A 957,308-nucleotide genomic window follows, 5' to 3' on the forward strand; every position below is an offset into this window, starting at 1 on the left:
TGTATATGCTTTTTGAAAACTCTAATATGAATTTTACAAATTAGACAAATAGGCAATGAAATGGCATATTTATTTTTTCCCCACACGATTACATAATTTTTTACAAAAAAATCAAATTTCACTATGAATAATTATTAAAAGTTTGGTAAAGTGAACCATAGATTTAAAAAATTAACTGTTATTACAAAAATGAATTTTTTTAACAAATATTTAATTTATGTTACCACCCAATCAACTGATTTATTCAAACTAGAAAAAAATCAGGCCCGGATTTAAAAAATTAGTTCGTTTGGGTCTTAGAAAAAATTTCACCCTGTATACGCTTTTTGAAAACTCTAATATGAATTTTACAAATTATACAAATAGGCAATTAAAATGGCATATTTATTTTTTTCCCACACGATTACTTAATTTTTTATTAAAAAATCAAATTTGTGAAAATCGGAATTTTAACCTAAAATTGAAAAAAAAATGAAATCGCAGTTTAACTCGCTACAACTCTGTTCCATTTTAATATTTTTTTCATAGTCTTCACAATGGTAAGAGATATGTGCTGTAAAAATTTCAGAAAAAAAATATTAAAATGGAACAGAGTTGTAGCGAGTTAAACCGCGAGTTCATTTTTTTTTTCAATTTTAGGTTAAAATTCCGATTTTGACAAATTTGATTTTTTAATAAAAAATTAAGTAATCGTGTAGGGAAAAAAATAAATTTGCCATTTTAATTGCCTATTTGTCTAATTTGTAAAATTCATATTAGAGTTTTCAAAAAGCGTATATAGGGTGAAATTTTTTTAAGACCCAAACAAACTAATTTTTTAATGACGGACCTGATTTTTTTCTAGTTTGAATAAATCAGTTGATTAGGTGGTAATAGTGTAACGACTGACCAAAATAAGAGACACATCGATCTGACCGTTCAAAAATTATAACGAATACAAATTTCTGTCAAAATGCGAGACTCGTCCTGTATATTATTAAACAGTGGGGGCAGACACTTTTTAATGGTCATTTGTTATTCCCCATAGGAGTCTCTATACGAGGTAGGAGTATGTACAGTTCCTCATGACTCACCCTGTATATACAAAAACAGTACAAATCACTGCATATGCAGACGATGTAGCTATCATTAGATCAAACAACGGTTAATGGAAGCGTTCAAGGAATTTGATCCTGAATTACGAAAAAGAGGGCTTATTATAAACGAAACAAAAACGAAGTACGTTAGCGTTAAACGATTATTGACTCGAAATTTCGAGATATCGAAATTATTAGACAAAAGAACCAAAATAACTATCTACACAACATTAATTAGACCCGTAGTAACTTATGGTTGTGAAGTCTGAGTAATGACAAAAAAAGATGAAGCCCTAACTCAGGACATTCGAGAGAAAAATACTGAGAAAAGTATATGACCCGGTGCAAGAGGAAGACGACACATGGAGAATCAGGAGAAACGACGAGGTTAATGAATTGAATGGAAGCTATGATATTGTAAGATTTTTGAAAAGTCAAGGCTGTCATGGCTGGGACATGTCCAGAGTCCAGTTACAAGAATATGCAAAAACGGCAAAAAATATTACAGTGGAATCCTACTGGAAGACGAAAAAACACAAGGATCTACAGACAGAGCGAGTCTCGTAAATTGCACGGCTTCGAGCCACGCTTCACGCAACCGTATTTGCGTACTTGTGTTTTGAGTTGTGTGGTCGTGCTCTGGTCGAGTGGAGTTATAATTTACCAAATTTAAATATAATCGTTTCTACTGATTCATAATATGTATACCATAATATAATATATTAAAGTTTTTAAATATTGCTAATATTATTAAAGTTTTTAACATTGTATTTTAATATACTTTGTTTTATTAATAATAATATTACCTAAGTATTGCACCTTGTTCATAAAAAGTTCAAGATAAATACCGTGGTTTTTTCATATGAAAATGCAAAGCAAAATATACAATTTGCAGAGTATGTAAATGCTTGTTTTTTGATAAAATAATACAAATTGTATGTAGATAGGTGGAGTAGCAAAGCGTTGAGTAGTTATAGCAAAAGTAGCTACGCCATCTGAGACACGATAAGGATGAAATTAGTTTTATATTTTCTTTTCTCATGGAGCATGCATGATGGAAAGTTTTTTAAAATACGTAACAAAGCATGTTGTTTTGTTATCTATGTTGCAAATATGTTGTTTTTGTTTTCAAATTACAAAATATGTTGTTTCCAATACAAGTACCTAATTGTTGTTATTATTTACTGAGCATTTAGAATTTTGACTAACCCTCGATTTTATAATAAAGTTAAAGTGTGTGTTACCTTAAAAAATGCAATTGTTACAGTTAAAGAAAACTTTAAATTTAAAGTCCACTTTAACTTTATTAATATAAAATCGAGCGTAAGAAATTTTATAAACTTTGGAAAATAGCATTTCAAAAAAAGTACTGTAAGTATGCTGTATTTTTTATTTTTTCTCAAAAAATAAAACAAAACTTATTTTAAAACATATATTATATACTGACACATAAAAATAAATTATTTTTGAATTAAAACTTTTGTAGCTAGCATATTGGCTTCTTCTGAGGACGGCTTTTCCAATTTTGAACTTTTCTTTCCCTTTTTAATTTTTTTTGTTGGAAAAAATTTCCTTTGGGTTATAATTTTTTTATTGGAGGGTATTCTGGATGTGGATGGAAAACCCAAATTGATATCCTTTTGATTTCTTATAGCATCTATGGTGGGTTTTATCGGGACTACAATTTTTTGTACAGCCTTTAATTCTTCGAAAGAAACTAAATCATTTATTTGCCCTGTTAGCTGTAAAATTAATTTTTCCTTAGCTTCTTTCAGAGAACTTTCCTCATCTCTTATTTTGATAACCGCACCTATTAAAGCCCTTTTCTCGTCATCGCATTCAATCACCAGGTTGTCAGCATCACCTAAATAAAAGTAATATAGGTATATCAGGTAAATAATTTATTTCGTTTATAAATAAGTTCTACACAGCCTGAAATAGAGGAAAAATTAAATCATTATTAAAACACCATCAAAATGATATCTTATATATATCGAACTGTCTAATATTACTGCCACCCATTATATTTATATTTATCAATATAATATATAGATCTAACATAACTACCAAAGGAAAAGATTTAAAAGTTTTTCATATAGACCAAGCCGCCCAAGCTAGGAAAGTTACCTGCATTAAAGGTTACATACTTTTTGTATCGGAAACTTCAGATAACTGCTGTAGGCACCTATACCTGATTAAAAAAAAAAATAAACAGAAACTGTATTTCGGTTATTATCAACTTTAGTACTAAGGTAAGTTAGCTTAAATCGACCTATTTTAAGCTCAGAAATCTACGGTTAAGCTATGGCCCATTCTTTACCAAACACCCTGTATAAAATATTATATTACCTGGATGTTTTCTTTTTACATGTGCCGTCAAGTTAGAAGATTTCGAAAAGTTTATGTTACACTTAGTACAACGATTCATTTTCTGCTTACAACAAAAAGAACACTTTGAAAATAAAACAAAAGTTTAAATTATAAACACAACACTAAATAAATAATTTCTCACAACGGTCAAAAACAACACTTAAAAGTTTTAGAATTTCACACCACAGAATCAAGTTACTCAAATTTTCTAACACCCTACCTGACACAGTGTCTCAAGTACGATTGCGCGAAGCCGTGCAATTTACGAGACGCGCTCGGTCTGTAGATCCAAGTCGAAAAAACGGAAGGCCCAGAACCAGATTGTTGGATGACGTGGAAGACAATCTGAAAACTGTGATTGTAAGCTAATGAAGGATAAGGGCATAAGAGATATCTGAACGGAGGGACATAGCCAGACAGACAGAGATTCATTCAGGGTTATGATGTCAAAAGAAAAAGAAGAAGTATTATTGATTTAAATTTTGTCAGCTTATTCGAAAAAAAATCTTTATCGCTAGTTTTTATTATTATAAATATGCTTAAGAGTAATAACTAGGGAGCGGATTTTATGCTAAATGCATATTGCATGCATATTTCGCATATTTGAGAACTTTACTAAATTTTGCATATTTTTAAAGAAACATGCATATTTTGTGCATATTTAAAAACATTTAAGTCCAAAAAAAATTAAATTTTTTAATTCGACACAAAATATTTCCCCGCACAAGCTGTTGTATTGAAGCGTTTTACATGTCTGCTCATTATGGGGACAAGGAAAGAACTAACTATAAAAATACTGGGGGGTCAGAATGGGGCTAATGAAGAAGAAGCAGACACATAAAGCCTCGTTGCAGGACGGCAGCTCATTTGTTGTGCGGGAGCTAGGTCGTAGATTCGTTAGGGAAGGGGAGGGGTGTTAAGATGACTAAACTACCATAACCAAATACTACAGGGTACTTACTCTGACTAGAGGATCTTTCTACTATTTAAAAAAAGGACGCCGTTCGAAATAAATCCTCTGGTTCATTTTTGGGTACTTACAGGACATTTTCTCTCACTTACGGGGTACCAAATGGGGGGACATTCATCATTGATTCCTCTTTGGGGTTAGACTGGGCAACATCTTTTCTTTTACTTGCTTCTATGCCATATTCTTTCTTCTGTACTAAAACTTACACACAGTTGCATTAGAATTTAGTTAAAATTTTTCCAAAAAAAAGGTTACAAAAATAAAATGGTAGATACACTTACAAAACGTTTATTCAAAACTTTAAACTCTTACCAGGTTTATTCAAAATTTTACTACAAAAACAATGATTACAAACAAAACAATTACAATTAAACTTGTTGGGCAGTATATGTCAAATAAAATTTGACCTATTTATTTCAACACAAGATTTGACGTAGCTGTCAAATGTCATAAGTCACTGCCTTTTTTTACCATTATGAAAGCAAATTTCTTTATACAATTATTTACCAGCAATTTATCCACTTGAAATTTAGTAAAATTAAAAAAACGTATCATACCTTAAAAACAAAAAAAACTCTTCATCACAGTCACAAACTACAGGGGAGGGGTTCATCAACAAACAGGGTCATCGAACTGAGGCAGGGGGCAGGGGGAGGACATGGCTTCTTTCTTCAATTTCAGGGCAATCACTGGAGGGTGGGGTGTGGGGTAGACATTCCATACACAAATCACAAAGGGGGCTCTTCTGGGAAATTGGAACTTTTCAGGGCAAATCAACTGGAACTTGCATAGGGACAGGAACAAACAAAGACTTCTACACAATGCCGGCTTATAGAACTGCGTCACAACTCAACCAGAGTATGAGAGCACAAAATTCTACCATTCAAATCCCTTATGGGGTAGAAAAATCGTCGTGCACTCACACCTAGATCTTCTTAACTTCTAAAACGACCATTCTATGCTTATTACCGGCGAGGAACAAAAGGGGCTACGCCCTTTTTCAAGTGAGTACCAGCCGAGGAGAAGACGCTATCACCTCGGGACGTAAAGCTGGACTAATTTGCGCTTCGCTCTGAAGCTACTACCGGGGAAAAATACGACGGAAGTACCGAGCGATTTTGATCCTTAGGGATGCTTAGTTGACAAGAACTCAACTTTCAGTTCAGGATTTCTTCTAGAAAGTTCATCTACGCATCTCACTTCTTACAAATTGTAACAAATTGAAATGTTATGCAATACTTCATGGCTGTGTACAGGGACGGCTTGGGATCTTATAATGATATTGAACTTCACAAAATAAATTTAAAAAAATGGACATTCTTTTTGGGAATTGGGATATTAAATTAATGTTGGAGTTTTTTCAAACGTTACAGTATCAATTCGAAAACTACCTGAAGAGAGATGGCTCATTCACTGCCTTTTCATTTTTTCTTAGAAAATACCCAATTTTTACACAAAGTACTTATAGTGCTTATAGTACGCCGTTATAAAATTATTGTAGGATGTTAAAATGATGAAGGATGGTTTACCGGGAAAACCGAATTTTATTAATTTTTATTACATTTAGTAGAATTTGTATCCGAATTTAGTAGGTACCTATAATTCTGGCGATTCTTTTAAATCCCCTATTAAGAGAATTTACACCTTTAACCATAGTTTTACGATTTTCTAACAGAAATTGCAATATTCATGCTTTAGATTAGATCCCATCTTTAAACGGCTTTAAAACTTTGGAGGACATATGCGAAATTTTTAATGGAAATTTTGAAATTGATTTTGGTGCAGAATTTTCGGCTTTAACAAGTTATTTTAAATACGCTCAAATTACTTCTGTTGATGTTGAAAGGAGTTTTTCAAGTTATAAAAATATTTTATCTGATCAAAGAAAATGTTTCCTTATAAAAAATTTGGAAAAACACATTGTAGTGAATTAAAATCGAAGATCTAACCAACAAAATTAACGCACCACCTTAAAAATTGGACATTTTTGATGTCTCGTATTTCCTAAACCTGTTGTCGTAAATTGTAGTGATTTTTTCAGTATATTATAGCTTTATTCTTCAAGAATATTGATTTAATAATATTATTGCTAAACAAGTAAGTGTCATTGTATACCGGGTGTAATTTTGAGGTTTTCTCCTCAAAGTTTGGAATACCCTGTGGAATATTCTAACGTATATAAAATATTGAAATTAAAACTCAACTGTAGTAGCCTTAGGTCTTCTTCGCATTTTGCTTTTTGATTCATTCGCGTATGTGGGATAATAAAAAAAATTTATGTACTTTAACAACTAGCCATGTTATTCATCAATACAGGGTGTTTCTAAATAAGTGCGACAAACTTTAAGGGATAATTCTGCATAAAAATTAATGACCGTTTGCTTTATAAACATATGTTCACAAATGCTTCGTTTCCGAGATACGGGATGTTGAATTTTTTCTTACAAAATGACTATTTATTTATTGGTGTAAAACCAGTTGAGATATGCAAATGAAATTTAGTAGGTTTTAAGAGGTAGTTATTGCGCATTTTTTGACGTACAATTAAGAATTTTATATTCACCATTGGCGTGCATACGGGATGTATCTAAAATTGTTATACCCGTATGCATGCCAATGGTGAAAATAAAATTTTTAGTTGTATACCAAAAAATGCGCTATAGATACCTCTTAAAACCTACCAAATTTTATTGGCATAACTCGACCAGTTTTAGAGAAATAAATCAATCGTCAGTTTGTCAGAAAAGATTCAACATCCCGTATCTCGGAAACAAAGCATTTGCGGACATATGTTTATAAAGCAAACTGTCATTATTTTCTTATGTAAAATTACCCCTTAAAGTTTGTCGCACCTATTTAGAAACACCCTGTACTGTTGACGAACATGGCCAGTTGTTAACGTACCTAACTTTTTTATTATTCAACATTAGCGAATGAATCAAAAAGCAAAATGTTAAGAAATCCTATAAAGGCTACAGTTAAGTTTTAATTTCAATATTTTATATACGCTAGAATATTCCACAGGGTGTTCCAAACTTTGAGAAAAAAACACACTATAATTATTACACCCGGTATACAATGACACTTACCTGTTTAGCAATAATATTATTACATCGATATTCTTAAAGAATAAAGCTATAATATACTAATAAAATCTCTCAAATCGGACAACAGGTTTAGGAATTACGAGACATCAAAATGTCCCATTTTAAAGGTGGTGCGTTAATTTTGATGCTTAGTGTATATATAGTAATATTGTTATTTTATTTTAAATAGGTAACTATTGGTATCAGTTTTTGCAAAAAATGTGAATAAATTGCATATATAAAAAACAATGATTTTATTTGAAAGATAATAAATAAGATAGCCCCCCCCTATAAAAGAACGCCCTAGAATATAATAGAACAGAAAATTTGTGGTTTCTCGAAATGCGCATTTTTTGAATTTTTGTGCATATCTTACGCATATTTCGTAATTTTTTACTGCATATATATGCGCATATTTCATCAAAATTGATCGCATATAAATCCGCTCCCTAGTAATAACCCTATACATATTATTTAAGATAAACAACGTACGCGTTTTGTCGCGATTACCCTGTATACAGGGTGCGCCAAACCTCTGGTCTTCTTTGATTACGGCTAAACTATGAGATATACAAAAACATGTTTATAACAAAACTAATGTGTATCAAAGAGGTCTATAATTTAAAATTATTTTCAATTATACAGGGTGAGTCAGAACGACGGTATGAACCAAAGTTGTATTTTTTTAAATGGAACACCCTGTATATTAAATCATTTTTGAATATATTATTTAAAAATATGAAAAATTTGTATCAAGTCTTATAGGCCTAAAGTTAATAATTTTCAAAATATTTACATCTTTATTGAGAAAAATGGTAATATTTATAGGGTTGTGGATTATGTTTCCAAGGAAATAAAAATTTAGGTGATAGGTCAAAGTTTTTAAAATACAGTGTTATTTTTAAATAATTTAATATTTTTTACTTTTAGCCATAAAATATACAGTGTGATCACTATTTGCAAATACAAAATTTTCTCATTTTTTTTAAATGGGATACCCTGTATATTAGTTTTGCGTTTGGTAGTAAATATTACAACCTTTCTTTTGGTATAAGGTTGTATGTACCTAGCATGTTTCGTTTTGTAGATATTTGAAAAAAACTATAGATTTTACGTTTTTGCGGATTTTTTATTTAAAAATTTTTTTGCAAAAAAAATAATTATAATCTGGTTTTAGAAACATACACTAAAATATAAAATATGAAAATAAAAACGTAATTCAAGATTAAAATAAATCGTATGCTAGTACAATTCAATTGAATTTAATAACTTTAATTATTTTACAAAAAATATTGTACCTTATTAATGAATACATAAATTAGTTACTAAATTAAATAAACAACCAAATTTTAAATCAATCGTAGTAATTCTTCTACCGCAGCAACTTTCCTGAACCAAATTAATTGTTCGTTATATTGTATTTACGAGTAAGATCAGTTAATAACTTTTTAATTTACCTACATCTTGAGAACGTATAAAGTATGCTTTGAAACAAATGAACGTTATGGAAGTATATTAAGAAGTAAATAGTATCTATGTACCTACTCGTGTCACAAAAGCTGGTAATAATTTCTAATGGTTTCGCCCAAAACAAAAGTCATATCCAAACATTTTTCGGTTAAAAAATTAAAATTTAAAATATAAAAAATTGTTACAAAAATTTCAACTACAAAAGTATTACCAGTTTTTGTGACACCAGTAAATACTATTTATATTAATAAATAATTTGGATGATACATTTAACATTCATTTGTTTCAAAGCATACTTTATAATAATTTTTATATTCTCAAGATGTATGTAAGTAAATTTAAAAGGTAAATTAAAAGTTTAACTAAATACAATTTAACTAACAATTAATTTGGTACAGGAAAGTTGCTGTAGTAGAAAAATTACTACGGTTGATTTAAAATTTGGTTATTTATTTAATTTAGTAACTAATTTATGCATTCATTAATATGGTAAAATATTTTTTGTAAAATAATTTAAAGTTATTAAATTCAATTGAGTTGTACTAGCATACGATTTATTTTAATCTTTAATTACGTTTTTATTTTCATGTTTTATATTTTAGTGTATGTCTCTAAAACCAGATTATAATTATTTTTTTTATAAAAAAAATTTTAAATAAAAAATCCGCAAACACGTAAAATCTATAGTTTTTTTAAAATATCTACAAAACGAAACATGCTAGGTACATACAACCTTATAGCAAAAGAAAGGTTGTAATATTTACTACAAAACGCAAAACTAATATACAGGGTGTCCCATTAAAAAAAAATGAGAAAATTTTGTATTTGCAAATAGTGATCACACTGTATATTTTATGGCTAAAAGTAAAAAATATTAAATTATTTAAAAATAACACTATATTTTAAAAACTTTGACCTATCACGTAAATTTTTATTTCCTTGGAAACATAATCCACAACCCTATAAATATTACCATTTTTCTCAATAAAAATGTAAATATTTCGAAAATTATTAACTTTATGCCTATAAGACCTTATACAAATTTTTCATATTTTTAAATAATATATTCAAAAATGATTTAATATACAGGGTGTTCCATTTAAAAAAATAAAACTTTGGTTCATACCGTCGTTCTGACTCACCCTGTATAATTGAAAATAATTTTAAATTATAGACCTCTTTGATACACATTAGTTTTGTTATAAACATTTTTTTGTATATCTCATAGTTTAGCCGTAATCAAAGAAGACCAGAGGTTTGGCGCACCCTGTATATGTACAATCGTTTACCACGAACTGTGCTTGTTCACCTGTTGAAGGTTTGTCACTCATGTTTCCGCATTCCATCACATAAGATGAAAAACAATTTATGATTAATTAAATATTCAACGATTCAAAGTAGACGTTCGAATACAGCGTAAAATAATAAAGCAGTTTTCTTAGAAAGCTTAGTCTCCCTGCAAGCAATTTATTGTACATTTGAATACATACAGTGAATACAGTAAGTGAAGTTATTTTAAAGTGTTCGTGTGTTATTGTTTGTTTTTGTTAATATAAACAAAGTAAAAGTTTTAGTGCTAAATGTAAGTATTTGGAAGGGTTCTCAAAAGATTATCGAAAGTCTGCTTTTGATACTTCTGTCTTCGAGTTTTTGATTGATTTTGTTAAAATTTATAAGTATATCCATTGTATCGTCCCGAGCGTCTTCTATCAGGTTGAAACAACCATGAATATCCACGAAAAAGGTGAAAAATTTTTCATTGTTCATTACAAATCCATTTTTTCGTTAGTTCATTTGCTAATTCAATAAATGACATATAAAGGAAACTGTTTCCTGATCTTTACTGTAATCTTTGTTGGCTTGTGGCTTCTCTGTTGTTGTTGGCTGTTAGCGACGCACGGTAAAACTTTAAACTGATTTTTGTCTCATTTTAGATGGTTGATGTTAGTTTATATAGGTATCTCTTTGAATATTGGCCTCTTTATTCAGATGATCAAGTCAATATTACTTTTCACCGATATTCTGTATTCCATTATTCCATATACAACTTTTTCATATCTTCAGTCGTCGCGGCTTTCCGAAAATGTTCTTCTTATTCTTCATGTACCATGTCCTTTCAGAACGTTGGTTACCATCATAGCTACCTTAATTTTATTCACTGCAAGTTCTTCAACCATGAGGTTCTTCTTCGTCCTGGACTGCGTTTGCCTGCTATTCTGCCTTGCATGATATTTTGTAGCAACCTATATTTGAGACCTCTCATTACATGTCCGAAATACTCCAGCTTTCTCTGCTGCTTGATGCTTTTTATGATCTCAGTAGTCTTGCTGAGACGTTCTAGTATTGTGGAGTTTCGAATCTTCTCCACCCAGGAAACTTTTAAAATTCTTCTATAGCACCACATTTCGAAAGCCTCAAGGCGATTTAGATCGATTTTATTCACAGTCCAGGACTCGACACCATAAAGTAAGACCGAGAACACGTAGCAGCGAAGTAGGCGGATCCTCAATGCCAATTTTAGGTCTCTGTTACATAACACCTTGGAGATCTTTCTAAAAGCGGCTCTAGCCTGCTCTATCATAGATCTAATTTCGCCGTGACTTTCTGCGTTACAATTTAATTGCTGTCAAATGTAAACGATTTTATCAACTTGCTCAAGTTTGGTATTATTTACATATATGGACGGTTTTATATGCTGTTGTTTACTTATTACGAGTATTTTAATTTTCCGTATGTTCAGATCCAGACCTGCCTCTCTACAACTCTTAGCGACACTATAAGTAGTGTTTGCAGATCTTCTTGACTAGAAGCTAGGAGTACTGTATCGTCCGCATATCGCAAATTATTGATGACTTCACCGTTCACAAGTATTCCTTCTTGTTTATCAGAAAGTGCTTTTCTGAAAATTCTTTCGGAGTAAACGTTGAAAAGCAGAGGTGACAAGAGGCATCCCTGCCGTACTCTTTTTTTAATATTAAGAGCCTGTGATTCCATACCATCTACTAAAACTGATGTTGTTTGATTCCAATATAAATTTGCAATTATTCGAACATCTCTGCCGTCCAAGCCAATGTCTTTTAGAGCTTCGATCAATATGGAGTGCTTAACACGATCAAATGCCTTTTGGAAGTCAATAAAACAACAGTATATGTCTACAGACATATCTCGACATCTTTGAGCAAGTACGTTCATTCCAAACAGTGCCTCTCTCGTTCCAAACCCGTTACGGAAACCAAACGGTGTGTCATCTAGGTATTCCTCGCATTTATTGTATATACGACACGACCATGTATTACCTTCAGAAAAATTTTCAATAAGTGGTTTAACAAACTGATAGTTCTATAATCAGCACAGGTTTTTGCTGTTGTCTTCTTAGGTAGAGCTATAAACAGTGAATTAGACCAACCATTAGGTAGTTGTCCGCTGGTATAAATGGTATTTAAAAACGAAGTTATAGCCTCTAAAACATTGCTATCATTTATAAACTTGTATATTTCAGTTGGAATTTCATCAGGACCAGTCGCTCTGCCATCTTTTGTTGAATGTATGGCTTTTATAACCTCAGAGCGTGTTATTAGGGGTCCGTCGCAGTTAGTAAGATCGGGAGGTGAACTACCCCTATCGTCTTCGAATAGGTTCGTGACGTAATTTTCCCATTCTTTAAGTTTGTCCTCTACTTCAAATATTACTTTACCATGTTCATGCTATAGCAATACCATTTACCATGTTCATCCTATTGTTTCTTATTGAAGATACCAGCCGCTTCTTTCATTTTTTTATACATGTTAAACGTGTCGTATCTGTTTTCAAGTTATTCAATGTCATGACACTGTTTGGCTAGATTTTGACTCTTTGCTTCTCGTATTTTACGTCGAATTTCTTTTTGTATGCTGTTATAAAGTGTTTCGTTGTTTTTCGCTAGTCGCCGTTGTTCCATCAAATCAAATATGTCATCTGTCATCCAAGCCTGCTTTTTTAGCTTTGATCTGCCTTGTAAATTTCTCACACAGATTTTTTTTACTGTTGTTTCGATTTTATTTAAAGATGTTCTATTGTTCGTATTCTAAAACATACAACTTACTTGATATTTCTGAATCGCCGCTACTTTATTTTGTGATATATTTACCATTTTTTAGTCTTCAGATCTCCTGAGGAGAGTGTAGTGGTCGCTGTGATATTGTCTATGGTTCGTCTCCATAGACTTCTCTCAAGACTGTCATCTTGTTGGGGATCTTCTTCGTGGTCTTAGACCTTCTACCTTCCCTTGAATGATGAGTATTTACCTACATGTTGTCTAGGTCTGATTTTGTTACATGTCCAGAATACCTATTTTAATTCTTGCATCTAAATTTTGCCGGATATTCTCTTACTGATCTTTAGTTCTTCTCGAATAGAGTTAATTGTTATATGGTCGGTCCATGAAATTCGCAACATTCTTCTCCAACAAAACACTTCAATGGCGTTTACCGTTCTTCTTTCTGATTTTGATATGGTCATATTTTTTGCGTTTTTGACTAGGTCACATCTACGTTTTATCTCCTCCAGGAGTGTCTTTGTGTTTGTGATCAATGATCACAGATACAAGAATACGTTTACCACAGGTTCCCATTGTTTTCAATCTAGTGGGATGTAGAGTAATATTTTTAATGTTGTTTTATGTGCTATTAGATTGAAAACTTAGTCTTTTGTTAGCAGTGGCCGCTAGGGCATCCCTGCCATTTCGTTCGTTGCAATCCGTAACTGTACGCCGGGGTTTGTCCTGGTTGGGTCAGAGAGAGAGAGAGAGAGAGAGAGAGAGAGAGAGAGAGAGAGAGCAGCATATGTGCCTCCTGATGAGGGACTAATAAGTTTCGAACTCTTGCCGCACTCTCTGATTGAACTAAAATATGATACGGCTGTAGTTTCGTGTTGTAACGAAATTGAAAATCGTTATTAATTTTGGATTAAGACATTATTTATATAGTTTTCTTAATCCTAAGATTATTTGTTTTAATTTTCGTTATATTGATTTAATTTATTCACAAAATCCTTTATATGTGATTGATCACCGACGTAAATAAATCTTATAAGAGTATTAGTTTTGACAACTACTTTCACTTTAGACATAATTAAATAAATTATATTAATCCATAAAAAATTAAATAGCCTCTTGCATTATTCGTATAATTTTTGTTGGCCTTGTCACAGTAGCAAAGTGTTTCAAGGAATTACAAGATCTCATAAATATCACCCAATACATCAAAATTAATCCTAACCTGCTACTAGGCCTGGATCCCGAGTACCAAAAAATAGTTGATTAATAGCAAGCTGAAAAGGACATCGCACACATCTTATGGAAAATATAATGTCACTCAAATTCAATAAAATTTATACAAATAGATTCGTTTTAAATTAACGGTCAAATCTTATCATTGCGCCAACTCCATATTTTCAATAATAAGAGCAGAAATTGATATAAATAAATCTGAAATCAAATGGATACGTAATAAGTTAGAGAGAGAAAAAATATTTTATAATACCCAAATTGTCGGTACTCCATAAATCAGCGGATTAGTTTCACTAATCCGCTTAGGCCCAGCGGGGTTTAAGCTCTTTTGAATAGCACCCAGAGCAATAGTGATTGTAACTGACAGTTTCACTGACTCCAAAAATGTGATTTCGATAAACTTTAATTGCAATTTGCGCCGTAATTAATCAAAATTAAGAGTTGGCGCAATGATAAGATTTGACCGTTAATTTAAAACGAATCTATTCGTATAAATTTTATTGAATTTGAGTGACATTATATTTTCCATAAGATGTGTGCGATGTCCTTTGTTAATACCTTAACGGTGCTTAGTCGGACAAACTTTGATCTATGGGAACACTGGAACAGGGGAAGCTTTAATTTTGGAACGTGATTTTAATTGTGGAACGTGTCATCCTGACAAGTTTATGATTGTGAAAACTAGCAGGTTGTTTTTAAGTTTATTCAATAGCAAACTTTATATAATATATGAAAAAATGTTTGTCCGACAAATATTTTGGGCATTTTAATAAGTCCGCCACGAAGAACATGTCAAATGGCAAGAATTATATTGTCTGACAGGAATAGCAGTCTGATTTTTGAATGAGAGTTTAAAGGGTAACAAATCAAATGTAAGTTCTGTCCGACAAAATACATGGGACGTTTTCGTAGTCTGACGTTTGAAACCTGTATCCTGTTCAACAATTAAAACTTCCTGTAATCTGCCCTCTCTTTCTGTCGCTCGCTCGCTCTGTCATCTGCGCGTCAATAAAATTTTCCACAAGCCTTGGACTTTTTACGGTATTTTTTAAAAAAAGGAACAAAAAGAAGAACCGGCCGTTATAAAAAAATTAAATATGGAAGACAATGGTACTAAGACATACAATTATGATTTTACTATGTTTCATTACAATAAAATGTATCGATATAAGTAATACGGATGTTAACAATGGATTTTATCAAAATAAATAATTATTTGTAACAATACCTGAGTCTTAGAATGTGCATCGCTTCTTCAAAGCCATGTGATAATTCTTTTTGTGTGATTTAATATTTAACTGCTGTTCTTTTATGTTTCTCTTGATTTGAATCTTCTTGTATTACGGTATTCGATGTTCTTTTGATGTTTCTAGTCCATTTAATGTATTTTCTGTTAAATTTAACTCAGGTCCCAGTGTTCCCGTACATCAAAGCTTGTGCGACTAGACACCGTTAAGGTATTAACAAATTTTCGGCTTGCTATTCATAAACTTTTTTTGGTACGCGGGATCCAGGCCTATACAGCTATTGGTAGATATTTGCATAATAAACGATTTTTAAGAATTTTGAACAATTAATTTTTTAGGTTTATTAGAAACTAGAACTAGAACTTAGTCAGTTAAAAAATTAAAGGTTTGAAATATAAAATTCTTGAATCGAAGCACTTTTAGAAGCCTACACATGGGTTTAAAGATAAGCTACCAAAATAACCTTTTTCTGAAGTTATAAGATCATTTATCAACGGTAATTTCTACACCTTAAACTATATAAATACACAGGAGTTAGTATAAAGATGCAAAGATGTTAGAAAAGCAAAAAAGGACAAATAGACAGAACTTGAGGAAAAGATGAAAACAAACATTAAAGAGAATGGAAACATGGAATGGAAGAGAATGAAATGGAAAAGTGAAGAAAGAGAAGGAAACATAAAGAATAAAAATGGCGAAATCCTGACAAAACAAAATGTAATAATGAATAGATGGAGAGAATATTGCTATCACGAAGAAAACAACGTGTTGAACCAAAGCATAGAAAATGTTAATGTAGATCCTATAACCATTATAAACAGTTTATGACAGAATAACCAGTGAAATGATGAAAAAACGGGACAAAATGCAACAGAGTTATTACTAAATATATTTAATGACATATGGAGAGAAGAACAGATACCGATGGACTGACAGAAGGCTCAAATAGTACCGATTTATATTTATAAAGAGGGAGATAGAACGAATTGCAAAAATTAGAGAGGAATAACACTTTTATAAGCACTGCCATGAAAATATACGAAAAATACTGAATAAAAGAATAACCAGGAAAATTGACAGCACACTCGAGGAATCACAAAGCGGATTCAGAAAAGGTAGAGGCACCCGTGATCATATTATTTACAATCAAACAAATAATAGAAAAATATCAGCAACAGGAAAAAAATATGTATATGGCGTACATAGACCTTAAAAAGGCTTTTGACATGGTGCTAAGACAAAAATTATGGAAAATATTAGAGAAGAGAGGTATTAGTTACAAAATTATAAGGGCACGTTATTAAAAAAATACACATATAATTTGAAATGGCCAACTTGAGACAACTAGCTCTCCACTTCTCAACCTATTCAATTAGAAACTACTATGTGCAGACACACATAGTAAAACACTCTGCCGAAAGTGAAAGATTTGAAAACAAAAGTTTTCAGTATTTTATTGTTAGATTTTTCAATTATTTGCATTTAGTCTGGGCAGATTATTGGAGAATAGGCCATTGTTGGAAAAAGACATTTACCAGCACTTTTATTGCTGGAATCGAATCTTATGACCCTATATATTAATAATATAGGTATGCAAAGTCCGCAGATAGTGTGCTACTTTTTTTATAAACAAAATGGCGCCCGAAAATCGTGTTTTTTTCAATTTTTGCTCTATAACTCCAAAGATTTTAACTTTACACCAAAAACACTCAAATAAAAATTCACCGTTATTAAATTCTGCATAGAGACGTGTTTTTCCCGATTTACTTTGACGAGAATTTCCCCCAGAAAATGCGGGGTTTTCCAACAAAATCGTTAATTTTCAACTAAAATTTTAGATAAGTAATTTTTTATCAATAGTTAAATAACTTGGTAATATAAAATCTCTTTTTGTATAGATTATAATTCCAGAAGCCGATGGAACTTGAATAAACAGTTTAGCAACGATTGAATTGTTAATTAAAAATCTACGGTCGCTATAATAACCACAATAATTATGATGCATAAGAATAACTATGATTTTTGTATAAAAAGATACTGTACCTATCTAATGTACTTTACAGAATTGAAATTGGACTATTTAAGCGGCGTCGAGAATATTTTAAAAGTATAAACAATTGTTTGGCTTATCATCATCATCATGGCTTACTCACTCCTGGCGGAGTGTTTGCCGCCCTTTTGGGCTCTCTGATTCATTTGTTGCGGAGAATCAGTCCGCTGTTGCCTTTTATTATTATAGCAGCGTGTGTGACTTGGCTTTGTCTACAACTTTCCTCCATTCTTTCCGGTCCTTACAACGCTCCTTCCAATTGTAGATTCTCAGCTTCTTTATGTCTCCTAAGACTTGATCTCTCCATCTTGTTTTGGGTCTTCCCTTTGGTCTCTTTGTTGTTGGTCTCCAGCCAGTTATTCGCTTTAGCGTAGAGTCTGGGTTAGCTCTTTCTGTGTGTCCCAGCCACCTGAGCCTCTGCGCCTTCACGAACTTGATTATGTCTTCACCCTGGATGACTTCTTTAATTTCTTCATTTGTTAATCTTCTAAATTCGCCTACACTTATCCTCACCGGTCCCATTATTCGTCGAATTATCTTTCTCTCTAAGATTTCTAATCTCATTTCATCTTTTTGTGTTAGGCGCATCGTCTCTGCACCATAGGTGATCACTGGCCTGATTGCAGTCTTGTAAATTTTTAATTTGGTTGTCTTACTAATGGGTTTTTCTTTCAAGAATTTTTGGTAGTTCCAATATGTTTTATTACCCAGCAGGATGCGTTCATTAATTTCATCCGTTCTATCATTTCTGCCATTCACCGTCACTCCCAAATATTTGAAACGGTGTACTCTTTCAACTGTATATGCTCCAAGCTTAATTTCTTTCTCGATGTTCGTATTCTCTCTTGCCTTATAAACAAATATAATATCTCGAGAAATATTAAATTAAATTAAATCATGAAAACGGTATTGGAAAAAAAGCGGCAGGACGATTCTTTTAAAAGAAAAAACGTTTAATTGCGTTGAGTGTTTCCTGAGATATAACCGGTCAAAGTTGACCGGCATTTACGACAAAGATATAAACAATAGGATCATAATTTTCAAACCATCACCCTTTTATTTTTGCCCTCTTTCTCCACACCAATTTTTCATATCTTTAATATACTCATAACATATATTATAATAATAAAAACTATCGATATTACGAGTGAAAATTGCCAAAAATAGCAAAATTCCAATCAAAAATTAGGTTGGAGAAAATGTAATCTCAAAGTTCAAAATCGGTATACGTTAAAAAAATGCATTTTCTCGGCGTCCTATGGAGCCATTTTCTTCATTCTTTTTTGGTTCCAAAGTAACTCGAATAGAGCCATCTAACTAACGCATTGTTAAATGTCAAAATTGCTTTTGTTTTGTTATAATAAATTAATTTATTTATTATAACAAAAAATTTTAATTTGTTTAAATAATGATTGTTTAAATAATTATAAAGCTTCTAAATGAGAATATTTGTGTTTTTAACGTTAAAAGGTACACTTGTAGTAAGTTTATCTAAAAAAAGTCTACAACTGTAAAAATATGTAGTTTCCTTTTATTATAAATAAATTAATCTATTATAACAAAACAAAAGCAAGTTTGACATTTAATAATGCGTTAGTTAGATGGCTCTACTTGAGTTACTTGGGAACAAAAAATAATGAAGAAAATTGCTCCATGGGAAGCCGAGAAAATGCATTTTTTTAACGTATACCGATTTTGAACTTTAAGATTACATTTTCTCCAACCTAATGTTTGATTGGAATTTTGCTGTTTTTGGCAGTTTTCACTCGTAATATCGAAAGATTTTATTATAGTTATATATGTTATGAGTACTTTAAAGATATGAAAATTGGTGTGGAGAAAGAGGACAAAAATAAAAGGGTGATGGTTTGAACATTATGATCCTATTGTTTATATCTTTGTCGTAAATGCAGGTCAACTATGACCGGAATTTCCTCTGGAATTATAATCTATACGAAAAAAACTTTTATATTACCAAGTTATTTAATTATTGATAAACAATTACTTATCTAAAATTTTAGTTGAAAATTAAAGATTTTGTTGGAAAAACCTGCATTTTCCGGGGCAAATTCTCGTCAAAGTAAATCGGGAAAAACACGTCTTTATGCAGAATTTAATTACGGTGACTTTTTATTCGGGTGTTTTTGGTGAGCAAAAATTGAAAAAAACACGATTTTCGGGCGCCATTTTTTTTATAAAAAAAGTAGTACACTATTTGCGGACTTTGCATAGTTATATTATTAATATATAGGGTCATAAGATTCGATTCCAGCAATTACATTGCTGGTAAATAACTTTTTCTTGTTATTTGCTAATTAGCCAAAGTAATTGAAATATCGTTTTATTTATTTTTTTCAAACGATTAACAAAAGACTTTGTTTCTCAGACATACTTTAAACTAATGTCTTGTGCCACTTTCATTTTCACCAGCTCAACTATAAAACGTAATTTTTATTTCAATCCATAATTGTGGCTTAATCCCATATAAACATAATTTAAGGACATGCCACACGAAAACAGCTTCAGAAACATTTTAAATAATTATAAGTATAATGCAATATTAATGTGCTACTTAATAACAAATAATAAGAAAATCAAAACTAGCAGATTTCACTAAAGTTAATTGAATTTAAAAAATTAGCCTCTCGAAGAAAACAAAAAGCAATACTGAGTAATTGTTTCGTCATGATGACTGACAACCAAAGAGAATGTTTGTAGAAAATGATTAATAATAATTAGTAAATTATTTTTGAAGACCAGTGTACACACAGACATTGACAGTGAAACTACATGAGATGTAATTAATACCAGCGTAACCGTGACCTTCTAAGATGTTCTTGCACATTTCTCTTCCAAGTGCAGAATAAAAGCTAATTGCAGGTCGCCTCCACACCTTAGGTATACTAAATAACTAAACACGTAGTGAATTTTGAATCCAGTGGCGAGCAATAAGAAGAAAACCGTGCTTATCCGAATGTGTACTTCCAATTTAGATTAATTACAAAATTTGTGCAATTTTCATGGTATATGGTTCCCTTAATATCAAAAATATTATGTAATTATGTTTTGATGTATTTTTATAGCATACAAAATCTTTTATAGACCCACTTTTATACCAGGTGGTGAATCGTCAAATACCATACGAAATACCATATTAAACGCAATGGGAAATTCTAAACTCTGCTTCCCTAATTTATTAATTATGGGAATTACTTCTTCCCTAATTTATTAATTATCTTAGATCAAAAGTCCTGAGAAACTATTTGTACGAAAAACTAAAATGTAAAAATTGTTCTGGCCGAAAGGATTTGCTCGACAAGAAAGCCTGAGGATATTATTGAAAACAATACCCAATTTCGTCAAAAAACAAAAAATGTCTGGTTAGAAATATTTAGACACAATATTATCGGACCATTTTTCTATTAGGAAAAATTAAATTCAGAAAAGTTTTTGAACTTGTTGAACGAGAAAATATTTTTTCTTCAAACTTCAAATAATGATGACATTACTTATCTAACTTGATCCTGTCAAAGTTTGATGTCTCCGCCGGCAGCAGTTTTTTTCCCATTTCTTTACGGCGGAGGGAAAAATGTTGTCATGGCAACAATATGAAACATGTCACAAAGCAACAATACAAATGTCATTAACAACAATTAAACATCATTTTTATTTATAGTAATATTAAAAGTACAATTAGTTAATGACGACTTAATTATTTTAATTTCTAACATCTAGACGACTTTGATAGTTGTCACAGTTAATTTCGAGTAAAAATAGCGTATGAATTGTACTATTTATGGTTGAAAATTGCTACATTTGAAAAAAAAATAGTATACTTTATTCGGCAAAGAAGCGACTTTTCTTGACTTGCCCTCACTTCGTTCGGCGCGTAATATCGGGCGCGTCAAGAAAAGTCATGCTTCTCCGCCTCATAAAGTAATATACTATTACCGAGCCTTGCACAAGTAACTCCAGATGAAGAAGAAATTTGTTTTCCAAGTGATGGATATCTTCACACAATAACCGGGAGGTTGAAGAATTCCTTAAAAACAGTTTTAATAATAACCTCCGAGGTGTCGAACCGGGTTGAAGCCTTAATGCTGTGTAAAAAAAACTTACATATTTATTAGTATTTAATATTAGTATTTAATATGATCTAGTTATACAATGATATTAGTATTTAGCATTTAGTTTTTTGTTGGTTAGGGCCATGAATGAAGAGTATACCTGCCGGTCAATTTAATTTTTCCACCTCCTTTTTTGTATTTTTTTGATTTTTATTGATTTCAGTATCTACCTATATGTATGTATGTGCGTGCATAAGTATTATATGTGCGCACATGTACGTAATCTTATTATATTTGGAATATTGTAGCAAACAGTAATTTATTATCTATCGTGGCTGAATGGATCAAGTAATCCAAAGCCAATAAGGAAAAAAAAGTTTTAATAATTATTTGATTGGACCGAATTGTAACATTAAGTGGCCTCTAAGATCGGGAGATCTAACTTCAAATTATATAGGCCTGGATTCCGCGTACCAAGAAACAGTTGATTAATAGCAAGCTGAAAATTTATTAATGGCTTAACGGTGTCTAGTCGGACAAACTTTGATATGCGGGAACACTGGAACAGGGGAAGTTTTAATTGTGGTTAATTATTTATATGGGAAATAATTGTGGAACAAGTTAAAAATTTGGAACGTCAGACTACGAAAACGTCCCATGTATTTTGTCGGACAGAATTTCCAATTGACTTGTTACCCTTTTATTAAGCTCTCATGCAAAAATCAGACTGCTATTAATCACCTGTCATAATGCCTGTCATTTGATATGTTCTACGTGTCGGACTAATTAAAATTCCCAGTTGATGATAAATACCAGTCTGATTTTTGAATGAGAGTTTAATGAAAGGGTAACAAATCATTTTGGACGTTCTATCCAACAAAATACATGGAACGTTTTCGTAGTCTGACGTTCCAAATTTTCAACCTGTTCCACAATTAAAACTTCCCCTGTTCCAGTGTTCCCATACATCAAAGTTTGTCCGACGAGACACCATTAAGCTGTTAACAAATTTTCAGCTTGCTATTAATCAACTTTTTTTGGTACGCGGGATCCAGGCCTAATAATTTTATCTGGGGCATCTAAAATCCGAAATTTATTCTATGCAAAAATTTACAGATAGTGAAGTATTAAAATGCGAAATAATGAAGAGAATGCAAAAATAAAGTGTTTTTTAATGTAAATTAAGAATGAATTTTATTTTAAACCCCAAGATGGAAAAATGTTTGCCACTCCTACTTTTAGGCTTCCCCTTAAAACTCCCTTTGTGGGGGAGGAAAACCGAAAATATTGATTTACCAAGAGTTCGTACGCCGTAGAAAAAATCTGTCATACAAGAAATGAGATAAACTTTAAACAAAAATGGTCATTAGCCCATTTTGTGTGGAATGACACGTTTTATCACAACTTTTGAAGAGACCGGCGATTTTGAATGTCAGTTACGCGCGCGAAATATTTTTTTTCATCAATTCGACGGCAAAAATTCCATATCTTTCGATCAAAGTGTCTTGTAAATGTCCCCTCTGTTTTATGGGTAATCATATTGACAAATTACTATTAAAATCTGTTTCTAACAAAAATAGGTCAGGAAATATTCAAAAATAAATAAATTAAAAGTTTAGTTTTGACACCCTGTATTTCGGTTATTATCAACTTTTGTACGAGGGTAAGTTAGCCTTAATCGACATATTTTAACCTCAGGAATCTATTGTTAAGCTATGGCCCATTCTTTACCAAACACCCTGTATATCTAGGTATTTAATATTCTTAAAATTTATATACTTTATTTATTTAAAATTATAATTAAGGTGAAACAGTAGCGATCAACAGGTAGCGAAAACGCGTTCCAAGATTGCGGCTGTAATTTTGAATATTTTTTCGAGATATTTGGCACACGTATTCTTAATATAATAAAGAATGGCGGTACAGAGCCCAATTTGAAAAATATATTAATATGTGGAAATTACTCTGTAATTAAATACAATATTTAAAAAAAAACGAGCCTGTACAGCCGTTAAGAAGAACAAAAAATACACTTTCTTCAAATTAACTTTTTTATCCGATGCCTAGATTTTGTGTCATTTTGGAACTACGAATGAAATAAAAAATTTTAGTAGTTCCAAAATGACACAAAATCTAGGCATCGGATAAAAAAGTTTATTTGAAGAAAGTGTATTTTTTTGTTCTTATTAATGGCGGTACAGGCTCGTTTTTTTAATATTGGATTTAATTACAGAGTAATTTCCACATATTAATATATTTTTCAAATTGGGCTCTGTACCGCCATTCTTTATTATATTACGAATACGTGTGCCAAATATGTCGAAAAAATATTCAAAATTACAGATGCAATCTTGGAACGCGTTTTTGCTACCTGTTGATCGCTACTGTTTCCTCTTAACAGTTATATTTGAATAAATTTGAAAGGGAATTCCTGGTAAGTTTTGCTTCAACACATTTTGTTCGACAAAAATAATAATAATGTTTGTATTGTGCATGTTACCATGGAAACGGCCATCAAAATATGTATGGAGTACCTGTGAGAAAAAATATTTCTCACTGCCATGGCCGACTTTCACTACTTACATACATTCAAAACGAAACATTTCTCACGCAGTGAGAAAAGTCGGCCATTGCAGTGAGAAATATTTTTTCTCACGGGTTCCCCTACGGTTTTCCATAATATGATCGCCGTTTCCATGGTAACATGCACAATACAAACACAATTAATCTTGTCAAACAAAATGTGTTGAATCAAAACTTACCAGGAATTACCTTTCAAAACTGTTCAAAAATATATGTTAAGTCTTTGAGCGACGTTGCCGTAAAGTTTTCTTGCGGTATAACGTACCTATCGCATGTCAGTGTTTACGTTTCTATACCTAGTTAAAAGGAGTTCAGCTAGGCCAGGGTAATAAGACAAAAATATAACCTGTTCGTGAAAATTCAACAGCCAGGGTACTGAAGCGTTTTTTCGACAGGTAATACCTATAAGAACAAATTATAACTATTTCCTGCGTAGGATCTGGCGGACATTTTTATTTACAAACAATTTAGTGTCAAAAACGGCCTTTTTCTCTTTTTTTCAAACTAATGGAAAACAGTAAGAATTATGGTTTTCTTAGTACAGGCATCTTCGAGAGAATGGAAAAAGCTTTAAAATGGCATATTACAAAGTTTAATACACTCATATATTCAACGAAAACTTTTCGTTTATAAATTTGCAAAAGTCTGTGTGTTATTGAGTTGCCGCTCCTGCAATACTTAGAGCAGATGTATCGATGGATCCGTATGTAGTTTTGTCTTCTGAATCCAAATCTGAAAACGGCATTTCGATATCTCTAACCGTCTTCGAGATAATCGATCTCAAAATCTAAAATGTGACGTCACAATCCGGTTATTTCCTACCACGCACTAAACGTCAGCTGAAATCTTTGATTAGGAAGTAGGCTACTTTTTAATCTGAATTTGTTAAGCAAAGCAAATGTTATTATTTACATTTGCGTTTGACACTTCGTGAATGTCAAACTAAATTTTAAATTATTTAGCTATTAATAAAATATAAATGACATTTTATAGTGAATTTAATTATTATATAAAATAATATGTGTAATAATAGTATATTATTCAACGAGCATGTAATGATGGCTATTACTCACGATGATGAAGTTTGCGACACGAGCCGTAGGCGAGTGTCGTAATTCATCAGAGTGAGTAATAGCCATTACATGCGAGTAGAATACTATACTTTTTCTACGACCTTTTTTATTTTAATTAGTAAAAAATTTAATTATCGATTACTCGAGATTTAAATTATAATAATTTACAAAAATACCTAAATGCTATTTACCCCTAGTACGTGGCTGAATAATTGGTTGCCTACTATTACTAAATTCTTATTTATTGTAAAAATACAACTATAAATAGTAAATATAAGTTCTATTCGTTTCCGAAAAATTATAAGCTTAAATTTGTACCTACTACTGTCAGTGAATCTAATAAATAGGAAATGGCTGTGGTCGGTGGACGTATTTCATATAATGTATATTTACATTTAACTATATAAGTATAATATAATAATATAACTATACATACACTAGGAAAAATGAAAGAATACCCATGAACGAACATATAAAACACGCTGTATTTTCCTGTCACCGTGTCACACAAAAAATTGCCCAGCGTAAGTACATGTAATAATTATTATTGCATGTACTTGCGCTGGGCAATTTTCTTTGTGACACGGTGACAAGAAAATACAGCGTGTTTTATATGTTCGTTTATGGGTATTCTTTCATTTTTTCGACTGTAATATGTTATAACATATTTAACACAATATAACTTGAAAAACAAACACAATATTAGTTATAAATTCCAATTAACATAAACAAAATGCGCTAATGTCACTGTCACTAAATTAAATGATAAACGTCAAAATTTTTAGTAAACAAGATATAAACGTAAAAAATATACTGACATTGTTACAGTTAAAATTCCTTTAAAAATTTTTCGAAGTTAATATTGGTATAAATTACAATAATTATTATTGTATTATATAAACAAGTTTAAGTAATTTTATTTGCAGTTTATATACGATTAATATTAAAAGTGGCATGCGTCACTTGAATCTAACTTCAGCCCGTGAGTAATGACCCGTGAGTAACTTCAGCCTGTGAGTAATGAATTATTACTCACGGGTACAGTAATGGGTGCTATTATCTATGAAAAAATAGCGAATAATGAGCATGTTATTAAACGGTCGTAGAAAAATGTATAAAAATACAATTTGAGTAGGTATGTTTTGAAAGCAATAATACATATTATACTATACAGGGTGTCCCGGAAAATAGTGCGTTCCTTTAAGGTATGGAGAGAATACACAATTTGGAACAAAAAAGTCCTATACCATTTTTTTCTAAAGTTAACCGTTTCCAAAAAAAAGTTAACATTGTTTTCCATATACCTGTATTTTAATGTTTGGAAATTTTAATAAACTGGCAACATCGTACGCACTACGGCATAATAACATAATAAGAACTCGTTTGTGATTGTGATTAACATTATTTAAAATAATCCAACCTAATAATAGGTAATACTTATGTATTTACTATTTGTTTACTAAAATTATTTTCTTTTGAAATGTATTGAAATACCTATTGCATAATTTTAAACGAATTACACATCTTTTAACATAAAAACACATCTTTTAACTAAACTACTATTATGTATTTAGTAAGGTTTAAATGGGTTGAATGCTGAGTATTGCTGAGGGCTTTAACTGAATTACATAGTTTTAATAGTTTACAGTGGAACTTAAATACACCAGATAATGTCTCAGTAATTTGTTTACTTGTGAACTGAAATAACTAAGTTGTACTTACTTGAAAATAATTAATATACCGAATAGATGTTTCAAGTAACCTTTCACAAACACCATTCATAGGTAATAACATAATAGGTAATACACTCACTATTCGAAAACATTTTCGGCATTGACACTAAACAGGATTCTTTAAAACTATCTGTTTACTATCATCTTCTATCTATTTACATGGGACTGTCTGTGCTTAAATTTGCGTACCGCACATAGTTGTCAGATTTAAATTTGGATACCAAAATACATTTTAATTTTTTGGTCAAACGGTTGCATTTAGAAAAAAATGTTATGAGAGTTTTTTGTTCTACATGGTGCCTTCTACCTATACCTTTAAGGAACGCACTATTTTCCGGGACACCCTGTATTAATAATGAATCAGTAGAAACGATTATATTTGAATTTACACACAACTTAAAACACAAGTACGCAAATACGGTTGCTTGAAGCGTGGCGCAAAGCCGTGGAATTTACGAGACTCGCTCGGTCTGTAGATCCAAGTAAAGTTCATCAGTAAAAAGTATCTTTATCATGTATGTATTATTTATTTTACACTATTGGAAAATTGTTATTTAAAATGTGGTTTGGAATAAAAAAAGTCTGTTCTGATATATGAAATTACATCCTTCTAATGGAAAAAAATATTTGACGAATTTTCTCAAATTATGGATACCAACATCATTTTCATTTATAACTCGTATTTTTAATTTGACGAAGAAAAGTTATTCTTCATAAAAATCTCTTATTGGTCTAAGATTTATGATCCAACCATTATGAATCAAATTTTATTAATTTTATACGAGGTATGTAAAAAAATATGATTTTCGAGTAAAGTATCTTTATAGTTCACAACATTTAAATTAGAATGATATATTTGCACATTAAAACATAATTTTCGTAATAGCAATTTTCTATAGTATGAATTTAAATACGTATATAAACAAAGTTTTCGTTATGATAATGCTCGCATTTTCAGCTTGTTTTAATATAATTGCGAGAAAAGGTCGAAATTGCAAAAAAAAATAATTTCGCAATAACTATTGTAAAAATAAGTATAGAGCTTTGAAATTTTTGTCAAATGAGGGTTCTTTGATGCTTAATATGTGATTAAAATTTCAAAGCGATTCATTCAATTGTTTAAATTTTATTTAAATTGTTTATCCCAGAGAGCTTTTTTTGCAATAACATAAGTCAGAAAAAGTAATGCTAGAACCATTCTACAGGTGTCAAATGAAAGAGCATGAACTAAACTTTCAAACTGGTTTAAAAAAAGTGAATAGAAAATGCATTTATTAGTAATAAATAATTACGGAAAAATATCGTCAATTTTTCTTTTTTTGAATTCATTAAACTTTCGGAATAACTTTTTTCAAAAAAATCCATTTTTTGCCGTTTTTTAGGTGCATAACTACCAAGTAATGTTATTTATATGATAATTGATGAAAAATTGTAATAAATATATATAATTTATTATATAAAAAAAAGTTTATAAGGAAAAATTGAACATAATTTTGCATAACTATTTATTACTAATAAATGCATTTTTATTCACTTTTTTTAAACCATTTTGAAAATTTAGCTCATAGTCTTTCATTTGAGACCTGTAGAATGGTTCTAACATTTTTTTTCTGACTTATGTTATTGCAAAAAAAAGCTCTCTGGGATAAACAATTTGAATAAAATTTAAACAATTGAATGAATCGCTTTGAAATTTTTGTCACATATTAAGCACCAAAGACCCCTCATTTCTCAAAAATTCCAAAGCTCTATACTTATTTTTACAATAGTTATTGCGAAATTAATTTCTTTGAAATTTCGACCTTTTTTCGCAATTATATTAACATTAAATGAGTGTATTAAACTTTTTAGTACGTCATTTTAAAGCTTTTTCCATTATCTAGAATGTGTTTGTATCAAGTAAACCATATAAGTCTTACTGTTTTCCATTAATTTGCAAAAAAGGGAAAAAATACCGTTTTTTGACATTAAATTGTTTATAAATATAAATAAAAATGGCCGACAGATCGTACGCAGGAAATAGTTACAATTTGTTCTTACAGGTATTACCTGTCGAAAAAACGCTGCAGTACCCTGGCTGTTAAAGTGTCATGGAAAAAATCTTATTACCCTGGACTAAGTGTATTCTTTCGCTATTAGTACATGTGACAGCAAGTTTTTACAGTCGTTGTACCTTTAAGTGAAAACAATATTTTACTATTTTTGAGTTACCAATAATCAAGTTTTTTGTAATTCATAATTCACTTCATAAAGGATTTTGTAAGATCCTCCACAATGTTTTAATTTGTGCATCCAAATACTATAATATAATAATATCATGTATAAAGTTATTAAAGTAGTATAAAGTTTTCGTTATTTTTCCCTTATGTATAGAATTAGTAAAGAACGTTCCAAATATCTTTTATGCACTTGTGGACTGCAATAGCGGGCACCTCTGTATAACGATCTACAGTATTTTTATTTTTAGTGGCCGCTATTGACAGGTTTTACCTATACAACAAACAAAAATTTATCAAATTAATTTAAATGACAAAGTCCATCCTACTCATCCACTTCGCCACTGTCGATAAACACTCTTAATTGAAAACTCTTTCTCTTTGCAGGCCAATCCATCCGTAAGCTAGTAGGCAAGATCCGCTCGGCGAGCGCGGAGCGCAAGGCCCGACAACGAGCCAAACGGTCGCCGTCGCCTCCATCATACCAACAAGGGCACGTCATCGACAGCAACATAGGCCATAGCATGGATCGGTTGGATAGACAAGCACCGGTCCAACGGTACTACCTTGGAGAAGACCCTTTTGGAGGGAGCATCTACGGACGGGAGAACAAGTACGAGGGTGCGCGGCCCGCGCGAAATTCGAGACGGCCGCGTGAGGTGGTGCCAGAAGAAAGGAGGTAGGAGTTTGTAATCTCGAGAGGATTTCTAGGGGTTAGGGGTGTAGATGGTGAAAACTAAAATTTTGATCAAGGCGCATGCAACAGAAACTGGTATTTCATTATTATTTATTTATAAAGTTCCACAGGTCTTGAAGGCCTAGGGCTGAAAATTTTCATTTTTCATTGCAATTACTATTTACATTTATATAAAATACATTATACTATTTCTTATAGTCTTTCCATACATTATTTAACAGCTTCCTTCCATTGATTTATGTCCAATGCTTTTTCTTTCCAATTTTCAATATTAGTATCATTCCGGTATATCATGTCAATATCGCGATAGTACCATTTTCGGCATTCTTTCTTTTCCGATTCATTCAGTGTGTCCTATCGTATTTTCTGTATTTTGGTTTTCATTGTGTTTGGTTTTTATATAGTTGTTTAAGTTCTTTATTATTCTTTCTGCTCCATTGACAATCGATTTTCACAAATCCTTATATTGCTCTTTGTATTTTCCTCTCTCATCTTTCTAAAAGGTCTATTTCTGATTTTTTTTAAGCACCCATGTTTCGCATGCAATTATATAACTCTAGGCCTGATAACTGTTTTGCAGATTCTAACTTTTTTTGTTTTTCTTGAGACCTATTTAGATTTTATTAATGATCGCAATGCTCTATACTTTTTGATTGATTTTGCTATTCTTGTCTTTATCTCCTCTTCCTCATGTTCCTTTTCATCTAATTTTAAACCCAAGTAAATAAATTCTTAAATTAAAATCTTTTGAACATGCATGTCCTGTTATCTCCAATATGAATCTGTTTCTCCGATTATGATTTTTTTGCCATTTATCTTGTATAAAAAGAAGAAAAAAAGGTTTTATAATCTGTTTTTTATTATACTCTTTCTTCGAATTTGTATTTGTCAAATAGTTTTCAGAGGTTTTTATAATTTAGAAAAGAATCACCGACAAATAAATTAATATAACTTATTTTATCTCTTTATGTGGTTCATAAATCAGAAATATGAATATGAATATAAAGGTCAATATCAATTTGTGAGTCTTTCTCTGTGAGTCAGGATCATAACCCTGATCTTTATCAATTTTATATATTTTGTTTTGCTTATTTCGATCTAAAATTGTTTTCCAAAATTATCTGAGTTTAATGTATTTTAGGTCATACCTACTGTGGCTTTTGGCAGATTTTTGTCCAGAATTTTCTTCTTTCCTTTATCTGCAACTCTGTCGAAATAGAAATCGAAACATCAAAATGAACTTATTTTAAAGCAAAATTGTGGCTTATTCCCTCTAAAAATACCAAAATATTTTCAAATTTTCCTTGAACTTTTTTAAAAGCTGTAGTTCTCCCAGTGCTTGGTAGATGGGTTCAGAGTAGATATTAAATAACACCGGGTACAGAATGCATTATTGTCTAATTCCTCTGTCTATGGATATTGCTTCTTTCATTGGAGATTGTTATGAGCTTATCATGTTTGACTCTTTCAAATTTCTTTTTGTAGTCGATAAAACAAATACATGCGTCACAGTTGACATCTCAGCACCTCTATTTAGGATATAGAATCTAAATTGTGTTCAACACTTTTTTTCTTCGCATTGTTTTTCTGCCATGTATCTCTTTTAAAAAACATTTTAAGTAAGTGGTTCATTAGGCCAATAATTATTATTCTGTATTCTTGTGTTTGCATGAAATGTTGCCTTTCCTGGTCTATCATACTTCATATTGACTAATAGATAATGGTTTTAGTCTCTACACGAAATTGGTATACAGCCACATTGTCTGCGCAGATGTATAAACAAAGCCATAAAGTAAGCAAAACAGTATACAAAACACATAAAGCACTCAATTACCTGGCAAAAAAACAGTAACTTAATTAATACTATAATATAATCCAATGTATGTAGGTGGCTCGGTTGTTATTAAATTCCATTATGTCTTTATAGCGAAGAGATTAGGCGGAAACAAAAATGTTTATTAAAGCTGAAATTGCTGTCCTCTGTCCTTGTATTTTATGGTAGACATATAGTTGTGTTTTTCAATCTGATGGCCACTGTCGTGAGAGTTAGAGAAATATTTTACAAATTGGTCTTTGTTAAGAGGTAAATAGGTAAAAATAATTGTCTAATTTATCCAAAATATTAGAGGTTATTCTAATTTGTTTTACCAGAGAACGGCAGTTATCGCCAGTGGCGCACACCCACACCCCTCTACACACGACACTATATACAGGGTGTAACAAAAATACAGGTCATAAATTTAACCACATATTCTGGGACCAAAAACAGTTCGATTTAACCTAACTTACCTTAGTACAAATGTGCACATAAAAAAAGTTACAGCCCTTTGAAGTTACAAAATGAAAATCGATTTTTTCCAATATATCGAAAACTATTAGAGATTTTTTATTGAAAATGGACACGTAGCATTCTTATGGCAGTAGTATCTTAAGAAAAAATTATAGTGAAATTTGGACACTCCATAAAATTTTATGGGGGTTTTGTTCTTTAAATCCCCCCAAACTTTTATGTACGTTCCAATTTAATTATTATTGTAGTACCATTAGTTAAACACAATGTTTTAAAAACTTTTTTACCTCTTAGTACTTTTTCGAAAAGTCAGTTTTTATCGAGATATTTTGAATATTTGTCAAATCCACCACATATTTGTACATGGTTAAGTACGGTTATGGAGACTTGGTAATAACATGAAAATTTATTTATGATTTACATGTTTAGGTATATTTTGAACCATATTAAAAAAGAAGCCACATCTCGATAAAAGGTGCCTTATCGAAACAATACAAAGAGGCAAAAAAGTTTTAAAAACACTGTGTTTAATTAATGGTACCGCAGTAATAGTTTAATTGGAACGTACACAAAAATTTAGGGGGTTTAAAGGTTCAATACCCCCATAAAATTTTTATGTAAACATATTAAAAACGAACTCGCAACTCGATAAAAACTGCCTTATCGAAAAAATACTAAGAGGCAAAAAAGTTTTAAAAATATTGAATTTAATTAATGGTACCACAACAATAATTTAATTGGAACGTACACAAGCGTTTGGGAGGGTTTAAGGGAAGAAAACCCCCCATAAAATTTTTATAGGGTGCACAAATTTGCCTATAATTTTTCTTTAAGATGCTCCTTGTATAAGAATGCCACATGTCCATTTTCAATAAAAAATCTCTAACAGTTTTCGATATACTCGAAAAAATCTATTTTCATTTTGTAACTTCAAAGGGCTGTAACTTTTTTTATGTGCATATTTGTACTAAGGTAAGTTAGGTTCATTCGAACTATTTTTGGTCCCAGAATATGTGATTTAATTTATGACCTGTATTTTTGTTACACCCTGTATACACGAAATTTTCGATTTTCTAAATCTGACGGAATTGAAAATTGTGCCAACTCCCATCTTAAAGTTCAGGAAAAGACTCATCTATTCATATGTCAACCAACCATTTTGGTCCAAGGTTGTGTATTTTACGGCCCTTCCTATTTAGGGCCTGTTTTTCGTTCTCGTCCCAAAACTCCCAAAAACTTCGAAAATTTAAGTCCGACCTTTGCGGCTTCTAATAGTACTGATCATTACCTTTCCAACGCATGTCTAATTTTAAAAATCGGTTATACCATTCAAAAGTTACCGAGCTCAGAAATATGACTTAATTTCTATTTAAAAAAGGGAAAATGTTTGTGGATATGTATGTATGTGGCTGGAAAAGTTAAGCCGATCTGAATTTTTTTTCTGTTTGAAGAGGGTGTCAGGGCCGATTAAGAACCTGTGTAGTTTCTGACTTTTGACCACCCATAAGTCAGCTATAGGACTTGGTAGGTACAAAATGGCATATTTTTTGGGGGTATATATCTTCGGTTCAAGAAGAGACAGGAGAACTGCAAACACACCAAATCAATAGTGTTAAACAGAATTTTAAAGTTGACTCCACGGGCAATAAATAAAAAATATAGAATAAATAACTAACAAATAAAAATCATATTTTTTTCCTTAAAACAGTAGTGTAATCTTTTGTTTCTGTACGCATGCGCCTTGACTACGCCGTGATAATATACAGGGTGTTAGTAAATAAGTGCGACAAAGTTCTGGCAATTCCAGGGGCAATTCTGCATGAAAAAATAATAACAATTTGCTATATAAACGTATCTCCGCAAATGCTTAGTTTCCGAGATACGAGGTATTAAAATTTTTCTTACAAACTTTATATATTCATTATATTATAGAAACTTATTTGGAATACTTTTTATATGTTTTATTTTTTGCATAAAAACGACGCCTCATATCAAAAAAAGGGAAGATAGATTTTTAACGAGGAATTCAAAAATTATTTTTAATTTGAAATATTTCAGTTTCGTACTATTTTTAATCTTAAAGTCATTCAGACCGTTACCAGTATGCGCATCAATGATAAATATAAAAATCTTAATTGTATGTCAAAAGATGCGCATAAATTCCACTAAAATTGATTTGCATAATTTCAAAGAGTTTTAGAACAACAAATAAATCGTCAGGTTGTAAGAAAAATGCCAACACCTTGAATCTTGAAAATGAAGCGGACATTCGTTTATGGAGCCAACTGTCATTATTTTTCAAGTATAATTGCCCAATAAAGTTTGTCGCACTTATTTACTAACACCCTGTATAAACATAGAAGTAGTAAATTGTTTGGAACGTTCGCATGATCTTAATAGATTCGTTGTGTAGTCGATATAAATATTAATCATATTATATTATAATTATATCGAGATAAATTGATCGTAAAAAAGAAACTAGTACATGGGAATGGCCAGAGTCTTGATTCGTGTTTATTATTTTTTCAGTTCAATATCAAGTTAATTATGAGATATCATCATAAGTTTTCTTTTTAACTGGTTAGAAAGTTTTGATTTCCTTTCGGTAATTATAAATTTATACCTAATTTGGGTGGTAATGGTTGAATAATATGGACATTAACGTTATTTATCAAAAGTTTAGTTAGCTTCAGTTAAAATATGTTAATATCATTTACCTTTTCAATACCACTTTGAACATTTGTACAGACTTTTTACATTTTCCAGTGAAAGTATAAAAATATCACAAACTATTGTTAGGTATCTACTGTTTAAAACAATTGATGAAATACAAACTTCAAAATATAAAGTTATCTAAACAAAGCCATACAAGAGATGAAATAGTTTTTGAAAAAAATATTTTTCTTTTTTTTCTTCTTCATCCTCTTTATAAGCAATTCTGTTTTTTCATTGGCGGATTGATACCTCTATGGAAGGTTGTCACTCCATCTTTTGCGTGGTCGGCAGATACTTCGTACGTCCGATACCAATCTACCGATTGGTGATTTATCTCTTACTATTTTGACCACAACATGAATTTTGACTCAATCAAGATATATATGCGTGTTTTATTGACTATAATAAAGCATTCGACAAAGTACGACATGAACAATTAATGCATGTCCTGGAATCAAAGAAGTTGGACTACAATGACCTCAGGATTATATCGAACTTATACTATAAACAAAGAGCAAAAGTACGTGTTAACGACTAGCAGTCAGAGGAACTTGAAATCAGACGTGAAGTGAGACAGGGATGCGTGTTGTTGCCAATTCTTTTTAATGCCTACTCGGAAGAGATCTTGAAAAAAGCTCTTGAGGGTGAAACAGCTGGAATAAAGGTAAATGGAGTTCCCTTTAACAACATTAGATATGCGGATGACACTGTCATCTTAGCTGAAAATATTGGGGATCTTCAAAGGCTGGTGACCAGAATAGCAGAGTTTGGACAAGAATACGGGCTAACAATGAATGCCAAGAAGACAAAGTTTATGAGAATATCGAAAACTCAAAGAAATAACGAAAATCTCTTCATAAGCGGATCCAATATCGAACGAGTCGACCAGTATGCATAGCTTGGAACAATGATCAACTCCACAGGAGGTTACTTACAGGAAATCAAAATCAGAATAGAAAAGGCTAGAGCAAATTTTAACAAAACGAGAAAAGTGCTCTGCACAAGAAATTTGAAGTTGGAGCTAAGAGTTAGGTTGGCTAGGTGCTACGTTTTCTCGACTTTGTATTATGGAATGGAAGCTTGGACATTGAATGCTGCATCAATGAAAAAACTAGAATCATTCGAACTGTGGGTGTACAGAAGAATTCTGAAAATATCGTGGACAGAACACGTCACAAACAAACAGGTTCTGAGAAAGATGAATAAAGAAATGGAAATCCTAAATACCATTAAAACAAGAAAATTGGAATATCTCGGACATATTACACGTGGAGAGAGGTACAGCTTGCTCCAATTGATTATGCAGGGAAAGATTCAAGGAAAGAGAAGCATAGGGAGACGCAGAGTATCGTGGCTGCGCAACCTGAGAGAGTGGTACGGATGTACATCAAATGAACTTTTTAGAGCAGCCGTCTCTAAAATAGCTATGATGATTGCCGACCTCCGCCGCGGAGATGGCGCTTAAAGAAGAAGAAGAAGATTTTGACCACACGAGTTTCTTCATTCTGCTTATGTGGTTATTCTATTCTTTTTTGGTCTGTTTAGTGTCCATTCGTTTATACACTGTCCGTTACATTTTTTCTGTCTTCACTACTCTTTCGATATCACATATCGCAGTGTATTTCCTGTAATTATTCGCACTGACCTCATCTCTGTCGTTTTCAGTAATCTTTGTGTTGTAGCTGGTAATATATCATTATTTGTCGTTCACTGGCTTTATAAATTCTTGACTTCATCTCAGCGTTCGTATGTCCGTTTCGCCATACTTATAGTGATATTAGGGCATCCTGCCAGTCTATTTGCTTTTTGTTCTTGATCTCTCACTTTTTTGTCCAGGCCATCATAGCTGGACAGTGTGATTATAAGAAATTTTATTTCCATTGCTTGTCCAATACTGATTCCATCAATTTCTATTTTACATCTGATTGGTTCTTTGCCAATTACCATTGTCTTAGTTTTCTAAGTCTTTAAGAGATGAAATTATCACATTAAATTCGTTTGCTCTTTTGTTAAATCTGTGGACTAGAATTTGCAGACTAACTTCATCTTGGGCTATCAATATTGCGTTGTCTGCGTAACAGAGTATTTTTACTTCTTTATTTCCCATTCTTGTTGACATTTGTGAGATTGTCATCTATGATTAAATTGAAGCGTATAATGGCTCAATAAGTTCTGTCTGATTGTGCTGCCTATGTCTATAGATTCTGTACGCTGTCTATCTATTCTGACTTCCATCTGGTTGTTTTGGTAGATGTTTTAAATAGTTTTTATGATATTGAGGGAAACTTCTCTATTATATAGAAGACGGATTAAATCTTTGAGTCTAACTCTGCTAAATGCATTCTTTAAGTCAATGAAATACAGAAATGCTGGTCTATTATACTCTAGTGTTTCTCAGTAATTTGCATTATGACGAATATTGTAACTGTACACCATCTTCCAGTACGAAAATCCCTGATATCCATCTGCTAAACTTATCCTCTGATACATAAGTTCTTTTTAAATTTTAGTTGTAACTTCTGGGGTAATATTTAACAAGTTTTAGCTCTGTATTTGGTATTCCGTATTTACCTGCTTTTCTGTTTTTCGACTTTTCAAGTATTTTTAGAACTTCCTGTGTATTATATTAACCTCTTCATTTATGATATTTTCTGGTGTTTCCGATTCTAGCGTCATTTGTTTTTCCTCTGCATAGACCCTTTTTAAATCAATACATGCATCTTTTTCTATGTGTTTTGGTTTTACTAATTCCTTTTCCTCCGTTCTTTAACCTCTTAGGTATAAGGTACCATATTTCCTCTTGCAGACCATAAAAATCATAATTTGCACAGCCATAATCAAAATGTCTAACCTTTGTCTCTCCTTTAAACACACAACCATTTAGGAAAATTAATTCACTGACGATAGTTTATATCAAGTAATCATCAGCTATTTTACAATGTTTCATAAAGTTATTAGATAAATGTAGCTAAAATTCTACACCGTTAAATTTTTTTGTGAAAAGACCCCCGAAAAGAATTCTTCAATTAAATATCAGGGATGTCTTATGTAAAAAAAATCGATGAAAGATGTATGCGTTTATAACTATAATATATCTGTGCAACAAAAAAAGTACAATTTTAACTATTTAGAATGGGAAATAAGCCACAATATTATTAAAAAATGATTTTTATTAACGTTTCGACGCCCAAATCGGGTGCCGTTGTCAAAATACAAAATACTGTATTTTGTATTTTGACAACGGCACCCGATTTGGGCGTCGAAACGTTAATAAAAATCATTTTTTAATAATATTGTGGCTTATTTCCCATTCTAAATAGTTAAAATTGTAAAAATGCCACAAGAAAATAGCTTCAGAACAACATTAAAAAAAGTACAATTTGAAAATAAATGTCTATTTGTGTTTGTGTTTTTTACAAACTTTATCAGGAACAAAATTAAGAATAAAATTTCGTTTGTTATTTGCACACTCTGTATAATCAAACATGTCGCTTCAAAAGTGTTGCAGATTTTAATTTCTTGTATCTTTTCTGGACTCAAAATAGGTGTTTTCCTTTGTACTAGTTCTGAAAATAGTTACCAACGCTAGCATTTTTATTAAATTTTTTAGATTAGATTAAACGAACTAACATTTTGTACTAACGCAAAACTGCCATAAATATGGGTCAAATGTACGCGTAGTGACGGCACTAAAGATTAAAACAGTATTTTTTAATGTAGATATTGTTGCACAAATTGACATTATACTGAAACACTTCTATTTTTTATTTATTTTAATCCAGGCCAGGCACGAAAATTGAAAAAAGACCTAATTTTTGCAAAAATTGGTGGTTACAATGTTTTTTAAATACCATGAGATCATTGTAGATATTATATTCAGGGTGGAGTTTTGATCATGTCAAAAATATGGAAGATATAGTCATATATGTGTCGAAAAACCAATCAATGCCTTTTTATCATTATTCACGACATAGCTGCATGTGTTTCTAAGCTTTAGGTATTTTCTTCTTCTTCTTCTTATGCAATCCACTAATGGATGTTCGCGATCACGTTTGACCATTTTTCACTATCTCTTGCAGTATGTATTAGGTCTCTTATGTTTCTTAGTCCTGTCCATTGTTTGACATTACGGAGCCGTGACATTTTCTTCCTGCCCATTCCTCTTCTTCCTTCGATCTTCTTTTTTAGGTATTTTACATAGTGCAAATTCTCCATTGTTTTTCTCTATCCATGTGTAACATGAAAAAACTGTAGTTTTGGTATATAAAAATATCTATCTGTTTGTATAATAGGTACTACCTTTTTCGTTCAACTCAATTTTCACAACAAAGACAAGAAACAATAATTAAATATTACTCAAAAAACCACTTCTGAGGTTAGTACAATTAAAGGTAAGACTAAGATTCCATTTTTTTCTGTTTTTCTCAACACTGATCTTTCGACATACTCTTTGATGTCTTCTTCCGAGTTTCCGGGGTCTCAGTCCATTCCTATTCCAATAGAATTCCGTATAAATATTGTAGTTACCAATTTCTATATCAAAATATTTATGTGCTTGGCCTAATAGATACTATTTAAATATTAAACATTGGGAAAGGCAAGATTTTTCACATATTTTCTTGTTGTTAAATCAACTACTAAAAACTTTAAACAATTAGATATTTTATAACAAATGGGAAAGCAAGCCCACCAAATGCAGCAACTTTAGACTTACGTAACAGTTTGATAAGCCACATACTTAAAATACTTTTACGAATTTCACAAAACCGGGTATTCCTTCTATGCGAAAGTAGAATCAGTAATAAGCAATTTAGACTTAGAAATGGTCTAGGAACTAGAGAGGTACTATTATTTTATGTACGTGCTCTTACAAAAATATTTTGAGTTCCGAAAGGACGTTTATCGTTGTTTTGTCAACTTCGAACAAGCATTCGACGGAGTATAACACCATACACTTTTTGACTGCCTGCGGACAGCGGGACTCGACCACTGCAGTATAAGACTGTTAAAATACTTATAATAATATTATAATCAAGTAGCATCTATCCAAATTGGAGATAGTAGTACTGGAAAAGTACCATCAAACGTGGAGTACGATAGGGTCGTGTTTTGTCGTTTTAATCTATACTTTAAAGAAATCTTTAGGGAGGCTTTGGATGACAGACAAGGAGGAGCAAGACTAAGGGCCGCGGCCGGTACTTTATGCCTCGATTAACAGCCCGTTAGTTAACGGAGGTTTAATCGGGACCTCTTTCGGTTCTCTTGCGTTGTAATAAATGCAATTACAGTATTACAAGTATTATAATAATTAAAATAAGTATAATAATAATTATAATTGCATTTATTACAAGGCACGAGACCCTAAAGAGGTCCCGATTAAACCTCCGTTAACTAACGGGCTGTTAATCGAGGCATAAAGTACCGGCCCTAAATAGAGAAGTAATCAACAGTATCAGGTACGCTGACGTTGTTGCAGAAAATTTGCTCCAGAAATAATTAATGAAACAAATTTTCAGAGAATCCTTAAAATTAACATTTTAAAGACAAAGTGGATGGAAATTGGAAATATTAATATAGATCAAGGTCTGCTTTCCCTTGATGGAGGGGAGATAGAATATGTAAAGCATTTTAAATACTTCTGGTTTAATATAAATTGTGATCTGATGAAGAGATAATAACCAGGATCGAAATACCGCCTTATGACCTGGAAACCAATTTTATGTATCAAAAACCTGTTGATGCATATTTGCAAAACGGTTCTAAAATGTGGTATATCCTATTATATGGTTGAAATTGACTTTAAAAACCACAACACCTAATTAGAAGCACTCGAATATGAGCTATCAACGGATCATGGGTTTCGAACGCTTCCAATGAAGATGTTCTTAAAATAATGAATTTAGAATGAAAATAATGAATTTAAAGACAAGAAAAACAAAATACTTCTGCCATGCAATTAGAGGACCTAAGTAGCATCTACTTCGCCTATAATACAAGGAAAATTAGAGGGAAGAAAATGGATAGGCCGGAAGAAACTTTCATGGCTACGTGCTTACCATAGTCCAGAAAGCCACTGCGCATCCGCTAGGAAAAATTTTCTAATTCGGATTTTTTGCACAATCTTACTCAAAAAGGATTTCTTTTAACAAATTTGCATGTTGCCAAGACCAAAAGGTGGTCAAAAATTTTTTAAACGTTTTTTTTTGTTTTTTTCCTAACATTATTTTTTTTGCATGGAAAAAGTTTTTTTTAGATTTTTTGGATCATTCTAAACAGAAAAGGTCTTTAGTGACTTTTCTCTAAAAATGATAGTTTTTGACATATCAGCGATTAAAAATTGAAAAATTGCGAAATTGGACATTTTTAACCTTTAAAAACTATGTGAAAACTGAAAATTTTAATGTTGCCAAGGTAGGTAGATATTCTTTAAACTTCGATTGATGAAATCCCGAAGAGTTTTTTGCAATACAATATTCAGAACTCCTTTGTTTTTTAATTGTTAATCAAGCGTGCGCGACACTATTTTCCACCGACAGTATGGTGCAAATGAAAGGAATAAATTCGTTATTACGTAAACAGGCGTCTTTAAGGAAAAATCACGAAACAGGTCGATTTTTATTTTTAAATTATGATATTGTGGCACATATGGTATACTAGTGACGTCATCCATCTGGACGTGATGACGTAATCGATGATTTTTTTAAATGAGAATAGGGGTCGTGTGCTAGCTCATTTGAAAGGTTCTTCAATTCTCTATTCAGTAATATAAACATTTACATAATTATTTATACAGAGTGTCCAAAAAATGTTTATTAAATTAAATTATTTGACAAATAAAGAAGTAGAAGGACACCCTGTATAAATAATTATGTAAATGTTTAAATTACTGAATAGAGAATTGAAGAACCTTTCAATTGAGCTACCACACGACCCCTATTCTTATTTTAAAAAATCATCGATTACGTCATCACGCCCAGACGGATGACGTCACTAGTATACCATATATGCCTCAATATCATAACTTAAAAATAAAAATCGACCTGTTTCGGAATTTTTCCTTAAAGTCGCCCGTTTACGAAATAACGAATTTATTCCTTTCATTTGCACCATACTGTAGGTGGAAAATAGTGTCGCGCACGCTTGATTAGCAATTAAAAAACAAAGGAGTTTTGAATATTGTATTGCAAAAAACTCTTCGGGATTTCATCAATTGCAGTTTAAAGAATATCTACCTACCTTGGCAACATTCAAATTTTCAGTTTTTCACATAGTTTTTGAGGGTTAAAAATGGCCGATTTCGCAATTTTTCAATTTTTAATCGCTTATATGTCAAAAACTATCATTTTTAGAGAAAAGTTACTAAAAACCTTTTCTGTTTGGAATGATCCAAAAAACCTAAAAAAAACTTTTTTCCATGCAAAAAAAATTATTTTAGGAAAAAAACAAAAAAAAACGTTTAAAAAATTTTTGACCACGTTTTGGTCCTGGCAACATGCAAATTTGTTAAAAGGAGTCCTTTTTGAATAAGACTGTGCAAAAAATCCGAATTAGAATATTTTTCCTAGCGGATGCGCAGTGGCTTTCTGGACTACCAGGCAATCGTGCTTTCCACAGTAAAAGATTTATTTCGTGCAGCAACCGATATAAATGAGGTTTCAAAAAAATTGAAAACATGATTATGGCCAACATCTGAATACAATGGAACTTCAACTTCAAGGTTTAAGAACTTCAAAATCGTCATTGCATGGCATCAAAAAAAATGTTTTTAAAAAATTGCTATTTTTAAGCTTGCTCTTACTACAATATACATACTGCTTGTAGTTTTGTCGGCATTTCCTAGAATATTTGAAAGTAAAAGTAGTATTTTAAAAAAAGTAGTAGTGCTAATAATACTGAATGAGTTAATGCCACACCTTATTTTTATGAATGAACACCTTTCCCAATATTTAAAAAGTAATAAAATTGTGAATATATATGCTTAAATTATATAATTGTGTATAAAATGAATTTTGTTATTACAGATTTAGTAACAATAAAAGTTTGTTATGAATGTTGTATTTTATTACTGACACTTATATTCGCAATTTCTACTATTGAATAATACGAACAAAAAAATACGAAACTTACCTTTTAGACAAAACTGTGTCTTACTTATTATGCACCATCGGATTTCAATACAAACTTCAACCACGGTTTTATCTTTTTTTTAAGTGCTTTGTCTTCCCAGAACATTGGCAATTAGTCGCATATCTTTACTTTGTCCACAGCTGGCCTAAATAGTGTCGTGATGCTCACTCCATACCACTGGCAGAGGTCCCTAAGCCAGGATTTTTTTCTGCCTCCGGCGCCGCACTTTCCTTCTATCCTTCATTGTATAATTATAGGTATTATGTAACATTTGATATTTCGTATTTCTCATCACGTGGGCAAAGTAGTCTAATTTTTTTCATTCTATGATATTTAGTACTTCTCTTTCTTTGTTCAGCCGCTGCATTACCGCTTGTGCCTTTTTGTGTACTGAAAATGTCATCTGAGATGAGCAGAAAGAAAAAGAAATGTAGAATTAACCAGGTTGGTTTTCCGCAACTTTTCCAAGGTATAATTTTTCGTCTTCACGACCTGCTGCTATGCCTTTTTTGCATGCTCCTTGTCGTGAAAACTAATAAACTTTCAAGTGGCATTAAGATGAACATCACGGACACTGACCTACTACATTACATGTTTAAATGTAATTTGCCAAATGCCTCATGCCAAAATTTTTTGAAAATATAATAAATACTTCTCAATCGATTCGTACATTGACATTAGGGAGATTATTGTCACAGCACATGCAATTTTTTTACAAAAGAAATTTGAATTTTCACACAGATTTTCCGAAGAAACCCCACAGTTTTCACATAATATATATTTGACTCTCCTTGATTTTATCTTTCAGTAGGTACTTTGAAAGGCTTAAGGGATAAGATCGTGGCTAACTTCTATTGAAATCCGGCGATCTATTATGCAGATAGATGCATAGTTATTCATATTGCAGTTTTCCTTTGAACATTGACGTGAGGCAAAAGAGTACTTTACAGTAACAGCAAGGTTACACTTTATTCTTTGGTATGAGTACGTCGAGCATCGATAACTTGTGCTGGATTATTCTGCGCATATTCATTGTCAACTCACTTACATATTGAAGAGCTACAACAAATTTGTAGACAAATTAATGAAATAGTCTTATTTTGCTTTTCTATCTTTTTCTTTCCGGACATCTTTTGTTACATGGCAGCCTTCGGTGCTTATTCTACCACCTATGTATGTATTAATCTTATTGCAAGTCTTTTCCCAACTTTTGTTCTTTTTCTTAGATATTTTTAGTTTCATTCTCGCTTGGGATGATTTGTATGTGACCATATCATTGATATTCTTTGTATTAAGATACACATATATTTCGGGTATTTTTGACTATTATCTTCGATTTCAGTTTCGATTTGCTAATCCCACCAATAATCCTTTGTGTTTGCCTGCTTCGGATAGTCCGATTGCTTCATAGCTACTGCATATGGGTATATAATTCTTTACACATTATGTTCTTCAACTTTGGTACATAACAAAACAATTCTTCTATTAATTTACCTGGAATGTATTTAGGAAGAATCCAAATATTTACATATAGTAAGTAATGTTCACTAGCGCAGCTTGGTCCTTAACATGTTCTGTGCTCTAACATCGCATATTATGAGCCGGGATTTTTGTCTTATCTTAGCTCTATTCTCTTATAGATTTTAAGCATTTAGTATTCTGTGTTCATGTATAAATTTGCATCTCATTTTGTTAGTAAAAATCATTTACAGTCGGAAAAATGAAAGAATACCCATGAACGAGCATATAAAACACGCTGTATTTTCCTGTCACCGTGTCACAAAGAAAATTACCCAGCGCAAGTACTAGACCAGAAGGATCTGTTTTTAGGTGGATGTGAGAGGTGGCATTCAGATTTTTGCGGATAAAGTTAGGTGATAACTTCGTTAATAATAATTGATTTATGCTCCTTCCCAAATATGCCCGGAACATTAACAAAAAAAAATAAAATATTTAAAAATTTCAAAAAATTTCGTTTTTTTTTTCTACTTTTATTGCTTATAACTTAAAAACTATTCATTTTAGAAAAAAGTCCTATAGTAACAAAACAAAGATAATTAAATTTTCTATTAGATGCGATTGGTTAAAAATGTCTTAATTTATCACTCTTGCTTCAAAATAGCAATAAATATAAAATAAGGGGCAAAACAAACCTGTCTTTATTCAATGATTTTCCATCACTTAGGGTGCACTTGGAACCTTTCTAATTCGCTTAGAAAATTTTTGTAATGTGCTAAAACCGTACACCAATTTTCATTAAAATTGACTTACTAGATTTTGCATAATAATTTTGCAATCTAAACTTTTTTTAAAAAATTAAAATTTTTTAAAATCTTGCACAACAAAAATCAGAACATTCAAAGATTTGTCAATTTTTTTACATATAAAGAAGTACTCCACCTATCTAATGCACTTTACAGAATTGAAATCGGATTATTTAAGCAGCCTCAGCAATGTTTTAAAGTTATAAACAATTTTCTGGCTTATAAACAAATTAGTGCTGTGGCCAGGAGGGGGTGCTACGGGCTCCTTTATTTAGATGGACTTACCCAAGTTTTTTTTATGTATTTTGACCCGTAGAACACGAATTTTTTGGGTAACAGTTGATCCGGATGTCGATAAGATTGTTATAAACAAAGAACTTGAAGAATTGCAAAAAATGTTCTTACAAGTTTTTTCGTAGGATGCATAGTTTTCGAGATAAACGCGGTGGAACTTTCCAAAAATCGAGAAATTGCAGTTTTTGAACGCGAATAACGTTTGATTAAAAAATAAAATAGCAATTCTGCTGACAGTATTTGAAAGTTTAAGTCAAATTATACCGGTTTTAATTGTTTGCATTGCTAAAAATTAATTTTTTTATTATTAAACAAAGCTATTTGTTTATAAGCCAAAAATTGTTTATAAATTTAAAACATTGCTGGGGCCCCTTAAATAATCCGATTTTAATTATGTAAAGTGTATTAGATAGGTAGAGCACCTCTTTATATGTAAAAAAATTAGCCAACCTCTAAATGGTCTACTTTTTGTTCAGAAAGATTTTAAAAAATTTGAACTTTTTTAAAAACATTTCGATTGCAAATTTATTATGCAAAATTTATTAGGTCGATTTTAATGAAATTTGGTACACGATTTAAGTATATTACAAATAACTTCCTAAGCGAATTACTAAGGTTCTAAGTGCCACAAAAGTGGTTAAAAAATATTGAATAACAACAGACTTATTTTGCCCCCTTATTTTGTATTTATTGCTATATTGCAGAAAAGGTAATACCATAAGACATTTTTTACCAGTCGTATATCATACAAAATTCAATTATCTTTATTTTATTTTTCTACGACTTTGTTTCAAAACGAATCGTTTTAAAGTTATAAGCAAAGAAACAGAAAAAAATCGATGTTTTTCGAAAATATTTTAATTTTTTTATTAATGTTCCGGGCATATTTGAGAAGGAGCATAAGTCAATTATTATTACTGAAGGTGTCGCCTAACTTTATCTGCAAAAATCCGAATGCCACCTCTCACATCCAAAAATAGACGTTTTTTCGCAGATCCTTACTGGTCTAGTACATGTAATAATAATTATTACATGTACTTGCGCTGGCCAATTTTTTGTGTGACACGGTGACAGGAAAATATAGCGTGTTTTAGATGTTCGTTCATGGGTATTCTTTCATTTTTCCGACTGTATATGAGTTATTTTGTTCTCATATGTTTATAAGTCGTAGGACGTTGTCGTGTGTAGTATTGTCTCCGTACAGCCCAATAGTCTTATTTTGTGTTTTCTTACAATTCATCCGTTTAAAACCCCAAGTATAGTACATACACATATTCATCAATTAATTTTTGCTATAATTTATCTTTTATAGCGATAGTAGCATCATCGTTCACTCCGTAAACTACTGGTATCGTTATTTTTTCACTGTACATGTTAACTTTTATCAGTGTGGAACTGATTGCCTCCCCATGATGTGATGATCATCCTCAAATTCTGACGGATTATTATTGATAGTTCTCCTTGTCGGGCTCTCGTGTCTTTTGTCACACCACTATAGAAATGATCATAATGCACAAGATTTTTTAATCTTTCTTCCTTGTTTTTTGTTTGTGTCAGGATGACTACAATAACTCCTAATTTTCTCAATTTCAAAATTACTCTTTTACAAATTTTCACAATATTTTTATTTCTCTTTACTCTCGATCATTTTTATGTCAAAGCATATGTCTTAAATTGGGCATTTCAAAATGTCCATCAGATTATGTGAGTGGTCAATAAGTTTTAAGATTAGAAAATTGTTTATTTCTAGTTGCTTATTGAGAATTAAATGTGTGTTTACCAATTATATACCTTTGAGTTTTTAATCTTTCTAAACGTCACATACAAAAAATGTGAAAGTCGTTTCTATTCAAGTAATCAAATTATCTCTTTAATTACGTGTTTTACAAGATTACAACCATATACGACTAAATAATAAACGTCATTGTTTATCTAAAAAATTGATCTCCTTTCAACGTAACTCTGCGCATTAATTTATGAATAAATTTTCTAAAACAAAACAATAAATGTTAATACGGTCTCAGCAACAATTAACATAAAAAAATTCAATCGATAATCTAGATACCTTACCATATAAGTTAAATACCTCCCACACCGTTTAACCAACTGAGTAAGACTGACAGGTTCATTTTCTAATGTTAATAACAACAAAAACACGTGGGAATTGTTTTAACAAAATAGTCGATATTGTACATTTTTGTGTAGGTTAAAGCAAATAATATATGTTACAGGTCCCAGAGCACCTTGGGTAGATTTAGTAAATCCACATCCCGCTTAGTGAACGGTCAGCATCACACCGACGAAAGAAATTCTCAAACACTCCCGCGCCATCTGCCGAAACAAGAGGCCCCTCCGAGACCGCTAACGAACAGATCGAACAGTACTATTAACGTTTCGATCATCAACACGGTGTCATCTCCCAGGAAGCTGGATGGTCCTGTCAAACCCCAGCGCACGTTCAAATCGAATCTGTCCAGAAGCAAGAGCTTAAACGTTCACGGAGGCATGTACGCGTCAAATCCGGTACTCAACCAACCAGTGGGGCTCAAAAGTCCTGGATTAATTTCAAGTCTTAACCGAAGCCACAAAGATATCAGTGAAGAATCTTACACTAGCCGTTTTGCCCGAAACGGTATAAGTGACCATAGTGAAAATAAAAAAGTGTTTCTATCCTCCCTTAAAGACAGGGCTCCAGAGCTATTTAAAACCCTAGAAGAAAACGAGAGCTATAAGAACGGCAGAAGCTACAATGGGGATATTTACGAGCCTCCAACTAGACTACGAGATACTAAGATAGTAAGTTCTACTCCAAATCACTCCGTATATCGTAGAGGTAGTGCATCTAGTACAGATTTTTCGGAAACTTATCACACTACTACAAGAAGTGACGACCCTCATAATCCAACGGTAACAAATACTACAAAGAGTTTCAGTAGAAGAACTGTACCATCTCACAATGGACGAGGTATGGAAACTATACAGTCCAGTGAGACTAAAATTACTAAAAGCAGCCATCACAGAGGAGGATATGAGCCGGCCAAGAAATACCATGAAGATAGATGGTATAATAGTTCTGGGTCAAAACCGGTCGTAATTGAGGTTAGAAATTATAATTAGTGTCTTTTGTGCCTATAATTATTTTAACTTTATTTTTAAAGTGTAACTTATAATTTTGTTTATTTTATTTCATTTAACGATATCTAGATTTTAACAATAATAAACTTTGTTAATACAATTTTGATGTAGTTTTTTATTTTCCCTTCTTTGTTTATCAGGATATTGTACTAAAGTATTATTTTTTGTAAGATATAAAGTTTTTCTTTTAGAACTTCTTATATAATATATTTGAGACATATATTTAACAAAAATAATAGTCACCAGTTAAACACATCTATGCTTCTTCTTTTTTTATGTGCGATATCCCAAACGGAGGTTGCATATCATCATCAGTATTGAACTGCATACATTTTTCAACCGTTATATTCTCCTTTATACTATACATTTTCCTCCTCCTAGCTTTCCCTGTGTTATTAATCTTGACATTTTACTATCTTATTTTTATTGTGTTTATTATTTCGTATTCTTTACCCATTTCTCGCAATACATCTACTTCCGTGTTCGTTTTCTTCTGTGTCTATGCTATTCTATGCATCCTTCTGTAACACCACATTTCAAATTACAGTATCTCATTTATGTGATCTTGCTTCAATGTCCAGCATTCAAGTCCATATTGTAGTATCGAAAACACGTAACATCTCAGAACTCTTACTCTCATTTCTAATCTAAGGTCTTCATTGATAATATTTTTTTTATTTTTACAAACGCATTTCTTGATATTTCTACAGGGTGTCCCGAAAAGATTGGTCATAAATTATACCACAGATTCTGGGGTCAAAAATAGGTTGATTGAACCTCACTTACCTATATACAATAGTGCACACAAAAAAAGTTACAACACTTTGAAGTTACAAAATGTAAATCGATTTTTTTTTCATATATCGAAAACTCTTAGAGATTTTTTATTGAAAATGGACGTGTGGCACTGTTATGGCAGCAGCAACATCTTAAAAAAAATAAAGTGAAATGTGTGCACCCCATAAAGATTTTATGGGGGTTTTGTTCCTTTTAACCCCCAAACTTTTGTGTACGTTCCAATTAAATTATTATTGTGGCACCATTAGTTAAACACAATATTTTTAAAACTTTTTTGCCTCTTAGTACTTTTTCGATAAGCCAGTATTTATCGACATATTTTGAATATTTGTCGAATCCACCACATATTTGTATATGGTTATTAAGTACGATTATAGAGACCTGTTAGTAATCTGAAAAATTTATAATTTACATTTTTAGGTATATTTTGAAAAAGAAGCCACATCTCGATAAAAGGTGATTTGTCAAAAAAAGACTAAGAGGCAAAAAAGTTTTAAAAACACTGTGTTTAACTAACGGTACCACAATAATAGTTTAATTGGAACGTACACAAACATTTGGGGGGTTTAAAGGAACAAAGCCCCCATAAAATTTTTATGTAAATATATTAAAAAAGAAGTCGCATCTCGATAAAAACTGGCTTATCGAAAAAATATTAAGAGGCAAAAAGTTTTACAAACGTTGTGTTTAACTAATGGTACCACAATAATGAATTAACTGGAACGTACACAAAAGTTTGGAGGGGTTTAAGGGAACAAAACCCCCATAAATTTTTTATGGGGTGGACAAACTTCATTGTAATTTTGTTTTAAAATGTTCCTGCCATAAAAATGATACATGTCCATTTTCAATAAAAAATCTCTAATAGTTTTCTATATATTGAAAAAAATCGATTTTAATTTTGTAACTTCAAAGGGCTGTAACCTTTTTTATGAGCACATTTCTAGACCTCGGAGGTAAACTACACTATGTCATTTCGAGCAACTGTGTTTAGCGTGTGTTTGCAACAAAGTTTAGAGCACTTAGAAGGTTAATAAAAATCTGAATATGTCATAATTTGAATCAACCGATTTGAATCGGTTGAATGAATGGTGCAGCAACAATGACATGGTTCTCAACTCCTGCAAATGTTTTCACATTTCATTCACGCGTTCGAAAAGTCCTATCTCTTTCACTTACAAAATAGGTGATATAAATATCACAACAGTCACATCCATAAAAGATCTTGGAGTTACACTTGACTCTGGACTATCTTTCAATATTCATATAAGCAATATCATCTCAAAATCGCTTCAACTGTTAGGTTTTATTAAAAGATGCTCCCAAGACTTTAGGCAGTTGAGATCGTTTAAACTGTTGTACTGTGCAATGGTGAGGCCAATCGTGGAATATGCATCTTGCGTCTGGTCACCCGCCTATGAGACATACAACTGTAAGATTGAAAGGATCCAGCACCTATTCCTTAGGTTCGTCGCATTCAAAACAAACCGTAGAAACTGGAATTATATGGATCTTGAACTAGAACTTAACATTGACACCTTATCAAGCAGACGGAAAAAGAAGGACATGTACATGTTGTATAATATTATAAATTCAATTCACGACTGCCCTGAGCTCCTTGAGGAAGTAGGTTTACATATTCCCTCCAGAATCACACGTTCAAGATCTACGTTTCATACTCCCATCAGCAGAACTAACTTCACTGCAAATTCTTTCATCTCGAGGGTTTCTAGACAGGCAAATGCTTGCTCCAATTGTGTGGATTTCTTTGCGGATAGTTCGCGATTTTTAAAAACGCTAAAGGATTGCACCCTCTAGTTTTATGTTCTTGAATATTTTAAACTTGTGATTATATATCTTTACCTGTTGTTTTTACTTTTTGACTTGCTTTATTGTCGTAGTGTTTATTGTATCTTATTGTATTTTACGTATATTTGTAATATTTTGTTAGTTCTTCATATCTTCTGTAATGTTTTATTGTAATGAGCTTTGCTCGTAAATATATATAAATAAATAAATAAATAAATAATGGGTTGATAGACAATACATCTATATTTTAATGATAATATATAATCAATTTCTATAATCCAACTAATAAAACAAGTGGATTAAAAAAACTTGTTAAAAAAACCATGTCGACATAGTGTAGTTTACCTCTGAGGTCCAGATTTGTACTAAGGTAAGTTATGTTCAGTCGAACTATTTTTAACCCCAAAATGTGTGGTATAATTTATTACCAATCTTTTCGGGACACCCAGTATATTTACCCTTATTTTTGTTGTTTGATCATTACTTATTGAAATCCTGGTTCCCAGGTATTTATATTTTTCAACCCTTTCTGTAAGTACCTACGTCGCCCAAATGTATTTTTGTTCGTATATTTGTTTTCTTTCTTATTATTATCGTTTTTTATATTCATTTTTAGTCCATATTTTTTACAGAAAGTACTTGTTTTGTTTAGCAGTAGTTAGTTGTTCAACATTACTTGTCATTATCATGGTGTAATCTGCATATCTTATGTTTTAATAGCTCTTTTCATCTGGCTAATTGGCTATTCCAAGGCCATAGAGAAAGAAAAAAAAATAGCTCTTCCGTTCATTATTATTCCTTCACTCTCAGGTAGTAAAGCTTCTTCAAAAATCTTTGCTATATACGTTGAATAGTAAATGAGACATAATACATTCCTGTCTAACTCCTACCCTGATTTAAATTATGAACTGGGTTCGTTATCTATTAGAATTTGTCTTCCTTAATTCCAATAAAGCTTTATACTTCTTTTAAAGTCCCTATTGTGTATTTTTTGTCTTTAAAATTTGTACTATTTTCATGTTTTTTTCATTGCGCTCTGTCAAGGTAACAGAGCCCCTTGGATAGATTTAGTAAATCCACATCCCGTTTAGTAAACGGTCAGCATCACACCGACGAAAGAAGCCCCTCCGAGACCGCTAACGAACAGATCGAACAGTATTATTAACGTTTCGATCTTCAACACAGTGTCATCTCCCAGGAATCTGGATGGTCCTGTCAAACCAGAACGAACTTTCAAATCGAATCTGTCCAGAAGCAAGAGCTTAAACGTACACGGAGGCATGTACGCGTCAAATCCGGTACTCAACCAACCAGTGGGGCTCAAAAGTCCTGGATTAATTTCAAGTCTTAACCGAAGCCACAAAGATATCAGTGAAGAATCTTACACTAGCCGTTTTGCCCGAAACGGTATAAGTGACCATAGTGAAAATAAAAAAGTGTTTCTATCCTCCCTTAAAGACGGGGCTCCAGAGCTATTTAAAACCCTAGAAGAAAACGAGAGCTATAAGAACGGCAGAAGCTACAATGGGGATATTTACGAGCCTCCAACTAGACTACGAGATACTAAGATAGTAAGTTCTACTCCAAATCACTCCGTATATCGTAGAGGTAGTGCATCCAGTACAGATTTTTCGGAAACTTATCACACTACTACCAGAAGTGACGACCCGCACAATCCAACGGTAACAAACACTACAAAGAGTTTCAGTGGAAGAACTGTACCATCTCACAATGGACGAGGTATGGAAACTATACAGTCCAGTGAGACTAAGATCACTAAAAGCAGCCATCACAGAGGAGGATATGAGCCTCCCAAGAAATACCATGAAGATAGATGGTATAATAGTTCTGGGTCAAAACCGGTCGTAATTGAGCTTAGAAATTATAATTAGTGTCTTTTGTGCCTATAATTATTTTAACTTTATTTTTAAAGTGTAACTTATAATTCTGTTTATTTTATTTCATTTAACGATATCTAGATTTTAACAATAATAAACTTTGTTAATACAATTGATGTAGTTCTTTATTTTCCTTTTTTTTTTTTTGTTTGTCATGATATTGTTCTAAAGTATTATTATTGGTATGAGATAATGTTTTTCTTTTAGAACTTATTATATGTTTGACTTCTGTTTAAATGTAATAACATTAGCCAGTCAACGCATCTATTTTTCTGGTCTTTATTTTTGTTGTTTGATCATTACTTTCTGAAGTATTTCTGTTTTTCCACACTTTCTATCCGTACATCCCCACATACCCAGATGTATGTTTGTTTATACATTTATTTTCTTTGTTATTATCACATATTTAGTCTTCCTTATGTTCATTTTTAGTCCATATTTTTCACTGAAACTGCTTGTCTGGTTTAGTAGACGGTACTTGGAGTTGTGTCATCTGCATATCTTATATTGCTAATAGTTCTTCCGTTAATAATTATTATTCCTTCACTTTCAGATAGTAACGCTTCTTCAAAAATGGATTCAATATACAGAGTGGGCCAAACAAAAGAGTTCACCTCGATATTTGGCAGTATTTATTAGATTTTAAGGAAATATAAAACAGGTCAATTTTTTATCTAAGGGGGACACATTTTTACGATACATACATCTGTCATTTGTCAACCCCTTCCACTTCCCCCATCCCTTATTTTTAAATAGGGGATAGGGGTCGTGTGCTAGCTCATTTGAAAGGTTATTCGATTCTCTATTCAGTAGTATCAACATTAACATAATTATTTATTTAGGGTGTCCAAGAAAAAATATTTTAATTAAATTAATTGACACAAAAAGAAGAATGTATGTAATTTATTTAATTTAAAATACATTCTACTGCTGTCACAAAAGAGAAAAAATATTTTTTGATAAATAGACTTTGCTTTTCGCTTAATTTCAATGTTCAAGCTGCCAACCATCTGCCTCTTGGTAGGTTGAATATTGAATTTAAGCAACAAACAATGTTTATTTATCAAATAAACATTTTTTTCTGTTTTCTGTCAGCAGTAGAATGTATTCTGAGTTAAATAAATTACATACAATAATTTTTCTTGGACACCCTGTGTAAATTATTATGTCAATGTTAATATTACTGAATAGAGAATTGAATAGCCTTTCAAATGAGCTATCATACGACCCCTATTCCCTATTTAAAAATAAGGGGTGGGGAAGTGGAAGGGAGGGGGTTGACAAATGACAAATATATCTACTATAAAAATGTGTCCCCTTTAGATCAAAAATTGACCTGTTTTTTATTTCCTTAAAATCTGATAAATACTGCCAAATATCGAGGTGGACTCTTTATACGTTATACACTCTGTATTGTATAGTAATGGTGATATAACATATCCCTTCCTAACTCCTCTCCTGATTTCAATTCCTGAGTTCGTTATCTATTAAATATTTGTACTCATTGATTCCAATAAAGGTTTGTTCTAAAGGTATTACTCTTAAGTCCCCATTTGTCTATGCTTTTTGTCTTTAGAATTTGGACTATTTTTTTGGTTTTACTTTATCAAATGCTTTTTCAAAATTATCGTAACAAACATTCACATCCACATGCATATTCATGCATTTTTGAGCTATCACAATAAAAGCAAATAACGCCTCTCTGGTTCCTAGGTCATTTATAAACCCAAACTGACTAGCATCTATCCCTTCTTGCTATTGCTATTCTAACTTTTTACACTACAGCCCGAAAGAGTTCAGTTGAGCTGCATCCATTCTCTGACTCAGCCAGGACATTTTTCTCCTACCTATGCTGCGCCTTCCTTGAATCTTTCCCTGCATAATTAATTTTATGAGTTCATATCTAGCACCACGTGTTATATGACCCAAGTATGGAAGTTTTCTTATTTTAATGGAATCCAGTATCTCCCTGCTGTTCTGTATTCTTCTTAGTATTCTTAGTTTTTATTTCTAGCATTCTTCTATTTCTGCGCATTGTTCTTTCAACCAATCATCTTTCGCCTGCTTTTTATTTTAGTTGTACTTGTTGTACATTTAATTAAGTATCTTTGTTTCTATGTTGGCGTCATTATTATATTGTTAGATGTTTTAGAAGAGAACCGATTTTTCTGAATTTTGTTGGGCTTTTCTTTAAACGGATTTCATAGATTATTATTATTAGACTCTGATCTGATGCTCCGTCTATCTCCGGATATATTTTTACTGATTTGGTTACATTACAGCATCTCTTAATCCCTACGGAAAAAAGTATTATGAATACGTATTTCATTCGGGTTGCAGTAGTTCGTCAGATCGCCATTTTTTATCCCCATATTCATTTTGTGTAGCGTCTTGTTTATTGTACTTTTTAGGTGTGCATAGAAACTTTCTTTTGTATTGACATCGTGATTCTTCCAATATTCCTAACAATTTTTTTCCATTGGTCTTTATCCTCAGCTGCTCTAAGAGCTTCGCAGAATGAGTCCAGCTGAATTCTTAATTTGGTCGAACCATCTAGTTGGTGATCGTCCTCCTGATCTTCTCCCCGGAACGTTTCCAGTTGTTGATATTGTCTCTAAAAGCATAATGTACTATTGTTACCTAAACTTTAATTTTTAGATTGTTCCAGTAAAGATAACCCGATGCTGAATGATTTTTCTAAATTTTCTATACCTGCCTTAAACAAACGATGAATCTTTGGAGCTCCCTGCAGCCCACCAAAAACACCTTGAACTATATTTTCATGTCCAATTTTAATTAAGCCTAAATCTTCCGCGCATTTTGTAGTTATACCGGGTGGTGAATTGGAAAACGGGCCATAGGAAACTCAATGTAAAATTCTAAATTGTTGAATTCCTGCTTCCCTGATTATTTTACATCAAAAATCATGTGAAACTATTTGTAGAGGATTAAAATCTGTATTAAAAACAAAAGTTAAAATTGTTCTACGATTTAAGCACATTCTAAAATTTTGAAAAATATAATACATTATTTGCCATAGTGAGTAAACTATTGCCTGAATAAAACGTCATTATTATTACTACTTTCTCCTCAACTGAGGACATCTTTTCAACTTTATTGTTTTTTAAACAATAAATGATACAATAAAAATACTGACAGTTCAAAATATTGTTAATATAATAATTTCATTGTGACCGAACGCAACCTTATACACATTCTTGCACTGTGTGTGGCCTAAATTTGGCAAATACTTTGATAAAATTTATTGTATTTTACAAAATTTTGGAATGTGTTTAAGTCGTAGAACAATTTTAACAATTGTTTTTTTTTTCTCTGATTCTGGCCTTGGTTAACTAGAACCTTTAGCCACGTAATTGTAGAACTTATCACTAAATCAGGTGTAATGTGTAGTGTGCGTGATTAGTAAGTGTCTTGTTACTTTGCAAAGTCGACGTCATTGTCTTTGCAAAGAGACGCTAATTGTATCCGAACGTCTGCGGTCCCTCCGGTGAGTACCGATCCCACAAGGACAGAAACTATTTTCATTCATTAATTTATATAACCTGGTGAGATTCGAACTCGCTACCATTCGGAACTTTCGATCCAAAGGTTAGGCGCTCTTACCACTGAGCCACAGAGGGGGTTACAATTGTTTTCAATAAAGATTTCAATCCTCTACAAATAGTTTCAAATAGTACAAATAGTAATCTCATGTCTTTTGATGTAGAATAATTAGGGAAGCAGGAATTCAACAGTTTAGAATTTTACATTGAGTTTTCTATGGCCCGTTTTCCAATTCACCACCCGGTATAGGAGCGTTGCGAACCCGAATCTAGCAGCGCCCTTACTGACATTGACTTTTTATTATCAGAAATAACCATAACATTGATCGTTTGAAGTAGAGTTTCAGAAGCGACAGTTGTTAATGTATTTTCTAAAGATTCTGATTTTTGCAAATCTTTATTTTTGTTTTCTTTTTCATGTAAATCAGGACACATTAGTGTAAAATGCTTGCGAGCGCATTTTATACATTTGGCAGTTGTTTTGCATGCCCAAAAATTGTGAAACTGTTTTAAACATGAAAAACAACCCCGTTTTTTGCTTATAATGGCTTTTTTCTGCTCTAAAGTCATTTTCTGAGTTTTAATGCAGTCCTGAATGGCATGTGTATTGCTTTCGCAAAAAATACAAGAAAACTTTTGCTTGCCCTTGGTTTTTAAACATGGTATGTATACTGTAGAAACAAGGTTTCTACAGTATACTTATCGTCAATACTTTTTGGAACTGAGAAACTAGACTGAGCAAGTTTTACACGCTCTTCGGCCTTCACTTAGGTTTTCAGGAACTCTAGTAGACCCTGAAACTCATTATTAAATTTTAAATTAGTAGAATCCCTATTTCTTTCCCAAATTTTAAGCAACTCATAAGGTAGCGCGGATTCAATAAGTGGCAAAAGCATCGCTGCATACTTGTCGCTAGTAACACCTAGCGTTCCCAAAGCTCTAAGCTGAGTCTCCAACCTATCATACAAAATAGATAAAGTCATACCTGGGTCCTCCTTTGAGGTTTGTTGATTTAGAATTAAGTTTAGTAACTCCCTAACGTATACCTCAATTAAAATTTCGTCCCTTGCAAATCTATTTTTCAGTTGGTCAATGGTTTTTTTATAATTTTCAGCGAAAGGTGGGAAGCTTTCGACAAGGCTTCTGCGATCATATATTCAGACAATGGGACAAATTTTCATGGGAGTGACAATATTTTTGACTGTTAGATTGGGTAGAAATAGAGCAATTTTCAGGAACACGACAAAAGATGACATCCAAAGGGTCGCAAAAGTAAAGACAATAAATGGTGTATTGGTTCGTCCATGTAAAAGACTATAATCCCGTTGACCTGTCAATGGTATTCAAGAAAATTTAAGAGAAGACACAGAAGAACCAACAGAACAAGTTGTAAAATAAATTATAAGAAAAGTCACAATTCACGTTTCCCTTTCTGCATGAAATATTATAATAAAACACAAAAAATTACATAAACAAACTGAAAAATGTCTACGAAAACTGTTGGAAACACTTGGGACCAAATCATACATAAAAAAGGAGAAAATGAATAACATTGCTGTGCTTGGGAGAGTAAGTAGATATCTATAACAAAACTTAAAAAAGAAATAGAAATAGTCTCAAATTACGGAGAGTTGATAATTATTGTTGAATTCTTGCACAAATTTATACATGACATTTTAGGCCTAGAGCCCACGCCGCAACTGTTTTAAAACTACGGTTTGAGGCAGATTGCACTCACAACTATTGTGTTATCTCGGCAGCGTAAAAGCACGTAGATTCATCCACGAGTCGATCCGTCTGGAACTGGTGTCCAACTAGTTTTCAACCGATATTTCAACACAGTTGCGACGTGGGCGCTGGACCTTAGTCACAAATAGATGAGTCGCACCAAAAGAAGCGAAAGCATCGATTATTTCACGATCCAAATTTCTTTGCGCATGTATGATCCGCCATGTTTCATGTATTATTTCTTATTTCTCAACCTAACCCCTAACAACTGTTTGTTGAACCTAACAAATAATGTGAATGTCTTTGTAAAATTATTGTGTTGTTTAGTCTTTTCTAATTGTAGAAAAAAGGATAATACTATTAAACATATCTATTGTTAAAATAAACTTTCATTGTGATGGCTCCACGCAAAAGATCGTGAACAAATAATTCTCTTTTCAGTACCGAGAAATCATAGCAGGTAAATGATCGTAGGGCAATGAGAGAAGTTCCTTTTAAACATTTTTATGTGATTAATTTTCATGCATTTTCAAACATTTAACTAGATGATTCCATATACGTACCTATCTATTAAAATTATTCATTCCCAGATTTTTAATAAAGAATAAAAACAATTTAAACATAGCTATTTAGTGTTTTATTTAATTTGCAACAGTATTATTTTATTTCCAGTAAACAAATATTTGCTTAATTTTGTTCAGATCATTAAGTATTTGTCTTAGCACCCTATTCAAAATATGTTTTCGTTATCGTACATTTGAATCTAACAAAATTTAGTGTACGGTTCTAGAAATAAAAGTCATTTTGAATTTATGCAAGGCAGGTCCACGACATCAATTTTTATTTTATGACAGCTGAGGAAAAAACTTATGAGAGGAAGGGAAAGACTTGCACATAGTGTTTATTAAACTTGATAAGATATATAGCAAAGTTACCAGAAACCTATTGGTACTAAGTAGGAAAGGAGTGTCGGCTGAATATGTGAGAGTGGTAGGTACAAGAGATGTATGAGATGGTAACACTTAGAGAGAGCGAATGCAGCTGAAACTGGAAAATTTTGTGTGAAAGCAGAGCTTCATTAGGGTTAGGTTAAGTTCCGTATTAAAGCTGTAGTTATCAATAACTAGAACTAGCGAATAACTAGAAAAGATAATGTTAGGAATGAGTATATACGGAAAAATTGGGTGTGGATCCTATTGGAAACAAAATAAGAAACAGGTTAAGGTGGTTAGAGGCTAGATCTGATGTCTTCTTTCTTTTATATAGGCAGTACTGCCCGTTTTTATTCAACGGTGCATTTCATTCTGTCTCTAAATTGTCATTCCATCTTTTCCTTGGGTGTCCTATACTTATTCTGCCTAACGGTGACTTGTCTCTGGCTATCCTTACTATCCTTGATTCAAACATCCTGCTTATATGTTGATTCCACTCTTCTTTTCTGTTATTTACCCAGGTATTTATATTGTCTACCCCACATATGCGTCAGATTTTCTCACTTTTTGCCCTGTCCTGTAGTCTTTTTCCAGCAATCCATCTTAAGATCGTCATTTCGTTGGTCTCCAGATGTTTTTGTGTTTTGCCTGTATCTGGGCTTGTTTCGGCCGTATAAGTCATAACTGGCCTAATAACTGACTTATATATTCGGGCCTTTGTTTGCACTCTTATGTGTTTGTTTTTCCAAATTGTGTCGTTTAGGCATCCGGCCGTTTTACTGGCTTTAATTATTTATTCCTTTACCTCTTCTTCGATATTGTTGTCAGCTGATAGATTAATTCCCAGGTATATAGATGCTAGATGTGATGGGATAATTCTTGTATATCCAGGCGAATTGAATTTGGTGCAGTACAACCAGAGTTTCAAGAAACCTCAGATGCACAGAAAGAAATCGAAGGTGAATAAAGTCATTCTAGCCTCAGCCGCAAAGTTTCCTCATGCAGCGAGAAAATGGTGGTGTTGGAGGTCAATAGACATTCAAAGAAATTTCTCAAAAGGAAACAAAAAAAGTAAACAACCTAAGACAAAGTTAACAGAAAATTTGAAAGTATAATTCTGTACTAAGCAAAAAGGTCTTGGGTCAAAAATATCTATTTTGACAAGTTTTTTAGTACGAAAAAAAAAGTAATATAAATTGATAGAAATGTTTATCTCTGTTTTGAAATTAACTATTAAATTCAACTACAGTCGGAAAAATGAAAGATTACCCATGAACGATCATATCAATCACTTATTTTGTATTTGCTGTCTTTTTCTGTAAATAACAAACGTTTTTTATAGAAAAAGACAGTAAATACAAAATAAGTGATTGATATGATCGGTCATGGGTAATCTTTAATTTTTCCGACTGTAAGCATTGAAAATCCATCACATCTACATAGTTTAAAAAACTTAGTCAAAATCGATATTTTTAACTTAAAACCTTTTTACTTATCAGTACAAAATTGATATATGGGATATATTAAATTTTACAGAAAAAATACAATTCGTATTAAATAGATCAACTTAAAAACACTATAGTTTTAATTATTATTTTGTTTCTCAGTGTAACTCAAATGTACTACTGTTTTGAACGAATTCCTCATTACTTTTCTTAGTGTAGTGTGAAGTATTACCCCTACCATTATCCGACCGATATTTCTGTCCCCTGAACATCAAAGGAGCCGACAAGTGCTTTCGTTTCTTGTTGGATGGAGTATTCTTTGGTCGCACAGAGAAATATTTATATTAGGATAGGTCTTTATAAAAATCGACTCCTACGAATGACGGTTAAGAGGAAACAGTAGCGATCAACAGGTAGCGAAAACGCGTTCCAAGATTGCGGCTGTAATTTTGAATATTTTTTCGAGATATTTGGCACACATATTTGTAATATAATAAAGAATTGCGGTACAAAGCCCAATTTGAAAAATATATTAATATGTGGAAATTACTCTGTAATTAAATACAATATTAAAAACACGAGCCTGTACCGCCATTAAGAAGAACAGAAAAATACACTTTCTTCAAATAAACTTTTTTATCCGATGCCTAGATTTTGTGTCATTTTGGAACTACTAAAATTTTTTATTCCATTAGTAGTTCCAAAATGACACAAAATCTAGGCATTGGATAAAAAAGTTTATTTGAAGAAAGTGTATTTTTTTGTTCTTCTTAATGGCGGTACAGGCTCGTTTTTTTAATATTGTACATACAGGCAAGAGAACAATAGGAAGGTCCTTTAAAAGGTGGCGAGATAGCTGGCAGTCAACATCACAGCTACGAATACAAGATCGAAATCGGTAAGGAACAGGCCAAGAGGCCTATTGTAAGAAGAAGAAGAAGATTTTTTCGCTTTGGGTCCTACGAGGCCCCCTTTGGGGTCGAGGCCCCTAGACAACTGCCTACTTTGCCTAATGGTTAATCCGGCACTGGGACTAAGTAAGTAAATAAGTAAGAAGGTAAGCAAAAAATTCGGAGAATTTCCCATTCTGTTTCCAATGATGCACTAGTCAATTTATCACCCTGTATAAATTATTTTTACATCAATCAATCATTTATGAGAAATCTTTTCTTAAAATCAGAAATCCCTTTTCTAAAACTTTCGTAATATAAGTTTATATTTATTATTAGAATGCTATAAATAAAAAGTTATTTACAAAGTAAGTTTAAGTAATATTTGTTTTGTGTTTTATTGGTAAACACACTTAGGTACGCTAGAAAAACTTAAGATGATGCGAGAAGTTTCTCGATTGACGTTCCTGGTTCCAATGTGCGAAAACTAGGTCCTAAATATAAATTGGTGGATATAAATTTGACTTTAAGCCAAGATTGTTCTCAGTGATTAGAAAATTGTAGACAGGTGTTGTTCAGTATTTTTACTACACTATTATCTTTCAGTGACTGAATAATTCTAGAATGGTACAGGAGGTAAGTGACTTTTTACTCAAGCCTACGTATTTAATTTCTTCTTCTTCTTCTTAAATCAGGCATGACTCTTTAGTACGTATTTAATTTATTTCTGAATGACAGGGAGAGAAGCGTAAGTATTTTAAAGTGTTTCTTCTTGCAGTACCGTCTTCTATCGGAGGTTGGCTACCATCACAGCAATTTTAACTTTGTTGGCTGCAGCTCTGAACAACTGTATTGAACTGCACCCATACCACTCCCTTAAATTTCGCAACCAGGTAATCCTCCTACGTCCCACATTTCTCTTTCCCGAGATTTTTCCTTGAATTATGAGTCTTAGCAGAGATTACTTTTCTCCTCTCATTACGTGGCCTATATATTCCAGTTTTCTCGTTTGCATGGTTTTTATGACTTCGCATTCCTTCCCCATCTTCAGCAAAACATCTTGATTTGTTTTGATTTGTGTTGTGATTTTTTATTTTGAAGTGTGTAAAATATTTTATTTCCAGCTGAGCGGTTTCGGCTTATACAGCCATCATCAGAGCTATGGTCAATAATTTCAAAATACTACTATGAAGAGAGAGGGATCTCATGTGAGATAGAAAAAAACTTTTTCTTATTCAGTTTTTTATTAATCGAAAAAACTTTGTTCGACGTTTGGAAAAAAATACTGTTGTCTGTTGTGGAATTGTTGTTACATTGAAAACATCTAATACAGGCACAAAAGACTCTCACAAAAAACACAAAAAATGTTACCATCTGAAACGAACGTTGGCATGCTGCTCTCTTCATAGTGGTATTTTGAAATTATTGACCACAGCTCTGAAGATGACTTTATAAGCCGAAAGCGCTCATCTAGAAATTAAATATTTTACACACTTCAAAGTACGCTTCTCTATCCTCTCCCTTTCATTCAGTAGTCATAAGTGTGTACAAAAACCATTTCAGTCTTTACAATTTTAATTTATTTATTATTCATTTTGCTATATTTCGTATTAAATTTAAATCTACAGTGTGTTCAAAAATTTGATACAGAAATACAAATATTGTAAATATAGTCGGTTCGCTAAACTCAGACACAACTTGCCAGTGATTTTAGTAAGTAATTTTGCCAATTTGGTAAAATAGGCAAAAAAATTACTAAATAGTTAATAATTACTAAATAGTTAGTAATTTTGCCAATATTGGCAAAATTAGCCAAAAACAAAAAAATTACCTACTAAAATCACTAGCCAGTTGTGTCTGAGTTTAGCGAACCGACATCATTTCTTTTTCGTCCATCCATTTTTCATTCATCTACTTATAGCCTATTCTGATAGTGTTCTCATATTAAACTGTTATAGAAGCTTTACTTTATGTTTCGTATTTGCATCTCCTTATCTTTCAGGAGGAGAGTGTATTGTATTTTTGTCGTCTTTCAGTGTATATGAATTTCCCTGGTAGTAATCGGTGGTCACTTGCATATTTCCCTTGTCTGTATACTCTTCATTATTCAATCTTCGCTTGTCCACTGCTGGACATAGATTTCTCTCATAATTTTCCATCTATTTCGATCTTGGGCCTCTCGCATCCAATTCCTATGACAACGTTTTAGATCACCAGTCCAATGTGTTGGTGAACAACCTCTGCTTCGGTAGGCATCATCTCTTGGTCTCCATTCCAGTATCCACTTTGTACATCTGTTATCTGTCATTCGAGCCACGTGACCTGATCTCGCATCAGCCACTCCTGATCTATACTCTTTCATCTTGTATACTCTTTAACTCTTACTTCTTGTATTATTATTTTGCTGGCTTTTCTTACTATTATTATGATGTTTTGTTTCTATTAGGTTGCTCCCATGTGTATCTAAGTATTTTTTATACTGAATTCTTTGTGTTGGTTATGGCCAAATCGTATTGTAGACATATTTCAATTAGCTGACTTCCATTATTGTTTCTAATTTCTTCTTCTCCGAATCGTTCCACTATATCTTCATCTTCCTATTCTATGTGGCTGCTATCTTCTTTTTGCTTTGCCTTATCTAGTGTAAAATCTTTATTTTTCCTTATGGTCGCATTGTCATTCATTGCGTATACTCGAAGATTTATTGTTTGTTGTCCAAATACACTCACCGGCACAAAATTCCGCCAGCCAAAATTGTCAATTAAGTTTGTCAATTTATAACTTTATTATTTGTGCTCCGATTTTCAAGATTCTTGCACCAGCTTGTAGGTACATGTATTGATATCATTTGGTATTATTTCGATAACTAAAAAATTTTGCATGCATAGCATTATACAGGGATGAATGGAAGCGTTGTATATTCTTAAAAAATTCTGTGGAAAAATGGAATAGCTGATTTTGTTTCATAGTCCTGTCATATTATCCCGGAGGCATCACAAAATTTTTGTTTTTGAATTATACGAATATCTCTTTTCTTGAAAGAGCTGTACCATTTTTTGTAAATAAAAACACTGATTGACTCATAAAATAGTGGTTGGATTGAAAAGATTAGAATGACCCGCATTCATGCCACATCTGAATCCTATCAAAAATTTATGGGATGAATTAAAAAAAAGCTATTCGCCGTCATCCTAGACCTCTAGAAAATTTGGTACAGTTATGGCCCTGGTAGAGGAATATCGGGCTATTCCCCAGCCAAGGATAACACATCTTTATTCGATGTTAAACAGATTAAGAGCAGTCGTTGCTGCAAGGGCTGGACATACGCACTATTGAATTGTTTTGTTTTGTTGTTAATTTTGTTTTATTTTATTAATTTTAGTGCGTTTGATATTTTTAATTAAATAAACCTTCAAAGCAGTGTTTTTATTTACAGTTCTTACAAGAAAAGAGATATTCGGATAATTCAAAAAACAGAACCTTAGTGATACATCCAGGATAATATGAAAGAAGTAATGAAACAAAATCAGCCCTCCAATTTTTCCACAGAATTTTTTAAAGTTAAAATAAAAAACAACGCTTCCATTCAACCTCGTATAATCTCATCTAAGCAAAAAAATTTTGTTACCGGAATAATAACAAACGACATCAATACATGTACATAGGTACAAACTGATGCAAGAATCTTGAAAATCTGAGTACAAATAATAAAGTTATAGACTGTCAAACATAATCAAAAATTTTGGATGGCGGAATTTTGTGCCGGTGAGTGAATGTTCATCTTATTTTCAATTACTCGTTCATGTATTTGCTGGTAATCTCATATGTGTTTTCTCCATTATTGATACTCCTTTTGCTTTTGCTGCTGAAAAGAATTCATTTAACATTGATATTGTTTCCTTCCTTTGATATTTTTCTGTCCAATATTGCTTCTTCGAGTGTTTTGTTATTTTCATCTCTCGGGTATTTGTACTCAGAGCCGTGTTTAATTTTCTGACCCCTTGCAAGTTGTAAATCCTTCTAAGTCCCAAATTCTTATATTCCTCTACCATTTTGCGTGTCATATATCCTATATCGTCTATATTATGTGCTACAATAATTTGATATGATAGTGTATATAAAGTGTCTTTAATATAATATGATTTGATATGATAGTGTCTTCAAATGATATGATAGTGTATATAAAGTTGTATCGTCATTCAAAGTTATGCCCATGTTTTGGCATTTCTTATTCAAAATAGTGAGTGCTCTTTTCAAAATATATTTTGAACAATGTTGGTGGCAGAAAAACCTCCTCTTTTACTCCTTTAATTATGTCAAGTTCTGGTATGATGTCTTGCGGAGTTGAATAATTTTTGTTTTGACGACGTTTCGCCAAGGTCAAACTCGCCATTGTCAAGCAGATTATTTCTGCTTCTTCCTGATGTTCGAATAGAACCAGTTTGTAGGATTTTTAGGAGGACTCACGTCACTCCTAATTCCTTCAGACTCAGGATGAATATCTGTTTCCCTTTTCCTTTATTTTGGTTGTTTCCCATTTTCAGGTGGAGATTTCCATTTTTTCTTTTCCATTTTCTACTGCCGCTCTTTATTACTAAGGAGCGTTAAACTGGCACTGGATCTGATCATATGGCGTTGTTCATAAAGACTGACAAGGATCATCATCATCATCATCATCATCATCATCATCATCATCATCATCATCATCATCATCATCATCATCTTGGTGCTACAACCCTTAGAGGGCCTCGACCTTCTCAAGCTTTCTACGCCATTCTGTTCTGTCCCTTGCTTGCATTTTCCAGTTGCCGACTCCGATCTTCTCGGCATCTTGTGTTACCCCGTCCATCCACCTCAGCTTTGGTCTACCCCGTCTTCTCATTCCCACGGGTTGAGCTGCTAGAATCTATTTCATCATGTTCGATTCAGGGGCCCGGGCTACATGTCCTGCCCACTGCAGGACCTGCCCTGGTTTCGCTTAATAACGGTGATAATATCTTTTCCACCAAACGTATGCTTGTAGATATTCTGTAGTTCAAAGTTATATCTACGCCTCCATATTCCGTTCTCACAGACCGCTCCGAATATCTTTCTTTCAAAAACCGATAGAGCGGATTCATCTGTTTTAGTTAGCGTCCATGCCTCTGATCCATATGTAGAACGGGGACTATCAATGTTCTATACAGCCTTGTACGAGTTTTTTAAAACAGACGTTTGTTAGGTAAGTATAATACTTCGATAGACCATGATAACACCTGTTTGCAATTATTATTCGCCTTTTTATTTCCTCAGATGTGTTATTATTGGGGTTAACCGATGTCCCTAGATATATGAACTCTTTGACAGTTTCGTAGTTTTGGACATTGATGATAAGATCTGCGTCAACATTTCCATCTCTTGTGTTTGTGATAGTCGCCATGAGTTTGGGTTTATTTTGATTTCTATGTGACCCCATTCGTTTTGCTGCTGCTGCTACTAGATCGGTTAGGATTTTTGCAGTTCTCGCACTGGTTCTTGATATAATGTCCACGTCGTCTGCATATATGCTGACTGACAAGGATCGCCATGTGGCATTATTTGGCTTCCAGCGCTCTGGTCCAACTGAAGTTGAGATTAACATTTTCACCAAAAAAAAGACAAGTCAGTATTACTTTTCACTTTGAATACGAACTTCTAACGTGTTTACAATTGGGGTAGGTCGCGGCTTGCCACTTCACATAACGAAGGTCAGCAATTTGTTCTAAATTAGTGGTCAGCTGAAAATAGAACGGTTTTAAGTACACTTTCTCCAAGATCTATTTACACAAACAATAATATAAAATTAGACATAGTATTTTAATTATTTTAATACTAATATGACGTTTTTGGTATTGATCTCATTTAAATCCAAAACGCAAGTAAATACTTAAATTTACAATTCTATCGCGAATTACTAAATTACTTTTAAGGCTTGTGTTACAAGTTTAACAATTCCTTATTTACAGGATTTATTTGAAATTAAGAAAAATGAAAAACTTGGAAGGTATGCAGTGGCCAAAAAGAATTTAAAGGTAGGAGATGTCATTTTCTCGGAAAAACCTTTTACGTACGGTCCTAAATCAGGTAAATTTATAAATACACAAATGTCCAAAAGTTTGGAATATTGGAGTATTTCATATTTTTATTGATTTTTATATATAAACTCTTCTGAATAGTTAAACATCATTTTGTTTCAATTATCATCAATACTAAATAAATCTTAAAACCAGATGAACAATATACAAAAAAATGATTTAATCTCTTGGTGTAAAAAACTTACAATGTACAGCTTACATTTAAAAATAAATTGGTATAGAAAAAAAATAATTTTTAATAAAACTAATAATCAGTATTTCCTCCATTGGCCTGCATGCATCCCTGTAGGCGATTTGGCATGCTGTCGATTAACTGGTCGAGCTGAGCTTGCGTAATTCTCTCCCATTCTTCACGAGCAGCATCTATTAGTCCTCGAAGTGTAATAGGGGGATTGTTTCTTTTCTTGATGCGTGTTTTGAGAATGTCCCAAGCATGTTCAATGACGTCCATGTCGGGAAAATTCGAGGGCCACTGTAATGTAGATATTTCTTCTTCTTCTAGAAAATGTTGTACTGCTGCTGTTTGATGAGGAGGCGTGTTGTCATGCATAAACACAAATCTATCACCTACTGCCCCTTGGAATAGACGCACGACAGGATTTAAAACTTTCTCGATGTACACAGCACCAGTGACTCTTCTCTCCAGAACCAGCAGTGGCGCCCGTGTACCAGTCATAATACCACCCCCAATCATAATTAATACTGCCACCTTCAAATGGGACACGCGGTTGGGCTGTTTATAGTCGGACTTATCGTCCTGGGGACCTCCAAACCAGTGTTCTTCGCGAATCAGAAACCAAACCAATTTTTGATTCGTCAAAGAACATCACGTTATTCCAGTTAGGACCATGATGCACCATTTCTCTAACCCATTGTAACTTTACTATTTTGTGTTGGTAGGTTAGTTTAGGAATATGTAAGGGTCTTCTATATACAAATTTACCGCATTTGGTCTGTGTGTTACTGTTTGCTGTGAAACATTCAGTCCTTGAAGTCTACAAATTTCTTTTGATATATACCAGTTGTAGATTCCAGACGATTTCTTCGAGCTATTAATGTTATCTGCCGGTCTCGTGCTGCTGTTGTACATCGACTTCTACCGCTTCTGCGTCGATCCTTCACGTCATTTGTACCTTGGATTTTTTTTAAATTTTCGATACAGCACTATGAGTAACATCAACAATACTTGCGATATCTCTTTGAATAAAGCCCTGTTGTCACAAAGCAATTACTCTAGATCTGTCAAAATGAAATATCACGTTTCTAGGCATTTTTAAATGGTTCAATTCAAATTTAAACAAAGACTGAAATAATGTGTAAATACGCTAATCAGTTGAATATGACTAAAATGATACAAAAACGTTTCAATTTTTTTATCATTTTCATTTGAAGACGCTCTAGAATGAATATCAACAACAGTTTTGAAACCACCATAGGCGTAGATATATTATTTGCACATATTACAAACTTTTGGACATGTGTGTAAAGACATAATATAACAATCGTCTAGGGGCCGACGGGGGAAGGGTTGAGTATGCAATTTTATGCCCCCTCGGTTAAGTTTTTTGGTGAGTAGAGATTTTTTCGAGAATACTATGCTGAAAACTAACAGATAATTTGTTATTAGCAATTGTTTAAATAATTACATCTCTTGAACTGTTAGAGATATTTTTTAATTTCATCAAAACGAAAGTTGTTCCTTTCAAAAAATGAAAAAATGAGGTTTGGTAAACTTTAATCCGATTGTTACAATGAAGTTATACCAAATTTCTTATAAATATATTCCAAAATAGGCATTCGATGGGGCTTTTCCAAGTATAACTCAGTGTCTAATCTTCGTGGCTCAGTGGAGGATGCTCTTCAGATTATTGAAACACCAATAGCACTTTAGAGAATTTATTTGTAACGACAGCCACTAGGGTAGTTACCCCGGGAGAACGATTGAGTACTGATATGACTTGTACGCGATTTTGTTGAAGACTCTATTTGATTCTACATATTGAATGTATGAAGGAATGAAGGTAAAGGCACATCTTGCCTGGTTGAATTGATTCTTGAGAATGATTCTAAAATGTATTATCTCTTGTTGGCAACATGAACTAGGTCCTAGCCCACACGCCAAAAATAACAAAGGTTTTTAATTAGTCAGCTAAAATTACGTCCATTGCCAAAATATTGTTTATAAATTGCAACAATTAAACAAATGAAATATTCCGCACATGTTTAAATATGAAAACAAATTGGCTCGTGTGATGTACGGGGTGATAAAAATATACTGTTTAATATCGGATATTAATTCTGAATATTTGGTAATGGACACTCAGCTTTTATACGTTCGTCTTGCTATCGGCTTCCTTTGTAATATTTTGTTAACTATTACGTTATCCTATACATTAACTTAATAATATAGTAAGTTGTGAACAATATTATAAATACAGACTTTTATCACTATTTGTGATAATTTGAATTTGTTCGCATTCACTTATAATCTCATATAGTTTAGTCGCAACATAGGAGGTCCCGTGGGAAATTCTAGCTCGCCGTGATTTGATGGTGGTATTATAGGTTTTTTGGGTCGCTGGATCCAATGGAAGTGGCCTGGAAGCCCAATTATGGTGCGTTTAATTGTTATTAACAAATTATGGTAAAATTAGGTATTTTTCAGGAATTATTAGAAGCCCTGTAAATAAATTGATAGCGTTAATGTCTTCTCTGGTGAATTTTTGGACGCTGAATCGAATGTGACTAGTCGCCATTACTTAAAATATGTTCTTATTTTGTTAATAACAAAATAATTGTTTATTTTCCGAAAAGCTCGAAATAATGCGCTATCTACATACAACAAGTTTGTAGGCTTTTCCATAGTATTTTTATACGCTAAATCGACTGCCACTAGTCGTGATAGTTTAAACCACGTTCCGACTTTGTTAATAATAAATTATTGCAAAAATAACGGTCTATAGTACGTTTACTCGCGGTTTTTGATCTAAATTATAAAAAACCACTTGGATTGACATGAAATTTGGCATACACGTAGCTAACATGTCAAACCAAACAAGTGATATTCTGCCGATGTGTGCTTTTACCCTGGGGGTGATTTTCACCCCTTTTAGAGGGCGAAAAAAGAAACCTTTAAAATAAGTCCGAAAGTGGATAAACTGGTTAATTCTAAGCAACTTTTGTTCTATCCAGTTTTTTCACTAAGTCAATAATTTTTGAGTTATTTGCGAGTGAATATGTTCATTTTTCAACAAAAAACCTACGTTTTTAGACGGTTTTTCCCAAATAACTCAAAAAGTAGGTATGTATTTAAAAAAAAATTCTTAGCAAAAATTTAGACTACATATAAAAAAGTGAAAAAAATGGTGTATGTGTGAGGTCTGTAGACCCAGTAGAAGCGGAGTTGTAGCTAATGAACAGCAGGTTCATATTCGTCAAATTCCAAATCGAATATTTAAACATAAAATAACCCAAAAATGAAGCACTTTTTGAGGAAAACTCACTTACAACTTTTTTAAAGCTTTTAAAAAAACTTTATTCTTGTTTTTTAAAAAAGTATCTAGTATCAAAAATAAGCAAGTTACGCTCAAAATAAAGTTGGTCCCTTTTTTTGATAAAAAACGGGAAAATCACCCTCTAATTAGTATCTCAAATGAAATTAATCGTTGCCGTTTCACAAGTTGCTTTACTTATGTTGTATTTATATAATCTGTAAGTCTCATCAGTTCGAAAGTGATTATAAAATCACCAAAAACGTGTTTTTTTTTTTGTTGAAAAATGAACATATCCACTCGCAAATATGTAATTCGAAAAGTATTGACTTAGTGAATAGAACAAACGATGCTTAGAATTAATCAATCAGTTTATCCACTTCCGGACTTCTTTTAAAGGTTTCTTTTCTCAACCCCGAAAAGGGGATGAAATTCACCCCCAGGATAAAAGCACACATCGACACAATATCACTTGCTTTTTTGACATGTTAGCTACGTGTATGCCAAATGTCATGTCAATCCAAGTGGTTTTTTAAAATTTAGAGCAAAATCGTGAGTAAACGTACTATAAACCGTTATTTTTGCAATAATTTATTAATAACAAAGTCGGAACGTGGTTTAAGCTATCACGACTAGTAGTCCAGGGCGCATCTGTTTTGAGATGGACGTTTAGAGGTGACTCAAATTTTTTTGCAGAAATTGCTTGAAAATAACTCAAATAATAATATTTGAGTTATCCTCCCACCCAAAATGGTTCGGAACATTGTTTAAATAATCAAAATGTCAAAATATGAAGGAAAAATTCGATTTTTTTATTGGTTTTTTGATTATAACTTTAAAACTATTCATTTTTGAGAAAAGTTGTACTGACATAAACGTTGCGTAATTAAATTTTCTACCATATAGAATTGGTTAACAATTTAAAAAATAGTCACCCTTGTTGCAAAATAGCAAAAATTGCGAAAAAATCTATACAAAAACAAGTATTCGCATTTTACGTTTTTCAACCATTTATGCTACACTTAGGACCTTCATATTTTACCCAGAAAAACTTTATGATATAGTAACACAACACTGTAAATTTCATTAAGATTGTTTAATAGATTTTGCAAAATCAATTTTGCAATCCAGCTTTCGCAAAAAAAAATCATTTTTTTAATGTTTCAGGACTGAAAATAAAGCTGATAGCAAGTTGAACTGTCTTTTGCTTATAGAAGTATACTGTACTTTTCATTTTCAATTTGCAAAATTAAAATCGATTAATAACCACGGCGTCAGGAAATTTTTTTAAATAAACATTAATTTTTGGTGCTACGCGCAGGACAGCGGTGTTCGATTCACACAAGTTGATTTCCACCAAAATTTCTTCCAATCTTTATCTAATATATTATTTTCTTACTCTATATTTTGTTGTATTTTAAAATTTTAATTCCACAAAAATCAAACTAATTTTATTATTGTTTGTGAAATATTGTTTAAACAATTGAATATGTTTAAAAATAATAAACTTTTATTTTCTAAGTTAAAATATATGAAGAAAGAAAGTTTTTGCTAAAAAAAGTGCTATTTCAAAGGATAGAGTATGTCTTTTTATTTTGCAATAAACAAATTTATTTATTTATATCGAAATGTAATAAAAATTAATATCTATCAATCATAATCAAAGGTCATTGGAATGCCCAATCAGAGCAAACTATCCGCTGTCCTGCGCGTAGCACCAATAATTAATGTTTATTTTAAAAAAATTCCTGACGCCGTGGTAGTTAATTGATTTTAGTTTTGCAAATTGCAAATGAAAGGTACAGTACACTTCTATAAGCAAAAAAAAATTCAACTTGATATCTTCTTTATTTTCAGTCCTGTAACATTTTGAAAAAATGATTTTTTTTTGCGAAAGCTGGATTGCAAAATTTATTTTGCAAAATCTATTAAGCCGAGCTTAATGAAATTTACAGTATTGTTTTACTGTATCATAAAGTTTTTTTGGGTGAAATATGAAGGTCCTAAGTGTAGCATAAATGGTTGAAAAACGTAAAATGCCAATACTTGTTTTTGTATGGTTTTTTCGCAATTATTGCTATTTTGCAACAAGGGTGACTATTTTTTAAATTTTTAACCAATTCTATATTGTAGGAAATTTAATTATACAACTTTTATGTCAGTACAACTTTTCTCGGAAATGAATACTTTTAAAGTTATAATCAAAAAACGAAGAAAAAAATCGAATTTTTCCTTCATTTTTTGACATTTTGATTATTTAAACAATGTTCCGGACCTTTTTGAGAGGGAGGATAACTCAAATATTATTATTTGAGTTATTTTCAAGCAATTTATGCAAAAAAATTTGAGTCACCTCTCAACGTCCAAATGTACTAATATTTTTACAGATGCGCCCTGGTCTATAGTGGAAATCGATTTAGCTTATAAAAATACTATGAAAAAGACTACAAACTTGCTGTAGATAGCGCAATATTTTGAGCTTTTCGGTGAATAAACAATTATTTTGTTATTAACAAAATAAGAATATATTTTAAGTAATCGCGACTAGTCGCGTTCGATTCAGCGAACAAAAATACACCAGAGAAGACCTTAACACTATCAATTTCTTTACAGGGCTTCTAATAATACCTGAAAAATACCTAATTTTACCATAATTTGTTAATAATAATTAAACGCACCATATTTGGGCTTCCAAACCACTTCCATTGGATTTAGCGACCCAAAAAACCTATAATACAACCATTACATCACGACAAGCCAGAATTTCCCACGGGACCCCCTATGTTGCGACTAGACTAATAGAACGCTAATAGTATTATGAAAATTGTAGTAATTTTATCTTCATTACTTAAAGGGTTACCAACATTATAATCTAATTTATTTTATAGACAGCCCATGCATTTGTTTGGGGTGCTACACCTATTTAGAAAGCCAAAATTTATGTTCTAAATGTTCCTGGCCAGTATGCTCACCTGAATGTGAAAATAAACCAGTCCATAAAGATTTCGAATGTGAAGTATTTTCCAAAGCTAAAGTGAAATTTCAACTGGTAGATGACCCGTCTGAAATCTGCCTTCAGTATGAATGTATTACACCATTAAGGTAAGTTATTTCTCTTCTCTTTATTGCTTCCTTTTATTCTTTATACTTCTACACGTTTACTAGAACTACTATAAGAAAATAATAATACAACGTAGGCTTGGTGAAAAAACTCATAAGTCAGAATAGAGTTCGTTTCTAAAAATGGCAAATAGAGAACAGTAGAGTATTTTATATTATCTGTCATCAACAATGTTGCATTTTCTTTTCTTCTCATATAATACTTCTTCTTCTTCTTACACTACTGTCTCCTATCAAGGTTGGCTACCATCACAACAATCTTAGCTTTGTTGGCTGCAGCTCTGAACAATTGTATCGAACTGCAACCGTACCATTCTCTTAAATTTCGCATCCAGGAAATCCTCTTACGTCCCACATTTCTCTTTCCCGAGCTTTTTCCTTGGATTATGAGCCTTAGCAGGGAGTACTTTTTCCCTCTCATTATGTGGCCTAGACATCCCAGTTTTCTCGTTTGTATGGCTTTTATGACTTCCGCATTCCTTCCCCATCTTCTTATAATACTAATAAACAAAAAATACAAAAAAATATCAGAATAAACAAAAAGTTCGACTTACTGAGTTTTACTTGCTTAACTCTATCATTGATATCGTACCAAGTTTGGTATAAATAGTAAATTCACCTAATTTATTATATATTTTTAGTAATTTTTTCTAGGTACCGTTATATTACGTCTGTTGACTATTCTTTGGCTTTCCATAACAGCTTGACGGTCACTCATTGTTTTAAATTTAAATCCCATTTTCTTTTTTCAATTTTGAAGAGTTGTATCACAGCAGTTCAGATTTCGACCTGTTGTTTCCAATTTCTTTGTTTCTTTTTATTTCATTGCTTCTGTAGCAATCGTATATTCTGGTTTTATAAGTGAGTCATCTATAGGTCTTGAAAATTTGTAATCATTTTGCTTCCTGTGATGATAGCATTCACACCGATACACTGACATTCAGTGTTGTTATCGTACGCAATATTTTCAATCGCATTATCGCACTGATCACCACATCACTATTCAAAATAGATAAGTTTCAGGAAACAACATTCTATACACTCACTAACGAACTGCTTCCCAACTAAAACTCTTCGCACATACTTCCGGTCGGTTGTAAAAAAGATAAGATAAGATGGAATCAAATGTAGCTGCATTTAAAGCGTTCTACAATATACAGGGTGTAACAAAAATACAGGTCATAAATTTAATCACATATTCTGGGACCAAAAATAGTTTGATTGAACCTAACTTACCTTAGTATAAAAATATGCACATAAAAAAAGTTATAGCCCTTTGAAGTTACAAAATAAAAATCGATTTTTTACAATATATCGAAAACTATTAGAAATTTTTTATTGAAAATGAACATGTGGCATTCTTATGGCAGTAGTATCTTAAGAAAAAATTATAGTGAATTTGGACACCCCTTAAAAATTTTATGGGGGTTTTGTTCCTTTAAACCCCAAAAACCTTTGTGTACGTTCCAGTTTAATCATTATTGTAGTACCATTAGTTAAACACAATATTTTAAGAACTTTTTTTACCTCTTAGTACTTTTTCGAAAAGTCAGTTTTTATCGAGATATTTTGAATATTTGTCCAATCCACCACATATTTGTGGACACTTTGTAACCACTTTGTGGTTAAGTACGATTGTGGACACTTTGTAATAATATGAAAATTTATTTATGATTTACATGTTTAGGTATATTTTGAACCATATTAAAAAAGAAACCACATCTCGATAAAAAGTGCCTTATCGAAAAAATACAAACAGGCAAAAAGTTTTAAAAACACTGCGTTTAACTAATGGTACCGCAGTAATAGTTTAATTGGAACGTACACAAACATTTGGGGGGTTTAAAGGCACAAATCTCCCATAAATTTTGTATGTAAACATATTAAAAAAAAGCCGCATCTCGATAAAAACTGCCTTATTGAAAAAATACTAAGAAACAAAAAAGTTTTGAAAATATTGAATTTAACTGGCACGTACACAAAAGTTTGAGGGGGTTTAAGGGAACAAAACCCCATACAATTTTTAGGGAGTGCACAAATTTTTCTATAATTTTTCTTTAAGATGTTCCTGCTATAAGAATGCCACATGTCTATTTTCAATAAAAAATCTGTAATAGTTTTCGATATATTCGAGAAAATCGATTTTCATTTTGTAACTTCAAAGGGCTGTAACTTATTTTATGTGCATATTTGTATTAAGGTAAGTTAGGTTCATTCGAACTATTTTTGGTCCCAGAATATGTACTTTAATTTATGACCTGTATTTTTGTTACACCCTGTATATTACCTTGACTATACTTGATAGTATATTATCAAAAATAAAGTATTTAAGTATAAAATATTTTAGAGTTGGCTAAAAGACTTCGGTCGATGGCCTTTTGGTACATTGTATCAATAAAGTATGTCTCTCTCTCTCTATTTTAGAGTTCTGTTGTCCAAAGAGAAAGATCCAAAACGATGGGAAGAGGAGATCCAACATATGGAACCTCATAATGATATCAGAAAACAGAAACCAATTTGGGAATTCAATCAACACAATGTAGTTGAATATCTACGATCAGTTTGTAAACAGGATAGGTTTTCTGAAGAATTGATACATACAGTATGTGGAATATTAGATATAAATGCATTTGAGGCTAGAACACCGGAAGGCAGTGCTGTAAGGTGTCTGTTTCCTAAGCTGGCAATAATGTCGCACAATTGTATATCAAATATTCATCATGCTGTTGATGGTAAAGGATCTGGAGCTTTTGATGATTTCAGGTAAGATAAATAAGTACTTCTTCTTCTCTTCTTCTTATATTAGGTCTCTTGCTCTTAACCGATTTTGAGCTTGTATTCGTAACTGTGATGTTGACTGCCAGCTATCTCGCCACCTTGTAAAGGACCTTCCTATTGGTCTCTTGCCTGTTGGCTTTGAATCTCTGACTATACGGGCTATTCTCTCGCTGTCCATTCTTGTCACAAGCTGATTCCACTCTCGTTTTCTCTGTCTTCCCCACCGTACTATGTCTTTTATATTACAGAGATCTCTTATTCTGCATTCGGTATTCTGTCTCTCAGTTTTTTCCCAGTTATTGACCTCAACGTTCTCATTTCTGATGTTCTTAATATTTTCTTGCTTTCTGCTGTGTCACATCTTGTTTCTATTGCGTACGTCATGATCGGTGTTACACATGATTTGTATATGCGTACTTTCCCTTCCAGTCTCATATCTTTATTTCTCCAAATGACATCCCTCAGACATCCTGACACGTAATTGGCTTTATTTGCTTGCTTTCGGACGCTCTCTTTAATATCCCCATAACTACATATTTCGACTTCCAGATATTCGAATCTCGAGACTTATTCAATTAGTTCGTTGTTAATTACTATTTTGAATCTTACGGGTTCCCTTGACACTAACAGGGATTTGGTCTTAGCTGTTGATATTTTCATGCTGTAGTTCTTCGCCACTGTATGGAAAGTCTGTGCCATTCGCTATAAGTTATCCTCGTTATCGGAGATTTAGATTACGTCGTCAGCATAACAGAGGATTTTTATTTGTTTCTCTGCCATCTTATATCCCTTTTCCTGTACTTTTAATATCTTCTATGATTTTGTCCATTACTAAATTAAAAAGCAATGGGCTCAAGCTCTCCCCTTGTTGGATTCCAGAGTTGATTTCTACTTCCGATGTTAGTTCATTCTCGACTTTTATTCTGGTTTTGTTCTTTGTGTCAATGTCTTTAATTATCCTTATCGTAAGATGTATAAGGATATGTATATAAGGATTAAGGATGAATAAGTATGGTGCTATTCATTTTCTCTAAACCTTTTTCTTTGTTTTATTTTCAACAAAATTTTGCTGATTTTAGTGTCACGGTGAGAGCAGCAGTGGATGTGCCTTCAGGAAAAGAGTTACATAGCAGTTACACGTATTCCTTATGGCCCACGTTGGTTCGAAGAGAGTTTTTAAGAGAAAGCAAATTCTTTGATTGTACTTGTGAGAGGTGTTCCGATAAATCAGAATTAGGTACTCACAGTAGCACACTTAAATGTCAGAAATGCGATAATGGAATAATCATGTCAACTGATCCATTAGGTGAGTCAAAGAGATTTTATTTTTGTTTTTCCATGAAGGGTTCACAGTAATTGGTTATTCACACCAGCTAGGAAATATTGTAACAACGCATTAGATATTATTCATTGATGTAATCATTCTATCCAAAAAAATTAGCAATCTTCATTGTGAAAAATTTTTAATAAATCATTTTAAGAGCTTTTTATGGATATCTGAGCTTCATTATGATTTAGGTCAAACCGGCAACAGGTGTATGTTTTGAAAAAATTTCAAAAAAGATTTTTAATATGTTGCATTTCCACAATGTACTCTTCCTTGAGGCATTTATAACCTGTAAGACGTAAGTTCTTGCATAAAAGTAAGTTCGTGTATAAGAAATTCGCTTAACTTGCTGTTCTTTCTAGGAAGTTCCGATGATGGCATGTGTTATTGCCGAAAGTACTTAGCTGGTTTTAATCAAAAAATTTTACACACTATCAATTTTTTGAAAACATACAGTTATTACCGGTTTGACTTACATTTAGAAGTGAGTACAAATCATACAGTCTTTATCCATTAATTATGATTGAGACCCTTACTAAATTTAAAACATTACGTTAATGACGGTTGATCTTCTTCTTCCTCAGCTTTTCTCTTGTCGGGGTTCTCTATTCCTTGTTCTTCCTCGTCACGCCATATACAGGGTGACTCAAATAAAGGGTCCATTAAAAATATCTCGAGAACTAAAGGCAACAGAATCATAAAAATTTGAATTAAGGGATTTTGAAGAGTCATCTGTTTAAGGTGAAACAGTAGCGATCAACAGGTAGCGAAAACGCGTTCCAAGATTGCGGCTGTAATTTTGAATATTTTTTCGAGATATTTGGCACACGTATTCGTAGATATATTCGTAGATGTATTCGTAATATAATAAAGAATGGCGGTACAGAGCCCAATTTGAAAAATATATTAATATGTGAAAATTACTCTGTAATTAAATACAATATTAAAAAAACGAGCCTGTACCGCCATTAAGAAGAACAAAAAAATACACTTTCTTCAAATAAACTTTTTTATCCGATGCTTAGATTTTGTGTCATTTTGGAACTACTAATGAAATAAAAAATTTTAGTAGTTCCAAAGTGACACAAAATCTAGGCATCGGATAAAAAAGTTTATTTGAAGAAAGTGTATTTTTTTGTTGTTCTTAATGTCGGTACAGGCTCGTTTTTTTAATATTATTTATATATATCGTTGTATATCGTTATATTTAATTACAGAGTAATTTCCACATATTAATACATTTTTCAAATTGGGCTCTGTACCGCCATTCTTTATTATATTACGAATACGTGTGCCAAATATCTCGAAAAAATATTCAAAATTACAGCTGCAATCTTGGAACGCGTTTTTGCTACCTGTTGATCGCTACTGATTCCTCTTAATGAAAATATTTTCATCTGCTTATAACTTTGTTTTTTTTTAATGGGACTTCGTTTTTTTTAAATGATTTTTAATATGTCTACTATTGTTAAGAATCATTAGTATAGCTAAATTTTTACTTTTAGTATACAGGGTTGGTCAAAACTCGGAATGAGTATTTTTAATTAGGTTAAATTAAAGCAGTTGGGTATAGGGAATACTTAAAATAAAATAAAAAAGTACCACGAAATATCATTTCATTACAATACTAAAATACAGGGTGTCCCATTTAATAAAACTCAAAAAATATTCATTCCAAGTTTCGACCAACCCTGTATACTAAAATTTCAAAATTAGCTATACTAATGATACTGTATAAATAGTATAGATATTAAAAATCACTTAAACGTAAGCAGAGTTTTTAATGTCAAACTATTACAGTTCTACAGGGTGTGAATGTTGCTACGAAATTATTAAAAAAACGTAAATATCTCTTAAAATATCCTGTATAATATTACAAAACCTCATATTTTAAGAAAGAAGATATTGAGGAGAATCCAAAAATGTAAGAATATACAGGGTATCCCATTTAAAAAAATGAAGTTATAAGCAACTTCCGGTATAACCGGAAGTTGTAAAGAGATGAAATTATTTTCATTTAATAGATCATCTTTCAAAACCTCTTTATTCCAATTTTCATGATTCTGTTGCCTTTAGTTCTCTAGATATTTCTAATAGGCCAGTTATCTATCTCACCCTATATAATTTTTATTCATTGTGTCTTCTTCACCCAAACCTTTTCCTTTCAAGTCCTCTGCCACACAGTCCTCCTATCTTATCCTCGGTTTTCCTCTACCTCTCCTTTCATCAACTTCTAACAGCTCTATCCTTTGTCGTATATAGTTTTTATTTTTACTTCTAACGTGACCACAGCAGTGCAGTCTTTGTTTTTGAATATTTTTAAGACTGTAGTCACCCCGGCTTTTTTTCTAATCAAGTCGTTCCTGATCCTGATCTTTCTAGTGTTACCCAACATCCACCATAACATTTTTATTTTAGCTACCTCCATCCTCTTTTCCTGAATATTCTTTACAGGCCACACTCCACCGCCATACATCAAAGCAAGTCTCACCACACTATTCAAATGAATTCCTTTCAGCCCTTATCCTATTTTCCGATAACAGAGTACACAGAATACATATGTTTGTTATATTAGGAAGAAGAGGGATAATAGATACCGAAAAACAGTGAAAGACAGTCAAGTCTTATTTGGACTCAAAATAAATTCAAAAATAAATAATCAAATTAAAAAGTATTAGTATAAAAAAAACACAAAATCGCTAGGTTCCATAAAAAAACGGCAGATAAAAATGAATACAATTTCTTTTAGATGACAAATGTGAATGGAAATGCACTCTTTGTGAATTTAAAACAAGTGCAATAGCTGTAAGAAAGGTTTTTGCAGCCATCCAAGCAGATTTAGATACTGTAGAATATATATTTGGACCAGAAGGTAAGTAGACTATGATCTTTTAGTTTATAAACATCTATATTTGTTGCTTTGTTATTTGTTGGCTTATTTTGCTAACTTTTTAATTGATATGCTAACTTTTAATTGGTTCTGATATATTGGTAGACCGACGGATGAGCAGTTTACAAGAAACATAGTGGAATGGCGTCCGAAACAAGAAGGGTACAGAGGCAGGCCACCCAGCAGATCCACCGATGATATAAAGAGAATTACTGGAAATTGGATAAAAAGGTCACAAGATAAAGAGTATTAAAAAAGGGATGTCTAGGTGTAGCAGTGGACAATTTAGGCTCTTTAGACAGATAGACGATGCCTATCCTTTGCGGATGTTGGCAATCACTTTGGCCGACATGACTATGTTGACACTCGCTCAAAATAAATGCCTGGATACGAATATTATTCAACCGCTAGGCCATAAGATGTTTCTAAGTGTTTTTGCCTTCTAAAAGTCTGAATTAGCTAAACTCTTATGAAAATTGATTACGATTTTGATGTTTGTGGTTTCAGGAATCCAACAAAGGGAAACCTTATACAAAAAGTACAAATGTGTATTGCATCCTAAAAATTCATATATGACAATACTAAGAAGTGGATTAGTCCAATTATATGGAAAAGCCGAAGGATACACTTTGGATGATTTGCCAGATATTATTTTAGAACGTAAAATGGAGCATTGCCAGCAACTCTTAGAAGTTCTCGATGTAATAGAACCAGGGAATTCGAGAATAAGAGGTAAGCTAAACTTTTAATATAGTTACATCAACTTCTTTTCCTTCTTCTTCTTTTTGTGTAGACATCACTCTGTATTTTTCAATGTGCCTCCAGTAGTTGTCGTTCCATCGTTTTCGTGCTTTTTCCAGTGATCGTCTTCCTATTGGGGATCATCCCTCTCGCTGTCTTTACTACTCTATTTTTTGTTGTCATTCGGCTTGTGTGGTCGTTCCATTGTACTCTTCTGTATCTTGCTCAGTTCGTAATGCTCTCCACCCTGCATCTCCGTCGTATATTTGCACTTCTAGCTCTGTCCCATGGTGTCTTACCATCGATTTTTTAAGGGTTTTTATTTCTGCTATTTCTAGCATTATTTTGGCTTCTCTATGTCATGTCCCATTTCTCCCGTATGTCATTATTCGTCCGATGGCTGCTTTGTAAATTTTGTTTTTCATTTCTTTCCCGGTATTTTTATTTCTCCATATGGTTTCATGCAGCAACCTGCGGCTCTTTTTGCTCTATGCACTTGATCTTCCACTTCTGTTTTAAGCTTTCCGTTACTGGATAGTAAGATGCCTAGATATTTAAACTCCATCACTTGTTCTTTTATCTGACCCTCTAGCTATGACCTGTAGATTTTTTTCTTCCATTTGGTATCCGTTTTTAGTTCTTACTTTTTTTATTATTTCATTCATGATCGGGTTGAACATTAGAGGACTCAGGGAATTCCCCTGCATTATCCCATTACTAAAATAGAAGCCACAGTTAGAATGCAGTGCAGGTAGCATAGGGCAATGTATTTCTTACCGGAGAACGACCGACCACGTTGCCGGATTTGACCGAGCGGTGCATTAGGACCGGATTTAAGAATCATAGCACTGGAATATACGCGCACACAACAATTGCCTACGGTTGTATACACGCACATATCACTGTGCCGACGATATGAGCGGCATCCATGCGCGCCGTAAGACTAACACTGCATTCTAAATCTGGTGTTTATTATAGCTTACTGGGTCAGTTAGTTCTTCTTCTAAGATATTTTCGATCGTTTTGTTTATTCTTAAAGGTAACTCTCACGCGTACAATAAGTGGATAACGTCCTTTGTCCTTAAGGTCCACGAAACATAAATATGTCGATTTGTTGTATTCTAATGATTTCTCTTGCACTTGTCCCATAGCGTCGATATAGATCTTTCCAACCTAAAATCTTGTTATACTTCTGCTAGTTTTATAATTTCATTCAATTTGTTTGTTATCACGCTGCTTGTTAATTTTGGTGTTGTGTTTAATATATTAATTCCTCTGTAATTTTCCGGGTATAATTTGTCTCCTTTTCGAAGAAAGGTATTGATGCTTGATCTCCATTCTTGTGATATTCTATTTTGTTCTATTATTTTTTTTAATTAGTTTTAATAGTTGTTTGATCAGATCTGGTCTTCCGTACTTTAGGAGTTTATTCGGTATTCGGCCCTCTAATAGTGATATTCTATTATTTAATTTCCTTAGTGCTTCCTTTACCTCTCCCTCCTTAATGTCTATTTCTTCGTTTGTCTTCACTTGAGAACTTTGAGAAGCTCTGCCAGTATTCCATTTTTATTTTTCTGACTGAAGTATTCGTTTCATCTCTGATTCGTTTATAGTGGCTCTATGCCTGTTGTGTTTGTTATGATCTGTATTATAAAGACTTTTTCTTTTCTTCACATTTTATCTTCACTTGCTCTCTAAACCATGGGGTTTTCTTTTTTGATATGTTAGCATTCGTTACTTTTCTTTTTCGAAGTGAATTTGTCGCAGTGTTAATTATGTTACTTTTAGGTTTTCCCAGTTTTTGTCGATGTTATCGGTTTTTATATATTGTGTATCAACTTATCATCTGTATATAACTTTTGTAGAACTTTCGAACAAATAAAAAACTAAAGATTGACCGTGAAAACATTTACTGATCTAAATTTTTTTGTAGGTGTCATTCTCTACGAGTTACACGGTCCACAAATGATTCTTGCAAGACACCAGTATCAAAACAATGTCATCACAAAAGATGTATTCAAACAGGAGTTGAGAAAATGCGTTGAGACTTTGGGGCAAGCGGCTCAAATCCTGAAACAAGAACCATCTAGTCTTCCTGAAGGTCAACTTTACTTAATAGCAAATCAAGCGTATGAGCAACTTAATGAAAACTTTGATATGCTAGTTGAAACTGCTTAAAATTGTTAATCTTTCTTTTGTAATGTAATTAATAAGTTAATATAAAAATATCAAGTAGAAAATTATTTGTTGTTTTTCTTAAGCCTTTTTAATGTTACTATAGAGGTGAGTTTCTTCCATCCATCTTTTTCCTTAGTCTTCTTGTAGTTCATTGCTTGAGTTTTTTACCAAATATTTTAGGTTAGAAAGCAGAGTAAACTACGGGCTAAGTGCTAAGTTGAGCCGGTTAAAAAAATTGAGGAATAGCATTGCAGAGAACTTAACACACATTAGTATTAAGATTTTTAATAGAAAAAATGACTTAAGACAGAGAAAAATTTGACAATTACCGATGTTCGATAGTATTATGAACCAGAAGAAAAAGATGCAGATGGCGCTCAATACATTTTGTGTAAGGGTATCCAAATTGGGAGTCCTGTTCGAATTGTGAGCATCTAGAAGTGAGCATTTACGAGTCTTTTCTTTGAGAATTTCTCGAAGACCTTCTTCTTCTTCTTTTAATAGAACTATATCCTGTTTCTTCTGTTACAGTCTCTGATGCGATCCGGAGCTCCAGCTATCGTACCATCGTTTTTTTTTGTCTTCCTATGCGTCGCTTGGTGTTGGGCTTCTGTGTCTTTGCCCATTTCGCTATACGTTCAGGGTCCATCCGATCTACGTGGTCTCTCCACATGCGTCGTCGTGCTGTTGTCCATCTCACTAAGTCTTGAATGCCTAGCTCTCTCAATGTGTCTTCGTTTCGTATTCTATCTCTGAGTGTGGTACCTCTTATGGATCTTAGTATTTTTATCTCTGTTGTTCTCATTATTTGTTTGGTCTTTGTTGTCTCGGCCCTTGTCTCAGCTGCGTATATCAGTACAGGTCTAACGCGTATATCAGTACAGGTCTAACACATATGTCTTATAAATGCGGACTTAGCTTTCGGTGCTCATATATTTATTCCGCCAGATTATATCCCTCAGGAAACCAGATATTCTGCTTTCGTTGTCTGCTGTTTTGTTTCTTGCCACAGATGCCTGTCTAGATATTTCCACACCCAAGTATCTACAATCCATTACCTGTTCGATTATATGGTCGTCCAATACTACTTTGCATCTAATTGGGTTCTTGGATATTACCATCGATTGGGTTTTCTCTGTTGATAGTGTCAGGTTACACTTTTTGGCGGTTATTTTAAATTTTTGTAGTAGGCGTTTTAAGTCATCTTCGTTTTCGGCTATTAAGATTACATCATCCGCGTAGCAAAGTATTCTCATGGTTCGGTTACCCATTTTTTATCCCTGATTCATTTTGTTAACATTAGCTATAACTTCACCATTATTAAATTAAATAGGTATGGACTGAGGCTGTCCCCTTGTCTAATGCCTACATTAATTTTGATTTCTTCCGTGAGCCCGTGTGTGGTTCTTATTCTTGTTTTGTTAGACCTATTGAGCTCTTTGATTATGTTTCTATATTTTTGACTTATGTTTTTCTTTTCAAGAATAGTGAGCACGTTCTTCAATCGTAAGCTGTCGAATGCCTGTTTCAGATCTACAAAGCATGTGAACATGGGCTGGTCGAATTCAATTGATTTTTCAACTAATCGTCGCATGATGAATATAGCGTTTATTGTAGATCTGTTTGGGCGGAAACCTTGATTTTGTTTTCCGATACACCGACTTTCTTTTATATTTTTTGGTATAGAATTTTTGTCAATAGTTTTGATAGGGCAGTCAATGAGGGTAATTGGCTCCGAATTCCATCCTACTACATCGATTTACTTGATATTTTCACAGTAAGTAGGTAATAGCTCAAGAAACAAAGTCTACCCTATGCCGATGTGCGCTTTTATCTTGGGGGTGGTTTCCACCCCTTCTCGGGGGTGAAAAATGTTTTGGTTAAAATAGCCACGGATGAGACTAGAGAACCTAATTTTAAGCAAAACCTGTTCTATAATTATTTTTTGAAAACTCAATAATTTTTGAGTTATTCGTGGTTGAAAATTGGCCATTTTCATTAAAAAATGACACCTTTTCGGACAGATTTTTGCGAATACCTTGAAAACTATGCATCTAACTAAAAAACTATAAAAAAATTTCTGTAGGTTATAAAAAAACAGAGATTAGTTCCTTCATTAAGCTTCTAGTTAAAATACAAATAGGGATATGGTAGGTAAGAAGAGTTTGTTTTTTTGCTGCATGCTCAAATCGGTGTATTCAACTTGAAATAATAGAGAAACTGTCAATTTTAGGTGTATAATGATACTATTAACTTTTATAGTGCTTGAGAAGACCTTTAAAATGGGCAATACTAAATGTCGATTACATTTAAACTAAGCGAGATATTCTGCAAAAAATTTGAGAACTAATGTATTTTAAGAAGAAATGAGAAGTATATTTAACCCCCCATCCATCAGAATTTAAATACATCGTTTTCCTTCTACAACACTTTTTACTATACTGTTATTTCTATGTTCAAAAAGTTGGGCTGGATTACAATGAATGGTTTTTGAAAAAAATAAGATCAAATTATAGAGCGCATTTTTAAATATTCTTGAAAATCTTCCTTTTCCTCCATGTAACTCGAAAAAGGTACGAGATACGAAAAAAGATACCACACAAAAATGTAGGGCTTTTTTAGGTAAAATTTTCATTTTTCATTCCTGTATCTCTTATCGTTTTCAAGTTACATGGAGAAAAAGGAAGATTTTTAAGAAAATTTAAAAATGCTCTCTATATTTTGATCTTTTTTTTCAAAATCCATTCATTTTAAAGCCGTCCAACTTTTTGAACATGGAAATAACACTATAATAAAAGGTATTGTGGAAGGAAAATGATGTATTTACATTTTGGTGGATGGAGGTTAAAATTACTTCTCATTTTTTCTTAAAATACATTAGTTGTCAATTTTGTTTGCAGCATATCTCGCTTAGTTTTAATGTAATGGACCTTTAATATATCCCATTTTAAAGGTCTTTTTAAGGTATTGGTAGCATTACACACCTAAAATTGACCGTTTCTCTGTTATTTTAAGCTAAATACACCAATTTGAGAATGTACCAAAAAACAAACTATTTTCAAAAAATTTTACCAAAAAAATCATTTTTTTGGTAAAATTGTGGCTTATTTCCCATTAAAAGTAATTGATTATAATAAATTATTTTCACCTACCATATCTCTTTTTGTATTATAACTATAGTGTAGGAAACAGAGGTTGAACCTTGCAAAATGGACACAAGTCCGGCTTTATTTTTTTTTCTGGTAGATCAAGGGGTGCTTATTATAAGACTAACTTTTTCTGAAAAAATTTCGCCCCGGAACCCCCTTTTTCACCCCTTTAAAGGGGATAATTTGTGGTTTTTGCGGAACGTAGCCCTTCCTGTACCTTTTACAAAAAATTTTTTTTATAGAAATATGAAGAAGACTATATTTTCTATGATTTATTTCCCGACAGCATATGTCTATCATCCACCGTTTAGCGGAAGTGGCGCCCCAAAGTTGACAAGTTTTTAAAAAAGATGTTTTTAAAAAAAATATATTTTTCCCTAACTGTAACGGAAATTAGGAATAAATCCTGCGACAATTATTCATAACTAAGTGACTGATTTTTTGGTATAGGTTTCACTTAAGGGTAATTGGCCTATTTTTAATTACAGGGTGTTACATTTTAAAAAACCCCTTTTTATACCATCTGAACCGTTTATGCTAGAGTAAAAAGACTTTCAGTAATTACCCACGTACTGGTGCTATTTACAAATTTGTATAATTTACCCTAATTTTTTCCTCGGAACCACCCAAAAAAAAGAAGAATCAATAAATAAAGTGATTTTCTTGAAATTCTTCACACACAATGCCCTTTATTAATATGCTTCATATATCATTTTGTACACGTTATTATTACCCATGCATGGACACCAAAAGCGATTTCCTAGTGCAACCCCTGTAGCCAAAAATAAATAAATAAAATGGGGGTTGAAACTTATTTTTTGTTTTTTGCTTTTTGATCCATACGGGCATATGCTTCATCAATAGTGCTTTTCAAAAATATATATGGTTATTGCAACATTCCTGCGGAAACCACCCCTATCCTTGAAAATATACTGCAGAAACTACCCCTATCCCTTGGCGAGCATGTTTTTACGATTTCCTCATTACTTATGCATGATTTTTAAACAAAACTTATACAAGATTAAAGACCACTATTTACTCTAAAAATTAGGTTCTATTCATTTTTTTCGTATAAGCAACCGTTACGGCACAGTGGCGCCGTAAACTTCGTGATATGCTTGGCGGGCTCCAGTTTTTGTTTTTTATTTCGTCACTTGTTTGTTTTATTGATAAAGTACTTATGTAAAATAAAACAACACAGTGTAAGCTACAAATTATGACCTATACACATTTTACATTCTTTGCCCCCCAAAGCCACAGTGTTGGCCCAAAATCAATTTTTGCATATTTTCGCCACATACACGCATTTTATTTCATTAATGCTACCTTAATAGCACAATATTCACCCTTAAGTGGTCGCTAAGCAGTGGCGAATCCAGGGAGGGGTGATGGGGGCGATCACCCCCCCCCCCTCAAACCAAAAGTGATATTATATTTAAAGATTATAAAAATATTCATTTATTTTTATAGAAATACTTATATTATTATTTTTATAATGATGGCGTCCTTTTTATGTTTTAGCGACAGTGGCGGATCTAGCATCGTTAAGGGGCGTGCCAATTGGCTAAATTTCTATAAAAATAAATGAATATTTTTATAATCTTTAAATATAATATCACTTTTGGTGTGAGAGGGGGGTGATCGCCCCCATCACCCCTCCCTGGATCCGCCACTGCTTAGCGACCACTTAAGGGTGAGTATTGTGCTATTAAGGTAGCATTAATGAAATAAAATGCGTGTAGGTGGCGAAAATATGCAAAAATTGATTTTGGGCCACCACTGTGGCTTTGAGGGGCAAAGAATATAAAATGTGTATGGGTCATAATTTGTAGCTTACACTGTGTTGTTTTATTTTACATAAGTACTTTATCAATAAAACAAACAAGTGACGAAATAAAAAACAAAAACTGGAGCCCGCCAAAGCATATCACGAAGTTTACGGCGCCACTGTGCCGTAACGGTTGCTTATACGAAAAAAATGAATAGGACCTAATTTTTAGAGTTAATAGTGGTCTTTAACCTTGTATAAGTTTTGTTTAAAAATAATGCATAGGTAATGAGAAAATCGTAAAGACATGCTCGCCAAGGGATAGGGGTAGTTTCTGCAGTATATTTTCAAGGATAGGGGTGGTTTCCGCAGGAATGTTGCAATAACCATATATATTTTTGAATAGCAGAATTGATGAAGCATATGCTCAGATGGATCAAAAAGCAAAAAACAAAAAAAAATTCAACCCCCATTTTATTTATTTATTTTTGGCTACAGGGGTTGCACTAGGAAATCGCTTTTGGTGTCCATGCATGGGTAATAATAACGTGCACAAAATGATATATGAAGCATATTAATAAAGGGCATTGTGTGTGAAGGATTCCAAGATAATCACTTTATTTATTAATTCTTCTTTTTTTTGGGTGGTTCCGGGGAAAAAAATGGGGGTGTATTATATAAATACCACCAGTACATGGGTAATCGCTGAAAGTCTTTTTATTCTAGCTTAAACGGTTAAGATGGTATAAAAAGGGGTTTTTTTAAATGTAACACCCTGTAATTAAAAATAGGGCAATTACCCTTAAGTGAAACCTATACCAAAAAATCAGTCACTTATTTGAAAAATATATTTTTTTTAAAAACATCTTTTTTAAAAACTTGTCAACTTTGGGGCGCCACCCCCGCTAAACGGTGGATGATAGACATATGCTGTCGGGATATAAATCATAGAAAATATAGTCATCGTCATATTTCTATAAAAAAATTTTTTTGTAAAAGGTACAGGAAGGGCTACGTTTCGCAAAAACCACAAATTACCCCCTTTAAAGGGGTGAAAAAGGGGGTTCCGGGGCGAAATTTTTTCAGAAAAAGTTAGTTTTATAATAAGCACCTCTTGATCTACCAGAAAAAAAATAAAACCCGACTTGTGTCCATTTTGCAAGGTTCAACCTCTGTTTCCTACACTACTAGAAGATTTATGAAGGCAAGTGTCTCTTTGTTTTTTATAACCTACAAAAATGTTTAATATAGTTTTTTTAGTTAGATGCATAGTTTTTAAGGTATTCGCAAAAAACCATTCGAAAAGCCAATTTCAAGTCAAGCCAAAAACCAAGTTTCAATGAAAATGGCCAATTTTCAACCACGAATATCCCAAAACGTATTGTTTTCAAAAAACATTATAAAACAGTTTTTGCTTTGAATTAGGTTCTCTAGCGAATTCCGTCGTAATTTTACCCAAAAAAATTTCCACCCATAAGAAGGGGTGAGAACCACCCCCAAGATAAAAGCACATATCAGCATAGGGTAGACTTTGAATTAGGAGATAAGTAGAGGCTAGGCTTAAAATTTCATTAAAATCCATGCAGTAGGATAGAATTCGGAGGTAATATCTTATTCTTGCTCCCATTGACTGGCGTATGATGTTTGTCGAAGACCTTATTTGGAGTATTTCCGACGGAATGAGTCTGTGGGATTCAGGGTCCCTTAGGGATGTAAGTTTTTTAAATACTATATGTTTGCTATCTTCCAAGGAGCAGGAAAGTAACAAAGTTTGGAAGCTACGTTCTGTATTATATGCAGTGCCGGTTTATCCACTGGGCGCTTGGGGCTGGCGCCCAGGGGCCCGGGCCCCGGAGGGGCCCGTTCCTTTTAGTTATAAAAAAATATAGTTGCTAAATACTCTACATATTTTCCGAAAATAATCTCATACGCAGACACGCTAATGCCCCCACAGGGCATGTTTATGGCGCCATGTTTATGGCGGGGCCCTCTTCCAAAAACTACAGAAAGTTATCAGATTCAGCCATGTCTCTAATTGTATCCAAAATAATCGCATAAACGGATTTTTTTTTTGTTTCTGAGACAATTGTTTCCCTAACTGCTGTATCTTCCAAGTAAACTAATAATTTCATTTTGAATTGTATAATTAATGATTTATGTCACTTTTTTGCTTTAAAATAAGTTCTTTTAAAATAGGATTATAATTTATTATTTGACGAACGACAAAAATAGACATCTAATTTATAGATAAAGAATAGATTATACTCGAAAATGCCAATACCCAAACAATAGGTATATCTGTTTCGAATATTCAAAAGTAAAGCGATTACAAAAATTGCAATTTCGCATTATACAGTGGCCACACACAGCTAACGATAAATGGACAATGAAAATTAACTTAACAAAGAAACTCTTATAACAAGCAGATAGATATTATACCTACATAATATAAATATCATTTATAATATAGGTTTAGATAAAGAATACATTACACGAAAATGCCAACACCGTAACAATACATACTACTGTTTCAAAACGACATAATAGTGAAATTGTAGAATAAGTATTTTGTTCAATTTTTTTAAATGGATTTTTGTCAGACACGGAAGAACACACACTAATACACAAATATTCGTACAGATAGGACGAGTCAGGTGATTTTCTCGGTCAATATTTTATAAGTTATTGTATATGTATATTGTGTGTTATAGTTTACAAGAATAATTATTATTAGGATCGATATAATAGGGCGTTAAGTCTTAATGCGAAAGTACCTATATTAATTGATGAACAAATTGAGAGGTAAGAAATAATATTTTATTTTATTTTATTTTATTTTATTTTATTTTATTTTATTTTATTTTATTTTTTACACGTTGATACCCTTACCGATTTCTTTCTTTCTACCCATTCTTTTCTTTCTTTCTTCATTTATTACATTGTCTTCCTTTACTACTTCGGTACCAGATTTTTCCTCATAATTTGTTGTATAAATATATTTGAATTTGCATTGATGTATCTCTTACTGCATTTATTTCCTTTCGCTCTTCCCCCTTCATTTGTCGTATTGTCGTCCAAGAATTTCTGTTACTTGTTACATATTCTTCTTGTAGTTCTTCTCCAAATTCTTTCCATGATTTTGCTGTTGCTTGTGTGAATGTCTTTTTTACCAATCGTCTCTGCTTGTAATATTCATCTTTATCTTCTTTTAATCCCGTTTCGATGTATTTTTTCCATACCATTTTCTTCTTTTTTATTTCCGTTTTTACTTCTTTTTTCCACCACATTATCCTTTTCAATTATTGATTATTACATTTTTTAATTGAACATACTTCAGCAGCTGCTTTCTTTCTTACTTCCCTGTGATGTATCTTTTTTCCATAGTTCATGTTTTTTTGGCACTCTATCTGTCTGAATATTTTATTAGTTTTCTTCTTGTAAAGTTCTCGCACACGTTCTAGCTTGAGTTTGTATACCTTTACTTTCTTGTACTCTTTTCGTTCCACCTCCTCTATTTTTTCTTCCTTCAGTTTTGCAGTGACAAGCCTGTGTTGTGTGGACTGCTCCGGTTCCTTTTCCGTTAAGATATTTTGTATGTTTTGTTCTAAATTTCTCGTAGACACTATATAGTCGATTAAGCTGTTTGCATTTCTGTCTTTAGCCACACATGTTATATTTGTCTTCAATGGTTTGTTCACTGAATGTGTTTCCTTTTATGAGGTATCCTATTTTGATCATTTTTCCATTTTTCCTTATCTCTCTTACTTTAGTTCTTAAAGTTTTCATTTTCGTTTGTGAGATCCTATGTGATCCCTATTTTATTCTTAAGTTTGCATATAAATAAAAACAATAATTTTAAAAGAAAAGTGTCTTTTAAAAATAAGATTTTTTTTCTGTTGCAGGTGCAAAAATGAGTTACCGACATCAATCAGGCGCGGAAAAAAGAAAAAGGAAGAAGGTGCAGGAACAATCCAAGGAAAAATTAATAAAAATAACAACTTTTTTGCTACAAATACCGAAAATGAAGCCCAAGAAGCAGAAGCTGGTTGTTCTTTTCTGATGGAAGTCAGCGGGAACACTGTCACTGGATCTCAAACAAATGGACATAAAAATATAGACAGACAAGATGATCTTATCTCATTAGAAAATTCTAGCAGATCTGATGTAGTACCGGTGGACACAGTTATTCAAAAATACGATGAAATACCTGCGATATCTATATGGCCTGATTTTAAGACTGATGATTTTATAAGAACTGTGATAACTTCTAAACCAAAGAGCGATCCCTTAGAAAATTGTAAAAAAATGTATCAAGATGGAGACAAAATTTATTATAGACGATTAAATGAAAGCAACTTTTATAGAGTTAAACCGAATGGAGGCAAAGAAAAGAGAGATTGGCTAATATACGACGCAAGTGTTAAAGCTGTTTATTTTACCCATGCAAATTATTTTCAATTGAAAAAAATAGTTTAAGTGATTTTGGATGTACCGACTGGAAACATTTGAATAGTGTGCTCAAATCCCACGAAGAGAGTAAATTTCATCTGAACTCTATGGTCACGTTAATAACAAGATCATCATTAATTGGAGTTATAGACGCTGGCTTGAAAGAGCAAGTGGAACGCGAAGCTGACTATTGCGTAAAAGTCCTAAGAAGAGTTGTTGCTACCAGTAAATTTCTTGCTTCTCAAGGACTTGCTTTCCGTGGATCCAATGAGGATTTAACAAGTCGTCATAGAGGCAATTACTTAAGTTGTCTTGTATACTTGGCTAAATTTGACAACTTCTTAGCTGAACATTTACAGCGGAATGCGAATACAGGAAAAGGTTCAATTAGCTATCTGTCTCACCAAATTTGCAATGAATTCCTGGAAGTGATGAAAGCAAAACTTGTAGAAACTTTTATACAGGAAATTAAAGAAGCCAAATACTTCTCTATAATTGTAGACTCTACTCCAGACATCAGCCATCAAGACCAGCTTACTTTTATCCTCAGGTATGTAAAGGACAATACGGTAGTTGAGAGATTCTTTGGTTTTATTCAGTTGGAAAGACACACCGCACAGTATTTAACAGATGTGGTTATAAACAAATTAGAAAAGTTAGGCTTAGATATTGAAAATTGTCGAGGACAGACCTATGATAATGCCGCAAATATGTCGGGTCGTTACACAGGGCTTCAAGCAAGAATACGAGCGTTATCACAAACTGCTATTTATGTCCCATGTGCGAATCATTCTCTAAATCTAGCAGTGAATTTTGCATGTGAATCCAGCTTGGAAGCAAGTGGTTATTTCAGCACTGTTCAAAGTATCTACACGTTTTTTTCGGCTTCTCCTCAAAGGTGGAATTTGCTGAAAGAAAGCGGTAAATGTTGTGTAAAAAGATTAATTGAACCCAGATGGTCCGCCCGATTTGACGCTGTAAATGCATTACTTAAAAACTACGTAGCCATCAAACATATTTTTTTCAGTTAAGCAATAATAGAGATGAAAAATCAGCAGTTAGAAATGAAGCCAAGGTACTGCACAATAAAATGGATACCTTTGAGACAGCTCTATTGACACTGATTTGGGCAAGAATTTTGGAACGAGTAAATGCAACAAGCAAAACGTTAGAAACTGTGGACTTAAACGTGTCAATTGGAGTAGAATTAATGACATCTCTTTTGAGCTTTGTTGGAGACGTAAGAAAGAAGTTTAGCGAAATTGAACAAGAAGCTAAAATTTTCTTTTGCGAAGGCGAGGATATTTCAAACATCTACTATACAGCTGACCTTCAAAGAACAAAGAAAAGAAAAACATTTTTCGATGAAGCAGGTGAAAGTAAAACGATTTTAAATGGGCAAGAGAGATTCAGAATTAATGTATTTAATGTTATATGCGACAATATTACTCAAGATCTTTTAAAGAGAATTGAATGCTACAAGGGTGTTACATCAGCTTTTAGATGTTTTTTTACGCTAGATAAAGAAGAAATCAAGACTTCAATTATTACTTTATGTGAGAAATATAAAAAAGATGTTGATGAAACCGAAGAGAACTTGCATAATGAAATTACCCATTTTGTAACGTTATGCCAAAATTTGAATAAACATACAATTTATAAAAAATTTGATGTCATCCAGGGTGTAAAGGCAACTTTTCCCAATATTTTAACTTTACTGCAAATTTATTTAACCATACCAATTTCTAATGCGTCAGGCGAGCGGTCTTTTTCGGCTTTAAAAAGAATAAAAACATATTTAAGGTCAAATTTGGGTCAAGAAAACCTAGACGCATTATCACTAATATATATAGAGAATGAAGAACTGGAGAAACTGAATTGTGATAATATTATATTCGAGTTTGCGAACGCCAAGTCAAGAAAAAAAGTGATCTAAATTTTGTCTTTATGTATTTTTTAGAATATGTTTTTTTGTTTGTCATGTTTGTTTTGGGGAACTTTGTGTGTTTTATTTATGTTTTTAAATGTATTTTTTGGATTATTTTTTACGTTTGTTATTCTCCTTGCTTGTTAAAAAAAATATTTTATAAAATAAACCTTAATAGTTCGTGCATGTGTTTTCTTGTTAAAAAACTGACAACGAATAGCAATGAAGGGGTCCCTAAACCTCCAGCGCCCAGGGCCCGAAGTTAGGTTAAACCGGCACTGATTATATGGGCATATTTTGAAAATGTTTTGTAAAGTTACGGTTGTTGGTTTATCGGTAAATTCAGCCTCTTCTGGGTCCTCCTCCTCCTCTACTCTGTATCCTTTGTAAGAATGGACCTATAGTTGCTAGCCTTCTAGATTCTAGATTGAGGTATTATGGCAACTTTTAAATTCCTCACGTCAGTTTATTGATTATGTTTTTGCTTTGCAAATTAGAGAAAGCATAGATTTAGGCTGTTACCTGAATCGATTTCAAACGTAAGAAATTTTCGGATCCTCGGATTTCGTTTGCTTCAAATAATTCTTAGAAATTAAGTAAATATATAAAACACCATTTAATAGAAAATTCCTACTTTACTTAAAAAAAGTGTACAATGTAAAAAACAATGTAAAATCAGTCAATAAAAATCAGTCATCCAGCTGACATAAAGAAGCAACTCCACGATTGATCCAATGTTTCTCTGGTACATTGGAATTCAAGGTAATATACATCACAAAGTTAGTGGAATGCCCGGTAGTTGATAAAATACCTCTTCTGGCACTAGTCTTATAAACTGGGCAATAGTAACATTGAGGAGGAGAAAATTTTGATATTTCTGCTGGTTTCATCCACATTATTGGAATTAAGTCGAATAATATTTTTGGAAATGATTCGTTCAGTCTTCGTAACTTTCTATCCCATCTCGCACCTTCCAGAAAGAGTCCCTAAAATATATAAAATATATATAAGATTAAGAATGCAATATTTATAGAAAAAATTAATGATATACATGCATGCAATTAATTTTATAAAGTGCTAATAAAAACACACAAGTCTAATAAATCTTATTAATTGTTGAAAATATTATTTTAATAAGTACAATGTATTTGGGGGTATTTTCCTGGAATGCTTTAATGGTTAAATATGTAGATACCTTGCTTATTTATCACTTGAGATTCAAATTCAGAGTCAAATTTTCGATTATTATGTACTTACATCTATAAAAACACTGTCTTCTGCCTCGTCCTTTTTTTGCTGCGTGAAAAGTCGAGTACTTAGTATAAATAATAGATAATATTTTAAATGCATAATATATGTAATAGTTATTACTACTCTTTTGTTTTTTGAATCGCATCCAGAAACAATTCGATGCATAACTAATTCCACAACAAGCAGCCTTTAAGGCCAATCTTGCACAAGCCAAGTAGTGAACTTAACAAGGAGGGATTTGAGCCGAGAAAAATATTGGGGCAACTTTGGTAAACCTAACGGAGGCAAACAATATAGTACACCACACAACCCCAGAAGATAATTGAAAGAAAAAGATAATTCCTCATATCAACGTCCATACAATTCAAATTTTTGTGAATGCAACAATTTTTACGTGGGTGAAACTGCAAGACCACCACCACCAAGTATCGAGATAAACGATCATGAAACATACGTCAAGAACAGAGACTTCGAGAAATCTTCTTTTTCTTCTTCATTGGCTTTACAACTCGGGGTGAGTCCAACATCCGTAACAGATAGGCACCATAAAAAACAATTTAAAGTATAGTTACTAAGACATAAGTAATAATAAATATGAAATGATAAAAGTCCCAAGCGATAGACACAAATAAAAACACAATATATATTTATTACCTTGCAATAAACTCCAAATGGACATGTTACGTCCGTGTTGTCAGGTTCATATTCAGTTACATAATATTCGAAGTGAATCCAGTCTATTGGCAATTTCTTCTTTCTGGCAACATTTTGCAGAACACCTGTTAAGAATGATTGAGTAAAGTAAAATCCCGATATCCAATAGACGTTGGGTTCGCCGTTGTCTATCCAATTTTGTAAAAATTTTAGCCTAAAAAGTATGAGAGATAATATGATATAGAGCCATCGAAAAAGAAACCTAATTAGAGTAGGTTGTGGAATGAAAGTAACATGGGTTCAGATTTTATTCATTTGCACAAACTGTTTGCTGTTTTTAATAAAAAATTGAATACAACCTTGTTTATAACCAACCCCAACGTTTATATTTGGAACAATATTGACAAAAATGTATCAATATATAATGCAGGGATAGCGTAGGAAACTACGGCGAAGAAATTAGGCACTATTAGGCGAAGAAAAAAGTGCTCTTCCATCATGAAAACGCGCCGGCTCATACTTATAGTCTAAGAGCTAGTGAACCCTCCGACTAACAGTCGTCCTGTAAGGCTAGAAATTTGTATAGTGATAATTATTTCATAGCACACCAAGGCTAAAAACCATGATCTGGCAGGCATCAGCGGTGCACGTGTATCTACCAGGTGAATCGAAAGTGCAAATTTAGGGGGTAAAATAAACTTTCTCCTGTAAAGTTTAAATTTAAGTATGTGTTTGAGTAAGTCATTTAGAAGAAATGTGTACAATGACAGGCGATTCTGAAGAGCACAAGACCTTACCAGGAGAGGGAAAAGATTAGGGGTCAGGAGAATAGAAAAGGTCTCTAGTGATTTTTCTCTTAGGTTAATAGTTTTTGTTATATAAGCAATTAAAAATTTTGAAAATTGCGAAATCGGCCATTTTTAACCCTAACTGGGACATTTAACTAAAAATTTCAATGTTGCCAAGGTAGGTAGATATTCTTTAAACATTGATTGATGAAATCCCGAAGAATTTTTTGCAATACAATATCGAAAACCCCTTTGTTATTTAATTGCTAATCAAGCGGGCGATCACACTGTAGTATAAGTGAGGACGCTTGAGTTTGCATAAATTCGTTATCTCGAGAATGGGCAAATTTAAAGAGAAATCCTCAGACAGGTCGATTTTTATTTTTTAATTAGGCCTTTTTGGCCTAATATAATAATAGTGATGTCATCCATCTGGGCGTGATGACGTAATCGATGATTTTTTTAAACGAGAGTAGGGGTTGTGTGATAGCTCGTTTGAAAGGTTATTTAATTATCTATTCAATAATATAAACATTAACATAATTATTTATACGGGTTGTACAAAAAAAATTTTCTTCTTTTTGTCTAAATTAATTAAATAAAAAAAATTTTTTGTACACCCTGTATAAATAATTATGTTAATGTTTACATTACTGAATAGAGAATTAAATAACCTTTCAAATGAGCTATCACACAACCCCTACTCTTAATTAAAAAAATCATCAATTACGTCATCACGCCCAGATGGATGACGTCACTAGTATTATATATATGCCAAAAAGTCCTAATTTAAGAATAAAAATCGACCTGTCTGAGGATTTCTCTTGAAATTTGCCCATTCTCGAGATAATGGATTTATGCACACTCAAATGTCGTCACTTATACTACAGTGTGTTCGCCCGCTTGATTAGCAATTAAAAAACAAAGCGGTTTTCCATATCGTATTGCAAAAAACTCTTCGGGATTTCATCAATAAATGTTTAAAGAATATCTACCTACCTTGGCAACATTGAAATTTTTAGTTAAATGTCCGATTTAGGATTAAAAATGGCCGATTTCGCAATTTTCAAAATTTTTAATCGCTTATAACAAAAACTATTAACCTAAGAGAAAAATCACTAGAGACCTTTTCTGTTTGGAATGATTCAAAAAACCTAAAAAAACTTTTTTCGATGCAAAAAAAATAATTTTAGGAAAAACCCCTAATCTTTCCCCTCGCCTGGCAAGGTCTTGTGCTCTTCAGAATCGTCTGTCATTGTACACATTTCTTCTAAATGACTTACTCAAACACATACTTAAATTTAAACTTTACAGGAGAAAGTTTCCATAAGAGGTATCACACTCAGGGATAGAATACGAAACGAAGACACATTGAGAGAGCTAGGCGTTCAAGACGTAGTGAGATGGACAAGAGCGCGACGACGCATGTGGAGAGACCACGTAGATCGGATGGACCCTGAACGTATGGCGCATTGGGCGAAAACACAGAAGCCCAACACCAAGCGACCCATAGGAAGACCCAAAAAACGATGGTACGAGAGTTGGAGCTCCGGATCGCAGCAAAGACTGTAACAGAAGAAACAGGACATAGTCATATTACAAGAAGAAGAAGAAGAAGAAGAAGAAGAAGAAGAAGAAGAAGAAGAAGAAGAAGAAGAAGAAGAAGAAGAAGGAGAAGTTTATTTTACTCCCTAAATTTTCACTTTTCGATTCACCTGGTAGATACACGTGCACGGCTGATGCCTGCCAGGTCATGGTTTTTAGCCTTGGTGTGCTATGAATTATCACTAGACAAATTTCTAGCCTTACAGGACGAACGTTAGTCGGAGGGTTCACTAGCTCTTAGACTATTACATTGTCGCCATGACCAAACTGGTCAGATTGGGCTACGAACTGTTACCCCATCCACCTTATTCTCAAGACTAGGCCCCGTGCGACATTCTTTTGTTTTCAAACTTGAAGAAGACACTCGCTGGGCAGAAATTTAAGTCGAATGAGAAGGTCATCGCCAACACGGAAGACTACTTTGCAGACATCCAGAAAACATATTTTTAGACGGGTTTAAGAAGTTGAAGCATCCCTGGATCAAGTGTATCAAGCTAAATGAAACTGTATTGAGAAATAAATCGTCACTTTTTCGAAATTTTCGTTGTTCTTTTGTAGGCTAAGTATTTATCGGGCCGCCCTATTAAACGTCAATTTTAGGCTCCAAGTAATTTTTTAACCAAACATTTTAATTTTGATATTACCTGGCAATCAGATCGTTCACGTAAGAACCTAATGGTTTTAAACTTGGATAACTCTTGCTTGCCCAAACTTCAGGAACTTTTCCTACAACAAGAGCTTCACAGGTTTGTTCTAGTTCCGGTGACATTACTACCAATCCTTGTACAGCTTTAATCATATCCCTCAGTGACTTTTTAACCACTACAATTAGCCGATTGAATCGTATCAGCTCCTATTAAAAAGAAAATGTTTTGATAGTTTATTTATTGACATAAATTGTGTGTTTTTATTGTTTTCATTATTCTGCTATACTACGATCAAACTCAAGACAAGCTCAAACGCCAGTTTCAGATGCTGTAACACTCAGGTATGTAATATTTTTAGGTACAAATAAAAACCACAAACACACTACTAATAGGCACATTTTCTTTTTTTCAATTGTTCTCCAATTCGAAATATTCAGCTCAGTTATTAATTTGTTGTTGCAAGCTTCATAAACAAAAAAAAATAAAATCTTAAAATATCTTGTTTTTAACAAAACTCCATAAATTATAAACACTATTTAATCAGTATACTAGAACTATATCGTGAAGAAAAACTAGTCAACCGACTGCTTTACTCCCCAAACTACACTACTGCCAAAGAAACTTACATCGGCTAAGGTGAAATTAAACAATCAAACTCTACTTGTGCCGGCATGGTACATTCGTCTCCGCCAAACCCAACAGCGGACCCATAATCGCACCTTTTCATTGGTTACAAACTGCGTCTGAAACTAGCGCCTGAGTTTGTAACGAATCAAAACTATCTTGGGTTTGAACATAATATAGTCGAACATTCGATTTTGATTTGGCTTATTTAGCTACAAATCAATTATATTTCTACTTACTTGTTTTAAGACGGTATTCATTGAATTTGTATACATGACCGGATATTTTTCATCAGCATATTCAATGTCAAAAATACTTGGTATCCTGTCCAATATATCATTCGCTAGGTCGATAACTTGAGCTTGAGTGTCTTCTGCAGCTCCTCCCGCAGTAATCATTGTTTGTGTTAGAAGTATACCATGCAGAAGCTAAAATTATATTCTCATTCTGTAGGTTTTGATTATATTACGTCTAATTTAACTAATTAATAAAATACCCAATGCCCACTCCGGGTAACGGATGCTAGTAAAACCACAGATTAACCTAACCTGTTGGGTTAATCTGTGGTAAAGCAGTGTTGTTCTGAAGCTATTTCCTTGTGGCATTTTTATAATAAACTATTTTTAATGGGAAATAAGCCACAATTTTACCAAAAAAATGATTTTAATAATAAATCTCTAACGCGAGAATTTTACTGTCATCGTTGCATTTGGTTGTCTTTTTAAAGACAGATCACATGCTATGATTTTTTTGTGACGGATATTCTTGAGTTGGGATTGATTTCATGTAATCGAATGAACTATCTTTTAGTAAAGTCGTCCCAGGAACGCAACTCATAAATATTGGCGATATCAAAGTTTTCTACTTTGAAATGTATAATATACATCTGAATTGCCAATATAAATGAGTCAGATTAAATAAATTATTAGAAGAATTTTTTTTACTTAGCAACAACATTTTTGTTTATTTTAGTAGTATCATTGTATACAGGGTGTCCCGAAAAATAGTGCGTTCCTTAAAGGTGTAGGTAGAAGGCACCATGTAGAACAAAAAACTCTTATAACATTTTTTTCTAAATGCAACCGTTTGACCAAAAAATTAAAATGTATTTTGGTCTGTAAATTTAAATCTGACAACTATGTGCGGTACGCAAATTTAAGCATAGACAGTCCCATGTAAATAGATAGAAGATACATAGCTAGTACAGATAGTTTTAAAGAATCCTGTTTAGTGTCAATGCCGAAAATGTTTTCGAATAGTGAGTGTATTACCTATTATGTTATTACCTATGAATGGTGTTTGTGAAAGGTTACTTGAAACATCTATTCGGTATAATAATTATTTTCAAGTAAGTACAACTTAGTTATTTCAGTTCACAAGTAAACAAATTACTGAGACATTATCTAGTGTATTTAAGTTCCACTGTAAACTATTAAAACTATGTAATTCAGTTAAAGCCCTCAGCAATACTCAGCATTCAACCCATTTAAACCTTACTAAATAGGTACATAATACTAGTTCAGTTAAAAGATGTGTAATTCGTTTAAAATTATGCAACAGGTATTTCACTACATTTCAAAAGAAAATAATTTTAGTAAACAAATCGTAAATACATAAGTATTACCTACTATTAGGTTGGATTATTTTAAATACTGTTAATCACAATCACAAACGAGTTCTTATTATGTTATTATGCCGTAGTGCGTACGATGTTGCCAGTTTATTAAAATTTCCAAACATTAAAATACAGGTATATGGAAAACAATGTTAACTTTTTTTTGGAAAAGGTTAACTTTAGAAAAAAATGGTATAGGACTTTTTTGTTCCAAATTGTGTATTCTCTCCATACCTTAAAGGAACGCACTATTTTCCGGGACACCCTGTATATAGGGATAGTTGGTCAACCCAATAGGAAAATTTGTTTGATTCAAATTGACACAGTCACCAGATGTCCCCACAATTTCTGTCAGGGTCGCAACGTCAAAATGCATAGACACCAAGTTGGATACGATCCTATTCATAACAGCCCAACTCGCATACATATTAAGAAAAATAATAATATGGGAGAATATATTTAGAAATTGAATTAATGATGTCATGCTATTACATATTATAATATTATAGTAGAAAAACATCATTACTTCAATTTCGAAATATACTCTTCTAATATATATTTATATTTCTTAATATGTATGCGAGTTGGGGTGTTATGAATAGGATCGTATTCAACTTGGTGTCTATGCATTTTGACGTTGCAACCCTGACAGAAATTGTGGGGACATCTGGTGACTGTCTCAATTTGAATCAAACATATTTACCTATTGGGCTGACCAACTATCTCCCTATATAAACAATGGTAGTATTTTGTATTTTGACAACGAAACTCGATTTGGGCTTCGAAACGATAATAAAATCATTTTTTTGGTAAAATTGTGGCTTATTTCCCATTAAAAATAGTTTATTAGTAAAACAGTGGTCAAGAAGTAGCTAAAGAAGTAAATATCCAACGTCCAGATGAGGTTTTGATGTTACTTAAAATTCAGGTATTCAACAATCAAAATTGTGAACATATAATCAATGTATCAAGATGTAAGGACGTTCGACGTGTGTTCCTATACCCTTTTCAAGGTAAGACTAATTGGGTATATTCCAGTACCTTCCATGAGGAATACAGGTTCCCCATAATTCAAAGGCTATTTTCATCCCGTTGGGAGTTCAAGGTTGCTCCGTTGGGAGTCCAGGTTTATCTTATATTAATTTAAGTTTCTCCTCATTTCGAAGCGACCTTTATGCTGATATGGAGGCCACCCGTAATCATAGTAATGAGCCACTTTTTGTGTTCCAGTTAGGACAGATGACCTTTTTTATTCGGCTGGTGCCAAGGTCACCATCTAGTTGCCTAATAACACAAAACATTCCAGGAATGTTCCTAGAAGGTACACACAGGACATTGAAAACATTACTGGAATGTCCCCAAAAGCACACGAACGTCCCTGGAAAGTCCCAGGAAAGTGCTGTGTCGGCATTTTAAACATTCCTTGAATGTCTTGTTGGAACATTCCATGAATGTCTACGAATGTTCTTTGAACATTCACAGTATATTGTTTAGACTGAATGTTTTGTTAAAACATTCCATGAATGTTCTTAGGACATTCAAAGTATATTTTTTAGACATTCTCTGAAATATATCGTCAATGATGTGACAATACCTCCTATATGTTTTTTCATGAGTTTTGCAGGAGACGAAAAACATTTTTTACGGTCACCTCCTGTTTTCATACGTAAGTTTTGACTTGTTTTGTAGTAAATAGATAGTTGAATTTACTACAAAACAAATCAAAAAATATATGAAAACACGAGGTCGCCCAAACATGTTTTTCATCTCCTACAAAATTCATGAAAAAGCAGATAGGAGGTATTGTCACATCATCGACGATATACCAGAAGTACAGTAGGAAAAATGAAAGAATACCCATGAACGAACATATAAAACACGCTATATTTTCCTGTCACTGTGTCACACAAAAAACTGGTCAGCACAAGTACATGTAATAATTATTGTTACTTGCACTGGACAATTTTCTTTGTGACACGGTGACAGGAAAATACAGCATGTTTTATATGTTCATTCATGGATATTCTTTCATTTTTCCGACTGTATATGTAGCCATACCAAATAATACATCCTTGATAAATATAAACATTTTTATTGCACAAAATCTTGTCATATATTTTTTTCCATAATCATCACTACGATGACGATTCATTGTATTGAATTGTTCATTAGAATTACAATCTGGTCATAACTGTGACCAATGAGCAATTTTAATTTAACCTAAATTACTACTGTTCCTTAAAATGAAGAGCTTACCCATAGCGTCTCTTATCTAATCTAACAGGCACACAAGCACTATGCTCTGCTTTTCTAACCGCACTATTCTAACATACACATGCACACAAGCATTATGCTCTGCTTTTCACTATCACTCAAACTAGTTCAAAAGGCTTTGTCCTCTTCAATCTTCTAGTTTGCCCAGTAGTATCCAGGAGCTGGATTTCCTCAATATTCTTGTAGGTACTTACGAAGTTGTTGCTTGTGACTTCCAACTTTACTCCAACTTTAAAAACAAATCCAGCTGTAAAATATTTATGTATCTGAAGGCTTTTGTATGCTTTCATCTATAATATCTATAATAGTAATTTGGTGGAATGCACTTTATGGTAAAATCCAATTCTGACTGAATTGTATATGGATCTAAATCCCCAATTATTTTCAGCTTCAATAAATATCTAAAACAATAAAAGAAATAATGTTATTGCTTGCAAAATTCATCAATATTGATAAATATCAGAGAAAAATGAACATTGATAAAAATTGTTTGCCCTACCTTTCTCCAAACATCTGGTGTCTCCAATAATAATTTCCTTAAATAATCACTTTGCAGTGTGGTAAAGTTTATAAAGTTCACAAAATACAGCAAACGAAATCCAAATGAATCCAAAATATGACGATAAACAGTGAAATGATGAAATGAAATGATATTACAAACATAACCTCTGTAACCTGTATGCCATGCCAACCAGAAGTCACGTGGTTTGGATTGCCTAAATACATATACACGCGCAGCAAATTTGAAAATGAATGCAAATTGAATAGTAAATGGCTCTCTTAAAATATAGGACATTGGTAGTATGTTCATAGAATGTCTTGTGGTAACATTCCACGAATAACTTAATCAGATATTCATCGAATGTTCCTTGAATGTCCAGTACATTCAAACATTAATAGAACTTTGATAGTACATTCCTGGAATGTTTTGTGTTGTTAGGGTTAATCTGATTATCACATTATGTGAAAGATTATGAGCACATTCTCCTTATATTCTAAGACAATTCGGGTGATGCTTACTATCCAAAAAACTGTATTGTATATAATATCTAATGTGATCCTTTTTTGTACTACGTTTTTTCTACCAACAAATTTTTTATCTGAATTTATTACAGCTGATTTCATTTCGCTCCAGGCACTGTTGATATATTTTTCTAGCTTCTAGAAATGGCGATGTAATCTCCTTCTTCTTCTTCTTCTTCTTCTGCTTTTTCCCTTCATGAGTTCGGTGTCAGTTACCTTCTCTGATGTCTCTATCGATCATAGCATTTCCTATGTAAGTTTTCCATCTCATAGCAGGTTTTCCTCTCCGTCTTATTCCCGGCGGGTTCCCGTGCAATATTCATCTCGGTCATTCTTTCAGTCTCTGGCATTCTTTGTACATGACCGTACCGTACCTGTATCATTGCAGGACTAGTGTGGTGATATAATTGCTTCATTTATTTGTTCTCGATAGATCTCACTCATTAAGTTTTGATAAATTTAGTCTTTGTACCTTTTTCTATTGTTGTCTCAATTTTATTTTAGCGTTGACAAAAGGTAGAATGTAGTGAGAGTCTGCATCAGCACTAGGATATACAGCGAGGGGCAAAATTATGTAATAAATTCATTTTCTCTAAAACGGACGATTTTGGAGAAAAATCCCGATATAGGTCGATTTTTGTTTGTAAATTGAAATTTTTTGTTATATATTTCATACTAGTGACGTCATCCATCTGGGCGTGATGACGTAATCGATTATTTTTTTTAATGGGAAGAGTGGTCGTGTGGTAGCTCATTTGAAAGGGTGGTCTCCAATTCTCTATTCAGTAATATAAACATTAACATCATTATTTATACAGGGTGGCCAAAAAAATAATATTTGAATTAAATTAATTGACGTTAAAAGAAGAATGTATGTAATTTATTTAACTCAACATACATTCTATTGCTGTCATAAAAAAGAAAAAATTATTTTTTTGGCAAATAAACATTGCTTTTTGCTTAAATTAAATGTTCAAACTGCCAAGTGGCAGGTGGGAGGCTGTTTGAGATTTAATTAAAGCGAAAATATGCGAAGCGAAAATAAAGCGAATGTTTATTTGTGAAATAAACATTTTTTTCTATGTTCTGACAGCAGTAGAATGTATTTTGAGTTAAATAAATTATATACATTATTCTTTTTGCGTCAATTAATTTAATTAAAAAATTATTTTTTTGGTCACTCTGTGTAAATACCGATGTTAATGTTTATATTACTAAATAGAGAATTGAACAATCTTTCAAATGAGCTACCACACGCCCCTATTCCCATTTAAAAAATCATCCATGACGTCATCACTCTCAGATGGATGACGTCACTAGTAAGAGATATATGCCAAAAAATTGTACTTTAAAAATAAAAATCGAGCTGTTTCGGGATTTTTCTCCAAAATCGTCCTTTTTAGAGAAAATGAATTTATTCCATAATTTTATCCCTCTCTGTATGTGTAAACTGTGAATTCCATTTCCAAATTGTTTATTTCTAATGGCATTAATCAATTTGATGTATCAAGTTACTTTTCGTTTGGATATGATTATAATAAACAAAGCATTAGAAACGACACACATAAGAATGTAAAAGAATAATCTTCTATTCGCAGGTTCTAGTTATCTAATTTATGATACTTACAGCTTGAGTTTCTTGATTATCCTTAGTGATATCGGCATTTTCATGCAATCCAAAAACTTCTGGTAGCGCGTTGATAGGCAGACTTCTAATATATTCTAAACAACCTTCCCAAGTATTATTTGTTGGGACATAATACATTCCACTAGGGGAAAATGCGTACCTAAAACAATATAAATTGTATGTCATTGATTTTCATCCACTATATAGTCGGCTAATTTAATACTTTTAAGTATTAAATTAGCCGGCAAGTTAAACTAAAGCATTGTTTGCGCTTATTAGAGCAAGTGCTCCAAAGTTCACTGAAGATGGACTGATAAGTCCGGAAACGTTCGTTTTTAACAACTATTGTAATCCATTTGGATTTTTAATTGCATTTTTTAGATAAATACTAATACCAATTACAACAGAAGTTGATTTCTTTGATGTTTTCGAAGTTTTCTAAGTTGTATACAGCCAACTCCCAACTATCGCGATTTATCTCATTTGATATGTGGCTATATCGGAGCTATATTGACCACCATCAAATCTAGAAAGCACAGTACTTCTGATACATTATGCGAAATAAATCCAGATATGTCCTCTTACATCCTGCAAGGAAAAATATTTGGAAAGTGAGGTTCAAGAAGAAAAAGAACCTCACAAACTGGTTCAACACAACCTATGTGCATCTTTTCGCATCACTTTTGCACCTTTGTGCATCATCTTCGCCAACATTCGTCAAAAATAGGCACACCAAGAAGAAAAATATCGCTACAAGCTTTAAAAGCTCTTTGGAGCTGACTTAGAGCTCTTTTACGACAAACTTCAACTTTTTCTATCCAATATCACACTTACCCTGGATGTTTAACAGTTTCTGGGATATAAAATATGGAAAGCAATGAATTCAGTAATCTTCTATCCTTATCGTCGGTAACTCTGCCGCCATAATTGCATTCTCCTGTTAAATATGTCAAAGCATCATAAGGGACGTCAGTGTAATCAATAAGAAACATCTAGAAATAAAGAAAACTAGTTTATTATTTTATTTTTAATATAGAAACACATTGATTGGCAGAATCCTAAACAGTTTAAAGGAAGAATTTGCGAAGTTGTGCAAGGAAGCTGTGTGTGTTGAATTTTGAAATTAGTTTTTAAATAAAAAAATACTCTAATGTGATTTGATATGTGAAATTAAACATAAAATTAGAAACAAAGATGTAACATTTATTTGGGCAAAAAGTCACAGCGGGATAAAAGGTAATGAAATAGTAGGCGGGCTTGCTAAGAATTTGGCATAATTTGGCAATAAATCAAAATAAAACAAAATACCTCATGTGCTCAAGACACAATACAGTTAATGTGACAGGGTTAAATATTAGCGAATATGATTTTTAAAAGGCAAAACACTTTAAATATATTGGGGTCTCAGTTAATGGAACTATGATAGAAGCATAGTAACCAATGATAGAATCCTGACAGGAAACAGAACCTACTGAAAATACAACTTCCTTAGAGATAAGAAGCTTTACTAGAATACTAAACTGAAAATTTACAGAGCAGCAATCCAGTAATCACATATGGTGCTGAAATAATGTGCTTGATATAGAAGGATGAAGAAAGATTGAGGATCCTAGAGAGAAAAATTATTTGGAGAATAGAAGGCCCACCAAACTCAGGTAATAATGAATTTAGAAAATTGAGGAACTACGAAGTAAGAGAACTTTGGAGAGGATAAGACATCAAGGCACAGAGACGTAGATGGATGGGACATATAAGAAGGAGAAATACAGAAGCACTTATCAACAAAATTACCAAATGGAGACCAGTATCAGGCAGACTACGAGGAAGATCAAAAACGAGATAGGAGAACCAGATAATTGCGGATCTTAAGAAGATGGGATTTAGAGAATGGATAAGCATAAGCAAAAACAGGGAAATGATGGAGAAATATTGTAGATTGTAGAAGACTCCAAACCACACAAACAATTATAAAACCAAAATGCTGACTGATTCACCAAGACAAATGAATAGGAAGAGCCCAAAAAGGGCGGCAATCACTCCGCTAAGAGTGTAGATGCCATGATGATGATTATAATGACATAGTCATAGTTGGTTAGAGCTCAACGCCAGTTAGAATTTCTATAAACGTTCCAGAATAAAATCCTTTACATCACAGAACATTTGAGGCTTTTAGAGCAACAGTGGCCTAACTCCAAAAACGAAGGTTTGAGATAAATGCAATCTTTGCATTCGTATTTCCATTGTGCTATTGTGCCATTTAGCCAAAATATAGCGGTAGGTTGTGAGTAGACCCTTGTTAATAGGAAGATTTAATGTTGCTGCTTTTATTGATATATTAATCTAAAATTGCTCAATTTGTGGCTTAGGCCACTGTTGCTCTGCTGAGCGCCCCATTTCATCATTGAGTGTTTCAGCCTTTTGGCATTGCATACAATGTAGCGGCAAAAAACTACTTAATCTTACCTGCAACTGTATAACGGAGATACGCAGATCAGATTCGTTAAATTCGTAAGGTATATTCCAGCCAAGTGGGCCAAATTTCCTTCTTTCTTGAACAATGCCGTGAAAGAAACATAAGGCAAATAACAGAGGCCTAAAGGCTTTTTGATTTGTACAGGCACCGAAAAATTCTGGGTTTGATATAGGATCAGAATAATATGATCTTAAGAGATTTTGCCGTAGTCCTTTAGGAGCTTCATTTGTCATTTTAACTCCTGTAAAATATTATTAGTATATTTTAAATTTTTAAAAGATGAAGTTAGTTTTCAATCCTAATAGCAAAATTAATAATATTGAAAATATTAAAAATATTACTAAAAGATTTTTAAATTGAAAACTTATTGGTACATTTCCCTGGTGACACCTCCAAGGCTTCTACAATTTGCAAGCCAAATGGATGCTGCAGTGAAGACAAAGGGAAGGAATTCTACACTATGCAATTCACATCCCCCGTCTGCAGCTCGGTAAAGTTCCAACGAAAAATGCACCTGGTTACTCTACGGAGTAATACGACTATAAAATAAAAATGTATACCATTTTTATTCAGTTGCAATGCGAAGGCAAAACAATCTTACTTTTCAATTAGAATACGGAGCGCAGTCCAGTCCTCTGAATCGCGATTTTCGGCTCTTATTGGAGCCTCATCGGAAAGAACGTAGGCACTGTTCTCCATACCCTAATTGACTAGCGTCGAACGGTGTTCTAATTGAAAAGTAAGATTGTTATGCCTTCGCATTGCAACTGAATAAAAATGGTATACATTTTTATTTTATAGTCGTATTACTCCGTAGAGTAACCAGGTGCATTTTCCGTTGGAACTTTACCGAGCTGCAGACGGGAGATGTGAATTGCATAGTGTAGAATTCCTTCCCATTGTCTTCACTGCAGCATCCATTTGGCTTGCAAATTGTAGAAGCCTTGGAGGTGTCACCAGGGAAATGTACCAATAAGTTTTCAATTTAAAAATCTTTTAGTAATATTTTTAATATTTTCAATATTATTAATTTTGCTATTAGGATTTAAAACTAACTTCATCTTTCAATTGCCAGATGACGCTAGTCACCTAATACCTTCACTTCTAGTCAGAATACGCTAGTCAATTAGGGTATGGAGAACAGTGCCTACGTTCTTTCCGATGAGGCTCCAATAAAAGCCGAAAATCGCGATTCAGAGGACTGGACTGCGCTCCGTATTCTAATTGAAAAGTAAGATTGTTTTGCTTTCGCATTGCAACTGAATAAAAATGGTATACATTTTTATTTTAAATTTTTAATTTCAAGTCGGTAAAGTACAAAAGATAAAATAAAAGCCTAAAAACAGTTTTAATTTTGATTATAATCAGGAACCAAAAAGCTTTTACCGGTTTATTAGGTTGTAACCCCTATTCATAAAAAAATGAAAATAAAAAAAATTAAAAAAAAGTGTTTAGCACACATTAAAATATATATTAAAAAAACACACAGTAAAAAAAAATTAAAAAACAAATAAAAAAAAGCAACACAATGTAGCTATGTATCTAAAAATAATATTGTAGTATGGACTTATGTTATGAAATAAGAAATTTATGGCTATGAATCTGCAATCAATCACAAACAAGTCTGGCTAATTGGCTCTGCCAAAGCCATTTTTCAAAAAAACCCATATTCATAAATTTTTGAGAAACAATAGTTAATTTAATTTAATAATCTTTTACTTTGTTTATTCAAGGACTGCAATCTAATGAGTAATAGGATTTTTAATGTAGTATGTGTCTATATTTTTTGTACATTATTTTTATATAACATAGAACATAATTTCCCACATAACAATGATGTTCGCATCATGTTCTAAGCATATACTACCAACATTCGTCGGAGTATATTCTTTTTAGTATATGTGTAGTACAAGCATAGCATCTACCTTAAAAAACATTCTAAATTTCATGTTCTTTGCATATACTTCAAGGTATATTCTCGTACCGAATATACTAAGTATATTCGTGTACGTAGGATCTCGGAATATTCGTAAAAGTTTATTCTTAGAATATACCTTTATCGAATATTCTTAACACATACTTATAAGTACATTCTTAACACATACTTATAAGTAGATACTTTTAAAATATCTTAAAAATAATTTGTATGTATAGTATAGGAAGTATAATATTAGCCTTATAGATTATCAACTTCGTTATTTTTTAGAATACATAATTAATAAAATTTATGTATGTAGGTAGTATTGGACGAATTTCATTTCAAAATTGTTGTAGGGTAAAAAAGTTTAAACATTAATTGTATTAACGTTTACATAGATACTATTAAAAATTCGTTTTCATAATTGAAATGACTTTACCATTTCGAGTTTATCATGAATCATTAGTATTTTTACATCCTTGGAATTTGAATTTAGGTACATTCAATTCAATAGGCCATTTCGCAGAACCAAAACGTGCCAAACTGCACGTCCAAAGCAACCAAAGTCTTTGGCGTTGCCAACCGTCGAGTAAGCTTTTTCCGTCAACTTACCTTAAAAATTCCCACTTTTATAAAAAAATCTTTCCTCCTGTTTACAAAATCTGAGAAGATATGTTGAATTATTTTCAAATATTTTGAATTTTTTTTAATATTTTACAATTTGGACTGGAACAATAATTCCCTTTTGAGTTAACTTTTTCCCTTTATCACCTTTTATGTTGAAAATTCCCGCAAAAAGGGAAATTTCTCTCCGTTTGGCAACACTGACCACCGATTTTGTTATTCCACAATACATTCATAACCCCCCCCCCCCCCATCATATTCTGACCATTTCTATTCTTACCTGAATGGATCAGGGATAGGAAAAAACCGTAAAATATGAAAAAGGAAACAGGCATTATTTCATTATTTGTATCATCTATGGATCTATGCAGTGTTAAGGATGAAGGCGAATGATGTAGTACTAGGACTAAAGAACATACATAATCTGTTTATTTTGTTTGCGGTGCTTCAAAATACATATAATCTATTTTGATAACTCAATATTACTTAAATAGGTAAGTACATATAAGTATTATATAAATTTTAGTTACTCATTATGCATAGTTTAGTTTAGCTAAATATTATATAATGATTTATATAAATAACTAAAATTTATAAATATGTACTTACTTTTTAAGTAATATTGTAGAATGTAGGTACTAACTACATTCTCATTTGCAATTAAAATATGTAAATAGATATTTGGTAGAACCAGTAGAACCTAAGATGAGATTAGGTGATGCTGAAAACATACTTCTAAGCAATATAGCACTTGATAGCACTTTCTTAGAATATTCTTAAAAATATAATATTCTTCCCATACAAAGATGTGCGGTAGTACGTTCTTAGTATATAAATAGAAGGTTTATAGCACTTCGTTGGAATATTCTAAAAAGTACCTTCTTGGTATAAACTAAAAAGATGTGCGGTAGTACATTCTAAGTATATACATAGAACGTTTAAGTACTGTAATGTAGTATATACTCAGTATCTTCTCTGCACATTCGCAATGGTAATTACGCACATTCTCAGTATATACTTTTTCTGAAAAGTATGTTCTATGAATCTACTAAGAACATGAAATTGTTATGTGGGTTATATTAGCACCTATATGGTGACTGGCTATGTCTATGGATAACTATAGTGCAAAACATACCATTTTGTAAAATCGATACGGGGAAAGCTTTACTAGGATAACTCGTTAACCATAACCTAAAATTCTGGTGGGTGACCTCGGGAATAATAACCTCATCACAAATTCTGTCCAACTCCCTCATCCAACTCTCAGCTAAATGACAGTTCTGGAGTACAACCCATTGTCCAGTTTCAAGACCGGTGGAAATCATGTTAGATGCTATGGGTCCCTAAAACAAACAGTCGGTTACATGAAAGTAGTCTAAAGCTGGAATCCCATGGAACGTGGCGTTGCACGCCAAGATAAATAGAAAATATGTAATACAACGTGAACGTGAACTTCAAATAGCGTTGTTTCTTTAAAAATTTGTGAGTTATATTCCTTGGACTAGGACCAAACCCTCTATTCATGTCTGGCGCGGATCTTCGCGAGGACTCCCATCGTTTGTCGGCAAATGAGCACGGTTCAAAGGAAGTCAGAAGCTGATACAGATTAGGTACGTACCCCTCCAACTTTTCCGACTCGACTAGGGCTGGCACAGTCAGTGCCGTGGCAATTTTACTATGGAGTGGTATAACGACGTTGTGTTGGAATTTTTATCATTGTATGAGTTAACCAACTTACTAAAATTTCTACCGCCAATAGTAATAGTGTACCACGAAACATTGAAAACTTAGTCTTTTAAATATTTACTAGTCTCAAACTAACGTGGGGCGCCGACTGTGCTCTCTTTTCTTTTCACTATTATCTATTTTCTATTTCTCTTTGGCGACGTGAACTGGCGAAGGTGCCGCGCCTCGTTCCATGGGATATTGTCTTTAGAACGTACAAAAATTTTTAGTCGTGTATTTTTTAAATTGTTCATAAAAATAAAACTTTATTTCTTTCTTATTGAGTGTGCAAGATCTATGGTAAATATTGTATTCATTCTTACTTGTCCTTGTCCTAAAGATACTGTCATTAATGATGTTTTACTAATTCCTCTGTCTGCTGCAAAACGAACCAATCCAGCCATAGGGTCCGCTCCGGGAGATAGAATAAAAATCAGCGGTGAACAGGGGTTGCTGTCGTGGTAAGATTCTTCAAGGTTAAATTGTGGTGGTTCTAGATAAGATGGCCCCATCTCCTCCACGACGTAATTCTAAAAATTGTAATTATAACATAATAAATAAAAATAAGTCTAAAAATGAACCTGAGTAAGACCAAATTTATGACAAATTTAGTTCCCAGCGAACACCTAATCATCAAAAATCAAGTGGTTGAATTGACAGAAAAGTACGTATATCTCGGTCATGAGATCAGAATAAGCAATCAGACCTGCGAATTTCAACGACGAATAACACTTGTTTGGGAGGCGTATTGTTCACTAAGAGACATCTTTAAGAGCAATATCCCGATAACTATTGTATGTAACGGAAGACATTTGACCAATGCGTTCTTCGTAATATGACACACCGAGCAGAAACTCTAACGCTCACAAAAACAACAGCACTAAAAATGCAAGTGGCACAAAGGAAAGATCGATTATCGGAGTGACAAAAAAAGACAAAATAGGGAACCAAAACATGAAGAAATGAACAGCTATCACTGATGTCGTTGGAACAAATGGAATTGAATTGTCAAGTAGCGAGACTAAGAGACTTAAGATGAACCAGAAAACTAATTCTGGAGCCCAAGAGTAGACAAACCCAGCATAGGACGACCACCAACACGCTGGATGGAGGACATTAAACGAATGTTCAAGAAATGGCAATAAGACGCACAGAACCGTGGAAAGTGGCTTAAAATGGGAGAGACCTATGTCCAGCAGTGGACGGAAGATGATGAAATAAATACCAGCATGATGATGATAAAATAAAAATATTCTAAAACATACTTGGTAGGATATTCAAATGATAATCAAACATGTACACATGAAGTATAGACAGTTCTTAGAAACAGAATCTGAAAAGAATCATAACAAATGTCAACTCAGAAGTAATGCCCGAAATCAGTAAAGGAGAGATAGAACACGCTAGAATATATAGAACAGAAATGTAAAACTACGGAAAGGTAAGTACATACGTATTTACTAGATCGGTACTCTAGGAAGGATCTAGAGAAGGTGTCATATATGTGGGATAGTACTACACTACATTATTACTAATCGAACATATTTACCTGAACTGCTGGTACTACTTTATCCGGTCGAACACAACGTATTAGAACCAATCTGAGTAATCCTTTTACATGGTTAAACGGCGCTGGACACGGCAGTTCATTGGGATTAGACGAATCGTAAAACTTTTTCCAAGCTGTATTGTCTTTCTTTACTGATGCCATAAAATTATTTAACCTGAAAAATTATAGTATATAAAAGACATTTTTATGAGCGTAATTTATTAAGAAGAAGACAGGAAGCGAAGGAAGGCAACTGATGGAAAAATACAGGAATAAAGAAACCAACGCTCATAGGGTATTCATTGATCTTGAGAAAGCATATGATAGAGTTCCTCGAGAGATTCTGTAGTGGGCACTCAATAAGAAAGGAATCCCTGGTGAATATGTAAAGATTGTGAGAGATATATATGAGGGAGTAACGACTAATATTAGGACAGGTGTGGGAGCGACTGATAGATTTCATGTGAAAGTAGAATTGCACCAAGGCTCGGTGCTTAGTCCTTATTTATTCTCATTAGTTTTGGATCAGATAACAGCAAAACTAGAGGGTAACATTCCATGGTGCTTAGTGTATGCTGATGATGTAGTGTTAATAGGAAATAGTGAAAGAGACTTAGAACAAAAACTGGAACAGTGGAGACAAGCTTTGAAGGAAAAACGTTTAAAACTTAGTAGGACAAAAACAGAATATTTGGAATGTTCATTTAAAGATGGACTTAGGGCTGGATGTATGAAGTGGACGGAAAGGAGTGGTGTGTTGTTTGACAGAAAAATTTCAATGAAGCTGAAGGGAAAATTCTATAAAACAGCCATAAGACCGGCTATGATGAACCGAACTCAATGTTGAGAAGTGAAAAAGAAAGAGGAACAACGATTGCATGTGGTGAAAATAAGAATGCTTAGATGGATGAGTGGAGTGACAAAAAAGGATAAAATTAGGGGAAGTCTAGGTGTGACACCAATTGATGCCAAAATGAGAGAGCATAGGTTAAGATGGTTTGGTCATGTTCAACGTCGAGACATTAATCACCCAATACGAAGAATAGCTGAAGTGCAGCAGATTCCTGGAAAAAGTAGGAGAGGAAGACCAAAGAAGATCTGGGAGGAGACCATAAGGCAGGACATGTTGATAAAAGGGATTAACATTGACATAACCCAAGATAGAACTGTGTGGAGAAATGCAATTAGGGAAGCCGACCCCGCATAGGGACAAGGCAAAGAGAATGATGATGACAGGAAGCGAAGAAAGTTGATGCAATAATTAACGATTTTATCATTTTGTTATGCTAGTTCGCTTATATGTATTACCCTTTTAAGTTGCTGGCTCGTACAATCTCAGACCATGACTTATCTGATAACCAGTCTGGAGACGGATTAGCATGCGGGTTATCTAAAGCAACTCCACCAGTTAGGAAAAAATTCCAAATATCTTCATTTATATCACCCTGTAACATTAATTGAAAATAATAAGTAATAGTATAGAGTACATATACTGGGTTGGGATAAAGTATGGAACCATATTTGAAACGAAAAGAACAATATTTTTGAAACTTTGCATGCAAGTACATGACGCAAAAGGCATCTCAACTACTAGACTTCCGGTTTCATCGGAAATATCCTTAACTTATATAATTTAAATGGGACACCCTGTATATTTTTGCAGATTTTAAAAGAACCTGTTATTTTTAATTTAAACATACTAAATTTGGATGAAAAAATTTGTTAAAAAGTGTCTGTAGATAATTTTTTGTATTAATACAACGTAGTAGGAAATAAACGAGTAACATCTATAGTAATTCTTTACTGTAAACTAAAATCGTTGATTACATGCACTGCATGACTTATTTGAATTTAGTATAGTAGGTAAAATCTTTACTGAACTAATTGACAGAAATGAGTTGTATTAAAAATGGTTCATTTAAGTGAAAAATATCGTTTTGAAATATTAATGATAAATCGGTTATGGTTGAATTTTCATTTTTTGGAGGTGGATTTTCCAAATCGATGGATTGGACGTAGAGGATTCATAGAGTGGCCCGCTCGTTCTCCAGACCTCAACCCGTTAGATTTTTTATTTGGGGTTATCTAAAATCATGTATTTACGTTAGGCGACCAACATGCTTGCAGGATTTGAGACAAAGAATAATAATTGATGAATGTGATCTACTAATATGTGGAGAAATCTTGCAAATAGTGACTCACGAATTTATTTGTAGGCTTGCACGTTGTCAGGAGGTGAAACGGAAGCATCTTCAACATTTGAAATTATTTTTTTTTATTTTTAATATCATTGGTCTAACGTAAATAAATAAACCTATTTTTTACCTGTAAAGAGATTTACTTCTTGTTTTAATAGTGTTTTCTTCCAAACTTGGTATGTATGATATAAAAATAACAAGTTCTTTTAAAATCTGCAAAAATATACAGGGTGTCTCATTTAAATTAAATAAGTTAAGGGTATTTCCGGTGAATCCGGAAGTGGGGCAGTAACAAAAAATATGGCATCAAATGCCCTTTGCGTCACTGTATTTGCATGTAAAATTTCATAAATATTGTACTGTTCGTTTCAAAGATATTTGCTTGGTTGCATACTTTATCCCAACTCTGTATTTATGTATTTATTGATACGTACGTGAGATCTGAGTATTCCTACCGACAACACCATCGAAAAGACCAGCTTATCTTTCTCAAACAATGATCTACATACATTTCTATAAATGCTATTGGTGAAATAATCATTCAAAGCCGCTAATCGCTCGTCCAGAATGAAGGATTTCGGACTTACGTCAATTGCGTGAATGTACAGATTAATGAACCAAACTAAAGAATATTGGTACATTGGGTCTATGTTTGCCAGGTCAGATATGCAGAAAAATAGAACTGACGAATGTTTAGATACAGGCAAATAGCCGTTTCGAGCCGTGTCTATTTCCTTTTCTGTTATTGCAGCTTGTTTTTGTTTCTCCTGGATCTCTTCGGAGAGAATTTTACTGCTGGATAGGATCTTTATTGCTGTTTCATCCTCCAGTATGTTTCCTTCTGATGTAGACAGAACCTGTAATTTAAAGAAGGTTAAACATAAGGAAAATAGGCATATCCTTCTATGCAGAATAAAAATTAATAAAGAAAAGGGCGACACATCCTTATCCTAATCCCTGGTTTATATAAATCTAAGGTAATCATGTACATATGTTAAAAAAGTGCTAACTGATTTTCCTCGATCAGCTCTGATTTGTCCATTGTTGAACATATACTTCCTTTAGATAATATGTCCATCTCTTTCTGTTCTGCGTCTCTGTTATTCTCCTCCTCTATCTTTTCTCCTTCGAAAGGATGTAGTCGGGTAATGTAATTTGTTTGACTAATTCTGTTCAATTATCTCTCTTTGCTATCCAACTGATCACAATTCTTTTGATATAGACAGTCCACCGCGTTGAAGGTCTTTTCTGGCATCGCTGCTCTGTAACTAGGTTCAAATGACACGGGTTTCTCGACACTGAACCAACCATTTTCCAAGAAGAATTTCATGCATCATGTCAGACAGTCAAGCCACTTTAAAAAAGCACTGGCAAGTAATAGCTTGAGATCAAAAATACTTTGCGAATGATATCAATCCCTTAATATGCTGCTGGACAAGAATAAGCTTAAATTTATCTGGGTGCCAGGGCATTAAGGAATATCAGGTAACCAGCAACTAGAGCAGCAAGCGAAACTCGGAGTAATAAAACCTTTCTGTAGGACCAACTCCTATGTTCGGATTCGGCCAAAGATATTATGAAGAGGGATTACTAAATGGATAAATGAAGAATTCAACAGAACCTGGAAAAAATTACCACGACTAAACCACTCTAAAAGTTCCTTAGTCCTAACAAAAAGAGGAGAAAGGAACTGCTAAAAGTAATATGGGACTGGTGGATGACGAAACTCACAGGTACTGTGTTGAAGATCTGGAGCATATGGAACACATTATGACGAGGTGTCCTGCTCTAAGTATAAAAAGAATTAAACATTTTTCTTTATCCAAGAAAATAAATTACTGAAACTTCCGACCAGAAGCTTGATCGGGTCCCGGTGAATTCGTAACTATTTTAATCCCTCATCCTAATTACAGGCCAGTTGGTAACTCTGGCCTTCAGGTAATTTTTCGGTAACCAATCAACTATACCGGTGAATTCGTAACTAAATAAAGGTATAATCTTTTAGACTGGAAATAAACATATGGAAAATCTCTTTGCTTTTAAATTATCAGATGGATTTAAATAATTTATCATTGCTAAACATCTAAATATTGGATTTACAATTACTTGATAAAAACCAAGCTCGTGTAGAGCTATACTTGATGGAAATAATATTTATAACATAGGTTAATGAAACACTATAATATTGTTTCAATTATTTTTTAAGATATTTCAATTATATTTTTTATAGGTACATATAATACAAATATAATGTTTTTAAGCAAACGTAGAAATATTCGGTTTAGATTTAAGGTATTCTTTTTCTCATGATCATCTTTCAGTGCGTCACAGTTTTTCGATTTCTTTCTAACGCATTAAATTGTATGTGACAGAAAAAAAGGCACGTCTGTGATTACATTTCGTCGGTAACATTTATAACATTTATTCTAGTTATTCTAGTTGTCGATAGATGGCGCCATAATAAAAAAAATAATTTTTTTTTAATTAGATAATAATATTACAAATATAATCTGTATAATTTATAAGACTATACAAATCAAAGAAACTACCATTTTATAAATGCAAGAAACACATTTGATTTGTTTTTATTTCAAATTGAAAATAAAATGTGACAACTGTCAAATTTAACTAAAATGTCATGTTAGAATAAATATCATAAATGTGTATTATCACGGACTTACCCTTTTTCCTATCATTTGTTACGCACTGAAAAATGCTCATGAAAAGGACAATATTAGATTTAATCAATGGTTTCGAATTCACCTGAAGAAAGTTTCGAGTTGACAGGTCAGGTAATAGAAAAGTTACGAATTGGCCAGTGTACATTTTGATTTAAAAATTTTTGTCATTAAAAGTTACGAGTTGGCGCGTGTCCGCTTGATCTACTTCGTTACGGACATAGATATCTCCTGATTTAAACAAGAGGGGGATAATCTGTATAATTTATAAGACTATACAAATCAAAGAAAATACCATTTTATAAATGCAAGAAACACATTTGATTTGTTTTTATTCAAAATTGAAAATAAAATGTGACAACTGTCAGATTTAACTAAAATGTCATGTTAGAATAAATGTCATAAATGTGTATTATCACGGACTTACCCTTTTTCCTATCATTTGTTACGCACTGAAAAATGCTCATGAAAAGGACAATATTAGATTTAATCAATGGTTTCCAATTCACCTGAAGAAAGTTTCGAGTTGACAGGTCAGGTAATAGAAAAGTTACGAATTGGCCAGTGTACATTTTGATTTAAAAATTTTTGTCATTAAAAGTTACGAGTTGGCGCGTGTCCGCTTGATCTACTTCGTTACGGACATAGATATCTCCTGATTTAAACAATAGGGGGACACAACACAAACGATCTCGTTTGATCTCAATCCAGGGGAAACTCTCGCCCCAGTCTTAATGAAAACAATAACAATCTATATTAAATGGTAAATGATAGATCAAATAAGGATTTTCTCGTTGAAAGACCTTCGAGGGTGGTAAAACTCAGTAGACCATTTTTCATCGTCTTCCAATAAGACGTAAATAACTACGAAGATAATCAACCTTCGATAAAGGAAGAAATCGCAAGAAGAAGAGACCTACATAGTAAAATAAAACCAAAGATTTTAACACAATACTTTAGCATTCTTACTTCTAAAATTTTGTCTTCAATCTCTTTCAACATTTTTTTGTTATTGGCACTTTCCACAATCATCATATTTTTCTTTTCTTCTAGCTCCGGTTTTTCTTTAGCAACCACAATACCCAACAACTGATCCTGTAATCCTTGTGGAGTTATCATGAAATTCACCAACGTCACTTTCACCGCTATCTCTGGTAAATAATGGGGATTTCTCAATCTGGTGGTGATATACAATCTAAAGTCAAAGGAATATTCCAGAACGTTATCACCAAGTTTCAAGTACCAAACGCCTTGACTCTTAAAAATCGTCTTTACTAAAACAGGGTCCAATATGGCGTCGATTTCTTGGCTTATATTTTCTAGCAGAACCGGGGTGCCAAAAGTTACGGAATTTTCTACAACTCTGACATAATTTGCGTCAGTGAGTTTGATTACTTGGAGTCTATTGGTCTTTTCCATGTTCTTGATCCATTTGTTTGATTGGCCTGAAAAAGAGAAAATAATAAAGATATTCGGATTTTTGAAGATAGCTCAGACTTTTGAACAAAATTTTAGATGGAGATATTTTTAACAAAATAATTTTTAAACAATTTGTAAATATAAATATGATCATAAGGTATCTGACATTGACTTCCACTTATTATTTTACCTTATAATACAGTAGGATTATTTTCTCTTTTAATAAGTTTTCTTGCAAATATTTATGTTTTTGTTATTATTATAAACTGTTTTTATTTCATTTTTAGAGCGTATGGTTTGCACTCGTTTTTTAATAAAGCATTTATAGATAATATGTGTTAATGACAGTGTTGAATTATAGATGTAATGGAACTTGCCCATTTATTGTAATACCTTCTTTTTAGTGATATAGAACCCCTAAAAATTGAATCCCCATATTCGGGATCAAAATTAGAATTTAATACCGAAGATAACGAGAGATGAGGTTATTAACGCTTTAAATAGTATAAAGAATGGTACGGCAGTAAGATCTGATGGAATATCTGCGGAGGTTTGGAAGCCTCTAGGAGAGTGTTCCCAGGAGAGTTCCTAGACAACAGGTACGGAGAGGTATGAGAGAGAAATAGATCATATTCTGTTAGTGGGGGAGAGTAAAGAAATGGAGGAGAAGTTGGTAGATTGTAAAAGGGTTGTTAAAGAAGAAGGACTTTTTGAAGTGTCCGTCAAGTGAAATTATCATTGCTAATAATATTTCTAAGCGATTAAAGCAAGAAAAACTAGGATCATATACGATTTACCCAACATAAAACAGATACTGCCTGGTGTAACACTCCTACTATGAAAATGTAACTCCTACTATCTAAAATATTTGTGAATAAATATATAACTGAAAAAATAGTGTTACTTTACCCTGCGGATCAATCATTAACGGCCACCTTCTGGCTGTGGTTGAGATAATTCCATTTTCAATACTATAGTTGTCCACTGGCAATCCAGCTATATTCCAAGCTCTTATAACTACTGGTTCGCCCATTGTAACAACTAATGAAAAGTTACTAGAACAGGGAATTCCAGATTTTAAGGCGTATTCATTCCATTCTTTTAATAAGGACTGCCTGAAAATATAAATACTAATTATCTAAACGTCTATATAAATGTATTAAAATGTCAATCACAAAAGAAGACGTTAGTAATTTCAATGGACATACCTGTAGTTGACTGTAAATGGACCCAAATAAGCAATGGCTCCTGAAGATAGAATAACGTCTCCTATGACATTTCCAAGTAAAGCTTCGCATTCTTTGGCGGTAGCTGACCACCGAGCTTTTTCTCCACCGAGACCCCCAATCAACTTCTCAGCTCTGTCTAATTTTTGAGCACAAATATATATGTCGTCCTCAAGATCTTTCTTTTTCTTTGTTTCAGCAGCGAATTCGTCGTTAAGTGCTTGTAACTTATCAGCAACCTATACAACAGTAACAAAAAAAACTTGGTGATAGCCTAATTATAAAATTTCATAATAATAAATGTGCATGTAATAGTCTACTGAGGATATTTTTAACCCTTAATTCTTCTTCTTTAAATACTGTCTCCTTTAAAAAGATTGGCTCTAATTACGGCTATCTTCACATTTGATATTGCTGCTCTAAACAGCTCAACAGAGTTACAGTTGTACCATTGTCTCAAACTGTTTAGCCAGGATATACGTGGTCGCCTTGTGCTTCTTCTGCGCAGTATCTTATCCTGTATAATGATCTGCATCAACGCCCATCTCTCATGACTCTCATCTGTCAAGACATGACACAGATAGTTCAATTTTCTTATTTTAATTGTATTTAATATCTCTTTTTCCTTGTTCATTCTTTTTAAACCTTTAATTAGCCAAACTTTTTCTTTTTAGCATAATCTTAAATTACAAAAGTGTAAAATTATAATGGCTCTAATCATTCTAACCTCAAAAAGTGTGTTTCGAAAATTACAGTGATTGGTAAACAGAGACATGTAAAGAAAATAGACTTGGCTAGGGATATGCCACTCAATGCATCGGGGTGTAACGTCGATATCAAGTACGGTGGTTTAGCTATCTTTGTCTGTCGTGCGAGTGTGAGCGTATCTACCAAGAGGTGGGAGTAACGGAACGACAGTGACACACAGGCGGCGGCCATCATATGCTAGAGAGAGAAAGCTAAGCGCCGGTAGAGGGAGATCGATAGACCACTGACCCGAACTGCTCCGCGTTACGCTATTTTTCCGAGTTGGCCAAATCTATGTGTATAAGATCTTTGTTGGTAAATCACGTACTAAGGCGGTCCGATAATAACTTAGTCTACAAAAGAAAAACTAAAATTTGAGTGGAAAGAAATGGAATGGAATGGAATGGAAAGGAATAGACATTGAAAAGCGGCAATTTATTTCTAAACATAGACTTCTTTTAGCTCCATACAATTGACCCAGAGATGCTTCAATTTCTTTAACCTGTCTAAAAAATACGTTTTCTCGAGATCTGCGATGTAGACTTCCGTATCGGCTATGACCTTTTCGTTAGATTTAAATATTTACCCGGTGAGTGACTTTTTTAAGTGGAAAAACAAAAAGAAGTTGCACATGTTCAAATCTGGAGAATACGGTGGATGGGAAAGGGTTCGTAGCAAAATTTAACCAATTTGACCATGCCAACGACGAAGGTGAATTATAATGGTGGAAGACCACTTTTATCTTCACCAAATGGGGCCATTTTCTTGCAATTAGGCATGGAATTGGCCCAATAAGTCGGCATAGCAGATCCCTGTGACCGTTTTCTCATTCTTATGACCACTTATGGTTGGTTGTTTAAAAAAACTAGTCAAAACATTATTAGTAATGATATGATATAGTTATGACAAAAAAAGTTGTTACCTCTTTTAGCTGTGCTCGTTTTGCGTTTAACGTATCCATCTGCGCAGCAAGTTCAGCTTCTGCTACTGCCAGACGAGCTTTTTTCGGAGCGACGATTTTGATAACTCTGTCATACACTTCCATAGCTCTTACCCATTTACAAAGTCCTTCACATGCGGTAGAGATGTGCCTGATTCGCTCAGGATTAAATTCTCGGTCTGGCATATATCTAAAATGGATAGATTTAAAAACCTACTATATTAAACAAATTTTAAACATTAATAAACCATTTTCAATATAAAAACTCAGGTGTAGTAACAGAAGAAATAGCCGTAGAAAGTAGAGTCACAGAAGGTTTTGTACTATCCCCTAACCTATTCTTTATTATGATAGATTGGGTAATGAAAAAAGTAACTGATGATCGAACAGGCATCAGATGGAATCAATTCAGATAGTTAATAGATGTTAATAGTACATTCTTTAACGGTAAAATATTGCAAAACCTCTAAATTTTAAAGAACCGCTTGGATTGACTTGAAATTTGGCATTCACATAGCTAACAAGTCAAAGAAAAAAATGATATTGTGCCGATATGTGCTTTTGCCCTGGGTGTGGTTTTTACCCCCTCGTAGGGGTGAAAAAATATTCGTCCAAAGTAAGTCCGGAAATGTATAAACTGACTAATTTTAAGTAACTTTTATTCTATACTTTTCGAGTTATTTGCCAGTGAATATGTTCATTTTTTCAACGAAATAACCACGCTTTTAGACGTTTTTTCGCAAATAACTCAAATAGTAAGTATTTTGTCGAAAAAACATTCTTAGCAAAAATATAGCCTGTCAAAAATTAAAAAAAATGGTGTATATATCACGTCTCTATACTTAGTAGAAGCAGAGTTATAGCTAATGAAAAATAGGTTCATATTCGTCAAATTCCAAATGGAATATTTTAACGTGAAATAACCAAAAATGAAGCATATTTCGGGAAAAACTCATTGCAACTTATTTAAAGTGTTTAAAAAAAGCTTCATTTTTATTTATAAAAAAAATTTCTAGCATCAAAAGTAAACAAGTTACGTTCAAAATAAAGTTAGTCCCTTTTTTTTGGTAAAAAAATCGGGAAAATCACCCCCTAATTAGTATCTCAAATGAACTTAATCGTTACGACTTCACAAGTTTCTTGACTCGTGTATGTATTGTTTATATGATCTGTAAGTTTCATCGGTTCAAACTCCTTATTTTTGAAAGGGGTGTAGTTAAAAGGGGTTGAACGAGTCACTGATCACGAATGTAAGCAAATTTAGAAACACCAAATCTTAATCAATTTTTGTCTAACAGAAAACCAAAAAAACACATGATATTCAGTAAAGTAATGCTGACTTTTTTGTTTTTCGAGATTTTTGTTATCTCTAACAATTTTTAAGTTGTTTTGAAAAAAAAGCATATTTTTCAAAATTAAAATTTTTAAAAATTTTACTTTGAAACCAAATTTTTTCAAAAATAAGCATTTTGAATCGATGAAATTTACAGATCATATAAACACAACATCAGTAATTTGTGGAGCGGTAACGATTAATTTTATTTAAGTTGCTAATTAGGGGGTGGTTTTCCCGATTTTTTTTTGCCAAAACAAAAGGGATCAACTTTATTTTGAGTGTAACTTTCTTAAATGTAATGCTACAAACTTTTTATAAAAACAGAAATAAAGATTTTTTTAAACACTTTAAAAAAGTTATAATGGGTTTTCCCCAAGAAGTGCTTAATTTTTTGGATATTTCACGTTGAAATATTCTATTTGAAATTTGGTAAATGTGAATCTATTTTTCATTGGTTATAACTCTGGTTCTACGAGGTCCAGAGACCTAACGCGTACACCATTTTTTAAATTTTTTACAGGCTATATTTTTGTTAAGAACGTTTTTTTCGACAAAATACTTACTTTTTGAGTTATTTACGGTCTAAAAATGTGGTTATTTTGTTGAAAAATGAACATATTCACTCGCAAATAACTCGAAAAGAGTTGACTTGGCGAAAAAGCTCTATAGAACAAAAGTTACTTAAAATTAGTCAGTTTACCCATCTCCGGACTTATTTTGGACATATATTTTTCACCCCCAATAGGGGGTGAAAGTCACCCCCAGGGCAAAAGCACACATCGGCACAATATCACTTTTTTTCTTTGACATGTAAGCTATGCGTATGCCAAATTTCATGTCAATCCAAACGGTTCTTTAAAATTTAGAGCAAAAACCGTTAAAGAATGTACTATAAATTTGCGGAAGACATCTGCCTGCAACTGAACGCCGAAATCATATACATTACACTTTTGGGAAAGAAACGCATAAGCGCTCACTACTCCACAAGGAGGGATGGAACTAGAAAGAAATTATGATCTCTCTAACTAGTTGAAGAGAGAAGAGAACTGACAGTCGAATAACAGAAATAACCAAATGAAAAATATTTTTTTATTCCCTAAAACTTGAAATCACTGCTTTACTACCTGTCTCTTATTCTTTTCATTACAGCTGGGGGTATATTATCCTTATCGTAAGATTTCAAGTTTTCCAGAAATTTCATATCTCCCAAAAGTTTGACAGATGGACCCCAATAGTCTTCTATCATTTTTCCCGTCGCAACATCTGGTTTTCTTTCTGGTTTTATCTGTTTCATTACACAAATCTAAAATCGCAAATTAAGTACACATTAATTCTTTACTCTTTTTTAGTAGATTAAGACATGTATTTTTAAAGTGTATAGACCTGGATCCCACGTACCAAAAAAAGTTTTAATAGCAAGCTGAAAATTTGTTAATAGCTTAACGGTGTCTAGTCGGACAAACTTTGATGTATGGAAACACTGGAACAGGGGAAGTTTTAATTGTGGAACAGGTTAAAAATTTGGAACGTCAGACTACGAAAGCGTTCCATGTATTTTGTCGGACAGAACTTGCAATTGATTTGTTACCATTTCATTAAACTCTCATGCAAAAATCAGACTGGTGTTTATCACCAACTGGGCATTTTAATGAGTGGAACACGAAGAATATGTCAAATGACAGGAATCATGTTGGTTAGTAATAGCAGTCAGATTTCTCAATGAGAGGTTAATGAAAGGGTAACAGATCAATTGGATATTCTGTCCGACAAAATACATGGGACGTTTTCGTAACCTGACGTTCCAAATTTTTAAACTGTTCCACAATTAAATCTTGCCCTGTTCCAGTGTTCCCGTACATCAAAGTTTGTCCGATTAGACACCGTTAAGCTATTAACACATTTTCAGCTTGGTATTAATCAACTTTTTTTTGGTACGCGCGATCCAAGCTTAGTATTGTAATAGCGCAAAATGTGAGATTTGTTCAGAAAACTTCAGTACATATTATTATATTGAAAATTACTGACACAAAATTCCAATATAAAAAACGGAGATAATCTCGTTAGCATCTTAAAGGCACGTATCCATTACGTTGTGCTCCGTGCTCCGTGTAACTGCTCCAATGGATACGGCATGCGTTCCTCTTCATATAAACCGCCACCGATTGGATCGCCGAGGGTGAGCGCCGCTCCGGGAGCACCAACGTATCCACTACGTGGGGTAGTTACACGGAGCACCAACTTAATGGATACGTGCTTTTAGCGGTTATACCTACCTACACTCTTTTTAAAAAAATTTTTTTAATAATGGATAATCTTTTTTGAACACGATTTCCGGAGTTTAAATTGAAACATCAAATTCTTTAGTTTAGGTAAAAATTTAATTGTTATTACAATGAACTGTGGCTAGTCTCATATACAAATAAACACATTATATAAATTGATGTGAGATTTTTTTTTTTGAAAACTAGAAGGCTTTTTTGATATTAACCCTAAACCGGAAAGGCCACATTTTTGAACACAAATGGTCTGCAGCAATAACTGACTTATCTCATATTCATGTTTCCTCGTTTATTACATAAATTGTATATTATACTTACAGCTTCCATAACCAGTTTTACACCAGAAGGTGGACTTTTCATGGACTTAACAACTGTAATATCCGCAGGTTTCAGTGTATCCAAAGCTTCTATAGCAGCTTCTAAGGCTGGAATGGCCTCGGATAAATCTGATTCGCAGTCATCTTTGATAGCTTGCGCTGCTGCAGCTGCTTCATTTGCAACAGCTTCGTCGGCTGCTACAATCTAAAAATTAAATTATTGATCAAAATTCACTGTTATAATCAATTGCAATTTAATCAATATTATTTGTTGAAACAACTGAACAACTGAAATAACTAACCAATGGCAAGCCGCTAGAGGTGACAACCTATGGATAGATTTAATAAAGGCCGACGCAAACGAATCAGTAGAAACGTTACACAAACTCTTTAACAATATATTAACCGACGAGGAGCTACCAAAGGAATGGAACGAGGGTGAAATCATTAAGATACCAAAATAAAGGGTGATTTAAGTAGATGCAAGAATTGACAAGCAATAACACTTCTAAAGAGCTAGACAAGAAACTAAGAGCTAGACGAGAAAATAAGAAGAAACCAAGCAAGCTTTTGCTCTAAATGCTCCACTATCGACCACATTGTAATCTTAGAATTATCTTGGAACAAGCTAGCGGATTGCAAAGAAACATAAATATAATGTGCATTGACTTCAAAGATAGCAAATGTGGAAGATTCTAAAACTATATGGATCACTGATGAAATACATCAACCTGATCATATTATTCTATAGGGATGCAGAGCCAGATTGAAACATGCAGGAAAAATGGTAGTATAGCCGTATGTCCGATTGGATCATGGGAAAAGTAAGCGATAAAACCCAGGTATTAGGTGGAACTTGCACAATCAAACATTTGTCATGAAGATCGACAAGATAAAGATCGATAAGTAAAGAAAAAATGAAAATTTTAAAAAACAACAACCAAGAAACTAAAATTAAAATAAATGGAAGACAAATAGAGGAATTAGATAACTTTACATATCTGGGATTAATCATGGAAAAAGGCCATAGTAGATCAGATGCAGAAAAAAGAATAGTAAAGGTACAATAATATAACTCTTTAAAGAAAATTTGGATAATACGCGATATATCAGAATTAAAATCAAAATATTTAACAGCTGTATTAAGAGTATATTATTATATGGCACAGAATGTTGAAGACAGGAAGAAATAACTATCAAAAAATTACAAACCTTTACAAATAAATCGGAAAATATTATTAAACATTATACTGGCCTGATAAAATATCAAACGCACAAATGTGGAAAACAAAACCAAAGAGAATAACAAAATGGAAATAAATTGGACGTACACTAAGGAAAGATAATGTAAGCAGACAGACATTCGAATACCAACCAAACGTAAGAAGAAGAAGAAGAAGAAGAAGAAGAGAAAGACCGAATAATAGCTAGAGAAGAACTGTAATTAAAAATCATGAAATAATTGTCTTAAGATGGATAGTGATCAAACAGAGAGCGGGAAATAAAGATGAATCGAAAAGACTTGTAGAGGATATTTCGGAGGAATAAAATAGAAGAGGATACCCTGATCCAGCCAATCAGACATATTTCACTTCTGGCTAAGAAACGCAGTAGTGCCCAATAATCCATAAAGAGGGAAGGCAATAGAAAAAGAGAGATATCTGCATCTGCAGATAACGGTTTTAACCCGCCAGTGGTCGCTATATGAGATTTTCTCTCACGGTTTCAGAAAATTGCGCACAACTTTTTTTCTGTGAAAATATACGCGCTGTAGTTCCTTCTAGTCTCCTAACTATCTTCCCTCGACAATCTAATAGACTCATCCGCTCAGATAGTGACTTAGTTTACTTAGTATCACCATATTGTTGAGTCAGTGCGCTTCATGTGAGAAATTCTCTCATCAAGCGACCACCGGCGTCACCAACTGTGTATAAAAATTAATTTTATTTTTCCCCTTAAAACCTAAAATAATATCCTAAAAAGGGGTAGTTCCCTGGATTGGCTGTATACCTTATAGTTAAACAAACTGGAACATGAAGTAAAAACCACTTCTATGTAAAAGGTATATTTACTAAAAATTTTTAGAATCCCAATGGATTCAATAAAATGAGTTCATCAGAACGTTTTCAAACCTATCGGTCCATCATCAGTGATTTGAATACTTGCAAAATAGCCCCAGAACCAAACAATGGTTGTGATTATAAATAAATCTACATTATGTTGAAATAAATTTAAAATGGCTAAACGCCGATGTTAAAGGATTAAACCTCTGGGAACATGGTGAAACTCTACCCGAGGACCCAATCAACCATCTTCGGTCAACGATAGGTCATCGTTGACCGAAGATGGTTGATTGGGTCCTCGGGTAGAGTTTCACCATGTTCCCAGAGGTTTAATCCTTTAACATCGGCGTTTAGCCATTTTAAATTTATTTCAACATAATGTAGATTTATTTATAATCACAACCATTGTTTGGTTCTGGGGCTATTTTGCAAGTATTCAAATCACTGATGATGGACCGATAGGTTTGAAAACGTTCTGATGAACTCATTTTATTGAATCCATTGGGATTCTAAAAATTTTTAGTAAATATACCTTTTACATAGAAGTGGTTTTTACTTCATGTTCCAGTTTGTTTAAAATAATATCCTTTTATGACGTAATAAAAGGCGCCGTGGATGTGGTCGATGATATGAAAATCCTATATTATGTTTCACGGGTTAGTTGTAGATGGTCACTTACCATATATTTTTCAATGTTAAATATTGGCGGCATCAATAGTCATATTTTATATAAAGATAATAATAGTAAAACAGAAAAACGTCGTATCTTTTTAAAGCAAATGGTTTTATCCTTGACGAAACCTCATTTTTTTGTAAAATTTTGTAAAGAACGGCAAAAGTTGGATATGTGAGAGAAAATCTCACGCGCGACCACTCGCGTAACAACCTACCTAGCGACCAATGCCGGGTTAATAAAAACTTACTTCTTTTTGTTTTTCGACAACAACGGTATCCTGTTCAATTTTGACCATTAGTTTTTCAGTTTTTTCTGAGGCAATAATAAGTTTTGGCTGTAGTGCAGTTAATTCGTCTTGCATTAAACCAACTTGTCCAGCTGCGAAATCCAGTTTTTCTAATCCAGTTTCATATCTACAAATAATTTAAATAAACTACAAAAAGACGTATTTGCATATTATAACCTGATAAGAAACGAAATAACTGTGTACAGAAATTATAGACAATGAACTTTTTTAAAACCAAGGAGAAGATTTTGGACTAGAAGCAAGATTCACAATTAAGGGCATAGGCACAAAATTTTGCGCCAATGTGTTTTACATGCATTCATTTTTTTCGAATCCTGAGATCCAAAAGATTCTGAGATTCAAAAATACTTAGTTTTCTCAGGATTCTAAAAAAAATGAATGTATTTAAAACACGTTGGCGCCTACACCCTTAATACTAAATTGAGACAAAAATTACTTTACTTTAGTTGCTTTAGTCCGTTTTTGCACATGTGATATAGGATAGGACATAAATTGAGATGAAACGTACTCTACTTTAATCCTATACCACACAAAGAAAATGTTTTCACTCTAATAGGGAACTTGCACAGAAGATTTCCAAAATATCACCCTTCAAAAACTCATAATAACTTTCAAGTACAAATATAAAATCTTTTGTGTATATAAATCATTTCAAGAGAGCCCGAACCGTTGTGACGTCATATCATAATGTTTTGTAATGACATTTGTCATGTCTCATATAAAAGTCTATACCATTTTGTTTATATTGGAGTTTGATACAGTTTTAAAAGATAGTATTAAATTATAATTTGGAAAATACAAGTAAATACTATAAGTATTGTTTAGTACCATTGTGTTAAAGTACAACCATTAAAACCCCCAATAAAATATTTATTTGATTACCAGTTGATAAGAAACGGCGTTTCATAAAGTGATTACATGCATGTTGAAAGGGCATTAAAGACATTTCAGTCTTTTTGATATCTGGTAGCAAGAAAGAGTAATACAATGGAAACAAAATATACTGAATAATAGAAAAATTCAAGAAGGAAAATATCAGGAAATTACTATAACGGACAAAGGGAGTATAAAAATATTGAACTGATTTAGAATTTAGAACTAATACTATATTGTTAAGATCTGCTTTTTATTACTTTTATTTTAATTAGTATATATTTAATTAATTATTGAATTGACGCAAATCATACAAAAAAATTTAAGAAAAATTTCAGGGTGTCAAAAAAAAAATAACTAAATTATCTTAGGTTATACTTATCCTTTCTCGTGGCTTCAGTATCTCTTAGTAAAGTTGATCCTTATCGGGATAAAATAGGAAAAGGAAATAAATAGAAAAATCATAAATAAACACATACAAATACCTTTATTATCAAAAGCAATGCTCTGAAAATCTATCAAATAAATCCTGTGGGTATAATTGTCCAAATGAAACTTTTACCATATAATTAATCTAATTCAAACAAATATTTATCGCTTTGTTCCTGATACCATTTATAAAATAAGCTAAACAAACAAATTTAGGTATTTGCAAAACTACTTATACTTCCTATTTAATTATTGAAATGTTGGAACCTTAATTCATATGCTTTTACGCAAATATCTTAACTTCTGATTATAAAGAACATCTATCACATAAGTTATTGACTGACCTTTTTGATTCACACACAATGATGTCTCCTCTTGACCCAAACAGCTCTTTCTTGTTGATTATGTTAGGCTACCAATCAAAGCCCTCTCCGTTCTCAGCATCAATCCAGCAGCATACCAGCAAACTATTTCTCCAAAACACAAGCCAGGCCGCTTTTGACCAGTACTCGTTCAATAAACTCCAAAACTCTCTCCTCTCTTTCTCTCAATAATAATCTCCTGAGACCCAAGTATCTTTTTTACTTGGTGTCACAAATAATTTTAATAACTATAGTTCTTGTAACTTACTCTCTTGGACTTTACAGAATCAAAGAGGTTTTTCTTCTCAATTTGATTTGTCTCTCGTTCCACTTTTCAGCTACTCTCCACTATCAAGCAACCACTAGTACTTGCTTCTGAACTATACGCGAAAACTTTCGACTGCCAATCTCGGATGCCCGCCACACAATGAATCTTTCTTTTCCAAACTGTCTCAACATTCAAACTTCGCTTTCCCCATTCCAAATTGCCAAGCCAATCAGAAACATTTCTCTTTCCACATTCCTCTTTTTCATTCGAAAAAAACCAAGCATTCTTTCAAACAATACTTCTACTCATCCTAATCACTTTCCGGAAATTATGCAAATACTCTTGTGCTTAAAACAAACAGACTTAAAATTACAAATCTCTCTACCTTTATTTTTCTAAAAACTAATAATTACAACTACCTGTGGATCTTACCTTTCCCGTAACAAACAATCTTTTTAAATTATAATCCGAAATAAATTGTATTTTCACTACAAATGTCTTTAAGTCTTCAGGGAAAAACTCATTAGGATAGACTCACTGCGTAAAAGCTACCTTCTACTAAATAGTTACAAATCAATATAGAGGTTGTATCAAATTTATGTGCCCGCGTTATATAAAAATTTTAAATTTTTACTCTATCTTTGATTGATAAACTGATAGATAATAATATATTTACCTTCTCTGTTGTAGAGTTATTTGACCTACTTTTAAAGCATAGAGAGATATAAATGTTTGAATTAGCTCAAGATAAGCTGTTGCAGTAATATATGTCTTTCTTCTTTGCTCAGTGTAAAATATGTCAGAATAATCCTGAACGGTCACATGGAAATGTTTGCAAATTGATACGCACACGTCAATCATTTCTGCACCGATATCTGTCTGACTTAAAAACATATGGGCTACCTAGAAAAGATCATAAATCCTAATTGCCTCAATTTTAACTATTGAAATTAATAGTTTACCCTTTCCAATGCATCATCAGGCCACTTCTGGAACCAGTCGATGGTACAACAATTAATAAGAGATGGAAACATTCTACATCTAATTCTAAATGAATCTCCAATCGGTGATAAACATAGTGCTATATGCAGATTCCTTCTTACTCGTTCAATAAAGAAGTTATATAAAGCTAATGGCGTTGCTTCCATTTTTTTGGCCTGAAAATATTAGAAGCTATCTATGTATTATTAAAGCATAACTAGAAGATGACAGTAGTCTGTGGAAATTGTTAATGTGCATACATCTATTCATATATCATCATCAATTAGCTTAGAAATGATTTATTCATTGTTCGACATAAACCTTAGTATAATTACCCTTATGATATAATTAATATAATTATTATAGTTAATATAAAATGTTTTACACCTAAATTCTGAATAACCTTATCAGTGTTTTAACTTGTACCTATATTAACTTTATACAAAGCCACGAAATGGTGGTGGTTAAATGAAGTACAAGGAAAAATAAAAGAGAAGGGCAAATTATATAAAAAGTGGCATGAAACCAGATCGGACATAGATCTTCAAAACTATAAATATGGTCGCCAAAGAGGAAGCGAAAGTAGCAGTAGCAAAAGCTAAAGCAGAAGCGTATTCAAACCTATACGATCAACTTGATACCAGGGAAGGCGAAGCAAAGATATGTATATAAAATAGCCAAACAGAGAGCAAAGAAAGCAAGAGATTTTAATCAGATTAGATGTATCCGAGATGAAAATAACAAAATACTAATTCACGAAAAGGATGTCAAAAAGAGATGGAGAAAATATTTTGACAGTTTATTAAATGAAGAATTTGACAGACAGCCTGTGGAGTTAACGGAGACAGTAACAGCAATGGTTACCAGAATAACAAACGAGGAAGTGGCTCAAGCGCTTCAAAAAATAAAGAAAGGAAAAGCAGTCGGACCAGATGATATTCCTGGGGAAGTATGGAGAGCTTTGGGAGAGACAGGAATAAGTTGGCTAGCAGGTCTATTTAATAGAATTATGGAAGTTGGACAAATGCCAGACGAATGGAAAAGCAGTATATTAGTACCTATCTACAAAAACAAGGGAGACATACAACAATGTACAAACTACAGGGCTATAAAACTACTTAGCCACACCATGAAAATATGGGAGAGAGTAATTGATAGACGGATACGTGAAGAAACCGAAATATCCGATAATCAATTTGGCTTTATGCAGGGCAGATCAACAACAGATGCAATTTTCATTGTAAGGCAACTGATGGAAAAATACAGGAATAAAGAGACCAACGCTCATATGGTATTCATTGATCTTGAGAAAGCATATGATAGAGTTCCTCGAGAGATTCTGTAGTGGGCACTTAATAAGAAATGAGTCCCTGGCGAATATGTAAAGATTGTGAGAGATATGTATGAGAGAGTAACGACTAGTGTTAGGACAGGTGTGGGAGAGACTGATAAATTTCAGGTGAAAGTAGGATTGCACCAAGGCTCGGTGCTTAGTCCTTATTTATTCTGATTAGTTTTGGACCAGATAACAGCGAAACTACAGGGTAGCATTCCATGGTGCCTAATGTATGCTGATGATGTAGTGTTAGTAGGAAATAGTGAAAGAGACTTAGAACAAAAACTGGAACAGTGGAGACAAGCTCTGGAGGAAAATAGTCTAAAATTTAGTAGGACAAAAACAGAGTATTTGGAGTGTTCATTTAAAGATGGAGTTACTACAAATAAAATGGTATCTTTGGCCGCTGAAATGATTGTAAAAAGCAATAGTTTTAAGTACCTAGGATCGGTATTACAGAGTAATGGAGAAATAGATGGAGATGCATGCAGTAGAATTAGGGCTGGATGGGTGAAGTGGAAAGAAGCGAGTGGTGTATTGTGTGACAGAAAAATTCCAATGAAGCTGAAGGAAAAATTCTATAAAACAGCCATAAGACCGGCTATGATGTACGGAACTGAATGTTGGGCAGTGAAAAAGAAAGAGGAACAACGAATGCATGTGGCGGAAATGAGAATGCTTAGATGGATGAGTGGAGTGACAAAGAAGGATAAAATTAGAAATGAGTATATTAGGGGAAGTCTAGGTGTGGCACCAATTGATGCCAAAATGAGAGAGCATAGGTTAAGATGGTTTGGTCATGGTCAACGTCGAGACGTTAATCACCCAATACGAAGAATAGCTGAAGTGCAGATTCCTGCAAGGAGTAGGAGAGGAAGACCAAAGAAGACCTGGGGGGAGACGATAAGGCAAGACATGTTGGTAAATGGGATTAACATTGATATGACCCAAGATAGAATTGTGTGGATAAATGCAATTAGGGAAGCCGACCCCGCATAGAAATAAGGCAAAGAGAATGATGATGACAAAGCCACGAATTATAAAGAAACAAGGCATTAAACTGTGCGTGTTGTTGTAATAGTTTCTTGTGTATAAATGCAGACTTTGGTGAAAGACATCATTATTCGTATCTGTTATTAGATAAATATTGTTGGTATAGGTCGTAGATACCATTGTTGGCAGTTACGATTAGTCGCCATTGTGATATATAATTGATATTGTCATTATAATTGAAATACAGTTTTATTTCGTACGAACCAAAGAAGCAGACTAAATACAAACACATCTGCTTCATCAATACAATAGTGCATAATTCACTAGTATGAATTGGTATACTAGCTTTCAGAATCTGGCTACAAACTGGTAGAGAATGAATATGTTAGTACTTGTATTAAGAAAATCTATTAAAAAAGTATTTTTAAACATGAGACAGAAAACATAACAAACTCACGCTTTCTTTAAGTACTGCTTGCATTTTTTCTAAAATCTCAGCTTTTTCGTCCGGCGCATACAAATTTGGCACATCACCGGTGTTGAGAATTGTATTAATGTCTTCAATAAAGCCTTCGTCCGCAATTTGGGTATCGGCGAAAAGAAACAGAATAGGTTTTCCTTCTGTACCTGCTTTCGTTAATAATTTCTTCAAATCTTCTCTCCATTCCGAAGTGCTGTAGGTCCTGGTTATTTCAATCTAGAATGTGATAAAGTTTAGATAAATAATAATCTCTCTGTACTTATAAACGTATCAAGCGTGAAAACACTTAAGATAATACAGGAAAGTTAAAGGTAAATGCTTTAAGAAAGCACATTTAATGCATTTTTAGCACTCACAATGCTGTGCAGTTAAAAAGAAAGAAAAACAACGAATTCATGTTGAAAAATAGTATAATATTTACAAAAAATACCCAATTTTGCACTGTTTAATAAATGTTAAATTTTTCAATAATTGTCCAAACATTTACCATAAAGTACCATAACATTCATCCATAGGTCGCCAGCTCAGATCCGGCTCGAAGGACCAAAAAATGTATGTTATTTGCATTGGTTCAACAATGCAAAATTGAAACAATTGCGTAGACCGTATAAACTTGTAATTGAACTGAATTAGAATAAATGAAATGAATGTCGACACGAACCAAGTTTTCTGTTAACCCAGATATTACAATATCAAGAGGCGCCGCTAGAAAAATATTTCAACATGCAATCTCAGAGAACCCATATGAAACGAGTCTTTTGCACTCTAATACAGAGTATGGTATAAAAGAAAATAGACAGTTTAATTTTGATTTAAATCTGTCTCTTGCCATCCTTCGATCGCTATTTCTAGGTCTACCCGTTGTCGATGTCAAGAAGGTTTTGCAAGAAGACAAATCCAAATCAAAACTTTTGATCTTTTCGGTATAAAATAAACTATTTATACCGTAGTAAGGTTAGAACGACCTCTAACGGGGAATAAGTAAAATGAATGTCGACACCAATCAAGTTTTCTGTTAACTCAGATATTAGAATATCAAAAGGCGCCGCTAGGAAAATATTCCAACATACAATCTCAGAGAACCCATATGAAACGAGTCTTTTGTACTCGTAATACAGAGTATGGTATAAATGAAAATAGACGGTTGCGCGGCGCCTTTTGATATTTTAATATCTGGGTTAACAGAAAACTTGATTCGTGTCGACATTCATTTCACTTATTCCCCGTTAGAGGTCGTTCTAACCTTACTACGGTATAAATAGTTTATTTTATATCGAAAAGATCGGAAGTTTTGATTTGGATTTGTCTTCTTGCAAAGCCTTCTTGACAACGGGTAGGCCTAGAAATAGCTATCGAAGGATGGCAAGAGACAGATTTAAATCAAAACGAAACCGTCTATTTTCATTGAATTAGAATAGATACATGACTAGTTTCATGCATATACATACCAAGTATCTTTTTTAAACTGCGTTTCGTTCAATGTAATTTTATTGGTTAATTTTAACTCACAGTATATAGATAGAATACAGAAAACTTTCTAGATCACCACTCTACCAGGTGAACAAAAGTATAATTTTTGCGTTTCACTTTCAGTTTGGAACTTCTTTAGTAAAAAATGTGCTGACACTTTGTGAGTCACGCTACTCTACCGTCAATAAATTTTAATTTAAATTATTAACAGGACCAACTTCTTTTATGGAGTTTAAATATTTAGGCATTATACTATATAGCTACGGAAAGCTCGACACAGAAGTGGAAGATCAAGTGGATAGACCAACAGAGCCGCAGGTTGCCTGAATGAAAAATATCGAGAAATGAAAATATTGGAAAAGAAATGAAAGGCAGAATTAAAAAAAACAGTCATCAGACCAATAATGACATACGCGGCAGAATCACGACCTGACACCGAGATGAAAAAGCTAGAAGTACATATATAGGTCGGAGATGCAAAGTGGAGAGCATTAAGGACTGGGTCTTAAACAGAAGAAAAAAGTGGAACAATCATATAGGTAAGCGGAATGACAACAAATAGAATAGTAAAGACAACGAAAGACGGATCCCCAATATAGGGAGACGATCAGTGGGACGACGAAGAAAACAATGGAACGGTAACTTACTGGAGGCACATTGAAAAAAAAAACACAAATCCATGTCTACACAAAAAGAAAAAGAAGAAAAAGAAAAAGACGATATTCCTTTAAAAGTTTTATATGAAAGTCATTATCTAGTTGTTAACAAAGTCTTACTTCAAATATGGCACATTCAGCCATAAAAGCTGCCAACTTCGCTGAACTATGTCTTCCAGATCCTCCTACACCGACCAACAATGCATTTCCATTGGGTTGAGTAATAACACGTGAGACTCTCGACACATGTTCTATGGCAAATTGGAACATAACCAAATTCATTGGAGTTTTGGACATCGTATTGTGTTCCTCGAGATAATATTCCATCTTAGCTATTAAATCCTCCATATCTAAAATCTTTAGAACACAACAAAAGGGTTAATTTTAATTGATATATTATTTATTTGTTGCTATTTATAATATACTCAATAAATATGCTGTTTAACTACTAAATTATGATGTAAGATGAATACTTGACTCTAATACCATTCATTGATACTTTACTAGTGTAAAGCTCTTTAGTTTCCTGGCGTAGTTTCTTTCTTTCTACCTAGTTAGTTGAAATGAGTTTTTATTAGATAATTTCTGATATTCTGTTCTCTTATTCTTAAGATGCAACGAGAATCCAGAAATCTAACACCTGAGGAATATGCTCAAGCCATTTTATTACACAATGAAGGTTGTAGCTAATCGCCGAGTATGAAGCGAGCATGACTTATGTGCTCATTATTTTTCTATCCCGCACCGACTACATTTTTAGAGCAATATCAGACCAGAGAATGATTCAAAGGCTGTATGACAGGTGTGTCACAACCTTAGGACCAAAATATGGTCGGTGCGGGATCGGAAAGGAATGAGCACACATATCATGCTCGCTTTATACTCCTTTCCGATTTGACATTAGTCTATCTTGCCAGTCGATCGTCGAAGGTAGTTTGCGAGTAATGTTGAAACAAATCCACAAGGAAAAAGGTTTTCCTGTAGTCGTTGATAAAGAGCAGTGAACGTAAATGTTGGGTACATGATGCTTAAAAAAATAACAAAGAAACAGAGTTTTCTACGCTTTTACCTCATCTGTTCAATGACCAGACAATTTTTTTTAAATATTTCAGAATATCGATCGACACGTTCAATGAGTTGGAACTTAAATTGAAAGAAAAATTGTCTAAAGAACCGACGCCTGAGATTCTGCTTTTATGTAGGCTTAGGAACAAAACGGAGGTTTTTTATTTTGTTATTTACTTTCTCCATGTAAAATAAGTAAAATTGTGTTTTATAAATTGAAAAAAAAATTTAATGAGTTGCGTTAAAAAGAAAAAACGAGTTTATTATTATGATACCGGAATCTTAGTTTTAAGAAACACATGCTAAACTTAAACATCACCCGACAAGCGTTCCGCAGCATGAATACGAATAGTCAGCAGTGTCGGTGTATGATCGGTGATGACAAGGTGTGACCTGCGGCAGCCACAAGACACAGTTTACTCCGCTGTCATACAGTCGTCCTGCTGTATAATCGTAATAAAATCGAAAGGCAGTATGATAGGTGTAGTCAAGCCTTTACACGTTTACTTTTTAAATTGTATTCGATTTATACTTTAAAACACAACGTACCTCATCGTAAATTTTAGGATCTGCGTCTGGATTAATGTAATTCCCATAAAACAAGTTTCTGAGATGGCGAGGTGCTATTATTTCATCTTCGGGAACAAATACCGCGCATACTTTGTCAAATTTCTGTCTAAATCCTTGATAGCACGCCTCTTTGACAATATTAAAAAGTTTTTTCCTAAAAGTAATATTTAATAGAGATGAATACCTACCGACATTAAAATTATTATTAAATCACACCTGTCATCATCGTCAATGAGTCGATCATGATATACTCTGTACGTTTCATGAATCCAGAGTCTTATAAACTTGTCAGGATCGTCCATCCGTTGGGGAGGTGTGAGAAGAAGCCCAAGAATAACTCTGGAGAAGTCTCGCAGCGAAAAAGTGTAGTGTGATTTTGCAGGTGTTGGCAAAAATTGCTGTATCGCTTCTTTATATACTTCTGAAGTAGCCGCACAACAAAACTAAAACAATAAATTGGTATGTAGGTAGGTACAATAAATAAATTAATTTGATGAGCATGTAAGAAACTTTTTGTTTATATTGTACGCAATGAAAGCCTGGACGTTAAAGGCTAAAATCTATTAACAAAGGTTTTGAAACGTTGTGTCTACTCCGTACGCTTAAATTATGATGAAAGGGCAGAAACAGAAATCATTACGTAGACCTTTCCGGTAAGATAGACAACTTTTTCAAAATATACAAACAAAGAAAACTTATTTATTCATAATTTACTTAAGAATATTATCGAAAAGAAATAGTCCAAGATCTATGTGAAGTAAACAGATGAACCAGAAGTTCAAAAAACTTTATTAAACTATTATCCGACCAATAGTATGGTATAGTATATATAGTATATATAGTACTTTATTAAACTATTATAGACCAAATGATAAAAATGGTTGTTGACAGAAAACAAAAAAATGAAGCTGATAGTTTTTAAAAGGAGAGTCTTTATTTATGAAGATGTTTTGACCTATTAACGAAACCGAAGTATGTCTGAGATCCAGGTACAACCATAAAATTGGCCAACTCTACCAACTGTTTAAAGAGGCACTGATATCAAAATTCTTTAAACTTCAGAGGCTGCGATGAGCTGGTTATGTAGTGAGAATGGATGCCACAATAATATTGCCGAAAAGTTCCCTAGATTAGGGGTTCCCAACCTTCTAGCAACTGCGTACCACCTGAAAAATTTTGAAGATTTTGGCGTACCACCAAACACCGGGGGGCATGGAATGGAAGGAATCCCACCTTCGATCCAAATTTTTTTATAAACATATTTACTATCAAAAACATGTCCATTGGCTTTTAATTAAATAACTAATATAACTTTAAATTTAATTATCCATTCCCTTTTCCAAGCTTTTTATCAAGACAACAATAAATATAATTTTATTTGTCAATTATGCTTTCTAATTTTTATTTAAAAATATATACTTCTTCTTTCTCATATTCCTTAGTGCCCTTCAAGGCGTCGGATGAAAATATATACAGGTAAACGTTTATTACAGATAAATGTTATACAATTGGTACAAACTATCAACCAAGAAAAAAGATACAAATCAACAGATATCAACATTAGTCATTGTGTATCGAGATTGATGCGAAGCTTGTTGCAGTTTGCCTGTGATTAAAGTGTCAATTGCAGGAGTAATTGAACTCAATTTTATTCCTAAGTCCTCTTCAACACTTGTTAGTGTGTTTTTTTATACACAATATTTATTTTTTATATACAATAGCTCACCCTTCTCACACAAGTAACTAGTGACAAATGGCCTCAAAAACAGCATAGCTTGCCAGAAGAGCACTGAATACTCCGATTTACACCCGATCCAGAAGTCAATTAGGGATTTATCTTTAAAACTGTCTTTAGATGTTCTCTTTAAAACTGTTAGGTCGATGAAAGTTTCCTGTAATTGCAACCCATTTGGTAAGGTTCCTGCAAAAGGATTTCTGGTTAAGTTTGGAATAATCGTCAGAGAAATATTTATTAAAACTTCCTTGAAGAGATACCAAGTGAAGAATTATATCAGCAACCACATCTGTTATTGGAGATGTTTCGTTTTCTTCAAAAAATGATGACAGCGTAGAGACAAATGCAGAGACAATCTTCCCCTGTATTTGAGTACAAAAAAAAACTTTTTCTTGAAGAAGTTTATTTTCTCATTGACGTCATTTACTGTGATGGGTGTTTTCTCCCTGAAGAACCATTTTCAGCGTGTTGAGTGTGTCAAAAATGTCAGCTAGATACTTCAACCTTGACAACCATTCTTCATCATAGAACAAGTCTTTCACGTCTTCATTATTATTTTTTTTTTCAGTTAAAAGCATTAAAACTGCTGACCTCAGTTCAAAGAGACAGAAAATTTTCCCCTTGAGATAACCATCTCACCTCTGTATGCAACAGAAGGGTTTTGAACCTGTCTCCCATATCTTCACACATCAAGGAGAATAATCTTAATTTCGCGTGTTTCACCCACGGGACGCTTACCACCTGAAATCTTCCAGCGTACCACCAGTGGTACGCGTACCACCGGTTGGTAACCCCGGAGATAGTAAAATACAGGACACAAGACCAAAAGTAGGGCCACCCCGTAACGGTAGGAGAGGCAGGGGACGCTGAAAATATGCTAAACATGAAAACCTGGAGGAGATCGGTGCGGGACTGGTAAGGTTGGACTCCGGTTGGAGACATAGTCTTGAGGAGGCTAATGCTCGATTTGGGTTGTAGTGACATTGGAGAGGGAGAGAGAGATGGAGAGAGATAGAGACCTACAATATTAAAAGCTTTACAGTAAATGGAATGTCCACAGCACAACATTGAGATAATTGGAAAATTACTGCGGAAGACAAGAAATACTGAGTTATGTGATATTTTGGCCAATTGAAATCAACTTTAAAAACATAAAAAGAAACAAACCTAAAAACAAAATATTTTTTGTAATTTAATTATAACTCCATTAATTCATTTAAATGCTGCTTTCTTGAATTAGGAAATATTATCTAATAACTACCTTAGAAAGCCTTGCTACTGGTTCCACGTAGCCTTTAGCAAAGTGCCAATCTAATATGGTCGTGTATATTTTGCTTAAAGTATTGTCGTCAAAAGAGTCAATGGTGATAATTTGCATGTGTCTTAAAAATCTATCAGTGACCTCATTTCTACCACCTCCTGGAACTCCCATTGCACCAACGAAGAGCTGAAAATAGTATATAAATAATTAACAAAAAAATAAATGATCTGTAGCTGCAATAGAGTCGAAAATTCGTAAAATTCTGCTTGATTATACAGGGTGTTACAGTATACAGGGTAAAGAATGAGCCATAGCTTAACCTTAGATTCCTGAGGTTAAAATAGGTCGATTAAGGCTAACTTACTCTAGTACAAAAGTTGATAATAACCGAAATACTTCAACCGTCAAAGTTAAACTTTTATTTTATTTATTTTTGCATATTTCCTGACATGCACGGGACAACAATACGAAATTTGTTAAGTGGTGCTGGTACTGTACACCCTATTAAATTATGTTAAACAAATATTTCTGGCAACTACCAGAGGCGTACGACGAGGGAACGTGAATGATTAACCTTTCAAAATTCTACGCCACTGGTAGAATTGCTATTTTAGTGCAATCTTTTTATTCTCCCATACTTTCTATGTAAATAACATACTCTTCATTCGTAACGATAAAGTCATTAGTTTTCGAGATATTTGAAGCTAACAACGAAGAAGCATAATACATTAATCAAAATAAGTGTGCCTTTTCATTTATACTTCAAATATGTCGAAAACTAATGACCTTATCTTTACGAATGAAGAGTTAATTATTTGCATAGAAAGTATTGGAGAACCTAAAAATTATGCTAAAATAGCAGTTTCATCAGTGGCGTAGAATTTGAGAAGGGTCAACCATTCACTTTCCCCTGTCGCACGCCTCTGGTAGTAGCCAGAAAAGATTATTTAACATAATTTAGTAGGGTGTACAGTGCCTACACTTTCTGCAAAGTATGACACGGATATGTCAAATTATTTTGAAGTATTTTTTTTAATAATTTATTCTTTATTTAAAACTTTAAGAAATATGTGTGCCTAGTACTATAAAACTATTTGACATATCCTTATGATACTTGGCAGAAAGTGTAGGTACTGTACACCCTACTAAATCATGTTAAATAATCGTTTCTGGTTAATACCAGAGGTGTACGACAGGGGAAAGTGAATGGTTGACCCTTCCCAAATTCTACGCCACTGAGGAAACTGCTATTTAGCATAATTTTTAGATTATCCAATACTTTCTATGCAAATACTATACTCTTCATTCGTAATGATAAAGGGATTAGTTTTCGAGATATTTGAAGTTAAAAATGAAAAGGCACACTTATTTTGATTAATATTTTATGCTCCTTCGTGTTTAGCTTCAAATATCTCGAAAACTAATGGCTTTATCGTTACGAATGAAGAGTATGTTATTTACGTAGAAAGTATTGGAGAATCAAAAATGTTTCCATTTTTATTCTTTATGTTACATTTTTTGTAGGTCGGTTTGTAAAAGTTTATTGAAAATTGTATATTATACTTACTATGTCCACAAGATAGAGCATTGATGTGTCTTTTTCGTACCAATGTCCATGATCTATATACTGACGAAGCAGTTCAACTGCAGGTTGAGCACCCCAGGTTTCTTTCTGCGGCATACCTACGTCGTCGACGAATAATATACACTGCTTGCCCATTGAAGGACCAAAGACACCACGTCTTCTTTTGTCCAGTTTTGACATTACCATTTCCTGGGTCTAAATGTAAAATGTAAATACAAGACTTTATTCAAAAAGAAAAATCTTAGTTTTCCTGTTTTTATTTTTCTAATATCGGATAATTTTGACAAATATTTCTAAATGTATAAAATACTTACCAAAGTCGATGATGTTCTGGCGCTGAAATTAACAATATTGGGCAAAAATTTCTCCTTCGGTAAATTCAACATATAGTCCATTACCACTGCCGATTTGCCAGTTCCAGTTGGTCCAATGAACAGAATCGGTATTTTGTTATCCAGGCACATCTTCAAAAAGAATCTCTGACAACATGATTCATTTGTTTGAATAATCAGTTCATTTGCCTATGAAAACAAAAATATTTTCAAACATTAAAAACCTGTATATGGTTTTAATAAACATCTTTCAAATATTCGAAAGAGATTTATACTCGAATTGGGTCTAAGAAACTTCGAACGAGAAAAAATAAAAGTTAAATGTTTATTTTCAATTTTTCTTTTATTCTAATATCTAATAACTGATAATTGGTGGGTAGCCGTAATAAGTGTACCGAGTATACGTAATAATAATACATATTATGTTAATATGTATATGTATTATGGTTTTAGGTCTTTTTATGACAATAATACAATAGCGTAACGTATTTATTAAAAAACCAAATTACATTATATTATGTGGATGCATACAATAATTAATATGAAATGTATGCAATATATAGATTATGTAAATATTTTCGTATTAAAATACATAATATAGATACTTAATAAGAAAATTACTTATTTAGTCTTGAATAATAATAATCGGTAATTGTAGCTTGTCTTTTTGTTACATAAAATACTAGTCACTCTTGTTGCTCTGAATTAAAAATTAGAAAAATTTAAAATGGTTTGGACATCCCGAAAACGTTTTATAACTTTACAAGCGACTAGGATGGGCGAACTGTTTCTTAAAAATTTTATAACAGGCAAGTGAGTGGCAATATGTATGGTTTGTAGACAAAAGAAATTATTTTACTACTGAATTTGTCGGTAAACGATTGAATTGGTACACATAACAACGCAATAAAATATTTATTATCTATCTGACAAACCCAAATAATATAAAAATAAAACAGCACTACAGAGAAACCATAATACAAGACATAAAATTTAAATTTTTAGGAAATTCGAAATTGTAGGTAAAAATTTATTCGTTGACCTGAAAAATATTCTAATAAGCGGTATTGTTTTAATAAACGTATTCCAATAAACGGATAAATTTATTAAGGAGTAATTGGAAACGTTTCGGGACCTCGAATTTATATTCCATAAACCGGGATATTCCTATAACCGGTACTCTAATAAGCGGGTTCGACTGTAACCATAAAAAACTTATATTCCCATTTTTGCCAGATGCCTCCTGTCATATTTCTCGTAAGAGTAGCCAATCGCTCGCTTGGTCAGGAGAGAGGTCGCTAGGCATCAGGAGATCGCGAGCTGATGCTGCTGAGATCTATGGTTATATGAATTAGATCGCACAGACGAATTTTTGAGCCGGAAATTGATTTCCTGCTGAGACATCGAAGAGTTCGAGGGCCTGGCATTACGCTGGATGCTGGGATTTTCCAGTGTCCAGTACTGGATTATCCAGTCCAGTATAAAATCCAGTACAAATTCTAGAATGTAGGATCCATGAGTTTTCTTTGTCGCTCGAAAAAAAAAACAAAGTAGCTCAATTTTTGGCAAATTGTCTATATTTTTTCTTTGTTTTGCTTATTCAATATTTTCGCTTTGGCTCTAGTAATTAATTCTTCTTCTCTATTTTCTCCTTTTCTTCTAATTTTTTATTTATTTGCTATAAAGAATGTCGTATGTGCTGTAGTAAGAATGTCGTAAAAACCACTCACACATATCTTGGCGTGGCCTCGTTCGTTTTGTGTACCTCAAACATTGGGGAACAGCCATAAACTACGTCGTTAAAAAGGGGGAGGGGGGACTTTGCTTATTACGACGGTATACGACAAGGGGAGGAGGCCATGAGTGCACATCCGACGTCGTCTGAAGTTCACGAATATAAAAAATATATCCTATTTTAGAATTAAAAAAAATTAGTTTTTTATCGCATACTTTTCATTTTGTTTTTATCACTCACAGCCTTAATAATATTGCTAGCAGTTTTATACAGACTAACAAACAATAAAACATTGTTCTATGTCTTTAAACAAACGCTTCTTTTCAGGCGACGTCTGGAAGCAATAAATATTAAACTGTTCACTTATTTACTGAATACTCTATGTCTATGTGAAACAATTCTACAAGAATGAATAGAAATAAAATATTCTATTCTATTTAGTTTGTATAATGTATATATTTATACTTAATAAAAGAAATGGCATTGGAATCAAAACACAATAAATATTAAGATTTATATGATGAAGTTAAGAAAGCATAGGAACTCCGATAAAAGTGTTGTATTTTGTCCCAATAAAGATAATTATTAGTTGTACAGTGAATTGAGAGCAAAAATACGCAGATAATGAGCTACATAGTAATACTGATTTGGATACATTCGTAAATAAACTTGGAGAGCTAACTTTAAAAAATCCAGAATTAACATTGAATTTAAAAAAAAAAACCTCTAAAAAGGGGTGGTCATGAGTTGCAATTGCGACGTCGGTATGAGGGGGGTGGTCAACTGTAAACGACGCTTTACGACGGAAGGGGGAGGGTATTAAAAACTCCAAAGTTTTTACGACGTAGTTTATGGACGTTCACTTGTCCAGCGGTTGTTGTGTTACATATACATGATAAACATTATGTAATATAAATACAAGAAAGATGTAGGTACCAATTACCTTAGCAGTTGGAGGGATCTTGTCAATTTTCTCTACTGTATCAGTCCAACTAATCCAAGTACCGTTATTTTTCTTATCGTAGACCCATTCAAAGACGTTAGCTCGATCGGGAAATATTTGGCTTTTCGTTAGTTTGAACGATTTTGGTTTAGGATATTTTCTGTTTTCGCCGTATAATAACTTCCTATAAAATGTATCGAAGGTCTGCCTTCCTTCCAATGTTAATGTCGATCCAAAACCCCATAAGAGACAAAATATTAATGTGCATTGAAGCCATACGGTACTCACTTGGTTTTCGTCTCGTATCAAGCAGGTAAATAGCCTGGTAAATGACTAAAAATAAAATCAAAATGTTTATTCGATAAAAAAATTTCCATATTCAACATTTTGTGATGTGCTAATGATATTGTTGAAATATGGAGGAGAAAAGGTCCTACATACGTCTGCGTTGGTGTACGGCGGTGAAGTGTGACTGGTAAAAAAGATTCAGGAAAAGAAGATGGGGGTAGCTGAAATGAAAAGATTACGGTGGAAGTTGTGTAGGACTAGGAGGAATAGGATCAGGAACGAATTGAAGAGGGAAAGAGTTGGGGTGACTACTTCTTCTTCTTTGAGTGCATCGAGTGCAAATTATAAATTATATAGTGCAAATTATAAATATAAATTCATAAATTTAGACAAATCGTATGACAGTGTACCCAGGAAACAACTGTGGAAAGTAATCAGAAGAATTAACGGGGCGAAAATAGATAATTGTAACACAAAGACTGTATAAACTAACAAAAGTACAAATAAAGATAGGTACTAAATTAACAAAACCAATCGCTGTAAAGAAAGGTCTCAAACAAGGATGTAGAGTAGACCAAGCTTTAAAAATATGAATATGATAAGTATAGAAAATGTAGAAAGATGGGCATACCAATAAAAGGAAATATATTTTATAAAGCATTTACTATTTTTCGCAAATGATCAGGTCATGTTTGCACAAGGAAAAGAGGACTGAAATGTTTGATAAGAAAATTTAAAGAATATAAATCTATATACTAGAGATAAATGTGAGTAAGACAGAATACCTTGGTATAAAAGGAGAGGTTGCAGAAAAAACCTAAGACTAGAAGACGAGACTATCAAAAGTTTCCAAAGTTTTTAGACTCGGTAGTATCTATATAGAGATGGTACATGGATTTTAATATTTAGGATCGGTAGTACATATAGATGGTAAATGTCTACGGGATATAGAATTGAAAATAACACGGGTACAAAAGCAAGCTAGAAAATCATGTAATAGATTAATATTAAACATTCTCACAGAGCGGAAGTATGGCCAGCGACAACAACGATATAGAATAAAATAAAAACAGTCGAATTAGACTTTATGAAAAGATGGCTTAAAATTTACCAAAAAGGGACAAAATAAGGACTGAGAAAATCTCCAAGAACAAAAACAAAAAATGGAAAAACGGTAACGATCATATTATAAAATAGGCCGCAGGTGGCCAAAAAAAGTACTCGAATGAAAACCTCCAGAAAGAAGACGGGGAAGAAGACCAACGGTGAGAGGAAAACGTATTTAGAGAATACGATGGGGGAAAGAGATCTCAGAGAAAGTAACTGGGAGGATAAAAATCTGTGGAGAGTTAAAACGGAGAACTCATAATGGGAAAATGCCGAAGAAACAGAAGAAAAGAAGAAAGAGGAGAGAAGGAGAGGAAGAAGAAGAAGGAGAAGAAGAAGAAAAATATGGAGAAGAATGAGAAAAAGAAGAAGAAGGAGAAAGAAGTAGAAGGAGAAGAGGGAAAAGAAGATGGAAGAGTAGAAGGAGAAGAAGAAGAAATATTTTGCTTTGTCAATCTGTTATTACTTTAGTTGAAAAATATTTACAAAATAAAGATGAATGTCCGACGTTTCGACAAATCTTTTAGACTTATGGACTTGTTTAAACACGGCAGGAACCAGCCACTCCATGCACTCGACCAACAGTTCTTGCTGTTCTACCAAGAGGAACTTTGCTAATTTGTTCATGTATGAATCCATGAAAGGCTTCCAACCCAAAAGAGCTGGTTCCATGTAAATCATACCGCACCTGGATACTGTTGCTGGAGAAGCATGCTCTAAATCGGCAGGCTCGAATATTAAATTCATTTGTGGTGACATCTGAAAATATATATATATATATATATATATTTGTTAATTGATAGTACATATCATAGTAGGTATATATCATAATAGCAATGTAAATGGTATACGCAAAATAGGGAGAGTATTCTGCATATAGGCCAATAGGGGACGCACCTATGCGCTACTAGGCTCACCATAATAGCACTGTTATACCACCTCTACCGATTCGGCAGTTTATCTACAGAAAAACCTAAGTTTCTACCGATTTTCATTCTTCGGTATATTTTACCCCAAATATACCTAATTTAATATATTTTTCCTCTTTAGTTACAAATGTGTATTTTAAAAGAAATATTTCTCTATTCAAACCGTCAAAACGGTGGGTTATTTTTTAAATTATCATTAGCCTTAGCTTTACAGATTTAGGAAAAAGAACAGAACTACAGCAAAAGATATATTGGAGATGATTCACATAAATAAAGATCGAAATTGTATCGATAACAAGACTGATATCAATGATCTTTCCAATATGTATCACAATTTAATAAATTAATTTGTTTTATAAATGCACCATTGGCAGATACTTTAAATACGACCCTGAACCGGCTATATTTTTGAAGTGCCCTGCCAGAGAGCTTTAAGGTTAAATATCACGTATTCCAACTCAAACCAGCAAGCAGTGCAAACATAAATATAATGTAGTAATGTGTATTGTATCGGGTCTACCCTAAAATCCCGACAGCCAAAATACCGACAGCCAAAATCCCGACGGCCAAAATCCCGACACGCCAGAATCCCAACAGGCCAAAATCCCCACAGGCCAGAATCCCGACAGGTTTGATAAGTTCCTTTTTAACATATAATTACATTTATTTCTTAATTTTTGTTTATGGCCATCTGTTTTTTATTTTTTGTTACTAAACAAAAGTTGTTCTGAAGCTATTTTCTTGTGGCATTTTTATAATCAACTATTTTCAATGGGAAATAAGCCACAATTTTACCAAAAAAATGATTTTATTAACGTTTCGACGCCCAAGTCGGGTGTCGTTGTCAAAATACAAAATAATACTAGATTAAACAAAAATGTTGTTGCTTATCAAAAAATTATTCTAATAATTTATTTAATCTGACTCATTTATATCGGCAATTCAGACATGTATTATACATTCTAAAGTAGAAGACTTTAGAATGATATTGCCAATATTGATGAGTTGCGTTATTAACAAAATAAATATATATATTAATAAACAAAAGTATTTACCATTTAATATGAACCAATTTTCTAAATAGAATTTTTAACTTGGGTATATGAATTAAATTATTGTCTTGCCAATATATAGTCCAATAATATATTATGTATAATCAAATCCTGAATTCAAGTTTACTTTCATATAATAGATATTACCATGTCACTTACCTTCCATTTCATATAGCATCAAGTATAGCTTTTATATTATAAAATGAAGTGTTTAATAATTTTTTCTTTTAAAATACATACTAATTAGTAGGTACCCGTACTTATTAGTAAGAAATTAATTGTTCAATTTCAATACTGTATAATATATGATTTGGTATTCCATTTGAAAAGGAAACAATAAATATTCAAAATGTAGTGGTCGGGATTTTTGCTTATGCGAAGATTGTTGCATGTCGGGATTTTGGCCGGTCGGGATTTTGGCCTGTCGGGATTTTGGCCTGTCGGATTTTGGCCTGTCGGGATTCAGGCGTGTCGGGATTCTGGCGTGTCGGTGTTTTGGCCGTCGGGATTTTGGCTGTCGGGATTTTGGCTGTCGGGATTTTGGCTGTCGGGATTTTGGCTGTCGGGATTGTGGCTGTAGGGATTTTGGCTGTCGGGATTTTAGGCGTCACCGATTGTGTCATATGTATATCATGATATAATGTGTATATCATGTGATATTATAATGTCTATATCATGTTAATTAATGTTAATTAATGCTAATTGAAAACGACAAATAGCCGAAACGTTAGTAGTAACAATAGAAAGCAATAACAAACTGTTTATTTATAACACATCGGCAAACCTAAAGATATAATATATATATATATATATATTGTTATATTTCTATGTGATATGAAAATTAAAATTTGATAATTATAAACAGAATTCAATTTAATATAAAATATTTTCAATTTTCTCAACCACGGGCATATAAATTTAGAACAACCTGTATACAACAAATTGTTATATTTAATTTTAAGAAGTGATTAAATAAGACTCAAGTGAAATCGTTAATAGGTCATTATCGTTGTTCGCGGAAGGAGCGGTCATTAGCCGATGCTAAATAAGACTAAGTGGAAATAGAGAATAGGTCATTAAAATTTGTATATAGTAGAAAGTAATTTTAGAATGGGAATTAACTATTTTCTTTGAAATCCATTAAGCATATTTAGAAAGTTTAAAAATTGGTTTTGAGGAATACTGCGAATGAGAGTTGGTGGTGGAAGTTTGATTTGTGAATCTGGAAGGGATATTTAGAAAGTAAGGGAATGAATGACAAATAGAGATCAGAATGTTTTGAGCTGTCGAGAAGTGAAGTCGAGTAGTAGACGGTAGTGTACGGAGAGTGAGAAAGCCGGTAGTTCCGTGAGTGTGGAGTATCTATCGTAGAACGAGAGGTAGGCCAGGTTGAGAGTAAAAGAACCTCCTTGAGCCAAGAGTTCCCGGTAGCTGATTGCAGTTTCGAAAAAGGTATAACACAGCATCACGACAGAAGCAGGAAACGAGAGCTATACGAGCTAGTTTCAGAGGAGAACATTACTGGAAGCCAGGACGAGGTATTGATTGCAGCCAAGGATAGCAGGAAACGGGTCTTGTGTGAAGACATTCTCAGTGCACCAGAAAAAGGTCAGTCTCATTTGTTTGGACATGAATGTATGGGTTTTTCGTAGTAAATACCACATTTAAAATTGAAAAAACATAATCAATAATATCAGAAAAGTTTCATCAAACTTAAATAGAATTGTTGCTGATAAATCATAATAGTTAAATGTTAATAAAAACTTTCAATTGGAAATCAAAAGGAAATAAGATTCCCATGTATAAATGTTATTTTTAAGAATAATAAGATATAGCAAATATTAAGCAGTGATTGCCATTTAAATAAAATAAACAATATTTTGATTACAATTGTAACCCATATGTGTTATTATTTTACTCTTTTCTTTCCTATCCCGATTAGGAACCATTAAGAAATACTTAGAAGCCACGTATGTAAGTAATTAATTTTATAAAAAGCCCTGAGATTGAAAACATATCGATATGTGATCTGGTAAATTAATTAGATTATTATTAATGCATTGATTAAATTAAATGACATATAAAAATATTATCTCATATCAATAATCAAGATCACATCAACTGTCGTCCAACGTGGAGGGCATTGTAAAGTATTTCTAGTGGCAAATTTGAAGGATAGAAAGAGTAAAGCCGGTATTTGAAAATTTATATGCCTGTGGTAAAAAGTGAGATACTTACATTTGACAACATAAAATTTTAGATCTCTTTAGGTACAAATTTTACATAACTGATTTAATATTTTATTTTTACGATATTTACATTTGATATATTTATTGACAATTTATAATATTTGGGTGAGAAAAAGTCGTCTTGGGAACATACTAGTAAAATTTCATATTTGGCGGGGATAGTACTTTTTGAAAACAAATGTCTGTGACAAGAAGCCAAAGCAAAGACAACAAAAAACAAAAAGAACATTCAGACCAAGAAGAGATTTTAGACACGACAATCATGGCATCAGAACAGCAAGAATTATCAGGAATAGATAAACTATTACAAATGATGCAACTCCAGTCACAAAGAATGGAACAGAAAATGGATGAAATACAACAAAAACTGGATGACAATCAAAGAAAAACAAAACAAGCAATGGATGAAGCAAAAAGGACAATGGATAAAGTGGATCAAAAAATGGAAGAAACACAACAAAAAATGGATGAAACACAACAAAAATTGGATCAAAAAATGGATGAAACACAACAAAAAATGAAACAAGCAATAGAAGAGAACAACAAGAAAATGGAGGAACGCATAGGAAAGTATGAAAAGGAAGTAAAAGGATGTTTGACAATGATCAAGAACGATATGGGACAACAAGAGACAGAGATTAAAGAAATCAAAAGCAAAATAAAGGAAATAACGAATTGCCAGAAAAAGGAAATAGAAAATTTGGAAAATAAGTTGGAAAATGCTATTCAAGTAGACAGAGAAGAAGTGGAAAAAAGAATCACAGAAATAGAAAAACAAGTCACCGAAAACCGGACGCAACAAAATGTAGGAGAAAGAAGAGAAATGGTTATACATAGCACAGATGACGTGAAGATAAGGTTTGGCGGGGATGTAAGAAGATTACACCCAGTGCCGTTCATAAATAGCCTGAAAAAGAAAATACAACACATCGGAAATTTCGAAACAGCAAAAGAAACTATCAGAAACCATCTCAAAAATGAAGCAAGCCTATGGTTCGATTGCAAAGAAGAAGAATTTGACAGTTGGCAAGAATTTGAACAAAAATTTTTGAATTATTTCTGGGGAAAAGTCCAACAATTGGAAATTAACAAGGAATTGCAAAATGGGAAATACAATGATAGGATGGGTATATCAGAAAGGACATATGCATTACAAATTTACTATAACACAAAACATTTACAATATAATTACTCATCGGAACAATTAGTCGAACTGATTGCAAGACATTTCGAGGAAACGCTGGAAGACCATATCACATTGCAAAATTACAAAGACATAGATAGTTTATGCCAATTCCTACAAATAAGAGAATTACGTGTAAGAGAAACAAAATCAAGAAGGTCGCGAGAAGATTACAGGCCCCGAGAAACACAGGATTACAGAGATAGAAATCAAAATAGGAGGGACTATACAAGACGAGATTTTAATCCCAGAAGGGAAAACGAAAATAGAGACAACGGAAGAGGAAATTATGAACAAAGAAATAGGCAATGGAATGAGGACAGAAATCGAGAATACCAGAATAGAAACACCACACGCTCAAATCAAGAAAACAGAAATAATGGTAGACAAAATGAACAGGGATATCAAGAAAACCGAAACAGATCCGACAGACCAAGAGAAAATAGAAGAGAAGTAAATAATACCCAGACAGATGGATATGACGGAGAGAGACATTATGACGAAAATATAAACAACGATGAGCAACCGGCGTTTTTTCACGACGGCGCTCACTAAAAACCAAAAATCAAACAGGAATCTGTTGTAACCCCAAGGAGTTTATTAAATTGGCAAGAAACAACGAAAAGAAAAATGGAGTTAATTTAAAATTTGTGGATGGATTTATCAACGAGAAACCAATTAAAATTATGATAGACACTGGATCTGAAATAACATTGGTCAACAGAAAACTAATAGAAGAAGTTAACTTAACAAATTTAATTTACAAAATACCTAGGGTAAATTTAGTGGGCGCAAACAAACGGACATTGGCAACTATAAATGAAGGCATACGAGTAATGGTACGACTGGGTAAGAAGATGTATGCACTACAATGTGTAATAATGCCAAACATGTCACATGACATGATAGTAGGAGTTGACGAATTGGCAGAAAAACATGTAGTGATAGATTTTAAAAATAATACGATGAATCTAACAGAAGAAAAAGAAGAAGAACAAGACAAGGAGCAGGAGAAACAAAATACGGACGAATCAGGTAAAGAACAAACAGTGGAAATGAATTTGGCAACGAAGCAAGGACAAAGAAGAAAAGGGAGAAAAAGTCAGAAAAAGACAAAAGAAAATGAAACCTGTGGCTCCTCAAAAGAAGAGTTGAGCCCAGAAGAAGAAAATTTGAGAGTATCAGAAACAAAGGAAACCTGGGATTCCTCAAAAGAAGAGACGAGCTCAGGAGAAGAAGAAATAAAGCAAAAAAATGAAAGCGAAAAAGATATGATCGAAACAGTGGCATTTGAAGAGGAGGCATGTGAAAACGAGGATGCAGAATACACGATAAAAGTATGTGAAAAATCTGAGGAAAAAGACAGAAGATTAATATGGGAAAAAGGGAAAGACAACATAATAGCCGACACTCTAACACAGGATGAGGACACTGAAAATAAGGAAACAATTACTCTACAGGTGGGACTAATTAGAGTAATACAAGAAGAAGGGGTATAAGACGTAGATTAAAGTAAGGAAATATACAGGGAGTTGGTTTTGCCTCGAGAAAATTTATTTAAAAATGCAGATAAATTTTATCGAATACAAGGCGGGGATTTGTTATATTTCTATGTGATATGAAAATTAAAATTTGATAATTATAAACAGAATTCAATTTAATATAAAATATTTTCAATTTTCTCAACCACGGGCATATAAATTTAGAACAACCTGTATACAACAAATTGTTATATTTAATTTTAAGAAGTGATTAAATAAGACTCAAGTGAAATCGTTAATAGGTCATTATCGTTGTTCGCGGAAGGAGCGGTCATTAGCCGATGCTAAATAAGACTAAGTGGAAATAGAGAATAGGTCATTAAAATTTGTATATAGTAGAAAGTAATTTTAGAATGGGAATTAACTATTTTCTTTGAAATCCATTAAGCATATTTAGAAAGTTTAAAAATTGGTTTTGAGGAATACTGCGAATGAGAGTTGGTGGTGGAAGTTTGATTTGTGAATCTGGAAGGGATATTTAGAAAGTAAGGGAATGAATGACAAATAGAGATCAGAATGTTTTGAGCTGTCGAGAAGTGAAGTCGAGTAGTAGACGGTAGTGTACGGAGAGTGAGAAAGCCGGTAGTTCCGTGAGTGTGGAGTATCTATCGTAGAACGAGAGGTAGGCCAGGTTGAGAGTAAAAGAACCTCCTTGAGCCAAGAGTTCCCGGTAGCTGATTGCAGTTTCGAAAAAGGTATAACACAGCATCACGACAGAAGCAGGAAACGAGAGCTATACGAGCTAGTTTCAGAGGAGAACATTACTGGAAGCCAGGACGAGGTATTGATTGCAGCCAAGGATAGCAGGAAACGGGTCTTGTGTGAAGACATTCTCAGTGCACCAGAAAAAGGTCAGTCTCATTTGTTTGGACATGAATGTATGGGTTTTTCGTAGTAAATACCACATTTAAAATTGAAAAAACATAATCAATAATATCAGAAAAGTTTCATCAAACTTAAATAGAATTGTTGCTGATAAATCATAATAGTTAAATGTTAATAAAAACTTTCAATTGGAAATCAAAAGGAAATAAGATTCCCATGTATAAATGTTATTTTTAAGAATAATAAGATATAGCAAATATTAAGCAGTGATTGCCATTTAAATAAAATAAACAATATTTTGATTACAATTGTAACCCATATGTGTTATTATTTTACTCTTTTCTTTCCTATCCCGATTAGGAACCATTAAGAAATACTTAGAAGCCACGTATGTAAGTAATTAATTTTATAAAAAGCCCTGAGATTGAAAACATATCGATATGTGATCTGGTAAATTAATTAGATTATTATTAATGCATTGATTAAATTAAATGACATATAAAAATATTATCTCATATCAATAATCAAGATCACATCAACATATATATATATATATATATATATATATATATATATATATATATATAACAACATATTTTATTGAATTTTCAACTTACTTGAATTATTTCACCTGACATCAAGCAAAGTTTTTTGTTATCGTCCAAAACCGTATTCATGTTTTCAATCCATACTGCATCCACTGGACCATCAAACAGAATCCATTTGCGATCTCTGGTTGTACTGTTTGCATACTCTCTACAACAAACATAGAAACAAAATGGTACACATTAATTTATTAAACTTTTTGATGTAAATCATTTTGGCTCGCTTTGAAGTTAGGCGTTTACTAACTACATACTACATTTTAATCAGGTCATACACATGTTCTTCTTCGTCTTGATGTGCTCATTCGTGACGCGTGTTGGCGATGAACATGGCAATCTTTATTTTATCTGCGCCAGCGCGGAAAGCTGCACAGATGCTGTGTTGAACCAGGGTCTCATATTTTTTTATCCAGGATGTTCTTCTTCCTGGACCTCGTTTTCAAAATATTTTTTCCTTGCAGGATGGCTTGTAGGAGGGTATATCTGGATTCATTTCGCAATAATGTGTCCAAAGTGTTCTAACTTTCGAGATTTGATGGTGGTCAGTACCAATTGGTTCTTCATCATTCTTCTGACGACCTCCTCATTTGTAACCCGGTCAGTCCACGGGATTTTAAAAATTCTCCGATATAGCCACATTTCAAATGCTGCCAATTTTCTGCACATATCTTTGTTCAATGTCCACGATTCAACACCATAAAAACGGACAGAGAAGACGTAGCATCTCAGTATTCTTACTTTTATACCAAGAGATAAATTCTGGCTCTTGAATAAAGGCCCCTATACGGTTGAAGGTGGATCTAGCTTTTCCGATGCGCGCTCTTATCTCTTGGTTGTTGGTCCGTTTTTCATTTATTATGGTGCCGAAGTAGTTGTAGTGCGGCGCTATTTCTACAGGAGTTTGGTTGATGTAGAGTTGACCTTCTTTTATTGCCATTAATTCATTAAAACACCATTCGTATCAGTACAGCATGAATAAAATGTCTGTAGTTGTAATCGCGTGTTATCAAAATGCGCGTCAAGCGCGTGTCATGGGCAGTTTTACTCGATTGTCTTGCCGACAAACATGATTTCTCTTAGAGCCCGTTCACATGACAGGCGCAAAATCCCATTCCACAATAAATTTTAAAATGTCTACAGATAACCATTTAGAGGCTGTAATATTGGCCGCTTGTAAATGTCTTCTGGACCTTGGTATTTCTAGCAGCAGACCTGCTTCTAATACTTTTTCATGGTAAAAATCACAAAATGTTGAAACAGCTAATTTCAACTGTTCACTGTTCGTGAAAAGCAAACTGTGTGTCTGCTGTCTGCACAACCTCGAACAGTGAAGCCACATCTTGAAGGGACTTTGATTTGGTTTCGAGTTCAACGTTGGATATGTCAAACTATTCCAACACATCCTTTTGAAGTTCGGTTTGAAGTGTGAGTCCTGTATCGGTAGCCAACTCACCATTCATTCGTTTTTGACGTCGAAGTCGTTTTTCGGTGGGAATGTCTTCGTCGTCATATCCTTTCATAGCAAAATCTAATGCTTCATATATAATGTGACCATGTTTTTCTTCAATATAAAGACTAAGTTCTCCTACTTTGGTTGCTGCTTGATTAACGGTTATGCCTTTACTTTGCAGTTCAATCTGACAAAAATTGATTTCTCTTAGTACATCATTCCAAAAGAAAAGATAACAAAGAAATGTGAAATTACACACAGCGGATATAAGGTTATGGGGCACACCTCGTCTAAATTTTCTTGTTGATGACATAATTCTTCAATTGCAGCAACAACATTATCAAAATGTTCTGCCAATACTTTAACTGCGCCATAGTGAGCACTCCAACGCGTTGTGGATTGTCGCTTAACAGATGCTTTGCTGTGTTTAATACTTTAACTGCGGCATAGTGAGCACTCCAACGCGTTGTGGATAGTCGCTTAACAGATGCTTTGCTGTGTTTAATAAGCACTTCCCAGCACCTAGTGGAAACAAAAGAAAAATTAAAAATTGCCTCTAGTGTTCTGAAACATGTTACACTAGATGTATTTTGTACAAAAAAGTGCTAGCCACATAAATTAATTAAATGATTAATACATCCAATGAAAATAGCCTTTTTGTTTTTTGCTTTAATAATAGCTTGTGTTCCTCCATGAACGCTGCTCATAACCCCTGCATTATCGTATCTCTGTGAACGGTACTTCATGACATCTAAATCATCAATTTCAAGCTTCTTGGCAATTTCGTTACTTAGATCAACTACATTTTTGTTTTTAATGTAAAAAATCCAAAACTGCCTCTTTGACCTCGACTTTTCTCGGTTTCGTGCGTTCACAAAATAATATCGAATTGTATTTTGATTGTAAAGTGAGTAAAGTTACAAATTAATGATTCATGATTTTGTGATCGTGTCTCTCGGGTGTCACTCGAACGGGTGACACCCGGGGCGGACCGCCCCCTCCGCTACGCCACTGGCTATATGCCTCGCTATTTAACTACAGTTAACTATATACCTACTTAATGTATATAGTTAATGTATTATATTTATATATTTGACCAAATAGGATTTTGTAAACAGAAAAGCTCCATGATTTACCTGAACGTTGTTGCCAAAACTCCGTCCGACCATTCGTGTGATGCAGGATCAAATTGTCCATAGAGCTGACCCATAGTCAGAGCTTTTGGATTTATTATTTTGTAAATTACATCATATTCTTTCAACGAAGCATTCTGCCGATTTGCAAGGGTACCTAAACCAGCTGCTAAGCTCTAAAAAACATTAGACATTACAACAACTGCTTATGGTATATTGAAAGAGATCATTGCAAAGACTATAGCAGTGTTCTTCCGAATGAAAAAAGTATTATATGGACGGAGTATTAACAATAATCTGAAAATATGGCTCATCAAATGTTACTTCGTCTTTTCTACTTTATTGTATGGGGTCGAAAGCTGGACGCTCACTAAATCGGTATTAAATAAACTTCAAGCTTTCGAAATGTGGGTGTATCGAAGGCTTCTGCGCATAAGGTAGATTGACAGAGTGACAAGGTATTACAACTTTTGAAAAAACAACCTGAAATAATGCAAATCGTAAAAATACGACAATTTGAGTACTTTGCCCATCTCATATACCCAGAATAATATGTCCTCAATTTTACTATTCAGGATAAAATATGTGAAAAAAATGCTCCCAGAAAAAGAAGGACTAATAGCCTACGTGAGTGGTTTAATCAGTCTTTGGCGTCCCTCCACAGATCTGCGGTGAATAAAGTTATGATAGCCAAAAAACTTCATGGCCTAAACTCATAGCTGAAGGACCTGATGAAATGGTATGACCGCTCATCTGCAGAAATCTGGGATGCAACAGTTTCTGAAGCTACAGTTGCCATTTTAGCTCTGATTTCAACGCCGAATTCAGATCGTGGCTGATTATAACTATTGCTTTTATAATCATCTGAATATACTTACCTGATAGGCAGAAGTTTTTCCACCCATAGGCCTGCCAACGATCATTAGACCGTGTCTGACTAAAATCATCTCATATATCTGCATACATTTATCTACAAACCATGGTGTGGGTTGCAAATTTCTTTTATAAATTTCGCTCTCTAAACACTCGATGAGCTCGGCGCGCTCAAATTTGGGAATTTCGACTCCAGGAAACAGATCAGAATAAATTCCTTCAAATAAGGGAACATCCTGAAAAAGTGTAAAAAAGCGTAGTAAGTAAAAAATGGAAATTTAACCTGCTTCACCTTCGTTGTTAGAGCGTGAATGTGTGTATTTGTATTTTATTGGCAACTGATTTCAAAGAGTTGCCACTTGAAGTTCGTTATGTGATGTTGTATCCTCTGACATTGCAACTCCCGTGGGGAGAGTCAGAGGCGTAACAGAGGCCCCCGCAGCATGAAGCTTGCGGGAGGGCCCCAATATATCAGGGGCCCCATCTTGCCGTCTAATATAATATGTAAAAATGGGTTATTGTTATATTATTTTACACATACATACGCAACGTTTTTGTAAGCAGTGTAGTATTGAAAATTAAATTGCCCATCAGACAGATATTAATACCTATTATGTATTGATAAAATTGTAGATATATTAGTAGTATAGTAGTATAGTATTATAGTAGTATAGTAGTGCACGAAGAAAGTTGTTCATATCAGAATAATACTATGTAATAATAATGTAAATATTTATTAATTTTTGTTATATTTTATTCTATACCAATAAAGATGAAAAATGAACGTTGTCATAAACAGTGCATGGATACACTAATATCCCAGTAAATGACCGTTATGGAGTGTAATTAACAGCGTCACGATGGATTTGCTTGACAATTCGGATTTAGGTTCTACTTACCCTCCACTTCAAAGTTGGACTTGTGCCGTTGGTTGCATTTACTTGGGGGGTGAAAGTCATTCCTTTTCGGGGGGTGAAAAACATAGGTACGTTTAAAAAAGTCCGGAAATAAATAAATTGACTAATTATAAGCAACTTTTGATCTATAGAGTTTCTTTATCTTACTCAATACATTTCGAGTTATTTGCTAGTGAAATTGTTTATTTTTCAACAAAAAAAAACACGTTTTCAGGCGGTTTTTCGCAAATAACTCAAAAAATAAGTATTTTATCGAATTAAATATTATCGAAAAATTATCAGTAGTACTTACACGAGAGCTCTAAAATTATCGATTTGTATCTCAAGTGACAATTTGACAGTTTTAATTTAGAGATTATGTCAGTGCCACGACGGCAAAACAAATCGATAATTTTTAAGAGCTTGAATGTAATTGGGTAAGATTATTTCATGAATTAAACTGTTTTTTTAAATAATTTTATTTAATGTTTTATTGATATCTTCGCCTGAATATTTGCTTAACCTATTCATGGTGTTCTATTTGACAGGTTATAAAACATTAATTGTCGTTAATGTCATGTTTATTTTTGTGTACCAACAAAGGGCATCTCACGTAATACTTGACGGCGGGAAATTATCGAAAAAAATTACTGCTGTAATTTTTATTCTTGTAGCTTTCTATTGGTCAGAATCTCTATGAATAAAATAATCGAAAAAATATTTTTAGCAAAAATGTAGCTTATAAAACAAAACAAAAATGGTGTATTCACGAAGTCAAGCGAAACAGTAAAAACAAATTTTTAGCTCATGAAAAATTGTTCTTATTCGTCAAATTTGAAATCGAATATTTCAACGAGAAATAACCAAAAAATTTGGTTGTGAAAACTTTTCGGGGAAACTCATTAAAACTTTATTAAATCTTAAAAAAAAGCTTTATTTTTATTTTTTATAAAAGTTTCTATCATCAAAACTAAGCGAGTTACGCTCAAAGTAAAGTTGACCCCTTATTTTACTAAAAAAAAACGTGAAAATCTTCCCCTATATAAAAATATGTATGTATTCTTTATATGATCTGTAAGTTTGACCGGTGCAAAGTTCTTATTTATGAAAAAAATTTGGTTTTATAGTAAAAAAAATCTTTTTTATTTTAGACAGATGGCCTTTTTTCAAAATAACTTAAACAGTAATAGTGATACGAAAAATCCCAAAGAGTAAAGAAATGGATGTTTTGCTTTTATAAATATTTTTGTTTTATGTAAGACAAAAATTGGTTAAGATATATATATATATATATATATATATATATATATATATATATATATATATATATATATATATATATAAAAACATGAGATGTAGATCCTTGAAACACACTCAGTGATCAAAAGATCCAAGGTTAATGGTTTGACGACCACTCGTACGAAATCAAACAGATGAAATAGAGAATGTGGAAATGTGTGAATTGTTCGTAAGGGGATTTTTCCACATTCTCTATTTCATCTGTTTGATTATATATATATATATATATATATATATATATATATATATATATATATAGTCTTTTGAGTCCCTTTTACTTTTCAGTGTCGGGACTTTGGTTAAGATATGACTGTTAAAAATTTGCATACACTCGTGATTAGTGACTCGTTCAAGCTCTTTCAACTAGAATCCTTTCAAAAATAAGCACTTTGAACCGGTGAAACTTACAGGTCATATAAAAAAAAGTTAAGTAATTTGGAAAGCAATAATGATTAGTTTCATTTGGGGTGCTAAATAAAGGGAGATTTTCACGATTTTTTTTACCAAAAAAAAGGGGTCAACTTTATTTTGAACGTAACTAGCTTAGTTTTGATGTTAAAAGCTTTTATAAAAAATAAAAATAAAGCTTTTTTTAAACACTTTAAAACAGTTTTAATGAGTTTTCTCCGAAAAGTGCTTAATTTTTTGGTTATTTCACGTTGAAATATTCGATTTGGAATTTAACGAAAAAGAACAATTTTTCATGATTTACAACTTTGCTTTTACTGGGTCGATTAAACTTCATTTTGCTCATTTTTTATAAGCTACATTTTTGCTAGGAATATTTTTTTCGATCAAATACTTTTTGAGATATTTGCTAAAAACCACCTGAAAACGTGTTTTTTTTTTTTTTGTTGAACAATAAACATTTTCACTCGCACAAAACTCGTCAAAGTATTGACTCGACCACTTTGGTGTCGATACTGAAAATTACACGGTATCGCCGTATTTCACGTTCATTTACTGGGCTATAAGACATAAGTTTTTATTACACAAGTCGCATTTAGTAATTTTTTTATAGGGGGCCCCATTGCTGCGGTGGAGCCCCGACGGAGTTTGTTACGCCACTGGGGAGAGTCCTGTGAATATTTCAAACATCACATCTATTTTAATAACACATAATCTAAACAATTTAAAACTGCATAACATTTAAAGGGTTTTTATCCAAATATCTTAGTGGCTTAAGCATATACTTTGACCTGTAATAAGCACTGATGATGGAAATACAACGTTCTGTGATGTAGCCCTTTTTAGGGATTTTTATTTACTTTATTTTAGGGAATTTATCTTACTCGTGGATTTTTCTTGAATTTTTTATTTAAAGAAAAACAATAAAAACAATGTATAGCCTTCTTACCTGTGCTAAAAACTTGGGTAAATTGACATCAATGATGGCTCTTAAAACAATTTGTGGCTCAGACACATCGGGGTACATTCTTTTTAAGGCACCAGCAGCAAGAAGTACAGACTTGACAGCACGCATGCCGTAGTCGTAATGATTTTGAGATGAAAGTTGCTCTGAACATAATTTATATGTGTGAACGATTTTTTCTGATAAGCTAAAATATTCATTTTTTTTTTTGTTTATGACAGTTAAATAATGTCTAATAATTTAAATAATTGAAAATTGTTTTTTTAAATTGCGCACCAAAGTGATAAGAAACACATTCAGAAAGAAACGTGGACAGACAACTTTAGATCTCTATGTGCACAATACATACCCCCTCTATGAGCTAAAGGTGACGATAATAAACCACCAACACCTAAATTGATGACAAACGAAGACATAAGCATTGAGAAAAGAGAGGTAACGGAAGCATTAAGGAAATTAAAATATAGAAAATCACCAGGAGAATATCGAGTGAACTCCTTAAGTACAAAGTACAAGCACTGCCCAAACAACTATTAAAATTAATCCAAAAAATAATAAAACAACACAGAATACCTACCAAAAGAATGAAGATCAGAGACCTTATTATTAACTATGCACCAATAAAATTAAATAACTTACCTATTTGCTTGGACAAATCCATACGAATAAAGAGATATCGCTCCGATCATTGCGTAGTCTGGTACCATCATAGCTACTGTTCTGAAAAGTACCTTCAAATTATCAGGTAGCTCTTGTCGACCCGCATATCTAAAAATAAAGTATAAAATTATTTCAAAAGCTAAAATCATGGAGTTTTTTTTGCATCATTTTAATCATAGCATCCTATTTCTTTTCCTTTCTCTCCATGTCACTTTTAAGTGTTCGCTTTAGAATTTTACTTCTTCCAAAATATTCTTCTTGGTCTCTTCTCTTGCGTTTCCTTTCTTTATCTCTATATATTTTACTTCCTGTTACTTTGTCACTTCTATTCATTTTTCCCGTTTTGATTAAACTTTTAAATTCAATTATTAGTTATTTATTATTTTAATTGAATTCTAATATAACTTTAATCCAATTTATTCTGCGGCCAGATCTGAATTTTTGTGATAAAAGTATGTGGCCTTTATTTTAACACTTAATTTCTTTTCGGCACTAATTAAGTTCTTATCTATAAAAAATGCGTAGGAATGGCTAAGAGATTCAACCCCTCGGACTTAAAGTATTCGGCAAATTAATTTTACCAGCTTCCACGGAATTATTAATTCATTAAAACCTGTTAAAATTGTTAAAATAGTTCAATCTTACTTGTCTGATATTATTTCTTTAATACACTAGTATCGCCTGTATGCACTAACTAATTCTGTTGAATTTTATAACTTGTAATTCCCCATTTATTTGAAGTTATTACTAAGAGAAAATCAACTGTAACTACTGCTGCCACAGTAGAGTGGTCGTATTCTTTGGTAGAGTGAAAGAAAGAGGGAGAAGAGAAGAGAAAGAACAATAAAATCAAGTTAACTCATCAACTTACCCTGGGTTCATAGTAATAAAAACTGTACATGTTGGATCCAACGTAATTTCAGTTCCTTCAAAGACAAATTTTGTAAGTTTAGCAGCTACAGCCATTTGTATACTTAGAATCTGTTGTGCCACTACAGACAGTACTTCTAATTCGATTCGATTAAACTCATCGAAACAGGCCCAAGCGCCTGCTTGAGCTAAACCCTAAAAGGAATTATTTGGCTAAGATTAATTATAAAGGGGTGTTTCTAAGTACTAAAAGAATAAAAGTGTAAACTACTCAATGTATTGCATGAAAAAGAAGACATAGTAATTACTTATAGCTTCTTCTTTGAGTACCATGCCCAAATTATAGGCATGGGTAGCTTCCATGACAATTTGCCGATATTTTTCTCAATCTTGCGCGGCATGTAACAAATTATATGCTGATAAACTAGTTCATTGACGAAGGTTTCGGAGTCGGAGCAATGAATATTTCTTCCCACTAATTCGTCTTTTTTTCTTCAATATATGCGTTGAATATTAACTGCAGTATCAAGTATCTGCTAACTATCATTATATGCCCCAGATATTCAAGTTTTCTTTTTTTTTTAACATCTTCGTCAAATCACCTTTGCCTTGACATATTCTGTTTAAGATTTATATGTTTGAAATGCGTTGAGCTCATGATATTTTGAGCGTTCTACGATATGACTACATCTTGAAGGCTTCCAATTTGTTCATCATATTAAATTTCATGATGCAGGTTTCGCATCCATATACCTACCTAGTAGTACAGGATAAACATAAAATTTTAGGAACTTGATTCTAAGTTGTAAGTTGAGCTGATAATTGCACAGTATAGATCTAAGTTTCATAAATACTCTTCTTGCAAGTTTCTACTTCTTCTTGCAAGTACTCTATACTAGTTTTGATTTTTTTATCAGTATTTAGTTTCTCGTTTACCAACATCCTAGGTATTTAAAATGGTTAACTGTTATAATCGGCCCCTTGTTGACAATTAGTTGCATAGGGCTAACGTCTTGTTTATTCACCACAAGTACCTTTGTCTTTGATATATTTATGCCAAGTCCATTATTTGAGCATTCTCTCGATCTATAAGGAATTAAAAATCTTCGATACCGTCAGCCATGATCGCTGTGTCATCTGCATATCTGTTGTTGTTAATAGTTTCTCCCCCAATTCGAACTCCACACTGCCCTTTGAAGGCTTCATTAAATTTCCGAATACACGTTAAACAAAGTGTGGGATAAAACACAACCTTAACCTTGTCTGACACTTCTTTGAATGAAAATTGTGTCCGTTTCTGTGGCGTCTACCAGAATATAATCTTCGTGATTCCAATATAGATGTTGTAAAAGACTCAGATCTTTATCATCTGTTACAGATATAAGAGAAGAACTAATAGAAGAAGACTAATTACAGATATAAGAGAACAAAAACTAAAACCTTAAAGAAGCTTTCCGTTCATGCGTAATAAATAAAATTAAGACGCAAATGGGATCAAAAGACCTGAAATAAGAAACAATAAAGCTTTGTATGTATCATATTCTTCTAATAGCACTATTTTAATATTAATAATAGTACCGCCTTATGTGTTGTACCTTGAAAAATTTGCCTAAAGCTTTGTAATCGAGTCCATCCGAACAGTTGAAAACGACACACTTCTTGGCAACAGCTTTGGCTAAGTCTTTGCATGTTTCTGTTTTTCCAGTACCTGCAGGACCTTCAGGGGCCCCACCAAGATTCAGTTTTAGAGCACCCATCAAAGTTCTAGAAATAAAAGATTAAACTTATGAACTTATAGGTTATCGTATTACCAGATACAACAGCATATTACATTTAATATTATTCTTAAAATATATTTTCAAATTTGCTTCAAATAAAAAATATATACAGGGATGAGCGCGCTTTTTCTTCTTCAGGTGCCATCTCCGTTACGGAGGTTGGCAATCATCATAGCTATTTTAATTTTTGAGGCAGTAGCCCTAAATAGTTGTTTTAAGCTGCATCCAAACCATTCTCTCAGGTTCTTCAGCCATGAAATTTGTCTTTTTCCGATGCTTCTTGTGCCATCTATCTTTCCTTGCATTATGAGTCACAGGATGCCATACTTCTCGCCCCGCATCACATGTCCGAGATACTGTAGTTTTCTTTCTTTAATTGTAAGTTCAACTTCCTTCTCTTTACCTATTCTTCTCAGTACTTCGTTGTTCGTAACTCTATCTACCCAGGAAACCCTCATAATTCTTCTATAGGTCCACATTTCAAAGGCGTTAAGTCGTCTCATTGTCTCTACATTTAACGTCCATGATTTCGACTCCATAGTATAGTACACTGTATACGTAACATTTTGTTTGGCGTACTTTAAGAGCTAATGGTAAATCTTTCCTACATAGGACCTTTTTCATTTTCATAAAATTAAAACGTGCTTTTTCGATTCTGACTTTGATTTCTGCAATGTAGTCATTATTTTCTGTTATAACTGTTCCTAGGTAAGTGTACTTTTTTACTCTTTCGATCTGTTGGCCCTCTACTATTAAGATTTCGTTAGTATTATGGTTGTTTTTACTAATTTTCGTAAACTTCGTCTTTTTGATATTAAGATAGAGTCCGTACTCCCTACTACACCTTACTATTTTACTAATGAGTCTTTGCAGGTCTTGTAAACTATCGGCTATTATTACTGTATCATCTGCATATCTGATGTTGTTAACTAAGACTCCATTTACTCTTATGCCGATTGTTTCATCTTCCAGAGTTTCTCGCATTACCTCTTCAGAATAAGCGTTAAATAATAGAGGTGATAGTATGCAGCCTTGCCTAACTCCTCTCTTTATTTCCATTTCTTCAGATGTTTCTTTTTCAATTCTTACTATTGCTCGCTGATTGTAATAGAGATGTGTTACTAGTCTTAAATCTCTGTCATCTAAGTTTTTAGTTTTCAGAATTTCCATGAGTCGATCATGTTTTACTTTATCAAACGCTTCATTGTAGTCTATAAAACAGACGTAATGAGGACGGTTAACGTCCAAACATCTCTGTGTCAGCACGTTGAAGGTGAATAATGCCTCTCTGGTACCCATACCATTGCGGAACCCATATTGAGTGTCACTAATATCCGGCTCCAGTTTAGAGTGTATTCTGGCGTGGATAAGCGCGCTATTAACCGGCAAAATAACGCAAAAGATGGAAAACATTGTGAAGGTAAAAGAGATGAAACTTGTAGAGGTGGAAATTATCGATATAAACGTATATGACAACTGTCATTGTGACAGTAGAATTTTATAAAATACTCCTGTCACAGACGTCTAAAGGTGGAGAACTATGTAATATAATGTTAATTTATACGTTTATATAGATAATTTCCACCTCTACTAGTTTCATCTCTTTTCACTTCACAATGTATTATGTTTACCATCTTTTGTGTTATTTTGCCGGTTATTAGGGCGCTCATCACTGTATATAATACCACTGGGGTCTTTTATATTTCTTCTTCTTCATGTACCATTTCTTTTCAGAACGTTGGTTACCATCATAGCTATCTTAATTTGATTTAGTTAGAGCCACTCTAAATAACAGGTTTGTATCAATACCATACCAATCTCACAAGTTCTTCAACCATGAAGTTTTTTTTTCGTCCTGGCCTGTGTTTGCCTGCTATTTTCCCTTTCATAACATTTTGTAGCATCCTATATTTGGGATATTTCATTACATGTCCTAGGCAATCCAGCTTTCTCTACTTGGTGCTTTTTTAATCTCAGTAATTTTACTGAAACGTTCTAGTATTGTAAAGTTTCTAACCATCTCCACCCAACAAACTTTTAAAATTTTATAACACCACAGCTTCAGTTCGAAAGACTCAAGGCGATTTAAATCACTTTTATTCACAGTCCAAGATTCGACACCATAAACTAAGACCGAGAACAAGTAGCAGCGAAGTAGGCGGATCCGCAATGCGAATTTTAGGTATAAGTTACATAATATCTTGGATATTGTGGATATAATTTCACCGTGACTTTTTGCATTACAATTTAACTGATATTCAATGTAAAAAATTTGATCAATTTGCACAAGTTTTGATCTTATTAAATATTTTTCTCTACGTTTTTAATACATACATACCTGTAGCATCTATCAGTTAACGGTGTAGCTACCAGACGTCCAGTATTTCCCAAATATTCAAATCCATACATTACCTCTGTGGTTATCATACAAACGCTAACCATCAAATCCCTCCAATAATAACGTAACTGAGCTATCCAGTTGAAATCAGCCACTGATGTCACTTTAAGTTCTTTTAACATTTTAACAATATCCCTACCTGAAAAATTTATTTGTATGACATTACCATCTATCTAAGAGACTCTAAGAGATTAATATTTAGTTCAGTAGTGGGATGCTACTGTTTGAGGTGTAAAATTATATAAACAAGGGATCATTTCATAAAACTGATAGATCCCTTGTTTATGGAATTTCACACCTCGAATAAAAGCACCTCGATAAGCTGAGTATTAATAGTTTGAGGTGTAAAGTTATATAAACAAGGAATCATTTCATAAAACTGATAGATCCCTTGTTTATGGAATTTCACACCTCGAATAAAAGCACCTCGCTAAGCTGAATATTAATAAGTCTCTTAGATAGCTTGATAGACTATAAATGGTACTTTGTTCTATTAAGAGTGCTTCAATGCTTTAAGAAATACTTACCATGAACATCAATAACAATAAGAGCTTCAACAGTAACTTGAGTATTTGCTCTCAATTTCCCCTGCACCATTTTAACACTCTGTTCTATTTGATGAGTGCAAAGATGTTCCTGTTGTTCTAAAGCTCCGCCAAAAATTGCGTCTGTCACTTCAGTGGTCCACATTATGCAATCGACACACTGTACGATTTGTCCTGGCCAATTCAGGATCCATGTAGGTCTATCAACAACTGGATAGTTGTGTATAGAGTCCCTCATAACGTCTTTGATTGACTGGATCATTACTCTTTCTACCTGGACTAACCATTTTTCAACCATACCCTATAATAATTATAAAATATACATCCTATATTTCGCTTAAGGTCTTATGCAGAGAATATAATAGGAAAATATCAAACATTTGGAAAATGCAAAGAAAATACTCAAAATTATTTACAAGGTATTTCATAATTCTAAATTTGGTTACCAATAATTCTTACCTTGGCGTCGGCTGGTACAATTTTCTCACTTAACGGTACTTTTTCTCTTTCAACACTAATCATACCAATAACCTCTTCGTCCCTTGTAAACTCTAGTTGATGAATACCTTCAAAGCACTTCTTAAGATGTGGTTGTACACGTAATGGATCTTTGGTTTCAGAAAGTATTTCAAGCAATTCATCATTGGACAAGAAGAAGAACCTAAAATCCGGCCAGGTTATATTGTTGTTTCAATAAACAACATAATATACAAACCTAGGGAAGAACAAACGCTTCTTCTCTAAATAGTCGTTCAATCCTTTTTGAATTTCGTCCAACATTTTATTGTTTTCTCTGAGCAAAGTAAGCATGTTTTTATAGTCTGTGGCTATCAAAACACGTGTATCTTTCATCGTGTTATTTTGAATAGCTCTCCATACTCTATCTACCAATTTAAAGTTTCTTGCTTCCGTTGGCATTTGTCGCATTATATCTTCAGATCCAAATATGGGTTCCAGGTACATCCAAGTAGCTTGACACTGCAATAAACCGTTGCAATTAATCGAATATAAATAATAAATATTTTAGTAATAAGGAAGAGCAATATAATAATAAAATAAAACACAATTCTTCTTTTTCTTCTTTTGGCATCATAACTCTGGATGGGTCTTTGAGTGTTTGGCTATGTCCTTCCGGATCTCTCTTGTGCCCTTTTTCTCAATTATTATCGTTTGATGTTCATGGTTTTCAGGTTGTCTTCCACGTCATCCAACCATCTCGTTCTGGTCCTTCTATTTTTTCGCCTTCCTGTCGGCTTTCATTGTAATATTTTCTTTGTTGTTTTTTCATCGTCTTGTCTCTGGACATGTCCCAGTCATGACAGCCTTTGACTATTCACAAATCGTACAATATCGTAACTTTCATTTAATTCGTTAACCTCGTCGTTTCTCCTGATTCTCCTGTTCCGTCTTCCTCTTGCACCGGGCCATATACTTTTCTCAGTATTTTTCTCTCGAATATCTTGAGTTGGGCTTCATCGCTCTTCGTCATTACCCAGGTTTCACAATCATAAGTTACTACGGGTACAATAAAATACAATAACAGTAAAACTGTGGCTTATTCCCAATAGAAAAATTAAGCTGGCATTTAAATAAATTCGTCCAAATTTGATTTTCTCAGCACATTTTTCAAGTGCTAAAAAACAACAAGTCAAATAAAAACAATAATTTGGTAACAATCTTAGCCTCTCCTCTCATTCCTCCCGCTATTAAATTTTGGACTAGGTATTTCAGGCCACTAATGGCACTTTTACGCGTATCCAGTAACTGGCACATGGCGCAGTGTCACTGACATGTCAGTGATGACTAGGATAGCGCTGGACAGGTACGTTTACACGTATCCAGTAGTTGGCGCCAGTTTCACTGGCACTCTTATTAAAAATCCAAACACTGGCTCTGAAACTTTACTCTTCACAGGTACGCCAGCGACTGGAACGCTGTGTTAACACGTGTCTATAACCACTGGCGCGTGGTTAGATGGGACGCATACGAGAGCCACTGCCATGAGAAATAGACCAACTTTCTTGTCGAGACAGCGCTGGCAGATAGCGCTGGACTGGCGCAAAAAAGTGTTTACATGATGCCAGCGCTGTCGTGTCAGTACGACTGGCTCCAGTTACTGGATACATGTAAACCTGCCTTAATATTGCTATACGGTTTTAAAATATGTTTCTCTCATTTCCTACCGTTGAAAGTGCATATACACCTTTAATTCTTTCCTATACGGTATATTCGTCGTGTGGAAGGGTACACCATTGGACCGAAAAGCACTTTACCGAAACCTCACTAGACCGAACAGCATTAGACCGAAATGGTACGTAAATTAAAGAAGATTGCAGTAAATTATGCTAAGATTTTGTATATCTGTCTTTTTGTTTATTGTATTTTTTTTTGTAATATTTTATATATATATACTGTGTAAATTATTGTTACTCTGTACAGTCTGATGTGAAATAATTTTCACCCGTTAAACAGATTAGTGAAGGTAAAAATAAATTAAGGGTAGAGTGACGTTAACACAATTTTAACTATTTCTAATAACCATACAAATAACATTTAGTTGTAATTATATTTGTGTTATCTCTTGTAAGGGTCAACTTTATTTGCTTCTAATTTGCTCCTGCTTTTCTGTCTCCTACTGTTCGGTCTAATGATTTCGGCCTCTCTACAGTAAACCGTGTGCAAGTAGGTACTTGGAGGGGATACGAGAAACGATCGTGTGCGAATAGCGGAGAAATCTTGAAACTTTCTTAAATAATTCATTGTCAATTTGAAATTGTCAAATTGACGTATATTTCATATCTACTCTCAATGAAGAAGAAACAATTATTATATAAAAGTAAATTTAATTAATGTATTTTGCTTGTAGTAGTGTATTTTAATAAATATTTTCAATTACTATATACAATTGTTTACCTTTTAATAACATAACCTTAATATTGCTTTTTCCTCTTATAATTTTTTTGGGCTATGGCTTTGACAATAATTGTCCAGCAACCAGGACTAATATAATATAATTAAAAGTGCTAAAAATGTTGCTGAGCTATGAAACCAGGTGTCGCTTTTCCGAACTTGCACGGTCCCAATATTAAATTCATACAAAGTAATAAATGTTTAATACTCACAATGAGCCATTGTTCTAAAATATCCTGCATGGAAAGTAACTTTTCTTCCCAAGCAGCCATCTCATCTTCAAATGCTTTTACGTATGGAGAACCTCTCATCGTTTGAGCCTTTAGGATGTGATCGTCCATCATCACTTGTATATCGTCTACAGCTGTTAATATATTAACACCGGTTTCTCTAAAAACATCAAGTTTTATCAAGTATACTGATATTATTAATATTCATAATAGTACACTTCTCACAAACTCTAAACTATTACAGAGAGTTACAGACCAATCACCCTATAAGTGTGCTGAAAGTTTTTTGAGAGGATAATTTACGCCAGGCTTTTACAATCTCTCAGTGCAATAATCAAGTTCTATTTCGAACAACATTTATTGAAACTGGCTTCCAAAAGAAAATCAAACCGGCAGTAGCTTTCATTGATCTGATTTCATTGACATGGGATGGAAAAAGGTCTACTGCTTAAATTGTATCAGTTGGTAACATTCCAATCATGCCATGATTATTTAAAATTAGCGATAATGAAAAAACTAAAATTCAAAAGTTTACAGAATGGCGTACCCCAAGAGTCGGTTCTATGACCGCTCTTGTTCAACATTTACATCTCGGACGCCCTCGCTACAATTTCACGTAAATTTATTTATGCAGATAACATGGCTTTAGGTAAACAAGACAGAAACATTGAGAATACTCAAGCTATTCTAGAAGGTGACCTAAATATTATTAACATATATTTTAAACAATGGGACCTTCAACCAAATCCTGCAAAGACTGAAGTTACTACTTTCTATCTAAATAGCTGTGAAGTAAACCATAGACTTAACATAGAAAGCGAATGAGTTATTCTAAAACATAACCCAAACCCAAAATATCTCGGTGTAATTATATCGCGCTCTACGTTTCAAGTAACACTGACATAAAACTGCAGCTAAAATAAAAACTAGCAACATCATTTTTACAATATTGCAAACACTCCTTGAAGAGCCAATGCAGACACAATCAGGACAAGCGCTCTTACATTAGGCTATTCAACAGCCAAATATTGTGCTCCAGTCTGACACAAGAGTCACCGCACCTACCGTTCTAGATGCAAGATGCACAATTAAACCAAACCATGAGATTATAAATTACGAGTTAATACCATAAATAATACGTCAACGCAATGGCTTTCGGTTTTAAGCAACATTATACCACTCAAAAAGGAGTGCTAGGAGCACTAGGAGCGCGAAATTGGAAAACCAAGGCAAGGGATAGGAACGAATGGAAGCTGATTCTGGAACACGCCAAGATTCACCATGGGTTGTAGAGCCAATGATGATGATGACACCACTCAAAACACGACAATTAGCTGTCGGTTAGAACAACGGTGACAAGAAAATGATTAAGATTATATTGACCAAGAGCCATGCAACCGTCGGAAAAAATTATAATTTATAAGGCTATGAAATTGCTTATCTATACGTCTATACTACTATTTGTAAATAAAAGTGTTTGCTAAAAAATTAAAAAAACTAAATTACCTATACCATAGATGCCATAGAATATACTTTTACCTGTAAGGTGTCAGTTCGAATCGTATTTCGACCCACTCTTCCTTCATCTTCGCCAAATTAACCTGCAGGGCATGTTCTTTGGTAGCTCCTGCGTTGATTTCTTCCAGTTGAGTGGTAAATTTAGGCAAACCAGCATCAATCATATCACTCAAAGTGGAATCTTCAGTTATTGCTAAAGGCACACCGACAATTTCGGAGATCTGAAAATTATGTTCTTGATATTGTATAACTTAATTCTTTTCTAATTTTATCACACTATTAAATATGCGTCAGAATAAACATACAATTTAATATTATTGTAATAGGTACCAAAGCTTTTTTCACTCGGTCATTTGTACCGCTTCAAAAATACACACTGGAGATTGAAAAGGATCATTGTCTACAAAACTATTATCAGCCAACAGTATGTTATGAATACGGAACATGCGTGATGACAGAAAATACAAAAGGAAAGATGGAAATCTTTTAAAGAAAAGTCCTGAGGAAGGTATTTGGACCTATTAAAGGAAATGAAGTATCGAGATCCGGGTAGGTACAGCCATAAACACTACCAACTGTTGGAAGAGGCATCGATCTCAGAACTCGTTAAACTTCAGATATTTCAATGTCATGTTGTGATCATATAGTGAGATTAGAGGCCGGAAGATTGTCGAAAAGAGTTCTATTAGATGGAACTAATGGTTCTATTGGTCGAAAAGGTTGCTAGACTTGAAAACCTAGAGAAGATCGGCTCGGGTCCAGCAAGGTAGAAGGTTGAAAGCATAGTTCTGGGGGCACCAAGGATCTATTTGGGCTGTAGTCTTTTAACGTGTCAAATACGACCGGTACGTAAGATCTTGCCCAAATTTCCCTATTTTATTAAATTTTAAATCTCCGTACATTATTCTAAATTTCACGAAACATTTTCTCATAAGATCATTTCGCAAGACTACCACCTATCTATTGTCGCTTATAGTTAGGTCTATCGCAATTTTGCAGTTAACTAAATTCCTCATTTGATCAGTTGGTTGTTACCACTCATTGAACCACATCCAACGGCAATTTTCCAGCGGGGATCTGTATACATATTCGCTTAAAAATGAAATCCTTTAACATCGACCTACTGCCACAATGATTATAAAATTTATTACATTATTACTGTAATCAACTGTAATTATGTAATTTAAGGGTCATCTGACCTCATTATGTGGCTACTTTCAACTACTATTAGACGTTCTTCACTCTTCATGATCCGATCCGATAGGACTGAAAACGTTCTGATGCTTTATTTTATATATTTTGGTTATTTCTACAAGAAGTTTTTACGTCATAAGTAAGTTTTTTTGAGCAATTAAAATGCTCAATGAATAAAAGAATGAGAAAATGGAAATTGCTGCTCCATCTATTAGCGTTTAAAGGTACCAATTAATTTATTTCTTAAATAGTTTAGTAGATGGCGCTAAGTGTATTTTAAAATTGGTAATTTAAAAATAATCAAAATAAATTTAATAAGGACTAAGGAATTTTTTATTTCATGGAATATTATTTACCTTATCCCAATGTCTTTTTTGCAATCCTTTATTGCAAATTGTTTGCAAAACAGGCAAAAATTGCTTAAACTTTTCCACTTTTGCTCGAACCATTTCGGCTATTCTTTTCGCACCCGGATTGTCACTGAAGGTTTTTGATAATTTATACAAAGTTCTCCAACAATCTTCAGTATAATCTGTAATTTCATCGGCGTCCAAGCCTTGGAAAGGACCATAGTACCTAGAAAGGAATATTTGATTAGAAGAATGTACACGTTTTTGAAAAATTATCTATTATTATAATAACTAATGTATAATGGTGATGATCCGAAACAAAAAATGTAGATTAAAGATTAAACACATTTTCATTGTATTTTAATCGCATTATATCCCAGATGAAAGTTGCCTGCTATTCTGTTTACCTATTTATCCTGCAATGCTTATCTTCTTCTTCATGTACCCTGTCCTTTCAGAACGTTGGTTACCATCATAGCTATCCTAATTTTATTCACTGTCACCCTAAATAGCATGCTTATATCAACACCATACCAATCTCGCAAGTTCTTCAACCATGAGGTTCTCCTTCGTCCTGGACCGCGTTTGCCTGTGTTTGCAATGCTTATGTATGCGAATAAAGCATATTTTTGTGAAAGAAATGGGTAGATATAAGATAGGATACAAGATTTTCATCATTTAAAAGGTCATTTGGCACCATCTAAATTAAATCCAAAACGTTGAATGGTCAAGTCAAACTGAATAAGACAATATGGAGAAATAGAAATATTGGAAAAGAAATGAATGGCAGAATAAAGGCCACCCTAGATATGTAAGACAAATTTTTAAATATAAAATCAAGTACCAAGTACTTACCATAAGTCGTAATTTTTATGAAAGTCGTAGACAGTGTGCCATAATTTGTCATAAGGATCGACGACTTGTAACATTTTATACAAATTCATAAAAGGTGATGGATCCATATCCAGTAACTGTAAAAAAAGGAGACCAAGGTGATTTGTTTGTTAAACTATCGCACAAAATCAGGTAAAGACTACTAGTCCTGGATCCCGCGTACCAAATAAACGATTATTAATAGCAAGCTTTGTTCATAGATTTTCGGTGTAGAGTCGCACAAACTTTGTATGGGAACACTGGAACAGGGGAAGCTTTAATTATTGTGGAACGTGATAAACGTGTCATCCTGACAAGTTTATGATTGTGAAAACTAGCAGGCTGTTTTTAGGTTTATTCAATAGCCAACGTTATAATATGTTAAAAAATGTGTGTCAAACAAAAATATTGGGCATTTTAGCCAGTCCGATACGAAGAACATGTCAAATGACAGGAATTATGTTGGTGATACATAGCAGTCTGATTTTTGCATGAGGGTATAATGCAAGATTAATTGAAAGTTCTGTCCGACAAAATTCATGGGAAGTATTCGTAGTCCGACGTTCGAAACTGTTTATATTTTACAGGTTTCGAAAGTCGGACTACGAAAACTTCACATGAATTTTGTCGGACAGAACTTCCAATACATTTTTTAATATTTCATTAAACGCATGCAAAAATCAGACTGCTAGTTACCACCAACATAATTCCTGCCATTTCACAGGTTCTACGTGTCGAACTGGCTAAAACGCCCAACATTTTTGACGGACTAACAATATTTCATATATAGGTACTATAGTATAACTTTGGCTCTTGAATAAACTTAAAAACAGACTACTAGTTTTCACAATCATAAACTTGTCAGGATGACACGTTTATCACTTTCCACAATTGAGGAGCAAACTTTCAAATTGCACTTTGTCCATAATTTCACATTTTGCTTATAGGCTATTGATTATATTAAAAATAAGATAGCTAAAAGGAACTACAACGTTAACGGGGTTTTATTATTTGATATGATCAATGGACATCTATATATGGAAAAACCGCGGAGTGCTACCATTTAAAGGGGTGCGTTTTTGAGAAATGGGTGAATTAGTCCCTGGCCACAGGTTACATTAGGGTGAGTTCTATGCACTTTTGGTACAAATACGTCTACATAAAAATTGTTCCCGGTTAAATTTCCTATCTAAATATAACTTTTTAAAGTCAAAGATACTTTTTTTTACAAAAATATATTCAAAAGAAGAAGCACAAAGAAACCCAAAAGAAAGAAATTTTGTTTTTTGTCCCATAACTTTTGTCCACGGGGATATAGGTATAGACATTGCATTACAGAAAAAAACTTACATTATTTTCTCTTTAAAATGATGTTTGTTATAGGTCATTATGATTTACAGTTTTCGAAATATGATTTTTCAAAGTTCGCCACTCACAGCAATTTTGGGCAATTTTCCTTGTTATTTCGCAAATATTGTTCTGTAACTTTTTTCTACGTAATTTTAGGTATATGCAATGGTACATGTAAGAGGAATAGAAATCAATTGCCTTAAAAATGGTCTACTGTATAACGTTGTTTGACTTTTTTTAAAGAGATTGTGGTTTTTCAAGATTTTATACTTTTAACGATTTTTTTATAATATAATATAAAAATAAAACAAAATTATTATATAATATATTTTACACTGTGTCCGTAAAGTATGGAACAAATTCTTTTTTAGCTAAACAGAGCATTTTAAGAAATAATCCTGAAACACGTCGATTTTTGATTTTAATTTACCGTATTTTAAAATAATATTCTAATATACAGGGTGAATTGCTTTCAAGTAATCACGTCACCGTCATTTTTTTTTAAATGGAACACCCCCATTTTGTCTCAATTTTTGGATTACTCTAGCTGAGCTGATTCCAAAAATGTATCACATGTTGATTCAAATTGGTACAGGGTGGACAAAAATACAATAGTTTTGTGTGTGTTCATAAAGTAACGCGTTAGTTAAATTAACAATATTATCAAAAATACTGATTGCATTTTTGAAGTTTTAATTAATTTGTGATTTTAATTAATTTTTGATATTGTTTAATTTAATATTTTAATTCAATATCAAAAATTAATTAAAATTTAATATTATGAGCACACACAAAACTATTGTATTTTAAATAGAAAAAGACTGTTTGACTTGTACACACTTCTATATAAATCTAAACGGGAACTGGTGTATGTTTTCAAAAGACTGATAGTGTGTAAATAAATTTATTAAATCAGCTAAGTACTTTCAGCATATTATGCCATCATCAGAGCTATCGTCTTATAGGTGTAAAAACCTCAAAAGAAGAGAAAACTTCGAACAAACACATTCTTTAGTTTAAAATAAACCCAGGGATATAACCACTGGTTAGGGTAAAAACCCTTAAATGTTTAAAAATTACATTTAATGTGTTTTTTATAAAATGGCTACCATTCTTACAAACAGCTGTTTGTTCTGGATTCGTCAAAACATCATTTAGATTCAAGACATTCTAAGCGTACTATTTCACGTAAATTTTTGGCTTCAAAAATCACCTAGACGAACAAAACGCATTTTGTCCATTACCGAGAGACAAACCAATAGCACTATTTTGGACAAAATGCGATTCGTTTGTCTTGCAATGCTATTTTACCATGTAACGACTTTATTTTGCATTTTATGTGACAGATATTTTAACAAAACCTCCTGTTTTTTATACATGGCTTGAGCATGAAGCAGAAAGGGATGAAGTAGAAATAAGTTCGGTGTTGACTGAATTTCTAAAAAAAAACTGATTTAAGAAAGGACAAGTCTGCAAGCTAGGCTCTGATTAGACTTTGTTTGACATAAAACATGCAGGCAGAACTTCCACTCAAATAGTTATAGGCTCAGTAAAACCAAAAGAATAATCATAACTCAATGCAAACAAACTGCTGGGAAAATAAAATATTGTATTGTACAAAACGGAGGTTTTGTACAGGAATAATGACTCTTCTAAGAAGTTTAAGTTTACTTCAGCCAAAGTAACGTAGTTCTGCCGGAATTGCCAATGAAGCATGCTGTTAAGAAGAAAAATACTGTGAAGATGAAGAAGAAAATTGCTGCTGCCTTCTGGATGACGACATCCATGTCATATGATTTTTTTTTTAATTTTCTATATTGATTTCCAAACACGCAGAAATGCATATTATTTCATATTTTTATTTTAATCATTTAACGACAATCAAACTACATTTTGTACTTTAAAGACAATAAATGGCGTTTTGTCCATCAAAATTTTTTTTTGAAAAAACTAATAAAGTCTGTTGTTGCTTATAAACAGGGCAAATTGATAATACAAAATTACATTTTTTCATATTTTGTGTGTGTTTTTTTTAATCCACTAATAACGGAGTGGCAGTTTTTCTCATTTCCTGAAAAATGTAAAAAATGGACAAAGTGCGATTTGAAAGTCTGCTCCTCAATTAAAGTTTCCCTGTTCCAGTGTTTCCATACCATACATCAAAGTGTGTCCAACCCGACACCGTTAAGGAGGCAACAGTAGCGATCAACAGGTAGCAACAAACGCGGTCCAAGATTGCGGCTGTAATTTTGAATATTTTGTGGAGATATTTGGCGCACATATTCGTAATATAATAAAGAATGGCGGTACAGTGCCTAATTTGATAAATTTGTTAGTATGTGGAAATGACTCTAAAACTAAATAAAATATTGCAGAAAGGAGCCTGTACCGCCATTAAGAAAAAAAAATAGACTTTCTTCAAATAAACTTTTTTATCCCATGCCTAGATTTTGTGTCATTTTGGACCTACTAAATTTTTTTATCGCTAACAAAAAATCGAACATATTATAACTAATAACTAATTAGGCAACATAGAGAAAGTGTCACTGTCATTTTGATAAACCTGCGTCAGTTTTCTGTTCTGTTATCTGCATAGGTTTGTCAAAATGGCAGTGACACTTTCTCTATGTTGACTAATCAGTTATTTAGTTATAATATGTTAGATTTCTTGTTAGAGATAAAAAATTTGACTAGGTCCAATATGACACAAAATCTAGGCATGGTATAAAAAAATTTATTTGAAGAAAGCTTATTTTTTTATTCTTCTTAATGGCGGTACAGGCTCCTTTTTGCAATATTTTATTTAATTATATAGTAATTTCCACATACTAACATATTTCTCAAATTGGGCTCTGTACCACCATTCTTTATTATATTACGAATATGTATGCCAAATATCTTGACAGAATATTCACAATTACAGTCGCAATCTTGGACCGCGTTTGTTGCTACCTGTTGATCGCTACTGTTGCCTCTTAAGCTATGAACAAATTTTCACCTTGCTATTAATAATGTTTTACTTGGTACCCGGGATCCAGAACTATACAGTATAGTGATAATTATAGTAGAAATACTTAATTAATAAAATTTAATTTAAATTACCTGTTCTTCTTCATTTATCTGCTCAGCTTCTGCTTTATCTTCAGCCAGTCTTTGTACTATTATTTCTACAGCGCCTACACTCTCTTCCATTTCTTCCATGGTAAGAATTGGAGGATCTTTCTTTTTGAAAGCAATAAGCATTTTTTCATGTCTTCTTAATCGTGCATCGAAAGCCGTTCTTCTATTCTTTAGAGTCGTTTCTGCTTGATCTCTTTTCATGTTTAGTCGTTGAATAGCTATCTCTATAACGAGTTCCATGTCTTTTGGCCAAAGGAACACACGAGTATTGAGCTGGATATCGTCATCTGAAAGAAAGAAAGAGAAGGAATTTTTATTAAAAGAATTATTATGGCTCACCCATAAAATATTTACACCATATGTGTACCAAATATCAAAAAAATATACAAGTTGGTTCTAAAGTTATGGGTCCAGGAAGAAATGGACAAAATTGATAAAACACCCTGTAACTCGGTTATTAAAATCGGTGGGGCAATAAATGTAGTATATCTAGAACCGTCTCAGTGACCCGTACCCACCATTCAAGTATTTCCGTTTCCTAATGAAACACCATGTATAAAAGAACGGTAATCACGGTCACCGTTTAAAATCACCGTTATTCCAAAACCACGGTAACTGGTTGATACAACAACTGTGATGTAATGTGCAAACCGTGCTTTTATTTGTGTTCTGTGGTAGGTACAGTTGACTTTTAAGCTCAATTTATCTTACGACGTGGACGTGGACGGCACGGCTGTCTTACGGAGCAAGTTGAAGAATCGTCTGAGATGAAAAGCATTAGCTAGTCCATGGAACAACGGAATGGGGCGATAACTGGGACCTGCTTAAGATAAATTGAGCTTTATACGTTTGTTCAGCGTGTATTTAAACGAATATATCTACCACATCATCCTCCTAAGCACAATTTCTCTAAGTAAGAAAGGTAAAAAATTAATGGAAGATATCGTGCTGAAAAGATACTTGCCCACAACATAAATACGACAATATATACTTACTGGAAAGATGAGCATAATCCATTAAAAAGAGAACATATTCGGCGGTTTTTCGAATTTTTTCTCTTAAATTGTACATTGTAACATCTCTACATTCAATAACATATGCTTGTAATTCAACAATTTCAGCAACAGTATCTGGATTGCCGCTAGCCTTTTGGGACATTTCATCAAACGTGTCGCAAATTCTAAAAAAGTTCAATTTCAAATTAATTTACCAACGAGTCTTGGTTCAATTCAGTCTTCTTGCAAAGCCTCTTTGATAACGGGTAAACCTAGAAAGACGTGTCAGGGATGGCAAGAGACTCACATCACAAAATTCGCACTTTTAGATTTTTCATTGTTTTGTAGTCAGAATCCTAAAACTGGAGCGGAGGCTGCTGGCCGGAAAATCTCACTTGCTAATGCTCCGCTCAGCCCAGCAGCGTTTATGGAGACCCGGTCGCGAATTTACAAAAGCTATACCATTTCGTCCATTTCAGTCATGGGGGCGATTGAATTCGAGTAGGTTTTGTATGCAGAATATTAGTTACATATTATATTCTATTTCGGTTCAGAAATTGGTATTGGTGTAGGATTTGTAAGCGAAATTTTTGATTATTGTTGAGCAAATGTCTATACTATTTCAGTCATGTAAGTAAAACTAATCAAATATTTACTTAAGTGGATTTATTATTATATCATAAAATTTAGATATGTTTTGAAAAATAAAATTAATAATATATATTTGGATAATATTAAAAATTAAAAAGTTAATAATAAATATTATTAGTTTTACGAAAAAAGTTATTGTTTATAAAAAGTTTTATATGGTCTGGAAACTAAGATACAACCATAATTTATCAAATTTTATCAATTTTATACGAGGTTTGTCAAAAATATGAATTTCGTTCAAGAGTAAAGTACTTTTATAGTTAACAATATTTCAATTTAAAAGATGTAATTGTATATTCATACATGTTTTTTTAATTCTGAACAACTTTTTATAATAAAATGGCTAACAAAGCCATTGTCTTAACCCGTTAGAGTGATCGTCTTCTCCAAGTATCATCTATCAGGTTCTTACGTATTTTTTATGGGAAATAAGCCACAATTTTACTAAAAAATGAATTTATTAACGTTTCGAAGCCCAAACCGTGTTCGTTGTCAAAATACAAAATATTATTAAAATAAACAAACATGTTGTTGCTAAGTAAAAAAATTCTTCTAATAATTTATGTAATCTGACTCATTTATATTGGCAATTCAGACGTATATTATACATTTTAAAGTAGAAGACTTTAAAATGATATCGCCAATATTTATGAGTTGCGTTCCTGGGACGACTTTACTAAAAGATAGTTCATTCGATTACATGAAATCAATCCCAACTTGTAATCCCAGTTGGGTATCTTAAAAAATGTGAACCTTCAACCTGTATGGACTGTAAAAGATAGAATTGTTAACAAATAAACGACACAAACTTTGGTAATACACTTTTACACTTTGACTAACTATTTTTAAAATGATATGATATTATGAAATTATGAATTATTATGATATTATAAAATGTAAATAAAAAATGGTCAAAAAAATGAGGCCTTAAATTAGATTTTTTTGGCAGATTTTTTTGCTAGTGCAAATTTGTCTAGATATTTTACAGTTAGGTATAGCCCCTATGGTAAAAATCACGAGCCGCCACTGATTATACAGCTTTGATGTTATTGGTTACCAAAAACAAAATACCTAAATGATCTAAAAAGAGATAGAAAATACTTACAATCGATTAAGAGATCTGCATTCAGCAATAAAATAATTAACAATTTTCATTCTTAGGGTCTCTATTATATTATAGAGCGTTTCGTTTAACTCAGCGCAGTCAAGATTAAATAAATTCATAGGAATCAGTTTTCGTAAATTAATAAACTCCACTTTCAATTCATCATAGTGCTTGATTTTTCTTGCGAAGTCCTAAAATACAAAGTGTGTAAGCAGAAATAATCCTAATCAGAAACTAGAACGTAAAAAAGAACATAGATTGCTTTTATGATGCAAGGGATAGTGATGCGCAACGTATAGCCTCTCCTATCCAAATGTCAACCTCACCTGCCCGCATGATGATGATCTAGATTCTAATCATCCGGTGCATCCTGCTAAATAACAAAGGAGGCTATGGCGTCCAAGTGATTGCTGGTTTAAGCAATCCCTTAAGCGCTGGTTTCCTCGAAAGCGGTGCCGAGAACCTCCGATCGTAACACTGCGATGAATGACATCATAAAAAACTGTACCATGCAAAATAATAGCGTTGGTTTCCAAGGATGCGTTGGAAGCCACCGCTTGCTGAGCTTGCACATTCCATTGCCCCAGTGAAGAACCTTAAATTTTTCACCGTAATCTGACGTAATTCATCGCAGTGCTACGATCGCTGTTTGTCGGTGCCGCTTTCGAGGAAACCCAGGCTTTACTGACCAACGGCTCCGATGAGTTAGTAAGTGGCAGAGCACTCTTTTGTCCTGGGGTTGAGAAATCGGCCCCGAAGGCGAATGAATCAACTAATGGTCAACGGCATAAGAATGCAGAAAGCAAAGGGGAACCACGGAATTAAATACTCATAGAGTACCCCCAGGAAAATCACCATAGAATGGCACTTCAATTGCAAACCATTACTAATCATAGAAGGTGGAGGCCAAGATTCGGCAGGAGAGAGGAAACTTATTTATACCTTGGAAGGTCTCCAAACTCTGCTGGACCATATTCACGAAGTATGAGAGGGAGTGGGCATTAAAATAAACCCAAACAAAATCAAAATTTTAGTCTTTAGTAGTAACGCACATTAAATGGAGTCCAAGTCGAAAAAGTTCACAAAATGACATATTTGGGAACTGTCATAACAGACCAACTAGATCCAGACATAGAAATAAAACACAGAATAGCAATGACTAAAACTGCTTCTGTGAAAATGAAGTCATTTCTTTGCAATCATCATCTCAGTCTAGAACTAAGACAAAGAATAGTTAAGTGATATGTTTGGTCTATACTTTTGTATGGTGCAGAAGTGTGGTCAATAAAAGTATTGACTATGAACGGAACTGAAGCATTGAAAATGTGGATTCATAGACAGATGCTGAAGATACCTTAAACAGCAAGAAAAACTAATGAAGATGTACTAAGGAGAGTCAACAAAGGTAGAGAACTGCTAAACACTGGAAAATATCTTATCTGGGACAAATAGTGAGGAGTAATCGATATACATAGAAGTGTAGGAGGAAAACAAGTTTCTTGGTTAAAAAACATTCGTGAATCGACTCAGATGCAGGACAATGAGTCCATATTGCAGAAGATCCAGAAGCCTTCGCAATGGTGATCGCCAATCGGATGATTTTGATATGGCACGTTAAGAAGAAGAACATTGCTTTCAAAGTTTTTCTTCTTCATTTTAGTTCAGATGAGACTCATTAGTCTCTGGCATTTGGTTGTAAGACCTTTTACCACACCTTGTTTGTTTCCATTAAAATGTAATTGTGGCCTCAACGAATGCCAAAAGTTTGCCATGTCTACAAAAAGATATGATGATGGCTTAAAAATTTTAGAAAATTCGGTAGAACATCATAGAATATACACTAAATAATATCCTCTTACTTTTAAAAATGGAAATGGCGGTATCTCAAAAAAATCTGTTAGCTCTTTTTCTGCAGTACCATCCAAAATATACAGATACTTATCATATACAGATAAATACTTTTGAGGACCAATAGCATTTGGAATGAAAGAATCAATTATTTCTTGCTGAAGAGCTAAAACGGGCATTTCTTTTCTATGGACGTGGTGAAGGAATCTTTCTTTCGTTGCAAATTCTAAAAATATGTTAAATTTATACAGAGTGAGTTTTATGTATGGAAACACTCAATTAGCTCGAAAACTGCTTGTACGATTTTTATAGATTTTGTTAGGTAAGGGTTTTCGAATGCGGCTCAAATTATAGTGCTAATTACATTGTTGTCAGATCTTCCGTTTTCTGGAAATCTATTGAATTTTCTTATTTCAAATGGAATACCCTGTATATTTTCTGCGTTTTAAAGTTCTTAATAAATACTGATTGTTTTTCATGTTATATTCCGTATACATACCTAAATGCCATAATTTCGGAGTTATTGCTACATTTATTAAAAAAAAAAAGTTTTAAAAAAATTATAAAAATAATTTTTTTCGGCCCAGATAGACATTATTTTAAGTTCTTTGGATCATTGGGAACAAAAAAGGTCTTTTGTAATTTTTCCCTAAAATTAATTGTTTTCGAGTAATAAATAAGTCAAAACTGAAAAAAAAATCGAATAATGACGATTTTCAAGGTTCAAAAACACAAGTAAAAAATATAATTTTTGAAATTACAAAGTACCTAAATTTAAGCTCAACTCTTCGTCTAATACATTGCCATAAGACTTTTTGGCTCATTTTATTTTAAAATATTGCTTTTTAATTGTTAATGAAGTGCATATGAGAGGACAGGCGATCGGGTTGTGTTTTTGAACCTTGAAAATCGTCATTATTGGATTTTATAACTCGGAAACGATTAATTTTAGAGAAAAATTACAAAAGATCGTTTTTGTTCCCAATGATCCAAACAACCTAAAATAATGTTTGCCCGGGCCGAAAAAATTTATTTTTATAATTTGTTTTAAATTTTTTTTTAAATAAATGTGTTGAAACTGTGATATTTAGGTACAGGGAATATATCATGAAAAATAATCAGTATTTGTTAGGGACTTTAAAACGCAAAAATATACCGGGTATTCCATTTGAAATAAGAAAGTTCATTAGATTTCTGGAAAAACGGAAGATCTGACAACAATGTAATTAGCACTATAGTATCGGCCGCATAAGAAAACCCCTAGCTACCAAAATCTATAAAAATCGTGCAAGCCGTTTTCGAGATAATTGAGTGTTTCCATACATAAAACTCACTCTTTATAATATATTGCAAATGAATTATTAGGTAAGCGCAAAGAGATGGGATTTTAAGAGTATGCTGTGGAACAGTGGGGACCTCATCGTCTTCTTCATAATATCAACACTTTTTGCAAAAATAGAACTGGTTGAAGAACCAACGGCAAGTAAAGTAAAACTAACTTACTAACCTACACTAATAAATTTATTATGCTCAAGTTGTAACATAGTTATGCACTAACTTCATAAATAACAAATTCTGGTTAACTCGACTTAACCAAAAACATCAGTATAAAAAAAACAAAAAATCCCTCTTCTAAGAAAAAAATTAGAATTAGAAAAGTTAGGCAGGGATATACAGGGTGTCCAGAAACTCTACCGACAAATGAAGACAGGAGATTCTTCAGATAATTTTAAGACAATTTAGCTCAATTCGCCTAGTCCGAAAATGCTTCCTAAAGGAGCCAGAGCTCTTTGAAGATGGCTTCTTGTAATTAGTTTTTCGTAAATACCTCCAGAACGCCTCAATTTAGAAAAACGAAAATCGGTACGTATTTTTATCTTCCAGAGGTAAATCGATTCCATCCATTGCCAATTTCTAGTACCGATCATAGGCGTCCGTTTTGGGTAGGGCAACGGTTATTTTATCACATAACTTTTTTGTCTTTAACTTTTGAGCATTTTTGACACTGGATTATTAAATTGTGAGGTATTCTAGTACTAAAAGGTACTCTTAGTTTAAGTCCGTAGGACACACAGTTTTCTAGAAAAATCGAATTGAAAATTTTTCGATTTTTGAATTTGAATAAAAATTGAAAAAAATTTTCAAAAAAAAGCGGTGTATTTTATCAAGTTAAAGCAAGAGTAACGTTTAGTACTAGAATACCTCATAACTTAATAATCTAGACTCAAAAATGCTTAAAAATGAAAGACAAAAATGTTATGCGATAAAATAACCGTTAACCTACCCAAAACGGACGCATATGACCCGCACTAGAAATTCGCAGTTAATGAAATCGATTCATCTCTGAAATATAAATAAACGTACCAGTTTTCAGATTTCTAAATAGTTTTTTTTTATTTTTTTTTTTTGGAAATTCAAAAAAAGAAAAATTTTCAAATCGATTTTTCTAGAAAACGGTGTATCCTATCGACCTAAATCAAGAGTACCTTTTAGTTGTAGAATATCTCACAATTTAATAATCCAGAGTCAAAAATCCTTAAAAATCAAAGATAAAAAAGTTATGCGATAAAATAATTGTTGCCCTACCCAAAAGGGGCGCCTATGACCGGTACGAAGTGTACCAATTTTCGTTTTTCTCAATAGAAGCGTTCTGGAGTTATTTAAGAAAAACTACTTACAAGACGCTATCTTCAAAGAGCTCTAGCTCCTTTAGGAAGCATTTTCGGACTAGGTTAATTGGGTTAAAATATCTTAGAATTATCTGAGGAATCTCCTGTCTTCGTCTGTCGGTAGAGTTTCTGGACACCCTGTATATTATGTCTCCATTAATACTTAATTTATATAGGTATACCTACTAAATCCATTTTTGACGAAGAATTACTGTCTGGAAGTGAAGGAATAATAATTAATGGAGGAACAACTTCGTTCGTCTGAACAACTATAACTATTACTAAACAAGACAAGCAGTTTCTGTGAAAAATATGGACTAAAAATGTTAAAAAAAACAAATATACAAATAAAAATACATTTGGAGATGTACCGATAGAATGGGTTTAAAAATACAAATACCTGGGAACGTGGAACGTGCACAAAATAATGACAAAATAAGAGAAATAAGAGCCAGGATAGAAATAGCAAGAAATGGTATAACAAAATTGCTTTTTGTAAATCTTAGATCCCTTGATAATAAGATTTGTTTACTAAATTTAGTTATTGAATACGAAACTTTTGTGTAATGTGGTTTGCCTAACTTCACTTACAGTATACGTGAATACATTTTTATTTATAACAACTAGCTTGATGAATTTTAAATGATAATTTTCACAATGGAGTGTGTTGTTACATCATTTATAATTTTAACATGCTGTACACTGTACACCTTAGTCTTAAATATGACAGTTTAATTTTTAACTTCCTGTGGAACTGTCAGTTCTGTCTTGTCATCCTTCAGAGGTCCTATCCATCTCATTGTCACTTGCCGTCATACTTTCAACATGTAAACAAGTCAATTCCACAGCTCAGATGCCACCAGGGCAGATTAGCTAAATATTTTAAACATCCATATTTAACGTAGCTTTTTAAACCAATGTTTCCTTGACGGACTTCTATTACTGGGCTTTGACACACATATTTTTGTTAAATACTATCTTGGTGGTTAGCATGTACATTTCACGTGAGTATAACTGATAATTTTTTAACCGTAGTCAAAATTTCAATATCTTTGTATTATTTTATCAGGTTATATTCATTTTAGGTAAGCACTGATGATGACTGGTAAACCAGTCGAAAACTAGTTATGTGATTTTCATGTAGCCCTTTTGAGGGTTTTTAAATATACCTTTTATACAGGATTTTATTGTTTCTTTTTAATTTTTTTTAATGGTATAACAATATAAGTTATCAATCGAAGTAGCACAGAAAACGACAATAAATATCGTTCCCATACCACCAGATTGACAACAGGTGGAATACTTTCTTTGGTTACAACCTCCCGTGATTTTCAAAAATTATAAATCATATAGGGTGCAGAGGAAATTAAAATGAGAGAATTTTAAATATTGGGAATGGATTGGATTTTTAAATGAGGGAAATTGCAATTCGGAAAGGCCCAAAGCAGGGTACCTGGTCAAATCTGAGAGAAGAGTAGATGGGACTACTGATGAGGGTAAAAAATACCCGAAACCGGTATAGACTCTTCCTGCACTCTCAGATTTAACTAGAGTATAATGCTGCTGCATTTTCGGATTGCAAAGAAATTGAAAATGTTTATACATTTTTAATTCATTTACTCTTTTGTTGAATACTAAGGAATCTTTCTTGTTGGAACTTTTACCACGGTGAGCAGATGGGACGTGAATTATTTAAAATTCTCTCATTTTAATTTCTTCGGCACCCTGTATGATTTATAATTTTTGAAAATCACGGGAGGTTGTAACCAAAGAAAGTATTTCACCTGTTATCAATCTGGTGGTATGGGAACGATATTTTTTGTCGTTTTCTGTGCTACTTCGATTGATAACTTATATTGTTTTTCGGTAGATGTCTCTAGTACAGCGGTTCTCAATATGTGGTACATGTACCACATGTACCACTGGTGGTACATCTCATTATTTGCGGTGGTACACAAGACACAAAAAAAATTAAAATAGTAGTGCTTAGTAAGTCTTGATAATACAATCTAAAAATATAGGTGGTACCAAAAATAATAAAATGAACTGTAGGTGGTACATAACTCAAAAAATTTGAGAGCCCCTGCTCTAGTACATCCGCGGCATTTCGTTCTTTGCAATTCGGAAAGGCCAAAGCAGGGTACCTGGTGAAATCGGAGAGAAGAGGATATGGGACTATTGATGAGGGTAAAAAAATACCCGAAACCGGTATAGACTCTTCCTGCACTCTCCAATTTAACTAGAGTATAATGCTGCTGCATTTTCGGATTGCAAAGAAATTGAAAATGTTTATACATTTTTAGCAAGAAATGGGTTTGTAAAAATTAGAAGATCGTAGATTAGAACTGAGAGTAAGAGCTCTGAAATACTACGTGTTTTCGATCTGTAATATGGACGGGAAAGCTGGACATTGAAGCAAGAACACATAAGCTAATTTGAAATTTTGGTATTGCAGAAGGATGTTTAGAATAGCATGGACAAAAGAAAACGAACACTGAAGTGTTGCGAGAAATGGGAAAATAATACGAAATAATAAACTATGATGAAATAATAAACTATGCTAAAATTGATTATACAGTGAACGATAAGAAGAGGAAAGAGTATAGGAAGAAGGAGAGTGCCATGGTTGAAAAATTTAAGGGATTGGTTTAAAATGGAACTCTTCAGAGCAGTCGTAGATAGAGTGTATTGTAGTGATGATGATATCCAACCTCCGCGGAGGTTGGGAGACGGAACTTAAAGAAGAAGAAAAAAAATTACCAAAACGTCTGATGTTTCATATATCCTGCACGTCAGAGGCGTGCGGTCCATGGAAGCAGGGGAAGCACCGCTTCCCTATTATATACTTCGATATAACAAAATATATTAATAACTAATATTTAATTATCAAAAATTTTCCCCAATCCCAGTAATCTACATATTATTACCTAGGCAATAGGCATTGAAAAATATTAAAAATTAATCGCATAGGAAGGAACTCAATATGCACTATGCACACAATTCAACTATTCGGTCCACCCCTGACAGAAGCGCATCTCAAAATCGCCGCTTGTCATGCAGTTGTCCCGTATAAAAATTGGTCAGGGTTCAATGACAGCACCCACTAGTCGCGCGAATTTTGGTACCCTGCAGAAGCGATCGTTCGATCGCCTTCCAAGAGTGGGATGCTCTGACTGTTACTGCTTCTAAGGGGTGCTTGCTTAGTCTGCTTAGGTACATACATTCGCTTAAAGAATATTTCGATTTAAATTTTTTGCAGAGATTTTTCCTTTTATTGATCTTTTATTTGACATTTTACAGATGAAGTCAATTGACATTGCATTTTGTATAAGACAAATTGATGACTTTATTAACCCTTAAACGCCCAAGGGTGGGTAAAAAATGTCCACCTAATGCATATTCCCTTGTAACATATTTATTACGTGTTCAAAAATTTTTCAAAAATTATTTATTGTTAAAAATACAGCGCTTTATCGAATGTTAATTTGATTCTACCGATATTTTTGAACATAAAAGTAATATCTTAAGTTAAATATGGGTGGGCACAAAAAGTACACCCTTGGTAAAACTTGTTACTAAAGGTTTCTATATAATTTCTCATTAGTAGCAACGTAATCCATATAATTATCGACGTCTAATTACATAATCGACATAATTATCCGCCATTGAGGAGGCTGAAAGGAAGAATGTGGAGAAAATCGACAAATCTGAATTATTGTCTTTTACTGGTATGTTCATTTTGATATACATCGTAATTTTGTTGTAAGGTTTGTAAATTGTTTATATTAATATTTTAGATTATATAAGATGCTGTGTTTAGTAAGCATAAGATTCTTAAGTTTAATCCATTTGCAACAACTCTCAATAAATATATTAGCTATTTTCGAGGTGGACATTTTCTACCCACCCTTGGGCGTACATGGCACCTAAAAAAGGTTGGGCATTTAAGGGTTAATACGATAATTAAAAAACGAGAGCAGTTTAAAAATATTTGGGATAAAACTGAAAATATGGGGTTTGAACATGAAAGAAAAAGAATGAAGATTGATAATGTCGACAACAGAGAGATCTTTTGATAACACTCTACAAAAAATGAATTTTCGCTTTAAAAATTTTAACGAATTAAAATTTGTAGAATTATATAATATATTCTTATTTATTATTTCTAATTATAATTCATCAAAATTTCCCACAGAGGAATTTATTTCACTACGATTAAATAATGAAAATATTTTGATATGCCAGCTTTGCATTATAAGTTAAGTGTTGTTTATGAAACAACTCACATTAGTGATAAAGATATACTCAGAAATCTGGGTATTTCTTATAACTACTGGTTTAAAAAAGTCCCTGTGTGAAGTGTCCAAGTTGTGTGAATTACTACAAACTATCCAAGTCACAAGTGCATCAGTTGAACGAAGTTTTTCAGTATTAAAATGCATTAAAAGTTTTACAAGAAATTCAACAAGCGAAGACAGACTTTACAAGTCCATTGAAAAAGACCGAATTCAACAATTATCAGAAGTTGATAGGAGAATAGAGCTCAAGTATAAATGTCATATTGTTGAAAGTTGTGTGTTGTGGAAAATGCCTCGGAATTAAAAAAAAACATTTAAATAGATCTCTTCTTTAGGAAACGAAGCACGGAGCGAGGACTTAAGGCCCGAGCAAGCAATACAGATCAATGATAGGTCACTATAGTCACTAGAAATAGCGGCAATAGAGTGCCTTACGCATTGATCGGGGTAGGATTTAGTGTGTGACTCCTTGTACCCAGGACGTCTCACATAAGCACTTTGCTGATAGAGAGCCCCTATAGCGCATCAGAGTGTTATCAGGTGGGAAGTGGCTCGACCCTCGACCCTTAAGAAAATATTTTTATATCCTTATTGAATCGCTTCCCCTTTAGAAAAAGTCACCGCACGCCACTGCTGCACGTTCAGCGTTAACAAGCTGATGTGATTTTTCTGTCTGGAAAATCTTTTTAAAAATCCTCTCTTATGTACTTACCTATGGATCTTTCTAATTGAGAAAAAAGGATACCTTGATAATTTACACTTACCTGGAAACATGATAATTTCTATTCTATAAATTTTTCGATTTACTTCTAATATTTTTGCAAAGCATCTTTTTAATAGAGCTTGAATTTCGTCAAAAGTCGGACTAAAAATTAACTGATCTGTTCCAACATGGGGTTTTACAGTTAGAGTTAATATAGGAATGTTGATCAATTTTAAATCTTCATATTTTTCGCCGTATTCATTTCCTTCCTACAATATTTTAGAAATAAAAAAAAAATATCTACGCATTCCGAAAATGTACAGAAGAAGAGCAAGAAATCCACATGGGAAGCTTCAGAGGCATAAACCAGGTAATAAAAGCAAGTCCTTTAAGAACAGAGCCAAAAGAATAAGGGAAAAGAACAGAGCCAAAAAGAGAGTCAGAAGAACAAGAAAACAGGAAGACAAGAACAGAGCAAACCGACTAAATAAGGAGGTCAAGAAGGCGCTAGCATACCAAAAAAGTGGGAAAACCATGTACAAAAAATTGAGGAACAAAGTGAAAATGTGCAAAATATTTGGAGACTTACAAAATCATTAGGAAATAACAAAAACTCATACCCCCACTACACGGAGAAATTGAATTTTCTGCTACTTTGATTAAAGAAAAAACCGAGTTGAAGACCGAGTTGAAGAGGCGAACTCTATTTCTCTCTCTTCTCTCTAGAGATAGAGATAGAGAGTGTGTGTAGATCAAAATATCACCTATACAAAGACGATATAGACTTCATCGCAGAAGTCAAAGAAAATCAAGAAATGCCTAAAGAATAAGACAAGATAGTCACACCCACATCTCCAAAGGACCTGATCAAAACAGTTCACCAAGTAAAGTACCTAGTCAAGACGAAAGTACAAACAGTGCTGTGAACTATCATCCAACGAAGGCTAGAGTATATCTAACACATATAACAAAGGCAAAACCAAGATACAGGATCTTCCCAAACCGATGGAAGGAAGCCCCTGTCATCATTATCCCGAAGACAGGAAAAGGCAACACGTTTCCACAGAATTGCGAATCTCACGAAGATTGTAGAAGGAGTCTTATTAAGCAGACTCCAATCAGAAACAGATATTCTAGGATTAAAGACAGAAGCTCAATTTGGATTTAGAGCAAAACATTCCAGCGATCTACAAATAGTGAAACGAACGGAGTACGTAACAGCTGAATTCAACGACAGACAGTATACAGGAGCAACCTTCGTGGACGTAAACAAAGCCTTCGACAGAGTATGGTGTAAACGACTGATGAGAGATTTGAAGTACGAAAAAATGAAGAGACTCTTATCTTCGTACTTAGACGATCAGAGGATTCAGGGACTGAATAGGACAATTCCTATCTCAGTATGAAGCTCCGGAAGTCAGAGTGCCACAGAGGGCGGTCCTGTCATCCCTTCTGTTTGCAATATACACTGCAGATGTTCCAAGAATACCAGGTAGATCACTAAGCATTTATACAGACGATACAGCGTTTGCCGCAAAACACAGAAATCTGGATATAACTGTAGGAAATTTACAGACGGCATTGAAGGATAGAGTATCCAATGGAAAATAGCTATAAAAAGAGATAACCCAGAAGAATACTTGCCAATGCAAAACAGACTAGTCGAATAGAAAAATACAGCGAAATACCTAGGAGTCACAATGAACCAAGCTTGCTTGATTGCTCGCTTATTCCGGTATTTTGCTTTGCTTTGACAGCGCCTGTTATACAAAAAATATACAAAATTGTAAGGTTGACAACCAAATATTTATTTAACTGGAACCAAATATTTATCATCTATATACAGTTTCAGAATCTTTTTAGAATTATTGATTTGTACACTCTTTTGCAGAGATCAATACTATTTTGATGAACCAATGTATTAGTCCAGGACGCATCTGTTTTGAGATGGACGTTGAGAGGTGACTCATATTTTTTTGCAGAAATTACTTAGAATTAACTCATATAATAATAATTGAGTTATCCTCCCACTCAAAAAGATCCGGAACATTGTTTAAATAATAAAAATGTCAAAAAATGAAGGAAAAATTCGAATTTCTTTTTCGTTTTTTGATTATAACTTGAAATGTATTCACTTCCGAGAAAAGTTGCACTGACAAGTTGCGTAATTAAATTTGATATAATATAGAATTGGTTAAAAATTTTAAAAATTGTCACCCTTGTTCAAAACAGCAATAATTTCGAAAAAAAACATAAAAAACAAGTATTCGCATTTTACGTTTTTCAAAAATTTATGCTACCCTTAGAACCTTCATATTTTACCCAGAAAAGATTCATGATATAGTAAAGCAATGCTGTAAATTTAATTAAGATCAGTTCAATAGATTTTGAAAAATAAATTTTGCAATCCAGCTTTCGCAAAAAAATTCATTTTTTAAAAATGTCGCAGGACTGAAAATAAAGCAGATAGCAAGTTGATTTTTTTACATATAGAAGAGTACTTTACCTTTCATTTGGAATTTACAAAAATTAAAATCGGTTAACTACCACGGCGTCAGGAATTTTTTTAAATAAACAATAATTTTTGGTACTACGCGCAGGACAGCGGTGTTCTTTTCACACAAGTTGATTTCCACCAAAATTTCTTACAATATTTTGTTGTGATTTAATATTTTAATTCCATAAAAATCAAACTAATTTGATTATTGTTTGTGAAATATTGTTTAAACAATTACATATGTTTAAAAATAATAAACTTTTATTCTCTCAGTTAAAATATATGAACAAAGAAAGTTTTTGCTAAAAAAGTATTCTTTCAAAGGACAGAGTGTGTGTTTTTATTTTGAAATAAACAAATTTATTTATTTATATCGAAATGTACTAAAAATTAAAATTTATCAATCATTATCAAAGGTCATTGGAATGCCCAATCAGACCAAACTATCCGCTGTCCTGCGCGTAGCACCAATAATTAATGTTTATTTAAAAATATTCCTGACGCCGTGGTAGTTAATCGATTTTAATTTTGCAAATTGCAAATGAAGGGTACAGTACACTTCTATACGCAAAAAAAATTCAACTTGCTGTCTGCTTTATTTTCAGTTCTGCAACATTTTGAAAAAATTATTTTTTTTTGCGAAAGCTGGATTGCAAAATTTATTTTGCAAAATTTGTTAAACCGATCTTAATGAAATTTACAGTATTGATTTATTACGTCATAGAGTTTTTCTGAGTTAAATATGAAGATCCTAAGTGTAGCATAAATGGTTGAAAAACGTAAAATGCAAATACCTGTTTTTTTATGGTTTTTCCGCAATTATTGCTATTTTGCAACAAGGGTGACAATTTATAAAATTTTTAGCCAACCCTATATTATAGGAAATTTAATTACGCAACTTTTATATTAGCACAACTTTTCTCGGAAATAAATACTTTTAACGTTATAATCAAAAAACGAAGAAAAAAATCGAATTTTTTCTTCATTTTTTGACATTTTGATTATTTAAACAATGTTCCGGATCTTTTTGAGTGGGAGGATAACTCAAATATTATTATATGAGTTATTTTCAAGCAATTTCTGCAAAAAATATGAGTCACCTCTTAACATCCAAATGTACTAATATTTTTACAGATGCACCCTGGTCTATATGAAGTATCTACTTATTTGCCTTAGAACAACAAGTTATTATTCTCCTGAATTTCTGTAAAATGTTAGGGGGGCTATTACCTTAAACTGAATAAAGAGATCCTTGAAATGTATCAAACTTTTTTCGACCAACCATCGCAGTTGCATAGACAACAGGACATTTACACAATCAAAAAAGCGTTCAACAAGCATAGTAGTATCGGACGGTATCTTGGGAATGTACTGCCTCCAATAATTCCTAAACTCTAGAAATATGTCTGCACATGAAGGTAACCATTGGTTTACTATGATGTTTCTGGCGTTTTTACAGATGGCTACCACTCTCTCTTCCAAGCCTGCTGGTGTTAAAGAAGTCAGATCTTTGTTCAAGAGGTCATCTTGTGGAACTATAAGCATATTGTCGTACCTATAACATAAAACATAAACGTACTGGTCTACCGATAGAAATAAGTTTCAGATTTTATTGATTTCTTTTCTTTATTTTTAAAAATATCTCAGCAAACTATCTTTATGTTGACGATTGCTGGAATATGAACTCTGATCACTCATATATAGTTATACATGTTGAGAGTGATACATCCATCAGAAAAGGAAGCAATCCCAGCCTAATTAATAAAAGCATAGATTGAGAAAGTTTTAAATTATATCTCGAAGAAAAATTAAGATAGCCGCTTGTGGCCTAGCAAACTAAGGCACAAGATATTGCCACAATACGAAAATTTGGTCTGCTATTAACTGTCCAGGCTGAATCGATAGTAGCTAGATAGCTGAATCTAGAGTATGTACTCAGAAGTATGTAAATTATTTTAGAGAGTATATTATAGATTGTGTTCAAAAGTGTTATTCCTCTGTAATTGATACATTTAAGCTGATCAACTTCCTGTGTAGTGGACACTGTAAATCGATGTTCCAATCCTCAGTCCATGACGTTGTTTAGTCTTGCATCAAAGTCATGGATTACCCGCTTTGCATGACTGTCTTTGTCTTACCAAACTGTCTTTTCTTGTAAGTATAAGTAAACTCTTTAATTTTTTTATGCATGTTTAAGCTACCTTGTCTTCTACATCTACTACATCTTCTACATCTTGACATTTTTATCGTTACCATTTCTATTTAGCCTCCTATATATCTGCACACAGTTCTATCTAGTTCTTTATATCGTTCGAGGGTATTTTTATTCTCCCTCCTTCTGTCCATAAGGTGCAATATTTCATCTGTGATTCACTCGTTCTTCTTCTTCCGTTCGGATCAACCAATCACTTCTTCCGCACTGCTGCATTAGCCCAATAAATGACCGTTTTGGAGTGTAATTTTCAGGGGCAACTCCGAATTGCATGAAAATTTGGATTTAGGTTCTGCTTACCCTCCACTTCAAAGTTGAATTTGTGCCATTGATTGCTTTTACTTGGGGAGGGGTGAAGTTACCCCTTCTCGGGGGTGAAAAACGCGTGTTTAAAACAAGCCCGGAAATGGATAAATTGACAGATATAAGCAACTTCCGTTCCATAAAGTTTTTTATGTAAGTCAATACTTTTCAAATTATTTGCGATTGAAAATGTTGATTTTTCAGCAAAAAAAACTATGTTTTCACACGGTTTTTCGCATATAACTGAAAAAGTAAATATTTTATCGAAAAAAATATTCTTAGCAAAACTATAGCTTATAAAAAACAAAAAAAAAATGGTGTATCAGTTAAGTCTATAAATTAAGTAAAAGCAATGTTGTAGCTCATGAAAAATACGTTCTTATTCGTCTAATTCCAAATCGAAGAATTCAACGTGAAATCACCGAAAAATTAAGCGCTTTTCGGGAAAAGCTTATTAACATTTTTAAAGTATTTCAAAAAAGAAAAATGAATAACAATTTTCAATAATGAATAACCATTTTCAATTTCGTTGCAACACGAAACTACAGCCGCATCATTATTCCAGTTCAATCAGAGAGTGCAGCAAGCATCTCTACCGGTTTCGAAACTTATTAGTCTCTCATCAGGAGGCACATATGCTGCTCTCTCTGGCCCAACTAGGACAAACCCCGGCGTGCAGTCACGGATTGCAACGAACGAAATGGCAGGGATGCCCTAGCGGCAACTGCTATCAAAAAACTAAGTTTTCAATCTAATAGCACATTTTTTTTATTTCAAAAAAGCTTTACAATTGTTTTTTACAAAAGTTTCTACCATTAAAAATAAACGAGTTACACTGAAAAAACAAGTTGGCCCATTTTTTTTTTGGTAAAAAAAAATCGTGAAAATCTCCCTACATTTAGTACCTTAAACAAAATTAATCGTTACTGCTTTACCATTTAGTTTAACTGTATGTGTATTGTTTATATGAACTGTAAGTTTGATTGGTTTAAAGTGCTTATTTTTGAAGAAATTTGGTTTTATAGTAAAAATTAATTTTTGAAAAATTTGTTTTTTTTTCAAAATAACTTAAAAAGTATTAGTGATAAGAAAAATCTTAAAGAATAAAAAAATGTAGGTTTTGCTATTATAAATATGCTAGTTTCATTTTGTTTTTCCGTAAGACAAAAATTGGTGAAGATACGGCTGTTCAAAATTTGTTTACACTCGTGATTAGTGACCCGTTCAAGCTTTTTCAACTATACCCCTTTCAAAAATAAGCACTTTAAACCGGTGAAACTGACAGATCATAAAAAGTAGATAAGTAAGTAAATTGTTTGTAAAGCGGTAACGATTAATTTCATTTTGGGGAGCTAAACACGGGGAGATTTTCATAATTTTTTTACCAAAAAAAGGGGGCCAACTTTATTTTTAGCGTATCTCGCTTATTTTTAATGCTAGAAGCTTTTATAAACAATTAAAATAAAGCTTTTCTTAAACACTTTAAAAAAGTTTAAATGGGCTTTCCCGAAAAGTGTTTAATTTTTCGGTGGTTTCACCTTAAAATATTCGATTTTTTAATTAGACGAATAAAAACGTATTTTTCTTTTGTTTTTACTCGAGATATAGACTTTACTGATAAATCATTTTTTACGGATTTTTATAAGCTATACTTTTTTGCATAGTATTGCCTTGCATAAATTTATATTTATTTATATTTATTAATAAGTATTGACTTGCATAAAAAACTCTATAGAACGAAAGTTGCTTAAAATCAGTCAATTTATCCACTTCCGGTCTTATCTTGAATGTATGTTTTTTCAACCCCGAGAAGAAGTGACTGTCAACCCCCAAGTAAAAGCAACCAACGGCACAATTTCAATTTTGAAGTGGAGGGTAAGTAGAACCTAAATCCAAATTTTCATGCAATTCGCAGTTGCCCCTGAAAATTACACGGTATCGCCATATTTCCCGTTCATTTACTGGGCTACATATAGCGTACCGTAATTTGATCCAGTTGATCCATATCTAGTTTTTTGTTATTCTGTTTCTGGATTAGGGTTTTTAATCTTGACTCGTAAATGGTTTACAAGTGGAGTATACTTAATGATAATTTATATCCGCTGCAGGCTGCAGGATATATTTTGGTTGAGATTATTGTATTACGGAATCGTGATAAATCCTAAATTAAAACAACTTATTTACAACACAAAGCGGAAATTTGCATTCGACAATAAAAAAATAAAGGCAATTTACTAACATCGTTACAACAAACACTTTAAATAGGTTCATTAAAATATTTATACCTATATAAAAAGCGAAATTAAACTTCCGATAAGCATGAAAATATGTTTCGAAAAAAACGTATAATTGCACTGTTTACCATAAGCGTGGACATGCTAACGACTGCATGAGTAACGTACCTGGTATTTCCTTATCAGTACTTACTTTTCCCACCAAAGGTCACGGATTTTCCTGACAATGATATTTCCGTTGTAATAATGCTTTTCCATTAATTGAGTACTTAAACAATAGTTTGTATGCCAAGGTACTGGTGCTCTAACCAGCATAATTGGATATTCGGATGGAAATGTTTGGAATCGTAATCTGAAAAAAAAATAGAATGTTGAATTTTCAAATACTATGAGGTTTTTATTTCATAAATTTTAAAATTAATGTTGAATGGGTTGCATGTGAGAGTTCATTTTAAATGAAGTAAAAGACAGACGTACTCTCAATCATTTAATTGTGTACTTCCGACGACCGGTTTCGCTCTCTATAGGTTGCAGAGCATCATCAGGTCGACGGTTACAAGTCACTAAATGCTACAAATAAAAACCAGAGTTAGAACAATGTCTGGTTATAAAAGATGCTAAAGATCCATAAGATCAAGCCAATGTTGAACAACATACATAAAAATAGTAAAAACAGCAGACAAATACATATGCATGTAAAAACGGGGACGGTAACAAACGTCCCCAAGCTCACAAACACATGCAGATGTATACTGTCAACAATCATGCAATTATAACGTGTCGTACTTACATTCGGATACAAGGAGCTATAACCTCAGTATTCCTTAACATGATGTTTCTGCTTAAGTTATACTAACGGGATATGGTGGAATAGACGGAGAATGTTACAAAGGTAAACAAGTTTATGGGATTTGGGATTTCTTGAGGGTGAAGAGTTAGTTGTTGAGAGACAACCAACAAATATGTGTCTATTCTTGTGTTTTTGAAGTAAAATAGTGAATGTGACACGAGGTCGATGTTAAAAGATTTCATTTTAAAGGAACGTATTGATCCCTACTCAAAACAAGGACTATAGTATCTTGAGGAAGATATCACCCAACTTTTTTTATTTGTTATAAACATAATATAAACACAATGATCAAATGGTTAAAGAAGTGGTTAAAGAAAATAATATTTGCAACAAATTAATTAAATGAGTTAATAACTTTAAAAAACATGATGAGTCCCATCTTCATAAGAAACTCAAAGAAGTCACAGACACAACATAATCACAAAAACCAAATAACCTAGAAGAACAAAAAACATGTGGGAAGACCCTTCTGTGACATCAGAGAACCTTCTGCATTAAATAAAGAAAACGACGAAGGTCCTCCAATACTGAAGTCCGAACTGGAATATGCTCTACGTTACGTCAACTAAAAAAGAACAAATCTGCAGGAAAAAACGAAATACCAGCTGAGCTACTGAAGTTAATCAACGAAGAAATCTTCGACCTTCTCCTTGCCCTATTTAATAATATTTGTAATACAGGAGCGATCCCTAAAAGATGGTTGGAACCAGGGCCTATTTTACCACTAGGCCCGTGAGGCACCTGCCTCGGGCCCGCATTTTAATAGGGCCCGAAAAGATCACCAAACAATTTTTTTATTGCAATAACAAAATAAATTTTCAAAATTCTTTCATTTTACGAACGGGAAATGATATGATATCAAAAAATAAGAGTCATATTCATAAACCATGAACCGTTCTCCATAAACAATGTTTAATTGTTTAAATATAAATTTTATTTACAGTCCCTGGCCAAATTATTAGACGCACTATAAGATTTTATAAAAAATGTTAATTCTAAGGTGATGCTAAATAGGTTTTTGTATGTACCAGACACAATGTATGTTATTTGGTTGTCCATTTAATTGTCTATATTTTATTACAAATAAAACATCATGATTAATCATCAAATGTGTATTTATTAACTCTTGAAGGAAACCCGAAATAACGACAATTATTAAATGTTAATATTTTGTTGAGCCACCTTTAGCCGCTATTAGAGCTTTAATTCTGCGCGGCATACTATCAGTGCAAACCTGTACTGTACTATCTCCTGCATTTGAGGATGATGGTTGCACACGTAAAGTATTTTTTCTAAGAGCTGCGTTTTGTTTGTGATCATATCTTTATTCACTTCTGTTTTCATTTACTCCCAAAAGTTTTCGATGGAGTTCATATCTAGGCTATTACCCGGCCAATCCAGAAAAAGGATGTTTTTTTCTGCCAAATCTGATACAGCTTCTGCAAAGCTTTAACAGACCATGCTGTTTGATAAGGAGATTCATCTTGCATAAAAATTAATGGTTCCCTATTTGGAAACCAGTCTTGGAGCTGTAGAATCAACCGCCTTTACAAGACATCTTTGTACTGGTCTTGCCGCATCACTCCTTTTACCACATACAGACGTCCAGTACCCTTGCCGATAATGACTGACCAAATTATCACTTTTATAGGTTGTTCCACAGCATTTTTTTTATTGGTGACAGGTCTGCTTCAGTGATAAAATTAGATTTGAAATGTTGCAGAACAAAGCCCAATTTCTTGCGCCTTCGTTTTCGAGAAAAGTTTCATCCTTACTGTGTTGCTCAGACTGTAGCACCCTGCAAAAGTCATATTTTTCCAGTCATTAGCGGCAAGAGTACTGGACGTCCATGCGTGGTAAAACGAATGATGAAGCAAGACCAGTACAAAGATGTTTTGCAAAGGCGATTGATACCATAGCTCCAAGACTGGTGTCCAAATGGAGAACCAGTTAGGAAATAGAAAGGATAATTTATGTGTGTCATCATCATCCTTAAATGCAGGAGATCGTACAGGTTTGCATTGATAGTAGTATGCCGCGCAGAATTGAAGCTCTAATGGCGGCTAAAGTTGGCTCAACAAAGTATTAACATCTAATTGTCGATATTTCCGTTTATCTTCAAGAGTAAATAAATACATGTTTGTTATTATTTGTTATTTTTCTTATTTGTATAATAATAATTAATACATTTAAAAAAGTTATTATTATTATCATTAATAAATTATATTTAGGGGCCCGAAAATTATGTAGTGCCTCTGGCCTGATTTGAAGTAAAATAGCCTCTGGTTGGAACTCGTCCTGATACCACTGCCAAAAAAAGAAGAACGCCAAATCATGTCAGGACTTCCGCCTTATAAGTCTACTAAATAACATTCTAAAGTTTTTCTTGCGAATCATACGTGAACAGTATATAGAAGATGTGACGGGGTTACCGGTCAAGAACAATTTTGTTTCAGGAATATTCTGTCTTCAAACTATGGGACAAAGGTGCAAAGATGAATAAGCAGATATGTTTGTCTGTAGCCTGGCTACACACAACTTCTTGCCTGGGCAGTCCAAAACTGTACAGGCAAGACGGAACAAAAAGACGGTATATACACCGTACGTTGTCCACACGTTGTCCACGCGGCACGATGAGCAGCACGGAAGAGGTTTTTTTAATGGAAGCGTTATTGTATTGTTTTTTAATAAAAAAGCAGCAAACAAACAAGCAACGACGCTGTAGAAGTAGTTGGTATGCCAAGGTACAGGTGCTCTAACTAGCATAATTGGTTATTCGGAGGGAAATGTTTGGAATTGTAATCTGAAAAAAAAATAAAAAGTTGGATTTTCAAATATTATGAGGTTTTTATTTCATAAAGTTTAAAATTGATGTGAAACTAGGTCGATGTTAAAAGATTTTACTTTAAAGGAACGTATTCATCCCTAGGTACTCAAAAAAAGGACGATAGTGTCCTGAGGAAGATATCACCCTAACTTTTTTTTATTTATTATAAACATAATGTGGAGTAAAAAGTGCCTCCTGCGGAGAAATATGCATTCGCATGTTAACTTATTCGAAGATTTGAGAGGATCCTGAAGACTGGCGTGGTTATCTTAGAATGAATGAAACAGCCTAAACTGATTTACTGCGTCTGGTGACACCCATAATTAAAAAAGAAGATACTGTTATGCGCCGTTCTATATCTCCTTATAGATTTTGAAAATGTGTTCGACCGGATACAGCACAGGACCTTGATAGTCATATTAAACGACATCGGAATCGACAAAAGAGATTTTCGAAGTATAGAAGCTATTTACTGGAATCAGACAGCAATCATAAAGATCAATGGTAAAACGCCAAGGCCAACTGAAATACAATGAGGTGTCAGAAAGGGTTATATGCTATCACCGATACTGTTTAACGTCTACTCGGAGGTAATATTTGCGAACGCTTTATAGCACTTTTCAGAAGGTATCAGGATAAATGGACAAAGAGTAAATAACATTCGCTATTAAGGTGACACTGTTTTAATGACTGATTCGGATCACAGTCTCCAAATACTGTTAAATTGTGTCATTGGGAGTTGTGAAAAAATGGGGATGAAGAGCAATACTGCGAAAACCAAAGTTATGAAAATATCGAAGAAAAAAAATTTACCCCTTCTAGTATTTATTATGTGAATCACCACCAGCTTGAATACGTAGACCAATAGCAATATATTTGCTGCTGGTCTCAACAATCAACTTGATTATAAACAAAAAGTAAGAGCGAGAATAGAGGTAGCCTGACAAGGCTTTCTCAAAGTGAAGGGCTTATTTTGTAACAGTAGAACTAATATTAGCAGTACCGGCGCTAGGGTATAAGGCGCCCGCCTGCAAAAGAAGCATAGGCGCCCTTCGGTTTCTGTTAAATTATTATTTTGTATAGCACCGGCAGAAAAAAAGCTTATTTTGGCGCCCCCCAAACAGGGGCGCCCGCCTGCAGTGCATCCCTTGCAGGCCCGTTATCGCCGGCCCTGAATATTAGTCAGATGTCGTTTTCTGCATTGCTATGTATGGTCAATACATGTATGTAACGTAGTCCATTGAAATGTTACATTTAGGGTTGCATTTCTTAGAGGAGTCAATTTTATTTTTTAATGTGTAGGAAGGTTCAGTAGAAGCTTAAGTTCAAGTTTTTGGAGGGACCGCCCTTGTCCCCCGGCCGCCATCTTGGAAAAAGGGGTGCAAAGGGCTTTCGCGCTGTATCTCCTAAATTAGCAACCATACAGAAGATTTAGTTACACATAAAATGTAGCAAATTAAATTTTCTACAATTTTATATCTATTACATTTTACCGTCAAGTGACCAACAAAAAAGTTATAAACAAAAATAAGAGCAAATGATGTAAGAAGTTTCTTTTTGGAGGTTATAACTTTTTTTCCGTTCATTTTACAATAAAATAACATCATAGCGATTTTATAGAGGATTTTTCAATGAAAAGTTTCCACTATAAAGTTTTTTAATTTTATTTATTGATCTAGGTTTTACAGCGCGCCAAACATGACCAGATTCTCGAATTCTCATAGGAATACAAAAAAAAAACAAAAACCTTGGGCTTTGGGATTTTAACATTCCTATGCTATTATTAAGCTATTTTTAACCCTTTTCCCAGCCACCTATGAGGTAGATTTTGGTGGCGCGTTTTTTGTGTGGTATCCCCAATAGGTCTAATCCACGGACAATTTCTAGACAAAATAATATTATTTATTATTATATGTTAAAAAAGATCTATCATAGTTATTATTTTTTCATTTGTTTTTCGATGGTCCAGGCTGCGAGTCAAGATTTGGATCAGTATCCAAAATGAATTTTTGTGGTATAATGAGAGTTAGAGTTGGCGTCATTGTCGGTAATTCATCTACCAATTAATTTTCTTCAATAATTAATCTTGATATGTCCACGATGTTGCTGCAACTTTCACCACCACAATAGAGGCACACTGCTGAACATTTGAGGTCTGCTTTTCAACAACCACATGCACTTCCAGTTTTCATTGTATCTGCTAAAGATGAATTTCATAATCTCGGGGGTACTGGAGGCTTGGAAGTTTGGATTGGTATCCAAAATTTTCCATGGTTATTCCAGCCCCAATTTTTTGGATCACAATGTTTACCGAGCCATGACTGAATCTGGTGATACACTCGGAGTCTGTGGAAACGGGCTGCATCTTGTGTTGGACGAAGTGAGAAGAGATTAAATGCATTTTTTGTCACTGTTTTAGCGAATCGTTTGTATCTCAGGGTTTCCAGAGAATCGTCTTTATTTCCGCCATATAAAGAGACGAAAAACGTTCTCCAACAACAGTGAGTAAAGATGGCTCGACTTTCCCACTGACAAATAAATTTCCTCAGAGGTTTCTTACAAATAAAATAACCACCACTCTGGTTATGATGCGCCCTTACAAAAATCACAAAATGCTTATCTAATCACAAAAATATAAATTTTACCCGCAAGACTCTCAACAGTATTATCTATAAAACTCAAAACAATTTTCACAATTTTTAATACGACTGCACGTGGCCAAATAGGTAGCATAACTGTAAGAATAAGTTAAGTAGAAAGGGACCGACTGCTGTGCCACCTAGGATAAATTATAATAATAAAAGTAATACCAAGCAGATATTCAGTCCGGTACCGAAGACAAATTACGTAAGTGCAAATTTTGTCAATTCCTGTTTATTGCACAATTAACTTCTAAAATACTATGTAAAGATTATACATAAAGACCGAACTGTAAAAATGTGCTGAGCCTAAGGCTTACAACACCGAACTAAAATCTGAATACCGGTATTTGATATTTGAAATATCGGGATACCGGTATTAAAACCGGTATTCTAATGTCTAGTCTAATTTCTAAAAAATACTTAGGTTTGTTAACTGCCCAGACATTGAAAATACTCTTTCGGAAGGCACTGATGTGGCAGGTATTGACAAATAATATTTTATAACCAAATAATAAAGCTCAGGAAAAGTGGATTTGTATTTTTTCCAAAATTCCATCGGGTTAATTTTTCTTTCCAAATTTGACATTTCGAAAGAAAATGGGTAGTAGACGTAAAACGTAAAAAATCGCTTTATATTGCCGACACCGCCGCTTCTCGATGGTGCCATACTTGGCTCAGTGTGTGTAATAAATAGATTTCATTACAATGAAATTGTTTGTTTATCTTCAAAAATAATTCTTGTAATTAATTAATATTATTTTAAATTAGATTTATATTCTGCATAAATTCAATTTTCATCAACTAATGTAATACAAAATTACCGGTATTTTTAGGTTAATACCGGTTTTTAATACCGGACAAAAATCGTCCGAGATTCCGGTATTCGGGATCCAGGAGTCCCGGTATTGTAAGCCCTGCTGAGCCACTATTATAGCGTAGTTGAGTCGTTACTGAAATAGGCGCTATGTTAGACCTTGTTTCAGATGCATAATGACGCAACTGTAGATAGGGTTGAAAATGGGGCGATTAAATTAAGATAATAAAATTCAAACCAATATCGATGAAATAAAAGCCATCATTGTCAAAAAAACAAACGCCATACCGATGCTCCTGGACGATTACTCTTCATTTAATCCCTATTTTAAATATTTAAAAATCGTTTTTTGCTCTTCTGAAGAATTTTGCGGTTGCGTCATTCTTCTTCTGGACAGGCGAATTTGTCATGAGATAACTTCTTGGGCCTTTTTTATATGTGCCTAGGGTTCTAAGTTTTATAGTACGGAGAAAGGTCAAAAATAGATTAATAATAGCATAGGAATGTTAAAATTATAATAAATTGTATGAATAAAATAATATTAAAGTAGAAAAGTAAGCCTAACATTTTGTTTTTATTGTATCCCTATGAGCGTTCGAGAATCTGGTCAAGTTTGGAGCGCTGTAAAACCTAGATAAGTAAATAGAATAAACACCTTTATAGTGGAAATTGTTTGTTGAAAAATCCTCTACAAAATTGCTATAATATTATTTTATTGTAAAATGAACTGAAAAAAAGTTATAACCTCCAAAAGGAAACTTGTTTAAAATTTTTTACTTATTTTTGTTTATATTTTTTTTCTCCGTCACTTGACGATAAAAAGTAATAGAAACAAAATTATAGGGAATTTAATTTGCTACATTTTATGTTTAATTAGATTTTCAGTAGGGTTGGTAGTTTACGAGATAGAGTGCGAAATCCCTTTGTACCCCTTTTCCAAGATGGCGGCCGGGGACATGGGTGGCGACCCCAAAAACCTGAACTTAAGCTTCAACTGATCCCCCTACACATTAAAAAAATAAAATTGACTCCTCTAACAAATACAAGGTATGGCTTAAAAAATGTAACATTTCAATGGACTAACGGGGGGTCTGGACGCTAAATATAACGCTGATGAAAAAGTTAGAAGCCTTCGAACTCTGGCTTTATAGAAGGGTCTTGAAAATACCTTTGACAACCCACACCACCAACGAAAATATCCTGAGGAGAATAGGTATACCTAGATAAGGAGCAGGAGCTGCTACAGATCATCAAAGTTAGAAAAGTTGGGATTAAAGGAAAATGGGGTACCGGTAGGCGCCATATTTCATGGCTTAAAGAGAGAATGGACCATCCTTGATTAATATCCTTGTTTAGAGCCGCATTGGACATACACAGTTTTGCCAGTGTAGTCGTTAACCTCCACTAAAAAAGACAGCACCACAAGAAGAAGAATAACTTCTTGGAGATTATTTTAAGCCTAGTATGTAAATACATATACACACATTCATATTTATAATATAAATATACCTAATTACGGAATCATATCATCTTGTTAACAATTTAATATTTCTTTACATTATACATATTACATATTGACTTTGATAAAAATAAAGGAATTGGCTCATCAAAAACATTGTAACAGTTTAACCTTGAACGGACAGTAAAGATATATTTTACAAAAATATACATAAAAGTCAAAAAATGTGTTCAGTATCTCTACAACAAAATAAAGATAAGGAAATTGAAGTATAAAATCCAAACAGACTGTTGCATAAATAACAAAGGATATACCATTTGCATAAATGTATGTAAATGTCTGATAAAAGGACGAATAATAGGTTTCGATTCGATACACGTGAGTCATGAAACTAGTCATCATGTTAAAAGAAAAAAATACGGAATTTAAACAATGTCCATTATCAGTCAAGAGGTTAAATAGCATACATTGTATTGGAAGTTTTGCTGTTTTTAAGACAAAGTTTAATTTATTCTATGAAAGGAAAACATTGTGGAAAATGGTGGGACGGTAGATATAGTCCAAGTAATGAAGCTTCAAATAGGACAAAACCTCGCAATTTTTACAGAATAAATCGATTTACTTGAAAATTTGAGGTGGATAGTCCAAGGATCAAAATCTATATCATGCCGAAAGGCGCTTTTACCATAGGGGTGGTTGCCACCCCATCTCGGGGGTGGAAATTTTTTATTATATTTTGACTACCAAAGTTGGTAAAAACATTCATTCTAATACACGAGCGGGACACCCTCAAAAAAGCGATTAGTTTTCGAGATACTGACCACGGAGGGCCGAAGGGCTAAGTTTATTCATACTTTATATTTTCGAGGGTGCTGCAAACGAAAATGAGGTTTATTTTGAATTTTATGTGGGGGAACATTGTCAAAATCGCAATTTTAACCTAAAAATAAAAAAAAATGAAATCACGTTTTTTTTGCGTTTACCTCGCTACAACTCTGTTCCGTTTTAATATTTTTTTCTGAAATTTTTACAATATATAGCTCTAATTTTTCTGAAGACAACGGTACCTGCGCTGTTTCAAGCTTTTATTCTTATCCTGATAAAGGTTATGAATTTTTCAAAGGAAAAGGTGCGGATTTGTACATTGCAAAGTTTAATTGCAAAAGTTGTGTCATCATCATAATCATTGGCTCGACAGCCCTTTCTGGGTCTTGGCCTGTTCCAGGATTCTTCTCCACTCTGATCTGTTTCGTGCTTTTTTTCTCCAGTTTTTTATTTTTAAGATTTTTATATCATTTTCTATTTGTTCTAAATATCTCAGCTTCGGTCTTCCTCTTGTTCTTTTTCCTACTGGCATCTGTTTGAATATTTTGTTTGGTATTTCGCCTTCTTCCATTCTTTCTACATGTCCCATCCAACGCAAAAGTTGTGTGACGAAGTTTAAAATTTAGCTTTTTAATTACGTTTATGTTAAAATAAAGATTACAAAGAAGTTTTCTGGAAAGTTTTAGATTAAAATGTTTTATAGAAAAAAAATGGTGCAACTTTTAATGTCGACATTAGAAATGTCTAATATAACGCTTATTCTTCGAGGTACTGGTATAGTCGAGGTGTGGTATAATGTCGCTGAGAAATTTCTGACTAGAGTCTTCTGCTTTACGGAGGTTGGCAATCATCATGGCTATCCTAATCTTAGATGCAGCTGCTCTGAAGTATTCGATTGATGTGCATCCCTACTCTTTCCTCAGGTTACATGGCCATGAGATTGTTCTTCTTCCTATGCTTCCCCTGTCTTGGATTGTCCGTTGTATAATCAATTGAAGTACGTCATATCTCCCACCGCGTATAACATACACAGAAGGGCTAAATTATGGAATAAATTAATTTTCTCTAAAATGGATGACTTTGGAGAAAAATCCCGAAACAGGTCGATTTTGATTTTTAAATTACAATTTTTTGGCATATATTTCATACTAGTGACGTCATTCATCTGGGCGTGATGACGTAATCGATTATTTTTTTAAATGAGAATAGGTGCCGTGTGGCACCTCATTTGAAAGGGTGTTCAATTCTCTATTCAATAATATAAACATTAATATCATTATTTATACAGGGTGTATACAATTTATGCAATTTATGCAATGTATGCAATTTATTTAACTCAAAATACATTCTATCACTTTCAGAAAATAGGAAATAATGTTTATTTGGCAAATAAACATTGCTTTTCGCTTAAATTAAATGTTCAAACTGCCAAGTGGTAGGTGGGAGGCTGTTTGTGATTTAATTTAAGCGAAAAGAAATGTTTATTTGTGAAATAAGCATTTTTTTCTATTTACTGACAGCAATACAATGTATTTTTAGTTAAATAAATTACATACATTCTTCTTTTTGCGTCAATTAATTTAATTCAAAAATTATTTTTTTGGTCACCCTCTATAAATAATGATATTATTATTTATATTACTGAATAGAGAATTGAACACCGTTTCAAATGAGGTGCAACACGACCCCTATTCCCATTTAAAAAAATCATTGATTACGTCATCACGCCCAGATGGATGACGTCACTAGTATGAAATATATGCAAAAAAATTGTAATTTAAAAATAAAAATCGACCTGTTTCGCGATTTTTCTCCAAAGTGGTCCATTTTAGATAAAATTAATTTATTCCATAATTTAGCCCCTCTCTGTATAAAATGCCCCAGGCATGCAGCTTTCGTATTTTGATGGTTTCCATTATTTCCATTTTTTTGTTAACTCTTTAACTCTGTTAAAAATAAGTATTAGCACTTGGCATTTTTTGCAGAAATTTTGTAGACTGAATTCACTTATGGAGCTCTAAACGGGTCCTACGCTTTAGTTCAAAAAGTTGATACATTGGTTAATGTATTTGCTATAGTCATAGTCCAACAATATAATTTACAGTGTAACTCACTCCCAAAAATGAAATCTGATAGCGTGAACTATTGAAAAATTCCACAATTGCAGCAGCAAAATTTCATTTTTTGGGAATGAATTATTTTTTTAACAATTAAAACAATTAACTCCATCGTGATGTGTCTGTAAGTACCTTTGTCACTCACTGAATTTCTTGCTTCTTCAGGTTTAAAGATTGTATTTATAAGAGATTAAACGACAATTAATTCTAATCAGAATTACATTTGTTATTCGCAATATCTTATAAAAAATATATATCAGTTACCTTATCCATTCTGCAGGATCCTTAAGCACATATTGCAGCAAATGTTTCCTCATATAAATACAATATAGCTTTTTCACAATTTTTTCGTCAGTAGTTACCATAACTCTGAAGTCTTTTAACAATTTGTACTTCTCGGGTATTTTTGCTCTGACTCGCAGCAACAGTTTGTCGTCATACGGTGATATGTATTCAGTACCAATACCCTAAAAAACACAAATTGTAGAATAAACCGTTATTATTGTAACATAATAAAATAAGAACAACCACAAACAACCAAGAGATAAGAGCGCGCATCGGAAAAACTAGAGCTACCTTCAACCGGATGGGGGGCCTTTGCAGGAACCACAACCCCTCTCTTGGTATAACAGAAAGAATGCTACGATGCTACGTCTTCTCTGTCCTTTTTTATGGTGTTGAATCGTGGGATCATAACAATATGTGTAGAAAATTTGAATCATTTGAGATGTGGCTATATCGGTGAATACATTAAACCCCGTGGACTGGTCGAGTCACAACTGAGGAGGTCCTTAGAAGAATGAAGAAGAACCGATAAGGGCCATAAGCATTGATCAGCATCAAATCTCGAAAGTCAGAATACTTCGGACACATTATGTGAAATAAATCCAGATATGCCCTCCTAGAAGCCATCCTGCAAGGAAAAATATTTGGAAAGCGAGATCCAGGAGGAGAAACATATTGGTTAAAGAACCTCATAATCTGGTTCAACACAACGTCTGTGCAGCATTTCCCCGCTGCTTCAGATAAGGTAAAGATTACCATGATGATCGCCAACATTCGTCACGGATAGGCACATGAAGAAGAAGAAGAAGAAGAAGAAGAAGCAGAAGAAGAAGTAGAAGAAGAAGAACGTAAGTCTTCCTGTCAAAATGAGGAGAACCAAATAAATATCGTAAGAAATGATGATTATCAGGCAAAGTTCCAAGGTGTAGTGAGATGGGGAAGAGAAATAAGGAGGTTGCAGATTTGAACTAAAGTTTAGAAAGAAGAGTCTATTAAGAGTTGTAAGGCTTTTAGGGTCGATGATCAGCTGAGATGTTACTTGTATAAAAGAAAAGCTATAAAAATGAAAATAGCGCGGAAAAACAAAGCACGAAAATATGGAACAACACTAACCAAAGACAGTGGCATAGCTGAAGATTGAGAGGCCCCCCGCGAAAATTTTTGTGAGCCCCCGTATTATAAACATAACAACTAATAACAGTATAATACTAAAATGTGTAAATGACAATATTTGGCCTTCATCAGTTCGTGTTAATACTTAGATTTTTTGGGAATAGACATGAAAACCGATACATGTATCTTAATCCGACAAACACGCTCGGACAGGTCGATTTTTAAAATAATCATAGTATATTATGGCATCATTGTTTCGAACTTTACGCGATCCCTCTTCAGGTAACAGTCATACTTTTGATTTTTTTAAATGGGAAAGTACATCATGTTACACCTCATTTAAAAGCTTTTGAAATACTGATTACAAAAATGTATAATACGTGGCCAAAATTTCGGTCAAATGCTTTTTAAATGCATTCATCTTTTTCGAATACAGTAAAACCTCGATAGAACGGACCTCTATTTAACGGACTTCGGATATAACGGACAAAAAATCCCTTCACGTGTAAAAAAAGTTTGAATGTAAAAAATATGAAAAATTAAATTCTTCAAGAAAAATCAGCAAGGACAGGATCAAAAATTGGTTTCTTTTTAAGAATTTGGACCTGCAGTGAGATAATTTCAAGAGAAAAACTGGAAATACCGCCGGAAGAGGTGAAATGTTTATTGATTGTAGACAACGCTGCTGCTCATCCCTCTGAAAATATTCTTCGTTCAGAAGAAAGCAACTTTAAGCTGTATTTTTTGATGTACTTTTTTTGCTCAAAAAAATACAACATCGCTTATTCAACTCATCGATCAGGGAGTAATTTTGGTAACCAAACGAATATAATGCTGACAGTTTTTAGATTAAGTACCTAATGGTTGTATTGCACGATGAAGATACCGCAGAGGATACAAGAGAGCAGCATAATTTTAAAGAAGTGATCATAAAAAAAAACAGCAAACTTCAAAATTGCAAACAAAACTTGATTCCTTTTTCAAAGCAGGATTACCGAAGGCAGGCGCGTCGATATCAAACAGCAACGTCACTTGAGAGTAAGACAATTAAATACAATTTGTTTGTGGCTTGTCTTTTTTATTTATGTCAAAACGGCAAATTTTTTATTTATATTTAAATACAGTGCACATATTTTCAAGAAAAATTTTTTGATTTGTTTGAAGCTTATTATTATATAACGGACTTTCGGCTTTAACGGACACCACCCCGTCCCCCCAATTAGTCCGTTATATCGAGGTTTTACTGTACTGAGAAAACTAATGAGTATTTTTTTTAAATTTAAACGCGCAGAATGAAAGATTACATTATTACTGAGTGTCGACAGTCCATTATAATAAACAAAAAGTTTCTTTTGAGCGATTTGAAATTAAAAATCATACTAAATTTTCTTTTGTTTTCAAGCCTGTAACTTATTAAAATAAATATTATAGAAGTTTTTAGGGACTTACGGCCCTCGATAATAATGTAATATTTTATTCTGAGTTTAAATTTTTCAAAAATTCCTAAATTAGTTTTCTCAGGATTAAAAAAATTAATGCATTTAAAAAGAATTGGACCGAAATTTTGCGCAAGTGTTATACATTTTTGTAATCAGTATTTCAAAAGATTTGAAAAGAGATGTCACATGATGTACCTACTTTCCCATTTAAAAATATCAAAGTTATGCCTGTCACCTGAAGAGGGATCGCGTAAAGTTCGAAACATTGATGCTAAAATGTACTATGATTATTTTAAAAATCGACCTGTCCTACCGTTTTGATTATGTGCTAAAAATAAATAAGTTAAGATGGGGGGTACATTGAAAACATTAACTTCAAAACTGTTTTTGCTATAAGTTATTTTTTCGTCTCAGCTGAGCTCATCGTAAAATTTTTTATACGTTTTATCCGTTTATTTTTAAATTTTGGTATAATACCCCACTATTCTGCTATTCCTGTTGCTTTTGCTAAAGTTTCGGAAAACGGATTTCTCATTTCTCGAGGATTATCACGAGGTTTTTGAAAAAGTTGAAGCGTGGCCGTTAACTCTGCCGTTTCAGATTGCAAAAGTCTTGATGTTAGATTACAGGGCCGGACTGGCTCATAAAAAAAGGCGCCAACCCAAATTATAAAAAAGGCGCCAGCCCAAATTCTAAAAAAGGCGCCAACCTAATATCTAAACAATGGCGCCAGACCTTCCTCTTAAGCTTTGACATCAAACTTTTTTGAAATCCTAACGCGTGTAAAGTAAATCAATATTACTAACGTCCCATTATAACGTTATAACGTTCCATCATAACCCTTTCCTCTGCAGTTGTGTACGGAAAGGTGTTTTGATTGTATAAATTTTAAAATTTCATTTACAGGACCTTCTGCACTTTGGTCTAATATACGAATAAATCCCAAAAACTTTCAACAACTTCTGCCTTGGAAGGTAAATTATTTTCATCGCAACTTATTTTTATATACCGGAAAATAAACCTCAGCTGATCGTGTTTTGAAATATCTTGAGTGATATCAAGGATTATTGAATAAAAACAACAAAATATGTTTTGGTTCCCAATTTAAAGAAAGTAGAAATATTAAGCTTGAAGGCTTTAAGGGGCCCCTCCTAACGTCGGGGCCCCCCGCCTTGCGGGCCCTGCGGGCCTGTCAGCTACGCCCAGGGCCGTCTTAAGCATACACCGCGCCGGGGTGCAAGACTCATCTTTGCGCCCCCTTTTGTCAGAAGATTATACAGGGTAGCGAGAAAGTATGGAAACCACTAGAACGATTTTTATAGATTTTAGTGAGTCAAGGTCTTCTAATGCGGCCGATGTTATAGTGGTAATTACATTGTTGTCAAATCTTCCGTTTCTCTGGAAATCTAATGAACTTTCTTATTTTAAATAGAAGACTCTATATATTTTTTGCGTTTTTAAGTCTCTAAGAAATACTGATTATTTTTCATGTTATGTTCCCTATACCTAAATGTCATAATTTCGGAGTTATTATGACATTTATTAAAAACAATTTTAAAGTAAATATAAAAATCAATTTTTTCGGCCCGATTAGCCATTTTTTTAGGTTTTTTGGATCATTGGGAATAAAAAAGACCTCTTATAATTTTTCTCTAAAGCTAATCGTTTCCGAATTATAAACAATTTAAAACTGAAAAAAATCGATAATAGGTGATTTTCTAGGTACAAAACACAAGTAAAAAATATTATTTTTGAAACTACAAAGTGCCTAAATTCAAACTCAAACCTTATTATATCAGCTACCGATAAGTGATTTGGTCTTATTTCATTCTAAAATATTGTTTTTTAGTTGTTAATGCAGCCCGATCGTCCGTCCTCTCATATGAGCTTCATTAACAATAAAAAAAACAATGTTTTATAATAAAACGTGCCAAAAATTCTTAGAGAGCTGATAGAAGAAGGTTTGAGCTTCAATTTTGGTACTTCGTAATTTTAAAAATTTTTCTTACTTGTGTTTTTGAACCTTTAAAATCGTCATTTTTCAATTTTTTTCAGTTTTAAATTGTTTATAACTCGGAAACGATTAACTTTAGATAAAAATTACAAAAATGCCAATCCCAATGATCCAAAGAACCTAAAAAAATGTCTAACCGGACCGAAAAAATTGATTTCTATAATTTATTTAAAAAATTTTTAATAAATGTCGCAATAACTCCGAAATTATGGCATTTAGGTATAAGGAATATAACATAAAAAATAATCAGTATTTCTTAAGGACTTCAAAACGCAAAAAATATACAGGGTGCTCCATTTAAAATAAGAAAGTTCATTAGATTTCCAAAAAGAAGGAAGATTATTTGACAATAATTCGTGTAATGTGTTCTGATAGCATATTATCAAAATTGGAAATACATTATATTAACTTTAAAAAGTTACCGTTACGCTATTCGTGTAACCTTTGACTGGTTCCTCTTAATGGTAAATTTTGTCGTGCTAAAAATGTTATTATTTCGATAATTCTTTCTAAAACCGACGTCCACCTTTTTCTTTCGAGTTGAACTGCTGCTTGATTGACAGAGTCTACTGTATGACTTTTTAGTAAGTCATTTTTAGATCTACATTTTTTTACAGAAATTAAGTGGCTTCCCTTCTCTCGTGTCTTTCTAAAAACGCAACAAACGTCTTTCTTGTCGCAAACGTAATGAAGAAAATTAGTTTTTGAAAATCAGCATTTATATTTTCCTACTATAAAAGGCGTCGCTAAAAGTGGGATACACACATATAGCTCCCCAACGGCAATTATACTTTTAATAGCAGAATCGGATACACTGATAATTTTTACAAGATGGTGATTCATTGTTACTCGACATTCAATATTGGTCAAAATAGTGTACGCGTCACCTTTTTAAAATTATTGTCGGAATTAAACTAAATGGGTTTCACATTACATTTGCGTATCGTAGGTGTAGTAAGCATTAATAGCCTTTGTAAAAAATACCGAAAGTGCACTTGCATGTTTTTGTTATTTGTAGGTTTTTTAAGGACAAAAAGCGCAATTTTGAGCTTAGCAAATGTTCGGCTTGCGCCCCTTGGACTTGGCGCCCGGGTGCCTCGCACCCCTTGCACCCCCGGGTTGAGACGGCCCTGGCTACGCCACTGACCAAAGAAAAAAACAAAAAAGGAGCTTTCAGAGCATAGTGCTGAATATTACCTTACACGGAGCGGAAGTATGGCACAAATGACAACAATACGAAAAAAATAAGAACAGTTGAATTGGACATGAGAATATGTTTACATAACTATAACCAGAGAAGATAGAATAAGAACAGAGGAAATAGGGAACAGAATGGAAGTAGAATGTTTAAAGCCCTGCAGTGGTACCTACGGGAATTTACAAAGAATGACAGAGCACAGGTGGCCGAAAAGAATATTGGACTGGGACCCGAAGAGAAGAAGAGAGGAAGACCTGCTATGAGACTAGGAAAGTGAGTAGGAAGGTGGCTAGAAGAATAGAGTGCTATGAGAGTAGAGTGAGAAAAAGTCGAAGAAGAAGATGAAGAAGAGATAATAAGTTTATTTAAATCAAAAGGTATACCATAACAATTACATATCTACATATAATTAAATAAAATACAAATTATTTTCAATAGTTTGCTACATGCATATTTTTTGTACATCTTGTATTGAGAGTTGCCTACCTGCTAGTAGCTAAAATCATGGTAAACTGAAATGATTGAGGAATGGATTTTTGTTTACAAATCAAACTAGTGTAAAAAACCAAAGAAATGTTAAAAAGTGTAATGTAATAAAAAAATAAATAAAATTATTTTAAAAGAAATATTGGCTAAATTTCTGTCTAATTGAAAAAAACGATATATTTTATATCAAAAGAATATCCAAAAATTCCTATATCATATACCTAATACATAATTCCTATATCATTATATAGAAAACAAAAGAAAATAATTTAGAAAATATTTAATGTTTGGAATTTATTCATTTTATATTTTAAAGAATTTGATTTTACTTTATGTAGAATGTGTATTGTTGGTTGTCTAACATGTAGGCATTTATAATAATTTTTATAACAAGTGAAAGTTGTTCAGCAGAGGTCATGATTCGAGTCAATGGTAATGAAATCGAGAAGTTGTCGGGGATACCTTACCGGTTGTTGTTTCAGTTTGTAATTTTACAGTTTATTACTTCTTGTTTGGAGGAAACATAAAAATAAATGTACAATAAAAGTCGGAGTAAGGAAAATAATTATGAGCGTATGCGTTTTATCGAGACATATATTTTTTACACAAATATACATTTTTTATGTACATATCTGTTGTTTCATACGAGTTTTAAAAAGATACTGTACAATATCGTTAATCTTAGTATACTCTCTAAAAATCATACGAAAGCATCGATTTACATACTAAGAATCTGCACGTCGAAGGAAAACATTTTTCAAATAAGAAAGTATAGCTAGCTGAGATAATTTTGAACAAAAATGTTTATTAGCACTTCTTGTGTAGAATGAACCGTTCTCTCAGAAATAGAAACAACGCTTGAAGCGACCGGCGATTTTAAAGGTCAGTTATACGCGCGAAATCAATTTATTGTTTAAATAAAATTTGTATCCTCTCGACGGTAAAAATTCGATATCTTTTGATTAGGGTTCTATGAATAATGAATATCCATATGATGGCCGTTTCTATAAAACTGTTAAATAAATAAACCTTGGTGATTTTTTGTATTTTTACGACTCTCATGAGATCAATAAAATTTAGAACTTCCATTGACCGGTCACTATGGAATTCCTATTCAATTTCGTCTAATTTCGGCTTAATCTTCAAAATCTATAACATCCAATTTCGATTTTGAGTGTTGGCAACAAATACGAGGCATTTGAAATATACCTATAAACAGGGCCCCCGCTACCATATGTGCAAAGTGTGCAATGCACACAGGCGCCGTCCTTTAGGGGCGCCAAAACCAAGGATCAAAAAGTGCAAAAATATTTACAAAAAAAAAATAAAAAAGCAGAAATTAATTTTAAGATAAAAGTTGAGAAATTAAATAGTTCCATTTTATTTTGTTTGGATCTTGGATGACATCTGTAGTCTTTCTATAAACATAAAATAAAAAATCCCGCTATAAAAATAACAAACATTCAACTGTAGATAAGAAATACCTAACTATGCGCTGATTTTGTGAAAAAATTCCAAACACATTGGTTGAGCAATAGTGTGTGGGAGGTAATTCTATCTCATCGATAAGCGAACGATTCTGCGGCGCTCAAATGATGAATCGACAATATTTGAAAATTTTACCTATCAAATAACTAATTAGACCGGACTGTACGTCGCCCCCTTTGCGAAATTATTTCGATTCGATTTTTTTGCACAAACTAACTCAAAAAGAGGTCCCTATAACAAATTCACAGGGTGCCAAGGGGTGCCGTGGACGAAAAATTGGTAAAACATTTTTTTTAAAACAAATTCACAAAATAATTTTATCATTTCGAACAAATTTTTTTAGTTGGGTCATTCTGAGTAAAAAAGGTCATTTTTCACTCAAATTGATTGTTGTCGAGTTATATGCAATTTATAATTTAAAAAAAAATGCGAAAATGACCATTTTCAAGGCTTAATAACTCGATTAAAAATTATTATTATGAAAGTCAAAAAGCAACCAAATCAAAGTTTAAAACCACTCCTTCAACATTCTGAAAAAATTCTTGTCATTATTTTATTACAAAGCTGTTGTTTTTAATTATTTTACCGCTATAGTCCAGGCTGTATCGTTGCCCACGTTAGCAAAATTATTTCGATTAAATTTCTTTGCAAAAACTTACTCACTCAAAAAAGGTCCTAAAACAAATCCACAGGGTTTCTGGCGGTACCTTGGTCTAAAAATTATTTAAACAATTTTTTTTAAACAAATTCACAAAAATAATTTTTTACTTCGAACAATTTTTTTTAGATAATTTGGATCATTTTGAGCAAAAAAGGTGTCTTGTGATTTTTCTCTAGAATTTGTTAATTGTTGTCTAATAGTTATATAGCCATTTTCGCATTTTTCAAATCTTAAATCGCGTATAACTCGACAACAATCTATTTTAGAGAAAAATGACAAGGAACCTTTTTTGTTCGAAATAATTTTTTTTTTTGTGAATTTGTTAAAAAAAAATCTTTAAATAATTTTTCAACCACGACACCGCCTGGCACCCTGTGGATTGAAGCTAGGACAAATAATCCTCGGACAAATAATTCCGGAAAAAATCCCCACAAATTATCCATGGACAAAAATTCTCCAGACAAAAAATCCCCGGACAAATAATCCCCGGACAAATAATCCCCGGACAAAAAAATCCTACAAAAATCCCGGAAAAATAATCCCTACAAATATTTTTGGACAAAATATCCCCACAAAAAATCCCGGACAAAATATCCCCAAGAAATATTTGCTTCCGAATAGTTCTCTAAAAGTTTTCCCGTGAATGCAATCGGTATAGGTAGAGAGCAATCGCCATGAAACCGCTTTTCGGTATGAAAATAATGAATAGCAATTAATATTAAGCATGAATTGTAATTTCGCTTAAGTACCAATTTTCGAATTCCAATTCGATGTCGAAAACTTCAAATTTTACGTGACAAAAGAGTGTGATTTTTTTCAAAAATCGTGGGAGAGAATGATATGGGGAATGAGCTAAAGCTGTGGGAATCATGTTGTAATTATTGGCTTAAATCTTTTGCTCACTCTGTTTTGAATAAGTATGTCCAGTACATTGCGTATTCGTGATGATAACTGCTGGTCTTGACAACGATAATATTGATTGAAATCCAAAAAAAACATGTTCCTTTTTGTACATTTAGCGTCAAAAATATTTAGTCATCATCATCATCAATGTCGTTATAACTCTTCGAGAGTCTTTGCCGCGTTTATTATTGCCTTCCATGTTTGTCGGTCCTGTGCCACTATTTCCCATTGTCTCAATCCCATTTTCTAAAAATCTCCTCTGACTGCATCTTTCCACCTTTTTCTAGGCCGTCCTACAGACCTTCTCTCATCTGGCCTCTCCCCGAGTAGCTATGTCTGGTTTGATTTTTGGATAAATTTTTGGCATGACATATTCTAAGGCCAGATTAAACAACAATGATGACAACGGATCTCCCTGTCTCAGTCCAGAATTTACGCAGAAACTGTTTGATATTTTTCCCACTGTTCTAACTTGTACAAAGGAGTTACTTAGATGCATTTGCGTTACCGCTTAGTTTCTTCTGTACGACCAACTCGGCCATTTTGGTCGAGCTGGGTGTACATAAAAATTGTATTCCATGTAGTGTTGGACGATTAATGTAAAATTTGAAGATTTCGGCATGGAATTGGAATTCGAAATTTGGTAAAATTTCGGGAAAACTTTTAGAGAATTATCCGGCAACAAATAATTCCTGGGGATTTTTTGTCCGGGATTTTTTGTGGGGATATTTTGTAGAAAAAAAAAATTGTGGGGAATATTTGTCCGGGATTTTTTGTGGGAATTTGTTGTCCGGGGATTATTTGTCCGGGGATTTTTTATCCAGGGATAATTTGTGGGGATTTTTTGTCCGGGATTATTGGTCCGGGGATTATTTGTCAGGACCCCAAAAAATAAATAAGAAAACATTATCAAAATACCTATGCCTATAAAATGACAAGGGACGCCAAAATCCTTTTTTGCACACAGGCGCCAGTAGTTCTTACGGGGGCCCTGCCTATAAAACGCTGAATTTAAACTTTGAGGCATTTAAAATATACCTAAAAACGTTGAATTAAAAGTTTCAGTTTGTAGGTTTCTCGAAATTACACAATTTCAGCCACATATTTTACCTAATAAATGTCTTCATAAAGCATTTCCCATGACGTGAAAAATCATTTGTAATGTGAAAGTTTAAATTCGGCGTTTTTTTAGGCATTTTTAAATGTTCATATTTGTTGCCAAAACTCAAAAGCAAAATTTCATGTTATGGGTTTGAAATATTAGACTCTAACAATCGAAATTCCATAGCGAAGCGACCGCTGAATGACAGTGATAAATTTTAATTTTATTGATCTCATAGATCCACTACAGTAATAGATAGCAATAAAAGTTAATAACAAAAATTTTAGCCAACTTTAAGCTTCACATTACAAAATTAGTTAGAATGTTACAGGGTGTTCGATAACACAGTGGCAGACCAAACTTATGTTTTTTTTAAATGGAACACCCTATATTTTAAATTATATTCGAAATCTTCTTAACTTCCCCATTACAAAAATATAAAGGTTTCTTATGTTATAAAAGGTATTTACAAAGTTATAACCAATTTTGTATGAAAATCGTAACAAGTTCAACTCCCTGTATAAATAAAAATAAGCACAACAGCGATGGTTTATTAATGCCATATTTTCTATTTATTGTCAAAATTTTCAAGAATTATTGACATTGCTAATTTTCCTTCTATCAAATACAGGGTGACTCAAAACGCAAGTACATTATTCTCTCAGTAATGTTAAATGGAACACCCTGTATTTTATATCATTATTTAAAATAACATTACCGTACTTTAATTTTTATATAACATTCCCTATGCCCAAATTTATTAGTTTTCGAGATATTTTCATTTTTCAGAGCAAATTATTTTAGGTGTTTAAATTTATCTAAATTTTAAGTAAGCCATGACTGAATTGACAATTGAAGATTACCGATTATCAATCTGGTAATCAATGTAACACTGTAGCAAATAAAGAAATAAAAATAATTTATTAGTAATACATTTTACAAACAAAAACCCAACCACTACATGCAACATTTTTGAAACAATTAAAAATTAGAGAAGCAAATAAAGAAAGAAAATGAGTAATAAATTTTACAAAAAAAAAACACCCAAACACAAAATACAACATTTTGTGAAGACAATTAAACACTACTTTTGACAAGAATCTACAGGTCGAGCAAGTCTCGTAAATTTCACGATTGCGAGCCACGCTTCACGCAACCGTGTTTGCGTACTTGTGTTTCGAGTTGCGTGGTCGTGCAGAGTTATATTTACCAATTCGCGCAATCGTACTTGAGACGCTGTGTCAGGTGAGGTGTTTGAAAATTTGTGTAACTTGATTGCTTGATTCTGTGGTGTGAAGGTGGTTAAACTTTTGTTTTATTTTTTTTTGTTTTGTTTGTTTTTGTTGTTGCGAATATATCGCAGAAAGTTTTTAGATGAAGTAATTGTATGATGAAGATAACACAGAAAATACAAGAGGGCAGCATACTTTGCAAAACAACTGTTACAATTTGAAATCAACAATTTGTTAAGTTGTTGTCTTGCAGAGGAATATTTATAATCAATGCTTGCAGGTAAAAAAAGTGACTTTTTAAAAAATTATATCTTGGAAACTAAAAATTATTTTTATTTATAATTGAAACATGTAAAAGTATAGTACTCTCAAAAAAATTTCAGCCAAAAATATTCATTTTTGTAGAGTTGACTGCAATTTTTCGACAACAGCCCTTTTTTGCCGTGAGCAGCATAACAAGTCCAGTCTCATCTGAAATCAAAGTTTCTTGTAGTTTATACCTCTGGCTAGTGAATCAACAAAGGATTTTTTATTAGATGAGGTCATTTTTGTTTTATAAAAAAAACTACTTTAAAAATGAGAAAAATTGGGGTCAAAAATGTGTTTAAACTTATGTAAAATCTTCAAATTTCATTTTTTTTTAATTCCTTCGTTCATATTCTAGCCAGAGGTATAAACTACAAGAAACTTTTTGATTTCAGATGAGACTGGACTTAGTTATGCTGCCAACGCAAAAAAACTTAAACTCTACAAAAATGAATATTTTTGGCTGAAACTTTTTTTGAGACTACCTTAAGTACTATACTTTTACATGTTCCAATTATAAATAAAAATAAATTTTAGTTTTCGAGATATAATTTTTTTAAAAAGTCACTTTTTTTACCCACAAGACCCCTTAAAAAAATGTTTGGAAGAATATGTTTGATGGCCAAGATGCATACATATATTTAGAAGGAAAGTTCCTGATTTCTGTAGTATAATACATAATACCGAAGAGGAAGTAGCCCTAAGCGCCGGACTCCACTTGCGATTTGTAGTTGTGAAGATTGAACACATTCTTTCAAATAGAAGTCAATCCATGATTATTTAGTCACAAATGGATTGACTTGTATTTGAAACAATGTGTTCAATCTTCCTGATTACAAATCGCAAGTGGAGTGCGGCGGTAATAACACCAAAATATTCCATATAGGTCCATAGAAGGTACACAGACATTGAAAAATTCCTGGAATATCCCCGAAAACATGTTCCCTGAGAACATCCCAGGAAAATCCTGTGTCAGCAAACATTACCTGAGTGTTTAAACATTACCTGAATGTCTTATTGGAACATTCCATGAATGTCCACGAATGTTCTCTGGACATTCAAAATATATTTTATAGACATTCCCTGGATATACCAGAAATACAGTGATGAGCGCTCTAATAACCGGCAAAATAGCACAAAAGATGTATTAAGTAGTGAGATAAAAAGACATGAAACTAGTCGAGCTGGGAAATTTAGCGATATTAACTTATACATTTAGATTGTATTGATTGTGTACCACCTTCAGACGTATCAGACGAGTTTGGAAACTACCACTGTCACAGTGACAGTTTTAGTTGACATACTCCTCCGATATGTGTAAAGGTGGGATCAATATAACGTAAATTTAAAGGTTAATTTCGCTAAATTTCCCAGCTCGACTAGTTTCATTTCTTTTTATCTCACAACTAAATATTTTGCCGGTTATTAGGGCACTCATCACTGTACATCCTTGCTGATGTGACAATACCTCCTATCTGTTTTTTCATGAGTTTTGTATGAGAGATGGAAAAACATGTTTTAAGGTCACCTCCTGTGTTCATATGTAAGTTTTGACTTGTTTTGTAGTTCATAGATAGTTTAATTTACTACAAAACAAGTCAAAAAATATCATATGAAAACAGGAGGTGACCCTAAGACAAGTTTTTAGTCTCTCTTACAAAACTCATGAAAAAACAGATAGGATGTATTATTACATCACTGACGATATGTGGCCATACCAAATAATACATCCTTGATAAATATAAACATTTTTATTGAACAAAATCTTTTCATACATTTTTTTAATGCAATTTACTGATATTCCTAAATATTTCAAAAAAATGTGTCACATTTGCTTTGTAAACCTTTCTTTTGCCTTTCGTAGCCACATATTCCGTTTCCTTCCTGGTTTTTTTGTAGACCACTTCTCTCAGCTGATTCTAAAAAAAATAAAATAAATGGTAATTTTTCTATCCTTTACAATTAACAATCAGAAGAAATATTATTTACAGATAATGATATGTATAATAATAATAGGTTTGTTCTAGCATCAGTTTGAAACCATCAGCGAATAGTGGACCAGCGCGAGTAGAGGGGATCGCACTGGTGACTGTATTATGTTCTTTTACTGACCAACTGTTTGCTGATGGTTTTTGACTAGTTTGACCGTTTGCTAGAACAAACCTAATAATAATGAATATTTTGTATTTTGACAATGACATCTGATGTGGAAGTCAAAACATTAATAAAATTATTTTTTCAAGTTAACTTTCACATGCGCGTCTTAAAATTTAATACTTATATCATAAATAACTATTAAAACTATCTTAAGAGGAAACAGTATAGATCAACAGGTAGCGAAAATGTGTTCCAAGATTGCGGCTGTAATTTTGAATATTTTTTCAAGATATTTGGCACACATATTCGTAATATAATAAAGAATGGCGGTACAGAGCCCAATTTGAAAAATATATTAATATGTGGAAATTACTCTGTAATTAAATACAATATAAAAAAAAAACGAGCTTGTACCGCCATTAAGAAGAACAAAAAAATACACTTTTTTCAAATACAACTTTTTTATCCGATTTTGTGTTATTTTGGAACTACTAAAATTTTTTATTTCATTAGTAGTTCCAAAATTACACAAAATCTAGGCATCGGATAAAAAAGTTTATTTGAAGAAAGTGTATTTTTTTGTTCTTCTTAATGGCGGTACAGGCTCATTTTTTAAATATTGTATAATTACAGAGTAATTTCCACATATTAATATATTTTTCAAATTGGGCTCTGTACCGCCATTCTTTATTATTTTACGAATACGTGTGCCAAATGCCTCGAAAAAATATTCAAAATTACAGTGACAATCTTGGAACACGTTTAGGCTACCTGTTTATCGCTACTGTATTACCTTAAAACATTGCAATTTGCTAAACCAGTATATTTTACTCTACTACTACTCTACTAGCTACCTCATTTTCCACTGTTTCTAAAGACTTGTTTACATGGGTAGAGTTTTGAGGAGAGTAGAGTAGTGGTAGTACTCTACCAAAAATGGCTTGATACCATTCACGTGAGGAGAGTACAAGTATAGTACTGATGCTAGTATAGTGAAACCGATTTTTGTATTTTTAAACACTCTTGATTATAAGTGCACCTTAAATTCTTAATTTTTTGCTTAAGCTTGTTTACTCCAAAGCCCCCTTTGCCATTCTTTCGACGATTTCATCCTCCGCAGCTTGCTGCAAACTTTTATTTCTGTAGTATACACTACCTAAATTCCATAAACACTGGTATTCGCCGTATTATAGCTCTACAAGTTTTAAAGTTTCATCTTCGGTGAACTTCATTTTCACTATTTACACAAAACACAATTCCAGCCAGAATGACAGCGCCCCCATGTACTCTCCTACCTACTCTATTCTGCCATAATTGAGCGTGTTCCATGGGTAGAGTGTGCAGCCGAGTAGACATTTTGGCAGTAGTGGTGGTCATAGAGTAGTTACTTTGCCATAGGTTGCTAGTCACTCTACTTTAACTCCAACTATACACTCTACCAGCTATTCTACTGTGCTGAGCATTTTTACAGGTAGAGTTACTCTACTCTATCAAGTACCTGCATCATTACTCTACCCGTGTAAACAAGTCTTAAATCTACTGAATGAAAATCTACTTAATCTTAATCTACTCTTAATGAAAAATGTCTAAAATCATTTACCCACCTAGTATTATTGTAGAATTTAAGACAGTCCAGTGCCTTATAAATAATTTCAATATGAATATTTTTCCCTTTAATTCTCCTTTGATACCACTCCATTTTAGATTTTGGGGAACTTATTTCATTGTGTTTATAGACCATATTTATTGAAGGAACCCAATCTGGAGATTGTTATTATCTATTAAGTCGGCTGGTTTTCCTATAAGATTAAAATGTTAACATCTTCAAAAATCGTTACTGTTGTAATTGTAACTTACCAGATATAAAATGATTACAGCAGACAGGACAGGAAAATTTTCATTTCGCTAGTAAAACCTGTACATTGTATTGCATTTAACCATTGTTGTCTCTCAGATACCTTATTTAGTTCAGTTTAAAAGTGAACTTTATCTTGACTTTATCACATTTCACACTTCAAAACACAACACCAATGAAGCATATTATCTTTCTAAATTAATACTTCCAGAGAAAATGTTAAATTAATCTTTGTACAACACAAAATTACAAAGAAATACAACTAAAATTATCTAAAACTCATTAAGAACAGATAGAATAAGATTTATCTTTTACACCCAGTAGCCATATTGATTTAATTTTGAAAACGATTATATTTAAATTTGGTAAATATAACTCCGTACGACCACGCAACTTGAAACACAAGTACGCAAACACGGTTGCGTGAAGCGTGGCTCGCAATCGTGAAATTTACGAGACTTGCTCGACCTGTAGATTCTTGTCTACTTTTGTGTGTAAATGTAACAATGTAACAAATAAAGAACGAAAAATAATTTATCAGTAATACATTTTTAATATTTAATTACATAAGGTGTTTAAAATGAACTCCTAACACATTTCGGTATGCACGCCTAAAAACGATCATTGAATGAGCTACTTACTCTACGAAGCATTTGTAAATTAACACATCGAAATACACTTTGTATTCTATTTTTCATCTCATCCCTTGTTGTTGGAGGTATTTTATAAATTAGCGTAACCCCAAAAATCAGTCCAGTTTATTAAATTCTGGTGATTTGTGTGGCCACGCTACTGGTCCATTGAAAAATGAAAATACCTCGAAAAATAATAAATTTAGACATAGGAAATGTTATCTAAAAATTAAAGTACGGTAATGGTACTTTTCAATAGTGATATAAAATATAGGGTGTTCCATTTAAAATTACTGAGAAAATAATTTAGGGTACTTAAGTTTTGACTCACTCTGTATTTGTAATAAAGAAAATTAGCAATATCAATCATTCTTGAAAATTTTGACAATACGTAAAAAAATATGGTAGTATTAATAAACCATTGCTATTTTGCTTATTTTTATTTATACAGGAAGTTGAACTTGTTACGATTTTCATATAAAATTGGTTATAGCTTTGTAAATACCCTGTATAACATAACAAACCTTTATATTTTTGTGATGGAGAAGTTAACAGGATTTCGAATATAAAATAAAATATAGGGTGTTCCATTTAAAAAAACATAAGTTTGGTCCATAGTTTGGTCTGCCACTGTGTTATCGGACACCCTGTAACATTCTAACTAATTTTGTAATGTGAAGCTCAAAGGTGGCTAATATTTTTGTTATTAACTTTTATTGCTATCTATTACTATAGCGAATCTATTGAGCTTTACCCCACTAATCAATCACCCTGTATAAACGGACTTTATTTGCAGCAACCAAAAACTGCACTCCTCACCTTTAAAATGCATTTTGATTTTTGTCGATAGGAGACTATGATCAAAGGATCTACGAAAAAAGGTCGCCAACAATTGGTCGAGCGAAAAAATGTCGCGCACATTTGAGCGCGTATCAAAAGGTCGCCGGCGAAAAAACAGCGCCGACGAAATAAGGTCGCGTGCAATTGATCGCGCGAAAAAAGATCGCGTCAGAAATAGCTATTTGTATAACAAGGGAGGAAAGTGTAACTTTTCCTCCCGAGAATGAAGTTTACTGCCCGACGCGTAGCGGAGGGCAGTAATCATTCAAGGGAGGAAAAGGCACTTTACTCCCATGTTATACATATGGTTTTTCCACCTTCCTCAAATAACAAGTCATTTTGTCATTTTTACTTAATTTATTTATGTAACTAACCAACAAAATGTATTAGAACTAAAACAACAAGTAGGTACAATATAACTGTCAGCTGTCAAATATAAGTCAAATTATTAATGTAAACATTGTTAAATAAAAATAACAATTTACTGTTTTTTACCATTCTGCAAAATACAGGATGTTTTATAAATAAACGTTAAAATGTATAGATACTCCGTAATAGAAAATAGATATTATACAGGGCGTCAATAAGTTATATTTCATGAATGAAATATTATGACGTCACTTTTACTTTTCCTCCCTAGGGAGGAAAAATATTTTCCTCCCTAGGGAGGAAAAGTACAACTTTGCTCCCTACAATCAGGTCCGGAAAAGTATACTTTCGGTAGAGGTAGGTGGAAAATATGTTTTCATTTGCATACTTTAACTTTCCTTCACACTTAATCCAGGCTTAGGTCAGATTTAGATGATGCAATATAACTAAAGGATTGCTGTTAAATAATGACCCAAACAGTTAAATATTTTCTTATTAGTCATTTTAACCTATTGGTAAAAAATATTTCGTCAACCCAATATTGACTTCTAAATGACTTTAGTTTTATTTTCCACTTTAAATAATAGGAAAATAATTGGAAGTAAATAATCCTATTTGAAATTGATCATGTAAAATGTTCGACCAATTTAATGGTCGAATTAAGGTAATTTTAACTGTAAATGTTGTAGGGAAAGTACCTAGAGGTATTATTTCACGACTTGGCAGTGTCGCAAAATTTACCCTTGGTTATTTAAGAGTAAGTTTTAATATAAGCTTAATATATTTTACAGGGTATATACTACATATAGATAGGGTAGGTTAAGGGCTACCATCTTTATTAAAATAAAATTTCCCAAATAAAATAATGATATTGTGGTTAAAAATTATATAACAGGCACAATTTCATTAATACATTGTCACTGGTGAGTACTTATTGAAGATATCATAGTTAAAGAATACATTTATATTAATAACAGATTTGCATACTTTAACTTTCCTTCACACTTTATCCAGGCTTAGGACTGGCAGTTAGTAACTGGCGTGTTTAAAAGTTTTTTTAATTTTTATTTTTTTATTTTTTTCTAATTTTTATTTTTTTTTTATTTTTTTTTTTTGTGTTTTTTTAATTTTTATTTTTTTTTTGTTTTTTTTAAATTTTTTTTTAATTGTTTTTTAGTTTTTTATACTTGCAGTTGAAAATTTTGGGCAATTCCTCTTAAATATTCTAGATTTGGCCGGTTCCCGTATTGCAAACAAATCGTTTTTATTCGCCGCGCTTTATCTTTATAAATTTTTTTTTGAGGTTGTTGGTTTCCAGCTATGTATTGCTCCACTTTTAATCGATTTAAACTCTCTTCTTTCTTTAGCCCCGTAATAAACTTCCATAGATTTGGGTGTGCTGCATTTAATATCGAGGAGAAGCTGTTGTGCCAACCTTCGACAGCATTATTAGTACGCGGTAGATCTTCCTCTATAAATTCGAAGCAATTCCAAAGATTCCTTGGAAACATTGGCGGTCTTCTTTGTTGTCGTCGATCCAATCTGCCTATCCATACATCCTCAAAGTAGTTTATTAAAGGTGTTAGTAAATTTTCATTTTGAGTGTAAAACTCGCTGTCCAGTAGCTCTCCGAATGTTGCAACAACATCTACTTCAGGTACGAAGGCTAGGGCTGCCAATTGTCGCAGATGTAGAGCAAAATTCGTGTCTTCTGTATAAACTTGTTGCAGTCCTGTACCTTGCATGTTTCTCCACAAACATTGTGTGAAATGAAAGAAACATCCACGGATTCTGACTTCAGGAAACTCTTGTTGTAAAGCATTAATTGCTGCTTTTTCATAATCCACCATTATTGTTGTAGGACGTAAACCTGGTCGTAACGTTTTTAATTCATGGAAGAGTCGAGTGTATGTTGCCTGAGTTTTATTAGGAAGTAGAGCAAAAACAGTTGGAATAACGTTGCTATACTGTACGCCATGTATTGTATACAGCTGACCAAACAATAGAGGAGTACATGTGAATGTTCCATCGGCATACCAGTGTTCACAGCTCGCCATCAAAGTTAAATTTCTTTCAGTGGAAAATATTAAAATTCTCTGTTCGTTTGGACCACTGTCAAATAAAAGAAACGGTTCGCCGTTATTGTTTCTGGTGTATTCTTCCGGAATAATAAGCTCTGTTAAGCTTCTTGGATTTGCCGGAATAGCTTCCACTCTTTGGCGTGTGTTCTGAATAGTTCGCTTTAGGGATGAAATAGAAGGTAGCTGCCCAGTTGCACCCACAGACACTTCTTGTGAAACGGTAGCTATGATTCCTTGTGTTGTTAGTTCAACTTGATGAGCCAGTTCTTTCATTCTGTTACAAGCCTTTTTTGCTTCTAATATTGACGCATCGGCAACGTGGTTGTGACTTGTACTTTTCACTACTTCATCTCCCACTGTGTGAACTCTCCCGGTACATTTATGCTTATTGTACTGAGCGCACTTCCAAATTGTATTTTGATCAATCGTTTTTTCCTTTCTATGGATATATCCATTATACACCAACATATTGGCACCTTTTTGACTCTTTACGTAAGTTAAGACCATCTTGACAAATCGACAAGCTAATGAATAATGAGATATACGATATTTTTCCCATCTTCTTATACATCCAAAATACATTAAAAAGTAATAAAAGTACGTTTCACGAATATGGAATAATAATTACCACATTAGTGAATAACGCACAATTAGACAAAGAACTTTTGTACAATATTTATTTTAGCATTTCCAATAATGTCTTATCGTAATGACTTCATGGAATTCCTAATAAATACCTACACAATAAGGTGCCCTTATCTAAACTACTTATTCTTCACTAATCTGCATAACGACTTTCTACTAAGAACCAATTATGCTAATTACCGGTCTCTGAAAATACCAAAAATAGGTAAACTGGTACCTGGTATTCGTTTGTATGTAATATATACTGTAAATAGAACTATTATTACTGTACATTTTTAACGATATCCGATTAGGAAGAGCAAACACTTTTAAACACGCCAGTTTTTTGCTGACAGTCCTAAGCCTGTAAAAAGTGTGAAGGAAAGTACCTTTCTGAATTTAGATCCATATATTAAAATTATTCACGTAGAACAAAAAAAAATACTTTCTTCATGTTAAAAATTGTTCAATTTTCAAGTATATTCACTTGAATAACCTGAAAATACCATATGAAATAATTTCCCATTCTCCTATATTTCCCATCTTCCTACACATCCAAAATACATTAAAAAATATTTAGATATACGTTATTTTTCCCATCTTCTTATACATCCAAAATACATTAAAAAGTAATTAGATGGAATTCCAAGACTAATCGGCTCATAATGCATAAAGTTAAAGTATGCAAATAGAATTTCTTTAGAACCTTTTTGAAAACCAATTGAATGGTTTTAATAATGTAAAACATGACGCGATCTTTTTTCGCGCGATCAATTGCACGCGACCTTATTTCGTCGGCGCTGTTTTTTCGCCGGCGACCTTTTGATACGCGCTCAAATGTGCGCGACATTTTTTCGCTCGACCAATTGTTGGCGACCTTTTTTCGCGACACCATGATCAAAAGATATTGAATTTTTACCGTGGAGTTGATACAAATTTTATTTAAAAAAGCAGCTTTATGATCGGCATTTTCGTCTCTGTCGAATAAATTAATAAAAAATTTTCATTGTGAATAATCTATCTTTTTTCGGTAATATTTTGTTGTAAATATACAAGTATAGATAAATGCAGAAATTTTTAATAAGACCATTCCTTTACACCCGGTAATGTAATTGATGTCCATTTTTATTGCCAATAACTCTATATAAATGACCAAAGGAACAAAAACAAAGACATCATGTTAATTGTAAGTGTTCCAACATTTACCTCTATCCGTTAAAACATCTTATGGGGTCCATTATAAAAGTTTGTGGTAACACTCCGGAAATTATGCAATTTTGTGGTTTTCAAGTTGTATGTATATGAAGTGGTCGGCATAAAAGAATTGCGACGAAATGAATTAAAAAAAAATATATATTTTATGAGTTCAACGCCTTACAAATGTAGATAGTAGATTGCATGGTTATGTCGGAAAAATTATATCAAGAATCATTGGAATATACCCAATGTTTAACAGTGTTGTAACTATTTAGAATGGCTTATTTCCCATTCTAAATAGTTACAATTGTAAAAATGCCACAAGAAAATAGCTTCATTTAACATTGTTCTTTCTATCTAACCATTTTTGGACATATATGTCCCTTCTTTTGTTACTATAAGGATCCCCATTTTTGCCAAAAGTTTTTGATTTTTCGTTATTCTATCATTCCAATTTAGGTGCAGTTTAAATAAAATATTGGTCTTGTAAATCAAAAATAGGATAAATCTTTTAAAACTTCAGATATACAAAAATTTTCATTATGTATACTGGTGCCTGGTATAAGCTTATCCCAGCAAGGTAATTTCACTGGAAACTATATAATTTTTTTTCACATTCATTAGTTACATTTTTATTTAATAATTGTTAATTTTATTGTTAGTTATAGATAAAAAAATGTTGATTAATATTTTGGCCAACCCCCCAGACGACTAATGGTCATGGGGGAAAATGTTTTATTAGGTGAGCTATTATGTTACTTTAAGCATTACTGTAGTTAAAAGCAATAAACATTTCTGATTCTGATTCTGAAACATTTCTGGTATACAAAAATTTATTTCATTAATCCCCGAAATTATTATTTTATATAAACTAATATCTGATATTTTAACTTTAATTATTACTATAATTATTTGTTCAATTTTATTTTTTTGTAATATTAAATCACCCTCTAACTTGTAGTCGGAGAGATAGAAGCGGATTTTGTGCGTGTTAAGTAATATGGAAAAACTATACGGGGATGTGTTGAATTAGTTGTGTACATGACTTTCACCAACGGCCGGAAACCAGAGTGGGGGCCGAGGGTAGTTATAAGGGGTCAAAGTCGCGGTTTTTATTTGTTTTTTGTGACTCTCATGATCGAGATAGTGCACCAAAATTTGGGAATAAGTAGGTCATGACGTAACTAAGTAAAATCTCTAGGGGCGAAACGCTGCGTGGCCGACAAAGGGGTGGGGGTAGGGGTGAATATAAAATATATAAAGGGTTTTTTGCGACGTTCGTGATTGAGATAAAAGTGGACAAATTATAAAAGATTAGTTAGTGAAGGAATAAACATAGTGCCAACTATAAACGATCCAGAACAAATAGAAGAAAAAGTCTTAGAGCTAGAAAACATCATACAAGAAGCGATTAGAAACAGCACAACGGTAGAAGAAGTTGAGATCCATACGGGAAGGTTCAAAGACATACCACAAGAAGTAAAAGATCTTATAAGGGAAAAGAACAGAGCGAAGCAAATAGTCAGAAGAACGAGAAACAGAGTAGATAAAACCTGGGCAAATACACTAAACAGAGAGGTGAAGACGGCTCTTCGACTACACCGCAGCGAAAAATTAGACAACTTCGTACAAGAGATGGAAGAATCAGACCCAAACATGAAAAACGTCTGGAAGCTCCAGAAAATGCTAAGAAGCGACAGAAAACCCATTCCCCCATTACATGGAGCAAACGGCATGGTATACTCCATAGAAGAAAAAGCTGAGGCGATGAGGTCCACTCTCGAAAGTGAATGCAGGCTAAACTTCCATGAAGACGAGGACGACGACTTCTTACAAGAAGTCGAAGAGCAACAAGAAAGACCAGAGGATCCAGAAGACATCATCCCCCAACACCACCGGAAGAAATAAACGAACATATAAGAAACAGTTCACCGAGAAAAGCGCCTGGTCTAGACGAAATATCAAATACCTTCCCAGAAGAGCCGTAGTGTATTTTACAAACATAGTGAATGCGATATTAAGATACAAAAGATTCCCAAACAGATGGAAAGAGGCCCATGTCATCATGATCCCAAAACCTGGCAAAAACCACACGTTCCCGCAGAACTACAGGCCATTCAGCTTACTCCCAGCGATCAGCAAAATAGTGGAAAGAATCATCCTCAGAAGACTGCAAGCGGAAACAAACAGACTAGAGATAATCCCAGAAGCTCAATTTGGATTCAGAGCAGAGCACTCCAGTGAGCTACAAGTACTTAGACTAACTGCGTACATAGCAGCTGGTTTCAACGATAAGCAATACACTGGAGCAGCATTCCTGGACGTAAGCAAAGCTTTCGACAGAGTATGGCATAAGGGAATCATATATAAAATGCGAGGCTATGGGTACAGCGGGGCGATGACGAGGCTGATCTCTTCGTACTTGGGCGACCGGAGCTTCAGGGTTCGGATAGGACAAGTCCTGTCCGAGCTCGGGAGCCCGGAAGCTGGGGTACCACAGGGAGCAGACCTGTCACCCCTCCTGTACACAATATATACCGCAGACGTACCTAGAACTCCGGGTACCATTATGAGCCTCTACGCAGACGGCACAGCGATAGCGGCCAAACATAGAAATGTAGACATAGCAGTGACCAACCTGCAAACAGCGTTAGAAGACATAGAAGAATGGAGCATAAAGTGAAAGATAGCCATCAACTCGTAGAAAACGCAAGCGGTACTATATAAGAAAGGAAGACAACAGCCAGAAGAACAATTGACGGTGCAGAACACCCCAATCGAGTGGAAAGACGATGCCAAATATCTAGGAGTCATCATGGACAAAGGATTAACCTTCAAGAAACACGTAGAAGCCACAGTACAAAAAACCAACATGGCAAGAGCAACATTAAGAGGATTAACAGGAAAGATAAGTAAGCTAAGACTGAAGACTAAAATAAGGATCATAAATAGCATATTACTTCCGATATTAACGTACGCATCTCTCGCATGGGGACACGTGTATAACACAACAAAAAAGAAGATACAGGCGGTCTACAACAACAGCCTAAGAGAAGCAGCCAAAGTCCCAAAATACGTTGCCGAGCGATTCCTCTTCAGAGAACTACAGCAAGTAAGAGTCACGGAGATGATGACAGACAAGGCCAGGGTAAAATTTGCAGATCTGGAACACCATCCAAGCCCAATACTGCGAGAGATGCTAAGGTACGACGCCTTCCACCGGTGGAAGCACAAACGTCCAAAGCAACAAATATTGTAAAGTGGGATAAATAAATAAAATAGTGTAAACAGTGAACGGTTCGTAGCTCGAAAACAAGTGCCGAAGAAAACGTAACACACGTAGGTCCAATACCACGATCACCTTTAAGGTAAGTCAGAAATAGAAAAATACAGAAGGGCGTAAGCCCCCCAAAAAAATATAAAAAATCAAAAAAACACCCAAAACAACTCGAGCAACAAGTCATTGGACAGAGCTCAATGGGGCTCGGTACAATGACTTGGGGCCCAAGCAAGCAATTTTAGTTCCGCGGATAAGTAATAAAGAAGATAAAGGCATAGAGCGCTTCACGCTGGCCTAGTTTCTGCATTCGATTAGGGTACCACATGGAATCTTGATTGTGAAGAGCATTTGGCTACGATAGCTGTGCCCCCATCGCGCATCAGCGTGCTATGGGGGGGGGGGGGAAGGGATGGCCTGGGGCATTGGAGCGAGGTGGGGTGATCCCTGTTTGTACTCGGGTCAAAACACCTCGCTCCAATGAATTGTTACACCCGAATGTACTTTTTCGATAGGGTGGACATCTCCCACAGGTCGGGTTGAATCAAATTGCTTGCTTGCTTGCGTGATTGAGATAGTGGACCAAAATTTGGGAATAAGTAGATCATGACATTACTAAGTAAAATCCCCAGATCCGGAAACCAGAGTGGGGGACGAGGGTAGTTATAAGGGGTCAAAGTCGCCTTTTTTATTATTCTTTTTGTGATGCTCATGATCGAGATGGTGCACCAAAATTTGGGAATAAGTAGGTCATGAGGTAACTAAGTACAATCTCCAGGAGTGGAACGCTGCGTGGCCGATAAAGGGGTGGGGGTAAGTGTGAATATAAAAAATATAAGGGGTTTTTTGGGACGTGCTAGATTGAGATAGTGCACCAAAATTTGGGAATAAGTAGACCATGACTTAGCTAAGTAAAATCCCCAGAGCCGGAAACCAGAGTTGGGGATGTGGGTAGTTTTAAGGGGTCAAATTCGCAGTGTGTATTATTTTTTTTGTGACCCGGCACAACATTTGTCCCCCACGCAGCGTTCCGCCCCTGCAGATTTTACTTAGTAATATCATGATCTACTTATTCCCAAATTTTGGTGCACTATCTCGATTACGAACGGCAAAAAGACCCCCATATATTTTTATACTCACCCCTGCCTACCAACTCTTTGTACCCAAGCAGCGTTCCGTTCCTGGAGATTTTACTTAGTTACGTCATGACCTACTTACTCCCAAATTTTGGTGCACTATCTCCATCATGAGCGCCACAAAAAAAAATAAAAACCGCAACTTTTACCCCTTATAACTACCCTCGTCTGCCACTCTGGTTTCCGCCTCTATGGATATTACTTAGTTATGTCATGATCTACTTATTCCCAAATTTTGGTGCACTATCTCAATCACGAACGTCGCAAAAAAACCCCTTACATTTTTTTTATTCACCCCTGCCCCACCCCTTTGTCGGCCACGCAACGTTCCATTCCTGGAGATTTTACTTAGTTACGTCATGACCTATTTATTCCCAAATTTTGGTGCACTATCTCGATCATGAGCGTCACAAAAAAAAATAATTTAACATATCCCCGTACAGTTTTTCCATATTACTTATCACGCACAAAATCCGCTTCCAGCTCTTAGACTATTGCGGTTTATATTAGATATTAATACAAACAATTTTTACCGCAGTTATTACTGGATTAATAAACTATAGTTATTGATTTTCATATATTTTATTTTTAATAATAGTAGGGCTTCTATTCTATTATTTCCAATTTATACTGCAGTTATCCTATTCATGAAACCCAACTCAGGACATTCGAGAGAAAGATACTGAGAAAAGTATATGGCCAGGTGCAAGAGAATGACGGCACAGAATATCAGGAGAAACGACGAGGTTAATGAACTGAATGAAGGTATATTGTAAGATTTGTGAAAAGTCAAAGACTGTCATGAGCCATGACTGTCGTGAACCAATGGAGGAGAAGAGCACAAGAGAGATCTTAATGGAACAACATAGCCAGGCAGGCAAATACCCATCCAGGGTTATGATGACAAAAGAAGAAGAAGAAGTTATCATATTCTCTGATTTAGTAGAATAAAGCTAAAATGTAGTGGTTCCAATATAACGAGCGATCCACAATTATTGGAATCAAAGCTATCCGTGCAAAAAATTACGTATGTCTTGTTTTAATCTGAAAGACCGCCGGAGTGTGACGTCACGGCCAACTGCGGCTATATTCAGTGTTGTTATGATCACTTTTCCAAACAAAGAATAAAGAATGAAAACACGTTGAAAAGATACCCAATCTTAAGACCTTTTAATTCGTATAAAGTTAAAATTTTGCTTCCTCTGTTACTTTTTATGTTCAATTATAGTGTTTTTTAAGTTGACGTACGTACACTGACAAGTATCTGTCAAAGTTGACGTAAACTGGAAAGTATATCTGAATTAATAATAGACATGCACTGTATAGCTATCTCTGTCGTTCAGAGCCACCTATGGTGACAATAGGTAATTCTGGATCACACGTTATTATGATGATTAGCTAACTTATTCCATTGTGCTATAGTAGCTACTCTAGTCGTCAGAGACAAACTGTCAGTGAACCAGAATATCAGGAGAAACGACGAGGTTAATGAACTGAATGAAGGTATATTGTAAGATTTGTGAAAAGTCAAAGACTGTCATGAGCCATGACTGTCGTGAACCAATGGAGGAGAAGAGCACAAGAGAGATCTTAATGGAACAACATAGCCAGGCAGGCAAATACCCATCCAGGGTTATGATGACAAAAGAAGAAGAAGAAGTTATCATATTCTCTGATTTAGTAGAATAAAGCTAAAATGTAGTGGTTCCAATATAACGAGCGATCCACAATTATTGGGATCAAAGCTATCTGTGCAAAAAATTACGTATGTCTTGTTTTAATCTGAAAGACCGCCGGAGTGTGACATCACGGCCAACTGCGGCTATATTCAGTGTTGTTATGATCACTTTTCCAAACAAAGAATAAAGAATGAAAACACGTTGAAAAGATACCCAATCTTACAAAATCATACGAAAAAGCTTAATTTTACTAAGAATGTCAATTTGGTGACCTCGAAAAAGATGCAAAAAGGTTTACCGCTCCTACCCACTTAAACCCTCCCTCGTAGGGAGGGTAAAATTGAAAACATCGATTTACCAATAATCTGTACAATAATCTGTAAAAATGTTTATTATGGTAGGGGAGCCCAAGCGGGGATTTTTGCAGTTACTCGAGTTCGTCAGATTATCATATGGGGAGAAACCTGGTTCCCTGCAGATGTACCTCTACCATATATTGGCTCTTAACACAGGGGAGTTCGTTAAGGGGGCCCGAAAAAAAAATATATCTTTAAAAAACTCGAAATTGTCAGATTAAGGTAAGTTGAGTACATGCAAAAGGGTGAATATTTCAAAAATCTGACGATTTGAGCCGGGCGTAAGGAAATGGGTGAGTCCCAAAGTTTCACAAGAAAAAAGCGAATATTTCGCGAAATGAATGACAGATAAAACATGTGCTCAATATTTTTTAAAAATCTATCGAATGATACCAAACACGACTTCCCACGGAGAGGGGTGGGGCGTAAATTTAATATTTTAAATACGAATCCCGCGATATTTCGCAAAATGAACATCAGATCGAAAAACTGTAAATACACTTATTCAATATTTGTGAAAAATCTATCGAATGGTACCAATCACGACCCCCCACGGAGGTGGAGTGGGGGGTTACTTTAAAATCTTAAATAGGAGTAAATCTTAAAATAAGTAACTTTTATTCAAAACATTTTTTCGAATTATGGATAGATGGCGTTATAATCGGAAAAAAGATTGTTGGAAATAGAAAATTAAATTAAAAAATGGCAAGCGCCCACTAAAATGGAAAACTTTACTTAAGTTTTTTTGATTTTAAGACCTACTCTTCACAACCCAATAGGTCTCCATAACGCTCGAGTTACTGCACATTTAGCATACTTTGCTCCCCTACTATTAGTACTTTTTTTATAAGCACAAAAACAATACTTGAAATGACCGGCGATTTTGAATGTCAGTTACGCGCGCGGAATAAATTTAAACAAAATTTGTATCAACTCGACAAATTCGACATCTTTTAATCAGAGTGTCCTATCGACAAAAATCTATTCCCCGTATAAGACGTTGCCCTCTATCATCTTTTATGAATCCCGGGAATTATTTAAGTTATTGTCCTTTAGAGCTTTTATTTCCTTATAAAACTGTCTAGACCAGAGGTTCCCAACCAGTTGTCCGCGGCACACTGGTGTGCCCTGAAGTCTCTGTTCCATGTGCCGCGAAATTCACATAACAATACATTGTGATTATACTCATTATAGAGATTATTTACCCAGGTGTGCCGTGGCTGAACGAGTTTATAAGTTAGTGTGCCTCAAGCTAAAAAAGGTTCGGAACCGCTGGTCTAGACTGTGGTTGTTCTTAAGTTGCCTTATTAAATTTTCTAGGTATTGTTTTTTCTTTCTTCTCAACAATTTTTTTTCTTTCTTCTCAACGTTTCTGTTCTAATTCTGTAGTAAGCTTCTCTGTTCTCATCTGTTGGTCTTGTTAGTAGCTCCATGTTTTTTCTTGGTTGTTAGCGTTAAACTTTGTTCGCATTCCTAATCAAACCACTTTTTCTCTTGTTGTTTCCCCTTTTCCCTCTGCATTCTATTGCTGTCTATGATTTCTCTTATATTTTCCATTTCTGGTTCATTGTCAGGTCTACATTTGGTGTGTCTTCTTTCAGAGTCTGAAACTCATTTTGTATTCGCAATTGGTATTTTCGTTCTTTCTCATGTAATTCGAGATATAGAATTTGTTTATACCACTCATTGCCTTGTTGCCTTGTGGGTTCTGTTTTGTCCACTTCGTGCTTAGGTTTATTCTCATCTTAGTTCTTAGCAAGAAGTAGTCCTTACCAAAATCACTTTCTGCTCTTCTCATGCTATTTTTTGACTAAAATTCAAAATAGTTTTAATAAAAAAATGAGAATATAAACCAATAAAAAAATGAGAATAGGAACCAATAAATTTAATGGTGTTCGATAGAAAAAAATGAAGATAAAAAAGACCAGATGATCATTAGAGATGAAGTAGACGAGTACTGATAAGATGGGAATTAGCAAAATAAAAGTTGGAGAGAATAGTTGAATCAATGAATAGAATTATTAAAACTGTGAAAATCTTTAGTTATAGAATTATTTTTTAAACAATGGTTATACCTAATAGTAGCTAGTAAAATAGTAGTGAAAGAATAGTGACATTAATACAAATTTTAATCAAGGTTGAGTACATTGAAACAGACAAATAAATTATGAAATCATTTTTGCCTCAAAATTTCTATAAATAATTTTTTCTAATAAAATTATTTTTATTCTCAACATTCTCATAAAATAATATTTATCTCCATATTAGTAGCCACACTAGCATGCGAAATATTAGACATGACAAATGTTATCAGAGCAGTGTTTGATAAGTTTGACCCATATTTATTAAAAATAAAAACATTGGATTGATTTACAAGGTCGTTTTACCACGATAAAGAAAATAATTTCGTAGAGTCATTTATACACTACCGGTTATCGTTTTTTAAATGCTTATTGTTTTTAAAATAGCTGAAATTTATCGTCAAAAAATACTAAAAATATTGCGAGGCGCAGTTTGAAAATTGTTCCTTGATATTGGCAGATGACATAGCAGCAATAGGTGAAGATAGTCTATTCACTCCTCACGGTCAAATATTGCAGAACCTCCAAATTTTAAAGAACTTCTCGGATTGACATGGAATTTGGCATACACTTAGCTAAGATGTCACATGTCAAAGAAAAAAAAGAATGTGTGTGTACTTTGTACGCACGTAAGAAGTTATACTTCTATTATATAATTTTAACGAAATAAATATACCAATAAAAATTAACCAAAACTTAACAATGCCAACAATTAAAAAAAATATATGAATCGTCCGGGATTTGAACCCGCGATCTCGCGATCTATCGATCTCTGGTCCAATGCCCTACCAACCAGGCTATCAAGGCGCCTGTTATTGACGTTTCGCATACATAATTACACATCACGGTGACAAGTGAAATATAAAAATAGATATTTTATTATTTTACGCCCAAGGAAGACAAATCCAAAGACACAAAAATTATAATAAATAATACATTTACTAAAGAACATTAATATATTATTTTAATGGCTTATTTGCGCTGATACATAATTTGAAAGATTAGCAACGAGCAACATACTATTGAACGTAAAGAAATAAATTATTAATCACATTATAATCACCTAGGTAGATCTTGGCCATAGAAATAAGCTGCTTTAAACTGCAGTTAAATATATCGCAGTAAATATTTAAGGCATTATAATAGCTGCACATGACGAATAGAGGAGAATTCAACATAAGGTTAGTTCTAGATTGTGTATTTCCGAATGTAATCGAATTTCTTACTGGATAAGACGGATAAGATTATAATAAATATACAATAAAATATTTTAATAATACTCATCTTACTCCTGAGGAAGACAAATCCAAAGACACAAAAATTATAATAAATATATTTACTAAAAACACTAATATATTCTTTTCACACCTTTTGTTGCACTGATATATTTATACATAACTAGAAAGATTTAGCAACTAAACGCCATACTGTCTGTGTGCGCATGCGGGCAGTACTATGAAATTTTACTCTCAATCGCGCCTAAAGAAGTATAACTTCAAAAAATTGATTTTGTACCAATGTGTGCTTTTGCCTTGGGGGTAAATATCACCCCTTCTCGTGGGGTGAAAACGTGTACGTTTAAAATAAGTCCGGAAATGGATAAACTAAGTAATTCTAATCAACTTTTGCTCTATAGACTTTTTTCACTGTCAATTAGTTGCGAGTCACTAGTCACTATGTTCATTTTTCAACAAAAAAAACACGTTTTTTTACTCAAATATAGTATAAATAACCCAAAAAATTATTTTATCGAAGATAATATTCTTAGCAAAAATATAGAGTGAACAAAATTGTGTATGTATTAAGTCTGTAGACCCAGTAGAAGTAAAATTGTAGGTATGTAATGAAAAGTAGGTAAATACTTATTCGTCAAATTCCAAATCGAATATTACAATGTGAAATAACCAAAAAATTAAGCGCTTTTCGGGGAAAACTTATCACAACTTTTTTAAAGTGTTTAAAGGAGTTTTATTTTTGTGTGTGTGTGTGTGTGTGTGAAAAAATGGCTTGGATGCGAGTCCGTTAGCCACAGATTTTTATTTTATTTTTACCTCAATTTATTAGTTTTGTTATATTTATACGTATTTCACTTAAATGATTATTTTTGTTTTCTAAAAAAAATTATATCCTCAAAACAATGCAAGTTACGCTCAAAACTACAGTAACGCCCGAAAAACAGTACTGAAATTGAAACATAGTTGTCCCTTTGTGCGCGCTATCATACCCAAATTATCTATATAGGTAATATAGACCTCTCAAGTAATCCTTAAACAATTAAGTAGTAAGGCCTAATTAATAAAAATGGCGTTAAGTACAGAGAAGAATGTGTTTCTGGTGAAGCATTATTTTCGCTCATACTCATACGCAACCGGCCGATACCTAATATCAAATAAGTGTTGCAGGACGAAGCACTTGCCATACTTTTGAACAGTTTTCAATTTCTTTAGGGACATTTTCCAAGCAGATTAGCATTAGCATTAGAATTTCCTGAGACAACCCTTATTTTATAACATGAAAAACATGTAATAAAGTGTCAATAATATTATGTATTCGTTCTTATGTATTCGATCTGCACTTAGCGTTCGTTGACTACGAAAAAGCATTTGACAGCGTTGAAATGTGGGCAATAGAAAAAGCTATAAACAACTGTCGAATAGATTCCAGATACAGAATGCTAATACATAATATATATAAGAAAGCAACAATGACAGTACAATTGGAAGAAACCACAAAACCCATACCAATTAACAGAGGAGTGCGACAGGGAGATGTTATTTCTCCTAAACTATTTACATTAGCACTGGAAGATGTTTTCAAAACAATGGAATGGACAAACATGGGAATAACCATAAATGGAAAGAAACTAAACCACCTAAGATATGCAGACAATGTAGTAGTCATAGCATCAAGTTTTGAAGAACTACAAACCATGCTAACCGAACTAGCAAATGAATCCGAACAAATAGGTCTAAAAATGAATTTTGCCAAAACAAAAACAATGACAAACACACAAGACAATAGAAACGTAATACTAAACGACACCACAATAGAAGCGGTTAATGATTATATATATTTGGGACAGATTATAAGAATAAATAAGGAAAACCAAACAGCGGAGGTAAAAAGAAGGGTCAGATTAGCCTGGGCAGGATTTGGAAAATTAAAATGGGTCCTAAAGAATAAAAAAATACAACAATACTTAAAAACAAGAGTGTTTGACCAGTGCATACTCCCAATTCTCACATACGCATGCCAAACATGGACCTTGACCAAGGCAAACATGGATAAAATAATAAAGACACAAAGAGCCATGGAGAGAGCAATGTTAGGAGTAAAATTGACAGACAAAAAGCAAAACAACTGGGTCAGAAATAGAACAAAAGTCAAAGACGCAGGCTAACATATAACCAGGCTAAAATGGAGGTTCGCAGGTCATAACGCTAGACAAACGGACAATAGGTGGAATAGCACGATACAACAATGGAGACCATGGACAGGAAAGAGAGCAAGAGGACGACCCCAGATGAGATGGGGAGACGACATTAAAAAGATAGGAGGAACGCACTGGAAACAGAAAGCACTAAACATAAGCGAATGGAGGAAACTGGGGGAAGCCTATGTTCAGAATTGGACGAATTAATGACATGTATTATGTATTTTTAAACTGTATTTTTTAAAACAATAAAATAATTACAAGTTCAGTACTGTTTATTTTGGGCTATACTGTAAAATTTATCACTTTTTTGTTGGTAAAAAACTTCGTGAAAATCACCCCCTATTAGGATCCCAAATGAAATTAATAATTACCGCTTTACAATTTACTTTACTTATGTATTATTTATATGATCTATAATAAGTTTCATCGGTACAAAGAATGTACTTATTTTTGAAGAAAATTGATTTTATATTAAAAAAATTGTCTGAAATAATGAAAAAAATGCATTTTTCCAAAATAGCATTATTAGTAACACCAAAAATCTCAAAGAGTAAAAAATATTGCTTTACTTTTTTTGAATATTTTGGATTTCTTGTTTTTCTGTAAGGCAAATATCGATTAAAATTTGCATACACTCTTGATTAGTGACTAGTTCAACCCCTTTCAACTAGGGCCCTTTCAAAAATAGGCCCTTTGAACCGATAAAACTTACAGATGATATAAATATAATACATAAGTAAAGTAAGTTGTGAAACGATTAACCTGATTTGGGATGCTAATTAGGGGATGATTTTCACGATTTTTTTACTAAAAAAAGAGACCAACTTTATTTTGAGCGTAACTTGCTGAGTTTTATAAACTTAAAAACATCAGAAATGAAGCTCATCTAAACATTTTAAAAAGTTATGATAAGTTTTCCGCAAAAAGTGCTTAATTTTGTGGTAATTCCATGTCAATCCAAGCGGGTTATTTAAAATACTGAGCAAAACCCGTGCGTAAATGGACTAACTACCGGTTATCGTATTTTAAATGTTTGTTGTTTTTTAAATAGCCCAAATTTATCGTCAAAAAATACTAAAAATATTGCGAGACGCAGTTCGAAAATTGTTCCTTGATATATTTGCAGACGACAAAGCACCCATAGGTGATACTGATAGAGCCGTGATCAAAGGATCAATGACCGAGAACTAAAAATGATGACGAAAAATAAAAGTATTATAATAGCGATTACATTACTTTAAATCACTACGCCCACAATCAACTAATCTTTTACAATGAACAAGCAGAATTTGCACAAAAGTTTCAATTCTTTGATTGCTACATAACTAACTTTATCGCGAGGTCAAAACACTAAAGCGAATAGAAAAGGTCAGATTATGTTAGCCATTATTCGGTTCTATAAACCATACATACATGATTTTTTTCTACTCAGATAACATCAAACTCTCGCCTCTCGAGGTTTTTGAATTACAGATATTTTGATGAATACCGAAATGAAAATGAAAAGATCTCGATAATAGAATATAACATACGAAACAACTTACTATCTTTACTGAGAATTCATCGATACAAATACAATAAATATGGTGGGAGCAAAGTATGCTAAATGTGCAGTCACTCGAGCGGTTTTGGGGACCTATTGGGTTGTCCTATGGTCCTAAAACCAAAAAAAGTTAAGTAAAGTTTTCCATTTTAGTGGGGACTTTTTGGACTAGTGCATTTTTAATTTAATTTTCCATTTCCAACAATCGTTTTTTTAGAATATAGCGCCATCTATCCATAATTCGAAAAAATGTCTCGAATAAGTTACTTATTTTACGCAAGGAATCCAAATCTGCAATAAAAAATATGGGCTTCCATTTAAGATTTTAAAGTAACCCCCCACCCCACCTCCGAGGGGAGTCGTGTTTGGTGCCATTCGATAGATTTTTCAAAAATATTGAATAAGTGTATTTTTCAGTTTTTCGATCTGATGTTCATTTCGCGAAATTACGCGGGATTCGTATTTAATATACTAAATTTACCCTCCACCCCTCTCCGTGGGAAGTCGTGTTTGGTATCATTCGATAGATTTTTGAAAAATATTGAGTACGTATTTTTTAGTTTTTCGATCTATCATTCATTTCGCGAAATATTCGCTTTTTTCTTGTGAAACTTTGGGACTCACAAATTTCCTTACGCCCCGCTCAAATCGTCAGATTTTTGAAATATACACTGTTTTGCATGTATGTACTTACTTAACTTACCTTATCTTAATTTGACGATTTCGAGTTTTTCTAAGGATGGATTTTTTTTCGGCCCCCCTTAACGAACTCCCCTGCATTAAGAGCCACTATATGGTAGAGGTACATTTTCAGGGTACAAGGTTTCTCCCCATGTAATAATCTGACGCGCTCGAGTAACTGCAAAAATCCCTGCTTTGGCTCCCCTACCAATACAATACAGGGTGTAACAAAAATACAGGTCATAAATTTAATTACATATTTTGGGACCAAAAATAGTTAGATTGAACCTAACTTACAGTTGAGTCCGCGAGTCTTTACCCGTGCGTCATTAATACCTGGCGAGATAAAACACATACTTTTTATCTAGCATCATTCTCTTCCACGCATGAAACTCATGACAAACCAGCTGCCGTTTGTTATTAAGTAAAAACACACGTTATTTTTATGAACCATCTAGACTCAGTGCATTGAAAAGAGATAGGTACAAAAAAAGACGATTCGGTATGTTTTCATATTTTAAGCACAATTTGTTTGACGTTTCTGCTTTGTTTACTTTTGTGGCTGTCAGTCAGTTGAATTTTTTGCGGTTTTTGTCGAATTTTTGCGTTTTGAAGTTTCTTTATATTACACAAACAGTTGTTTTCACCACTAATTTTATATTGGGCTTTGAAATTTTAAGGTAAATAATTATATTTTGGCAATTAATATTTAAAACATACAAAGCTAACGTCATTCACACAGTAAAGAAATGATTGTGTTTAGATTTCCGTCAAAGTGAATAAAATAACAAAAATAAAATATGTTATTGATTTTTTTTTATAAATTGTTTATTTATTTATTAATCAATAATAATAAAAGAATTTATTAAGCTACTTCAAATGTAGCTGTAATTCTGCACAAAAAATTTTAAGCAAAACTTACATTTGACATTCTATATATTTGGTAACGTCAAATTTTATAATAAAACCCGTAATCGGAACAGTAGCCACTTTCTGTCAGATGTTGTTGCGTGAAATAGATTTCCGACTTATTTCGCATGCTTTAAATGATGACGCACGGGTAAAGACTCGCGGACTCAACTGTACCTTAGTACAAATATGCACATAAAAAAAGTTACATCCCTTTGAAATATACAAAATGAAAATCGATTTTCTCGAATATATCGAAAACTATTAGAGATTTTTTATTGAAAATGGACATGTGGCATTATGATGGCAGTAGTATCTTAAGAAAAAATTATAGTGAAATTTGGACACCACTTAAAAATTTTATGGGGGTTTTGTTCCTTTAAACCCCCCCAAACTTTTGTGTACGTTGCAATTTGATTATTATTGTAGTACCATTAGTAAAAAACAATATTTTAAAAACTTTTTTGCTTCTTAGTACTTTTTCGAAAAGTCAGTTTTTATTGAGATATTTTGAATAATTTACAAATCCACCACATATTTGTATATGGTTAAGTACGATTATGGAGACTTGGTAATATGTAATACGAAAATTTATTTATGATTTACATTTTTAGGTATATGTATTTTGAACCATATTAAAAAAGAGGCCACATCTCGATAAAACGTGCCTTATCAAAAAAATACAAAAAGGCAAAAAAGTTTTAAAAACAGTGTGTTTAACTAATGGTACCGCAGTAATAGTTTAATTGGAACGTACACAAACATTTGGGGGGTTTAAAGGCACAAAACCCCCATAAATTGTTTATGTAAACACATTAAAAAAGAAGCCGCATCTCGATAAAAACTGCGTTATGGAAAAAATACTAGGGAGCAAAAAAGTTTTGAAAATATTGAGTTTAACTTATGGTACCACAATAATAATTTAATTGGCACGTACACAAAAGTTTGGTGGGTTTAAGGGAACAAGACCCCATAAAATTTGTAGGGGGTGCACAAATTTCACTATAATTTTTCTTTAAGATTTTCCTGCCATAATATTGTCACATGTCCATTTTCAATAAAAAATCTCTAATAGTTTTCGATATATTCGAGAAAATCGATTTTCATTTTGTAACTTCAAAGGGCTGTAACTTTTTTTATGTGCATATTTGTACTAAGGTAAGTTAGGTTCATTCGAACTATTTTTGGTCCCAGAATATGTACTTTAATTTATGACCTGTATTTTTGTTACACCCTGTATAATGCAATACAATACGATTACATCAGTTTGTAAAACAAAGTCAGTGCCTAAAATAAAAGAATATTTCAAGATGAAACAACAATAAATAATGTAAAAACTGGTAGTCTTAGAGTGAAAATAACTATTTACACGAAAGAAGGGAGATAAAGAGAAGAGATAGATCTTTTTAAAATACCGATAGGTGCCTTCAACGTAAGAACAAATTAAGAAGAATTCCGAAAGGTCTTAACCTTAACGAGTAAGTTCGAATCGTGTCCAAATTGACGACGTTAACAAAAAAAATAAATAAAAACCTTCTTGAAGCTGGACTGCAGGTAACAAATAAAACAAAAACTAAAGAAGACAAACTAAGCAGCTAATGAAACAAAAAAGAGCAATATTAATAGCGAAAAACAAAGGCCACACTCAGAACACAACATAAGCAACGAAACTAAGCAACTAATGAAGGAGAAAAGACCAATCCTAGCGGAAAACAAAGGCCATTCTCAACAATACATCATCATTATTCTTGGCTCTAAAACCACTGGTGAGTCTTGGCATTTTCGAGAATCAGCTTCCATTCCTTCTTAGCGTTTGCCTTGGTTTTCTAATTTCGTACTCTTAACACTCGCAAGTCCTCTCTGGTCCTTAAATCGTGCTCTGACCCTGCCTCTTTTCCTCGCTTCTTCCGGTCTTTGGTTATAAATATATTTTGACGGCTCCATCTGGTTCATTTTCTCTACGTGACCCAACTTAGACTCAACAATCTTCATCTTTAAGTACCGTGCCCAAATTTTAGGCGTGGGTAGCTTCCATGACAATTTGCCGATATCGTTCTCTATCTTGTGCGGCATGTAATAGTTGATCTACTGATAAGCCAGTCCATTGACGAAGGTTTCGGAGCCATGAATATTTCTTCCTACCAGTTCCTCTTTTTCCGTCGATTTTTCCATTGAGTATTAACTGCAGCATCCTGTACCTGCTACCTCTCATTATATGCCCGAGATATTCAAGTTTTCTCCTTTTAATCATCTCGATTAAGTCACCTTCGCCTTGACCTACTCTGTTTAAGACTTCTCTGTTTGAAATGCGTTGAACGCAAGATATTCTGAGCATTCTACGATATGACCACATCTCAAAGGCTTCTAATTTGTTTATCATGTTAACCTTCATGATCCAGGTTTCACATCCATACAGGATACACATAACATTTTAGGAATTTGATTCTTAGTTGTAAATTCAGCTAAGAGTTGCTCAGAACAGATCTAATGTTGTTCTAAAGCTATTTCCTTGTGACATTTTTATAATCAACTATTTTCAATGGGAAATAAGCCACAATTTTACCAACAAAATGATTTTATTAACGTTTCGACGCCCAATTAAACAGATCTAAGTTTCATAAATTCTCCTCTTGCAATTTCTTTTTTTTTTGAAACGTTTATTCAGCAATCTGTTAGTTATAAAAATTCTAACAATAAGCGTCTTTGAGGTTTGAAATAAAAAAGAATTGACGTTAGAGAGGTCAGTCCAATGACTGGACCTCTAGTATGGAACAAACATGACATTCCGATAGTATGCTACATACAAACATACATTTTACATTTACAAACAATACATATATCTAAAATATAAACACAATTACGGTGAGGTATAAAACTTATTTATAAATAAGGTCCAGTGGATTTTTACGTTTTAGTCTGTGAGTTTGTTGACTATTATCAAGCAAGTTTATTGCCAGGGCATTTGGATGGCTTTCTAGGCGTTTTATGTACCGAACACTGCACTGAACTATCACTTCACTGATCGTAGGTACTTCTAGATCACAATAAATGTCTTTGTTTGACACGAACCATGGGGCGTCTGTTATAGAGCGTAACACTTTGGATTGCAATCTTTCCATTATGGATATGTTGGATTTTGCTGCTGTACCCCATAGCTGGATCCCATAGGTCCAGACCGGTTTGAGTATTGTATTGTATACCAACAGTTTGTTACGTATAGACAACTTCGATGTTCTGCCCAGTATCTAATAATGTTTACGAAATTTTAAATTTAACTGTTGGCGCTTTTTCCATATATGTGTTCTCCATGTCAAAGTTTTGACCAGGTGCATACCAAGGTATTTAACGCTTTCGGCTTGTGGAATTGCTTTGTTATTTATTTCTATATTAGGCGATATTTTACGACATTTTGTAAATATGATATGTTGTGATTTTGATTCATTGATCTTTATTCGCCATTTCTTTGTCCACTTTTCAATGTTCCTAATATGCCTTTGAAGAGATTCGGTAGCTGTTGCGGGATTTTCATCTGTGACTAACATAGCTGTGTCATCTGCAAATGTTGTAGTCGTTACATTTTCGTTTGTTGGTATGTCGTGTGTAAATATTAAATATAATATAGGACCCAGAACACTACCTTGAGGGACTCCAGATCGTATAGGGTAGATTTTCGATATACCTACTTCATGCTTGACATGGTAGTACCTTTCTTCTAAATATGATTTTAGTATAGTAAACATTGAATCAGGAACGTTCAGTTTTATTTTGAAGAGCAACCCTTCATGCCAGACTTTATCAAAAGCCTGACTGACGTCAAGAAAAAGTGCAGAACAGTACTTTTTTTCTTCAAAAGTTTTATTTACTATATCAACGACTCTATGAACTTGTCCTATTGTTGAATGCTTCTCTCTGAAACCAAACTGGTGATCCGGAAAAAGATTATTATCAGTTATTATCTTCATTAGCCTAGTCGCTAATAGCTTCTCAAATAGTTTAGCTAGTACCGGTAAGAGACTAATAGGACAATAAGAGGTATGTTCGTGAGGTGGTTTACCATGTTTATGGATCATTATTATATCAGCAATTTTCCATTGCGTTGGTACAATTTTCAGCCTTATTGCGGCGTTGAATAGTTGTGTTATCATAACTACACCTTTATCTGGTATAAGGTCATAGCCAGGAGCTTGTTTGGTTTTTAATCTATATTGAATAGTATTTTTTACATCTCTTTTTGTTACTGGTTTAATTTGCTCACTTGGCTGTTGGATTGTTGCTAGACTTTCATAGATAGCCTCATCTTCTTCAGCACTGACAGAGGGCAGAGGTTGAAAAACTTCTTCAAGATATTTTCCAAATGCCTCTGCTTTTTCTTGATCTGTTCTCGACCATGAGCCATCTGGATTTCTTAATGTTGGTATGTGTTTACTGGGTTGTTTTAATTTCCTGGTTGCCTTCCAAAGTGAATAATCGGTATCTGCTGTTGGTGTTAAATTTTGAAGATAATTTTCGATGTAGGAGTTTTTGTGCTGTAGTATTGTATTTTTCAGCTGTCTTGCGGCTCTATTGTAGTTCATTTTGTCTTGATGCTGCCTTGTGTTTTGCCATATCTTTCTTAGTCTTCTCTTCTCTTTAACTTCTTCTTCTTCTTCTTCTTCTTTTATATAGACAGTACTGCCTGTTTTTCTTCAACGGTGCCTTTCATTCTGCCCCTAAATTGTCATTCCATCTTTTCCTTGGGCGTCCTATACTTCTCCTGCCTAACGGTGACTTGTCCCTGGCTATTCTTACTATCCTTGATTCAGACATCCTGCTTATGTGCTCATTCCACTCTTCTTTTCTGTTCTTTATCCAGGTATTTATATTGTCTACTCCACATATGCGTCTGATTTCCTCACTTCTTACCCTATCCTGTAGTCCTTTTCCAGCAATCCTTCTTAAGATCTTCATTTCGTTGGTTTCCAGATGTCTTCGTGTTTTGCTTGTATCTGGTCTTGTTTCAGCCGTGTAAGTCATAACTGGCCTAATAAATGACTTATATATTCGGGCCTTTGTTTCCAATCTTAGGTGTTTGTTTTTCCAAATTGTGTCGTTTAGGCACCCGGCCGTTCTACTGGCTTTAATTATTTGGTCTTTTACCTCTTCTTCGATATTGTTGTCGGCTGATAGATTAATTCCCAGATATTTGAAAGTCATTACTTGTTGTATAATTTGATTGTCTAACTCCAATTTGCATCTTATTGGTTCTTTGGCAATTACTAAGCTTTTTGTTTTTTGGACTGATATTTTCATATTCATTTCTTTTGCGTTAATGTTGAACTCGTGCAATAATCTTTGTAGGTCGTCTTCGCACTCTGCTACTAACACGGTGTCATCAGCGTAGCAGAGTATTTTTATCTCTCTATTGCCCATTTTGTACCCTCTTTTTTTCTTCACTTGTTTTATTATTGCATCCAATATTATGTTAAACAGTAGAGGGCTTAGTGAATCTCCTTGCCGGATTCCTGTGTTTGTTTCTATGGGTTCTGTTATTATTCCATTGACTTTCATCTCTATTTTATTTCTTACAAATATGTTTTCTATCAGTTTTATGATATCCAGTGGTAAATTTTTCTCATATAGAAGGTGTATCACATCTTTTAATTGGATTCTATCAAACGCTTTCTCTAGGTCTATGAAACAGAAAAAGGCTGGTTTGTTATATTCTAATGATTTCTCCGCTATTTGCCTTATCACAAAAACTGCATCGTTACATGATCTTCCACTTCTAAATCCTTGTTGTTCATCCGATATATTTATGCACGCCATTATTTTCTCCATAAGTATTGTTGTTGTGAGTTTCAGTATAGTGCTCAGTAAATTTATCCCTCTATATTTACTGGGGTCTGCCCTATCACCTTTCTTAAATAACGCTATCATTTGAGTGGTTCTCCATTCTTCTGGAATTCTTCCTGTATTTATTATTTTACTTATAAGGATATTCAGTTCTTTGTGAAGTCTATCTCCTCCGTACTTTAAAAGTTCATTAGCTATTCCATCTTTCCCAGGAGCTTTTCGATTTTTCATCTTTTTTAAGGCGTTCTTTATATCTTCCTCTTTAATTTCTGTTTTCTCATCCGATTCTAATCGTAGTGTTTCCAGTTCTTTGTGATTAGCTGTTTGATAAAGGTTTTTTAGGTAAGTTGTCCATGTATTTGTATCAGTATGTTTTACCTCTATCAATTCCTTCATCTCTGCTCTTTGACCTCTTATCATTTTCCACATTTCCCTTTGCATCCCATAAAAGTCGTGCTCCATCTCTTTTGAAAATGCTTCCCAATGTTCTGTTTTCTTCCTTCTTACTATTGAGTTTAATTCATTTCGTACTCTTTTATATTCTTTATATGTTTGTCTCGTTCTTTTGGACTTGTATTCTAGGTAGATTTTCTTTTTTTCTTGGCATTTTATTTTTATTTCTTCACAGAACCATGGAGTTCTCCTTTTCTTTCGTATATGTTTACTTATCTTACGTTCTCCAAGTGCTTCCGTTGCTGCCATTTTGATATTATCTCTGATCTTCCTCCAACTTTCTTCTATGTCTTCATCCGGTGTAATGGAGTTTTCATTCAGTACTTTTTGCAATCTTCTCTGGTATAGATCTCGTGTTGACAAGTCTCGTAGCTGTTCTACCTTTATTCTTGTCTCACATTCAACAGGGTCTTCTTTCCTGTTTCTTTGTAGCTCTATTCTGATTTTTCCAAGTACTAGGTTGTGATCGCTTCCAATATTAGCTGCACTTAAACATCGTATGTCTAGTACTTGAGAGTGGTGGATGTTTCTGTTTGTCAATATATAATCAATAACGGATCTGTGTCCTCTTGTATTTTGGAATGTATATTTTTGTTGATCTTTGTGTCTGAAGAACGTATTGTTTATTCGAAATTCGTTCTGAGAGCAAAAGTTAATAAGTAGTTCCCCATTTTCATTTTTGTTGTCTTCATTGAATCGTTGCTTTATTCCTGGTATAATTATTCTCTTTAATTTGATTTCTTATATTAATAGGATTGTTTCTTTTATTCTGTGTATCTTTACATTTTGGAGTGGCATTCCAAGCAGCTTCTTGGAAAAGTGTAGTAAATTCATATACTGCCAATTCAAGTTCATCTTTTGTTTTGAGAGAAATATTAAGGTTTATTTTTTGATGTATTTCTTCCCTGAACTCATTCCAGTCAGTTTTATGATTGTGCAGTTTTGCTGGACGTTCCTTCTCAACAAATCTTAAATTTAGCGTCGCTATTACAGGGGTATGGTCTGAAGCAATTTCATAATTTGGTACAATATTTAGATAGCCTTCTCCAAAACCTTTGCTTACAAAGAAGTCAAGACAGTCCGGAAGTCTGCTAGGGTCAGTGGGCCAGTAAGTAGGTGTGTAACTAGATAAGTGTTTGAGATGTAGTTCCTGCATCACTTGAAAGAGGATTCTACCTCTACCTGGTGGAGAAAGTCGAGAGCCCCAACTCACATGTTTTGCATTATAGTCAGCACCGGCAAGAAATCTATTACCTAGTGAAATAAAATAATTAGTAAATTATTCTTTATTCGGTGGATAGTTTGGTGGAAGATATGCTGCAGATATTGCTACTTGTCCAAGCCAATCTTCTATGATAATACTTGCTGCCTGCAGGTGTGGCTATTTTATGTTACCAAGGTGATAGTGTTTAATCCCTTTTCGAATAATAACGGCTGCACCTGCTCTAGCATGCCTTTCAGCATCAGGGTGTGGTGCATTATAAATTATATATCCATAAAATTTAAGGTTGTGGTTGCTTGTTAAATGTGTCTCTGATATTAGCATTATGTCAATATTGTTTTCTAACAGGAAATATTGCAATTCGTTTTTATGATTTGCTAGTCCATTTGCATTCCAGAGTCCTACCTTAAGTAACTCACCCATTTGTTTTCAGAGAGAGTGCATGTTTGAGTTCTTCTCTTAGTTCTCTGATTTCTTGTGTAAGTTCATTTATGGTTTTTTGCTGTTTTTCCAACGCAATGCAATTTCTATACGAGTTTTAATTTTTTCATCCGGATTTATTGTCTTGTTTATCCAACATCCTAGGTATTTAAAATTGTTAACTTTTGTTAAAGGTTCATTATTGACAATTAGTTGCATAGGGCCGACGTCTTGTTTGCTAACCACAAGTAACTTTGTCTTTGTTGTATTTATGTCAAGTCCGTTATTGGAGCATTCTCTAGTAACTCGATCTATAAGGAATTGAAGATCTTCGATACTTTCAGCCATGATCGCGGTGTCGTCTGCATATGATGTTGTTAATAGTTTCTCCCCCGATTCCCCGATTCGAACTCCACATTGCCCTTCTCTGAGCATACGTTAAACAAAGTTGGGGAAAACACACAGCCCTGTCTGACACCTAGAAAAATATAAGCGTGTTTGAATTTTTCCGAAATAATGCATGTTTTCGTTCTAATTGCACTCCCCTATAAACCAATTCGAGATAACTTGATTGATAGATTCGTTAGTTCGGTTTTTAGTGATTAATTTTTTTATTTTCATTATTATTCTTAAAATGAAGGTGTAGATACAATCATTGGTATAAAATCGTACTATAAAATCTGCTTTGTCTTTCCAAAAAAAGATCTAACGACTTAAGTAAACGAGAAACCAGTCCATTTCAGAACCACTATAGAACCAGTTATTCAGGACTCTTCAATACAGCTCACAATGAGGAAGGGTCGTTTATTATTCTTGGTATAATGTTACTATTTCTAAAAACCGTTTTTGTGTGGGTAATAATGGGTTTTCGGATTGGGGGTCAGGTTGATTTAACTTTGAACAGGTACCAAACTTTGACGTTTTACCAAAGTTATCAGGTGTTTATACAAAAGGATTTTAGGGTGGATTAAACAGTAAATCGTCCTAGACGTGTCTTTACTTGAAATCGTTCTTGAATTGAAATTGGTATAGAATAAATTATAAATGCAGATACTTATATAGGCACTAGCTATAGATTTCTATTCAATACATGACATTTGAGAGTTTATTTTGTATAAAAAATATTAATAATGATAACCAATTACAAAAAAACTCGAAGAGGTTATTTATTATTGTTAAAAATCATAAAAGGACGCGTTTCGGCTTTACACAAGCCATCATCAGCTTAAATACAGGACATAGAAAACAACGGACTGACCAGAAAAAACAGGAAGGAGGAAGAATCAGCTAGTTTACATTATATAGTATAGAGATGCACACACTTCATCATTAATATGTAAGCTATTTATAGCATTTTGTTCTTATTGTACGGTAAAATCTTGAAGAATTTCAGCATGTAGAGGAACCATCATGTGAGCCGGAGATGGTTCCTCTACATGCTGGAATTCTTCAAGATTTTACCGTACAATAAGAACAAAATGCTATAAATAGCTTACATATTAATGATGAAGTGTGTGCATCTCTATACTATATAATGTAAACTAGCTGATTCTTCCTCCTTCCTGTTTTTCTGGTGAGTCCGTTGTTTTCTATGTCCTGTATTTAAGCTGATGATGGCTTGTGTAAAGCCGAAACGCGTCCTTTTATGATTTTTAACAATAATAAATAACCTTGTGGTACCTCTTCGAGTTTTTTTGTAATTGGTTACCTCGAGACCACATTTGAGCAACATGGATACTTCTCTTCATGTTATTAATAATGATAATAATAGGCTTTATTTACTTTCCACCTTAGAATATAAAACAAAGTGACAGCAGGTAGTTTAACACAATAGAAATACACTCAACCAAACTTATATGGAATCATCTGATATTTTTTATTATTTTAAGCGAATTAATGCTAAATTAAATTTTCTTCCATCTCATCTGTCAGGAGCCTAACTAAAGGTTATAGAACCAAATCAACATACCCCTGCGAGCTATCAGAGTTAAGTCGACTTTACATTACATGATTTATCATGTGATTTGTCATATGATTTGGTCATAGAGTGAAATTTACATGTTTACACTGTGTAATTTGTCATATGATTTTCTCATAAGCATTGTGTTTTACAGGGCCCCGCAAGGCTGATTGGCGCCCGCGTGCTGGACATATTTTAGCGCCCTTTAAATCTACTATACAGCGTGAGTGGGGAGGAACGCACCAAACTTTAAGACTGTATAATATACTGTTATATTTCTATTTGATATGAAAATTAAATTTTGATAATTATAAACAGAATTCAATTTAATATAAAATATTTTCAATTTTCTCAACCACGGGCATATAAATTTAGAACAACCTGTATACAACAAATTGTTATATTTAATTTTAAGAAGTGATTAGAAAAAGCTTACGGAACTCGGGACAATGCGCCGAGAATAAATAAAGTGAATGGCGCGTACCATTATCGTTGTTCGCGGAAGGTTCGATCATTAGCCTATGCTAAATAAGACTTAGTTGAAAGAGATAATAGGTCATTATCGTTGTTCGCGGAAGGTTCGATCATTAGCCTATGCTAAATAAGACTCAGTTGAAGTAGATAATAGGTCATTAAATTTTGTAAATAGTAGAAAGTAATTTTAGAATGGGAATTAACTATTTTTTTTTGAAATCCATTAAGCATATTTAGAAAGATTAAAAATTGGTTTTGAGGAAGACTGCGAATGAGAGTTGGTGGTGAAAGTTTGATTTGTGAATTTGGAAGGGATATTTAGAAAGTAGGGGAATGGATGAAAAAGATAGATCAGAATGTTTTGAGCTGTCGAGAAGAGAGGTCCAGTAGTGGACGGTAGTGTACGGAGAGTGAAAAAAGCCGGTGTAGTTCCGTGAGTGTGGAGTATCTATCGTGGAACGAGAGGTAGGCCAGGTCGAGGGTAAAAGAACCTCCTTGAGCCAAGAGTGTCCCGGTAGCTGATTGCAGTTTCGAAAAAGGTTGAATACAGCATCACGACAGAAGCAGGAACGAGAGCTATATACGAGCTAGTTTTCAAAGGAGAACATTACTGAAAGCCAGGACGAGGTTTTGATCGCAGCCAAGGATAGCAGGAAACGGGTCTTGTGTGAAGACATTCTCAGTTCACCAGAAAAAGGTCAGTCTCATTTGTTTGGACATGAATGTATGGGTTTTTCGTATTAAATACCACATTAAAAATTGAAGAACATAATCAATAATATCAGAAAAGCTTCATCAAACTTAAATAGAATTGTTGCTAATAAATCCTAATAGTTAAATGTTAATAAAAACTTTCAATTGGAAACCAAAAGGAAATAAGATTCCCATTTGTAAATGTTATGTTTAAGAATAATAAGATCTAGCAAATATTAAGCAGTGATTGCCATTTAAATAAAATAAACAATATTTTGATATAATTGTAACCCATATGTGTGTATTATTTTACTCTTTTTTTTTCCTATCCCGATTAGGAACCATTGAGAAATATTTAGAAGCCACGAAAGTAAGTAATTAATTTTATAATTCGCCCTGAGATTGAGAACATATTGATATGTGATCTGGTTAAGTAATTAGATTATTATTAATGCATTGATTAAATTAAATGACATATAAGAATATTATCTCATATCAATAATCAATATCACATCAACTGTCGTCCAACGTGGAAAGCATTGAAAAATATTTCTAGTGGCAAATTTGAAGGATGGAAAGAGTAAAGGCGGTATTTGAAAATTTATATGCCTGTGGTAAAAAGTGAGATACTTACATTTGATAACATAAAATTTTAGATCTCTTTAGGTACAAATTTTACATAACTGATTTAATATTTTATTTTTACAATATTTACATTTGATATATTTATTGACAATTTATAATATTTGGGTGAGAAAAAGTCGTCTTGGTAACATACTAGTAAAATTTCATATTTGGCGGGGACAGTACTTCTTGAAAACAAATGTCTGTGACAAGAAGCCAAAGCAAAGACAACAAAAAACAAAAAGAACATTCAAACCAAGAGAATAATTCAGACCAAGAAGATATTTTAGACACGACAATCATGGCATCAGAACAGCAAGAATTATCAGGAATAGATAAATTATTACAAATGATGCAACTCCAGTCACAAAGAATGGAACAGAAAATGGATGAAATACAACAAAAACTGGATGACAATCAAAAAGAAATCAAAAGCAAAATAAAGGAAATAACGAATTGCCAGAAAAAGGAAATAGAAAATTTGGAAAATAAGTTGGAAAATGCTATTCAAGTAGACAGAGAAGAAGTGGAAAAAAGAATCACAGAAATAGAAAAACAAGTCACCGAAAACCGGACGCAACAAAATGTAGGAGAAAGAAGAGAAATGGTTATACATAGCACAGATGACGTGAAGATAAGGTTTGGCGGGGATGTAAGAAGATTACACCCAGTGCCGTTCATAAATAGCCTGAAAAAGAAAATACAACACATCGGAAATTTCGAAACAGCAAAAGAAACTATCAGAAACCATCTCAAATATGAAGCAAGCCTATGGTTCGATAGTAAAGAAGAAGAACAGGACAAGGAACAGGAGAAACAAAATACGGACAAATCAGGTAAAGAACAAACAGTGGAAATGAATTTGGCAACGAAGCAAGGACAAAGAAGAAAAGGGAGAAAAAGTCAGAAAAAGACAAAAGAAAATGAAACCTGTGGCTCCTCAAAAGAAGAGTTGAGCCCAGAAGAAGAAAAATTGGGAGTATCAAAAGCAAAAGAAAACTGGGATTCCTCAAAAGAAGAGATGAGCTCAGGAGAAGAAGAAATAAAGCTAAAAAAAATGAAAGTGAAAAGAATATGATTGAAACAGTAGTATTTGAAGAGGAGGTATATGCAAACGAGGATGCAGAATGCACGGTAAACATGTGTAAAGAATCTGAGAAAAAAGACAGAATTACATGAAGTAGATAGTAAGTTAGGATATAAGACGTAGATTAAAGTAAGGAAATATACAGGGAGTTGGTTTTGCCTCGAGAAAATTTATTTAAAAATGCAGATAAATTTTATCGAATACAAGGCGGGGATTTGTTATATTTCTATTTGATATGAAAATTAAATTTTGATAATTATAAACAGAATTCAATTTAATATAAAATATTTTCAATTTTCTCAACCACGGGCATATAAATTTAGAACAACCTGTATACAACAAATTGTTATATTTAATTTTAAGAAGTGATTAGAAAAAGCTTACGGAACTCGGGACAATGCGCCGAGAATAAACAAAGTGAATGGCGCGTACCATTATCGTTGTTCGCGGAAGGTTCGATCATTAGCCTATGCTAAATAAGACTCAGTTGAAGTAGATAATAGGTCATTAAATTTTGTAAATAGTAGAAAGTAATTTTAGAATGGGAATTAACTATTTTTTTTTGAAATCCATTAAGCATATTTAGAAAGATTAAAAATTGGTTTTGAGGAAGACTGCGAATGAGAGTTGGTGGTGAAAGTTTGATTTGTGAATTTGGAAGGGATATTTAGAAAGTAGGGGAATGGATGAAAAAGATAGATCAGAATGTTTTGAGCTGTCGAGAAGAGAGGTCCAGTAGTGGACGGTAGTGTACGGAGAGTGAAAAAAGCCGGTGTAGTTCCGTGAGTGTGGAGTATCTATCGTGGAACGAGAGGTAGGCCAGGTCGAGGGTAAAAGAACCTCCTTGAGCCAAGAGTGTCCCGGTAGCTGATTGCAGTTTCGAAAAAGGTAGAATACAGCATCACGACAGAAGCAGGAACGAGAGCTATATACGAGCTAGTTTTCAAAGGAGAACATTACTGAAAGCCAGGACGAGGTTTTGATCGCAGCCAAGGATAGCAGGAAACGGGTCTTGTGTGAAGACATTCTCAGTTCACCAGAAAAAGGTCAGTCTTATTTGTTTGGACATGAATGTATGGGTTTTTCGTATTAAATACCACATTAAAAATTGAAGAACATAATCAATAATATCAGAAAAGCTTCATCAAACTTAAATAGAATTGTTGCTAATAAATCCTAATAGTTAAATGTTAATAAAAACTTTCAATTGGAAACCAAAAGGAAATAAGATTCCCATTTGTAAATGTTATGTTTAAGAATAATAAGATCTAGCAAATATTAAGCAGTGATTGCCATTTAAATAAAATAAACAATATTTTGATATAATTGTAACCCATATGTGTGTATTATTTTACTCTTTTTTTTCCTATCCCGATTAGGAACCATTGAGAAATATTTAGAAGCCACGAAAGTAAGTAATTAATTTTATAATTCGCCCTGAGATTGAGAACATATTGATATGTGATCTGGTTAAGTAATTAGATTATTATTAATGCATTGATTAAATTAAATGACATATAAGAATATTATCTCATATCAATAATCAATATCACATCAATACGTAAAAATAATAAAAAATAACTCATATTTGTTGTTATTCGATTTTCATTTGTTTCCGAGTTCTTCTTCTTCTTCAGGTGCCATCTCCGCTACGGAGGTTGGCAATCATCATAGCTATTTTAATTTTTGAGGCAGTAGCTCTAAATAGTTGTTTCGAGCTGCATCCAAACCACTCTCTCAGGTTCTTCAACCATGAAATTCGTCTTCTTCCGATGCTTCTTCTGCCATCTATCTTTCCCTGCATTATGAGTCGTAGGATACCATACTTCTCGCCCCGCATCACATGTCCGAGATACTGTAGCTTCTTTTCTTTAATTGTAAGTTCAACTTCCTTTTCTTTACCTATTCTTCTCAGTACTTCATTGTTTGTAACTCTATCTACCCAGGAAACCCTCATAATTTTTCTATAGGTCCACATTTCAAAGGCGTTAAGTCGTCTCATTGTCTCTACATTTAACGTCCATGATTCCACTCCATAGTATAGAACACTGTAGACGTAACATTTTGTTAGGCGTACTTTAAGAGCTAATGTTAAATCTTTGCTACATAGGACCTTTTTCATTTTTATAAAATTAGAACGTGCTTTTTCGATTCTGACTTTTATTTCTGCAGTGTAGTCATTATTTTCTGTTATAAGTGTTCCTAGGTAAGTGTACTTTTTTACTCTTTCGATCTGCTGGCCCTCTACTATCAAGATTTCGTTAGTATTATGGTTGTTTTTACTAATTTTCATAAACTTCGTCTTTTTGATATTGAGAGAGAGTCCGTACTCCCTACTACACCTTACTATTTTACTCATGAGTCTTTGCAGGTCTTGTAAACTATCGGCTATTATTACTGTATCATCAGTTTCCGAGTTACGGAGTGTTAAAATTTTTCTTACAAACTGATGATTTATTTATTACTCTAAAAGTGGTTGAGGTGTGCAAATGGAATTTGGTGGGTTTTAAGACATTGTTTGTTTGACCCACAATTAAGAATTTTATATTCACCATTGGCCCGCGTACGGGTAATAGTCTAACATTTTTGAAATTAAAAATTATTTTTGAATTCCCTGTTCAATTTCTGACAAACAATCTATCTTCATGTTTGTTCATACGACGCTTCGTTTTCATGCAAAAAATAAAATATCTTAACGCTTACTTACAAAGTATTCGAAATAAGTTTCTACACATTCATATAGAAACTTCGTCGAAAACTTTGTAAGCGTTAAGATGTTTTATTTTTTGCATAAAAACGAAGCGTCGCATGAAAAAAGGGAAGATAGATTTTTTGTCACGTATTAAACGAGGAATTCAAGAAATATTTTTAATTTGAAATATTTCAGCGGCGTACCATTTTTATCTTTAAAAAATTTCAGACTATTACCCGTACGCGCGCCAATGGTGAATAGAAAAGTCTTAATTGTATGTCAAAACGTGCGCAATAACTATGTCTTAAAACCCACCAAATTTCATTTGCACACCTCAACCGGTTTTAGAGCAATAAATAAATCGTCAGTTTGTAAGAAAAATTTTAACACCCTGTATTTCGGAAACAAATGAAAATCGAATAACAACATATGAGTTATTTTTGATTATTTTTACGTATATTATACAGTCTTAAAGTTTGATGCGTTCCTCCCCTCACCCTGTATAAAACTAATAAATATTTTTGAAAAATTTTAACCCAGAATGAAAGACTACATTATTGCTGAGGCCGAAAGTCCCTGAAAACTTCTATAATGTTTATTTTAATAAGTTACAGGGGTGAAAATTAAAGAGAAAATTGAGTGTGATTTTTAATAATTGAAAATATTTAATTCAAAAGAAACTTTTTATTTATTTTAAGGAACTGTCGGCCCTCGGCAATAACGTTGTCTTTCATTCTGCGTTTAAATTAAAAAAAAATACTTATTACTTTTCTCAGGATTCGAAAAAAATGAATACATTTAAAACAAATTGAAAATTTTGACAGGCGAAATTTTGAGCCTTTCCCCTTAAATTGTTTGCAACATTAATGAAGCACCCTGCATATTAAATTAAAAATATACATTTAAGTAAATAAACAATAATATTTTGTCATTACGTATTTTTTATGGGAAATAAGCCACAATTTTACTAAAAAATGAATTTATTAACGTTTCGAAGCCCAAATCGGGTTTCGTTTTTCGTTGTCAAAATACAAAATACTATTAAAATAAAACAAACATGTTGTTGCTAAGTAAAAAAATTCTTCTAATAATTTATTTAATCTGACTCATTTATATTGGCAATTCAGACGTATATTATACATTTTAAAGTAGAAGACTTTAAAATGATATCGCCAATATTTATGAGTTGCGTTCCTGGGACGACTTTACTAAAAGATAGTTCATTCGATTACATGAAATCAATCCCAACTCAAGAATATCCGTCGCAAGAAAATCATAGCATGTGATCTGTCTTTAAAAAGACAACCAAATGCAACATTTTAGTAAAGTCGTCCCAGGAACGCAACTCATAAATATTGGCGATATCATTTTAAAGTCTTCTACTTTAAAATGTATAATATACGTCTGAATTGCCAATATAAATGAGTCAGATTAAATAAATTATTAGAAGAATTTTTTTACTTAGCAACAACATGTTTGTTTTATTTTAATAGTATTTTGTATTTTGACAACGAAACCCGATTTGGGCTTCGAAACGTTAATAAATTCATTTTTTAATAAAATTGTGGCTTATTTCCCATAAAAAATACGTAATTATAAAAATGCCACAAGGAAATAGCTTCAGAACAACAATATTTTGTCATTTCAAAGTTTTCAAATAAATTTTATACAGGGTGTCTACATAACTAGGAACCATATGGGAAACTGTTTTATTATTAATTTTACGAGAAAAATTCTTCGTAAAATGTTCTGCATTGTCTAGAACTCAGAATGCAACCATCAAATATCAAATTTTATGAATCTTTTACGAGGTATGCCAAAAAATATGAATTTCGGTAAAGAACAAACTACGTTTAGTTTTCACAATATTGAAAAGTTATTATGAAAAGTTGTTCAGCATTAAAAACTATGTTTATATATGCAATTACATCCTTCTAATTGAAATATGTTGTGATCTAGAAAGGCACTTTACTTTTGATCGAAACTCATATTTTTTTACATAATATATACAGTGCGGTGGAATAAGTGTTGCCCCCCCCCCTATTAACTTGTTTATTTTAAGAATATAAGCAAAACTCTGGGACAGGTCGATTTTTAAACTAACCATAGTATATTATAGTATGAACGTTTCGAACTTTACGCGATCCCTCTTCAGGTGACAGGCATAACTTTGATTTTTTTAAATAGGAAAGTACATCATGTGACACCTCATTTAAAAGCTCTTAAAATACTGATTTCAAAAATGTATAATACTTTAATCCTGTTTGAGAGCGTAGGCGCAAAATTTCGGTCGAATTCTTTCTAAACGCAATCATTTTTTTTTTCGAATCCTGAAAAAGCTAATAAATATTTTTGAAAAATTTAAACGCAGAATGAAATATTACAGTATTCTCGATGGTCCAAAGTCCCTGACAACTCCTATAATGTTTATTTTAATAAGTCACAGTGGTGGAAAAAAGAGAAAATTTAGTGTGATTTTTAATTTCAAATATATCATTCAAAAGAAACTTTTTGTTTATTCTAAGGGACTGTCAGCCCTCGGTAATAATCTAATCTTTGATTCTGCGTTTAAATTTTTCAAAAATACTTATTAGTTTTCTCAGAATTCGAAAAAAATAAATGCGTTTAAAAAGAGTTCGACCGAATTTTTGGGCCTACGCTCTCAAACATAATTAAAGTATTATACATTTTTGAAATCAGTATTTTAAAAGCTTTTAAATGAGGTGTCACATGATGTACTTTCCCATTTAAAAAAATCAAATTTATGCCTGTCACCTGAAGAGGGATAGCGTAAAGTTCGAAACGTTGATGCTATAATATACTATGGTTAGTTTAAAAATCGACCTATTCAAGCGCTTTGCTTATATTCTTAAAATAAACAAATTAATAGGAAGGGGGCAACACTTATTCCACCGCACTGTATATAAGATATTATATCTCATATAAAATTGAAAAAATTTGATAGGATTGGATGGTTGCATCTTAGATTTTAGACCATGCAAGGCTTTTTAGAAAGAACTTTTTATCGTACATTAATTGTACTTTTCAACAACGGTTCATTTATTAGAAATAATGTGATACCATAATATGTAATATATAGAAATAATGTGAGACCAGGAAAATGGTCTAATAAGTTTTTCAATTAAAAATCTTTTAAAAATATTTTATTTTAAAAATATTTTTTTAAAAATATTTTTTTAAAAAATATTTTTATTAGGTTGAAAAACTTAGACTTTCATTTAGCAGATGCCGCTACGCACCTACCACCTTCACGTCAGTTGCAGTGGGGGACTAATAGATGTCGAAAATTTTTACCTGGAGTAGAGATAGCAGCCTATGCTTTCTCTGAAGAGCCTCTAATAAGAGGTGAAATCGTCGATAAGAGTGCTGGCCGCGCTCTCTAACCTAAGTAAAAATTAAGACAGTTTTGGTTTCGCATTGCAACTGAATAAAATGGTATACATTTTTATTTTATATTAGTATTACTCCTATAGAGTAACTAGGTCCATTTTCCGTTGGAACTGTACCAGCTGCAGACGGGGGTTGTAAATTGCATAGTGTAGAATTCCTTCCCTTTTGTCTTCACTGCAGCATCCATTTGGCTTGCATATTGTAGAAGCCTTGGAGGTGTCATCAGGAAAATGGTCCAATAAATTTTCAATTAAAAATCTTTTAAAAATATTTTATTTTAAAAATATTTTATTTATTTTATTTATTTTCATTTTATTTATTTATTTTATTTATTTATTTATTTATTTTATTTTAAAAATATTTTTATTAGGTTGAAAAACTTAGACTTTAATGTGAAAAGTCTTTCTAAAGCAAGACTAAAAGACTAAGTTTTCAATCTAATAGCACATAAAATAATACTAAAAATATTACTCTACATCCCACCAGATTGAAAACAATGGGAACCTTCTCTGGTTACACCTCCGAGGCTTCTAAAATTTGCAAGCCATAACGGATGCCGAGACTAAAGAAGATGAGGGAATTTTACAATTTATAATTCACGTCCAAATAATTCTAGGCCAAATATATCAAGTTTTGAAAAGACAGACATCAAATCTAGGTTAATAACAAATCTAGCTTATAAAATCTTCCCAGATTTTTTAAAATAATCCTGTTTGAGAACGACTTCCAAAGTCCGAAACGATCTCCAAAGATTAACTAACACACATCTTCAATACAACAGCCAAGAAATACAATATGATAATATCAGCAGAAAAAAACAAAAGTAGGACAACATCTACATAAATACCCACTACGATGTAGGTACAATCGAAATTGATGGGGAAATAATAAAGCAGGAAGCAAGTTTAGATATCTGGGAATAAATATAACTAGTTACGGAGATGTTAAAGAAGAAGTACGACAACAAAGCTTAAAAGCAAGTAAAGCATCGGGATCTCTCAATAACACAATCTAGCAGAACAAACACGTAAGACAAACAAAAGCAATAATCTATAAAGCAGCAATTATACCTACATATATTGACATACACAAGTAAAAGCATCGGGATCTCTCAATGACACAGTCTGGATGAACAAACACGTAAGACAAGACACAAAAGCATTAATCTATAAAGCAGCAATTAGACCTATATTGACATACACGGCGGAGACAAGACCTGACACATCTAAAACGAGACGACTACCAGAAACAATAGAGATGAAAATACTTTGACGAATATTAGGGAAAAGTCTGTTGGACTTGGATAGGGAGAGAAGCGAAAACATAAGAAGAGCATCAGAGCATGCAATGTAGAAGACATACATGAATGGGTGACAAAACCGAAACGGGGGTGAAACGAACACATTAGTAGAATGGCAGAGGATAGGATAGTACGAATAGCACGAGATACGTCACCAAATGGACGAAGAAGTATTGGTAGACAAAAGAAAAAGATGGTGCGATCATTTAAACAATTTAGGAGGCTAATATTGAAGAAGAAACAGGTTTTAAAGCCTACATACAAGAAAGAAGAAGAAGAGGACGACTTCAGAACCATGTTAAAAAATAATATCAATTAACTCAATATTGATTTTTAAATATGTAGTTCTTATTTATCTACAGCTTCTTTCCATTGTTTTCTGTAGTAAATTGCAAACTTTATCGAATCTTTTATCATTTTTTGAACTTTTGAACCTAATTATTACAACAATAATGTCTAAACAACAAAGTTGCCATGCAATGTCTTACATAACAAATAAACATAGATTTTGGTGATTCTTCTTTTATGTTTATTATTTATGTTTTCTTTCGATTGACGCACTAAATTTATTAATCATTGATTTTTTTATTTAGGAAGCCATAACTTGTTTTTATAAAAAAAATCGTTTTTATACACAAACTTATGATATTGCATCAGATAGAATAATTAAAAATTATAATAAAGCCGTATCTTATTTACTACTGATTCATAAATAGTAGCCTTGATGACATTTTTATTGCTGTATGGATATTTGTTTCAGTTATTTTCTAACGTATCTCAAATAGTCCATTTACTCACGGTTTTTGCTGTACATTTTAAAGAACCGCTAACCGCTTGGATTTTGGATTGAAAAAAGTGATATGGTATCGATATGTGTTTTTGCCCAGGGGGTGAGTTTCACCCCTTCTCGGGGGTGAAACAATATGCGTTCAAAATAAGTCCAGAAATAGATAAACTGACTAATTCTAAGCAACTTTTGTTTTTTCACTTCAGTAAATTGTTGAAGTAAGTTAATACTTTTCGAGTTATTTGCGAGTGAATATAATCATGTTTCACAAAAAATCCACGTTTTTAGACGGTTTTTCGCAAATAACTGAAAAAGTAAGTACACTAATCACAAAAAGTATCGATTATTTTTGAAACAGAAAAAAAGTTTAAAAATAATTTTTAATTGTTAGTAGAATGTTTAAACAAAAATAAAATTTTGTTTCAACACTTTATAAAAAAGTTGTAATGAGTTTTCTCCGAAAAGTGCTTCATTTTTTGGTTATTTCACGTTGAAGTACTCGATTTGGAATTTGACGAATAAGAACCTACTTTTCATTAGCTACATCTCTGCTTCTGCTGGATCTACAAACTTCATGTGTACACCATTTTTTTTGCGCTTTGTATAAGCTATATTTTTATCAGGGCCTATTTTACCACTAGGCCCGTGAGGCACCTGCCTCGGGCCCGCATTTTAATAGGGCCCGAAAAGATCACCAAACAATTTTTTTATTGCAATAACAAAATAAATTTTCAAAATTCTTTCATTTTACGAACGGGAAATGATATGATATCTAACAATAAGAGTCATATTCATAAACCATGAACCGTTCTCCATAAACAATGTTTAATTGTTTAAATATAAATTTTATTTACAGTCCCTGGCCAAATTATTAGACGCACTATAAGATTTTATAAAAAATGTTAATTCTAAGGTGATGCTAAATAGGTTTTTGTATGTACCAGACACAATGTATGTTATTTGGTTGTCCAATTAATTGTCTATATTTTATTACAAATAAAACATCATGATTAATCATCAAATTTGTATTTATTAACTCTTGAAGGGAAACCGAAATAACGACAATTATTAAATGTTAATATTTTGTTGAGCCACCTTTAGCCGCTATTAGAGCTTTAATTCTGCGCGGCATACTATCAGTGAAAACCTGTACTGTACTATCTCCTGCATTTGAGGATGATGGTTGCACACGTAAATTATTCTTTCTAAGAGCTGGGTTTTGTTTGTGACCATATCTTTATTGACTTCTGTTTTCATTTACTCCCAAAAGTTTTCGATGGAGTTCATATCGAGGCTATTGCCCGGCCAATCCAGCAAAAGGATGTTTTCTCTGCCAAATCTGATACAGCTTCTGCAAAGCTTTAACAGACCATGCTGTTTGATAAGGAGATTCATCTTGCATAAAAATTAATGGTTCCCCATTTGGAAACCAGCCTTGGAGCTGCAGAATCAACCGCCTTTACAAGACATCTTTGTACTGGTCTTGCCGCATCATTCCTTTTACCACATACAGACGTCCAGTACCCTTGCCGATAATGACTGACCAAATTATCACTTTTATAGGTTGTTCCACAGCATTTTTTTTATTGTTGACAGGTCTGCTTCAGTGATAAAATTAGATTTGAAATGTTGCAGAACAAAGCCCAATTTTTGGCGCTTTCGTTTTCGAGAAAAGTTTCATCCTTACTGTGTTGCTCAGACTGTAGCACCCTGCAAAAGTCATATTTTTCCAGTCATTAGCGGCAAGGGTACTGGACGTCCATGCGTGGTAAAACGAATGATGAAGCAAGACCAGTACAAAGATGTTTTGCAAAGGCGATTGATACCATAGCTCCAAGACTGGTGTCCAAATGGAGAACCAGTTAGGAAATAGAAAGGATAATTTATGTGTGTCATCATCATCCTTAAATGCAGGAGATCGTACAGGTTTGCATTGATAGTAGTATGCCGCGCAGAATTGAAACTCTAATAGCGGCTAAAGGTGGCTCAACAAAGTATTAACATCTAATTGTCGATATTTCCGTTTATCTTTAAGAGTAAATAAATACATGTTTGTTATTATTTGTTATTTTTCTTATTTGTATAATAATAATTATTACATTTAAAAAAGTTATTATTATTATCATTAATAAATTATATTTAGGGGCCCGAAAATTATGTAGTGCCTCGGGCCTGATTTGAAGTAAAATAGCCTCTGATTTTTATAGCTATATTTTTGCTAAGAATATTTTTTTCGATTAAATACTTACTATTTGCGTTGCGAAAAACCGTCTAAAAACGTGTTTTTTTGTTGAAAAATAAACATATTCACTCGCAAATAACTCAAAAAGTATAGCGAAAAAACTCTATAGAACAAGTGGCTTAGAATTTTGCAGTTTATCCAATTCCGGACTTATTTTGAACGTATGTTTTTCCCCGTATCACCTGGAGAGGGGTTGATTTTCACCCCCTAAGTAAAAGCGCACATCGGCACAATATCACTTTTTTCTTTGACATGTTAGTTATGTGTATGCCAAAGTTCAAGCGGTTAGTTCTTTAAAATTTGGACGTTTTGTAATATTTGACCGTGAGTGAGTGGACTACACGTATCACAAATAAATAATTAAAATGATTATGGAAGCTAATAGATATATTATTTGTCTTTGTATCTATACGATATAACTAATGTGGGTTAGGTATATGACTTTCATTGACGTCAAAACATAAAAAAAATTGAAAACGTGAGTTATCTCAAATTGTATTATTTATTGTATTTAATCACAATTTCAATAATGGAAAATATTTATTTATGTGAAGATTAACAATCTGTTCTATTAGAACAATAAACTATTATGAAATAATCACTGGTTTTATAATAGCTTATTTTTTAATAGGGCCTACAATGAATAAGATTTGAGGTCATTTTGTCCTTCTAAAACACACGATCTAGCAAACAAGAAGATGAACCTAATAGTTGACTAGTAACGAAGAAAAATCAGCTGAAAAAATCTTATACAGGTTTTTGAATGTTCGAAATCTAAAAGGTATATGAGGGATTTATTTTTTAATTTATTTTTTATTTGCTTAGACTATAGTCATTCAGCCAGTCTCAATCAAAAGTAAATATATTAAGGCCATCGGTACATAATTCGCAAATATTTTACGGCTATCCCTACATTTTCTGTCTTTACACGGCAAATTACGTGTAGTAAAATTCACACTGGTATGGATATGTAAACATTACTAGAATGTCATTCTACTTGAAAATGTCATCATTAACTTAAAGAGATGGCTTTTGATTGTTCTTGGATAACTGTTATTTGTATAATTGCAAATTATTAATTCAGTTAATAAATGTGATAATTTTTTCACTAACTATGTATTCAGTGATTGTAATAATTTATATGTACAACAAAAACTAATACTCAATCGAGAAAAAGAAGAAAAGTGTTAAAGTGATTTTTTAATAATATATTGTTACTATGGAACGCTTAAAATTTTGAACATCTTTAACAACAAAATACTTGGATTACAGAATATATTATTCTGATGTATTCTCTGCTTGGATCTTCCACAAATATAATACACAATAAATAACTTTTTATTAAGTTCACGTCTTAAATCAATTATTTATCAAATACACTATCAATATTATTTAATCAACAACTCAAAATATTCCCCATGCCATGTCAAATATTTAAAATTGTCACTGATTGTCACTGTCTGACTGACAATATATTCGACTGAGTGCGTTGTAAGACAAAGATAGATTTGGAAAATATTACCACGGACATTGTGTTCATTTTTTTCGAATCCTGAAAAAACCAATAAATATTTTTGAAAAATCTAAAGCAGAATGAAAGACTAAATTATTACCGAGGGCCGAAAGTCCCTTAGAATAAATAAAAAGTTTATTTTGAATGAGATATTTGAAATTAAAAATCACACTAAATTTTCTCTTAGTTTTTCACCCCTGTAACTTATTAAAATAAACATTATAGAAGTTCTCAGGGACTTTCGGCCCTCTCTAATAACGTAATATTTCATTCTGCATTTAAATTTTTCAAAAATACATATTAGTTTTCTCAGGATTCGAAAAAAAATGAATCCCCATTTGAATAGCATTGCAGCCGAAAATACGTACCCATCCCCTTAAAGAATTTATCAATTAGTGAAACATGGTTATTATAATAATATTACAATTTGTTACTTCTTATTCTACCTACTCATTACACCTAATGTACTGTTGTAGAGTTGTTTTTTTAAAGAAATTCAAAAAAAATTAATTTATATTAATAGACCGTAAGACCATAGTTTTTCATCACCCTGTATATGACCAAAATTGTATAGAATTTAATTTTGCTATTAAACAAGTGTTTCGGAAAAATCAAAAAAGATTAGTGATAATGATTCGACGAAATGGACGGGACATTAACAATCAATTCGATGATTAGAAAGTGGACAGAGCGTTGACGGGAACAATGACGTTTTTAAGATCTTTCCGGGAAGGTTTTTAATTGGGTAAACAAATTGTATTAGTTTTTAGATGTAAAAGTTGAAAGTAGAAAAGAACAAATAATGATACTTGAAATTTGACAAATTGGAAAAGTTATATGGAAGAATATTTGGTTTCTTAAGAAATCAATGGTTTGAGAGAGTTTGTTGTTGATTGGATGGAAAATATCGGGAGTAGGGATAATGAAAGTTAGAGTCTGGATTTGAGAGAGAAATAAGGGGTACTATGTAATGAACATCGATAGAAGGCAGTCGAGTTTTTAAAAGTGAGTAATAAGTGTAGAGTGGTGTGATCAGCCTTTGCGAGCAGAATCAAGTTAAAACCAAATTGTCGACCGGTTGAAGAGTTGTTTTTCCTGGTCCGAGGGAGATTCCTTTGTTTTGTCTAGAACGAGTAGCTGATTATTATCCTTTTGTTCACAAGATATCGAGCAAGGAAAACTGAGTAATAGAATTCGAGCAAGTCCTGTGTGTTTTCCTTGGAAGCAGTTTTGACGTGACGGACTTTTTCGCAACATCCAGAGAGTACGTGTTGGGAGAATCAAGGACGGCGCAATCCAGAAAACGAGGGAGTGAAGAAACAAAAAGGTTAGTCAAATCATTTGTTGGAATGGAGAACATTTGTTTATATCAAAACCATATTTGTTTATTTGTTTATTGAACATTTTTTTAACGCAGTTAGTCATTTCAAATTTGAGAAATCAATTCAAAAGAAGAAAAGTAAAACTCATTAAATTTAGTATGAGTAAATAATAAATTAATTAAATAATTTTTTTTGTCAAAACAAGGAGATATCAGAGTTAGAGTTTAATTTATTAAGTTAGAAATTGTTGCAACAAAGTTAAATTTTAGTATTTTTTGAATCATATGTACACGGCTTATTTGATAAAAACAATAGATTACATTTATATGATTTTGAGTGTTTTCAATTTCCCTGTTTCCACCCTGGAAGAAGTAAGCAGCTAGAAATACTAGAAACCACAGATCACAGGTATTGTATTAAATACAAACTTAGCCCTGAGAATAAAATTGATTGGAAAATTTAATTTGAATTTGCTAATCAATCTAAATAAATAGATAAAGTAGAGCATAACAGTACATACTATAATAAAAATACTATATACCTATTATATTTTACTTGCTGGTTATCAAGAACACATATACTTGCATAAAAAAATTGTGTTCGTTTTTGTATTTTTTTGTTGTTTTTTTTTTTATTTTTTTGTGACTAGGATAAGATGTTAACCCGGTTCAACACCTTTGAGGTAATTTTTTTGGAGGACTCCTCTTAGTGATTTTTTCTTTATTTTTTTAATTTATTTTATATTTTTTGTATTTTTTAGGTATTAGATTATTTTAGATAGTAGATTTTTTTAATTTAATCATTAAAAAAAATTTTTTAATACATATTTATTTTAAACGTATTTTACAAATATAATTAATTACAATAATATTTTACTATCCGACAAAAAAGATACCGAACAGTCAAAAATTTTCTTTTTATTCAGTGACAGAATAAAGAGAATATTTACAGTGGGATGTTCTGGTCAATAATTCTTTTAATTAGGTTATTGGTTAGGTGTTTGTGCTTCTTGCATAAAAAATATGCGGTTCAAGTCACTGTTAACCTCACATTCTTGACAAATATTCGAATCTAATATTTTTATTTTAAATAAATGTGCAGGATAACATGCATGTCCAAATCTAATTCTACTGATGGTGGATATGTATTTGCGAGGGAGGATGAAATTATTATACCAATGTTTTTCCGGAATAATCGGTTGTATCAAACTGGATTGTGTTGTTGATAGGCTGAAGAGTACTTTTCCCAGTGTGTTTTCCAGTTCTTCATTTGTTCAGTTCTTAAACAAGCAAAAGCATCTAGAATGCAGGGCTGATATTTGGTGACTGTTCCATGGATGAGAGAATTTTTAGCGAATTGGTCTACATGTTCATTATGTGTAGGTCCTGAATGTATATTATGAGGAATAGCTGATAAGTGATGATAAATCCCTGAAGCCGTACAGCTGATTTTGATTTGATTTTTTAAACAATAATTAAAAGTTAAAAAATAATTTTTTAGCTATAAAACGGTTTGTTTACACATTCTAGAAAAAAATAGTTCAAATAAAAGATGTAGACCTTACAAAGTTCTTTAATTTGCGACATTTTAAATTAAAAGAATCCCTTTTTTGCAGTAATTTATAAATGCTAATAACTTCAGTTATTAAGTATATTAAGGGACATATTTTAAGGGTCTCTTATGATGGAATGGGGTTGAGAGCTGAAAAAGAAAAGCAATGAGTTATCTCCCATAGGAATGTAAAACTTGCATGCACTTTATGCATTTTTACCCGTTTTTCTATTATCCGCTCTGAGCTCGTAGGTAGAAGGGATAAATAAAAATTCGCGAGCGCCAGTAGTGACAACTCACTGAACTTTAACTGGAAATTTGACGTTCTGAATTAAGAGTTTCATATAATTTTTACTAAATGTCTCATTTAAAAGGCCGAAAGTTTCTTAGAACAAACAAAAAGTTTCTCTTGAACGAGAGATATTTAAAATTAAAAATCACACTAAATTTTTTCTTTTTTTCACCCCTGTAACTCATTAAAATAAACAGAAATTTTCAGGGACTTTTGACACTCGATAATAATGTAGTCTTTCATTCTATGTTTAAATTTTTCAAATACACCTACTGGTTCTATCAGGATTCGAAAAAAAGAAATGCATTGACAAAGAGTTGGTGCAAAATTTTACGTTTACGCTCTTAATTAATTATTTAAGTGCAATAAATGAATAATTTAATACTTAAGAAGTATTATACTATAATTATATTAAATTATACTTTTTTGCAGAAAAATTTTTTTCTAATATTATCTGTCAACATAAACTTCAAAACAATAAGCAAAATATTAAAAATAATCATAATGAATAATAAATTCTGTACTTACTGATTGATATTAACTATCGTTTACAATCCAATTAATTCTTTACGTTGTAAATATTACACGATAAGAATGAAATAATAAGTTTGAAACAATTATTATTTGCTTTTCTCCTTTCCTCTTTAAATTTCCAGCCGAAGCAGTAAGTCATCAGCTAGATGGCGATACCAGCCATACCAACGAAACTCACAGAGGATAGGCAACACTTTTCTCTTTCCAGCGAAATTTCCAACGAAAGCTGTACTAGTAGTCCGCTAAGTATATGGCGATACCAGCGAAGCTCAGGGCGTATAGGCTTTTTTTACGGCATCCTGAACGCAATGCAAAAAGTTGTAAGTTGATAGGTGCTCTATTTAAAAATTGATTTATTTTTTCCTAAATGCCCTGTTCTAAAAAGAAAGAGAGAGAGAGAGAGAGAGAGAGAGAGAGAGAGAGAGAGAGAGAGAGAGAGAGAGAGAGAGAGAGAGAGAGAGAGAGAGAGAGAGAGAATGAACTTACTTACCTCAGTTAAATAGTAGATCATCCGTTCTATATCTCTTTCCTTTATCATCTTATTCATCTCTATATGACATTCTTTGTATAAAAACCTTTTCTGATCATCTGGATCTTTTGGTAATATCGCTTGAAGTAACTTTAGTTGTCTGAAAATAAAACATATAATTAGAGAAAAATCTTTAATCCGTCTAAATATTACGTTTTTCTGGAAATCTTTCTTATTTCGAATGAAACCTCCTGTTTATTTTTTGCGTTTTGAAATCCTTAAAAAATATTGTTATATAAATGTTATATTCCCTATACCTAAATGCCATAATTTCGTAGTTATTGCTACATTTATTAAAAAAAATTTTTAAACAAATTATAAAAATCCATTTTTTCGGCCAGCCTAGATATCATTTTAGGTTCTTTGGATCATTGGAAACAAAAAAGGTCTTTTGTAGTTTTTCTCTCAGTATTTCTTAAAGATTTCAAAACACAAAAAATATACAGGGTATTCCATTTGAAATAAGAAAGTTCATTAGATTTCCAGAAAAACGGAAGATTTGACAACAATGTAATTACCACTACAATATCAGCGGCATTAGAAGACCCCTACCCAAAAAATTTTATAAAAATCGTATTAGCGGTTTCCGAGAAATTACCGTGTTGCCAGACTTTTTCGCAACCCTGTATATGTAACGTTGAACGATGCGCGAGTGGTGAAACAGTGACTTTGGTAAGATTTATTACGTTTAATTAATATTATTTGTGTATCATAATCTCCTTCTAATCTCCATTGCACCAAAACCTAATACAGTCCACACAACTATAAATTATCTTAATAATTTCATGTTCATGTTCTTCTACTGATTTGCATATTTTCTTTGTGTATCTTTTATTAAAGGAGTCGCGTAATTCCTGTCTTCTTTCAATTTCACAGCATTTCTCATCTGCTTCTTTTATCTTCTTTTGTATTTCTCGATGAGTTTTCTATAATATACTATTTTATAGAAATCTTAATCCTGTTCCAAAAGGTAATAATATAAAAGTAAATATTTAATAACATATGAATAAAAATTTGTTAAAATAAAAAAAATTATTCATTCTCCGAGGTAAATTTGTTTGTATGAAAAAACTGCCAGTTAATTATATATTTTATTATATCTGGATCTAATTTTTTTCTGCATTACTCATAAATCCAGTAAGAGTACAAGAAACTCTCGTATTTTTGATTATAATGAAAATGCTCGCGGCGTTGCCAAATGTGTTGTATACATATATAATTTATAATGCATTTACTCGTAATAATTAGGATTTTGATTTATATGGAAATAAAAGAAAAGATTTCATTGATAGCTTGGAGGCCAATACAACCATTACATATGTACCTAACAGTTTCATCTTTTTAAAGTTATATTACCTGTTCAATAAATTCAAGACAGCACGCTATTGAATGTGTAAATAAGCAGTGGTGTCATGGTGCGGGAACGCGTGGGAACGCCGTTCCTGCACTGGTTAAGAAAAGAAAAAAAAAATAATAGAGAATTTAGGTTTTGTAAACAAAAATTAGCAGTGCGTTCCGGCACTGCTAATTTTGCCATGACACCACTGTAAATAAGGAATAATAATTATGGATAATTATAGAAAAAAAAACTGGTTTATGATAATGCTAATCAAGAGGCATGACTCACCGCTGGAATATATTGAAACAAATACTGAAAAATGCATGGGTGTTTCGAAAAAAAAAGCTTTTTGTAGATTGTTTGAGGAAATATATTGTTGATAGTGATCTAATTAAAATCGTATGTTGGTTGAATCTACAATTAAATTGAAATAAAAAATATTTGTTATATAAAAATAAAGAAATCTTTGAAAATCAAAATTAAGAATATTTAGGTACCAAGACTAGATACCAACAAAAGGAGAAATAATAGACATAACAAAGAGTTTAATAAATAAAGCACCCTAGGGAGTAGGTAGTACCTAATAAGGTAGTCAAAGCCTACAGGAAGAAATCACAAAGTTAATGCGTAAAATATGGACCAAAGAGCAAAAACTAAGACAGTGGAGAGAAGCCCGACATCCAGGGCTGCGATATAAAAACTACAGAGGTACAGCATTACAAGATACCATGGACGAAGTTGTAGCTATATCGATCAAAAATAGAAGTAATTCCAAAATTGAAGATAACCTGGTTGAATATTAATATGACAATTAATAGGACAATTTTGGAAAGTATCTGCCCCAGACAAGGAATATAACTTTGAGATAGTAGGACAGTTCGATTATTTAGGAGTAACGTTAACAAATAGGAATGAAGACACTCAAGAAATCCAAAATAGAATTGCTAAATGTAGCAAAAGTTCTGGAAGTCGAAATAATAAGCTGGGATCGAAGAAAATATCCAGACGATCAAAAAGAAGAATCGGTTATCTGACGAACGGTACTTTATGCTAGCGGTACCTGGATCCTGAGGTGTAACCAGGATGATCCTAAGGGGGGGTACAACTATTTTAGTCTCTGGGGGTATGGAATAGTAATGGTGTTAAGAGTATAGAGCCCAAAGTAAATCCAAATGGGGGGGCTTATAACCACCAAAACCCCCCTGGTTACGCCTACGCCTGGATCTTGAGCAAAACCATAGAACTGAAACTGGATAGATGGAAGCGGAAGATACTCAGAAGAATATATGTAGGTATAAAAGATGCGCACATCTAGAGAAAAAGAACAAATAATGAAATATTTCAAATGTATGGACAACAAAACATTTCACACATTGCTAAAGTTCAAAGACTAAGATTGATCGGACACGTAGCTAGAATGAAAGGAGGATGCTGGAATGCCAATGTTAACTGTAGTATTTTTTATCAATAAATGTAAATACATATAATACTAAGTGTTTAATTTTATAAATCTTTAAATTTTAAATAAAAGATATTCTATTTGTTTATTAGCTTAAAAATGTACAGTTGTTTTTAAAAATTCCACACTTATTTAACGGACTTCAATGATTTAAATAGGGATGTTCACAAAAAATTAAAAAGTCATTTCAAACATGTAAAACGATTAAGAAACACCCTAAATAATTGTCCAAAATTTCAACAAAATTGAAAAAGCCTTTCTATAAAAAATCTTTATTAGAAATCTAGCATTATTTTAAATTTCAAGAACGCTTCTCTATTGGCCTGACGTCACTAGTTGCATACCCCAAGCGCGCTCCATTCTCATAGTGTTACTGTTTACCTGTTTGACGTTTCAGGTCATTTTATTTTGTTCTCTTCTTGTTTTATCAGGGTTAAAGTGGAGTTTTATAATGAATTTGTTTAGTTTAAAGTGGATAGACTGTTTGTAAGGACATATTTTGGGTTTTACAAAAATAAACAAATAAAATGGAAGAAGGTTTTCAGAAAGCCGATTCGTATAAACTACCGACTGTAGTGTAGATGTAACAATGGTGTATGATTTATTGGCATCTTGTAAAAAAATAAATCTACCACAGCTTTACTGAGTGTATATTCCATATAATTTTCCATGTCTTCTTTAAGCTAAAAAAATAAATGCTTAATACGCCACAAAAAAAAATAGAGAAAGTTGTATGCATGCATTGTACGCATGCATATTGTATACATACATTGGCTGGTTATTACTTTACCTTGGTTAGGTGTTTTAAAAATATTTTTATTCTTCTTCATGTGCCTTGTCCGTTGTGAACGTTGGCTATCATCATGCCAATTTTAATTTCATTTGAGGCGTTTCTGAATAACTCGATCGATTTTTGTCCAAATCATTGGCGTAAGTTTTTAAGTCATGAGTGTCTTTTCTTCCGGGTCCGCGTTTGCTCTCTATTCTACCTTGCGTTATCAGTTGGAGTATACGATATTTATCATGCCTCATGATATGACCGAAATATTTAAGATTTCGTTTCTTAATTGTAAAAGAGATTTCTTTTTGTTTTCCCATTCGACGCAATACCTGTACGTTGGTGTGGGTCGCCCAGGATATTTTGAGGATACGTGGGTACACCCACATCTCGAATGCCTCTAGCTTTTTCATTAATGTTTCCGATATTGTTCAGGCCTCTGCGCCATATAGCAAGACCGGAAATAATAACATTTTAGCAGCCGCATTTTTAGTGGGAGAGATATTATGTCGCAATGGGTGAAAATATTTCTCATGCATGTTGTTAAATGTTGCTATGTCCTTTTCAACTCTAGATCTTATTTCGGTTGTTTCGTATTTCGAGTTGACAACTGTTCCAAGGTAAAAAATATTTTTGAACTTGGGTATTATACATTTTCATTTCAACCAATCTTTTCACTAAATTATTAATGATTTTAATATAATATAAAGTCATACCTACATCCACATGTAGTTATTTCAAGGTTTACTTTTACTGTATGTATTATTAGAATCCCGTTTTTAGGAATATCCCAGTTTAAGGTATACAAATTTGAGGTCCCGAAACTTTTTCATTTACTCTTTAAGGGGGTAGGTGCAAAATCTTGGTCCAATGCTATTTAAATTCATTCATTTTTTTCGAATCCTGATAAAACTAATAAGTATTTTTGAAAAATGTAAATGCAGAAAGAACAATTACATTATTACCAAGGGCCGAAAGTCTCTGGAAAACTTCTATAATGTTTATTTTATTAAGTTAGTTCTTTAAGTTAGTTATTTTAAGTTCTAGCTGCAACAAACCATTTCTTTTTCTGTTTTAAATTGGCTAGAACGGTAATAAAAATCTTGTCAGAACTGTTTTTTGATGTATTTACACACCCAGGAACAAAACACCACTTATTTGGCTTTATTTTTAATAATTAAATACGTAAAAAACTGCGCACATTCAAATACACTGAGTAAATAAGTATACAAAACTAGTCGTCGATCAAAGACGTTACGATTGCTGACGTCACAGACCGTAGCCTCGCTGCAGGGTACCGTTTTTCTAGCCTCCAAGAAAATCAACATTATGAACTCATTTATCTTAAAAAATATACATTTTTAAACAGTTTTATGATTGTTACGTTTTTATATACCTTGTAATCTATTGAATTTAACTATATTTAAAAATTAGTGAACATCCCTATTTTATTTGAAAGCTTTTATAGTAGGGGAGCGAAGTATGCTAAATGTGCAGTCACTCGAGCGCTTTGGGGACCTATTGGGATATGAAGAGTAGGTCCTAAAACCAAAAAAAGTTAAATAAAGTTTTCCATTTTTAATTTAATTTTCCATTTCCAACAATCGTTTTTCCGATTATGGCGCCATCTATCCATAATTTGAAAAAATGTTACGAATAAAAGTTGCTTATTTTTACGTAAAGCATCCAAATTTGGAATAAAAATTTGGGGCTCCTATTTAAGATTTTAAAGTAACCCCCCACCCCACCTCCGTGTGGAGTCGTGTTTGGTACCATTCGATAGATTTTCAAAAATATTGATTAAGTATATTTTGAAGTTTTTCGTTCTAATGTTTATTTTGCGAAATATCGCGGGATTTGTATTTAAAATTTTAAATTTACCCCCACCCCTCTCCGTGGGGGGTCGTGTTTGGTATAATTCGATAGATTTTTGAAAAATATTGAACACGTATTTTTTAGTTTTTCGATCTAACGTTCATTTCGCGAATTATTCGCTTTTTTTGTGAAACTTTTTAACTCACCCATTTCCTTACGCCCCGCTCAAATCGTCAGATTTTTTAAATAGAAACTGTTTTGCATGTACTTAACTTACCTTATCTTAATCTGACAATTTCGGGTATTTTTAAGGATAGATTTTTTTTTCGGGTCCCCCTTAACGAACTCCCCTGTTTTAAGAGCTTATACAGGGTGTCCAGAAACTCTACCGACAAACGAAGACAGGAGATTCTTCAGATAATTTTAAGATAATTTAACCCAATTCACTTAGTCCGAAAATGCTTCCTAAGGGAGCTAGAGCTCTTTGAAGATGGCGTCTTGTAATTAGTTTTTCTTAAATACCTCCAGAACGCTTCTATTTAGAAAAACAAAAATTGGTACGCGTATTTATCTTCATGATATAAATCTAATCTATCCATTGCAAATTTCTAGTACCGATCATAGGCGTCCGTTTTGGGTAGGGCAACGGTTATTTTATCGCATAACTTTTTTATCTTTAACTTTTATGCATTTTTGATACTGGATTATTAAATTAAGAAGTATTTTAGTACTAAAAGGTATTCTTGTTTTAAATCGATAGGACACACCGTTTTCTAGAAAAATCTATTTGAAAACTTTTCGCTTTTTAAATTAAAAAAAAAATTCAAAAAAAAAACTGTTTAGAAAGGCGAAAACTGGTACATTTATTTATATTCCATAGATAAATCGATTTCATTAATTGCGAATTTCTAGTACTGGTCATAGGCGTCCATTTTGGGTAGGTCAACAGTTATTTTATAGCATAACTTATTTGTCTTGAATTTTTGGGCATTTTTGACACTAGATTATTAAATTATGAGGTATTCGAGTACTAAAAATTACTCTTACTTAATGTTGGTAAAATACTTCGTTTTTTGTTGAAAAGTTCTTTCAATTTTTTTTCAAATTCCAAAAACGAAAAACTTTCAAATCGATTTTTCTAGAAAACGGTGTGTCCTACCGACTTAAATCAAGAGTACCTTTTAGTACTAGAATTGCTCACAATTTAATAATCCGGTGTCAAAAATGCATAAAAGTTAAGGACAAAAAAGTTATACGATAAAATACCCGTTGCTGTACCCTAAACGCACGCCTATGACCGGTACTAGAAATTTGCAACAGATGGAATCGATTCATCTCTGAAAATTAAATACGCATACCAATTATCGTTTTTCTAAATAGAAGCGTTCTGGAGGTATTTAAGAAGAACTAATTTCATGACGCCATCTTCAAAGAGCTCTAGCTCCCTTAAGAAGCATTTTCGGACTAGGTGAATTGGGTTAAATTGTCTTAAAATTATCTAAGGAATCTCCGGTTTTCGTTTGTCGGTAGAGTTTCTGGACACCCTGTATATGGTAGAGGTACATCTGTTATGGCGAGCACGCCACTGTGTGTGTTTATATTTCAATATTTAGACTACGTGACATGATAAACACCAACGCTTGTAATTTCGCGGTGTCAGCGAAATGTTCATGGACTATGAAAGGTTTTAAGAAATATGTAGTTTGTATTCATTAATTTTAGTATCGTTTTGTATCTCTAACTGTTAACATCTCAATAAATTTGTGCATTTCCTTCAGTAGTTACGTTACTCAATTCTCCAACGAACACACCACATTTTATAAAGAATAAGACTGGCGCAGTTAGTAGAAATTTCCAATTAGAAAAAGTAAAGCCTTTTTTTCTAATCGATTTTAATCGTTAATTGGGAAATTGGAGAATTAGTGACTTAGTAGTTGAGTTCCGAGTGTAAGGCCACGAGGAAGGAAAACTGAAGGAACCCGTAAGCAACTTGAAGAATTCCAAGTGTAAGGCCACTTGTTGTGTAAAGCCACAAAGCAATTCGGAAGTTCTGGAGAGGCGCAACTAGTAACTTCGTGAAATCTTCTCAACCACCAGCTTCAGTGAAAAGCCACTCGACCCTGGAAACGGTGAAGCATTTCCACAGAAGAAGCAACAACATCCCGGCTACCATACCGGCTACATACAGTTTAGAATTTCGACCAGTTCCAGTGTAAGGCCACTTGATCTGGAAGGTACAAAACGTGCTCACACCCGTTCTCTGCCCGTTCCAGTGTAAGACCACTTGATCTGGGAAATTGCAACGTTCTCCACCCGTTCTCTACCCGTTCCAGTGTAAAGCGACTAGATCTGGGAAGCTGCAACATTTTCAACCCGTTCCGGTGTAAAGTCACGTTTTCACGGAAGTACTTGAGGTTAGTCGAATTATATTCATTTTGTATTTGTTTTAATTTTTTTATTTACTCTGTTTCGCTATTTTCCAACTTTTAAGATATCATATCTAGTATTTGCATTTTTTATTTATTTAATTCATTTTTGGTTAATACAATGGCAATTAGTAATGTAACAGCAACAATTTCAGTCAGTACTTCTAATAATTATATTAATAGTGACAAAGCTATCAAGCTTATAAATGTTTTTGATGGGTCTTCTTCAAAATTACACTATTTTATAGATTCTGTTGATTTCATTTTTGCAAAATTTGACCCAGCGGAGTTACAAATTTTTCCTTTTATTGTAAAAAGCAGGTTAGAGGGAAAGGCTCTTGATTTCATTGGCTCGAAAGAATTTTCGACATGGCAAGAGATAAAAAATGCTCTCCTTTCTCAGTTTGGTGAAAATTTGGATTTGCAGTGTCTAAATTTTGAGTTATGCCATTTTAAGCAACGTTCTAATGAAAAACCGGTAAATTTCGTTGACAGAATTGAAAAACAATTGATAAGAATCAGTAAAGTTATCAAATACGATTCAAGTTTGAACAATGTTGAAAAAAAATGTTTAAATAATTTTCACAGTAAGACTGCAATTCTGACCGCTATTACGGGCATAAAAGAACCTTTGTGTCAAATGCTTCGTTCTTTAAATCCCAGTTCGTTGATTCAAATTAAGCAAATTTTAAACGATTATGAAAACCAACAATATTTCAAACAAACAAATGACAATTTTTCTAAATTAAATATAAATAATGACAATACAATTTCTTCAAGTAATGCAGGTACGCAAAAAACATTTTCTGCGCCCGGTTCAACAAATCAATCGATAAATCCAAATCCACCAATTAAATTAACCATTCCAAAGTGCACTTTTTGCCATAAATATGGACATAAAGCAGAAAAATGTTATCGTAAACCACAATCTCACAATGTTGTTCATAATACCTATTGCGACAACGACAGTTCAGAAAACGAAAAAGACATAGAAATCGAAGTTGATCAGGATTTTTTAGAGCAAATTCCGCTGACAACTTTACAATTTACCAAGTAGCAAATAAACCGCTTCTTTACGCGCATATTAAAAATTTAAATTTAAAGTTATTAATCGATTCAGGGGCAGCTATATCAATATTGAAACCAAGTAAAATTTTAGACTCTTATCAGTTTAATCATGAAAATTTTAAAATATTTGGTATTAGTAACGAACCAATTCAAGTTACAAAGAGCGTAAACTTTAAATTATTTTCGAGTGTTGAAAAATTCTATATAGTAGACATAAATTCACCTTTTGATGGAATACTTGGTTATGATTTTTTAGAAAAGAATAAATGTGTTATTGACTTTGGTTTGAATACTTTATTTGCTAATCATGAGGAAATCCCATTGTTTTCGTCTGATCGGGAACATAATATATTTAGTCTAAATAATATACACGAAAATCAAGTCCGAAGTAATGTTATCGACTCAACTGAAAAAATTGATACTATTATAAGTAAACTAAAATTAGACCATCTTGATGAAAGATTACAAACAAAGATAAAAGATATTCATGTGAAGTTCCAAAATATATTCTCGTTACCTAACGAACATCTAACTTTTAGCAGTCGAATAAAACATAATATCCGTACTAATCCTGAAAATGCCAGTCCGATTTATACTAGAAATTATCGGCACCCTCACGTTCATAAAAAAGAGGTCAATAAACAAATAACAAAATTATTAGAGCAGGGAATAATTCGCGATTCTGTCAGTCCTTGGAATTCGCCATTTTTTATTGTCCCCAAAAAACCTGACGAAAATAATGTTCAAAAATGGAGGATAGTAATTGATTTTAGAAAATTAAATCTTATCACGGTTGACGATAGATTTCCTATCCCGAATATTAGCGATATTTTCGACCTTCTCAATACCTCTAAATTTTTTTCTACAATCGATCTGGCGTCGGGTTTTCACCAAATTCCCATGAATCCCGAAGATATCGAAAAAACAGCTTTTTCCACAGAAAACGGGCACTTTGAATTTACTAGAATGCCGTTTGGGCTTAAAAACGCTCCTAGTACCTTTGCTAGAGTGATGAATGACATATTTCGAGAGCACATAGGCAAAACATGTTTCATTTATATGGACGATATTTTAATTTTTAGTAATACAGTCGAAGATCATCTTAAAAATATCGAAATAATTTTTGAATTAGTACAAAAAAATAATTTAAAGATCGAACCTGATAAATGTAAGTTTTTAACGGATGAAATAACTTTCTTAGGTCATTTATTGACACCGGAAGGTATTAAACCAGACCCGAAAAAGATTCAAGCTATTTTAGATTTTCCAGTCCCGCAAAATCAAACTGAATGTAAATCATTTCTCGGCTTATTTGGCTATTATAGGAAATTTGTAAATAATTTTGCTGATTTAACTAAACCTCTAACGGGTTTGTTGAAAAAAAATATAAAGTTTCATGTTACACCCGAAGTAGTGGAATGCTTTGACAAATGTAAACAATTTTTGACCTCGGAAAAAATTCTGGTTTATCCTAATTTCTCTAAAGAATTTATTTTGACGACCGATGCATCGAATGTCGCTGTCGGTGCGGTTTTGTCACAGATGTCCGATAACGGTGAGGATCGACCTATCGCTTTTGCATCGAGAACATTAAATGAAACTGAAATGAAATATTCCACTACAGAAAAGGAATTATTGTCTGTTGTACACTTTACAAATTACTTCCGTCCATATCTATTTGGAGTTAAATTTCGATTAGTCACAGACCATAGACCACTTATATGGCTTTTAAATTTAAAAGATCCTAATTCTAAATTATCACGATGGAGACTGAAATTAAGTGAATATAATTTTGATATTCAGCATATTTCGGGCAAAGCAAACAGAGTTGCAGACGCTCTGTCAAGAATTCGATTAAACCATGTGCATCAAAAACAAAATGAATATACCGAATTTGAGAATGTTAAAACTAACTTAGTTTTAAATAATTTTTCCTACTCTAATGAGCAAATCTTAGACGTTAACAATAAGAGTATTTTATATCTATACGATGAGAATGACAGAAATATAAATCATTTCGAAATTATCAATGATAATTTTCCCACAGTTGGTGACTCGGATTTTGAAAAAATTTTAAAGTTATATAACGAAAATCGTAGTAGAGAGATTAATATAGTTAAAATTAAGCCACACCATTGCCTTGAGAATTTTAATACTTTGAAAAAACTAGTATTAGTCCGAAATAAAACTTATAGCATACCTTATTTTGAAAGCAATATTTATTATAAAATGCTCAGTTTCCTTTATCCAGACGTTAACTTTGTAATTTGTAAAAATATCGTTACTATGCCGCCTGTAGAAGATAGGCAAAGGATAATTTTCGAATATCACAACGACCCGAGTAATTATCACAAAGGAATTAATGAAACTGCAGACAAAATTCGACAACTTTATAAATGGAAAAATATGTATAGAGAAATAACCGAATTTATTACTTTATGCCCTACTTGTCAACTCTCAAAATTTGATCGTAGGAATCGTACTCAAGGTTTAAATGTAAGGCATTCTCCGGAGAAACCATTTGAGGCTTTATCTGTAGACCTGTTCTTTTTTGATAAACAGAAAATGCTCACCGTTATAGATAATCTAACAAAATTTGCGCAAGCGTATATTTTAACTGATAAAAAACCAGAAACGATAATTAGTAAGTTAAAAAATTATTTTTCGCTTTTTGGCCTTCCTAAGATGATTATGTCAGATCACGGGGGCGAATTTAATAATAAAAAGATACAAAGTTTTGTTAATTCGTTGAATATCGAATGGCACCTTACTTCGTCTGAGTACCATGCCTCTAACGGTATAATTGAGCGTTTCCATGCTACCATAACAGATACTTTGCGAAGCTATCTTTTAGAACATAACCAGTGCGACTTAGAAGATGCACTTTTAGTCGCTATATACTCATATAATTCTAGTAAACATCATTCAACATCCACTACCCCCTACAGTTTAGTATTTCCATATAAAAATGATAGGGAATTTGATGAAATTTCGTATAATAATCAGTTAGAAAATATAAGGGAAAAACAATGCGATCAAAGGAAAAAGCAAAAGAACCGTTTTGATAACTTAAGAACGAGTAACTTGGAAGTAAAGTATAAAGTTGGAGATAATATTCTCTTAAAAAGACCAAGAAATCCAAATACACCAAAATCGATATTAAATACAGGACCATATGTTGTTCTGGAAGTCAATGAAACCAATAAAACTCTAAAAATTAAGTTAGATAACGAGGTTATTCGAAAATTTCATTTCAATAATGTAAAACCATTTTATGAGGTTATTAACTAAACGAAGTTGAAGTGTAACACGGCAAGTAGTAGATATGAACTTTCATTTTCCATATTATAAATGACTTTAATCAGTAATAATTGCAACATATAATTCGATTACCTTGTGGTACACTTCATCTACGGCCTTCTCACAACAACACAAATAGAATGAGTTATTGCCGGTGGGTTTCTTTGTTTCATGTGGCCCTACCTGCCCTGTTCGGAGCATATCCAGAGAGGCTCTACACTACAAGCCCAAAACTTCGAAGCTGCAAAGAGGCCCTTCTTGGACACCCCAGCTTCGGTTTTCAGGAGGGAGGTGTTATGGCGAGCACGCCACTGTGTGTGTTTATATTTCAATATTTAGACTACGTGACATGATAAACACCAACGCTTGTAATTTCGCGGTGTCAGCGAAATGTTCATGGACTATGAAAGGTTTTAAGAAATATGTAGTTTGTATTCATTAATTTTAGTATCGTTTTGTATCTCTAACTGTTAACATCTCAATAAATTTGTGCATTTCCTTCAGTAGTTACGTTACTCAATTCTCCAACGAACACACCACATTTTATAAAGAATAAGACTCATCTGCAGGGCACCACGTTTCTCCCCACATAATAATCTGACGCGCTCGAGTAACTGCAAAAATCCCCGCTTGGGTTCCCCTACCATTATGTATGTAAAATAAAATTTCAAATATTTAAAACTTTTTTTGTTAACTCTGCTAATTTTGAAAATTAATACCTTTTTTTCAAAAATTTTAATAATAATTGTAAAATCATTTGCGAGAACTTCGTGATTGATTGTGCTGAAATTGTGTGTACTGTCTTTTTATTTTACAGACTACTGGTAAAATTTGGAAGGTTCTATGTGGCTTTTAAACACCTGGAAAATACTGAAAAAACATTTTTAACCCCGTTTTAATGGTACATATTTGCTAATTTTATAATAACAATTAATATGTATTTTTCCTTTCATTCAGTTATATCTTATAGGAAAATTTACAAAACTTTTTTGTCTTTGTAGAATCTTTCAACAATGGATATCTACCGAGATATAGCAACGAAAAACAGAAAAAAATTGAATTGAGGGTGTTTTAGAACAGATATCGCCTGGACTATATTATATATATAGTGAGCAGGTAAAGGTTGGAATAAATTCAATCTTTCGAGAATGGACGATTTTGGAAAAAAATCCCGAAACAGGTCAATTTTTATTTTTAAATTTCGATTTTTTGGCACATATATCATACTAGTGACGTCATCCATCTGGACGTGATGACGTTATCTATGATTTTTTTAAATAAGAAAAGGGGTTGTTTAATAGCTCAATTGAAAGGTAATTCAATTATCTATTCAGTAATATAAACATTAACATAATTATGTATGCAGGGCGTCCAAAACAATTTTTTTTAATTAAATTTATTGGCATAAAAAGAAGAATCTGTGTAATTTATTTAACTCAAAATACATTTTACTGCTATCAGAAAACAGGAAATAATGTTTATTTGACAAATAAATATTGTTTTTTGCTTAAATTCAATATTAAAGCAACCACCAACCTTCCTTTTGACAGTTTGAACATTTAAATTAAGCGAAAAGCAGTGCATATTTTTCAAATAAACATTGTTTTCTGTTTTCTGAGAGCAGTAAAATGTATTTTGAATTAAATAAATTACATGCATTCTTCATTTTATGTCAATAAATATAATTAAAAAAAAAAATGTTTTGACACCCTGTATAAAGAATTATATTACTATTTATATTACTGAATAGAGAATTGAATTACCTTTCAAATGAGCTATCACACGACCCCTATTACCATTTAAAAAAATCATCGATGACGTCATCACGCCCAGATGGGTGACGTCACCAGTATGATATATATGCCAAAAAGTCGTAATTTAAAAATAAAAATTGACCTGTTTCGGGATTTTTTTCCAGAATTGTCGTCTGTTCTCGAGAAAATGAATTTATTCCAACCTTTACGTGCTCACTGTATATATATTTTTCAATGATTAAAAAATGTATTTCAATGCATCATGCATCCAAAAGTGTATTTATCTTAATGAAGAGAAAGCACGACATCCGATAGAATAAAAAATAAAGAAAAAACATATTTCATATTTCATGCTTGCTTAGCTCTCTTGAGTATGAGGTTGATTGTATGATTTTTTTTTAAGTTTTTTAAATTATAACTTACTCGAAGGTTGTATTTGACAACACAGTTTAAAAATTTTTAATTATTACAAAAATATCCTTAGATTACTAAAGACATGTGGTTTTCGTTTAATTAATCTTGTAATTACTTTCTTTAATGACTTTTTAACCCATATTTTAAAACTATTTAAAAATAATAAATATGCATTATTTTTTTACAGCCAGCATTTCACATCGTTCATAATTTCCTCATCATTGTATAATTATGGTCCAAGAGCTGGTAGACATTTTTGGATGGCTTTTTGAGGCATTCTGAAAATTTTATCAGGTCATTTAACAACCCTTTAATTAAAAAACATCTAAAAAATTTTTTTTACAAAAAATATCTGAGGCAACTTGTCATTTTTTTAAAAGTCAATTTATATATTAAAAAATGAAGAAAATAAGCGAGCCGGGAGATTTGCTAGGGATTTTATTTAACATTGCAAGATGCTTGAAAAACTTTTTTGCAAATAAATAAAAAATATGGTTAAGGCAAGTTGCTATTTTAACAGAGTATTTTTTATTATTAAAAATAAATATTCTAAAAAAGATAGGGTATTTTTGATGAGATTTTCCACCTGTCAGGTGATCAAAAAAATTACGCGTGCGTGTCAGTGAAAAGCGTTATAGGTAAGCTGAAGTGTGACAGAGAGCGTATATACAGCTGTTTGCGTTCTCGATAACAGTGATTCCATTGGCTCGAGCAAAATCACGTGACCTGACGATACCCATGTTGTAGTGCCTCAAAATTTTGGAGTATTCTCAGTTGGAAAATACTACCATTTTTATATTTATCCAAAAGGCGACGGAAAAATTAGTTATTTTGTTAAAAAAAACTTTAATAAAAAGCCGTAAAGTGTTGGGAAAACGAAAAAACATGGTGGGTATTTTATGGAGGGAATACGTGGTATTTTACCAGTGAATTTTAACCCAGAAGACGGCTATCATAGTATTTGATATCAACATTTTTTGGCAATTACGAAAATAGATTATGATAAAGTTATTGTATTAATTACATTTTGGTTTTTTCAAGTAATAAATGACACTTACTGACTCTAATATTACGAATACAAGATACTCACTATATTATTGTTATTATTAATACATAACTGAATACAATATTGTTTCAACAAGATTGTTTGCCGCAATCAGTTTATGATGCTATCGTTCATGAGAGAACCAAAGAGAGTTTCAGAAATATTGCTCAAGCTAAGCTTACCATGTTCGTTTCATAATTCTTCTTCTTCATCTTTTTTAATTAATTTAATAAACACATATAACTATTTACAGATGATTCAGAAGAATCCGAGCCTCGAGGAGAATCCGAGAAGACGAAGAAGAAAATGAGTATTTTCTTCCAAATACATAAATTACATACATTCTTCTTTTTTTTGTCAATTAATTTAATTAAAAAAATGTTTTTGGCCACTCTGTATAAAAAATTATGTTAATGTTTACATAACTAAATAGAGAATTGAATAACGGTTCAAATGAGCTGGCATGCGAACCCTGTTCCCATTAAAAAAATCATCGATTACGTACGTCATCACGCCCAGATGGATGACGTCACTAGTATGATATAAATGCTAAAAAATCACAATTTAAATATACAAATCGACCTCTTTCAGTATTTTTGGTTAAAATCGCTAGCTTAAGAAATAACGAATTTATTCCTTTCATTTGCACCATACGGTATATTCTGCCGTGTATCACTTTTAAAAACGTTTTAAGCAAGTGGCTCATTAGGCTAATTGTTTTGTAATCTTCGCAATACTTTTCATATTATTTTTTGGGTATGGTTACGAAGGTCGACTGTAACCAGCTTTGTGAGATTTTTCCAGTAACATAATATTTTTATATTTTTTAATTTGGGGTTGTTAACGCTACCCTCCAGCCAGGTCTGCATTTTTGTATTAGCATAGGAAAGGTACCTGAAACAATTTCGGAATACCTACCCAAAAATGTCTACCAGCTCTCCTACTATCATTCTAAAACTTTCCACAGACAACGCGACGCAGAGTCTACCCATGCTGATGTGATCGTACGATCCAATTAGAAGCCACAATCAACTCACACCCATAATTTCCCGTAAAGTTATTCCATAGAAATTTATTGTAATATACGTAGTTAACGTAAAAAATATCAGGATTCCTAGAAAATTTAAGTGGCTACGTGACATATATATTATATGCATTGTCAGAACATAAGCAAGGTTTATTATAATTTACGGTTTTTGAAATGTTTTAATGAATATGAAAGAACGTGAGAAATGCATTGATTGGTGATCTTAAAGCAAGAAAGAGAATAAGTTTATATTATTCACCCATCTAGTCTCTGTTTTATTTTTTGTGTAATTCTCCTTCTCTCTCCGAAAACTAGAGGAGATAGAAAAAAAAGTAGTTAAGATGTCATGACTTCTTTTTTCGTTAAAGTAACGATTGCCCAATCAAATCATCAATAGCCCCTCACATTATCGAGATATTGGGCGATTATTGAAAAATGTCGAAAACGACAGAGTTACAGATCTTCTTTATTAAGAAAATTTTTAAAAGCTATAGGAACTTTTGATAGATATATTATGGACGGATTCAGTGGCGTACAAAAAACTTTTTTAAGGGGTCTCGCTAAGGAAATATAAACCATACTTATGTTTTTTTTTAAATGGAACACCCTGTATATTTTGACATTTTTCGTTTACCTTTTTAATTTTCTTTCATCTGATATGACAAATGAGGTGTCAAATTAAAGCTTATAATCCAAGGATAGTACTAAAGGTGGGAAATTAGATCTAGGTTGTCTGTCCATCTGTCTGTCTGACCGCGAATATAACTCCTCCGTCACTATAACAGGTAGAATTACAAATGAGGTGTCAAATGAAAGCTTATAATACAAGGATCGTACTAAAGGTGAGAAATTTCTCACCTTTGGTACCATCTTTGGATTATAAGCTTTCATTTGACACCTCATTTGTCATTCTACCTGTTATAGTGACGGAGGAGTTATATTCGCGGTCGGACGGACAGCAGGACAGACAGCCTATGTCAAACTTCTCACCTTTAGTACCATCCTTGGATTATAAGCTTTCATTTGGCACCTCATTTGCTGTTCTACCTGGTATAGTGACGAAGGAATCATATACGCAGTCGGACAGACAGACGGGCAGACAGCCTAGGTTAAATTTCCCACCTTTAGTACCATCCTTGGATAAGCTTTCATTTGACACCTCATTTGTCATTCTACCTGGTATAATGACGGAGGAGTTGAGTTTGCAAACAGACAGACAAGACGGACGGACGGACAGACGGACGTGGACAATTCAATGTTTTCACATTTTTTCAAAATTGGTGAAAACAACAACATAATAAACTTTACTTAATTGATGTTTCAAAACTACTTACTTTTAACGCATTACACAATATTATAAGGTTTCTAGCAAGTTAAACGTCACAATGATTTAAAATAATCAAGTAAAAACCTATATATACATAACATATTAGAACATACCTAAAATACACAAAAATGATACATTTCACACACAAATATAATATCACAAAAAATTGTAACGTGATAGTATGAAAAAATAGAGGATACGGCAACGGTGTTACATGTGACGGTCGGACCGAGTCGGATCCAATGCCAATATCTACACAGACATATTAGGGTGCTTTAATATCCAAGATGTCCACATATCATATATCTATTTTCAGTTGTTGGAGCTATCGTGCACATAAATTGTTTATTACGTATTTGACGATAAACTAACTGCTGCCGGATATGTAGGTACCTTAGAAACGAATTTAAATGACATTTTTGATGAGGAGTATTTGGCTGATCGGAAAACATTTTGGTTCCAACAAGATGGAGCACCTGCCCATAATGCAGAATTCGTTGGAAATTATTTAAATGAAAAATTTCATAATCGGTGGATTGGAACTTATGGTCCTGTTGGGTGGCCCCCTCGTGCACCAGAACTAAATCCTCCTGATTTTTTTATTTGGGGATTTTTAAAAAACAATATTTATAAAACTGAATTTAACACCAAGGAGGAATTATTACAAAGCATTCATCAAGCATTTAGAAAAATAAAACCAGTGCATATATTCAATTGTGTAAGATCTGTAAGAAAAAGGTGTCAATTATTATTACAACAAAACGGGGAGTATTTTGAACATTTATTATAATTTTCATATTTTTGTAAAATTAATTATAGTTGTTACGTTGTTTATTATTATTGTTTGTTGGTTTATGTTAATGGTATTATTTTTGTAAAATTAATTCTTGTAGTTAAATAGTTTTTTGTTGTTGGTAAATTCGTTATTCCTATTTTTTAAGTTGATTGATTTTATTTTTGCTAAATAAAAATCTCGGGGATTGGTACCCTAATATTAAAATGATAAAATACGTTAACAAGTGTTTTATTTTTAAGTGCCTTTAACCTGACGTCAACTATAAACAATTTATTTGCACGGTAGCTCCAACAACTGAAAATAGATATATAATATGTCATATCAGATGAAAGAGAATTAAAAAGGTAAACGAAAAATGTCAAAATATACATGGTGTTCCATTTGAAAAAACATAAGTATGGTTTATATTTCCTTAGCAAGACCCCCTAAAAAAGTTTTTTGTACGCCACTGTATCCGTCCTTAATATATCTATAAAAAGTTCCTATAAAGTTTTTTTAAAATTTTCGTTTTCGACATTTTTCAATAATCGGCCAGTATCTTGATAATGTGAGGAGCTATTGATGATTTGATTGGGCAATCGTTACTTTAACGAAAAAAGAAGTCATGACATCTTAACTACTTTTTTTCTATCTCGTCTAGTTTTCGGTATACACTGCAAAATATACCAATTTGGGACACCCTGTACAAAAGAATTCATTTTATTTACATTAAATAGATGTATATAAACGTAAATCTTTTAAAAAATTTATTACATGGTCAGTGTTTATGGTTATAGTGGTTTTGATGTCATCTGAGATTCCATATTTTCTTCTTGTTTCTTCGTGGTACTGGAAGTCAATCAGAATATGCTTCACCGTCAATGGGAGAGAACAGTTTCTGCAGGTTCGAGAAGATTCTTTGTTGATTAAGAATTTATGGATCCGTACAGTGTGTCCAATTCTTAGTCGGTTAATTATTACTTGGTCCCTTCCATTAGATGGATTATTCAAGATGGTCTTCACAAGGAGATAAATCTCATATAGTTTGGTTCCTGAATCTTTCAAGTAGTCTTGCCATATGTTCATACAGTGGTCTTTGATTAGGTTTTTTAGATCGGAGTATGGGTAATTTCTTGATTTGGGGTTGTGTATTTGTGAGTTATGAGTTTATTCGACTTGTGTTTACTAGGCTGTCCACTTTCTCATTTCCAGCTATTCCTACATGCGACGGTACCCAGATAAATGGTACTTCTGTTCGAGTTGATTAAATTATATTTATCTCATTTTTTATAGCCCGAAATATTGGAGTTTTTACTATATAGACTATTATATTTTACTATTTAGACTATATTTGTTTTACACCTAATAGGGCATTTAATGAGTCAGTGATGATACATTTATTCTCACTACGCGTTTTAAAGAAAATTAAGGCTTCCAAAATGGCTGTGGTCTCGCCTGTGACGATGCAGCAGTTTGTAGGTATGTATATAATGTGAGTAGTTACAGTAGTATGCAGCAGCATGTCCGTCATGAGCTTTAGAGACTCACTGAAGATTTGGAGATAATCAGGATAATGAGATATCACTTCGGAGTACAAGTGTTTAAATTAAAATCGAATTCGTAGTTGATTTGGGGTATTTTGTGAGGGAAGTCAATGGTAAGTGGTTGGATTGTCCATGGAGGAAAATTTACACTGACTTGTAGATATCGATTTAGCTTATCCATATCAAGGCTAGAAGATGTTATTCGTTCTATAAGGGGAGTACTATTTTTAGTTAGTTTTGTGGAACCAATACTGGGATGGCAAATTTGGGAGAATGCTGGATGTTGTTTCTGTGCTGATATTTTCCCTATATAGTTTAGGGATAGTTGTTGGCGTCTAATATAGAGGTGGTTCTCTCGCTAAAACTTGTAAGCTATCTCAGATCTTTGTTTGTTAATTCCTGCTTCTTTTAGTATTTGCACCCTCTTGGCGTGCTGTATTCGATCAAACGTGTTCTTATAATCAACCAGATTGACGTTTCTAAATTTTTCGAATAAGGCTTGTACTGGGAACTTGCTTGTATATTATTGTGACTTGACCATATTTTAGCTGTTATTGCAGAATGAATTTCACAATTTTTCATAACCAGAATTTTCTTCCGATCAGTATTTTCCTATCCAAATGCTGTGGCACTTTCTTTACTTCTATAAGATCCCTACCAGATATTTGCCGTGTACATAGAGTAAAGAAATCATAAGAGGATATCTTGTATAACTGTCTTGTATAATCATAACCTGCTTAGGAAGGTCCTCCTCCTCATTCCGTGAGCCTTTCTAAGGGAAAGTCTAAAGGTTAGTCCGACAACGTAAATTTACGTTAATGACGCGGGCGCGGAAACGCCTTCAACCTGCACTCTAAAAGTTTTCAGAAAGTGGTAGACTCGCTCAAACGAAGCAGTTAAGACCATTTTAAGACTTTTGTAATCACCTTCCAAAAAGGACGATGTACTGTGGACTATATTATCATGGAGCCCAAGTTCACAAACCTAGGAAAGTAAGTACATAATTGTATTAGTATTGGGACCGTGCAAGTTCGGAAAAGCGACACCTGGTTTCATAGCTCGGCAACTTTTTTCGCACTTTTAATTATATTGGCCAATCATAATATGGTCAATCTGGATAATTTTCAGGGCCGTAGCCCAAAAAAATTATAAGAAGAAAAAGTAAGCTTTAGGTTATGTGATTAAAAGGTAAACAATTGTATGTAGTAAATAAAATTAATTATTAAAATGCAGGACTGCAAGCAAAATACAATTAATTAAATACACTTTTAAATAATAATTGCATATCATATCAATATTGTGAGCAACGTAATACAATTTTTCTTCTTCAATGACAGTAGGTATGAAATATACGTCAATATGACAATTTCAATTGAAAATATGAATTATTTAAGAAAGTTGCAAGATTTCTGCACGATATTCGTGCACGATCGTTTCTCGTATCCCCTCCAAGTACTTGCACACCGCGAATAGTATGAAATTAGAATTACTAAATGGTACATGTTACTCAAACTCAACTATATCGTCCAAAACCCAAATTATTCAAAAATCTGGATCTATCGATCCCATCAATTGGTATTGGTATCCAGATGTGCCAAAAAAGAAATTGTAATTTTTTTGGTAGTTTATAAGCAGAAAATATAAATGAAGATAAGTCTAGTAGTCTATTTCGTCATTACTTAAACTCTCTTATCGGTTAACATTGTGAACATTTCCAAAAACATAAAACCCTATAAAATTGCATCAGTCACCTACTACCGAATGACTAACGACTAACGATTACGACAAAATAATTTATAAAAATTCTCAAGTTCATGTCTTATCGCTTGCTAAATAAAGGATATTACAAGTACACTCGGTTTCTTTGTGTTTTACCGATTCACATCGTATGATATAGTGATGTAGATATTAGGTGGTGGGTGGTTTGCTAACTTCCAAACCATTAGGTGACAAATTTGTGGTTTCAATAACTATATAGAACGGATGTATATTCCTGGTATAATTATAGAAATTAATTAATTATGAATGTTACAATTTAAAAAATGGAATATATTTACATATCTACATAATATATAAGACAATCAAACAATCTTTCATAAATAAATATTTTTAATTGTGTGGTTCTTCGTATTCTTTTGATAGGTAGCTGATGGTTTCAACGTATGTAGGTTTTAATTGATGTTGTCTACTAGGTACATTTCTCCCGAGCATATCACTGTCCTTATTTACCTTCTTCCATTTGTTAATGGTATTATTGTCACGGAAAGCACGGTACAAAAACCTCCTACGTTAGATATACCTTAGCAGCAACCCAACAAGTTCGTTAAAAAACCTGAAGGACAATCCAGGGATCCTCCTATTTAAACTTGGACAAGCCAGAATACAGCTCAGCACTCATCTTCATGCACTATTTTGATCTAGAACCCATCACAGAAGAGAAGGAATTAAATCTATAGAATCTCAGTACATTAAGTACTACTAACAAAGCAAGTCAACCATCCATATTTTGATAGCATACAAAACTTTGATAAAATACCACACAGTACCTACCTCCTCCAAACAGCAAAAGAGAAACTACACACAATATATCTAGTCTCTAGAAGTAAAAGAAGGCTTATGAATTGATTGGGAAATGTAAATATCAAAATCTTCTTCTGGTAGTGTAGATCAATAAGATGCAGAAAGATACAACGCTGCTATTAAAGCACTTGAAAATAACCAACAGAATATAATTACAACATTAATAGCCCTATCAGCCCCAATAAGAGACCAATAATGACCAAGATTAACCAAATCATTTTATACACAATCAAGAAATCATAGCCAAAGAAACAAATAAAATTACATACTTAGAGATGAACAATGTATTTTCGATTTTAATCATTATATAGAAGTTCGAAATATTTTTGACCAGATTATTATTATACAAATACTGGGTGATCCACAAACAACAATGCAATAATCCAAATTTTACACAATGGTCTCAACAAACCTGAAAAAATAAAATGGACTGTACAGAAGATACTTGAACACCACTATGTATCACAGATTCCCCATATTTTACCCATAAGTTTACACCAAATCAAAGACAACAATTAAAGAAGAACGACTGAAATTACCAAAAGTCAAGACTAGGACTTTTCCAAAGGAGTACCTATTCGCCAAAACCCTAAAATCGGAGATAATTTTTTTAGACGAACTACACAAGTTAAACAAGCAAAAGAAAGATTCTAATCCATCCTCCCAACAAAAGTGAACCACAGCTACATATGGACACCACTGATATAAATATATCCCGGTCGCAATCCTTTTGATTTTTGATTTTCTCAAGCTATGAAAAATTAAAAAGGAAAAAAATGTGCAGAATCCAATCACAGCAGAAGACATCCATGACCAAAGTCAACAGTCCTCAGAAACAGTACACAGAGTTTTGTTCATTCCTCACAAAACTTGCTCAGGGAATGGAAAAATTCCGTTACAATTATCCACATTAATACAAGAAATACGATGAGATCAGAAGAGGAGTGAAGACATCAGAAGAAAATGTAGCGTACAGTGCCTAAACGAATGGATACTAAATAGAAAAAAAGAATTAAATAAACACATTGAATGGGGGAGACCAGGGTGGTCAAAAGAGAAAGTGATAAATCACCAAGTAAAAGTATCGGACGACCGCGCAAAAGATGGACTGACAACCTTTCATGTAGAGTTATCAATCTGCCAATGAACAAAACAGAACTGCTTATAAATTATAAAGCGAAAGAAGAAGAAGAATAACCCCGTAGATCAGCAGAGTTGCAGTCCAATAACGCAGATTCACACAGTCACTTCATCAATTAATTTTATATCAATATTGTAAATTGCTGTTTTAAATTCAGTTGTAATTAATAAAAGTGCTGTAGTCTGTTAGTTATATTGACTTTCACAAGGCTTTCGATAGTACTGAAACCTGGTCCTTTTTTCAGCCCTAAGGGATGCTCGAATAGACTCACGGTACACTACACTCATTAAAAACATTTATGAACAGGCCACATTCCACATCAAAATCAATAAAGACGAAAAAACCGAAAAAATACGCCTTGGTAAAGGTATTAGACAAGGTGATAGTATTTCACAAAAACTTTTTACCTTAGCATTGGAAAATCTATTCAAACAGCTCGACTGGGACGAAAAAAGTCTAAACATTGATAGTGTACATTTGAGTCATTTGAGGTTTGCGGACGACATAGTATTATTCAGTAAAGATATCAAGGAACTGGAGCAAATGATGAAGGAATTAAACCAGCAGTCAAATAAAATAGGTCTCAAAATGAATCTTCAGAAAATTAAAATAATGAGTAATGTACAAACTAATCTTGTCATTGACAACGTCAGTCTTGAAAATATAGACCACTATTATATATATATATCTTGGACATACCATTAAAATCGGCAAAGAAAACCAAATAGCCGAAATAAAAAGACGCATACAATTGTCTTTTGTCTTGGGTAGCTTTCGGCAAGTTAAGCTTAATCTTGAAGAATAAAGATATACCAATGTGTCTAAAACGTAGAGTTTATGACAAATGTATCTTGCCTGTAACTACATATGGACTGGAGACTGGAGACCATGGCCTTTACAAAGAAAACCTTAGAGCAGCTCAGTACAACCCAAAGAGCCATAGAGAGGGCCATGCTAGGGATTAGTTTGGGAGACAGAATTTGAAATATCAACATTCGTAAAAGAACAAAGATTACTGATGTCACAGAACGTATAGCAAGGCTCAAGTGGCAATGGGTTGGACATGTTGCCCGAGATAATCCCGAAAAATGGACACAGATACTAACAAACTGGAGACCAAAAGAGAACAGGCGAGGAGTAGGCAGACCGCAGAAGAGGTGGGCAGATGATATCAAACAAGTCGCGGGTAAGCAGTGGATGAGAATTGCCAAGAGTAGAAATCGATGGAAGCAAATGGAAGAGGCCTATGTCCAGCAGTGGACGAACACAGGCTGAAGAAAAAGAAAGAAGTCTGTTAGTTGCTGGTTGTACCTTTAAAAGCGCTTTTTTAAAAAGTATCTTCGGGAGTGCCAACCGTTTGGCAACCTCTAATTCAGACCAAATAGAGCTATTACAGACAACATAATATATTCATACATACTAAGAACGATTCCAGAAGAAGCTTACGAATACGACATACATAGAACCATTATAATAGTATATAAACTTTATAGGTCTGGATCCCGCGTATGAAAAAAAGTTTATTAATAGCAAGCTGAAAATTTGTTAATAGCTTAAGGGTGCCTAGTCGGATAAACTTTGATATATGGGAACAATGGAACAGGGGCAGTTTTAATTGTGGAACAGTTTAAAAATTTGGAACGGTCACACCACGATAACGGCACATTTATTTTGTCCGACAGAACAGACCTCAACTCTCCGAGCTGAGATTAAACTCTCATGCAAAAATCAGACTCCTATTTATCACCTGTCATAATTCCTGTCATTTGACATATTCTACATGTTCCACTCATTAAAACGCCCATTTGGTGATAAATAGCAATCTGATTTTTGCATGAGAGTTTAATCTCTGTTCGAAGAGTTTAAGTCTGTTCTGTCGGACAAAATACATGTGCCGTTTTCGTGGTCTGACCGTTCCAAATTTTTAACCTGTTCCACAATTAAAACTTCCAGTGGTCCCATATATCAAAGTTTGTCCGACTAGACGCCCTTAAGCTACTAACAAATTTTCAGCTTGCTATTAATCAACTTTTTTTTCATACGCGGGATTCAGACCTATTAATCAAGCTTTTGATAGTGTGAAAAGAGACAAAATTCTAGATCTTTGACACCTGTATATACCTAACCAGGGCAGGCGATAACGGGCCTGCAAGGGATGCACTGCAGGCGGGCGCCCCTATTCAGGGGGCACCAAACTAAGCTTTTTGTTCAGCTGGTGCAATACAAAATATCAATTTAAAAAACGGAAGGGCGCCTATGCTAGTGTTGCAGGCAGGCGCGTTATACCCTAGCACCGGCACTGTACCTAACAAATATATCAACCTCATAAAAATGACATTGCAAGGGTCAAAAGATACAAATCTAATAAAACTTTTAATAACGTAATAGGACTGATTTTATTCCAATCAGATTGCATCACACATTTCTTTTCGCTTTCTTATCTTTTTGTAACTTTCCTAACCTACCTCTATCGATTTTCTCGATAGCGAAAACATATTAAGATTTCATCATCCGTACGCTGACGGATGTTCATGTTCTCCAGTGGAATTGCATCAGTTAAATAAAATTAGGTTTTATCGGTAATAAGATATTCAAAAAATAAATTACGTTTAATAAATACACATTGGAAAAGTCTAGGCATATTTTAAAAAAGAGACATAATTTCTTCTTTGTTTTGAATAATAATCGATTTGTAGTTATTAGTAGTATTTAATATAAATATGTACTACACAATTTGTTGAAATGTCAAAAATAACGAGAATGCTTTTCACACAATGTTAAAATATCGAGAAGTGCAATTTAAAAAATAGACCACGACATAAAATATAATCGTAATAAAAAAATTAGTAATACGAAGTATGGCGTCCACCCATACGAAGTATGGTGTTCATTACGGCTTTACATCTGTCGTTCATAGACAAAATGAGATCATTTATTATTAAATATATATTATAGATCAATAATATTATAATAGTATAGATCAATTACCTGTATCAGGAACTTGTTAATATAGGAAGTCCAACCCCCATTTCAATACAAAATCTCCTACATAATATTAATGGCCAAACCTTAAGAAAGATCAATCAATTTTTAACAATATTTCAAATTAAAATATAAAATAAAAATAGTTATTTGAAAATCAAATCACAATGAATTTAAAGAAGGGAATATGGAAAAATCCAGACCCTTTGAAAAGAGGATTCCCTTCCAGTTAGTATAAATACGAGGACTGGCCAAGTACCTAAGAGGTGGAAGCCATGAAACTACAAGAAGACAAAATGAGATTGTCAATATCCTGTTGAGGTCCGTTTGCCCATTCTTCTATAAAACATTCTCGGAAACGAAACGGCGTGTACATTTGTACATGTTACCCATATGTGGAATAATGTTTCGTTGAAGCATGTTTCATACATGCTCGATGGTATTCAGGTCGGGGCATTCTGCTGGTATAGGCAACACATCAATACTTTCGTTGGTAAGCCCGTATCAATACTTTCGTTGGTAAGCCCGTCTATCACTGGGCGTGTGACATGTGGACGAGTATTACCATACAAGAGGTGGAAGTTTTGACCAACCTTATCGGCAAACGGACGAACGATAGGTTGTAGAATGGCATCGAGGTACTGCTGAGCTGTAAGGAAGCGATTTGGAAAAACGAGGTCCGTTCTGCTACCGACTATTAGGATATGTGTGTCCCGGCCTTTATTCCTCTCCATACCATTACTGTACCACCTCGGTATGTGTAAACGTCCTGAACCTCGATTTTTGAACCTTCGCTTCGTTGTCGAACGTATTCGCTTCGTATCTGTTTAGTGTACAGATAGCGAATGATCGATAACGAAGCGAGGGGTCAAAATTCGAGGTCCTGGACGGCTACAGCTTTCTACATTTCCAAATCGTCTCAACACTCTTACTCAAAGAGAATCTGGATGAAATTCAAAGCTAGATTCGTCGACGAATAAAATTGTACCCCAATTATTTGCATCCCAGTTTTGATATTCTTGACACCACTTTAATCATGCAGCGCGATTGCCTCTGGAGTCAGGATTGGCAGGTTTAAACCAACTGGTTTTTTAAGAAAAAAACCTGGTTTTTTATTGAGTCTCCAAACTGGTGTTTTTATTTAAAGTTTTTAATACAGCTGCCGCAAATGAAGAAAATTAAGATAAATAAATTCAATATTATATGTTTTTTTTTGTTATATTAATTTTTTGTGTGTGTAAATAAAAATAAAAGTTGTCTTAATTATTTTTTCATTGTCTATTACTATTATTTTATATAAAAATTTATTCATTTTTAAAGTATTAATTTAGACTTACTATACTTTGTATCAAATAAACTTGGTTTAAACTAAATTAACCGGGTTAAAAACCTTGGTTTTTACCAACCCTGCTGGAGATAGGTGAACATCTCAATGGTCTTAGACTGTGGAGACTGGCTTCATGGAGACGATTTCTTACAATATCACGGCCTGGCCTGGGCCTGTGGTTACCTGGTGTGCCCTCTGCAAGTCGCTAATCAATTCAGTTGCTGTATTACTGTTGGTTATCTTCTAGCGGTTAACACTAAAAATCGATAATGAGCTGCAGTTGTAGCGCGCTTACGTCCTGGATGACGGTCTGCTGCAGTGGTGGCCCGTGAGGTAGTGCCATAGAGCCATGGCACTACCTTGCGAACTATGCAGAAACATATTTTTTATCTTCAAAACTTTTTAATTCCTGTTAATTTTTTTGTTTGTATTTCTTTTGATCTTCATAAATTATATAAAATATGGCAACTATGGGCGTAATACAATCCCTGCCGCCAGCGGAGAGTATTCGACAGGAGAATCTCCTTCGTGCCGAAGTCAGTACTGGCACGACTAAAGAGAGAAAGATTTTACGAGTATTCTATGTAAGTGACAGAGAAAGAGCTGTTTTGGACTATTAGTATACCTTTTTTTGTATTTATAATTAAACTTTTAGTGCATCATGATCGTGGGTATTTTGATAATATTTTGATTATTTCTCAAGTTTAATTTATTAAATGACAATGAAGATTAGTATCTTAAAAAATTTTTTTGGTGGTTTTTCGCTAGAAAAAAAAAAACTACAAATGTTATAAGGTGTTGTGGAGCTTTCGAGTTAGCTTTAAGAGGTCACGACGAAAAAGAAAATTCAGAAAATAGAGGCATATTTAAGGAGTTGGTCAATTTTAGCGCCGATTTAGATAACGACTTAAAGGTTCATATTATTCAAAGTACCAGATCTTTCAAAGATCTACCTTCTCCGGACATTTAGTTGCTTCTAATTTATTTATGTCGGAGAAGTTTTCTGCGTATAAGCATCAGTTTTTCGAATCATTTCTTAATGAAACATGGAGACAATTTTAATTTTTAAGCAAAACTCGGTTTAAAACTGAATTAGAAGTAGGTACTGTATTAGCGAGACGAATTAAGTACTACCTCTGGGGCTATTTCGATATCGGTTTTATTGTAGAGGGAAGGTTTAAAAAGCACATTTGAAGAAACTATTAAACTTTTAAGTATTTTAGTTACCATTCCTATATCAACATCTGAAGCAGAACGCTGTTTTTCGATGTTAAAACATAGTGCTTTAGGTATGCTATCTGCAGAAAAGCTTGAAAATTGTATTGATAATTTTAATTATAAAGTCATTGAAAACTTTGCAACAAAAAATAGAAGAATAAACTTCATATATCGTAAACTTTAAAAGTGACATTACAAAAATTTGTGCATGTGTGTGAATAATGAAGTATTATTTTTATAAATTGGTACATAGAGACTAAATCCTAATAACAATTTTCTAGCACTATCACTATCAGCAGTAAATGCTGGTAGTAGGTTAAGAGGTTTTTATTATTAATTAATTTACGGAACGGTTTTGATCAATGTTGGACAATTGCTTGGCACCTCAGATCAATAAACTTAAGATACATAAGATAAAAGTATCCGCGCATATTTTTTTTTTAGTTTTTGTTGTCAGTATACCTTTTTTTGACAACATCGTGAATCCGTCACTAAAAATTTTGGCGGCTGCCCGAGCTCTGGCACTACCTTCTTAAAGTGGTAAGAGCCGCCACTGGTGTGCTGGAATCCAAAATTATCACAAAAATGTTGAAACAATCGACTAATAACACCCATGCACTCAGCTACATTAGTTTGCAGTATGTCACATTGAAGACGGCATACCGACGGTTAAACTGCAAAACCTCGTAAGTCAGTTATATGTAACTTTAGAGGAGAGACGAAAAACATGTTTGCTTCTTTATGTAAGATTCAATTTATTCGTTTTTTGTGTGTAGGGTTCTTTTTAGGTAACGATTCCATTACCATTAAGTAAAATTCAATAATACTGATTTTTTAAGAGCGACTTACGAGGTTGTGTTACTTAAAATTTTAAACTATCATTAAACTTACGAGGTTTTGTCTCATAAAAATGCAACTTACGAGGTTTTGTAACTTATAATCTTACTTATGAGGTTTTTGTATATGTCGCTAGTACTATTAAATTTAAATCTTGACTTACAAGCTTTCGTAGTTTAAAAGATATGTAAAAGTATAAACCAACACAGTATAAAAGTGATAATGGACCAAAATCGACTTACGAGGTTTTGCAGTTTAACCGTCGATACGCTCCTATTCATCTCATACAAAGTTAAAGGACGTAGTTCCATGAAAAAAAAAACAATATTTTCGATGTACTAACTAAACAAGAACTTTATAGTACGAACAAAATCGAAACTACCATATTATGTATTCAACTCAATCAGTCTGCTACATTCCAAAAATATTGGAGATGATTTCCAACAGTCCACAGAATACATTATTTAAAATAAAGTTTTACGTAAGATATACATAAGATATTCTAAAAACTATTTCCGAGCTTCAAGTCGAAGCATCCAAATATTTATTAGAAAATTAGAAAATATATTTATGGACGTTTTTTTATTTACCAGTAAAATCCAAATTTAGCTGACGTAATGCGTCCGAGGGATAAGCGTTTACATAAAGATGATGAAATATTAAAATGGTTTGGCTGTGATCGAAATCGATAGAGGTAGGTTAGGAAAGTCTCAAAAGGATTATCGGAAAGAAATATGACGCAATATTTTTAGAAAACGTTCACATAATCTGGAACGTTCTTACAAATTAATCAATTACATATACATAAATATTTATTAATACAAAAAAATATGTTTCTAATTATAAAGGAAGAATCATATTATTTGTTCGGGCACGTAGCGTTTCGTTTCCGAAAAATATAAAAACCTGATTTTACAAAGAGTTGTCTGATACTATACGCTCCGGACAGTATGAATGGTTCATATTTAATATTGTTCTGAAGCTATTTCCTTGTGGCATTTTTATGATTAATTATTTATATGGGAAATAAGCCACAATTAAAATGAAAAAAATAATTTTATTAACGTTTCGACGCCCAAATCGGGTGCCGTTGTCAAAATACAAAATATTACTAAAATAAACTAAAGTGTTGTTGCTAAGCAAAAAAAAAAAAAAAAAAATTCTTCTAATAATTTATTTAATCTCACTCATTTATATTGGCAATTCAGACATATATTATACATTTTAAAGTAGAAGACTTTAAAATGATATTGCCAATATTTATGAGTTGCGTTCCTGGGACGACTTACTGAAAGATAGTTCATTCGATTACATGAAATTAACCCCAACTCAAGAATATCCGTCATAAAAAATTATAGCATGTGATATGTCTTTAAAAAGACAACCAAATGCAACGACAGTAAAATTCTCGCGTTAGAGACTTCATAGTAAATCACAAGGGAAAACCAGGAAAAACCCTGTGATACTATCCCGACATCGTAAGTATTTGGTCTTACATTAATTATTTACTCTCAAAAAATAATACCAAATTCTGACTTGTAACATGTTTAAATTATAAATAATATTAATAATACTAGATACATAAGTAATACTAAATATAAAATATGTACTAGCTCGATATTATTGACTTATTAATCTTGGTATTTTCTTTCTATTGACTTCCTCTTTCAGTATGGGTAACCACATCCTACTACATTCTACCGAGGAATTTGCGACACAATTGGTTTCATTTAGCATAATTAGAGCCGCTTCTTTGATTTTTTTCTTTTTACTATCTGATTCTTTCAGGACTATACTTGAATCTCTCCACTGAACTCTATGTTCATTATCCCATGCGTGTTGACATATTTGAGATCTCTCAAATTCTCTATTTTTAATATAAGATTGATGTTCACTTATTCTAACGTCTAATGGTCTTGATGTCTCACCTAAATAAAATTGTTCGCATTCACAAGGTATTTTATAAATGCAATTCTTTGTTCTTTCTTGATCATTGTTAGGTTTAGTTTTAGATAGAATAGATCTCAATGTGTTTGTTGTTTTGAATGTTGTTGTATGTTGAATTTATTTCCTATTGTTTTAAGTTTCTCGGATAGTCCTTTTATATATGGTATTGATATTTTCCTCGTATTATTTCTGGTGAATGTTGTAGGATCCCGTTCTAAGTTGTTCTGTTCCATTCGATCCAATCTTGACAATTCCTTATTTATAAACGATAAAGGATAATCATTTTTTAATAAAACAGATGTTAACAATTGTTTTTCTGCTAAAAAGGAATTTTCGTTAGAACAAGTAATTTTGGCTCTATCATATAAGGATTTAATGATTCCCTTTTTAACGTTGATGTTGTGATTTGACTTGTAATTGAGATATCTGTTGGTGTGTGTTGGTTTTCTATACACTTGAGTCTCATATCCAATATCCTTCTTTGAGATCAAAACATCGAGGAAAGGTAGGCTGTTATTGTATTCCTTTTCCATTGTAAATTTTATTGTCTCTTCTTGATCGTTTATAATATTCAGGAACGTATCCAACAATTCTGATCTATGAGGCCATATTGAAAACACATCATCTACATATCTCCACTATACTGTGGGTTTTAAATTTTGTTTAGAATAATATTAGTTTCGAAATCCTCCATAAATATATTAGCCAATAATGGAGATAAAGAAGAGCCCATTGCTAGACCAAAATTTTGTTTATAGAATTCATTGTTTAGTTGAAAATAGGTATTATGGGTACATAATGTCAATAACTCCATTATAGCTGATACATTTAGTCTTGTCCTAGTTGCCAATGTATTATCATTCTCTAATTTCGTTTTGATTATGTTTAAAGTTTTATCTAATGGTACATTTGTAAATAAACTGTTTATGTCAAAACTTACTAAAATATTATTTGGATTAAATTCAATAGTTGATAATTTGTTTAAAAAAAGATTTGTATTTTTTATAAAAGTGTCATCATTATTAGCAAATGGTTTTAGAATGTTTAATAAGAATTTTGATAGTTTACTACAAGGAGAATTGATGGTACTACAAATGGGTCTAAGTGGTATGTTCGCTTTATGAATTTTCGGCACTCCATAAAAATGTGGTGTCTTACTGTAGTGAGGTGTCATTAATTTTCTTTGATAGTATGTTAGATCATTTTTAAATTTGAATAAAGTTCTATATATTTTGTTTTCCAGTGTCTTCGTTGGATCCTTCGTTAATTTGCTATAAGGTCCATTTGTAATTAGATCTGTAATTTTGTCCTCATATTGTATTTTATTCATTATTACAGTTGCATTGCCTTTATCCGCTGGTAGGATTGTTATGGAGTCATCATTTCTTAAAGTTTTTAAAGCTTTCATTTCCTCTTTGCTGATGTTCTGTTCAATTTGATTAGACTTTTCCAATTCAAGTTTACATTTACATTTACATATCAACAACATTCAAAACAACAAACACATTGAGATCTATTCTATCTAAAACTAAACCTAACAATGATCAAGAAAGAACAAAGAATTGCATTTATAAAATACCTTGTGAATGCGAACAATTTTATTTAGGTGAGACATCAAGACCATTAGACGTTAGAATAAGTGAACATCAATCTTATATTAAAAATAGAGAATTTGAGAGATCTCAAATATGTCAACACGCATGGGATAATGAACATAGAGTTCAGTGGAGAGATTCAAGTATAGTCCTGAAAGAATCAGATAGTAAAAAGAGAAAAATCAAAGAAGCGGCTCTAATTATGCTAAATGAAACCAATTGTGTCGCAAATTCCTCGGTAGAATGTAGTAGGATGTGGTTACCCATACTGAAAGAGGAAGTCAATAGAAAGAAAATACCAAGATTAATAAGTCAATAATATCGAGCTAGTACATATTTTATATTTAGTATTACTTATGTATCTAGTATTATTAATATTATTTATAATTTAAACATGTTACAAGTCAGAATTTGGTATTATTTTTTGAGAGTAAATAATTAATGTAAGACCAAATACTTACGATGTCGGGATAGTATCACAGGGTTTTTCCTGGTTTTCCCTTGTGATTTACTATGAAGTCTCTAACGCGAGAATTTTACTGTCGTTGCATTTGGTTGTCTTTTTAAAGACATATCACATGCTATAATTTTTTATGACGGATATTCTTGAGTTGGGGTTAATTTCATGTAATCGAATGAACTATCTTTCAGTAAGTCGTCCCAGGAACGCAACTCATAAATATTGGCAATATCATTTTAAAGTCTTCTACTTTAAAATGTATAATATATGTCTGAATTGCCAATATAAATGAGTGAGATTAAATAAATTATTAGAAGAATTTTTTTTTTTTTTTTTTTTTTGCTTAGCAACAACACTTTAGTTTATTTTAGTAATATTTTGTATTTTGACAACGGCACCCGATTTGGGCGTCGAAACGTTAATAAAATTATTTTTTTCATTTTAATTGTGGCTTATTTCCCATATAAATAATTGTTCATATTTAAAACCATAAAATCAATATTTTGCGGAAAGGAAACGCTACGTGCCCGAACGGATAAATATGAATCTTCCTTTAGAGAGTAAAAAAGTCTACTTTTAAATTTAATCTTTCATTGCTTGATATGTTTCTCTATTTTACAATGTGGCTGTCGATATTTCGTACTTTATTAAAATCTGTAATCTTATAAAAGTCAATGCGGAGTCTGTCAGGCCATCTGTCCGGGATATTTTTCGATATTATAAACATTAAATGAAGTTAAATAAACGTCATTATATTTTTTTTATATTTTACTTTATCGTACTATATTATACGTAGTATAGTATAATAGATAAAGTTATAGGATCGTGCAAAAAAAGATTTTTCAGATTTCACTTTTTTTTCGACGTTTTGAGTCCCCCTGAGTCTAAAAAGCAAATAAAAAAAACATGTCGGAAGTATGTACGTACGTAGGTATGTCTCCCGTGAAAAGGAAAAACCTAGTAAAGTGACTTACTAGGTTTATGCTTAGTATCAATTGTGTGAAACCCCATGAAGCTCTTTATCGACTGGTACTTAAAACTTGTAAATACTTGCATTTTTAAGAAAGTTATTTCAGATGGAAAATCCTAGCAAAATGGTAATTTCAATAAATTTGGTTGGAAAAACCTAGCATCTTGTTATTTTTTTAGAATAAACATAGCAACTTATACAGTGAACGATACATTTCTACTTATTTCAGAAGGAAAAATATAACAAAGGCTTTTACTAAATATTTCCTTTGAAAAGTGTATATATAAATATTTTTTTTAAATTGGAAGTTCCTAATAACATACCTTACCATTTTTAAGCCGAAAGACAAAAACGTCATATTTCTAAACAAAAAACTAGCAAAGTCATTTACTAGATATATCCATATTTTTTCCGGTCATTTAAACTCGGCGAATTATTTTAAAGTGTGTATGCTAGGTATTTCCAATTTAATTCCGCTTTGGCGCGAAAACGAAGGATCTTTTACTATGTTCTTCCAATGCACTTGGTTAAATTATTCAGTCTGTCGAGCCAGTCTCAACTGTGTATACCTACATATACTCGTCTGGTGGTGAATTTGTTTTAATCTAATTATATAAAGTTTTGAAAACTATGTCTAAAAGAAAAAACATTATAATGGCTTTGGCTAAGGAAAATAAAGTAGTTTGTGTTCAGGAAGTGGGTGATCTTGAAAAGCGGTGAGTATTAGTTTTTACATTACAAACAAAGTACAATTTTGTTTGTTTGATTTTCAAAAAACAAACAATCAGTAAAATGGTAGATAATTCAAAAGAAATGCTGTAACGAATGCATTCTTTTTGTTATAGGTATAGTGAACTTGCGTCCTTTGGTCAAGATTGTTTGAAATCGATACAAGATACTGTGAAAGACGATTATTTGGTTGATAACCTGATGATGGACGGCTTACAAAATCAAAAGTAGGTTTCTAGATTTATTTATACGGACTTCTGATTATAAAATTAACATATTCTGAATAAATCAACATTTCTTGAAACAAAAAATAATATGAACCGACTTATTTATTACTGTAAAAGGTGATAGGTTACAACAAATTAATTTAGTTGATATTTAGAAAATTCGCATGTCAGCTGATTGTTAATAAATATTTAGGTTACCATTACTTATGTAACAAAAATCGTTATATTTGTGTGCAGTGGATATTCAATTACCAAAACATTTTTCTATTGACTATGTTTCGTGGAAATTATTTTAATTATCTTGCTCATATTCGTATACTAAAAAGTATTTCTTAAACACATTGTGTATTTATAGCAAATGTAGCAATTTTTAATTCTAAACTTCAGAAGTTAAAATATGTGTATTATCATTATTTTTAGAGTAATTTATAAACAAAAATCAAATAAACTAAGCATAACAGTTTATTCAGAAGAGCCTTCGAACTCAAAAGCTTTTGGTTTGGAGTATTATTACAATGATAATAATAATATGGACGTTTGTCGCTAGCATTTTTGATTTTTATTTTTTTATTTTTAGTGATAATGATAACCCCTCTACTAATGAAAACCATTTTTATGATATTCAACCAATATGTTTAGTAAGAGATATTAGGAAGGAAGAAAACACAAAAGTTTATACCGAATTAAAACCGCTACCATTAATTGATGGAACAAAGGATGGTAGTCAAAATGATACGGATGTTAATAATGAATGTCACAAAGAAAAATCGGTTGATGTTATAGACGTTTGTCAGCATAATAAAGGTTACTAAATAAAATATTAATTATTATAAACAATTAGACCAAACTTATACTTTTTAGATGACACAGTTGACGATGACTCAGATTTAGACCCTAGTTATGACCCACAAGAATCTGAAGAAATAAGTTATGAGACAAAGAAAAAAAGGAAAATAGCAAAATTTTTTCAAATTGAAAATGAAAAAAGTGTAGTTGGCACTGTTATGGAAAATGAAGGTTTAGTAGATAAACAATTGAAAGATATAAACCAGGAAACTCTGCCAGGTAAAAATGCTTTGTATTTTGTGTTTCACATGAATTAACTAATATCTACGTTTTTTATAGAAGCACAAATCAGTGATAAAACCGATGAAGGATACGAGAAAAACAGAAAAAAAAGAGCAAGAACAGCGAAAGAGCAAATTGAGAGGCATCTAGAAAAATATCAGTTATTAGAACCATGTAATTGTAAAAAAAAATGTAGAGAATTTTTATCAGAAGAAAGAAGACAAAATATTTGCCAGTCATTTTGGAAAATGAGTTTTGGCGAGAGAAGTCAATATTTTAATGCCAGTATAAAGATTGGGGGTATTAAGAGAAGAAAAGTAGATAGTGAAAATAAACGTCAACACGTCCTTACATACTCGTTGCTCAAGGATGATGGTATTGAAATGAATGTGTGTAAGCAAATGTATTTACATACACATGGAATGAAAACTGATGGTATGATAACGGACTTCAAAAACAGATATAAACAATCTATGGGGTTAGAACTGGTTAAGGATAAACGAGGCTCGTCTGTTCCATCTAACAAGAAGGATCCCATTCTAATAAGAAACCATATTGAATCTTATAATCCGCAAATATCACACTATAAATTGCAACATGCTCCCAATAGAAGATATTTATCTCAAGAGCTATCTATTACTGATATGTGGAAACATTTTTGTGAAACTCATGAAAAAATATCTTATGACAGATATAGAACTGAATTTAATTCACTTAACATTGGATTTGATCAACCAAATCAAGATGAGTGTGACATTTGCGTACATCAAAAAGAGCACAAAAAAATATGTACAATTCCAGAGACTTGTGATCAATGTAATACGTTTAATGATCACCATATGGCATATATTGCTGCCAGAAAAGCGTATGATAATGACAGACAGCACGACTATCCAGACTCATTTAAAGTTTATTGCGCGGATATGCAAAAAGTGTTACTACTTCCAAAGTTATCTTTAAAAAAATCTGTCTTTGTTAGTAAATTAGTTGTGTTCAATGAAACTTTTGCTTCGTTAACAAAAGATGAAGAAAATATTTGCGTTTTGTGGCATGAAGCTATAAGTGGTCGCTCGGCGGAAGATGTGGCATCAGCATATTGCGGGCTTATTCAAAGATCCTCAGTTAACGTAGAGCACTACGAATTTTGGTGTGACAACTGCAGTGCCCAAAATAAAAACTGGAAATTATTTACGTCATTTGTGGTAATTGTCAATTCTAACTGGGGTCCAAACAGTATTACTTTAAAATACTTTGAAGCTGGGCACTCTTTTATGAGAGCCGACAGTGTCCACGGAAACATTGGCAAGCTATGGAAAAAGAGATCCAACATTTATGAAATGAACGACTTAAATGAGCTAATATTAAAAGCCTCTAGAAAAAATAAAACCTTACTAATGAAACATGATGATTTTTATCGCTTTAAAGACGGTGTAAAACAAAGAACAAAAAAAGATGAAAATTTCCCAAAACTTAACGTGATTAAAGTAGTACAATTTAGAAAAGGGTCAAGACAAATGTTTTATAAGAAAAGTCATACTGAAAACGAATTTATTAATTTTGACTTTTTAAAACCTAAATTTAATCTGGAAATGCCTGAGAGCAAAACTGAAGATAGGGGTGTAAATGTTCAAAAAAAACAAAAAATAATTACAGAGCTTCTTCCTGCAATGCTAAGCCAAAAAAGATTCTTTTGGGAGAAACTACCTGTTTCTGAAACATCAAATGATTTACTAAATAATCGAGTTTAGTTTTTATTATTTTTGTTTGTTTTATGTAATTAAATGTTGAATTCAAAAACTTTTTGTAATTTTTCTAATAAAATATATGTAAAAATTATAACTTTACCTACTTTTTATTTTTAAAAACCAAAATGTACCTAACTACTTGATTTTACATAGTTTTAAAGCAATCATAAAGTATCATATTAGCAAGTGTAATATAGTACCTACTAGTTTTTTCCTTGGCAAAAATAGTATGAATTAGGAACTAAGTAAGCATACTAGCTTTTTCCGCAGCAAAATCAATATTTCTTTGCATTTCAAAAATAGTAAGTGACATAGAATTAAAAAAACTGCAAATATTTGGAAAAAACTAAGTTACAGTTACAGGGACATACACTTGAAATCCACTGAACGAAAAAAAAAACAAAAAATAATATAATTCTATTAAACGGCGATATACTTTTCTTTCTTTTCGTTTCCTGAAAAGTTATCAAAACTCAGTTACTAGGTTTTTCCTTTTCACGGGAGATGTACGTACGTACGTATGTAGTCACCGCCCAGCAAAAACTACTGGACCGATTTTGATGAAATTCGGTATGAGTAAGTTTAAGAGAATTTTGTCGAGAAACTAAGCTTTTAAAAAAAACCTCTCAAAGGGGGCCCAAAAGAGGGGGGGTTATTTAGGGCCCATTTTTACAAATTTTGACCGAAATGAATGAAATTCAACTCAAAGTAAGCTCATCGATAGGTAAATAAAAATACGGTGACATTTCCAAATTCAAAATGGCGGCCAACATGGCCGACCGCCCACCCGACACATTTCCCTATCTATCTAAAAACTTGTTCAAGATAAGTTTAATTTGAAAAAGTCGTTATATAGGTTAAAGATGGGCTATAAGAAGGATGTTATCGTTTTTCAGAAAAAGTTACGGGTTGCCTATATTTAAGGGATCAAATTTTGACATAAATTTGAACTAGATTTTCTCAAAAATGGCTCCAAGGAATTTTTTTATTTTTTGATATATTTTTGATATCCTATCAGTAAATTGAATGACATTAGTCATATATCTTAACTCCCCATAGGAGGGGAGTTATGAATTTTTTATAAAAAAATATTCGAGTGCCTTAACTTCCTTCTTAATAGAAACTAAAATTTGAAATTTTGCAGACATATATGGTATTTTATTATCTATTATCACAATAAATTTTACCAAAAATATGGCTTCCAGTTGAACCGGAAATGAATAAAAAATCTTAATTTTTTTAGACACGCCCTATATATTTTAACATATTTTGAAAGAATGCAAAATTACCTTTCCAATGACATAAAATTCATTGCTGTAGTTCAAAAACTCGAAAAGTTACGGTAAATAGAAATTTTGCTATAATCTTATGTGTGTCCTCTCTCACGCGTTAAACACTATATAAAACATTTTTTAGATTATAAATAATAAAGAGATTCGAAGTTCCTTCGTAAATGTTCGATTTATAATACAAAAAGAGATATGGTAGGTGAAAATAGTTTGTTTTTTGGTGCATGCTCAAATTGGTGTATTCAACTTGAAATAACAGAGGAACGGTAGGTTTTAGGTGTATAATGCTACCAACACCTTTTGTAGTGTTTGAAAAGGCCTTTAAAACGAGCACCGTTAAATGTCGGTTACTTACAAACTAAGCGAGATATGGTGCAAAAATATATGACTAATGTACTTTAAGGAAAAATGAAAAGTATACACATTTAACTCCCCATCCACCATAATTTAAATGCATTGTTTTCCTTTTACAATACCTTTTAATATATATAGTGTTATTTCTACTTTCAAAAAGTTGAACGGGTTTAAAATGAATGGTTTTTGTAAAAAATGTGATCAAATTATAGAATGAATTTTTAAATTTTCTTAAAAATCTTCCTTTTTCTCCATGTAATTCGAAAATAAAAATATTTCACCCTGAGAAGTGGTGGGAACTTCCCCCATAATAAAAGCGCCATAGTATATAGGATAGACTTTGAATTAGGAGATTGGGCTACTCCCAAAATTTCATTAAAATCCATGCAGTAGGATAGAATTTGGAGATAATATCTTGTTCTTAATCTCGCGCATTGACTGGCGTAATCGAAATAGAATGAAATGCAAATATTGTAAACTATTAATTTCTCAGAAAAATGAACTAATTTGAAATGAAAATATGACTATAATATTCTATTGATTTATGCAATAATCTACACATCTATAGTGTGTCCCCGAAATATGGCATCGAACATTTTCTCAAATGCAGGAATTAATGATGCGTAGAACCATAAAATACTTTTAAGTACAGTAGGTGTTTCTAAAATATCAAAATAACGAGTAACTTTGTTATTTTTATAGAATTCCAGTATCTAGTACCATAACGATAATAGATCGGTACGATAAAGTTCTCGGGCGGCCCTTCCGTCTAGCGTTTTTTATAACAGCTTCAGAATAACTAAATCGATTTAGCTACTTTCTATTTTGAATCATTTGTAGCAATCCAAAGAAGGTTAAAAAGATGAGAAAATGTGATGAAATTGTAAAGAAAATACTGAAAACAACAATGTTATGTTTTCATTTGGAATGTGATTGCATTTTGTAGAATCCTTTCTGTTTTCTATATTCGTCGTCTCTATGCCTTGGAAATTGTGGAAGGCAGAGATTTTGGATGTTAACAGAGACAAATTCTAATAAGGAAAGTTCGAGATTTAAATTAGTGTCTATTATTATATTTAATAGTGGATTGTGTATCTGGGACTTTCCTATTTTCTTTAATAGATGTCGCGGCAGCGTTTTCATGGTCTATTTCAATCTATTTTTGAAATTCCCCTTAAAAAGACAATCTCGTTTCGTTTTGATTCAGAGGCAGGCAAGCATCTACACTGAAGAAGTTCTAAACAGAAACAGCTGTCTGTAGATTGTGCCTTGCCTCTGAATCGAAATGAAACATAAATTATTGTCTTTTAATTCACTAATGCCTGGTTGCACCAACAGATCTTAAGCTCCAGCTTAGCTAAGCTCTACTTATAAATAGGGCCTCCTTGAGTATCACTTACGTAACACCATAATTTTAGATTCTTACCTTATTATCTATTATATCTATTGTTATATTATGGTATTCTTATTGTAATATATTATAATTATATTATATTAATTTTTATGATATTCTCGACTTAAGCTAAAGATCTGTTGGTGCAACCGGGCATAAATTTCTAATTGTTGTGTCCATTTTATAAAACATTTTTGTTACCAAGAAAGCATTTTATTCTCTTAAATAGACTAGATAACAAATAAATTGCCTATTTCGCTATCTATATCACATATCACCATATTCCGCGCAATTGCCTGGAACACTTTTTATATGCATATAACAATAAAAATTGTATGAGCTTCCACGCTTTTTTTTTATTGCTTGATAAGGCAGGAATTTTGGAATTTTGTTTTTATTATGGTATTTTTGTAGTGGGTATAAGTATACGACTTCATTTAAATCTATATGTTATTTTAAGAAAAAACAAGCGCTAGTTACTACCCAAAACTTTAAAATGATGAAAATTTTTAGTATGTTTGCAGGCACAAATCAACAAACATAATTTTTAATTTTTAGCACAATGTTATAATACTCGTCTATCGTCTCTTTAGGTGTTTACAAACCGATAACATTTCAAGTTGAAGCATGCTTTGCCGAAAAAAAAAGCAATAAACAAAACCTTGTTAACGGAGAATATTTTATAGCGATACGCTTTAATTACTATTTTTGCTAATTTTATTTTCTCAAAGCGAAACAACATTAGCCATTTTAAAATTCACATGTAATACACAAACCATATGCCAACAAGGGCCGTTGATTTCGAGAAACGAAAATGTATCCCTAAATAGATTGTATAAAATTTATGTTTTTTTCAAGGAAACACTAATTGATTACGATGCCAGATTGCCACACTCTTCATGTCAACTTCTTAAAATACAAAAAGGTTCTCATCTTTTAAAACGTAGCTGCAGTAATTTATTGCTCTTCTGGTCATTATCGCAAAACCGCAAACCAGTTGACATAATAGTTGGTGGTCCGGCAAGTCAGTCTCTACACAGCATGCGAACGATTCAGACACACCCTCGTTCTCGCTAACAATACCCTTTCGAGATATAAGCAAAACACGCTTGTTTACCCAAAATAAATAAATATATTCCTGTTCCTTGTTACACTTATTTTTAATTAATTTCGTCAACACACACCACCGGAATAATTATTTTGAACATTTGTGTTCGAGAATTATTTGATCTGTGCACTATATCAGTTTTAGTTTTCAATGAGGAGGTGCGTTCTTACAAAAAATGAGTAATAAAACGTCAGAACAAGCAGCCCAAATTGTAGGTTTCATTGGAGATGGACGTTCGCAACAATATCCTACTGATGTTATGGGAATCCACGAGTCCAGCGTTTCAAGAGCTTTAAGAAGGTACAGAGAAAGTGGAGGATACACAAGAAGACCAGTTCCAGGACTTCCCAGGTGCACGAACCCCACAAATGAACGTGACTTACACACATGCATGCAGACTTTGCGTACACATTATGTTACCGTTAGACAACTGCGAAATAATATTTCTACAGCCCATGGCTCGTATGATTAAAATAATGGATTTTTGGGAAACAAATTTTTTTTTCAAAAATTGTTCAAACAAATTTGTTTAAATAAAACCGTTTATTGATTAATAATGTATAGACAAATTGCATATTTGTAATGTACAGAAAAATTACATGCAAATTAAAAAAAGAACGATCAAAATATATTCAGTAGATCACAAAATATAGAAAATGATACATAGTAGTTTTAAGATGCCTTTCTTAGTTTTTGAACTCGTGCATTTGTCGGCTCCCAGCGCCCCCTTCACTTACCACGAGTAGTCATCAATTGAACTACATTTTTAGAAATTCGTGTAAAATACGAGCTGTTCTAATATGTAAAAGGATTTTCTCTACGGACAATATTTTTAAAGTCATTCTAAATGTTTATAAACTACAAAATTTTAAAAATTTCGCATTAGGATTTTTGACTATACTAGATAATTTTTTTTATCTTTTTTTAGTACATTTTGATAGCATAAGTTTTCTACTTCCATTTAACATACGGAGAATTGTCCTATCTTCATTATTTTCTGTCTTATGTTATTGCAAAGTAAAGGTCTCTGGGATAAACAAATAGAATAACTCTTAAACTAATTAATGGATTGGTCTCAAATTTTGAGGGTTTGCTAAGTACCCCAATACCCAACTTTGGCTGAAACACTAAAGTTCTAAGTTAGTTGTAGTAAAAGTTATTAACAAATAACGATTTTCACTTATTTTGCAGTTTGCGTATAGTCCTTTTCATGACAATTTTTCAGTGCGTAACAGTTTTTCGATTTCTCTCTAACGCATTAAATTGTATGTGACAGAAAAAAGGCACGTCGGTGATTACAGACATTTATAACATTTATTCTAGTTATTCTATTTGTCCATAGATGGCGCCATAATCAAAAAAGAATTATTTATTAAATAAAATAATAATATTATCAATATAATCTGTACAATTTATAAGACTATACAAATCAAAGAAAATACCATTTTATAAATGCAATAGACACAATTGATTCATGTCATTCACCAGAGACATGTAAAGAAAATAGACTTGGCTAGGGATATGCCACTCAATGGGGAGAGATTAAATGTCCAGCAAACGACGACACTGTTGCCAGATTTACCTTTATCCTTTTAGCGGGAATTTTAAAATTAGTCTAATGCCACTTTGGTTTTAAAAGAGAGTTCTGTATTCTTAAATTTATAACCATACTTTTACAAGTAATTAGGATTATTTTAATTACATGTAAATATTGAAACAAGTATTGTACTGTGTCATAATTTAAAACTCATGTTGCAGTATTTTCAAAAAAAAAATGAAGCTCAAAAGAAATATACTTATACAGTACAAATTATTTTTTAATGGGAATGGAAATTTACGATTTCAAAGGTGAAAATGTGTTGGGATAGTATAGATGGACACTTTTTTATTTTAGTATTAAGTGGTTACATAATTATTCACAATATTAATAAAATTACTAGTAATTTGAATTAGTTTTAATATGTATTATAATAGTATTAATTCTCATCATGTATCTGGCTAAATAGCTAAGCGCTAAAGCCGCAAAATAAAAAAAATTCAAAATAACATTCTTAGTGGCCTAGCACCTTTACGTTGCCTGGGGGCGAGGCGAGTTAATAAATTCTATTTTCTTATTGCCGTCATTTTGTGACGGCTTAAGAAGTTACATGAATGATGTCTTTCTGCTGTGAAACTTTAACCATAGAAAGACATCTTTATGACTTGTATTTACATGATATAGGGCTTTTCACTCAGTTATTTGTTTCGAGCTTCTGTCATGTGTTGTCTAATATTAATATATCTATGTCATATGTTATTGATATTGCCAATGATACAAACCAAAGACGTATGACGTAGATATATTAATATTATGTGACACTTGACCGAAGCTTAAACTTAACTGATAACAACTAATGGATACCCTTTTATCCAAAATTTTATGAAAATTTTGAATTGTCATATTGGTATTAATTCCACAACCCCTTCCTATAACAATAGGCCCATTGTTGGATGTTATTGCAGTAGTTCTACTGGAAATACTTACTAAAATTGTATGTATCTGCATCACTTAGAAGTCTACCCAAAAAGCTATTAATACTCTCTAAACCATCATTAATACATCTTGTATACATAATAGGATTTTTTTCAGAATCAGATATTTTATTAAGATTTACTTACCATGCCCTATCTATGTGCCAGGCACTTAACAGTCTATTAGGAGCAGTACCCATTACATTTGACGAGGCATTGTAAAAGGTGTCGCTTATGCCTGATATGAAAACATTTGACTATACATATAATACCAACACAGACATGTATTTAAAAAAATTGGTAAATTAAAGTAGGTATCTTCTCTATTTGAAAATAAGAAAGCAGTACAAAATCCATTTCCAAATTCATCTTTTACTAATACTGTCATAAGTTCAAAGTCATAGGAATTGAGCCCATGAGTTCCATCGATTGCGATAAAGGATTTACCAAACTTAATTAACATTTCCTTTTAGCACAGTATTAAGGAAAATAAGACAAAAATCATAAATGTTAAATTCAAAAAGAATATCCATTAGTATGCCCTGTTGTTTGTAAAATAATATTGGAAATGAGTCTGTAAGCATTCAACCCAAAAATAAACACTGGTTGCATCATCATTGTACATATACCCATCTTTCAAAGAGAGTTTAATGTTTGTGATATCTTTTCTTGTAAGTAAAAATCAATTCTTTTTAATTCGCCTCCTATGCTATTATGCTATCCTGAACAGTCTGAAGTTTACTAAAAAAGTAAAATAATAGGTATAGGAGAATCAAACACACTAGTTTGAAATTGTAAACTGTAGTAAATATTCATGAGTAATATTTAAAAATAGTGCAGTCACTGAAGGTTTTCACCTCCGATTTCGTAGAACATCCATCGATTTTCATGAAAATTGGTGAGTAATTAGAGGATACCTCAAGGAACAAAGGTGACATGATTCTAACTTGCGCTTTTACCCTGGGGGTGGATGCCACCCCTTCTCGGGGGTGAAAATTATTTTATTAAAAATAATACCATAAATCGACAGAGGGACAAATTATAAGCAACATTTGTTATATAAAGTTATTAATATAACTCGATACTTTTTGAGTTATTAAAGACCAAAAATTTTATTTTTTCGTAAAAAAATGCATGTTTTAAATCGGTTTTTCAGGTATAACTCAAAAACTATAAGCTTTTGGAAAAAAAGTTATTTGATATTGAAGATAATAAAAAATTTAATACATTCCTCACTTAAAGAACTAAACTAATGTTAGTTCAAAGTGAGTTATTGGCAATTGAATGTGTATTTTTTTCGACGAGTACTCAAATCTAAGTATTCAAGCTTAAATAACGGGAAAACGATGCAATCTATAAAATATACCTGCTCAACATTTGTCAAAGTACTTCGGAATACCTATCAAATGAGCTTAAGAACAAGTTAATGGCATCAAAATTAAGCAAGTTATGATGAAAATAAGAGAACTCTTTGGAATTTTTTAGGAAAAAGTGAAAAATCAAACATACGCGATTTCCACAAAAAATAAAATTTATAATAATCCTTTCAACAACTTCTTTATGTTAGCATAAGTAATGATTTCAATAATTTTGACCGGTTTAAAATGCATATTTTTGAAAAAAAGGTATAATTTAAAAAAATCATAATTTTTAAAATTATTGTAATTTTCATATTCTTTTGATAAAAACTCCAAAAATAGTCAATACACGTAAAAATGATATATAACCAAATTTTAGTTTTTTCTGTGACAAATACTTCACCTGTTTTACTATTTCTATAGAGTAAAAAATAACCGAGATAGAAACGTTTAAATCTTAAATTTTGCTGTGAAAACCATTCAACGGGGGCCATTTAACCTTTTATTTTTAAAAAAATAAGGGGTTTAAAAAATTAAGCTCAACGTGGTGAAATAGCACTTGAAACTAACTTTCAAATGGTTTTTAGATGAACCTGACATCGTAAAAATGAACGGACTCATTAAAAAAAAACAGTAACATTTTTTGGAAACATTTTTAAAAGATAAATTTTGAAAAAAATTTGGAGCATAAATTTTAATGAAATGAACATGTTCGGGGGTTCATTTGATAGATATTTTTAAGTACTTTGACAAATGTTTAATAAGTTTATGTTATAAAATGCACCATTTTCCCGTTTTTTTCAGCTTGAATACATAGATTTTTTACTCGCCGAAAAAAAATATACATTCAATTACCTATAACTCACTTTTAGTTAACACTAAAAGGTTTTCCTAGCAAGGAGTTTATTTCATTTTTTATTAGCTTCAATTTTGATAATAATAACTTTTTTGTAAAAACTTATAATTTTTGATCTTTGATAACTCAAAAAGTTTTGATTTATTTTAATAACTTTATATAATAAATTTTGCTTAGAATTTGTTCCTCTATCGAATTATGGGGTTATTTTCAATAAAATAATTTTCACCCCCGAGAAGGGGTAGCATCCACCCCCATGGTAAAAGCGCAAGTTGGCACCATGTCACCTTTGTTCCTTGAGATATCCTCTAACCACTCACCAATTTTCATTCAAATCGATGGAGGTTCAACGAAATCGGAGGTAATAGCTCATATTCACCTTCATTGACTCCACTAAAAGTGGTTTAGTGGTAACATTCTTGTTTTAAATTATATTGTGTATATCAACGGCGAAAAGGCAGCACCTCATAACTGAAAAATTTGTATAAAATGAGTTACTTCGGTTTTCGCTTTAGAATAAGTGTATCAGCACCTATTAAACAGCTTTTAGAGCTGGGAAAGCCTTTTGGAAGCCTTCCGGAAACTTTCCCAGCTGTAATCGCTGTTTAATAGCTGCCGATACTTATTCTAAAGCGAAAACTGAAGTAACTCATGTTATAAAAATTTTTCAGTTACGAAGTCCTGCCTTTCCGCCGTCGATATGCAAATATTTTACTTACATTTTTGAAGAAAGTCTCAAAATAAACTTTGAAGAGATATTTATCTGATTTTGGTATTTATGTAAGTGCTCTATATCATCCTCATGCCCGTAATGTGTTTTAAAATAGTTTCAATATTTTTAGATACTATTATTCGACTAGTACACCAAATAAACATTTAGCAGGATCCTTGGGATTTTAAAGCTCTTTCTCTATCTTGTTTTGTAAAATAATTTTTTGAGGATCACATACATGTACATTCATAATAAGATGTTTCATGTTCTTGTACTCTTGTTCTCTTCCTGTGCCATCCATACAGTGCAAATCTAAAAAAACAACATAACAGGTGATTACATGGGCAGTTATACTACTTACAGCTTACTTTGTATCTAATCTATTATCTAGTATTACTCTATTAGTATCTACCTACATAAAACTATCTTTGAAATCTAAATTTTTGATATCAACATCAACCTTAATACTTAAAAAATTAATAATAATGTGGAAGTTACACGTACCTACCTAAAAGTTTTTGAATTGCAATTTTATCAACTGGAAAAGGCTGCAACATAATGAGTTTGAAATTATGACACAGCACAATATTTATTGTTTCAATTTACATGTAAATAAAATAATAATAATAATCCTAATCACTTGTAAAAGTAAGGTTAAGATTTTTGACTTGAGAAAACAGAACTGTCAAATTTAAAACCAAACTGCTATAAAATTTTAAAATTCCCGCTAAAAGGAATCTGGCAACATTGCCGTCGTTTGCTGGACATTTAATCTCTCCCCACTCAATGCATCGGGGTGTAACGTCGATATCAAGTACGGTGGTCTAGCTATCTTTGTCTGTCGTGCGAGTGTGAGCGTATCTACCAAGAGGTGGGAGTAACGTAACGGCAGTGACACACAGGCGGCGGCCATCATATGCTAGAGAGAGAAAGTTAAGCGCCGGTCACAGATCACCTACCTCCTCTGGATGTTTCACGATAACGCTTTGGTTAAATATGAAAAACAGCGCTCCATGCCGCTTGTATCGGAACTAATGCAAGCGGGAATTTCAAAATGTAATTTTGGTGGGAAGAAAATGTTAGGTTAAAATATTTGTATAGTTGAAAAAAAATAATTTGGTTTTAAAATATGCAAATTATTTTTAATTTCAAATATACAAAATACCATTTGGGAAAAAATAAGACATGACAACGTATTTTTATTTATTTATTTATTTAATACCAGCAAAACCACTTTGTATATACTTTTTTACAAATCGTATCTTTACAAATGAAATTATTAATAGTTATCTTCCAAATTGAGTTCCAAATACTTCGACAAAAGGGTATCTCAAATGATTGAAACATGTGTGCATCTCTACTTGTTGAACGACTTTCAACTAAAACAAAACATTAATATAATTGATTTGATAATAACCATATTCATTTCACGTAAAATAATTTTTATTAATTATATATTTTCAGTAGGGGTTACTTACTTGGTGTTACATTCGTTTGCTTCCCTACACCACTAACTGTGTTACTTGTTCTCTGTTCTCTAATAACAAATACTTGTTGAACTCACCATGCAAATGTAAGCTAGGAATTTGATCTTCCTAGGGATCTTCAAATCACATTCGTTTTGTTTCAAAAACTGTATTTGAATCCATTTTATCTAAATCAGGATTTTTTATTATTGCTAACAATCAGATAAACATTTACTGACATAAAGATAAAGGCATACTGACAATGACAATGATGACAATTGACAAATTATAATGACACTCAGACTCAGTGATATCGAAGAAATCTTCACTCCAGGTGCATGGCGACATCTCAAAAAACGTATCATTATTAAAAATGACATTTAGTTTAGGATGACCTTGAGATACCTGCTGTAACGGTCCACCCGTTATATTATCATTTTTAGCGCTGTAATTATTTTTAAAAAAATAATTATTTTCTCTTGACCTCCCATTTAAATTCTTTAATTTATCGTAAAGGACTTCTCATGTGACGTCACACTGTACGGAACATAGTTGTTGAACCGTTCCTTGTCGTTTAATTCGTGTTCCGTGAGAGTTTGACGTTTTCCTCGCTGACTGTGGGAGGAATGAGAGGCACTTGGCCGGTGGCTGCGAGGTTGACAGGTTGGTGTTGGTGGTTAGTACCGTAAATGGCGGTTAATTTCTTCGAAATTAATTTTTATTTCAACTAAGTTTGGAAGTATAGTAAAAAGTTACCACCACTTGTTTCCTGGAGTACGGGTTTCCTGGAGTAAGGATGGGAGTACCATCAGTGGAAGAGGAATAAAAAATTAACCGGTAAATCGTTTTTTCTACTAATGTTTTTTAGTTAACCTTGAATATATGAAATAGTTGGTTCATTGTTAAATGTTCTTAGCCAGTCCCTTAGGTGAAGGATGTAGATTATTTCGATCTTTATATTATCTTTATATCGATCTTTATATTAATGGGGTTTTTGGTTTTACATAACCAAACATTTTTGAAGTCCTCAAATTAATATTGTAAATAATTACCATTTCTCTGTACGTTTTAAACCGATTGAACATCCAATATATCTATAAATTTTCATGTCCAATATATCTATAAATTGTCATGTAACTATCTTTGTCTGGTTCAATACCATTTCATTAAGGTATATAAAATGTATGTAGATGGCTATTACTATCTTAATCTCATGTTATTTCAGATAAGTCATATTTTATATTCCTATTTCAAATGCAATGCCATTATTTGTTCATGTTTTCAAACTCAAAATAGTTCAAGGTTACCTGAGATTAGTTTTTGTTCCATTTTTAATGGTTATTTTTTTTATGTTATTGCTTCTAAAAAGTTTTCCTCGATTATTTCTTCTTCTCTTTACTTTTGTTACCGGTTTATATGAGAAATCAAACGAAGTATATGTTTTTAGCCATTTGGAAGAAAACTAACCCTCATGTGATGTCGTACCCACCTTGACTACCTAGGGAAGCCACCTTGACCTTATTGCAGCTACCGCCAAGTCAAACTGGGAGTATGTTTTGGGAACAAGCTTTTTGGGGGACATTCCAGCTCCTTTTCGTCCTGCCACCTGGGCCTACGGGGGGCATGGAGGTGCATCATAGTGATGCTCATTTTCTAGGATGCAACCGCAACCTCGTTTGGGAACATTTAGTGAGGAGTTTTAGTAACTATTGGTTTTTTTTATATTTCAGACTATCTGTTAAATACACTATGTTTTTTTTTCAGATTTAGGTTACCTCTGGTTTTTTTGACATATTTGTATATTAGATTATTTGGTTCCCAAACTTTGTATCTACGGTACTTCTTGTGCACAGGAATAAGCCTAGAGAAAATTAGGTTTTTAATACTTTATTATTGCTTTGATATTGGTTTATGTAATTCGGGTAAATTTATTTTGTAACATTACTTGCTTGTTTCCCAAATATTGTATTTATTCGCTTTATTTCGTTTGTTCGGTTACTTCGTCGTTACTTTATTTCATTGCATTTGCTCGGTTAATTTAGGTCATTTTGTCGGTATTTTTCTTAACTTCACTTCTATAACGTTTATTCATTTGTATATTTAATTTTGCTTTATTCAGTATTGTATTTTCTCTTAGTGAGGCTTGGGCCTATTTATTTGTATTATTTTCATCTTCGTCGGTTTCCTTTAGTTGTACGTAGCAGGCGTACTATAACCATTTGGTAGAAGACTTATGTAATTTTGTACCCTATATGTTAGTAAGAGGTACTTATATTTAAGTTTGTAACAGATAACATTATTGTTGTTATCTTTAAAATATATATATCTTCTTGTATAACTTATGTCATTTTAGAGTCACAGCATAATATGAACTTGCTTAACTCAGAGATTGTTAAAAATCTGGTAGTTATTTTTAATAAATATGTTTATTTATTTTGTATATCATTTATTTTTATTATTCCTTTATGTTCATTATTACAGGTTTGATATATTTAATATCTGACAGCAGTATAAGATACCTGGGAGAATGATAGAAGATCATTTTCATGGCGCCCATGATTTGTTAGATTTATTTATCTTGTTCGTCTTTAGAAATTATTCATCTTCATTCCTCTTCAGTACATTATTCTTATTTTATTATTTCATATTTTAGTCATTATTACTATCTACATAGAGCTACTGTTCTTCGACAGGCATGCAAACGAGCCGTATCCATCCTTGAGTGTCAAGTTGCTCTCTTGCATCTATAGCTAGCCAACTCTATTCAGTTTGCCTCTGTCTCTTCCCACGTCTACTTATTATCCCTTCTAATTCCCCTTTCTTCAGTACTACTGCAAAGTAGTATTTTTTATTTTTCCTACTTTGGCTCAACCGCTGAAGCCCCTTCATTTTTATTTTCATAAGAGGCCCCAACTAGTTACCTTAGTCTTTTCTTTTCTTCTTTTTTTTCCTTACTTCTGTTGGAGTATATCTTTCTTTTTACTTTCACTCCAACAGAAGTTTTCTTATTTTTGTTACACTGGCGCCCAACGTGGGGCCAACCGTTTATGGTTTTAAGACAGTAGTTCTTTTAGTTCATTTTTATTTTATTGGAATTTTCTGTTTTATTAACTTTTGATATCTTTGTATACATGTTATTTCTGATTTATTTTTGGTCTTTTTATTTTTATTAATACTAAACAGGTAGACTTATACTGCTTTTGGTTTTGATTAGTTTATTTTCGATACCTCATTTTTAGAATTAGTGGTACAACTCATATCTTAGTTTGGATTTTGTATTTTTATTGGAAACTTATTTATGTATTTAAACTGAGTATACATATCTGACATTATGTTCTATTAGTATAAATTTTTATTCCTTCTACCAATGGTAGTATGTTTGCACGTACAATTAATCGGTGACTAGATGCATATATTTTTTTTTTCTAGTGTGGTTATATTTTACACCTAACTAGAAATTATTTTCAGTATTTAGGTATTTTATTTAATTTATTGATTTGATTATTTATATATTTTGCTGGCATTTTGATTTGTTGGTGTGTCGCTAATATTTTCTCCATATGTATCTTTGTCTTAAACAAACTTTAGATTATATTTTATATTTGTTATTTTTGATATTTGGGTTGTTTGGTAAGACAGGCACACACCACAAAGCAATATCGGTCCACAACATTAGCTTCTATACATGATACGTTGAATTCGCATGGTTCGGATGATTATAGATCCAATTTTTTTTCATCCCATTTTTTTTCTTTAATTGGTAGTGTTAAGATAATCATTATTGTATAGTAAAGTAGTTCCATTATCCATCTCATCTTCTAGTTTGTTAATGTTGATAATAATATTATATCAAGGTGGGTACCATAATATAATGCTTATATAAATCAGATGCTTTGGGTTGAGATTTAAATATAAATTTTTGTTAGCTAAGAAGCATTGATAATAGTCCTTATTTGTCTATTAAGTTTTAGAACAATACTCAGAAGAAGATTGACTTAACAGTGGTTGAGCCAATCTCTTCTTTGGTTTGCCTTTAGCTCAATTTTTATTGTTATATTTTAATCTAATGTTTTTAATCATCAGGTAGTGCAGGTACCTTCATTACTCGATTTCATTTTTGGCTTTGTTGTCGATGACTTTTAATTTATTATTTATTAATTTAATTATTATGTAGTACTCTGGTTTATGAGCTTATCATTTTGTTGCATTATTAATGGTGCATTTTCCAATATGTAAGCTCAGACAAGTACGTTGGTTTAATATTGATATTTTGTATGGAACTATGGAACTTATCATAATGTACACTACTATATCTCAGTTTATGTGTTATATTTTGAATATTTGATTACTTACTATTTTTTTTATATTATTTCTATATCTTGTTCTTGGATTTGCCATATTGGAAAGATGTGGTTTTTAATTTGTTATTGGGTTACTCTATTAACATTATTTGTCTCCAATATCTTAAACACTTTATAATAATTTATATCCTTCTATCCTACACAGTATGATTCTGGAATTAGTTTGGAATTTTGATGTAAGTATGTATGAATTCTTGAGTCTTTCATATTTCTTCTTAGAAACTACTTAGTCTGTTGATGCTCAAAGTTGGTGAATACGTGGGTTCGAAATTCAGCAACTGATCACTGCTGTCCGGTTTCGTAATCTATGTCCTCATGGCAGAGTAGGCAGATGTCTTTTCATCATTACATTTCCTAAACATTTTTCTGTAATCAATTTACTTATTTCAGTTTTTTTACAATTTAATAGGGAAGTATTTAGTTCATATTAGGCCTTTTGCTTCATAGTATGTTTGTACTTTGAGTTGATGAGTAAACATGGATAAATATCTTGCGCACTTGTTTATAAATCAATGCTTAGGCCATCCCTATACATAGTAGGTTCGTTAAGTCAGTATTTGGAGTGTTTAGACAGATGAGTTGTTCATTTGAGTATATTCCCACTTCTTTCCTTAAGCATTAGTTTTGCTATTCAGATTCTGGAATATTTCCTGAATAATTCTATGTACGTATGTGAGAACGCATGAATTTGCAGTTTTATTTAAAATTGTGCTCGTTCTCGTCAATCTTTTTTCCCTATCACTTATCATATTTCTTTTTTTTTTTCTTCCTATTATTTATCATAGTGCCATAGACCTTGTAAGTTCACTATTCATTCTGTTTTCTTTCTTACTTATTCTTATACTAGTACCTTATCTGTGTCTGGTTATTCTCATACATCTGTTGTAGCAACATGCTATAGTTCGCGAATACCAGCATGAATTAAGTTATGTATTTTCTAGAATACTTTAGTCAATACACTTTAGGTATTTATCTTACCTTTGATTTAGTTTGGTTACATCTCTGTTACTTAGTCTGTTAGTAATTTTTTTCTGACTTATTTTGGATTACTTAGTTCAGATAGGTTCATATTACCGGATGAGGGTGTATGTAGACCTAATTTATTTATTTTGTTCAGTATTAGTTACCATTGGATCCAATAATTTAGTTTATTTAGTATTAGTAAGAATTGGTCCATAAATTTGCCTGATCGTTCTTCTTTGGATATACTCCTATATAAATCTGGTGTCCATTGATAGTCCGATTCTGGATAAGTGTCCGATTCTTCATTTATTTTGTGTATTTAGTTGGATAGGTTCGTATTACCGGATGTGGGTGTACGTAGACCTGATCTGTTATGTGGTTTAGTATTGGTGTGAATTGGTCCATAAATTTGCCTGGTCGTTCTTCTTTGGATATGCCTTTTATGAATCTGGTGTCCACTGATAGTTCGACTTTGGATTAAGTGTCCGATTCCACATTTATTTTGGTTATTGAGTTTTGGATTCCTTTGGTATGTTTATTATTGGTATTATTTGACATTAGTGAGAATTGTTCCATAAATCTTCCTGATTGTTCTTCTCTGGATATACTATTATGAATCTGGTGTCCATTGTTAGTTCAGTTTTGGATAAAGTGTTCAATTCTTTACCTATTTTAGTTACTGATTTTTTTTATTCACTTTGGTACATTTACTTTTGATATGGTTCGAATTGGCTCACACCTTTTCCTGGTTGTTCCGTTCTTGGATATACCCTTTATAAATCTGATGTCCATGGATAGTTCAATTTTGGTTTTAGTGCCCAATTCGACACTCAGTTATTATTATGAACTTAAGTACAATATTTAGTTTTGTTTTGACTTTTGAGCAATATATGTTAATATTTGGTAGCAGAGAGTAACATAGTAACATTTTAGTATGAGTTTGAGTCATGTATTGATTTATTTTTCCTTGACCATTAGTTTATATTTAGAAGTAATCTTGCGAATCAACGTGGATTGTTAGACTATTGTAAATTTAGTTGTTAATATTTTGAAGTTTAAAAAAAAAATTTTTTTTTGGTTAAAAAATTTTTTTTCCCCGAGTAGGAGGGGATTGTAACGGTCCACCCGTTATATTATCATTTTTAGCGCTGTAATTATTTTTAAAAAAATAATTATTTTCTCTTGACCTCCCATTTAAATTCTTTAATTTATCGTAAAGGACTTCTCATGTGACGTCACACTGTACGGAACATAGTTGTTGAACCGTTCCTTGTCGTTTAATTCGTGTTCCGTGAGAGTTTGACGTTTTCCTCGCTGACTGTGGGAGGAATGAGAGGCACTTGGCCGGTGGCTGCGAGGTTGACAGGTTGGTGTTGGTGGTTAGTACCGTAAATGGCGGTTAATTTCTTCGAAATTAATTTTTATTTCAACTAAGTTTGGAAGTATAGTAAAAAGTTACCACCACTTGTTTCCTGGAGTACGGGTTTCCTGGAGTAAGGATGGGAGTACCATCAGTGGAAGAGGAATAAAAAATTAACCGGTAAATCGTTTTTTCTACTAATGTTTTTTAGTTAACCTTGAATATATGAAATAGTTGGTTCATTGTTAAATGTTCTTAGCCAGTCCCTTAGGTGAAGGATGTAGATTATTTCGATCTTTATATTATCTTTATATCGATCTTTATATTAATGGGGTTTTTGGTTTTACATAACCAAACATTTTTGAAGTCCTCAAATTAATATTGGAAATAATTACCATTTCTCTGTACGTTTTAAACCGATTGAACATCCAATATATCTATAAATTTTCATGTCCAATATATCTATAAATTGTCATGTAACTATCTTTGTCTGGTTCAATACCATTTCATTAAGGTATATAAAATGTATGTAGATGGCTATTACTATCTTAATCTCATGTTATTTCAGATAAGTCATATTTTATATTCCTATTTCAAATGCAATGCCATTATTTGTTCATGTTTTCAAACTCAAAATAGTTCAAGGTTACCTGAGATTAGTTTTTGTTCCATTTTTAATGGTTATTTTTTTTATGTTATTGCTTCTAAAAAGTTTTCCTCGATTATTTCTTCTTCTCTTTACTTTTGTTACCGGTTTATATGAGAAATCAAACGAAGTATATGTTTTTAGCCATTTGGAAGAAAACTAACCCTCATGTGATGTCGTACCCACCTTGACTACCTAGGGAAGCCACCTTGACCTTATTGCAGCTACCGCCAAGTCAAACTGGGAGTATGTTTTGGGAACAAGCTTTTTGGGGGACATTCCAGCTCCTTTTCGTCCTGCCACCTGGGCCTACGGGGGGCATGGAGGTGCATCATAGTGATGCTCATTTTCTAGGATGCAACCGCAACCTCGTTTGGGAACATTTAGTGAGGAGTTTTAGTAACTATTGGTTTTTTTTATATTTCAGACTATCTGTTAAATACACTATGTTTTTTTTTCAGATTTAGGTTACCTCTGGTTTTTTTGACATATTTGTATATTAGATTATTTGGTTCCCAAACTTTGTATCTACGGTACTTCTTGTGCACAGGAATAAGCCTAGAGAAAATTAGGTTTTTAATACTTTATTATTGCTTTGATATTGGTTTATGTAATTCGGGTAAATTTATTTTGTAACATTACTTGCTTGTTTCCCAAATATTGTATTTATTCGCTTTATTTCGTTTGTTCGGTTACTTCGTCGTTACTTTATTTCATTGCATTTGCTCGGTTAATTTAGGTCATTTTGTCGGTATTTTTCTTAACTTCACTTCTATAACGTTTATTCATTTGTATATTTAATTTTGCTTTATTCAGTATTGTATTTTCTCTTAGTGAGGCTTGGGCCTATTTATTTGTATTATTTTCATCTTCGTCGGTTTCCTTTAGTTGTACGTAGCAGGCGTACTATAACCATTTGGTAGAAGACTTATGTAATTTTGTACCCTATATGTTAGTAAGAGGTACTTATATTTAAGTTTGTAACAGATAACATTATTGTTGTTATCTTTAAAATATATATATCTTCTTGTATAACTTATGTCATTTTAGAGTCACAGCATAATATGAACTTGCTTAACTCAGAGATTGTTAAAAATCTGGTAGTTATTTTTAATAAATATGTTTATTTATTTTGTATATCATTTATTTTTATTATTCCTTTATGTTCATTATTACAGGTTTGATATATTTAATATCTGACAGCAGTATAAGATACCTGGGAGAATGATAGAAGATCATTTTCATGGCGCCCATGATTTGTTAGATTTATTTATCTTGTTCGTCTTTAGAAATTATTCATCTTCATTCCTCTTCAGTACATTATTCTTATTTTATTATTTCATATTTTAGTCATTATTACTATCTACATAGAGCTACTGTTCTTCGACAGGCATGCAAACGAGCCGTATCCATCCTTGAGTGTCAAGTTGCTCTCTTGCATCTATAGCTAGCCAACTCTATTCAGTTTGCCTCTGTCTCTTCCCACGTCTACTTATTATCCCTTCTAATTCCCCTTTCTTCAGTACTACTGCAAAGTAGTATTTTTTATTTTTCCTACTTTGGCTCAACCGCTGAAGCCCCTTCATTTTTATTTTCATAAGAGGCCCCAACTAGTTACCTTAGTCTTTTCTTTTCTTCTTTTTTTTCCTTACTTCTGTTGGAGTATATCTTTCTTTTTACTTTCACTCCAACAGAAGTTTTCTTATTTTTGTTACACTGCGTGAAACATCTAAAGAGAGTTAAGTGATCTGTGACGCCGGTAGAGAGAGATAGATAGACCACCGACCAGAACTGCTCCGCGCTACACTATTTTTCGGAGTTGGCCAAATCTATGTGTATAAGATCTTTGATTATCACGGACTTACCTTTTTTTCTATAATTTGTGACGCACTGAAAAATGGTCATGAAAAGGAGAATAGCAACAAATTAAGTTTTAACTTTCAAAAATCGAAATTTTGAAGGTTTTTCAACGTTTTAAACAATTAAATTTTGTAATTTTATGTCAACTATTTAGCTTTTGAATAGGGTGCAAAAAATCGAAAAAATCGCGATTTTTGCACTAAATTGTTAATAATTAAAAAACGGACGCGAACTCTAGGCTGAAAACAGGTAGGATTTCTTCCTATAGATCTACAATAACTGAAAAAGTAGTCAGCTACCTGGATCTTTGAGTGGCCCGAACATGGTCTATTTCTAGCTTATTACCCTGGTGTATATAGGTTTGTGGACACCTAAAATAGACGATAGACGAGTATTATAACTAGGGAGCGGATTTTATGCTAAATGCATATCGCATGCATATTTCGCATATTTGAGAACTTTACTAAGTTTTGCATATTTTTAAAGAAACATGCATATTTTGTGCCTATTAAAAAACATTTAAGTCAAAAAAAAAATTTTAAATTTTTTAATTTGACACAAAATATTTCCCTGCACAGGCTGTCTTATCTATTAATTCGAGAACTACCTGAAGAGGACGGCTCATTCACTGTCTTTCATTTTTTCTTAGAAAATACCCGATCTTTACACAAAGTACTTATAGTGCTTATAGTAACCCGTTATAAAATGATTGTAGGATGTTAAAGTCAGTGATGAATGATGAAGGATGGTTTACCCGGAAATCCGAATTTTATTTACTTTTATTATATTTAGTAGGTCATACCTATAATTCTGGTGATTTCTTTTATTATATTTAGTAGGTAATACCTATAATTCTGGTGATTGTTTTAAATCCTCTATTGTTAATAGAATTTACACCTTTAACCATAGTTTTACGATTTTCTAACGGAAATTAACAAGTTACATATTTTAAATACGCCCCGATTACTTCTATTGATGTTGAAAGGAGTTTTTCAAGTTATAAAAATATTTGATCTAATCAAAGAATATGCTTCCTCGTAAAGAATTTGGAAAAACACATTGTAGTGAAAAAGATAATAAATAAGATTGCCGCCCCCCCTATAAAAGAACCCCTTAGAATAAAACAGAAAATTTGTGGTTTCTCGAAATGCGCATTTTTTGAATTTTTGTGCATATCTTGTGCATATTTCGTAATTTTTTACCGCTTATATATGCGCATATTTCATCAAAATTGATCGCATATAAATCCGCTCCCTAATTATAACATTCTGCTAAAAATTAAAAATTATTTTTGAACGTTTTTTCTGTTTCAAAAATTATGCGATACTTTTTGTGATTAGTGTATAAAGTTAACAACAAAAATCGATTAAAATAATTGGCTGTTTTTCTAAAATAAAAGTCGTGTAGTCATCTATTTCCTCTAAGTACAAACTGTTAACATTCACCAGCGAGAATGAATTTCTCCTGAACACAGTTTAGTTTGGGTAAAACCATGGGAAATTAGAATCGATCGTTTATATAATCATACGATATAAACGATAATAAGTGCAGTGACGTTTATGGAAAAATATGACAAACTTAACGAATATTCTAAAGAATCTATTATAAATGCAACCAATTATTGGTTTGATGAAAACATACATTATGGTGCGAAATTCGTTATTTCGTAATTCGGCGAATTTAAGGAAAAGTTCCGAAACAGGTCAATTTTTATTTTTAGATTATATTTTTCATATATATCATATGAGTGACGTCACCTATCTGGGCGTGATGGCGTAATCGATTACTTTTTTTAATGAGAATAGGGGTCGTGTGCTAGCTCATTGGAAAGGTTATTCAATTCTCTATTTAGTAATATAAACATTAACATATTTATTTAGATAGGGTGCCCAAAAAAATGTTGAATTAAATTAATTGACAAAAAAAAGAATATGTAATTTATTTAAGTTAAAATACATTTTGCTGTTGCGAGAAAACAGGAAAAATGTTTATTTCACAAATAAACATTCATTTTCTCTAATTTATGACAGCAGTAAAAGGTATTTTGAATTAAATAAATTACATACATCTTACTTTCTTCTTTTTGTCATCATCATCATCATTCTCTTTGCCTTATCCCTATGCGGGGTCGGCTTCCCTAATTGCATTTCTCCACACAATTCTATCTTGGGCCATATCAATGTTATTCCCCTTTACCAACATGTCCTGCCTTATCGTCTCCCCCCAGGTCTTCTTTGGTCTTCCTCTCCTACTCCTTCCAGGAATCTACACTTCAGCTGTTCTTCGTATTGGGTGGTTAACGTCTCGACGTTGAACATGACCAAACCATCTTAACCTATGCTCTCTCATTTTGGCATCAATTGGTGCCACACCTAGACTTCCCCTAATATACTCATTTCTAATTTTATCCTTCTTTATCACTCCACTCATCCATCTAAGCATTCTCATTTCCGCCACATGCATTCGCTGTTCCTCTTTCTTTTTCACTGCCCAACATTCAGTTCCGTACATCACAGCTGGTCTTATGGCTGTTTTATAGAATTTTCCCTTCAGCTTCATTGGAATTTTTCTGTCACACAACACTCCACTCGCTTCTTTCCACTTCATCCATCCAGCCCTAATTCTACTGCATGCATCTCCATCTATTTCTCCATTACTCTGTAATACCGATCCTAGGTACTTAAAACTATTGCTTTTTACAATCATTTCACCATCCAAAGATACCATTTTATATGTAGTAGCTCCATCTTTAAATGAACATTCCAAATACTCTGTTTTGTCCTACTAAGTTTTAAACCTTTTTCCTCCAGAGCTTGTCTCCACTGTTCCAGTTTTTGTTCTAAGTCTCTTTCACTATTTCCTACTAACACGACATCATCCGCATACATTAAGCACCATGGAATGTTACCCTGTATTTTCGCTGTTATCTGGTCCAAAACTAATGAGAATAAATACGGACTAAGCACAGAACCTTGATGCAATCCTACTTTCACATGAAATTTATCAGTCTCTCCCACACCTGTCCTAACACTAGTCGTTACTACCTCATACATATCCCTCACAATCTTTACATATTCACCAGGGACTCCTTTCTTATTGAGTGCCCACCACAGAATCTCTCGAGGAACTCTATCATATGCTTTCTCAAGATCAATGAATACCATATGAGCGTTTGTTTCTTTACTCCTGTATTTTTCCATCAACTGCCTTATAATGAAAATTGCATCTGTTGTTGATCTACCCTGCATAAAGCCAAATTGATTCTCGGATATTTCGGTCTCTTCACGTATCCGTCTATCAATTACTCTTTCCCATATTTTCATGGTGTGGCTAAGCAGTTTTATAGCCCTGTAGTTTGTACATTGTTGTATATCTGCCTTGTTTTTGTAAACAGGTACCAGTATACTGCTTCTCCATTCGTCTGGCATTTGTCCAACTTCCATAATTCTATTAAATAGACCTGCTAGCCACCTTGTTCCTGTCTCTCCCAATGCTCTCCATACTTCCCCAGGAATATCATCTGGTCCTACCGCTTTTCCTTTCTTTATTTTTTGAAGCGCTTGAGCCACTTCCTCGTTGGTTATTTTGGTGACCATTGCTGCTACTTTCTCTGTTGACTCTACAGGCTGTCTGTCAAATTCTTCATTTAATAAGCTGTCAAAGTACTTTCTCCATCTCTTTTTGACATCCCTTTCGTGAACTAGTATTTTATTATTTTCATCTCGGATACATCTAATCTGATTAAAATCTTTTGCTTTAATGTTTGGCTATTTTATATATCTTCGTTTCGCCTTCCCTGGTATCAAGTTGATCGTATAGGTTTGAATACGCTTCTGCTTTAGCTTTTGCTACTGCTACTTTCGCTTCCTTTTTGGCGACCATATAGTTTTGAAGATCTATGTCCGATCTGGTTTCTTGCCACTTTTTGTATAATTTTCTCTTCTCTTTTATTTTTCCTTATACTTCATTTGACCACCACCAAGTCTCTTTATCCTCAAACTTCTTTCCTGACGTTTTCCCAAGTATTTCAATAGCCGTCTCTCTAATAATATTGGCCATTTGTCTCCAAATTTTGTTAGGGCTTCCTTTCATGTTCCAACATATTTTTTCTGCTATTCTTTTCCTGAATAGACCTTCCTTCTCATCTTTTAGCATCCACCACTTGATTTTTTGTGGTCCTCTCCGATATTTTTGTTTAGTTTCGCTTTTTACTTCGATGTCCAGAACAAGCAGCTTATGTTGTTGGCTTACTGTCTCACTAACTATTACCTTGCAGTCCTTGCATTCACGTATGTCTTCTTTCCTTATCATGAAGTAGTCTATTTGGGATTGATGTTGTCCACTTTTGTAGGTAATAAGTTGAGTTTCTCTCTTTTTAAAGAATGTGTTAACAATCTTAACAACTTTCTTCTTTTTTGTCAATTAATTAAATTTAAAAAATATTTTTTTTCCAACCTGTATAAATAATTTTATGTTACTCTATAGAGAATTGAATAACCTTTCAAATGAGCTAGCACAATACCACTACTCTCATTTAAAAAAATCATCGATTACATCATCACGCCCAGATGGATGACGTCAGTGGTATGATATATATGACAAAAACTCATAATTTAAAAATAAAAATCAACCTGTTTCCGAATTTTTTCTTAAAGTCGCTGGCTTACGAAATATCGAAGTTATTCCAAACATTTGCACCATACTGTACATACTTTTGATGATTTTTATCGGGGCATCTTTGGCGTATCTTGATTAATACTAAGTATGACCAACTCCAATTCAGTCGAATTCGGGACTAAAAGGCTAAAAAAAATACCTGAAATCCGGGACTTTTCAATGAAAATGGGGCCATTTTTTTTAACATGAACTTTAACATAATCGTTTTATTGATTATTTAACGTTTTTATGTTGACAATGATATTTTTGATGGGATTAAGCCACAATTGATTGTAATTATAATTATTACATTTTTGTTAGTTTTTGACGTTTCGACTTCCGATTCGGAAATCGTTCTCAAAAAAGGAAAAATTAGAAAATCAACTGATGTTGGATTTCCATGTAGATGTAACCTTGGCGTGGGCAGCGTTTGGAAAGTTAACATGACTACCAAAAAGCACAAAGATACAACAGTACCTAAAAACCCATGTATTTGATCAGTGCATCCTTCCTGTTCTGACGTATGGCTCAGAAACATGGACATTAACAAAACCAACATAAACAAAATAGAAATTACTCATAGAAAAATGGAAAGATCCATGTTGGGAATAAAACGGCAAGACGGAAAATCAAAGAAATGGATAAGAGAGAAAACAAAAGTAAAAAATGTAACAGAACATATTGCGGGCCACAATACGAGACAGGAAGATAAAAGATGGAATGCTGAAATACAAAGCTTAAGACCGTGGACAGGAAGAAGAGGAAGAGGAAGCCCTCAGATGCCATGGAAGGACGATATTGTAAAAGCTGCAGGAAATCAATAGAAAAGCGCAGCCAAGGACAGACATATATGGAAAGATTTGGGGAAGGCCTATCCAAAGTTGGATAGAAATGGGCTACAGAAGAAGAAGAAAAAGAATAACCTTAGGTTAATATAAAAACGTAATTAGCATTACAACCAATTGTGGCTTAATCCCATCAAAAATATAATTGTCAAACATGCCACAAGAAAACAGATTCCGAACATTTTTATGTTGAAAAAAAAACATTTATTAGCAATCAGGAAAAGAGTAGGTCTCAGATACAGATATTAAAAATAATATACACTAATTTAAATCTAGAAACCTTCCTTATTAGAACCATTCTCTGTTAACATCCTGCATCTCTGCCTTCCGGAAAACGGAATGTGATTGCATGTTGTAGAATCCTTTCCGTTTTCTATTTTCGTCGTCTCTATGCCTTGTAAATGGTAGAAGGCAGAGATGCAAGATGTTAACAGAGAATGGTTCTAATAAGGAAGGTTTCTAGATTTAAATTAGTGTATATTATTTTTAATAATGTAATCTGTATCTGAGACCTTCCTACTTTCTTTAATAAATGTCGCTGCAGCGTTTTCAGTTCAATCTATCTTTGAAATGTCCCTTAAATAGGCAATTTGGTTTAGTGTTGATTCAAAAGGGCTGGCAATCATCTGTATTGTCCAAGTAAAAAATACTGTAGAATAGCTTTAAGCCGGTGAAATATGATATTCTTCAAATATAGATGTTAGGTCAAACGTTTAAGAAGCGGCCCTTTGTGAAAGCATCTGTGTTTTTACGGCCAGACCTCCCGCATATCTATTCACAAGTTTCGTGCAAAACATTAGTTTTAGTTCGGTAGCCTAGCAGTGTATTAGTACTGGAGTGTACGTGTGTTAAGTGATACGAGTGTTTTGTTTGCTGTAATTATTTTGAATATTGGTTTAGTATTTCGTTTGGAGAGTGTCAAGTGTTGATTATTGTAATTTAATTAATGTGAATAGTGATGTGGCGCCCGTGGGATAATGTAAATATCGCGTACGATAACGCTGATATTGTAGAAATTGCGAGTGCTAGTGTGAATGTAATTACTAAAAAAAAAGAGATCGTAAAGAAGATTCGAATGCATTTAAATGCAGAAACACAGCAAGTATGTTTGAATGTATACAAAAATCTACGTACAAAATTCGGCTTCGATGAAACACTATTGGCACAAGCCACCTCTGATTTAACAGAAATTCCACTTTCTACTGTATATAAAATAGTTAAAAATAAACCCTATCATCGCAAGAAACGATGTGACTACAAATTTTCAAGACCTTTAATCCTTCACTTGTAAAACTATTGAAAACCACAATATACGACTGCTACTAAAGCAATGAAATACCTACAATAGAAATAATAAGAAAGAAATTGGAAACAACCGGTCGAAATATGAACTGCTGTGAGAAAACTCTTCAAAATTGGATAAAAAAAAATGAGCTTTAAGTTCAAAAAAATAAATAAACGTCAAGCAATTATAGAAAGCCAAAGAATAGTCAACAGACGTAATATGTACCTAGAAGAAATTACTAAATATAGGCAAGAAAATAGGAGAATTTATTATTTAGATGAAACTTGGTATGATACCCACGATACAGTAAAGAAAGGATGGACAGATGGTTCAAGCATGTGCATACCAGAAATGCCTGCAAATAAAGGCTCGCGACTAATTATTGTACATTGCGGAGGAAGTGAGGGATGGGTTCCGAATGCTTTAAAATTATGTGGGAAGGAAATGGAAGATTGAAACGTTGACTACCACAAGAATATGGAAGCTGACATTTTTGAAGATTGGTTTGAAAACTCGCTGATCCCAAACTTGGAGAAAAACAGCGTAATACTGCTTGACAACGCTTCCTATTATTCCCGACAGCTCACTAAAATACCAAATACATCTTCAAAGAAAGCTGACCTGCAAAATTTTTTAATGGAAAATGATTTGTATTTCGAAGATTTTTACACAAAAAACAACTTATTGAAGTTCTACACACGAAGCAATTTAGAAAATTATACGCTCTAGAGAGTATTGCCGAAAAGCATGGACACACTATATTGAGACTTCCCCCCTACTTTTGTGTTTTCAATCCTATTGAGTTAATTTGGGGACAATTAAAACCAAGTATAAGGCGTTCAAATAAATTTCCTAAATTTGACAAAAAGGTAATTGAGATAATTAAAAAAGAAGTAGCCAATATTACCAAAGTAGACTGGCAGAAAAGAATCGCCAAAGTGATCAAAGTGGAAGAATATTATAAGAAGATTGGGCACTTCCACATTAATGGTGGAAATAAATTTAATATTGAATTGGGCGATGATAGTGACGAAGAAAATACCGAAGAAGGAGAAAATGAGTTAAGTGTATCAGTATTTTAATTGTTGTGTTGTGCAATTCATTTTCCAAGCATAAGTGTACTGATGAAAAGACTCTGTTAAAAAAATATTTTTAGATTTTGTATTTTTAATAAAAAAAGAGCGGGGACATGCTTGCATTTTGTGCTGAATTTTAAAAGTTTTGAACTGTATACCTAAAGTAATTTTAGATCTAACTGTGTTTTTATAAAGTTCTTTTAGTATCAGTAATTCTAACAATAACAAGATTAATTATAAAAGCTATTCTACATCAGTTATTAATGCAAGCATGCGGTAAGAGGGAGGTCCCTGTGAGGTTAAATGTTATTAAAAAATTGATAAAATTAATTTTAACACATACAATATTATGTCCTGCTTTAACGGTATTTACCTAAGTATAAATAAATATTTTTAACTACATATTTAATTACCAGAAAACACCAGCTGCCGGCCTAATATTAAAGAAGAACAACCCAAAGAAAGCTACAAATCTTACCTATTACACTATATAGATTGCTTGAACATACTGACGAAAGTTATACCAGAAACAGTCCTGTCTGTAGATTATGCCTTGCCTCTGAATCGAAATAAAACACAAATTGCTTTTCACTTATTAGCAATCATTACATCGTAGCATGCCATGCTGCATGCCTCAGACAGCTGATTTATGTATTATTGTGTTTCAATTTATAAATCAAAGATAGAATAAAAATTTAATTTTTTTAATATAACGCGGGCACATAAATTTGATACACCCTGTATATTGATTTGTAAATATTTATTAGAAGTTAGCTTTCACGCAAGGTGGTTTCTCCTTAATGAATTTTTCCATGAAGAATATTAAAAACATTTGTAAATAAAAGTGAAGTGAAAGTTATTTAGGATTATAATTTTAAACCGATTGGTTATTACGGGAAAGGTAGAAACCACAGGTAATTTTAATTATTAGTTTTTAGAAAAATAAAGGTAGAGAGATTTGGAATTTTGAGTCTGTTTAAACACAAAAATTTATATAATTTCCGAAAAGTGATTAGTTGAGTAGTCGTATTGTTTGAAACAATGGCTGGTTTGTCGAATGGAAAAGAGAAATGTTTCTGATTGGCTTGGCAATTTGGAAGGGGGAAAGAGAGGTTTTGAATGTTGAGACAGTTTGGAAAAGAAAGACTATTGTGTTACCGGCATCCGAAAAGAGCAGTCAAAAGTTTTCGTGAGTAGTTCAGAAGCAAGTACTAGTGGTGGTTTTGATAGTGAGAGTAGCTGAAAAGTGGAACGAGAGACAAATCAAATCGAGAAGAAATACCTCTTTGATTCTGTAAAGTCCAAGAGAGTAAGTTACAAGAATTATCGTTATTAAAATTATTTGGGACACCAAGTAAAAAAGATACTTGGGTCTCAGGAGATTATTGTTGAGAGAAAGAGAGGAGAGAGTTTTGGAGTTTATTGAACGAGTACTGGCAAAAAGAGGCCTGGCTTGTGTTTTGGAGAAATAGTTGCTGGTATCCTGCCGGATTGTTTGCTGAGAACGGAGAGGGCTTTGATTGGTAGCCTAACATAATCAACAATGAGGAGCTGTTTGGGTCAAGAGGTGACATCATTGTGTGTGAATCAAAAAGGTCAGTCAATAACCTATGTGATATATTTTCTTCATAATCAGAAGTTAAATTTTTTTACGTAAAAGCATATGCATTTAAGATTCCAACATTTCAAAAATTTAATAGGAAGTATAAGTAATTTGCGAATACCCAATTTGTTTGTTTAGCTTGTTTCTTATAAAGGGTATCAAGAACAAAGCGATAAATATTTGTTTGAATTAGATTAATTTATATGGTAAAAGTTTCTTTTGGACAGTTATGCCCACAGGATTTAATTGATAAATTTATAGAGCATTGCTTTTGATAATAAAGGTATTTGTATGTGTTTATTTATGATTTTTCTATTTATTTCCTTTTCCTATTTTATCCCGATAAGGATCAACTAAGAGATACTGAAGCCACGAGAAAGGATAAGTATAACCTAAGAGAATTTAATTAAATTTTTTTTGACAAAAGGCAACCTGAGATTTTTTTCTTAATATTTTTATGTATGATTTGCGACAATTAAATAATTAATCAAATTAATAATAATTAATATCAAAGTAATAGAAAGCAGATCATAACAGTATCTACATGAATAATTGTTACTGTTTATGAATCGTCTTTTTAGAAGATGATAATTAAAATACAGAAACGAAAAAATCCACTTTCGTAGGAATAGGTCGTCATAATACCACGATATAAAGTACATGCGTTTTGGATGTGGTATTAGTATTACACTCTAGAAATTGTCGACTTTTTCTTGTTCCACCAATTCAATTTGATGTGAGTTCTTAGAACAATAACGTATTCAAAATTTCAAAATAGAATTTTACCAAAACGTTGAAAATTCGAACGGCCCGGAAGCCTTGTCCGGGACGCCGGGACACGACTTCGTAATTTGGGTCACGTCCCGGATTTTTCGGACTAGTTGGTCACACTATTAATACTATCTTGATTAAACATTTTTGTTTAAACGTTTTTTATGTTGTTGCGTTCATGTTCATGTTATATTATCATAAAACTCAATTTACCAGTTCAAATTGGAGAATATATTTATTATTGTCGTCAATATGTTAAGCAACTTTCCTATTTTCAAAATAAATATATTATTCGTTAATGAGCGTTTCGTGTTGCTAAGCCATAAGCTAGAGATTTTTTTTATAATTTATCGATGATCATGATTCCTCAAATTAGCTATTGACGTCACTTTTGAAATAAATATAGGTCTCTGGGACATCATTAACAATGAAAGTTAAAGTTAGTAATTTATAGAAAAAAAAATCAGATATGAATAATTAGATTAGATAGCAAGAAAGTTTGCATTCTACTATTATTACTTGTTTTTGATATCATCGCTTTATTTAATCGCTAAGTTTTTTTTATATAAAAGTAAAGATATGACGAGACAGTTTAAATCAACAGAACAGTACCTAGTTAAAATGCAATGAATGAGTTATTGCTATACCATGTCTTTTATTCTTCTACAAACTCAGTTGATGACGGATTTTACCATTCTCTGCTACTAAGAAAAGTCAGAATAAAACTCAGATCACAAAAAAATTTAACACCAGTAGCTGAAGCAGAAAAAAAATAAAGTAGGTAAATATTTGGGAAACTACAATAAAAGAGCTTTATGAGAAAATATTGAAAGAAAAAAAAATTAAAAAACGCGAATAATAGAGTTGTTTTAATGGAATTTCTCTCAGTTAAGAAAAATTGGCACAAGAAACAGTCCATGGCAACATCATTAGAACAATAAGAAATAAACAAAGTTTACCTTAAATACCGAGCAGCGAGAACTCCAGAATCGTACGCTGAATATTGAAAAACAAGTAACAAAACGTTGACTTTGGTGAGATAAGTGAAAAACCAATACTGAGAAACCTTTTCCAAAACGTTTTTTTTTTAGATTCGGCTTTAGAAGACTTCGTTTAGATTTACACAAAATATGACCAATATGGCCCAAACATGGAAAAAGTACTTTGCAAACATGTTACTGTTTGAGTAAAATATCCCCTATACTTCTATACCGACAATACACAAAAAGGGGAGAAAAACAATTGTGATAATTACCGAGGAATTGCTGCAACATATACGCTAATAGTATGGTATAGTTAGACCCAAACCCAGACATCCAAAGTGAAAGTTATCCTCCGACACCAAATTGTTCTATATGGTCCACATAATGTTCAGAAAAAAGTCACACCATTTTGAGCGTCGGGTTTGGGGGGAGAAGGGGGAGAAATCTGCAAATTCGTAGTTTTTTAAGTTTTTCATCAATATTTCTAAAACTAAGCTGTTTAGCATGAACAACCCTCTATAAAAAATTGTTCTACATTAAATTTGAAATAAAAAAGGCCCATGCATAACCCTTCTAAAATGAGCGGTTCCAAAGTTACGGAGGTAGTATAGTATAATTGGTATAAAAAAAGGCCTAACCCAGACATCCAAAGTAAAAGTTTTCCTTCAACACCAAATTGTTTTATATGGTCCACATATTGTTCAGTAAAAAGTTACACCATTTTGAGCGTCCGGTTTGGGGGGGGGGGAGATGGGGGAGAAGTCGGTAAATTAGTAGTTTTTTTTACGTTTTTCGTCAATATTTCTAAAACTGTGCTTTAGCGTAAGGAATGTTCTATAGAAGAATATTCTACATAAAATTTAAAACAAAAAAGGTTCGATACATAATTGTTATAAAATCAACGGTTCAAGAGTTACGGAGGGTGAAAATGAAGGTTTTCGATACTTTTTATATTCACCGATTTCTCCCCCCTCTCCCCCCCAAACCCGACGTTCAAATTGGTGTAACTTTTTACTGAACATTATGTGGACCATATAGAACAATTTGGTGTTGGAGGATAACTTTCACTTTGGATGTCTGGGTTTTTGGTATAGTTATATCATAAATATTGCCCAAAAAATATAAGAAGCATCGAAAACCTCGACTTTTCACCCTCCGTAACTCTGGAACCGTTGATTTTATAACAATTATGTATAGATAATTTTTTGTTTTAAATTTTATGTAGAACATTTTTGTATATAACATTGTTTACGCTAAAGCATAGTTTTAGAAATATTGACGAAAAACCTAAAAAAAACTACGAATTTACCGGCTTCTCTCCCATCTCCCTCCCAAACCTGACGCTCAAAATGGTGTAACTTTTTACTGAACAATATGTGGACCATATAGAACATTTTGGTGTTGGAGGAAAACTTTTACTTTGGATGTTTGGGTTAGGCCTTTTTTGGACCAGATTACTATACTACCTCCGTAACTTTGGAACCATTCATTTTAGGAAGATTATGCATAGGGCGTTTTTTATTTCAAATTTAATGTAGAACAATTTTGTATAAAGGGTTGTTCATGCTAAACGGCATAGTTTTAGAAATATTGGCGAAAAACTTAAAAAACTACGAATTTACCGATTTCTCCCCCTCTCCCCCCCAAACCCGACGCTCAAAATGGTGTGACTTTTTTCTGGACATTGTGTGGACCATATAAAACAATTTGGTGTTGAAGGATAACTTTCACTTTGGATGTCTGGGTTATGCCATCTTTTGGATCAACTATACTATACTATAAGTAGAATATAGGTACGGCAAATTAATAAAAAACAGAATTGAAAATGAAGGGTCTAGGAAAGTTAATCGAGAACACTTCGTCGACGGAAAATTAGTCGACAACATTTGGTCGACAAACAGTTGGTCGAATGCACAATTCATCGAATGTACAATTCGTCGATGAACATTTTTGTTCGAATGGATTTTTCGTCTACAAACTGTTATTTATCTTTGGGATAAATGGATTAATGGTGACAAACGACGGATTATTGGTTTTTATTTTGTTGTTTGCTGAGAATGAAAAAAGAAAAAGAAAAAGAGCTGTTAATCAAAATAAAAACAGCCAAAATCGAATACCTCGGTCACATCATGAGGAACAGTGAGAGATATGGACTGCTGCAACTGGTCTTGCAGGGAAAAGTAGAGGGAAAGCGAGGACCAGGAAGGCGAAGGATTTCCTGGCTGAAAAATCTACGAACGTGGTTCAACACAACCACTACAAATCTTTTCAGAGCAGCAGTGTGCAAAGTGCAGATTGCCATGATGGTCGCCAACATCCGAAACGGATAGGCACTACAAGAAGAAGAAGATTTTGTTGTTAACTGGAATATTGTACTATACATAACTGAAATTATTTTTTTTGGGTTTTGTTATTTTTTTTTCTAAATTTTAATTATTTTTAAATTTAATGAAAAAATTGGCTGCGGTGAGAAAGTAGACAGTAAATATAAACCGATATTTTAATTATTAGTGATATTGTACCATTCTTCTTTTTGATGTCGGCGCATTTGCGAACGGAGCATTTCCGGACAAGTCAAATTTGGGGGCCCTTGCGGACAAGACGAAATATGCGAGATGCTGAGGTAAGTAAATTGTTAGGGAATCGAGGCATTTCCGTACAATGTTTTTGAGTGCAATAATCAGTCAATATCAATAAAAAAGTAAAGAAATCGTGAAAATAAACTTCCCTTCACACTTTATCCAAGGCTTAGACCTGGCAATCTATAAAATATTTTTTTTGATGTGGTACAAAAAAATTAACTTTATATATTGGCGTGTTTCCACCATGTATTTATTCCCTTTGGGTCTTTGTCGACGAAAAATCCATTCGATCAAATGTTCGTCGACGAATTGTACATTCGATGAATTGTGCATTCGACCAACTGTTTGTCGACCAAACGTTGTCGACTAATTTTCCGTCGACGAAGTGTTCTCGACCAACTTTCCGACACCAGAAAATGAGTACAACGAAATGAGAAGAGAAGAAAAAGCCGGATTTAATGGTACTGACAAAAAGAATAGAAACATTAGCATATAATCAAAAAATTCATATATTATATTATGTTGACTTAAAAATAGCGTACAAAATGTATGTAAAATGTATGTAGTTGTAATCGCACGTTGCAAAACGCGCGTTAAGCGCTTCTCATGTGAACGGGGCCTTAAGTAAACTCTGGGAAACTCTACAACTCTCGAACACCCATATAGAATTAATAAAAGTAATAAAATTGGTCTAAACTGGACTAAACTAAGAATGTTGTCTATCACCAACGTTGTACAAAGTATACTTGGAAAGAGCACTAGCTACTTTAAAAAAGAAATACCAAAATAAGGCCATACCTTTGGATGACGATACGTTATATGCACTGCCATTTTCAGACAAACAAATCACTGTAGCACTGAATATTGATTATATAGAATATTATACACAAGGTGGCAGTAGGGGTCGCCAAATTCTTGAAAATTTCAAGATCTTGTCTTCATCTTGTCTTGATTTCAAGACAAGACAAGAAATTTTATGTCAATACCAAGATTTCTTGTCAAGAAATCAAGAAATCTTGAAATATCTTGACTAGATAATAATGAAAACTCTAAAACGTATTTATTTGTGAAAAATATATAATAAGTAATATATTTTAACATAAAATAACGTACTTTAATGTATTGAACACTTTTTCTGTTAAAACGATTTACAAAAATGTAAATCATGTAAATGTAACATTTTAATACTTCTTATGGAGTCAACATCTAGCCGATTTCTTGACTTAAAAAAAAAGCTGCTCTTAAAACTAGCCTTTACGCAGGTATAGATGTTGCTAGCGTTCCGAGAAAATCCTTGGCTATTTTCGATAATTACAGGTAGACACTTTCGTGTCTTCTATACTAATCAAGTATATTCTCAGCATCTTCTGACCTAGGCTCATTTAAGTATTTTTCGGCTCTGGTATTGGATTCTGTAGGTCATTCTGGGATCTATTAGGCCGTGTTAGCACGCAACGCAATAAAAAGGTCGCCGGGGAATCACCGGACCAGGTAATCAAGAAATTTAAGAAAATGCAAGATCTTGAAATTTCTTGAGTTAAGACAAGATATAAGATGTCAAGAAAACGTCAAGACAAGATTTTTTTAAATTTCTTGATTTTTTCTCAAGACAAGACAAGAAGTTGTTATTAGACAAGAATTCTTGTCTTCTCGACTCCTAGATGGCAGAAGAGTATAAAATTTGAGGCCTAGAAGTCTTCTTCTTCTTCTTCTTTTTGTGTAGATCTCACTCTGTCTATTTTTCAATGTCCCTTCAGTAAGTTGCCGTTCCATTGATTTGTGGTCTTTCCACTGATATTCTTCCTATTGGGGAACCGTCTTTCGCCGTCCTTACTACTCTTTTTGTTGACATTCGGCTTATATAGTCATTCCATTCTATTCTTCTGTTTCTTACCTAGTTTCTAATGTTCTCCACCCTGCATCTTCATCGTATACATAGCTCTGTCCCATAGTGTTTTATCATCGGATTTTCATCTCTCCTGTTTCTAGCATTTTTTGTACTCTCTGTGTCATGTCGTGTTACTTCCGCGTATGTCATTATTGGTATGATGACTGTTTTGTAAATTCTGCCTTTCATTTCTTTCCCGATATTTTTATTTCTTCATATTGTTTCATTCAGGCAACCTGCGGGTCTGTTTACTATAACCTAGAAATCAACATATTATATAAAAATATGTGCATTGAAGAAACACAAAAGGATTTACAACTTAGCAAGCGGTCAGAAAATTAAACACAGATCCGGGCATGAAATAGGCTATTGATTACGTTCAAAATAAGAGAGCTAAAAGAAACTACAACGTTATTGGGATTTTATTATCTCATATGGTCAATAAACCTCTAAATTTGAAAAAACCGCGGAGTGCTACCATTTCAATTGATGCGTTTTTAAGAAAGGGGTGAATTAGTCCCTAGGCACAGGGTGAATTAGGGTGAGTTCTATGCACTTTTGTTACAAACAAGTCTACAGGAAAATTGTTCCAGGTTAAATTTACTATCGAAATATCACATTTTAAAGTCAAAATCATTTTTTTTTTACAAAAATATATTCAAAAGAGGAGCAAGAAAAAAACACGAAAGAAAGCAATTTGGTTTTTGCCCCATAACTTTTTTCCACAGAGATATAAGTATAGGCATTGCTTCAGCAAAAGATAACTTTCATTCTTTCTCTTTAAAATGAAGTTTGGTAAAAGTCTCTAGGATTTATAGTTTCCGAAATAGGATTTTTCAAAGTTCGCCACTCTCAGCATTTTGGGCCATTTTTCCCATTATTTCGCATACATTGTTCTGTAACTTTTTTCTACGCATTTCTAGGTGTAAGCAATGGTACATTTAGTAGGAAGAAAAGTCAATTGCCATAAAAAATGAACAAGGCTTGTTTTAAGCAAGTTATCCTTTTTCAAAGTTTTATACTTTTAGTGATATTTGATATTTTTAATGATAATTTTTTAAATTTCTCATTATGACTTTTTTCTTGTACATTTAGGTATATACATTGTGGAATACAAAAAAGCTCATTTTCTTTACTTTAAAATGGTGTATGGTAAAAAATTCTAGTACTATTTTTAAACAAGATATCCGTAAGATATACAAAGGTATTCTGCCTTTCATTTGACTTTTTTCTTGTACATTTAGGTATATACATTGTGGAATAAAAAAAGCTCATTTTCTTTACTTTAAAATGGTGTATGGCAAAAAATTCTAGTACTATTTTTAAACAAGATATCCGTAAGATATTCAAAGGTATTCGTAATTTAAGAAAAAATAATTTTTTTGTTTTTTTTTTCAATTAGAAGAATATAATTGCATATTATAACATAATTTTTAATTCCAAATAACTTTTCTTAATAACACTTTTCGATATTGTGAAATATAAAGGTACTTTACTCTTGAGCGAAATTCATATTTTTTAACATACCTCGTACACTATTGATAAAATTTTATATCTAATGGTTGCATCTTAGGTTTTAGACTATGCAGAGCATTTTATAAAGAATTTTTTTTTTTCATAAAGTTAATAATAAAAAAGTTTTCCATATTATGGTTCCTACTTAATGGGACCTATTTTGCATGTGTATACGTTACATTTTGAAAAAGCATATCTTGTTTAAAAATAGTCCCAGAATTTTTTCAATACACCATTTTAAAGTAAAGAAAATAATCTTTCTTTTTTATTTGACAATATATATACCTAAATATACAATAAAAAAAGTTATAATGAGAAATTTAAAAATAATCAAAAAGTATATCAAAAATCATTAGAAGTATAAAAGTTTAAACAACCATATCTTGTTTAAAAATGTTCATACAGCCTTGTATGACGCAATTGACTGTTCTTCCAATTAAATGTAATATTGCATATACAATACGTATATGCAATGCGTTTAGGTCATCATCATCATCATCAACTAGCCTATATTTGTCCACTGCTGAACGTAGGCCTCCCGTAAAAATTTCCACCTATTTCTATCTTGAGCTTCTTGCATCCAATTTGTGGTGATGCGCTTGATATCATCCGTCCATCTAGTCGGTGGTCGTCCTCTGCTTCGATATGCCTCCTGCCTTGGTCGCCATTCCAGAATCTTTTTGGTCCATCTGTCATCCGTCAGTCTGGCAACATGTCCTGCCCAAGCCCATTTAGCCATGGCTATTCTTTCAACTGCCTCCGTGACTCCTGTTCTTCTTCTTATTTCTAGGTTTGGTACTTTATCTCTGATGGTAATACCTAACATTGATCTTTCCATAGCGCGTTGTGTAACTCTTATTTTATTTATTGTTCTTTTTGTACATACATGCGTTTAGGTACATATGCGTATATGCGTTTAGGTACATATTGTACCTAAAGTTCCGTAGAAAAAAGTTACAGAACAATGTTTGAAAAGTAACAAGGAAAATGGGAAACAATCGCTGCGAATGGCGAACTTTGAAAAATTATATTTTGGAAACTATAAATCATAGAGACTTCTACAATGCTTCTACCAAAAGTCATTTTAAAGAAGGACGGATGTTTTTTTTTTTCTGTAAAGTAATGCCTATTTCTATATCCCCGTGGAAAAAAAATTATGGGGCAAAACACAAAATTGCTATCTTTCTCGTTTTTTTCTTGCTTTTCTTTTAAATATATTTTTGTAAAAAAAATATTTTTGACTTTAAAATGTGATGTTTCGATAGTAAATTTAACCTGCAACAATTTTCCTGTAAACTCACCCTAATTCACCCTGTGCCTAGGGACTAATTCACCCTTTTCTCAAAAACGCACCCCTTACGTTAACGTTGTAGTTCCTTTCTAAAATACATAATCAATAGCCTAAAAATAATAAAACATGAAACACTCGAAAAGAGGCAATATTCGACTGAAATAAGAAAGCAAGAAAAGCAATAAGGTTGTCTTATGGGATAGAACAATAAATAACGAGAATAAAAAGCGATTTTACAATAATATAGTAAAGAGCATAATCATGCTATGACTATCATGGAATACGAACTAAAAAATTAATCAAAGAATGTGCAATCACAGAATCCCAACCCAAAGAAGTGTTAGAATTAGAATGATAACCAAAAGAAAGGAGAAAACGAGACAGATCACGGAAAAGTTAGAGAGAAGGCGTTGACAAAGAGATAAAAGAGAGTGGGCTAGAAGATGACATGTGGAAAACAAAGAACAGTAGAGAGTCGCAAGCAGTTAGCCCACGATTTAATTATAGAGTTTTAGACATATTTAAATCATATTAGACATTGAGCTGTCAGAGAAAAAATAGAATGCTGGCTTATTGACTCTAAATGGCTGGCAAAATGACTATAAAGGGTCTTGTATTTTTTATCAAAATAAATTAATAGTTATTAAACTAAGCATCTCCAAAAAACATGTAATAATAAATAACCACATATTATTACCTACTTTGTTGCAATCAACAAAAATAATCCTTATCTTATTTTTTTTAAACATAAGTAAATTAATGACTATGTCTCGTTAATAATAATGTCTGAAAGTTCTATATATTTATTTGGTTTAGTTTAGAAGTGACGTCAATGCCCACGTAAGTAATTCCGATCATAGATAAATTTCTTAAAAAATCTCTAGCTTACAGCTTAGCAACACGAACTTCTCATTATGAATATGGAAACTGTATTATAGATTGACGAAAATACATTTTAAAATTTTAACCAATTTATTTGTGTTTGTCATATTATGAGCTTAAAATATACAAGGATTTATAAAATATTTTAAACAAAATCAGCTATTTACACTGTGTTTTATGAAACTTATTCCAGAAACTTATTATGAACATATTCCAGATATGTACGAGAACCTCTCTCTCCTCTTTCTCTCTCTCTCTCTCTCTTTCTCTCACACTCTCTTCTTTCGAAATTTCGTCTACAAGTCTTTTTTACCTCCTCTCTATTTATCGATCTCTGTTTGACCACTCTCCATCTCAGGATAATTCTTTCATGATCACTTGTTGCAATTCATGTCTATTATCGGGTCTTCATCTTCTCTTCTCCTTCTTCCGTCTGGTTGGTGCTCGAGTGACTGTGGGGTTATATTATTTTGGTCTTTCCTTAGAGTATGTCCTCTTGTTTTGTTCTTATCCATTTAAAAAAACTTAAAAAAACTATAGAACATCACATGGGCGCTCCATAAAAAACACATTAAAAAATTTGATCATGGTAAGGTTAAGAACCCACCATCTGAAATGGAAACAACCGGCAGAATGAACTGACAGCAGAAACTGAAACAGAATGTGCTTTTCTCAATGAACTGTCAATACGGATGGAATAGGCAGGAAGAAAATTAATGCGGCCACGATACAAGAGAGAGGTCCTAGAGAGAGACAGAGAATGGGCTGGAAAATTTGACAGGCCGTGTAATTTCAGTTGCCTATATCAACTTAAATCGGGGAAATGGACCTCATATTTTTTTAATTTTATTAACTTAACTTAATTTTTAAATACTGCCTATCAGCCCTGATTCCAAGTTCAAAAATATGAGGTCCATTTCCCCGATTTAAGTTGATATATTACACGGCCTGTCAAATTTTCCAGCACATTCTCTGTCTCTCTCTAGGACCTCTCTCTTGTATGTTGGTGGCAATCTCGCTTCACTATTTGAATGGGACAGGGCCATTCCATCCGTATTGACAGTTCATTGGCTTTTCTAAACGTCCTTCTTTTTTCAAAGTAACAGCTGACCAGTATATGACACATGTCAGCTAAAAAACTTTTATCACCATGATCTTCGCACCTTTTTCTGCCTGATCCTAGTCTTCCAGTGTATTCTCCAGTCTAACGATACTTTGTAAGAGCATCATGAACGGTACTTTTAGCAATATTCAAATGATTTGCAATGTAACGTATACTACGATCGTATTCATGTAATGCCACAACTTTTACATTATTTTAAGGAGTCATACTAACACGGTTATGCATCATTTAAGGCAATAAAAAATAAAAAAAATCTGTGGCTAGTCAACAAAATAAAGTATCATTTTTTGCCAAATGTCAAAATTTTGTTTTTATGGTGAAGCGATCATTTAATAGTTATTTATGATATAAGTGTTAAAGGTACAATTTTAAGGCACGCATGTGAAAGTTTGCAGAATGAGCGAAGCGACTTCTGCAATTCACATAAGTGCCTTAAAAATGTACTTTTTAACACGTATATCATACAATATTTTTTCTACAAACGTTATAAATTTATAAAATACAACATTTTTGTTAATTGCTGAAACCATGAAACCTATGACCCGTAAAAGGTAGAACTGGTTGTCTACACCCGAGCGGAATGTCTAAAAATTCTTAGCGAAAATATTATACCGTTACATAAACTTGTTTTTTCTACAAACGTGTTAAAATGCAACAATACGGTTTAAATTAAATTTTAAAAAACCTTATAAACCACCTTTTTTAAATTGCGCAAGTTGTACTATTAATATTAATGTTACTAAATGAAATATAAATATTTTGACGTTTCACAATTTGACAATTCACTTTTAACTGCAGTGCCTTAAAATTTTAAAGCACTATAGTTGATTTTTTAACCAAGAGGAGTAAACTAAAAAGACAGATTCATACCCAAGAAAGTTACTAGAAAAGTCACCAAATTCATCTTCTTTTTTCGTTCACCTTTCGATGATAATCCATACATATTATATTACACTAACACATCGCTAAAGAGTTCTAAAAACAACTGTTTATATATAAAAGTAGACTAAAAATCTAAAAATTAAAGGAATAATGCAGAAAACACAAAAAATCGCCGATATACTTAATTAACCTATAAAATGACAGAAGTGCCAAAATTTCATAAATGTTATTAGTGTCAAAATTTAATAACAGTGTAGTAAACTTGCCTGTGGTTGGACCAATTAGAAAAAAGCATTACGGCGCGGTAAATTTGAATCACTCCTCTTGGTTAAAAAACAAACAATAGTGCCTTAACGTAGCATTTTTAACACTCCTATAATAGAGTACTAAAAATTGCATTTTTAACACGTTTGTAGAAAAAATAATTAAAAGCACCGTTTTTATTATTATGAACGAACATTTTTTGTTATAAATGTTTACTTAATTCCCCATTAAAACCACTAAACACTGACAAAAATTAAAAAACGTGCAAAATGTAAGTGTCGACCAGGAGTGTATATTTGTATATACTTTAAATTTTCTCGCATTAAATGTATTTTCTCTAATATAAAATAATATAAACTTTTTCAAAATAAACTAAAAGATTAATTAAAATTTTTAAAGCCAAAAACTCTACAAATAAAATACACTTAATTACTTTTTAACATTAAATACCTAACCATTTAACTTTAATTTCGACAAAATGTTAATTATTGTAGAATTAGAAGTTTTTTGTTATTGTCAACGATAATAGAGTATAATTTTTTAAATGAAGTTAGACTATAAAAAGTAATAGCATCTTAATAAATATTCACATTTCAACATTAGAATATCGATAAAAATCTATAAACATTTTACTACGGGTAGTTCGAAAAAAGTATTTTTTTTTTGAAATTTTCTAATAGTTACTAATAAATATGAGCGTTCAAGTGTAGAATTGTTTTTGTTTGAAAGATAAAAAATGTATTGCTTCGTATACGTAATTTCTTCTTCTTCTTCTTTAGTCCATTTCTATCCAACTTTGGACATAGGCCTTCCCCAAATCTTTCCATATCTGATATCTGGACTGCACGCCGAGGTTTTTCCTGGTTGGGTCAGAGAGAGCAGCCCTCCTGATGAGAGACTAATAAGTTTCTAAACCGGTAGAGGTGCTTGCTGCACTCTCTGATTGAACTAGAATAATGATGCGGCTGTACTTTCGTGTTGCAACAAAATTGAAAATGGTTATTCATTTTTGATTTACATATTTACACTGATTGGAGTACGAAGGGAACCATTCTCGATGGAACTTTACCGCGCTGAGCAGATGGGACGTGAATTATAAATTGTAAAATTCCCTCATCTTCTATAAACTCAGCATCCGCTATGGCTTGCAAATTGTAGAAGCCTCGGAGGTGTTACCAGAGAAAGTTCCCATTGTTTTCAGTCTGGTAGGATGTAGAATAAAATTTTTGGATGTTGTTTTATGTGCTATTAGATTGAAAACTTAGTTTTTTAATAGCAGTTGCTGCTAGGGCATCCCTGCCTCTTCGTTCGTTGCAATCCGTGACTGCACTTCGGGGTTTGTCCTGGTTGGGTCAGAAAAAGCAGCATATGTGCCTCCTGATGAGAGACTAATAGGTTTCGAAACCGGTAGAGGTGCTTGCTGCACTCTCTGATTGAACTGGAATAGTGATGCGGCTGTAGTTTCGTGTTGCAACGAAATTGAAAATGGTTATTCATTTTTGCTTTCCATATCTGTATGTCCTTGTTGGCTGTGCTTTCCAATGAGTTCCTGCAGCTTTTACAATATCGTCCATCCATCGCATCTGAGGTCTTCCTCTTCCTTTTCTTCCTGTCCACGGTCTCCAGTTTTGTATTTCATATACCTATTTCATATACATATTATATTACGTATATTTTGTATACGTAATTAATGCCTGGTTGCACCAACAGATCTTAAGCTCCAGCTTAGCTAAGCTCTACTTACAGATAGGTTCTCCTTGAATATTACTTACGTTGCACCATAATTTTAGATTCTTACCTTATTATCAATTATATCTATTATTATATTATGGTGTTCTTATTGTAATATATTATAAATACATTATATTAATTCTTATGATATTCTCGACTTAAGCTTAATATCTGTTAGTGCAACCGGGCATTAGTATTAAGTATGTAATTTAGTAATTTTAGTAGTCATTTATTTCATTCGAATACTCATTGTAAACAATCAAATGAAACAAAAAATTTGCCCCTTTATACGGCGTTGTGACTCTCCACCATACATTGATTTTTTATTGTTTTTGTTTTGTTTAAACGGGTAACCGGGTAAGAGGGTTTGAATAAGTGACAGTGACGTATGAAATCAATATATTTATTTGTTTACGCATCTTACCATTGTTTAAGAAAATTTTCTGCTAATGGTATTTAATTATAATAAAGGTTCGACAACAATAAAATTTTCCTTGATAACAATCTAAATCTACACCTGTATTGTATAATCTGGTTATTATGATAGTGTTTCTAATTTCATTTGTAAATTGAAATATTTATTCTCCTCTGTTATTTACAAGTTAAAGTTGTCACACCAATGTGAAAAGAGAACTGATACATTTTATTTACAAAAACTAACAAATCTGTTTTCGATTTTATTTTACTTATTCATTTTATTAAGTGAATTTAATAATTATTACAAAATAATTTTAAAAACACTCTTTAACGTAATAGTGTGCTTAAATTCAAAAAACTAATTTTTATGTTTCCTATCTCATTATATTCTCTGCTTCTTCTAGTAGTATTTCCCCCAATTTTTCTCAACTTTCTTTCAGTATCTATCAGTCTACGTCTTGCGAATTCTTCATCTCATTCATTTTAGTATTTATCCGTATTTTCTGTATCTTTCATCTTGTCAATTGCAATTTTACTGTAGGTAATCATTTTCTTCATCTGCCTTTGTCCTATTAACCTGTAGCTTTGTCGTTACTTTCTTATTATTTGACCCGATTTATGATTCTTTATCTGTCATCGTATGGTTTTATTTTTTCGTCAACTCTTGTTTATGTACAATGTAGTTAATCAGACTATTCACGATTCTTTCGATTGTTACAAATGTTTATTTATCTTATATAGTTTGGTCCCATGAGCTGTTACCTATTAAGAGGTCATTTCTTCTGAAACAAATTTCCCTCATTAGGTTTCTGTCTGCTACTTTTATATTTTCCATGGACTTTAAACCTCTATTAGTGTCCCTTCTTCTATTACTATGTTTTCTATTTATTCTCTCTCGTTGTCTAGTGCCTTTTGTAGGCATATGCAAAATTCCTATGTTCCGTCTGTTAGTGTTCCTTCTACTGGCGTATAGATTTATATTAAGATTATTATTTCTTCCATTCGTACAGTTATTATCATTATTCTAGAGTTTACAGATTTATTCTGCATGACTTTTTTGGTCTACTTCCTTTGTTATTATTCCTACTCCCTCCTTTCTCTCTATTCAGCATTGACTCCCGAAAATATAGTTTGTAGTTAACTGTTACCTTGATGTTCCCTTTATCTTTCTTCTTTGTTTCGCTCAGACACAATATTTGTGTTTGATTTCTATTCGATTCCCGACCTTACTTTACGAATCTTACTTGTCTTTTTCTGTTACTGTGTTTATGTTCCATGTTTCTATTGTGAGCTCTTCATGCTCTGTTCCCTAAGTGCTGGTCTCATCTGCTAATTCATCTCTTGAAAAGGTATAAGAGGCTGAAGGAGAAAAAAAGAAAAAAAAGAAAGCGAACTTGAACAGATTTTCGCTAAAAATTAATTATCTTCTATCTCTCCTACCTCTATTTTTGTATACCTACTCAATATTCTGGTCACTTTTCTCTACTCCTAGGTAATTGAATTTCATTACTTGCTCTACAATTTTGCCTTCTATTTCTAACTTGCATCTACGCGGCTCTTTACTTATACATTTAGTTTTTTTCTACTGATATTCTCATATTAAGTTTATTTGCTGAGATATTGAAAGTGTGGAGCTGCCTTTGTAGGTCATCCTCGTTATCAGCAATTAGTACTGCATTATCGGCATATCTGTATCGTGATTTTATGCGCTCCCATGTGGTATCCATGTCGTTTTCTTACTTCGTGAATTATTTTATTCATCACCATATTGAATAACAATGCCTCCTTTCAGTTCTATGCGTTCTGTTTCTCCTGTTGACATTATAACTCTGGTCTTGTTGTTCTTGTTAATGCTATTAATTAACCTTATTATCTGGTGGTCTATTTGTTCAGCTTGTAATAAATTTAAGATATCATTTCGCCTGACCCTGTCAAAAGCACTTTTTAAATCTACAAAGCACATGTATGCTGGTTTTCCATATTCAATACCTAGACTTTTCTACTATTTGCCTGATAATAAAAATTGCATCTATTGTGCTGCGGTTCTTCCGAAAGCCTTGTTGTTCATCTGCCATGTTCGATTTTTCCTCGATTTTATCTTTTATGACTGCCGTCAACAATTTTAATGTGCTGTTCATCAGACTAATGCCTCTATAATTTTCAGGATTTTTCGAGTCTCCCTTTTTGAGTATCGGTAGCAGGAGACTTTCCTTCCATTCCGCTGGTACTACTCCGATATTTATTATATCGACAAATAATTTTAGGAGCCATTTGAGCAGTGTTCCTCCTCCATATTTTAGCAATTCATTATTTATCTTATCAGGACCAGGTGCTTTTCTATTTTTTAATTTTTTTATTCGTTCTTGTAGCTCTTCTTCTGATATTAGTACTCTATCGTGGGTTTCATTAATGTTTATTTCTCTGTTCTCTTCTTCTCCTTCTCCATATAATTTCGTGAAATGCTCAGTCCATTGTGTCTCCGTTATGTTATCTATCCGTACAAATTCATTCATTTCTGTTTTTTGTCTCCTTATCATCTTCCACACCTTTTTCTGGGATCCATAGAGGTCGTATTCCATATCTTTGGTAAATTTCTCCCAGTATTCTTTTTTGATGTTATCTATTTCTTGGTCAAAACGGCAAACAGGTGTATGTTTTCAAAAAACTTTTGATAGTGTGTAAAAAATATATTTTATATCAGCTAAGTACTTTCAGCACATAACGTGCCATCATCAGAGCTTCCTAAAAGGACATATTTAAGATAAGATTTTTTTCATATAAAAAATGAGTGAAAAACTTACGTCCTCTTAAAATACCTTCATAGAAGATCAATTGCTTAACAACACAACAAAAAACATGAATACTGGGCAAAAGCCACAGATATAGGGTAATAACCCTTTACAGTGAATAGAATCACATCTAAATTCTTTTATTAATTTATCAAGGCAACATGGCTGAGTCAGACCATTTTGAGCCCACGTGAACAGCAGATCAGCTGAGGAAGACTGTCATTTATTGAAATGGTAAAGAAGGAACGACAATCTTATGCGACCTCTATATTCATAAATATTAATTAAAAAATTGAAAATGACTAAAAAGCCATGTGTAGGTTAAATGAATTTAAAGTTAAGATACTAAATTTTTTTATAAAGTTAAATTTTCAAAAGATTACTATTATTACTATTGAAGTGAAATGTTAACGTGCATATTATAAGTTATCAAAATTCTTCCAAAAACAAAACTGTTATAGTTCGACCAAGTGTAGAAGAAGTTAGATGAAATCAAACCTAGGAGAAATATCATTTGACAAGCTCAGAGTTCGAAAGCTGTTATTTAAAAAATTTGAAAAATCGTATTGATTAATTCAGACAAATAAAAAATATTTATTTGTTTAAAAATATGTAAAAAATGAACGAAAACTCAAGAATACCTAAAAGTAATGTTCAAAAAACTTTCATAAATTGTTGGGTATACTGTATACTAAACCAAAATTATTAAAGAAATTTCTTAAAAATAGGATCAAATTTACAATTTAATTGAATCTGGGTGTTAACACAGTTTTGAGGGTTTCTTTTCATTTCTCTACTTATTTCTAGATCTTCTAGTAGATTCATTTTGGTATAGTTATTATTAGGTATGCTGTGTAAGATCCTACTATCTCTTTGTGGACTAAAGCTATGTTTCGATGCATGTAAATGATGACCAAAGCTAGATTTATCGATCTTTGACAGATGCTCTTTGATACGAGTATCCAAAGGTCGCATCGTTCTACCCACGTAAGTCACAGGGCATTCACCACATGACAATTTATAAATGCCACTTTTTGAAGTTTTTTTAATTTTGTCTTTAGTATGAGAGAAAATTGACTTGAGTTATCTTTGCATTTAAATGAAAGTTTTAAGTTAGGAATGTTATTTAAAATTTTTGCTATATTGTCTGAAGGATAACCTATGTATGATATAGATCTATACATAACTGCTGAGTTGGAGTTGTCTGGGGTCGCAATATAAGCTAGAGATCTGTTTCTTTTATTCCTTAATTTGTTGAGAATGTTATCAACCAAAGTAGGGGAGTAACCGTTACTATGTGCAAGTTGTTTAATAATATCCAATTCAGAAGTAAAATTTGTATCCGATAATGGTAAGGTAAGTAAACGATGGATATAGCAATAAAAAGAAGACATCTTCTGTTGAAAAGAATGATTCGAAGATCTAGGGATAGTATGGTCAGTCTGAGTTGGTTTTCTAAAGACTGAAAAACTTAATTTGTTCTCTATTCTAGTCAATGTTAAGTCTAGAAAATTAATAGAATTGTTAGACTCTGTTTCTAAAGTGAAAGTTATGGCTGGATGTAAATTATTGAGTGAAACTAGAATATTTTCTGCATCTGAGGAATTTCCTTCTATAATAGCCAACACATCATCCACATATCTAAACCAATACAAGATTTTTTGTAAAGGATTGTGATTTGAAGAATTTTTATCAAAGATATTAATCTCAAGGTTGTTAAGGAACAGATCTGCTAGAAAAGGTGATAATGGATTTCCCATTGCAAGGCCTTGTGCCTGTCTATAAATAATGTTGTTAAAAGAAAAGAAATCTTGTGATAAACAAATCTTAAGTAAACCCAATAAGTGGGAAATTGTATCTTTATTAATGTTATTGTTAATAAGTAAATTCTCCACTATAGGAATGGTTTCATCTCTTGGTACGTTCGTAAACAAATTACTAACATCAAACGAAACTAGAAAGAAATCTCTGGGTAAATTTAAAACTGACAACTTATTAACTAGATCAGTAGAATTTTTAACAGAATAATTAGGTTGCAAAGATATTGAAGATTGTAAAATGGTATTAATGAATTTAGACAGTGTCACAACTGGAGTGTTATAAAAACTAACCACTGGTCTCATAGGAACATTTGGTTTATGAATCTTTGGTAAACCATATAGTCTTGGTATTTGAGGATTTGACAAAATGAAGGTTTTTTCTTTCATCTTATGTAAAAGAAGGAAATCTTTATGTTTAGATAAGGTAGCTTTTAAGTTGGTAACTAATTTATTTAAAGGGCTTCTATCTAAAATATCAAAGTTGTTATTTCTTAAAAATTCTTCAGTTTTTTGAATATAAATACTATGATGCATAATAATGAGGCAGTTACCTTTATCAGCTTTAGTAACAATAAGGTTATTCCTATTCAATTTGGTAGATATTTGTCGAATCAAATGTAGTTGTTTAAAACATTTGATTTTAATATTATTAACATTATTGTTAAATTTAATAAGATCTTTTTGTAAAGAAAGGAAACAGTTACTTTTCAAGTTGGTTTTAGAAATGTTGTCTAAAGGTAAACTTTCTATAACTGAGTCAATGTCAACTGAAAATTCTTCAACCTTTTTATTGTTGAATGGTACTAAAGTAGAGAATTTTAATCCGTTGGACAAAAAATCAAGTTCTTTATTAGAAAAGGAGCAATTTGATAAGTTAACTATACGTTTGTGAAATCTAAACTTGATAGAACCCATCAATCTATTAGTGTCTTGACTATTACTATTATGATTATTTTTCTTTTTTAACAAATTGTGTAACTTATTGTTTAATCTATTGAATTTAGAATGTTTTATGTACTCTAGATTATCTAAATGATTGGCCATGGAATCTCTGAAATTATCAAATGACACCTCTCGTACAATATTATCATATAGTATTTTAAGTTGAACATTAATCTTATCCAATTGAGCATGATGTTTACATAGTCCTTTTTGAAGAAATTTCCTTTCTGTACACACTTGTACACACTTCTGAATAGGTCAAAACGGCAAACAGGTGTATGTTTTCAAAAAACTTTTGATAGTGTGTAAAAAATATATTTTATATCAGCTAAGTACTTTCAGCACATAACGTGCCATCATCAGAGCTTCCTAAAAGGACATATTTAAGATAAGATTTTTTTCATATAAAAAATGAGTGAAAAACTTACGTCCTCTTAAAATACCTTCATAGAAGAGCAATTGCTTAACAACACAACAAAAAACATGAATACTGGGCAAAAGCCACAGATATAGGGTAATAACCCTTTACAGTGAATAGAATCACATCTAAATTCTTTTATTAATTTATCAAGGCAACATGGCTGAGTCAGACCATTTTGAGCCCACGTGAACAGCAGATCAGCTGAGGAAGACTGTCATTTATTGAAATGGTAAAGAAGGAACGACAATCTTATGCGACCTCTATATATTCATAAATATTAATTAAAAAATTGAAAATGACTAAAAAGCCATGTGTAGGTTAAATGAATTTAAAGTTAAGATACTAAATTTTTTATAAAGTTAAATTTTCAAAAGATTACTATTATTACTATTGAAGTGAAATGTTAACGTGCATATTATAAGTTATCAAAATTCTCCCAAAAACAAAACTGTTATAGTTCGACAACTGTTATAGATATCGTTTTATATGAAAAAAATCTTATCTTAAATATGTCCTTTTAGGAAGCTCTGATGATGGCACGTTATGTGCTGAAAGTACTTAGCTGATATAAAATATATTTTTCACACACTATCAAAAGTTTTTTGAAAACATACACCTGTTTGCCGTTTTGACCTATTCAGAAGTGTGTACAAGTCTTGCAGTCTTTTCCAATCTATTTCTTGGTTTACTCTATTCCTGATTGTCACGTAGTCGTCTCGTGCCTCCGGTGTCTTCACTCTTTTGTATGTTAGGAAAGCTTGTTTCTTTTGATTTGCTTGTGCTTCCACCCTTTCGTCGTACCATGGAGTTTTGTATTCCCGTTTATTTCTGTTGACTTTTCTTTTACCTAAAGCTTGTTCTGCTGCTTGTAGGATACTTTTTCTAACAATTTTCCAGGTTTCTTCTATATCCTTTTTAGTCTCTAGGTTATGGCTGTTTAACTTTTCTGTTAGCCTGTTTCTATACAAGTTTTGTGTCCCTTCGTCTTCTAAGCTTTCTATGTTTAACTTTTCTTCGACTTTTGTATTTCGCTTGCGTTGTGTGTTGATTTCTATATTTATTTTCCCTAGTACCAGGCCATGGTCGGATCCTACATTGGCGGACGATAGAGTGCGCACATCTAATTATAATCCCTGGGGTGTATTTGTCTGTTTGTTATAATGTAGTCAATCATAGGATTACGTCCTCTTGTATCTGACCAGGTGATCTTATGCTGTATTGGATGGTCAAAGTATGTGTTGTTAATTCGGAGGTTATTCAATAAACAAAGTTATAGGAGTCTTTCTCCTCTTTCTTGCTTCTCTAAATACCTTTTTTGTTCGATTAATTTTTTGGAGGTTGTGGTTTCTCAATTCCTAGTTTATATCTGTTCCATTTCCATAATCAAAGTTTAAAAATTTAATTTTTTTTCATTTGAAGGTAAAAAATCTCTTTGTGAATGGAATTTTACCGGAGTATTCATTCTAATTCTATCTGTAAACTTGAAGCGTTTATTTTCTTTCTCATCATTTACAATTTACGATTTCACACCACGGTAAAAATAGAAACGATAAAGTTTACTTACGAGGTATTAATAACTCCTTATTGTCTATTTTCATGAAGGAGGATTTTGAAATTTCCTTCTACTAGTTTTTAGAAAAGTTCGAGGCATATTTTATTTTTCGAGCAGTAGGTACATATAGTCTAAGAGCTAGAGCCGAAAAATCATCGTCATAAGTAATATGGAGTTTGGCATGTGAAATGTGTCCATTGTATATTGACAATTATGCCCCCTTTCAGGCTGACACCTCAGTGGATACAGGAAGTAGCAATAAGGGATGAAAGGGGAAAGTTAGTGTAGTCTTTAAAGGTTTTCACCTCCTATTTTGTTAAACCTCCATCGATTTGCATGAAAATTGGTGACTAGTTAGAGCATACCCCAAGAAATGAAAATGATTTGGTGCGAACTTGCACTTTTATCCTGGGGGTGGATACCACCCCTCTCGGGGGTGAAAACTATTTTATTAAAAATAACCCCACAAATCGATAGAGGGACAAATTATAAGTAAAATTTGTTATGTCATGTTATTAAAATAAATCAATACTTTTTCAGTTATTAAAGATCAAAGATTTGTCTGTTTAAGAGCACATGCGTGAAGTTACGGATGATAAAAAGAACATATTGATTAATTGTAGGTTACTAAAATATTATTTTTATATTATTTCGATATTATAAATTTAGCAAAAGTGCATTCGAATATGTCAAATGTACCCATTATTGGACACCCCCAGTTTCTGGACATATTCAGTTTATATTGATAGAAAAAATTCAATTAAATATCGAAATAATATAAAAATAATATTTACTAACAGACAATTAATTAATATGTTCATTTTATCATCCCTACCTTCACGCATATGCTCTTAAATAGACAAATCTTTGATCTTTAATAACTCAAAAAGTATTGATTTATTTTAATAAGATGATATAAAAAATTTTACTTAAAATTTGTCCCTCTATCGATTTGTGGTGTTATTTTTAATAAAATTGTTTTCACCCGCGGGAAGGGGTGGTATTCACCACCAGGGTAAAAGTGCAAGTTGGCACCAAATCAGTTTTATTTCTTGAGGTATGCTCTAACTAGTCACCAATTTTCATGCAAATTGATGGAGGTTTAACAAAAGAGGAGGTGAAAACCTTTAATGACTGCACTAACTTTCCCCTTTCATCCCTTATTGCTACTTCCTGTATCCACTGAGGTGTCAGCCTGAAAGGGGTCATAATTGTCAATATATAATGGACATATTTCACAAGAAAAACTTACTTATGACGATGATTTTTCGGCTCTAGCTCTCCGTCTAATAGTTTTTATTCTCGTCTTTAGGCACAAACTTTCGTGTCAATGCTTTTTGAATACATTCGTTTTTTTCGAATCCTGAAAAATGTAACTAATATTTTTGAAAAATTTAAACGGAGAATGAAAGATTACACTATTATCGAGGGTCGAAAGTCTCTTAGAATAAAAAAAAAGTTTCTTTTGAATGAGATATTTAAAAATAAAAATCACACTTAATTTTCTCTTCTTTTTTATCCCTGTAATTTATTAAAATAAATATAAGTTTTCGGTAACCTTCAGCCCTCGTTACTAATGTAGTCTTTCATTATGCGATTAAATTTTTCAAAAATACTAATCCGTTTTCTCAGGATGCGAACAAAATGACTGCATTTAAAAAGCATTGGACCGAAATTTTGAACCTACGCTGTTAATTTATAGGTCTTACAAGCCATCTTTGTTTCTGCAATAATTTTTATTCTCTTTTTGGATATCTTCTTGAAATTCTTGCTAGATATTTTTTGATTTCTTTGTTCACGTAGAAGTCTTCTACTGTGGGCTGGAATAACTGTTACCCCTCTCTATTAACTTATTTATTTTTAGCACACTAGCGAAACGCTCGGACAGGTCGATTTTTAAAACAATCGTAGTATATTCTGACATCAATGTTTCGAACTTTACGTGAATTCTCTTCAGGTGACAGGCATAACTTTGATTTTTTTAAATGGTAAAGTACATCATATGTAGGGATTGCAATCCGGTCCGGCGGATCCAGTAATCCGGCGGATCCAGTAATCCGGCGGATCCGGTATTTTTTCACCACTACCGGATCCGGCAAATTTTGCCGGATCCGGTCCGGTAACTAGAAGGTAGAACTGAAGATGGTGAAAGCACGGATAACGATGACGACGACATTATAAATGAAGCAGAAGGAGCAGCAGATATGGCAGTAATATTGAATTTAAATTATCCTGGCAATCGGGTTCAAATAAATCCTAGATACAACGATCTTCTTCAAAAAGTGCGGAATGTGGTAAAGTTGCTCAAAAAATCGCCTACCAAATATGATACGTACCTCCAAAAGTATGTAAAAGAAGAAATAGGTAAGGAATTATGTCTTGTCTTAGATTGCCGCACACGCTGGAACAGCCTTCTGGCTATGGTCGAAAGATTTTATAAGCTTAAACAGTGTATCGAAAAATCTTTAATTGACATAAAATCCAGTATCAAATTTACGGACCATGAATGGTCATCAATTAAAGGTTTAATTGACAGTCTGCAGCCATGTAAACTGGCTGTCGAAGCATTAAACAGACGAGAGTCTACCCTTCTGACTGCAGATACAACCTTAAAATTAATTTTAGAACAATTAAACAAACAAGGCACGACCTTCAGTGGCGAATTAGCAGACACATTACGTGAAAAAATAAAACAACGCCGGACTTTTATGACCGGTATATTAATTTATTTACAAAATCCAGCAAATTATAATGAATATTCAAAACAATCTGATGATACATTTTTCATGCCAAAGAAAACTTTCATGCGACATAAAATGACAGAAATTTTAAAGAGACTTACAACAAATGATGAGGAAAATGTAAAAACTTCGGAAGAAGAAGATGGCAGCTCTGATTCAGATTCCGAATTGGTGAAAACTAATTTAACATTAAAAGAAGAATTAGAAAATCAAATCAATCACGAAATGAAAGATTACAAATACGGCAAGCAAACAAATTACAAAACAGCCCTCGATTTTGAAAAAATATTACAAAGGGAAATGACATGTTACGAATTAGATGGAATAAAAGGAACGTATTTAACCCTTCTATATAACTATTTATTGACCATTAAGCCAACTAGTGTTGAGGCAGAAAGGGCCTTCTCGGCTGCAGGATATATTTGTACTTCTTTAAGAAGTAGGTTAGGAGACGACACAATTAATACAATATGTTTCCTTCGTTCATATTTTCAAATGCAAAAATCAAATTGACTTTTTTAATTATGTGTTTGTTTTTGTTTATTAATTATAGTTAAAGTATAAAAAGTTTAGTTTAGCCTTTGAGCATGGGATCACACATGTTCATTAACTCGGCCCATGGAGAGTTAGAGCCATCTTCTCTAACACTCACATGGGTAATTCCTACCTGGCGCGTCCATGTCGCGGGGGTGGGCACCTCTCACTTCAGTAGGCCGGAGTGAACAGGTGGCGAAGTTCAGGTAGGGACCCAGTTCTGTGGGGTATAACGCGGACCCCTGCCCAGGGATACGGGTGAAGACCACAACGGCGGAGACGGCGTAGAAGAGGATCTTCGGTTCGGCGTCAATGGCGGAAGTGGCAGGCCTGTTTTTTCGGCATACCACTGCAGAATCGGATCTAAAATGGGCGGTTGTGGATTCTGGTTGGCGAAGAAACATCGACGGCGAAAGAAAAGGAGCAGATTGGGCTCTTTAGTCCTGTAAGACAACCAATCTAAAGGAAGAAAACCTTGATTACAAATTACCCGGTCCTCCTGGTAGGGGGTTAAGACGTCAGGCCGGTTCCCTGTCACTTGTAAAAATTAGAAAAATACCAAAAAGCCTAAAGATTGCCTCGGAATCTCGGACGGATTAAATAATAAACGACTTCGGCGACGGAAAAGGATTATGAACATTGGCACCTGGAATGTGCAGAGTATCAGCGGAAAGATGGAAGAAATAACTGAAGAAATTAAAAAACTAGATATGGATATAGTTGTCTTAACCGAAACAAAGAAGAAAGGGATAGGTATAGAAAAAGTAAACAATTATGTACATATATTCAGCGGAGTTTCAAAACACGAGAGAGCGAAAAGAGGAGTATCCGTTCTAATACACAAAAAACATAAACATAAAATCACTGACTTTGAAGCAATAGACGAAAATATAATAAGAGTAAACATAACGATAAAAGAAACACCTATTACGATACTTGGGATTTATGCAATCAGTGATGATGAACCTTACACAAACAAAGATGAGTTCTTTGCTAAAGTTAACGACGAAATTACGAAAATTGGAAATAGAAGAGAATTGATAGTTATGGGAGACCTGAACAGTAGTGTAGGTCGTAAAGTAGATAATAAGGTGGTAGGTCCCTACGGAGAAATAAACCAGAATGATAATGGTGAGAGGCTAATTGAAATATGTGAAAACCATCAATTAAAAATAACCAATGGATTTTTTAAACATAGAGATGTACACAAGTACACCTGGACCCAAACTACAAGAAATTTAAAATCAATTATAGACTATATCATCACAAAACAAAATACTAATATGCAAGTACAGGACACAAGAGCATACAGAGGAATAACATGTGGTTCAGATCATTATGTCGTAAAATCAAAAGTAACCTGTCCATTTAGATATAAAATAACACATAATCAAACAAATTGTCAACCCCAACCAGAAGAAACTTTGGAAAAAAGAAGTTATAATTTGGATAGTTTGACCCAAGAGAGTACAAGAATACTATATCAACAAAGACTGGATGGCAAACTAATGAATATAACTGAAACATCAACAGTAGAGGAGGTATATGGAAACGTAGTCGTTAGCGTTAAAAAAGCTGCAGAAGAAGCACTCGGCTTTAACACTCAAAGAAAAAGTGAAAAACTATGGTGGAACAAAGAAATAGAAGCACTCGTAGAAGAGAAAAAGCAAGCGTATATCAGATGGCTGAGCAGTAAACAACAAAAAGATAGAGATGAATACCTGGAACTCAAAAGAATAACAAGAAGAACAACAGTAAAAGCAAAAAGAGAAATGTGGGATAAGAAGTGTCAGGAAATTAATACCTACCTGGGAGGCAGAAAATGTACAGAAACATGGAAGTTCCTCAATAAAATAAGAACTAACGAAAGGAAGAGCACAAACATTCAATTAATATCCACACAAAAATGGGAAAAGTACTATGGGGAACTACTGACAGAAAATAGGGACGAATACTTAACTCAATCACCAACAGAGGTTAACATTGAAGGAGAAGATATAACAATACAAGTGACAGAAATTATAAAAGCTATAAAAGAACTGAAAAACGGTAGGTCTCCAGGACCAGGCGATATCCCAGCCGAACTAATAAAATGTGGATCACAAAAATTGTTTGAAACCGTCACTTGGTGCATAAATCAATTTATAAATGGTTCTCCCATACCCGACGAGTGGAAAATTGCTTATATTTCGTCGATCCATAAGAAAGGAGATAAGCTTAAATGTGAAAACTATAGAGGGATATCAGTGACTAGTACATTCAGCCGTTTGTATGGACGAATAATTAGAGACCGCATTGAGAAGGAGTACAAAGACCAAGAGGAAGAAGAACAATCCGGTTTTCGAACAGGAAGAAGCTGTACTGATAATATCTTCTGCCTCAAACAACTAATAGAAAAAAAATTAAGCACAAATCAAGAAGCCCACCTCATGTTTATTGACTTGCAGAAGGCGAACGATACAGTTCCTGTAAACAAACTCTGGAACGTGTTACGACAGACGAATATTAGTGTCACCTTAATAAAAGCCTTAAGAAATTTGTATGAAGGTTCAACATCACAAATAAAAACTGGAAACAGATTATCGCAAAGCTTCCTGGTTAATAAAGGTCTACGTCAGGGGTGTTGTGTATCACCGACCTTATTTAAAATATATGTTGCAAAAGCATTGAAAGAGTGGAAACGAAAATGCAGAGGCATGGGCGTAGACCTTGGAGAGATTTGCTTATATACATTGCAGTTTGCTGATGACCAGGTTGTTATAGCAAACGATAAAGATGATTTAGAGTACATGGCAAGGAAATTACAAGAAGAATATAGAAAGTGGGGACTAGAAATTAATACAGATAAAACAAAATACCTGCCAATAGGTACCGAACTATCGAACATCACATTAGAAAATAATGAAATCATCATGCCCTGCGACCATTACACATATCTAGGAATCGTTTTTGACACAACGGGGAAAGATGATGAAGAAATAAAGAGAAGAATAACACAATCCAGAAAAACAATAGGTTGTCTAAACAGCGTACTGTGGAATCATGAAATAGGAAAAAGAAGAAAACACAATATCTACGAATCTCTTATTAAAAGCAGTCTATTGTACGGAGCAGAAACTTGGCGGATAACCGAAAACAACAGAAGAAAACTGGAGGCAGTAGAAATGGACGCTTTTAGAAGATCAGTAGGAGTGTCACGCAGAGAGAGAATACGTAATGATGAGATAAGACAGCGAATGGGGGTTGACGGCTCTCTAACAACAGACATAGAAAGAAAACAGCTGATATGGTACGGACACGTCCAGAGGATGGATAACTCAAGACTCCCTAAAATAATTATGCAATGGGTACCACCAAACCGCAGAAAGAGAGGAAGACCCAAGAAATCTTGGAGAGAGGGAGTAACGAAGGCGATGAGCGCAAGAGATCTTAGAGAGGGCCAATGGGATGATAGAGTGTCATGGAAATTAGGCATCGGACAACGTCGCAAGACGTTTTAAAACCGATTGATAGATAGATAGATAAAAAGTTTATGTTCTTATGCAAAAATTAATGTTTTATTTATGTTTTTATGTTTTAAATCATATATAATACTTTACTTAGTGTATCTTGCCAGTGCCAATGGCAATACCGCAAATTGCAAATATAATCAGGTATACTGCCAATCCGGTCGGATCCGACCGGATTATCGTAAATCCGACCGGATCCGGCCGGATTCGAAACCATACCGGATTGCAATCCCTAATCATATGACACCTCATTTAAAAACTTTTGAGATACTGATTACAAAAATGTATAATAATTAAATCTTTCTTGAGAGCGTAAGCGCAAAATTTCGGTCGAATTATTTTTAAATGTTTTCATTTTTTGCGGATTCTGAGAAAACTAATTTTTCTAATTTTCTACTTTCTGAGTATTTTTGAAAGATTTAAACGCAGAATGAAAGATTACATTATTACCGAGGGCTGAAAGTCCCTTAGAATAAACAAAAAGTTTATTTTGAATTATTTATTTTAACTTAAAAATTACTCTCAATTGTCAATTTTTTCACCCCTGTAACTTATTAAAATCATCATTAAAGAAGTCCCCAGGGACTTAAGACCCTTGGTAATACCATAATATTGCATTTTGCGTTTAAATTTTTCAAAAATACTTATTAGTTTTCTCAGGATCCGCAAAAAATGAATGCATTTAAAAATCATTCGACCTGAAATTTTTCGCCTACGCTCTCAAACAGGATTTAAGTATTATACATTTTGGTAATCGGTATCTCAAAAGCTTTTAAATGAGGTGTCACGTGATGTACTTTCCCATTTAAAAAAATCAAAGTTAAGCCTGTCACCCGAAGAGGGATCACGTAAAGTTCGAAACATTGATGCCAGAATATACTATGACTGTTTTAAAAATCGACCTGTCCGAGCGTTTTGCTTATGTGCTAAAAATAAATAAGTTAATAGGGAGGGGTAACACTTATTCCAGCGCACTGTATAATTTTCTAAGAGCGACATGGTTTCTTCTTCTAGCGACATGGTTTTCTGTTATATTTTGTGTATTTCCTCTGTCTCTTTGTACTTTTGCCCCGTTTCACCTTGCCAAAGCATTCCTACATTTTCCATCGACTTTATATACACGTCAGTTTATACACTTTTCCACTGCTTCCATTCTGGACATCTATACAAAGATGATTTCTTCTTCTATTTCCCGCTTGACTAGATTCCCTGGCCATTTATTTATTTCTTCCTCTTAGTCTGTTTACTACCTATTTTTCTTGAAAGCGCTCTTATTGGCAATTTAATCGGCCTCTACAGGTTTCGTAGTTATTGGTAATTCTTGTTTTAATTTTACTAGTACTAGTTACTAGTGTATTAATATGTGTTATGTTACTTTTGGTATTTGCCTATATAACTTCTGCAATCAAAAATAAATTGCCTTAAAATGTTTGCTTTCTATTAAGACAATATCTATCTGATTTTTTACTTTTGCATCGGATATAGTTCGTGTTAACTTATAGACCAGTAAGGATCTGCGAAAAAACGACTATTTTTGGATGTGAGAGGTGGCATTCGGATTTTTGCAGATAAAGTTAAGTGACACCTTCAGTAATAATAACTTACTTATGCTCCTTCTCAAATATGCCCGGAACATTAATAAAACAATTAAAATATTTAAAAATTTCGAAAAACATCGATTTTTTCTGCTTTCTTTGCTTATAACTTTAAAACGATTCGTTTTGGAACAAAGTTGTACAGAAATAAAATAAAGATAATTGAATTTTGTATGATATACGACTGGTAAAAAATGTCTTAAGGTATTACCTTTTCTGCAATATAGCAATAAATACAAAATAAGGGGGCAAAATAAGGCTGTTGTTATTGAATATTTTTTAACCACTATGGTGGCACTTAGAACCTTAGTAATTCACTTAGGAAATTTTTTGTAACATACTTAAATCGTGTACCAAATTTCATTAAAATCGGCCTAATAAATTTTGCATAATAAATTTGCAATCTAAATTTTTTTAAATCTTTCTGAACAAAAAGTAGACCATTTAGAAGTTAGCTAATTTTTTTACATATAAAGAGGTGCTCTACCTATCTAATACACTTTACAGAATTAAAATCGGATTATTTAAGAGGCCTCAGCAATGTTTTAAATTTATTAACAATTTTTTGGCTTATAAACAAATAGCTTTGTTTAATAATCAAAAAATAAATTTTTAGCAATGCAAATAATTAAAACCGGTATAATTTGACTTTCAAATGCTGTCAGCAGAATGGCTATTTTATTTTTTAATCAAACGTTATTCGCGTTCAAAAATTGCAATTTCTCGATTTTTTTAATGTTCCACCGCGTTTATCTTGAAAACTATGCATCCTACGAAAAAACTTATAAGAACATTTTTTGCTTAGAATTACCCAAGAAATACAAAAAAAATGTTTAAATTTTGCGAAAAATCGATGTTATGCAATTCCTCAAGTTCTTTGTTTATAACAATCTTATCGACATCCGGATCAACTGTTACCCAAAAAATTCGTGTTATACGGGTCAAAATACATAAAAAAACTTGGGTAAGTCCATCTAAATAAAGGAGCCCGTAGCACCCCCTCCTGGTCACAGCACTAATTTGTTTATAAGCCAAAAAATTGTTTATAACTTTAAAACATTGCTGAGGCTGCTTAAATAATCCGATTTCAATTCTGTAAAGTGCATTAGATAGGTGGAGTACTTCTTTATATGTAAAAAAATTTACAAATCTTTGTATGTCCTAGTTTTTGTTGTGCAAGATTTTAAAAATTTTTAATTTTTAGAAAAAGTTTAGATTGCAAAATTATTATGCAAAATCTAGTAAGTCAATTTTAATAAAATTTGGTGTACGGTTTTAGCACATTACAAAAATTTTCTAAGCGAATTAGGAAGGTTCCAAGTGTAACCTAAGTGATGAAAAATCATTGAAAAAGGACAGGCTTGTTTTGCCCCCTCATTTTATATTTAATGCTATTTTAAAGCAAGGTGATAAATTAAGACATGACATAAAATTTAATTATCTTTATTTTATTCCTATATGACTTTGTTCTAAAACGAATAGTTTTTAAGTTGTAAGCAAAAAAATAGAAAAAAACGAAATTTTTTGAAATTTTTAAATATTTTATTTTTTTTTATTATTGTTCCGGGCATATTTGAGAAGGAGCATAAATTAATTATTATTAACGAAGTTATCACCTAACTTTATCCGCAAAAATCTGAATGCCACATCTCACATCCCACCTAAAAACAGATCTTTACTGGTCTATTATGAAAGTCTTTCTGATCAAAACTTGAGCTAGCTACTTTCAATATTATAATCTCTACAAAAGTATAATAAGTGAAATGATAAAAGATATTGAGCGATAATATTAGTGACTGTTCATAGAGTTTTTACCGTTACACATTATTTTTAGTGAAACCCACGGACTTCACTTGATACAGTTTCGAGTAATGACGAGACAATATTGCAAAATATTGCTTTGCTGATTGATAGTTCGTCATAGAGTCATCATACAGTCATACTATTTCGACAGATGTTGTAATTGAGTAAAACGTCTACCGAGAGTTGTATACCGTGATTAAGCAAATAAATTTAGTGGGAATATACCACAATACCTCACCTTAACCAAAGCCTCGGCTACCAAACTAAGAGTCACGCAGAGAAGAATGGAGCGGTCAATGTTAGGAATAACTCTGCGAGACAAAATCAGAAACGAAGAAATCAGGAGAAGAACAAAGGTGACTGACGTCATCGAGAGGATAGCCAGGTTGAAGTGGAGATGGGCAAGACATATAGCCAAAATGACAGATGGGCGATGGACGAAGAGGTTATTGGAATGGAGGCCAAGAGAAGCGTCGGTCGACCGCCTATAAGATGGACTGACGACTTAAGAAAGGTAAATAAAAACTGGATGAGAGCGGCGCAGGATAGATGGGGTTGGAAACGAGGGGAGGAGGCCTATGTTCAGCAGTGGACTTTTGAGGCTGGATGATGATGATACCACAGTTTTAATATGAAACTACTTTATATATTAATGTTGTAAATAACACTATCCATTTATTTTCTAGCTATGAAAATATATGGCCTATTCTTATAAGAATATTCCTTCAAATCCATTGACTTACAGAATTTATCACATAAATGGATCACCTCTAAACATGGTCCAAAGACATATTAAAAGTGCCATATCTAGTCGAAGACTTAGATGCTATCCATGGATGCCCACAGTCTTATCAATATCATTAAGACAATTTAAACAATTAATTAATTAGATCTTTAAGTAGATTTGTTTGCATGTATCTTCCATTCTGTTCTACAGGGTAGAATCATGGACAACGATAGATGCCATGTTTAAAAAATTCAATGCGTTAGCGATTTCGTATTAAACAACGTTGCGAATTAGTTCAGTGAACACAATAAGAAATAAACAAATCGTAGAAACCATTAAACCATTATTATTTACATAGTCTACCCTATGGCATTTTGATAAGTAGTATAAGACCTTATTGGAGTCATTTAGCCAGCCATTTAGAGTCAATGAGCCACCCTTTCTACATTTTTTCTGACAGATCAATAGTATTTTCTTCATATTTTTCACCTCCTTCTTGTCTTCACGACCTTATGCCATTTAAAAAAGTTATATGCCGTTTACTCTTATGCTCTTATCGTGAATGTTTTTTGTTTTCTCTCCACCGACCATCTACACTTGAGAGCAAAAAAATTGACTCACTCGATGAATTATACACGTTAGATGTTTCGAATTTCCTAAACCTGTTGTCCGATTTTAGTGATTTTTTTAGTATGTTATAGCATTATTATTTAAGAAAGTCGATGTAATGATATTGTTGCTAGACAGGGTCATTGTCATTTTATACAGGGTGTAACAATCATACTGTGTTTTTTCCTTAAAGTACGGAACACCCTGTGGAATATTCTGGCATATATAAAATATTTAAATTAATACTCAATTGTAGCCTTAGGCTTTCTTAACATTTTGATTTTTGATTAATTCGCTTATGTTCAATAATAAAAGAGATTACAAATGAGGTATGCTATATGGTCTTGATCAATATCATTCCAAATCTCTAGAGCTATTGTTTCTACCTCTTGTAAGGTTCCAAGGTTCTTGCAAAGTTCTAGTTAACAATTTGACATCCATTAAATTGTTAATTATTTATAGCCTACTTTAGGCTTATTTATTAAACTAAGCAGAAAATGAGGATTTATTGATGAAACACATGGCTAGTTGTTAACGTACCTAACTTTTTAACATAAGCAAATGAAATCAAAAAAGAAAATATTAACAAAGCCTAAGGCTACAATTTGGTTTTAATTTCAATATTTTATATATGCTAGAATATTCCACAGGTTGTTCCGAATTTTAAGGAAGAAACTCAGTATGATTGTTACACTCCGTATAAATGACATTTACCTGCCTAGCAACATTATTATTACAGCGATATATTTAAAGAATAAGGCTATAAAGTACTAAAAAAATCACTCAAATCGGACTATAGGTTTAGGAAATTCGAGACATCTAACGTATATTCATCGAGTGAGTAGATTTTTTGCTGTCAAGTGTATATTTGCTCTAAAGCTCTAAGCTGTAGTATTCTATTTTGGGTCGCATACACACATAAAAAGTGGAAAATTAAGCCAGGAAACTAAAATAACAATATACAAAATCTTTATAGTGCCAGTTCTGCTACATGAAACGGAAACATGGACCATCTCCAAGACAGAGGAAAACTTCTTGGTTATATTTGGAGGAGGGGGAAAACGGTATTTGAAAGAGGAACTACAATTATGAGATATATATCACCGTTGATTGAAATATTAATACCTCAATCAACGATATCATTAATACAAGACGTAAATACGTAATATCTCTCATAAAAATAGGAAGAATACGATTGGCAGGATACAGACACAGTAAGATCACAGAGAACAACGCTCCTAGACGAATACTGATGTCACAGCCAGTGGAAAACAGACAAAGCTAAACTGAGATGGATCGATGGTGGAGATGGTGCTAGAAAAATAGGTGCAGTAAACTAGGAACGGTGGGCAACGGATAGGGCTGACTGGTGAAACATATTTAAGAAGGTCAGGCCTCTACTATAGGGCTGTATCACCAACGATGATAAAAAATCAGCAAATCCAGGAAATTAACGTATTTTGAGATGTAATGAGATATCCGGCATAGTACATCTAGTGATACAAGCATAATTATTCGGCAGACGACGAACATAGAAGAAGAACATAGAAAATGCGAGACAGTGTAAAAAGGTAATGATAACCAATATAGCATCTAACTTACGTTAAGCGGAAAGAAAAAAATAAATTATTTTCACTTTCTTCACCTTTGTCTTAGTTTCGGTTTATCTTAATTTTGAAACCGATAAAAATGATTAGTCATCGGACTCGTATTTTCGAGAAAACATCTTATCAATAAATTAAACCGCCTACCGAACATTCCAATAGTTTTTAATTTAATCAAAATTATTAAAACACGTCGTGTTATTTCTACAATAAAGATAAGCCGTGACCTTCGGGCTTAATTAAATTTTTAAAACTTTTGTTATTTTATTAGTCATAACGCAGGTGACATGCACTTTCCCTGGGTAAAAACGCCCATGATTTGCATATTATACTTTTATTGTTATTTTATAAATAATAAGATACATATTATACAGTGTATCACAGCCAAATGGAATAAATTCATCATTTCGCGAATTAAGCTATTTTGGAAATAAATTCCGAAACAGGTCGATTTTTACTTTTAAATTATGTTAACGAAAATCCGGGTTAGCAGGAGAATATGGTAAAAATTAATAAAATACGGTATACTTATAGATAAACTCCATTATAATTGCAAAAAAAACAAGAAATACATATGCACAGTAAATCTAAGTTACCTACAGTTGTATTCTGTATTGTTCATTCCATCGTAAAAAACTCAGTCAAACTGAAAAAAATATTTGTTTTGTCTGATGAAAATCGGTCCGGGTTAGCCGGACTTTCGGGGTATCGGCGGCCGACTTATCGGGGTTCCACTGCACTTAAATATAGGGTGTTTTATTTAACAAAAAATCAGAAAATATTCATTCGGAATTTCGACCAACCCTGTATATTAAAATTAAATATTTCGCTGTATTACTAATTTTTAACAGTAGTAAACTATATTAAAAATAGTTTGAACATAAATAAATAGAAATTTTGATGCCAAGTGACTACAATTCTACAAGGCGTGAATATTGCTGCTAAATTAACAAAAAAAAAATGTAACTATCTTTTAAACTACCTCATATAATATTACAAAATCATATATTTTAAGAAAGAAGACATCGAGGAGAATCCAAAAATGTAAAAATATACAGGGTGTTCCATTTAAAAAAAAACAAAAGTTTGTGTCACCTTGTCAATACGGGTTTTCCCTGTATATTTGAAAATATTTTTAAACTATGGTTCTATCTGTGCCCCAACTTTTATCTAAATATCTTTTTTTCGTATCTTTTACGACAAACGAGTAATTGGACTTTGTCACACTAATGCCCCACCCTGTATATACATACATTTGTATATTTCCTACGGTTGTACTGAAAGAAAATAATAAAGAATTTAATTATATTTAATAAATTATCAATTCGATTAAAACACAATTTCTTGAAAATCCACAAGGAAAAATATTGCTATATAATAAATCACAGACCGTTTTCGATCTACATAGATCATCATCAGTGCTGTTACAGGTAAATCACGTGCTGAGACACCAAAAATAGATGGGTAAAAACCCATTAAATGTTAACAAAATATGTTACAGTTATTTACATTATTATTAATAAATCCAAGTGATGGGTAATAATCCGTAAGGATATGGCCATTGGCATCCTATGACTCCCCACAAGGCACATGGGTTGCTTGTTTGAAAGTATGTCTTTACATTAAGGACGGTGAGTAGCAACTGATAATTTCTTGTTTTTTTTTCTTTGGATGTATCATTTGGGTTGGGTATAGCGAAGAATTCAGATCTTCTTCGACCAATATTTTAATCTCCCATTTTTTTAGCTATTTCTGTTTCTATTTTAAATTGTCTCAACCTGTCTCAGATCCATATGTTTTCTATATCGTCAAATTGTTACTTACTTGTGTATCTAGTTATTATTGGAGCGGGTATATTATCAGTCATTTTTTATTTTACATTTATTTGTGCCTTTATATCTTCATCTCTTCATATTGCATCAAACTGTTTATTAACTAATAACTAATACATACAGTAGGTACTGGCTATAACTGATAGCTGATAGATGATTTTAATTCTTGTCAGATTTACGTAGGTATTTGCTTGTATTTTTGATACAAGTTAATGCACTTGGATTTTGTTTTTATAATGCACGTAAACCATCTATTAGTATAAAAACAACTTAACTATTTACATGGTAAATCTCTTAACTATTGTATGTACGCTAGATTAAAACTGTGATGCATTTGTTCTGTATTTTGTAAATCTCTGTTCCAATACACGTGATGTATACATGTGTCTATAGGTATGCGGTATGCAAATCGTCTGTAGTTAGTTTTTTTTTTTTTTTTTTTTTTTTTTTTTTATTGAAAATTTACCGCATCCACCAAGAGGTGATTAGCGGGAATACAGTGTAGGAGTACAGTTCCAATAACTTACAATCTATAATATAATTCTATGAGTTTTAAATAATTATCGATATTATTATCTATATTTACAGTATGTATCTTAAATTAAGAATACAGTGTAGGTATAACTTCCAGTAATTTAGATTCTATAATATAGCCCTATACATTTTAAATAGTTTGCGATATTGTCATAGTAACCATCTGTGCCTAAAAGTTTGTTGATGTTGTTAGGAATATTGAATCTAATTCGTTCATTTGCAAAAAGTGGACAGTCAATTAAAAAATGTTTTACATTATTTATTTCGTCACAAATTTCACATTTAGGGGGATCGTCTCTTGTAAACAGGTGAGAGTGCGTGTATCTTGTGTGACCTATACGCAGACGTGTGATAACAGTTTGAAGTTTTCGGGCTCGTATTCTCGATAGCCGCGGGTAAACATTATCCTTGATTGTTCTTAAAGATGTCTGTGAATATTTCCATTCTTGGTTCCATTTACACGTGGTTAGATTTCTAAAGTACGATTTTATGTCACTCGCGAGATTTCGACACTCCGTTACCTCTGTTTCGACACTTTCCGACACTTTACGGGCGCACTGATCTGCTGCTTCGTTTCCATCGATACCAATATGAGATGGGATCCATATGAAGGTAATGCGTCTGGAATTTTCTTGAGCCTCTTCTAGTTCAGATTTTACCATTTTCTCTAGGGGGTTTTTAGGATACACATGATTTAAAGTTTGTAAAGCACCGAGTGAATCACTTAAGATCAAGAATTTTGGTATTTTGTTTTTGTTGACATGTTCAAGGGCTTTGAGTATTGCATAAAGTTCAGCAGAAAAAATACTGAAATATTTGGGAAGTCTAAAATGATATTGGTTGTTAGGGGTTACATATGCAGCACCTACTCCTGTATTACATTTTGATGCATCTGTGTATATCTTGTAGCAATTATCTCCATGTTTGGCTATGATTGAATTAAGGTTATTTTTAAAAACAGCTGGATTTGTTGAGTGCTTACTAAATGCAGTAAGATTATAATTTATTTGGGGGGTTTCAGTTTTCCAAGGAGGGGGATGGTCCAAATTTATTAGGAATATATCTGGAAAGTTTACTTCTAAATATCTTAGATAAAATCGAATTCTCTCATAGAAAGGTTTGTGTGAAATATGTCTATTTTGAGACGTATATTTATTATTGAATGTATTATCAAAAAGAGGTCTGTTTGGATTTGAAGCTATAGAAGTTGCATGAGTTAATGTTAAATAAATGCGACGGTGGAATAAAGAAGGTTCTCCGGTTTCACTATATAAACTCTCTACCGGCGTCGATCTAAATGCTCCCGAGGAAAGTCTTAATGCTGCATTGTGTATACTATCTAAGGGTTTTAGTGTTGTTTCGGACGCAGATATGTACGCAATGGAGCCATAGTCTATTTTAGATCTAATTAAGGCTTTATATAGGCTAATTAGGGTATCATAATCAGAGCCCCAGTCCCTGTTAGATAATGTTCTTAATAAATTTAATCTTTTATTGCAAGATGCGACTAGTTGATTTATATGTTTTTTCCAAGTCAGTTTTTGATCCAACCACATTCCCATAAATTTTACGTCTGTTTTAAACATGATAGTTGAGTTATAAAATTTCAGTATTGGTGTGCTGAAAGCGTGTTTATTGGTGAATACCATGCCCACTGTTTTGGAAACCGAAAATTTAAATCCCGTGCCATGGGACCATTCTTCTAGTTGGTGTAGAAAATTTTGTAATGATTTCGACATTAGAGAGGGGTTTTTGCCTTTGATGTAAACTACTAAATCATCTGCATAAATGCGAGCTTTCAAAGGTTTTTGCAAATTTTTAATTATATCATTTATAGCGATTAAGAATAGTGTTGGGCTAATTATTGATCCTTGAGGAGTCCCATTTTCTTCAATATATTCTTCTGAATATGAATTTTGAACCCTTACTCGAAATGTTCTGTACCGTAAAAAGTTTTTAATAAATTCTAGACAATTACCTCGGATATTCCATGAGTGCAGTCTTTTCAAAATATTATACCTCCAGCATGTGTTGAATGCTTTCTTTAAATCAAAAAATATTGCTATACAATGTTGTCGAATTGCTAAAGTTTCCTGAATATCGCTTTCTAAGTCTAGAATATTATCTATGCCTGATCGGTTTTGTCTAAAACCATTTTGTTCAGGTATCAGTAGATTTGACTTTTCAAGTGTCCATGTGAGCCGTGCATTGACAATTTTTTCTAGTAATTTTCCCATAGAGCATGTCAAGCTTATAGGCCTGTAGGACTCGGGAGCTAGACGGGGACTTTGAGGTTTAAGAAATGGAAGCACAATAGCCTTAGTCCAAAGTGTGGGGTACTGGTGTTGCTGCCATATGATGTTGAATATCTGTAGCATTACGATTATGGCTGAATTTGGAAGCTGTTTCAGAAAAATAGATGGTATATCATCTGGGCCAGGACTAGAATCCTTCAAATTTATAAGTGAGTCATTTAGTTCATGAAATGTTAGCGGGAGATTTAGAGGATTGTGGCTAATTTCGTATGGAAATGTATTATAATTTTCGAGTTGTATTTTGTTTTCAAGAAAAGTGGGGTCGAAGATTTCATTGGAAGATATTTTTTTATAATTCAGTGCCAATATATTGGAAATTTCTGTTGGTGATGTAATGATTTGGTTATTTACTTTCAGGCTGGATATTGAGGGTGATTGGTGGAAACCGGAAATTTTGCGTATTTTTTTCCAAACTTCACTTATTGGCGTAGAACTGTTTATATTGGAAACATATTTCATCCAACTGGCTTTTTTGGCCTGTTTAATTAATAGTTGAGTTTTGGACTTAAGTCTTTTGTACTCTATTTTGTTCTCTATATTTTTATGTTTTTTGTACCTGTTGAAAGCTTTTTTACTTGCCCGGATTGCTTCGCTACAGTCACGATTCCACCATGGTACGGGTAAATGCTTTTTTGGCGCTTTAGTTTTACCTATAAACTGTTCTGCACTTTGTATAATGATATTATTGAAGTCATCTAGAGTATTATTGACGTTACTTTTTACAATAAAGTTCTGCATAGCTTTATCGATGTAGTTTTTAAATTCTGTCCAGTTTGCCGACTCTGTTTTCCATTTGGGTAGAAACTCATAAGGCGATTGTTGCCTAGAGAGATTTCTTATAAGAATGGGATGATGGTCGCTACTATATGTGTGTGATAAGACTTCCCATAAGAGCTGAGGTGACAACGCTGGGTCACAGAGACTTAGGTCAATTGCGGATGAATCTCCAGTCTGAATATTAAAACGTGTAGGAGTCCCATTATTGAGTAAGTTAAGCTGTAAGTCAGACATTAACTTTTCCAGTAATTTACCTCTGGTATCAGTATGTACAGACCCCCAAATGCTATTGTGAGCATTGAAGTCACCAAGTATAATACGAGGAGTTGGAATTTGTTCGATAAGGTTATTTATATCGTCAAAAGTTAATATTGTACTTGATGGTAGTTAAATGTTACAAATGTAGAGTGTAGAGGGTGCTGAAAGTTTTATTACTACTGCTTCGAGGTTGGTTTTTACAGGAAATAGGCTTGCTACGTATGATTTTTTTACCAAAGTGGCAACCCCACCAGAAGAATAATTACTATTACTTTTTCTGTCATTTCTAAAACAATTGAACTGCTTAGAATTGTAACTTGTGTTTGGACTAAGGTTAGTTTCTTGTAGGCAAATTATTTCTGGACAGTATTCTGATTGGATGATTTGAAGCATGGGTAAACGATGGAACAGTCCATCAATATTCCACTGTAATATAGAGTTGAAAATTAGGCATCGGAGGAAGATAATTCACTGTCAGTGATATCTTTACCTAGATAGTGATTCAATTTATTTTTAAGTCGGGTGAAGCGATGTTTCGTAGTTTTGTCTGATAGGTATGGGTAAGATATGGTTAATAGGATTATTAAACCGGGGAGATCGGTTGTGTATTCCTGGATAATTTCTATAGGTGAATTGTTACCTTGGGTATTTTCAATTAGCATTATTAGCTGATCATAGTTTAATGGAAGTGTTGTGGAATTTTTATTCATGAAAACTTTAAGTGCGTCAGGAGTAGGTGCTGTGCGTTTAGGTTTTTTGGGCTTTTGGATGTTGGTTTGACGTGGTGTTTGAGGGAGAGCAAACGTTGGATTATTAGTATTCAGATTTTCGATGGGAGGGGATAACGTTTCGTCAATACTTCTTTTCACAGATGTACTGGATGATTCTCCTATGATTCCGAGTGAAGCTTGTTGATCCATTACTTCAGAGGTTTTTTCACATGGATTTTTAGTGGGAATGTTCTCTTCGGTGGGAATTATTTTGCTCGCTTCAGAAGTTGGCAGTAGGGTTTGAGGAGTAGAAGAAATTGAAGAAGGTTTTTGAATATTTATGTTGTTTGGATCACCGTCTTCAGCTTGATGTGACTGGGAACCATTATCGGTGGCGGAGTGGGAGATTAGCGTTGAAGTAGGGTTCTGTGAAGTTGAGTTTTGGGCTTGAGTGGGGGATAGTGTATTGTTGGTGTTTGGGCATTTGCTTGATATATGGCCTGTTTGCTTACATGCGTAGCATGTAAGATTATCTTGAGCTATGAAAATTCTGTAGGTGACGCTTTCGTAATTTATTAAAATAGAATCTGGAATCATGATACTATGTGGGCTGACAAATACTTGTCTTCTGAAGCTTTTTATGTGGTTGTATTCAGGTAAAGAAGCACCGATTCTTAAAAAGGTTATGGGGGAGACGAGGTTTAGGCCCATTTCTTTCAATTCTCGGATGAGAACATCGTGAGGGATGGTCGGGCAGACACTGGATAATACTAATCTTTCTGCTGGGGTTATAAGTCGTCTAGCTCGTACGGTTTCTCCTTTACTTGTATAGAACCATATTTCTCCATAAAGTTATCTACGGTGAGTTTGCTACTTAGGTACATACATATTCTGTTATTGGATAAACGAGAAGAAAATAAAATATTTTTTGGATTTATTAAGGTGCCTAACGGAATCAAGTAATCTTGAATGGGGGCATTATTTATTGCACTAAATATTATTCCCTGTTCTTTCGTTGGAAAAAAATTCTGCTGAGAAGCTGCTGAGCTGTAAGATTTACTAATTGGAGAGACGTTCTGTATAGTAACATCGGCAGACATATCCATTAATTATTTTTACGCAGTCACATAAAAGTAATACCTCTCTGTGCCAGCAAAAAACAATACTGGTTGTTGTTTACTATTGATAAATTTTGGATTATTTCCGGTACTTATAACCATATGAAAAACCAATTAAACCAGTTTAGGATGCGATTTTAGGTTTGACTAATATTATAATGTTAAAACTTACAGTCTTAAATGCTGTTGGTTCACTTTGATTTAAATTAACACTTTCGATATTCGTAATTAAACACAAAATATCAAGAGCCGAAACAAACAACTGTCATTGAATATTCTTGTTAACCATTTCTCTGTAGTTAGTTGTTTTCAAAATTTTGATACACAATGGGTAACTAAGTTTTTGTAGCAGAGAAATACGAGGTTTAGTCCAAGTAATGAAGCTTAAAATAGGACAAAACATCGCAATTTTTACAGAAAGGATCGATCTGCTTCAAAATTTGAGAATAAGTAGTGGATAGTCCAAGGATCAAAATCCATATGATGCCGAAAGGCGCTTTTACCATGGTAGTGGTTGCCACCCCATCTCGGGGGTGGAAATTTTTTATTATATTTTGACCGCAAGAGTTGGTAAAAACATTCATTATAAGCAAAAAACATTCTACACATTTTTTTGATAAAATTAATAGTTTTCGATTTATTCGCTATCGAAAGTGTTAGTTTTATATCGAAAAAATCAATGTTTTTAATCAGTTTTCTGCTAATAACTCAAAAAGTTTTCGTTTTATCAAAACAACTTTTCCTAACAAAAATGTACCTCTTGAAAAAATAAACACAACCGTTTTTCTTTATTTTCTTTAAGACTAATAGTAATCGAGTTATACTTTATTATGTTGGCTCTTCTTCGTCAAATGCTAAATATTGTAGTTTCAAAGTCAAAGGATGGGAAAACTATGCATTTTTCGAGGATAACGTGTTGAAAATAATTTAAAGTATTTAAAAATATGTATCTCCAGAAATAAAAATCTCTAGCTAAAAAAAATAAGTGACTTATAATGAAAAGAATGTCAGTCCCTATGTGTTAAAGCAAAAAAGAGATCGTAAACAACCCCCTAATCACCACCTTAATTAAAATTTGTCATTGACCTGATTTGGTTTTCTTGACTTATGTATTGTTAATAGGTTCTAGAAGTTTGATCGGCTTAGAATGATTAGTTTTTAAAGAAATGGAGTTAAAAGCTAATAACGAGTTTTTATAGCTTGGTAAAAAATGTATTTGTAAATGTAATAAATGTAAATTGTAGCTTATTTAATTTCCAAGGACTTGGTTAGCAACATTTTTTCTTACGGCAAAAATTGAGTGAGCTATTGACAATTAAAACTTGTAATATCATACAAAAACCAGCTTTACCAACCCTCTTTTTGTTACTGAGAATTTTAAAAGGATTTGATATTAATAGCCTTATAGATCTTGTAAACACCTACAAAATTCTTGTTTAACAAACTTTCTAAGATAAAAAATAAAAAAGTTACGGTTAAAAAATCAATATATTTAAAAAAAGGAGAAATCCAATTGGAAGCATAATAATGTAAGTTAGCGGTGTTTTTAGTCATTGGCCTTATTCATTCTTCATTATTTATGTATTATTAATGATTCTAGAAGTTTGACTAGCTTAGAATGATTAGTTTTTAAAAAACTGAAGTTTAAAGCGAATAACGAATGTCTGCAATTTGGTAAAAAATAACATTTTCTTCAGAATAGAAAGATTAGCATCAGAGATACGAAAAATGTTTAAATATAAAATTATAGGTAATTTAATTCCCAAGAACTTGTTTTAATAAAATTTGTTCTACGGCAAAAATTTAGTGAATCGTAAATGAGTATACCATCGAAAAACATTGATTTTTTAGACATAACATTTTCGATGGCGAATAAATCAAAAACTATTAATTTTATCAAAAAAATGTATAAAACATTTTTTGCTTAGAATGAATGTTTTTATTTAACTTTTGCGTGCAAAATTTAATAGAAAATTTTGCAACCCCTAGATAGGGTTGCAACCACCCCCATGGTAAAAGCGCCTGTCGGTATCATATAGATTTTGATCCATGGACGATCTACTACTTATTCTCAAATTTTCAAGCAAATTGATCCATTCTGTAAAAATTGCGAGGTGAAAAGCTTTGGTTCCTGGACTAGTTTGTAAATCTAATCGAACGATGCATTGCAGTCAGGAAACAATGTTCTTCCTTTAAGAAATATTTACAGAAATTAAACTTATTTACTGTGTTACAATAATTAGGCAGAATTAGAAAGAAGCCGTACCTTTTTCCTGAAACATCAAAAGAACATGTAGGGTTTATGCCAGGATAGACCAGATAACAAATTTTTAAATCAAACATATTATCGAAAAATCAGGCGATATAAGTATATACGTATTTTATTGATTAGAGTAAATCATTTGACTGTATCAGATGAGACAAAATGCGAAAATATCTGGTGGGAATGAGTGATCCAAATTGTCCTTGTGGTGAGAGCGCTCCCGTCTGAAAAACATTTCTAATTCGGTTTTTCTTTAGATTCATATACAAAAATGTTCCCTTTAAACAAATCTGAAGGGTGCCGGACGGAATTTTTGGGCAGAAAATGTTTAAAAAAAATTTTTAAACAAATACATAAGATCACCTTTTATTGCTCCAAAAAATATATTTTTAGGTTTTCTGGGTCATTCTAAACAAGAAAGGTATCTTCTGATTTTTCTCAAAAATTGACAGTTTTCGAGTTATAGGCGATTTAAAATCTAAAAAATGCGAAAATGCGCATTTTCGAGGCTTAAAAACTCATATTTAAATTAGTATTTTTAAGGGTGCCAATAACTTGGATTCAAGTTTAAACATTATTTTTCAAGATTACGAGTGATCTAGTCTAACTTCAATTTAGACCGTAGCTTTTTAATTGTTAATTATGCGTGTCTATCCGGTTTTTTTGCCGGTGCGGCGCGAACTATTTTTAAAAATCTTCTATTTTCCTCCGAAAAATATTTTTTTTATAGATTCTTTGCGGCATTCTAAATAAAATAAGTTTCTTGACATTTTTCCCAAAAGTTACTAGTTTTAAAGTTATAAGTGATTTAAAATGCGAAAATGTGTTTTGTCATTTTACTCGTAACTAACATGTCAAACAAAACAAGTGATATTGTGCTGATGTGTACTTTTACCCTGGGGGTGAGTCTGACCCCCGTTTCGGGGATGAAAAAAGAAACCTTTAAAATAAGTCCGGAAGTGGATAAACTGATTAATTCTACGCAACTTTTGTTCTATACAGTTTTTTCACTAAGTCAATACTTTTCGAGTTATTTAAGTGAGTGAATATGTTCATTTTTCAACAAAAAAACCAAATAACTCGAAAAGTATTGACTTTGTGAAAACACTGTATAGAACAAAAGTTGCTATTAATTAGTTTATCCACTTCCGGACTTATTTTAAAGGTATCTTTTTTCACCCCAAAACGGGGTGAAACTCACCCCCAGGGTAAAAGCACACATCGGCAAAATATCACTTGTTTTTTTGACATGTTAACTACGTGCTTGCCAAATTTCATGTCATTCCGAGTGGTTTTTTTTTAATTTAGAGCAAAAACCGTGAGTAAACGTACTATAAACCGTTATTTTTGCAATAATTTATTAATAAAAAAGTCGGAACGTGGTTTAAGCTATCACGACTAGTGACAATCGATTTAGCTTATAAAAATACTATGAAAAAGACTACCCAAAAAACTTATAATACCATCATCAAATCGCGGCGAACTAAAAGGGCCCACGGGACCCCCTATGTTGCGACTAGACTATTTTAGTGTACACGGTAGTCCTTGTCTATTATCCAAAGAAAGCAATGGAAACCATCGTCGACATCTGCAGAATTTGGCATGTCATTCACAGATTTTAAATTTCGATTTTTAACTAAAGTTCGTTTTCCAATATATATGAGTAATCGAATTTACATTAACCTTAGACCTAGATGAAAAAGAAATCGAATTTTCTAGCACGTGTAGTACTTGTACCATTTTTATTTGCACATAAATTTAAAACAGAGCTGCTGCATATCGCATTTTTAATTTTGAAATTCGGGAAAGGTATTTCTTTTATTTTTATTTATCGAGAAAGAAACTACGTCTTAGCAGCGCAGCGTTAATTTGATAAAATTATATTTTTACTCATTTAGATAACGCTCTACACAATCTGTTGTTATTAGTAATTACATAACTGTGTTTAGATACAGTTAAATCACAGGAATGAAATGCGAGAGAAACCAAACTGAAAGACTAAAGCGAATTTAAAGGCAATTAGAAATAAAAATAAATAATGAAAGGAAAGATAGGGAACACATCAGAAGTTATCATTATTTCTTTGCGTTTAATCATATGAGTGTTGGATTATCCTAATTACATTTCTTCATAATTTTCGGCGGGTGTATTTTCCTCACCAAAATAATTTTTTACCTGCGTTTGGAAGGGCATGTCATAATCCCACAGGTATTTTCCTCACCAAAACCGAAATGGTTTTTTCAGGTAGATTTTACTAAAAGGCATTCAGGGAATTGAGTAGGTACCTATAATAATAATTAGTTAATTGATTATAGTATTTTATTTTTAGTGGAATTTTGACAAAAATGGCATGTTTAATAGAACGTAATATTGCGGTAAACCTTTATTGGTATTTGAAAATTTTATTTTTTATAAAATGAAAGTTTTAAGAAGTGAAGAAGTGTTCTGGAGGTGTAATAAAACAACTTGTAGTGCGAAATTGTTTACTATTGGTACAAATTTTACAATATCTCGAAGTAGCCTACACCATAATCATGAACCAGATCGTCAGAAGATATATCTAAAAATTGTTTCTAACTCTTGTAAACGTAAATCCGAAGAGAATCTAACTGAAAAACCAGCAAAAATTATACGCCAAGAGCTTGCAGGTAATTTGACTGAAAAAATTACTACGATTGATGTCAGTTACATAAGAAAATATGTATATTTATATATTTATCGACGAAAAATGATGCCTGGTCAACCTCCTTCCAATATTGATGAGGTTCAAGAATTTGTGAAGAGCTGTACTCAAAAAACAACCAAGGGGGAAAATTTTCTCTTTATAAACTGTGTCAAAAGTAAGATAATTGTATTTAGTTGTGAAACAAATATAAGACTTTTAGCCACATTGAATTTTATACAGAGAGGGTAAAAATTATGGAATAAATTCATTTTCTCTAAAATGGACGATTTAGGAAAAAAATTCCGAAACAGGTTGGTTTTTATTTTTAAATTAAAATTTTGTGGCATATATTTCATACTAGTCACGTTTGATAGCTCATTTGAAAGGTAAAATAGTTCTCTATTCAATAATATAAACATTAACATCATTGGGTGACCAAATAAATATGTTAATCTTTATATTACTGAATAGAGAATTAAACACACTTTCAAATGAGCTACCACACGACCCCTATTCCCATTTAAAAAAATTATCGACTACGTGATCACGTTCAGATGGATGACGTCACTAGTATGAAATATAGGCCAAAAAATTGTAATTTAAAAATAAAAATCGACCTGTTTCGGCATTTTTCTCCAAAATCGTCCATTTTAGAGAAAATGAATTTATTTCATAATTTTGCCCCTCTCGTATGTATGATACATTTCTTACTGTACCACATATTATTTGCAATTATTCACTAGTCTTGGGTTAAGTAATGGGCATTACGTATATGGGCATTATATCTTTATTAGATATACTGTTTACTGCCAAACAAAAAACAGAAACTTGCAACAATTTTTTTATTTATTGAAATCAGAAATTTTTAAAGCTCTCAAAATTGAGTTTGGGGGCGTTCAAGTATTACGTAACGCAATTTTTGAAGATTTTTGACCCCGCCCTCCCCCCTATGTAACGCACCGTAATAAGGCGTTCACGTATTACGTAACGCAATTTTTGAAGATTTTTGATCGCCGCTCCCCCCAATCAATCCTAGTAAAATTTTTGTATATTTTGAAAAGGCTATACATAATGCAATCATTCAAATGTGTCCGAACACTGAAATACATGGTTCTAGATTTCATCTACACCAAGCTTGGTATAGAAAAATTCAGTCTCTTGATTTAACATCAAAATATGCAAAATGATTCTGAAGTAGGTAAGTGACTCAAACAGACTTTTGGCCTTACATATTATTATTATACAAACCAGAAGACGTATCAGATTGTTTTGTGTTTGATTTAATGTCATGCAAACCAGAAAATGAAATTTTAGATAATATGTTGATTATTTAGTTGAAACTTATGTAGACGAAAATACCATATTCTCCCCATATTTGTGAGCAGAGGCAAATTCTTCTGTTATTCGTACTACGAATGATGCTTGCGAATCTTTTCAGTAGCATTTTAGTTCATCGTTTTATAATACGCATCCATCAATATAATATCTTCTTAGAATAAATTAAAGAATTTCAGATATACAGGGTGAGTTTTTAGTGAGGGATCGGTCGATAATTCCATTACGGTATAGAATATCGAAAAAAGTTATTTAGAAAAAATGTAGGCAATGATATTCTCCACGCTTGGAAAATATGTCCATTTCTACAGGGTGATCAATAACAGCGTGGTATATCAAACATATAATTTTTTAAATGAGACACCCTATATATTTTTTCATATTTATATTCCCCTCATAATTCTTGTTCATATAATATAGGGTTTTGCATTACTATACAGAGTATTTAACAAGTTATGACCATTTTTATTTCGAAATCCCTATGAGATTAACACCCTGTATATAAAGAAGTAATTCATAGACAATAATTTGTTTTATGTAGTAAGATAAACAATATACTGTAGTTTTTAAATTAAGTCCAATTGAAAACATTGACGAATGTTTGTATACAGGGTGAACTACAAAACCAAATTACGATTTTCTCTATTTTTTTAAATGGATCACCCTATATTTTATTTTTCAAAAATATTGTATTTATTATACTCTTTCATTTTTATATAGCATTCCCTATATCTAAACTTATTACTTTCGGAGATATTTTTAGTTTTCTTCAACTTTCGGGAATACATTCAATTTTTCTAGTAGAAATAAGTTGGTATTGAATGATAATTAAACAAAATTATTTTTATTCAATAAATCACTATCACAAAATATAAACCATAGCAATATGCAATGAATGTATCAATAAATGTGATATTAAGGAATTATCATATTTCCCTAATATACAAGAATCATACAATTCCTACAAAAAAAATATAGGTATGTTGTGTATAATAAAATTACAAGATTATTTTTATTTAATAAACAACTCACACAAAACATAAATCAAAACAATATACAACTAATTTAATAGTTTTTAGATTAATATATCAACAGCATTCTAAGCCAAGAAGTTTTTACTAACACATTCCTAATAGCAGATTGTGACCCGCAGTTATTAATAATATAATTTTCATATTAAATTTCATTAATATGCATCAATAAGAAATCCCTACTTTGTTAACACTCAAACTAGGTGATCTATAAATGTTTAAGGTGATATTGTTAGAGATTATGTGATTGGTCCACATTTTTTGACGGTTGAGGTTTTTATACGACGGTGCTCCAGTTCTTCCAAAATTGATTTTTTCAAGTGGGGCTATATAAAAAACCTTGTATACCAGAAGCATCCAACAACGCTTGATGATATGAAAAATGGAATAAAAGAAGGTTTTAATAATATTGACTTACAAAAATGTTAGAAATGTGGCTCGGTCATTTGAATATCGGTTACAAAATTGCATATACGTTGAAAGTGGTCATTTTTAACATTTACTTTAGATTTATATCCTTAACATCATATTAATTGGTACATTCATTAAATTTTGTTATGGTTTATTATTTTGTTGTTAGTTATTTATTGAATGAAAATATTTGTTATATTATTACATAATACTTATTTGTTAAGTTATTTACATTTATAAGAATATGTAATTGAATGTATTCCCGGCAAATGAAGAAAACTAAAAATATCTCAGAAACTAATAAGTTTAGGTATAGGAGATGCTATATAAAAATGAAAGAGTATCATAAATACAATATTTCAAAAAAATAAAATATAGGGTGATCTATTAAAAAAAATTGAGAAAATCGTAATTTTGTTTTGTAGTTTAAAAGTGATTATAAAAATGAATGTTCTAGTAAAAAATTCTTGGCTTAGAATGCTGTTGATATACCAATTTAAAAACTGTTACATCAGTTGTATATTGTTTTGATTTATGTTTCATGTAAGTTATTTATTGAATAAAAATAATCTTGTTATATTTTTATATACAATACAAATTTTTTTTTTGTAGGAATTTTACGATTCTTGTATAGTAGGGAAATATGATAATTTCTTAATATCACATTTATTGGTATATTCAATGTGTATTACTATGGTTTATATTTTGTGTTAGTTATTTATCTAATACAAATAATTTTGTTTAATTATCACTCAATACTAACTTATTTCTACTAGAAAAATTGAATGTATTCCCGAAATTTGAAGAAAACTAAAAATATCTCGGAAAGTAATCATTTTAGATATAGGGAATGCTATATAAAAATGAAAGAGTATATTAAATACAATAATGTTGAAAAATAAAATATAGAGAAAAAAAATAGAGAAAATCGTAATTTGGTTTTGTAGTTCACCCTGTATACAAATATTCGTCAATGATGTGAATTGGACTTAATTTAAAAACTACAGTATATTGTTTATCTTATTACATAAAACAAATTATTGTCTACGAATTACTTCTTTATATACAGGGTGTTAATCTCACAGTGATTTCGAAATAAAAATGGTCATAACTTGTTAAATACTCTGTATAGTAATGCAAAACCATATATTATATGAACAAGAATTATGAGGGGAATATAAATATGAAAAAATATATAGGGTGTCCCATTTAAAAAATTATATGTTTGATATACCACGCAGTTACTGATCACCCTGTATAAATGGACATATTTTCCAAGCGTGCAGAGTATCATTGCCTACATTTTTTTTAAATAACTTTTCTCGATATTTTATACCATAATGGAGTTATTGACCGATCCCGCACTAAAAACTCACCCTGTATACGTATGTTAAAATTTAAAGTTTGCATATTGCTAAACCTATCAAAGATAAAGAAGTTAAACTAAAATTAAAAAATAACTGTAGAAAATTTATTAATATCAGTCTAATCAAATGAATTTTGTATGGATTTTGTAAAGCGTGTCTCTTAGTATAATAGTAAATATTAAATAATAATTTATACATTTTGCTTATTATCTATATTATAAACTATTATTATAATGTAAGGAATTTAATGTCTTTTATTCGGATTTTGGATGCTTTCGTAATAATCATTCTTAAATTACATCTATATTTTTATTTTATTACCTGAGTGAGTTGGTGAGGAAAATACCTACCGGATTAATAGGAACCCTTAAATTTGGTGAGGAAAATACCTGTCGGATTATATGTTTTTACTGGTTGGTGAGGAATTTACCTCCGCCCATAATTTTGTATCATGGTTGATAACAATAAAAATATCATTTATACAGTGTGTCAATTTGAAAAGTTGCCACCCGTTATAATTTGGTCCCTAAAGAGAATCTAAAAATATGCAAAAACACGTCAAACTTATTTGTGAGGGGGACCTTTTGTAGACCAGTTTTCAACTAAATTACATCAACCCTCTATCGGAGGCGGACACAACACCCAAAATCTTTAATGGAAAGGGGGGGGTTGAGTTATATCTCATTTTAAAGGTCGCTCAAGTACCTTTTGAAAAATACCACATACATTATATTTTTTGTCAGTAGTTTTGAAAAAAATCTTAGGGTCAATTTTGGAGTTCTGAACAAAACAATTTTGGAGTTCTGAACTCGATATCTTTACGGATTTACTTGATTTTTTCAAAATTACTGACAAGATACATAATGTATTGTTATGATCTGCTTTCTATTACTTTTATATTAATTATTATTTATTTGATCAATTATTTAATTAACGCAAATCATACATAAAAATATTAAGAAAAAATCTCAGGGTGCCTTTTGTAAAAAAAAAAAAATTTAATTAAATTCTCTTAGGTTATACTTATCCTTTCTCGTGGCTTCAGTATCTCTTAGTTGATCCTTATCGGGATAAAATAGGAAAAGGAAATAAATAGAAAAATCATAAATAAACACATACAAATACCTTTATTATCAAAAGCAATGCTCTATAAATTTATCAATTAAATCCTGTGGGCATAACTGTCCAAAAGAAACTTTTACCATATAAATTAATCTAATTCAAACAAATATTTATCGCTTTGTTCTTGATACCCTTAATAAAAAGCAAGCTAAACAAACAAATTTGGTATTCGCAAATTACTTATACTTCCCATTAAATTTTTGAAATGTTGGAATCTTAAATCCATATGCTTTTACGTAAAAAAATTTAACTTCTGATTATAAAGAAAATCTATCACATAGGTTATTGACTGACCTTTTTGATTCACACATAATGATGTCTCCTCTTGACCCAAACAGCTCCTCCTTGTTGATTATGTTAGGCTACCAATCAAAGCCCTCTCCGTTCTCAGCAAACAATCCAGCAGGATACCAGCAACTATTTCTCCAAAACACAAGCCAGGCCTCTTTTTGCCAGTACTCGTTCAATAAACTCCAAAACTCTCTCCTCTCTTTCTCTCAACAATAATCTCCTGAGACCCAAGTATCTTTTTTACTTGGTGTCACAAATAATTTTAATAACGATAATTCTTGTAACTTACTCTCTTGGACTTTACAGAATCAAAGAGGTATTTCTTCTCGATTTGATTTGTCTCTCGTTCCACCTTTCAGCTACTCTCACTATCAAAACAATCACTAGTACTTGCTTCTGAACTACTCACGAAAACTTTTGACTGCTCTTCTCGGATGCCGGTAACACAATAATCCCTCTTTCCAAAACTATCTGAAAACCTTCTCTCCTTCCCATTCCAAATTGCCAAACCAATCAGAGACGTTTCTTCTTCTTCACTCTTTTTTTCATTCGAAAAACCCACTCATACTTTCAAAAATATTCCTATCATCATAATAATTACTTTCGGGAAATTCTACAAAATTTACTCGGGGTTGAAAGCTGTAAGCTAGCCTTTGAGATGTGGCTTTTTAGTAGAATTTTAAAAATACCATGCACCGTATACGAATCACATGCACATCACATCATATTACGAACGAATTGGTGTTGCACAGAATGAGAAAAGACACAGAACTTTTGACCACCATTAAAAGGAAAAAACAGCATATTTAGGGCACATACTTAGAAATGATGAGTACTAGTGATTGCAGCTTATTATGAAGGGTAAATCGAAGGAAAAAGTGGTCCTGATAGACGGCAAATATACCTGGCTGAAAACATTCGCGATTGGGCCGGCATAAACACACAGTAGTCCAAGTAATGAAGCTTAAAATAGTACAAAACTTCGCAATTTTTACAGAATGGATCGATTTGCTTGAAAATTTGAGAATAAGTAGTGGATAGTCCAAGGATCAAAATCTATATGATGCCGAAAGGCGCTTTTACCATGACGGTGGTTGCCACCCCATCTCGGGGTTGTAATTTTTTTATTATATTTTGACCGCAAAAGTTGGTAAAAACATTCATTCTAAGCAAAAAGCGTTTTATACATTTTTTTGATAAAATTAATAGTTTTCGGTTTATTCGCTAGCGAAAGTGTTAGTTTTATATCGAAAAAATCAATGTTTTTAATAAGCTTTCTGCTAATAACTCCAAAAGTTTTCGTTTTATCAAAACAACTTTACTTAACAAAAATGAACCTTTTGAAAAAATAAACAAAACCGTTTTTTTTTATTTTTCTAAGACCATTAGTAATCGAGCTTTACTTTATTATATGTTAGCTCTTCTTCGTCAAATGGTAAATATAGTAGTTTCAAAGTCAAAAGATGGGAAAACTATGCATTTTTCGAGAATAACTTATTCAAACTAATTTAAAGTATATAAAATATCTATGTCAAGAAATAAAAAAAGTATCTAGCTAAAAATTAAGTGACTTATAATGAAAATAATGTCAGTCCCTACTTTTTCAGCGAAAAAGTGATCGAAAGCAACCCACTAATCACCATCCTAATTAAAATTAGTAATTGACCTTATTTAGTCTTCTTTATTTATGTATTGTTAATAGGTTCTAGAAGTTTGACCGGCTTAGAGTGATTAGTTTCGAAAAAAAATGGAGTTACAAGCGAATAACGAATTTTTGTAGTTTAGAAAAAATGGCCTTTTCTTCAGAATAGAAAGATTAGCGTCAACGATACGAAAAAATGTTTAAATATGAAATTGTAGCTTATTTAATTTCCAAGAACCTGATTTGCAAAAAATTATTTTGCGGCCAAAATTGAGTGAGCTATTGACAATTAAATCTTGTATTAACATGCAAAGACCGCCTTTACCACCCTTTCAAAGTTACCTCTTTTGCGACTGAGGATTTTAAAAAGATTTAATATTAATAGGCTTATAGATCTTGTAAAAACCTACAAAATTCTTTTTTATAAAACTTTCTAACATAAAAAATAAAAAAGTTACTGTTAAAAAATCAATATATTTTTTTGAAAAAAAAAGGGAGAATCCAATTCCAAATCCAAGAGAGTGGTTATTTTGTAGAAAAATTAATATATTCACTCGCAAATAACTCGAAAAGTATTAACTTGATGAAAAAACTTTATAGAACAAAAGTTGCCTAGAATTAGTCATTTTATCCATTTCCCGACTTATTTCGAACATATATTTTTCACCCCCAAAAGGGGGTGAAAGTCACCCCTAGGGCAAAAGCACACATCGGCATATTATCACTTTCTTTCTTTGACTTGTTAGCTATGTTTGTGCCACATTTCATGTCAATCTTCTTTAAAATTTAAAGGTTTTGCAATATTTTACCTTTAAAGAACGTACTAAAACTAAACTTATGACAAATTTCGTAATGTGTGGAAATATAACTATTGACAATAATACCATAGAACAAATAGACACTTAACAATATCAGGAACATGAGATCAAAATAAGCAGAGACAATCAAACACATGAAATACAGAGACTTGCAGCATTTGGCAAGCTAAGCCATATCCTAAAAATTTCAATTCCAATGTGTCTCAAGCGAAAGGTTTATCTAGGGAGCGGATTTATATGCGATAAATTTTGATGAAATATGCGCATACATATGCACTAAAAAATTACGAAATATGCTCAAAATATGCACAAAAATTCAAAAAATGCGCATTTTGAGAAACAACTTATTTTCTGCTCTCTTCTAGTGGGTTTAATAAATATTATCTTTCAAATAAAATAGTATATTGTACAACAAGTGAGAAAAAAGACATATCTCTCACGAGCGCAGAAGTTTGTTGGCACGAGCCGAGGCACAGGGCGAGGGCCGCAAATCAAGCGAGGGAAAAATATGTCATTTTCTCATGTGTTGTACACTGTATTTTTTCTATGGATGCGGTTTTATCAAGAGTTCAAACTTCAAACTTAAATAATTTAGGTGCTTTTAGATATACATATAATATGCACAAATTGAAATAAAATACATATACAAGTAGGTATTTAATATTCTTAAAATTTATATACGTTACTTATTTGAAATTCTAATTAACAGTTATTTTTAAGCAGTTTGGAAAGGTAATTCCTAGTAAGTTTTGCTTCAACACGTTTTTTTTTTGACAACATTAATTATTGCGTTAGTATTGTGCATGTTACCATGGAAACGGCGATCATATCGCACACCTAGTTCAATTGTGCCACAACTGCAAAAAATTCGAATTTTGGGTAAGGCTATAAAATATTGCCTATATAATGGCCCATCTAATGCAATACAGCCTGAACTAAAATATTGTTTTGGATAAGTATAAAGTAAGTTACTTCGGTATGTCACTGTAGGGTTTTTGGAGGTTTTGAAAATGCAATACGGCCATAACTGGGAGATGTGGCGATAATATACACTGCCACAATACAACCGATGTAATTCAATACGTTCAATACGGCCCCAACTGCAAAAATCAAGAGAGATGTGGCGATAATATACACTGCCACAATACAACCGGTATAATTCAATACGGCCACAACTGCAAAAATCAATTGATTTTTTCACTATATTGCCGCCGTATCTCCTAAGTATTGTTTTATAAATGACTTTCTTCACAATGCAATATCGCCATAACTATCAAAACAATAATAACGTTTTATTTTTAATAAATTGTAATGAGATCCAGCCAATAAGTGTATAATTTACTACCTAAATTGTAATTTTGAAGCCAGTCACTCTCAAAATAAATTATTTAAAGGGCATAACGCATTTACTACAGAACGTTTTGCTCATTTCTCGAGAATATTGTGTTTTGCACTTGTGGCACTATTGAACTAGGTGTGCGATATGTATGTACACCGTAGGAGAACTCGTGAGAAAAAATATTTCTCACTGCATGAGAAATTGTTCGTTTTGAATGTATGTAAGTAGTGAGAGAAGTTGCACATTGTATAGCATCCCTAGAAAAACATTATTTTTTTATATACGCCATTTATTCACATTTTTTTACAAAAACGGATAACAATAGTAAGTACTACCTATTTAGAATAAAACAACAATGAAAGAAAAAAGAGGAAGAAAGCAATCTCAAAACTCACCATTTTACTACATGCTTTGCAGAATAACATTTCATTGGTGTAAAGAGGATCGTAATTACGTTCTGATCTAGGAATAAACCAGGCTAATCTTTCGGCATATTGCACTATTCACAAACAGAAGTACTTTTACACATAAAGTAAACATTCGCATTGACCGACTAATTTTACTGATTTACGGGATCTGATTTAAATCATATACTGAAATATTGAAAGTTCCGTTAGAGAATCATAAAACGATGGTTAGAGGTGTAAATATTCTCTTAACCATAGGGTATTTAAAAGAATCGCCAAAAGTAAACCTACAATTATGTAATAGAATTAAATAAAATCCGGATATCCCGCTAAAACATCCTACAATCATTTTATGATGACGTACTATACGCACTTTGTGCCTTTGTGAGTAAAGATCGGGTGTTTTCTAGGAAAAACCGAAAAGGCAGTGAATGAGCAGACTTTATAATCGAAAAGATACGACACCATGTGCAGGGGAATATTTTGTGTCGAATTAAAAAATATTAGAATTTCTTTGTTTGGACAAATATGTTTTGAAATAGACACATAAATAATATGCATGTTTCTTTAAAAATATGCAAAATTTGGTAAAGTTCTCAAATATGCGAAATATGCAAGCAATATGCATTTTGCATACAATCCGCGCCCTATTTATAACCAATGTGTTTTGTCCGTAAAAACTTATAAAGCAGAGACTTTAACACTGATGCAAAAACCCGCGAATAAACTCAGAGTTACACAACGAGCTATGGAACGTGCAATGTTAAACGTGAGCCTTCGAGACCACATAACAAACCAACAAAGCAGGCAAAGATCAGGAGTTCAAGACGTCATCGAAAGTATCACGATGCTTAAGTGGAACTGGGCAGGGCACTTAGCTAGAACAGAAGATGGGCGATGTATAAGAAGAATCGTGAAATGGAGGCTCAGAAACCATAAAAGAAGCCGAGGACGACCTGTTGGTGGTGGGCAAACTTTTTTAATGGGGGGCCACAAAGTTCAAGAAATTCTATAAGGGGTGGGCAAATACTTTTAAGTGCGGGCCAAAATGAAATTTTCAAAATGTCTAACGGGCCGGAGGACTATACCCAGTATGTACGCTAATGTTTTTGGTGGAGGTTTTTCTCTGGCCAAGAAATTTTTTTCACAAAAATACTATAAGTATCATTTTAAAGCATTTTGAGAATGACATTTGACTGTTAATAATAATAAAAAGTCTTTCTGGTGTGTACATGCGAACAATTTGTTCCCAGTAAAATTACGAAATTTTTAATATGGTCCATTATATTAAGCCATTGCAAAATAACAAGGACCCAGATAAAAAATAACTTCAGAAATTCGATCAAGAATAGAGTAATCAAGCAAGAGTACCCTTTTTGAAGATGAGGAAATTTTTGAGTAACCAAAGATTCAATCTGCAAATCTGATATCGGATGGTAAAATGTTATGTCAAGTCAACCATCATAGATGAAATTTAAAGGAGGCAACTGACCTGGTATTGTGATGTACGACGTCAATGGACGACGACAGGCTGCCAAAACAAATTTTAAAATTGACGCCAAAGAAAAGAAGGAAGAAAGGAAGAAGGCAATGTCGGAAAGGAACCTTCACCCTGAGGAATACAACGACGGACGAAGCTGAAAACTGGCAACCGGAAGGCGGAGAACACTATAAAAATCCGGGATAATAATAAAAATGTTATGTCCACTCTATTCTTCTTTATTGGATTGTTAATGCTGACTTAATGAAGCTTTTGAGATGTGACTTTTTAGGGGTATTTTGAAAATACCATGGACCGATCATATTACGAACGAAATGGTGTTCCACAGAATGGAAAAAGAACAGAGAACTTTTGACCATCATTAAAAGGAGAAAGACAGCAAGGAGAAAGGGCACATACTTAGAAATGATAACGCAAGTAAGTTGTTGCAGCAGCAGCAGTCGATTATGAAGGGTAAAATCGTATAAAAAGGGATCCTGGTAGACGACAAATACCCAGGGCCTCGATTTTTGACCCTTCGTTTCGTTATCGAACGTATTCGCTTTGTATCTGTTTAGTATACGAAGCGAAGGGTCAAAAATCGAGGACCTGGCCGAAAAATATTCGCAACTGGACCGGGTTAAACACACAGACGCTTTTAAGAAAAGCAGAAGATAGATATTCATTATTTATACGAACACTAATACTGTTGATTTCAACAAAATCGCATAAAAGAGATTAAAAGCGTAGGCGCAAAATTTCGGACCAATGCCTTTTAAATGCATTCATTTTTATCGAATCCTGACAAAAATAAAAAATATTTTTGGAAAATTACATTATTAGCGAGGGTCCAAAGTCCCTTAGAATAAACAAAAAGTTTCTTTGAATGATATATTTGAAATTAAAAATCATACTAAATTTTCTCTTTTTTTCACCTCTGTGATAAACATAATAGAAGTTTTCAGGGACTTTCGGCCCTCAATAATAATGTAATATTTCATTCTGCCTTTAAAATTTTTCAAAAATACTTAGTTATTCTTAGTTATTAGTTTTCTCAGGATTCGAAAAAAATGAATGCATTTAAAAAGCATTGCGCCTACGCTCTTAAAAAAACTTGCTTGCGGAATTTTTCAATGGGCCGGATAAAGTAAGCAAAAGGGCCGGATCCGGCCCGCGGGCCGGCTTTTGCCCACCCCTGCTTAGGGGGCCAGAATTATAGAAAAAATGCATTTTGTCTTAAAGCTATATGTCAAATGCCAAACATAGGGGGGGTGGGCCCAGGATCACAGAAAAGAACAGTGATGTTACAATCCATCCTATCAATAGTATTATACGGGGCCCCGGTATGGTACGAGGTCCTAAGGATGAAGAAATATAAAGACATGCTTCTCAGGGCACAAAGGAAACCTCTGATCAGGGTGTGCAGCGCCTACAGAACCGTATCAACCATTGCGCTACAGGTGGTGGCTGGTTCTGTGCCGGTGCACATCCTGGCTGGAGAGAGAGTCCGAATGTACCAACGACGGGGCAACGGGGCAATAGGTTCAGGACCATTAGAAAGAAAGATAAGTATAGAGTTGTGGCAGAGGGAATGGGCAGCCGAAGTCGAGAAGGCGATCTGGACGAGATCCCTGATCCCGGATGTAGTGAGGTGGTACGAGTGTCGGCATCGGCGCGTCAACTACTACTTCACACAGTTTTTGACGGGGCATGGATCGTTCAGAAAATTTACCCACCGTATAGGGAAGACCGCTGACGATCTATGTCCCGAGTGTGGGGTGGTTGATGACGCGCTGCATATCGTGTTTGTGTGCCCTGCGTACCATGCGGGGCGTGCCGAGCTGCAGCTGGTTCTGGGATCCCCTCTAGGTGAGCCACACGAGCTAATGGACAAAGCCATTAATAGCAATAGAGACTTTGACCTGGTCATTGCTTTTGTCACAAAGACAGTGAAACACAAGGAAGAGAAGGAGAGGCGTCTGCAGACGGGATGACCACTATATTTATTTCTTTAAAATGTGTTTGTGTCGTGGCGGGCAGTCAGCGGGGCAGGACCCTTTACATCCAAACCACACTGACTCTCTATTTTTATTTTTACATGGTTTTACTTATTTATTTATTTTATTGTAGTTTATTTATTTATTTATTTATTTAATTTTATCTATACAAGTAATCGTTCTTTGAACAATTTTATCTTTCTATTTCCTGTTTATGTTCTCTATCTTTACTTTTTCTTTTTTTGCCCATCACTGGACTAGATACTAGATAAACAGACGACATTAAAAGAGTGGCGGGAAACTGGCTACAAGCGGCTCAGTGTAAAGAACACTGGAAAGAACTGGTCCAGCAGTGGACGCGATTGACTGATTGATGATAGCAAACCTTCATTAGTGGAGTCGGCACTAGTAGAAGAAAATAGAAACTTTGCAACTATAAATGGAAATAAATATTTTTAGATTATTCTATAAGATGGACAATAGAGTGGTTGGTCTATTAAACTGGTATTTTTATGTTGATTCGAAACTGAATGTGCAAATCATTGTGAATATTAGATAAAAATTTTGTTGCATATTATGAATAATTATATCAAAGCAAACCACAAACACCTTGTGTTCAACTGTTTAATAATTGAACCATTTGTTCAATATCTTCATTTTTTATTTCTTCTTCTTCTTCCATCATCTATCGAAGGTTGGATATCAACATGGCAATTCTTATTTTACTTACAACAGCTCTAAATAGTTGGTTAGAGCTCAGACTAAACCATCCCCTTAAATTTAGTAACCAGGAGGTTCATCTTCTTCGTACATCTCTTTTACCTTTTATTTTGCCCTCTCTATTCAAACGCAGCAGACTATAACTATGACCTCTTACTATATGATCGAAATATTCAAGCTTCCATCTCTTAATTGTCTGTATAATTTCTTCTCTCTTATTAACCCTATCAAGGACTTCAATATTGCTAATTTTGTCTACCCATGATATTCGCAACATTCTTTGATTCTTCTAAAGTTGTGAAACTATACAGAGCTTCTACTATTCTGAAACCATTAAGAAAGCCAAAGGGTCTATTACTCATATCTTCTTCACACTTTCGGAATATTCTTGCATGTATAACCTTAAAAAATGTTTTCAGTAATTGGGACATTAAGCTGTGCAATCTATGGGTAGTCAATACAGTGTTTGGATTTTTCTCAGCGGAACAAAGGTCGATAATAGCCCATCTCTAGGTATCTCACCAGATTTGCATATTTTTTTAAAGAGGATAGTTATTGCGTTTAAATTGTCTTCATCTATAAGTTTAATAGGCTCGATGTAAACTTCATCTGGCTCAGGTGCTCTGCTAGATTATGAGTTGTTTATACCCTGTTGGACTTCAGATTTTAATATTATTGAAGCTTCTTCGCTATCAATTTGTGTTGATTCCGTTCTTGTGTCCATGAAAAGGTCTTCAATATATTTAGTTCACACTACTTGTTTTATTTCGATATGGTCCATATTTATAGCCATACGACTCACAATCCCTCTCAATTGGGTTATTAATAGGTTTATGGTTTTTGTCAATTAATCGGTTCGACGTGTTTGTTCGTGATTTTCCAGATTATTACATTCTTAGGAGATTCTGACCAATAGAAAGCTACAGAAATAAAAATTAACGTAATAATTTTTGATAATATCCCGTCGTCAAGCATTACGTCAGATGTTCTTCGTTACTATGCAAAAATGAACATTCAGTTACATTAATGACAATTAATATTTTACAACTTTTCACAGAGAACACCAAAAAACACGTTTAGCAAATATTCAGGTGAAGATATCAATAAAATATTAGTTAAAATTATTTAAAAAGACAGTTTTTTCGTGAAATAATCTCAGCGAATTACCCTCAATCTTTAAAATTATTATCGGCTTATTGCCCTCGTGCCAATTTGACATAGTTTCACTCCCCTTCGGCTCGTGAAATTAAAACTGTCAAAGAGTCACTCGGTAAACAAATAGATAACTTTAGAGCTCTCGTGAAATTACTACTGATAATTCGTTAAATTTTTTATGTATTTACATAAATTATAATGAACATGTTTCTCTTGCAATTCCTCATTCCTCCACTTCAATGCATGTATCCATCATACACTTTTCCTTAGCCTCTTTTATTTTGTTCCTTATTAATTTATGTTTGTTTCTATATTTGTCTGGGTTTTTGTTTCTATGTTTTCTTTTTTGTTCCATGATTTCCAGTATTTCTTGAGTCATCCAAAGTTTTTGACTCTATTCTTTCTTTGGTAGAGTATCTTTCTGTATCTATATAACAAAATGTTTGATTTTGCTACACGTAATGTTCACATTCTCAGTGTTTTCATCTCTAGCGTTATTTTTTTTCATTTCTCGATTGATACAAGTTGAAGTTGAAATTGTGAATATTAGATTCAAATTTTGTTGCATATAAATTATATCAAAGGCAACCACAACCACCTTTTAAAAACATCTATAATTTAAACTGTTTACCGAAAGATAGCCAATTTTCATATATCGATTGCGTCACTTTTATTGCTTATTTTTAAAATTCAAGTTTCTTGGCACCCGCATGATGTAAGGTTCAGTTTTTCTTTCCTGTGCTAGTCGAAATGATGAAATATTTTTTTGACTGATTACAGATGCCATATGTTTAAAAACTTTTTCGTCCGATATTTTTATTCACTAAAGAAAATAACAAAGTGGTATTTACGTACGAACAATTTATTAATACTATCAGGACCGGTTTTTATCTTTTTAATAGGTTAGAATACCGTTTACAGAATACATTAAAAACAATAAAAGCCAAAAGAAAGAGCAAATACAGAGTGGTATATACAAACTGAGATGTAGTGACAAGTGACTGTCCAAACACTTATATCGGTCAAACTGGCAGAACCTTTTACAAACAAATAGCATAACACAAAATGGCTTTCACTAACAGAAAAACAGGTTCTACGTACGCTCTTCAGTAGTTCTCAATCTTTTTGAGTCATGTACAGCTGGTTCCTAAAGAAACTGATACGACTCTTAGTAAGATTTGATCATTTTGAGCAGTGTATTTGATTGGTCTGACATTATATTATATTTATTATGACAAATAATAAAATAAACAAACAACAAACAGCTGATTACATATTTATGTTAATTTATAAATTATATTAATTATTAAGGTCTAAATTTTGATATTATTTTGAATTCCTGCATTTTATAAAGACTATATAAATGATAGTTTTTACATAAAATAGGGTTGTTGTTATTATTTTTATGATTATTAAGGCATTTCTTAAAAGAGTTTCTTGTTCTCTCCATCTATTATTAATATTAAAAACTATTGTTCTGCTTACGTTAAAATGGTTTTTACGGCAGATAGTAACTAACCATCAACCATCTTCTAATTTCGTTACAATTCTTGCTTTTAGTTCTTTGCTAGTATGTGGAGCCATTTTTTGAGGTTGAACGGAATAATTTATCTGACAAATTTTAAGATTTGGCAGTGACAGTATGTAAATAATAAGTACAGTATTTCTCATGATCATCTTTCAGTGCGTCACAGTTTTTCGATTTCTTTCTAACGCATTAAATTGTATGTGACATTTTATTATTTTTTTTTATTATTTATTATTTATACATATGACCTGGCCTCTAGTGACTAATCCAGGTCGTTTTTTCCTGATGGGATTACAGATATTTTTTTTTTATATTTTTACATTTTTTACTCAACTATTAAATCTATTTTTACAATTAACAATTTGCCATAATCTATTAATTACGTTTAACAAACAAATTTAAATAAACATTTTAAAATATTTTTGGTACTATCAACTCCCTTCTAAGTTATAAAGACAGTCCCTCTATTTTCAGAAGAGAGTTGGTAGTTTTTTTTTTTTTTTTTTTTTTTTTTTTTTTTTTTTTTTTTATTTCATAAATTATGTAGGTATTGAATTATTATTTTTATTTATTTATTTTATATTGAATTTTTTTGAATTTATATTTTATTTTATTTCTTTTAACTTTATCTTACTCAACTTCATCAGGGTTGGATTATTGGTTGTCTTCTTCTATTATTATAGATTTCTTGTTGTTTTTTAGATATTATTTGTGTGAGATTGTTTAATATTTCAAAATATTCTTCATTTTGTAATATATCTCTTATTTCAATTCTTTCTAATCTTCTTCTCATTTCTCTATGTTCTTCATTTTCTATAGTATTTTCACAATGTAACACTATATGTTCTGGTGTACCTAGTTCTCCACATTCACAATATGCATCATCTTTTAAGTTAAATCTTTCCAAATATGTTGGGTACGGTCCATGTCCTGTTAAAAAGTGTATTAAACCTTGTTTAGGATTAAAATAATTTGGAATGTTTTCTAATATTGGTATAAAATTGTATAAACGTCTAGATTTTGTTGAATTTTCCCATTCATTTTGTCTTTTTCTATTTATTATTTCTTTTAATTCTCTTTTATTTCTTATATCTAATCCTATTATTTGTATTATTTTTTCATATTTTTCTTTTTTTAGCCAATAATTACATGCTCTTTTTTGTGTTTCTAAATGCATTGGCATTACTCCAGTTAAAACTGTGAGTGCCTGTGTTGCAGTTGTTCCAAATGCTCCCGTCATTCTTACAAGAAATCCTCTCTGAGCTCTATTTAATTTTTCTGCATTTTTTTTATTTATTAATCTATGTGCCCATACACTTGAACCGTACCCTACAATTGATGCAAGTATTGTACTTAGGTATATTCTCATCTGTCGGAACGAAATTCTATATTCCTTCTGTGCTAGACTAGCAATGCTATGCATGATCTTTGTTGCCTTTTCACAGACACAATTCATGTGTTTTGTAAATAATTTTTGTTCGTCTATTATAATACCTAAATATCTTGTTTCCATTTTTCTTTTTATTGTTTTCCCTCTAATTTTTATAATTGGATCTCTTTCTAAATTTCCTTTTATTAAACTATATGTTGTTTTTGAATCTGATATTGTTAATTTTACTTTATTCATCCAATCATTTACTCTTATTAATACTTCATTTGATTTATTTTCTAATTCTCTTCTTGAGTTTGCCTCTATGATCAACAACAAATCATCTGCATATGCTATGCTTCCAAGCACTTCAGGATCTATAGTCAATTGTTCCAACAGTTCCTCTAGCATTACATCCCAGAACATAGGTCCACAAACTGATCCTTGTGGACATCCTTTTGTGATATGTTTTGTCTTCTTTCCTGTTGGACAGCTTAGGCTTGCATATCGGTCTTGACAGTAGTTTCTGAGACTTCCGTACAGATTCTTTGGACATCTCATTCTTCGAAGTCTTTCAAAGAATGACGGCCACCAAAGATTGTCAAAAGCCCCAGACACGTCTATAAAGATCATTAAAACATACTTTTTTATGCTTTCGTTTACTATTTCAAATACTTTATTTATTGCATCTTCTGTTGATCTACCTTTCCTAAAACCATACTGACCAGGATGTAATCCAATTTCTGTTCTTATTTGATTTAATTTTTTACATAGTAATTTTTCTTGTAATTTTCCCATTGTATTCAATAAACATACCGGTCTATATGATTTCGGTAAGGCAGGATCTTTATCTTCCCCTTTATGTACTATTATAACTTCTGCTTGTTTAAAAATATTGGGAAACCTTCTTTGTCTAAGACATTCATTATATAATGATGTTAGTACTGGAATTATTTGTTCCGACAATGCTTGAAGTATTTCAACATGAATATTATCCGGTCCAGGTGCCTTCTTTCTTTTCATTTCTCTCATACTTTCATATACTTCTTCTTCTGTGAATTCCTCTATTTCTCTTTCTTCTTCTATTTGGTATTCTTGTATCATTTCTTCTCTTATATTTCTTTGTTCTAATGTTTCACCTTCTAATTTATCTGGAGGTAATAATACATTAAGTAATGTTTCGGCCGATTCTTCCCAACTTTCTGTAAATGTTCCATCTTCTTTTTGTAAAGTAGAAAGCATTGTCGGACATCTAATTTTTTTAGAAACTATTTTATATGGTATTCCCCACATATCTAATTCTAAGTGTCTTGATACGAAGGTTTCCCAACTTTTAGCTTTTGTTATTTTTATTTCTTGTTTATATTCTTGTTTTAGTCTTCTATACTCACCTAGAAGGATTTGCCTCTCAAGATAGATACCACATCGTTGATATCGCTTTCGCGCATATCTAACTCTGCTTCTCATTCTTGTGAGGTTTTCCTTCCAGGCTGAGTTTTTTACTTTACTATTTTCTTTTATTTTTGGTATTGCTATATCCATTGCTTTTTTAATTTGTTTGGTTAATTCTTTTGTTGCAATATTTATATTGGATCCCCTTTGTACCAGACAAGGTGGTCGAAACTCAGACTTTAATAGTTCATAATTTGCTTTACCTATATTGTATCTCACCGAAGATATTTCCGTATTACGTGGATTCAGGTTATTAAGATTGAAAGTTATAAGGTTGTGATCACTTATTGTTGCATGCTCCATCACTTTCCAATCCTTAACTAGGTGTGCTACTGCAACATTTGATATTGTTATATCTATATTGCTAGCCGCACCAGCTCTGTTCTGAAAAGTTGGTGGGTTTCCTGGTTTATTGTGTACTATCAACTCTAGTTCATTAATCATATCTTCTACTAATAATCCTTTTTGATCTGTTTGAGTTGAATTCCACAATATTGATTTTGCATTTACGTCTGCTACAACTATAACTTTTTCCTCTCTATACGTTATAAATATAGCTCTTATCTTTTCCACGTATTCATCAATATCTTCACAGAACTGACAATATAGGTTAGCTATGATAAATTTACCTGCTTTTGTTAGCAATTCTACACAGATACAGTGTCGATCACTAAATTGTTTTAGAATTAGAAGTCTCATATTTTTATTGAATAATACGGTTACCGCCATTGGATTTTCTCCTATGCTTGCACATTGTGCATTAATTGGCATGTGTTGAATTTTTCCTAGTCTTGTGTATGGTTCTTGAATGCAAACCATATCAAGACTATTTTCTTCTGCTGTTTTTCTTATTTCATGTAGTACTGTGATACTTCTCATACCATTTATTTGTCCTATTTTTATATTGAATGTTTTATTTGTCATTAATTAATTTGGTTTGTTTTTTTTTTTATTAATTTCATTTTGGGTTCCGTGTTTATTAGAATCGAATAAATTTTCATTTTTAGTATTTTATCACCATATCTGTGTATTTTATTATTTTTAATTATTTTATCTGAGTTTATTCCCTCTTCTCTGATACAATAATTTTTATTATTTTTAAAGTATTTTTGTTTTATATTATGATTTATATTTTTTGTATTTTTAGCATTTAAAGTATGATTTTTTGTTCTCATGACTCTGTTTTTAACCATTGCATCACATTGGTTTTTATGTTTTTGAAATTTTTGATTTTTTATTATATTAATTTTTAATGTTATAAAATTTAATTTTAATTTAATTTTAATTTCGAATTTAATTTTAATTTTCATTTTAATTTTAATTTTAATTAAATTTTAAATAATATTTATGTACCATAGTCTGTTTTTTGAATTAGACGATTTAAAAGTAGAGCATAAGTTGTACAATTTTTATTTTCTTTATTACATTGTTTTCCTCTGTGTTTGCAAGGTATGCATACCTTTGGCTGTCCTGTTTTATTACAATTTTTTCTTTCGTGATTTTCACCACAATGGTTACATGTTGTTTCTTTATTACAGTGTTTGCTTACGTGTCCTAGATCATTACATTTATTACATTTTGCTACCACTATGTAATCTTTTGTGTTTACACTTGTAAAACCAACATATGTTTTATTTATTATTAATTGTTTTCTTATATCCGGTGATACTTCTAATACATAATGGACCGTAGATTTCTCTCTTGGTCCTGTCTTAAATTTTAATTTACAATTGTTTGTAAAGTCTTCTTTTGTTATATTTTCAAAATTTTGAGTATATATTTTATTTAATATAATTTCTTCTTTTTCGTTGCTTGGTAAATCATACATTATTACTAGTGGTTTTCTTTTTTTTGGAAGTTCACATTTAAATTTTTCTTTTATTTTTTCATTATTTTTTATTTTTTCAATGTCTTCTAGTGTTGGAGTTTCAATTATTAATACTCTTCCTGATGTTCTCATTTTGTTTATTTTTAATTTATTTTTTTCTGGATCTAGAACTTTCGTAAGTTCTTCTTGTACTTTTCTTCCAGTTTGTGCTGTTTCACTTGTTATAAAAAGAGTGTTTATTTGTTTTTGTGTCTCTATTAGTTTTTGATTTTCAGTTTTATTATTTATTGGTTTTGATGTTATTGCAGCATATGTTTGTTTCGTTTCTTGTGTTTGTGTTATTTTTCTTAATTTTTCATATTCTATTCTTTGTCTATTATTTTCTTCTTTTAATATTTTTATTTGTCCTTCCATATTTCCATATTCCATTGCTAATAACATTATTCTATTTTTTAAATCATCTTTTCCTATTTTACTTAATCTTTTACCTATTTCCATTTCACCTTCAATGAAGTCAAGTAAGTCTTTAATTTTTGTTTTAGTATTATCAATATTTTCATTCAAATTTATATTTAATTCAGTATTATTTATATTATTATCTACAATACTATTATCTAATATTTCATTATTATTATTTTGAGATAAGGTATTAATACTAATTCTAAAACTATTTTCAATTATGTCATCTATTTGAGATGAATTACCTCCAAAAGAAGTAATTTTCTTTTTATCTCCCATTTTTTCCACTTTTTTACCTACAATTATTTCAGTGTGCTCTTAGCCCTACCACTGAGCTTATTGTGGGAGGACCACGACTTATGGCAGTGGAGTGGTTGCCCGCCCCTAACCACGTGGAGGTGGCAGGAGTACTAACTACTAACACTAAAGAAATACAGGATACATACACAGATGTTCTTACCAAAAAAAAAAAATAGAAATGTTCTAACCTATTTGAATTTGGATGCCTGTTATAAAATCCTCCTCCATGGGGTTAACGTTTATATATATTACAACTAGTTGATGGGATTATCAAGGAGAGTTCGTTTCACACTTTCGTATGATTTGAGACTGTTAACGGGATTCTCTTAACGGGATATCAACAGATTTTATTAAAGTTTTGACGTCTATTTGTGTCACTTCTTCAGTAAGAGCTTCACTGATTTCTTGAAAACTAACAATTTTTACCTTTATCTGGATATAAATGTAATCCTTTATATTATGGTCAATTAAATCACTAAAAAAGGATACTAAAGGAGACCAAATAAAGATTTTGATATCTATGTTTATCACCATGTACTAATATAGTTTTCTTTCAGTGAGGAATTCACTATTTCTGTGCGTAATAATAATTACTATATATATTTTGATATAAATATATTCTCTTGCACCTTTACAGCTTCCAAAATAACTAAAAAATCAATGTTCTTCTAAAAAACTTTGATAAGTACTTCGACGTCAATTTGACATATTAGTAATTGTATGTGACAGGCAAAAAGGCACGTCGGTGTTTACATTTCGTCGGTGACATTTTTATAACATTTATTCTAGTTATTCTAGTTGTCGATAGATGGCGCCATAATAAAAAACAATTTTTTTTTAATTAGATAATAATATTATAAATATAATCTGTATAATTTATAAGACTATACAAATCAAAGAAAATACTATTTTATAAATGCAAGAAACACATTTGATTTGTTTTTATTCCAAATTGAAAATAAAATGTGACAACTGTCAGATTTAACTAAAATGTCATGTTAGAATAAGGGCCGGTTGTTCGAACGCTAATCAACAATGATCACTATCAAATATTTAATTACTGTCACCAAAACTGTCAATGTCAACTTTTATTGGGTTGCTGAAAACATAATTGATTATAATTATGAGATTAGGTAATCAATTAACATAACAATTATTAACATAATTAATTAAGTAATTTCATTATTGTAATTCAGCAACCCAAACAAAGTAGACATTGACAGTTGGTGACAGTAATAAAATATTTGATAATGATCATTGTTGATTAGCGTTCGAACAACCGGCCCTTAATGTCATAAATGTGTATTATCACGGACTTACCCTTTTTCCTATCATTTGTTACGCACTGAAAAATGATCATGAAAAGGACAATATTCATCCTTCAAAATACACTGCTCAATTTTCTACAAAATACACTTTAAGAGTCGTATCAGTTTTTTTAGGCGCTCTTTATTATTTTTGGTACCACCTAACTGAAATACCGACCTATCTATGTAGCTAGGTAATCTAATTAACTATAATATTGGTGCTGATTTTGACTGTTTTTGCGTTTGGTGTAAAATAATACCACCGCAAATAATGATACCACAGATTGTATATGAACATGTAGTCTGGGCAGATTATCGGAGAATAGGCCATTTTTGCTGGTTCGAAAATTATGATCCTATTGTTTATATCTTTGGCGTAAATACCGGTCAACTTTGACTGGTTGTATCTCAGGAGCCACTCATTACAATTAAACGTTTTTTCTTAAAAAAAAAGCGTCCTGGTGCTTTTTTCCAATACCGTTTTTATGATTTAATTCAATTTAATATTTCCCGAGATATTCTATTTGTTTATAAACCAAAAATTTGTTTATAATTTTAAAATATTCCTGAGGCCGCCTAAATAGTCCAATTTCAATTCTGTAAAGTACATTAGATAGGTGCAGTGTCTTTTTATACAAAAATCTTAGTTATTCTTATGTATCGTAATTATTGTGGTTATTATAGCGACCATAAATTTTTAATTAACAATTCAATTGTTGTTAAACTGTTAACTCAATTTCCATCGGCTTCTGAAATTATAATCTATACGAAAAGAGCTTTTATGATACGAAGTTATTTAATTATTGATAAACCATTACTTATCTAAAATTTTAGTTGAAAATTAAAGATTTTGTTGGAAAAACCCGCATTTTCCGGGGAACATGTTGGTCGAAGTAAATCGGAAAAAACACGTCTCTATGCAGAATTTAATTACGGTGGATTATTATTTGAGTGTTCTTGGTGTAAAGTTAAAATCTTTGGAGTTATAGAGCAAAAATTGAAAAAATAACACGATTTTCGGGTGCCATTTTGTTTATAAATAAAGTAGCACATTATCTGCGGACTTTGCATACCTATATTATTAATATATACAATCATAAGATTCGATTCCAGCAATAAAATTGCTGGTAAATTGATGGAAAAACTTTTCCTTGTATTTTGCTAATTAGCCCAGAGTAATGTACCACAGATCGAGAAGCGCTGTTATAGATCATAATCATTCTTTTAATGAACAGTTTCCAATTATTCATATTATTCAAAATAAAGGTCTTCAGCTATATTTATTAGAATATATGACAATTAATAGGTAAATTAAAAAATACAGGTATAATTCCTGATGACCAACTTGAGAAAAACAGCTCCCCACTCCTCAACCTAACCAGTTAAAGACTTTAAAGTACAGACACAGTAAAATACATCACTTAATAAAGGTACTCTGTCGAAACAGCTGTAGTGACATTGAGTTATAATAAATTTTGTTGGTATACAGAAAAAGTACATATTGAAAATAAAAGTTTTCAGTGTTTTATTGTCAGATAAAAGGAATTTCTATCAAGTCAAGTAATGGTAAAATCCATCAATTAGAATGCAGATTGTTCACAAAGTCCTTTTAATATCACATATTACGCTTTTAGGAAATAGTTTCAAGTTTTTAATTCTCGTTTTCTTCCATATTTTCTCCTTTGTAAGGATGCAGTGGCATCATGTAATTTATATCACTATTTCTGTCGAATTATCTCTATCGTGCGTGTTGTTTTGCTTCGGAGAACGAGTAACCAATTGTGTCCTTTAATTGGTCCAGCCATCACGCAAAATCATAGCAGAAAAACATCAGCTCGATTGTGAAGATAAAGATAACAGTCTAATAGTCCTTTCAATATCTCTTTAACCTTATAATATGATCTTAACTTTGCTTTTAATACTACAATAAACTCTGGTCCTGGATCTGATAACATACCTTTATTCTTGGAAAAACTACCAGACAATGCTAAATGTGTTCCTCTAAAAGTTTTTAATGGAAAATGGTTAAATTGTGTCTGTCCAATCTCCTGGAACAACTGAATAATTATACCTGTTCTCCAACCTACCAAAAATGTACGAACTAAAATTTTCTCATACAGACCCGTCTCACTAACCAATGTATGTACAAAGTCATGGAAAAAATAGTTAATACAGGATTGCTATGGATATTATAAGAAAATCAACTCCTGGTTAACGAGTAGAGCAGATTTCGAAAAAATCGAACTACTACTACTATTATACGAAAGAGCTGGGCAAACTCTCATTGTTCTATGAGTTCCGATAAGAATTCCTTCTTTTTGGACAATACCCTGAAATAACTTTAGAAAAAATAATACTCCCTACTGCTTAAGCCGACTTACCCACGGACAAATAATTGGTCACAATAATCCCAATAATGTGACAATTGTAATGTTCCACTCAGTGTTAAGCATGTCATTGTAGAGTGTCCCAGATATCAATTGCAGAGACTCAGGAAATGCTCCTGTCTTATCCCATTGCCAGCTTTAATTCGAGTTTATAGATCGAGATCGAGTTTAGCTCGGCTCGAATAGAGGTTCGGCTCGTTTGACGAGCCAAGCTTCGAGCTCATTCCGGTTTGTTTCTTGAGAGCTGACCTTCGAGCCTAGCTTTCCTTAATAAGCTTGTCAATATTTTAGCCGAGTTCAAGTCGAGCTCAAGCTTGTCAAAAGCTCGGCTCGAGTCCATCCCTATTCTTCTTCTATATACATGTATAATATCGGTTCACAACGTTCTTCGACGTCTTCCGATTTCCAATATCCATCTCGTTCTGTCATTCCATAGATCGTCCTCGAGTTCTCTGTCTCTGATTTCTCTATCGACTCCTCTCCAACTTCTTCTGGGCCTTGCTGGTCTGCGCCTTCCTCTTGGTTGCCATTCGAAGATCTGTCTTGGTATTCTATTCTCCGACATTCTCCTTACGTGTCCGTACCAGCTGAGTTGTTTCGTCCTGATGTCGTCAACAATAGTAGGTATTATGTGTAACCCCCATGGTTTCTCGGACTCTCTCGTTATTCTCAACTATTTTTCTTCTACTTTTACTTGAATTGTGTTGTTTTTCGCTAATAACCTCAGAGGTTGGTGCGACTATGTTTGTGAAATAAAAAAAATTAATTGGTACATTTCCAGCGCTATTATAGTCGGTGAAATGTTTTGCCCGTGGAATCAGCCAATCCTCGTGGAAAAGCAGCTAATACCCAACCACCAGTTTGGATTTAGACAACAACATGCTACCACCGAGCAAATTCATCGAGTCTGCAATTCCATAAACAAAGCCTTAGAAGAGAAGCAATACTGCTCTGCAGCCTTTTTGGATGTCTCGCAGGCTTTTGATAAAGTCTGGCACACTGGCTTGCTATACAAAATAAGAAAAGTCCTTCCTCTCGACTACTTTCTAATCCTCAAGTCCTATCTCTCCGACCGCCATTTCCTTGTAAAAGTTAAAGATCAGTGCACTAACTTATATCCAATCAACGCTGGAGTACCTCAGGGTAGTGTCCTTGGACCAGTTCTCTACCTACTCTACACAGCAGATCTTCCTACAAGCCAAAACATCATCACAGCCACATATGCAGATGACACAGCAATCATTGCAGCTCACTCAAACCCGTACATCGCCTCGCAACTGCTCCAGACAAATCTCGACAGTATAAATATCTGGTTACAAACATGGCGAATTAAAGTAAACGAAAGCAAGTCAGTACATATAACGTTCACTAATCGAAAAGATACGTGCCCAACCGTCTCAATAAATAATCAAGTACTACAACAAAAGGATGACGTAAAATACCTAGGTATGCACTTGGACCGCAGATTAACGTGGAAGAAACACATATTCACGAAAAGAAAACAGTTGGGTCTGAAACTCAATAAAATGTACTGGCTGATAGGAAAAAGGTCACAACTGAGTTTGTACAATAAAATTTTAGTATACAAGGCAGTGATTAAGCCAATATGGAGCTATGGTATCCAACTGTGGGGATCTGCGTCGAGATCCAATATCGACATCCTGGAGAGATTCCAATCGAAAACCTTGCGCATTATCACAAATGCACCGTGGTACATGCCCAATGAACACATCAATCGTGATCTCCAAATGAAGACTGTCAAAGAAGAAATTGCCAGTTACGCCCAAAAATACGACATCCGACTACAAAACCACCCCAACAGGCTAGCGAAGAACCTAATGAGACCCCAGGCAAACAGAAGGCTAAAGCGCTACACTCCAAGCGATCTACGAACAAGATTTTAAATTTTAAATTTTCAAAAATATTTTATTTATTATAGAGTTTTATTTATAGGGTTTTATTTATTAGTCACAAATAATTTTGTTAAGTACTAAAATTATGATTTTATAGGTTATTGTCACTGGACAGTCTCCTGCAAGTCTCTTTTAATTGTTAAACAATTTACTTATTGTAATCATTATTACAGATTGTCAATAAATGGGATGTTAAAAAAAAAAAAAACTTTTACTTGAATTGTGTTGTTTTTCGCTAATAACCTCAGAGGTTGGTGCGACTATGTTTGTGAAATAAAAAAAATTAATTGGTACATTTCCAGCGCTATTATAGTCGGTGAAATGTTTTCGCATTGATTATAGATTCCATTTTTAAATCTTTTTATACACGATATTTATCATGATTATTGAAAAAACAAAGTTTTTGCGTATAAAACGATTTATTAATAATCTCACTACCAATTTATCTTTTCGGAAAACATGAACATATCAAACAAGATTTGTTTTTTAACAGATTATATCGATATTTTTAGCTTATAAAACATGTTTTCCAATAAATATTAACTATTTATAAGTTTTTTATTTCTTTCTTGTAATACATTGCGTGGACGTCACACCTTCGATATGGACCAATCAGCGGCAAGTAGGCCAGTTTTCCTAGCCTGCGGCCTTCTATATGTCATTTGCATCCACTGTAAACATATTACCCAGCATAAGTAATAAATTTCTGTAAATGAGCAAGGCGTACCTTGATATTTATGGAAAGGTAATCGATACCTCGAACTATTGTATTGTAGGTACTGTTACTATGTGTAATGCTACTTAATGCAAATGGGTGGTATTATAAAAGTACAGTGAATGTTTTCTTCTAAGATATAGGTAATAACAGAACAAACCTCATTCACATGACTCACATAATATTCTACCAGAAAATAATAACTGAATAAAAAATTAGATTAAATATTTTCAATTTACAATCATCCTAATAGAAATCTTGTTTTTCTTTTTCCTTTTTCATCGCCGTCCAAACTTTAATAAATTTCAGTCATTTTTTTATCGTTGGTCAGTAATTATTGTATTTCGTCTAGTGATTTTCCTTTATCTTTTATTTAATGTATCCATTTTTTTCTGTCCATTTCTTCGTGTTTAGTGGATATTTCCAAATCCAAAATTCGCCATGGGATTCATATATTATGTCTATATCCCATTCTTGTATTGTATTTTTAGAAGCCAAAATAGGGAGACAAAATTCATAAAAAGAAAGCGCTGGATGACAGACAAGATATTGACAATGATCGAAGAAAGACGACAAGAAAAAACAAAAGTTCACCAGTATTATTTAAGCCCCAACAGAGAAATTGAGAAACATCTAAGGAAAGCAAAGGAACAATTGCTGAACGAGAGGGGCAAGGAGGTAGGACAGGTTCAGCAAGAACACAAAAACTGAGAGCTACATCTCTTCTTCTTCTTTTATATAGGCAGTACTCCCTGTTTTTCTTCAACGGTGTCTTTCATTCTGCCCCTACGTTATCATTCCATCTTTTCCTTGGGCGTCCTATACTTCTTCTGCCTAACGGTGACTTGTTCCTGGCTATTCTTACTATCCTTAATTCAGACATCCTGCGAATGTGTTCATTCCACTCTTCTTTTCTGTTCTTTACCCAGGTATTTATATTGTCTATCCCACAAATGTGTCTGATTTCCTCACTTCTTACCCTATCCTCCTTTTCAGGCAATCCGTCTTCGTGTCGTTCAGATGTCTTAGTGTTTTGCTTGTATCTGGTCTTGTTTCGGCCGTGTAAGTCATAACTGGCCTAATAACTGACTTATAAATTCGGGCCTTTGTTTCCAATCTTGGGTGTTTGTTTTTCCAAATTGTGTCGTTTAGGCATCCGGCCGTTCTACTGGCTTTAATTATTTGGTCTTTTACCTCTTCTTCAATATTGTTGTCGGCTGACAGATTAATTCCCAGGTATTTGAAAGTCATTACTTGGTGTATAATTTGATTGTCTAACTACAATTTGCATCTTATTGGTTCTTTGGCTATTACTAAGCTTTTTGTTTTTTTGGGCTGATATTTTCATATTCATTTCTTTTGCGTTAATGTTGAATTCGTGCAGTAATCTTTGTGGGTCTTCTTCGCACTCTGCTACGGTGTCATCAGCATAACAGAGTATTTTTATCACTCTATCGCCCATTTTGTACCCTCTTCTTTTCTTCACTTATTTTATTATTGCATCCAACATTATGTTAAACAGTAGAAGGCTTAGTGAATCTCCTTGCCTGATTCCTGTGTTTGTATCTATGGGTTCTGTTATTATTCCATTGACTTTCATTTCTATTTTATTTCTTACATAATATATGTTTTCCATCAGTTTTATGATATCCAGTGGTAACTACATCCTTCCATCTGAGTTTTGGCCTACCCCTATTTCTACTTTCCACAGATTGTGACATAAGGATTTTTCTAGGAGGGTTGTTCTGCTATGATCTTGCTAGATGTCTTACCTATTTTAGAAAACTCCTATACAGTGCGTCCATAAAGTAACGCATAAATTCATTATTTCGTAAACCGGCGACTTTAAGGAAAAATCCCGACACCGATCGATTTTTATTTTTAATTTCCGATTTTTTGGCATATATCATACTAGTGACGCCATCTATCTGGGCGTGATGACGTAATCGATGATTTTTTAAATGAGAATAGGGGTAATGTAATAGCTCATTTGAAAGGGTATTCAATTCTCTATTCCATAATATAAACATTAACATAATTATTTGTACAAGGTGTTCAAAAAAACATTTTTTTAATTAAAATAATTGGGACAGAAAGAAGAATGTATGTAATTTATATAATTCAAAATACGTTTTAATGTTGTCAGAAAACATGAAAAAAATGTTTATTTGACAAATAAATATTGTTTTTCGCTTAAATTGAATGTTAAGGTGATACAGTAGCGATCAACAGGTAGCCAAAACGCGTTCCAAGATTGCGGCTGTAGTTTTGAATATTTTTTCGAGATATTTAGCACACATATTCGTAATATAATAAAGAATGGCGGTACAGAGCCCAATTTGAAAAATATATTAATATGTGGAAATTACTCTGTAATTAAATACAATATTAAAAAACGAGCCTGTACCGCCATTAATAAGAACAAAAAATACACTTTCTTAAAATAAACTTTTTTATCCGATGCCTAGATTTTGTGGCATTTTGGAACTACTAATGAAATAAAAAAATTTAGTAGTTCCAAAATGACACAAAATCTAGGCATCGGATAAAAAAGTTTATTTGAAGAAAGTGTATTTTTTTGTTCTTCTTAATGGCGGTACAGGCTCATTTTTTAAATATTGTATTTAATTACAGAGTAATTTCCACATATTAATATATTTTTCAAATTAGGCTCTGTACCGCCATTCTTTATTATATTACGAATACGTGTGCCAAATAACTCGAAAAAATATTCAAAATTACAGCCGCAATCTTGGAACGCGTTTTCGCTACCTGTTGATCGCTACTGTTTCCTCTTAAAGCTGCCACCCACCTGTCTCTTGCCAGTTTGAACATTTCGTTTAAGCGAAAGTCAATGTTTATTTGTCAAATAAAATTTTTTTCTGTTTTCTGAGAGTAGTAAAACGCATTTTGAATTAAATAAATTACATACATTCTTCTATTTGTCTCAATTATTTTAATTTAAAAAATATTTTTTTGAACCCCTGTATAAATTTTTATGTTAATATTTACATTACTGATACATACCTATTCTTATTTAAAAAATTATCGATTATGTCATCACACCTAGACGGATGACGTCACTAGTATGATATATATTCCAAAAAATCGTAATTTAAAAATAAAAATCGACCTGTTTCGGGATTTTTCCTTAAAGTCGTCGGTTTACTAAATATCGAATTTATGCGTTACTTTATGGACGCACTGTATATGTTTATTTTAATAAGTTACAAGGGTGAAAAAAAAACGAGAAAATTTAGTGTGATTTTTAATTTCAAATATTTCATTCAAAAGAAACATTTTGATTATTCTAAGGGACTTTTAAAGGCCGTTTAAATTTTTCAAAAATACTTATTAGTTTTCTCAGGATTCTAAAAAAAATGAATGTATTTAAATAGCATTGGACCAGGATTTTGCGCCTACCCCCTTAAGAAAGAACATTAAAAAGTATATCTATAACTTAATTTAAATTTTCTTTCAGAAATATAAGAGAGTTGTGTTTGAAATAGTGTATGTATGTATTTTCCAAACTTTTAATACCCCTAATAAACATTAGTTCACTTTAAAAGCAGATATAAAGAAAACCTTAAGTAATCTCTTAAATTTCAAGTCATACATTAACTTTTTTATAGGATTTAGGTAGTTTTATCGTTGTTTGAGATGTAAAAACATAAGCAGTAAAGACCACACTGTTTTAGGGAACTTTGCCAATAATGTTTTTTATTAAAACCAGATGGCGTTTTAATCTTTAAAAATATACTAATCGTTTTAATACCTTAACTCCTTTAATGTGGTCGTTAAAATACAAAAATAATTTAGTAGATTTATTTATGAAAATCTTTTGAGTGAAAAAGTTGTTTTCGATAAGATTGTTTGTTTATAAAAACAAAATAATGTATTCAATTTGTATTTTGAAAACGACTTCCGAATTGGAAGTCGATATGTCAATATAAACGTATTTTCAACTGATATTGTGATTAATTCCGATTAAAAATAGTCAATAACATTAAAATGCCACAAGAAAATAGCTCCAGAACAATAATAAGCCAAAAGTATCGTTTTTATTTGTATATGTAGATTGATTTGTATGTATATTCATATTTATTGTTTTTTATATAATAAAAATATGTTCCATTAATAAACCAGATCTTTCAAACGTTATAAACGTCACACAGTTGTTATTTTATTTAAATAATTATTTCATTCCAATTTCTGTTGATATAATTCATGTTTTAACTTTCTGTTTTTAAATTTTCTTCTAAAAATATTTGGCGCACAACCCTTCTATCAACTTATTCTGTTTAATCTGTCACTTATTTTTTATCCTTCTCTTTTCCCCGTATTCAAATCCAATAACTATAGCTTAACCATGTATAAATGTTTTATGAGCTTAAAGTGATCCAGTTTATTTGTCAGTTATCAACACCATTCTGCCATGTCACTCTTTAGTGGAAGGGAATATTATATAAAGCTTCTATCCATTTAAGCACATTTTCTGTGCAAAATTCATTTATTTATAATACTTCAAGTTTAAAAGACATAAGTTTTCAATCTTTGTAGCACATAAAATAACACCAAAAATATTATTCTACATCCCACCAGATTGGAAGCAATGGGAACCTTCTCTGGTTAGACCTCCGAGGCTTCTAAAATTTGCAAGCCATGACGGATGCTGAGACTAAAGAAGATGAGGGAATTTTACAATTTATAATTCACGTTCCATCTACTCAGCACAGTAAAGTTCCAACGAGAATGGTTTCCTTCGTACTCCAATCAGGGTAAACATGTAAATCAAAAATGAATAACAAGATACTAAGAATGATACAAGGAATAGATACAACACTGCCGTAATTAGTAATAATTCAACATTAGATACATTTTTTACAATAAGTGGAGGTTTAAGACAAGGAGGAGCCAAACACTATTCCTAATAACGTGTGATCCAAAATTATTGTCACCATAGGTGGCTCTGAACGACAGAGATAGCTATACAGTGCATGTCTATTCTTAATTCAGATTTTCCAGTTTACGTCAACTTTGCAGTGTACGTACGTCAACTTAACAAGAAAAGTTAGGTTATGTAGAGATGTTGGTGGTGGACATATACAGCATCTTGTTTGATTTTATTTATTATTGTTACTTATAATTTTGTTAATTCTTTTTATTTTTGATTAAAGTTCTGTGTTAAAGGTTTTGACTGATTTTTTATGTTTTATAATGTTAATCAAAATTTATTGATAAACCAATGATATAAATTCAGATTAAAACAGAACATACGTAATTTTTTGCACGGCAAGCTTAGATCTCAATAATTGTGGATCGCTCGTTATATTATGGACGGAATTATTAAGAAATGTACAACAAGGAGCAAAAAAACTAAATGTATAGAAATCTACAAAGAATGAAAATCTCGGAAGGAGCATTTGCTGGCGATCTGGTGATAATTGCAAAAAGATGAAACAACAAACTTCAGAAGAATTTGGAAATATGGAAAATTAGGTACTTAACGAAATCGAAAAGTTTGCAGATAGGAGAAACAAGAGAAGAACTTAATAGAGAAATCGATGAACTAAAAATAGAATAAGTTAAAGCTTTTACATACTTAGTAGTAATAATAGAAGAAACATGACCTCTAGAATTCTATCAGTTCTTGATAAGTACTTTGGGCTTATTTCATTTTAAAATATTTTTTTTAGTTGTTAATGCTTCCCACAAGGAAGCACCCTCATTAACAATTAAAAATATATTTTAAAATAGATACAGTATTTCTCATGATCATTTTTCAGTACGTCACAGTTTTTCGATTTCTTTCTAAGGCATTAAATTGTATGTGACAGAAAAAAAGGCACGTCGGTGATTACATTTCGTCGGTGACATTTTTATAACATTTATTCTAGTTATTCTAGTTGTCGATAGATGGCGCCATAATAAAAAAATAATTTTTTTTAATTAGATAATAATATTACAAATATAATCTGTATATCAAAAATGAATAACCACTTTCAATTTCGTTGCAAAACGAAAATACAGCCGAACCATATTCTAGTCCAATCAGAGAGTGCATCAAGCACCTCTACCGGTTTCGAAACTTATTAGTCTCTCATCAGGAGGCACATATGCTGCTCTCCCCGATCCAACCAAAACAAAACCCCAGCGTGCAGTCCCGGATTGCAACGAACGAAATGGCATAGATGCCCTAGCGGCAACTGCTACAACAACATGGTGGGGTGCCTCCTGATGAGAGACTAATAAGTTTCGAAACCGGTAGAGGTGCTTGATGCACTCTCTGATTGGACTAGAATATGGTTCGGCTGTATTTTCGTTTTGCAACGAAATTGAAAGTGGTTATTCATTTTTGATTTACATTTACTCTGATTGGAGTACGAAGGGAACCATTCTCGTTGGAACTTTACCGCGCTGAGCAGATGGGACGTGAATTGTAAATTGTAGAATTCCCTCATCTTCCTTAGTCTCAGCATCCGTATGGCTTGCATATTGTAGAAGCCTCGGAGGTGTAACCAGAGAAGGTTCCCATTGTTTTCATTCTGGTGGGGTGTAGAATAGCATTATGTTGTTTTATATGCCATTAGAGTGAAAACTTAGTCTTATAATCTGTATAATTTATAAGACTATACAAATCAAAGAAAATACCATTTTATAAATGCAAGAAACACATTTGATTTGTTTTTATTCCAAATTGAAAATAAAATGTGACAACTGTCAGATTTAACTAAAATGTCATGTTAGAATAAATGTCATAAATGTGTATTATCACGGACTTACCCTTTTTCCTATCATTTGTTACGCACTTGTTTTTTATAATTTTTAACATACTAAATTAAATATCAGATAATTTTTATCCATTAAACAGATCGGTGAAGGTCGTTCTTATAATCGAATCCTCTACTAATATATTTTAAAAATATTTCTAATTTCACTGTACTACAACCAAGTTGAAAAAGTTATTATTCAATTTTTTTTTTCGGAAGATTTATGGATCGGTACGTTTATTTTTTGTTGGTATTACTATCTACCATCTGAACAACATTTTACTTAGCAACATCTAAAAGTGACCTTGGCCTTCATTTTTTAGAGACGTTAATAGTAGGAACTTTTCAATCATCACATTATAAATTTTATCGGTAGCGAAAATCTCATTAAATCCCTTTTTATTTTAGTAATAATCCGAAGATAATTGCCCGTAGATTTGGACGTTTTTATAAAATCATGCTCCGAAGCATAAAGGCACAAATCACCGACTTGAATAAAACTATTTGATTTGTTGTTTCTATATACATATTTAGAAAAAGTGTTAGGTATTAATTTGCACCATATATTTGTTATGGGCTTATCTTTGTGTCCTTTGTTTTTTGTTCTGTCGATTTCCCTTTTTAATCATGTTTGTTTATTCTAACATTTCACATATTAAAAATTTAAAAATATTCGGATTAGCTAATCTGACAACACAATCGAGAACAAGGAAAATGTTAGGAATAAAAAGAACAATATCAGACCGCCTTCATTGTAAAGCATCAAAAAGCATTAAACAACAGAAATTAAAAGATTGTAAACGATTTAGAAGGAAACCAAATAGGCATATGTGTAATAAAAAAATAAAAAAGAAAGGAAAATGTCAGCAATAGCTAGGGGAATGTCTCCTGATGAATATACAGTCTCTAATAACAACAGAGCAAAAGAAGGTGACTATACTAATTTACGAAAATTTGGCAAAGAACATTGAGATTGTAGATTGAGAAAGAATTAAAAGAGTAGAAAACATTGAACTCATTGAGGATACGGTAAAATAAACCATATCCTCGACCACAATAAGCAACCAATAAACGTAAACCACAATAAACCCTAAAAAATGGAAAAGCTTTGTCACCCTGAAGGTATATACTTTTGCTGAACTTAAGAAGAAAACATTATTTTACATTAAAAGGCGGTAAAAAACGATATGAAGATGTTATAGGCGATAAAAAACGATATTAAGAGGAAGTTAACGGTCAAGAAGAAGAAGAAGAACAAAGCTGATTTCGTGCGGAAAAATCAGGTAATGTCACTATACTATAATAAAATGGCGACTAATAGCTAATAGGAGGTACGTGGTACATGTAACATGACTTACAAAAAAGTTGAGATGACAACATGAAAAATATCAAAAGATACTGAAACAAATCACATTTATTAAAACTCTAGAAAATCTATACGATGAAATAAAATCAAGATAATATGGAATATATCGGATAATAATAATAATAATCGGATGACAGATTTTTTACTTTTTGGAGATCAAGCTACATTTCACAAAAATTGAACAATGAATTGGCATAATTTTCATTACTAATTTATCAACTAATCCCTACTTTATTAACAGTCATAGTCAAACTAGGTAGTTTATAAAGTTTTGTGGTGGTATTGTTACGGATTATGTGATTGGGCCACGTTTTTTGAAGGCCGTGTGAATGGTGCTATATATCTAGATGTTTTAAATAATAATTTGCCATTCTATCATATCTATCCTGGTGGCGAATATAGGCAACAATACATTGTACAGAAAAATGTAAGTGGATATGAGGTAATACTGCAATTTGGTTACATTGCTGATGCGTTGGCTAAATCGTACAGGATATTATGCTGACATAAAAGGCATCCAGGCATCAAATGACCCAAAATCTTTTCAGGTCATAATAATAAAAAGACCTACTCCAATGTATCAAAAATTCTTCTGAAATGATGATACCACCTGAGGTGAAATTTAATGTTCCTAAAACAATTAGTTAAGACTATTTCAGGAAGAAAAACTCATTACAGGTTATAAAAATCAGGATTGGGTCTTATAATCTTGGAAGTCTTTTAGGTAAGAGTATAAAGTTGGTGGAGCGCTTAAGAGAAGCAGAGTATCAAATGGAACGGCTAAAGAGCGAAAGAACTTGTTGCCTGGCAATAGAAACGAGAGCCCGCAGGTATTGATGTTGATTAATTATAGTTACTTTCGAGTATTCGTTACAAATCGTTACTTTTGTATAAAGTAATCATTTACAGTATTCGTTGCTTTGATTACTTTTGTATTTGAGTACCGTTAATCATATCGAGAATCGTATTTCTCAGTAGGTAGGTATTTTGAATAGGTATTCCGATATAACAACGACCTTCACCCATCTGTTTAAGGGATAAAAATGATTTGATTACTATGATTAATTTTGTTACTTTTGTATTTGAGTAACGGTAATCATATCGAGAATCGTATTTCTCAGTAGGCAGGTATTTTGTATAGGTATACGTATAGATATAGATCTAGATAAAAATATAGGGTTCTCGGTTCTCACATTCGATCTTTGTTAATGACATACATTATATATTTTACCTACATTATACCTCCCTCTGTTTCATATTCTATCTTCTCCTCACCCTCACAGTGTGAGGCTCTGAGGCTCACACCCTTAAAACGCTTCATACCGATAACGATATTCGATAACAGTCGTAAAATACCGGTCCCGTCCGTTAATCGCTGCGATACGATTGGTAGAAAGTAATCAAGTGAACTGGTTGTAGATACAATAGTCGTTACTCGCTCTGATACGATTGGTACGAAGTCGAAGTAATCAGAGTAATCAAAGCAATCAAAGTAGATACAATAGTCGTTACTCTCTCTGATACTATTGGTACGAAGTAAGGAAGTAATCAGAGTAATTAAAGCTTTGCCTTTCTGTATAGTTATCGTTACTTTCGGTATTCGTAAGTAACGAGTATTTTGTAACGAATAGATAGGTACTTTTTCAACATCTCTACCCGCAGGGCTCCAGTGACTATTGCCGAATGATGACAAGTTTGAGAAACAAACTGGTGTATCATTTTCTTGGGGAGCGTTCAAGTATTACGTAACGCGATTTTTGAAGATTTTTGACCCCCCTCCCCCTACGTAACGCACTGTAATGGGCGTTTAACTATTACGTAACGCAATTTTTGAAGATTTTTGACCCCCCCTCCCCAACCTGCGTTACGTAATACTTGAACGGTCCCTTGTCTATTCTTACTATCGTGTGATATTCGAAAAATTATTTTTTAATATTCCCATACAAAATTCAAGTCTTTGTGAATAAACATTCAGTGACATTTATCACAATTAATGTTTTACAACTTGTCAAAGTGAACAGTATTAGCAGGTTTAGCAAATATTCAGACGAAGATATCAATAAAATATTCGTTAAAATGATTTATAAATACAGTTTTATTCACGAAATAATCTTACCGAATTATACTCGAGCGCTAAAAATTTTCTCATTAAACTCGAGCTCATTTGTATTGTCCTCGTGACAATACAATTTGACATTAGATGCAGAACTAAAAGTTTATTTTGGTTAATTTTCATACACGTGACAGTTGTCAAAACTATAAAACTTGCTGTAATTAAACAGAAACAAAATACGTAAGTATAATAATAATCTGATTAGACAGAATTAAACACGTGATGAAAAATCTTACTACATGATTGGAAGTTAAAATCATTAACACATAATCAATGAAATTTCTACATGATAAAGAAATATTGAATATTATGTATGTGTATGCTCCTCAAACAGGACGATGAGAATGAAAGAAAAGCTTTATTTAATCAATTCGGAGACATACTTATTCTTATTGATATTACATCAGAGGAGGAAGTCATGCTAGGAGATCAGTTTTGAGTTTTAGAGCAGTAAATCGGAGAAAGGATATGAAGCAGTACATGGAGGACTACGCTTTGGTACTAGAAACGAAGCTTGAGATAATAATATGCTTAAATTCTGTAATAAAGAAGGAGAATACAAACGTTTATATATCGAAATGTGCTTCACAAATATTTTTTTTATATTTAGAAATGTCTTAAAAATCCCATTTTTTTATATTAATTGTGTAATATAACATTGTTTCTTGTCGATTTTCTACTTTTGTAATCAATGAAACGCCTATGATATACTTTTCTGAGAAATTATTTCTATCTCCAACCGCAGATCAAAGAACATCTGTTCGGATTCTCTTTGTTCGTAAAAATAACCTCTAATAACTTTGTTACTAGGTCCGCTTTAGTAAGTACAAACTAAGCTCATCTCATCGATAAAAAAAGCCCACAAAAAAATAAACTCTCTGACGTAAACAGTAATTATTCTAGAATATTAATTTGTAGTTCTAAAAAAAATCATTATGTTCTCAAACTAAAATTGACATGGATGAGATTAAGTATGATTTTTTCTACACCCACCATGGGATCCTTACATAGGTAACTCCGTCAAGCAGTCTCGCTATGAATGAATTTTTTTGGCAATTCTCGAACGATGTTGCCAAATATATCGGACGTAAAATATTGCGAAATATTTTTTTGCTTTGACCACTTACATTTTGAAATAAATGTTCGAGAATAATGAGGATCCTTCCGTTTAAAAATTAGAGTTCTTATGACACAACTGATAAGTCCCAACGTCATAAAACCGTGACGATTTTTTAAAATTATTAAAATTTTCTTGTCTAAAATATTCCAGTAATTTGAATAAATCAATAACCTGAGTACCTACATGATTTGTTCAGGTAAAAATATATTATCATTAAGAAACACTAAGTTTGTAAGAAATTATTAAAATATCCAATCAAGATAAAATTGAAGAAATTGAAATTTAAAAAAATTGTCCTTAAAATACCCGGTGATGCGTCGGTAAAAGGACCCGGTGATACCACAGGAAAAAACATACGAAACCATATTGATTTTATCAGCATAAACAAAAGGTTTCGAAATTCTATCACCTCAGCAAAAACGTATCCAGGCGCCATGGTCTATTAATTGCAAATATCTACCCACGAGTCAAAATAATCCATAATAGTCAGAAAGCCACTGCGCATCCGCTAGGAAAAATATTCTGATTCGGATTTTTTGCACAATCTTACTCAAAAAGGACTCATTTTAACAAATTTGCATGTTGCCAGGACCAAAAGGTGGTCAAAAATTTTTAAAAATTTTTTTTGTTTTTTTCCTAAAATTATTTTTTTGCATGGAAAAAAGATTTTTTAGGTTTTTTGGATCATTCCAAACAGAAAAGGTCTGTAGTGACTTTTCTCTAAAAATGATAGTTTTTGACATATAAGCGATTAAAAATTCCGAAATCGGCCATTTTTAACCCTCAAAAACTATGTGAAAAACTGAAAATTTGAATGTTGCCAAGGTAGGTAGATATTCTTTAAACATCGATTGATGAAATCCCGAAGAGTTTTTTGCAATACAATATTCAGAACTCCTTTGTTTTTTAATTGCTAATCAAGTGTGCGCGACACTATTTTCCACCGCCAGTATGGTGCAAATGAAAGGAATAAATTCGTTATTTCGTAAACCGGCGACTTTAAGGAAAAATCCCGAAACAGGTCGATTTTTATTTTTAAGTTATGATATTGTGGCATATATGGTATACTAGTGACGTCATCTCTCTGGGCGTAATGACGTAATCGATGATTTTTTTAAATAAAAATAGGGATCGCGTGGTAGCTCATTTGAAAGGTTCTTCAATTCTCTATTTAGTAATGTAAACATTTACATAATTATTTATACAGGGTGTCCTTCTACTTCTTTTTGTCAAATAATTTAATTTAATAAAAATTTTATGGACACCCTGTATAAATAATTATGTAAATGTTTATATTACTGAATAGAGAATTGAAGAACCTTTCAAATGAGCTAGCACACGACCCCTATTCTCATTTAAAAAATCATCGATTACGTCATCACGTCCAGATGGCTGACGTCACTAGTATACCATATTATATGCCACAATATCATAACTTAAAAATAAAAATCGACCTGTTTCGGGATTTTTCCTTAAAGTCGCCGGTTTACGAAATAACGAATTTATTCCTTTCATTTGCACCATACTGTCGGTGGAAAATAGTGTCGCGCACGCTTGATTGGCAATTAAAAAACAAAGGAGTTTTGAATATATTGTACTGCAAAAAACTCTTCGGGATTTCATCAATCGATGTTTAAAGAATATCTACCTACCTTGGCAACATTCAAATTTTCAGTGTTTTACATAGTTTTTGAGGGTTAAAAATGCCGATTTCGCAATTTTTCAATTTGTAATCGCTTATATGTCAAAAACTATCATTTTTAGAGAAAAGTCACTAAAGACCTTTTCTGTTTGGAATGATCCAAAAAACCTAAAAAAACTTTTTTCCATGGAAGAAAAAAATAATTTTAGGAAAAAAACAAAAAAAAACGTTTAAAAATTTTTGACCACCTTTTGGTCCTGGCAACATGCAAATTTGTTAAAAGGAGTCCTTTTTTAGTAAGATTGTGCAATAAATCCGAATCAGAATATTTTTCCTAGCGGATGCGCAGTGGCTTTCTGGACTATAAAAAATGAAGCCCACAATAGATAAAACTAATGAAAGAAAACAACATCCTGGAAAAGATAAAAACAAAGCTTAATGAGAATGACAACAGGCATAGTTGTCGATATCGAAAGCCAGATTTACACTACAATTGAATTTGTCTTAGATGAATTACCTGATTTACCTGAAATTAAAAAAATGAAAAGAATCGAAGAATTAACTATGGTCATTAAGCGAATTAAAGATGGAAAATCTCCAGGACCTGAAAAGACTGGATAATCAATCCCTCTTCCCAAAAACGCAGGGAATGTGAAGAACATAGATTAATTAGTTTGATGAGTCATGTACTTAAAACACTCCTTACTATCATTCACTCGCGCATCTATACCAAATTAGAAGAACACCTATATGAAGTTCAAAATTTGGATTCAGAGCAGAACTTGGAAGAAGGGAAGCTCTTTTTAGTTTGCAAGTTGTAATACATAGAGCTAGGGATGTCAACTGCGAACTGTATGGATGTTTCATTAATTTCGAGAAGGCATTTGACAAAGTTCGGTTCGACAGGGTTGTGGTGTCACGAGCATTTTGTAACATATACTCTGACAACATCTTTAGAGAAGCCTTGAACGAATTAGAAGATGGTAAGACAGTAAATGGCCAACTTATAAACAATATTAGATATACAGACGATACCGTATTGCTGGCAGATATTGCGCAGGTGCTTTAAAGGATGATGAGATAAATAATGTTGTGAAACATGCTACGAATACGGCCTAGAACTAAATTGTAAAAAAACAAAAATCATGGTCATTGGTAAGAACCAATATTAAAATTATACATAAAATTATTTTTCTTTTTAATTAATATTTTTGGATTTAAATTATTTTATTATTTTTATCTTTTAATCGCCAAAAGTCAGAAATTTTAGGGCGCCTGAGTTATTTAGACCTATTTTTGTTAACATTATTATCAATAAAGTTGGGTGCGAAGTGTTTTTCTACCTTGACAGTCCGAAATAACCAATTATTTTTTATTATTTTATGGTTACAAATACGTATCTACCTATCATAACACATGTAAAAATTTGTTGGCTAAATTAAATTGTCTTTAAAAGTCTCCATTTAAGAAACCTTTTTAAGTTTGCTATAAAACTGTCTGCACTTAAAGTGTCTTTTAACATGGTTTTAAAAGCACCTTCACAGCAGCTTTAAAACCAGTTGCTTAAGAAAACAAAGTTTTAAGAAGGTTTTTATTTTTGGTTTTATTGACCTCTTTCAGAGTTTGCCCTTTTATGCTGAAAGTGGTTTTATTGCAACCTTAAGGTTTACTTAAAAACCAAATGGTTTTAATTTTAGTTTTATTCTATAGTTTTAAAGCATCCTTAAAAGACTTAATAAACCCTTTCGGTGCTACTTGGGTTCATGCATGTTAGAATTAAAGAATTATGAAAATGATCTGAAAATGACAAATCTGACAACTAAGCGGAAAATGTCGCAAGTGCGATAATTATAATTATTATTCCATGTGGTTGCGAAGGTGAAAATAGACATGCCCTAGGTGGCCAAAGTATTTTACATTAGTTCCTGGAATCGGCGTGTTTAAATGTATAATTTGCAACAATTTGAGCTCCGGCCAAAAGTGAAGAATTTCTCAATTTAAATGCCAGATGTCAAGGATTTCTCAAAACAAGTGCCAAATAATGATGTAAAATGTTAAACAGATGGTAAACAATTTGATATTTTATGGTTGTATTTACGGAAGCATTGAAGCGGTTTTATCGATTATTTATAATATGCTAACACCCTTATTTACCGATGATTTTTAAAATTTAATTAGTGGTTAGAAATGTCAATAAGCAGATGCACTCATGATTTACAAATATTTATTGATATTATTTATGATATCATTCAATTACGTGCTTAATTTTAACTAGCTAAATTTATCTATATAACATATTCATGTAAAAACGCGAATTATTGTATTCTTATTTTAACAAGAATTTCCTTATAGACGGTCGGATTTCAATAGAGAGTTTCCCCCCCTTATTTCAGCAACGTTAAACGTTATACGCTATTCTGCTCATGCGCATTAACTGAAAAATAACGTATTACCTTATTAGCGGATAAGGTGTCCCCTTATTTAGGTAGAAATAAGGTTCGCGTTATTAAGGGATTACGTATTTGTCATCATCATTCTCTTTGCCTTAAAGATAAAGTTGGGATTAGAGAGGCTCTCTTCACACATCAGTGAAATATCTAATCAAATGTGTAATCTTTCCAACAAACTACCTACTATACCAACGAAGAAAGAGGTATCGAAGAAAAACATAGTATATGCCACTTCAAGTACCCAAACTGAAGACACCCAGCATTTTGAAACCAGTACAGTCAAAAAAACAAAAATTGCACAAGATAAATGTCACTTTGTCGTCATTAGCAACTTAGCCCCAATATACACACCTATACAAGTAGTTCATTACATTAAAGAGAAGCTAGGTATCAAGGAATTTATAAGATGTTACGCCCTCCTTAAAGATGCCAACTCAGATACTGGCTCCTCATTCAAAATAGGTATTAAGTCTAAAACATCTATTGACTTATTATTTAATAAAGAAATTTGGCCACCGGGTGTAAACGTTAAGTGGTCTACAGAATCCTTATACTCCGAACCAACGACTTCATCTGAGACAGATATAAATCAGAAGAACATCAGAAGCACGGTTAACTTGGAAAATCCAATTACCATTCCAAGTAACAACAAGAATGAAGTTGATACCACAAATATACTGACAGACAAGCAGGCCATTGCAATGTGCAAATCTAAAGATCCTTTCCGTTCTCATATTAATTTCATTAAGAAGGATACTTTAGAACCATCGATAAATCTGGATCCTTTGACCCCACCAAGAGTTAGATTGACCAATAACTCGAATAGTCGATATCTTTTAGCCAGATTAAGGGAACCGGATATCTTGAAGGCCATTAAAATTCATCTTGCTTTTCTACACGACCAACCTGCATCAGTATTTTATGATGGGTATACCAACACAAGTGTTAAACTCTTTCTGGCTTCCGAAGGACTTCCGACTAAGAATGAAGATCTAAGAAAAATTCTTCTAGAATTCAACGATGCTTATGGAATCGGTGCAGATGAAGTAGACGCTGATCTTGCTGCTTTTAGGTCTTTTCTCACTTCGGAAAGAATTATTCACCTGCAAAAATCAAGGGAATGTCACCGAAATTATTATTCCACTAGCTCTCCAAGACGAAATTTTTAAATAATACGACGTGTTCTGAGGAACTAGAAACCTCGAATAATTTTAGTGATGACAACTTTAGTATGGTTCTGATTAATATTCGTTCTATAAGAAATAAAACTGACGAATTGTTTTTGTTTCTAGAGGAATTAGGATTTCCCCAGATAGTTGCTGTTACAGAACACTGGCTTGCAGTCAACGAGCCTTTTTTTGTAGAGAATTATACCACAATTGCTAGGTATGATCGTCCAAGCTCAGCTCATGGAGGCACCCTAATTCTTTCTGCAAACAATGATTTTTCTCTGATAACAAAATATGACTTTTTGTTGAATGAAGCCTTCTTTGAATTTTCCTTAGTTTTTAATAAAAATCTTAATCTTTACATTATTTGCATCTATAGATCACCTGACTCTTCCGTGGAACTATTTTTTCAGAACCTGCTAAATTTGTTAGATGACTTGCCTCACAAAAGCAGAAAAATTATATGCGGAGACTTCAACATAAATTATGCTGCTGCTTGTGCTACCCAAATGTTCTTGGTCAACATATTTGAATCATATGGTCTCTCCATGCACGTTAATTCTCCTACAAGGATTACAAAAACTACATCTACCATAATTGATTATATTGTCTCCGATTTCTCACCCCTTGATGTTTGCTCTACAGTTATTAATGCGGAACTATCGGATCATGAAGCAGTATATACGAAATTTAACATCTTCAGCAAATCCTCCTCGAAAACCCGACGTTTAGGTAGGATTTTTTCCGCTCGGAATTTTCATAAATTTCAAAATTTATGTTTAACTTCTGACTGGCATTTTCCTTCTACGGACGTGGACTATAATTTCAGTGATTTTTTGGAGAAGCTTGTCTGTATCTTCAATAAGGCATTTCCTTTAATTACGATTAAGCCAAAACGTCGCAAACCCTGGACTACCAAAGGTATCCGCATATCAGCAAAAAATATGCGTTCACTACTTTATATCAAGAAATTTACTACCAACGTCTCTGTCACTCAATATATCACCAATTACAGAGTCACATACTTAAAACTCATCAAATCAGCTAAAAAAGCCTACTATCAAAATCGTCTGGGAAGCTCCAAAAGTGTTGCAAAAGAAACTTGGTCCATAATAAACGATCTTCGAAACAAAACCCACGCAGCTCAAACATTTGCCCTTCCAAACCCTGAAAATCTAAACGAATACTTCATTAACGTGAGTAAAAATATAACATCCACTATTCAGTCTCAACAAGATCCCATTTCCTATCTCCCTAATTCAGAAATTGTCTCGAATTCATTCTTTATAAGACCAATTTATAAATCTGAATTGATCCAAACGATCAATAGTATCAAAAGCAAATCATCTTGTAGTACTGATGGACTATCTATAAAAATCTTCTCAAATCTCACAGATAATGTGTTAGAACTCCTCGTGTCACTAATTAATGATTCCTTTGAAAACGGTAAATTTCCAGAGTGCCTAAAGACAGCCATTATTATTCCTCTTCATAAAGGTGGCGAAAAATCTAATGCCTGCAACTATAGACCTATTGCCCTACTACCGGTACTCTCCAAAATTATTGAGAGGCTCATAAAAACCCGACTTATGTCCTTTCTCTTTGATAACAATATTTTATCACAAAATCAATTCGGCTTCTTAACTAATAAATGTACAACTGATGCCATGTTTTCTGTACTTCACGAGGTTTACCAAGCACTAAACAATAATCTTTATACTGCCACTGTTTTCTGTGACTATTCCAAAGCTTTTGATTGTGTAAATCACAACATTTTGATTAAAAAACTTAATTACTATGGAATTCGAGGTATTTCTTTGAATTGGTTTAAATCTTACTTAGATAATAGGAAACAATTGGTTAGAGCAAATGATACTGACTCTAGTCTCAAAAACATTATATGTGGAGTACCACAAGGTTCAGTATTGGGTCCTCTACTTTTCCTGATCTTTATAAATGACATCACTAATTTAAAAATCGATGGAAAAATTTTTCTTTTTGCTGATGATACCAGTATCACTTGGAGCAACTCAACTATTGCAACTCTTCATGCAACTATAACTTCTGATCTTCTTACGATAAAAACCTGGTCTGACTCTAATTTACTCTCCTTTAACGTGGATAAAACGGTAGCATTATCATATAAAGGTGCTCTTCAACCCCTGCTTGTGAATAGCAGCCAGATCTCTACCGTTGATTCTGTAAAATTTCTTGGTATTCTTTTAGACAGCAACCTCAAATGGTCCCTTCATATCGATTTGTTAAGTAAGAAACTCGCCTCGGCCTGCTATGCCATAAGATCTGTTTCGAAGGAACTCAATTTAGCATCTTCTAAAATAACATATTTTTCTTTATTCGAGTCTCATCTTCGATATGGTCTTCCTTTTTGGGGGTCTAGTACAGCTGCCCAATTTGATGTTATTTTCAAATTACAAAAAAGAGCAATAAGATATCTGTTTGGCCTCAGAAGAACAACCCATTGCAGAAGTTACTTTAAAGATCACGAAATTTTAACCCTTCCATCTTTGTATATTTTAGAAACTGTTTGCTTAATTCGTAAACACATGCATGTCTTTCCAGCAAGGCCTCATCATGACTACTCCACCAGAAATTCAACTTTTGATGTCTATTTACCGATCCCGTCTTCTGAGTTAGTAAAGAAATCTATACTATATTCCGCAAAAAAACTATACAACCATCTCCCTTTACAACTTAAATCTGCAACATCCTTTCTCAAGTTCCGTAAAATGACAAAAGCTCATTTATCTAAAAGACCATATTATTCAGTAGAAGAGTTTCTTAATGACTAACTAAGAAATCACAGAAATGTACAAGTAACTAAAGTGTATTTATCTATATTTGGGTGTCACATACAGCAGCTTAAACTTATTAGTTCCTTTGTTTGTGTTTTATTGTATTATGTTGTAGGTTCAATTTTGCAATTTATAGTAATTTTGCAATATATTGGTTTTTGTTTTTTTACTTCACTTTTTTTTAACTTGTTTATATATTTTTTTTTATTGACGATTTATCTAATTTTATAAAATTGTATTTGTTATTGTTATTGTTATGTATATCTTTTTCGTGAATCTATGTTAAGCTTTGTCCATAAAATTGTATAATTTTCAGTGACAATAAAGCATATTTCTATTCTATTCTATTCTATTCCTTATCCCTATGCGGGGTCGGCTTCCCTAATTGCATTTCTCCACACAATTCTATCTTGGGTCATATCAATGTCAATCCCCTTTACCAAAATGTCCTGCCTTATCGTCTCCCCCCAGGTCTTCTTTGGTCTTCCTCTCCTACTCCTTCCAGGAATCTGCACTTCAGCTATTCTTCGTATTGGGTGATTAACGTCTTGACGTTGAACATGACCAAACCATCTTAACCTATGCTCTCTCATTTTGGCATCAATTGGTGCCACACCTAGACTTCCCCTAATATACTCATTTCTAATTTTATCCTTCTTTGTCACTCCACTCATCCATCTAAGCATTCTCATTTCCGCCACATGCATTCGTTGTTCCTCTTTCTTTTTCACTGCCCAACATTCAGTTCCGTACATCATAGCCGGTCTTATGACTGTTTTATAGAATTTTCCCTTCAGCTTCATTGGAATTTTTCTGTCACACAACACACCACTCGCTTCTTTCCACTTCATCCATCCAGCCCTAATTCTACTTCATGCATCTCCATCTATTTTTCCATTACCCTGTAATACCGATGCCAGGTACTTAAAACTATTGCTTTTTACAATAAGTTCACCATCCAAAGATACCATTTTATTTGTAGTAACTCCATCTTTAAATGAACATTCCAAATACTCTGTTTTTGTCCTACTAAGTTTTAAACCTTTTTCCTCCAGAGCTTGCCTCCACTGTTCCAGTTTTTGTTCTAAGTCTCTCTCACTATTTCCTACTAACACGACATCATCAGCATACATTAAGCACCATGGAATGTTACCCTGCAGTTTCGCTGTTATCTGGTCCAAAACTAATGAGAATAAATACGGACTAAGCACAGAGCCTTGGTGCAATCCTACTTTCACATGGAATTTATCAGTCTCTCCCACACCTGTCCTAACACTAGTCGTTACTCCTTCATACATATCCCTCACAATCTTTACATATTCACCAGGGACTCCTTTCTTATTGAGTGCCCACCACAGAATCTCTCGAGGAACTCGTATCATATGCTTTCTCAAGATCAATGAATACCATATGAGCGTTTGTTTCTTTACTCCTGTATTTTTCTATCAACTGCCTTATAATGAAAATTGCATCTGTTGTTGATCTGCCCTGCATAAAGCCAAATTGATTCTCGGATATTTCGGTCTCTTCACGTATCCGTATATCAATTACTCTTTCCCATATTTTCATGGTGTGGCTAAGCAGTTTTATAGCCATGTAGTTTGTACATTTTTGTATATCTCCCTTGTTTTTGTAAACAGGTACCAGTATACTGCTTCTCCATTCGTCTGGCATTTGTCCAACTTCCATAATTCTATTAAATAGACCTGCTAGCCACCTTGTTCCTGTCTCTCCCAATGCTCTCCATACTTCCCTAGGAATATCATCTGGTCCTACCGCTTTTCCTTTTTTTATTTTTTGAAGCGCTTGAGCCACTTCCTCGTTTGTTATTTTGGTGACCATTACTGCTACTGTCTCCGTTGACTCTACAGGCTGTCTGACAAATTCTTCATTTAATAAGCTGTCAAAGTACTTTCTCCATCTCTTTTTGACATCCCTTTCGTGAACTAGTATTTTATTATTTTCATCTCGGATACATCCAATCTGATTAAAATCTTTTGCTTTCTTTGCTCTCTACTTCCCGCGTACCACTGGTGGTACGCGGGAAGATTTCATGTGGTAGGCGTCTCGTGAGCGAAATAAGCGATTACGCTGGGCCTCTATCTGCGGAAGTGCCAGAGCGCTACTCGTATTTGTACGATTTGATTTTCATGAAGAAATTATAGAAGAGTCTTTATTCTGCAAACCACGTATCACTACATAGTAATCAGACACTACAGCGGAACTTATTTTAATACAAGAAATGAGTATGTGCTCAAATTAGGCGTTCCTTGGTCAAAATGTATTGGTTTATGTACAGATGGAGCAAAAGCTATATCAGGAAAATTGAGAGGACTAGCAGCAAAAATAAAGAAAGTTTCTTCTGAATGCAGAAGTACACATTGGGTCTACATCAAGAAGAATAAGCTGCTAAAAGTGTGCCAGAAAATAGGATATATCTGTTGTATCACATACTTTATGCTCGTAAATTCAAGCTCTTAATTCAAGATTATTCTCCTTGATGTGAGAAGATATGGGTGGCAAGGTCAAAACTCTTCTGTTGCAAATAGAAGTAAGATGGTTATCTCGAGGGAAAATGTTCACCCGCCTCTTTGAACTGAGGTCAGAAGTTTTAATGCTTTTAACTGAAAAAAATAATGACCTGAACAAATTGTCCTATTATGAAGAATGTTTGTCACGGTTGGCATATCTAGCTGACTTTTTGTCAGACTCAACACGCTGAACATGGGTCTTCAGAGAGTAAACACAAATACCCTTCACAGTCAATGAGAAAATAAACTCCTTGAAAATAAAATGTCTGCATTTCCTACACTGTCATCATTTTTTGAAGAAACCGAAATATCTCCAATACCAGATGTGATTGCTGATATAATTCTTGACAGGGAATCTCTTCAAGAAAGTTTTAATAAATATGTATCTGAAGATTATTGTTATTATTAAATGTGTTGGAATTACAGAGATCATTCATCTACCTAACAGAAGACAGTTGTACGAAAGACAGTTTTAAAGAGAAATCATTAATTGACTTCTAGATCCGGTGTAAATCCGGAGTATCCAATGCTCTTTCGGCAAGCTATGATATTTTTGATGCCATTTGTTACTAGTTACTTGTGTGAGACTGGTTCTCTTCATTTTATGATCCCCCCACCCAATGTTTGGTGGTACGTCAAAATCTTATAATATTTCAGGTGGTACGCAGTTGCTACAAGGTTGGGAACCCCTGGACTATACAATCATTGGTGATATTAGGTGGTTGAAGCGTAGCACTGGTCCTGTTATTATACCTTCCTTGTGTACCATAGGTCCAATACATAGATAGCAGACTACCTAGAGACTATTCTATTATTATTAAAAAATTGCATGAATATATTATTTTAAATTATATGTGTCACTTACATTTTTATGCTTCTCATCAAATTTGTACCGATGTTTTTGCTAATTAGCATCTTTTATTATTTAAATTTATGTACATGATCTATTGTCGTCCTTGTCACAAATTACATTACTGAACGATTTACTAACATATGGACAAGTAAATCTAAAAGTAATTAAACATTATTATATTACGACATAATTGGAATTATTTATTCAAATTATCACAAATTATAGGTTTCTCTTCAAGTGACAATTAAACAGACCATCGTCCCGTAGTTTACAACTACTAATAAAGACAAAGTATTATCTTAAACGCATTACAAAATTAAAAAAGTAATCTGCAAAAAAATATATACAATTGAATTCTTCTTCTTGTTGTGCACTTTAATTCGTCCAATTTTGAACATAGGCTTCCCCCAGTTTCCTCCATTCGCTTCTGTTTTGTGCTTTCTGTTTCCAGTGTGCTCCTCCTATCTTTCTAATGTCATCTCCCTATCTCATCTGCTCTCTTTCCTGTCCACGGTCTCTATTGTTGTATCCACCTATTGTCCGTTTGTCTGGCTATATGTTGTTCTGCGTGTTTGACTTTTGTTATATTTTTTATCCAGTTGTTTTGATTTTTGTTTTTTAATTTTACTCCTAACAGTGCTCTCTCCGTGGCTCTTTGTGGTAGGGGAACAAAGTACCTATGCTAAATGTGCAGTCACTCGAGCGCTTTGGGGAGCTATTGGGTTGTGATTATTAGGTCCTATAACGAAAAAAGTTAAGTAATATTTTCCATTTTTTAATTTAATTTCCCATTTGCAACAATCGTTTTTTCCGATTATAGCGCCATCTATCCATAATTCGAAAAAATGTTTCGAATAAAAGTTGCTTATTTTTACGCAAAGAATCCAAATCTGTAATAAAAAAATGGGGGCTCCCATTTAAGATTTTAAAGTAACCCCCACCCCACCTACGTGGGGGGTCGTGTTTGGTACCATTCGATAGATTTTTCAAAAATATCGAGGGATTTGTAGGTATTTGAAATTTTAAATTTACCCCCACTCCTCTCCGTGGGAGTCATGTTTGGTATCTTTCAACAGATTTTTGGAAAATATTAATTGAACACTTAGTTTTTAGTTTTTCGATCTGACGTTCATTTCTCGAAATATTCGCTTTTTTCAAATCGTCAGATTTTTTAAATATACACTCTTTTGCATGTACTTAACTTCATCATCATCAACCCGTATGCGTCCACTGCTGGACATAGGTCTCCCTCATCTCTTTCCATTTATCTCTATTTTGTGCGGCTTGCATCCAGTTACCGATAACATGCTTGAAATCATCGGCTCATCTGATTGATTAGTGGGCGGCCTCTGCTCCGTAGTGCTTCTTCTCGCGGCCTCCACTCGACAATACGTTTTGTCCATCGGTTGTCTGGCAATCTGGCGACGTGTCCTACCCAATTCCACTTAAGCGACCCGATTTTTTCGACATCATCTGTTGTTTTTGTTCTACGGCGTATTTCTTCGTTTGGGATTCGGTCTCTCAGGTAGACACCCAACATCTAGCGCTCCATCTTGTTCACTACCTTTTTTGTTAGTGTTAATGTTTCGGCTCCATAAGTGAGTACAGGCAACACACACTGGTCAAAGATTTTCCTTTTGAGGCATATGGGCAAGTCCGATTTAAATACATAGTTCAGTTTATCAAACGCTGCCCAGACTAATCCTATGCGACGTGGGAGTTCGCACGTCTGGTTATCTCGTCCCAACCGAATTTCATGTCCCAAGTACTTATAAGATGCAGTCTGCTCAATATCCATTCCATCAACAACAATATTACGATTTAGCACCAGATTAGTCATTATTTGCGTCTTGTTGATGTTAATCTTTAGTCCGACCTCTAAGGAAGCGTAATATAATTTGTTCGACATTATTATTGCATCATCCATACGATCGGCTCTAAGGACGATGTCATCTGCGAATCTCAAATGACTGAGCTTCTCTACATTAATAATGATACCATATTCGTTTAGATCTGCCTTCTTAAATGTGTGTTCTAAAAGGGTTGTGAATAGCTTTGGTGAGAGGGTGTCTCCCTGCCGTACTCCTCGCTGTATACAGAATGTATTTGTTTGTTGTTCAGACAGTCTTACGCTAGCCGTTGCCTTTTGGTAGATATATTTGATCATGTTAATGTAGCGATGGTCTATTCGGCATTCTGTCAATGCTTTTAACATTTTCTGCTGGCTTATGGTATCGAATGCTTTCTCGTAGTCCACGAATATCAGTGCCAATGGCTTGTTGTATTCCGCAAACTTCTCTATTAGGTTTTTTATTACCAGTAATTGGTCGTTAGTGCTATATCCAGATCTAAATCCAGCTTGTTCTCTAGGCTGATAGAAGTCTAACTTAGCCTCCAGTCTTTTTTTGATAATTTTTGTGAAAAGTTTATATACTTGACTTACCTTATCTTAATCTGACAATTTCGAGTATTTTTAAAAATAATTTTTTTCGGGCCCCCCTGAACGAACTCCCCTGTGTTAAGAGCCAATATATGGTTTCTCCCCATATGATAATCTGACGCGCTTGAGTAACTGCAAAAATCCCCACTTGGGCTCCCCTACCATTGTGTCTTAATTATTAATTATATTATTATTATACAGTATGGTGCAAATGTCTGGAATAAATTCATTATTTCGGAAGCGACTAAGGAAAAATCCTGAAACAGGTCGATTTTTAATTTTAAATTATGATTTTTTGACCTACATATTATACTAATGACGTCATCCATCTGGCAATGATGACGCAATCGATGATTTTTTTTAAGAATAGGGGTCGTTGGTAGCTCATTTGAAAGGTTATTAAATTCTCTATTCAGGAATATAAACATTGACATAATTGTTTATACAGACATTTATACATTAAATTGACACAAAAAGAAGAATATATGTAATTTATTTAATTTCAAATACATTATATTGCTGTCAGAAAATAGAAATAAAAATATTTATTTGAGGAATAAACCTTGCTTTTCGCTTACATTAAATGTTCAAATGTTCAAACTGCCAAGAGGCAGATGAGTGGCAGCTGGCAAATTAAGCGAGAAGCAATGTTTATTTATCAAAAAAAATTTGTATTGTTTTCTAACAGCAGTAGAGTGTATTTTTAATTAAATAAATTACATACATTTTTCTTTTCTGTCAATTAATTTAATTCAAACAATTTTTTTTGACACCGTATATAAATAATTAGGATAATATTTATATTACTGAATAAAGAATTGAATAACTTTTCAAATGGACTAGCACGCGACCCCTATTCTCATTTAAAAAAATCATCGATTAGGTCATCACAATTATGCACAGACTCGCACTTCATTACACTTCAATTCAGTGTAACCACACATACTCTCACAATCAAAATATCAATAACTATATAGACACCCATACAACAACTCCGGACCGGAGATGGCAGCAACCGTTTACTACACGGTTACACGGATTTTGTTTTATTACGAGCGAAGCATCTCTTCACTACATAGTTCCTTCGCCCAGATTGGCTTACCAGTTCAGTACACTAGTTATCCAGGTAGCCTAGAGCTTAACGCCGCAAGATGGACAGTTCTTCCTCGGCTCTCTTCTTAAATTCCATTTCGGCGGCCCCTCACCTGGCATTCATCGGTAGTGGAGGAAGTCTGGTGGGAGTACGTTGGAATTGATGCGCGCTCGATACCTTGCCGGTGATCCGCAGAGAGGCCCATCGTTACACTCTCCGAGGCTACTCCCTTTGATCTGTGGGCGTCTTTGACATTTTTATAGCAGGCAGTTTGCTGGCATCCCCTATAGGAACTCACTTTTCGGAGAACCATTTTTTCCTTCCTTGTCGGCCTCGACTACCTTCCACTGGTTGTTGGTCCAATCTCCGGTAGGGCTCCTCAGATTTACCAGATTTTACCCCACTGAGTCGAAGGCATTTTTGAAGTCTGTAAGGAGAAGTATAAGAGATCCATAAAGAAGAAGGGGGAAGACCTAGGGAAAGATGAGAGAGCAGGGCATGAGAGATATCAAAATTCTGAAAGTGAGAAAGTGGATAGACCTATACATAGATCTAAATGGGTGGAAGAAACTTGTAACGAAAGCCAAGTCATACCAATAAACTTTGACAATGAACGTGAAGAATGCGGAGTGATACACCGCAATAAGCGAATTTTTAAGTAAGAGTGGCAAACAGACCATCAGGAATTGATGATGATGGTGATATGACCACTTTGTGCAATATAACAATATTAGTTTTATCCCTTCAAACAATCATTTGTTAAATAGAATTTTTAAAGCTTCAACACTTGACCTCCTACTTTTATTGCCTTTATTACGATGACATATGCCATTTCCTTCCGGTAGGATTTTTCAGCTGTTTCAGAGCTGATATACATTGAACTACTATGTTTCCATAAAAAAAACTTTAACTTCCACAAAACCTTGAATTATTTCAGGATTTTTCAATAAGATCTTTTTATGGTTATGGTACGTTTTCGATTGACCACGCTTATGTACTTGTCGTAGAAGATATTTGCTTAATTTTAGATAAAAAGTACAAAAACATTCTCTTGTTTAAACAAATAAAGGATTACATTTATTTATACAACAAAGTCAGTTTCTCATACTATTACAACCATTAAACAAGTAAGATATCATAGCCAAAAATAAGTTAATTACAAGTTTTTTTTAACTACTTGTTTTACTTGGCCATATAAATGTTGCATAATAATATCATATTTTAATTTAGAAGGCCATGGTACAATTTATTTGTTGTTTTTCGTTTCGTTTATACATATAATACTATAATTTGAGTTGCTCATAGTGATACGTACACTGCTATTAAAATGTTATTTTTTAGATGTAAAAATTACGAGATATTGTCGGATAAAACATCGAAAATTACATAGAGAGATGAATTATTACGATATGCTAATTAAAGATAGAAACGTAATGATAAATACAGTGCTAGTCAAAAGTCCGTACCCCCTTGGTATCTTTTGAACGGTTTTACCTATAATAGTGAAATTTGGAGGGAGGAAATTAACGCACGCAGGCTTCTCAACATCTCAACTAAAAAAAAAACAAACTTTCAGTCATACCAGGTGACGTAATAGTGACAGATGACGTTACAGCGCCACTGTGACCGATAATTTTAAATGGGACCTCGTTTGAAAGGTATTGAAAATACCTATTCAATAATACTAATTTTATTTGAGTTTAACGCCCGGTTTCCGAAAGGATGATCATCTCAAAAATTATGTAATCGACGATTAACAATAGATTAAATACGTCAGAAACGTCAACCAAACTAGTTTTAACAACAGTCGATCACCTGACAAAAGATTAATCGTTAGTTAACAGCCAATCATGAGTGTTTTGAGTCCCCGAAAGGTCGATTAACCAGTTTCGCTTGTCAAACGGCGGTAAAAATGGACTTTTACCTAATCTGCGACTATCCGTCGATTAACGGGCTGTTAAGAGTTTTTTTAGTTTTTTAATTACTGTAATTAACAAATACCGGGAAAAATTGTCAAATAACACATATATAAATGATATAAATTATATTATTCAATAAAAATAAGATTTTTTTATGGAAGGAATAATTTAAAATATTTATTTAACTTGCAGAACATGGATATCTCGGCCATTTTTTATATTTGATTATATCATTTATATTTTTTTTCTTTTAAAAATGTAAGATAACAAGGATGCTAGACTCATAGAGCTATTTTTTGAGAGGCCAGAGCTCTAAAAAGCAGATCATAATGATTATAGAGATGTAAATAAGAGGGAAAACGTATGAGAAATTATAGCAGCTAACTTTGAAGAAAATAAAACAGCCGGTAAATAAATTAAAAATAAATATAAAAAGTAAATATATAGACCAAAAATAAAAATACGATTATAAAATATTATAGATCATAAATAAACTGTTTTATATCTCCAACTCTCGTCACATTACCTAGCCTCATTTTTAAAATGCTCTCGTTCAATTCTTGCTCCAAACAAAAGTGACAGTACGTAAGAGAGAATGCACCTTTAGAATCTAAAGATACAAGTTTGGATTTAGAGGTTAATATAATTGAAATTTTGAAGAATAACAGCCAATTGTGACAGTATCGCTACCAAATTGTATGTCAGATCATCGATTACATGATCTATGATCATGCAATTTTACAATAATTGGCGTTTGAGAAACCCATCACAGGTTAACAGTTGATCAAATCTGACAGCCGATTAGATGATCGGAGATTTGAATAACGTTTCGGAAACCGGCTGTAAGTTTCGCATTTTATTAATAAATATTCAAACGTCCGCCTCTGGTTAGTTGTCAAAATGTTGACGTTTTTCAATTTTCTAATTGTTTTTACGCCAACGTCAACTTTCTTCACAAACAACCAGAGGCGGGAGTTTGAATATATTATTAATTAAATTCGAAACTACAATTTTAATATACCTATTTAATCATACTAATTTTGTTTGGGTTTAAGCTGATTATGATGAGTAAATTAAATAAATACTACTATAATTCTAATATAAAAAGGAATGAATCCCTCTCATTGGCTGTATACCATAATAAAAATTACCAAAGAAGTAAAAATCTTCCCTTGTAAATGGTATATAATTTATTTATATAAATTTTTAATTATGGAAAATTTTTAATTATTTAGTAACTGTAATTCTAGTTTGGCATTTAATTAATAAAAATTCTTACGTTCGCCTCTGGTACGGGTTATTTGTCAAAAAGTTGACGATTCTCATTTCTCTAATTGTTTTTACGTCAACGTCAACTTTTTGACAACTAACCAGAGGCGGACGTTTGAATATTTATTAATTAAATGCAAAACTACAATTTTATTATTTATTTAATTTGTTCATCAAAATGAACTTAAATTCAAACAAAATTAGCATGACTGAATAGGTATTTTCAATACCTTTCAAACGAGGTATCACTTGCCATAAGATCATATTTAAAATTATCTGTCACAGTGGCGCTGTAACGTCATCTTTCACAATTACGTCAACTGTTGTCGTGACATGACTAATAGTTGAGAAGCCTAATTATGTTTATTTCCTTCCTCAAATTTTTACTCTTATAAGTATATCCGTTCAAAAAATACGAGGGGGAGCCAAACTACCGGCTAGCACTGTATAAAATATATTAATATGTACTAGAAATTTGAAGAAATTCTATCCTAGTGAGGCATCATTCACGTTTCTTTTAATTTACCCAGGCGGAGCTAGTTTTTCTCTAAATATATTTATCTATTATTATCAGTCAACCAATAACGTCCACTGCTAGACATAGGTGTTCAATCCCTCAGTTCTTTCTAGTGTTACCTACACTGGGCCGCTTGTAGCCAGTTTCTCACTACTCTTTTTACGTCGTCGGTCTAGTCGGTGGTCGTCCTCGGTTTCTTTTATAATCTCTGGGCGTCCATTCCATGATTCGTCTTGTTAACCGTCCAATTTGTGTTCTAGCTAACTGTCCTGCCTTGAACTCCTGATTTTTGCCTGATTTGTTGGTTTGTTGTGTAGTGTGGAAGGCTCACGTCCAGCATTGCACGTTCAATGACTCGTTGTGTAACTCATGAGTTTATTTGCTGATTTTTGCGTCAGTGTTAAAGTCTCTGCTCCATAGGTTTGTACGGGCAAAACACATTGGTTATAAACACTTCGATTGAGACATATGGGAATTGAAATTTTTAGAGTTTGGCTTTGTTTGAAAAATACTGCCCATGTCAGGCATATTCTTCTCAGTATTTTATATGTTTGATTGTCTCTGCTGATTTTGGTCTCGTGTCCCAGATATAGGGCTTTTCATTCAGTCATTTGTTTCGAGCTTCTATCATGTGTCACATAATATTAATATATCTACGTCATACGTTATTGACATATACCAATGATACAAACCAAAGACGTATGACGTAGATATATTAATATTTTGTGACACATGACAGAAGCTCGAAACAAATAACAATCGATGAAAAGCCCTATTTGTAAGTGTCTGTTTCTTGCATGATATTATTGTCAATAGTTATATTATTTCTAAAACTTAAATATGAGTTTTAAGCGAATGTATGTATCATAGAATCTTGTAAGTTGTCTGCGATTAATACTTTGTCATCTGCAAACCTCAAACAATTTAATCTTTCTCCATTTATATTGATGTCAATATTGTATCTTATCTCCATTATAATCTTTCTTCATTTATATTGATGCCCATATTGGTGATGCCCATTGAGTATTTTCAAATGTTGAATCTAGAGCTGCCCTGAATAATTTTGATGAAATATTTTCTCCTTGCCTAAGCTGAATTTTTCTTAGTGTTTTAGTGCAGTCGTATATTTGAAGTAGCATTTTTTCAAAATGGCTGTAGGTCTAATTTATTTATTTTGTGTATTTTATTAAACAATATATTTCCGGTTTTTCCAGATTTTTCAATAAAGTTCACCACCTTCAAAAACCCGAAAACTGATTTTTTAGGTGTTTTAGATCATCAAATAGATCAAATCAAGGTTTTATGTCATTTAATTTAATCATGGTTAAATGAGTCCTTTAGGACATTCAAAAATTGGACGAAACATATCTAAACGCCCCAAAAATTATGTTTTTTCAAAATTCGCAAAAATCGCAAAAACCCTATGTTTTTTATACGATTTTTTGGTTATGGACACTAAAACTACGGGTCTATTAAAATAGACAAGTTTTGTAAAAAGCTCAACTATGCGTGTGAATTTTATGAAATTGACTGCAAGAGTGGGGGAGGTGGCTGACTAAAATTGCGCTGAGTGTTATTATTTAATAACATAGAACATAAACAAATGAAAAGAATTGAATTCTGGGATTGAGGCATTTTGTCTATCATCGGTGGGTTCCCTATGATACCTAGTAGTGTTTTACATGAGCATTCTATTGTTTTTGGATAAATCTGTAGCACTTGGCTATTCGTCGTACCTATACTCCATCTAATTTACTTACCGTTGCACGTCATCCGCGTCATAGAGCGAGACGTCACATGATACCAACACGAAATATTCAGGCGGTAGGTGTGTTCTTTTTTAGAATCGCTTTGCCGAGTACACTGGCGTTACAGCCACTAGGCATATTTTATTATATACGCGTAGAAATAATATTTAAAGATGTATATTAATGTTAACTTAAAGAAATGCACAATAATATGTTTCATTTAATTTGTATAAATGGATTATAAAGCGTTTTTATGAAGCACATTTGGTCGGATTACACTGTAACTATAATCGAACGAACGTGATATTTTGGCATAAATTGGTAACATTTATTTGACAGTTGCGGTGATGACACTTCATATTTGTTTATATTCTTTACTATAAGTATTTGTTTCATTATATTTACTGTTTTTATTATGTACTTTAACGTAAGATTATAACTTAATTCTTGTTTTCTATTTCTAAAGTTTTTATTTATTTACATTGAATATTAATTTGTTTTGCTGTATAATCCACTTCCGCAAAAATTGTGTGATGTATTTGATTTAAAATGAATTCAAGAATTTTTTGTAATTGGACAACAATGTCAACTTAGATCTCTAACGTAAATAATGACTTGCAACGGTAAGTAAATTAGGACTGTATATGAAGTTAAGGATAAAGTCGACTGAAGCCAACCCTGTTTATAGTGACCATCGCGATCGCTGAGCCGAGCACATCTGTGTTTATGCAGTACTAGTACTGCATGCATACTGCCTATCCTTTAAATTAATATTCATACATTGTATCGCTATATACATAATTCGAACTTCTTGGCAGTTACCCTTGGGTGTCGAAATATAGTTATATTTTTTTAATCGAAGACGCTTATGGAAAATATTAAATAATATTTTTGAGTTTTCACTGATCCTCTAATACAAGTAGGTCCTCTAATAAAGCAATGCAATGAACAACGGATGGTATCTGGTATCTCTAATACATATACCTATTAAGTTTACCTAATAATTATTAAAGTTGCAACATAAACAGTCAACCAAACAAACTACTTGGAGTTGGAAATAGGTTCATGACACTGATATACTTTGTCTCAAAGGCACCGTTGTTCAGTCATAAACAAAAAACATGATACAGTAGACATTACTGTAGACTAGCGCTTTCATATTATGCTTTCAGGATTTTTAAAATTTAATATTTTTAAAGTTGAATAAACAAATTTTTTTATATAGATTTTTACAGATTTTAATAATGTTGAAAATTTTTTTAATAATGTCGTATAACGGACTCCGCTCGTCGCGTAAATGGACTCTTTCAACTGCTGACTGTAACTGCAAACCACAAACCGCTATTTTATGTATATACAGGGTGATTGATTAGTGTGATAAAGCTCAGTAGATCCGCTGTAGTAATAGATAGCAATAAAAATTAATAACAAAAATTACAGCCAACTTTGAGCTTCACATTTCAAAATTAGTTAGGGTGTTCGATAACACAGTGGCAGACCAAACTTATGTTTTTTTTTAATGGAACACACTGTATTTTATTTTATATTCAACATCTTCTTAACTTAACCATCACAAAAATATAAAGGTTTGTTATGTTATACAGGGTATTTACAAAGTTATAACCAAATTTCTATGAAAATCGTAACAAGTTCACCTCCCTGTATAAGTATAAATAAAAATATGCACAACAGTAATGGTTTATGGGTGCCATATTTTTTTGTGGATTGTCAAAATTTTTAAGAATGGTTGATATTGCTAATTTTCTTTATATCGAATACATGGTGAGTCAAAACGCAAGTACATTATTTTCTTAGAAATTTTAAATGGAACACCCTGTATTTTATGTTACTATCGAAAAGTACGATTCCATACTTTAATTTTTGTCAAATTAATAATAACGTGTTTCGTCTAAATTTTTCCAAATTGTAAGTTCATAAAAACGCTTCAGTTAATAGGCATAACTTTATTATTATGTAGGTTAAACACCTAATTAATAATTTGCTCTGAAAAATGAAAATATCTCGAAAACTAACAAATTTGGACATAAGGGATATGGAATAAAAATTAAAGTGCTGTCCCATTTAAAAATTCTGAGAAAATAATGTACTTGCGTTTTGACTCACCCTGTATTCGATATAATGAAAATTAGCAATATCAACCATTCTTAAAAATTTTGACAATAAATAAAAAAATATGGCACCAATAAACCATTGCTGTTTTGCTTATTTTTATTTATACAGAGGAAGCTGAACTTGCTACAATTTTCATAGAAAATAGGTTATAACTTTGTAAATACCCTGTATAACATAACAAACCTTTATATTTTTGTGATGAGGAAGTTAAGAAGATTTCGAATATAAACAATCTGTAACAATCTAACTAATTTTGTAATGTGAAGCTCAAAGTTGGCTACAATTTTTTAATTAACTTTTATTGCTATTTATTACTGTACCGGATCTACTGAGCTTTATCACACTAATCAATCACCCTGTATAGGTGATATATATGTTTCTTGACGGTAGTTCCGTGACGCTCGACTCATCATTTTATTATACGAGTAGAGAAAATGTAATACAACACAACGCCAGTATAGAAGATACGCTTCAACAAAGTCAATAACCAAAAATGAATAACCATTTTTAATTTCGTTGCAAAACGAAAATACAGCCATATTCTAGTCCAATCAGAGTGTGCAGCAAGCACCTCTACCGGTTTCGAAACTTATTAGTCTCTCATCAGGAGGCACATGTGTTGTTTTCTCTGATCCAACCAAAACAAACCTCAGCGTGCAGTCCCGGATTGCAACGAACGAAATGGCATAGATGCCCTAGTGGCAACTGCTAGCAAAAAGACTAAGTTTTCACTCTAATGGCATATAAAACAACATAATGCTATTCTACATCCCACCAGAATAAAAACAATGGGAACCTTTTCTGGTTACACCTCCGAGGCTTCTACAATTTGCAAGCCATATGGATGCTGATACTAAGGAAGATGAGGGAATTCTACAATTCACAATTCACGTCCCATCTGCTCAGCGCGGTAAAGTTCCAACGAGAATGGTTCCCTTCGTACTCTAATCAGAGTAAATGTAAATCAAAAATGAATAACCATTTTCAATTTCGTTGCAAAACGAAAATACAGCCGAACCATATTCTAGTCCAATCAGAGAGTCCAGCAAGCACCTCTACCAGTTTCGAAACTTATTAGTCTCTCATCAGGAGGCACATATGCTGCTCTCTCTGATCCAACCAAAACAAACCCCAGCGTGCAGTCCCGGATTGCAACGAACGAAATGGCATAGATGCCCTAGCGGCAACTGCTAGCAAAAGTATGGCTTGCAAATTGTAGAAGCCTCGGAGGTGTAACCAGAGAAGGTTCCCATTGTTTTCATTCTAGTGGGATGTATATCCACCATTAACCGTTTAGAGGCCTTTTGAAATGTGGCTGTGCTGACAAATGTGGCAGTCCTTAAGAGAGCAAATGCTACCCGCGAGCTGCTTGATAACATCAAATATAGAAAGATGGCCTATTTTGGACACGTAGTAAGGGGAGACCGGTATAATATTCTTCAACTTATTATGATGGGTAAAATCGAAGGACGGAGAGGAATTGGTAGAAAGCAGGTCTCTTGGTTGAAGAATATCCGGGAGTGGACAGGAATAAAGAAAGCAGAACACCTAGTTAGAATAGCTCGAGACAGAGACAGTTTCGCCATGTTAATCGCCAACCTCAAGGGGACTTGATAGGGCACGTTAAGAAGAAGGGATGCAGAATAGCATTATGTTGTTTTATATGCCATTAGAGTGAAAACTTAGTCTTCTTAAAGTCAATAACATTTTTTAGTTTCTACTGCCTCTACTTCACTCCTTATGGAGTAGCCTCTACTGCCTCTCTACTTTCCTCCTTATGGAGTATTAGGCGCTTTTGCGTTTCTTAGCCAAAATTGAAAAATGCTGATTGGCTGGATCAGCACCACCTCTTCTGTTTTATTTCTTCTAAATTTCCTCTACAAGTCTTTTCCATTTCTCTTTACTTTTCGCTATCTGTTTGAACTCACTCTATATCTCAGGCTAATTCCTTCATAATATCTTGTTACAGTTCTTCTCCAGCTCTTCTTCTTCAAGCTCCAGAGGTTACAAATCTTCTTATTCAAAGTTTGTAATTTTTTGGTGGTTATTTCTTCCTGTCTCCAAGATTCTGCGTCATACAATAATATACTACTACTAATACAGCTGTTAAATATGTTGATTTTGGTTAATTCTGATATATCGCGTGTGTTCCAGGTTTTCTTTAAGGAGTTATATCCATGTTGTGTCTTTACTGTTCTATTTTCTACATCTACATCTGATCTTCTACCGTATATTTTTCCATGATTGATCCCAGGTATGTATATAAAGTTATCTACATACTTCCTCTATTTGTCCTCCATTTATTTTAATTTTTGTTCCTTAAGAGTCTCCTTTTTTCTGTATTTATCCTAAGGCCCATTACATTGGAGTACTTTGCGGGCTTGTCAATCTTCTGCATACGGTTGTTAATTCTGCATACGGTAATTCACCCTGTGCCTAGGGACTAATTCACCCATTTCACACAAACGCACCCATTTAAATGGTAGCACTCCGCGGTTTTTTCAAAGTTAGAGGTCCATTGACTATATGAGACAAGAAAATCCCATTAACGTTGTAGTTCCTTTTAGCTCTCTTATTTTGAACATAATCAGTAGCCTATATCTGGTTCCAAGATAATTCTTAGAGTCCAAATATGGTCGATAGTGGAGTGTTTAGCGAGAAAGCTACGTTGGTTGCTTTTTAGTTTCTTCTCTAGCTCTGCTTACCGTAGAATAACTCTCCTAAATACCGCATACAAGATATTGTCAAACATTTTGCACGAGAGATTAAAGCCTTATACCGAAGCGTTCATAGGAGAAGGCAGGATTCAGGCGTGGACGTTCAACCATTAACCAGATCTTTACACTACGACAGATCCTCGAAAAAGCGTAAGAGTTTAACATAGATATGTATCATATTTTTGTCGATGTTAAAGCGGCATATGACAGTGTCTTAAGACCAAGCCTATGAATGAGTTAGGAATTCCAAAAAAACTCATATGTATGATAAAAGTGACAATGGCGAAGATGCTATCAGCAGTAACAATTCAAAACGACTCATAAACCCCATTTGTAATACATAGGGGGTTAAGGAAAATCCTAACCGAGCTAGTAGCTGCAGCAGAACATATAAATCAAAATAAAACCAGATTCATGACGACTAACACAAACACAAGTGCTGGAAATGTTGACGCAGATCTAATCATCAATGACCAAAACTTCGAAGCGGTCAAAGAGTTCATATATCTAGGGACATCGGTTAACCCCAATACTAACACATCAGGGGAAATAAAAAGACGAATAATAATTATCTATTAGGCTAAGTTATCATGGTCTATCAAAGTACTTAGCTAACAAACGTATGTCTCAAAAAACTCGTATAAGGCTGTTTAGAACATTGATAGTCCCCGCTCTCACATATGGATCAGAGGCATGGACGCTAACTAAAACAGATGAATCCGCTCTATAGATTTTTGAAAGAAAGGTGCTACGCAAGATATTCGGAGCGGTCTTTGAGAACAGAATATGGAGGCGTAGATATAAGTTTGAACTGTAGAATATCTACAAGCATACGTTTGGTGGAAAAGATATTACCACTATAATTAAGCGAAACTGCCTGCAGTAGACAGGACATGTAGCCCGGGACCTGAATCGAACATGGTAAAGTAGATTCTAACAGCGCAACCCGTGGGAATGAGAAGACGGGGTAGACCAAAGCTGAGGTGGATGGACGGGGTAACATAAGATGCCGAGAAGATCGGAGTCAGCAACTGGAAAATGCAAGCAAGGGACAGAACAGAATGGCGTAGAAAGCTTGAGAAGGTCGACGGCCTCTAAGGGCTGTAGCACCAAGATGATGATGATAATGATGTCTAGCTCTGCTTCAGTCCGTTCAATATCTTGGACATTATTTTGGATGTGGAGCTCAGCAGTGTTATTGATCACGAATTCTCGCACCTACTTAGATTGCCCTTTTTGGCATCTTAACCCTAGTTCCATTTTTTTCGTAGCTCCTCATCGGCCCATATCTTGTGTAACATTTTTACTGATTAATTTGCGTCGGCCTTTATTAAATCTATCGGTAGGTGTCACTTCCAGCGGCTTTTGTCATTTTTTAGTTGTTTCAGTGTGTTTTGTATTTAACTCATTTTAAATATTATAATGGAAGGTTTTTTAATCATCGAGTTCGTGTAAACTCAAGCAAAATGTCAAGAGTATGGAATATTATAAACGGATATTTACATAAAGTAGATTAAAGAACCAGAAGATTTTGCTTACTTTATAGCCTCATATATTTAATTTTTTTTGTAATGTGACTTAAGTGTGTAAACACATTTGCTACGTCCCTGTTTAGTTTGTTAAGTCTATTTATATACACTCTACATGTGAACTTCAACAACAAAGTACATCTGCCCGTTTAATGTTTCTGCAACAACTGTTTTTTATCAAACATTGAAATATACAGAAGGATTTGTAACACATTTGCAATGTCAATGCCTTGAATTTCTGAAGAAAAGTTGTTTATTGAAATATTATTTTGTAATTTTTTTAGTGTTTCAGGATTTTGCTCTTGTAGAAACCGGTCGAGCAACCAGATTTCACATAGAAATATAGTACAAGAGATCACAAAATATTATACAACTGTACACTGTAAAATGCTGACAGAAAAAACAAATAATTATTAAACAGGCAATGCGAATGACCTCAGGTACAATTAGACCAACACCAAACTATTTTCTTCCCATTTCTGAGTCGCATCCCACCGCCAAAACTATGAAGTCATTTTCTTATCAGAGAATATAGCAAAATCCAGACTAACCATCAACTACCCTTCCACCATGACAAGCTTGATATCAAAATGAATAGATTGCGCTCCAGATATATTTCATTGTTAAAGGCCACCTCCCTTACATCAGGAACATTTTAGCCTCACCAACAACTGGAGACAATGAGAGGAATGGAACACAGTATCGAAACCGACAGGCTTTAAAATTTAATGTCCAACAATACCGGGACAATCTAACAGAATAAAAACAAGCAGCGGTAGATGTGCTAACGGCTTACATAGATGGGTGGAGACAGTGTCACGATGGTGCTCAATGACAGACTGTTCGTCACATCGTTGAAGAATACCCCCGAAGGCAGTTGCCTGAAGTTTTTGATGAGTTCCTGTTTCTATTCCTGAGTTTTCTATGCCTCTTAATTATGTGTTTTTATTGTATGCCATACGCTAAATAAATCTACTTTTTTCATCATCATCATTTCTTGGACAATGAATAAATAACCTGCGATACGCTGATGACACGGTCATTCTGGCAGATAATGCTGAAGCACTGCAACGCCTAATGGACCGAGTAACGACAGCCTGTAGGGAATTTGGAATGAAATTGAATACAAAAAAGACAAAACGATGGTCATCAGCACGCACCAAAACAAAAGGGTGAAGGTGAATGTCGACGGAACAGATCTGGAAAGAGGTACCTTGGTACCTTACATGAATAAGGTACCTTGGAAGTAATCTTGATGAAACTTGGGATCACTCACTAGAGATACGAACACGCCTGGAAAATGCACGTACAGTGTTTTACAAAATGCAAAAAGTTCTATACAACCGCCAGCTGGGTATCGCATTGAGAACTAGAATACTTAAAGGCTATGTTTTCGTCACCTTGCTCTATGGTGTTGAAGCCTGGACAATGACAGAAGCAGCACAAAAAAGAATCCAAGCATTCAAACTCTGGTGTTACCGTAAAATGCTCAATACATACAACAATGCGAAAGTCTTGCGGAGGATGAATAAGGAAAGAGGAATATTTTGGTCACATCATAAGAAATCAAAAGTATGAACTGCCCCAACTTATAATAGAAGGTAAAATCAATAGCAAAAGGGGACCAGAAAGAAGACGCAACTCTTGGCTTAAAAACCTACGACAATGGACGAATATGACCTCCATAGAACTATTCAGGGCAGCTGCAAATAAGATTAAATGGGCAAATGTAATGACCAACGTCCTTAAGGATAAGTCACCGTAAGAAGAAGATCATTCCTGGCACTATTCAAGTTATTGTGGCTCAAATCATTGTGAATCTTGGCATGTCCAAGATCAATTTCCATTACTTCATATTCTTTGCCTTGATTTTTCAAGATAGTATTTCTAATGCTCTTAGGATTTTGTTCATTTGATCCTTAAAGCTTGCTCGGGGCCTATAGTCCTGTCGCCAGGTGGGGCACAACGGCCTCCTTTATTCAGATGGACTTACCCAAGTTTTTTTTATGTATTTTGACCAGTAGAATACGAATTTTTTGGATAACAGTTGATCCGGATGTCGATAAGATTGTTATAGACAAAGAACTTGAGGAACTACATAACAGCGATTTCTCGCAAAACAAAACATTTTTTTTGTATTTTTTGGGTCATTCTAAGCAAAAAATGTTCCTACAAGTTTTTTCGTATGATGCATTGTTTTCGAGATAACCGCGGTTGAACTTTTAAACAATCGAAAAATTACAATTTTTGAACCCGAAAAACTTTTGATTAAAAAATAAAATAGCAATTCTGCTTACGCCATTTGAAAGTTCAAGTCAAATTATAGGCTATTGATTATGTACTATAGAAAGGAACTACAACGTTAACGGGGTTTTATTACCTCATATGGTCAATGAATCTCTATATATGAAAAAACCGCGGAGTGCTACCATTTAAAGGGGTGCGTTTTTGAGAAATGGGTGAATTAGTCCCTGGGCACAGGTTACATTAGGGTGAGTTCTATGCACTTTTGGTACAAACACGTCTACATAAAAATTGTACCTGGTTAAATTTCCTATCTAAATATAACTTTTTAAAGTCAAAGATACTTTTTTTTACAAAAATATATTCAAAAGAAAAAGCCCAAAGAAACCCAAAAGAAAGAAATTTTGTTGTTTGTCCCATAACTTTTGTCCACGGGGATATAGGTATAGACATTGCTTCACAGAAAAAAAACTTACATATTTTCTCTTTAAAATGATGCTTAGTAGAGGTCGTTAGGATTTACAGTTTTCGCAATATGACTTTTCAAAGTTCGCCACTCACAGCAATTTTGGGCAATTTTCCTTGTTATTTCGCAAATATTTTTCTGTAACTTTTTTCTACGCAACTTTAGGCATATGCAATGGTACATGTAAGAGGAATAGAAATCAATTACCTTTAAAATGTTCTACTGTATAATGTTGTACGACTTCTTTTAAAGAGGTTATCTTTTTCAAGATTTTATACTTTTAACAAGTTTTTCCATTATTTTTTAAATTTCCCATTATAACTTTTTTTCTTCTACATTTAGGTATATATTATATAATAAAAAAGAAAGCTTATTCTGTTTACTTTAAAATGGTGTATTATAAAAAATTCTAGGATTATTTTTGAATAAGATATGCTTTTTCAAAATGTAATAAGTACTTGCAACGATTTTTGATTTTAGGATTATTTTTTAAATTTCTCCTTATAACTTTTTTATGTGATTGTGTGTTATGATTGAATCTTATTTTTTATAGGTAATACTTTGGATCCACTTGACTCGGCCGGGCAAACTTCAAAATATGGATTAATTCCAATATTTACTGTCAAAGCTCCTGCACCACAAGCTTTGCTTGAAAAAATAGCATGTAAATGTACCAAAGGATGTACAAAAAACTGCGGTTGTAGGAAGATAGGAATTAGCTTTTCAATATTCTGCAAAGGGTGCATGTGCATGGGTACTAATTGTGGGACTCTAAGATAACTGAGGTGTCAGAGGAAGATATTGAAGCTAATGCTAACGAAGAGATGGACTTTGATTTTGAAATTTTTTAAATGTCAACGTTTAAATAATTTTAACTAAAGTGATGTTTTCTAAGACTAATGTTTATGTAATTTTTGTAAAAGAAATAATTTTAAATAATACAGGTAAAAAAATATCAAAGAATCACTCAATTTCCATTATTTAAATATAGATGATACACCATTTTAAAGAACAGAAAGTAAGCCCTCTTTATTCGGCAATATATAGTATATTCATGTACAAGAAAAAAAAAGTTATAATGAGAAATTTAAAAAATAATCCTAAAATCAAAAATCGTTGCAAGTACTTATTACATTTTGAAAAATAATATCTTATACAAAAATAATCCTCGAATTTTTTGTAATACAAAATTTTAAAGTAAACAAAATAAGCTTTTTTTTATTATATAATATAATATATACCTAAATGTAGAAGAAAAAAAGTTATAATGAGAAATTTCAAAAATAATCGTAAAAAATGTAAAAATAATATTTTTTTTATATTAGGTATTATATATTATATAATATTATATAATATACAATATATCATATAATAATATAATTTTATTTTTATATTATATTATAAAAAATCGTTAAAAGTATAAAACTTCGAAAAACCATAATCTCTTTAAAAAAAGTCGTACAACGTTAGACAGTAGACCATTTTAAAGCTAATTGATTTCTATTTCTATTACGTGTACCATTTCATATACCTAAAGTTACGTGGAAAAAAGTTACAGAACAATATTTGCGAAATTACAAGGAAAATTGCCCAAAATTGCTGTGAGTGGCGAACTTTGAAAAGTCATATTTCGAAAACTATAAATCCTAATTACCTCTACTACACAACATTTTAAAGAAGAAATATGTAGATTTTTTTTCTGTAAAGCAATGTCTATACCTATATCCTCGTGGACAAAAGTTATGGGACAAAAAACAAAATTTCTTTCTTTTGGGTTTCATTGTGCTTTTTCTTTTGAATATATTTTTGTAAAAAAAAGTATCATTGACTTTAAAAAGCGATATTTAGATAGGAAATTTAACCAGAAACAATTTTTATGTAGGTATGTTTATACCAAAAGTGCATAGAACTCACCCTAATGTAACCTGTGCCCAGGGACTAATTCACCCATTTCTCAAAAACGCACCCCTTTAAATGGTAGCACTCCGCGGTTTTCTCATATATAGATGTCCATTGACCATATGAAATAATAAAACCCCGTTAACGTTATAGTTCCTTTTAGCTATCTTATTTTGAATATAATCAATAGCATTATATCGATTTTGATTATTTAAATTGCTAAAAATTTATTTTTTTTATTGTTTTTTTTTATTGGCTTTAGGATTAGACCATGCGGCCAGAAACAAAGTAAATAGTACATACATAAACATAATATATCTTATCTAAAATATCTAATTAGTAATCTAATTAAGGTTATTTAAGTCTGACCGACCTTTTTGTTAAGAATATATATAATAAACATTTTATTTTCAAAGTGAATTTTTGCTAAATTAATCTTAATAAAAATTTTGGGATAAGGACAAGCGTCACACTTTTCTCATTTAAGGGTTTTTCTTTTTTCTTAATAATTATTGATTACCTATGTACCCACCCCACACGGTAAGGCAGGCATGTAGGCAATCAAAAGGAAAGACATTTAAGGTTACAAGCCTAATCTAGTCATTCTATAACTTAATTTTACAGTCATATAGGAAAAACAAAATAAATTCAAAAATACGTTTATCACTTAGTGCCAAAAGATATTTATTGTTAAACAAAGCTATAAACACCTAGTGCGTGATAGTCCTGTCGCCAGGGGGGTTACAACGGCCTCCTGTATTCAGATGGACTTACCCAACTTTTTATTATGTATTTTGGCCCGTAGAACACGAATTTTTTGGGTAACAGTTGATCCGGATGTCGATAAGATTGTTATAAACAAAGAAGTTGAGGAATTACATAACAGCGATTTCTCGCAAAACAAAACATGTTTTTGTATTTTTTGGGCCATTCTAACCAAAAAATGTTCCTACAAGTTTTTCCGTAGGATGCATAGTTTTCGAGATAAACGCGGTTGAACTTTCAAAAAATCGAAAAATTGCAATTTTTGAACCCGAATAACTTTTGATTAAAAAATAGAATAGCAATTCTGCTTACCGCAGTTGAAAGTTCAAGTCAAATTCTATCGGTTTCGAATATATACATTGCTAAAAATTTATGTGTTTATTGCTAAAAAAAGCTATAAACACATAGTGTTTCCCTTGCCTAATACATGCGTTTACATGCATGCTACGTAGAAATAACATCGCTTGCACTTGTACCTACTCTACCTACTCGTTCGATTTTAAATGAGAAATCATTGAAAACATCACTCCAGTACTAGGTGTTTATACTTTTGTTTAACAATAAAATAATAAATTTTTAGCAATGCAAATAACTAAAACCGATATACTTTGACTTGAACTTTCAAATGCGGTAAGCAGAATTGCTATTTTATTTTTTAATCAAAAGTTATTCGGGTTCAAAAATTGCAATTTTTCGATTTTTTGAAAGTTCAACCGCGTTTATCTCGAAAACTATGCATCCTACGAAAAAATTTGTAGGAACACTTTTTGGTTAGAATGGCCCAAAAAATACAAAAACATGTTTTGTTTTCCGAGAAATCGCTGTTATGTAATTCCTCAACTTCTTTGTTTATAACAATCATATCGACATCCGGAGCAACTGTTACCCAAAAAATTCGTGTTCTACGGGTCAAAATACATAAAAAAAACTTGGGTAAGTCCATCTGAATACAGGAGGCCGTTGTACCCCCCCTGGCGACAGGACTATGAGTGATGTTTTCAATGATTTCTCATTTAAAATCGAACGAGTAGGTAGAGTAGCTACAAGTGCAAGCTAGGCAATAACTACGTATCATGCATTAAAACGCATGTATTAGGCACGGGAAACACTATGTGTTTATAGCTTTGTTTAACAATAAAAAAATAAATTTTTAGCAATGCAAATAATCAAAACCGATATAATTTGACTTGAACTTTCAAATGCGGTAAGCAGAATTGCTATTTTATTGTTTAATCAAAAGTTATTCGGGTTCAAAAATTGTAATTTTTCGATTTTTTGAAAGTTCAACCGCGGTTATCTCGAAAACTATGCATCCTACGAAGAAACTTGTAGGAACATTTTTTGCCTAGAATGACCCAAAACATACAAAAAAATGTTCTGTTTTGCGAGAAATCGCTGTTATGTAGTTCCTCAAGTTCTTTGTCTATAACAATCTTGTCGACATCCGGATCAACTGTTACCCAAAAAATTCGTATTCCACGGGTCAAAATACATAAAAAAAACTTGGGTAAGTCCATCTGAATAAAGGAGGCCGTTGTGCCCCACCTGGCGACAGGACTACTACATTTTCTGCCCTTTCGATTTGATCATATATGGATCTTGAAGACTCTATCTTGTTAATTTTCTCAACATGGTCCAGCCGGTTTAATTTGATCATCCTCCTCTATCTTTTCTACTTCGTAGGATGTAGTGACGTTCTTTAATTTGTTTGACTATTTCTGTCAAATTATCTCTCTCTTGTGCGCGTTGTTTTGCTTCGGAGAATGAGTAACCAGTCATGTCCTTTATTTGATCCGACCATCGTACTGGAGATCTTCCTCTGGATCTTTTGCCCTCTACGTTGCCTTCAACTATCATTTGTTCCATGCCTTCTCCTCTTCTAGTTATATATCGAAAATATCTCAGTATATTTTGATTGATTGTTGTAGTGAAGTGAGTCTAATTTTGATAAATCAGTTAATATCAGGTTCGATGTAGAGACGGTATACTTGAAAATTGAAGCGCCTGCGCCTTATTTAGTTTCACAAAACGACAAAAACAACAAGCACCACCAGAGGTGTACATAAAGTCCTAAGCAAATTCCTGTCTTCCTCTGATCTTACCACATAAGCTGCCCAACTTATTTTAGCTTTTAGATCTCTTACGATGTTTTCAGTACCATACAGTCACCAATTCAGCTTTGCGGCGCCTTCTCCACTCTCCTGTCAAGTGTCAATTCATCTCTTTGAGGGCCAAATATCATTCTGAGAACTTTCCTTTCAAACACCAGCAGGTTATTTATTTGCCGCTGATGTAGAGTCCATGTTTCACTTCCATATTATGTAAAAATTGGGCGAATCATTAACATACAGTCTTAATTTAGATCGTCTTTTTAGCAGCTTAGATCTTAATAATGATGATCATTCTTGCTGAGACCTCTTTTTATATTTGGTTGTCATATGTGATTACCGCCCGTATATATTTAAACTTTAAACTCTTTTACTACTTTGAAGTTGTGGTCATTAATAGTTATGTTCTGCCCACTGTTCTGCCTAACTCTTGGTCTTGGATTTTTGGTTACTAGTATGTATTTTGTCTTCTCTTTATTTATTCGAAGGTCAAGACCACCTTTTTCTTCCTCCAGTTGTAAACACACATTTCTCACGTCTCTTATAGAATGAGCGACTGCACCTAGATCATCACCAAAGGCCAACAATAGTTTTGATCCTCGATTCACAAATCCCCCTATCGGGGGATTGGCGATTGGTGGTACGGGCTCTCCTTGTCTAAGTCCTGATGTTACACAGTCTTGTATATGAAGTAAAAGTCTTTTATATTTGTTGTCAGTAATTTAAGTCATTGTGAAACACAAAAATTAAAAGTAATTCAGGTACATTTATTAAGAGCCACAAACAATAATCGTTCAAGTTTGGCCACCCCTGTTATTATAACGACCTTATTTTTCTAGGATATTTTCTATAAGACAATCATTTCTTAAATCATATTAAAAAATAATAGCTTTTGCTCCATTATCATTACAAAATTATTTATTATAACACGCTTAAACATTGAAAAGTTGGTCCCTATTTCAATTAGAGTATGTACTACTATGTATGACCTCGGTAGATGATGAAATAATCAAATAATGAAAAACTGTAATTATCTTTTCTTTGTAACTAGTCGACATAGCGACAGCTAGCTACCCACGAAATTTTGTATGTAGTAGACTGCTTGTCGGTAAATAATTACAAGCTTATTAGTTGTTGGTAGGGAAGGGATTTTCCTTCGATTATTATCTGTACAGATTATATTCAAGTCGGTGGAATATTACGAATTTTTTATTGTTTTTCTAATAACTGTGAGATGTATAAATTATATGAGAATCACGAATGTAAAATTAGTTTAAAATTAAATAAGTTCAAGGATGAAATTTATAGAAATTTTAGATTCCCAAACTAGCTTCCAATTTATTATTGGGGAAACGCAATATTCAATGATGGGTTTTCTCTACTTCAGGCTTAATATGATAGTAGTCATCATCATTAGCAGTTTTGAGTCCACTGCTGAACATAGCCCTCCCGTGGATAATTCCATTGCATCTGATCTTGAGCACCCTGAATCCAGTTGTGCTGAATGCGCTTGATGTCGTCCGACCACCTTATTGGAGGGGACACGCGCCAACTCGCAACTTTTAATGAAAAACATTCTCAAATCAAAATGTATACCGGCCAATTCGTAACTTTTCTACTACCTGACCCTGCCAACTAGAAACTTTCTACAGGTGAATTCGAAACCATTGCTTAAATCTTATACCTCAGGTATTCAGATGCAGAACAATACCATAAATGTTTTTCACTTTTTAGCACTTTCTGCAAGTAAAATTTAAAATTATTTACCACCAATAACTTACACCCACGTTCACTCATTACGAAATCTGTTCCAATAATTTCAGCCATTTTAACGAAATTTATTTGGATTTTCTCTAATAACTCTTCCAAGAGACAATACATAAATGATGAATACCTTTTACACCCCCTTCAAAGAGGGTAGTATATACAGGAACATATGCCGAATACCTGTATTAGATTATCAACATCGTTAAGAACTACTTAGAAAATGGAAGTTACAAATTCACCGGTATTTGATGGGTTATCGAAAAATAACTGAGGGCCAGAGTTGCCAGTTGGCCTGTAATTAGGATGGGGGATTAAAATAGTTACGAATTCACCGGGACCCATTGGAGGATGTCTTCGATTACGATAAGCATCGTGTCTAGGTCTCCATTCTAACATTTTCTTTGTCCATCTTCCGTTTTTTAATCTGGCAACATGTACCGCTCAGTTCCATTTCAGCATTGTAACCTATCTGAACTGGGTCCATAACACCAATTTTTCTAATATTTTATTTGAAACTCAGTCTCCGAAGGATATATTCAACATTGACCTCTCCATTGCTTTTTATTCCACTTATTTTGGCTATTATTATTGAGAATATACTGTTTTGAGTGCTTGTACTGAGTATACAGTCCTTGGCAATATTATTATGACCACCTATGAATTTTTACAAAAATCAACTATTCCACTAGGTAGGTTTTGTTTAAAATATGATTTTTAAATTTAATTTTGTTATGTAATGTTTTTTTTTCTCTGATTCTGGCTTTGGTTTAGAACTAGAACCTTTAGCCATGTAATTGTATAACTTATTACTAAGTCAGGGGAGTAATGTGTAGTGTGTGTGTTGAGTAAGTGTCTTGTTACTTTGCAAAGTCGACGTCATTGTCTTTGCAAAGAGACGCTAATTGTTTCCGAACGTTATGTAATGTTAGTGTTATACAGGGTGTCCCAAAAATATTGGTCATACATTATACCACACATTCTGGGGTCAAAAATAGTTCGATTGAACCTAACTTACCTTAGTACAAATGCGCTCATAAAAAAAGTTACAGCCCTTTGAAGTTACAAAATGAAAATCGATTTTTTTCAATATATCGAAAACTATTAGAGCTTTTTTATTGAAAATGGACACGTATTATTCTTATGGCAGGAACATCTTAAAACAAAATTGTAGTGAAATTTGTCCACCACATAAAAATGTTATGGGGGTTTTGTTCCCGTAAACCGCCCCAAACTTTTATGTATATTCGAATTAATTCAGTATTGTGGTACCATTAAGTAATCACAACGTTTTTAAAACTTTTTGTCTCTTATTATTTTTTCGATAAGCCAGTTTTTATCGAGATGTGGCTTATTTTTTAATATATTTACATAAAAATTTTATGGAGGCTTTGTTTCTTTAAATCCCCCAAATATTTGTATACATTCCAATTAAACTATTATTTTGGTACCATTAGTTAAACAGAGTGTTTTTAAAACTTTTTTGCCTCTTAGTCTTTTTTTAATAAGTCACCTTTTATCGAGACGTGGCTTCTTTTTCAAAATATACCTAAAAATGTAAATTTTAAATAAATTTTCAGATTATTAACAGGTCTCTTTAACCGTACTTAACCATATACAAATATGTGGTGGATTCGAAAATATTCAAAATATCTCGATAAACAGTGGCTTATCGAAAAAGTACTAAGGGGCAAAAAAGTTTTAAAAACATTGTGTTTCACTAATGGTGCCACAATAATAATTTAATTGGAACGTACACAAAAGTTTGGGGGGGTTTAAGGGAACAAAACCCCCATAAAATTTGTATGGGGTGCACAAATTTCACTTTAATTTTTATTTAAGATGTTGCTGCCATAACAATGCCACATGTCCATTTTCAATAAAAAATCTCTAAGAGTTTTCGATATATGAAAAAAAATCAATTTTCATTTTGTAACTTCAAAGGGCTGTAACTTTTTTTGTGTGCACTATTGTATATAGGTAAGTGAGGTTCAATTAACCTCTTTTTGACCCCAGAGTCTGTGGTATAATGTATAACCAATCTTTTCGGGACACCCTGTATATTAGCTATAATATATTTAATAATAAACACCAATAAAGCATTTTAAAATATTACCTATTTATATATTTTTTAATATTTTGTTGAGCTTCTGACCTTAATCCCATAGAAAATGTTTGGGAGCTTTTAAAACGAGAAATTTCCAATGAAAAGGTGACCAACAAAATTATTTTGATTGAAGAACTAAAATATATCAGTAAAACCACAATGACAAATTGAAGCAAAGTGAATTTAACTTCATTCAAAGTATGCCAAGACGCATACAAGCGGTAATCAAAGTTAAAGGGGGCTCAACAAAATATTTAAAAAATATACATATGCTACACACACCCAAAATTATATGGACTCATCTGATATTTCTTACTATTTCGTGCGAATCTAAAAAAACAAACACACGAAGTCAAACAATATTTATTTTAAAGCAATTTAATAACAAATACATAACAATTAAATAAAACAATAAAGTGTTTAACAAAAAAATTGAAAGTAGTTGTTTTAAAGTCAATAGCATACAAAATTTCAATGTAAAACGAATAATGTTTAAATTGTGTTTATTTATTTTATTGTATTTTGTGGTAGTCAGTGTTATGACCTCTAGTCCTTATGCAAACTTCAGTTTGCGTGTGCACGCTCCTAATCAAATTATCAACATTTAGTTGTGGTAGGTTGCTCCATCCTTTAAGAGCAGCTTGTACCAGCCGTGCAGTGTTTTGGCGATTATTCCGGCAAGCTCTAAGTTTTCTTTTAAGCATATCCCACAAATACTCTATAGAATAAAGCTCGGGTGAGCAAGCAGGCCACTCCAAACAAGGGATACCTTCTGCTTCAATGGTGTCTCTAGTCACTCTAATGGTATGTAGAGGTCCATTATCATGCAATAAAATTAAATTTTCTCCTGTTGCACCTCTCCAGGGCCTGACTACAGGTTATCAACATACTTGTGAGCAGTTAAAGTTGATTGGATGAAAATTAAAGGAGCTTTTTTACGGATCACAATTCCTCTCCAGAATATTACACTTCCCCTTGTATATTTGTGAACAGATCTGACAGTTTTCGTTCTTGCTTGTCTTCCTCGACCTCTAAGTACTCGATTTTACACAACTCCTGACTTTTTTTGAAAATAGCACATTTTGTCAATTCCCAATGTTCCAGTTTTGGTGGTGAAGACACCAATTTAGGCGATCAATCTTTTGCTGCCTGGATAACTCGGGAACCCATAGCTATCTCCTGCTGTATACTTCTTGGTACGAACTCTTCTTCTTATCGTTTCAACTGAAACAGTTACACCTGTAGCTTCCAAAAGCTGCCTTTGGAGCTGCAGGTGAGAAATGGGTGCAGAGCCTATTTTATTACAAATCAGGCCCGAGGCACTATGTACACAATTTTCGTGCCCCTAAATATAATTTAATAATAATAACTTTTTTAAATAAATTTAATTAATTAATAGAAATGTAGTTAGTTGCACCAGAAATTTTAATTTTTATTAACGATAAATAAAATTTATATTTAAGGGCATAGGCGCAAAATGTCGCCTATCAAAATGTTCAGAGTGTTTTAAATGTATTCATTTTTCTCGAATCCTGAGAAAAATAATAAATATTTTTGAAAAATTTAAACGCAGAATAAATTACTACGGAGGGTAGAAAATCCCTGAAAACTTCTATGTTTGTTTTAATAAGTTACTGGGGTAAAAAAAGGAGAAAATCTAGTGTTATTTTTAATTTTAAATATCTCATTCAAAAAAACTTTTTGTTTATTCTAAGAGACTTCTACCCTCGGTCATAATGTAGTCTTTCGTTCTGCGTTTAAATTTTTCAAAAATACTTATTAGTTTTCTCATGATTCGAAGAAAAAATTAATAGGTACATTTAAAACACATTGAGCATTTTGAAAGGTGACATTTTGCGCATATGCCCTTAAACAATTAATGATTGTTTAATTATAACTCTTATTGTTATCATTTATCATTTCCTGTTCGTAAAATGAAAGAATTTTGAAAATTCATTTTGTATTGTAATAAAAATGTTTTTTCGTTATCTTTCCGGGCCCCATTAAAATACGGGCCCGAGGCAGGTGCCTCACGGGCCTAGTGGTAAAATAGGTCCTGAATGGGTGGTGTCTTCCAGCTGATTGGGCAATTAAACGATCTTGGAGAGCCGTTATTACTTTTGGCGACTTTCCCTTGCTTTATTTTTGAGCTTTCCTTGTTCCTGTTACCTAGTATAGGTTTTGGACAGACCGCCCTGTATTACGCCTAGCTCTACAGCTATGTCCCTCTGAGAACATTACTTTCTCCACAAGACCAATAATATTTCCTCGTTGTAAGTTCTATAACCCCACATGAGGCATATTTTCGTTTTTGGACGCAAAAGTTAGTTTATTTATTTTCGTTCAATTTGCAACTCAAGCAACTAACCTATACAGTACCGAGCTGTACTATCTGATTGTCTTATATATTTATTTATTTTCAATAAAAACCTTTATTCTTCGCAACAATAACAAGTTTTTTCAAAAGAAATAATTATTACTTTGAAATACATGGTGATTCCATATAAGTTTGGGTGTGTGTATATTTTCAAATGTTTTATTGCTGTTTTATTGTTTTATTATTAATAGTACATTGTTTACCGGGTAGGAAAAGCTTAACATTCCTGGACGACTGTGAAGATTGCTAAGTCGAGGCGCAAGCCGAGACTTAGCAACACAGAGTCCAGGAATGTGGCTTTTCCTACGAGGTAAACATACTATTTTTCCGCAAATCGTTTAAAATTCGACAGATATTGATTGATTTAAAAAAAACGCGATAATTTTATTCCCAAATAAATGGTGCTTTGAAATTCCTAATAAAATTACTTGGGTTACTATGGAAACGACGATTTGCGGAAAATATACATTTTCCGCAAATCGCCAGGAAATTTTGACATTCCTGTCAAAATTTCTTGAAGAAAAAGTCAGGACTTCCTTACTGTGAGGAAATGTCATTTCCTTACTGTAAGGAAATGATATTTCCGTACAGTTGTTAGTGTTCTACATAAATGATAATACAACCTCAATACGTCTCCATAGTAACCCAAGTAATTTTATTAGGAATTTCAAAGCACCATTTATTTGGGAATAAAATTATCGCGTTTTTTTTAAATCAATCAATATCTGTCGAATTTTAAACGATTTGCGGAAAAATAGTATGTTTACCTCGTAGGAAAAGCCACATTCCTGGACTCTGTGTTGCTAAGTCTCGGCTTGCGCCTCGACTTAGCAATCTTCACAGTCGTCCAGGAATGTTAAGCTTTTCCTACCCGGTAAACAATGTACTATTAATAATAAACAGTAATACCCCATTTGAAAATATCACATATTTGTAATGGTTTAATATTTTGTTCAGCCCTTTTAACTTTGATAACCGCTAGTATTTACCCGTCTTGACATACTTTTAATGCAGTTAAATTCACTTTGCTTCAATTTGTCATTGTGGTTTTACTGATATATATTAGTTCTTCAATCAAAACAATTTCGTTGGTGACCTTTTCATTGAAAATTTCTCGTTTTAATAGCTTCCAAATATTTTACATGGGATTAAGGTCAGGAGCTCAACAAAATATTAAAAAAATATAAATATGTAATATTTTCAAATGTTTTATTGCTGTTTATTATTAAATATATTGCAGTTAATATATATTAATTACTGTATATTAATTATTTTTCTGGTAAGGGTAAGGTAGACTGCTTGTCGGTAAATAATTATAGCTCATTAGTTGTTGGTAGAGACGGGATTTTCCTTCGATCATCTGTACAGGTTATATTCAAGTCAGTGGAATAATACGAATTTTTTATTGTTTTTTTAATAACTGTGAGCTGAATAAACGAATGAGAATCACGAATGTGAAATTAGTTTAAAATTAAATAAGTTCAAGGATGCAATTTATAGAAATTTGAGATTCTCAAACTAGTTTCCAATTTTTTATTGGGGAAACGGACCTAATATTCAATGACGGACTTTTCTGTACTTGAGGCGTATATGATTTTTCTTACTGATGTGCTTATTCGTGACGAATGTTGGCGATCATCATGGCAATCTTTATCTTTGTATTATCTGCAGCAGCGCGGAAAAGCTTCACAGATGTATTGAACCAGGTTCTGAGTGTCTTCAAACAGGATTATCTTCTTCTTCCTGAGCACCGCTTTCCAAATATTATTCCTTACAGGATGGCCATATCTGGATTCATTTCGTATGTGTCCCAAGTATTGAAGATTTGATGGTGGTCAATACCCCTGAGAAGGTCTGAAGACCTCCTCATTTGTGACTCGGTTAGTATACGCGATTTTAAGGGGCTATCCTAGTGTAAAAGTACGAAATTCATATACTTTTTTTGGGAATTTCTAAAATAAAAAGTAGTGTACCAATTGTTTTGAAAATTTGCGTGAGCATTTATTATAAAAAGAAGTACATGTAAAACTATTTTCATAAGAGAATGTTGAATATTAAACGATTTATGCGCCATCTATTGGCACCGTGAAAATAAAAAGATGGCCCCACTGCTGCAGTGATTGGGACTAACTTACAGATCCTGAAACATAAAAGTTCATAGTGATTATTGAAATATAAGTTATTTCCTATACCATCAACTAGGATTTTTAAAAAATATTAAAATTTAGAAAAATGACGAAGTGGTGAAAACAATTTTTAAAATTAGCGTAAACATTTTGAGTTTCAGAAACCGCCAAATTGACATTTTTTATCCGATCAAAAAACCCCTAGTTGATGGTATAGAAAATACAGTCGGAAAAATGAAAGATTACCCATGAACGATCACATCAATCTCTTATTTTGTATTTGCTGTCTTTTTCTATAAATAACAAACGTTGGTTATAGAAAAAGACAGCAAATACAAAATAAGTGATTGATGTGATCGTTCATGGGTATTCTTTCATTTTTCCGACTGTAACTTATATTTTAATAACAACTTTGAAATTTTATGTTTCAGGATCGCTATTAGTCTCAATCACTGCAGCAGTGTTTTTATGTTTTTATTTTCACGGTGCCAGTAGATGGCGCATAAATCGATTAATTTTCAATACTTTTTCATGAAAATTGTTTTGTTGTTGGTACAGTACTTTTTATTTTAGAAATTCCCAAAAAAGTATATGAATTTCGTACTTTTACACTAAGATAGCCCCTTAAGTATTCTCCGATATAGCCACATCTCAAATGCTAAACATTTCTGCGCATATCTTCGTTCAAGGTCCACGATTTAACACCACAAAAAGGACAGAGAAGACGCAGCATCGTAGCATTCTTACTTTTATACAAAGAGAGAGGTTGTGGCTCTTGAAAAAGGCCCCCATACAGTTGAAGGTAGATCTAGCTCTTCTGATATACGCTCTTATCTCTTGGTTGTTGGTCCATTCTTCATTCATTATGGTGCCGAGGTAGTTATAGTGCTAAACTCTTTCTACAGGGGTTTGGTTGGCTTATAATTGACCTTCTGTTATCTTTTTCTAATGATCGTTGTTTTCTTTACGTTTATCATAACAATTTGCCGATATCGTTCTCGATCTTGTGCGGCATGTAACAATTGATCTGCTGATAAGCCAGTCCATTGACGAAGGTTTCGGAGCCATGAATATTTCTTTCGACCAATTCCCCTTTTTCCGTCGATCTTTCCATTGAGTATTAACTGCAGCATCCTGTATCTGCTACCTCTCATTATATGCCCCAGATATTCAAGTTTTCTCTTTTTTATCATCTTCATTAAGTCACAACATTAAGATACAACATACATAATTCAATTAATTATAGAGGGGAAAATCCAGGGCAAGAAAAGTGTAGGAAGAAGAAGAATCTCATGGTTGCGTAACTTGAGCGAATGGTACGGATGCACATCAACCGAACTATTCAGAGCAGCAGCATCTAAAATCAAAATAGACATGATGATTGCCAACCTCCGTCGCGGAGATGGCACGTAAGGCCGGTCGTGCATTGGAAACGTAGTCTTTCGACTCAAAGGTAGCGCCTATACGCCCATATAGAAGCGACAAGCGACTAATCCTAACAAATAAAATGTAACTAAACAACGTCCACTGCAAACGACTTTGAGCGACCGGGCTCGGCCGACCACAAGCGACTAGCGACCGATCCCCCTAGAATGGGATTAGTCGCTGGTAATGGTAAATCGCATGTTAATTCTACACTGGTTTGCAATAAATATCTGTGCAGGTATTTTGGATATTGTATTAATTTTCGATAATTGTGTTATTTTCGATATGGAAATTGATAACGAAAAACTGATTAGTGCCGTTTATGAAAAGTCTCCGTTGTGGAACATGAAAGACAAGAGATATTATTCACGTGATGTTCAAAGGAAATTGTGGTCGAAAGTTGCAGAAGAAGTAGGTGCTAGTGAAAAGAGTTTTTCAATATTATTATTATATAATATATAATTACAATGTACTTGCAGAGTGCCGACAGAAGTGAATAAGTACTTCTTATAGTTTTAGGATTAACAAATTTTCGAAAGAATTTTTATTTGAAATTTTTACAATAATAAACGTCTTACATCTAAACCAAGTAAATATAAAGTTACATAAATATTTAAATTATTTTTATTAACAAATTACTTAATGTTTTTTTTTTTCAATTTGGCGAAAAATGTAATTAAATACTGATAAAGTATTATAGTAAATATTTAGTAAATTTGAATCGCAAACAATATATGGAAGAGTCGATTTTCGTTAAAGGGAAGGCCATTGTACAAAGATACCAACCTTTTTAAAGTTGTTAATAAATGTCATACATATTTGTGTAATAAATTATTCCTTTGCAAACTATGCTTTCCATGTATATTTTACACGCTATTCACAAAAATACACTTTCTTTTTATGATGACAGTAAGTTTGACAGTCGCGAACTAAGTAGTATCCAGTCGCCTGCAGTGGAAGATACCAGTCGCTCAGTCGCATGATCGCACATACACGGACGTATACGCGCTACCTACGAGTCGTGCGACTACGCTTCCAATGGACGACCGGCCTAAAGAAGAAGGAGTTGAGTTGTGGACTTTCACAGACGCCACCTGCAAGAAAATTGAGGATTTCGAAATATGGCTTTCTTGTCGAATCCTGAAGATATCTTATAGCGACCACGTTACTAATTAAGCGGTTTTATTAAGATTACAAAAATACAAAGAGCTCTTAACCACAATAAAAACTGCCAAAATTGAATACCTGGGTCACAGCATGAGGAAGAGGGAGAGATATGGACTGTTGCAACTAATTTTACAGGGGAAAGTAGAAACGCGGACCAGGAAGGCGAAAGATTTAATGGCTGAAAAATCTACCCATATGATTCACCAAAACAAAAAACAACCACAAGTATTTTTAGAGCAGCAGTGTTCAAAGTACAGATTGCCATGATGGTCGCTAACACCAGAAACGGATAAGCATTACATGAAGAAAGACTACTATATACTATATACCTTTCAAAATGTTCAAAATAATTGTATTAAAAAGATCTGTAGGAATTAAAAAATAGGTTTAGTAAAATCTCTAAACTTTTACGAGAATAAGATTTTATTATTTTTTCCAACCTATCCACTTATTCATTTCAAACGATTCACATTACGTCCTTGAATTTTAAATTGGACTAGTTACTATTAAAACGACATCAGCGTATCATGTAACAGCTATACAGGGTGTGCAAATGTAACAATTTCTATTTCTGTTAAAAAGTTTTTCTGTATTTTAAAACTACAAATTTTGTAAACATTTTTTTTGCGACATCAACCATTGTATACTAAAATCACAATAAAGATGCACTAGAAATAAACAAACCAAGACACGTTGAGTGTTACGAGGAGCACTCCCAAATCATAATTTACGTGATATATCTTTGTAAATCCCAAATCATGTTACAAAGTTTATACATTGTAAATCATGATTTGGGAGTGCTTCTCTAACTTTCAATGTGTCTTGGTTTGTTCATTTCTAGTGCACCTTTATTGTCATTTTAGTATAGAAATTTGCAGGCACGGCCATAGGAATTTTGCCGCCCTGGGCGAGATCGGCGATCGCCCCCCCCCCCCCTTGGTATACCCAAAAACTCAAAAATTTCACCATGGCGCTTAATTTGCTGAAATCTATCACTTAATGCATTAACGGTTGTGTAAATCTATAATTTTTAAATAGAAGTCAACTTTATAACGTGTCTCTGGATCTAGGTCCATATTTTCATCTTCAGCCTCGTGGCCAAATTGTCTTTTCACTTTCTAGTAATAGCCTCTTCCTGGCTATTATTGTGCCTCCTTTTCGGGTTCTCAATTTCTAACTTTGATGAGCTCTTTTGCGTCTGTCAAATAGCCCTAGAATTTTAAATCACTTCTGAGAGACTTAAAATGGATTTCCGATTTTTTTAATAAACTGATAGCTTGATACGCTCTCATATCAATACTCTGCATACGCGACTACGTTGATGTGAAGTAAAATGTCATGCCATATTACCACAGAGCAAAGAAAAGTAAAATCACGGATTTGATTTGCCAAACAGCCTCATGAGCAACCACTTTATCGTTTTTTTTTTATTCACAGTGATTTCTACAAGAGCATCGTAAATTTCTTCAATTTGGTATCTAATGAGAGTAATTATTGCATCAATTATTCTACTTTCACATCTAGTTTCGGACAAAGGTTTCAATATTAGGCTAGAAATATGATTTTTCAGCAAAGTCCAACGATGAATAGATGCTGAGAAAAAGTTGTAAAGGGTACCCCCCGTTAAGATAGGCAAAATGCCCTCACTCTCAGAATTCAATTCTTTTAATTTTTTTACGTTCTGTGCAATTAAAAAATGAGATAACGCGGATTTTTAGCTCGCCACCCCCTTACCCCTCCCCCCACAGCCAAAAACGTAGATTTTTTTATTTATTTTTTTTTAGTTGGGTTGCAATTGATGTAAAAATTTCAAAAAATTCACACGTGTAGCTGAGGCTTTTACAAAACATGTCCACTTTTTATGGACCCTTAGGTCGAGTGTACATAACCTCAATTTTTTTTTTTAACTTTCTTAAAACCTATAACTTTTTTTTGGAGGGGGCTGCAGGTCCAATTTTTTTTGAATTATGTGTATCTTATCGAAAGCTATCTCTCTGATTTTTTTCAGATTTTTCTGTCAGGTGCGCCATCTTGAAAAATCCCGAAAACTGTTTTTTTAGGGGGTTTTTAGGGATTTTCTCCATTTTATAGACTGCAACATAGATCAATTCAAGGTTTTGTTAATAGATTATGTATAATTTGAAATAAATGAGTATTTAAGGATTATCAAAAATTGGTCATAACACCTTTAAACCCCCCAAAAAAAACATGTTTTTTTAAGTTATGTAAGGGTTTTTGCGGGCTTAATGATATTTTTTGAGATCGATACAGCCTGAATATTTTTTCTTCATTTTTTTTATGTTATATGGGATTAAAAAATAAGACTAATCGCATTTTTAGCCCACCACCCCCTCCCCCTGTCCCCACAACAAACGTCAATTTTTCTTTTTTTTTTGTTTGAAGTTGCAATTAATTTAAAATTTTTATGAGGCTTCTACAAAACATATCTATTTTTTATAGACCCGTGTAGGTCGAGTGTACAATACATATAACCTCAAAATTCCTTTTTTATTTTTTTAAAACGCATTTTTGACTTCCAATCAATATTTTTTTAAAACGTCCAATGAATATTATACATCTCTTTCTCGCGGACGGCCGCTTCAATACATGCTTAGCGCTCATTTTTAATTATTAAAAATAAGAGTTAGTAATAAAATAATGACAAAAATTTCTTTAGACTATTGCAGGGGGGCTTTAAACTTTGAGTTGGTCACTTTATGACTTTCGTAATAATAATTTTTAATCGAGTTATTAAGCCTTGAAAATGGCCATTTTCGCGTTTTTCAAATTTAAAATTGCCTGTAACTCGACAACAGTCAATTTTATAGAAAAATCACAAGATACCTTTTTTTGCTCAGCTTGATCCAGAGAATCTAAAACAAATTTGTCCGAAGTGAAAAAATTGATTTTTTGAATTCGTTTAAAAAAATGTTTAAAAAATTTTCCTACCGCGGTATTGCCTGGCACCTTGTGGATTTGTTATAAGGACCTGTTTTTGAGTAAGTTTGTGCAAAAAATTAATCGGAATAATTTACCTAACGGGACAAGCATACAGCGGGGACTATTTGCATTATGAGCCATACGTAGATAGTTTGTAAAATACACAAAACACAAAAAAATTAGCAGCCATCGCCAAAAAAAGTTATACGTACCTATTAAAAAGCAAAAAAATGAGGTTATAATATGTACACTCGACCTTCGGGTCCATAAAAATAGATGTTCTCTAAAAGCCTCAGCTGTGCATGTGAATTTTTTATAATTTATAATTTAATAATTACTAACTATTCTAAATACGAAATAAGCCACAATTTAACAAAAAATGATTTAATTAACGTTTCGATGTCCGCCACGGACATCGTTGTCAAAATACAAAATATTAATAAATTAAACAAAAATGTTGTTTGGTAAAAAAATCTAATTTAATTTAATCTGACTTATTTATACAGCTCGTCCCAAACCATTTTTTCAGTGCGTCACAGATTATCGAATTCTCTCTATCGCATTACAGATGGAAAATAAAATCATTTTTTAGTTAAATTGTGGCTTATTTCCCATTTAGAATAGTTAATTACAAAAATGCCACAAAGAAATAGCTTCAGAACAACATTTATAATTTAATTGCAAACCAACTTAAAAAAAAATAAAATCGAAAAATTGACATTTTTGGCTGTGGGGGAGGGGGAATAGGGGAAGTAAGCTAAAATTGCGTTGAGTCCTAATTTTTTAAAATCATATAGAACGTACAAAAATTTAAAAAAATATTCAGGCTGTATCGACCTCAAAAAAAAATAATTAGATCCTCAAAAATCCTTACAAAACTTTAAACAAACATGGTTTTTGGGGGGTTTAAAAGTATTTCGCCCAATTTTTGAATATCCTAATATATCAGTTATTTCAAATTATACATAATCTATTGACAAAACCTTGAATTGATCTATGTTGCAGTCTATAAAATGGAGAAAATCCCAAAAAACCCCCTAGAAAAACAGTTTTCCGGATTTTTCAAGATGGCGCACTTGGTGCAACTGGACCTGCAGCCCCCTCCAAAAAAAAGTTATAGGTTTTAAAAAAGTTAAAAAAAAATTTGAGGTTATGTACACTCGACCTAAGGGTCCATAAAAAATGGACATGTTTTGTAAAAGCCTCAGCTACATGTGTGAATTTTTTTAAATTTTTAAATCAATTGCAACTCAACTAAAAAAAATTAAATCTAAAAATCTACGTTTTTGGCTCTGGGGGAGGGGTAAGGGGGGTGGCGAGCTAAAAATCCGCGTTATCTCATTTTTTAATTGCACAGAACGTAAAAAAATTTAAAAAATTGAATTCTGAGAGTGAGGGCATTTTGCCTATCTTAACGGGGGGTACCCTTTTTGTCACTAAGGAAAAGAAAGAAACTTCAAACTGTGAGGCTTTAGCAGCATCGTTCACGACTAAGTTAAGTGAATGGCTAGAACCTGGGACAAAAAATGCTCTAGGATTCATTTTCAAAATTCTGTTTTGAACTCCCAAGTTCTTCTCTTCCTCACTTGCCCCATTATCATACCCTTGTCCTCTCATATCTTCCAAAGGTATTCCCAGTTCATTCTGGGACTCTGTAACTCCCAAGCCAGTGGTTTCCACTACAGGCACAAATCCAAGAAAATGTTCTTCAATTTTAACACTTTGTGAACAAGAACCTAAGTCGACAAAATGTTCAACAATAGTCATCTGTTCCACCCCAGCAATATCAGATATACAATCTAAAATTATGCTATAATACTTGGCTGATTTGAAAAAGTTTAAAATTTTATTTTTGATTTGGTCACTGAGGAGCTGAATAATTTTGGTTTGAATACGTTTTTCCAAGTAGGGATGCTGCTTGTTACTACCATTAGTTATTCTCCTAATGTGCTCTTGTAAAACAGAATAAAAAATTTTAAAGAGCTCAAAAAGCTTTAAAGAATTACCGTTGTTTTGATGAAAATGCTTATCAGAATCGCCCCTCAATGGAAGACACTCTTGTGCTAAGAACTGTATTATTGATATAAGTCGTTGTATTACATTTTTCCAATGACCAGTTTGTGAATTTAGAACTTTTTGTGTTTCTTCATCTATGATTTTGCCTGATTCTAGTCTAATTGCTAGTTCTACCCACTGTCGCTGTGGCTGTAGATGAGCTGGAGACTTAGCGTGTCTGGACAAAGCTTCAGCCATATGTTTCTAATTTTATATCCATTTTCAGTAAAGTTAATTTTAAGTGAATTTCAGTGAATTTAGTTTAATTCTGATGCTACTATTCTTATGCGATGAAGAAGAAGGCGAAGATTTCATCTAAAATTGGTGGAGGAGGTAGTCAAACCAATCATGGGCGCCGTAAATTATCGCGCCGTAAAAAATCGCCTGTGTGGCCAAAGCGTTATACAGACTGATCTTTCTGGTTATTGTCTTGAATCGATAGGCTATTCAGTTTTTGCTACCACATGGCTAGAAAAGCCAAAATTCATGAAAATGTGACATTCCTGTTTTTTTTTACTTTAAGGCGGATTCTCATTAGTCAACCTCATTGATCAATATCCTTGATTCTATGCTATAGAAATAAAATAGATTTGTATGAACGTCGATTCAGCGATATTGTTCTATCATATGGTATTTCAATAAAAGTGAAAAGCCTTCCTACTTTTAATAGATCAATGGAAATGATTCTATTAAATAGAACAGTGCTTGACAATGAGAACTATCGTTCAGTTGCGTTGACTTGTATTTTGTGGACTTACATAGTAAGCATATGAGGTTATATTATTTCTTTGTGAAAACCATAGATATATAATATCGTGAAAAATATCAAATTTTAAATAGAGAGATAACCATATCTGCAAGTTTTTAGAATTATACCAGAGAGAGGAGTGCATATGGAATATTAGGAGTGAACAATAAAGCGGGAACAAAACTATGAAGCTATTCGTTCTAGAATGGAAATAGAAACCCTGACTATAAACGATATTAAAAATAAAATTAAAGGTATCCGGACAACCTATAAAGTTGAACTGAATGAAATATTAAAAGCAGTTAAAGTGGTACAGGAACAGATTTGGGTTTGGGTATAAACCCAAACTGTTTTGGTTCGGCCATTTTTAAGAGGTGTTTCCGTTGCAAAATACAGTCAGAGATTCTCTTGTTTTCCTATTTGTAATAAGGTTTTTAAATATTTACACAACGCGAACGCCAGCATGCACAATTTTCTTTGCAGAATTAAAAATTAGCACTTTGTAGATCGAATTTCAATATCCTTGACATAGTGTGAATTTAAATTCTATGTTCAGTTACATAGAATCAGCGCTATTGATCAATGAGATTGACTAATGAGAACCCGCCTTTACCTACTAATCATAATACATATGTTTTAGTTTTTGTTTTCCAAGATTTTAAAGAATTTCATTTTTTTTCGCAAATTTATTATGCCAAACCTATTGAAGATTTTCTAGCCGAACTATGAAGGTCCTAACTGCATCTAAGTGGTTAAAAAACTTTAAATAAGAAAAGGTTTTCTCCCCATTTTTAGCCTTCTTAACCAATCGTATCTTATAGAAAATTCAATTATCGCTATTTTATTTTAGTATGACTGTCCAAAATGAATTGATTTAAAAAGTAAGCAAGGAAAGTAGAAAAAACGATGCTTTTATCATTTTTAAATATTTCAAAGTTTTTATTAATACTCCCGATATATTTGTGTGAAAGGGAAAGTCGATTATTATTATGGAAGTTATGAAAAAATCAGAATGCGACCTCTCGCATCCACCTCAAAACGGATCCGCTCTGTTCTACATATCGATCAATTTAATTTAACGTATCGGGAAGTATTTTTTGTTGTTGTAGGACGCCTATGAGTCTAGGATAAGTGCTTGTTCTTCCACTCGTTGTTAAATCATCAATTATTCAACGATCTGATAAGTTCGAGTGTTTAATGTGTTTTAATTCGTTATCTTTCAATGTCACAAAATATTGTTTATTCAGAGTTGGAGCTTGAAATGAAAATTGATGTAATTTGGGTTAATAGCGAATTTTTTCAGAGGTTAATCGCCCGAAGGCGCTTTTCATATTTCTGTTGGAAAATACATACACTCTGAAACTAACTGAATTACGATATTAAAATTTATGATGAAAATCATTGGGCAGCATATTAATATTTATTTGTTATGATTTTAGTTGCCGTTATCATTAATTACGGTGCTGCATATTAAGGGCTAAGGCCCAAAATTTCGGCTCCAATGCTTTTTAAATGCATTCATTTTTTTTTCGAATCCTGTGAGAAAACTGATAAGTATTTTTGAAAAATTTAAACGCAGAATGAAAGATTAGGTAAATACGTTATTACTGAGGGCCAGAAGTCCCTGAAAACTTCTATATTGTTTATTTTAATAAGTTACAGGGGTAAAAAAAGAGAAAATTTAGTGTGATTTTTAGTTTTAAATATCTCATTCAAAAGAAACTTTTTGTTTATTCTAAGTAGACCAATAAGGATCTGTTTTTAGGTGGATGTGAGAGGTGGCATTAAGATTTTTGCGGATAAAGTTAGGTGATAACTTCGTTAATAATAATTGATTTATGCTTTTTCTCAAATATGCCCGGAACATTAATAAAAAAAAATAAAATATTTAAAAATTTCAAAAAATTTCGTTTTTCCAATTTTTTGCTTATAACTTAAAAACTATTCATAACAGAACAAAGTCCTATAGGAATAAAAAAGATAATTAAATTTTCTATCAGATACGATTGGTTAAAAATGTATTAATTTATTACCCTTGCTTCAAAATAGCAATAAATATAAAATAAGGGGGCAAAACAAGCCTGTCTTTATTCAATGATTTTCCATCACTTAGGTTACACTTGGAACCTTCCTAATTCGCTTAGAAAATTTTTGTAATGTGCTAAAATCGGACACCAAATTTCATTAAAATTGACTTACTAGATTTTGCATAATAATTTTGCAAGCTAAACTTTTTTTAAAAAATTAAAATTTTTTAAAATCTTGCACAACAAAAACTAGAACATACAAAGATTTGTCAATTTTTTTACATATAAAGAAGTACTCCTACCTATCTAATGCACTTTACAGAATTGAAATCGGATTATTTAAGCAGCCTCAGCAATGTTTTAAAGTTATAAACAATTTTTTGGCTTATAAACAAATTAGTGCTGTGGCCAGGAGGGGGTGCTATGGGCTCCTTTATTTAGATGGACTTACCCAAGTTTTTTTTATGTATTTTGACCAGTAGAACACGAATTTTTTGGGTAACAGTTGATCCGGATGTCGATAAAATTGTTATAAACAATGAACTTGAGGAATTACATAAAATCGATTTTTCGCAAAATAAAATATTTTTTTTTGTATTTCTTGGGTAATTCTAAGCAAAAGATGTTCTTACAAGTTTTTTCGTAGAATGCATAGTTTTCGAGATAAACGCGGTGGAACTTTCAAAAAATCGAGAAATTGCAATTTTTGAACGCGAATAATGTTTGATTAAAAAATAAAATAGCAATTCTGCTGACAGCATTTGAATAAGTCAAATTATACCGGTTTTAATTATTTGTATTGCTAAAAATTAATTTTTTTATTATTAAACAAAGCTATTTGTTTATAAGCCAAAAAATTGTTTATAAATTTAAAACATTCCTGGGGCCCCTTAAATAATCCGATTTTAATTCTGTAAAGTGTATTAGATAGGTAGAGCACCTCTTTATATGTAAAAAAATTAGCCAACTTATAAATGGTCTACTTTATGTTCAGAAAGATTTTAAAAAATTTGAACTTTTTTAAAAACATTTAGATTGCAAATTTATTATGCAAAATTTATTAGGTCGATTTTAATGAAATTTGGTACAAGATTTAAGTATGTTACAAAGAATTTCCTAAGCGAATTACTAAGGTTCTAAGTGCCACCAAAGTGGTTAAAAAATATTGAATAATAACAGACTTATTTTGCCCCCTTATTTTGTATTTATTGCTATATGGCAGAAAAGGTAATACCTTAAGACATTTTTTACCAGTCGTATATCATACAAAATTGAATTATCTTTATTTTATTTCTCTACGACTTTGTTCCAAAACGAATCGTTTTAAAGTTATAAGCAAAGAAAGCAGAAAAAAATCGATGTTTTTCGAAATTTTTAACTACTCGTATTTTAATTTTTTTATTAATGTTCCGGGCATATTTGAGAAGGAGCATAAGTCAATTATTATTACTGAAGGTGTCACCTAACTTTATCTGCAAAAACCCGAATGCCACCTCTCACATCCAAAAATAGACGTTTTTTCGCAGATCCTTACTGGTCTAAAGGGACTTTCGGCCCTCGGTAATAATGTAATCTTTCATTTTGCGTTTAAATTTTTCAACAATATTTATTAGTTTTCTTAGGATTCGAAAAAAATGAATGCGTTTAAAAAGCATTGGAGCCGAAATTTTGCGCCTACGCCCTTAATACTTTTAAGTATATAATCAACAATAATTTAAAACCAACCACTGTTTGGTTTTGCGGTTATTAGCGCAAGTACTTCAAAGTTCACTTTTTGCTCTATTCTGGTAGTCGTATTTTAATTGTGTTGCCAACTTTACCAGAGGGAAATTTATGATTTGAAACTTTCAACATTTTCTTTGTTTGAAATTCTAAGCCTTCTTTGACAGCCGTATATTTTCTTACTAAAATATATATCTGGATTAAAGGAACCCATTCGTCAGCTTCTTTCTGAGTCTCAAATGAAACTTCAATTGGAGGACCATTTTGCGATGGATTGTTATTGTTCACAGCAGAATCATCTTCTATTTTGCTATTGGTGTTTTCGGAAACTTTCGTTAACTGTGTTGATTAGATCCGGAAGCTCTTCTGTAAGCTCTAGTGAAGAAGACGATTTCAAACCTACTTTTACAGGTTTTCCAAACATTGCTTCATAAGGAGTACACTTGATGCCTTCATAAAGCTATAAAGTTTCACAAAGCGTAATCTTTCGAGCCATTTGCTAGATTGATTGCTTTCCAACCAAGAACTTAGCATATTTACTCTATCCTGGTTTGAACCCTCAACAATGATGTAATCAACAATTTAAACCCAACCAGTGTTTGGTTTTGCGGTTATTAGCGCAAGGGCTACACAGATCACTGCAGATGGACTGATAACTCGAAATACATTCATTCTGAATAACTATTCGAAGCCATTTGGATTTTTAATTTAATTTTTAATTAAATACTTATACAAATTATAACAGAAGTTTTTTAAATTCGATGTTAAAGTCTCTTAGTAATATGGAAATTTTTGCATTTTACTCCCCAATGTCAAACTTAACTTTCCCAAATTATCTGCTTCTTATAATTATTCCTTTTTAATTATATCATAATCTACTTTAGGCTTTGTTGACTTAATGAATTCATATAATATGTAAATCAACACCTGCGCATTCTGCGTCGTTGTTCGGTCGAAAATAAATTTTGTTGTTGAATAACAGATCATTATACATAATAGTATATCAGAATTATTAAAATTGCAAAATTTTTATTACATATTTAAACAAATAAAAGACATGAATTATGGACTCTTTATTTTTATTCAAATAACGGTTCAGTATGTATTTAAAGAACGTTAAAAACAAGATAAAATTCGTAACAAATATTGAAGTTGTTAGTCAGTGTTTGTCATTTTTTCCGTTAACAAATAAGTTGGAGGTCTTTTTAGGAATTAAAAGTAGATTTGTGTCGGAAAATGTTCCTCTATTCAAACAGAAATTGTCTTCTTTCTTTTCAATCATTAAACTGGATTTATAACCTTTCTTTATATACATATTAGTACGAGATCCGAATATAGGTCGATCTGTACATAGACAAATATTCCTAGCATAGGTTGCTTATCAAAATTGTGTCATAGCTAGGGAGCGGATTTTATACTAAATACATATTGCATGCATATTTCGCATTTCGTTTGAGAACTTTACTAAATTTTGCATATTTTTAAAAAATCATGCATATTTTGTGCCTATTTAAAAACATATAAGTCCAAAAAAAATTTTAATTTTTTAATTCGACACAAAATATTTCCCCGCATAGGCTGTTCTATTAATTCGAGAACTACCTGAAGAGAGACGGCTTAGGGTCGATTTCTCATACCTGCGGTAATCTATGGTTCAGTTGAACCAGGTTCACCGGTGATCTTCGGTTTTGTTTGGAATGCATTTCTCATTGCACGTTCATGTCAGTGCTCGTTCTACAGCTTTCGAGAAATGCTAATAGATGGCAAAAGGTAAAAAACTGTCGCCATTTTGAACTACCTTTTTTATGCTGTTTTTGAATGAAGTTAAATTTAAGTATTTATAGTCAAATAGTCATTTTAATAATTATAAATAAATATTATAAAAACAAAAATAATGTTATCGTTTATCGTTGGGCTTAATATAATAAAATAGGATATATTTATATTATGACAGCGTTTCGTGTTAATACAACGCATGCGTAGTCCATGAAATCATCTGAACTGAGTTCTGAAATCTTTAAACGGCCGAATTCCACCGTTCAAGCATCGTTCAAGTTTAAACTGCCATCGGTTGAACGTGCGAATTGAGAAAGACGATTTTGACTTTAAACTGACGTTTACTAGAAGTTCAGGTTAAACTGGAGTTGAACTCGATATGAGAAATTGGCCCTTATTCACTGCCTTTTCATTTTTTCTTAGAAAATACCCGATCTTTACACAAAGTACTTATAGTGCTTATAGTACGCCGTTATAAAATGATTGTAGGATGTTAAAATGATGAAGGATGGTTTACCGGGAAATCCGAATTTTATTTACTTTTATTATATTTAGTAGCTACCTATAATTCTGGTGATTATTTTAAATCCCCTATTGTTAAGAGAATTTACACCTTTAACCATAGTTTTACGATTTTCTAACGGAAATTATTAACAGAACATATTAGGGGTGAATTCCCTGATGTAAAAAATGTACTAATGAGTAACGTAAAAAAGTATTCGTCAAAATTCCTTTACGGGTCCAGTTGTACAGGAACAAATTACCTAATGTACCTTTACTTCCCGAACCAGTACTGCCTAGGTGGGAAACTTGGTTGGAAGCTGCAATTTTTTATGCTGAACATTTTGTCGCAATTAAGTAATTGCTTTTAGAATTTAACGCCGAAGACAGTGCTGCTATTATAAAGGCACAAAATATTGTTAAAACAACTTCATTGGCAAATCAGCTAATTTTTATCAAGACGCATTATAGTTGTATTGTTGTATAGTAAAAACCATAAATAATTTAGAAAAGCGGAAAATATCTTTAACAGAGTCCGTCGAAATAGTTAGAAATTTGAAAGCAAACATTTCGAAAGTTCCCGGTGAAATCGGTAATTCAGTTAAAGAGAAATTAGAATTGGTTCTAGAAAAAATAATGGCTTTAAAACTTTGGAGAACATATGCGAAATTTTTAATGGAAATTTTGAAATTGATTTTGGTGCAGAATTTTCGGCTTTAACAAGTTATTTTAAATACGCCCCAATTACTTCTGTTCATGCTGAAAGGAGTTTTGCAAGTTATAAAAATATTTAATCTGATAAAAGAAAATGTTTCCTCGTAAAAAAATTGGAAAAACACATTGTAGTGAATTGTAATCGAAGACATATGAAGTGATATTGTTGTTTTATTTTAAATTGGTAACTATTGGTATCAGTCTTTGTAAAAAATATGAATTAATACAAAAAATAATGATTTTATTTGAAAGATAATTAATAAGATTGCCGCCCTCCCCCCTATAAAAGAACCCCCTAGAATAGAATAGAACAGAAAATTTGTGGTTTCTCGAAATGCGCATTTTTTGAATTTTTGTGCATATCTTGCGCATATTTCGTAATTTTTTACTGCATATGTATGCGCATATTTCTTCAAAATTGATCGCATATAAATCCGCTCCCTAGTCATAGCTATTCTTAAGGGGCGTAGAGGTTGAAATCAATATTTCAATCACATTTTTTTTAAAGTATGGTAGAATTATTTTATTTTTAAATTAAGGCATATTCAGTACAAGTCATAGATTATACATGAAAAAATTCAAGGAAAAATATTGAAAAATAATCCAACGGTAGCAAATTTTTAAGGACACCTCAAAAAACAATGGATTTTGCGGTGGACTCATCAGAACTCATCATTGGATAATGGTAAACAAAAAATTTAAAAAGATTTTATTAGCTTATGAGTTTCTCTAAACTCTAGCTCTGTCTAAAGTAATTTTTTAGCTTTATCGAATTTTGACTTTTTGATATCACTCAGAAATCAAAACAACGATTTTTTTTGCAAAAAGGTGAAAATTAACCTATTTATTACTGTTAAACAAAAAATAAGCATAAAACAAAAAACATATCGACAGCGTTACCTCAAGGAACGTCTAAAAGGAATATATACAGTGCTAGTCATAAGTCCGTACCCCCGTCGTATCTTTTGAACGGTTATCTATAATAGTGAAATTTTGAGAGAGGAAATAAACGGACGTAAGCTTCTTAACTAGTCATGACAGGTGACGTAATTATGACAGATGATTTACAGCGCCACTGTGACAGAAAATTTTAAATGGGACCATATGGCAAGTGATACCTCGTTTGAAAGGTATTGAAAATACCTATTCAGTCATACTAATTTAGTTTGAGTTTAAGCTAGTTTTGATGAATAAATGAAATAAATATTAAATTGTAGTTTCGCACTTAATTAATAAAAATTCAAAATTCCGCATATGATTACTTGTCAAAAAGGTTGACGTTGACGTAAAAACTACTAGAGAATTGAAAAACGTCAACTTTTTTGACAAAAAGACCGTAGGCAGACATTTGAATTTTTATTAATTAAATGCGAAACTACAATATTATATTTATTTAATTTATTCACCAAAATCAAAATCAACTAAAACCCAAAAAAATTAGTATGGCTGAATAGGTATTTTGAATACCTTTTAAACGAGGTATCACTTGCCATAAGGTCCCATTTAAAATTATCGGTCACAGTGGCTCTGTAACGTCATCTGTCACTATTACGTCATTTGTCATGATTAGTTAAAAAGCTTACGTCCGTTTATTTCCTCCCTCCAAATTTTACTATTATAGATATAACCATTCAAAATATACGAGGGGGGGGGTACGGACTTTTGACTAGCACTGTATACAAAATTCCAGGTGGGTTGGTCAAGAAATTTTTGAGTTACAATGTCTATACAGCCTCTGAAAAAGCAGTTTTTGGAAAAACGCGTTTAAAGTATTGTTAACTTTTATTTTCAATTTCTTTTTTATCTGTCAAATCGTAAAGTGATGGACACCGGAATATGTTCTTGAATCGCGGAATAATTTACAAAAGTTTACATAATTTTATTTTTCTCGTATTACATGGAATACAATAAGAGCACATAATTAAAAACAGGAAAAAACATTAAATTGAGGATTATGTTCAACGTTGTCCGTGTGTGCGAGGCAGTTCAAAGCCTGGGGGTTCTGATCGATATGATGATCATTTGGTGTACTTCTCTCCCATTGTCCTCTCCAGTCGTTGGTGAAATGTTCCCGATGTAAGGAGGTGGCGTAGAGCACCGGCTATTCATTTCGATGTCAAGCTTGTCATGATGGTGGCTGGGTAGTTTATGGTTAGCCTAGATTTTTCAATATTCAAGGGAATGACTTGTTCGTAGTTTCGGCGGTGGGATGTGACTCAGAATGGGAAGCCGATAGTCCGGTGTTGATCTATTTGTAACTGAGATCATTCTCAGAACTTGTCATTTTTTGCTGAACATGTGCACATATTTTTTACTTGACCTGTTTGTATCTTAAAAAAAATCAGATATAATACATATATATTATTACTTATAATATATTATTAATGTAGCATTCTCTTTTCAATTCAATATTATGAGTGTGTCAGGCTAATAAAAATCGAAAGCAATTAACATTATAGAATTTATCGTTGTATTTGTATGCAGTACATTTTCATGCATAATTTTTAAATTTATTCGCAATTATACAATGTTCAATAAACATATTAAACAATAAATTTAATTCAGCGACTCAAGGCTATAAACCATCTGTAATACAACAACGATTGCAACTTGACTCTGACTCAAACCAGATGATAATTTCCGACATTCTCAACTGCTGTTTAGCATTTTTTACGTTTTATGATAAATTGAGTTTAAACGAGATACAATTTTATCCGTGAAGACAAAAGCAAAAATATGACAGGCAATCAATCTATAAAGGATTTTTTAATTCTTGTAAATTTTCTATTTCACAGTATTTTTCATTTAACTAATTTTCATTTACTTCCCTTATTTTCTTTTATATTTCACTGTCTATCTTGTTTTATTTAAAGTTTTAATGATTCTTTTGTAACCCATTAACTTAGATATGTCATTCGTCATCCAGTCTTTTTTTGCTGGCACTTTTTGTTGAGTTTCTTTACGGCCGATTTCATAATGAAGTTAAAGGAGGCTTTAAATTTAAAGTTGCCTTTAACTTGAGATTTTCATTTCATAATCAAGTTAAAGGGACCTTTTTATCAAAAGCCCTCTTTAACTTTAAAGTGCAGATTTCGGACCTTTAAGTTGCTAAAGTCTCCTTTAAAGGATACATAACCTATTTTGTTGAGTTGAAAATACAGTTGTTTTTGTATTTAAATTTTTAGGTTAACATAACAGTCAATAATAATTATTAAATTATTACTAGGATTAATTAATTGTACTTTAAAAGCACAATTATGTATAATTTTGAAACGTCTAGTTCAAGAAATTTATTGTATTCAGAAGACCAAAAATTAACCAGAACAGATTAAGAACAAACTGTTTTGAACAATAATAATATGATGATCTGGATTTTTATCAAAGATTTAGGTTGAAAACAAACAGTTTTGTGTGCCTTCTTAAATAGAAAACCAAATAAATTTGCCTACTATTAGGTAAGTGACTAAAAATTTGTTGATGTAAGTAAAAACAATGCTGTTTATTTATTTTAGAGGTGGATGCATTATGTACTCCCATGCAACAAATTCTGTTGGATTTTATGCATCAGGAAGTATGCAATTAAATGTAGCTGATTTTACGGCAGTGTCCAGAGGTTCAGCAAGTAGAATTATAAAAATAGTATCCTTTACAATTGCAAGAATCATCAAGAGATGGAAAGCTGTTGAAGATTTTTACAAGATTGCTGTATTCCCTAGAATAATGAGTGCAATGGGTTATACTTTAATTAAAATAGATTCTGCAGGTGTCCAGGATGCAGAAATTTTCAGGTCCAGAAAATCATTTTTTGCATTGAATGTTCAGTCAGTGATGCAAAATTTAAAATTAGAGATATTGTTGTACTGTGGCTATCAAATAAGAAATTTTTAATAATAGTAGGCTGAAGCATAATTCAGGGGCTTAGAATCACACAAACGTAGCTACGTTTTGTTTTATTTTCGTCTACAGAAATATTAGGGTTACGGTAACTGAACGTTATAATATGTAGGTACCTAGCCTAGGTATGCATGTCCAAATAAGAACTAAAGCAGGTGGACATACGTTTTGTTACCATTCGTTAAACTCTCGTGCAAAAATCAGACTGGTGTTTATCACCAACTGGGCATTTTAATGAGTGGAACACGAAGAACATGTCAATATGTCAAATGACAGGAATCATGTTGGTTAGTAATAGCAGTCTGATTTTTGCATGAGAGTTTAATGAAAGGGAACAAATCAATTGGATGTTCTGTCTGACAAAAGACATGGGACGTTTTCGTAATCTGACTTTCCAAATTTTTAAACTGTTCCACAATTAAAACTTCCAGTGTTCCCATACATCAAAGTTTGTCCGACTAGACACCGTTAAGCTATTAACAAATTTTCAGCTTGCTATTAATCAACTTTTTTTGGTGTGCGGGATCCAGGCCTATTAGGTAGTTTTATTTTTAAATCCAATAATTTTATTTTTTTATATTCTGCCTCTTCCCTTTCTATCCTTTTTTTCCTTCTGTTCTGCAAATATGCAATGCAAATGAACATTAGCTTGCCTGTAGATGATACTCAATTATTTGGATAATTTAAATGATTTTTAACAAATAAAATATTGTACTGACCTTTCCTTTATTCTTCACATTTATTTATTATATTTCTATAACTTTCTATCTTTTGTAACAAAAGAAGTTCCTCCTCTTTGCTAAAGTTTGTAGAAGTAATTTTTTGTTATCTCGTTATATGTCCATTTTTTTAGATTTCACATTTTATTGATGAGCAATTAAGTAATAGTAGGTGCATATAATTATTAAATAATAGTAATACCTATACAATAATGAAATTAAAAAGTAAGTATTAGGTGATTAAAAAGAAAAGTAGAGTAATAATAAATATATAGAAATAGTAAAATAACAATAAGTAATAATAATTATTATAATAATTAAGTAATAATAAGTAACTTTTTGTAGTAAAGACAAAAATTATAGGAGTAGTATCCGAGAGTAGGTAGGTATGCTACAAAACGCTACAAACTGGCAAAATGTATGACATTCAAATGTCATTATTTCCATTTTAGTTCAAATATAACATAATTCAGTTTAACCAACAGTATAAAATTTCATTAAAACATTTACTAAAAGCATCCTTTAAATCGAATTATGAAATCAAAATCGTTAACAGCCGCTTTAAAGTCCACTTTAACATAAAGCCTCCTTTTACTAAAGTCCACTTTTTCGAATGATTATGAAATCGGCTGTTAGTCTTTATTTATTTGTAATATAGTAGAGAGATTTTGCACCTCTTAAAATAACTGCTGATTTTGGCTCCGCTATGGTTAACTTTGTTAAGCATAACGATTACGGCAACGTTAAAAAGCAGAGTTTTTGCAGCCTGTCAAGTAGGTTTTTGTGTCATCGTTATCGTTATTTAAACATAACCTCACTTCACAACGTTATTGTAATTTTAAGCATATACTTGAACAGTTTTTGATATTTTAATTTCATATACAGGGTGCGCCAAACCTCTGGTCTTCTTTGATTACGGCTAAACTATGAGATATACAAAAAAATGTTTATAACAAAACTAATGTGTATCAAAGAGGTCTATAATTTAAAATTATTTTCAATTATACAGGGTGAGTCAGAACGACGGTATGAACCAAAGTTGTATTTTTTTAAATGGAACACCCTGTATATTAAATCATTTTTGAATATATTATTTAAAAATATGAAAAATTTGTATAAGGTCTTATAGGCCTAAAGTTAATAATTTTCGAAATATTTACATTTTTATTGAGAAAAATGGTAATATTTATAGGGTTGTGGATTATGTTTCCAAGGAAATAAAAATTTAGGTGATAGGTCAATGTATAGTCATCAAAATTAGAATCTACGTAAATGTAATTTTACTGATTTTTTTACATTCTGGCAACAAAGCACTACTTTAAACCTCCGTAAATTACGGAATCCCTTATGTTTAATAACGATAACGGATCATATATTCGCTACTGCGCAGACGTAGTATAACGATAACCATAACGGAATTGCAAAATAAGAGGGCAAAATCTCTCTAATGTCTTTAAGTGTCTTAAGTTCCTCCATTGGATATTTGCAACCTTATTTGATGTCAGCTATTGGCAGTTCTTGATTTACCTTTTTGTCAACGTTAAACTCTGTGTCCCTGTTTCTCAGTGTAGAGAGATCAATGTAGTATATATTTTAGGTCAGTTTAGATTGTTTTAGATTTAACCTGAATTCAGAAACAACTGGATTGTGATCAGAAGCTACGTCCGCACCTGGATACGTCTTTTCCAATTTGATATAATTTCTGTATCTTCTTCCTATAATATCATACATAGTAGGTATAGTCTGTCTGGTTTCTTATGATTTTACCCTGTGTTTCTTGAAGCGACTTCCAGAATATAATCTTCTTGGGGGAAGCTTGTATGTTATTACCGTTTTTTATTCTTGGACAAATTCGACCAACCGTTTTCCTGTTTCATTGCTCTCGCCAAGTATATGCTCTCCAATCAAATATTTGCATTTCCCTTTGCCTACTTTGGCATTGAAATCACCCATTATAATTAGTATTTCATGTTTTTTAACAAATCATCCAACAAACAATGTTCCTCTATTGTCGACAAAACTCAGATTAAGATCGATTAAAAGTTATCAAGTAAGCAAACATTAAAAAAAATGACTTATTTTTTAGTACACAATATTTAACCGTGATCGTATTTGTATATCAAACAGACCATCTGTCATTTCTTGACATTGAAAGATAACAGTAATCATACAGCAGTAATCCATTCTCATGAAAACCCAGCCGTAGCATCACACAGAGTCCAGGCTAACTTAATGCAATACAAACTTGGTTAAAGATGTTTCGTTTACGAGCCAACGAGACAACGTCTGCGCAGGTAACATTTACAAACCTCAAGAAACACTGTCCTTTGGTATCGGTAAACGGCCAACCTCTTCCAGTGAAAGACGACATAAAATACTGGGAATGTATTGGGATCGCAGACTCACGTAAGGAAAACACATCTTTACCAAGCGGAAACGGTACCCCGTCAAAATAGCCCCGTCAAAAAAGCTCCGACAAAATAGCCCCGACATAATATCCCGCACACAAAATAGCTCCGACAAAATAGCCCCGACAAAATAGCCCCGAAAAAAAAAGCTCCCTTCAGAATTCATCATGAAATTATTCCTTAAAAATACATTTTTTCGGAAATGGTAATTATCCTCTATTCAGATGTTTATCTTAACCACATTAAATAAAAATTGTCTTTTCAGAGAACTCGAGTCCTGTCTTTCCTGCCTCTTGGAAGTTTGAACAATAAAGTTAAGCAAAAATCAATGTTAATTTATGATATAAACATTTTTTTCTGTTTTCGGGCAACAGTAAAATGCATTTTAAATTAAATAAATTAAATACATTCTTCCTTTTTGTCAAATAATTTAAATTAAAAAAAAGTTTTTGGACACCTTGTATAAATAATTATGTAATTGTTTATAAGAGGCTGTTTTAGCCGGGGCTATTTTAGCCGGGGCTGTTTTGACCGGGGCTATTTTGTGTGCGGGCTATTTTGTCGGGGCTATTTTGTGTGCGGGCTATTTTGTCGAGGCTATTTTGTGTTGAGGCTATTTTGACGGGGCTTTTTTGACGGGGCTGTTTTGACCGGGCTATTTTGACGGGTCACGAGCGGAAACAGCTTGGCCTCAAACTCAGCAAACTAGACATATTGGTTAATGGGCCTTAAGTCAAAACTATCAATCGACAACAAAATTTTGGTATATAAAGTTATTTTAAAACCCATTTGGAGTTATGGAATTCAGCTATGAAGAACAGCGCTAGATCCAGTATCGACATACTTGAAAGATTCCAATCGAAAGTCCTTTGAATAATAATTGATGTCCCATGGTACGTTCCAAACCAGACGATCGCACGAGACTTCAAAATGACAACAACCGTCAACGAAGAAGTTACTAAACTCTACCAACGAAATGAACAGAGACTAACAGACCACCCCAATAATCTACCTCAAAACTTAATGATACAACCAATCGGATTAAGGCTCACACGAAGGCCAAACCGACCTGTTAACTATAGACTAGTCGCAGAAGCTCAATAGAATTTAGAAGCTGAAGCCCAACCAAACCCTAAGACATATGTGACACTATTCCAGTCCCAGTGCGAAGAATACACAGCACAGCCTATTGTCAATGGGCAATTTTCGACAAGACACTTTTTTTATATTGTACAATGTACTTGTATTAGGTATAATTACGAACTACAAAGAAGAATCACTTTAGCGTGGGCCACATATGGAGCTCTATCAGACATCTTCAAGAGCAGCATGCTAAATTATTTGAAAAAGACGAAGTTTGACCAATGTGTGTTTCCAGTCATGACTTACGTAGCCGAGATACTATCGTTAACCCACGCCACAGCAACCAAACTTAGAGTGGCCCAAAGAAGAATTGAACGGTCACTACTCGGATTGACTCTCAGAGACAGGGTTAGAAACAAGGAAATCAGAGGAAGGACAGGCGTTACAGATGTCATAGAGCGAATAGTATGGCCGAAGTGGAATTGGGCGGGCAATGTAGCCAGAATGAAGGAAGGGAGGTGGACCCAAAATTCTACAGTGACTAGACCACGAGCAGACAGAAGAAGCAGAGGTAGACCACCTACATGATGGGAATTGGTTGCCCAAGACCGAGAGAACTGGAAGAAATTAGGGGAGGCCTATGTTCAACTTTGGATGCAGAAGACTGGATGATGATGAAATGTAATTGCACAATGTACTTGTATTATTATTCACTAATTATTACAGATTGTAAATATATTAGGATATTAAATAAAAAAAAATGTTTTTTGCACGATTGATCATTTTTGACTGTTTACCGTGACAGATTTTACGTCAGTAGGTGACATTTACTAGCAACTCGACGGTAAGTAATCCAACTCGACGGTAAGTACTCCAACTCGACGGTAAGTAACTCACTTACCGTCGAGTTAAAAAATCTCTTAATTTTAATTTATTTTTTGAAAGAATAAAGAAAACTAACGAATTATTTATTAATATTGAAACTTATGGTACAATTTGTTAAATTATTTAATGAAATCCCACTTGTTTGGGCTGTGGTTTCACTTCTAACAGAAACACCTGCAGAATCGCATACATTAGTAGCATCCAACATTTTTTCTCTTCAAATACGCGATCAAAGTTGAAAACTTGGAAATATCAATGCCATCATAAAGAAAAACGGTGGATTTAATCATTGAATATTCTGCCCAGAGGCTTCCAGGAGCTTTCAACTGCATATGTCTTTGAACGAAATATGCCAATAGAGTCTTTTCTTCGATTCTTAAATTCTTGCCTTCGCACCATTTTTTAAAACTTTGGTAGGTATTTTGATAACGGATTTTGGATTTTTCGGGAATAATTGCGGAACACCCTTCTTCCCAAGCCCGTTCAATTTCTTCAAATTCACTTTCGCTCATATAATTTATAATAATCAAAATTGTACTTAAAATTATTGACAACTAAATAAAAACTCAATTCTCCATTGTTGTTATGCACCCTAGTTACTACCTAACAACCAAAGTATCTATCTTGATAAAATGAATGAAACTAGTCAATATGACGAAAATGTTTAATTTTATAATTTATAATGGTATCAATCGTGCAAAAAACGTTATAAGCATGTCGAACGTTAAGGGTAACCGATCTCAGACAATAAATGGAGTCGTCGGTCCGCTCCTCCTCCAAACAATTGTCTTCGATCGGTATAAAACCCTTACCGTTCTCCATACTTAATATACTATTTTAACAAATTATCCAACAAACAATGTTCCTATGTATATTGTCAACAAAACCCAGATTAAGATCGATTAAAAATTATCAAGTTTGCAAACATTCTTAAACAAAATTACTTATTTTTTACTATACATAATATTTAAGTTTGATCGTATTTGCATATCAAACAGACAATCTGTCATTTTCTTGACATTGAAAGATAACAGTGGGATACCTACTCAAATTCATCAAGATGGCTGGGTGCTAGATGGTATCAAATAAAAAAAGATGAGAGACGGCTGATCACGCCCGATGATGATGATGAAATAATGTATATTTTCTTTTCATATAAGGCGATTCAGGGTCAGGTGAACCAGTACTATTATATTGTATTTTGTAATGTAAATTATATTTTAATATACCGGCAAAAATAATTGTTTTTTATTCTGAAGATAACTAAAATGATTCTTCAAAGGTTGGATGTAAAAAAGATGTAATAAGACGTAATCTTTTGATCTCTTAGGCATTTTAAATAAAGATTAATATTGTTAGAAATCTGTTTAACTCTTACCGAAGGCAAAATATTGAATAAGAAAAAAATGAAGCGATTGATTTTTCTCCTTGAAAGAAATTGATTTATCTTTCAATTAAATGATAGGAAAGCTATGTTACTATTCTTTTAACAGCAGTTTTTCCTAAAAATTTTTAGTACGTCATGGAATTCGCTGTTATAAGTATTTGAAATAAAATTTCCAAATTTCATCTTTTAAAGCTTAAAAAAAAGCATCAAAGTTGGGTACCTACTTTAAAAGTTATGAGCAAGGGTCTGAAATTATTTGAATTTATATGGGATTGAGCCACAATTATTGGTTGTGTAATGAAACTTTCATTTCTTAAATAACTATTGTTTGACGTTTCGATTTCCACTTCGGAAAGTGTCCTCAGAAAATTAAAAGAAAGTTAGGTTTGAAAATTCTAGGAAAATCCTCATAATCTCAGGTTATGAAAGAGTATCTAATATTTATACAAAAAAAATCATTTTTTTCATGCCAAATCTTTTCGTAAAATTACTATCATTTTTAACTTATAAGAATTTAGAATAGGTAACCTTAAACTACTCGTAGATGAAATATTTTTTCATATTCGAAAATATAACATTTTTCCACGAAAAAAAGTTGTTCTACGACAATTTGAAACAGAATTAGTTTTTTTTTAATTCACAGCTAACTTAAGCATAATTAACGCCATTTTCAATATAATGATCCAACGTTATCGTACCTACATAAATTGTAAAAAATGTTGCACACTAACGACTATTTAGTCGTCTTTGGATTTTCAAAAACGAGGCTTAAATGAAGACTAGCCAGGCTGAGTGAAGGAAGAACCTATGAATATAGAAATTCAAAAAATTAAAATTCTGTATCTTTGGATCTTGTTGTCGAATTTTAATCTTCTTAATTTGTATATTAAATATTATTTGTTTCTGGCGGATAATACAAATATGTAATTGATTAATAAATTTATTAACAAATTAACAGTGCCAGAGCCTATTTTATTTCAAATCAGGCCCGAGGTACTATGTACACAATTTTCGGGCCCCTAAATATAATTTAATAATAATAACTTTTTTAAATAAATTTAATTAATTAATAGAAATATAGTTAGTTGCACCAGAAATTTTAATTTTTATTAACGATAAATAAAATTTATATTTAAGGGCATAGGCGCAAAATGTCGCCTATCAAAATGTTCAGAGTGTTTTAAATGTATTCATTTTTCTCGAATCCTGAGAAAAATAATAAATATTTTTGAAAAATTTAAACGCAGAATAAATTACTACGGAGGGTAGAAAATCCCTGAAAACTTCCATGTTTGTTTTAATAAGTTACTGGGCTAAAAAAAAAGAGAAAATGTAGTGTTATTTTTAATTTTAAATATCTCATTCAAAAAAACTTTTTGTTTATTCTAAGAGACTTCTACCCTCGGTCATAATGTAGTCTTTCGTTCTGCGTTTAAATTTTTCAAAAATACTTATTAGTTTTCTCATGATTCGAAGAAAAAATTAATAGGTACATTTAAAACACATTGAGCATTTTGAAAGGTAACATTTTGCGCATATGCCCTTAAACAATTAAAGATTGTTTAATTATAACTCTTATTGTTATCATTTATCATTTCCTGTTCGTAAAATGAAAGAATTTTGAAAATTCATTTTGTATTGTAATAAAAATGTTTTTTCGTTATCTTTCCGGGCCCCATTAAAATACGGGCCCGAGGCAGGTGCCTCACGGGCCTAGTGGTAAAATAGGCCCTGAACAGTGCAATTTGTTTAAAAAGATGTTGGTTTTTTGTAAGATTGCAATATTGGAAGAATATAAAAAGGTTTAAAACAAGCTAATTAAAAAGAGGTTTAAGCCAATATAACAAAAATAACAACCTTTGTGAATCCTGAAAAATGGAGATGGCTCAAGTAATCTCAATCTTCTGACATCCTAACTGTAGCTAGAATGCCAGAAGAAAAAATCCATAAAGAATTCATCGAAACTTGTGAATCCTGAAAAATTGAGATGGCTCAAGTAATCTAATCTTCTGACATCCTAACTGTAGCTAGAATGCCAGAAGAAAAAATCCATAAAGAATTCATCGAAACTGTTGCTGGTAACAAAAAGGAAAACGTAGCGGCCACAAATAAAATGGATACAGTTTGTATGAGAAGATTGAGTTCTTCTAAAAGTCAAAGATTGAAATAATCAGCTCCAGAGAGAAAAGATTGGAAGGAGACTATTATTAATACCACGAGTATGTATGACCTGTTAAGTTGGTTAAGTTAATATATGTATTTTATAAAAATTTTAAAACTATACATACATACATGGAACGTGTTTACAAAAAAGACAGAAATTTAGAATTCATTAAATTTTACAAGCTGGTAAAAGATTAGAACATTTGTTTTACAACATAATAAAATATAGCGAATTTTACAACTCAATAAAAAAAGTTTTGTAATTAATTTTAACGTTTTAATCAATAAAGAATGTTTAAACGTAATAAGGGGCATGGTAATACTAGAACATTGTCGATTCTGATATACATTGATTATATTTTATTTTTACATAACGTGTACACGTGTCGAGGAATAGCTATTTTTAAAAACTGCGTTTAAATCTTTATACAGCACTTAGATATCAAATCGCATATTATAAAATGTGGTTTTAATAATAGTTTTCACAAACAATAAAGACGTAATTTTTTTATTATTTTCACTCAGTTTAGTTTTTGGAAATAACTTTTTTTGTTTTCAACTGCTGTTTTAGTATGAATAGTCTCAACTTTCTTCAGCAATCTTTATAAATTGTAATTTGGATTCATCTTTAACCAAAAATTCTTAGTTTTCTCACACATACAATTTCTATGCTTCTTTTTCTAATTAATTTGTCTAACAATAAAAGATATGAGGCCCCTTGAACACAATGGGTGTAAGTGACAATTTTAGAAAATTAGGTTTTAAATACAAAAATTGACTTTCAAACACATAGAAAACATGGTGGCCTTAAACTTTCTACATAAACTAACAATAAACTGATCAAAAATGACATGTCATTGAAAACATGCTAAGTAGTATCAATCTAGATTTTTTTATGTTGTTCTGAAGCTATTTTCTTGTGGCATTTTTGTAATTAACTATATTTAATGATTTATATTTTTATAGTTAGATTTTTTAAATTTGTCTAGAACTTTGAACAAATTTTTCTCAAAACTGCACAAAAAGTTGCTCGGCATGCAAGGTCAAATACTATCCCGACTGGGCTAGGATGAAAAATATATGTTGTCTCACATGGTACATTGTCCTGGTCCTACTTTGAAAAGTTGTTAATACCACAAGACCATTTTTTTTTTAGTAAAAGTAGGACAAAGGTATCACTTGATAGGTTTATAGGTTAATGTATTTTTCATCCAAATAAAACAATGTCCTACAAAAAAACGGGTATGTACTATCACTGGTCCGTCAAGAATCAATAATTATAGACGAAATAATTCAATAACTATGCTCTATAACTGTCATCATTATTTTCCCTCATAACTTTGAAAATATCAACCGCACGAAAAAAATTGTAATGAAAGAAATTATAGCAAATCACATTTTCAATAATTTTAGTTGGCATACTTTTTGTCGAGAAGTTGAAAATGACGGAGATATTGAGCAAAAACGGTTCCCGTTTTAAAATCAAAATGACGGCTAACGTAACGGTGGAATTCAGTCAAGATTTTAAACTTATATTACTATTGACCCTCCCTAAAGATTATAAAAATAAAATTTGGGGTAGCTCGGCATGCAAGGTTATGTCTGTTATTCGTCTAACCCGACTTGACTATCCCTGCTATTTTTCTTATCTACCACATACGGAAATAATTTCCGTAAACAATTATTCTTGTAAGGAAAAAAGTTGGGCGTCTGGCCAAAATGAAGCTACTCACGAAAAATTAGCTTGTTAGTAGTAAATGGTGAAAATAGGCCTAGGATCCCTGACTACTATTTTTTACTTTTTTTTTATTTTGCAATAAATTATTAATAAAAAATTATTTGTCATTTGTACAAAAAAGATTATGTTGGTTTTTTGTTTCAAATGCCATAAGGAATCGGTTCCACTTTGTTTGACCCAGTCGTCTTTTTCATGGGATTTTTGGTTTTTTATGCATCTTTTAGGGGTGCACTGCATTCAGAAATAAAACAGTTACAAAATCTTCACTTAGGGAAGAGTAGAGACCTGACCTTAAGGTCAATCCAATTTTAGGTTTTAAATCCAATATTACATGCCTCAATTCAAAAATGAAATATTTATCCCAAAAGCAGAAAGCTCCCCAATGTTATAATGATTGATACCGTGGCTCCGAACCCACTCTTAACGGATTTAGAATCCCGCTTAGGAAAAATTGTTAGGGCTAATAACCCTCCAGATTTCATTGAAGCCAGTAATCATATCCGACGCGAACTTCAATTATGATATTTCGAGACACAAAAATCAAATAATATCCAACCGTTCCAAAACCCTCTCAACCAATTACAAGGCAAATTTTCAAAATGTGCAAATGGTGACCGCATTAGTCATCTAAGGACCGAATACTCCCCAGGTTTACCAAAGACAAATAGTACTTTTTCTAGACCATCCAGTTACTAAAACTGATATAAAGGTATAGCAAAGAGAATCAAAAACATAGAAGACAAGAAGGTTCTTGAACTGCTAAGTGGAGTATAGAGCTTCAGTGAAAATGCGCCATTTTGCGCTAATTTTCACCTCATTCCAAGATTTTACTGATCCATGGGAGCGTTCAAGTATTACGTAACGCAGTTTGGGGGAGGGGGGGTTTTGTAAAACGTTACGGCGCGTTACATGGGGGGGAGGGGGGTTCGAACAGCGCGTTACGTAACATTCTTTTTTAACTTAAATAAAAAAAACTACATAATTTCTTTTATGTTTTACATAGACCCCTGAATTGTATTATGATTTGTTTACTGACTTTTCAGTAGACCTACCGGTTTGAACTCCGATCTACTGAAAACTGTATAAAACCTACTGATTTGAACTCCAATCTACTTATCTACTGAAAACTGTATAAAATAAACCGAAAACTCTAAAAAAAATTCATTGCTCAAATGTAAACCATTTCTCATTTATATTATACAACCCAAAGCCCAACATCCAACAGCGCATAATCTTCTTTCGTTTCACTTCACCTATTAGCGACATAGGATTTTCAAAGTCAAGTCAAAATGATGTCAAGTGCCTAACCTAAAAAGATTCTTTCGTTGAGAATTGTTTTGTTTTCAAAAGACCATATGTTTCCACTATCCGGAACTGTTCCCTCGGAGTTATTTATGGGTTTATCTGATGAATAGATAGGTAGGTACTTTATATTTTGGTAAAAATGAAATGGGTAATTTAAGTCCATAACATGCAGTATCGTTTTCAGCAGTAGGTAGGTATTCTTAATGTTTTAAATATGTACGCAAATTTTCAAATTATTTAAAAATGTCTTTAAATAAAAAGCATTAAATACAAAACTCACTATATTGATACATAGTTTAGAAAAGTGATAGATATTTTAAAAAATAATACCCTTATTTAAAGTGTGATTCCTGAATTATTAATTTCAAAGTTTTATGTGATTAACATCTTGACGAAAATTATACATAATTTCAAAATTTCACCTTGCATTATTCATAATAGACCCTACATAGTACACATTTTTGAGATGAGGTTGTTAAGCAGCTTCTAAAAACAAAAATATACAGGGTGTTTAATTAAAATTAAAGATAATGGACTACGCTAGGCTTGCATGAATCACCCTGTACATTTAAATTTATGTTTAAAAAGCACACATTTTTATATATGAAAATCTACGGGCCCCAGCTTTTTTTTTAAATTATTTAAAACAAGGACAGAAATAATTTTATTCCATAAGTGCCTTCTTATATTTATACAAGGTGTTTCAGAAAAAGGTAACACGATCTCTAGGATCGGTGAAAAATTAAAAAATAATTGGGGTTTGCTTACTAAATAATTTTGGTTTCACGATACAGGGCGTTGAAGAACAAAAAGTTTTACACATTTTTTTCACTATTTTGCCGAAACTACTGGTAACATCGTATATTATTCGTTATACAAAAATTTTTACTAAGCAAAATAAAATGTTGAAATTATAAATATGTTATTTTATTTCAAGCTTTTATTAAAAAAGATAAAATAGAAGAATGCATGAGAAGAACAATAAAGAATGAAACCAAAAATGTATGTAAGGATGGGGCCAAGTAGGGAAAATGTAAATGTAAATTAAATGTAAATGTAAAATTAATAATAAAAGATTATTATTGTAAGTTTTGAACATATTTCATGTCATGGGACATGAAATTACGAGTGGCAGGGATAACCAGACACATGAACTGAATAGAAGAATCGTTCTTGGGTGGGCAGCATTTGGAAAACTGAGAGAAACTTTTAAAAGTGAGTTGCCCACATGCCTAAAGAGAAAGGTATTTGATCAGTGCGTCCTCCCAGTCTTGACGTACGGATCAGAAACATTTACCTTAACTAAAGCCTCGGCTACCAAACTAAGAGTAACGCAGAGAAGAATGGAGCGCTCAATGTTAGGAATAACTCTGCAAGACAAAATCAAAAACGAAGAAATCAGGAGAAGAACAAAGGTGACTGACGTCATCGAAAGGCTAGCCAGGTTGAAGTGGAGATGGGCAGGACACATTGCCAGAATGACAGATGGGAGATGGACAAAAAGGTTATTGGAATGGAGGTCAAGCGAAGACAAGAGAAACGTCGGTCGACCGCCTACAAGATGGACTGACGACTTAAGAAAGCTAAATAAAAACTGGATGAGAGCGGCGCAGGATAGACGTGGTTGGAAACGAGGGGAGGAGGCCTATGTTCAGCAGTGGACATTTAAGGCTGAATGATGATTATAAGTTTTTATTATTACCTCAAATGCCATTAAAATAATAACAAAGTTCTTTTACCGAGTTTCCGGTACTTTTCGCAACCTCGTTTTCCATTTAAGTTCAAATGGCCACTTGCGTGTTACGTAACGTTTAGGTAGGGGGAGGGGGGTACAGAAAAACGTTACGGTGCGTTAAATGGGGGGAGGGGGGTCAAAAATCCTCAAAAATTGCGTTACGTATGCTGGATCTTTTTTAAGTTTGTGCTGGGTGACCTCTTTTTCTTTTCCTTGGGGATTCCACTCTAGGGCAATCTTTGCAATACTGGAGCTATTTTTTTGCAGTATGTGACCGATCTAACCCCTCTTTCTGGAGTTTAATTCATTTTGTACTCTATTTTGTTGAGCCAGGTGTAGCAGATTTTCGCTTCTGATAATGTGATTTATTCTCATGGATTTGGTTTTATTAATACCTATGTATTGATTTGTAATCCTATTTTATTGCCTTCAGTGTTATCAGTTGGTCAGCTACATCTAGTAACCTTTGCCCTAACAGGCAGATATCGTCGGAGTATTCTAGATCGCTTAGGCGCAGGCGTGTAGTTAACGTCCATTGTATCCCTCTTGTACCCTAAAGAAATGGTTTCAGCTATTTAGAGCGGTGGCCATTAAGATCCAGACACATCCTTCAGAAGTGGCCTGGGAACACGGGAAGCTTTGTTTGGTCTGAGTGTGTTAATGCAAAGATGTTTGGATGTAAACCAAGACCTCTACGTAGGTTTCATAGATTTTGAGAAGGCCTTCGATAAAGTCAGACACCAAAAGCTGTATGAAATCCTAAGAAGCAAACACTCGACAGTCGCGACATTAACATCATATCCAGGTTGTACTGGGGACAAACAGCAAAAAATGAAGGTTGATAATGAGAACCGAAGAAATTGAGATTCGTCGAGGTGTGCATCAGGGTTGTGTGCTTTCTCCACTACTATTCAATATATATAGCGAAACAATATGTCAGGAAGCGCTCCTAGAGCAAAACATTGGTATGAACATTAACGGAGAGTTAATTAACAATATACGATACGCTGATGACACGCTAATAGTAACAGATAACCTAGCAAATTTACAGTATTTGATGGAAAACATAGACACTCACACCAATAACCTCACTCACCGTATTTGAACTCGTATGCAATCATCTATACGCTTCCGGATATATAATTTAGATTTGTAACAGTCAAGTTTCAGTTCGTAATATACCATAATTAATAACTTATAATAAGATTATATTAATATGCAAAAATCTGTGGCAAATGGACTAGTTTCCATGCCAAACATCACCATCATCATCATCATCATCACACCAATAAGTATGGCCTAAAACTGAACATCTTCTTCTTCAAATGCAAATCCACTAATGGATGTTGGCGATCACATTTTCCATTAACTCTCTGTTTCTTGCAATGTGTATCAGTGATTGTATGTCGGTAATCCCTGTCCATTGCCTTATGTTTCGGAGCCAGGACATTTTCTTGCGTCCTATTCCTCTCTTGCCTTCAATTTTACCCTGGATATAAGTTGAAGGAACTGGTATTTTTCGTTTCGCATGATGTGACCCAAATACGCCGTTTTTCTTTTCTTGATGTTTTCGAAAAGCTGACGTTCTTGGTTGATTCTTTTAAGGACATCCACATTTGTGACTTTCGCCGTCCATGGTATCTTTAGGATACGGCAATAAAGCCACATTTCGAAGGCTTCTAATCTGTTTATATCCCTCGTTTTGAGTGTCCAGCCCTCTATGCCATATAGCAGCACCGACCACATGTAGCATTTAGTAAACCTTAGTCTCAGTGTAAGGTCGAACTCTGAGCAGCTCAGTACCTTCCTGAATTTTACGAAAGCTTGTCGAGCTTGCTCAATGCGACATTTTACTTCCCTGTCCGATGCCCAGTCTTCAAAAAGCCACGTTCCTAGGTATTTGAATTTGCTCACTCTCTCAATGGACTTGGTATTCAGTGTTATGGTGGAGTTTTCAAATGCATCCAAGTTTCTGGAGATGATCATGAATTTGATCTTTTTGGTATTAATCTCTAATCCCATTCGCTTACTGTATTCTCCGATTATAGTGACAAGTTGTTGAAAATCTGCTATGTTGTCGCAAATTAAGACAGCATCATCAGCATATCGTATGTTGTTGATTAATACTCCATTCACTTTGATTCCCATCTCTGCATCTTCCAAAGACTCTTGAAATATGGCTTCCGAATAAATGTTAAATAAAAGAGGGGAAAGCACACATCCCTGCCGAACACCCCTTCTTATATGTATGGATTTGGATATAGAATTGTCTATTTTTAATTGTGCTGCCTGATACCAGTACAAGTTTTCAATGCATCTTATGTCTTTTTGGTCTATATCAAGCTTCTTGAGGATCTGCATTAACTTGTGATCTTGGACACGATCAAACGCTTTCTCGTAGTCTAGAAAGCACAGGAATACGTCCTTCCTCTGATCGTAACAATTTTGGACCAACACCTGTGTTGCTACTATTGCTTCTCTTGTTCCCAAACCTTGCCTAAACCCAAACTGAGAATCACTGATGTCCCATTCACATTTTTTGTATAATCTTTGATGTAGTATTTTTAAGAATATTTTTAAAGTGTGACTCATCAGGCTAATGAGTCTGTGATCCTCACATCTTTTTGCATTGACTTTTTTGGGTAGGGGAATAAATGTAGAGAGCCACCACTGCTGAGGATAGCAACCAGTTTCATAAATAAAATTAAATATTTTATGTAGTGCTGAAATTCCCCTTTCATCTAGTAGTTTGAGTATTTCTGAAGGGATTTCATCATGTTCAGGTGCCTTATTGTTTTTTGAATATAATATTGCCTTTTCTATTTCCTCTTTAGTAATTGAAGGGCCAGTCAGCTGGTCGTCTGTATAAACTTCACTCATGGGTCTTTCGTCATGAAAGAGCTCCTGAATATAGTTTTTCCATATATGAATTTTCTCTTTTTCACCTAGCACTACCTGGTTATCCTGATTAACTATAATAGTTGGTCTTCGTTTTCTGTATATTCCAGCAGTCTCCTTAAGCTTTTTATGTAAATTCCGATCGTCGTGCTGTCGTTGTAAATTTTCTAGATCGATACATTGTTGCTTAAGCCATTCATTTTTTGAGTCAGCCATTCATTCAAATTTACAGTATTTGATGGAAAACATAGACACTCACACCAATAAGTATGGCCTAAAACTGAACATCAAAAAGACTAAATTCATGATTGTAACAAAGAAGCTATACACCAATGTGATTTTAACCATAAATAATCAGCCAGTTGAAAGAGTTACGTCCTACAAATATTTAGGGGTTTGCTTCACTGATACTAATGACCAGACAAGAGAAATCAAGAGGCGAATATAGATAGCGAGACAATCGTTTGTCAAAATGAAAAAGTTCCTATGCAGCCGGGACATAAATATAAACTTAAGAACGAGAATGTTTAGGTGCTATGTTTTCTCCGTTCTGCTGTACGGCATGGAAGCTTGGACACTGGAAAAGATAAACATCAAAAACATTGAGACATTCGAGATGTGGTGTTACAGGAGAATGTGGAAAATACCATGGACAGAAAGAGTAACAAATCAATATTTTTGCTGAAGATGGGGAAGGAATGCGAAGTCATAAAAACCATACAAACGAGAAACTGGAATATCTGGGCCACATAATGAGAGGAGAAAAGTACTCTCTGCTAAGACTCATAATCCAAGGAAAAATCCCGGGAAAGAGAAATGTGGGACGTAGGAGGATTTCCTGGTTGCGAAATTTAAGGGAGTGTTATGGGTGCAGTTCAATACAGTTGTTCAGAGCTGCAGCCAACAAAGTTAAGATTGCTGTGATGGTAGCCAACCTCCAATAGGAGACGGCACTGCAAGAGGAAGAAGAAGTTTCCTATCTTCTATACCTATAGAAAACTGAAATTAAAGAAGTTTTGAAATTCCCCTTATACAGTTATAGGAATGGGGAAGAAGGAAATAAGAAGTACTAAAGCTACTGTAATTAACATTAAGTGCATAAATATCTGAAAGTAGTCATATACGGTTTGTTTTTAATTGATCATTTATAAACTCTCGCGTACTCAACAGTGGAAGTGTGTGATTTATTTAACAAAACCTTATAAAAGCTCATATGCATAGCAAATTTTATACTAACCAAGGCTAAGCGTTGAGCAAACAAACACTTACATTATCATAATTTAAAATTTCTGGTAAATAAGAAATATCTGCTGGTACGCTGCTTTACATTATTTGTTATTTTATTATCGGTGTTATCGTTTGTCGTAAAATATAGCTTTATTTTTTTGTGTTTATCATACAAATTATTTCGATAAATTCATATTGTCTCTGTAAAAGGCAATATGCATAAAACATAGGCCAATAATCTATCTGTATTATTTTTAGTTGAATATTATTTTATGTGTGATTAAACCACAATTGATTGTAAAGAGAATCACATTTTACATTTGTTTTGACGTTTCGATTTTCAATCCGGAAATCGTTTTCAAAAAATATTTTTAAAAATAAAATAAAAATTCCATTTTTATTCAGTTGAAATGCGAAGGCAAAACAATCTTATTTTTCACTTAAAATACGGAGAGCAGTCCAGCCCTCTGAATCGACGATTTTCGACTCTTGTTGGAGTCTCATCGGAGAGAACGTAGGCCTGCTTCTCCATACTTCAAGTGACCAACACCGAGAGTTTATCCCCCACACCGCAACTGACGTGAATGGACTAAGTGACTAGCGTCATCTGGCAATTGGAAGATGAAGTAGTTTTCAATCCTAATACCAATATTATTAATATTTAAAAATATTAAAATATTACTAAAAGATTTTTACATTGAAAACTTATTGGTCACGAAAATCGTCGATTCAGACGGCTGGACTGCTCTCCGTATACTAAGTGAAAAATAAGATTGTTTTGCCTTCGCATTGCAACTGAATAAAAATGGAATTTTTATTTTATTGAAGTTATACTTCTTTACGCGCGATATGAGGGTGAATTTTAATAGGATTAAAACCTTTGATCCCGGCGCAGTCGCAGTACAACTTTGTTTTGATTGGATGTTCAAATGACATGACAAAAATTATCCAATATGGCAGCTGTGGCACAGCTGTGGGACTGTGGTTTGGTTATGTATGGTTGTTGCGTTTTGAAATTTCTAGGAAGAGAAACAACAAACAAAAAGTTAGTTAATGGTTATACTGCCTTTTTAAATAGTTTTCATATTATATTTTTGGACTTATTAACATAGAAGAGATGGTTGTTGCATGCCAATGTGAAAGCCCATCAAACTGTGACTAGTATGAGTGCCGCAAAATTACTGGTAAAAAACCTATTAGCTCGAAGGCGTAGAGAACTGTGGATAACAACAATCAACCGGGACGATCTACGATCTCGCTTATTCAAAGCTAAAAAATCTTACACTGGTAAGTGTTTTAAAAATAGTTGATCAAATTTTGTTATGATATTTGAACATAGCAACTTTGCACGATGCAAGTGATTGCGAAATTTATTAGTCGTTATACGAGCTCTGATTGGGTGTTGAAATGATCTGTCAATAATAAATAATTGTTCAATATGAAGGTAAACAGATGTATAATATATTAGTTTTATTGTTGTGAGGACAGAAACAAAAAGGTTTATAATTGTACTGATTTTTAAATAGTTTTTAAAGCAACAGGTACGTAATAATTGTAAATGTATCATAGGTACCTACCTATTTGAACCTACCAAAATACATAGTATGTAATACTTTTATTTACATAATTTGAATACCATCAAAATGTCTATAAATATTCACCTAATATATTGTTTTCTTACTCTATGTTTTGTTGTATTTTTTCAATTCTAAATCATTTCAATTCAAAATCAAAATAATTTGATTTACATAATTCAAAAATGTCAAAAGTTTAATCCGTTTAGTTAGTCGATCTTCGCACATAATGACACACTGTCTCCGTGGCGAAGAGTTTAATGCGAGTGAACCCCAATACAACGCCAATACCAGCCGCGCTGGTAAGTTGGTTCGAATCCCAATAGAAACTTTTATTTTTTTATTTTTTTTTATACATGTTATGATTGTAAGTATATTTATTATATAATTTTATTTTCAGAAAATACGTATTTAGTTAAAAATTTTCCCACAATTAATGTTCAGAAATCATTTGTGGCATTTTTAATGTGTTTGTGTGTGTTTTATTCTTTTATTATTTTAATTTTTGGCACTGTTTTAATAAAAATGTTTGAGAAGTAGTAAGTATAAATTAGTTTAATATTTAAATATCATATAAATAAAAAGTATATTAATTTCGTTTATAATCATATAATCATATAAGTATAACTTATTACGTGCGTACAAAGTACACACACATTCTTTTTTTTTTATATTGGTCGTTACTTCTTTGAGTAACTTAGGTCAATTTTCTGTTGGAATTTACCAGCTGAACAGACGGGTTCGTGAATTGTAAGTTTTTTGAATTCCCTCTTGTCTTCTTCGCTTTAGCATCCATCTGGCTTGGTGTTACCAAGAAAATGGACCAATAAGTTTTCAATTTAAAAATCTTTTAGTAATATTTTAATATTTTTAAATATTAATAATATTGGTATTAGGATTGAAAACTACTTCACCTTTAAATATTTTTAAATTGGTACTGGGCGACAAAAACTAAGTTAACTTACTTGACCTCGATCTTATGGGCAAATAGCTGTATTTTGAGATTGGTTACAGAAGTCCAAAAAAACAAGACGGTGGAGGAACTATAATTACAACTAAGAGACCGTATGCATAATGCAGCACAAGAGACCTTAGACTCCTTAGAGTATAAGCAAAATGTGCGAAACCAAGATCCGAAGTGGTGGTCAAAAGGAAGAAGAGAACTGGTAGATACCAAAAAGAAAGCCTATCGAATCGGGTACAAACACAAATTCCAGAAGACTGGAGAACATACACTTACTGGAATAGGGAAGTTAAGAAAACTGTGACCAAAAGAAAAAAACGAAACGTGAGACAAAAAATATGAAGAAATAAACAAAATATAGGTAGAACTCGAGTATCTGAAGCATGGAAGTTTATAGTAAACCTCAGAATAGATCACAAAGAAACCTTAATTATTAAAAAAAATTATTAAAACTCGGACCGTCAATACTATAATTGTTGACGGATATCCTTAATAAATGTCCAATTAAACAAGAAAATATTCCAGAAGATTGGAACTTGGCATGTATAAGCTCAATCCACAAAAAAGGACGCAAAAAGAAATGTAAAAATTACAGAGTGGTAGAAGTGGTAGAAATGAACTATTTAAGAAGGGCGAGTCTGATATCCAGACTTTATCACATACCAAATGAATAAATAACAAGAAGAACAGGAAGGATTTACAATGCCGTAGATACGATAGAATCCAAACACCTTTTATGGCAAGCGCATGTATTCCGAATGAAAGAACAATGGCCAAAACAGGCCTTAAACCATGGAATAGAAGAGGAGAAAAAGACCAGCGTTAGATTGGAGAGAGAAGTCAAAGGGATAACAACTACAAAAGTCTGGGCTGATTATCGGAGAATAGCCCATTTTTGGGAAAAGTTATTTACCAGCAATTTTATTGCTGGGATCGAGTCTTATTATTGTATGTATTAATAATATAGGTATGCAAAGTCCGCAGATAGTGTGCTACTTTTTTTATAAACAAAATGGCGCCTGAAAATCGTGTTTTTTTCAATTTTTGCTCTATAACTCCAAAGATTTTAACTTTACGCCAAAAACACCCAAATAAAAATTCACCGCAATTAAATTCTGCATAGAGACGTGTTTTTCCCGATTTAATTCGACAAAAACTTTCCCCGGAAAATGCGGGTTTTTCCAACAAAATCTTTAATTTTCTACTAAAATTTTAGATAAGTGATTGTTAATCAATAATTAAATAACTCTTAATTAAATAACTAATAAAAGCTCTTTTTATATAGATTATAATTCCAGAAGCCGATGTAAATTGAATAGACAGTTTAGCAACAATTGAATTGTTAATTAAAAATTTACGGTCTCTATAATAACCACAATAATTATGATACATAAGAATAACTATGATTTTTGTATAAAAAGACACTGTACCTATATAATGTACTTTACATAATCGAAATTGGACTATTTATGCGGCCTCAGGAATATTTTAAAATTATAAACAATTTTTTGGCGTATAAACAAATAGAATATCTCGGGAAATATTAAACTAAATTAAATTGTGAAAACGGTACTGGAAAAAAAGCGGCAGGACGCTTCTTTTAAAATAAAAATCGTTTAATTGTGATGAGTGGTTCTTGAGATACAACCGGTCAAAGTTTACCGGCATTTACGGCAAAGATATAAACAATACGATCATAATTTTCAAACCATCACCTTTTCCTTTTCGTCCTCTTTGTCCACACCAATTTTCATATCTTTAAAATATTCATAACATATATTATTATAATTAAAACTATCGATATTACGAGTAAAAATTGCCAAAAATAGCAAAATTCCAATCAAAAATTAGATTGGAGAAAATGTAACCCTCAAAGTTCAAAATCGATATACGTTAAAAAATGCAATTTCTCGGCTTCCCATGGAGCAATTTCCTTCATTCTTTTTTTTTCCCAAGTAACTCGAGTAGAGCCATCGAACTAACGTATTATTAACTGTCAAACTTGCGTTTGTTTTGTTATAATAAATTAATTTATTTATTATAACAAAAATTTTTAATTTGTTTAAATAAAGATTTTTTAAATAATTATACAGCTTTCAAATGAGAATATTTGTATTTTTAACATTAAAAGGTACACTTGAAGTAAGTTTATCTAAAAAAAGTCTACAACTGAAAAAAATATGTAGTTTTCTTTCCGTATAAATAAATTAATCTATTATAACAAAGCAAAAGCAAGTTTGACATTTAATAATGCGACAGTTAGATGGCTCTACTCGAGTTACTTGGAAACAAAAAAAGAATGAAGAAAATCGCTCCATGGGACGCAGAGAAAATGCATTTTTTTAACGTATACCGATTTTTCATTTTGAGATTACATTTTCTCCAACCTAATTTTTGATTGGAATTTTGGTATTTTTGGCAATTTTCACACGTATTATCGATAGTTTTTATTATAATAATATATGTTATGAGTACTTTATAGATGTGAAAACTGGTGTGGAGAAAGAGGACAAAAATAAAAATGTGACGGTTTGAAAATTATGATATTATTGTTTATATCTTTGCCGTAAATTTCGGTTAACTTTGACCGGCTGTATCTTAGGAACCACTCATCATAATTAAACGTTTTTTCTTTTAAGATAAGCGTCATGCCGCTGTTTTTCCAATACCGTCTTCATGATTTAATTTAGTTTAATATTTCCCGAGATATTCTATTTGTTTATAAGCCAAAAAATTGTTTATAATTTTAAAATATTCTTGAGGCCGCTTAAATAGTCGAATTTTAATTCTGTAAAGTACATTAGATAGGTATAGTGTTTTTTTATAAAAAAATCATAGTTAATCTTATGTATCGTAATTATTGTGGTTATTATAGCGACCGTAAATTTTTAATTAACAATTCAATTGTTGCTAAACTTTCCATTTAATTTCCATCGGCTTCTGGAATTATAATTTACATGAAAATAGCTTTTACGTTACCAAGTTATTTAATTATTGATTACCAATTACTTATCTAAAATTTTAGTTGAAAATTAAAGATTTTGTTGGAAAAACCCGCATTTTCCGGGGAAAGCTTTCGTCGAAGTAAAACTGGAAAAACGCGTCTCTATGCAGAATTTAATTTCAGTGAATTTTTATTTGGGTGTTTTTGGTGTAAAGTTAAAATCTTTGGAGTTATAGAGCAAAAATTGAAAAAAACACGATTTTCGGGCGCCATTTTGTTTATAAAAAAAGTAGCACACTATCTGCGGACTTTGCATACCTATATTATTAATACATACAATAATAAGATTCAATTCCATAAAATTGCTGGTAAATAACTTTTCCTTGTATTTTGCTAATTAGCCCAGAGTGGAGATCATTAGAAATAAAGAGATATTTCTAGTTTAAAAATCTGCAGAAATCTCGAAAGTCGCATGGTCTTGATGATTGCCAACATTTGGAATGAACAAGGCACTTGAAGAACAAGATTAAAGTTTAAACACAATTTCGATAATTTGCAAATTATTCACTTAACCCAATTATCTTGTTAATTTACTTCTCAAAACCACAACAAAATGCATTATCTGTCTTTTTTAATTAACAATTAATTCAAGATTGATTTTAGATAAACCATTAATACGATATAAAAACTATGACCACAATTTATAACCAACATATCCGAAATGCTAATTCCATCTCATATTATACATAATTACATAATTTTTTCACAGGAAGTAAAATCTTGTTTAACAAATCTAAATAATTTATAGTAAGTCAACAACAAGCCGATGAATTAATTGTATACTATGTTTATAACAAACTTTAATATAATTCCACGAAGAGATAAGCTAAAACCAGTCATCGCTTTTACCACAAATCTATTCACAAGCGAAATGGTTTTGAATAGACAATTAATTAATTCTTCATCCCACACTTGACCTTATGAACAAAGAAACATGTATACTGGAGATATGATTCAAACAACATTAGTAGGTATTAACTGTCTTGTTATAAGATAATTATTACACAATCTAGTAAGAAACCAAATTGACCATCTTTTTAACTGCATGTATACAAACAGTAAAACTCAAATATTTATATAAGAAAAATTATATTAATTTCAATATGGTTTCATTATTATACATGTATAATGTGTAATGATAATGAAACAAAGCATATCATTGAAAGCCTCTATTATTAGTGCAGTAACTGAAGGTTTTCACCTCCATTTCGTTGAGTCTCCATCGATTTTCATGAAAATTGGTGAGAAAATTGGTGAAAATTTTATTTTTTTTTGTAAAAAATGCATGTTTTAAAGCTGTTTTTCACGTATAACTCAAAAACTATAAGCTTTTACAAAAAAGTTATTATCAAAATTAAAGATAATAAAAAATTGAATACACTCCTCACTTAAAGAACTAAACTAATGTTAATTCAAAGTGAGTTAGGGGTAATTGAATGTATATTTTTTTCGACGAGTACTCAAATCTAGGTATTCAAGCCTATAAATATAACGGGACAAGGATGCCTTTTATAAAATATCTGCTAAACACTTGTCAAAGTACTTTAGAATACCTATGAGCTGCAGAAGAAAATAAGAGAACCCTCTCGAATTTTTCAGGAAAAAGTGAAAAATTAAACATACGCCATTTCCACAAAAATTAAAATGTATAGCAATCCTTACAAGAATTTCTTTATATTGGCATAAGTAATGATTTTAACAATTTTGATCGGTTTAGAACGCATATTTTTGAAAAAAGGTATAATTTAAAAAAATCAGACTTTTTAATATTATCCTAATTTTCATTTTATTTTGATAATAACTTAAAAAATACTCAATATACGTAAAAAATGACACATAAGCAAATTTTAGGTTTTTCTTTATCAAATATTTTACCTGTTTTACTATTTCTGTAGGGTAAAAAAAAGAATGTGTGTGTACTTTGTACGCACGTAAGAAGTTATACTTCTATTATAATATAATTTCAACGAAATAAATATACCTACTTAACAGTTACAATACAAAAAATTAACAATAATTACCAAAAATGAACCAAATGCCAAATATTAAAAAAAAAGAAAAAAATATGAATCGTCCGGGATTTCAATCCGCAATCTCGCGATTTTTTTATCTCTGGTCCAATGCTCTACCAACAAGGCCATCAAGCCGCATGCTACTTACCTTTCAGATATACATAATTGTACATCACGGTGACAAGTGAAATATAAAAATAGATGTTTTATTATTTTACGCCCAAGGAAGACAAATCCAAAGACACAAAATTATAATAAAAAACCTTTTAAACCACCTTTTTCAAATTGCGCAAGTTGTATTATTAATATTAATGTTAATAAATGAAATATAAATATTTTGACGTTTCACAATTTGACAATTCACTTTTAACTGCAGTTCCTTAAAAATTTTAAAGCACTAGTGCCTTAAAGTAGCATTTTTAACGCTCCTATGGAGTCCTAAAAATTGCATATTTAACACGTTTGTAGAAAAATATATTTAAAAACACTAATATATTCTTTCCACACCTTTTCTGGACTGATACATACATAAGTTAAAACATTTTGAAGTATAACTTTAAAAATATAATATGAAAACTATTTAAAAAGGCAGTATAACTACATATTAACTAACCTTTGTTGTTTCTCTTCCCACAAATTTTAAAACGCAACCCCCAATTCACCCTCATATCGCGCGTAAAGAAGTATAACTTCAATAACCGAGATATAAACGTTTAAAGCTTAAATTTTAACCGGGGCCATTTAACCATTTATTTTTAAAAAAGTAAAGGTTCTGAAAGACTAAATTTAACGTGGTTAAATAGCACTTGGAATTATCTTTCAAATGGTTTTTAAGAGAGCCTGATATTGTAAAAATTAACGGAGATATTAAAAAAAACAATATTTTTTGGAAAAAATTTTAAAAAATAAATTTTGAAAAATTTTTGGAGCATAAATTTTATTGCTAACTTGTTCGGGGGCTCGCTTGATATATATTTCTAAGTACTTTGACAAATGTTTTATAAGTTTATGTTATAAAATACATCGTTTTCCCGTTATTTAAGCTTGAATATTTAGATTTGGGTACTCGTCGAAAAAAATATATATTAAATTACCTATAACTCACTTCTAGTTAACACTAAATGGTTTTTATAGTAAGCAGTTTATTTTTTTTTTCATTAGCTTCAATTTTGGTAATACATAATAACTTTTTTGTAAAAACTTATAGTTTTTGAGTTATTTATGAAAAATCGGTTAAAAACATGCATTTTTCTCACGAAAAATTAAAATCTTTGATCTTTAATAACTCAAAAAGCTTTGATTTATTTTAATAACTTTATATAACAAATTTTGCTTAGAATTTGTCCTTCTATCGAATTATGGGGTTATTATAAAAGAAATTATTTTCACCCCCCAGGAGGAGTGGCATCCAACCCCGGGGGTAAAAGCTCAAGTTGGAACCATGGCACCTTTGTTCCTTGAGATATCCTTGAACAACTCACCAATTTTCGTACAAATCGATGGAGGTTCAACGAAATCGGAGGTAATAGCTCATATCCACCTTTAGTAACTGCACTATATATATCAAGAACTAACCTCGAAGATCGATCTATCAAAGTAGTGTATGGCACGATACTTCAAACTCAGCAGAGATCAATTGGTCTCTGCTGAGACCGGACAAGACCGGACAAGACTTCTGACAATTAGGTTCAAAAACCGGAAAGCTGCAGGTGTGGATGATATATGTAATGAACAGATACAGCATCTAGGTAAGTTTGATAATTTAAAGGCTTTTTAAGGTCTATGATTACGAATTTATCATTCTCAGAAAAACAAAATGACGGATCTAATATGAAGGACATTTTTCAAAATATATAACAAACATACTTTTTCGAAATGTTGTGGTTAAAAACTAATATAATATGCAAATGTACGTTACGTATTTTTGTATTCAAACAGCTTAGCAAGGCAGCTTAGCTTTGGCAGCAAATTTAAAGGCAGCTAAACCAATATGATTCTGTATGTTCTGACAATACATTTTAAAATTAATAAACGTTAATGGCAGCATTAACGCATAATACGTTTAATAATACGCATAACGAATAATAAACGTTTGGTCGCACAACTTTGATCGATTAGTAGTACAGTCGAACCCGCTTATTAGAGTACCGGTTATAAGAATAGCCCGGTTGATAGAATATAAATTTGAGGTCCCGAAACGTTTCCAATTACCCTTTAATAAATATATCCGTTTATTGGAATGTGGTTTAGTAACCTAATATCGCTTTTTAGAATAATTTTTTCAGGTCAACAAATAAATTTTTATGTACAATTTCCTAAAAATTTTAAATTTGCCTGATATAATGGTTTGTCGGTAAGAGCTTCGAAAGCCTGCTGTTTTGTATATTATTACGGTTTGTGTGGTACCTAATAAACACTTTATTACTATGTTACGAGTAAACTCCCCTTTCTCACAGAAAATTCAATCGTATGCCGACAAGGTCATAAAATAATTTCATTTGTCTACACATTTCTATAGGTTACATTGCCACACACTTGGCTGTTTTTAGAAACAGCATTTTTCTATAAGATTATTTACTACCAATAGTTGATCGTTTGTTCGGAAGTCTTTTCTAAAACCCAATTCCAATTTATTGTCTAATCGTTTCGTAATTATTTTTTTAAATAGATTATAAATTTTTATTGACATAAAAAGACCTAAAACCATATGCATAAGTATACATATTGACATAGTATGTACTATTATAACGCATATTCGGTACACTTATTTCAGCCAGCCACCAATGATCGGTTATTAGAATATCCCGCTTATAAGAATATTTTTGCTTGGCACGAAGGCTATTAGCGGGTTCGACTGTACTAATTTTGTTGTATCTATTGTTAACGAAAGATCATGTCAACAACATATTTTTAAAGCTGTTGCTTATTATTCATATTTCATCAGCACCAATCTTAAAATTGTAATCTCCAAGATTCTACGTAAGGTCAAATTCCTTGCATTTCAATTCGTAGAAAATCCCTAGTTTATTCCAATGAGCAAAATACTTTACCTGTTTTGCAAGTCTGAATTTTTCGTGATTTTCTGAAATCGAAATTTGAAATTACAATGACACAAGTGATCGATTTGTAAGGTGTGACATCAACATGGCCTTCGAGAGGGTCAACTATCATGACTTGATGACAATGAACCTAGGGTCGTTATCTCCACACCTTTATCTGCTTTGCTGGGTGCAGGAAACTTTCTATGATATGCACGTTGCATGTTTTGCAGTGTATTATACTTGTTTGTTCGTTTCACTGCAAGGGACGAGCAATGATTTATGAAGGATTTAAGGGTAGGATTTTCACTTTTTGTGGGCTTATAACATGCACTAGTTTAGTTTCTGTTTAGTCTGTGTTTAGCACTTGTGCACAGGAGTTACAAGAAATGTTAACATACTTAAAACAAGCATCGAAACGAGCAGGACTAAAGATGAATATTGAGAAAACTGAGGTAATGTTAGCTGAAGAAATAGATATCACTCTTGACGATAGGAAGATTGAAAGAACTTTTAATGACAAACATTTTCAAATCAAAATGTACACCGGCCAATTCGTAACTTTTCTACTACCTGACCCTGCCAACTCGAAACTTTCTACAGGTGAATTCGAAACCATTGATTAAATCTAATACCCCAGGTAGTTAGGTTAAAACGTAAGAAATAAATTTGAACAGTAACGGATTAAGTCAACACGGGGCCAATAGAGATATCACGTTAAACCTTAAAATCAGATTGATACGCTGCTACATATTCTCCAGATTGACCCTTACAGAGACACTAATGAAAAAATTGGAGGCCTTTTTTAAAACAGTTTTACATCGAATGAAGCGCCGAAACAACAAAAACAGTAAAGATTCGAAAGTTACAATATTTGGGCCATGTAATGAGATATCCAGAGAGGTATAACCTTCTACACCTCATAATTCAGGGCAAGATCGTCGGAAGAGGAGGCCCAGGCCGAAGAAGAACATCCTGGCTTAGAAATCTCCAGGAGTGGTATAAAGAGACCACCGCTAATCTGTTTAGAGCCGCCGTAAACAATGTTATTATGGCCAATATGATCGCCAACGATCGATAATCGGACAGGATACTGAAAGAAGAAGATAAAAAATAACAAAAATTGGATTTTCTCTAGTAACTGATCCAAGAGACAATACATAAATGATGAATACCTTTTACACTACCTTCAAAGAGGGTAATTTATAGAGGTACATACCTGGAATACCTGTATTAGATTATCAACATCGTTAGGAACTATGTACTTAGAAAATGAAAGTTACAAATTCACCGGTACTTGATGGGGTATCGAAAAATTATCTGAGGGCCAGAGTTGCCAGTTGGCCTGTAATTAGGATGGGGGATTAAAATATTTACGAAATCACCGGGACCCAGACTGAAAATATAGAAGGATATGTATGCTTACGACAAAATAAAACAAGGCAAAGAAAATCAAACTGCAGAAATCACGAAAAGAATAAGAATGACTTGGATAGCAGTAGGTAAACAACTCAAAGAGAGCTGTTGAGAAACTTACGATGAATGTAAGCTTAAGAGATCGTATGAGAAACAAATATCTAAGAAGCAGAACTAAAGTAAAAAATGTTATCGAAGCTATCGCAAAATCTAAATAGAAATGGACATCACATGTGGCAAGAGAAGACGAACAGAAGTGGTCAAAGATAATATCATAGCGACTAAGAGCACATAAAGCACATAAACGAGGCAGAGGAAGATCGCGAAAAAGATGGATCTACGACATTAAAGAAAAGTTTTATTGTCTACTATTTGTCTAACTATATTGTCTAACTTATTGTAAAGTCTACTTGCATAGCCTCTTTGATAAGGGGTAGAGACCCCGAAACACGGTGTCAGAGGATGGCAAGAGACTCGAATTGAATCAAAACGAAAATGATTATTTTCTTTTCTTTTTTTTTTATTAAAGAAAAGGTAGGAAGAAACTGGCCCCAGATAACTAAACACAGGCGATATGTAAAACACAAGGGCAGGCCTACGTCCAGGACTGGATCAAAAGAGGCTGCTGAAGAAGAAAGAAGAGTCTCTGTTTTGGATTTTCATTTATCCTCTATCCTTTTCAGAGCTTTGTTATTTATTTTATTACGTACAAAGCGCATGCTGTAGTGTGTTAGTTGGCTAGAGTGCAGCATAAATGGAAGGCTGTTTGAGATGATTTTTTGAATCGGAGGAAGGAGAGTAGAGTTGCACAAGTTTGACTTGAATGTTTGAACTTGACTTGAGTTTGACTTAATTTCAAGTCAAACTCAAGTCAATCCTTCTGACAAATAATGCAAGTCAAGTCAAACTGGTCAATCGTACAGGTTTGAAAATTCAAACTGTTTGTCAAACTAGTTTGAAAGTGTTTGAAAAATAATTTATTTAGTAGATATGTTACAGTTCAAGTTGATTATCCAGTTGGAGTTGACTCCAACTAGTTGGAGTCAACTCTAACGGCTGGTTTCAGTAAAAGTTGATTATAAATATAAAATGAAGATTTATATTCAACATTTACTAGTAAAAGTAGACTCCAACTAGGAAAAGTATACTCTTCCCAATGCCATTTAGTAAAAGTTGAATCTGATTCACACAAACAGCCGATTCTAGAAATTAAATGATACTGAATATGTTCAAATTAGTCTTGGCTGTATCGTCGCCCCCGTTAGGTAAATTACTCCGATTCGAATTTTTTGCACAAACTTACTCAAAAAAGGTCCTTATAACAAATCTACTGGGTGCCAGGCAGTACCTTGATCGATAAATTGTTTAAACAATTTTTTTAGACAAATTCACAAAAATAATTTTTTCACTTCGAACAATTTTTTTTTTAGATCATTTGGGTTATTCTGAGCAAAAAAAGGTATTTTGTGATTTTGCTCTAAAATTGATTGTTGTCGAGTTATACGCGATTTAAAATTTGAAAAATGCGAAAATAGCCATTTTCAAGTCTTAATAACTCGGTTAAAATCCATTATTATGAAAGTCAGAAAGTGACCAAATCAAAGTTTATAGCCCCCTCTACAAGATCCAGCAGAAATGTTTGTCACTATTTTATTACTAAGCTTTATCTTTAATTATTAACAATGAGCGCTAAGTGCGTATTAGGCGGCCATCAATTGTGAGTGCTAAAGAGATGCACCATTCCAGCCGTCCAATGGTGAATCTCACTCGCACTCACATTGACGGCCGCCTCAATACACGGTTAGCGCTCATTGTTGATAATTAAAAATAATATCTTATTAATGAAATAATGATAAAAATTTCTTCAGGATCTTATAGAGGTAGCTTTAATCTTTGATTTTTTTTAGTTTCTGACTTTCATAATATATAATATCGTATGGCATTTTTGCTTTTCGGACAGTTCCGGCGCCAATTACATCTTTAACCCTGTTTCAAGCAACTAGTGTCGATGTACACTAGCCCAGGGGGACCGACGACTTAACGTGCTTTCCGAGGCACGGTGAGACGGCTCGTGTCAGTATTGGAAATGAAAATGGTTTGTCTTTAGCAGGGCTCGAACCTACGTGCACTGGCGTATGAGGCCAGCGATTATGCCGTTACTCCACGGCCGCTCGCTCGCCTTTCAAAATAATTATCTTTAACCTTGAAAATGGTTATTTTGGCGTTTTTCAAATTTTAAGTCGCTAATAACTCGACAACAGTCAATTTTAGAGAAAAAAGGCCCAACGGATCTAAAAAAAAATTTGTACGAAGTGAAAAAATTACATATTTTTGCGAATTTGTTTAAAATCATTGTTTATCGCCAAACGTCACTAAAATCATTCATTATTGTCATTTGCCCTCATTTTCATTTGTACGAAGTGAAAAAATTACATATTTTTGGGAATTTGTTTAAAATCATTGTTTATCGCCAAACGTCACTAAAATCATTCATTATTGTACTCATTTGCCCTCATTTTCGGCAGTAAAGTAACACTTTGTTGTATTGAAAGAAGAATGTTACTTTACCTGCCGCGATAATTAATCAAATTAACCGAGATTGAATGTAAGTGATCAATGGCTGCAATCGATTATTTATTTGAGTGAAATTAAAATTTATTTACTTTAATTATTAAAAATATTGTACAAAATTTATCTTATTATTAATAAAATTTATGTCAAAAAGTAAAATTCTGTAGTGTTTCGCAATTATATTCATACAAAATAAATCAAAGCTTTACAGATTTAGTAATTAGGTAGGTATACAATATTGATAACTATATCGATTAAACTTCAAAACCAGCCATCATGCAAAAGTCATCTGGGATTACTCTCGTTACTGTCATACGAATTTTTTATTTCGTCTAAAATTAAAAAAATCTCCTCAAAGTTGTAAGTAAGTGTTAGTTTTTTTATGATTGAAGATACAATTTTGTACGCACCACCTCAATACTCTTTATCGAACGCGTCTGTTCCTCTGCTCGTAATATCAGACTTGTTCGATAAACTTTACTGACTGACTTTACTGAAATTGGTTAAACAATTTTTCGACCGCGGTACCGCGTGACACCCGTGTATTTGTTATTAGGATTGTTATACGGATGTATTTCTTTGAGTAAGTTTGTGCAAAAAATCGAATCAGAATAATTTACCTAACGGGGGCGACGTTACAGACTATACTAATAAGCAGTTGAAACGGTCAAAACAAAGAAACGCACACTCATTAAAAATGCACTTGAGATTCTTGTATAATCAACATTTACTGAATCGATCCAGGAAGAGTCAACTCCAACTAGTAAAAGTTGATTTAAATTTTTAAAATCAACTTTTACTGCTCGTTTCAGTTGGAGTTGACTCCAACTAGTTGGAGTCAACTCTAACTGAGAATCAACTTGAACTGTAACAGATATACTTTTTTGTCGAGATTGACATGTCAGTTGCCAATTAAGATAAGAAAATTAATAATACAATGAGTGCCACATAAAAGTATCTTGATACAGGAAGCGATAGGGTAAATTTTTGAAAATGATTCCTGCATGCTTAGAATTGCTTGCTGGCAAGTTTTATCGATATAACTTTTTTATATTTGAGTATTGCTAGATTAAAACAAAGAATTCGTTGGATAGTTTTTTTTTATCATACCAAGTGTAATTTAATCTACTTTGGAAGCTTTCAAGTATTACGTAACGCAAGTTGTGGGGAGGGGGCCATATAAAACGTTACGGCGCGATATACGAGGGGGGGGGGGGGTTCGAACAGCGCGCGTTACGTAACATTGTTTTTTAACTTAAATAAAAAAAACTACGGAATCACAATCTCCCAACTTTTCAACTTTCGTTTATATTTTACATAGAACCCCTGGATTGTATTATATTGTCTCCTCACGCTCCGCTGATGTTACAATAGGACAATAGTATTAAAGTGAAAAAATCTTAAAATTTGTATTAACCAGATCAAGCACCCAGTGAGCACCCATGTGAGTTACCCACATGTCTAAAGAGAAAGGTATTCGATCAGTGCGTCCTCCCAGTCTTGACGTACGGATCAGAAACACTTACCTTAACTAAAGCCAATGTTAGGAATAACTCTGCGAGACAAAATCAGAAACGAAGAAATCAGGAGAAGAACAAAGGTGACTGACGTCATCGAGAGGATAGCCAGGTTGAAGTGGAGATGGGCAGGACACGTAGCCAGAATGACAGATGGGCGATGGACGAAGAGGTTATTGGAATGGAGGCCAAGAGAAGACAAGAGAAGCGTCGGTCGACCGCCTACAAGATGGACTGACGACTTAAGAAAGGTAAATAAAAACTGGATGAGGGCGGCGCAGGATAGATGGGGTTGGAAACGAGGGGAGGAGGCCTATGTTCAGCAGTGGACTTTTGAGGCTGGATGATGAACACGTGTTTGCAATGAATAGCTGGACCTTTCTTCACAACAAAAGATGAAAATATACAGATGGGATAAACAGGTTGTCAGAGCTTCAAAAATTGCGTTTCGTAATACTTGAACGGCCCCTTTAACAAAAATGTATGCTTCACTTCAAAACGACATAATAAACAAGCCAAGCATATACTTCTTAATAATATGAACTACAAACTAATTTGCGAAGTAGCAGATTCAGACCTATCCAAATAAGTCAAAACATAAGTCGGTACACTCTCAATTAGAATTGGAAATAAACACGTTGCGCAATATGATATTCAAACTTCAAACTGTTTGAAGAAGTTTTATTTCAAGTCAAACCTAAAGATATTGAAATCAAGTCAAGTCAAACTTTTGTACACAAAAAGTTTGATTTTCAAGTCAAGTCAAGTTTGTTGAATAAAATCAAACTAGTTTGACTTGATGCATCTCTAGAGGAGAGAGGAGCTAACTGTTTGTCAATTGTACATAAGCGCTGCATTACTAATTTGGGAACAAAATGTCAAAATGCAAAAATAAACTGCCTCTGTAGTTTTTCGTAAGACGTCACGCCATGCGTCACATTTACTTCCTGTTAGCTTCCTCAGTATGCCGTTCCTAGTTGTCACTTTCCCTCTCCTTTTTATAGCGTTTTTTGTAGGCGAAGGACCAGTTTAGAGTTACTCCAAGATATAGACGTTTTTTTTAGTATTCTTATGTATTACTACACACAATTTGGAGTTTTCGTTGAGTTTCTTTTGCGCGAAGGCGGAAGGCTCATACTTGGGCTTTAGAAAGATTGGGCCTCAGGGAAATCTGCAGGTAGTACGCAGTCATTGCAGAGTTTTCCTTCTACTTCTACAAAATTATTACCTTGAGCACATATTGTCAGATCGTCAGCATAAAGGAAGTGCTTGGTTTCAGTCGACGTGGGTTTGATCGTTTGTATGTATATTGAAAAGCATTGGTGCTAAAACACTTCCCTGTGGGAAGCTATTCTTTTGAACTCTGCACCTACTCGCTTTGCCCTCCAGCATGACGAAAATGTCTGTTTTGTAGTAAAAGAATGTACGACTCTATCTAGATGGTGGTCATTGAGAATATAGTATAATTTGTGGAGCAATGTCTTGTGCTTTACTGTGTCATAGGCTGCTGTAGTGTAGGATAAGGTGCTTGTCGAAATTTTTCTATTCTGGCTAGGACGAGTCTCTCGTATAGTAGACCAGGGCGCATCTGTAAAAATATTAGTACATTTGGACGTTGAGAGGTGACTCAAATTTTTTAGCAGAAATTGCTTAAAAATAAAATAATAATATTTGAGTTATCCTCCTTCTCGAAAAGTTCCGGAACATTGTTTAAATAATTAAAATGTCAAAAATGAAGGAAAAATTCGATTTTTTTCTTCGTTTTTTGATTATAACTTTAAAAGTATTCATTTCCGAGAAAAGTTGTACTGGCATAAAAGTTGCGTAATTAAATTTCCTACAACATAGAATTAGTTAAAAATTTAAAAAATAGTCACCCTTGTTGCAAAATAGCAATAATTGCGAAAAAAACATACAAAAACAAGTATTCGCATTTTACGTTTTTCAATCATTTATGCTACACTTAGGACCTTCATATTTCACCCAGAAAAGCTTTATGATATAGTAAAACAATACTGTAAATTTCATTAAGATCTGATCAATAGATTTTGCAAAATAAATTTAGCAATCCAGCTTTCACAAAAAAAAATTCATTTTTTCAAAATGTTACAGGACTGAAAATAAAGCAGATAGCAAGTTGAAATTTTTTTGCGTATAGAAGTGTACTGTAATCTATCTGCTATCTGCTTTATTTTCAGTCCTGCAATATTTAAAAAAAATGAATTTTTTTTGCGAAAGCTGGATTGCAAAATTTATTTTGGAAAATCTATTAAAGCGACCTTAATGAAATTTACAGTGTTGCTTTACTATATCATAAAGTTTTTCTGGGTAAAATATGAAGGTCCTAAATAAATGGTTGAAAAACGTAAAATGCAAATACTTGTTTTTGTATGTTTTTTTTGCAATTATTGCTATTTTGCAACAAGGGTGACTATTTTTTAAATTTCTAACCAAATCTGTATTGTAGAAAATTTAATTACGCAGCTTTTATGTCAGCACAACTTTTCTCAGAAATGAATAGTTTTAAAGTTATAATCAAACAACCAATAAAAAAATCGAATTTTTGCTTCATATTTTGACATTTGAGGACAACTCAATTATTATTATTTGAGTTATTCTCAAGCAATTTCTGCAAAAAAATTTGAGTCACCTCTCAACGTCCATCTCAAAACAGATGCGCCCTGGACTATAGTTGGAAAAAGTAACACATCAGGAAAATATGTCTGTAGCTACTGGTATCTTCTGGGTCCTTTCCTGGTTTTAAGAAAACTATTATTTTATATTTTCCCCATAATTTTGGAATTTCGCAGGATTTACAGCACATGTTATAGAGTTGCAAGTTGCAAGATAGGTTTTTTGGTCCTAATGCATAATATGCTCACTAGCTAGGGTTACCATACGTCCGGATTTCGTCCGGACAGTCCAGATTTGAAAGACATGTCCGGATTGGCGTCCGGATATGAGAAAAGTCCGGATTTTTTTCTTTACTTTAAAAAAATGGAAAATACTAGGCCCAACGGTGGAAAAGTTCATTCTGCGCAGCACCTTAGTTCTAAAGTATGTTAAAACATAGGTGTATGTGTATTTTAAACTGGCAGAGATTTTCGATGTTAGTTGCATATTGTAGCGAAACAGCTGTACTTTTTATTGTGCCATATGCATTTCGGATATATGTACAATGTAGAGGTAGCAACACCGTCAAATTCAAATTTTACATTTTCTACAACCCCTTGGACTACCCCTGTCCGGATTTGGCCTTAATAAATTATGGTAACACTACCACTAGCAAAATAATAAAATATATTATATTTTTGGTTTTAATTTAATAATTGTGTTTAGACTCAACTTCGAATGTGAAAATGTCAAAAATAATTTGAGATTTGTTTCCAACACTATATTTGATAAAATTGAAATTTTACACACAAGAGATTTGATATAATTGCCTGTAGACAGACATACTACGTAGTTCTGCTAAAAAATTCATGTCATGTTTTAATTGTACAAAATAAAACGATTTTGGTTTTATACTATTTCCTACATTTTAAACATTTCGTTATATAATTGAAAAGATCTACTTGGTATTCTGTGCACATTTACATTTTGTTTACCTCGTTTTGCATCGTATTTATTGGCTCTCATATCGTAAACAATGTATTCGATTGTATTTTTTTCCAAAATGTTTATCGAAAAGAATTTTAAGATAAAAAAATTGGCAATTCACAGACACGTGCTGTTTATTTTGGAGTAATTATATGCCTACTCGTAAACAGAGTTAAATCTTTTCCTTTAAAAATACAAAACCAGCAAATATCTTGACGAAAACAATGATTATAATAATATAAATATGATAACATTAATAGGTTGTAAGAAAATTTATTGATAGGATCATTACGCATTTTGCACTCCAAATGGGTTATACCAAACTGATAACAGTTAAAAACAAATGACATTATTATTTTTGACATACAATAGGTGTCAAGATATGTACATAAGAAGTCAAAAGAATAATTAAATACCTAAAAGCAAAAAAAAACACCAGGACCAGATAAGATCAAGAACAGGGCATTAAAAAATCTTCCATGGAAACATTCGTATACATCACCCAAATCGTAAATGCGATTGCTCGGGTTAAGAAGATTTCTTAAGTACATATGTTATAGTCAAAGCCCGAATTTCAGGTACTCCTAGGTTTGACTAGGCAATCCTCAGGTCTGACTGGCGGTCTTAGTCAAAGCCCGAAATAAACTACAGTTTCGGCCTTTGACTAGTCAAACCTAGGAGAGACTAATTTGGTCAGGCAAAGGTCGAAATTTAATTTTATGAAATCGGGATTTGACTAGTCTAACCCCGATCAGGTATTAAAATGTCGTAATTTGTTAGATTAGGTTTCATAAAACGTTATTTTTTTAATATTAATGTTTATTATTTTTATATTGTCGCAATTAAAATAAAAAAAAAAAATAGTGTTTATTCTCACATGTTGAGGCATTTTGGCATTTAGAGTTGCACAATACGTTAGACCTTTTACACTTCCATAATTTTGAAGAGCATTTCTTATTGCAGTAGCATTTTATAAAGCGTTGTCCTGAAAATTTAGAATTTTTTGTACTAATTTCTCTTTGAGACAGCTTAACGTCTGGATCATCTTCGAATTTAAGAAAGTTCTCTTTGCATTTTCTTATTTGATTTCTTGAAAAAAGTGTGTTTATTGTTTCTAATTTCGTACCAACTCTATACAGCGTGTCTACTTAAGTTGGAAACATATGGGAAACTTTTTTATTATTAATTTTACGAAAAAAAGTTATTATTTATAAAAAGTTCTGCATGCTCCAAAACCTAAGATTCAATCATGAGATATCAAATTTTCTCAATATTATACGAGGTATGTCAAAAAATATGAATTTCGGTCAAGGGTAAAGTACCTTTATTTCTCTCAATATCGAAAATTCTTATGAAGAAAAGTTGTTTGGAATTAAAAACTAAAATCAAATATGCAATTACATGCTTCTAATTGAAAAAAAAAATTTTTTCTCAAATTTATGGATACCTAACATCGTTTTTAATTATTACAAATATGATAACTCGTTTATTATTCATTTTACGAAAAAAAGTTATTCCTCATAAAAAGCTTTGCATGGTCTAAAATCTAAGACACAACCATGATATATAAACTTTTATTAATTTTATACGAGGTGTGTCAAAAAATATGAAATTCGCTCAAGATTATAATACCTTTATATTTCACAATATTTCAATTAGAAGGATGTAATTGCATATTGAAACATAGTTTTTAATTCTAAACAATTTTTTTAATAACCATTTTCAATATTGTGAAAAATAAAGGTACTTTACTCTTGAGTGAAATTCATATTTTTTGACATACCTCGTATAAAATTAATAAAATGTTATATCTGATGGTTGTATCTTCGGTCTTAGGACATACAGAGCTTTTTATGAAGAATACCTTTTTTTCGTAAAAGTAATAATATGTGTAATAAATAAAAACGAAGTTAGTATCAATAAATTTGAGAAAAATTTGGAAAATATTTTTTTCCAATTAGAAGCATGTCATTGCATATTTGATTTTAGTTTTTATTTCCAAACAACTTTTCATAATAAGAATTTTCGATATTGAGAGAAATAAAGGTACTTTACTCTTGAACGAAGTTCATATTTTTTGACATACCTCGTATAATATTGATAAAATTTGATATCTGATGATTGAATCTTAGGTTTTAGAGCATGCAGAACTTTTTATAAAGAATAACTTTTTTTCGTAAAATGAATAACAAAAAAGTTTCCCATATGTTTCCAACTTAAGTAGACACGCTGTATAAAACGTTAATTGTTTTATCTTGTATGATATCTAAAATATTTCGGGCATCTCCTTTGACCCTATCAAAGCTGGGGAGAGGTATCGTTACAGTTTTTCCGATCGAAATTGAAGGAAATTTTTTTTCACTTAATTGCTTCATAGCATTATCCTGGGCATGAAGACCTTCAATCGCCTTTTCTTTATTTATTTTAATCTTTTCTGTCTGTGCACAACGCATGCACGTACCTTTTCTGTCAAAACCTTCCTAGTATGCACCAAGTGTGCTGTCAGCGCACACAACATGTACCACCTAATTAAAAATTTTGCACGTATGTGCGTCAGAGCTCTCTTTTTGTCAAATACAACAAACCAATTCTGAAGAAGTAATCTGAATTGTTTGACAATTTTCTTCCTCTCCTATTGACAAAGGTCCAGGGGCTTCCTTAGTATTATGGTGATCCTTAGTTTTTTCTCCGATTTCAATATCTTATTTCACAGTTTACGATAATATTCCCATTTCATCTGTTTGTGCTAAAATAAAATTCATATACTTAGTCAAACCAAATTACGTTTTTCAAGAAATCAAATAAGAGAATGCAAATAGATTTTTCTTAATTTCGAAGATGTTCCAGATGTTAATCTGTCTCTGTAAGAGAAATTTGTACAAAAGGTTCTAAATTTGGAGGACAAGGCTTTATAAAATGCTACTGCAATAAGAAATGCTCTTCAAAATTATGTAAGTGTAAAAGGTCTAACATATTTTGTAACTCTAAATGCTATAATGCCTCAACATGTGAGAATAAACACCATTTTTTTTATTTTAATTACGACAATATAAAAATAATAGACATTAAAATTAAAAAATGACGTTTTATTAAATCTAATCTAACAAATTACGACATTTTAAGAGCTGATCGGGGTTTGACTCGCCGATTTCATAAAATGAAATCATAAAATGAAAAAAAGTCACCTTTGCCTGACCAACTTAGTCTCTCCTAGGTTTGACCAGTTAAAGGCCGAAACTGTAATTTATTTCGGGCTTTGACTAAGACCGTCGGTCAGACCTGAGGAATGCCTAGTCAAACCTAGGAGTGCCTGAAATTCGGGCTTTGACTATAATACATATACTAAGTTTACAATCAAGATACAGTAGAAATAAACAAACCAAGACACGTTAAATGCTACTAGGAGCACCCCCGAATAATAATTTACAATGTGTATACATTGTAAATCCTAAATACATTGTAAATTATAATTCGGGAGTGCTCCTAGTAGAATTTAACGTGTCTTGGTTTGTTTATTTCTACTGCATTTTGAATTTGATTCCAATACGTTAAAGGTCTTAGACCTGGATCCCGCGTACCAAAAAAAGTTGATTAATAGCAAGCTGAAAATTTGTTAATAGGTTAACGGTGTCTAGTCGGATAAACTTTGATGTACGGGAACACTGGAACAGGGGAAGTTTTAATTGAGGAACAGTTTAAAAATTTGGAACGTCAGATTACGAAAACGTCCCATGTATTTTCTCGGACAGAACATCCAATTGATTTGTTACCCTTTCATTAAACTCTCATGCAAGAATCAGACTGCTATTACTAACCAACATGATTCCTGTCATTTGATATGTTTTTCGTTCTTCGTGTTCCACTCATTAAAATGCCCAGTTGGTGATAAACACCAGTCTGATTTTTGCATGAGAGTTTAATGAAATGGTAACAAATTAATTGGAAGTTCTGTCCGACAAAATACATGGAACGTTTTCGTAGTCTGACGTTTCAAATTTTTAAAATGTTCCACAATTAAAACTTCCCCTGTTCCAGTGTTCCCCTACATCAAAGTTTGTCCGACTAGACACCATTAAGCTATTAACAAATTTTCAGCTTGCTATTAGTCAACTTTTTTTGGTACGCGGGATCCAGGACTATCTCTTCATCATTATATCATTGGCTCTACAACTTCTGGTGAGTCTTGGTCTGTTCTAGAATCAGCTTACTCTTTCTATCCTTCGCCCTAGTTTTTCAATTTTGTACTCTCAACACTCGCAAGTCGTCTTTCACCGGGTCCTTAAATCGTGCTCTAGGCCTTACTCTTTTCCTCACTCCATCCGGTCTTTGGTTTTTTTTCCTTTTATGACCTTTGGGAACTGCGCCCATTTAGCCAGCAACACTTCTTAAAATGAACGCCTGACCATACACCAAGACCATTACAAATCCAATCGAACAATGAAGGGTAGGGAAGGGAAAAAAAACTTTTCGCACCCAGGTCGTTCAGGGTGACTGACCACAGACTAAGTAGAAATACGGGATATTATTAATTTACACGATTAATTTTATAATATAATTTAAACCTAACATGTTTCGTGTTTCAATTTACACGACTTAACCTAACATAATCTAGAAGAATCCTAAAGATTGACAGTTTGTTCAAAGCTAGTAAGTTCATCAGATTATATGGGGGATAAATGTTTCCTTGCAATAGCTGCATATTCAATAGATTTCTTTGTGTCACATATTTGTCACATGCAAAAAATATATGATCCAAGTCACTTATCGTATTGCAATTTTCGCACAAATCCGACTGTATTACATTGATTTTATATAGATGTGCGGAACAAGCATGGCCAAATTTTAGTCGAGAGAGAGAGAGTAACAATTAACAATATCGTGTCTTGAAAAATCTAAATTTTTATGCCAATAATCTGTCGGGATTTTCGGATGTAAAAGGGTATACCTTGTCGGACAATTTATACAATATTGATTCCATTGAAGTTTCCAGTTATCATGTAGTCTGGTTTTACTTATGGTTATACATTCTTGAAGTCCAATATCATTCAATGTTTCCTCGCCAGTGAAAATGCTGTCTTTTGCCAACTGATCTACTTTTTCATTATTTGCAAGACCAATTGAGCTTTTATCCATGTAAATACTATATTACACTGCATAGTTGTTAGATTAGATAATAGTATTTTTAATTCTTTTATGTAGGGATTTACGTTAACAGAATTTTCGTCTAGTTGACTATAGAAACTTTTTAAAACTGATAATGAGTCAGATAATATGTTTATTTGATGGAGATTTTTATTTTCGGCGTATTGGCATGCTTTTATGATAGCTATGGTTTCTGCTGAAAATATTGATGTATTGGAATTAAGTTTAAATTTTTCTTTAACATCTAGTGATGATATATAAAAGGCACAGCCCACACCATTACTTTGTTTTGTAGCATCGGTATATATTTGTTGGTGATTAGGGTATTTTGCACTATAATCATTAAGGGTAGTTTTGCTATAAATTTGTTATAAATGTGTTTTATAAATAAATGTGTCTTGACACGGTCTTTGGTTATAAATGTGTTTTGACTGCTCCATCTGGTTCATTCTTTCTCGCGTAGCCACCGCATCCTGTTTATTTTGATGGATCTACCAATCATTTTTTGTAGATTTGAATAGATGTGCGGAACAAGCATGGCCAAATTTTAGTCGAGAGAGAGAGAGTAACAATTAACAATATCGTGTCTTGAAAAATCTAAATTTTTATGCCAATAATCTGTCGGGATTTTCGGATGTAAAAGGGTATACCTTGTCGGACAATTTATACAATATTGATTCCATTGAAGTTTCCAGTTATCATGTAGTCTGGTTTTACTTATGGTTATATATTCTTGAAGTCCAATATCATTCAATGTTTCCTCGCCAGTGAAAATGCTGTCTTTTGCCAACTGATCTACTTTTTCATTATTTGCAAGACCAATTGAGCTTTTATCCATGTAAATACTATATTACACTGCATAGTTGTTAGATTAGATAATAGTATTTTTAATTCTTTTATGTAGGGATTTACGTTAACAGAATTTTCGTCTAGTTGACTATAGAAACTTTTTAAAACTGATAATGAGTCAGATAATATGTTTATTTGATGGAGATTTTTATTTTCGGCGTATTGGCATGCTTTTATGATAGCTATGGTTTCTGCTGAAAATATTGATGTATTGGAATTAAGTTTAAATTTTTCTTTAACATCTAGTGATGATATATAAAAGGCACAGCCCACACCATTACTTTGTTTTGTAGCATCGGTATATATTTGTTGGTGATTAGGGTATTTTGCACTATAATCATTAAGGGTAGTTTTGCTATAAATTTGTTATAAATGTGTTTTATAAATAAATGTGTCTTGACACGGTCTTTGGTTATAAATGTGTTTTGACTGCTCCATCTGGTTCATTCTTTCTCGCGTAGCCACCGCATCCTGTTTATTTTGATGGATCTACCAATCATTTTTTGTAGATTTGAAAGATTTTTTAGATAACAAATCGTGAATGCGATTGCTCGAGCGAGAAGATTTCCTAAGGACAAAGTTCCTCTTGGTTTAAAAAACAACCATATTGAATTTGATTCCAATATGTTAAAGGTCACTTCATCATCATATCATTCACTCTATAACCTCTGATGGGTCTTGGTCGGTTCTAGAATCAGCTTATATTCCTTCCTATACTTCGCCTTGGCTTTCCAATTTCATATTCTTAACACTCGTAGGTAAGTCGTCTTCCACTGGGTCCTTAAATCGTGTTCTGGGCCTCACTCTTTTCCTCACTGCATCCGGTTTTTGGTTATAAATGTGTTTTGACAGCTCCATCTCGTTCATCCTTTTTAAGTGGCGTAGCCCCGCTCCCGCAGCCTGTTTATTTTGATGGACCTACTGATACTTTTTTCTTTTGTGAATTTCATGGCCTTGGCCGAGCCAATTAGCCAGAGATTTTCTTATTTTAAACACAAACAAATTTGTTTTTTCAATCAGAGGAATTTTTTCTGTATTTCTAACTCTAAATACATAACCAACTAATATAACATATTACAATTATTACCTAAATAATACACTGTTTTGGTTGTAAATATTTTTTTTACATATTTTTTTTGTATTTTTTTTATATCTTTTATTTGTTTTTTTTTATTATTTTTTTATTAATATTTTTTATTAATAATTGATTTTTTTTACTACGCTAAGACATAAACCCGATTCAATATCTCGGAGGTTTACATCTTCTTAGTTTTTTTTTTCTTTTTTTTTTGCTTTTTTTGCTTTTTTTCTTTTTTCTCTTTTTTTGCTTTTTCTTTTCTTTTTCAATTATAATATATAATAATTACTTAAATCTACAGGGTTTCAAAAAAATGTTTGTTTTGTTTTAATAAACATGCCTGCTTTGTTTTAACAAAATTACTTAAATACAGGGTAAATTTTATTGCTACAATCTATATTTACAGTTTTTGATATGTTCGTAAATTGTTTTTAATGTATTAATATCTTCAGAAAATATCAAATTGTTCAGGTAGACGGGAAGTGGAATTTTTAATATATTAAGATTATCATAAAATTTGTTTATATTTACTGATTGGTGGGAACATTCGAGGAGAATATGTAGTAGATCACCTTCTATTCCACACTCACAGTTAGGTGACTCTGTGAGACCCAAACTGTACATATGAAGGGGGGTAAGAGCATGATTACATCTCAATCTATTTATAACTTTTATGAAATGGCGATTTGATACAGAATGAAACCATCTTTTAATAGGAATTTCAGGCTGCATTTGTTTGTAATTACTACCAGTTCTCGTGTTTCGATAATACCTTTGCCAATTTTCTTTTTGGTGTCGTCTACTAATAATATCAATATCCGAAATGGGTAGTAAGTTCATGGGAAGTTCTTCGCCTATTTGTAGGGCGGATTTGGCTAGCCTGTCTACTATTTAGTTACCCCTAATACCTGCGTGTCCCTTTATCTTTATCCATGATACAATGATGTTTTTTCCTAAATTTGCAAAGAGTCATAATTTCTAGTTCTATATGATTGAGTTGTTGGGACTTATGTACTTATTGTAGGTTTGAAAAAATTTTTTAGATAAAAGAATTGGCAATTCATGCACACATGCTGTTTATTTTGAAGTACATACTTATATGCCTACTTGTAGACAGAGTTAAACCTTTTTCTTTAAAAATACAAATCCAGCAAATATCTTGACGAAAACAACGATAATCATATATGATAACATTAATAGGCTGTAAGAAGATTTATTGATAGGGTCATTACGCATTTTGCTTTTCAAATGGGTTAAACCAGATTGATAAAAGCATTTGCTTTAAAATCAATTTTGTTAGCATACGATAGGTATGAAGATATTTATATGAGAAGACGCAAATATCTTGACAAAAACAATGATAATCATATATGATAACATTAATAGGTTGTAAGAAGATTTATTGATAGGCTCAATACGCATTTTGCACTTCAAATGGGTTAAACCAGACTGATAAAAACTACGTTAAAAATAAATTTTGTTGATAAACAGTTAATAGGTATCAAGCTGATATGATTTTTATTAAAGATAATTTTTTTTAAATCTTGTAGTTGTCTGATTTTCTGTCTGTGTTTCCGTCTGTTCGATAACTCTTAAAGAAAAATACATACAATTATGTACATGGATTTCTCTTGGTTCAAAAAAGAATATTGAGTTTGAGTTGAACAGTTTCTTTTAACTTTATAAAAGTCTCCTGCAATCTTTGTCGCTTCAATAACGATATTATCTTCTCACATGGCTTTATTTTCTTCAGTTCATTCCTTACCTGTTAATTGATATATCATGTATTAATATCAATCCATTGATCCTTAGTTACCTAAACTTTTTTTGAATTTTCTAACTTTTCTGCTAGCTGCTGATCATGGTTTTGTTAAATATGAAGCTATTGATATCTTCAGTCGTTTGTTGGATTTGTTCACTTTTATGCTTTTGGCTGTCCGTCTCTCGAAGTTCATGGTGTTCTTTTATTAGTGTTTATTACTTTGCATTTTTCTCCTCTCTTTTATTAATGCTTGTGTTTGGGGACTTTTTTTTCGTCATATGGTTTCTTTTGGCAATCAAAAACTAAATTTATGATCATCAGCAAAAATAAAATTTGAGACGCCAATTACTTATCAATAATACACCTGTGGACCGAGTAAAACAGTATAACTATCTTGGAACAATAGTAAACGAACAATGGGACCACTCACAAGAAATAAAATGTAGAATAGAGAATGTTGTTCTGAAGCTATTTCCTTGTGGCATTTTTTATAATCAACTATTTTTAATGGGAATAAGACACAATTTTACCAAAAAAATGATTTTATTAACATTTCGAAGCCCAAATCGGGTTTCGTTGTCAAATTACAAAATACATACTACTAAAATAAACAAAAATGTTGTTGCTAAGTAAAAAAATTCTTCTAATAATTTATTTAATCTGACTCATTTATATTGGCAATTCAGACGTATATTATATCGCCAATATTTATGAGTTGCGTTCCTGGGACGACTTTATTTAAAGATAGTTCATCCGATTACATGAAATCAATCCCAACTCAAGAATATCCGTCACAAAAGAATCATAGCATGTGATCTGTCTTTAAAAATACAACCAAATGCAACGATGACAGTACAATTCTCGCGTTAGAGATTGCATGGATCACAACCTTAAAGCCACACCCTTAAAAGCCACAACCTTAATCTGGAGAGAAAAATAAGGCTCCTACGATGTTATGTCTTCTCAATATTGTATTACGGAGTTGAATCCTGGACACTCACTGAAGCAATGGAGAAAAAACTTGAAGCCTTCGAGATGTGGCTGTACAGGCGAATCTTAAGGATATCATGGACGGTCGAGATAACCAAAGAGACCGTATTACGAAGAGTGGGTAAAAAAAGAGAGGTGAATTATACTATTAAAAGGAGAAAGTTAGAATATCTCGGACACATAATGAGAAACGGCACTAAATACAGATTACTGAAGGTAATCCTTCAAGGTAAAGTATTCGGAAAGCGAGGAATTGGGAGAAGAAGAATATCATGGTTAAAGAACCTGAGGAAATGCTTCTCCACAATAACAACTAATCTATTTAAAGCATCAGTTAATAAAATAATTATAGCCAGAATGATCGCCAATATTCGAAACGAATAGGCACTAAAAGAAGAATGTTTTTGGCTGTCCGTCTCTCAAAGTTCATGGTGTTGTTCTTTGCTTTTATTACTTTGCATTTTTCTCCTCTCTTTTATTAATGCTTGTGTTTGCGGACTTTTTCTTTCGTTATATGGTTTCTTTTGGCAATGTATCCTCTGGCTTTACTCTAGCTTCTATTAAGTCCTTCATGGTGTTTACATTTACTTATTCTGTGTTCTTATTGCTTTCAAGAATGCTGTTAATGTATTCTTCAAATGCATTTATATTATCAGGCTCTGTCCAGGTAGGTGTAGACTTCTTTTTGATCATGAGGCATATCTCCTTCCCATTGTCTATTTCTATCGAGGCGTCTAACATGCTGGTTATCTAACTATCTACTGGCTATCTAACTGTAACATCTCTAACGATTTTCCTGTTGTCAGTGATCATATTATTATCGATCTCGTTCCTAGTTTTTCCATTCGGGCTCTGCCACGTCCATCTCCGATATTCTTTTTTGCTATTTTAAATAAAATTTCACCGCGCTCGTTTGTGTTTCCCAAACGATATTTTCCCAGTGATGTTTCTGTCTCATCTGCCTTTCTGCTCATTTTAGCATTAAAGTTATCACATATTATGGTATAATGTGGATTAGCATTATTCTTTGATTAATTTGCATAACATTTAACAATAATCAATTATACATTAAGAATGCTTAAGCATTCTTTGTAAAACATTCTGGTAATTAATTAATGCATGTATGCCAAAGCATTGTAAAGAAATTGAAATATAATGTACATAATTTTTGCAGAAAATTATATCATCAGTGACGTGACATCATAGCAATGAACAGTGAAGTTTTAAAATCGGGCAAAAATATAATATTGTGCTGGATAAAAGCACACACTGGTATAAAAAAAACAACGAAATAGTAGATGATCTGGCTAAAAAAGCAACAACGAAGGAATCCGCTCTACAAACCTATAAAATTCCTATGGGAGACATAATTTCTATTATCAGATCTATCAAACGGACGAAATGGCAGGAACAATACAATAATTCAGACAAAAGAAATTATTACAAAAAAATCCAGCCTACACTTCCCATCAAGACATGGTTTAATCAAGTTTCCAACAGAGGCTTTATCAAAACTATTTGTCGAATAAGAAGTAATCACTGTCTGACTCCAGTCTACAAAAGAGAAATAGGACTTGTAGATAATGATGAATGTTTATGTGGAGAGCTAGCTGATCTACAACATATGCTGTTAGAATGTCCTTTACATTTTATTGAAATATCAAATTTCTATACCAATCTAGTTCAAGTTAATGTACAATTTCCTTTTAACCTTATATACCTTTTACAATCAAACAATCTAGATGTTTATAAAATGTTATACAACCATGTTAATTGTTTAAAATTAAAGCTATGAAAAAAAAAAGAATAAAAAAAAATTATAAAAAAAATAATAAAATAAAATAAAAAGTTACTAAGAAGATCTAAACCTCCGAGAGGTTGAATCGGGTTTAGGTCTTAGCGTGGTAAAAAAAATATACAAAAAATACATAAAAAACAAAAGAAAAAAAAATAAATAAAAAAAATAAAAAATATAATAAAAAAATTGTTAAAAAATATATTAAAAAAAAAATTAAAAAAAAACAGAGTAAAAAATCTTAGTAGTAGTAGTAATAGTTTTAAATTAAGATACTAAGCATATTTATATTTTGTAAAAGAGAGAATTCAAAACACATTGACTGGCCAGCTGGTTGCTTAAACCAGCACCAATAAAACATAAACATATACACAGGTACTGCTTGTTTTAGATGTGCAATAAATCCCCGATGGCGTCCTGTCATTGCTGCTGCACCGTGAGTAGCGCAGGAAATCTCAATTCTCAATTACCCACTTCTCGTTTCCCTGAAGCTAAACGCCCCTCTTTCGGCCGCATATCACCCCCTTTGCTATATCGTTCCCCTGAAAATTTCAAATCGCCCATCGAGGGGGGATAGCCCCCGGTTGGGAATCACTGATCTAGAAGGTGAAGTGCGTATACGTAAAATATGTTTTCCTATTATTGAAAGCCCTTTTGTGTTCTGCTAAGCGTTTGTCAAAGGTTCTGTCAGTTTGACCAATGTAAGTTTTTGGACACACATGAACTTTTTCCTTTAATTTTTCTCTTTCCCTGAAATAGTCACTTGGTATAAAATGGAAAGAAAATTAATAAAAGCAAGGAACACCAGGAACACCACACTTGCCCCAGTGCGGTTTTCGGACTGTTTGCTTTTGCTACCACTTTTTCGATGTTCAACACAATGCATTCACTACAAACCCTGAAAAGGACAAAATCCTAAACGGGGACACTCATTGTAAGCATTTCTACAAAGCATTTCAATCTTTACACGCAAATCTATACATTCAGTTAGTTATAAAAGCAAGTTTTTTATAATATTTACTTTCAAACACAAAAAATAACACAGCATCAGTATAAAACAAAGAGAAATTAACAAAGACAAGTTTTTCTATAATATTGTTTTTAAATAAAAATTATTATTTCCTGTAAAAACTAAAGAGACTAACGACAGAACAAATGGTCTAAGAGCTAGTGAACCCTCCGACTAAAGGTCGTCCTGTAAAGGCGCATTTAAATCAAAGCGAACACGAACGAACGAACGAAGGAACGAATTCGTAGGTGTTCGCTTGGTCATTCGTTCGCTACAAAGTAGGGCCATTTACATTGAAGCGAACGTTCGCATTCGTTGATGATCGGGAGTGCATATTGCCCGCAGATGTTTTTAAGATGGGCCAGTGACAGTCACACATTTTAAGTTTATTTTCGTGTTTCTTGCTGGGTAAATTTTAATACAATAATAGCTTACAAAAATAGCAGGTAGCGCCTTTAGAAAATAACATAATAAAGAACCAGCTTTGTTAAAATTCTTCCTCGAAAAAGTTACTTGCTCTTGATATTATGACTATATTATGTTCACATAATAAATTGTAAAATTGGTGTATCAAAATAAATTTGCTTTTAATTAATTTTAGCAATTAATTTGATTTGGTTATGTCATTAGTGTTTCTGGGTTGAAATTTATCCAATAAAAACATTAGGCTTTTAAAAGCAAACCACTTCGAACCCTGTTTTTGTCTTTCTCGTCTAAATGATGCCAGAAGCTAATTTATTTTTTTAGTTCAGAGACATCACAACCCATTCCTATAGAAATGTTAAAACAAGCATCAGTTTTTTTGTTTATTATTTTATATAGCTTCGATTTTGGGTTTCATAGGCATATTCCATATTGCAAAATTATGTTTTCACTACACAATAAACCACCCTCTCAAACTAATGTTTGTAAATAAATTAAATCAGTACTTCTAAACGAATTCGTTCGCTACCGTCTATCCACTGTCCACATTGAACAACGATTTCCTTTGATGATTCGCTAACTTACCGACATCGGTTGGAACATGTGCGAATGCGAACGAATTCGTTCGGTCGTGCTCGATTCGCTGTACAAATACAATAAAGTTAACGAACGAATTCGTTCGTTCGTTCGTGTTCGCTTTGATTTAAATGCGCCTTAAGGCTAAAAATTTTTCTAGTGATAATTCATAGCACACCAAGGCTAAAAACCATGACCTGGCTGGCATCGGCGGTGCACGTGTATCTACCAGGTGAATCGAAAAGTGCAAATTTAGGGGGTAAAATAAACTTTCTCCTGTAAGGTTTAAATTTAAGTATGTGTTTGAGTAAGTCATTTAGAAGAAATGTGTACAATGACAGGCGATTCTGAAGAGCATAAGACCTTGCCAGGCGAGGGGAAAGATTAGGGGTTTTTCCTAAAATTATTATTTTTGCATCGAACAAATTTTTTTTAGGTTTTTTGAATCATTCCAAACAGAAAAGGTATTTAGTGATTTTTCTCTTAAGTTAATAGTTGTTGTTATATAAGCGATTGAAAATTTTGAAAATTGCGAAATCGGCCATTTTTAACCCCAAATCGGACATTTATCTAAAAGTTTCAAAGTTGCCAAGGTAGGTAGATATTCTTTAAATCCTGATTGATGAAATCCCGAAGAGTTTTTTGCAATACAATATCGGAAACGCCTTTGTTTTTTAATTGCTAATCAAGCGGGCGCGACACTGTAGTATAAGTGAAGACGTTTGAGTTGGCATAAATTCATTATCTCGAGAATGGGCTTTCAAGAGAAATCCTCAGACAGGTCGATTTTATTTTTAAATTAGGACTTTTTGGCATATATAATACTAGTGACGTCATCCATCTGAGCGTGATGACGTAATCGATGATTTTTTTAAATGAGAGTAGGGGTTGTGTGATAGCTCATTTGAAAGTTTATTTAATTCTGTATTCACTAATATAAACATTAACATAATGATTTATACAGGGTGTACAAAAAAGTTTTTTTTATTAAATTAACTTTGATTAAATTTGACAAATAGAAGAAAAAAATTTTTTGTACACCCTGTATAAATAATTATGTTAATGTTTATATTACTGAATAGAGAATTAAATAACCTTTCAAATGAGCTATCACACAACCCCTACTCTTATTTAAAAAAATCATCGATTACGTCATCACGCCCAGATGGATGACGTCACTATTATATATATATATATATATATATATATATATATATATATATATATATATATATATATATATATATATATATATACAAATAGTATCTTAATTGACTTATTAGGAAATACGAATTTCTCTATTTTTGGGTATAGAAGTCAAACTGGGGCCTTAAAGTACACTATTATCCAATATTCAAGCTTTCGGAAATGTTTATTTCCTTTCTCAAGAATTTCTACAATGCAATAAGATAAAATTTAGAACATATGTATGAGAGAATAAAAAATATTAATGAGTAACTTACCAGAATTTAGATTATAAAAGAATGTTGATTACAATACATAATTAAAAATACTATTACTAATATAAATATATTAGTAATAGTATTTTTAATTATGTATTGTAATCAACATTCTTTTATAATCTAAATTCTGGTAAGTTACTCATTAATATTTTTTATTCTCTCATACATATGTTCTAAATTTTATCTTATTGCATTGTAGAAATTCTTGAGAAAGGAAATAAACATTTCCGAAAGCTTGAATATTGGATAATAGTGTACTTTAAGGCCCCAGTTTGACTTCTATACCCAAAAATAGAGAAATTCGTATATATATATATATATATATATATATATATATATATATATATATATATATATATGCCAAAAAGTTTTAATTCAAAAATAAAAATCGACCTGTCTGAGGATTTCTTTTGAAATTTGCCCATTCTCGAGATAATGAATTTATGCAAACTCAAACGTCCTCACTTACACTACAGTGTCGCGCCCGCTTGATTAGCAATTAAAAAAACAAAGGGGTTTTCGATATTTTATTGCAAAAACTCTTCGGGATTTCATCAATCAATGTTTAAAGAATATCTACGTACTTTGGCAACATTGAAATTTTTAGATAAATGTCCGATTTAGGGTTAAAAATGGCCGATTTCGCAATTTTCAAAATTTTCAATCGCTTATATAACAAAAACTATTAACTTAAGAGAAAAATCACCAAAGACCTTTTCTGTTTGGAATGATTCAAAAAACCTAAAAAAAATTTGTTCGATGCAAAAAGAATAATTTTAGGAAAAACCCCTAATCTTTCCCCTCGCCTGGCAAGGTCTTATGCTCTTCAGAATCGCCTGTCATTGTACACATTTCTTCTAAATGACTCACTCAAACACATACTTAAATTTAAACCTTACAGGAGAAAGTTTATTTTACCCCCTTTTGCACTTTTTGATTCACCTGGTAGATACACGTGCACCGCTGATGCCTGCCAGGTCATGGTTTTTAGCCTTGGTGTGCTATGAATTATCACTAGAAAAATTTCTAGCCTTACAGGACGACCGTTAGTCGGAGGGTTCACTAGCTCTTAGACTAAAAGAATTCGTGCCAGCAATGGAAAATAGTGTACGAAGAACAAAGGATCTAAAAAAACTACAACTCTGTTCATTTTATAAAGAAACTCGAATTAAAATTGCTCTAGGACTTCATTGAAACATGCAGAGCCAAAGCGGAAATTGTAATGGACCAATCTAAGTATATCGTTAGAGCGAATCCAAGATCTAGGCCAGTAAATGAAAGTGAAATACTGCGATACCGTGTAATTTTCAGGGACACTACCGAGTTGCATGAAATTTTGAATTTAGGTTCTTCTTACCCTCTAGGTACTTCATTACTGGACTTGAGCCCAGAGTTTAGAGATGCATCAAGTCAAACTAGTAGTCAAAGCTATGAAGCTTAAAATAGTACAAAACCTCGCAATTTTTACAGAATGGATCGATTTGCTTTAAAATTTAAGAATAAGTAGTGGATAGTCCAAGGATCAAAATCTATATGATGCTGAAAGGCGTTTTTACCATGGGGGTGGTTGCCGGCCCATCTCGGGAGTGTAAATTTTTTATTATATTTTGACCGCGAAAGTTGGTAAAAACATTCATTCTAAGCAAAGAACGTTGTATACATTTGTTTGATAACATTAATAGTTTTCGATTTATTCGCTATCGAAAGTGTTAGTTTTATATAGATTATTTTTTTCACCTGTCAAATTCTGACGTTTTTGCTTTTTCAGCCAATCACCACGCGTCGTTCTAGCCAATCATTGAGTGTAATACTGATAAAACAGCCTCTTCCTTGATAAAACAGTCTCTTCCCTGATAAAACTTAAGGTACCTACCCTAAATTTCACATAATACGTTACGAACGACATTGGAAAATATAAAAATTGTGTTTTTAATAATTGTTCATTTTCGATTTAAAAAGTTTTTTATGTATTAACAATATAATAAATAAATTGGTTCATTTTAAAATCATAAAATAATTTATCTATAACCTACTTAAGACATTGATCCTAGTTGTCTTAAAAATATTTCACAGATGCCCGTATTTACTAATAATACATATTGGTTCACAAAATAATCTTTTCAAATACCACTCGTCCTCTAAATTTTGCTTGATAAATTTTTTCGTTTTCATACTTAAACTTCTTTATCTAGGGTAAAATCACTCAAACAAACCGAAATGGATAAAATCACTCGTCCTTCGGACTCGTGATTTTATCATTCGGTTTGTTTTCGTAATTTTACCAAATAAAGAAGTTTTCGTGAAAACTCCACACCTGTAATTTTGAACCAATCAAAATACGTTATTTTGACAGATCACCATGGCAACGGAGGTATTTTATCGGAAATTTTTTGCTCGTGGGGTACCCAACAGCGAATTATAGTGGAACTTTTTTGACGTTTACAATAACAGAACATTTTTGACAGACTGGTTTTTATTTGTTTACATAATTTAGTTTTGATTCATTTTCTATCACTTGTAGTTACTCAAAACTTATGTAAAATTGAAGAATATACTATTTTCTATCTTGAAATGGTATTCCCATGCAACTACAATGAGTAGAAATTACGAATTTGAAAGCCTAAATAATTGCTGACAAAGCTATGGCGCGCTATTAATCTGTTAATGCAGCTTTGGATTTTCAAATGCAAATTTGGTGTGGAATTTTCTTACCGAATACCACGCGAAGTCAAATTAATATCCGGAAATTTTTTTTTGATCATGAATATTTTTAGAAAATTTCCCTCGTCTGCGACTCGGGAAATTTTCAAAATATTCATGATCTCAAAAAAATTTCCGGAAATAATTTGACCTCTAGTGGTATTACTAGTGAAAACAAAAACATTTATCGATAAAATTTAGAGGACTCGTGGTATTACCTTTGAAAAAATCAATGTTTTTATCAGTTTTCTGCTCATAACTCAAAAAGATTCGTTTTATCAAAACAACTTTACCTAACAAAAATGTACCTTTTGAAAAAATAAACAAAACCGTTTTTTTTTAATTTTCTTTAAGACCAAGGTAATCGAGCTAGACTTTATTATGTTAGCTCTTCTTCGTCAAATGCTTAATATTATAGTTTCAAAGTCAAAAGACGGGAAAACTATGCATTTTTCGAGGATAACTTGTTCAAACTAATTTAAATTATTTAAAAATATCTATCTCCAGAAATAAAAAAAGTATCTAGCGCAAAAATTAAGTGGCTTATAATGAAAACAATGTCAGTCCCTATTTTTTTCAGCGAAAAAATGATCGGAAGCAACCCCCTAATCACCATCCGAATTAAAATTAGTCATTGACCTTATTTGGTCTTCTTTATTTAATATTATTATATTAAATATGGTAAAATGTGGTAAATGTGGTTAAATATGGTATTATTAATAGGTTGTAGAAGTTTGACCGACTTAGAGTGATTAGTTTAAAAAAAATGGAGTTAAAAGCGAATAGAAAGCATTTTCTTCAGAATAGAAAGATTAGCGTCAGTGATACGAAAAAAATATTTAAATATGAAATGGTAGCTTATTTAATTTTCAAGAACCTGGTTTGCAAAAAAATTTTTTACGGCAAAAATTGAGTAAGCTATTGACAATAATTAAAACTTGTAATAACATGCAAAAACCATCTTTATCAACCCTTTCAAAGTCATCTTTTTGCGACTGAGGATTTTAAAAATATTTAATATTAATATCTAGGCTTATAGATCTTGTAAAAACCTATAAAATTCATTTCTACCAAACTTCCTAAGATAAAAAATAAAAAAGTTAGATAATAATAAAGGCAGTTTTTGTTTCCATTCTAATCAGAGTTGGACCACCAGCTCTATATATTGGGGGCAGACCACCCTGCCTATTTAAGGGAAACCATCGCGATACAATGATTCCACCTTTTGAGACGCAATCTAGCGACATCTCTCGCAAAACGAGGAAAACAACGAAAAGCCCTAGATACAAAGTTTACTTATTTTAAACAATTAGAATAATTGAAATAAAAATATAATAAACAATATTTTAAATCCAAGACTTTTCGTTAATAAACTGCTTTCTGGCTGCATCCTGTGTCTCTGGCTTTATTAACGAAAAATCTTGGATTTAAAATATTGTTTATGATATTTTTATTTCAATTATTCTAATTGTTTAAAAAGTAGTAAACTTTGTATCTAGGGCTTCTCGTTGTTTTCCTCGTTTTGCGAGAGATGTCGCTAGATTGCGTCTCAAAAAGTGCAATCATTGTATCGCTATGGTTTCCCTTTAATAGGCAGGGTTGTTAATATTCGCTTCAGAGTTGTGACTGCATAGCTTCACTGAAGATGCATGGGATGCTGAAATAGCTATATGGAGATGGTGGTCCAACTCTGAGTCGAATGGAAACAAAATCTGCCTTTATTATTTTTCATCTTTACTCAGAATTGAGTATTTAGAAACTGTCTTTCGGTCCTTTTCCTTGACGGAGAGAAGGTAAATGCGTGGCCAAAGTGTCCTATTTGCTTTCTCCTATTTTCGTCGTCTCTTGTGCTTATATATTGTAAAAGCCAGAGATACAGGATGCAGCCAGAAAGCAGTTTATTAACGAAAAGTCTTGGATTTAAAATATTGTTTATTATATTTTTATTTCAATTATTCTAATTGTTTAAAAAAGTTACAGTTAAAAAATCAATATATTTTTTTGAAAAAAAGGAGAAATCCAATTGGAAGCATAATAATGTAAGTTAGCGGTGTTTTTAGTCATTGGCCTAATTCATTCTTCTTTATTTATGTATTAATAATAGATTCTAGAAGTTTGACTGGCTTAGAATGATTAATTTTTAACATAGAGAAATAAATTTATTTTAATAATTGTTTTTATTTCTCGATGGTTTTTAAAAAACTGGAATTAAAAGCTAATAAGGAATTTTTGTAGTTTGGTAAAAAAATGCCATTTTCTTCAGAATAGAGAGATTAGCATCAGAGATACAAAAAAATATTTAAATATGAAATTGTAGGTTATCTAATTCCCAGGGCCGCGTTTAGGTCAATTGACGCCCTAGGCAATTCTCTAGTAGCCGCCCTTCAAGCATGTACCATTTTTGCGAAAAAAAAAATTGCAAGCAGATTTTTTTATTTAAATAAGAATACATAAAAATTGTCATTCCAGTTCGATCACATCAGATTTCTTTTTTGATTTTTCTTTGGAAAAATCATCTATAATGTCGTCATAATTTATCGCCTTTGTTACGTCACTTTCTATGGACAAAATCGATAAATTGTTAATACGTTCTTGCGTCATACTTGATCGGAAATTATTTTCATGACTGTTTTAAATTCTTGACATTTTCGAAAATGACCTTTCAGCGGACACGTTAGTTGGCAGGTTGGCAACTGAGAGGCACAAATAAATGCGCAAAGCAATATCAAAATTAGGGAAAATATCTTTCAATCCACTCTTCTTTAAATAATTAAATAGGTATGTCAATTATTGGTGATTGGTGATTTTATTGTGGTATCCAAATGAACCTTTAAGTGAATGCATTCATGTATGAATGATGTAGGTATCTATTAGTGCAGTTAGTGAGGGTATTTGGCTCCGAATTCCATCCTACTGCATCAATTTACTTGATATTTTCACAAATTTTTTTGGAAACTCAATACTTTTTCAGTTATTCGTAGTTAAGAATTTGCCATTTTCATTGAAAAATGACACTTTTCGAAGAGTGTTTTTTGCGAATACCTTAAAAATTATGCATCTAACGAAAAAAACTATATAAAACATTTTTGTAGATTATGAAAAATCAAAGAGATTCGTTCCTTCATAAGTCTTCTAGTGATAACATAAAAAGAGATATGGTAGGTGAAAAGAAATTTTTTTTGTGCATGCTCAAATGGGTGTGTTCAACTTAATAACAGAGAAATGGTCGATTTTAAGGGTATAATGCTATCAATATCTTTTGTAAGTACTGCCTGAGAAGACCTTTAAAACGACCGCATTGTTAAATTTCGATTACATTCAAACTAAGCGAGATATGGTGCAACAAAAAAGGATGACTAATTTATTTTAAATTAAAATGCGAAGTGTGTATATTTTAACCCCTCATCCACCACATTTAAATGCATCGTTTTGCTTCTATACTACCTTTTACTATAGTGTTATTTCTATGTTCAACAAGTTGGACGGGTTTAAAATGTATGGTTTTGGAAAAAAATAAGATCAAATTATAGAGAACATTTTTCTTATCAAAAACCATTCATTTTAAACCCGTCCAACTTTTTGAATATAGAAATAATACTATAGTAGAAGGTATTCTACCAATGGTCCAATTTTATTTTGAGCGTAACTCGCTTAGTTTTAATGCTAAAAACTTTTATCAAAAATAATAATAAGCTGTTTTTTAACACGTTAAAAATTTTTTGATAAGTTTTCCCCGAAAAGTGCTAAATTTTTTAGTATTTCACGTTGAAAAATCCGATTTGGAATTTGACGAATAAGAAACCATTTTTCATGAGCTACAAAGTTGCGTCTACTGGATCCATAGACTTCATGTATAGTACAGAAAGCCACTGCGCATCCGTTAGGAAAAATATTCCGATTCGGATTTTTTGCACAATGTTACTCAAAAAGGACCCCTTTTAACAAATTTGCATGTTGCCAGGACCACAAGTGGGTCAACAATTTTTTAAACGTTTGTTTTTTGTTTTTTTCCTAAAATTATATTTTTTGCATAGAGGTTTTTTAGTTATAAGTTAGTTAGTTATAAGTTTTTTTAGGTTTTTTGGATCATTCTAAACAGAAAAGGTCTTTAGTGACTTTTCTCTAAAGTTGATAGTTTTTGACATATAAGCGATTAAAAATTGAAAAATTGCGAAATAAGCCATTTTTAACCTTCAAAAACTATGTGAAAAACTTAAAATTTGAATGTTGCCAAGGTAGGTAGATATCCAAGCCATTTTTAACCTTCAAAAACTATGTGAAAAACTTAAAATTTGAATGTTGCCAAGGTAGGTAGATATTCTTTAAACATCTATTGATGAAATTCCGAAGAGTTTTTTGCAATATAGTATTCAAAACTCCTTTGTTTTTTAATTTCTAATCACGCGTGCGCGACGCTATTTTCCACCATTGCATGTGTATACAGTATGGTGCAAATGAAAGGAATAAATTCGTTATTTCGTAAACACGCGACTTTAAGGAAAAACGCGAAAGAGCTCGATTTTAATTTTTAAGTTATGATATTGTGGCATATATGGTATACTAGTGATGTCATACGTCTGGACGTGATGACGTAATCGATGATTTTTTTAAATGAGAATAGAGGTCGTGTGGTAGCTTCTTCAATTCTCTATTCAGCAATCTAAACATTTTTTTAATTATTTATACACGGTGTCCAAAAAATGTTTATTAAATCAATTATTTGACAAAAAAAGAAGTAGAAGGACACCATGTATAAATAATTATATAAATGTTTATATTACTGAATAGAGAATTGAAGAACCTTTCAAATGAGCTAGCACACGACCCCTATTCTCATGTAAAAAATCATCGATTACGTCATCACGCCCAGATGGATGACGTCACTAGTATACCATGTATGCCACAATATCATAACTTAAAAATAAAAATCGACCTGTTTCGGTTCTTCCTTAATTCGCCTGTTTACGAAATAACGAAGTTATTCCTTTCATTTGCACCATACTGTATAGATACACATGCAACGGTGGAAAATAGTGTCGCGAACGCTTGATTAGCAATTAAAACACAAAGAAGTTATGAATATTGTATTGCAAAAAACTCTTCGGGATTTCATCAACCGATATTTAAAGAATATCTACCTACCTTGGTAACATTCAAATTTTCAGTTTTTCACATAGTTTTTGAGGGTTAAAAATGGCCAATTTCGCAATTTTTCAATTTTTAACCGCTTATATGTCAAAAACTAACAACTTTAGACAGGGCCGTCTTAAGCATACACGGCGCCGGGGTGCGAGACTCATCGTTGCGCCCCCTTTTGTCAGAAGATTATATAGGTTATAGGTACGCAAAAATGAATTTTTGCTTTCTTTATTTATGGATATTTTAAAAAAACATGGTTTGAGTATTCAAATAAGATCAATCTTATAACACTATACTATAATATCAAAGTGCACTTTTCTAGCTTCAAAGTTGGCAAAAGTTTTTATTATTTCGGTGATACTTTTTACTTGCTTTTCTATACTTATTAAAGCCAAGTTTGTTCATCTGTCTTGGCCCATTGTTGAGCACAGGTAATTTTTGTTTGATTTAAGTTTAGAAAAAGACCTTTCTCCTTCAGCTACTGTTAATGGAAGTGTTAAACATATCCTTAAAAATATTTGGGAAAACGGAGAGTAAATTATTAGATTAGATAACTTAATATATCGAGTGGAGTTGTGTCTTTATTTATAAAAAATATTGGTAACAATTCTAACTCATGGAATAGATCTCCATCATCTACCTATATCAGATCTATTTCCATGCGCTAGTTTTTTTGTAAATTCAAACATTGTGTGTTTTTAAGTTTTCTTCGAAGTTTCTCCAACTCAATATATTTTCCTAGAACAAAAAATTATGATTATGTTCCCTCAACATTTCAAATCTTTCACTTAATTTTGCAATGGCAATGTCCAATAAATAATAATAGAAGTTTAATAGACTTTAAAATTTTGTTTTGGGTCTAAAAGAGGCTCGTCTGCAGCCTCGTAATTGAAATGTTTTTTTCGGGGACGTGGACGAACAGTTTCATAAAATTTAGTTTTGTAATCGCAGTGTCAGTGCCGTTGGTTTTTGGCTAAATCTTTACTAACTTGATCAAGCATCTTAACAGCTGCCAAAATAATGGATGCGTTCGGACGACCACAGCGGCTGACTGTCAGAACAAATCGGCTGAGTGGTTGTATCCAGCGCTGATAGGAAAAGCTTAGTAAATCTTTCAGCGGCTGACTTCCAGCGGTGTCGTCTGAACGCTATCGCTTACTCAGCTGTTCAGCCGCTGTGGTCGTTCGAACTTACCCAATAATATTCCGCGTTTGCAAAGTTTTACTGACAATAATAACCTTTGCTAAAATATTTTACCAGTCACGATAGAGCAGATAAACTTAGAAGTTAAAAATGAATAACCATTTTCAATTTCACCATTTGTTTTCAGTCTGGTAGGATGTAGAATAGCATATTTGGATGTTGTTTTATGTGCTATTAGATTGAAAACTTAGTTTTTTAAACTTAAAGTTTTTTAATTTTGTCATCAATGAGCTTGCGATGCTTCTTGTGTCATTGTCGTAGTTGTTCTCAAAATTTGAGTATAATGCATCGTAAATTTTCCCCATATTAAAACGAATTATATTTTAATGAGTCAATTCTACTCTCCCATCGCGTATTTGAAAGTGGTTTTAATGTAAAGGTGGGTATATCATTTATTATGACATTCCACCGTAATGTTGATGCGAAAAAACATAAATTTCTAGAACAATTACAAAAAAAATTGTTATTTCCAATGAGCATTTAACAGCATCATTTAGCACTAAATTAAGGCTGTGAGCCGCACAAGGAACATAAAACGCACGAGAATTTATGTCTATATATTTTTTAAGGCCAATATCTTTGCCTCTCATACTTGCCCCATTATCATACCCTTGGCCTCGTAAATCATCTGAATCAATATTCATTAATTTCAAAAATTCTAATAAATAATTTGCTAATCCTTGTCCGGTAGTATCAGTAACTGGTAAAAAACCTAGAAAATTCTCTCTAACTTCGGCAAGCTTTGTTGACGAATCGAGTTAAACGAACCTAACAACACAACAATAGTAAGTTGTTCCTTGTGTGAAATTCGACATTTTACGCGTCACCTTCTTGAAACTATTTTCGGAATACTCTAAATAGGTTTCATATTTTTTCATTTGCATATCGTAGGTGTAGTAAGCATTAATAGACTTTGTAAAAAATATCGAAAGTGCACTTGTATATTTTTGTTATTTGTAGTTTTTTTTTGAAAAGATTTTGAAAGGACAAAAATCGTAAATTTGAGCCTAGCAAATGTTCGGCTTGCGCCCCTTTGACTTGGCGCCCGGGTGCCTCGCACCCCTTGCACCCCCGGGTAGAGACGGCCCTGACTTTAGAGAAATGTCATTAAAGACCTTTTCTGTTTGGAATGATCCAAAAAACCCAAAAAAAAACTTTGTTCCATGCAAAAAAAAATAATTTTAGGAGAAAAACAAAAAAAAAATTTTAAAAATGTTTGACCCACTTTTGGTCCTGGCAACATGCAAGTTTGTTAAAAGGGGTCCTTTTTGAGTAAGATTGTGCAAAAAATCCGAATCGGAATATTTTTCCTAGTGGATGCGCAGTGGCTTTCTGGACTAGTATACACCATTTTATTTTTCACTCGCAAATAACTCGTACAAGTATTGATTTGAAAAAGCTCTACAGAACAAAAGTTGCTTAGAATTAGTCAATTTATCTATTTCCGGACTTATTAGGCGAACGGCACAGCCCTAATTTGAGGCTTAGAAATCGAAAAGGCGACCATGATAGGTGAATGGCAAATTTTGGTCATTCTTTATATTTTTGAGGTCGGTGAATCCGAATATGAAGTTTATTTTTATCTAGAATTGATGGAACATGTCCAAAAATCAAATTTTATACAAAAATGCGAAAAATAAATTTTGATGATTTTTCATATTTACCTCGCTGTATCGTTGGTTGCTGTACATATTTCCTTTTGAAAATTTTGCTGTATCATCTTTCGAATATTTAGATGACAACGAGATTTGTCCAAAATGTTTAAACAAAATAAAAGAGGGGTCGTTAATTTTTAAACATTTTGTCGTCAGATTTCGTTAGTTTCATGTTTACTTAAACAAGTTGAGTGACAAACTTTTTAGTTTATAATTTTAACCAACACAGCAATAAAACATAATTCATGAAGAAGTTTTCTGGAAAATTTCAAGTCAAAATATGCAATAAGAAAAAGTTATGTAACTTTTTAGACGAGTGGCACTCTTCCAAAAAAACGCTTATTTCTCGAGATACTGACCACGGTGTGATGAATGGCTAATTTTGGTCTTAAATTATGTTTTTAATGATGCTGAAAACGAAAATAAGGTTTATTTTGAGATTTAGATGGAGAAACATTGTCAAAATCGCAATTTTACCCTAAAAATAAAAAAAAATGAAATCACGTTTTTCTTAAAATTAAAAATTGCATTATTTTTTTCCATAAAACATTTTATTCTTAGTAGCTACATTTTACCATAAACTTGATTAAAAAGCTAAATTTCAAATTTTGTCACTCAAACTTTGCGATTAAACTTTGAAAATCAGGAATTTGCACCTTTCACTTTTAACAATTTATAACTTTTATTATAATGAGACAGAAAGATTGAAACAGGTACCGTTATCTTCAGAACGGTACGAAACATATACAACAAAAATATCAGAAAAATATTCAAATGGAACAGAGTTATTAAACGCACAAAATGTGATTTAATTTTTTTATTTTTATTGTAAAATTGCGATTTTGTCAATATTCCCCCCACGTAAAATTCAAAATAAACCTAATTTTCGTTTTCAGCGCTATCAAAAACATAAAGTATGACCAAAATTAGCCATTCACCACACTGTGGTCATCACACCACACAGTATTTCGAGAAATAAGCGTTTTTTGTGGTGTGCTGCTCGTCTATAAAGTCACATAAATTTTTTCCTATTGCATATTTTGACTTGAAATTTTCCAGAAAACTTCTTCATAAATTATGTTTTATTTCTGTGGTGGTTAAAATTATAAGCTAAAAAGTTTGTGGCTCAGTAAATGAAACTATCGAAATCTGACGACAAAATGTTTAAAAATTAACAACTCCTCTTTTAATGTGTATAAACATTTTGTACAAAGCCCTTGTTATCTAAATACTTCAAAGATGACACAGTAAAATTTTCAGAAGAAAATATTTACAGCGACCAAAGATACAGCGAGGTAATCATCAATCAACGTAAAATCATCAAAATTGATTTTTCGCATTTTTGCAAAAAATTTGATTTTTGAAGATGTTCCACCAACTCCAGATAAAAATAAACTTCATATTCAGATTCAGCGACGTCGAAAACATAAAGAACCACCAGAATTGGTCATTCACCTTAAAGTGGTCGGTATAATGTAATTTTAGGGGTTGCTGCCGCTCGCCTATATCTGGAACGTACATTTTTTCACCCCCGAGTAGGGGTGGCTTTCAATCACCAAGTAAAAGCATCCCTGGACACAAGTCCAGTAATGTAGTAGAGGGTAAGACATAAGAGAAACCTAAATTCAAATTTTCAAGCAAATCCGTCGTGACCAGTAAAATTACACTCCACAACCCTCATTTACTGGGCTAATATCGTTAGAGCGAATCCTTGGATTTTTGCCAAATCGTTATTTTGTTACATTCATGTAAAAATCTAAATTACATAAATAGTAAATAAATTTGAGAGAATTAGTTAATTTTGTATTTTCTATGCATAACATTTATAGTTTGTTTTGATATCTGAGGTTATTGACATTTATTTAGAGTAACAGAACCATTTATACTTACTGAATAGACAGGACCTGACAAATTACGAGAAAATGTATTTTTATTTAATTTTAAACAATTTCAAATTTTGTTTGAAAAATAAAGAAATCTAATTCAGTAATTTAGTATTTGACGAAATACGAAAGAGTAAGTTTTATAAACTGAAATATTTTTGATCTATGTAAAATATGATTGACCTTCTTTTAGTTTTTTATACCACACAATTTAGGGATACCTATCATATTTTTTGAATTCTATTGCTTTTTAAAATTTTTTAGAAAATGTCAAATTACCTGATACAGTTTGTCAAGGTCTGCTTTCTCGTAATAGAGGAGATAGAACGTGTAATTCATTTTAAATATCTTTAGTACGTTCTTTAACGGTAAAATATTGCAAAACCTCTAAATTTTAAAGAACCGAGTGAATTGACATGAAATTTGGCATACACATAGCCACAGTATAAAGAGAGAAACCTCTATATACTGTGACATAGCTAATAAGTCAAAGAAAAAAAGTGATATTGTGCCTATGTGTGCTATGGTCCCGGGGATGAGTTTCACCCCTTCTCGGGGGTGAAAAAATATATGTCCAAAATAAGTTCGGAATTCGATAAACTGACTAATTCTAAGCGTCTTTTGTTCTATAGAGTTTCTTCACCAAGTCAACACTTTTCGAGTTATTTGCGAGTGAATATGTTCTCATTTATCAACAAAATAACCACGTTTTTAAACGGTTTTTCGCAAATAACTCAAAAAGCAAGTATTTTGTCGAAAAAATATTCTTAATAAAAATATAACTCATAAAAGAGTGAAAGAAATAGTGCATATAAGAAGTCTGTAGACCTAGTAGAAGCAATGTTGTAGCTAACGAAAAGTAGGTTCTTATTCGTCAAATTCCAAATCGAATATTTCATCGAGAAATAACCAAAAAACGGAACACTTTTCGGGGAACACTCTATATAAATATAGTTTTTTAAAGTGTTTAAAAAAAGGTTTATTTTTGTTTTTTTAAAAAACTTATAACATTAATACATTAAAAGTAAGTGAGTTACGATCAAAATATTGTTGGTCTCTTTTATTTTTTGGTAAAAAGAATCGCGAAGAGCACCCCCTAATTAGCATCCCAAATAAAATTAATCGTTACCGCTTCACAAGTTACTTTGTTTATTTATTATTTATACGATCTGTAAGTTTCATCGGTTCAAAGTGCTTATTTTTGAAAAGGCTGTAGTTAAAATGGCTTGAACGAGTCACTAATCCCGAGTGTATGCAAATTTTGAACAGCCATAGCATAACCAATTTTTGTCTAACAGGAAAACAATAAATCCGAAATATCCAGAAAAGCAAAACGTACATTTTATTACTCCTTAAGATTTTTGGTATTGCTAATAATTTTTAAGTTATTTTGAAAAAAAGTATTTTTTTCAAAATTAAAAATTATAAAAATGTTATTTTAAAACCAATTTTTTTCAAAAATAAGCACGTTGAATTGATGAAACTTACAGATCATATAAACACAACATAAATAAAGCAATCTGCGAAGCGGTAACGATTAATTTTATTTTTAATTTAAGTTGTTAATTAGGGGGTGATTTTCCCGATTTTTTTTTGCCAAATCAAAAAGGACCAACTGTATTTTGAGCGTAACTTGCTTATATTTGACGCTAGCATCTTTTTTTATAAAAATAATTTAACTAATTTACTATTTATTTAAATAATTTAAAATAACTCTTTAAAAAAGTTGTAATGAGTTTTTTCCAAAAAGTGCTTAATTTTTTGGTTATTTCACGTTGAATTATATTTATTTGAAATTTGGCGAATATGAACCTATGTTTCTTTATGTTGTTCTGAAGCTATTTCCTTGTGGCATTTTTATGATTAACTATTTAGATGGGAAATAAGCCACAATTAAATTGAAAAAAATAATTTTATTAATGTTTCGAAGCCCAAATCGGGTTTCGTTGTCAAAATACATTTTAGGTATTTTTCTTTAGCTATAACTCTGCTTCTGCTAGGTCTAGATACTTTATGTGTACACCATTTTTTTCACTTTTTCACAGGCTATATTTTTGCTAAGAATAGTTTTTTCGATAAAATACTTACTTTTTGAATTATTTGCGAAAAATTGTATAAAAACGTGTTTGTTTTGTTGAAAAATGAACATAGTTCACTCGCAAATAACTCGAAAACTATTGGCTTAGTGAAAAAGCTGTATAGAATAAAAGTTGCTTAGAATTAGTCAGTTTATCGAATTTCGGACATATTTTGAACGTATGTTTTTCACCCCCAAGAAGGGGTGAAACTCACCCCCAGGGCAAAAGCACACATCGACACCCCATTCTCTATATGTGTCCATACCATATTAATTACCTTGTTTCTATCCTTTCTGATCTTGAATAAATCCTGTTTGTGCGTCTTCTACTTTATTTATTAGGTACATGTTGATATCTACAAGTATATCTATGTACATCTACATTGTACCTACCTACAACATACGCTACGGTCCAGTTTATACGTAAGTAAATTTCTGCAATTATGTTATACTTCTTTTTTAACTTTATAATTTAAAGATATTCTACATGCTTTATATCTTATGTTTGGATTTGCATTATGTACAAGATTTGTGTTTTAATGCATTCAGGCCTTGAACAAATCCAAATTTTATTTTTATTATTTATTTGCCAATATTTGAATTTGAATAATAATTAGTGGTACGCGTTTTACATTTAAATGAGTCGTTTTACAAAAATTGCGGTATCGTCGGCCATAAAAACAGGCATGTATTATTCAAAAGGCAGTGCCAAACGGTAATAAATATGCTGCTACATATTATGAGCTGAATATACTGCAGATACTTACTAACAAAGAGCTTTGTGACAACTACTGTTATTCTCTCGTAATACATACAAAGATAGTAAGTAAATATAAAGTCAACGTAGAATGAAGTAAACACTTCTGTTGTATGTACATAGGTATTATTAAAAATTCTTTAAAATTTATCCAAAAGGTAGTGGAAAATTACAATACACAAAACGTTTTCGGTCAGAACTGACTATCATCAGTGTGAACCTGGAAATAAGTAAATCAGTTAAATTTAAAAGCAAAAGGGTGAAATTTTGACAGTTGAAAAAATAGAAAATGGGGTTACTTACGTGCAGTGTACAAGTATTTGAAACTAGCCACTTCATTAGGTGTAAAAACCTGTAAATTACATTATTGATAGAATTAACGTTGTAAAGTAGTCGACATTAAGTCGATGTATTAAGATTATTTCAATACCATGTGAATGTACCAGGTGTCCCAATAAGAATGGCTCTCGGCCATATCTCAGGAACCGTTTATAGTAGAGCTTTGAAATAAAAAATTGGATAACAAAAGTTGCCTCAGGAAAAGCCTGGAAATTATTTTCATAATTGTGGGTCCACTGCTAGAGGGCGTAATTGAATATCAAAAATAAAAAAATCTAATTTTTACAAAATTTTCCTAATAAAGGGACACTGGAAATCCGATTATTGTATTCTTTATCAAATTCTGCGCATATTTGATTTAAGACGTTTAACTCTACCTTTGCAAATAAGAGGTGGGGGTGAGTGGGAATCTTGTTATGAAAAAATGGCTGTAAGTCCGGTTCTGCTAAATAAAATTTTGAAAACTGGGTCTTGTTGAAGACAGATCTTTTTCTTCAATGTAAGCGTGATACTTTTGAACCATCCTAATAAGTAATAAGCCAGCTGGGAGGCGTTATTTAATTTTTTTCAGAAATCTAGTTTTCTTTGGAAAATATTAAATAAAAGTATGCATTTTTAATCATACTTTATAAAATTAAATTAAATTAGCAATAGAATAGCGAAAATCGCATGTCGATACCTTTTTTCTATCTCAAGATATCTCGAGAAACGTGTAAATTTTATACATAACTGTTACTATCACAGGTAAACTAAGTTAATGAAAAGTAGTGTGCTGTGGAAAAAAAACAAAATAACATTTTCCAGATGTCAACGTATAAAAATATAATTAATTAAAACAACAATATAAAGAGAAGCAATACTATTAAAAGTAAATATAACACAGAACAAAAAGAACTACTTAGTGACGACCTAAATATTCAAATTGTTGCCCATCATACACTACTCTAGAATACATTATCCAGAGAATACTAAACGCCATTCAAAGCATATCGAGAGCAGAAATTGAGACTGCTGTTCAATCTACTCTTGAAAGAGTAAATGTTTGCAACGAAAATGATGGGCAAAAATTTGAACGTTTATGTCATCACTAAATAGTTGTTTTTATTTCTTTGTAATAGGGCTTTTCAACGCTTCTCATTTGTTTCGAGCCTCTGTCATATGCCGTATAATCCGTGTATAATATTAATATACGAGATATGAACGAGGCTCGAAACAAATGAGAAAATACCTAATATACATTGAGAGCTGGAAAATGTTTCTTTGTTGTTTCCATAGCACACTACTGTTAATGAATTATTTCGTTTACCGGTGACAGTAACAGTTATGTTTTTAAATTTACACGTTTTGTAATATATCTCGAGATAGAAAAAAGGTATTGACATGCGGTTTTCGCTATTCTGTTGCTAATTTTATCTAATTTTGTAATATGGTATTAAAAATGCATGTTCGTATTTAATATTTTCCAAGGAACACTAGATTTCTGAAAAAAATTAAATAACGCCTTCTAGCTGGCATATTACTCCGTAAGTTGGTTCGAAATCATAACTTTTACATTGATGAAAAAGATCTATCTTTAACAAGATCAAGTTTGCAAAATTTGATTAAGCAGAATCGGACTCACAGCCAGTTTTTCATAACAAGGTTCCCACTCACCCCCACCTCTTATTTCCAAAGGTAGACCTAAACTTGTCAAATCAAGTATGCGTAGAATTTTATGGAGAATACGACGATCGGATTTCCAGTGCCCCTTCCTTAGAAAAATTTTGTAAAATTTAGATTTTTTAATTTTTGATATTCAATTACGCCATCTAGCGGTGGTTCCACAACTATAAAAATAATTTCCAGGCTTTTCCTGAGGCAACTTTTGTTATAAAATTTTTTATTTCAAAGCTCTACTATAAACGGTTCCTGAGATATAGCCGAGAGCCATTCTTATTGGGACACCCGGTACGTCATCCTTGCTCGGAAATTGCACCTAGTGCTCAGGTGAGAGGTTAACGACCAACTGACCTAGACTAGTAGGTGCCAAAAATGTATGACAAGATGTCACTACAGGGTTTAACCTTTTTAAAGTTTTAAATATAAAGTAACCAATACAATACAATGTTTCATATGATTCCAAGGTCATGTTTTCGGTATTAGTATGTTCTCCGCCGAAATTAAACATCAAGAATGATGCCCAGATATAGAAGCTATCCATAGCTTCTTCAATACACGTAAGTCACGGAGATAAATATTTGACATATAAGTTGTAGCGTTTTTCCATCAAGTTTCATATTTTACCTTTTCTTGTCTAAAATCCCCGGTTTTGGGCCAGCTGACACATCATTTGTTAATAAGCTTGGGGACACCTAACTAAATAAAAAGAAAACAGCTATGCTAAAATGCTCCGGTCACATCTGACACTACCTCCCGGGCTATAGCTCATGCCCTAAGTACTTATAAGAGGTGGTTTCTTCAATAGGCATACCATTAACTGAAATCTTTTAGCTTAACACAAGATTTGTCATGATCTGTGTGTTTGTATGGTTGATTTTTAATCCAACTTGTATGGAGGCTACGAATGTGTCCAGTAGATATAGCTAATTTCGCTTTCTTTTTGACAAGTTTTTACGAACGAAATATTTTTATTTTTGCAACTTATTTAGCTACGAAATATTTTGCTCTTTAATATAATAATGGACGAAATAATAGAAGCAGTAAGTAAAGATTATGGTTACAAATGGGGAACAAAGAAATCCAAATATTATGTTATGCAGACGACGCCACAATAATCGCCGAGACAGAAGACAATCTCCAAAGATTAACACACATCTTCAATACAACAGCCAAGAAATACAATATAATCTGTATCTGTAGAGTAGGGAGTGTGAGTCAAGTCCCACAGCACTTAGGCCACAATTGACCCATTGTACATCCTCCCAGGGGGTTGTCGTCCTTAGTTCATTATCCATCCTGCCATTTCCAGGAAGGTGGACAAATCACCTGGTGACATCTCCCCTATATCGGCAGGTGTAGGCCAAGGCTCGCCGAACGCATACTCTCGTATTGACGATAACTCCGGACATTCACATAGGACATGCTCGACAGTTTCGTCATCTCGTTCACACCTCCTGCATAGAGATGTGTCTACTAGCCCCAGTGTGTGGAGGTGTTTTCTTAGTTGACAATGGCCAGTTAAAAAACCAACAGTCAAGCGTAGGTTTTTCCTGGTCATTCTCAAGTACTTTTCTGATGCTGACTTCCCAAGGTTCCTTAGTGTTACCTTGGCAAGTCTACATCCTGGCCCTTCTTCCCATCTTCTTACGGTTTGCGTGTGGGAGTGACATTTGACAGTTTCCGCGATTGTTGTAGTCGACAAGCCAAAAAGATCACAAGGTCCTAAGAGTCTTAGGCCTGCTGCCCTTCTAGCCAGCTGGTCAGCAATGCGGTTGCCTTTATTTCTGTTGTGTCCTTTAACCCACCTCAGGATGATGTTGTTACCATCCGAAGCTTGGGCTAGTGATTCATGACACTCCATTACTAGCCCTGATATGACGCGTGGTCTGTTCAGGGTTAGTAGCGCTTGTCTGCTGTCTGTGCAGACTATTACAGTTTTGCCGGCTATACCTTTCCCGATTATCTCTTTTGCGGCTATGGAGATACCAGCCAGTTCAGTCTGAACTACGCTGGCATTTTTGCCCATGCCCCATTTTATACTAAGGTTCAATGATCTGGAGTATATTCCACATCCTGAGCCTTCTTTCGTTTTGGAGCCATCGGTGTAGATGCAATATGCATTTGCCACGTTTGACTCCCTATGTTGTCTTGTTTCGATTTTGTAGGGTTTGTCGAAGACAAACGTAGGTTTAATTGAGTCGCATCCATGGCCCGCATGCAGCTGGGGCAGTGCCTCCAGCTCACCCCGCCAGAAACGACATCTCAATTGTCCCATTCCTACATCAAGGTTTGCACCCGCTGAGCGTAACCTCATCATCGTCATCAGCGCCACCTCTCTGACATATATATCTAAAGGGGTAATGCCAATGAGCAACTCCATTGCAGCAGTTGGTGTTGTTTTCATGGCACCTGTTATATTTAGGCAAGCCATCCGTTGAATATGGTTTAGTTTGTTGATCGCTGTTGCCTGTAGCACTTTTGGTACCCAAGCAATGGCTCCGTAAGTTAGCATTGGCCTAATGACAGTAGTGTAGATCCAGGCGACCACCCTGGGCGAAAGGCCCCAAGTGCGTCCGACCGTTCGCCGACACTGTTCATAGGCAATATATGCTCTTTTAGCTCTACTATCTAAGTGAGAGTTCCATGTTAACTTCCTGTCAAGGGTAATACCAAGGTATTTCACCTCTTCAGAGAAATTCAGACTGCAGTTTAGAATCCTAGGGGGTATTAAGCCCGTGATCCTTCTTTTTCTGGTGAAGAGGACCATCTCTGTCTTTTTTGGATTTATAGACAGTGAGTGTTCCTTACACCATGTTTCTATTAGTCTGAGAGCAACTTGTAATCTCTCGCATAGTGTGTTCTCAAACTTACCGCTTTGCAAGACGGTTATATCGTCTGCATAGGCTATTGTGTAGAAACCGTTCTTGCTGAGTTGGTAAACCAGGGTATCCAACACTATGTTCCAGAGGAGTGGTGATAGCACCCCCCCTTGTGGACATCCCCTCGTAACCATCCCTCTAACCAAAACGTCTTCTACATTTATGCTTATTGCTCTATTTGACAGCATACTGAATATCCATTCGCGCACGGCCAGGGGGACATTCCTGACATTGAGCTGTTGGGTGATGGTTGGGAAAGTTGTTTTATCAAACGCTCCCTCAATGTCTATGAATATACCTATTGTATTGAGGTATATTCAATACAATATGATAATATCAGCAGAAGAAACCAAATATATGACAACATCTAAATACCCAGTACGATGTAAAATCGAAATTGATGAGAAAAGAATAAAGCAGGAAGCAAGATTTAGATATCTGGGAATAGATATAACCGGTTACGGAGATGTTGAAGAGGAAGTACGACAACAAAGCTTAAAAGCAAGTAAAGCGGCGGGATCCCTTAATGACACAATCTGGAAGAACAAACACCTAAGGCAAGACACAAAAGCAAGAATCTATAAAGCAGAAATTAGACCTATATTGACATACACGCCGGAGACAAGACATATCTAAAACGAGACGACTACTAGAAACAACAGAGATGAAAATACTCCGACGAATATCAGTGAAAAGTTGAAAAGTCTGTTGGATAGGGAGAGCAGCGAAAACATAAGAAGATCATGCAATGTAGAAGACATAAGTGGATGGCTGACAAAACGGAAACAGGAGTGGAACGAACACATTAGTAGAATGGCAGAGGAAAGGATAGTTCGAATAGCACGAGATAAGTCACCAAATGGACGAAGAAGTATTGGCAGACCAAGAAAAAGATGGTGCAATAACTTAAATAATTTAGGAGGCTAATATTGAAGAAGAAACAGGCTTTGCTTTAAAGCCTACATACAAGAAGAAAGAAGAAGAATTTATTTAGTATTATTTCCATAAATGCATCTCGCCATATTTAGCATATCAACGTAACAATAACAACATATCTACTTTAAAAAAGTTGTTAAGTTAGGTACACTATCAGTGCTCATTATTTATCATTTAAAAAAAATAATTAAGATCAACCTGGAAACTAGGTAAATTGCTTTTTTATTATTAATATTGTTTAGATATCGAAAACATGAATAATACTCATCATCACACCACAAACTTCAACCAATAGGAGAGCAGTATATTTATTATAAGCTGTTATCAGATATTGAGGAGGAAAAACAAGTAAATAAAAATTTATGTTCTATTTGCTAATAAATTTTCCACTCGTATAATTTTTATACAAAAACAAATATTTGAATTTTTTTTACATACACCTCAATTTATGTTAATCTTTTTAAATAGTTTATCAATTATGTATTTTAAATAATGTTTGTTACTTTCACTATAAATGTGTCATTTTATCATCATTATTAATTAGCCTATATTTGTCCAATGCTGAATGTAGGCCTCCCGTAAAATTTTCCACATATATGTCTTCAGCTTCTTTGTGGTAAGGCGCTTTATATCACCCGTCCATATTATAGTCTCTAGTCGGTAGTCGTCATCTGCTTCGATATGCCTCTTTTTTTTGGTCGCTATTCCAGAATATCTCTGGTCTATCTATCCTGCCCATTTAACCATGGCTATTCTTTCAATTGCATCCGTGGGTCATCTTCTTCTTCACTAGAAAATATTAGACTTGAAAATGTTGTTCAATATACCAAAAGTAGCCCATGTGAGACATAGCCTTCTTTTCTATTTCTTTCTTTTGTATTTTAGTTGTCTGATTGTCTCAGCCTAAGCAAATCTCATGCCCTAGATATTTTTAAGCTATTATTTTGTCGATGGTATGGCTTTCAATTTGAATTTTAGAGCGTTTTCAGAATTTTTGTAGCTTTATCTACTCTGTCAGATATTAAAACGATTTGTGCTGGGCGATGTCATGAAGCTGCGTGTAAATATATGTTAGTAAGGGTTGGTTTTTGGCATAGTATATATCCTATGCTTCCGTCTTCTTTCTTTATAACCAACACACGTAAGAATGAAAGCTATTGATTATTCTCTCGTTCTATGGTAAAATGTATTTTGGGGTGGATATTGTTGATGTGTTGTAGGAATGTTTTTCTTCTCCATGTGTCCAGATAATAATAGGATTGGCTTACAGTCCTCAAAGTCCTAAAGCTTGGATGTTCTGGAATAATCTTTCTTCACCCATGCTTGTCTATTTGAGTTAGTTTCATAATATCTCAAGTTTAGATTTTTTTAGATCTTCGAAGGTTGCTATAAACAAACAATGAAACAATTAAACTCAATATTGAAGTCACAGATCTGAGACAGCAGACGAAGATTTTTCCGATTCAGTGGAAATACCATGCAATCGGTTAGTCTTAACCGCTTGTAATACAGGGTGTTTCAAAAAGGTATGTCATAAATTAAATTACGCATTCCGGGGACAAAAATAAATTGATTGAATCCAACTTACCTTAGTACAAAAGTGTACACAAAAAAAAGTTACAGCCCTTTGAAGTTACAAAATGAGAATCGATTTTTTTTTCATATATCGAAATCTCTTAGAGATTTTTCATTGAAAATGGACATGTGGCATTCTTATGGCAGCAACATCTTAAAAAAAATTAAAGTGAAATTTGTGCACCCCATAAAAATTTTATGGGGGTTTTGCTCCCTTAAACCCCCCAAACTTTTGTGTACGTTCCAGTTAAATTATTATTGTGGCACCATTAGTTAAACAATGTTTTTAACACTTTTTGCCTCTTAGTACTTTTTCGATAAGCCAGTGTTTATCGAAATATTTTGAATATTTGTCGAATCCACCACATATTTGTAATATGGTTAAGTACCTATGATATACCTGTTAATAATCTTAAAATTTATTTATAATTTACATTTTTAGGTATATATAAATTTATACATAAAAGAATATATAAAAAGTGTGAAGAACAAATGACAAACACACAATTCGGCTTCAGGGATGCATTGGGTACTCGAGAGGCACTTTTTGCAATACAAGTTCTCTTTCTAAGATGTAGAGACGTGAATTGTGATATATATGTGTGTTTTGTTGATTACCAGAAAGCATTCGATAGAATAAAATATGACGAACTAATGAAAATATTAAATTCAATTGGTCTAGAGTCTAGACAGCAGAGATCGCCGTATAATAAACAATATCTATTACGAACAAACTGCAGCTGTTAGAGTAGGGTATCAGTTAACAGAAGACATAAAGATAAAAAGAGGTGTGCGACAGGGATGTATATTGCCCCCATTATTGTTCAATACATATTCAGAGCACATTATGAACCTAGCGCTAACGGACATAGACGAGGGAATACTTATAAACGGAGAACGATTGAACAACATAAGATACGCTGATGATACTGTAATTTTTGCAGACAGTCTTGAAGGTCTGCAGACATTTGTCTCTAGGGTGGCAGAAGTAAGTAGCAGGTTTGGGCTTGATTTTAACATCAAAAAAACCAAATACATGGTTATAAGCAAAAATAGGATACCACCTGGTCAATTACTAGTTAACCAACAACCTATAACACAAATCACCAACTTTTGTTATTTGGGTGCAAACTTAAATGAACAGTGGGACCAATCGACGGAAATTAAGATAAGGATCGAGTAGGCAAGATCAGCTTTCGTCAAAATGAAAAAAAAAAAAAATTAACAGCCACGATATAAAATTGGAAATAAAAGTTCGTTTACTAAAATGCTACGTATTCTCCGTTCTTTTATATGGCGTGTAGTCATGGACCTTAACTGAAGCATCACTGAAGAGACTCGAAGCATTTGAGATGTGGTGCTATAGACGCATGTTGAGGATTTACTGGATAGACAGAGTTACCAACGTAGAAGTTCTACATAGAATGGGTAAAGAGCGCGAACTAGTCGTAACCATAAAACGTCGCAAACTGGAATACCTGGGCCATATAATGGGCAATGAACAACGGTATGACCTACTTCGGACCATACTTCAAGGTAAAGTGCAAGGGAAAAGAGGTCCAGGACGAAGAAGAATATCCTGGCTACTTAACCACTACCGGACTTTTCAGGGCAGCAGTCAACAAAGTCAGAATAGCCATGTTAGTGTCCAACATCCGTAACGGATAGGCACCATAAGAAGAAGGTATATTTTGAAGAAGAAGCCACATCTCGATAAAAGGTGACTTACCAAAAAAAGACTAAGAGGCAAAAATTTTTTAAAAACACTGTGTTTACCTAATGGTACCACAATAATAGTTTAATTGGAACGTACACGAACATTTGGGCGGTTTAAAGGAACAAAAACCCCATAGAATTTTTATGTAAACATATTAAAAAAGAAGCCGCATCTCGATAAAAATTGGCTTATCGAAAAAATACTAAAAGGTAAAAAAGTTTTAAAGACGTTGTGTTTAACTAATGGTACCACAATAATGAATTAATTGGAACGTACACAAAAGTTTGGGGGGTTTAAGGGAGCAAAACCCTCATAAAATTTTTATGGGGTGCACAAATTTCACTTTAATTTTTTTTGTAATTCACTTTAATTTAATAAGAATACCACATGTTCATTTTTAGTGAAAAATCTCTAAGATATTTCGGTATATGAAAAAAAAATCGATTTTCATTTTGTAACTTCAAAGGGCTGTAACACTTTTTTGTGTATACTTTTGTACTAAGGTAAGTTGGATTCGATCAATTTATTTTTGTCCCCGAAATGCGTGATTTAATTTATGACATACCTTTTTGAAACACCCTGTATAAGGTTTTTGGAGAAACAATCTAATGCCAATTTGTCTAATTTAGAGCAACAAGTGACTAATATTTTATAAAAAATAGGTCAGGCTAATGTTACTTACCACTTATTCTTCAGGAAAAAATATAATTCTGTTGTATTTATTTTAACAAAAAAGTATGTATATATCTACATATTGCATATATTTCATACTTATTACTTATTAGTATATGCATGCACAGATAATGTAATTTGGTTTTTTAATAAAATATTTAAGATTTTTTTTCTATGAATAGCACATACATTAGTCATTCAGCCGGTGCCAACAGGAGAGTTATGTGTACTGGGTGTGTCGAGTAAGTATCTTGTTACTTAGTAACGTCGACTTCATTGTCTTTACAAAGAGACACTTATTGTATCCGAACGTTTGCGGTCCCTTAGGTGAGTACCGATCCAACAAGGATAGAAATTATTTTCATCTATTAAATTTTTAATAAACGAAACATTTCCACCCAGCTAGGATTCGAACTAACAACCCTTGTGTCCAAATAGTACGAGATCCGCATCTAGGTCGACTTTCGCCCATCTGTTTACCGGATGAAACAATTTTTTATTAAATTTCATACATAAACAAATACGACTTGGATGGGTTGCCTATCAAAATCTGTTCATAGCTCTCCTTAATTTGTAATTAAGGGTTTGTAATCAACATTTCAAGCACATTGTTGTGAATTTTTTCTTGAAAGCTTGAAAATGAAGCTTATTTAGTACAATTTAAGGGATATTGAAAAAAATCGAAGGAAAAATAAACATTGAAAAATAAGCCAACGGAGACAATTTTTTTTAAAGACAACTAAAAAAATGGATTTTGCGGTGGGCATCAGAACTCATCATTGGATCATGTGAAACAAAAAATTCAAAAAGTTATTAGTTTATGAGTTTATCGAAGTAAAGCTCTCGAGTTTTTTTAGTTTTAACGATTTTTGACTTTTTGGTACTCGCTCAAAAGTCAAAACTACAAAAATTTTTGCCAAAAAAGGGTGAAAATCAACATATTTATTAACGTTAAACAAAAAATAAGCATAAAACAAAAAAACTCGACAGTAAGTAGTTTTTAAGTTACAAACGTCTAACGCCTTTGAAAAAAAAAAGAGTTTTTGGAAAAACGCGTTTAGAGTTTTGTCATTTTTTATTTTCAATTTCTTTTTGTCTGTCAAATTGTAATGTGATGCACTCCGAAATATGTTCTTAATCGCGGAGTAATTTACAAAAGAAAATGGGAACAGCTGTTGAACGTTTCTCACTTCTCTCAAGCGCGCTGGTGCGAACCCGTTGCAAAGCGAGTCGAAAGTAGGATATTTAACAAGCTGTATTCCGGTGTTTTTGCTCCGATCAATCTGAAATTTTCTGGGGGTATTCTTGAAGTTATGTGCTTTCCTTTAATAATAGTCTCCCGTTTTATACCGCTCACGTGGCTTTGGGAGTATAGCAGGGTAGTCTGCTATATCTAGGGCCTACGGTATACAAGGAAGGTAACAGGGCTAGTGCTACGCTTCAACCGCCTATTATTACCCCTGGTTTTGCCCAAGGTACTCATTTTATTCAGGCTGAGTCGACCTGGGGCCTATAAACATTTTAAAAATGTCTAGTTGTTCTTGCCGGCGGTAGGATTTGAACTCCGGCCTACCAGCACACGAGCCAAGCACACTACCGCTTAGCTACGCCGGCCCCTTTAAAATAGTAAAAAATAATAGAAAATTTCCTTTAAAATAATAAAAAAATCGAAATTTCTTAAAATATCTTCATTATAATCTATTTAGAGAATCTATGCATGCGTGTCAAGTGATTTTAAACCAGACACTAATTTAAATAAATTTTTATTTTTTGTCCCAAAAAGATAACCAACTACTCTTCCTTATTCTATCTGTTGCATAAATATGGACCTACAGATAAGCAATCACTCCACCACCTTAACCTTGAGACACGATGTCTAATTTTTTGCAATATGATTCCAAAATGTCTAAAATAAATATAAAGTAAGGATTTCATCATCTTACAAACGTGTAAGCACTTGAGTTTCTCCTTCGATTTATCTTTTATTTGAATATATATTTGGATTAGATTAAAATTATTTATTTGCGAATTGTATCTCGAAAACATCATAAAAATTATGGTATCTGACGCGTGCAATAAGTGGTACCATTTTATAGCTAAAAAGTACAAAATTCTTGGTAATGATAATAAATCATTCAATAAGTTACCTGGGTGAGAAATGTAATCGAGATATGTATATCAATTATTGATACGATACCCTTATTTCTAGAAATTAACAGTAAATATTTTTTTAGGTGTCGTGTCCGTATTCGGACGTTGGCTGTCATCATGTTTACAATTTCCTGAAACTTTTCTCTATCGGTTGCGTAGGGACCCTTCCTTTTATTAATAACAAATTAAAGTCCGTTAAATAATCGAGGACAATATTTTTTAATGTACTAGTACACTTTAGAAGCCCAAAAAAAATTATTTTTTTCAAGAATTTTTTTCTCAAAACCTTTATTAAAAATGAACATAAAACTTTTTACATATTAATATCTAACTCTTAAAGAGTACAAAAAATATATCTTTTTTTATTTATGCACATACAATAATATGATAGAGGGCGCAAATTGATCGAAAAATGAGTGACCTCGAAAAATGATGGCGGACAGTTAATCTCAGGATTGGGATATCTGAAACAAAAAAATCGTACTGAATTTGAAAAAGGAAGGTTTCTTACGTGACAATTTACCACAATTTGACCAAAAAATAAAAACTAAATATTTTTAACCATGAAAAACTAAAGAAAAACGCACGATTTTTTCACAAAATTTTTTCAAATTTCCGTAAAATATTTTTTTTATTTTAAAATATTTTACAGACAGTATGGCGTTTAGTTGCTAAATCTTTCAAGTTATGTACGTTATTATCTACTTTCAAGTTATGTACGTAGTAATGCACGTCATTATCTACTCCAGAGATCTAAGTTGACATAGTTGCCAAAGTATAAAAAAATCCTGAATCCATTTTAAATCAAATAGATCACATAATTATTGTAAACGTGGATTATACTAGTAAATTAGACGAAGTATATAAATATATCAGTGCAAGAAAAGACGTGAAAAGAATATATTAGTGTTTTTAGTAAATATATTTATTTAATTTTTGTGTCTTTGGATTTGATGAGTATTATTAAAACATTTTATTGTATATTTATTATACTTCACCTTGTCTGTTTGTTACCGTGAATTGTCATTAGGTACGTCCGAACCGATACAGACACAGTCCTCGTAGCGTATTTGGTATAGCATTCGGCTAGAGATCGAGAGGTCTTGAGTTCGAATCAGGAGCAATCCGCAATCCTATACTTTATTTTTTATTTTGTTGAAAGCGGTAAGCACAAAATTAGTTTGGTGTTTAAAAAAAATTAAAACAAACTGCTTAAAGTATATTTATTTTTAAGAAATCATATAATAGAAGTATAACTTCTTACGTGCGTACAAAGTACACACACATTCTTTTTGTATTCTCTAAGAGTTAGATATTAATATGTAAAAAGTTTTATGTTCATTTTTAATAGGGGTTCTGAGAAAAAAAATCTTGAAAAAATGCTTATTTTTGGTCTTCTAAAGTGTACTAAATAAAGAAAAAGTACCTTAAATACCTTAAATAAAGAAAAAGACTACGAAATACCTGCGATTTCGATATGGTCTGATTTTAAGACTGATAAATAAGAACTGTGACAACTTTTAAACCAAAGAACGATTCCTTAGAAAATTGTAAAGAAATGTATGAAGCTGGAGACAAAGCTTATTATAGAAGATTAAATGAAAGCAACTCTTATAGAGTAAAACCCAATAGAGGCAAAGAGAAGTGTTAAAGTTGTTTATTGTTACCCGTGCAAATTATTTTCAATTGAAAAAATAGTTTAACTGATTTTGGATATAATTTGCCCACTGGAAATATTTGAATAGTTTACTCAAATCTCACGAAGAAAGTAAATTTCATCTGAACTCTATGGTTACATTAATAACAAGATCATCAGTTGGAGTTAGATGGATCATCAGTTAAATTGGAGTTATAGACGCTGGCTTGAAAGAGCAAGTAGAACGCGAAGCTGACTATTGAGTAAAGGTCCTAAGAAGAGTTGTTGTCACCATTAAATTACTTGCTTCTCAAGGACTAGCCTTTCGTTGATCCCATGAGAATTTAACGAGTCGTCATAAGGGAAATTACTAAGTTGTCTTGTATACTTTGCTTTTGACAACTTCTTAGCTCAGCATTTACAGCGGAATGCGAATAAAGAAAAAGGTTTAGTTAGCTATCTATCTGACCAAACTTGCAATGAATTCCTGGAAGCGATGAAAACAAAACATGTAGAAACTTTTGACGCTGTAAATGCTTTACTTAAAAACTACCGATCCATTAAGAGGAAACAGTAGCGATCAACAGGTAGCAAAAACGCGTTCCAAGATTGCGGCTGTAATTTTGAATATTTTTTCGAGATATTTGGCACACCTATTCGTAATAGAATAAAGAATGGCGGTACAGAGCCCAATTTGAAAAATATATTAATATGTGGAAATTACTCTGTACTTAAATACAACTTTAAAAAAACGAGCCTGTACCGCCATTAAGAAGAACAAAAAAATACACTTTCTTCAAATAAACTTTTTTATCCGATGCCTAGATTTTGTGTCATTTTGGAACTACTAAATTTTTTTATTTCATTAGTAGTTTCAAAATGACACAAAATCTAGGCAACGGATAAAAAAGTTTATTTAAAGAAAGTGTATTTTTTTTGTTCTTCTTAATGGCGGTACAGGCTCGTTCTTTTAATATTGTATTTAATTACTGTGTAATTTCCACATATTAATATTTTTTTCAAATTGGGCTCTGTACCGCCATTCTTTATTATATTACGAATACGTGTGTCAAATATTTCGAAAAAATATTCAAAATTACAGCCCCAATCTTGGAACGCGTTTTCGCTACCTGTTGATCGCTACTGTTTCACCATGTTTTTCCAGATAAACAATAATATAAACAAAAAAATTAGCAGTTAGAAGTGAAGCTAAGGCACTGCATAATAAAATGGATACCTTTGAGACAGGTTACCTTGGATACTCTATTGACACTGATTTGGGCAAGGATTTTAAAACGAGGGAATGCAACAAGCAAAACGTTAGAAACTGTGGACTTGAACGTGTCAATTGGAGTAGAATTAATGACATTTAAGCTTTGTTGGAGACGTAAGAAATAAATTAAGCGAAATTGAACTGGAAGCCAAAAATATTCTTTTGTGAAGGCAATAATCTCAAACATATTCTATAGAATTGGCCTTCAAAAAACAAGGAAGAAACATTTTTCGATGAAGCAGTTGAAAGTGAAACATTTTAAAGGGGCAAGAGATATTCAGAATTGAAGTACCCATTAATGTTATATGCCACAATATTTCTCAAGATCTTTTAAAGAGAATATAATGCTACAAAGAGGTTAATCAGCTGTTAGATGTTTTTTACGCTAAATAAAGAAGAATTCAAAAAGTGAATTAATATTTTATGCAAGGAATATAAAATAGATGTTCATGAAACCAAAGAGAACTTGCATAATGAAATTATTCATTTTATAACGTTATGCCAAAATTTGAATAAACATTTGAAAATTTGGTGTCATCCAGGATGTAAAGACAACTTTTGCCAATTTTTAACTTTACAGCAAATTTATTTGACGATACCAATTTCTAATGCGTCAGGCGAGCGGTCTTTTTGGCTTTAAACAGAATAAAGATACATATACTGAAGTGGAGGAACTGAATTTTGATAGTATTAATGTGACAGTTTTCTAATGCCTAATCAAGAAAAAAATTAAGCTAATTTTTGTCTTATATATTTTTTAGAATATGTTTTTGTGTTTGTCATGTGTTGTTCTGTAGAACTTTGGGCCGGTATTTCAATAGCTACTCAAGCTTTTGCTTAGCTAAGCCTGTGTCAAAAGTTAAGGAGAAGCTTAAGCTGGGTGCCGTATTTCCATCATTCTCCAACTAAACTGATGCTCAGCTGTAAAGTTAATTGGTTTGGTACCTCTGAATACGTCAAAATACCAGAGCTAACTGTTCTGAGGTAAAAACCACTACTGTTGACATTTAATTTTATCTTGTCATCTGTATCAATGTTATTTTTACTTCACTTAATTTTGTGTACATGGTACATGTGTTTTTAGTTTATTGTCTATATTTTCTCTGGTTATATTTTTATTGTTATTTTGCATAAGGAATAGATCCGTCTTTATAATTTTGTTTATTGGATATATTCCTTAAAATGTCAAATTGGAATGTAAGTTTATTTTTGTAAAATAAATATACCTACCAAGCATTGTAGAAATAAACAATTTTCATGTGCCTACACCTTCCAAAAGTAGTAAGAATTTTAATAATTGTTATTACGATTAATAAATTAATAGATTATTATTTAATAATCCAATAATAACGTTATTACTTAAAAGTTGGTTTTCAAAACAACTCTATAATTAATAATCTATAGAAATAACCTCAAAAAACAGAAAACAAATTTTAAGCAAAGGCTTAAACCAACTCCCGCGCGAGCTTAAAATTATTTGGTTTAAGCCTAGCCTTAAGCCTCAAATTGAAGTGGAAATACAGGCATCTAAGCTTAAGCAAAGGCTTAAAGTAAGCTTTGGCTTAAGTGAGGTTGGAAATACCGGCCCTTTCTGTTTTTTTATATTATTAAATGTATTTTTTGAAATATTTTTTACGTTTGCTATTTTTCTCGTTTGTTCTAAAAATCTTTTTAAAATTGTTAAAAATGTATGGGTTTTACAATAAACGTTAATAGTTAATGCAGGTTAATGCATGTGTTTTTTTGTTAAAAAAATTGACAACGAATAGCAATGAAGGGGGTCCCTAAATCGCTAGTGCCCAGGACCCGAAGTTGGGTTAAACCGGCACTGCGTGGAACCACACCATTATCTAATATTATGGAGCCATGAAAGTTTCTTTCGATCAATCCATCTCTTTTCCTCCACTTTTCCTTGTATTATAAAGGCGAAGTAGGTGGTATTTAGGTTCTCTAATTGTATGGTCGAAGTACTCTGCTTTTCACCTCTTTATGATATTTATGAAGAGACGTTCTAAATTCATCATTTCAAGAACATCTTCCTAGGAAGTGTGCGAAACCCACGATATTTTTAAGATTCGTCGATAGCACCACAATTTGAATTCTTCTAATTTGATAAGCATTGTGGTCTTTAATGTCCACGTGTCACAACCATATAATAGGATAGAGACCACATATATAACATCTCAAGGCTTTCGTGCGAATATGCATCGGCAGGTTTCTGTTACATAAAACTGGTTTCCAGGTCATAAAAGCCTTACGTTATATTTCGGTCCTGGTACTATCTCTTCATCAGAGTCAAAATTTACATTTGCCAAAGTGACAAAACACAACCCTGTCAATACATTTTCAGTACTTACGACTATCTCTAACATGGAAAGAGGCTACTTGGTTGCAATATAAGTACTTTACCATTCTTATATCGTAGTGGTCAAGTCCTGCTGCCCGCAGATAATCGAAAAGTGTATCCTGTTGTACTCGATCGAATGCTTTCTCGAAGTCGATGAAAAAAGCATAAACGTTCGTTCGGAACTCACCACTTTTGTGTAAGAAAATGCGTATACAAAATAGTGCCTCTATTTCCTAAACCATTTCTAAATCCAAATTGCTTATTGCCCATTCTACTTTCGCACAAAAGGAATAATCGGTTAGAAAGAAACACGATTTTAAGAAAAAATGCTGTGTTAGTTCCTATTGGCCATAGAAGGTTCCTTTTTTATTTTCGTTTTTCACCATATTTTCAGAAAGTCTACTTACAAACGCATGACATAACAAATAAAGTTATAAATGTTTATAAGCTAAAAAGCCCTTTTTTCAAACGGTTTTTTTAATAACAATTTTGATAAAATTTTGAATTTTTTTTAAAATATCTTAAAATTTAAGCCTTAAAGATTCGATTGCGGTCTGCTAACTACCTCTAGAGTCACTATTTGGGCAAGCATAATTGTTCAAATAGCTTATAAACTATTTGGTCGAACTTGCAGAGATTTAGCATAACTTATTAATTGGCATAATTTCAAGTAAATTATATTACATGTAATTATGCAAAAACAAAACACAAAGCTATTAACAGGTATAAATTACTGAAAAAATAAGAGTTTTTTTGCAATTATCTCGGTCAATTGTTTATGTATTTTAATTTAAACTAATTAGCCTTTAACCTTTAGACTAATTAACTTGAAAATTACAGAAATTTTTAATATCTACAACTTTTACTTGTACCATTTTTTTCTAAAATATACTCGTCGCCTTAATAATATAACTTGATAACTCGAAATTAGTAGTTCTGAGATAAACGGGTTTAAAGATTTTTAAGATATTTGTGCTGCTACCATGATGTTGGTAAATACGGAATTCACTTTGCAGCTCCAAAATACTGTTAATTAACTTTTTGGCTACTGATCTATTTAGGAATACGATGCGAATTTGTTTTCCAATATGGAAAATAACATGAAAAAGTAAAGTTATCAACTTTTAGCATTACCATAATGTTAACATTTGGTAATGTCGCATATCGTGCCAAGTTGCATCTAAGTGAATTAAAAAAAAACTAATAATTTAAGCATTATTTTGGTGAAAATTAGCCCTCCGCCATGGAGGTTGCCAGATCTGCTAACAATTCTCGAACTTTTGCATGAACCTGAACCGAATCAACAGATAGCAATTACGTGGGAGAGTCAATGGTTTCAGAAAAACACGTGCTATAACTAGATAAGTAAAGTTAGCTAGTTGTAGCATTCAGTGTATGTCGCATTCACGATTATTTCAATTAAATAATAGCTTGATAACTCATCTTGTCAAGTTTTAGCACTGAATATTGGGGCATTTGAGTTTTATCAACTTTCGTCGATCATAAATAAATACTTAACCCGTTTGGAGAGAGTTAGCATGTTTTTACACAATATGGAGGCAAATAAAATACATCTTGTGAACTAGTTATCTCAAAAACGCCAATTTTGGAGTTATCAAGTTATAGTACTAAGGCGACGGTATGATATAATTGATCCAAATAATGGCATAACCCAGAGGTCCAAAGTGAAAGTTATCCTCCAACACCAAATTGTTCTATATGGTCCACATAATGTTCAGAAGAAAGTCACACCATTTTGACCAAGGCGACGGTATGATATAATTGATCCAAATAATGGCATAACCCAGAGGTCCAAAGTGAAAGTTATCCTCCAACACCAAATTGTTCTATATGGTCCACATAATGTTCAGAAGAAAGTCACACCATTTTGAGCGTCGAGTTTGGGGGGGGAGAGGGGGGAGAAATCGGTAAATTAGTAGTTTTTTAGGTTTTTCGTCAATATTTCTAAAACTATGCGGTTTAGCATGAACAGCCTTCTATACAAAAATGTTCTACATTAAATTTGCAATAAAAAGGTCCTATGCATAATTCTTCTAAAATGAACGGTTCCAAAGTTACGGAGGTAGTATAGTATAATTGGTCCAAAAAAGACCTAACCCAAACCTCTAAAGTAAAAGTTTTCCTTCAACACCAAATTGTTCTATATGGTCCACATATTGTTCAGTAAAAAGTTACACCATTTTGAGCGTCCGGTTTGGGGGGGGAGAGGGGGAGATGGGGTAAGTCGGTAAATTGGTAGTTTTTTTACGTTTTTCGTCAACATTTCTAAAACTATGCTTTAGCGTAAACAATGGTCTATACAAAAATGTTCTACGTACAATTTAAAACAAAAAAGGTCCTATACATAATTATTATAAAATCAACAGTTCCAGAGTTACGGAGGATGAAAAGTTGAGGTTTTCGATACTTTTTATATTATCGGGATAATTGATGATGATTTTGGGTGGTGAGGTTGACTTTTCTTCAAGGGCTTATCACTAACGTATCATCGGCCACTGAAATAGCAAATTTTATTTACAAAATACAATCCTGTTAAAGAAAATTTCTATAAATTTATAACGATCAGATGGACAAGAGGTCATGAAGGCTGAACCAGAAGGATCTGGACGATGTTATCCTTAGATGGAATAAGGAATGACGAAAGATGGAAAGGTCCTTTCGCCTACATTGACGAAACAGAGGCCGCGTTGCTCAGTCGGAAGAGATGTGGGCATGGTTCTTTGGGTTGGGCTTCTGTTACAATGAAAGGTGTTAAATGAATAAACAATGGTATGCGAATAGAGCTAATGAAACGAAGATAGACAAAGGTAAATAGATAACATTAACTAATGGTTTGACACTTGGACTCTAAGGAAACGGAAATAGTTAATACTCAAACGAAAATATAGGGCGCCAGGTATTTTGACCAAAAAATACTCAAAGGAACAATAATTAACGAAACATAACACAACAATAACAAATTAGCAAGAATGCTACGACAAAACAACATTGTTCTTAGTCTTGAGCTGTAAATAATAAATAAAAAACGACATCGTACACTTTAACAAAACATTTATTAAAATACTCAATGAAATCTCTTAATGCTCACATAATATATGCAAATAAAACGTAAAAACGTCAACCACAAAAACAAAAATTACTCAATAATTATTTAAAAATGGTTAACAAATTGCATATACGTTGGTGTATTCACCAACACCGCAAAACTAACAAAATACGAGATGTACCTATAATGTAAGTGAACGAATATAACTCTTATTAACTCAAAAAAAAATAAACTGAAGTTACTCAAAAAAATAAAAAAACGATACTCTAAATAAAACTTATTCTTACCGTTCACTTACAACAAAAAAGAAAGAGCTCTTTGTTTATATATTATATATAAATCTAATAATACTCAATAATAATACTCTAAAGATACTCAAAAAAATTTACATGGTGAAAATGTCTTTTATTTAAATATTAAAAATAAAAAACAAGTGACCGGCATATATGTAAATGTCACTATTAACACTAAAAATGGGCTAAAACTGTAAGTCAATGAACTTATCCCACGGAAGAAACACAAACATAAGTTCCTTGTTCTGGACACGCGAGAAGACATCTCAATACTTCTAATAAAGGATGCGTAACTTACTTGAAGCAGATGTAGAGGATGCCCTTAGAGGCATTCTTTATCTAGGCCAGGTCATTTACCCAGCGGCGAAGTCGAAATAAAAGGAACGACAAAGAATAGCTTTGGCCACAGTGTAATGTGGATTCAGGTGCTAGCGATAGGTGATAACTGGGACTTGGGCCAGGGACCAGCCCTGCGAACAAAATTAAGTATTCACAGCGAGTGTTCTATAAAGAAAAGGGTTTTGTAAAGACTTACCAGAAGAAAATTCTAGGCTGGTCCATCACAAAACAACTAACGTCCACTACATGACTGACACGGCTTAACTTACTGCCACAAAGTTTAACTCACGAATGCCAAGATATCTCAGATTTCTGCTTAAATAAGACTGACGGCTTGGGGTACGCGACTTGCCAACGGTCGCCACAGAAATGCAAAAAAGGGCCTTATTAACACTATAAAGGGCTTAGCAAGCCTAATACTTAAAATGAGTTATGGGATGCAAGGCCCATATCATTCACCAGAAAGCTATTAAAGTCTAACATTCGACTCTATCGATAGCACACATGTGTTTCTAAGAAAAACACGGCACTAGAGATTCTGAAGTCTACAGGGAAATAAGTTAAAATCCATGTAGCAATGAAAACTGAATTAAATTCTACACTGGGAAAACTTAAACGTTATACAGCTTCCCCCCACGATTTAAACCGTGGTGTAATACCACTGTTTACAATCGGAGTCTGCAGTAAGCACCATAAACAAAAGACTGACCATCAAGCAGTAGCCTGACACAGTTGGTAATGATCTAGACACACTAAAATAAATTTTGGTACTTGAGGTGCTTGAACACAAGTGACCAAATCGGAAAAAGCTAATAAGCAATAAAACTCAAACACCAAACTAAAAAGGGTTATCTCTATGATAAACTAAACGCAAATAAAACACAAAAACTGGGAACTATATATACAAGGATTACTCTAATTCTAAACGACTAAGTCAGCAAACACCTACAGTGTTGCTTAAATCCTTAACATAAAACTAAACATTCAACTCGAAAGTCGACTCAAAATATGGTTCGTTTACTCGCAAGTACAACAACCAATGGCAGATATCTACACAGATGGCTCTAGCCAAACTAAAAAGGTGGAACATACCAATGTTGAAGTTTTAGACGCGAAAATCAAAGTTGCTCCAGCTCAACAAAGGCGATTGGCCAACAAGGTAACGTAGGCAAACTTCGTTATGGTTGTCCCCTCAACCGGTAACTAGGTAAGCGTCAAGCAATGCTAAGGTTTTGACTGCAAGATCAAAGCAAACAAAGTGTCGAAATTCCAACAGCTGGTCGAAATTTTATGACAGGGAAAGAAAACAGGTTGGCCAAAAGTTCCGTAAAAATCTTGTGGGGTTAACCACGGCGGAAAATTTTCAATCAAGAAACTCCCAGAAAAACAAGGAATGTAATCAGGACAAGATATGTCTGAATACATTATAAGATATTATTATAAATAACTTAAATAATATCTACTCAACTAAAATAAAGTCAACTCCATTGGAATTAACTCAAAACCAAACGAAAAATTAGCACAAGCAAACTCAATACAAAAATATTTGTCATAGTGCTTCCACTAACAACAAACAAACTCGAGCTCTAACAAACTCGACTAAACGCATAGGTGCCTTGGAGTCTCTCATCCGGGACTTTATGAGCTACACTCAAAAATTGCCACGAAATCTTTCATTCGGGACTTTAATAATAACAGACGCACTAGTTATTGCTAGTGGTTTGCTTATTTGATTTCACTTTGCCGGTCTAGGACAAAGCATTTCGCAATCAAACGTTCTTAAAATAAGTATAATGTTCACAGAACACTAACTCAAAAAAATATTTACTGCTATCCCGATAACATGAACCGGAAGAGCCTAAACAAATTCAAACAGCAAACATAATACAAAAGCAAATAAACACGAGTAACTTATAAAATTACCAAAGCACAATTACTATCTCACGTAACGAATAAATTCGAACTCAAACAAAAGGAATAGAGAAGTTAGTAAAACATGCCAAGGAGTTCTCAACAAAGAAATATAGAAAGAAATGAACAAAGGAAAGTTCAGATAATTGTCGAAATCTACCTTTAATTAGGACCGGAAGTAATTACGCATACTAGACGCCTTATTATTATAATATATATGATAATATATTATTATAAAGGTACTTAAATCGTTAGGTTAAATCACAGGTAGCTCACAGGTAGGGAAGTGTCACAATTTAATAGGGACTTAGGTCCTAAATAGATACGACATTTTATCGAAATAGTATTTTATGTAAGCCCCAAGAACAAAATTTATTCTGCAAATACATCTGGACCTAGTACGTGCCTGTATTTAACAAAAAAATTCAATTCTTAATAGCCGACACAAAATTGCCAAAACATTATCCTAATTCACCCAAACTATCAACAGAATTAACAATAATTACTCGAATTCTTTTACTCGAAACAAAAAATATTTGCATTATCTGCTAACTAAACATCGAAAATTTATATTCACGAGTCAAACTACTTGTGAAATATAAACAAGCAATAAGATGCTACTTTTTACATCTCATTAATACCTAAAATAGGGTCATAGCCCTTTAAAAATATCTACTATCAAAATAAGTGTATCTACAAGCTTTTGCGGTTGCAACATATGCTAAATAAAAGTTAATAAAAACATTACGCCTCTTTATCTGAAATTAGGGTCAAAAGACACACTTAAATACCTCTAGCCCTGACAGATGTTATTGGGGGTGGGACAAGAATTTTGAAATGTCAACCACCTTATCGTAGGCTAGTCGAAAAATATTAAGATTACGTAACGGTAAACGAAGACTCTACACTGAAAAAAGGAATATTTTCTGGACTGGAAGTAGTTTTGTACCGAATAGATTTTGGAATGCTGATATTGGAGTGGTAAAACATAATTTCTCAAACATATTTCACAACAGCATGCGCCGAGGTCTTTCACTCGCGACTAATAGCTAATTGTAAAAAAACAATTCCTGGAATGGACAGCTTAACTTCTTTCATTTAAGACTTAAATCACAAACCTAAAACAATATCATGACGGAAAGCTGCAGGACTCTTTCATTCTCCAGACTAACACCACGCCATGACTAGAACTCTCTATAACCACTCAAAACATTCTGGTACCGAAAAACATACGATATCAACCAAATAGGATATCATCAAAAATACATAACCACATTAAAATCCGAAAATATACTGCACAGAAATCATTACAACAATACTATTCTACGAGGTCAGAAAAGATTGGTCATAAAACCGGACAGAACAATATCGTTGAACGACGAAGAAGCATGTACCCGAAAATTTAGAAGACAACGCAATCATAATAGTGATAATTGCTACTTCTGAAAACAGTTACAAAGCATTTCATAACTCAAAAACGGTACCTAAATGCAATAAAATAAACGCAATACAGTAGAAAAAAATAAATATACCGCAACACAATACATATACAAAAATATAAAAAGTAAAATGCACAATAAAACGATATAAAGCAAACTACAATAAATCACAAAAGTTGCAAAGTACGGCACAAAATAAACGTAAAAATCAAAAAGTTAAACAATTACAACTTCTTTGTGATTTGCTACAAAAAATACACAGCTCAAGATCTAGATACCTTTACCTTAATTAGATACATAACAAAAGACGTATCCATTTGGCATAAGGGAAAGTAAAAAAAATGCTCAAATTTACTCAACTAAAACTATATCTCAAGAAAAAAGATCGATAATATACTATATACTTCAAAAAATGATACTCTAGATTTCGAAAATTCAGGAATGAAAGTGTAAGGTACTACACTGACATTTAAATACTAAAAACGGAAATAAACAAACTAAAATGTGTCAAACTATTATTATCTGTTAGCGAAAAATAACTCAAAAAATATTGTCAATAAAAATAGCTGCAAATTAGACAAACTTGAACAAAACAAAAAAAAGAAAATCAGGTCTGATGGGAAGATGATAATAAAGAAAATCATGCTTCACGCATAGACATGAAAATATGTATAGCCCGTGAAAAGGCAATTGACAAAGCTCTACGAAATTATGTATAAGGCAACCATAGGTAACAGAAGAAGTCCCACGTAATTTGTATAAGGCTCCACGAGAGGGCGCCATTTTGTATAACGATCAGATGGACAAGAGGTCATGAAGGCTGAACCAGAAGGATCTGGACGATGTTATCCTTAGATGGAATAAGGAATGACGAAAGATGGAAAGGTCCTTTCGCCTACATTGACGAAACAGAGGCCGCGTTGCTCAGTCGGAAGAGATGTGGGCATGGTTCTTTGGGTTGGGCTTCTGTTACAATGAAAGGTGTTAAATGAATAAACAATGGTATGCGAATAGAGCTAATGAAACGAAGATAGACAAAGGTAAATAGATAACATTAACTAATGGTTTGACACTTGGACTCTAAGGAAACGGAAATAGTTAATACTCAAACGAAAATATAGGGCGCCAGGTATTTTGACCAAAAAATACTCAAAGGAACAATAATTAACGAAACATAACACAACAATAACAAATTAGCAAGAATGCTACGACAAAACAACATTGTTCTTAGTCTTGAGCTGTAAATAATAAATAAAAAACGACATCGTACACTTTAACAAAACATTTATTAAAATACTCAATGAAATCTCTTAATGCTCACATAATATATGCAAATAAAACGTAAAAACGTCAACCACAAAAACAAAAATTACTCAATAATTATTTAAAAATGGTTAACAAATTGCATATACGTTGGTGTATTCACCAACACCGCAAAACTAACAAAATACGAGATGTACCTATAATGTAAGTGAACGAATATAACTCTTATTAACTCAAAAAAAAATAAACTGAAGTTACTCAAAAAAATAAAAAAACGATACTCTAAATAAAACTTATTCTTACCGTTCACTTACAACAAAAAAGAAAGAGCTCTTTGTTTATATATTATATATAAATCTAATAATACTCAATAATAATACTCTAAAGATACTCAAAAAAATTTACATGGTGAAAATGTCTTTTATTTAAATATTAAAAATAAAAAACAAGTGACCGGCATATATGTAAATGTCACTATTAACACTAAAAATGGGCTAAAACTGTAAGTCAATGAACTTATCCCACGGAAGAAACACAAACATAAGTTCCTTGTTCTGGACACGCGAGAAGACATCTCAATACTTCTAATAAAGGATGCGTAACTTACTTGAAGCAGATGTAGAGGATGCCCTTAGAGGCATTCTTTATCTAGGCCAGGTCATTTACCCAGCGGCGAAGTCGAAATAAAAGGAACGACAAAGAATAGCTTTGGCCACAGTGTAATGTGGATTCAGGTGCTAGCGATAGGTGATAACTGGGACTTGGGCCAGGGACCAGCCCTGCGAACAAAATTAAGTATTCACAGCGAGTGTTCTATAAAGAAAAGGGTTTTGTAAAGACTTACCAGAAGAAAATTCTAGGCTGGTCCATCACAAAACAACTAACGTCCACTACATGACTGACACGGCTTAACTTACTGCCACAAAGTTTAACTCACGAATGCCAAGATATCTCAGATTTCTGCTTAAATAAGACTGACGGCTTGGGGTACGCGACTTGCCAACGGTCGCCACAGAAATGCAAAAAAGGGCCTTATTAACACTATAAAGGGCTTAGCAAGCCTAATACTTAAAATGAGTTATGGGATGCAAGGCCCATATCATTCACCAGAAAGCTATTAAAGTCTAACATTCGACTCTATCGATAGCACACATGTGTTTCTAAGAAAAACACGGCACTAGAGATTCTGAAGTCTACAGGGAAATAAGTTAAAATCCATGTAGCAATGAAAACTGAATTAAATTCTACACTGGGAAAACTTAAACGTTATAAATTGCCCAAAGAATATAAAAAGTATCGAAAACCTCCACTTTTTACCCTCCGTAACTCTGGAACCGTTGATTTTATAACAATTATGTATAGGACCTTTTTTGTTTTAAATTTCACATAGAACATTTCTGTATAGAACATTGTGTTTGTTAAAGTATAGTTTTAGAAATATTGACGAAAACGTAAAAAACTACTAACTTACCGACTTTTCACCCATCTCCCCCCCCCCCAAACCGGACGCTCAAAATGGTGTAACTTTTTACTGAACAATATGTGGACCATATAGAACAATTTGGTGTTGAATGAAAACTTTTACTTTAAATGTCTGGGTTAGGCCTTTTTTGGACCAATTATACTATACTACCTCCGTAACTGTTGAACCGTTTATTTTAGAAGGATTATGCATAGGACCTTTTTTATTTCAAATTTAATGTAGAACATTTTTGTATAGAAGGTTATTCATGCTAAACCGCATAGTTTTAGAAATATTGACAAAAACGTAAAAAACTACGAATTTACTGATTCCTCCCCCCTCTCCCCCCGCAAATTCAACGCTCAAAATGGTGTGACTTTTTTCTGAACATTATGTGGACCATATAGAACAATTTGGTGTTGGAGGATAACTTTCACTTTGGATGTCTGGGTTTGGGTCTAGTTATACCATACTAATATAACAAACAAAAATACTAGATCTTTTGTAAAAGTTATTAAGTCCTAAAGTTAAGTCCCTAAATGAGGGATTACATGACATAACAGAACGTTTTCAGATTAAAAATCCATCATCAATGTTAAAAAGCCCTAAAAATAAGTATAGCCTAATTAATTAAGAAAAACGTGATTTGAAATTTGAAATGTTGACTAAGGTTAAAAATGCAAGAGGTCATACTTACAATATTGTGCATGCCTGAGCCACCAAAATGTTTTGGGTAGAAACCCTTTAAATTTTTAAATGTTTTAAAGTGTTAGAATTTACTACGTATTGTTGTTAAAATTTTGTAGTAAATATAAGTACCTATGTAGTAAATTCTAAAACTTTTAAACATTTAAAGGGTTTTTACTCAAAACATTTTGGTGGCTCAGGCATGCACATTATTGGCTTTTATTAACACTGATGATGGATTTTTAATCCGAAAACGTTCTGTTATGTGGTGTAACCCCGTACTTAGCGACTAAATACACTTTTTACCAAGGATCTAGTATTTTTGTGATTTATGGTATACGGCCAGCTACAGGAATTTTATTTTTTTTTTGTGGATTTATATAAGAAACGTTTTAGGTATAGGCAAAAATTGATTTTTCAATTTTTATGATTGTTTTAAAACAAAGCAAAATCAACTGTAAGTCTTCAAGGATTTTTCCAGCTGCTTTTTCTACATTACTGGCCTATTATGTTATGAATTGTATAACATCTCAGGGCTAAAAATAAAATACTAAACTTATCGACAAATATTGATCTTTCAATTGTTATTAATTAGTGAGAATCAATAAAGGAGTAGCTACAGCATTTCATGAATTTATTAAAAATAGATAAAATCTATTTTTAACTCATCTATACTCAACGCGTAAACAAGGTAGTTATTTAATAAAATTTATTGACTGACAAGGGTCATCATCGATCAAATTTAACCTTTTTTCTCGCCGTAACTGTGTCAAAACAATAAGATCGGCAGATTAGAACATTGATAAAGTTTATTTCTATATATATTTTTATCTTTTAAAACAAAAACATCAATCAATTTATTATTAATAATAATTAAATTCTTTTGAGTTTTAGCTCTTCAGTCAGCAAATCGCCACATATCGCATATTAACTACTTATGATTTTTATATCTCCCAACCGTCCAAAAAGGAAAATAAGGCAAAAATCCACTAGCAAAACCTTCCCATCCGTCAATATCTGAAATGGTGAACAATGCTATAAAAGGTCTCAAGTAAACAGGTGGAACTTCTCTTCGACCAATCAAGAAATATGTCACAGAAAGTTACAAAGTAGATGCAGAAAAGTTGCACCGTTTATCAAAGCATATGTAAAAGCTGCAGTTGCGACTGGATCGTTGCAAACAAAGGGAAAATGAGAATCAATATCTTGTAAGTTAGCGCCGACCTCCTCGTCGTCTTCTGGATCTGCCAAGCATAGTTCAGGAGAAAAAAAAGGAAAGCTGAGGGAGCGGGCACCTTTGAATTCACTCCCATCTTGAGCAAGTAGTTATTTTATTGGTCGAGTTTACTCCCGGCACTATTCGAATTCACTCATGAGTGATTTTACAATAAAGGATGATTAAAGGATATTATTTTTCGGAAATTTAAACAAAGATTGTCTTTTTAAAGACAAATCACATGCTATGACTTTTTTGTGACGGATATTCTTTAGTAACTACTGTTTTGAAACCGAGAAACTGCCGTCGCTACCAAACGTAAAATCTGTAAAAAAGGTTAAAAAAGCCACATAAAAGACGAAGAAAAGCCGGCCAAGGCGAAGAAATTTGAGAAGAAGTCAGCACCTAAAACTGCGTTTTCATCCGCAGTTCCGACTTCCGCAGAGGCCAGAGTAAAAACACCAACCCAGGCGAAGAAATTAATAAAGGCAGTCATACGAAAGAAGTTCACCAAAAGCTAGAAAAACTGCTGCTCCTAAGAAGAAGAAGTAGTTGGACTAATAAACATCTTCGAATTATTAAACATAATTAAAACTCAAAATCAATTAATAAAGCTTATTGACTTAAAGGGGTCATTATCGATCAAATTTAACCTTTTTTTTGCCGTAACTGTGTCAAAACAATATGATCAAGTAGATTAAAACATTGAAAAAGTTTATTTCTATATATTTTTATCTTTTAAAACAAAAGCATCGATCAATTTATTATTATTGGAACTTATTGTCTGGCAAATCTAGATCCCCATATTTTCCACTAAATCAATAATGTAAATTGGTAAAAAAATATATAATAACAGACCAAGGTATACAACAACAAAAAATAGTTTACTATTTGAAATTGTCATATTCTATCGTTCTCAAATTCCCAATTTATACAGTGAGGACGTTTGAATTGAAATAAATTCATTTTCTCTAGAATGGGCGACTCTGGAGATAAATCTCGAAACAGGTCGATTTTTATTTTTAAATTATAATTTTTTGGCATATATATCACACTAGAGACGTCATCCATCTGGACGTGATGACGTAATCGATGATTTTTTAAATGAGAATAGGGGTCGTGTGATAGCTCATTCGAATGGTTATTCAATTCTCTATTCACTAATGTAAACATTGACATAATTATTTATACAGGGTGAACAAAAAATTTTTTTAATTAAATTAATTGAGACAAAAAGAAGAATGTATGCTTATCGCTTAAATTAAATGTTCAAACTGCTAGGATGCAGGTGGGTGGCAGCTTTAATATTGAATTTAAGTGAAAAACAATATTAAATATTTTTGAAAATTGCATTTATCAAATAAACAATTTTTCCTGTTTTCGGACAGCAGTAAAATGTATTTCGAAATAAATAAATTATATAGCCACATTCTTCTTTTTGTCTCAATTAATTTAATGAAAAAATAATTTTTTGGGCACCCTGTATAAACAATTATGAAAATGTTTATATTAGTGAATAGAGCATTGAATAACCTTTCGAATGATCTATCACATGACCCGTATTCTCATTTTAAAAAATCATCGATTACGTCATCACGCCCAGATGGATGACGTCTCTAGTGTGATATATATGCCAAAAAATTATAATTTAAAAATAAAAATCGACCTATCTCAGGATTTCCCTCTAGATTCACCCATTCTCGATAAAATGAATTTATTCCAACTCAAACGTCCTCACTGTATAATCTAAAAATTATTATTTGCTATTTAAATAATTTTCTATAGATTTGCTATTTAAGTAATCTTCTATAGATTTAACTAACACGCTCACTTGGCGGCAAAAGTTTTGGAGAAAGAAGATTTATTAAGGTCAAAAATAGTAGACTAATAATTAAGATTTAATAATGACATATATAGTAGACTAATAATTAAGATTAAATAATGACATACGCGGTAGAAACACGACCCGACACACAGATTACAAAAAAATTGCTCGAAACTGCGGAGATGAAAACCCTTCGAGAAATCGATGGTAAGACACTATGGGATAGAGCTAGAAGTACAGATATACGACGGAGATGCAAGGTGGGCAACATTAATAACTGGATAAGAAACAGAAGAATGTGACCAACTTAACCGAATGAGAACAAATAGAATAGTAAGGACAGCGAGAGACGGTTCCCCAGTAGGAAGACGATCAGTGGGAAGACCACGAAAACGATGGAACGACAACTTACTAGAGGCACATTGAGAAAACAGAGTCGGGTCTATATAAAAAGAAGAAGAAGAAGAAAAATAGTAGAAAAAATTAGCTAAAACATGAAATGATGCAGGACTAATGCCATTTTGAGTCGAGATGGCTAAACAAAGAACAAGAAAAAAGATAAGATGAGAACACAGAGAGAGGATGGATGAGAATATAAAGGAAGAGGATGCCAAAGATGATCCTAAAAGAAGGAAAGGAGGACCCAGACAAAAATGGTTTGATAGCGTACAGGAAGATGAGAAAAGAGGGAATTGATAATTGGGAAGAAAGAGCAACAGACAGGGATGAATGGAGAAGAAAAGTAAGTCAATGTAGTAGGCAAGGAGGATGATTGGACAAGAAGCCACCCACTTAATACAAATTTTATAATATCATATTAATTGTATGTTAGCCCTAGGCCTTCAAGTCCTGTTTAGCTTTGTAAATAAATAAGGATCTTAGTTTATGTTTAATTTCACGTAATATCTTTTTACTTTATCGTACTATATACGTAGTATAGTATAATAGATAAAGTTATAGGATCGTGCAAAAAAAATTTTTTCAGATTTCACTTTTTTTCGACGTTTTGAGTCCCCCTGAGTCTAAAAAGCAAATAAAAAAACATGTCGGAAGTATGTACGTACGTACGTACGTACGTACGTATGTACGTACGTATGTCGCCACCGCCCAGCAAAAACTACTGGACCGATTTTGATGAAATTCGGTATGAGTAAGTTTAAGAGAATTTTGTCGAGAAACTAAGCTTTTAAAAAAAATCTCTCAAAGGGGGGCCGAAATAGGGGGGTTATTTAGGGCCAATTTTTGCAAATTTTGACAGAAATAAATGAAATTCAACTCAAAGTAAGCTCATCGATAGGTAAATAAAAGTACGGAATTTGGCATTTCCAAATTAAAAATGGCGGCCAACATGGCCGACCGCCCCCCCCCCCCCCCGACACATTTCCCTATCTATCTAAAAAGTTTTTGAAGATAAGTTTAATTTGAAAAAGTCGTTATATAGCCTAAAGATGGGGCTATAAGAAAGATGTTATCGTTTTTCAGAAAAAGTTACGGGTTGCCTATATTTAAGGGGTCAAATTTTGACATAAATTTGAACTAGATTTTCTCAAAAATGGCTCCAAGGAATTTTTTTATTTTTTGATATATTTTTGATATCCTATCAGTAAATTGAATGACAGTAGTCATATATCTTAACTCCCCATAGGAGGGGAGTTATGAATTTTTTATAAAAAAATATTCGAGTGCCCGTAACTTACTTCTTAATAGAAACTAAAATTTGAAATTTTGCAGACATATATGGTATTTTATTATCTATTATCACAATAAATTTTACCAAAAACATGGCTTCCGGTTGAACCGGAAATGAATAAAAAATCTTAATTTTTTTAATACGCCCTGTATATTTTAACACATTTTGAAAGAATGCAAAATTACCTTTCCAATGACATAAAATTTATTGCTGTAGCTCAAAAACTCGAAAAGTTACGGTAAATAGAAATTTTGCTATAATCTTATGTGTGTCCTCTCTCACGCGTTCATAGCAGAGCATTATTGTAGAGCAGTCAATGAGGGTATTTGGCTCCGAATTCCATCCTACTACATTGATGTACTTGATATTTTCACAGTAAGTAGGGAATAGCTCAAGAAACAAAATCTACCCTATATAATATGGCGCTTTTATCTTGGGGCGGTTCCCACTTCTTCAAGGGGGTGGAAAATTTGTTGGTCAAAATAAGCACGGAAGTGGCTGAAGAACCTATTTCTAAGCAAAAACTGGTCTATACTTTTTTTTGAGAACTCAATACTTTTTGAGTTATGCGTAGTTGAAAATTGGCCATTTTCATTGAAAAATGACACCTTTTCGGACGGATTTTTTGTGAATACCTTAAAAACTATGCATCGAACTAAAAACTCTATATAAAACATTTTTTAATTTATAAATAATAAAGAGATTCGTTCCTTCGTAAATGTTCTATTTATAATACAAAAAGAGATATGGTAGGTGAAAATAGTTTGTTTTTTGGTGCATGCTCAAATTGGTGTATTCAACTTGAAATAACAGAGGAACGGTAGGTTTTAGGTGTATAATGCTACCAACACCTTTTGTAGTGTTTGAAAAGGCCTTTAAAACGAGCACCGTTAAATGTCGGTTACTTACAAACTAAGCGAGATATGGTGCAAAAAATATAATGACTAATGTACTTTAAGGAAAAATGAAAAGTATATACATTTAACTCCCCATCCACCATAATTTAAATGCATTGTTTTTCTTCTCAATACCTTTTAATATAGTGTTATTTCTACTTTCAAAAAGTTAAACGGGTTTAAAATGAATGGTTTTTTTAAAAAACGTGATCAAATTATAGAATGAATTTTTAAATTTTCTTAAAAATCTTCCTTTTTCTCCATGTAATTCGAAAATAAAAATATTTCACCCCTGAGAAGTGGTGGGAACTTCCCCCATGATAAAAGCGCCATAGTATATAGGATAGACTTTGAATTAGGAGATTGGGCTACTCCCAAAATTTCATTAAAATCCATGCAGTAGGATAGAATTTGGAGATAATATCTTGTTCTTAATCTCGCGCATTGACTGGCGTAATCGAAATAGAATGAAATGCAAATATTGTAAACTATTAATTTCTCAGAAAAATGAACTAATTTGAAATGAAAGTATGACTATAATATTCTATTGATTTATGCAATAATCTACACATCTATAGTGTGTCCCCGAAATATGGCATCGAACATTTTCTCAAATGCAGGAATTAATGATGCGTAGAACCATAAAATACTTTTAAGTACAGTAGGTGTTTCTAAAATATCAAAATAACGAGTAACTTTGTTATTTTTATAGAATGCCAATATCTAGTACCATAACGATAATAGATCGGCACGATAAAGTTCTCGGGCGGCCCTTCCGTCCAGCGTTTTTGTACTCTTCGTATTCCCGTTACTGTATTGTTCTACCTCGTATGAGTTGGTATACCGACTATTGTATAAACATATTTTAGATATTAAGCTTAAATTGTAATTGTAAAATATAAAGATAAGTATTTCTTGTAAATTGTTATAATATATTAACAAAAAAAAATATAAAAAAAAAATAAATAAAAAAAGGAAAAAATATAAAAAAAATATATACAAAAAAATATATAAAATAATAATAGAAATAAAATATAATAATTAAAAAAATAAGCTTTCGAATTAAGTAGAGGGCTAAAGAAGAATGTTGCCGTTTTTGCTGTGGAACTCTGAGAACATCATTTAGAAAAACAAATACAAAAAAAAATATATTATAAAAAATTATTTAAAAAAATACAAAAATAATTATTTATTAGTAGAATTGTTTATTAGAGATTAATATTAGTATTAGTTTTAGGATAAGATACGAAAAAATGACTAATAAAATAATAAATAGTAAAATTGGCGAATGGATTTAGTGTCCGCAGTCATATAAACCCAAATAAACAACAACAACACCTCGTATAATTAAATGAATTAAATGATGAGAATACACGTGTATAGAAAGCAATAGATCTCATAAAGTGGACCGTATTTTAGGGACACAATTGATACAATGGGGACATCCGTCAGATCCAAAACAAAATCGTGTTTTATAGTTATGCAAAAACAAGCTAATCGGACAATAAAGTTAATTATGAAAAGGTTAATTTGGTAGTAGAGAGTCCCCTATTTGTTAATAGCGTTAAATGTATTATTGCATTTTAAATTAACCGTTGGAGATGTATAAACATCGCATTACGTAATATTAACTAGTTGTTTGTTTTCTATCCATCTGATAAACGAATCGTGTTAACGAACAGCTGTCCGGTGAAATTAGACGTGGGGTGAGACAGGGATGCATATTGTCGCCAATTCTTTTTAATGCCTACTAGTCTAAGAGCTGGGAGCGGATTTTGTGCGTGATAAGTAATATGAAAAAACTATACGGAGATATGTTGAATTAGTTGTGTACACGACTTTCACCAACGGCCGGAAACCAGAGTTGGGGCCGAGGGTAGTTATAAGGGGTCAAAGTCGCGAATTTTATTATTTTTTTTATGACGCTCATGATCGAGATAGTACACCAAAATTTGGGAATAAGTAGGTCATGACGTACCTAAGTAAAATTTCTAGGGGCTCAACGCTGCGTGGCCGACAAAGGGGTGGGGGTAGGGGTGAATATAAAAAATTTAACGGGTTTTTTGCGACGTTCGTGATTGAGATAGTGCAGCAAAATTTGGGTATAAGTAGACCATGACATAAGTAATTAAAATCCCCAGAGCCGGAAACCAGAGTGGGGAAGGAAGGTAGTTATAAGGGGTCAAAGTTCCGTTTTTATTATTTTTTTTTGTGACGCTCATGATCGAGATAGCTCGCCAAAATTTGGGAATAAGTAGGTCATGACGTAGCTAAGTAAAATCTCGAGGAGTGGAACGCTGCGTGGTCGACAAAGGGGTGGGGCAGGGGCGAATATAAAAAAATGTAAGGGGTTTTTTGCGACGTTCGTGATTGAGATAGTGCACCAAAATTTGGAAATAAGTAGACCATGACATAACTAAGTAATATCCCCAGAGACGGAAACCAGAGTGGCGGACGAGGGTAGTTATAAGGGGTAAAAGTCGCGGTTTTTATTATTTTTTTTATGGCGCTCATGATGGAGATAGTGCACCAAAATTTTGGAGTAAGTATGTTATGACGTAACTAAGTAAAATCTTCAGGGGCGGAATGCTGCTTGGGGTACAAAGGGGTGGTAGGCAGGGGTGAGTATAAAAATATATGGGGGTTTCTTTGCCGTTCGTGATCGAGATAGTGCACCAAAATTTGGGAATAAGTAGATCATGACATTACTAAGTAAAATCTTCAGGGGCGGAACGCTGAGTGGGGGACAAATGTTGTGCCGGGTCACACAAAAAATAATACACACTGTGATTTTGACCCCTTAAAACTACCCTCATCCCCAACTCTGGTTTCCGGCTCCGGGGATTTTACTTAGCTAAGTCATGGTCTACTTATTCCCAAATTTTGGTGCACTATCTCAATCTAGCACGTCGCAAAAAACCCCTTATATTTTTTATATTCACACCTACCCCCACCCCTTTATTGGCAACGCAGCGTTCCACCCCTGGACATTGTACTTAGTTACCTCATTACCTACTTATTCCCAAATTTTGGTGCACTATCTCGATCATGAGCGTCACAAAAAAAATAATAAAAACGGCGATTTTGACCCCTTATAACTACCCTCATGCCCAACTCTGGTTTCCGGCTCTGAGAATTTTACTTGGTTATGTCTTGGTCTACTTATTCCCAAATTTTGGTGCACTCTTTCAATCACGAACGTCGCAAAAAAACCCCTTATATTTTTTGTATTCACCCCTGCCCCACCCCTTTGTCGGCCACGCAGAGTGCCACCCCTGGAGATTTTACTTAGTTACGTTATGACCTACTTATTCCCAAATTTTGGTGCACTATCTCGATCATGAGCGTCACAAAAAAAAAATAATAAAAACGGCGACTTTGACCCCTTATAACTACCCTCATCCCCAACTCTGGTTTCCGGCTCTGGGGATTTTACTTAGTAATGTCATGATCTACTTATTCCCAAATTTTGGTGTACTATCTCAATCAAGAACGTCGCAAAAAACCCTATATGTTTTTTATATTCACCCCTACCCCTACCCCTTTGTCGGCCAGGTAGCGTTCCGCCCCTAGAGATTTTACTTAGTTACGTCATGACCTACTTATTTCCAAATTTTGGTGCACTATCTCGATCATAAGCGTCATAAAATAAATAATAAAATCCGCGACTTTGACCCCTTATAAATACCCTCGGCCCCAACTCTGGTTTCCGGCCGTTGGTGAAAGTGATGTACACAACTAATTCAACATATCCCCGTATAGTTTTTCCATATTACTTATCACGCACAAAATCCGCTTCTATCTCTCCGACTATACCCGGAAGAGATCCTGAAAAAGCTATCAGAGTTAAAATAGCTATAATAAAGTTAAATGGAGTTCCCATTAAGAACATTAGATAACGCGGATGAAACTGTCATCTTAGCCGAAAACATTGAACATCTTCAGAGACTGGTGACCGACTATAGGGCTTTTCATCGATTGTCATTTGTTTCGAGCTTCTGTCATGTGTCACATAATATTAATATATCTACGTCATACGTCTTTGGTTTGTAACATTGTATATACCAATAACGTATGACGTAGATATATTAATATTATGTGACACATGACAGAAGCTCGAAACAAATGACTGTGAATGAAAAGCCCTATTGAAAAGAATACGATCTAAAAATGAACATCAAGAAGACAAAGTATGACATATATAATTTAGCTCTCCGGGCCTAGAAGGCCCATGCTTTGGTTTACTATTCTTTTCTCATCTCAACTGCCTGCTGCTTTATTTTTCCAATTTGTGATTTCAAGTTCTTCTATGTATCTTTCAATATATTTCGTCCATCTAGTTTTCGGTCTACCTTTCTTCTTCTTTCCTCGTATTCCTCCCGTTAGTATTCTTTTGGGAAGTCTAATGTTTTGCGTCCTTTGAATATGTCCCAACCATCTCAGTCCTTGTAATTTTATGATCCCTACTATATTCTCGTTGTATATCCCGACTTGTTCGGATTTATTCATTGTCCATGTTTCACTGGCATATAATGCAATAGGTCTTATCACTGTTTTATATATTCTTATCTTAGCCGTTCTAGATATGTTCTTACTTCTTAATAACTTGTTTAGAGCAAAGATACAACGATTACCAGCGACAATTCTCGCTTGGATTTCTTCTTTCATATCTGGTCTCCTAGTGAATATTGTAACGTTATAAATGTCACATCTTTGTTATCTTATTTTTAAATAATTATGTAATTCTATTTTCTTTACTAATTCATTAATAATAATCTTCTTGTATTTGTTTTACTCGTTTTCCTGTTAAAAACTTGTTTGGCGCCCTCTTTCGTTATTTTCTATAGACATGTCTCCATATAAAGCGTCTAAGTCATGATACGGAACATTCTTATTCTACCGTTCTATGGTTACGTCAAGATGTCAAGCTCCCACTAACTAACTCTGTCAAATGGTCAAGTCAGTCCCTCTCCTGTCAAAATGGAGGCACTTTGTATTTTAATTTTTCAGACGTTCAGAACAGCCGTTTTTAAATTGGGGTAAGTGTTCAACACTACTGTACGATTTTTTAAGCCTATATTCATATTTTTTTCCTATTTAACCTCAGTTTTTCTACTTTTTATTTTTCATAGCACATGGTCGATATTTTACATTATCTTTATGCATATGCATGTAGGAATCTACATACAAATATTTAACTACTAATTAGTTCTATTAATTTTACTGTATCATTGCCTTTCTGTTACTTTTCGATTATTTCTTGAAGAATGGCAATACCTTTTGGTTTCTAATTTCTTGCCAAATACATATCCACCATCAGTAGAACATGCATGTTATCCTGCACATTTATTTAAAATAAACATATTAGATTCGAATATTTGTCAAAAATGTGAGGTTAAAAGTGACTTGAACCACATATTTTTTGAATTCAAGAAGCATAAACCAAACCTAAGCATAACCTAAGCATAAGCATAAACCTAACCAATCACCTAATTAAAAGAATTATAGACCAGAACATCCCACTCCCTGTAAATTTTCTCTTTATTCTGTCACTGAATAAAAAAAAATTTTTGACTGTTTGGTAGCTTTCTTGTCGAATAGTAAAATATTATTGTAATTAGTTATAGGTATTTGTAAAATACATATGTTTGAAAAAATATATAATAAAAAATGACAAAAAAAATTAAAAAAATGATTAAATTAAAAAAATCTACTGTCTAAAATAATCTAATAACTAAAAAAAATATAAAAAAATTTAAAGAAAAAAAAATCACTAAGAGGATTTCAACCTCCGGGGTTGAACCGGATTGACATCTTACCGTAGTGACAAAAAAAAAACAAAACAAAAAACAAAACAAAAAAAGAAAGCAAAAAATACAAAAAAGAATGCATTTGTTTTAAATAATTAACAATAATATTTTTATTTGTAAAATGTATATACTATGTGTTCTTGATAAACATTAAGTATTCGCGGTGTGCAAGTACTTGGAAGGGATACGCGAAACGATTGTACGCGAATAGCGGAGAAATATTGCAACTTTCTTAAATAATTCATATTGTCAACTGAAATTGTCAAATTGACGTACATTTCATACCTATTGCCATTTAAGAAGAAAAATTATATATTGCTTCACAATATTGATATGATATGCAATTATTATATTAAGGTAAATTTAATTAATTGTATTTTGCTTGCAATACTGCATTTTAATAACTAATTTTATTTACTACATACAATTGTTTACGTTTGAATAACACAACCTAAATCTTATTTTTTCTTCTTATTATTTTTTTTGGACTATGGCCTTGACAATTATCCAGTAACCAGGACCATATGATTGGCCAATATAATTAAAAGTGCGAATAAAAGTTCAGAGCGTAGAAATAGGTGTCGCTTTTCCGAACTTGCACGGTCCCAATAATATATTTATAATATTTATTAACATAGTATGTACATTAGCTGTAATGAGTAGGTAAAATAAGAAGTAAAATATTGTAATATTATTATAATAACCATGTTTCACTAATTGACAATATCTATAATACATTTACTTTTGATTGAGACTGGCTGAATGACTATAGTCCAAGCCAAAAAAAATTCTTGGTGTCTTATATATGTTATTTATTCTAGTTTTTTGGAATAATAAAGTACTAAGCAAAACTTCACCTTTCGGGAGGACTTCCTGAGCTTGAATGGAGCCTCCGATACCGTCGGCGATGACCATCATACAACCACCATACTGAACATCTAACGAACCAACACCCGTAGGCATCTAAACATTCCGTATATGTATTTGGCACCTAGGACTTTTCGATTGGTTCTTTGCAGCACGCGGTCATATTTCAACCAATACGCGGCGAGGTGCCAAACGCATATACGGAATTTTATTCGGTGCGAAATTCATATACGGAATGTTAAGTATTCGTAGACCGAAAAAGACACTTTTCATTATCGTCAGTTAAAAGGAGATTGATTAAAATTCTTGTTAATGTATTATTAAAAAATAAATAAAACAATAATTATAGTATTTGGAATGTTATTTGGTGCAAAATTCATATGCGGAATGTTAAACATTCGTAGACTAAAAAAGACGACTTTTTATTAAGTCAGTTACAGAAGACTGCTTTTAAAATATTTTGTTAATGTATATTAAAGAAAATAAAACAATTATTACCTATATGGAATGTTATTTGATGCGAAATTTATAAATGGAATGGTATGGTACAGATTTGAGAGACTTTATTATTTCTTTATTTGACTATTTTGCTTTCGCAGAATTTTTAATGACTTGCACGTGTTACGTGTTGTATAGTATGTTTAGATTTATGTTTCAGCTATTTAATTATGTTATTTCTGTTGAAGTTTAGGGCTTTGTGCTACCAGACGAAAATATTCGTCTTTTTTATCTACGAACATTTAACATTCCGTATATGAATTTAGCACCAAATAACATTCCAAATACTATAATTGTTTTATTTTTATTTAATAATACATTAACAAATATTTTAAAATCCATCTCCTTTTAACTGACTAATAAAAAGTTATCTTTTTCTGTCTACGAATATTTAACATTCCGTATATGATTCGCACCGAATAACATTCCGTATATGCGTTTGGCACCTCGCCGCGTATTGGTTGAAATATGACCGTGTGCTGCAAGGAACCAATAGAAAACTCCTAGGTGCCAAATACAGATACGGAATGTTTAGATGCCACCCGTAGGCCTGGTGGCCAACAACATCTAGGACCCCAGAGCCAGTTGCAGAACCAACAGCCAAGACACCAAGAATCTACAGACAGATACCAAGTGTCATAAGTATAATCTGAACTGGTAGCTATCAGCAAGGTCTTGTATATCTTTGATTTGACAATACATTACTTTATTATGTCTTTAATGAAAAATAAACATGATTAGTTAAAGTATTGTTTTATTTTCCCATCTAGATTTTCAGCGTTCATATTTTTGATTAAGATAAGGCTTACTCACAAATGAGATATTGAGCTAGGCTGGCATAAATTATAGGTAACATCAACAAATTATTACTTCACATCATGTTGAAACCTGTTGCCTGTTGAAACACTGAAACAGCCTGTTTTGATATGTTGCCTGTTGAAACAGGCAACAGATCAAAAAACCTGGAATGAAGAAAAAAAAGACAATTTTCGACTACTTTTTTCGAATTTCACGAATATTGTATATATAAATATAATTTCTACCAATTTGTAAGAATTTGTAAAAATGGGTCCTGGTGAATTCGTAACTATTTTAATCCCCCATCCTAATTACAGGCCAATTGGTAACTCTGGCCCTCAGGTAATTTTTCGGTAACCGATACTTCAACTACCGGTGAATTCGTAACTAAATAAAGGTATAATCTTTTAGACTTGAAATAAACATATGGAAAATCTCTTTGCTTTTAAATTATCGGATGGATTTAAATAATTTATCATTGCTAAACATCTAAATATTGAATTTACAATTACTTGATAAAAACCAAGCTCATGTAGAGCTATACCTGATGGAAATAATATTTATAACTCGTGTTAATGAAACACCATAATATTGTTTCAATTATTTTATTAAAGTATTTCAATTTTTGCTATTTTTTATAGGTACATAAATACAAATATAATGTTTTTAAGCAAACCAAGAAACTTTGGGTTTAGATTTAAGATATTAGATTTAATCAATGGTTTCGAATTTCGAATTCACCTGAAGAAAATTTTGAGTTGCCAGGTCAGGTAATAGAAAAGTTACGAATTGGCCGGTGTACATTTTGATTTGAAAATTTTTGTCACTAAAAGTTACGAGTTGGCGCGTGTCCGTAAAAATATCTACGAATAAGTAAGAATTTTATTCCTTATTGTTCTTTGTAACCTTGAGTGACTGAATGTGCTGAATGTATGTGCCTGATGTTCTACATCTCATGTAACGAACCATTTTTTTTAATTAAAAACAGAATAGACAGTATTTCTCATTGTTATGCAGTGTTTATCATAGTTTAGATCTTTCAGACACATGTGTTGAAAATTAAATTTTATTACCACTATTAATAAAGTTTTCCGTTTTATTATTCGTATATTTTAGGTAAACAGTGTGTTTATATATCTGTAACGGTAGCTTTTAATGCGCACCATAAATTTTCAAACCAAACTTTTATTATGGAGCACCTCGTTTTGTTGATTTTTATGGGTCATTGAAATTATTTATTTTTTTGGAAAATTGTGCATTTATTTGTTGTTTACTTTCGACCAAATGTCGATTTTTGGTTCTATTAATACGTTTAATGTACATCAGTTCCTATTTTTAGTCATTTTAATAAATATAATCTCCTTTACAGATGATCTGTTCCATCTGATCTCTTCCTGTTTTCTGATCCTGAGAGGAACATTCGGCGACATCTGTGAAAATAGTGTTTGGAGGAGGAAGTAACACTATGAGATATACCACAGATATAAATATGACATGTATATTTGGTGGTAAAGACGTAGTTTGTCTTATAAAAATAGGAAGACTAAGATGGGCAGGCAATGGACAAGGAAATAAGTAAAGATGACAAAAGAAAACTAAAGTCAACTTGGGTACATGGAATGTAAGAGGCACATACGAAACAGGAAAACTCAAAGAATTAATTAGAGAAATTAAAAGATATAATGTAGAAATAATAGCTTTACAAGAGACAAAACAATTGGAGACAGAAATAGTAGAAATAGAAGACGTGGTATTTTTTAAAAGCGGGGGAGAAACCAGAAGGTTAGGAACAGGTTTTATAATACAGCGAAAATGGAAGGAAAGAGTAATGGCATTCCAACCAATATCAGATAGACTATGCACAATAAGATTAAAAGGGGACAAACGAAACATAAGTATAATAAATGTACACGCACCGATTGAAGATGCCACAGAAGAAGAAAAAGATGAATTCTACGAGCAATTGGAAAGAGAATATGATAAATTACCAGGGTTTGACATCAAAATAATAATGGGAGACTGCAACGCCAAAGTCGGAAGAGAGAATATATACGAACACATAATAGGGAAATATAGTAAGCATGAGGTGTCGAACGATAATGGCCAAAGAATAATAGGCTTTGCAACAGAAAGGCAAATGGTGATAAGAAGCACACAATTACGCCGAAAAGATATATATTAAGGAACGTGGATTTCCCCTGATAAGAAGAAAGTAAATTAGATAGACCATATTTTAATAGAGAAAAAGCATGCAAACAATGTAATAAATGTAAATATCATGAGAGGAGCGGACTGTAACTCTGACCACTACTTGGTGAGAGCAGAATACAAAATCGAGCATAACATAAAGCGAAACAATAAAACAACGGAAAAAATTGGAAAACAATTCAACATAGGACTACTAAAAGATAACAACACACAGAAGAAGTATGAACAGGGAATAACCAACAGACTAATCAGGGAACAAGAAACGTCAAGCCCAGACAAACAATGGCAAAATATCAAAGAAGCAATCTTGAACACAAGTAAAGCAATCCTAGCGAAAACCAAAAGAAAACACAAAACAAAAGATTGGTATGTTCAAGAATGTCAAGAAGTAGCAGAAGCAATAAGAAAAGTAAGACTCAAAAATCTCACAAATGACGAAGAAAGCACTAGAGAAGAATACAGAGAATTAAGAAAAATCATGAAAAGAAAATGTAGAAGCAAAAAGAAAAAATACAATGAGAACAAACTGAAAGAAATAGAAGAAAGATTTCAAAAAAAAGAAATAAGATCATTCTACCAGGAAGCAAAAAAAAATGGAAAGAGGATATCAAAAAAACAACCCATATATGAGAGATAATAAAGGGATGTTGCTAAATGAGCCGGAAAAAATAATGGAAAACTGGCAAAACTATTTCACAGAACTGCTAAATAAGAGCGAAGTACAAAAGGAAACAAGCCATGAAATTGAAGATGATCAGATAGCAATAGAAATACCCACAGAACAAGAAATAAAGAACGAAATAAAGAGCTTGAAAAATAACAAAAGCCTAGGAATAACAGAAATATCGGCCGAAATGATAAAATCAGGAGGGAAAAGACTACAGAAAGAAATATATGACCTGATAAAAAGAATATGGGAAGTAGAAAAAATGCCAGAAGAGTGAACCATAGCAAGAATATGCCCTATACATAAAAAAGGTGATAGAATGCTATGCGAAAACTGCAGAGGCATCGCACTATTAGAAATAGTTTACAAAATCTTGGCACAAAATATAAGAAAAAGGCTAAGTCATTATTCGGAAAAAATACTGGGGGAATACCAGGCAGGTTTTAGAAACAACAGATCAACGACTGACCAAATATTTGCCTTAAAAGAAATACAGACTACCTGTTACGAACATAAAACAGTACTATATGCTTTGTTCATAGACTTTAAGCAGGCTTACGACACAGTAAATAGACAGCAGATGTACGAACTGATGAAAGAACTGGGGATACCAAGTAAAATTGTTAGGATGATAAAGATGACGATGGAAAACACAACAAACGAAATAGCTTGGAAAGGGTATACATCCAAAAAGTTTGAAACCAAGGAAGGATTACGAAAAGGAGACCCACTATCAACAATGGCATTCAATCTAACATTGGAAGGAATAATCAGGAAAAGCAGAATAAACATGCAAGAAACGATATTTAAAAACGGCCACCAATGCAGATGATCTGACGCTATTAGCAACAAGCAAAAAAGAACTACAAAAGTTAATGAAAAACATAATAACGGAAGCCAAAAAATTCGGACTTAAAATAAATGAAGAAAAGACAAAGTATATGATAATGGGAGAGATCCAAAAAGAAAAAGAGAATAACATCATAGTACAAATAGATGGAGAAAAAACATACTCGTTCAAAAGAGCCAAAGAAATTATTTACCTGGGAGCCAAAATAGATGAAAATGGTCATGAAGAAGGGGAGATAAAGGCAAGAATAGCTAAAGGAAATAAAAAATATGGAGCATTACGCACATTATTGAAATCCAAATACGTATCAAGAAAAACAAAAATAAGAATTTATAAGACTGTTATCAGACCTACAATAACATACGCAAGTGAAACATGGGTGCTCAAAAAGTCAGAAACAGACCTATTAGAAAGATGGGAGAGAAAAATGCAAAGAGCAATATATGGAGGTGTGAAAATAGAAGGTCAGTGGAGAAGAAGAACCAATAAAGAATTGGAAGAACTATATCAAGAGCCAACGATTACGACGACGATCAAAGCACAGAGAATACGATACTTGGGGCACATAGAGAGAATGGGAAGTAAACGAATGCCAAAAATGGTACTCTCACGAAGACCAATACAAAAGAGGAGGAAAGGCAGGCCAAGGAAAATATGGAAGGACAGTGTATACGAAGACTTAAAGAAAAGTAACATTGAGAGATGGAAAGAACTAGCATTGGACAGAAGGAGATGGAGAGAGGTGGTGAAGGAGTGTATAAAAAGACTGAAGTGTATTTAAATAAAATTTACAAGTTTTATAAGTTATGTAAGTTATACTAAGTTATTTATTATATTATTTATGTAATCAGAAATGTAAACATTTTAGCCCTAGGCCTCCAAGGCCTGTTGCGCTTAATAAATAAAGATGGGCAGGACATCCAGCAAGATTACAGCAGAACAACCGTCCTAGAAGAATCCTTATGCCATAATCTGTGGGAAGTAGAAATATGGGTAGGACAACACTCAGATGGAAAGATGGTGTAGATGAGGATGGTAGAAAAATAGGCGCAGCAAACTGACAACAGTTGTCATGGCAATGGATAGAACTGACTGGCGTAATAGACTTAGTAAGGTCGAAGCTCTTTTATAGAGCTGTAGCATCATTGATGATCATGATAAGAGAGGCTTTGTTCTCAGTACAAGTCTTACTGCATATATGCAAAGGCAAAGACATCAATGGCGGCGTATACGCATGTCTGGTTGATTACAGGAAGCGTTTAATCGAGTACAGCACGCTGATATGATGCTAATACTAAAAGAAGCAAGGATTAATAACGAAGATATGAAAATAGTTAGAAAACTTTACTAGAATCAGCTCAAATCCCAGAGTTAACTGAATATGTGAAAATCATACCTGGAATGAGGCAAGGCTGTATTTTATCTCCTCTAAGAAAACAAGAAAGGATTTATTTCCTTAAAATCATATTTTCTTAATCTTGTTAATGGTCTTAGAAGGTTGTGTTTTTGGATAGTGTGTTTTTTTACCAGCTTTCCATTGAGCGTATTTACAAGCTTGTGTCATAAACCAATATCAAAGTTATTATAAATGATTATAATAAGCTAACATCCCTTTTTAAAACTGTTTTTTAATAAAATAACAAATTTAATAAAATGTTGAAGTTTTTTTTAATATACCTTAAAAATGAATCCTCAAAGAAACGATGTCGATTTACAAATTACTTCTACATAGATTGACTGTTTGGACAAGAACAGTCCAAACTACAGATACTTAATTAATCAATCGAAAAGACTGACCAGTTTTGTACACACTTATCGGCATAGATGCAAAATTTCGGCGCCGATGCTTTTTAAATGCATTAATTTTTTTCGAATCCTGAAAAACTAATACATTTTTGAAAAATTTAAACGCAGAATGAAATATTACATTATAATTACCGAGGGACAAAAGTTCCTTAGAATAGAAAAAACAAAAAGTTTCTTTTGAATGAGATATTTGAAACTAAAAATCACACTACATTTTCCCTTTTTTTTTCACCCCTGTAACTTATTAAAATAAACATTATAGAAGTTTTCAGGGACTGTCGGCCCTCGGTAATAACGTAATCATTCATTCCGCGATTAAATTTTTCAAAAATACTTATTAGTTCTATCAGGATTCGAAAAAAATGAATGCATTTAAAAAGCATTGGAGCCAAAATTTTGCGCCTAGCCCCTTAGGGAGCGTTCAAGAGATTTTTGACCCCTCCCCCCCTACCTAACGCACTCTAATGGGCGTTTAACTATTGCGTAACGCAATTTTTGAAGATTTTTGATTCCCCCCTTTCAACCTGCGTTACGTAATACTTGAACGGCCCCTTATGACAGCTGAGTGAATGAGAAAAGAAAACTATTTTTGAAGTGTGTAAAGTTTTTAATTTCTTGGCTGAGCGCTTTCGGCTTACAAAGTCATCTTCAGAGCTATGGTCAAAGAGCACAACAAAAAAAAGGATCCCATTTTTTGAATTGAAAACATTTTTCTGATGCAATTCTAAATCTTGGTAAGAGGTACAAATTTTTTATTTTAATACGTAAAAAATTATAAATCAACTAAAATAATCCCAGCACATGTTACAGTGGAACCCCGATAACCCGGAAGTCTGGCTAACCCGGATCGATTTTTCATTCCGGACAAACATTTCAACAATAAAAATGTATGTAATATAATATTTGAGAGATAATGTGTATTTGTGTAATTTGAACTATACAATAGTAAAAATGACTCATGGCACACGGCGTCAGAGCGACGTTCATTGTCTCGGATTATCAGAAACAACAGGCACCTGTATTTCTTTATTTATTTCAAACTGTCTTAGCATTGTTCAAAAAAGACTAAAAGACTATTTAAAAAATTCTTTTTTAAACAATGGTCTTATAGTCTCCACTGTTCTTAAATAACAACACTGTTCCGATTGTGACCGTATTGTGTATAGTACAGTCGTATTTTTCGCTTCCGTTCTGTAATCGTACTTCAGATAGGTTTGTGTTTGCGTGTTTTTTTGTCTATGCATGAATTTTTTACCAAAAATTGAACAATACTCTATAGTCTATACGTAATTTAGGTGTGTACTGTGCATATATATTTCATGATATTTCAATTATAACAGAGTTTATCTATAAGTATACCGTATGTTATTAATTTTTATTATATTCTCCGGCTAACCCGAATTTTCGATAACCCGGATCGGCCGCGGTCCCGATTAATCCGAGTTATCGAGGTTCCACTGTACTTTAACAAAAACACAATAAAAAATTTATCATGGATAGGTTAAGTACCTAACCATCATAAGTGAAGTCGACTGGCAGAATTTTGCCAAAAAATATTTTTTTCACTTTTTAAAATTGCTTAAAACAAAAACAAAGCAAAATCAGCTACCCCTCATATACTTCCTGGAGCTTTCAAATAAATGTACAAGATTTTTTCAGCTTTTTGTCTTCCTTGACTGGGATATTGCTAGATATAATGTAATGGTATGGGTATGTTTAACACCATCTGCGATAATTTTACAACTTTTAGATTTAATTATAGATTTAATAGTAAACGACATATTAAATATTAATTAATTAAAGAGAAAGGAGAAAATCAATATTATTTTATAGAAGACCGTTATTTTCTTGTCAATATTACAAATCTACTCATAAAATATAAGGACAGTCACACTTAAATAAGATGTTTTTTTCTTGCAAACCAATAATCAGCTGATATAAATGTTACAAAAACTAGACTAACTCTCTAGGTTTATAGTTTTTTTTTTTTTAAACTACACAGTTTCAAAAACACAATAAAAATTAATAACGCAGAACAAATGGATGTTGGTCATTACAACCAAAATAAAATTTGATTAGTTGTTTACAACTCAGATATTTAAATTAAATTTTCACTAATGTGGTTTCTATTTATTTAATAAGATTTCAAACCTTGGAGTGAGTCGTTTTTGAGTGACTCAATTTCAGAAAAAGGAAGAAGAAATAGCTATTTGTATAACAAGGGAGGAAAAGGCACTTTACTCCCATGTTATACATATGGTTTTTCTACCTTCCTCAAATAACAAGTCATTTTTTCATTTTTACTTAATTTATTTATGTAACTAACCAACAAAATTTATTAGAACTAAAACTAACAAGTAGGTACAATTTAACTGTCAACTGTCAAAATATAAGTCAAATTATTAATGTAAACATTGTTAAATCAAAGTAACAATTTACTGTTTTTACCATTCTGCAAAATACAGGGTATTTTATAAATAAAAGTTAAAATGTATAGATACTGACGTAATAGAAAATAGATATTGTTAATAAGTTATATTTCATGAATGAAATATCATGACGTCACTTTTACTTTTCCTCCCTAGGGAGGAAAAGTAGAACTTTGCTCTACTTTCGGTAGAGGTAGGTGGAAAAAATACTTTCGTTAGAGGTGTTACTTTTTCTCCCGAGAATGAAGTTTACTGCCCGACGCGTAGCGGAGGGCAGTAATCATTCAAGGGAGGAAATGGCACTTTACTCCCATGTTATACATATGGTTTTTCCACCTTCCTCAAATAACAAGTCATTTTTTCATTTTTACTTAATTTATTTATGTAACTAACCAACAAAATTTATTAGAACTAAAACTAACAAGTAGGTACAATATAACTGTCAACTCTCAAATATAAGTCAAATTATTAATGTAAACATTGTTAAATCAGAATAACAATTTACTGTTTTTTACCATTCTGCAAAATACAGAGTGTTTTTAAATAAATGTTCAAATGTATAGATACTTACGTAATAGAAAATAGATATTGTACAGGGCGTCAATAAGTTATATTTCATGAATGAAATACCATGACGTCACTTTTACTTTTCCTCCCTAGGGAGGAAAAGTACAACTTTGCTCCCTACAATCAGGTCCGGAAAAGTATACTTTCGGTAGAGGTAGGTGGAAAAATACTTTTTGGTCACGATATACCCAACCTGTTATTAACAATATTCTGCAGATGCAAATTTGATCTCATTTTCACATTCAGTTCATCTCATTTTAACAGATATATAATCGAAAAGAATAACAGGCACTCGAAAGATGATTTGTTTTTCCAACAAAACGGCACACCTCCCCTATTAGTACAAGAGGCAGCGCTGAAAAATTTCTCTGAATTTACTAAAGCTAGTTTTTTCACAGTGAATTACTGTGATTGTATAGATAAAATACTGCGGTTGGTCAAGAGAAACGTAGAACAGGTGGTACTGACAGCTTGTCAAAGTTGCTTTCCTGCGGAGGTAATTAAATCCATTTACTAAGGCTGAAAATCAGTACACACATTCTAAATTGAATATAAATAAAAGTTATTATAGTCGGTCAGCTGTATAACGGGACAGAGCCGGTCGGTCGGCCCCAATGAACCTACAGGCTTATTCATTATATTTTGACCCCCTTGTAAACAGCTTTATTTACAGAATTAGAAAAAAATGTAAAATACAAAAGTTATTCAATTTTTTAATTATGATTTTTTGGGTCAAAAAAAATTTTGAATTATTAATTAAACAATTAATTTAATTAAAAAAAATTTTTTGGACACCCTGTTTAAACAATCATGTTAGTGTTTATATTACTGAATAGGGAATTGAATAACCTTTCAAATGAGCTAGCACAAGACCCCTATTCTCATTTAAAAAATAGTCGATTACGTCATCACGCCTAGATAGATGACGTCACTAGTACGATATATATGTCAAAAAATCATAATTTAAAAATAGAATAAGTTTTGTGTTTTACATTTTTTTCTAATTCTGTAAATAAAGCAGTTTAGAGGGGGGTCAAAATATAGTGAATAACCCTGTACATTCATTGGGGCCGACCGACCGGCTCTGTCCCGTCATACAGCTGACCGACTATAATAATTTTTATTTATATTCAATTTAGAATGTGTGTACTGATTTTCAGCCTTAGTAAGTGGATTTAATTACCTGTTCTACGTTTCGCTTGACCGACCGCAGTATGTTTCTCTATACAATCACAGTAATCAACTGTGAAATAACTAGGTAAATTCACAGACATTTTTCAGCGCTGCCTCTTGGACTATAACATAAACGTAAGGCGATACCTTAACGAACGGTTTTCTAGGGATTAGATTTTACGAAGGGTTTTTGTGACCAGCAAAATTCCCCGATTTAACTCCCCTGACTTCTTCCTATGAGGTTATTAATTTAATAATTCAAAAAACATGTAAAGAATTATAGAAAAATTTAAATAACATCATTTCTGGTTTATTGGAATAATTAAGACGACGAATAGTGTATGGATGTAGTCTAGTAACCCCTGCAATGTTTCAAAATGTTTGCCGTAATTTTGAACACCGAATTTATAATTGTATGAAGCAATTATATTCACAAGAATAGAGTTAATACGAATAACAAATTCATGGATGCCTGAGTTTTCAGGTATTGACATCGGATTGACAAATGACAGATATATTTTGGAATAAAAATCGTGCTGTTTCAGCATTTTCACAAAATCCAATGAATACTGCCAATTTTCATATATTAATTCAAAAGTTTAAAATTAAAAGGTTTAATAGATAAAAAAGCTATATTTATCCAATATGTGCGAAAAATAAGTGAATGGCTGACGATATTCAAACAACTCGCTATATTAGACCATTTAGTCCTGAACCCGCGTACCAAAAACAAGTTGATTAATAGCAAGCTGAAAATTTGTTAATAGCTTAACGGTGTCTAGTCGGACAAACTTTGATGTACAGAAACACTGGAACAGGGGAAGTTTTAATTGTGGAACAGTTTAAGAATTTGGAACGTCAGATTACGAAAACGTCCCATGTATTTTGTCGGACAGAACATCCAATTGATTTGTTACCCTTTCATTAAACTCTCATGCAAAAATGAGACTGCTATTACTAACCAACACGATTCCTGTCATTTATCATGTTCTTCGTGTTCCACTTATTAAAATGCCCAGTTGGTGATAAACACCAGTCTGATATTTGCATGAGAGTTTAATGAAATGGTAACAAATCAATTGTAAATTCTGTCCGACAAAATACATGGAACGTTTTCGTAGTCTGACGTTCCAAACCTGTTCCACAATTAAAACTTCCCCTCTTTCAGTGTTCCCATACATCAAAGTTTGTTCGACTAGACACCATTAAGCTATTAACAAATTTTCAGCTTGCGATTAATCAACTTTTTTTTGGTAGGCGGGGTCCAGGTCTAATTATTGTATAATATATAGAAATTTATTTTAAATGCAGAAGAGTTTTTGAAATTGCTAAAGTTCAAGAAAATGTGGTTCCAAATGGATGTTTTTTTCATAATTATTTTTTCTTTTTAATCTAAAAGGTCGTTATCAGTAAATCCATCCATGATACTGGGAGGGAAATGATAGTTTTTGCTATGAACTGAGGGTAGGACAATGGTTTCCCCTGTATGTGTTAGGAGACAACATCTTGCGTGGGCAGTGGCGCATTCCTGAAGCAGATCTGTCACCTATCGGGATCTAAGATGAGCATATACCCGCTACAATAGGAGGATAAAAATTTAATGGCTTATTAGCTTGTATAAATATTTTGTCCATAAATAATGTTGCAGTCAATTTTGATTTCTTGTTTGAATTCTGCAGTAGTTTCAAATATATGTTACATTTAGAAGTTCGGTGGACCCTAACCGTACTAATTTGTTTGGATGGCCTTCGAAAGGCGTAATAAATATTTTTTATTACTGATATAATCACTAATAAACAAGCCTAATCTTATCAGTGTATTATTCTAAAGTAGGTAGGTACATAACAACGCAAAGGTAAAATTATTTACAAATTTCTTCAACGGATATGATGAAATAACTTAAGTACTTACTTATTTTAAAAAAGGTATTTATGTACATGATTTAGACTACTTGGCAACAGTCTGGAAAAAATGTAGACTGCTTGTCGCAAAAAATATATGAATGTTTAAAATTATGCGGGTTACAATAGCCTGTGATATAATATATTAATATATAACTCGGTTTATATACAGGATGGTGAATTTCCAAACGTATTATAAGAAACACTATGAGAAATTATAAACTGTCGAATTTCCGTTGCACTAATTATGTTACATCAACAGTCAATCATTAGGAACTAAACACATCACAAACTAAGAAACACAAAATTTGTTTCTCATATATATGTTATAGTCAAAGCCCGAATTTCAGGCACTCTTAGGTTTGACTAGGCAATCCTCAGGTCTGACTTACGGTCTTAGTCAAAGCTCGAAATAAATTACAGTTTCGGCCTTTGACTAGTCAAACCTAGGGAGACTAAGTTGGTCATTCAAAGGTCGAAATTTAATTTTACGAAATCGGGGTTTGACTAGTCAAACCCCCCGATCAGCTATTAAAATGTCGTAATGTGTTAGATTAGGTTTAATAATTTAATAATTAAGTAAAAAAAAAATAGTGTTTATTCTCACATGTTGAGGCATTGTGGCATTTAGAGTAACACAATACGTTAGACCTTTTACACTCACATAATTTTGAAGAGCATTTCTTATTACAGTAGCATTTTATAAAGCCTTGTCCTGCAAATTTAGAATTTTTTGTACTAATTTCTCTTTGAGGCAGCTTATCGTCTGGAACATCTTCGAAATTAAGAAAATTTTCTTTGCATTCTGTTATTTGATTTCTTGAAAAAAATGTGTTTATTGTTGGTTTATCTTATATGATATCCAAAATATTTCGAACATCGCCTTTGACCCTATCAAAGCTGGGGAGAGGAATTGAAGGAATTTTTTTCACTTAATTGTTGCATAGCATTATCCTGGGCATGAAGACCTTCAATCGCCTTTCCTTTATTTATTTTAATCTTTTCTGTCTGTGCACAACGCATGCATGTTTTAAGTTACCTTTGTTAGTTTTTGAACTCGTGCATTTGTCGGCTCCCAGCTCCCCCTTCACTTACCACGACTAGTCACCAACTGAACATTTTTAAAAATTCGTGTAAAATACCAACTTTTCGAATATGTAAAATGATTTTTTCTACGGACAATATTTTTAAAGTTGTTCTAAATGTTTATAAACTACAAAATTTAAAAAATTTGGCATTAGTATTTTTGACTATATTAGATATTTATCTTTTTTTAGTACATTTTGACAGTATTACTTTTCTACTTTCATTTGACATACGCAGAATTACCTTATCTTCATTATTTTCTGTCTTATGTTATTGCAAAATAAAGGTCTCTGGGATAAACAAATAGAATAACTTTTAAACTAATTAATGGATCGGTGTCAAATTTTGAGTGATTGTTAAGTACCCCAATACACAACTTTGGGTGATAGTCTGGGCTGATTATCGGAGAATAGGCCATTTTTGGGAAAAGTTATTTACCAGCAGTTTTATTGCTGTAATCGAATCTTACGATTGTATAAATATATTAATAATATAGGTATGCAAAGTCTGCAGATAGTGTGCTACTTTTTTTATAAACAAAATGGCGCCCGAAAATCGTGGTTTTTTCAATTTTTGCTCTATAACTCCAAAGATTTTAACTTTACACCAAAAACACCCAAATAAAAATTCACCGCAATTAAATTCTGCATAGAGACGTGTTTTTCACGATTCACTTCGACGAAAACTTTCCCCGGAAAAAGCGGGTTTTTCCAACAAAATCTTTAATTTTCAACTAAAATTTTAGATAAGTAATTGTTAATCAATAATTAAATAACTTGGTAATGTAAAAGCCCTTTTCGTAAAGACTATAATTACAGAAGCCAATGGAAATTGAATAAACAGTTTAGCAACAATTGAATTGTTAATTAAAAATTTACGGTCGCTATAATAACGACAATAATTATGATGCGTAAGAATAACTATGATTTTTTCATAAAAAGACACTATACCTATCTAATGTACTTTACAGAATTGAAATTGGACTATATAAGCGGCTTCAGGAATATTTTAAAATTATAAACAATCTTTTGGCTTATAAACAAATAAAATATCTCGGGAAATATTAAACTAAATTAAATTATGAAAACGGTATTCGAAAAACTGCTGCAGGACGCTTCTTTTAAAAGAAAAAACGTTTAATTATGACGAGTAATTCCTGAGATACAACCGGTCAAAGTTGACCGGAATTTACGGCAAAGATATGAACAATAGGATCATAATTTTTAAACCATTACCTTTTTATTTTTGTCCTCTTTCTCCACACCAATTTTCATATCTTTTAAATACTCATAACATATATTATTATAATAAAAACTATCGATAATACTTGTGAAAATTGCCAAAAATAGCAAAATTCCAATCAAAAATTAGGTTGGAGAAAATGTAACCCTCAAAGTTCAAAATCGGTATACGTTAAAAAAATGCATTTTCTCGGCTTCCCATGGAGCAATTTCCTTCATTCTTTTTTTGTTCCCAAGTAACTCGAGTAGAGCCATCGAACTAACGCATTATTAAATGTCAAGCTTGCTTTTGTTTTGTTATAATAAATTAATTTATTTATTATAACACAAAATTTTAATTTGTTTAAATAAAAATTGTTTAAATAATTATACAGCTCTCAAACGAGAATATTTATGTTTTTAACTTTAAAACGTACACTTTTAGTAAGTTTATCTAAAAAAAGCCTACAACTGGAAAAATATGTAGTTTCCTGTTCTTATAAATAAATTAGTCTATTATAACAAAACAAAAGCAAGTGTGACATTTAATAATACGTTAGTTTGATGGCTCTACTCGAGTTATTGGGGAACAAAAAAAGAATGAAGGAAATTGCTCCATGGGAAGCCGAGAAAATGCATTTTTTTAACGTATACAGATTTTGAACTTTGAGGGTTAATTTTCTCCAACCTAATTTTTGATTGGAATTTTGCTATTTTTGGCAATTTTCACACGTATTATCGATAGTTTTTATTATAATAATATATGTTATGAGTACTTCAAAGATATGAAAATTGGTGTGGAGAAAGAGGACAAAAATAAAAAGGTAATGGTTTAAAAATTATGATCCTATCGTTGATATCTTTACCGTAAATTCCGGTCAACTTTGACCGGTTGTATCTCAGGAATTCCTCGTTATAATTAAACGTTTTTCCTTTTATAAGAAGCGTTCTGCTGCTGTTTTTCGAATACCGTTTTCATAATTTAATTTAGTTTAATATTTCCCGAGATATTTTATTTGTTTATAAGCCAAAAAATTGTTTATAATTTTAAAATATTCCTGAGGCCGCTTAAATAGTCCAATTTTAATTCTGTAAAGTGCATTAGATAGGTATAGTGTCTTTTTATGAAAAAATCATAGTTATTCTTATGCATCATAATTATTGTCGTTATTATAGCGACCGTAAATTTTTAATTAACAATTCAATTGTTGCTAAACTATTTATTCAATTTCCATCGGCTTCTGGAATTATAATCTTTACGAAAAGGGCTTTTACATTACCAAGTCATTTAATTATTGATTAACAATTACTTATCTAAAATTTTAGTTAAAAATTAAAGATTTTGTTGGAAAAACCCGCTTTTTCCGGGGAAAATTTTCGTAGAAGTGAATCGGGAAAAACACGTCTCTATGCAGAATTTAATTGCGGTGAATTTTTATTTGGGTGTTTTTGGTGTAAAGTTAAAATCTTTGGAGTTATAGAGCAAAAATTGAAAAAAACACGATTTTCGGGCGCCATTTTGTTTATAAAAAAGTAGCACACTATCTGCGGACTTTGCATACCTATATTAATAATATATACAATCGTAAGATTCGATTCCAGCAATAAAATTGCTGGTAAATAACTTTTCCTTGTATTTTGCTAATTAGCCCAGAGTATGAAACACTAAAGTTCTAAAGCGGTTTTAGTAAAAGTTATTAACAAATAACGATTTTCACTTATTTTACAGTTTGCGTAGTAACAAGTTAACTTTTTAACTTTCAAAAACTGGCATTTTGAAGGTTTTTCAATGTTCTAAAAAATTAAATTTTTTAGTTTTATGTCAACTGTTTAGCTTTTGAATGGGGTGCAAAAAATCGAAAAAATCGCGATTTTTGCACTAAATTGTTATTAATTAAAAAACGGACGCGAACTTTAGGCAGAAAACAGGTAGGTTTTCTTCCTATAGGTCTACAATAACTAAAAAAAAAGTCAGCTACCTGGATCTTTGAGTGTCCCGAGCATGGTCTATTTCCAGCTTATTACCCTGGAGTAGAATGTTAAAATGTTCGTTGCTTATTATTAAGACAGCAACAACGTGGCGAACTTCAGTTGATCGCTTCGAAGGTCGCGACGAGGTTCGATGCGGCATTCGGAGCATGTCTGGACCCATCTTTACATAAGTTTAAGTTGATTTCATGTAATCGAATGAATTATCTTCCAATAAAGTCGTCCCAGGAACGCAACTCAAAAATATTGACAATATCAGTTTAAAGTCATCTATTTGAAATCTATAATATGTGTCTGCATTGTCAATATGGATGAGTTAGATAAAATTAAATTATTAAGAATTTTTGTTAAATGTAACACAAACAAAATTAATGTTGTTCTGAAGCTATTTCCTTGTGGCATTTTTATGATTAATTATTTATATGGGAAATAAGCCACAATTAAAATGAAAAAAATAATTTTATTAACGTTTCGACGCCCAAATCGGGTGCCGTTGTCAAAATACAAAATATTACTAAAATAAACTAAAGTGTTGTTGCTAAGCAAAAAAATTCTTCTAATAATTTATTTAATCTCACTCATTTATATTGGCAATTCAGACATATATTATACATTTTAAAGTAGAAGATTTTAAAATGATATTGCCAATATTTATGAGTTGCGCTCCTGGGACGACTTACTGAAAGATAGTTCATTCGATTACATGAAATTAACCCCAACTCAAGAATATCCGTCATAAAAAATTATAGCATGTGATATGTCTTTAAAAAGACAACCAAATGCAACGACAGTAAAATTCTCGCGTTAGAGACTTCATAGTAAATCACAAGTTTATATTTTTAATCTTTGGATAGTATCACAGGGTTTTTTCCTGGTTTTCCCTTGTGATTTACTATGAAGTCTCTAACGCGAGAATTTTACTGTCGTTGCATTTGGTTGTCTTTTTAAAGACATATCACATGCTATAATTTTTTATGACGGATATTCTTGAGTTGGGGTTAATTTCATGTAATCGAATGAACTATCTTTCAGTAAGTCGTCCCAGGAACGCAACTCATAAATATTGGCAATATCATTTTAAAATCTTCTACTTTAAAATGTATAATATATGTCTGAATTGCCAATATAAATGAGTGAGATTAAATAAATTATTAGAAGAATTTTTTTGCTTAGCAACAACACTTTAGTTTATTTTAGTAATATTTTGTATTTTGACAACGGCACCCGATTTGGGCGTCGAAACGTTAATAAAATTATTTTTTTCATTTTAATTGTGGCTTATTTCCCATATAAATAATTAATCACAAACAAAATTAGTTTTTATTCATGTTTTGTTATTATTTATGTGCCCTAATAATTTCCAAAACATATGGAAAGTTAATATAACTGGGTCCCCTTTAAACGTTCACTGACTCATGTTATTGTTTGATATGATAACGATAATTTTTCACATTATGATTAACAAAACGGGTACGTGACCTCAGTAAATGTGAAAATAATTATCGCTTGTCTTTTGATTAAGTGTTGTTTATTTTTAACTGTTTACTCAATGGAGTAAACGTTACTACCGAACACAATTGAATCGTTGAGAAGAAGAGAAGAAGATTGAATTTCTCATCGTAATTAATATTTATGGACAATCTAAAAGTAATAAAGCAACGGTAAATCTTTAACTACGAGGTTTGGCCTAAAAATGTTCAGTACTTAACAAGCGTTACTATGAGAGCGAACACAAAATCCGCATTTCAATTTCAATTGTCAATCTTATCCGTTAAAAAATCCAATAAAAATAATGGTTCCTTTTCTAATTCTGGTTGTGGATGAACGAGCAGTATTAGGGGGACGTGCAAGTACTTTTATTTAACACTACATTCTTAAAATGGTTTGCCAAACTGGTAAGCCAAAACTTAAAATGGTAAGCCACACTAGTTTGCAGTGGCGGCTCGTGGCCTTGGAGACAGGGTCGGCAAGGTTTTTTTGTCTCCTCATATAGGTATACCATCAAACTAAAAGGCTTAAATCATCATAGGAGATTTTGTTGTTTTTTGCTTTTTTTTATTTGATGTACTTGACATTCTCTCTTGTTTCATGGTGTTTCGACAATACGTATTGATTCTTTTGAGACAAGGTAAATCCCGTTTATTTGAGGCAGAAATTGGTGGTAATAAGAAAATTAATGAACAGTTTGTTGTAATGAATTGCAGTACTTACTACATAGAATTATACATACATATTTTGTAACTTATCCCACTGTCTGAAAATATTTGGATCGGCATAATTTTTAAGTACCTAACTTGTAATAATAAATATCTTGGAAATTCTTTGGCGAAGGTAACTTTTAAATGTTGAATCGTCAAAGAGGTAAAAAATTTGCGAATCTTCAAAATTCGAAAAACGAGTATCTATTTGCATATAATAGTAGGTATCCAAAATTTCAAGATATACTTACTCGTTTTTCGAGATATGTATCATGTCGTTGTCTTTTTTGGGATGGTTCTGAAATATCAAGCGAATCCAAAACGTCACTGCGTATATATTGGAAACTACTATTACAGTCGAACCCGCTTATTAGAATACCTTTTAAAGGAATATCCCGGTATATAGAATAGAAATTTGAGGTCCCAAAACGTTTTTACTAGCCACATATGATCGGTTATTAGAATATCCCTGTTATAGGAATACTTTTGCTTGGCACGAAGGCTATTCCAATAAGCGGGTTCGACTGTATTACGAAAATCTCTGAGATTTTGCACCAGCTTTCGTATTCTATTTTTGGAATAAATAATGTCAGTTGACTGATTTTGAACAACAAGGAATATCTTGGGCAAACTCTGTCTTAAAAATATTTAAAAGAATATTAAAAGAGTAATTATTATATAATAAAGTTCTCAAACCGATTGCTTCACGGGTCGAGGTATCGCCACTTTCAAAATCATCGCCTTCGATAATAAAATCAAAAACTTCCAAAAGCTGTTCACGAAAATCTGCTACTGATACTAAAACTACCAGAGATAATCTGCTTAGATAAAACTAACCGAGATTTAAAATTTCATCGCGTCTGACAAACTGTTCGCTTTTTTTTCGAAACAAATTTGTTCTAAAGCAGTAATCCGTTTAGGTGAGCTAAACTGGCAAGAAAAGACGATATTCTTTATTTTTTTACACGTATCATGTAAAACTAAATTCATTATATGCGCATAATAGTGAGTAAATAAAGCTTGTGATGCAATAGTTTTAACTTTTACCTGGAGACCATTCAATTCACCACTCATCACAGCAACGCCGTCATAAGATTGCCCCAGTTTGCCCTACCAATTTATTTTTGATATCAAAAAATTTGAATCTGTTTTTTAAAACACCAAAAATATATTCTGACTTATTGCTTTTACTCACATCTCTAAAACCTAAAACCTCTCATAAATATTACCACGTAACGCGTATCGAACAACAATAATTGATAATTGTGAATGACATGATAATCAGAAGTTTCATCTACTTCCAGTGAAAAGCAAATGGTTTTCTAAATCTCAGATTCAACAAAGTTATTCAAAATGTAACTATTTGATTATATGTATTAGTTCATTCTGTATTACGAATACACTTCGAATCACAAAGTAAATAGGTATGTATTTCTAAAACAATTTTATTAATTCTCTATAATTACTTTGATTTTTAACAAATGCTTCGATCATGGATCCATCATGTCCACTAAATAATAATTCCTGACAACTTAAAAAAATTACAATATCAATTAAACGACGTAAAACGGCGTGATTATTTTTGACAATTTCTGCCGATGCATGTTTCCAAATGAAACACCAACCTGCAGACCGAAATGTGCCGTACCTGCCGCTTAACCTGCCATGCCGATCTGCTATTGCCCACGGAGAGAATGTAATGTTCGCTTGCTCATCGACTTGTTATTTCGTTGAGTTTTACGTGTAAATCGTCAATCTACGGAGTTGGGGACGGCTAGCCGAAAAGATGAATGGCTCGGATCATTCATTTTTTGAGAAGTCTGTTATGCGCAGGGATCACTTAACGCTCGGATTGATCAAATCCTTTTAAAAGCCATGAATAAAATTTAGTCTGTATTATCTGATAGATTTTTTTTATTTCACAGATACAAATATTTAAAAAATCTATATCTATAAATGTGTGGGTCGGCACTGCCGACACTGCCGACCCTGACCGGCCGCCACTGCTAGTTTGTCCTAAGCGCGTTAGGATAAAAAGTCTAGGTATTTTATTAAAATCTACCATAAAACAAATTTCTCAATTTAAGAAATTTTGCAAAATCAATAATTTGTATTTTTCCAGCACTTATTTATGCGAAAAAACATTTTCAAAAATAAATTTTTAAAAATAAAAATATAGAACGAGATTGACGAATGAAAATTTACAAAATTTGTTGATGATCTCAGTATCAGAAACACAAACAGACTTAAATGAATTATTAAACAATATTCAACAAAAAAAGCAAAAAGCGCTTTAAATTTTAATCAATGAATAAAATGAAAGATGAATTATTTTTCTTAAAATTTTGATATATTTTATGTTTATGTACATATTTATACGCATGTAATTGGAATTTTATTTTATTCTTTTCCCTTTTAAGATTTGTAAAATTTTTGTTCTGTTTTACATTATTGTTTTTATATCATGTCAATAAAAAATAATTTTTTTTACATTCGTGTTTAATAATGTTGATACTCATATAATATGATATAAAAGCACGATTTAAGTTACATTTGAATGGGCGGCCCGGCCCGAATAAAAAAAAAATAATTTGGAAATGGCCCACCGTCCGAAAAAGGTTGCCGACCCCTGTTCTAAGTTAAAGTTGATTTCATGTAATCTAATGAACTATCTTCCAATAAAGTCGTGCCAGGAACGTAACTCAACAATATTGGCAATGTCATTTTAAAGTCATCTACAGTCGGAAAAATGAAAGAATACCCATGAACGAACATATAAAACACGCTGTATTTTCCTGTCACTGTGTCACAAAGAAAATTGTCCAGTGCAAGTACATGTAACAATTAATTATTTATATGGGAAATAAGCCACAATTAAAATGAAAAAAATAATTTTATTAACGTTTCGACGCCCAAATCGGGTGCCGTTGTCAAAATACAAAATATTACTATTTTGTATTTTGTAATATTCAGTAATATTTTGTATTTTGACAACGGCACCCGATTTGGGCGTCGAAACGTTAATAAAATTATTTTTTTCATTTTAATTGTGGCTTATTTCCCATATAAATAATTAATCATAAAAATGCTACATGTAACAATAATTATTACATGTACTTGCGATGGTCAATTTTTTGTGTGACACGGTGACAGGAAAATACAGCGTGTTTTATATGTTCGTTCATGGGTATTCTTTTATTTTTCCTACTGTACTTGAAAATGTATACATAATCTATGTTTGAATTGTCAATAGGAATGAGTCAGATAAAATTAAATTATTAGACAAATTTTTACCAAAAAACAATAACAAAATTTGGTTAATTTATTAATGTTTTGTACTTTGAGAACGATTTCCGAAATGGAAATCCAAACGTTACATAAACTAATTTTAATGTAAAATTATGGATTATTCCTAATAAAAGTAATAAATTGCATAAAGAATATAATAATATGTCAACCAAATAACAAAAACAACATCTATTATTATAATTTTTTTAAATCATCGCACAAATAAGTCGGTTTTATTACACAGCCAACTGGTTATATTCAGTTCTATTAAACAGAGATCTAAATATGATACATTTAAGTAACCTGACTTCTAAATTTGCCCTTGTCAAACTTCGATAAGTGAAGAGCATCTATTACTTGAAAATGACTTCAGGCTATATAAAAACAAGTTATCTAATAATATACAACATCAATTCGAGATTCAGAAGCAATCATTCATTTATTTGTTATAGTAGAGGAAAATTAGTCAAGAAGTTCAATTGTATGGAATAAATATTATCAAACTTTTATCTTTTCATCTTTTCATTTGGATAAGTATTCAGTCATCTACCAGTAACGATAATACTTTGCGGGTCGTATAAATAAAAGGATTTAATATGACAATCTCATCTCAGAAAAATATAACAATAGTAATCAGCAAAGAACCCATCAGATGTAAAATACAAATTGATGGCATCAGTACAGGGCCGTAACTACCACTGGGGCAACCGGGGCACTGTGCCCCGGACCAAGGGGGGCCCTGTGCATAGATTTTAACGAGGAAAATAAAAATATGTATTTTAAAAGCCGATCCCAACGAAATATTTTCAAATGACACAATTTTAAAAAGACCGCAACATAATTTTAATTTTTCACTGGGGAAATTAGTCCTTGAGACTAAAATGCAATTGGAACAGAATAAGGCCCTGAGGCCTGAGCTAAGCTAAGACCTCGAGACCGTAACAAAAAAATTGAAATTATTACTTAAGAAATTAGTTATTTCGGCGTAATAAAACCTAAAATGCCATTGGAAGAGGGGGGCCCGGGCTAAGCTGGGGCCCCCGAGACCTTTCATAAACATATAAATTGTGACTGAGGAAATTAGTTATTTTGGCGAAATAAAAACTAAAATGCAACCGGAATAGGGACCCCAGGTCCCAGCTACTTTGTCTTAATCAATTTACCCCAGACCAGATCTTGGTACGTGAAAGGAACCACATATTGAAAAGAAAGGTATACATAAGATAAAATGAGCACATTAGGATCAGTCCCACCAGTACACTGACCAGCTTCACTGAGTGTGCTTGGCTCACACTGCAGTAGCTTAAATCAAAGTGAACACGAACGAAAGAACCAATTCGTAGGTGTTTGCTTGGTTATTCGTTCTGTACAAAGTAAGCCCATTTACATCGTAGCGAACGAACTCAATCGTTGAATAATCCGTCCGCAATGTCAGATATAGATGAAGCTGTAATCACTAGCGCTGCTAATTTTATAGTTATTGCAGGACATGTTGAAAAAAACGAAAGAAGAGAGTGTGGTGTTCACATGGGAGGGAAAATGTGCTTTCAAGGGGTTTCAAATATCAAATATCAAACATTTTCACCCCTCCCCCTTGCGCTGGGGGTAAATTCCCACACCAACCGGTAGGGGGCTGGAAACTAATCTGAGAGATCAAGTACAAGAAACATATAGACTGGCAGGATGCCTTAATAACAATATATAGCGAAACCTACATATTAACTCTGAGATGAAGTCAGTGTAAGACCAATAATGACATAATATGCATCAAAAACTACACCTGACACAGCCACAACACAAAGACTACTACTATATAGAGGTGTGAAAATAGGTCAGTGGAGAAGAAGAACCAATAAATAATTGGAAGAACTGTATAAAAAGCCAACAATAACGAAGACGATCAAAGCACATAGAAGAATTGGGGCACATCGAAAGAATGGGAAGTGAAAGAATGCAAAAAATGGTACTCTCACGAAGACCAATACAAAAAAGAAGGAAAGACAGGCCAAGAAAAAGATGGAAGGACAGTGTGTACGAAAACCTGAAAAAAGTAGCATTCAGAGATGAAAAGAACTAGCATTGGACAGAAGGAGATGGAGGGAGATGGCAAAGGAGTGTATAAAAAGACTGAAGTGAAATTAAATAAAATTTATAAGACTAAAATAAAATGTAATCAGAAATGTAAACGTTTTAGCCCTAGGCCTGTAAGACCTGTTGAGCTTAATAGGTAAAATAAAAATGTGATGATCGTTAACATTCGTTATTGATAGGCAAATACGAGTAAAAAGAAGAATATATACATTTCAGTGTTTTCTATTTTTGAAAAAAGGCTACAAAAAATGTTAAACGATTATATAATTTGAGCGTGTCAATTTTTCGTATAATCTGCCGTTACTAACACCCATTTATTTATTAAATCATCTCGATTACCTATTTTATTAAGGTTCAGGGTCGCCATCAGTAATTATTCCGCCTATGCTCTAACCATTTTTGTTATGCTAGGTTGTTTTTTTGTTTTAATTGAAGTCTATTTATTACGTATGTTTTATTCATCTCGGTGAAAGATAATAACAGATTAGACTAATAGATAAGTATTTTTTGTAACAAACATTTGTTCGAATAATAATGAGTTGTCGGTGATGCGGTCAAGTAATTATTTGGAAACGAGTGCCATTTTTTACGTTCACTAATTACTAACTTGAAATAATTATTGTCACAAATTCGGTTCTTTTGTTTAAAAAAAGAACAGCCTGTCAAAAAAGTGTAATAATCGATTTTATACTATTAGATGAGGCAAAGAAGCAGTTCTACCAATTTTCTGCAGCAAGATGAATTGCTACGTAACTTTTTGTATTCGTAAAAATGAATAAACATTTTCATTTCGTTGCAAAACGAAACTAAAGCCGTCTTATATTTTAGTTATCTACTACAGGTTATCTCTGAACAACCTAAAATAAATTAGGCCTACTAGCCTCGAATTGCAACTAACAAAATGGAATGGGTGTCTTAGCGACATCAGCTAGAGACAAGTCAAAGTTTTCAATCTAATAAAATATAAAATAATATTAAATTAAACACCTTTTAATTGGGACCATTTTTCTGGTTATACCTCCGTGGCTTCTAAAGATGCAAGCCAAACTGATGCTCGAGCAAAAAGAAGATGAGGGGATTCTACAATTTGCAATTCTCAACTCACCTGTCCAGCGCGGAAAAATTCCAACGAAAAATAGACCCTTATACTTAGATAGGAGTAAGCTAACAGAAATTAAAATGAATAAACATCTTCATTTCGTTGCAAAACGAAACCAAAGCCGTCTTATATTGAAATATAAGCAATATGATTTAAAAAGCAACACTTACCCCCTCTCCTTTTCATACGAATATCCTTCCATCTTGAGTGCCTCCGTTTTTCGTTTCATTTTCAGTTCCTTCTGCTTCGCAATTTTTTCTGATTCTTTTCGTCTATGATAGTCCCCTGACAGTAAATCTATAATGTCGACGAATGCTGACGTATCCACTTTTTTGGCGTGTTGTTCCAGTAGAAGTTCTTCTTGCTCAATTTGCTTTCTGGATTTCTTCGGAGGGTACCGCAATTTTCCTAAGAGAATAAAAATTTAATAAACAAATCTAGTAATTAATAATTAATAAATAGAATATTGGAATGATTTACATTAAAACATTTTTTAAGTTCAATTTTTTGTTTTTATCACTTTCAACAATTGAGAGGAAAGAGGAACGCCCCAGCCCCTAAACTGTTTTACGTATTCATTCTTTCCATGGTTTTAGCAAGGTTTTCTGGGTAGGTAGGTACAGCCAGATATCCTTCCTGACGCAAACCCTCCTCCTTTTTACAGTGTTGGCACCGGCACTGATAGTTGCTATTAAGCTACTCGATTTTTCGAGTAAAAATTCGATTTTTTTATCCTGAGTTGGGCTTCATCCCTTTTCGTCATTACCCAGGTTTCACAACTATATGTAAGTTACTACGGGTCTAATTAATGTTCTGTAGATAGTCATTTTGGTTCTGTTGTCTAATAATTTCGATGTAATCAATATTTATTAGCATAGTATGTACCTACGATTCCCCCTGGAAATACGTGCATTAATTTCTCTACTTACGGAATTCTTCTGATTGATTTCTGTGCCCAGATGTGCGAATGCAGGAATGCATCCACACATTCAATAGTATTAGTTGTCTATTGAGATATAATTTTCATTATCAGGTGTTCTTTTGACGACCATGTACTTCGTTTTGGCTTCATTTATTTTAAGCTCCCTTTTCCGTGCTTCAGGATCAATTTCTTTGGACTCTTCCAGAAGTCGTGGCTTGTTCCTACTAATGATCTATATCAGGGGTCAACAATTAGCGGACCGTCAATAAATTCAGAATATACCTAGTGTTTGGCAATTTTGAAAATATTTGGCCATGAAATTGTGTAGTATGTTTGGCTCAACTTATGTGTGCGAAGCCGCTTTATCAAGAATGAACTTTATTAAAAATCGGTAGAGATCTCACTTAACAGATGAATATTTCAACTCCTTGATGAGACTCAGTTGCACTAAACTCACTCCAAACTTTAGACAGCTTGTACATAAAAAAATGTCATTTTTCTCTCTGATAATTTAATTTTGTAAAGAGTTTTCCCCCTTAGGCTACGGCTCCACGGGCGAGAAATTGACGCTAGCAGTAGCAGTAAAATGAACTTAAGGTTCCGCGGAACGGAATAGGAATAGCCGAACTGTACCGACTACAGGACTTGTGCGTAGTCGGTTCAGTTCGGAGCGTCAATTTCTCGCCCGTGGAGCCGAAGGCTTATTGTTATACTTACTAATCATTAATTTTGAAATTAAGTAAGCTGTAATATAAAATTGTCATGTGCATTTTTTATACTCATTTCCTCTCTACCATCTGTTAAGTAGGAGTCCTTTTCAGATGTACATTTAATTAAAATAATTTTCAGATTTAATAAGTTTGCAACAAACACCTTGCATTGAAACTAATGTAAAAAAGATAACATCTTAATTAGCATTTTGTACTATGATTATTTATTTTAAATTCCTCAGTAATAATAATTAATCCTACATTGTTCAATTTTCTTGTTTTACTCTGTATAATAAACATGGTTTTAAGTTTTTGTCGTGAATTTTTTAATTTTTTTCACTTTCTGTTGGTTCAGATTTGCCGAACGTTCGGATTAGCGGGGTTCGGATTTGCGGGGTTCTACAGTATACTGATAATAACATCAAAACAATACACAATGAATTTATATTTTATTTATTGTACCAGGAAAACTTACAGAAAAGTATACAGTAACCAAAAAACAATCAGATATTATTAGTTTTCCTCTCCATATTAGTCCATGTGTGAGGCCACTTTCGTATGAAAAATGTTTGTGACTCGATTTCTTTGCGGATTCCTGTTCAAAAATGTCCCCTCTAAACAAATCAGAAGGGTGCCGGGTGAAACAATTTTTTAAGCAAATTCAAAATTACTTTTTTGCCTCGAAAAATGTATTTTTAGGTTTCTTTTCTTGGGTAATTACTCGTATAAACAATAAAGGTCTCTTGTCATATTTCTGAAAAGTTGATAGTTTTCGAGTTATAAGCGATTTAAAATCTGAAAAATGCAAAAATGTGCATTTGTAATGCTTGAAAACTCTTAAGTTTTAATAAAATGACAGATCTTTTTTATTTAAGATGGGCCAAAAATGCTAAAAACATATTTTCGCGGGCAAAAAAGGTGATGTTTTGAATTTGTTAAAAAAACTATTAAACAATGTCTGTCCAAAAATTTCGCCCGGTACCCTTCTGATTTGTTTATAGGTGATATTTTTTAACAAGAATCCACAAAGAAACAGAATCAGAACAGTCAGACACAAGTAGCATAAATCCGGACCCCGGAAGTGTCATAGATTTTCGAAACGGACCCTCAGGGAAACTAATTGGTGACCCCTGATCTATATCATCTGCATATGCAGTAATTTGTACCCACTGTATTGATGTTTATATTTCCGGTTACATTGGTTTTTCTGATGACTGACTAAATAACTAGGTTGTATAGCATGGTTGACAAAGCGTCTCCCTGTCTCACTCCCATGTTGATGTCAAACATGGGGGGTCAGTTCCCATTTACTCTGACTGCGGCTTTTGAACTCTGCAACGTGATTTTTATGAGGCTGATATATTTATTAGGTATGTATACATAGATTACTAAGGTCTTCCAGTATTTTGTCTCTTTTCACACTATCAAAAGCTTGTTTAAAGTCTATATTATACTATATATTGTAGTTATATGTCGTATTCATAAGCTTTTTCTTGTATCGTTCTTAGAATGAATATATTATCTGTAGTGGCTCTATTTGGTCTGAATACATTTTGATAATCACCAATAATTATATTCCCGGATAGGTCTGGATCCTGCGTATGAAAAAAAAGTTGATTAATAGCAAGCTGAAAATTTGTTAATAGCTTAAGGGTGTCTAGTTGGACAAACTTTGATATATGGGAACACTGGAACAGGGGAAGTTTTAATTGTGGAACAGGTTAAAAATTTGGAACTGTCAGACCACGAAAACGGCACATGTATTTTGTCCGACAGAACAGACTTAAACTCTCCGAACAGAGATTAAACTCTTATGCAAAAATCAGACTGCGATTTATCACCAAATGGGCGTTTTAATGAGTGGAACATGTAGAATATATCAAATGACAGGAATTATGACAGGTGTTTAATCTCTGTTCGGAGAGTTTAAGTCTGTTCTGTCGGACAAAATATATGTGCCGTTTTCGTGGTCTGACCGTTCCAAATGTTTAACCTGTTCCACAATTTAAAACTGCCCCTGTTCCAGTGTTCTCATATATCAAAGTTTATCCGACTAGACACCCTTAAGCTATTAACAAATTTTCAGCTTGCTATTAATCAACTTTTTTTTCATACGCGGGATCCAGACCTAGGAGTATTCCAACAATCGATTGTAGATTGTACCAGAAAGAATTTTGTATATTACATTTGGCAATGTAATTGGCCTATAATTCTGGCATTCTCTCTTATCACCTTTTTTATATTTGGCTGTATAAAGGTACGTATCCATACCTAGGTGCTCCGTGCTCGGTGTAACTGCTCAAATGGATACGGCATTCGCTCCCCTACATATAAACCGCAAACCGGTTGAATCGAAGAGGGTGAGCGCCGAGCGGCGAGCACCAACGTATCCACTATGTGGAGCTGCTACACCAAGCACGGAGCACCCACGTATGGATACGTACCTTAAGGCCAACTGTCCATTCCTCCGGCATTTGCTCCTTGGTCCATATTAATGTCATTATGTAATGAATTCTTCCCCAGAGTTCAGATCCTTCATGTTTTAGTAATTCTGCTGAAATTCCGTCCCTTCCTGATGCTTTATTGTTTTTAGTTTCTTTATTATTTGAACTACTTCTTCATAACTCTTATTTTAAATGTACTGCTCCGCCGTATAATACAGGGTGGTTCATCTTATTCGCCTCGGTGTCTGTACGGAAAACCACTTGATATTTTTAAAAAATTTCTTCACAGTAATATACAGGGCCATTAATACTACAATCTAAAAATAACGTGAATTATACAGGGTGCTCCAAAAGAGAGTGGTATATCAAAGTTATATTTTTCTTATGGAATGCCCTATATATGATGACATTATAGAATTGACCTTTAAAAATAAGCTATACTTTCATAAGGGTTCCCTATACCTAAATACAGGGTGTTTTGATTTATTTCGATTTTTATAAAAATGTAAGGTTTTAGAAAAATATAAATATCTACGAATCTAAGAATCAGTAACAAATTCTTTCTTGGATCTTAATAATTGACTATTTATCATACTTAAGCAGATGCTTATTGCAACAAAGTTTCTTACAGGGTGGTCAAAATATGAGATTGTTCTATTAACAAATTCAAGCTGTAATAACTTACTTAATTTAAATGGAACACCCTGTATCTTACTAGTCTATCGCGTAGAAAATATACTTAGCTTTCAATTTGTATTAGGGTTTCTTATACCTATCTTTTTACAGGATGGTCAAAATATTAGATTGTTCTATTAACAAATTCAAACTGTAATAACTTACTTATTTTAAATAGAACACCCTGTATCTTACTAGCCTATCGCGTAGAAAATTTATTTAGCTTTCAATTCTTGTTAGGGTTTCCTATACCTATCTTCCTTCATTTGTTAAATATTTAAAGATTTAATAATTTGCAAGCTTTAAAAATTAGAATCGCCAACATCCGGAACGGATAGGCACCTTAAGAAGAAAAATTAGAATTAAGTAAATATGTCGTGGTTACATATGTACAACACATCACCAACACCGGCAATATACTTAGACATGATACTGTCATTAATAAAATTTTCATTGTTATCATGTAATCACACAGAGTGTTGTATTATTTTAGTTGATTTTGGCCTACATGTGACATTGAATAATATGTTTATATTAAACTGCATATCCTATATTGGATACCGTATTCTGGAAGATATTTAAATTATATTTCATTCCGTATAAGTATTTTCCATACCTTAAACCAACGGTTATTAAGTAAATTTAAGAACACCACTTTTTGTTTGAATCTTTGAATCGCAATTACAAACAATTAAATGCAATGGCTACTATGACGAAAACGAGCCTATTGTACAAAAATATGTAAAAGTGGATATTTACCGAATAACATGGGAATTTACATTTACAGAATAACATGTGTATTGAGAATGTTTACATGGAATTGAAGAGATTTTAAATATCTTCCATTATAAAGAATAGAATATCGACTATGTCTTTTAAAATAAGAACACTCTGTGTGATTAAATGATAAAAATTTGAATTTTATTAACGAAAGTATCTTGACTAAGATATTTAAGTATATTGCCGGTGTTGGTGATGTGTTGTACATAACCACGACATAGGTACTTAATTCTAATTTTTAAAGCTTACAAATTAGGAAATCTTTAAATATTTAAAAAATGAAGGGAGATAGGTATAGGAAACCGTAATAAGAATTGAAAGCAAAGTAAATTTTCTACGCGATAGATTGTTAAGATACAGGGTGTTCCAGATAAAATAAGTAAGTTATTACAGCTTGAATTTTTTAATAGAACAATCTAATATTTTGACCACCCTGTAAAAGATAGGTATAGGAAACCCTAATATAAATTGAAAGCTAAGTAAATTTTATACGCGATAGACTAGTAAGATACAGGGTGTTCTATTTAAAATAAGTAAGTTATTACAGCTTGAATTTGTTAATAGAACAATCTCATATTTTGACCACCCTGTAAGAAATTTTGTTACAGTAATCATCTGTTTAAGTATGCTAAATAGTCTATTATTAAGATCCAAGAAAGAATTTGTTACTGATTCTTAGATTCGTAGATATTTATTTTTTTCTAAAACCTTACATTTTCATAAAAATCGAAATAAATCAAAACACCCTGTATTTAGGTATAGGGAAACCTTATGAAAGTATAGCTTATTTTTTAAGGTCAATTCAGTACTGTCATCAGATATAGGGCATTCCATAAGAAAAAATATAACTTTGATATACCACTCTTTTTTGGAGCACCCTGTATAATTCATATTATTTTTAGATTGTAGTATCAAAGGCCCTGTATATTTCTGTGAACAAATGTTTTTAAAATATCAAGTGGTTTTCCGTACAGAGACCGAGGCGGATAAGATGAACCACCCTGTATATTGTCTCGGTTTGATCATTTTCATTGTCTGCATTTAGGTTCCAAAAACTAGTATGATTTCTTTTAGCCTAGAGTCAAGGAGTTATGAACACGCAACAACAGAAGATTTATATTTACAGCACTAGATCAGGATAAAAACATACAGGGTAATATCATTTGGGCCTAATATGGACAAGCCAGGTAACGGAATATATAAGTTTTTATATATTCAATATAAGTATCACATATATAAAAAATAAATTAGTCTATTATGTACTTAAGAAAAGTTATTTACATTTGGATTAAAAATATACATTTTTGAAAGTAATGTTTGCTTTAGATTACACCACATGACCACAGATTACCCACCCTATTTATAGAAAGAAGAATAAATTATGGTTAATTTCTATACCAAACTACAACTTCATTGGATTACCGAAGAAAAATTGGCACTTCACTTCATTGTTCTCCCGTATTTTTATTTTTGTCATGCTGACTAGTCGTGCCGCAGGTATTAAATGAAGCATTGTCAGGAATAATTATCAGCAGTAATGCATCCTCTAAAGGTGACTTTATACCACTATACACGTGTATAAACAATATTCCAAAGTCGTGTTCACCTAAAGCAAAGAGACATGTGCAGCTGAACAAATAGCTTATCTTGGCGAAAATTATGCAGCAGTTTTTTATGGGAATATGATCAAAATACAAATATCGTTTTTATTTTCATTCGCTAAAATTGAAAAACGATTTTGATTTTAATTTATTTAAAGTGGAAAATTATATTTTATAAACATTACCAGTGTCTTGGTATTTAAGATGATTATTCAACGCTATAATATGACTACATTATTGAAAGATTTTGATGCATGGGTCAAAAATAGGTGAACAAACCTTGAAAATATGATAGATGTAGGTATAAAATGTGATCCTAATCAACTCCTTTGAAGTGCACTGCTGTGCAGGGCCCGCGTTACCTTCTTCTTCTTTAAGTTCCATCTTCTATCGAAGGTTGGAAATCATCATGGCAATGCGGACCCTGTTGACTGCCCTCTAAATAGCTCTGCACTACTGCATTCGAACCATTCCCGCAAGTTCAAGAATTTCTGCTGTCATCCAAGGTTTTATTTTTTCTCCAAGTGGTTTGAGGGTTTCTTTTCCAACTGATACTAAGGCATGTTGAATTTTCCCCATTTTTGGTCAACAGTCAGAGTTTCCGCACTATCTTCTTTGACTTTCCTTAAGTTCTTGTTTATTTTAAATTTCGTTTCCGCATAGGTCTTGTCTTGTTTGAGCCGCCTTGTAATGTCCATGAACCTAGCAGAGCAAGGTTGGCAGAATGGAATCAGACCAAGTGCATAATTAGGTGCTAATTAAGTACCCCAATCGCGAATTTAGTGCTCCTTTTTTTTTAAATTATGAAGTGTTCTGCCAGGTACATATGAACTCAGCAGAGCACAACCATAAAAAACATCAAATCGAAAAGTGACCAAGCTTATAATTAAGTACTAATTAGGTGCTAATTTAGTACCCCAATCGCGAATTTAGTGCTCCTTTTTTTAAATTATGACGTGTTCTGCCAGGTACATATGAACTCAGCAGAGCACAACCATAAAAAACATCAAATCGAAAAGTGACCAAGCTTATAATTAAGTACTAATTAGGTGCTAATTTAGTACCCCAAACGTGAATTTAGTGCTCCTTTTTTTTAATTATGACGTGTTCTGCCAGGTACATATGAGCTCAGCAGAGCACAACCATAAAAAACATCAAATCGAAAAGTGACCAAGCTTATAATTAAGTACTAATTAGGTGCTAATTTAGTACCCCAATCGCGAATTTAGTGCTTCTTTTTTTTAAATTATGACGCGTTCTGCCAGGTACATAATATGTACTCAACAGAGTACAACTTTAATAAACGTCAAATCGAAAAATGACCAAGCTTATAATTAAGTACAAATTAGGTGCTAATTTAGTACCCCAATCGCGAATTAAATGCTCCATTTTTTCTTTCCTTTAAGCCATGTTCTGCCGGGTACATATGAAGTCATTAGAGTACTACCTCAAAAAATCAAAAAAGTCCAAACATACCTATCTTAAATTTAGGTGCTAATTAGGTGCTAATTAAGTGCCCTAATAACGAATTTCATGCTCAGTTTTTTTCCAAATTTTGGCGCGTACTGCATTCAAGTTTATGCGAGGTCAGTACAAAGTCAAGCCGTTGAAAAAATTATCAATACAGTTGCTGGCCTATCTCACATTTGAGTGCTAATTAGGTGGAGTAGACATAATGTAGTGAATCTCGATAACCGCACTACAAAACTGTACATATGACGGTATAAAAGCAAGAAATAAAAGGAGCTCTAAATTCACGTTTGAGGTACTAAATTAGCACCTAATTAGTGCTTAATTATAAGCTTGGTCACTTTTCGATTTGATGTTTTTTATGGTTGTGCTCTGCTGAGTTCATATGTACCTGGCAGAACATGTCATAACTTAAAAAATAAAAGAGCACTAAATTCGCGATTGTGGTACTAAATTAGCACCTAATTAGTACTTAATTATAAGCTTGGTCACTTTTCGATTTGATGTTTTTTATGGTTGTGCTCTGCTGAGTTCATATGTACCTGGCAGAACACGTCATAATTTAAAAAAAAAGGAGCACTAAATTCGCGATTGGAGTACTAAATTAGCACCTAATTAGTACTTAATTATAAGCTTGGTCACTTTTCGATTTGATGTTTTTTATGGTTGTGCTCTGCTGAGTTCATATGTACCTGTCAGAACACGTCATAATTAAAAAAAAAGGAGCACTAAATTCACGTTTGGGGTACTAAATTAGCACCTAATTAGTACTTAATTATAAGCTTGGTCACTTTTCGATTTGATGTTTTTTATGGTTGTGCTCTGCTGAGTTCATATGTACCTGGCAGAACATGTCATAACTTAAAAAATAAAGGAGCACTAAATTCGCGATTGGGGTACTAAATTAGCACCTAATTAGTACTTAATTATAAGCTTGGTCACTTTTCGATTTGATGTTTTTTATGGTTGTGCTCTGCTGAGTTCATATGTACCTGGCAGAACACGTCATAATTTTTTAAAAAAAGGAGCACTAAATTCGCGATTGGGGTACTAAATTAGCACCTAATTAGCACCTAATTATGCACTTGGTCTGATTCCATTCTGCTAACCTTGCTCTGCTAGGTTCATGGACATCGCCTTGTATCCATGATTTTATTGGAGCTAGAGCTCTTTACCTTCTTTATTTTCACTCTCATAGACAAAACAACCGGGTTGTGATCGGAGGATATGTCCGCTTCTGGATAAGTTTTAGATGATATTATAGAATTTTTATATCTTCTGTTGACGATAATATAATCTATTTGATTTCTGACTATTTTGTTGTTTTTGTCAGCTGGTGACTTCCATGTATATAGTCTACGTTTAGGAAGTTTGAACAAGGTATTTGCAATTATGAGTTCCTCATTGATACAGAAATCAACAAGCTTATCGCCACGTTCATTTCTTTCCCCGAGTCCATATCGCCCCACACAATTCTCCACTTCTCCTTGACCGACTTTAGCGTTCAAATCGCCCATTATAATATTTATGTCATGTCTTTTAGTTAGCTTTAAGACATTGCCAATTTGTTCATAGAAGGTCTCTATGGTGTCTTCATCCTTATCTGTGGGTGCATATACTTGGATTATATTTATTTTACGATTTAAATGAGAGTTGAGAGACAGCATTAATACTCGATCAGAGTAGGGAACAAAGTAGTTCAGAGAAATAAGGAAAATAAATATCCTGTTCGTGACACAACCCCCTTCAGGCCGAAACCAAATTTTTTGAGTAGTATGGACATCTATATTAATAACCAATATGTTTGCTGCAGCCGATTTTGATGATATACATAGTTATAAACAAATGAAGATCAAAAACGGTAAATTGTCGCTTTTTTCGTCTATAACCAAAAAGTTAAGTATTTTAAACAAATTTGAGAGTGAGAAACTCATAAAACGTATAAAAAACTTCAATATGGCGTTCGCTGAATATGTCTATCCTTATTGGTTGCTTAGAAAATTGCAAAATAAATCAAAAATTTTGAGTTTTTACAAATATTCATAACTTATGTAAAAATTAACTAAGAACGTTCTTATCACACGGAATGCTGAGACTTCTGGTGCTTAAATCATACCCAAAATTTCAAAGTAATTGATCAAATAGTTTAAAAGGTATTTAATTTGTTTATCCTAAATTAATTTTTTTTGCAACGCTATAAGTCAGAAAATGATGAAGTTACAGTAATACTTTGATAGTTTATGAAAGAAGGAGATTTATACTATTAATTTAATTTAAAAAAAATGACAAAAAATAATTCTAAATACTGCAAAATTATTTTGCAAAAACATGTGAATTAAAAAAGGGGGGCTAACTTCGTCCCTAAGTGTCCTAGGACAATTGTTTTTCTTTCTAAATATGTATAAAAATTCTGTCTTTCCAAATATGAAAAAATAATTTTTCTACGGGTAACGGTTAAAAAGTTATTCTAATTGTTTATAAGTAAGCAAAGAATCGACGTGTTTTTGCAAAATAATTTTACACTGTTTAAAATTAATTTTTGTCATTTTTTTTTTAATTAAGTCAATAGTATAAGTGTTCTTCTTCCATAAACTGTCAGAAGTCTTACTGTAACCTCATAATTTTCTGACTTGTAGTGTTGCAAAAAAAAATGAATTTGGGATAAACAAATTAAATAACATTTAAACTATTTGACCAATTGTTTTGAAATTTAAAATATAATTTAAGCACCAGAAGTCTCAGCAATTCGTGTAATAAGAAGGTTCTAAGTTAATTTTTACATAAGTTATGAATATTTATAAAAACTCAAAATTTATGATTTATTTTGCAATTTTCTAAGCAACCAATAAGGATAGACATATTCAGCGAACGTCATATTAAAATTTTTTAGACGAATTATGAGGATCTTACTCTCAAATTTGTTTAAAATGCTTAACTTTTTCGTTATAGACGAAAAAAGCGAAAATTTACCGTTTTTTGATCTTCATTTGTTTATAACTATGTATATTATCAAAATCGGCTGCAGGAAACATATAGGTTATTAAGGCTATGGGTACATAATTCGCAAATATTTTACGTGTATCCCTACTTTTTCTGTCTTTACACGGCAAATTACGTGTAGTAAAATTCACACTGGTATGGATATGTAAACATTACTAGAATAAAATTGGAATAAATCCTTTGTAAAAGGTATAAAATTTATTAAAATCCCTAAAGGGCTACATCAGAACAAAACGTTTTCGATTTTATTACAAAATCATCATCAGTGTAAGTCTGGATGCTAGCAGAGCCACCAAAGAAATATAGGGCTAATAACCCATCAAATATAAAGTCATAAAGTCATCGAAATGTAAACAACTCAATTTTTTGCATCCCACATGTTGGAAATTTAAATATCTTACCTTAGGGCATTATTCCTGTTGCCATTTGCCCATCACAAGGCATTTTAAGTAAATATGTATCTGTAAAGCATAAATTTTATATTTGAAGGGTTATTACCCCTATATTTCTTTGGTGGCTCAGCTAGCATCCAGACTGTCTTACACTGATGATGATTTTGTAATAAAATCGAAAACGTTTTGTTCTGATGTAGCCCTTTAGGGATTTTAATAAATTTTATACCTTTTACAAAGGATTTATTCCAATTTTTGTGATAGATGGTATACAGCCAACTACAGGAAAACTTTTCTTTCCTTGTGGATTACTAGAATGTCATTCTACTTGAAAATGTCATCATTAATTTAAAGAGATGGCTTCTGAATGTTCTTGGATAACTGTTATTTTTATAATTGCAAATTATTAATTCAGTTAATAAATGTAATAATTTTTTCACTAACTATGTATTCAGTGTTTGTAATAATTTATTTGTACAACAAAAACTAATGCTCAATCGAGAAAAGAGGAAAAGTGTTAAAGTGATTTTTTAATAATATATTGTTATGGAACGCTTACAATTTTGAACATCTTTAACAACAAAATACTTGGATAGCAGAATATATTAACCTGATGTATTCTCTGCTTGGATCTTCCACAAATAATACACAATAAATAACTTTTTATTAAGTTCACGTCTTAAATCAATTATTTATCAAATACACTATACATATATCAATAATATTTAGTCAGTAACTCAAAATATTCCCGATGCAATGTCAAATATTTAAAATTGTCACTGCTTGTCAGTGTCTGACTGACAGTAAATGCTGACAATATTATATTCGGCTGAGTGCGTTGTAAGACAAAGATAGATTTGGAAAATATTACCACGGCATTGTGTTCATTTTTTTCGAATCCTGAAAAAACCAATAAATATTTTTGAAAAATTTAAACGCAGAATGAAAGACTATATTATTACCGAGGGCCGAAAGTCCCTTAGAATAAATAAAAAGTTTATTTTGAATGAGATATTTGAAATTAAAAATCACACTCAATTTTCTCTTAGTTTGTCACCCCTGTAACTTATTAAAATAAACATTATAGAAGTTCTCAGGGACTTTCGGCCCTCGCTAATAACGTAATCTTTCATTCTGAGTTTAAATTTTTCAAAAATACTTATTAGTTTTCTCAGGATTCGAAAAAAATGAATCCCCATTTGAATAGCATTGCAGCCGAAAATACGTACCGATCCTCTTAATATAGATGTCCATACTACTCAAAAAATTTGGTTTCGGCCTGGAGGGGGATGTGTCACGAGAAAAATCTAATTTCTCTGGACTAAAGTTACAAACGGCTTTCCGAGAATTGTTATCAACTGTAATTCCAACTCCCTGTTACCGTATGTGCAAAATGTGCAATGCACACGGGCGCCATCCTTTAGGGGCGCCAAAACCCAGGATCAAAAATTGCAAAAAAACAAACAAAAAAAAAATTAATTTTAAAATAAAAATTGATAAATTAAATAGGATTAGGTATAAATAGGAGAAAAGCAGAATACTTCGGCCATATAATTAGAGGGCCTAAATACCATCTACTTCGTCTTATAATACAAGGAAAAGTGGAAGGAATGAATTCGTCGAAATGAACTTTCATGGTTGCGAAATATTAGACAATGGTGTGGAACCACAGTAGAAAAATTATTTCGCGCAGCAGCCGATAGAGAAATGGTTCAGGAACTCGAATGTTCAGGAACCAAAAACCCCGTTTTTAGAGGGTTTTTCGCAAATAACTCAAAAAGTAAGTTGATATAATTATGAAGTCTGTAAACCCAGTAGAAGTAGAGTTAGAGCTATGAAGAGTAGGTTTTTATTCGTCAAATTCCAAATGGAATATTTTAACGTTAAATAATCAAAAAATGAAGCACTTTCCGGGAAAAACTCATTACAACTTCTTTAAAGTGTTTAAAAAAAGCTTTATTTTTGTTTTTTCAAAAAGTTTTTAGCATCAAAAGTAAGTTACGCTCAAAATAAAGTTGGTCCTTTTTTTGGCAAAATAAATCGTAAAAACCACCCCCCAATTAGCGTACCAAATTAAATTAATCGTTACCGCTTTACCGTTTAGTTTATATATGTATTGTTTATCCTCGACACCGTAAAGTACAAGAGTACGGCTTAAGTAAAAAAGATGTATTGTTTACCTTATACAGATTGTTTACAGATTATAATCTGTAAGTTCCATAGGTTCAAAGTGCTCATTTTTGAAAAGATTTGGTTTTAAAATATTTTTTTATCTTGAAAAAAATTCCTTTTTTTTTAAATACATAGCTTAAATTTATTAGTGATACCAAATATCTCAAGCAGTATAAAAATATAGGTTTTTCTTTTCGGAATATTTTGGATTTTTTGTTTTCCTGTAAGACAAGAATTAGTTAAGATTATGGTTGTTCAAAATTTGTATGCTCGTGATTATTGACTCGCGTAAGCCCTTTTAACTACAGCCTTTTCAAAAATAAGCACTTTGAACCGATAAAACTTCAGATCGTATAAACAATAAATAAGTATTATCTAAAATAACTTGTGGTGAAGCGGTAACGATTTATTTCATTTGGGATGCCAATTGGGGGGTGATTTTCACGATTTTTTTTTTTTACTTAAAAAAAGGGACCATCATTATTTTAAGCGTAACTTACTTATTTTTGATGTTAGAAACTTAAAAAACAAAAAAAAATAAAGCTTCTTTTAAACACTTTCACTTTTTCCTAAGCTATATTTTTGCTAAGAATATTTTTTTCGATAAAATACTTAATTTTAGAGTTATTTTCGAAAAACCGTCTAACAACATGTTTTTTTTTTGTTGAATGATGAACACATTTGCTCGCAAATAACTCAAAAAGTATGGACTTACTGAAAAAACTCTATAGAACTAACGTTGCCTAGAATTAGTCATTTTATCCAGTTCCTTTTTTGAACGTAAGTTTTTTTTTTGCCCCTGAGAAGGGGTGAAACTCACATCCAGGGCAGAAGCACACATCGGCACAATATCACTTTTTTATTTGACATGTTAGCTGTGTGTATGCCAAATTTCATGTCAATCCAAGCGGTTCTTTAAAATTCGGAGGTTTTGCAATATTTTACCGTGAGTGATTGGACTATAAATATGAGTTCTAAAGTTCAGTTTTTTGCTTTATTTCAAGATCTTCAAAAAAATAAATAGAAAAACGATCCAAAACGCCTTAAGGGGCACCAAAATCCTATTTTGCACACAGGCGCCAGTAACCCTTACGGGGGCCCTGCTGCTGGGCATAACCTGACTCCTGTTTGTATCCAAGATTATCAATATTGCGGTGTTTGCTTCTTCTTCTTCTAGTGCCGACTCCACTAATGAAGGTTGGCTATAACCATTGCAAATTCGTCTTTATCTTCTGCTTTTCTGAAAAGCGTCTGTGTGTTTAATCCGGTCCAGACGCGAATGTTTTTCAACTAGGATATTTGTCGTCTACCAGGACCCCTTTTTCCTTCAATTTTACCCTTCATAATCAGCTGTTATAACTCGTACTTATCATTTCTAAGTATGTGCCCCAAGTACGCTGTTTTTCTCTTTTTAATGATGGTCAAAAGTTCTCTGTCTCTTCCCATTCTGTGCAATACCATTTCGTTTGTAATATGATCTGTCCACGGTATTTTCAATATTCTCCTAAAAAGCCACATCTCAAAAGCTTCCAGCTTTCTCATTAAGTCAACATTATCAGTCGAAGCTTTTCGTTTGTAATATGATCTGTCCACGGTATTTTCAATATTCTCCTAAAAAGCCACATCTCAAAAGCTTCCAGCTTTCTCATTAAGTCAACATTATCAGTAGAAGCTTTTCGTTTGTAATATGATCTGTCCACGGTATTTTCAATATTCTCCTAAAAAGCCACATCTCAAAAGCTTCCAGCTTTCTCATTAAGTCAACATTATCAGTCGAAGCTTTTCGTTTGTAATATGATCTGTCCACGGTATTTTCAATATTCTCCTAAAAAGCCACATCTCAAAAGCTTCCAGCTTTCTCATTAAGTCAACATTATCAGTCGAAGCTTTTCGTTTGTAATATGATCTGTCCACGGTATTTTCAATATTCTCCTAAAAAGCCACATCTCAAAAGCTTCCAGCTTCCTCATTAAGTCAACATTATCAGTCGAAGCTTCAACAAAATAAAAAGAATAGAGTGGATATAACATTTTACCAAGCGATATCGGATTTGCAGATTGAGTCTTTGGTTACTCAGAAATTTCCTCATCTTCAAAAAGGCTGCTCTTGATTGCTCTATTCTTGATCGAGATTCTGATTTCGGATTTAGATCTTCCGTGATCCAGATCCAGACTCTAAAGTATTTATTTTGTCCACTTGTTCGATATACTCTCACTCACTGTTCACCATAGTTTTTGTTTTCTTTTTGTTTATTGTTAAACCAAACTGTACCCCAGTATCAAAAATTGTGTTTACTCGCGTCTGCTATGTTTGCTTATCTTTCTTTAATTATCTTGTCATTGTCCAGTTGATCTTCTTCTTCTTCAACTATCTGTACCTACTTCATTCATTCCGATAATTTTAATAGCAAGTTCACCTTCTTTCATTCATCCTTGACACATGGCCTACTCATTTTCTTTTCAGTTTATATGCCCTTTTGACGCCTTCTTCCTCAAGCTCTAAGACATCTTTTAAATCGAAAAAGTTCTGTGATTGGGATATGAGCATTGCAATATAATATATTGAATATATTGAATATATTATTTATTTTAATAAATAAGTATATACCTTTTATAAAGGATTTTGCTAAATAAAATATTTTATTTTACTTTGTTTTAAGGTTAATTAAAAGTCGACTGAGGTCTGTTCAATATCAATATTATCCTAACTTTGATGCATATAATTGATGGAAATTGGAGATATGCCAGCAGGTTATGCAATGTTGTTTCTATCTACACAAAACCTGATAAAAGTGTTGAGAATTTTCTGAAAACGATTTACAAAATATAATCAAGCTAACGATTGTTGAAAATACTTTATTACAATGTAAGTATCTCAACACACTAAATATATCTTTCTTGACCATCCTTACGTTCCTGATGCCAGTTATTCTCACGTATGGGAAAATTTTCGATGAATTTGAAAATATATATATTGATTTAAAAACAAATTATTCATAAATCTTTTTAATTAGAGTTGGCAGATAAAAGTGTATGTATAAAATACAGTAATGTATAAAAGTTATTGATGCCAACGAGTTAAAAACTTTGTCAATGAAGTATTCGGACAAATAATATTATTGTCAAGCCAATTAAATATATCATACTGAAACTGAACATCATTTTCATTTATTATAAATATAATAACTTTTCCATTCCGATAAAAAAATGATAAGCTCTGAACTTACTAGGAGCTTTTCATTACTTCACGGAAGACGGGCTAAGTGGAGGAAATCCTCAACCACGATATGGCGCGTCCAAATGGCTGATAGGATATGTTCCTGTAGATATCCAAGACAAATACCAATAAGGTTTAACGATATAAGTACCCACGGATCAAGTAACATAGGGCAGCAGCTATGTCATTATTGCACTGGGGCTGTATTATCCATACAGGTTTAGTGTAATATACTCACAGGTGACACATACATCTTAGTTCAACCGACGGTGATATTATGATCAGGCAGGCAACAGAAAACCACCTGATTTTCTTCCAGGAGAGCGTTATGGAATGATGACTAAGCCAGGAGATTGTGTGCTCTGCAATCCAGCTAGCAACCGGCGTTATAGGTTCTGGGTCTGGGTCAAATGGTGTGAAATGGGCAGATGATTGTGGACAACCATTCTATCAAACTTAGCATTACGTAAAAAACACCGCATTTGTATGTGGAATGTTAGTGGAAGAAAGCTGAAAACATAGAAACATAAATAGAAATAGGCACCACAAATACAACTATAAAGCACTTATGGAGAAGCCTTCTAGAAGGGACAAAAATAATTATATTAAAAAACGTATATTATGTACACAACTAGAAGAACATGCTGACCGCCAAGAATCTACAAAACCGCGGTTTTGAAATGCAAAATATTACACCTAGGTGTAAAAGGAGGAGAAGAAATAAAGCAAGAAAGTTTTATATCAGCTAAATCTTGTCTGTTGATATTTTCTGGCACTGAATGCCCACTTAATTAGTTAATAAAGTTGCACGTTTCAACAGTATTTATTGTCGTGTTTTTATTATTAAATTTCCTGAAAATCTAGATAACTGTAGTAGTTTTCAGCGTTTAATTTATTTTTAAGCAATATAGTCCAGGGAAATAAGTAAAAAAAGGTACCCGGTTTGTGACACTAACCTGGTAGGGTAGTGATGTTGAAAAAGTAACCCCATTACTTACAAATACCGAAAGTAACGATTACTATACAGAGAGGCAAATCGTTACTTTGATTACTCTGATTACTTCTTTACTTCGTACCAATCGTATCAGAGCGAGTAACGACTATTGTATCTTCTTTTATCACTTTGATTGCTCTGATTACTTCGTACCAATCGTATCAGAGCGAGTAACGACTATTGTATCTACATTGATTACTTTGATTACTCTGATTACTTCGTACTTCGTGAAGGTCGTTATTATATCGGAATTCGGAATACCTATACAAAATACCTACCTTCTGAGAAATACGATTCTCGGTATGATTACCGGTACTCAAATAAAAAAGTAACAAAAGTAATCATAGTAATCAAATCATTTTTATCCCCTAAACAGATCGGTGAAGGTCGTTGTTATATCGAAATACCTATACAAAATACCTACCCACTGAGAAATACGATTCTCCATATGATTACCGGTACTCAAATACAAAAGTAATCATAGTAATCAAAGTAACGAATACTGTAAATGATTACTTTATACAAAATACCTACCTACTGAGAAATACGATTTTCGATATGATTACCTGTAGGTCCTCAAATACAAAAGTAACAAAAGTAATCATAGTAATCAAAGTAACGAATACTGTAAATGATTAATTTATACAAAAGTAACGATTTGTAACGAATACCCGAAAGTAACCATAATCAACATCACTATAACCTGGCCAGGTAAACGACAGTGGATTTGAGTATAATATGGACCTCTATATGATGAGAAATAACCAGGATCGAAATATCACGTAAGGCTGTTATGACCTGGAAACCATTTTTTTGTAACAGAAACCTGTCGATGAATATTCGCAAGAAGGTCTTGAAATGTTATGTGTGGTCTATCTTATTGTATGGTGGTGAGACATGGACGTTAAAAACCACAATGCTAAACAAATTAGAAGCAGTCGACTGCTTCGGTGTGCTGTGGTGCTATCGACGAATCCTAAAGATATCGTGGGTTTTGCACACTTCCAATGATGATGTTCTCCAAATGATGAATTCAGAACGTCTGCTTATAAACATCATAAAGAGAAGAAAAACAGAATACTTCGGCCATATCATTGGAGGACCTAAATACCATCTACTTCGCCTTATACTACAAGGAAAAGTGGAGGGTTCCACGCTAGAAGAATTATTTCGCGCAGCAACCGACAGAGAAAGGTTTCAGGAACTGGTAAACATGATAACGACCAACTTCTGAATACGGACACAGCACCTAAAGAAGAAGATGGACCTCTATAACAAGAACCTATATGTTTCCAGCAGTCGATTTTTTTGAACTTATTGTTATTAACAAAAATGAAAGTCAAAAAACGGTAAATTATCGATTGTTTTCATCTATTAAAAAAAAAGTGAAGCATTTGAAACCAAATCATCATTTTAATGTTGAAAGTCATATAAAAACCTTAGAAATATCGTTTTTTTTTTAATGTTTCTATGCTTATTTGTTACGTAGCAAATTGCAAAATAAGTCAGAAATTTCGGTTTCAGCATATTGGGTATTAATTATTGTGGTCCTTAAAATATGCCCAACAATTCAAAGCAATCCGTAAAATAGTTTAAAAGTTATTTTTTGCACGATTGATCATTTTTGACTGTTTATCGTGACAGATTTTACGTCAGTAGGTGACATTTACTAGTAACTCAACGGTAAGTAATCCAACTCGACGGTAAGTACTCCAACTCGACGGTAAGTAATTCACTTACCGTCGAGTTAAAAAAAATCTCTTAATTTTAATTTATAATAATCAAAATTGTACTTAAAATTATTGACAACTAAATAAAAACTCAATTCTCAATTGTTGTTATGCACCCTAGTTACTACCTAACAACCAAAGTATCTATCTTGATAAAATGAATGAAACTAGTCAATATGACGAAAATGTTTAATTTTATAATTTATAATGGTATCAATCGTGCAAAACACGTTATAAGCATGTCGAACGTTAAGGATAACCGATCTCAGACAATAATTGGAGTCGTCGCTCCGCTCCTCCTCCAAACAATTGTCTTCGATCGGTATAAAACCCTTACCGTTCTCCATACTTAATATACTATTATTTATTTATCCCAAATGAAATTGTTTTACAATATAAGTAAGAAAATAATGAAGTTAAAATAATTCTATACGGGTAGAATAAAGTTACCAGTATACACTTTAGAAGACCACAAATAATCATTTTCTTCAAGAATTTTTTTCTCAGAACCTTTATTAAAAATGAACATAAAACTTTTTACATATTAATATCTAACTCTTAGAGAGTACAAAAAATATACCTTTTTTCATTTATGCACGTACGATAATATTATAGAGGGCGCTAAAGTTGAGGCCTCGAAAAATGATGGCGGACAGTTAATCTGGAGGATAGGGATATCTGAAACAAAAAAATCTACTGCATTTAAAAAAGGAAGGAGTCTTACGTGACAATTTACCACACTTTGATCAAAAAATAAAAAAGAAATATTTTTTAACCATGAAAAACTAAAAGAAAACAGGTGATTTGTTCACAAAAATTTTTCAAATTTCTGTAAAATCTTTGTTTTGCGTAATTTTTCACTAACGGTGGTAAATTGTCACGTAAGAAACCTTCCTTTTTCAAATGCCGTACGACTTTTTTGTTTCAGAGATCCCAATCCTGAGACTAACTGTCCGCCATCGGAACTACTTTTTTTCGAGGCCTCGACTTTGGAGACCTCCACAATATTAGTGTACTAGTCCATTCTTTCACGGTTTTTGCTCTAAATTTTAAAGAACCGCTTGGATTAACATGAAATTTGGCATACGCATAGCTTACATGTCAAAGAAAAAAAGTGATATTGTGCCGATGTGTGCTTTTGCCCTGGGGGTGACTTTCACCCCCTCTTGGGGGTGAAAAAATATATGTCCAAAACAAGTCCGGAAATGGGTAAACTGACTAATTTTAAGTAACTTTTGTTCTATCGAGTTTTTCGCCAAGTCAACGCTTTTCGAGTTATTTGCGAGTGAATATGTTCATTTTTCAACAAAATAACCACATTTATAGACGGTTTTTCGCAAATAACTCAAAAAGTAAGTATTTTCTCGAAAAAACGTTAGCAAAAATATAGTGTATAAAAAAGTAAAAAGATGGTGTACGCGTTAGGTCTCTGGATCTCGTAGAACCAGAGTTATAGCCAATGAAAAATATATTCATATTCACCAAATTTCAAATGGAATATTTCGACGTGAAATATCCAAAAAATTAAGCACTTTTTGGGGAAAACCCAATATAACTTTTTTAAAGTATTTAAAAAAAGTTTTATTTCTGTTGTACGAAAAGTTTCTAGCATTAAATTTAAGCAAGTTACGCTCAAGATAAAGTTGGTCTCTTTTGTTTTTGCAAAAAAAAATCGGGAAGATCACCCCCTAATTAGCAACTTAAATGAAATTAATCGTTGCCGCTCCACAAATTATATTACTTATATTGTGTTTATATGATCTGTAAGTTTCATCGATTCAAAGTGCTTATTTTTGAAAAAATTTGGTGTCAAAGTAAAATTTTTAAAAATTTAAATTTTGAAAAATATGCTTTTTTTAAAATAACTTAAAAATTGTTAGAGATACCAAAAATCCCGAAAAACAAAAAAGTCAGATTTGCTTTTCTGAATATCATGTATTTTTTTGTTTTTCTGTTAGACAAAAATTGATCATGATTTGGTGTTTCTAAATTTGCATACATTCGTGATCAGTGATTCGTTCAACCCCTTTTAACTACAGCACTTTCAATAATAAGGACTTTGAACCGATGAAACTTACAGATCATATAAACAATATATATACGAGTCAAGAAACTTGTGAAGTCGTTACGATTAAGTTCATTTAAGATACTAATTAGGGGGTGATTTTCTCAATTTTTTTACCAAAACCAAAAGGGACTAACTTTATTTTGAGCGTAACATGTTTAATTTTGATGCTAGAAATTTTTTTTATAAAACAAAAATGAAGCTTTTTTTAAACACTTTAAATAAGTTGTAATGAGTTTTCCCCGAAATGTGCTTCATTTTTGGTTATTTCACGTTAAAGTATTCCATTTGGAATTTGACGAATATGAACCTATTTTTCATTAGCTATAACTCTGCTTCTACTAAACAAAAAGACGTCATATATACACTATTTTTTTAAATTTTTTATAGGCTATATTTTTGCTAAGAATGCTTTTTCGACAAAATACTTACTATTTGATTTATTTGCGAAAAACCGTCTAAAAGCGTGGTTATTTTGTTAAAAAAATGAACATATTCAGTCCAAATAACTCGAAAAGTATTGACTTAGTGAAAAAACTCTATAGAACAAAAGTTACTTAAAATTAGCCCGTTTACCCATTTCCTGACTTTGTTTGGACGAATATTTTTTAACCCCCAAGAGGGGGTGAAAACCACCCCCAGGGCAAAAGCACATATCGACACAATATCACCTTTTTGCTTTGACTTGTTAGCTGTGTGTATGCCAAATTTCATGTCAATCCAAGCGGTTCTTTAAAATTTAGAGGTTTTGCAATATTTTACCGTTAATGAATGGACTATACGTACATAAATGAAAAAGATATATTTTTTGTATTCTCTAAGAGTTGGATATTAATATGTAAAAAGTTTTATGTTCATTTTTAATAAAGTTTCTGAGAAAAAAAATCTTGAAAAAATGCTTATTTTTGGTCATCTAAAGTGTACTAGTAGGTATCTTACAAGAAGGTTTATTCTAACAATACTACTAAAAAAATGAAGAAATTAAATTTAAATATTGCAAAATTATTTTGCAAAAATATGTCGACTTTTGCTTATATAAACATACAGCATAACTTTTTAACCATTGCCTGAAGGAAAATTGTTTTTTCGTATTTGGAAAGCTTGAATTGTTCACAAATTAAAATAAAAGTTGTCCTATGACAAGTTGGGACGAAGTTAGTTCCTTTTTTAAATTCACATGTCGTGATATGTCTGTAGACATGTACTGCTGTTTAATTGACGTCCAAAAGGCAATTGATCGTGTTCAGCACTCTATATTGATCAATGTTCTAAGAGACATTGGTTTGGATGGCAGTGACGTTCGCATTATTTCAAATTTGTATTGGAATCAAACAACATCAGTTTTAGTAGACGGTTTGGAATCACAGGCTCTTAATATTAAAAGAGGGGAAGGGCAGAGAGACCTCTTGTCGCCTCTGCTGTTCAACGTTTACCCCGAAAGAATTTTCAGAAATGCACTTTCTGAAAAACAAGAAGGAATAATTGTGAACGGTGAAGTCATCAATAATTGCGATATGCGGACGACGGCTGCACATGGATTCGCTCCCGGGTTCAGGTAGGAAGACCTAACCCTTCGGTCATAACTTAACTTTCGGGTATGAGTTTCGGAGCCAACTCGTGTACAATAAAAGTGGTTTTATAGGGGTTGGGAGCGAAACCATGTGCGCCGCGGACGACATAGTACTCCTAACTTCTTCTCAATAAGATCTGCAAACATTACTTGACAGTGTCGTTGAGAGCTGTAAAGAAGCTGGTCTAAAATACATGGAATAAGTACAAAACAGAATATAGAACCGTCTATTAAGTATATCTAGGTAGTACCAAAGTTGAGCAAGTTGATTAAACGGTTTACCTTGGATATCAGTTCAAATGTAACGCAGAGAGTCGCGGTGAAATTAGATCCAGAATTGAGCAAGCTAGAAGCGCTTTTAGAAGGACGTCCAAGGTATTATGTAACCGAAGCCTAAAGATGACATTGCGGTTGCGGATCCGCCTATTTCGCAGCTACCTGTTCTGGGTCTTACTTTATGGTGTCAAGTCATCATCATTCTCTTTGCCATTATCCTTATTTTATCATTGTACTCACTCTATATTGATCGAAGTTCTAAGAGACATTGGCTTGGATGGCAGATACGTTGAGGTAATTTCAAATTTGTATTGGAATCAAACAACTTCAGTTTTAGTAGACGGTTTCGAATCAGAGGCTCTTAATATTAAAAGTGTAGGGAGGAATGCCTTTAGCCTCTGCTGTTCAACGTTTACCCAGAAAGAATTTTCAGAAATGCAATTTCTGAAAAAAAAGAAAGAATAATTGTGAACGGTGAAGTCATCAATAATTTGCGATATGCGGACGACATAGTACTCCTAACTTCTTCTCAAGAAGATCTGCAAACATTACTTGACAGTGTCGTTGAGAGCTGTAAAGAAGCAGGTCTGGATCTGAATATACGGAAAACCAAAATACTTGGAATAAGTAGATACAGAACAGAATATATTGTAGAACCATCTATATCTAGGTAGTACCAAAGTTGAGCAAGTTGATTAAACGGTTTACCTTGGCAGTGCCGGATTAACCATTAGGGAAAGTAGGCAGTTGCCTAGGGCAGCGGTTCTCAACCACCGTGTCGCGACACACTGGTGTGCCGAAAGAACCTATCAGGTGTGTCGCGAGAATTACGAATACGATATTTTTATTTATATTTTTTTACTTGTTATAATATACCAATCATGCATTCAATCATTTTTTTAACTATTAGGTATATACCACGTTATACCAATCAATAAGTGCAATAAAGTATAAAAAGTTAATATATTCATCTGTACTTATGAGTATATATAATGATGATGATGATTCATCTGTACTTATGAGTATATATATTCATCTGTACTTATGTATAAAGAGTTAATATATATTCTTCTTATTATGAAAATACCTACCACTAGCAAAAATTTGTACATAATATGTACCCTTATATTATAAGGGTGTCGCGAATCTGTAAGGAGTACGTTAGTGCGTCGATGAGTAAAAAAGGTTGAGAACCGCTGGCCTAGGGGGCCTCGTAGGGCCCAAACCGAAAAAATAATAATTAGAATTAAATAAAAACTATAAATCATAGATATATTTGTTGAAAAATTCAAATATCGCGCAATATCATAAACTCAGTTTCACACAGTAATCAACAGCTAGTGAAGCTGCAACCAATGAAAATGCACGTGATGAAATAGAAATAACTGAAGGAAACACAGCTTCCGTAACTGAAGAAGATGAAAAAACATACAATGACAGTTATAATTCAGTTCAAGAAAAGAACCAGAAACCGAAACTAAGTTAGAAATTGAAGTTAAAGGTAAATTATTGGGCTTAGAATTCGGAAACAACATAGGATTATGGAATACCATAACTGAAGAAATATGAAAATTTTTGATTGGGAAAGGTTCTTCATAATGTAAAAAATCTTGATGGAAGTTTTTCAGCATCAAAAAGAAATTTTAAATGCATTACAAGATTTTTCACATAATCTATGTTTTTTTGAAAATATATCAGTGTAACAAAAGTTAAAAGAGATTGGCTAACGTACTCTCCCTAATATGAAAATGTTTACTGCTTTCCATGTATTCCTTTTGGCGAACACTCATCGCCAGGCAGCGCCTTCATGATCGAATTGACAGTTCTTTAGAGATTTAATTTAATCAAGAATGAGATTACTGGATTTAAGTTCTGAAAAGAGTAGTCTTTGTGGTTGTTTATATCTTCTCTCGCATTAGCGTTTAGAAGTGATATAGAGATCCTTCGTTCACAAAATAATGGGAACTGCTTAGGCATTTTAGAGCCACATTTAGCTAAGTATGACAATAAGGGTACTGGAAAGCCTTCTCACTTATCTTTAAAGATATGGAAATAAATAATAGAAGTAATGAGAAAACACGTTTTGAATACAATTGTTAAAGAAATTAATGAAGCCAAATACTACTACTTAAGTATTGATTCAATACCAGATTTGTATCATATTGACCAGTTGACTATTTATTAAGATATGTAAATCCAGCTGATGGTAAAGTATATGAGGTGTTCTCACATTCATACCCATAAGTAGCCATACTGAAGAAAATCTTTCTTTTGCTGTTTTAATCGTTTTAAACGACTGTGGCATTCATGTAAACGACATGAGGGGACAATCATTCAGCAAACAAGTCAGGAAAATACAATCGTATCCAGGCTTATTTATCTAAGATTAAGCAACTTGCAATTTACATTTCTTTTGCCGCACACTCGCTTAATTTACTTGGAGTAAGAGCTGCTGAAAGTTGCATTGGAGAAATATCGTATGTTGGGTTTGTTCAGTCCGTGTACAACTTTTTTTCGGCCCACCGTTGGAAAGTTATGATCAAATGCTTAACTGAAACTTCACAAAGCGATCCCATTCGCCACGATCTAGTCATTAAAATAGCAAGCAGCATTAGATGGAGAACAAGGGCTGACGCAACAAGAGCTTTGTCTAAAGGTTACAACGTATTTAAATCTGTCGTGGATTCTCTTGCTGAAAACACTAATCAAAAGGATGAAACGGTTTAAGTTAAGAGGCTAAGTGATTGTTGAAAGAAAAGTCAAAAAAAGAAACATTCGTAATTAATGAGTTTTGGGTAACAATTTTAGAACGCATCAACCATCAACGCTGTCAGTAAATCATTACAGAAAGAAGATATTGAACTTAAAACTGCAGATGGAGAACGGAGATGGAGAGGTTAACCTATGTGGTTTTAGACGGAGAAGGCGGAGACCTTAATGGGCCTCATATCCTAGGAGCCTTAAGATTATTAATCCGGAACTGTACCTTGGATATCAGTTAAAATGTAACACAGATAGTCACGGTGAAATTAGATCCAGAATTGAGCAAGCCAGAAGCGCTTTTAGAAGGACGTCCAAGGTATTATGTATCCGAAGCCTAAAGATGACATTGCGGTTGCGGATCCGCCTATTTCGCAGCTACCTGTTCTGGGTTTTACTTTATGGTGTCGAGTCATCATCATTCTCTTTGCCATTATCCTTATGCGGGGTCGGCTTCCCTAATTGCATTTCTCCATAAGTTCTATCTTTGGTCATATCGATATAAATCCCCTGTACATGTCTCCCCCAGGTCTTCTTTTGTCTTCCTCTCCTGTTTCTTCCAGGAACCCGCAGTTCAGCAATTCTTCGTATTGGGTGATTAGCGTCTCGACGTTGAACATGACCAAACCATCTCAACCTATGCTCTCTCATTTTGAAACTTTATGGTGTCGAGTACATATTGGACTGTAAATAAAAGTGATCTAAATTGCCTTGAGGCTTTCGAAATGTGGTGTTATAGAAGAGCTTTTGTTTTAAAGTCTCTTGAGTGGAGAAGATTTGAAACTCCACAATACTAGAACGTCTCAGCAAGACTACTGAGATTATAAAAAGAATCAAGAAGAGAAAGCTGGAGTATTTCGGACATGCAATGAGAGGTCCCAAATATAGGTTTGCTACAAAATATTATGCAAGGGAAAATAGCAAGCAAACACAGTTTGGGACGAAAAAGGATTTCATGGTTGAAGAACTTGCGAGATTGGTATGGTATTGGTACAAACACGCTACTTAGGGTGGAAGTGAATGAAATTAAGATAGCTATGATGGTAACCAATGTTCTCAAAGGACATGGTTCATGAAGAGAAAGGGTCAGTGTTACAAGAAAAATCATATTTCACTGGACTAATGTTATTGTACAGGCTAATTTATGTTAATTTGATATTCTTAACACATTTCTGCATGACGCCGGACGACGCGAAGTTTATAGCAATATAAACATCTAAACCGACTAAATATTAATTTTTCAAAAAACTCGTTTTTTATAGACACGTGGGTTGACACGATTATGAAAATTTTATCACATCTATTTCGTCAATATTTACTGCTTGAAAAAAAGAACGTAAAATGTTAGTGTGCCATCCCAACTGTGTTTTATTTACCTTCGAAGTTGTATCTGCCCACTTCTACAGGAAACCGTCATGGATAGTTGGTTTATTTGTTTGTATATATTTTTGTTTATTAAGTTACAGGAGAACACGAGAAGTTGAAAGTATAAATGATTGGCCATTGAACAGGAAAGAGGTTGGAACGGGAATATTAGCGGGATGTATGACATGAAGGTAATGGAGAATGGACGTGGGCTAGATACATAATAAATATGCTCTACGGATTGAAGTACATAGGAATAATAGATATATCAAATTATGGGACTGAGCGAAACACATTAGCGGAGAAATTCGAGTACATACTTAGGAGATCGACAAGCAATAATATACTCGGAAATATGAAAATAAATATTCTCAGGAATAATCTCGTATTGTCGTTGTAACTTCGGTTTTATTATCGACGGATCTGTTATTGCATAGCAACCGTTGTATAGTGTTCTACTCACGCTTTTTTGAATAATTGAGAAATACAGTTTCACATATTTTGTTCCCTTGTTGTCTTCTACCTTTTTGAATAATTGTTTCTATTTTGAAAAAATTTGAACTTTTTAAGTAAAATTTAGATTCCAAAATTATTATGCAAAATCTATTAAGTAGATTTTAATAAAATTTGGTGGACGGTTTAAGTATGTTGCAAGAATATTCTAAGCGAATTATGAAGGTTCTAGGTGCAACCAAAGTGGTTGAAAAACATTGAATAAAAACAGTCTTATTTGCCCCCGTATTTTGTATTCATTGCTATTTTGCAAAAAGGCTAATAATTTAAGACATTTTAAACCAGTCGTGTGTTATACAAAATTCAATTTATCTTTATTTTCTTTCCCTGCGACTTTGTTCCAAAATAAATCGTTTTAAAGTTATAAGCAATGAAAGTAGAAAAAAATCGATATTTTTCGAAATTTTTAAATATTTAAATTTTTTATTAAGAGGATGGGTACGTATTTTCGGCTGCAATGCTATTCAAATGGGGATTCATTTCTTTCGAATCCTGAGAAAACTAATAAGTATTTTTGAAAAATTTAAACGCAGAATAAAAGATTACGTTATTGGCGAGGGCCTAAAGTCCCTGAGAATTTCTATAATGGTTATTTTAATAAGTTACAGGGGTGAAAAACTAAGAGAAAATTTAGTGTGATATTTAATTTAAAATATCTCATTCAAAATAAACTTTTTATTTATTCTAAGGGACTTTCGGCACTCGGTAATAATATAGTCCTTCATTCTGCGTTTAAATTTTTCAAAAATATTTATTGGTTTTTTCAGAATTCGAAAAAAATGAACACAATGTCCGTGGTAATATTTCCAAATCTATCTTTGTCATACAACGCACTCTGTCGAATAGAATATTGTCAGCATATATTGTCAGTCAGACACTGACAATCAGTGACAATTTTAAATATTTGACATGGCATCGGGAATATTTTGAGTTGTTGATTAAATAATATTGATATGCTTCTTTGCATTCTTCAGTTCATTCTGAGCATTTTTCAGTGCGTCACAAATGATAGAAGAAAAGGTAAGTCCGTGATAATATACATTTTAGTGACATGACATTTTAGTTAAATCTGACAGTAGTTGTCACATTTTATTTGCAATTTGGCATAAAATCAAATCAATTGTGTTTATTGCATTTATAAAATGGCATTATTTGATTTCTATAGTCTTATAAAATGAACAGATTATATTGGTAGATATATTATATAATACGTAAATAATTCTTTTTCGATTATAGCGCCATCTATTGACAACTAGAATAAATGTTATAAATGTCACCGACAAAATGTAATCACCGACGTGCGTTTTTATCTGTTACATGCAAATTAAAGCGTTAGAAAGAAATCGAAAAACTGTGACGCACTGAAAGATCGTCATGAGAAAAAGAGTGTATTTGATAAGTAATTGATTTAACTTAAATAAAACTTAATAAAAAGTTATTTATTCTGTATTATTTGTGGAAGATCCAAGCAGAGAATACATCAGGATAATAAATATATTCTGTGATCCAAGTATTTTGTTGTTGAAGATGTTCAAAATTGTAAGCGTTCCATAGTAACAATATATTATTAAAATATCACTTAAGCACTTTTCCTCTTTTCTCAATTGAGTATTAGTTTTTTTTGTACATATAAATTATTACAATCACTGAATACATAGTTAGTGAAAAAATTATCATATTTATTAACTGAATGAATAATTTGCAATTATAAAAATAACTTTTATCCAAGAACATTCAAAAGCCATCTCTTTAAATTAATGATGACATTTTCAAGTAGAATGACATTCTAGTAATGTTTACAAATCCATACCAGTGTGAATTTTACTACACGTAATTTGCCGTTTAAAGACAGAAAAAGTAGGGATACCCGTAAAATATTTGCGAATTATGTACCGATGGCCTTAATGTTACGGGCAAATTTGAGAAGGAGCATAAGTCAATTATATAATTATTGAAGTTGCCACCTAACTTTATCTGCAAAAATCCGAATGCCACCTCTCACATCCACCTCAAAACAGATCCGTCTTGGTCTAAGTTGACTAACGATATTTAGTTCCTCTGCGTCCACTTTGGTTGATTTAGACCGTTCGCACATGAAGCAACTATAAAGAAACCAGTTATAAACTTTAGTTACCATCAGTTGCTTATTAGTTGATTGTCCATGTATTTTAATGGGTATCCGCACACAGTGCCACTAGTTAGTAACCTAGGTCTACAATGCGTCAGTAATCAGTTGACTGCAACTGGACGTGCAGGTCGCTTTAAGACTAGTTTTTAGTTTGTTTTGATATCATTATTTTCTTAGTTAAAATTACCACGCGACATGGCAAAACTCGCGCAAAGGTATCACCGAATAGGCTTGGAACTTGGAATACTATTGGAAGAGAAACAAAGAAAAGAACAAGCAATTGTATAATATATGATTGTTTTGAAATCCTATAAAATGCAAGAAACTTAGCATCAGTTTCTTGTAATTCGTTTGCAGTAACAAACGCTCTGCATTTTATATTATTTGCAATGTAGGGATGAGACAAATACCTCCTTTTTTCTGCTTTTTGCGTCTTCTGTTATAATAATAAAGGCTAATATCTTCATCGCTTAAACTAGACATTTTTAACGCGATAATAACAATCAATAATATTTAATAAAGGTTTAAAATTTAAACACCATATTTAATAACAAAGTTATAATCGAGAAGAGACTTGTTTTTATTAATTTCCAGTTGCGTAGTGTTCGATTCATAGTTGGTAACCTGTTGGTGATTGTAGTTTCCAACTAGTGTAGTTTCTTTTTAGTTGCTTTAAGTGCGAAGGGCCTTAAACATCTCGATTATCTTTTGGTGTGGCCCGTGTGGCCAAACTCTGCATAGGTCGTGTGTAAACAATAAGCTTGATCTTATCCTTCATACTTCAATATGATTGATATGATCGTCAATTGGATCATTGCAGTCAGGGGCGTAACAGAGGACCCCGCAGCGTGAAGCTTACGGGGGGCCCAATCGCTTAGGGGCCCCATCTTGTTATCTGATATTATGTAAAAATCTGTTATTGTTATATTATTTTACGTTGTGTGTTTAAAATTAAAAACGTAAATTTCTAAATATACGTATTTGTCAAGTGAATTATCTCATCATATCTAGAAACTTAATCCCTTCCGGCGTACCGAAATTTTATGGTAACGACAATAAACTATAATGCTTTGTACGTGACTACTGAAAGATTTGAGAATTGCAATTTGCCGAATTTAGAACAATATTTCTAAATCTAGAAATGGGTTTTCTCTTTAATCTTTACCTACGTTTAGTATTTCGATACAATTATCCAGAGGCGTAACAGAGGCCACCGCAGCATGAAGCTTACTGGGGGCCCCAATATGTCAAGGGGCCCCAATATGTCAAATATTGTCTAATATATGTAAAAATGTGTTGTTATATTATTTGCATACATACATTTTTTAAGCAGTGCAATATTGAAAATGAAGTCCATCGGAATTAATAAAATTGTAGATACCTATATTCACTGATAGTAGATAGTGCACGAAGAAAGTTGTTCATCTCATAGAATAATACTAATGTAATCATCTAGTAATTTTTGTTCTATTTTATTCTATACCAATAAAGATGAAAAATATAAGTACATAGTCATAAACAATGCATGAATACACCAATAGCTCAGTAAATGACAGTTTTGGAGTGAAATTATCAGGGTCAAGACGGACGTATTTGCTTGACAATTTAGATTTAGGTTTTAGTTACACTCCACTTCTAAGTTGGATTTATGCCGTTGGTTGCTTTTACTTTGGGAAGTGAAAAACATACGTTTAAAATAAGCCCGGAAATGTATAAATTGAATAATTATAAGCAACTTTTGTTCTTCTATAGAGATTCTTTATCTATGCTAATACTTGTCAAATAATTTGCGAGTGAAAATGTTTATTTTTCAAAAAAAACAACAACGTTTTCAGACGGGTTTAGATATCAAAAAAATATTTGTAGCAAAAATGTGTCTTATAAGATACATAAAATGGTGTACTTATTCACGAAGTATATCGACACAGTAAAAGCACAGTTAAAGTGAGCTCATGAAAAATTATTCTTATTTGTCCAATTCCAAATCGAATATTTCAACCTGAAATAACCAAAAAATGAAGCAATTTTCGGGAAAAACTCTTAAAACTTTTTTTAAATGTTTCAAAAAAAGCTTTATTTTTATAAAAGTTTCTAGCACTAAAACTATACGAGTTACGCTCAAAATAAAGTTGGCCCCTTTTTGGGTAAAAAAAATCGTAAAGATATATCCCTATTTCGCACCCCAAATAAAATTTATCATTAGCGCTTTACCATTTACTTTAAATAGTTATTGTTTATATAATCTGTAAGTTTGACCGGTTCAAAGTTCTTATTTTTTTTAAAATTAAAAAGTTTTTTTATTTTGGAAAAATGCCTTTTTTTAAAATAACTTAAAAGGTATTAGTGATACGAAAAATCTCAAAGAGTAAAGAAATGTAGGTAGGTCTTGCTTTTATAAATAGTTTGGCTTTATTTTGTTTTTCTTTAAGACAAAAATTTCCTCGTTCTAAAAATTCCTAAGACTCGTTCAAGCCCTTCAACTAAAACCCTTTTAAAAATAAGCACTTTGAACCGGTGAAACTTACAGGTTGTATAAAAAAGTTAGGTTATTTGTAATGCGATAATTATTAGTTTCATTTATGGAGCTAAATAGGGGGAGATTTTCACAATTTTTTACCAAAAAATGGGATTAGCTGTATTTTGAGAGTAACTGGCTTAGTTTTGATGCTAGAAACTTTTGTAAAAAATAAAGCTTATTTTAAACACTTTAAAAAAGTTCTAATGAGTTTCCACGAACAGTATTTCATTTTTTGGTTATTTCACGTTGAAATATTCGATTTGGAATTTTACGAATAAGAAAAACTTTTCATGAGCTACAAGTTTTCTTTTACTGAGTCGATAGACTTCATTTTTGTTTCATTTTTTTTATAAGCTAGACACATTTTTGCTAACAATATTCTTTTCGATCGAATACTTACTCTTTGACTAAAAACGTGGTTTTTTTGTTGAACAATAAACAGTTTTACTCATAAATAACTCGAAAAGTCTTGAGTTGGCCATGTCGGTGGTGACACTGAAAATTACACGGTATCGCCATATTTTACGTTGATTTACTGGGCTGTAAGACATATAGGTATTTATTACACATGTCGAATTTAGTAATTTTTTAAAGGGGGCCCCATTTCCAATCCTGCGGTGGGGCCCCGACGGAGATTGTTACGCCACTGATTGCAGTGTATTTTACGTATAAAATATCTTTTTTCTGTCATTGTATGTTTATAATGTTAATATGATATATAAATCTGCAAAATAATAAACTAATTAAAGTAATTTTAGATTTTAATATGGGGCAATTTTAAAAATATTCAAGATAAGGTGTTCTGACTAAGATTAATTTCTGGTTTAAATAACATTTAACTTGTAACTGGATATCACCGGATGAATGCTTTCAACAACTATGATAATAATATGATAATCGATTGTTTTAAACAGTTAAATAATATAAACAAGCTGATGTGAATATACTAAAACTATAAATAATATAAATGATAACTGCTCAGGAAATGCAAAAACATACTTTAAGACTTCTGGTAATATTTTTTACTATATAGTGACCTTGAAATGGGCTTAGTATATTACATTTTTATATTATTTATAAACAACACAGCAAACAGCAAAGATTGTATATTAATATTACCTATCTCACAATAAAACACTGAAAACTTTTGTTTTCTATACTTCCACAAAATTTATTATTTACAACTATGTGACTACAGCTGTTTCGGCAGAGTGCCTTTCTCAAGTGATATAATTTACAATGTGTTTGCCTTTTTAAGTCTCTAACTGAAGAGGTTGAGGAGTGGGGAGCTGTTTGTCTGGAGTTGGTCATTCAGAATTATATCTGTATTTTTCAGTTTATTAATTTCCATAGATTCTAAAAAAGATAGCTTAAGGCCTTTATTTTGGATATGCAGAATTTGAAACTCTTCATTGAAAGAATGATTATGATCTAGAAGGTGAAGTGCGTATGTAGAAGTGTCTGTTTTTCTATTGTTGAAAGCCCTTTTGTGTCCTGCTATCCGTTTGTCAAAAGTTCTGCCAGTTTGACCGATGTACGTTTTCGGACAGTCACCACAAGTTAGTTTGTACACACCACTCTGTAGTTGATTTCTCTTTCGGCTTTTATTGTTCTTAATATATTTGCTTAAGTTGTTGTTAGTTCTGAAAGCTGGTATTATTCCTTTCTTTTTTATGTATCTGGCTATTTTTGTTGTTATCTTGCTAGTGTATGTGAGAGAACAGAAGGTACTGGGTTCTTTCTGTGGTGGTGGATACACTAATTTCAGGGCTTTCTTATGGAGTGTTTGATTTAAAATTTTGTTAACTGTTTGTTCGTTATAGCCGTTGTTTACCGCTATTTGTTTAATGATGTTTAGTTCTATCTCGAAGTTATTTTTTGTCATGGGAATTTCTGTCAGTCTATGTATCATGCTATGGTAGGCTGCTAATTTGTGTTGTGTAGGATGGGATGTAGATTAAATCAAAAACTCCATAAGAAAGCCCTGAAATTAGTGTATCCACCACCACAGAAAGAACCCAGTACCTTCTGCTCTCTCACATACACTGGCAAGATAACAACAAAAATAGCCAGATGCATAAAAAAGAAAGGAATAATACCAGCTTTCAGAACTAACAACAACTTAAGCAAATATATTAAGAACAATAAAAGCCGAAAGAGAAAGCAACTACAGAGTGGTGTGTACAAACTAACTTGTGGTGACTGTCCGAAAACGTATATCGGTCAAACTGGCAGAACTTTTGACAAACGGATAGCAGAACACAAAAGGGCTTTCAACAATAGAAAAACAGACACTTCTACATACGCACTTCACCTTCTAGATCATAATCATTCTTTCAATGAAGAGTTTCAAATTCTGCATATCCAAAATAAAGGCCTTAAGCTATCTTTTTTAGAATCTATGGAAATTAATAAACTGAAAAATACAGATATAATTCTGAATGACCAACTCGAGACAAACAGCTCCCCACTCCTCAACCTCTTCAGTTAGAGACTTAAAAAGGCAAACACATTCTAAATTATATCACTTGAGAAAGGCACTCTGCCGAAACCGCTGTAGTCACATAGTTGTAAATAATAAATTTTGTGGAAGTATAGAAAACAAAAGTTTTCAGTGTTTTATTGTGAGATAAAATGAACTTCCATCAAGTAACGGTCGAATCCATCAATATTACCTATAACTTTTGAAAATCAAACTTCTTTACTTCCAGCTTGTTTCAGTTTATTTTGTAATGTAATGTGGCCGTGGAGATAAGAGAAGTCTACTACTATATAGACATCAAAAATCTTCTTCTTCAGTCTTAAGTAATCCAACTTTGGACAGGGCCGTGCCGTGCTGTGACGCGGCGAGGCAGTCGCATCAGGCGGCATCACAAGGGGGCGGCATAATCAGTAAAATAAAAAAAAATTTCAGATTGTGTAAAAATGTCAGAAACTATAGAAAAAATGAAAAGTTACATAGTTACAAATGACAAGTTACAAAGTTACAGACAATATAACTACTAACCAAATGAAAATTTAATGAAATTTCAGAAAAATTTGATATCTATAAGTTCTGAATTTCCAACTGAAAATGAAATTCAAGCCAGGAGAAAAAAGCATTTATTTGCCTACGAAAAATCTGTTGACGAGCTCTTAACAGATGAAACTAAATTTAAAATAAAGTTGTTCATCTATATTTTAGACATTGCCGTTAATTCTTTGATTGATCGATTTTCGCTTCTAAAAACTCATATTAAAAATTTTAAATTTTTATATATTTTTACATTGAGGGAAATAGATGATGAAACACTAGGAAAATATTGTATGTTGTATGAATTTTCATTTAATACTTTTAATAAAAAAAGAAGAAAAAAACTGATGATATAATGACCTTCTAAAATAATGGCGAGATATGTTTTAAACGATACCATACTCCATGAAAACTGTAGAAGTTTTGAACTATTTGTGCCAAAATGACCTAATATCTTTATACCCAAATGTAGTTGTAAACTAAGAATTTTATTAACACTCCCTGTTTCGGTAACTAGTGGGGAAAGAAAATTAGTTTTTCAAAATTAAAAATTATTTACGAAGCTCCAAAGACAAACAAAACTAAAAAAAGAATGTGTGTGTACTTTGTACGCACGTAAGAAGTTATACTTCTACTACATATTATGTGATTTTTAAGACAATACCAAAAATTAAAAAAAATAGAATAAAACGCACACAAACACATTGAAAAATGCCACAAAGAAAAAATTATTTCTGAACAATAACAATTGTTGGCAAAAATTTTAAATACGCATTTTCTAAAAAAAAAATTATATGACAAATATACTTACAATCATAAAATGGATAAAAAAATAAAAAAATAAAACTTGCATCGGGAATCGAACCCGTGAATGTCCGGGCGCTTTGATTCGTAATCGAAGCGTAGACTCACTCGTCCAATCCCACATTATTTGTCATGTGGAAAAATAGGGTAACTGAACGTTTTACTGTTTGACAGTTGTTTTGTATAATTAAATTATGTAGTTTAAATTTTGTGGAAGAAAATATTAAATAACAAAACAGTAAGAAAACAATATATTAAATGAAGATTGGTAGAACTTTTGTTGGTAATCAAATTAAGTATGTAAATCAAACCATTACATACCTACTAGATAAATAAATCTACGCCAAAAATCATAATTTAAAAATAAAAATCGGACCTAATTTGGGATTTCTCTCTAAAATCCCCATTCTTGAGAAAATAAATGTATGTATTCCAACCTAATCCAAATGTATAATTACAATATGATTACAATAAAAACTACTTACTAAATTAGAATGAGTTTTCCTTGTCCAAAATAGTCCAAAAGTCCAAAAATATAGGTATATGAAAACTATTTAAAAAGGCAGTATAACTATTAACTAACTTTGTTTCTTTTCACACAAATTTCAAAACGCAACAACCATAAATAATCAAACTACACTAGGTTCGCTTTCAAGATGCAGTAGAAAATAAACAAACCAAGACACGTTAAATGCTACTAGGAGCACTTCCGAATCATAATTTACAATGTATAAACTTTGGAAATCATGATTTGGAATTTACAATGTATATACATTGTAAATTATGATCCGGTTGTGCTCCTAGTGGCATTTAACGTGTCTTGGTTTGTTTATTTCTATTTCTACTGCATCTTGAAAGCGAACCTAGTGTACAGCTGTGCCCTGTGTCACAGCCGCCATATTGAATAATTTTTGACATGTCATTTGAACATCCAATCAGAACAAAGTTATAATGCGCATGCGCCGGGCTGACAGGTTTTAACATATAAAAATTCACCCTCTTACGGCGGTAAAGAAGTATAACTTCAAAAATTTAGCACTTATTTCAATAGAGTTCTCACTAGCTGTTACACCTATCTATCCCCACTAGATTACACCAATCTGATTGACGAGTTTGCCAAAATTAAAGTCAGAAGGTTAAAATTATAATTTTAGTAAATGTTACTTGAGAGCATAAACGCAAAGTTTGCCTACAATGCTTTTTAAATGCACTTTTTTTCGAATCCTGAAAAAACTAATGAATATTTTTGAAAAATTTAAACGCAGATTGGATGATTACATTATTACCGAGGGCCGAAAATCCCCTAGAATAAACAAAAGGTTTCTTTTAAATAAGATATTTGAAATTAAAAATTACACTCAATTTTTTCTTTTTTTTTTTCAACCCTGTAACCTAGTCAAATAAACATTATAGGGATTTTTAGGGACTTTCGGCCCTCGGTAATAATGTAATCTTTTATTCTGCATTTAAATTTTTAAAAAATACTAATTGGTATTAAAAGGTATGTAAGAGAAGTTTCAATAATATTTAAGGGGCGGCATTTTTAAGACTTGCATCATATTGAAAAGATATACCGCACGGCTCTGACTTTGAACATAGGCTTCCCTAATTCAATCCAGTTTTTCTATTTTGCGCCACTTGCTTCCAGTTATGTCCTCCAATCTTCTTAATGTCATCAGCCCATCTCATTTGTGGCCTTCCTCTGCTTCTCCTTCCTAACCATGGTCTCCATTGTTGTATTTCGTGATTCCGTCTTTTATCCTTCAGTCGGGTATTGTGTCCTGCGAAGCTCCATTTTAATTTGGCAGCATGTTCTACTGCCTCTTTTCCATTTTGCTTCTAATCCATTTCTTTGTTTTTGAAGTTATTGAAGTTATACTTCTTTACGGGCGATATGACGGTGAATTTTTATATGTTAAATCCTACGATCCCGGCGCATGCGCATTATACCTTTGTTCTGATTGGATGTTCAAATGACATGTCAAAAATTATAAAATATGGCAGCTGTAGCGCAGCTGTGGTTTGGACGGTTGACGGTTTGGTTATGTATGGTTGTTGCGTTTTAAAATTTGTGGGAAGAGAAACAACAAAGGTTAGGTAATAGTTATACTGCCTTTTTAAATAGTTTTCATATTATATTTTTGAAGTTATACTTCAAAATGTTTTAATTTATGTATGTATCAGTCCAGAAAAGGTGTGGAAAGAATATATTAGTGTTTTTAAATATATTTTTCTACAAACATGCTACTTTAAGGCACTAGTGCTTTAAAAATTTTAAGGCACTGCAGTTAAAAGTGAATTGTCAAATTGTGAAACGTCAAAATATTTATATTTCATTTATTAACATTAATATTAATAATACAACTTGCGCAATTTGAAAAAGGTGGTTTAAAAGGTTTTTTATTATAATTTTGTGTCTTTGGAAATGTCTTCCTTGGGCGTAAAATAATAAAACATCTATTTTTATATTTCACTTGTCACCGTGATGTATAATTATGTATATCTGAAAGGTAAGTTGCATGCGGCTTGATGGCCTTGTTGGTAAAGAATTGGACCAGAGATCAAAAAATCGCGAGATTGCGGGTTCAAATCCCGGACGATTCATATTTTTTTCTTTTTTTTTTTTAATATTTGGCATTGTTAAGTTTTGGTTCATTTTTGGAAATTATATTATAATAGAAGTATAACTTCTTACGTGCGTACAAAGTACACACACATTCTTTTTTTTTGTCTACAAGTCTCACCTCGAGAACTGATCTTTCATCTTTCCATCGCTTTTTATGCCTTTACTATTTTATCCATATTGGCCTTGGTGAGTGTCCACGTCTGTGAACCATACGTAACTATAGGGATACACCGATGGAAAACTCTAGTTTTCAAATATTGTTCTATTTTAGTGTTTTTCAAGATCCAACTCAGATTTCCAAATTCTGCTTATGCTAACCTTATTATTCTGGTAATTTCGGCTGTTTGATTTTCTTTGTTAACTTTCATTATCTGTCCCAGGTACAATAGATGTATTCGCTTCTAAATTTTCTGTTTCTAAATTTATGTCACTCAACGTTATTTTTCTAATGTTCGGTGTATTCGTCATTATTTTTGTTTTTTCCAGGTTTATCTTAAGACCTACTTTTTCTGAAGCTTGAAATAGTTTCGTCATCATGATCCGTTATTCTTCGAAACTTGTAGCGAATATTACAATGTCGTCAGCATATCTCAAATTACTCAGTTTTCTTCCATTAACATTTATTCCTTTATCTGCCCAGTTAATGTCTTTGAACACGTCTTCCAGTCTAAGTGTGAATACTTTGGTGAGATAACGTCTCCCTGGCGAACTCCTCTGTTGATTGGTATAGCTTTGGTTTTCCCATCTATTTGTATTTTCACTGTAACTTTCTTGTGAATATTATGCACGAGCATTCTGTATCGGGAATCTATCCTGCAGTTGTTCGAGATATCAAGAATAGTCCTTATTTAATTATTTGTATCAATTTAGTACGTATTTAAAGCCGGCCACTCACGATACTGCGGTGTCGTTCCACAAAATCGTCGATGATATCAATTCTGCAGTACTGCAGCAGTATAGAAACCAGTTTCTCTGTGGTAAAATTGTAACGATTTTGTTGGATACACTCAAGGGCGCCCATATAAAAATTTTTAGGGGGGGGCCAAACGTGAAGATGTTGCACATTATATTTTGTATATTTCGGATAACAATATATACAGTAGACTCTCTCTATAACGAACACGGATATAACGAGGTTTCGCTTATAACGAGGTACATTTGGTGTCCCATGAAATTCCTATTGAACTATAACGCTCTATAACGAGGCATATTTGCTTACAACGAGGAAAATTGAAATCGAAGAATACGTGTGTTTACCTGTTTTTAGCGTTATAATGGTCATAAACATAGGCGTAACCAGGGGGGTTTTGGGGGTTGTAACCCCCCCCATTGGGATGTACTTTCAGCTCTATACGCTTAACATCATATCCCTCAGATATTTCCAGTAGTTGTAACCCCCCCTTTTAGGTAGATGTAACCCCCCCCCCCCTTAGGATCATCCTGGTTACGCCTATGGTCATAAATAAATAAATGCCCCAACTGCCTGTACATAGAAATGCCCAACATCTGTCTTATTATCGAGGCCAGTGCTGTAATAAACTCGGCCACCTGTAATAAACTTCTGCCTGTTTATCGACCGATATTGAATATCCAACATCTGTCTTATAGCCCAATAGCCCAACATCTGTCTTATTATCGAGGCCAGTGCTGTAATAAACTCGGCCACCTATAATAAACTTCTGCCTGTTTATCGACCGATATTGAATATTATAGGAAATTTACAATTTATGACGGCGAAGTCTCATTGTTTACTGTTCAGGTTGACCATCGACACCTAATAAACTACGTAAGAGGCATCAAAACAAGGCATCATATTATTGTTGTTTGATATAACGAGATCCGCTTATAACGAGATAATTAGTCCACCATTTCAGTTCTCGTTATAGAGGGAGTCTACTGTGGTTCAAACCGCATAAAAGACCTAGTTTGAACCCTGTTGTGAGAAATTATTCATACATTTAAATACTAGACCAAGTTTTTAAATGGAAATGTCATGGGTACCACAAAAGTTGCGCCTCCCTTTAAAACCCGTTTGAAAAGAATACAATGCTTGCAAAGCCCTGCCTTCAACTTTGGCGAGTAGACTAACCATGAGTATGTGTCGAACCAAGTTTTTACTTTAAAATCTTAAAAATGAGCCCTCTTTATTTTTGCAGATTTAGAATCCTTATGAAAAATATGTCAGATATATTCCAAACATTTTTAGAATCGTTGATAGATGGCGCAAATAAATCGCATTTTCCGATTATAGCGCCATCCGTCAACAATTCTAAAAAAGTTTCGAATAAATGTTACTTATTTTTTGGGGAGGAAACTCAATCTGCAATAAAAAACGGGGGTTCCTATTTAAGATTTTAAAGTTAACTCTCATCCCCACCTCCAGAGTGTGGAATGAAAAATCCTGTTTGGTGTCATTCTATAGATTTTTGAAAAATATTAAACACGTGTTTTTTAGTTTTTCATTTGGAAGTATATTTATCTAGATATTAGACCGTTTCTATAATTTTGCTATGGTATCACAATATATCGTTTTTTCAGATTATAGCGCTCTCTATCCACAATTTGCAAAATGGCTCGAATAAAATTTGCTTATTTTTACAAGGAAAATCCAAATCTGCAACAAAAATTACGGGTTTCTTTAAGATTTTAAAGTTACCCCCGCTCCACACCCAGGGGTTGAAGTGGTGGACTTGTTTAGTGTCATCGCATAGATTTTTGAGAAATATTTAACACATATTTTTCAGTTTTTCGATCCGATGTTCATTTCGCGAATTATTCGACCTCTCCGCTACTTTTGGGACACCCTGTATATAACACTCATTCGTCATGAAAGATCACCTGTTTTTCATTTAAATAAAATTGTTCTGTTCATCATAATGTACACTTTAAAATAATCTACTTACTAAAAAAATACTGTTGCGAACTAAAATTTGACTAACTACGTTCAATCAATTTTAAAAATTATTTTTCAATATGAATTTATTTCTGCTTATGAAGATGGTTCTATTCGGTGTACAAAAAACTTGATTATAGAAAACAAATATAATCACTTCACAGATTTTACACTTTATCTTTAATAGTGCCAGTTCTTAAATGGCTCATTAGTGATTATCGGTCAGAGATCGGATTTCTTGCTGATATGATTTTCTTTGCAGTATTATAAATGATTCATTTAATTTGTAATTTTGGGTGTCGATTACAGTATATATTATGTTCCCACGTTTCTAATCTCTTTCAATGTTTTCGTTAATAGCATATAGTGACTGTGCGAAATGTGTATTATGCACATTCCATAGAGACGGCTGTGGCAGACACACAGATTTTCTGTTAAACTATTAATTACCCAATATGTGAATTTTTTTATTTATAAATATGTTGTTTCCAATTTATCTCTCAAAATTATCCAATAATTTTTTGACAAAAATACGTTTATCTAATATAAATTTAATTTTTTGTTCTTTCCCGAAAAGTTAGGGGGGCACGGTCCCCCCTGTCCGTGTGTATGGGCGCCTATGATACTAGCATCCAACTGCAAAGCAGTATCGTGAGTGGCCGGCTTTATATTTGTTTTTAGCTATCAACATAGATATAAGGTGTTCTTCTTCTAAAAGAAGAAGTTTTTAGATAACTAAAAGTACCTACCTAAATGTACTTTCAGGGACGTGTTTATAATATGGAAGATGTTGTTTTGGTGAAGTCCGAGAGTTTTGAAGAAGTATTCAAATAATAATATGGCCATGAAGTTACGCTCTAAGTTATGTAAAATGTAAACTTTAATGTAAAAGTGAATGTTTTAGAAAAATTTAGAAAAATGCAAAAATCTTACCATCTTCTCCCAAAGGACTCGGATTTACTTTTTTCTTTCGTTTTGGCAAGTCCTGTATTCTTAGTTCTTGAGCGCCGGGTGTAAAAGTCGCACCTGAAAACAATAATTTTTAATTATGTATTATTGTGTATCAATTTGGCAATCAAAGATAGAATAAAAATTTAATTTTTTTAAAATAACGCGGGCACATAAATTTGATACACCCTGTATATTGATTTGTAAATATTTATTAGAAGTTAGCTTTCACGCAAAGTGGGTTTCTCTTTTAATGAGTTTTCCATGAAGAATTAAAAACATTTTTGTAAATAAAAGTGAAGGGAAAGTTATTTAGGATTATAATTTTAAACCGATTGTTTATTACGGAAAAGGGAAATCCACAGGTAGATGTAATTATTAGTTTTTAGAAAAATAGAGGTAAAGAGAATTGGAATTTTAAATATGTTTGTTTAATGACAGGAATATTTAGATAATTTCCGAAAAGTCATTAGTTTTGAGTAAAAGTTTTGTTTGAATGTTGAGATAGTTTTGGAAAGAGGAATTCATTGTGTTACCGGCATCCAGAAAGAGCAGTCAAAAGTTTTCGTGAGTAGTTCAGAAGCAAGTACTAGTGTTTTTGTTTTGATAGTGGGAGTAGCCGAAAAGTGGTACGAGAGACAAATCAAATCGAGAAGAAATACCTCTTTGATTCTGTAAAGTCCAAGAGAGTAAGTTACAAGAATTATCATTATTAAAATTATTTGTGACACCAAGTAAAAAAGATACTTGTGTCTCAGGAGATTATTGTTGAGAGAAAGAGAGGAGAGAGATTTGGAGTTTATTGAACGAGTCCTGGTCAAAGGAAGCCTGGCTTGTGTTTTGGAGAAATAGTTGCTGGTATCCTGCTGAATTGTTTGCTGAGAACGGAGAGGGCTTTGATTGGTAGCCTAACATAATCAACAAGGAGGAGCTGTTTGGGTCAAGAGGAAACATCATTGTGTGTGAATCAAAAAGGTCAGTCAATAACCTATGTGATAGATTTTTTTTATAATCAGAAGTTAATTTTTTTTAGGTAAAAGCATATGAATTTAAGATTCCAACATTTCAAAAATTTAGTAGGAAGTATAAGTAATTTTGCGAATACCAAATTTGTTTGTTTAGCTGGGTTTATTAATGGTATCAAGAACAAAGCGATAAATATTTGTTTGAATTAGATTAATTTATATGGTAAAAGTTTCTTTTGGACAGTTATGCCCACAGAATTTAATTGATAAATTTACAGAACATTGCTTTTGATAATAAAGGTAATTGTATGTTTTTATTTATGATTTTTCTATTTATTTCCTTTTCCTATTTTATCCCGATAAGGATCAACTAAGAGATACTGAAACCACGAGAGAAGATAAGTATAACATAAGATAATTTAGACATTTTTTTATATTGTAAAAAGGCACCCTGAGATTCTTTCTTAATTTTTATGTATGATTTGCGTTAATTAAATAATTGATCAAGTAAATAATTAATATAAAAGTAATAGAAAGCAGATCATATTTTATTAAAAGTACAGTACAAGATGTAATGTAATAAAGATAGTAAAATATTTTAATCATACTAGATGTTTCTAGAAGAGAATAATAAAATACTAGTACCTACACCAAAACATAGGAAAAAATTACAGAAACCTAAAAATGACCTAATTTGGCAGAAATGCACTTAAAACAATGACACAGTAATAGCATAAGTACTTGAAGCAAACCTAAAAAAGAAATAGACGAAGTTAAACCAGTTGTGCCAGATCAAAACCTTGGGGAAATGTGGGAGGCTTTAAGAAAGACAAGAACAAGTTGGCAAACAGGTTTATTTTATAGAATTATGTAAGTGGAACAAATGACTGACGAATGGAATAAAGAAGCAGTGTATAAGTGCCTGTTAGTTTACAAATTCAAAGGAGATGTATGTATAACAATACACAAACTATAGGGCCATAAAGCTACTTAGTCACACCATGGAAACATGGGAGGGAGAGAGTAAATGATAAAGGAATACATGAAGAAACCTAAATATCTGAAGATCAGTTTGAACTTATGCAAGATGATTATGTGCCTCCTGATGAGAGACTAATAAGTTTCGAAACCGGTAGAGGTGCTTGCTGCACTCTCTGATTGGACTAGAATATGATGCGGCTGTATTTTCGTTTTGCAACGAAATTGAAAATGGTTAGTCATTTTTGATTTACATGTTTACTCTGATTGTAGTACGAAGGGAACCATTCTCGTTGGAACTTTACCGCGCTGAGCAGATGGGACGTGAATTATAAATTGTAAAATTCCCTCATCTTCCTTAGTCTCAGCATCCGTTATGGCTTGCAAATTGTAGAAGCCTCGGAGGTGTGACCAGAGAAGGTTCCCATTATTTTCAGTCTGGTGGGATGTAGAGTAACATTATGTTGTTTTATATGCCATTAGATTGAAAACTTAGTCTTTTGCTAGCAGTTGCCGCTAGGGCATCTATGCCATTTCGTTCGTTGCAATCCGTGACTGCACGCCGGGGTTTGTTTTGGTTGGATCAAAGAGAGCAGCATATGTGCCTCCTGATGAGAGACTAATAAGGTTCGAAACCGGTAGAGGTGCTTGCTGCACTCTCTGATTGTACTAGAATAAGGTGCGGCTGTATTTTCGTTTTCGTTTTGCAACGAAATTGAAAATGGTTATTCATTTTTTTTATGCAAGAGAGATCAACAATAGAAGCAAGTTTCATTACTAAGAATTCCCGGGAGGAACATAAAAAACAAAACCAAATTAGCGCAAACAACGATGTCAGGATAGCGATTTGAACCATCTAATCTAAAGCCTCTATGAAGCTGTAAAGCTAGCAAATATGTGTCAAAAAATGAATAGACTAAATCAAACCGTAACAAAATTCAATCAAGAGTCCCACAAGGTAGTATATTGGGTCCACTTCTTTATGTACTGTACACATCCGATTTACCAACCTCTCCACAAACCACCATTGGAACTTTCGCTGATGACACAGCAATATTTGCAACTGAAGAGGATCCAAGAGCTGCAGTATTAAAACTTCAAGAGCACCTAGACCAAATTGGACGGTTGTTAAAGAAATGGAAGATAAAAGCTAATGAAACTAAGTCAACATATATAACTTTCACACTAAGGAAAGACCAATGCCCAAATATTAGCCTTAATCAAGTCAACATACCACAACAGAATATCGTCAAATACCTGGGGCTTCATCTTGATTCTAAATTAAACTGGAAACAATACATTTTAAAGAAGACGAAACAATTTATTTATTTATCGTATGGCATAGATACAATAAGAACACATAATTTAAAAAAAGTATATAAAACATTACATGAACAAACGAACATCTAATGTATTAATATAATGTAAAACATTTTCGGTCGCATTCAGAAACTCATCGAAAACTCCAGGGTACCGCCTTCGGGGGCATTCCTCAATAATGTGGCGGACGGTCTGCCGTTGCGCACCACAGTCACACTCAGGAGTAAGGGCCTTTCCCCATCTATGCAAGCTGTCAGCACATCTACCGGTACCTGTTCTTATTCTGTTCAGCGCCGTCCATGTATTGCGGGGCAGTTCAAAGCCTGGCGGTTTCTGATCGATACAGGCCATTTGGTGGTGATTCCTGTTAGTCCTGTCGCCAGGGGGGGTACAACGGCCTCGTTAATTCAGATGGACTTACTCAAGTTTTTTTTATGTATTTTGACCCGTAGAACACGAATTTTTTGGGTAACAGTTGATCCGGATGTCGATAAGATTGTTATAGACCAAGAACTTGAGGAATCAAATAACAGCGATTTTTGGCAAAACAAAACAATATTTTGTATTTTTTGGGCCATTTTAAGTAAAAAATATTTCTACAAGTTTTTTCGTAGGATGCACAGTTTTCGAGATAAACGCGGTCGAACTTTAAAAAAATCGAAAAATTGCAATTTTTGAACCCGAATAACTTTTGATTAAAAAATAAAATAGCAAGTCTGCTTACCGCATTTGAAAGTTTAAGTCAAATTATATCGGTTTTGATTATTTGCATTGGTAAAAATTTATTTTTTTATTGTTTAACAAAGCTATAAATACGTAGGGTTTCCCGTGCTTTTACATGCGTTTTAACGCATGTAACGTAGAAATAGTCTTGATTGCACTAGTACCTATTCTACCTACTCGTTCGATTTTAAATGAGAAATCATAGAAACATCACTCACGCACTAGTTGTTTGTAGCTTTGTTTAACAATAACACAATAAATTTTTAGCAATGCAAATAATCAAAACCGACATAATTTGACTTGAACTTTCAAAGGCGCTAAGCAGAATTGCTATTTTATTTTTTAATCAAAAGTTATTCGGGTTTAAAAATTGCAGTTTTTCGATTTTTTGAAAGTTCAACCGCGTTTATCTCGAAAACTGTGCATCCTACTAAAAAACTTGTAGAAATACTTTTTGCTTAAAATGACCCAAAAAATACAAAATATTGTTTTGTTTTGCCAAAAATCGCTGTTATTTGATTCCTCAAGTTCTTGGTCTATAACAATCTTATCGACATCCGGATCAACTGTTACCCAAAAAATTCGTGTTCTACGGGTCAAAATACATAAAAAAAACTTGGGTAAGTCCATCTGAATTAACGAGGCCGTTGTACCCCCCCTGGCGACAGGACTATGTGGTGAGTCGCTCTCCCATTGTCTTCTCCAAGCGTTGGTGAGGTCGAAATGTTCCTGATGTAGGGAGGTGGCCCTTAACAATGGGGGATATCTGGAGCGCAGTCTGTTCATTTCGATATCAAGCTTGTCATGGTGGATGGGTAGTTGATGGTTAGCCTCGATTTTTCGATATTCTCTGAGAAGAGAATGACTTCTTCTTAGTTTCGGCGGTGGAATGTGACTCAGAATGGGAAGCCAATAGTTCGGTGTTGGTCGAATTGTACCTGAGATCATTCGCATTGTCTGGTTTAATTGGGTGTCAATGATCTTCGTGTGTTTGCTAATGAGCCATACCGGCGAAGCATATTCAGCCGCCAGTATACGAGTCCGAGAGCGGATCATCTGAGTACGGAGGCTGAGGACCCCCATGTGGTGCCACATAGCTTTTGGATTATATTATTTCGCGTCTTCAGTTTTTCTGCCGTTCTATGTAGGTGTTCCTTAAAACTTAAGGTTCTGTCAAGAGTCACTCCAAGATATTTTGGTGTTGAGTTATGAGTGAGTAGTCTATTTTCAAAGTGAACGGAGAGTTCTTTGTTGGCTTGGGCATTATTCAGATGGAAACAGCACACTTCAGTTTTCGTTGCATTGGGCCGTAGCCTCCATTTGCGAAAATATTCACAGAAGAAACAAATTGAGTTGAGAGTGAAAGAAATTAATTGGCTTATATGTAGAAAATCTCGACTCTCAATTGAGAACAAACTGCTGATTTATAAAACAGTCATCAAACCTATATGGACGTACGGTATAGAACTATGGAGTTGTGCCAGCAAATCAAGCACAACAATTATCCAAAGAGCTCAATCAAAAATTCTACGCACCATCGCAAATGCCCCGTGGTACATTTCCAACCAAACCCTTCATACAGACCTAAACATCCCGTTAGTCAGCACTTCAAGAAAGAGCCAACAGGCACCACGAGAAATTGGAAGGCCACCCCAACCAATTAATATTACCATTACTGCAGCCACTAAACAACAGAAGATTGCGAAGATTATGGCCCATAGATCTTCGCTGAAACTGAGGTGAAACCGCTGTGTGATGTACCTCATAACGCCATTTTAGTGTACAATACTATATTGATATAAGTTATTGTAGTTTATTATATCAAATTAACTCATAGAATATGTAATTCTGATTGTTAATAAATGCTTACAAAAAAAACTCTTATTTCTGCAGTATAATCGTTATTTTCTGTGATTACCGTTCCCATCGTTTAAGTGCAATACGATGTCTAACTCAGGAACAAAGAAAGTTATGAACAAAACATTTTACTACAAAGGACACAATATTTTAATGAAGTTGGACTAATAGTAAACGATGAATTTAGTCACTTAATTTCAAATTGCGTACTACTCTCTGACAGATCAATCATCATCATCATTGCCTCTACAACCCACGATGGATCTTGGCCTGTTCTAGAATCAGCTTGCATTCCTACCTATCCTTCCCGTTGATCTTCCAGTTTCGTACTTTTAACACTCGTAAGTCGTTTTCCACCTGGTTCTTAAATCGTGATCTGGGCCTTCCTCTTCTCCTCACTCCATCCGGTCTTTGGTTATAAATGTGTTTCGACAGTTTACAATAAAAGCGGTAAAGCTCAAAATTATAGCGCCTTTTCCATAATCCTTTTACTACAGATCAATTCTGTCGCAAATAAGGAGTTGTCCATAAGGTTAATATTATTTATATTTATGCACCAACCGCAGATAAACCAGATGACATACGTGAGGAATGATATGAAGATCTAGAAAAACCGAAGTTAAACAAGACGATATACATGAGGAGTGGTATGGAGATCAAAGAAAGAGGATATTAACATTCTTAGGCGATTTGCTAGCTTGGTGGTCAGGGAGGTAATACCGTCTGTTCGAGGCGTGACCTCTTTGGTTTTCGAATATGGTCTACTCCAAGAGTCTTATGTGCCCTAGAGCAGGGATTTACTATGTTGTGTGTGTGTATCAAGGGTTGTGAAGCTGCAGAGAAAAAGAGAGAGAGGGATATTTAATAGCAAAAATATTGGTGGCAAAGTTATTCCACTTGGTTGTCTTAAAAACTGCAACGTTTTTATTATCGATCCGTTACCATAGCATCAATATTGTTTAAAAAAACATTTAAGTTAATTAAACTTACTCAAAATAATAAACATTTAATTTAAAATATTAATATTTTCATTCAATACTAAAACAGTTAAAATGCTTTGATTTATATTTTGTTTAGCTGAAATATCATAACATTGGTATTGAGAAACGCATGTCAATATCCCTTTGTCCAAAAAAACTATCTGTTGACAATTTTATAAATTGTACTGTATAAAGTGCAAAAGCTGAGCTAATGTGTATTCCTAGGTCAACTCTATTTTTATTCATATCTCATAAGTAAAAAAAAGTTGAGTATGTAATATTGCAATATAGCTATTTCGTAATTACGAGTCAATCAATTTCAATCGCGTTCAACAGAAATAATTATTTCAATACTAACAAAAAGTGGTTCAATCAATTGCAACTTGAATTTTAATTAGGATAGGTCATTGACGAATAATTCGATATACAGAGGGTGTAAAGAGTTCACCGTAAAATTTGGCAATATTCTTTAGATTTTGTGAAAATGTTAAAAGAAGATGACTTTTCGGCTGTCCCAAGTAGAAACACTGTAAGCGCCAATTCGAAAAATGTTCACCAGAGTCGAAAACGTAAAGGACTCAACTTTTCAAATTCCTATTTTGTTTAAAATAAAAGTGAACACACATTAATTTAGTAAAAAATACTCCCTGTTTTTCAGTAAATATTTGTATGTCTGAATTTTATTTCCTGACTAGGTTTTGAACACATACAGTGTTTTTATTTGGGAAACCTGAAAATATAGTATAAAATTTCCCACTTTTTAAAGACACTAAGTACCACAAATGATAATTTATTCAAGTTCCTTTAACAAAAATATATATAATGCTCTTACGCCATATTACATGCATAGAATCGGCTTGTCAGATACTCCCAATTGTACTTGTGGCAAAATCGGAGATCTAACACATGTCATAATAGAATGTCATTTAAACATAAATAACATAAACGACCTTTATAAGGAATTAAAAGATTTAAAATGTTTTTTCCCAATAAACCTTAATACTTTAATATTTACAAATGATATGGAAATTGTTCATCTCATTTATAAACATGTTAAATTATGTAAATACAAGTTGTAAACGTAATATAATAGGCATAATTTGTTAATGTGGTTTGAAAAAATTTAAATATATATATATATATATATATATATATATATATATATATACACACATAATAAAATAATAACAAAAAAAATAATAAATAAAAAAAAGAAAAAAAAATAGAAACAAACAAAAAAAAAGAAGTGTTTCGCACAAATTAAAATATATATTAAAAAAACAGTAAAATAATTAAAAAAAAAACAAAATAAAAAAAAGCTACACAATGTACCAATGTATCTATAAAAATAATATTGTAGAATGTACTTATGTTTATAAGAAATTTATGACTATGAATCTGCAATCAATCACAAACAAGTCTAGCTAATTGGCTCTGCCAAAGCCATTTTTCAAAAAAAAAACACAAATATATAACAAATTGCAACAATTTAATGGTCAATGTCTGGGTCATGTAATTGCTGTCACCCAGGGTTATGGAAAAGCTTGTCCGCAAGTGTCTCTGAGACCGACCAATTACGTCAAAACGATTATCCGTGTTGAGGCATCAAAGAAATAAGTTTCTCTATTATTTCTGTATAGGTACATATATTTATACAAATTATATTAAATTCTCTATATGGGCCATTCCACGAACATACGCCTGTTTTGGATTACTTCTTCAACGAATATTTTACTGTGCAACATAAGAAGTACGAAAGTCAATGGCGCTAATAATTATTCCAATAAACAACAATGTAATTTGCAATTTACTTTCGTTCTTCTTATTTTGCACAGTAAAATATTCGTTGTCGAAGTAATCCAAAACAGGCGTATGTTCGTGGAATAGGGTATATAAACAAATTATATTATACAGTTTTCAATAAAAAATTTTCGTTTATTGTTATAATTTTGTATATATAATATTTATATTAAGGTTTAGTTTTACAGCTTGTAGTTTTTTTTATTAATTTGGGCTATTATAAAGTTATCTTACTCAAAATTCAGCCGACTTACAAGTGAAAAATCGACTGAATTCTGTAATTTTGCAATATTTTTGCAGCATCTGTGTTTCTAATTATTGGTCAAGGTTTACCAAACATTATTTTGTAGATTTTTTTTGTAGATAGAACAAAATTCATTTTTTAACTATATATATTTGTTAGTTTACGAATTATAATAACTTAAACAATTAAATGGTTTATAATAAATTCTCGTCACTTCCGTCGCAAAAGAAAGTTATAAATTCGAATTCAGCAGGTCAAAATATTATTCGATTTTTATTCATATTTGATAATTAATAGGTAACACACAGTTTAATTTTAAAAATATATTTTAAATAATTAATGCAATAAACTTAAATATTTTATACACGACAAATTTCTACTGCACTTGTCACAATATCCATCAATATCTAACAAACAACTACAAATTGCCTTGGAAATATCAATGCTATTGGCGAATGTAAAATGTAAACCATGCGATTCCCACGGTAAATCACTGTAAATCCCAAAAACCAAATAAAAACACTGTATATCCCGTATTTACAGTGTTTATACTTGGGGATATGGATATAATGTGTTTTAAATTGGTGAAGTGAAGATGGAATGTGATATAATGTGTTTCATAGCAATGTTAAAATGTGGTTCTACTAATTTTTAATTTTTTTCTTCCTTGGTAATTGGTAGATAATAACAACCTAAATCCAAAAATGCAATAAAAATGATTTTGCAAAAAATGGATATACAGTGTTTCTACTTGGGGCAGCCGTTTTATTCCAACGAGGACATCTTTCTTTGGGGACACGTTCTTGTGAAAAAGTATCAGCTTATTGAGAATGTTGCACCTCTTAGAAACTAAACCGACCGCTTCTATTTTGCTAGTGTCAATTTTATTTTTTTTCCGACACTTCACAAACGAAATTTGCAAACTTTGCTAAAACATAATTTGCAACATTAATTTTCTTCTTTAGGTGCCATCTCCCAATTCCAATCATCATCACTATCTTTACTCTACTGTGCCGGCAAAAAAATATGTACAAAGTGAATAAAACGCATAAATCAGGATAAATAATTACTATTTTATTTTTAGAAATTAATATCATAATTAATATAATAGTTTGTAAGTATATTTTTTAATTTTGGGTTCTGTGGCAGTTTAACATTACTATACGTCTGATGATGGTGTTAGTCTTAGATTATGTTTTCTAGGAACTCCAGAACCAGGTTTTCTTTTGCGAAACAGTCCCAGAAGACTATGACGCATCCGACCATTTCAGTTGATTTAAAATTGAATCTCTTGAAACACCAATATCACGTGATATGGTAGGTAATTACACAGTGCCCTTTCTCAAGTAACGTTGAAGCACGAACTTTCTCTTCATTTGTGAGTTTCTTTCGCTCCATAATTTTTACTTCAATTTTTCAAGAAGTTTCACATTGACTAATTGTATAAAGACAACACTGTATATACAGTACAAACGCACACAATAAACTAAAGAAAATAAGCGGTCAGTAAATCGGCAAAGGCCTCTCAAAAATCATCTCTTCCCTCAAATCGGCAAAGATTTTTTGTCGACACTGTATCACATAATTTTTCAACCATGACACTCTCATTCTTCCTTTATTCCTTCCTCCTCTTATTTTTCCCTGTATTATCAATCTTGGCATTTCATGTCACTGTCCCCTCATTACGTGTCCCAGATGTTGTAACTTTCTTATTTTTATTGGGTTTATTATTTCGTATTCTTTGCCCATTTCTCGCAATACTTACATGTTCGTTTTCTTCTGTGTTCATGCTTTTCTATGCGTACTGCTGTAACACCACTTTTCAAAATATGACTGTAGCTTATTTAATGTGTTCTTGTTTTCGAGGTCCAGCTTTCAAGTACATACTGTAGTATAGAAAACACGTAACATCACATAATTCTTGTGATGTTACATGCGATTCTAAACTTAGTTTTTTGTGCCCTTTTCAAATATGTGAACTGATTTTAAAAATTTCAATATACAGGGTGTTGTTTCAAGGTTACAAATAATTTATAATTTTTTTAGCCAGGATCTGGAGACATATGTGTACCAAATATCAAAAAAATATACAGGGTGGTTCTAAAGTTATGGGTCCAGAAAGAAATGGGCAAAATCGGTAAAACACCCCTTAACTCGGTTATAAAAATCGGTAAGGCAATAAATGTAGTATATCTAGAACCGCCTCAGTGACCTCTATTCGCCATTCAAGTACATATTTCCGTTTCCCAATGAAACACCCTGTATAATAAAAATAAATTAGAGGGTGTCAGAAGAAATTGGAGGATTCCAGGAAAATAGAAAAGAGTCAGAAAAACATAGGAGGGGTCAGAAAAAAAAAGTAAAAAAAAATTGAAGGGAGATACGATAAAATGGGAGGAATTAAAAAAATTTAGTGCAGTGACTGTAGGTGGAATTGTTTGTATCCATTGTCGCATGTCGACGGGTAAAATCATTAGTTTTTTATAATCATTATAACGAGATTATTATATATAATGGGAAAAAATTAGAATATTATAATGATTACTGCGATTGGCAATTTGGATAGTTCGGTTATTAGCCCGATCAGGGAACACAAAATTTTACGAAAACCTCCAAAAAATAAAGGAAGGATGAAAATTTGGGATTAGGTAGTTGAAATCGTCTATTATTATATAAGAAAAAGTTTACAATTCTACATCCCCTCCATTTTACAAAAATTGGGAAATACGGGCTGAAAAATATTTTCTCGGGGGTGAAAAAATATACGTTCAAAATAAGTCCGAAATTGTATAAAATGACTAATTCCAAGTAACTTTTGTTCTATACAGTTTTTTCACTAAGTTAATATTTTTCGAGCTATATTTGCGAGTGAATATGTTCATTTTTAACAAAAAAAAAAACATGTTTTTGGACGGTTTTTCTCAGATAACTCAAAAAGAAAGTATTTTAGCGAATAAAGTATTCTTAGCAAAAATATAGCTTATAATAAACTGAAAAATGGTGTATGCATGAGGTCTGTAGACCCAGTAGAAGCAGAGTTGTAGCCAATGAAAAGTGGGTTCTTCTTCGTCAAATTAAAAATCTAATAATTCAATGTGAAATAACCCAAAAACGGAGCTCTTTTCGTGGAAAATGCATTACAACTTTTTTTTAAAGTGTCAAAAAGGTTTATTTTTTTTAAAGAAACTTCTTACGTTAAAAGTATAGTGAGTTACGGAGTTACGCTCAAAATATTGCTGGTCTTTTTTATTTTTTGCTACAAAAATCGCGAAAATCACCCCCTAATTAGCTTCTTAAATAAAATTAATCGTTACCGCTTCACAAGTTCCTATACTTATGTATTTTTTTTAAATTATCTATAAGTTTCATTGGTTCAAAGTTTGAAAAAAATCTGGGTTTAAAATAAAACATTTTTTCTTAATTTTGAAAAAATGAAATTTCTTAAGGAATTAACTTAAAAATTATTAGTAATACCAATACCAAAAATCTCAAAGCGTAATAAAATGTTCGTTTTGCTTTTCTGAATATTTTTGATTTTTGGTTTTCTTGTTAGATAAAAATTGGTTATGCTATGGCTGTTTAAAATTTGCCTCAACTCGTGATTAGTTACTCGTTCAAGCCATTTTCACTACATCTTTTTCAAAAATAAGCACTTTGAAAAGATGAAACTTACAAATCATATAAATAATACATAGGCAAAGTAACTTGTCAAGTGGTAATGATAAAAGTTATTTGTGATGCTAATTAGTGGGTGATTTTCGCGATTTTTTTCCAAAAAAAATAAAAAGGACCAACAATATTTTGAGCGTAACTCACTTACTTTTAATAGAAGTTTTTTTAAATAACAAAAATAAACCTTTTTAAACAATTTAAAAAAGTTGAAATGAATTTTCCACGAAAAGTGCTCCGTTTTTGGGTTATTCCACATTGAACTATTCGATTTGGAATTTGACGAAGAAGACCCTACTTTTCATTAGCTACAACTCTGCTTCTACTGGGTCTACAGACCTCATGCATACACCATTTTTTTTTCAGTTTGTTATAAGCTATATTTTTGCTAAGAATATTTTTTTCGCTAACGTACTTTCTTTTTGAGTTATCTGCGAAAAACCGTCCAAAAACATATTTTTTTTATTAAGAATGAACATATTCACTCGCAAATAACTCGAGAAGTATTTGATTTAGCGAAAAAGCTGCAAAAAGATCAAAAGTTGTTTAGAATTAGTCATTTTATCCAATTCCGGTCTTATTTTGAATGTATATTTTTCACCTTCGAGAGGGGTATTCCCCTCCATTTTTGTAAAATGGAGGGGATGTAGACTTGTAAACTTTTTCTTATACATATAGTAGACAATTTTAACTACATATTCCCATTTTCAGCCTTGCTTTATTTTTTTTTGTGGTCAGATTGTTCTTTGATCGGGCTATATAGTTTTATTTAACAAAGCAATTAAGATTAATTTAGAACTATCGGGATGCAGAGTACATAAAAATATCACCTATGTCGGTAAAGATAACACGTGTCGGCATATTTATTGTATAAAACCGTCATAAACACATAAAGCATGCCAGTGTATGTACCTAACACAAATAATATCTAAAATTAAAGCTATTGCACAAGCCATGTTCGTGTACAGTATCTCGGCTATCTTTTGAGATAAGTATAAGGGTAAATATAATCCCTAACATAATTTACTTATAGAAAAATAGTTCTTCTTCTTAATCCTACTTCATATTTTAATAGGTAGTTGCATGTTTAATCATCGGATTAACCTCTACTACCTTATTTTTTAGGGTTCACTTACTTGTTCATTTACCTACAAATATCTTTCTCGTCTCACTGATTTATCGTCTAATACTTTTACCTATTGCTTCCATACTATTTTTCAATAATGACAGTACAGCCAATCCAATATTCCACTACAACAAATTGAAGATAGCGAGATCATCTACCAAGCTGACTTCTCTACAATCCTCCTATACATTTTAGAATCATCCTACACCTACAAACGGAACAGATTCCCTAAAGAAATGTAAAACTTACTCTACAAACTCCAGTCCAGCCCATCTGTTCATAATAAATCAATATTCGGCAAGACAGAAATCTCAATCTCAAAACTGGCTTTAGAGTGAAAATCCATACCAAAGCAGAACCTCATCCAAAATCCAAATTCAGCACAGCTGGAGCCAAATCATCAAATCTCAGGCCCCTTTCAAATTAAACTTTGACATTCTCACAGCTGAATCTACAAATCAACGATTTAACCAGGAACTGGTTATCACTACTGTTTTCAACAAATCTAACTCGCCCACAAGTTTTTAAGAATTTTTGTAAATTCTTAAGACCAACTACTTCGAATTCCTGTAATATGAATCGTACTCGGTGGGACAGACAACACGCAGGACACTTACAACAAAAGTGCCCCTTCATCATCATCATCATGTGGCTCTACAACTCTATGTGAGTTTTGGCCACGTTTACTATTTCCCTCCATTGTTGTCGGTCCTGAGCAGCTAATTCCCATTGCTGTACTCCCATTTTTCGTAGATCACTGGCCACTGCGTCCTTCCTTCTCTTTCTTGGGCGGCCAACTGACCTCTTGCCATCGGGCCTTTCCCAGAATGTGGCGTTCAGAAGTCTTTCGTCACTCGATCTTAGCACGTGTCCCGCCAATCTTATTCGGTTTGCTTTAATGTAGCGTACTATGTTTTCATCTCCGTATACTGTCTGGAGTTCATCATTGTGTCTTCTTCTCCATTCTCCTGTTGTCTCGTCTCTACAAGGCCCATATATAGTCCGCAGTATCTTTCTTTCAAGTATCTCGCTGTTTCTTGCTGATTCAGAGTCCATGTCTCGCTTCCATACGTTATTGTGGGACGAATTATTGTCTTATATACTCTTATTTTTGCTGGTCTTGAGAGTATTTTTGATTTAAGTACGGTCATTAATAAATAATATGTCCTATTTCCTGCAATTATCCTGGCTGCCACGTCATTTTCATATTTATTTTCAGATGTTATGATCGCTCCCAGGTGCTTGAATTCTTTGACGACTTCAAAGTTGTATTCATTAATTGTTACGTTTTGTCTAACCCTTGGTCTTGGGTTCTTCATAACCACCATGTACTTGGTCTTGTCCTCGTTGACCCTAAGACCAACTTCCTTGGCTCCGTTCTCGAATAGGGTGAAAACTTCTTTTGCATCTCTGGTCGATTGTGCAATTGTGTCCACGTTATCCGCAAAGGCCAATAGTATTTTTGATCCTTGTGCGGCAAATCCGTTTGTCAGTTGTGGCTGAGCTTTCCTTACTACATGTTCCCCCTTAGACAAAAATATTATGCAGAGTGCTATCTAAGGGCACGTATCCACTATGTTGGTGTTCCGTATTCCCTGCAACTGCTCCAATCAATACAGCATGCGCTCCTATACATATAAACCGCCACCGATTGGAGCGCCAATGCAGAACGCGCACTATTGCACCGAGGGGAGCGCCAACATATCCACTATGTGGAGCAGTTGCAAGAGCGCGGAGCACCAACATAGTGGATACGTGCCTTAAGAGACATCTCAACTCCAAATGCACAAAAAAACTACCACCTGTCCAAAATGGATAGAGCCATAAATCGACCTGCGCCCACAGTCCAAAATATCTCAACTATAGTAAAAGCCAGTTAGAATTGAGTTAGAATGCAGTCTTACGGCGCGCATGGATGCCGCTCATGTTGGCACAGTGGTAGATGCGTGTATACAACCATAGGCAATTGTTGTGTGCGCGTATATTTCAGTGATATGATTCTTAAATCCGGTCCTAATGCACCACTCGGGGAAACCGGCAACGTGGTCGGTCGTTCTCCGGTAAGAAATACATTGCCCTATGCTGCTACCTGCACTGCATTCTAACTGTGGCTTCTACTTTAGCAAGAGGAGCACTTAGGCAGTGCCGAACTTACTTTAGCAAGAAGTACAAATTCACCAGAAAAACCGTCTCCTTCATGAATATACGTGTACGAGATTTAGAGACCTTTTCTGATCGCTTAGGGGTGTGGTTAACGTCCATTGTACATATATCTCTTGTATCGGAGTCTAGTTTGGAGAGAACATCAGCTATGTTAAAAAGAAACGGAGAAAGCACGCATCCATGTCTGACTCCAGTAAGTTTGTTAAATTCGTCACTTTTGATCCCATTATGTGTCATGCTGCGCTTTGTCTCAGGGTACTGTGACTTTATAATGGAAATTATTTTTTGCTGGATATTTTTTAGCTCTAAAATTTCCCATATTGCAGGATACGGTAAAGTACGTATCTTAAAGTGATGAAATCTTTAAAGTTTAAATAAAGTACTATGTAAAACAAGACAAAATAATTTTTTTAAGAGTTTTTTTTTCCCAAATACCCGTTAAATTTTTGTTTGATCTAGCCTAGCCCGGTAGTATTTGTACAAGAGTAAGTAATTTGTAAAAATTGTGTAAATATCACTAATTAACTCGCGTTGAAAACATAATGTGGTTCTAAACAAAAAACACCATTCGAAAGTGAACCCAAGCAAATACATTGCACTCTGCTTAAAATACATTGTCCGATAAAACCGCGGCCTTGAATCTTAATTTAAAAGAGAACGCCACTGATGTTACACTATCGTAATATGTTTGTAGGATAGTTAGATATATTTACTTCCCAATTGTGCCAAATTTAACTGTTTATCTTTGTCGTATTAATTTATGTTAGTCTAAATATGGATATAGTAATTCTATACGTGTATCTTGGGCTGACGCAAATTGCATATTAAAGTGGCAATTTGAAAGAAGTCTAATTATTTTATTGGCCTCGCGGAGGAATAAAAATGATTATGCATGAGTCGAGACTTCTTTCTTCTAGGTACAGATCATTTTTTTAAATTAAAATAGCACCGCAAGGCTTGAATTTAATTTTGATCCGTACATGATACCGATAAAACAGTTTTCAAAACAAATTATGCTTAGATTCGAGAAAATTATAAGGATTTTTCAAAAATAATATACTTATCTAAGAAGTAGGTACCTATGTGGACGTACATATGTCTTAGAATTAATAGCTACCTATTGTTCTGAAGCCATTTTCTTGTGGCATCTTAATGCAATTTACTACACACAGGCACATCCGATAAATCTACAGGGCGTACTAGTTTAGTTCAACATAAAATTTATACTGGAGATGCAAGACCAATTCGTCAAGCCCCACGGAAATTACCGTTTGCTCGACAAAAAGAAGTTGAAAACATAATACAAGACATGATAAATGCCGATATTATCGAAGAACCTTCGGGCCCCTGGTGTTCACCAGTAGCCTTAGTAACTAAGAAAAATGGATCTACTCGCTTTTGTGTAGACTACAGAAGATTAAAGAGGTTACGCAAAAAGACCGTTGCCACGAATAAATGATACACTGAACACTGCATCAGGTGCCAAATGGTTTTCAACACTAGACATAAAAAGAGGCTACTGGCAAGTAGAAGTACATCCTGCTGATGATCGAGACAAAACAGCTTTTTCTACTGGCCGTGGTCTCTACAGGTTTCAGGTTCTACCATTTGGTCTTTGTAATGCTCCAGCTACGTTTGAACGTCTTATGGAAATGGTTTTAAGAGGACTTACTTGGAAAACATGTCTAGTATATCTTGTTGATATAATGATTATGTCCAAAACCTTTGACGAGCATCTGACAAACGTAAGCGAGGTATTTGACAGATTTCGAAATGCCAATTTAAAGCTCAATTTATAAGAAATGTTCACTATTTCAAAAACAAGCATACTATCAATTATATCAATAGACCGGGCAGTATTGTCGCCCCCGCTAGCGAAATTATTCCGATTCGATTTTTTTTCACAAACTTACTCAAAAAGAGGTCCTTATAACATATCCACATGGTGCCGGGCGGTGCGGTGGTCGAAAAATTGTTTAAACATTTTTTTTTAACAAATTCACAAAAATATTTTTTTTATTTCGAACAATATTTTTTAGATAATTTAGGTTATTCTGAGCAAAAAAGGTCTCTTGTCATTTTTATCTAAAATTTATTGTTGTCGAGTTATATGCGATTAAAAATTTGAAAAATTCGAAAATGGCCATTTTTAAGTCTTACTAACTCGATTAAAAATTATTATTATGAAATTCAAAAAGTGACCAAATCAATTTTTAAACCCCTTCTTCAAGGTCCTGAAGAGATTTTTGTCATTATTTTATTACAAAGCTGCTATCGTCGCCCCCGTTAGCGAAACTATTTCGATTAGATTTTTTTGCACAAACTTACTCAAAAAGAGGTCCTTATAACACATCCACAGGGTGCCGAGTGGTGTCGTGGTCGAAAAATTGTTTAAACAATTTTTTTTTAAACAAATTCACAAAAATAATTTTTTCATTGCAAACGATTTTTTCTAGATAATTTGGATAATTCTGAGCAAAAAAGGTCTCTTGTGATTTTTCTATAAAATTAACTGGTGTCGAGTTATATGGCTATTTTCGCATTTTTCAAATTTTAAATCGCGTATAACTCGACAACAATCAATTTTAGAGAAAAATCACAAGAGACCTTTTTTGCTCAGAATGTCCCAAATTATCGTAGATAATTTAGGTCATTCTGAGCAAAAAAGGGCTCTTGTCATTTTTCTCTAAAATTGATTTTTGTCGAGTTATATGCGATTAAAAATTTAAAAAATGCGAAAGTGGCCATATAACTCGACAACAGTTAATTTTATAGAAAAATCACAAGAGACCTTTTTTGCTCGGAATTATCCAAATTACCTAGAAAAAATCGTTCGCAATGAAAAAATTATTTTTGTGAATTTGTTTAAAAAAAATTGTTTAAACAATTTTTCGACCACGGCACCGCCCGGCACCCTGTGGATATGTTATAAGAACCTCTTTTTGAGTAAGTTTATGCAAAAAAACCGAATCGGAATAATTTCACTAACGGGGGCGACGCACGATACATCCTGGACTATAGCGCTAATTGTTAATAATTAAAAATAACAGCTTTGTCATAAAATAATGACAAAAATCTCTTCAGAACCTTGAAGAAGGGGTTTGAAACTTTATTTGGTTTCTTTTTGAATTTTACAATAATAATTTTTAATCGAGTTATTAAACCACGAAAATGGCCATTTTCGCATTTTTCAAATTTTTAATCGCATATAACTCGACAAAAATCAATTTTAGGGAAAAATGACAAGAGCCCTTTTTTGCTCAGAATGACCCAAATTATCTAAAAAAAAATTCTGGAAATGAAAAAATTATTTTCGTGAATTTGCTTAAAAAAATTTTTTTAAACAATTTCTCAACCACGGCACCGCCCGGCACCCTGTGGATATGTTATAAGGACCTTATTTTGAGTAAGTTTGTGCAAAAAAATCGAATCGGAATAATTTCGCTAGCGGGGGCGACCATACTGTCCGGTCTACAAGGACATCGTTTCAGCAGATGGAATTAAAACTGATCCAGAGAAGATTTCAGATATTAAGGATTGGCCTAAACCAGGAATAAAAAAAGAAATTAGAAGTTTTCTTGGACTCTGTTCATATTACCGAAAATTTATTAAAGATTTTGGCAGCATCGCTAAGCCCCTTTATCGACTAACCGAAAACAACATTGAATTTGACTGGGATTGTCAAAATGCTTTCGCAAATTTAAAAAAAAAAACGACTTACAACACCACCTATTCTAGACTATCCACGAGAAAATGGCAAATTTCTGTTGGATTGTGATGCATCTCAGCATTGTATTGGCGCCATATTATCACAAGAACAGGAAGGCGAAGAAAAAGTTATTGCATATTTTTAGTCCATTAAAATGTTACATTTAGGTTGCATTTCTTAGAGGAGACAATTTTATTTTTTTTAATGTGTAGGGGGGTTCAGTATAAGCTTAAGTTCAAGTTTTTGGGGTCGCCACCCTTGTCCCCCGGCCGCCATATTGGAAAAAGTGGTACAAAGGGTTTTCGCGCTGTATCTTCTAAACTAGCAATCCTACAGAAAATTTAATTACACATAAAATGTAGCAAATTAAATTTTCTACAATTTTATATCTATTACTTTTTATCATCAAGTGACCAACAAAAAAGTTATAAATATAAATATAAGAAAATTTTGTAAGAAGTTTCCTTTTGGAGATTATAACTTTTTTCCGTTCATTTCACAATAAAATATCATCATAGCGATTTTGTAGAGGATTTTTCAATGAAGAATTTTCGCTATAAAGTTGTTTAATTTTATTTATTATCTAGGTTTTACAGCTAGTTTTACAGCTCTTGACCAGATTCTCGAATTCTCATAGGAATACAATAAAAAAAATACTTTTCTATCTATATTTTAGTCGAGCGGCAGCAATCTTTATGCCGACCACGAAAATCAAATTTAAGGTGAATGACCAATTTTGGTCTATTTTTATGTTTTCGAGGTCGCTGAATCTGAATATGAAGTTTATTTTTATCTAGATCTGGTGGAACATGTTTAAAAATCAAATTTTATACAAAAATGCCGAAAATCAATTTTGATGATTTTTCAAATTTACCTCGCTGTATCTTTGGTCGCTGTAAATATTTCCTTTTGAAAATTTTACTGTTTATTCTCTGAAGTATGTAAATAACGATGGGCTTTGTCCTAAATATTTAAACACATTAAAAAAGGAGTTGTTAGTTTTTAAACATTTTGTCATCATATTTCGTTAGTTTCATGTTTACTTAAAAAAGTTAAGTGACAAACTTTTTAGTTTATAATTTTAACCAACACAACAATAAAATATAATTCATGAAGAAGTTTTTTGGAAAATTTTAAGTCAAAATATACAATAGGAAAAAAGTTATGTTACTTCATAAACAAGCGGCACACCCCAATAAACGCTTATATCTCGAGATCCTGACCACGGTGTGGTGAATGGCTAATTTTGATCATACTTTATGATTTTGATAACAAAAATTCGTTTTTTGCTCTTCTTAAGTATTTTGCAATATGCGGTTGCGTCATTCTTCTTCTGAACCAGCGAATTTGTCCTCAAACAACTTCTTGGGCCGTTTCTATATTATATGCTTCGGGTTATAAGTTTTATAGTTGGGAGAAAGGTCAAAAACAGATTAATAATAGCATAGGAATGTTAAAATCATAATAAATTGTATGAATAAAAATATATATAGATAGAAAAGTAAGCCTAACTTTTGTTTTTATTATATCCCTTATGTCAAGTTTGGAGCGCTGTAACACCTATATAAATAAATAGAATTAAACAAATTGATAGTGAAAATTGTTCGGTAAAAAACCCTCTACAAAATTGCTATAATGTTATTTTACTGTAAAATGAACTGAAAAAAATTTATAACCTCTAAAAGGATTCTTGTTAAAAAATTTTTACATATGTTTAATTAGATTTTCCGTAGGGTTGGTAGTTTACGAGATATAGCGCGAAACCCCTTTGCACACCATTTCCAAGATGGCGGCCGGGGGACAAGGGTGGCGACCCCAAAAACTTGAACTTAAGCTTCTACTTATCCCCCTATACATTAAAGAAATAAAATTGACTTCTCTAACAAATGCAAGGTACGGCTTAAAAAATGTAACATTTTAATGGAGTAATTTTAGTAAAACGATAAGAAAGGCTGAACAGAATTATTGTGTTACTAGAAAAGAGCTCCTAGCTATCATAAAAGCCCAAGAACATTCTTGTACGTGACTACTTCTTCTTTCATCAAGGGACTTTTTCTATGTGGGATCAATCTACGGAACTGTCGTAACAATATTATAATCACAGCAAAGACAAATCACAGGCTATGATTTTTTCTGACGGGTATTCTTATGTTAAAGTTTATTTCATGTAAGCGTATCATAAAGTCGTCCCATGAACGCAACTCATAAATATTGGGAATATCATTTTAAAGTTGTTTACTTTAAAATGTATAATAAGTACTATACATATGTGTATGAATTATTGTAAATATGAATGTCTTACTTTCGTTCTATTTAGTATATTTTTGCTATTTTGCTTCGCAAAATTTTCGCATATCCTTTACCTTCTTCTTCTTCTTGGGCATCATCCTTAAAGAACATTGGCGATCATCACGGCCCATTTTACTCTATTTTGAACGGTTCTGAAAAGTTTTCTATTGATGTTTTTTCACTCCACTGCTTTATTCACGTCCATTACCACGTAATCCATATTATTACTCTAAATATTAGTTTTACCGTCTGAACAAAACTTTGTACATATTTTAAGGTGTTCTTTAGCGGCCCTGTGCTTGTGTTGCTTCATTTTAAAAAAAAAACCTTAAGCCATAAAATCATTATAATAGAATTAGTGGCTATAGTACTTGTTTCTTACAGGGTCAGGTATAATATATCTAAAAATACTTATACCGGTCCTGGGCACCTATATGGATCCAACAGGTGACGTGCCTGTAAGCACAATAGAATTCCAATCTGTTTGTTGTCAGAAACAAATTATTGGCAGACCTGTACATATTTATCAGTCACAGAAAGGAAAAAAATCTAATCTTTGCCATTGTTAAATTTAGACAGTTGACAGGAGAAACTGATGAAGGAAAAATTGTCCCTGGATGAATTACCATACAAGTAGTGATAGGTATGGTAAGAAACTATTGTTATTGTATAACACTGATTGATTAGGTTCCTTTATTCTAATCAATAAAAAGTAACTATTCAGAGCTTAGGTATTAAAAAAGTATTCTACTGGATTCGTACGTGTTCAAAATGCCCTTTTTTTCAAAATGCAATTTAGCTTAATAAATGCCTCGACAAAGGCCATTGGTATGGTACGGTTGATTTCGCAATCTGATGTAATGTGTAGTGTGTGTGTTGAGTAAATGTCTTGTTACTTAGTAAAGTCGACTTCGTTGTCTTTACAAAGAGAACCAGCTGGGATTCGAACTCACAACCCTTGGATCCACAGTTAATCTCTCTTACCACTGAGCGACAGATCAGAAATCATGTAGAAAATCTAAAAGTTGGAAATATCTGTAAGAATAACTATAAATAATACAGTGAGATTGTAGATGCCACGAACCTAATAAAAATCATATAAAATAATAGATTAGTAATAAAATAAGGGATTGCATGTTACACTGCGAGTAGACACTGCAAACTGCAAAATAACAATACCCGAGTAGTTTAAAGAGCAAATAAAATAGTACTACCTATCCAATATGTTAATTTTGTTTCAAAATATATGAATGCAAAATGGTGGAAAATAAAGGTTTTATTCCATATACATATGTCTGAACCAGAACATTAGCTTCTGTTGAATGTACTTAGTAATTGGTTTTTAAGTTTTGTTCCATTTTGTTTTTCCGCACATTTTTCTCAAATGGTTCATTTCGATTGCGTTGATTTTTTAGTCATGTTGTTTTCTGGATTTGGATTGTCCAGTTTTCGCTTGCGAATGTTATTATTGGCACTGTTATCGTATTGTGAACTTTTCTCTTGACTTCCATTTTTACATCTTAGTCCAGTGGCTCTCAACCTTTTTGAGTTATGTACCACAACATACTTTTTATTATTTTTGGTACTATGGTACCACGTAACTGAAATACCTATCTAGATCTGGCTAGGTATTTACTATAATAATTGATGTTGGCTTTGTTTTTGCGTTTTGCGTGCCACTGTAAATAATGATATGTACAGTAAAACCAATTTGTCTGCAACCTTTAGGAGAAGAGATGACAGACGTTCGTTTATGCGATGCAAGTGACCTTGAGGGTTTTTGTTAACTCTGTTTACCTGTACCACCAGTGGTACATTTACCACACATTGGGAACCCCTGTCTTAGTCCTAACGCATCCCATGCTAGTATGGTTGTATTAATTGTGTAGTATAACCGTGTAGATTTATTTCCTCTATTTATTATTTCCGCGTCTGATTATTGGGTCGTTTAACATTTGCTTCTTTTTACAAGTACCGAGGAGTTAGCTCGATACCTTAACCCCCACCTTGGAGGACCAGGGTTTGATTTCAGAGTTCCTTCTCTTAGAGAGGTTGCTTTCACCACAGCTAAGAAGCTCACTCTACCCCATATACAGGAGGAATATAAATACTTGGGTCTTAAAATTACACAAGATGGAACATTGGACAAGAATATCCAAGAAAGGTGCACACAAGGAAGAAAAGCTATCGCATTATAGAACAAAATCCTATGGGACCAAAGTATCTCCAAAGAAAATAAACATAACATATATAACAGCATTGTTAAGAGCATTATAATTATAACATACAGCAGCGAAGTTTGGCCACTTAAAGAAAAATCCGAAAATATGCTCAGAACAACTGAAATGGACTTCTGGAGAAGATCTGCTGGTATATCAAGAATACAAAATATCAGAAATACAAGAATATTGGAGATAATGGATATAAAGCATACAATAATGGACGATATAAAAACAAAGCAACTAAGATGGTTTGGCCACGTACAACGTATAGAAGACGACAGATTACCCAAGCAAGTGCTACGATGGGCACCAAAAGGACGGCGGAAAAGAGGAAGACCTAGGAAAAGCTGGATAGAAGGAATCCGTAGGGAAATCAGAGAAAGAGGCTTGAACGAAGACATGTGCTACGATCGAGAGCAATGGCGATTGGGAATCGGAAGACGTCGTGTAACGTTATGAACCGATTATATTATATATATAATATTATTTCCACATCTATTTTGTTATTTTTGTTTTATTTATATTGACCTCTTACTTGTTGCAAGTTCCTGTATCCAATTATTGTATTCAGGCTTTCTTTTTTAGCTTTGAGATCCTTTATAATTCTGTCTAATATATGACGAACAAAAATGGGCCTAAACTGTCTTCCCTGTTTGATTCCTTTGTTTAATTTTAAATTCACTGGATCTGTGGTCTCCCATTTGTATTTTTTCTCTGACTGCCTTTTATGTACTTTTTATGATTCTGATTAATGTTTTAGGTACTTTTAGTTGTTCCAGGAATTTTCATATATTTTTCCTGTCAATCGAATCAAAACCTGCCTTTAGGTCAATAAAAATCAAGCGTAGGTCTTGCCATTCTTCTATTTTTCTTTCTATTATATTTCTTAACATATATTTTATCATTTTTCTGACTATCTGCCCTAAATGCTGCCTGTTACCCTAAATACTGCCTGTTTTTCTTCCAGTTTTAGTTCAACGTACTCCCAAGTCATTTCTCTATTGTCGATGTACATATTTATAGTTTATAGCTAAGTTGGGCTAGGCATATTGCTATGTAGTTTTCACATTTGTTTTCTTCTCATTCTTTATGTATTGGTAGGATTAAATTATTTTCCAATTCCTCAGGGATCTTTTGATTCTTCCAAGCTTCTTTGCAAATTATTCAAACCCATCCGTCCCCTCCACTCCTAGATACTTTATTCTTTCCGGGGCAATTTCGTCCTCTCCACATGCTTTTCCTGTTTTGGTTCCAACTGAACAAGTTGCATCGTCTGCATGTCTAAGATGTCTTTGTTCCGCTATATTTTATTCCATCTGAAAGTGGCTTTTAAAAATTTAATAATAATAAAAATTAAAATTCAATGTAAATATGCTAATGTTTATTTTTTTCCACTTCTCAATTATTTGTATGACTCATTCATTTTATACCTTTAAATTATATATGTATATGTTTTTTATAGCAGCTCCTTCAATTTCTCTTCCAATGTTGTATAATTTATTAACGATTGATTAAAACACCTCGAATGAATAATATACGAAAGTTGAAAGTTAAAATTTAATGTCCACTCTATGGCGTTCGCTTGATATAATCAGTGGCGCCACAATTATAGCCCAGTCGTTCACCCATTTTACTGAAAGAAACATTTTTTTGTATCAAATTTCATACATAGACCAATACGTCTTGTTAACCTTGTTTTACCTCCATTATTTCTCGTATCCGTTCATTGGTGACATGTTCTCTTCTTGATCTTCCTGCAGCTCTTCTCCAGAAATCAATTTCGGTGACCTCTAACATTTTTATTTTGACTTTTCCTTCATAGGCCATACTTCGCAGCTGTATGTTATAATGCTTTTCACTACGGCGTTATAGATCGTTTTCTTGTTTTGATTGTTTATCTGCTTGTCCCAGAGTACTGAGTTTAGAAGCGTAATTGCTTTCCTGCCCTGATAGGCTCTTGATTATAAAAATTAGACTATAAAAAGATGTATTATAAAAAGGAACTACAACGTTAAAGGGGTTTTTTTGTTTAATATAGTCAATGGACCTCTAAATATGAAAAAACCGCGGAGTGCTACCATTTAAAGAGGTGCGTTTTTGAGAAAGGGGTGAATTAGTCCCTACGCACAGGGCGAATTAGCGTGAGTTCTATACACTTTTGGTATAAACACGTCTACAAGAAAATAATTGTTCCAGGTTAAATTTACTATCGAAATATCACATTTCAAAGTGAAAAATATTTTTTTTGCAAAATATTATTATAATATGCAACTATATTCTCCTAATTAAAAAAAAATTAAAAAATTTAAAATTTTTCGCAAATTACGGATATCCTTGGATATCCTACGGATATCTTGTTTAAAAATAGTCCTAGAATTGTTTGCATTACACCATTTCAAAGTAAAGAAAATAAGCTTTTTTATTGCACAATGTATATACCTTAATGTACAAGAAAAAAGTCATAATAAGAAATTTAAACAATAATCATAAAAAATATCAAAAATCATTAAAAGTATAAAATCTTGAAAAAGCTTAACTTGCTTAAAAATAGTCGCACAACCTTATACAATAGACTATTTTAAAGGTAATTGACTTCAATTTCTACTATAGGTACCATTACATATACCTAGAAATGCGTAGAAAAAAGTTACAGAACAATGTTTGCGAAATAATGGGGAAAATTGCCCTAAAAATGCAGTGAGCGGCGAACTTTGAAAAATTCTATTGCGGAAAATATAAATCCTAGTGACTTCTACTAAATGTCATTTCAAAGAGAAAGGACTGAAGTTATTTTTCGCTAAAGCAATACCTATACCTGTATCCCTGAGGAAAAAGTTATGGGGCAAAAACAAAATTGCTTTCTTTGGTGTTTTTCCTTGCTTTTCTTTTGAATATATTTTGTAAAAAAAATATTTTTGACTCTAAAATGTGATATTTCGATAGTAAATTTAACCTGGAACAATTTTCCTGTAGTCGTGTTTGTACCAAAAGTGCATATAACTCGCAGTAATTCACCCTGAGCCTAGGGACTAATTCGCCCCTTTCTCAAAAACGCACCCATTTAAGTGGTAGCACTCCGCGGTTTTTTCAAATATAGAGGTCCAATGACCATATGAGACAATAAAATCCCGTTAACGTTGTAGTTCCTTTTAGCTCTCTTATTTTGAACATAATAAACAGCCTATGAATATTTCGTTCTTTAATGGCGTCCAGTGTTCCGTCATTCATGATTTTCATACCCAGGTATTTATATTCGTTACATTTATACACGAGGGAAATAAGACAAAAATATACCATGTTCGGGACACTTGAGCAGCCAGGTTGCAAATGGGTTTTTTGGGTACTATATACCTAATACATTATAAATACAAAAATGCCAGTCACAGTTTGGACGAGAAATTTAGTTATTAACAAGGGTCAAAAATGGGAGTTTTTTCGTTTAAATCGCTACAGGTAAAAATAGGGTAATTAAATGTCTTATTTATAATATTTTTCTTTTAGTAGATGAGCCAAGGTTTAAAATAGCGTTTTTTGAATTTTGGTCCGATTATTTGTTGCTTCGGATATTGCAAAATAAAACTAAAATTTCGAAAATAAAAAATTTGCTATAACTTTTGCGAAAATGAATTAAGGACTTTCATATTGCACGAAAAGTTGAGTCAAACAGTCCATACAATTCACAACAAATTTTAAGGCGATGCATCAATTAGTTTAAATTTTATTAAGTTTGTTTATCCCAAAGAGCTTTTTTTCGCAATGTTATTGTTCAGAAAATAATAATGATACAGCAATTCTGTGAAAACAACATGAAAGAAGAATAGTCATATTTTCAACACATTTAAAAAAATTATTAAAAAGTCATTTTTATCACTCAGAAAACATTTTACTAAAATAGAGTCATTTTTCGGTTATAAGCAATTTGAATAACTTTGTTAATATTGACTGTAGGTTAAAACTACAATAGGATTTGAAAAACTGGTATTTTTATACGAATTTTCAAAGAAAAACTTTTCGCCTAGGTTAATTACGGTCAAAGTTAGTCACTTTTTTTATTTAATTGACGGCTACTTTGTTTATAACAATTATGCAACCTAACTAGAGCCATTTCGAAGTTGAAGATATATAGGTTATGTGTAAAAGTTTGAGTAAACTTTGAACCTCAACAGAGTGGTTATTAAAGCTTTAAAAATGGCGTCCAAACGGAATTAATTCGTGGTCGGTGGAGGGGAATTACTAAAATACGTGAACTCAAAAAATGAAACTAAATCTGCAAACATATGCTGCGATTAATATCGCTGCAACTTGTTGATGGATTTTGATCATAATTTTTTTAATTTTTATGTACTCGTAGTCTTATAGAGTACGTTTTGTACACACAACCCCACCTAACATTACAAAATGTTAGGGGGAACTCCACTTATCACTCAGGGATATAAAAAATAGATTACGACCGATTCTAAGACCTACCGAATATACATATAAAATTTCATAAAAATCGGTCAAGCGGTTTCGGAGGAGTATGGAAACTAACACTGTGACAGGAGAATTTTATAGATGTAAATATATAGATGGCTTTTAACAAATTGGGGTTGGTGATAGAAGAGTGAAAATTAAGGGTTGTATGTATTTTTAATTCTACATCATATAAAATTAAGGTAGATAATTTTGTCCAGAAAAAATAAAAAAAAATGTCACAGGGGCAACCCCCCTTATAACTTATGGGTATAAAAAATAGATTAAAACCTCTTCAACGTCCTACAGGATAAACGTGTAAAATTTTATAAAAATCGGCCAAGCCGTTTCGGAGTAGTATGGTAACTAACACTGTTACAGGAGAATTTGGTGTATATAGAAGTAACTGCGAATTAAAGAATAAAAGTGGCTAACTTTGAACCTAATTAACCTGGGCAAAAAGTTTTTTTCCTAAAAATTCGTATAAAAATACCAGCTTTTGAAACCTAAAGTAGATTTATTCTATAGTCAATATTAACAAAGTTATTCAAATTGTTTAGAAGCCAAAAATGACTATATTTTACTAAACTTTTTTCGGAGTGATAAAAACGACTTTTTAATGATTTTTTTCAATACTTTAAAAATATAACTATTATTCTTGTATGTGGGTTCCACAGAATTGCTATGTCATTATTATTTTCTAAACAATAACATTGCGAAAAAAAGTTCTTCGCAATAAACAAAATGTTTGACTCAACTTTTTGTGCAATATGAAAGTCTTAAGGCCATTTTCGCAAAAGTTATTTTTGAAGCACAATTTTTATTTTTGAAATTTTAGTCTTATTTTGCACTTTCCAAAACAAAAAAGGATCGGACCAAAATTCAAAAAGCGCCATTTTAAACCTTGGCTCATCTACAAAAAGAAAAATATTATAAATAAGATATTTAATTACCCTTTTTACTATAGCGATTTAAACGAAAAAACTGCCATTTTTGACCCTTATTTGTTAATAACTAAGTTTCTTGTCCGAAGTGTGGGCGTATACTAGTTCGCTCCGGCGGTCAGATTTTAATACCCCACAGAAAAGGGGCATAGGTAAGTTCGCTCCGGCCATATATTTCTTAGAAAAGATAGTTGAATAATGTCTTTACTGGGTACACAATGAATAATAATGAATAGCCAGGGTCAGCTTAAATAGATAATTTGCCTTCATAAAGCAGATACTTTGATACATTTTATTAATAAAATTTTTAATAAATATTTCTCAAACTTTGTATTGGGCAGATTGCAATTGCGCGCAAAGGTCAAAAAGGAGAGAGACATAACCCTTCGGTCCAAACCTAACTTACGGGTATTAGAGTGAGAGAACCGCAGTAGGTATTTGACCGCTGCGCGCAATCACAACCCACCCTTTCTAATACGACAATACTATCATTGTTTACAAGAATGAGTCTTTTTAAACAATGCTACCAATGCTGGTTATTAGCGCGCTTATCACTGTATTTATATAAATAGGTAACCACCAATATTTTATATAATTTCTAATATAAAATACAAAAGTCACAGTACCAATTTTCCTGATATTAATTTTCCTAGAATAGAATAGATAAATACTTAATCCGCTTAACTACGGGAGCGAACTAGGTTATGGTTTTCGGAGCGAACTAGTATGTAATTAAGAGGGTTTTTTGACCATGGGAGCGAACTAGTGTGCTCCGCGAACTGTGACGGGCATTTTTGTATTTATAATGTAGTACCCAAAAAATCCATTTGCAACCTGGCTGCTCAAGTGTCCCGACAAAAACCTTATTTCTCTGGACTATTACTAATTGTTTCTATAAATCGACTAATTCTAAGAAATTTTTGTTCTATAGAGTTTTTAACTAAGTTAATACTTTTCGAGGTATTTCAGAGTGAATATAAGTATTTTTTTACAAAAAAAAAACGTTTTCAGGCGGTTTTTCGCAAATAACTCAGAAAATAAGTATTTTATCGAAAAAAAAATCCTAGCAAAAACGTAGACTGTAAAAAAACGAAAGAAAATAGTGTGTTTATGAAGTCTATGGATCCAGCAGAAGCAAAGTTGTAGCTCATGAAAAATGGGTTCTTACCTATTCGTCAAATTCCAAATCGAATATTTTAAAATAAAATAACCAAAAAATGAAACACATTTTGGGGAAAACTCATCAAAACTTTTTATGTTTTTAAAAAGCTTTGTTTTTATTTAACAGTTTTTAGCACCAAAACTAAGTGAGTTACGCTCAAAAGAAAGTTGGTCTCTTTTGTTTTCTTGAAAAAATCGTGAAAATCTCCCGCTTATTAGCCCTTCAAATGAAATGAATCTTTCCTTTTTTACAATTTTCTTTATAGATGTATTGTTATATGATCTGTAATTTTGACCGGTTCGAAGTGATTTTGATAAAAAATTTGGTTTTATCGTAAAAAAAATGTTTATGACTTTTTTCAGAATTTTTTAAAAAGTATTAATGATTCGAAAACTCTCAAAGAGTAAGAAAATGTAGGTTTTGCTTTTTGATTACTTCGGGTGTTTTTGTTTTTCTGTAAAATAAAAATTGGTTAAGATATATCAAGGTTTGCATACACTTGTAATTAGTAATTCGTTCAAGCCCTTTCAACTACAACCCTTTTGAAAAATATTGGTTTAAAACAACAATTTAAATAATCTTATTGCCATTAAAATACCTACAAAATGTATTTTAAGCATTTCATAGCTTTTAAAAACTAACCGAGTTATGAGTTAAAAACCAATAACATATTTTAGGAGTTATCAGAATATGTACTGGAACATTGTAAAATATACGTAATGTGCTATAGAACCTACTTTTCATGAGCTACAACTAACTCTGCTTCTACTGAATCTAGGGACTTCATAAATACACCATCTTTTTTGTTTTTTATATAAGCTAAATTTTCGCTAAGATTATCTTTTTTGATAAAATTACATAGGTACTTACTTTTTGAGTTATTTGGGAAAATCCGTCTGAAAACGTAGTTTTTTTTGAAAAATTAACATTTTCACTCGCAAATACCTCGAAAAGTATTGACTTAGTGAAAAAACTCTATAGAACGACAGTTGCTTAGAATTAGTCGATTTATCATTTTCAGACTGATTTTCAACGTATATTTTTCCACTCCCGAGAAGAGTGAAGAAGAGTCTAAGGGCTTGTCCATAAGTGGGCGGTTTGCCAACGTCGACTGCGCGGTTTACCTGTTTTACTTGATCTCACCCTAATGTCCCTAATGCCGCCTTTGAAGTTTCGGACATCTTGGATATTAGTGCACCCTAATATGTCTGTGTAGATTTTGGCATTGGTTCCGGCCATCACTTGTAACACCGTTGCCGTATCCTCTATTTTTTCATACTATCACGTTACAATTTTTTGTGATATTATACACGAGCGGGACACCCTCAAAAAAACGCTTAGTTTTCGAGATACTGACCACGGAGGGGTGAATGGCTAATTTTATTCATACTTTATATTTTAGAGGGTGCTGAAAACGAAAATGAGGTTTATTTTGAATTTTATATGGGGGAACATTGTCAAAACCGCAATTTTAACCTAAAAATAAAAAAAATGAAATCACGTTTTTTGCGTTTACCTCGCTACAACTCTGTTCCATTTTAATATTTTTTTCTGAAATTTTTACAGTATATAGCTCTAACATTTCTGAAGACAAAGGTACCTGCTTCAAGTTTTTATTCTTATCATGATAAAGGTTTTGAATTTTTCAAAGAAAAAGGTGCGGATTTGTGCATTGCAAAGTTTAATCGCAAAAGTTGTATGACAAAGTTTAAAATTTAGCTTCTTAATCACGTTTATTTGAAAGTAGAGAGTACAAAGAAGTTTTCTGGTAAGTTTTAGATCAAAATGTTTTATAGAAAAAAAAATAGCGCAACTTTTAGTGTCGACATTAGAAATCCCCAATATAACGCTTATTTTTTGAGGGACAGAAAATTTAGGTCTAATTTCTCACCTTTAGTACTATCCTTGGATTATAAGCTTTCATTTGACACCTTATTTGTCATTCTACCTAGTATAATGACGGAGAAGTAAACGTTCTTATTCTATTATTCTTGTAGGTATATTTAACATTGATTGAAATTATGAAAGAAATGGCATGGCAACACTGTGACGCACACACATAAGATTCAGCCGTGCGTTACATAGGGTGCACTAATTTCCAAGATGTTCGAAGTTTCACCCTAATACCAAGAAAATCAGGGGGAAAACAGGTAAACCGCGCAGTCGAAGTTGGCAAACCGCCCGCATATGGACAAGCCCTAAGGGGAACCAATCCAACTTTCAAGCAAATCTGTCTTGACGCTGAAAATTACACAATACGGTCATTTACTGGGCTATTGGTAATCAGTGGCGCCACAATTAGTAGACCATTCACAGCTCCTGTGGAGAGGTCATACTGTCTTGAGATGAAAAAGGCGTCACCATTATCTAAGGGTTGTCTCAATGTCACTTTTTGTAAAACATAATAAAATTTAAAACTTCTAAATGCTCTGAAAAAGGTTGGCTGTACACTGTATCATCGTAAATGGCCTAGATAGTAGAATTATACGACCGCAAGTAAAATATTAACAAAAAAAGGTTATCTTCCAAACTGCCAAAGGCTTGGATACATTATGATTATCTTAAATTGTAAGCTATGAATAAAAAGCAACGAGGACGGACTCATTATTATCTCAATTGCATATGCGAACAGCCTATTAAAAGCATACAAAAAGTTAAGTTAATAGTATTTACTGATGTAGAAAGCATAAAAACACGTGGACACGCAAAGATCAAGGAATATTTTTTATTAAAACGTTTCATGTAGATGCATTGTAACAAAATGGCGCCAATATGTAACAATAAACCTAGATCACCTAGATCTAGATCACTGGGTGCAAAATGTTGAACAATGACACCTCAGTCTTGAGCTTAAATAACGTAACAGCTTCCTCATTTTACATTTCCCTAATTGTCTATCAATCATACTCTCTTCCTGTTATTAAATAATTTATATAAATATCTCCTTCTTCTTGTAGTGCCTATCCTGTTCAGATGTAGAATCATGCCGATCAATACTTTGCACTTTAAGTAATACTTTTACTTAATTATGTCAAAGTGTCACGAGGGCAAAAATTCTATATTAATTTTAGAGATCGAGTGCAATTTGTTGCGATTATTTCATGAATAAAACTGTTCAAAACCAAAATTTTATTGTAATTTATTTATGCAAGTACAAAATTATTACAATTAAACACACAGTTGTTATAAATATTTCACGGTTGAAAGTCATCACTTTTATAATTTTTAAAACATTAATTGTCATTAATGTCACTGAATGTATTTTTTCGTAGCAACGAAGGGCATCTGACGTAATATACTTGACGATGGGAAATTATCAAAAATTATCAATTTAATTTAGATTTATGTAGCTTTCTATTGGTCAGAATCTCCTATGAATGAAATAATCGCGTTAATTTCATTAAAACATGAACACAATAAGATATATTTGAAATAAATTAGTAAATAATATCTAAATATTAGTTTTTTGCATGTATTATAATTACTTTAAAGCCATATTAACATATCTAAATTAACACGCGTGCGGAAAAGTAAAACGCGTGCGGAAAAGTAACACGCGTGCGGAAAAGTAAAACTTTCTAAACTAAAATGCGTGCGCGAAAGTAGACATTTTTGCACGCTCGTAGAAAAAATAATTTTCAGATTTAATAAGTTTGTAACAAACACCTTGCATTGAAACTAATGTAGAAAAGATAACATGTTAATTTGCATTTTGTACTATGATTATTTTAAATTCCTCAGTTTCCTTTCTACAAAATTGAAGATATCTTCTTCTTAGCCTTCTATCGTCCACGTTTGGACATAGGCCTCTCCCAACTCCTTCCATCGGTCTCTATCCTGAGCAACATATTTCCAATTCGTTCCGGCTACTCTTTTAATATCATCAACCCATCTCATCTGTGGTCTTCCTCTCGGTCGTTTACTTTGGTAAGGTCTCCAATGTTGTATCGTGGCATTCCAACGTTGGTCTTTTTGTCTAACAGTGTGGCCTGCAAAGCTCCATTTAAGTTTGGCAACTTTTGTTGTTATGTCCTCGACTTTTGTTTTTGATCTTACCCAGTCGCTCCTCTTTTTATCTGACAGTCGTATACCTATTGAAGATATCTAACAACTTCATTAGCATTCAAAATATAAATTCCTAATTTTTAAAATATTCTCAGTAACAATTTACAATACTGCTGTTTTCAAAATATACTGATATGTAATAACATCAAAACAATACACAATGAATCTATATTTTATTTATTGTACCAGGAAAACTCACAGAAAAGTATACAGTAACCAAAAAACAATCAGATATTATTAGTTTTCCTTTCCATATTAGTCCATGTGTAAGGCCACTTTCGTATGAAAAATGTTTCTGACTCGATTTCTTTGCGGATTCCTGTTCAAAAATGCCCCCTTTAAACAAATCAGAATTTTAAGTCTAACCTGCCATATCCGGATCAATGTGGCGACAGACCGATCCAGATATGAAAAAATCCGGATATCAAGACCACTACTTCTTTTATAGTCTCTGAAACGTTTTCTCCTTCATACATTTCAGTAATCAACGCCGTCAATAACTTTCGTCGATAGACACATTTTATAGATTCTATAATACATTATTTCGCCATCTTTTAGTTCTTCTCTTAGTGCGTTGTCCAACAGCAGGACTCCCTTTCTCGGTCGGATCCGGACGGCGCAGAACCGTCCTATTATGGGGAGGTCCGGATAGGACAGGTCCGGATATGACAGGTCCGGATATGGCAGGTTGTACTGAACTTTTTTGCATCGAAAAATGTATTTTTAGGTTTCTTGGGTAATTATAAATAATAAAGGTTTCTTGTCATATTTCTGAAAAGTTGATTTCGAGTAGTTTTCGATAGTTTTCGAGTTATAAGCGATTTAAAATCTGAAAAATGCGAAAATATGCATTTGCGATGCTTGAAAACTCTTAAATTTTAATAAAATGACAGATCCTTTTTATTTAAGATGACCCAAAAATGCTAAAATTGTTATTTTCCTAACAAGTGCAGAAAGTCATTCTTTTCCGCACGCGACTGCAGTTTGCCGAACGACGCGAAGCGGGAGTTCGGCAAGCAGTCGAGTGCGGAAAAGAGACTTTCTGCAAGAGTTAGGAACGATATTTTTTCTAAGAGTCTTTAAAAAATTACCAAATCTTAATCAATAATTAATTTAAACAAACAAGGTTGTCAAAACCAAACTTTCAATATAATTAGTTAGCATGACGACGATCTTGGTTTCCATGACGATGATTCAAAACGACTGTTATTGTCTACCGATTTGACTTTCGAATATTATGTCAAAATAATTTTATTTGATCGAATTGTCGCGTTAATTTCATTAAAACAGGAACAAAATAACATATATTTGAAATAAATTAGTAAATAATATCTAAATATTAGTTTATTGCATGTATTATAATTACTTTAAGGCCATATTAACAAACATATATAAATTAACACGCGTGCGGAAAAGTAAAAACCGCGTGCGGAAAAGTAACACGCGTGCGGAAAAGTGAAACTTTCTAAACACCAATGCGTGCGCGAAAGTAGACATTTTTGCACGCTCGTAGAAAAACATATTTTCGCGGGCAAAAAAGGTGATGTTTTGAATTCGTTAAAAAATATATTAAACAATTTCTGCCCAAAAACTTCGCTCGGCACCCTTCTGATTTGTTTATAGGGGATATTTTTGAATACGAATCCGCAAAGAAACCGAATCAGAACAGTCAGACACAGGCAGCATAAATCCGGACCCCGGAAGTGTCATAGGTTTTCGAAACGGACCCTCAGGGAAACTAATTGGTGACTCCTGCGCTAGAGGGTTAGCTCTTAATTTAGGGGGGGGGTATGGTTTGAAATCAACATATCAAGCACTTTTTTGTGAATTTTTTTCGAAGCTATGGTAGAATTATTTTATTTTTAAATTAAATAAACATATTAAGTATAATTCAAAGAATATTTAAGAAAAAATTCAATCCAAAATATTGAAAAATACGCCATTGGCGACAAATTTTGGCAGGTGGCTCAAAAAAAAATTGATTTTGCGGTGGACATCAGAACTCATCACTGGATCACACGAAATAAAAAATTCAAAAAGATTTAATTAGCTTATGAGTTTGGCGAGGTAACAACGTCGAGTTTTTTTATTTTTAATTATTTTTCAATTTTTGGTATCACTCAGAAGTCAAAAATACGAAATTTTTGATAAAATTTTTGTGGAAACCAACAGATTTAATATTGTTGAACAAAAAATAAGCAAAAAACAAAAAATATCTCGACGTTGTTACCTCACGAAATGTCTGAAGAAAATCTATGCAAAATTTCAGGTAGATCGGTCAAGTAGTTTATCAGTTACAATGTCCATAGCATTTGAAAAAGCAGTTTTGAGAAAAATGCGTTTAAAGTTTTGACAACTGCATCTTTATCTTCTTATTTGTCTGCCAAATCGTAAAGTGATGAACATTGGAATATGTTTTTTGAATTGCGGAGTAATCTACAAAAGAGAAGGCGAACAGTTGTTTAACGTTTCTCACTACGCTCAAGCGTGCTGGCGTGAAGCCTCGGCAACGCGAGTCGAAGGTAGGGATATTCAACACCCTGTATCTCTGGTAATTTTACTCCGATTATTTTGAAATTTTCAGAGAGTATTCTTGAAAGTATGCACTTTTATTGGAAATAATAAAAAAAATTAAATATTTCAAACCATACCCCCTCCTTAAAGGAATAGTAGTAATTCAGGTTAAGCTGAAATTGCTCATTGTCCATTTATGACCAGATTGTAATTGTAAGAATCATCATCGTACAGATGAATATGGAGAAAAAATAGCAGCTAAACTCTTTTGAAAATCATGTTTTTATTAAAAAAATCAGTTCTACACTACATCATTTATGTATATGGCCAATGATTCCAATTCATATAGAATGTAGAACATTTTGTTTCTAGGAGTGTATAGATCCATTTCGCTATACAGATCATATCACGGGTGTTACAGCTACAGCGATCAGTTAAAATATTAAATTAAACCATCAATAGATTCTGGTTAAATGGAACAAAATACACACCAATCTAGTATTTTACCGAAATCAAGTTTTCTCCTTGTTAACACTTATGACACCCACTCCCAATAAAGAGAAGTTAGGTTTGACCTACCAGAGTCATCACGCATCACGTTCGAATCGAATACATTATTATATCTGGTTTTAATCTAGTTAAGCCGGGCGCACACTGTGAGATTGTTTTGAGACGACAATCGCAGATACAGTTTACAACTATCACTATCAAACTAAGAACAAGCAGTGGCGGCTCGTCAGAGGAGGCAAGGGAGGCTCAGCCTCCCCATAAATTTTTTACACACTCTACACTGTTTTGTTTGTCATGAATCGCGAAAAAAACAAGCACTCTCACTATTATACAACGTGTAAATTCCATATTATCACTAATTATCCATACGTACGGAGCATTAGCATTAGAACGCATGATCGCGTCTTAGTTTTATTACATATTATTGTAGGCAGGACCCTGGGTTATCCCAAGATGCATGGACGGAGCCGAGAAGCCCAGCAGTCTCCGTTGCTAATGCTCCGTGCAGCGCAGCAGGCGTTTAAGGAGACCCGGTCTCCTAACAGTGGCATCTACGGTGCCATCACACGCTGCCCGGAGATATACCAAGGGAGGCAGAGTAGCTTCTCGGTTCCGTTGCGTGGTTGCGTGCGTCTCGGGACAACGAATTTTAGGGTCCTGACTAAAAATAATGAAAAATCTAAAAGTGCGAATTTTGTTATGAAATTTGGTATGTGGGGTTATAATAATATTTGGAACAACTTGCTCAAATAACTTTTTCCGATATCTCTAACTCAAAGCAAAATATCGGTAATTTATGGTGTTTTTGAATTCGCAGTAGGCCGCGTTTAGAATTAAAAAAATTCAGTTGAGTATCTTGTTGCAAAAGAAACTTGGTCCATAATAAACGATCTTCGAAATAGAACTCACGCAGTTCAAACATTTGCCCTTCCAGACCCGGAAAATCTAAACGAATATTTCGTTAATGTGAGTAAAAATATAACTTCTACTATTTTGCCACAAAAAGATCCCATTTCCTATCTCCCCAATTCAGGAGTGTTCTCGAATTCATTCTTTTTAAGACCAATCGATATATCTGAACTGATCCAAACTATCAATAGTATCAAAAGCAAATCATCCTGTAGTACTGATGGACTATCCATAAAAATCTTCTCAAATCTCACAGAAAATGTGTTGGAAAACCTCGTCTCACTAATTAATGATTCCTTTGAAAGAGGCAAATTCCCAGAGTGCCTAAAGATAGCCATTATTATTCCCCTTCATAAGGGTGATGAAAAATCTAATGCTTGCAACTATAGACCTATTGCCTTACTACCGGTACTTTCAAAAATTATTGAGAGACTCATAAAAACCCGTCTTATGTCCTTTGTCATTGATAACAACATCTTATCCCAAAATCAGTTCGGCTTTTTAACTAATAAATGTACCACTGATGCCTTGTTTTCTGTGTTTCATGAGGTTTACCAAGCACTAAACAATAATCTTTATACTGCCACTGTTTTCTGTGACTATGCCAAAGCTTTTGATTGTGTAAATCACGACATTTTGATTAAAAAACTAAATTTCTATGGGATTCGAGGTATTTATTTGAATTGGTTCCAATCTTACTTGAATAATAGGAAACAACTAGTTAGAGCAAATGATACTGACTCTAGTCTCAAAAACATTGTATGTGGAGTACCACAAGGTTCAGTATTGGGTCCTCTACTGTTCCTTATCTAAAAATCTTATCTTAAAATTTTTCTTTTTGCTGATGATACCAGTATCACTTGGAGCAACTCAACTATTGCATCTCTTCATGCAACTATAACTTCTGATTTGCTTACGATAAAAACCTGGTCTGACGCTAATTTACTCTCTTTTAACGTGGATAAGACAGTAGCATTATCCTATAAAAGTGCTCTTCAACCCCTGCTTGTTAATAACAGCCAGATCTCTACCGTTGATTCTGTAAAATTTCTTGGTATTTTTTTAGACAGCAACCTCAAATGGTCCCTTCATATCGATGTGTTAAGTAAGAAACTCGCCTCAGCCTGCTATGCTATAAGATCTGTTTCGAAAGAACTCAATTTAGCATCTTCTAAACTAACACATTTTTCTTTGTTCGAGTCTCATCTTCGATATGGTCTTCGTTTTTGGGGTTCTAGTACAGCTGCCCAGTTAGATGTTATTTTTAAATTACAAAAAAGAGCAATAAGGTATCTGTTTGGCCTCAGAAGAACAACACATTGCAGAAGTTACTTCAAAGATCACGGCATTTTAACCCTTACATCTTTATATATTTTAGAAACTGTTTGCTTAATTCGTAAACACATGCATGTCTTTCCAGCAAGGCCTCGTCATGACTACTCCACCAGAAATTCAAATTTTGATGTCTATTTATCTATTTACCGATCCCGTCCTCTGAGTTAGTAAAGAAATCTATATTATATTCCGCAAAAAAACTATACAACCATCTTCCTTTACAACTCAAATCTGCAACATCTTTCCCCAAGTTCCGTAAAATGACAAAAGCTCATCTATCTAAAAGACCATATTATTCAGTAGAAGAGTTTCTATGACTAACTAAGAAATTACAGTAATGTACAAGTAACCAAACTTATCTATATTTGGGTGTCACATGCAGCAGCTTAAACTTATTAGTTCCTATGTCTATAAATAGTTTACTTTGTTGTATATTCACTTTGCAATTTCTATAAATTGTTGCAATATATCGATTTTGTTTTTTTTTCTTTACTTTATTAACTTATATTTTGTATTTATGTATATTTTTTTTATATTGACGATTTATCAAATTTCAGAAAATTGTATTTGTTATTGTTATTGTAAGATATTATTTATTTATTTTTTCTGACTTTAATTAAGCTTTGTCCATAAAATTTGTATTTTCAGTGACAATAAAGCATATTTCTATTCTATTTTGTCTTAAAAAATTTGAAGCTTCATTATGTATGGACTGCAAAACTTCAAATCTGTATTTATTTTGATATGCGAGGTATCTATTTACAAATAGATGGAATTGTTAACAAATAAACGACACACTTTGGTATTAAACTTTTACAATTAGACTAACTATTTTTAAAATGATATGATATCATGAAATTATGAATTAGGATGATATTATGAAATGTAAATAAAAAATGGTCAAAAAATGGGGCCTTAAATTACATTTTTTGGCGCATTTTTTTGCTAGTGCAAATTTGTCTACATATTTTACAGTTAGGTATAGCCTCCCCTATTGTAAAAATCACGAGCCGCCACTGAGAACAAGTTTGACAAACTGTACTCTTTATGAACATGGTAAACGACAGCAATAAGAGATAGAAAAGATCGATAGAATAGTTCTAAAGAAACATTTGATAAAATCTGAGATGCCGTAAAGAAGCAGTTTCACCAAAGTACTATAAAGAGTGTATATTATAAATAAAACGGGATAATTCCCTTAAGTTGGCTGTACACCATCTAGTTAAGTGACTTAACGTGAAGTAAAACACTCCCTGGTGTAGTTGGTATATTAAAAAAAAATTAAAATTTTTAAAATATCCAAAAGGATTACGTTCAAAACGTTTTCGGACTTATCAGTCCATCATCAGTGAACCTAAACGAAAGTAATCCCACTTAATAAAATTGAAAAAAAGGTGAAATTTTGACTGTTAAAAATTGAAAAGTGTGGTTAAGATTACTTACTCCCTGTCCTTGCAAAATAGCCACAATGCCAAACACTTGTTAGGTTAAATGTTCTAACTACATAGCAAAAATTATAAAATAGTTTGGCTTAAAGTGGATGCCAATAGATTGCTTCGAGCAACATGATGCTCTACTGCTCTACGTTAACATATTTTTTGTTATTAGGTCTGCATTGAACCACGTTTAGTCGTGTGGGCACTCAATGCACGTTCGATAAACTACGATAAATCGTCGTGTATACCAAGCAGTCCAAGCCAAGCATTACTTTTTCAGCTGCCAGTGATATAGCTAGCGACGGCACTGTTATAGATTTGATGTTATATTGTTACAGTATTTCAAAGTATAAAATGTTTATTAAGAATATTGTAATGAGCAATCTGTCTTTTATGTGTTTTTCCTTGCCGGTACTTTTATATTGTATATCGTGTGCGCCCGGCCTATACGTACAAGTCATAGACAATGTCAGATGCAAAACAGGTTTTAAAAGTATCGTGATTAAATAAATGTATAGGATCACGCGTTTAATAAAATAAAAAAAACTATGATTAATAATGTTTTATGGATCGAAAAAAAGCCGGTTGCGATCATTCTTAATTACCAACATTTTGCCAATTATTTGTTATGTGCTACATAATAAAACGTTCTTTATACTATCATTATGATATAATAGTGCATGTTTAGTTATAAAAAGAATATATATATTATATTTTTATACTAGTAACTAAGCAATATATTAGTCATAAATCTAGTTAATCATTTAAACATTTCGTTCCTTTTTTGCTTCAAAATTAGAAATAGTTAAATTTAAATTAAATAGGTTAAAATTTCTCTTTCTTAATCGAGTTTATCGTTTCTATAATTTAAATAGTAAAATAAAAATATAGATTATGAACAGATATGGCCTACTCTTCTAATATTGTTTTTTTTTATTATTCGAAAATACTTTTAGGCCGTGAATTGGACATAAGTTTCTTGACATGGAAATGACGTGCACAATGTTCTTCTTACTACGGCATCATGAATGAGTGATATTCTTCTTCTTCAGGGGCGGTTTCTCCATTGGTTCACTTGTGCAGTGTACACCCATCAAATTTCATTAAAATACATATTTTTAAAAATCTCATAAATATCATTAAAATATTTTTTCTTAAATCTCATAAATATCATAGTATCATTAAAATATAACTGTATTTATTAATCACATAATTTGTTTGCACAACACCGCTACGCTAGATGCACGTGGTAAGTGCAGAATTCAAATTGAAACCAGCCACTATACAGTAACCCTATAGAAGAACTAGAGCTCTTAGGGCTCTATTAGTCTAGGTAACTGGTGGCGCAACTAGTGGGCCCACCAAATTGTGAGCACGGGCAACTGGTGGCCGAGAATAGCCACCAGCAAAAATAATAAAATGAATTGGAATTGGAAAAATAATCAAATGCAATTGGAAACTTGTTTGTTATCAATTTTACGAAAAAAAGTTATTCTTCATAAAATTCTCTTAATAGTATAAAATATAAGATGCAACCATCAGATTCAAATTTTGTGAATTTTATACGAGGTATGTCAAAAAAGATGAATTTCGCTCAAGAGTAAAGTATCCTTATATTAAACAATATCGAAAAATGTTTTATAAAAAGTTGTTCGGAATTAAAAGCTATGTTTGAATATGCAATTACATTCTTCTAATTGAAATATTGTGAACTGTAAAGGTACTTTACTCTTGGACGAAATTCATATTTTTTAACATATCTCGTATAGAATTGATATAAGTTTATATATTATTATGATTGCATCTTAGATTTTAGACCATATAAAGCTTTTTGTAAAAAATAACTTTTTTCGTAAAATTAATAATAAAATACTTTGTTTTATAGATATTTGTAATAAAATGATGTTGGGTATTCGAAATTAAAAAAAAATTGCATTTCTTTTCAATTAGAATGATGTAATAAAATTAATTCGTATCAAAACATAGTTTTTTTAATTCTTAACAACTTTTCATAACAATTTTCGATGTTGTGAAATCTAAAGGTACTTTACATATAATTTTTTTGACATACCTCGTATAACATAGACTGTCATAGACTATGCAGAGCATTTTATAAACAATATTTGTTTTTTCGTAAAATTGATAAGAAAAAAGTTTCTCATGTGGTTCCAAGTTACGCAGACATACTGTACCTATATATAAAGCTCAATTTTTTAAAAAATTTTCCAATTAACGTCACATTCGGATTCAGCATAATCAAAAACAAAATAGAAACATTTTTGATCATGGTAAAGTGATGAATTCACCGATATTTCTATAATATAAAAAGAGCTTTTATTGTTTAAGCAATGAATAAACAATTAACGGCTAAATCTGCGAGAAGAACTTTTTAATATAGCATATTTATAACTCAACAAAAAAGGTTTTAGAAAAATATACGCTTGTTAATAGAAAATATAGAAGTTAATAGAAAAGAAATACGAAGCACTCGATTACAATACAAATGAACTAGTGGTGGCCGACACCAGTTGCTCAGTCTAATAGGGTTCATAATATAACATAATGCCCCGGCTTGGTGGCGCCACCAGACCCGGTTACCCGGCTGGTGGACTGGTTCGGCCACCAGATCGACAACAATTTCTGGTGGCGCAACCAGTTGCCGTAGTCTAATAGGTCTCATTTACTTAAATACCCCGTGACGTCATGAGTCACTGGTGGATTAACTTGGTGGCGTCACCAGTTGCCTAATATAATAGCGGCCTTAAATCCGTGAACCAGGGATTCTCCTATCTTAAAACATTGACCATTTGTGCGCTGCACACAGAGACCGGGGCGAAGCGTTTCGATTCACAGTTTGGCATTTTCTGTTGTGGGATTTTATTAAATACAATATTGGTAGGTAGTTTTTTTAGGATGGTGGAGCCTTACTCCGTGAAGTTTATAAAAGAAAATGCAAATAGTTTTGAAAATCGACTTCTTATAAAAAGAATGGACTAACTTGGCCGGAGATAAACTTGGTACAAGAATATGCAATAAGAAACAAAAAGTTTAAACATTGTTTTAAAGTTGAACAATATAGAAACATTTGGTGATTATGTGGGTGTGATAAACTACATTCTTTATTTTGTTTTCCATGTTTAGTATTTTCAAAGAATAAAACTATAATTTCAATCTCGGTCTTTGGATGCCGTTAAAATAAACGGATTTTTAAACAGTTTTGACAAAGCCATTTCATTATTCGTAACTTCTGCCTCCACCTTCACCACCGAAGAAGCGCCATCATTCAGTAGATATCATATTCTGCACAAAACAAAAAAAGTGTGTGACATCCTGACTAATCGGGTCAAAGATAGGTTTCATTTTACAGAACATCTTTTGTCGAGGCCCCAAAAATTTTTCACCTGCGGCGCTTATTCACCGTTTATATAATTACATTCTTTAATTGAACACCCTCCTTAAATTACCACGAGCCGCCACTGTTCTTCTTCGACCATTTTCCATCCACTCCTTAATGTAGGTCTCCCAATTGAACGGTCAGGGGGAAGAACGATGAATGTCTATCTGGAAACATTTTCGGTAAAATGAGGAACAAAGTTACATATTCATTGTTTTTCCCCCTTGCGTCCAATCTTGTGATGTATTTTTTAGTCCAGGAACCGCAGCTTTTCACCTCGCAATTTTTACAGAATGGATCGATTTGCTTGAAAATTTGAGAGTAAGTAGTGGATAGTCCAAGGATCAAAATCTATATGATGCCGAAAGACGCTTTTACCATGGGGGTGGTTGCCACCCCATCTCGAGGGTGGAAATTTTTTATTATATTTTGACCGCAAAAGTTGATAAAAATATTCATTCTAAGGAAAAAAGGTTCTATACACTTTTTTGAGAAAATTAATAGTTTTCGATTTATTCGCTATCGAAAATTTATATCGAAAAAATCAATGTTTTTCGAAAATACTCATTTACGATTCACTCAATTTTTGCCGTAGAAAAATTTTTTTTAAACCAAATTCTTGAGAATGAAATAACCTACAATTTCATGTTTAATAGTATATTATGCAACGAGCATTTAATGATGGTTATTATAAAGCGAGTATGAGGGTTACGAAAGTATATAGAGTACGAGCTTCATAATGATAATTAAATGCAAGTTGTATACACTATTTTTTCTATGATCATTCACAACAAAAAATATATTCAAATTTATTAATTTTGTAACATAAATAAATTCAGTAGTTTGTCAGTTTGACGGTTTGTTTACATATTGAGAACTGTCAAAGCGTATGTATTTGACTCGCCATTGGTCACTGCGCGTGTACCACCTTTATCGCGAATGCCATATAGCGATTCTATTGGTTAAAAATCTGTATCATAATGAAGTTCATTATGATACAGGTAGTGACATCATAATTGACATATTATAGTATGAGAATAGAAAAACATTTTTTCCACCTACCTCTACCGAAAGTATACTTTTCCGGACCTGATTGTAGGGAGCAAAGTTGTACTTTTCCTCCCTAGGGAGGAAAAGTAAAAGTGACGTCATGGTATTTCATTCATGAAATATAACTTATTGACGCTCTGTATAATATCTATTTTCTATTACGAAGTATCTATACATTTTAACGTTTATTTATAAAACATCCTGTATTTTGCAGAATGGTAAAAAACAGTAAATTGTTATTTTGATTTAACAATGTTTACATTAATAATTTGACTTATATTTGACAGTTGACAGTTATATTGTACCTACTTGTTGTTTTAGTTCTAATAAATTTTGTTGGTTAGTTACATAAATAAATTAAGTAAAAATGAAAAAATTACTTGTTATTTGAGGAAGGTGGAAAACCATATGTATAACATGGGAGTAAAGTGCCTTTTCCTCCCTTGAATGATTACTGCCCTCCGCTACGCGTCGGGCAGTAAACTTCATTCTCGGGAGGAAAAGTTACACTTTCCTCCCTTGTTATACAAATAGCTATTTCCTATCTCTGATACTAATCTTTCTATTCTGAAGAAAATGGCATTTTTTACCAAACTATAAAATTCGTTATTCGCTTTTGACTACAGTTTTTTAAAAACTAATCATTCTAAGCCAGTCAAACTTCTATAGTCTGTTCGCTAAACTCAGACGCAACTTTTTAGATATTTTAGTCGGTAATTTTGCCAATTTTAGCAAAATTGGCTAAAAATAATTCTTAAATAGTTAATAATCACTAAATATTTAGTAATTTTGCCAATTTTTGCAAAATTGACAAAAAACAAAAAAAATATCGACTAAAATATCTAGCCAGTTGCGTCTGAGTTCAGCGAACCGACTATAACATCTATTAATAATACATAAATAAAGAAGAATGAATAAGTCCAATGACTAAAAGCATCGCTAACTAACTTTTCTCCTTTTTTTTTCAAAAAAATATATCGATTTTTTAACCGTAACTTTTTTATTTTTTATCTTAGAAAGTTTGGTAAAAAAGAATTTTGTAGGTTTTTACAAGATCTATAAGTCTATTAATATTAAATATTTTTAAAATCCTCAGTAGCAAAAAGAGGTAACTTTAAAAAGGTTGGTAAAGGTGGTTTTTGCATGTTATTACAAGCTTTAATTGTCAACAGCTCACCCAATTTTTGCCGTAGTAAAAATTTTTGCAAACCAGTTTCTTGGGAATTAAATAGACTACAATTTCATATTTAAACATTTTTTCGTATCTCTGATGTTAATCTTTCTGTTCTGAAGAAAAGGCCATTTTTTCCAAACTACAAAAATTCGTTATTCGAATTTAACTCCGTTTTTTTAAAAACTAATCATTCTAATCCGGTCAAACTTCTAGAACCAATTAATAATACATAAATAAAGAAGACCAAATAATGTCAATCACCAAATTTAAATTAGGGTGGTGATTAGGAGGTTGCTTCCGATCACTTTTTCGCTGAACAAAATAGGGACTGACATTCTTTTCATTATGTCATTTAATTTTTGAGCTGGAGACTTTTTTTATTTCTAGAGATAGATATTTTTAAATAATTATTAGTTTGAACAAGTTACCCTCGAAAATGCATAGTTTTCCCGTCTTTTGACTTTGAAACTACAATATTTAGCATGTGACGAAGAAGAGCTAACATATAATAAAGTGTATCTCGATTACTATTGGTCTTAAAGAAAATTAAAAAAACGGTTTTGTTTATTTTTGTAAAAGGTACATTTTTGTTAAGTAAATTTATTTAGATAAAACGAAAACTTTTGTAGTTATTAGCAGAAAACTTAGTAAAAACATTGATTTTTTCGATATAAAACTAAGACTTTCGACAGCGAATAAATCGAAAACTATTAATTTTATCAAAAAAATGTATAGAACGTTTTTGGCTTAGAATGAATGTTTTTACCATTTTTTGCGGTCAAAATATAATAAACAATTTCCACCCCTGAGATGGGGTGGCAGCCACCCCCATGTTAAAAGCGCCTTTCGGCATCATATAGATCTGGATCCTTGGACTATCCACTACTTATTCTCAAATTTTAAGCAAATCGATCCATTCTGTAAAAATTACGAGGTTTTGTCCTATTTTAAACTTCATTACTTGGACTATTGGCCATTCACAGGTTGATGGTACTCTTTCTAAGCTAAAAGATTGAACAAAAATCGCAAAATGACCAAAACTTGACATTCGTCGTTTTTTCCTCTGACCCTTCAATTGGTTTCATCTTTCTCTATCTTGCGCCAATCTAATACAGTGTTTGCCTGCCACTGCTCTGTTTTGAGGTCTTCCCATGCTTCTTGTTGTCCTCCTTGGTCTCCATTCTAGGTTTATCCGTGTCCACCTATTATCAACATATCTGACTATGTGACCAGCCCAGCGTCATTTTTTTTTTAATTTCTTCCACGACGTCTTTGGCCAGGTCCACCCAAAACAGCAGTCATATTCCGGTAGGTGTGAGTTGACAGAATTAATTAAAAATAATAAAAATAAGTGTAACGACGAACAGTAATATATTTATTTATTTTGGGTGAACAAGCGGTGTGTTTGCTTATATCTCGAACGAGGGTTGATTGTCAGCGAGCCGAGGGTTGGTCTGCATCGTTTGCATGCTGTGAAGTGACTGCCTTGCCGGACCACCAACTTTATGTCAACTGGTTTTGGGGTTTTGCTATAATGGCCAGATGACCCATAAATTACTGCCTCTGCCTTTTAAGAGATGAGAAGCTTTTTCTTGACATAAAGAGTGTGGCGATCTGGCGCATCGTAACCTATTAGTGTTTCCTTGAAAGAAACATTAATCTTACACAATCTGTTTAAGGGACCTTTGGTTTCTCGAAATCAACGGCATATGGTTTGTATATCACATGTGGATTTTAAATGACCAATGCCGTTTCGTTTTGAGAAAAGTTATCAAAAATTAAGAAAATAAAATTAGCAAAAATAGTAATTAAAGCGTACCGCTATACACCGCCGTTCAAGAGAATAAGACGATAGATAATACATAATATACATATGATGAAAATTGAAAATAACAGAAAATAAAATTAGCGAAATAGTAATTAAAGCGTACCGCTATAGTCATATACAGCAAAACATTGATGCGGTTCATTAGCTAATTTAAGGATGACTGAAGTGTAACATACTGGGAGATAGTGGCATCTTTCGGCATTTCAAACATTCGATCCAAAACATCCTACATGAAGAACTTGGTATTATGAAGTTTCCCGTTGGATCCCTCATTTGCTCACAGAAGAGCAAAAAGCGGTTCACATCAATTGGTATCGAAAAACATTGGAACGGTTCAACAAAGGAAGCTCAAAAACCGTTTATGATACCTATTGTTAGTGGCGATGAATCTTGGATTTACTCCTACGAACCGGAAAATAAAGGTCAATCCTCTGTGTGAGTGTTTCACGATGAGGAAAAACCAACAAATGTGATCCGTTCTCGTAGTGTATCAAAGAAAAATAATCGCAACGTTTTTGTCAAAATCTGCTCATGTGGCAACAATTGATTTAGAAGATCGAAGAACGGTTACTTCTGATTGGTATATAACCGTTTGTTTACCAAAAGTTATTGCGAAACTCCGACAAAGCAACACACAACGGCGAATCATCCTACATCAGGACAAAGCAAGTATTCACACTGCCCAAAAGACAATAGAGTTTTTGGAGCTTCAAAAACTCTAACAAAATATTGAATTGTTTAACCATCCATCGTATATCAAAACTACTTCTTCACGTTCCAAAAGATCAAGAATTAAATTCGTGGGCAGCGATTCCAGTCGCCAGAAGAAGCCATCGATGCCTTTAAAACAGCTTTTGCAGGTGTCAACTGAAGACTGGAATAACTGTTTTACCAATTAATTGATTTGAACGTATGCAAAAGTATATCGATCTTGGTGGCACATATTTTGAAAAGCAATAAAGTACTTTATATATTATTTTTTGTCTTCATGGCTATATTATATTATATATTTACGGTATTTAGTGTGACTAACTAGTCCGAAAAATCCGGAACATGGCCCGAATTACGAAGTCGTGTCCCGGCGTCGCCGGACGCGAATTTACAAAACCTATACCATTTCAGTCATGGCAGCGACTGAATTCGAATAGGGTTTGTATGGAGCATATTAGTTACATATCCTATACCATTTCAGTCATGGCAGTGACTGAATTCGAATAGGGTTTGTATGCAGAATATTAGTTACATATCCTATACTATTTCAGTCACGGCAGCGACTGAACTCGAGTAGATTTTGTATGCAGAATATTAGTTACATATCCTATACCATTTCGGACCAGAAATTAACTGTAATGGTGTAGGATTTGAAAACGAATTTTTTTATTATTATTGAGCAAATGTCTATACTGTTTCAGTCATGCAAGTAAAACTAATCAAATATTTACTTAGTGCATTTATTATTATATCATAAAATTTAGATATGTTTTGAAAATTAAAATTAATAATATATATTTCGATAATATTAAAAATTAAAAACAAATGAGTAATTACTAATCTACGAATTAATATATGTATACAGTATGTCCCTGTAAGTTGGAACCATATGGAAAACAGGTCGATTTTTATTTTTAAATTATAATTTTTTGGCATATATTTCATAGGTACTAGTGACGTCGTCCATCTGAGCGTGATAACGTAATCGATGATTTTTTTTAAATAGGAATATGGGTCGTGTGGCACCTCATTTGAAAGGGTGTTCAATTCTCTATTCAGTAATATAAACACAAATATCATTATTTATACAGGCTGGCCAAAAAAACATTTTTTGAATTATATTGATTGACGAAAAAAGAAGAATGTATGCAATTTATTTCAATCAAAATACTTTCTATCGCTGTGAGAAAATAGAAAAAACTGTTTATTTGGCAAATAAACATTGGTTTTTGGCCTAAATTAAATGTTCAAACTGTCAAGAGTTACGTGGGAGGCTGTTTGTGATTTAATTTAAGCAAGACGGAATGTTTATTTGTGAAATAAACATTTTTTTTTTCTATTTATTGATCGCAGTAAAATGTATTTTGAGTTAAATAAATTACATACATTCTTCTTTTTGCGTCAATTAATTTAATTAAAAAATTATTTTTTTGGTCACCTTGTATAAATAATGATATTATTGTTTATATTACTGAACAGAGAATTGAACGCACTTTCAAATTAGTTGCCACACGATCCTAGTCCCATTTAACAAAATCATCTATTACGTTATCACACTTAGACGGATGACGTCACTAGTATGAAATATATGCCAAAAAATTGTAATTTAAAAATAAAATCGACCTGTTTCGGGATTTTTTTCCTAAGTCGTCCATTTTAGATAAAATGAATTTATTCGATAACTTAGCCCCTCTCTGTATGAAGATACTTTACTTGACAGAAATTCATATTTTTTGACATCTCTCATATACTATTAATAAAACTTAATATCAGATGATTGCATCTTCGGTTTTAGACCATGCAGAACTTTTTAGGAAGAATATCTTTTTTGCGTAAAATCGTTAATAAAAAATTTTTCCATATGGTTCCAACTTACAGAGACATACTGTATATATTCATACATTAGTAATTATTCATTTGTTTTTAATCTTTAATATTATCCAAATATGTATATACTATTCATTTTAATTTTCAAAACATATCTAAATTTTATGATATAATAATAAATCCACTTAGTAAATATTTGATTAGTTTTACGTACATGACTGAAACAGTATAGACATTTGCTCAATAATAATCAAAAATTTCGTTTGATAATCCTACACCAATACAGTTAATTTCTAGATCGAAATAGTATAGGATATGTAACTAATCTGCATACAAACCCTATTCGAATTCAGTCGCTGCCATGACTGAAATGGTATAGGATATGTAACTAATATTCTGCATACAAACCCTATTCGAATTCAGTCGCTGCCATGACTGAAATGGTATAGGTTTTGTAAATTCGCGTCCCGGACAATAGTCCATTCTTTCACGGTTTTTGCTCTAAATTTTAAAGAACCGCTTGGATTGACATGAAATTTGGCATACATATAGCTTACATGTCAAAGAAAAAAAGTGATATTGTGCCGATGTGTGCTTTTGCCCTGGTTGTGACTTTCACCCCTTCTTGGGGGTGAAAAAATATATGTCCAAAATAAGTCCGGAAATGGGTAAACTGACTAATTTTAAGTAACTTTGGTTCTATAGAGCTTTTTCGCCAAGTCAACACTTTTCGAGTTATTTGCAAGTGAATATGTTCATTTTTCAACAAAATAACAACATTTTTAGACGGTTTTTCCGCAAAAATATAGCCTATAAAAAAGTAAAAAAAAATGGTGTACGCGTTAGGTCTCCGGATCTCGTAGAACCAGAGTTATAGCCAATGAAAAATAGATTCATATTCACCAAAGGACATCGCACACATCTTATGGAAAATATAATGTCACTCAAATTCAATAAAATTTATACGATTAGATTCGTTTTAATATAACGATCAATTCTTATCATTGCGCCAACTCTTAATTATGATTAATTACGGCGCAAATTGCAATTAAAGTTTATCGAAATCACATTTTTGGAGTCCATAAAATGTTAGTTTACAATCATTATTGCTCTGAGTGCTATTCATAACAGCTTAAATCCCGCTGGGCCTAAGCGGATTAATTAAACTAATCCGCTGATTTATGGAGTACCGAAAATCTGGGTATTTTAAAATATTTTTTCTCTCTCTAACTTATGTACCGACCCATTTGATTTCAGATTTATTTATATCAATTTCTGCTCTTATTTTTGAAAATAGAGAGTTGGCGCAATGATAAGATTTGATCGTTAATTTAAAACGAATCTATTGGTATAAATTTTATTGAATTTGAGTGACATTATATTTTCCATAAGATGTGTGCGATGTCCTTTCAAATAGAATATTTCGACGTGAAATATTCAAAAAATTAAGCACTTTTTGGGGAAAACCTATTATAACTTTTTTAAAGTGTTTAAGAAAAGCTTTATTTCTGTTTTTACAAAGAGTTTCTAGCATTACATTTAAGCAAGTTACGCTCAAAATAAAGTTGGTCCCTTTTGTTTTTGCAAAAAAAAATCGGGAAGACCACCCCCTAATTAGCAACTTAAATTAAATTAATCGCTACCGCCCCACAAATTATTTTACTTATGTTGTGTTTATATGATTTGTAAGTTTCATCGATTCAAAGTGCTTATTTTTGAAAAAATTTGGTTTCAAAGTAAAATTTTTAAGAATTGAAATTTTGAAAAATATGATTTTTTTCAAAATAACTTAAAAATTGTTAGAGATACCAAAAATCTCGAAAAACAAAAAAAAGTTAGATTTGCTTTTATGAATATCATGCATTTTTTTGTTTTTCTGTTGGACAAAAATTGATTAAGATTTGGTGTTTCTAAATTTGCATACATTCGTGATCAGTGACTCCGGTGACTCGTTTAACCCCTTTTAACTACAGCCCTTTCAATAATAAGGACTTTGAACCGATGAAACTTACAGATCATATAAACAATATATACAGGAGTCAAGAAACTTATGAAGTCCTAACGATTAAGTTCATCTAAGATACTATTAGGGGGTGATTTTCTCGATTGTTTTACCAGAACCAAAAGGGACTAACTTTATTTTGAGCGTAACTTGTTTAATTTTGATGCTAGAAATTTTTTTTATAAAACAAAAATGAAGCTTTTTTTAAACACTTTAAATAAGTTGTAATGAGTTTTCCACGAAATGTGCTTCATTTTTGGTTATTTCACGTTAAAGTATTTCATTTGGAATTTGACGAATATGAACCTATTTTTCATTAGCTATAACTCTGCTTCTACTAGGTGTAGAGACGTGATGTATACACCATTTTTTAAAAAATTTTACAGGCTATATTTTTGCTGAGAATGTCTTTTCGACAAAATACTTACTATTTGAGTTATTTGCGAAAACCGTCTAAAAGCGTGGTTATTTTGTTGAAAAAATGAACATATTCACTGCCAAATAACTCGAAAAGTATTGACTTAGTGAAAAAACTCTATAGAACAAAAGTTACTTAAAATTAGCCAGTTTATCCATTTCCTGACTTTCTTTGGACGAAAATTTTTTCACCACCAAGAGGGGGTGAAAACCAAAATGTGCAAAAGCACATATCGGCACAATATCACTTTTTTTCTTTGACTTGTTAGCTATGTGTATGCCAAATTTCATGTCAATCCAAGCGGTTCTTTACAATTTAGAGGTTTTGCAATATTTTACCGTTAAAGAACGGACTACAAGGCATCCGGGCCATCCGAATTTTCAACGTTTTAGTAAAATTCTATTTTGCAATTTTAAATACGTTATTCTTCTAAGAATTCACATCAAATTGAATTGGTGGGACGGAAAAAGTCGACAATTTCTAGAGTGTAATAATATCCCATCCAAAACACATGCATTTATATCGTATACTTTTACGAAAACTCAAACTGTGGACTTTTTTCGTTTCTGTATTTTTATTATCGTTTTCTGAAGAGATGATTAAAAAACGGACGATTGATTTTTAAAGATTTTTTTCTCATTTTTAAGCAAATTCAATCGTTGGCCAAAAAATATGATACCTAGTAAGAATTAATCAACATAAAAATGTTCTGAAGCTGTTTTCTTGTGGGATGTTTGACAAAGACAAATTATATTTTTGTTGGGATTAAGCCATAATCGGCTGTAATAATAATTACAATTTTATATTAACCTAAGCTAAGGTTATATTTACATGCAAATCCAACATCAGTTTATTTTCTAATTTTTCCTTTTTTGTGAACGATTTCCCGATTGGAAGTCGAAACATCAACCATTAAAAAAAATGTAATTACATATCGTTACAACCAATTGTGATTAATAAAAATGTATAATAATCAATAAAATGATGATAGGAAGGTTCTATATTAAAAAAAATGGCCCGATTTTCATTGAAGAGTCCCGAATTTCAGGTATTTTTTCAGCCTTGTCCCGAATTCGACTGAATTGGAGTTGGTCACATTAGGTATACATATTATTTTTCATATTTCTACCACGTCTAAATTATAAATGTCAAGACAGATTGATTCTATATTACTTCTGCTTTTGGTTTCCTGATTCTCAGGTTTTTGTATAGTTTTTTAAAATCCATTAATTTTCTTTGTACTGTCATTTTGTATGAATTTCCGCTTATTAAATATCTCAATATTCTAAATAAAGACCCCTTATTTAGTCCTTAATTACCCAGAGAACTAAATAACATAGTGTTCACACCACACATCCACATGTGATATCAATCTACTCGTTAAAATGCCTCTCCACTTGATGAATTCCCAGTAACTTTCCATCCCCCATAAATTAGCAATTTCCTTACCGCTGCTGGCAACCCCCGACCCCACGCTGCAGAAGATTCCGATCCACCCTTATTTTGTTTCGTTTATACCTGACGACCACTATCAACAGAACTATCGTAGACCCACGTATAAATGGGTTTGGAAATGTACTGGATGGAAAAATACCGGCTATCAAAAAAACCAGTCAGCTGATGGATGAATATTTTAAGACTCTTAAAACACCATCAACGGAAATGGTCCGGACTGGCCCGCTGAGCTGATCTTTTTACCATTTGAACCCTGTTCTTCAACAATGGTGCAATGTAAGCCACCGGCATGTTGTTCTGAGATAATTAGCTTTTTGTATTTCGTTATCATAGAAAATTCACTTTTTGAGATTTTTTTTCTATCAATATATTTTCCTGTTTTACAACAATACAAATAAACGGAAAATATCGAAATAAAACAATAACCTTTAATTTTTGGTATAAAAAAAACAATAAAAACTGGGTTAAATGATTGTTGCAAAATTGAGTAAATGATCATAGTTAATTGTGTCAAAAGAGTTTATAATACAATTTGATACAAAAGATAATCAAAAACTATTTTTATTGAGAAATAGTATATTATTCAACGAGCATGTAATGATGGCTGTTACGATGATGAAGTTTGCGACACGAGCCGTAGGCGAGTGTCGTAATTCATCAGAGTGAGTAATAGCCATTATATGCGAGTAGAATACTATACTTTTTCTACGACCTTTTTTTATTTTAATTAGTAAAAATTTAATTATCAACTACTCAAGATTTAAATTATAATAATTTACAAGAATACCTAAATGCTATTTACCCCTAGTACGTGGCTGAATAATTGGTTGCCTACTATTACCAAATTATTATTTATTGTAAAAATACAACTATAAATAGACAATATAAGTTTTATTCGTTTCCGAAAAATTATAAGCTTAAATTTGTACCTGCTGTCAATTAATCTAATAAATAGGAAATGCCTGTTGTCGGTGGACGTATTTCAATAGTTATAATGTATATTTACATTTAATTATATATAATATAATAATATAACTGTACATAATATATTATAACATATTTAACACAATATAACTTGAAAAATAAACACAATATTAGTTATAAATTCCAATTAACATAAATAAAATGAGCTAATGTCACTGTCACTAAAATAAATGATAAACGTCAAAATTTTTAGTAAACAAGATATAAACGTAAATAATATACTGACATTGTTACAGTTAAAATTCCATTAAACATTTTTTGAAGTTAATTATTGATATAAATTACAATAATTATTATTGTATTAAATAAACAACTTTAAGTAATTTTATTTGCAGTATACGATTAATATTAAAAGTGGCATGCGTCACTTGAATCTAACTTCAGCCCGTGAGTAATGACCCGTGAGTAACTTCAGCCCGTGAGTAATGAATTATTACTCACGGGTACAGTAATGGGTGCTATTATCTATGAAAAAATAGCGAATAATGAGCATGTTATTAAACAGTCGTAGAAAAAAGTAGTTACAGTAATAATTGTTATCATCTACAACGTCATATTGCTAATTCATCGATAGCAAAATCTGTCATCTGTCCATGTCCTTCTACATCCTCTATGTTGTCTAAGAAAATATAAAAGCCTTTTGCTTCTGTACTTACTAAATCCAAAATGACTTTCAGGTCTTTTATTATTTTCAGCAGAAAGCTGTTCCGGATCCGTATTTTCTGAATCCTCTGGGTCGGGTAGAAATTCACTACCAGACGACTGATACGGTTTATCAATATCAGACTTACCAAAAAGACCAGAGTTACAGTTGAGTCCGCGAGTCTTTACCCGTGCGTCATCATTTAAAGCATACGAAATAAGTCGGAAATTTACTGAACGCAACGGCAAATGGATATTATTCCGATCACGGGTTATTATAAAATTTGACGTTATCAAATAAATAGAATGTCAAATTTAAGTTTTGCTTTAAAATTTTGGTGCATCATTACAGCTACATTTGAAGTAGCTTAATAAATTATTTTATTAACATTGATTAATAAATAAATAAACAATTTATAAAAAAATTCAATAACATATTTTCTTTTTGTTATTTTATTCACTTTGGCGGAACCTTAAACACAAGCATTCATCTGTGTCAACAATGAGGTTAGCTTTGTACGTCGTCAAAATTTATCTTAAAATAACATAAACTTATTACAAAATTTATAACTCCAATATAAAATTAGTTGTGAAAACAACTGTTTGTATACCATAAAAAACTTCAAAATGCAAAACTCGACAAAATAACAGCAAAAAATTCAACAAACTGACAGCCACAAAAGTAAACAAACCAAAACGTCAGAAATTGTACTTAAAATATGTGAAGACATCCCCAATCGTCTTTCTTTGTACCTATCTCTTTTCAATACATTGAGTCTTAATCGTTCATAAAAATAACATGTGTTTTTACTTAAATAACATGCGGCAGCTGGTTTGTCATTAATTTCATGCGTGAAAGAGAATGATGCTAACTGCTAAATAAAAAGTATGTGTTTTATCTCACCAGGTATTAATGACGCACGGGTAAAGACTCGCGGACTCAACTGTACATAAAGAAACGTTGCTGTGGAAAGAACTTAGATTTATTTGTTTGGCTGATGTCATTTGCTCTGATTCAGATCGGAAGAATCACTCAGCAAACACGGTTCTTCCAAAGAATTCAGAGTACCCAAAGTATCGTTGGTAATCTGACTTTCGTTTTGTTGTTCTTGAAATGTTTAAAGCCCCAATTTCAATAACAATTCTGTTCTGGATGTACTCATTCTGTTCCTGTAAAGACAGGAAATGTTATTAGCAAGCATAAGAAGGCATATAATGTATAACGCAATTAACTTAATTTGTTTTAGTTTTTACCCCAATGTATAATGCAGCAATAAGCAACAACGGCGTAACCCACCACATTATATAGCACCATTTTAGAGTAGTTTTTGCAAACCCTACGGAGTAATAGTTTAATAAATATTATTATGCATACCTTGTCTATTACAGGAACCACTTTATAAATGTTATTGAAAACTCAGAAAACTGCAGCCTACGTATAACGTGTTTTGTTTTGAAATAGAATTATTGTAGTTTATGTTTACACATATACCTATTGAAAAATTTTCAACAACAATGTAACCCGCACTGTGGATTACCTGGTTGTTGTAAATTTATGCATTATCGGTAGTTTGACGAATGTGGATTAGAACTTTGGTTAATAGATGTCGCTGAAGTACCAGATACGGCTTACATCATTTCTGTTGTTTGTCAAACCACTCGTAATAAACTTGTTGGTATGTAAATCAATGTTGTAAATTGTGGGTTACACCATTGTTGCAGAACAGAGTCCATTTCTGTGTTTCGTAGAATTTTTCGGAAAATAATTTGTCGCCAGAAAAGAAAACACAATAAGTTCAAGAATTTAAAGAAATAAAATAGATACAACCGTAGTCACTTTTTAATTGTCTTCTTCTTCTTTTTGTGTAGACATGACGTTCTGTTTGTTTTTCAAGATGCTGCCAGTAAGTTGTAGTTCCATCGGTTTCGTGGTCTTCCGAATAATCATCTTCCTCTTGGGAAACCGTCTCTCACCTTCTTCACTGCTCTATTTGTTGTCCTTCTGCTTATATAATCGTTTGTCTACTCTCTTATATTTTCCACCCAGTCCTTGATATTCTCCACCTTGCTTCTCCGTCGTATATATGTACTTCAAACGATGTCCCACAGTGTCTTACCATCGATTTTGTACCTTTGGCCTCTCTGTGTCAGGTCCTGTTTCTGCGGCGTATGTCATTATTAGTCTGATGATTGTTTTGTAAATTCTGCCTTTCATTTCTTCTGCCTTTCCGGCAATGGGATAAGTCCTTGAGTTATTTATTGTTCAACCTGATCATGGACGAAATAATAAAAAAAGTAAGAACTAAAAAAGAATAATAAATGGAAGAAAAATACCTTAAAATAATCTGCTATGCAGACGATGCAATATTAATCTCTCAAAGTGAAGATGATTTACAACGTATGCTGCACCAATTTAACATGTTAATTTCCCCAAAAATCCTCGAATGGCAACCAAGAGGAAGGCGCAGACCAGGAAGGCCTAGAAGAAGTTGGAGAGAAGGAGTTGATAGAGAAATCAGGGACAGAAAACTCGAGGACGATCTATGGAATGACAGAACGAGATGGAGATTGGAAATCGGAAGACGTCGAAGAACGTTGTAAACCGATATATAAATTTCCCCAAAAAAAGACAAAATGGATGGTTATAACAGCAGATCCAATAAGATGTATATTCGAGCTAGAAGGTCAGATAATAAAACAAGTGATGGATTAATACCTAGGCATCATACTATCTAACTACGGAAACAGAAGTGGAAGATCAAGTGAATAGAGCAAACATAGCAGCAGGTTGCCTGAATGACACAATATGGAGAAATAAAAATATCAGAAAAGAAATGAAAGGCAGAATTTACAAAACAGTCATTAGACCAATAATGACATACGCGGCAGAAACACGACCCGACACGAGAGGACAAAAAGATTGCTCGAAACAGCGTAGATGAAAACCCTTCGAAAAATTGATCGTAAGACTCTATGGGACAGAGCTAGAAGTACAGATATACGACGGAGATGCAAGGTGGATAACATTAATAACTGGGTAAGAAACAGAAGAATAGAATGGAATAACCACATAAGCCGAATGACAACAAATAGAGTAGTCAGGACAGCGAGAGACGCTTATCCAATAGGAAGACGATCAGTGGGAATACTACGAAAACGATGGAACGACAACTTACTAGAGGCACATTGAAAAAACAGAAAAAGTCATGTCTATACAAAAAGAAGAAGAAGATTTCTTTGCCTATATTTTTATTTCTCCATATTGTTTCATTCAGAGAACTTATGGCTCTATTTGATCTATTCACTTGATCTTCAACTTCTATTTCGAGCTTTCTAGATAGTGTGATATCTAAGATGTTTAAACTCCACCACTTGGTGATGATCTGACCCTTAATATCTAATTTACATCTTAGTAATTGCCAACGTTGGGGGACCTAATATGGCACAGAAAGAAGAAGGCCAATAATATTAATCAAATTATTGCAGATAATTTATTTAGATAAACTCCTTTCCATTCCACATGCTATTAGCTTACTGGTAAAAGTTTTATCTAGTAATTTCTTCTTCTTCTTCTTCTTCTCCTTCCTACTTTATAAATAGGCTCAATGCCTGTTTTACTTCAGTTGTTAGCCTCAATTGACATTGTCTGACCATCTTTTCCTCGGTTGTCCCAATGATCTTCTTCCATTTGGCGATTTGTCCCTTGCTATTTGTACTATTCTATTTTCTGTCATTCTTTCTATGTGTTGATTCCATTCTTTTGGTCTTTTGGTGAATTTCCATTTTTCTTCTTTTGGTCCACATGTTTATTTCTTCTATACCACATCTCGCTCATATTTGCTCACTTCTTACTCTATCTTTTAGAGTTTGGTTTGTTATTTTTCGTAAGACTTTCATTTCTGCTCTATCCAGCATTCTTTGTGTTTTCGCCGTATCTGCTCTTGTTTCCGATGTACGTCATTATCGGTCTTATTGTTGATTTATATATCTTGGTTTTCGTTTCCATTGTGAGGTATTTGTTTCTCCAGATTGTGTTGTTGAGACATCCTGTTGCTCTGTTCGCCATGTTCACTTGTTTTTGTACTTCTTCCACTTTTCCGTAGCTTGACAGTTTTATTCCCAAGTATTCCGTTTCCATCAATTGTTCTATTATTTTGTTGTTTACGACCAATTTAGATCGTCTCGGTTCCGCTGATATTACTATGGATTTAGTTTTCTCTGTTGAGATCACCATGTTGTATATGAGAGCCGTGTCTTCGAATTCTTTAATTAATCTTTGTAGGTCTGCTTCATTTTCGGCGGTTATTATGGCGTCGTCGGCGTATTATTTTTTTAACTTTCTTTATGATTTCATCCATTATCAGATTAAATATTAATGGGCTCAGCGAATCTCCTTGTCTCATGCCAGTTTCATACTTGATAGGTTGCGATAGTTTTCCCTTACATCTTACCATAGCTATGTTATCTTTATATATCTGTACCCTGGGATCAAAAATGGTCAACTCCATTTTTACCATTTTTACAACAGTCGAGATAAACACGTATACATGACAAACAAAATAGACTGACATTTCGTGATACATTATTATTTTCATACTAATATATTATATTTTGTGTATCAATTAATAATAATGTACAGTGGAACCTCGATTATCCGTCTCTCCATTAACCGTCACCTCTGTTAACCGTCAGGCTACATACAGAAGTTGTATTGACTACATAAGCAAAAATTTAATGTAAAAAAATAAAAAAGTTAATTTGATTTGTGATGAGGACACAAACGGCTATCCATTGCTGACAGATAAAGAAATCGTTGAAATGGCAACAAAGGCGGACCAAACAGATTCAGAAGCTGACACAGACTTGGAATTTGACTGTAGCTATGTTGATGAACCTATTGTAACTGCCAAAGATTTGCGTAAATAATCTAGAGAAGCTGCATCGCGTATGCAATAATTCATCGAGTGGTATTCTCAACAAAAAGAAGCCAATAAAGTAGATTGCATGATCTTATGCCGATTAAGAAATTTAGCCGTCGCAAAATGTAAAGCAACTAATGTAAACAGTAAGACAAACAAAGATTTCAGAATATTTTAAATTGATTCGATTGTACGAACACAAATCCCTCTTATATTGTCAAACAAACCATACAAATGAAATTTGAGAGTTGTACTATGAATTTTTAATTTCTTTTAATGTTCTGTTAACCATCTTTTCGATTATTCGTCATACCCTTGGTCCGGTGCCCTGACGGATAATCGAGGTTCTACTGTATCACGAAATTCCAGTCTATTGTGTTTGTCACATATATGTGTTTATGTCAACGGTTGTAAAAATGGAGTTGACCATTTTTGATCCCAGGTTACAGATATATTCTCAACGGTTTTTATTAAATTCAGTGATATTCCCTTTTCATATAATAAATGTATCGCGTCCTGAATTCTTACTCTATCAAACGTTTTCTTCAAATCTATCAGGCACATAATATGCTGGTTTGTTGTATTTCAGGGACTTTTCTTTTATTTGTCTTATAACAAAAACTGTATCCATGCATGATCTTCCTGTCCGAAATCCTTGGTGTTCCTCTTGCAGAGTTATTCGTTCGTTAATTTTTGTCTCTATTTATTCTTGTTGTCAGTTTGAGTCTTGTATTTAAAAGATTTATTGCTCGACAATTATTAGGGTCTTTCTTATCTCCGTTCTTGAAGAACATCAGCATGATCACTCTCCTCCATTCATCTGGTATTCTGTTCTGGATTATTTTATGAATAAGAAGTTGCAGTTGTTGTACAAGGTGATCGCCTCCATATTTCTAGTAATTTCTTTTATCCTTTAAAACCAAAAAGTAAACAAGATCCAACCCTGGATGCCACACCTCCCTATTTCTTTGTTCGTTCGGTTCCAAGCGTTCAATATAAGCGGACCAACTTATACCTTAAATATATCGTGCAGAGAACACCTCGAAAACTCCTCCGGCCAACTAAGAAATTATAATAGCAACTTGAAAAGCGGAACAGATCTGTCAACTCCGTTTTCGACAATATCAGCTGATAGAACCAAACCAACAGAGAAGTGACTGAATACTCGGCACCTGTCACGTACACCGAGCAGAGGGTTTCTAGTTTGTGTTGGTGGAAAATTTTCGGGAAAGTCTTACGAAACAGCTGAGATCCTTTGTTAGCCCTGAACTCGTTGTCAATCGATAATTTTAGCGTTTGCCGGCCTACCGTTATTTTATACACTTATTACCTATTTTTTTTGTTTTTGTGGTTGAGAGTAATTGTATAATGGTTTTATTCATTTTAATACATAAAGAAATGTAGAGCTCTTTGTTCTTTGTTTTAATAAATCTAAACAAGTAATATTAACCCTGGAAGATCACACCTATTTTTTTTTACATAAACCTCACACATGGGTGTCAGATACCCAATGATTTTTTGTGAAGAAATAAAACAAAAAGTAAATATTTTATGATTTCCAGAGACTCTCTAATCACTATTGAATACATACGAATAATTAAATCAATAATTTTATGTTCTCTCTCTTAATTGTAGTAACACAAAAGAACAAAATATTAAAAATACCTAAAAATAATTAAAAAACATTTTCTAAAAAACCGGAAACATAATTCAAAATATTTTAATTTAATTTAACAACAAAATGGTCTTTCTAACTAAAATATAACACCTTTTGATTATAGAGCTCATATTCATTCTTAGCCAGGTATTTCAGTTTCACTCATTTTAGTAACTACACTCATAAGACAGTGTGGCTCTATGCCCATGCATTATGCTTTATAGCAAGCCGAGCATGCATGCTTAGCTTTTCCATCTTTGCCTTTGCAGAAATAACACCTAGTTTTCTTTACTAAATTTGTGGGATGTTGTGTTGTTAGGTCATTAACTTGAACGCACACTTAATCGCAAACCTCACACATGGGTGCTACATACCCTAGCCTGTATTCAATAAATTCTCGTGATTGGAAATATTGCTCAAATGAGACCGCAACTACACACCCGTCCTTGGCAGACTAGAGACAAAGCAGCATTACCATTGAAATGCAGCTGCGCAAGCTACATGCAGTTAAGTGTCGCGATGGGTATCTCACACCCAAGTGTGAGCTTCCAGGGTTAAAAATAGTACATACTATTTTTATTAAAATTTTTCTTTTTTTCCAGTCGGTTCGTTATATTATTATGGCGGTTTTCCACTAACTAAACGGCTAGTAAAGTTTGTTTTGTTTGTGTTTTCTAGAAAAAACGCACAAAACCAAGACCCTTGTTTCTTGTTTGCATTAAGCCGACTACATTTTGTTCCAGTTATGTTTGTGTTTTCGGTCCTTTTCCTTTTCCACTGGTTGTCACGAAAAAGTCAAAATATAGTTTTTTCTTTATAGTGCAGTCACTGAAGGTGGATATGAGCTATTACCATAGAGGTATATATTAACATAGAGGGAGCCTACCTTCCGCGCTTCCTGACGACAAGATCTCATGGACTGGTTTGCTGCATCTCTTTCTAACACATTGTATCGAAAATCTATGATGACATTCAGTGTGAATATAGGCACGGAAGAGCCGGACAACTGTAGCAGCTTTACTATGCGTAAGAGTGAAACAGCACTAATCCAAATAAAAAAGATGGTGTCGTCACTTCGCTCTGAATGACACTCTCTCTATGCTAATATATTATCTATGGCTATTACCTCCGATTTCGTTGAATGACGTTGAACCTCCATCGATTTGCATGAAAATTGGTGAGTGGTTAAAGGATATCTCAAGGAACAAAGGTGACATGGTGCCAACTTGCGCTTTTATCCTGGAGGTGGATGCACCCCCTCGGGGTGAAAATTAGGGCAACATTAAATTGGAGGGTCCGAGAAGTTAGCTACAGATATAAGGAAATGAAGGCATGACAGTGTTGCCATGTGTTCTTAGGATAAATCGGAAAAGAGCATGTGATATATTTTTATTAATTTATTTATTAACATGGACAACATTAACTATGTAGATAAAATAAGAGAAAAAATTTTAAATTTCTCTAATTAAAAAGTGTAAAATAATAAAATTCTGCTGTTTTCAGATTTTATTACTATATACTTTTAGTTTATTATTATCTATATAAAAATAAGCTTTGTAATAATAAGGTCGCCAATACAATAATTATTACAGATTATCTAGTAATATTATTACATATCATCTTTTCACCTGAACTCGAAACGCCAGCGAAAAAACTCTAAATATTGATAAAAGATAGAAATATTAAATATAATGTAAATAATAACAGACTCCAGAATATATGCAACTGAAAACACAGATATACAAGTCCACAGAAATATTAAAAAGCTGTGATAATAACAGTCTCCAGAATATATGCAACTAAAAATACAGATATACAAGTCCACCGTACTATTAGGAAAAATAATTTGTCTAAAATGAAAGTTGTAGCTATTTATATGGGTAAAAGGACTATAACATAAGGTCTTTCACGTGATACAATATAGTTGTAGGTATTTTAATATTTTAAAAAATACAAAATAAACACAAAAATAGCGTACTGACGAAGTGAACACTTTTCAGTAACTAAGAGCATTTCAGTATTCAGGTACATTAATTCCAAATAATAAAATAATAAAAAGAAATATAATATAATAAAAAGAAAGTCATAAAATGTATATCTGCGAAACATCTGTGCAATCTGGCAAACGCAAATTTAAACGTTCTGACTCTGTTGCCAAATCTCTCCAGGAATCTATCAGGGCAATTGCCACAAAAAAATTTCTAGTAATTAACTGCAATTAATATCTAAACAAACAACAAATATTTATTCGTTCGTGTTTTACATAAATTAAAAAATATCAAAATCCATAAAATAATGTAAAAAGGTACTTTTCGAAGCTTTCTCTGTATATTTGAAGCGTGCATCTATACATTATATACATTATAATCACATGGCAACACTGTCAAACTTCAATTCAACGTTCTATGAAAATCTAATGTGGCTAACTTCTCGGACCCTCCAACTTGATGAATTCCGAAAATTATTTTATTAAACAAAAACTAAGTTTTTACAAAAAAGTTGTTATTCCCAAAATTGAAGCTAATAAAAAATAAAATAAACTCCTTACTAGAAAAACCCTTTTAGTGTTAACTTTAAGTGAGTTATAGGTATTCTAGTTGAATGTATATATTTTCGGCCAGTACCCAAATCTATGTATTCAAGCTTCAATAACAGGAAAACGATGCATTTTAGAAAATAAGCTTATTAAACATTTCTGAAAGTGTTTAGATATATCTATCAAATGAGCCCCCGAAGAAGTTTATAGCATTAAAATTTATGCTTCAAAAGTTTTTCAAAATTTATCTTTTAAAATTTTTTTCAAAAAATTTATTGTTTTCTTTTAAATAACTCCGTTAATTTTTACGATATCAGGTTCAAGTAAAAACCATTGGAAAGTTAATTCCAAGAGCTATTAAACCACGTTAAACTTAATCTTTTAAACCCCGTACTTTTCTAAAACTAAAATGTTAATAATGACCCCGGTTACATGATTCTCACAGCAAAATTTGAGCTTTAAACGTTTCTATCTCGGTTATTTTTTACCCTACAGAAATAGTAAAAAAGTAAAATATTTGATACAGAACAAACTAAAATTTTGTTATATATCATTTTTTAGGTATGTTGAGTATTTTTGGAGTTATTATCAAAAGAAAATGAAAACTACGATAATTTTAAAAATTCTGATTTTTTTAATTATATTTTTTTTTTCAAAAATATGCATTCTAAACTGGTCCAAATTGTTTATCATTACTTATGCTAATATAAAGAAATTCTTGTAAGACTTACAATAAATTTTAATTTTTGAGGAAATGCGTATGTTTTATTTTTCACTTTTTCCTAAAAAATTCGAAAGGGTTCTCTAATTTTAATCATAACTTGCTTAATTTTGATGCTATTAACTTCTTCTGGAGCTCATTTGATAGGTACTCTGAAGTACTTTGACAAGTGTTTAGCAGATATATTTTATAAAATGCATTGTTTTCCCGTTATTTAAGCTTGAAGCATAACTCACTTTGAATCAACAATAGTAGGTTCTTTAAGTGAGCAGTGTATTCAGTTTTTTATTATCTTCAATTTTGGTAATAGGAACTTTTTTTGTAAAAGCCGATAGTTTTGGAGTTATACGTGAAAAACAGCTTTAAAACATGCATTTTTACGAAAAAATAAAATCTTTGATCTTTAATAACTCAAAAAGTATCAATTTAAATTAATAACTTTATATAAAAAATTTTGCTTATAATTGGTCCATCTATCGATTTATGTTATTATTTTTAATAAAATAATTTTCACCCCCTAAAAGCCATGGCACCCAGGGTAAAAGCGCAAGTTGGCATCATGTCACCTTTGTTCCTTGAGATATTTTCTAACTACTCACCAATTTTCATGAAAATCGATGGAGGTTCAACGAAATCGGAGGTGAAAATCTTCAGTTACTGCACTATTAATAACGAATCAACATGTTTAGAGCAGGAGATATTTTATTCTTGAATGTATCTGAATTCTGGTCGATACTGAATTCCTTGGAAAAAATGAATTTCTGTCATGCATAAAACTAAAACTCATTACATTATTAAGGTGAAACAGTAGCGATCAACAGGTAGCGAAAACGCGTTCCAAGATTGCGGCTGTAATTTTGAATATTTTTTCGAGATATTTGGCACACGTATTCGTAATATAATAAAGAATGGCGGTACAGAGCCCAATTTGAAAAATATATTAATATGTGGAAATTACTCTGTAATTAAATACAATATTAAAAAAACGAGCCTGTACCGCCATTAAGAAGAACAAAAAAATACACTTTCTTCAAATAAACTTTTTTATCCGATGCCTAGATTTTGTGTCATTTTGGAACTACTAATGAAATAAAAAATTTTAGTAGTTCCAAAATGACACAAAATCTATACATCGGATAAAAAAAGTTTATTTGAAGAAAGTGTATTTTTTTGTTTTACTTAATGGCGGTACAGGCTCGTTTTTTTAATATTGTATGTAATTACAGAGTAATTTCCACATATTAATATATTTTTCAAATTGGGCTCTGTACTGCCATTCTTTATTATATTACAAATACGTGTGCCAAATATCTCGAAAAAATATTCAAAATTACAGCCGCAATCTTGGAACGCGTTTTTGCTACCTGTTGATCGCTACTGTTTCCTCTTAAAACCGAACCACTTCGCTGTAAAATTATGTCTTGAGCCAGATTTCCTCCTTTTTTTATAGTTCTTTCTTTCTATCCAGTTGCTGTCAAAGAATTGAGCAATTTTTTTGTACAGTTCCATTTTTTAATTCTAGTTTTATACTTTCCATTTTTCGGTACCACAAATTTGTATGTACTGTTACTCTCAGTAACCCCTGTTCTACGTTTCGCTTGACCGACCGCAGTATGTTTCTCTACACAATCACAGTAATCAACTGTGAAAAATCTAGCTTTAGTAAATTCAAAGAGATTTTTCAGCGCTGCCTCTTGGACTATAACAGATGGACATAGCGGATACTGGAATGGAGACCAAGAGATGATGCCTACCGAAGCAGAGGTTGTTCACCAACACATTGGAATGGTGATCTAAAACGTTGTCATAGGAATTGGATGCGAGAGGTCCAAGATCGAAATAGATGGAAAATTATGAGGGAGATCTATGTCCTGCAGTGGACAAGCGAAGATTGAATGATGATATGCTTTTATGTTATGGGCTAGTCTTTGAAGACTATGACTATCGATATTGCGTCGTCTGCGGAACTATTTTTACTTCTTTGTTTCTCTTACTTTCATTCTTCTCTGTATCCTCTTCCTTTGTTGACACTTTTGGTAATTTCATCCATGATTAAATCGAAGAGCAAAGGGCTCATTGAGGCCCCCTATCTTATTCGGCTTGCTATGTCTATAGGTTCTGTACTGTAAGGTGGCCATCTATATCTATGCTGATTGCCATTTTGTTGTTTCGGTAGATGTTTTAAATGGTTAAAAAAACAATAGGTTTGGATCCCGCGTATGAAAAAAAAGTTGATTAATAGCAAGCTGAAAATTTGTTAATAGCTTAAGGGTGTCTAGTCAGATAAACTTTGATATATGGGAACACTGGAACAGGGGCAGTTTTAATTGTGGAACAGGTTAAAAATTTGGAACGGTCAGACCACGAAAACGGCACATTTATTTTGTCCGACAGAACAGACTTAAACTCTTCGAACAGAGATTAAATTTTCATGCAAAAATCAGACCGCTATTTATCACCAAATGGGCGTTTTAATGAGTGGAACATGTAGAATGTCAAATGACAGGAATTATGACAGGTGATTAATAGCAGTCTGATTTTTGCATGAGAGTTTTATCTCTGTTCGGAGAGTTTAAGTCTGTTCTGTCGGTCAAAATAAATGTGCCGTTTTCGTGGTGTGACCGTTCCAAATTTTTAACCTGTTCCACAATTAAAACTGCTCCTGTTCCAGTGTTCCCATATATCAAAGTTTATCGGACTAGACACCCTTAAGCTATTAACAAATTTTCAGCTTGCTATTAATCAACTTTTTTTTCATACGCGGGATCCAGACCTACAATTTTTTGCTTGAAATAATCAAATATTATGGAAACTAAACAAACCAAACAGAAACAGTTGACCCACTTCAGATAACTAACTTTTTCTTTGTTTTTATTTTTTAGAAAAACAAGCACTCTTGCGGTATGTTATAATCTAATCAAATTTTTATTAGTATCTTCATTCTATTTTACGGTTTTGTTTTAAATGGAGATAATAAAGGTTTTAAAATGAGTTCATCCGGTTCTGCGGTTTTAAAAACCTTGTTTAATTAATGCATTTACTCGAAAAATTCATTAGAAATGAAGTTATGACAATGTTTTGGCAATACTGTCAGTCAACCTCATATAATAAATGAAATAGAAACAAAAAGATGTTGCCTGTCAGAGATATTATTTTTTAGGGTCAAATTCATATTTTGTTTTTAGTATAATTATACGAATGTAGGGTAAAATGTTATTCAAAAGCTACACTCACCGGCACAAAATTCCTACACCCAAAATTTTTTATTAAGGTTTAAGGTTTCTACAACAACCTGATTTTACAAAGAAATGTCTGATACGATACGTTCCGGACAGTGTGAGTTTTTTTTTTTTTTTTTGAGTGAATTTGATGGCCTTGGCCGAGCCAATTAGCCAGACATTTTGTTATTTTAAAAACAAACAAATTTGATTTTTCAATCAGAGGAATTTTTTCTGTATTTCTAACTCTAAATACATAACAAACTAACATTATTATCTACAATTATTATCTAAATAATACTCTGTTTTGGTTGTTCATTTTTTTTTGTAAATTTTTATTTTTTTTTTGTATTTTTTTTGCATTTTTTTTATATTGTTAATTTGTTTTTTTTTATTAATTTTTTTATTGTTATTTTTTATAAATTGTTTTTTTTACTACGCTAAGACGTAAACCCGATTCATCCTCGCGGAGGTTTACATCTTCTTAGTTTTTTTTTGCATTTTTTATTTTTTTTTTTTGCATTTTTTATTTTTTTTTTTTGTTTTTTTTTTTTCTTTTCTTTTTCTCTTTTTTTTTGTTCTTTTCTTTTTTCAATTATAATATACAATCATTACTTAAATCTACAGGATTTAAAACAAAATAACAACAAAACAAACATGTTTGTTTTGTTTTAACAAACATGCCTGCTTTGTTTTAACAAAATTTCTTAAATACAGGGTCAATTTTATTGCTACAATCTATATTTACAATTTTTGATATGTTCGTAAATTGTTTTTAATATATTAATCTCTTCAGAAAAAATCAAATTGTTCAGGTAGACGGGAAGTGGAATTTTTAATATATTAAGATTATCATAAAATTTGTTTATATTTACTGATTGATGTGAACATTCGAGGAGAATATGTAGTAGATTACCTTCTTTTCCACACTCACAGTTAGGTGACTCTGTGAGACCCAGACTGTACATATGAAGGGGGGTAAGAGCATGATTACATCTCAATCTATTTATAACTCTTATGAAATGGCGATTTGATACAGAATGAAACCATCTTTTAATGGGAATTTCAGGTCGCATTTGTTTGTAATTACTACCAGTTCTCGTGTTTCGATAATACCTTTGCCAATTTTCTTTTTGGTGTCGTCTACTAATAATATCAATATCCGAAATGGGTAGTAAGTTCATGGGAAGTTCTTCGCCTATTTTTAGGGCGGATTTGGCTAGCCTGTCTACTATTTCGTTACCCCTAATGCCTGCGTGTCCCTTTATCCATGATATAATGATGTTTTTTCCTAAATTTGCAATTTTATTATAAAGAGTCATAATTTCCAGTTCTATATGTGAGTTGATGTTTCCAGTTCTATATGACAGTGTGAGTTGTTCATATTTAAATCCATTAAAATCAATATTTTTCGGAAACTAAACGCTTGCAGGAAAGTATGCGTGCATGATAATATGTATAAACCTTAAGTTTGACAATTTATAACTTTAATATTTGTGCTCCGATTTTCAAGATTCTTGAACCAGTTTGTAGGTATATGTATTGTTATCGTTTTGTATTATTCCGGTAACACAAAAATTTTGCTTTCATGGCATTATACAGGGGTGAATAGAAACGTATTTTCTCCTAACTTTAAAAAATTCTGTGGAAAAATAGAAGAGCTGATTTTGTTTCATAGTCCTGTCATATTATTCCGGAGACATCACTAAAATTTTGTTTTGAATTATCTGAATATCTCTTTTCTTGTAAGAGCTGTACCATTTTTTGTAAATAAAAACACTGATGGAATCATAAAATAGAGGTTGGATTGATAAGATTATAATGGCCCGCATGCAGCCCAGATCTCAATCCTATTGAGCATTTATGGGATGAATTAAAAAAAAGCTATTCGCCATCATCCTAGGCCTCCAGAAAATTTGGTACAGTTATGGCCCTGGTAGAGGAATATCGGGCTATTCCCCAGGCAAGGATAACACATCTATATTCGATGCCAAACACATTACAAGCGGTTGTTGCTGCAAGATGTGGACGTGGACATACCCGCACCCGCTATTGAATTGTTTTGTTTTGTTATTTTTTTTTGTTTTGTTAATTTTAGTGCGTTTGGTATTTTTAATTTAAAAAAACCTTCAAAGCAGTGTCTTTGTTTATAGGTCTTACAAAAAAGAGATATTCGGATAATTCTAAAAACGAAACCTTAGTGATACCTCCAGGATAATACAAAAGGAGTACAAAAGGACCGTTTTCCTTCAATCTTCCTCTGGATAATCAGTTGCCCGAGGCGGTACTTTTCGTTTCTAATTATGTCTCATAGTTAGCTAACTTTTCTAACTGTGGTGATCTTTAGCAGTTGCCTATCTGTACCTATTCTCCTCAGGTCCTCAGGACAATTTCGTTGGTGGTGTGGGTTGCCCAAGGTACTTTCAAGATCCTTCTATAAAGCTCGAGTTCAGAGGTTTCTAACTTGTTCTTCAGCGTCATGTTGAGTGTCCAGGCCTCCGTTTCATACAGTAGTATTGACCATACATAGCAATAAAGAAATCAACATTTAAGCCTGATATTAATGCTACTGTTACAAAATAAGCTTTTCATTTTTGAAGATATTTGTATACGTCTACGTATTCAAGGTGTTGATGGTTCACATATATTGGAAGGGGTAAATTTTTGTTCTTTGATATTTTCATAAAGTCATGACCACCAAAATCACGAACGAAATAGATCTAGCAGACGAACAACAAGGCTTTAGATCCGGACGATCCTGTAACGACGCAGTTTTTATCGTCAGGCAAATCATGGAAAATCACTAGAATACAACGTCCCGGCTTACTGTTGCTTCATAGATCTACAAAAGGCATTCGACCGTGTAGAGCTGAATGACGTAATTCACCTATTATATAAACGAAACATCTCGTCAAGACTATCGAAAACATATACAGCAGGAATAACATACAGGCCAGAATTAATAACAAACTAACACAGCCGATACAAGTGGCAAGAGGCATACGTTAAGGAGACTCACTGAGCCCGCTGCTGTTCAACCTCATCATGGATGAAATTATTTATAAAGTCAAAAACATGAGTATAGAGTACAGAATGTGTGAAGAAACTATCTCTATAGGCCATGCAGACGATGCCATACTTATTGCAGAGAGTGAAGATGACCTTCAGAGACTTTTATATCAATTTAATGTAACAGCAAGAAAGTTCAACTTGATAAAATTATTGTAATCTCTAAAGATCCAATAAGGTGCAAGCGGAGGTGGACGGCAACATAATCCAGCAAGAAATAAGTATCAGCTACCTGGGAGTGCTAATGCACAGTTATGGAGACACAGAAGCGGAAGTTGCCCAACAAGTAAACAAAGCCAACAGAATAGCAGGATGTCTTAAACACACGATCTCTCGCAACACACATCTACGGAGAGATACAAAGGCCAAGATCTATAGGACAGTAGTTAGGCCAATTATGACTTACACTGCGGAAACCATAGGGACAAAAAGATTCATGGATACGTGTGAAATGAAAATAGTCAGAGATATCACAGGAAAATCATAATGGGTTAGACAACGTAGCACAGACCTCAGGCAAAGCTGTAAAATATAGAGAATATAAATGACTGGACACTGAAAAGAAAAAAAGAATGGTATAGCCATATAAGCAGAATGGGAGAAGGAAGACTAGTAAAGATAGCACGAGATACATCACCAAACGGCCGAAGGAGTGTAGGAAGGCCAAGGAAGAGATGGAGTGACAACCTGAATATCTGATGAGGAGACATCCGAAGATGGAACAGGCGCGAGCCTATTAAGGAAGCAGAAAGAAGAAGAAGAAGATATTTTCATAACTTTGGTTTTCGCAGTATTGATATTCATCCTTATTTTCTCACAACTCTCAGTGACCCTATTTAACAATATCTGGAGACATGGTCCAAGTCAGTCATTAAAACAATCTCATCTGCATTTACTCTTTGTCCGTTTATCCTGCTACCTTCAGAAGAGTGCGATAAAGCGTTCGCAAGTATTACCTCCGCCTCCGAGTAGACGTTAAACAGTATCGGTGATAGCACGCAACCCTGTCTGAAACCTTGTTGTATTTCATTTGACCTACACGTGCTACCATTGGTCTTTATGATTGCTATAATTTGAGAGTCTCAATAGCTTACATAGATGGGGGAAAGCTCTTACTCCTGAGTGTCCTTATGATGCGTAACGACACACTATCCGTCACATTGTGGAAGAATGCCCTCGGAGACCGAATTTTTTTTAGATTATATTGTACATTAGTCGACCTCCGATAACTCGGAAGTCCGGCTAACCCGGACCGATTTTCACCAGAAAAAACAAACATTTTTTCACTTTGACTGAGTTTTTTACCAATAAATAAATAATACTGTATGTAATTTACATGAACTGTGCATAATATGTATTTCATGTTTTTGCAATTATCATGTAATATGTATTTGTTTATTATTTATATCTGTTTTATTAATTTTTACCATATTTTCCGACTAACCCGTATTTTCGATAACTCAGATCAGCCGCGGTCCCGATTAATCCGACTTATCGAGGTTTCTCTGTACTCGATTTAACGTTTTCTATTGTATTTAATTATGTCTTCTTATTGTATGTCAATAAATAAAAAAAAATAAATCAAAATATAAAAAACATCTTTTTAAAAAAATTACATCACTTTGCACTTATCTTGCAAATTTCTAAAAAAATCCTTGTATAAATCTTCTTTGTGCCCGTAGTAACAGATGACCTTCTGTTGCTAAGTTGTTATTACTGCACACATTTACAGAGTACCCCTCGTAACAAGACGTCATCCACAGCTGGATTTAATCGTTGCGTTGGTCTTTTATAAGCGAAAACAAAGAGAAGTGTGTAAAACATTTTTTATATACCGGCGTTCCTTTAATTCATAATAGATTCGTATTAAACGCAAAGCTATCTAATAGTATAAGTATAGTGTATGAATAGTGTGACCAACTCCTATTTAGTCAAATTCGGGACACGGCTGAAAAAAATACCTGAAATCCGGGACTTTTCAATGAAAATCGGGCCATTTTTACTTTATCGTACTACATACGCAGTATGAGTATAATAGATAAAGTTATAGGATCGTGCAAAAAATTTTTTTTCAGATTTCACTTTTTTTCGACGATTTGAGTCCACCTGAGTCTAAAAAGCAAATAAAAAAAACATGTCGGAAGTATGTACGTACGTACGTATGTACGTACGTATGTACGTACGTATGTACGTACGTATGTACGTACGTATGTCGCCACCGCCCAGCAAAAACTACTAGACCGATTTCGATGAAATTCGGTATGAGTAAGTTTAAGAGAATTTTGTCGAGAAACTAAGCTTTTGAAAAAAACCTCTCAAAGGGGGGCCAAAATAGGGGGGTTATTTGGGGCCCATTTTTGCAAATTTTGACCGAAACGAATGAAATTTAACTTAAAGTTAGCTCATCGACAGGTAAATAGAAATACGGAATTTCACATTTCCAAATCCAAAATGGCGGCAAGCATGGCCGACCGCCCATCCGATACATTTCCCTACCAATCTAAAAACTTGTTTAAGATAAATTTAATTTGAAAAAACATTTTTATAGCCTAAAGATGGGGATATAACAAGAATATTATCGTTTTTCAGAAAAGTTATGGGTTGCCTATATTTAAGGGGTCAAAATTTGACATAAGTTTGAACTAGATTTTCTCAAAAATGGCTCCAAGGAATTTATTTATTTTTTGATATGTTTTTGATATCCTATCGGTAAATTCAAAAACATCAGTCAGATTTCTTAACTCCTCATAGGAGGGGAGTTATGAATTTTTTATAAAAAAATATTCGAGTGCCCGTAACTTCCTTTGTAATAGAAACTAAAATTTGAAATTTGGCAGACATATATAGTAGGTTATTATCTATTAGCACAATAAATTTTATCTACAATATGGCTTCCGGTTGAACCGGAAATAAAAAAAAATCTTAATATTTTAGATACGCCCTGTATATTTTTACACATTTTGAAATAATGTAAAATTACCTTTCCAATGACATAAAAGTCGTTGCTGTAACTCAACAACTCGAAAAGTTACAGAAAATTGAAATTTTGCTAGAATCTTGTGTGTGTCCCCTCTCACGCGATTATAGCAGAGCAATATTATAGGGCAGTCGATGAGGGTATTTGGCTCCGAATTCCATCCTACTACATCGATGTACTTGATATTTTCACAGTAAGTAGGGAATAGCTCAAGAAACAAAATCTACCCTATATACTATGGCGCTTTTATCTTGGGGCAATTCCCACCCCTTCAAGTGGGTGGAAAATTTGTTGGTCAAAATAAGCATGGAAGTGGCTAGAAAACCTATTTTTAAGCAAAAACTGATCTATACTTTTTTTTGAGAACTCAATACTTTTTGAGTTATGCGTAGTTGAAAATTGGCCATTTTCATTCAAAAATGACACGTTTTCGGACGGTTTTTTGTGAATACCTTAAAAACTATGCATCAAACTAAAAACACTATATAAAAATTTTTTTAGATTATAAATAAAAAAGAGATTCGTTCCTTCGTAAATTTTCTATTTATAATACAAAAAGAGATATGGTAGGTAAAAAGAGTTTGTATTTTGGTGCATGCTCAAAGTGCTAATGTTTTTGTAGTGTTTGAAAAGGCCTTTAAAACGAGCACCGTTAAATATCGGTTACATTCTAAGCGAAATATGGTGCAAAAAAGATATGACTAATGTACTTTAAGGAAAAATGATAAGTACATACATTTAACCCCTCATTCACCAGAATTTAAATGCATTGTTTTTCTTTTGCAATACCTCTTAATATAGTGTTATTTCTACTTTCAAAAAGTTGGACGGGTGAAAAAAACAAGATCAAATTAGAGGGCGCATTTTTAAATTTTCTTAAAATTCTTTCTTTTGCTCCATGCAATTCGAAAATAAAAATGTTCTATCCCCGAGAAGTGGTGGGAACCGCCCCCATGATAAAAGCGCCATAGTATATAGTATAATATAGGATAGACTTTGAATTAGGAGATTGGCCTTTGGGCTACTCCCAAAATTTCATTACAATCCATGCAGTAAAATGCAAATATTTTAAACTATTAATTTCTCAGAAAAATGAACTAATTTGAAATGAAAGTATAACTAATATTCTATTGATTTATGCAATAATCTATAGTGTGTCCCCGAACATTTTCTCAAATGCAGGAATTAATGATGCGTAGACCCATAAAATATTTTCAAGTACACAAGGTGTTTCTAAAATATCAAAATAAGGAGTAACTTTGTTATTTTTATAGAATGCCAGTATCTAGTACGATAACGATAATAGATCGGTACGATAAAGTTCTCGGGCGGCCCTTCCGTCCAGCGTTTTTTAATATAGAACTTTCATAATATCATCATTTTATTTATTAAACATTTTTATGTTGACAAAATTATATTTTTAATGGGGTTAAGCCACAATAATTGGTTGTAATGATAATGACGATGATTAAAATACAGAAACGAAAAAAAAGTTCACAGTTTGAATTTTTGTAGAACTATAATACCAAATATGTACCACGATTTGCAGCGTTTTAGATGTAGTATTAATATGCTTCTTCTTCCTCAGCCTTCAGAAATCCAACTTTGGACATAGGCCTCCCCCAATTCAATCCAGTGTTGTCTATTTTGCGCCACGTGTTTCCAGTTCTGTCCTCAAATCTTCCTAATGTCATCAGTCCATCTCATTTGTGGCCTTCCTCTGCTTCTTCTTCCTAACCACGGTCTCCATTGTTGTATTTCGTGATTTCATCTTTTATCCTTCAGTCGGGCATTGTGTCCTGTGAAGCTCTATTTTAATTTGGCAGCATGTTCTCCTGCGTCTTTCATTTTGGTTTTGATTCTAATCCATTTATTTGTTTTTTTTTATCTTAAGCCTCATCCCGAGCATTGATCTTAATATTACACTCTCGAAATTGTCGACTTTTTTTCGTCCTACCAGTTCAGTTTGATATGAATTCTAAGAAGAATATTCAAAATTTCAAAATGGAATTTTACCAAAACATTGAAAATTCGGATGGCCCGGAAGCCTGGTCCGGGACGCCGTTACACGACTTCGTAATTCGGGCCATGTCCCGGATTTTTCGGGCTAGTTGGTCACACTATGTATGAAGTATGAAGTACATAATTGCCTTCGATTTCGGTGAACCTCCATCAATTTTCATGAAAATTGGTGAGTTACATGGTGCCAACTTGCGTATTTTATATTTTGATAACATATTTATTATATAGTCGGTTCGCTAAACTCAGACACAACTGGCCAGTGATTTTAGTAATTTTGCCAATTTGGTAAAATTGTCAAAAAAAATTACTAAATAGTTAGTAATTACTAAATAGTTAGTAATTTTGCCCATTTTGGCAAAATTGGCCAAAAACAAAAAAATGATCAACTAAAATCACTAGCCAGTTGTGTCTCAGTTTAGCGAACCGAGTATACTTTCTAAACACTACTTGTCAAAGCAGGTACTCAGAAATGTCTATCAAATGAGCCTGCGCAAAGTTGAGATCATCAAAATTTATGCTTCAAAATATTTTCAAAATGTATGCTTTAACTTTTCCAAAAAAATGTTATCTTTTTTAGAATAACGTTAATTTTATGATATTTATGATAAAAGGTTAAAGGGCCGCGGTTACATGGTTCTCGCAGTAAAATTTAGGCTTTAAAGGTTTCTATCTCGGTTATTTTTATACTACAAAAAAAGAAAGATCTTTGATAACAAAACTCAAATTTCGTTCTGCAATATTTTTTACGCATATCGAGTATTTTTGAATTTATCAAAATAAAATTTAATTTACGAATATTTTAAAAACATTAAAGGTCGGTAAAGTAAAAAAATCTTATAGGGACTACTATAAATTTAGTCCAGAAAGCCACTGCGCATCCGCTAGGAAAAATATTCTGATTCGGATTTTTTGCACAATCTTACTCAAAAAGACTCCTTTTAACAAATTTGCATGTTGCCAGGACCAAAAGGTGGTCAAAAATTTTTTAAACGTTTTTTTTTGTTTTTTTCCTAAAATAATTTTTTTTGCATGGAAAAAAGTTTTTTTTATGTTTTTTGGATCATTCCAAACAGAAAAGGTCTTTACAGACTTTTCTCTAAAAATGATAGTTTTTGACATATAAGCGATTAAAAATTAAAAAATTGCGAAATCGGCCATTTTTAACCCTCAAAAACTATGTGAAAATCTGAAAATTTGAATGTTGCCAAGGTAGGCAGATATTCTTTAAATATCGATTGATAAAATCCCGAAGAGTTTTTTGCAATACAATGTTCAAAACTCCTTTGTTTTTTAATTGCTAATCAAGCGTGCGCGACACTATTTTCCACCGACATCGACAGTATGGTGCAAATGAAAGGAATAAATTCATTATTTCGTAAACCGGCGACTTTAAGGAAAAATACCGAAAGAGGTCGATTTTGTGGCATATATGGTATACTAGTGACGTCATCCGTCTGGGCGTGATGACGTAACCGATGATTTTTTTAAATGAGAATTGGGGTCGTGTGGTAGCTCATTTGAAAGGCTCTTCAATTATCTATTCAGTAATGTAAACATTTACATAATTATTTATACAGGGTGTCCTTCTACTTCTTTTTTGTCAAATAATTTAATTTAATAAAAATGTTTTGGACACCCTGTATAAATAATTATGTAAAAACCTTTCAAATGAGCTAGCACACGACCCCTATTCTCATTTAAAAAAATCATCGATTACGTCATCACCTCCAGATGGATGACGTCACCAGTATACCATATATGCCATAATGTCATAACTTAAAAATAAAAATCGACCTGTTTCGGAATTTTTCCTTAAAGTCGCCGGTTTACGAAATAACGAATTTATTCCTTTCATTTGCACCATACTGTCGGTGGAAAATAGTGTCGCGCACGCTTGATTAGCAATTAAAAAACAAAGGAGTTTTGAATATTCTATTGCAAAAAACTCTTCGGGATTTCATCAATCGATGTTTAAAGAATATCTACCTACCTTGGCAACATTCAAATTTTCAGTTTTTCACATAGTTTTTGAGCGTAAAAAATGGCCGATTCCGCAATTTTTCAATTTTTAATCGCTTATATGTCAAAAACTATCATTTTTAGAGAAAAGTCACTAAAGACCTTTTTTGTTTGGAATGATCCAAAAAACCTAAAAAAACTTTTTTCCGTGCAAAAAAAATAATTGTAGGAAAAAAAACAAAAAAAAAAAACGTTTAAAAAATTGTTGACCACCTTTTGGTCCTGGCAACATGCAAATTAGTTAAAAGGAGTCCTTTTTGAGTAAAATTGTGTAAAAAATTTGAATCAGAATATTTTTCCTAGCGGATGCGCAGTGGCTTTCTGGACTAATTTTAATTTTTGTGGAAATGGCGTAAAAGCTATGTTTTATTTTCCCTTTTTTCTAAAAGATTCGAAAGGGTCCTCTTATTTTCATCATAACTTGATTAATTTTGATGCTATCAACTTCTTCTGAAGCTCATTTTTGATAAGAACTTTGATAAGTGTTTAGTAAATATATTTTATAAAATGCATAGTTTTCCCGTTATTTAAGCTTGAATATATAAAATATGTATATTTGAGTACTTGTCGAAAAAATATATACATTCAATTACCTATAATACACTTTGAATTAATATTAAAATATTTTTCAAATAAGGAGTTTATTTGATTGTTTATTAGCTTCAATATTTCAACTTTTTTGTAGAAACTTGAGTTATTTATGAAAAATCACTTTAAAACATGTATTTTTTTTCACGAGAAATTATAATCTTTGATCTTTAATAACTCAAAAAGTATTGATTTATTTTAATAACTTAATATAACAAACTTTGCTTAGAATTTGTCTCTCTATCGATTTATGGGGTATAAAATAATTTTCACCCCCCGAAAAGGGCTGGCAAGCACCCCCAGGGTAAAAGCGCAAGTTGACACCATGTCATTGTTGTTTCTTGAGCTATCCACTCACCAATTTTCATGAAAATTTATGGAAGTTCAACGAAATCGGAGGTGAAAACCTTCAGTGACTGTACTAATTGCAGGATGTATTGTATGCCAACTTAAAATTGACTTGTGCTGCAACATTAAACATGTACCTACGCCCTCATTTCAACAGGAAACAGGATATTTAGTCTCAATCAAAGTTCTTAGTTACATACCTGTAGCCGAGAGGTCCAACCCTGCGTTTCTAATCCAATTACCTTTTCCTGTATATGACTGAATGCGCCCTTGGCCCTCTATTAAAAGTAAGAGCCTCTACCTACCTCTATTTCATAATTGATGTTCGTGACCACTTTTTATCCGTTGCCTTATCAATGATTCCAGGACTACCCAACAACCGGCACGTACACATTTTAAGATACGAGCGGAAAATTTTATGTTTTTTACAATTTTAAAATTGTAGGATTTGTCGGAGTTTGTTTTTTGACCTTCTTTTTATAACAATGTAAATATTATCGAATAGCATGGGAAATATCTAGATATTCTAATATGAAATTGGCACGTACAGTAAAAGTGCTCATTAATTTTCTTGCGGCTATAATATAATATATTGGACAACAATATGTTGGACATTATTTTTCACTACTTTGATAGTATAAAACTACTTAGCCACACCATGAAAATAAGGGAGAGAGTAATTGATTGACGGATACGTGAAGAAACCGAAATATCCGATAATCAATTTGGCTTTATGCAGGGCAGATCAACAACAGATGCAATTTTCATTGTAAGGCAACTGAAGCAAAAATACAAGAATAAAGGGTGGATCTTGAGAAAGCATATGATAGAGTTCCTTGAGAGATTCTGTGGTGGGCACTCAATAAGAAAGGAGTCCCTGGCGAATATGTAAAGATTGGGAGAGATATGTATGAGGGAGTAACGACTAGTGTTAGGACAGGTGTGGGAGAGACTGATAAATTTCAGGTGAAAGTAGGATTGCACCAAGGCTCGGTGCTTAGTCCTTATTTATTCTCATTAGTTTTGGACCAGATAACAGCAAAACTACAAGGTAGGATTCCATGGTGCCTAATGTATGCTGATGATGTAGTGTTAATAGGAAATAGTGAAAGAGACTTGGAACAAAAACTGGAACAGTGGAGACAAGCTCTGGAGGAAAAAGGTTTAAAACTTAGTAGGACAAAAACAGAGTATTTGGAATGTTCATTTAAAGATGGAGTTACTACAAATAAAATAGTATCTTTTGATGGTGAAATGATTGTGAAAAGCAATAGTTTTAAGTACCTAGGATCGGTATTACAGAGTAATAAAGAAATAGATGGAGATGCATGCAGTAGAATTAGGGCTGGATGGATGAAGTGGAAAGAAGCGAGTGGTGTGTTGTTTGACAGAAAAATTCCAATGAAGCTGAAGGGAAAATTCCATAAAACAGCCATAAGACCGGCTATGATGTACGGAACTGAATGTTGGGCAGTGAAAAAGAAAGAGGAACAACGAATGCATGTGGCGGAAATGAGAATGCTTAGATAGATGAGTGGAGTGACAAAGAAGGATAAAATTAGAAATGAGTATATTAGAGGAAGTCTAGGTGTGGCACCAATTGATCCCAAAATGAGAGAGCATAGATTAATATGGTTTGGTCATGTTCAACGTCGAGACGTTAATCACCCAATACGAAGAATAGCTGAAGTGCAGATCCCTGGAAGGAGTAGGAGAGGAAGACCAAAGAAGACCTGGGGGGAGACGATAAGGCAGGACTTGTTGGTAATGGGGATTAACATTGATTTATAACAGCAAAAAAAACAAACTCTTCTTACCTACCATATCCCTCTTTGTATTTTAACTAGATTTATGAAGGAACGAATCTCTTTGTTTTTTATAACCTACAGAAATATTTTATATAGTTTTTTTGTTAGATGCATAGTTTTTAAGGTATTCGCAAAAATCCGTCCAAAAAGGTGTCATTTTTCAATGAAAATGGCCAATTTTCAACCACGAATAACTCAAAAAGTATCGAGTTCTCAAAAAATAATCATAGAAGAGTTTTTGCGTAAAATTACGTTCTCTAGCCTTTTCCGTGGCTAATTTAACCAAAACATTTTTCACCCCCGAGAAGGGGTGGGAACCACCCCCAAGATAAAAGCGCACATCGGCATAGGGTAGACTTTGTTTCTTGAGCTATTCCCTACTTACTGTGAAAATATCAAGTAAATCGATGTAGTAGGATGGAATTCCGAGCCAAATACCCTCATTAACTGCCCTAATTGTAACTTTCTTATTTTTATTGTGTTTATTATTTCGTGTTCTTTGAAGTTCTCGCAATAATTCCGTATTCGTTTTGTTCTGTTTCTAAGCATCCTTCTGTAACAACACATTTCAAATGAATATAGCTTATTCATGTGTTCTTGTTTCAGTGGCTAGCTCTCAAGTTCATATTGTAATATCAAAAGCACGTAACATCTCAAAGCTCTTACCCTCAGTTCTAATAGAAGGTCTTTATTGCAGAGAATTGTTTTTGCAATTTACAATTAAAATTGAATTGTAGAGAAACCGTTTCTATCGGTACATCTCCCAAATGTATGTAAGTTTGGCAGGTTACCAGTCGGAATTAAGAATATTGGCGATGAAAATTTGTGGAGCACCGCACCGGTCGAAATTAACATTGTTTAGTCGATTTGCAGATAAGATACTCTATTTAAAACAGTATTTTAAGGAGTGAACATTTTCGCAATAAAAAAAATTGTTCGTGGAAAAAATACTTGGAAGAAAAGCCGAATGTGCTCAACTTACAATGTGTCAATGAACAGAACATTTTTATACTATAATAACTGAGTTATAAATTATAGGTTGATGAGAATGAAAGAAAATTTATAATGGTATCCAACACGATTTCAAATTTAATTCCAAACAAACACCCAGATTTAACGTTTCACATACAATGGGCGAATGTTATTGGCAACGATATGCAACGAAGCGAAATTATAATTTATTTTAATTCTACGTCTGCCAATAAAGTAATGACAGGGCAATTATAATTGATTTTTACAAAGTTACAGCAAGCCAATAACCTGCTACACACTCTCATCTGAAATTTAACGAATTATCCGCGGGTCAAAAAGTTGGCATTATTATTATTATTATATTACCGGTTCGGTAATAGCAGCTTTTATGAATTCGCACCTGAAATTATTCGAGTTATCGTTGCTGTCAATCAAAACTTATTTTTAACAAAATTATTTACATTAAAACATTATATTTTTGTTGGGCCAATCTACTCATGACATAAATCATACAAAAATAGACGAAAATGGGAAGTAATTATAGCAGACAAAAGAGTTACCTAGTACATAGTATCATGTCTTTATAGAACATTACATTGACCAGAACAACATCGATACCATTTAGTATAACATCAGGATTTGGACAAGGAGGAGACCCCTTATCACAGTGACTATTCAATTTGGCCTTATAATATGCAATAAGTAAATTATCATTTAAACTGACTCGGAGATTTGCGAATCAAGGATCAAAACTATTGTTGGCCTTTGGTGATGATCTAGATGCAGTCGCTCATTCTACAAGAGACGTGAGAGGTGTTCTCACAATTCGAGGTGGAAACAGGTAATCTGGGTCTTCGAATAAATGAAAAGAAGACGAAATGCATGCTATTAATCAAAAATCCAAGATCAAGACTTAGGCAGAACATAACTATTAATGGCCACGACTTCGAAGTAGTAAAAGAGTTTAAATATACGTACCTCTGATACGTCTAAAGATAAAAAATAATAAATAGAATGTATATTTAAAGGTTTTTATCGCTAAATTTCCTACCTTCACTAGTTTTTCTCACAACTTATAAGTTTTCCATCTTTTGCGTCATGTTGCCGGTTATTAGCGCGCTCATCACTGTATTAAAAATATTAATTGTTTTTTTAACTTTAGGTAATATTAAATCTTCTTAACAATAGTAACTTTGTTGTTGTGACTTTTTTTTTTAATTTATTTATTACCGTTCTATACTTTTAACTTTATATTAGTAATAGTTTGTATGGTGTTCCAGCTGTTTAATGTTGAGTCTATCAATCTCCTCAACAGTGAAAAGAGATTTAAACACTTCAATAAAATATATGTCATGAATAAAAACTTTATAAAATATGTTCACGGGACGCATCTAAACATTCCGTATATGTATTTGGAACCTAGGAGTTTTCTATTGGTTCGTTGCAGCACGCAGTCATATTTTAACCAATGGGCGGCGAGGTTACAAACGCATATAGGGAATGTTATTCGGTGCCAAATTCATATACGGAATGTTAAATATTCGTACACCGAAATAAGTTTTTATTAGAGTCTGTTAAAAGGAGATTGATTTTAAAATACTTGTTACTGTATTATTAAATAAAAATAAAACAATTACAGTATTTGGAATGTTCTTTGGTGCGAAATTGATAGACGGTATGTTAAATATTCGTAGAACAAACAGACGATTTTTATTAAAGCTAGTTGAAATAAGACTGGTTTTTAATAGTATATTATGCAACGAGCATTTAATGATGGTCATTATGAAGCGAGTATAAGGGATACTCGCCGCTAGGCGGCTCGTTTCGTATAGAGTACGAGCGTCATAATGATAATTAAATGCAAGTTGTATACACGATTTTTTCTATGATCATTCACAAAAAAAATATATTCAAATTAATTAATTTTGTAACGCAAACAAATTAAGTAGTTTGTCAGTTTGACAGTTTGTTTGCATATTGAGAACTGTCAAAGCGTATGTATTTGACTCGCCATTGGTTACTGCGCGTGTGCCATCTTTATCGCGAATGTCATATCGCGATTCTATTGGTTAAAAATCTGTATCTTAATGAAAATCTGTATCATAATGAAGTTCATTATGATACAGGAAGTGACATCATAATTGATATATTATAGTATGAGAATAGAAAAACTATTGTTAATGTATTATTAAAGATCCACAAAAAAAAAGGTTTTCCAGTAGTTGGCTGTATACCATATGATACAAAAAAAAACGAATCCTTTATAAAAGGTCTATATTTAAAATCCCTAAAAAGGGCTACATCACAGAACTAGTTTTCGATTGGTTGACCAATCATCATCAGTGCTTTCCTAAAATGAATATAACCTTATAAAATGGTGCAAAGGTTTTAAAATTTTAACTACGGTTAAAAAAAGTTGTAGGTTATACTCACGTGACCTTACCATGCTAACCGCCAAAATATTACAAATTTTATTTACATATGTTACATAATTACAAATATTTTGGTGGTTAGCATGTAAGACACGTGAGTATAACCTACAACTTTTTTGAACCGTAGTCAAAATTTTAAAACCTTTGCACCATTTTATAAGGTTATATTCATTTTAGGAAAGCACTGATGATGATTGGTCAACCAATCGAAAACTAGTTCTGTGATGTAGCCCTTTTTATTGATTTTAAATATAGACCTTTTATAAAGGATCCGTTTTTTGTATTATATGGTATACGTATACAGCCAACTCGAGGAAAACCTTTTTCCTTGTGGATCTTTAATAATACATTAACAATAATTTTTCTATTCTCATACTATAATATATCAATTATGATGTCACTACCTGTATCATAATGAACTTCATTATGATACAGATTTTCATTAAGATACAGATTTTTAACCAATAGAAGCGCGATATGACATTCGCGATAAAAGTTGCACACTTTTAATCGTGTATACAACTTGCATTTAATTATCATCATAACGCTCGTACTCTATACGAAACTCGCCGCTAGGCGGCTCGTTTCGTATCCCTTATACTCGCTTCATAATGGCCATCATTAAATGCTCGTTGCATAATATACTATTAAAAACCAGTTTCTTTTTGACTGGCTTTAATAAAAATCGTCGTTTTGTTCTACGAATATTTAACATACCGTATATGAATTTCGCACTAAATAACATTACAATTAATATTACAATTACATTAATTATAATTGTTTTATTTTTATTTAATAATACAGTAACAAGTATTTTAAAATCAATCTCCTTTTAACAGACTAATAAAAACTTATCTTTTTCGGTATACGAATATTTAACATTCCGTCTATGAATTTGGCACCGAATAACATTCCGTATATGCGTTTGGAACCTCGCCGACCATTGGTTAAAATATGACCGCGTGCTGCAACGAACCAATAGAAAACTCCTAGGTTCCAAATACATATACGGAATGTTTAAATGCTCACGGGACAATAGCCATTTCCTAATTTTTACCATTGACACTCTGACAGTACGTATCAATACTACACATCGAAGTACGTTTCACTTTATGTTTTGATTTAACTTGTTTAAAAATCAATCGTGGAGCATGGGAAAGGTTAGAGTGGAAGAACTTTATAACCTTTCGATAGAACAATTCTTTCTATTACCAACAGATGAACAGGGAAAGTGTACTTTTGAAGTGTGTAAAACAAATAATTCCTAGCTGAGCGCTTTCGGCTTATAAAGCCATCTTCGGAGCTATGGTCAAAAGGTTCAAAATACCACTATGAAGAGAGATGGATCCCATGTACGATATACAAAAAATACTTCTCTTACTTGTGCAGTTTTTTAATGATGGAAAAAATATAGAAAAAAACCTTGTCTGTCTGTTGAAAAAAAGTGGTCAATTCTTGCTGTTCTTAGTCGGAAAAGTTGAAAAACATATACAGGGGGGAAACAAAAATACAGGTCATAAATTAAATCACCTATTCTGGGACCAAAAATAGTTCGAATGGACCTAAGTTACCTTAGTACAAATATGCACATAAAAAAAGTTACAGCCCTTTGAAATTACAAAATGAAAATCGATTTTTTCGAATATATCGAAAAATATTAAAAATTTTTTATTGAAAATGGACATGTGGCATTTTTATGGCAGAAATATCTAAAAGAAAAATTATAGTGAAATTTGTGCACCCCATAAAAATTTTATGGGGGTTTTGTTCCCTTAAACCCCCCCAAACTTTTGTGTACGTTCCAATTAAATTATTATTGTGATACCATTAGTTAAATTCAATATTTTTAAAACTTTTTTGGCTCTTAATTTTTTGTCGACAAGGCAGTTTTTCTCGAGTTGCCGCTTCTTTTCTAATATGTTTACATAAATATTTTATGGGGGTTTTGTTCCTTTAAACCCCCCAAATGGGTGTGTACGTTCCAATTAAACTATTACTGCGATATCATTAGTTAAACACAGTGTTTTTAAAACTTTTTTGGTTCTCTGTATTTTTTCGATAAGGCACCTTTTATTGAGATGTGGCTTCTTTTTTAATACGGTTCAAAATATACCTAAAAATGTAAATCATAAATAAATTTTCCTATTATGTATTATCAAGTTAAGTCCTATTATGTATAATCGTACTTAGCCATATACAAATATGTGGTGGATTTGACAAATATGCAAAATATCTCGATAAAAACTGACTTTTCGAAAAAGTACTAGGAGGCAAAAATTTTTTAAAACATTGTGTTTAACTAATGGTACTACAATAACAATTAAATTGGAACGTACACAAAAGTTTGCGGGGGTTTAAAGGAACAAAACCCCCATAAAATTTTTATGGGGTGTCTAAATTTCACTATAATTTTTTCTTAAGATACTACTATCATAAAAATGCCACATGTTCATCTTCAATAAAAAATCTCCAATAGTTTTCGATATATTGGAAAAAATCGATTTTCATTTTGTAACTTCAAAGGGCTGTAACTTTTTTTATGAGCACATTTGTACTAAGGTAAGTTAGGTTCAATCGAACTATTTTTGGTCCCAGAATATGTGATTAAATGTATGACCTGTATTTTGTTACACCCTGTATATTACAAGCACAAAGGACTTTCACGAAAAACTACATTACATATACTGACACAGCACACATCAGATGGTAAGGTCTCTTGACCTTACCATGACCAAATTTTCGTTATATGTGATGTAGTTTTTCGTGAAAGTCCATTGTGCTTGTAATATATATGTTTTTCAACTTTTCCGACTAAGAACAGCAAGAATTGACCACTTTTTTCAACAGACGGACAATGTTTTTTTCTATATTTTCTCCATCATTAAAAAACTGCACAAGTAAGAGACGTATTTTTTGTATATCGTACATGGGATCCATCTCTCTTCATAGTGGTATTTTGAACCTTTTGACCATAGCTCCGAAGATGGCTTTATAAGCCGAAAGCGCTCAGCTAGGAATTATTTGTTTTACACACTTCAAAAATACACTTTCCCTGTTCACCTGTTGTCATAAGTGTGTACAAAACTATTTCAGTCTTTACATTTTTATTATCAGAATTGTTGGTTTTTGGGATTATCACTTCTGTAGTTTGTTTCATTGATTAGACATATATCTCTGTCTCTAATTGGATTGTGTTGTTTCTAACTTTGGTTATCGAAAGTAAAGCTTGAATATAAACATTTTTAACCATTGTGATTGACAAGTTTGTTGCATTGACAATCGACTACAGTTGCGGCGAGCCCGTGCGTTTGGTCACGTACGCATCCCTCTACCTGTCGCTCAACCGTAGCTCGTAGCTTTCCATTGTCATGACGAAGGGTGGTAGTTACTAACTGCGGCGTCACGTCATATCGCCCTACGAATCATTTTATTGCTACGGTTATGGAATATTTCTTTAAATTAAGCCTAAGCTCATTTAGTTAATTTACTGAATTATAATTTTACATGTTTCTACTGAAATATATATAATATTACTATACATATCTAGTGAGAAACTATATACAGTGGAACCCCGATAAGTCGGCCTCCGATAACCCGGAAGTCCGGCTAATACTCCAGTCAAATTGGAGCAAGAATAGAATATTACCTCCGAATTCTATCCTAATGCATGGATTTTAATGGAATTTTACGTATCTCCTTATTCAAAGTCTACCCTATGCCGATGTGTGCTTTTATCTTGGGGTGGTTCCCACCCCTTCTTAGGGGTGGAAAATTTTTTGGTTAAACTTACCACGGAATTCGCTATATAGAGAACCTAATTCTAAGCAAAAACTATTCTAAAATTTTTCTTTGAAAACTCAATACTTTTTGAGATATTCGTGGTTGAAAATTGCGAATACCTTAAAAACTATGCATCTAACTAAAAAAACTATATTAAACATTTTTGTAGGTTATAAAAAAAACAAAGAGACACTTGGCTTCATAAATCTTCTAGTTATAATACAAAAAGAGATATGGTAGGTGAAAATAGTTTGTTTTTTGGTACATTCTTAAATTGGTGTATTCAACTTGAAATAACAGAGAAACGGTCGATTTTAGGTGTATAATGTTACTAATACCTTTTGTAGTGCTCAAAATGACCTTTAAAATAAGCTATATTAAAGGTCCATTACATTAAAACTAAGCGAGATATGCTGCAAACAAAATTGATAGCCAATGTATTTTGAGAAAAAATGAGAGGTAATTTTAACCCCCATCCACCAAAATGTAAATGCATGTTTTCCTTCTACAATACCTTTTATTATAGTGTTATTTCTATGTTCAAAAAGTTGGACGGGTTTAAGATGAATGGTTTTTGAAAAAAAAAAGAACAAATTATAGGGCGCACTTTTAAATTTTCTTAAAAATCTTCCTTTTTCTCCATGTAACTTGAAAATGATAAGAGATACAGTAATGAAAAATAAAAAGGAAATTTTTATCTGAAAAAGCCCTACTTTTTTGTGAGGTATATTGTTTTCGTAGCTCTTTTCTTTTTCGAGTTACATGAAGGAAAAGGGAGATTTTTAAGAAAATTTAAAAATGCTCTATAATTTGATCTTATTTTTTTTTCAAAAACGATTCATTTTAATCCAGTCCAACTTTTTGAACATCGAAATAACACTATAATAAAAAGTATTGTAGAAGAAAAACGATGTATTTAAATTCTGATGGATGAGGGGTTAAATATACTTCTCATTTCTACTTAAAATACATTAGCCATCAACTTTTTTGCAGAATATCTCGCTTAGTTTGAATGTAATCTACATATAGTATCGCTTATTTTAAAGGTTTTTTCAAGCATTACAAAAGTTATTAGTATCATTATACACCTAAAATCGACAGTTTCTCTGTTATTTCAAGTTGAATACATCGATTTGAGCATGCAGCAAAAAAATAAACTCTTCTTACCTACCATATCCCTCTTTGTATTTTAACTACATAGAAGATTTATGAAGGAACGAAACTCTTTGTTTTTTTATAACCTATTTTATATTTTATATAGTTTTTTTTGTTAGATGCATAGTTTTTAAGGTACAGTGGAACCCCGATAAGTCATCCCCCGATAACGCGGAAGTCCGGCTAACCCGGACCGATTTTCATCAGATAAACATTTTGATTTTCAATATTTTGTATTTTTCAATTTAATTGTGGCTTATTTCCCATCAAAATAGTTAATTATCAGACAAACCTTTCAACAATAAAAATGTATGTAATATAATATTTGAGAGATAATGTGTATGTGTGTAATTTGAACTATACGATATTAAAAATTACTCATAGCACACGCCGCAGAAGCAACAGCCACCTGTCTGTAGTACCTATTCCTTTTTATTTCAAACTGTCTTAGCATTGTTTAGGAAAGACTATTTAAAAAATTCTTTTATTAACAATGGTCTTTAGTTTTCACTGTTCTTAAATAACATTACATCGTTGTGACTGTATTGTGTGTCTTGTATTGTTCGCTTCCGTTTGCTTACGTTTGTGTTTGGTGTTTTTTTTAGTAATTTTAATGAGTAGGTACTGTGCATATTTATAAATATATTTCATGTTATTTCAATTCTAACGGAGTTTATCTGTAAGTATACCGTATTTTATTAATTTTTACCATATTCTCCGGCTATCTCGGATTTTCGATAACCCGGATCGGCCGCGGTCCCGATTAATCCGAGTTATCGAGGTTCCACTGTACTCGCAAAAATCCGTCCGAAAAGGTGTCATTTTTCAATGAAAATGGCCAATTTTCAACCACGAATAACTCAAAAATTGTTGAGTTTTAAAAAAATAATTATAGAACAGATTTTGCTTAAAATTAGGTTCTCTAGCCTCTTCCGTGGCTATTTTAACCAAAATATTTTTCACCCCCGAGAAGGGGTGGGAACCACCCCCAAGATAAAAGCTCACATCGGCATAGAGTAGACTTTGTTTCTTGAGCCACTTCCTACTTACTGTGAAAATATCAAGTAAATCGATGTAATAGGATGGAATTCGGAGCAAAATACCCTCATTGACTGCCCTATAACCCGGACCGATTTTCATCATAAAAAACAAACATTTTTTCGGTTTGACTGAGATTTTTACCATGAAATGAACAATACTGTATACAAGTGTACGTAATTTAGATGTACTGTGCAAATGTGTTTCATGTTTTTGCAATTATAATGGAGTTTATCTGTAATTACACCGTATTTTATTAATTTTTACCATATTCTCCGGCTAACCCGGATTTTCGATAACCCGGATTACTTCGAATTGTAGAGCATTACAGCTTGTCCACATGAAGGCGGTTTGCCAACGTTGCCGTCGCGGTTCACCTGAAAAACCCAACCGCCGCACCGCGGTTTTTGTTCCTAAGGAACAAATGAAATCTTACACATGTAACCTCTCCGTCGTCAAACCGCGGCGGTTGTAAGCCTAACTAGAGGACGAATGGGACCGCCAGTCAACCGCTCTCATGTGTAAGGCCTCGTACATATAAGGGCGGTTTGCCACTGTTGACGTCACGGTTTACCTGAAAAACCAACCGCGCCGCGGTTCAAGTTAACATAAAAACAAATGCAACCGCTCAACATCGTACACGTGCAACCGCCAGTTTACCATCCGCCACTCACATATCAGATTAATACGCTGCTACTTATTCTCTACATTGCTATTCGGCACAGAGAGCTGGACTCTTCCTATTGAAATCCGTCGGTATATTTTTATTCATATAGCAGAAGGCAACATCTAACAAATAGAAATATGTTTTTAACGATGTGATTATAAATTTAATGTGTCCAAAATTAATTTTTTCTCTTCTAATACATTACAGCATTCGGAAGTTTGATATCATTTTTTATAGCCTTTTTTCTATTCGAAATGTCGAATAAAGGCCTCTCCCATTTCTCGCCATTCATCTCTGTTGTGTGTGAGGCGTTTCCACATTGGTCCTGCGACTCTTTTGATGTCAACGCTCCAGCGCATTTAAGGTCTTCCTCTTGGTTTCTTCGCTTCGTACGGTCGCCAGTTTCCAACTTCTTTGCTCCATCTACCATTTTCGAGACGTTCGTTGTGTCCAGCCCATTTCCATTTTAATTTAGCCGCTTGTTCCACGGCATCCCTTACTTTTGTTTTGTTTCGGGTTGATATCGCCATAGTTTTGGGGAGGTTATTAGCCTTAAAACACCGCGCTGGCCAGACGTGTTGGTGAGTGTTGATGATATCATTTAAAGACAAATAAATAAAATCTTCCAAAAATTCACAAATCCTATTATATTATTGTTACAGAGACACTAATGAAAAAATTGGAGGCCTTTGAGATGTGGATCTACCGACGAATATTGCGGATAAGTTGAGTTGATCAAATAAGAAATGAAATCATTTTACACCGAGTAAACAAGAGCACAGAAATAACAAAAACAATAAAAACTCGAAAGTTACATTGTTTCGTTCATGTAATGAGATATCCAGAGCTTCTATAACCTTACATAACCTTCTTCTTCCATAACCTTCTACATCTCATAATACATTGCAAGATCGTCGCAAGAAGAGGCCCACGCTGCAGAAGAACATCCTGGCTTTGAAATCTCAAAGAAAGAATCTCAAGAATGGTATCAAGTCAATCACCGCTAATCTCTGTCGAACTGCCGTAAACAAAGTTATTATTGCCAATATGATCGCCAACTTCAGGACATAGTCCAAGTAATGAAGCTTAAAATAGGAAAAAACCTCGCAATTTTTACAGAATGGATCGATTTGCTTAAAATTTTGAGAATAAGTAGTGGATAGCCCAAGGATCAAAAACTATATGATGCCGAAAGGCTCTTTTACCATGGGGGTGGTTGCCACCCCATCTCGGGGGTGGAAATCTTGTATTATACTTTGACCACAAAAGTTGGAAAAAACATTCATTCTAAGCGAAAAACGTTCTATACATTTTTTTGATAAAATTAATAGTTTTCGATTTATTCGCTATCAAAAGTGTTAGTTTTATATCGAAAAAATCAATGTTTTTAATAAGTTTTCTGCTAATAAATCCAAAAGTTTTCGTTTTATCAAAACAACTTTACTTAACAAAAATGTACCTACGTTTTAAAAAAATAAACAAAACCGTCTTTTTTAATTTTCTTTAAGACCAATAGTAATCGAGCTATACTTTATTATATGTTAGCTCTTTTTCGTCAAATGCTAAATATTGTAGTTTCAAAGTCAAAAGACGGAAAAACTATGCATTCTTCGAGGATAATTTGTTCAAACTAATTTAAAGTATTTAAAAATATCTATCTCCGGAAATAAAAAAAGTCTCTAGCTCAAAAATTAAGTGACTTATAATGAAAATACTGTCAGTCCCTATTTTTTTTTAGCGAAAAAGTGATCGGAAGCAACCTCCTAATCACCACCCTAATTAAAATTAGTTATTGAGCTTATGTGGTCTTCTTAATGTATGAATTATTAATATGTTCCAGAAGTTTGACCGGCTTAGAATGATTAGTTTTAAAAAAAATGGAGTTAAAAGCGAATAACGAATTTTTGTAGTTTGTAAAAAAATGGCTTTATCTTCAGAATAGAAAGATTAGCATCAGAGATACAAAAAAATGTTTAAATATCAAATTGTAGCTTATTTAATTCCCAAGAACTTTGTTTGCAAAACTTTTTTCTACAGCAAAAATTGAGTGAGCTATTGACAATTAAAACTTGTAATAACATGCAAAAACCACCTTTACGAACCCTTTCAAAGTCGCCTCTTTTGCGACTATTTCGATTTTGCGATCCTTTAAAATGATTTAATATTAATAGGGTTATAGATCTTGTTAAAACCTACAAAATTCTTTTTTACCAAACTTTCTAAGATAAAAAATTAAAAAGTTAAGGTTAAAAAATCAATATATTTTTTTGAAAAAAAAAAAGGAGAAACCCAGTTGGGAGCATAATAATGTATGTTAGCGGTGTTTTTAGTCATTGACCTTATTCATTCTTATAGATTCTATTCAATAGATTCTAGAAGTTTTACTGGCTTAGAATGATTAGTTTAAAAAAAACTGGAGTTAAAAGCGAATAAGCAATTTTTGTAGTTTGGTAAAAAATGCAATTTTCTTCAGAATAGAAAGATTACCATCAGAGATAAGAAAAAATGTTTAAATATGAAATTTTAGGTTATTTAATTCTTAAGAACTTGGTTTGAAAAAATTTTTCTACGGCAAAAATTGAGTGAATCGTAAACGAGTATTATCGAAAAACATTGATTTTAAAGTTTTTTTTTTTTCGATATAAAACTAACACTTTCGATAGCGAATAAATCGAAAACTATTAATTTTATCAAAAAAATGTATAAAACATTTTTTGCTTAGAGTGAATGTTTTTTATCAACATTTGCGGTCAAAATATATTAAAAAATTTCCACCCCCGAGATGGGGCGACAACCGCCCCCATGGTAAAATAGCCTTTCGGCATCATATAGATTTTGATTCTTGGACTATCCACTACTTATTCTCAAATTTTCAAGCAAATCGATCCATTCTGTAAAAGTTGCGAGGTGGAAACCAATGGTTCCTGGACTAACAGTGTACTGAACAGGATAGAGTACTGACCAATCGGACAGGGTACTGTAAGAAGAAGAAGAAACACCTCTCAAAGAGGTAAACTCTTACGTATTATGCAAATGCCGAATCATGCATCCACGATAACTTCCAAACATGGATGGTGCCCTATCTGCTGCTGCCGATATTAAATTTGATAAAGGGATCTTCTATCAATTCGTCGAATGGCATAAAGGAGAAACTCGTCGCGGTACATTCGATTTTTTTTATAAAAAAACAAAATTTCACGAGAAAACCCAACAGTTTTCACATATTTACTCTCCTTTATTTCATCTTTCAGTACGCTCAAAGGCATAAAGGATAAACTTCTATTCGTGGCTGAACTTTTCTAGTGAAATCCGTCGGTATATTATATATTCATATAGCAGAAGGCAACATCTAACAGATAGAAGGATGTTTTTAACGATGTGATTATAAATTTAATATGTCCAAAATTAATTTTTCCTCAAATAATACATTACAACATTCGGAAGTTTGATATCATTTAAAGACAAATAAATAAAATCTTCCAAAAATTCACAAATCACATTATATTATTGTTTGTTGATATTAAAAAGTATATATACAAAAGATTAACAATGGGTTTAGTAAATTTTCCAGAAGGCTGTAATATTATAATCTGCCGGAATACTCCAAATTATTATTTTATTGTCGACAAAAATTAATAATGAAAACATCCGACATTCGTTAAAATCTAATAAATGTGTGGAAGAAACAAGATCATCAACAACTGTAGCAATAGTAGGCTATTGATTATGTTCAAAATAAGAGAGATAAAAGGAACTACAACGGACCGCTAAATTTGAAAAAAACCGTGAAGTGCTACCATTTAAATGGGTGCGTTTTTGAGAAAGGGGTGAATTAGTCCCTAGGCACAGGGTAAATTAGGGTGATTCCTATGCTCTTTTGGTACAAACACATCTACAGGAAAATTGTTCCAGGTTAAATTTACTATCGAAATATCACATTTTAAAGCCAAGAATATTTTTTTTTACAAAAATATATTCAAAAGAAAAGCAAGAAAAAATACGAAAAGAAGCAATTTTGTTTTTTGCCCCATAACTTTTTTCCACAGGGATATAAGTATAGGCATTGCATCAGCGAAAAATAACTTCCATCCTTGCTCTTTAAAACGACGTTTGGTAGAAGTCTCTAGGATTTACAGTTTCCGAAATAGGATTTTTGAAAGTTCGCTGCTCACAGCATTTTTGAGCCATTTTCCCCATTATTTCGCAAACATTGTTCTGTAACTTTTTTCAACGCATTTCTAGGTATATATGCAATGGTACAGTTAGTAGAAAAAAAAGTCAACTACCTTTAAAATGCTCTATTGTATAAGGTTGTGCGATTATTTTTAAGCAAGTTATGCTTTTTTAAGTTTTTATACTTTTAATGATTTTTTATAGTTTTTATGATTATTTTTTTAATTTCTCTTTATGGCTTTTTTCTTCCACATTTAGGTATATACATTGTGAAATAAAAAAAGATTATTTTCTTTACTTTAAAATCGTGTATTGCAAAAATTCTAGGACTATTTTTAAACAAGATAAACGTAGAATATCCAAAGGTATCCGTAATTTGAGAAAAATTTAAATTTTTTTTTTCAATTAGAAGCATATAATTGCATATTATAACATAATTTTTAAATCCAAATAATTTTTCTTAATAACACTTTTCGATATTGTGAAATATAAAGGTATTTTACTCTTTAGCGAAATTCATATTATTAACATACCTCGTACACTATTGATAATATTTTATATCTGATGATTGCATCTTAGGTTTTAGACTATGCAGTGCATTTTATAAAAAATAATTTATTATATATTTAATATATTTATTTATAATACTTAGTGGGACGTGGAACCTATTGCATGTGTATATCGATATGTTACATTTTGAAAAAGCATATCTTGTTTAAAAAATAGTCATAGTGTTTTCTACAATACACCATTTTAAAGTAAAGAAAATAAGCTTTCTTTTTTATTGCACAATGTATATACCTAAATATGCAATAAAAAAAGTTATAATGAATAATTTAAAAATAATCTTAAAATATCAAAAATCATTAAAAGTATAAAACTTTGAAAAAACATATCTTGCTTAAAAATAGTCATACAGCCTTCTACAATAGAAAATTTTAAAGGTAATTGACTTTTCTTCCTATTAAATGTAACATTATATATAGGGTGAGGCAGATAACTGGCCTATTAGAAATATCTCGAGAACTAAAGGCAACAGAATTATGAAAATTGGAATAAAGGGGTTTTGAAGGATGATCTATTAAATGAAAATATTTTCATCTCTTTGCAACTTCCGGTTATACCGGACTATTATGCAGTGTATTTTAAGAGATATTTACGTTTTTTTAATTAATTTCGTAGCAATGTTCACACCCTGTAGAATTGTAATAGTTTGACATTGAAGACTCTGCTTACGTTCAATTGATTTTCAATATAGTCTACTATTGTTAAGAATAATTAGTATAGCTAATTTTGAAATGTTAGTATACAGGGTTGGTCGAAACTCGGAATGAATATTTTCTGAGTTTTCTTAAATGGAACACCTTGTATTTTAGTATTGTAATTAAATTATATTTCATGGTACTTTTTTATTTTTTAAGCATTCCCTATACCTAACTGCTTTAATTTGTGAGTTATTGGTGATTCAAGCTAAACATTAATTTCAACAAAAAATACGTAAAATTTTATTAGGTTGGCCGTGAAAATATCCAATCACAAATAATTTTTCAGAAATAATCATCATCATCATTCTCTTTGCCTTATCCCTATGCGGGGTCGGCTTCCCTAATTGCATTTCTCCACACAATTCTATCTTGGGCCATATCAATGTTAATCCCCTTTACCAACATGTCCTGCCTTATCGTCTCCCCCCAGCTCTTCTTTGGTCTTCCTCTCCTACTCCTTCCAGGAATCTGCACTTCAGCTATTCTTCGTATTGGGTGGTTAACGTCTCGACGTTGAACAAATTTTCAGAAATAAATACATATTAATCAAGACTGATCCTTAAAATATCTAATACGTAGATAAGATTGTTGGTGCGATTAACAATTAAGCAAAAATTAAAGCAGTTAGGTATAGGGAATGCTTAAGAAATAAAAAAGTACCATAAAATATCATTTTATTACAATTCTAAAATACAGGGTGTTCCATTTAAGAAAACTCAGAAAATACTCATTCCGAGTTTCGACCAACCCTGTATACTAAAATTAAAAATTTAGCTATACTAATGATTCTTATCAATAGTAGACCATATTAAGAATCATTTGAAAGTAAGTAGAGTTTTAGATGTCAAACTACTACAATTCTACAGGGTGTGAATGTTGCTACGAAATTAATAAAAAAACGTAATTATCTTTTAAAATACCCTGTATAACATTACAAAATCTCATATTTTAAGAAAGAAGACATCGAAGAGAATCCAAAATGTAAAAATAAAAGGGTGTCCTATTTAAAAAAAAAACGAAGGTATAAGCAACTTCCGGTATAACCGGAAGTAGCAAATAGATGAAAATATTTTCATTAAACAGATGACTCTTCAAAACCCCTTAATTCAAATTTTCATGATTCTGTTGGCTTTAGTTCTCGAGATATTTCTAATAGGCCCTTAATTTGCCTCACCCTGTATACCTATAAATGCGTAGAAAAAAGTTACAGAACAATGTTTGCGAAGTAACAAGGAAAATGGCCCAAAATCGCTGTGAGTGGCGAACTTTGAAAAATCATATTTTGTAAACTATATAAATTATAATGGAGACTTCTACCAAACGTTATTTTAAAGAGGAAGGATGGAAGTTTTTTTCCGTGAAACAGTGCCTATATCTATATTCCCGTGGAAAAAAGTTATGGGGCAAGAAATAAAATTGCCATATTTATTGTTTTTTCCTTGATTTTCTTTTGAATATTTATATTTTTGTAAAAAAAATATTTTTGACGTTAAAATGTGATATTTCGATAGTAAATTTAACCTGAAACAATTTTTCTGTAGACGTGTTTGTACCAAACGTGCATAGAACTCACCCTAATTCGCCCTGTGCCTAGGGACTAATTCACTCCTTTCTCAAAAACGCACCCCTTTAAATGGTAGCACTCAGCGGTTTTTTCAAATTTAGAGGTCCATTGACTATACGAAATAACAATAAAACTCCGTTAACGTTGTAGTTCCTTTCTAAAATACATAATCAATAGACTATAATGTTTATAGTTAATATTATTATGTTTATATGGGACTAGTCGCAGTTGATTGTGATTACAATAATTACATTTTTCAAAAATGAATAAACCATTTTCAATTTCTTTGAAACACGAAAATAAAGCCGCATCATTATTCTAGTTCAATCAGAGAGTGCAGCAAGCACCTCTACCGGTTTCGAAACTTATTAGTCTCTCATCAGGAGACACATATGCTGCTCTCTCTGACCCCACCAGGACAAACCCCGGCGTGCAGTTGGATTGCAACGAATGAAATGGCAGGGATGCCCTAGCGGCAACTGCTATCAAAAGACTAAGTTTTCAATCTAATGGCATATAAAACAACATAATGTTACTCTACATCCCACCAGACTGAAAAACAATGGGAACCTTCTCTGGTTACACCTCCGAGGCTTCTACAATTTGCAAGCCATACGGATGCTGAGACTAAGGAAGATGAGGGAATTTTACAATTTATAATTCACGTCCCATCTGCTCAGCGCGGTAAAGTTTCAACGAGAATGGTTCTTTTTGTACTCCAATCGGAGTAAACATGTAAATCAAAAATGAATTAACCATTTTCAATTTCGTTGCAACACGAAAATACAGCTGCATCATTATTCTAGTTCAATCAGAGAGTGCAGCAACCACCTCTACCGGTTTCGAAACTTATTAGTCTCTCATCAGGAGGCACATATGCTGCTCTCTCTGACCCAACCAGGACAAACCCCGGCGTGCAGTTGGATTGCAACGAATGAAATGGCAGGGATGCCCTAGCGGCAACTGCTAGCAAGCTTTCATCAATCTAATAGCACATAAAACAACATCAAGAAATGTTACTCTACATCCTACCAGATTGAAGGTTCCCATTGTTTCCCATCTGGTCCTAATATGATAATATGCTAATATGATAATATGCTAATGGTGATGATCGCGCTAATAACCGGCAAAATAACGCAAAAGATGGAAAACATATAAGTTGTGAGATAAAAAGAAATGAAACTAGTGGAGGTGGGAGATTTAGTGATAAAAACCTATAAACTTACATTATATTTATTGTTTCCCCCCTTTAGACGTATTAGAGGAGTATGTCAACTAAAACTGTCACTGTCACAGTGGCAGTTACCAAACTCGTTCGATACGTCTAAAGGTGGGAAACAATAAGTAGAATGTAAATTTATCGGTTTTTATCGCTAAATCTCGCACCTCCACTAGTTTCATTTCTTTTTATCTCACAACTTAATGTGTTTTCCATCTTTTGCGTTATTTTGCCGGTTATTAGCGCGCTCATCACTGTATTGGATCGAATTAATACCAAGGAAGGTGAAACAAAGATAACATGTGGTTCAGAAACTTGGTCACTTACACAGAGTGACCAAAAACTGCTCAAACGTTTCGAGCAAAAAATCTAAGAAGAATATATTATGGAGAGATAAAGGAACAAGGTTTATGGCAAAGGCGTTACAACTTTGAGTTGTATAGAAGTTTTGGAGAACCTAACGTTGTAAAATTTTAAGGGTCGATTTCTCATACCTGCGATCATCTTGGTTCAGTTGAACCAGAATCACGGGTGATCTTCGGTTTTGTTTGGAATACATTTCTCATTGCACGTTCATGTCAGCGCTTGTTCTACAGCTTTCGAAAAATGCCAATAGATGGCAAAAGGTAAAAAACCGGTCGTCATTCCTTTTTTATGCTGTTTTTGAATAAAGTTAAATTTAAGTATTTATAGTCAAATAGTCATTTTAATAATTATAAATAAATATTATAAACACAAAAATAATGTTATATATTATGACAGCGTTTCGTGTTAATACAACGCATGCGTAGTCCATGAAATCATCTGAACTGAGTTCTGAAATCTTTGAACGGCCGAATTCCACCGTTCAAGCTTCGTTCAAGTTTAAACTGCCATCGGTTGAACGTGCGAATTGAGAAAGACGATTTTAACTTTAAACTGACGTTTACTAGAAGTTCAGGTTAAACTGAAGTTGAACTCGATATGAGAAATTGGCCCTAAGATGCCATAGTCAGAAAAGTTTTTGACCGAAGAGGGCCGATAGTACAACGAGCAAGAGGAAGACCGAGAGTTAGGTACCAAGACAACTTTGAGTATGATTTAAAATCTATTGGAATTGGAGCATTGAGAAGAGTTGCTAGAGACATGGGCGAATAGAGGATTGTTCCGAAGAAGGCTTTGGTTCATAAAGAGCTATGACGCCATTGATAATGATGATAGATCAAGGATAGATGTATCCGAGATGAAAGTAATAAAATGCTAGTTTACGAAAAGCATGTGAAAAAGCGATGAAATAACAAATAACATTAGAATTTGTTCAAGTACTTCAAAAAATAAAGAAAATTGATGATGATATTCCTGGGAAAATGTGAATAGTTTTAGGAGACAGGAACAAGCACAAGTTGGCTAACGCGTTTGTTGCATATAATTAATTATGGAAGTGGGACAAATGGGAAAAATACAGGAATAAAGAAACAAACAGATCTTGATCTTGCGAAAGCATAGGAGCGAGGAAAGAGTTTCTCGAGAGATTTTGTGGTGGATGATCAAGAAGCGAGTGCTATGTTGTGTGACAGAATTCGAGGTTTTGCTCCTACTCATTCCTTGAGCCTTTGTTCAGAGTCCAGAGGAACAAATCATGCCAAAACGATAAAATGCTCCAGTTTACCAACAAAGTAATTTGTGAGCCATTCTGAAATAGATTAGGGGCTGTACTAGTGAGAGTAACTATGCTTGCCTTCAAAGAGTCCAAAACCGAATACCAAGAAACATAGTCAACGCTCCATGGTATATCCGCAACAAAGACCTACATCGGGAACTTCGTATAGCAACAATCAAAGAAGAAATAAAGAAGATTGCCAAGGGTCACGAAAAAGGACTCCACAACCCACAACCATACAAACAGGGAAGTGTTAGAACTTTTAGATAATCAAGACCTAGTCCGCAGGCTCAAACGCACCAAACCTTTTGAACTTGTGTGATAGTGATAAACCTGTAAATGTCAGTGTCAGTTTAAATTCGGGCAGTGAATCTAGCCACAACAATGATGTGTGCAACAATAATTATTAAATTCTAAGGTGAACCGTTGGGAATACCTAGGACAGTACAGTAGTAGATTAAGTTAAATGTAAAATGCTGGTTAGTCTTAGGATTAGGTGCATTGTTAATTTAATAAATATTAAAAAAAGAAATTCTGAAATAGATGATCTATAAAAGTCAACAGTTTATATTGTATAGTTTATATAGTTGATTTATAAAAGACAATAACATGGTTTACTTTTCAGTCATAATTATAAAGCAGTCCCCGTACATACACAATTCGATATGCAATGCATTACCCTTTTACAACAGTTCAGTATGTTTCTACAAAGTCGTTTTTTTACTTTCACTTTATTTTAAATTGAACAAAGACCAGAAACGTATAACATGAGAGCAAACTAATAATAGGTAGGTACTTATTGAAATCTAGAACGGATATGAATAAATGGCGGGTACAGAAATAATTTAAACAATCAAATGTCCATTTTAGTGAATAATAATATCAGCTAAAATATCTAAATATATGAGGCGATTCTCGTATTGTAGCAGGCTAACTTATTCCATTATTCTTTCGGAATGGGAATAATAATATCTCATTATTTTGATTTATAAGGAGCTTTAGAAAGCACAAATCACGGAAGCTTAAGGAGATCATCAGCAAGATAAAATAACTATTTTAACTTTGATTATATACGAATAGAAATTGTTGGTTTTAGTTTTTGAATTGGAACAATCTGAATGATTTACTGTTATGTTTAAAATTTGTATTATGGAACGTTGGATTCTTCTTCGAAAATACGAATGAGAAAAAAATTAAAGAAAACGCCACATCGAAATGAATAAAATTAAAAAACTGTGCTATACAAATAATTTATAACAGAATAGATAAAAATTCTTTCTTGCTCTTCCTCGATGTTTCCTAAACCTAAACGTTTCTCTCTCTGCCACACGGTCTCTCAATGTTCTCCTTGGTTTTCCACTAACTATCTTCCCATCAACTTCTAATAATTCTATCCTTCGTCCAGTGACGGATCTAGAAATTTATCTTGGGAGGGGAAGCTTCCATTGAAACGCCAACCAAAAAACATAAAAAGATAAACCCAAACTACATAAAAGATATAAACAGTGTGTTCCAACGATAATTTGACTCCTCCCCCAGAAACTCAGAAACCAAGAGTTTCTTCACAATTTAAAAAAACACGTCAATTTGAACTGGAAGGGGGACGAATTTTCATGCAATATGCATGTCCTCAAATGTAACCCCCTACTGCCACCCCAGTTTTTTTTTAAATAGCAAGTGTAGTCGAGTTACACATCATTTGAAAGGTATTTTTTTTCTATTAGATTTCCCTTTAATTTTTTTTAATTTGCAGAATAACTTTAAAGACAATTTTGGATTTAACTAATTTATAATACATTTGTTAAGTCCAAAATTATCATTAAACGTAAATTAAAAAAAAATAGAGTGTCATGTAGAGAAAAAAATTACCTTTCAAATGATGTGCCACTTGACCTTTGCTATTTAAAAAAAAGTGGGGTTGATGTGGGGCAGTAGGGGGTTACATTTGAGGGAATGAATTTTGCATGAAAATTCGTCTCCCTCCCATTATAAATTTAAATGTTTTTTTTTAATTTTGAAGAAGCTCTTGGTTTCTGAGTTTCTGGGGGGTCAAATTTTCGTTGGAACAGACTGAATAATAACTTACATGCATTAAAAGTAAACAGTAGCGATCAACAGGTAGCAACAAAATATAACTTCGGGAGATAGTATCATAAACTTTGGCAACAGTGGTAATCTTTGACATTATCTAAGATTAATATTTTGACAATATCATAGTCGCGCTAAATGGAAGTAATAGAAAACGATTTTATTATTAATAAATAGATATTTATAAAAATAAACCAAAATGGGTGAAAATTTTATGTTAAGATAGGTATTTAGAAAGGTATTTGCATGAAATATCTAATAATAAAACAATAATAAATAATCATTTTTTGTTGTGAAGCAAAACAAATTTCGATTTGTTTCGCTTTCGTTTTTAATGGACTTTTTCTTGGAAGGTTTCACTTTATTTTTCGTTTGATTTACTTTTCCATTTTGTTAAACTATTGATAATATTTTTAGAATAAAAAATCCTCCTAAAACTCTATATACTCGCATTAGAATTCGAAATATTTTTACGTAAAATATACTTACCTACCTACATATAACTAAAACTCACAATTAACAACAATCTATTCTTTCAAAGAGGCCAACAACTTATACAACAACAACAAATATATAATAAATTAACTATCAATAAACACTACTTTCCTATGAAACAACAAAAACGAATTCTTAAATTAACACACTACTGCGCTGAACAGATATCGATAAAGATGACAGAACAGATTAGAGAAAATCTGACGCAGGTTTGTCAAAATGACAGTGATAATTTCTCTATGTTGCCTAATTAGTTATTTAGTTATAATATGTTCGATTTCTTGTTAGAAATAAAAAATTTTAGTAGTTCCAAGATTACACAAAATCTAGGCATGGGATAAAAAAGTTTATTTGAAGAAAGTTTATTTTTTTTTCCTCTTAATGGCGGTACAGGCTCCTTTTTTCAATATTTTATTTAGTTATAGAGTAATTTCCACGTACTAACGTATTTCTGAAATTGGGCTCTGTACCGCCATTCTTTATTATAAATATTACAAATATGTGTGCCAAATATCTCGACAAAATATTCAAAATTAGAGCCGCAATCTTGGAACGCGTTTGTTGCTACCTGTTGATCGCTACTGTAGCCTCTTAAGTTACCTTAATTTTCCTAACTAGCGGTTTTACTGGGTTGAAGTGTCTGTCTGTGGTTTAAGTTTCATCTCATCAAATGTATTTTAATGTTTCAACAATTTTTTCCTTTAATTTTGGGCCTTGTTAGGAAGGAAAATATCCCCAGTTTCCCTCCCCGTAGATCTGCCACTGTCTTCGTCCAACATAGTTGACATTTCTACGTCTGACGTAACCAAACCATTGCAGTCTTTGTTCTTGAATTTTTTTTGAAGACTGTAGTCACCTGGGCTCTTTCTCTTGTCAAATCGTGCCTGATACAGTCTGTCCGTTTTCTTGCTAACCATAAATCCTCCCTCTTCAATAGACTCCTCCCTTCTCCAACCAACTTCTCGTCCAACACTTCTTTGCTTTTCTCTACTAACATGATACCAGCAAAGAACATTGGCCATGGAGCACCCTCCCTTAACTTCTCTTCAGTATATCCATAACAAGATTAAACAGGTAGGGACTGAGTAAAGAGCCTTGATGCAAGCTAACCGTCACTGGAAAATTTTCGGTCAATCCTACACAATTCCTTACTTTGGTGTTGTAATGATATCATATCACAGCGGGCGATGGGCCGGTTGACCAGAGACGACCGTAGGAGTATCCGTGTTGGCGCACCCTCTCTTCATAACACCGCTGGGCGAAACTGAAGGAGAAGTGGCATCGAGAGCATATTTAAGACGAGCCAGGAGAATCATAAAATCAGTTGTTGCTAACGTATTGAATTAGCAATAGCTCGATGGCAGAGATGTACCGGATTTGAGGTGGTACTATGCCACTATGAGGTGGTAGACGCCACAGTATTGACGTGGTGTTCCACCGTAACCGTTACCGCAGTGAGCGGCAGTAACAATGGACGGGTGACTGTGTGTCACTGTTCAATGTTATCGCATTGAATTGAAATGCGATGTCTCCGGGTCTGAATGCATGGCTATGTTGATTCCATGTAGCTAGATTGTTATTGTATATATTGTGTTGTTTATCGTATCGTTTTAATATTACTATTATGTTTTGATGACAGTAATAAGTACGATGATATTTTTCCTTTGCAGAAGATAGCGTTATATTTTATTTTATTTATTTTGAACTGTATATAATTAGGACTAAGGACTAAGATTAAAGCCAGAATGATGTTACAATGCCCAAACAACGAAAACAAGAATCTATTCAATATACATGGAGTGGAGACGAGGAAACTCATACGAAGGAAAAACAGAGGAGCCTATAATAAAATCATAACATGATTGAAAACAGATGCAACTACAAACGCTCCATGACCAAAAGAACTACCAGAGAGTCTTTTGACCAAGAAGATCAACAGTAGATCAGAATCAGATTCCAGGTGGAAGTCAATGTATTTTCTTTACATATTTACCATATTTGTGCAACTTTTAATGTTGACTATTTATAGCTATTTAATAGCTAAGTAGATAATTTGCATGTGGCATTACTCCCTCTTCAACGCTTTATCAAAAAATAATTTCAATATGCAAAAATATATTATTACACAGAATATTATGCAATCTGCAAGTTTAAAGAGCGGAAAATTTAAAAGTATTATTTAAATGAATTTTCAAAAATAACATATTGAAGGAGACGGAAAATTTTTGGTGAATAAATTTGCGACAACTTGTCAAGATTATTTGGTTTCAGAGGACAGTTGTTTTTTATTTTATTTACTTTGTATATAGTCCAGAAAGCCACTGCGCATCCGCTAGGAAAAATATTCTAATTCGGATTTTTTGCACAATCTTACTCAAAAAGGACTCCTTTTAACAAATTTGCATGTTGCCAGGACCAAAAGGTGATCAAAAATTTTACGTTTTTTTTTTGTTTTTTTCCTAAAATTATTATTCTTGCATGGAAAAAAGTTTTTTTAGGTTTTTTGGATCATTCCAAACAGAAAAGGTCTTTAGTAACTTTTCTCTAAAAATGATAGTTTTTGACATATAGGCGATTAAAAATTGAAAAATTGCGAAATCGGCCATTTTTAACCCTCAAAAACTATGTGAAAAACTGAAAATTTGAATGTTGCCAAGGTAGGTAGATATTCTTTAAACATCGATTGATGAAATCCCGAAGAGTTTTTTGCAATTCAATATTCAAAACTCCTTTGTTTTTTAATTGCTAATCAAGCGTGCGCGACACTATTTTCCACCGACAGTATGGTGCAAATGAAAGGAATAAATTCGTTATTTCGTAAACTGGCGACTTTAACGAAAAATCCCGAAACAGGTCGATTTTTATTTTTAAGTTATGATATTGTGGCATATATGGTATACTAGTGACGTCATCCGTCTGGGCGTGATGACGTAATCGATGATTTTTTTAAATGAGAATAGGGGTCGTGTGGTAGCTCATTTGAAAGGCTCTTCAATTCTCTATTCAGTAATGTAAACATTTACATAATTATTTATACAGGGTGTCCTTCTACTTCTTTTTTTGTCAAATAATTTAACTTAATAAAAATTTTTTGGACACCCTGTATAAATAATTATGTAAATGTTTATATTACTGAATAGAGAATTGAAGAACCTTTCAAATGAACTAGCATATGACCCCTATTCTCATTTAAAAAAATCATCGATTACGTCATCACGTCCAGATGGATGATGTCACTACTATACCATATATGCCACAATATCATAACTTAAAAATAAAAATCGACCTGTTTCAGGATTTTTTCTTAAAGACGCCGCTTTACGAGATAACGAATTTATTCCTTTCATTTGCACCATACTGTCAGTGGAAAATAGTGTCGCGCAAACTTGATTAGCAATTAAAAAACAAAGGAGTTTTGAATATTGTATTGCAAAAAACTCTTCGGAATTTCATCAATCGATGTTTAAAGAATATCTACCTACCTTGGCAACATTCAAATTTTCAGTTTTTCACATAGCTTTTGAGGGTTAAAAATGGCCGATTTCGCAATTTTTCAATTTTTAATCGCTTATATGTCAAAAACTATCATTTTTAGAGAAAAGTCACTAAAGACCTTTTCTGTTTGGAATGATCCAAAAAACCTAAAAAAACTTTTTTCCATGTAAAAAAAAATAATTTTAGGATAAAAACAATAAAAAACGTTTAAAAAATTTTTGACCACCTTTTGGTCCTGGCAACATGAAAATTTGTTAAAAGGAGTCCTCTTTAAGTAAGATTGTGCAAAAAATCCGAATTAGAATATTTTTCCTAGCGGATGCGCAGTGGCTTTCTGGACTAATAAGTAGTACAGTCACTGAAGCTTTTCAGCTCCGATTTCGTTAAACCTCTATCGATTTTGATGAAAATTGGTGAGTAGTTAAAGGATACCTCAAGAAACAAAGGGAAATGGTTCCCACCCCTTCTCGGGAGTTAAAATTATTTTATTATAACCCGAAAAATCCATAGAGGGATAAATTCCAAGCAAAATTATTATATAAAGTTATTAAAATATATAAATCAATACTTTTTGAGTTATTAAAAATCAAAGATTTTCATTTTTCGTTAAGAAAATGCATGTTTTAAAACAGTTTTTCATAAATAACTCAAAAACTATAAAGTTTTTACAAAAAAGTTATCATTACCCATATTTAAGCTAAAAAATTCCCTACTTGAAAATACTTTTATTATTAATTCAAAGTGAGTTATTAGGCTATTGATTATGTTCAAAATAAGAAAGCTAAAAGGAACTTACAACGTTAACGGGATTTTGTTGTTTCAAATGGTCAATAGACCTCTTAATTTGAAAAAACCGCTGAGTGCTACCATTTAAATGGGTGCGTTTTTGAGAAAGGGGTGAATTAGTCCCTAGGCACAGGGTGAATTAGGGTGAGTTCTATGCACTTTTGGTACAAACACGTCTACAGAAAAGTTGTTCCAGGTTAAATTTGCTATCGAAATATCACATTTTAAAGTCAAAAATATTTTTCTTTGCCGAAATATATTCAAAAGAAAAGCAAGAAAAAAACACGAAAGAAAGCAATTTTGTTTTTTTGCCACCCATAACTTTTTTCCTTTTAGGTATTTAGGCATTGCCTCAGCATGAAGTAACTTCCATCTTTCCTCTTTGAAATGAAGTTTTTTAAAAGTCTCTAGGATTTACAGTTTCCGAAATAGGATTTTTCAAATTTAGTCGCTCACAGCATTTTTGGGTCATTTTTCCCATTATTTCGCAAACATTGTTCTGTAACTTTTTTCTACGCATTTCTAGGTATATGCAATGGTACATTTAGTAGAAAGAGAAATTAATTACCTTTAAAACGGTCTGTTGTATAAGGTTATACGGCTATTTTTAAGCAAGTTATGCTTTTTCAAGGTATTATACTTTAATGATTTTTGATATTTTTAATGATTATTTTTTTAATTTCTCATTACGACTTTTTTTCTTGTACATTTAGGTATATACATTGTAAAATAAAAAAAAAGCTTATTTTTTTTACTTTAAAATGGTGTGTTGCAAAAAATTGTAGGACTATTTTTAAACAAGATATCCGTAGGATATCCAAGAGTACCCGTAATTTGAGAAAAACTTTAATGGCAGAATATAATTGCACATTGTAACATCATTTTTAATTCGAAATAACTGTTCTTAATAACACTTTTCGATATTGTGAAATATAAAGGTACTTTACTCTTGAGCGAAATTCATATTTTTTAACTTACCTCGTACACTATTGATAAAATTTTATATCTGATGATTGCATCTTAGGTTTTAGACCATGCAGGGCATTTTATAAAGATTTTTTTTCATAAAGTTAATAAAAAAAAGTTTTCCATATGGTTCCAACTTAGTGGGACCTATTGCATGTGTATATGTCACATTTTGAAAAAGCATATCTTGCTTAAAAATAGTCCTAGAATTTTTTACAATACACCATTTTAAAGTAAAGAATATAAGCTTTTTTCTTTATTGTACAATGTATATACCTAAATATACAATAAAAAAGTTAAAATGAGAAATTTAAAAATAATCGTAAAATATATCAAAAATCATTAAAAGTATAAAACTTTGAACAACCATACGTTGCTTAAAAATAGCTATACAGCCTTCTACAATACGCCATTTTAAAGGTAATTGACTTTTCTTCCTATTAATTGTAACAAACATTGTATGTACCTAAACGTACGTAGAAAAAAGTTACAGAACAATGTTTGAGAAGTAACAAGGAAAATGGGCCAAAATCGCTGTGAGTGGCGAACTTTGAAAAATCATATTTTTTAAACTATAAATTATAAAGACCTCTACTAAACGTCATTTTAAAGAAGAAGGATGGAAGTTTTTTTCTGTAAAGCAATGTCTATACTTATATTCCCGTGGAAAAAAGTTATGGGGCAAAAACAAAATTGCTATCTATTGTGTTTTTTTCTTGCTTTTCTTTTGAATATATATTGTAAAAAAAATATATTTTTACTTTAAGATGTGACGATTCGATAGTAAATTTAACCTGGAACAATTTTTCTGTAGACGTGTTTGTACCAAAAGTGCATAGAACTCATTCTAATTCGCCTTGTGCCTAGGGACTAATTCACCCCTTTCTCAAAAACGCACCCCTTTAAATGGTAGCACTCCACGGGTTTTTCATACTTAGAGGTCCATTGACTATATGAAACAATAAAACCCCGTTAACGTTGTAGTTCCTGTCTAAAATACATAATCAATAGCCTATATACTTGCGTCCAGAAAGTAACGCATAAATTCATTATTTCGTAAACCGGAGAATTTAAGAAAAAATCCCAAAACAGGTCGATTTTTATTTTTAATTTCCGATTTCTTGGCATATATATCATACTAGTGACGTCATCCATCTGGGCGTAATGACGTAATCGATGATTTTTTTAAATGAGAATAGTGGTCATGTGATAGCTCATTTAAAAGGGTATTTAATTCTCTATTCACTAATGTAAACATTAACATAATAATTTATACAGGGTGTTCAAAAACATTTTTTTTATTAAAATAATTGAGACAAAATGAAGAATGTATGTAATTTATTTAATTCAAAATGCGTTTTACTACTGTCAAAAAACAGAAAAAAAATATTTGACAAATAAACATTGATTTTCGCTTGAACGAAATGTTCAAACTGGCAAGAGGCAGGTGGGTTGCAGCTTTAACATTGAATTTAAGCGAAAAACAATATTTATTTGTCCAATAAACATGTTTTTCCTGTTTTCTGACAACATTAAAACGTATTTTGAATTAGATAAATTACATACATTCTTCTTTTTGTCCCAATTATTTTAATTAAAAAAATATTTTTTTGAACACCTTGTATAAATAATTATGTTAATGTTTATATTAGGGAATAAAGAATTGAATACCCTTTCAAATGAGCTATCACATGACCCCTATTCTCATTTAAAAAAATCATCGATTACGTCAGATGGATGACGTCACTAGTATGATATATATATGCCAAAAAATCTGAAATTAAAAATAAAAATCGACCTGTTTCGGGATTTTTCTTTAAAGTCGCAGGTTTACTAAATAATTAATTTATGCGTTACTTTATGGACGCACTGTAGATAATTGAATGTATATTTTTCTTTCGGCGAGTAGGTAAATACTCAAATCTAAGTATTCAAGCTTAAATAACGGGAAAACGATGCATTTTATAAAATATTCTTACTCAACATTTTTCAAAATACTCAGAAATACCTATCAAATGAGCTCTAGAAGTAGATAGCATCAAAATTAAGCAATTTATGATGGAAATAACCCTTTCAAATTTGTTACGATAAAGTGAAAAATAAAACATACACTATTTCCACTCGTGTTCCACTAGTACTCTGTCTTCTCATCCAATAATTTCAATGTCTTCGAAAATTCACTTTTCGTTATTCGTTGTTACTATTAGTACTACATCATCGTCAAAGACAAGATCCTAACTGCTGTGTCCTTGCTTTTTCTCATTAATCATTAATGTCTCTAAATATAAATTAAAGAGTACACAAAGAAAACCTTGTTCCAATCCTTTTTTAACTTCAAGCTTTTGTACTAACCTAACTTTTCTATCGTTCACACAGGCTATCCTGTATCACTTTAATTTAACACAACAATTTGGACAATGGTGGATCGTGGGTCTGCCTCTTTTGGCTATTACCTTTGGCTATTAAACGGTAACGCAGAGAGTCACTGTGAAATTAGATCCAGAATTGAGCAGGCCAGATCCGCTGTTAGAAGAATGTCCAAGGTACCTATTATACAGGGTGAGTCATGAGGAACTGTACATACTCCTACCTCGTATGGAGGCCCCTATGGGGCATAACAAATTGCCATTAAAAAGTGTCCGCTCCCGTTGTTTAATAATATACAGGGCGAGTTGTTAATTTTTACAGAAATTTGTATGCGTCATAATTTTTGAACGGTAAGATCGATGTGTCTCTTATTTTGAGCAATTGTAACACTATTACCACCCAATCAACTGATTTATTCAAACTAGAAAAAAAATCAGGTCCGGCTTTAAAAAAATAGTTCGTTTTGGTCTTAAAAAAATTTCACCCTGTATATGGTTTTTGAAAACTCTAATAATAATTTTACAAATTAGACAAATAGGCAATTAAAATGGCATATTTATTTTTTTCCCCACACGATTACTTAATTTTTTATAAAAAAAATCAAATTTGACTATGAATTAGTAGTTTGGTAAAGTAAACCATAGATTTAATAAAAAAATATGAAAAAAAAAATTTAAGAAACGCTTTTCTTTAGTTACGAGTGACTAAAATTAAAAATATTATAAAAAAATCAACTAAAAAGCAAAAAATAAAAAAAAATTGAAAAAATCTAACACATCCGTCAAATAAAAGCGTGGCGCGTGTTCATCGAATACATGGTTTTCGCCCCACGCTTTTCTTTAACGAATGTGTTAGATTTTTTCAATTTTTTTTATTTTTTGCTTTTTAGTTGATTTTTTTATAATATTTTTAATTTTAGTCACTCGTAACTAAAGAAAAGCGTTTCTTAAAAAAATTTTTTTTTCATATTTTTTTATTTTTTACTTTTTAGTCTTACACTTTTCAAACATTAAAATATATCGTCATGTTTATTAAAATATGTATAAAACATATGATGTACTAACATGAAAAGTAGTCGGAATCGGCAAAAAATTTGAAACTTTATCGTTTATTAATGAAGCATAACGTAAAAAGTGAAATTATGTATTGTTCATATCATTAGCTATACAATCCGTAAAAGTTTCAAGTTTTTACATTGTAAAAACAAGAGAATTTAAGCGTTTTGCATTAAAATCGTTTTTTTTTATTTAAACAATTAATAAACATGAATTTTTTTTATTGACTATTCGTGTATTGTCCCCGCGAATGCATATGTCTGCAAATTTTCATTCATTTGCATTGAAGAAAAGGCAGTCAAATTAACGTCTAAGATTTGACGCAAACTATTGAACTAAATAAAAGCGTTTAAAAAAATTAACTTTTATTACAAAAATTAATTTTTTTTGAACAAATATTTAATTTCTAAGTTACCATCCAATCAACTGATTTATTCAAACTAGAAAAAAAATCAGGTCCAGCTTTAAAAAATTAGTTCGTTTTGGTCTTAGAAAAAAGTTCACCGTGTACATGGTTTTTGAAAACTCTAATAAGAATTTTACAAATTACACAAATAGGCAATTAAAATGGCATATTTATTTTTTCCCCATACGATTACTTAATTTTTTATAAAAAAATCAAATTTGACTATGAATTAAAAGTTTGGTGAAGTGAACCATAGATTTAAAAAAAATACTTTTTTTTTGCAAAATCTATTTTTTTAACAAATATTTAATTTTGACGTACCTATGTATTAATACTTCCACAGCTTGTGCTATATGTTGTAAATAATAAAACCCTTTTAGCTAATTTCCAGAATTTCAAAAGGAAGAGGTTGTTTTGAATAATACTAAAACATCGCCCTGTATAGTATTAATTTGTTTAGTGATTCATAGGTAGTGTCGTTTTATTGAATTCTCAGAGTTTTATTTCAAAAGGCAAAATAGAGTAAATTTATTTTTTAAATTAACGAAAAGAAAATACATATTATGTAGAACATTGAACATAAACGGATTTATTTGCATGTTTAAGTAAATTTAACAATATGTATGTGTGTACAACAATTGTATACATAGATACATACAAGAACTTAAGAAACAAATAAAACAATAAAACAATTTTTTTTTGAGATTTATAGCAGATTTTCGAAATGAAATCCATCTTTGTCGGACCATCAACTGTCTAATAGACCTCCTGAGAAGGGATCATTTCTAATAATGTTACAAGATTCAATAATTTTATCAATTACTTAGTTCTTGTCGCGTATTGATATTTTCTCAATAAACCATTTCTTTTAATCGACCCCATAGGGAGTAGTCGACAGGGTTAAAATCAGGTGATCTAAGTGGTCATGCATGAGGCCCTCCGCGTCCTATCCACCTATTTCCATAAGTTACATGAAGATGTTGACGAACAGCAACTGAGAAAAATGTGGTGATGCCCCATCGTGCATAAAGTACATACCTCGGGCGGCTACATTGGCAAGTAGATTCGGCAAACTATTTTGTAAAATATGATAATTCAAAAAAAGTACAAACAGTGTAAGAAACACAAATAAATAATAACGAAAAGTCAAATTATGTACTCAAACAACGAAACTGTCAATCATCACTGTTATCATTTTTGTTATCATTTTTATACACATACATAGTATTAATACATGGTGAGAAGTAGTGATGCAAAAAACGACGGGAAAAATATTTCTTTTTGTTTTTGTTTAATTTAGGTTTATTTGTTTATCTCCTTTTTGACAAACAAATATTATACAGGATGATGTTTTAGTATTATTCAAAACAACCTGTTCCTTTTAAAATTCTGGAAATTGGCTAAACAGGTTGTATTATTTAAAACCTATAGCACGAGCAGTGGTAGTATTATTACATATAAATTAAATATTTGTTCAAAAAAATTAATTTTTGTAATAAAAGTTTGTAAAAATAATTTTTTTTAAATCTATGGTTCACTTCACCAAACTTTTAATTCATAGTCAAATTTGATTTTTTTATAAAAAATTAAGTAATCGTGTGGGGAAAAAAATAAATATGGCATTTTAATAACCTATTTGGCTAATTTGTAAAATTCTTATCAGAGTTTTCAAAAACCGTATACATGGTGAAATTTTTTTCTAAGACCAAAACGAACTAATGTTTAAAAGCCGGACCTGATTTTTTTCTAGTTTGAATAAATCAATTGATTGAGTGGTAATAGTGTAACGATTGACCAAAATAAGAGACACATCGATCTTACTGTTAAAAAATTATGACGAATTCAAATTTCTGTAAAAATTAACAACTCGCCCTGTATATTATTAAGCAATGGGAGCAGGCACTTTTTAATGGTCATTTTTGTTATTCCCCATAGAGGCCTGTATACGAGGTAGGAGTATGTAGAGTTCCTCATGACTCACCCTGTATAACAGAGACCTAAAATTAACATTGCGGACCCACCTACTTCGCTGCTACTTGTTCTCGGTCTTAGTTTATGGTGTCGAGTCTTGGACTGTGAATATTAGTTCTTTCGAATTGTGGTGATATAGAAGAATTTTAATTTAAGAGTTTATTGGATGGGGAAGATTCGAAACTCCATCATACTAGAACGTCTCAGCAAGACTAGTGAGATCATAAAAACCATGAAGAAGAAAAGCTGGAGTACTTCGGACAAGTAATCAGAGGTCCCAAATACGGGTTGCTGTGAAATATTACGAAAGAGAAAATAGCAAGCAAACGCAGTCCAGGACGAAGAAAGATTTCATGGTTGAAGAACTTGCAAGATTGGTATGGTATTAATACAAGCATGCTATTTAGGGTGGCAGTGAATAAAATTAGGATAGCTATGATGGTAACCAAGGCTTTGAAAAGACATGGTACATGAAGAAGAATAAGTAGGTGGATATATTGCATACTGAAGAGCCGTATAATAGACGCCACTTTAGTGGGGAGTACAGTATCATCACAACTAATCAGAGGCTGTCCATAGACTTATCTCCTTCCTTGTGAAATATGTACTGTAGGGCTTATTTTAAGCCCTTCTTCTTCTTAACATGCCATACACCAAAGTGCATAGGCGACTATCTCATTACTAAGGTTCTGTTCCTGGAAGCGTGATACAGCTCGCCTGTGTTGTGTATTCCTGTCCATTCCTTAATATTCATTAACCAGGATAGTTGTTTGCGGCCGACTACTCTCCTACCTTCGATCTTCTCTCGTAGGATTAACTGTGGTATTTCATATTTTAAGCCCACAAAAGGCTAAAAACTTTAAATTTACTATAAGGAGAAATTTACAGTATCCTGGTGAAATCCAGTGGTGTAATAGGGGGGGTTTGGGGGTTATAACCCCCACCCTTTTGGGATGTACTTTTAGCTTAAATTGGCGGGTTTCTGGGGCTATTCCATACCCCCAGAAACCCTCCAGTAGTTGTAACCCCCCCCCCCTTAGGGTCATCCTGGTTACGCCGTTGGTGAAATCTGGTGAGTACAGTAGCCCTGCGAGACTAGTATTACCCTTGGGGTAATACTAAACGCGGGACTTATTTGGAATCAGCAGTTATAACGAATAACCAAGATATCGATGGCTATAGTAACCAAACGGATTCATGGAAAAATGTTCGCTAAACTGTATACAGAGTAGGCCAAAGAAAACAGTCCACCTCGATATTTGGCAGTAGTTATTAGATTTTAAGAAAATGAAGAAACAGGTCAATTTTTGATCTAAGGGGGACACATTTTTACGGTACATACATCTGTCATTTGTTAACCCCCTCCCTTCCACTTCTCCCACCCCTTATTTTTAAATAGGGAATAGGGGTCGTGTGCTAGCTCATTTGAAAGGTTATTCAATTCTCTATTCAGTAATATTAACATTGGCATAATTATTTATACAGGGTATCCAAGAAAAATAATTTTGAATTAAATTATTTGACAGAAAAAGAAGAATGTATGTAATCTATTTAACTCAAAATACATTCTACTGCTGACAGAAAACAGAAAAAAATGTTTATTTCATAAATAAACATAGTTTGGCAGGAGGGTGGCAGCTTGAACATTGAAATTAAGCGAAAAGCAATTTTTATTTATCAAAAAATATTTTTTTCTGTTTTGTGACAGCAATAGAATGTATTTTTAATTAATTAAATTGCATATATTCTTCTTTTTGTGTCAATTAATTAATTAAAAATATTTTTTTCTTGGACACCCTGTATAAATAATTATGTTAATATGTATATTACTCAATAGAGAATTGAATAACCTTTCAAATGGGCTAGCACACGACCCCTATTCCCTATTTAAAAATAAGGGGTGGGGAAGTGGAAGGGAGGGGGTTGACAATTAACATATGTATGTCCCGTAAAAATGTGTCCCCCTTTGATCAAAAATCGAATTGTTTCGTCATTTCCTTAAAATCCAATAGATACTGCCAAATATCGAGGTGGACTCTTTTCTTTGGCCCACACTGTATTACAAAATATGTATAACCCAAAAGTGTATTATCTTTAATGTAATAATATAATTCCATATGTTAATACTATATGACCTCATCAATTATTTTTAAGTAATAAATATTTTTAGCGGAAAGTCAAACAAAATTCTTATATTTCCATTCTAAATTGGAAGTGCTTAAATTGATTAGTGAAAAATCATTAATATGTCATTTACCCACAATAACATTGATATAATTTGCTACTTACATCACAAATGAAGATACCAAAGAATGGAATAGAAAGAGAGACCCGTTTAGGAGATTTTTGTAGCGGTAAATTTTGTATTGACAAATTTTACCAACTAGCATTAAACCAAAATAAAAATTTCCTCACAAGTAGAATAATTTTAAATTCGATAAAGAATATACATTAAGGTATAAACTACTTAGTTAAGAAATATAGTAAAACTCTAATTATTATGTAAGTGAGAATGATTTCATCTGTAGTAAAAATTCCAAGCACAATACGATTTACTACCAAACGATATTAATTGACCTCCAGATCTAACAGAGTTTGCAGTTGTTAAAGGGATAGATATCAAAGCGGGACACTGACAAAGGCATCAGTTAAGAATCTTCAAGTATTTGAAATGTGGCTGAATAAACTTATTTTTTGAATATCTTGGGTGGACCATATTTCACATAGGAGAATGAACAAAGATAATACTGTAGACCCAGTTCATGGAATGGTTAACCAGATTTTATCATCTTTCTATTTGCCTTTAAAAGCGTCTTCTATCAAATCTTTTTTGGTCTTCTGATTGTACCCCTTAAATAAATTAGCAACTATACTAAATTTACAATCAAGATGCAGTAGAAATAAACAAACCAAGACACATTAAATGCTACTAGGAGCACTCCTGAATCATAATTTACAATGTATAAACTTTGGAAATCATGATTTGAGATTTAAAATGTATATGCATTGTAAATTATGATTCGGGAGGGCTCCTAGTAGCATTTAACGTGTCTTGGTTTGTTTATTTCTACTGCATCTTGATTGTAAATTTAGTATAAGTAACTATTGCCCATCGCCATTTCCAGCTCCTACATTGTTTTCTGAGCTTCCTTTTTAATCGTATATCATTCGTCTCCTCCCACTGTATCCCACCTGCTGCTAACTCTATTACGTCTGTTGTTTACTGTAGAAAATTGCACAGCCTTGACGCAAGCCTTGGATCACATTCCATCGCTAGAGTTCCTTTAAAATTTTTGCTGTCTATATTTCGGTAGCCTACTTGTCCCTGCCTGATCTTACACTGCCAGCGTTTTTCCATCATATCTAATATTCTCATCACATCCACTTATTCTCGGTAATTGTTGAATTTTGTACAAGAAACGCATTGCTCACATCATTAAAAGCCTTCCTACAGAAGAGACAGGATGCGATTATCCCGCATCTAACAAAAATCTTCAAAGCTAGTTTGGCATGGAGATATGTATATTCCAACTGCATGGCGAAGGGTGAAAGTCACATATATCCCCAAGGTTGGTAGGGTCATGGACCAGACCCCCAAGCCATACAGAATAATAAGTCTATCCTCTTTCCTAGCAAAAACGCTGGAAAGATTGATAGACAGGTATATTAGGGACAGGGACGACCGACGATTCTGTACTGGCTGTATACCATAAATCACAAAAAATAAAAACCTTATCTTGTAAAAGGTATATTTAAAATCCCTAAAAAGGGCTGTATCACAACAAACCGTTTTCGGAATCAATATTACATCATCAGTGTTATCACAGGTGTACATGCTTTAAGCCACCAAAATGTACGGGTAAAAACCCTTAAATTGATATTAAACAGTTGGGGTTACATTATATTATCTGATTTTAAAGGATGTTAAAAATATTTCCAGATTAACCCCTGGCATCACATGACATCAACCATATTGGTTGGGAAATTGTAGGTAGAACCTTACATGGCAGAGTTTAGGTGACAACTATGTCACCTAAACTCTATGTCACCTAAACTCTGCCATGTAAGGTTCTACCTACAATTTCCCAATCAATATGGTTGATGTCATGTGATGCCAGGGGTTAATCTGGAAATATTTTTAACATCCTTTAAAATCAGATAATATAATGTAATCCCAACTGTTTAATATCAATTTAAGGGTTTTTACCCGTACATTTTGGTGGCTTAAAGCATGTAAACCTGTGATAACACTGATGATGGAATATTGATTCCGAAAACGTTTTGTTGTGATACAGCCCTTTTTAGGGATTTTAAATATACCTTTTACAAGATAAGGTTTTTATTTTTTTTACTATAAATATTGTTTCACACACACACACCCACACTATAAATATTATTAGGGCAATAAACGTTTTTATTTTGCTTTATTCTTATTTTTATATATAAAATGACCTGGTGATTATCAATTTAAAAATACCCCGCCACTGATCCTGTTAAACCTCCTGCGGTGATCTGTTAATTATTATCGTTTAGTTTTATGACAACAAGTTTGGTAGGGTACTGGGGTTACGCTATTGACTATTATTATGGACCCATTCTCTATTCCCCGTTGCATTTAACAAATCTTTTGAAAAGGCTCAAGAGAACTATTTCGCTTCTCACTAAACTGGTATCAATGATAACTTTGCGTCTTTTATCTCGATTAATGCTGAAAAAACTGGTTCTGTACGTCCTAAGGGCATTAATTATTATTTTCTACATCTTTGAAGGAACTTTTCAAGCGAGATTGGTTTTATTAAAAGGAATCGAATTCAGTGAGATTTCAAAAACCGAAGTAAATGGAAATTTTTGCTAAAGATACCTACTAGGTCTGGATCCCGCGTATGAAAAAGAAGTTGATTAATAGCAAGCTGAAAATTTGTATAGATTAAGGCGTCTAGTCGGACAAACTTTGATATATAGGAACACTGGAAGAGGGGAAGTTTTAATTGTGGAACAGGTTAAAAATTTGGAATGGTCAGACCACGAAAACGTCATATGTATTTTGTCCCACAGAACTTCCAATTGATTTGTTACCCTTTCATTAAACTCTCATGCAAAAATCAGGCTGCTATTTATCACCAAATGGGAATTATAATGAGTGGAACACGTAAAATATGTCAAATGACAGGAATTATGACAGGTGATAAATAGCAGTCTGATTTTTGCATGAGAGTTTAATGAAAGAGTAACAAATCAATTAAAACTTCCCCTGTTCCACAATTAAAACTTCCCCTGTTCCAGTGTTCCCATATATCAAAGGGTGTCCGACTAGACACCCTTAAGCTATTAACAAATTTTCAGCTTGCTATTAATCAACTTTTTTTTCATACGTGGGATTCAGACCTATACAGGAAATATCACATAGAAGAAAAAACAGATTCCATACGAACCAGAGAAATAAAACGGATTTAGGACAGGTAGATCCACAATAGACAACATATTATTCTGTATAACCCACTGGCGAAGCGTCCATGTAACCACTGTTACCATTGGTAACAGTTAAAAATCTTGCAAATAAATATTTTATGACGATGAATAATTCTATTTACCAATATTTTTACCAATAGAAATATATTATTATATTATGTGGTAATAGTACCTAACTCAGTAAATAGCCAACTATTCGTAGACACGAAAATATTGGCGAGTTTATGTGACTCAGTTGCACTTTATTATACTCTGTTACCAGACTAATTTCTGGTTACAATGGTTATATACCCACGCTGGCGCTCGGGACCGGCTAGTCACTGAAAATTTTGAAGAAGCGACGGCATAAGCGCGCTGTGTATCAGTAGCGCTGTTACCACATTTAAAATTGGTGACAGTACCTATAAAAAGTGTGAGTGCAGTTAACCACGGATGAGTGTCGCTTCTTAATCGATCAACTGCTTGAAAAGTAATTCTCCTTGTATAATTTTGAAGAAAAAAATGAGAGTAAAAGTGAAAGACCTATTTTAAACAATTTAAAAAAGGAATCAACAAAAGTAGTTCGATATTTTAAATTTAGTTGGTACAGTGAAAATCCTTGGTTATATTATGGTTGCAAGAAAAATATACTGTATTGTTGGGCATGTCTTCTGGTTTCTACAGAAAAATGGGTGGACCAGGTTCACGATTTAAATAGTGTTAGATTTTTAAAAAGGAGACATGAAATTTCTCCGTTACCTACATGTAAGATGTATAGGTACCCAATTTGATTCAGTTTGGCAAAACAAAAATCAAAAGTTCTCTTAAACAAGCTTTTAAAGCAAATATTGCTAAACATAATGAGTTTGTTAAAAAAATAGATAGGTATAATCCTTATAGATAGGTAAATATATCCTTAGCACACTTATAATAGATACTGTATGTTTTTGAGCCAAACAAGAACTAGCGTTTCGTGGTCATTTTGAGTGCGACTACTCTGACAATCGAGGTAATAGGGCTTTTCATCGATTGTCATTTGTTTCGAGCTTCTGTCATGTGTCACATAATATTAATATATCTACGCCATACGTCTTTGGTATATATCATTGCTATATAGTATATAGCAATAACGTATGACGTAGATATATTAAAATTATGTGACACATGACAAAAGCTCGAAACAAATGACTGTGAATGAAAAGCCCTATTACAGGGAATTGTTAACATTAATTGCCAAAAAAGATCAAACATTTTGTCAACATCTAGAAACATCTGTTTTTTCGAGAGTTTCAAGTGATATACAAAATTATATTATTGAAGCTACACTCACCGGCACAAAATTCCGCCACCCAAAATTTTTGATTAAGTTTGACAATTTATAACTTTATTATTTGTGCTCCGATTTTCAAGATTCTTGCACCAGTTTGGAGGTACGTGTATTCGTATTGTTTGGTATTATTCCGGTAACAAAAAAGTTTGCTTCCATGTCATTGTACAGGGGTGAAAGGAAGCGTTGTATTGTCTCCTAATTTTAAAAAATTCTGTGGAAAAATGGAATAGCTGATTTTATTTCATAGTCCTGTCATATTTTCCCGGAGGCGTCACCAACATTTTTTTTTTGAATTATCCGAATATCTTTTTTCTTGTAAGAGCTGTACCATTTTTTGTAAATAAAAACACTGATTGACTCATACAATTGAGGTTGGATTGATAAGATTAGAATGCCGCCCAGATCTCAATCATATTGAGCATTTATGGGATGAAAAAAAGCTATTTGCCGTCATCCTAGGCCTCCAGAAAATTTGGTACAGTTATGGCCCTGGTAGAGGAATATCGGGCTATTCCCCAGGCAAGGAAAACACATCTTTATTAGATGCTAAACAGATTACGAGCAGTCGTTGCTGCAAGAGGTGGACATAACCGCTATTGAATTGTTTTGTTTTGTTGTTAAATTTGTTTTGTTTTGTTAATTTTAGTGCGTTTGATACTTTTAATTAAATAAACCTTCAAAGCAGTGTTTTTAATTACAGCTCTTACAAGGAAAGAGATATTCAGATAATTCCAAAAACAAGACCTTAGTGATACCTCCAGGATAATACAGAAGGAGTATGAAACAAAATCAGCCCTCCAATTTTTCCACAGAATTTTTTAAAATTAGGAGAAAAACAACGCTTACATTCACCCCCGTATAATGCCATCGAAGCAAACATTTTTTGTTACCGGAATAATAGCAATTGACATCAATACATGTACCTACAAACTCATGCAAAAATCTTGAAAATCGAAGTACGAATAATAAAGTTATAGATTGTCAAACTTAATCAAAAATTTTGGGTGGCGGAATTTTGTGCCGGTGAGTGTATATATACATTTAGCCATATCTTCATTTTTTTAAATAAGATTTTTTGCATCTGCTTTTGGTAACACTTCAGAAAAAGTCACGCGTCGCCACTGGTATAACCCAAGTAATAGAAAAAAGGTTGTCAAGAGCTCAAGAGTTGTATTGACAACGGTATCCCATTAATAGACTATAGACTAGACCAGCGGTTCTCAACCACCGTGTCGCGACACACTGGTGTGCCGGAAGAAGCTATCAGGTGTGTCGCGAGATTTACGAATACGATATTTTTATTTATATTTTTTTACTTGTTATAATACACCAATCATGCATTTAACCATTTTTTTTAACTATTAGGTATATACCACGTTATACCAGTCAAATTTCACACTAATTTTATGTATTCTTTCTGTTTTGTTTTTTGCTTGTTATGTTCTTACGAAATAAAAAATAATACGCTTAATATATTCATCTGTACTTACCTACCACTAAAAAAAATTTGAACATATAAGGGTGTGCGAATCTGTAAGGAGTATGTTAGTGCGTCGCTGAGCAAAAAAGGTTGAGAACCGCTGGACTAGACAACAGCTCTCCCGTGAAAAGGAAAAACCTAGTAACTGAGTTTTGATAACTTTTCAGGAAACGAAAAGAAAGAAAAGTATATCGCCGTTTAATAGAATTATATTATTTTTTGTTTTTTTTTTCGTTCAGTGGATTTCAAGTGTATGTCCCTGTAACTGTAACTTAGTTTTTTCCAAATATTTGCAGTTTTTTTAATTCTATGTCACTTACTATTTTTGAAATGCAAAGAAATATTGATTTTGCTGCGGAAAAAGCTAGTATGCTTACTTAGTTCCTAATTCATACTATTTTTGCCAAGGAAAAAACTAGTAGGTACTATATTACACTTGCTAATATGATACTTTATGATTGCTTTAAAACTATGTAAAATCAAGTAGTTAGGTACATTTTGGTTTTTAAAAATAAAAAGTAGGTAAAGTTATAATTTTTACATATATTTTATTAGAAAAATTACAAAAAGTTTTTGAATTCAACATTTAATTACATAAAACAAACAAAAATAATAAAAACTAAACTCGATTATTTAGTAAATCATTTGATGTTTCAGAAACAGGTAGTTTCTCCCAAAAGAATCTTTTTTGGCTTAGCATTGCAGGAAGAAGCTCTGTAATTATTTTTTGTTTTTTTTGAACATTTACACCCCTATCTTCAGTTTTGCTCTCAGGCATTTCCAGATTAAATTTAGGTTTTAAAAAGTCAAAATTAATAAATTCGTTTTCAGTATGACTTTTCTTATAAAACATTTGTCTTGACCCTTTTCTAAATTGTACTACTTTAATCACGTTAAGTTTTGGGAAATTTTCATCTTTTTTTGTTCTTTGTTTTACACCGTCTTTAAAGCGATAAAAATCATCATGTTTCATTAGTAAGGTTTTATTTTTTCTAGAGGCTTTTAATATTAGCTCATTTAAGTCGTTCATTTCATAAATGTTGGATCTCTTTTTCCATAGCTTGCCAATGTTTCCGTGGACACTGTCGGCTCTCATAAAAGAGTGCCCAGCTTCAAAGTATTTTAAAGTAATACTGTTTGGACCCCAGTTAGAATTGACAATTACCACAAATGACGTAAATAATTTCCAGTTTTTATTTTGGGCACTGCAGTTGTCACACCAAAATTCGTAGTGCTCTACGTTAACTGAGGATCTTTGAATAAGCCCGCAATATGCTGATGCCACATCTTCCGCCGAGCGACCACTTATAGCTTCATGCCACAAAACGCAAATATTTTCTTCATCTTTTGTTAACGAAGCAAAAGTTTCATTGAACACAACTAATTTACTAACAAAGACAGATTTTTTTAAAGATAACTTTGGAAGTAGTAACACTTTTTGCATATCCGCGCAATAAACTTTAAATGAGTCTGGATAGTCGTGCTGTCTGTCATTATCATACGCTTTTCTGGCAGCAATATATGCCATATGGTGATCATTAAACGTATTACATTGATCACAAGTCTCTGGAATTGTACATATTTTTTTGTGCTCTTTTTGATGTACGCAAATGTCACACTCATCTTGATTTGGTTGATCAAATCCAATGTTAAGTGAATTAAATTCAGTTCTATATCTGTCATAAGATATTTTTTCATGAGTTTCACAAAAATGTTTCCACATATCAGTAATAGATAGCTCTTGAGATAAATATCTTCTATTGGGAGCATGTTGCAATTTATAGTGTGATATTTGCGGATTATAAGATTCAATATGGTTTCTTATTAGAATGGGATCCTTCTTGTTAGATGGAACAGACGAGCCTCGTTTATCCTTAACCAGTTCTAACCCCATAGATTGTTTATATCTGTTTTTGAAGTCCGTTATCATACCATCAGTTTTCATTCCATGTGTATGTAAATACATTTGCTTACACACATTCATTTCAATACCATCATCCTTGAGCAACGAGTATGTAAGGACGTGTTGACGTTTATTTTCACTATCTACTTTTCTTCTCTTAATACCCCCAATCTTTATACTGGCATTAAAATATTGACTTCTCTCGCCAAAACTCATTTTCCAAAATGACTGGCAAATATTTTGTCTTCTTTCTTCTGATAAAAATTCTCTACATTTTTTTTTACAATTACATGGTTCTAATAACTGATATTTTTCTAGATGCCTCTCAATTTGCTCTTTCGCTGTTCTTGCTCTTTTTTTTCTGTTTTTCTCGTATCCTTCATCGGTTTTATCACTGATTTGTGCTTCTATAAAAAACGTAGATATTAGTTAATTCATGTGAAACACAAAATACAAAGCATTTTTACCTGGCAGAGTTTCCTGGTTTATATCTTTCAATTGTTTATCTACTAAACCTTCATTTTCCATAACAGTGCCAACTACACTTTTTTCATTTTCAGTTTGAAAAAATTTTGCTATTCTCCTTTTTTTCTTTGTCTCATAACTTATTTCTTCAGATTCTTGTGGGTCATAACTAGGGTCTAAATCTGAGTCATCGTCAACTGTGTCATCTAAAAAGTATAAGTTTGGTCTAATTGTTTATAATAATTAATATTTTATTTAGTAACCTTTATTATGCTGACAAACGTCTATAACATCAACCGATTTTTCTTTGTGACATTCATTATTAACATCCGTATCATTTTGACTACCATCCTTTGTTCCATCAATTAATGGTAGCGGTTTTAATTCGGTATAAACTTTTGTGTTTTCTTCCTTCCTAATATCTCTTACTAAACATATTGGTTGAATATCATAAAAATGGTTTTCATTAGTAGAGGGGTTATCATTATCACTAAAAATAAAAAAATAAAAATCAAAAATGCTAGCGACAAACGTCCATATTATTATTATCATTGTAATAATACTCCAAACCAAAAGCTTTTGAGTTCGAAGGCTCTTCTGAATAAACTGTTATGCTTAGTTTATTTGATTTTTGTTTATAAATTACTCTAAAAATAATGATAATACACATATTTTAACTTCTGAAGTTTAGAATTAAAAATTGCTACATTTGCTATAAATACACAATGTGTTTAAGAAATACTTTTTAGTATACGAATATGAGCAAGATAATTAAAATAATTTCCACGAAACATAGTCAATAGAAAAATGTTTTGGTAATTGAATATCCACTGCACACAAATATAACGATTTTTGTTACATAAGTAATGGTAACCTAAATATTTATTAACAATCAGCTGACATGCGAATTTTCTAAATATCAACTAAATTAATTTGTTGTAACCTATCACCTTTTACAGTAATAAATAAGTCGGTTCATATTATTTTTTGTTTCAAGAAATGTTGATTTATTCAGAATATGTTAATTTTATAATCAGAAGTCCGTATAAATAAATCTAGAAACCTACTTTTGATTTTGTAAGCCGTCCATCATCAGGTTATCAACCAAATAATCGTCTTTCACAGTATCTTGTATCGATTTCAAACAATCTTGACCAAAGGACGCAAGTTCACTATACCTATAACAAAAAGAATGCATTCGTTACAGCATTTCTTTTGAATTATCTACCATTTTACTGATTGTTTGTTTTTTGAAAATCAAACAAACAAAATTGTACTTTGTTTGTAATGTAAAAACTAATACTCACCGCTTTTCAAGATCACCCACTTCCTGAACACAAACTACTTTATTTTCCTTAGCCAAAGCCATTATAATGTTTTTTCTTTTAGACATAGTTTTCAAAACTTTATATAATTAGATTAAAACAAATTCACCACCAGACGAGTATATGTAGGTATACACAGTTGAGACTGGCTCGACAGACTGAATAATTTAACGAAGTGCATTGGAAGAACATAGTAAAAGATCCTTCGTTTTCGCGCCAAAGCGGAATTAAATTGGAAATACCTAGCATACACACTTTAAAATAATTCGCCGAGTTTAAATGACCGGAAAAAATATGGATATATCTAGTAAATGACTTTGCTAGTTTTTTGTTTAGAAATATGACGTTTTTGTCTTTCGGCTTAAAAATGGTAAGGTATGTTATTAGGAACTTCCAATTTAAAAAAAATATTTATATATACACTTTTCAAAGGAAATATTTAGTAAAAGCCTTTGTTATATTTTTCCTTCTGAAATAAGTAGAAATGTATCGTTCACTGTATAAGTTGCTATGTTTATTCTAAAAAAATAACAAGATGCTAGGTTTTTCCAACCAAATTTATTGAAATTACCATTTTGCTAGGATTTTCCATCTGAAATAACTTTCTTAAAAATGCAAGTATTTACAAGTTTTAAGTACCAGTCGATAAAGAGCTTCATGGGGTTTCACACAATTGATACTAAGCATAAACCTAGTAAGTCACTTTACTAGGTTTTTCCTTTTCACGGGAGCAGCTAGGCTTAGAAATGAACTGGTCTACGTCAACATTTCGAGCTATTGTGAATGGAATACATAACATCACTATGAAAAAAAATAGAAGCGTTGATTGAATAACCGAGTATTCGTGTATTCAATCAACGCTAGAAGTTAGGAAACTTTAGAAGAAGAAGAGAGATTCTTGATTTTCCATTCTATTAACCTGTTCATGCTACATTTTTTGTTATGCTCACTTATTAAAATCTTTTTATACTTTGGTCTCTTGGCCGGCAACAAAGCCTTGGATATTTTTTTCTTCGCCTTACATAATCTTCATCCTATACTAGACCATTTTTTCCTTAGAATATTCTCTATTACACGTTTATTCCAGTCCGAGCTCTGCACCGGTTCTCTGAGATTTTTTTTATTTTTTATATATGGCAGACTGCTAACCTAACCCTACAATCCTCCTCTTTTATCCGGGCTTGGGACCGGCAACATCACCCACCAAGCTACTCGATCCACCTAGTAGGTAATGCTAATGCTCCCAAAAGGATCTCCCAAAAAGATGTGAAACAAGAAATAAACAAATTAAAAAATGGAAAGTCACCAGGAGAGGATCAAATACCAAATGAACTCTTAAAATATGGAGGTGATTACCTTGTACAACAACTGCAACTTCTTATTCATAAAATAATCACTACGAACACAATGCCAGATGGATGGAGGAGAGCGATCATGCTGATGTTCTTCAAGAAAGGAGATAAGATAGACCCTAATAATTGTCGAGCAATAAATCTTTTAAATACAAGACTCAAATTGATAACAAGAATAAATAGAGACAAAAATTAACGAACGAATAACTCTGCAAGAGGAACACCAAGGATTTCGGACAGGAAGATCATGCATGGATACAGTTTTTGTTATAAGACAAATAAAAGAAAAGTCCTTGGAATACAACAAACCAGGATAATATAATAAGTGCCTGATAGATTTGAAGAAAACGTTTGATAGAGTGAGAATTCGGGACGCGATACATTTATTATGTGAAAAGGGAATATCGCTGGATTTAGTAAAAACCATTGAGAATATAATATAAACATAACATAGCTATGGTAAGATGTAAAGGAAAACCATAAAAAAAGTTAAAAAAGAAGAGGATATAGAATGTAAGGAAAGGAAATAAAGATAAGATGCTACGCCGACGACGCTATAATAACAGCCGAAAATGAAGATGACCTACAAAGATTAATTAAAGAATTCGAAGACGCGCTCATGTACAACATGGTGATCTCAACAGAGAAAACTAAATCGATAGTAATATCAGCGGAACCGAGACGATGTAAACTGGTCGTAAATAACAAAATAATAGAACAAGTAATGGAAACGGAATACTTGGGAATAAAACTGTCAAGCTTCGGAAAAGTGGAAGAAGTTCAAAAACAAGTGAACATGGCGAACAGAGCAGCAGGATGTCTCAACAATACAATCTGGAGAAACAAATGTCTCAAACGGAAACGAAAACCAGAATATTTTATCAACAATAAGACCGATAATGACGTACACAGCGGAAACAAGAGCAGATACGGCAAAAACACAAATACTGCTGGAATCAGCAAAACGTAATAATCTAAGAACGAAAAATCGCTCATCTCTAGAATTCTACATAAGGACAGGTGTAAGACAAGGTGGTGTTCTGGGTCCTTTGTTATTCATCACTCTAATGGACGAAATTGCAAAAGAATGCAGGGGTAAGGTAAAAAGAACTAGGGTAGGGGTGTATAAACTTCAACAAGTTCACGTGTCAGAGTTGATATATGCCGATGACCTGGTAATTGTGGCAAAATCAGAAAAATACTTGCAAGTGAATGTAAATGTTTCGAATGAAGCCTTTAAGAAATTTGGGATGAAAATAAATATTGAAAAAACAGAAGCTTTAGTAATATCGAAAACTCAAGAAAATATAAATGTAAAGCTGAATAATGAGACCATTACACAAGTAGAGGACTTCGAGTATTTAGGATCAACAATGAATGGACAAGGAAATATAGAACCAGAAATAAACAGCAGGGTAATGAGTGCAACAAAATTTTACTATGCGCTAAATAAAAGTTTTATTAGGAAGAAAGAAGTAAGCCTGAAAACAAAAATGAAAGTGTTTCAAACTGTATACGAGCCGGTGCTACTCTACGGTAGTGAAACGTGGACAACGAATGACAACATCCGTAGTAAAATTCAAGCATGCGAAATGCGATATTTACGTGCGGTATCCGGTGTGACCAGACGTGATCGTATAAGAAATGAAGACATACGTGAAAGGTGCGGTATTGGAAGGACCTTAGACAGACTTGAAACGAAACAGTTATCGTGGTTCGGACATATGGCGAGAATGGGTGAAGGTAGAACTGTAAAGAGGGTATGGAAAGCGGCATTTGACAACAAACGAAGAAGAGACAGGCCAGCAAGAACGTGGAACGCAGATATTGGAAAGGCTTGCGTAAAAAGGAATATTGGGTGGAGAGAAGCAGAAAGACTAGCTACTGACCGAAAGGCATGGAGATATCTGATTTCTCCACTTACCTCGACACCGTAAGTTACAAGAGGACGGCTTAAGTAAGTAAGTAAGTAAGTAAGTAAGTAACCCCCCCCCCCATTAGGATGGACTTTGAGCTCTATACGCTTAACACCATACCCCTCAGAGACCTTCCAGTAGTTGTAACCCCCCTTTCCAGTAGTTGTAGCCCCCCCTTAGGATCATCCTGGTTACGCCTATTACCTAAAAGGAGTTTACCTAAAAGGAGAAAAATAGACTGGAATCAACACATAGAAAGAATGACAGAAAATATAATAGTACGAATCTACGAATAGCAAGAGACATATTGCCAAATGGAAGAAGGTCATTGTGACGACCGAGGAAAAGATGGTCAGACAACGCCAATTGAGGCTAAAAACCGAAGTAAAACAGGCATGAGCCTATTTATAAAGTAGGAGGAAGAAGGAGAAGAAGAACGTTTATTCTATAAGATTTCACAAAGAAAATAAATGAAGTTGTTGCTGGATAATACCAACTTTATTATTTTAATAAAAAGTCAGTGACTTCCAATGAATAGCTTGTTTAGCGTTGTTTATTTCACATAACCTTCCAAGTCCATGTCATTTACATTTTTTAATCCCAAGTTATACAGCAAAACAAGGTAATCGAAATTTTATTTTTAGACGTTGTTTCCTTCGTTTTATATAATATTGAACTTTTAAAATAAGTTTATATAAATAAAAATGGAAATGGGAAAGATAACAACCTGAAAAAGATTATGCTAAACATATTATTAAAGTGGAAATACACCTTATTAAGATTTTAGCACTAATGATATACTTATATCAATATACTTATATTATTATGGGATTTTTAGGTTTTGAGATAGTCACTGAAGGTGGATATGAGCTATTACCTCCGATTTCGTTGAACCTCCATCGATTTGCATGAAAATTGGTGAGAGATTAGAGGATATCTTAAGGAACAAAGGTGACATGGTGCCAACTTGCGCTTTTACCCTGGGGGTGGATACCACCCCTTCTCGGGGGTGAAAATTATTTTATTAAAAATAACCCCATAATTCGATAGAGGGACAAATTTCAAGCAAAATTTGTTATATAAAGTTATTAAAATAAGTCAAAACTTTTTGAATTAATCAAGATCAAAAATTTTAATTTTTCTTGAGAAAAATGCATATGTTTAACCAATTTTTCATCAATAACTCAAAAAGTGTAAGTTTTTACAAAAAAGTTATTATTATTAAAATTGAAGCTAATAAAAAATGAAATAAACCCCTTACTACAAAAACTTTTTGATGTTAACTAAAAGTGAGTTATAGGTAATTGAATGTATATTTTTTTTGGCTAGTAAAAAACTCTAAGTATTCAAGCTGAAATAACGGGAAACTGATGCATTTTATAACATAAACTTATTAATCATTTGTCAAAGTACTTAAAAATATCTATTAAATGAGCCCCCGAACATGTTGATAGCGTTAAAATTTATGCTCCAAATTTGTTTCAAAATTTATCTTTTAAAAATGTTTCCAAAAAATGTTATTGTTTTTTTTTTTAATAGCTCCGTTCGTGTTTACGATATCAGGTTCATCTAAAAACTGTTTGAAAGTTAATTCCAAGTGCTATTTAAGCACGTTGAACCTAATCTTTTAAACCGGTTACTTTTTTAAAAATAAAAGGTTAAATGACCCCGGTTGCATGGTTCCCACAGCAAAATTTAAGATTTAAACGTTTCTATCTCGGTTATTTTTTACCCTATAGAAATCGGTAAAATATTTGGCACAGAAAAAACTAAAATTGGATTATATATAATTTTTTACGTATACCTATTGAGTATTTTTTCAGTTATTATCAAAAGAATATGAGAATTACAATACATAATTTTAAAAATTATGATTTTTTTAAATTATATCTTTTTTTTTCAAAAATATGCATTCTAAACCGGTCAAAATTATCCAAAACATTACTTATGCCAATATAAAGAAGTTTTTGTAAGGATTACTATAAATTTTAATTTTTGTGGAAATGGCGTATGTTTATTTTTCACTTTTTCCTAAAAAATTCGAAGCGATTCTTTTATTTTCATTATAACTTGCTTAATTTTGACGCTATTACCTTGTTCATAAGCTCATTTGATAGATATTCCGAAGTACTTTGGCAAATGTTTAGCAGGAATATTTTATACATTGCATCGTTTTCTTGTTATTTAAGCTTGAATACTTAGATTTGAGTACTCGTCGAAAAAAATACACATTCAATTGCCAATAACTCACTTTGAACTAACATAAGTTTTAGTTTTTTATGTGAGGAATGTATTCAATTTTTCATTATCTTCAATTTCAGTAATAATAACTTTTTTGTAAAAGCTCATAGTTTTTGATTTATACGTGAAAAACCGATTTAAAACATGCATTTTTTTATGAAAAAATAAAATCTTTGGTCTTTAATAACTCAAAAAGTGTTGATTTATTTTAATAACTTTATATAACAAATGTTGCTTGAAATTTGTCCCTCTATCGAATTATGGGGTTATTTTTAATAAAATAATTTTCACCCCCGAGAAGGGGTGGCATCCACCCCCAGGGTAAAAGCGGAAGTTGACATCATGTCACCTTTGTTCCTTGAGGTATCCTCTAATTACTCACCAATTTTCATGAAAATCGATAGAGGTTCAACGAAATCGGAGGTGAAAACCTTCAGTGACTGCACTAATAACGTTTTAACAGTGTTATCTTTTTAGTTTGTTACTAATAAAAAAGGGCTTTGGTATTACGAACTGTTATAATAATTGGATACAATGTATTGAAAAAAAAACAGATTTCCAAAAATATCTACCGTGATGAAATTAGCAACAACCAACTAGGGTTTAGAAACGGCATGGGTATTAGATAATCTCTACTCGGCATAAATGTACTCATGCAAAGAAATCTAGATATTATGAACCAAGATGTTTCATTGAATTTGAAAAGGTCTTCGACAGAGTCGACAAGGAAAACTAATTAACATTCTAAAAACAAAAAACCCTGACACCCGTAACATCAGAAGAATAACAAATTTAATTTTGGAATCAGAAAGTCAATCAGTCATTTTGGAATCAGTAATTTTTTACATACTATCAAAAGTTTTTTGAAAACATACACCTGTTTGCCGTTTTGACCAAAATAAGAATCAACTGTCAGAGATAGCTTGGGGTATCAGGGATGCATACAAATTACACAAAGGTGTGAAACAAGGTGAATATATGTCCCCAACATTGTTTAAGCTGAAATTGGAAGCAATAATATGGAAGACAAAGTTCGTAAACAAAAACATTATTACAGATCAACTTCAAGTAATAGCCTATGCAGATGATCTAGTCATCATAGCAAAGACGAAGATGACACTTATAAGAGCAATATGAAAATTAGATAATAGGACTGCATCCAGCGCGGCGTACCAAAAAAGTTTATTAATAGGAAGCTGAAAATTTGTTAATAGGTTAACGGTGTCTAGTCGGACAAACTTTGATGTACGGGAACACTGGAACAGGGGAAGTTTTAATTGTGGAACAGGTTACAGGTTTCGAACGTCAGGCTACGAAAACGTTCCATGTATTTTGTCGGACAGAACTTCCAATTGATTTGTTACCCTTTCATTAAACTCTCATGCAAAAATCAGACTGTTATTTACTGTCAACATAACTCCTGTCATCCTGTCGGATTTATTAATATGCCCAACATCTTTGTCGGACAAACATTTTTTTATATAAAGTTTGCTATTGAATAAGCTTTAAAACAACCTGCTAGTTTTCACAATCCTAAACTTGTCAGGATGACACGTTCCACAATTAAAATCACGTTCCATAATTAAAACTTCCCCTGTTCTAGTGTTCCCGTACATCAAATTTTGTCCGACTAGACACCGTTAAGCTATTAAGAAATTTTCAGCTTAATATTAATCAATTTTTTTTTGGTACGCGCGATCCAGGCCTATAAGGAAACAAAGAGAATAGGACTATAGATAAACCAGCACAAAACAAAATACATGACGAAAGGGAAAAAAGGCACAAGAACTCAGAAGTATCTAATAACACAGAACCATTTTGAAACTGAAACCACCTTTAGCTACGTGGGATTAATAATAGAGAAAACCGGAAAATAGAGAACAGAGGAAAGAATTCTGAAAGGCAAACAAACAAATGGAATGAATAGAAATCTGCTGAGATAGTCCAGGGAAATAAGGTTTTTGTCGGGACACTTGAGCAGCCAGGTTGCAAATGGGTTTTTTGGGTACTATATACCAAATACAGTATAAATTCAAAAATGCGCGTCACAGTTCGCACGAGAATTTTAGTTATTAACAAATAAGCGTCAAAAATGACAGTTTTTTCGTTTAAATCACTACAGGTAAAAATAGGGTAATTAAATATCTTATTTAGAGTATTCATCTTTCCATTCTGAGACAACCAGTACGTATCATGCACAAAAAATTTCAAGACGATTCGTCAATTAGTTTAAATTTTATTCAATTTGTTTATCCAAAAGAGCTTTTTTTGTAATGCTATTGTTCAGAAAATAATAATGATACACCAATTCTGTGGAAAGTACATGAAAGAAGAACATTTATGTTTTCCAAGCATTAAAAAAATCTATAAAAAGTCATTTTTATCATTCCGAAAACATTTTACTAAAGTAAAGTCATTTTTGGCTTAAAAACAATTTGAAAAGCTTTGTTAATATTGACTGTAGAGTAAATCAGCTTTGGGATTTCATAAGCTGGTATCTTTACACGAATTTTCAAAAAAAAATTTTTGCCTAGGTTAATTGCGGTCAAAGTTAACCACTTTTATTATTTAATTCACAGTTACTTCTATATACATAAAACTCTCCTGTAACAGTGTTAGTTACCATACTCCTCCGAAACAGCTTGACCGATTTTTATGAAATTTTACACGTATATCCTGTAGGACTGAGAATAGGTTCCAATCTATTTTTCATGCCCATAAATTATATGCCCCCTTGAGATTTTTTTTTATTTTTTTGGACAAAATTGTCTACCTTAATTTTCTATGGTGTAGAATTAAAACATACATACAACCCTTAATTTTCAATCTTCTATCACCAACTCCTATTTTTTAATAATCATTTATATATTTGCATCTATAAAATTCTCCTGTCACACTGTTAGTTGCCATACTTCTCCGAGACCGCTTGACCGATTGTTATGAAATTATAGAATGTTATGCTCTATTAGAAACTATTATACTACTTGAAAAAATTAAACAACTTTTCAATATCTGCCTTCACAACGCCAATATTCCAACAGACTGGAACAACGCTACTATGATTCTATTACACAAAGCAGGAGACAAAGCCAATTTAGAGAATTACAGACCGATTAGCCTCCTCAGCCATTTATATAAGTTATTTACGCGAATAATAGTTAAGAGAATGGAAAGAAAGTTAGAGATTTATCAACCAAGAGAACAGGCAGGATTCCAAAAAAATTACGGAACAAATGACCATCTACAAAGTATAAAAACCCTGATAGAGAAAGTAGTGGAATACAATAAACCCCTAGTTCTAGTTTTTATCGATTTTCATAAAGCCTTTGACACAGTTGAACTTAGCAAAATATTACAGGCGCTTAAAGAATGCAGGCTAGATTATAGGTATACAAAATTATTACACAAAATATACTTACAGGCAACAACCACTGTCAAATTACATACTAACAGTAATCGCATAAAAATAGAACGGGGGGTTAGACAAGGAGACCCAATGTCACCTAAACTTTTTAATACGGTCTTAGAACATGCTTTCAAGAGTTTGGATTGGATGACAAAGGGAATAAAAATAGATGGAGAATACCTAAACAACTTACGTTTCGCCGATGATATAGTCATAGTAGCTGAGGATCTAGGTATGGCAAGAGAGATGGTACAAGAACTCGTTGTAGCTACAGAAAATGTAGGTTTAAATATAAACATCTCAAAAACAAAAATAATGACAAATTTGGTACCCAACCAGAACATCAGTATTGGTGGGAAGGAAATAGAACTCGTAGATAGATATAAATACCTGGGACATGAAATTACGATTGGCAGGGATAACCAGACTCATGAGCTGAAGAGAAGAATCGGTCTTGGGTGGGCAGCATTTGGAAAACTGAGAGAAACTTTTAAAAGTGAGTTACCCACATGTCTAAAGAGAAAGGTATTCGATCAGTGTGTCCTCCCAGTCTTGACGTACGGATCAGAAACACTTACTGTTTAGGCAATACGTAAAGTATCCTTAACAATAGTAACCTATACTTATTGTACGGTTATAGAGTATATTCCCATAGGTAAGCTGGTTAAGAGTAGATAACGATTTTTCATATGTAATTTAAAGTATTATCTGCATAAATGGCACAAAGAATATTTGCTACGAGAGGTATATGGTTCAAAATGCATACAGTATCACGACTAATAAGTTATGTTCACATACATGTAGAGTACTTACAGTTTTATTCCTTGATGACGTGTCACATCAGAGCTCTGATTGAATTCCATAATCCATTTGGTTCATTTGTAAGGCACTCACTAATACGCTAAATAAATCATCGTCGATAATACTGAGCAGATTGAATTATCTGAGCGGTATAAAACGATAGCAAAAAAAAGCCGGTAAAATGCGGCCTTTTTACGAATAGCGGGAGCGTCGATAGATTAGAGATGATTCTCGTTAGGAAGCTTTTGACGATCTGCCCCGGCGAGGGGTTCAAAATGCGAGTCTCAACAATAACCTGGAGTTTCCAGAAAGGTTACATAAATACTACTTGAATTTTAAGTAATCAGTAGTACAGGGGCGTAACTAATTATTTTAGTGAGCCGTGTATAATATATTTATTGTACATATTGCCGGGGGCGACAGGCGAGAGAGATGGCCTATATCACCTCGAAGAGAGGGGATTGGCAAAGATGTGCACAACGATAAGAAATGTTTGAAGAAATTAGAGTTTATATACACAAGGGGTAACAACGATAAAATGGAGGAAAACGATAAGTTTTCCCCCTAGGGATAGATTTTAATCTTCCAGGGGAATCACAGCGATTTTCGTAATACCACGAAGAAAATCACCGTGAGTAGTGTGAATCTTGACAGTACGAACTAGACCATCCTTACCAGGCAATACATCTATTACCCTGGCAGTTGGCCATAAGAGTGGAGGAGTACCATCCTCCTTCAACAGAACCAAATCCCCGATCTTGACAGGGTCAGTAGGGTCGGTCCATTTATTTCTTTGCTGCAGGAGGCAAAGATAGTCTTTTTTCCACAATTTCCAAAATTGCTGTTGAATTTTACTAATACGCTGAAAAAGATTCAACCTATTTTCAGGTATCTCTGAAACACTTGGTTCAGGGGGCGCGGTTAAACTTCTTTGAACTAAGAAGTGAGCTGGAGATAGGAAAGCGAAGTCATTGGCGTCAGACGACATCCTAGTGATGGGTCTCGAATTTAGAATAGCCTCGATTTGGCATAATACTGTGTTAAACACTTCAAAGGTGAAGTGGGAATTTCCTATAATTCGATAGAGGTGATACTTCACACTCTTTATTCCTACCTCATGGAGGCCGAATTGATGGGGGTTGCGGGGAACACCCATCTTGAAAGTTATGGAGTTTTGAGTACAGAATTCCTTAATCTGTTCCGAATTATTTTGATTTAAGAAAAAATCATAGAATTCGCGCATTTCATTTTTTGCCCCATGGAAATTTGTGGCATTGTCGCTCCAAATAATACTGGGCGTGGATCTTCTGGCAATAAACCTTTTCAGAGTAAGAATATAGGCTTCTGCGCTTAATCCTGTGACGAGTTCGATATGAACACATTTAGTGCTCATGCAAATGAAATAGGCTACGTATGCTTTGTAAAGCGGTGCCTTCCTCAAATGTGAGGACTTAATTAAGAAGAACCCCCCATAGTCCACTGAGACGACTTGGAAGGGTCTAGTGGGGAGTACACGATCGGGATGCATATCTGCCATCTGTTGAACAGAATTGGGTGTCATGAATCGGAAACAGTTTACACACTTACGAATTAAGCGTTTAATCTGTCTTAATCCGTCAATTGGCCAGTACTTCATTTTGACATACGAAAGTACTGTTTGCGCGCCTGAATGTAATAACTTATGATGAGCTTGAGTCAAGATTAGTTCTACAACTCGACATTTAGAAGGAAGTAGAATGGGGTGTTTTTGATTATACGATATGGGGGCGTGTCGGAGACGTCCTCCCACACGAATCAGCCCATCATTATGTTGTAGGAAGGGGTTGAGTTTACGAATGGCTTTATTGGTCACGAGTTTAGCATTTTTCAATTCAAGAATCTCTTTTTTAAAGTAGATACTTTGGATATACCTGATGATCGCGTGATCAGCGATCTCCATTTCGGGTGGCGTCAATATATCCGTATCTCGTGGAGAGTTATTTATTTTCTTTTTAATATTACTGATGAATCTAAAAAGATAAGCGACAATTCTTTGAATTTTACGAAAAGAAGAAGATTTAGCGAATAGATTTTCAAAGGTGTCGTTGAGTTCGTGATTTGTTGCTATGTTTGAGACAACTAACTTCCTTAATTCAGGAAGATCATCCTGAAAATGAGGAATTTGATGAAGAGAAAAATCGATGGGATTGTCTCTAATAAAGCTAGGTCCGCATAACCAGTCTTCGGTGGTCTGGGGATTATCAAAGACATTTATCCCTCTGGAAGCGGGGTCAGCGATGTTTTCGTGACTTCTGACGAAATGGAAATCACAAGGAAAAGTTTCCAACAAGGAATTGACCTTTTGAATTCTGTTTTGTACAAAAATGTTCCAAATGTGTTTTTTAGAAAGTATCCAAGACAAGGCAATTGTAGAGTCAGCAAAGAGATGAGATGAAGATATACTCAAATTTTTCTTGAAGATGTGAAAAAGTCTATGAGCCAGAGTGACTCCCAACACTATTCCACAAAGTTCCAATTTGGGGATGGTGAGTTTATTTTTTAGCGGAGAAATTTTGTTTTTAGAAGCGATAAGCCGCGACGATACAGAAAAGTCTGAGTATGTCGCTTTGAGATACACACAAGTGCTGTATATTTTTTCCGATGCGTCGGTGAAAATAATTAATTGAACATCAACAACTTTCTTTTGTAAAAGTAAGCATCGAGGTACCTTGACCTCTTCTATAGTTTTGAATGTCGATAAGAGGTTTTGCCAATTTTTCATAATGATGGGTGAGTCAATGGGTTGATCCCAGTCCAATTTCTGGGACCATATTTCCTGTATCAAGAGCTTAGCGTTCACAAGGACAGGGGATAACCATCCTAGCGGGTCATACAAAGTAGCAATGTAGGAGAGAATAGTACGTTTAGTAACAACATTAGCCAATTTGAAGATAGGAGTTTTAAACGAAAAGTGGTCGCGTTCTGAATCCCAGAATATGCCTAAGACTTTATCAGATCCCGTGAAGTTAAGACTGACTTCAGAGACGGGATTTAAATTGTGTTGAGACAGAAATTCTGAAGAACTGCAGTTCCACTTGTGGAGGAGGAAACCATGGGTTTCTAGCAAAGAAGTTAATTGTTCGAAAAGACAACTTAATTCATGAAGACTGTCAGCACCGCTGATCAGGTCATCCATATAGATAGATTCTTGCAGAACACTAGTAGCAAGTTCGTGGGTATGTTTGTTGTTGTCAGCGATGTGCTTGATAACTCTTTGAGCGATAAATGGGCTACTTGGGAGCCCGAAGGGTAATCTTTGAAATTGATAGCACCGTAAAGGCTGCTGAATATTGTCCCTAAAGAGAAAATTTAACAGAAATGTTTCAGTGGGACAAATGGCGATTTGTAGGAACATAGCCTTGATGTCGCCTACTAGTGCGAATTTAAACTGACGAAACTTAGCGAGAATGTCAAAAAGTTCATGTTGGACGACATAACCTTTGTCTATGACGTCACTGAGGGAGATTCCCGTAGACGATTTATTGTTTGGATCGAAAACTATACGAGTGGAAGTAGTAGAGTTGGATTTGAAAACGGGAAAGTGAGGGAGAAAGTAATTAGGTTTACCTGAGTCATTTAGCATTTTTAACGGCACTTGAATTATTTGTCCGTTATTGAGATATTCCGATATAATGTCCTGATATTTTTCCAATAAATCAGGGTTGAGTTGAAAACGTTTCTCGAGACTGAGAAAACGTCTTTTTGCCGAGAGAAACGAATTTCCCATGTCTATATCTTCGATAGGGAGTTTGAGATTGAGTGTGGACTCATATCGTCCATTGGGGAGAACATTAACATGTTTTACAAAATTAATTTCAGCGGGGTGATCATTAATGAGATCGGTGTTCTGAGGAGCGGCTTCTTCCAGCTCCCAGAATTTTTGTAAATGATCGGATAGTTCCTCGTTGGACACTACCGGCTCATTTACGGCGGAAGGAGTGTTATGAGAACAACAAGTAACGAGAGAGTTTGAATAAAATTCCAAAGCCTTTTTAGTATTTTTCGACTTAAGAGCAAAGTCTGGAACTGACCCTGATATCGTGTACCCGAGTAGAGTGCGTTGAAGAACGGGAAGACCTTTTCCCAAACGAATTATTTCAGGTTGAATGATATCGTTATACAGGTCTGCACCGAGCAGGATACCAATTGGGGATGTTACATGGAACATCGGATCACCTAATGGTATCTCTGAGGGTATGTTTAGTTTGCTCGCCGAAATAGAAATTTGAGGAAGCGGATTTGTTATCTTTGGGAGTACAGAGCACGAGATGTCAAAAGGAACGTCGTTAGCGACAGCGAAAATTGTTGTATCTACAATAGATTGAGACGAGGATGAGGTGGAGTTAATTCCATTGATCCGTAATTTTCCATCTCTAGTGGTGAGTGACAGTTCCTTTACGAGGTCAGCACTAATAAATGAAACCTGTGAGGCCGAGTCTAAAAGTGCCTTTGCGAAGACCCTCTTGCCGCTAGGAGCGACAAGATAGACCTGGAGTGTGCTTAATAACACCAAATGATTATCAAGCGAGGCTGCAGATAGAGCCATTGAATGTGGAGTCGAATTTTGAAGATTAACTTCCGTTTCAGGAGCTCTAACATGTGAGGGCCCCTGTTGTGAATTACCCTGTGTATGGGAGTTATTTGAGATAGCGGTTTTATTATGATTATTTGAGTTGTGTTGGCCAACAGCCGCGGAAGGGTTACTATGACCCGTTTTGTCGAAATGGAGCAACGTGTGATGACGAGATTTACAAACTATGCAAGAGAATTTGGATTTACACTGATCGAGCATGTGAGACCCAAGACAATTAATACAAAATTTATTTTGTTTGACAAAACTAAAACGTTCTTTAGAATTCAACTGCTTGAACTGAGGACAAGAGTAGATCGAGTGAGAGTCGTTGCAATAGGAACATTTCTTAGGACCTAAGCGAGGCGAAAGGTTACTGGTAGAAGTGTCTGAGGCTAGGTGTAAAGAGTGTCTGGAAGTAGTAGTCGATTTTGGTTTTGATTGAGATTGAATATTCTCAAGATGAACAACGCGTGTCTCGATTTCCCCTAGAAAATGGACAAAATCAGGGGTAGCTTGGCTACCACCGGATTGGAACTCAAGAGCCCTAATGGTAGGTGCGTCGAGTTTCTGAGTAGCGATATGTATGAGAAGTAAATGCAAGAGATCTGAAGGGGGCCTATTCAAGTTCAATAGGGCCTTGAAATTATTTGACATGACCGTATGAAAATTTCTTAATTGTGAGTGATTTGCGTTTCCAGAAATAGGAGGCGCATCAAGAATTTGAGAGATGAGAGTTTTGATAAGCGATTTAGAGTTGGCGTACCTTTGTGTCAGGTTATCCCGGGCTATTTTGTAATTGTCACCTGTGAGTGGGATATGCTCGAGAAGCGTCAAAGGCTCGGAAGTTAGAAAACTTTTGAGGTAAATGAGTTTTTCCAGATCACTTAATGTAGTATCAGATCCTATTATTGTATCAAAGGTCTCAATGAATGAATTGTATTCAGTAACTAAGCCACTAAATGGTTTTAACTGAATACGAGGGAGGTTTACTGTTCGTTGCCTAGCCATAGACTGTGAGGTTAGAGAAGAATTAGGGTCAAATTGGAGGGAGGGGGTAGCAGTCACATTAGAACTTTCAATGACCTCTAACCTTTCCTCCAATAGAGAAATTGTATCCAAATATTTATCAAAAACCACAGAGGAATCAGTAGAGGGGGTAGGTTCCTCGGGGATCGTCTCCAGCACATTTTGAGCATCGCGGAAAAGTCCGTAAGAATGTTTGAGTTGTGAAATTATTTCACGAATTTTATATTTGTTTAGAGAATTAAGAGTTGTGGGAACCGAATCAGCCAACTTGGTTATATCAAGTTTTGCGGTGAGCCTCTGTCGGTTATATTTTGATCGGTCAGCCATGTTGCGAGAATGTGAGATTAGATAGATTATTTGCAAATGTCTAAACCTATAAATCGATGCGAAAATGAGAGAATATGTACAATATATTATATATTACACGTTTAATAGTGTGAGATTGGCTTAATAGTATCACCCTGTATGAGCGCAGATTAGTATATGAAATGCAAAACTATAAAATTTCAAAATATATGCAATTTTCCAAAATGGGTATTTTTCAGCAAGTGTGAGACACCCTTAACAAGTATTTAAATTAATTAAATTGAAGGAAAAAACAATTATTTATTTTCTATAGTTTTCTAGAAGTGTAAAATGAGCTTAAGCGAAGCTAAATGTAGCAAAAACTTACAATTTATGCAAGAAAACAAAATTATTTTTAATAATTTTTGTAACCTGTGAACCAGGCTTAATCGGATTCAAAATTATAAATTTAATTTAAATCAAAAGGTTGAACAAACAATGTTAAAATTATAACACCCGTACTATCAGCCAGGAAATGAGTACACTTTTTGTATACTATAAACAGAAAAATATATTTACGAAAATAAAATAATGTAATATATGCAAATATTTTTTCATACAAACAAAACGACTCCTTTATTTGAACAAAGCAAGTAGTTTCTGAAATTGCACGTGTAGACCGGGCTTAACAACCTACCAGCTATTGTAGAGACGTGCTGGGTTAAATACTGAGAATTTGAGTGCAGAAAGAGAGGAATATTTTATTTTTGTGCCGGGGCGGCGTGGCTTGGAAATTTCCAAATGCAACAGAGAGACACTATAAATGAAAAACCGTTATTCTCAGAATAGAGATTATCAAAATATGCAAATACGAAGGACCTTGAGGATTTAATTAATAAATAATTAATATGATACGGCTCGATGGAACAGAAATGTTTAGGCAATACGTAAAGTATCCTTAACAATAGTAACCTATACTTATTGTACGGTTATAGAGTATATTCCCATAGGTAAGCTGGTTAAGAGTAGATAACGATTTTTCATATGTAATTTAAAGTATTATCTGCATAAATGGCACAAAGAATATTTGCTACGAGAGGTATATGGTTCAAAATGCATACAGTATCACGACTAATAAGTTATGTTCACATACATGTAGAGTACTTACAGTTTTATTCCTTGATGACGTGTCACATCAGAGCTCTGATTGAATTCCATAATCCATTTGGTTCATTTGTAAGGCACTCACTAATACGCTAAATAAATCATCGTCGATAATACTGAGCAGATTGAATTATCTGAGCGGTATAAAACGATAGCAAAAAAAAGCCGGTAAAATGCGGCCTTTTTACGAATAGCGGGAGCGTCGATAGATTAGAGATGATTCTCGTTAGGAAGCTTTTGACGATCTGCCCCGGCGAGGGGTTCAAAATGCGAGTCTCAACAATAACCTGGAGTTTCCAGAAAGGTTACATAAATACTACTTGAATTTTAAGTAATCAGTAGTACAGGGGCGTAACTAATTATTTTAGTGAGCCGTGTATAATATATTTATTGTACACTTACCTTAACTAAAGCCTCGGCTACCAAACTAAGAGTCACGCAGAGAAGAATGGAGCGGTCAATGTTAGGAATAACTCTGCCAGACAAAATCAGAAACGAAGAAATCAGGAGAAGAACAAAGGTGACTGACGTCATCGAGAGGATAGCCAGGTTGAAGTGGAGATGGGCAGGACACGTAGCCAGAATGACAGATGGGCGATGGACGAAGAGGTTATTGGAATGGAGGCCAAGAGAAGACAAGAGAAGCGTCGGTCGACCGCCTACAAGATGGACTGACAACTTGAGAAAGGTAAATAAAAACTGGATGAGGGCGGCGCAGGATAGATGGGGTTGGAAACGAGGGGAGGAGGCCTATGTTCAGCAGTGGACTTTTGAGGCTGGATGATGATGCTCTATTAGATCTATTTAACTAGATTAATTAGCAAATTCTTAATTTAATTTATTATCCATTTTTTTTTATTTATTGCCTATGTAAAAACACAACTAAATTCCAATTAAATTTTCCAATCAATTTTATTCTCAGGGCTAATTTAGTATTTGATACAATACCTGTGATCTGCGGCTTCTAGTATTTCTAGTTGCTTACTTCACCAGGGTAGAAACAGGGAAATTGAAAACACTCAAAACCATATAAATGTAATCTATTGTTTTTATCAATTTAGCCGTGTACATATGATTCAAAAAATACTAAAATTTAACTTTGTTGCAACAATCTCTAACTTAATAAATTTAAACTCTAACTCTGAGATCTCCTTGTTTTGACAAAAATATTTATTTAATTAATGTCTTATTTACTCATACTAAATTGAATGGATTTTACTTTTCTTCTTTTGAATTGATTTCTCAAATTTGAAATGACTAACTGCGTTAAAAAAATTGTTCAATAAACAAATAAACAAATATGGTTTTGATATAAATAAATTTTCTCCATTCAGACAAATGATTTGACTAATCTTTTATTCTTCACTCCCTCGTTTTCTGGATTGCGCCGTCCTTGATTCTCTCAACACGTACTCTCTGGTTGTTGCGAAAAAGTCCCACTCGTCAAAACTGCTTCCAAGAAAAACACACAGGACTTGCTCGAATATCTTGTGCACAAACGGATAATAATCAGCTACTCGTTCTAGACAAAACAAAGGAATCTCCCTCGGACCAGGAAAATTAACTCTTCAACCGGTCGACGATTTGGTTTCAACTTGATTCTGCTCGCAAAGGCCGATCACACCACTCTACACTGATTATACACTTTTAAAACTCGACTGCCTTCTTCAGATGTCAATTACACAGTCCTTATTTTTCTCTCAAATCCATACTCTCACATTCATTATCCCTTCTCCTGATATTTTCCATCCAATAAACAACAACCTTTCTCAAACCTTTTATTTCTTAAGAGAACTTTTCCAATTTGTCAAATTTCAAAGAATATCATAATTAATCAGTTTAACTACTTTCTACTTTTACAACTAAAAACTAATACAGTTTGTTTACCACAATAAAATACCTTCCCGGAAGGATCTTAAAAACGTTATTGTCCCGTCAACGCTCTCTCCACTTTCTAATCACCGAAATGTTTGTTAATGTACCGTCCATTTCGTCGAATAATTATCACTAATCGTTTTAATTTTTCCGAAACACTTGTTTAATAGCAAAATTAAATTCTATACAATCTTGGCCATATACAGGTTGATGAAAAACTATGATTTTATGGTCTTTGATATAAATTTAATTTTTTTGAATTTCCTTAAAAAAGCAATTCCACAACAATATGTATATTCGGTAGGTCTTAGAATCGGTCGTAATCTATTTTTCATATCCCTGAGTGAGAATGGGGGTTCCCCCTAGTATTTCTTAATGTTAGGTGGGAATATGTGTACATAACGTACTCTACAAGACTACGAGTACATACAAATTGAAAAAATTATGATTAAAATCCATCAACAAGCTCCGGATATATTAATTGCAGCATATGTTTGAAGAATCCATTTAATTTTTTGAGTGCACGGATTTTAATAAATATTCCCCTCCACCGACCACGAATCGATTTCCTTAGGACGTAATTTTTAAAGCTTTATTAACGACTTTATTGAAGTTCAAAGTTTAGTCAAACTTTACAATAAACTATATACCTTGAACTTCAAAATGGCGCTAGTTAGGTTGCTTAATTGTTATTGTATTATAAACAAAGTAGCTGTGAATTAAATAAAAAAAATGGCTAACTTTGACCTTGATTAACCAAGGCGAAAAGGTTTTTTTGAAAATTTGTGTAAAAATACCAGCTTTTTAAATCCCAAAGTAGTTTTAGTCTAGAGTCAATATTAACAAAGTTATTCAAGGAGGCCGATCCTGACTGTATGTCGGAACGGTGTGTTTATTTTGGCTCTACAAAATAGTTCAAATTAAGTGAGAATAAGTTTTCAAAATTTAACCAAACTTGGTGAAGTTATTAGTGATCAATTGAATCTCAACTTTCCAAATTTGTAAGTACAGTTTTACTGTAATTTCCACAGAAAACATCTAATTAGTATTTAACATTATTGTAAATTTTTATATCGAAATTTGCTTGACGTTAAACAAAAACATTTAATTACCATCGACCTGTGTGTCCACTCGGCTTTTTTCCCAGCCGGGGACAGGTCCGTACTTAGAAATGTTTAAAAATCGATCAAGATGTCACAAAGCGGTGAAATAAATTTACCAGGAAATTCTCAAATGGATAATTCTACACCAAGAAGTTACTCTACCGCCCTTATTCAACAAAAACATCCCTCTAAGCGCCAGGCAATCATTTTTAATTCCATTGAAGATGCGAAAATACAAGATTACCTCCTCCCGCTGGGAAAAATCATCCATCCAAAAAATATACTATTCTGCTCTAGATTATCAAACAATAGAATATGTTTGTATTTATCATCTGAAAATATCGTAGAAAAATTCATGACTGAAAATAACGGCAACATTGTGGTTAACAATCAGATTATACAAGCTCGAAGGTATATAACTCCTTCCGAAAGAATTATTCTCTCTAATGTTTGTCCATCAATTCCTCATGATGTATTAATTAAAGAACTCGAGTCCATGGGACTTGTTATTCAATCTACAATGTCCTTTTTAAAAATTGGTGCACCGTTACCTGAATTTAGTCATATAATGAGCTTCAGAAGGCAAATCTTTGTCAGCCCAACAGACCTCACAATTCCAGAATCGTTTTTAATCAACTACGATAATACTTCATACAGAATATTCTTATCGAGTGGCAACTTGGCATGTTACAACTGTAAACAAAATGGTCATACGGCAACTAACTGCAAAAACCCTATCAATCCAAACTCAAATCCTATCGCTTCGACCTTAGTAGAAAACATCCCAACATTCACTCCTCCAGAAATATCAACCAGCATACCAGAACCTATCAATCCAAAACCAAATCCTATTGCTCCAACCACAGCAGAACAAAACCCAATATTAAATCCTCCAGAAATATCAACCATCACACCAGCATCTGTTTCAATTCAATCAGCTACCCCAACTACAAACAATCAACTGAACCCCAAAGAAACTGAGAGCGAATCAACTACCTTACATATGAATATTGAGTCTTCACAAAACAGTTCAAAAAGAACGATTGACGATACCTTAAGTCCTCCCCCGCCCCCTAATGATACCACTGATAAACCGATGTTTACCAATCCAGCAGAAATAGCACTTAATCCCAAGAAAAAGAAAAAACAAAATAAAGGAAAATCTCTAGAAGCATTCATAAACCAGCAGTCGCCACCATTTGTTCTAAGCTATGTTCAGATAACAGACCTATTCGAAAACATAAAGAGTTCACCCGATCCACTTATTACCGTTGAAAATTATACAGATAACTTTACAGCTCTCATCGATATGTTAAACAAAATATATCCCTATACTCAAGACAGATCTACAAAGACCCGAAATACCAAATTAAGGAAAATTCTTCTAAAACACTTACAGATGCAAATCCCACAGGACCTAGTATCCGATACAGAAAGTGACTCCTCACAAACAAATCAATAAATAAATTTAATAAATTAAAATGGAGTTTAATAAATTAATACAGTGGAATATAAATGGCTATTTCAATAATTTACCTATGCTACAGATCATTCTTTCAGAACAAAATCCAGATTTTGTATGTTTACAAGAGACCAATTTTAAACCAAATCAAAATATAATCTTAAGAAGCTATGTTTGTCATAATCAAATAAGACTTAACCAAAACATTGCTAGTGGCGGTGTATCAATTTTAATTAATAATTCATATGACTCGATAAGAATACCTCTAAATACTAACTTAGAGGCCATTGCTGTCACCGTTATTGGGAAAACTAATATAAACATTTGCAACATATATCTACCTCCTGGAGCAGTAATTTCCAGAAACGAACTAGAGGATCTTTTTAAACAAATTCCTACTCCTCGAATCATTTTGGGTGACCTAAACGCATATAATCACATCTGGGGATCAGCATATAAAGATCAACGGGGTGCCGCCATTGAAGAAATTATAGATCATCTTAATTTGTCTCTCTTAAGTGACGGAAGCCCGACTAGATTTAACATAAGAACTGGAGAAGCTACACCACTTGATCTAACAATATGTGACAGTGATCTTTACCCACATTTGTCTTGGTATCCAATGCAGTACACATACAACAGTGACCATTATCCATTAATTATAGAAAACAATCAACATAAACGCACAACCCATTTCTCTCCCAAATGGAAAATAGATAAAGCCGATTGGAAGCATTTCGCCCAACAGATAGAATCATATATAAACAAGTGCTCGACAACAATAATTAATGTCGAAGAATGTCTAGACAATTTGACCCAAATAATTATTAAGGCAGCTGAAAACTCAATCGGTAAAACAGCTCCAACGAAACATTCAACACCAGTTCCATGGTGGAACGAGTCTTGTAAAAAGGTCATTAGAGAAAGTAAAACTGCCTTTAATAAATATAAAAGAAATAAATCACTTGAAAACCAACTAGAATATAAGAGAACTCGAGCCATAACTAGATTGACAATAAAGACAGCTAAACGTCAATCCTGGATTGATTATGTTTCTAAAATAAACAGCTCTACTCCTATGAGTGACATATGGAAGAAGATAAAACGAATATCGGGAAAAAGTTTAAATTTAAAAATCAACTCACTAAATATTCATGATAAGGTTATTACCTCCGACAACGAAATCGCAGAAGAAATGGCTAACACTTACAAACACAGATCTAGTAATACCCAGTATAACCAGAGCTTTATTACACTTAAGCAACATGAAGAACGTAATCTAATTAACTTCGATGAGATAGATAAAAGTCCTATAAACTCTCCTTTTTTAATGGAAGAATACAACGAAGCCCTTAACTCATTTAAAGATTCGGCAGCGGGACCTGATGATATTCCGGTAAAATTTATAAAAAATTTACCTTCAAACGCTCAACAGTACTTACTAAGGTTATTTAATTTAATCTGGACTCAACATAAATTTCCACCAAAATGGTCAGAATCTATTATTATACCAATTTTAAAACCAAACAATCCAAAAAGTAAACCAAATTCATATAGACCAATATCTTTGACATGTGCTATGGGTAAATTAATGGAAAAAATTGTAAATAAAAGGCTTTTATGGACTCTTGAGAATCGAAAGCTAATCATTCCAAATCAAAGTGGTTTTTGTAGAAATCGATCAACAATAGACAATATTTTAGCATTAGAAAATGACATACTTGAAGCTTTTGCTGTCAATCAAAAATGCGTCGCTATATTTTTTGACATCAGGGGAGCCTATGATGTCACTTGGAAACACCTAATAGTCAAGAAACTACATAATTTAAATATCAGGGGACACTGCCTAGCGTTCATTAACAATTTCCTTACCAATAGATCATTCCAACTTAAAACTAATGGTATGCTATCACCAAAAACAAAACTAGAGAATGGTATTCCACAAGGATCAGTGTTAAGCCCTACACTTTTTTTAGTAGCAATAAATGATGTCCTAACCAATATGAACTTACCACTGAAAGGTCTCTTATACGCAGACGACCTTGTTATCTATGCGAGAAGTCAAAATATGGAAAACATCACGAATATGCTACAAACGTTCTTACATCAACTAGAGAAATGGTCGCAAAGTTGTGGGTTTCAATTTTCTACAGAAAAAACACAATTTATATTATTCTCAAAGAAAAGCTGCCCTAATCACCCTTCACTCTCACTATATAACAATTCGTTAGTTCGGAAAAATACTGTAAAATTTTTAGGAATGACATTCGACCAACATCTAAATTGGAAAGAACATATTAAGAAACTGGCAATCGAATGCCAAGGAAGACTTAATATCATTAAATCATTGTCAAAAAAAGACTGGGGAGCAGATAGACAAACTATGCTCTCTCTCTACAGAACTCTAATCAGATCTAAATTAGACTATGGCGCGATAGCATATTCATCGGCTACTGAGTCTTCTCTTAAAATTTTAGATTCAATCCACAATACTGCACTCCGCATTGTCTTGGGAGCTTTCAGAACCACACCAATAGAAAGCCTGTATTGTGAAGCAGCTGAACCATCACTGTATTACAGAAGAATGTACTTAAAGTTAACCTATGCAATTAAATCAAATGCAAATCCTAATAACCACACCTTCAAATATGATCACCTTAACCGATTATCAACATTTTTCTCCAATAAACCACGTCTACACAAACCTTTCTACCACCGAATCAAAATGGATCTCTCATCTCTTAACACCACCTTACCTCCTTGCTATCCTGTTAGTTTTGAACCTGCTACGCCATGGAATTTGGGAGTACCAAAAATAATTACCACCTTAACTTCATTGGACAAACATACTACTAACCATAGTATAATACATCAAAATCTGCAAAACTTATTATCAAAGTATACAAACTTCTCTCAAATATATACAGATGCTTCAAAATCAACAGATGGCGTGGGAGCAGCAGTTATATCCTCGAATATGTGCCAAAAATATAAGTTGCCAATACACTGCAGTACTTTTAATGCAGAATTATATGCCATATACGGGGCACTGACATATATTATATCCTCACCAAATCAGAAATACATCATTTTGACTGATTCACTAAGCTCACTACAATCCATAGGAAAAATATACCCAGAGAATTACATTCTGGGAAAAATAAAACAAAATCTGATCGAGATACAAAATCGTAATAAGGAGGTAATCTTCATCTGGATCCCGTCACATATTGGTATAAGAGGCAATGAAGAAGCAGATAAGTGTGCGCGTGAAGCCGTCAACTCAGCTGACTCTACTATCGTGCAATATGTGACAACTAGTGATGTTTCAAGTGTTATCAAATCGCGTATCCTAAGTGAGTGGCAAAACCGGTGGCAATTTTCAGTGTCCAATCTTTGGAATATTAAACCGAACATTAAACCATGGACATGTTTCCCCACCAAAAGAAGGGATCAAGTGACAATAACCCGCCTTAGGTTAGGTCATACCAGTGCCACACACAAGTTCTTAATAACAAAAGAACCTGAACCGAAATGTGATCAGTGTAACGTTAAACTCTCGGTAAAACATATAATTGTAGACTGTCCAGTTTTCTCCACAGCAAGAAGAATTTACGGTATTCCAACAAACTTAGAGAAAGCACTTGGTGCAAATTGTTCGTTCACAAATATGTTAAACTATTTAAAAGCTATTAATTTTGTAAATATATAATATTTAATATTGTAAATCTGCTCCTCGCTAATAACCTTCGGGTTGATGCGAATTTCTCAATAAAAAAAAAAAAAAAAAGTTATTCAAATTGTTTATAAGCCAAAAATGACCCTACTTTGGAATAATGTTTTCGGAATGATAAAAATGACTTTTTAATGTTTTTTTTAAATTCTTTGAAAATATAACTATTCTTCTTTCACGCAGTTTCCACAGACTTTCTATATTATTATTATTATTTTTTGAGCAATTTTTTTTTGAACTGCCATTTTAAACCTTTGCTCATCTACTAAAAGAAGGACTTTATAAATAACATATCTAATTACCCTATTTTTACCTGTAGCGATTTAAACGAAAAAACTGCCATTTTTGACGCTTATTTGTTAATAACTAAAATTAGTATGATATAATTGATCCAAATAATGGCATAACCCAGACATCCAAAGTGAAAGTAATCCTCCAACACCAAATTGTTCTATATGGTCCACATAATGTTCAGAAAAAAGTCACACCTTATTTAGCGTCGGGTTTGGGGGAGAGGGGGGAGAAATCGGTAAATTCGTAGTTTTTTAGGTTTTTCGTCAATATTTCTAAAACTATGCGGTTTATCATGAACAATCATTTATACAAAAATGTTCTACATTAAATTTGAAATAAAAAAAGGTCCTATGCATAATCCTTCTAAAATGAACGGTTCCAAAGTTACGGAGGTATTAGAGTATAATTAGTCCAAAAAAGGCCTAACCCAGACATCTAAAGTAAAAGTTTTCCTCCAACACCAAATTGTTCTATATGGTCCACATATTGTTCAATAAAAAGTTACACCATTTTGAGCGTCCGGTTTGGGGGGAGATGAGGAGAAATCGGTAAATTAGTAATTTTTTTATGTTTTTCGTCAATATTTCTAAAACTATGCGTTAGAGTAAACAATGGTCTATATAAAAATGTTCTACATACAATTTAAAAAAAAGGTCCTATACATAATTGTTATAAAATCAACGGTTCCAGAGTTACGGAGGGTGAAAAGTGGAGGTTTTCGATATTTTTTTATATTATCAGGGATGAATATTGTCACCGCTGCTATTTAGGCTGTGAGGCCATCTTCCCAGAGACTCTCTTCTTTTAAGTTCCATCTTCTATCGAAGGTTGAAACTCAACATGGTTATGTAGACCCTGTTAACTGTTGACTGCCCCTCGATATAATTCTGCACTACTGCATTCCCTCAAGTTCTTAACCTAGGATATTCTTCGTCTTCCCACAACTCGCTTTCGTCGAATTTTGTCTTGCATAATAAATAATGTTAAGAATGAGTATTTTTGCCTTCTCATCACGTCATCACATGTCCCAAGTACTCAAGTTTTTTCCTATCCTTCTTGTTACTTTCACGTTTGACATTCTTTGAATCCATGATTTTGTGTGTGGTTTGTAGCTCTTCTTCTGGCAAATTCATCAGCTCTTTGATAACATATATTTTCCGATGACCTAGCACCCATACTGCGGTGCTGGAAGGAAGATTAATGCAGATTGATTAGCCTCAAAAAATCTGACAAACGTGATCAAAAGCTACCTAACTAATAGGTACGTGTCTGCAGGTAACGACGACATTAAACTTACGGCAGGTGTTCCACAAGGGTCCGTCTTAGGCCCGACGCTGTGGAGCATCCTCTACGACGACGTCTTAAATATACGATACGGTCGGGACTGCATCGCGGTTGCATACGCTGACGACCTGGCCATTCTCGTAACCAGCGATATGTACTGGGAGGTGGTTAGTACGGCCGAGATGTGTTTCAGGCGGGTGAATGCCTGGATGAACGAGAACGACCTTGAACTCGCAGGCGGTAAGACAGAGGTGGTTATCCTAAAGGGACCTAGGGATAGACCGGACCTGTTGTTCCATTTTGGAAACAGCGAGGTCAAGTCGAGCCTCTGTGCCAAATATCTTGGCGTGGACCTCGACAAAGGGCTGGGATTCACCAAACACCTCGCAAGGGTGGTGAGGAGGGCCGAGGCACAAACTGCAGCTCTCCGGAAAATAACACCAAATATCGGAGGACCAAGTAGTGCCCGGAGAAGACTGTACCTACACGTCGTACAGTCTACCCTTCTCTATGGGGTTCCGGTCTGGGTTGAGGTTATACGTCACAAGAAATAAAGAGATATGATAAACAAGGCACAGAGGAAGCCTCTGTTGAATGTAGTAAGCTCATACAAAACTGCATCAACCGTGGCTCTATAGGTGATCGCGGGCGCCCCTCCCATACAACTGCTAGCTAAGGAACGCCAGTTCCTATATGAGCACCGCCACGGCCACTTACCCGAGGTAAGATCGGCCGCACGACAACAACTCCTGGCGGACTGGCAGCTGGAATGGGAGGCGGAATCTACCAAAGCCCAGTGGACCAAAAGGCTGATCCCGAACGTAGAGTCGTGGTACGCCTGCGAGTTCAAGAGAGTAAATTTTTACTTTACACAATTTTTGACCGGTCATGGATCATTCAGGGCATTCACCCACAGGATCGGGAAGTCGGACGACGACCTGTGCCGGACCTGTCGCGTGAGGGAAGACGCAGAACACTGCGTTTTCCAGTGCAGCGTCTTTGCTCACGAGCGGGTCAGGCTACGTAGTAGGTTTGGCGACATCGGCCCTAACAATATTGTTAATTTTGCGATCGGAAACAAGGCGGATTTCGAGGCCATAATTGACATTATAACCGGTATAGTTAAGAGAAAATCCGAGTTGGAACGACTGGAGCAGAATGGGTGAGGCGGGTCAACACAATAGTTGTAAAATAAAAAAATAAATATAAAAAATAAAACTAAATAAAAAAAAGCAAAATAAGAAATAATAAAAAAAAATAATCCGCGTCAGAGAAATATGACCCTAATTCTTCTAGGGCTCATTCTATCCGCCACACTACAGAACAGTCACCCAAGCCCTGCCGTTTTCAGGCAGGGGTTGGCCCACCTTCCTCCGTGTAGGAATCAGACTTTTCTCTATTTAGTCCTACCGTTTCTAGGCTGGAAAATAGACCCTTAAATGACCCAATGCTTCTGGTTACTTTTTTCAGACAGCTCGGGATATCCCCATGCATCGCTCCCTAAGGAGCACGTCCAGGGATATTCCGGGTCGGAAGAGGGGTGGTTTTAGTTGGTAGGCGGCTGGTCATGGGGGGCATGCGGGACGCACGGGCCATATTGTGGCTGGTGCGCCCTAGCGTGTTCTCCTTTCCTGTCCGAGTCCAACAGTACTAGGGACACCTTCCCTAGTCTGCTAAGAGCGTTCCACCTCAGTCCAAAAAAAAAAAAAAAAAAAAAAAAAAAAAAAGATTGATTAGCCTCACACAAAACGAATCACAAAAGTCTAAAGTATACCGCAACCAAAACACCAGAAGTAAAAGTCCTTGATAATGATGATTCTAGTATCTTTTCCAATACCTTCATTACCGTACTTAATTTTGACCCCAATTATATAATATTTTATCAATTGTGTACACCATTCTGCAAAAACACTGATAAAGGTTAAGGAAGAAACATCTTTTAAAAAAATTGGCTACGTAATTAGTCTAGTTCCGAGACCTTTGACTCAAAAAGTCGACGAGATTGCTGAATGCATTATACAACAACAGTTCTTATCTACAATGGTTTAGTTCGAGGTTATAATTTGATCACATTTAATTTATTTTCAAATTGGATGGCATTGAAAAATTTGGCGGATTTATCTTGTAGATCTCGTTAATTACTGTTGTATAATAAATATGGTGTTTTTGTATGATCGTTAATTTATTTTCTATAATTAAATAAAATAACGAACAACAAAAAAATTTTGGTTGAAAACTTTTTTGACTGTGACAGCTTATTTTTATTAGTACATTCTTTCACGGTTTTTGCTGTATATTTTAAAGAACCGCTTGGATTGACATGAAATTTGGCATACGCATAGCTAACATGTCAAAGAAAAAAAGTTATATGGTGCCGATGTGTGCTGTTGGCCTGGGGGTGAGTTTAACCCCATCTCGGGGGTGAAAAAATATATGTCCAAGATAAGTCCCGAAATGGATAAACTGACTAATTTAAGCAACTTTTGTTCTATAGAATTGTTTCACCAAATCAATATTCGAGTTATTTGCAAGTGAATATGTTCATTTTTCAACAAAATAACCACGTTTTTGGACTCTTTTTCGCAAATAACTCAAAACGTAAGCATTTATTTTGTCGAAAAAAAATATTCTTAGCAAAACTATAGCCTATAAAAAAGTGAAAAAAACTGTGTATATATTAGGTCTCTATACCTAGTAAAAGTAGAGTTACAGCTAATAAAAAATAGGTTGATATTCGAAAAATCCCAAATAGAATAATTCAATGTGAAATATCCAAATAATGGAGCCTTCTTGGGGAAAACACATTACAACTTTTTTAAAGTGTTTCTAGCATCAAATGTAAGCAAGTTACGCTCAAAATAAAGTTGGTTCCTTTTGTTTTGACAAAAAAAAAATCAGGAAGATCACCCCTCAATTAGCAACTTAAATGAAATTAATCGTTACCGCTTCACAAGTTACTTTACTTATGTTGTGTTTATACAATCTGTAAGTTTCATCGATTCAAAGTGCTTATTTTTGAAAAAATTTGGTTTTAAAGTAAAATTTTAAAAATTTTCATTTTGAAAAAAAAAATGTTTCTTTCAAAATAACTTAAAAATTGTACGAGATACCAAAAACCTTAAACAATAAAAAAAGTCGGCTTTACTTTTCTGAATATTTTGTATTTTTTTGTTTTTCTTTAAGACAAAAATTGGTTAAGATTCGGTGTTTCTAAATTAGCATACACTCGTGATACGTGACTCGTTCAAGACCTTTGAACTACAGCTCTTTCAAAAATAAGGACTTTGAACCGATGAAACTTACAGATCATATGATCAATACATACGCGAGTAAAAAACTTGTGAAGTGGTAACAATTAAGTTCATTTGAAATGCTAATTAGGGGGTGATTTTCCCGATTTCTTACCAAAAAAAGGGACCAACTTTATTTTGAGCGTAACTTGTTTAGTTTTGATGCTAAACTTTTTTTAAAACAAAAATAAACATTTTTTAGGCACTTTAAAAACACTTTAAAAAAGTTAAAATGAGTTTTCCCCAAAAAAGTGCTTCGTTTTTTGGTTATGGCACGTTAAAATATTCGATTTGGAATTTGACGAATATGAACCTATTTTTCATTAGCTATAACTCTGCTTCTACTAGGTATAGTCACCTAATATATACACTATATTTTTCACTTTTTTACGTGCTATATTTTTGATAAGAATTTTTTTCGACCAAATACTTACTTTTTGAGATATTTGCGAAAAACCGTCTGAAAACGTGGTTATTTTGAAGAAAAACTAACATATTCACTCGCAAATAACTCGAAAAGTATTAACTTGGTGAAAAAACTTTATAGAACAAAAGTTGCTGAGAATTAGTCATGTTATCCATTTCCGGACTTATTTTGAACATATATTTTTCACCCCCAAAAGGGGGTAAAACTCACCCTAGGGAAAAAGCACACATCGACACAATATCACTTTTTTTCTTTGACTTGTTGGCTATGTGTATGCCAAATTTCATGTCAATCCAAGCGGTTCTTTAAAATTTAGAGGTTTAGCAATATTTTACCTTTAAAGAACGTATTATATTATTAGTCCAGAAAGCCACTGCGCATCCGCTAGGGAAAATATTCTAATTCGTATTTTTTGCACAATCTTACTCAAAAAGGACTCCTTTTAACAAATTTGCATGTTGCCAGGACCAAAAGGTGGTCAAAAATTTTTTAAACGTTTTTTTTTTTGTTTTTTTCCTAAAATTATTTTTTTTGCATTGAAAAAAGTTTTTTTAGGTTTTTTGGATCATTCCAAACAGAAAAGGTCTTTAGTAACTTTTCTCTAAAAATGATAGTTTTTGACATATAAGCGATTAAAAATTGAAAAATTGCGAAATCGGCCATTTTTAACCCTCAAAAACTATGTGAAAAACTGAAAATTTGAATGTTGCCAAGGTAGGTAGATATTCTTTAAACATCGATTGATGAAATCCCGAAGAGTTTTTTGCAATACAATATTCAAAACTCCTATTTTTTTTTAATTGCTAATCAAGCGTGCGCGACACTATTTTCCACCGACAGTATGTTGCAAATGAAAGGAATAAATTCATTATTTCGTAAACCGGCGACTTTAAGGAAAAATCCCGAAACAGGTCGATTTTTATTTTTAAGTTATGATATTGTGGCATATATGATATACTAGTGACGTCATCCATCTGGACGTGATGACGTAATCGATGATTTTTTTAAATGAGAATAGGGGTCGTGTGCTAGCTCATTTGAAAGGTTCTTCAATTCTCTATTCAGTAATATAAACAATTACATAATTATTTATACAGGGTGTCCAAAAAAATTTTATTAAATTAAATTATTTGACAAAAAAAGAAGTAGAAGGACACCCTGTATAAATAATTATGTAAATGTTTAAATTACTGAATAGAGAATTGAAGAACCTTTCAAATGAGCTACCACACGATCCCTATTCTCTTTTAAAAAAATCATCGATTACGTCATCACGCCCAGACGGATGACGTCAGTAGTATACCATATATGCCAAAATATCATAACTTAAAAATAAAAATCGACCTGTTTCGGGATTTTTCCTTAAAGTCACCGGTTTACGAAATAACGAATTTATTCCTTTCATTTGCACCATACTGTCGGTGGAAAATAGTGTCGAGCACGCTTGATTAGCAATTAAAAAAAAATAGGAGTTTTGAATATTGTATTGCAAAAAACTCTTCGGGATTTCATCAATCGATGTTTAAAGAATATCTACCTACCTTGGCAACATTCAAATTTTCAGTTTTTCACATAGTTTTTGAGGGTTAAAAATGGCCGATTTCGCAATTTTTCAATTTTTAATCGCTTATATGTCAAAAACTAACATTTTTAGAGAAAAGTTACTAAAGACCTCTTCTGTTTGGAATGATCCAAAAAACCTAAAAAAACTTTTTTCCATGCAAAAAAAATAATTTTAGGAAAAAAACAAAAAAAAAACGTTTAAAAAATTTTTGACCACCTTTTGGTCCTGGCAACATGCAAATTTGTTAAAAGGAGTCCTTTTTGAGTAAGATTGTGCAAAAAATCTGAACTAGAATATTTTTCCTAGCGGATGCGCAGTGGCTTTCTGGACTATATGTGCTGTAGCCAAACTTGAAATAATGATACAGTTTATCCCAAACCCTTTTCTCAGTGCGTCATTAATTTTGACGTCATATAAGATTTTAAGAAGGTCACGAATCACTGCATGACATTTTTGTCAATTCTGACAGTTGTCAGAATATTCATATTTATGTTTATATAAATATCAATATTTATATAAATATTTGCCAGAATATTAATATTTAAAATATTTTAAGGAAAAAATAAATAAATATAGAATACAATTTCACTATACTTTGTCCGAATATAACAATTACAAAATATTTATATTTACGTCGTTAACAAAGTTCTAACCTAGAATTACAATCGTTATTTTATCCGTTGACAATTGAAATCGATTATAGATTACGTCATCATGAAGCAGAAATCATCAATTGTGACGAAAGATGTACGAGTCTATAGAGGTGCAGAATGTGGAACTGACCACTTTTTACTCAGAGCAGATCTATACTTTCCATATATCTTGAACAACAAAATTGAAGAGACCCAGGAAGAGATTACAGAAGAACACCCGCCTCAGTACAAATACAACATCGACGCACTGAAAGATAATTCAATCTCCTTTCTTTTTAAATTAAGACTGAGCCAAAAGATAACCAATACACAGTTTAATACAAGAACAGCAGATGAAAAATATGATCGGCTAAAAAAGTGCTTACATGAAGCTGCATTCGAAGCGTTAGGGGAAAAATCCTCAAATAACACTAATCACCCTTGGTTTACAGATTCTTTAAAAGAAAAGACGAGGGAAAAAAAAGAAGCATATCAAAAATGGCTCAGTACCAATTGCTCAGAAGACCGAAAAACCTACGCAAGAATAAGAATGGAAACAAAAAAAGAAGTGATTAAAACCAAAGAAAATATGTGGCTGAAGAAATGTGAAGAAATAGACACTCTTATGGGAGGAACAAAAAGCAGAGAAGCTTGGAGAACAATATCAAATACAAGACAAAACGTACAAGAAAGATGCCAGATATCCCTTATAAGTGTAAACGAGTGGGAAACATACTTTAGAAACCTATTGCAAGAGAATAGACAGGAATATGTAAGGCAAACCATCATCGCCCCAAACAACCTGGAACAACTAGAAGATATAACTATTCGAGAACTAGAACAAACGTTAAGAGAAATGAAAAACAATAAAGCTCCTGGTCCCGGAGGTATTCCAATTGAACTCATTAAGCACAGCACGACACAGGCAAAAGAAATTTTAGTTGAAATATTCAACGGATGCCTTTCAGGCAATAGTGGCGTGCCCTCTGAGTGGAAAAACTCCATAACTACCCCTATATACAAAAAGGGTGGTAGAAAAAATTGTAATAATTACAGAGGCATTAGTGTGACCAGCTCAGTTGGAAGACTGTACGGACGAATAATAAAGAAACGGATAGAAAAGGAGTGGCAAGATTCCGAAGAACAAAGTGGATTTAGGGCAGGTAGATCATGCACAGATAACATTTTCTGCATAAGGCAATTACTAGAAAAACGTTCTGCTAGAAATCTAGAAACTCACATGGTATTTGTAGACTTAAAAAAAGCATACGATACCGTTCCCAGAGAAAAAATGTTTGAGGTATTACAACAAACCACTTTAAATAGAAAATACATCCAAACAATAAAAGATCTCTATGCTAATGCAACAACAGCAATTAAAATTGGAACGAAACTTTCAAATACCTTTGAAACTTCGAAAGGCCTTTTGCAGGGATGCTGTCTGTCGCCCACTTTATTTAAAATTTACCTTACACATGTGTTAAAATATTGGACTAGGAAATGCCAAACAATGGGGATACCAGTAGGAGATTCTTATTTGTATACGTTGCTATTTGCTGACGACCAAGTTGTGATTGCTGCTGATAAAGATGACGCCAGTTACATGATTAGAAAATTGAAAGAGGAGTACCAAAAATGGGGTTTGGAAATGAGCATGGAGAAAACTGAATACCTTGTAGTCGGAGGTGATACTGAAGACTTAGAATTAGAAGGGGAATACATAAAAGGATGTGATGAATTTAAATATCTAGGTTCAATTTTTGACAAAAACTCCACATGCGATCAAGATATAGAATATCGAATAAGCCAAGGAAGAAAAGCTATAAAACAGCTAAATGGCATTTGGTGGAGTACAGGACTGCAGAATCAGACAAAGAAAAAAATCTACCAAACTATCGTGGAAGGAATTGTCCTGTACAACTCGGAAGTGTGGGAAGTAAAAGACCGACAAAATAAAAGACTTCAAGCTTTAGAAATGGACGCGCTTAGAAGAAGCTGCAGAATATCTAAACTGCAGCATATCCCAAACGAAGAAATAAAAGAAAGAATGGAAGTAGAAAAGGATATTATAGACAGAATAGAACAAAAAAGATTAATATGGTACGGGCATGTCCAGAGAATGGGACCAACAAGATGGCCCAAGAAAATGATCCAGTATGTACCACCCGAGAGAAGAAAAAGAGGCAGACCGAAGAGAACATGGATACAAGATGTAGAGAAAGCAATGAACAGTAGACAACTCAACGAGGAAGATATTCGTGACCGAAAAGCATGGCGAATAGGATGCGGGAAACGGCGAATGCTGTAGAACACCCGATATATATATATATATTTTATCCGTTAACATTGTGAAAGTACTGTCACGATAGATTACTTTTGTTTTAAATTATCTTTATTCGCATCATGGATTGGTTATCTATTTAGAGTGTAATCGTCAACCAATTATACATCTATGTATAAGTAAGTATAAGGCCGATGCCACATTATGCGTTTTGACCGGATGCGTTTCCGACGCATCCGGTGAAAACGCATAGTGTGACAGATCGGTCCGGTTGCGTTGGAAGAGGATGCGTTTTGAGTCATCAGTACGCGCTTACTACCTGCACCAGACTAAACGCATAGTGTGACAGGTCGGTCCGGTTGCGTTGGAAACGGATGCGTTTTCACCGCATCCGTTCAAAACGCATAATGTGGCATCGGCCTAAGTCGCTTTAATACGGAAATACCCTCAAACGAGTACATAATTTTCGAAGTTCTATGTATAATAATCACGGACATACGTTTTTTTTCTGCCACTTCGAGCTTAATGCGTTAGGGCGAATTCGACAAACTATGACGATAAGGGTGTTTTAAGTAAAAAAAAAGTGTCATAGTTTTCCTGTGTAATTAAAAGAAATTAGCAAGATGGTTTGAAAAAATTGGCCAAATTAACCTTTAATTAGATGTGCGAGATGTAATCGTTGTAATTATTACATTAAATTAGTAACTGAAAAAAACATCTGTATTAATTATTTTTAATATTTGCTGTTCTGAAGCTATTTCCTTGTGGCATTTTTATAATTAACTATTTTGATTGGGAAATAAGCCTCAATTAAATTGAATAATTAATTTTATTAACGTTTCGACGTCCAAATCGGATGTCGTTGTCAAAATACAAAATATTACTAAATTAAACAAAAATGTTGTTGCTTAGTATAAGTTCTTCTAATAATTTATTTAATCTGACTCATTTATATCAACAATTCAGACATATATTATACATTTTAAAGTAGAAGACTTTAAAATGATATTGCCAATATTTATGAGTTGCAATTTTTAGAATTAGCATTTTTGTTTAATTTAGTAATATTTTGTATTTTGACAACGGCATCCGATTAGAGCGTCGAAACGTTAATAAAATTATATTTTCAATTTAATTGTGGCTTATTTCCCAATCAAAATAGTTAATTATTAATATTTGCTGTTACTTATATAGCCCAATAAATGACCGTTTTGGAGTGTACTTTCCAGGGGCAACTCCGAATTGCATGAAAATTTGGATTCAGGTTCTACTTACCCTCCACTTCAAAGTTAAAATTGTGCCGTTGGTTGCTTTTACTTGGGGGGTGACATTTACCCCTTCTCGGGGAGTGAAAAACGCGTGTTTAAAATAAGACCGGAAATGGATAAATTGACTTATTTTAAGCACCTTTTGTTCTATAAAGCTTTTTACGTAAGTCAATACTTTTCGAGTTATTCGCGATTTAAAATATTTATTTTTCGACAAAAAAACTACGTTTTCAGACCGTTTTCTCCAAATAACTCAAAAAGTAAATATTTTATCGAAAAAAATATTTTCAGCAAAAGTGTAGCCTATAAAAAAACGAAAAAATGATGTACCAGTAAAGTCTACAAATTGAGTAGAAGCAAAGTTGTAGCTCATGAAAAATACGTTCTTATTCGTCTAATTCCAAATCGAATAATTCAACGCGAAATCACCGAAGAAAGAAGCGTTTTTCGGGAAAACCTTATTAACATTTTTAAAGTATCGAAAAAAAGCTTATTATTTGTTTTTTACAAAAATTTACAGCATCAAAAATAAACGAGTTACACTAAAAAAAAAAAGTTGGCCCCTTTTTTTGGTAAAAAAAATCGTGAAAACCTCCCTCTATTTAGAACCCTAAATGAAATTAATCGTTTGGCTTTACCATCTATTTTAACTGTGTGTGTATTGTTTATATGATCTGTAAGTTTGATTGGTTTGAAGTGCTTATTTTTGAAAACATTTGGTTTTATAGTAAAAAAAAATTCTAACAATTTTTGAAAAATTTCATTTTTTCAAAATAACTTAAAAAGTATTAGTGATAAGAAAAATCTTAAAGAGTAAAAAAATGTAGGTTTTGCTATTATAAATATGCTAGTTTCATTTTGTTTCTCCGTAAGACAAAAATTGGTTAAGATATGGCTGTTCAAAATTTGCATACACTCGTGATTAGTGACCCATTCAAGCGTTGTCAATTATAACCCTTTCAAAAATAAACACTTTAAACCAGTGAGACTGACAGATCATATAAAAAATAGATAGGTAAGTAAATTGTTTGTAAAGCGGTAGCGATTAATTTCATTTGGAGAGCTAAACACGGCGAGATTTTCATAATTTTTTACAAAAAAAAAGAGGGCCAACTTTATTTTGAGCGTAACTCGCTTATTTTTAATGTTAAAACTTTTGTTAACAATTAAAACAAAGCTTTTTATAAACACTTTAAAAAAGTTTAAATGTGTTTTTCCCGAAAAGTGCTTAATTTTTCTGTGATTTCACCTTGAAATATTTCATTATGAATTAGACGAATAAGAACGTATTTTTCATGAGCTACAACTTTGTTTTTATTTGATTGATAGACCTGATATACCATTTTTTTGGGTTTTTTATAAGCTACACTTTTTTACTGATATACCATTTTTTTGGGTTTTTTATAAGCTACACTTTTGCTAAGGGTATTTTTTTCGATAAAATATTTAATTTTTGAGTTATTTGCGAAAAACCGTCTGAAAACGTAGTTTTTTTGTCGAAAAATCAACATTTTCAATGGCAAATAACTCGAAAAGTATTGACTTAGGTAAAAAACTCTATAGAACAGAAGTTGCTTAAAATCAGTCAATTTATCCATTTCCGGTCTTATCTTGAACGTATGTTTTTTCACCCCCGAGAAGGGGTGACTGTCACCCCCCAAGTAAAAGCAATCAACGGCACAATTTCAACTTTGAATTGGAGGGTAAGTAGAATTTAAATCCAAATTTTCATGCAATTCGGAGTTGCCCCTGAAAATTACACGGTATCGCCGAATTTCCCGTTCATTTACTGGGCTAATATGAAATACTCCGTATTTATTTTAAGATCTAACAAATAAAAGTATATATACGGCACATTTATTGTCCATTCCCTATAGTTGTTTCTATAATAGATAGCTTTTTTCTTTATAATATTCTTGAAACCAATGAATTGTAATTATTGTATGTATATACCTAACGTATATTACATCATTTTACGGTGTTTGTAATTTGGATTTTCAATTAGTATAATATTTTATATAATTACTACATAAATTCAAGTTGAACAACCTGTATTTTATTACCTATTGTGATAATAAGAATTGCATCTGTTGACAGAAGTCGATAGCTAACAGGTGGATTAGCGATGAAGTAGCAGTGTTTTGTACTTTCTCCTCTTTTGTTCAATACATATTCAGATTTTTTTTTTTTTTTTTCGAAAAGCCCTTGACGATATTTAAAAAAGGAATTAAAACAGCTATTATTAAACTTTAAAAAAAATCGGAGGGAACCAAATCACGAGAATACGGCAGATAAGAGGAAAAGAATTTCTGCTTCAGTGTGTTCAATAATGAGCAATAATATTTACTATTGATAGTTTAACTTTGTTCAAGATAGTCAATTATAATTATGCTTTTGCAATCCCAAAATCTACAGAAGAGTAGCAAAAGCAAACAGGGCAAAAGAAGATGTATCCTTACTAATACGCCAAATATACCAAAATCAGATCAAAGATTTTAAATACCTTGGCTGCTGGTTAAATGTAAATTCTGACTCTGATAGAGAGATAATAACCAGGATCGAAATATCACGTAAGGCTTTTATGACCTGGAAACCAGTTCTATGTAACAGAAATCTGTCGATGAATATTTGCAAGAAGGTGCTGAAATGTTATGCGTCGTATATCTTATTGTGTGGTTGTGAGACATGGACGTTAAAATCACAACCACGATGCTAAACAAATTAGAAGCATTCGAATTGTGGTGCTATCGACGAATCCAAAAGATATCGTTAGTTTCGCACACTTCCATTGAAGATGTTCTTCAGAACGTGTGCTCATAAACACCATAAAGAGGAGAACAGCAAATAGAAGAATATTTCGCGCAGCAGCCGATAGAGAATGGTGTCAAGGTCTCGTAAACGTGATGACGTAAAGAAGAAGAAGAAGATCAAAGAGTGTCAATACGCATCAGAAAGGACTGTAACAACAAAGATAAGAAGGAAGACCCATAATCGGAGTATGTGGTCCAGAAATTAACAAACCTCAAACAATAAGACAAACATTTTATGACGAATTACAATAGACCAAGTTAGAAGGAAGATAATAATATTAAGGGATTTTAACGCTCGAATAGGGAACCAAGTAATACCCGAAATTAAGCAAAAATAAAACGAAAATGCAGAACTGGTGATAAACTTCTGTACGAATCTTTATATTTTATGATCTGCCATCTTATACGATTACCATGATGGGATTGTTTTATGACGTTTGGATTTCCATTCTCTAAACATCAATGAAATAGGATTTTAAGAGTGTAACTTCCAAATATCTTCTGAGACCTGACTGCAAACTCATGGAATATTGTTAGGTCATTGTTAGTGGAATGTTTTCTGTATAACACACTGTAGAAATCTTCCATTGTTTGAGTGTTTTGTCTTTATCTGGCGTTACTGTATCTACTTACTATATCTGGGTTATGGAGTTCACAAATTAATTTTTTCTGCTGTAGACTTTAGAACACAGTGTAGAAATCTTCCACTGTTTGACTGTTTTTTCTATATCTGGTGTAACTGTACTGTAATATGGGTTACGTAGTTCATGAATATTTGAACACACATTTCAAAGTTCTCTGGAAATTTTGTGATTTAAAGACATTCTTAAAACAATTTGAATTCGTTATTCATACTGTTCGAGTTCGTTTTGACGTTTTGTATGATAATTAAGTTTATCTAACTTCAGCAGTTGAATCTGCAGAAAAAATATAATTATAAAATAAATAGTGAAGTGACAGTGACGTACCAAATTCTGTTTTTCTACAATGAACAATTCACACATACGGAATACATACAACCAGTGTCTATTTTGGTATTAGCAGAAATTGTAGGTAAACAGCAGGTCCACTATTAATATACATCCAGGAACATGTACCCAACTCCCAAACAATATCCGCCCCCAGAAAACACTTCCGAAAATGCACCAAATTCCGTTTACTACTGTCAAGAGGCAAATACTCCTATAGCAAACATTCCACAAAATCAATTCATTTTTCCAGCACAACTACAACAATTTCCACTACAATCACAACCAATGTACTACGTCCAAAACAACCCATCCACTGCAGAGCAGACCTCAAAAAGACAGATAAATCTTGAAAATATACATTCAGATATTGAGTTTAGCGAAGACGAAGACAAAGAAGCCCAAAATAAGAACTCATGGCAAGTAGTCAAAAAACGTAAATTTAAAAATAACGATTTTAATTCTTCCAATTCACCACCAACAAAAATACAAAATCGATACAGTGCATTATCAAACGACGAGAACACTGAACACATTGAAATAGAAAAACAACAGAAGGTACCGGTACCAAGACCACCTCCAATATTCATATATGGTGTCAAAAACTTTAAAGATATGCTCGATAGCTTTGCACAAATTATACAAAAAGAAACCTTCTATACCAGAACCCTGCCAAACGACACTGTCAAAGTTATAACACATACAACAGATACCTATCGTCAACTGGTAAGACATTTACGAGACGAAAAAATCGTTCACCACACTTACCAAATAAAGGAAGAACGTGCCTACAGAGTGGTAATAAGACATATCCATCACTCTATACCCACAACAGATATAACAAAGGAGTTAGAAAATGCCGGCCATAAAGTTCGCAATATAACCAACGTCCGACACAAACAAACAAAGGAACCCTTATCCTTATTTTTTATAGACCTTGAACCCAAGAGTAACAACAAAGACATATTTAATCTAGAATTCTTATGTCACACCAAAATAGCAGTGGAAGCACCAAAGAAGAGAAACTCAATCATCCAATGCATGCGTTGTCAAGCTTACGGTCACAGTAAAACGTATTGCACTAAACCACACTACTGCGTCAAATGTGGAGAACAACATGATACAAAATCTTGTAAAAAACCTAGAAACACTCCGGCTAAGTGTGCACTATGCAAACAAGATCACCCTGCTAACTATAAGGGCTGTGCTGTCTACATGGAACTAGTAGAAAACAGAAATATGCCAAAAAGAGGAAACCAACAGCCCCAAAGAACAACATTTAACAACCCACATGTAAGTAATGAAACAAATCAGCTAAACACTACTCTACAAAATCATCATAGAACATATGCAAATGTGACAGCAAATCAAATCAACCGCGACCAAGAACCTAAAACTAACATAGAACTACAACTAATAACATTCCTTAACGAGTTCAAAAACATGTTCTCACAACTCATGAGTCAAAATAGTATGATATTAAACTTACTCACACAAGTCATTAACCGAAGGGATTGTTAATGTTAAACATAATTAGAATTGCCACATGGAACGCTAATGGCCTGCTAAACCATAAGCAGGAAGTAATCACTTTCTTAAACCAGAATAAAATCGATGTACTGCTTGTTTCAGAAACCCACTTTACTGATCTAACTATGTTCAATATTCCGCTCTATACTACATATAGTACACCTCACCCCGATGGTACTGCTCATGGTGGCTCGGCCATAATCATACGAAGCTGTATATCACATCATGAATTGCCAAAATATGCAACAGAAAAAATTCAAGCAGCAATTGTTCAGGTGAATGCAACGCCATGGCACTTTAACATATCTGCAATCTACAGCCCACCTCGTCATGCAATCTCCACAGATGAATACAAAGCCTTCTTTCAATTACTTGGCAGTAAATTTGTAGCCGGGGGAGATTGGAATGCGAAACACACACATTGGGGCTCAAGACTCATAACAACAAAAGGTCGTAACCTTTTAAAAGCAATGACCGACAACAACTACGATTGCCACACCAACGGAATCCCTACTTACTGGCCAAGTGACCCCAGAAAACTTCCAGATGTGCTAGACTTTTACATAAGCAAAGGAGAATCCAGAAACAACTGTCTAATAGAATCCAGCTATGACCTCTCATCTGATCATACACCAGTTATTATGAACAAGAGTACCACAGTTATAACCAACACACCCCCTCCTCGACTAGCGTCAAAAAACACCAACTGGGCAGATTTTCAATACTACCTAGAAGAAAACATTAATCTTAATTTGCGAATCAAATCTCCACACGAGATAGATACAGCAGCTCAATATTTCACCACCCTTGTGCAAGAAGCGGCATGGCAATCTACACCACGAACTGAACGCAGACCGACACATACAACAAATGTTCCCCTACACATTCGGCAACTCATTGCTGAAAAACGTCGTGCGAGAAGAAACTGGCAAAGATCTCGAAACAACATAGATCAACATATATACAATAGACTACGTAGACAACTTGGAGTAGCCATCAAAGCTGCAAACAACGAAACCTTCGAACATTACATTACAAACCTTACAGCAAATGATCAGACGCTATGGAAGGCGACTAAGAAACTCAAGAAACCATACACAACTATTCCTCCCCTCCATAAACCAAATGGCGAATGGGCTCGTTCCAACAAAGAAAAAGCGGACGTCTTTGCTGAACATCTTACGAGTGTATTTCAAACCGAGCCACCAGACCTTGATGAAGAAGTGGAAGAACTAATTAGCGCAGCATGTCAAATGTCCCTTCCAATCAAAAGTTTTACTCCTATAGAAGTCAAGAAAGAAATAATCAAACTCAACTCACGAAAAGCTCCAGGTTATGACTTAATCTCGGCACAAGTACTAAAACAACTTCCTCGTAAGGCCATTATTATGCTAACAGTAATATTTAATCGCATGCTAAGTTTATCATACTTTCCAAAAATATGGAAATTTGCAGAAATTATAATGATCCTTAAGCCAGGCAAAGCTCCCAATGAAGTAACATCTTATCGACCCATCAGCCTACTCCCAATCGTTAGCAAAGTTTTTGAAAGATTGCTGCTACAAAGAATATACGCAGATCATGAATTCCTAACATTACTACCAGAACATCAGTTTGGTTTTCGGGAAAATCACTCTACTACACAACAAGTCCATCGAATAGTAAATGAAATATCAAAAACTCTCGAAGAAAAGAAATACTGCAACGCTGTATTCCTAGATATCTCACAAGCGTTTGACAAAGTTTGGCACAGAGGACTGCTTTACAAAGTAAAATTAGCACTATCTAGTAACTATTTCCTCCTAATCAAATCCTACTTATCAAATAGATATTTCTCAGTAAAATTCAAAGACCAACAATCCAGCCTCTGTCCTATTAACTCCGGAGTTCCGCAAGGTAGTGTTCTCGGACCTCTGCTTTTCTCACTCTACACAGCCGATATACCAGAGTCTCCTAACACTACGATCGCTTCCTTTGCTGATGACGTAGCAATACTAGCAGTAAATGAAGATCACATACAAGCCTCACAAGACCTGCAACACCATCTGGACATACTCAGTGAATGGTACAAAAAATGGCGAACTAAAGTAAATAAAACAAAATCATCTCAAATAACGTTTACAAACCGCCACAACACATGCCCACCTGTAAGAATGGAAAATGTACGAATACCAACAGTAACAGAAGCTAAATACCTTGGCCTCCATCTTGACCAACGTCTTACTTGGAAAAAACATATACAGACTAAAAGAAGACAACTAGACTTGAAATTTCGGCAAATGTATTGGCTCCTTGGACGCAGATCAAAACTCAACATCCAAAACAAAATTCTTCTGTATAAAGCAATAATCAAACCTATTTGGTACTACGGAGTACACCTCTGGGGCTGTGCAAAGTCAACATCACTGAATATCATTCAAAGATTTCAGTCGAAAGTTCTAAGATCAATAGTGGATGCACCCTGGTATGTAACTAATCAAACACTTCACGAAGACTTAAATATACCTTTCATTAGAGAAGAAATCCATCGAGCCTCGGAATCACAAAACGAGCGTACCATTCACCATGACAACGAATTAGTAAGGGAATTATTTCATAATGGCCCTGTCACAAGGAGACTAGATAGAACCTGGCCTCAGGACCTATTTTAAAACTTTAAACATAAATAGAATAAGATGAGACATCATTGGAAGTCTCTTCTTCATGACCAAAAACATGGAAAAAAATTTACTTAATACTCTTTTAATGATGTAGATTGTAAAAAAACATAATTACATAAAAAAAAAAAAAAAAAAAAAAAAAAATGTATATCTTTGTCTTCCATTTTTTGTTGTTTTTCAAGTAGCTCTTTTGAGTGTTGACTCATCTTATCAGATGTTCTATTTTGTTTACTGCAAAATCTCTCTAACAGTGTTCATCAGCGATTTGATTTTTTTCAGGTCTATACTTTTTAGATTTTAAATACCATTCTCCACATATTATGTGTATTTATAAGAGTTTCTGGGGATGGGGATATCTAGCTTAACCCATGCCTAATTCTTCTTCGTTTCTTTTACTTTTATTTTCGCGTTAAAACCACCCACTATTATTGGATAGTACGCTTTTTAATGAGACTAAAGTAGAACTTGAACATTAAAATGGAGTAGGAATCCTGTTTCCTAAAGCAATAAAAAAACTCATGGAATGGAAACCAGTGTTAGAGCGAATAATTACTCTAATGATTAGGACCAAATTAAGAAAGGTGACACTGATTCAGTGCTATGCACCAACAGAACAAGCAACTGAAGAAGAAAACGAGTGTTTATATGAATGTTTTGAAGCCGCATTAAAACAAATTTAAAGATCCGATATAAAATTAGTGATGGAGGACATCAACGCCACAAGGTTGGCACAGACATGGTCAGAGAAATAACAATACCGACTGCTTGAAATGTATGTTACTCATGACCATGACCTAATTATTGCAGCAACTTTGTTTTCACAAAAAAAGAATCTAGAAAGTGTCATAGAAATCCCCAGAAAACCGCTCTTAAAACGAAATAGACCACATCGCATTAAGTAAGCAACGGAGAACAGATATCTTTGATGTCAGCATCTCTTATATTATGTCAGATCATAGACAGAGGCAAATACGCCCAGTGATCATTACATGATGATGTAGAAATTAAAGTTATAATAGCTAGAAATAGGAAAGAACCGAACAAACCTAGGAATAACTTCAACGACAATTACAGTACAGCTTGAGAAACTACAAAACAAGTACAAGAACTGCGAGCCAAAATAGACAAAAGGCAGGACAAAAATTGGGAAACAATTAGCAATGCCCTTGTGAAAACATTTTGGGCTTTAAGAAATACGTAAAGAAAGAGTTGATCGCCAGAGAAACGTGGGACGAAATAGAACGCAGCAAACACGTTTGCCTAGAACTACTAAATTCCAGAACAGAAGCAGAGAAGCAGGGGCGTAACAGAGGCCCCGCAGCATGAAGCTTGCGGGGGCCCCAATCGGTTTGAGGCCCCATCTTGTCGTCTGATAATATGTAAAAATCTGGTATATATTATTTTACGTTTTGTGGTTAAATTTAAAAACGTAAATTTCTAAATAGGCGTATTTAGCAAGTGAGTCATCTCATATCTAGAAACTTAATCCTTTCCGGTCTCTCGAACTTTTATGGTGACGACAATAAACTATAATGCTTTGTACGTGACTATTGAAAGATTTGAGAATTGCAATTTGCCGAATTTTAGAACAATATTTCTAAATCTAAAAATTGGGTTTCTCTTTCATCTTTACCTACGTTTAGTATTTTGATATAATTATCACAGAGGCGTAACAGAGGCCCCCGTAGCATGAAGCTTACGGGGAGCCCCAATATGTCAGGGGCCCCATCTGGTCGTCTAATATAATATGTAAAAATGTGTTGTTATATTATTCGCATTTATACGTTTTTTAAACTTCGTAAGGCGGTGCAGGTGCACCCCAGACCTCGTTTTTCTCACCTATCTTTTTTAATAATTTTTTTTGATTTTTGTCCATTTTTTATTCGCATTAAATTCAATTCTAAACGCACTCCACCCATTACAGTATTTAAAACTCTTTGCGTTTAAGTCCTCTTTTTGGAAAAATGACTGTAGGGTGCAAATGATGAAAATTTCATATCCTGAATTGGACGTTTCTGATGTTCCACATGGAGCTAACAGAGCTACGGACAAGGTCGGTGTTACTTATGTCACAGAAAAAAGACAGAAAGTCCCGACATAACTGTATTGTGTGTAAAAACTGTGTGTTGCTCACTCTGTGAAAAATTTCATGTGTTTGTCTTGCAACGATAATAATTTTTTTAAGAGGAAATAAGTACTTTGTAAAATTATGTTTCATAGTATAATAAGCAAGTCCTACTTATCTTTCAAATAAATTTCCCCGACGTTCACATATGAAAAACAATGGATATACGGATGGGGTGCAAATGCACCCCGCACCGTCGTTTACGTAAGAATCTAAGCACTGCCTTACGAGGGTTAAGCAGTGCAATATTGCAAATGAAGTTGCCCATCCGATTTAATAAAATTGTAGATATATTCGCTAATAGTAGTGCACAAAGAAAGTTGTTCATCTCATAGAATAACACTAATATAATCATTTAGTAATTTTTGTTCCATTTTATTCTATACCAACAAGTAGGCCATTCTATACCAAGTAAATGACAGTTTTGGAGTGAAATTCTCAGCGTCACGATGGACGTATTTGCTTGAAAATTTGGATTTAGGTTCTAGTTACACTCCACTTCAAAGTTGGACTTATGCCGTTGGTTGCTTTTACTTCAGGGGGTGACATCCCTTCTTGGGGTGAAAACATACGTTTAAAATAAGTCAGGAAATGTGTAAATTGACTAATTATAAGCAACTTTTTTCTATAGAGTTTCTTTATCTATGTTAATACTAATACTTTTCAAGTCATTTGCAAGTGAAAATGTTTATTTTTCAACAAAAAAACAGGTATTTAGAAGGGTTTTTCGAAAATAACTCTATAGTAAGTATTCTATCGAATTAAATATTATATATCGAAAAAATATTTGTAGCAAAAATTTAGCTTAGAAGATATAAAAAAGGTGTACTATCGACACAGTAAAAGCACTGAAGCTCATGAAAAATTATTCTTATTCGTCCAATTCCAAATCGAATACTTCAACCTTAAATAACCAAAATAAAGCACTTTTTGGGAAAAATTCATTAAAACTTTGTTTAAATGTAAAAAAAAGATTTATTTTTTATAGAAGATTCTAGCCCCAGAACTATACGAGTTACGCTCAAAATAAAGTTAGCCCCTGTTTTGGTAAAAAAAAATTGTAAAAATCCCCCCCTATTTCGCACCCCAAATAAAATTTATCGTTAGAGCTGCACCATTTACTTTAAATATTTATTGTTTATATGATCTGTAAGTTTGACCGGTTCGAAGTTCTTATTTTTGAAAAGAATTGGTTTCATAGTAAAAAAAAGTTTATTATTTTGGAAAAATGCATTTTTTTAAAATAACATAAAAAGTATTAGTGATACAAAAAATTTCAAAGAGTAAAGAAATGTAGGTTTTGCTTTTATAAACATTTTGGCTTTATTGTGTTTTTGTGTAAGACAAAAATTGGTTAAAATATAAGGCTGTTTAAAATTTGCATATACTCGTAATTAGTGACTCGCTCAAGCCCTTTCAACTAGAACCCTTTTAAAAATAAGCACTTTGAACCAGTGAAACTTACAAGTCATATAAAAAAGTTAAGAAATCTGCAAAGCGATAATGATTAGTTTCATTTCGGATGCTAAATAGGCAAGATTTTCACAATTTTTTGACCAAAAAATGGGATTAACTGTATTTTGAGCGTAACTGGCTTAGTTTTGACGCTAGAAACTTTTATAAAAAATAAAAATAAAGTTTTTTTTTAAAAAAGTTCTAATGAGTTTTCCCCGAAAAGTATTTTTTTTTTGGTTATTTCACGTTGAAATATTTGATTTGAAATTTGACGAATAAGAAAACTTTTCATGACCTACAGCTTTTCTTTTACTGGAGCTACATTTCTGCTAACAATGTTCTTTTCGATCAAATACTTACTCTTTGAACTATTTGCGAAAAATCGCCTAAAAATTTGTTTTTTCTTTGCTAAACAATAAACATTTTTACTCATAAATAACTCGAAACGTCTTGAGTTGATCACTTTGGTGGTGACACTGGATATTACACGGTATTGCCATATTTTACGTTCATTTACTGGGCTGTAACACATATAGATATTTGTTACACATGTCGCATTTAGTAATTTTTTAAAGGGGGGCCCCGACGGAGTTTGTTACGCCACTGCAGAGAAGGCACAATTTAAACAAGTGCCAAGGAGGAGAATACAGTTATCAAGAAGGCAGCAAAGACAGACAAAATTGAGCAGAAAGTCTTGCTGAAGAAGCGATAGTAGCCGATGAACATCAAAACATGAGAAGATTATATAATTAAACAATTAGCCAACAAGAGATATGCCTCACACCGTCACACCAACCATCGAAGAAAAAGAACATTGGGTCTATATTTATACGAAAAAAAGTATCTCGCAAAAAATGGTACGACTACAGAAATCTAAGTAAAATTAATTAAAAAGTATGTATTTCTTTTTTAATAAATAAAAAACTCTATATGATAACAGCCATAATTAAGACAATACATAAAAAATGCTAAATTTCTACAGTTCTTTGTGTCTTTGTGTTCTCCCCAAATAATTTTCGGGATGAATCAGGGCCGGAAAGGGTCCTACAGGGCGGTAGTTATGTGTGGGACCCCATGTAGTTATTTATCGATCCCTGATTCTGAGAAGCGAACCCCATTTCACATAAAAGCAATGTGGCAAAATGCATTGCTCTTGAAATTCTATAGCGACATCCCCTCTGGTAAAAAGGGGATCTCTCTCGGAAATGTACCTATTCCGTTTCGATGACGAAACCGTTCATACTTGGGCATTTTTTTAGTTAAAAAACTGTACTGACGAAATTAGTATAATTTTGTGGATCACAAAAAATATAGCATAATTTTTAAAACAGAAAAAAAAGATTAAATGTAGTTTTTAATTTTTAGCAGACTGTTATAATACTAGTCTACTGTCTTCTTTAGATGTCTACAAACTCATAATATTTTAAAGTTGACATTTGTTTTTGCCGAAAAAGAAAGTAAACAAAACGTTCATAATGGTAGGGAAGCAAAGTATGCTAAATTTGCAGTCACTCGAGCGTTATGGTGTCTATTGGGTTGTGATTATTAAACGCAACAAAATATATAAACGCAACAGCAAGTCACTTACTGTCACTTGCTGTTGCGTTTAGTAAATTTCAATTTCCGACTATCATCGACTTATTTCGTATGCTTTAAATGATGACACACGGGTAAAGATTCCCGGACTCAACTGTACACACAAGACGCCGCCAACATTTTATTTTTTTATGGACTTCAAAAATGTGATTTCTATAAATTTTAATTACAATTTATGCAGTTATTAATCAAAATTCAGAGTTGGCGCAATGATATGAAATCATTGTAATTTCGAAACGAATCTATTCATGTAGATTTTATTGAATTTGAGTGACATTACATTTTTCATAAGATATGTGCGATGTCCTTTAAGGAACTAAAAGAGAACATGGTAAAACTTTTACATACTTAGGAGTAACAATAAAAGAAACATACAAAATATGGTTCGTAAATTGATCACATCGTTTAGGAACAAAGTGAAACGTTAATTTTCATAATTGCCGATAATAGCACCGATAATAGCCATCCTCATTTTTGTAAATATTTTTGTGTTCATATCTTAAAATAGAAATATGTACTGTTATTTTTGTTGGTCTAATTAGTTCATATTATTACGTCCATTTAAGACTACGAAAGATATTGATAAAGTTCATAATATTAAAACCTCCATTCAAAGAGCTCTTTTAGAAAGATAAACGAGAGTATGTCCAAACTATAAACAATTTGAACTCTGATAAAAAACTTCAGCAAAAAATGGTAAAAAACTCCGTATACACTCACCGGCACGAAAAACGAGCATCCTTTGAATTTTTTATAAAATTGTCGAAACGCACTTTATTTTTTATTGTAACTTTTATCGACGAATGGCATGCTCTGATAGAGGATTTTAAGGTATGTTTTAGGTAGGAAATAGTGAAATACGTACGAAAAATAAAGGGGATAGGCGCAAAATATTTGTCCCATGCTATTTAAATGCATTCATTTTTTTTCCGAAACCTGAGAAAACTAATAAGTATTTTTGAAAAATTTAATCACAGAATGAAAGATTACATTATTACCGAGGGCCGAAAGTCCCTGAAAACTTCTATAATGTTTATTTTAATAAGTAACAGGGGTGAAAAAAAGAGAAAATTTAGAGTGATTTTTAATTTCAAATATGTATTTCATTCGAAAGAAACTTTTTGTTTGTTTATTCTAAGAAACTTTCGGCCTTCGGTAATAATGTAATCTTTCATTCTGCATTCATTCAATATTTATTAGTTTTCTCAGGATTCGAAAAAAATTAATGCATTTAAATAGCATTTGCGCCTACCCCCTTAAAACAACTGTACAAATTTACAAACCTATACAAAAAAAAAATAAAACAAATTGGTATGTACCTATTCAATTATGTATCTTCAGAAACAAAATAAAAATACCAAATAAACCTATACAAATTAGGAAAGACAAATAAACCTATACAAATTACTTTTTGATTTAATTAGTAACTCGTATTACCTGAGTAGCCCAGTAAATGAACGGGAAATTCGGCGATACCGTGTAATTTTCAGGGGCAACTCCGAATTGCATGAAAATTTGGATTTAGGTTCTACTTACCCTCCGTTTCAAAGTTGAAATTGTGCCGTTGGTTGCTTTTACTTGGGGGGTGACAGTCACCCCTTCTCGTGGGTGAAAAAACATACGTTCAAAATAAGACCGGAAATGGATATACTGACTGATTTTAAGCAACTTTTATTCTATAGAGTTTTTTACGTAAGTCAATACTTTTCGAGTTATTTGCCATTGAAAATGTTGATTTTTCGACAAAAAAACTACGTTTTCAGACGGTTTTTCGCAAATAACTCAAAAAGTAAATATTTTATCGAAAAAACTATCCTTAGCAAAAGTGCAGCTTATAAAAAAACCCAAAAAAATGGTGTATCAGTAAAGTCTATCAATCAAATAAAAACAAAGTTGTAGCTCATGAAAAATACGTTCTTATTCGTCTTATTCTAAATCAAATATTTCAACGTGAAATCACCGAAAAATTAAGCAATTTTCGGGAAAACCCCATTTAAACTTTTTTAAAGTGTTTATAAAAAGCTTTGTTTTAATTGTTAACAAAAGTTTTAGCATTAAAAATAAGCGAGTTACGCTCAAAATAAAGTTGACCCTTTATATTTTTGTAAAAAATCATGAAAATCTCGTCGTATTTAGCTCCCCAAATGAAATTAATCGCTACGGTTTTACAAACAATTTACTTACCTGTCTATTTTTTATATTGTCTGTCAGTCTTACCGGTTTAAAGTGTTTATTTTTGAAAGGGATATAATTGAGAAAGCTTGAATGGGTCACTAATCACGAGTGTATGCAAATCTTGAGCAGCCATATCTTAACCAATTTTTGTCTTACGGAGAAACAAAATGAAACTAGCATATTTATAATAGCAAAACCTACATTTTTTTACTCTTTAAAATTTTTCTTATCACTAATACTTTTTAAGTTATTTTGAAAAAATTAAATTTTTCAAAAATTTTTAGAAACATTTTTTTTTTACTATAAAACCAAATGTTTTTAAAAATAAGCACTTCAAACCAATTAAACTTACAGATCATATAAACATTACACACATAATTAAAATAGATGGTAAATCCAAACGATTAATTTCATTTAGGGTGCTAAATAGAGGGAGGTTTTCACGATTTTTTTTTTACCAAAAAGAAGGGGCCAACTTTTTTTTCAGTGTAACTCGTTTATTTTTGATGCTGTAAACTTTTGTAAAAAACAAATAATAAGTTTTTTTTTGGATACTTTAAAAATGTTAATAAGGTTTTCCCGAAAAACGCTTCTTTCTTCGGTGATTTCGCGTTGAATTATTCGATTTGGAATTAGACGAATAAGAACGTATTTTTCATGAGCTACAACTTTGCTTCTAGTCAATTTGTAGACTTTACTGATACACCATTCTTTTCGTGTTTTTATAGGCAACACTTTTTCTAAAAATATTTTTTTCGACAAAATATTTACTTTTTGAGTTATTTGGAAAAAACTGTCTGAAAACGTAGTTTTTTTGTCGAAAAATCAACATTTTAAATCGCGAATAACTCGAAAAGTATTGATTTACGTAAAAAAACTTTATAAAACAAAATGTGCTTAAAATAAGTCAATTTATCCATTTCCGGCCTTATTTTAAACACGCGTTTTTCACCCCCCGAGAAGGGGTAAATGTCATCCCCCAAGTAAAAGCAACCAACGGCACAAATTCAACTTTGAAGTAGAGGGTAAGTAGAACCTAAATCCAAATTTTCATGCAATTCGGAGTTGCCCCTGGAAATTACACTCCAAAACGGTCATTTATTGGGCTAGAGAGAGAATTGCTCAACTTGATTAAGTCACGAAAAATTAGATACCTGAGCCATTAGTCCATTGAAATGTTACATTTAGGGTTGCATTTCTTAGAGGAGTCAATTTTATTTTTTTAATGTGTAGGGGGATTCAGTAGAAGCTTAAGTTCAAGTTTTTGGGGTCGCCACCCTTGTCCCCCGGCCGCCATCTTGGAAAAAGGGGTGCAAAGGGCTTTTGTGCTGTATCTCCTAAACTAGTGACCCTACAGAAAATTTAATTACACATAAAATGTAGCAAATTCAATTTTCTACAATTTTATATCCACTACTTTTTATCGTCTGGTGACCAACAAAAAAGTTATAAACAAAAATAAGAGAAAATTTTGTAAGAAGTTTCCTTTTGGAGGTTATGACTTTTTTTCCATTCATTTCACAATAGAAATAACATCATAGCGATTTTGTAGAGGATTTTTTAACGAACAATTTTCACTATAAAGTTGTTTAATTTTATTTACCTAGGGTTTACAGCGCTTCAAACTTGACCAGATTCTCGAATGCTCATACGCTTACAAAACCTTAGGCTTACTTTTCTATCTCTATATTTATTTATTATGATTTTAACATTCATATGCTATTATTAAGCTATTCTTGACCCTTTTACCCGCCACCTATGAGGTAGAGTCTGGAGGCCCGTTTTTTGTATGGTATCCCCAATAGATAGGCCTAATCCACGGACAATTTCTAGACAAAACAATATTATTTATTTTATATTGAAAAAGATCTATCATAGTTATTATTTTTTCATTTTTTTCGATGGTCCAGGCTGCGAAACAAGATCTGAATCAGTATCCGAGGTGAATTTGTATGGTATAATGAGAGTTAGAGTTGTCGTCATTGTCGGTAATTCATCTTCCAATTAATTTTCTTCAATAATTAATGTTGATATGCCCACGATGTTGCTGCAACTTTCACCACCACAATGGAAGTACATTGCTGAACATTTGAGGTCTGCTTTTCGGCAACCACATGCACTTCCAGTTTCCATTGCATCTGCAAAAGATGAATTTAATAAGCTCGGGGGTACTGGAGGCTTGGAAGTTTGGATTGGTATCCAAAATTTTCCATGCTTTTTCTAGCTCCAATCTTCTGGATCACAATGTTTACCGAGCCATGACTGGTGATACACTCGGAGTCTGTGGAAACAGACTGCATCTTATAGTCTCAATAGTATTATCATCAAGACTCTCAATAGTAATATCTACACTAAGCACCAAAATTAACGCACCACCTTAAAAATGGGACATTTTTGATGTCTTGTATTTCCTAAACCTGTTGTCCGATTTTAGTGACTTTTTTAATATGTTATAGCTTTATTGTTCAAGAATATTGATGTAATAATATTGTTACTAAAGAGATAAGTGTCATTGTATACCGGGTTTAAAAATGATAGTGTGTTTTTTCCTCAAAGTTTGGAACACCCTGTGGAATATTCTGGCATATATAAAATATTGAAATTAACACTCAACTGTAGCCTTATGCTTTCTTAACATTATGCTTTTTGATTCATTCGCTTATGTTGGATAATAAAAAAGTTAGTTACTTTAACAACTAGCAACGTTCTTCATCAATACAGGGTGTTTCTAAATAAGTACGACAAACTTTAAGGAGTAATTCTGCATGAAAAAATAATGACCGTTTGCTTTTTATAAACATATGTCCGCAAATGCTTCGTTTCCGAGATACGGGATGTTGAATTTTTTCTTACAAACTGACGATTTATTTATTTCTCTAAAACTGGTTGCGATATGCAAATGAAATTTGGTAGGTTTTAAGAGGTAGTTATTGCGCATTTTTTTTGGCATACAATTAAGAATTTTATATTCACCATTGACGTGCATACGGGTAATATGACCGGGTAATATGACCCGTATGCACGCCAATGGTGAATATATATATATATATATATATATATATATATATATATATATATATATATATATATATATATATATATATATATATATATATATATATATCCCGTTCACAGCGTAATACGCCTTTGGGTTCCCGTTCGCCAAGCCTGTCTATTCTGCCAGTCTTCTTCAGATAGATTTCTTGCTGACATTGCTTTTGAGATTCCTTGGATCCATGTTGTTGGTGGTCGTCCTCGTTTTCTTTTCTCTGGTGGTACCCATTCTAATATATTTTTGGGTAGTCTTTCTTCCCCCATACGTCTAACATGTCCGTACCATATTAGTTGTTGTTTTTCGATGTCTTCTATAATTGATCTTTGTACTTTCATTTGTCTCCTGATGTCCTCATTTTTCACATGTTCTAATCTAGACTTTCCCGCTGCTCTCCTCCAAAAATCCATTTCAACTGCCAATAGGTTACCTTTAAGTTTTTGTGATAACTGCCACACTTCTGAGCCATAGACGATTACTGGTTTTAATATGGTATTATATATTCGTTTTTTCGTTTCCGGTCTTATATTTTTTTGCCATAATACTGAATTCAACGCACCTATAACTTGTTTTCCTTTGGTTATTCTGTCTTTTATGGCTTCATCACTTCGTCCTGTCTTTGTCAGTTTTACCCCCAAATATGTACATTGGTCACATTTCTTAATAGTTTCATCTTCTAAGTCGAGGTCATCTGGATTATTTTCTCCTCCTACGCAAAGATATTGTGTTTTTTGGACATTTACTTCGAGGCCCCATTTTTTGTACTCTTCCATTAGTTTTCTAGCCATATACTCCAGGTCTTCTTTGTCTTGGGCAATAACTACCTGGTCATCTGCATAGTGCAACGTATATAACGTTTCATCCCCAATAGATAGCCCCATCCCTTTACACTTCTTCTTCCAGTGCCTGAGTGCTTCATCGATATATATGTTGAACAGTATGGGAGATAAACAACAACCTTGCTTAAGTCCTTTTGTTACCTGAAAACCATTAGACACCTCTTTTCCTATTTTAACTTTTGCTATTGTGTTCTTATAAAGCTCTTTAATAGCATCGATTAGTGTAACGCTGATACTGGTTTTCTCCAATACTTTCCACAACTTGCAACAGGCACGGTGTCATATGCTTTTGTTAAATCGACTAAGAGTAAATGCACTTCTCGAGATCTCAGTGTTCTTTTCTCAAGTATTTGGGATAAGCAGAAAATACTATCTATTGTGGATCGTCCTGCTCTGAATCCGTTTTGTTCTTCTGACTCAAAAGGGCGGTATTCTTCGCATATGCGTTCTTTTATAATTCTTCCATATAATCTGCTAAGCGTACTCGTAACAGTTATACCCCGATAGTTATTGCAATCTTCCTTATTTCCTTTCTTATGGATAGATGTAATCCATCCTTCTTTCCAACTTTGTGGCACTGGTTCTCCATGCAAGTGCCTATTGAAAACTTCTGTTAGAATCTCGAATAGTTTGTTGGTTCCATTTTTTATTAACTCTGCATATATCCCCTCTGGACCAGGAGCACGTCCATTTTTCAGCAGTGATACAGCTTTTTTAGTGTCTTCTACGTTGATTGCTAATGGCTCCCCTTGAATCAGGACTTCATGTTGTTCTATGTTTTTGTATTCCGGTCTTTCTTCTACTAACAGTGTTTTATAGTGTTTTTCCCATTTTTCAGGTTCTATGGAGTGTATGGCTATTTGTTCTGTTTTGTTGGATCTGATGTTTTTTATAAACCTCCAGGATTCTCTTGATTTGCGGCCGCCGATGTACGTATCTAATTCCTGACATTTTCTTTCCCAGCTTTGATTTTTTGACTCTATTACCGTTGATTTAAATTTATTTACCATTTCTCTATATTCTCTTTTATGTTCTTGATCTTTTGTTCCCAGCCATCTGTGATATAATTTTTGCTTTTGTTCTTTCATTTCCTGTAGTTCATCATTCCACCAATTATTTGTCTTTCTGGGTTTATTTTCTCTTATACCTAATGCTTCTTTGGCGGCTTGATGTATTCCTTTTTTTATTATTCTATGTAGCTCTTCTGTTGTTTTATGTTTGAATTCCTGTGGTAGTTGTTGCTCTAATCTTTTTTTATACAATTCTCTAGTACTATCGTTGTCTAAACTTGTTAGATTGTACTGCAGTTGTTTAACTTCTACTGAGTGATTTTCGTTTATGTTTTGATTTTGTTGGTGTTTACAATTTCCGCTTAGAGGTAGTATCATTTTGGCTTTTACTAAGTAGTGGTCACTTCCACATTCGGCTCCTCGAAACACTCTTACGTCATGCACTTTTATTTTAGATTTTTGTTTCATTATTAGGTAATCAATTACTGATCTCAAGTTTCTTGTAGGCTGAGTCCATGTATATGTATGTATTGCCTTATGTTTGAAATACCCATTCATGATCCTTAGTGAATTGTGTCTACACATTTCTATTAAGTTATTGCCATTGTCGTTTGTAGTGTTTTCTCCATATGGTCCTATTATTTCATCGTGGTGAATATAAAGTTCAATGGTGAATGTAAAGTTCTTAATTGTATGCTAAAAAATGCGCAATAACTCCCTCTTAAAACCTACCAAATTTCATTTGCATATCTAATCCGGTTTTAGAGCAATAAATAAATCGTCAGTTTGTAAGAAAAATTCAACATCCCGTATCTCGGAAACGAAGCATTGGCGGATATATGTTTATAAAGCAAATGGTCATTATTTTTTCATGCAGAATTACCCCTTAAAGTTTGTCACACTTATTTAGAAACACCCTGTATTGATGAAGAACGTTGCTAGTTGTTAAAGTACTTAACTTCTTTATTATCCAACATAAGCGAATGAATCAAAAAGTATAATGTTAATAAAGAATAAGGCTACAGTCGAGTTTTAATTTCAATATTTTATATATGCCAGAATATTCCACAGGGTGTTCCAAACATTGAGGAAAAAACACACTATCATTGTTACACCCGGTATACAATGACACTTATCTGTTTAGCAACAATATTATTACATTGATATTTTTGAAGAATAAAGCTAAAACATAATAAAAAATCACTAAAATCGGACAACAAGTTTAGGAAATAGAAGACATCAAAAATGTCCCATTTTTATGGTGGTGCGTTAATTTTGGTGCTTAGTGTATAAAACGCAAAATAGTTTTCACAATTTTTAATACTACTGCACGTGGCCAAATAGGTAGCACAATTGTTAGTATAAGTTAAGTAAAGGAGGACCGACTGCTGTGACACCTAGGATAAATTATAATAATTAAAGTAATAGCAGGCAGATATTCAGTCCAGTATGGAAGAAAAATGACGTAACTGCAAATTTTGTCAACTCCTGTTTATTGGGCAATTGACTTCTAAAATACTATGTAAAGATGATATAAAAAGACCGAACTGTAAAAATGTTCTGAACCACTATAGGGTAGTTGCCTCGTTACTGAAATACGCGCTATGTTAAGACCTTGTTTCAGATGCATAATGACGCAACTGTAGATAGGGTTGAAAATGGGGCGATTAAATTAAGATAATGAAATTCAAACCAATATCGATGAAAATAAAAGCCATCGTTGTCAAAAAACGAACGCCATACCCAGGGGCGGCCCGTCGGGGTAGGCAAGGTAGGCGCCGCCTAACCTCTTCAAATGTACAATACAATAATAAATTATTTATTAATAAAAATTACTTATTTTAAAATTGTAATTTATAAATTTTGACACAATACGTAAGTATCTAAAATAAAAAAGCTACCTTTTAACTTCTCTTCGATGTTGTAATTATTGTACACTCCTCGTAGTAGTGCTACTCACTTCTATTATGGCACTACCCTATTTATAGCATCCTGTTGTCAGGCACTTTTCAAATCCGCCTAAAGAACAGAACACAATGTGACAGAATGATATGCGCCTCTCATTCTTTACGCTAAGCACAGCGCTGTAACTGTGGCTTGTCTAGCCGTTTAGTGGACGAGAATAGTGGAAACTTTTTGGGGCTAGTTTAGGCTACATTTTTTTGCGCCTTCGACAATGGTTGTCCAAAGCTGCATCTCGGGATAGCCAATTGTATGTTTTAGGATCCTGACTACAAATACTGAAAAAACTAAAAGTGCGAATTTTGTCATGAAATTTGGTACGTGGGGTTAGAATAATATTTGGAACAAGTTTTCCAAATATCTCTAACGCGAAGCAAAATATCGAAAATTCGCCCTGTTTGTAGAATTGCAGTAGATAGCGTTTAAAATTTAAATTTGATATGACTATGACTATCTTAAAAAATGTGAACCATCACACTTGCTTGACTGCAAAATTTTAAATCTGTATTTATTTTTATAGCCGCAATATAGGGGTGTCTTCATCTTAAATGCAACACACTGTGTATATAGGTATACGAGTATATAATATAGTAGAGTATAGTAGAGTATAGAGTATATTAAAGGTATATGTATGTGTCGCCTACCCGCATACTGAGGTCACGAGCCGCCACTGGCCATACCAATGCTCCTGGACGATTACTCTTCATTTAATCCCTATTTTAAATATTTAAAAATCGTTTTTTTTTTGCTTTTCTGAAGAATTTTGAATTTTGCGGTTGCGTCATTCTTCTTCCGGACCGGCGAATTTGTCCTCAAACAACTTCTTGGGTCTTTTCTATATATGCTTAGGGTTCTAAGTTTTATAGTAGGGAGAAAGGTCAAAAATAGATTAATAATAGCATAGAAATGTTACAATCATAATAAATTGTATGAATAAAAAAATATTAAGATAGAAAAGTAAGCCTAACATTTTGTTTTTATTGTATTCCTATGAGCATTCGACAATCTGGTCAAGTTTGAAGCGCTGTAAAACCTTGATAAATAAATAGAATTAAACACCTTTATAGTGGAAATTGTTCGCTGAAAAATCCTCTACAAAATTGCTTTAATGCTATTTTATTGTAAAATGAACTGAAAAAAATTTATAACCTCCAAAAGGAAACTTGTTATAAAATTTTTACTTATTTTTGTTTATATATTTTTTGTTGGTCACTTGACGATAAAAAGTAATACAAACAAAATTGTATAAAATTTTATTTGCTACATTTTATGTTTTATTAGATTTTCTGTAGGATTGGTAGTTTACGAGATATAGCGGGAAACCCATTTGCACCCCTTTTCCAAGATGGCGGTCGGGGTACAAGGGTGGCGACCCCAAAAACTTAAACTTAAGCTTCTACTGATCCCCCTACACATTAAAAAAATAAAATTGACTCCTCTAACAAATGCAAGCTATGGCCTAAAAAATATAATAAACATGTCAATGGAGTACATATCCTGAGAGGGAAAAAATACTCAATCCCTCAACTAATCATCAAAAGAAAGATTGATGGCAAGGCCCTCAAGAAGTAAGTAAAAGGCATTAGAAAAAAATGTAACGTACAGTGTATAAACAAATAGACACTCGATGAAAAAAAGAATGGGATATAAATAAATAAGCAGAATGGTGGAAACCCATGTGGTCAAAATAGCAAAAGATAAATGACCAATCGGCAGAAGAAATATAGGACGACCGCGCAAAAGATAGAATGACAACCTCCATATTGAGGTATCAATCCGCCAATGAACAAGTAATAATAATAATAATAATAATAATAATAATAATAGAGTTTAATAGTTGGCGCGTAGCGCCAATACCCAGAGAGTAGCAGGAATACTTGCCGTGGAACAAAAACTGACACCTGGCAGTAGGTATAAAATGCACACCCATGAGAATGGAGATTAATAATTTATGTTTAGGATCGCTGCCTGGGGATCGTCAGGGCACGTCTGGAGCCGGCGCTGGACGTGACAGCATGCGGGACGTCGGTGGCAGGGTGTTGAGGAGGCGGGCCCCTGTCATACAATCAGCTACAGCCCAACCACAACCACAACCACAAGCGAGCCAAACAACAACAAGAGCTCCACCCGCCGAAGGTGCTGCGCTGGATCATCAGCCGGCGCTCACTCAAGCGGGACGACCGAGGCAGCGCATGAAATGGACTGTGTCCATTAATGAAAACATTTTGCGCTTCTACTACAAGGTGACAAACCTCGGTCAAGAAACAATCGGCTACCGAAAACAGCTGTATGCCGAATTTTGCAGGACATACCCAGATATTCAAGTATCGGAGCAACGAGTATCAGACCAATACCGGGTAATTATAAGAAACAACCTTATCCCAGAGGCTAGACGCAATACCATCAGAAGCGAAGTCGAACGGGAGATTCAGAACGATGTTGTAATTGAAGATCAAGTCCCTGTTGAAGTTCATGAGCAGATTCCTGAGCTTGCCATACAAGAAACTCAACCTGACAATACAGAGCAGGAAAACAACGAGTTACGTGATAACCTAGTAAGCGAAATGGCACGTGCGGTACAGGAGTTTAATGGAACAAACCCACTTAGCAGACCACCGCTACCACGAATAAACTCTTGTAAGAAACTAGGTGCGCTGTTACAAATTGTGAACACTGAAGTCCTACCCAATTATGTCGCAGAAGCCCACACATTAGAATATTTGCACATGCTAATCTACTGTGCAGCAACAGCAATTGCTAATGTAATGGGCGTTAAGATCAGAACACGACGGGGTACTAATAACGAAAGAACTGGTAACAGAATTGCACCTTGGGAAAAAAGACTGCTCGGAAAGATTGAATTACTACGTAAGGATATTGGTATAGTCACAGAATACATACGAGGTGTAACAAGTAGAAAAGTCATCAGGAGAGCTGAAGAAATAATGCTGAGTACCGCAAGACACTCAAGATATGATCCAGAAAACAACACAGCCCATCAGTGTCTGGATACATTAAAACAAAAACTCTCCGTTTATTCAGGGCGAATAAGGAGGTACAAAGTTAGTAACAACCGCAAAAGCGACAATGCTCTTTTTGAGAGTTCTGAGAAGGCGTTCTATCGAAAACTCTATTCCACTGTAGAACGTGTCGATAAGAATTACCCAAGCCAAGAAGAAATTCATGAGTTTTGGGGAAATCAACTTTCCACACCAGCTGCTCTTAACAACAATGCTGGATGGATAGAAGATACGACACAGAACTGCCAACACTACATTACTACCCTTTACGAACCCTTCACTACTGAAGAAGTCTCAAATATCATCAAAGAGCTTCATAACTGGAAATCTCCTGGACAAGATGGAGTTCAAAACTTTTGGCTCAAGAAGTTTTGGAGTGTTCATGAATGCTTATCATCATTAATTAATCATGTTATTTCTAATCCGCAGGATATACCAGCATTCCTAACTCAGGGTACCACTTATTTAATACCGAAGGATCAAAATAACACCCAAGATCCAGCCAAATACCGCCCAATTACTTGTCTTCCAACTTTGTATAAATTGGTCACATCCTGTGTAGCCCGGCGTATCTACCAACACTGTGCTCTGAACAATATCATAGAACCTCAACAGAAAGGATGCGCTAAGGGTTCCATGGGATGCAAAGAACAACTCATCATCGACTCAGTCATTTCTAACCAGGCATATTCCAAAAAGAGGAATCTTTTTACTGCCTTCATTGATTACAAGAAGGCCTTTGATTCAGTGCCGCATGAATGGCTTATAGATATATTGAGAATATATAAAGTCGATGATAATATAGTGACCTTTTTAGAGCATATAATGACAGAGTGGAAAACTAGAATTCACCTTCAAATACCTGGTGAAATTAACATCGAAACTGAAAATATCGCAATCAGCCGGGGCCTGTTTCAAGGAGATTCATTGAGTCCTCTGTGGTTCTGTCTAGCTATGAACCCACTATCTCAGCTATTGAACTCCACAGACGCAGGTTTTAGCATCAAAAATAACAACAATGTGGTGGCGAAGCTTAATCATTTATTGTACATGGATGATTTGAAATTAATGGCTTCCACTCGAAAGCAACTCGATGAGATGCTAAAAACTGTAGAAACTTTTTCTAATGATATTAGTATGCACTTCGGACTAGACAAGTGCCGTATTTTAAATATAGTCAGAGGAAAAGTACAGCCCGGAGGATTCGATATGCAAAATGGCCAGAACATCGAGGCCATGGGTGAAAACGATATGTATAAATATCTTGGAGTAAAGCAAGCGCGGAAAATTGACCATAAACAAATGAAAACAGAGATAACTACAGAGTTTATACGAAGGGTAAAACAGCTGCTTCGCTCACAACTTAACAGTAGAAATTTGTTTAAGGCACTAAACACCTACGCATGTTCCGCGCTTAGCTATTCGTTTGGCATTGTTAAGTGGACAAAAACGGACATAGAGAATCTTCAGCGAAAAGTAAGAACACACCTCACAAAGGCACAAAAACACCATCCTAAAAGTGCAGTAGAAAGAACAACATTACCACGGAATCTAGGAGGAAGAGGACTTATGGATATAGGTGAGCAATTAGATAAACAAATTGCTAATTTAAGAAATTATTTTCAGTTGCAAGCTGAGACATCTACTTTACATCGCGCTATTTGCGCAGTAGATGACACAACACCGATCAAACTGAGGGAACCAGAAATACGCATAAACCACCTCACTAAAGACGAAAAAATGCGCACCTGGATGGGTAAACCTCTGCACGGGCGACATCCCAATGAGGTCAGCCAAGACTATGTCGACAATACAGCGTCGAACTATTGGTTGACATCAGGAAAGATGTTCCCTGAAACGGAGGGTTCATTACTGGCCATTCAGGATCAGGTTATACCAACCAGAAATTACCTGAAATATATCGTCAAAGACCCTCAGGTTCAAAACGACAGATGCCGATATGGTTGTCAAGCTCAAGAAACCATCCAACATATTACAGGGGGCTGCCAGGCATTTGCTGCAACTGAATACAAGGAACGGCATGATACAGTGGGAAAAATCCTCCATCAGGAGATAGCTATCAAGCTGGGACTTCTCCAAACGGACCATCTCCCGTATTATCAATACGTCCCTGAGAGTATGCTTGAGGATGGCAACTACAAGCTATACTGGGACCGCACTGTGCTCACAGACCAAACAGTGGCACATAATAGACCAGATCCTGTACTAGTTAATAAATTAACAAAACAAACAACACTAATTGATGTGGCGATACCTAACAACAATAATCTACGTAGTAAATTTACTGAAAAGATCGCCAAGTACAGAGATCTGGAAATTCAAATACGAAGGCAATGGAGAATGCAAAGTACCCAGACGATACCGATTATCATGTCTACTACTGGAGTCATTCCGAAGACCCTCCTCGAAAGCATCAAAAAGCTGGGTCTGAATGAACATCTTTATAAGACCATGCAGAAAGCTGTACTACTCGCGACGGCCAGAAGTGTACGAAAATTTTTGGGAGATACACCTGCATTCCAAGTCACCTAGGGCTCGATAACACGGAAAGAGTCCCACCAGAGCTCAATCCTTTTGATACCGTAGGTATCTGGGATGAGTCAATTTTCCCCTTAGAGGGAGTGTGAGCCGTATGGCTAAATCTGGATAATAGAGTTTAATAGAGTTTTAATATAGAGTTTATTTGTAGCAACCTAGTACATAATAAATAAACCCAGTTTCTCACTGAAGTTGTTAGTCACATGGACTACAACTTGTGCGTGAGGGTTAAATTTAGATTATAAAACAACATGAATTTATCTTAAAGTTTACAAAAAGGAATCGAATATAATCTTGGAGTGGAAGCCATTAATTTCTAATCATCCATATACAACAGATGATTGAGCTTGGCTACCACAGTATTATTGCTTTTAATGCTAAAACCTGAGTCAGTGGAGTTTAATAGCTGGGAAAGGGGGTTCAAAGCTAAACAGAACCACAATGGACTCAACGAGTCTCCTTGAAATAATCCCCGGTTGATTGCGATATTTTCAGTTTCGATATTGTTTTCACCAGGTATTTGGAGGTGAATTTTAGTCTTCCAATCTCTCATTATATGCCTTAAAAAGGTCACTATGTTATCATCTACTTTGTATATTTTCAATATATCTATTAGCCATTCATGCGGTACTGAATCAAAAGCCTTTTTATAGAGTTTATTTGTAGCAACCTAGTACATAATAAATAAACCCAGTTTCTCACTGAAGTTGTTAGTCACATGGACTACAACTTGTGCGTGAGGGTTAAATTTAGATTATAAAACAACATGAATTTATCTTAAAGTTTACAAAAAGGAATCGAATATAATCTTGTTCATTCTTGTTCTCTCATCTGTCTTTAAATTTGGGCTCCTCTTCTAATTAATTCAGTTAACGTTAAATTTTATTTATCGGATCTACAAAAATTTCTAATAAAATTCAACACAGGATTGCAAAAACTTCCGACGGGATTCTTCTGGCGGGACTTCGTTTTCTATAAGAATTTTCATGATATTTTGAAGGTGTTTTATCCATTTTCACCATAATTTTTACAATTTAAATATTTAGAAGTGACATTCGAAATAAATCAGTTTTGACGGTAGAACGGCTTATAAAGAGGAAGAAAAAGAAGAATAATTTTCCAGCTTCCAAATATGAAGAACAAGAGAACTTGAAATAAATCTTTAATAACATAGTTACCCAACATTCTAAAAAATAAATTTGTCTCACGAACCTAATTTTTCCTGAACATATTATTTAACTAAAGTCTTAAAAAATACTCCAAGGGGAATATTTTCTTTGTTGCATAATATGAAAGACTAATTTGGCTTGAATTTCTCTCAATAATTGTTTAGTCTACTTTAGATTTACTTTTAGAATACACCCCTATACATATCTCCACACGTGTTGCACAAACAAAAGCAAAGGGTTCTGCTTCTTTGTTCTTTTCATTGGTGTACATCGCTTAATAAAAACATATTGTTTTACATAATGCCGTTCGATGTATCCCTAAAACTTTAGTGTTTTACTTCAATGAGAAATAAAATAGAGGTATATTAAAGTCATTGTATCGTAATTTCCTCAATTCTACAGGGTGTCCAGAAACAATATATAGAATCCAGCAAATAATATCAACGAAAATTGGACAAATTATAAAACAAAGGAACAGAATCGTGTAAAGAACTTCTTCTTTTTTTGACATTATTTTTGAACTCACTACGATGTAAAATCGAAATTGATGGGAAAATAATAAAGCAGGAAGCAAGGTTTAGATATCTGGGAATAGATATAACCAGTTACGGAGATGTTGAAGAGGAAGTACGACAAGCGTAAAAGCAAGTAAAGCAGCGGGATCTCTTAATGACACAATCTGGAAGAACCAACACCTAAGACAAGACAAAAAAGCAAGAATCTATAAAGCAGCAATTAGACCTATATTGACATACACGGCGGAGACAAGACCTGACACATCTAAAACGAGACGACTACTAGAAACAACACAGATGAAAATGCTCCGACGAATATTAGGGAAAAGTCTGTTGGATAGGGAGAGAAGCGAAAACATAAGAACAAGCAAAGGATAGGATAGTACTAATAGCACGAGATAAGTCATCAAATAGACGAAGAAGTATTGGCAGACCAAGAAAAAGATGGTGCGATAACTTAAACAATTTAGGAGGCTAATATTGAAGAAGAAACAGGCTTTAAAGCCTACATACAAGAAGGAAGAAGAAGAAGATTTTTGAAACAGCTGCTGAGAGAATCAGAGAGTTGCGACAAACCTTTGATTTAAATGTCTGAGCCAGGATATATGTCTTCTTCCGATTACTTTTTCCCTACATTTTTCACCACGCATTACGTGCCCAGTTTTTGCGGCTTTCTAATTTTCCCCGTTGTTTGTAGGTACATACTTTGTTTTTCTTTAAATTTCAATTAAAATTTTCGATGAAAAATGAAAAATACGAGATATTTTGTATTTCAATTCGTTCAAAGAGGACCATAGACGTCCTTACTTACGTTTTCCCCTCATTAGCAGTGGCGGCTGGTCAGAGGAGGCAAGGGAGGCTTAGCCTCCCCATAAATTTTTTACACATGCTACACTGTTTTGTTTACTTTGCTATTTTGCTTCGCGTTAGAGATATCGGTAAAAGTTATTTGAACAAGTTGTTCCAAATAATGTTTTAACCCCACATACCAAATTTCATCACAAAATTCGCACTTTTAGTTTTTTCATTATTTGTAGTCAGGATCCTAAAACTGAAGCGGAGGCTGCTCGCCGGAAAATCTCACTTGCTAATGCTCCGCGCAGCCCAGCAGCGTTTACGGAGACCCGGTCTCCTTAGAGCTGCATTATAGTTTAACGCACACGCTGCCCGGAGATTGGGCAAGGGCGGCTGATCGGCCAGCAGCCTCCTCTGCAATTTTAGGATCCTGACTACAAATAATGAAAAAACTAAAAGTGCGAATTTTGTGATGAACTTTGGTATGTGGGGTTAGAATTATATTTGGAACAACTTGTTCAAATAACTTTTTCCCGTATCTGTAATGCAAAGCAAAATATCGGTAATTTACCGTGTTTTTAGATTCGCAGTAGGCCGCTTGTAGAATTAAAAAAATTCAGTTGAATATCTTAAAAAATGTGAACCTTCAACCTGTATGGACTGCAAAAGTTCAAATCTGTATTTATTTTGATATGCATATCTACTTATAGAGATAGAATTGTTAGCAAATAAACGACACAAACTTTGGTAATACACTTTTACAATTTGACTAACTATTTTTAAAATGATATGATATTGTGAAATTATGAATTATGATGATATTATAAAATGTAAATAAAAATTGTCAAAAAAATGGGGCCTTAAATTAGATTTTTTGGGGGATTTTTTTGCTAGTGCAAATTTGTCTAGATATTTTACAGTTAGGTATAGCCTCCCCTATGGTAAAAATCACGAGCCGCCACTGCTCATTAAGGATCATCGGAGGCGTATACACCTCGTCCAATTTACTTACCGTTACACGTCATCCGCGCCATAGCCTTTGACACGATACCAACACGAAATATTTAGGCGGTGGGTGTGTTCTTTTTTAGAATCAAAATGATTCTAAAGGGGAACACACCTACCGCCTAGATAATTCGTGTTGGTATCGTGTAGCAGGCTATGACGTGGATGACGTGCAACGGCAAGTAAATTGGACGAGGTATATATGGTTACCTCTGTAGAGTTGTAAATCGATTGAAATATAAGATGTTTCTCACTTTTAATTTTATTTTATTTATTTTTATTTATTTTTATTTAATTTTATACTAGTTGACTCCTATCTGAGTGTATGAACTAAGAATTCGTTGGAATTTTGCCTTGATGAATAGACAGGTAGTGAAGTGCAATATTGAGACTTCTCTGGGCCTTCTTTCATTCATCGTTTGTTTGGTTTGTAAGTACAGTAGAACCCCGTAAATCCGAACCCCGCGAATCCGAACTTTCGGCAAATCCGAACCAACGGAAAGTGAAAAAAATTTAAAAATTCAAGACAAAAACTTAAAAAAATGTTTATTATACAGAGTAAAGCCAGAAAATTGGACAATGTAGGATTACTAGGACTTTGACATTTAAAATTTCTTAAAAATAAATATTACACTTTAATATATAGGTTTATAAAGTATTTATAAAGGTTAAACACAAACTTACTTTGGTTCTCTCGTAGTCAACTTGAGTCCAAAAATATTGTCCACACTCTTGCGAGAACGTTTGGCTACTCAAAATCACAATGAAAGCTTTGAACTACTAGTTAAGGCTAACTTTCGGATAATCCGAACTTTTCGGAATCCGAACAGGTTGTCCCCCCAAATTAGTTCGGATTTGCGGGGTTCTACTGTATTAGAAACCACGAATACAGGAATCTGGGCCCAAGAGAAGTGTTTATTTCTCCGGAAATCAAAACTTCGAATTGTTAAAATTTTCAAATTTTATCGGTAGGTTTATTTCAATCGTCTTTTCACGTTTGTAGAAGGACAATTATTGACAGCGTGATTACGGCAAGCTTTGCTGAACAATTCCAATTACTACTAAACAAAACAAACAGTTTCTGTGAAACATATGGACTAGAAATGAATATAAAAATACCAAATAAATGATAATAGTAGGGGAGAAACCTTGTACCCTGTAAATGTACCTCCTTCTTCTTCTTTTTCTTGTATCACTTCTATCGGAGATTGGAAATCATCAAGGCTACCCTGACCTTGTTTACAGCTGACCTAAAAAGTTCATTAGTGGTGCAGCCAAACCACTCTCTCAAATTCCGCAACCATAACATTCTTCTACGGCCTGGATTCCGGGTTCCTTCTATTTTTCCTTGCATTATATTTTGAAATAATGCGTATTTATGACCTCTCATCAAGTGACCCAAATATTCGAGTTTTCTTCGTTTTATCGTTTACAAAATCTCTGAGTCTTTTCCTATCCTTCGTGTTACTTCAAGGTTTGTGATTCCTTCAACCCAACTTATCTTCAGCATTCGACGGTAGCACCACATCTCGAAACTTTCAATATTTCTTATGTTGTTCTGTTTGAGAGTCCAGGCCTCTATACCTTATAATAGCTTGTTAAATAGCCTCTTAGCATTCTTAATCGTAGAGGGATGCTTATATCTCTGTTGCAGAAGAATTTTCTCATCTTTATGAAGGTGGCCCTGGCAATTTCGATACGTCTTTTTATTTCATTGTTTTGGTCTTCAAAAGTTCCCAAATATTTGTAACTTGATACTTTTTCAATTTGAATGCCGTTTATACTAATACGTGCTGGGTATATCATGATTTTACTGAATACCATATACTTGTTTTTTTTATATTAATGTTTATGCCATAATTGTTGCAAGCAATATTTATGTTTGTAAGTAATCGTTGTAATTCTTCTACTGTTCTTGCAACTAGTACAGTGTCGTCCGTGTATCGAATATTATTTACAACTTCTCCATTGATTACGATTCCTTCATTTGCTTGCAAAAGGGCTTCCTGGCAGATGCTTTCACTATATACATTAAATAGCAGTGGTGACAAAATGCATCCCTGTCGCACTCCTCTACGAATTTATATTTCTTTTGATATCTCATTTTCTATTTTGATGTTAGCTTTCTGATCCCAATATAAGTTGAGAATTATTCGCAGATCTTTATTATCTATGTCTTTTCTTTCAAGAATGTCTCTTAGCCTATCGTGGCGTACTCTGTCAAACGCTTTTTCAAAATCGATAAAACATGCATGCACTTCTTGATTAACGTCTAGCCATCTTTGTGTAAGAACATTCAAACCGAAGAGAGCTTCTCGAGTACCTAGTCCTTTTCTGAACCCCATCTGTGTACTTCTCCACCCTTTACCATATATTGGTTCTTAATACAGGGGAGTTCGTTAAGGGTTTTAAAGCTTTTTTAAGGTTTAAATGCCGTTCTATAGAACTATTTAGAGTAGAGAATGCAGCGGTGGATAGAGTACAGACAGTGATTGATGATATCCAACATCCGATTGGAAGACGGTACTACTTAAATGGGTACTTAAAGAAAAAGAAGAGCAATACTATAATAGTCATGTTTGTCCATTCGATGGCTGCTATATTTCAGAGAGTAAATTTTAATTTTTTTACCTATTTAATAATTTTATCATATCCTTCCGAGGTGTTTTGGCTTAATTGTAAAATATTTTATATTCTTCCTTTTAAATTCAATAATATTCAGTCTATCTCAGTACTATTTAAAATCCTTAAGAGCATACAGTAGCGCGTCATCAATAGAACTTCGGGAGATAGTATCAAACCTTTTTTCATAAGGTCTGCGAAACTTTGGCAACAGTGGTAATCTTTGACATTATCTAAAATCAATATTTTGACAATTGTCTCATCAATTGACTCATGGCATAGGCGCGCTAAATGGAAGTAATAGAAAACAATTTTATTATTATTAAATAAATATTTATAAAAATAAACCAAAATGGGTGAAAATTTTAAGTTAACATAGGTATTTGCACAAAATAATAATAAAACAATAATAAATAGTCATTTCGTTGTGAAGCGAAACAAGAGCCGTCTCATTTTATTTAGTTCACAGAGCGCCAAATGCACTCTAACTAGTTTCAACCCCTTTTTTTTAATAGAACTTTAAATGAACTTTTCCCATTGTTTAAACTATTGATAATATTTTTACAATAAAAAATCCTCCTAAAACTTTATATTAAGGCTATTGATTATATTCAAAATAAGATAGCTAAAAGGAACTACAACGTTAACGGGGTTTTATTATTTCATATGGTCAATGGACATTTATATATGAAAAAACCGCGGAGTGCTACCATTTAAAGGGGTGCGTTTTTGAGAAATGGGTGAATTAGTCCCTGGGCACAGGTTACATTAGGGTGAGTTCTATGCACTTTTGGTACAAACATATCTACATAAAAATTGTTCCTGGTTAAATTTACTATCTAAATATTGCATTTTAAAGTCAAAGATACTTTTTTTTACAAAAATATATTCAAAAGAAAAAGGACAAAGAAACCCAAAAGAAAGAAATTTGGTTTTTTGTCCCATAACTTTTGTCCACGAGGATATAGGTATAGATATTGCTTTACAGAAAAAAAACCTACATATTTCTTCTTTAAAATGTTGTTTCGTAGAGGTAATTAGGATTTATAGTTTTCGAAATATGATCTTTCCAAGTTCGCCACTCACAGCAATTTTTGGGCAATTTTCCTTGTTATTTCGCAAATATTGTTCTGTAACTTTTTTCTACATAACTTTAGGTATATGCAATGGTACACGTAATAGGAATAGAAATCAATTACCTTTAAAATGGTCTACTCTATAACGTTGTACGACTTTTTTTAAAGAGATTATGGGTTTTCAAGGATTTATAATTTTAACGATTTTTTATAATATAATATAAAAATAAAATAATAATATTATATTATATATAGTATATATAATATAATATTATATTATATATTATATTATACCAATTATAAAAAAATATTATTTTTACATTTTTTACGATTATTTTTGAAATTTCTCATTATAACTTTTTTTTTCTTGTACATGAATATACTATATATTGCTCAATAAAGAGGGCTTACTTTCTGTTCTTTAAAATGGTGTATCATCTATATTTAAATATGTAATGGAAACCGAGTGATTCTTTGATATTTTTTTACCTGTATTATTTAAAATTATTTCTTTTACAAAAATTACAGAAACATTAGTCTTAGAAAACATCACTTTAGTTAAAATTATTTAAACGTTGACATTTAAAAAATTTTCAAAATCAAAGTCCATCTCTTCGTTAGCATTAGCTTCAATAGCTTCAATATCATGCACATGCACACTTTGCAGAATATTGAACAACTAATTCCTATCTTCCTACAACCGCAGTTTTTTGTACATCCTTTGGTACATTTACATGCTACTTTTTCAAGCAAAGCTTGTGGGGCAGGAGCTTTGACAGTAAATATTGGAATTAATCCATATTTTGAAGTTTGCCCGGCCCAGTCAAGTGGATCCAAAGTATTACCTATAAAAAATAAGATTCAATCATAACACACAATCACATAAAAAAGTTATGATGAGAAATTTAAAAAATAATCCTAAAATCAAAAATTGTTCCAAGTATTTATTACATTTTGAAAAATCATATCTTATTCAAAAATAATCCTAGAATTTTTTATAATACACCATTCTAAAGTAAACAGAATAAGCTTTATTTTTATTATATAATATATACCTAAATATAGAAAAAAAGTTATAATGGGAAATTTAAAAAATAATCGTAAAAAATATAAAAACTCCTTAAAAGTATAAAGTCTTCAAAAAGATAACCTCTTTAAAAGAAGTCGTACAACATTATACAGTAGAACATTTTAAAGGTAATTGATATCTATTCCTCTTACATGTACCATTGCATATGCCTAAAGTTACGTAGAAAAAAGTTACAGAACATTATTTGCGAAATAACAAGGAAAATTGCCCAAAATTGTTGTGAGTGGCGAAATTTGAAAAATCATATTTCGAAAACTGTAAATCGTAATGACCTCTACAGAACATCATTTTAAAGACAAAATATGTAAGTTTTTTTTTCTGTGAAGCAATGTCTATACCTATATCCCCATGGACAAAAGTTATGGGACAAAAAACAAAATTTCTTTCTTTTGGGTTTCTTTGTGCTTTTTCTTTTGAATATATTTTTGTAAAAAAAAGTATCTTTGACTTTAAAAAGTTATATTTAGATAGGAAATTTAACCAGGAACAATTTTTATGTAGACGTGTTTGTACCAAAAGTGCATAGAACTCACCCTAATGTAACCTGTGCCCAGGGACTAATTCACCCATTTCTCAAAAACGCACCCCTTTAAATGGTAGCACTCCGCGGTTTTTTCATATATAGAGATTCATTGACCATATGAAATAATAAAACCCCGTTAACGTTGTAGTTCCTTTCTATAGTACATAATCAATAGACTATATACTCGCATTAGAATTCGAAATATTTTTATGTAAAAAATATACTTGCCTACATATACCTAACTAAAACTCACAATTTTAACAATAATCTATTTTTTCAAATAGGCCAACAACTCAGTTCTATTACACAAAAATATAAATTAACAACTATAAATATACACTACTTTCCTATGAAACAACAATAACGAATTCTTAAAATGATACACTACTGCACTGAACAGATATCGATAAAAATAACAGAACAGATATGAAAAAATCTGACTCAGGTTTGTCAAAATGACAGTGATAATTTCTCTATGCTGCCTAATTAGTTATTAGTTTTATAATATGTTCGATTTCTTGTAGGAGATAAAAAATTTTAGTAGGTCCAAAATGACACAAAATCTAGGCATGGGATAAAAAAGTTTATTTGAAGAAAGTATATTTATTTGTTCATCTCAATGGCTGTACATGCTCCTTTTTGCAATATTTTATTTAGTTTTAGAGTAATTTCCACATACTAACATATTTCTCAAATTGGGCTCTGTACCGCCATTCTTTATTATATTAAGAATATGTGTGCCAAATATCTCGACAAAATATTCAAAATTACGGCCGCAATCTTGGACCGCGCTTGTTACTACCTGTTGATCGCTACTGTTGCCTCTTAACAAAAATATCAGTATTAAAGGTAGTAGTACAGTCTAAATTAACAATAGCTGGGTGAATTGTTACCTACTTTGGTGATATTAATATAATACGGACATGTACAAGAATTGTTAGTAAGTGAAGTGAACAGACGGGACGAAAGGCGAAAGGGACTAATGAAGTGGAACTGGAGTGTGTGTGTCAAAATAAAAGGTTCGGGTTACCGTAGCGGTGAGGACAATGTTGCTGAGTTATAAAATCCTTTGGGATGGAAAAAACAAACTTTATACATGCGTTTAGCAAGACAGCGTGTGGGCGATTGATTTTTTAGTAAATATTTTTTCTATTTGTTATTCTATTAGTTAGTTGACTGATATCTTTCCTGGGACATAGATGTAGTCCTTGTTTCGAGTAAAGTTCAGTATGTTACCTTAAAGTGAAAAATACATTAAACATCTAATCTAAATAGTCCAGGAACCGAAGCTTTTCACCTCGCAATTTTTACAGAATGGATCGATTTGCTTGAAAATTTGAGAATAAGTCTAAGGATCAAAATCTATATGATGCCGAAAGGAGCTTTTACTATGAGGGTGGTTGCCACCCCTCCTCGGGGGTGGAAATTTTTTATTATATTTTGACCGCAAAAGTTGATAAAAACATTCATTCTAAGCAAAATATATGTTCTATACATTTTTTTGATAAAATTAATAGTTTTCGATTTATTCGCTATCGAAAGTGTTAGTTTTATATCGAAAAATCAATGTTTTTCGATATATTATGTACTCATTTACGATTAACTCAATTTTTGCCGCAGAAAAAATTTTTTCAAACCAATTTCTTAGGAATTAAATAATCTACAATTTCATATTTAAACATTTTTTCGTATCTCTTATGCTAATCTTTCTATTCTGAAGAAAATGGCCTTTTTTACCAAACTACAAAAATTCGTTATTCGCTTTTAACTCGTCTTTTAAAAACTAATCATTCTAAGCCAGTCAAGCTTCTAGAATCTATTAATAATACATAAATAAAGAAGAATGAATAAGGCCAATGACTAAAAACACCGCTAACTTACATTATTATGCTTCCAATTGGATTTCTCCTTTTTTTTTTTAAATATATTTGGTAAAAAATAATTTTGTAGGTTTTTAAAAGATCTATAAATTAATATCAAATCTTTTTAAAATCCTGTCGCAAAAAGAGGTGACTTTGAAAGGGTTGGAAAAGGTGGTTTCTGCATGTTATTACAAGTTTTAATTGTCAATAGCTCACTCAATTTTTCCGCAGAAAAAGTTTTTGCAAACCAGGATCTTGGTAATTAAATAAGCTACAATTTTATATTTAAACATTTTTTCGTATCTCTAATGCTAATCTTTCTATTCTGAAGAAAAGATCATTTTTTCCAAACTAGAAAAATTCGTTATTCGCTTTAACTTCATTTTATTAAAAATTAATCATTCTAAGCCAGTCAACCTTCTAGAACCTATTAATAATACATAAATAAAGAATACCAAATAAGTTCAATGACTAATTTTAATTAGGATGGTGATTAGGGGGTAGTAATTACAGAGGAATAGCTTTACTAAATACCGTATACAAAATCCTAGGAAAATCAATAAAAGACAAACTTGAAAAAGAAGCTGAAAATATAATAGGCGAATATCAGTGCGGATTTAGAAGAGGGAGAAGCACAACGGACCAAGTATTCGTAATCAGAGAATTACAAGCAGAAAGCTATGAACACAACCTACCAACGATAGCACTATTCATCGACTTCCAACAAGCATACGATAGAATAAAGAGGAAGAAATTAAAAGAGGCGCTTGAGGAATTGGGAGTTAGCAGAAAGCTACGTAACATGATACATCTCACTCTGAAGAATACAGAAAACAGAGTCAAAATAAACAATCAATCATCAGAAAAATTTATAGTAAACGAAGGATTAAGACAGGGCGATCCTCTGTCATCTTTACTTTTCAACTTATGCCTAGAAAAAATAATGCGAGAAGCAAAAATCAATAGAGAAGGACTCATATATCAAAGAAGACACCAAGTTTTGGCGTTTGCGGATGATGTGGTGTTACTGGCAAGAGGAAAAAAAGAGCTACAGGAGATGGTACAGAGAATAGTAAAAGCAGCGAAGAAAATGGGACTATATATAAATTCAACTAAAACAAAATCTATGGAGTGGACAGATGGTCAGTTTAGGAATGGTCAAAAGTTTAAAGTAGAAGTAGAAGAAGGAACATCATACGAATTCGAAATGGTAGAAAGATTTACATACCTAGGGGCAATAATATCACGTAAACCTATCATTAAAGAAGAAATACAAGCTAGAATAATGGCAGGCAATAGAAGTGTACATGCGCTTAATGTAATGTTGAAAAGCAAGTTTCTATCAAGAAGGGCAAAAGTACAGCTATACAAAACAACTATACAGCCAATAGTAACATACTGCAGTGAGACATGGACAATGACAAAAAATGAACAAAATTTACTGGAGATCTGGGAAAGGAAAATACTAAGGAAGATATATGGAGGAAAAATAAGGGACGGTTTATGGATAAGAAGATCAAATGATGAGTTAAAGCAATTATACAACCAACCTAATATAATAGGAGTGATAAAGGCTCAGAGACTTAGATGGCGAGGTCACATTGAAAGGATGCCAAACACGAGGACTTCAAAAAAGGTACTAAACTACACTATAACTTCAAGAAAGAGAAGAGGAAGGCCGAAAAATAGATGGAAGCAAGACGTCGAAAAAGATTTGGAAAGAATGGGGCTAGAGGGCCAAAAAAGAAAAATGAGTGACAGGAAGGAATGGAGGAAAATCACATATCAAGCCAGAGAAGAGCTCAGCACATAAAGAAACGTGAAAATGAAGAAAGAAAAAAACAAACTTTTCAAGCCATGGGCCTCTAAGGCCTTTAGTGCTATTGTATATATATATATATATATATATATATATATATATATATATATATATATATATATATATATATATATATATATATATATATAGATTAGGGGGTTGCTTCCAATCATTTTTTCGCCGAAAAAAATAGGGACTGACATTCTTTTCATATTCACAGTCACTTAATTTTTGAGCTAGGGACTATATTTTATTTCTGGAGATATATATTTTTAAATACTTTAAATTAGCTTGAACAAGTTATCCTCGAAAAATGCATAGTTTTCCCGTCTTTTGACTTTGAAACTACAATATTTAGCATTTGACGAAGAAGAGCTAACATATAATAAAGTATAGCTCGATCACTAGATATTAGTTTTAAAGAAAATAAAAAAAAACGGTTTTGTTTATTTTTTCAAAAGGCACATTTTTGTTAAATAAAGTTGTTTTGATAAAACGAAAACTTTTGGAGCTATTAGCAGAAATCTTATCATTAATTAATTAACATTGATTTTTTCGATATAAAACAACACTTTCGATAGCGAATAAATCGAAAACTATTAATTTTATCAAAAAAAAAATGTATAGAACATTTTTTTGCTTAGAATGAGCGTTTTTACCAACTTTCGCGGTCAAAGTATAATAAAAATTTCCACCCCCGAGATGGGTTGGCAACAACCCCCATGGTAAAAGCGCCTTTTGGCATGATATAGATTTTGATCCTTGGACTATCCACTACTTATTCTCAAATTTTCAAGCAAATCGATCCATTGTGTAAAAATTGCGAAGTTTTGTCCTATTTTAAGCTTCATTACTTGGACTAAAAGCTTATTACACCTTTTCAATATTTTCATTTTTTGTTATTTCTTTCACTATTTTATATGTATCATTCGTTCGTTGCTTTCACTTTTGCGTAACATATTTTTTTGATCATTTTACGTAATTAATAACTGTAACGTGTAATTTTAATAATTTCAATAGTGGCTTCTATTGTCAGTATAAACTACTGACGTTTTCGAAGGTTTTATCTGTATTTTAAGAGATCTCTCGCCCAGAGATCGTTGACGAGTTCAGTCGTTAGAGTTTACTAAAAAAGTGGTACAAGTCTTGTAATCATCATAAAAGTAGTCGTTGAGTTTCATGGCACGACTGACACGAAGGGGACATAGCGGGTCTTCATAATGACGAGATTTGATGAGAACAATAAATTGTGTTAAATCGGCTGGCGCACTGTCGTTTTTAGCTTTGATAATTGCAGTATACAAGAACCGTATTAGAATAACAAAAAACATAATTTGTCTGTTATATCCAAACTACTAATCAGGTCGGAACTCATAACAGAATCTCTAGACATTTTACAAATTCAAAATATGAAAACTACCTACAGATACTTATTTTTCTTCTTACTAGTATTTCACGCAGCAGGAAATATTGATCTACTGTAGTGCGTCCTCTTTTTTGATCGGCATTTATTTTCTTCTATGTCATTATCTATTTCTTGTAATATCTTATCGTTTATATGGCATAAACGTGTGTCTCCATTTTTGGACACAGTATGGCTTCAGTCTTTCTGTATGTGTTCTTTCTTGTTCTCAGCAACTTCTTCAAATGCTTAATTCGTACTGGTCCTCCATATCTGAACATTTCAGCTGTTACTCCAACCTTTCCTGGGCTGTTATTTTCCTTTATTATCTTTCTTATTTATTTTATTTGTTTTTCACTATTCGGTATTTCCTCTGTTCGTTCTTGATCGGCATTTTCTTCAGTTCTTCTTAACTACTTAACTCTTTCCATTTTTGCTTTTGTATTGTACAGGTTTTGTTTGGTAACCCTTTTTCTCATTTTTACCCCTTGATATAAGTTTCTTATTTCTCTATTTTTAAAGTTTTCTTCTATGCATTTCAATTTACCTTCATTTTATTTCCTTTTCTTTGATCTTATTATTGTTTGGGTTATTATTGTCTCTATCTCTGATATTTTTTCTTACATATTTTTCAATCTTAAGTTATTTCTTTCATCTAAGTAGTTCCTCTAGTATTTTACTATTCTCATCGACCCATTTTTTGTATTTCATCTTTTTTTTAATTTCTATTACTAGCTTAGTGGCTTACGTTGCTATGTTCATACATACTTTTGTTTATGTATGTTTGTTCAATATTTCCATTTTCTGCATTATTATCTAATTCTCTGGTGACTATTCCTTCATATTATTTACTTTGTTCTTTCTCTGACAGACAGTAGCCTAACAAGCGTAACAAGTTTAGTTGCTTATTACTTTTTTTGGTTGATTTCTAAAAACTGGTATAAGCTGCTTCATTTGTATTCCGACTATAAAGTGATATGGGTCTGCATCTAGTCCTCTGTATGTTCTTCTTGGGTTTTTTATACATTTTTCTATGTCTCTTTCGACGAGGAAACGATTGATTTGGTTTACGCTTTTTTAATCTGGTGATCGGACGCCTACGGTTTACTGTAAAGAGACCGAAATCATTAGACCGAAAGCAGTAGACCGAACTCATTAGACCGAAAAGCACTTTACCGAAACCTCACTAGACCGAATAGCAGAAGACCGAAAAGCAGTTCTTTTTACTAGTCGCAGTAAAAGAGAGAAGACTAATGTAATTACAACTAAATGTTATTTGTATGGTTATTATAAACAGTTAAAATGGTGTTAACGTCACTCTACCCTTAATTTATTTTTACTTTCACTAATTTGTGTAACGGATGAAAATTATTTCATATCAGACTGTACAGAGTAACAATTTACACAGTCTATATATAAAATAATACAAAAAAATACAATAAACAAAAAGGCAGATATACAAAATCTTAGCATAATTTACTGCAATATTTTTTAATCATGTACCTGTACCTTTTTTAATTATGTACCTTTAATTATTTACATTTCGGTCTAATGCTGTTCGGTCTAGTGAGGTTTCGGTAAAGTGCTTTTCGGTCTAATAAGTTCGGTCTACTGCTTTCGGTCTAATGATTTCGGTCTAATTGTCGTGTACTACAATAGCAACAATAAAAACCATTAGCTTAAATCCCTAGATAGCGGTATTAAAAATATAATAAGCAGGATGTCCAGAAACTCTACCGACAAACGGAGACAGGAGATTCTTCGGATAATTTTAAGATATTTTAACCCAATTCACCTAGTCCGAAAATGCTTCCTAAAGGAGCTAGAGCTCTTTGAAGATGGCGCGGCGTCTTGTAAGTAGTTTTTCTTAAATAACTCCAGAACGCTTATATTGAGAAAAACGAAAATTGGTACACATATTTATCTTCCAGAGATAAATCGACTCCATGCATTGCGAATTTCTAGTACCGGTCATAGGCGTCCGTTTTGGGTAGGACAACAATTATTTTATCGCATAACTTTTTTATCTTTAATTTTTAAGCATTTTTGACTCTGGATTATTAAATTGTGAGATATTCTACAACTAAAAGGTACTCTTGTTTTAGGTCGATTGGATATAGCGTTTTCTAGAAAAATCGATTTGAAAATGTTTGTTTATTTATATTTCAGATATGAATCGATTTCATTAACTGCGAATTTCTAGTACGGGTCATTTGCGTCCGTTTTGGGTAGGTCAACGGTTATTTTATCGCATAACATTTTTGTCTTTCATTTTTAAGCATTTTTGACTCTAGATTATTAAGTTATGAGGTATTCTAGTATTAAAAGTTACTCTTGCTTTAAATTGATAAAACACAACGTTTTTTTTTTAATTTTTTTTTTAATTTTTATTCAAATTCAAAAAACGAAAAATTTTCAATTCGATTTTTCTAGAAAACCGTGTGTCTTACGGACTTAAACCAAAAGTACCTTTTAGTACTAGAATACCTCACAATTTAATAATACAGTGTCAAAAATGCTTAAAAGTTAAAGACAAAAAAGTTATGTGATAAAATAACCGTTGCCCTACCCAAAACGGACGCCTATGATAGGTATTGGAAATTGGCAATGAATGGAATCGATTTATCTCTGAAAGATAAATATACGTACCGATTTTCGTTTTTCTAAATTGAAGCGTTCTGGAGGTATTTAAGAAAAACTAATTACAAGAAGCCATCTTCAAAGAGATCTAGCTCCTTTAGGAAGCATTTTCGGACTAGACGAATTGAGTTAAATTGTCTTAAAATTATCTGAAGAATCTCCTGCCTTCGTTTGTCCGTAGAGTTTCTAGACACCCTGTATACACGAAATTAGGCTTACCAAAGTAGAAATAAATTTAATACTACATAGATAATTCTCGGCTAAACAATAAACACGTCATAAAATATATTGAATACATATAAACAATATTAGACAAGAAAACAAGAACAAATAATTAATCAATAAACACAAAAGATTGATAAAATCAACATAGAAAATAATAATATATTACCGATGCTGGTAATATTCTCATCAAGCACAAACAGTATAAGATATTGTAGATCAACTGAGACAGTATATTGTAATGTAATTTAATGTAACGTAATGTAATGTAATGTAATGTAATGTAATGTAATGTAATGTAATGTAATGTAATGTAATGTAATGTAATGTAATGTAATGTAATGCAATGTAATGTAATGTAATGTAATGTAATGTAATGTAATGTAATGTAATGTAATGTAATGTTATGTAATGTAATGTAATGTAATGTTTTTAACGTTTTTAACAATTCACATTAAATATAACTTATATTATTACATTACAGTGTGATTACATAAAGAGGAATTTTCAGTCTTATTCACAATAATATACTTGATGAAATACGAAAAAAATCGTTACCATTAAATTTTTTGCATTTCTACACATTTTCCGTATTGGTTTATGTTCAATATACCCAAGTTCGATAATTGAATTCTAAATAAAATATGTTTTGCGACCTGGTGTTTCTATTCTACAGGGAGTACGGAAGAAAACCTTTTCCAAAAGAGCACTAGCATCAATGCTTCTTCATATTAATTAATAAATAAAAGCTACATCTAACACCTAAACAGTAGGGGAGGAAAGTATGCAAAATTTGCTGTTACGCGAGAGTTGTGGGGACCTATAACAATCGTTTTTTCCGATTATAGCGCCATCTATCCATAATTCGAAAAAATGTCTTGAATAAAAGTTGTTTATTTTTGGAAAGAATCCAAATCTGCAATAAAAATTGGGGGCTCCTATTTAAGATTTTAAAGTAACCCCCACCCCACCTTCATGGGGGGTCGTGTTTGGTGCCATTCGATAGATTTTTCAAAAATATTGAATACGTGTACTATTTTGCAGTTTTTCGATCTGGTTAATTTTGCGAAATATCGCGTGGTTCGTATTTAAAATCTTAAATTTACCCCTTACCCCTCTCCGTGGGGGGCCGTGTTTAGTATCATTCGATAGAGTTTTGAAAAATATTCAACACGTATTTTTTAGTTTTTCGATCTGACGTTCATTTTGCGAAATATTCGCTTTTTGGTGAAACTTTGTGACTCGCCCATTTTCTTACGCTCCGCTCAAATCGTCAGATTTTGAAATATACACTGTTTTGCATGTACTTAACTTACCTTATCTTAATCTGACAATTTCGAGTTTTTCTATGGATTTATTTATTTTTCGGGTCTCCCTTAACGAACTCCTCTGTATTAAGAGTCCATTTATGGCAAAGGTACATTTGAAGGGTGCAAGGTTTCTCCCCATGTCATAATCTGACGAGCTCGAGTAACTGCAAAAATCCCCGCTTGGGCTTCCCTACCACAATATTCACCCGTGTTGAGGTGCCCCCCCCCCACTTGCAAAAATCAAAAAACAAATTGCCCTGATTTATGAGCTATTTATGAGCTTTCATATTCCGCAAACTAAAAATTTTGAGCTCGTTCCACTGAGCAGGAATTTAATACTTTAGTGGGGGGGGGGGGCTGAGCCCACCCACTATTTAAAAATAGGAATATTGAATCGGTTTTTGCGGCAGAATTACGAGCTATTTATGAGCTCTTGAAATTATATAGTTTCGATTTTTGAGCTCATCCCTTTCACCCCCAAACAACCCTTTAATTGATTTAACTTAAGAGAAAAATGCTGAGAAAACTTAAAATATATCGTATTGCGGATATAATTCCTATAGCTTATATACTCTAAGAATAAACTATTAAATCACGTGCATTTCGATTATTGAGCTACAACCCCTTCGCAATAAAACCACCCTATCTTCCTGGCTTCAGAGAAAGTTCTACTTAAAATGCATTAAATTAATTATTTGGCGACTACATATCATTTAATAATTTATAAGCTTTCAAATTACGCGCACTTAGATCAGTAAATTGCAATTTATTTTGTATAGTGCAGTCACTGAAGGTAAAAATCAACGATTATCTTCAATTTCGGTGAACCTTCATCGATTTTCACGAAAATTGGTCAGTGGTTAGAGGATACGTCAAGAAACAAAGGTGACATGGTACCACCTTGCGCCTTTACCCTCAGGGTGGATACCGCCCCTTCTCGGGGGTGAAAATTATTTTATAAAAAATAACTGCAGAAATCAATAAAAGAACAAATTAAAAGCAAAATTTATTATATAAAATTATTAAAATAAGTCAATACTTTTTAAGTTATTAAAGATCAAAGATTTTAATTATTCGTGAAAAAAAATGCATGTTTTGAAGCGGTTTTTCGTAAATCACTGAAAAACTGTAAGTTTTTACAAAAAAGTTAATAGTAGTTTAATTCGTATAGCTTATATTCTAAGAATAAACTCTTAAATCACGCGCCTTTCGATTATAGAACTACAACTCCTTCGCAAGAAAACCATCCCATATTCCCGGCTTAAGGGAGAGTTGTACTTAAAATAATTTAAATTAATTATTTGGCGACTACATATCGTTTAATAATTTATGAGCTCGCAAAATATACGCATTTCAATTATTGAATTGCCATTTTCTTTCTATAGTGCAGTCACTGAAGGTAAAAATCAACTATGACCTTCGATTTCGGTAAATCTCCATTCATTTTCACGAATTGACAATAACAACTTGCGGTTTTAGCCTGGGGTATATGTCACCCCTTCTCGGGGGTGAAAATTACTTTATTAAAAATAACCCCACAAATCGAGAGAGGGACAAATTGTAAGCAAAATTTGTTATATAATGTTATTAATAAATCAATACTTTTTAAGTTATTAAAGATCAAATATTTTAATTTTGTGGAAGAAAATGCATGCTTTAAAGCTATTTTTCATAAATAACTCAAAAAATGTAAGTTTTTACAAAAAAGTTTTCATCACTAAAATTGAAGCTAATAAAAAATATAATAAATTGCTTACTTGAAAAACCCTTTAATGTTAATTTAAAGTAAGTTATTGGTAATTAAATGTATATTTTTTTCTGCGACTGTTCAAATCTAAGGATTCAAGCTTATATAACGGGAAAGAGGTGCATTTTTATAACACTTAGGTACTAAATACTTGTCAAAGTACTTAGAAATACCTATCAAAAATGAGCTCCAGAAAAAGTTCATAGCATCAAAATCCGCTCACCAATTTTCGTGAAAATGAATGGAGATTTACCGAAATTGAAGGTCATAGTTGATTTTTACCTTCAGTGACTGCACTATAGAAAGAAACTGGCAATTCAATAATTGAGATGCGTATATTTTGCGAGCTCATAAATTATTAAACGATATCTAGTCGCCAAATAATTAATTTAAATTATTTTAAGTACAACTCTCTCTTAAGCCGGGAATATGGGATGGTTTTCTTGAGAAGGGGTTGTAGCTCAATAATCGAAAGGCGCGTGATTTAAGAGTTTATTCTTAGAATATAAGCTATACGAATTAAACTACTATTAACTTTTTTGTAAAAACTTACAGTTTTTCAGTGATTTACGAAAAACCGCTTCAAAACATGTATTTTTTTCACGAATAATTAAAATTTTTGATCTTTAATAACTTAAAAAGTATTGACTTATTTTAATAACTTTATATAATAAATTTTGCTTATAATTTGTTCTTTTATAGATTTGTGCAGTTATTTTTTATAAAATAATTTTCACCCCCGAGAAGGGGCGGTATCCACCCTCAGGGTAAAGGAGCAAGGTGGTACCATGTCACCTTTGTTTCTTGAGGTATCCTCTAACCACTGACCAATTTTCGTGAAAATCGATGAAGGTTCACCGAAATTGAAGGTAATCGTTGATTTTTACCTTCAGTGACTGCACTATACAAAATAAATTGCAATTTACTGATCTAAATGCGCGTAATTTGGAAGCTTATAAATTATTAAATGATATGTAGTCGCCAAATATTTAATTTAATGCATTTAAGTACAACTTTCTCTTAAACCGGGAAGATAGGGTGGTTTTCTTGCGAAGGGGTTGTAGCTCAATAATCGAAATGCACGTGATTTAATAGTTTATTCTTAGAGTATATAAGCTATAGGAATTATATCCACAATACGATATATTTTAAGTTTTCTCAGCAATTTTTCTTAAGTTAAATCAATTAAAGGTTTGTTTGGGGGTGAAGGGGATGAGCTCAAAAATCGAAACTATATAATTTCAAGATCTCATAAATAGCTCGTAATTCTGCCGCAAAAACCGATTCAATATTCCTATTTTTAAGTAGTGGGGGGGGGGGCTGACTCAGCCCCCCCACTAAAGTATTAAATTCCTGCTCAGTGGAACGAGCTCAAAATTTTTAGTTTGCGGAATATGAAAGCTCATAAATAGCTCATAAATCAGGGCTATTTGTTTTTTAATTTTTGCAAGTGGGGGGGGGGGGGCAGCTCAACACGGGTACAATATTCGTCTTTCAAGTGTAGGCAATTTAAACAAAGATTATAATATAGGACTTGACGAGAATAGGCCTAAGGGCTAATACAAGAAAGAAAAGAAGAAGTTTAGTGACAAATTGTATACAAACCAACGAACTGTCAATATACAAACCATAAATGAAGAAGAAGAAAAAGAAATGTTCTAAAATGAGTAATACATATAATAGTAAACTACAGTACATTTATCAAACATTTAAAGTAAAATGTACATAGATGTAAAGATTCAAAATACATATTATGTAGTTGATTTACAAAAATGTGTAATACGATTAGACCATTACAAAGAAGCAAAATGAAATAATCTTAACTTGAAATTTGTAGGTATAATATAAAGTAAATACTCACCAATAGTTTCAGTCGGCTTAAAATACATCTGGATATCTTTCTCAAGCACAGCTTTGGTCCAGGACTTCTTGGCAAAAATAGGAGGGTACTCATTTTGCTTTTTCACTCGCTCTAAAATATAGTTCGGTTCGGTTTCTCCTTCAAGCTTGGCATCCGGTAACCACGGATCGGTCGGGATCAATCTAGGACCGTATTTTTGGTGTTTTGATTCCATTTTCACCGGCACTTTAAACTAAACACGAAAACACGAACCTACCACGTTTTGTCAATACCGGAACTGTCAAAACCGTTAGAGATAGGTTGTCATGGAGATATCAAAACACATAGGCATTATGTAGTTCGTTTAATTTTCATTTACGTCATAACCGGTCATAAGTGTGACTTTCATGTTGGCGTCAAGAAAAATAGTATATTGTACAACAAGAGAGAAAAAAGACATATTTCTCACGAGCGCAGAAGTTTGTTGGCACGAGCCGAGGTACGAGGCGAGTGCCGCAAATCAAGCGAGGGAGAAATATGTCATTTTCTCGCGTGTTGTACACTGTACTTTTCATGGATGCGTTTTTGTCAGTTCAAACTTCAAAATTAAATAATTTATTTGCTTTTATGTAGATTATATATGCCAAAATTGAAATAAAATACATATTATACACATATGTAGGTATTTAATACTCTTAATATTTATATACTTTTATGTATTTAAAATAATAGTTACCAGTTATATTTGAACAGTTTTGAAAGGTAATTCCTGGTAAGTTTTGATTTGACACATTTTATTTGACAAATATATTTGTGTTTGTATTGTGCATGTTACCCTGGAAACCTCGATTCTACGTATGGAACCCGTGAGAAAAAATATTTCTCACTGCAATGGCCGACTTTTCTCACTGCATGAGGAATTGTTCGTTTTGAATGTGTGTAAGTAGTGAGAGAAGTTGCACATTGTATGTATAGCATCCATAGAACATAGTACGTTCTTTAACGGTAAAATATTGCAAAACCTCTAAATTTTAAAGAACCGTTTAGATTGACATGAAATTTGGCATACACATAGCTAACAAGTCAAAAAAAAAGTGATATTGTGCCGATATGTGCTTTTGCCCTGGGGGTGGTTTTCACCCCTTCTTGGGGATTCGTCCAAATTAAGTCCGGAAATGGATAAACTGACTAATGTTAAGTAACTTTTGTTCTATAGAGTTTTTTCACTAAGTCAATACTTTTCGAGCCATTGAATATGTTCATTTTTTCAACAAAATGACCACGCTTTTAGACGGTTTTTCGCAAATATTTCAAATAGTAAGTATTTTGTCGAAAAAAACATTCTTAGCAAAAATATAGCCTGTAAAAATTTTAAAAAATGGTGTACATATCACGTCTCTATACCTAGTGGAAGCAGAGTTATAGCTAATGAAAAATAGGTTCATATTCGTCAAATTCCAAATGGAATACGTTAACGTGAAATAACCAAAAATGAAGCAAATTTCGGGGAAAACTCATTACAACTTGTGTAATGTTTAAAAAAAGCTTCATTTTTGTTTTATAAAAAAAATTTCTAGCATCAAAAGTAAACAAGTTACGCTCAAAATAAAGTTAGTCCCTTTTTTTTGGTAAAAAAATTGGAAAAATCACCCCCTAATTAGTATCTCAAATGAACTTAATCGTTACGACCTCACAAATTTCTTTATTCGTGTATGTATTGTTTATATGATCTGTAAGTTTCATCGGTTCAAAGTCTTTATTTTTGAAAGGGCTGTAGTTAAAAGGGGTTCAACGAGTGACTGATCACGAATATATGCAAATTTAGAAACACCAAATCTTAATCAATTTTTGTCTAACAGAAAAACAAAAAAATACATGATATTCAGAAAAGCAATACTGACTTTTTTATTTTTCGAGATTTTTGGTATCTCTACCAATTTTTAAGTTATTTTGAAAGAAAGCATATTTTTCAAAATTAAAATTATTAAAAATTTTACTTTAAAACCAAATTTTTCCAAAAATAAGCACTTTGAATCGATGAAACTTACAGATCATATAAACACAACATAAGTAAAATAATTTGTGAAGCGGTAACGATTAATTTCATTTAGGTTGCTAATTAGGGGGTGGTCTTCCCGATTTTTTTTTGCCAAAACAAAAGGGACCAACTTTATTTTGAGCGTAACTTGCTTAAATTTAATGCTAGAAACTTTTCATAAAAACAAAAATAAAGCTTTTTTAAAACATTTTAAAAAAGGTATAATGGGTTTTCCTAAAAAAGTGCTTAATGTTTTGGATATTTCACGTCGAAATATTCTATTTGAAATTTGGTGAATATGAATATATTTTTCATTGGCTATAACTCTGGTTTTACGAGGTCCAGAACGTTTTAACGCGTACACCATTTTTTTTACTTTTTTACAGGCTATAGTTTTGCTAAGAACGTTTTTCTCGACAAAATACTTACTTTTTGCAAACACAAAACTTTTTTGTGGCAAAAGCACACATCGGCACAATATCACATTTTTTCTTTGGCATGTAAGCTATGCGAATGCCAAATTTCATGTCAATCCAAGCGGTTATTTAAAATGTAGAACAAAAACCGTGAAAGAATGTACCAAAAAGATTGTATGATTGTCCTTTGTCCTAAAAGCATCTTCTTCTTTCAGTACCCTGTCCGATTATCGAGGAAATCATATTGGCAATAATAACTTTGTTTACGGCTGCTCGAAACAGATTAGCGGATGTTTCTTGATGCCACACTCGGAGATTTCGGAGCCAGAATGTTCTTCTTCGACCTGGGCCCCTTCTTCCAGCGATCTTGCTCTGTATTATAAGGTGTGGGGGGTATATCTCTCTGGATGTCCCATTACATGGCCGAAATAATCCTCATCTCAAAAGCCTCCAATTTTCTCAATAGTGTTTCTGTAAGGGTCCAGCTCTCCATGCCATACAATAATGTGGAGAATATGTAGATCTCTTTTAATGGGAACTTTCTTTAGTTTATAGAAGGATCTGGCTTTTTCATTTGTTTGGATTTGTTTATATCCCAGTTCTCGTTAACGTCTGCGTCCAAATAGGTGATATTGTTGACTCTTTCCTACTTTATTCCATAGGCTCTGATGTTCATTAGCTGTAACTTCGTTTTGATGATATCCATAAGTTTTGTCTTAGAAGTATTAAGTTTTAGCCCATATTCAACACATGCTTCGGTCACTCTGTTTATAAATCGTTGCAACTCTTTTTCATTGGAAGCAATCAATGCCTTGTCGTCTGAGTATTTGAGATTCTTGACATTAATTCCGTTGAGTTTGATGGCCAGATCTTCATCTAAGGCTTCTTTGAAAACAGATTCGAAGCTAATATTTAAAAGTAGAGGTGATAAAATACACCCTTGCCTCACTCCACTTCGTATTTCCACTGCTTCCATCGTGTTCTCACCAATTGGTACCCATGTTTGCACACTGATGCCAATAAAAATTTTCAATAATACAGAGGTCCTGGTCATGAATTCCCACCTATTGCAAGACACCTATCAGTTTGTTATGGGTAAAAACACATTTATAACGGTTATAAATTATGCCCTCTTGGTCTTCAGGCATTTATGCTTGTGGTTCTTGACTTCTTCGATAAAAACTGATTCGAAGTAAGTAGGTATAATATATTTTTGATTATGTACGCCAAGACAGTGTTGGTCTCTAACAACTGGTCCCTTTTACACCGTAACATTTTATGATCATAATCATAGCTCAACTGATGCCAGTTCTTTTACATCGGTGAGAAGGATACATATACAACTCTGTTCAACAAAATCTGCAAAGATATTATTTAGCTTTTAATCAGTTCAATACTCTTAGTATTACAGAATATTAGATATATTTTGTCCAAGATGAAGAAATACGGAAGAGAATAACGCAGGTAAAGAGAGCTTATTTTGCACTCTCCCATATATTTCGGTCTAAAAGTGTCCACCGAAATACAAAGATGAGAATCTATAATACCTTAATAGTTCAGAGAAATAAGGAAAAAAAATATCGTGTTGGTGACACATCCCCCTCCAGGCTGAAACCAAATTTTTCGAGTAATATGGTTATCTATAATAATAACCTATATGTTTCCTGCAGCCGATTTTGATGATATACATAATTATAAACAAATGAAGATCAAAAAACGGTAAATTTTCGCTTTTTTCGTCTATTACTAAAAAATTGGGCATTTTAAACAAATTTGAGAGTAATAAACTCATAAACCGTATAAAAAACTTCAATATGGCGTTCGCTGAATATGTCTATCCTTATTGGTTACTTAGAAAATTGCCAAATAAATCATAAATTTTGAGTTTTTATAAATATTCATAACTTATGTAAAAATTAACTTAGAACCTTCTTATTACACGGAATGCTGAGACTTATGGTGCTTAAATTATACCCTAAATTTCAAAGTAATTGGTGAAATAGTTTAAAAGTCATTTAATTTGTTTATCCAAAATTAATTTTTTTTGCAACACTGTAAGTCAGAAAATGATGAAGTTACAGTAATATTTTGGATAGTTTATAAAAGAAGAAAATTTACAGTATTAATTTAATTTAAAAAAAATGACAAAAAATAATTATAAATATTGCAAAATAATTTTGCAAAAACATGTGAATTAAAAAAATGGGGGGGGCTAACTTTGTCCCTAAATCTCCTAGAACAGTTGTTTTTCTTTCTAAATGTGTATAAAAATTCAGTCTTTCTAAATATGAAAAAATAATTTTTCTACGGGTAACGGTTAAAAAGTTATTCTAATTGTTTATAAGTAAGCAAAAAATCGACATGTTTTTGCAAAATAATTTTACACTGTTTAAAATTATTTTTTGTCATTTATTTTTAATTAAGGTAATAGTATAAATGTTCTTCTTTCATAAACTGTCCAAAGTATTATTGTAACCTCATAATTTTCTGACTTATAGTGTTGCAAAAAAAATTAATTTTTGAAAAACAAATTAAATAACTTTTAAACTATTTGACCAATTGCTTTGAAATTTAAAATATAATTTAAGTACAAGAAGTCTAGGCATTCCGTGTAATAAGAAGATTCTAAGTTAATTTTTACCTAAGTTATGAATATTTATAAAAACTCAATATTTATGATTTATTTTGCAATTTTCTAAGCAACCAATAAGGATGGACATATTCAGTGAATGCCATATTGAAGTTTTTTATACGATTTATGAGTTTCTTACTCTCAAACTTGTTTAAAGTGCTTAACTTTTTGGTAATAGACGAAAAAAGCGATAATTTACCGTTTTTCGATGTTCATTTGTTTATAACTATGTATATCATCAAAATCGGCTGCAGGAAACATATGGGTTAATAATATACATGTCCATACTACTCAAAAAATTTGGTTTCGGCCTGGAGGGGGAAGTGTCACGAGAAAAACCTTATTTCTCTGGACTATAATTTGACCAACAGCATGCTATCTATGGTAGTGAAGTATGGGTCCTGAAAGAAACATCCAAAAACAGACTCGACACATTCGAAAGGAAAGTATTGAGGAGAATATTAGGACCTATGACGGAAAAGGAAATCTTCAGAATTCGATACAACAACGAGCTTTATCAACTTTATAAGGAAATACGCCTGTCAGACTTCAATAGAATACAAAGATTGCAATGGGCCGGACATGTGATACGAATGGGAGAGGATGAGCTACCAAAAAGAGCACTGAAAGCTAGAATGCAAGGAAAGAGACCGGTTGGAAAGGCAAGAAAGCGCTGGGAAGACAAAGTAAGCTGCGATGCACAAGCACTTTTAGGAGTCCGTGTATGGAGAAGTGCAGCAACAGACAAACAATGGTGGAGGCAAAAAATAAAGGAGGCCAAGGCTCAATTTGGGCTGCAGTGCCGTGGAAGAAGAAGAAGATATATTTTGTCCCCTTTCTAATACATTCGGAGTAGTAAAAGTATAAAGTATGAGTAAAAAAGTAAAAGAAATACAGGTGATCACATTATTAAAAGTGACTAATGCACATAATAATTTTGCTCCAATAATAATTAACCATTTAATTAATGCATATTATAAACTTGCTAGAAATAATTATTTTTACTACCTCGGCAATTAAATTAAATTAGAGCCATAATATGTATTTTATTAGCAAATAATAATTTACTTGAAAAAAATATCGTCCATTGACAAGTCTAAAAATAATAAGGCTGACACATTTTCTTTGTTGTATTTAATATTCGTTAATTACTAAAATTTCATTGTGAGCAAATGAGTCACTCGATTTAAAAGTATAATGGAGTACGCATCGAATTTTGAATAAATTAGAGCAGCTATTTATCGATGCAATAGATACTAGAACTATAAACATGTTTACTATGGATATAGATACGAAAACGTGTTTTTCTTATTCAATTGTAAATTACAATGTACTCATTAGACTTTTATCATGTGTTGTTTAATTTCCTTAATCAAGGTCATTATCACGAAAGAAACAGCAATTTGAATAGGAAAGGCCTTCGTGGAGTCAGTTCTGATGTATGGGAGTGAGGTATGGACGTTAACAGCATAACAGCAGAGTCCAGAAGACGAATCAACGCAATAGAGATGGACTACTTGCGCCGAAGTCAGAGGCGTAGCTACCGCCGTATCGGCCATATCAATTATACGGGGCCCCCGACATTTAGGAGCCCCCGACATTCAAAGGCCCCAGCGCGGCATATCGAAAACAAAATTCCATTTACAAAAATTGAACAAAGTGTTCTATAATTATTTCACTATTAAAACGTTTTGAAACAGTGTAGGTACCTAGGTTGTTTGGATATCAACATTTTGGTATAGCGGATTCTTTATCCATATCTATATAAATCATATTTATCTACTTCTCTGCCCCATAGAAGAGAGCTTTTTTGTTTTCAAGCTACCTCTCATTGTCAATTCCGTTAGCTGTGTGTAAGTTATTGTACATATAATGAATGTATAATGTATAATGCCAAATTGCAATTTTTGTAATCGCTTTATCTTTGAATATTTGAAACAGTATATGTATTGTTTGGGTATATTTTCGTAAAATCTGTTCTTATCTATATTTATGTAATTGTATTTATGTATATCTACACTTCTCCACGAAATTAATGATCCACCTTAAAAATTGGGCATTTTTAATGTCTCATATTTCCTAAACCTGTTTTCCGATTTAAGTGATTTTTTTAATATGTTATAGCCGTATTCTTGAACAATATGCTTGTTGCTAGACAGGTAAATTGTCATTGTGTACCGGCTGTATACCAATCAAACTGTGTTTTTTTCTCAAAGTTCGCATCACCCTGTGGAATATTATAGCATTTATAAAATACTTTAATTAAAACGCAACTATAGCCTCACGTTTTCTTAACATTATGTTTTTCGATTCATTCGCTTATGTTGGATAATAAAGAAGTTACGTAATACAGTCGAACCCGCTTATTAGAATACCTTTTAAAGGAATATCCCGGTTTAAGGAATAGAAATTTGGGATCCCGAAACATTTATAGTAGCAACCAATGATCGGTTATTAGAATATCACGGTTATAGGAATACTTTTGCTTGGCACAAAGGCTATTCCAATAAGCGGGTTCGACGTACTTTAACAACTAACCTTATTTTTGATCAATACAGGGTGTTTTCAAATAAGTATGGCAAACTTTAATGGTTAATTCTGCATTAAAAAATATTGACAGTTTGCTTTATAAACGTATGTCCGAAATAGGGGGTGTTGAGATTTATCTTACAAACTGATGATTTATTTATTGCTCTAAAACCGGTTGATAATATGCAAATGAAATTTGGTGGGTTTTAACAAAGTAGTTATTGTGCATTTTTAACATACAATTAAGAATTTTATGTTCACTATTGGCGCACATAAGGGTCATATTACCCGTATGCGCGCCAATGGTGAATATTAAATTCCTAATTGTATATCAAAAATGCGCAATAACTACCTTTTAAAACCCACCAAATTTTACTTGCATATTTTTACCGATTTTAGGGGAATAAATAAATCGTCAGTTTGTAAGAAAAATTTTAACATCCCCTACTAGAGATGCATCAAGTCAAACTAGTTTGATTTTACTCAACAAACTTGACTTGACTTGAAAACCAAACTTATTTTGTAAAAAAGTTTGACTTGACTTGATTTCAATATCTTTAGGTTTGACTTGAAATCAAACTTCTTCAAACAGTTTGAAGTTTGAATATCATATTGCGTTCAGTTACGTTCGTTGTGAAGTGTGTGCTTTGTGCGATAATGTCTCAGTGGCGGATCTACGGGGGGAAGATAGGGGAATTTTCCATCCGACAAGGCCAAAAAAATAAATTTCAATAAACATAGAAATGTATCAGCTGATTTGATACTTAAACCACAGACAGACAAATAAAACCCTATAAACGCGCTAGTTTGGATAATTTAGAAAAAAAAGTTGATTAGTAGCAAGCTGAAAATTTGTTAATAGCTTAACGGTGTCTAGTCGGACAAACTTTGATATATGGGAACACTGGAACAGGGGAAGTTTTAATGGTGGAAGGAACAGGTTAAAAATTTGGAACGTCAGACTACGAAAACGTCAGATGTATTTTGTCGGACAGAACTTCCAATTGATTTGTTGTCCTTTCATTAAACTCTCATGCAAAAATCAGACTGGTGTGTATCACCAACTGGGCATTTTAATGAGTGGAACACGAAGAACATGTCAAATGACAGAAATCATGTTGGTTAGTAATAGCATTCTGATTTTTTGCATAAGAATATAATGAAAGGGTAACAAATCAATTGGAAGTTCTGTCGGACAAAATACATCTGTCGTTTTCGTAGTCTGACGTTCCAAATTTTTAACCTGTTCCACAATTTAAACTTCCCTGTTCCAGTGTTCCAATATATCAAAGTTTGTCCGACTAGACACCCTTAAGCTATTCTCAGCTTGCTATTAATCAACTTTTTTTGGTACGCGGGATCCAGACCTATAACATTTGTAGACTGTCTCTAAAAAAATTTAATTATAGACATAAAACATTATTATTACTCAATTATTTTTAAATATTTTCTTTTTTATATAAATTATAATCATCAGGGGTAGGCGGTATAAATTTTTATATTTTAACATAAAAAAATATATGATGTAAAAAGGAAAACAACTTTTAAGATATAGATTATTTAAGCATAACCTAATCTTGAATTTTAAAAAAATACTTCTGTATTGTACGTTTTCGAGCGAACTGACAGCTTGACACCATGTGTCGTTTTTCGTTTTCGAACTGGCCCTCAGATAAAAGAAATAGTACAAACACTCTCATAAATATATATCAACTATCCATTGACAAATGCCAGTTTATCGTTTTTAATTGCATCCCTTTACTGAGAATTCTGACTCAAGTGCTTTATTGCTGTTCCAAAATCAAACGAATATCCGTTTCTGCTATGGCTTGCAGTCTATGAGATATAATTATAGTCCCGGCAAAAAAATCTTGAAATTCTACAAAGTGAATAAAACGCATAAATGATGAGAATTATTATTTTAATTGTTAATTAAATGTAATATTATTAACACTCTGTCATATCAATTTATTATTTTAGTTTGGAATAAGCCACAAAATTGGCTTATTCTGCACACTACAATAATAGCACTGCAATAGATATGCCCAGGTAGAACGCATACTATATAGTAGCACCAGAATTTTTTAGTGACATTTAATTTTATAGCATACTTTCAATATTTAACATTTCAACAATAATTTTACCATCTTATAGTAGGTCCACTTTGGATGTTGTAATTTTATCGACATCATGGTAATTTCCATACAAGTCTTTACACATTATGTACTCAGATGTAAATACATAATTTAGCTCTCCAGGCCTAGAATGCCCATGGTTTGGTTTACTTTTCTTTTCCATTCTCTCCTGTTTGTTGATTTATTTTTCCAATTTGTGATTTTAAGTTCTTCTATGTCTCTTTTAACATCTTTCTTCCATCTGGTTTTCGGTCTACCTTTCTTCTTCTTTCCTTTTTTTCCTCCCGTTAGTATTATTTTAAGAAGTCTTGTGTTTGTCATCCTTTGAATATGTCCTACCCATCTCAGTCTTTGTGATTTTATGATCCCTTCCATATTCGGTTCTCCATAGGTCCAGTTTTACATTTGGTATTTTTATCCACATTCCATTTCAAAGCTTTCCTCCAAATATTTTCCTGAGGACTTTTCTTTCCCACACTTTCAGCATGACTTGCCCTCGGATTTGTTCATTGTCCATGTTTCACTGGCATATAATGCTGTAGGTGTTATCACTGTCTATTTTTTATCTTAGCCCTTCTAGATATGTTTTTACTTTTTAAGTTGTTTAGAGCAAAGATATTACGAGCCATAATTCTCGCTTGGTTTTTGTCTTTCATATTTGGTCTCCTAGTGAATATCGCTCCTAGATATTGGTATATTTCTACTTCTTCGAATTTATATGATTTTCTGTCTGTGCTTATTGTCCGGTATTATCCTTGTATGTATTCTCGTTCTATTTATTCTATATATTTAGTATTTTCTTAATTTATGCATATCCCCGTCTTTCTCGCTATGGTCTCTAGTCTTTTTATTATTTCTTTTAATTCTTGTTTATTTCTGGCTATCAGTACTATGTCATCAATTTTGTCATCGGTAACTAGCATCTAATTCGACAAAAAAGTATATCTACTAAATAAATTATTTTTCAAACTTTCAAACTAGTTTGACAAACAGTTTGAATTTTCAAACCTGTAACCATGGACCAGTTTGACTTGACTTGAATTATTTGTCAGAAGGATTGACTTGAGTTTGACTTGAAATTATGTCAATCTCAAGTCAATTTCAAACATTCAAGTCAAACTTGTACAACTCTATCCCCTACCTCGGTAACGAAGCATTTGCAGACATACGTTTATAAAGCAAACGCAAACTGTCATTATTTTTCATGCAGAATTACCCCTTAAGCGGCCCACAAATTGCGGTATTGTTCGACAGTTTTGTTTGACGAGCAAGTCTGTTCGAACAAAAATTACTCAAAACAGAAGTGTGTGGGTTGAAAACTGTCGTTCTTGCTTGCTGGTAAAAATGATGCAATAATCATTTTTGTTCGAACAGACTTGCTCGTCGAACAAATCTGTCGAGCAAGAATGCAGTTTATGGGCCGCTTTAGAGTTTGCCGTACGTACTTATTTAAAAACACTCTGTATTGACGAAAAACAAGTAACTAACTTTTTTACTATCCAACATAAGAATGAATGAATCAAAAAGCAGAATGTTAATAAAACATGAGGCTATAATTATGTAGTTGGGTTTTAATTTCAGTATTTTATAAATGCTAAAATATTCCACAGGGTAACGCGAACTTTGAGAGAAAAAATCACATTTTGATTGGTACACCCGGTATACAATGACAATTTACCTGTCTAGCAACAATACTATTACAGCGATATTGTTAAAGAATAGGGTTTAGGAAATTCGAGACATCAAAAATGACCCATTTTTAAGGCGATACGTTAATTTCTTGGAAAAGTGTATTTGGCCGCCGCTCATCGTTATACCATAAGAACAGAGCTTCTTTTTTTTAAGCTCATTTTCAATGTCCATTCATCCTTGGATTGAAAAAACTAAATCTGTTTTCAAACAATGAGTCTCGACAATTCAAATATATTTGTCTACTTTGGCTTATTAGAGTTTATTAGGTTTATTATTATTATCTATATTTGGGTGTTATACGCAGAAATTAGTTCCTACGGTTGTATTTATTAGATATGTAATGTGCAATTTATTTAAATTTTGCAATATATTTTTTTTTTATTTCATTATCTTTTATTTTGTACTAATATTGACCATTTATGTAATTTCAGTACTGTATTTGTTTTTGTTTTTTTTTTCATTTTTGTAAGCTTTGTCCATAAAAATGTAAAATTTTCAGTGAAAATAAAACTTATTTCTATTCTATACAAGCGTTTTTGATTATTTCGTCACGGGGGAAAGGGGGAAAACTTTGATATGGGGCCCCCGTGTGGCTAGCTACGCCACTGGCCGAAGTGCTGGAGTTTTGAAGCAGGGGAGAGTTCATAACGAGAAAATCAGGAGACCAATGCACGCTCAAGACACTGCAGTGGAGAGAATAGAGCGGAAGAGCTTGAAATGGTTTGGTTACGTGCTTTGGATGAATGAACAGCATTTGCCAAAAAAATTATTAAAGTGGAACTCTCCTGGTAAGAGAAAAAGGGGAAGACGAAGGCTCTCCTGGAATGAAAATAAAAGAAAAGCTCTATGGAGCGTCGAGATTTGGAGGAAGAGGACGACCCGGATAGGAATAGATGACGGTTAGGTGTGGGGATGCGGCATAGGCCGTTATAAACACCGTATATGTATGTAACCAAGGTCATTATCGCGATCTGCATAATTCATAAGGCAATCAACCTATCTTTCCCCAGCCATGTGTTCTAGTTTTGCTCTGTATTGATATGTCTTAAGCCTTAATACTTAAAATCTTAACTTACTTATGGTACAGGTACAGAAAAATGGTACAGCAGCAAATGTCTTCAAATAGAAGAATTGCAGGGAAAGAATCACACGTTTAATTTACAAAAAGGTGCAAGAAATAACTGAACCCTATAAATGTCACCTGCAAGTAGTTTACTTGATAGAGAGAGCAGCATATGTGCCTCCTGATGAGAGACTAATAAGTTTCGAGACCGGTAGGGGTGCTTGCTGCACTTTCTGATTGAACTAGAATATGATGCGGCTGTAGTTTCGTGTTGCAACGAAATTGAAAAAGGTTATTCATTTTTGATTTACATGTTTACTCTGATTGGAGTACGAAGGGAACCATTCTCGTTGGAACTTACTGCGCTGAGCAGATGGGACGTGAATTATAAATTGTAAAATTCCCTCATCTCCTTTAGTCTCAGCGTCCGTTATGGCTTGCAAATTTTAGAAGCCTCGGAGGTGTAACCAGAGAAGCTTCCCATTGTTTTCAATCTGGTGGGATGTAGAGTAATATTTAGTATTGTCTTATGTGCTATTAGATTTAAAACTTAGTCGGTTGCTAGTCATGATACTACATAGTATCATGGTTGCTAGCAGTTGCCGCTAGGGCATCCCTGCCATTTCGTTCGTTGCAATCCGTAACTGCACGCCGGGGTTTGTCCCGGTTAGGTCAGAAAGGCAGCATATGTGCCTCCTGATGAGAGACTAATAAGTTTCGAAACCGGTAGAGGTGCTTGCTGCACTCTCTGATTGGACTAGAATACGATGCGGGTGTATTTTCGTTTTGCAACGAAATTGAACACGGTTATTCATTTTTGATAAATTCTTTGCAATTAAAAAATATATGGAAATGGACATTAACAATATTTAATTTTTTAGTGATAATATTTAAATTATATATGTACATTAAAAAACTGTATGCAAGAACAAAGAGATTGTAAAACACATAAAACACGCTTTAAGCGATCTATAAATGTTAATTACTATATATTTAAAATAAATAAATAACTGCAGCTGGTCGTATTTTTTATATTAAATGTATAAAACAAGATAATGACGAGTTGTGTTACTTTTTCAATGTGTATTTATAATCATCTGTAACGTAACGGTGGTTGTACTGCCTCTCAGCACACATATATTTAAACCAGATAACCACTTTTTTAGTTTCTTTATAGTGCCGAGATAGAAACAGAGTATACCTCCTGCACCGCTTCTATTTATATCTCAAGAACTTTGTTTTAACTATGACTTTCTGGAAAATACGTTTTGATATAACACGCTAGAAAGATTTGTTCAACATGGGCGAACATTTGGCCATTATTTATAAAATTAAAAAATACAAAGAAATAGGAAGACAGAAAGCTGTTGAGTTATAAATTGTTTAATATCGTCACCACAACTGATTTGTTACATTCTTTTATTATCCATGTTCTTTAACTATTTATCTGTGTCAAATTAGGTGACGAATAGTATCCTATGGAAATAAGTAAATAAAATGAATTCTTATCTATATAAATAAAAATGAATGTTTGTATGTATGTACCTTATGGAATTTCCACGGAATAGTAAATTTCGTTGAATAATTCTATAAAATAGTATATCAATGTGGTTTTCTGTTAGTACTTTTAAAATTTCTTTTTCTAATTTTTTAAGTATTTCCCTACAGTAGGTTATACAAACATAGTACATATTATATTCTAAGAATTATTTTTCGATGGCTAAAAACCTCACGTTTCAAGGAAAACTTAATGAACAAAATAAAGGAAACAAGTAAAACATATGGACTAGATATAAACACCAGCAAAACCAAGCTATTGATCATCAGCAAGAAAAACATAACTGGAGCAAATCTGTATGTGAACCAAATGAGAATTGAACGTGTCTCACAATACAACTGCTTGGGAACTATAATCATTCAGTCGTGGGACAATACTCAAGATATTAGATGTCGCATCGGAAAGGCAAAAAGTGAATTCTTGACTATATGAGCTCTGTGTTCAAGAGCCATGACCTCACCCTAAAAACAAAACTAAGGCTCCTTAAATGTTACATGTACTCAGTGCTTCTATACGGAGTGGAAACGTGGACATTGAATGCGGAAACTCTATCGAAGATGGACCTTGAAGATACCATGGACAGACAAAGTCACCAATGAAGAAGTACTACGGAGGATGAACACAACCATAGATTTGGTCAACATCGTGAAGGGCTGTAAGCTGCAGTACTTGGGACATATAATGAGAAGTCAAGCAGATACGAGCTACTCCAATGCATTTTGCAATGTAAAATTGAAGGGAAAAGGGTCCCAGGTCGAAGAAGAATATCCTGGCTTGCTAACCTGAGAGCATGGTATAGGATAAAATGACCTTAACACAACTCTTCATTATAGCAACCAACAAAATCATCATAGCGAGAATGATCGCCAACGTTTGGAACGGACAGGCACCCTAAGAAGAAGAAGTAAGGAAATATTGACTTTCTTACAAATTATGTCATCAGAACGTTAAGATTCATGTACGGGCGGCAAATGAATTTCTGTGTAGTATAGGTCGAATTCATCAACGAAAATTGATTAATATTTAAGCTTTCGTCCTTCAAAATTTACAAATTTTGGCCAAATTCGTTAAAACTGGGCCGGTATTTTTGTATTGTTCGTGATTAATCGACCAAAAGTAAATTTTTACTAGCAGTTCAATGAATAAAAATAGTTCTAATCGTGTTTATCCTATTAGGTTGGATTCTAAATATCCGATTATACTTTTAAATGCTATGATTCGTTTGCTCACAATGAAATTTTAGCGATTGAATGAATATTTAATACATAGGTAAAAACACACACGAGGAATAAATTCCACTAATTTTAGTTATTTTGTTGTTATCGTTTCTATTTAGTTCGTTGCTTATAGTCCCCAGTATACCGTCCTTTTTTGAAACTGATTACAAAAGTCTTAAAAATGGTTTTAACTGCTTAGTTTGAGCGAGTCTACCACTTTTTGAAGAATTTTAGAGTGCAGTACTTGGACGCGTTTCCGCACGCACAACACCTAAACCTGTAGCTCTAGCGCGGTTATGTTTTATTATTGCAAAATTATAATTTTTAATTTTAATGAAAATACGTTAAAATCAAATGAATTATTTTTGTCGGACAAAAAAGAGGGAGCGATCGTCGAGTCAGACACTTATTTATTTATTTTTTTATTTTATTTATTTATTTACGGGCCTTACCCATTATTACAGAATAATTTAAGAGCTAAAATATACATTAAACCTCAAAATAAATTATAAAAATATGTAAATATACTTAATTAAAATCACAAAATGGTAACATTACACAGACAATGATAGCATTATCACAGGTAATAAATTGACAAATATTATTTGGACACTTAACACTAAATCACCTAGCTACACTTAACACTAAATCACCAAGCGTTAAATCCTTAATAAAGCACACAAAGCGTCTTTGACTTATACTGAAATCAATGTTCGGAGATAAGTTATTGGCTGTCCTTACAGACCTTGAACTAAAACTATTAAACTTTACATTAGTTCTACATAAAGGTTGTTGAAACATGAGGTGAAATCTAGTATTCCTTGACGGCACTGCCAAACCAATACAGTACAGTAGATCTGGGCAATCAGCAATACCATTAAAAATTTTGTAAAGATTCTGTAAGTCCCTACATTGCCTGCGAATCTGAAGAGGAGGGAGACAAAATCTCGTGTGAAGTGAATCATAGTTGTAATGGTAGGTGTCAGGGGGATCCACACCAGCCTTAAAGGCCAAATACCGCAAAAATCTTCTTTGCACTTGTTCTAATTTGTGTACATGGCATGTATAGAGGGGATTCCAGACTGAAGAAGCATACTCCAATAGGGGTCTGACCAATGAACAATACAATAGGCGGATTGCTGAGAGATTTGTGAAATCTCTTGTACATCTCTTGACAAAGCCAACCATTTTAAGGGCTCTAGAAACAATCTCTGCGATATGAAATCTGAAGGATAGAGCATTGTCAAATAAGACTCCAAGATCCTTAGTAGCTGACATATTGATCAAGATGGTGTTAGAAATTGCATAGGAAAAAGCCAAGGGGATACGCCTTTTAGAGAAATACATAGTGAGGCATTTTTTTGGATTTAAATCCATGCAATTTCTTTCACACCAGTTCACAAGTCTGGACAAATCTGACTGCAAGTTGATACAATCAGTGGTAGAAGAGACAGTTTTGAAGCATTTTAGGTCATCAGCAAAACATAGAAATTCGGAATATTGAAAGCAACTCTGGATGTCATTTATAAAGATGTTAAGTAACAAGGGCCCCAAATGAGACCCTTGAGGCACACCAGAAGGTACTTTTATCTCCTTAGATTTAAAGCATTTGACATTTACTATTTGAGATCTATCAGACAAATAGCTGCCGATCCAGCTCAACAAACCACCACCCAAACCTGCTGTCCTCAGCTTATCCAATAAAATTGTATGATTTACCCTGTCAAATGCCTTAGAAAAGTCAGTGTATATACTGTGTACCTCACCACCACCATCCAAGACACTTGACAGAAACTCACTGTAAACTAGTAAATTAAGCTCAGTAGACCTTCCATTTAGAAATCCATACTGCTGGGGTATTATTGTTAATGATAACACTGATGTAAGATATTTTGTTACTATTTTTTCAAATAGTTTTGGAATTACATTTAAATTGCAAACTGGCCTATAATTGCACACATCAGCTTTATTCCCTGATTTGTATATGGGGGTCAAGAAGCTAGTCTTCCAAAACCCAGGAAAATAATCAGACTTTAAAGAAGAGTTAAATATCATATAGAGAGGACGAGAAAGTACGAAACTACATGATTTTAGAATAATGGGGGGTATTCCATCTGGCCCTGGACTCTTGTTGGTTTTTAGATTACACATATCTTCATAAATTGTTGAAATACTGATTTGAAGATCATTTATGCTGATATCATTAAATGATAAAGATTCAACCGCCTGACAAACTTTTGTTGAGTAAACAGTTTTAAAATAATCTGCAAATAGATTTGGAAGATCAGGCCCCAGTTGGCAACTCACCTCGTTGTACAACATTTCAGTTGGTAAATCATTAGATTTTTGTTGTGAGTTGACATAGGACCAGAATTTTTTCACATTACTCTCATTGACAATAGCATTTTCCGAGCTGGACACAAATTCATTGTAACAAGTTTTAGATAGGACTTTACATTGTGATCTTAATCTTGAAAAAGTAATATAATCATACCTACTCCCAGATTCTTTAAACGCTTTGTGTGCTTGCTTTTTTAAAATAATAACATTTTTTAATTCTTGAGAGAACCATCTTGGAAAGTATCCTTGAGACACTTTCTTTTGTGGTACTATGTAAAGAACATCATAAAAAATATTAAGCATATCATTGATAGAATGTTTTAATAATATCATGTCCCATTTAACCTCTCCAAGATAGCTATTTAACAAATTAAAGTCTGCTAACTTGAAGTCATAATAATATACATCCTTGGTTGCATTAACTACATTAGTATGACTATCTGATATTCTTAATGTTACATTCAGGGGTTGATGGTAACTATCCTCAGAGACCAGAGCATCATCTGCCAAAGTCACAACTACTGAAAAGGCATTCGAACCAAAAACCAGGTCCAGGGTTTTGCCCAAATGGTTGGGAACATTGTTAAATTGGTACAAATTGTGAAAAGCACGTTTTTTCGCAATTATTGCTATTTTGCAACAAGAATGACAATTTTTAAAATGTCTAACTAATCCTTTATTGTAGAAAATTTAATAATGCAATTTTTATGTTAGTGCAACTTTTCTCGGAAATGAATACTTTTAAAGTTATAATCAAAAAACGAAGAAAATTATCGAATTTTTCCTTCATGTTTTGGCATTTTGATTATTTAAACAATGTTCCGGACCTTTTTGAGTGGGAGGATAACTCAAATATTATTATACGAGTTATTTTCCAGCAGTTTCTGCAAAAAGATATGAATCACCTCTCAACATCCAAATGTACTAATATTTTTACAGATGCGCCATGGTTTAATAATACGTTGTCAGATTAAAGAAACGATGCTGTAAATTTGTCGGACAAGAGATCGACAATCTTTTGTAATTAATTATAAGTACTTTCAATTAAAAATTAAGAGTTTTGTAATAACAAAACTATACCGCGATAGAGTGACATCTTGCAGGTGTCAGACTCAACGATCACTCTCGTTTTTCTCCGACAAAAATAATTTATTTTATTTTAACGTATAATATTTTAATTAAAATTAAAGATTATAGTTTTGCAATAACAAAACATAACCGCACTAGAGCTACAGGTTTAGGTGTTGTGCGTGAGGAAATGCGTCCAAACTGCACTATGAAAATTTTCAAAAAGTGGTAGACTCACTCTAACGAAGCGGTTAAAAACCATTTTTAAGACTTTTGTAATCAGTTTCAAAAAAGGACGGTATACTGGGGACTATAAGCAACGAACTAAATAGAAACGATAACAACAAAATAACTAAAATTAGTGGAATTTCGTGAAATTTTCAAAAAGTGTAGACTCACTCTAACGAAGCGGTTAAAACCATTTTTAAGACTTTTGTAATCATTTTAAAAAAATGACGGTGTACTGTGGACTATTATTTTGTTGTTATCGTACTTCTATTTAGTTCGTTGCTTATTTTAACTGCACACCTAGAGATATTTAATCTTCCCGTTTTGCATATTTAGGCTTTTTGTATGGAAATTTTATTATAGGTCTTAATTTAACATTCAACAGATATGGTAAGTAACGTGGTAACACTTTTAGCTAAATACTATTTTATTGAAATACGTTTTTATCACAGAATTTATGAAAAATCAATTTAAAATAACAACAACTATGTATAGGTTGTGTCAATATTTTGTGTTACTGGGGAATAGTTTGGTTTAACAATATAGATGGAAAAACAAACACCTAAGAGTGGAAATAAAGACCCGATTATACAAGTCATTTATTAGGCCAGTTATGAATTACACGACCGAGACAAGACCAGACACAAGCAAAACACAAAGACATCTGAAGGCCAACGAAATGAAGATCTTAAGAAGGTCAAAAATGAATAACCATTTTCAATTTCGTTGCAACACGAAACTACAGCCGCATCATTATTCCAGTTTAATCAGAGAGTGCAGCAAGCACCTCTACCGGTTTCGAAACTTATTAGTCTCTCATCAGGAGGCACATATGCTGCTCTCTCTGACCCATCTAGGACTAACCCCGGCGTGCAGTCACAGATTGCAACGAACGAAATGGCATAGATGCCCTAGCGGCAACTGCTATCAAAAAACTAAGTTTTCAATCTAATAGCACTTAAAACAACATCCAAAGGTGTGACTCTACATCCTACCAAATTGAAAGCAATGGGAACCTTCTCTGGTAACACCTCCGAGGCTTCTACAATTTGCAAGCCATAACGGATGCTGAGACTAAGGAAGATCAGGGAATTTTACAATTTATAATTTACGTCCCATCTGCTCAGCACGGTAAAGTTCCAACGAGAATGGTTCCCTTCGTACTCCGATCGGAGTAAACATGTAAATCAAAATTGTATAACCATTTTCAATGTCGTTGCAACACGAAAGAAGTTTTTTTATCTTAAGAAGGATTGCTGGAAGAGGACTACAGGACAGGGTAAGAAGTGAGGAAATCAGACGCATATATGGGTAGACAATATAAATACCTGGGTAAAGAACAGAAAAGAAGAGTGGAATCAACACGTAGGCAGGATGTCTGAGTCAAGGATAATAAGAATAACCAAGGACAGGGCACCGTTGGGCAGAAGAAGTATAGTGCGCCCAACGAAAAGATGGAATGACAATTTAGGGACAGAATGAAAGGCACCGATGTAGGAAAACAGGCAGTACTGCATATATAAAAGAAAAAGAAGAGAGCAAGAATCTGTGTAACTGAAACGTCTGAACTGCAAGTGTCTGAAGTGTGCAACACATATTATATTGTTTTTCTAGCACTTCATGTAAAATAATCATCACTTTTTAATAAAAAAATATGTTCCGGGATGTCTGGCAACAATAAAGATAAAGCCAGTGTAGATATCAGCACCGCAAAATGTAGGTGATATGAAAAGTCTTGTGTTTATGCTGTTTTCTCATAAAAAATATCAAAATGAACGGCGATATAACAACGGAAGAGAAGGAACAGGAAGCTTTTGTTGTTTTAACCTGATTTCTCTATATTTGGTTAAAATATTAATACAAGCATCATTTGATGTTTAAAAGGGATGTAGTATAAACGTCTAGTGATTATGTATTATACTAAAAAACAAATGTTTAGTTTAGAGAACGTTAACGGATGAAAAAATTAGATATTAATTGTCTAAAATATGGCATTTATACAACATGAGTCAATTTTAATAATAAGATTATTAAAATTATTAAATGGCTACGATGGGTAGTAGGGCAGTGAATGAGGGTATTTGGCTCCGAATTCCATCCTACTAGATCTATTTACTTGATATTTTCACAGTAAGTAGGGAATAGTACAAGAAACAAAGTCTACCCTATGCCGATGTGCGCTTTTATCTTGGGGGTGGTGCCCACCCCTTCTCGGGGGTGAAAAATGTTTTGGTTAAAATAGCCACGGAAGTGGCTAGAGAACCTAATTTTAAGCAAAAACTGTTCTATAATTATTTTTTGAAAACTCAATACTTTTTGAGTTATTCGTAGTTGAAAATTGGCCATTTTCATTGAAAAATGACCTTTTCGGACGGATTTTTGCGAATACCTTAAAAACTATGCATCTAACAAAAAAATTATATAAAATATTTTTGTAGGTCATAAAAAACAAAGAGATTCGTTCCATCATAAATCTTCTAGTTAAAATACAAAGAGGGATATAGTAGGTAAGAAGAGTTTGTTTATTTGCTGCATGCTCAAATCGGTGTATTCAACTTGAAATAACAGAGAAAATGTAGATTTTAGGTGTATAACGATACTAATAACTTTTGTAGTGCTTGAAAAGACCTTTAAAATGAGCAATACTAAATGTCGTTTACATTCAAACTAAGCGCGATATTCTGCAAAAAAGTTGATAACTAATGTATTTTAAGAAGAAATAAGAAGTATCATCCTTCATAATTTAAATACGTCGTTTTCCTTCTACAATACGTTTTATTATAGTGTTATTTCTATGTTCAAAAAGTTGGACTGGATTAAAATGAATAGTTTTTGAAAAAAATAAGATCAAATTATAGAGCGCATTTTTAAATTTTCTTAAAAATCTTCCTTTTCTTCCATGTAACTCGAAAAAGATAAGAGATACGAAAAAAGATATCACACAAAAATATAGGGTTTTTCTAAATAAACATTTCTTTTATTTTTCATTACTGTATCTCTTATAATTTTCAAGTTACATGGAGAAAAAGGAAGACTTTTAAGAAAATTTAAAAATGCTCTCTATAATTTGATCTTTTTTTTTCAAAAACCATTTATTTTAAACCCGTCCAACTTTTTGAACATAGAAATAACACTATAATAAAAGGTGTTGTGGAAGGAAAACGATGCACATTTTGTTGGATTGGGGTTAAAATTACTTCTCATTTTTTCTTAAAATACATTTCTAAAACACAAACTATTTTCACCTACCATATTTCTCTTTGTATTATAATTAGAAGATTTATGAAGGAAAGTGTCTCTTTGTTTTTTTATAACCTACAAAAATGTTTAACACAGTTTTTTTAGTTAGATGCATAATTTTTAAGGTATTCGCAAAAAACCGTTCGTAAAGGTTCGAAAAGGTTTCATGTTTCAATGAAAATGGCCAATTTTTAACCACGAATATCTCAAAAAGTATTGAGTTTTCAAAAAATAATTATAGAACAGTTTTTGCTTAGAATTAGGTTTTCTAGCGAATTCCGTGGTAATTTTAACCAAAAAATTTTCCACCCCTAAGAAGTGGTGGGAATCACCCCCAAGATAAATGCACACATCGGCATAGGGTAGACTTTGAATTAGGAGATAAGTAGGGGCTAGGCCCAAAAATTTCATTAAAATCCATGCAGTAGGATAGAATTCGGAGGTAATATCCTATTCTTGCTCCCATTGACTGGCGTATAGTCATTTTTTTTATTGATAAGCAGTACAGCAACAAACACAAAAAGGGACTAAAGGATGACAACAATACCATATATAAAGTACTTATCAGAAAAATAAAAAGGATATGAAACAAGTACATCAAAAACCTCTTCTTCGTCTTCTTCTTTTTGTGTAGACATGCCCCTATCTGTTTTTCAATGTGCCTCCAGTAAGATGTCATTCCATCGTTTTCGTGGTCTTCCCACTGATCATCTTCCTATTGGGGAACCGTCTCTCGCCGTCCTTACTACTCTATTTGTTGTCATTCGGCTTATGTGGTCGTTCCATTCTACTCTTCTGTTTTTCACGCAGTTATTAATGTTGCCTACCTTGCGTCTCCGTCGTATATCTGCACTTCTAGCTCTATCCCATAGTGTCTTACCATCGATTTTTCGAAGTGTTTTCATCTCTGCTGTTTCTAGCATTATTTTTGTCCTTTCTGTATAACGTCGTGTTTCTGCCGCGTATGTCATTATTGATCTGATGACTGTTTTTGTTATATTGTTATATATATTGTCATATTGTTATATAAAAATATTTAATTGTTGAAAATTATAATTTTCAACCAGTGTTTGGTTCTGGGGCTATTTAGCAAGTATTTGAATTCACTGATGATGGACTGATAGGTCCGAAAACTTTCTGAATTGGACATATTTCATTCAATCCATTGGGATTTTTTAAAATCTTTAATAAATATACCTATTACATAGAAGTGGTTTTTACTTCATGTTAGAGTTTTTTAAAAATATAATTGTCATTACAATCAACTATGGCTTATCTCATATAAACACAATATTTAACTAAGACCTGCTACAAGAAAACAGTTTCAGAATTTTATTAACAATTTGGGTGTATACATCTGCTGATTTAGTCATGATCAAGTAAGTACTTAGTTTTCTTCAAATTCACCGTCAGCCTGTATTCAAAACATTGGCAGGCATTGCATTACGTTAATTAAATCATTGTTTATCCGTCATATTACTGTATCGTCTGCAAAGCGTAAGTTATTCAAAATTTCTCCATTCATAGATATGGTATGGTATGGTATGGTATGGTATGGTATGGTATGGTATGGTATGGTATGGTATGGTATGGTATTGTAACAGCGGGGCAGGGCCCACTTGTGACCCCTGCAGACACTTAGACCTCCTACGGCGAGTCCATTGTATCACCCCTATCTTACGGATCAGGTCCATAAGAACCTGGTATTCGGCGATTCTGGGGCCCAGGCTGCACCGGGCTCCCATGTCTGTCAGAATCAGCAGGTTCTGCAAATCTGCCGATGCCACACCCAGCGTCTAATCCCCTAGAAACCTTATGGCCTCACATAAAGCTACAAGTCTCTTAAGAGGCAACTGTCTCACTTGGCTCGGCTGCCTAGATAGATGGCGATCCCAGGATCTGCCACCCCTGATAGGCTAATGCCTTCCATTCCCAGAGGATATGTGAGGAGGTTTCATCCTCCTCATTACATAGACGGCACCGTGAGTCATCCGCCAGTCCAAGCAGATGAAGGTGCCGTGGGAGTCTACAGTGGCCAGTGAGCATGCTAACCACCAGGAAGCATCTTCTACGATCTAGAAGAAGCAGTTGGGCTGTGAGACTTTTGGATGGCCCATTATGTGGAGCCTAGCCTGTCTCAAACCTCCACAACTATCTCAGGAGTCCTGGAACCTCCGCAGAAGAAGCACCCGACCAGTACTGAAGGGCACCGCAATCACAGGTTCATGTCCCACAGGCAGAGTGGATGAGCCCCGTCTTGCCAGGGCGTCAGCCCGTTCGTTGCCTTCCACACCTGTGTGTCCCGGTACCCATACCAACCTAACCCTGTTGGTCAGCACAACATCATCCAGTGATCTTTTGCACTCAAGAACCAGCTTAGAGCTGATCTTGGGCGCTTCCAAAGCCCTTAGCGCTGCCTGGCTGTCAGAGCAAATAGAGATGGTCCTGCCTGAGCAAGCCCTGTCTGTAATCTCTTGAGCACATACCAGGATCATTCATAGATATACTTTCTATTAAATGTGAGACGCTTCTTTAAATGCCGCACCTGTACCTTCTCAGTACATTATTAGCTTTGATCGCGCAACCCCACCCACTCTTCTATGTCGCGCAATACGTCCTGGGTATACCCAGAGGGAGACCGCCTGCGCATTAAAAAATTGGGCGTTCGCGGAGTCCAAATCTTTCCCTCTGAACACCCTCCGGATTTTTAATTCGGTGTTCGCGCAGTACAGAAAAAAGATCCTGAACGTGTCCGGGATACGCTCTCGACGTTCGAGGATTTTGTTTCGGATTTTAAGTTCGCACAGGCGCACAAAATATTTGGGAAGAATTTCTTGACATTCTGTTCTTACTCCTTCCAATTCTTAACCTAAAATATTGTTTTGTTAAACAGCTTGTGGATGTAGATTCTGGTTTTTAAAGTTTTGAAATTATGTAAAGTGTTGTATCATTTAAATATTCTTCAAACAAATTTTAATATTTTTTATATTAAAGCTTTTTTAGTTGTTTTTGTCAATGTTTTCCATTTCGTTATCGATAATTATCTATTACGGTAGTATGTATTACAATAAATTGTACTCTGTTTTTACTTAATTTCTTCTATCTAAATGAGCTTATAAGTACCTACATATTCTTGTGGTTTATTTTTCAGTTTAATTTATTAGTTAAATTAGTCTCTTATTGAATATAATGAAACATAATAAATACATCAAACTTATTCTGAAACTATTTCTTGTGTCTTGTTATATTTCATTATTTTTGTGGTGTAATAAACCACAACACAATGCCACAACCCATTAAATTCAATACATAGATATCAAAATTGGAAATGATTGTTTTACTAAATTATTCCTTCCTTCAGATAATGTTCAACCCCCAGGAAGTTAAAGGTAATTTCTATATTTAAATATCAACAATCTTTTACTCTCTACAAAAATGTAAGCTGGATTTCAGAGTGGAAATAACCACATATATTGTGGAAATAATAAAGAAAGACTCTAATCAAATTTCTACCTTCTAAGAAAGGCATTGAATTATTGAATAGAAAGTTAATCCTTTGCCTGTTGCCTTTATTCTCTTTTCTCTTTCTCTTTGTTGACATACAAATTTGTTGCATTTGCATTTTTTTTGACATTTATTTCGAAATAAGAAAGAGACAACAAAAGGCTTCCTTCTCTAACCTTAATGTATGCAACCCGTCATTACATTGCGAATCCGAAAATTGTTCGCGGAGCGAAAAATCCTGAGCATATCCAGGATAAGTTTACGTTGACGCCTGCGCATTGGAAACTAATCCCGAACTTACTCTGGGTATGCTCGATTTGTACTGCACGAACACTACTATTAAAGTACTAGTGGGAGCAGCACGTAACCCTGGCAGACTCCTGTATGAATTTGGATATCTCTTTTTAATATATCTACAACTTTGTATGTTGAACCCTATCAAATACATTTTCAAAGTCTACAAATCATTAGTACATATAAGGAGAATTGTTGATGTATATCGTTAAAACCGAAAAAGGGCTACGTGAACAACAAAATCCGATGGTTATTTCCAGTGAAAATTTCCTCAAATCTTTTAAAACTACATTTTAATTCCTAGCTATCGTGAATAATAGGCAATTTCAGCTTTTATTTGATCATAGATAATTATTTTGACCATTTATTGATTTTATGTAATATTTAATTACGAGATAAAGCTGGTGTCTAATAAATACACACTCGTAAAATTTACACATTAATCATTGGCGCACATTTTGTTAATTTTTATGGACTGTAGCCTCGACGCTTTAGGCCATTTTTATTTATAGATAATTAAAATTATAATTAAATGCTTTGAAGTTTGACTGATATAAGAACATGATCGATATCAATAGTTCATTGAAATGTTACATTTTTTATGCCTTAGCGTCCATTTCTTAGAGGACGCAATTTAAGTTTTTGATGTGTGGGAAGTAAGTATAAGCTTAAGGTTAAGTTTGTGGAGTCGCCACCCTTGTTTTCCGGCCGCCATCTTGGAAAAAGTGGTGCAAAGGGTTTTCGCGATGTATCTCGTAAACCAGCAACCTTACAGAAAATCTTATCAGGCATTATTTATAGAAAATTAAACTGTCTACAACTTTATTCTTATTGCTATTTATCGTAAAAAGGAAAATAAAAAAGTTATAAATAAAAACAACTAAACATTTTTGAACAAATTTTCTTTTGGGCCTTATAATTTTTTTCTGGTAATTTTACAATAAAATGATATCAGGGCAATATTATAGACGGTTTTTCAACAAATACTTTTAACTACCAATTTGTATAATTTCAATAATTTTCCTGGGTTTTACAGCGCTCCAAACTTGACCGGACTGCATATTTACACATGCTCTTATGCGGCGGCACCAGGGTGCTGAAATCTGTAGCCTTTGATACACACTATTACGCTACAAATGCTCATTAATTTAGGCTCCCATGCATACATGAAGGTGACTGCAAGTAACTTTGGCAATGTTGTAATTCATCTCCGAATTCTTCGAATGTTTCCATTAATTTTGATATTTCCATGATTTTACTAGAGCAGCCGTACTCAAACTGTGGTACGCGTACCACTGATGGTACGCAAAGCACTTTAAGGTGGTACTCTATAAACTAGAAGAAACGAAGAATTTTAATAAAATTTACCAACAAATGTTATCTTTTACGTTGTGCATGGCAAAACTGCGAGTTTGAAACCACAAGAGCGTAATGTCTTATTCATTGTTGGCAACACTGGAATCGCGGCAAACTGTCACCGCCCTTGATTCACGTCATCAGTTTCCTCGTGGCCGTCAGTCGTTGTGGTTGGTTTTGTCGAAACGAGTAATTTGCTGTTACTGATTCGTGCTAATTTTTGCATATAAAAAATGGATAAGTGGCTTAAAAGAGACAAAAGAACATCTGAAAATCCCGGTCCATCGAGCTCCACTACAGAGTCGGAGTCTATACAGGGTGATGACAAAAAGAGTTCTTTCAAAAAACTAAAAGTGGCGGTTAGGAAATATGATCCTGAATAAATTAATATGGGATTTACATTCACGAATATAAATGATGAGCCAAGGCCCCAACGTGTAATCTGTTCGGAAATTCTTTCTAACCAGTGTATGAAACCTTCGCTATTAAAACGCCACTTCAATACAAAACATTCAGTGTTGGAAAAAAACCTAAGGATTACTTCGTTAGGAAGTTAACGGAGATGAGAGGCACAAAAAAATTAATGTCGAATTTCACTGGCAGCAACCAAAAAGCAGTAGAGGCATCGTTCCTCGTGAGTTTAAGAATTGCGAAGTGTGGAAAAGCGCATACAATCGGTGAAGAACTAGTTCTGCCTGCCGCACAAGATATGATAACGTGTATTTTTGGGGAGAATTCAGGTAAACAGCTTAATATTATACCATTATCCAATGATACCGTACGTCGTAGGATTGAAATAATGGCATTAAATGTTAAAGAACAATTGATAAACCGGATAAAAAATAGTATTTTTTTGCAATACAACTTGATAAGAGCACAGATGTAACAAACTATGCTCAGCTTATGGTTTATGTGCGTTATATATTTCAAACCAAAATCGAAGAATACTTATTTTGTGAGGCTTAACGGAACGAACTACTGCCGATGAAATATTCAAGAAAATCAATGATTTTTTTTTGTGGAAAATGGACTAGACTGGAAACAATGCGTTGGTTTCTGTTCGGATGGGGCCCGAGCCATGACACGAAAATACGGAGGTGTAACTGCCAAATTAAAACTGGTTGCAGAAAATTGTACTTTTACCCATTGTAGTATCCAAAGAGACGCTTTGGTAGCAAAGCGAATGCCCGATGAATTTAAACATGTTCTCCATGAAGCCGTTCAGATAGTCAATTTCATCGGGCATTCGCTTTAGTAGCAAAGCGAATGCCCGACGAATTTAAACATGTTTACCATGAAGCCGTTCAGATAGTCAATTTCATCGGGCATTCGCTTTGGTAGAAAAGCGAATGCCCGATGAATTTAAACATCTTCTCCATGAAGCCGTTCAGATAGTCAATTTCATAAAATCTCGAGCCTTAAACTCGCGTTTATTTTCAAAACTATGCTCTGAAATGGGAAGTGATCATATTCAGTTATTGCTACATACAGAGATAAGATGGCTATCAAAAGGAAAAATGTTGAACAGGTTATTCGAGTTGCGTTCTGAAGTACATGTGTTTTTAATGGAAACCAATTTTGAACGGCGTGATCGGTTATTAGATGAAATGTGGCTCACAACACTAGCTTACTTAACAGATATATTTAATCGATTAAATGACCTAAACTTAAGCTTACAAGGTAAATCACATAATCGATTTTCTGTAAACGACAAAATAAATGCTTTTATCAAGAAATGTTATATGATGAAAATAGTGTTTCAAACAAAGACTTGCAGTCGTTTACCAATTTAGAAAATTTTGTGGTTGAGCATGAAATAAAGATTAAAGATGATCTTATTTTTAACATAAAATAGCATTGTCAAATGCTAACTGATAGTTTTAAAGAATATTTTGACGAAGACTATGCTTAGTTGTAATATGTAATATTGTCTCCCTGTGAAAGTTCATTAAGTAGATTTTGCAGGGAGGTAATAAGAATAGAATTGTATAAAAGTTTCTATTGAAAAAATTTAAAAAAAAAAAAAATTATACAAAAAAATATGTATACAAAAAAAATGTATAAAAAAATTAAATCTTATTAAAAAAAAATAAATAAAAAAAAGTATAATAAATTATAAAAAAAAATAAAAAAGAGAAAAAAAAAATTAAAAACACAAAGAGGGTGTAAACCTCCGCGGGGTTGATCCGGGTTGAAGCCTTATCGCTGTGTAAAAAAAAAACATATATTTATTAGCATTTAGTATTAGTATTTAGTATTAGCATGTAGTTTTTTTTTGTCGATTTAATTATTTGTAAATTAATTTAAGTTGGTTACGGCCATGAATGAGGAGTATACCTACTGGTCAATTAAATGTTTCCACTTCTACATATGTATGTGCGTGCATAAGTATTATATGTGCGCACATGTACCTAATGTATTATGTAATACAATGTATTATATTTGGAATATTGTAGCAAACAGTAATTTATTATCTATCGTGGCTGAATGGATCAAGTAATCCAAAGCCAATAAGGAAGGAAAAAAAAAAAAAGACTATGCTTAGTTTCTTTGGATGCGATAACCATTTATTTTGGATAGCATTCCTGAAATATTAAAACAGGATGAAAAAGAGTCTTTAATAGAACTATTTTGTGATGGGGGCTTGAAAATAGAGTTTTCAAAATTAGAATTAGCTGAATTTTGGCTAAATATTAAAAATGAATATTCAGCCTTATCAGAAAAAGCATTGTTATTTTTACTTCCTTTTACGACGACCTACCTGTGTGAAACTGGATTTTCTGCTATGCTACAAGTGAAAAATAAATTTCGCAGTCGGATTAATCTTGATCCAAATTTACGAATTAAACTAAGCACAATTGATCCTGATATCGATTCACTTGTTGTAGCTATGCAGAACCATCCTTCTCACTGAAATTTTGGACTGGGTTAGACTGGGAAGTTTTATTTTGTAACATTTATAATGCCCTTTTTTAAATAAATATATTTTTGCCAAAATTAGTAAATTTTATTATCTAATTTTTTAATAGGTGGTACGCGATTGACGCAGAATTTATGTAAGTGGTACGTGTAAAAAAAAGTTTGAGAATCGCTGTACTAGAGGTTTCACCAGAACAACTGAAGCCCGCTGCAGAGCATTTGAGGCGTGCTTTTCGACAACCACACATATCTACTTCCATAGTCTCCCTTGCATCTAAAGAATAGAGAACTTGCACATTTTTTTTATTACATAATGTTCAGTTTTGTTTAAAAATGATATTTCCAAAATTTCACGCCTCAGAAACTCATAATAACTTAAAAGTATAAATTTAAAATCTTCTGTGCATTTAAACCATTGTGACGTCACATTTTATAATGACATTTATCGTATGTCGTTGTAATAATATAGTAACACTCAAATATTAGTCAGAAATAGCAACTATCAAAATATTTATAAAACTGAGTGTCATAACGAATGCCAAACCTAATGAATTAATGGCGAGGACATCAAATACTATAATGATATGACGTCACGACCAATGAGGGCGCGTTTTTGGCTGCCTGCTATGATTTGAATTTTCTCTCGATTTTAATCGTCTTTAGGGACCAAACGAAAGACAAAAAAACCTTTTAAATCTAATATAATATGTTTTAAATTATGTTATGTTGTGATTTATAGCATTATTTTCGAATTTAAAACTTTATGTAAGTTTTTCGGGGAGTACTGGAGTTTTGAAAGTTTAGATATGTATTGATGATGAAAGCCTGACAATTAAAGGTAAAACTTTAGAACAAGTAGAAAACTACAACTATCTTGGCACAATAATTAATCACACAAACGATTACTCTAAAGAAATCAAAGTTCGAATAGAGAAAGCAAGAACAAACTTCAATTAAATGAGAAAGGTACTTCGTGCAAGAGAACTTAATTTAGACTTGAGAGTTAGGCTGGCAAGGTGTTATATTTTCTCGACTCTGCTTTACGCGATAGAAGCATGGACACTTAACGCATCGACTACTAAAAAGTTGGAAGCATTTGAACTGTGGGTGTATAGAAGAATCCTGAAGATATCATGAACCGAGCATATAACAAACAACGAAGCCATGAGAAGAGTCAACAAAAGACTGGAAATATTGGAAACTGGAAAAGTCTGGAAGAGACTGGAAAATCCAGGGCAAGAGAAGTGTAGGAAGGAGACGAATCTCGTGGTTGCGTAACTTGAGGGAATGGTACGGATGCACATCAACCGAACTATTCAGAGCAGCAGCATCTAAGATCAGAATAGCCATGATGATTGCCAACCTCCTTCGCGGAGATGGCACGTGAAGAAGAAGAAGATTGGTATCCAAATTTTCAATGCTTATTCCAGCTCCAATCTTCAGGATCTCCATGTTTGTCTTGTCAAGCCACGATTGAACCTGGTGATAAACTTAGAGATTGTGGAAACGGACTGCATCTTGAGTTGGAGGAAGTGATGATAAGTTAAATGTATTTTTGGTCACTGTCTTGGTTTTGGCGAATCATTTGTATCACATGCTGTCCAGAGAATCATATAAAGCAACGTTTCCCAACCGGTGGGTCGCGACCCACTAGTGGGTCGCGAACAGATTTCAAGTGGGTCGCGGCTTGGCTATTACAGTAGCTGAGAAGTGTACATTATATATATCATGGGTGAGGGATGGGTCGCGAATACGAAAAACATCCGAAGGTGGGTCGCCAGACATAAAAGGTTGGGAACCACTGATATAAAGAGATGAAAAAATATTCGCCAAAAATGTAACTTCGTAATTATTCGTAATTTTTCAGTGGACTATAATGTATTTATTGATTTTATGACGTAATGTAGCTGATATCATGTATTGTTAAATATTTTTAAGAACAATTTATACAGACATGTACTTATTTTTATTCTGAATAAAATTAATCTTTTATAAGACCATATAATTTATTTTGTGTCGCTATTAAAATAATAAAAATATCAAATTATGTACCTTTCGTTATATATCAGTCGGTTATTTCTGATGATTCATCGCCCAGGTGAAGAGCTTCAGGTACCATTTTAACTTATTAGAAATAATGGAATACTTCTCCGAATTTGATAATATTTGGTAGACACCTTGCCATTCTTTTGTTGTGAACCTTTTGCACGAAATAATTTCCGTTTTCTTCGAAATATTACCTTTTTAAAATATTTACCTCAGAATATAGTTTGTTTTGACCCAAAAACCGTAGCCAAAGACAAATTATCAGTATTTAATAAGCCCTAATGAGATTATCAACAGTCTCTCCTTGAATACTTTAGTAGAAGGAGAGTATTAATATGGATATGTATTTTTACAGGATTATTAATGCTGTCGATGATCGTTTACAATAATCATTATTGTTCATCAGTTCAGTCTGACATCTTTATTTGTACCCACCCTTTCATTGTGCTAATTATGGTGCAAATTAACCTTTGTCTCGTTTAGAATGTAAATAAAATAGTTTTGGCAAAGCTAAGGAAAACATTGCAAGCATCAAAAACGTGGTATTAGAAGGAGGAAGATTTCCTTATAAAATGATATACCTACAAAGGAACATGAAACTCCCCTGACAAAGAAACCGTTCGTTAACTAGATAGATCACATCCTGATAGATGAAAAGCTTTCTGGCGATCACATGGACCTCAGAAGCTACCGAAGTTCAAATATAGATAGTGACCACTTTCTTATAATGGCAAAAATCAGAGGGAAAATATCAAATCTAAAGAAGAATAAACACAGAGAGATTGCGAGAGACTGTTTCAAGACAAATGGATTAGAGAATGGAAAGTCTGAAGGCTTTTATAAGACCATATAATTTATTTTGTGTCGCTAGTCGCTATTAAAATAATAAAAATCTCAAATTATATAGGTATGTATGTACTACCCTTCGTTATATACAGTCGGTTATTTCTGATGATTCATCGCCCAGGTGAAGAGCTTCAGGTATTTACCATTTAACTTATTAGAAATAATGGAATACTTCTCCGAATTTGATAATATTTGGTAGACACCTTGCCATTCTTTTGTTGTGTACCTATCGTACGAAATAATTTCCGTTTTCTTCGAAATAGTACCTTTTTAAAATATTTACCTCAGAATATAGTTGTTTTGACACAAAAACCGTAGCCAAAGACAGATTATCAGTATTTAATGAGCCCTAATGAGATTATCAACAGTCTCTTCTTGAATACTTTAGTAGAAGGAGAGTAATTAATATTGATATGTATTTTTACAGGATTTTTAATGCTGTTGATGATCGTTCACAATAATAATTGTTCATCAGTTCAGTCTGACATCTTTATTTGTACCTACCCTTTCATTGTGCTAATTATGGTGCAAATGTACCTTTGTCTCGTTTAGAATGTAAATATAATAGTTTGTAAGGAAGATTTCCTTACAAAATAATATACCTACAAAGGAACATGGAACTCCCCTGACAAAGAAACCGTTCGTTAACTAGATAGATGACATCCTGATAGATGAAAAGCTTTCTTGCGATCACATGGACCTCAGAAGCTACCGAGGTCTAAATATAGCTAGTGACCACTTTCTTATAATGGTAAAAATCAGAGGAAAGATATCAAACCTAAAGAAGAATAAACACAGAGAGATTGCGAGAGACGAGAGACTGTTTAAGACAAATGGATTAAAGAATGGAAAGTCTGAAGGCGAGGGAAAATGTATAGGAACTATGGACAAAATTTAGAAACATAATAACTGGAAATGCAAAAATATGTATTAGATAAAATCAAACCAGTTAAAATAAAAGAATGAAATGATAAGGAGTGCCAAGAAACAGCAGATAACAAAAATAGAGCATACCTAAAGACAAATCAAGTGTGATGCACAGGAAGAGCAATGTGAATAAATACAATAGAAACACTATGAAAGAGAAAGGATTGGAAGAAAGAGTTTGTGAAAAAAGTCCCTGGTAAAACTGCTTAGAATGACGGAGAGAGATATCAATAGCTATAGGACTTTGCACAATATTCGTCAATTTCAAATACATATGTATAAAAGTACCCCGCACAAACCTTATGGAAATTAGGTCCCAGTGGATTTAGTTCATACTTTGGGAAAATACCATTTGAAGCATTGTGATGAAAAGTTCTCATGGGCACAACTCGATCGTGTGGGGGATTTTCAAGATATAGAGGCACAAACTCGGCAAATTATAAGATTTACTGGGTATTCCAATTCCCTGAGTAACTGGTTCTGGCAACATGTAGAAGTTTTGATTAAAGAAAAGTACTAGTAGTTTAGGATTTTTTCCTGGCTATCCAATGGCGATCTTACTTTGACTTTGACCTTCATCGGACGTCATCTTCTAGAGTTTCGAGGGTTTTTGGCATTAAAAACAGATTACTCGTGGGTTTTTGGGATCGCTAAACACGAATATGCCATCAGAGTTGACCTCCGGAGCACGTGGTGTCCAGGGCCACTGCAAGGGACGTCATCTTCTAGAGTTTCGATGGTTTCCGGCATTTAATTGATGCAAATGAATTACTGGAGGGTTTTTTGAGGTTGCTAGAGACGAATATGCCACCAGAACCGACTTCCGGAGCACCTAGTTTACAGCCCTGTGAAGTTAGCACCTCTAAATACGATTTTTTCAAAAATTTTTGTTTTTTTTAATTGTATATCAAATGTCCACTCTTGTCCAGTAAAATTTTTTTTTGTCCACCTTTTGTTTACGAGATACTAAAAAACGTGAAATAAGGCCCAACACCCCGAAGTCAAAAAAACGTCGTAAAAACTAATACGTTTGATTGTCCAACTGTTGTCCACACTTTTCCAGGCATTTTTTTTAATTGTCCACCTTTTATTTATTTAAATTAGCAATAATTATCGTTTGTTAGTAAAAATGCCAAAAAATGAGAATTTGTGGAAATTTTTTTCACGTTTGATTGTCCATCGAATGTCCACCCTTGTCCAGCAAAAATTTTTTTTGTCCACCTTTTGTTTACGAGATACTAAAAAACGTGAAATAAGGCCCAACACCCCGAAGTCAAAAAAACGTCGTAAAAACTGATACGTTTGATTGTCCAACTGTTGTCCACACTTGTCCAGGCATTTGTTTTAATTGTCCACCTTTTATTTATTTAAATTAGCAATAATTATCGTTTGTTAAGTAGTAAAAATGCCAAAAAATGAGAATTTTTGGAAATTTTTTTTCACGTTTGATTGTCTATCGAATGTCCACCCTTGTCCAGCAAAAATTTTTTTTGTCCACCTTTTGTTTACGTGATACTAAAAAAACGTGAAATAAGGCCCAACACCCCGAAGTCAAAAAAACGTCGTAAAAACTGATACGTTTGATTGTCCAACTGTTGTCCACACTTGTCCAGGCATTTTTTTTAATTGTCCACCTTTTATTTATTTAAATTAGCAATAATTATTGTTTGTTAGTAAAAATGCCAAAAATTGAGAATTTTTGGAAATTTTTTTTCACGTTTGATTGTCCGTCGAATGTCCACCCTTGTCCAACAAAAATTTTTTTGTCCACCTTTTTTGAAAAAAATAGTTGAAACAAATTTTTTGGACAGGGAAGGAGTACAAGTTTCCGAATTCGAGAAAAAGTTGTCAGGACTAACAACTTTGGATTGTCCAAAAGTTGTCCATTCGTGTTCAGACATTTTCATTACTTGTGAAACATTGGTTTTTTCTCAGCAATATTTTTTAATTTGGTAGCAACAATGGATCATGAATGCGAATTCCAAAAAATGATATTTTTATTCAACGCCGTGTAGGAAAGGTTACTTTTTCACACGCTCGAGCGATGCAATATTCGCATTTTCACACATTGTTGAATAAAATATCGTTTTTAACTAGTGTGGAACAGTTTTTTTAACTCATCTGATTACAATGCTCGCCTTCGGCTCGCATTGCAACCCTCAGATTCGTTTAAAAAAACTTTTCCACACTAGTGAAGAAATATATTATTGTTTGTTTGATGTTTTTAACTTTTACTATTGCTTAGCAAGAAAATTTTCGTTGTCCATTTTTAGCCTAAGAGATAATTAGAAAATGATACATAATATATTTTACCCATAATAAGGCCAAGCACCTGGACTTTGAAAAAAGGTCATAAAAACTAATAGATTTTACTGTTCAACTGATGTTTAGACATATTTTGGCCTTTTTTATTATTTGTACACTTTCTATTTTTCTTTTTTTTTTGTTGATCGCAATTATTTATAATTTGATAATAACATATTAGAAAATTCCTAGGAAGTATGATTCATTTGATGCGTTAAATGCTGACAATTTTCTGTAAATTTGAAGGCGAGGATGAAAAATTTCTTGATGATCAACATTTTTGAGAATAGTATGTCATCTGTAACTTTTCACATGGGTTACTTACTATTTAAAAAGATAACTTCATTTTTAATATGCAGTAGGTACTTGTCTTATATTTTAATAGTTGATTGTGAATGAAAAGTAAGGCACAAGTTAAATTGTAAAATTCGAAGAAACTATGCTCAAGTTATGTTGATTGGATAACCGAAAAATAATATATGTTTACATTTTTGAAAAAAAAAATGCATGATAGGTTTGAGAATCACGGAGAAATAGACAATTAGACGACTAATAATTAATAAGTGTCGGTGATAAATGTTTTAATAAACGAAAAATGTAAACTGCAAGTTTTAATCAAATTCCTGGTGCAAGCAATATTTCCCATCTTAAGGGGACACAGAGGCTGTTGCAGTGCGAGTGAGACGCATAGAACAGAAAGCGAATGAGTGGAAGGAGGAAACGGAGAAAACGGCCTCTGTCCCGCTTTAACTAATGACGAAATAATTTTTTCCCGATCGATATTCTTTGACGCGGCATCTACCAATCACAGAAGACGAAATGAGAAATTCTCATTTTTTGGCATTTTTACTAACAGACAATAATTATTGCTAATTTAAATAAACAAAAGGTGGACAATTAAAAAAAATGCCTGGACAAGTGTGGACAACAGTTGGACAATCAAACGTATCAGTTTTTACGGCGTTTTTTTGACTTCGGGGTGTTGGGCCTTATTTCACGTTTTTTTAGTATCTCGTAAACAAAAGGTGGACAAAAAAAATTTTTGCTGGACAAGGGTGGACATTTGATGGACAATCAAACGTGAAAAAAAATTTCCAAAAATTCTCATTTTTTTGGCATTTTTACTACTTAAAAAACGATAATTATTGCTAATTTAAATAAATAAAAGGCGGACAATTAAAAAAAATGCCTGGACAAGTGTGGACAACAGTTGGACAATCAAACGTATCAGTTTTTACGACGTTTTTTTACTTCGGCGTGTTGGGCCTTATTTCACGTTTTTTTAGTATCTCGTAAACAAAAGGTGGACAAAAAAAAATTTTGCTGGACAAGGGTGGACATTCGATGGACAATCAAACGTGAAAAAAATTTTCCAAAAATTCTCATTTTTTGGCATTTTTACTACTTAACAAACGACGATTATTGCTAATTTAAATAAATAAAAGGTGGACAATTAAAAAAAAAATGCCTGGACAAGTGTGGACAACAGTTGGACAATCAAACGTATCAGTTTTTACGACGTTTTTTTGACTTCGGGGTGTTGGACCTTATTTCACGTTTTTTTAGTATCTCGTAAACAAAAGGTGGACAAAAAAAAATTTTTGCTGGACAAGGGTGGACATTCGATGGACAATCAAACGTGAAAAAAATTTTCCAAAAATTCTCCTTTTTTGGCATTTTTACTACTTAAAAAACGATAATTATTGCTAATTTAAATAAATAAAAGGTGGACAATTAAAAAAATGCCTGGACAAGTGTGGACAACAGTTGGACAATCAAACGTATCAGTTTTTACGACGTTTTTTTGACTTCGGGGTGTTGGGCCTTATTTCACGTTTTTTTAGTATCTCGTAAAGAAAAGGTGGACAAAAAAAATTTTTTACTGGACAAGAGTGGACATTTGATGGACAATTAAAAAAAAGAAAAATTTTTGAAAAAATCGTATTTAGAGGTGCCAACTTCACAGGGCTCTAGTTTACAAGGTCAATGAAAGGGGCTTCTGGAGTTTCGAGGGTTTTCGGTACTACATTAATGCAAACGGATTAGTTATAGGTTTTTGGGGTTGCTAAACACGAATACGTGATCAGCACAGACACAGGAGCACCTGGTGGCTAAGACAGATTATCTTCTGGAGTTTCGGAGGAACCAAATGGATTACTCTTAGGTTTTTGGGATTGCTGAACATGCATACACTATCAAATCCGACCCACGAATCACATTGTGCCTACGGCACGTCATCTTCTGGAGTTTCGAGGGTTTTCGGCAATAAATTGATAAAAACGGATTACACATGGCTTTTTGGGGTCGCTGAACGCTAATACGCCATCAGATCCGACTCACGGAGCACCTGGTGCCTAAGGTTACTCATCTTCTCGAGTTTCGAGAGTTTTCGGAATTAAATTGATACGAATGGATTACTCATGGCTTTTTGGAGTTGCTGGACCCGAATACGCCATCAGAACAGACATCGGAGCAGCTATCGCCTCAGGCACGTCATCTTCTGGAGTTTCGAGTATTTTTGGTTCTAAATTGCTGCAAACGGATTGGTACACACCGAGTACTCTGAGGTTTTCTGAGTTGCTGTTCAAGGAAAGGGTACAAATTGGCGAAAAGCTTTTTTTGCTATTTTTAGATTTTTATTAAAATAACTATGTTGTGCTATTCAATTGTTTTAATTATTTATAAATATAAACTCAATTTATATCTGACCATGTTTTTCCTTCATTTATTTTAAGATCGATTTTCTATATTCTATTTTGATAGTGTTATTCATCGTGGTCACTAGATACTCCAGACTCTTTTATCTAAGTCATATTCGTGTTCAGCAAACCCAAAAACACAAGAGTAATCCGCTTGCATCAATTTAGTACCGAAAACTCTCGACACCCCAGAAGATGACGTTCCTTAGACACCAGGTACCCCGGTGTCTGTTCTGATGGCGTATTTGTGTTCAGCAGCCCCAAAAACCCATGAGTAATACCCATCTGCATAAATATAATGCCGAAACCTGTCGAAACTCCAGAAGAAGAACTGCGTTAGGCACGAGGTGCTTCGTGGGTAGGATCTGATGGCGTATTCACGTTCAGCAGCCCCAAAAACCTATGAGTAATCAGTTTACATTAATTTAGTACCGAAAGCCCTCGAATCTCCAAAGTATGACGTGCCTTAGGCACCAGGTACTCCGATGTCTGTTCTGATGGGGTATTCGTGTTCAGCAACTCCAAAAACCTATGAGTAATCCGTTTGCATCAATGTAGTACCGAAGACCCTCGAAACTCCAGGAGCCCCTTTCATTGATCTTGGAAACCAGGTGCTCCGGGAGTCGGTTCTGGTGGCATATTCGTCTTTAGTGACCTCAAAACACCCTTCAGTAATTCATTTGCATCAAGTAAATGCCGAAAACCATCGAAAGATGACGTCCCTTGCAGTGGCCCTGGCCACCACGTCCTCCGGAGGTCAATTCTGATGGCATATTCGTGTTTAGCGACCCCAAAAACCCATGAGTAATCTGTTTTTATATCAATTTAATGCTGAAAACCCTAGAAACTCTAGAAGATGACGTCTGTTGAAGGTCAAGGTCAAAGTAAATGTAGTCATTGGATAGCCAGAAAAAAATCCTAGACTACTAGTACTTTTATTTAATCCAAACTTCTACATATATCCAGATAACCAGTAACTCAGGGAATTGGTATTCAATAAAAATATCGATATTGTATTGACATCGTATCGAAAATCAATACGATACCGATACAACACATACATTAGCAATATTAATGTCGATACGATACTCATTATCTGAAATCAATACAATACTCTTTCTTGTATGTCGATACGCTTGTCTCGATATTATTAAAAATATCGATATCGAGAAAAAAAAAGCTACAGTTGTTTGATTATATTTTGTAGAATAGGTATTTAGATCATAATTATTTACATAAAAGTATCTGAAAAGTAAGTGATCTGCAACCCAAGCATCAGCTGTTATAATATTTTACACACGAGAGCATGAACTTGAAACTCTTGAGAATGAGTAAATGATTGTAATGAATTACACTGTTTATATCATGTGGCATTTGTGGCAATATTATGGAAGTGAATGATGATGACGCAAAAATAATTATCAACAAATACTGAATTGCGATTTATTCCGAATCTCCGGGGATTTCCCTATCTTTTCAAAAGTAGTTTTTAAACAATACATAATTATAGTAAGTTTAAAGCCGGATTTATGTTACAACGGGGACGTGGACGGGACGGGACACGTTGAAGGATCGTCCGATATGAAAAACATTGGCTGATTTATCTTACGACGGAACGGGGCGAGACCGGGAAGTGCGGAGGACGTGCGATTTCTATTGTTCTGCTCTCCGTGTCGTCCATGTCCCGGTGTAACATAAATCAGACTTTAGTCGACTTTCAAAAAAGCATTCAGCCATATTCAATTTTTATAAGAATCTATAAGTTATAAGAAATATTCGTAATATTTTTAGAATCTCCATTTAGTCTAAGAGCTAGAGCCGAAAAATCATCGTCATAAGTAATATGGAGTTTGGCATGTGAAAAGTGTCTATTGTATTTTGATAATTATGACCCCTTTCAGGCTGACACCTCAGTGGATACAGGAAGTAGCAATAAGGGATGAAAGGGGAAAGTTAGTATAGTCTTTAAAGGTTTTCACCTCCTATTATGTTAAACCTCCATCGATTTGCATGAAAATTGGTGACTAGTTAGAGCATTAACCAAGAAATAAAAATGATTTGGTGCCAACTTGCACTTTTACCCTGGGGGTGGATACCACCCCTTCTCGGGGGTGAAAACTATTTTATTAAAAATAACCCCGCAAATCGATAGAGGGACAAATTATAAGTTAAATTTGTTATATCATGTTATTAAAATAAATCAATACTTTTTAAGTTATTAAAGATCAAAGATCTGTCTGTTTAAGAGCACATGCGTGAAGTTACGGATGATAAAAAGAACATATTAATTAATTATATATTACTAAAATAGTATTTTTATATTATTTCGATATTATAAATTTAGCAAAAGTGTATTCGAATAATACCGCCAGTTTCTGGACATATGCAGTTTATATTGATAGAAAAAATTCAATTAAATATCGAAATAATATAAAAATAATATTTTACTAACATACAATTAATTAATATGGTATTTTTATCATCCGTAACTTCACGCATATGCTCTTAAATAGACAAATCTTTGATCTTTAATAACTCAAAAAGTATTGATTTATTTTAATAACATGATATAACAAATTTTACTTAAAATTTGTCCCTCTATCGATTTGTGGGGTTATTTTTAATAAAATTGTTTTCATCCGCGAGAAGGGGTGGTATTCACCACCAGGATAAAAGTGCAAGTTGGCACCAAATCAGTTTTATTTCTTGAGGTATGCTCTAACTAGTCACCAATTTTCATGCAAATCGATGGATGTTTAACAAAATAGGAGGTGAAAACCTTTAATGACTGCACTAACTTTCCCCTTTCATCCCTTATTGCTACTTCCTGTATCCACTGAGGTGTCAGCCTGAAAGGGGCCATAATTGTCAATATACAATGGACACATTTCACAGGAAAAACTCCACATTACTTATGACGATGATTTTTCTGCTTTAGCTCTCCGTCTAATTTGCCAAGCATGCAAAAAGTGGGCATGCTTGGCAAAAGATTGGCAAACTATTATTTTATTTAATAATCCTTTTATGTCGATATTTTAACAAGTATTGTATCGATATCGTATCGAAATTAATATCAATAGGGTATTTTTATAAGAAAGTATTGCCGATATGATACTCGACACGATACTTCACTGGCATAACCAATACAATATCAATAATTAAAAAGTATCGATATTGTATCGTATCGTGAAACTCTAATTGGATTATCCGGTAAATCTTATGTATTTTCGAGTTTGTGCCTCTATATCTTGAAAATCCTCCATACGATTGAGATGTGCCCATGAGAACTTTTTATCAGGATGCTTCAAAGAGTATTTTTCCAAAGTATGAACTAAATCCTTCTTCTTCTTCTTTAGGTGCCGTGTCTGTATTCAGACGTTGGCCGTCATCATGTTTACAATTTCCTGAAATCTCTCTCTACCGGCTGCTGCGCGAAATAATTCTTCTACTGTGCAGCCACACCATTGTCTAATATTACGCAGCCATGAAAGTTTCTTTCGACCAATCCATCTCTTTCCCTCCACTTTTCCTTGTATTATAAGGCGAAGCAGATGGTATTTAGGTCCTCTAATTATATGGCCGAAGTATTCTGTTTTTCTCCTCTTTATAATGCTTATGAGCAGACGTTCCGAATTCATCATTTGAAGAACACCTTCATTGGAAGTGTGCGAAACCCACGATATCTTTAGGATTCGTCGATAGCACCACAATTCGAATACTTCTATTTTGTTTAGCATTGTGGTTTTTAACGTCCATGTCTCACGACCATACAATAGGATAGACCACACATAACATTTCAGCACCTTCTTTCGAATATTCATCGACAGGTTTCTATTACATAAAACAGGTTTCCAGGTCATAAAAGCCTTCCGTGATATTTCGATCCTAGTTATTATCTCTTCATCAGAGTCACAATTTACATTTAACCAGGCCAAGGTACTTGAAATGATTTACCCGTTCTAACTCCTCTCCATCAAGAGAAAGCTGACCTTGATCTATATTAATCTTTCCAACTGCCATCCACTTTGTTTTTGAAATATTGATTTTAAGGCCTCTCCGATAGCTTGCTTCACTGACTAGATTTAGTAGTGTCTGAAGATCTTGTAAATTTTCAGCAAGAATGGCTGTATCGTCAGCGTATCTAATATTGTTCATTACTTCTCCGCCTAGCCTTACTCCCTCTTGTCTGTCATCCAAAGCCTCCCTAAAGATTTCTTCAGAGTACAGATTAAAAAGGGTGGGTGATAAAACACAACCTTGTCGTACTCCACGTTTTATCGGCAGTTTTTCAGTACGACTGTCTCCAATTTGGATAGAGGCTACTTGATTGTAATATAAGTATTTCAGCAGTCTTATATCGTAGTGGTAAAGTCCTGCTACCTGCAGGCAATCGAAAAGTGTATCATGTTGTACTCGGTCGAATGCCTTCTCGAAGTCGATGAAACAAACATAAACGTTCTTTCGGAATTCACAACTTTTTTGTAATAGAACGCGCATACAAAATAGTGCTTCTCTAGTTCCTAGACCATTTCTAAATCCAAATTGCTTATTACCCATTCTAGTTTCGCACAGAAGGAATACTCGGTTTTGTATAATACGTAAAAGTATCTTAAGTGTGTGACTCATCAAACTGGTTAGTCTAAAATCGCTGCATTTGGTGGGCCTGCTTTTCTTTGGTAATGTTATAAACAGTGACTCCAACCAATCATCTGGTATTTTTCCTTCGTTGTAAATTTTGTTAAAGAAAGTAGTCAAGTAGGTAATGTTTTCCTCGTCCAAAAGTTTAAGTAGCTCAACAGGGATTTGATCTGGTCCAGGTGCTTTATTGTTTTTGGCTTGTTGTATTGCTTTTATGACTTCTGACTTCAGTATACTGGGACCTCTGTCTAATTGGTTGTCACAGGTAATATTTGGAGCATTTTCTCGAGAAGCATCGTCAAAAAGGTCACTGATCACTGATGTGTCTCCCATTCTTTGCACTGTTGTTCGTGATCACAAATTTTTCCGTCTGCGGTTTTAAGTACGTGAGCATTTTTCTGTTTTCTAATTCCGGAGGTGTATTTAAGTTTCTTGTGGAGGTTGAAACTGTCATGCTTTTTTTGGAGGTCTTCTATTTCTTTACATGAATTCTCGAGCCAGGATTCTTTGGTATGTTTAATTTTTCTTTTTATGAGTTTGTTAATTTCACGGTATTTGATAATATTTATATTTTTGTATTCTCGTCGAACTTCCATCAAGTCTAGAATTTCTTGGTTCATCCATTCATTTTTTGCCAACATTGTAGGTGTTTTTAAAGATTCCCTTACGTCCTCTAAAATCGAGTTTTGAATATCGTACCAACATTCGTTAATAGTTCTGTTTTTCTACAACCACTATTCAAAGTGCACTTTTCTGCACGGTTTTATGTTAGCAAACTTGATATTTTCTCACAGTATAAGATATTTGACATTAGTGTGCAGAAAAGTGACGTTTCTGTGCCGCAAAGTGACGTTTCTGTGCCGCAAAGTTCTTTTCTGCACAGTTGACTACCTCATTCTGAGTAACGTTAAATTCTGTTTACATCCGTGGACTACCGCATTCTGAGTAACGTTATATTCTGTTTACATCCGTGGTTAAACTTTAGACAAATATATAACCTATAAGACAATTATTATATTTAACTATAGCATAGAAACTAAATTATGGATGTTACAACTGTTTTATTTTACAATTTTATTCTTATTAAACATTTTATAATTATCAAATAACCAATAAGGATTTAGCAACCTGTGCAAGAGACGTCGAATGAAGTAGGTTTTGTGTAAATCCGTGACTGCATAAATATGATGTCAATAATGTGTAATAATTGTTTAAATTTAAACAAATTAAGGCAGTGCATTAATTTTTTAACTGATTTCTGTGCAATTTATTTAGGTATAAGGAATTTAAATTGATTAGTAGGTATTAATTAAATACAGTTTAAAATTTATCACATAGGTACCTATTATAATTAATCGTCGTTTGGAAATTGTGATTTTTATTTTTAGGAAAAACTATGCTTGTAGAAAAAGTATAGTGTGAAACACGTGCAGAAAGGTAATTTCTCACTCGTTTGAATTGCGGCACTCGCTTGCGCTCGTACCGCAACTTTTCAAACTCGTGAGAAATTAGTACCTTTCTGCACTTGTTGCACAATATACTATTTCGTTTGGTATATTTGATATTCTGTGCATTTTACTATTTATCTGCTGTGCTATGTGTTCGCGCGTTTGGGTGTTTTTAAGGGGGTCGAGATATATCTTACTAGGCTTAGTTGGTTTTGTTAGTTTCTTTAATTTAATTTGTATTTTGGAGCAGAGTAAATTATGATTTGAGTTTATGTCGGCGCCGGGCTAAGTTCTTACATCTTTAATATTGTTCCGAAATCGATGGTTTATTAGGATGTAGTCTATTTGATTCCGTACTATTTTACCTTGATGTCCATCTTGAGGGGATTTCCACGTGTAGAGACGCCTTTCTGGAAGTTGAAACCAGGTATTTGTAATGACGAAGTCATTTTCTTGGCAGAATTCTATTAGACGCTCACCTCTTTGATTTCTCTCTCCCAAGCCGAACTTTCCGGTGATGTTTTGTGTCATCTTTTGTCCAACTTTAGCGTTAAAGTCTCCTATAATTATTGTTGTTTCGTGTTTCTTTGTTGTTTTTAGCACTTCTTCTATTTGATGGTAAAATTCTTCCATTTTCTGCTCATCTGCATCTGTAGTGGGAGCATAAACTTGGATGATATTTATATTTACAGGTTTAGCATTCAGCTGTATTAAAATTACTCTGTCTGACATTGGGATGAAGTTAGTCACATATTTACTAATATGTATGCTGTTTCATAATTACTAAATCCACTGGGATCTAATTTCCATAAGGTTTGTGCGGAGTACTTTTCTAAAATGTTTGTAGACGGATTGTTATAATTTATAACTGTTCGTAATTTATCACTGTTTATGTGTATATACGTTTTAGACTAAATGTCTCTAACATGTCTCTGTGTACGTCTATCGTAGTCTTACATAACTAGTACTTATACCTTTCACGTTTCAAGTCCCAGCCTTCACGTGAATGTCATCTATTTAAATTCCTTAACTTAAAATCTTATTCGACTGATAAGGATAAGGTGACACAATATTTTTTCTTTATAAATTTTCATATGAATCAATTAAATTCCAAGATTTTAGATTGTCATACAAATTATCTGAGATTGTTCTAGAAAGATCTTAAATCTTAATCGTTTTGTTAAATATTTTGTACAATTTTAATTTTTAATACTGGGGCAAACATTTTAAGCTTAGTATAATTTTCGGAAATGCTAAAAATGTTTAAAATGCGCACTGCACACTTTTTTTGTTAAATAATAAAGATTAGTATCTATTGTTGTGTATATTACATTTACTTACTTACTTACTACTCTTGAAAAATTACTCATAAACAACAGATTTAAGCAAATATATGTATGTATTTAGATTATTTATGACCTTGGTTTAAGTAATACTAAATCAACATTCTCTTTTTGTCTTATCCCTATGCGGGGTCGGCTTCCCTAATTGCATTTCTCCACACAATTCTATCTTGGGTCATATCAATATTAATCCTCTTTACAAACATGTCCTGCATGTTTGTCTGCATTGTTCGCATGCTGTGAAGAGACTGGCTAAAACCACAACACTATTATATCGATGTATGCCTTTCTACAATATGGCCGAAGAGGGCAATAAATTATTTAGATCTGGCGTTTAAAAACAGAAACACTTCTGAAATTTTAAGAAACGTCTCGAATGCATGTCCTTTGTGAGTTGTTGACTCATATGGTCTGATATGGTAATTAATTTATGGGGAATTCATTTTGTTAATCTGAACACACCAAAAACCATATTAGTCCAGGGTAATAAGGTTTTTTCCATGACACTCGAGCAGCCAGGGTACTGAAGCGTTTTTTCGACAGGTAATAACTATAAGAGCAAATTGTAACTATTTCCTGCGTAGGATCTGGCGGCCGATTTTATTTATAAACAATTAAGTGTCAAAAAATGGCATTTTTCCCTTTTATTTTTCAAATCAATGGAAAACAGTGAAATTTAGAGTTTTAGTACAAATATCTTTGAGATTATGGAAAAAGCTTTAAAATGACTTATTACAAAGTTTGATATACTCATTTATTGTTAATATAATTGCGAAAAAAGGTCGGAATTGCAAAAAAAAATAATTTCGCAATATCTATTGTAAAAATTAGTGTACAGCTTTGAAATTTTTGTCATATAAGGGTATTTTGGTGTTCAATACGTGATAAAAATTTCAAAGCGATTCATTCAATTGTTTAAATTTTATTCAAATTGTTTATCCCAGAGAGCATTTTTTTGCAATAACATAAGTCAGAAAAAAATGACGTTAGAACCATTCCACTCCACAGTCCACAGGTGTCAAATGAAAGAGCATGAGCTATATTTTCAACTTGGTTTAAAAAAAGCGAATGAAAATGCATTTATTAGTAATAAATAATTATGCAAAAGTATCGTAAATCTTTCCTTATAAACTTTTTATTTTGTTATATAAGAAATTATATATATTTATTACAATTTTCTATCAATTATGATATAAATAACATAACTTGGTAGTTGTGCACTTAAAACAGGGTAAAAAAGTTCATTTTTTTGGAAAAAGTTATTCAAAAAGTTTATAAGGAAAGATTTACGATACTTTTGCATAATTATTTATTATTAATAAATGCATTTTTTATTCGCTTTTTTAAACCAAGTTGAAAATATAGCGTATGCTCTTCCATTTGACACCTGCGGAATGGTTCTAACGTCATTTTTTTCTGACTTATATTATTGCAAAAAAAATGCTCCCTGAGATAAACAATTCGAATAAAATTTAAACAATTGAATGAATCGCTTTGAAATTTTTATCACATATTAAGCACCAAAGAACCCTCAATTAACAAAAATTTCAAACCTGTACACTAATTTATACAACGGTGATTCCGAAAATATTTTTTTTGCAATTCTGACCTTTTTTCGCAATTATATTAACAATAAATGAGTATATCAAACTTTGTAATATGTCATTTTAAAGCTTTTTCCATAATCTCAAAGATATTTATACTAAAAGAATCATAAGTTTCACTGTTTTCCATTGATTTGAAAAAAAAAGTGAAAAATGGCATTTTTTGACAGTTAATTGTTTATAAATAAAAATGGCTGCCAGATCCTACGCAGGAAATAGTTACAATTTGTTCCTATAGTCCTATAATATACTATAGTTCCTATAATATACTTGTCTAAAAAACGCTTCAGTACCCTGGCTGCTGAAGTGTCACGAACAGGGTATATTTTTGTCTTATTACCCTGGCCTATATGATTAGGGGTACATTTCGTTTCGTAAAAACCGTGTAAAACCGTGTCTTTCTTAGCATCTGGTTTGTATATTAACTGGGACTTTTATATGACCCATATTATTTCGTTTTGAGAAAAATTATTAAAATTAAAATTAGCAAAAATAGTAATTAAAGCGTATCGCTATAGTTATTATCATGTATTTGGTCTTTTTATATTCATTTTTAGTCCATATTCTTCATAGAAACTGTTTCTTTTGTTTAGTAGTATGTCATTGGAGTTCTTTAGAAGAGCTTGCCGTAATCACGATGTCATCTGCATCGTTGTTAATAGATCTAGATTATAAAGAGCATCAACAATAAGAGCTGGAATACTTCGGACATGTAATGAGAGGTCCCAAATACAGGTTGCTACAAAATATTATGCAAGGGAAAACGACTTCCAAGGGAACGTTGGGTAACCAACGTTCTAAAGGGACATGATACATGTGTTGGAGAAATATATTCCCAACACTAATGTTTAGTAAAACTATACTTTATTTCAATATTTCATTTTCAATATTTTATTTAGTGGTTTGCGCCTTGTGTACACTTCACAAAGTTTTTTCTATGTTTTTATGTTCTATGATTCAAAGTTTACACAAAAGCGCAATATTCAAAACAAAAAAGTTCGTTGCCAAGGTTTTGTTAGATATAATAAAAGAATATAAAAAACGGGAAAGTAGGGCTTGTGTCCGATCCCACAAAAATTATTACAATATTGCCAAAAGTTTGTATTATTGTAGTAAAGTAAATTACTGAAAAGTGCCTTTAGTTACTCCTAGCTTCCGAAGTTTAAAACCAGTGAAAAATTATTTCTGATGTTGGAAAAACCCAACAAAATGAAGAAGAAGAATATTAATAAAGAAAAACTAAAAGATTTACACAAATTTTGAGTCTAATTCTCGAAATGTGTTTCTCGAAAAACCAGTAATTTAGGAAATTATAATATAGACTAGCTAATCTTTTCACCTTATACATATAAATGCGGGAACTGAACAATTTATGTCCAGTGAACTGGGAAGTGAACAATTTGGTCAATCTTTAAAAATACCCAAATTATTGTAGGTCTGGATCCCGCGTACCAAAAAGAAGTTGATTAATAGCAAACTTTGATGTAGGTATGGGATGGGAACACATGAACAGGGAAGTTCTAATTATGGAACGTGATTTTAATTGTGGAAGGTGTCATCCTGACAAGTTTATGATTGTGAAAACTAGCAGGTTGTTTGTAAGTTTATCCAATAGCAAACTTTATATAATATATGAAAAAATTTTTGTCCGACAAATATGTTGGGAATTTTAATAAGTCCGACACGTAGAACATGTCAAAGGAGTTATATTGGTGGTAAATAGCAATCGGATTTTTGCATGAGAGTTTAATGAAAGGGTAACAATCAACTAGAGTTGCAACAAGTTTGACTTGAATGTTTGAACTTGACTTGAGTTTGACCTAATTTCAAGTCAAACTCAAGTCAACCCTTCTGACAAATAGTTCAAGTCAAGTCAAACTGGTCAATCGTATAGGTTTGAAAATTCAAACTGTTTGTCAAACTAGTTTGAAAGAGTTTGAAAAATAATTTATTTAGTAGATATACTTTTTTGTCGAGATTGACATGTTAGTTGTCAATTAAGATAAGAAAATTAATAATACAATGAGTGCCACATAAAAGTATCTTGATACAGGAAGCGATTATAATCAAAATAGGGTAAATTTTTTGAAAATGATTCCTGTATGCTTAGAATTGCTTGCTGGTAAGTTTCGTTTTATCGATATAACTTTTTTATATCTGAGTGTTACTAGATTAAAACAAAGAATTCGTTGGATAGTTTTTTTTATCATACCAAGTGTAATTTAATCTACTTTGGAAGCCTTCAAGTATTACGTAACGCCAGTTGGGGGGAGGGGGGCTATGTAAAACGTTACGGCGCGTTATACGGGGGGGGGGGAGGGGGTTCGAACAGAGCGTTACGTAACATTGTTTTTAACTTAAATAAAAAAAACTACGGAATCACAATCTCCCAAATTTTCAACTTTCGTTTATATTTTACATAGAACCCCTGGATTGTATTATATTGCCCCCTCATGCTCCGCTCATGTTACAATAGGACAACAGTATTCAAGTGAAAAAATCTTAAAATTTTTATTAACCAGATCAAGTACTGTCACACGTATTTGCAATCAATAGCTGGACCTTTCTTCACAACAAAAGATGAAAAGATACAGATGCGATAAAGAGGTTGTAAGAGCTTCAAAAATTGCGTTTCGTAATACTAGAACGGCCCCTTTAACAAAAATCTATGAAGGAACAACAAAATATTATATTTTTAATAGATTAGGTTTAATGAATTTTTGGCGACTTTGCAATGTCGTCTTAAAGCATTAGTTCACTTTTTGTCATTTTATAATGCTGTTCTTTATTTTTACATAATACAAGTATGCAGATTTTTTTCTCTTAATTTTTGCACTGGGAATACCTTCAAAATCAGACTCAATTTGATTTGGTACTTATTCTGAGCCGAAAAATATTCAGGTTCAGATAATATTTCTCAAAGCACACAAAAACTTTTTTACAAAAAAAGTTTGGTTTTCAAGTCAAGTCAATTTAGTGGAATAAAATCAAACTAGTTTGACTTGATGCATCTCTACAATCAACTGATGAACAACAAATCAATTGGAAGTTCTGTCCGACAAAATACATGGGACGTTTTCGTAGTCTGACGTTCGAAACCTGTAACATGGTCCACAATTAAAACTTCCCTTGTTCTAGTGTTCCCGTACATCAAAGTTTGTCCGACTAGACACCGTTAAGCTATTAACAAATTTTCAGCTTGCTATTAATAAACTTTTTTTGGTACGCAGGATCCACCTACGATTTTGGATTTTCTCAATTTAAATCTACTCTGGTTTAAGCCTATGGATTCCCATTGTGACGGTAATAATCAAGAATTTGCAACAAATTCGCAGAAATGACTAACCAATTTATACTACTATCACAACGATTCACACTTTTTTATCAGGTGATGTGATGATACTCCAAAACGTGGTTTCCTATCCGATTTATTCTAGAATAGCCGATAACTAATCAGCAAAAAATTTGCACCGTCAAGGTCAAGAAATGAGATTATTAATTTATTTTATCTTAACTTGTCCTAGTGAACTAAAGATTTGTTCTAACAAGTTCATACATGAAATGGAACACATGTCATATACATTATAATATAATGTATGGTCACAAGTTATAGAATTTTCACGAAAAAATCTATTTTAATTAACCTGTTCAGCTGCAAAAACAAAAAATGACATAGGTGCAGTCACTGAGGGTATTTGGCTCCGAATACCATCCTACTGCATAGATTTTAATGAAATTTTGGGAATAACCTCTACTTATCTCCTAATTCAAAGTCTACCCTATGCTGATGTGCGCAATTATCTTGGGGGTGGTTATTACTCCTTCTCGAGGGTGGAAAATTTTTTGATCAAGATAACCACGGAAGTGGCTAGAAAACCTAACTTTAAGCAAAATTATTTTAATTTTTTTTTTGAAAACTCAATACTTTTGAATTATTCGTGGTTGAAAATTTGTCATTTTCATTGAAAAATGTCACCTTTTCGGACGGTTCTTTGCGAATACCTTAAAAATTATGCATCTAACGAAAAAAACTACATAAAACATTTTTGTAGCTGATGAAAAATCAAACTGATTCATTTCTTCATCAATCTTCTAGTCCTAGTCATATTTAATACAAAATGCGATATGGTAGGTGAAAAGAGATTTTTTTTTGGTGCATGCTCAAATCGGTGTGTTTAACTTAAAATAACAGAAAATGGTCGATTTTAGGGGTATAATAGGATAGAATTCGGAGGTAATATCCTATTTTTCCTCTAATTTGTGTATTAAAGGGACAAATCTTCTAGAACAAGATAATCTTCTAGACAAATCTTCTAAAAGGTACTAAAATTCGTTTTGGTGTATCCAGAGTTGATAGTATAAAACAACTTAGAATTAGAACATATAGGTTTAGAAACTAAAAGTATAATTTAAATATCTATTTATTATTCATTGATTTTGAAAATGTATAAGATTAATATAAAATTTGCTCTCCAAGGCCAAGAAATGATAGGGAACTATTGCTAATTTTATCTTGACATGTGCGAGGAAACTAAAATTAGTTTTAACAAGTTCGAACATGAAATTTCACACATTTGACATAGGTACATGTGCATAAGACCACGTGGAGGATAATCTAAGATTACCTGTAATAGTCCAGGGTAATAATATAAGGATTTTCTCGGGATACTCAAAGATCCAGGTAGCTGATTACTTTTTTAGTTATTATAGACCTATAGGAAGAAAACCTACCTGTTTCCTGACTAGAGTTCGCGTCCGTTTTTTAATTATTAACAATTTAGTGCAAAAATGGTGATTTTTTCGATTTTTTGCACTCCATTCAAAAACTAAATAGTTGACATAAAATTACAAAATTCAGTTTTTTAGAACATTGAAAAACCTTCAAAATGCCGATTTTTGAAAGTTAAAAAGTTAATTTGTTGCTACGCAAACTAAAAAATAAGTGAAAATCGTTATTTGTTAATAACTTTTACTAAAACTACTTTAGAAATTTAGTGTTTCACCTAAAGTTGGACCTTGGGGCACTTAACAAACGCTCAAAATTTGAGACTAGTCCATTAATTAGTTTAAGAGTTATTCTATTTGTTTTTCCCAGAGACCTTTATTTTGCAATAAGATAAGACAGAAAATAATGAAGATAGTGCAGTTCTGAGCATGCCAAATGAAAGTAGAAGAGTGATAGTATCAAAATGTATTAAAAAAAAGATAAAAAAATAATTAACATAGTCAAAAATCCTAATGCCAAATTTTTAAAATTTTGTAAGTTATAAACATTTAGAATAACTTTAAAAATGTTGTCCGTAGAAACATAATCTTTTTATAAATTCGAAAAGATAGTATTTTAACACGAATTTTCAAATAAAAAAAAATTAGCCTGTGCTCATTTGGGACAAAGTTAGCCATATGTTTTTTTTTAATTCACATCTAATTTGTTTATAATAATTAAGGAATCTCATTAATGCCATTTTAAAGAATGGGATTTGTATATTTTTTTTAAATTTGCACAAACATTATACCTTTACAGCACCCTCTACGATTTTTCAAAAATGTGCAAACGATTATAGGGGGAATCTACAATGCCAGCGAGTTAAAATACCGAAAAAGCAATTTCAAACGAATATAATTTGTAAAACAAATATGTAATTTGTTTATAAATTTATTAATTAATAAACAGTCTAATTTGTTTAAACAATTCTTGAAAAAATATTTTTTTTACAAAAATCTATTTTTTTAATCATAGTATCATTAATGATCACAGAAAAAGTTAAAGTACACTTTAATAAATAAATGATTTTTATTAGATAACTATTTATTGAAGATAATTTATTTATTAAAGTATACCTTAATTTTTTCTATGATTAATAGGGATAGTATGATTAAAATCATGGATTTTTGAGAAAAAATTATTTTTTCAAAAACTGTTTAAACAAATTAGACTGTTTATTAATTAATAAATGTAGGATTGTAAATAGTTTACCTTATATTTTAAATTTTCCTGTATATAATTTTTCCTTGATTATTAGTAGAAATACGAAACGAACGGCCGTCCCTTAGGGCAGCTGTGTGGGCGTATCTAATCGTTGTGTTTATTTTCGATCGTTAAAGAACAACAAATAGCGAAGTAGCTAGCTTGACTGATTTTTGTAGTTTTGGGTTATTCGAAGATGTCGGTATATGCTTTAAACCAATTTTAATTGGGTTGTTTCTCAGGAAAAAGGAGATTAGCCTAAGAGGGTTTGTTTTAGCGTAGGGAAAGAGAACGAATACATTCAGTCGATTATAACATCACAGCGACTACAGACGTGCTCTTAGGGTTAATAAGACGTAAAAAGACGAATTAAGACGGGTTTTATATTGATTAGACGCAAATTATCTATAAATACATTTCTTTTTTGTAAGAATAAGAACACGTAAGATTTTAGTCGCAATTACACAACACTTTTACCATTTCGTCAATTTAATAGTATCAATAAATTTAGTCATCTATTTTATTAATTAAAACTGTTAAACATCAAACGGACTTTTATTACGATTGTTTTTAAGGAAAACCTACATAAATATCTAGACAAATTGCATATTTGTAATGTGCAGAAAAATTACATACAAATTAAAAAAAGAACGATTAAAATATATTCAGTAGATCCCGAGATATAGAAAATGATAGTAGTTTTAAGTTGCTTTTTATAGTTTTTGAACTCCTGAGTTTGTCGACTCCCAGCTCCCCCTTCACTTACCACGACTAGTCACCAATTAAACTACATTTTTAAAAATTCGTGTAAAATACCAGCTTTTCTAATTATGTAAAATGACTTTTTCTACAGACAATATTTTTAAAGTTATTCTAAATATTCTAAAACTACAAAATTTCACAAATTTGGTATTAGGATTTTTGACTATATTAGATAATCTTTTTATCGTTTTTTAGTACATTTTGATAGTATCAGTTTTCTAGTTTCATTTGGCATACTCAGAATTGCCCTATCTTCATTATTTTCTGTCTTATGTTATTGCAAAATAAAGGTCTCTGGGATAAACAATTAGAATAACTCTTAAACTAATTAATGGATCGGTCTCAAATTTTGAGGGTTTGTTAAGTACCCCAATACCCAACTTAGGGTGAAACACTAAAGTTCTAAGGTAGCTTTAGTAAAAGTTATTAACAAAAAATAACGATTTTCACTTATATTTCAGTTTGCGTAGCAACAAATTAACTTTTTAACTTTCAAAAATCGGCATTTTGAAGGTTTTTTAATGTTCTAAAAAATTAAATTTTGTAATTTTATGTCAACTATTTAGATTTTGAATGGGGTGCAAAAAATTGAAAATATCGCGATTTTTGCACTAAATTGTTAATAATTAAAAAACGGACGCGAACTCTAGGCAGGAAACAGGTAGGTTCTCATCCTATAGGTATACAATAACTAAAAAAGTAGTCAGCTACCTGGATCTTTGAGTGTCCCGAACATGGTCTATTTCTAGCTTATTACCCTGGTCTATAAAGATTTACCTACTAAAACTAAAAAACCAATGCAAATAACAGGAACAGATGGAAATTGATTTTCTGCATCTTTTTTCACAAGACACATTACTTTCACTCTGCTTTATAAATTTTTGTCTTTTTTTTGCTCATATTTTTGCCCCCTCATGTTTTTTTACGCCTTCCATTTTTGCCGCCCCCTAATACTCCCAAGTATTTAAAATTTAAAATAATCGACCCTCTGGAATTTATTTTCGGTAATTTTTATTTGTTATTCTGTTTACATCATCTCTTCTACTTATTAGGTACCTATTGTGTTTTTTATTATTTTCCTTCCTAGTTCCTTTCTGCTTCTTATGTTTGTACTCAGGATCTACTTAATAAAGATATGGACCAAAACAAAACTTCATCATAAATTGTTTCCAATTAATACCACAACCGGCAATCTTTTTCTTCATGTACCATGTCCTTTCACAACGTTGGTTGCCATCATAGCTATCCTAATTTTATTCACTGCCTCCCTAAATAGCATGGTTATATCGATACCATACCAATTTTACAAGGTCTTCAACCACGAAGTCATTCTTCGACCTGGACTGCGTTTGCCTGCTGTTTTCCCTTCCATGATATTTTGTAGCTACCTATATATTTGAAACTTCTCATTACATGTCCAAAATACTCCACTTTTCTCTTCTTGATGCCTTCTATAATCTCAGTAGTCTTGCTGAGACGTTCTAGTATGGTGGAGTTTCGAGTCTTCTCCACTCAAGAAACAATTCTTCTATAGCACCACATGTCGAAAGCCTCAAAGCGATTTAAATCACTTTTATACATAGTCCAAGACTAGGCACCAATTTTAGTTCTCTGTTTCATAGTACCTTGGACATACCTATTTCTAAAAGCAGCTCTAGTCCGCTCATTTCTGAATCTAATTTCAAAGTGACTCCCTGCTTTACCATCATCATTCATCATTCCCTTTGCCTTATCCCTATGCGGGGTCGGCTTCCCTAATTGCATTTCTCCACACAATTCTATCTTGGGTCATATCAATATTAATCCCCTTTACCAACATGTCCTGCCTAATCGTCTCCCCTCACATCTTCTTTGGTCTTCCTCTCCTACTCCTTCCAGGAATCTGCACTTCAGCAATTCTTCGTATTGGGTGATTAGCGTCTCGACGTTGAACATGACCAAACCATCTCAACCTATGCTCTCTCATTTTGGCATCAATTGGTGCCACACCTAGACTTTCCCTAATATAATCATTTTTAATTTAACCTTTTTTTGTCACTCCTCTCATCCATCTAAGCATTCTCATTTCCGCCACATGCATTCGTTGTTCCTCTTTCTTGTTCACTGCCAAACATTCAGTTCCGTACATCCTAGCCGGTTCCTATGGCTGTTTTATAGAATTTTCCCTTCAACTTCATTGGAATTTTCCTGTCACACAGCACACCACTCACTTCCTTCCACTTCATCCATCCAGTCCTAATTCTACTGCATGCATCTCCATCTATTTCTCCATTACTCTATTACCTACTAACACGACATCATCAGCATACATTAAGCACCATGGAATGTTACCCTGTAGTTTCGCTGTTATCTGGTCCAAAACTAATGAGAATAAATACGGACTAAGCACCGAGTTTTGGTGCAATCCTACTTTCACATGAAATTTATCAGTCTCTCCCACACCTGGACACCTGTCCTAACACTAGTCGTTACTCCCTCATACATATCCCTCACAATCTTGACATTTTCACCAGGGAATCTTTCTTTATCACTCCACTCATCCATCTAAGCATTCTCATTTCCGCCACATACATTCATTGTTCCTCTTTCTTCTTCACTGCCCAACATTCAGTTCCGTACATCATAGCCGGTCTTATGGCTGTTTTATAGAATTTTCCCTTCAGCTTCATTGGAATTTTTTGTTTTTGTCCTACTAAGTTTTAAACCTTTTTCCTTCAGAGCTTGCCTCCACTGTTCCAGTTTTTGTTCTAAGTCTCTTTCACTATTTTCTACTAACACGACATCATCAGCATACATTAAGCACCATGAAATGTTACCCTGTAGTTTCGCTGTTATCTGGTCCAAAAGTAATGAGAATAAATACGGACTAAGCACAGAGCCTTGGTGCAATCCTACTTTCACATGAAATTTATCAGTCTCTCCCACACCTGTCCTAACACTAGTCGTTACTCCCTCATACATATCCCTCACAATCTTTACATATTCACCAGGCACTCCTTTCTTATTGAGTGCCCACCACAGAATCTCTCTAGGAACTCTATCATACGCTTTCTCAAGATCAATGAATACCATATGAGCGTTTGTTTCTTTACTCCTGTATTTTTCCATCAACTGCATTATACATGACTCTCTGCTTTACCATTTAACTGATATCCGAGGTAAACAATTTGATCAACCTTGCTCAACTTGCACAACCGACATTCATCAAGAAAATTACCCAAAAATGACTTGGAGATTTGAGAAACATTATAAAAAAATAAAGCAAACAGCACAAAATCAAGTCTCTTTCTTGAATTTTTTTTCTATGCCCTTCTTTTCTAGTTAGTATTTGTATAACAGCTATCAGAATATAACGGCGATTGCAGATACTTGATCTTTTACCTACATATCGATTTAAAAAAAAGGACAAAACTACAGACATACAGTACATAACCTAACAGATTTTAGCAAAATATTAGAAATATCAACAAAGGCATAAAACATGATCTCCCACTTATTTTTCAGGCCAACTACCTAATGCCTTCTTTGTTCTTTTCAATTCAATATTTCTTTGTCTTCGAAACACCTCACAAAGTATCATATTACTGTTTATTAATGTAGAATACCGTTTTTTCTCGTTTAAGAACTCAAAAATAGTAATCTAACGTGAAGTCGAATATGTCATACATATTCATAAGATAATCATTTAATGATGAAACAAGTATTATCTGTTGCTACCGAAAAAATCAATGTTAATTATCCTTTATCCTTTCCAGCTTATAGCTGTTTTCCTGCAAATTTTAACTTGTAGAAACAAGAATAATCTTTTATTCCTTGCAGCTAAGCTCAATTTCAAATGCAAGTCGACGAGTAACAATATGTGGACACCTCAAAGAAAAAATGGATACAAGATACAAAGAATAATAAGTATCTTATGAACCAGTGGCGTTCCTACCTGCAACGCCTTATAACAAAATTCGTAGATTTCTTTGTTCTGAAATACAGTTGTTTCTTCAAAATAAAGAAGAATAATAATTAGAGAAGTGGATTAGATTCTGTGAAAATAGTTATTATGGAGGTATATAGATGTTTCTGTTTCGGGATTTTATAAGCTTTATACAATTTTGTAAACAAAGAAACAAGCTACTATCCAAGATTTTGTATATGAAACAAAATTGTATAAAACAACAAACTATAAGAAGTAATTGGACTTCGTAAGTCCTAGGTTTTCGCCCAACACGTGACTGGATGTTGAACCGGAAGTCGATATTTGAACTCTTTGTCTAACTTTGCGTCCATTGATACATAATTTCACTAATTTTAAGTATTTTTTTCCAAATTTCAGTCATAACTTTTTAACCGGAAATGACATCAAAACCAGAACTAAATATTTTAGCTCGACTTTTCAATACGCGTAAAGTGATATATCACGTGTATTTTCTGCGACTATAATGTGGAACTTCCGGTTACACCATTTTAAACGGAAGTATAAAAACCAGAAGTATATATCTGTTCTCGTCTTGATAAGGCGCGTCGAATAATATATCGCTTGTACTATTTTAACGACTTAAAAAGAGTACTTTCGGTTAGAACTATAGAACCGAAAGTTCTAGGTCAAATGTCTCACCTTTTTTGCCATCTTAGAGTTATTAGCTTTCATTCGACACCTCATTTGTCATATCTGTTCTAATAACGGAGGAGTTGTGTTCACGGACAGATAGACGGACGGACAGACAGGCATGAAACTGGAAGTATATATTTGTTCTCGTCTTTCTAAGGCGCGTCGAATAATATATCGTTTGTACTACATATTTCGGATATTTTAAAACATCGGTTGCAACTCTGGAACCGGAAGTTAGGGGTCAAATTTTTCAGCTTTAATACCATCTTTGGGTTATAATCTTTAATTTGATACCTCATTTGTCATTCTATCTGTTCTTATAACGGAGGTGTTGTGTTTACGGACGATCAGACATACATGGATAATTCAACGTTTTCACATTTTTTTCAAAATGGGTGATAAATAAGTTAGTTAAACTTATACGAATGACTTTGGACTTTGGAGGCTTCCAAAGCCATGGGGAGACTAGATGGAGATATGACAGAGGCATTTGATATTGAAAATATGCAGTTAGACAAGGTAATGCCTTATTAACAACACTTTTTAATCTAACTTTGGAAGCTGTTGTTTTGGAAATATGGATATGAAAGACTGTATTAATACAAGATCTATGCAAACATGCGCATATGCGGATGATGTTGCCATAATAAGCCGCAACAAAAGGATATTAAGCGAAAAAGCTACAGAGCTGAAACGGGAAGCTGCTACAGTTGGTCTATATATAAATGAAAGTCAAAACAAAAAATGAAATGTAAGTTACTGAAGTAAGTCCAAGCTTAAAATCTACAAAACTTTAATTATACCAGTGGTCACATATGCATGTGAAACGTGCATCCTCTCAACCACTGATGAAAATCAACTGAGAATATTTGAGCGCAAAATACTAAGGAAGATATTTAGAGCAACCCATTGCAGCGATAGTTCTTGGAGAACTAAAATGAACTACGAGCTGGATGAGCTAGTGGAGAGCGCAGATATTGTTAGATTTCTAAAGTCACAAAAACTAAACTGGCTTGGTCACAAACAGAAAAAATGCCAGATAATCGAGCTGTAAAAGTAATCCAGAAATGGAAGCCCCATGCCCCAAGGAAATAGAACAAGAGGAAGGCTCCGTAAGCGTTGTTTCACATTATAAGAATACCATTCCATTCTGCCCTGTCGGATATTTTCCTTCGCCACTGTCTGATGTTCATGGTTTTAAGATCTCCTTCTAAGCTCTACATCGTATATCCATCTTTTAGCGAACGTTCACATTATAAGTATTTCGACCTTGCGATGGTTAAAATCCTTGATTTAATACCCCAGTTTTTACTGTACTGTAATCAAGGATCAGATTTAATGCCCGATATAACAAAATCAGAAATCAAAGAGGCTCTGAAGAAAATGAAAAATAATCGAACCCCAGGCGAATATGGAATAGTATCAGAAGCACTAAAAATTGGAGGAAATATACTACTTGAAAAAATTAAGCTACTTTTCAATACCTGCCTTCACAACGCCAATATTCCAACCGACTGGAACAACACTCCTATGATTCTATTACACAAAGCAGGAGACAAAGCCAATTTAGAGAATTACAGACCAATTAGCCTCCTCAGCCATTTATATAAGCTATTTACGCGAATAATAGTTAAGAGAATGGAAAGAAAGTTAGAGACTTATCAACCAAGAGAACAGGCAGGATTCCGAAAAAGTTACGGAACAAATGACCATCTACAAAGTATAAAAACCCTAATAGAGAAAATAGTGGAATACAATAAACCTCTAGTTCTAGTTTTTATCGATTTTCATAAAGCCTTTGGCACAGTGGAGCTTAGCAAAATATTACAGGCGCTTAAAGAATGCAGGCTAGATTATAGGTATACAAAATTATTACACAAAATATACTTACAGGCAGTGCTGTTGTTGTAACAATATAGGTTCCGTCCGGTACGCAATGTTCCGGGGGGTCGGGGGAGTGTTCATAAAGGGGGTTCACCCCCGGAAAATTTTTAAAATTTACTCTCAATAAGGGCGTTTTTAAGCTGTTTGGGATCAAGGCAAAAATTAATTAATTTGTCTATAATTTTGTTTTTTTTTTAATTTTTTTCCCAAGAGGTCCCGGTACAGCGTACCGGCGCGTACCGTCACAAAAACAGCGCTACTTACAGTACAGGCAACAACCACTGTAAAATTACATACTAACAGTAATCGCATAAAAATAGAACGGGGGGTTAGACAAGGAGACCCAATGTCACCTAAACTAGAGTTTGGATTGGATGACAAAGGGAATAAAAATAGATGGAGAATACCTAAACAACTTACGCTTCGCCGATGATATATAGTAGCTGAGGATCTAGGTATGGCAAGAGAGATGGTACAAGAACTCGTTGTGGCTACAGAAAATGTAGGTTTAAATATAAACATCTCGAAAACAAAAATAATGACAAATTTGGTACCCAACCAGAACATCAGTATTGTTGGGAAGGAAATAGAACTCGTAGATAGATATAAATACCTGGGACATGAAATTACGATTGGCAGGGATAACCAGACTCATGAACTGAAAAGAAGAATAGGTCTTGGGTGGGCAGCATTTGGAAAACTGAGAGAAACTTTTAAAAGTGAGTTGCCCGCATGCCTAAAGAGAAAGGTATTTGATCAGTGCGTCCTCCCAGTCTTGACGTACGGATCAGAAACACTCACCTTAACAAAAGCCTCGGCTACCAAACTAAGAGTCACGCAGAGAAGAATGGAGCGGTCAATGTTAGGAATAACTCTGCGAGACAAAATCAGAAACGAAGAAATCAGGAGAAGAACAAATGTGACTGACATCATCGAGAGGATAGCCAGGTTGAAGTGGAGATGGGCAGGCCACATAGCCAGAATGACAGATGGGCGATGGACGAAGAGTTTATTGGAATGGAGGCCAAGAGAAGACAAGAGAAGCGTCGGTCGACCGCCTACAAGATGGACTGACGACTTAAGAAAGGTAAATAAAAACTGGATGAGAGCGGCGCAGGATAGATGGGGTTGGAAACGAAGGGAGGAGGCCTATGTTCAGCAGTGGACTTTTGAGGCTGGATGATGATGGTTAAAATCTACATAGTGTCTCGAGCAATCATATGGAATTTTTCTCGCTTCACCGCTTGAAACATTCGCTGAAGGGAGAAAGATGCTCGAGCCACTATGTAGATTTTAACCATCGCACGGTCGAAATTCTTATAATGTGAACATTCGCTAAAAGATGGATATACGACGTAGAGCTTAGAGGGAGATCTTAAAACCATGAACATCAGACAGTGGCGAAGGAAAGTATCCGACGGGGCAGAATGGAAGAACATTGTTAAGCAGGACACTCACAAAGAGTTGTAGCGCCATTAGCAGAAGAGGAAGAAGAAGAATAAGGGTGAAAACAAAATCTCGGAATATTTCTGATTGTGCCTAAAGTTTGGCATAAATAAAAGCATGTTAATATATTACTGTTATCATTTAGATTCAACCATACTTTAACGTATAGTAGTCCAGGGTGCATCTGTTTTGAGATGGACGTTGAGAGGTGACTCAAATTTTCTTGCAGAAATTACTTGAAAATAACTCAAATAATAATATATGGTCCGAAACATTGTTTAAATAATCAAAATGTCAAAATATGAAGGAAAAATTCGATTTTTTTTATTGGTTTTTTGATTATAACTTTAAAACTATTCATTTCTGAGAAAAGTTGTACTAACATAAAAGTTGCATAATTAAATTTCCTACAATATAGAATTGGTTAAAAATTTAAAAAATAGTCACCCTTGTTGCAAAATAGCAATAATTGCGAAAAAAACCATACAAAAACAAGTATGCGCATTTTACGTTTTTCAATCATTTATGCTATACTTAGGACCTTCATATTTTACCCAGAAAAACTTTATGACATAGTAAAACAACACTGTAAATTTCATTAAGATCGGTTTAATAGATTTTGCAAAATAAATTTTGCAATCCAGCTTTCGCAAAAAAATATTTTTTTTTTAAATATTGCAGGACTGAAAATAAAGCAGATAGCATGTTGAATTTTTTCTTTGCTTATAGAAGTGTACTGTACCTTTCATTTGCAATTTGCAAAATTAAAATGGATTGATTACCACGGCGTCAGGAAATTTTTTAAATAAACATTAATTTTTGGTGCTACGCGCAGGACAGCGGTGTTCGATTCACACAAGTTGATTTCCACCAAAATTTCTTCGAATCTTTATCTAATATATTATTTTCTTACTCTATATTTTGTTGTATTTTAATATTTTAATTCCACAAAAATCAAACTAATTTTATTATTGTTTGTGAAATATTGTTTAAACAATAGCATATGTTTAAAAATAATAAACTTTTATTCTCTAAGTTAAAATATATGAACAAAGAAAGTTTTTGCTAAAAAAAGTGTTATTTCAAAGGATAGAGTATGTATTTTTATTTTGCAATATACAAATTTATTTATTTATATCGAAATGTAATAAAAATTAAAATGTATCAATCATTATCAAAGGCTATTGGAATGCCCAATCAGAGCAAACTATCCGCTGTCCTGCGCGTAGCACCAATAATTAATGTTTATTTAAAAAAATTCCTGACGCCGTGGTGGTTAATCGATTTTAGTTTTGCAAATTGCAAATGAAAGGTACAGTACACTTTTATAAGCAAAAAAATTTCAACTTGCTATCTGCTTTATTTTCAGTCCTGTAACATTTTGAAAAAATGAATTTTTTTTGCGAAAGCTGGATTGCAAAATTTATTTTGCAAAATCTATTGAACCGATCTTAATGAAATTTACAGTATTGTTTTACTATATCACAAAGTTTTTCTGGGTGAAATATGAAGGTCCTAAGTGTAGCATAAATGGTTGAAAAACGTAAAATGCGAATACTTGTTTTTGTATGGTTTTTTCGCAATTATTGCTATTTTGCAACATGGGTGACTATTTTTTAAATTTTGAACCAATTCTATATTGTAGGAAATTTAATTACTCAACTTTTATGTCAGTACAACTTTTCTCGGAAATGAATACTTTTAAAGTTATAATCAAAAAACGAAGAAAAAAATCGAATTAATCCTTCATTTTTTGACATTTTGATTATTTAAACAATGTTCCGGACCTTTTTGAGAGGGAGAATAACTCAAATATTATTATTTGAGTTATTTTCAAGCAATTTCTGAAAAAAAATTTGAGTCACCTCTCAACGTCCAAATGTACTAATATTTTTACAGATGCGCCCTGGTCTATAGAAGAAAATAAACTCTTTCGTTTGTATATTTCTATTTTTATATCTCGTTTATGTAACCTTTATAGAAGTGCTGTATCTCATTTTAGCCTCGATAACGAAAGTAAACAATTTTAATAGCCCGGAATCAGCAAAACAGAACAATTATAACATTTAACACAAAATTAAAATTTATCTGAACTTTTTATTATTATATTTCCTTAATTTTAAATAAAAATAATTTAAAAAAGTATGTTAGTATGTTTTACTTCGATAGTGTTAATATTAGCAAAGAAAGTAAAGTTCATTTGATATCATTAGGAAGTAAATTATTTAAGTGTATTATATATTATATATTATAAATATATTATATATTATATATTATATATTATATATTATATATTATATATTATATATTATATATTATATATTATATATTATATATTATATATTATATATTATATATTATATATTATATATTATATTCTAACGTGCTATGTACTAAGAGTATAAGTCATAAAAAAGATTTTTCGGGATTCTTCTATATTTTGAATTATATAATTAATAAAGTATTACCAAAGTAGAAAGTAAAATAGTTAATTACTAATTTATTAATCATATTTCGTCACCATTTTCATATTTAGTTGTAATAGTTATTTTATCAGTGGTAAAAAAGACTTTGAAAAGTCCTAATAAAAAATTTTCATTTTTGACTTATACTCTTAATACATAGCACTCTAGATATTAGATATTATATATTATATATTATATATTATATATTATATATTATATATTATATATTATATATTATATATTATATATTATATATTATATATTATATATTATATATTATATATTATATATTATATAAAATATATTATTTAAGTATATTCTATATACACAATAAAAAAACTTGACATAGATGCAGAATCTGCCTAACATAAGGAAGTATGCAGTAGCGAAAATTAATATAAAACTGAGAAACTTCTAGACATGTTAAAACCAGAAATATACACTAAACACCTACAAAAAGAATGAAGAACTTTTCTGAGGAAAGCCTAAAATTAAACTGCAATATTGGAAAGGCACTATTATCATTTAAACGAAAGAAAGAGTTTAAAATATCGAAGAATATTATAGACCAACTATTTTATCACGTCATAGTAGAACTTCTACAAGATGAAGAAATCATGGGACCAGAAAAATAAAACAAGTAATTAATGCACTAAAGATGATCACATAGTAGTAGAAATACCAACAAAGGAAGAAATCGAAAATTAAATAAAGGGACTAATAAACAATAGAAGCCCAGGAATAACGGAAATAATGGCAAGAGAGTGGGCCATAGTAAGTATATTCCTAATACATAAGAAAGGTGACAAAATAAGATGTGAAAACTATAGAGGCATCGCGTTGGTAGAAGTAGTTTACAAAAGTATGACACAAGTCATAAGGGAAAAGCTAAATCAATACACAAAAAGATATGGGCGAATATCAGACAGGATTTAGAAACAATAGGTCGACGAGAGACCAATAATTATTTACACTAAAAATTTCGGTATATAAAACTTAAACTAAAAAAAATAAAAAATTTGGTCATGTAATAAATAAGGAAAACCAGAATACATGACAATGGGATAAACAGATAAAGAAAAAGAAGACAATTTCACATTGTAGATAGAACAAGAAAATACTTGCATGTGTAAAATAGAAAATAGTTTCAGAATTTACTTACCTTGCTTTAAAATTAGACAAAAAGAGACATGAGCAAGGATCGATAAAGGCAAGAATAGCAAAAGAAACAAAAAGTATGGAGCATTACGATCATTAATGAAATCCAAATATGTTTCAAGAAAAATAAAAATTAGAATCTAAAATATAGTTATAGGACCTACAGCTACATATTTGCATGCGAAACCTGGGTGCTTAAAAAAGAGAAATATACCTTTTTGAGGTCTATTTCTGAGCTATTTCTTCAAGGCCTATTGAACTTTATAAATAAATATGTAAATAACAGAGTTAAGGGGAAACTAACAGATGAAATAAATATACTAATAAATACACGTAATGTATTTTTCTATTAGCTATATTTAGAACAAGAAACTAATATTGTTCAGCTTCGAAAAAGATTCCAAATTTTCAATAGGTATGATGAAATTAATCTACGATTTACTTGTTTAATTTTTTCTGACGCAACCCTCAAACCTCAAAACTAAGTTGTACTAAATCGTGAAAAAATGTAGGCAAATAAAAAATAATACTTCAATGACCTCAAATTGTGACTAAAAACCACATTAAAAATATTAATCATCCAACTAACATTACCTTTAATTAGTCTCATAGTTTGATTACAATTTTTTCTGATGCAACTCGTTCAAATCTAAAGAAAGTAGGTATCTGATAAATGAAATGGTGAAAATTATTTATAGAGTATTATTATATATAATACAATTAATTACGATGTTATACATGAAACATTTATAAATTGTTAGTAAAATATACAAATGACCCTTTGCAACATGTAAAAAACTGTCTTTGCTAGTTGGAGCAAAAAAATACAAAAACTACAATCAAAAGTGATAAAGCATAAATTATTGATATGTATTTTTAACGATTTTTGAATGAATATTTCAAAAATATGCTCTATAAATTTATTTACGTGTATATTGGAACGCAAACAATAAAGCTGTCTTGTCCAACAAACAAAACATTTTCTATTCCTCTTCAAACCAATTTATTACTTGTGCACTACGTCAACCTGTCGTCCAAAAACTTGACCCCAAGTCAAAACCTTCAAATTTGATTTTATTTTGAAGTCCAAATGACGCAAACAAACTCTAAACTTATTTTAAACAACAGAAACAAAGATCAAAGTAATTAGCTACAAAAGCACGTAGCTATACCTACATATTCAACATTATCAGCTCCGAGGTGTCTAGAAAATATACTAAAAATTTACTAGAATGAAGTAATAAATCATAAAAAACAACGAACACTTGTGATCAATGTATTCTATTTTTATGTATGAAGTACAGGCCTTCAAGTTCTGTTGAGCTTTATAAATAAATAATTAAGTTAGAAGTGGGATTGACGAGGAAAGAAATATACCTAATTAGGTATTGATAGAAATGTATATAATGTATTTTTCTATTAGCTACATTTATCTAACATCAATACTTAGTAATTTTTTAAAAAGAACAAAAAAGATTGTCCAACTCCGAAAAAGCTTCCCACTTTTCAATAAGTATGATGAAACTAATCATCTAATAGCATTTACTTGTTTAATTTTTTCTGACGCAACTCTCAAAACCCAAAACTAAGTTTTAGTAAATCGTGAAAAAATGTAGGCAAATAAAAAATAATAATTCAATACCCTCAAATTGTGACAAAAAACCACATTAAAAATATAAATTTTCCAACTAACATTACCTTTAATTAGTCTCATAGTTTGATTATAATTTTTTCT

The 957,308-nt window shown here is 32.8% G+C and overlaps 3 protein-coding genes and 2 long non-coding RNA genes across 10 annotated transcripts in view; 4 read left to right on the top strand and 1 right to left on the bottom strand.

The window, feature by feature from the left end:
- LOC114328063 (serine/arginine repetitive matrix protein 1) overlaps nucleotides 1-53,346 on the top strand; it is a 404,720-nt gene extending 351,374 nt beyond the window's left edge. For 3 of the 4 annotated variants that reach the window (XM_050656312.1, XM_050656313.1, XM_050656311.1), the window contains 3 exons: nucleotides 29,595-29,886; nucleotides 47,826-48,559; nucleotides 53,077-53,346. In XM_050656312.1, the coding sequence (XP_050512269.1) occupies nucleotides 29,595-29,886; nucleotides 47,826-48,559; nucleotides 53,077-53,228 (1,178 nt within the window). In that variant the 3' untranslated portion in view covers nucleotides 53,229-53,346. Of the gene's footprint in view, nucleotides 1-29,594; nucleotides 29,887-47,825; nucleotides 48,830-53,076 lie in introns of those variants that run through there. The other variant, XM_028276811.2, reaches the window with a different exon arrangement.
- Nucleotides 53,347-62,281: 8,935 nt separating this feature from the next.
- On the top strand, nucleotides 62,282-84,495 carry LOC114328062 (SET domain-containing protein SmydA-8-like). Its single transcript, XM_050656314.1, has 8 exons — nucleotides 62,282-62,428; nucleotides 67,777-67,894; nucleotides 74,285-74,498; nucleotides 76,941-77,279; nucleotides 78,374-78,600; nucleotides 81,371-81,493; nucleotides 82,019-82,243; nucleotides 84,186-84,495. The coding sequence occupies exons 1-8, from the start codon at nucleotides 62,417-62,419 to the stop codon at nucleotides 84,428-84,430; spliced, it is 1,503 nt and encodes a 500-aa protein (XP_050512271.1). The 5' UTR covers nucleotides 62,282-62,416; the 3' UTR covers nucleotides 84,431-84,495.
- An 11,843-nt stretch (nucleotides 84,496-96,338) lies between these two features.
- On the bottom strand, nucleotides 96,339-889,477 carry LOC114328060 (dynein axonemal heavy chain 3). Of its 3 annotated transcripts, XM_050656315.1 has the most exons (57): nucleotides 889,228-889,477; nucleotides 675,555-675,647; nucleotides 632,155-632,392; nucleotides 280,948-281,086; nucleotides 215,293-215,495; nucleotides 203,688-203,846; nucleotides 199,976-200,300; nucleotides 196,310-196,517; nucleotides 188,590-188,804; nucleotides 186,731-186,921; nucleotides 184,975-185,159; nucleotides 183,962-184,266; nucleotides 179,492-179,607; nucleotides 178,643-178,862; nucleotides 177,114-177,313; nucleotides 175,557-175,734; nucleotides 173,150-173,412; nucleotides 172,894-173,095; nucleotides 172,417-172,735; nucleotides 171,830-172,028; nucleotides 169,309-169,477; nucleotides 167,715-167,908; nucleotides 166,823-166,951; nucleotides 166,169-166,370; nucleotides 162,622-162,852; nucleotides 161,747-161,919; nucleotides 159,173-159,311; nucleotides 151,263-151,535; nucleotides 149,382-149,714; nucleotides 146,686-146,892; nucleotides 146,354-146,566; nucleotides 144,787-144,972; nucleotides 142,007-142,233; nucleotides 141,770-141,944; nucleotides 140,276-140,512; nucleotides 138,006-138,245; nucleotides 135,201-135,395; nucleotides 134,915-135,141; nucleotides 132,247-132,412; nucleotides 129,262-129,465; nucleotides 127,789-127,967; nucleotides 125,311-125,518; nucleotides 123,624-123,880; nucleotides 123,325-123,530; nucleotides 121,966-122,441; nucleotides 118,753-119,175; nucleotides 117,429-117,565; nucleotides 116,121-116,295; nucleotides 114,895-115,101; nucleotides 113,982-114,189; nucleotides 110,295-110,545; nucleotides 108,666-108,823; nucleotides 107,832-107,991; nucleotides 101,532-101,720; nucleotides 100,666-100,874; nucleotides 97,629-97,842; nucleotides 96,339-96,709 (listed from the first exon to the last, which is right to left on the bottom strand). In XM_050656315.1, the coding sequence occupies exons 1-57, from the start codon at nucleotides 889,439-889,441 to the stop codon at nucleotides 96,413-96,415; spliced, it is 12,246 nt and encodes a 4,081-aa protein (XP_050512272.1). In that variant the 5' UTR covers nucleotides 889,442-889,477; the 3' UTR covers nucleotides 96,339-96,412. The 3 variants fall into 3 exon arrangements, with proteins under 3 accessions (XP_050512272.1, XP_050512273.1, XP_050512274.1); XM_050656316.1 differs by lacking the exon at nucleotides 151,263-151,535; XM_050656317.1 differs by lacking the exons at nucleotides 96,339-96,709; nucleotides 97,629-97,842; nucleotides 100,666-100,874; ... (1 more) ...; nucleotides 107,832-107,991; nucleotides 110,295-110,545 and having other exon boundaries at nucleotides 108,679-108,823.
- Nucleotides 331,795-338,659, top strand: LOC126888237 (uncharacterized). Its single transcript, XR_007699467.1, has 2 exons — nucleotides 331,795-337,794; nucleotides 338,405-338,659. It is a non-coding gene; the product is annotated as an uncharacterized LOC126888237 (long non-coding RNA).
- LOC114337650 (uncharacterized) lies at nucleotides 604,259-607,360 on the top strand. Its single transcript, XR_003653610.2, has 2 exons — nucleotides 604,259-604,478; nucleotides 606,071-607,360. It is a non-coding gene; the product is annotated as an uncharacterized LOC114337650 (long non-coding RNA).
- Nucleotides 889,478-957,308: the final 67,831 nt, after the last annotated feature.

This window comes from Diabrotica virgifera, chromosome 7 (genome assembly GCF_917563875.1).
Source record: "Diabrotica virgifera virgifera chromosome 7, PGI_DIABVI_V3a".
Lineage (NCBI taxonomy): Eukaryota > Metazoa > Arthropoda > Insecta > Coleoptera > Chrysomelidae > Diabrotica > Diabrotica virgifera.

What these genes read in the sequence shown, in the direction of transcription:
- LOC114328062 (XM_050656314.1), top strand. An exon ending in GAATGTATTACACCATTAAG is followed by an intron (nt 74,499 to 76,940) that starts GTAAGTTATTTC and finishes TCTCTATTTTAG; the next exon opens with AGTTCTGTTGTCCAAAGAGA. An exon ending in GGAGCTTTTGATGATTTCAG is followed by an intron (nt 77,280 to 78,373) that starts GTAAGATAAATA and finishes TGCTGATTTTAG; the next exon opens with TGTCACGGTGAGAGCAGCAG.
- LOC114328060 (XM_050656315.1), bottom strand. Translation starts at nt 889,441, where the DNA reads ATGGAATCAAAACACCAAAAATACGGTCCTAGATTGATCCCGACCGAT. An exon ending in AAAAAAGACATTGGGATAAG is followed by an intron (nt 177,314 to 178,642) that starts GTAAATAATATT and finishes CATAATTTTCAG; the next exon opens with ATCTCCGAAATTGTCGGTGT. An exon ending in TTGTACCAGCCGACGCCAAG is followed by an intron (nt 172,736 to 172,893) that starts GTAAGAATTATT and finishes TAATTATTATAG; the next exon opens with GGTATGGTTGAAAAATGGTT.